The sequence below is a fragment of the Bombus pascuorum genome, chromosome 3, assembly GCF_905332965.1.
Source record: "Bombus pascuorum chromosome 3, iyBomPasc1.1, whole genome shotgun sequence".
Lineage (NCBI taxonomy): Eukaryota > Metazoa > Arthropoda > Insecta > Hymenoptera > Apidae > Bombus > Bombus pascuorum.
This window is the reverse complement of record NC_083490.1, coordinates 2,275,813-3,132,321: the sequence shown is the minus strand read 5'-3', so window position 1 is coordinate 3,132,321 and position 856,509 is coordinate 2,275,813. Positions and strand designations below refer to the sequence as shown.

Sequence of the window (856,509 nt, the reverse complement as noted above, 5' to 3'; positions counted from 1 at the left end):
TCCTCACCACTCGACTGACAACTCACAATTACTCCACTCGATTCTCACTACTCGACTCTCAACTCACGACTCGACTCCTCACAACTCGACTCTCACCACTCGACTCTCGACTCACAACTACTCCACTCGACTCTCAACTCACAACTACTCCACTCGACTCTCACCAGTCAACTCTCGACTCACAACTACTCCACTCGACTCTCAACTCACAACTACTCCACTCGACTCTCACCAGTCAACTCTCAACTCACGACTCGACTCCTCACAACTCGACTCTCACCACTCGACTCTCAACTCACGACTACTCCACTCGACTCTCAACTCACAACTACTCCACTCGACTCTTCAGATGACAATCACCCGATAAAAATTGCCAGGTAAAGACCACCCGTTAAAACTGTCCCTTTTGGCCTAACGACACTTAGGTCTTCTCGTAATATTGTTTATGGTTTACCCGATATTTCTTAGGTTACTTGTCCACGATACCACACTACGAAGTATTTTTATCCAATATCTTCTACTGGTTGTACCTGTAAAATGGATTTGAAAGAGTTTTCCGAAGATAAAGGTGATACAATTTTCGTCTGACACACATTTTTCTATGGTATCGCGAAGTTACCTGAAAGAAGCACAGGATAGTAGAAAATAACGTACAATACATTGTATAATGTAGTTTTAGTTAGAAACATAAAGTTTGCCTTTGAATTTCCTTTAAAAAAGCTTTTGGCCAGCCCGATACTTTCGTCTTTTACGCCAGTGTACGATCGGTGGCACGAGCCTACGCTCGTCCGCCACATTTTTATACGATTCAAAGACTACAAAGAGAAACGTTCGCTGCGATACAAATTGAACGTAAAATGAACTTAATGCGAGGTCAAGTTGGTCCCATGAGGACACGCTTTGATTTCCACCATTCATCGACTAAATTCCCCGTGAAACAAGCCACGTGGACTCGATTGCCCCGTGTTATTGCCGGTTACGACGACCCCATTCTTTTCTATCGTTATCTAGGAATAGAGATTCTCCTCTGCGAAATTGGTCCTCGCCCTACTCGAACGGAAAAAAACGAAAGAGGGTGCGTTTATTATACTTATCGTGAAAAATCAGGAAATTAGACCAGTGTTTTCGTCCACTTTATACTTTTCTCAACAGCTGCAGGATATTTATGAGAATTTTTCCCGAAATCCGTTCGCTGTACGCTTTATATGCATTCGACAAATCGAGTTAAAATATCGCAGGGAACAAACGGAATAAAAATAACGACAAAGGGCCACTCGAAAAACGTTTCCTGCGACCGGGACACGATGCACGCTGAATCGGAAAGCATGAATAGAGAAAATGTTACCAGCCATTTACACGATTCCACGAACAAAAGGTTGAACGTTCTAACGAGTGATTCGGAATTATCCTTCTACCGAAAATACTTGAAGTTTCTGCGGAAATTTCTGTTTTCTGACACGCGAGCGCGCGTGAAACGTACGACGCTGAGCTTCAAGAGCTGTCAAGATCAAAGGCTATACACGAGAACCACGCCATAAAGAAAACGCGTCGGAATTCTACCCTTATTTGCGAGAAACTTTTGTCTTTAAAAACACCCACCTATACATAATCAGGTGTGAAAAAATTTATCGACAAATATGGACTACTTCTGTTACCACAAATCGTTTCTAAATCGCTATATGATGGTTATACGAAGGATTATTTAACGCTCATGGGACTACTGGGTGATAATAAAAACGAAATCGTGTCAGTTTGCTCGTTTCATTCGAACCTATTAATTCCCGTTTAGTTTTCGATAAAAGAACAGCGTTCTAGCTGAATCGCGTGAGCGAAGCTTTTTTGATAGCTGATGGAAATCGACGATTTTATAAACGTTAAATTTTTCATTTCTCTACTTTTCTACAGACATAGAAAAGTAGATATTACTCCGCTTCGTATTTCTATATAAAATACAAGTGAATTGTTTTTGACGTAGAGAAACTTTCACGCCTGTCGAAAATGGTAAATTCGAAAGTGCAAGAGAAGCACAGTTAAATGATATATTATAGTTTGCACGATTGAACTTTTCAAAAAAAACATGATCGTAAAAGGTCAGCCACGAATTCCAATCGCGCACGTATCAAAACAAAAATCCATTCGTGAAATTTATTGGTTGAAAGTTTTACTCGCTCGGAGACACGTTTTCAATTGTAGCAATAGAAAGCCCTCGTCCTCGTTTAAACTCATCCGGACTCATACGCTGGGTCGACGTACAATGGCGGCCAAGTACTTTGACCTGAACTTACAGCTCTAAGTCGGGCTTTCGCTGGCTCCTTGTAATGGTGTAACGATCCCCGGATTTTCTTGCCAACTCGGAAGAAACGTGACTCTGATAAACGTGTCTCCCAATAAAATCTATGACATGAGAAAATCGTTGCGGAATACGCAAGCGTGTCGTACACGCGTTGCGTAAAACGCGGAGGGTCTTCGTTTCTCGTAACGTTCCACCAATGGAATTACACTGTCATTCATCTTTCGCGTGAATTCTGTGGACGCGCGCGGATCCTTGACTGATATTTATGTTTGAGAAAAGTGGAAAATGGGAAAGGATTCTCGAAGTTCGATAAGAATCTAAAATTTTATTTTTCTAATTAGCAAAGTAGAGTTTGGAGGGTGTGTTTTATAAAATCGTAGAATTTAATAAGCAATTAGCTTAGAAAAAACGAAAGATTCAAAGTTTATAGCAAGAGCAACATAAATTTCTGGCTCATAATTTATATATCTCGTGATTATGATTTGTGCCTGACTACCTTTATTAGCAAAATGAAGTCGTATGACAACGATAAATTTTGAAATTGCTTCTCGAGATTATTGCGCAATGGTCATGTGATAAAACTGTTATTGCATCGAGCATCTCGCCGCTTTATGAACTACCACTTTGATCGGGATAACATTCGTGTATCGTTGAACTGCGATGATTTACGTTCTACAGTGAATACAGTGTAGCCGCGTTTGAATATCATTGATAATGGCGTTTTCCTATTCATAGTCGGAATAGCATTAACGGTTTTATTGCGATCCTGATGGTACTTCATAATATTCTGTATACGATCAGTGGGTCAGAACTAAACCTGTCGCGTATTATTTCAAAACGTAATCAAAAATCGATTCAGTCTATGGAACGTACATACGGTGATTATATCTAGAATTTCGTTATATTATTGAAGCGCAGGATACAGTTTCAGAATCGCAGATTCTGAACAAAATCGAAGTCAAAAGAGATTCCCTTTCTCGTGTGAGTCCACCAATCTTTATTTTTCAGTTTCCTCGCCTCACTCCCTCGACGTTCATTCGAGAACCTTGTGCCGCTTCGATGAAGCAGTTCCGGGTGCTTTAAATATTTGACGAGCTCGCGTGTGTTCGTCGCGTTTCTATGTAATCTCGTCTTGTTCAGTCCGGTGCTATCGATGAAATTTTTGAAAGGGAAGCGTGGTATTAAAGCCTATTCGCCAAAGGCCGTGCTTGTCGTGAGAAGTAATTTCCGGATGAGCGAGAAACGAAGAGGAAGAAAAGTGATAGAAAAGGGAAGAAGAGAAAAAGAGGCGAATCTCTTTATATTTCCAGTCCGTTACAGATTTTCCACAGGCGGTTTTGCATAAAATCACGGCTGTAGGATCTCGGTTTTTAAAATCAGACCGCGTCGTCGTGTTGGATTCACGGAACATAATTATGCGTTTGTATGACGCTTAACTAACTGCACAATAGGGGTGGCGTGATAGCTCGACCTGCGGCCTCGTTCTGTGTTGGTCGTTGCAGCGAACGTTGAAACCTGTTGCAACCGACTGAAACGATCTAATGTTCTCTACTCGCAGTTGAATCCATTTACTTTTCTTCCTTTTTCCTCGATTTTGTTTCGCTTCCACTAAACGACAGGGAATCAGCTCTTCCTGTCCTACTCGGTCTACGATTTATTTCCCGGTTCTGTTGTGATCTCTTCCTTTATATCGCTCTAATCGTACAATATTTTCTTCTCTGTTGAGGGGTACGATAAACTCTGAGATAATACAGAATATTCCTTGCGTAAATATAGATATTATCGATTAACCAGGCAATATTACACGTGATTTAATAACGACGTAACGGTATAACATTGTTTGGATGTTTACTGACATTTATCTAATGTAATATAATATAATATAAAATTAATACAATTTAGAATTAATAAATTAATTATTAGAATTAATAAATAGAATTGGTGTTCTACTAGCAGACTAGAATATAACGTTAAACGTATACCATAAGGTGAAACGATTATTGGCAGCGGTCGTTATTAAGCAATTATTAAACCAGTTAATTAGCATTACTCCGACACGGTATTAGTATCCGTCAAACTACACAACTTCCTTGAACAGGCTATTGTATCGTGTCAGTGAACCAGCGAATTTACTTCAATAACAAGATCCTAAGGCTTTGTGTTCCCTTCAGAGAAGCGTGTGACGCGATCGTCGTGTTCGAAATATCCGGAAAGTTGAAAATCGACGAAGAATACAAGAGGAAAAATTTGCCACGGGAGGAAAATAGAATCGACGAACAGAAACGAAAACAAACGTCGCATCGATTTGATCGTATTGTCAGTCGTCCTAACTTGGAAGTCGTAGGAAGCGCGCGTCGAGCACGAAGCGGGAATGCAACTGACTCGATAACTTCCTGGAACATTGTCGGGACGGAAACACCTCCGTTCCTCGCTGAGTTGTCCTTATTAGGGTCGCCCACCGAGCACAAAGGCTTCGTTGAAAAGTTTTCCGCGAGAATCGAAGGAACGTCCGGAGAAATTTCTCAGAAATAAGCCGATTTTCCGTAACGCTCTTAAGGATGTAACACTCTCCCCTTGAGTGTAACTCAACGAAAATACCATTAGAGGATCACGAAGTCGATCGATGAAACTATTTTAATTGAGTTTGCTATAATTAACGCGTCCTCTTGAAAATTTGCGTGGATTTGAATCATCCTTTTTCAGACAAAGGTTAATATTTTTGTTTACCTTGTAATTCGTTTAAAGAGTAAATTCGTTCGAAAAGGTGAACCGATAGAAAATATAGTATTCCTGTTTCGAATATAAAAATTTCACGGTCTACTCCTCCATAATGAAGGCAATTAACAAATAACGAAATTAGGAAACGTTGAAGCGACGTACGAGCCGATTGGTAATTAGTGAAATTCGCAATCGGAATTATTGTCAAACATTCGTGTGCTAATAGAATTCGATGTGATGCACAGACTTAAAATTGATCCTGATTGTATACATGTCACAAACCCGATTGAATATCATGGTGGCACATTCGCTCGTACGCTGTCAACTCCCGGCTCTCTACTCCCAATCGAATATCCTCGTTTGCCGTGTCAATCCCATTTTGTTTATTTGATTGCCAGGGCATAATAATTAGACAAAGGTAAAAGTAACGAAGTTCGGATGTTAATGGTTGGTTAAACGTGTTTCATGAACCAAACTACAGCCATTCCCAGTAGTAATCGATCAAATTATATCTTTCGTTTCATTTCGAAAAACAACATTTACACGAAATTATCTCCAGACACAAGTTGCTTTAGCGGTATTTCTTTTTCATTTTGCCATCGATTGAAATATTTTGTTAAGAAGAATAAGCTCGAATAACCTTGAATTCGCACGTACTGATCCCAGATCATCCTTATTTTAATATTCTTTCAACGTTACATAGTTACCTTGAACCAACCTAGCCTGTCCGTATGTACATTATCGCACACGTATTTCCTAGAGCCGTACAACAAGTTTGTTTTTCGAACTCGATTCGAAATGAAATTTCCTCGGCCAACTACCGCGCTCTCTTCATAAAATCTCGTTAATTTGTGTGAGAAAAAAATGTCACCCCTATGAACGATACGCTAACGGCGCTAGCGGAAGTAATCTGGCATTAATTTTCTTCCTCGTGAACGTCTGTCTTTTTCTACCCTCGATGGCAACTGTTAAATAAAGTTACTCAATAAATTCTCCACTGACTCTTCTTCTGTATTTGTCGTTTAGACGTGCGGGATAAGATCGTCAATTTAATTGAATTTTCGTCAGCTCGTGATAAAATTCGAGGCTCATTTTTTTGTTTTCTTTTCGTTCTTTTTTTCCCTTGTTTTATGAATGTTTTATGAATTTTTCTGAAAGCGAGAATCGGCGGTGTTCTTGTTTACACGAAATGCATCATTCTTTTGTACGGGATTACGCCAACGCGTCGTCGTCATAATACGTTATAAAACCGGCGACATTGCTCGCCTTTGCACCGCGTGGGTATTAAGTAACAGCAAATGCACGCTCGAAGCATAGTTGATGCAATTATAATGAAACAACACCGTATCATAAAATGTCTGTGCATCTGGTGGCTGATGATAGAAGCTACGAGAGTATTAGAAGAAGCGTGAGAACGACAAAATTCGCCGATGCTCGACAAGCGAAGCGTTCGGATTTTCTCGTATAATTGAGGATCCTTCGAAACTGCTGAACACGTTCGAATTTTCGTAATTAAACATTGCTCGTGACACGTGTTCTAAACACTCTTGCGCGCAAATATTGATTTAAAATTATTCTGTTTTGGCGAGTAAGAGACACGTACGATGTACGTGTCCGAAATGTCCGATCAAATTTTCGTTAGGACGAAGCTGGTCGATTTTCGACGAATATAAAACAAGGGATGAAATTCATTTACATTTAGCGCGGTTACAACATAGGGTTGTTTAAAGCGCGCAGATCCCGGAAATAGGTCGTCGTCAAATCGAATCTATTCACGAGTCGAACTAATGAAGCGTGTCGAGACGTACTTAGCGGAAATTCAGCGGAAAGAACACTTGGCATCGATGAAAGTTCGAAGAAAGAAAATGCTTTTCGTCTTACGTGCACGTGTCGGACCAACCTGTATTCAAATAAATGGAGAAACGATTTAATAAAATCGAAAGCGGGGACAGATATAATGCGAAAACTGGAGCGTGAAAAGCTCGTTTTAAATTCGCTGGAAAACAACCATAAATATGCGACTCGGCCGTGGTTCGCACGAACACATCGAAAAAGTAAGCTTCGTTTCCACTCGCAGGATATCCTCGATATGCAGGCTAAATAACAATCTTCGCGGTTAAGATTTGCATTCGATGCGCGGCCTAATTATTCGATTTCACGTCGATTTGGAAAACAGTTTCAGAAATTCCTTAGATCGAATTTCAACGTACTAATTTTCTCAGTTGAATTCTCATCCTCGTCATGTTAGTACAGCCAGTTGTAAATTTCCAGGATTTCGTAATCTCGATTGAGAAAAGAGAAGATAAAGACAGTATTTCAAAATGCAAATGACCCACTGTTTTCTAGAAATTCCATTTAGCACGGCACCATCTATAAAATAAATAAACGCGACAAGTATCTGTATTTCGCTCCTGTTCAATGGAGAAGATTACGTGCCCTTTGAAAAACGAGCCGAGATCCAACACCCTTCCCTCTCTTTAAAATTACTCGGCTACTAAAGAATGAAAGTTCTCTCAGCTTGGCTATTACCCTGTGCAAGTTTTCAAGAAGCTTCAGCTTCGAGCCAGCAAAAGACCGCGTTCCCGATCGATTATTACATAATACTATGGTCATTAATTCTTAGCATCGATAGTCCTCGATTACATAACTCAACGTGATCGTAAACAGATTGTTTACCACGTTCCATGTCGAAACTCAAGTATAGAGCTCGCTGGAGTACGCTAATTAAATTTAATTCAACGATAGGCAGATTACTCACGTGACGCAAGTGTATTCGGTCGATTGGTTCGGAGGGAAGGGTAAAGTCCTGCTCTAGAAGTTTTCATGGCAAGCTTGCGGGATCCACGGAATCCACAGTCCAGAGAGCAAGGATTATTGCTTAGATTTACGGAGACAGTTACGGATTTACGGCGCCTGATCGGAATTTCCATCTGGTCTTCCGGCAAATTATCCCTCGATCGAGGTTCGATGCACCATTGTTCCTGGTTTCCTACCTGGAAATATTGATAAACAAACGCTCCTGCATAAGCTGAGCGTTAATTAATTGCGCAACGAACGATAGTAATCGGTTAATTCCTCGGCTAGCGTTTATTAACAGCGCTGATCATCGAGCATACTGAACTCGATGCGCAGTTCAAACGGTGGTACGCTGCTCGATTTAGACTATAAAGTTATTTGTAGTTCGAATAGACACTATTTTAGTTGACTCTATATTAATTCAGCGTATCTGGATAATAGTCGATGTTCTAAGGAAACGGGGGCTGATTCCATGCCAAAAACGCCAAAGATCTTGAATATAAACGAATAATTATTTTCTAAATTATTTATTTGAAATTCTTCGTCGTGTTATTATACCGTCAAAGGGTTAATCCAATTCTCCCTTCGATGCACTGCTATCCGGGATACCTTTTCATTTTACATTCTTTTCAGCAAAGTACAAAAGTAATTGGACCGAGGGTAATCGCAAAGACAGCGTAGCATGACACATTGTTACGGATACTGTCATGACCTCGTTAGAAATTCATGATTTTGTTTATTCGATTGCATACACATATAACGAGCCGAACAATAGACATACTGCAAGCGTATGCATGAATTTTTCACACGACAAATACATATGCATGTAGTCGTTCCAATGTATCCACACAATGTGTCGCCCCGGGTAGATTTGGAGATTGATTCGCGAGGTTATAAATATCGAAGTTTGAATAACGCATTCGCTATTTCAATTCAACTACTGGCTCGTTCTACCAATTTCGAGGACCATAGCTTTACGAGAATTCGTTTGCGGTGTTTTTTTCATTAACGGATCAGTCAAATAACACCTACGAAGCGAACAAAATATTAGGTTGTCCGAAAAGTTTCTTCAGGAAATAATAGACGCGCAATGTTTTTTGTTTTATATTATTTTGTCGAATTACGTACAACGAATTTTGTTCTGTTGAGATAAACACCGCGACATTTCACAGACTTGGTTTCACGTTCGTACGAAGGTGCACTGTTGTAAAAAACACGTTTGCGAAAGACACTTTTCGGATAACCTAATTTTTATCTCGAAGAACGTGTTGCCGCTAAATAGTAAAAATTTCGCTTCCCTCCTACTTTGAATTTTATCTCGATAATACAAATTCGTCCTATATTTTTATTAAAAAATAATGTGCAATAATTATACTTAATGATCGAAAGCCGGTATCTCTTCGATTTTTCGTCATTATCAAGAATTTCATACCTCAAGCTTTAATTCGCTATTCGCTATTAATCATTAGCGACACCGTTAAAGACGTTGCTTCATTAATTATAAAACCATAGAACGTCCTTTTCATTTTACGACTGACTGTGACGACGAAGATTTCTTTTACTACCAGTTCATCGGTCACCGTGATAATGAATCTCCCTTCTTTCCCTGAGGAGGGATGGAAATAACGCAGGTAAAGAGATATCGTTATTGCGAAAACAAATTACTGGAACGTTGGATTTACTACGGAACTCATTCTTTTGGATCATTGTACTCGAATTAACCTTCCTCTGGAGAATAATGTGACCTGTCGTTGCCCAAATTAAAGTTTCTCGACCGATTTATTAAGCAGGAAGTAGGTAAATTTACAGGTAACAATCACCGTGTTCGACTCACGGGCCAAGGAACTTTCGACGTATCGGTTAAGCATACTTTGCGTCAGTGCTTGAGAGAAACTCGGTTTCCTGCACTCTCAACCTTTCGATCCTCGAAACTGCTTGCGAAATCATTCGAGTCTCGTCGTGTAGACGATTTCGAAGCTGTCGTATCGTATTTTCAGACACGATTTCGCCGTTATTCGCGTTTAGACGCTCGTTGTGAATATTTCAGAACGCGTTAAGCTGAAAAGATTTCTCTTGTGTCAAGGATGAATTGTGTCTGTACAATACAATTTGTGTTTACTCGAGCCTTATACTTACGTGTTTGATCAAGCTGATTGTTTCGATAAAATATTGTTCGAGGTACAATAGAACTGCATTTATTGGATAAATTTTATTTAGTACGCGATTAAACGAAGTATCGATCGAATCCACTTATGGATATGAATTCCAATTAGTTAAACGAGAAATCATACACATGCATAATGAAGAGAATGATAGTGGGGAAAATTAGTGGACTCCTGTTACGTTGTTACGTGTATTCAGTGACCACTGTTTAAAATGTCATGGCCTGTGCATATCGCGTAAATTCGAAAAGATAGTTTATCTTTACCGATATCAAGAATATTAATTAAATGGAACCTTTTAAAAGAAGAATTAAATAAAATTTTTTAGAATCTTAAATTGAATATTTATATCCAGCATCTCTTTTATTGTATACGTACGAGTATATATCCTACTCATTTTTATAATTAAACCTTGTGTGAATAAAAACGTAGACTAAATTAAAGCGCAATATACTTGAGAATCGACTGAAATTTGTTGGAATACAAAGATATTATACGCATAGGCACAAATACAGTTACACAGACACCCACACAAGCATTTGAACAGGGCACTTACATACTCATTACTGTATAGAAAGTGGGGCTCAAAATATTTAAGGGATCATGGGTCACTACCTACGTCTAGTCTGAAAGTAACTGGCCAACAATCAACAATTCTTGCATACTTTGTTAATTATATCACTCGCTTATATACATTTGGTTCTGCTGTTCTGTTTAATAAATATCATTGAATATTATTTTAACATAAACATTGTGTCTTCCACGGATTATTAATCTTAACTTTAAGATTAAATTCTAACAAAATTAAATTGATCGAGACGCAAATGATATTCACTCTTCTCACAGATCTCTTCCGTATCTATCAATCAGCTTCGTTCCAATGAAACATGACTCGCAGCCGACAATGATTGTTTAATCTTCCAGTGTATTTACAATTTACAAGTCTTCTATCTAGTCAATTTCGTACTCCCATTTTAGTAATTCCAGAGATTCTCAGATGTTACCGCTTTGTCATTCGAAAAGTTTCTCAATCTTCGTCCATCTTAATAACTTTCAAGCCCTCGAACAAGATAAGAATCTCTCGGTACAGTAACTACAGTATAAAATATATGATGTACAAGTGCATTCATGGAATACAGGTTTTCATTCGTGAATACAAAACAGGAATTTCCTACTATTTTAGTTCGAATTCTACTAGGAAATGACATTTTACGTCTAATTTCAACAAAATTTGAAATTATGAAAGCTATGAACGGAATTCGTAGTATTACGAATTACCATGAGAATCCTGTATTCTCTTTAATGATAGAACTGACGTAAATATACCGTTCGAATAAGAGAAAACGAAGATGCAGAAGGAATCTCATTCTTCAAATTTCTTATATCAAAAAGACAAAAGTATCCTATAAAAAAAAAAAAAAAAACGCACCGTGGCAACTCTATAGGAATTCTTTGAAAAATTACTAATTGGTTATTTCGATTATGTTAATTTTAACGTTAGGTTTCGAAAATATTTGCAAGCATCATGTGCAAATGATTGTCGCTAGTATCAGAAGAATTTTACTGCGCGATCGCGCGATATTTCGGTAGATTCCTGAACATTCGGATTGCACTCGTTGGATTTTTTGAAAGTAACACGTATACTGCACAGGGCAGACTTGCTTGATTAATAATAAACGCATCGCGAGTTGCTACGAGCTGTCAAAACGGCGGACCATTAGCGTGAGTCTGGCAAACTGGCAAAATGACGAACGTGTGTGGCTGTTCGTTGAATTAATAGATGCCGCGATACACGTCAGTCTGTTAATGCAATCTATGTACGAGCTCGTCACACATACTTGCCATTCTCTTGCATACGCACGTTCACACACGTGTCCATGACAACGCGATAACATTGAAATTTCAATTAAATGGAGACCATGCTGATCTGTTGCAAACATTCGTTCGTTTCATCTTTTACGTAGAGAATATCGAAACATCGCGTTATACTTCATCTCGAGTCGTTTCAGCAAAGTCTCTTTTAATTTAGAATATTATTAAAACTCTGTCTAGTTCCTAAAAGAATTTTATATTTTGTCTTCTTTTCGAACTTACGGACACGAATAGTGCTATTTTATATTTTAAATACTCGTACTTTAGCGAAGATTACTCGATTGAGGTTAAATCGACAAGGTAGTTACTGGTACAATCTTCTATAAGCAGCGTGCTCGGAAGAAAAGAATATTCGAAAAGCGGTGTCGTTGTAACTTGTAATTTATCGATGCATCGAGAGGGGCCCGATTAAAGGCAGATTCCGCTCTAAGTACGTCGTAAAGTATGATATATGTGTACCCGGTGCGGAAACGCGTTCCCGATATTCTACACGAGCTGAGATTTTGCCGAAGAAACGAGTTTTACTTAGCTCACGCTGCACGCTGTTTGTACTCCGATGAGATACGGGCAGGAATTAAAGGCCATCTTCGTTTCACGACTCGCTCGAAATGGTATCTACGTAGACACGGTCTCGTCACCAGGATATAGAGAAATATTCATTTGAGAACCAACCGCTTGGTATTCCGAAGGAACAGATAACGTTACATTTCGAATTTCCATTCGTTCTACGATCGCGAGATAAAGAAGAAGCGTTGAATGTAATGAAAATATTCTTCAGGATATACGAGCTTCTCATGAGGAAAATTCTACTTCCTTATTAGTTCCTTAATTTCACTACATATATGCACGATTAATATTTCAATTTTTAAATATTTACATTCTCAAGTATTCAAATACATGATATCTGATCGTTCCGAGGTATTGAGTTTCCCAGAACGCGAATCAATCGTAGGCACAGCCTAAGCGTAAAGAACGTATCGAGATAGAAAGGAATATTTAATGTAAATAAAAACCCAACTAATAGACAGAATGCATCCTAAGCGTAAATAACGGAGAATGTAGCATGTACGGTACGAATCATTTCTCGGAAGTCTCGTAAGTACGTTTAACATGGACGACGATTAGAAACGTGTTGGTGGTTCGAATGTAGGTAAGCGTCGATCCCCTGTCGCGAGGAAAGGAACGGGAAAGAATGGGTCCTGAAAGCTTTTTTCAATTGAGTGATCCACCACCCATGGCTTCCACGTTGAATCACGTGGCGTGCTCATCGATTTCGTGGAGAAACACTTCCAAAGAGAAACTTCCTCTTGGAAAGAATCGAAGTTACAAAGTAACCTTTTCATCAGAGATTCGCCAGCCACGTTTCCGCGCAGAACTGAAACTCGTGAAACTCGGACTAACGAAGGCTAATTGATATACATTAATTTGGTGTCGTAGCAAAAACGACGAATACCAGATTCGAGGCTCGTTAAGCGGTGTTCAGAGCTACGTAAATCAGAATTATCGCAAATCGACGGTCGGTTCAATGCGCAATTAATCATCGGCAACGCCGATATCAACGCGAAATTTCGCGAGCACGCCCCACCCAGCTGGCTGCTACAATCAACACGATTCAGTCGACGAGAATTTATTGGACGCCGAGGACAGAAATTCGTTGGAAACCGCGACGATTCGTAAACCACGAAGGAGATACAATTTTATTCCGTGTGCGCTCATTCTCAAGCTTCGTATCTTAGGAAATTGCTTGCGCGAGAACGAATCGATCCGATGGAGCCGACGTTAACCCGATATTTTGGAAACGACGTTCGCAGCTTCGAACGTACGCGAGCGTGATAGCTAGATTTTTCAGTTAATTCGAACGAATTTCCGCTGCCATACCGGCAACCTTCAGAGAACGTGCTTTAACGGCGTCTGTCAGCGGGCGTTAATGTGTTCTAACGGTGGTCGTAGTGACGTGGAAAGCGTAACTCCTTCGATGGAATTTCACGATAGCATCGTGTTAAAGTCCTGTTGCTTACCGTGCGCATATACCTACGTGTATTTCATACATCGCCGACAAACGTCACGCGTAAATGGTAATTTTCAAAAGCTTTCCCCTATGACGGGAATATCGTTCCGACGAGAGTCAAAACAAGGATACCCTTTTCTATCGGAATATTTCACTTCGCTACGAGACCTGATCACGTTTAAGCGCAAGGAATGTACAAGAGGAACATGATACGAGGAAAGTGTAGATGAAAATTGGAACCTTTCGTTGAAATTTAAACGTGGAATATATATAATAGCAGATCCAGCGTGAGAATTATAGGAAAATCGTTTAACAATCGTTTAACGTGGATTCCAGTCGACACGTACTTTTATATTATTTATATTCTGTCGACTGTAGTACGTGAATTTAAATATCACGAAAATCTGAATTTTATTTCCTGGATATAACTTGCATTTCATATGTCAAAAAGCAAGACAATTATTTGTTAGCATACATCATTGTACGGAACGAAAACTGGGTCCGAAGTGAACGTGTTGACAACTGATACTTTTCGCCTTTTGCATTTCTCGTAAAATGTATAAGGTGCAAATTGATTAGATTATTCCAAGTGGTAATTGTAACTTGGATGTAGGAACGTTGGTGTAGGAAACGTTTCTCGGGAAGCGAACTTTTGTATTCTCTGGATCTTCCATAGATGAACGACTCACGGAATCTCTCGTTGGTTCTTTTCAGAATTTTTAGAGCATGTTGCAACCAAGTGGCACAACCCACTTCCATTCTTTGGCCAGGTGATTTTAAATTTCGGCTCCTCGCATCGCTCGACTCGTATGAAATTCGTGAAATTCTCTTCGGATTTCGTGGAACAAACGATCGAACGATTTCATAGATCATCCAAGAATCGAGTAACGTTTCTCTTCGAGTCTTAATTTCGAAAAATCGATTTCGTCGAAGATCCAGTCGTTCTACGACTACGTTACACAAATTGGACGAAAGGAATTCCAAAAGTCATATAAAGTTTCAAATCATACTGAGGTAGAACACGGATATAGCTTTTTCTAGAAAGAAAATATAAAAGTATAAAAAGAAGTATACTTGCTTGTCTAGCTTTCAGGAATTCCTTTTCTCTTTCTCTCTCATCTTGCATAAATATATAAAGTCTTGATCGATTCATCGTTTTCTAGATAACTTGGATCAACGATCAGGTTCTGCAGAAAATCAAAATACGCTTTAATTTAATACCTTAGAAATTGAATCTCGCGATTTGTTTGCGAACGTCATGGCTGAGATACGAGATTTTGGATAACGTATACGAAGGATATACGATGTCAACAAATTCTCTTGCAGGGAAATAGCTTCCCTGCCATAAATTAGCCTCTGTGCTCGTTAACCCGAAGCACAATGCCCCGAGACAGTGAACACCACCAGAGCGCGCTTTCTCTTCGAATAAATTCGAAGTTTCGTCGTAACGGACTGGTTGAGCAACTCGTTTAAAAGAAACCCCTTTCCTATCTTCGCCAGTTTGATTACCACAACAATACGGAAGTTCTTTTTCGGCTAGGAACAAGCCAAGTTAATCACGAGACCGATACCACGAAACTTGGACTCAATCGATCCTCACCGCACTCAGCGAGAAAACACTTACGAATTCTCTTCGTAATCGTGCCGCGAACCAGCTACAATGGCCACAGAATCTTTAATAGTCCCCGTACAACGCCTCTCAGAATGCTTCGTTTCAATAAACGATCGTTATCGATTCGATGGATTGTCACGATCGAAACATTTGTAATTAGGTCACCGTGTGGTATTACAATCATAGACACAACGTCGTACGCTTGTTCCGCCAATTAGATTCTCGATCATCTACGTGACGATGACGGTCTACTACAACGAACGACGTCTTGAAGCTTGGAAATAATCAACGATTCCCAAATAATAAATTGACGCGCGAATAAAATTATTTCTCAACGAGAATTAATTATAAAGTTGGAAAGTAATCGAAAAGTGTAATTGTTTTGAAATTGCCGCGTCCAGCAAACGCAATTGGAAAGTTTCTGTTAACACGTCGAAACGAACACGAAGGGTCCTTAATCGATTATTCGCTCGCATGACCGCAGTTCTGGAAACGTTTCACAATAGTTGTTTCTCATTGTTAGACGACTCGTGATAAGTAGGAATTTCGAGAGACACCACGATAGAGAGGAATCGAAAAAGCATTTAATCACGGTGTTCGCGTATCGAAATGGACGTGCTTCTTTTGCAGTGAAACCATTGAAAGATAGATGTTGCAATCGCGTGTTTCGTAGCGGACCGAATCAAATTATCTGGAAATAGGATCGTAGCTGAATTACGGAACTACGTAATCCGCGGTGGGTCAGGGTGCTGGACTTCGACTGAAATCGCGGTTTCCTCGGTGGTCAGGTACGCCATGTCGTGTTCCTCGTCGTTAACGCCTTTGTTAACGAGCTGGAGGATTTTATTTCACTACCGTGGAAATTCTTCTCTTTATTTTCCCACCTTCCTTTGGATCTTTTCTCCTTCTCGGAGATTTTCTCCTTCTTTTTTCCGTTTTCTTCGTCTTAATCGCTTAGCAGGTCGATTAATTAACCGCGTAAGAAATAATTAAAAGATAAGAAAAGGAAGGGAGAAAAACTATGGCGTTGGCTCGCGACGCAGATGAATCGCAACTGAAAGCTTCGCTAATGAATTACAACGTCGCTTTATATTTTTTTCTAATTAATGCACGCCATCTATTAAGCGCCGGAACATCGATGAATTGCTTTGTTTCGCCGCCCTTCGCTCCTCATCGTCCTCTGTTCCTCTTTCCGATTCGCTACGAATGGCCCTCCACGGTTATTGTTCAGGTGAGAAATTGAAACGAACAAACGGTAGCGCCGGAGGTCGTTCGAAACGATACTCGTGGTTACCACTTAATTCATTGTAGCCGAGCTCGTTTTGTGTTCAAAGTCGACTGCACTGCGAATCGACGTTCGCAGCCTTTCAGGAAAGTATTTGGGTAGTTACCGTAGAAAACTTTGATCGGTATATTTTATATATGTAACGTCATCGTATTTTCATTCCATGAAAATTCATGCTATGTTTACGCTGAGATTTATTTGTCAAATATATTTGTGACGATTGCGTATGTTCTCAATGAATATCTAATTGTCTGGTTTCAAAATACACGAGTGCAGTCAAAATAGCTGTGTCTCGTTACAGCGCTAATAAAATTTTCAAATGTTTCATACGGCACACATAATATATTCATATAAGGTTTTTTACAAATATCAAAATATTTTTAAGAAAAAGTTATAATTCACCGGTTTCGTTCTTAGACAAAATAGACGCTTGTTGAATTGTATTGAATTTTTATTAAAAACAATGGTTCGTCGTTTCATCCGCCGCACACCGATTTGCTCCGTCGCTCGAGCAGAATGAGCAAAAACGATAGGATAAGGAGGCTTTCGTTAAGTCGTATTAAACGCAGCTCGTATTTTTCGACTAATATTCCGCGTCACTCTTCATAACCGTAATTTACGAGCAGCTCGGAGTTTAAGTAACCATGGAAATATGGCCTTTTCACGGTTTCTATCTCGTAATCCGACGCATAGACCTTCTAACCAATCTGCATGGACGGCATCTCACCCATAAGGATAAAAAATCACAGTGGTTCGTGAAATAAACGGATCCAAGTCGACCGTAGATCTCCGAGGGGAAAGTCCCCGAAATCGATCCACGCTCGAAGCTTCGTCCGCAAAATAGCCGCAACGATTTGTCGCGGCGATTGCTCGGAATAAATTTCCCAAGCGATCGCGACGCTTTTCGAAATTTATCTCCGCCACTGCATAGATTTATTTGCGAAAGAAGGGCGGCGTGCACACGCCGCTACCGCCAACGAAAACGTTGCGTCACGCGGCTAAATAATCTCGCCGGCGGACCAAACAAATAATTCTATCTTGCGAAACTTGTCCGCTCGAATGGCACTCGTTCAATGCTACTGACGCGAACCTACGTATTTATTGCTATTAGCAGTAAAACGTAATAACCACCCGGCAAGAAACCGTCGCTCGAGTGATTACCGAAGAGATGAGACGAAGAATTCGCGGCTGAAGAATTCGTTATTCGTCGTGAAAAACCAACGAAAGTCCAGTCGAAGAATGCGAGTTTTTCGTGGTTCCTTTCACGCAGCTTCGTCCTTGGATGAGAACGCAGGATTCTCGCGGGATGCTCGCGTATCGTAAGCCAGCTTCGAAGAATCCGCCTTTCGTATTTCGTTCTTGCTCGTCCCGTTTCTGCAGATCATCTCATTGGAAGTGGCTGGTACGCTGATTACTTCTGTCAGTTGCATCGCTGTGGCGAATCGCAACGCCTGAAAGCAGAATCGAGAGATCGTCAGCGCTCTGCGAAACTTGCAAAGCTATTCAGTGGTATGCTCACAAGGGACTCACGCGTGTTCAATCGTGTTTCGTTGATGAGATCAAGCTATTGACGTACGTCGCGTGAAACAGCGTTGGTTGAACAAAGAGAAGGGAGTGCAAACAGGTCGGTGCACGCGCGTAGGGCAAAGGGTGTCGACTACAATGGTCGTTGAATCACTCGGGAATCTGGACCTTCCTTCGCGGTTTGTCGCCGAAGGGAATGGTTGAATTGCCAAGCGTGAATTAGGGGATGACGAGAGTTTGACGCGTTCAGTGTTCTTCCTTGTTGGTTTTTTCAACTTTTTAACTTTTGTTATCTAATTACTATTATTATTCTTAAAAGAAGCAATATCTTCTAGCCCTGTAAAGTGTTGAACGAGAAACGAGGAAGATGGAAAAATGCGAGTAAAAGTTAGTGCTACATAAAACAATTACGAGGAGAATTCGATAACTTTACAAGGTTCTTAGGATAATTCTTTTGTGAGAGATGGAAAGTTACAACCTTCGCAGACTCGCAAAGGATCTGATGCAATTAGTTTCTTGGGCCGATAGAAACGCGTTCGAGGCGAATTCATTAAAAAATTGCATTTTTCGCAGTTTCTCCGAGGCTGTACTTAACTACAGGAAAATCCGCGCAACTAGCACCATTCTCAATCCTCGTAAATTACGAATCCTGACTACGAGTAGATAACCTTGTTTTATGTTATCAACTAACCTTGTTCCAGTTTAGACAGACTTTCTGCGCACCGCTTAGCCCCGCTGTTTGTTGCTTATTTTTATCTCTTCGTTTTTCACCGTTTCCGTTTAACTGTTCGATAAAACTTTCCTTAGTCGACGTTTCCGCGTTCAAGTCGTTTAACCACGTTATTCTCTATGGAAATCTCTCACGAATCTTAAATACAACTCGTTCTAACAATAAATTTCTTACACGTCGAAAAAATACGTTGCAAATACATTTGTATTAGGTTGTCCGAAAAGTTTCTTTCGTTTTGTAAGGAAATAATAGACTCACGATGTTTTTTGTTTTATATTAGTTTATTGAATTATGCACGAATATAATAATAGAAATAGAACGAAATGAACCATAATATTTCTATTCAATTCTAATTCAATTACTAATTCAATAATATAATATAAAACAGAAACTGTTGTTCGTCTATTATCATTATGAATCATATATAATATCATATTCATCTATTATGAAACGAAAGAAACTTTTCGGACAATCTAATAGTATTTTGAACGAGTAAACGTCCACGTATATTCTAATTTTTATCTGTTTTGTTCGGCTGCAAAAAATTAGTGCCGGTTGAGCGATCTTGTGTAAAATCCCTGTATCCCATTGAAACGCTTTGGTCGATGTGAATCCAGCGATGTGATTCAGTGGACGATTAAATGTAATTTCAAATCGAAAAGGTTTTGCTATCCTGTCGGGCGATAGTAAGTTTTTTATGAATAGGTTAGATAGGATTGAACGTTCGTACTTTGTACCTATCTCGCATTTAGATATACATATTAATGTTTTTATTAAAAGAGCTACGCCATTTCTACTGATCAAAGCCGAACTTTTCTGTTTAGTCGCTAAATTTGATGTTTATTTGAAAGTAGTATTTTCTCAAGTAATATTTTACTAAAGTTTATCCTAAATAACCAGCAACCACACCATTTAACAGAATATATCGGTAGTTGAAAGCGCTATAAATTTTTCGAACAACCCAACACAACGACCAAAAGTTCGATCTCGTGGAAATACAATGCACCACATAGAAAAAGCATAGCGGGAATAGAAATTGCATCCATCGAGGTGAATTTTTGACCCGCTGAAAACCAATTTCTAGAGTAGATAAGTAAACCACGAACATAAAACAGGAAAATAAAATCGAAAGTATTTGCAAGTAACACAAATCGTTCGGACCGATAAAACATATGCGCTTTTAACGAAGTGCAACTCGAAAATGCAATTGAAACTCAAGTGCAATTTGTTGCAACGTCTACGAGTTTTAGATACGCAATCGTCGAACGATGCAGCTTCGTCATCGAACTTGAAAAGCGATTCGCACGGGCAATTCGATTAGTTTCTGCGCCATCAGCCGCGCTACAGCCAGCCACGTGACTTATTACAAGATTAAAAGTAGCCGAAGGGCGAAAAAACTTGTCCAATTGCGAGGCTGTCTGTCGCTCGCGCAAACAGGACCCTCTAATTCGCCGCCATCCCGCTTTTTCCGCACTCTCGAAACGACATTTATTTCCGAACTTCATCCCCGTTCAATTACGCGTTTCATCCTAGTCGTTTACGGAGAGTTTCGTCGCGCTCGCTTTCCACGAAAATTGAACGGAAATTCGCCAGTGGACATTCGCTGCAATTCGTTGCTACGTCCTCGTTAAGAACGTCGAGGGCGTGTATATTGCATTGTTGATGACGACGTTATATGAGACTTTAGGTGAAATGAAATTAGAAAAAGCGAAGAAAGGAAAAAATGTAGATGCGATCATAAAGATGTTCGGCCAGTTTGGTACTTGGAATATTCTATCGAGAATCCTAAATAATGGTACACGATTAAAACGAAGAAAACTCAGGAGAAATCCATTTTTAACAAATACCTATTTACTATTCTACTATACTTTGAGAATAAACAAGATTGAACAAGGAGATTTATTTTTTAAGAATTAACAATCAGTATAAATACTCTGGTGACCGAAGGTTTTGTGACCGCCTGTAAATTATAAAATTCCGCGCAACTCAAATTTCACGAAATACGATATTTTTTATCAAAACTTTGTTACTTCGATAAGGAACAGTCGAAAATTGTTTAAATTAAAGAAGAATCGCTTTCTAAAGTACAAGCAGTGAATGAAGTTTTTGGTTCAACGGAAGTTCGACTAAGTTTAGCGGAATAAAGACAGGAACTGTAGAGAATCGCTCGAGTTTGATGGTTTAGGAACAAGCGCCAAACTTCTGTCTCGAAAGACAAACGACCGTGAGAAAAAATTACGCCAATATTTGAAATCATTTCGGCGAAAAATCGAATAATTATACTCTCGTTCGATTCGCTCAATTACTCTAATTTTTTCGCCTAATTCAAAAGTAACGAGCCAATCTTTTCGACTCATTCGCGTGCATAATCGTTCGCCAGGTGGTGTAAACTATTGTAGCCTTATATTCTTATTAATTCAATTGTTTCGTTAATTGTGATTTTCTCTAAATTTTCACGCTCCACAAAATATTAATATGGCAAAGGGTGAACGTAATCTCCAGTTTTCTCGTCCCATTCTATCAAAAGTTAACAACGAGTTTGGCAAAAGTTTGCTACGAAAATCCTATAGAAAGTAAGAAGATGAACAAAGAACGCGTGTGTAGTGAATTCTCGAGTTCGCCGTAAAATTTGCCCCAGTATTCGGTATTCGTCGAGACTGCTGTAAACATTTAACAAAGCCATTGGCAGTTGTCCAATTCCGCGGAAGTTGACTTTCGTTGGCTGAATACAGTTACTGTGCGGTTATAACTTGAAAGTCATTACCTTTCGCCTATCCCTTTGGGCAGAATACAGGATCCAGATAATGTAGCACACCATTATTATGGCAGGTATGCTGACACCAGCTATGGTGGACGCTTCCCGTAAGAGTGCATGATGCACAGCGAGTAGCATGATCGCCAGCACAGCTCCACCGGCGACGTATCTTCCGGTCCGACGCCGTTCCTCCTACCGACAAATAGCAAATATTCAGACGACGTTATAATTAGATTGCGAATTTTTATGGAAACTCATATTTTTATGAAAATAACTAAGAAAATGAAACCTAAACGAAAACCTCTTTCAGCTGCTAAGAATTTGTAATGTAACGAGCGTTCTACTTTGAATATTTCATGTCTCTCTACATATTGTATGCATTTTATGTATATCTGCAAACTTTTCATAAATTCATAATAATCCGCTGACTATTTATGATTCTTCCCACGACTGTAGGTATATATCATATTTAAATAGCGATCGCTTGAACACCTGCTACAACAAAACGTTAAAATATTGCTGGACTGCGGTTATTTACAATAAACGAATAAGCACGAACTGGCTTCATTATATAAGACATAATAATATCCATAATGTGTACATTAATATTAATTAACCATAATGTGTACAATATGGTTCGCTATTACGAGTCAATATTAGAAGACACAATTCTTTCTGCTTGAGTTTCTGCGATGGATAAGATTCTTGTAAGCGAAGGTTTACTGCACTTTGTCCAAAGATTCTTCCATTAGTCTTTCGCGTGTCCGCATGCAACTTTCGCGATGGTTCGTTTGGAAAGGTCCCGATGTAAAATGGATGATGATAAGATCGGTAACAGGAAGATGTACATGAACGATGCGATAGAAAGGTTATGGTGCAGATTCTAAAGGAAAGATACTGACTTTGATGCTGACAGTAAATCTATGAACGCTGGTTGATGAAATGGGAACAGTGCCGCGCTTGAAAGCAGAGTAAGTACGTCTCTGGAAATGTAGTTGTAAAAAGAGCTGGTCTCTTAAAACAAAATCGTATTAAAGTAGTATTGTCCAATTAACGCGCTCGCTGTTACTGACGCAACCGGTAAATTTTTGAGTCGATGCATTTTAATAAACAGATTTAGGAAAACAAGCAAAATGGTAAACAGCGAGGTTGAAACAATTGGTTAAACTAAGAATATTTCTGCTAAAAAAGGTATAGTGTTGAAGGTGACATTATTAATTAAAGTAAAACCGTTCGGTCTCCTATAAGAAGCATAATTCAAACAGTTCATGATCCGAACAAAGACTTTCTAAATTGGGTTCTATATCGAGAGATATAGTCATATTTCCATGACAATAGACGTATTAATGTACAACACGCAGAATTAAAAAATACATTTTAAGAGGAAGAAAGTTACGAAAGCAGCAAACGTAAAGTAAAGATTTTCTTGTGAAACTGCATGGAAGAATCGCTGATACGCTTGATTCTCAAGATTCAACGAGGTCAGAGGATGGTTCTACGAATAGAATAGGAGAAAACCACGAGTACAGGAGTTCGGACAGTCGGTATTAAATTTTGGATAGAGGCGGCCAGCGGAAGTGACAGCTCCATTTCCATTCGTGCGACGCCGATGCAATTTGACCTGTCGCGGAGCTACTTTGCATTCGGTGCGCAAATGCGTCCATCCGCACCATCACTGATATCCTGACGCGTTTTCCTATTATTATCGTATTCAAATCGAAATATCGCCGGATATACACAGTCGGCACGCTCCGCCGCTGATCTATTTTGCCGTAAGTCGCGCGCAAGCGGAGGCGTGCCTTATAGATACGCGAACGGTCGTATCACATGCACCACCGATTCTCAAATGTGTTTTGAGGATCGAATTCCCGACCATTCTTCCCATCGTTTTGTTTATTGAATATTTATTCGTTGAATGCACGAAGTATACTCTGACATGCTATCCCTATCGGTATAGTTTCTTTTTAATAATTTAATCTGGTTTGAAGAAACTGTTCTTTAGATGAAAAAAAAAAAAAAAAAACGAAGAGGAATCTAAACTCGATATCACTCGGCTGGTTTTTCGGTAAATCTTTGTGTAAGATGGATTCGATGCACGAAATATCTCTGGTAACGTTCAAAGACAAAATTGCGCAATATTTCACTTTGAATTTTCGTATTTACCTCTTAACTGGATATACAATTTTTTGCATGGAATTTTTTTTTTTTTTTGGTAGTTTAGTCTGGTTTGAAAAATCGTTTGTGTGAACGAAAACAAACGATATAATATAAAACGACCTATGTTGCAAATAGTTATTGGTTTAATCGTAACATTTAGCGATATAGAAGTGACGACGTCGGTTCTAACAGAAGCTACAGCTGGTGCGAAAAAGCAGCGAAAGAAATTATTATAAATAAATTTTTAAACAGAGAGAGTTAAGCAGGAAAATGGATAACGCGTTAATATGTGTAACTGCGTAATAAAAATTATTACATTTATACTTAACAAGTTTCCAAATTGGGTAGAAAATACCATAGGGACACGGTTTCCTATTTCATCGCAGCGTACGACTCGCTTCCGTACAACTCATGTTATGCGAAAGCAAAGGATTAACGTTAACAATGCGACTATTCCTGTATTTTCATTTGCGAGAAACATTCTACATGGAGCAACGTGCGGAGGATAGGGAAACCAAAGCTTTACAGACTAAAAAATATTGCCACGGTTAAAATATTACGTTCTAAGAGCTTCGTTCGTGAAATTACGTTCGTGCAATATCCGCGTTTGCGGTGAAGCGTGCACTGCGTCGTTCTTCTGTAATGTGCAAGTACGAATGGACTAATTTTTCATTCACGAGCGAATGTTTCAAAAAGAAAAAAAAAAGTTCGTCTTATAAAATTCACATTCATAGCGTAACGTTACGAAAACCAGATGGCTGTCTAGCGAGGGAGATCGTCTATCCGCGTTCGAGGTTGTAGAGAAGTTTACACGGATCGTTGGAAAAGTTGAAGGGATCGAAGTAGGACGCATGGGACTGGAACAAAAGTCGAATGGAACTGTACTAAATTTCGAATAGCGAAGTTGCGGGAAAAGGTTCGTGCCCAAACACCTTTCACGAAACCTTTTCCCTCGACTCTGCTCTTTCGAAATCACCATCCCGCTAATAATCGTTTGAAAATATCGTAACTAACCGAGGTTGCAACAGTATTGAGGGTATCCCTTGAAGAGGACTCGTTCGATCTGAGAGGCATGGTCCTGACAATGACATAAATCAGCTTCACCGACAGATTTAAATAATCCTCAGGGATAGGATAGTCCCGGTGGATTCGAGCTTTATTCTTTCACGAATATAGATCATCGATACTCCTTCGCGATTCAATCTCCCAGTCGTTCTTCTCGATTCAAGCGACGACATGAATCATTGCCAGCCGAAGGACACCTTGCAGCACGCCAACACTCTCCTGCCGTGCATTTTATTATACACGGTATTTCACTTGTCTGGTATTGCAACTGATTTCGTTTTCTTTTCTCTCCCCCCCTCTCTCTCTCTCTCTTTCTCTCTCCCTTCGGTCGAGAATCGTCGAAAATTTTTACGACGGTAGGTACGCCTGAAGAGATGCCAGGAATTTTGTAGCGAAATTTACGGACATACCCGCCGTTAAATTAAACGTCGCGTATTTACGGCCGCTGTGGTTTAATTAGAAAGATTACGGCGGTTGTAATTTAATTAAAAAGATTACGACGAAGGGGAAGAACGCGAGTCATCGTGGAAAGTCTTCGAGTCTTTCGTCTCGATTCGTCCGACATTCATACGCTGACAAATGTAATCACTTTGAAACAACAGACTGGGTTGGCAGAAATCACCACTGTCGACTTCTTGGGTTAGGTCATCCTTTCAGCTTGATCGCACCACGAAAGAAATGGCTGTATCACGATTTACAGCGACTACTCGGACCACGTTCGTCCCTTTGGTATAAAAGAAAGGATGGTAACAAAAGAGGAAAGTAACAAGGGTCTACAGTGGTTCACCAAGTTCACGATAGACGATCACGACGGACATCTCGCGTGCACTGGAAGCCGTGCGTCGATCCTCGCGTCGAATGGGATCGATGGTAGGTCGAACTGGCGCGAGAGAGCTTGGAAAATGAGAACGAAGAGGCGTTCGAAGGAAGATGTATCGGGAGAACAGTGCCAGCCGCCCATTTACAACGTTGCCCGGCACAATATAAGCCAGGCAAGCTAGCTAGCATAATAAACGAATAACACGATGGACCAACACACCCACGTACATAGACGTTCCTCTCTCAAACATGGCGCGTTGCGTTGCTCGCGGAACCGATCGACGATCGAAGGTAACTGTCTTTGCCAAAATTAGACGTTTCTTTTCTCTGGTGCTTTGAGATCGTGCAGGTCGAATACCTTTGGTAAAATTGCTATACGAAACAGTTGCGCGTTGCAGAGAATGAGTTTTGTACGTGTATCGTATCCTAAATTGACGAACGTTGCGATCAACTGCCAGATACTCGTCTTTCAATTCGTTTTTACATTTTATATGTATTAATGTACGTTAACACGTTGAAACGCGGCAAAGCTGACGGCAAATCGTGTTACGTTGAAATCGAATTAGCCTTGTTCCCGTGGTCCGTGAGAGAGTTTGGAACGGAATGTTGACTCCCGAGCATCTGATTGGAGATGCTCGTGAAATTGAATGCTACCCGCGCAAACCGTTCTATCGCAAATTCTGTTCCACGAATCTCCGATACTACTCGGTGCAACTATTATAGGTAGCTTTGATTAAAGACAAGAAGCTTTCGCGGATCAAGTATTTCGATTTTCCATACTTACGTGTCACGATATTCGATATTAAATATTCCTAAGTTTTATATTCTCCGTGTTTATATGCGACGATCTTCGATGTTAGATATCTGAAATTGTTTTTCGTTTTCTAATATCTAACGTCCTTTAGAATTATTCGAACGAGTTCGATAGTCGATGGACATTGGCTTGAATTTATACTTAAAACGCCTGCAATTCCTATGTTTCAGTAAGATATAAACTACCGGAGAAGAACACGATGAATCATATTTTCCATTTTTATACAAGTCAGCAGTTTACGAATACAATGCACGCCGTGTATCGAGCATAGTCGTGTTTCGATTCAGATTTCGAGCGACCAAGAATTGGAAAATGGTAGAAATTAATGACAACGAAGAACTCTTGCTTAATTTTTATTATATCGGAGGAGAAGTAAATTATGAAAAGTCTGTCTTCCCGATAATTACGAATTCAATTTTCACAGAGTCAATTTTTGAAAGAATCGGGAAATGGTACAAATTGAAGCGATCGTAAGCCGACCATTTCGTTAAATCGTCGTCTTCTGAAATACCCGTCGTTACGTGTGGTTATCGCGGCAGAGTCCGTACGAACGTTCTAACGAAGAAATAAAATGGCTGTATTCAGAGGGGCCTACGAAATATCTCGCGATCAAATAAACGACTCATCGTGTGCCGTTTCATCTGAACATGGCAATAAGCCCTGACGATATTCGATCAGTTTTTTTCATCCAGCATGGCCTTACGACATCGTCTCCGGGATGACAATTACGCGATTATGTTTCCGTGTATCCTTACCTTCTTCCCGGTTGGAAGTGTCGAAGAAAAATTCGACATCTTTATTTATTTATTCCGCGACCTGGAAACCGCTATTACGCAGAAAATAGAATTTAGCGAAACAAAAATATTCTAAATAAGGAGAGGCGCATATTATTGTGCCCTTGAATGTAAATTATGTTTTGGGTTACAAGGTATAGGAACAAAGGAACTAATAAATAGATTCCTATTTTTGTTCCTTGTAACCTTTGGCTAGAGCTATAAGCTTAACTTTTTTGGTAATGACCTTTTGCTATAAATATATGAACGTGCTGTCTATGGATTCTATTTTATCGTAACACCAAGAGAGTAAGGATCTGGATCAGCGTAAACTTATACATTAGACTTATACCTTTATTTATTTGAGTATATTTTTCTGTTACAAATTAATCCACTCGTTCTTCCATCAATCAACCTCAACAGGAAGAATACCTCGTTGTGTATCCTTCACGACACCGGGAAAACCCTTAGCGACACGTAACGCGTCAATTCTGTGCCAGGCATACAGATCGTTTATCTTAAAGGGAACAGTCCCGCGTAGTATTCGAGCCACGTCGAGTCCATTTTTTAATCGTACGAGCAACCGTGTCGTTTAACACGGCAAATCGCGGCTCAGTCTTTCTCCGTTTATGCACAATCGAACGACTAAACGAAAAATCCACGTTACATAAGCGACGTCTAACAAAGAACAGTTCGACGACCTTAACAGAAAACCAAGCTGACCAACGAAGATTGATACGACGACTGGAAAAGTTTTCGGATGTTCCACCCCTTCTGTCTTTCCTCTGTTTGTCCACAATTTTGAACTTCTTTGGTTGTTTTGCTTTCTCGCTTCGTATACTATGACCTAGTTGGTGACGTACAAATTCAAGATCGCAGATAGCCAAGTGTTCGGTGTTATCTGTTGTGCTTCTTCGCGGATATTTTTCGAGGCTAAAAGGAAACAACAGCAACGTAGATCGCAACGAGAATTAGCGAGAGTAGATTAGAGAGCTCGGAAACAGTTTTAACTGGAAAGGTACATTCGAGCGATGTAGGTGGAAATGTTAGATGTTGAAGATGTTTCATGGACGTGGCCGGCTGAAAATTCACGTCGAAACACGATGCTTTCTTTCCGAGTGTGCGCGAGTCACACGGCTCGAAAAACTGATTCATCGATAGGCAAAAGATCGGAGGTGCGTCTATAATAAGATTCTAGTGCAACTCGGACTGATGCGAATTCATTGAGCATCGCGCGCCCACGCGACCCGTTTTCAATCTTCGTGTCTCTGTTCTGCAAGAAAAGTCCCGAAAGAAAACACTGATATTTTAATAATTCCTTTGTTATTCCATCATCTTCACGATGCTCGAGGCAAGAAACATTGCTGAAACTACCGAGGAACGAGTAGCGGAGAAACTTTTAATTGCCAGCTACAACCGTGCCTTCCATGGCAAATAAGAACCCATCTCAAAGCCCGATTTTTTCTTCGAATTATCTATTTTCTCCAAAAGTGTTATTAAAACTCGGTCGAAGCTTTTTCAGCGAACCTAGCCACCGTGTTCAACGAATTACGTGCATCGTCAAGATCAGTCCCCGAATAAACGACGATTCATGAGTGTCAATGTATCTTCGGAATACGTTTTCAACTATCGACGAGTCTCGGTGGATTTGAACGTGCCGATGAACAAAATTAGCGAGCAGTACAAACGGACTGTGAAACGAATTTTGATCAAAATCATCTTACTTGGTCGTAGAATTAAAAAGTTGAAACCTTGAGAAACAAAGCAAGGATATGTAGAGTATCAATTGTTCTTATTTTATCTTCCAAGAGATTTCTGTACGTGTGGATTGGAAAAAAGGGATGAAAATAACTATCCCAAGAAACGAATCACTAATTGGTAAACCTGAACTCCGGTTACGTTCTTCTTCCGGAGGATGTAGATAGGCAATCGTCGGTTCGATTCATTTCCATTTACGTTCGATTGGACGTCGCCAAGAATACATGAATATCAAGTGGTTTTCTATGCGATAATTGATTCCCTGCAACTACCAGGTTTTTCAGATTCTACAAGCACGAGGGAAGAGACGAACTGGAACAGCAATTGCGAGGTAAAATTACTTGTATCCGTTGACTTGCAGTCGTTTGGATGAAAGCACGTGGGCGATTCAAGATTCCTCGCTAACATCTCGCTCGTGTACAGCGAGTTAACACGGCGTAATAAATTTTCGTCGATTAATCGAAGTTTAACAACTCGTCTTAAAAAATTGCGTTAGAGAGAGGTCGTGTGCTTTGTTGATTGTAACTCATTTCTTTCTTCCAAGACCTTTGGATCGTTCCAGCGTTGTTCGAGAATAATGATTGGCGAATTGTGTTTATCTTGGAGCGATAATTCGCGAGGGATACGCGAGGAGGAAGCGGGTACGCGCATGTTTTTTGTCAGTCGTCGCCTCGTAAAACGGACGTGGCTGGTGAAATTACGATATAAGCCGGATGTTCCGGTAAACGACGCCCCGATATTCCCTGAGTCATGAGGCTTTTCGAGGGATTATCGAGGGAAATACAATTTTCGAAAGTAAATTGTTCGAAGAAATAAAACTTTGATGTGGTTGTAGTTTTATTTGCTAATGTATGTTTATATTTAGTACGTTTATGTGTATATTCGTTTGAAATCGATGGTGGCTTTTTAGCGTATATACATTTGAAACATTTGTTTAATGCACGTATATTCGTTTGCACAGGGTATCCTGCCCCTGGTTCGTGTGTAAACGACAGGATGTTTACTTTGATCGTGGAGAGGCAATACAGAGTGCGCCACCTCACCAGTAAGTAAACGTGCCGATAATTTTAATGTAAAAATTTATTGCTTAATTAAATTAACGTGTCTCTGTTAAAAGGAAAAGTCGAAGTTGAAACATTTTATCGATGCAAGTTTTATGTAAATAATTAATCCAAGTCTAAGGTTTCGTGCAGTACTCTGCATTATCTTTTGTAGATACGTATAATCGTCATAAACGAGACGCAAAATAGATGTGTCGTGCAATGACTTTTCATGTCCCACGTTTTGGAGATTACCCGAGTTCCTTATTATTTTCGTGTCTAATACGATGTTACTGATTCGGTACAGTATTGCTTTCAACTAAAACAAAAGTCTCCTGTGTAATTATAAATAAAATATAGAACAGAACATCCAATAATCAAAACGAAGTATAGAATTTGATACATTTACGATATCTCAAAAAACATTGCAGGCTATGAAAATAATAAAATATCGTATTTACGTAGATTACATACATTACATACTACCAAAATGATACATTACACTACAATAACAGTTCCTTGTTTTTCAATTAGTTTCAACTAAAATTTAAATTTCATATGTCTTACATGAAACAATTATCGATTTAATTATTTACGTTTTTTTATGAAATTTCTGTAATTTGTATTTAATATACGGTAGAAGTCCGTTTGTTTGAACCTGTCGTGCGACAGATACTTATGTCTCTACTATTTACGATTTCTCGTTCAGATTCATATTCGGATAGATGAATTCAATGGCCAGAACTTAAAAGTTTGTTTAATCGAGCACTAATTAAAATTTCGTTTGAATAAACGGAACGAGTTCAAGCGGATTCAATCAAAATCGTCGCGACGCGCTGTTATAAATTGTAGAGGGCGCGATAAACACTGATCTTTTTCCAGGTCGGTATTTCAGAGCGCGAGATACGAAGTTCCATGATGCAATCAAATCTATCCTGTATTTAGTTCGTGATCATGATTTTAATTTGAAAATATGTGTGAAATATAAGGGATCGGGTAATTTGAGCAGCCTTTTTACCTTATTTATGCCATATGCGGTGATTTCAATTTAATATAGAGGAAGAGTAATGGTAACGACATTAATAGTGGTTAGAATTGGGACTAAAATCTATGAAACTATGAATAGGTTATAGAACATAATACGTGTCTTGTAATTGTAAACGAAATATTATTGGAAAATCCTTGATCCAAACGATAATAATGATAAACAAACGACATTAATAATAATAATAATTAATAACGATTAATATACGATAATGATAAATATATATATAAATAAACGATGATAAATGTACCACAAGTTAGGCACTTAATTCATAATAAATAACGTGTCTAAATTCAAATTTCAATTATCGAATCTAAATTCATACTGTACCGTTGTGCTATCTGGTGGTGAACACGACAACGTAATACTGCCGCCCGATCGATAAGAGTCTACGATTCTCAAATTTTCTTTACTGACTGATATACTCTGTTAATTATTTCTTTATTACAACTGAATTGTTCGTTACCATAGTATATCCAATAGTTTGAGATGCACATCGACTATTTAATTTTGCGAAATAGTCCAGATTATCAAGCGTTAACGAACCTACACGCATAGTTTAAAAATGTAGCTATCGAAACTTAAAGGAAGAAAATCCGCGACTAACTAAACGAACTGGAACAAAACGATAAATTGAAACTGGTTCTCGAACGTCTCTCTTTATATTTCTTCCATCAACTTGCATTCGACTCCTATCCCAATGAAATCACTGTTGTTAATCCCTTTTTCCTTGGATTTTCTTTTCTTTGTATTGGCAAGAAAATCGAAACCACATTCCACCTGTAAATTCTAAGATTCTCTTCGATCTTTTTCCCCTTTTCTCGTGAAGAGTCGTTTAATAGATTCCAAGCGTGCTTGCGATCACGATATTCCTCGAACAATGATTATCCAGGCGTAGGAAAAAGCGTATTCGTCCCCATCAGGTTCTTACTTGCGTAAACCTTCAATTAAGATATCTGGTCGAGTGCTAGAAAATCGACGACCCGACGAAAACTCGATATCCTTGAAGTCGCGTACCACGGTCGGCGTATCGTTATCCTGCCCGTTATAACGACGATAATTATTTTCTTTGCTCGACTTTTGTCTCCCTCTTGTCGACATATATGAGAAACTGATCCATCTAGATCAAAGGTCATCCAGATCAAAGTTACACTGACGTTACTGTTCGTTGATCAACGCTCCACTCTATGTTTCCCTTCGGAACTTCCCTTGGTTCAGTGATCTTAGGAAAAGTTGAAAACTAAGTTTACCCGATGTATAATAATCGTGATGGGTTCTCGTCGACAACCTCGATGCCCTTGTACAACTGGACTAATATTATTAATGAAATTTTATAAGTTGTAAGTTACAAGTTGTCAGCTATAATCAGCATATCTTTGTTGCGAATCAGTAACAAGTTCGATAACAATGGAAATAAAGTTCTGCAAGCAAACTTTACAATTTACAAGGCAGCTAATTGTGCAGTTCTAATATTTTAGAAGCGTCTACAACATCAGTACAACATCTTGCTACTCGTTAATTTATTACTACCGTAGGTTGGTAAATTATTGTACGAAACTAAATAGTCGAGGAAATTCCTGAAAGAATAATTTACAGCAGATATATCGTTCACTGCATAGTTGTTAGCCACTGATATATTCGACAATGAGATAATTAAATTTCTCTAAAAACTAAAATCGTGCCTACGGTAATAAAATAATAGTACGCAAGCATGATGTAAAAATTAATGTTCGTGAAATGTCAACGTAATAGTATTATAAAATTTCAAAGCAACTACCGAGCATGAACTTAGAAAATCAAGCGGTGCACAAGCACGTACGAAGCGCGCATAATTTAAAGCGTCAGATCTCGGTGTTTCGATTTATTTCCGCGCGGAAGACGATGCCTTCCAGAGAATATCGGCGATGTTTCGGTGGCAGCTTACGGTTCGTATGTGGGTCACGCTCGAAGATCACGATCCAGACTCGAAGGAATGCGAGGGGAAATACACGAGAACGAATCTCGTAATTTTTTATGGGTTGTACGAGCTAGTTTACCGGCGACCGGATGGATACGCGTTGACAGTTTCGAGTACACTTGGAGCGTGTACACGCCGAAACGAAGAGCGGACGCGACAGCTCGTATCGTTCAGCCGATGGTGTGGCTATTTCCACGTGGACGCGTGGAACGAGGGTCGAAAAAGGAGGAACGCGGAAAAGGGAGAAGAACGAAAACGGGAAGGCGTGCAAATTCACGTCGAGTCGCCGTCCCGGCGATAATATTTCAACAGGAGCGCGTAGAAGACGGGATGGAAAGATTGATGATCGCTGTTGGACCAATCCGTGTAACACGCGTCACTATCTGTTCGCTAGATTTGGCCAACTTATTAACTTGGAATCGAATTAACGGTGACAGGTGTTTTCTTTCGTTCTGTCGGGATTGCACGCGTTCTACCCATTCAGTCTCTTCTAATTATCAGTTTCCTTTTACTTCACCTAAAACGAACATGGGCGGTTGTAACGTTTGCAGCGATAAACTGGCAGCTTCGATGTTTAAAAGGAGCGAAGGAAAGGTATAGATCTCGTATTTTAAAAGTAATATAGTTGTGAATTTATAGTGCCTTTGAAGAAACGAATTAATTTCGAATCGATTCGTCTGGAAACGAAGAGAACGAAGTTTTCCTCTTAGCGAAGAAACCCTCTTCGATTCACCGATTTCGATTGAAATTGAGAAAAACAGGGATAGATCAAAATTTAGACCGGAATTTAATACGTCGGAGGTTTCGGTTCCATTTTTTTTTTTTTTTAACTACATTAATTTTCTACGATATTTTTTCAAATAACGTAATATCAAACTCGCAACTACAGTAATCCGGATTTTGCTGAGCGAGAATTAATTCATACGATAGTAGTTCACATTTAGATAACTGGATTCTGATAATTAATTTGATCGACCATTTGTTGCAATTTCGTTGCAATAAATAAAATTCTTCTCTGTAATCTATTTCCATGACTGTTAAAGAAGAAGCGCTGCGATCAATTTCCCGAAAATTTCATTATCGCCACCACCCACGTTCCAAGCGTAAGAAGAGACACCCTGGTGTCCAGGAAACATAGCAGGAACCTGTGAACGTCACGCGATCTTAATTAACAATGTACTCCAATTTGCTAGTTAGAGAGGCAGCATCGAACGGTTCCTGGCGGGTGGTGCAAATTTATGGGTCCTGTCTGGCTGCAACTTCAAAAGCCAGCTCCCCCGGTATAAATCAGTGAGAAACCAAAAGAGGGGGTTAGAACTTGAAAGGAACGAACTTGCCGGAGCAACGAAGATGTACGGCTGTCATTGTTTCGGCATTTTCGTGACGTTTTGTTGAATAGATGCTGCCGGTCTGAATGAAGGTTAATCCGCATTCATAATCGGCCACGCAACGCGCGCTCGCCCGCGCACACGCACCATCTTAAGGTACCGTCCCCCATTCACCCGTTAATTCTCTCTTTCTTCTGGCTTCTGATACCTGAATGCAACCGGAAGCCCTTTCACGCGTCCCGATTTCGTAATCTGAATGAGAGCATGAGCATCTCTCTCTCTCTCTCTCTCTCTCTCTCTCGCGAGGACCTCCCATCTTTTTCAATCTTCGTCTCCCGCTTCTCGATTCGCCAGCTGAAACACGCATCTTTGGCGACGAGACGATCCTTCGTTGAATCCTGTCAGGACACCAGGACCAGGGAGATCGAGAGACAAACGGAGATCGAGGGATTTCCAGGCTCCCTCGGATTATTCCGTGGGGTGTGTCGATCGAATATTCCTACAGCTTGTATACAGTTTAAGCGGTTCCATTATTCGGTCTCGTATTATCCGGATGTATCGCTGGTCGAACATTCTGTTATTCGAACGCATTTTCTTGTACGCCATTGTGGCCTGTGTAAGCTTCGAGTGGAAACGATCCGCGTGCATCTGTTTATAGGACGAATACGGAGATTTGAATCTGCTGGCATAAACGCGCGTACATGCAATAAGTACGTATTTCTGAGAAAATAGTTTCTCTGTTAAAATTCCATCTCCGTCTTCTCTGTACTTCTAACGACATACTTCGAAATCTACTGTTTGAATATTTCCTAGAATCAAAGGCACGATTCTTTAAGAACATTGTAAGCGTTCGTTCTTCTCTCGAGACGGAAACGTTTCAGGCTAAAGTTTAAATATAACTCGTAGCGACGATTGTACGGAGCCTCGGTCGATTAGCAACGATGGAATCGATCGAGCTACCCGATGTCAAAATTTTCGAGCCTCGGCCCGATGGAGAATTCCATTAGCGTGCGTTGCACTGGTAACTACCGATCGTTCCCATTGAAAGTTCTCTTCTCGGAAATCTGAAGCGATCGCGAATCGTGTGCCAAAACACGCGATTCAGCACTCGATGTCCAAGAGACGCGGTGTACTTCCCTCTCGGTTTACGTTTTCAGAATTTGCAAGGATGAACGTTCGTTTCTCGGATCGCTGCACTCAGCAGCCGCGTAAACACTGGTTCGTGCCGCAGCTGCAGCTTACAATCCTTTCGCCGTAACCTCGTGTTACCGTATCGCGTACACACCTTTGTCTTCGACTTCGACGCTAGAAACGTGACACGAAGACACCTCGCGAAGTTTCAACTCGTGAAATTCCTTCCATTTAACCTCCATTCCGAAGTAACGTGAATTCTATTTGGAATTTAGATGTCCTCGTTAAACCGTTCTAATTATATCGCGAAGATCGATAGCCGATTTTAGGTTCCTTCGACAAACACAGGAAACGTTCATCGATAAACAGTTATCGCGCAGTCGTTGCATACTCTCGTCAGACTTTAAAATAACTCCAACCCGCCATGTCTACGTATAATAAAGCTATGAATTCGCATAATCGTCCTGGTTGTCCCGTGGAAAACGACGACCGACGTCGTTTGCTCGACTCTTCCTCTACAGACTTTAATTAGCAGGTAACGCGTTATTTTTACGATAAGCAGCACTATCGTCGTTATTATTCACGACGACGCGATTCATCGATTCGACGATGTAGTATTACGTGGTCGAGGATATAGGAACGGGGACCGGTGATGATATAACGGTGACTGGTCGTGATTCGCCTTCGTAAGGATTAATCGAAGCTGCAGGAGGCGTTGTGAAGCTTGAAATCGAATAAAACAATGTTTGTTGCATCGTAAGTTTTACGTGTGCGAGTACACGATCGAAAGTATGAAAGGGAAATGGAAATACGATGGAGTCTGCCACGTGGAAGAAATATTACAACGAAGAGTTTTTATCAGTAAAGCCAAGACGCTGAAAAAAACGAAAGCAGATGATTTTTCTTAATAACTTATTACATATAAAGTTGGAAAACAAATATCAATTCTAGGAAAATATAAAAAGAGGGCGACTGTTTTAAATCGCAGTGAAATCATGATGTTTGGAAGTTAGAATTTTGGAGCACATTCCATGTTTATTTATCCTGACGTCAATGTTGTTTTCTTACACCTCGATGATTAGTGGAGTTGGAACGCGTTACGAGAGTTCGTCGATTAATTAAAGGAACTTTACGAGAGTACATAGTTATCGAGGTTAGCCAACCGCAGACAAATCTCTGTTGATCCGTTGGCGATACGAACGGTATCGGTCACGATGCACGTGGTGTAAATAGATAATAAAAGCAGGGGAAAAGTATCCGGGGTAGGCGACTGACCGGCGTCGAGTACGAGTGTAGCCTGCGCTGTTTATCTTCTGTCAACTGCCGATAGGAAAGCTTGCGTTGCGCTCCAAAGTCTCGTCGTGCTAACCCGAAAGCGGACTGAGTCACTTTTCACTCACGATCAACGTTTAGTACTGCTTTTACGTTTATCGAAGATCAGTTTTTCTAAGCTTTTTAAGTTACAGCAAATAACAGAGAAGTTCCCTAATCGAAGCGTAAAACATAAATTAACAGGGGAACGAAGATAAAAGAAACGAAGCGGATATGTTTGACTTACGGAAAAGTTCGTATTAATTCTTTCACTTTAAATAATTGTGGTGGTATTAGTTAAGGATTATTCTATTTGTAGCGTGTTTCTACTTAACGCTAGAACTACCACATCAGTCAAAATAACTGGTTCTACAATTTTATAAATGTGTCAACCCTCGTTTAAGGATCATGGTCCCGGATGGATTAATAATACCAAAAATGTATTACGTAACATGGAATTTCTTCTGTGAGAAAGTAACAAGTCAATAAATATAAAGATATTCTATTATTGCGTATTTTTTAAAGACCACTCATTTTGTCTGGTTTTGGTAAAAACAACTTCGTGTTGACTATCGGTAGTTCAAGAAGATACCTGAACACTTACAGGCACCTTTTATGAATATGTTGCGCGTGCAACGTAATTGTGTGTAACTGAAATTTCGTTAGTAGTATCACGAGAAGAAGTACATTTTAAATTAGTAAATTCAAAGTTCAGAGTGAAATTTTAAATGGTCAGAATACTTGGATTTTGTTAAACGTTTCAAGTCATTCCTAATCTGGATTCTTTTTATATCTGAAACACGCTGTCAAAATACGAGCGCATCTACAGATTACGAAAGAATTCATGTAACATAATTGAGAAGTATAAAAAATCTGTAACGTATCGGAAGTGAAAGACAAGAGATACCGTCGCGTGTCACGTTGCTGGGCCCAGAGGCGGTCGTCGTGTTGGCGTTGCATCAGGCCCTGAAGCAGTCGTCGCTATCTCATCCGACGCCCACCACGATTATTTCCTCTCTCCCACGTGTCAATTAGTATTCCCTGAGATTTTTCGTTATTTCTTTCTTCTCTTATTTTTTTTTTCTACAAAATTCACTGCCTGTATTTGCCGAGACAAACGACCATGGGCGTGGATACGTTGGACATTCGCTGTATTGCTTAAAATGGTCGTTAAAGAAAATTATGCATCGAGAAGGTTGAAACGAGTATCCGTAGAACCGTTTCAATTATTCGAGGCAATTAGATACTCGGAGAAAGAGAGAGTGGAGAGAGAGTCTTAGTTTGAAATCGTCGAGGCCAGTTAGCTGTTTGCTGATTAAACGTCGTGGCAAAAATGACCACGTTTATTGTCTCTCGGCAAACACGCGGGTGTCGTCGAGGCAAACATAAACCAAGGGTGTTAGTCATCGTAGGAAAAGCTACGGGATTTCGTGGGTAGCGAAACTGGTAATAAGCGGAACGCACCCCGCTGTTTTCTCCGGTCACTGATTCCGAAACTCAGTCGGATATCGAATTTCCCATAGATCATCGAAGAAGTTGCGACTACCGGAGCCCTGGTAATCCTTCGTTAAACAAGGGATATTTTGTTTAAAGAGCAAGCGAACCAGCAGCTTGATAATTAATCGGTGGACGCTACGGTTATTTTCGCTACTGCCACCGCTAAGACGTCGTTCAATATTTGCGTTCCAGGACGCCGCTTAACAGTTCATCTTAACCTCGCGTTGCAGAAGTTTTTCGTAAAAAGTTTCTCTATTATACGCGTGATAAGAAAGCCATTATGCAAATCGGTCTAAAATGAGCGGGGTGCCTGAAGAAGCGCATTAACTCAGCCGGCTTAAAAACGAGCTTTCGGTTAAATAAAAGCGACGTCGATGGATGATAGAAGGATCATAAACTAGCCTTAATTATCTTCGTAAATAAATCTCGTATCTATCGGGAGGAAATTTAGCAGAACAAAAGACCTTGCAGCGATCGATCGATTCATCGTTAAAAATAATTCTTCGGTTAAATAGTTGCAGCGTTATTCGTTAATAAAGGAACTTTGTTTTTACAATCACGTAAGCAAGTTCCGAGTAACATACCTAAACACGAGATTACTTATGGAGCACCCTAATATAAATTCTTCTCCGAGAAGCTCTTCTTCCTTCTCCTCCGTTGCTCGTCAAATTGTAAATTCACAGCGTTGAAATTCGTATTCTGTATCTTGTGGAGCATCCAGCGAAGCTTCATCGTTATTCCCCGGGGTAGTGGAAGCTTTCCCTTTTGACACGGGACGTTTCGACCACGCGAAAGAAGCGTACCAGACGATTTCTCGTCGGGAAACGCGTAGCCATCTGTTTCTGTGCGATCGACGCGCGGCCAACCGAGGGGTAAACATCCCCACGAGGCCTTCCAGTAACCCCCGTGGCTCGCAACATTACGCGTGCCCCAAGAATCGTTCATCCCACGGAATTGCAAGAGTAATCCCCGGCCGGTGGCGTTTGCCATTTACATAAAAATAATTAAACGGCTCGTTGTGCGTTGGCCAACCCTCAACTTCCGAGCATCCACGTTCGAAGCTCGTAGGGCTCGTAAGGATCGCGTGATCGAACCATGCAAATCCACTGTTCCGAGACTTTTATAAAATTGTAATGTATGTAGATATCGGTGTGCCAGCTTTCGGCATTTCGCCGTCATGAATTTTAACCACGACGATCGTCGTCTAACTCGACGGATCATCCTTCTCGAGAACGACTCGCGTTACCCGATTTCCTTGATCCAGCATGGTATTGAGAAATTGCGCGTCCCGCTAATCTATCTACCTGCTCTTTGTTCTCGGTATTTTAATCGATGTCTCCTCCGACGCAAGGAGTTTCGTTCCATTAATAATTCATATTACGCGACCGATGCATCTCTGTCATCGTATCGAGGATACGATCGATTCGCTCCCCAAGCAACGCCACGAAAGAGGCCCGTGTACGACGTTTTATTCGCTCTCATCCGGTCCAGTCGTCATTACCCCCGAAGTCCTATTACCGAGACTCGATCGGGATCCCTCGAACCACGTCATCGAGATGAAAGGGAAAAAAATATCAAGGAGACCGATGCTAGTCTGTGGGACTCGTGGCAGCTTCCCCACGCCACGACCGAACCGTGTGACTCTTTGTCAAAAAACAAGTGGAAGAAGGGATGGTCGTCATCGTCGTAGAGACTTCAGGGGACTTTGGCTCTCGTCGTGAACCTACGAAACCGATGAAAACAGACGGAAAGGGACAGTGAAAGGCAGAGCGAGATGGAAGAGAAGTTTGTGCCGGGAGGAAGGCGGCCGAATCGAGAGTCAGGAAGGATGCTGCTTGCACCCTGCATAAACACGTGTTACGCGGTAGAGACGCGTGAAAGCATCCATCAGGACCAGCATGGTGCACCGCGAGCATGGTAGGCAGCTGCCGAGCTCCGTTCTACCGTGTCGAAGCTCGTTTCGCTGGCTGGGCAAGCTGCTGGTGAATTCGACGTGGCCCACGATACGAGGGTGGAAGCGTTCACGACGGGACGAACGCCGCGAGGGTTGCCACCAAGACGAGGGACAAAAGAGATAGGAGAGAGAGAGAGAGAGAGGAGCGAAGGAGTATTCCGGCGGATAACGTTGGATCGCGTTAGACGAACTCGATTGGGGTGCCTACGCAGCCGGAACCGAACCGAGGATGGAAAGCTCTCCGTCAACCCTTGACAGCCATTTCTTTTCTCTCCAACCCCCGACCCGACAATTTTGATCGATATCTTTAATTTTTGCTCGACGACTCACGACTTCCAGCAACTTCGATTTTTCTTACTTCATAGATCGCTGAGAAGAGATAATAGTAATAGATCGAAAGATCTCAATTCGTAACTGGTATAGTTACAGTAACCGTAATTCCGAGATAATTACAAGCATATAGTTGTCCGAAAAGTTTCTTTCGCTTTATAAGCAAATAATAGACGCACAATGTGTTTTCTTTTATATTAGTTTATTGAATTATGCACGCACATAATAATGGAAATAGAACGAAATGGATCACACCTAATTCAATAAAATAATATAAAACAGAAATTGTTGTTCGTCCATTATTACCTTATGAAACGAAAGAAACTTTTCGGACAACTTAATATGATATTTCCTCTTTCGTAACATAGAAGAGAAACTTTCATTTTTCCTTTTCTATTGTTAATTTGTATCTGTTACCATAAAACTCGGAGTACAAATTAAAATTAAACAACCTGACCCGAGAGTGCAAACTGTTTCAATTGCCCGTTACCCAACGGTAGCGGTTAAACGTTAAAGCAGGATAACAATTACGAAACAGACGATTGTTCAAGAGATGTCGGATTTCTCCGTGTGGTAAACGAACGTGCGTTTACGTTCACATTTTACGATGTCTTTCGTTCAAGAAAATCGCGGCCATGGATTTCCACGTGCTCCATTCTGCCCGCTGCTGGTTCCTTTGTCGACCGGTTAAATTTTCATATTTCTATGCATCTTGTAACGAGCCGAAACGCTAACTTCATTCTCCGTGCCTGCGTACCTTCTTGCCGGCAGACATGCCAGAAAAACGATGCTATTAATATTAACGCGACTTGCAGCAGGATCCGATGTTGCGAAAGTTTCGAAGTTTCCTTGACAGTGAGGAGTGCGAATCGTTTTGTTGTAAAATTCTGACAAATTTCGTGCTTGATTTTCGGGATTAAACTCCTACCTGATAGCGATATACTACGCTTTGAAACACTTCCTTCGATTCTAGAAAACTTCAAAGGCTATTCGAAAAATTTTTTCCTCTTTCGATTTAATGACAAATGTCTTCCTAAAGTCTTCTCAAGGATTCTTAATACTGTATACGTATTACTCGGATAAAATCACGGACGAAGCGCTGTTTCAAGGCTCTTTAAAGTAACTACCGATCAGCTTAAATCTGTTGCAAGTACTATTTGTATTGGAACAGATTTCCAAGGTTCGACGTAGAGAAGATAATAATCACAGAAAACGATATCGAATGATTTATATTTCCTTCTTCGAATGTTAAAAGTTTTGTTTTTCGATTGGTGAATGTACATTGAATTTGATCCCATCGCTAAAACTAACCATCGCTGAAACTAGCAATATTCGCGAAAGATCGTGGAGTATTTGAACGATGTTTCGCGCGAGAATATCTGCCGGATATTTGGGAAAATTTTAAGGCTTGGCGCATCTGATAATCCGGTATCTGAGAATCGCGCACCGAGCAAGGGTGCATTGTGCGCAACGTGCACGAGGGTGTATTAAGTGCGCGTCCCTATATAGCTCATTCAACGCAATCACGATCGTAGATAAGACCTGTCACGATCTCGCGACGGGGAACTCCACGGCCGTTCGTTTTCCTCCGTTCATTATACAAACGCGATGGTTTACGTCCGGAACTCGCTTAGCGTCTGTTCCGTCTTCGCCACGAACGATCAACAACGAAGACGACGAAGACGACGATAGAAGGTACTCGTCGTGGATGTGATTCATCGTGATATCTGCGATTTATCTTGCGCGAGAAGCTTCCCCGAACATATTCCGTCTAGAACTTGATTGACATATTTAATGCGACGATGAAACATCGGAGAATAACAAATCGTCCATTACTCGAGCAAATATTTTTATATTCCAACATACAGGGTCTATGAAATTCCATTAAAAATGTTGACGAGATTATTAAGGGAATTGAATCAACGTAAACGTAATGAAATGTTGATGTCGAAGAAAGAGAGTAGAAATTTTGTACGATTTTCGTCTTTTACGAAACAATCGATTAACTTGCCGCTTATTAATAATTCATCGCTTCGTCGTTTACCATTTTTTTTAACGCGGTAACCTGACGCAAACGAAATTCTTTCGGTAAGATCCGATTCCGCGAAGCAAATGATATTTCGGTCGCCGAATGTTTTCGCCATTTTCACGCTATTGCACGTGGCCCGCGCGAATATCACCCAATGAAATATCCATTTCCGGAAACTTGTCGGCTCAGGAAGCCTGGCAAATGTTCCAGAAATTACAGCCCTTTGGCTTCGTAAATTCCACCATGATCGAGTAGCTAGCCGATATTGCTTCTATACATCTATTTCAAAAATAGATAAACAGACGTTGGATTTCAACGAACGAGCTACTTGTTTCTAGCCGAAAAATGAAATTACGGAGTACGGTGAACTCGTAACGAAGTCGAAAGAGACCGGGCGCCAAGTTTCACGCGCGTGATAATACGATCGAATGACGGGGCAGTCTCGAAGGACAATCGTACAAGCCTGTCGAGCGTCGAAACGCAATTCATCATGCAGCTCGCCCCTGAAGAATAGGAGGGGAATGGCAAAGAGATTGGACGCGGAAGAGAGGGAGGGAACGCGGAAAAAGGGAAAAGCAGAGAAAGATAGCACGAGGAGAACGGGAGAAAGAGAAAGAGGAAGAAGAAGGGATGAAGAGAGACGATAGAAAGAGAGAAGAAGGAAGAAAAATAAAGGATGAAAAACGGCCGCAGGCCCTGTAGGTACCCTTGCACGCACTCGACGCATCAATCTTCTTTGCCAACAATGTTCGCGTAAATTACCCTCATCGATATCAAAGTGACGAGGGTGGTAGGCGGCGTCGCTGTTCCCAGCTATGGTGCTGGCGGAAGAGACCAGCCCTTATCTCGCGCCAGTCAGAAAATTGAGTTTACAAAGATTCCATCGTCGAGCAGGAGGCTCTTACGTGTCCCTTTCCTCTGCCCCGTTCACGAATTCGCGCTTCGGAATTTTACTCCGGTTTAAGGGATTTTCCTATCTCTCGGAATGTATCGCAGGTGGAAATGATATAGCAAGTTTGTAAGTTATATCGTTAAGTAAGATCATCTATTAATCTAAGTTAGAGTCGCTCGCAGGCAGCTGTGTTTCTTCAAGTTTATTTCTACCTTCGTTAGCAGTTCAACGATAATACAAGTTAGAAATTATAGTCGTTATAGTCGTCCTGGTGTACAAGGAGATGATCTTTTTCAGCTACGCTACGAAAGAATTTGTATCCTCCGAAATACCTCAAATTGGTTGTTTCGATCTTGGAAGTTCGAAACGTTAATTACCGATAATTACCGAGTTGTATGGAAGCCATAAAGACACTGACACGCCATGTAAAATTTATTACTATTTCGAAAAGCTTTACTATCGCAAAAAATTGTTCGTTACTAGAAGACGAAAAGGGTCGCTTATCTAGATGGGGAAATAATGGAACGAGATTTCGTTGCTGCGTAACTAGGATTGAGGTTCTGCTTTACGATCCTCGCTTCTACAGGTCATCATACGTTGCTAAGGCCTAACGGCCTGTTGCAATCCAACCGCGTATACCTGCGTCAATTATTGCCCGTTTAGAAATTCCACGGTTGTCTGCCTGGTGAAACCGATCCGCTTGATGTCGTGAAGCCTATGAATCGCAATTAGTCGATCCTTTTCGGAGTAACCTTTAACTCGGACCTTTTGTTCGTCCCTTTGAAACCCAAGCTGCTTTGCACGTCCGGATGGGCATTGCCGGTGCTTTACAAAACTCGACTCGCGTGTTCGTGTTCGCTTTAAATTCCACTTACTACAAGGTCGAAGCTCGTACCTGCCACTTTTCCTACGGAATTTGTGATTTTCATATGAAAAGATCGTTGCTGGATAGAAATTACCTTCGATAATGGCAACAGCCACCGAAGCTGGGAAAAATCGCTGAAAACATGCGAAGCAATTGCGGAAAACAGGAAGCGGGCGCATGGTATCACGGAAAGACCGTACACGAGCTGACCGACGAGCGCATAGAGCGTACAGACAGCGCAATCGGCCCATAAATTTCCAGTGATACCATGCATCGGTGGTAGCGGCCTAGCTCGAGCGTGCTTCCGATATGCACGGTCGGCTCTGGTCCGAAGCACCGCCTTAAATTCCCCTCAGACGCCTCTAAACAAGACCAAGAAGACGAAAGGGAGAACGTTGAACGTAGCTCTGCAGGAAGAGATTAGAGCGCACGAAAGTTTCGCGGTACCGTGGCGTCCACGATACTCGGTTTAATGTACCGTTATGATCTTTATGGGGAGCGTTTATAGGCCATTACGATTGAGTTTTCACGCCGAAACGGTGTTCCGTAGTCGTGCAATATTTTTTCTCCTCCCGGCACACCGTTGATAACTCGATCTCGCGAGACAGTTGCGCGCTCGTAATTATCGATCAGATCGCCGATTCGAAGTGGATGGTTTCGCGTCAAATCGATGCTCGCGAACGATATTAAAGGGGAGACAGAAAAGGAAGAGGCACTCGTTGATAGTAGTTGCTCTCTTTTCAGCACGCCAGGACGTTTCCACTTTTAATCGCGCCTGCGTATATCTTCCACTTTTACCGGACTTTCCTAGGCGATTTTTCGTAATGAAAATCTTCAGCTAACAGGATCATCAGCGACGAATTAAGCGAATTTGCAGTAATCGCAAAGGCGGTCGCCACTCCCGCCAGGATCTTTAATTAACGAAGCTTATTTTAATCATCCCCGATCAACCGTGAAACCCTCCTCTGGCTACGTAATAATCGCGTTCGTTGGAAAAACTTCCGTCCAGCCCTTCGTTCTTTGGTCACGCCGCGATAAATTTTACTGCGTCGAGTATCACGTCGTGCAACAAAATTAATCGGTGCAAAAGCCAGGGACGGTATTTTTTCGAAAATTATATCGGCGCCGATATTAAAACGATATCATCTTTAATTTTCGCGGAAGAACGTCTCGTGGTAGTTAATCGTAGGATGATAAAAACGAAGAAAATTGCTACTAGAAAAAGCATTTATCGAGAATGTACGCGACTAAGCTGACGTTCCGTGCAATTAAACAGAACGCTTAATATAGATGGCCTTGGATAAATGCACAGAATCTGGCAGTTTCGTGTAAACTCTGGAGGCCGCCGAACGATTATCTCAGGATGGTAAACGACTAGCTGTTCTTTCGACAAGAAGCGTGTTAATTTTCCCCGGTTGCTCCCTGTTTCGAGATCACTATGATCGACGACGGTTACTCCCATGGGTCCTCGTATTTATGGGGCTCGAGATTAGCTCGCGAGACCCCGGCGTAACCTTTACGACGAGGAAGAGTCTTTTACGACATTGCGACGTAATCGAACGACGTTATCATCGAGCCTGCCGCATGAGTAACTTTATTGCCTCGCGTTTACCCCTTTTTTCCACGACGTTCCTTCTACGTGTTTTGCATTCTTATTCTAACTTATATATTGCCGGAATATAACAGGCGATTCTCTCAAGCCAAAACGAATGCGTGAATGTGTTTATGGCAGCGCGAAGATTTTTGAAATCAAAGGGGAAGAATGAAAATCACGCGTGTCGTTTAAACACCATTTTTACCACAACGTACGAGTACTTTGCGTAATTCGTAGATTAGCGGAAATTCGACGAATCCGTGGCGCCACATAAACCACCGTAATCATCATCGTCGACGCTTCATCCGAGACTCCTAAATATTTGGCTCGGCGCCGCGGCCAACCGCGTTACGTATCTTTCCCGCTTCGTTTCATTGTTCCACCGTTCAATTAGTAAAACAAAACCGCGTTTGGCGATCGCTTTTACGATTTATAATAAACCAAATAGAGAGGGGGTGGACGAGAGTCGATGAGGGCGGGGGACGATGCATTATCGTGCAGCCCGGAGCGCATTATTTTCGCGATAGGATCGTCGGCGCATCCTCGATTCCCTTAATGAGTAACGGTCGATCGAACAATGATTTCGCCGGATTTCGAAATCGTCCGAGAGAGCAACGTTGCGTTGGATCAAACCGTCTGGCTCGTACCCTTCACCCGACCAACCTAGACGACCACCGGCAACACACGGGGGTAGATAAAATCTGTATTACGTTTAGGGACGTTGCTGGGCGTGCGTGCACCCCCTTGCAAACCTATTAACGTGCGTGCACGCGTTGCATCGCGACCCATACCCGAGACAGAGACAGAAATAGGAGATGGAGCGAGATCGTTTCTGGATCCACGTGATTTACGCGTGCCGGTGCTGCTCCGAATTCCAAAGCTTCCTATTAACTGGGTGCAGCGCGCGGAATCGCGGCGGCGCGGTGGTACGCTCCGCTTCGTGCGTTCCTACGAAATTTGAAAAACGATTTTATCGGCTAGTCCCGATTGCAGTCGTATTCGAGCGGCGCTCGCGCGATATTTCAACCGCCATGGGACAGCCGCTTAATTGCGGCATACATCTCCGCCCTTAATTTCGCTATTAGCTTCGCATTAAGGCGGAAAACCAAAAAGAAACGGTGCGAGCCGTTAGTCCGGCGACAAACAACTCACCTCTTCCCACCCTTCGTTCCTTTCCACCCCTTTCCGCCTTGTTCCAAGGTTTTTCCGTGGTTCGCGCAACTCGGCGTCCCGAACGTTAAGGACACTTTAATTGACAAAATTTCGCAGACACACCGCCGCCACCGGCACCGGTACCGCGACATAAATTTCCAATTTTCGTCACGCAGAAATGGCGAAGAAGTTTAATTGGCGCCGTCCGAAACTTTTAAAGCGTTTCCGCTTGTCGGCTCGGAACAGCGTCTTGTTCGTTCCTTAAAGGGGTTAAAAAGGAGTCTTCCAAGCGGTTTTTACCGTGAAAGCTTCCACTCTGGATGGAACCCGTCCTTCGAATCAATTTTCGACAGTGTTACACCCTAAAAACTCTTGGAAGCCTGGTATTTGCATCACGATCGACCATTAACCAAATTGGCCGCGTCATGCCAGTATTCGAAAAAACCTTCTACCATACTGTTTTTGTATACGCTGTATACTCCTTAATTACGAAATACTTTGGTGCCGCTGCTTCAAAGTATCTCGTTTGTTAAGAGGTTCTTCTCGATATGGACTTAAACTCGAGGAGAATCGATGAAACGGCTGGATTCGAGGGAATAGACGGTAACGAGATCGAAAGAGTGTTCACAGAACACCGTCTGCTGGCCGATCTGGCTTCGTTGAACGGGATCGAGCGGTACACTGTTAATCTCGCGCGAATATAACGCGACCATAAATTACCCAAACGAGCGGCTGAGCACTACGTGGAAAGTGTGCTCCCCGGCAGCGGATCTTCGTAGGCAGCCTCGGAGGATAGTTTATGGACTTGATCTTGCGTACTGTTACCTTGATTCTCGGTCATTATCATCGTCGACCTGCACGCGATCAGAACTCACCACCGATACATCGCCGTGGTTCAGGATGTTTGCGCGTTGAGAATACATAGGCAGAGATGGTAATTTCGCGATACCACGTCCGCCACGATAGTACTATATTTATTTTGTCAATAATAATGAACGCAAGGGCGGTGCTGTGTATTTTCTCACAGATTCCGTTCGAGCATTGTATCTTCCCGGAAGCGGCGCGCGGCCGCCTCCAGATCTGGACGAGCGATTCTCGCTGGATTCTCGGCTCGTTTAACCTGCCTATTACCGTGCGAAATTTCCCGATTCTCGCGGTTATCTAATACATACGTAATTTTTAATCAAACCATCGAAGCCAGTCTCATCGAACATCGGTCGATGCGTTTGTATGTTTCCGTCGTACGGAATCTCTCGAACCGATAGAAAAGCAACTCTCATCTTCGGTACTAAAGCTAATTCCTTTGAAAACGAATCCACGCTGATACATTTCACGTTACATATCTCGAGTAACATAACTCAAACAAACTTTTGGGGAAAAGCCAAAAGATAGGAAGGTTACGGAAATATTATTTAATTAAACGGATAGTGTTGGCGAAAAGAAGGAAATTCTAGGAAGCGATAATTTAATTAACAACACAGGATTTCGTTATTTTGCTCGATGCGTAATTTAATTCCTTTATACAAACATAAAAGACGGAAGTATAAAAATAAGGAAAAGAGGATCCTAAGCAGGAACCAGAGACGCGGGTGGTTTCCCAAGGAGGAACAGAAGGACTCACGCAAGATACCGTTGCACTTCCGGGAAGGAAGTGTGGTGGGAGCGAGCACGTGGTCGCGCCAACTCACCCCACGGTAGTCGAGGAGATTCGTCGCGAAGAAAGAAGAAGGTTAGATGGTTGAATAAGGGCGGGAGTGGCGGGAGGCTGCGCGCGCAACCACAGACCACGCTGCCGCCGGTGGCTCGAGAGTAAGCCGCGTGGTCGGCCCGCTTCAGTAACTCCGATACCTTCGAGCGAGCGAGTCACGTCCGATTTCGAACCCGATTGTCTACAGAGACGCGCCAAAATTCCTCTTACTCCGAGCATTTCGTGCTTATTTTCGTCCACGCTATTAAATTCCGCAGGCGTATCGCGATCGAAACGATGCAAAAACACGCTTGCCTTTCCCTCCCATTTTACCGAATAAATTGATCGTTTAGCGAACATCGAACATTTGGTGTACGCTGTTTATAAACACGATAGTCGCACGATCCAAACAAACGACTTGGAACTCTCGTGTATTCTGCGCCGAATATGCGGTCGAATATTCTTGGCGAAGAGTGAGTGAATTTCGTAAATTCCATCGGATGTTTGATATATTCGCGAAACTTTAACAACAGTGACTTGTGCAATTCTCCAAACATCGAACTTACGAAACGACCGTCGAACGACTGAAATTTCCGTGTAATGTTCGTTTGATTTTATTTTTCGATTCTACTCGTCTGTCCATCGTTTTACTTTTTACGAATGATTTTCGCTATGAAGACGATTTACTACCTTACGATTCTCTGGACCATTACAATCCCGGTGTTGTGCGAACCCGTGAACGTGCCTATGAAACCGAGATTGACCATTCTCAAGTGTTGTCGACACAACGAAGAACTGGTGAAAGAAACTGACAACGAGACAGACACGAGGACTCGTTGCAGACCGACCAAAAACGAATGGAAACCCATTATCTATTCGCCTTCCGAGGCAAATATGTTGGAGAAACCGCCCATGGAATGGGACATCGTGGAGGGAAGGAGGCCCGTTTGCGATCAGAATTCTGCGTTGATCTACGTACCCTACCGAATCACCAATCCGTTCGTGCTCATGGACGACGGCCGCGTGCTCATCGACATCCACGCGAACGAAAGATTCGAGCCGAGCGAGTACTGCGCCGATTCGAACGCTCTTCTAGTTTGCATGAAGAATAAAACGGAAGGAAACCACGCGGCTGCCACCATGAGACCACGTATTAGAAAATGCTGCGGAGAAAACGCGACTTTCTACGAAGAAGAGTAAGTTTTAGAGTTTGGGTGTTTTGAGGCGTTGCGTTAGGTTTTGTTGACGTTCCTTTGATTCCTGCGATAGGCATTGCTTTGACAACAAAGGTAATAAATAAGACACGTCGAGGATAATTGGACGATCCAGTGATATTAGCGTTCTGTTTACGAATAGGTGCGCTGCACAAGTACGGGGAAAAATGATATTTCCAAGTATCGATTCATAACACGTTGACATAAACTTTTACGGCTTTAGCTATTAATGTTTCGAACTATAATATTTTAGGATATACCCGCATTGGGTTTTTTATTTGCGTTTATTGCGTTTTGTCTAGAAGCAGTAAATATATAATTAAATCCTTTTAACGGTACATTATACTTCACTGTAATTTTCGAAATGGCATAAGTAGTTCCATCTAACATGGAATTTTATATTTCGATATGTCTCAATGACAGTCTACAACAGGCTTTCTAAACGTCAGTTTGATACGTGATATACCATTAGTCTGTAAGAGGTTAAAGGTACAAGGAAACTCGTTTTAAAAACTCTTTTGCAGCTAGAGTGTCTGTTTCCATAGTTTATCGGTATAAAATATGTTAGGTTGTTTGATAGGCTCGTGATGTTTTTATCGGAAATTTCTATCGAATAATTAAACGCGCGAACGAATACTGCTCCGAACAGAGTTAATATTTGTGTACATGTATTTATAGCTATATAAAGCTATGGCTTTAATATTACCGATAGAGTTCGTATATACATGCACCGAACGGAAAAACAAGAAGGTAAATTAAATTTTATGCGGCTTAATATACAAACGAACCGCATAATTTAGACAAGTTAGAGACGATCGATATTCCTTGCAGACAAATATCCCGGTGATTTGTATTCTAGTGGCAAGCTCGGAGTTGAGAGAAACGCCGGCTAGCTTCGCGAATAACTGTAATCGTTCGGTCGGTTACACGAAATTTATTGGTTTACCCATGCCGCTGTATTTTTATTGAGAGGCGCCAGTTGTCGTTTGACGCCGTCCCTCCGGAAAAAAAAAAAAGAGAATAAATGTTCGAAAAGTTGCGCGAGGCTTCCCTCGGAAATGCGGTGTTTGCGATGCAAGCGTGACGCTCGAGTAAACAAAAAATGCCGGGTTTCGTTTTAATCGCGCTTTCAATCGTTCAAGCTTGGGCGTTCCGTGGACTTTGTTAGAATTCTATGTGGCCAGCCGGCGCGTTTCCTAGATAAATTCTTGCGATACGAACGATATATGCATTTTTCTTTCTCTTCTTTATTCACTCGTGCTCTAGCGGTTGTGGTTTTCTCTGTCGCTTTGCTTCTATTCGTCCACGTCGAACTTACTTAGTGTAAGCTGTCCTCGAAAACCCTAAATATTAGTTCTATGAACTGTCATTCCCTCGACGTTATCATTAGGTTATTGGTTCTCGGGGTGAATCTCTTAAACTTGATAGTGAAAGTCTTGTACATCTTAGGTATCTAACATCAAAAATGCAAGAAACGCAACGTATAAATTTTTGGACGTAAAAGAACAATTATTTCTTAAATAATCATGGCGAATAATTTTTTAATTTATCACACCGTCGAAGGATTAACTGTCTTGAATAAAAGACAGATTTTACGCGAAGGAGTAATATGCTGTTTCAAAACAATTTGTAATGCAACGTTACTCGCTTTTTCTTACTCAATCCTTTACTCGATAAAAACACAGAATATAGGTATATAGTACTTCTGAATCATCACTCTTTAATATCCAACTTATATACAATCGCTACCTAATCCTTTCACCTCAATTTCATCTTACTTAAACGTTTCTACAACACCATTAATCTTACATGTCCAACTTATCCAGTCTTTCGTTTCTTCCATTATATTCCTAATGTTAATTTATCGGCATCGATGCTTTCGAAACAAAGCAGAAATCATTGAGATTTTTCCATTGCAGACAAACGTGCGTTCTTTCCGAGGAAGCCGGGAATCCGACGCCTTTGCTGCCAAATGCCTCTGCCGCTGCTGAAATCGTGCCTGGCTTTCCATCTTGTCGTCGTTCCGATAATCTTACGATTTTGGGCGACGCTAAGGATGCCCTGTTATTGCCAGATGGCGGCTTTGAAATCGGCGGCGTCACGTTACCCACTGGTCAGTTTTGTGTTGAGAGGATCAAGGAACTGAACCACGTGTCCAAGGTCTTTGCGTGTTCCGAGCACGGATCGCAAAAGTGAGTTTGGTATATAAGATAAACATAAAATTAAAGAAGTAGGAAAATTGTTACCTCGAGGCTCCTCTTATATTTTTTTTAAATTATGTTTCCTGACCCGAATCTTTTCGTATGATTGAACTGATATTGTTAGTGACATTTTGCAAGTTACTAGCTAAATTATGTGTCTTTTTTTCCTACTGCTATGTGAAAGAGAAATCCTAACTGTTCCGATTTTTGATACATACCCGATAAGAATTGAAAAAACGAATACAAAGTTAAATATTCCATATATTTTTATACGTCGTTACGATCCATATACCGAGCTCTAAAACGCTAAAAACAGTCCGCTATAAAAAAAAAAAAATTCGCTGCTCTGCAACGTTGGAAACTTCAGACATCCTGCTTACGTAACCATACGCACCGATCTTTTACTATTTTTCCACTCGTTTCTCGGACTAGCATTAGGATTTCCTCTCGTTAGCGTTGTTTCTTCGCGTGCCTCCTCAAACGAGCGCAACGAGCGTTCTACTCGACGGACCGCGTTTCTTCGTTAAACAAAATTAAAGTAATGAACGAAACCGCGACTGTAACGCGACTGTCTCTGAATTTCTTCGGCCAAATAAAAGCGAACGAAAATGCAGGTTTCCAGTGAAATCGGTGAATATTATCAGGAACGTATAGGTCTTGCGATTCGCAGCCCGTAAAGCAAGGTTTCGTTGCTTTTTCCCTCGTTCTTTTAATTTATTTTTAATCGATCGACAATCGGTCGATTCACGCTTTTCAAGAGGGCAAGCTGGATCAAAGCGCGTCCTACTTGGAGGTTCGAAGCACGAATCGACTTTTTGTCCGGTCGAGTATCGGCTGTCTCGATCTGGATTTATCGTACGGCTTAATTGCATCCTCGATGGTCGAGGTTCGGTGCTGGCCGCTTCTCTCCGCTTCGACAGCACGAGAAAAAGTCGGTACCTTCACTTTCACTTCTCTCACGAAGAATTTCTAGGTCACATCCGTGCGATCGCGATGCGCCGCATCACCCGTAAACACATTTCGTACGAAGCGTATCGTGCTACTTGAAACGATGGCTCGTATCGATGACAAGATGAAATTCAGATTCCATATTTCGTTGCTGTATGAAACTTTAAACACGAACTTGACGTATTCGTGTAATTTTGTACGGTAGAAGAATATACCTATAATGAAACCTATAATGATACCTATAATGATACCATGATACCTATAATGAACATGAAACATTTTACACATCGTAGCTTGAATTCATAAAGATCGATGGTCGAAGAGGACTTCTTTTTATCAAGTTTCGCGTTATCAATTCTTTTTATAATAGTTACATCGTCCAAATTGTATCGTTGAACTTTCTGTTCGAAAACGACTGTAATAGAACGCTCGACACAAGAGTCTCGGAAATTGCACTCGGAAAACGTGTGGACGCGTACGCTTGTCGCGTGCAATTTGCAAAACAACGCTCGAAACTCAATTAACGGGACCGTTTACATGTGGTCGCGCGGAGGCCAGCCCTTTCACAAGCAATACTCGACCTCTGCGTAACGTTTTATTTCGAATAGAAGGTGGTCGATGTTTATTTACACAATGATCGTGATTATTCGTAGAAAAACCCCTGTCTTAGATGGACCGACGAAAGAAAGCGAATACCTACGCGTAGAAAGCGCTACGCATCGTACATATGCCACGCATAATGAGCGTGAACGTTCGTGGTGCATGACTACACGCGCTGATTAGTTAGAAAACAGCCATATGCTTTTTTTTCCTGTCCGCTGTCGGAGACACGGTTCTCCAACAGAGAAGCGATGAACGACGTGACTAAGCCCGAGATACCCTCACGAAACTCGGAGAAACGATTTCACCGGTGAGACTTTCACTGGCGAGGCTGGAGAGAATGGAGCGTCGATTTGCGTCGAAATTCGAGTATCGAGACACGAATGCGCGTTTCGTGGAACGAACAGGATGTTCCTGGAATCGAAACTGTCGACAGAGTGTCACAGAAGCGATCGGTGCTTGTAATGGCGAACAGTGTCTGTTCCAACGTAACGCAATAAAATCACTCGATGTTGTATATAGCGTGAAAAAGACGCTATAGCGCCTGCAATAGAGCGAAGGTTTGGATCAACGACTAATTACGCGAATTCTTAACAATACAATAATTCACTGTTGACCGAAAATTCTATTTCTAACAGTCTCGAAATGTTTCGAGAGAAGATCATAATTGAAAGAAATTGAAACAGATTCGTAAAGAGGCACGCAGAGAATAAAAAAGAAATGCTTTTCTTGGTAAACTTTCAGGCCCATAATGCAAGCAGCCGACATCAGATTCACCTTGTACCCTGTGGGCTTCATCATTAGCGCAGTATTCCTGGCAGCCACGTTGGCCGCCGGTTGGTTGCTGCCAGCCTCTCATCACGTTCTGCACTGGCGTTGCCAGACTCATCATGTCACCTGCCTGATGCTCGGTGATCTCCTCATGGCCATCATTCAGCTCGCCAGTGACTCCCTGCACGGCGCATTCTGCAAGGCGCTCGGTGAGTCACTACGCTTTATGTTTATCCCGTCTTTTTACATATATCGCATCGCAATCTTACACGATTAGAACATCGCAATTAATCGATCGTTTCCTGGATAATTTAGATCAAGCGTTACGTCACGTACGGAACCAAAAATATCCTGATATATACTTACGAAGAGCAGTGTATATCGGAGAGGATTTCTTAAACGAAAGGTTACAGTTAGAACGACGAAAATTAGGGGAAATTACAGTATACTTTATTACAAGAAGATACACTATGTTTGCCATTCGGTTTGACTCTATATAAAAGCATCGTGCAACTCTTTACATGCTCGATTCTTGAGATCCTCCTAGAATCAAAGACCCCGGAGACACCGTTGTTAATCATTCGAGGTTCGATCATGCGGAACATGCGATTTCTCGCGAAATTAATCAACGACCAGCTTGTCGAACCGACGTTACGAGTGGAACGCGTTCCGCGGCTCGTTTTGATCTCTCCCTGCGTAGCGAATTTTTGCTCGTTTCACAGGGAACAATCGGCGGTGCTCACTCGTAACGCGCGCCAGCTATGCGAGCAAATATACACCGATGGAATTCGAATCGGCCAGGGCGAAGCTTTATTTGCTGTGCGCCATCCCACGAACTCCAGGCTAATTATTCGGATAATCGTGCTAATCCCTCGGCAAAGCTTCGCTTCTCCGTTTCGCTCGTTTCGATCGCGAGAATCGATTACAGCGTACACCTGCGAGCTATCCAACGGATGGTCTCGTCTGTGTCCACGAGTAACAGCGACTCTCATTTGCATCTCCGCTCGTTTCCGGCATTATCGCTTTGTAGTCGGCCTTTTTCGCGTCTCTCTCTCCTTCTGTCTCTCTGTCTTTCTCCCTTCCTCTCTCTTTCCCTTCTACGTCCCCGGTCGCGGCCAGATTTAACCCGACCCATTCCGCGGGGTAATTATGTTGCGACCAGGGAAACCGGTGAATTTGCATCGAGCGTATTTCTTTCCGCGCGCAACGCGCGATCCCTTTGCGCGCCGGATCCACCAAGTCTCGCGGCTATTTCCGTTCCCCAGCCACCGGTAAATTTTCACCATAGGATCGCTCGTCCGTTTGACAGAGCTCGCCGATTGCGCCCTTTGCGTCCTTTCACCTGATACCGCTCCGTTTCGCGTTCATCGATCGACCAATGGTCTTTGGACTTTTTTGTGCTTTCTATCGTGATATATTCGTTGGTAAATATATTCTTAAACAACAGATAAGAGAGCGAAGGATCTCTCTTGTTCGTGTAGACTCGTGTGCGTCCAAGTAACATGGAAAGAGGAGAAAGTAGGACATCGACTGACCTACAATCGGACTCTCCACGGGTTGCTCTTCTTGCTCTTTTTCCTCCTTTTTCTTTTCGTCCCTTCTTCCACCAAAGTTTTCCTTCCCTAGAGTCTTATCGCCCTGTTCTCGAACCTTTTACGGACGAAGTTTATTGTATTGACACAGTTTGGTGATGAATTTGTTTGGTTGGCTAGAAGCAACTGGGCGCAACGTGTTGTAGGTTTGTTAGGGGAGACTAATGGTCCGAGTGACGACAGCGATTGTTTAGGAGATTACGCTTCCTAATAATGACATCATGGGTAATTTTTGTTTTCCGGGTTTTTACGCTTCTAATTTCGTTATGGGCATGTTTTAAACGAGATCGTGGAATTAGTTGGAAGTTCTCTTTTGTTCGAAATACTTGGTCTGCTTGGTGCGAGAAGGTTGCATAAGCGTGTCACGTTATACTTCCTCAGACATCTTACGCGTGGAGAGATAAAATGAGCAAACAGACGCATTTTCAAGGAGAGTCGAACTCGATGGAAGCCAATCTACTGTTCTATTTCTTACAATTACAACCGCTAACACGATGAGCCTCTCAGAATTCAAACTCATCTACTATGCTGTACGTTAATTTTTCAATTTCTCGTTACTTGATCACGGATTTTAAACTTTATATACGCGAGTCTCTCGGTGCTCCACTTTACGGTAATTTCTTCGTTTCATTGCATAGGTACACGATCCACGTCCAGTTTCGAAGAAACGATTTATTTACTTCCGTAAGTTGGTCCGTCGTAACATACGACATAAATAACAGTAGATTCTAAGGTAAATTCAAAAAGTAACGATCGTAACATCGTCGTGTTTTTGTATTTTTCAATTTGCGGAATCGATGGAATGTGGCTTCTTAACGGTTCGTGTGTACGGATATCGTCTAAAAGAAGAAGGAAGGCGTCAGCTGTTATGACGTAACAAACAAATATAAAAGTACGCGGTCGATTAATTTTATTGAAATTTACAACCGTCACGATTACATATCGCTAAATTCGTGTTCCGTCATCTGGCTAAATTATTAGCATTCGACTTTCTAAAACGTAACTGGCATAGTTCCATAAATGCGCAGAAATAATCGTAAATCGCAAAGTGAACGTTATAAAAATATTTTTCAATATCCTCGTCCCTTTTTACTTCTTAATTTATGAATCAGTATACAGTTTCTATGAGCTTATATCTTAGAGATACCAAGAACTACGAACAAAAAGGACTAGACACGGTATTGGAATCGAACAGTTGCACAAGCAATCGAAAATTCAGCTGACTCGTCGGCGATCGAGCCGGGAAAACGAATTGGATTCGACTCTGTACTCGTTTCATCGTGGCGGAAGTATTAAAATTCATGAGCGTTTTTAATTCGATTAGTTCGGTCGTCTTTCAGGAACCGACTACGACGGCGGCAACAGTAGCCGGTTAAAAATTCAACTCGATTATGTTCGCTCGGTGAAATCTAGTTTCCCCGAACTGTTAACTTCTTCTCCCTGAGGCCTCTCGCAGTGCTTCGCGGCCAGAATAATTTGTAGCCGGGGAAATCTCGTCGGTTCTTAAACCGTAGATCGTGCTCGGACTTCTGTTTCCAAATCGATCGGTGATTCCGTTTAGAATCAGCTACATACAACACGTAATGTCCAGTTCGTCGAAAGCTATTAGCGAAACCGACGTATTTGAGAAAGCACCAGGACCACGGGTTCTACTGTTGACTCGATCGAAAGTTGGAATTTATTTTTCCATTGCCTCAAGTTCGCGGAAGCCCTCCGTTTCCTGTTACCTGTTTTCTCGCTGAAAATTCTACGCACTACTTCGCTGCTCGTTTTATACCGGCCGATACAATATTTGCGTAACGGAAACCTTGAAGGATGATCGGAACGATAAAAAATAAATTTTTACTCGTCACTGGAGATCGTTGTGTGTTTATCCTGGTTGGTACGTGCGGTTTCTTCAGGTAGCCACTACGTTCGAATTCCAACGCGAGCACGATATCTTCGATTACGCGCCGCGCAAACGGCGTACAATTTTACGCTAGCGTGACGCCACTTCGATCAACCAAAGAATTTCTCCGCGACGTTTAACACGTTCCGTGCCAGACCGATGTTTGATTACTTTTTCCTTCGATCACGTTGTTACGATTAATAGTTTTGCTTATGCCTTACAATTTTTTTAGTAGTTCAAACTACACGATTATAAAGAAAAGGATGTATTGTTTAAGATGTGTTAAACGTCAAAGCAATAAATTTAATTTTTATGGAATTGTTTTAAGAAACACACGGTTGAACATTTACTCTGCCAAAATTCCAAATGGCTCGAATGGAAAGCTCAGCGTGCGGAGTATACACACGGAACGTGTTAACGGTATCGCGATTGTCTCCCTTCTTTTCTCGTTGTTCTCGAAGCGTAGGAAAATGTCGACGCGGAGACGTTATTGTTTCGTAGAACTAGATTGTTACGTATCGATGGCCTTGCAACGTCATGCCATCGAAAAACGGGTTAAACGCTCATTGCCGCAATTACGGGACTTTTTCAGCGTTTTAGACGACAGTCGACCGGTGCCGGTATGCGGTCAAAGCGATTACACGGACGGGTTATGCCGCTTTTTTTCGTTGAGGTTGCATTGCGATTTACGAACGCGTGGCGTAACGCGCGTATGCTCTGACGCGCGTGTATTGCGTGCAAGGTTTACGCTGCTCGGTTCTTCGATCCTGTTAGATGGAAATAGGAGGCATCGCGTGGAACAGGTTGATCGCCATAGGTGTCCGTGATGTTACAGTAGCTTCCAGGACTTTATTTCTGATTTATAACGCTGTTGGGATTTGGAATGTTTCAAAGTCGTTACAATTTTAACTTAAAAAATCTCTTTCTATCTTTTTCTTTTTTTTTTTTTTTTGTATCGCAGTTGATAAATGGAAATGATTTTCTGTGCTGTTTATACATCCTCGTTCAGATTAATCAAGTTGTATGTTTGCATCCAAACAAATTGAAATTCAAGTACTTTTCAAGCAAGTTGTATCGTAGCTTGGCTAACGCGAAACTGCTATTTTCACTTAAAATACACTTATTCTTCCAAGTTTCGAGCGAAGCTCGGATTCTCTCGACGATTCTTTGACTTTAAAAGAACGGGAGTTCCTTTCCAAGTAACTTGAAGTTATTTCCAGTTTCATATCTGGTAATATCGGTTTACCAAGAGGTAACCAAGTCGACTGTCTCTATTTTCTTCATACTTGATGTGTATAATATTTTTATTATATTTACGCTTTATAGTTAATGTCTCACATACTTAATCGCATCCTTCAACGCTATTTTCCATTGTATATCCACTCACAACTCCTACATATCTTTAAACACATTTAAGTCGTTCAGTGAATTTTATCCGCAACTGAACCAAAGGCGTTTATACTCGACTTTACGTACAAATTTCCTCCTCGTAAAGGAGTTAATTCGGTTGATACACCCGGTATATAAGGGAATGCCTTCATCTCGTAACGCTTTAATTGCGCTCGTTCGCAAGTACCCACGTTCCCGTGGCTCGACTCTCTCCGCAATGGCTCGTAGCTCGATTCACTTTTAATTACTTTCGACCTTGCAAATATCTGTCGTGTCTGGAGCCGGATGACTTCATGGAAACTCTCTTCTTCCGGCGCGTACCATCGAGGCGTGACTTGACCTTCGTCAACGATCCGCGTTGCGTTATATCGCAGTTCTTTTCTTTCCACTTACGTATCTAGCTTCGATATCCGTGGAATAATTGCACGTTGCGTGTCATCCTTTCTCGTTCTACGACGCCCAAGAAAACTACGCGATCCTACGTCATCGTTGCTTTTCTTTCCAGAAAGAATCATCGTGAAGGTAAGAAACGTAACTCGACTTGTTGATCTTTCTCGCGTTACCTTATTTCCTAAGAAAACACCGTGACCCGACATCGTTTCGCCGTGACTTTGGCCGAGAGGCAGCGTACACCCTTTTATGGGGAACCCTCGTCGATAGCCTATTCCGAGCGAGAAACTGGAGGAGATTGAGAACGCTACGCCGGTTTCCATTCCTGCCTTTCGATTAGTTCCATATTTTGCTGTGATGTGTGTGCAAGCTTCGAACCAATAGCGTATTATGAATAGCAGGGCATAGGAGTGCCGAAACGGGCAGTTTGTAATTTTTTATTGAAATTTTGTAGATTCGATACGTAGATGCAGCGGAGTATTTTTCGAAATTTGAATGATTTTAAAGTACAGCTCTGGTTAGAAGCTTGGAGTCGCGTTATCTATTCCATGGAATTTTGGAATAAATTAGATTAGAATTTTATTTCCTTAGGAAACTAATATATATATTGGCTTGGCAATTAAGTTTTTTTTTTTTAATTTTATTTTGGTTATTTTACAATTTGTCCTTATGGACATTTGGTAAAGTGTTATATCTTGTTGGTGAAGAAAAAAAAATAAAAATAAAAAATAAATATAGCATGTGGGCGGCTACCCCCAGCGGGGTGGCAGCTTCGTTTTTTCTAAGTTATATCTTTTATGAGGTCTATTGGGTGTTTCCTTTTTAGTCTTGCGATATTTGTTGTGTTGCACGTTTCAGCTGGCAACTAAGTGATTGCGGATTTTGTCATTAGGTGGTAATGACAAAATGAGTGAAGTGTAAGACTAGTACCAAAAAGTTCAAGATAGAAACTACGCGAAACAAATACATGTTGCAAATATATTTTCCATGTACACAACAGGCTGAAAATTTGGAATCATTTTCTCAAACGTATCTGCATCGAACGAAGACCGATCTGAAGACTGATAAGTGATTGCGGATTTTGTCATTAGGTGGTAATGACAAAATGAGTGAAGTGCAAGACTAGTACCAAAAAATTCAAGATAGAAACTACGCGAAACAAATACATGTTGCAAATATATTTTCCATGTACAGAACCGGCTAAAAATTTGGAATCATCTTCTCAAACGTGTCTACATCGAACGATGACTGATCTATTGGGTTGACAACTGAGTAATTGCGGATTTTGTCATTAGGTGGTAATGTCGGTAATTCCTGTTAAGTTTGCCACCCAATATACGTAGAAAGGACAATTTGTTCAAATTTCTTGGGAGAATTAATAAAATACCGTTGAAGAAATTAAAGGTGAATTATTGGCTTGGCAACTAAGTGATTGCGGATTTTGTCATTAGGTGGTAATGACCAAATGATGACAAAATTACCACCTAATCACAAAATCCGCAATTACTCAGTTGTCAACCCAATAGATCAGTCTTGGTTCGATGTAGATACGTTTGAGAAAATGATTTAAAATTTTTAGCCAGTTGTGTACATGGAAAGATATTTGCAACATGTATTTGTTTCGTGTAGTTTCTATCTTGAACATTTTGGTACTAGTCTTACGCTTCACTCATCTGTACTTGTAGATATGAATTTCTTAAAAACGATGCGTTCCAACGATTATGAAATTGGCTGCAGTTGTTTTTTCCTCGTTTTATTTAATCTTGTTAGAAGATTCAATTTTATTTTCTAGTAATTTCGATCGTGGTCATTTTCAAAGTCTCCTCCTTCGTCAAATGGACCTACTTTCGTTTCATATAGGATGCAGGGATTCGTCGAAAGTTTGGTTAGCCCAGTTCTCCGATGCAAGTTCTCATTTACGAAAGGGTTCCCTGTTCCGTGATCCTCTGGACCGTCGAGTAAGCCTCAAAAAAACGTACAGCAGCCTGGGTGTCTTTCCTTTTTTTTTCATTTTTTTTAACCAACTCGTCCGCCGAGAAGACGATCTATAATCTCTTTTCGTGCAAGGGGAGAAAGTCACCCTTGCCGTGACGCCAGCGATATCCCAGAATTAATGACGGTAAAAAGCACGCTTCCTCGACGAAAAGTCACGGATTTTTGTCCGTACGCTACCACCCATATTTGTTCTCCAGTTCGTTCCGAGACCGTTCGATATTTCATTTCGATATTTATACGTTCCAGATGATGACTTCTTGCAAACTTTTTTTACGTCTTCGCTTTTTCCCAGAATCCTCATGTTTAGAAATAACGCCAGTGATAGAATCGTCTTAATATTATTCGAAGAAACCAAGTTACCTTTTACGTAATTGAGGCAGTTCCACGTAATAAATAATTAACCAAGTAGAAAGAGGCAAATAGAAATCTTTCACTGACACGAAAAGATATCGATGTAAAGTCATAATATTCCCCTGCTCTCTGCGTAATAATTTCGATAATTCGATGCGTGGTTCTGTGGCTTTATTGTACCTTCTGTCATCGACAAGGAATCGTTTCATAACTATAACTGCTTTACCGAAATCATAGCAGCCTAAACGGCACGCAGAAACGACATTGTTTCCAAGAATTAATTTCGACCGTCTGGATCTTTTTACAGCTACAATTTTAGTTCCAAGAGAACTGTCAAACCTCCCCGTTTCATCTATTTCTTTTAGCCCGTGATCATGGTTAATTGAAAGATTAGATACACCGGCAGTGTAGCGACACTCGAGGAAACCCGTTATCGTAGGTCGCTTTCTTTCGATGTCAAGTTCGTTTCTCCTCTGGTTGATTAATGACACGGTTAATTAGCCTAAAATAGCGTGACACGAGCGAACGCAACGGATTCCGTGTTCGCTGACGACAACGTTCTTTTTCATTCAAACGCGTTGGCTCGCTTTGCTCAGCCTGTACGGTGTACAACACGGTTAGCGTTCGCTTATCGTTGCTTGTTCCCTCTTTGTGGGGTAGCAGAGGGAAACCCTTTCCGTGTTCGCTTGTCTCGAACACTGGTTACGTTTCAAAGTCGCCAGGGAGAGATAATCGAAGTAATTGTTTCGCTGGAGATTTATAGGGTAAGATGCGTGAAGATTGGTGTCAAGAGCAAGGGGTAGATAATTGTTGGTATAACGACAAAGCCAAATTACCCTGTGGGGAGACTAGAATTTACTGTTAATCAGAATCGGTAGGCTGCGGAATTTTAGCTATTTATGGAAAATTGAAGTACGCAAAAATATATAAAATGTCCAAAGTAGAATACTTATTATAATATTTAGAGAGTGGAACGAGTTTCTCGACGTGTTCCATTTCTTTTCAGCCCCAGTTATAAAGATATAAATTCGTATAAAAAGACACGCGCAGCGATGCGAAACCTCTTGAACGTGACGAACGATTTTCTCAAATATAATCAGAGTTTCGATTAATACATCTTCTGACAACATCATTATTTTTCAGAGAGACTGTGTGTTTCAAACGTACAATCGCATAAGAAATTGCAGAGTAATTCTTGAAACTCGCAACCCCATCCCCTCTCGCATAAAGCGTACGATTATGATTTTTAAATTGCCCTGCATTCGAGCTCCGCGTGAGTTGTAGGCAGAGGAATGGGCTATCCGTCTTCTAGGCCGGAAATTACACAGTGCTTAAGAAGTTGCGAAACTCGGTTGTTCCGATTGCTTAAGAAACTTTTCTCCCTGTGAATATTGCTTTCCCCGAGAGAACGCGAACTTTCGATTCGCTGGTTTTAATACACTTTTTACGAGTCTGCGGAAAATTGTCACGCTTTCGCGATTTTATTATCTACGTATACACGGTGTACGCTCTGTTTGTTCGACAACGCGAAATCAGAAGCAGAGTTTACAGGAGACTGAAACATAGGGAAAACAAGATCTGGACGACGTGAGATTACACGTTATAAAAGGAATAATTCGTAATATTTATTCGTTTGTCATACGGTCAGTGAACGCTGATAATTTGAAGCAATTTTAAGAAAATCCCGAAGTTTGGAACTTGGTGATAAAGTTACGGTAATTTGGTGCATATATCGGAGAACAAGTTAGAACGTAGAGAGAAGAAAGAATTCCTCAGTTTCGTGAAAGAGAAATAAACGAGACTATTCCTTTATGCCAACAGCCATCATATTTTGGCTCGAGCATGGCACTCGGCATAGAACGTAACGTTACAGTCCTTGGTTCTGCCAAGCTATATGCATCGGTACGACCAAGATATCGTTTTAAACAGAGGGAAGAGATATTCGTCGTTTAATAGAACAATATACGAGATATAAAGTTTCAATAGATTATTACGACTAATACGGAATAAGTCGATGTACACGTCACTCGATCTGTCCAACGAATAAATGTGTCTTTTTATCGATGAGTATTTTTATAACAAACGATAAATTGTAATTCCTATTTGAAAAGCTCATGTAGACACTGACACAATGTATTTTACATTGTTTAATTAACGAATATTTGTCCCTATGAAATAACACGTAAAATACACGTGTCTGGTCACGAACGATCTTTGTTTCTACTGGCACCCGCTAAAATTCGGTTAAAATTCTTCCTCCAATTTAATTCAATTACAAAAAGAAGATTCGATAAAGAGCGCTCAACTGTTCTAATCCTGTCAACGTCCAAACGTTGTTCTCTGCGTCGTTCTTTAACACCCCATAAAAAACTAGATCGTAAATTCTTGTCTTGCCTGTTTATTACGTACTTCTGCCACCTCTCTATGAGTTCCACTTATCCAATTAGCCATTCGCCGTACAGTCAGATCCTCGACCAGGGTTTACAACGACACCTGGAAAAATAGCTCGTAAAAGGTGTATGTAACGACGAAAAGCTGACGAGAAGGATTTTCTCTAAAGTCCTGGACGGTTCCGTGCATTTTATCCGGCGGCAAATCGCGGTGTGCCATTTTTATGTTTGCAAGCCCCGGCGGCGCGGAGGGTGGAAAAGGGTGATTAAAGAGCGCCGTGGCGCTCTCGCAAGAAACAAGCCCGCGAGCAAAAAAGTAGCGAATCGTATGTCATACGTGGGCGGGGTGCGAGAATCGCGCAGAGGGTGGCGCAATTGGAAACACATGGGCGCGCTGGCGTTTCCTTTTTTCCCTGTTTTCCTTCTTTTTCTTCCTTCCTTTCTCTCGCTATTTCACCGTTACGCGGCCGTTTCTGCCAGCGGAATCGAGATTTTTACGTAATACTCCCGTGTTGGTACGCTTTGGATTTCGTCTACAAAGGGATTTTTCCTTAGCCTTTGACTCGTGCAAAGTCAGAATTCAGCCGACGCGACGTCTCTGTGTTTTCGAATTTCTTTTAAGATAATTTAATGCAACGACGGCTGTTCCTAAACTCTTTTTATTAAAAAATATATCATCGTTACGAAGTAGGCACATATTTTTAATTCGATGTAACGCAATATGATGGACGCTAAATTTTGTAAATGCCTTAATTTTAGTATTAAGGTAGACGATTAGTAAATGGCGCGTATTTATGCATTTATCGGAAATCGAAAAGAATTAACATAAATTTAAATAAATGCACGATCTATGGAAAATTTCGCACGCGAAAAAAAGTAGCGTATTTTTTGTAATGCCTCGAGGCTGATTAGATTCTGTTTCTTTGATTATGATCGTAGGAATATTTTTTATTGAGATTCAACGTCTAACAGCTTACGTTCAATTCTTTAGAAAGCAAACGACCAACTGCAATAAAATTACAAAATTTACGTCTCATATTTCTCGTATATCGTCCAAGTTTATCAACATCGAAATGAAAAATTCACGCCGATTCCCGGAAAAATTTCATCGCGGATCAAGCAGCAGCTCGTAAAACTTGTCGCGAACACGTTAAGCGAGATACACCCTGTCGGTTCGATAACTTCAATAAACATCTCACGTGCGATTCGATTTGCTCTAGACGTCTCTCATCCTGCTTCCGCCTTCTGAATTCCTCGAATCAACAGTCGACTCTAGCTTTTCATCCTTCCAAGCCCTCGTCGTTTCTTAGTCAATCCAGCAAGCAACGTTGAATATTTCTGGATAACGTGATGGCCTTTATCGGGGAAGATACCGCGATTGTCTGGCACGGATAGTCGCGGTGCCTCTTTGGATTGCGAACGTCGGCGGTTGGGACACGACGATTGCCAAATAATTGACCAATTTAAGGTTACGTGACTGGGACGTGTCTCGTCGAGGCGAGACGTAATGTGACGAAGCAGGGGAAAAAGTCGAGGGGAGAGAGTACCCTGGTCGTGGTCCCCTGGCGCCATCGTCTCTCTCTTTCTCTCTTCGTGTCGTCCCTTCGTATGCTCGTCTCTCCCTCTTTCCTGGCTCCTCGATTCGGCTTTGCTCGGCCGATTCTTGTCGACAAGCAGATTACGTTTCTGTCGCACAGTAAATATGATCGATAGGTTTCGTTCGGACCACCGTGAAAGGGTTGCGAAACGGAGGCGTTCGAGTCGCGCCTTTGCTCTGTTGAACGATTGTATCGAAAATAGTCGCGGACTCGATCGAAACAGCGTGGAAGAGCGTGTAGAAAGATTGCGAGGCGTTTCATAGCGTGGGATGGACCGTGCGATTTTTTTAGTTGTTCGTCGCGCGTATATGGAAGGATTGATAGAGCCAAATGTTCTTCTTTCGAGTCTTAGATTCGTGGATTTTGGTACAAAGGTAAGGAATAGTGGCCGGTCGAAGGATAAATTAGGAGTTGGAAAAAATAAAATGGAGATTTTAAGTTTCATCTGATACTGAATCGAACATGGTAATATTAATTACACGTGTGTAATGTTTTACACTATTTAGAGCTCTATGAAAATTATTTCTTATACAGTTCTATAGGAAACGATACTTTGGATAGAAAAAGATTTACGGATTACTGTCCAAAATTACCAAAAGCCTTTTCGATAAATATTATGTCGTGTCGAATGTGTCGAAATACGAAGCAAAGGGAAACATCCCATGGTGAAAAATTCGCGATACCATAAAGTGGAGAGCGTAACCAAATTAATATAACAAACGCAGTTCGGAAGCGGCGCGGAACGGTTTTCAGACAGATCGTCTCCCGGCATTGGTTCGAGGGCTCGTTGTAAATATGATAGATGGAGCTCGTTCATTTGCTCGTAAGGACTGGAAAATATGTTACGCGGCCGACTGTAGGCAGAGACAGGGAGATCTCGATATGAAATATTGGTCGGGCTTCCATCGGCATGGAAATTTCATCTGTGACGGAGTCGGCGATCATAAATCTGGGTAAACAGCGTGCAGAGACGTAGAAATTTCTTTTTTTTTTCTCTCCTTTTCTTTTCTGTCCCTGAAGCGTGTTCGAATGTACCGCGAGAGGGTGGAAACTTCGAACCAGGCGCGCGTCCACGTCCAAAGAGCAAAATACGATCCCTCTCTTTCTCCTCTCTTCTCCTCTTTGTTTCCCTCTACCTCGGCAGAGCTTTCGTTCCAGCTCCCAGCTAGAGCTTTGTTCCATGGAGCATAAAAGCGAACCTCGGAGTCCGGAACTGTGCGAAATCCGCGATAAATAAACCGTCCTCCTATGCGAGCGATACGGTTCACGCGTAGGACAATTTACTTTTTACGGCAGACGCGGAGAAGCTGCAATCCCCCCGGAAAAAAGGGCTTTGAGATTCCTCGGGACAATTGGCCCGTAGAGGTTCTGCCGGTTGCGGACGATCGTCCACAGAGACGCGATAAGTCGCACTGGACACGTGAAACGAGAATCGAGAGAGCGCTAGAACGTTAAATATTTTTTTTTGTTTTGATACGAGGGTTGATTAACCCTATAACAGTGGTAGGGTATACGTATCTGGAACCTTTGAAGTATGTTTTCGAAAGCAGGCAATTTTGCCTGGGATAATCAGGTTTCGCGGGAATATGGGCGACTCGTGCGAAGAGCGAAAAATATTTTTTCTGGGAATGAAGTTTGTTAGGACTCGTTCCTAAAATGTATGTGTGTGCCCTTTGAAGGGTGGTCCTTGAAAAAATATTTTCACGAGATAATCAAGGGCTCGCGTTATAATATTCAAACATCCCGGGAGCGTGTTTATGCTAAAAGAATATTAACGCGTAAAATCTGTCAGATATAATTTATGTATTAACAACGAAAAACGCGACTTTTTGGTAATGTAGGGGAACGTTTCGGAAACACTCACGGAGAAAAAGGAACAGCGGTTAAGAGGTGGTTCTTCCCTCGATCAAGAAGATGTTACTCGGTGCTCGAGGGAGGGAAAACTGTCAGGGGATAAAGAAATCGCTCTCTGATTACGTTTCGCCCATTCCGCACACACGCGGACCCGTTGGAAATCCCAAAGGGAAGCTCCTTTTTCCGTGTCCCGGAAGGTGTCTGAAGCTGGTGGATCTGAAAAGTCGCGGTTGCTCTCGAACCACCCTCTTTAATGCCGCCACTTTATCGCGAGGACGGCTCTCTTTTAAAGTTTCTCGAATTTACGCCCGGTCGCTGCTCCACGTTCACCTGACTACCCTCGCTGCTGTGTAAAATCCTACTTCTTTTTTTTCTTACGACGATAAATACACTCCAGCGGTCGATGATTTAGCGAAACGCATCAAGGAAAATATCGCGTCGTAGATCGTGGCTTGTAAGAGCTTTTCGCGATACGTTAGCGCGCAACAAAAATAAATAACACCGCGATTTCGCGAAAAGCCGGGGCAATCAGTTTCCTCGTCGAGCTTTTCCAGCCCAAGGGAGAGAGAATCCCGTTAGAAAAGTAACCACCAGCCAGCGAGGAAGGGTGAGAGGCGACGCGCCCTTCGAGCTTCGCGTTGGTCGCGGCAAAGAATTATTTCCGTCGGTTCCAACGGCTCCTAACCTCGTTACTAGATGAAAAGGATGCTTCCCCCGCGTCTACTCGCGACGATGCATACCAGAGTGCCGGCGAAAGTCACATGGAAAACCGCGAGCTCGCGATCGAGCACACTTTTTCCACTGGCAGGGGCACGATATTCAACGAGTATGGCTCCAGAGGGATGAGACTCTCCGAGAAAATGTAGTTACACGCCCTATTCCACACGGTTTACCCCTAGACGCGTCCCCTTGCGGTTCTGTGTGCCGCGACACACCGAGCCACATTGGCCGACGTTTGGTTAGAACATGAGTTTTATCTCAACGAGTAATTTTGTTATTTGTTTCTGCAGGAAAGGAGCGTCTTTCCACCAATTTGACAAACGATGTATTTTTTTCATTTTTTTACCTTGCTACCACTATTATCCGTATTCTCCGATTTGTGGCGATTGTTCGTCTCGCGAGGACGTTGACTCGACTGCGACGCTTCCTTCGTTCTTTCGAAGTAACAGTTTCTACTATTTGTTCGCAAGGATCACGATTTCAACAATGGGAAAACGGTACGTTTCCTAGGGTTTCCGAAAACAATCGCATTAAGAAGATCTTGACCTGGCTCCTATACTATCTTAGTTCTTGGGTATAGTAATAGTATAGTAATACTAGTATAGTACTAGTATAGTACTGTAGTAATATTAGATATAGCAATTTGTATAGTTCGTTCCAAGGGACCACGTTCCTGACAGGTAAACAAAGCCTTTTTAAAAGTTTGGTAACTTCTTCAAGCTTCACCGGTGTTCTTCCGATCGAGCGAGATTGTTTGTTTCGCAAAAATCTTGCCTCGACTAGGAGAAAACGAATGCTTCTTTCGTCCGTTCGGAACGCAACAAGGGAGCGAAGAGAACAATTGGCCGGGGGTGGGGTAAAAACACGGAGCGCAAATTGAAAGCAAGAGGACGGGAGGAGTAGCGAAAACGAGAATGGATGCCCTCTTCCGATTGCCCGGCTCGTTCCTGAGCGACTCTGGCGTCGCGATGCTGCCTCCACTCGTTGTTTTACCGTCGCTTTCTGGGAAACTCGGCGGCGAGACTGTTTCCTTCCGGAAAATGGACGCGTTCCAAGCGGCCAAACTGCCGTGTATACGCGATCTTCGTGTTTTCTGGACCAGGCTCGCGACCCATTCCACCAGAGCATATTCGTAAGTCGAAAAGTCGGTAGAAAGAGAAGCGCGATGATCTTTCACGGTTTTCCGCTTGAATACGCCGCGACGTCTCGGTTGACCGAAGCAGACTAGCTGACTCCAGCGGACAAAAGATCGATTTATTGTAAAAATCCTCTGTTTTTGAGCGTCTTCGATTTTTGATTCTTATTGTTTCGAAGTTATACACTTTTTCAGGAACTGGTTTGTTATTTTCTTTGCTAGTTTATCGGGGTAGCTGCTCGGAAATACATTTCCAATTGTGCAGTTAATATATGTTTACTACAGGTCTTCTTTTAATGAAAAGAGGATAAGCTCGTTGCAATAATTTACCGCGAAAGTGTTGGTAAAGCCAGAAGAAGATTATTATTTTTAATCTTCCCGAGAAAAATACTCATTTATTTACAATAACGTTCGCTGAAAACCATCTTGGTATCATGCTTGTATTAACGAGAAATTAAACGGACACATTCATGCTGGCATCCCTCGAGATAATAATTGGCCTTACGTTTTCCTATGTTCCAAATGAAATATACGATCCCTGATTCGATCATCTCGTGGAATATTTCAATTCACTGCCGACACGAAGATTTTTGGTCGAAGCAAACGCAGCTTAACCTACAGCAAGGAAAGCTGACTTTTAAAAAAATAATCGCCAAATATTTGTCCCGCTGTGCCAAGCACCGGCAGTTCATCACGAAGCTCTGGGATTAGACAATGCACAGAGTATCATCAGAACGGGTACCCTCTTGCTTCGTCGTCGTTCATCCTCCAGTTTTTCCTACTCGACAGTCCTACGTTCATCCGGCCGTAGCTCGCGGCGTATCTTCTTTGTTCGCCGACCTACTGTTTCAAATCCCGAATCTGCCTGTTTTTCGACGGACGTGAAAGCCCGATGAGTAGCGGAAAGCCGGATGTAACTCGCTTCACGTCGAGATTTCCGCGTGTCTTGCTCAATTTTTTAACATCCTCTTCGACAACGAGCTCCTAACCTTCCCGTCCTATCTTTTCTATCCTGTTGCGATTTTTCTTCCTAGTCATATCACCGTTAACCGATCGACGGGTTCTATGTTTAGAAAACGTCTGAAACCTTTATCTCTTTTCTCAGGAACGAATAATAGCGTTCCTTGAAAGAAGTAACTTTCAGTGTTCCTGGAACGACGAAATTATGGTTGTTAACACACCGAGACAACGAGACTTTTTAAAGATTTTTGCTACATGATGTCTCTGGGTTTCTTGGCGCTCGCAATCGACCAGAGGACGAGCGTAACGATGATTATGGGAATACGGCCAGCACCGGTGGATGCATATATCTCTGGAGTCGCGATAATAACGATAGTAGTAATAAATTGTCGTTGGCTGCGACAGCGCCGACCATATTCATGATTATGACTATAATAAATTGGTGGACGACCGCTCGGAGGACCGATCGCTTATTATTATTAGAGCGAATATAACAGCTTCACCGTCGATTATACCCTGCCTACTCCCTCTCCCTTAAGTGAATTAACAGAGACCAGCGTGTTATACGTAGCTGGTCCGACCATTTACTTGCTGACGATCATTTTATAACCTAAAATTAAACAAATCCCTTCAGAGTTTCCATTATTCATCCTGCCGGGTAATTTCAATATCCGTAATATCAATTATTACCGCGTTAAAAAAAATCGAGGAAATTCATTTCCCTCGCGATCCACCCCTCCGACGACTCTCGTTCTCCGTTACTTTATTTCCAACGAATCAAGCAACCGTCTACCTTTTATCACCGCGATAAAACTTCTTTCATCCACCGCGAAGGAGACGCGTTAACGTCATTAGAATTAGCGGGGACGAGGCGTTCAAGAGGATTTTCCCCAAGGCAGTCTCGATGAAATATTTTTCGGTGCAGCGTGGCGCGCGTCCGATTAAATTCGCGCGGCCGCGTCGCGCAATAATTCACGAGGACCGAGCGCAGTCGGAGCCTTTTCCCCGTTTTTCCGGTCCCCCTTTTTTGGCAACGTTTTTAAGGTTCCATGCGCGGCTAATAGGAAAAGATTGTGTCTCGCTAGGGTGACCGCGCGACGCACCCCAACTTCGTGCTTCTCGCGCTCGATTTATCATCGTGACGTGTACTCTGTGCTGGTTGCCGCGTCTCCCTTTCTCCGTTTTAGGGTGGTTTTCTCTGGATCCTCTTATTCCCCCCGATCTACTAGCTCTACGTTGCAGCCCCCGATCCCGTGAAATTAAGGCGAATCGCGGAGTTTCGTATTTCAGCGACCTCGTACGCGATTAACTTTCTTCGATAGTCCTCAACCCTCGATAAATCCTTCGCGATTGGTGGGAGATTCTCCCGAGGGTTCTGATCGATAGCATGTTACTTGCTCCCCGAGTCTTTTTCAAATTTTGTTGATGCAAGCGGTTACGATTTCTTTTTATCGATGAAGGAAGGAAATTAATAATTGAAATATGAGGCTCGCGTTATTTTTGCGAAAGTTTGTGCGTTCTTCTTTTTTTTACTAAGAATGTGAAATCTTTAGCGCGAATAACGTGTGTGTTATAAATAATATATTTATCCATTTATATATCCATCTTTCGCTTAAGAAAGAGCTATTTCCGAGAGAAACTTGCCATTAAGAAAAGGCGCGAATTCGCAAACTCGCGACTCCAAATACCTCGGTGAAGTTTAGCGATGCTAAACAAGTGAGTCGTCTTCGAGAGGTAAAGGAAGAATTAACATAACATTAACGATCTTCCGTCATTCGATCGGAATCCCTTGGAATTATCTCGGATAACCGAGTGGGACGACGAAATTCGAGTTCGACGAAATTCGGCGCGTTGCGGTGGTCGTCGAGCGATTCGTGTGTTCCCCTCGAGTGGGCGGGAAATTCGAAATAAAAGGAGCGCAGAGACCACGACCAAGCCGGCTGCCGGACCTTCGGAAATTTATTCACCGCGACCAGGCGAAGTTAGCAGAGAAATGGAGAGGGGGAACCGGTCGTGAACGGTCGATGGTCTCGCGGCGGGTTGCCCTATGCGAAACACTCTGGCCACCGTGATCCGACTGTATTCCGTTTCGATAACATATTCAGTCGAGAGCGAAAACTGGCTCGCGAACATCTTCGTGTTTCTGTCTCCTTCGATCTTCCACAACCCAGTCCTACCTTAGTTTCTCGTCTCGGTCCCAGTAGGTTGTTGCTCGCAGGATATCCAACGAAATGGGACAGGTTTTACGTAGAATTTGCGCGATCGATCAAACCCGGATCTATCTTGGAAGAGATGCATCCGTACGTGGATGAAGAGCTACGAATAAGGAAATTGGAAAATTTGTTAAAGAAATAAGTACAGCTACATATGGAAGCTTTAATAAAGTATTATATTAAATAAAAGTATAACATTCCATAATAAGCTTTAATAAAGTATTATATTAAATAAAAGTATAACATTCCATAATAAGACAGTTGAAAGAGTCGATGAAATAAAGATACAGCTCCATTTTCTAGTAATTTGAGCGAACTAAGAAAAATCAGTGAAAATTAAATAAATTACTTTTTGAAACGTGCTATGAATTTCATAGCTAACTATTGTTAGTATATAGTAATAAACTTTTGAAGACACGACTGACAAGTGAAAGAAAGGAATGTTTACCGGTACAACGACGCAAAGTTGTAACTGATAAAAATCAGCTGTGCATTCAATTTCTAAGAATTTTCACGCCTCTGCGGTATCGTGTAAGAATCTTGGATAAAAGTTGTTCGAACGCGCGATACTCCGAAGCGCGAGTATATATCTAGCATCCTCGTATCGGATACACGAGGACAGAAAATTGCGAGTACGGTCGCACAATACACGGAGTATTTCATCATCGAGTCCCGTTTCTCGTTACCTCGGAACTACTCGGAAGCGAAGCGGTTCCTTTCAACAGCGCCGGCAGCAGCAACCTGATTTCATTGTAGCGGCCAGTGGAAAGGCAAGAGCGCCAGATAGAGAAAGTTTCTCCCTGTTCACCGAAAAATTTACCGAGAGAGACGGGCTCTTCTTCCGTCAACGCTCAACTCTCTCTCTCTCTCTCGCGTGCTTCTCTCTCGTAAAAAGCCACCTTTATTCGACGTAGAGAAGTCGCGTGCTAGCAGCTTCTCACCGTTGAAAAGCGCGTTGAGATTTTTCTTAGCATAGGATCTTCTCCCTGGTTCACGCTCGTTCTTCCTTTTTCCGATGTCCGTCACACGGATAACTCTACGAGTTTTCCCTCTTTCCTTCCTTCCTTTCTTCCTTCCTTCCTTCCTTCCTTCCTTCCTTCTTCTCGTTCTTCGCCTTCGTCGTTTCAGTCGTCCTCCATGAATTTCCTCTCTCTTCGCCCATCCACCCCCTGCGTCTCAGCTTTATTTACGTGTTTTCGGACCGAGTACAAGTGTCCCCGACTTAGCGTGGCAAGTTCGCCGGCAGTTTACAACGAGAATCATTGCTCCCTTGCCCGATCCCGTGGGTGTGTCTAGGCCTGCGTCGAAAGTAATGGAATCGCGGCGGATTTTTCTCCCGTTTTCCGAGAAGAAAGGAAGAGAGTCCTTTCTTCGTCTCGTGGTGGGAAAAAAAAAAAAGGGACGATGGTTCGGCAGCCTCTTTGGAGTCGCGGATTCTTTCATTCGTAGAGAGTGCTGCTTTGAGCCATCGGCTTTTCGCTGAGTTCACTGGAATGCGGCTAGAAGTTGTTCCATTCGAATATTCTTTGGTTTAGATCCGAGGGTTGCACAGGATTTCAGCTCGTTGGAGAGTTTACGACCAACAGCTGGTTAGAGATTTAGATACTTGGAGAGATGCGTTCTGTAAACTAAAGATCCTAATTCGAGTCTCCAGAGAGAGAGAGAGAGAGTTCCATGTTATATACAGTAACTCACGAAAGTGTTCTAATACATGTAAAACTTTTCATGAATATACTATGTTTGTTATACGAAACGTTTCGAGATTTCTCTAAAAACAACAAGTTTCTTTCGACTTACGAGAATAAACCAAAGATTTTAGACGAACAGCCTCGATTCGATTAGAATATCACACGTAACGAATGTATCTCCATTATGCAAGAGGGAAATGTCAATTTACACGAAGTTGAGAAATCTATGTTTCTATCCTAAACAATGATATAAAGGGAAACCGAGTGATCGAGGGGTCGTTTCGTGTTGGAGTTCAGTGGAGCATAGTAATTAAAATTGATGCCCAACACGACTGAAAGAGAAAGAGAGAGAGAGAGAGAGAGAGGGAGATGTATGAAATATGGGAAAGGATGGGTCACTAGCCGCCAAATTTCAAGTCGGGACACGGGCCAAAGGTGGAAATCGCGCGTCGGCCTCGAGGAAATTGAAACCCATAAAACATAATGGTGAGCGACATTCAGAAGGATTTACGGGCATCGCCATTTCCCATGACCACCTCATTATTTCTCAGTCGTGTCATTTCGCATTCGTGGAACTAGCTACGTGCTTGGAATGTCTCGGACGTTGTCGACGACATACGATCGTCGTACGCGAAGAGCAGAGCTCATGCCAGGTGTTGCTGGCCCACCATAGACTCACTGTTCTATGGCTACCTATAGTGAATATAGTGCCATATGGTTGTACTCAGGGCTGTATCGATGTCATCAGAATCCCGATCCTACAAACTGTTAACACGTGTTTCCTTCCATTTTCACTCGAGTGACGAAATAATGGTAGAGCTCTAACGGTTGACTCTGACCGTGATTTACGGTACTGCAGCTGGAATTTATTACGAGATCGTGTTACGAATGATTCTAGACGGTTGCAGGAAGCTCTTCGTGCTCCAATTAGCTTTTATTGTTCGCCTTATTTACGAATTAACAGTTGTTCTATCGATGACTAAAATGTAAAACTTCTATTAAAAGAATCTTTTTTCAACCGTATGAATCAGAAAGTAGAGAGAAGCGATCGTGTTACTGATACTTGTTACAATTTATCTTGGAATAAAGAATTGCCTATACGATTTGTTTGTGACAAGTTCGTGAAAGTAAGTTAGTTACTGTCCTGTAAACACAATAGTTATGTATCTGAAGGTAATTTTAAAATTTTTAAAATACAGTCAACTAGTTGCTTTAACTTCTCTAGTAACTTATGTGAAAACACCAGTATACTTAAAATCTCGACGAAACGATCCGAGATTTTCTTCGTTAACTATCAACAGCAGCACGCTTTTAATGCGAACCCATGCAGAATTGCGATTCTTGCACCGTCGAACGATGCGTATCCTACGTTGATTTGCATAGAAGCTCACCGGACGAGTCGTCGTCGCGCCATTGTTTCCTCGATCGATCGATCAAGCGAATACACCGCAGAAGGAGCGCGCGTACTTTCAAAAGGAACTCGAGGAGTCGCGTATTTACGACACGATCCACCGCGTAATGGCTCTCTGCGTGCGCTGGAAATCCGTGAAACGCGAAAACAGACGCGTTTCGCCGGTGGTCAAAGGATGCTGGGGACTCAACGATGCAGAAGAGAAGGGGGAAATAAAGGCGCGACCTTCTACACGCGGGAGGTTAATCGCCGTGGCGAAAGTACACGCCTGTGTGTTGCCCTGTGGTGCACTTATCTTCAGTCGAGAGTCACCTTCAGAGGCGTGCATTATACTCATCGTGTATAACACACAGGCACGCGAAAGTATTCGAACATTTGTAGACACTTTTTATCCTATGTTATGCGAAATATTTTAAAATTTCATTAGCACTGTTATGGAAATATATATGTAGCAATAATATGTAGAAAATGTACTTGTAACATATAAAAATGACAAGACATTTAGTACAAGTATATATTTCGCAGAAACGAGAAAAGTATTTGAGCAATCGGTTATCTACCATGTCGGTGTAACGAGTGTCTGCGTTTAACGGGACCATCTTCGATACTCGTGTATTTAAGATGGCTATTTACGGCGTATACTAATTTTTTCATCTAAAAAAAAAAGCTAAAAATTTCAAAATGTTTTATGGAATAGGTAAATAGGATATGGACATAAAACTTTTTTGTGAGAAATGTTCAAACACTTTTGCGAACCGATGTACGTCTATGTGTTCGACTCCACTTGACGCTTACGTGAGCTGACCGACATACAAAGGAGCACAGCGGTGCTCAACTCCAACGATAGCATTTGAAAATTGGTTGAAATGTCGCGAATGGATGGACACACGTAGAACGTGCGTGACTGAAACTTCGTCACGGTAACGGAGCTGCTGTCGCATTGTCGAAGATACAATTGGTGTCATTATGTCCATCTCGAAGACACGAAAACAGTGGCTCTCCTGTTCAATGCCATCCCATTCCTCTATGAATATTCTCTTGAGATTCTAATTTTCTTCTTGGCTTGTTTCTTTCGATCAAAGAGCCACTCGCAGCACGTTTATTCTTGTGAATTACCAAGTCGAGCGACAGAAATTTTACGCTACTCCTTTCAACCGCGTTTACGTGGACACGCTTGTTTAAAATATCTTTCGCGGCGTAATAGCGAGCTACATTTTTATTGAAAAAAAAACCAAAGAACTTATATTTTAAAGTGATGGTACGGACAATCGGAAACGACCTCTTCGTTCCGAGAACGATCGCGTTGAGGGCTCTTCAAACGTATCGCGTTCGAGTCTTTTCGTCGGCGTTTCGCACGGGGAGCGAGCATAAAAAAAAAAGAAGAAATGACGAACCACACAGAATCACCCCCTCGGTCGCGTTACGGTTAGCCGATAAATTGGTGCCGCTTCTGAAGCACTTTCGAGTGGCGCGTTCCGCGAATCGCTATATAAAAACGAGCGAAATTGCGTTTGCACGCTATTTTCGGTAGCCGATAATGCCGGAACGCGGTTTGATCGCGTAAAACGGGTAGCCAGAAGGGGTCTGCTTCGGCGTGTGTTTTTCGATCGTCTGTAATTCGTCGATTTTTTCCCTACGCGCGTGCTATTGACGGCTCCTGCGAACAATGCGGCGAGTAAAGTGGCTAATACGCGAGAAAAAACGCTGCTTTCGCCCTTTTTTCCTCCCTGACAAATCTGTTAGTTAAAGACCGTGGAATAAAAGAGCGTGATCGTAGGACGAGAAAGAAAAAGAGTACTCGTTAGGGAATAAATCATGAAAATGTACGAAACCGCGGAAAGGAGACGAATGGATCTAAATGAAGGAAGGTGGTGAAGAATGTCGTGTCGCTGGTCGTGATAACGAAACGAATTAAATGTTGCCGCTGTGAGCAACGAATTTTTTTGATAAATTCCATGGGACGATAAAATCGTCGGTCTTGTCCTCTCGGTCTCTGGTCCTCCTCGAATTCCTGCGCATAATTCCACGACGGAGCGAGGTCGACGGGTAGCGCTGGGATTGCGCGGATTCCTCGCGTAACTGGCTCCGATCGAACCGAAGGAGATATTTTAATAATCGTGCTCCAATTAAACATCTTGGCGACCGTGTACCATCCGCTTTATTGATTTCAAGCTACACACACTGATTATCCGTGTTCTCGTCGTGTTCCGATCTCTTAATTCTCATGTTAATTTCAACGTGGCTAATTGAGTACTCATTCCTCTATTAACGTTTCAATCGCTTTCTAACGATAATATCGCGAAACTCCTTCGAATCTCCATTCGTCGAATACTTTTATGCGAAAGTTTAAAATATCGAATCCTTACATTTACTTAGATATACACTTGATAACCGTGGAGCTTTTTAGTACCTACATAAAGATTCAACGTATCTTACGAAATATTCTTTGAAATATACCACACAAAATTTTATTGCAAACGATCGAAATATACGAGAAACGGATGTAACAGCGGTAGAAGGATTCGGTAAGCGTCGAAGATTTAGAATAGAAAGTAATAGATTATGCATTAAAACGATAGTCGAAGTGGATGAAATACCGTCTTATTCGCACGAGTGCCAGCGATTGTTGGAATTCGGTGTTCCTCCTACACCGATTCGATCGCCCTTGAGTGTTGTTACAAGCGATTGGAACGTACCAAAGTTGCTTCGTTCTATCGTAGAATGGAGTAGTTAGTAAATTTAGTCTATCACCGTCTGGAGGGTAGTTACAGTCTGCCGAAGCTGCTAAAATTATCCAGTGCACTTAGCAAACACTCGAAAAAGAGAAACTGTCAAGAGATTCGGCCATTTGACATTGGAAAAATACAACATCTGCTTATCCAGATCTCGATTTAAAACTGCTGTGTTTTATCCTCGTTCCGCGTAATATGGTTTCGTTCGATCCAGTTCAAACTGCGACCTATTTTCTCCCGTCTAAGAATATCACGATGACGCTGCAGTTGATCTTTGCAAATCATAGAACACTAACGTGAAAGATCTTTATTCGCCGGTGTATTTGCTCTCTGTACCTTCTCTTTGTATAATTACACCTACGAAACTCCCGAACCCCATCAACATTTTATCGACCGAATCAAATCCATTCATTTTGCAATCCTGTTCCTTTCATCCGACGATCTAAGACCATCCCACTTCGTGATCCGCTCCCCTCTCTTCTCAATTAATCCCATGGAGATCGTGCTTGATCTGACAGATACATGCGAACTCTTTTTATAAATATCTTCGAATAGATATATCGTAAAGTCGGCGAAGAATAGCAGCTATATGTTACATTAAATCTGTATATCTTCATTATATAGATATAAATATGTAGATATATATATTGTTGGTTACAAAAATATCTGACTATGTTAGCAGAGAAGAGGAAATAACACGAAATCTATTTTCAACGAGCATTTATTATTTTACTTCACCGTGATGGACTAATCCTTTGAAAATTTCAAAACTGAATATAAAATATTCAGCTGGCCGAATATTTTTATGACCAGCCGTATATTATATTTATTTCTGTATATTTCTGTGGACGTGAGAAATTTTTATATTTTCAGCATACTAACATTATCCATGATGGATGTTACAGATATTTTGTACATTCGTCAACGAACTATTATCGATTGTTTATTCTTTATTTTCTCCCGAAATCGTGTATAGATATATACGATCCGTCGACGCTGACAATTTTAAACTACTCGTTCTATTATTTTTCCAAGAATCAACAGTTTAAAATCGAACATCTTTCGTGCTTAGCAAACGATAGCTGTTTTACTAAACTTACTAAACTTAACGGAAAATTTTCAATCTGAAGCGATCGACTCTCAAGAAAATAGTAAAACCAATAGAAATTATCCTTATCGATACACGTACAGTATATCCTCTTCCGACATCTATCGCGATCCCAGATGCGTGTTTCAAAAACATCACCAGAAAGTAAAGTCAGCATCCTTCCACGTATGTGCAGCAAAGATCAATCCTTTCACGCTACAAATCTCGTGACTCGCTAGAATCTCGCGTTTTCTCCAAGCTATCCTGACAATTACTCGCGTCTCGCCGCCGTTCGTCAGATCTACGTGGCAGGATAATAGGAAGAAAGCGTAACCGCGGTGACATTGCATTAGCAGAGAATACGGAGTAGTCCCTGGAGTAAGGTTAGCGAAGGCAGCGTGGCAATCGCGGTCGTTATTCAGCGGCCACGGAACGATCGCGTTACACGATCGCCGGACTAATAGCGCGAACTGGAACGCGCAACAAAGACTCGCTGGCCGAGCTCAGGCAAGAGGGAACTCCGGTTCTCGATAAGTAGAGCATGAAGCATAAGTAAGTGAACGGACTGTAGCCAGTGTGCAGCGGGGAAAAATGAATCGTTGCGGCCTCGCAACGGGCCGTGCACACGCGAAAATACAGGATCGTGGCTTGCGCGCTTCGTGCTTCTGTATACTCGTGTGCCTGTTTAGCCACTTCCGCCGGAAAGCAGCAACGCGCAGCAGCTGGTCGATTGTTCGCCGAAGAAGAAGTAAGGTTTCGATCGAACGAATCGTTGCGCCGTACTTCGAACGATTTTGTTCGAATCGCTTCGACAGGAATTTATGGTGATATTGTTCCTTGATGAAAGTGGACCACCTGGGAAAGCGGAACTTTGGGGATGGGGAAGTCGGAATCGTAGAGGAGTTTGGGGAGAACGAGCTTCTTTGACGACTGGGTCGCCGTCCTTTGGTATATCGAAATGTCGAACAACTGTAGGAATTTCTGCGACGAACGAGTCTTTCACCGTTACAGATCGCAAGAGGTATTCGAAATATTGGAGCGATAGCAGTAGGCATCTCTTCTTTGTTCTAACAAAATTTGCCTACTGTATCGATGTTTGTTAGATGTAGTAGTTTATACGTTTCTTACTATGTGTTATCAGTACCTAGGGCACAAAACAAAGCTCTCAGAATGATACGATAATTTTTGTAACACAATGTGGAAAAATTTTCCTAAGTAGGTTGAAAATATTATCACCTTCGCTACTGATCCTAACCTGACGTGGTATCTCGGATCGTTTAAAGGAACATTGCTTTCGAAATAGACCGACGCTCGTCGTTTTTGCATCTTTCAATCTCGTATTACAGAACTTCGTATTGGTAGAGACATAGAGGACGATAAAATTTAGTATCGACGATTGCCTGTTTTTCGAATGCGACTGGAACTAATAGACGCCCGCTAACAAGGTCACGACATACTCTCCTACGTACAATAAATCAGAGAAAATGAACGTAGCTCCGACGATTGCGTCACCCTCGTATCATCGGGCGCTTGTTTACGTCATTTGTCAGTTATTAAAATACAAAATCAGAACGGGAGAGGTACACACGCGCGAGTTGGACGAGACGAGCCGAGATCGGCGGCGCGCGTTCGCGCGGATTAAAAGCCGCGGAATCGATAATGCGGCCACGTTGCTGGCGGTATGCTCGCGCGGCGTCCTTTGACGCGATTTAACGTCATACAGATACCTTTTTAATACTAGCGTCGCATGAATAAAATCTCTGGGATGGTTATACGGCTCAGCGAGGATTAAAGCCGGCAAAAAATCAAATGAACGGGTTGCATATTCGCTTTGACATCGGGGCGAGCACCAGCTCGCGTACCACCGTTCTACTTCACTAACCCGCCGGTTTGTTGCATTAATCTAGCGCATTGGCTATCGAAGATCTGCTCGATGCGCCCTTTTCAACCGGCGATGTCATATCGATACCTTTTACTCGCTGAAAAGATACCGCGGTTTTCTTCTTCTTCGTCGTAGAACGAATCCGTTACGTTTGCTGGCGAACCGGATTGCTTGTCGTTCAATGGCGGAATGCGGTCTTCGGGATATGCTTCTTCATCCTCGTGGACGACGAGCGGATGATGACCTGGTTTCCGGTGTCGTAGTCGATGGAACGACTGATCGGTCATGCGTATATCATGTACAAAAGATGGTGGATGGTGATTCGAAGTAAAAGTAGAGAAAATTGAAGAACATTTCGTGGGGTAAACGATAATGACAATTTAGGATGACACGGACGATCATTCGGTTTGAAAGAAGTATAACAATTCACTCGATATCTCGAATTTAGTTATTAGGGAAATCACGGCAGAAGAATTAACGATGGAAGCCTGCTCGGCATACTCGCATCGTACGGAAGCGACGAGTGAATCACAGACCGTCGGATCGGTTTTTTGCCTGGCTGGTTCATTGGCATTCAGCGACGCTGTCGCTCTCGAAAATTAATATCGAGTCGCGCCGATCGAGGGTTCTCCATTAGCAGTCGGCCGGTCTGCCACTAGAGAACCAGAAGAACCTCGAAAGGTGCTTCATCCGGCTCCTAATTGACTCGCGTCATTCGAGAAATTTCCGGTCGACCGAAACGTATCGCCGTTAAACGTCAACTATCAAGAGGAAATTAAGCGCGTCACAGAATGTTTCGAGATACCTATTCCCCGCTCTTGTCCATCTTCGAGAATCTCTTGGACTAATTGCACACTGTCGTTATGCGAGTTTCTTGCGCCGAGTCAAGAGCGTTTTTTCCCAGACATTCGATAACAGAAATATATAATATGTATTCAACCGGTCTCGTCGCTCGACGAGATTCAAATACTTCGATCGTAAAGCAATGCTCGATAAACGACGGTGGGAAGAGGAAAAATGAACAGAGGGAAGGAAAGAGAGTAGCGAGGAAAACCGTTTCGAAGACACCGGTTAGGCGTTTCGGTTTGACGACGCCCAGGACGCATTAAAATAATAAGCAGTCGCATTAAAGTGATTACGGCGCGAAGCGCCGGCGACCGCAGAAGGCGGAAGTTGAAGTGTCTTCGTTTAAAAGGATCCGCGACGGTGTTGGTGGTCGGTCTGTCGAGTCGCGTCGCTTTCGTCGCCATTGTTTTTCTTGCCGTTCTTTTAACGAGCTCAACGAGCCACCGCGACGTTTTCGCGAGAGAGTTAGAACAGAAAGACAGAGAATGCCCGTGTCTCGCTACGTCCCGATGAACCAGCGCAATTCGCCGTTCCTCGTTGAAATTTCTCTACCTTTTTCTATCTCGTGGGACGCCACGCTTCCCGTCTACCTGCGAGAACTCGTCGTGGTCTCCTTTTTCCACCACTCTTCCGGCCAAACTCGTGGGCTTTCGCTCAGGCTTTGCCTCGACCTTACCCTTTGTATTTTCCAACTAAAGTTTAAGACGAGTTTAAGACCTCGGCTAGCTGCGCTCCTCGAGGGAAGTTCGAATAGTCGACGCTGCGAGTCGGTAGTTTTTCGAGATGCTCTCGGACAAGCCGTCGACCGAATTGCGGACAAAGGAAAACCACGGAGGAGGATTTTGATTTTCATTCTCGAATTTCATTGCTACGCTCTCGTATAACGGTATCGACGTAGATCGAGGGTCAAGGACACATTTCGCATCGAAAACGGCGGATATTCGAATCGAAACACATGTCGAACACACCTTCGTAAAACAGATGGTCCGCAGACTTTCGAACGGGAAGGGCTGGCGTGCACGCAAGCAAAACTGGAACGAGAGAAACGCGCTGGCACTGATTTGGCAGCTGTCGAACACGTTCGCCGCTCGTCCAGCTGCCGCGTTAATTTTCCCCGCCACCCTCGCGCTGCGGGGCTGCAATTACGTCCGCCTCGGTCCACGAGCAAACTAATCGGTATACAATCTGGAAAGCGAATTTACAAGGACTCGCTGGGAACTTTGGAGGACCTGGCCGGATAATTGGAATGTCGGCTATACGGTCTCGGAGGATCGTTGCTTTTAACGATACTTAATTTCCTTGTTTATCCGTTTCTATCCAAAAATAAATTATCGTCTCGTCTCGAATCATTTCTGTTTGCTTTGAAACTTTTAATTTCCATTTTACGCGAATTAAATAGTTGCTTCCTATATACTCGATTTACATTTCGAAGATGTAGATAGAGAAATCTCGACGAGAGACGAATCCTCGCGTCGACAAGATAGAAGATCGGAGAAGAAGAAGGAGAAATATCGAATCTTCCTAGAAGGATCGCAAATTTGCCGAAATGCTTTACTCCGATCCATTCGAGTCTACTCAAATTTCCGCGGAACGACCACTCGATCGTGCACGGTCGCCTGAGCCCCGAGAATCGCAGGCGAAAGTAGTTTCAACCCTGCGAAGGGTGCGTTTATCGCCGCGCGGAATCCTCACGCGACGAGCCAAGGAGTTTATTCGATATTCCGTACGCGAACCAACCAGTCGGTCCTCCCTCGCTTTCTCGCGAATCGGCTGGCTTGGCTTCTTCACCCCTTTACCTTTTGCCCGCGTTATCCGAACCGCCCCGATCGGTCGGTCGCGCGCACAGATCCTTGCGACCCTGACTCGAATTTTTTATTAAATCCTTGCCACTTGATAATGGCGATTTCTCGTGTGTATCGAGATGAAATGCAATTTTCATCGGCCGCGATTCGCAAACCCCTCGAGCGCCTACGAGGGTTTATTTAGCCCCACCTCCCACCCCTTCCAATTGGATGCTCACCGTTCGCTCTCCTACCAGCTTCTCCCTTTCATTTCCCTCTTTCTCTCTTTCTTTATATATACCTTGCACTCCTACTCTGTCTACGAGTCAGAAACAAAATTATTTCGCTTCTTTCGCGCATTTCCCGCTTCTTTCTGTGTGCACAGGTGTATCCTGTGCCAGCGTTTGCACGGAACGATATAATAACTCGTTGGTTCGCGGGATCTTTTGAGCCGAAACGCGCACCCAGCTCGCCGGTTAATTAATGCGCCGTATTAAAGGCGAGCAAGCGAATCTTGTGAAATCTCGTTTGGTTTATTAGCCGGTGGTACGTAAGTAGTCTTGTATCTAAAGAGTGGTAGTCTCGTAAAAATGTTGGACGAGTCTGCCGGAGGTATTCGGCCGACTTTGAAGTCCCGGTGACCGCCGATCGAAAAGCAATTTAACCGAGAGCGTGACCAGGGAAATTGGTACCTTGGCGAGGGAAACGCAAGGAAAATTACACGGCCGATTTCTACGAGCATAGTCCGAAGGCGTTCACACCAGACGATTACACGCTTTTGCAACTTTCTCTGTATCAAATAGCTACATTCTACCCGTCATGCGGAGGTTAATCCGCCGAGACATTAAAATCCATTCCTCGTGGCGAATACGAAACTTCATCGATCCCCTGTAATAAGCGGCTGTAACTAGCACGTTGCGTATCACGGAAAGGAAAATGCATGGCCTCCGACTGCCGAGTGCAACGTTGAAGCACGCTCCTAATGCACAGCTCATTTCATAGCCGTATCGTTTCGATGTTTGCACAGAAACACGTGCATATATTTCTTCTTTCGTGCTTTCCACTCTTTCCAATTCCACAAATTAATTAATCTTGTCCTATACTGCACGGTTATATAAAATGCTAAAAACGAAGATTTATAACGGCAATGTATCATAGCGATGCAAATTTTATAACGAGCGAATTTCCACCACGTGCAATTGTTTTTTAAAATGCTTGATCGCTTAATTCTTGGTTCTTAATTTCTTTCAGCTTCTAAATTATTGAGGATTCTTAAATGCAATGTCATTTATCAATGAGAGTTCTTAAGTTAATTTGAAACAACTCCGTTTATCGTTCGATCCTTCTTCTTCCCGTAAAAGGTGATACTTCTAACCAATTAGTTTCCGTATTATGGTTTTGCAAAGGATTATGCAGGATGGTTCTACTTGAGAAAATTAATACGGTAACTCGTGCAGTTAAATCGTAGGCGATATTAATCTGCGCGACTTTGATCGTCAAACGATTGTTTCGAAACGCAAAACACCGTAGCCTTCGCATTTTTGTAAATTACACGGAGATGGTCTGCAACAAAAATGATCGTCTCTGCGTGTGATCAGACGATAGATGTATTTTTAAGGGGTTATCATTGACGAAATAACAGGATGGTGGAGGAACATGGCAATTCCAGGGAGGGCAGACCAGCCATCCACGGTCGCACGAATTCGACCACGATCCTCCGTTGTGTACATCGCGCGGCTCTCACCTTGATTACTCACCTGGGGTTCAGGGCAGCAGGTATGCATACCCGCATGTTTGCTCGAATAATTGGGAGGCTATACGTGTACCCCGGTATAACCCCCCAGCGTAGCGCGATCCGATCGAAATTCAATCTACCTCTCGGCGAACCGATCGCTTCGATAAAGATCTACGCCGCCTATTTGTAACTCGCGATCGAAATCGTTTTGCGATCGCGTGCCGAATTCTGTTAACGTTATCGTTGCCATTCGATTCCACGGGAAGCTTTTTTTTCTCTTTGCATCCTTTGCCCGCTCCGTGCCTTTTCGAGGTTTCCATTTGCGAACGCGATGGTGAAATTAGGGTGAAATTACTTCATGGTGTAACGACAGAGATGGAGTCGTGGAAAAACATCCCTTTAAAGGAAATTCGTTGATTTCATTGATCTATCTCACCTATTTCAACGCACGAGCTACCTTTTTTTTCAAACCGTGGAAATTTTCTTGCATTTCTAATTTGTATAATGCACTCTTGTAAATATCTACTGCTGTGATATATTTTAGGATAGTTTTATAGTTATGACTTAAGAAGGTATGACTGGGTAAAATAACATGTAGTTTATTTGCGATTTTTAATGTGCAAACTCTTACACACTATCTCTCTGCTTGCTTCTTAATGGATTAAAAATTACTCGAGGATCAAGGGATATTAAGTGCCGAACATTTTTTAAAGAAATCTTTGCAGTTAAATAGAGAACGGACAAAATACATATTTAATCCTTGTCCGACGATTTCCGTAGGCGGCTGGTGGTTTACGGGATGCTCGACAATAAAGATCCTGTTTCACGCACGAAGACATAAAGTATCCGTGACTTTAATGTGTTTTCGAGCGAGGTAATAGCCCGGCGGATGCAACCTCGGGTTCGTAGTCGCGTTAATCGATTAACCTCGAATTCAGTTTACTTCATTGAAGGCACAATTTAACGTTATAAAGCTGTAACGAAAAATATTTACTAATAAAAAATCACGATGCATGCGTAGCTTCCAAGTACGAGTTTATTCGATCTTGGTGAATGGGTTCAAAGTGCAAAATATCGGCATCATAAATAACTACATACCCAAAATTCTTCTTGCGCCTTATAATAAAAGAGCTATTTTTATGAAAATAAATATCTTTACTGTGAAAAATTGTTATTGTCGCATCAAGCGATAATAGAGTTACTTCATAACGAATTTTTTGATTTTACAAAACTGCTCGAACCGTTATAAATAGAATAACTTCTACTGTTTTATTTATCTAGTTTATAGATTATGTCAATAATTTACGAGGGCACTGTATTTCTTTTTCAAGTAGCTATCAATTGATCTACTTAATATCTAGTACACTAACTAAATCAATATTCTTCGATATCTGGATTCTGCACATACAAATATATCTCGACGAAGTTTCCCAAAGTCTGTAAAGCTTCTTTCACGAATTGTAATCTCGGTTAAAGAATAAATTGAATCACGGCCACGGAATACCATCGTTCGTTCAAAAAGTCACGGTAAAAAACGAACAATTTTCAATCGCTGTTGATGAAAATTGTTTTCGGACTGCGCGAAGCGACTAGCCAGCGTGCTAGCTATTGCATCTCGATCGCGCGCGCCAGTTAATGAGCAAAGTTCCGAATTAATATCGGGTTCCCGTTGAAATTCGTAGTGGACGACGCGACGGGGAATCTAGCAGTAGACGACAAAGTGACGGACGATCATTGCGGCGTAATTAATGACCGAGTCGCGTTGCGCGCGACGCTAATTTCGATCGCTGTCATAATTAAATAGGCGCGTGTACGGGTGACAATGTCTCCGACAGACAGATACACGAGAGTGGAACCAACTGGCGAAGCTGTAATTTCGCGGCGAGACTAATAATCGATTCGCAAAAGCGACCGCGCAAAGCTGGCCGGAAAATATTTCGAATAACGGGGACATTGGAAAATTTCGATTAATTCTAAAAGAGGATTCGTTAGGACGCGCGCGCGCAAATATGTATCGCATACGTATATTGCGTGCCGGAAAGGGCCGACAGAGATGCTCGCCGCCACCAGTTTACGGAGTGAAAATCAGCGACATCGAGGGCCATGGATTTCGCTCCTTTCCGGTGAACTCGTAAAAGAGTTTTAAAACTCGAGCGACGATGAAACGAACGGGGCGAGGATTGGTTTTCGCGGTAAAGCCCTGCAGAGAAACGCATTCGCGATCCTCTCTCACTCTCTCTCTCTTTCTCTCTCGCTACTCGGTCTTAGACGCTGAGTAGTTAGAAAAGGAAGCAAAAGAAACAGAAAAGGAAGGAGCGCTTCTGAAGAGACTCTCCTCGAGCGTATCTTTTCTCGGTATTACGACCGCTTATTTTCTTCCGTTCGCGCCCTTACTTTTTCCTTCTTCTTCTTTTCCTTTTCACTCAACGTCTCGCACCATTTTCTCCTTCTCTGTCTATCTTCCTCTTGAGAAAATATCTCGCTGCAAGAAGATAGAAGAAGAGCCGCTCGAATGCGGAACACGCTCGAGAGAATGGCTCAATTCCCGGTGGTAAATTAATTTCCGCCGATGAAGAGAAGAAAATTAAAATTTCCTCGGCGAGTGTGTTTTCTCGTCGAGCAACCAACGACCACGAGTGGCTACCCTAGTCGAGGATAATCGTTACGACGCAATTTCGCGGCGGGTTAATCGAACCCTCCCACCTGGTCTACCTCTTGGATCGTCTTGATTCTCCAACGATTCACGAGGAAATTCCGCGCGGTTCACACAACGAAACAGAGAACGAATTGTGTAAAGCGTAACGAGAGAGAAAGAGAGAGAGAGAGAGAGAGAGAGAGACGTAGTAGATCGGAAGAAGAAGAAGGAAATGGCGTTTCTGTAAACGCGTTTCACGAGATATCGTCGGAAACGAGGGAGCGTGGCCGACAATTTAGTCGCGATAATACGAAACGGCGATCGGTTTCGGGAGTGGACCGCGAACGTTTTGAACTTTCCGTGTAGGCTGTGTAAACACGTGGACGTGACGCGTGCACCACCGTTTCCAATGTACACGAGCATTGTGCGTGCATCGGAAGCGGCTTTTCAGCCGTTGCCAAAAGCCGAACAATGCCAAAGAAACGGCGGCTGTGCATTGGTACGTGCCAGTCGATCCTGCATACAGGGTGCTCCGGAAGAACTTTATATCTGTTAATGCAACGCTATTTAAGATGTCGATCTTCCAATATCTTCACCGATTACGACCATTCCGATCGTTAAATTAGTCGTTATTAAAAATATCGTTTGTAACAACTTCGTGTCCGACTAATAAAGTCGAATATTTGAATACAATCGAACTTGCCATTCTATTAACTCACGTTTTACTGTTAACGCATTGCGGATAGGTCACGACAGTCTTCTATCTTCCGTAGCCACGTCGTGCAATCCAGTCACGCCTCCACTCACGTCCAAAACTTGGCGTACCTTCCGGCAACTCATTCACTCAGTCGAAACTGGCACTCTACGCTCCAAACAATTATCCCAACTACCTACAACCTATCGGTTCATTCTCGTCGAACGCTCGCTTGTCGTGACTCGAGAAAAATGTGAAAAATCTCGAGTTCAACGAGCCAATGGGACAGCATCGAATGGTTCGGCATCATGGAAAAAAGTCTGCCATTAGAAGGTGCCATTTCAGAGTGAAGAATCGATTACGTGCAGGAAACGCGTCGTTTATCGAACACCCTGTGCGGATCGGGCAAAAAATACGCCGCTAGAGAGAGATTCCGTATATGTACGCGATAGAACCTATGTTCTCTCTTTCTCACTTTGCGACGTCTGCCATAGGAGGCCGGCTGTAAACCGTGCAAAACCAAACGCTGTTCTACCAATAGCCGCATACCAAAGCGACTCCGCAAAAATGCGAGACGCGAAATCGATCGGCTCGGTATAAAAATACAACCGAGTTTTCGCTGGGGGTAGCTTTTTCGGCTGTTCAAAGGAAAACCACCGACAGACTAGTAATTTTGGAGTATTTCCATGGCACGTGTGTACATAGCTCCTACTTCCTCGTTTATTATTCTTCGTACTCTTTTCAGACCATTTACATAGATCTTCGCGTTTTCAGACAGCGTAAAATATCCTCTCTCGTACGAAAAGGATAATCATATTAGTATAGGAAAAGTGTAATGATTGGTCAGTGACTTTAGAATAGCTACGTGCAATCGTAGATGGAATGTGTAAACGCGTGAGTAATAGTTTACCGACGAACACGAGCAAGAAGTCTTTTAGAGGTTCTGCGTGCCTCTTATTCATGAACGTAGATATACGATAACCTCATTTATTATTTTCCGGTCATTTGATAGCACGTCGTAGAATTACATTCGACATTCCCTTGATTCAACGTCGATTATTCCATTGCAAAATTATTTCTAACTGATTCGCGTAAAATAAGGAATTCGATTCGTGTTTGAATCTCAGGTTTTCTTTTTTCTTTTTCTTTTTCTTTTTTTTTTTTTTTTTTTTTTGCTGATCAATTTTTGCGAACGTCATTCCGTACGATAACCGTAAAGATTTTCTATCTAAAAACAATCTTGAAGATCTTAATTAATTAACGATCTTAATATTTTATTTCATCGTTCGATGTATCCTGTCCATAATGTATGGATTCAAAATAAACGCAACGCGAATAAGTTAGTCCCCCGTAATTTCTATTAAGATACAAGTACGAGTGATTCTTAAACACGAAAAATAACGCCTCGAAATTTATCTATCGCGATTATTGATGGAGCATACAAACACGGATCACACTGAGATTCACTGTATCCATATTTACACAGTTCCTAACAGAACCCTACAGCAAAGAGGTGATTATTTCCAGACGCGAGCGGAACGTTATATTGCAGAAAATAACGCGCGATGGAAGATTAAAAAACACGTGGATAAAGTCGAGCGGTATCATGGATAACGTATCGTGGATATTTTTCAGCCGACCCGTGCTCGACACAAGCATCGAGTTAAAGCTCGTTCGAGTTTTGACGAATGACAGGACTCGCGAAATTCGAGCGTTCGCGTTGTCAGGGCTGACTCGTCGCGCGTGTTACCCCGCGAATAAAACAAATCAGCAAGGATCGTGGCTCGAGCGATAGATGGCCGCTGCTATTCAACGTCACTCTTGTTAATTATAGCGGCCAATTAACCGCGGTTTTCACCGTCCTCTCGCTCTGCCACACGCGTCCATCAGGAACAAAGCTAATCTCGCAGTTTGTCGTGCGCTAAGGTCTATCCGGATCGCTTGTATTCCAATCGACACATACATTTTTCAGCTCTATCGATGTGAACGAAACTCGAAAACCGACGCGATGCGGTCTTTCAATTAATCGTGCCATTCGCGCTCCATTTCGTATAACGGTGCGCGCCGATTCGACGATTCGCCGTGCTACGATCGATTAATCGTTTGCTTTCCATTTTTATACTCCGTTATACGAACAATGGCAATCGACAGAAAACAAAAAATGTGAACGAAGTGCTTGAATAACGTCGAACGTTAATATTCCGCGAGATAAAGATCAAACGAATAGCCCAAACAATTAAATAGTTTCGAGTGATTCGTATTACTAATGCCAGGATCTTTCATCTTTTATATTTCACTGGCTACGACGATAACGATAATCGTGGCAACTTTTATTCGATTTCTTTCCATCTGTTGAAAAGTAGAAACGGAGGGAAGGCTATACGGATACATTTTTTAATGCAATTTTTAACGAAAAAAATGTAATTGTATGTACCGCACTTCAGTTATAAATCGATTACATAGTAAAAATTAAATTCGACTTTTCAAGCAAAAAATAAAGTTTTTTGTTTCTACATTTTCACGCACGAAAGTTTAATTTTGCAAGGTAATAAAAATGGAAACGTATCATCCACCGGTAAGCTGAGAAAGCCAATTTAGTTGGAATTTCGAGCTCTTATATTGAACGAGGTTCGATCAATGAACAGAAAGAGTTGGAATCTGATCGAGATACGGTAGACGGAGTTGAGTCGAGGATGATTTCGGATACTCTCACGTCCATCAGGACGTGAAGCGAACAGGCTGCCGGCCGAGCAATTGGCTGGCGGCGCGTTGTAACGGAGTTTCGGGCGTCGCGCGTGTCAAGGCGCATCCGCATGTCGGTCGCATCCTTTGGCACGCGTAAATGCACAACGCGGTGCACATGCAGCTAACACACGTGACACGTTCCATCGACAGATAATCGATACTCGGCTAAGCATCGATGATTCCTGTCATTAGGCCGACCAAGCCTTCGATCAGAAATTTCCCGCAATTTGCCAGCATCGCTTTCCCTCGTGTAATTAATTTCTCTCACGTCGTTAAATTATTTACCTTTTTTGTATTCTGTAAAATACGTTCTTGAAAGAGAACTACCGGTAGAAAGCGTAGTTTCTAGCCTCGAAGATTATATTCCATCTTCCAAACGCGTTTTCCCTGAGAAGAGGTCACGATGTCGAGCCACAAAAAAAAAAAGAGAAGGAGAAACTCTATATTCGTTTTCCAATATACATATTGCGCGGTTGATTATGCTAGGATAAATTGATTCTCGAGTCAGTCATCCTGTTTCCTCTAAATCAAAATTACCATCTGGTAAAATTAATATAACAACAATATCGAATTAGTTTATCTAACTCTCATGCGGTATATCTGTATGTTAAATTGCGAACAAACTTTTTATCATAAAAAGTATAAACAAGCCAGCATACGCGAAAGGGACAAATCGTAATTGTTGTAGCACTCTGGCTTTATATGAAATAAAAGCTATTCGTCCTAGTATTCATTTGTTATAACGTGCGTTACTATTTGCATCGTTATTCCGGCAGAAAACAGTCCACGGTTAGTTCAACTTGAACAATGCCCAGTCCAGCGCACCCTCGCTGGGTACAAATCGCCATAATCATCGCAGAATTCGACCTCATATATCAAGGAGCCCTTAACAAGCTGTCAGAAACTAATTGCACCGGATCTCCAGAATTCTTCCTTACCCGTGGAAAATCTATTCCCAATAGTAAAACCCACGTTCCCTAATTATCCCATAGAGAGCCAGGAAAAAAGAGAAGGAACCCGGTGCCAAGCAAAAACTCGGAGCCAGAAGTCTGGAACATCTGCTAGGAAATCGAACGATTTCGAAAATTGAATCAAACCAAAGCGGAAATTGCGTAATCGCGCGAGTTCCCGGGGGAAACGGGGAGAGTGTGGCCGGACAGGTCTGCGGACGAATATACACAGCCTCTGGACGAAAAGCTCCATCGGGAACGTCCGATCTGTTCTCCTACCCTCTCGTTGCTCTTCTGGCTGGCAGAACCGGATTCGGTTTGCATTCGAAGCGTGTCCTCCGCACGAACGCGACTCGAATTCGCCGATAGGAAGCGCGTTCGAACATCGGAACGCGTCGTTGAAGGACGACGAGGACCATCGGACCTCTTTCCGGAATTGAAAGGTCGCGGTTATTAGAAATCGTTGGCGACTGAATAGCCAACTCCTTGTTTGCTTAGGACTTTGCTGACATTATGGGTATACACTGCGGGTCACGAGTATTGGGACAGCTATTCGTTACACTTATTGAAAAAGTCGAACAGATTTTACTTTGTTCAGTATTTGATACTTGTTTCATCTCGAAACCGAAGGAAGTTTAAGTTTGGTCGTCTCCTTTGTGTCGTCTTTGATTTAAAATACTTGTTCGTTCGTTCATAGCAGCTTGTATGTATTTTATTATAATGTTACTTAAAGGATGTTACGACGTATTTCAGAAAATGTAAAAGTACTAGATAGGAGATTTGAATTAGGCGAGTCGTGTTTCCTTAAATTCAAAGATGGGTCGATTTATTACGATAACACGGATTGCCTCGTAGATTGATTAGGATAATGCATGGATCGAGATTCGCGTCATTATATTTCCATAGAAGAATTTTCTACCGACTCGTAAAAAGCTGGCTGTGGCAGCAGCATCAATGTCAATAATAACGTTCGAGTCAGAGCCTCTTAGCGTGTATATCCCGGCCCAGTCACGGCAAGGAAAACACAGCTTTATAAATACCGACAAAACGACATTTCCCTTTTTCCGTTCTGTTCCACGATTTTAACGAGTCGAATCAGCGTGTGCTCCAAGCGACGGTAGGCCGACGTACGCGGGAGTTTTTCACGAGTCCGTCTGTTTAATAGCCCCGCTGTGTACTGCGTGCTCGAGCAACATTGGAAAGCGGCTTAACCCTCGAGGACCCTCGACTAGGTACGATCGACCAGCGTTCGACGTGTGCGCGGCCGCACACGCGTGCCACCACGTGGATCAGGAATACGTTACGTTACGGCTTCGTAAACGCACGTACGTATAACGTACAGAGGGCGAGTCTAAAGTCTAAAGCCTCTCTCGTGTCTCTGCTCGTCTCGTTCTTCTTCTCTCCGTTATCTCTCTCTGTCTCTCTCTCTCTTTCACGAGGGACTCTGGAGTGGCTGCAGAATTCCTAAGGCGGGCGAGCGTTATTATATCGCGACGCAACAAAAATTCGAACTTCGCCCTGCTTTCTGGCCGCTTGCCAGAACGACAATCTTCGGGGCTGGCCTCGTCCCTCCGCGTAAGCCGTTGTGCAATCGTGCGTGCTCCGCGATACATATTTTCCCTGGCAACCCTTTGTCTCCTAACTTTTTCCACCGTTTCTCTCCTGTTCCAAATCCCCCATCCCCATTAATCGTTCCTCTCCACGTTTTCATCTCGCGTCAGAGATTTCTCTGCCTGTAGTCCTCCGCGTGTCACCTACGCGTTGTAGCTTCTTTCTCCAACCAAGTGTCCCTGTCTTGCTCTCGATCGTTCGCCTGACTGGTCGAAAAATCCCTGGCCTCGCTAATTCCGTACAGCCACGACTCGTTTATTTTCGCTTTACAACGGACCGATCGTCGTTCTTAATTTACGAGACGACAAGCCGTACGTCTGGACCGTAGGTCATCGTACCCTTTATTTCCCGAATAAAACACGTCTCACGGGCGATCCGCGAAATTTTTCGCCGATTTATGCGACCATTATCTCCGTCCTATCGAGTCTCCAGGCCTTTGATGATTCGTGGCAGACGTCCGTTCACTGGTACCGCTTCTTTGTCTCGATCTGGCGTCGACTCGACGTTTGGGAAAGAAAAATAGCGGGGCGAAAGAAGAGAAAGGGCGAAGCGCTCGGTCAAGAGCCGTTTGGGTAACAAGCAACCGGAAACGATGTTTCCTCGCGCGAAGATACAACGCGATACACGCGATTTCCAGGCTCCCCTGGTTGCCAGGTTTCCTCGTAACGCTTTCCATATTCTTCTCTACACGAGGCTTCTCGTATTTTTGGAAGCTTCTCGTCCATTATTCAACGCGGTGTACGACGCGCAGAAGCGATCCTGGAGACACAGGGCCCTTTCGTACGAACCGCGCCACAGAGAAAGGAAACTGAGGAAAGAAAGACGAAAAACGGCCGAAGAACCCGCTAATTGACGTCCCACGAGGGACCACGTTGTTACTCTTTGGCAACAAACGATGGAGAAGGGAGAGAAAAGCGTTCCTGGCCCAGCCTAGCCGCCGAGGTTCGTTCGTTAATTATCCGGGCGCAAAAAGGAGGCCCGGTGTGTTGTAGTTTCGAGCGGAAAAAGGAGGAAGCGTCGAAGTTGCTCTCGACGAGCGGGAAATTAATTAGGCGGGGAAAGGGGTGGAGGGTGGTTTTCAACGACGTTGGAAGAAGAAGCCGCTTATTCTCCAGGTAATTCGTCACGTGGACGTTTAGACTGCTAGCAGAGGGTCGAAGCAGAGACACTACGAAGGTTCTGGTTGACGAGCTCCTCCAGGAACTCCGACGACGTCATCCGTCGGCAATTTCAGCTACACTCGAGACACAGACGTACACATAACCTATGGTAGCCCGTGTTCTGCCAGCGTCGCTCTGGTGGTTTCGCCGAGCAACCATAAGTGGAGATCTCGAGTGGAGTACAGAGTGTATACCGTGTTTCTCCGTCGTTCGACCGATTTCTACACCCGTTCTCTTCCTTGCTATATTCTACACGCTGACGCTAGTCCTCGCTGGAATCCATTTGATTGGCTCGTTACGTCTAAATATAACGGAATTTCGTCGGCACGGATCGCTGATTGCCTCCTCGAGAATCATACGTCGATTAGAGTCGCGATGAGTGGCGTGACGAATCTGTCGGAAGAAAATTTGCCGTGATTTTCGAGGCTAATCGGAAGCAGTCGAGACACGCGACGGTCCTCGTTGGCCGCTGGTTGTATGGTTGGGATCTCGAGTCGCCTGGTAGCTCGTTTGCATATTGCTCGTCCACTTATGGCTCAGGAACAATGGGAAAGTTGAAATTTATTAGCCGGAGTTCGCATTGTCCGGATTACCAGGGTGCAGACCGGTAGACTTTCAGATGGACGCTTAATCCTCTCTCTCTCCGTTCTCCTGCAAATGTTTCCCACTGGTTTTCGTTAATCTCGATTAGAAATTATTTCTTTTTTTTTTTTTTTTTTTCGTATAACAAATGTCTGGTAGCTTTGTAGTAATTTGCCGCTACAAAACGACATGCTTCTCCGTTCAACACGCTGTGTTTGTTGGAATAACAGGGATACACCTGTAGGATATTGTTCGACGAGACAACGTGTCGATTATATCAGAGTCCATATCGCGCTCCCAACTTTACAATTCCAAACGTATACCATCCACAAGAGTGGAAAATAATCATTGATTACGCGTGTTTTCCTTAATAACAGAGAGATGGCCGCGGTATAATTTACAAGCTCGTCAAAGTTTCTTTTAAATAGCATGAACAATCGAGTTACGAAATATCGTTGTTGTTTTTGGCAACGAGAAACTGGCCATTCCTGTTGAGTAGATGATTTACAATTATTATACGACAATGTGACGATTACGTCAAGTACTTACATCGGACTGCAGCATTATTCACCAGTCGTAGACACTTACTCGCTCTTTGTGGAAGCACGTAAGACGGATAAATTATGCTCGGTGGATGGTCTTTTCGACGACGATTGTGGATTCGCATTGGGCGGTCTCGAGTGCGGCTTGTGTTCCGCGGAAACCACGCGAAGGGATAGTCCGTGTGTATTTATACACCCGGTACGCTGATTCACCATGCTTTTCATTAGAACTCCGTCTCCGTCGCGTAAACCTGCGTCGGCCGAAAGTGGCCAGAATATGGGCCACCTCCGCGGTTCTCAACGCCATCGACCGGTATTCTCGTGACCTCGATTAAATTCGATCTCGCGTGAACGTTAAAACGTGGAATTTGTAAGACGAGGTTTATTAAGATTCACTTTAGTGAAAGTTAAAGCAAAAGTTAAGATCTTTATATAGAATCGTATTACGATGACACTCAGTGCAGTTACGGTAACGTCACGCGAATGTCAATTGTCAGTGGATTCCTATTTGTTGGTAAATTTCGTTAAAACTGTCGAAACTAAAATTTAATGTTTTACGATGTTTCATCGATATCCGAAATTATTGAATATCCAGTTATAGTATTTAGGGGCTAGAGACACGCTTGTGAAATTCTATTAGTATAAAACGTCAAATTATAAATTGGAAATTTGAAAGATTCGAGGGTTCTTCGATGTCATGAAGTCGCGTGCCACACCACGAAATAAATGCCAGCCACTTGCAAATTAGGACAATTCGGGGCGGGCAAATGCAGGAACGATGTAACCGTAGGTTTGTTTTCTTTGGACTTGCATCGAAGGGGCCGCGTGTGCACGGTATACACTGCGTAATGCATTCTTTCAGCGAGTCACATTACCCGGCACACCTTCCTCCAAACAATAAACTCTCCGCTTATTTATCTCAATTTCACTATACGCGTGCATGGAGATTGGAAACTGCAATTCGTTAATCGATGCAACAAGAAAAAAATCAAAAACCTCGCCAGACGTGACCGCGTTTTGTCAAACGAGCTCGCAGTTATCGAGACAGACCTTTTCCCTGGAGCATGGTGCCGGTGAAACGCGTTGTAAATTCCCTGCGCAGCTTCGATAGCGAACGATTATAGTCACGATACTTTTTCTCTCTTGCCCATCTTTTATTTTTTCGTTTCGAGTTTCACACTCCATAGGTTGCCGCACGTTGCTGGCCTCTCGCATTCGTATTTCACGCGGGATTTATACTAGCAATCCATTTCGGAATCTAATATTCGTCGCATCAGTTTTATCGCGGGCTTGATTAAATTGGTTTACAGGCATGCGCAGGTGCGTTGTTTGTCGGCGGTGCGCGGCAGTGGCCCGTTTGTAAACGGGTCGAAGCGGAAGTGGAATGGAAAGAGCCGCTTCGAATGGGCCGGTACACGAGCCGGCGATAATTATTAATATTGTAGCGGATATATCGTTGGCGGCGTCGGATTTCCGCGAATAACCAACTTCGTCTACCATCCCCTCCTTCCTCTTTTTCTCTCGTTTTACCTCCACTTCTGTTTCTTCTTCCACCGTCCACAATCCAGTAACTTGGATTCGCAAAATTTGAAACGTCTAAATGTTTAGACCGATTCATTTCCTGAAATCATTAATCTCCGCATTTCCGTTACATAAATTTTTCCCGGGTCGCGCTCGACCCTCCCCTAGTAGCTAGGCGTTCCGTTTATTTATTCACGTTAATCGTTTACACGGCCGGCGTATCGTATCTCCTCGTCGCGAAATGATTTTCGACGTCGAGGGCTGCGTGGCACCAATTAATTCCAGCCGGAATTATGGATGTAAAGTACGCACCGGCGAAACGCCGCTCGGTTCTCGAAATAACGCGAACGTTCCCGTAAAATCCCTGAACACGTCCTCTCTCTCGCTTTCTCTCTCTCTCTCTCATCCTGCCCGCGACCGATAACTCGTAAAAATGGTCGATCGTAATTCCATGGGGAAAGCGTACGACTTTTATTAATCCTGGCGAATTTATCCGTTTGCTTGCGCCTGTAATACGCCAAGACGACCGAGTAGTTTTGTTTCTCTCGTCAAAGCCGCTCTCGATCCTCGAACCCGTTCCTTTTTGCCTGGGTGGTCGAGCGAAAACACCGTGTCAATATGTCAACATCGTGTGATTAGAATATCCGTTGTATTAGCGTTAGAGACAAATTGGGTCGACTTATCGATTAGAAGAGCTTCTCTCAAGGTCTCATTTATACTTTGTCGAAATTAGAACAGCATTCGATCGATATTTCTACGATTAGGAAATACGTTCGACAAAGTTCGGTAGAACGATTCTCCTATCAGATTACTTCGCTAATCCTCATTTGCAAAATTGACAAATCTGAAAAATGAACGTGTAATTCCACGCCAGGTAGCCTGGTGGTTGACAACTTTTGCAAGAAAACGGCATCGACGGAATCAAAGAATCATAAATCGGTGCAAGAGTCACGAAGTTACCTAAAATATTCTGCGCTATATACTAACATCATACAGTCATTATTAATACGTAAATAATATGGAAAACAAAAGAGACTTGCGTTTTATCGATCGAAAAGAATACTTTTATCCTCACCGCTGTAAGTATACATTACCTTAATTAAACTCTAACACGGTTCAGTGAACAGACTACTTCACTTTTTCGGCAAAAGTTAAGGTAGTTGGTGTTCAGGGAATCAAGTTGGTCCTGGTACGCATCCACAGTGGCTGCGAGTGTCGTTCTTTTCGGGCTTAATATTTCAACTGACCGATAGAGGGTCCCCGAGGGCCTGTCGCTAACTTTCATAACTCATCGCCGCGTACCAACCCTTTCCGAGGGAACGAGAGCAAGCGAGACAGCAGGACACGGCGCGGCGCGGCGCGGCGAAGGGTTGCGACGCGAGGCGCGTTGAATCAAACTCTAATCCCATCTAAATCGGGACTACGCGATAAATCCGGTATGATTTAATTACGAGTCGTCGCGGTGCTATTCCCAAGTATTTAATTTAATCACCGATGTTAATGCACCGACATTAATCTGCGAAGTTGTTATACTGTCGGCTCACCCTGTCCATTCAGCCATGCCGAGGTTCTAATGAATTTCTTCCGTCGAAGACGCGAGACCACCGATAAGTTTCGCGGCTAAATTGACCGGGAATGAAGTTAACCGTTTGAGAACGGTACGCGCTTCTTGTGGTATTCGTGACCAGCACGCGGGACTTGACTAATTCCGTGTTTGGATTCGGAGGATCGTTGAAACACAGATCGTAGAGATTGCCGGAGGCCAGGTCTGTAGAATCGGTAATTTGCCACGCTGGCAAGAAACAGATGTTGAATGGGTGATTCGTGATTAGAAGGCAGATCGGGCAGTCGATGGACTTTATCTACGGACTTGATCGAATTCCTAAAGGTAGATGGAATTAGTGAATGAACGCTCTCAACGGGACTGTAATTGGAATCTAAGAGACGTACGACTTTTATGATAAAATAATGTTCATTATTGTAATAAGGAATCGCGTTAACAGTAGCTGCAGTAGTCATTATAACTTAGATTTTGTAGCAGAAGGGGATAAGAGATAAAGAAAAAAATCTGTTAAATCAAGAATCAACTGTTATTTCTTTCGAGCGTGTAATCGTAACCCATCGACATCGTGGCAACGATCCACGAGGGTCTCAACAAGATCAAATAATTCATGGAAGAAGAAAAATACAAATTTGGAATCTGTTACGACCGCTCGCGGAGAGACGCGGTCGCGTGGAAAACGCGTCAGCTAGAGGCGTAAATTCTCGCTACGATTCGTATAATCGACGCCGCGAATTAATCGTTCCCCTGTTTCGGCTAAGATAACAGAGGTGGTTCAATGAATTTAACACTGTATTAACAGGTTAATATAGCTTGTATATTTAACAATAAATTATATAATAACAAAAACGTCACAAATTATTTAGCGATGAATACAGTTAATGCGTTACAGAAATTCGACCCGACTTTACGATATCTCTCGATGAATTCATTAGACTAAGCGACTTTAATTTCAATCGTCAGACCTCTCGATGTACACCCTTGGACAAAAAGATAGCACAAGTGTGCTATCATTAATTTCTCATAGATAGAGTCCGAATTTCCCAAGTTTGACGAATGGCATATAAACAGTACCTTGTAGTAATAAGGTATATGAGCTTGAAACTGTATCTTCGCTATTCCTCTTGTATTTATCAACAATGATTGTGAAATCCGGTCGGCGAAATGATAGCACACCAAGCATTTTGTTTCCATTCCTTAGTATTTCTGTGTATTCTGAGTGGTGTAGACGTAGTGAAAAGTAGAAGAATTTCATTAGAAACCTTACAAATTTCGATTCAAACAATGGGACGTGGAAAACAGCTAAATAGTGAAGAGATTCAAACAGTTTTGAAATTAAAGAAAGAAAACTTTACTATTTCTAAAATTGCAAAAGTTCTCAGTAGAAGTCGGAAAGTCATTTATAATTTACTGAAAGATGTAAATAATTATGGAACAAAAAAAAGCAGTGGGAGACCTTCCGCGATTAGTACTCGTGAAAAACGTGCAATTTTACGTGCCGCGTCAAATTCGCTTCTCACGTCACGTGAAATTGCAGAAAAAGTTGGCGTAAAAACTAATCCTCGGAATGTCAGACGTGTACTACAACAATCCGCGCACATAAAGCGGATGAAATTAAAACGAAGACCAGCTCTAAAGCAGATTCACAAGGAGCATCGATTATATTTTGCAAAAGAACATATACGGTGGAACAAGAAGTGGAGGAAAGTTATATTTACAGATAAAAAAAGATTTAATTTAGATGGCCCAGATGGATTCAATTTTTACTATCATGATGTAAGAAAAAAAAAATTGTCACAAATACGGCGTCAAATGGGTGGAGGTAGCATTATGCTTTGGGCAGGTATTGGGTATAACGGAAAGACTGATTTAATATCAATTCGCAGCAAGATGAATGCTATAACCTATCGTAATTTGATACAAAATCAAATTGCAAAGTACGCAACACATATTGCGAGACAAGATTTTATTTTTCAGCAAGATAATGCTGCAGTTCACACCGCTAAGGTTGTGAAAGAATATTTTTCAACAGAAAATATTGCAGTTTTGGACTGGCCTGCATGCTCCCCCGATTTAAACATAATCGAAAACTGTTGGAGTAAATTAAGCAATGCCGTTTATAGAGAAAATAGGCAATTTGAAAGTATTAATCAGTTAAAAAAGTGCCTTGAAGAGGAATGGAGAAATATATCGCTGGATTATATTAGAAAACTATATCGTTCTTTGCCGAAACGAATGCTGGAGGTGGTGGAGAATAAGGGAGGATCCACACATTATTAAATTTTAAAAGGTTTTTTATTTTTGTACAATTTAGTAGATAATAAACACTACAACTTTTGAAAGTGTGCTATCATTTCGCCGACCGGATTTCACAATCATTGTTGATAAATACAAGAGGAATAGCGAAGATACAGTTTCAAGCTCATATACCTTATTACTACAAGGTACTGTTTATATGCCATTCGTCAAACTTGGGAAATTCGGACTCTATCTATGAGAAATTAATGATAGCACACATGTGCTATCTTTTTGTCCAAGGGTGTATGTCGTTTGAATCTTCAAATGATACTGATTGCCCTTAGATCAATTCTTTGTCTTCTCTGGGAGACGACTCCCATTACGCTCGGGTCACGTCACCGTTCGCGCCCATGATCACGTATGTCACCTTCTTTGTGTGTATGAAATAACGGATCGAAATCGATGTTTCTGGAACTCGCTTCTTGGTGACAACTATGCGCTTGTCACGTAAAATAAAAAAGAGAAATCGAAGACGAAAAATAAAAGATAAAAACAAAGAAATAAAAAGAGAGAATTTATTTCTTAGCACTTGGTTTACACTAACTACAATTCACTTTTGAACTCCAACCGCGACTTTTCAAGATCGAAGCTCTTACAACTACTTGACTTTCGGCGGAATCCGATTCTTTCTCTTTGTCATCCCTCGATATCCCCACTATCCGCGTGTTTGTTAGGCGTTCTCGAACATTCGGCGAAAGGACCGTTGGGATATCGAGGGTTCATTAGGCACCTTCCCTTCGGCTACATACATTGTCGCCGAGTGCCGCCACATCTTTATTTCCGTCATCAGCACATCGGTTCCGAAGCACGGCCTGGTTCTCGATGCGGACTGAGATGTGGTTGATGTTACAAATTCGTCAGACTTGGCGACTTTAATTTTGTTCGTCAGACCTCTCGATGTATGCAGTTAGAATCTTCAAATGAGACTCATTGCTCTTCGATCATTTCTTTGTCTTCTCTGGGAGACGACCCCCATTACGCTCGGGTCACGCCACCGTTCGTGCCTATGATCACGTATGCCAGCTTCTTTGTGTGGATGAAATAACGGACCGAAATCGACGTTTCTGGACTCGCTGCTTGGTGACAACTATGCGCTCGTCGATACATTGTGTATTTTTCGTCGGGCAGATAAGACGATCTGTCTGCGACGCTATAGGGCCGCGAGCGACGGTTAGAAATACGACCTATAGTAAGCTTCGTGGCGTAACAAAATCATTTATAAATATCATATATTATATCATTATCAATATCATTATAATATCAGTCGAATTGAAACACAAACAGATGGTATAATCTCCCTCACACGTACGGTACTCTTGAATCGATAAGTAGGCTCGAATTATGCAACGATTAAAAAATGATAAGGCGACGCGTTAAGAAGGAAATCGCAGTAAGCGGGCTCATCCGAGACATAATTCAACCCTATGATTCTGGTCGCCTGAATAACCAAGAGCAATCAACCACGGGGAGATCATAAATCAAGCAGCGATTCTACGAGCAGCAGTCGGGTAGTCTTAAGCTGCATTATTCATGCAGCGTGCAGAAACAAACTTCGGGCCAAGTTTCACGTTCAGAAGCTTCATCCGACAGATCAAACAGCATCACGCGAGCAACCCTTTCTCCGCATTAGCCCCCGCGAATCTCGCTAATATCTCGAAACGAAAACGTTTCTGCTTGGAAGTGAATCGAAGAGCCAGCGAGGTAGTTGCTAGAAATCGATAGTGTTTACAACGATTCGAAGGGTGCATGCATCGGATCCCCTGGCAATTAGACGATCGCGCGAACGAAGAAAAGGATAAACGACGGGTCAAGGCGGCGCAATCTAATTCCAACCCCCCATGCAAATCGAGGCCCTTAACTAGCTGACGTTTCAACCCTTGACACTCGCCCTCGCGGCGCCATAGGGTCGTAACGCAGCAACCGGCCCGGTTCCTTCGGTTCTCCTGACTTAAATTAACCCTCGACCGCTTTCCAAGCCCTCTTTCTCTCTCACGTCACTCGTTATTTCCCCGTTTCCTGGTCCCGGTGTTGCCTGCCGCTGCGCCTCGGTCGATTTCAACGACCCGCGCGAAATTACTCGCCACGATAATGGAAGACATTGCAACAGCAGAGTGAACGTCGATGGTGGCAATTTTTCGAAATTTTATCGCGCTTCTGTTAGCTCGCTAGCTAATTAGACTGTGGATATTTATGCACCTATGGGAAATTTAAATAGATGAAACACTGTACAGAATGCGTATAATATATAAAAAAAAAAAAGTATGAAACATCCAACATAGAATACTCGTTGTAATATATCTAGTAAAAACATTCTACGTAGATACAATTTGCGTAGTTGCATTTATAAAGGTATAAATTTGCATAAACATCCTTATTCGAACCATAATTGGTAAAGCGAGGAAAGTGTTTACGTAGATCGCTTCGTAGATAAATTTTACGTTCGACCTGGAAAACATTGGATCCGAAAAATTTCATTCAGTGGATACGAATGGAAACCGTGTCAGGCTGTTAATCAGAGCCTGACGGAGCAGCAGCGTTACGGTGTTCGCAAACAGCTATTCAATCGGATTCCTCTCTGGGAGGCGTTCAACAATCCCACTCGGAAATGCGAAGTTGCCGCGAAGAAAGGAAAAGCTCGATCGCGTCCCGGGTCGCGGTGCAACTGCATTACCATATCAAAGGGGTCTCGCGATATCGCGAAACTCTCGAGCACTCTCGATTCAACTACCGCGCCGTTTCTTCCGAGCGTTGTCACTTTCCTTTCTGTTCTCCTTCCCCTTTCCCCGTCCTAATTCCGACAAAGAAACTTGCTCGATTGCTTCGAGGCGGGAATCGGTCGTCGTCCTTGTCGTTCGAAATGGAAAACAGGAATGGAAACGCAAAACAAACAGCGAGACACGACCTGCTGTCTGTCCAAACGGCGAAACAGTAGCCGTAAATTTCGAAAGAAGAGCGTAAAGGATGGCGTGGCGTCGGCACCGGTTGGGAACGGTTTCGGGTAAAGCCGACCGGACCCACGCGCGCCAGGGTGTGTCGTTGCCTGTTCACGAATAAATGTCGTCGGAGTTGTAATTGCAACGAGGCGTAATTAGTTTTGGAAATTTAATTATTTCCGGGCGGGGTACGCGGGTACGCGCGCGATAAACGCCGCCGGCGGAAGCCTTTCGACGAAGAATTATCGGAGGACTTTCCCACGTAGCAGCCGTTAATCCTGCTTCGAGCAACCTCGAACCAATGGAAAATCGTCGAGTTTCGAAACCTCCGCACCTCGACGCGCTTTCATCTCGCCCCGCTGTCTCTCCTCGGCTTTTCTACATCGCGTAATCCGTCGACAAGCGTCATTCGTTGCTTTGTTAATCAACCTCGAACGCCTTAGGACACGTCTAATTTGCGGGCTGGCGGCGAGCCGCCTAGACGAATGCGTGCGTACAGTTTTATAGAGAATCGATTTCCAGTCGGTGAAGAAATTGCCAACGAAAGTCGGGGGAATACGCGATGAGGCTATTACTCGTGTTTAAGAAAATTGCCTTTAAACGTCGTATTATCGCATGAATTCTTCAGACGGTTTTAATCTATCCTACATAGGTACAACGTGCAGCTTAATGTACTTTAAGCGTCGAGAAGAGTTCTTCTGAACGATACGAGAAAAAAGATAATATTGCTAACGTCGCTTGTTAGATTATGGTTCTTAGACGCTCTTGTGACACGGTAAAGTCTCTAAATCATGCAGAAACGTACGTACGTACACTTCGTCCGGAACAGTGTTTGCATGGCTCGTAAAAAGGTCATTTTGTTTGCACCATACGATGTATTTATTTTTTAACACATGGGACAAGAATGAAACGTAGTCGTTAAATACGCAGTAAAATTTTCCAGCGCTTTATTGCAATAGAAGTAACCTTTTGTATTAGTCAAGGTATATTTAAAAAGATCTGTTTCGTCTGTTATCAAAATTAATTCTCTGCGTTAAGCGCTGGCTTTTCCATATACGAACCTACAAAGTCCGTGCTCACGTAAGCGAAACCAATTGTTCAAGGCCATCCTTGAAGGTGTTCGCTCTCGTAACATCGATTTCTCACATTTTTACGCCGAATGGAACGATCTCGCGTTAACGCGTGTTAATTGCCCCTGCCACCGTACACTTATCCACGTAGTTGCACATGAGAAAAAAAAAAGACTGCAATCGTAAATATTCGCGATTGGCGGTGCATAACGGGTGAATGCAAATCGCGAAGCGGTTACAAAACTTTCTCATGCGTCACCGTCATTCCTTGAACACACGTTTCCGCGCTTTGTCGGTGTGACACGTGTACAGAGCGAGATACATAACCGTGGTCCGACGCGAGCAAATATACCGTTACTATTGCGAACGGGACTATTGCTTTTCTCCTACGGACTTGTGTTTTCATTCGAGATGATGAAGCATGTTCGAACGATTCTTTTCTATATCCTGTCGAGATATGCGAGAGACGTTGATAAAACAGGTAGCGAAATACATGAATTTATCGAAAAATTTAAGGCACACTACTGCTGGGAGCAATCAGAGAATCGTTCAGCGTATTATTGTGATTTCTATATCTGTTCCTTGTGTCTGCGTCTCTTTCTGGCGACTGTCTTAAAGTCGATATATCGATAATACGTCAATCACGGATTTATACAGAATTTTCTCGCTTCTCGATGTTTAGTAACAAGTCGTATTCGCGCGTATCGTAACATCGATGATTTCATTCTTCCCTCAAACTTAACAAATTTAATAAAGGATCAAAGGATACGATTGAATGGAAAGACGCGGCAAGGTTAATATAATAGAAGCTTTCGTAGGAGCTGCAATAGGTCTGGTAATCTTTAATTGTTTTCAGCCATGCGTTTAAGCAGTCACGTAGTATAATAGGATTTATCGAGACGTGAAAGATGTTGGAAATGGTAGAAAGCAAGGTATAATTGCACAAAAGAACGTTTTTACAATACTTTTTGTATATTCATAGCGCAGGAACTGATTGCTTTGCACAGCGGCCGACTGTCGCGTTACAACCTCCGTTTATTGGAAAACACCGGTGAACCAATATTGATCCTGCGAATAGTGGAAAACAGTCGATGTAACGTGCGTAACAATACCGTGATACGATTAAATATGTACCTACGGCAATTCAATTCTATTAATTTAGACGTGCAAGCAGCCCCGTATTTATCCAACCATTCTCCCCTGATCAGCCTATTACATCGAACAAACAAACGCGCCAACCTTTTTGTCCACGCCGTAGATATTATGTAAACGCGCGTCGATTGAGTTTTCGGATATTCATGCACGGCTCGTGGCTACCTTTCACAAACGGACCAACCTCGAGGTGTTTCGATCCACGAATGCAACTTAACCTTCAGTGGGAACAAAGTTTCTTTGCTCGCCGTCGACTATTCTTTTGACGAAGGGTGACAGGCACCCTACTCTTCGTAAGCGAAGGGTGTGCTCGATCGAAAGGATCCCCATGCGTGTGTGTTTTCTGTAGACGCGTGCTTCGCGATTGCGTTTTCAGAAATTAATGGCCAGCCTCGGTCTGAATTTCCGCGCTCGTTGTATCCGCTGCCGCGATTTCTAAGAACGAATGCGCACGACAGCTTGAAAAATTTATCCAGTCCAACCGGTGTTACCCCGGTGTGCGCTAAACCGTTCCCAGTCAACCGGCCGTCTTTTCAAACGGATCTTGACAAAAGCTGTCTTTCTCTCCCGAAGCTTTGTCCGAGACCCCCCGACATACCACAGACTGGAACCTCTCTCCGCCCCTTTCCCGTTCATGAATCTTTGAGAGTTCATCGCGGAACCTGGGAATCAGCTCTGTCTTCTTTTGTTTCGACGGTTTTGGCGTTCCGTCAGCTGGGAACAACGTCGGAAGGACGGAAGAACGATCAATGAGATCTTTTGTACTTATACAGGACTCGTTGATTAGAGAGATCTCCGTGGGTCTTGAGAATTTGTAGGTGGCACGATTTTAAATATGGCAATTTGGAATGTCGCTCGTTGAGATGTAAATTTCTGATCGTAAAAGAATTACAACGGTAAGATTATAGAGGGAAAAACGATTTCGTATATCAACGCGTTAATTATAGCTTTGTCCACTGAAATACGTAGTTACGAGAGGCCGAGCGTGGTCAATTAATCAGAGTGATTAAGTTTCAACGAACTGATTGCTATTGTACGACTGCAGCTCGTTCTATAGCGAATAAAATTGCATTGAAACTGAGAAACAGCAGGAATACAAAAACTGTATTTGCATTTTCTTATTTCTATGATGGCGGAGCATCAACGAGTCGATCAATTTTCTTTTTACATCTCGTGTCCATTAAATTCTCCGTCCATTATCCGTGGGAAAAATAATTCTCTCAGGAGCGAGAAAAGCAACAGCTTTAAGCTCCTTACCCATTGGTAAAGAGGTTTGTAACGAAGTCCATTTTTCTCGTTCTGTTTCAGCAATCATGGCGCATTTCTTTTTCCTGGCTGCGTTCTTCTGGCTGAACACGATGTGCTTCAACATCTGGTGGACGTTCAGGTGAGTCTTGCTCCCTTTTGTCTGATCAGCTATAGGGTGCAAAGAAAGAAGATGGGTATAGATCTGTGGCGAAAGATTTCGCCGCGTGTGTACTCTTCCGTGCGACTGCTCTCGAATCAAACGATTGTACCGCGTTAAGATTTATTTGATCGAACCTTCTTCCTATTTTTTCTTTTTTAATTTTTCTTCGCTCGAAAAGCTCCTGGTCTTTACACACGCGACGCAAACGTTTCAGATATGCTTTTGAAAAATAAAATACACGAGCAGCCGTCACGTAGCAATTAAGCGTCCGTTTGGTGGACGAGTCCCGTGAACAGGGTGATGAGGTAAAAATTATGAAAATTCGCGAAGCGTAATTGGCAGAGAATTTCAGAAGCGAAACGAGGTTGGTAACGGGAATGTCGAGGCCCCTGTCCCGAAGAGAGAGAGAGTAACTCTGGTGGTTTGTGCGTACGCCGTTAATTAACACCGGGTTGCAGGTTATCGACCTGGCCGAGTTTCGCGTTAGCCGCGTTGCCTCGTGTCGCATCTTTGATCAGAAGGCCACCACTCGTTACCTCGCAATTATGCAATTGCCACGTAATTACGCAACCTATAGCGCGCTCTTGGCAAATAATTCATCGCGTTCGCGGCGAAATCGCTCGCCAAGCTATCGAACAATGAGAATTATTCCATTACAAAACTATATGCTTCATAGGATAACGAACTCAGTTTCTGGAGCCGTTACTTTTTTCTCGCGACTATGCTGAAGCAAATTCTCGCGGGAAATAATTGTTACGCGATATTAGTCCGAACGGTCGATGAACCTAACTTAACTTTGAACGTTCTCATGGCCTCTTCGCCCAATATGCGTTGCATTAAACAACGCTAATGTCGCCTATTGAATTATCATAATTCATTATTATCCGGTAATAACGGTCGCTAACAGACTATGGAATTCGCGGTTGACCTTTACCCGCGAGAAACGGATAGAACGCGCGCAGCACCTGCGAGAAATTACTTCTGGCGGTATGTTTCGCGGTGAGAACGCGTTACTGCGAACGTGAACGCGGGTGCGAACGTTGAGGTGGTTAGAAGGATGATCTCCACCGGAGTAGCAGCAGAAGATCGTTAGTGGCCGGATCACGTTTGACTCGAAGGATCGAAAGGGGACGAAGCAGGCCGTCGCGTCGTCGCGGTGAGAGATGGGATCAAGATCACTCGGTCGACTGGTTAATGCGATGCAACACGGTCGCTATAACGGGCCCTCCATCTCTTCTTCTTCTTCTTCTTCTTCTTCCTCCTCTTCTTCTTCCTCTTCTTCTTCTTCTTCGTCGATTTTGTCGACTTTTTTTTCTTCCGATACTGCCGACTGGCTCATTTCTCACCTTTTTCTCTCGACAGCCTTCAACTTCTTTTGTCTCTTCGTTCGTCTTCCTCCAAGTCTTGCTGCTCGTGTGCCATTGTTTCTCTTCGTTTTTATCTCTCCTTTGGTTTTTCTTTCTCTCTCGTTGAGTTGTAACATGTAAAATATTTCACTTCACTAGCGAAATCTGTTCGATCGATCGTGTATCTTTTGATCAGGTTTCGGCGATATCGTTTACTAATTTTGCAGTACGTTGAGGTTTTTCGCAATGATAATTAAAAGTGATTCGTTTTTGGAGAATTATATAGCCGATCGTATCGTTATTTAAACGTTCGTGGATTAGCAGCTTAAAAAACGCAGAGCTTCAAAATTTCAGTTTTCAAGGAAATTTCAAGTCTCAAGGATTAGAAGATCAAGAAGTTCGAAAGTTTAAATATTCGGAGAATGTTTTATTTTATTTGTAATTTACGTTAATAGCTACATTTCACTACGGGCTTATCTCCGATCTACCATCGCGGTGTTACACGGTACGCTGCGTTCGCGGAACGATTCAAAAAATAGCTGCTCCGACTGGATGCATCCGCATCAATGACTCCGACTTTTCTCTGTTCCCCGAGCGTTGTACTTTTATCAGCGATTTTCGCGTGGGATGCACACGGCCGAAACGTGTCAGCGACACGTGCGCAACTCGTTGTATCCACTTGTTGAAGTGTCACCGACACGTTGCGTTCACGCTAGCTGCTCAGCTCCGTGATTTTCCAGCTGGAAAATTAGCCCGGTGTCATTTACCGTTGTGCAGCCGCGTTTAGCGCGATGCATCCTGTCGGATAACTCGTTTCATCCACAGTTTTCCTCCCGCTGCAAGGTCATTGCTTTCATGCCGTTACTTGGTTGCTTCGTTTAGGTTTCACAAAGATTCGAAAGGAGCTTTTCACAGAAGAAACAGTGACGCAACCTGGAAATAACTTATCGAATTTAATTAGCAGCATTATGAGAGTCTTCATAATTGGACGCATTGAGCAACGTCGGCAAAAGCTACGACTCTAGGCTGCTTGGAGAACGATTACGTCACTGACTAGTCTATAGATTGGTACCTCCTATAGATTGGCCATCGACTGAATTTCTTTGTTTCTCGACTCATTACCCCCTGAGTGGTTGAAGACCATTAATCCTTAAGTAGGCAACCGAGTATATAAGGAAATTTCAGACTTCGGTATTTTAAATCTGTGCAGAAATTTTGACGTAGAGACATTCACGGAATAACGGTCTAACATAGTTTTTAATATTTTAATAATGTAAATGCAAATACGAATCCAACTGTTCGTAGAACGACTGAGTCGATAGTCTTTGGTCTTGAAGTGATCTTTAATATCGATTACGATTGAATTTCGTTATTTCTCAAGTTACCACAAGCTGTTTAACCTATCGCATATGTTTCGCTGCAGAAATATCCAAAGAATGGGAATTCGAAGTTTTATCCTCCTGAAAGACACAGATGGATCATTCGGTGATAAGAAAATAGCAAGTACAATTAAGTACAATGTACAAGTACGATAACCCCGAGCGAATAGACGATTCCATCGCGTGGAAATTTATACGCTTAATTGCTGACTGAGATAGCTGGTCTGATGAGTCTGAATACGCTTGCTTCTTACACCAAAGGTGAGCTCCTCGAACTTGCTCCTTACGACTAGACGCGTATACGCCTATTTTCCGAGAAATTCTTCAATTACCTAACATCTAGCAGCTTCCCACGGTCAGTGCAGTCGTTGCACATAGACGCACATGTAAGGGAACATATACGAAGTCTTCTAACAGGGTTGACCTCGTCGCTCGCAATTCCTTGCTACCGCCGATGCTTCTGCTGTTGCTGGTTGCGCTACTCTGGTCGACTCTCGACGGTGCGTGCACTCAACGAGAGAGCGTTGCTTCTCTAAACGAATTTGCATTCTAGAAGCGAACTGGTTCGTCGAAAGATTCGCCTGCGAGAATCGATGATCCCCGAGAGTGTCCTTTTATGCTTGTTCGCGAGCTTTTCGGAGATTTGGCGAATTTTCAGGAGAAAAATTTCTCCAGGAAGAAAAATTTTCGTTGCGAAAATATTTCGGTGCGTCCACGGTGGTTTCCTTTCTCAGGGTAGAAATCAAAGAGATTTCTGAAAGAGGCTTTTCCAATCGGTTTCGATCGCTCGGAGAGTTTGGTCACGAAGATCGAGAATATCATTCGAAGGCTTAATGGAATTCGGTCGAGCGAAAAAGCAAAGACTCGCCTATGAACTGGGACTAAGGCACGATCGGTCATTGTCAGCAACGAAGAAACGCCTAATCTCGATGCCTGCCTGCGAAACAATGCAACGACCAGGCCGCAGGCACAGGACAGAACGGAGAACAAAGGCGGAATGTGTCGTCTGAGGATCGTGGTCAAGTGTATTAGCCTGTGACGGTGTAAGTACGCGTTCGTGTCGGTCGTTAAGGTCTCCACTGTTCTCGAAGAGTGGCTCATTAACTTCGTTTATCTCGTCCCCGATAGCTGCATCATGGACTCGACTTCTTTGGCTACACAAGATCGTACTCCCCCGCTGCCAAGTTAATAGCATCCACAAAATTCTAGATAGTGAGGAAATTCCTAGCAAAATTTGCACGTCCAACGATTTTCCGTTTCTATATTTCCTTCGACGATCTTCCTTCGTTCTTTAGATACTTTTAGATTGGAATTTATACAAGAGCTTTGATATCAAAATTTATACACATAGCAAGTACACGTTAACCCCAAATAAGAATTAATTCTACTCCCGTTCAGAAATCAAATTTTTTAAAGCAAATATCATAACTGTCCTAAGATTTTTAAGTAGAAATATAGAAATAGGAATAATTGTCGAAACCTCTTTGAGATTTGTGATAAATCTGCGATCGAATTCCTTGGAGTATATTAATCAAATACATTAAATTAGTCCGGCAATAGTCTCTCGAATCGCAGAAACTGAAACGTTCTGTTCTAAGCATTATTTATACACATAGCAAGTACATGTTAACCCCAAATAAGAATTAATTCCACTCCCGCTCAGAAATCAAATTTTTTAAAGCAAATATCATAACTGTCCTAAGATTTTTAAGTAGAAATATAGAAATAGGAATAATTGTCGAAACCCCTTTGAGGTTTGTGATAAATCTGCGATCGAATTCCTTGGAGTATATTAATCAAATACGTTGAATTAGTCCGACAATAGTCTCTCGAATCGCAGAAACTGAAACGTTCTGTTCTAAGCATTATTTATACACATAGCAAGTACACGTTAACCCCAAATAAGAATTAATTCCACTCCCGCTCAGAAATCAAATTTTTTAAAGCAAATATCATAACTGTCCTAAGATTTTTAAGTAGAAATATAGAAATAGGAATAATTGTCGAAACCCCTTTGAGATATGTGATAAATCTGCGATCGAATTCCTTGGAGTATATTAATCAAATACGTTGAATTAGTCCGACAATAGTCTCTCGAATCACAGAAACTAGAACGTTCTGTTCTAAGCATTAGAGCGTCTTACGTTTTATACGATAAGATTGGCCCGATACAAAGTCTGGTATACTTCGAAGTTAATATCGCTCGAGGCAATGGAGATCTATATGCATAGATTCATCTTGCGCTAGGTCAAAGATCCGGAGCGTAGTAGTCGGAGCAGATGGTGAATTGATAGAAACGAGCGGAATCTGTAATCGGCGAAGTGGTCGTTGCCAAGATTCGTTTTCATAACGAGAAAGTTTACTTGCGTCGGGCGTGTAACACCGTCGCCCGAAGGCGATACCCGCGGAGTTGGCAAGCATGGCAGCGAAAAAGAACGAGGAAAAGGGAGTTTCGGAGACGCTTCGGGGACGTGATCAAGAACACCGGCCGGTCTGTCGTGGCGCGCATCCCAACGAAGCTTGATTAAGGTCCCTTCTGTTCTCGAACACAGTAGCTCATTAATTCCGTTATCTCATTTTCTGCAGTCACCGGATCTCTTGACCAGTGGATCGAATCAATTGCCCTCGTGTCATCCCCCTCTGTCGAGGGTCTGAAAAATCCCAAGAAATTTTCATAATATCGTCCGAGAAAGGCTCGAATCTCTGCTTCGGTAGCGACAGAGAAGCGATCTAGTCGGTCGGTTATAAATAGATTAATTCTCGTTCATCGACAATTTGTTAGGGCGTCAAGTTGATGCCAACAGGAGCGTGACCTACATCCACGCGATGTTGGCTGTACCATGTTTCTAGATGAATTTCGTAACGAAGATGTAAGTACGTTCAACCTATATTATGATCAGCTTTTGTATCAACTCGTTGTATGTACTTGCGCCTTTCTTAAGCGTCATTTTAAAATCAATCTTTGTCGCGTATCGTTCTTGGTAGCTATCCTCCGACTGTTTCGAACAGAGTGTCTTTTATTCTACGAACCTTCGTCAAATCGCTGACGAAGTTGATCTTCGCTACTTCGAAATTTTTGTAAATATCTAAACTTGAGAGACCTAATACATAGCGTAGCGATTGTTCCGTGTATTCCAAAATCCGCGTATCAAAAATGGTCTCTTCGTACGACGAGGTTAACCCCTACAGTCATCGCTCGTAAAAGGGGATTACTCACACCTACAAAGAAGTTAACTTTCCTGCTTAAAAAGTTCTACAAATCCAATGCAATCGTTTTCCTGAATTGTTCAAACTCTCCGTTTCGAAAATCGTCAGCTCGTTCGGCGAGCCGTTTAGGTCAATTCCCTGGGACGTCCGATTAAGTTAATTGAATTAAACGGTCTCCGCGGGTCCTCACCGGAAGCGCTGCTCGAAACGCCCTCTTCTTTCCTTCGTCCACGTAACACCCATGAACACTACGGATTACCAGAGGATCTTGAAGAGACTTCCAGTTCGATGGCTTTTCAGCGGAAGAGCAGATTCTACAGCCGCGAGCAAATTAGTTTAACCCGGCGAATAGGTTCGTAGTCTTCCCGGTCCCGATTCGGCAAACTTCTTCGAGGGTTCCTTAGTTCCTCGAGACTGTGGACGTGACGGCAACAAGATATCTCGCTGACCGTCACGTTTGCGGTTGTCCCTGTCGGTTTACCTCGTATCTCTCTCTCTCTCTCTCTCTTTCTCTTGTTGTATCTGCCTACGAGAAGAGAAGAGAAGCTTCGTGGCCGTCTTGGAAGCGACGCAAAGTCGTTGATCCAGCGAGTCGAGTTCTCCGAGCAAGTTTCGTATACATACTCCGCTGGTTCGACCACCGGACCGGTCCATTTCCCCTGCTCTGTTGACACTTCTCGACTCGACCGAGTTCAAATATTGCTCCGGACCAGCCGGCGCGGCGGACCGTGTCGAGGACAGCGACCACGTGGTTCCCGAACGGAGCTCGGTTTTGTCTGTGGGTTACTTTGAAGCGTAGTATTCTGTAGTACGAAACGAACGATCATCGACCAAGAGATACGTGTTTTACTTTATTCCGTCTTCTTCGAATGAGATAAGACGCTTGTGGATGAAAATGTAGGGAAATATAGGAACTGAATAATGATAATGATATCCGGTAATGATATCGAAGTTTACCTCGTTCGATTTACCAAATGGTCACGGTTGGATCTTATCGCGTTAGCGTATTTGGTGCCATTATTAAATAAAATTAAATCTCTACGAGTTTATTCTGTGCTTCGAGTAATCGGAAAAAGTATTTCGGAAAAACGATATAATCTCGAACTTACACGACTAGCGGTACAAGGAAAGTTTGAGAATTTTTTATTTCATTTATTTACATCACGGTGTCATTTATTTGAAATATAAAAATCGGAAGTAGCAAAAGATTAGAAAAGAGCGATGATATAAAAGTGATTGAAAAATTCCTCTTCTCATCGACGTGTCTATCGAAAGAGCATGATTCGATCGATGTCGGATAAAATTAAAAGTAGGTGAACCAGGGATAAGCCGAGGATCTACGGGGACTCGCGGTGAAAGTGTTTATAATCCATCAGCGTAGCTGGGACCGCGCCTATTTCTGTTCGCCATGGCGATCGTACTAATCCCCGTGGAAAAATTTTCTTGGCACGGACCACGGGATTCGACGGAATCGCGATCGCCGGTCTCGATGGAGTATATTCAAACCGACACCGAGGTATCCGGCAGTTCGTCGAAGATCTTAAATAAAACAGGAACAATTTGCGAAGCTTAAGACACGGTGGAAATAATTTTCTATGAATTTATCGCGATTCTTCACCCTTCCTGAACTCCAGAGGATGAAACGAAGCTCGCAGAAGCAAAAGGTAAAACGTGAAAGCTGTGTGAAGCGAAAATCAAGTCGACTCGGCGAAACTGTCTCGAAATGAAGTTATAATTCGAGGAGCGAAAAGGAAGAAGCAATCGGTGATGTCTGATTGGAGCCCAATCTAAATATAATCTCTCGTTTGATACACAGTAGTCGTGGGTAATAGCATTAGCGCAGATTACTCGTTACGGGAGCAATCTACCGACGAAGCCCGAAGAAAATCGAAAGTGTAGCGGATTCGCAGGAAATCGGAGGAAAAGATAATCGAAACGTCGAAGGCGTAACCGGACGTCCGTCGCAACGACTTTGATGGCAATGTTGTTTCTTTGCTATTTCCATCTGTCTTGACTGCCTTTCTCTCTCTTTCTCTATTTCCTTCCCTGTCTCTTGTGGCAGGGATCAGCGAGCTCGCGAGGTTAACGACTTGGTCCGTTGCTTCTTCTTTTCCTTCGTCCATGGGACTACGCTCGTTACGCGTTAGATAATGCATGCAAATTGCATTAAGTCAACGTGACTACCGGTTCTCGGGCACGGACGATGTAACGTCGCGTCGTCCAGCTCTATCTTTTTCTGGCTCTACCCACCTCCTAGTCAACGACCTGTCCATGTAAAGATAGGACGAATCGTCAGCGCGTTTACCGTTGCAGTTTCCAGGCCAATCTATTACGCCGACTGTCAGCCAGCTCTGGGTGTATTATAGATGTTCCGTGAGCCGGCCAGTGAATCACTCGAGACGTTCAGAAACATCGAAGACGAGATGCAACGGTGGCTCCCTTTGAACGGAGACTCTCGTTCCGACTCGTTCGCGTGTCGCGAGTCGTATTCGTTGCTCGCAGTTTCGTCGAATCTTGGCTCGCTCTGTTGGTCGTGCGGCTTCTTTGCTCGTCGTGCTTCCTCCTCGTCTCCGTGGTCCTTTCACGAGGTCTCGGCGTGCAATGGACGCGCGGGCTCTGCTCTCTCTACAGGCTTAATTACTTCGGAGGCAGAGATACCCAGTGTTGGTAGTCAGCTAGTCTCGCTTGAGACTGTAGACGGGAGTTCTCGTTTTAATGTACGGCAATTAGGAATGCCTCGAGCGCGGGGTAGATAAATTGCCAAGTATTAGCGGGTAAATTGCTACATTTCGTTATTGCCGCGTAATAATGATAATCTGCGATAATTGACATTCGCCGGTGGATGAGTTATCCTGCGTCGATGCGTTTACGCCAGTTCTCCAATTATTTCCTCTAATTAAATCGCGAGCAGATGGAGCGACGGTAGGGTTGATACATCGCGTGTCGATCGGAGGAGGAAATTACGTTGGAAATAAGAATAGTCGAAAGTGGAGATTAAACCTTGTGGAGAAGCAGCCTCCTGAAACTGATGGTGAATTATCCTCAAGTGGTCTGTTGGTACTCTACAAACTACTTTCAACAGTTTTTCCTAATTTAAGTATATTTACTATCATTACTAGATATTCTGTGAGAAATTTGACGATGCGCACAAACGGATAAGACGTCCACAGTATACAGCTTATGATATCCGAAAGATATCTCCGCGTAGGTTCTATTTTGCATAGACGTTTCCAATCTATTTACAACCGACAACATATCTAAACAGAAATATTTTTATTAAATCATTGCACAATGTCCAAAGCGAAAAGAACCGCGTAAAATACAAAGTTTCAACCTTAATTAGACATACAATTACAAATGATTAAATCTGCGATTACTGCGATGTTGGAAAGGAAACTAGCGTAAGAAATGCAGGTTTGTTTATTATTTGCCGAAAGTGCATCGTACATAAATAAAACAATGTAGCAAAGGAAAGATAAGTAGACGCAAAAGAACGGTTCTTCGCTGTATTAATGTACACTTTGATCGTCTCCATTTGCATTCGTACGGTGCGCGCAGCAAAATCTATGTTCGTAACTCTGTTGTTTTCTGGTGGAACTCGACGACCTATTCGTTGTTACGCACGGCCATTAACTGGCAGCCGTGTGCTCGGAATTACTCGAGTGAATCACGCACGCCAGTCCGGATGTCGATGAAACCGGCTTCCTTTAGCCCGCGTTACGTCTGTCCCGATCGTGCGGATTATTCTATCGATGGGATTTCAATCCCCGCCGTGTTAATACGCTCGACGATACGATCTTTGTATCCAGGGTTATTTGCATTTTACCTGGCCCGCAATCCGCCACTTATAGATCTTTAATAGCCACCGTGGGCGTTGATTAAAATACTCGCACGACGCTAAAAGGAGCTGCAACGTTGTCGAAATAGACGGACGATGATCCACGATTAGCGGAGAAAAAACAGCTTTACGTGTATCGAACGGTTGCTTGTTCGACAATGATGCAGGAGATTGAACTCTAATCCGTCAATTCATTGCTCGTTTGAAGTTTCTTCGATAATCTTAACGAATAAGAATGGTAGTTTGGAGATCGTAGATAGAATTAGAGCTAGTAGATCAAGTTAATAGGTTTTTCTGATCCATACGAGGTACGATAGAAAAATTATGAAATTAAATCTGTCGTACTCTCATCTACTGTACGGATATGTATCAAGAACTACAAGTATCTGCTAACACGAATTTTGACAACGAAGAAATGTTAAACTATAATTAATCGCGATTAAATTATACGTTATGTTCGTGTCCAGAATTAAAATTGAAATTGAAATTTCAAAATAACGTTCAAAATATTTTAAACGCATGTATGAAACACGGTATCAAATATCTTGGAAATCATTTCAAAACTGTCGTCTTGTCCATTAATGTCTTACTTCTTGCTAGTCTTGTTACTTTCTTATCTCATCATACATGGAGACAGTCTACGGTCAGAAATCGACTGACTAAATTAGGAGTATTATTCAAACGCAAAAGTTTCACAACGAAAAGCGGTAAAACCTATCAAGAAAGAACTGGGGACGGGCAAACCAATTACTTTGAAACTTCCATTTGTCCAAACGCAGCGCAACGCCTTTAATTGACACGGCGTCACGCACGGCACTCTCCTCACGAGGATCTGGTAACCATCGGCTGCTAACCACATCCCGTATGAACGAAAAAAGCACCATAAAAAACTTCATCCCCTGAACAACCCCGGCTTAACCTAACCCAGACCCGGGTCTGTTAGGCAGATACGGTTCTTCCTCAAACAGAATCTCTATTTGACCGAGTCGTAGATGCTAGCCTGGCGACTGCAAACGTCGTTTATAGATAAGAGAAATTACCAAACGGCCAAAGAAATCGCTTAGGGCCAACACAGAGTTGTATCGCGTACGTCGTGGTTGTTAACACCGTTCGAGTAAATCATGAATGGTCGTTAGGATTTGGACTATGCTTCCCTAGAGACTAAGCTTCGAATTTCTCGGGGAGCAGTGCCAAGGAATTGCGCCCAACTTCGACCATCCCCTAGACCTTTCCCTCTCTCTTCCTCTGACCTTTCGATATACGCGATACATCTTTGTTCTTGCTCGAGGACTACGTAATGTTAGACGTTCATCCGTATTTTTGGTCGCCAAGATTTCTTGCTGTGTACACGTTGTTGGCATTTTTATTGGCCGTCGTTGAGTCTCGTTTGGACCTGCTTGTACGTGTTTTAACTCGACGCTAGAATTTTATTAACCCGCTATTGCGCCACTCGTTCTCCCGGAACTGGTTTCACATCACTTTTACCAGCGAATAAAATGTACAATTTGTGTCGAAAAAATGTAGGAGTGTGTATCGAAAAATATATAAGCGAAAAGGTATGCTTGAGTGAAAAAAAGCTCGTTCCAATCCTCGGATATATATCGCTATAAATCTAAAAATATTCTTCAGAAAAATTACGATAATATTGATTACACTCTGCCAGTTTCAGCGTTACAGCTGACGGACTTGTGGTTGATCGTTTCATCGGTACGCTAACACGTACAAATACATTCGTAAAAGTTTCCTTCTTACCTGTCTTCGGTCCGATTGCGTGCTCCTAACAATTTAACTTCTGCTTTCTCCAAACAGACTTAATGAGACGTCTCTATCGTACCTGAATCTTAAAACGGTCTTTACAAGCGAGTGTTTTATATCGTCGAGAAAGGACATCTGTTAGCCATTCCGTTACTTCGTTCCATTCGAATCCATACAACTTTCGCGAATGTCATCGGTTAATACAATAATCTGCGAATAGAACTTCTACGTATGCTCGACCGCATGTAATCAAAGGATTAAGCCCCTGTTAGCACACTTCCACTTGGCATCCGATTAGCCGGCTTTCCCCTGATATCGCTTTATATCTAATACGTATGCGTACAGCCAAACCAGGAACAATAGTACTGAAAGTAGTACCACCGTGTGAACTCGTAACTCGTGACCACGTCGTTGTCGTTTTAACAGAGTGACTAAGTGTTAATACGTTTAGACGATCGTGGCTTCTCGTACGCCGTTAATCTCCAATTCCTCTCTTCGTTTCGTTTGCATACGTCGACCTACGGCTAATTAACTGTTCACGGTTACACAGTTTCGCCATTTCGGTATTGAAGCCGACCGAATGGCCGTCCTAAATTTCTCCTCGTTATCTCTTTCGCGCTGTTCACATCGTTATCCCTGGTCGATCTGGACGAGGATGGCCCCCGACTCGCTCGTGCATGTTGGCGAGACTCTCTCGTTACACGCATGATTTGCGCGCGAAGTGAACACGCGTAGGAGAGGACCAGCGAGGAGTTGCATATCCTTCGCATCAACCTTCGTCGAGTTTTTCTAGTCCTTGAAACGGTGTCTCGACAAGGGTTCGACAGCGATGTACTTATGTACAGAATTCCTCTAGTCGTTTCTTTGCCGATGTCGAGAAAATGAAGTGGAAATTTAACGAAGATGTTATGAATCAAAGGGTATCGTGTTTGAAAGTTACGAAATTTACACGCGACATAGGCAAAATTGTAGTTCAACTTGATCGTGAATCATGTGTACACTACTGGCTAAGAGCTTCGAATCATTACGACTTATATATCGAAATATTATCATCTACATATATTTTATAGCGTTCATCGCAAATTGATATCATCTCGGTCGTTTAGACACTATTGGATAATGCTCAAATACGTTACAATTCCAATTATTGCGTTTATTAAAATATAAATATTCATATCGTTCAATGAGATTATTTTTCAAGTAAAAGACAAATTTTGTATCTTTCTTTTTCTGATTTAGAGAATGCCCAAAAAATGGTCACAGTCATCTTGTCCGCCAAGATATTAATACCAAGATTAGTAAAATTGCAATGCTATAAAACAAAGTGAGGAGGATTCAGAAACTGAGAAAGATGATTCCTAACTTCTGAAAGATCGAACGGAATCTAAAGATCTAAATGGAAATTGCTGTAAGACCGGTTCAGAGAGACTTAACCTTCAGTTGCCTGGAATAAATCGCGAAAGATCGCGGGATAATCGGACTAATTATTGTTTCATGTCCGGCAATTTCGAGCACGCTGTGCGTGAAATGAATCAGGTCTGAGGTCTGGTTCGATAAGTCAGTACGAGGACGAGTTTTGGTGATGGGGGGAAAGATAGGCGAGCAGATCAAGACTCGCGCTACACGCCACCGTACCGCGAAAGAGGCCAGTCGATGGAATTACGAGAGTTGTTCGTTTATAAGTCTCTCTCTGTGACAGTGAACTCTTGGAGCGTGACATTGTCACGGATCGTGTTGCACGATACGCTCATCTTCCGTAACCGTGGCTCGTGATTGCGCACTTAGCCAGTCAGCCGAGGCTGAATTTCAACCGGTGCGAAACGCTTCGCGATACCGCTACCAGTTTTCTACGACTGGCCATTAGATGGTTTTCACGGAACTTGATTGAAACTGATTGCAAAGTCGTTGCACGATCAGCTTTACTAATGACGTTTCTTCTGGTATTAGATACTTGGAGATATAGAGACATCGTCGCCATATATCGATCGAGCACCGAAGATTACGCGTTAGAAGTTGCTGGACGAAGTCTGCTCCTATTGCTACGATTTCTTCCCGTTTTGATTTAGGATCCAACTTTCTATTAATTGCACGCATAAATCTTTATTAGTAAGAAACTAAACTTTCTTATAAATGCTACGTTACATGGCTTTATCGACTAGGAATCAGAAACCGTATCACAAATTCATATTACAAAACGAGAAATTGAAGAACCTGCGTAATAATAAATCTATCAGGAAGAAAGTAGGAGAATGTTGGTCTTAACGTTAACACACTTCTTCAACCAAGTTTTCACTTAATTTTACTTGCTAACGCAACAGTTACTCGAATATGTATTCCCCTTTGGTAACCCTCACATTTTTCACGTACCGCGGCTCTTGTGTCGAAACTATTCGCACTCACGAAACTTCAGAAACCGTGGACGGTCCTTTGACAAGATTTTGGAAACAGGTCAAGCGACTCTCGGCCGGCACAAACGCGAATCTTCTCCAGGCTCGTAGGCTCGTTTCTTGCCGGTCGCAAACTCGGTAACACGGTAACGCGAGGGCACGAGGAAGCAGAAAGTGGGATGAAAGAGCGGCAAAACGGTGGGAGAAGAGAGGGGCATGTCGATGACCCCGGCCTCAGGCTGCACCTGCATCACCTGCGGCCAGAGGCAACCCGTCGACGGAACTCTGACGATCGTCGCCGTTCGACCGTGCGGTGAACTTGATCTTAACCGTGAAAAAAGTTGCCCGGCCATCTGTACCGCGGAGAGGAGGAATTCCAAGTGGCGAAGCGAGCGCGTGGAGCTGCGAAGGACACGCGATCGCATCGAAGAACAGAATGCTACGCGGAATTCGCGAATTTAAGCCAAGCGTTTCCTCCTTCGTGCGTAAACATCACCACCCATATCTTCGTTCGTACTTTCGATATGGCTCATTAACTGCTTGCTCTCTGGCATTCTAAGAATTATTTACCATACGTGGTTTACGAATTGATTGCTTCCGGTGATTTCTATGTGGTACTTGGATACTGTGGAAAATTACAGGCTAAGTTATGACTGGTAATTTGTTGGAATTTTTGTAAATAAATCTCGGCGTCGTGGGTAAGCTATTTCGCCACCATTCTGTACTGGATATTTCCTGAATTTTAGATTATGTTATACATAATTGGTAAATTGTTGGAACTCTTGCGAATGCATCGTGGGATAGAGAATAAAGTGCAGATATGAATTATGACATTTTTTTTTTATACCATGGGAGGTTACGTACTTCAGGTTCAGGAATTAATGCATCATTCTAAGCGAAGAAGTAGACGATTAATAGAGTCCTCGAGCTCTCCAGCGAATGCTATAGACGTTCTCTCAAAGATGATTAATGCCATGCGGTGGTAGGCCATTTAAAATACCATATATACAATCTGTCGATACTTGTAGGTAGATGAATAGTGCAGAAAATCACTATGCAGAGAAGCGAAGGAGGTAGAGTATTCTGGTGTGTATAAGATCGAGGCCAAGTTACCACTAAATTAACATGTTCACAGTTCCGTGACCCATACGCGCCTCTCGGAAATCAAACTGATCAAGTGCATCGAGGTTAATATCGTGTACTCTAGCACTAAAATGAAGACATTTCCGAGAAACAGAGTCGATCAGTTTGCTTTCATTCGCAATCAAAAATCATATACTCCTTTCACATAAAAGATACGAATATTCTGCTTTCGTTTATTCGTTACTTTTTCGATAAGCTTCATCGTACATGTTTTTCGAAATATTGTTGAATATTGTTGATTATACGATACCTGATTACACATAATCGTATCCTTGGTAACCATTAGGTGATTATTGTTGGAATACAACGTTGGAAGCACCCTTACTCGGACACCCACACAGGCATTTGAACAGGACACTTACACAGGTCATACTCGTTACTGTATAGAGAGTGGGGTTCAAAGTATTTAGGGGATCATGGGTCAACAATCAACAATTCTTCTATACGTTGTTAATTATATCACTCGCTTATATACACCAGGTTCTGTAATTCTGTTTAGTAAACATCACTGAATATTATTTCAGCACAAACATTGTGTCTTCCACGGATTATCAATCTTGACTTTAAGATTAAATTCTAACAATTATTATATCACAATGGACAGAATTCATTCTTTTAGTACAACCATCCAGCTGCCTTACTTTTCCATATTAAATATAACAAAATAAATTTATTACACCATTGATAGACAATGTAGCTCCATCGAGGCACGTGTATCATTTTCCTGAATGTAATTCCTGAAATAAGACTTGAATATGTGTTATTGAACACGTGTTGAGAAACACGGTGTGAATCGAGAGATAAAGTCTCTGTCTCTGAATAATAAAAGTTTCCACTTCTGTTCCACTTACACCTCCATATTTTATATTCTTTTATATTCCACATCTCATTTATTCCAGCCGATGAAAGCGGCCAGCAGTTCCTCCGGTTGATATTGCGTCGTTTCCTGTTCAGGGTAACGGTAACACCGTACACAATTCTCGTGGTGCAACCTGTGCCTAAGCACGCAGATCTTATCGAGGCGAACGAGTCGTACACAAGCGCTCTCGTCCCGATCTCAGCCTGATTTTCATTGTTCTCCGCGGAAAGTGCGCGTAGCCGAATGCTACGCAGTAAGAACGCCTGCTGCTACTTTTCGTACCGTTACGCCACGTGCTCTCGAAACTTCAATAAAGCACCGGTAACGCGAGCATCATTGTGCTCCTTCCTGGGACTAGGCGCGAGACAGGAACGCGGTAAACCACTTCGTGACCGTGGAACAGAGATCCCGTTGCAAATCAAATACAAAACTTTCGTACGAAAGATACGGGGAACAAAGACAAACGCGGTGTCTTTGCTTGCCGTTCGTGCAATAAGTTTTACAAAATAAAGATTCAAATATTTATCGAACTGGTTGTTACGCCCCGAGGCTCACTATAGGCCGTGTTCCTATCGTCTCCCTTGGTGCTGCAGTATCGCGGACGGATCGTCTTATATGACCGTCGAGATATACACGAAGTAGCGATAAACGCATAGTTGTCGTCAAGCAGCGAGTTCTAAAAACATCGATTCGCCTTCGGTCCGTTATTTTATCTACACGAAAAAGGTGGTTTACGTGAGCATAGGCGCGAACGGTTGCGAGACCCGAGCGTGGTGAGGGTCGTCTCCCAGAGAAGACAAAGAACAAAATCGAAGGGCAGTCAGTGGCAAACGAGGATTCAAAGCGAATGTATCGAAAGGTTCAGAGGAATAAAATCGATGTCGCTTAGTGAAACGAATACATCGAGAAATATCATAAAGTAACAAACTAATTGTCTCATCGATAACTGATTTGCAATGTGTTAGTTCTAATTTTAAATATTGTTAAAAATACAAGCTTATTTTAATCCTGTTAATTCAGTGTTAGAATCGTTTGAACTACCTCTGTTATCCTAATCGAAACAGGGGAACGACTGATTCGCGACGTCGATTATCAGAATCGTAGCGAGAATTTACGCCTCTCGCTGACGCGTTTTCCTCGCAATCGCGTCTCTCCACGAACTGTCGTAACACTAGTAGTTCTTCGACAGAAGTAGCTTCGTCATCTTTTATAGAGAATTTCTAGCTCCATCGAGTAGTGTGTTAAAAGATGTATAATTCCATTTCAAAAATCAAAGTTGATATTGTTAAGAATTGTGGATCTTTGGTGCCGAAATAATGTTGAAGGAACATTGAATATACACTAGGGTGTAATATTAAAATAATAATATATTTATTACAAGAAGGATTTCTCACATATTCTTCGATTCACACTTGCACGCGTCTCCGCACTTTCTCTACACTCGACTGCTAACCGACTCTTCCAGATGCTTCTAAACCACTGCCAATCGTCTTTTGTCCTAACTAAGGCCTGGACGCTTACACACATGTATCCACACACTGATACTCACACACAAGTAACTCTAATACGCATTTAACCCAATCCAGCACGGAAAATTATATGTACATATCTCAACAGATATACATATGTCCTTGATGCATCCACCCAGAGAACAAACTAACATCGGTATATGCACTCCTGGAAATCATTCAACTTTCATACAAAGCTTTCTTGCTGCTAATAATAATAATGACAAAAGTCGAGGTGGTAATTTCAGGCGAGGCATCGTATGAAAATAGAACGAATCTATACTACGGGTTAGCGCTATACTAATAACATCGTATATGCAATTGTAGCATTTCGAATTCAACGAAAGTGTTCGTACGCTTAGCACGATAGTCGAAAAAGAAAGCATAGCACGCACGCGATGGTGTGCACGTTTAGGAGGGAACCAGTAGCTTTACGGGAAGTTGTACAAGTGGCGTAGAAATTGCGCTCTACCTAATTGTTCGTCTAGTAGAACTCGGGATTATTGCGATCTCACCTTCGTTCGCTGTGTCCACGTAGAGTCCACGAATTTCCGCGTGGAAATGGGCAAAGGTGGTTACCGCGTTGCACGAGCCGCAACCACCACCGGACGATCCTCTCGATTTGTTTACACAGTCCGTTAATTAACCTCGATAATTGGGTACGTGCCAGGCATGCGTTACCGTGTCGATCGCTTCCGTTCTTTCCTATAAAAGAGATATTCAAATGAGTGGTAACTCCTCTCAGGTTCTCGCTAGAAAAAAACTATCTCGATAGCTTTTAAAATTCAGTGAATTCCATCTCTATTGATTTTCTGGAAATTTTAAAAAATTCAGCTTTTAAATATTATCTTGCGTCAAAATCACGCGTCTTTTAGGTATTACCTTTCGAATCACGAACGAGCAGTTCTCGCTATTTGGAATGTGGAAGTGGACTGAATGTTTTTTTTTGTTGTTGTTGTTGTTAATTTCGTAAATACAAACGGTAGCCAATTTGTCTCTATATCGAATTTCTTACTTTGAATGTACTTTGAATTTCCACAACCTATCGAATCTATAAGAAGGACATCGTCGCCCCATATAATCCACTAAAAATTCTTGTATCTGCAAACCTCGAAAACAAGACGTTCCAAGAACAGAAAGTTCGTTTCGCGTCATAAAAATGCATCCCACCTGCCAACAGTACTACGCTCGTACGTTCCTCGTATCCTCTACCTTTCAGCCACTCTCTCGTTCAACCCTCATTTCCACGAAGAATACCGAATTCCTGTGAAATTGTACTAAAAGCCATTTGACGGCCCGTGCATATTCCATACACGTAAATTCACTTCGTATGCAAGTATCGTGCGAGATGCAGCGGCCCCGTGGGCTTCTTTATTTCGAAAATTCCACATTCCTCGGCCGGAATAATAGCTGGCTGTCGTTCCGACGATTCATCCGCGAGCAATCTCGCGTTCGTCGCGTCGTGACACCCGCGCACGAGCCGATGAAACGACGCAAAGAATGCCCCTTTCTCTCCGGAGTCCAGCCAACGTTTTAATAAACCCACGCCGGTCTTACCCCTTGGTGAACGCCCTTTAACCTCCTCTCTGTTTTCTATGGGAAACACGAAGTCACGAAAGGGACGGAAGCTCTTCCGTGGAGAAACGTCCTGGTCCAAAGCGCTGTGAGAATCGATCAAAGGATAAGATTGAACGTTAATTGGCGACAGGAGACACGGACCGTCCGGACTGATTGCTGTAATCGCTGACCCATTGTCGTTCTTTATTAAATTAAAGGGAGTAGAATGATACGTCGTCGACAGTGATTCTCAGAACGATATTAGTTTCGTATCAAACTGGTCTCTTCGAGTTTAATTCGATTTTTCGGTTTCTGATTCCGTTTGATTAAACATATTGGTTAAGTGGCTGTTGCTGTCCTCGTCGGTTCTTCAAAGTTTTAACTTATAAATTCACTAACATTATTAATTGGGAAAGTATTTTTCAAAAGAGTCTCGATATTACTTGGGTTTTTATTATCAACGCGTACGATTCGTTATGAGAAAAACGAACATTGTGTCGATTATATTACTGTTTAGAAGTCGTACGTCCCTTAAATTTCGATTAATATCCGTCGAATATCGATGTCGTTTAAATAAACACGAACGATGGTGCGTTTAAAATTAACGAATGCGTCAAGTATCAGTAACGAGAAATATTTGGAATTTCTTGTCAATATACTATCTAGATAACTGATCATTGACCATCGAGTAACTCATGGCCAGTTGCCAAGACATTGGTATATATGAAATTGGAGGAAGAGATCCAAGTGGAATCAGTCGGATCAGTTGACAGAGCAATCTCTTAGCCGGAATATACGATTTGATTTCTAGTGTCGCTAAACCTTTTTCCCCTCGCAGAATCACGGTTTCTCGTTAGACACGACACGTTTTCGGAGAGAGGAGAGGAATACGCGTCGTCGGGTCTCCCCGCGGATCATGGTTGCCAGCTCGCGCGAACCCTCCAACGAAATAATTGAATAATTCAGGCAGAGTCGCGTAGTGCGCCAGTTTGCGAAGTGTCAGGCTCAGCTCGTGGCCACGCACGGGGATATTCCGGCTAACCTAACCGGCTGTTTCGGTGTCGCTTTTCGCGTCCGCTTGATACCGAAACCTTTCTTCCTGCCAGCCAACGAATGGGACAGGTTTTCGTGCTAAAAGGACACCCGATACGTGGAAGCTTGTTTAAGAGGACACTTAATACCCTGTGCAGATGATGGCCGGAATTTCGGGGCTGTTCTTTTCGATTCTTCTCTTTTTTTATAATCCTCCTCCGTACTATATTCCATCACTCGGAGTTCCACGAACTCTCTCTCTATATATATACCAGCTTGTTTCTACGTATATTGATTTTCGGTCGTAAAAAAGTGATTAACGTTGTTTAAAGACTCGTAGCATACCGGTCGTTATTAATTCTCGGCTTACCTCTCTTCCTCTCTTTCTTACGCGTTCGTCTAACTATCATTTACGTTCTAATAAGCTTCTAATTAAATACGCGATAATCAATGTGCATTTCTTTACGATCGCGAAAGTAACGTGCAGTAAAAACATTGAAAAGAAAGAAGCATTCTGTACGAACGCAGACAATTTCTTTCGGCCGTAGAGGGATTCGTCGGAGGATAATAAATGATCGTTGGACGTGGAAACCGTTTGAAGAATCGATTCGATAAGGATCGCGAAGCGGATAAGAGAGAACGACGTCAGGCTGCCAATTAGACCGGCGAGTGCAAATCCCTTCGTTAACCGGCTATAGAGCGAATATAAACGCGGTGTACGGTTCGCGATGATAAAATTTGAATTGTCACGGTATCCGGTGCGGTTCTCTATCGCCTGTATTAATTTACAGAGCTGAACCGGAGGAGTGCTCACGACGGCAGAATCGTTGAACGATCGCGACGCGTTCGTGATTATGGGCGAGAAACGACGACGATCCACGAGTTGTTGAATCCACGAAGCCGTGTGGCACTTATCAAAGAGGAGGGTGGTCCTCCCGGAGGATGTGTCACTCGCGGCACCACTCAAATCAGATTTTCTTCGCTTAACGCCCTGTCAGTTCTCGCTTTGCAAGCGCGTTGCTCGCTTCAGGAATCACGTCGGCGTCCGTCAGGCCGGTTTATTGCATTTCCAGCGGGTTTCGTCTCGTTTTCACGGTTTGTTTCGCCCTTCATTTCCCGGCAGCCGCCTCGTCGCGCGAGTACCCCACCAAAGACGAGATAGAACGCCGACGACGTTTCTTCGGCGTCTCTTCCTCCACGAAGACGCCGTTCTTGCAGCTTCTGACACTTTTCGTCGGGTCGCGTCACCCTTGTATCTTTCTTCGCGCGTGTCTCCCCCTTCTGCCTCTCTCCTTTCTTACGTCTTCTCTTCTCCGTCTTTCCTTCCTTCCTTCCTTCCTTCCTTCTTTCCTTCCGCCGCGTCAACTTCGATACAAAGAATTCCTCTCCTTTAACCCGTCAAACATTCAACCCTCGTTCCATATTCAGCCGGCAATCGGATGAATCCGCGGCGGTAGAAAATTTATAAGCGCTGGAAAGGTGTATCGTCATCCGATCATATGGAACAAGAAACGCCGAAGACAATCGAGTACGATCTATAGGAATGAAATACCGTTACTGTATCTGAATTTCATCGTGGATACTCGATTCTACCAAGATAATACCGGAGAATCGATCAAATTTTAACTTTCCATGGAAAGAACGTAGATATAAAAATGGTGCCATTCTCGTTGCTTTCAAATACGTTTCGATACGAATTCTTCTCTTCGGTGTTCCCTCTATTCAACGCGAGAGAATAGCTCCTCATCGAGCTGACTTGATCGAATCGAGCACGAAAGAAAATAGAATCAGTCGTTAAGGTCGGGTGACGAAAAAACGCTGCAGTTATTTTTATTCCGTGGAATACATTTTCATTCGCGATCGACAAGCTTCTGAAATGCAGCGTCTTCCCTCGCTCTTTTTTCATCCCACGAACCGAGTATATTCGTTTCACGATCTCTCGAGTATCCGTCTGTTCTCGAGCGCGTCTTTTCGAATCGAATCAGCCTGCCTGTGTACGCACGCCGAGCGAACGATCCGCTTTTCCGTGGCCACGAAACTCGCGGCGCCAACGAAACGCGTCTCCAACTGTGTCTCTTTACGCGCGAGTAACCGTATGAAATTCTCGCGTGGCCGAGTTTAGAACGCGCGGCTCGCCAACCACTTTGCTTTATTTCCCTTTCTGGTCGTTCTTTGATAGAATCTCGAGCGATCCGTTTCTTCCGTTTGCTCCTTGGAAACAATTGGAATATTTTATTTTAGAAATTTGTTCATCCTCGTCGATGGAAGGTTCTTTGATCTTTGATTTTATTAATTAAATTAAATTAAAAGAAACAGGTCCTACACCCTTCAGGTAGTTGAAATGAAATTTCTCCGTTTTCGTAATAAGCTCGTAGGAAAGAAGATTCTCCATCAGCCTAAATTACGAAATTGAAATTTTATTTCGTCCCGTGCCAATGGAGACTCTAATCGTTAATCAATTTTCCCTGCGTTAAGATCTAATACGGAAATTTCGAATTGAAAAAGCAGAGAGCGGCAACGAAAGCGGAGACGAGTTCTCGTTTATTTCGAATTAGAGGGGGGTGCCGTTCCCGCAAGGTCCTTCTTGCGATATGAATGAAGCTCAAAGGCGTTGTTCGAGGATCTCGCGAGGGGCCGGGCCCTTTCGGGGCTCGTCGAGCAAACATGCGGGATTATTAAACCGTCTACGCGCGTCGGAGACGTTTCATCTTTGATTGGCCCGGACGTAATGGGAATTCCCGGTCGATCCGAAGTTTACTAAGGGTGATACTATTCGCCTCGACTTCCGACCGTCTATATACACCGTAGCTCGGTTTCGTAGAGAGTCTCTCTCTCTCTCTCTCTCTCTCTCTCCCTCTCTCTCTCTCCCTCTCTCTCTCTCTCGCGCGCGCATACATAGAGTATACAGTGTCACCATTGCTCTCTATGCTTCGTTATATTCGAAACCAATGTCGGCTTTAATCGTGTGATTTGAAAGGCTGCGAGCGTGTACAGAAGAGCGCTCGCTGGAGGAAAATTAGGGTGGCTCGTGTAACTAACCTTTTTCTTCTTAGGGTATAAATCAATTTTCATAAAGAGATCCCGGGCGAGGATCGAAACCTTTTGAAATTCAGCTACGCTTTACATTCCCAAAAGTTAGCGCGATGATTAGCGTAGATTAATTTTCGCCATGCTCCAGTTAATTGATCGCGAGCCGCGAAACAAGCAACCCTCTGACCACTCGTCACAACTACGAACACGAACTTTCCAAACAACTGCTCTCTCGTACCCGAACAAAGTAACTTCCTTCTACAAACTAACCGGGTAGGCTGGCTAAAAAAAATAAACCGTAACCAGCGCCCGATTAACCGGAGTCCGATTAAAGCAACCGCAATTATCAAGAGTTTGATCCGAGCGTTCGGTGTTTGCTTCCACCTCCTGCTCCTCTTCCACTGGCAAATTATCTCGCTGGAATTCGTAATTGACCCAGTGAACGGCCAATAAATCGATAACAGTAGAGTGAAGCGGCGCGGCGGTTCGCCTCTGGAATTTCAATCGTGTGTTCTCTTCTCTCGCTGTCTTAAAGGGGTAGTTTTTCCGCGAGCACGCGCGTGTGCAAATCTTCGTGGCTTCCGCGTAGAGGACGGTGGCGAGTCGATATCGTTTGTTCTTGTTGTTGAAGTAACTCGCTGGTTTTGGAAGCTGTTCCCAATGGGGACACCAAAGGAAATCCCGCTACAGAGACGGCAGTACTATACGAGGAGCGAAGAGGAATGTCGAGCGCCGCGGGGGTCGACCGTTTTGCCAGCCAGATTTATGTAGCAAATATTTGCAAGGCGAGCCGCCTTCTGTCCCCTTCTTCTAATGGATTGGACGACTCTTGTCTGCCGTTCCTCGTGACTCGTCGTTTTTCGCGACACCGACCCGTCTACCGATAGGTAGGCACTCCAATTCCCTTGAAAGCATCCGTTGTTCTTTTCGTCGGCTCGACCTCCTTCGCCCGTGGCCCGCGATGATTTACGACGAACCGTCGCCCAGGCCGCAGGTCCACGATGTCCGACGTGAAACAAGGTGTTTCGAATGAGACCTGTCTACGGATTTGGACTGCGTTTGAACAGGTGTCTGAGTGACGACTGCTAGGGGAGATTTTATATGTAGGATATGTTTGACACGTATCGAGTATGTAAATACCCGACCTGGGGCTTTGAAAAGCTTCCAGGAATAATCATATGGAAACCTGTAATAAGGGTCCGTAGCACATTTCCAGAAAAATTGAACGAACATTGAACGTATGGTTCTAGAATTACCTAGAATTGATCTTCCATCTTTAAAAACTATAGCGAAGCGGGTGGATTTCTTGTTATCTACTCCGTTTAGAAAATCTCATCGAGCAATAACTTTTGATCTCAAAGGATCATATCGAGTAACAGATTTCAGGGACATTTGCATTATCTAAACTTATCGTAATTCTTATGTTCCACCGTTTCAAAACTCATATACAGATCTATCTACCTATTGATAATTTGTGTTGTGACAAACTTCGATTTCAGACTGTCTGTTTCTTAAAAATCCATCCCTCGTCTCGGAATAAGAGACTCAAACCACGTTGCATAATTAAAATTTAATTTCCACGTTCCACTGTTCCAACGTAATCCACTATCCAAATAGACTCAGCCGAAATAAACGAACGAATAAATAATTCGGCTGGACTCGAAGAAAAGCGTCCCCTTAACGAGGAAAACACGGGAAAGAGCCAACGAATCCTCACGAAATCAATTAGCAGGCCGTCAGGTATTCGATAACGGGCAGGGAATCGAACAAGAGCAATTAAGTTGGAAATTAATTTAACCTCGGCGGAGCATCGACGCGGCTCGTCCCTGATTCGCGCGCAATTAGCCGACCGTTTTGTAGTTGTTAACAACCGAGGTATCGTTTAGGCAACTCGTGCTGCGTGTATCGTGCAGAGCGAGCTCGCTCGCCGGAAATTGAAGGTCGGCCCTCGTCGTCTACTGTCCCAGACGGGACGGCGGAACGAGGAAGAGGGAAGTCGGTGAAAGAGAACTTTGAGGGGAGACGAATGATTTTCTTTCTTCCTCCTCCCCCTCATCTTTTCTTCGTTTCCTTTTCTGTTTCTTCTTCTACTTCGTTTTTTGTTACGGCTCTAGCCACGCACAATGGCCCATTGAGTTGTTTGGCGTGTAAATTTGGTGCCGGAATTGCTTTCTGTTAAATCGAATTTCGAACATGTATACGTGGTGTCTCGTAATATGTAGAATCCACTTCAGCAACTGATCGTACGTAGATCTGGAAACCATAACAACAGTTCGTATAAACCGTTAACGTTCCATTAAAAATAAGAGAAACATACTCTGAAAACGTTGGTAAAACATAAAAAGAAGGTAGGGATAACGAGGAAACAAGGAACGAGACGAGGAGATATAATTCCTCGTCGTAAAAAGCGTGACCAGTAAAAAGTAACCAGACATTAACAGAGGAATAAGGTGTCGTAAACGGGGAAAGAAGAGAGGAGCGGACGACGCAAAAATGAAAAGTCCACAGATAGACGAAACTAAACGAGACGATACGAAGAAAGGAAGACACGGAGATGGGAGGAAAAACGAAACGAAAGTGTGGCTACGGGAAGGAGGGAAGAGGTAAAAAGGTTTCTCTAGCGAGGAAGAGAGAAAAGAAGAAAGAAAAGAGGGGCGCGCTTGTGCCTGGCAGTACATCGAGGAAGAGGGTCGGGATAAATGAGTTAAGTTAGAGCGACGGAAAGGGACCAACCTCTGCCAGGCGCCGTGTCCGTTCCGATTGCCCTGCCCGTGGACGGAAGAGGAAGACAGCGAAACGAATCACGGAACAATAATGCTTAGAGCAGCGCGCCTTGTCCCGGCCACGATTAAAGTATTTCCCTCTTTACACCAAGGATAAGTAAGGCGTGCCTTTTTCTCCTCGGCTTGCCGGTAATTCGATTTTGAAAATGAAAAGACTCGACACCGGAGCCAAGGCACTAGCACCGAATCAGACCTAAGCGCAGCGATATTTCATTCGGTCCTTTCACCGATATCTTCCTGGCTAAATCTTGTTTTGCGAATTTGTATCTTTTAGCGGAGAAAGGCCCGCCGCTCTCTTTTTCACCGAGCTACTCCATGTACATTTTCTCTTATTTTTCTTCTCTCTAGCTTCGACCTTGGCTGTAGAAATTAAATAATCCTCCTTCCGCCTCCCGACCGGATCAAAGAACGCGTTTAACTGTAGGAAAAGACGCGCTACTCAGAGGCTGACTACGTAATTCCTGGATAAGTAGGACTGCAAGAGGAAACGTTTCGTAGCAATTTCTTACTTACGATCGTTTTACGAGGCTGCTGTGTTGCATCGAGCTTTCTTTGGAACAAGTATCGAGCAACGAGTATCCGTGGAACAAGACGAGAGAACTTCTTTTTCCTTTCTATGCAAAATGTAGCAGCGCGAGCCTGTAAAAACGTGTCAGTTACAAGGGAAGAAGTTGCTAGGGACAAGTGACAGCCGGTGGCTTCCGGGGTCGCCGGAAATCTGACTTTAAAATGAAGACGTTTTCAGTTCGTGGCTCGCAACGGAATCGCGAACGAACGCGACATTTTTCGGTGGCTTGTCCCTCGAATAATACGATTCAGAAGCGGCAGCATCAGGCAGTTTCGCCTGACGCATATTGTTTCACGTCGACGCGTTATAAAACCGGAAGGAAATTGCCTCCTCCGGAATCTCTATTCCCTTCCTCTTCTTTCCACGCTTCTTCGTCAAGGACCCCGTTACTTTTTCGCCTTCTAATCCAATTTCCAACGAAAACTTTTCCACGACCAACCTTCCAATTCCTTCGAACGCTACTATACGCACAGCATTCCTCGCATGCCTTTGGATTCGCATTCTTCATCGCCACCTCGGTCACGCATTCCGCTTGGTCGACCAATTAATTGCCCGTCCTCTCGTGACTCGCTGACAAGCGAGAAAAAATTCTATTTATCCTCGTTTCCAGTTCGCCTGTAGTCCGTTTTCGACGCGGTTAATGGATCACGAGAATCGTTTGTTTTTTCCTGGGTTAATGTATTCTCTGTAACTCTGTGGGCTAATGGCCGCGATTTTCTGTTGCTTGGAATTATTTTTCTTAGGGAACTTCGTTTGAAAGGAACGGTGTGCGACCCGAATCTTCGGAAATGCACGCTAGAAGTAAAGTTAGGAACTAAGCCAAGTGCAATCGAGCTTTAGTATCGCCTATACTTAGTGCAGATGAGGTAATCTTTGTCCAGCACGATGTCTCGGGCAAACACAGATTTAGCTAAAATCAGTATTATTTCTGGCCATCGTTTCAGTGAGACTCGCTGTATCCAAGTTCAGCGTGACATAGGTCTAGAACGGTAGTAGGTTAAATATCGAGCTGTTTGGATACTACCTATACAGCTTATATTTGGAATATAATGGAATATCATAATTGGAGCTGTACATGGGCCATGTATAGCGCTATTTGGTTAAGGAGCTTCCGTAAACCCAGAGGCGTTTATCGAATTTAGGATACCTTAACTTGCGAACTATAGTCTAACGTCGATGTAATTCAACTCGTATTGGTATTCAAAGTTGTTGAGAATTGTGGATCTTAATTGCCGAAATAAAAGCAAAGGAACACTAAGGTTACACTTAGAATTCATATTACAACAGTTTTATATTTATTTAATAAACGATTTCCAGGATCTTCGTCGATATATCACCATCTTCCATACCACACTATCAACGAAACTGTTTTTTCGAGACGCCGCGCACACACATACTTCCACACGCTCATATTCACATACGCGTGTCACTACTACGCGGTCAATCTAGTTTAGCACACAAAATTATACAATGTCAATAAAAGTTGAAAGAAATCGTAGTTGTACTATCATCTACTTCTGCAAATATAATACGCTAATATCAATACTCGATAAATTATCGTATAAGAGAGAGAAAAATAGTTGAAGCAAAAGTATCGAATCTAGCGTCTCAAGTTTAACTGAAACGTTCAGAAATCCAAATCCCTGAGTTTGACAGAGCTCGAACTTGATCCAACCCCCTTCTTCCTCCCACCTTTCGATCGTTCAGGGAAGAAAGTCTCCACCTATAATTAAACTCGTTTCGTTGTAATCGAATCGATGATTAACACAGGCGGCGTTGTCAGTGGCTTCCCCCTTTCGAAACTCTCGAAAAGTGTAACCGGTAGCTTCAACTCCACCCCTGTCCGCTTCCGCACTTGGGTACGGAGCCGTGACTCACCGTGAAAGGGATACGTTCGCACGTGTGCACGCGCATTTTAATTCGAGCCCGTTGTCGGGGCAGAGCGTTATTACGCGTGCGAGCCAACACCTCTCTCTGGCAAGGTACGATACGCAAAAGTGCGTGGAAGATTGGAGTCCTGGAATAGGAAAAGGGGGGAAAGAGGAATGGAGAACGTGACGATGGCTCGGTCTCACGCGACGCGGGAACGCGGTCGAGAGAAACTTATGAAAAGTTCCCTAACGAACTCATCCAGGACGTGCAACCGCGTAGGCAGCGTTTTCTCGTCGCCAGCTGGCAACGTTTAATACACCGTGGTCCAGAAGCAGCGGGTAATTACCGAGGGTAATTGCAAATAAAACTTCTTCCTTTGGATAGTGAAACTCGATACGCATATTGAATAGCCGCTAATTATTCTGAAACTTTTTCGAAACCTTGATGATGCTGCGTCTTTTTTTTTTTTTTTTTTTTTTTTTGGACATACTTTTAGTTGTTTACCGCGTGTAAAATTTTTGAAGTAATAGCCGGCGGTGAAGATAGTTGAGTGGAAATGGAATTAAGTAATTGAATAACTTTAATAATGGAGTATTTAAAAATTAGATCTTTTTTTGCGCTAGGTCTTGGAAATAGGAGGTAATTACGGAGAACTGAGTGAAATTAATATAGCGTATGAACAGGCTTCGCTAGTTGCTTCCGCTTAAAGATGTTATATATCGGTCGTATTCGTTTCATAAGCAACGTCGTGCTTATGTATGTAACTCTAAAAAAGTGATATACGGCACGAAGCAATCATTCGTATTGTAAATAGAGCTTTCAAAGTTTATTGCACGTTACGTCACGACGATTCGAATAGGATTGACATTTCGCGATTAAGATTGCAGCCGACAGAATCCCGTGAAATCTCGCGTTCCGTGTAAATATTAATGTAAAGCAGTAATAGCGTGCGCCATCTCTATATTGCGATCGATCGATTGCACAACGGGGCAAACATCGGTGTGCAAACACAGACTTTCAGCACGTGTACAGACCGGGTATTAATCCCATAATGGAAAGACATGTAATTAATCTGGTGACTGCGGTTGTCCGTGCGCGGAATGAAATAAGGCGAAAACAACATCCAGTTGTCAAAACGATTTACGAAACTTTGATAACGAATTATGAATTTTTTTCGAACGATGCCAAAGAATTTTTTGCTGCCCTTGAAAAAGACAAACGTGGATAAGAAATTTGTTAATTCTTTGATAATTTGATGGAATAAATAGCAACGTTATCGCGATCGGCGCACAGTGAGCGACAACCAGGAAAAATTATCTTCCATCATTGGATATCGATGAGCGAGTGGGTGTCGGTAGCGCGAGGAAAAACTTGCACGCGTCCCGCTTCCAAGATCGATCACTGTCTAATCTATCTCGAGAAGATTCGCGTCTGCCGTTGATAACTCTCTCTTCTTCAATTTTATATTGCTACTCGACGATCGTTTAATTCCACTGTCAAGGAAGGAAAAAAAAAAAAGAAGAGATGGACGGATCCTGCTATTAAACTTCCTTCATCTTGCGAATTCTGATCGGAGAAACGCTAACCTCGAAATGTACATCGTCGTTTTCCACGTTAAATATTAGTATTGAATTCTAAGCCGGAAACTGGAGTCGAATCCCGGCGTTGATGGAGTAAACGCGCGGAAATCGGCCAGCCAAAATGGAGAACGCGATTTCAATCTCGATCCCCTTCAGTCGTGTACCTTCCCTGGTGAAAATTTCCGTCAAGATTAAAATTATATTTACACGGCGCGAGGAAGACGACGAGGCACGCGATCGATTTTCGTAGAACGTGCGACTTTTCCCTGTCCTGTGTACACACCGGCTCTTGGTCGCGTTGCGACGAGTCGTCAACGTTATCTGACAGAGAGATCCGACCGGCTAGAAAACCGTTCGAATCGAGTATCAGGAGTTTGCGTTCAAAGTGCCTGTCCCTTCCTTTTAAGAACCTCCAAATCCTGCGGAGGATCTCGAAGGGTCCATAAATCATGCGTTTTAGGTCCCGGGGGTCTGGCAATTAGACCTGACCCGCCTTATCCGTTCGACCCATCGTCGTCGTCTTTCCGATTTAATCCTCGTGCTCTGGAAACTTTCGGATTTCAAGCAACCTAGATCCCGTTTCGTAAAATTGGAAACGCTATCGATTCCTCGTAACGACTTCATCGATAGAATTTATCGTTAAACCACGTAACTTGGCACACCTCCAACGTGCAATTTATCACGTCGAGCGTCGTGTCGCTTGAATATAAACGATACGTTGCTCAAAGTAGATCGCGCCATTTAGAAAGTATTCATCCGACAATAGAAATAGCAATCTGCCAATCGCATAGAACAGGCGAGCGAGAAGCATACACCAAACTCCAGTTTCCACGAATTCATTTCGCTGCTCCTTCTAAGCTCCAAACGATCATCCACGATTCAACGATCCACGAACGTGTCAAATATCCGAAAGCTGGAAACCACCGTGCACAAACATTGTACGTACGTATTGCGACGCCCTTCGCAACGATTTCGAGCGTTTAGATTTGCCAGAGGCATCTCGAAAGAAGCCTGGAAAGCTGCATCCCCGTGTGCAGCGGAAACGCGGCGGTTGCGCGGCAGAAAACAGCGATTAAGCGGGTGTATCGGATCCTTTTGATGTGGGATAAACAAACAGCGGAGGTAGCTCTATCGACGCAACATATTGGGCTGGGGCTAATAAACAGAGAGACGGAGCCGGCTTCCTTCCTTTCGAGCCGGCCACGTACGGATTAATTAAACGTTATGCGACCAGAGGATCGATCGATCCTCCGACATTAATCGAATTCCGTGGGTGTACCACGGCCTAGCACCAGGTGCCCCTCGCTTACAATGCCATAACCTGCACGTCAGACCTGTATTCGCAAATGTCGCGGGGGGAGGCTAGTGGCCTCGTGTCGTTAACCCCTTAACCGGCACGCCGAACGACCGAATGAGACTCGAAGCTGCGTTGATACCTGCGATCGCCTCGACGGAATGCAGCAGATACGTACGTGCATCGCGAGGAGAAGGCTGGATGAAAGGTCGCGGGTTAACTGGCTCCTTGGTCGTTGGCAACGCTTACACTCTCGTCGCGTTTCATGGTGTATGACTTTTGCTCGTTTCTACGATTCCAGCACGTGGCCACGATGTTCAGACAATATCTCTCGTTGGCAGAGACTTCTTTTTACGTTTGGTGGGTAGATCGAGTATCAAAGATGTGCTGGAATATGGCAATACAAGCACGAAGCTAAAGGGGAATAACAGTGGAATAAATGGAGTGATCGATGGTTGTTGTAAAAGTTTATTTATCGTATACGGGAGAACACGTTAAAGTTTTACGTAAAACGACTACGATAGATATCTACGAACTATTGTATTTATTATCGAATGTTATACATATTAATTAGTTCAAAGGTTTAACGTCGAGGTTGAGAATCGGTATTCTTGGAAAGTTCGAATAGGTTAATTAGAAAAACTATCGACCTACGAATGAACGATTTTAGAATGCTGAATTAGTTCAGGTTAGTAACCCGTGTTCCGCCTGTAGAATTCCCTCGAATAAGCGCTCTGGATCTGTAACGTAGTTATCTTGGTGCAGATCTTCCGTACACCATTCGATAGGATATCCGGAATTTATTCACCCACGGAAAGCGTGCTCCGTTCGCTACATATTCACGAGTACCCTAATTCCCGAAAGTGGAACAAGATCAGCCACCGATGTTCAAAAATGTACGATCTTTCGTAAATAATCGCGGTTGTCGGAAAGTCTCTGATCAGTCAGTTCGTTCGCCCCAACTCGGTCCATTAATTAAAAATTATCCGGAATCGTAATTAGCTCGGCACGGAGCGAATCGATCGAGGAAACGCAGTGAATTAATTAAAACGGCGCACACGAAACACAGGCGACTGATCGCTGCTCGTACCACCGTAAACGTATATAATATATGATCCGTGGCCTATTCGACCGATCCAAATTATCTTTCGCTCGTTTCGCGAACGGATTAGAGCCCTTTTCAAGCTCGACGTCTTCGACGAGTCTGCCGTTACTGGACCTCTCTCTGGACGCCAGGTAATTATCCGTTCTCCCTTTTTCCGCTTCGTTCCCTTCCCCAACCCGCACGACGTCGCCGTCTTCCGGCTTTTCATCGTAGATTCCCTCCACCTGCCTCGATGTACCGTAAAAACTCATGACTCACCGATAGATTTTCCTGCTCGATGAAACGTTATCGCTCGGTGAGCCGGCGTCTTAACGGATCGCGGAAACGATCGTTGAAGAAAAAAAAAAGAAAAAGAACAAAAAGAAAGACACGATGGTGAGATGGAAGGGTGCGCGGCAAGGTGGTGAGGCGATAGACCATGGAAAAAATGTACCACGTTGAAACTGAGAGATTTATTGACTTAGGAGGCACTTTGACATGTTTCTAGAAAGGTGGGGATTTGCTTTAGATTCCTCTTCTTATTTTTTGGTTTTCCCTTCTAACGTATCGGCTTTTGAAGCGTAAGATTATGAGATATCACGACTCACTATGAAACATGGAGTTTGGAACAGCGAGGGGGACCGAACGTGGCCAAGCCAAAATTCTGACCGGAGTCTTTTGGTTGTCGAGCTCGAGCTATTCTAATTGAGCTATTCAGGCTGTCGACGGATTCCTCTCCCTCGGCCTAATATTCCAAGTGGCCGCCTACAAGTTAGTTGGCTTGCCTCTTGAACAAGTCTGTTTCCTGATCCCTAAGTCGAAATAATGCTGTATTAAATTCAGCTTTCTCTAAACTTCGATGAACAGAAATAAACGCGTTGTTTGTTCAGAGTTAACGTTACCACTACTACCATTATAGGAAGAATAAAATAGCCGGTATCTACCTGTGATAAAGTTAGATCGAATTAAGTAGAATCAGACCACTATATTCCGACCTAAAGTTAATATCGCTAATATAGATTACACGTAGAATAAATTAAAAGAAAGTGTCTATTCTCTGTCTTTCAATCTCGAAGATTTTTCACCCCATTGCTATATGTTACGACCGTTCGCGAAGAAACGCGGTCGCGAGGAAAACGCGTCAGCGAGAGGTGTAAATTCTCGCTATGATTCGTATAATCGACGCCGCGAATTACTCATTCCCCTGTTTTGGTTAAGATAACAGAGGTGGTTCAATGAATTCAACACTGTGTTAACGAGTTAATATAGCTTGTATATTTAACAATGATGAATATAATAGTAAAAACTTGACAAATTATTTAACGATAAATACAGTTAATGTGTTACAGAAATTCGTGATATCTCTCGATGAATTCGTCAGACTTAGCGACTTTAATTTTGTTCGTCAGACATCTCGATGAATGCTGTTAGAATCTTCAAATGAGACTGATTGCCCTTCGATCAATTCTTTGTCTTCTCTGGGAGACGACCCCATTACGCTCGGGTCACGTCACCGTTCGCGCCCATGATCACGTATGCCAGCTTCTTTGTGTGGATGAAATAACGGACCGAAATCAACGTTTTTGGAACTCGCTGCTTGGTGACAACTATGCGCTTGTCACGTAAAATAAAAAAGAGAAATCGCAGACGAAAAATAAAAGATAAAAACAAAGAAATAAGAAGAGAGAATTTATTTCTTATCACTTGGTTTACACTAACTACAATTCACTTTTGAACTCCAACCGCGACTTTTCAAGATCGAAGCTCTTACAACTACTTGACTTTCGGCGGAATCCGATTCTTTCTCTTTGTCATCCCTCGATATCCCCACTATCCACGCGTTTGTTAGGCGTTCTCGAACATTCGGCGAAAGGGCCGTTGGGATATCGAGGGTTCATTAGGCACCTCGTTTCGGCGACATACATTGTCGCCGAGTGCCGCCACATCTTTATTTCCGTCATCAGCACATCGGTTCCGAAGCGCGGCCTGGTCCCCGATGCGGACTGAGATGTGGTTGATGTTACAAATTCGTCAGACTTAGCGACTTTAATTTTGTTCGTCAGACCTCTTGATGTATGCAGTTAGAATCTTCAAATGAGACTGATTGCCCTTCGATCATTTCTTTGTCTTCTCTGGGAGACGACCCCCATTACGCTCGGGTCACGTCACCGTTCGCGCCTATGATCACGCATGCCACCTTCTTTGTGTGGATGAAATAACGGACCGAAATCGACGTTCCTGGACTCGCTGCCTGGTGACAACTATGCGCTCGTCGATACATTGTGTATTTTCCGTCGGGCAGATAAGACGATCCGTCTGCGACACTGTGGGACCGCGAGTGACGGTTAGAAATACGTCCTATAGTAAACCTCGTGGCCTAACACTATAAATATCAATTTTCAGCATCGTAACCCTAATTACATCGCACCGATGAACAAGGGAATAAGCAATAAACCCGACAAAGCCTGGCCAGGTTAAATTAACCTCGATATTGGAGGTTTTTCGTTGGTATCGCGTAATACAAGTAGAAATTCCTGGGCGAGTTACATCGAAGACCACAGGTGGCCAGGCTGCAAATATTCGCGGAGATTGTACAAAGAGAACAGGGTCGTATTATAATTACGGCGTAATAAGTGCCGTGACACGTAATGAGTCTTTTGACGAGGCGGTAACTACAATTATCCGCGCGAACATCAAAGCGGAGCAAGCGGAGAGCCGCTTTTCGGGTTAATGTCCATTTCGCGCGAACATTTGCCGCTGCAATTTGACGCCAACTGTCCTGCCGGAAGTGGATTCGGAAACCGCGTCCGGAGAACAGTTAGCCAAGTACCGTTCGCGTAACGCAGTTCACGGAACTTTCGAGACGAGCTTTCGAGAGAGGAGAAGCGTCGCGACGATCGTGTACCTTCTCCTTCTCGTCGTCGTCGTTACGCTCCAACGACTCTCGCAAGTATCGAAATCGCGTTTAATCGATCCGTCGCAGGTAACGATAACGGTCGAGCGATTGTTCACGAGCGACGAAATCACGTTTAATCGATGTGTCGCGAGCAGCGGGACGCGAACGCTCGAACGATTCTTCGAAGCGTCGAAATCGCACGCCTATCGATCCTTGTCCCACAGATTTATCGTCTCTCTCGCGCCGCTGAACTGACTGCCCGATGCCAATCGAACGCCACTTATGGCCCCACGTTTTTTTCCACCTGCAAGTATTAATCCCTCTTTGAATTATACTTTGCACACTTGTAGTTTCCATTTTAGCGGTGAAACTTGTTCATTCTTGTTTGTAAAGGTTTAGCGCGTAATTAAATCGCGAACGTTTATGCATTCGTGGAAAATTTCAGGATGCAAAGATATACGGAACGCGTATGATATGAAAAATTATACGAAATATCTAAAGTTATCTTTATTTTAATTTACAAACTTCTACTTCGTAAAATGAATCTACGCAAACATCCGCGACCTACCGATAATTGGCAAACTATCGCAAGGTAAAATTTTAACTACCGGATTTTAGAAGATACATTTAGTACTATTTCTCACACTTTAATCTATTTTAAGGAAAATGCTGCGCTCCAAATATTTATTCCGAGAAAATCATCATTAAAGAGCAAACAACTTAAAACTTCTACAAACCTAATCCCACCACCAAATGCACCAGCAAAGGAACGCGAGACCTAAATTAGGATACGATGAATTTCTCTAGTTCCAAATCCTGACAATCCACTTAGCTTAACGTTCGTTTTTTTACGATCGGCGAGAGAATCGATGTTCAAACAGTGTCGAATTAACGAGGAAAATTACCGTCGTGGTTCACAGATGTCCAGGCTGATATATCGTTCGCCGCTTTGGAAACAAGGCGTCTCGACACTCTCGACAGGCGAATTCGTCGCGACGTGCGTGCACACGCTTCCGGGTGTCGGCGAAATGGAAACCGCGGCCAATTGCTTAATTGCAGCCATGATGTGCCGTGTAATCAGGATGCCGTCGTTTAATGCATTTACCGTGCACCTACGCTAATTCGTCGACCGGCTACTCGTCACGCGCACTTTTTAGTTACTTTCGTCTTTACGTGGAAGAAAGAAGAACAGAGAAAGAGAGCAAGCAATGTGCGCGCTACTTTGTGTAACTCTCGGAAATTTCTGCCAGAGATTCCGCGACACGCTTCCGACTTGTCGACAGAACATGTCAATAGAATTATACGATATTTGATGACACAGATGTGGTGGATCGTTAACCGGTGACAAAAATCCAATTGTACGTATTAGGTTGTCCGACAAGTGTCTTTCTTTTACAACGACGCATCTCTATATAAACACGAAGCCTAATCTGTCGAACGCTGTGATCTCTATCGTGATAAAACAAAATGGATCATACGTAATTCGATAAAATAATGTAAAACTGAAAACGTTGTGCATTATTTCCTTATAAAACGAAAGAAACTTATATTTCATAGAAGTATCTTGGATTACAGGTAAAATGGTTTGAAAATTTATATATCTATCAAATTTGCTTACGTAGCAAGTAGCAAGCTGCGTATTTCAAGAATCACCTTCCGATTTATGTGTTATTCGTAACTTTTTAAGTTCGAAATTTACACCATATGTATGCTCAAGCTATCGTTTGTGTTCTCGAAACACGTAAACTTTAACACCTGTGCAATTCTATAATCTCGCTATGTACACGACGAAAATCTCACACTCGTGTTTTTGTTTCTTTCGTTCCTCCGATCGAATTCTTGCTACCGCACCATCTTCTTAAATAACCGAAACCGTCGCCAAGTATTCGAATTCCGTTCTTAAGCTTGTCTCATAACAACGACCACTCAACGTCAAGAGATCTCAGAGTGTTAGAGTATAGAAGCGCAGCCAGAAGCATCGTTTCACCATCGAGAACTCGCAACAAGTTCTGCCCACAACATTTAAAACGAGAGTTTACGATTCGATGTAGAACGAAGCTCTTGCAATTCCTCTGGCTTTGTCTCCTTTAAAACAGAGACAACCGCGAGAGGTCATAAAGTCACGACAGTGTTAGAGAATTCTTGGGAAGCGGAACGAGGCAGACAGTAGGGAGTCTACGATCTTTTCTCAAAGCGCGGATTTATTTCTGGAAGTCCGACGTCCCAAGAATCGACGTGTACGCGTATTCTTAGATCGTGTTCGCGCGGCTGCAGTCGTTTCTCTCGCGTTCGACTACCTGAAAAAAGCTCGTTTCCTAGAACGAGCTGGAACGCGGGACTACTTTTGCCGGAAACCGCGTAATCACGCCAGGTAGGACTGGTTCGCGGGAGGATCAAAGGGAAAACAGGACAGAAACGAGCGGTACGATGAGTGTACGTGCCATGGACCGATTAGCAAACCTGACGGGATTAATCGATCGGCTATTTTGCCATTTCCGGCGACATTACCTACCGTCAGCGGCAATTTGCCAAAATCAGAATGCCACGTCGAGCGATCGACGCGACCAATTCGCCGCTAATGGATTTATGATTTCGATCCTCTGGCAACCGGAATACTGTTACGTCGTCACTTTGGTTTATCCGTTTCTACGCTCTTTTGTGTTTACGGTGCAGGAAGATGGAAGCATCGAGCGAAGATTCACTTGATAGAAATAATATCACTGATTTAATCATAACAGTCTCGTTTGAAAAGCAATTTTAGTTGAAAATACGAAAACGTTGTAGACCTATACCGTAGAGAATTGTTATGGGTATTATCGTGTCCGTTGTACGAAACTTACTAAGATTTCATGAGCGTTTCGATCAACAGTGTAGGTAAAGTCTGGAACAAATCCAGAAATGTATATAGAAACTTACTGTAAACATACATTTTGTAGAAACCACCTGCTAGAAAAGTGTTAATGGAGCCCGTTTGCGGTGCAGTACGAGAGATACTCGCGAATTTCAGGTTTTAAACATCGTGCATAACTCAACGATTAACATCCATTTTCCGTAGATAGTAGAAAGGGCGCGTTTCATTGTATATAAGACCAGGAATACGAGAAATCTCGAGGATAAAGAGACGATTTTCTTCTACACCATTCGCTCTGAATTCTTCGTTGCTCCGTTACACCGTGGAAGTGTCAAAAACAGGAAATTTTAGCGGCTGAAAGACATTAAACGCTGCGAAATCTCAACATCTCTTTCCACGCGATCCTTTATAATTTCTCAACAAAGAATCCGCCATCCGGACGATAGATTTCAGATTTAATTCCTCGTGGTTCGTCCCGAAGGAATCGCGACCCTTTACGGTCGGCTAGAGCCGCGCCATTAAGAGATAACCGGAGAGGAGTAAGATCCCCGATGGCGTGGAATTGCACGGCGGATAGGTTACTTAGTTCCGTTGGCACGTGCCGTAACTTCCTGTCGCGGCCAGTCCGAGGAAAACGAGCCAATAGCTTGCCGGTGACAGATGGAACGGCTAGGAGTCAGGACCAATTGGCCGACATCGGAAATCGGAGATTTCTCTCTTGCTTGCGATCTCCTGTACCAAAAAAGACTTCGATAACGCGTCGACGCGACACAAAAGGGGCTGGCTACCGGCATGAGTTAGTTGGGAAAATCGGAAAGAGGAGGATACGCTGACGATACTAGTCCCCGATTGACATTTTCTATCCGTGGAAAAACACAAAACAGAAGGGGGACAATCGCGTTAACAATGTGTAATGGACGTTGTTGCGTGTCCCTGGGCAATAGACCCGGCAGGTATAAACGCGTCGCGTGTATGCACGTTCCACTAGCGTATTTTTTAAATGCTTCATTGACGCAGCAGTGTTGCTAGAATGGTACTTGGTTGACTGGATTTTCTGAAATTGCCGAAGAATATATGGCAACAAGGGTTTGTTCGTTCGTTAATTAAAATATACTGCTTTGTTAAATATATCGTAAGAAAGCACGAAAAACAAAATACGACTCGTAGCAGACGTTTTACTCCAAACAAGCGTGATAACGAACGTTTTGACTGTCGTACACGAACATGCTAATAGATTCACAGTGTATGGTGAACAATTTTTTGAAAGCCACAGAGAGATTGTTAGAGCTGAAACGATTAAATCGAATTCATTCTGGCAAACTCGACTAGTTTTCCCTTTTGTTCTAGAAATTTCCATTGATGTATGAATATTCGAAAATCAATTATCACACGCTTTGTCACACAGTGATATAAATTGTACGCATGAATCGAAGAATATAAAAGGACGTAGTCCTTTAAATAAAACAGAACGACAAAATCTTTCACCAGCTTCTCGAGAACTTAACGAGCGATCGAAAACCGAACAGACGGAAGAGACCAAAGTCTTCGCGATCCACCCACCTGATCTTGGTACCTCGTGTTTTATCTACGCAAACCAAAGTCTCGTGGCGCGACCGAAGAACCAACGCGGATGCTAGAATTATGCAAACGCGTACGAAACACGCGTAGACGGACCGCGTGACACGCCCACGGGCTTTTGAATTCGCGCGAAAATTACGCAATTCGCATTCGGGCCTCGCGGAAGTGGCTGGCGGAATTGCGGCATCTCTTCGACGCTTCGGGATCGATCTTGGCGCTGGCTGATGGTTACGGTCACGAAACGCCTACGATCCAGAAGATTGCTCTTGTTAATGTCTTGCTCGTGGTTAGATCCGCCTTTCGATCGTTCTTAGTGTAGCGACTAATTGCTGCTAACTCTGGCCTAATCTGTTTGCAATGGTTGCCTTAGGAAAGGGGGATAGACCATTCGAAGTACCATAATTAAGGCTAAAGCTGGAAAGAACGAAAATGCCGGTGCATAAAGATTGGAATTAGAGACGATAACGGTAACTACGTACGTGGCAAAGTCTCTAACATGCAAAGTGTAAATTGCAGCCGCAGCTCTGAGCCATATCGATTCGTTTCGCGTCCCCCTTTCGTTTCCCACTATTTCTCCGCCATTTAAAATTCGCCTCTGTATTGTTTTTCGATTTACACAACTCGCACCCGCAACGGTGTGTCGTCGTCGGCGAGCGGTGTAAAGCGAACGCCGCATAAACTGTTGCTGGCTACGTGGTCGGCGCATTTTTATTCGATACAGGCCCAGAGATTTATCGCTAGGCGAACAATCGGTTCGCGATCGATACGCCACGAACCGGTCGAACGCGTCATCGATTGAACGCAACTGAACGGAGCCGGATAGAAAAAACAGACGTAAAAAACAAAAAGCGGAAAAGATAGTAGAAACGAGGGGAAAAACGAGCGTGAAAACGAAACAGAAGTGAAATTCCCACTCTCTATGGCTTTCTAGTCGCCATTTCACTCGGTCAAGAGTACATAGTGCCCATAGCGCGATCATAACCGGCTAGCAGCGTTCTGAACCGTAACGCGATACGTTTACGAAACCTCCTGCTTTTCTTCTTCGTTATATCGTTTATTTTCTTGCCAACTTGGACGCGACGCAACGCGTGTTGTCCGTTCGCGAATCGCGTGTACCAATAGCAGTCGTAAGATGTACGGTGTCGTCCGCTGCGATCCCCGTATCGTGTTCCATAAAACGATGAGTCGAACGGATCGATTTTCTCGCGGACGACGTCTGGCTTAAATTACGCGCCTCTGCTTACGCATATACTTTCGCACGTGTTTGATAACTCATGCGTTCGGAAAACTAGTACTTGTCGCCACTGTATGGTAAATTGGAGGTGATCGAGAATTTTCTAGAAATTTATTTGATGATCTTAAAGATGCTGATGTGGATAAGAGAATAAAGTTATTTCCAATTGGAAAAGGTTTCGTATATTACACGAAAGAATTGTTTCTATCGAAACGAAGCGATAAAAATAAGCTTCTATGTTAACATAACTAGGCATATTTTATTATCGCTTCGTACCTCGCGGAATAAACATGTTATGCTGTGTTTTATTTAAACGTATCGTCTTCACCTTCTAAGGTGTACGAAGATATCTGTAACAAACTCAAGATTTGATATCATTTAATAAGAAATTGTTTGGTACCGCGCAATGCAAAATCTGTATTAAAGCCAGCCAAACATGAATCGAACGTCGTAAGTCTATTTGATGTAACGTACGCCTTTATTCGCATTATGTGTATTGTATTCCCCATTAAGAATACGCTTGGTTTATTTCCCGTTAGTCGACAAAGATAAGGATATTAACCTTATGGCTGAGTCAGACGAGTTAGCTGTTTCTCCGTTATGAATATTACACAGGTTCCCATCAGTGACATTGTTAACACGAACTTTTACGAAAATATCCTACGGTAGATCTCGGTTCATATAAATCTATCGAAGGACAAGCAACCCACTCGTAATGAGAGTTCTATCTTCTTCATTCTCTACTTATGGTTTTCCGCTCACACGATAGGAGTTCAGGCTCGGATAAGTAGATCGAGTCGTAAGAGTCCGTTTAATCAGACACTAACTAAAATGCCGCCGAGACAAATGGATTCATAGAATTTTACTAGCTTCGAAGGATTCCCAAATTCCACTTACATACCCCGAAGTTACTCGATGCCAATTTTTACTTTACAAACACCGATGGCAGTACGGTTCTCTGTCTCATAAATGACACATTTAACAACCTCCTGGACAGGCGACCCTCGTTTCACGCCAAACCGACCAATTCATATTTTACATAAACGAGAAAGAGTACGTTGCTCTCCGAAGAAAGACACAGACTCTCGTCCGATTTTTACGAAATTGTCGTTTCTTGCGAAAGGAAAATTCTCCTTCGGAGGCAAAGGTTTCGCTCGCAAAAGCAGGCGAGGATGCGCAAGCGTAAGAGTGCGAGGAGCGTGCTGGTGGAAGGTGCGAGGCCGTTTATGGCGAAAGTCGCCGTGCTTGGCCAGGACCAGTCGACGTGGAGAACGCGTTTTTCCGTTCGATCGAGGGATCGTGATTCACGGCGCGACTGCTCGCCGCCTGATTAGATAAGGAAACTGGCCGACGAGGACGCCTAAGGGTGCGGCAAAGGGAGCATTTATATCGCGAATATTTACGGACCCCGTGCCGCGATCACCGATAAAGCTCTCTTTCTCGTGAGGCTACAGGATAAGATCGATCGTCGGTGCAGCGCGGCGGGTACCTAATCATCGACTGCGGTGAGGTGATTACGTGCGTGGTGCCAGTTTCTGAAGTTTGATTCGCAGGCTGTACGTGTGTTTGCAGCGGTTTGTGGTAGAGCATAATTACAAGACTAGTCGGTTTTGTTTATTCGAGGCAGGCAATTTGTTTATTCTTCGAAAAGGTCCATATTTGTTAGGAAGATTTAATATAATTGACGTTCAGTTACAATGCGGGGTAGTAAAGTTTTAATATTAAAAACGCGGGACTGGTCCTCCTGCCTTGATACGACACTTTATTGTCAATAATTTCAGATATCGGTGTACGATCTTCTAAAATTTTGAATGCTTTCTTGGAATACTTTTATTCCCAACTGTTTTCTTCATTTTTCATCGCGTTTTATGTCGATTTTTAAGGTACATAAAATACCCGTTTGAAGGCTTCGGATTTATCACTTAAATTTAGCAAGAATAGTTCGCATAAAACCGAATGGCCATTTATATTCTTTCGTCTACCGTCGTCCGCTTGAAAATAGGTCGAATCGCGTACATATGCTATCCGACGATTCTGCTTGAGTTTCACTTTTCTTCTTTCTCGAGACTCTTATTTGACGGATGTGATGTCACGAAATAAAATCTTAGAACGTTTGACTGTCCGTTACAAGTGACATTTAAAGTTATATTTGCTAGCTTTGAGAGGTTTCCGTGGCAACCACATGACAAATAGCTATCACGGATATAATTGCTTCCCGCGAGAACGTATTGATTTCTCCGTCATCGGATGCTCAGAAGGGGACGAAACCGCGTAAGGATACCACCCGTGGACTCCGTCGATCTAGATAGACCAGTTGGTCAGATTATCTAACCAGAAGACGGAAAATCCGGATTCGAATCTCATTACACCGATTCATCGTCTCGCTTCACCCCCGTATATCAACCTCGTCTTATCTGTTTGCTCGAAGAAAACTTGAAAAAACATCCCCTATAGGTCAACCCTTTAATCCATATTAATCCTCGTCTAACTTGATCTTCGATCAGTGTTTTTGCTCCTTGAGATTCGCGGAAAAGACTAACGGGAATCGGAGGAACAAGTTCGATATTATCCACGTTGGAGGTAAATAGTTGGAATAATTGCGTGACGATCGGCGCATTTGGCGAAGAAACGATCGCCGGTCGTATTTCTTGTCGCGGAACGATGCACATCGGGTCGTCGACACGCCGAGAGAAAACATTGCACCGAGTAGTGGCTGGAGAATCGCAATTGGCAAGCCAACGTCAAGAGAGAGAGAGAGAAGCCCGTAGGACAGCGTTGCTTGATTATGGTCTTCGCGTGGGTCGTGGTTCTTTCGCGATGCCGCTGGTTGTTCGGTCCTGCCATCGCTCGAGAATAATGCCCGACACGAATGACGGCCGCAATGACGACGATGATTGCGACCATCAGCAGGATCTTCGTATCCCAGCAAACGGTGTCTTGATTGTCGGTCAAAGCATCCGCGTCGGTGAGCCACGAACGTGGGCGCCATTTCCTGTCGTACTTGCTTCTACTTACTTGTACTTGCTCACTCGACCAGTTTTAGCGTTTCTGTCTTTCATCCGTTTCCGTTGAAACAGGGAATATAACGGGTATTAGTCGTGATGATCTTGTTTTCCACGACTGACCGATAGAGGTAATATCTGGATATTAATTGATTGTTTAATTGGGACGAGAGAAAAAAGTTGGATTATACTTGATATATGTATATGATTACCGAGAGATTGGGTTAATAAACGTTATAATCAACGGGTTTTTCTTATTCAAAGCATCCTCTTAATTATAGACATTGTCGGGCAAGTACCTGGCAATTTAATTTTATAGCTATGTACATATCGTTGGCTCGCAATCATCCTACCCGAAGCACTTAGGAGATACGCTGATAAAGTGAAAAATTACACGGTAAAACGTTCTGACTCTATATGAAACAAGTTAATATATTCCCCTGAAAACGGAACTCTGAAAACATTGGAATAGAGTTGACAAATCCCGTTCTCTTTTAATGACGATGTTAAACGCCGTTTCTAGTATCGTTACGAGTATTTCAATTAAAAAAAAAAAAAAAAAAGAAACAAAAGGAGGAGAAAAAGACGCGCAACAATAGGAGAAGCGTTCCTGTAAATAAATCATCCGACAATTTTTACAAACCGAGACCAACGACGCGTCTGGACCACCGAACTTATCCCATTTTGGCGAATAATCGTATGACGATTAACGCGTCGAAAGTCAGGGTGAAAGAAAAGGCGTGCTTCGTTGAGAGCAGGCCGTGGTCGTGTCGGGAAAACACGCGACGCGTCTGGCGACCACGCGGGGACACCTTTTTCTCGGAGGAGGAGGATCTGGCCATCTGCCGCCAGCTTTGGGAACGGAGAGAGGCGCGGCGCGGCGCGGCGTGCAGAAATGCGGGTTACTGATTTGAATATCGGAAGAGAGAGACAGAGGGTGGTCGACGGAGGACGACCACGGCTTTAATTAAAACCGCTGTTTCGCTCGAAGTGCCGCTACGTGTCGTGTCTAAATGAAAATCGAAATATCGTCGAGCGCGTCGAGACTCGCCGTTATGACCGTCTCTCTTTTCTCTATCCGGCCTACGTTTGTTTTCTCTCGTCGTAGACGAGACCACCCCCTTTTCTGTCCTCCTGCACCACCCTCGCCCAGCGACCTCAAACCCTCGTGTCAAAATCGACCTGGCAGATCGGTCCTGATGGAGCCAACCGAGTTATTCGTCATTCGTGAAATTGGAAAGCTCTCTACAAGCGGATATTGGATCAGAGAGAGCGGACTGATTTCGGTCGATCGGCGACAACAGCAGGAGTTTGTACGGCACTTATATTAGACGAACATCCAGAGACGTTCATCGTGGCGTTGTTGTAATGCGCTGGGCTGATTGAGCTGCATCGATGTTTGGTAGGATGCTCCGTTTCTAATTTCCCTGCTTGCAAATTTCCGTGCTTCGATGGCAGTCTACTTTGATCGCTGTAAGTCTTCGAGATGAGTTTCGTGAATTAGAATTTCCTGCAAACGAGTACACCCTGTTTACAGCAGAGTGCTCTCAAAATTCTTTGCAGTTTAATTAAAACGATCTTTACACCAGCAGAAATTCGGCGTGCTCCACGTAACGCACGATGGAAATTCAAATATCTTTTCATCGAAGGATCAATCGTTTCGAATTTGCGTAAGATTGTCTCAAATAAATAAGGCATGTAGGATAAGAATTCGCAACAATTCGTACAAAGTTATCACGAAAGCCCGGAATAAAGTCGCACGAATTTCAATAACGTCGGAAGAAATGAGACGGACGACGATAGATTACAGAAACTCCGTACGATTGCTCTGCTCCGCTTCGAAGAATCAATCAACGTTCGATAAAGCCAGAAACTATGCAGCCCCTGCGGAGTGTCTCTCGAAGCGCGTTTCTCTTGCGGTAGTTTACGGTTCGTGGTGAAAAGAATTATACGACTGGTTGAACCGGCGGCTTCTTCTCGCCAGCCGGAATATTCATAGAGGACTTAATTACGGCCGAACGAGCCCGCTCGTTCTCTGGTAAGGAAGAGAAAACGTCGGGAACGAGAAGAGGAGAGACTAACAGGTACCAAGTCTCGGAGAGGAGGAAGGGACTAATCGGCCGCGAATTCGCGGAACGAAAAGGCAGAACGATCATGGAGAAATTTATTGACCGTCGTTAATCGCACGGAGCACGACCGAGGCGGGGCTGAAAAATTCGAAGACATCGGTCTGCCGACCGTTATTGACTTCTTCTGTGAATTCTCGCGTACGTCATACTTTCCCAAGAAACGTCTTACTGTGTCTACCTCCTTCTGCAACTAACGTCTAATTTACTTGCTCCTTCTCCTTTGCTCAACGAAACTGTGCATTTTTAATTGCGACGAAGTTCCACGCATCTCGCTACAGCGCCAAGTTTCGCTCGAAACCTATCGAACCGTACGCATCACGGAGTCGACGTTTACTCGTTGCTCGTCAAGGAGAAATTCGGTTGCTCAGCGAGTTGCATCGGTTCGTTCTTTTCGCAGCACAAAACTCGATGAAAAATATTTTGGAAGCGAACGCTGTAAGCAAACAATAATCTCAGGGAGCGAGCGTTGCATCGAGGCCGCCCACGCGATAGATTCATCATCCTAGTTATTCGTTCAGCTCACGTGTCGGCCACATGTTCATTCTCCTATTTCTTCCTTCCTGTTTCCTTTCTTCTGCGGCAGAGACGAAGCTCGTGGGGGCTCGAGCGACGAGCTTTCCAACACGACCAAAAACAGCCTGATGGGACCTCGTTCCTCTTCGATAAATGATCGCGCGCTTCTTCAGCGATTTTCATCCAGCCCAACGAACAGCTTCTCCCCCGTTCTATCCTTCTCTTTGTCTCTCCTCTCGCCAAAAGAATCCTTGATAAATGATGGTGGCTAGCCACCGTGCACTTTCCCCCTTGGTCGATCCGATCTGCGCGAGGCACCGGTTTTACTGCCCTTTGCAAGTAAATTAGTACTCGACTCCGTTTATCGATCGTTCTCTCTCTCCTTACGCCGCTTCTAGCGTGCAGGTGTCGAAACGATTGATTTTCTTCCGTTCGTTCGATTAACGAGATCCGTCACAGACAGATAAATTATCGTTTACATTCACGAAAGCAGAGCAACGATGAGATATTGCGCTTGCAGAGAAAGTAGCAAAGATATCGCGTGGATCGGATTTTTAATGGACGCCCTTCGAACGAGTTCAACGGCCTGCAACTCTGAAGGTCGTTCTAGGCTGTATGGCAGACGGAGTTCAGCAGGTGTTATATATAGGGCTCCATTTAGATCTTCGAAAAGCTACCTCGCTACCAAATGGACTGTAGAGTGGATTTAAAGTTCGTTCTGGCTGCAAGTTCCTCGCGAGGTCCAAGGTTAATCCCTTCGAATGCACGAGCCTCGTTTTTACGCATAATCTCGAGATTATCAACTTTGTACCTGAAGAAGGTGTACTCGATCCCAGTTACTACGGTATGGCGAGATTGTTCGATGCGTCGTCCTCTGAACTTTCGTTCGTACGTATCTCGTACACAGTCGAATTTACCTTCGTGTAAACCCACGTAGACCAATTAATCGTACGGTTTAATACGATTTTTCCCGATCCCTGTAACGTTGAACGCAATGCCGGTGCCGCGACTTCCGTGAATTTCGTGTTATCTGCGCGAAACGGAAATAGGGTGAGGCATCTCGTCGTGTCGGCGTTCGGTTAAGAATAACCAACGAAGAAAAACCGAATACAGACGAGCCAATCGGCCGATCGAATTTCGGAAGCTACCGGGTGCAGCCACGTAGAGAAGATTTTTCTGCCAAAGCCAGACATCGAGTTCCATTCTCCTCTTGTTTCGTCTATCTTGGTCTCTCGTTCGATGCTCGCCTTTTCCCCTGGATGCCGCGTTCCTCTGCTCACCCAGCGAGAAGATTCCGTGGGATTTGAAAAAGAAAACGTGCATACGATTCAGACTCTGATCTTAAGGGAAGACGGCTGTCGGAGATGGAGAATTTGCCCAACCATTCTAGGATCTGTCAATTGGAAACTATTCCAAATTAATTGGCCGCTCTTCCTTCATCTTCCTACCGCGTCTTCCAGTCATAGAAAATCGCGTTATAGATAAAGCGTCCCTTCTTCGAGCTGAGAGCAAAGCTGCCTCGGTTTTCATTATTTCGCAGACGACACGTAACGAGTCGCGAGTTTCCATGAATACGAAGAGGCGGCGAAAAAATGGACGATCGCACGAGCGAACGGAAAAGGGCGCGGACCGTTGGCAAGAATGGTTTCTTTGTTGACAGTCGCGGGTGACCGAACTTCCGTCACCGGGGGAAGAAGAGACTTCCCTTCTTCTCCCTTCGAGAGGGTCTTTCAGTGGGGCGCGCAACGCGCCGTATCATAATAGGGGGCCGCATGAATGCGTAACGAGGCGGTTCGCGAGTCGGTTCGATTTCGCACGGAATAATTCCCACCGATAAATAATTCTCTCAACGCCGTTGGGTCTCTTCGAGGCGTCCTTTCCAACCGTGGCCAGTATGCTACGTCGATGAGACGAAGCGCCGAGAAGAGACGAAACGAGAAAAGGAACTTGGCCTTTGAGAGAAGTCGTCGCTTAAGCCGGATTCAGGCCTAATGGGCCGAGCAGCAGTTATATCACCGTCGAACGAGCGCGACCAGCTTTCATCCATATCAGACGTTTCGCTAATGGCAGCCGAACTACGCCGCGAGTCTTGCATCTGCGAAACGCAGCTGGACGTTAATCTCGTTTCCCGGTGTGCCGGGGATCTCTTCCTTTCTCGGCGACCGATTAGACCAAACGGGGTCGTCTCTCCCCAACCCACCACCCCCCTTTTTTTACCGTGAGACCACCGTGCTCGAATTCCACATGGAATCTCATCATCGTATCCCGCGATACCATCGCCCGTCGCTAAAATCCTATCGTAAAACGAGGCTTAAGCGTACCCTCGTGGATTTGCATTCTTAGTTCTTAACCTGTTCAACGGGACGACTGAAATCTGTTGGTCGGAAAGAAAAGAGATTTCCGTATTGATTGTAATTCGCGTTTGATAACGTTTGAAATTGATTCTGCATAAAACGAAGATGTAAAAAGTAATTGGAGACAGGAGAAGAACGTGATAGACGTCATCTTTTACAAGAAAGCAACCTTTTAAGAGTCATTTCGTTATCGATCAATCTCGTACTATTAAAATTGCGAATACTTCTCAAAGTATCGGCTGACAAAATATTACAGTAACATAGATGTTAAAACGTCGCGTGTCTTAATAATTAGGTACACCTTTGTCTCCCATGCAACTTGGCTAATTTATCATTTAAAAGATTTACATTTTTGTTATCTTTGTTTTCAATTACGTTACATTAAAATTCTCCTATTCAATCGTCAAGTGGAAATAGAATCAGAAAATCAACAAGAATCTACTTATCATGTTTTTATCCTGTAATTCTCGTCTTTCTGAATGCGAATAAGAACAACGTGCAGATCTTCTGTGTATATCCTATTACGTTCACCAGTCAAAAAATGTCAATGTCCATCAGGAACGATGCTCGAGCAGATAGAAACGCGTTTGTAGCGATAGATCGCAAGAAACGGGCAGGAAGAGTGATTTGCACGCGAGTTTTTTATCGGTAGATCCATTATGGCACATTTGTCAGCGCGCAAACGGCACCCTTGTGCGTGTCATGCGCCACAATACAAGGTAAAACGGGTGGAAACGCAACGAGACACAACGAACTGTACATGGACAGCGTGTTGGTATCGTTCGATTTCATTTATCGCGCGGTTAATGCGTTTCTTGCGAACGAGATCTCGCGATGTCTCTGCGAACGCACCGAATACATCGCACCCTTTGTGCAACGAACGTCTGCTACATACTTTGCCAGTCGATCAGAAGGTTGTTTGTAATCGGTTCAATGGCTCGCGCTGTGCTCGCCGTGCGTCTGCCTCGCGATGAATTAATCTGCAGGTTTTTCGCGCGTGCATTTCGTTCTTTGTGGCTCGATGTTCTTTCTTATTATCGGCCAACTGTTCGATGTACATATTTCCTTTCAAGTTGCCAGACCAGATAAATCTACGATATCAACGCGAATACCCTGTGATTTTCATTCTTACGACCAGACTGTAGAACGTTTGTTGCATTTTTGCATATTCATTGATATTAACTTTAATATTAACAACCTGACGTCGCGTATGTATCTATGTTACTGAAATATATATTAGTATTATTTATATTTTCGTGAGCACAGCTAAAGAGATAGAACTTAAATGGATGTACTTGTAGCAAACATACGTTGGAAGATCCTAGATTTCCGAACGAATCGTCACGAAGCGTCAACATTTTTCGAACGAGGTTACGAAGGCGAAGAATCGCGTACATCTCTCGCCACTTTATGATTCCATCGTCGTTTGCCGACGGGTGGCGGACGAGACAATCCGGTGCTCCAGTCGAAGGCGCCAGCAACGAGAGCCGCAAAAAGGCTTGGAAAGCCGCGAAGTGTACGGTGCACGAGCCTCGAACTCCCGGTGTCGCTTTTATCGCTCGTAAAGCTAGAATTCTCGCGGTCGTGCCAGCTTCTATAAACTCTCCTACTTGGATGCACGTTCGCTGCCGCGACTCCTCGCAAGCGCCGGTCCTTTCTCGACGTTTCTTCCTGAACCTCGCTAACTCGAGAGGAACGTTAACGCATCTGGTCCTCTCAAGTTAGATCTTACCACGAGTATAGAAAGAACTGTGGAAAGTTGTGAGTTTGTAGAACGAGGCAACAGGAGAAGCTGTACGCTTGTTCCTGACGCGAACGTGTGCGGAAGCGTGCAATAAAAGAGATAAAGGCAGTAAACAAGACGCAGTAAACGGTATGTGGAGAAGATTGTTTGCAGATAGCGGCTGTTAAACGTACAAGGTGTTGGATGTAAAACTTACAAGGGACGAATACCTCTTAAGAGCAAATTGTATTTTTTATTCTCACCAGCTATTGAATTTTATGGCGCATAATTGGCTGTAATTATTTAGGAGAATCGTCGAATGAAAGATTCGAAATGAAAAAGTTGTTTCAGAGTCATTTCTGGGTCGCGCGGAAGCTCTTCGCAAGTAGCGGTCGTAAAAGCGAATCGTTGAAAGAAACCCTTTGCCTGTAACCCGAAACTCTTATTTCCGCCGATTCGAGTGGCAGCGACGCCACCAGCAAAAACATGTCTCGCGTGAGTCGAACGTGTATCAACGAGCCGCGTGCATTAATTAGACAAGAATCTTAAAGACCGAAGCTGGCTCTTTGGAAACTCGTCGTCTTAAACATAGTCCACTTTTTTCCTCACTTTCATAAGCGACGCGACGTTGTGCGATTGATTCCGGCACGTGCTTCCTGTGTTTCATATTTTGTTGGGGCAACAGATCGCAGATGAGATTTCTTTCGAAAAAAGAAAATTTTACAACGTTTCTTTCCTCTTCCAAGAATAATTTCCTTTGAAAATAGGTCATGGATCGACGTGTTTCGCATATAGGCACCGTAAAACTTTTTCATTGAAACAGCAGCTTCTGTACGACATTCTTTTCAAAGACAAAATCGTGCAATTCTGTTTCTTTCTTTCGAAGAATAACATCTTTTTGCAAACGCTAAATTATATATCGGATAAAACGCAACATCTAAGAGGTACATACCAGACAGAAGAGAGCAATTACACCCTCGATTGAGCCATTCGAGGTCGAACTAAACGTCGATCGACCGTCGACGATTTTCCGTGCCGAAAACTTGGTGTTCGAGCTTAACTGCCGGTGAAAATCGGCTTCCGGTCTATCAATGGCACGCGTGCATTTCGGTTTTGTGGGTGAACATGGCGGACTAATGGCCATTTATCGACGCTATCGCCTCGGTAAATGGTGTCGAAGGGCTGAATGCCGCTTCCGTACACAGTCCGACGTCAAAGAGCTTCCTTCGACGTCGTCCGATTCGGACTACGTCAGTCTTGCGGATTTGCGGTTTCGGCCCATCGTCGCTTGGCCAGAATTCGATTGACAGTTTTCCCAGTATCGATCCGATTGCATAGTTTCGGTTTAGACGAGAATTCGTCGGTGGACTATTCGGTTTCGAAGAAAATCAGAATTTTGGTTTCGGCTTTGCTTTCTGTTATTTATCGTAAATTGAAAGTTATAAATGTTAAGTGTGATATTTATACGCTTATCACACCATATATAGCTGTTCAATGTTAAATAGATTACGTGGTTACTGTAAATATAGGGACTAGGTGCGATGGATTTTGACTCACGTGATTTCCACACAACGCGTGATGCGGTTAATGGCCTGTCCAGACGTGATGCGCTTTTATTAATTGTTATTCATTTCATGTATAGGTCCTAATAGTATATTAAATTAAACGAATTAATATATTCGCAAAGCACCTCTATAAATTTCAATATCGTCAAAAGAGAATGATACTCATGAAGGCCAGAGTCCATACGTGAATTGAAAGCTCAGATCTTGATTACTTGGTGTTGGAATACAACGATATTTCACGTATACGCACAATACGCCCACACAGGCATTTGAATAGGACACTTGCACAGGTCATACTCGTTACTGTATAGAGAGCGGGACTCAAAATATTTAAGGGATCATGGGTCACTACCTAAGTCTAGTCTGAAAGTAACTGACCAACAATCAACAATTCTTGTTTACGTTGTTAATTATATCACTCGCTTATATACATCAGGTTCTGTAGTTCTGTTTCATAAACATCACTGAATATTATTTCAACACAAACATTGTGTCTTCCAAAGATTATTAATCTTAACTTCAAGATTAAATTCTAACACTTGGTATTCGTATTTCCTGTTCGCTTTCTTCATTGCCCAACGCTACATGATTCAATTTATAGACACATGACTCTTCTTACCAGTAACGAAAATTTTGTCTTCGTTCTAATCGTTGTATAAGAAAACATGAATTTATTAACGAATAATTTGGAAAATGATGGCGAAACAATTTCTAAAATGCTTGTTCGTATATCAATTCTGTTGTTTCAAGTAGAATTAGTAAACGATCGTGAACAATGCGAAGTCATTGGATGTATCACTCAGAACGCGCGCAGCCAATAAAAAGACATTATTTCGGAAGATGCACATCGAAGCGAGGATTATCCTGATAAATTCGCGGCGTTATTAAAGCGAACGATTCGTCCCGAGGATTTGGAAGATGGAGAGGAATCGGATCATGGGCTGGCAGATATGACGTACGGACTTTGCGCGACGACGCTCAGCTTTCGGTACGAAAATCGCGCAGCGACAGGGGACGAAGGGGGACCGTTCTTTCTCGAGACGCTGTGAGAAATGTAGCATGCGAAACGAATGCGCGATACTCGGGATAAATGATCGTAAAAAATTTCCACAGCTTCGTGGATATTTATCTGGCAGGACCGTCATCTAGATATCTAGGGGATTCGAAGTTTCCGAGTATAACGATTCTTTCGTGTCGTTCAATCTCCGAGAAAAATCTCCCGTCTGCTACCACTCTGTCAACTCGGAAATTTGTTTCCATCCGATGCAAACGTTTGCCCGGAAATCGAACAAGTCTCTCTTAAACATCGAATCTTCTTTGTCCCAGTTGCTTCTCGATTTTATCTTCGATCTTCTTCCAAGTTTCCTTTGCCCACGATATTTTAATTCGTCCTACATTACGATCGAATTTATAAACGACGTGACTAAATTTACAGCTGTCAGTCGAGTGTAAAATACGCTTATTGTAAAAATGACTCCGATATTTCTATCAATTTTTATAGAAAGAAATCTGAGAATCTAGAACCACCATCTCAACTACCATGTGACCCGTTCCAATTCTCTGTTTGCCTGTTTCCTTCCGGCATAAACTTTAATGTCCCTGCAATTTCTCCTGGCGACCACTCTCGTAGACTTCCCTACAGTTCCGCGTTTTGCCCTTCATTTGCAGATAACCACTCGTGGAACCACCAAACAATCGAGAGCACCCCCTCGAGTGCGTTCTACTATTCATTTTCTTCCTTCCTTTCTTCCTGTCTGCTTGGTTACCCTTCAGCCAGCTCCTTTTACGCGTGACAACGTTTAAACAGCTAACACCTGGAAAGGATTCGCGACGGTAGAAAACGAAAGACAGGAGAACAGCAAGAGAGAAAGAGAGAGGGCAAGGAGAACAGCGAGACGAGCCGAACCGTCTCGAGAGAAGCTTTGAAAAAAGAAAAAGGGTGTCTGGGGTCGAAAGCGCGAGTCTCACCCTCTTCTTCTGGAATTATATCGAGGCGCGTGAGGGGTGACGCGACAGACTCCCACCGACGACGAACGTTGTCCTTTTGCGCTCGCGAATGAAAGCTGATTTCCGCTTCCTTTTTTCTCTCTCCCCTTGATCCGAGTCTTTGACTCTCAGTCATGAATGAACGAGGAGAAAAAGAAAGGAGAAACGGAAATTAATTAACGACGAGAGAGCGTGTGGATTATCGGCACGAACACGGTTTCCGTTTACGAGTTTGTTGCTCAGGTTTGGCCGGTTGTTCGCCGTATTACGAACGGTGTATTTCAAAATATTAAGTTTCTCCATGCGCGGACATTATTGTTTTCCTTGTTTGCCGGCGGTGTGCACGCATTGTGAGTCCACGTGCACGTTACCGTCCGAGGAAATTTGATTTATAATGACGCCGCTTTATTGAAAACTGCGGCGGGGACGCGCGCGACACAATAAATATCGTCGACGGCATTGTGGGGATTAATTAAATCCGCGGGTTGTTTATATGCGCCGCGAGAACTGTTAATGAATTAATTGAAATATCTGCCCGTGAACCGAGATAATCCGACAATTATCGGATACCCGTTCGATTTCCATTATATGGCAAAAAATACACCGTATTACCCGGAACTGTGAAAAAGAGGACCAAAAAAGAGTGGGTGGTCCATTTCGTTGGAACGTCGTAAACGCGGATGTTTTTTCCCCTTCGTATCCGCACCAGCAAAAATCGTCGCACTGTGATCGATTCCTCTCGAATCTTTCCACGAGAAAATGACACCGAATCGATTCTCACCCTCGTCGTAGTTACAGGGGATGACATTTCGGTTTCTCGTCCCTTTAGTCAAACGACATCCAATACCGAGTAATCATCGTGGCTGATTTTTCCCCAATATAGCGCACCCTACCGAAGAGGACTTGTCTGCGAGTTTTTTTCTAAACCGCTAAGTGGATCAATATTGTCGTGGTGGGTGTTTTGAATATCCAACCCTCCGGCCAGTTTTAGGCGAGGTGACGTTTCGTCATCCTGAATGGAGTGTGTCGCAAGAACAAGTCACTCTTCGTTACCCCTAGACGAGGCTACATCTCGAAGAGCGGCATGCCTCGATAGCTTGTCCTCTTCGTAACCCTCCTGTTTGTTTTCCTTCTGGTCCCTTCTGTTTTTCCTCCATTAGCGACTTCACCACCCTCTCGTCTACGTACGTGCGACCCGCGTCCTTTCCCCTTTGCCACGTCTTTCCCGTCTGCTCTGTTGTCGTTCGGTTATCCGCGTCAACAAACACCTGACAACTTCTCACTACTGTCTCACCGAAATGACTCGCGTCCTTGCTCGCCCTCGTCTTCGTGACACTTCTTGCAAACCCTCTGTGCAACGACCACACCGCGTTATCACCATCCGCTCCATCTCACCGCATTTTTTCCCCATTTTTCTTTCTTTCGTTCAACCAAAGACCAACGTACCGTGTAAACTAATTCACTTCTCTATCCGTTCCCGTGTTTTTAAGGCGGACGAACGTCTATCAAGCCTCAAGGCCGGCAGTTGTTCCTCGAGAACTGCTTCATACCTACGTCAATCTTTCCACCTCCGATGGTTTCCCGTCGATTATGCAACGGCATTCCTCGAACCAGTTACGTCAAGGACGCGCATTCCTCTCGGGTGCACGCTTCGGTTGCTTCTCGGGACACGATACGATCTGACCAATCGATCATGCTTACTCTTATAGTCGAACGACTCTACGATCAAGAGGATCGTGGCGATTTTAATTGGTAACTGAATTTTAGACGCGTTCAAGAATCACTTTGAAGAACGAAATTAAGAAGAGAGTACGTACTTGACTATGTTGGTGCAATGTACGAAGAAAGGATATACCAAAGGAGAAGTTTCTGCAGGAAATTTCGTAGTCATCGAACGTTCCTCTCGTTCACGGCTAATGAAAGTTCTCGCGATGGTCGAGTTCCGGCACGCCTCCTACCTTTTCTTTGCAACAGCTGCAAAGGACGAAGGCAAAGTTACCACGGGAAAAGGAGCTGCAAGACTGTTCGTGTGGCACGCGAGACTCGATAACGACACGTGAACTCTCAGCCATAGCTGTTTCGACCCTGATAGACCGATAACACGTACGGTGGCCGCGCACCGTGGCCAGAACTCGACTTTATCGAGGCAATGAAAAGATTCTGACACTTTCAATTTCCAGCGTGTCTACCACGCAGAGTGACTAACCTAGATCTAACCTCGACCTAGCCTAACGTTTGCTTTACGACGTCTTATAAATCGCTGCTCTTCTTTCCGATATCGATGCTTTTAATGAAAATAACTAGATTCCAGGAACGAGTGGGATTCGTCAAGGATATGGGAGACGATGTTTTGAATGGTAATTTGATTGTTTTAAAGACATTGAAAATTTCGCTTAAATAAACGAAGATAGAACATAAACAAACAAACGTCGGATGTAAACGTACAAAATCGTGCGACTATATCTTGGTTCTAGTCGCGCGAGGAAACCTTGTAATATCTTGCTTACGATGATTTGCCAAGTCTTAGAATCTTTGATATATTAATTTCTCAAAAAGAAACTCGACCTGTGTCTTTGAATTTTCTATTACAAAATAAGAAATAAACATAAATGACCGCAATAAAAATGCACGAGGTAAAAACTGTATAAGTATGAAAACAACTTACCTACGATTTAGTTTCCATAACAACCTGTTAACTTACCCCAAACAAGTAACTCACATACATAGCTCACCAAAGGATACCGTGGAAGTACTTTTTATTCTTTCCTCGAAACACGATAAATTCCATATGAGGTTGAATACGACCTACAGTAAAGTAGTTGAAGATACCAAGAAAAAAAACTTGCCCGTTACAGTGTTTCCCATGGTCTAGGCCGATTCCATCGGGAAACTTCAGAAGAATTCCGTGCGAGAGGGCCACGTGTGCCGCATGAATTATTTCCCTAGGCTTTTCCATCGTCTACAGCGAACAACCCTTTCGCTCTCTAATTGCCGTAATCGCTTCGGCGACGTAACGGCGGTATATTGAAAATTCTGCGCGAGCCAGACGTCATTACCCTCTCGGTTTTCTATGTTCCTATCTGTTCGTCTTGAATTACTCCACGGAATTGCGTTAAGCCATCGCGGAAAGGGGTGAAAACGGAGGAGTTGAACAGGGGTCGAGAAGGACAGTTAGAACCGTGTTACAGGGGGTGAAAGTGGCGAACCCCAGGTCGTTATCTTCCTCGCTCGTAATCGATGTCTAATTCCGAAAGTACAATATTGATTATGCAGAAACCGAGAAACGTCAGAGCGAATGCCGATGTAGTTCCGCAGCCTTTGGACTTTGTATCGGAATTTATATTCTCATCGACGTTACCTCGACAACGAGAGAGTCGGGTCACTCTGTAATTGTCGCGATCGTCGGTTATTGCGTCTAATTAACGTCCGTTCGTTCGTTAGCTGCTCTTTTCTCGAGCCGCTCTTCGCCTCTCTTTGCGCCGCTTTAACGTCCTCCTTCTGCCGGTCTACTTGTTTTTCAAGCGTGGCCTCTGTCGTTGAGAGGTTAAAAACACGATGATCGCCAACCGACAGATCGAGGCAATGCAACTTTTGAAATGTATAAATGTTAGCGATAGTCGAAAGCGATTTAAGAAAATGATTTATCCTTTGCCATCGATAATATCACTATCGGAATCATGGACGGTTAATTGGATGATCGATGAATCTCGAACTGGCGGTTCTCGTGAAACCGATCCTCCAATGCGCATCTAATCAACCGAGATATAATATATCGGGGTTTGCTGCAACGATTTTAATTGGTTCTAGAATCTCGTCAAGCAAATTTACCGTTATTTAATTAAGATAATACCGTCGTCTTTTTTTTGTTTTTACGCATTGTATATATTAAACCACGAACAAAGTTTGATATCTTAAAAAAGAAAGACCAGTTAATTCAAAGTTATTAATTAACAGATATCCATAGGATTGTCTTCGCTAATAATTAAAATCTTTCGTAGCTTTTGAATTTTCAAAGATCGAAATTACATTCTACATTCCAAATTATAGATCGTAGATCATGCTCAGTTGATCTTTAGACCAACTTATCAAGAAGCTCAAGCGCGAAAATTTTCTTTACGCGGTATTTCTGGTCTGAATAAAATTCACAATCAATCTAACGCATATATATCATGATCGTTGTGCCCGATTTTATCGATGGAACTTGTTCGCTCTAACATCATATGCTATAATTCATTACTAACACGCGTGCAATCGCGTTGCAGGCTAATTAGCGACAATAAGAACATATATTCGTGATAATTAATCGTTGCTTCAGCATGAAATCGGTGACGACGATAAATCAAGGGACACGAGCAAATGGCCATGGTTATAGGGATCGACAGGTCTGGTCGATGCTGGAGGATCGATCGTCCTGGGATAAACGGGCAAATACAACCGTCTCGGATAGATAAATTGACAGGGTAGCAGCGGGAACTGCCGCAGTTCGGAAGTGAGAAATTCTCGCGGGTCGATGACACCAACTTCTCTCGCACTTAACCGCGTCTCCCGAAACTTTTCAATAAAGCGGGTCTCGGCTTTCCATACGTTCCGCCGGGGGACGAACTTTTGGGGCACTATCGTTCCTACGCAACATTTGCCGGATTCCCCGCGTGACACCCCACCGAACGTCGCGGATTATCATTCTTGATCTTCTTTCCGAGAACTTTCCCCTTCTGGCTGTTCCGCGTGCGGTTTCGTTGAAAACCATCCGGGAATAAAATTGGTTTATCCATCAGGGATGCAGTTTCGTGGACAAACCAATTTTATCCCCGTTTATCCGGTTTGAAGCGGAGCAATTATTATCGTACCGCGACGATATGTACTATCTTCTGTCGCTAAGAAATCATGATTTGAAATTGAGGAATAAATGACTTCTCGATACTTCTGGCTGTTTCGTTGATTATAAAGATCTGTGGCGGCACTCGACAGCAAATACCACCACTCGACACCACCAACTAGTGTCGGACGACGGCAGTACAGTGGTTAGGGCCTTAGGTTACGAACGTTCGGAACCCGGGTTCAAAGCCAAAGGTTGCATCGAAGGTGGCATCAAAAATGAGAAGGAAAATGCAGCAGTACCCCAGCAGCGACATTTACACACGAACAGTATAGCGCACTATCACCACAACTATAGCGGCCAGACAGCAACAAACGAACACGTACACCTCAGATCGTTCGAGGTCACTCGTATATCATTAAAAGCTCATCCGAGATCGTTTGATATCGATCCAGAGAATATACAAACGTGATGTCACGTCCGTTTGAAGAAAAACAGTATAATAAATTTTTTCGAGATCGCGTGCGCGCAAGGTGCACAAAAATTGCCAAGATATCTCTCCCTTAACCATAAGAAGCAGCGCGGTATGACGTAAAGCAGTCGTCTAACTTTTTCCACAGAAACTGCGACTTTTTCCCGCGTTTACGCGTACCGCGGGCAAGATAAATAATATCTTGCTCGTACATCGTGACTCCGCGTAACGACCTCGCTTCTTCCCGTTCCGTATTCTCCGCGAACCATGGCGTGATACCGTCTGCCAAGCGGGCCTTTACCTCTAACTGCCACCGCCGCTAATTGCCGTCCGTATAATTACCATATCGGACAGATAAATATAGGGCTAGCACGTTCGTGGCCTCGGAGACAGTTGGCGACGTTTAGGTCGGCCGCGTATAAAGCCGACGGCGTGCGCTCCGCAGATACACAAGAACTCGCGACAACCGGTAGACAAAAACAGTAAGAAACGGAGACGTTGGTTTGTAATTCTACGAAATTCTTTTGTTTCGTGACTTTTATTCCGCGGAGATAAAGCTGTCGTTCGCTGGTGAATGGACAAGCAAGTGGGTTTCAACGAGAGGTTTGAATGGCGCGAAGTGGCGTGACGACTGCCGCTTCGAATACAAAAAACATTTTTGTCTCCCTATTCGTGCGAATATTGGACGTTCTATCGTATTTGTATTCGCTGTACGCGTTCGTCGTCTGATGATCTCTCTCTCTCGGATACTTTTAATAACTTGAAGCCGTCGACGGTTTTAACTACTGCCACAAGGCAAGGCGATTCGTGTACAAAGGCTTAATGGCTCCGCGGCCCTTTACGACCGGCCTTCCCCTTTTTTTCCGTTCGCAAATACCGAACGATAAATAGTCACAGTGACAGGATACAATTAAAAGAAGCTATTCCGACGAGTCCTTTGTCAGGATTAAGCCGATTCGCTCCACCATTCTCCTTCTCCGTGTCTCGTGTGCTCGCGCTGCGATAATAGAATACGTATATTTCATCGAGAGCAACGCAGGCAGAGAAAAGGAAGAGAGAAGCCGTTCGTCCGGTTCGAATGGGAACCCTTCTCCGACGAATCCATTATTACAAAAATAACCTTTATCTCTTCCGTGCTCCGACAATGGGTTATACTTTCGAGAGCACGAAGAAGAGCCACGCAATAATCCTCTTTGTCACAGAAGATGTCGTCGTTCGCAAATTGCCTGCATCGTGTACGAAGACACCGATGTGTAACCTATACTTTTCAACCCCATCCATACCCGGAAACACAGCGACAACCGTAAAAATATTTATCATGCGCGTTTTAGGGGTACAATTGAAGGAAAGAGAGAAAAAGAAACGATGCTATATACGTGTATCCCTACGAGCAGGGTAACAGCTCCCTAATTTTCTCGACAGCAATATTTAATGCGTTTTCCCTCGGCGTCCCTGGCAGCAGTTCGCTCCATTTCGTTCCATTTTCAGCGGGACACGACCGCCGGCCAGGGGTGGAAAATTATCGTGGCGCCGCACAGACATCGAAGCGAGACGCGAAAACCCACCCTCTTCTTCCTATGCGGGAAACTTTCTCTTCCGACCGGACGAGAGGCAACTAATCGCGCGCAACGACCGCGGTGACGGCTAATTAGCGTTCTCGGAAATGAGCCGTGCCACCAGGAATTAATATCTCCAGTTTTCTCTCACCTCTTCGTCGTCCTTTCGCGACGAAACATCGAATCGCGCGGTGCCACTCTTCCTATTCTTATTTCACAAGGTGCAACACGACGCCCGTGTTACTATACTATAATCGAGTCGACGATTAAGGAAATAATCGTAAAAGTAATTAGCAAAATAATACGATCGCATCTCGCTTTCATGGTGTACACGACCGCCGAGCGAAACTTACGACAATCGACCGGTAGTCTATACGTTACATTAACGAGCTCGTGTAATTAAGTCGGCTCCGTATATCCGGTGGAGAAAGCCAATCGAGAATCGAGAAGTAAAATAACGCATAATCGAATGGACGCGTTTCAAGCAGCGCAGTCCGACTGGCACCACCGGTGCGTCTCGTTTGCCCTAGCTCGTTTTATTTGAATTTTCACTTTTTGACAATAGAGCCACGTCGTTACGCCCGACATTTGCCATATCCGCAGTAACGTCGGTTCAGATAGGGTGCGATTTACGAGTAACAACCCCTGGTGCTAAAGCGCCGTGTTGGGCCAACCCCTTCCAATCCTCTGTACAGGGGGTTTGTTGTTATAGCGACGTTAAACTAGCCAGACAATGACGGAGTCTCGTCGTTTCCATAGTCATTGCTCGTGATATCGGGGTCGCGCGTCCGAATTTAATTATTTTCAAGTCTCGTTAATAAGCCCTCGCGCCGATAAATTTGCGAGTGACCCTGTTATTCCGTGGTTCCGCTAATAATTGGGCTTCCCTTCGCTCTAACTGTGTCCCCGTTTCTAGGTTTAACGCAAGCACAAACACGTATTTTCTGTCTTATTTTTAACGTGGTGGATTTAACAAAAATACGTCTCCAGTCTTTAAATTTACCTTGGAATTTATCATCATTTATATCACCTTCCGACGTGAATGATCTTATTACGTGTTAGATGATCTGTTTCTTGGAAATTGAAACTACATTCTTATGTAATGAAATGAAGAAATTAGATCGTTTTAATTATATCACATCTTTGCTTTAACTATATTTTTATCATTAATGAAAAATAGAGAGATCGGTTTAACTTCCAAGCGACTCGTCTACCGTTCGTATATCTTATAACTTATTTATATAAAATTTAGTACTTCCGTCCTGTTTCAGGTTTTTCATTAGACTCGACATGATTTCCGTTATGTTTCATAACTCTTCGGAACACGAAGACCGACTCTTCGCTCGAATCCACAAAAAGCCAAAGCAGAAACACGTTTACCGTTCGTTATTTCCGTGGGAAAAGATTAACCGACGCCTAATAGGAGAAGGCAGGTCATTGAACAAGCGAGCGTTAGAAATTGAAAATCTTAATGAACCAGTTAATCGTTTCACGATCGAGTCCTTCTCTCTTCTACAAGTCGCGTGTCGTCATTCGTCACAGGTAATTACATCTTCGTTCTCGCGATGATTTCGTTCACTATATTCGAACGAGAAGAACGGAAGACACAGCCAGACGCGCAAACGATAGTCATTCTCGGACCACGACGTCCTACGCTACCAGCCGACATCCTTTTTATTGCGCGTCTCATCATTCTGTCGACTTTCATTTTTCCCTGGAATTTTGCCAGCCGTGCTCTCTGCTCCTTATTGCATTTCATTTCGTAGACTTTTCGACTGGCTCCGCGGTGGCTGCAAAATTTCTAGCCTGTGCAAACTCTTGACCCAACATCGGTTGGTATTCTAGGTGGAAGCGATATGGAGAAGTCGCAAAGTAAAACGTTTGTAGGAGCAGCAATTGATGTAGTTGCAGCTATCACACAGGCATTTGCATTAGTTTTTTGACACGAATTTCTATCATCGTTGATCCAGGCATAATGCTAATATTACGTTGTCCGAAAAGTTTCCTTCGTTTCACAAGGTGATAATAGATGAACAACAATTTCTCTTTTGTATTATTTTATTGAATTAGGTACGATCCATTTCGTTACGTTATATTTCTATTATTACGTTCGTGCATAATTCAATAAATTAATATAAAATGAAAAACATTGTGCGTCTATTATTTCCTCATAAAACGAGAGAAACTTTTCGGACAACCTAATACTTATAGCCAACAGTATGCTAAACCTATGATACCCTCGATACGTAGCTAAATACGTTATACATAGTTAATTAGAATTTAATGAAATGTCAAAAATAAATCGGTATGTGTATGTAATCATGTTTCCGTCTCAACACAAGCAGATATCGATATTATCAAAAATATTTGCATGGCTTCGGTAATTGAGAAAACGAAATATCTGAATCATTTCGACTGGTTTAGTAATCGTAGTGACGTAGTGTTGCGTATACGACGCAGTACTCAAATTATTTACTTCGGTTCCTGAAACCGTAAGCTGTAGCAGCTGACCGATTTTACCTCGCTATGTCGCTTCTATATCGCGTATAAAAATGCAGCTTGTAATTGTTAACTGCTTAGGAGGCAGTTTAACGAACGAAACAGCGTAACGGCGATCTATCGAAGTTGGATGTACCAGAGAAACACAGAGAGGTCTCTGTAGATTGCATAATAACATTCAGGGAACGTACACACACAATCACCGCTCGGAGATGCTAATGGTCGGGAAACTTTGCTAGCAAACTCGGGACGAAACTAGCGCGAAACTAGCGCGATTTGCTCTGCAAGCCCTTTCGAAAAAAGTCTCGGTGCCTGCATTCGATAGCCAGGAATGCGGACTATGCATTAATTGCATCTAAGGTAATTGTTTCGGCCATCACCCCATCGACGAGTGGGCCGGTAGTTTTTCACCCTTCTGCTCCGTCGATTGCTCCGTTTACCTCTCTGGAGGCTTGTTTGTGCTCGTTGAAACGTATGTAGATTACCTTTCTCGAGGCCCTTTGTCGAACGAGTGCCCGTTCCGACGATAAATCTATTTCGATGACAGTTTTCCTGCTGAAGGATAGAGTGCAATACACTTCGAGATCTGAACGTGTATTTCGTTCTATCGGTGTTACGAAATTGCATTCGAACTGCAATTGTCTTTTTTTTTTTCATGTGTTGGAGATCGAAGATATCTGCGACCTGTAGTTCTAGTCATGGAAGTAGTATAGCGAGATCGTAAATTAAAGTGCTATGTCCCGACAACCATTGTTTTGGGAATATAGAAGCTTTTAGAATGCGCTGTAAAAGTTATTTCTATTTAAATAAAGCGTCATATAGTATATAACATATAATTATAGTATGTAACAAAATATTTTTTAAGGTTAATCATCGTGCAACGAAATGCAATAACTTTGCAGCGAACTTTCGTAGCACCCTATTTTAATAAAAATGACCTTTCTATAGAATGTACGAAGATTTTCACGAATGACTATATCGATATTAATTCCTGACTAATTTTTATAATCTCGCTATATTCTTTCCATAAGTTCATCTTCCGTACCAAACGAGCAGACAAAGATTTAAAACAAAGAAGCGATCGTCATGGCCGCGTCCATTTTTCACTACTGATTACGCAAAACGCGAGACCATCCGTCTCCCGAAATAGCGTTCCGTGAAACTTTAACTTCCGCCGATTCTAATGGAACTCCTCTCTTCTTTTCTCCTTCCACGCGAAACTCTAGCGCGGGATTGCCGGAGTGTTTTATTGTTCGCGTTCCGTTTAAGTGCACAGGACGATCTCGTGTTTCGTGGCTTGTGCTCGCCCCCACTGACCATTCTTTTTTCTTCTTCTTGCAGAGACCTGAGACCAGCGAGCTTGGAGAAAGGCCAAGAGACCCTCCGACTACGCGTATACGCTTGCTACGCTTGGGGTGGCCCCCTTCTAGTCGCCGGTTTGGCCGCCCTTCTCGATCATCTTCCGCCTCAACCTCAGTACACGTTCCTCAGGCCCCGTTTCGGCGACAAACAGTGCTGGTTCTACGGTAAGTTCCCATTCGCTTTCATTGCTATGAAAAAAGGAACTCCTCGAGAGATCCTTGAAATATCTCTCAGTTAGAGAAAGTTTGTCCTCGTCAAAGCAGTGGTTGAAACTTTGACTTTAATGAAAGCTCTGGTCGGATTTCTCCCTTTCTAACTGTTCAAAGAGGACACAACCGGATGAACAGAATGATCTAAAAGTGTGGAAGTTAATGTTGGACATGCGGATAATAAGCAAAAAGTATTTGCGAATGTTATTCGTATCGTTGTTCGTATAATTTATGCACCTTTGTTTTCTTATACGCGAAATCAACGTAGCGATATTTTAAAGAAACGTCTGCCTGAAGAATCGAAAATAAACCGGATGCAATCTTTTATAAACCGAAGAATCTAAGAAAAGATTAACTGGCAGAAAACAGAAAGCGTTGACGGAACGATGCAGTCTGCTTCGTATTATTCGAAAAGTCAAAATAGCAATTCAAAGTATGCTCCGAGTATATCGAAATATACTATGTCATAATATTTAAGTTTTGCAAAATATTACATCGTATCTTTTGTCTAAGTCGTTCGCATTGTTGGACATTTTTTAGTCCATGAAATATATCTTATTTTAATCGTTCTATGAAATTTAGTAACGTGTGGTATAATAATATGATAATATTGCTTACCGAACGATACGGATTCGCGATCGACGTTATAATTAACGGTGTAATAACTCGGAACATCGTGTGGTCGAAGGAATTTCGTGAGGAAACGAGATCACGTCGAATAACATTTCTGTGGAGCCAATGAGACGAGGTTTCCTCGCGATGATAATTAATCCGGTGCTGTACGAACGCCGCAAATTAATTCGATCGCGTCACACACGACTTATCAGTGAATTAATTTCCGTCGATGCCACGAGCGTGGCCCTCGTTGGATCATTCCTCTGTCCCTCTCGTGTTCTGTTGTTCTCGAACGACAGTCGGTGCCGGACTTGCTGACATTAGTAACGGATCAGTAGCACAGACGGTAATGGAGCCTATTATCGAAAGTAATACAGGCTGGGAGGAGGACGGTTAACACGTAATTCCCTGTGATCCGATTATTCCGCTAATTAATAGGACTGGTCAGTCGTGTTCCGGGGCGCTGATTAAATCGGTTTCGTTAATCGATGGATCGATCGGCCGGCCGCGTATTAATTGCTAATCAAGCACCGTTTGCGGCGTTCCTTCGGTCGCTGCTCGTGAAAAAGTCGATTCATCCCGGAATCTGTCGTCGATGGAATTTCGAATTAATCGATAGATGAAAATTTAGCGAATTTAATGAATTTTAATTGTACACTCTCGTTCATGAATTACAGGGATATTTAGTAATGTTAAACGTAGGTTTTTGTTTAACACCATGTTAACAAAAACTTTCCAGATATATATAAAATATAAATAATATATTATACGTATAATTTAGCTATTTTTTTATAATACGGCGATTAACCGACTAAATTATATCTATGTACTTTCCTGCTTCCGAACCTTCGTTAAATCCACCGCAATCGAGAGATTTGCGGACAATAGATCCGTGGTCTCACGAGCGAAGGAAAAATCGAAGGAAACACACGGTGGTTAATAGGTGAGTATTCCGCTAAGTGGATTAGCAGAATATCTCGTTAGGTCGTGTACCCACGATTTTCCATTTCTCTCGCCCCAACGATTCCTGTTACGTATGCACAAGCATCGTAATCAGTTGAGATAAGAAACAATGGTACGCGCGCTATCAGGATTCCTTGCGTGGCAGGCACAGGAATACTTCGCTAAGAGGATTACATAGCTCCCGAAAGATTGTATTTAAGTATGACGTAGGGTAGCTGAATAAGAAGATCGATACCCCAAAGTACGTTTAATACCTCGAATCCCTAATAATAACCCCGGTGCAACCCCTGCGGCGCGGCACGGCGTGGCAACTGAACCACCAGCTGATTCCTAGGTACGCGTGTACCCGCGGAATAGAGATTATAAGGAGGCGAACCACGCGACGATGTGTCATGTCTTTATTCATAGCACGGATTTACCACCGTTGCACGTTATTTAACGAGCATCCCCTGTAATCCACATTTACCGCAACCGATAATCCAAAGAACATACTCTATCTTTCTACGTCTCTTAGGATGGTACGTATGAAATATCGTTTCTCTAAAGTTCCGATGTATTTGGGGTTTGGACAATACCGCTCATTAAGTTTCAATCCTATCTGCAAACTGACTCCACTTTTCGTAAATTTTTCAATTTCATTACGTAAATACCTATGTACATGTTTCTTTCTATGTTTCTTTTGGAATGTTTGGGAAGGTCCCCGATACTTTAGTCCAGACATTTTATTATAGCCGTACTTGAACAATAAAACTGAGAAATAGCTGTTTTTGATTTAATCCAATTATGTTTGCCCGAGATTTATAACAGTGGGCTTGGGCTCGAAGTGACACAACGGGTCTCTGAACGTAGCCACGATCACGGGAGGGACGTGTACCTAACAGAGGTATGGAGTAATTAAATAGCTCTTCTTAAAAACAAAGATCGACCCGAAGGATACAGAGAGATAGGGAGAGAAGTATATAAGGGCAGTTTCACTTGGACCGAGGATCATTCTAATCAGTTCGACTGGTACCGTGCACCAGTACGTCGAGTGACATCAGAATCTTGTATCAGATCGCCTTCGTCATCCCGTGGACCGTGGATTCGTTATCGAACCTAAACTCATTGTCATCGACTTCTCGATTATCCAATCGCCGTTATTACTTGTTACACCTTGTAATTCGTATCAATCAATCTCATCTGTATTATACAACAACGATGTCCAACTCGCACGAAGATTCGTTACACGCCCCAAACTCTAGCGCCAGCCCGACATATATAATATATAATATAATAAATAATAGGTTTTCAAAAGAATAAATGACTCACTGCCATAAATTCATTCGTCGCAAGGAGATGACATAAACGTTGGCAATGACGTCTTAACCTATATCCGATTAAAAGATTTATTCGAAGAAACATTTCGTATGCATCAACCTAATGTCTCTCTCTTTCTCTCTCTCTATATATATATATATATATATCTGTATGTATGCACCCCTCCTCGTACAAGCCGCTGGAAACTCTCTGGCCGCGTAAACACTCGTTTCAAACAGTGCAACTACGTTGCGTATTAATTTCCCGTGGCCGCGATATTTATCGACGCCGACCGGAGGAGAACACCCCCGGTGATTAATATTTAGCTTTTATATCCTTTGACAAATATAAACGTCGCTATACGCAGACCGGTTGTGTATTTTCGTTTCGGTTTCCGGGTGGCTCGCGCGACTGGTTTTCACCCTGTGCTTCCCTTCCCGTTCTCTCGTTTTCGACTAGCTTACTTTACATTTCTATCGATCGTCCGCAAACGATTTCATCGCCTGGTAGCCATATAACTTTTGAACTTTGAACGAAGAGAAAGGAATTTTAATTAGACTAAACCTTGATTCGTTTCGACAAAGTTCGTCGTGGAATGAGATTCTTGGGACCACCACGCTATAGTATGAAGGACCAACGGTCATGGTGTTCATTGCTATTCTCCATAAAACAGTCGTATTTGTCCGGACTCGACGATCTCTATCTTGTCTATTTACTTTCTTTTTGGTTGATCATCGTTAGTCTCGGAACTAAACTTGGTTGATCTTTGGTGGAAGAAATTGAAACTCGCGAAACCAAGTATCAAAGATAATAGCGAATGTTTTTTCGAATAAATACAAAACACGTTCGCCTGGCGTTCAAGTACCAGCAAGATAATATTAGATTTACCGTCAGGAGCTCATTGGAGCACCAATATTCAGGACTTCGACATTGTGTAACGCTGCGGGAACCACAGAGCCATTGAGGAACACAATCAGTCATCAAGCAACGCCCATTCAAGACGCCCTCAGGTCGGAACGCTTGATGCTATTTGTAAATATACGGAGCTTGTTGAGCCACTCTAGAGTTAAACATCGTCACGAGTGAGTCTCTTCTCGAACAATCTCCTACAACATTAATTGCATCGCGAGCGGAAGATGCCTCCCGTTTACGCGTCTCTGCCGCAATAACTCTGCTGCCTTCTCCACGAGCCATGGAGTACCACCTGAAATATCCGCGCAAAATCCAAACGCAAGTATCGAGAGTACTTGTTAGGTGGATGGAAGATGAGCAAGTTCTATTACATATATATGCAAGAGCCTCTCATCGCAAGTCAAATTGATCGATTCCACTTTTCCTAAGTTTCTCGATTTTACTATTCAAGTACATGATTAATGTTCAAATTCTCGAAACTTCGACTTCTCCAAACGATGAGTCTATTTCGCTAAGTCTTTGATCGATGGTTACAGTGGATATATTTCCCGATGAACAAACATTATGCTACGTAACACAGAGAAAAGATTCGTTCGTCTGTATCGAATCATAAGAAAAACGATCGAAAGCAGGTTCTCGTCGAGATATTTGCTCTCTCACATCGCACAGAGAGTACAATGGCGCGTCTTCGTGTCACGTAATCGCATTGGGACGAACGTCAGGGAAGGGGAGTAAAAGAGTAAAAGGAAGGCGCTTCTCAAACGTGTCAATTCACTGGCCAGGCAGTGTTTCCTCTCTTTTTCGCGCAAATAAAGCTAAACTGGACAAAGGAGGGCGTATAGCCTGGAAGCGCGTAGGAAATAGAGTCGTAGCCGCGCGCTGCTAAATCAGGATAATGGTGCCCCATGGGAAGCTGCATCGTACTATCGCGAGTTGTTACGTTCTGACACAATGCTTTTGCACTGGTGGGACTAGATGAGGGGTTCAGAGGGACAAGCAGAGGTTGTTCTGCAACGGACGTTACCCTGCGTTCCATCGTGTTTCAACCCTTCCCTCTATCTCTCTCGACCCAGTGGCTGCTGTATCCATCCACTTTGCGGTCCTCCTCGTAGACCTTTGTTTCTCTCGTTTCGCTTTTTCTGCGGCTTCTTGCGGTCTACCCATGGAATCGAATTCAATGTTTTTACGCGATCGATCGATCGGTATCTAAATCTTTGCCGCGTCGTTCGTGGTTTATGGTTAATACAGAATGGTTACATTTGCGGTAACAGTGGCTACGCTCGAGCATTCTTTTTGTATTTGTAAATAGCTTGGATTTAATATACATTATATCTCTTCTGCTATATAGCAAGGCTGCAAATTAAACGACAGTGAAACGATATCGAATAATATCTTGGGCTTCGCTGCTTTATATCGCACAACCCTGTGCAATAAAAATATCAATATTCTATATTCTACGTATTGTATAATATTCTACAGAAAGAAAAAAAAAAACATTGCAAAATTTTCTCTCTCTCGCCTTCTTATATTCCTACCAAACGTCCCGACATTCAAAAAGTGATGATTTCACCCATGATTGATTTTACAGCTTCTCCATATCGTACTCCGAACTACAAGAACGATCGCAATATTTCAAAAATAAATAGCACCTTACTCGCCAGAGATATTCTAATAGACCGGCGCGTAAACGTTCTAACTCGACAGTAGCGAATCTTAAAAGTTTCCCCTTTCACTTTCCCGAATGCTCCTTCCCATTTGATCGCCCGGCGCTTCTTCCTCTCACCTTCTACCCTCGCTCTTTCCGCTCTCGTCTTACACCCTTCGCGTCTCAGCTTTCTCCTGCACACTTTCTGTTTCACGTCTCCCTCCATTTACTCTATTCCTACGGTGCCCTCGTACTTCATCCCCCACCCTGTGTGTCACTTGGGCACAGCCCATAACAACGTGGGCCGAGACGATGGGGACGAGAGATAAACCTGGCGCCAGTCAGTCCAACCCCTTCGAACGCGCGGAACTGTTGGAACTTCTACGACCCCTTTTCAACCCCCTTCCTGTGTACCCCAGGCGCGTAGATCAACGACAGGTTATACCGGTGAACGTCAGTGAATGATCGATTATACGCGTTTGTTTCTACGTCGTGCGCATAAACAAACTTCCTCCAGAGGAAGGATGCGTGTCCTTATCAGCCGCGACTTAAATTCCTAATTAATCGAGAGATCGAGCAGCACTTCACGTCGTCCGTCCTTGCTTTCTAACTTTCTAGACAAAAGAGAGAATGCAAAGTTATAGGGACGCGTGCTGATCGGAGAACATATTTGCGATCAGCGCTCGCGCGATTTTCCTAAACTTTATGATTTGATGGTAACTTTGATGATTTATGGCAAGATTTGTTTCGAACTTTACCGACGTAATCGTGATAGTCGAGTCTCGTAACTACGGATTTTTACGAATTAACGGGAAATTTAAAGGCACAAGAATTCACAGAATTTTGCGTATAATACGCAAAAATATAAAATACGCGATGTAGAGTACTCGTTATATTTTCAGCAGACAATGTAATTCTGTATTTATAAAAATATACACGGTATATTTGTAACGGTGCTATGGCAGAATGATTCGTACAATACATTCATAAAATTTATCGAACGTTTGACGTATTCGTCGGAACTGCAGTTCATCCGAGTACGCGTCCATTGTAACCCTAATCCAACGCGTGAAACAAGCAAGAAACCGATGAATGGAAGTGTCCCTAAGGGATGGAGAGAAAAGGCTTCCCATGAGAAGAGGCGGTCGTGCAAAGAGGCTGAATAAACGGGAACGTAAGAAAACTCATTTACCAGCACATCGAACAGAGGTGGTTCAAAAGCCAGACTGGTATTCGAGCCTCCCCTTCCTAAGGCCTGGTGCACTGGCATTCTGGCGTTCCGGTGTTCTGGCGCGCCCCATAACAACGTAGGCCGAAACGATGGGGTAGAGAGATAAATCTGGTGCCAGCCAGTCCCAACCCCAGCGTGCGAAACCAGCAGAACTCTCTGTTTCCCCTCTCTCTAAGCCTATACTAACTACCGTCCGCGGCCCACTAAACTGCACGCCTAAACGCACACGACCAAGTATTTAAGTAGCATCGAAGCGAGCCCCTTCTTCGCGTTGATACGCATTATTACTGCACCTGCATACTGTTGATTCCTCCCCTGTTCGCCTCTTAGCTATTTTTATCGGGCAACAAAAAATGTTCTACTTCGCCGTTGCGTTATATCGTTGCTGTTCTATTAGCTGCTTTGAAATTACGATTTTTGCATATACTCGTAAGCGGAGAATTGCATCGTATGGTGGAAGCTCTCTATGGAAAATAGGGGTAACTGCGGTGTCTACCGACAGAAGACGATTGTAGTGAAAGTAGGGACCGTGTGTTGGGTTGAAAAGGCTGAAAAGTGATGTTTGTTAGTTATGGGAAATCAACGGTTCTGCTTAACCCCTCGCAGGCTTTGTAGTATTTGATATTTTATCAAAATTGGCTCGTGTTCGGTAAATTAATTTTTAAAAATATATTCGTAATACAAATGAATTTTCAACGTATCTACTTACGATATATATCTACTAAGATTCATTTATGACACACAAGACCATGATTCATGCGTAAAAGGAATCGAGTAGAATAGAATGTTAAATTTAGTTCCGCGTAGCAATGGAATATTTCTTCACATACGCAGAATAATAACGTAGGAAACTAAATAGCGGGCTTAGGGGTAATTACGAAGGAAAAAATTCTCAGACATTCCAGAATAAGTAAAAAATAACGTTTATCCGGCGTTTTCAGGCGAAAATTAGGCGAGTCCTTTTTAAGGAGAACTTAGCACGTTCTCAGTTCTCCAAAGCGAATAACCCTGAAAAATAGTAAAAAAATAAAGTGGAAGTGCGGGCAAGGAGAGCTCGAGACACGTTTCGGTGGCAGCGGCTTGGCGGAATATTCAACTAACGTTCGCATACATTAGAATGGTAAATCTCTGGACTATCCTCCGTATCTATGCAATCTCATGCCCCTGGAAGTTCGGCACAGGCTGGAATAGCGTACACCGAAACGATAGGATTAGAGAGATAACCTGTCCAACTCGACCGTGCGAAACCAGCGAAACGCCACCCCTATCTCTGGACCCACTAATACACTCGCCTTTACGCGTATGCGACTATCGCGTGAGAGAACACTAACGCGCACTGTCTCAACGATATTTATTATCGCTTTGTTAGAACCGCAAACTCTTATTGAAAGATACTCTCGACTGAAGAGACTTACCATGGGATTTGCGTGTGGAAGTGGTATTGCTTGGATCAGAGTTTAATTAAGGGTATTCCCATTTGGAAGAGTCATTTTTAGACGACTTGTATGTAGGATAAAATATTGTTAGATAATTGTAAAATTGTTGATTACATAATTTTTTTAGATACAGTTATAGACTTTTATTAATACTATTTTAACACACGATTAACTCGAAAATTGTGCAACGAATAGCAATTTATTGGAAATCTTTATGATATTTGATAATCGTAGATCCAGGAACATCAAATTTTTCGAGTATTTATGATCATGTTTAGTCGTACAATTTCATTAATTGGAACGTAGATTTCTGTTATTGCCATCTTTTTACAGAACGAATTTAGTGTTCGAAGAACGTCATGGATGAAAATGTATCCCCTGTGAATTTTAAATAAACACAAGGATCTAACAAAATCGAGTCATCTGTCTCTTAAAATAACTCTTCCTCTAGTCTTTTCTTAGCGTATAACTACAGAAATATGTGTTTTATCTTTTCACAAACCTTACAACAGCGGTTTAAGCTTAAGAAATTGTCGAACGATAACAAAACGTGAGCACAGGAAATCCAACGACGCAGTCACGGACAGAAGACCAAAGAAATTCCTGTTCCGTGAGACAACGTTCGCGTAAAATTGGAAGGAAAACAGGATGCGGCAAAGCTAACGAACAAAGAACGTTAAACGTCGTAGAACGAGTTGGTAGCTGGAAATAAAACGAATCGAATGAGTGTAATGCGATTAATAAGCGCGATCGATCCCGTGGACGATTAAACGAATCAACGTGGATCGTTTAGCTGGTAATAACAGCGCGAATAATGAGCGAGGAAAAAAGTCCTTTGTGTGTTCGCCGCGTCGACAGAGCGGAAGAGGAGGTGGTAACTCGATGGGAAATCCTATTCGGAAAGATTGATAACGACCCACATTCGCGATGAACGCGTTAATAACCGAAAACCGATCGGATGCGCTTCGACGATACGAGAAAGCCTCGCCAATGATGGAATTAAAAAAGGATATCGAGGCTCGTGCGAATTATCGGATTTGCTCAGCTGATCGGTTGCTCATCGCGTGTCGAGAGCACGCCTCGTTACGCTTTTTAACTGGAATCAAGAGGTCGATCGACAGTAATCTACACGGTTTGAGCAAGAAACGCGAGCAATCTTTAGATCGCTATCGACTAATTAAAGCAAATCGTCGTTACAGTTAAATCGTTGCTTGGTAAATCGAATCTCTAAGAACTGAAATCTTTCAGTTGTCAAGATTTTATCGAGTTTTTCAAATAAGAACAGTGAAAAAAGAAAAAGAAAACCGCTCGAAGGAACGTTGATATAAGGATTAATTTTTTCTCAATTTTAGAGATTCCAATTCGAATAAAGACAAATAGCAGTTGAAATCTCTGTAGCTTTAGACGTTTTTTTTTTTTTTTTTTTTTGAAATCACAAAGGTTCGAGTTAACAAGACTCGGTTGCATGTAGTTTGTAGGAGCGTGAAACGAGTGGAATTGCGAATTCGAAGAACGAATCGATCGAAAGGGAATACGCGATTAGAACACACCAACTACGAGGGTGACTTGGCAGAAGAAAATTAACGAATGCTAAAGAGCCGTGGCAAGTGTTTTGCTGTAAGCCCCTGGTCCGATCCCCCCGCGATCCTACTTTATTTATCACGCACTCCCGCTTTATTGGCCTCGAGCAATGAATCGGGAGTATCGGGGTAGAAAGGAATTTCCTTATTGTCTTTTTCGAGGGACGAAAGCTCGATCTGTCCTGGAAGGAAGAGGTCGGTCTCGAGAATCTATGATTGCTTTAGGAATGCCAATGAATCTTTCGATCCCAGAGGCTAATGGCTCTTCTTGCTAATGCAAAAAGTGTTTTCTAATTTATTTACTTCTTAAGCTAAGATTTAAGGGGTTTAGTCATTAATACACCGTGGATGTTTATTACACGTATTTGATTAAAGAAATGGAATCTATGCAACGATTCGTTTCACTCTGGATATTCTGAATATTTTTGCATATTAGATGCAGTGACTACTAAAAGCATATTCGTCATAGCATTTACGTATTAAATAATCTAACAATTTCATATGGCGAAAAAAATTTCACATTACAGAGATAAAATATAGAAAAATAAGGATTGTATAGAGATACTTTTCGCAGCCACCGTATATGCCGTAAATTTTTTTCACATTTAAATATTCCATAGATACATAAATATTCGTAGCCGAGTGACGGAGCGTGTTGGATCTTCGAAACGTGTGTTATCTTCACGGTTGTATGTACCATTTCGGTTACTTTTAAATCTTTTAAACTCCATTATCGCAGTTACTCGCCTGACTCATCAATTCCTAGACTCGAATAGAATTTCGATAAAAATCATATTTCTAATCGAGTTGATGTGGAGAGCCGCTGGAACGTTGAACGAGCGAGGCAGCCGGTAAAATGTATAGAAAGAAGCAAAATATTCTAACGCGTGTAAATGAAACTGCTCAAAGTACCGGGAGGCAAAGAGTTACACAAATTCGTTTTTATTTGCGCTTGGAAAATTCGCGGAGCCATCGGTTTTTCAGGACGGGTCGACGTGGAAATTTGTTGGCGGCGGATTCGCGGGATCGTTGCTCGCCGATACGCTGATACAAGCTCGCGCAATCACTTTCGATTATCTGAAAAACCGTCGGTGATTAAAATGACGCCAACGATAAATCTCTGACTCTCTGTTGGAGAAAGAAAAAAAGTTGATACTGGAAGCTTTGAATGCAAATCGAGGGCGAAGAGCCACGCTGCTCATGCGGTATTCTCGACTAATTATATTTGACAACAATTTGTGCTTCGCGCGTTTTTCAAATTCCTCCGGCGTTGATTTACGCGTGGTCGATTCCCGTCGCCTGGCGCATACATCGTAATTGATAAAGCGAGGAAAGCTTGTTGTTACGCCGAAACTGTCGACCGTAAATCCCGTCCCCGATGATCCGGAAAAACAGCAACGATTACAATGACGCCCCGCAATAAATCCTTGTCGGCGCCTCTAAGAGTAGCGATACCATTATCGAGCCACTCCGACGAGAGTTATCTTGTTCGACTGGAATTTTTGACGTTAATTCTGATCAAGATAGCGGCTTGCTGTCTTCGCGGCTATTTTCACCCCCGATAATTTTCGAGCTAATTACAGGGTCGACATTACCGGCTAGTTTTGTGCGTTGTAGAGATATAGTGATTTATGAAAGTATTCGGACATTTATAGTCGAACATTTTTCATGAATATATTTCAAATATTTAACGGATGAAACAATTTTCCGTCTGTGACATGATTTTATTAACAGAGTTTGGGAGAGAATCGAAAATTTCTATGCTACGTATTAAAATGTACGTGTCACGGTTTATCCAATCTCATTTTTCATATTCACATTTTTATCAAACATATTTCTTTGTTAACTTCGAAGCTTGTTCACGATTTTTTTTTCTTCTTTTTTATTCGACGATTCCACGATAAGAATTTTTTACCGGGCGAACACAACAATAACGATAATCGTTAAGCGTATTAAACTGTTGGTACCCCGAACACTCGACACGCGCTGAATATTCATTAACGATTTGTTTCTCGTTACGCCGCTGATCTATCATAATCCCGATTTGCATAGCGTGAAAAATCTGTTTGTCGTGTTCCCGCACGCGATCAGCCGAAAAACCAGCCCCTATTAAAAGGATAAATCAACGACAGGGCGAAAGGGAGAGGAAGAGGGAGGAAATAGGGGGAAAGAGAGAGAGAGAAAGAGAGAAGGAGCAAAAGAGACTGTACGAGAGGGTGGAGTGAGAGCGTGGGATGATAGAAGGTGACACACGGTGCATGCAATTGATCTCGCGAAGCGTTTTCGACGCCGAACTAATCGGGTTTGACCGCCGCGCTTCTGTAAAGTATCGAACGCGGCACGCGTCGACATAATTCACTTATGTTTGTTATGGGTTGCCATGGAGTGAGATATAACCTAGCCGAAACAGCTATTGTTGGCGACCCGCCAAAACCCAGCAAATATAGACGCCCGTTTGCTCTCTGTACCCCCTAAGATTCGTAACTCGTTCATTACTCTCCGCGATTGTTCCTTTTGTTTTCCAACCGGGCTTCCCTCTTTCCCCTCTTCGTTCTCCATTTGCTACCAGCTTTGCGACCTCGTCCGCTGCCTTCTGTTTACGGACCGCTGGCAAAAATAAACTTGGCTACCTGCTTTCCGGTAATTTAATTGGATTATCAAAGTTGTTAATAGAAACGTGTCTCTGGTTCTGGCTTTAGCCGTTTAATTGAAAAGATATTTTTTCAAAGACGCTTTAGAAGTTGCAAATTTTACCTTATACACGAGCAATTCGATTAACTTCTCGTTTTATGGTTTCTTCGTATGTAGTTGAATGAAATCAAATTATTCGATAAAGTACCAGCTCTGAACCTATTGTTTTTCGCTATAAATATTCGGATAAAATACATCTTCGTTTCGTTACAGCGCCACGTTAGTATGTACGTTTGTACTCGGTAATTGTCAATCCGAATAATCGAAACCGATGTTGAAGCTCAAAAACTACACTGTGTTGCAAGTGGAATCTACTTTTCGTCGAAACTACGATCCATATCAGTAACGCGATTCGATGCTACGAGACAAGCAACTCCAGAATGCAGCCACGTCCTTCCCAAAAGACACGGATACGCAAACTTGGTTTCTCTAGAGCCAACAAATCCCATTTACGTCCAACTCGCCTCTGTCCATTCCATGCCGCCACGTCTTCGAAACGACTTGGGCCCAGAACCAACCGAAGTTTGAACAAAAACGCGCGGATTTCTTATCTGCAACAAACAAAATCCATTTAGAGTTGTGAGCAAAGATGATAATGGATATTCCTTTCCTTCCTTAACGTCCAAGCCATGTAATCGCGATAGAAAAAGTTTCACGAAGAGACCGGATCTCCCTCGATAGAAGAAGCGAAGAGAACACCATGGAAAAAGTTGTTGAATTTTGGCTAGGGTCCGCCTGGACGGACGCTGAATTTTGAGTTGAACCGATGAGCCAGTGAACTGAGATGAAAAAGGCAAAAAGGAAAAGCGAGACGAAGGGAGGCCGCGAAGGAGCGACGTAACGCGTCCGATCCGACCGCGTTCGTTTAATATTCCGGCGCGCATCCGCGCGGAGTGCCGGTCCAGACGCAAGCTGCCTCGGTTATCCGGTCGAAACTCGGCGTTCCAAAAGTTTCGTGACAGCCTCTCGTTGAGTTTCGCTACGAACCTTCCCGTCCGGTCTGCTCGCGAAATTTCGCGGCGCGCGACTTGCAACCGGATCGGGTCTGATCGATGCGACGATACCAACGACTTCGTTAACTTGTACGGGATTGGGTTACATGGAGGAATAATGGGGTTGTCGGAAGGAGAGAGAAGAATTGGCAGGAGAAGCTGCTAGGGTTGAAAGAGATTGAGGAAGTAGAAGGGTAGATCCTTGGTATCATCCCTATTATGTAGCTCTTGGATATCTTATTGTTAGTGAGACTACATGCAGGAACAAATTGTTGGAATCGAGTTGAAGAACGGATGCCGATTATACGAGCTGATTTTCTTGCTAGGAACCTTGAAAGAAGTCGCTGGTCGCATATTGTTGTAATAATCGCTTACTTAATAAATGTGCGATTCGTAATCCGTGTTGAAGTTGACTAACTTGACTTCTCGGTGAAATATTTTTAAGTCAAGGTGTATTTTGTTCCGACAATTAATGGCTTATTCATGGAAGATGAGTAAGATATTTATTTTTAAACGATGCCAGTAACAATAGGTACTTATCGTTGGTTGCATGGAGGAATAAAAACTCGGAATTACTTCGACGATGTTTACTACGGTATGTGGCTATTAGGAACAAACACGAAAATATTGGAAAACAACAACATATTGTACGTGTACAATATTCCGCACTATGCGAAAGTTACTGAGAAATTACGCGCGCAGGGGATGAAAAGTGTCGTTCCAGGCTAGAACTTGGGTGCGGCGAATAAATTTGTAAGGGTGTATTAACCGCGCCGGAGGAAGATGAAATTAACGTTGTAACAAGATTCTACGAACTCGAGAAGTAACTTACCATCGCTTAAATTAATATCATTGCCATTCATAACACGATATTCTTATACAGAATAAAGAAGGAAAGATCCAGCCGCGTATATTTTTCATAGTATCGTACAAACTGAATCATGTATCTTAAAATTCCTAATAAAAGATCTAAATCTCTTCCTTGCTGAATTTTCAATATATTACATCGTTGATCTAACTAGAATTAGATATTTTGCCATCGACAAGTTAACGAATCTTTTCTTCAAAAATCGTTTATCTTTCCCAATAACCATTTCCTCTAAATAACCTGCGTGGGCTTCTGGGCTATTTAATTTCGTATCTGCGTCTCGTGATCCCTATGAAATATATGCTTGTAATTTCCATGCGACATATTTTCAGATTTATTTCACAGTTGTCGACGATAAATATAATCGTGGTAGTCGAGTCTCGTAACAATCAATTAAATTTCACATTGTTTCGTACATAATACATTCGTAAGAAGCGTTCACAAGTGTTCGAACACGTCCGTGGGCCTTTCGTTCAATTTTCAATCTCCTTAAAATTCCTATGCAACGGAGGAAGACGCGATTCAGCGTGACATACCGATCGATCCAAGAGCAGGTTTATTTATACTCGCGTGTCGTTGACAGTCACGAATCCTCGGGATGGTCTTTCACGCCACGCCATGTCGTCTGGATTAACGTTTGGCAACTGGGTCAGCTGCAGCCTCGATATCAACCGACTCTCCATCTTTTTCGCTCACTCCGTGGCGTATGCATCGCCATCCATGAAAGTTGCGGCATAAGGATTTTATTTATGAGTTTGTTTGCGGACGAGCGCGACCCTCTCGCCGATAAGTGGCTATGGGGCCCTCGTTGGAAGCGTGCTTCTGGCAGATTGCGCTCGTGGTTATGGGGATGCACGGAGGGAGAGACAGAGAGACAGAGAGAGAGAGAAAGAGCGGAGAGACCGCTTAGCAGAGAGGGAATTGGCCCGATAACGGGACCGAGGCTTGTATGGTTCTTTATTTACCATAAAATTCGTCCGGTGCTCGCCAAGCGGAATGGATTTCGCGACCGCGGCTAAAATTTTATTACCGTCGGCATGACAAACCGCCCAATTACTAACTACCGATACGTTAATAGAGCCATTTTTTTTCTGGTATAAAAAAAGAGGGGAAAAAAGAGCAACCGCGACCCGCATACGAACTAACAAAAAAAAAAAAGAAGAAAAAAGCTGTATTCTTTATTCGATCAGCGACGCACTGTCCATCGACTGACCGCAACGGACGGCAGCGGAAAGGGGATGAAACACGGGGACATTTTTGTTCGCGTTCGTCCGCGCGAGCTCGATAAAAGCGCAACGATCTCGGAATGAAAGAGCGTTTAGCGCTCGAATCGGTCGCTGTACCGTACCGAAAACGCGGTTGATGATCGGGAAAATCGAACTACGCGAGTGTTTCGTCGGAACCGCAAGTTTTTCCGTTTCATCCGTGTAACGTGACGCATCGCAACGTTTTCCACACTTTTATCCAACCAACGTCGAACGGACCAAGAAAAAAAGAAAGGAGGGGAGAGAAGGACGAAAAAAGAAGGACCAAACCTTCCACCCTAGTGGTTATGGCAACTTGCACGATTTCGATAAGGGCTGCAATTACTTATCGACCCGGTAATTGTCCGGCTAGATTACAACTATCAAGGAAAAAGGCCCCTGTTCCTCGACCCTCGCCGCGAGGGTACACGCGCATGAAAATATTGTGCAAGATGAACGAAGAGGAAAAAGTAAGAGGGAGAAAACCCGAACGCAACGTGTACGTGTACCGACGTATCAATTTACTCGGAAACTAGTTATCCGCGCTTCCCTCTGCGCGTATACTTACCAGATTGGCTGGTAGGAGGAACGTAGAGCGTGGTATTCACGAAAACCAGCCCCGGGACCAGACGCATTACATTCGAACGAACGTATTCATATTCATAGGTGTTCCCGCGAATTCCCGGGATTTCGCGATCTTACCAACGGATCCAGACACGCACCCTCTCTCCCGTCTCCCTGTGAACGCCGAGCCGTTTCGATAAGTACCGGTTCACGTGATTTACCGTAATTTCGGCACGCGGAGGATCGTGTCTCGCGTGTTCGCGCGCCAATACCTTACTTTACTTTTATTACCGATCCACCGGCTTCCCTTCCGGCTACTTTCCCTCTGTTGTGTTTCACAAAAAATTAGAATAGCTCGTTGGCCGATTAAATCGTTGCTTGCGAGAAAATTGAGGAACAGACCCCGCTTTCGTGACCTTTCGGCAATTGTTAGGGTTGAAATTGCGCGGCTTTTAGAGACGATTTCGGATAGTTAAGAAGCGAGGCAAGTACCTGCAATTTTTGATATTTCCTTTTACAAGGAAATTTAGTAGAGAAAGGAATAATTGAGATTTTTCTTCTCGAGAGCGTAGTATATACGATGGGCTAGGGTGGATTAAATTTTTATCGATAAAATTAAAATGCTACAATGGAGGCAGATATCGTTAACTTCCTCCTGACATACCTCGCTATAGTTTCATTTCAGATTTTATTAAGGAGAAACAAAGAAACTCGAATTAAAATATATCACCCTTGGGTAAAAAATCTGCTTATTATTCGATATTGTTAGACAAACAAAAATGAGATTACTAAAAGAGAAAATATAACGTGAACGAATGTGTTTGTTATTGAAAAGAAACACAAGTGAAAATCAAGAATAATCAAATTGTTCTGGAAAACAGTTTGAACGGAGGAATGACAACTCGGTGCAGAACGGTAATCCAGTTGGAATCTCGTTGGTTTTCGTACGATAAAGTCGATTTTCGAGATCGGTTCGAATAACGAGCGAACAGCGTAACGAAGCAATAGAAATTGCAGAGAATAATGACACACGAGCCATGGCGGAAGCGTAACCACGAGAAATATCCGAAAACCCGGGCTGCTCGTAATCGGATCTTGAAAAGGGAAACAAATGGATCCAATTAACGACATCCAAACGTGGAATATTGAAAATATCGGACGAAGTAATTAAAATACACATGGTCCGCCGGGTCCTTTTAACAAATTGATTCCGACGTTACCATTCATATATGTAGACTGGCTCGTGAATGTATTTGAACATTTACTGTAAAATCTTTCCGTAGATGTATCGTATGTGTTATACAAAATATTTTGAAATTTCATTAGCATTGTAATGGAACACAATTACCATGGTTAAGTGAGAAAAATTTCTAGTATATCCAAAAATGTATATAGAGAACAATAAAAAAATTAATTACAAACGTACTCTACCCAGAGATAAAAAAATATTTGAGCGAACGAATCAATTTGTATCAATGTGTATCAATAATCCGTGATACGCGTATCTATTTAGTGAAACCATTTTTATCTTCTAATTATATTAGGTTGTCCGAATAGTTTCTTTCGTTTCATAAGATAATAGGTAAACAACAATTTCTGTTTTATATTATTTTATTGAATTACGTATGATCCATTTCGTTCTATTTCTATTATTATGTTCGTGCATGATTCAATGAACTAATATAAAACAAAAGACATTGCGCGTCTATTATCTCCTTGTAAAACGAAAGAAACTTTTCGGACAACCTAATACATATGTTTAAGACGACGATCTATATCAAATATAATATTTTCGAGAAACGTACGTTCACAGTAATCGTCTTGTTACTTTTATGTGCATTTCCAAACTTGTTCTAAATTTTCCAAAAATTTTGCATTGTCTATTTTGCACGTATCCACAAAAGTATTCTACGATAAATGTTCGAATAATTTTACAAAACACTATATACATACGATGTACATATGTATGCACCAAAATTGAATCTTTTTACGACAACGTATTATCGTTGAAGATAATCGTAGTGTAATGATGTCGTGAAAATAAAGGAAGGTTACGTCGTTCTCATCTAGGCGCGCGGAATTAAGTATGACGACACGCTCATTTCTTTCGAGCATCTTTTCCAACGCTTTAAGACGATAGGAAAACAAACTGTTGCTGTCAGCAAGACCCGACTCTGCGATTTGTACCGGCCTCTATGAATTATCGATCTATTTGCAGCACCCACTGATATTTTTGCCGCATCTTATTTTCATCCCTCTGTCCTTGCACGTACTCCCCCGGGAAACGATTTTTCTTCCTATTATTCGGACCGTTAAATTAACCACAAGCACAACATTGAAAACATTGGCGAACATTCGATACGTATTTCCCACTAATTCTCCATTCTTTGTTCTAAACATCTTGTCTGCCGAAGATTTATATTACCGACCAAATACCTGGAAACACTTCTTCAATCACTCCTAACTTTGTTATTAAATTAACGCTACAACTATTAATAATAACATTCTTTATTTCGATACAATCGTTGGCAACAGGCTATTTTACGATAGCAAAATTCTAAAGCGATCTTTTTCGTTTCTGCGGATTCTCTAGAATTTCATACATTCTGCGGGTTTCCATGGATTCTGTGAATTTTTCTAGCGATTTCAAATTATTCACCGTACCACTGTGTATATCTATGTATCGGAAAATTCTATAATGCGAGAAATTTGATCGAAAAATTGTCCAACGTAGACGTGGAAAGAACGAAGGCGACGAAATCTGCGTTCGGCGTGTTTGTCTCCTTTCAATTCGTCTCATTTAGAAACGTAGATAAAGCTGTCAGGTCGGTACAAAAATAGAACTTACGTAACAAAGACGGTGGAAATCGGTCGATTCGTGACCAGCGATTCCGCGAATAGAGAGGCGAGAATCAGAAGGAGGTCGGAATTCGTGAAATCGCGGGCATCGTCAGTCGTCGCCGGATTTATTTGTCTGTCATCGATTATCGAATGGTATTGGTCGTTGTTATTCCTATACTGCCACGTTGTTCAGCAACTCGTCCTCTAATTCCTTTACTACTCGCACACGAAGGATCCTCGATGAAATTTCCTCTTTCTCTGCTTTCGTCTACGAACTTCCTCTTCTCCTATTTCTTTTTATTTTCGAAGGAATCCGTCCTTGGACTCCTGCCTCGAATTAGCTACATGTTTCTAGTTAACTTTACACGCTAATAACATCTGGTGGATATCTTTCGCGCAAACATATACAATTTTTCAATGTTGATCGATATTCGAACAGTATTCGCGTTGTAGTTGAAATACCGTGGTAGATTCCAGTTAATAAATACTTCTCGATCAACTAATCAAAAGAAACATAGAACGAGAACTCGTTATTTAAAGATACAAGAAAAGAAATAAGATTAATTTATGAACAACTATAAATACCGAAAAAAATCTTGTCGCCGTTTGCGATAGGTTTCAAGTTCGCTGCACGATACATTGGATGCAAGATATCGCTACGATGTCCGCCAGATCTTAAGTCTACCAGCTTGAAACGCGTTTCACGTCCGTTGATAAGCCGTTCGGAATGTAACGAGCAGATCGCGACAAAGCAGCCACATAATCATTCACTCGATGCGACATTTCGCGTAATAAGTTTAATCGCTAATGCTAGCTGGCGGTCAATGTTTCACGACTTCCGGTTAACGAGTAGCTAAAGCGCTCGTTTCTTACGATCCTCCGCGTTCGATGAATCGAAACGCGTACACAGACCACGTTCCAATCGGACGTCGTAAAGATAAACCTATTCGCCATTCAAGCGATCCGAACGTTTATTATTGAACACGCAGGCGGACTCGAAGCGAACATCCAGATATTTAGAACGTTTCCAGGTCCGACTTCTTCTTCGACACTCCGGCTGCTTGCATTAACAATGACGCGCTGAATGGTAGATGGAAACATCTATCATTTTTTTTTGGTACGATTATCGTCATTTCCGAAGAATAATATTTTTATCTATTTTCCACATTTTCGCTAAGGTATAATAATACTTTTTTCCTGTTTGAAGCACATTTGAAATAATAATTGAGCGATAAATCGTAGTACGATAATTTAATTATATACAATTTAAAATATTCTTCCGATTTTTAAATATCCTTGCAAATAGAGTGGGACATTATTTTGAATCGTTTGAATATTTTAAACGAAAGGGACATTACTCTGAAAAATATCTTAGAGGAAGAAATATTCGGCGGTATCTGAATTAATAATCGATCGGAGATGTGGTTTCTTCGTGTTTATTTAAGAATGCACGTTGCATTATATTTTCTTAATATTTAAGAAAATTTCCTTAGATACTGAACACTGAAAATTTATTCTGCAGGTGACATGGAGATCTTGGCGTACTTCTTCGGTCCCATTGGTTTCCTGCTCGCAGTGAACCTGTTATTCTTCGCAGCGACTGCCCGCGAGCTAACGTGTGGTCTATGGAAGGGCGAATTCGTGAAGAGCACCACGGAACGGTAAGCGAATTCATCGAGTTGGACCGAACGACTTGGAAAATCGAGGAGCACGGCTCACCGCGCCTGACTGTCCCCCCGAATCTGCCAGCTCTAAATTAAGTTCCGATCTGGTTTACGCGTTACTTCCCGGATACTCGCCAGTCTTGCACACGACGGATATGACTGTTCAAACCGTATATTCCTGAAAGAAAAAGAAATATTTAGCTTAAAAAGTTCCCGGGCGAATCGACGAGTCGAATTCGTAAACGCATTCTTCGCGAACGGCCACGCGGTCTTCGTTTCGCGTAAATATTTGGCCAATTTCTTCCAGGAACGTGTGCCATTGGTACCGCTCGACGATCTTTTCGCAGAACGATCAAGAAGAAGAAAAATCGACGATCCGCGCGTAGAAATCGAACTTTCGTCACGTTGCATGCGAGATTTCACTTTCGTCAGTTCCGTGGGTACACGCAAGACCCGGTTTACGCTACGTCCGGGTTATTTTCAGAATCTTGCCAGCGTTACACTGTGGTTACGTTTACGGAAGATGTAGATCTAACGCCTAAGCCTAAAACGCTAAAAGTTTGCCAGTTACTTTAGATCGGAGATAGAGAGAAACCTCTTTCTGACCCGAGTATTATCTACAGTTCAATCTTGCCCACGCTATCGCCGCACTTTACACCCATACCATCTCGTAACCGAGTTCTCAGATAAACGGAAATTACCAGGAAACGTTTGGAGGCGCGCGTCCTTGCTAATCACCGCGAGATGCAACCGCGTCTCATTTCCTTAAGGGAAGTTAAGAGGGAAACGATTACGCGTCTCGGTGGTAAACTTTGAAGGAGTTTAAGTCGGCGATATAGCCGAGTTAAAGAAGTCCTGGTTTGTTTGTTCGAGAGTGAGACGAGCGATACACAACGATTAAGAGGAACAGGCGGCGCACAAACGCGTAATCATCTTCGTGCTCTTGTTTTATCGCTGCCGGCGAACGATGCTTTATTTCGGCGCGAAGGAAAACGCTCGAGGCGGATGATAAATATCAAGGATAACCGGTTTGCTGCATTCGGTTCACACGGAATCCATAGATAATCGAGATCAGCGAACGCTCAACCTCGGGATGTTTACTTAAATTAAGATACTCTTCGAATCCTGTCGCTCCCACCCCCGCTCCCCGTCCCTTCGTCCCTTTCTTTCGTGGTTTAACGAGCAATTATCTCGAGACGAAGGAACGGAGAAAGCGAATCGCGTCTCCTTTCGAAATCTGGCGAGGCCGTTTCGCCTCGGAAGTGGGGATTTACGAGCGCTTCCGTGTCGATCGGAATTCCAAGGAAATAAACGAGGGTGATTCTTAGCTGCTTCAGTGGGAAACAACGAGTCTTCTTCGATGAAATCGTATTTATCAATAAGGAAAGGGAGATTGGAATAAATAGAGAATCTGAGCCCTCTTACACGATTCGACTAATATCATTTCTGAGATTTTACAAATCACGACTCACCTTGTCAACGCTAATAAATAATACATTCTTTTATTTTCTTATATTTCTTTCTCCAAATTTTCTAGTTGTAGAAAGATACGAGTACGTTGATGTTGTTAGTTGAATTATCGTGCAAAAAGGCCAAACTTATCGTACCAAACTTTACGAGAAGCGTAATCCTATGCGTTGCAATATTAACCTACTACGATACATATAAGTTTCCTCGATCGAAGGTGGAATCGTATGATAAAGGGATTGGCCATTGTTTTCTATCCTTTGTATCCTTCAAGCAACGCCAAAGAGATACAAGAGCTTGGAATATTCGAATTAACCGGTAACCGGTTGACAAATGAAAAAAATAGCGAGCTCTTCGAAAATTACGAATAGCGAAAAAATGGACAGAGAAAACGAACACGAAAGAATCCCTATTCACCATTATGACCAGCGTGTGTCCCGGTTCCTCTGTATTGGCAGAAAGAGAACGAGCGAAAGCGAGGGGAGAGGAGGCTCGACCGAAAGAGAATCGCAAATTGAGATCGTCAATATCAATTTCGACGGGACGAGGGAGCAAAGGTGGTTCGAAGGGACGGCGTGCGAATGGAAAATAACGATTCGATGCCTGATATCTGTCGGCGCAGCCGTGATAAAATAAATTCTCCTTTGAGCCCCGGTCGCTCTGTAAAAAAGCTACCGGCTGCCAGGCATAAATATCCGAAAAAAATGCGATTCGTCAAACGACGCTCGTCGCTCGATGCCAAGGATCGATGGGGAAACGTGATATTTTCACATCCGGTTGGACGTATCCCTCAAAGAATTTACTGTTTATCCGACCCATTCGTCTTCGGGCAGCATTCTCCGAGATTTCCAAAGTCTCGATAGTTCCTACAGCTTTGTCTTTGTTATTGTGCCGTGAAAATGATGATCGAAATAGACGTGTCGTTGAGTCGATCGACTTCGCTATAGACCGATCCTCAAGTAGAAATTCCTCTTACAATTCCTCTAATATACGTTTGACATCTCAATATGTTTTTAAATCAAAGCAATCAGATGAAAACTAACACCGTGTCACGTGCAAAATATTGTATTCGTCGATCTTTGAATCGAAGAATAAACACGAGAGTCGAAGTTGAAATTAGAAACTTGAATGGAACGCGTGTTACAAGTGTAAGTTGATTAAAATAGCATGGAAAGTAAAGACGAAGGTTGTTTTTCGGTGGAAGAGACGAATAAACCGGCGGTTTATGCCGTTAAAGGTGATTGATTTTGTTTAAAGGATTTGTCGAAACAATACGGTTGTCGGGAGATCTCGATTTCAATGAAATCTCGTTGAAAAGTTGATTCATGGTGCGTTAATTCGCAATACTTTTCGTGTAACTCTCAGCGAGCTGTTATTTTGACGGATCGCTCGGATGCGATTTATCGCAAATATTTGCGATTCTTCAAGGTGGCACGAAGAAATGAAACGCAAAAATACATACGTTGGATGAAAGAATACTCGTTAAACTAGTCGATGTTGTTCGAACGAGTCACGAATGTGCAGGATGCAATAGAAGACGAGAACGAACAAGATCTCTTTTAGAAAAAGAAAATAAATACGTAAAAATAGAAACTCTTCTGATCTCTGTCAAGGTTGATGCATGGGTCTACGTTAACTAAACTTCTTTTACTTCACTCCGTACAGTACGCTTCGAAAATATTTGATCGGATGTCGAATATGAAAATAAGAAAACTCGTATAAAAATGACGTTTTACGAGACATCTTTGAATAGCAAGTTCTAATAAAAATGTCCGATTTTGGAATGCGCATAAAAACCATTAAAAAAGTGATGTTTCGCTTACTATAACGTAAAATATTCGAATAATTTGCGTTTAATCGAATAAAACGAAGAATTTAAACGCCACCTTCGCTTAATAAACAAGCGGAGATAGAAGCAAATAATTTATAAATAAATAATTTATCGTTTCGGAAATATCTCGTTATAATACATTATCGTCCTGCGCTTGGGAAAATAAAAGATCACAGAAGAAAAAATCATAGAAAATCGATGTTCAGACGAAATCATTCATTCACGTAGCGACCAATGAATGACGCGCCGGTCGTAAGCTTTTTGCTCGCAATTTAAAAGTTCAGCATCGCTGCCAAAATAAACGCGTCGCAAATAAAACCTCGTCGGTGTATCGTAGCTTTCAAAGGAGACAGAAGAAGAAGAAGAAGAAGAAAAGGACTTACTTTTGAATTATGTTCCGAGCAGAAACGACAAGGTTGCCGGTCGAAACGTAAACGTGATAAAACACGCGCTATAACCGTCAGCTGGATGATGCGGGTAGATGCAGTCCTCACGATTGCATCGTTCTCGTTTCTTCTCCATTTTCTACCTCCCACTGTTCCAACATCGTCTCTTTTCTGCTGGAAAATCTTCGTGGATCGTAAAGTGGATACCTGTGTATTCGCCAGCTTTTAGAGATTCCGGATAGATCTGGCGGAAGCAATGGAAAATATGCTGGTCGACGAGCTTTAGCCGTGTTCACGACTAATGTAAATTCTTACAAACGTAATAGATAAATTTATTTTATAGCCAGTATTTCGTTTGATGTTCCTTTTTTCACCCTTCATATTGTCGTTTCTCTTCTTCCGTTCGACCCTGATGAGTCATTTCTGAGAAAATCGCATCTCTTTGTCACAAACGTCGCTCTATCCTTCTCGTTAAAAGTTCTTCCAAGACACAGAGAGTTCGAAATAAATCTTGATCGCACCAAGATCGTGTTTGATCTATCGAGATAGACCGCAATAAACGGAAGCTCGAACGACTCTACTCCGGCTAGTGGTGTTTCCTATGCAGCTGCAAAGTTTCTCATAAATTGCAATCGTAATACCTAGCACTTTGAACGTTTCTTCCTTTCCTTTTTTCATTATTTCACGCTGATTATATAAAGAACATCCATATAATAATAACGTCCAGACGAAACGGTCCTCATTAAACGTGTCCCACGTTACGAGTGTAACGAGCGATCGAAGCATGCATCGGTGTGTCGTTTCCAGATCTTTTTTTCTTCCTCTTTCTTTCTTTTTTTTCTTTTTGCTTTTTTCTTTTTTTTTCTTTTTTTTATTAGATGCCGTCGATATTTTCAGTCTCAGACAGACGCTAACAATCCATATTCACCCCTCTGTCTCGTTACGTCAATTAACACGTAGCTGGATCCGCGATCCTACTTTCTTTCCAAACGCGGCGAGTGGCATTAATTTGAAGCGTCGAACAAAAATACGAATGGCTGTCTGCTTCAAATGACTTTACTTCGCCCTTCCTCCGCCTCGGCTCGATGGAAACCCAGCCTTCTCAATTTCGTGCTCGATCTTTCAAACTGTTCATCGACTCGTTTCTCCACAAATCTTCTAGCAACGACGTAGAACGGAGGATGCGATCCTCGAGTGAGATGGCGTTGGTAGAAGTAGATCGAAATGCGGTCTTCTACGTTAAAATATACCTCAAACTTACACCAAACCATAGAATACGATACGTGGTATTAAAAATATTTCTGCTTGTATCTCTGTGCCTAAAATCAAATGCGATGAATATACTGAAAATATACTAAAATTATTCTAAACAGTAATTTTTACAATATACTTCTTAATATTTTTATCGGCATAATTTTATCTTCCAACGAAGCGTTTCCTTTTTTTTTTTACCAGACTCTAGGTTTCATTTTCACAGTATCAAATAATTGAAACGAACCAAGTGCGCGTTATTCTGTAAAATTATCCAATGCATCGGTCGTCATGATGCTCCACATATTGCAAATAGTAGATCAAAACAAAAGATGATAAAACATCAAAGATAGTCTGTTTGACTTGACCATGATCCAAGTGCAGTAAACGAACACTATTGATAAACAGAAATGGTGAAATCTTAAAAGAGGAATAAGGGGTATATAAAATTTGACCATTATCCGTCGCTGTCCTTGCTTCTTGCTCGTCGTTTGGCATACAAAGCCGATTCGACGGGGCTTTGATCGGTCAAGTACGTTCTCAAAAATCTTCTCTTTCATGTTCTCCTCGCCTTTCAAGCGTTCATCGTGTACCGTGGTTCTTGGGTGCAGCTGTTCCCGCACAGGTGATCGACCGTTTGTTTGCATTCCGCTGTTCGATGGGCCTTCATGCTTATCACGCGCCTCCACGTTTCCCACCACGGTGAAAGGTTCATCCTGCACGCGCGAGTTCACCTTCTGCATTCGTGGACGCGTGTCTAATTTGCTTTCTTCGCATATCATTATAGCTATAGAGATTCTTCATGCGCCGATCGTTCTGCGAATTCGTTGTTTGGATTGAAACCATCGGCCCGCGGTGTACGCCGATGAATTTTTCAGTAGTCTCCGCACGATAAAATTTTCATCCGAATAATAATCGACGAACCGGTACTACCCGTACATACTCGTATAACGGTGGATCGATAATAAAAGCCTTGCATCATTGATGACGAAATCCCGACGATATTTCCATCAGTCTGCGTTCGTACCCATGTCACGTCTTGTTGACTATTGTTCCAATTTGAAAGACAAATAATTCTACACGTGGCAATATCAGATTTCTTGCTGGACTTGTTAGACGCCTGTGCTATCCAAGACGTGGAGATTCGTTGGATTATAGACTCGAAAAGATCGGATACACGAAGAATTAAAAATTAAGATGAAGGCTTCGGAAATTCTTGGCTACAGCACGCTAGATAGATTTGGGCGATTAAGGATCTGTATAAAACATTTGAAAATAAGAAAGAAAGACAAGAACGCGTTAGAAATTATCTACTATAACGCACTATACAGACTTTTTTTATTGTGGAAAATTAAATAATAATTACAAGCTTTAGCTTTGTTACTATGCTTGTTTTGTTATCTGGTATGTTTTTACGCTGAGATGGAAAATAGTAAAAAGAACGACATTAAAAGAGCTATATATAGAGTAGAATAAAATTTATCCTCTACCGGTTACAAATAGTTAATTGATTTCAAATAAGATGTAGTAAAATCTAATCGACGGACGGTGCATTAAGATTATGTCTCTGCCTTTGATGGTTTTATTTCCACCGCGCATTAAACCGTAATTATCATAATACGTATGCGTAACATGGTCGCGTGGCATCTCGTAATAGCTGGATGCAAGAATCTTCTATTTTCGAGGCGCCGCCTAATTGTTACGAGCGGGGAATATGCAAACATCTCGCGGCTTGCAACCGGTGGTGGTTCAAAAATAACGCGGCGATCAACGAGAGAGCGGAGAGGTAAGCAAAGCGGAAAAGCGGCGAGAGAGTTGCCGTTCTCGCGTGGAAACGGCTGAGTCGACCTGATTCGAACTTACTTGCATGGGCCAGTTTCGCACATGGCAACCTGCTAAATGTGGCATCGGCAGGGATCGATTATAAAAGTCGAATCTGTGAGGCGAATTTCGTATCAAAATTTCAAACTTTTCATTGGATTGTAGACTCGAAAAAATTGGATACACGAAGAATTAAAAATTAAGATAAAGGCTTCGGAAACTCTTGGCTACACCACGCTATATAAATTTGGGCGATTAAGGATCTGTATAAAAAATTTAAAATATCCAAAAAAAAAGACAAGAACGCGTTAGAAATTGTCTACTACAACGCACCATACAGATTTTATCGACGTTCAATTATACGTTATAAGTTGGGAAACATTGTGACAGCGATAATAAAGATTGGGCAACCACGAAAGTACTGAAATGGGGAATGGCACGAGGGAAAGAGGACTCCGTGGCCTTTATAACGCTATAATTTCGCGACACAACACCGTAACGGGCTGCGAATACTCAGCCGGAACGAATTAATAATGCTTTGACTTCGACCACAATGCGATGCATACATTACTCGTGGCGGCGCAACGTGTCACGCTGAACAAACGGATACGTTTGCGGCCTGATTTATGTTCATCGTAATTGAACGCAGCGCTAATTGAATCGGGTCGCTTTTTGTCGCCGGAAATTCGTCGCGGTACCTGTGGCGTCGCGGCTGAACGATATCCCCGTAACACGAATAAAACAACATCTTTACGAAACATGAAAAATAACGTTCCTATATGCTCCGCGTATAACGAGAAAGATAAATGTGCAGAGAATTTTCTTAAACCAACGTGTATCTCCATAGATCTCTGAATCGCAGCCTTGTCATTCCTCGTTCTTTGAATTCAAGGCACAATAACCGTCATAAATCAAGCAGGCCAGACCGAAAAAATTCCTTTCACGCGCAACTGATAATAAATGCTTAAGGTTCTCCGAGCAAAGTGTCAACTACGCGAACCCGTATTCCCTCGGATGATCGCTTTAACCAATTCAATTATCCAAACCATCGACGAATCTTCCTAAATTCTAATCTAAATTCTTTTTCTCTTGACCCTAGTGTGGGCAATCGAGTAGACGTTTCTATATTTCTTTTAACAACTTGATCGATTTCTAACGATAGTACCGTAAAATCGCTTCAGATCCGAAGAAAGTGCAAACGTTTGAAATATCAAAGCTTGGAATTTCCTTCGTAAAATTCTGTTCACAAAGATACGAATTTGTAAAAAAATCCGAGATCTAATAAGTAATCTCGACCGGAGTCTCCCATAGAGTTTCTAACGCGACTTCTTCGAGCACTCGATCATCTTCAAACTAAATACTCATTTCCTAGGTCTGACGAGGATCTAATGTTTCTGTTTCAGAGCCGCACTGGGCCGTGTGTGCATGAAGCTGGTGGTCGTGATGGGCGTCACCTGGGTAGCCGACGTGGTCTCGTGGGCAGTCGGTGGTCCTCAATACATCTGGTACTTCACCGACATGATAAACGCGTTCCAGGGCGTGCTGATCTTCGCGGTAGTTGGCTGCCAGCCGCAGGTCCGCGCCGCCTTGAAAAGGATCTGCAACAGGAACCCGAGGACGAACGCTGGAAGGCAGGGAAACGGACTGAGCACCACCAGTCACGGGATGCCCAGCATGGGCGACAGCGTCATTCAGAATCCGAGCACGAAGACCGCTCCGCTGGAAACCATCTGCTAAGCGACTTCTCTGACCTGCCGCTTCCGACAGTCGAGCTTCTCTGACGGCGTGCTTGCTCTGTTTAGTCCGTTGGAACCGTCGCTGTCGGTCAGTTTAGAGTTACTAGACTCGCAAGCAGAGAGATCGAGACAGGATTCAGTGGACGGGAAGTGGAAAGCGTGTGTTGGAAAGAGGCAGATTCACGAATCTCGTGAAACATATAAAACAGACGCGGAAGTCGACGAAGCGGAAGAACACTGTATACGAAGCGACCGGCGTGAAAAGCATCGCATTGATGGATCGCTACCGAGAAGCAGCATTCTCTTTTCTCTGTTCATAGTTCGTGCGATTCTTAATACAAACGCCGTTGATCCTTAGTAATACGATCGTCTTCGAAAGAGACAGAGAAAAGCTTCTATATCTACTATCCGTGCCCGATTCGCGTTGCAGGGTTGACGACCTCGAGGCCGTGAACTTGAAATAACCGGACTTCCCCGTTCCGGATGACTTTGTGACTCGACGAGTGCCGTTTCACGAACATTGTCCGTATACAAGTAGGCCTGTCCAAGTAGGACTCGACTCGCGTCAAAAATCCTCGTCTACTAAGAAAAGAGGTCGTCGACCTTGGGAGAAGTACAGTCGCCAAGAACGCGTTTGCTCGCCGCTCGTGTCCCCGCGGACTAAACGCGGGGAAAGCGGTAGAACGCGCGAGCTGTCACTTTGAATGGTTGATTGTCTCGACAGGGAACACAATGGAGAACAGAGAAAACAACGCGAAGCGACAAATATTCATAGAGACACCCGTCCTGGTTCGAGTCCCCTCTCGAGGGAAAACCGCGTTCCCAGCGACTCTCGGTCCAGCTTTCACTCGCGTCGAATCTTCCGTCATCGTTGCAACTTGTAATTCGCGCCATCCTCTAGATTCGTCCGTCTTTTTCATCTCTCTAACGATGATTCGACGCGAGAGTTGCATTGTTCGTTGTCACCGATCGCCCAAAGAATCGTCGTCGAATCAACCAGACCGTCGTTAACGCGCGTAGGAGCAACCAGTCACTGTCCATCGATTATACGCTGAACGATGTTAACGAGATGATGTGTGGCCGATACGAGACACGCTATTTCGGTATTAACAAACGGCGCCGGACGAGGTCGATTACGAATGAATTTTTCGCGCGACAGTAAATACGATCATCGATATTAATACATGGTCGCCCGTTTTGCTCGTTTTTAGTCGCGACGACTCTGTACTTCCAGGCTGTACTTCGTCCGACGTTCTGCTATTCGCGATCACGCGTCGATTCTACAAATAAATGACACATCGAGACCGCAAAAATTTCCCAATAAACGAACGACGTGCGTGATGTATTCGATCGATGAAATCGCAACGACCTTGACCTGTGTTGGTGAGCACACGTCAGGTGAATCCGGAACTTTCTTTCGCGGCTCGTCCTTCGTTATTCATCGGGCATGCTTAAGGCCACGAGCGATCCCTCTTCAATTTCCTTTGGCATAAATTTGCATCAGCCGACTACAATCGTGGCTACCATTAACGCGTTGCATTAGGAGTCTTGTAGCGTAGTCTCGTCGACGTCAGTCGCACATCATTTTCTTGAAATACATTCAACGTCTCTTTATTCCACTCCTTTCGAGTCCACGACTGCTGGATCATCGACGACTTACTTTTATCGATCCACGGTGTTAATGGCCTTCTTACGATCATACTATCTCGACAATGGACCGTGACAAACACAGAGGGACTCGAAAAACAACACTGCCAAAATCAATTTCGATGACAAAACTCGAAGCAATTTTTTCGCCTCATGTTGCAGCAATTTTGATGAGACTTTACAATATCGCTATTTTGATCGTAAATACAACGAAGCATCGTTCGCACATCTCCGTTAGGATAAACCATATTCTTTTTGATACTTTTAATACCGAGAAAATGATTTTTCACAGATGATATATAGATACAATGTAAGTCGATCTAAAAAGCAATCAGTTCAATTGGAGAATCGAACGGGGAGAGTGTTTTTTTTTTCTTTTTTTTTGTACAGGTGAGTCACGCTTTCACGAAGTCATACGTAGGTAGGTCAGGGCATAATGGACGACAACTCGTGACAATACACACTAGGAATTCAATGCCTTCTGAAATGCCTTCCAAACGTGGTGTTCAACGTGCCGAATTGTATACAATGAGAAACCAGACGGAGACCAGATGAAGTCTCCTGTCTCTTTCGGTTCTGGTATCGCGTGCGACCGTGCGAGATTACCATTTCTCCAAGCGATTTCCGGCGTAACTTCCGATGACATTCCACGACAGATTCATTCACCTTGCAGCGATGAATTAATCACAATTACGCGTCAGTGTGCAATAAAATCACGACAAGAGATGAATATTGATTTTCTTAATTTTTTATCAACTAATAAACTATTTAACTAACTAAACGCAAAACTATTTATTCACGTTAGAGTCATTTTCTCTTTTTTTTTTTTTTTTTTCACCAGTTCAATTCCAAGTCAAGTGCTGAGTCGTTGCGAATGTCATGGGAAATCGCTGAGTGCGATAACATGCACCGCATAAAAACCGTCTCACGTCTGCGTAGAATTAGTACCTCGCACTCGAGTTTGCTATTCTTTAGACCACACGTTCGCGTAACTCTCAACGCGCGAGCGGGAGTAAAGTAATCATTGTCATTGTTTCTTCAGGTGCATCCAAGAGACTGAGCCATGTACCCCTCCGCTCGTGTTAATCGGAAACTATCTGAATTCTCTGCGAAGATACTCCACCACTGTTTTCTAAACAGATCTTCCTCCCTGAAATGGTACCAAAGCTTACGCGTAGACTCAATTTCTCAACAACGTTTAAATCGAAAGCTTCTCCTTTTGGAAAAACCTTATGATAGTTTATATGATCTTCGTAGAGTGACAGATCGTTTCTAAAACCATATTAGTTCCTTTTCTTCTTGTATGAATGAGAGTGGAGCGCAAAGTCGTCAAAGTTTCGTCGATAAATATCACGTGTTGGAAAACGAGAATTCTTAATCTTTCGTATCTCGTAAATAATGAAACGCGTAATTGTTCGATTCCTTGTCGACATTGTTGTCCATGTCGCGTGCGTGTCGTGCCTGCGTGTACGTAGCGAGTAATTGCGTGACAATGCGAGCGTGTGAATGGTACTGTGTAATTAGCGTATTAACGAGCAGTAACTTCGTTATAAATCCCTTGCTGTGTATAATCGCGGCCGAACAATGCGTAACGAGCCAGCGACAGTCGTAGCAGCTTTTCCGTTTCGTCCGATCGTAATTCATCGCGATGTGGACTAAGCCATCGCGTTTATTTTGCATCTGGCTCGATGACGCGAGTTCAAGGATCAATTAATCTCGCTGGTGATCGAGTCTGCGACAAATCGACGATCGTCAAGCTCGTACGCATCGATCGTTCCCCGTCATTGCATCTCCTTGTAGATAAACATTTTCTCGTCATTACGTTACTTGTAATTATACGGTAAGCGCATATAAATTATTCGTGTCCGTCGTACGCGACCAGCTACAAGATTTAAGAATAATACAAGCCACTTTGAGAAATTGTTGCTGGTCGTAAGGATGGATCTCGATGTACATTAATTCAACATTCAGTGTACTCGACGATAATTCGTTCGGTAGTTAGGGTAATCGATGAGCAAAGAGAAGCAGCGTAGCCTTAAAACTAATTTATTCGAAGTAGTCGTTGTTGACGTATGAACAATAAGAGAAACGTAACATATAGTATACACGTACATACACGTAAACGTATAAACATACACGGTAACTTGCCAGTATAGAGAATTAGAATTAAGAAGGGAACACGTGAATCACAGCGAGAGCACGATGGAGATCGTGGCAAGAGAAAAAGAAAAAGAATGGCTCTGGTGATCGTTCCGGGGGGGGAAAATACCCGCGATCGGCCAACGCGTTTAAACGGTTATTGAGGACCGCGTGCCTTCGCGTAATTTACGTGCGTGCATTCGCAGCGTGGAAAATCCAATGTTGAATTTAACATGGAGAACGTTCCCAACCACGGTGAAACGCGCTTGGTATGACAACCGTGGTCATTGGGATAGATTAGAAAGTCATTGATTTGTAATTTTATAGAAAACGCATTGTCCAAAATTGAACGATTAACGTTAATTTCAGGCTATTGATAGTCGATTCGACATTGGATTTTTCGCGAGGTAGGATATTTCGTAAATTTGGCCAAAATAGTTCTTCACTTTTTGTATATTTTTTACGGTGATAGATGAAGGATAAAACGAAGGATTGTTATGCGGAAACTGTTATATCGAGAAGAGGAAGATTGATTCTTCGGAGACACGGAGGCTATTATAGGGAGACAATAGTATATTAACTCGTCGTGCGATTTAGAGGACGAGTTTGTGGTGAGCTCGTATTGGCTCGATTAACCATGTAGAGAGAGAACAGCCGGATTACCATGGTAGAGAAATTTATAATTACAACGACCCTGTACTACGGCCGATCGTACACCATTCCTGTACAATGTATCGTAACAGTATTTACTATTGCACTAATGGTAATAAAGAATAACTGTTAGTACATGTTTTGTTGTTGATTGAAACTTCGATTTATTGTCCAGTAGATTTATTTTCTAATCCTTGTATATCCTCAAATTATTCTACTTTCTTAATTTGTTCTAGTTCTTTGTAGACAAATAAAGGAACATCGTGACGACATATAGATGTCAAAGTAGCCCTCATCTTCTCGATCTTAAAAAGCAATAAATTTCATTTACTTCGTTATAAAATTTGAAGTAATGCGAGGGTACGTCGCGCGTGCCTTCAACGAGTAAATTGATTATGCGAGTAATCTCGTAACGACGTTTACCCTGGGTATGCTTCATCAATTCGGTAGTGAGAAGTTTGAAGCTGGACGAACCCCTCTTAATTCAATCAGGCAAACTTCCCTGCTATGGACTCTGACATTAGTTGCGCCAGCCGAAATGGAAACTTCGACCGCATTGTAAGTTAGAGACAATTACTCTAGTCTTATTAAACGAGCGTATTTCACAAGTAGCCGCAATTGAGTTTCGTCTCTTCCGCGTAAATTCTCACTACGAGATTCGTATGCGAACCAACCGATACTGACACGCGAGGTATTAATAATTTCGTAGTGTTTCGAAATTCAAGTAAACACGGAGTTTCGATAATTCTTGTCAAACGGTAAGCAAGTTTCTATTTAAGGAAGATTGATGGTTGCTGGCACGATACATTCGGCGGTTAAACAGGAGGGCAACAACCTTTTATTTGTTCTACTCTTAAGACGAACGTTTAAGGCTGATAGTTGAGTGACATCTTAAGAATTGGGGTCCGTCTTCGAGTCTGAATAGACTCCAACTTTGTTTAGTTCCAGACGTGCGTGCAAACGATTTTCAATGGGTTTTTCGTTGTTGATATGCACATAATAAATAAACATACGTAAAGTATATGATTTGATCGGCTATTTATTTTAGTTGATTTGCTATTAAAGTTGATTTCCTATTAAAGTTGATTTGCTAGCTCTATTATGTACATTTTTCTATATATTTTTCCGTATATAACTGATTAAACGCAAAATAGCAGGTGGAGTGACTCCTTGAATACGACTGGCTGCAGCAATCTATGCAGAAGAAATAATAAGGATAATGACTGCGAAAATTATGAAGATTTATTTCTACACTTACTGTAAATGGTTGAAACTCAGAGAGTTTTTCCTTTTCTTCTATGGATAAATTTAATTGAGGCCTGTATCGGAACACAATCAGTCATTAGTAAAGATAACTGTACTTGATAGATTTCACAATTTATATTTCAGATAATTAACTTACAAGTTATAGTCTATGGATGGCGGGATAAGCATCTGTTCGTTTTTGCGAATTTCACTGATTTCTATCTCTATTCTCTTTAAGCAATCTGCATACAATGCTTCTATCTATAAGATCAAACAGATGGTCATAATAAAAGATGATAAGCCATACTGATTTAAAAATATCACTTACAACAAAATATTGTTACCTTTAATCTTCTTGAAATAATGGGATCATCCGCAAGATGTCCAAAGCGGTCAGGAAGTGCTTTGATAACTAGATCAATTTCACAAAACTGTAATATATCAAAACCAGATCTTAAATTACGATTCCTAGAAGGTTTAATACCCAATAATTGACACCACTTTGCATTGTGATGAATTTCATTTTTAAATAACTCTATATTTTCTGTTAGTTTGGATAAAATTGCTTCTGTTTTTATCATTCTTTCCTCTGATACGCAACCACTTTCATATCCCTTTTTGGTAAGCCTTTGATCTGCATTATCTGGTCGTAGACTTAATCGAAATTCTGCACGACTGGTGAACATTCTATATGGTTCGTTTGTACCAAGTGTAGTAAGATCATCAATGAGTACACCGATATAACCTTCTGTTCGACTTATTATCAATGGCTTTTTATTAAGAACCTAGTAAATAGATTATTTAACGAAATAAAACAATGAATATCTTCGTTATTGACTTAAAGAGTTTATAGTAAAAAATGGATGATAGAGACCTTGGCTGCAGCATTAACACCTGCTATAATTCCTTGTGCAGCTGCTTCTTCGTAACCAGTTGTACCATTTATTTGTCCAGCAAGAAATAGCCCTGGAATCCTTTTGGTCTCTAACGTAACATGTAATTCTTTTGGGTCAATATAATCATACTCAACTCCATAACCTGGTCTCACTGCGCATAAGATTACAACGTTATATTAAAATATTTAAAAACATGGAATGTCAGTATGTACATATGTATATCATAAAGGGAACAAATTTACCCATTTTCGCATTTTCTAATCCTGGAATACATTTAATAAGTTCTTCTTGTTTCTCTGCTGGAAGTGTACACGATAATCCTGAAGGGTATATTAGGGGTGAATCTAAACCTTCAGGTTCCAGCCAAATTTGGTGTTCATGTGTACTAAACTTAAGAACTTTGCTTTCTATACTTGGACAATACCGCGGTCCTGATATCTCCTCTGTAACGTGTAAATTACAATGCATGTTGTCTTTTACAATTTTTGAGACAGCTTCGTTTGTATATGTTAGATAAGTATTTATTTGTTGTTCTACGGGTAACCAGACAGTATTATTCATGAATGAAAATGGCATTGATACTTTGTCTGGTTTAGATACATGACATTTGGAAAAATCGATAGTAGATTTTTCTAGCCGCGGTGGTGTACCTAGAAAAACATTTTAAAACATGAGAACATTTAGAGGCTGTAAATAAAGTATATAAAACATAATTATGACAATTACCAGTTTTTAATCTTCCCATTCTAAATCCAATTGTTTCTAACGTGTTAGCTAATCCAATGCTGGGTTCATCACCAAATCTACCAGCAGGTCTTTTTTCTAACCCAATATTAATTTGACCTTTTAAAAAAGTACCTGTTGTTATGACAACTGTATCACTGTATATTTTTGTCCCATCCTCTGAAACATGATTTTCATAAATATTTTATTTGTTTAAAAATTAATAACATACATCCAATTTAAAAGAATAAGCATACTAAGAATTATTCCATGACAACTTGGAGAATCTCCATGTACAATTAAATCTTCCACAGAGGATTCATATATTTGTAAACCAGGTGTATTGAAAAGCTCCTTCTGTATGTGATTCTTATATAAGACACGATCAATTTGAGCTCTATATCCCCATACAGCTGGTCCTCTAGAAATATTTAGTATTTTATAATTAATTCCAGAGATGTCACATATACGGCAACAAATACCATCTAAAGCATCTATTTCTCTCATAAGGTTCCCTTTTCCAATTCCACCAAAGGATGGATTACACGACATTTCTCCTATAAAAGTATTGTCATAATTTTTATTCAATAATCTTTAATATTAAAAGAGAAACAAAAGTGATACCTATCGTGCTTTTCTTATGAGTAACTAATAATGTTTTTGCACCCATCCTAGCAGCTGCTGCACAAGCTTCTGTTCCAGCATGACCACCACCAATAACAATGACATCAAATTTATACTGATCATTGCTTGACGAAAGATTTCTTAATAATTGAAGAAAACGTTGTCTATAATTTCTGCCTAATAGAGGCAATCTGATCTTCTTATAGCTCATTTTATTACCAAAGTATTCTAGGATTTAAAAAATGAAGTATTTCATTAAATATGTAATAAATGATTTATTGTAATAATTATAAATATATAATATGTGTAAAAAATATACTAATAATAATTTTAAAAGACAAATACATAGAAATGTATATAATATCAATAATACATATAAATCTATGTAAAAAGTAAATATAGAAAATGAACTTTTCTTAAGATATAAAAAATTCATTACTTTCTAATTTCATGAATAAAAAATTATATGTAAGAGCATCTCTAAGTTTTGGTAATATTAACTTTTCGCATATAGTTTCTTTATTTGTAAAGTTCATATTCATATATTTCAAATTATTTATAAACTCTATAACAAAGTTAAAACAATTCATTGAGATTTCATCATAATTTTCAGATTTCCATTTTGAGTCTTTTAACATTATTTTTAATGTTTCGTTCCAATGATTGTCCCAAGATGATGGGATTATATTTATCGCAATACAATTTGTCCATCTTGAACAATCATTTAGTATTAAACCCTCTTTGTCGTATTCAAAAACAATGCCATTCATGTTAGTTATTCCTATATGCAAATCATTTACGATATGATAATCAGTTAAAAAATTGCCATTGGCTGGTCTTACAACTATAGAATTTGGTTCACACGCTGCATTTTTATATGGATATGGAACACGAAAGGGCATTATTTTATATTCTGTAATACATAATTGACAAATTGGGCATATTTCTGGAACAATTTTACAGAATATGCTTTTTGAACAACAATGACGAAAACACAATATTTTCGAATCAGAAGCCATAATTTTTAACTAATATCAATAATATAGTTTTGTTTCAAATGATGACATTGTATACAAGATGTTAGGTTATATCGCACAGTTTAGTGACGAATGAAGTTATCTAGAAAAACACAGTCAAAATCCTGCTCTCTATATCTCATTTTTGCGATAAGGGCTACAAACGAAATACACTGTTTTAAATAAAAAAAGGATAATGCAAATTATATTTGTAACAAAATACTACGATTTCGAGAAAGCACATTACCTGTTATAATTTACTACACTTAATTGTGAAAATATCTTTATATCATTAATATACATATATTCAACTTTAATTTATTTATTTATATGTATATTTATATTTTTACAGGTTTCTCAATAAATACTTCCTCCACTCGCATTTTTATTAATAAGATAAAAGCTAGGAGATCACCATTAACCGTTTACTACATACGTCATCATACCGCCAACGAGGGTCAGAACGACGATCTGAGTCAAAATCATTTAAAAAACTGTGGTCTGGTCCATGATCATATAACCGGATATCATAATTAAGCTAGACCGTTCAAAAATTGAGTCGTGTCTAGTCATGAAAAAATAAAATCAAAGGTCAATAAAGGCAAAGACAACGAGATCTGGGCTTTTACATAATGGCGTTACACGACGAATCCTAATTTCTCGATTGAAGTACCCTACTGTGGAGAAATTAACGAACATCGTTCGATTACTAAGAGCCTTATCTCCTCCATTAGAGTTTCAGATCTGTGTATATGATCGTGTGATGAGAACCTTCTTATCTTCCATGTTGATTTTTCACAACTAATTACAACTCAATTTTTGGACGGTTACCCCTAGGCTCCGGTATACGAATGTCGAGACTTACAAACCTATTCTTAGTCAATGTTATCATGGTGCTGTTTGTTCCTTGCATCGTGAGTCGAGACTCAATCGACAAATCGAGAGACAACCGGGTCCAGGTTACTTTTACACGATGGCGTTAGTCAACCAACCCTCGTTTGATTAGAGCGCCTTACTGCGGATAAATTGAACAACATTTGCCGCTGCCTAAGAGCCTTATCTTTTCCACGGGAGTAACTAGACCTGTGTATACGATCGTAGTTCTGTATTATACGTGTCTATAGCACAGACGAGATTTTGCATCTCGTTGATGCCTATATCTTATTTGTAACTTCATGATAATGTCATATTAGAAGTTAGTTTTAATTCCAATCGCTGGAGGTACCGTAATCTCATTCTGCGCTAATTCGGTAACGTTGGAAATGACACTAAAATGGTAAATGGACTCTAGTGACCCCCGAAACCGTGAATAAAAAGGTACGTTGGGTAATAGGTCTATTTTGCATTTCGTTGGTGCTAATAGATCTATTCTATACCTGATCGGTGGCTGTATACTCGTCTATGTACAAAGCAGTTTATCTATTATCAACTAATCATAATTGAAAAGTAAATGTTGTACTTTATCCATTGCAGGTAATAATTAATTAAAGAATTATTTTACATACAGTGATGAATATATATTCATACATATTATTATACGCCTATATCATGATTAGGCATCTCGAAAACAGATATCTCTTATTTAAAATACATGGATTCCATTCTCACGAGTGTTTAAGATTTTATCTAAATCCATATATGATATAGTGATTTAATAGTTTCGTATACACATATAAACACATAAAAATTTGTGTAGTCCTCTTTTATTAATCGGAAACATTTTTATTTCAGCGCTCATTTTCATTTGCAATTTCGGATCAATGATACAGTCTGGAACTCGAAATACCACCAATATTACTCTTGACTAGCGCGTTCCCGCCCTTCCCCCACCATTTAGTTCAGGCGCGTGCCGCGCAGCGCGGCAGCGCTGCTATAGTAGCAGCTGATCTATGGTACGGTGTGGAGCAGTCGTGTTCGTACCGCGTTTCGTAGTGTGTTTGTACCGGTACGGTTATACGACGTTTATGTTCGACTCTCGGTTTCGTCGCAGTGATTATCGTGTACCGTACTCCTGACAAGTGACTGTACCAAATCTGGTATTCCGACCGATTCTTTTGCTGACACATTGCGAAACGGTGAAAGGCAGAAGAGGACGAGCAGGAGAGGACAACGAGACGAAGGACGAGTAAGGAGTATTAGCCACAACGCGTTTACCAGGAAAGATCGGTGAGTTTTAATTCCACTTTGTTTGACATATACGAGCATAACTGTGCGCAAAAATACATCGTAGCTAGTCGGAAAGATGGCTGCAATCGTGACACGTGCTTTGAAATTGCTCTTGAGGACCATCGTACAAGGCGCACACGTGAGACTTGCGTACCCTTTCGAGGTGACTGACACCTGATGCGTCAATGACCATACCACGCGTATGAGTCGCGTGTACCTCGCTTCTCTGTTTCGTGATTCCGACTCCGTTTGAATTTAATAGTACCATATTTACAAATGCTTCCTATGAATACAGCATGACTCTGGTACGAAACAAAAGACATCTGCATGCTTTTCGCGATTACCATGTCGCCAAGCGGACCGGAGATAGGTTATGTCACAGATGCCAGCCAGCATTTTTTTAACCGTGGGATTCACGGGAGTGGTGAGTCTCATAGTCTCACGATAGATAATTCTAATACGTGTATGTATGCTTAATGCGATGCATCTTAGGTCATCGATGCATTATTCAGTGACGCGTCGTGCTCTTTGTCAAATTTATCCATTATCGAAATTTACTCTGTTTTCACGTTTAACGTCAGTTCAGGGTCACGCACCTACCGAATAGACCAACGTGTACACAGATTATAAACTCGTAGCTTCTGCATTAATCATTCTTTTTATACCGAATAATGCATAATCATAGCAGAAATCGAGAACATATATTTTGCATTACATATCATATTTCTTATAAAAATAAATATCGAAAGAGAAGTTGCAACGATCTTATTTTACTACTAGAATAATTTTGCACGATAATTTATTAATTAATAATATCAGTGATTTGACAAGTTACAAAATTCTTCTTTATAATTTTACAATCTTATGTCAAGTAGGATAATCAAGAACTATTCTTACAGAATAATCTATCAATTGATAACGTAAGAGAATTTGTTAGCGTTCATAATTTGTAACTTGTTAAATTTAGCTGATATTAATACAATCGTATAAGACGTAGAATCAACCTGGGAGACGTATGTATCGATTTTTTGTCAGACATTCCATTCTCTGTTCATTCAATAACATCCTTACACTGTTCCGTTAACTCCTGAGTCGATCGTTACAGACTGGTACATAATATTTACTGCTAGAACGCCGATGAAAATAGCCGCTAGATATTTCGTTGCTACGAGTGGCGTTTAGCTGTAGACGAATTATCCTTGTCATGCGATTTCACCGAGAAGAGGGCGTCATTAGCATCCGGTTCGAATGGATTGTGATATTTACCGAATTCACGCTTTGTGTTCGCCTTAACGCGTTACGAAACCTGCATTCCGTGAACTTTAGCCCTTGGAAGAGTAGGTCTACGTTTACTTGTATTATTCAATCAGATTGTACACCGGTAATTTCTATATATAATATATTTATGTTCTACCAATATCTTAAAATTCATTTTCATTCATACGGATCCGAGGAAACCCGCAAGATTAAATGAATTTTGTTATCACGTAGGATAAAAATATATTTTTTTTTTTCATTTCGTGGCGAAGATTAATGTACTATCACCATTTCTTTCAAAATTTTCATCCATTTATCCTTTTTATTTTATACCGAGTTGAATAATAAGATTGTTGGTCTCTTTCACCAGTATATATATATATATTTTTTTTTTATATATATATTTTATATATATATATAATTAATAATAAAATATTATATTATAATTTATAATAAAATTAAAAAAAAAGATTGATATCAAGAGATATTGAATTTAGCGAAGAATACATTACGCTTGTATTTTGATATCAATCTTTTTTTTTAATTATATTATATATACTATATATATATATATATATACTAATATATAATATATACTATATATATATATCAAAGAATGTTATAAAAATACAACCGTAATGTATTCTTCGCTAAATTCAATATCTTTTGATATCAATCTTTTTTTTTAATTTTAATATCTTTCGATGAACTATCTTTTATAATACGGTGGAACAATGTCGCCTTGTTTCGTGTTCTCTGTCGTTGATGTTTAATAATGACACGAGGAGGAGAAGGAGAGTATTGATCAAAATAGATATAAAACTGCTTATGAAAACGAGAAAGTGGAAGAAGGAAAAAGAAACACGTAAAGCTATAAAAACGCGTGTACGTGTGTTACACCGGGGAAATCTACAATTATTTCCAACGACGAATTTTGCTGCAGGGCCGCACGCGTGCGCTCGTGCACACGCTTCACCGGCGAAACTTTATGGAAATTTCGGAGCGGTTACGCTCGCCCCCGAGTGCTTCGTTTAAATTTCATTATCTCGAACACCGGCTAAATGACACGTCTCTCGTTCCCAGCGACGACACCAAAACTTACCTCGTCCCCGTTGGAAACGAATTAGGTGATAACAATTGTCGTTCGAGTGTTCGTTATTGCTTGCTATTCGTATCCACAAGGTACAAATAAAGGGTAGAACAAGAGAAAATTACATTTTATTTTTACCTCTTATTTTATTTAAAATTTTCCGTATATTCTTTTCCATTTTGTTAGCAAATTATTAGATTATTCATCGTTGTCGTTTACTAATAGTAACAACTACAAGATAACAATAGGAAGTGGAATAGGAATGCATGGAAAGATATAAAATTTCATTTTTATCTCTATTTTACATTTCTCGTTATTATTCGTTAATTGTATCAACAAGACGTTCTCACGATACATGGACAAACATAACGTTTAATTGCTATCTTTAATTTTTCCATAAATTTTCCATATTTCTTGCTATTTTATTCGACCATTTGTTCATCATTGGCCTGCGCAAAATTCCGTCGATAACGTAGACATTTTTTCTCTTTTTTTTTTTGATAATTGATTTAATTGGCCGGCCAGGAAGGTTTCTACGTAAATGGTTATATTGTAAATAATGGTAACGCGAGCGCGCGTTTTGAATCATCAACGCCGTAGCCCAATGTGTACAATGGACCGGTTTCCGATATTTGAACGCGATACACCTTCCGCGGTCCACGAGCTTTGTTCATAAATCAGGAAGTGCACGCGAGTACACAGTGCGGATGGTTACACCCTCTCGTAATGCGCTCGTACACGCTTGAAAAATCATAGGCGGCTTTAATGTTTTTCGAGGGGACCGACGTGGTTATCGCAACACCGGTTGCGTAACTTTGCATTTTATTGAATGTTCTTCGTTACATGACAAACTGGAAGCTGAAAAATGTAGCGAGATGTAACGTGGCAATTCGAGTATTTATATACGAATATTTCTCCACTATATTACCCAAACGTTTACTGAACGGATTCGCTTGAAAATCGAGTTTCTCGTCAAATATATAGATACATACTGTCATTTAACGTGTAATAATATTTGACAAAAGTAATAATTGACAAAGAAACGATCTATGTATTCGAAACTCTGCGTACGTTCGCTAATATTATTTGTACCTTAACGTAGCGTTAGAACGTTCGTAACACACGGGTATCTGGTTGCTTATAGCACTTTGTGTGCTTTGTACATCTACCAAACGAATAAAGTCTACTATAGCGTCCACGTACATCGCTAACGATATTTGAACGTGATATCGACTGGTATTTGTTAAAATTCCATCGAAATTCGACATAAATCGTCGACTATGATCGTTACCGATAGTCGTGTGTGTTTTTCCTTTTTATACTCATTGCCCTTAAAAATCATAATTCGTTCGGATCTTCTAAGATGTTGCGCGATGCACGTAAATAGTGACTTCTTAACGAGCGTTCTTTTGGTCGTTTTCTTCGTGTTATAAACATATTCTCGGATATTTAATTCTCAAAGATTGTAAATGCTATACAAATTACACGTCATAGTACTTTTACAAGTTTCCACTATATAAAACACGTCATTAAGCATCAGGAATATTACGGATAATGCAAGAATGTCGTTTAATACTTACGTCACACTTGTTTACATTCAATCCTGAAGAGATAAAACGCAGAATGTTGATCAGTCTCGCAGTATTCCGTTCGGTCAGGGTTTCTAATGGAAAACCCGTCCAGCACTTTCGCGTCACAGATTAATCGACTATGAAACGGCGAAACTGGTTCTCGGTTCATCGTGTAATTCCAGACACGCGTAACACGGCCGCGCGAAACTCGAATCGCGGCCGTAAAAACGCTGTCTTATTAAAGATTGCGTTCGACGTTTCGTTTCATTCATCCGGTACACGCGCTTCTTGTTATTCGACTCGTTTCTAGCTGTTAAATCGTTATAGAGTCACGCGGTAGAAACTTTCCTTTTCTGACTACGCTATCGCGTCATATCCATGGCTTTATATAAATGGCACATCGATGTAAAACGCTATTTGCTCGTCCATATTATTACCAAGTGCGTATATTATGTTCGTATGATCTGTTCAATTTATTAGTACGCCGTAGCGAAAAATATCTCCGTGTTTCCATAGTCGGGCAATTAATTCAACTTAATTCGACTAAGTCGACTTAGATTATCCGATTTGAAGGCGAAAATCCGGAATACGTGGCGAAACGAGAATGTCAAATATGTCGAAGCAGCGATCGCTGTTGTCATAACCGCGTTCGTTTAAAAGATCGCGGTTAAAAGGTAGAAAGCTCGAAAAATGTAGCGAATGTCCAGCTGGACAAATTGTAAAGTACAAATTAAATAATAATAATAAAAAAAGAAAAAGGCAGGAAGTAAAGTAAAGGCGGCGAAGGGGAAGAAAAGGGAGATCGTTTTTGCTTTTGGATAGAACGTTGGTGAAAGAAGTGGCATGAAAACGCGAGGATTAACGGCGCGCGCATTCGCGGGAGAAATTTCTTGCCGTTTACCTTCCCACGAGTGTATTTTTGCGCACGCGAATCAAACGCAAGCTTTTCCCCGCGGGCGACCTCGTTTAATAGTTCCGACGATTCGCTAACGAGGTTAACAACGAGCCGCTTGTTTCGCGTCGGAAATAGAGTTGCCCCATTTGAGCCTAAATCTTTCCGAACGCACTCGCCACCTTCCTCTTCGTCGATTCTATCGATCATCGTCTTACAACGATAAAGAGAGCGACTAAGAATTCGAATTTCAAAGACGAAATATGAAATCAGGCAAATAGAAAAATTATACAGTGTCCGACACTATGTAGAAGGGCTAACTTTTCCAGAATTTCTTTCGATTATTTTATTTCTACTATAGGATTTATTTATTCAGAGATATTAGAAATTAGGGTTTCCAATGATTTCTATCCTAAATGGTAAGTTTATCGGTAGATGGATCTATTCTCTATGGATTAAACAGGAAACAATGGTTATTTAACATGAACCAAATACAGTAATGTGCTATAATTAAGACAGCTAAATAGATAATTCACAACTTACAACTAATAGTTTACAACTCGTAACAACTTGGCAACTCGACTCTCGGCTCCTCACAACTCGTCTCTCGGTTAACGACTGTCTGTTAATTCGTCCTTTTCCCTTGAGCATTCCTTTGTCATTTCTCGTAGCCCCACCACGTATGTGTTCCGTAATAGTCCGCGGTTATGGTCACGTAGGCCTTCTTCCGCCTAACTATTCGACTGAAGAACCAAGGACACATTGAAGTTTCCAGACCCTTTTGGTCTGTCGGCACTTAGGTTTTCTCGCAACATTGTTTGTGGTTCACCCGATATTTCTTACGCAATCTGTCCGCGAAAATTACCATTCGTTTCGTCCTATTTTATCCTCAACTACGATCTTTTTCACTTCCGAATAGATATCTGGCGGCACTCGACGACGGAACTTCCCACCGGCTTCGCGACATTAAGCGCCATACCATCAAAACGTGAGATCGACATGCCTAACGTACCATCGGTATCCTTATGGTCCTTCCGCCGAATATTCGGAAGAATACATACGCGGCAACGGTCGCGGACGTCTAACGAACGCGTGCGTAGTAGGGATGTCGAGGAGCAGCAAAAGGAAAGAGTCTGTCCAAAGGTTCATTCGGTTTTGAACAGCCAAGTGCGAAGGGTTCGATGTAACAGCGAAGCAAACGTAGTCGAAAAGCGTGGATTGTTGGTCGTTGGTTGCTAAATAGACTATATTGTTGAAAATCGAGAGTATTTCTTGGGCACTTGCACGTTAAACCACCTCAGATGCAATTACAGATTTTTTTTTATTTTATTTTGTTTTTTACAATTTGTCCTGAAGGACATTTGGTAAAGTGTTATATCTCATTGGTAAATAAAAAAAATAAAATAAAATAAACATAGCATGTGGGTGGCTACCCCCAGCGGGGTGCCAGCTTCGTGTTTTCCAAGTTATATCTTTTATGCAATTACAAATGGATAGGAAATAAGAAAACGAAAGCTGCAATTATCCGATTTAGGCTCCAAGGATTATTCTAAAACGCATCACAAGAACAAAGACGAATGGTATCTGTGTCAATCCGATCGCATCTCCAAGCGTCTCTTTTCACTTGTCTATTATCCAGTCAGCATTGTGCTTGATCGAACGCGATGAAGTTTTAACGCGCTTCGTTCCAACTTATCGGTCGAACTTATTATTCGCGCGGGAACGCGGAATAGAATTAAAAAGAGGGCGGAAGCGGATTCAGCCACTCGAACGCGGTATTGTTTCAGAAAGATCGGTATAAGCCCGTACAACACGAAGCGAGTGTTTGATTGGGTCCTGGAACGGTACCGTGTAATCGGGACAGCGATAATTTTAATTGAAATTTCGATAGTCGAATGAACATTCCGGGATTGAAAAGGCAATTAAGATCGAATCGACGATATATCGAGCCGGGTGACGCAGGTTCGTAATCGAACTCGGTTTTGCCACCCCGCGTTCGATCTTTTGGTTGTTCCTGCGAACGATTTGGAAAATTGAACGGCGATATTCGGATCCAGTTCGTCCGATACCGTCGTTAATCACGGAAAATGGTTTTTGCCAGCTTGGTTAACGATCCTCGCCTTTCCATTCATTCGGATAGCATCGAATCGTTGCGTCGATCGAAAGCAGAGAACAGTTAAAGAACAATGAGTTGACGCGTGCACATCGTGTGCCTTCTTGTGTAATTGAAGTAACATCGTTAGTGAAACTTTAGTTACAAGCTACAATTTATTCGTATTAATAAATTCCTCTTGCATTAGATTAGCCTCCTTAGTTGAATTATCTTATTTAGCAACTCTCCATTTTTCAAGATACGTTAGAGCATCCGAAGCTTACTGTTTTTTTTTTTTTATTTTATTTTGGTTATTTTACAATTTGTCCTTGCGGACATTTGGTAAAGTGTTATATCTTGTTGGTGAAGAAAAAAAAATATAAATAAAAAATAATATAGCATGTGGGCGGCTACCCCCAGCGGGGTACCAGCTTCGTTTTTTTCTAAGTTATATCTTTTATGTCGAAGCTTACTGTGTCTTTTTTCTCGTGAAGCCGTATCGAGTACAGGTTGTTGAACGAGGAAAAACAAAGGTTACATAAAGAATATAACGAAACTTCAGTCTCCTTCAGCTTTGAAATAGTACATGGAATATTTTCGATAAGACGAGTGGTATAGCAACAGATTTTAATAATATAAAATGAAATAATATAAAATAATAATAAAACGAATTTTATTTTCGAAGTAAATTTTACGCGTCAGAAGTAATAATTGTTAGTCTGCAGATTTTTTTTTATTTGAAAGTAGTTTACAGTCAATTCTCATTGACAATTATAAGTAATTATTCTGACGTGGTATTATAGCGTAAATAATAAATGATCATCGTATGTTTGATTCTAGCTGAATCTAATGTTTAAATTTGCGGAGTAATGTCTTTTTAGCCTGCGGATCTAATCCGTCGTGTCGAGTAATTGAGTGATTAATGGGTTTTGGTGGTTGTTAATTCTTATGTTAAAGTCTGAAGATGTTTTTACATTCGTGAAACGTTTGCGTGAAATAATACGTAAAAATGTATAAAATATCCAACGTGTAATGCTCATTACGATATTTACTGGGTAGAACAAATCTCCGTTTAGATTCCATCTTTCCACTTGCTTCGATAAAAATATCAAATGCGATTAAACTATTGCGATTAAACTCGAAAATTTGCGAAAGGAAATTCTACGATGTACACCTTGTAATTTGCAGCTTCGTTGATATCATTAGTTGATAAATAATAGTAGAGCCCGAAATGGTTTCAGGAAGAGCAATCTGTCTTTTCTTTTAATTTACGCCATTTACACAAAACGCGAAAGTGGAGTAAGCAACCGTGTAAGGAATAATGGAACGAACGTTCCGTGCCGGGAATTTCGCGATGTAGAGTAATGAATAGAGTCGTTGTATAATAAATACATAAAGGAAGAGCGCATCAAGCCGTCAGCTAATAAAACAAGTAAACAATAAATTGACTTAATAGCGCGTCATGTAGCGGGAAACTGGAACACAAGTCTGTCGGACACGTACGAACCACGTGAACTTTGTCTTCTCTTTCTTACTAACATTTCAGTAATATCATTGTTATTTATCGTCGTTGTTGGTTGAAGACTCCGGTGGAACATTCGTAGAGTCGTGTTCCTTTTCCAGAAGTTAGATAAATACACAAAAAGCGGTACATGTATATAAAATTCATACTTTGTTGGAGCTTTTTAAGAAAATTTTAAAGAAGTTTCTCCGGTAAAGGTACTCAAACGCTGGGGCTTTCAGAATTCTGTATTAAATTATGCTAATGAAATAAAAATTCATTAGAGACTACTCTCAAAAGCGTACAGTCTACGGTCGAAGGTTCAGTTGACCTACAGTTTCTTCGAATTTTCAAAATTCTACCTTTCTTATACCAATTTCTTTTTATAAACTCCTCGTTTAATATCGGTTATTACTTATTTTCTTTTCTTTTTAATAAACTAATAAATTACGTATTTTATAAACGTTCCATGAATGGGAGAAGGTTTTTTGATTCGGTCGAATTAATCTACATGCGTGCAACCGTTTTTCTATTGCGTTTACGACGAGAAAGGAACGGAAGTCTTTGGTCGCCGGTTTAAATGCTATACTTTAGAATATTGCGTTTTGCGGCCTATAATACCTTGACCACACGGCGCATTATTAGCTTTTAAAATGCCCTACACGAAGCAAAAGATATTGAATCGTTACGCTTTGCCAGGAAAATATCTCTAAGCCAGGGGATTTTAGCGAATAATTTGTAGCTTCCGCAAACATAAAAAAATTTCCCAGTAGAAACATCCATATTGTTGCGTATTATAAATTTATATATATTTTATCATTATAGTTTAAAAATTAACTTATTCGTGTCACGATATTCCATTATACGTAGCTTTGATAATTATAAGGAATACGGTTATTGCGATTCGATTGTGTAATTATTAATTCGATTGTGTAATTTATAATTTTGCAATTAGGATACATCGTGTGAAAAATAAACAAGTTACGTTTTAACGGTAGCGTACGTATTTTAATTCGCGAAGATTGTCGAGCAGGTGGTTGGTTTGAGTTTAGAGATAGTAAAGAACAGAGACTCGTTTAAAAGATGATATTCGCGTTTTCTTGACGTTTCCCATAAACACCGGAAAAACACCTGCCTCTCTGTGGACCCGGGTCGTTTAAATATCTGGTCGTCTCACCTTTCTTCTCGCGTAAATACCGCGTCGCTGTACCGTGGTTCCATAAACAATGTTGACTGCGCGAAACACAGAATCTTATCGCGTAAAAGTACAAGTCTCGTCCGCTTTGTTCGCCGTTCCGCCATGTAAATTTAATATATCTCGTTTAAACGTCTGCGTTTGTTCCGTGTAGCTTATTACGCGAAATGAAATAATCGTTCAAACTAATTTTACTTATTTTTTTGGGGGATAGAAATTACCTGTTATCCTTCCATTTTTCTAATCGGATCGTTGATTAAACGAATCGTCCTTGTTTCTAGAACGTTTATGGTATAAAGATGTTTAAACTGGATATTTATTGCGATCCTTGCAATATTTCAATGGTTGATCGCTAGACCATGGTAGTTGGCTCATTGAATTCACGATGGAAGCCCGCGAGGCGTGCTTTAAGGCGTGGTTCAGATAAATTTCAGCCGCACCAACTTCATCTTTGTCGATAACTTGGAATTTCAGAAGCTCGACTGCCTGTTGTCGAAAACGATAACGCGAGATGAACTTTCATAGAGCTCCGCTCCTTCCGGCTACGATTTTTGCTTGTTTTCACGACAATTGAATCGATTTTGTAAATTATTTGTTTATAGAAATCATGGTCGTAGCTTCTTCTCGCGTTACTCGTATATATCACCTTTTCTTCGAATTTTACATCGATCGCGAACTAATTCGAACGTTATAATCGAAACATCAAACTTTCACAGGATGATAAAATCAAAGATTAGAAAAATAGTAATTCCTCCTCGTAAATCAACGAACATATTTCTTGTAAGCGTAAAAATTACATATTTAATCGTTGCCAGACGCCTGAAATTTTATATAATATGTAATATGCTTTCAATAATTTTAACAAATAAAATAAAATAAAATTTCTCGTATATTCCTTCGTACAAGCTAAGGCATTACCGACACTCGCATGAAACGAACACACGACAGGGTTTGCCCGTTTGCATCGAACCCTAATAATTCTAAACACTCATCATCGCACGTACACAATGTTCAGCACACAGTTTCCTCTACACCAAACATTATCCTCGTTCTCGACTACTCAACAGCTCAAACACGATCCGTGGATCGAGCAGTATAACGCTCAAACACAAGACGATGCGACGTAGAGACGTTCCATGCGCGATGGTGAATGATCGCGCGACCTAAGCCAAGCGAGCTTATCCGCATCATTCACCGTGTGAGACACGTGTTTGCGAAGGTTCTTTGTCGTTGCAGGCACATTTGCAGAGCGCGGCCGTCTGAATAATAGCTCAAACAGAGTGCAAGAGGGATTAGGAAGCGGCCACAGGGATAATCCTGGGTGAGGCGTTCGTGCGGCCCGAAACGAACGCGAGTTTCGAAACGGAAAACGGGGTAATTGGATCATGGTCCCTTTTCACGGCAGTCCGGCTTTTAACTCGATTTGTTCCCGCGGCCGTTTATTCGTCCACGCGATGTCGCGGCACATCGGGGACGCATGGAATTCGAACACGCGAACAGAAACCGCGTGTTTAGGATCTTTGATCTTCGTGTTATAGCGCGGTTGATTTTTCTCATTTAACACGTGCGTTATTGTATCTCTGGAATTGCGTACGTTTTAATCAAGATAAGCGTTTATTTTCGCTGATAACGTTCGTTTCGATACGTTCGTGTCCGTTGTGATTTTTATTTTTCTAAATAGTTTTGTCGAAACGACGTGTGCATAGTAGCGAAAGTGCTAAATGCGCGTTTAATGCAGAGAGTATGGAATTGTTGGGTATCTATTTCGTTGTGTTCATAAGTCGAAGTGTTATAATAGTTAGAATGTTGGAAACGTTGTCAGAGTCAATTATATAGCAAATAAGTTAACATACGGTTGCTAATGAGTAGATATATTTAATATGTAAAGGTTGAAGTTGTCTCTAGTCAGAGCCAATGTTTATTATCGTTAGTTTATGAATTCTCCTTGAACTCTACACTTTCTCCTTTAATTCTTCACTTTCTCCCTGAACAAGTCGCTTAAATATGCCAAAACGAGGTTCCTTGTCGATCAAGCATATTCTCAGTAGCAATTCGAAGTATCCATTCGTCGTAAGTTCTGAATGCGACCATTTTCTGTCATTCGATTTGTGATATATTACATGAGTTTTTGTTGCAAACTAACGGTACCTCAACAGTCAGCATCCACGTCCGAAGTAAACGATTCACGCGCTGAAATTAGATCTACAACGAGACTATAATTAGTGTGCCTTTGGGTAGCTTTCGCAATGTTCGATATTTTTAAAAACGAAACATATCTCCGTGTGACGTTATATCTTCATTAAAACGTTGTACCTCGAGTTTATAAAGTTCAAAGATCCCAAAGATAACTCTCAAACAGAAATTATAAAAGCAGACTTATCGAAATGGACACGTTGAAAATTCGAGGATCACTGCTATTTATTTTCCTCTAAAATTTTCCTGTGTTTCAATTTTGCGATCATAAACCGTTCTGTTCCAGTCTGAGCACTTAAAAGAACTATAAAGTTCACGTTGGAATCTTTAACTGTTAATTGCCCTATTAAATTATCGACGTGTTCTTTCCGAGGCTTCGCTCCGCGCGTTACAGTCTTACATCTTTTAGAGTGGTCCCATAAAATATGGAAGAGAGTCGTTCGGCTAACGTAAAGCGTTTACTGGTTCGATACAGAGTCGTGCCGAATGGCACGATCATTCGTGATCGAACGCGACCGTTTCGACGAGAAGTACCACCGCATCGAGCTTCGTGACGCGTAGAAAAGTGCCACTTCTGAACTGCATCCGTGGCCTCCAGGCCGGAAATGGCCTTCTGATTCGAACGTCCAGTCCCGGGACTCGATGTTCTCGTGTCGTTGCTGTCCTCGATTTACTTGTGTGGAATTTTATTGCGCTCCTACGTGGCTTGGACGAGCAACCTCTGATCGTGATTTGAATACTATGTAACCGTGTCGACTTGCTGATTTTTCAGGTTCCAGAGAATATTTTTAGGTTTTTTAAGGTTTTACAGTATCGTGATGCAAGTTTGATAGGACTTTCTTTTCTTTTCTTTTTTCATCGTGATTTCTTTTTCTGCGTGTTATTCTATGTTTGTCAGAAGCGGCTATCTATTTTTTAGTACCGAAGAGAAAAAGAGCGATCGTGTGCGTCGAACGTAACCTACTTATATCTTGATTTGTATTTTCGCCAGTTCTTTCTAACTCGGTAAGACACAATCTTGCGTTAACTCGACAGTCTGTTGTCTCTATCGTAGCTAGTAAAGAGAGATTCCAACGATGTACTTTATATTGTTCCATCCCTGTTTCTCCCTTCTCTTTGATCCTATAACTTTGTAAAGTTTAAAGAACTTAAAGTATTTATTGCGTCGTGATAAACTTTCTTTCTCTTAATCATGACGATCTCTTCGGTTAAAGTATAAAAAGAAGGAACCCAGAAAACTTCATTTTAAAGCAATTAAACGTTTCCTCGCAGTCAACAATTTCTTTCTATCGACCCTAAAAAGAAAAAAAAGGGAAGAGAAGGAAATCGAATTGAGTAGAATTCAGTTTAAACACACCTACCTCGAGAAATCGAAACTCCAACGCAGGTTCGATTTCCGTGTAGCAGACGTGCTGGGTCGTTGCACGTCCCAGAGACAGGTAGTTTCAGCCTTTACTCTGGCTAAAATCGCGAAATTGTCCCGAATATCCCTAAATTCCACACGAATCGTCTCGTAGCCATTCAGACGAAACGATTCGCCGTACCTGGCGTGTTGGAGTGCGGGAGGGAAAGGGACACCGAAACTGGAAATTTCCCAAAGTACACGGCGACAAAGTGGCCGTAACTGTGCGCGCCAGCTAGTTCAGAAACACACGTCGCGCGATACAAACATCGAGCGTTCGCAACACACGCACGAACGCCAGGGCGAAAGAACGGCGGCTGGTTCGCACGGTGCTACACCACTTTTACCTCTTCCACCTCTCTCCTCCACTTCCGTTCGCCACTTCGTCGGTTCTCTCTCCACGCGCAGCTTCCCTATTCGCGAGCCAGGCGCCAGTTTCCAACGACGATGTTTCGCTTTTACGTTTCTCCCCTCTAACAACGACGAGTTGCACTTTCCCTCTCGCCTCGCCTTCCCCGCCCTTCTGCCTACTCTCGTGCACTCTTCGACGAACGTTTTGCCTTCGATCTCTTTTCTCTTGCCTCCACATCCTCCTCTTTCTCGTGCCACGAGAAATCCCTCGGGGGATGATTTTGATTCTAAAGAGAGAGAAAGAGAGGGACAGAGATGGAGATGGCATTTGGAAGTGCACAAAGTTGAACTATGTTAGGATTTTTGCTTTTTTTAATTGGTTAATCTCTTAATGATATCTTAATCTCTTTGTGAAAATGCACAAGCTTGCGCGAAACAGTCAACCAACAGTCACTTTGTACTGATAAACAATTGTTGGGAATTATGGATCGTAATCGCCGAAATAAATACGTAGGTACATTTACATTACGCGTAGAGACGATAATAAAATAATTTTGTATTTATTTAACATGTGATCTACAAGATGTTCATAGATACCCATCACACGTGTTTCAGCACTCTTCCAGTCTCACCATTTCTTCCACTATGCGTACGGAACAGTGACATTCTTTCGTTCTACGAGACGTTGCGCGCACCATATTCACACTCATATATGTGTATCACTACTGCGCGGTTGATCCGGTGTAACACACAAAATTACATATATTAGGTTGCCCGAAAAGTTTCTTTCGTTTTATGAGGAAATAATAAACGCACAAGGTTTTTTGTTTTATATTATTTTCTCGAATTACGACGATCCATTTGCTTCTGTTGAGACAAACACCGCGACATTTCACAGACTAGGTTTCACGTTTGTAAAAAATACTTTTGCGAAAGAAAGACACTTTCCGGGCAACCTAATATTTCAATAACAATCACGTTTTTCCGTATTTACAAAAGCACTCACTTTTTCTACTATCTTGCTTTTTTTACACTCGATGACTTTTCTCTTCGCATCGTTGCCATTTAAATCAAAGGCTGTGTGCAATGGTGTTGGGTGGGATCGTATTTTGACGATACATCGGCGTATTCGAATAGGCTTTTTAGTCGTAAATCTTTGTATCTTGCCGGCCATATGACTTTGGCTTGGCTGTGTTCTTGACACGCGCGCTTTGTAATGGTACACACATACTGGTGTTTGCCAACAGTCTGCGTTCGTTGACGGCACTGACGTTTTCGTGAGGTTGTATATCAAAGGTTGTAGTTTGTGTTCTGCTCTCAGTTCGTGTCGCTGTATAGCCTGCACACGATGATATTTTGGCTTACGATCAATATACTTGTCGTTCGCAAATAGTTTTCGGCTTAATCTATTAAATGTATTAAGGGCAAAGCAACAATTTATGGTAATGTTGTAAGGAATTCGATTTCTTTGGATTTCGTAAATAGAATCTAGGCGGGAGAAATGGCATCGAAAAAAATTTTTCTTCATAGCCGTAACATTAAAACCAGTGTTACGACCGTTCGTGGAAAGACGCCTTCAGGAAAACGCGTCAGCGAGAATTAGTCGTTCCCCTGTTTCGGTTAGGGTAACAGAGGTAGTTCAACGAATTTAACATTGTGTTAACAGGTTAATATAGCTTGTACATTTAACAATAAATTATATAATAATACAAATGTCACAAATTATTTAGCGATAAATGCAGTTAATGTGTTACAGAAATTCGACTCGACTTCGTGATATCTCTCTATATATTCGTCAGACTTAGCGACTTTATTCGTCAGACCTCTCGATGTATGCAGTTAGAATCTTCAAAAGAGACTGATTGCCTTTCGATCATTTGTTTGTCTTCTCGGGGAGACGACGGAAATCGACGTTTCTGGAACTCGCTGCTTAGTGACAACTATACGCTTGTCACGTAAAATAATAATGAATTTAAGGAGAAAAGAAATTTTTATTTTTCTCTTTTGTTTACAATACACTTCCGAACTCTAGACGTGACCGTTCAAGACTATCTGACTGCTCTACTGCTCTTACTGAGGAAAACTCGGTGTGGGTGTTCCCTTTGGAATTCAGAACGCGGATTCGTTGTCCACACTTTTTGGTGGAAAAGTGAGGGTAATGATCCGCGATGCCCATTGGTAAATGAATTAGGTAGTAAAGACAAGGAGAGCTAGATATGGCTCGTGGGCATCCTTGTTCATGGGAAAACTCTTATCTTGCCAGACACCCGCTTTCTCCGTATTAGGTAAGAGCGTGCAACAAACATAAACCGAAAATGTTTACGTGAAGGAAACTGAAACTGAACAGATTCGGTTTATGTCGTCTTCCTAGGCCTGTTGCGAGTTAATAGAACAATAGATAGGTCTTGGCGTCCGGACTACGGGGAATCTCGCAAGGACCGTCACATCTGGCGTGCCACATGGTAAAAAAGGAAAATTGATTCGTGACACGCTCGTCGATACATTGTAATGCGACCGCGAGCGACGATTAGAAATACGGCCTATACTAAGCCTCGTGGCGTAACAACTAGAATCGCATGAGGTAAATTGATCGAAGAAAATTGCAAATGAAATGTTACGTTAACGTTACGTTTATTCTTAATGGATTAATAATACTCGCGTTTTTTCATAACATCACGATTTTAAAAATTTCACGCGCACGACGGACATTCTTATCACGCACAACCAAATCTTCGTGTCTCACCGCAATTCTTATTCTACTTACGCAGTCCTCACATCTCTCCTCGCTCGCTACCGATACTTTAACATAAACATTTATCCGATTCTCAATTATTCACACGAATTCTCATGTAATATAGCTATCTCAGAGCTCCAAGAGACGGGCACAATATCGTAGAAACACACGATGCGACTGGTTCAAACGCACTGGTACGAATAAATGTTGAAGAGGAAGAATAACAAGAAAACAGACTGAGAGAGTCGTGGTTCTCGTATTTCTCGTGTATTTTTATCGAGGTCCTTCTTACTCTTCTCATTCGTCCACGTCGATATTTACGAACGTGTAGAGTCGGAAGTTGGGAAGCAAGGAAGGGGAATCACGAAGTGTCCCGCGTGTAAACGAACGTGTCAGTGTCGACAGTAGGGAAAAACATCGAATCGAATCGAATCGAGAACGCAGTTGCATATGACAGTGCATTTGTACGTGTGTATTTTCTCATAGATACAAGTTTTTAAATATTAATCTTGCTTGGATTCGATTCGCGTAGTCTGTTTAATTTTCACCAGATTTAATTTTCGGTTCTCATAGAAATTTAGTTCTCCTAGGAATTCGCTTCTTATTGAAATTTAGTTCTCAACGAGTTTCTTATTACGATTTTTTGATTCTCTGCAAGTTTTAATTTTTGTTAGGATTCAGCCCTCTGAATCCTTTGCTTTACGTCAGGATTTCCTTTTCGCCTGAATTTGTTTCTCGCGGAATTTCAGCCTCTTCGAATTTTGGTTCTCATCGAAACCAAAAAAATATATGATACAGTAAGTAAGTTTGCATGTCCAAGTATTCGATGACGTCATTGTAACCCACATGCTATCGTGTATAAAAATTCCAAGAGCTCTGGGACCTTCCAAGCGCGCCTGGAATTCCTTTTCCTTCACGAGGTATGCGTAAAAAGCTATTCCGTATGTGTTCTTTTTTCATCGTCTACGTCCGATCTTTTCGCATGTTTTTGCTTGTTTAATTCCGGAAAATGCATATCATTGCACGAAGACGATTGACGATTATCGAGGGTCCGCAAGTTACTTTGTCATCGGGCAATTAGTTAATTAATATGGTGGCAAAGAACCGTGTCGAATAAGTACTCTTGTATCCGTTGGCTTTCTACCGAAAGCTTCATCTTGTACGAGCGAAAAGGGGATCGACTAATTGACACGGTGTGGCAAGGGAAAAGGCTGGAACGCTTTGCCCCGGCTCGTTTTATCGCGTTTGATCGAAGCATTAATGGCTTCTTTGCTAGAGCAGAGATTGGTTAATTGATACGGTAACTGGGCAATTAGTCGCTCATTGTTATGTTTTATCGCATTTTCACGCAGGCTCGATCGAACCGTTTTAATGCAAACAAAAGATAAGTAATCAGCTTTCCGCGAGACTATTCGATTTTACGACCGCAGTGATCCATTAAATTTTAATATTCCACTTGCATCCTTGTGTGACTTTCAGAGTAAAATTTTAACCTACGATGTAGAAAAAACAACGAGAGAAAAAAGGAGAAATTGCAGATGAATAAAAGCACACGGGGGGAAAGAGAAAGAGAGAGAGATTTCGATCGATGGATGTCGACCCGATCGCGATGTTCTTTGTTATCGACACGACGTGTTACTATATAACTAAAAACTAAAAAAAAAAAAGAAGGAAAAAGAAAAAAGAAAAAAAGCGGACATGTGCAGAAATAACCCGTTGCTTGATATTTATATGGAATGGTGAATTTTTCGTTTCTACAGCGACTGATATGAACCATCGCCTGTGTATCGATAGCCATCTTCACGAGATACAGGCTGTACACGTATACCCCTGTTCATAGGTATTAGAATCTTTTCTGGACAAAAGCAAGATGAACTCGACGAATCGTTGGGAAATTACCAAACTTCATTTGGAATATTAGACTATGAAGAACTCGTATATTTACTATCGCAATATAAATCTTACGAATTAAATCGCTGCCTGTAGATACACGATACCACGAGTCAGATTTAGATTTTAATGTGGATGAAGCCTAACGTTCTAAGTAAGGTCTGTAAATGTCCTAATACTTGAGAACGGAAGTGTGAGTTGCGCACGCGACAAGAGGCCAAGTAGAAAAAGAAAAAAGAGAAAAATGGCAAAAGAATTAATGAAAAAAAAAAATCGAGTTGGAACACGTCCAATTTTTGCGATCCTTCCCTGTCGCGTATCCCGATTCCCTTTGTCCGATACAATGGAGCGGTCGCTTTGTGCACGCTGCGTAATTTCGGCTGCCGCCTATTAGCCACCCAACGAAGAAATAATTTACCACGTGGATTCTCCGCCGAGAGAACGTCACGTCTCGTCCTACCACACCGGTAACTTGAACGTCCTCTTTGCCTCGTTTATTCTTTTCCTTTTCTTTGCTTTTCGTACACGTCCAATCACGCCCGTTCCTTCGTTTCACTGTCTCACCTCTTCAGTTTTTCGCTTCTGCAGGATGTTTTTAGGTCGACGAGAGATATAGTCTGATATCTGTATTACAACGTAGAAGAAGTTGGTCCTGTTGATGTAACTATTGTAGACACGTGGAACGCTTTCAGACATTTAGGTCAGAACGAAACTGGAAACGTGCAATTATATATCGGATGATTCTCCAGAGCCACTGTAGCCTACTAGTCGGTAACGCGAAACGATCCTTAACTGGATGTCACCGGATTACGGCGAGCAAAACGGAAGCTTTACAAGGCGCCTGGGAGCAATACGATGTAACGCTTATTATGCGCTACCTCGTCGTTTCGAGTTAAGGAGGAAACGTAGCCCGGGTATTTGGGCTGCACTCGCCACGGAAATATGTTAATGGCCGTACAGAGTTTAAAGTTGCATCTTCAGTTTCGCATGATCCCGTTGTGAAATGCTTTTCCTTTTGTTATTTAACAATGTGGCTCGTTTTGTCGTCGGAAATGAAAGTCGCTCGTTTGTTGTTCGCTTTTAATTCTTTTGTACATTGTGCAGAGAATTTTATTTCTTTATTGTGCTGTTTTCCATTCGCTGAATTTTCCCTCAGCGTCCGATATTTTCAATACCTATAGATTTATTTTATTTAATTTTCCTGCCGATTTATGCTCCTTCGTGAAAATTCGATATTTTTATTCCTTTTTTACTCGCAACGAGTTACGTAACTGGCAGAGTCGCAGCAAACTCGATTTCCCTATGCACATCGATATAAAGGAGGAAGCCATGCATCACCATATCTCATGTATTATCTGGGCATACGTTACACGAAGGAAATCGACTTGCACGCCTGTCTTACCAAATTGAAGCTGCTTCGCTGGCTGGCTACGTCAAGTACAGACAGCAGCGACATACATCACGATATTGGCCATGAATCCGTGTTAGATGCACCTGGATTCCAACGAACTGATAAGAAATCCATTCTTTCTTGCGTCTCAAACTTTCATTCTCTTTTTCAGAACTAATAGTATCTGAAGTAAACTTGGAAGTTGTTTTTCAACTTGGAGTGTCTCGATCTTCTATATATACGTCCTTAGGTGGTTACGATTCTGAAAATCTGTTCAAGAGCTGCGGGATAACGTTGCAAAGACCTCAGGCTTAGCTAGACAATAAAAATCACGCTTCACGTGATATTTTATTAACCGACTACGTAACACTTACTCTTTGTTTTTAAAGCGGATTAGATCATTCGTTAGTTCGCTTATATCGAGGATGAAAGTGGTCCTCGCGATGAAAGGAGGCGGTTTCCGTCCGAGGAAGGTCATTTTTTCTCTCTCTCAAAGGAGCTTCACGAAAATTACTGTGGGCTTCGTGGAGCCTCGACTTTATTTACTCGTATACCTTGCAGCTTGCCTTCCCATTTTGAAGAAATTCTACACTCGAAGGAATTTCAAAGAGGCGTTCCGCCTCTAACGACAAGCCTCTTCCACGTACTAGCTGCATTTAGCGTTTGTTGAGCCAAACAAGAACCGATTTTAACCAGGATCCTCCTTTTTAGTATCCTCCTTTCATTTTTAAACTACGTGCATTCGTTTAATTCTCTTCACACCGTGTTAATCTGTTAACCAGACCGTCTCTTAAGAAACTTCCGTAATCGGAATTAGGAAGTTTACAAAGAAAAATCAATTTTAGTCGCAAATATAATGAAACGACGGATGAAAAAATCGAAGGTGCATAATTAAAATTAAATCGATATAACCAAGGAATTGAGAATCTGAAGATAACCGGTGAACAGTTTATAAATCATTTCGCGTTACGTGTCATGAAACACTCGTTCGTAGTACCTTTATTCCTTCGAAAGTTGTGTGAGTATAGAAAATAGAAATTTTGTACACCGAAGATAAAATGTGAGGCAGCGACTCCCACTTGGAATCGATTCGCGTTCTTGATTCTGGGTACATGCGTCACGGGACCGCGTTTACTCGAGAAATCCCAGCTACGTCGCGAAGATGCGGTAGTCGGTGACCGTAAACTTGATAATAAAGTCGCGGGACGATGATCACGTGGCCGAAAATACACGTTAAAGAGGTCACGAACTCACGAGAATAAGAATTTTTATTTTCATTCCGATATCTCCTACTTAATGAAAGGGAATACAAAATACCAGTATAAAATAGAACAAAACGATAATTAGATATGTTAAAACAATAAGAGGATAATGCAACACACCGCTACATGACGAAATATGATTCAAAGACTATTATTCAGGATCTAATTCGGGCACAGTTCTTTCACATAATGTATCCTAACATCCGTTCATTCTTCTTTCGTTTTTATTTTATAATTCTTTTCATTATCTTGAGGAAATGATCTGGAATTTTTCATTCGAAATTCAGTCATACATAATACTTAATTATCCAAAATGGCCATTCTTTCAAACGCGTTTACAAGTTCTTGAATATCGTGTCTCTTTGACTATAGAGAGAGGCAATTTGCGATTTAAACGTTGGATTCAACAAATCGAACAGGACACATAGCTGCAGCAATAATTCGATTTCCCTTGTTCACTCGTATGATCCTGTCTGATCCAACGTCGATTGGCGATGCTTTGACGGACGTTCAACGTTCTACAAAGATTAATCCAATGGGTTTCATTGGACTACCCTTTTGAGGATTCGAAGATCGAATAACTTGCGGCTGGTATCAAGGTTTTTTTCATTCGTGATTTTCGATGTAGCTGACCGGTGATGAGGGACACGGAAAGATCGAAAAGTAATCTTTTTCCAATCGATCTCGCATGGAAATGGAGAGAAATTTTGGTTTTCGAAATGGATGTGCGTGGGAAATTGCGAATGTGAATCGAGCGTCAACGTGATTGCTTTTTCCAAAAGTAACTTTCGTAGTTTATAGCCGCGAGTAATGCAAACATTTTCGAATGAAATTGAATGGATGATTCTTTTGAAAATAATAATACAGAGTGGCAGAGCGGCAAAGAAAATTATTTTGAAATTTCGTTTCACGTATTCAATATCGAGGCGATCGATAATAAAAATGTTATTGAAATTATTATTTAAATAGTCGTTGAATTAATAACGAATTTACATTTATATAACAAGAGATTTTCCAAAAGTAACGCACATGTTACGGGAGAGAAAATTATTTCGAAATTTCATTTCACATATTTAATAATCGTGATGATTATTGGAGTTTAAACGGTTGTTGAATTATTAATTCGAATTTACGTTCGTATAACGCGAGCGCTTCTGAAAGGAGAATACATGTTGACACGTCTAACGAAACCGTGCATTTTTCCAGCATAACGAAATCTCTCACTAAACTAACGCGTCCGCGTAGAAAGTAGCTCGTCAGTTGACGTAACGCTTTTGAGCAAGCTGCCGAGAACAAATTCGCACAATGAAACTCTTTGAACTTCTGGATATGCAATACAGCTACTGAATTCGCGTTTCCTCCTCGACGACTGTCGTTATTTTTATGTCTTTTAGGGCTTTGATAACCTCGTACTCCCGTTACGAACAAGCGAATTTCGATGATACTAAAAGCTTTGAACGTCGTGTATTTGACATCCGAGTTAATCGCATTGCTAATAATTTTTTAGTCCATCATAATGTAGGATCTTTACTACAATTAGCTTATTTACAATAAATGGATTAAACAGATGTTGATTAAACAGGAAACGATGGCTGTTTAACGTGAACTAATTACAGTGACATATTATAATTAAGACAATTATATAATTAATTTGCAACTCTCGTCACCACGGATTCAACGCTCTCTCGACAACGCAATTCGCACTCTCTGACGTCTCAACTCGCAATGACTGTTAATTCGTTTATCGTCCCTTAGCAACCCCTTGTCTTTTGTCTTAGCCTCGTGTCTTTCGTCTTAGCCCCTCCACGCACATGTTCCGCAACCGCTTGTTTATAATTTACCCCCCAGGTCCCTCGTCCACGATACTACAATAATTATCTTCTTTTGATCATTCTAAAAAGTAACACAGGCCACCGATGACCACCGTGGCAGTCGTTTTAAATACTTTTGTAATTTCTTGCACCTAAACATTACGACGCATATAGTATATTCATAAAAGATTCCTACAATTAGTTCGAATCCTTTCGTATTTGTCTCTCCCGTATCAAACGAAAATTTGTCCAACTTCGATCGTTCCGAAAAATTTCCACGGAGATCGAGTTGTCTTTAAAAAAATTCTACCGTGTCTCGAATAAGTTCATAACGCCGGCAGATGTATAAAATCGCCGGGCGGCAATAGCGTGGAAATTTCTGAGAGATCGCTCGGTTGGATCCCAGCTACGGAAGCTCCCTGGCAACGAGTCGCGTTCGAAGGGAAGCAACAGTTGCAGGAGCGAGACGGTTCACGCGAATCCGCGCAAAGTGGCTTCGTGGAAAAGCATCCGCGTGTAGATCGACCGCTTTTGCGTTCGAGGTCGAGTCGAGAGGGATGGGACGGGTGGCTCGAATCCATTCAACCCCGTAAATTATAAACGCGTACTCTTAAGCAGAGTACGCCGAAAATTCGTAACGTTTTACGCGCTGATGTTTGTGCATACGCATCTTTTAATGGAACGTCGCCGCCGATACGTCGCAGGCGATTTATTTGTCAACTGGGTCGTTTAGTTTGTTTTTGAAATTCATAGCCAGGATTAGGCCAGGTCGTAGGCTGTAAGAAGGTCATTTTTTGATGTTCGTAGTAGTTTTAGTACGTGTTTGTCCATTACAATGATTTTAATTGGATTTCGGTTTAACACATCGTTGACGGTGTATCGTGGAATACATTTTACCTCAGTTTTCGCATATTATTGAGAAATATGTCAAATGAAATAAAATGTAAAACATCGGTTCGAACGATTCCCGGCCTCAACGTTTAACAAAGTAAAATCGTCGATTTACGTTACGTGTTAATATAATTTTAGCTTAACAAAAAAACAGAAGGAAAAGCCATTTCATTGTTTCATCATGATTTATCCGATTTCATTTATGAATACGAACGATTTTATTTGTTATCTTTTTAACCTTATATTAATCGTATTGATAATTTATGGTGTTTTCTATAAATTCAATTTGGATGGAAATTTTACATGCCTAATCGGTTTGGTGTTTCAATTTCTGGAATTGATAGGAGAGTGCTTAGATACGAGTGTTCAAATATTTTGCGAAACGAATATACGTGATTCGCAAACAAGTTATTCGCCAAAAATGGTTGAACGAAGCAATTTACGGATGTTAATTGAATGCGACTCAAAGTGATAAAAAATGATAAAAAATATTTTTTAGATTCAATTTTAAAGAGTAAATAAATTTCTGTGCAAGCAAGCGGATATATCTTTAAATATTACTTTCTACGTTTTCGCACTATTTGGTTAGAAATATGGTCTCACAGGAGTAGATTAAATACACCGTGTTCTTTCAGAGAATTAATTGTAAGATTTCTTTTACGTAGCCTTCCTCCTGTTTCTTTCTCTTTCATAAAAAAACAGTAGAAGAATTTTAAACGCTACAGTTTCGTTTAAAAGGTTCATTGTAAAATGTCTTTACGTATCATAATACGGAATTCCGCTATTAAAACCGAAACGATCTCGGCCGAGCTGCGCGTTGTAACTGAAAACAGATAAAAAGCTGGCTCCATGGCGCGGTGTAACGAGCGCTTTACACGATGCAGATCATCGGAATGAAATAAGAGCAACAGCGTGGTGAGACGCAATCGTTCGAACGGCTGATAAAAAGGCCCGATGTAAGTGGGACGATATGATAAAAAGGGAGCTGGTAAATGAGCCGAGGATAATTCGACGCTGTTTTTAATTACTTGAGCGCAACATGGATTATTAGTACATCGCTGTTAGGGATAGTTTCTCGTGGTTAGACTTCCTCGTATTAACACTTTGACTGCCACGCCAAAATCACACGTTTCGCTCAGGACGCCACGGGAATATTTTTATTATTCAAAGCATATAACGGCAAAATAATAGTAAATCGATGATACAAGACAACGTTCTTCCCCAATGGACCGTTTATCTTATTGGTGGTCACGGGTGACCACCGTGGCGCCTTGGTAACAGTTGATAGCGACATATTATAACAAGTTATGTTTATTTCAACAGACCATTCGTATTCGTTGTTTCGTCGTAAGCAAAACGTGCAGAATATATCGTTGAAACGTGTAGAAGATACTAGTAAACGGTATTTGCTCGTTCTATATATAATAGTAAGGTATGTTCACACTTCTAACTTCAATTATGTGATTATAAAGCAGCATTTACTATTATTTTCTAAGCTGTGTTTATAATAATATTCGCAAATTACCCCTAAAAGATATGAATGAAAACACAGTGCACCGTTAGACGCGAGATTTGTTCTCATTTTTTTTATCGATGTTCTAATAAAAATGTTTAATCGTTCACTTGGGGCACTTTTTATTTCAAAGTATCTTCTATTTATCGGTTATATTGCAAATCCCCCAACTGTCAATTTTCATACAAGTTTTACAATTGTAAAAAGTTCAAGCGCTCCGGTCATGACCACCGTGGCGTCACAGGAGAAACTGTGGCAGGTCATATATGACCAACGTGACAGTCAAAGAACCACTAACTGGTATGTTGCATTTTAAAAAATTCAGCAAGTCACGCGTATAATCGATAATTTGGAATCAGAAATGTACCATTGTAATGTTACCATTGTAACAGCTGTTACTAATGTTGGAGGCTGAAACTATGCGGTGTATGACATCTCTCATTACATATGCATTGGCCTAAAAACCCGTGAATTGGAGAGAGTTGAAGACGATCTTCGTTTCATATTTATCATCAGCCAGAGCTTTTATGATCGAGTTGTCGAAGGTGCGTGAACACATAATCGTATCACGAGTGGCAAGATCACGTTCGAGAATCCCTGTTGGCAACATGTAACACCTCTGTCGCGTGTGTAAGCGCTGCACTGGTACAAAGGCAAACGGGACATCGATTACAAACTGTTCATTTCATGTGTATGTACTGCTGAAATTCGCACCCCTTGACGCACTATTATAAATTCGATACGGCAGATCTGACGCATTACAGGCCACATTAATGATGCAACGCGTTGTTCTATAGTTTCTAACGTTTCAGATTACGCGATAAAATAAGATCGTAACATTAGCAAGTATTATGACGCGAAATTTATTTTCAACCATTTTCTTCCATAGATATATCGAGTATCAATCTTCGAACTTAGTTTTAAATTTATGTTTTCTGCGATTACTTAATTTTCAATTCGTAAATAAAAATTTAATCAGATCGTACGATTCAGTTCGTCTTGGAATTAAATGCGCTGTAACAGCGATCGGAATTGAACTAATTGTAAAATTGTATCGTGACAGTGACCTGGAAATCAAACATACTGCATGTAATAACGTCCACGTCTCGATACTTTTATTCGTTAGCACTGGATCGAAAGAAATTAGCATCGATATCGAACAAAGTCAAGAGCACTCCAAACGAGAAACAAAAGTGTGTGGCGGAACAAAGCTCATCGGCGCAAAACCTGGCAACAAACAAATCGAATCGAATCGACAATTCGATTCCAGTGTCGTACTCGAAGTTTAGTGTATCGAGCAGCTTTCAGAGCAAGCGTATCGCCGGCCAAAGAAAATTTGCAAACAGTTCAACCTTTCATGTTCCTTTGTCAATGCGACATCACGGTCAAGCGGATTCTTCGTCGCGTAAGCGTAAGTAACGTTTGTTTCGTTCGTTTCTGCGGAACTGCAACGAAAGCTGCAACTGGGATTAATCTTGGAACTGAAATTCAATTCGATCCCAAGAGGGCGAGAGAATTATTTATCGGAGCGATCCGATCGCCTACCCTTCGTTACAAATCGCGTGGCGGCACGCGAACTGACGTTACAATTAGCAACGTTCCGTGGAACTGGGATCGATGGTGCAATTACGCGTAACAGGCTCGGTAGTTCGCCCCCGATCGGCTTTGCCTTCGCGCCCTGTAAATCTTGGAAAAGTCTCGTTTTCTACCAATTGATAATTCGACTTTTTTCAGTCACTTGGCAAGGTCCATGTGGAACACGATGATTCGTAGAACATTTGACGATGCCAATTTGCTCTGTCACATCGATAGCGTGTAAAATTAGAGCGCGATAAAATTTAACAAAGTAAGATTAGGATGCTGATATCTCGTTCCATTCTTTTAATTTTAGCATGTAGAGTAGATTCATTTAATATCATTAAATCATCATATAGATTTAATTTAATAGAAATTTCTTTAATCGTGTTCAGAAAGCGATGAATTTAACAATACACGTAGATCAATTGTAGGTAGAGACATATATGTAGTAATAAAGAAAATTACCTGTGCTTCCTTTGCGTAATTTTTCATTGTCGATGAATTTCTTACGATATCTCTGTTTTAAAGATTATTTTACTCGTTTCGACAAGAACAGAACGAAAATAGAAAAATTCGGAGACAATAGCTGGGTTGAATCGAGAATTTCGATCACCTGCTAACACCAAATCCATTGAAATTCATAAATAAACGACCATCTCCGATAAAATCGAGCATATTCTAGCTTCGGGTGGTCTGCAGCGTACAACGACAGCTGGATATCGCCGCATCGACGAGTCATCCGTGTGTTCCATTAATTTAATTCACCGATGCCTGGTAATTCATCAAGAGTACGCATCGACGAGCGTTGTATCTTGAGTGGACATCGACGTTTCACGTCGATTCGCGGTGCAATTGGGACAATGTGTGCGTAATATCGTGTCCACCGATGGAAATCGCGGTAGTAACGCTAGTACGAACAAATGGAAGGACAAATCAGGCTATTTCCACGATCGTTTCTGGTTCAAACTCTGCGATTCAGAAATTAAGATCGCATCGGTCGTCGAGAGACAAACCCGCTTCCGGGGACACGTCGTTTGCAATTCGATTTGCGTCGACTAGTTCCAAACAATTCGGACAATTACGATCTATTAATTTAGCCCCAACTATTCCGCTCGGATTAACTAAACGTATTTCCAGCAACACGTGGAATAATTCATGGATCTATGAATTACTGGTAGGTTAATAGACGACATCGGGATTCTCGCCGGTCATTATCACCAAGTTAATGAAATTATTTAGCGAGTTTAGTTGCGTAGAAAAACCCTTTGTCCGTTCCCGATGGTTTAGTTTGGAACTTTACGAATTAGAGAAATTGGCCGAAGCTACACGGAATCTTCAGATCTCCTTGAGTCTGTTTCTTTGAGTCTATCGTTTCATGGTTCGTTGAAGTAGGACACTGATTAGATATTTGCCATCGCTGTTCCAGTACAAATAAAAGATAACAGACTTGGATGGGTTGTTTCAAGATTTCGGTCACGAGGTCGCATCTTGACCCCCTATGTTTGCGTCCTTTTTAGTATAGAATAGCATTTTCTGTAAAATCAACGTAGATGACGTGTAACGACTACACTATATTCTAATCTTACTTCGTTAAATTTTACCAAACTATGATTGTATGTTATCGATGCTACATTTTCAGAGTGGTTCCAAGTTTTATTCATATAATAGAGACAATCGTGTCTTATTAAAATGTTAATGATATTTCAAACTGTTTTATGTAAACCACTCGATATATACGTAAAAGTTTTCTATGGTATTGCATTCGAACATATTTAAACAACGAGTACATGTACTTTTAAAGACGACTTCTTTAGTCGTTATACTTGTTATACTCGTAAACAAGTTGCTGTCTTAAGTGGTTAAATGGAGCAATGAACGAGCCCTACACGAAACCGAGGCTCTGCGGCGACGATGCAACCGCCATAAACACTCATCATTTGCGCATTTGAAAAGACTAGAGTGTTTATCAAACGCATACAGACTCCTCGTCTCGCAGCCACTGATGGCCAAATAACGATGCCGAAACGCGATGATGTTTTATGGTGCACGCGTACAGAAGGAATAAATTCGCAATGAACGCGGTGGTGAAACGATCGCGAGGGGAGAAGGAAATTTGCAGTAGCCGGCTCGGTAACAGCGTACTGCGTCGTTGTTCATTGTTTCATTGAAGGTCGTTAACCATCGTTAGCGGTCGTTCGTTCGCTTGTCGACGTTGGTTTGCGGACCGCCACAGAGGCCGCGAAACACACGGCAAAATCGTTCCTCCGCGGGAACCACGACTCGCTATCGCCTCCACGAACGCTTAACGATCGTTATTCTCGCAAAAATTATGGTAATTCGCGAGACGATGTTCCGCTAAGATGCGTGGGATTTGTTCATTCACAGTTTGGACGTTAGATTAAATTAGAATTTCATCTGTTACAAGAGAGCAGCGTTAAAATTCGTTACAAAAAAGCGTTAAAATAAAATTATCTTAACTATCTCGGTAATTAAAATGCAGATCGTTAATAAACATTAATAATAACAGTAAAGAGAATTCTCAAAACTGAAAGATTTCAAAACTGAACGCACTTTTGTCGGTGTAACGCGATTCTCCTTTTCATTGCGTTTTTTTGATTGCTCTTCGTTCAACTGAACGTTTGAATGTCCTCGAGCGTATTTAATATGACACTCCAATATTTAATATTATAAATAGAACCTTATCAAAGCGGCACTTGTTACGTATCGCACTCGACAAGACCGCCAAGGATAGTCACTCGTTACATACATTAAGTTTCGTTGTATTTACATAATAAAATTGACAGACACTATCAACTCGAATCATCTGCAACCAATTCTCCAGTGATATCTTCAACATACAGATACCCTGTTATCATTATCGTTCTCCTCGGAAAGTCTGAAGAAAATTTGCATCTTACACGTTCTAAGGATTCTACTGTATTTTGATTTTCCACATAATTTATTATCTTTTGTATATTCCGCGCTTATTATGAATAAAATATTTCAAAGGAAATACGTTAACGAAACAATTTCGGCATTTTCCGCTGAATCATTGAAAATTCGTCATCCGATCCTGATCTTACAATCGTCTTATCTTCTAATTAAATTAACCACGCGATATCGGTACGGTCCTAAAGGAGACGCCTTATCGTGGCTACACCTCCGCTACCCTTGCTCCTCTCGCCCTTTATCAACGTCCAACCCCTGCTGTTGCTAATGACTATTCAAGCCGACCTAGACTCGTGCTCCAGCTCCTAGCGGCCGATAATGACAGAGGCGGGCGACCGATGTGTAGCCTCGTTTGCAGACATCTCTCGTTCGGGACTTAGAATCACCGCTTGGCAAATTGGCCTGCGAACACGTTGCTCTCGCTGGAAACACCGCACGACTCTGTAATTTCGCGGTTCGAGGGCGGTTCCGCGGTAACAGCCGTTGGAACGGATGACAGGCGGCGGAAAAGACGAGAGCAGATTGACAGTATCGTTCACCGCAACTCGCTCGAGACGAGGAAGTTTAATAAGATGATACGTACATAAGAAACCAGGCACGTGCTTGGATCTTGGGCTCGTGGCACGTGGTTGAACTTCTAAACAGATGTTACTACGTGTAGATTTTTTAGATCGAGAAACTTTTAAACGAACCTCTTAGAGGATATGTTGATCAATTGCTTAAATTAGAATGTAAAGAAAAATGACAATTATAAATACCGGCTTTCACTTTCAGATCCGCCGTGAAAAGCAAACTGAAATGTTCAAACAACTGGTTGACTTTTCCAACATACACGACGGTTTATTTATCGTCAGTGGGGCGTGGTGCTGCGCTGGTTGCTGCGCAGGGTGGTTTTTGTGCGTAATTCTTACGGAGAATTACAGTGCCAGCCGGTGGTCACCGGGGACGGAATTAGGGATGATTTGTTTGCAGGAGAGAATAATCGCGTGGCTAGACGTACGTTCAGATTTTCACTGGGTGAAATTACCTTGCGGTTTGCAGCGAATCTCGTTTCGATATTTAAGTGGATAATAATTTACCATTTCAAGATCAGGCTTCTTTTGAAACGCGATCAAAATTTCTTCCAGTAGTAGCTATTAATAATATTGTAAAAATACAATAGCGCGAGTAATATTAAATTTCATATCATTTAACTTTACTTTCGTATAGCTACGATAGTTTGATACTATGGATATATAGGAACAGTACGTGCCTGTATTTTTTGTAACCACTGTACGTAACAATTTTAAAGTAAACTTGTCTGTATTAAACCAGAACCATATGCTTTTCCACGACTATAACTCTACGCTCTATTTTTATATTATGACGATTTTATCGATATTATCAATTTTCCCAAAAATAAATACCACTTACACTTAGCTGATAACTCTAACAACTACGACGCATGGCGAAGGGTTAAAAATTGCTATTTTCGAAGCTAGCATCGATACACAACGCATCTTCCGTCTAATCTAAAATGCCGTACACGTTTAAAAGATTCTTTCATGCAGCACGAAACCGCGAGGAATTTTATGGCACAAAAGGATGCACGTCCACGTATATACAGCCTAAAGCGACGTTCGTCAAAGTATACGAGACCACGCGTCTCGCAAAGTTGCCCGAGGATGGGTGGCATTTTGCGGCACGAAATTGCACGTGACACGGGAAGAAAATCCCCCATCCCCTTGCTCCAGCTTAGCTAGAAGTTGCCCGGGTAACATCCGTCCCATCTACAAGCACGTATCTCCCTATCGCGTGGGATTAATATCGCACGGTCGTCTTGTCGAGCTGAACGTGTCTCCCAAGGAGACAGGAATAGAAGAGTCGGAGAGCAGTGACGGGTCAGCAGATGGTGGAATATCGTCCCGTGAACGGGTCTCGTCGATCGACGCTCAAAGACTCGGGTCGTATGCATAGCCAGCCAAATTCGGTTTGTCTATCTCCCCGGACACGAGGCGTCGACCAGACCATCCAGATATCCGAAGTGAATCCCGACGAACGATCCTGGCACAGCTCCAACCGTTTCCGGTGAAGGGTTACTGCTTCTCCTACATTCTGAATACTTCACCATTCGGTTTCATTTTCATTATCATTTCTAACTGCCAACACGCAGGATATCCTGAGATTTGCCGCTGTTATCGATCATCGCGATAAAAATAGCGTGTTTTTATCTGGACGAGGAAATTGGACGATGAAGATCCGTTATGGTCTGCTGGAGATCGTTAATTCTTTTTTCACTCGGGAATTATTGAAACATACGTTTGTGTTAGCTCGGTAATTAAGAAACGAGCGCTGCAAATAAAGGACGGTTAGTTTATTCATATTTATATTTATATTTGCTATGGTCGAACAATTTTAAGTTTTATAATATATACGTCAATGTACTAATATACATTTAGGTGGTATGAGATTTTAAAGTCTGATATTTTTGAAACAGTTTTCCGAATGATTAATCGGAAGATTAATTATGGAAAGATATTCGTCTATTTCAAGTCGCGTACAAAAAGTTAAACACGTGGATGATCAATGGTGTTTGCGTCCACGGGGATGATTACTATTTACTGTTTGATTGGGAGGAAACACGGTTATTCGTTGTCCCGTGTTGTTTCGGCGAAATGGGACATTTGTACGAAGGTAATGTGAATTGACGATAATGGTTTTTACTATATATTGCGATCGGAGGCACGATACGAAACTATTATCAAATGTCTTTTGGGCTTTCTTTCTAATGCAGGATAGTTTATTCGAGTCTGGTAACCTGGCAGGTTAAATATATAAAAGCACGAGTGCTAGTCAAAGAGCATTAGTGACAGGACTATTATCGAACTTTGCTGCTGATTATGAATGCAGAAGCGTTTCATAAGTCGTGGCAAAAAATATTTTATGGAATAATATTAATGACATTAAAGTATCTTTTAAATTGTAAAAAAAGTCCTAATAGTTTTTTGTATTTGCGTCGAGTGACGCATTATAAACTATGCGATTGGTACAAGATTTTGTGAAATTTCGAAGATGATTAATAAGTAACGAAAAGTTAGCGACAACAAGTAACAACGCGTCTACCGTTTAATAACCTGCTAATATCAGAAAGATAATTAATTTCTACCAAACTTGCTTGCAAACTTTCCAGACTTAGCTCAATTAAATTAAACCCAATACTCTTTATAATTCCATTTAATATTCAAAGGGGACATTAATCGAAGAGTTGATTATCGAATTTTTCGAGAATGGGTAGGACAGCGATGGGTCGCTTCGTTTAAAGTTCTCACGAACCTCGGCTGGCATTATCCTTTTAGAAACGAATCGTTCGATTCGATGAAGCGAAATGGGACCAAAAACGAGACCGAAAGTCAGAGGAGGTTAGCTACTTGGGCGATCCTTTTGATTCGGTGAAAGGCTTCTGCTAGTATCTTCAAAGAGCTCCTCCGGTAGAAATACAGCCGCCGGACCGTAAAAACAGAGAAAGGGGGAGGCTGTTACTCGCTTTTAATTTCGCCTGGCGTAAAAGCCGCCGTCTCTAACATCGATGCACGCTGCGTAAGGCTTTTCCCCCTTTTTGTGGTTTAGACTATAGAACATTGGATGTCTCGAGATTTGTGCCTGTTCATTCCGACGAATCGTCTCCACGAACGGGCCCTTCTTTTTCTCTTTTTCACATAGAACGATTAAACGAGTCGTTGCTTTTTATTCGCCACACGCGTGTTAGAAGAACCGTTAGGCTTTTAATCTCTCTTCTTGTTGACTGTTGATTATGTGGCAGGAAGAAAGTGCAAGTTTCAATCTTGCGAAGTAAATGGTAGGTTCGGTATCCTAGAGTATGTTAAGTAGCGTTTGATGCAATTTAGTATGTTTGATTATTTAAGCTTCGCTTGCATTATCTAATTTTTGTATAATGACGTTAACGGCGTTATCTCTGTGTCAGTATCTACGCGTTTCTGCACAGTTAACGTTTCCAGTGCTGATTCAGACGACCATGGGCTCAATTAGAATTGTATTGTTCAATTAGTATTGTTCACTCGTGTTTAAAAATTGTTGTAAGTGGTATAAAAACTTGAAGAAGACTTGATTCACTTTGTATGTATTCTATTATATGTGTTATATAAAACATTTCGAAGCTACCATCGATGTATTGGAACACGACTGCGATGGTATAACGCGATTAATATATTCGTAAAAGATTCCAACGATGTTAGACACTCTCGCTAGCCACTGTACCAATTCAACAATAAAGAGGTTAAACATCGATCAATCGCGACTTACTTGAATGTTTCAGCTTTGAAACGTGAAACGGCCGTCATACATTAGCCCGATTCATCGAACGAGTCTCTTTGTCGTCTCATTGAAAATCTATCAAAGCTTCGTCACTCAAAGCCAGTTCGAACTGCTCAGGGAATCAAGTTGGCCGTGTATCATTCATTACGAAACCGACGCTGTTTGATGCGGCGATTCGCGTGACAGAGGCATGCATAATGCGACGTCGTATCGGACGACGAATGGCGGTGACTCGGTTGGAGGCAGTAATCGCGTCAAGAGCGTCGTGTTTTATGCGCGGTGACAGAAACGGGATGGCGGGCCGTGTTGGCGACGAATCGAACCGCGTGAGATAGGATTACTGTACGGTTCGTCGGCTCCGAACACCCGGATGCGGAAGCTGCAGCAACGCCGCGTGTCACCGTAATCTATGTTCCGTCGAACTTAATCTGGTCCCGCGTGGAAAATCGACAAGACCAACGCGCAGCCTCTCTCTCTCTCTCTTTCTGATCCGTATACGAGAAACCGGAAGCGTAACCCGCCTCCGAGAATCTATTTACTTTGCGCGTCATTAAACTTCCACGTTACGAAAAGTTGGATTGCGTGAATGATCGATAGCTTCTTCAGATGCCAGCAGGAAATGTAACAAAGTTCTGTACGTGCATTAGGCCTTCGAATGACAGCACTGATTAATGCGGTGACACTTTAGACTCGCGTGTACGATTACACATCCCCATGCAACCCTGTACTTAAAACGCGTCACTGATTTTACAACTCCGTATTTTGTTTAATGATTAATAGCGATGGCATTGAGTTCAGTTTGTAAATTTTTGTTCCTTAGGATTGGAACTTTCTGGCCGTGTATAGAGTACGATAATTAGACTGCGGATATTTATGCAAACTTCTATTTCTATGAAGATAGTTAAAAAATGGAATTTAGATAGAAAATTTTTACTTGCCAAATATTGAAACGATGCTTTGGACATATTATCCACCTTCGAATTTCCCGTAAATTCATAAAAGTTTTACTCGAGACTGTGCTTACAATGCCATCGTCAGAGTATTTATTTATCGAGATGAAACAAAAGATTCTGGCGGTAGGGACATTTCCAGAATCGATCCAGGAAAATGCGGGGTGCCCAACCGACCTTGAGCAAACATCTATTCATTTCCTTCGATCCGAATGTTCTTACCCTCGCGAACTAACGAGACCTCCAGGGGTGACTACGGGTCAAGCATAGGGCGGCATTAACCCCGAGTAAGCCGCAGAAAAAGAAACTTCCCTTGCACCAGCTGAGTAGCAACCGTTTCTATGAACGTTTCGCACACTGTTCGCTACATATCGATTCGTCTCTCGGACAAAATTGAATTACGCTCCTACGAAAAAGAAAACGAGGCGGGAGAAAGCGTAGAAAGAGGAAAAGATAAGAGCGGAACGAGTTTCTGAAGGGGAAAGAGAAATATCGAGAGAAACGAAGCAGCTGAAACGGGAAAAGAAACAAAATGGGAAGCGTGGCTTACTCACGGAATTTGCCGCGTTAACAGCCAGATCCTGTAATACCGTCGACACCGGGATTCCAATTAGCCTCTTTATCGATTTCTTAACCGAGATCTAACATTCTGATTTTCTCCTCGTTCGACGAAGAAAAGAATTTGCAAAGGGAACATATTATCCGTTGATAAAGTTTGTTCTTTTTAGCTCATTTGCTTCGTGAGCTGATATGAAAAATCTTACTCGTTGATTTTTAGAAATTAGTTCGTCCAAGTGCGCGACACTTGCCAAAGTACCATCGTCGTCACTGTCAGAAATTACTATCGTATTAGGTTGTCTGAAAAGTGTCTTTTACAGGCACGTCTTTTACAACGATGCATCTTTATACAAACATGAAACCTAATCTGTCGAACGTTGTGATCTTTATTTTGATAGAACAAAATAGATCGTACGTAATTCGATAAAATATACAAAACGGAAAATATTGTGCATCCATTATTTCCTTATAAAATGAAAGAAGCTTTTCAGGCTACCTAATATTTTTAATGATCGAGCCGTGAAAAATACGGGCGTCGAGGAGTTACGTCTACGTATTTTCAAATCTCTCAAAGAATTTTCAAATCGTGATGTTACAAACCATTGGAAGAAAAGTAGCGGAACGTCATTCTTCGCGTACGTTTTGACGTCTATGGCATCCTTATTTATTACGACGACGACTTCCCGTCGGCCAAGGAAAGTTTACTCTGACATTCTGCGCATTCCATCGGTAACCAGCCATGCCACGAAGGAAATTCCTTTCACGTAGTCAAAGGACGGGAACGCGGCGTCTACACAGGCTGGTTTAAGGCTTCACGTGCACGCCAGATTCGAGGACAGCGATACCCTGGTTATTGTGGGAGATACCTCGATAACAGGGCAGAGGCAATGCCACCAGATCTGCGTCGCTTGCATTCTACTGGTGCCGGCCTAATGACCGGGAACGCCGGAACGGTACATAAAACACGAATTAGCGAACGGTGGTAATGGATCGAGCGAGCTTCCAAACGACGATATATCTTCGTACTTGCATTCAGTCCCTGGAAGATAATTATGTACCGATGTAACTGATCTGTACTGTACAAGATACGGATACCTATGGAAGATCCCGTGAAATTTCGTTAGATTCAGCTTGACATTAATTTATATATAGTGGCTCGCGAAAGTGTTGAAATTTTCTTCAGCTCTGTAATCAGGCTTGTTTTAAACTTTACTAATATAATTATGACGATCGAGTCTCGTAACAGCGATAATGAAATTTCAAGATGTTTCACATAATACGCACGATATATATTACATAAAAGATTTTTGTGGTAAGTGACCCACTGTAGGTGCTGGGATTCTTAAATCATGCTTTTTAACGTGGTCGAACATCATGATGAACATAACGACGAATGGATAGGTAGCTCTTGCAGGTAAAATTGGTTATTCTGATTATAGCGGAGACATTGTTAGATAAACGAGGCGAACAGGTGTTATATTCGTTGATAAAATCGTTGCGAGACGCTTTAGAAAATGAGAATTCCCGATCGATTGAAAGATTCACAGATAGCTAACATCTCCGTGTTAACTAACATAACTAGTCGATTAACCGGATTTCCCGCGAGGCGTTGATTGCGATGCGATCACAGTTATCCTCTAATTACTCGAAGCTTGTCGGTAGTTCGACGTTCAACGCTAGTATCACGACGCGAACCTTAATCTGGGATCCGCTGTCAGACATCAATCGCTCGATGCGATTGTCGCGTCATTTCATAAGCCCTCTACTACACTCTCTGCTGGCCTATCGCTCGCTCCACGAGCTTCACCAGTCAGTACGCGAATACGTACGTTTGTACATTGTGTAAAACAACATTCCCCTCCATTGTTCCCTGCCTGAACCAAGCCGATCCTCTTCGCAATCTACCAGTTTTCCGCGCTGTTTGCAAATTTCAGATTTTCGAAATATCTCTGCTCGCCCAAATATTCCGCTTCAACCGACAAATCGACAGCGATCGATTTGCCGGATTTTGTCGACTTCCGTGCATCGATCAAGGGCTTCGTGGATAGTCTGTCGTCCGTATTTCGTGCGAATAATCGTACATTCATTTTCATTCAGTCGCATTAATCAAACATAGTTTGCAGCTTATCCGCGCGTATTCTCGCGATTAGCTGCCGTTGGACGAGTTTGCTCGTATTCATATAAGATTACCCGCGTTAATTTTCATTTCGCCGCACTGGTATCGCGTTAATTCGTCAGATTCACCCTCCGACCGATTCGTTGGTTTTCGTTTAATTAATTCGTAATAACTTCTAATTAACCTATGTTTATTCATTCGCGTTTCATTTCTGCTGTGTATACGCATACGCGTAATATGTATCTGCAGGATGTTATGAAAAATACACCGAAGACTTTGCGAGCCTATAGTTTTCGCCAAGAAGAGTACAATGTAGGATCTTTTTTTCCGTGGAGGAAATGCGCACGGACACCCGCCGCTTCTGGGGGAAGAGCGGCGTGGTAGTGTCGGACTCCAACCGACCAAAACCTCCACGATGACCGTCCCTTTTGCGATCGAGGGGTGCCCGGGAACCGCTGAGGCGACACACCAGGACAATGTAGGACCTAAGATCAACTCGTTTCGTTTCATTAAAATTAAAATTAAAAACACAGAAGTGGTTCTACAAAAAAATTTTAATACGAAGGCCATTGTCATCCTGTCTGCCCACCAAAGGTTCGATCGAAATATCGTCTTACGTTACAGCAAAATAAAATTTTAATACAACATCGGTAGAATTGACTCTAAAAGCGATACTTGCCAAAAGTTTTGTACTACTCTTTTTGGAAACACTTCAAGATTTTTAATTTTTACAATACCTTGTATATCTCCGTGTAATGCGTACACTATCTTAATTCCGGGGCGATTTCGATACGCTGGATCCGCGGACGTAATTTATGTTCTCCGTTGTCTATTTTCTATCACGAATCCGAAAGCTCCGACAAGAATATTTCTCACTTGATTTACCGCCCCCTGGACGTTCTGTTCCGCACGCGATCCGACACGGTACCGCGTAAATTTCGCTTTATCTGTATGCGCGTTTCTGATTTTCAAAAGCGAGGAACACCACGCGGTGATCTCCCAGGAATTCTTCCAGTTCCACCGGCAAAACGCGAATTTACGAAGCTTGTTCCTCGTTGTTTCATTTGCTCACGAAAATTTTCACTCTTCTCTTCTATGTTTACATCCACGTTCTGTACAGAGTGTCCAGTAACTGCTGGTACAACCGAGGGAAGAGTGACTCCTCGTGAAAAAATAGATCAAAAATAAAGTTTGACGCTTCGATTTTGAGAAAAACCATTTTCAAAATCAAGCTGGTATATATTTACTAACAGTAAATTTCGATTTGACTTTTGCTTATGACATTTTATTGAATTAACCGTTGTACCGTCTACCAGTTAGTTACCAGGCACCGTGTACATGCTCTGTTTCAATGTTTCAAAGATCTCCAATCTCGCTAACATAAAAAAAAAAAAAAAAGAACGAAAACGTCGTAATTTGTAGTAAAAGCCATCGAATATATCGCCGGGAGGTTCGTTCATCCTGAAATGCGGCTACCTAAAGGTTATTAACAGAATTCTGGGGATCCATCAGAAAATTTGGTTGGTTTTTCGACGAATACCATGTCCCGAGTTTTCGTTCGAGCGTAACCAGATGAGGTTACCTGCCTCGTTCATCTGATATTCGCGTGGAATTCTCGAAAGTGTAAAGACGAGCGGCGATGTGTCTCTGTCGTTTTAACGAGAAACGCTCGAGTCGTTGCAAAAGCATTCAAAACGGCTGACCGCTGTAGCAGCGTTCGAGGTTATTTCAGGATGGTGACCGGCAAGAACGTGTGCTCCCAGCTCGAATTCTCTTCAAAGAATTGGAACGTTACTGCTTCGAAAATCCCCGGCTCTCTGCCGCTGTTTCTCTTTCCATGGTTATAGCGGGACAGAACGTGCGCCGGTTAAACGCGAGACTCGTAGTATTGGCGTTCTAGTCCGACGTTCCCAGCGAATTCGTCAAATCCTCGTTTTTTTCACCATTGCTCCGTTCTGTTTCCTTTCTCTCGGTTGTCCGTGGCTTTTGCTACGTCATGGAAATTTTTCCTTGCAAATTCACGGAAATAATGGTATTTATTTAACCCCGTTGCACCTACAGTATAGTTTCGACTTTTCGAAATACGGTGTTTCCTTTAGTATCGTAATATGTATGAAGCAAGGTTCTTGTCAAAATCGAGACGTTAGTCTGTGTGGGAACGTGGTCCAAGAATACAAAGCTAAATTAACAAGTTTGCAGTTCTGTGACCTTAGTGGATGGTCAGTGAAACCACACGTATGCTGAGCCACTTGTGGGTCAGATGCGTAAGAAATCGCATGTTCTATAGTTCAGTTAATCTTTCAAAAGACATTTATCTTTCAATTATTATACGAATAATAAAATTATTCAATTGAACGTAATATTAGGTTGTCCGAAAAGTTTCTTTCGTTTTATAAGGAAATAATAGACGCACAATGTTTTTTGTTTTATATTAGTTTATTGAGTTATGCACGAACGTAATAATAGAAATATAACGAAATAGATCATATCTAATTCAATAAAATAATATAAAACAGAAATTGTTGTTCATCTATTACCTTATGAAACAGAAGAAACTTTTCGGACAACCTAATAATTGATTCAAACATATTAATACCGCTTATAGATACTTCTTATAAATCTGAAGAATGTATCCCGGGAAATTAAAGCTATATAATCAAAATATCAAAGTATTAATTGTGCTTGAAACGCTACTGAAATATTTCTAATTAATTGTTCATTTAATAGCGATCAAATAATTATATGGTTATTTGCGCATTTTACGGAGTTCCTATTTATATTTACATAAATAATACAAATATTTTTGCACAAACGTAGTTGGATATACGTAACTATACAGCTAGGGTGTATGAAGACTCAATATGTCTACATCTTGTACCGGGAACAACTTGAAGTTCAACCATTTTACTTCTCAAACTTCACAACTCAATTAACCGTTACAGTTTCATCCGAACGTTATAATTTCACTTTCGCGTGCGAAATCCACGAAACGAGCAAGTTAGTCTCGCAACAGAGGTATCGATGATTAATCGGTCTTTACGGAGAAGAAATAAATGGTCGATGAACCGTTGCGATGATAAACAGCGAACATCATTAACGCGAACGATCGCGTGGATTCCTCCGATGGTAGAGAGTCATCGAGCCCGATGAACGTCGATTATTCAAGTCGAGCTTGTAAACGATGCTGTCTTTCCATTAGGTTGACATCTAGCGCAGAGCGAATGTTACATCACCGCCAGCGACCTTCTGTCACCATGGTCGAAATAACAAGGTTAATTAGTCCACGGGGAAGTTCTACTCGAAATCCTTCTATTAACGTCGTCACCTGCGAATCCTATTATCGTTGGGCGCCTGCTCCACCGACATTCCGCAATTCGGCTGTCCCTCGTTTCTGTATCCCCCACGAATCGGCGACAATTAGTTCGCTTACCGTCGAAATATTCAGTCGCTTCCGGTTCTGTCGGGTCGTCGAACTTGGCCGAGCGGTCACGTCGCGTCAACGGAGGCGCGTGTAAATTCGGTAACGAATTTAATTAGCGTTCCGCTTCGATGCGTTTTTACACTGCCAACGAATCTCCTTCCAAATCGGCATTTTTCCATGTCGCGCAGGAATCACACATTTAATTAATATCTTAACTAACGTTTCGCTTTGGTATTATTGCATTGACTGCTTGAGCGTTTTGTTGCTTATTGTAACAGTAACAAACGACACAATATCGAAGTATTGTACGTAGTTCGTGGTTACGGAGCCATCAGAATCGTTCAACATTTTTAACACGATTTATCTTTTTAATAAACTTGAGAGATAAAATTGGAACGAATCCCATATACTAGCGGGCTCTTATATACTTACACAGCAATAATTTGTATATCTCGGTTCGCAAGAGCCTGTGCTTTATATTTTCATTATTTTACCAAACGTCTTCGATATCCTTGTCTTTAAATCGTAAAATACTGCTCGGTAATGACTACACAAATGTTATGGACAGGCCTCACACATTTTCGGCGACGTAGATCAATATGTCTGACTATGGCAGAACGATCTACTATCTACGAGGGAATCCTGTGACTGATTTGCGTCTCTAACACAGTGTAGTAATTAATCAATCGTTACATATTACACGATCGTGTGCGTGTTCAAGAATAGTTTGTCATGTATGATATAGCGTTGGGCGAGTTTGATGGCCAGACCTCATACTTAATAATCTCTTATCTTACAAATTGAAACTGAGATTAGGACCTTAATTAAACTTTAGTACGAACGCAATCTTTATGCGAGTCGTAACTACAAATATCTGTCACAAATGTAACTCGATGTTATATGGCAAGGCATTAGGTTGATCGTAAAAGAAAAGGAACGAAGTGTTCGATTAAAGTCATCGACGCGACAATGTTAATCTTCGTATCGACTATAGCCATTGTTTCAAGGGACAGGTTGATAAGACCGAGATTCCTTAAGATTCTCGAACCGGAAGATCGAGGTACAGAACACGTTCGATTGGCGGAGGACCTGGTCTAACATGCACACGCGATAACGAGGTTAATTAGCCCACGACGCCTGTCGGCGGTTCGTCCTGCTGCTGAATAATTTATCGACCTGTGGCAGGCACGTGTGTACACGTAAGTCTGTTGGCTTCGAAACCGGCTGACGTAGCTACCAATGCGATCGCGCGCACGCGCAAACCTTCGTCCTCTCTTTATATCCATGGAAAATTGTTCCTCCTAATTAATTAGCTCCGACCACCTTACGCGTTCTCCGATAAACTTGATAACGTTGAACCGAAGAGTTGCCAGCTTTCGCTCCGTGTATTCGCGTGTTGCTCCCTTGATTTTGGCGAAATTGTTCGACTTTGTCGAGAACTCTAATGAATTGTTCAGTCGGAGGTAAGCAGTAGCAACCTCGAGTGATATATAATTTAAACAACGTTCGTCGAATCGTACGAAATTCTTCGCAGATGTTTCGAGGAATCGACGTTGTGTTAATTGTACAAAATGCACGACTAGAGAGTAGCGAACAGCAGGGTTGGCAGAATATTTGCGCAGTTCTCCGCCATTTACCGAAACTTGGAAATTCTCAGTATTCATATCGACGAGGGTAAGATGAATCGAGTCCCATCGAACCTCGGATAAAGACTTCTCGAAGTCTGGTCGATGGAGGAAGATCTCGTTGCAAAGAGGCAAACGTCGCTGTTCGAAACTTTTGACCAACCGAGACACGTCGAGAGCAGAGAATTTGCTCTTACTCAGCCATTTGCTTCTTCTTGCTGGCTCCATTTAAATGGGAACAACGACGGAATTTTTGACTTTGAAACTCAGTCGGCCTGTCCTCGTCGTAATCGACGTTGATGTTTAATTTCCAAGTGGCAGCAGAAATGGATTTTCCTCGTACGTATCAATTATTTCGGCGAGGCCTGTTACACGGCTATCGATTTCCCGTCGACCCTCTCTTGTACCAAAACGAACGAGATTTAACGGTGCTAAGGCTGAAAATTAAATTACCCTGGTACTAAAATATCTCTGTGAAGCTTCTACGAACCGGCTGGAAGCTCGCGTCACCGACCTACCTGAATTACGCTTGTCTCGTTGCGCTGGGATAAACACCACTTTTCGCGAGCTTTATCTTCGCGAGTGCGACGAGGGCCACTCTCGCGCACCTACGCTAACTTATACTCGTTCTCCATAGATATGAGCGAAATACGCGAAAATTTTTTATTAAAGTTGAATTTCTTGTTAAGATTCTGATTAAATTCTTTGTAGTTTTCAATTAATCAATCGATTAGTGACAGCACAGAATAGTTGTCAGAAGTTTTTGATCAGAATGTAGCTCTGTATTTGTGGATTTTATATTTTATTTGTGTTAATAAAATTCTTGCAAAAACATTTACAACAGTATGTGGCGGCACTCGACGGCAAATACCATCGGACGACACCAACTAGTGTCGAACGACGGTAGTGCAGTGGTTAGCGCCTTAGGTTACGAACGTTCGGGACTCGGGTTCAAATCCCGGCGACACCTTAGTCCGATTTTTCTTTCTACGTCATCTAAATAAAAAGAAAAAGCAGCCTCAGCAGCGTCATTTACACTCGCAGCAGAACCTATCTCCGCCTCTACGCTAGTGTAGCACTATCGCCACATCTAACAACTACTACAATCATAACACCTCAAGTATATTTTATACGGTAGATGCTGATTTCTTTCAGAAATTATTTATCTCAATGATAGAGTAAAATTACACTTTGGATGGAAATTTTTAACAACCAATATATGTAGTTGTACATACGACATACATACATACTATACATACACATATACATACGACTGGAATCTGCTTGTAAAGTTTCGAATAGCTCTCCGTGAATATTTCAAGAAAGAAAATCACTCGGTACTCAGGAAGATTGATAAGGTAGAACCGATGGTATGTTTAATATCGTTGATAAGAATGAATTGCAATGATGGCATAGGAATTCAAAACCAAAATTGATATCGCGTGTGGAAGATTAACGAAGCGTTGCACAAGCCCGTCCCTTTGAATGCAAAGTAGATAAAAGCATCGCGACACATCAGTGAAGATGCTAAAACGGACCACAGTGTACAAATCTAACCGAAGAGTGCGATGAAAATCCATTTGCCAAATTACTCGAAACCACCAGTTTGTGAACTTAGATTCCTTAAATGCTTCCGAATCTCATTCTTTACAGTCCTTGCGATATTCATGCGAGTTCTGTACTCTGAATATCTTTCAATGCACTCTATGTATTTTTGCATTCTATAATTTGAAGCATTTTTGCATCTTCAATTGTAACATTACATTTTATCTTATCAATTTACCTTATAAAATGTGCTCGAACGAACGCAGAGAAATCCGAGATTCACTTACGAGTAATCGAATCCTACGAGAAGCGAAACTTTTATATCCTGATTCGAGAATTAGACGTGGAATTGTAAAGTGCTGTATTCTATCCATCTACGTAAAAGGTAAGAGTTTGCGCAAAGAAAGTTAAACGATTCTGGTGTATATGAAACGTCTCATCTCTAGTAATAACACGCGAAGGGAAAATGTAAACTCCTGTTTGGCAAACAAAGAAATCTAACTCTGTACACAGGTTGAAGAGGAGTCTCTAGATACGCAACGGTATAATGCTATGACATTTTTCTGGTTACCTGGTTTGTACGAGGAATCTGTCTAGCTCGGTACGTTCAAGCGATGCTGAAAATGAAAAAGGAAGAATCGTTGTAGCACGCGGATCTCGTCCAGCTTGTGGTTGGGAATACAGAGAGACGAATAAAACGAGAAAACGACCAAACCACCGGGGTTATTGTCTATTGTCTTGGTAGAATTCTGCGGGAGATTTTTGCCAGGCATTTCGTATTTTGACTCGTTGGCCGTCCCTGTTTACGTGACCATGGTAGAGAAGATCATTCTAATTGACCAGTCGAGAGTCGAGGCAGAATTTTATGTTTACCTGCTCGTTGCCCATTATCCCGCACCGTTTACCGAGACCAGTCAAATATTTTTGAACCCTTGGTGCTGCATGTTGCATGTTGTACCGCAAAATGGAAATGAAGTTTGTAATTACTCTAATTAAAGAAGAAAATGGTGTTTATCAGAATGATACAGGAATAATTGGATGTCTTATGAGAAAATATCTATAATACGTTGTTCAAAATACCTACACATAGCGTGGAACTACGTTCATCCGAACACACGTTGAATTCTATCGTTTCAAACGAAACAACTTTCTCGTACAAAATTGTAAGAGAATATTATTCGCTACGGAATAACAAAGTTCTCGTGGAGAAGAGCTAAAGCAGACATTTGCAAGTACTGCCAGGCCTATCTCCGTACAACAAACGTAAACGTACATTGCATCTCGCTATCTGTTCCCCGGTTTGATTCTTCCTAGCGAGACAATGAACATCGATCGAAATACGTTATCGGTTAATTGTTCGTCTCGCAGATGCGGGAATGCTGACTCGTTCCAAGCAACGTTCTCGTTTTCGAGTCGACTCGATTGCCGTCGTTCCGCATAACGCGAGGCTGAATCGTAGCACGATCGAAGGCAGAAACGTTGTCGGCGACACGATTATATCATCGTAGACCATCAACCGGGCGCGGATCGAATAATAATCCGGAAATTCACTGCTGCGTTCGTGTGGCAGGTCCGTGCGATTCCGTCTCGATATTCGTCTCGTTATTGCTGTATATCTCTGTCGGATCGTGCTACGAGGCGTCCTCGTGATCCGTAAAAATCGAACAACGCGCAATGATCCATCGAAGAATACCATACGGATAGTTTTATCCAACGATTTTCTATCTATTCTTGCAGAGGGAAATCTCGACACGGAGAAAAGGTGGCAGCTGCTCTGTCCAAGGCGAGGATCGTGTTTGTACTGGCGCCCACGAAACGTGAGTGTTACACGTTTTCTTTTTAAACGATTGGTTACAGTCGTCGCATCAGCTATTCGTTGTCTGCGGACGTTCATGCAAATTTATATTTTTCTTCGTATGATTGAACGAATGATGTCTACATATATACATAGCTGTTTTACTTATTACATGTTTTAACGAACGCTATAGTTTGAATATTTTATATATCTGCATATTGTATACACGCTCCGTGCATTATTGCAAGTTCAAATTATCCAAAAATGTATAAAAATCCGCAGTCTATTTGTTAGCGACTCGCATGAGTCGTTCGTCGTTTGGTATAGATCTTTGTTTGATACGTTTTTATAAGATACGTATCTTTATTGCCGAAGAAAATTTTTTTAGTTGTGACATTTCCGCGAATAGGACTTAAACGTGCCATATATTTCTACTTTTCCGTATGACTTTAGTTTCAAGCGACTCTCGGAGGAGAGAGTAGCAGTTCGTAGAATTCAGGGTTTTTATTTTAGCCAAAATGAGACAAGATAGACAGAGAGAAGAGTGGATCGTTGGAGCGAATACGTGTTTTCCGTGTGTATTCGTTAAAATTGGATATGTACATGTGATATTACGCGAACCCCGCGAATCAACATTTCCTCGCGAAGGATGACATGGAAAATAAAATGAAAAAAGGATAGAGGAATCAAGAGAGAAAAAGGAAACAAATTGAAGTTTTTTTTTTTTGCCTGGCCGAGAGGTAGAAAGGGATAGTTTTTAACGCGTTCCGCAAACTGCCACGAAAAATGACGTACGTGTATACGTGCGTGTACAGTGCAGTTCGTTGATGAGCAACAAAAAAAATCTTAAACATTGTTACACCGGTATGTTGACCCCGTCGTTCTGGTTCAACCATTTTGTTTCTCGTGTAAAAACAGAAATATTGGGGATGGAAGTATTCACTTATTTATCATGAAAATAGAATAGGAGAAAAGTAAAAAAATCGGCGAAAAATTAGGCTGCCACGTACCTGTGAAACGTCCTATTCGACTGTTTAAATTTCCTAAACATCGCAAATATTTTCTTTCAAATGTAAATTGTCTCTTTTGTGATTTTAATTTTCCCAGCTTCGCGTGTTATACGTAAATATATCTTTCCTGAAATTTCATAAAGCACGACGCTTTAATACAATGTTAATTTAATATTAAATTAATTTACTTATCGTAGAACTAGAACCGATGAAAACGAGAAACAGAATAGAAAATTATCGAGTTAGAATGATAAAAGAAAGTAGTCGATAGTATTTAAACTCTTTAATCCGGTCGTTAATTCGAGACCGCGATGGTATTGAAACGTTCCCTAAGCGGGGAGCAAGTTTCCTAAGCCGTTCTAAGCGATCCAATTGTGTTACTTTAATCGAACCGAAGAACTCGATTCCGAGTAGTACTTAGGTCGGTACAGTTGCTAGAAACGCATTACTTGGAAAGGGATCCTCTCCCGGCTGGCAAACACTCCTGGGGCTTGGTTGTTCGCAATAAACTGGCACTTTGGTCCGGCGACCGCCGTCACTCCGCTTCAGAAACTCGAACCGTATTTCTCTCCGTTCTGCTTCGCGGATAAATCCGAATAAAAATATAAATTGGAATAAAGATATCGAATAAATCGCGAGAACTTTTCTCCAACAGAGATTTTTCATCGAAATCGTCTTTTTATTATCGCAACGAACAATTATTTTTCGGTGGATTTTTATATTGGAATATTTTTAATCGATCTAAGAATCTACGTGATTTATTGCTTACAAAATATAAGTTTCTTCGTTATGACGCACGAACAAAGACTTGCGCTTAAAAATATCGAAGTTACGAAAGACGCAGATTAACGCGGAATGAACGAAACACAAGGAGAAGGCGAACAAACGAGAGGTAAAAGGAAAGTAGAGTCACAGCTGGCCTGAAACGAGTTGTAGGAACTCTGCAACAGAAAAGCGAGAGCCGAAGTACCTCTTTTGAGGTTGGCCTCGCTTCCCTATTGCCAAAGGGTTGCACGTACGAAGCTCGAAAGAGGTCGCAGAGAGAGACGCGTCACAAGCTCGCGAAGGGTGATTCGTCAAAGACAAATCATCGCGAACCGTGCGCGGGGTAGAAGCTAAGGAGAAGCGACGAAATTCGGCCAGTCGTTTGATGTTAGCGGCATCTCCGCGCGTCTACAAAACTGGCGTGACTGATAAGCGAAGCTAACGCGAATTTCAACGCGTTGCCTGAAATTGAAGCGGCTGTCGATCACCGGAAAGCGTTTCGCGCCTCTCGTACGGGTGACGGCCAGCGCATGGCTGGTCCGGGTTAGGTAATCGAGAGCCATTCGAGCGACAGCACTCGCCGATCGACGGGTTCCCTCGTGATTGACGATTTCGTTAAATCTCCGGCCCGATTGCTTGCTTACCTTTTGCATTTTTATTACGAGTCTGCTAGAACGTTTGAGCTTCGATTTCACGATAGTATAGAAAATACCGTTCGTGTAATACCACGACATGGAAGTAGTCGGATAAAAAATAACAATCTTTTTTCATTAGTCACGAATAATAGCTGTCCTATTTTAATCAACGTGTATGCGTACACTCAAGGACTAGAAAGATAACATAAATATGATTGGAATAATTAGTAACACCCGATGCATTCATACAGCGATATGTTTCTAGCGTAAAATAAAATTGTTTATAGCTTGAGAGAAACAAGCCAAAAACTATTAGTATTTTCGTACATCGACATTTTTCATCGTTTTGATATTCTGTCATCGTCCGATTGTTACGAGAAAAATTATTCCCATTCTCGTCGTTATTACGACGAAAGTATCTCGATATAGTAGATAGTGTGAACGACGGAGAATAAAGTAAAAATAGTGAAATAAATGAGAGAAGAGCTCTTTGATTCATTTGACGATTCTAACCGCGTGCTAACAGGGGTGATCGTTAAGGGAGCTACCTTCGTCGTTTCATTAGCGTCGACCCGGTATACATCTTAATTAATGCCCGTGTTCGCATGTGCACGCACCACAGGCGTTAATTACGCGTTATCACGGTTAATTGCTTCTTAAACCTTTTCGAGTGGCGGCTCTCTTGCCAAAGAGCGAAGGAAGAGGAAGATAGAAAGAGCGTTTTAACGCTGAAAGCTGAACGGCCTCCACTTCCGGTTTGAGTTCAAACGCCGTGAGATCGCGATTAAGCCGTTTCTCGCGTACTAACTTTCCAATCAAACGATCGTTGGACATTTTGACGCCTTTTCCACGCGAACGATTTCGCACCCGTAAATGGACGTACAAAGAGAAACTTTGTTCAGCGAATATCGTATAATCGATGAATCTCTAGCGAGCAAAATTATTTGTGCGTGTGTGTCTCTCTCTCTCTTTCTCTCTCCCCTCTCTCCCGATGGTAGCGAGTGTAACGCAATTTCGGGATACAATTGCCAGTTTCGAGCACCTGGATTAATGCCGAGTGTTTAACGGATATTGATCGTGTCGAGTCGTCGAGTGAATGGAGATATCGTTAAAGAGCTACCGTTCGTTGTTGCAGTCTAGCGGAATTTACCGTGGAAAATTCAGTCGGCCAGCCCGGATAGAGGATTCGTTACAGTTTCGAGTATCCACATCGTTTAATCGCTACTTACACCAATTTCCAGAATTAATTTGCGTTGTACTCGCGTTACCTAGCTTTTACTTTCACTTCCAATTGTTTCGTAATAGCTTCGATTCGTATGTAAGAACTTGCAAATTGTTGGCTCAAAGAGTTCGTAGCGATAGTTTGTTTCTTTACAAAGGATTATATCATTAAACAGCGCATTCAGTGTCGCCCGTTGTTTTCCTACTTGCAAAGTAACTTGGTAATCATTTCTCGAAAGAAACTTGTCTCTGTTAACAAGGTGTTTCTCCAAGTAGATTCTTACTTCTGCGACAATCAGTCGTTTTGTCGCGAATAAAACATGTTTCGTAAAAGTGACAATATTCGTCCGACGTTCTTTCCGTTGGTCTAGTTCGTTCCAGATTAATTATTCATGCGTATTCGTCATTTCCATTCGTTTACGTTATATGGAATGCTTCGCTATTTTGCATAAAGAATTCTGACTCGTTGTTTTACGAGATTTTAGTACGAAACTCATTACCTTTTACAGACCGCAGTGGAGAATGCCAAAGAAACTGGTAAATATGTATTAGCATACAGTGGGATATCCGTGTTGCGTGGATCGGCAGGAAATTTACATCACGCGGATCTTGCTCGTATGTCGTAATGATTCGCGAACGAGGTGCGACGCGGACACAGAGATCGGATTAAAAATATATAAAGACTCACACACGTGCTTCAGACACGTTAATGAAAATAGTACCGGCGCATTAACACGCTGACCAGAATCAAATATGTTAGTTAATGTCCGAAGCAGCGTGAATTAGTACCACTAATAACACGCTAACGAGACAGCAGTGAGAAAGGACTGCCTGTGGCTGGACGTATAATTACGCAATTTATTTTGTTTGTGTAATTCTAACATGCTGGAGTATCGATTGTCGTTTGCTCGACGAATGATCCACTTTCTTTTTCACGTTATGCTGACGTATTTTTCTAGGAAATATTAGATATCGCTTTATATCTCTATCGCTAGAATTGACGACACGTGAACGTAATCTAGTAGATAGTTTAGTGCAAATATTTAGAATAACTGACGATAGAGTGACTGACAATGAGTTTCGAGTATTTAATCAAATTTAACGCAATTTGACAAAAATGCGAAGAAATATGTTTCACCGATGTTTGCGCAATTTGTCCGAAGCGAGTGGAAGAGATTGTAAAATAGAGAAAAAGAGAACGTGCAAATGTAAATTGTACGAGTATTCAAGATGCATTTACGCGGTAAACATTGAATCGAATTGAGAGTGAAAGTTATTTTACGTCGTCGAGTTATAGTATCCTACTGAACTGTATATTTAAGAATTATTTTATTTTACTCCAACAGTTTGGTAGTTGCATCGTTAACGAATAAAAAATTCCCATGAAAAAAGGAAAAAGGAAACAGATCGGATATCTTAAACTATTCGCTAGAAACTTTCCACCACTCTAACGCAAGATCCATTCGTGTCAAAGCAAATTACGACATCTCGACTTGGAATCCTCGGTCGGGTTCTCCTAGTACACGCGTTACCTCAAACGCGGCGGCAGATCCAAGGATTCAACCTCAATTTCCTCGATCGTTTAACAGCGCTGCTTATCTAGCTCGGTGCTAGCTTCCCTGTTATTGCGATCATTACGCGGACATGGAATTCAATATCCTTATCGGTTGGCGTCGCATCGTTGCATTCGGTTCTCTCGACGAAGCGACGTGATTTCGACTTGCAGAGGATACGACGTGGCTCGATGGTCAGACGTGGCGGAAGAGGGTGACTCGAGAGACAGAGCGAGGGTAGTGAAAATCAGGTGGTGAAATGGAAAGGGAGAAGCGTGCGCGTGGCCGTGAGCCTCGGCTTGGTTTAGGCGAAATTGCTTTTGACCGGGTCTCTCCGCTCGCATGTCGCGAAAAGGAGTCCCTTTAGCCCCCGGTAACAAGATTTTACGGGACGTGTGTGCACACCAGGCTCTTTTCATCAAACTGTCCCCCTTGCGTGTGTGCACGCATCCGACCAGAAACCGCGTGGGCCGTTCGCACCAGCATTCGAGCGAACGGCACATCATTGTGCAGGAACTGTCAGCGGTTTAACCGAATTTCAACGCTGGTGAAGACGTAGGCGCGAATTCGAGCGTTAATGACTCGAAAACTCCTCTTCGTCTACCTTTCACCTTCTCTCTCTCTCCTTCTCTCTCTATTTACGAGCAGTGCGGGCGAAACTCGCAATGGGTGTTTAGTGGACGGGACGTTTCCTGAATCTGGAACGAGGAAGCCTGGTTCTCGAGATTGTTTGATGAGATTTCGTTTCTGCGAGTCGAGCGTGTACAGTATACACATGAGATATTTTTACACAGTTATCTTGCTGTGTTACGCATGATTCTCTAAGGAAAAGTCACGCGCGCCCGCGTTTGCTTTCGAACGAACGATTGACAATCGTTGAGAAACCGTCTTATGATATAATAAACAGTTTGCGAACGTCTTTGCAAATCTACGCCGAATTCGACGCTCTATTTTATACGATCATTCTCGACCTCGGAAATATAAAGACAGCTAAACGACAGGACAATCGACCGTAAATTCAATCGATATTGAAAGACTCAGTGGCTCGCTCTTTTCATCTTCTGCGGCATCTATGGAGTAACACGGTTAAAACACGTCTTAGATATTTAACGAAGAAAATATTTGCCCGCTCTCGACTCAAGCTACGTCTTTCTCGAGATTGTCTCGTAAGATCTTGTTCCCAAGATCGGCTACTTTGCCATGGATTAAGCACGAGTATAATTTCTCCGCTAATAGCTCACGTGAGCTCGAAACCATAGGGGATATGTCTCGATATCGTAGTTGGAATCGGCGTTCTCCGAGTCTAATCTACTCTATTGCCTCTATGCTTTTAATGAATCAATTTTGATAAGGAGGAGAGAAACGTCGAATAATTTATCCATCGAGATATTCCAAGGATGATTAAGTATAAAGACGGTCCTCGCGTATAGAACCAATCTATAGTCGTAAGTAGAATACATTGCGTGGTTCGAGTAGTCAGACTCGTAGAACGAACATCGCATATTTGAATCTTGAACCACAGCTGCTTTCGTTCGCGCTGTGTTCTTCTGCATTAGTTTACCTCGAGAGCAACGATCGTTGAATATATCCGAGTATACAAGAATTTTCTAGTATAATCTTTACAAATGTCGAGTCAGCACGATATATATCGCTGGTGATTACGTTTGCGTAACCCTGTATTACGTGATATTCGCACAGGCATGCAGTTTGCGGCAGGTGCATCCGGATCCGGGGATAAACAGTGCGTTGTAACCCATGTGTATATAGTGTACACGCGTCCACGTATGTATATACGCGCATAATATGATCGGTAATAAGCTTATTAGATTGTTAGCGCGTAATACGAAATAATTCTACTGCGCATGAAAATTTCCTCGATTCTATGGAACGGTTTTTCACTTGAACGTAGAATCGCAAGAAGCATCTCCGGTGGACGACGTTAATTAAACGTCGATGCAACTTACAAGGAGCCGCGGACACTTTACGAGACACTTAATTAAATCCGATGCTCGCCATTTAAGGTGCGCAGATTCTTTTAATTGAGGAAGCGTGCCGATTCGCGGAACTCGCACGGCTCATTTCCACCAGCCGATCTTTCGTCATTTTTCTCCCCATTGTGATCGTTAATGACAACCATGGAATGCTAAATTTTTTGCTATCACCGAAGTACGAGTCTTTTAACGCGCACGCTGAAGATCGTCAAAGTTTCATTATCTACAGTTTTGTATGTTAAGAGATAAATTTCGTACAAAGCTATTTATATTTTGTCAAATGTATTTAGGTAATGGAACCGAGAGACCGATAAAAGGTGGAAAATGATTAGTTTGTGCGAACTAGGATCTACGTCACGCGCGGTGAACGCGTGAAAGTTAATTTAAATTTAATTAGAGTTTTGAATATATCGGGATAAATTTTGGATATATCGGGATAAATTTTGGAAGCTTGTAAAAAGACACAGATAATCTCGACTGTCGGTCGAGAAAACAAACGCACGAGTGCACAAATTGAACAAAATTAAAACGTATCGTGTGTTTGCGAGACGGCGGCACTACCGGGCGTTGAAGACATCGTTACGAAACGCAATTAAATTCAAAACATTCGGCGGTCAGACGACATTCAATTAACGAATTTTAATTGCCACATCGTTATCGCGAAAGCAACTTCGAACTGCGGAGAGGCCGCGATTCGGTCGTGTTTTATGTTCCGCGGATTTTTCTCGATAACCGATAGCCCACAGTGTGGTTAACGTTGTTCTGCCACCGTGGTTCTTCGATTTACTTACGTCGGTGATCCGTTAAACCAAACAGCTATTTGCATATTTATATTCGATTAGTGCCACTAGCGGAGAACTGTCCATACGTAAAAAAAAAAAAAACTTACAAAAAATCCTCTGTTTATTTGTAAAAACAAGTTGGAATAAGCGATTCATGAACGATAAATCCGTAAAAAAGCTAACAACCAGAGCAAATAAATCATCGTTGCGAGTAAAACCGCGTAATTGAAAATTTCAACAACTACAGTCCGCGTATCGCTCGCGTATTCAAATTGAAAAATTGAAAAATTTGCCACGCGAAAGTTTCCATACCGTATCAACCCCCTCCCTTGGCGTCGCGGTAAACGTCGAATCGTAATTTCATCGGCCAATTTTCCAACTGTAGCGGCCCATTTCCGCGGGAACGATCGCCGATCGCGAACGAAAGCACGTTCATAATCGCGCAACGCGTTTGTGCGATCGTCGAAACAGATTCACTCGCTTAATATAATCGCAGCGATACACGCGTCGCTCGTTATCGTGCTAGCGTTTTCGTCGCCGCGTTCCCGTAAATTGTTATTACGTCGGGCAAACCGATCCTAACGAATCGACCGATATCCTGAATTATCGTCCTTTGGGTCGGACATCGCGCGCGCCAATGCGAGACCATCGCGTGCCAACCTTTTCTGCCCTCGTTTTCCAACAGCGCGGAAAATATTCTGCTGGTAATTCGATTCCAGAGATGCCGTGACTCAAGGTGAAACTAGTGTACGGACTCTGTCAAGCGTGCTTTGCTTTTACAGTTTGCGATTCGTGGCGATCGAGCGCGAATTTTGAAATTTTGCAAATTTCTACTCGGCTGCGAAGAATTTTGGAAAGAGAATTCTCGGCAGCTTTCGAATAAGAGGTGCGTTACGTGAAAGAAGAAAAAGGGATCAAATAGAATATGCTAACTATGCGGAGAGAGGTTCCCTGCGTAAGATCTCTTGCATCGATTACGCGAAACATTTCGGTTATTTAACGCTAGAACGATGAAAATCTTGAAGGAATTTTAGCGATGCTTTGATATTAAACGGTACGCGATCCTCGGCGGGACGAATCTTGTGAACGCGACAGAAAAACGAGGATCACCGCAACGTTTTACCTGTTATACTTACACCATATATACGCGCGTTATCTCTTCTCAGCCTTACTCTCGTACCGAGACTCGGTTGATGCCAACTGCTGGGAGATGCAATGCGGTGGTGCCCGCCGTAACTAGAAACCTTTGCTTGAATCGATTGATCGTAAATTAATGTGCTTCAGTTTTCATGGCAATTCGTTAGTTAGGAGGCAGCTCTATTTTTCAATAATTTGGATAAAGCACCAGAAACCGATCAAAATCATTCAAACTTATCGATAACGAAAAATAAAAAATTTCATCTCAACGATCTCGAACGACCTCGAAAAGCACGGAACAAAGAATCAGATAATTCTTCCTGTTCTGATGTCGTACGCGAACAGGAACTTCCAGGAAGAAACTCTATTTCATTTCGTATTCGTATCGGGGATCGCCTGCTAAAAACGAGCTGCGCGCGTTTTGGAGCGGTGGTGACAGGCAGATTCGATTTTCATACGGTAGTCGCCAGTCACCGAAGTGAACGAAGGTGAACGAGCTGCAATTAGCACTGACAATTATCCAAGAACCTGCGTCGCTATCTGATCTGCTACGATCGATCAACCTGGCAAACGGAAAAGAGCGGACGCTGGCTATCGGAAACCGCCTGGTATGTTCACGGTGACGCGTACGAGGACCGCGTCGTAACGTAGGAGGACCGAGGGCTGTCATTAGCGTAGTTTTTCGTGGGAAAGTCGAGGTTGGGAAACGCTGCGTACGACTCGGACGTATCTAACGGCTGACCCGAATTCCGGCGAGAGTCCACGGACTCGTAGGTGGAAAACGAGACGGTGCACGCTAGGATGCAACGTTTCGCGCATAATAATTGCGTACGCAACGTCTAACTGCCTTCTTTCTCCGGTACTCGCTGCGAGGAAAATTAGAAAACGCCGATCGACTTCTTTCTTCGCTCACTTTGACACGCCTTTTCCCTTACTGGTTCACTTGCTTAGGATTTTTTAAGTTGACGAAACATTCCTCGCGCGATTCGTCAACTACTTCGATAGTTGGCGAATTTTTACGAGCGACATCCAAGTAATTTAGGAAATAAGCTCTGTTTAATAAATATCTGAAAATATTTGTAGCTTACTAGTGCGACGATAATCTTTGCAAAACATCAGTCGTATTCGCTTCCTACGTTATGATACGGTCTTAAGTAGCTGCCTGTCGCTGTATTGTAAACGTTCAGACAAATCCAATTTCAAAGCAGTTAGCTACCAGCCTGTATAACACATATATGTACATATTGTACAGAACATACACACGTTGATAACCATTCATTGCTCTATCTTCCTCTTGAAACAAATCCAATTGCAAACGAACGTCCCTAAGAAACCAGCCCTTAAACGCACCTCGATAAGACGTTGTATCGTTCAAAATACAAGATGTCTATCTATCAAGAACCTATGCTGGAAGCAACGCACGCATGACGATAACCGAGAATCCAATGGTATCCAATCCTTGCTAGATCCTGGTACACGTACCTCTATTAACCTTAATCAGCTTCGCGAGCAACTCGGAGCATCCAGCATGAAATCCAAGCTTACGCAGTCACAAAGCCGCGAATAGGTTAAGACACCGAGCTCCCCTTATCTCCTTCGTTCTCCTCCGTATCTTAGTTTCCACGACCAACACTCAGCCGTTTTGAATTCTCCAGCGGTGATTTTGCAACTCGTCCACGTGGCCACCTGTGTTCTCGCAGTCTCATCTTCTTCCGTGGGAAAACGCGTACGCGGGTTTCGTATGCGCGACACCGCGGGACGATCTACGGATTAATCGAGCAACGGAATTACCGTGCACGCGACAAGAGAATACGATGCCCGCAGCGTGCGTTTAGAGGCGTGCAGCGGATGATCCGCATTCCACCTGTCTTACAATGAACCCGACCGGGAAGTCGAGTCGACTGATGCGCTCGAGAATGTGTCCTCCGATGCGGAATGATTTATGCACTTGCACACCTCGCGTTGATTACACCTTTCCCCGGGTCTTGCACGATTCTACAACACCGTTGTTCCGCGGTTTCTGTGCTCCTTCGATTTCTCGCTGGCTATGAAACGAGCCGAAAGCTCGCTCTTGTGCATCGAGTACGCGCTGATCGTAAAGTTTGATTTGAAAATGCGATTTTAATTGCAGCGCAGATTGATATTGCTTTTTATACAATTGCTTCTTCGTGGTAATTAGTTCAAGTGTGAGATTCGATTCGGTCGATGCTGATGACTAGACTGCCGACTTCATGAATGTATTTTTACGAATGTAGTCGAAGAAATCGACGATCGCCACTTTCGTTGCAGCGGACATCGATAATGCCGTTTCTCGCGTAATTATTTCTTCGCGGCAATGAGTTTCAGCTTTCGATCGCTTAATCTTTTCGAAGGCGATAGTGAAACGTGCATTTTATGCAAATTCATATTTTTATGAATTGTATTAAAAATAGAAGATGCCCCAAGACTTTTAAATGGAGATTTTGTATCGTTTATCGAATGTTTTGTACTCACGCGCGTATTACGTACATTCTTTGCCGTTAAATTTCTCGTAAACGCGTTTGATATCGGTAATTCACTGATCCCACACCAAGTATCTTATTCAATACCTGCTATTCAATACCTGCACAAAACAGCTAATGATACAGGTGCATTAGCCATTCTTTTCTCCAATATAGAAGGAGAACAATTCCGATTCTAACGATCGGTTTTACGATAACGCTCTGGCTTAAAACAGATTAAAGAGAAAGAATTCACAGATAAGATCGATGCCTAAGTAATTTAATTCGCAGCTATTTAAGAGAGACGGTTCGTAGATTAGAGATCTTTCATTTTTCTACTTGCATTGCGATGACGCGCAGACTTTCACTGATGCTGCTTCGTACAGAAGAATATAACTGCGATCGCTTTCTTCTAGAATGTGTTACGCGCGATCGTGGCTTCGATAGCAGAATATATCGAATTCTCCAACAAACCTTAACAGAGTAACCGAAATCTTGACAACAGTAAAGACGTTATACGTCTCACGATGACTCGTGTTTCCGAGGTTATGATTGCACAGTAAAGAGGAAAATCCACGAGATCTCAGAGGGGATTCGTTTCAAAGCAGAGCGCAATTTCTCGCGAGTGTAACACGAGAATCAAGCGCTGACGAATTCCTCGACCTCGTCCGAAATTGCATCCTACGCGATACTTCTTATCAAAGGGAACTCGACGCTTGCCTCAGGATTCTAGTTAACCGCACGATTGATATAATTATCTCACTGTCGTCCGTTGCTGCTCTCTGTTATCGTTTCAGCTTGCTAAATCCCATCAGCTTATCGAGATTCACAAAGTTTCGATAGATAATAGATAGGTGCGGGGATTTGATTGATTCTATCAAGTTCTTGCAGGTATATACGGTCTTGCCCATAAATCACACGACACTTGTTAATTCTAAACACACGCTTTGGCCAAATAGATCTGCGATACAATCTACCAAATATAGTACAATCTAATTTTACTATGATATACACGGTATATATAGATATCGATTTCACGTTATAATTACAATTTCGTAGTTGAGTTACGTAGCTTATAATTATTATTATCAAACGACGACCTGATCTAAATTTATCAAAGATAGCGATGTTTTCAAATTTTCATTTGCAAAATACTCTTCAAAATTTAGATAGGCGCGCGCTGCAAGACTGCGTACGCAGTTAGGAGCTCGTATTTATGTAGGTGTCGTTCGTTGAACGAAGGAAATTTCATCGGGTCTCCGGAGCACGAAATCTGCCCCAATCGATGAAAATTGAAGGCTAACCAGACAAGCTCGAGGAACGAAGCTTAAATGGTAATTTGCCAGATCAGCGTAAATCGCTCATTGTCCGAGTGGAAGAGGCTTCGAGCCCGTGTGCAAGGTATCTCGCGTGTGTTGTCGAACTTCCGCGCACGAAATGAACTTCGATCGTAGATCTCGCGTGTTTACGAAGTACTTAGAAGACGTCATAACGTAGACAACCACGGACTTGTACATCGTGCATGTTAAACGTATGCAACGTCAATTCTCTGCCAGTTAAACGAGATAATACGTTTATGGTAACCCATTGCTCCGTTGAATCTCCATTGAAACATAAACGTTACTCAACGAGCTGTCAGTTTGGCCTTGTCGCGCACTTAGACGAAACGTCTCATTAATACGTTCTTTTTCGACGTCACGGACAAGGCCCATTCGCAAGTAACATGGGCGCTTCAGCGATAGTAAATTGTCACGAACATGATTCAAGGAAAATCTACTGGGCAAAACTACCCGTGCGATACGATTAATACGTATTGTTGACTACGCTTCGTTCGTTTGTTTATTTTCTGCATTTGTTTGTTTACTCCCCCTTTTCTCTCTCTCTGATTTATTTACAAGCTCCGTTTGTTTGTCTACAATTACCGGTTGTTTGCTTAAATACACAATAATTTGTCTATATTTGCGTTGAACATAAGATTGTAAGGTGAAAAAAGGATCGTTGACATCCATCGTAGAAGCATAAACTTTTCGGAAAGTTCCCGACAACGTGGAAAAGTTCACGGTGCACCTTCTATGTAACGATACTCCCTAACCGCTCTAACTTGATCTCATTCCTTGAAAGCAGTGGCTTTTGTCGATTTTCCAATACACGCGTACTCGCTATTTAGTCGAACGCGCGAACAATGCATCGACAAAGGTCGATCACCCTCGTTCGAGACGATCCACGGTAATATAGCCTGCTCTATATCCGACTGACACGCGCACTGTCACGAAAGTACATCGCTGCACCGATCTATTATGGACGTTAATTGGTAATTATCAGGCACATCCATCGAGATGCGGTTGATGCTCCCGCGTTCTCAAAAATCACAATTTCCTCTCAAAAATCTCACGATCAACTGCCTACTTCTTCCTAAATTGCTAAGTCGCACAAAATCATAGTAATTTGTTCTTTATCCATTGGGAACTAACGTTGCGCTAATTCTTTTTTTCTTTTTGCTGTCACTTTGCATCATCGAATTCCGCGTTTTTAACGTTGCAACTACGAAAGAGAAAATTCCAAGGATTCGCTTGACATTTCTTTCTTGTCACCTAGATTTTACAATTTTATGAAACGTTACAAATTTGATCTCTAATACCTTTATCATGTCCGCGTCATACTTTTTACCTTGTCAAATGGTTTGTTTACTCCGCGTACGCATGATAAATAGACTCTTGTTCCTTCGATTTGTTCGTTCTGTAATTATTCCGGACGATTAAACGGTAACGTCGAGACGTTAGAACGCTTACAGGAGACTACTCGGCCTCTTAAAGTGTCAGCCAGTGTCAAGACAGTAAACTGAACGCTGCAAACTCGAGCGCATCCTTTACACGACCAATAGACCGGCTAATTAACAACGTTAACCATAATCATGGCTCTCGCTGGAATTTCTTGTTACGAACGAACTTCCACGAATGTAGTTTCTATACAGTAATCACTGTTGCATTTAACTCGACTAATTTTGAGGGATGACGGAAGGTTAATTGGAAGTATATAAATTGCAGTGAGACAGCATGACAGGAATAGATTGCATTGTCTCTGATTTGATTAATCGGAGGAGGAAAATTAGGGTGGCAATCTCGTTGCAATAATTTATACATCACCCTCGAGTATTTTTCAAACCAAATTTTCCGTCTCGGTGTTGTTTCTAAAATTCAAATTTCCAAGTTGGTTACGATCAGTTGCTTAGTTATTTTTTTTTTTTTTTAAATATAATCTATGTAGGATCAATTCTATGGCGAGTGATTCGATCAATTGAAAACAATTAATCGGAAAAAGTTAGACTGGAAACTTAAATATCAATTGAAATATCTGGTCAGAATAATTTGCTACATTACGTTCAGATATTCTTAATATCCTGTGTTCTAAATTAGTATCATCGCTTTGGAACCTAAAATTTGCAAATTTTACGCTCAGCTATTTAGCTAACATAATGTAACCATAGTGATTTCGATACTTGTTAAAGTTTCATATGTCAACGATCACCTAACACAACCACGACCCGACAGCTCGATACTCGTACAACCCTTTCAGTTGCCGCATCGATAGAGCTTATATCCGATAAGCTTATCGATAAACACGATAACTTGGTTACATGGTGTACATCGAATGAATTAACGTCAACTGAGAGGAAAGCGGCTATGGTGTATGGTGTACGCGAAAACTGGATCCACGTGAAAATCATGAAAGTTCGTTGTGGTTGAAATCGGATAACGAAGAATCGGCATTAGATCGTTGCAATTACGCAACGCGCTGATTCAAGTCGTTGAATAATATGTAGTACTCGTATTAATAGCAAACACAAGTGTTAATTTTCACGCACGATGACGGTAATAACAGACGGAAAGTGGATCGATAACAGATGACCCGTAAACGGAACATCAGCCACTCCTCGATAATGCAACTTGTGTTCTGAAAAATATGCGTGCACGTAATTGACTCGCTTTTCGAGATGGTAATAAATTCTATATATTATTGTATGAATTGTTTCATTGTCACTGTTTCATGAAAGTCCTTTCTGTTAAAACTTTTAATAATTGGAATAATTAATTTGAAATAAAGTACACTGCGACTGAAGTTATTAAAATTAGAAAAAAACCTGTATGTATCTTACCGTTGAAAGCGTATTAATTTAGCTTACGGTAAGTAACGTTAAAATTACCAATGAAAAATTAATTGCTAATAGTTGTGAAACAATTAAAAGAATTAAAATGTATTAATGTATTTATTGGTGTTTGTAAATGAAGAACCTAACAATAAGAATTTGTTGAAAATGACAACGTGAGTTCGTGCTCGCCGTTCATATGCAGATGCGCTAGTTACACTAAATAGTAACTGGAAGATTGTTCTAGATTTAATTGACAGATTTAATTGATAGATTTAATCGATAGGTTTAACATGTTCTTTTGTTTTCATCCCTAGTCCATGTAACAATAAAAGTTTTTCGGCTCAGAACGATGCGATAAATTTATCCAAAGAATAAAATAATAGCTATTGTGAATAAAGAAATAACAACAGAATTCTTTAAGAATTATAACACTTGCAGCCAATCAATTTTGTTTAACGTGGTTCGGTTCGGTAGTGTCGCTTCGGTTGGCTACGACCAGCCCATTCTTTAACCGCGTTCTTTCACGTCTCTTTAACTTCCCGTTAGCTCGCCATGCAATCGCATCATCGCGCGTTAACACATACGTTCTGGGTAATAATTCACAGCAGTTACGAACTCGCCTCTTGGAAACCTTCTTTTAATTCATCTTTCCAATAGTTCTCGAACGTGTCACCTATTCGTAGCATCTATAGCTAATACTTTCTCTCTTACAACATGGCAAAAAGGAAATGTAAATTTTCCAAGTCGACTATCGACTATTATAACTTAGAAAGCAAGCAAGAGAACAAGAATCCAATTTACGCAATTTACATTATTCCGTCATTCCGTTAACATCATTTACGATCTCATTATTGACAATTACGATATATCGCTACTTTCCATAACATTTTACGCGAGTACACTTTACGCAATTCTTCTCGCCGTGGAAATAAAGCATTTTTAAATGCAACAAGAATTGGTAATTCTTAAGATAGAAAAAATAAAGAAGATCGTTATCTTCTTCTATAAGTGCTCGAGATAATTTCGAGGGAATTAATTCGTTCATCGACAATTTCGCAACATCGCCATTTTCTACAAATTTTTATACAAATACGCTTCGTACAATTCTTCCCACAATCGAAACGTAGAAAATTTCCCAATTGCAACGAATATTGCCAACGCTCTTCTGTTAATGGTCGAGTTAATTTTGAGGGAACAGACCGATTCGTCGATGAAACGATATGCAGCTCGTTCGACTACTCATTACGATCCATTTGGCTTCGTTTTTATCAACAACTCTCTCTCTCTCTCTCTCTCTTTCCCCTTGCTTTTCTCTCTGTATTATTTACGAAGATTTCACTCGTTGAATTTCGCGGGTCATCGTTTAATCCTGTCGCGCGAGCCGTGGCTAATCGAGAATGCGAAATCCAATCAGCGTTGCAAAGCGGCTGAAAATTAGTTCAGGCTGAATATCGAGGAGCCAGGATCTTTAACGTGCTACCGACATTGTGTATCGGAGAATACAATGAGTTTGGCTTTTGTTCGGCATCCTGGCGTTTACGAACCTCGTTCTCGCATGCTCGAAATTATGAAGTCTGTTACATTGAAATGAAGCACACGAACGAGTAAACTTTATTCTACGGAAACGAAAAGCTTGTTCTACAAAAACGAAAGCTTTATTCTACATTTTCCACCTGCTCTTTTATACGATGTAGTCTCTCGCTTCTAACGATTGTACCATGATTGCTGAGACACTCTGTATATAGAGAGTGAGATGTTACAGAGTGAGGCTGTTACATCCTGTCGAGATACGATATGACGTGGAACTTTGAAAAGCTTGGAATTAGACAAACATTGTGTTAGAGTATCGAGTGTTTGACATATTGGCGTTAGTCGAGGTAGGTCAGTTTATTTTGTCGTCTACTTGTCATTCGATCGGTCATGGGTCATGAAAATTTCATCGTCCGCTCTCGCACGACTGGCTAGTTCCATACAAAAGTTGAGAAATAATTTAATGAGTGTCATTCGTTCGTCGTTACACTCCAAATAGATGGAAAACGCTCGATTGTTTGCTGGACGAAATGCCTGATTTTTTAAAAAAAGAAAAAAAAACGGAAAAGGCTGTTTCATCGCGTCGAATTCTGTTCGAGGCTCGATCGGTCGTAATGAAGGCTTTTTAGCGGCTGAATGCGACCGCGCAAAAATATCAGTTAATGGATCGTTTCGAGTGTCTAGCGGATTTTATTTCAGCGAATTTTATTTCAGCCACCAGGAAATTATTAATTTTACTCGGGCAGCGAGAGGCGACGCGCGTTACGCCGATAAAAGGCAACGGAAGAAAAGAAAGTCGATGCACCGAGATCCCTTTTCTTTTTCCTCTTCCTTTTCCTTTCTTCGTCGGGAATATTACCTGCGAATCACCGTTGTTCTCAGTTTTCATTCACGTCGATCGGCACACAGTGCGCTTCCACGCATAAAATGTAGCTTCTTTCGTTTCTGCTCCACGGTTCCGTATAAATACTAATTACCACGTGTAAAACACTGCAACTCTGATCAGAGAAATTTAATTATATAATCGGGCACACCTACTATGAATTCCGTAAACGAGATTGCAAGATACCAAAGTTCTTTTAATACGTTAATGAACGTTGTGTAATATTATATTTCTGCATAATCCCATTGAAGCTATTAGGTTGTCAGGAAAATGTCTTTTTTCCCCAAACGTGTTTTTTATAACAATACACCTTCGTACAAACGTGAAACCAACCAACAAAATGTATCGTACGTAATTCGACGAAATAATAAAAAGGAAGAAACTTTTCGGACAACCTAATACTATAACTCTTGGTCATCGAATTAGAAGCAATTAAAATTTCAAAAATTACGTTTACCAAGTTTTTTAATTGGACAATGTTGTCATAAGCAGTTAATGGAAATTTTGAAAGTTCATCCTTTGTCTACTACATGTATACGGGAGTGTAAATTATTCCGACCGGGATTATTTTAGGAAAAGTTATGTCTACCTATTTAGAGAGAGAGTGTCAGAGGCGTATTGTGCCGCGGCGTCGCTGAAAGTCGAGAATTATGCGGCCGAACTATCCCTGTCTCGCTGAACCATCGACGCTGGAACAATGACTCCTGTTTGTCGATATTTCAAGGTAGTCGAATGCAAGCGAACGACAGACTTGGAAGAGAGGCGGTCGCGCGACCTGTGGATGAAATTCGGGTTTCGTGTACCGGCACGTTCCGTTCCATTCGTTTCCCGATCGTGATTTATCGCGCCTGATCCCATGATGTACGTTTCTTCCACTAAAAATCTTCCTTTGCTCGCTTAGGACCCAGCTAACGCTTGTCGATCCTGCGACAACGCCTTGATAAAGGATTGCTTGGAAGTAGAGAGGAAGTAAGGAATAATGGAAATAACCAAGTTTCAGGGCTGAAAGAAAATTTCTGAGAAATTATATTTCCCGTGGAATACTCGCCGAATTAAACACTTCGTTTCTAGAAATTTATTGATTCGCCGATTGTTAACATTAGAACTACCGATAGTTAACACAAAGCTATTTCTACCAAAATACGTCTTTACAAAATACGTAATAATAAAATATTTTTATATTTATTGATTTATTACTTTCTTACAGGAGGAATTCCATCTTATGTAGTACATTTTTGGTATTTTTAATCCATCTAGGACCACGATCCCTAAACGAGGATTGTCACGTTTATAAAATTGTAGAACCAGTCGTTTTCACTGGTGTGGTGTTTCTAACGTTAGCATCTAGCGATCTAGCGATCGATCCGGAATTTTCCTGATAACTGATATCGTCATAAACGTGTGGGAAGTTGTGCAAAACGAGGAAACTGGTCAATTAGGGTTTGATAAACAGATTGTGACAAATACCAGTCATTTTTGATCTAAGTAGCCTTGATACAAAATAATTTTGACTTTGAATACAAAATAAATTTCATTATATTACTCTTTTAGTTATCGTTGCAAAAGTCATTACATCATCGCGGAAGAAAATATAACACAAAGTAGGAATTTTAAAATAAAATTGTAAAACCGGTCTATTTGATCGATATGGTAGTTCCAGTGTTAAACCTAACCACCAAATCGCTGTACGAAATTCAACTCAGGTCTTATCAAACTCTATCCAGGATTTTATTCGATCTTCAGGATAGAACGGAACAGTTTGCACTCGGCGTTTTGTTATCTTCTAAGCAAAGTTATATTCTATAAGCTGTTACAGAACGGTGACTAAACATTTTATATGGAACGAAGAAAAACAAAGATGATAGCACGAAAGTAACGAAACTCTAGCTTTCTCGTTTCGATGCGACGCATGTTACGTTTGTACCTTTTCGTATTTTTTACATTTTCGTGTCACTGTCAGCTCTTGGAACACCGTGTATATTCCAAACGTTCGAATCGCATTTATGAAATTTGACGCGTAAAATGGAATATAATTAGCCATTGCCAAAATTTGAACAATATTCCATGGAAAGTGAGGGAATCCCTATTTCAATAGGGAAAAATCAATATCGCATTGTCCAGTGCTTTCAGTGTTTACCCTTCATCCTCTAATTGTATAATATTTCGAGCTGACGTTCATATCGAATTTCACGTCGGAAAACCAGTCATCGACCTCGACGTCGCGTTCGAGATACACACACAAAGGCTACTCGAGGTTAACTATCGACGGAGAAAGGGTAATAGGGCCGCGCAAGGTCTGTCGATATTTCGACTCGGTCCCGTGCACACTGAACGACAACGTTTGACATTTGACGGAGGATCCATCACCTGCCGTGCCCTATGATACTAGTCGGATTTTATGCACTACCGCGTATTCCCCTGTTTCACCTGTTTCCTGGATGCGTTGTAATCGTAGGCGCGTCGCGACGGCTCCAGCCGCTCCATGATCGATGGTATTTATAACGACAGAGTTACGCCAAGCGTTAAACGACCAACCACGTCCTTTTGCTTTCGTGCGAAATTCTCGATCTTCTGTTTCGAAGAGAGCAAGATTTTGGTCTAGTTATAGCTTCTTGTAGAATGACTCTTCAAATGGAACTTGTGTCTATATTTAACGCTGCCACTACTCACCTGTAATGCAAGATGAGTTCGAGAAATCAGGATAGCGAAAAGAGTTGGAATAATCGACGTAGAATTTTATTTGAAAATCGATCTTCTCTCATCTAATATCAGAAGCGAATATCAGAGAAAACCGCAGTTAATCCACAGTTTCAAATAAATACGATAAATCTGATTTCCTGTATTCGTTATCACACGCTTGCATATATCTACCTTTAAAAACCTCAACGTTTGCACCGTTCATATTATTTTACAGAACATCAATCGAGGTCCATCAACGATTCCCAAACCACGGAGACCGCTTGACGGTCAATTTAATCACCAAAAACTGTTGTCATCGAACCGATCGCTCGAATCGAACATCGAACCGTGCGCTGCGGGTTTCATCAGCTTCCCAATATGTGGCTGGTTAACCGCGACGTTCGTATTTCAAAAGTGGCTGGACAGGCTGCAGTTACATACACGGCGGTGCGATTACGCTCTCATTACGCTGATTTTCAGCGTTGAGAGACAAAAGGCCGTTCGCGCGAGCTCCAGCTTCCGAGCCTCGTAATTTTCACTTTCCACGGCCTCTACGCCGCCACATTCCGCCACATATCACTATACGGGATGAAGGTGCAAATGAAGAGAAAGAGATTTTGGCTGAAAATTCTTGGCAAAAAGAGCCGGCTGAAATTCAGTCCGATACTCGACGAGCTTCCTTTCCTCGTTCTTTTTTATTCACGAGAGATCAGCGTGGTAATTCGCAGTATTAATATTTCTCTTTCTTTATTCTCCTTTCAAATACACCGAACGACATATCGTATTTGTCGTTACTTCACTTGCTTACAATCGCCATTGTTCTTTTCACAGAGAAATGCAGATATCGTTCGAACGTTTGATTCGTGTCGAGTGCTTTGCAAATAGTTTCTATAAACAACCATGCTGAATGTTAAATAAAGAAAAAGAAAAAAAAAAGCAACCGACGCGAAGTCTAATGGAATTAGAGATCCGGGTCAAGCTCTCTTCACCTTATTCCTGTAGCCTAAATTTGAATACCTTCTATGTGCAGGGTATTTCCGTTTCCTTGGTTCGAATTTCTTTAGCGAAATAGTTACGACTCGGTTGGAAGTATACATATACTTCGAAAGTACCGTACAAGAGTTATGGCATTGCTAGTTTCCTGTAAAAGTCGGTCGCGGTCGTCTTTCATCTCTTAATACTTGACGAATTTCCGTGGAAAGTTTAAGACTCGAGAGGAATTCATCTTGTCTGGTCGACAGGCGCGAGGTAACTTCATTTTGTCATTTTTCTCTTGCGTTAGTCTATCTGTTCGAAAGTTTTTCTTTTCGAGAAATCATTCGATATTTCCAAAAATATTTCCTTGGAAATCTAGAAAGTATCTATGAAACAATGGACCAACTATCGTTTCCAGTGAAACTGTTCTTCTATTTCAGCGTATTATCTTCTTTTACGAAACCATCAGAAGAAATCTATTTCTCGCGTCAATAATCGATAAAAAAAACATAATCTCGTATCTCAAGAACATTTTGTTCCTGAATGGATGAAATATATCTATACCGTTCTTTAAAGTTACACATCGAGCCAATCTGTTCGAATTTGAAGAGCATCTCAGCCTTTTTGAGACTCTCGTCGATAGTCTCTCTTTCTTCACCTGCATTTCCCTCGACGATGGTACTAGGTGGTTTACGACACCTTATGCCTTCCCTATAGCGTTGCGCATAATGCTTTCGATTCTTGGGATACCATAAAAACACACGAAGAATATCTTTCTCTGGGAACAAAGAGCCAAGCGGGAAAAATACTCCGGTGCAGCGAATACTTCGACGTCTGCTACACGACTCACGAACAACCATCTCATTGCCCCTGTAAAGTAGCAGTTTTAGGTTTCCCCGAGAGAGCTCTTTCTGTCGCGTTGAACCTCCGCCAATTGAACTACGCATCGTACCGCGGTTCTTTGCTCTAAGTGCACTCCATGTCCGAGTTGCTTCTTCGAGTAACGTTCTTTCTTAGACGAGCAGAGAGGTGGTCAACCTTTACAATTATTCTGATTTATGGAAGATCGTGGAAGCCGTAGAGATCGTAAGACACTCATTTAAGTTTCAATAAATTTCAGCTCCTCGTGGAGGAAGCTGCTGCAAGTTTTCTTGTTACGACGAGACATTACGGTGGATTTGGTCCTTTTCGGCACTTTGTATTTCAACTATGTCGCGATGTTGAAATATTAAAAGAGTCTCTAGCGCGAATTATCGTCAAAGAAGAAGAAATTTGTTACGCGTTAAATAAACGCAATTATTACCATACAAAACTCGTGGTACCTCGTGAACGAAGAAAATGGATTTCTTTGATGATTTTTAAATATCAAATTTGTCTGTGAATCGTTACCTGTACGTTGCGAAAGAATCGTCAAAACGTTGCAAAATTCTGACGAACAAGATCGTAAACATGATTTGGCAGGATTCTCATTGAAGCGAAGTTTGCATCGACTGCGAATAGAACTTGATGCAAAACTAGTTTAACCATTACGAAGCAACTCGTTGGCCGTAGAAGGAAACTTAGTCGCACATATTTCCGAGAATAACTCTAATTATAGTTGCGGTAAACTTAGATAGGGAAGAGTGCCAATTACTTTTCATCAGGTTTTACCTGCTCCATGTTCGAAGACAAAAAGCAGTATATCATTTGAAACAATGCTGCGAGCGCGATGTATTGCGAAGCAAGATGTTTATGCGCCTGTTTGTTTCACATTGAAACGAAAGAAAATTCTGATACCGACGTTCGTTTCCTTTTCCTCGGACAAAACGATAAATCACCGGACAAGTTTTCTTGCCACCTGGTTCTCCGGTTGCTGTGATTTCTTTCGATTAATCAAACACGTACATCCGACATACGGATTACCATTAATTTCAACCGTTTCAACGAAACGTTCCGTGACATTCGTCGAATTAATCTTCGTTTTAACGAGAAAAACTTTCCACATCGAGTCCTCCACTATCGTCTAACTTTTTCTATCGTCTTTTCTTTGGGAATCCTCTAGGCACCCTTCGCGAAAGTGCAAACACGCGTGACAAGAAAACTCGGTGAAAAATTTACCAAGATTATCAAACGTATAAAGGGTATTGAAATATTTTCATAGAAACTGTCCCGCAAGAACTCGATCTCGAAAATATTGAAACATCGAATTCCACTCGATTTCTGTCCATTAACCGACGATTTATTTTACTCGTTCGATCTACCGCGAACATTTCCAAAACGTACGACAAGCGAGAAATAAATCGGGCGCGCGGATTTCGCGCGCGTGGGAAAGCCGTGCAGCTTTCATGGTGGTTAAATGAACGCGATTGTACGACCATTAGGGGAGAGAACACGGTTCAAAGACCAGGTTTCGACGGGTTTGCTGCTTATTCTTTGACCGTGACCGTTTCGAGTCGCTGCTTTCCACGCGGCTCTGCGAGACGCGAAAAGCTTCGTCGCGACGTTTCGAATTCTCTTCGACCGATTGTCGTTTCATTTATCTTGCAGCGTTATCACGGCGAAACTTTATCGTGCAACAGGACGGAGACGGAGCACATTTTCGTCGTGCAACGCGAAAATCCTCGAATTTAGAGCGGTTGGGACGTTGCAAATTATTTGGCGAACGCTGGTCAATCGATTAGTGGCGAATTTGGAACTGGAAAACGGATGTGTTTTGTGAAACCGAAACTTGATCGTGCACGTGTTCGTAACTTTTTGTTAGAGCGTCGATGCGATCGAGATTTGTTTCAGTTTTAAGAAAGTGCTTCTTCTTTTTCAAATAAATATTTAGTCGCTGTATCGTTTAAATTTCAAGGCATTTCAACGGATTCATGAAAATGATCTTTTCGCGTCGAATCAATTTCTTAAAATATCGTTGGCGTGGTACGAGACACCCTACAAAATGATTTCTCTTTAGGCAGAAAGCATACGGAGAAAGAGCACAGATTAGAGTACACTGTACAACAGAGTACAGTTAACAAAAACATCGAGTTACTCTCGCGAGGGTAAAACGTAACAGTACTAAAAGGGATTTGTACGGAATTTGGAGTTTGAGAAAATACTGCAATAATACAAATTGGTCGTTTTCAACCTGGGAATATCGCGTTGCGTTCAGGAACAAAGGTTTCGTTCCGAATTTCACGTGTCTTAAATTAATCCCTTTGCTAAATTTGGGAAATACATACGCGGAATGTTACTGCAGGCCTCTCGAGTAAATCACTGGATTCTCACGAGCCCGTAAAATCACAATTAATTTAAAGTTAGCTCCGTGGCTTGACCACCTGCACATCACTGTTTCGTTAATTTCACAGATGAAATTCAGAATTTCGTCGTTACTTTTCTGACTCGCGTGGATACGGTGCATCGAACTTGGTCGCGTATCGTTATTAGATTGCGGGTATTTAAACAAATACACATTTATAAAAACGCAAACATTGTTCGAACGTGCGAGAATTTAAAAATTGCTCTGTCGTGAAAAATAAAAGACCTGACTTTATCCTTGTTCCATTTTATGGCCATTTTATATGTTACATATTTATCTTATTGGTAAATATGATTTTTTATCTTATTTGGTATTCCATTTATTTTATATTTCCTCTCATGGTATTAAACGACTATTGCTAAAGACCACTAGACACGCGATAAACGAGGAAGAAAGTCTCTCGACGTAAAGGTTAACGAAATGGCAAGGAACTTTGTAAGAGGGTCTCGGCAAAAAGGATCATGGATTCTAGTAATCCTGCTTGGTTCTAAGTTTAAAAGAAACTACCCACTAGTGTCTACTATTCCTCTGTTTCCAAATATACATTAAATTAAGTTCCGGTCCTTTCTCTACGAACGATTTACCGGACCTTGTTAATCTTCTTGGAAACGTTCCACTAAAACGATATGTCGTTTAACGAGAAGCGTTTAACCGAATTTATATCGCGTATTCAATAAATTCTTGCTACGTAATTCCACGAAACGGCTAGCAGAGATTATTAACAGGAAAATTGCCGTGAATTTAGTAATTGGAAAACAAGATGTTTAAAATACATGTTTTCATGAGTTTGCTAATGCTTGTGTTAATATGTTCGTATAATACATCGTTGATAAAATCATCATTATCTGTGTTGCATTTATGCTAACAAATAATTCACGTATCTCTCGCCAGACGTTTCTCTCCATTTCAAAACTTTGCATATTACTTTTGCCTTACAGAAGCTCTCACACTTTTTCGTACGCGAATTCATCTTTTAATGGACAATTTATTTTTTGAGATTCTTATATAATTCTATAGATTTTAATCGCTTTTCGATTAATCGACATATTTTCTTGAAATGTCCGATACATTTGCATATCTTTGAATCGAAGGAATAATTCTTATTTCGATATCGTAATCATCGATATTATTCGATTTATAGAAATTTATTTTTATAGTCGTCAGGTAGAGTTCTCCTTCCAAGTCGACATTACACGAATATTGTCAAAAAACGTGTCTACTCCAATCCAAACACGCACAACGATCCTATTAAATACTATGTATTGTACAAGGCACATTATCAAATCGATATCACAAGCAATTTTTTCGTAATTGGCTATGTTGTAAAAATACACATGGATATAAATTTAACAGGCACGCTGTAAAGAAGCACATGAAATGCCAAATTACTCTTCGTTATTAACAAACAAGCGATATATTATCCTCAACAAGATTCACCGAGTATTCGCAAGATACGATTCTCGCGTTCCACAAAGTCGTGAAAACGTCATTTCCTTTGCTTTATCGCGTCATCACACTATGTTTCATAATTTCACAGCGTCGCGAAACTCTTGCTCGTAGGATTTTCAGTAGCACGAAATCCCGGATAGCATACATAACATGCATCTCATACCCGAACGACTCGAAATACGTGTCATTAAATTATTCTAGGTTGCCGGTGAGGCTAACCATCGTAGGGTACATGCAGGAAATTAAAAGGAGATCCGAAGTTCGGGTCGTAACACAGAAGGTAGAGAGACACGTGCTGCTATGGCGCATTTGGTATTCTTCCGACAGACGGTCGGGTACCTAGGGATGGCAGCTTTTAAAGTAGTCCAACCCCTGTTGGTTTCATCCGTGTTGTAAGAAGTCGAGAGGAAGTTTCCGACCGGAGGAGGATCCGAGGAATCCGCGCTTTCCTCGCACGATCATAACTTCTGTCTCTCTGGTGTATGAAACCCCGAACGAAAGTAGCGATCTTCGAGAATCTAGCGAAATTTATTTAGTCCTTATTTTGAGTACGCTGCATAGATTTTCTGAGAAATGAATTTTTCCCGGAGAAAAACGAAAATACGAGATAGTATGTGACGTTTTGTACTGTACGTTATCGTCCGAGCGATACGTCTATTACGTTATTTCTCTTCTACCGTAAAAGCTGAGCAAGGGTTCCTTGATATTACGTATACCTAAGATTTACGAATATCGTATCATCACTTTTCCAACGACTGGAACAATTCACTTTTTCAATCGTCCATGTTGAGAATTGTGGATCTTAATTACCGAAATAAAAGCAAAGGAACACTAAGGTTACACTTGGAATTCGTATTAAAATTCATATTAAAATAGTTTTAGATTTATTTAATAAACGATTTCCAGGATCTTCGTCGATGTACATTTGCACGCATCACTTTTTCAATGATTGCAACAATTCACTTTTTCAATCGTTCATGTTGAGAATTGTGGATCTTAATTGCCGAAATAAAAGCAAAGGAACACTAAGGTTACACTTGGAATTCGTATTAAAATAGTTTTAGATTTATTTAATAAATGATTTCGAGGATCTTCGTCGATGTACATTTGCACGCATCACTTTTTTAATGATTGCAACAATTCACTTTTTCAATCGTCCATGTTGAGAATTGTGGATCTTAATTGCCGAAATAAAAGAAAAAAGACACTAAGATTACACTTAGAGTTCGTATTAAAATAGTTTTAGATTTACTTAATAAACAATTTCCAGGATCTTCGTCGATGTACATTTGCACGCATCACTTTTTCAATGATTGCAACAATTCACTTTTTCAATCGTTCATGTTGAGAATTGTGGATCTTAATTGCCGAAATGAAAGCAAAGAAACACTAAAGTTACACTTAAAATTCATATTAAAATTCATATTAAAATAGTTTTAGATTTATTTAATAAACGATTTCCAGGATCTTCGTCGATGTACATTTGCACGCATCACTTTTTCAATGATTGCAACAATTCACTTTTTCAATCGTTCATGTTGAGAATTGTGGATCTTAATTGCCGAAATAAAAGCAAAGGAACACTAAGGTTACACTTGGAATTCGTATTACAATAGTTTTAGATTTACTTAATAAACGATTTCCAGGATCTTCTTCCATACCACACTGCCAACGGAACAGTTACATTCATCTGTTTTTCGAGACTCTGTGTACACACTGTGTACATACTTCCATACACTCGTATTCACATACGTGTGTCCCTACTACGCGGTTAATCTAGTCTATCACATAAAATTCATACATATTTCAATAGTTCATAACGATTTGAAAATTATTGTCAGCAACTTTTACGGAAAGTAATAAATTAGCAGTTTTATTTTAACCTGCAAACCAATGGTATATATCAAGGGAGATTTGTTAAAAAATGCACATATTTTGGTGGAAGTGGAACTCGTTGGAGCAGCTCGATAACCGCGAGGAAAAGTAGTCGTCGCGAACCTATGCGGATCGAAAGTTTCCGCGACAGGCAGGCGCATCGGTGTAATTTCATTCAGTCGATTCAATGATTCGTAAACAATGATACGGCTTTATCGCGCACGCCGACGTCCACAATGAATACATTATGCATGACGGGAACAGAGTTGCCCACGATCCTATTGTTCCGCGACGAAACAGGGGCGCTAAGACCGCGCGCAAGCAACTTTTGTCATCGAAAACGCATCCTCCTGTTAAGCCACCTTTTCTCTTCCTTCCTACGCGATGTTACACGATCGGGGAAAAAAAAGAAAAAGAAAAAAACAGGAAGAAAAATATCCTCTTTTTTTTTTCCTTGAAGATTTATCGCGAAACTGTGGTAGCTGGCGAATGGTCATTTTTTAAAACGACGCTTCTTTCATTCGTGGAAATATCGAGGGAGATATTTTAAAATGTCGAAAGGTCTCACCTTCCAATTTTTAGTAAAAATTGCTGGAAGGAGTGACGTCAGTGCGTTCAGTGTCCTACCTGAGGCAGGACGGTTCGGATCAATGGAAAGTAATTCGCGTCTCAGTGACACGGGCATGAAGAAAAGTCAGGCGTAAATCAGCGACCCGATGGAAATGGGTTAAATCCGCATCGATAGCGTCCTCCAGCGGGAAAGAGAGTCGATAGAAAAAAGCTACAAAAGCTTGCTCTAGTTCGTTTGGTTTTTATTATCCCGTAGAATCCTCTTCTTTTTGTCACCGTCTGTCGTCATTGTTCTTTAATTTTCTAAAGCGACAGGCAACCTTTTGTTTGGCCATTCTTTGTCCGAGTTTTTACACATTTTGAGAAAACTAAGAATCGCTAAGAATCATTAAGATTCCATTAACGTGATTAGAGGACGGTTCCCGATAGAAAGAAGATTCTATAGCTTTCTGCTGTTTTCCTTTTCCCTATGTCTCCTAATATTCCTTTTATCTTGCTTAAAACACTTTACGTTCCGACTCGTAGCCTTTCGATTCGTCTTATTTGAAAAATCTTCGAAAGTTTCCTCAGGGAACGACTTACCGATCGTTCCGAAAGAAGGTTGCGGGAATCGTCGTTTTCGCGTCAGAATATCCGTATTACAGAAGATTTCATTGATTTTATATGGCGGGATCTGTGCTTCGCAGACGATAAAAAGAAAACACATCCGGCCTTGTTTCTCGGCTCGTTGTTCCTCTTTACACTCCAATTCTCCGCAAATCCCGCTCCTGATTCTTCCCTTCCTTGTCTCTCGCCGCGTTGCTCTTCTTCAAAAACGATAAAAATTGCGAACTTTCACGCGCCCGAAACCGAGCTCGCTCGCTCGCTTCGTCCTTCACAGCGAACATTGAAAAGAAAAAGAGCGTGAAATCTTCGCCATGATTCGAACTTTTTCCTCTTCGACCTTCCCCTTGATCTTCCCCTCGCGCGAATAAAACGTCGAAACCTTGGAAAGCGGCGCTGATCCGTGCATTCAGCGGCACCGTTCGTGCGACTTCCAATCGCTGACAGGGGAGTTCCGTGCGGATCATCGAGTCGTCTCTCGACTACGATCCATCGACAGCTGGTTTCGCCGTAAAAGGCCCGAATCACCAGCGTCGGATGCACTCGTCAGGAACGTGCTTTCGTATTCTACGCTTTTACGCGTTCCATAGCCCCCATTTCGCGCGTACACTATGGCAAATGACAAGGGGAACCGGCAGAGATAACCAGCTCGAGAGTATAGCGAGAGAAGGAACATCGAGGGGAGAGCTCGAAGAAGGGGTTATTAACCGGTAGAATGTCGGCTCACGGGTCATACAGAGACACGTCTCTGTTCGCTAAAAATATTCTTTTGCGAATAGAAGCCGGTCGAAGGGAAGAACGCTGCAGCTGACGACCGTCGAAACGAGATTATTTTCGCGACTTTGGAAGTACCCTGATGTCTTTCGTTTTACCGCTTTCTTGAGTACAATTTCAACATGGTCATCAGTCAGTGGTGTTGGCGCAGAGTGTTCTATTTAAGTCAGCACGCTCGGATATCTTTGAAATTGTTGATGATACTGGGAAATGTTCCAAATGAAAGTTAGCAGGGGCACGTTATGCGAGACGAGTCAAGATACGCTTGTAACGAAATCATATATTCTTTAATATATCGCTCGATTCAGCGTGCAATTCAGTTTTCACAAAGAACATCCGAAGCTACGCTGTTAAATAGTAGCTGCGGTACTGATATCTTTTTAAACTTAATATTCGAGAAGTACATCGTCCAGTTTGAAATACGTACACCTTAATATAGTACCAACGGTCAAGGAGGAGATTACCAGACTTGCAAGAAGGTACAGAGAAAGAATAGCAACACACCCGAACCGACTGGCAGCGGAAACGAACAGCACAACAAACGTTAAAAGAAGATTAAAAAGGAAACACCCAATAGATCTCATAAAAGATATAACCTAGCAAACACGAAGATGGCACCCCGCTGGGGGTAGCCACCCACATGCTATATTTTTATTTTTATTTTTTCCCTAATCACTAAGATATAATACTTTACCAAATGCCCTTCTGGACAAATTGTAAAAACCAAAATAAAATAAAAAAAAAATCTTAATATAGTTTCTAGCTGCTGATAGAGAACGAAATATTTCAAGTTTATCGCGAAAGTAAAGGAAGAACGAGAAGGAGAAGATTTTCTATTATGATATCGCTACGATTTAATTGCGGATAGGACAATATTTGCTAGAATATCCATCGGTGGGCAGTAAAATACGACGTGACGGACGAGGAGGCAACGTTCGTGGATAGTGGCAAGATTGATTGCTCGTGTTAACTCATAAGCGGTGTTATTGTAATTAACATGGACGACGGTAGGCCGGCAACGGTAGAGATGCATCGAACGCGGTAATTAATTTTCGTAGTCGGGTATCGCGAGATTCACGCGCATCCCTCGATCGAGCCTCAGCCGGGGTAGTTTCCTCTGCAAATAGTGCTTCGCCGATGAATAAGTTTACGTCGTTAATACCGAGACAACTCGCTGCCATCTCCTATCAAGTTTCCCTAGCGAACAATCTCGATGAGTTTACGCTAACAGCTAATAGTCGAAAGATTTATCGAGTCTTCTCGAACGTTCGTTCCGCCAACCCAACGCGTTTCTTCCGAATTGTCACTACCCTAGCTGTTTCAGTCCAAATCAGCTGGATCGCGTTGTTTCGATTTTGTGTCCAAAAGTCCCGGTACATTTGAACGCTACGGGCGACTGACGGTATTTTGTATTTCATTGTTATCTTCTCAATAATTTTATTGAGCAAAACTTGGAATATTTATAAACTAATAGCACGCATATGTAGTAATTTCCGCTTGATTCTTTTCGCAGTATTTCGAAATCTTGCTCGATTGCTGGTAACAGTGGTTGAATTAAATCTAAATTGATACGTCAACCATCGTCGATAACTGAAAGTTTGGTATCTCTCTTTTTATATTGCTCGTCAAAAGACCGGAAGCCACTGAAATTAAATTATGAAAATATTTGAAAGACTGCTATTCGATACATTAAAATACATCTTGTTAAAATAGGATACTTTTGAACGGAAGTGGAGGCACGTGGAAAGAACGTAGTATATCGATTTGTAGTGGCGAGCAGAAGTTACCTTGACTTTCGATTCCCGTTGGAACTCGAACGAGGCGAGATCGATAAAACCGATCATTGGAAATGGCCAAGACCGGGCTAAACCGATCGAGACTAATCAATTGGCCGGAAATGGTCCTAATGTAAACCCGACCATCGCCTCTTGGACAAACACGAGATATTCCGAGTGTCTGGTGGCAGAGAACCTGTCATTTGTCCTCGGCCGATCGATCGCTTCGAGGAGGGATTGTGCCAGGCTTCGATTGTCTCCTGAAAAATTAATTAACTCGCCGTAGAACCTGTTTAGCCCAAATGGAATTTCAAAGTTTGATCATCAAATATATATATGTATATATATTGAACATTTTGCTCGCAAATAGATTTGTGAAAAAAAAAAAAAAGAAAAGGAAAAGGAAATAGGAATCTTACTATTCTAACAAATAGATAATAATAATAATAGAAATATTCAGAATAACAAAATGTAAAAATAAAAGACTAAACGTTGTTACTTTTTACACGCAGGACGATGATTTGAATAAGTTTTTACTTATTTATCGAGGAAAATTCAACAATCTCTGGCACGGTAGAATTCCAAGCTACTAAAATCCAAATATTATATTTACGCCATCGTTGAAAACGTTTCCTTTGGCTTTTAGCGGGAAGCTAGAAAACGCTAATACGCGGAGACACTAATATCGGCCGCGATGCTCGGCTTATTTCCACAGTCCATTCGCGGTGTCCGGAGGAAATAACTCAGACTTTTTTCGGTAGCTCGAACACGTTCGTTCCGCGAGTTCTTCGTTTTTTCGCGGACGATTTTCGAGGAATTAAAGCGACGGCGTTCTCGGCCACGTGTCGGCGAAAGTTTTAAACGGTCGACACAAGCCGCCTTCTCGTGAAACGCGCTCTCGCGGGCCAATTAAATTTTGCTGCCTCCCTTGGGCCGAATAAAAGAAGTCTTCCCCTTGTGCGTTTGCCTTCCCTACAAGCTTGGATTTTCTACGAAATTCCACCTTTTATCATACGATTCTTCTTTACGATGCTTAAACGTACCGAACGTTCGATGCATTAACTCGCTCGCCAAACTTTTCCTCGTCGATAAAGTAACGTGGCTTTTCCACAAAACTTCAAATCGAAACAATTCGTCGTTTTAACATTGTTATTTCTATTGCATTTTCCTTTCTTCTGGAATAAGTGAAATTAACGCGTGATATCGTCATAAAAATAATGGTTGTATCGTTCATTTCGTCGATCCAGTGCTTTCTTTCCCGTAACAGTTATGATCGACCCGTTTCAGGATATTTATAACAATTTTAAAGGTCCTTCGCATACGTGACACGTAACATGCATATGAATCGCGTCCTCGCTAAACTTTCACAGAACTTTTTCCCGCTTGTTTCACATGTTTGAATAATATTTGCAAAAATATACAACACTGGGTCAATTACACGAGCTCACGCGAGCCTCTTTGTAAATGTTGCAATTAAATTGTCACGCTTTGAATCGTTTCGCCTCGAGTTAAATTGGACTCGGATCCCTCGTGTGAATCGCAGCCCATTTAGCGCTAAACCGTTGCTCCTGGCTATTTCGATGGCTGAGTTTCTTGGTCAAGGTCGACGAGTCTAGGTTCCGAAATAATTAAGAATACCTCGTGACTACTCTTCTCGCGTTAAATCTCTCTTATTAAAAGAAAAAGAAAAGAAGACAAATATAGCGTGCCATTAAAAAAGAAAGACGCATAAACACACAAAACTATAATAGAGAAACATAAAAAAAAACCGTGTGTCTTATTTTTCAACGGTAACAAACGATCAGTTATATGCTTTTAGACAAATCGTAGTAACAAAAATCCTATTTTATCCTGGCCGCGGCAAGCATAGAAATTCGCGGCAGCAAAAATGGAGTAAAACTCAGTCGCTGTCGCGTGCACAACTTCCATCAAAGCCCTGTTACAGCATCGAAAACTGGGAAACAATCCACCCTCGTGTTCCCTCGATATTTCGTTGTCAGAATAAAGCGTGGGATGTTTACGCCAGAAAACTGCTGCAACTACAGCCCAGCGAGAGATCGACATCGCGATGAAGCTCACGCAGCCTCTGCTTATCGAGTCATTTTTCGCCCACGGAATTCTCGATGCGCTCACGTACAACCACCGTAAGATGCATAAACTTTCCAAATTACGTCTCCCTATTAATACAGGCGGCATATATTCGAGCACATTTGCGACCGCAACCAACGCCACGCCGCGCTTTGATCACTCGCTTTCGTAACTCCCCGCCCCGCAAACAGCGACGAAGTGCATTAACCGGATGAAACGGAATTTCCGAGTGTTACGTCGCGGTCCGCCCGCAACCGCCGCGTCCTTATCGCGAAAGTAGCAGCCTGGAATCGCGAAATATTTCTACTTCGGTGTTTGACGTTTGTCCGTACGTTTTTGGCTGATATCACAAGACCATGTGCTATTTTACGTGTCAAAACGATGGAACCTAGTTCTTCCAAGATTCGGTAATCTCGAAGCTTTGAACAATAGAAGAATAGGATCGATGAATGATCGCCACTTCTAAGAAAACTCTACATCTGGTTTTCGCTTTTCTCAATAAGCGGTACACGTGCGACGTGGGCTTCAGGGTTCCACACTTTGTACTTTAATATTCACAATATATATGTCGGAGATGAAAGGACACCGGGCCCCCCGTTGGAGTTACTTGGAAAACCTCAATACCGTAGCATTTACGAAATAACCCAAACACAGTCATTCGAAACTTGAGACAATGAGCTTAGGCTCGAGGCGACAACCGGTCGCCGAGCGTAGCCACGGTCACGGGATGAACGAATGAACTTTCTTTGACGAATCCGATGATCTCGTGCCCTTAGGTACGAGGGTGACTCAAATATAAACGAGACTTTTGTTTCTGAGCGCGTAAATTTAAAGGGAGCGAGCGGCCGCTTCTAGTGTGCATTGGTTGGGATATCAGGAGTGGGGAGAGCAGGCCGTTGTCCAGTTCAGACACGTTTGGCGGTAGTATTCAAGATGTCAGAGCAACAAGTACACCTCTCAGTTGCGCAACGCATTATTATTAAATTTCTCACACATGAAGGCGTCAAACCAATAGAAATTCTGCAAAGATTGACTGCACAGTTCGGGGATCAGACACTGTCAAGGGCTCGCGTGTTTGCCTGGCATAAGAAGTTCAAGGAAGGACGTGAACTGGTTGAAAATGTGGAACATGATCGTCGTCCTCGAACCAGCATTACGGAGGAGAACATTCGCACAATAAATGCTGCTTATTACTGTGAGCTTTTGAGGGAGGCAAAGGTTGCTTATCGTTCGAAAAGGCGTAACCAACCGATTCGAGACGTCATTCTCCTCCACGACAACGCCAGGCCTCATACAGCAGCTCTAACCTGCACAACATTAGAGGAAATAAGGTGGACTCCACTTGATCATCCTCCCTACAGTCCTGACCTATCGCCCTGCGATTTCCATCTCTTCGGACCGCTTAAAGAAGCACTAGGAGGACAACGATTCCAAGACGACGCGGCGGTGGAGGCCTTTGTGCGCAATTGGCTTCTGACACAGCACTCTTCTTTTTACGATGCTGGGATCAAAAATCTCCCAATCCGCTGGGAAAAATGCATTTCCAAAGCAGGAGACTATGTTGAAAAATAATATGTGCTTGGCTATGTTATTTCACTGAATAAAATTATTTTAAAAATAAAGTCTCGTTTATATTTGAGTCACCCTCGTACATCCCATATAGTTTTCCTCCGCAGCGTCGTCGTGATGGAAAGTCATTCCCTTTCTGGCAGTCTCATTAGCCATATGTCTAGTGTGTTTGTACGATCGGTGAATAATCTACGTCTTAGCAAAGAGCTAATCAAGCGATCCTTGTATCACGAGTAGTAAGTCAAGTCCGACTTAGACTTCGAAGCAGAGTATATTCGTTATCCCGTGGACCGTGGATTCGCCATATCGAACCTAGGGTCATTGTCATTAGCGTCTAGTTACCGGCGGCCGCTTGTCAATCTTGTACCTGCTATAGCAGTGTAATAAACGTTTGTGCAACAACAATGAACAACACCGGCGAAGACTCATTACACGCCCCTAACGCCAACCCGACATATATATACTTACAATACCTTACAATTTACCCACGCGTTTCTTTAATTCCACATACATCGAATAACCTTAACAATGAGTAATCAGAGATACGTACAAGGAAACAAATAAACGCGTACTGGGCGCTAGTAGTTGATACATATTGAATTGGCAACTAAGTGGTTGCGGATTTTGTCAATACCACCTAATGACAAAATCCGCAATCACTTAATTGCCAACCGAAAATAACGCTAGTGTCGCGTCATCGATCGCTATGACGTTCAATCGATCGAAAACTTTGAAATTGTATCGTGGATCGTACGATTAATAGAAAACTAAAGTTTGCGCGTTTCGAGCGAAATATTTGAGACATTTTTGAGGGAGCAAAGAAGAATTTTTCCAGGGGAAAGCGTATGGTCCTAATCTAACAGCTACAGAGTAATTTCTGTCTGGTATGGTCAAATATGTCGTACCACGTAGTTTCTTGTAAAAGATTGGTAAAATAGTATTCAGCGTCCGAGGTATAAATCTTGTTTTTGAGGATTTAATTTACGACCGTACTATATTGTTTTCACGTGGTATATACATGCGTAGTTGGGATCTGACGATCCGAGATTGGCGTGATTTAAAAATAACAGGCACGGAAAAACAACGCGGTGTCCTATGAAAGCATCGATGCCGGTGGTAGATTATTTTTAACGGGTTAGAAGGTTTTGTTGCTTCACGGTCTATCAATATTCTATGTGTAATCGCTGGATAACGGAAGCTGTATACGATAGGAAAAACGTAGCGATAAAAATTCAACGATACGAATTCATAAAATGGAAATGCCCTTCCACCTTTTTTACTTGCATTTTAGCTCGATATAAACGATTATCGACGCGCCAAATTATTTCCTATCAATCGTATGTTTTGGTACATTTTCCTACGAACTACTGGGAAAGCGGCGACAAACAGCGAATCGTGTTTAACATATATACGAATTTATATAAAAACGTACATACGATATAATTTGCATTAGTCGAAACGTTGACCACATTTACAAAAACTACTCTTCTACACTGACGCAAGATTAGGATGAACCAATCGAAGAATAGATTTCTGCAGATGTGGTGTACGTGTACGTCCAATGATCGTGAACAATTGATACTCGCGCAATGAAACGTAACATCAAAACGATAGTAAAAATTGATTTATGACATTTACCTAGAAAGTTAGGAAAAGCATAAATCTCGTTATTTTGCAGACATACTGTGTCTCTTATAATTTCACGGTTGCGCATTTTATCGTAGACTTACCGAATACAGAGAACGTTGAATGTAAAATGGGAGTTGGCCGCGGACGCGGAACCATCGGAAGCGAATAAAGTTACTCGAAGAATTTTCCGCCTCTGCTGACTTCACCGAGAAAGTAACAACATCGCTGCAGGAAGTTAGTCCGATTTTTCGATGGAAATGTTTAAACGGGATAATAAATATCTCTGGGCAAGTACGTGACCCGTCTTCAGAACGAGCAGTCCGGTCCATCCTTTCAACCAATCTTGTCACCCACTTCGTTCTCTCTTTCTTTTGTCCTTGCGCTCCTTCTTCCGTTTTCGTGCCAGCCACTTCCTTCCCTTTCTTTTCTTCTTTTTCTCTTCTTTTTTCCTTTTTTCTTTTTTCACCTAACCAATGGCGCACGTTTTCTTCGACCACCCTCAACCCGTTCGTCGTTTGAATTTTAATCCTGTCTCTGGAACGTTCAATTGTCGAACGTCACGAGACTTTCTTCGCGGTTTCCCACGGCGAGTGTTTCTGTTTCACCAAGCTGGGACCTGTTCCGATTCTAAGCGCCAACTTTAAAACGCTTGCCGGAGTTTACGTTTTCGATTACTTTTCGTGAGTTTTTTCAAGTCGATCCAGTTAACGCTCGACAACTTTATTATCGTTTCTCGTTCGCGAGATTCATCAGAGTAATTGTTACAGTTTGAAGAGAAAACACCGTATATTTCGTAATTTCTCGAGAGGAAGGAATTAAATTAACCATCCCACTTCATGAAGCACTCTCCTTTGGTGGCTGTTCTGACCCAACCTCCCTCCAGCTTTCCAAACTTCTGTCCTACCTTTTTCTTTTTCGTCGTATAACTCGCGCTTTTTCTCCCTGATCCTTTTGTCATCCTCCTCGTCTCCTTGTCTAGAATAACGAGGAGAATGTTAATCCGAAAATTGCCGATCTCGACACCTTCTTTCGCTTCGCCTTTCTCTCTTTCTCATCGCGTCAGCTTTATTTCTCACGCGCGGACACAGTGAATATTTTGCCCGATTGAATATGGAATTTCCTCTGTTGCGCTGAATATTCGATTGGATTCCGCGTGTCTCACCTGATATCCTTTGTTCACGCTTTTTATAATGACGACGGCCTTTTCCCTGCCGACGTTCGCGAAACAACGAATCCAATTATGCTTGTTCTTTGATCTTTTCCCAGTGACGTCATTCCACCCTCCTCCGCCCCTCTGTTTCCCGTATCGCGCGTTCACTACTTTAGGATTCGTTTGTGTTTTACGTTTTTATTGTATTATGTTATGTTCCTTTCGTTGTTCGTATTTCTTTCCCTCTTTTTACGCTCGACGTTCTCCAAAGCTCGTACAAGGACCAGTATATATTTCATCTTATTTTCCGAGTTAATTTATATTAATTTATATTGCGTTCATTTTCGTCTGCTGAAACTGTCACGAGTCGTTTAATCAAATTGGACATTCCTTTATTCGGGAATTTACTTTTCAAAGTTTCCGTAATAATCGTTAATTTATTCCATTTACGTTCGTGTTTGATTAAAGTATTTGTTCAGTCGTGAAAAATCGCAGAACATTGCCTCGAGTGTAATCGCAGAGGCGAACTAGAATCTTCAAAAATATGAAACGTCAAATGTCTACTTGCTATTCCGAAAAGGTAATTCTTCGTTACATTTCTCCTCCTGTAGATTTACACCGAGTTTCGACGCACGAAAACGTTAATAATGGTTAATTTCAAGTTTCTTGTACTTCTCCTACAGCAATTTTTTCCTACCTCACAATTTATTTCTGAATTTTCCCGGCGTCTCTCATCTTGATTTACACTTTTATTCTTCTTCCTAAATGTTTGTCCACCGAACATTACCATAGCTCGCAACAGTTGCATAAGAAAAATAATCGGCTCTTTCTTCTGGCCTGCTGTTTCCTTATTCTCTTCGAAACTACTTTAGCAGTATTTTCGCCAGCCCCTTTCCACCGTTTCGTAGTTCCATCATCGTAAAGCTCGACGCGAACGAAAAATTACTTCAACGCTGTATTACTCGCTCCCTCTGTTTCGTTGGCTTCTTCTATTCTTTACATCGGCTTTCTTTCTTCTTGCAACGCTGATCAAGCCTTCTAAGAAATATTCCGTATCTTCCGCCTTTCTCTTGCACCGTTACGTTTCGAGTTAATTCCAACCCTTATCTTTTAATTGCGCACGTCGTACGATGAATCTTAATTACCTCGGCCAACTATTTAATCGGTCGATTCTCCTTGATCCTCGGAGCCTGGCCAAGAGCTTCCTAGCCTCTTCTCGTTATTCCTTTTCATTACGAAAATTGCCAACACACCGCTCCTCCACCTATTTCGAATTTACATTCAGCTTTCGTTAAACACAAGATGTATTAAGTTGTCCGAAAAGTTTCTTTCGTTTTCTAAGGAAATAATGGACGCACAATGTTTTTTGTTTTATATTAGTTTTTTGAATTATGCACGAACGTAATAGTAGAAATAGAACGAAATGGACCGTACTTAATTCAATAAAATAATATAAAACAGAAATTGTTGTTCATCTATTATCATCTTACGAAACGAAAGAAACTTTTCGGACAAGCTAATAAGTGGATAAAAAAGCACTAATTCTTTGAGTTATTCTATTTATTTCAAAGCTTGTAACACGTCTAATGATGGTTAAACGGTATGAAGAAACGTCGATTAATTTACTCTAAATTATCGATATACTTTAATAGTTATAGATATATTTCGGTTAAATATAACTGAATATAGAAGATAATAATATCTTCCTGTGGCGTTAATAAATTCTTGCCTGACCCCGAGGGAATAGTTTACCCTGTTGTTACTCTGTACCGGATTTAAGCTTCGATATATTTAACGTTTTGAAAGCACAAAGCGGATATTAGTCTAAAAGCAGATACTTTGTTGCACGTGAGCCGCACTGATTAAAGCCCCGGTCCACCTTGCAACTTCTTGCAACCATCTGTGCATTTTATTCCTACGTTCTACGTTATCCTACGCAAACCCCACGAGATATTCCCTTTTCGAACTTGTGTTCTCGAAAGCGGACAGCTTTTACAAAGCCAATGCACCTCGAGAAAATGGAAAATATTCTCTACACACAGAACCGCTAGTCTCTGCCTCTTTTATCCATGTCCTCGAGAAAAACACCATGGTGCTTCTTTCCTTCCAGCGTTCTCTGCGTCCCTCGCTTCTTGTTTGCTCCCTTTTTCCCTTGAAATCTTATTGTTTCTTCGCCAAGTCCCCTACTCGAAGGCTAAACCCGGTGCTAGTCGGAGAAAGGCACTTGTGGCGCTCCCATTCTTCACGATTCTCCTCCTTTATTGTCTTTCTCTCGGTACTCGTCCACGGAATCGAATGAATCGAGCACGGTCCCCTTTTCGTCCCTTCGCTATCATGATTAATTAAAGCATTTTTTCTTTCTCCGTTGTGCTACGTCGGCCCTGAATACGTTTAGCATCTCTCCGCTATTTCAACCTGTTTTTTCTTTTGCCAAGCTATTCACAGACCCTTGAACGATCATCGATATTCGCTGCATCGATTGGATACTCGCTACGAATTTTTTTTACATTTTACGTCAGAGACTCTTCCCTGACTTTCGTTTCCTAAATACCATCTTTGCTGTTAAAGATCTACGAGAACTTGAAATTTGGTTCAACTTTTTCAGATTCCACGTTGAATCCGACTTAACATTCGATCCTAATTCTTCTCAGTTTTATGTAAAACATCAAGTATATGGAACATTGTTACGTCGCTACAACATGGTTTACATCATAGCTGAATCGAATAAAAATTTCTCAACGTATTAGGTTGTCTTTCCTTTACAGACACGACTTTTACAACGATGCATCTTTATACGAACATGAAAGCTAATCTGTCGAACGTTGTGATCTTTAGTTTGACAGAACAGAACGGATCATGCGTAATTCGATAAAATAATATAAAACGGAAAATGTTGTGCATCCATTATTTCCTTACAAAACGAAAGGAACTTTTCGGACGACCTAATGATGGTTTACTGGTTTTAAAGATATCAAAATATTTATTTTATTTCCTATTTTTAACATATATATATCGGAGATGAAGGGACGCCGGAGCCTTTCTTTCGGAATATTTGTGAAGGTCCCCGATACTTTAGTCCATACTTTTTATTATAATCATACTTAAACTATAAAACCGAGAAATAGCTGTTTATGAGTTAAGTCAATTATGATTATCCGAGAGTTACAACAGTGGGCTTGGGCTCCAAGTGACATAATGGGTCACTGAACGTAGCCACGGTAACGGGAGGGACGTGTACCTAACAGAGGTACAAAGTAATTAAATAACTCTCTTTAAAAACAGGAATTAACCTGAGGAATACGGAGAGGAGTATATAAGGGCAGTTCCACTTGGACAGAGTGGCAATCCGATAAGTTCGACTAGCCCGGTGAACACGTACATCGAGTTCCTAATCGCAATCGTCATCCCGTTGACCGTGTATTCGTTCTCGAACCTAAATTCATCGTCATAGACATCTCGATCACTCAATCATCGATATCGCTTGTTAACTTTTGTAATACATTCCCATAAACAAACATCATCTGGTATAAGACAACTATGGACTAGCATAGTCCTAGCAAGACTCATTACACGCCCCGTTTTCCAAGGATGATCCGACGTATAAATATATAAATTATATAAATACAAAACAATTAAATATTCATTTTATATTTAGATATTTCCTATTTCCACTACTCGGCCACCCATTTCTGTTGCCAACTTTGTACGCAACTGTAATAACTCGGATCGTAAATAGTTGAACACCCGCTAATTGATCTTCGTAGTTAAAGGATTAACTCAATTTTCAACGTCTAGACTGATTCAATATTTAACACAAACGCTACTTAAGCTTCAAGCAGATGAAGCGTCGATCGTTCACGCGAACGATACACTGTCAGTTTCAACCTGACTCGCCATTCATCATCGCTGTGCCAAGCATCGCTGAAGCAACACGTTTCAAAGGACCTCGAGGAATACGAATGGAAAAGAGACGCTGCAGGCGTGCAATCAGCGGTTCTCAACCTAGATATAAGCAAGAGACCGATGGACGGTGAAGCGTTTTGGGCGACCCTTTGTACTCTCTTAATCATCGTCTCTTGTTTCTTTGACTCGTCTAGCCTGCGGGCTTCTCCGTTCCATTTCTCTTAAATTTCCACCATAGAACAATAGACCATGTCCGAAAGTTGTTCAGAGAACAAATCCTTTCGGAAGGGAAATTTTCCTACGAAATAACTTTCGCACGATACGGAGGAACACAACGTTAGGGTTCATCGTTATATTCGGCTTCCTTCCTCTTCTAGAGGAAGACAGAGAAATAGATGTTATCTCTGAAAAGCAGCAGTTGTCCTGACCATGATGTAAGCCGCGCGACCAAGACCCTAACGAAAAGAAAGAGAAACTTTTGTGCGAGAGACAACAATGGCGTGGCAGAAGTCATCGAAAGAAAGTGTCCGAAGAGAATATCTAGATCGTCGTAATCTCAGCCTCGTGCAACTCGACACAGCTAACTAGGAACGCGTGGAGGGTTGGTGCTAGGGTCCCGCGGTTGTTCTCGGAAGTAAACGGCCAAAGCTTGTTTGCGTTGATCGTTATCGTTATCGTTAGTTAGCCGAGGGTTATTTCGTAACACCGGCTCGAAATGAACGGCACTCGCAATCGGCCTCGGAAGATTTTAGTCGTCCGTCTACCGTAAGCCAGTTTTGCCCACCGCTGTATATTTTAATTACCGCAACCACCTATTTCTTGTTTCTACGTTCTAACGAGATTAGTTCGAGTTCAGTAAAATGAGAGATTAAACACGCGAAACGAGGAAAAAAGCGAATAAAAGTAAAATACGATAGACGATGTATAATATCTTGCGATTATCAAAAGTAGCGTTCTCTCGCAGAGTCTTTAATAAAAATTTACAAATTTTTAATCGCGTTACACTCGCGACACTGAACGGTAGTTTATATGCTAATTATTACCGCAAAAAGAGAAGATAAAGGAAAGGGAAGCCTCTATGAACGAGATTGTATAACACAGGTAACGCGATAAAACGATTTCAGCGCGCATCTAAAAACTGTCGAGGAGGCTACGAAGCGTGATAACAAAACGACACGAATTTCAAAAGTGGTGGGAAAGTTGAAGGGATTTGCGAATGGCCGGAGGGTGCATCGAGTCGGATCCTTAAAAACGCGATATCTCGCGCGAAGAGGCCCTTATCGGTTCGCTAGAAACTCCGTGAAAGAAGATCGATCACCTGGAAATAATGGAGCTGGGCTGTTTGGCCGCGTCCATTGTTTATGGCCCACTCCCGTTTCCAACTTTTTCTCAGAAAATTCGAGCGCTGAATCATTCACAGGATCGGTTATCCGACTCACCCTCTTTCGAAAGGTAATTTCAGAGAACCAGGGACCTTTCACGGAATTACTTATCGAGTCTGTCAGCGGTAATTGGAGTCTTTTTTTAAATCTCTCGGCAAATAACGAGCACTTTAATTGTATCGAATTTTTCAAACTACGGGAAGATTCTTAACGAAGAGTCAGAAGAGAAACTGTTCTTCCCACGACGTTTCAGGTGTTGAATAAAGTCTTGAAATTGTACAAAATTATTCCAACGATACGTTTTCATGATTGTTCACGGTGCGTATCGTTTTAAAGAAATGCAAGAGAAAAGCATCGAAAGTCGGACACGAGCGAAACGAACGAACCCGATAGCTGCTTACCCCGAGAGCCGAGAGAATCAATGGAATTACAAATGACGATTCGAATTAAAGGCGAGTCGATTCGCTTTAAAGGCGCCGCGAGAGATGCAACTTTCAATTTGCTGTTTTTCTTCCGTCGAGATAAAAGCTGATCGACTAGCTGACAGACGCTCGCACTTTTATCGCTCGTTAATTACGTTTCCATCGCGAGTTCGATCATAATTCCGTTCGTACTTGAATCGTTGGGCCACCCGAACGAAAAGACACAGAGAGGAATAAAGGGGATAAAGGGAGGATAGAGGGTGTATTACAGCCCCGGGGAAATCAGTAAGACACCGCCACGAATACTTGGCAACTTTTTCAGAAAACTTTTTATTCCGCTCGAGGAAAAGAGTAGAACGAACATGTAAAGTCCCTATGCCTTTCCATCTCGGGTATTTCTCTTTTGTCTTCTCTCCGCTCCTAAACCGTCCCTCTTCTACCCCCTTCCCGTTCTCCGTTTTTCCTTTATGCGCTCGGAGAAAATGAAAAAGTAAAGGATTATTTCCGGGAACCCTGGTAGCGATCTCCCTGGTGCGCCATTTGTTCGGCCATTATTTCGTTACGCTCGTAAATCCATCGGCGATTCGGATGCAACGCAATTGATCGTACGAATTTTGCATGCGTTGCATCGTTGTACGAAAAAAAAAAAAAAAAAAAAAAGAGACGAAAAGGTTGAAAAATCTATCGATCGGAGGAAGAGGAGCAGAGACAACGCGAGCGGACAAGAATTGAAACTGTGAGAAATGTCTCTTGAGGAAAGTTGATAGCGTCCGGTTCAAAGTGGTTCGAAGTTTGTCTTCGCCTTCCGTCTTCCTTATCGCGGCCGGTTTGGAAAAATGTGGCTGAAAAAGGGGTGAAGTCTTTGAAAGAAAACGAAACCCGACAGAAACTTTCTCAATTCGCTAAGTGGCCGGGAAGCGAGCGACTACTTTTTCAATGACCGCGAGTTTTCACGATTAATTAAAGGCAGAATTTCGACTTTCCGTCACTCGGTGAGAAGACAGAGAGTAGCTTCTGTCGAAATAATGGAAAAATAAAGGCAAGCAATCTTCTGTTCGGTTAACGAGCTTCGTTGTAAAATCCCTTTTGGCCCGCTACAATTTCCTCCCGTTGAAGAGAGAAAAAAGGTCATCCTCGACGAGATTGTCCCGCGAAATCGTCTTACTTCGGGTTCAAAGAGCTGCAAATATTCCGCGGTTGAATCCTCGGCCAATGTAACTTTCCACCCTTTTCTCCCCCTGTGCGAGTGTCTTTAACCGCTCCGCATTCGCATTGTTTTTTTTTTTTCACAGCCCTTGAAGAAAGGTCAGCGTATTCCAAAGGGTCGCAGAATGTTCAGGAACGTAAGCGAAGAGGGGTATCTTTCATCCTTAGATAGGGAGGGGTGTTCGAGGCTTGGAGCGTACTCGAGGAATCTCACAATGGCGATTAAGTAGGCGCGCACTCAGACGTCCCTCACCCTTTATGGGAAAACTCCCCCGCGGTCTTTGCGCGCCGTTCTTCGATTCAACCGTTCCCTCTTCCTTCGCCAACCCTCTCTGGCTTCGCGAATGTGAAACCGAGCCCCTGTCGCCGCCCTGAATTCGTTGAAGCTTGAAAACAGCGAAACCGCATCACTTTAATTTCATGTCTTTTTGTGGAAACTCGCTTAGAATTTCTATAGAATTTTGAAACTGAAGATGAAGTAGTTAAGAATGGCAATACGCGCCACACACACACGCGCGCGTGTACAAAAATATTTATACATTTTATCGTTCGTTAGGAAATATGAACGAAGACTAAGATCGAATGTGTGGATAGCGAAAAGGTTGAAAGAAAAATCCGCTTCGAAAGATCTAAAGTAAAAATGGCTGTTAGGTCTGAAAGCATCGAATTAATTTTCTCGTCTAATGTATAGGAAGGTACGGAGAAAACTATTTTAACGAAAGCAATTTATATACTACGATTGACAGCACTTTCGAACTAATACGCTTTCAACACCATCTCGAGAGACGCGTAATTCCGATACATCTTCCTCGACTAGAACGTCCCGTCAATCATAATATCTGTCCTGGAAAAACAAGTAGCAATACTTTGCAAATAGTTCTCCATACTGTCGCGACAGATGGATCAGACAGTCGTCCGACTAAAACTTTCGTCTAATTAAAATCGTAAATCAGACAGGTTAACGTGGCAGTTTCGTCGATAGCGAGTTAAGCTTCCGCTTCGATTGCCTTGTCGCGCGAGATAGACTGTTCCACGGGTTATCTGAACTTCCGAGACACTCAAGTTCCTCGTAACAAAGCTTTCGAACGCTTGTCGAGCAAATCCGACGTCAAGGCGTCTTCGAATTTCAATCGTCGATACTTTCGGTCCGACAATCTGCCTCCGCGTTCTCCGTCGAATCTCCCACGTGCACGACGATAATTTGAAATCCTTTTGTCTCGAGAAATAAGGAATATTAGATCTCTATTAAAGTTACAATTACGAAAGAACAATTAAGTTTATGTTAAGTTCATAATTCGTAATAATGATTCCTCTGTTATTTTTTAGGTCAGGATATCGATACGCGTGTTTTCTTATCTCATTCTCTGGTAGGAGAGCTTTCGATTCTTGAGGATTAATCGAACATTCGGAATTTTCTCCGTGTCTTAGTAACAACAGTCGAAGTATTACAAGTAAAATGTCGAATTTCACGATTCCGAGTGACTAGTCTGGTTAAACATTGACCAATTTCACCTGGTGGCCATTTTAAACATAGTCTTTCGAAAAAAGAAATTTATCGAGAGAACTGTTCCTTTAAACTCGCTCCTAAATGTAAATAATTTTTTAACGGTTAGATCTTAATGTTTATCAAAAAAAAATTTTCGACTTGAAACGAACGCATTAATACGTCAAACAAGAAATGGTTAGCACGTAATTGAAAGATAAAGAGACTAGGAGTTTAACGTCTTTCGTTGCTAAAATTCTCTCTTTCAAACGCAAAATCATAGCGGAAACGGTTGCTGTGCATGTCTCGAGCTCGCTTGGGAAATCTCCCTGGACCAGGAGTCTCTGGCGCATAATTAGAATGTCAACGAGCTAACATGGTATACGGGACGAAGCTTAGCTACCCCAGAGCTGCTGTCCTCCAGCCGGTTTCTTCCAACCGCTACGATGAAGAGAACCACGATATCCGGATTCGCGTTGCCGCTAGCCAGGCAAAAGAAAATACCGCGTGCTCCAAGAAAAGCTTTCTACGATTCTACCAGTGAATCGTTTGTCGTTTTGTAATGTAACGTCGAATAGAGGAACGAACAATTTCATAATTAAAATATATTTCGACAAAACTAAACAAAGGATAGTATCAAGCGACAGGATACGCATAACGATTCTCCTGTCGCGACTAGAAATTTCAAATGGAACTATTTGGCCGATCTTTTGGAAGCCAACGATATGGAAACGAGGGAAGTGAACACAGAAAGAATAGAAAATTCACTTCTCGAAAGTATACCGCGGGAGACGGATGGTCGTGTGTACAAGTTTCGATTCTTGTTTCGAGCGAAGCGGTAAAAGTTGGAGCGCGCGATAGAACTTTCAATGGAAATATTTCTAGTCATTTTCTATCGAGTGTAGAAGCGATATATCGATGAAATAGAAAATCGAACGACGTACGTAGCTTCTATGAGATGTGAGAAGAATTCCGGAAGGATCGTGCTTTATCGTGGAAATATTTCATCACGTTCGCCGGCGCAACGGGAGACAGAATCGCATAAGTAAGAAAAGTTAAAGGAACGAGGGATTTCGCTTGTAAAATTTCTGCCACTACAGGTAAATCGAATAGTAATAGTCATGATCTAGGTGAATGCAATCAAAAATAACGACTCGATCGGTCGTTTAGATCGCACGCGTGCTTCACGAACGAAAACTCTCAGGGGTGTTAAAGAAACGTGCGAACTTTACAAAAGGCGGGACAGGTTTCCCACGCGTGTTGCGCAACTTCAATGGAGTTTCAAGGCAGTTTCAATGTACCCTCGGTCCTGTGTAATTTCCCTGTAATTTCGAGATGGTATCAACGGTGGTTTGGTAGCCACTCGATATACCTCATTGTAGTTTCATGTAGGTCAATGGGGGGGACCATCTCGAAATTTGAGACTGCGAGTTCCGAACGCGCACTGGCCTTAATCAATTTCCGACTTCCGATTAATGGATCGGATTATCGTAATTCTTCGTAATAGAGAAAATGTTGTTCAGAATTCTATTAACGTCCTCGTCTGCATTCGCCGATCCTTCCTACGCAATTACGCTTTTCGCAGAAAATGCTAACAGGATTGCCTTGCATAATAATTTACCAACTAATGATATCGATGAACTGGTAAGTTATCAACTACAATTTTACGCCAAATAGGATAATCGACTGATTTGTAATTTGTAAAATTTATTCCTAGAATTACGTTCGTTTCATTATGCAATTTTTCATTTGTAACTTGTAAGATGTTACTAATATTTAATAAATTATATTTATTCCCGTGGTTGATCAAGCGTTGATCGTTCGTGTTGAGATATGTATAATCTTTCGTGCTGGACTGGGCTAAATGCGTGTTAGAGTTACTTGTATGTGAGTATCAGTGTGTGGATACATGCGTGTGTAGCGTCAGAGCGCGTTCAGGCCTGAGTTGAGACAAAGGACGATAGGCAGTTGTTAAGAAGCATCCAGAAGAGTCGGTTAGCAGTCGTCGAGTGTAGAGAAAAGTGAGGAGACGCGTCCAAGTATGTATCGAAGAATATGTGAGAAATCCTTCTAGTAATAAATATAATATTATTTAAATATTACATCCCAGTGTATAGTCAATGTTCCTTCAATATTATTTCGGCACCAAAGATCCACAATTCTTAACAGTTCGGAATTTGACGGCGTTTGCACGTGATGTGCCGACTACTAAATTTTCAAACGCGTCCACAACGAAATGCGTACTTGTAGCTGAGGCGATGAAACTGGTCACCGATGGACGACGGCTGGGTAACAGCGACGATTCCGACAGGTCAAGTCGGTACTGCGAAGTACCGAGAATCGTTAGCTTCTGCATCCAGCATCTGGATTCCAGACGACCCTCTAGAATGTGACTTTACGATACTTGCAAACGTAAAACCGAACAAACGACCGGTCTTTAGCAAATGAATTTTCGCTGAAACCCGCACGCGAGCTGCAGGGTCGATCCGCTAAAACGAATCAAGAAATAACGAATTGGAAGTGCAGGAATCTTCATTCGCTGTATCGCAAAGTCATGTCATCTCCTTTCATAGCAACTGATAATATCGGTTCGATTCTGCAAGAGGGACCAGGGTGTACGTAATAGCTGCTGGTACAGACAAGACAAAGATGGATTTTCAATTTAGAAATTTTATTTAGTCAAAGAAGTATCTTGTAACTTTATCAAACTTACAACTAATTAATTGAAAATTTTAATCTTGTTTGAAAAGGCACCGGATTAATCGACGCGTGTAATACTTTTTCGTGTCGTTTCAGTTTAAAAGTAGGTACTGTACATGATTAAGATCATCGAAGCACCTTCCATAGAGATACTTTTATCCTCTTATAGACGGTCGAGACTAATTAGTAACAGCTGTAATCTGACTTTCTCACTGACGCGCACAGCTGTGAGTGGCACGTAGCTTCTCGTCTGCTGTTTATCGTGATCGATATTAAATTTCCCCTCTCTCTCTTTCTATATATATTTCTTTTCTGTTTCCTTGCTACTTGGAACAGATTTTAAGAGTTACTTTCGTGTAACCCTTTTCTAAAAATCCTGTAAACTTGGCTCGTTACGATTTGCTTTAAGTTGGTTAATTAATTAGCTCGTGTCATTAGAATGGAAGGAGTAATCGTGATATCGTAAGCGAATTAGGAAACTTTTAGTCGAAGGAACGTAGAGACACTTTGAAAAGATAAAGGTATAATAAGTATCCAAAACCTGTAGTTATTTATTTATTAATTAAGAAATTAATAAAAAGCAAACTCTCTTTGCGTTATACATAGTTTTATTCCGATTTCTTCGGTACCAATTTTACGCTGCAGTCTAGTGTTAATAAAGACAGTGGAAAATTCGATGTCAGGCTTCTTCGTAATGGGAGTCCCAACAGCGTAGAAAGAGCTTCGTTCGCAAGTGTGTTATCTCAAATTTCCTGAAGAGCATGGCACAGTAGATTTCGCCCTCTGGTATTGTTTGTCTGTCTCGATATTGTGGCAGTTGCGAAAACAAACTGCATCACGGGTTGCCGCCACGCTTTCGTTTCGAGTTACTAGCCGAAGGCAACGCGCGCGGACCTCAACCGGGGCGGAAGACAATATTCTCGGAGACAAACGACCCCGAGTAATAATCGTCCGAATCGAACCTTGTCCGTAGCGTACTTTTTATTTTTCTTTCTTCTCCTGCTTCCCAAACACGGGAGGAAACGTCGGAGAGTTTGAGATAACGGGCCACTAATTTCTCGAAGAAAACAAACAGCTTGTTCCAGATTCGTTTTGTATATAATTCGGAATACCTTTGAACGAGGGATACTACGTTTTGCTGTACGTGAAGATTATTAACCACTTGCCACGCACGTCGAGATGCTTTTGTTCCAAAATCGCCAGCAAAGTATGTACCACGTCGATAGGCATTTGTCGCGGAAATAAAAATGACGTTCGTTTGTGGAGCTACAGTTCCAGAGTGCACGGTGTTACGTCGCGTGAGATAATCCGTACGTCATCCCTCGTTGTCTGGCCGTTAAAAGTCCACGTACCGTTATTCAGACCCTTAATAAACCTAAGGACCCTCCATAAAGCTTGATCTTTTTAACGTAATCTTTTTAACTTAATCTTCTTAACTCGAAGGACCAAATGTTTCGACCGTTCGCGGAGAGACGCGATCGCGAGAAAGCGCGTCAGCGGGAGTCGTAAATTCCCGTTACGATTCGAATAATCGACGCCACGAACAGATCGATCCTTTATTTCGATTAGGATAATAGGAGTGGTTCAATGAGTATAACGCTGATTTTAACAGGTTATGATATTATACATTCCCAACAATTCAATAACTTTAATATGCAATACAATTATGAGTATGTCGACCGCCAAACTACGAGATACAAGTGAATAAAGATTGAACTAAGACCGAGACTTAAGATTCTTTTCGAGTTGACGACTGCCGTTTGACTCTTTTCGAGTAGGCGACCGTGTTTTGACTCATTGAACCACCCCTATTATTCTAATCGAAATAGGGGATCGATCTGTCCGTGGCGTCGATTGTTCGAATCGTAAAGGGAATTTATGACTCCCGCTGACGCGCTTCCTCGCGATCGCGTCTCTCCGCGAACGGTGGAAACACACGGTGTCACATAGAGTCATCGATATGTTGGAAATATTCCAGAATGTGAGTATTTATTCATATCCGTGTAAAATTCTTTATGTAAGACCCTACCAACGCGTTGAAGCGCTGCTTAAAAGATTGCACTGGCGGACGCGGTGAGACGTGTTATATTGTAGCGCACGGCACGCGCAACCGTGAGTTTATTGGTAGCGCAAGTGGTTAGAAGAATGGTTCTAATTCTATCGATTTGCCAATCGTTTGATTGTAGAGTACTCGATTCTATTCCATCCAACATTCGGTGCATCAAATCTATTATCTACATCAATCAACGGATGCTTTCAGGAAACCAGCACGTTCCATCAAATACCCAAAGATAGATGAAATAACAAAGACCAAGAATCAATATGTTCCTACGATCGAAAATCGCCATCTCCATATTCGCAGTTCCATCTCGATTGAATACCATAGATGAATATCATCTTCTACGAATCTGAATCTTCTTGTTCCTTCTTCCATTCCCGAAGAACCGCATTTGGAAACTCGTTTAAACGCCCAATTTCTCTAGGGTGAACGAAAACGTACAGGGCAATAGTCGAGGATAAAAGAAAAACGGCGTAGAAACAACGCGGTCGAGATTCACGATAATAGAAACGATCGGCGTCGTGATGGAAATGCAAATATCGTGTTTGTCGTTGGCGAGCACACGAAAGATCAAACGATCTTCCCCATTCGCTTTCCACCGCAAAGGATCCAGCCGTACGGCTCGATCTATTATTCGCTCGCTGCCGGCTTCAACCTCTCAATTACCTTTCTGGCGTTTCTGGGCCGATCCACCTCGACATTTGACGAAGCTGTTCGTGGTTAATTGCTCGCAGAACGTCGTGGAAAATTCTCGCTAGCCTGTGGATCCTTATAGAGGAAGCTTAACGTCGTTGGGACGTGTCGAAATTTGACCCGTGTGATTTGGGTGAACATTTTTAGGCTACAGGATTGAAAGAAGCTAGAATAATTGTAAACTATACTAAATCTTCATTCATAATTTACATATGTAGAGTTACATGTATGGTATTTTCTTCGCGATACGAACGTATACGTTCGAGGATTTGATAACACTGAAGAGACGGCTAAGAGACGTGCAGATATGCAGGAAAAGGGTGGAGTAATTACACGGTCGAGACGAACGATAGTCGGGAAACTTTGTCCACGATGTCCATCTAAAGGACGGCTGGAAACTGGGAACTAGATAGAGGTAGTTTGTTCGCAGGCAGTCACGACCGCCAAATTCATGAGGTTTATTTATCGCGGCTCGAGTTGCCGACCGGGCAACTTGAGTTACACGCTTTAATTTACAGAGACTCGCGACGAGACAACGCGTTTTTGCCTCCTCGGCTTTGATATCTGACCCCTACGAGCTACCCCTTTATATTATCCATTCTTCTCTAATAATATTTCCACTTCCTTTCTGCTACGATCTGCTATGATTAAACTTGCTACGACCGTCGAATGTTTGCCAATCTTGTCGTGGTATTTTAAGACGAGAATCTTAAAACTTAAAAAACTGAAACATCGTGCGTATCGGCGAGATCATTTTCGTATTTCGTATTCAAACTGTGAAGATATAAGTAAAGTTAGAAAGATATAACACGGTAGAAAACGTTCGAGAGAACGCAGCAGCCCAATCGTCATACAGTGACCTTCTCTCGATAACTAAACCAACGAGCCACGTTAACAAGCGTGATTCATCGAAAGGCAAAAGCGAGAAATCGGAGAAGCGACGTCGACTCACGTAGAATTTCTTGAAGTGAACGGTAGCCTATTAAGCGGTCGTCATTGATCGAGGGCAGCCACTTCCGGTGCACGAGAGCATAGGATCTCGATTCTCTATCTTCTGCAAGCCTCTAGCACACCCTTGCCACCTCTCTCTCTCTTTCTCTCTCTCTCTCTTTCTTGTTCTCTTTCCCTGTCTCCCTGCTGGTGTGGCTCTCATTATGCAGAAAGCACACTGTGAAACTGGACACAGTGCAGGGAAATATACCTGCAGGCGGCTTTTGGCGCTCGAGTTTGCCGACTATAGAACCGGAAATTTCAACGACCTCTTTCACAACGACCTACCCCAAGAGAAAGGCGGTCGTTGCTCGACTCACCAAGTATTCAGACGTAGACGAACGTATACGTGCCGCGCCCCGAGGTATGGAGCAATCCGCGAACCTCTGCATGATTCACCGGAAATCGTCTGTCGGTCTATGTTCCCGTTCCCGTTCTCATTCCCTCGATATCGACTGTCAATCCCTGTTCAACCTCTCTTCCAGCCTTTCGTTTAGCGCTCGATCGGGCTTCCTTTTTTTCCTGGATAAAAGTGCATTACTTCTCTTATTCTTCCTCCGTGTTTCACTTTCCTTAAAGGGACGAATCAAATGGGCGCTGTGTAGAAATTTCGTATGTTTATGTTTATTACGTTTTCTCCTATGTTTACATCTAGAAAACGAAATTTCTACACAGCGCCCATTTGATTCGTCCCTTTAAGGAAAGTGAAACACAGAGGAAGAATAAGAGAAGAAGAAATAGAGATAATATAGATTTTTAGGTATTAGGTAATTTGCATTTTACGTATATTCAGAGACATCGAATATACGGTTTTAAGGTTTCGTCTATTAACACGTCATTGAGTGGTCACGAGTGTTTTCATGTATAACGTTCGGTCGTTTGATTTTGCATAAAATAGGCGGTGGCACGCGTTGCGTTTTGCATAAAATAACCGGTCAACAGTGTGTTGATACATTTGGAAATTTTGAATAGGGGTAATTCAGGATTTATTCATTGATCTACCTATGTATATAGAAATTTCACGTACGAGTAGAGTTTCGCATAACTAAATACAGCTGTAGAACTGTTACAAGATCAATTAAACTTTCTTTACACGAAACTATTTCTCTTCGTTAAGAAATAAACAACAGGTGGAATAAAATTCGCGAGAGAGATAGACTCACGCGTCGTTTCGATTTTCTTTCTAGATCAATTTCTTGGAATGATTATATCGGACTGAATACTCGATGGAGAAGACTTCCGCGCAACTAGTCACGGGTCAGTCTCGTAGAAAATCGTGGTAATTCCGTCAGTATTTACTCGTCGTTATTGCCACGGCCGAACAAGAGTTCCTAGCTAACGACGACTGGAGAACCTCATGGATGCCCAGTATTGTGTCAGAGCTATGCTATTTGCAAACCTGCTAACGTTATTTGCCTATCTTTTAAATCGTCTCAATGTTGATTTATCGCGTTGAACTCGCTCCATCGCGATCTTTCCGACTCAGTCGTCCAGTGTAAATCGATTGTTGCTTTAGACGTAACCGAGCTCTTTCACTTCCCATAAATTTTCTCTTATTTCTCGAAATTTCCCCAAGGAAAGGTATCTCCACTCTTGCTTCGAGTTGTTACTTTGCTGTATACAAAGCATTTCAAGCGTTCTGATCAACTTTTGCATAATACTGCGGTGCACGATGTTACGTAAACGAACGTAGATTTGTTTAAGAGTATATAGGGAAAAAATATGAAGGTTTTTGCGTGTCTCACTGAACTTTTATGCTTTTTGAAAAGACATATAAATGTCAATTTATAATAAAAAAGTCAATTACCAATGGTTCTGGGGAAAGGAAGAATCCTTACGCTTATTTAAATCGATAATACTAAAATAACTTGGTTGAAAAACTTAGAACATCTTGTATAATGTAAAGGAGAATGTAGGAAAGTAAAAGATATCGACTTGCCCCAGTCAACTTACCCAAGTTCATTTAACCGTAAACCGACCCGCTGACTCACAACTCTAAACTTTATGTTTCCTCGGGATACCAGAAAAGTTTTACGTCTGTTTAGAGTAGGAGATCTCATCGATCGGATTTGCCAAGAAATCAGACGATAAAACTATCGCGATTCGGTGACGATATAATCAAAGACGTGACCAATTCCTATCCGCGACAACGAGCCTGGATCCAACGCCCGTTCGTCGAAAGGTTTTATCGCGCTGCCCTTAAATCTTTTACGATTGTACGCGATAGCGAAGCATCCAGTGGATTCTAACTCCTGGATCTCTTTCTTCTTCGACTGCAAAGCTTCTTAACGTCGATCTCGCGATGCTAATTTCTAGATCGGTTCGCCGAATTAGCGATAGTTAGTCTTAAGCCGAATTTACTCGGCCTCGGGAAAGTATTCAAACACTTGTAGGAATCGAGACTATCGCGATATGACGCGTACACGTAATACAAACATAAACGCTTTCTACGGTACGTTGAGATAGTTTCGCCAGCTACAATTGGATCTTTACTGTTAAATCTCTTTCTCCTTTCTTCGTTCTCCGACTGTAAACCATCTTAACGCGAGTCTTGGCGATGCTAATTTATGGATCATAACCGGCCACCTCTGAAGCAGCTATGAATTATGGATCGAATTAGAGCAGACCTCGTAAAGCGGTTTAACACTCGCATCAATCCGGAGAGGACTAAAAAGATCTTTCATCGGGTTTACGAGCTCGCGACCACACGTGCTGCTCTTCGCACCTCTCTTGTTGGCGAATAAAATGGACGTATAGCGTACAGCGGTGGTACGTGGTTTGCATTCGAATCGCCGAGATTCCTCTTCGCCGCGAACGTCTTGAGCCGCGAACGTTTGAACATTGTCCGTGGGAAACGAGATTATAACGAGTATTCGCATTTACCGTAACGACGCGACGGGCCGACTTAGAACGACCCTTTATCCGGTTAAATTGCATTAATTCAACGAGAGTACAGCAATTTTGAGTCTGAGACGCGATCTTCGCAAACTCTCGTCACGTGCGACTTTCTTGCCTTGCTAATCCTCCTACAAAAGCTTCCGAACTAATGAAATTTTTATCTGTTTTTCCTAGTTTATGTTCTTTATATGGCAAGTATTCTTTTTGGGGAAACCTTTGTACAATTTAGGTAATTAACACTTTGCTGACCGCTAGCGGTTCAACAGCATACGCACGTCCGACCGGCAGCTCAGGCGCAGGTTCTCCCTGGCGCCGGCTCTGTTTCGCTTTAAACTCTCCAATACCATTCTTTGCGTTCATCGCGAACGGTAAGTTTTTCAAATTCAAAAACCAACGCAACTGACGCAACTGAGCAAGGTACCTTGGTACTAAATACCAAATGAGAAAGATCGTCGACGACAGAAAAACTGATTAATCGACTATCGGTCGATAAAGTGTTAAGAGAACGTGCGTTTGCGACTATATTTTAAAAAACAAGAAGCGATTTTGAATCGATGTTGCACTATTCGTAACGAGATCTCGGGATCCTCGTCTCCATATTTCAAACGGTTGTTGTAACTCTTGAAACACGCACACGTTAATACCTGACATATTTCATAACGTCACTCATATACAATCTCCTGTCCCAACGGTACTGTAATGAATCATTGGGATTTGTTTGTTTTACACGGAGACTCAAAGCAGTTTACACTTGACCCAAATTATAAGAAATGTTTATAAATAGAGGCGGATCGATAGTACTTGAGCTTGGTGGAAAGTGGGCCAAGTTGCTGGTGTAAATTGACGTTGATTACAAACTGTAATTTCGAGCCTCTTCGTTCCTCCTTCAAATACACGAGCACGAATGAAAATCTGACCCTTTGTTCCGTCATTTTTGTCTCCGGGTCGCTCTCTTGTTTCTCGCGACGGATTTCTTCCCGCTGTTCCACTTGCAAAAATTAACCCTGCTTGCCCCAAAAAAATTACCCGCTAGTATACTACGATGTTACAATAATCCACTTTCTTTCTAATTTCAGCTGCTCGAAAATTTGAGCAGCTGAAGGAAAGCTGTAGGAAATTTGAGATAAAAATGTCGGTCAATTGTTTTTAGAACAAAAGTATATTTCCATTGCAAGAGCCATCTGGGCTAATAAGTTCCACGATAAATTGCTATTTTTCTTTCTTCGTTTTCTCCTAATCAAGATAACATACCGCGAAAGAAGTAGCTTGGGGAACAAAAGCCAGTCTTTCGTTCGCTACTTTGTTACTGCTCGTTATTTCGAAGATCCTTTAGTTGGCCGCGGAGTTTTGTTGCGCTCGTCGACGTCTCGACAGTTTATTAGCGGCAGGCTGCGGTAAAGTTTTCGATCGAGACCTCGAACACTGGCTTTTTTCAACCCGAACAACTTTCCAAGAAAATTTCCCGTGTAATTAAAAAATGCGATGCACGGTTTCTGTAAGAAGATCCTCCGATAAGTTCTCCTCTATTCTCGCTATACAAGAAGTAATTTAACGCGTTTCAAGACTTCTATATTACATCCTGACTATATATTTAATATCTAATCTAAGAGAATAATCGTAGCAAATTTTCTCGTACAAATAAACGAAACAAAGATACAGGCTAGATTAATACTTGGATTACGAGGGCTTTGACGATCTTCTCGCAGAGATGAAAAGTCCAGACGCACGAAGTTCGTAAAGGAAATCGATACTACGAGTCGCTGTATGGTCAGACACCGATCAAGGTGCGTCACGATTATAGAATTACTACTTGCTTTTCGATTATTTCGACGATTTTCTCGCAGAAACGAAGGAGACAGATATACAAGATTTTTCAGGAAATCAAGTAGCACGAGTCACTGCATTATCAGACACGAGCGGATGACGACGATACGAGTCAGTCACGAGTAACTGCGACTTTCTCCCATGAAAATTTCATACCTTCCTGTGTATTTCCATCAGAAATCCCAGCATTTGGATCTTTCCTCCCCCCTGCTCGTAGGAAAAGAGCCTGTTTAATATTCAGAAGTACGATCTCAAACAATTTTTCCCAGACGTTTGTCCCAAATATTTGTTCGAATCTTTTCTTTCATTTAATCACTGTGTACTTATCACGTTCGTTCTTATCCTGGGAGCACACGATCCACAGCTAACCACGGTGATCTATAGCGCTCTAAAAAAGTTGGCCAACTTGGCGGATCCTCGTCGTCGTTCCGTGTATCCCGTCGAACTTTGCAGGATATTAATCACCGACGATGGTCGAGGGACTTGAAAAAACTTGTCACACTCGTTTCCCTTTCCCACACGATATCGGCTACGTTGCACGCTGATCTTTCGGATGTACCGTCGCATTCGAGGCGAGCACGGAGTGCGAGAAGAGGACGCGTATGAATAAATTCAAGGCGACGAGGGTTCTCGAGGTCAGCTCGCGAGGGCTTATCAAGCAACCGCTATCGAGCTTATCATCTTTTATTCAGAATAAGATTTCGCGATACGGTGACGAGGATCATAGGCTGCGGCAGATTGCCACACAGTTCGCAGAGCCGATTATTTAACGGATAAATGAAACTGTGTGTTTGTTAACGTTGAATATCCTTAATAAATGTATAACGCATACAATGACTTACAAAAGTGTTCGAAGTGCTTGTAGAAATATTTTACGAACCGGTATAACGTATTATACGCGTTGTGTGTATATATATTTTGTGCTGTAGATTTTCGCATCGGTTTCAAATTTTCCCAATATAATCACGATGGTCGTGTCTCGTTACAGTGCCAGCGAAACTTCAAATAACAAACTTCGTATAACAAGCATAGTATATTCGTAAAAGGTTTTCATTTTCGCGAGCAACTGTGTAGGCTGTCCTCGATCTCGAAAGCGTATGGTTGAGGGCGTAAATCGAACGTTCCGCGTCACGCTCGTATCAAGCACGGTGGAGGATGTCCTTAAAGGTCGTGCTCGAACAGCAGCTCCTTGGCTCGAAATAAGATTAACCTTCCCGTTCCCCGGAGTTTCAGTTTTCCGCTAGACCTGCCCTGTTTCCGCCAGAAGCACCGCCGCATACGTAAATTTCATGAAGCCGAAGCAAAGAGGGAAAAATAAGGAAAAGAAAAGAGAAGACAGGGGGAACGTGTGGTGGAAGTCAATAGGTTCTTCGTTCACGAGCTTGTTTCACATCTTTCGTCCTGTGTACGAGCAGATTTTTGAACCGAGACGAGTGGAAGGAACTGAGTCTACCGGTGGAATCGTTAGACGCGAGACTCGAACTCGAGAAACTCGGGTAGCTTCTGGGATATTGGAATTATTCTCACGTTGTTGTCACTCGATTCTTCTTCACATCGGTGGAGTTACTCTGCTGGAAAGCGAACGGGATTTCGATGGACAGGAAATTGATTGTATCTCGGCGGTTGTTGTTGCTTTCTTTTTGCGCTTCGTCCATCGATCGAAGAGATCACTCTGCTCTGCTCTGCTCTTCTCTTAACGACATACCGCGAGAAAAGTGTGAAAATTAGAGCGAAAATTTACGCGGATAACAGACCTGAATCTCTGTAATTACTTTGTTACAGAGAATTTTTGCGTTGAATTATCAGTTTGTGAATAAGAGAGGATTTTAAGAAAACGAAGAGTCGAAGGATCGACAGAGTCGTTGAAAAATTCAGATAGGCGGAATTCGAAAGAGTTTACAACGAGGAGACAATGAGAAAACGTGTCAGCGTTTCAACATCCCTGCAAGATATTATCTCTCGCTATAAACGTAGTACACGAATTTAGATTTCCACCTTCGATATTTCTATACAATTTACTATAATCCATAAATCTCTGTTTCGAAGAAGTATAGTCGATATTATATCGCGCGAATAGCGTGAAAGAGGAGAACCTGAAACTGAATATTCCTCGCAGAGCTGTAAGAGCGCGGAAAATTCATGAACAAACACGCTATCGTTCACTGGCGGCAAGGATGAATAGAGCGAAGGTAGCACGGATGGAAAACGGAATATAAAAGTCGCCATCAATAAGGATATCGCGTGGAAAACGGTTCGTCGACGGTGATGGAATAATAGCGACTATCTGTCCAGAATCGCGAGTGAAAATCCTGAGAGGCGGAGAGGGTTGCGGTCGCGGTTTTATTGGATCGTTTGTTTCGCTGGCGAGAAGGAAACGAATAAGACGGGGCAGAGGGAGAGAGAGAGAGAAGAGAAACTGTGCGAAGGCGTGTGCGTAAAATAGCGTGGCTACATCGACTCGAACAGAAGCTTACCCGTTTTCCTGTTGAAATTTGCATGTTTCCGCAAAGCATCGAAACAAGAAGCTCGTGTTGCCAGATCGGAAGATCAGGTGGTTGTTTTCGTGTCGTGTATTTACTTGCTCCGAACAAGAAGAGGGAGAATGCAGATTCTGGGCAAGAGTAGTCACCAGGTATTTTTTATTTAAAAATAAACGATGTACGTTCTTCGTTCTTCGTAAACGATGTACGATATAAGATACTTAAACGCTTCGTGATCTATTTTGCCACGAGATATTAGCAGGTTAAACTGTTAAGAATTGTGGATCTTTGGTGCCGAAATAACGTTGAAGGAACATTGAATATACATCGAGGTCTAATATTAAAATAGTGATATATTTATTACAAGAAGGATTTCTCACATATTCTTCGATTCATACTTGCACGCGTCTCCGCACTTTCTTACACAGGACCGACTCTTCCAAATCGTCTTCTGCCCTAACTAAGGCCTGGACGCCCTCTGACGCTTACACACATGTATCCACCACTGGCACTCACATACAAGTAACTTTAATACGCATTTAACCCAGTCCAGCACGGAAAATTATACATATCTCAACATAAACGATCAAAAATAAAGAACGATCCTTCTCGCGAATTTCAACCACGTTTTCATGGATAAAATTTCAGTGAACCGAAAACCTATTCAAAGTCACAGCGATCCGATCGTATTCTCTTAAACGAGAACCGAATGATACAGAAAACTCTGTTGAAAACGCATCGCGAGTCTTGGTGGAGCAGCGAGAGATGGAAATCTATGCCGCGACAAAGCATCCCATCGCACGCTACGATCTTAAAATCCGACGGAATCCGTTCAGTCTGTTCCATCAGCAGCGTAGAAAAATTCCATTGTTCGCGAGAATCTCTCCCCACCCGATGCTCTTTCTTTCCGTCCATTTGCCAAGCGTTTGCATATTCCATTCGGATTTGCCGGGAGTCGGAAGCGAGACGCGATCGTTGTCCCGCGCAAGACGTATTTTATTCCCGTCGGTCCGGAAATCGACACCGCAGCGTTCGTGTTCCAGGTGCAACGCTGCTTTCGTAAACGCAATCGCGATGTCCCGAAACGAAAGGATTATTGGCGTTCGGTTCGCCTCGAGAAGCTGGAAAAAGGATCTGTCCGCGTGGAGAATGGGGTCTCAAAGGTGCTGAATTATTGGCTATCGCGAGAATCGACCATCGCGACGATTCCGAAGAAATCCGGCTGAGTAGAATATTGACTATCTTTCTCTCGTTATTTGAGACAGTATGTATCGATTTCGAATTAAGGAATCTGACTTTTTACACTGTTTTTGTTCATTTTTTCTTTTTTTTTTTTTTTTAGATTCGCTTTCGAAAGTTTATTTATTCGCTTGTTTGTTTGTGTTTTCGTTCACCCGTTTGTTGGTTCGCTCATTCGCCGCTCGCTCGTTTATTCGTTTTATTTGTTTACCTATTTATTAGTCTCGGGAAAAACACTTTAACCGTAAAAAGATCGGCGTAATACACAGTGGCTACAAAAAGTATTTGCCCACTAGTGCATTTATCGTCGCGTTTATGTAGCAGTTAATTAGATCAAACTATAATAAATTTCGTATTGTATTCTTCCTCGTCCATGTACGACTCGAACGATGAATACCAAGAGAAACAATTGATTTACAGGCTTTGACGTCTCAGCTGAGTTTAGCGCGTCTCGATTTACAGAATGTCGTTCCAGTTCGTTTGGAGTGGAAAATAGGTCGAACAGCTCTCTAAATCGATTACTCCATTCATCGTAGGAGGCGCGAACGCTTTGATTCCAAACTCGCCTGCCGGTCGTTTCCATAGCGAAGGGAAAAAAAATCGATAGACAACGACCATCTTTCTTTCGAGTCTGACACACGTCAGCCCGCACATCGATCGTCACCGACGGAGGAACGAGTGTCAATAATTCTTTGTTCGTCAAGGACCACAGAGGAATTCGTGTCCCGCCCTCGATTCGGCCTCGACCGACCACTCGATTCCATAGATCACCATCGTCCAACGTTTTTTATCCTCGATTTATAGCCTAACGAAACCTGTTAACCTAACGAAACGGTACTAACGACAAGAATTTTTGATAATTACGTAGAGAGCGGCACGTCTCGTTAATTTCATTGATCTCGCTGCAATTGATAGTAACGATAACGTAGCTACCGTAAAATTATCTAGAACTTTTTTTACGAGAAATGGAAAAAATCCACGGTAACAAGTTATCCTCTTTTCAAGCCACGTTTAACATTCGGCGAAAAATAGGCGAAGATGTATATCACTTGTCCAAGTTCCTCGAATCTCTACTATTTCAAGAAACTCTGGAAAACCATTATTCTAGAACAGAGAAAGAAGCGAAAAAGCACCGCTTCTTACCAACTATTTCTACGCACAGTTCGGGAAAACGTTCTAAAGCGCTGTTTCTTCCCGACTATCTCCACGGCCCTACGCACAGTTCCTTTTTCTTAAATCTTCCCCGACCCCGTACTTTGCATAAGTATCATCCCGATAAGGAGTGATAAATTGCAGCCAGCTTCGTTATTTCGAGGACCATAAAGAACACAAAGATACCTACTACGTAGAACATTATCTTCAACAAAGAATCTTCCCTCGAAAGTATGAGTCGAAACGAATGCAGAAGATATCTTTGTTGAGAACGCCCTGGGACTCTTACACTCCTCTACGGTTACAATGTATTTTTTAAACGAATAACTCGATAGAGAATAGCGTATGATACTTGTCTTTCGATTTATCGATCTTTTTATTCTCCTCGTTGTTACCATTGACAACGTAAGGCGACAAAATGAAACGAAGAACAACCACCGGTTCTTCGTTAACGTTCTCATCGTATTAGCGGCGCGAGCAGAGTGCAGACTCCTCGAAATACGAAACTCGACAATCGTACTATGTTTTCGTCTTGCAATCGTCACACGTACGCCTCTACACCGTCGAAAATAATCCTGATTGTAGGAAAGGAAGCGCATCAAGGGAATAGAGAGGAAACTAAAAGCGTCGTACGAAACGGAAAAATGGTTTGAAGATTCAACGCCTGTTCTCCTCGGGCAACGCCTGGTCAGCCACTTGCCACAGGCACCCGACCAAATTAGAGATTCTTGGTTGGATTAGGAGATGACTGGAATCCGCACCGAATCCGCCAGACTTCCACTCGCTTCCACTTTTCCCTTTTCGCTTTTCTCTTTCCTAACCAAGCCAACGAAAAGACGTATCCGCGGGGATCGAGTTTGCTATTACCGTGTCATCCGGATTTGTTCGCCGATGCAGATCCCTCGAAGGGAACGACACGTTGCTTGGGTCGGATTAGAAGAGTTTCTTTCGTTGTTTCGGGATTACTACTTGGACGGGATCCGCGTACAAAGAACGATATATTGTTTTCTAGTTCATTTATCGTACGGAACTCTTTTCACTCGATACTTTTGTACAACTTTGAGTTATTTTCTTCTCTTTCGGAAGAGTTTCTTTTCTCGTCGTTGAACATTTCAACGTCCGTGTCGTTTTATATAACAAATTTCCAACATTATAATGTGTAATATTACGTAACTTACCATGCAACTTTGTCAATTTAAATTGAAATTTCATTTCTGAATCTCGTCATAGAAATCGTTAGAATCATCTTTCGTTATATAGTTATATATAAAATTACGTACACGCGGATGAATAAGTCTAAAGCTTCGTTGAAATACGATTACAATTAATATCTAAAAATTTGAATTAATTAATATCTAAAAATTTCCCGAATCTTTCAATTTTCTAAAGCAACTGTAAACCCAAATCTGAAAGGTGTTAACTGAACCGTGGATCAGCGCTTCTAGCGGAAGATCAAGTCATTTCTTAGAAATTAACTGGCTCAACTCGGAAGAAGATTAATCGAACGTAAACGAGCATTCGAATTAAATGCAAATGTACAATTTTCTCGCGTCGATTCGCAATTTCAGGCGTAAGTTTATTTCAATTAGGTAGAAAAGAGAACCAGGTGATCTGGTAATCGCGTTATCCCCAAGTGAGTCTCTGTCTGTAAAACACATGCCAATCTTTCTTTCGCCAAGGAACGCGTAAAACAATTTTCTCTGTAATTAACGGATAATTGTTTCCCGATATATCGGCTTGTAACGATCCGATGAAATTCCTCGCGAAATCCTGGCAATTTCTTATCGTATATTCTTTTCTTGTCACGTATCGCAGGAAATATCTCGCAATTTTTATACATATCTTCAGCTTGGTTTCAGATTTATCGACGAATAACGAAATTCAGTACGAATAATTCGAAACGTTTGAAAAAAGAAAAAAATAACACCATTCGTAGGGTAAATAATTTTCTTTTAACGACGTGATGCGAACCAACTTCCGCTTTCTGTGGCATCCGCGAAACGACACGGTCGATTACCATCGAGAAACGTTACCGATACCATTCAATTCACTCGGAATAATCGCGTTGGAAAACACGAGGCTTCGCACGCTGAGCACGTCTCGCGTGGAACAGTGATTTCGACCATCGAGATCGTGATTAAATTCCGCGATCGAGGCTAGCACAGGGGTGAAACACCGGAGGACCGTGATCGTTGGAAAAGTCACGCATCGAAGAACGCGACGAAACTGCCATGTGAATTAACAAACCGGCGAAAAGCGACGCGTTTATAAAACTATGGTGACAGAAGAGGTCTCGAGCGATGGCACGATCGAATTCGCGATAACGTGGAAACACAATGCACCGCGGATTATGGGAGAGCGTAACGGCCTCTGATGGCCAGCTGCGATTAATCGATGCTCTTTGAAGCTCTCCTATAGCTGCCTACTAGCCAAAGAGTAGGGAAAATCGAGCTTGTTGAAAGCACGAATTGATCGATCGGTAATTGGATAGGATTTGTTATCTATAGGGAAGCCGTGGATGAAAAAGTTGGGAAAAAGTGGACGAGAACAGATGGAATGGAAGAAACGAGGGCAGATTTTCAGAGAATTATCGTCCAAGTTTGTAAAGCTTTTCTTGGTTATGGCAACGTGTTACGAAGGGTTGAAAAGAATCGTAAAGAGTTATGGAAGATTACAAATGTTAAGAAGCGTTGCAAAGAGTACTGTTTGAGAACACGTGGCAAGAAGAATCGTTTTATGATCGAAAAATCTCCACGTAAATGATTGTTAATTAATCGATAATTAAGAAACAGGGAGTGATCGATACTTTTCGAATAATTGATCGCGACTATCCTCGCGTGTAATCTAAAGGCAACGCAAAACTTGTAGGGAAAGTGGTTTTTTATCATGGAAAAAAAATTCATTACTGTTAGTAATTTATAGTTTGTGTAATTCCGTCGACCATATTAATTCTACTGTATAAAAGGCTCTTAAACCAGCAGTGACCACACACACACACATACTCGTATTTCCCACGTTCTCTCACAGTTACAAGTTCCATTTACGTGTCCATGAAACCACGACACGATACAAAGAATAAAATATCCTTCTACTATCTAAGTTACTTGCTTTCAGTGGTGGCGAGGGAATGGACAAAGGATCCTGATAAAAGGTAAATTAGGGATGAGAAAAACGATGTGGGGACCATGGTATTCGCGATTGTAACGATATTTCGGGCACAAAATGTTGGATGCTGTAGCATGTATCCCGAGGGGAAGACGTCGAGTCACGAAGCTAATTAACGGAAACCGTAGTATGTACATTCACGTAAACATATCCTTGGAAATCCATCCGTCCCGTTCCCGTAACCGTAGGCGTGCCCAGCCATCGTCTCTTTCTAGTCTCAAGCGTCGCGACGCGATCTGCCGCGCGATAGTAAACTCGCACTAATTGAATCGTACCGGTGCAAAGCCAGCGTGCCTCCTAATAAGAGCTGCAAATACATTAGCATCCAATCTCGATGGGAACTGGAGGCCTGGTCCGGATTATAATTCGTGGGATTCTACGTTGAAATTCCGTACGATGGTTGTTGCTTGCTATCGTATCGATTCGTCGGCGAATCGCGAAAGGAACGTTGCTTCTTTGTTCAGGTAGCTTTTCATCGTATCTCGATGACCGTACTTTTGGTGAATGTTCCGGTTCATGTTATTAAGATACGTATAATTTTGTGTACTAGATTAGATTAGCCACGTAGTAGTGACACACGTATATGAATATGAGCGTGTGGAAGCATGTGTGTACGCGGCGTCTCGAAAAACAGACGAACGTAACTGTTTCGTTGGTAGTGTCACGAATCAACTTTCCTTTTTGCCATGTGGTACGCCAGATGTGACGGTCCTTGCGAGATTCCCCGTAGTCCGGACGCCAAGACCTATCCATTGTTCTAGTAACTCGCAGCAGGCCTAAGAAGACGACATAAACCGAATCTGTTCAGTTTCAGTTTTCTTCACTTAAACATTTTCGGTTTACAGATGGTCCTTATGTTTGTTGCACTCGACTCTTACCTAATACGGAGAAAGCGGGTGCCTGGCAAGATAAAACTTTTCCCATAAACAAGGATGCCCACGAGCCATATCTAGCTCTCCTTGTCTTTACTACCTAATTCATTTACCAATGGGCATCGCGGATCGTTACCCTCACTTTTCCACCAAAAAGTGTGGACAACGAATCCGCGTTCTGAGTTCCAAAGGGAACACCCACACCGAGCTTTCTTCTTTGATGGTACGAGACCGTTCAAACAGTTCTATTTCTAATTTCAATCCGGTTCTATTTCTAATTCCAATTCAGTCACAATATTGACCTTTGTAATAAAAACTCTGAGTCTAAAGAATAAAGATTATACTAAAAAATCAACAGTCGTGTAATTACTTAAAAATTACGTGACATTTTGGCGATCCTGCCAGGATCCATTCGCTTCAGTGAAAACGAAATTACGATTTCGGCGTACGCGCATCATTGAAGATTGAAGGATCAGCGGACCACTGCGAATCTTTGCTACTACGAAGCCCTGCAGCAACTTTCAACGTTCCACTACGGTGAAACTAGACGAGAGGACTACGGTCAGCGCAGAGCAAGCCTACGAATAAGATTCGGAATCTAGAACCAACCAGAGAGGAAACATCCCAGAGACTCCTCAACGGCCATAGCTACTACGGTAAGCTGGAAATCTAGATTCATTTGTACATTACCGTACGAGAAAATCAAGTTTCTCAAGCGTTTCGAGCGTTTCGAGCTCAAATAAATAGTTCAGACTCAGTGAATTTAATTAGAATCATGTCTACATCGCGAAAAGACGAAACCGAGACCGTTTCCGCAACCGAAGTTACGGACAATTCGATTCGTGCCACACTCGACGCGATATTGAAACAAAACGCACTTATTATGCAACGTCTGGAAGAAGCGGACAATGAAAAAAAAAAACTTGCAGCGGACGTAGAATTATTGGGAAAACATATGTCTAAAATAAATTCAGGACGTGACGCTACTACCGAATTAGACTCCTATGTTACGATAGATGAAATTAGTACCAGCAGTACTCAGATAAACCGACCACCTGTTCACCCCAACATCGAACAACCCGAGGTGGAAGAAAGAGGCTATTTTCCGCCCGCTTCTCCCACTCTACGAGCTAAGGATGCAATACGCTACATCCCAACGCTCAACGGAGATGATGATGTAGGAGTTGAAGACTTCATCAAAGAAGTGAGAAGTATGAAGGATCGCTGTATGGAGCAGGATCTGTTGCTAAAAGCAATAAAAGTGGAAAAAATCGTGGGAAAAGCAGCCCAAAGTATTCGCAACATTCCTATTGAGTGTTACAGTGATCTGTGCGACGCACTGAGAAATAACTTAGCAGCACAAGTGACTTCGGATGAGTACCAAGAACAATTACGAGAGTTGAGACAGGGGCGCGAGGAATCAGTGCAAAGTTTTAATATTCGGTTTAGAAGAATACTCAACCGTTTGCTGTACGCAGTAACCAATGAGTACCCACAACCACTGACGCGTAAAATTATGACCGAAGAAATCACGAAGAAGACTGTTCGTGTGTACCTAAGGGGACTCAAACCCGAAATAGGACGGATATTACTCGGTTATCCACTGTCCAACATCGCCGAAGCCGAAAAGAGAGCCTCCGAGATCGAGCGATACTTCAGGGAAGATCGAAATCGACAACCAAGACCAATGGAACAATCAAGACCAATGGAACGATCACGATTCCCCGAACAGCAACAACCGACGACCAATTATCCTAAACCAGCCATAAGGAAACCAATTACAACACCTTATCCGACGCCAAGGAACTTCCAGCAAACCGAACGAATGCCACTCGCCCAAAGGACTCAAATGAAATGTTTGAAGTGTAACCGAATCGGACACTTCTCTAGCCAATGTAAAAATTATCAAACACCCAGTCAATTTCCGAGACCACCACAATCTCGAGACACAAGGAAGACTACCCACAGTACTTTTACGATCCGACGGACAACGATATGCTTTATCAATGGTGGTGAGTGCCCAGCCAAAACAACCAATTTTATCGAAAAGTCAAACACGAATTATTTAAAATGTAATACTAGAAAAAAAAGATATTTTTGTTACTATGAACATATAAAATCCGTTGAATAACGATTATTATATTTTCAATATTGCGTATATTTCTCGGAAAATTTCTAGAACTATTGATACATTAAGTACATTACATTGATGCGGTATAAAAAGAGTATACATAAAGTTCCATACTCTAGAAGCATTTAACAAACAAATAATTTTACATTATGGATATTGATGGATATTTGTTCTTTTAGTATTTACAGATAAGTTAACATTACAAGGACATTGTTTTTGAATTTTATTTTCACTCAAATCTTTAAGCGTTGTATATTCTAGAATATTATTAGTTGATGCAATCATACAACAGAAATTTGTGTTTTATATCAAAATATTTAATATTATTTAGCATAAAATCAACTAAAGTTGTCAGGTATTGTTAATAAATTTGAATTTTTATATTATCCATCATTCTAAGACAAACTGTATAGTTTAAATCATTGTTAATTAGTTATTTTGGGAACAATTATAAGTTGGTAACATATTATTTGTACAATTTCAATGTCAACATAGAAATAACAAAATTTTAGTTGATAGATTATCATAAGATAATGATCATATATTCTCAAAGAAGATACATTCTATTAATGAGTTAAGTACTATACTGCCACATGTAATTTTATTCGCAAGTAAATGTATAAATAATATGTTTAAACCAAAAATGATTAATAATAATAATATTTAATATAAAGGAATTAGAGTAGAAATTTGAGACAAGGATCTTATAATGCCTAGAGATTATAACTATAATATGTACCAAGTATTAAGCTCAGTAAGTGATGTTTCTTCTACTATTGAAACAATATCTGTAGACTGGAACATGAATTGTGGATAACTGATTTCACATTATTATTACAGTAAAAATTACAATGCCCTTATTATTGAATAACACAAAGTTTCAATACAAGTTTGTTTTACTTAAGTAGAATTTAAAATGGACAAATATATGTTAATAAAAGGTGTATTCATGGCTTTGTACAATATTCACATTCATATTAATGCATTACAGAGATAGATTAAAGTTGAAATGAAATATTTGATGAAACATGTGTATGTATTTAAAGTTGCACTCCGAATCGATATTTTTTTTATATATACAAGAGTCGGAAAGGCGTACTATATAATGTAGGCTTCAGTATAGTATTTGTAGGATGCTTAAAAAAAAAAAAAAAAAAAAAAAAAAAAAAAAAAAAAAAAAAATACAATTCGATGATCCAATATGTAAACTTCTTGATGCCTGATGACATAATCACGTTATAAATTGATTGAAATTATCAAAATAATAAATAATAAAAATCATAAAGCCGCAATCAGTCTTCAAAGAAGGAGACTCCGTATTAGTACACAACGATCATAAAAGACACAAACTTGATGTGGAATGGTTGGGACCGTACACGATTGATAAAGTATGTACTCCATACTATTTAATTCAAGAAAAAAAAAAATACATGGGAATCGTTTAAAACCCTACTTTCCAGGTCGACACTTCTCTTTGCCAGAATAACCATTTATGTATCAATCTAACCTTTTCTTTTCGCCGAAATGAAATCTTAGTTAACAGTTCCACCAACACCCAACACCTGTACCTCAACCAATACATGCCACCCCCAAAGAGAAGAGGAATCAGCTGCAATTTCAAATCACATCGAGTGCGATTTCACAAAGGGCCTCCTGAAGAAAACTTGAGGGACCAAGTTCAATCTAAGGAGGGGGGAATGTCACGAATCAACTTTCCTTTTTGCCATGTGGTACGCCAGATGTGACGGTCCTTGCGAGATTCCCCGTAGTCCGGACGCCAAGACCTATCCATTGTTCTAGTAACTCGCAGCAGGCCTAAGAAGACGACATAAACCGAATCTGTTCAGTTTCAGTTTTCTTCACTTAAACATTTTCGGTTTACAGATGGTCCTTATGTTTGTTGCACTCGACTCTTACCTAATACGGAGAAAGCGGGTGCCTGGCAAGATAAAACTTTTCCCATAAACAAGGATGCCCACGAGCCATATCTAGCTCTCCTTGTCTTTACTACCTAATTCATTTACCAATGGGCATCGCGGATCGTTACCCTCACTTTTCCACCAAAAAGTGTGGACAACGAATCCGCGTTCTGAGTTCCAAAGGGAACACCCACACCGAGCTTTCTTCTTTGATGGTACGAGACCGTTCAAACAGTTCTATTTCTAATTTCAATCCGGTTCTATTTCTAATTCCAATTCAGTCACAATATTGACCTTTGTAATAAAAACTCTGAGTCTAAAGAATAAAGATTATACTAAAAAATCAACAGTCGTGTAATTACTTAAAAATTACGTGACAGTAGCGTGGTACAGAAGGTGGTGAGACAAGGAGAGTGCTGAGACGCGTGCAAACGTATATCGACGAAGATCCTGGAAATCGTTTATTAAATACATCTAAAATTATTTTAATACGAATTCTAAGTGTAACCTTAGCGTTCCTTTACTTTTATTTCGGCAACTAAGATTCACAATTCTCAACAAATGTTAATCTTATAGTCGATTTTGTCAGCGTCGCGGAGCGTGTCAAGCCGCGACTGTCTAACCGCAAAAATTTTGTAATCTTCTGGTTGCGAAATTTAGAAAATAGTAATTCTATTCAGAGACGATTCGCTTTAAACATCTCCTTTCTTCGAAACGACATGAAAATCAGAAAATCAGCAAAAACGTACTTGTCGTGTTAGTTCTCTTAGGATCTTCGTATCCATGCAATAAAGATTACCATCTCTCTGGTGTTTGAGATTGCAGAGTTTCGGCTAAGAGGATTATACCGTCCTGGGAATGGGGTGTTATTTTGTAATTATATGGAAGTGAGTTCTTCAGAATTTATAGTTTGTAGTAGAATTTATAGTTTGAAGTGGACTTTAATGCGTATAAAAAATACAATTACAAGAAAACTCTGAAGTTGAAAAAGGAAATATGCGACGATGTTCAAAGAAATAAAAGAGCAGATAAAAGAAGGATAAAACAACGCAATTTCCGCGATATTGGTAATGAAAAAAAGGAAAGAGGAGGAATTCAAATCGAAAAGCCAGAAAGTCCATAAAAATAAAACAGTCATACTGAATTTAATTAAAGTGTAAACGAAAACTCGCGTTCCAATTAGATTATCTCTGTTATCTTCCAATAACCAATCCACTGTCTAAAATACTTCCTGTGAATACGAATTCAAATTACAATTAGTCCACATCACTGCTCTCCCCCCCTCTCCCTCTCCCTCCCTCCCTCAGTCTATTCTCTAAACTTGCAAACTTCAAATAAAAGAGATCGCGTCAGAAGCAGCAGCACCTTCAATTTGATCGAAATGCAAGCGAAAACTCGCGTTCCAATTAGATCGTCTTTACTATCTTCTGAATTTTTCTTTCGATGCTTGAAAACTCGCTGTAACTACGAATTCAGCCCGCTACAGGCCATTGCTTTCCCAATCTATCCTCTCAATAATCACAAACCAATCATTTTTTCCCGATAAGAAAGAAAAATCCCTCTCTTGCCACGGAACAACCTCCATCGTGATTCGAAGAAGGCACACCATCCTCGTCGTTATCGGTAACGAGATTCCTCCGGAACGGTTGCCGAACAAGGGTCCCGGGCTTGTTACTTTGGAGAAGTCTTCGAGAGGGAGACAGTCGAAGACGAAAAGACGACGATGAACGCGCGTCCACCGCGGTCGCTCTCGAACGTTATCGCTTTCCAATAACACCGGACACAGGCGTTGCTCTGCATTAACAATTCAATTCCATATTTCCCTGGAGCCGACACGACTGGTGCGACCGGACTCCCGTCTCCCTAGGGAAATACGTTGTTAGTTAATGTGGCCAGATCCAGACCACGTGGATCCCAAAGCAACGCCCGTTGTTCTCATTATTGGTTCGTGATCCCATCACGAGACTCGTAATGCAACGGACGTGTTTCCGAATCCCGTTACGTCTCGGACGTGACGCGCTCTCGCAAACCAGTACTGAAGATGTACTCCTCGTATCCCCTACCAGACAGCTTTATTCTTCCCTACCGTTTTATCACCAACTTCCGATAGCACGAACGTTTGTCCAGGATACGGCAAACGAAGCAGGCAAATCCTTGCGCTTCGTTCGAATGATAAAAAACGGAGAAAACGATTAAAAGTAACGATCTTGGAATTCTTTTCCTTTCATCGGTGTTACGCCACGAGGCTTACCATAGACCGTGCTCCTAATCGTCGCTCGTGGTACTACAGTGAAAAAATCAGTACAAAGAACAAATCGAAGGGCAATCGGTATCATTTGAGGATTCAAACGGAACGCATTGAGAGATTCAGACGAATGAAATCCAGATCGCTTAGTCTAAGGAATACATCGAGAGATATCATAAAGTCGGGTCGAATTACTCTAACAAACCAATTGTATCATCGTTAAATAATTTGTGACGTGTTCATTATATAATTTGAAATACTGTTAAATATACAAGTTTTATTTTAACCCTGTTAATTCACTGTTAAACTCGTTTGAACTACCTCTGTTATCTTAATCGAAACAGGGGAACGACTAATTCGCGGCGTCGATTATCAGAATCGTAGCGAGAATTTACGCCTCTCGCTGACGTGCTTTCCTCGCGATCGGTCGTAGCAATTGGAAATGATCCTACAACGCGAAGAACGTATACACGTGTATAGAACAGTGAAAAAGTTAAAATAATGTGATCGATGTTGGTGGTGGTTTTACAACCAAAACGCAATATGATCTTCTAAAATCAATGTTCGTTTCAGATCGGATTAAATCCGAGAGGAAATTTATAATATCATTATCCTTAATTTTTCCAATGCAAATGTATTTACATGTGTAACTGGTCGCAGCGATTGCGTTACTCGTGTTAAAATTAAATATCTAGTTTCCTATGCACAGAGGGAAGAAGAGATAGATAGATAAATAGAGAGAGAAAGAGAGAGAGAGAGAGAATATAAAGCAGCCCAGGAGCATATCGGTATCAGCTCGTTGCAGATCCATTAATATCCGGACAACGCAGAGCGTTTTACGATGCAAATGTTGAAACACGCTGACTCGGTGTAATCTGTAAGCTTCAGCTCGACAAGGCAGACAAGGACGTAAAAACACCACCGAGGACGCATATTAATATCGTTCGAAATTTACCAGCGTTTCAATTTTCGGCCGATATAAACGGCGCATCGAGATCCCGCGTAGACGAGATCTTTTATTCTTAAAAACGTCTCGCAACTGCCGCTTACATCGCTGCTTGGCGCTGATAAAGGGAACCATCAGTTACGTTCTCCATTTTCCAAGCAATTTTTTAAGGATTAGCAGACAGAATATTAAGTCCGTTTCATGGATAAAGATACAAATTCGATCGATGCGAACGAACACGTGGAATACCATTTTCTCTTCGCTACATTCCACGATTTCTTTGATATCGGACTTCAATGCGCATTCTTCTTCCGGTTTTACTAAATAGAAGGTATTTAGTATAATATTCCAAGCTTTTATCTCAAGTCTTCGAATATTTTTTGTGTCTCAAGGAATTGAAAGCAATTCCTATACTGTTGGCTGTTTCGTTCGAGAGCAATCTCGAAATAAGATCTCCGAGGATAATAACTAGTAATCGATATTTTAAAGTCGCGATTGTCCTAGTTCCTTTCTTTATCTCGAAACCAATACCAGCTTTTTAATTTCACGTAATATCTTCCGCAATTGGCTCGTAAAACACGAATTTTCTCGTGCACTACGCACATTAGTTAAATTAAAAAATGCACGAGGATGGAAATTAACGCTTTGAAAATTTCAATGAATTTGTTACGGATTTTTAACTCGTGAAAGTATCGTTCAATTAATTTCATAATTAATTAAGTCGCGACTGTATTTTCCGTCGCGATAAATTTTCACCACAGAAAAAATATACGGATCACTTCGACACCTCTTCTTTCCCAAATATATCATCGATATCCTTCGTGAAACTGCATCTCGGCTAATAACTCGCAATCTCGCGACAAAAACTGAACGTTAAGGTTCACCAAGAAGTTCGCTCCATCAAATATATTACGGAGATCCGAAATCATATTCGAGATAGTACTCCGCCGACCAATTATCGGTAATCGATTGATCGAGTGGCCACTATGTTACGTGCAACTGCTACACTTAGCGTCGATATATCTTGTAATCAACCAGTTAACGGTCATCTATGCATTAATCAGAGTTAAGTTATAACGTGCTTGTACCTCACCTTGTCTTTTTATACGGAGATCCCTTTCCCTTCTATGTAATCAATAATGTAACTTATTTCTCGCATCATGACGTAATACTATCAAATTTACTAAAAATTCCCTTTGGAGAATGTAGAACAGAATGGCGCTTTATGACCGAAGAGAAGCATCTATTCTAGTAGAATGTAATAGAAAGCTGAAAGAAGTTGTTAAAGCCCAAATCTTTGGTGTTGTAACGTATCGTTTACACGAGTTAACTCTTGTCTTCATGGCTAAACGTTGCCAACCGGCCACGAGTAAGCTCGTGATGCGCTTTTTTTCGCAATCACTTGGTTACTTTTCGAATCACATTCGCAATCAACGTCGTTTTCTCAGCGATTTCTGTTGGAGATCATAGTATCGTGAAGGTATCGTGGACGAGAGACCTAAGAGATATCGGGCGAACCATAAACGATACCGCGAAAAAGCCTAAATGCCGACAGGCCCATCGATGTATCGTCGGTCCTTCGATCGAATAGTTAGGCGGAAAAGGCCTGCGTGACCTTGGCTACGGGAGGGTGCTGGACACGTGCGTGGTGGAGCTAAGAGAAAAGACAAGGGGATGCTAAGAGAGAAAGACGAAGTAACAGTCAGTGTTAGTCGAGGAGTCAGAGATTGTGAGTTAAGAAGTCGGAGAGTGCAAATCGCGTTGTCGAGAGAGCGTTGGAGTCGTGGTCACGAGAGTTACAAGTTAACTATTTAGTTGTCTTAATTATAGTACGTTAGTTCACGTTAAACAACCATCGTTTGCTGTTCAACCAACATCTGTTTAATCCAGTTTATAATAAATAACTAACAAATAAAGATCCTACAATACAGTGGAATTGTTGGTCAGCATAGTGCATAGAGTATGCTCTTCAAAAGGAAAACGCGGCGAAACTAGGTATATTTGCTAAAACTGTTGTGCACTATTACACGTAGGTGATTGTTACACTGTTTATCATACGAAAAAGAAATATTAAAAGTTAAATAATAAATAAAATTTATTGCAGTTTATTTATATTGTTTTACTTCCACATCCAATTACGAAATAACCGGTGACATAAGATTAATTCTCAGTAAGATTGTCGGTCAACAATGTGTTAATATTACGATAAACGATATTTGTAATATTACGGGGTGCGTGTGAAAACTAAATAGGAAAACGATTTTGGTAACGTGGAATCGATCGATGTCGTACTGAATTTAAAAAATGCTCGCTCAGAATAAATGAAAAATGTAACACGTTTCCAGGATAAATAAAGTAAAAGTTACGTCACCGTGGAACGAAAGTAATCGCGACTCGTTAAAACTTCCATCGTGAAAGAACACCGTCTTAGACGTCTGTGTTTCCGTTGGTCTCGTCGACAGCTTGCACCAACAGGCAGATGAAACGTTCGGAGACAATGATACGAGAGACCGCAATCCCTTGTTCTCGAATCATAGCGACGCTGAACACGATTTCCCCCGAGCACGTGTCAGTGAAATAAGACGACAGACGCGAAGCTTGTCGCTTTCGCCGCCGACGAGGTATATTCTACTTTAAACGTGTGGTGCAGATCGCATCATTGAATGCCATTATTATTCGCGTGCGACGACACGACAGAAGCACGAGCTGCGGAGCTTTTCAAGCTTTCGTCTAATTATCGTCGAAAAGGAGTCTTTTGTACAAATCCATCGAAATCTTGCATCATAAATCTTTTATCGAGATTCCTACGATGCAGGGATTGCGTCTTTACGATGTTAACAGATTACAATCGCACCACATCGAGAGAATTCGTTTAGAAACGTAAGTTACAAGAGTTTATTTTGCTCGAAAGTTTTGCCCAGGATCAATGAAACGAATAAATTTTGCCGATGTAACGAAAATTGATCGCCGTACTCGAAGTATGGAACTTGTCTCGGAGGAATGAAAAATCACTCGTCAACTTGGAACGATGCGTCTTAGAAAAATGTAATTTCTAAAATTTCTCCAAAAAATTACGAATCCATCATTGCCACTCTGATATTACCAGCGTTAATGTCGCTCATCCTTCCATAGTACTCGATCGAGATAGATCTAACTTTAGCAGCACTCAGCTTAGTTTAGAAACTGTGCCAGCGAATTCGAAGCACGCTCGGCAAATCTCGAAACGTGTCGATATACAGCATTTATCTAGGACGCGAATGTGATAGTAAACGCGCGTGAAAACCCTGTACGTGTTCCTTACGGCGCGTTATCGTACCGAAACGATCTTCCTACGTTCGTTAGCTGGAATTCGAAGAAACGAAAGATCGAGGAAAATAGCGTGGTCTGCCAAAATTTCGCTCGGGACAGCATCATCGCGTGTATTTTATTCGTGTATGCACGTAGTATGGGCGTTATCGCGCGCTTTTCAGCAACGTACGGTCTGTACGGAATATTCTGACTCGCTATAACCGTACACCATGCACAGTCGCGCGCAAATAGCTTTTAGGAAAGCCACTCTTATATAGTATAAGGCGAGGCAACGTTAATGATACCTGCTCGCATGCAAATCCTTTTCTAGACTGAGAAGTAATTAAATCGGCAACTTTATGCGGCAATATACGCGAGGAAAATTGCCGTGGATCAGAGACCAGGAAGAAAAGCGTCTGTTCCGTCTTAACACAAAAGAACCCGCGTGATCTTAGTCGGCGAAACTCATAGCACGATCACAAAGGAAGGAAAATTTTTCTCCTCGCTCGATGGCCAAAGACGTGTTATATACTCGGTGTTTCCGAAGAGTAATTTAGAAATATGCGGTTGGCTGCGAAAATATTTCAGCGTTTATTACAGAAAATTATTATTATTATTAGATTGTCCGGAAAATGTCTTTCTTTCGCTAACGTGTTTTTTACAACAGTGCACCTTCGTACAAACGTAAAACCAAGTCTGTGAAATGTCACGGTGTTTATCTCAACGGAACAAAATGGATCGTACGTAATTCGAGGAAATAATATAAAACGAAAAACGTTGTGCGTCTATTATTTGCTCATAAAACGAAAGAAAGTTTTCGGACAACCTAATATATAAGACATCGCGAAGTTTCATATTATAACAAGACACGACGAGTTCAAAACGTTTCCCGTAACGCGTGTTACGTTCGTGAGATACACTTATTCACACACATTGGCTCGTGTCAAAGTAGAAAGAACAGGAAGTCTGATTCTTGTTCGCTTTACAAAGCGCAACGAGAATTTAACGCGAGACCTTTCGCAAATGAAAGAGCGATCGAGAAACGTAACGACGAAAGTTTAAAAAGTTCGGCAAAGAGCTTCGAGCAGCTTCTCCTTTTCAGGAGGACCGTAATCGTCCCCTTTGTCAGTCTAATTTATTCCGTACGAAGCAGCAATCTCTCATAACTTCAGTCCAAGCTGTATCCTGCCACTGTTTTGCGCTCTTTACGATTCGCCGCTCGTCGCAAGACGAATTTCTATTTTTCCCCCGAGAAAACTCTTCCCTCCCATGGATGTACGACTAGACGTCAGATGATCTACTAAATTTCTCTACCGTAGGTTCTGCATCCTCGCGGATGCTTGGCCAAAACGATTTCGACCCTCGCGGGAAATTATATCTAAAGATAGTAGAAAAACCTATGACGATTCGTTTGATTCGTCCAAGAAATTTCAAGTTTCCTTATTCAATCTCGTTGCTGTTCGTGCGACGATATTGGCTTTGTATAATTGTCGGATTGAAAATGTTAAGCTTATTAGATGTATGAATGGAAGGACGCGTGGATACATTGTAAAGTAGGAAATATATTTTAATACACAAGTGTAAGTACAAGTAGAAATATAATTTGAGCTGGTCCCGATCCGCACTCTAGCAGTGTTACCCTATGACCGAAAGCCCGGAAGCCATTGTCGCCTGTATACCGTCTGCCTTCGTTCCAGTCTATTGTCTAAATGCTGTCGATGGCTTCGGCGCTTGAGAAGACTAAAAAGAACAGATGTAGAGTTTTCTTAAAAGTGGTGATTACCTCAACAGAAAACCATAAATTAAGATTTCGAGTATTTGAAGCATGAGGAATATCGTCCTCAATTTTGTAAGTAATTCTAAATTTATTTTCTGATACGTTTGGAAGAAAGATCAGTAACGTAATATCTGAAACAAGAAGATAGAAATAATATACGATGGAGTAAGGAAAAGTAGGACGAATGCTTTTCGTAGGGATTTGTAAAGAAAGGTCGAGGAACGCGTTGAAAGCGACGCATTCATCTAGGAAATACGAGGGAACCGCGAATATTCGCAACGGCGTATATCTCGATTTGTCTGCAGTGTCGATTCGAGATACGCTGAGCGTGCAACATTAGTCGATCGAGGCTAAAATTCCATTTGTGGAAGAACGGGAAACGGAGCAGCGCGTAATTACTCGAATCAGAATCAGACGGATCTCAGAGTAACGAGGAAAGACAGCCGGGGATGCATTCGAGATCGAGGCTCGCGAATCAGCTTGTTACTTCTCTCAGAAACCTGCGTGTTAGGTTTCAAATGAACGAAATATAGCCGTCTCGACTTCTGTACGTAAGAATTGATCAATTTGCTCTCGAGTCGCGGATACAAATTTTGTAAAATTTCAAATTCGTTTTTCAATTTTTATCGAAATATCGTACATGGACATTGGAAAGTTAATTTCGACGTTAGACGACGACAGAACGTTATAAAGTAACATCTGGTCGATCGTGAGCAACAATAGCGCGATAAGAGGTAGTACGAAGGAGAGAAAAGTTTGTCCTCGAAGGAAAGAAGATAACTGACGTAGACAGATAGAGGATAAAGTTGATTGATTACGTTATTTTCGATTTTGTAATGCGTTGAAACGTTGCTCGCGTCGAGGATAATGAATATTGATGATGACACGCGTCCAACGAATAACGATGCGTCAATTGTGTCAAAATTATAATTGTGTTTCTGTTTCATAGAATATATATATATCCCACCGATAATTACAGATGTATCCTATGAATTTTAACGCTATTGTATTACTACGCCTACATCTGCACCCAGATTTTATATATATATGAAGAGAGGAAGAGAGAGAGTAGATAAAATCATACACCTTCTCTCTAGTGTTTGATACTGCACTCTCTCTCTTTCTCTCTCTAAGGAAGTTATTTATTATAAAACAGGAAATAATGGTTAATTAACACGAACTAAATACAATGATGTGACACAACTTGTACAACTTAAATGGATGATTCACAATTCAACTCCCAACTTACAATTAACAACTCGTCCTACAACTCTTGTCGACTCTGCGCTATCAACACTTCTCTTTTTACCTGGGATACATTGGGATTTTCTCCAGGGTATTTTCCTCCGATAATACACATATATATTAATTTTTCTTAGTTGATACTTTATATGAAACTGTCGTCTTAAAAATGATACGAAAATTTTCCGAATCTAAGTACGGTCGTTGCCAGATTATTAGCTGTTAATGGCGATTAATAGCGCTCAATAGCCACGAGAATAACACGAGAATGCTGTTTTCTGTTTCAGATCACGAGGTACGCGAACGATTTGCTTTACGCCGAACGAGCGCGTGAAGCTCCAGATTTGTTATTCAATCTTCCTCGGCATTCGTTAAATTGGCCCAGGTGCTTCTCGAGGGGCTATAAAAATGGTAAAACACTTCTGGAGAAACATAAATTCCCATTTTACGCGTCTGACCGAGCCGACCAGGCCGAGTTCACCGCGCGCCAACTTATTCCCCCATTTTTCTTAATCCGATTAAAAAATGCTTTACCCGAATTAAAGTAACATAAATTGCAGCGGAGTGGTTCCTTTAACAACTTTATTTCTGCAAAGCGAAGATGTACAGTAAGACATAAAGAGAATTTACGTTTCTATAACAATTTTATAAAACTTCCGTCTATTCTGCGCATACATATTTTTTCATATTCTATGGGGAAAAATATCACGATTTTATTTTACGCTCGGTTCTGTAATTAAATAATACCGCAGAAATTATAGGAACGAGCGAGAATTATTTCCTGAAGAGGGAAAATCCCCGGAGCACTTGTTGAGTCATTTCGCGTCATAATTGCCCGCGCTAGATCTCTCGAACAAAATTTCCACGCGGCCATTTTCGAATAACCCACCACTTATGAATACCGAGCCGCGCAACTTTTTTAATAATAATACACCGCTAAAATCTCAAACAAATTGCAATTTCCTATACGTCCTGCGTTTAATACGAACGCTAAAAAAATACCGTTTCTGGGGCAGAGCATCTTGAATTCCAGTATACAGGGTGATTCACAGAAAGGAAAACACCTAAAACATACATATTTTATTTATGCTTCACCGTTGCACGAAAAATCTTCTCGGGGCAACGTTGTATCTTAAGAAACGCGTGTAACGAGAGGAAAACTTTCTATACGGTATAGACCCTATTATCATCTTAAATAAGAATCGAAGCTGTATTTGAAAAAATAGGTCGCTGCTTTTTCTCTCCATTATTCCGTATAAGATTACGAGACATTCATCGAAGTTGTGTTCCTCCTTTCGTCCTACTTCGTAAATCCACGTTATCATTCGCGGATCCACTGGCGATTATATTAATATTCATCGTTGGTGATTTATTCCGCGCGAGAGACGAGTGGCCAATCGGTGACCACGAACAGGGAGAGTAGGTGCAAGAGAGAATTGCGCGCAAAAAGGGGTTAAACGGGTTCGTCAATGGTTGCGCCTTCGGCCTAGTTTCCGGATTACCGCCGAGGTCACGGAGGTTCATCCTTGCTGAAGAACTATCGAGGTAACGCTGAATTTCGAAAGGGACTAATTGAAATTCCTGCGCAAGATTCCGCAAGAGGGTGAAACTGCAGGTCTCTCGAGTCGCCGCAGCTCTATCTTTGAAGTTTCTTAGTTTTACTTTTTGGTAGTCTTAATGCGAGATGCTTGAAAGGAGATGGTCTACTTTCCGCCATGATCGATACCGTGAAGTATTTCTTCTCGAAAAGGTGCCATTTTTTGTCTGATTACTTTTCAGCTAACGTTCGCGGAATTTTAATTCAGAACTGGATAGATAGGCGTCTTCTTACGATTGTAAAGAGATTATTTCGGAGATTGAGAGCGGCTTACGTCCTATTTTTTACAGATTTAAACGGCAAAGGACCTTCTCTCTCTCTCTCTCTCTCTCTATAATACCTAAATTTGCAAGATTACAAATTCAAGAGTTCGCCGCAATAAGAAAGTAATTCAAATTCTTTACGTAATGTTACACATTCTGGAAGAAAGGAAACGACTCGAAAGACGATTTCAAAGAATTAAAGCGAACGATAATGGCCAAGAGACGAGGGAATCTCTAATTACAAACAGAGATGGAAGGAAATGAAAAATTCAGTTCGATCCTGGCCACAGGCAGACCTGAGGTACAGGTTCTTCCTTCCGTGTAATCTCGACGCGCGCGTTTATCGCACGTATAAGAAGATAATGAGCCACGAGTACAATGAAACAGCGGAGAAAGAAAGCGGCAGAATAATTTAGTAATTGCGCGGCCAGCGAGCGTGTAAAAGGTTTCATCGTACGGTTAATGTTTTAGCGAGGAATATTCCTCGGCTCTCTTAGTGTCCCTTTTAATGCTACGTCGTAAATGAAGGGCGGCACGGACATTATTGGAGCGTATTTCTGGTGTTGCTCGAGGAATCGCGAATTATTACGATAAAGACAATGTAACCATCAACGCGTGTAACGATGTAATCATCGACTCTCGAAATATGGATACGTAAAAATAAAAAAAAAAAAAAAAAATAGTACCGCCATAAATTCTCTACAAAGCAGTGGTAATCAGAGAAGTTAAAGCGCGTAGAACGAAATTGCCGCCTGCTTTGCAATTTTTTACGTGACCTTTCCTATCCGCGTACGTCGTGTCATGTTTCCAGGTTAAAAAAGAACTTGTTCGTTGAAACAGAATTAAAGGAAGAAAAGGACACGATAAAAACGTTACCATCGAAAATGTAAATAAAAATGCTACTCTATACGAATAAATAAAATCGCGAATACTGTTAAAAACGCGAATCCAATCGACGCAATCTCTTCATTTCGCAGTTTCACGTAATTCCAAGCGATTCTTCGATGGACGTGTCGTTCCCGCGAAAATTGGATGACATTAAGTGCGCCGCCACATTTGTATCGCTTTAATATCCGGTAGTTGTCGTGATTCTTTCGTATCGGCGTTTACGTTTGGACGCGCTACTCCTCTCCTCACGATAAACGAAATTGGCTTCGATTTGAGAGCGAAAAGATTAAAATAGCAAACTATTCAGCGAGTAGCGGCGAGAACCGAACAACGATTTTATCAGCGACAATTTATTTATTGTTACATTCTCTCTTCCGTTTGACGCGCGCACCTGCAATCGACACGAGATTGCTTTTCGCCGAATCGCGATATCGATAATGATAACGCGTTTCACCGGTCAACGTAATCGTTGGAAAAGCACGACCGACGCCATTGTTGCTTACCAGTTTCATTATAACGCGCCGTAATCCGGAATTTTCCACGTGCGCGGCCTCGTTTTATTTATCACTCGCTTTTGTGCTTAAATCGCTTTAACGAACCTCCCCCTGATAATATCCTTTCGGCTCATCGGACAGAGGTTACCAAGTTAATTCGCAAATAACGAGGAAATTCGCTGGCCTTTCCGAGACGCGATGCGTGAAAAATTCATACGAAACGCGATTTCAAATTTGCATGCGCCTCGCGCGACTCCAAGCTCCTGCGCGAAAAGTTTACGTTAAATCTCATTGAACATTTAATACTCTCAATTTTTCATAATTAAAGTTGCAATTTAATTTCTTCAAACGCAGGATTTTCCTGCGCGTATCCGGCTTGTCCAAAGAGCAGTAGAATTGCCAAAGTATTCATCGACGACAGATCATTGGTCCTTCATCTTGTTCGATGTAGCTAAGAACTATCGATAGTAAAAAGACAACTATATTTCTGGAAATATGTTTCTGCAGTCGTTTTGTAACAGCTGTTTGAACAGCATTTGCGATATTCTGGTTGAAACCTCAAAAAGACAGTAAAATTAACACGTTCATCATTCACACCGTCTAGAAAGATATAATTAATATAAATTTCCTTATTTTCCAGACGGATCGTGTGTATATATCATATCCTTAAAAACCACGAACACGTCTCTTTTTCGCTACTTGATTATTCCCTGGAATATCGGAAAATATTCGTAAGACTCGCATCGATGTCTATCGGCACAGGTCGGTCGTTCCATAAAATTTTTATCGCCAGCTAGATTCATAGGCTAGCCACGAAATCGTGGTTCAATTTCACGCTGGAATAAGTAATCCTGCGTCGCGAAGAGTTAACGGGCCACCCCGTCCCTTTCGAGGCTTTTGATAACGTGGCTTAGAGTCGATAGCGTGGAGAATTTAAACGGATTTTACCTTAATTCTCGGTGAATTTCCACGGTATTCGACGGTCGATTAGCGCGTGTATGGCTAGTCCAGATATAGAACTATTCGCTTGGCAAATTATGGAAACTTTCACGACTGCTACATCGCTGATGATGCACTTTAACTTTACGGGACGATTCACAAAAACCTTTTCTTCGTCTCGATTCCTCTGCTGCAAGCAGAAGAAAGGGAAAAGATTGCATCGGTAAACTAGACCAGACCACGGCGAAACATCTGAAAAGGAATTCTCCCACGTATTTACATACACCATGACAAACGTACCGATAAAGTATGACAGAACAGCGATTCGAAAAACAGAAACCGATAGATCACCTGCCTAGAGTCTCTTCCAATCATACGAGCATACAAAGAAAAACCTTCGAACAGGAATTCGTATGTGGACAGACTGATAAAGGGAAGGACTAAGAGGGAGGACGAGAACTTATTTCCATAGACACAAGCCGACACAGCAGGAGGTACTTGGACGGAATAGTTTAGAGGTTCAAAGAGAATGCGCGAAAAAGAACGCGAGATACACTGCGTGCTGGACTAAGATGGATCACCTCTGTTTCTCTGTATTTTTATCTCAGCCGCGTTCACAGCTTTATCTTCTTTCAATGAGAAACTATTTCACGCCGGTAATTCCCCGGATGGATAGATGATGCGCTAAAAAGATTCGCGGGGAGCAACGAGCCGATAAGAAGCGGCGCCTTCGCGCAATTTGATACATTCTTTTCCTGCCGACAGAGAATTCCATTTGGGGATACGATTTACCAGACGAAGACCCAGACACTTTGTCCGTCTCCGTTTTCCGGGGAACATTTTTATGAAACGGCGGATCGGTGATCCGTTGAAGACGAAGGTCTTGTCGGAAAGAAGCGTACCCTCTTCCACGAATGCGTTTCCGGGTGATCTTTATTGAAGAAGCTACGATGAAAGATGGATGAATTTGAAACGCCAGAGGCTGCACTAAAGAGGGAACACTCGTTCCCAAGGAAGCTTAGCTACGTTACTTCGCTTGTTACGGTTCAATTTACCTTTCTTACTCCGCGTCGAGAGCTCCGCGCTACTTTCAGACAGATATTTGTCATTGAGTACATCCCGGATCTTCTCCGCTCCAGTATAAGAACCGATTTTCTTTCCCGTCTGTAATTTTCTCCCTTTTTATAAAGAAGCTTCCCGCTGTAGAGAATTAATTTTAATTAGCTACGATCTTGAATAATTCTGCTTTGATAGAGTGGGCACGTTTTAACTTATGCAAACGCGTGTCTTTTACGACGTATATACATTCTCCGGCATATAATTTTCTCTATCTTTACGATTGCTTGCAACGATAAGTAATTCTTTCGCAATAGATGGAATAGAACTATGCGGCACAGACGTCTCAGTTTCAATAGAGCAATTAGCGTCTTTGGAGCATCTAACAAGAATCGATCAAATTATACTTCTCGTACGTACCTTCTTCCTCAATAGTGCAGTATCGAGAACAGATTACGTAAGAAATATCGGGTGAACTATAAATAATGTTGCGAGAAAGGGTCTGAGGTCCCGCGGCATCCCAGCTGAGCGTCAGGCGGTCCACCGTGTGGTTTTAGTCGGTAAAATCCGACACTACCCCGCTGCTTCCCACAAGAGCGGCAGGAGGGTGTCCATGAGGATATCCCCGCGTATAAAAAGCAAAAAAAAGCCGGAAGGGTCTGGGAATTTCAATATGCTGAGCGGCCCATCAATGTATCGTCGATCCTTCAGTCGAATAATTACGCGGAAAAAGGCCTACGTGACCATAACTGCGGACTATTACGCAACACGTATATGAGAAAAGACAAAAGGATGCTTAACACTAGAACTACCACATCCGTCAAATTGGTTTTACAATTTTATTTTAAAATTCCTACTTCGTGTTATATTTTCTACCGCGATGATGTAATGACTTTAGAAACGACAATTAAAAGAATAATATGACGAATTTTATTTTGTCTTTTGTGTATTCAAAGTTATATCAAGGCTACTTATAGCAATACCAACGAGGAGATTACCAGACTCGCAAAAAGATACAGAGAAAGAATAGAAACACACCCGAACCAGCTGGCAGCGAAAACGAGCAACACAACAAACATCGCAAGAAGACTAAAAAGGAAACATCCAATAGACCTCATAAAAGATATAACTTAGAAAACACGAAGTTGGCACCCCGCTGGGGGTAGCCACCCATATGCTATATTTATTTTATTTTTTTTTTATTACCAATTAGATATAACACTTTACTAAATGTCCTTCAGGACAAATTGTAAAAACCAAAATAAACTATAAAAAAAAAAACTTATACCAATGCCAGCCAAAATGTATCATGTCTGTCAAAGTGTAAAAGGGTCCTGCAATCTGTTTCTCGAACTCCAATTAACCAGTTTCCTCGTTTTCTACAACTTCCCACACGTTTTTAAAATTTTTACCGCGTATCATTCGATATGACGATATCAGTTATCAGAAAAATTCCGGATCGATCGCTAGATGCTAACACGAGAAATACCACACCAGTGAAAATGACTGGTTCTACAATTTTATAAATGTATCAACCCTCGTTTAGAGATCATGGTCCTAGATGGATTAATAACAGCAAAAATGTACTACATAACATGGAATTGCTTCTGTAGGAATGTAATAAATCAAATATAAAAATATTCTATTATTGCATATTTTTTAAAGACCAGCCAGTTTGATTGGTTTTGGTAGAAATAGCTTCGTGTTAACTATCGGTAGTTCTAGTGTTAATCACTTTTGTGAATAAAAGAATATAAAAATATAAAAGGACAGTCAAGTTCAGCCATTGCTCAGCTCCTCCTTTTTTCATAACGAATTTTATGTGACACTAACAACGTTGACTTCTCAAAATGAATGGTTTTTAAAAAACTACGTAATAATAGAATATTTTTATTTTTATTGATTTATTATTTTCTTACAGAAGCAATTCCATGTTATATAGTATATTTTTGGTATTATTAATCCATCGAGAACCATGACCCCTAAACGAGGGTTAACACGTTTATAAAATTGTAGAACCAGTCATTTTCACTGGTGTGGTATTTCTCGTGTTAGCATCTAGCGATCGATTCGGAATTTTTCTGATAACTGATATCGTCATATCGAATGATACGCGGTAAAAATTTTAAAAACGTGTGGGTAGTTGTACAAAACGAGGAAACTGGTTAATTGGAGTTCAAGAAACAGATTGCAGGACTCTTTTACACTTTGACAAGTACCAGTTATGTCGACTGGCATTGGTATAAGTAGCCTTGATACAAAATTATTTTGACTTTGAATACATAAAAGACAAAATAAAATTCATTATATTATTTGTTAGAATTTAATCCAGAAGTTAATGTTAATAATCTGTGGAAGACACAATGTTTATGTTGAAATAACATTCAGTGATGTTTATTAAACAGAAACTACAGAACCTGATGTATACAAGCGAGTGATATAACAACGTGTGCAAGAATTGTTGATTGTTGGCCAGTTACTTTCAGACTAGACTTAAGTAGTAACCCATGATCTCTTAAATACTTTTGAACTCCACTCTCTATACCTGAGTATGACCTGTGTAAGTGTCTTGTTCAAATGCCTGTATGAGTGTCCGTATATGGGTACTTATCCCTAAGCTTGAAATATCGTTGTATTCCAACGTTATCGTTGCAAAAGTCATTACATCATCGCGGAAAAAAATATAACACGAAGTAGGAATTTTGAAATAAAATTATAAAACCAATCTATTTGACTGATGTGTTAGTTCTAGTGTTAAGTGTAATATTACAATGAAGTAGCGAAGTTACAAAGTATTAAAATAGTTGTTCAAATCACAGCCAAGACTGTATTCCATAAAAGGTATAACCTAGGAAACACGAAGATGGCACCCCGCTGGGGGTAGCCACCCACATGCTATATTTTTATTTTTATTTTTTTTTTCCAATCACTAAGATATAATATTTTACCAAATGTCCTTCTGGACAAATTGTAAAAACCTATAAATAAACTAAAAAAAAAAAAAAAGATTATACCCAAGACTAGTCTCGTGGTCGAATGCTCGCAGTTTTTAAATGTTGAGTTTGTAGGAGTTGAGGGCCAAGGAGGGGATCCTGAGTGGCTTACGTAATGGGGAAAATTTGGTGAAAAGTGGGCAATGTGCAAAGGTTAGGTCAAAGTCTAGTAATTCACTGTCAGGTAATGTGGAATGGCGTGAATTTGGGTATGGTCGCTGTCACATCAGCGTTGTCGAGGAGGATGGTGAAAAAGAGCGTTAGAACCGTAGCGACGGGAGTGAGTGACGAATGATGACTGCGTGCATATAGACTTGAGCATCATACTTGATTTTGTGTTGGCGTGACCGATATTGAAACAAATCATACCGTTACCAAACCTACTATCACTATAACTTTTCCCCACGATAGTCTCTCCTTTTTCGAAGAGAATTATTCGTGCGATGAGATTAAATCTAATCGAATTACGAAACTAAATGATTCTTCTTCACCAGAGTTAAAGCTATCCAACAGGGGCGTTTTAATTTCACGAAAGATATCTTGGATACGTCTAATGGATATCGATCAGACTGGTGTTTATTTTCTTCGAACCGTCCTATCGGAAGGCTGATCAGCCGACGCGGCTACAATTTCGATGGAATCGCTAACTTCGTTAATTTCTCTAATCGACTTCGTAACTCGCGAACTTTCTAAATTCATACTCTAGTGATAATCGGTATCGATAATATTCCAAGGTGGTGGTTTTCAGCGCGTTATCCACGAAGACTTGCCGCGTACGAGTAAAGACGAGCCTGTTAGTCGTCTAAATTATTCGAATTCATTCGCGCGCAGTCCACGGAAAAGAGTCGACCGCGTAGTAATTGAATCGAATTAAGCGCGAATTCGTAGCTAAGCCGAAGGAACGAGTAATATTCTCCGCGTATCTTGCAGAGTATTCGGGAAATACGATAACCTCGTTGACGGGGACGGTTGCTGGAATTGCGCGTTCCGTAGTTCAATACACTTTAATAATCCTCTGGTTTTCTAACGAAGATTGCGTTCGACGCGGTTTCCTGTAATTCCCAGCGAATCTAATTGTAGTTTGGTCCATACGCTGGAAAGCTTGAATAATCGCTTCTCTGCGATTTCATTTGGAACTCGCGAGAAGCGAACTCAATAGTTTCTGTATCAAAAGATGCAAACTTTATTGCGCGATATCGGCATCTTTTCTAATTCTCTTCCCTTCTCAACGGTGAAAGAAACCGAGATAGTTTTTCGGCTATCGAAATGAAAGCAGGTTACTTCGGTGTTGGTAACAAAACTTTCCTGATACGAGCAGCGAAATAGGTAGACGGTTGAAAAAAATCGACCGGCTCTCCGATTCGAAAGGAACGGGAAATTCCTATCGACGGAGCTGTTTGACCAACCGCTACGATCGAACGGGCCGAGCAACGAGAGTAGAACAACAACTCCGGAAAAAAAGAATGAAACAGAGAATAGGAGAAAAAAAAAAAAAATAGGAGAAAGGAAGGAAAAGAATGGACCAATTGCTTGCACTTAAAACGATCGGACCAACTTGTTCCCGACAGGCAGAAGTTGCTCGCGTGCCGTTGAAAAATATTTGAAAGTTACTCTTTCGCTCTGATCCAGCTCGCCAGAGAACCGAGTACCGAGGTGAATGAATATACGAGCGGTGAAAATACGTCGAAAAGTTTGCCTCGTTTCGTCGGATATCCACGCTACCGTGACGATCGATTCATCCCCCGTGGATGACCATCCTGTAAACGGAATTAATCGGACCGGCAACTGATCCCCGAGTGGTCCCGCAAAAAACCGAAATACGCTAATTATCGATTCGAAGATTCGTACGGTGTAACGAGTTTCCTATTTTCCAAATTCTCTTTGTAGTTGTAACGATCTTCTTCCACGCGACAGAATAAATATCTTTAGAGATTTGCAACGGTAGGATAGTTGCAACATTAGGATGATTAAACCGACCATTGCGCAATTTTTATAAATTTACAGAGACGCGTTTTACAGGCATTTCATTTTTCCCTCGTTTTTACGTCTTTGTTAAAAATTTCATATTTTACTTGGAGTTTCAATATTAATATTATACTTTAATTCCGCGTTTAATTACGCTTAAAATATTTCGAAAAATTGATTTATACTCGACACAAAGGATACGCTATTTAAAACTCTCTATACTCTATTTAAAAAAAGAAAAGAGAAGGTCTATTTGCGTTCTATTGATAACTGTATTTATGAGAAAAAGAGTGAAGTCATAGAAAGACCTATACCTCCTGATACCGTTCATTATTTCCAACATTTTCTAACCCGTTTCCGCCTATGCAACGTTTACTTGAATAATATGTTGAAATTGCGCGAGGTAATGGAGAGGTTGTTTCAGAGAGTTTATTATTATCACCTGCACGAGTAACATAATACATTATTGTTTGGGGATTAAGTTGCAAAACAGCAGTTTCTCGCTACAGATTCTTCCTCTGCAACACAAAACCTTGAATATTACGATCCGACTATAGAACAATGTTCGCGTGTTTCGTTATCGCTCTTAAATGAAATTAAACGTAATATACATCGCGTGGTATTAAGTAGCAGCTTGAAAATTCTCCTAAAACGATGTATCTCGAGATAGGTAAAACGTATATTAAAAGGTGCAAACGGTTTGGTAACGAAGATGAAAAAAAAAGAAGCTGTCCAAGTGGCGCGAGTCAGAAAGTAGCGGTTAATTGGAACAAACCGGAGGCCTCTTAAAAAATCGACGTTTTACACGTCGAGATATCTCGAACATGGTCGGAATTCAGAGGGGAAAATGCAGATATCCCGGGATTTTCTTTCTTTTCTTTTTTTTTTTTTTCTCCTTTTTCCTGTGGGTGAACTGTGACTTCAGCACGCGCGAAAGGGGAGACGAGGGGAACCGTGAAGCCAAAGTAATGGATCCAGTCACAATGTAAAACCGATGTGACCGACCGCACGGACCGAGTATAAAAAATTTCATTTCTCGGGCTGGTTAGGTTGAAGATTGAATGAAATCTGGGCGCGGAGGTTGCAGACTGGTGGAAAAAGTCGTTGCAGCTGTAGCCGCAAAAGGCAAGAGGGATACACGACGACCGCGACGGCTTGCATACTCGAGTGGGAAACATAAAGAGGGGGGAAATAATTCTCGCGGGTCGTCGACCAGGAAAAATATTTACGGCTCGAGTATTCCACCGACGGGCTGTAAATTTTTTGGCAAGGAGTGCTTTACTTTCTGTACTCCATCCTCACTCTTCTCTCTCTCTCTCTCTCTCTCTCTTTCTCATCTTCCAACAAGATTCCTCGTTCTCTCACACCGAGAAACGCTCTGTTTCCCTTTTTAATGTATCGTCGAATGGCCGACACGAGCCCCTGCAAGTTGCACGCCGACCTTAAATTGAGCGTTTTACGAACTACGAAACTCGACGACATCATGACAGCTAGTGGGAAATACGGTATCGAACGAAAACAGTCTCGAAACGCTCCCTGAAACATTTGGCTCCGCGCCTTGCGAACACATTCCGGCGAGATTAGGAGGCTGAAATATATCGGCTGGAAAGTTTGCAGGGGTCGACAAAGGGAATCAAGTTTAACAAAAACATTTTATCATCTAGTCGAGCAACGTGTATAGGGACTAGACAGTGAAAATGTTGTACAGTCGATTTACTTTTTTTTATATCAGCTGCCATGCTAATTTATTTTATCGATGAACCACGAAGAGTATGATATCAACTATCTCGTATTCTCGTTACAAATTTTCATTTTTAAACGCAATGTTAATTACTTAACCTTGGAATATTACAGTGGAGTACTGTTTCTCTCCACTCCTTTTTATTTTAGCCATCTCTAAGCAACGTTAACGCTTTACTGACCGCTAGCGGTTCAACAGCATACGCACGTCTGACTTGGCGCCGGCTCTGTTTCGGTTTAGACTCTCCAATACCACTCTTTTCGTTCATCGCGAACGGTAAGTTTTTCAAATTGGTATAAAACCATGGGAGCTTACTGAGCAAGGTACCTTAGTACTAAATGACAAATTACTGCTCAAACAATGAGAAAGATCGTCGGCGACAAAAAGCCGATTAATAGGCTATAGATCGGTAAAGTATTAACATTAACGTTGTAAGATGAAATTCCTTCCAATCTTCAAATTTAATATCGATGCTCGTGCAATTACATAATAGCCGTGATTCGTTCTATTCTAAACATCACGTAACTGAGAATCTCTTAAAACTTTACGATCACCATCGAATCAATCTCGTATCGCATCGTGAATTTTTAGCTACGTTCGATATGCAGTGTTCTCCCTCCGTGGAGAACATCGAGAATATCACGTGCCTGTGAAATTCTATTTCTTAGTTCATACCTAATTCACGATTTCCTCCTCGTCTGGAATAAGACAGAGAGGAGGATCGTGTTCTACGAACTTGCTTACACTCTCTGTTTGATCCCTTTATTACGACGAAAATGCAGATCACGGCGAAGACTCGCGTGTCCCGATGCATCCACGTTCTCAGGTTTTCCGAGTTATATCAAGAGATTCTCTACCAACAGTTCCGCCGATATCGCGGCAATTTTTATGATTCAATGGTCGAAACGGACGCAGAATAAAATTTCGTTCCCTACTGGCTGGCCAGTTGCAGAACTACGATACCGAACTTTCTGTCCGCCCCGTGGAATTATTATTCTCCTATGATGCCCCTCGCCAATCTCCACTGCGCGTTTTTCCCAGCGTTAAAAGAGAGAGGAAATTGGCGTAAAAATGAAATCAGTATCGTATTTTTATTCATGGAACGCGAATGATTTTGTGGTATATAAATATTCGAAAACGAGGACTTGTAAAAAATTACCAAAAGGACGAAATAAAAAGTTTTTTTTTATTTTATTTTGGTTTTTTACAATTTGTCCTTATGGCCATTTGGTAAAGTGTTATATCTTATTGGTGAAAAAAAATAAAATAAAGATAAATATAGCATGTGGGTGGCTACCCCCAGCGGGGTGCCAGCTTCGTTTTTTCTAAGTTATATCTTTTATGTAAATAAAAAGTAGACGAAAATAAAAAGGAACAAACGTAAATGATACGATTTTTAAACTGTCACGCTCGTAAGCTCTTTCTGATAAGATCGTCTCGTGATAACGTTGTTCGACAGGGACGAACTTCGTCTTGAAGATTCGAACATCCCTTGAATACCAATAATAGCGAGAATATTCAGGAAGAAGATGAAAGGTGTGAAAGGAGAAAGGAGTAGCGCCGACGGAGTAGTTAGAGCCGCGTGAAGAGTTTCTGATAAGCTGAAAGTAAGAATTTTACAAAACCAACGATGTTTAACTTTTTCGCATTGTCGACGGCTCGTAATCTTCGTCGAAACTCGGAGAATAATAATAGTAGTAGCACGGGTTTGGAACAACGGGGATGAAAGAAACGAGAAAACTCCGGCCAGTGGCGCAGATTTTATTAAATCCTCCGCGATGAAATATACAGAGAATATGTAAATACTGTTTCTGGGTTGGACGAATGAATAACTCGTAGTAACAGACGTTTAACTGTTTCGCTCTTGTTTCGTCACTACTATAAACATCTTCTCAACGTTTCTTTCTATATAACATCAACTTATACATCTTAAGATCCTCATTTGTCAGACAAGTAACACCACGAAGAAGCCGTGCGTGGAGAAGCTGATCGTCTCCTCTGCATCCAGATTTCATTGTCAAGTAAAGGAAAATAAAAAGTTTAAAATGGAGTTCGTGATTTCCAGCAACATCTTATCGATGCTATTTTTTACCATTTATACGCTATATAATTCTACAATTTTCTGTACAACCTTCAACGAGATAAAAATCGCTTCAAAGAAAGTAGCTTTCTAAAAATTAAGAATTTAGGATCTTCGTGATTCAGTCCTATGTTATTTAAGACTATGCAAAGTTCCCAAATATGGATCGTACACAGTAGCACTTACAATGAAACCCCATTTATCTCGAGTCACCAGGGGATAAACACTTCGCGTAACTAAAGTTCTCATAATAGGAGTACGCTAATTTTCCTCGCTAGATATTATTTATCGTCCACGTAATAGAAGTTCGTGTCCACGTAAACAGAGAGTCAACCGACGAGAGTTCGAGTAGTCAGACTATTAACAGAAATAAGTAGATTCAGTCGACCGAAGATCAAGGCATATCACCACAGGTATTCGTTAAAGTAAATGGATTCAGTTGGCAGGGCTCCAGATAATCAGACGTTAACTAAAATAAGTAGATTTGATCAGATGACCGATTAATTAGGACCCGATTCCTCATCCATAATCTATGACACGCATACGATTAACATATATGTCTGCGTAATATCGAGCATTTTGAGGTTTTATCTGCGAACAGAGAGAGCAAACGCGTGGATGAATGTATTATAGAAATTCTTTATTCAGGAATGTTAGAAATTAGGATTTCCAGTGGTTTCTATCTCACGTGATAACGCGTCGCGTTCGTCGCTAGTTGTAGCTTTCGCGGTATTAAGAAAACAAAACGCTACAAACGACATAGAGCTTTTCTTGAAGCGAGACTTCAACAGAACACACGAGAATTCCTGTGCAATCCTGGAAAAACTTAACTATAATACTGAGAAAACGTGGGAATAGATAATTTCTTCTGAACATAACTCGCACCCGGAAGCCTGCAAGAACCGATACTCCTTTCTGTAACTCGATTTCATCATAGAAAGATGAAGATAGATAAAGAAAAGTGGTGGAAGGCTCGGAGCGATCGAAACTCATACGATATTCCAATGTTCACCTAGTTGAATTCTCGCTTCAGCGACGAAGCATAATTACAGCGCTCAGTTTTATCACGATCTAGGGATCGATGATGAAACACGGTAGCCACGGGGAGAGATCGGTTTTTCGTTTGAGTTGGCCGGCGATCATGGATATCCATAGCGAAGACGAACAGCCTCGAGCGACGATTTAACGCGTGGAAAACGCCTCGATCGCGAAGAATTCGAGACGAAGTCTCGCGAACCAAGGAAATCTCGTTCCTTTCACGGACACCGCGCGACCTCACTGTGTGTCTCGAATTTCTCTCAAAGTTGTACGTGTTCGCGATGGATCAAGCGCATGTACCTGATTCGTATCAAATTCGTGCCAAGATATAACTTAGAAAAAACGAAGCTGGCACCCCGCTGGGGGTAGCCGCCCACATGCTATATTATTTTTTATTTATATTTTTTTTTCTTCACCAACAAGATATAACACTTTACCAAATGTCCGCAAGGACAAATTGTAAAATAACCAAAATAAAATAAAAAAAAAAAAAATTCGTGCCTGTTGACGTGGTCGCCGCTTCTAAGAAAACTCTACATCTGGTCTTTTTAGTCTTCTCAAGCACCGAATCCATCGACAACGTATAGACAAAAGACTGAGACGAGGGCAGACCATAAACGGTAGTCAGGCGACGATGGCTTCGGAGCTTTCAGTCTTGGGGTAACACTGCTAGCGTGCGGATCGGGACCAGCTCAAATTATATTCCTACTTGTACTTACACTTCCGTATTAAAATATATTTCCTACTTTACAATTTATCCACGCGTTCCTCTGTTCATACATCTAATAACCTCAACAGAGCCTATATAAATACGAATGACACGCGGTTCCTCGTGATCCATACTTTTATTCCCTGTGCTCTCTCACTATACAGAAGTATATTCTATGACGTTCCTTGGAGATCGTCGACACGTGACGCGCGTCCCCAACGAGGTGCGAAGTTCCCTGTTCCATGGAAATTCTCGTATTGAACTTTGTCGGGAAATTAATCGAAGATGGTAAGAGAGCTTCTTTTAACGGGAATATGAAAGATAGTCAATGGCTCGTTTAAATACGAGGTATCGAGCAAAAGTTTGTAATTGCGTTAAAAGATGTTAGTTATCGTGCTACCATAGAAATTCGTAATTTCGAGCTTGCAAAATTTTAAAACCACCGCGTGTCGCACAGTTAATAATCGAAGATTAAGAAAAGGAGTCACCTTAAAATTCTATTATCTTGGAAAATTCTTTAAAACTATCGGCTTAACTTTATTGGAACAGACACTAACTTTTGCACGTTAATAATTTTCCTATGTAACGAGAAAAGTGATTTCAAAATTTTTTCATCGATAACGTAGTCCATAGACTTTGAGTCACAAAGTCTTCTTGCAACGTTCTACAACTTCCTAAGTTCTACGTTATCAAACTAGTAAGGTTTACTCGTACTTAAGGAGTAACGAAAGTTTTATCGAGAGAATTCCGTATTTCATAGTTAATAGATGTTGCGCAAGAAATTGATGAGCAAGAAACGGAGGTACTAAACGCACGATAAATTTGTTTCATATATCGAAATTTCTTGGAAGAAACCAGGCAACGTATATATAGCGAGGGATATTTACGTATGTACGTGTACGCGTGTGCCTTTATGCTTTCCCATTCTGCCACCGTTATCGATACTCGTCTGGAATTGTTCTCGAATTGCTCTCCCGTAACGTGTATTTCCAGAGTGGAACACATCAAAGGGATCTCGCGCACAAAAGACGAACGAGAGGAAGAAAAACGGACGGAAAAATACTACACACCCAAAAAGCGATTTCCGAAACTGGAGCAATGGAAAACTTGCTACCTCTACCGTTCGAACTTTTAAATAGCCTTTAGAGTAAAAAATTTCGAACGAAACGTTAATTCTTGAAAAAAATAAAGTGCCCCTGTTACTCGAAGAGAAGTAAGAAAATTTCTGAAAGAATGATCGAACTATCGAAATTTCGACGACAAAAATACTTTTCACAGTTGTCCTTATTACTCTGCTATTAAATATTCAATGAATAAAGAGCCATTTGTAATCTAACATTCCTAAACGTTCCTAGAATATTTAGGAACGATTGGAACGCCAAAATTAGACGCCCCAATTGCTCACCAGGGAGAGAATCGCTCACTACGTTTAATTTTAGGACTTTCATAAACGCGCACGCCCTCGATATTCGCTTTCGAAGCGAACAACTTCTTGCGTGGCAAACAGGAATCCCTGATACGGTTAAATTTTATTTCTTTGTTTCTTCTCCTGAAAATCGCAACCTTTCTTTGGTAATCTCGCGATTATTCGGCCGATCGAAGATGAAATGTGACCGAGCCAAGCGTTCTGTCGTTGATTAATTATATCACGTCCAGAAAGAGGGTTAAGAAAAAGCTGGAGGAAGATAGAAAACCAGCAGAAACTATTCGTTCCTTCTCTGACCATGTGGTCTTTTTGCCATTTCCAGAACGAATGTCGAAAGGATATTAGGAGCGTAGAAGGACATCGAGACCGAATCCTTCTCGTTTTCTTTTTATCGTCCCGAGTGGAAGAAAAATTAAAGTCGAGCTTGCCACCATCGCCCTAGAGATCCAACCCTTATGAAATTTTTACCACCCCCAATCCGGATACTGAATTTTCCGCACACGGAATTATAAATGGCCAGGATATTGAACGAGCCCTTGAAAATGGTACGCTCACGGGTTCCTTCCCGAAATGTTACGACTTCTACTGCTGCTGAAAAACCCGGTAGATCAAGGTCGATGAATTAAAAAGAATCTACGAGAGAAATATAAGAAAAGGAAGAACACGGAAAATTTAGTATCGGACGCGCAGTTATCGGAAGTACGGATAATTTAGTTAAAATTCTATCCTCGATTAACGTTTTGTTACACTCTCGGCGCGTAATTAAAACACCCTCGCGGAACTGGCTAATAAAAAGCGAGAAATATCCTCGTATTTCCTGATTAACGAACCATATTCGTGCAGAGGAGAAAAGAAAGAAACAAGCAAAGAGAAAAATGAAATTGTAAATTCGGAATGAAATACCGGATAATGTTGAAGATTCGTAGTGACGCGGATATCGCAAAGAAAAAACAAGATAAATGTAATTACGTAATAACTCGATCTATAAAACGAACAAAATACAATTTTTTGAAACGAAGTAAACGTTTTACGATTTTCATTGTAGTGCATAAACCAGATGATTTTAATTTTTTTACCGTTCTAAGACTCTAAAAGATCTGGGAAAATTCTAGCATACCTGTTAATATTTCTACTATTTCCTTCATAAAAATGAAAATTCTGTTCATTGAGAGAAGTTCAAACGAAATTGTTGAAATCATTGGCGATCCAACGCTTTGCCTGCAAAGAGTTAAAACGTTAAAATTCGACGATTCCACCGATACGGTACGTAATTTCAATTTGGAATCGCGTTCGATGAATAAACAGGAAGAGGGAGAGCCATTTTTCACGAAACGTCGATGAAAACGATGACACACAGGATTCTAGGTGCACGCGAGGTTCGCTGGCGTACAGGCGGAAACGGCAAAAACAATAGACCGTCTCGAGCACGCGGCAGGATTTATGCCAGGCCTCCGTTGAAAATTTCGACCCCTTCGCCAGATATTAACACTTGTCATGTGCACTCTGCAGCGCTGGCAAGGAAACATAGCCGTTTGGCCGCTTTCGACTTTGACGGAGCTCGTACGATCCGTTAGATGTTCCACGGAACTGGATTTCGTCCCTGCTGGACACGAAACCGTTTCAACGATCATTTTACCGTTGATTCTACGCGATATTAGTTCTCTCTTGAAATCATACACGCCAATTAAAATTAGCGAATAACGTAAACGTTTTATTTGAATTTCGCGTATGAAACTTCCGCGGTTTAATCTTGCTACGGTTTTAAATTGGTTTCCGTTGTTTTTCATCGGATATTTGTACAAATTCAAATTATCTTACGCTCGAAATAAAATCTATTCGAAACACAGATACGTAATTTTTGTAGTTTGCTAGCTATACGTAGTTTTGTAGTTATTCCTTTAACGTTTCGGCGAAAGGGTTTGTCGGAAGAATACTTAACCGCTACAGGTGTCATGAAACGAAAACTATGATAATCCTGTTTGTTCGGAGTAAGCGGTGACAGGATATTGTTCACAAACACAAGTCCATTCTAATTGCCGTGGCTTTGTCCGAAATCGCGGGTCCGCGAGTCAAGCTTCGTTAATTAGTTAGCATTCGATCGATCTCGCGTATACCGGGCGGCAAATACTCTGCGTTAAAACATTGTTTACTTGGTACGATAATACGCCACGGTAAACGCCACAGCGAAATGATATTTGGCTGTATTTGCACGATCGTTCGTGTTCATTGGTTGATTAAACCGTTACACGCGGATCAATTTCGAATACACATCTGGAGGATGAATTAACGATTGGATATGAGGTTTCCTGATCACAAATTCGAATCTTAAAATCGTTCGTTATCCTTTCAACCGAATCATCTACTCTGTTAAACGGACTTTCAAATTTTCCACTGATAATCGAAGCAATTTACGCCGACGATTTATCAATAGCCGGGATAAATAATTATTTATAACATTCGAACGAATATTCGACCGCATGTGCAATTTGCACCGCGAAATTTCGTTCGATAAATTCATCGAAGTTACGTAAAATGGACGTTGGCCTGTTTCCCTGTTCAATTTTCTAATAACTTTTTATCGCGCCTGATGTGTTTTCCACGCAAAACATTGTTCGAGCGTCAAATGGCGGAAGCATCGCATCGCCGGCACACGAAATACGCGTATGCATTATGCAGCGAGCTTGTAAAAGCGCTTGCATGCCCTGGGATTAAACTGAAACTGGCTGAATTAAAAGCAAAACCCATCATCGCGTACCTTGCAACCGTCCCAGGACCGTGACGCTGTAGCGCAAAGCAAAGCAGGTTTTCCCCATATCGCGATCAATTTAAAATGCAAATATTATACGATTACTATAATTTTAACGAGACACTTTTTCATAAAGAATCTCTTACGTTGACTATCGTACTTTAGACCCGAGAATTTGTTCGTCTACCGTTCACGATACCTTCGTAATTCATTTATTACGCTCGACTCTTACAACACGTTGCAATAACTCGTTCAATTCTTGCTGCTAAATAGAAATTAGTTCTGCGCTTTTTCTATCTACGTAATATTCTCTTATGCCTCTAAACTATACTCGAAGAGCGAAAAATATCGAAAATTTTGTCTACTCGGAATTCAATAACCAGAGGCTCTAAAACAATCGAAGTCACTCTTTGTGTCCCTCTTCAAAGCGTACAGATCGAAAAGAACGAAACACGTAGAATTTTCCGATAAAAATTCGTTTTTAAAGTTTCGCATTGTAACGAGTTCTGACAAGCTTGCGTCAGACAGGTTTTTTCGTTCGCTTCACGATCTCTTGCTAGAAGAGTCCGGTTAAGGACAGACAATTTTTTGCTTTGTTCATCGGCTAGAGCGACGAGGGTACACGATGTTCGACTCGACTTTCAACGAGGATCAGCTCCGCGCGTACATCGTTATTATCGTAGTTAAGTGTAATTAGCGTTAATTGAACCAGAAGAGTGTCCTAGCCGAGTCGGAGCGTACGGCCGCTTAACGACCAATTAAATCTCTTCCCAAGAATCGCATCGGCGATTTCGCTGTCGTTGCCATTCCGCATCTTCCAACAGGACGAAATTTCCCCGGCCAAATTTCGTGCTAATAGATTGCACGTCTATTACGTCCTCCGAATGTCGTCTTTTTATCATGTTTCCGCCAACTCCGCGTCAGAATATCTACAATTTCTGGCCAATGTTCCACCTTATCTGCCTTTCATCTCCTCAATTTACTTGAATTTAACTTTGTTGCTGCAATTTTCCACTTTTTAACACGATTATCTCCGAGTTCTCTGGCTTCGAACAAAAAGTTGAAATTACATTTTCCACCCTTCCCTCTTTTTAAATCTGACTTTGTCCCGAGCTAGCGTTATTTCCACGATATATCGAGGCTAACGTTTAACGTCAGCGTCATAACCACCAGACCTGAGATTGTAGATCGTCGTAGAAACAGAAATGCCGAGTTTACGCGTCGGTTATACACAGCCGGCATTTCCGTCAAAGAGATTCATTCGGGTTCCGACCTTTCTGATTAAATCCTTGCATCGACTTGTCTTAGGTGTCGCTGGCAATGGTCGTCGACACAAAAGCCCGGCAAATTCGCGTACACGCGAACCTCGATGGTCGAGCCGCCGTCCTTCCGCACTGTCCTGTTTCGTTTTTACACTCGTCTCTGCCTGTAATTCGAACGAACAATAAACCGCGATACACCTGAACAGCACTGTGTAACGTTGTCACTTTGACCACGTCGTTCGAAATGCTTCTCTACGGTTTCAACATGCAAACGAAGTGTATCGCGTTTGTAAAACTCCACGTTCGAGAGCGTGAAACGAATATAGTATTTAAATTTTCTCGTTTTATAGACTTCTGTTAATTTTCTAGACGACCGAATAAAAATCTTGTACGCGAATCGGTGATCATCGTTTTCCTTTTCTCAGTTGGAAAACGAAACGTTGCAAACGCTCGAATCTCCGCGTTTTCCCCCACTCGAACGTTTAAAAAGACGCGCGACGTTGTACGGAACGTTTCGCTTTCGATCAAAGTTCCGCTCCATTCGATAGAGAAAGTCAAATTGGCCTTGGGCTATTGACTTTGTTAAATTAAATGCACGCAAATTCTTACCACGAGCGACTCAAATATTTGCTTGTTAAGTTCGTCTTGTCGTATCGAGCGTCGAAAGATCTGTTTTAATTCATTTCAGAAATTTCAATTGACTCTGAACAACGTCTACGTTGCAACGGGTGACGCGAGGGAAGGGTAAAGACGATCGCGAGCACGAAATTTAAAGGGCACGTCGCAGTCTGCCGGCTACTTTGTTAATGAGCTCAACAGGTGTGTCTGCCTCTCGAAGGCGGCGAAGAATCGAGCAAGATGGTCGGGGGAACGATGCGCGAACGTTCGTTGAAAAATAAGAGAAACTCGTTCTTGAACTAATTGTTGGCCGAGATAGTCCTCCTTTAAGCAGAATTCTCTCCGAAACAGTTCATACAGACTGCTATTATATCGAGTGCTACCAAGCGTTCGGAATTCAGCCGTTCTATCCAACGTGTTTACGTGCAATCTTCTCGAAGAAACAGCGTATCTTGCGAAACTCTTGCGAAAGTCCCGTGAAATCGTAGAAAATTGCAATTTTCGGGAAGCATGGATCGCCTCGTGTTTTTCTATAGTTGTTCCATTTGTTCGATCTTCTTGTATATATAGCGATATGAGGCAAAGGTGTATGGTATGGTATCGTGAAATGGACAAACGTACGATGCACGATGATCGATCGACTGCGCGCTTGCACACTCACGAGGACTGGTTTGTCGAGCTCGCGGTTTTCCGCTCGACTCGTCGTAACAACCGTACGAAGCAACTTTTACGATTCGTCTAGTCGATGGTCTGCCACTGATCGGCTTCGCGGATCATGAAACACGCTTAAAGAGAACCTGTTCGCGGCTGCCTTTCTATTGGGTTGGCAACTAAGTGATTGCGGATTTTATCATTAGGTGGTCATTACCACCTTAATTGCCACCCCAATAAATTATAGTTGTATCATTAACTGTCGAAGGTTGGGTCAATCGAGCGTCTCGGAAATCAAACTCTACTTTTTGCACGTTTCTCAATTTCGTTATTTGGATACGCAAGTAGTATCGAAGTATTGTCGAAGTATTTCCTTTCAGCTGGCAAGTATCGTCGAAATTAGAAAATCGACGAAAGTGGAATCGTCGTGTTTTCTTCGTATGGCGCTCGAGTAAAGCTAAATATAAAGCTAAAATAGTGGAGTACAGCGGTCCGATTCCCATCAAATAGATACTGAAACGCATTTGAAGCAGTTTGAGAGAATTTTCAGAAGCGTCGGAATTCTGTATATTATAGAGGAAGGTTATAGAGTTTTGCGGAAGTAAGGCGAAACTCGAGCATCGCTCGTTTACCTTGCCTACCTCGTGAACTATTAAAAGCGAAGGAAAGCTCTTGCGCTTTTCGTTGCCTTCTTGCAAAGTAACTCGCATACGGAAGATGCGTGAAGCGTTGCCGCGTTCGCGATGCCAACTTGCGACGAGATTAATTTGTTTGTTGATGTTAATGCATATTTAATTCTAGCTGGGGAAGGTTGCAGCTACTCAACTTATACTACAGATAAATTACATTTGTGACAAAATTCACGACAGAATCGAGAACTGGAAGTTTCGGATGGACTTTTAATATCCCAGCGTCGTCTTTTATATTATTTATCAATGTTGTTTACTGCGCGCATATACGTAGAAAAAATTTGCTATACAACGTGAATAATCATCTTGAATGTATAAAAAGTGTTAAAAACAGTCCTGTAAAATATCGAGACTTATCGATATAACGGATAATTTACTTTTGTAATATCTGCAAAATATATATTTTCGTCTGTTCCAAACTTTAGCAATACTATGGTGATAATCGGGTCTCGTCGCAGCGTCGATAAAATTTCCGAGTTTTACGCAAAATATAACACGCGTAATATATTCATAAAAACTTGCTACAAGCGAGCCAAGGTATATCTCACGCACGAAGAATATTTCCTTGGAGAAAATCTCAAAGGCAGGATCCAACAAATTTCTCCCCTGCACAAAGCTCTTTCACGCAGCTTTCGCGTTCCCTTCGAATTGAATTGGCTGCGTTAGCCCAATGAAACAGGCCATTTCCTCGACTTATTTATTCATTTGGTCGGACGACTCGAGGTTCCAGGCCAAAAACGTACAGTTGCCTACGGCACCGGGAGTAATAAAGCTCCTCGGGGGTTCGTTCGTCGACGTTACGACACACGACACACCAGCGTCGGCGAACCGCAAAAACCGTGCCATTAGTACATAGCCAAGACGAAACCGAAACGAAGGCCGGACGTTTGCACCAGCTCATGCAAATCATCGTCTGAATTATTCATTAACGACTCGCCCCACCCCGCCGCGCTTGCTTTTCCCAAGGACTGTTCCTTAAAACGTGCACCCTTATTTCGACGGTTTTGCCACCGGAGGATCGATACGGCGGGAAACAGAGGTTTCACAGCCTTTCGACATTGTGCGCTTTACTATGGCCAAACCAGGTCGCAGATGTTAATTCGGCAATGATGGAGCTACGCTCGTGTTTGACTACTTGATTAGTAACAGCTAGGGATCGTAGGTCGAATCTGGTACTCGTCTCAGAGAGAGAGGAAGATGTTTGAAGTTACCGGGGCCCCTCCATTTTCTCTTCTTGCGAATCCTGCTAATGGACTGGCTTGTTTAACGCCGTTTAATATTCGGGTCGTTAAGACGGTTTATTAGGGGTTACGTATTCTGAATTTGCATTCGCTGGACCTGGTGTTCGTAGGAGAAATATCGAGGAATAAGATACGTCCAATTCTAAGTTGAGTCGCCGTAGTATCGTTCTGTTTGTAGAGGAAAATTCAATTTTATTGTAATTCAACGTTGAAAGGCGTTTCCTGTATAGCAATTGGCTAAATGTTTGCCTCTCTATTAAGGGTTAGTTACTGCGAATTTCTGTTCAGTTGTGACCTAGATAGGAGGAATATCAAGGAATAAGAGATAGACATTTTTAAGCTGAATAATCGTAATGTCGTACGTCCAAACAGGCAACTTCGATTCTATAATAACTGGAAGCTAAAGGTCTTTTCTTTTTTTGTAGGACAGTTAGCTAAACGTTTGTCACGTTATTAAATATAAACGATATATCTTTCTTGACGCGTCTGACACTCACTCCGTTCTATAAGTTCGTGTCGTTGTCACTCAAAGGAGATTGCCGGGCGACTGCTTCCTACCGTTAATTTTACACGACAGTTTAAGTGGAGAGAACGACGTAGCTCCAGTTTTACGGTGGAAAATCGTTCTCTCTCTTTTTCTTTCTTTTTTTTTTTTTTTCTTTAAGTAGCTCGATTTTTATGGTTCCAGCGAGATCGAGCGTCGTTTCTTACGGACATAAGTTTTAAAGACGACGTCGCGTCTGTCAAATACGCTTTCGATATTCTTAGCAAAGATATGGGCGAGCGTTGTACGAGAAAGAGAAATTTCTCTTCTCTTTCCCCTTTCTTTAACCATCGATTGCCAAAATCGGTACGTTTACATCTACGAAAGATGATCGATTCAACTGCTGCTAACGCCTATAGTTTTATCGATTTATTTCTTAAACTAACGCTTCTATGGTATCTTGGTGTCGCCGTATCACCATCGTCAGAACCCATCGGTTTTACGCTTCTTCTCGCACCTTCCTTTACGACTATCGATTACCCTCCCAGCGGAGAATGCCACCATGTCAGTTGCCATTATACTGCGATTTTTTATCGACCATTGTAAAATATATTCACTGACGCGGAAGAAATTGTCGTACGATCGAAAGATGCTTTTGGAAAGACATTTCGAATTAATACCACGTCGTAAAGTAATGAGTTTTACGATTTAGAATCGTTGTTTAATGTCGAGATCCTCGTCGTCTTCGTTCCTCCTCTTCATTTTTGATCCTTTGACAGCATAATGAAATAACGAAGAGTTCAAAATGAATGATGTCTATTATATCCGACAGCGATCGAAGATACTCGGCGATGATCGAGGGATTTCCTCTGAAAGTCGAGAACGACAGGAATCTCTTTGAGGCGCGAAATTGCAGGTTTTTTGATGCGTTAAAGCTCGAACGCGCAAAGGTGAACAGAGAAAGGAGAAGTCGGAACGCAAAGGAAGGAGTATGGCAACGTTACGGATATAGAACACGGGGTAATATAACCAGAAGTGTGCGGGGGTTAGTTGCTCGCAACTTGCTAAGCAACGGTTCTTTTTGCTCGAGTCATGGCGAAGTTCTTAATTAAATTCACCAGGTACCCGGCGGGCGCAAGCGAAGGGGAAAAAATAAAAGTTCCCGAGGAAAAACTGCCAGGCTGCGAATCGAGGGTCTCCGCGAGGAGCGGCCAAGTATCTTCCAAGATCCTGTTCCCTTCCAAGGCGAAGGGCCGGTGACTGACTCTCCGTTCTCGCATGAATAAACAATGAATTACGGGACCGGTATCGTGTCAGCCGTTGAACGTCGTTTCGCGGACATTTCGGAAATTGCTCGAACCACGAGGCATTAATAACGCTTACTCCTCTTTGCTTGTCCACGCGCGCTACCATCCGCGGCACTGCGATAAAACAGAGACCACACGCGTCGTTGCGTGCGCTTCGCGATTATAATTAATTGGTTTCACCGTGATTTCATAGTTGCGGATAACATTGCTTTCGTCAAATTGGTTTTCTCTGCCCCGCTCCCGGCTACCCAACGAAAAATGACTGTAGTTTTGCTCGTTATTGCTTCCGGAAATTGAACGTTATTCTACGAGTTTTCGCGATTCGAATAGAATTTTTTAAAAAAGAAAAATTGCTACCGAAAAATAAATATACCGTGTACGATGTACGACCGACGAGAGAACAATGTACAGTAGCCGGTGAAATTTTCGAATTCGTTTCAAATTCTATCAATATGATTATGATAATCGTGTCTGACAACGGTGCTAGTAAAATTTCAAGATGTTTTGCGTAACATGCATATCGTACGTATCTATTCGTAGAAGGTTTCTACGCAAGAAAAGGCATAAAGGCAAGTTTATCGGGTTGTAAAATAAGCAGGAAGCAGATAACGGAACATCACCGCGAAAGCTCGGTGTATCGTAGGAGAAAACGTCTAAAAGCACTTCTTTGAAAGTAGCGTAAAAGTACAGCGGGGATCAACTAGGCAGAATCCCTATTTATGGCAACTATTTCGACATACGTGCACCGGATATTCGTTCCGAGTGTCACCGGTTCTCCATAAAACATTGAAATCTCCACGATAAACGGGAAATCGATAAAAGGCGCAGCAAACCTCGGAACGATAGATCGAGCTTATTTTGTCAAATAAAGGAGTAGCTTAATAACGAGACTTGGAACGATGCCCTTTGGATCTCTCTCGGCTTGACAAATTCCCCTTCCTTCGCGGATATCCTCCAGCAACATCTTTATTGCGGCTTCAGAGCCTCCTTATTCGTGCGCGCCGCCATAAACTCCGAAATTTTACTTCGAAGAGAGCGACTACGTTATTTCAAAGAGTATAAGAGCATAGACTCGGGGTTATCGTTCTGTACAAGCACTAAAGAGCATCGATCTTTCGACAAACGATATTTTATCGCTGAACCGTGTTTAACGCGTTCGCTATCGGCGTTACGTATATCTGCGTATTAATTCTGTTAGATTAATTTCGTCTTTTTGCAAGAATAGATGATTTAATTCATTTTCAATGGAAACGAAACGAAGTATTAAAAAGTAGAAGATCCGTGAATAAGTAGGGGAACGAGACAACGAACAACGTGTTAAAAGCAATATTTCGATATAAAATAAAAATAATTCAGATAAAACAAATATTTTAATAGCAGCTCGTGTGTTAATTGGCCATAAAATCCAGCGACAGATAATCCCGTTACAAGTTGAGAACTTAATAGATCCGGAATTGTTGTCTCGTTGGCGTTCAGAGGAATATCGCGTTGATATTTTCTCTCCAATTACGCAAATATCACGGAGATTTAAGCATCGGTTGAGCTCAAATGGAAACGCGGCATCCAGGGATTCGAGCTAAACGCGAAAGAGGGTGAAACCAATTCTCCCGGACTATTCTACACGAGGTTAGACAATGATAATTAAATTGTTGATGCACAATAGAGATCAGGTGTAATTCCGATGAAATTTCGGAATTTCGAATGAAATTTATCGCGAGATAATTTCGGGAATTACAAGAGCACGTGTTCCATTTCTAAGGAATATTCATCCCCTTGAACGTTTCTCGCTTGTCGACGCAAACAGGAATTATTTCAAATATACAATTATTTAGAGATATCAAAATTTACATCGTCATGCGTTTATTAAAATTTATTTGAAAGTTGCGACGAATATGAACAATACGGTGCTTTTGGTGTTAAAAGTAAAATTAATTTAAATTTCATCGATTTAATTACTTGGCTATCGTATAATTATAAATATATAATAAATAAACAATCGCGCGACAAGAGGATTTTGCTTTAAATCATGAAATTTTATTCAACTTTCAAATGAAGCTGTTTCATCCGTTCTGAAAATCAGACTTGCGTATTGTGTTTTCGTTTCGATAATTCATTGATGATATGATATTAAACTACGATTATCTGCTTTTTGTTTCAAGTATTCAAGTATTTTTATACCGCAATTTATATTATTATTTGTATATGTTAATTTATATTATTCCGTATAATTGTATCGAAATTTGCATTGCTTAACACACTTTGTTAATATTTCGATCGTTGTATTTATTGAAGTTTATTTTGAAAGAACAAACGTGGACAATGCAATGCTCTCGAATACGTTATTTACCTACAAATTTCGTCCTTTTATGGATCTTTGACAAGTATAACACTGCATCATTTTATTTAATATTAAACGGCCACATGTGAACAGAATTTAATTTTATATCGCAAAATGAAATGAAATTAGTTCGTTATTGTATATAATATTAAATTAATACAAAAAGAAAACCCCAAGCTGTTTGTAATATGATCGAGTATGCTACAATTTTAAGGCAGTAAATATAAAACACATTTTAACGTTTCTAAGAAACGTTTCAAGTCAGACACCGAAGAATACATTTTTTCACTTTGTCGTTTGAATATCGATCACGTAAAAACACCAAAAAAAAAGCGAAAATAAACGCGAAAGCGAACAAAAGCAGGAAGATGGTACGATAAAAATTTATGTCACCCGGTATTCGTAGCTGTGCCCATCGGTCTCTGTTTACTCGTGGAACTTTTCCATCTGTGTGTTACGAGTAAATCTCGTTGAGACAGCCGGATAAGTGCGAGGATGCGCGGTAAAGGCCACCAATGAACGACGCTAGTCTCGGTCCGATCGTGCACTGGAAAACGCAGTAAATCCTCGGTGACGTCACGGATTAGGCATACAGCTTATCCGATTCCCCAACCGGACGGATTTGCGCCAGAAAGTTTTCAACCCCCTGAAGAATCCGCGCGACGGTTTTCTCTTAAACCTCGTACCTGCTTCTCGCGCTCTGATTTCTCTTTCTCGACTTCACACAGCATCGCGAGATCATCGAACTGTGTTACCTTCCTTGCGGAAAGAAATTCGTAAATACTCCCATTCGCAAGTACTTGGACGTCTATCCATAAACCATCGGTTTCATACTAAACGTGACAATCTAAGGTACCAAGAAAACAATCGATCGATCAGAATTTTATTCCTGTTAAGTTTGCCATCCAATATATGTAGAAAGGACAATTTGTTCAAACTTCTTGGGAGAATTAATAAAATATCGCTGAAGAAATTAAAGGTGAATTATTATTAAAGGTCAATACCATCTAATGAGAAAATCCGCAATCGCTTATTTGCCAACCCAATAGATGGAGAACTCGAGATCTCGACATCTGTCGGGTGTGTACGTGTTTCAAAAAGATTCCCGTAAACTCTTGTGCAAAGTATTTTGTCGAACGATATCTTTCCGCGGCATGATACACGGTGTTGAATACATCCGTGCTCGTTTACACGGCGAAATCGAAGACACCCTTACTCACTTTCGCTCGCGTGTGATTTATCGAATCCATCGGTATCGAAGGTAAGCACAAGTGGAACGCATTCATCGTATTCGAAACGACGCGAGAATTCTTGGATTTCTTCTTCGTGGAACACATGAAAATAAGAAAAGTGGAAAACGATACTAAAGCAGAGAGAACTCGCTAGACCAATAAAAGCGTGTGGAAGTAGCACGAACGGAAGAAAAGGGTTCGAATTGCAACCGAATTCTCTGGCAGACTTCCCACGCGTTGAAAAGAATATCCAAATATTTCGTTCGTGTCTCAAGTTCGAAAAAGCTTCCCACGCTACCAAAGATATAACGGTAGAATTTCGTTCTACATTAGGAGTCTACACGAACTTTCGGAAAAATCACGCGAAATTCTACCGAAGTTATCTTCTGATTTCTCCACATATGTACGCTTACCTATATACAACGACGTTGTATTTGTACATCGTTGCTTTCTATTATAACATATTATAACGTATCGAATAATTAAGTACGTACAATTTTGCTACTTTTCTATCATCGTCTATTCGCTTAATCATTTAGCATAATCGTTCCATCGTATAAATATAAAATACAGAACGTCGTAAAAAGTTGTTTCGTTGAAATATAAGATGATGTGTAAATATTTATTTGTCCATCGTGTATTTGTTTATACGATGAGAAATATTTAAAACGACGGTTTCCACGTTAATATCTGCCACGAGAATTATTTATATCCGGCCAGTAAATATACGTCTCCTTCATTGTCCGTCGATGCAACAATATCATAAAGTCAGTTGGCTGGTCCAAAAAGCTGGCTGACCCAATACGAGCTCGTTCCACTGTTTGCTCTCGTGTCTGTTTCGCAGCCACCGTTCTCCACAGGTCTCTGATATATTGCCTGCATATACGCGTTGCCTTTCCGTTTCCCGATTCGGCAGGAAATGAATCGTCCTCAATTAAACCGGCAGCCCGATGGATCTTCATAAGCCCTAAATGTTTAACTGACGATTAATCGATGCTCGTTGAACGAGTCGTCCGTTCGACCGAACCTCTTGACCGTTCGTTCTAAATTTTCAATAGAACCGACTTTCCACGTATCGAATAAAAGATCTTTTGGTCTTTTTCCAGTTGATTTAACAACCACGCGACGTCTAACCATCGAGCCAAGCAAATAACACACGGGAATCGCTTATAAGCGATCGATGCATGCGGCAAATCGGTCGCTGCAACCGACTCGCTCTGTCCCTAAATTAAAATCCTTCTGACCGACAGCTCCGATGCTTTTTGGCATGAACGTACCTCGTAAATTCCAGAGCGCGTTAATTTTATTCTTCGTAGTACAGTGCATACCAACGAAACCGTATATTCCTGTCTGCTTAACCGTTTTGTCGATTCGTCGGCAGTTGCTTCGAGAAAATGTCAATCGGTTCGCCGCAAAATTAGGGAAAAAATTCGTGATTTCGTTCATTGTTACAACTTTGGCAGGAATTTGGAGCTTGGTGAATCGTTTTGGCACGTTATTCTACATTTCGAAGAGTTAAAGCGCTTAGAGGTGGAAAGGAAGGCGTGTCTTTTTAATACTTGAATCTCCGGAATCGTCAAAACGAGCAACTCGTAATTTTTTGATAGGTTCCATAGGTTCCGTAGATCGTTTTTCAATGCTTCATTTTTGAGAATTCGAATGACGCTATCGTAAAGTATATGAAGGAATTTGTAGAACTTTATATTTTAAGGCGTTTTTAACGCAAACGAAGGAATGTTCTTTGCTGAACCTGAAAGTAAACGTTCGATGATTTTGAAGACAGCGCGCATAATTTCACGCCGCTGGCTTTCAGGCAAATAGTCTAGCCAGAATTTCGCAAACTTCCGTCGATCGAGGACAACGTGCAACGTCCTACGGTCTCGAAATTCGAAAAGCTCACGTGTACCGAATGCTTACGTGACTACAGTTCCCTGAGACTCGTCTCGCAATATCGGTTAGCTAATACACGCGTACAACACCTGCGATTAGTTCAATTATTCTCACAAATAGACTTTTGACGTTTAATGAAACGACGACGATGGAATTTCTTACAGACAAGTAGCTCGGGAAATATCGAACATCCAATTAATATATTCGATACTCGACGAGATAGTGGGTCGAAATAAAACGTGCAGTTTCAATGGCACCTTTGAGTTTTATATTACTGCCGCTGGTTCGTCCCTCTAATTAAGTTACACTCGACTCGACACGGTATTTAATACGATATTGGAAATGAAATATTCGAAATTTCATAAACCCGAAAGAGGCCTTTGTAATTTCGTTCAATTCGTTTGTAGAAAACAATATCTCCAATCACGATGGTCCACGAATCTATTTGAACGCTTACAGAAACTTTTTCTGTGTATATCATGTACGTTGTACGAAACATTTTGAAATTTCATCAGCAAATGAGTCACGACTATCGTGATTATATTGGCGACATTTGGAAACAATCTAGAAATGTAATATAAAAGTTACTGTAACATCGGCCGACTCTCTACTTAGACCAGGCCACATACCGCGGGCAGGCTGGCAATCAGATGTCCGCACATCCTCACGGCGTACCCTCAATAGCCTTCAGGACCCATAAATCTTAACAAACTCTAGCTAAGGTCCTTCAGACCGAACAAACATCTCTTTAGTAATTCATTTTCTAAAAGTTTATCGTTTACTACAGGAAGATTCGGGAAAGTTAGTTTTCTCACGTGTGACGCTTCCCACTCGCCAATTTCTTTCAGAGAGAGTTAGCCCTTTCCTCATCCACCAACCTCGAAAACTAACCAATTACCAACAAAGCCTATTTCCCTCGCTATCATAGCGAAACCCTGCCTTTGACGAATCAGCTCGTCTCATGTCCGCGGATCCACCCATCGCAAGTTTTCCTCCGCAGCATCATTTTCATAGAGAGTCAGTTGCTCTTCCGTTTTCGACCTTTCACCATCCGAACTTGCGTTGTTCTACTCGAACTTAGAAATTACAATTACTTTCTATCAACTCATATTTAGTTTGTACATCAGCTGTTATAATTGTTGAAGCGATCGCCACTTCTAAGAAAACTCTACATCTGGTCTTCGGTTTTCTCAAGCGCTGAGGTCATCGATAGCGCATAGACAAAAGAATGCGTCGATGACAGACCATAAGCGATACACGTGCGACGTTGGCTTCAGGGTTCTTTTAGTCTCAGGGTAACATTGCTAGCGTGAGGACCTGGACCAGCTTACATTGTATTCCACACTTTGTACTTTAATATTCACAATATATATACTTACGATACCTTACAATTTACCTACGCGTTTCTTTAATTCCACATACACCGAATAACCTTAACAATAATAAACTGGAATTAATAACTTGTTATATCAGTATCATAATCAATTTAATTATCTAATCGTAACGGGAATTTACAACTCCCGTTGACGTGCTTTCTCGCGAACGCGTCTTTCCGCGAGTGAACGAAACAGTTACAACACATTTATTGCAAACATAGTTTTCGTAAAGATCGTAAAATGTTTGAATTGCTGGATTATTAATTATATTAATAAGCCACAATATTTATCGAGGCCATATTCGATACTAATTATATGTTTAACACGGTTTTTCATGTTGTATATCATTTTTTCATTTACTGCTAAACGCGTGTTTGCAATAAAAATCTTCTACCTATACACATTTTCGGTTTCAAATTTTATCGATATCATCGCATTAATCGTGTGTCACCGCAGTGTTAATGAAATGTCAAAAAGTTTCATATAACGTGTGTATTTGTACAAATTTCCTCTGGTAAATGTTCGAATATTTTCGTGAAACTTTTGAATATTTGCAAAACACTGACGTTCCAGATAAAACTGTAGATCGAACAAGAATTGATACGTCGTATTATAGCAGAAACGAATTTCGTCGAGCATTGTCGAGAACAGCAGCGTCGAAAAAAGACTGACGTTGAACGACACGTGGAAAATTCGTCGTAGGATTCAGTTGCTGGCCGTGTTTTCGACGATTTTGATAACTCGATACGGTGAAAACGACGTTCGAATATCACAAACGACTGACGGATGTTCTAATTACTCGCTGCTTCGTACAGCGTCCCCTGTTTTCTTTTTCCTGTCCCCTACCTTTTTTCTCGCTCTTTCTCTTCCTTTTTATTTTATTCGAAACAACCGGATCGACAGGGTGATACAAAGCGACGAACTGCGTCAAACCTCGGTAGGACGAAAGGGAACACGCGTTGCTGGCCTAGAATGATACGAGAAAAAGAAAATCGACAGCCGATATCTGCGGCACGCTGTATTGAAAAATTGAGCCGGTCTCGGTCCAGCCAACACGCTCTCGCCCTATTCTATTTCCCTACGCGTTCAAATAATCCTTACACTTTGCTGATATTTCACTAGCAGTCAAGATAAGTATTATCATTATTATCATCGTGATTATATTTGCGATCAAACCGAATACTCGTTCGCGAAGATCGATTTTAGTTTTATTCGTAAGAAGGTAAATTAAGAGACGTTGCGATTTAATCGCATCTTTAGTAAACTTATTAATATATCGGGTTATCTTTATTTATCATATGAAATGGCAAATTAAATTGTATTTCGTCGTAACTTTTTCGATCGAATTTGATTCGCGCGAAATTTTAATTTTCATCTTAGTCGATCGCTCGTTTGCAATCCGAACCGAAAGATAATTCATGAAAAGATTGATCGCGGCCAAAAGAGCTTTGTTGCTCGATTTCAGAACTTTTCTCCCGATATGTATTCATCTCTTCGTAGGTCACGGTGCGTACGTAAAATCGGAGTTTTTTTTCGACCGAACGCAAATTGTGCTCTCAATCGAACCATGCATTCGCTTTAATGTTCTTAACGCATACGTTTCATACACTCGTACAGCCATTATAATCGTCTATCGTTATACATCGTTCGGAAAAAAGAGTCGAACTAGCCATTTTTGTGATTCGAGATTCCATACCGCCGCTCTCTTCTGGGATTCAATTACGTTAAAATGCTACTTCGACCGAATTTTATTTCATGTTCATTCGACATACTGTTGTCCATCCGGGCGGATTAAAAATTAAAAGGAGTTTGTTCCGTAATTGTCGAGGTACTTTGTCAAAATTTATATAAGAATCGTGTAGATTTCGGTTTTCTCGCTTGATCTCGTGTTCGGTTCAACGCGATAAAGATTGATGTAACGATAAATCTAAGAGAGAATATTCGCAAAAATGTTATACGAAACGCTGGTGTTGCTTTGTCAAGTCGTGTACGATTTTTCTGTATTTCCTGGTAATCTTTTTTCAGATGTCAAACTCGTATTGGTTTTGTAGGAATTCTTATTTTTGAAAGAGCGAAAAACTGAAACCATAAAACGCTACCAATACTAAATGAGGCTGACATTCGGGAACTAACACGGACCTGCAACATCCACGCGATATATTCTATCACCCGTACATTCTCCTTTTCTTCTATTTTATTCGTTTCATCCAACAAATATTTCGGCTCGAAAAATTAAAAATCGACGTGCGAGATTGATGCTTACTCGCGTTCGAATAACAAAGCGGATCAAAATTGACGAGCGGTAGTGTTTTGTACGTTAAGCGGTGCTCGATCTCGTCGACGTTTAAAAGAATCACAGTACTTGAAAACTTTTAATAGGCAATCATATAAAAAAAAGCACCGACCTTCAAGCTGTCACTCTCCCATTCTTCGAGACCTTTTAAACGAGTTCCAAGTTTTTCACAGCAATTTCCTTCTTTCTTTTTTCCTATTTTTTTCTTTTTTTTTTTTTTTTTTTTTTTTTGCAACGATGGTTCGTCGATCTCTGGTACGAGATTCGAGCGCGTTTCAAAAGCGTATTTCTGGGGTGTATTTCATGAAATTTCATCGGAGAAGAAGGAAAGAGCATGACAGTCGAGAAGATCGGTCCATCTCCGAAAATGTAAATGGGACGAGACCCGCTTGAAATTGATACAAACGTCGTTAGCCGTGCCGCTTTGAACGAGAGTCACCCTTCTTTCTGCTTTTTAGATCGTGCTTTAACCTTTTGAAAATATAAAACGTACTCGTGACCTGCTATTTTTTATCTCGTTTTCTGTTTCTCCTCTCTTTTCCCTTCTTTCCTCTTTTCTTTTTCCCTTTTTTTCTTCTTTCACTTTTTGCAACGCGCGAGTCAAAAGCTACATCGGCTACATCAAATGACCTCGACGAAGAGTAATAAGGCTTCGGAAACGTTTTATTTTTTTAGGCGATTCACGGGAAAAACACGGACTACGTAAATTACTATCTCCCTCCTTTCTTTCCTGCAAGATTTGCTCTTGCGAATTTCATAGTGTAAATTGCGTCCGGGATATTTTGATGAACGTCAGTCGAATAATCGCGAGTACGAATCAGCTCGCTCTGAATGCGAGAAAATCAAAAAAAAAAAAAAAAAAAGAAAAAAAAAGGCGAATAAAAGACTAGGAACGTGTTCAAAAGAATTGTATTTCAACGGATCCGTTGTTATCGCTAGCAGGAGAATGAATATGCACTTCAATCAATTATTCGTACGAAGATTGATCGGCATTTTTATAAATTAAGCTTAAGGAATTCAGAGCAGGAAAGTTTCGTCATTAACGGTATAATAAATGACAAGACTTTCTAGCATTTTTAGTCAGTGATCTGAAAGAGGGAAGAAAAAAGATCTTTCGATCGTTAAAAGCCGCAACTGCTGACGCGATCGTCAGCTCTGGCGCATATATTAATCACGAAGAACGATCGTTAGCCTTGGAATTTGCATAATTTCAAATACCCGCTCGGGAAACGATCGATTTTCCACCGTCGAGCCTTAATGCACCATTGGAATGTGCTGAATACCAATTTTGTACAGCGTCGCTCTATGAAACGTGCCTTATACACCTCGCATAGAAAAAAGAAGTTAACTACGTAAATGAAATACGTATCAAGGCTCGTCGAACGTCGAAAACGAATGAAATTTCTACGACGAATCGTATGAAACAAGCTCGATTCCTCCCACGCAGGGACGACGTGTTTGAAACGCGATTTTTACAGCTGCGACACATAGCGGGACAAACAACAGAATATTTAATCGGGGCTTCGAATTTGCGATCGCAATTGCATTTCATTAACGGGAAACGCTGTAATTTTATTTCGTCTCGTTCTCCTGATTTATCCTGCGACTTTAATACCTGGTTTCCATGGGGATTTCCCGACGACCGATTTCATTATTGCTCGTTAACGACATTACACAGCCGTTTTTAACTTCCGTCGAATCACTAAAAAATCCTGGGAATTCGCATAATTTCGCACGGCGACCGTCGTCCAATCGATTCCGCGCTGATGAACTTCAACGTGCTCGCGTGATATCGGCAAACAATCGCGCGACATTAATTTTTCCATGTCCAAAATTTCGCTGCACCGATTTTTCAGTGGTTCCTCCTTCAAACGGAAGAAAGAATCGTATTTGTTATAGCACTTGTATAACGATCGATTAAATCGGATTTTTTCCTTTCGTGTAGCAGTACTTTCGTATGACTGACAAAAATTTGATAGCATGAGGAGAAACTGAGGAGAAAACGTGTGAGTGGAAAATAAGGCAAATACCGGGAATGCTTTTTATAGCTAGCAACCATTGCAAATGATTAAGAGTAAGCGGTGAGCGAAAAAGCAGACAATATTTGGCTAAAGAATCGCATATATAAATTATGACGTTAATACAACATCGTAGAACTAATACGAAGGCTTGTAATTTAAATCCCACTTACTCGAAGCCGCGATTCCTCCGCGTATTTCGCCTCGCATTACGAATTCTCTAGCGGCAAGAGAGCTATTACGTCGTAGAGGGTGGGAGTAATTGAAACGAAAGATACAGGGTCACAGTATTCGAAATGGATTTCGATTCCCTGGGTGGCAGGCGATTCTCGCGATACGTAGCGCAAGTGTGGCAAAGAAGGAGGAGACGTGAGTTGTAATTCTTAAAGAAAATCATCGAACGAAGCGAATTCTTCGAGCAAGCAACTTAGATAACGAATAATAGAATCACCACGAGAAGAAGATACATTCTTCTCGTTCAGGATATTAGAAACGTGCGTGGATTGCAAACGGACAGGTCAATGACAAGAACCGGAAATAGGTACGGATGCCCGATAGCCGAGTGGAGTTTCTCTGGACTTGGAGTGGACAGAGACGGGAAAAAAAGGAGATTTAACGGTCGAAGGAACTCGAACGGCCAAATGGAACAGGGGTGGAGACTGTGTAGGGGTTGAAAACCACCCCCTGTTCGTTCTGGGTTTCGAAATTGAACGCGCAAGTCTGCTTGACCGTACAGAACACCGCATCGCGACACGGAGAAATAGGGAATAACCATCCGTTTTATACCGGTGCGATCGCGTGAAATCAATTTTATGCCGGACTGGGGCTGGACCGTTGATTGACATTTGGATAAAAACAAAATGCCGGAGATGCTTGATTTTCAATCGACGTTTCCATCGGCGAATAGCAATTTTGTTTTTTCATAAGAGAAATAAATGAGTTTCTAGGGAAATTTACAAATTCCATGTTGATAATTTGTAATTTGTAAAATCTCTCTCCTAACGTTAATTCGATCGTGCAAGACGATGCAGGGCTGTAAATTTGAACAGCGCGATTAAATGGTAAATCGTGGATAGAAAGTAAGATAATTATTTAAGAAGCAACGTAAAATATTTCTACATGCGCCGTTGAGCCCGGAATCTGAACGTTTTCGATATAAATTACCCAAGCAGGAGATGTGAAAAATTGAGGACAGATAACATCAATGTTCGTACGTGACTAAAATAAACCGCTCGCGCCATATTCGAACACCTGCAATTTTAATACCGTCGCTGGAAACTGGATCGACGATAAATTCATATAATCCGTATATAAACATATTTTTGTCACTGTCCCTCGCATCTAGCACGTTTTTGTCGACTCGTAGCGACGCTTATTCCTTCGAAGATGAATACCCTCGTTCGCTCGTCGCGGCGGTTTCCCTGGTAATTTTAATTGCACGCTTCGAAACAAATATTGACCGGGAAAAAATAATCCTCGACATTGGTAAATAAACTCGATTGTCGTTTTTATCGGTATTTCACTCACCTCCGATCGCATCTACATGAAACTTACATTCGTTACGAATAATCTCGTGGCGTTCCCATGGCACCTCGTAATTCCTATTTGCCTGTCCTTTGCCAACAGCATTTCGTAAATAAGTAAATAAATCAGAGAAATGAATGCAAATGAATAGATCGAGAAAGATGAACAAATAAATCAAACAAGAGAAATGTACACAATAAGAGTACTGTAATACTTTGATCTAGTGTGTGTTGCATAAAGCGAACCGCCTCGATCCTTTAATAAATCTTATCCTCAAAAAGCGATTCCAAAGGTCCAGCACCTCGTATACCGGATTACAGAGGAATAAAGAGTACTCTTTCCTACAGGATTTTATTCTCCATACTTTCAAGGGAGAAATTGATATATCTGTTCTCCTGCTATCCCTCGAATATATCTCTCCATTTTTAACCGCGTGCCTATTCTCGAAACATTCTGTCTTATTCGAAACCGACAGTTTCTCGCGAACAAACGAGATTCTACCTTTGCCTCTGATCCTTTCATAAACGTCTCAAACAACGTTCACACAACTTACGTAACACTCTCGAAAAGGGCACGTATTTTCTACGCTTGGCTACGTTGTATAGCGACAATTTCGTTTCACTCGCGGAAGATAGTGTTTGCCACCGCGTTTCCCCAACTTCCATATATTTGTCAAAGGTCAATCCTTATTACCCGTAAAACACTCTGTCAGCTATATTACAGTCATTCGTTCTTAACTTGCCCTTAAATTTGTGTCTATAATTTCTTTTCTCTTCTGCACGTAATATATATATATATCATTTTCTCTCACGTTATTTCTCTCATAGCATTATCACGTTATCTTTGTTACGTGCGACGTATCGTATCTTTATGAAGAAGCATATATACTAAATACGATACAACGAAACGTAATTCATATTTTCGCCCATTCTACGGCGCGCTATGTTCGTCTGTATTATCGTGGAAAAGAGATCGGCTTGCGAGCTGACCTCGTAAAAGCTATGAAACCAGAACCATCTTAATAATGATAAAAATAATAATAATCGTAATCGCGACGGAAGACAATAATCCGTGGTGAGCTTAAGGCGCAACGAAATTGTCGGCAATAAAAGCTTAGCACTCCATCGATGCTGCTCGTTCTCTGTGGTTAAGCTCGACAAAGTCGAGTTTGGTCGGCTACGTTTCAACCCTCTGGCCGCCGCCACGGAACAGACGAGTCTGCCTCCGGGAAAAGACCCGGAATATGGACGAAAAGAGGAGAGCGAATAGAGTGGAAACCCGGTTATCCCGTTGGAATTCCAATTTGTTGGGCGCGCCGCGTGTATTTTCGCGCGGGGGGAAAGAAACCAGCCGTAGGCGAGGAGATGAAGCGTATTGTCCGGCGGATGAGTTCGGCAAAGACAGAAAAACGGGACAGGGAATCGCCTCTTTGAATCCACGGCATCGTCGAATCGGTCGCGTCGTTTACGTTCGATTGCTATTATCGTCGTTTATCCGTCGATGCTGTGGTCGTGCGCGACATACTTCTATGTTTCTGAAGATAACGTTATTTTTATATTAAACACGCTAGATTTTACGAATACGTAATAGTTTTTTTATTATATTACACTTTTTTGTTCTAGCAAAGTTTTACTACGGCGCAATTAACGTTACGAAGCGATTTATGTTTAACTCTAAATTTCAATTTTCACGACGATTTTTCCGTAGATTTAATATTCGTATTCATCAAAGGTTCGTTATTCAAAGTTCCATACATGACTGACTATATTTCATTGACGATTTACAACAATAAGGCCTTCGATGATCGTATAATGCGTAACGTGTCAATAACAAGCGAAGCATCGCACAGTCGTGTGGCAAATACTACCCGTAGAGAATTTGAAAGCTCGCAGCGCAAGTAACTTGTAATTTTACGTTAATCACGGTATTGTGCAAGCTCGTTTACGTATTACCATGTATAATTGCTTTCGTTGAACGCTTCGTTCTACCGAATTACTATCTGAATCAGATTATCATGCTAGGTAACGGCTCGCAAAGCGATCGACACCGAATTCACTAACCTGAATAATCCGCTTTCTAATGGGATCCTTCTCCTCTGTGAATGAAATAAAACGTCGATAATACATCGATGGGAAAACGAGGCGAGGGAAAATATTTTCAATCTTTATCTTTCGTTGTGCTATTAACAAAAATCACGAGACATTCGCAGTTATCTACAAGGTAGTACAAAGATACGACAACATTTTTTTATGAAAGGAGGAACAAAAGCGAAGCCACGTTTCACGATGATGCAGAAAAATGGCAGAGGTGGAACGAGTGCGGCCGCTGTAACTGATGCAAATGACCCGCTTGCACGACAAAAAGATAGACGAACAATGTCATTCGTGTCAGCTCTTCTGCCGTTGTACGTCACTTTCACGTACTGGCGCATTATCATTTCAGTCCTAGCGACGATAGATATCGCGACCTGTTCGACCACCGTTAATAACTTTGTAAATTTCTACATAGACTGACAGATGGAAAGAAAAAGAATTTTGTTGAATTTTGTTGAAATATGTCAGAAAAATTATACACCGGGTACAGAGTACCGACTGCACTGGCTGTTACTAGATTTCGTTACGATATTAATGAAACTTGAAAACGTTTCGTATAGTATATTCACAAGACTCGTAGTATTCGGTTAGATTCGCGAGCCTGTGTATATCCGCGTTACGAGAAGTCTTTCGAGTTTCGTAAACGAGAAAGATAAGACGTTCTATCTCTTCCTTTTCCAATGAAGATTTTGCACGAACAGAGTTTTAAAAAGTCTCTCGCGTAAAAGTATCGCTAACGAGAATTCTCTTTCCTTCGACTCGATCCTCTTCTTTCTCGCCAAGATCCACTCTTTTCTCTGCCAAGCAAGTAAGTAAGTAGCAGTCTTCGAATCTTCTCTGAAATTCGCATAATCAAACGTTCAGTCAGCCAGATGCATCCGGTACGAGGAGGACTTTCATTTTACCCGATATGTCATGCAAAGAACAAGAAGGAAAAAGAACAAGAGACGTTTGAAAGGTTGACGAGGTGAAAACGAGGACGATGCTCCCGTTTTCGGCAAGCTGACGATTCACGCGCAAAAGGATGCGTGTCACTGGATCAGACTTTGTTCTTATTGTCCTACGTCTTTCCCAATACTATTTTTTCTTCTTTTTAAAGCTTAATACGTACACGGGCTGTGATAGGCAAGTTTTCTGGTACGGCGTCCCGTTGGTACTTCGGCCCTTCTCTTTTTTCTTTTCTTTTTTTGTCTCGTTGAAAGTTTACCTAGAAGATTAATACTAAAACTACACAGTTTTCTCTACGAGTTGCTTGAATCGGTGGTTTCGTCGTTTTACTTGGAGAAATTATCTGTTTCAGAAGAAACGAGCTTGGAAAGCTCATTGAGAAAAGAAGGTTCAGAGAGTCGAGCATTTGGCAGCGGAGTTGAAAACTGAAAGGCGACAAAGTTTCGCCACTAAGTTGGAAACTTTGAAACTGATATAAATGGCCGGTCGGTCACTCGGGCTAAGCGGTTTGCAATTTACTCGCGAAAAGTTCTTCCCCCCGTTTGCGGTAATAAACCGAATCGATTAGAGCTTCGCACGGGATGCAATATCGTTGAATGAAATCGCTGCTATATCACGATGGCAATGGCTATCTCCCTCTTCCGACCGAATTTCCATTTCACAGAGACAGCCCGTCTTGTCTATCGAGGCTCGGTTTTCGAATTCCGCTTGACATCGCTGGCAAGATTCTAATAACAGAAGATATTCCTCCTTGCGCAGTAAATTAAAACACGAAATAACGATACAATTAGAAGCGGCACTATAGATAATTTTGCTACGAAGATTGAAAGATGACAGTATAATGCTGCTCTAATCAGACCCTTGATAAGAAAAAAAAGAGGAACGATAGAAAGTTACTGAAAAGAAACTTGGTTCGTTCGAAGAAAGTTGTTGTAAAGGCGTTGAAAGAAGAAAAGCAGCAATAAAGAAACAGCTTGGAAACAATCTAGCGAGAATTTCAGAATAAAAATGAAAATAACATAAGCTTACTAGAAAAGAAATTCCACTGAAATAAAGACGGTGTAGGAATAAAAAACACCAGAAGTACAACATACATAAAGAACAGGCACCATAAAGAAGATAGAAAATATCACGTTAGGAAAAGAAACAAAGTTCTTCTAAGTAGAAATATGATGTCTGTAAGGATCAACAGGCTTCGCAATTTCTAGGATATCCTAAATGGACTACGTGAAACTTGGAGACGAAAGCTTTAAGCGAAGCACAGTCGAATTACAGAATCGTTTATGTGGAAGTATGATAATGCACGAGCTATATACGATGCCTGATGAATGTTTCGTACAAAAGAACTTGACTCGCAAAAATTCGAAACGCAACAGCCGTTAAACTTTTCAAGAGTGAACAATCCAAACAGCTTGATGAATAAAAAAGGCAATTTCCATGTTATACGGTCGGGTGGATTTTTATGTCGAACATTTCCACGTAAGCTTTTTAATTACACGTTTTTTCGACGCGTTATCGCTACGATGAGTGTTTCTCTGAAAGGTATTTACCGTTCGTTGGAATTGAAAAAAAGTGGATCGTTTACACCCCCACCATTTTACAGATCAAATACGTAGTCGAACGGTGTTTCGACGATGCACACGGTTTGTCGACGAAATTTTAATCGAACCATACATTTCCGTCGGTAATTTCGAACAAAGTTACGGCCGATCGCGCATATCGTGTCATCCTTCCTCTTTCCAAAAACCAAAAAAAAATATCCCCCAAAAAAAACAACGACGAAAAAATCGGCAGTACATCGCGACTAAAATAGCAGATTCGCGACATACCACCAACGGCGTATAAGCAACCCTGTGCTCCGTTATTTATCCAGCGAGTATTTCAAAAATGTCTCGCGTTTTATTTACCATCTCACATTGATCAAAACTGTCTGCCGTGTTTTGACAAAAAAAAAAAAAAAAAAGGAAAGAAAATAATGCAAATGCCACAAAACAGAAGGGCGAAACGAGCGTACGAGGGAAATATAAACGCGTCATAAAGTTGCAGCCTGATCTCGCGCGAAAAAAGGGCGGTTCACACTTTTCATCGTGCCTACCCCTTTTTTCTTTCTCGTTGACTGGAACGAGGCTTTGTTCCGACCGGGTATGGCTGCCTCGAAATTAGATTCGAAAAAAGTATTTAACTTTCGATCAGATGCGTCTTCCCGATTGGCGTAGCCGAAACAAAAGGGTCCCGAGAGCCAGCTAGTTTCGACCATTTGTTTCAATTACATAACATGCTCGAGACACTCGCGCGTGATTTGCCGTTCCGTAACACCATTTACTGGTCATCGCTGAATTATGGTTTCCCAACAGCCCCATATATATCCTATCAGATCCCTATAGGCTCGTTTTCGAGATACGATTACAGTTTTAAAACAAATTCGACAGTTATCGTAATCCTCGCCGATCCGGTTGGGATAAAAATGCACGTTGCGTGGAACGTGTTTCACGCGCGGTTTCAACAACGAAAATCCGATTGCGTCGAACAATCGAACGCTATGCTTTTTTCTTTCGCAGAAAAACGAACAGATCAGGATTTCGCGCGCGAACCCATCCCATTACCGATTATCGTAAAGCTGCTAATTGAATGTTATTCAATATATCCGCGAGTTCGTGCATACCGATATTCCGTTTTATTTCTGCTATTGTGGCGACTTGAGTTCCGCGCTTTTATCGAGTGGATCATGAAAGTATTGGAACGTTTACCACAAATCTTTTATTCGTACGTTGCGTATATTTTATAAAACATTTTATGAGAAATTTATTAGCGTTGTAACGAGACTGTGGAAAAATTATTAAAAATATCGTCTAATGTGAATTTGTTCGACGCTTCTGTGTAATGAGATAGAAATACGTGGTACGATCTCATCGTAGGAATATAATGTATTCGATATTCAAATCTTGCGCACTGCGAATAACATCCAGCATTCCTATTTATACAATTAATTTCCACATCATAGACACGATGCTCATGAGATACCGTGTATAGTGCAGAATCGAATTAATATAAAGTTCGTTTCATTTAATACGATATAATTGCATTTAACAGTAATTACAATTTAATCTATAAATCTAAATCCTTAATATTTTACCATTCAGGTTGCACATACTGCACTGCATACTAAATAACTAAATGAACATAACCGAAATAATATTCTTCAACTATATCTATACATTGCTGTATATATATTTCGGTTCTTCAAATCGATACTCCGGTTGATCTTTGGTAGTATCTATTTATCGTTAATAGTATCTAACTCTGCTGCATTCGTCGAAACGGTATCATTCTCGCTAAATATGCTTCCATTATCTAATATCGAAAGCAGTCGTCCCACCGGCAAATCGACGCGAAACGGGATCAAATGAAAAGTGCTAATTAAGCGGTATCGGTGCTGCGCACTGAAACAGCATTTTTAGATTATCCGTTCTCCGTGACGTCCATTTGCCGTGATCATTACAAACGCGATCAAACGCAAAGCAACGAGGCTGAGCTGCGCGTTATCCGCGTCCCTGTTCCCAGACTACAGTTTTTCCCGATGCACGCGTATTAAAGACGAGGCATCGGCGGATCGGTGAAATAGGGTGAATCCGTCGTCGGATGAACGACACACGGCGATGCATATTGCGACTGGTAATATACGCGCATCGGCCTCGTTTCTACCTGAAAGCGCACTGCTGTTTGCACGGCCGCTGCATTATACGTGTGAGTGCACGCGGACTTCGGCGATTAATTAGATTGCTGCTAACGCGGTGCATCAACGAATTGTACACAATCAGAGAGAGAGAGAGAGGGAGAAAGAGAAAGAGAATCTGATCAGCACCTTCATTCCTGTACGTTCTCTCTGTACTTCTTGCCCCCGATGTCGATTTTCAGCTACTTTCCTCGACCGTCTACATACACGCATAATACATTCATACACGTTCTCGTTCATAAGTATAGAAACGCCAGGTGTATCTTGTCGATAATTTAGTAATTAAAATTAATGAAATTTTAAGACAGGAATTAAAACCGACTCGAGCGACATTTATTTATCTTCATTCATTTTTAACTCGGTGATTACAGAAGAATGTGGGTAAAGGATTGTCCAGTTAACAGTGTTTTTGCACGCTAATTTCAAACACTTGATCCTTTCACGCATTTATAACGCTCAAAACTCAAAATCTTACCTTAAATTGCCACCCTCGAATTATTCACCCTCATACAATACGATATATCATGCTTCAGATTATTTTCAAATAAAATTCTTTCCCGATTTTCACGACCATCCTAATGTTTTCCCGTTTTCCTTTTTATCTATTGTGATATTCTTGTTGAACCGTTCCCGTACACTCGAGTTCGACTTTTACGGAAGTTGTACCGTCTGTTTCCACAAAATTCCCCGCAACTCCTATTTCCACGGGCTCTGAACTTCGATTACCGTCTCAAGATGTTCCCCTTTGTTTCTGTATTTCGATTTCTATTAGTATTACGTCTCTGCACCTGTCTTCCGGCGGCAACCGTTTTCTCGCGCGTTGCGCATTTCGAATTCCATTTCTCTGTCCCGTTCCTTCTGTTTCCGCAATTCTCGGCACCGATGCCGGAATCTCAATTGCTGGGCCGAGAATGGTAAAGGAAACATATTAACGCGGACGATGTAATTACTGTGACTTTTCGAGCGCCCTCTTTGCTCCGCGAATCTACGATCAGCTCGTTTCTTTGACGGGAAATATCTCTTCGTGGCGTCTCTTCGTTACTTTGAAAATTCGTGAAAACTCATATCCCTCGTGTATTTATTCGAAATTCATCTCGTTTATTCACAGAATTTATGCATTTGCGCCAACGTTACCTTTCGCTTGATACAGACCAAATTTTCATTCGTTGATACGTAACCCGAAACGTTGATACACCGTAAATAGAATTAAAACATTCTTACAACAAAAAATCGATGGCAGATGCAGGAACAATATAGTAATATGCAATTATTGGAGAGGGATCGTTATCGTAACATTTTCCTCCATAATTCAACGGTAACTATTGGTCCGAACGAAATACGATTAAACACGAGGAAAATCAGAGTATTACGATTGAGAGAACAATTAAGGTGACAAAGGATTAGTCGATGAAAGCAATTAAGGATTCTCCTCGCCCAGAAGCGGCCAAAAACCTACTTCCATCGAATTTAATCCACGAATGTTTCTCGGGAGTTCTTTGTTTCGTAGAAAAAGGACGAAGAATGAAAAGAAAGAGTAATTTCAAGTAAAATCTGTGTCACGCGACGTGCTTAGCGTTAAATCAGACGATTGCATAGTTGTTTGAAAGGTTGGCGGACGGAACGTCGTCGTGTCTTGCGAAATAGGTATTACGATTCTAACGCTATTAATTAAAGGGACGATACAACGTTGATAAGAAAGAAACTCGTAATTATTCGCAAGCCGACGCTTTAATAAACTTATGCTCGCAGCCTGTAATCATAATTAGTCAAAGCACAGCTACGTGTTTCTTGCAACAAACGCGTGTAGCACGGCATTTAAGTTCAACACAATTCGCAAGTAGGTAACTCGTGCGCACGTGTGTCAACATCTCGTTTCCGCTTTTCCATGGGTATTTAAAAATTTGCTAACTCTCGCGGCAAGTTTCTGCAATTTCCACTATACAGAGATTCTCGGATAAAATTCTCTTGATGTGCCAGATTCGATAAGATAGGATTATCTGTGTCGGAAGGATATTTGAATCCAGCTAAGTAATTTCCCTTGTAATTCAGTAAATTCGATTATGAATTTTGTAATGCTTCTTGGTTAGATCTAAAATACACAGAATTTTCTCATTCTCCCGTTATTATATTAAAGACTAATAGTATCCCGTGATATACTAATGGTATCTCAAGTTTGATTATTCTATACAAAGTTCAAAATTGAATCTTGAAACGTTCCAGCTAACTTGGATAATTCTACTATATCGTTAAACTCGAAATTCAACGACAAAGGATCTAATCGATGATATACTTGATGAAAAAAGATGTCTCTCTGGTTAAGCGTAGAATCTGAACGCGTATCGCTTTGAAGGTTTTCAAGTAAGGGAATCGATAGATATGATTTCCTTGGAAACGAGACAGGCTCTCTGATGGAATCGATTCGTTCTCGTTAGCGGCGGTTAAACGACCGTCGATTGGAATATCGGCTTAAAGTTGCTCAGTACCAAACTTCTTTCATTAAACTTGCGAGAATTCACATCCGCTCGTTCAACCCTGTAAGGAAATCCCTTCGGATCACACAAAGCGACACGGAAGTTCGAAAATTCGCCCCAAACCGCGACAAATTTAAATAGCGAGGCAAACGAGCCGTATCATTATCCGGTCGTCGCTGGCCCTTCTGGTGACATTATAAATTTGAACGCGACCAAAGGCCACGAGAGACCGATGGAATCCAATTACGAACCTGCTAACGAAATTATTGCAAGAGGGATTAACGCCACAAACGTGTGCCAAGGTGTGAGCTCTTCGTGTAAACGTTTCTCATAGAAAAGTCGCCAGATCGTCGACACGCTGGCAAGTGTTATTTTTTCTACTCGATGCCGCGTCTTACGCTCTTTTATCCGGTAACTGTGTACATGTTTTCTTTCGCTTCCAAACTGTTATGGCTGAAATCGAAGCTTTAGCCGAAGTATAAAGTTGTTGGCTGCGAGCCCAAGCTCCTTTTAGGCGGCTCGTAACACGACTGAATTATACCAACTCTACCTCTGGCTCTTGAGAGAGACGCGTCATCTCTTGCGACTTAGTTTCTCGAACCGCGATCCATCGACGTTAACGTGTCCCATAACGCGTCGGTTATCGATACCACATGTCGAAGCGTATGTTTAAACTTACGTTTTATGGAAAAATAAAATTACCACATACCTTTCCATTCCTAATGTATTTTAACGAATTTCCTTCCACATACTCTGTGCATAGAACTGATTTTCTCATTTTGAATACGTCGCTCTTTATTTTCCACTCTTTTCCACTTTCTCTAAGCAATAATTTTCGACAAAATTTACGCAGGTAATACATTTCTATGTATTAACGATTAACGTTACGTGTCATCCGTATCGTCATCGCTAGCTGCACGAGTGTGTAAGATAAATACGATAAGAAAGATTACATTAAGAAAATTATAATTTTATAAAGTAAGGACAGTCGTTATATTGCAATATTTTATAAATTAAGCCTTTTGTTTGCGATATAATAACTTTTTAAATTCTCTAACCATTAGACGATATAATTCATCCAACAAGTATAACGAGCATGCTATGTACGTCACAAAATCTTCTAAAGAATGATAACACGCTTTTCTAGAGAAAATAGAACAGGTCCAAGTAATTATATTTTATGCTTCGTGGTCTCGGACACTCGATCCAGTTTTTTCTTCGTTCAACGGTTTATTCCATCGGAATATCGGATCAACGATCCGCGGCATCGAAGTTCTTTCATTAAACTTGAGAGGATTCGGTCGCCTCCGTAGATCCCCCGAGGGAATGACGCGTCGAAGGATCGATAAAGTTACCGGTGCCGAGACAAAGAACGGTTTATGGTGCGCATAATTTCCAACCCTCGATCCTCTCTCTTCGGTCAAGCCTCGATTTCTCACGAAATCGCATGCACATCGCAAACTTTGCCGCTTATCCGTGGCACGCGAATTTTTTCTTCTGTCCGACACGTATTCCCCGAGCTGTCTCAACTTTTTGCGTATCCTGCCACATGTAGCATAGTATTTTCATCTACGATCATAGTGAAATGTTCGTGCGATCGCTTTGACGCGAAATTGGTCGACGAAATTTGGAACGATTCCAATTTGAACCGACCAAGCTGAAAGGAAATTCGTAGGGGAAAGTAATGAGAATTCGAAGCGAGTATATGGAAAATACAGAGGCTCGCAAAATTCGAATACTTAACGCGAGAAATTTTTATAAATGTGTCATAAATGTGTGTAATTTTCAGCGATTATATTAGTAAGATTTGAAAGCAATCGCTTTCTTGGGACAGAAAGCGACGCAATTTTGAAACAAAAACGCGGTGCAATTAATAGAAACGGCAAAGGGAATTTCGATGGTGGATATTTCTAATAATCACACAACGATTGATTATATTTTTGCTCGAATGGGCTCGCATCGTGCAGTTCCCGATAGCTAGAATTTCCGTAAAAAGCTGGTTGGCATAAAGTGGTTCCAATTGGGAATTATTGCATGCTGCTCGCGACTATTGCGTTATCGATAATCAGAAATCGGTTCTATCCGTTATTTCCGAGAAGGAAGAAGAACCGGTGAAAAATCTCGGTCAAGCGGAAAATGAATTTATCATCGTTATACATCTATGAAAACGAATAGGATTTACATTATCGAATCAGCCTAGAAAATTACGATTAACGATGCGACATTGATATAAACGCAAATGCTGTATGGAAGAGTACAAAGCTCGGTTTAATTAACAATAGCACGACTGGTGCACAGGAGGACAATCGGAACTCGCACAGTGGACTCTGTGGAGTGTGCAAAAGCGTGCAATCATAAAGGCAACGACCAATAGGGGCGTGTAACACGGGGAGAAATGCAGTTGTCGTTCAACGCCAGGGCGAAAAGCAACAATATGTCTAAGTGCCAACAGCCAAGCGCTATCGTAAACATCGATCTGCCAACGTCCAGCGGTTCCCCTCCTGATATCAATTTTCCACCAACGATTCGCTGTCGTAGACAAATGTCGAATTTAAGAAACCTACCAAAACGAACAGCCTCCATATGGGTCGCACTTATGCGAAAATTACATACATGCTTGAGGAAGCTTTGCAAAGTGTGTAAAAAAATTAATCAAATCAATACTGTTCGTATTAAAAATTACTCGTCGATAATAATCAGGCAAATAGGAAGATTTAGAGATGTGACTATTGGAGAAAGAAGATAAAATTGATTCGTTTTCCCTTCATTAACGTTAGGAATACCAGGATTTCTTTTTTCTCGTGTTTGTCTTATAGATACCTACACTTGCGAAAACACAATTGCCGAAGAATTATACAGAGAAGATAAACGACGATCACTTGAAAGGTAAAGTAGACATCGAAGGAGGGAAGACAAGAATTGATAATGTAATCAGCCTCATTTTTTGGCGCAATTATTTCAACGAATTCAGCGGCGGGTACCACGCGGGAATACGTCTCACGTTCATGGATATTAAAGGCGGCATAAATAAGAAAGTAAGAAACGAGGGCCAGCCTCAATTGCGTTTCTACGAACGATGAAAAGGGGAAAAAATTTGAGTGGTCGCCGGAACGAATGCAACAACATAACGAAACGAGCCCTTAGGCAACCAGGGCTTGAACTTTCACCATGCTCTCACTAATTGAACGCTCTACCGGTGGCGAATTGCAAACAAAGAAACGCTTAAATTAAGACTAACAGGTAAAACCTTTTACGACGACCATTAATATGGCATGTTAATCGAATAATGTTGTCAAATAGAAACGCTCGTATCATTTGTAATTCAAATATTAAAGGAGTTTTTCGTTTACTATGAAAGTATTAAAGAAAAAGCTTTGGCTCTATGGACACAAGACGGTGCTGATAACTTTTCTGTACTTTTCAATTTAGATCAATGACTGATCAATGTGGCTCCTGAATGATTCATATGTCAATAAGTGAAACTAACTTACGTAAGATACAAATTTATACAAATTTCCACGCATAAGTACATACACTGACGCACAAATATAGATGTGTATTTTGTAGAAAAAAATACAACGTAAAACTATAATTAATCGTACAGTAGAGTAAATAAATTATAAAGCGTAATGGTCGATTACCGCGTCCCAAAATTCGCAGAAAATTCAGAAATTCGTATTTTTAAACTCGAACGAAATCTTAATATCGTGATTCACGAAAACAAGTGAAAAATCTTCGTATACTATCAGTGCAAACGGTTGGTGACAGAAGTGTACCTATTTGAAGAGGGTTTATTACTCGTCTCGATTCAATTCCACGGACAATAGAGAACCACGCGTCGCAATGAAAGGCGTCCAATCCAGAAAACAATTGGTGTTGGTACAAGGAAACGAAGTGATGTTTTATTTGGGTGTGAGCGAGGAAAACTGGCGAGATTGAAGGTACAGCACGGCAGCGTTAGATTGGAAGGTAGCACGGAGCTAGCAATATGTGGCGATTGTCCTCATCTTTCATCGCGCGAGGAATGGTGGACCTGCAGGGTGAGAGAGGTCAAAGGCGAGGCGCGAAATGGAAAGCTCTCCTTGAAAGCTGTCGCCGGAAAATAGATACAGGTCGCTTATATACGACCCAGTTCCTCTTCCGTTTTCATCCCCCTTTTCTTTTTGATCCTTTGCTCGTTTTCTCTCTCTCTCTCTCTTTCTCGTTATTTCGTCCTCTTTTCCTCTCTTTGGTCGTAGACTACGTTTCACGAATCACCGGTTGACCATCCGCTCCGATATGGGTCTTTCAAACTCCTATTTACTCTCTCAGTTTTTTCCTCTCTGAATGTTGCCTGGAATCACGCGAAACTGCATCGCGAAATAAAAACGTATCGACCAGTCTCCAAAGAATTGTTTCCCCTCGGGAGTTCCTTCTTCATAGCTCGTTCCAATTTCATTACTTATACATTACCTCGGGCTTATATCAAATAAACGCGACCACCTAACTTCCTAACGAAATTTGCAAGCTTATCTTCTGCAAGTATTGGAAACTCTTTAAGCACACAATACGATGTTATTAACAAGTTGCTCGTCGACAAGCACCACCGCTTGCAGGATCCTCCATCGAAAATTCTATTCTATCGTGGCCCCGTTTCTTTTTCTTCTTTTTTTGCTAGCTCGATCGATTCAGCACCGATGATTACGATGCTCACGCAGAATGAAATACAGGCGAGGACGGTTCCTATTTCTCCTGTATTTTTTCTCATTTCTTTGGCTGTAAAATCTAAATGGACTTCGATCGCGGGCTATTCGATAATGCACGAGATTTATCGTATTAATGCATCGCTGATCTCTAAGTAGAAGCAACGAAGGTCTCTGGCACCGTTAATAAATTATATCAAACAAAGCCGCGAAACGGAAGAGGAGCAGCTAAATCAAAAACGCTCGAGGAACCGCTCAAAGGCTCGAACTCAGCCGATGGCAGCGAGCCATCGAAATGAAAATTATGACGGCACGAACGAGCTTCCGCCTCCTCTGAGATAAATATTAGTCGGAAAACGTGGCTACAATTTCCTCCAGTGGATTATTCGTCTTCGTGTATGATTTATACAAAGTAATCGTGGCAATTAAAATTTGTCATTGCGATTGAATTTATTAGACCCGCCATTGTTACCTAATCAAATTATTTCAAGTACAGCGTTCGTCGTAATATTCGATAAATGAAAGAAACGCATAGATTCCATTTTCCTAGTCGTATTCGTAAAAATATCAATTGTCGTAAGTATCCGCGATCTATCGATCGCGTTAAACACCGTATTCGACTACTTCGCCTACCTTCGCTGTTACCTAATCAAATTTTCCCTTTGGTTGAACAGGTGCAATGAGCTAATGGCGTAACCGGGAACACGAGGCCCCGAAACCTTGGCCTCGAGTAGCCCGCTGTGACCACCACACCGATCCAGACGATCGCATCGGCGCTCACTAACGTGCCGCCCAAAACACGTCCAAGTACGCGAGTGACGTGGTCGTCGTTCGAAACGACGACATGTCGTTCTTGCTTAGTCGAGGCGGCCGAAAGGGGCCCATCATCTGCTTCGTCGGCCTTCTTCTGGTCTTCGCTCTTTATCAGCTAGGCATCATCTGCGGCTCCATGAAGTACGTGCCCACAGCGATGATGGTCGCCAAAGAGGTAAGTCTGTTGGCATTTTATATCCGCTAATTAGATCATGGTTACAACGAATACGTGTTGTATCGAACTGTTGTTCTCGTCATAGCCTACAAAATGGATAAAAACTTGACGAATCTGATCGTTGGAATTGAATTATTTAAAAGGGAACCCCTCGAACAAACAGCATTTGAAAACTTTTCTGGAAATTTCTCCACCATGCATGAAGTTATTATCGCATTGACGATTTACGAGCGTGCCCCGACTACGGAGCCAGTAATTACGAATTAGTTTTATCCCAGTTTTCGCGAAATTGTCGTGCAAACAGTGGGTACGTGCCACAGTCGGAGCCAGAACAATCGTCGGTGCCTGAACGCCTAGACAAACGCGTGTTTCCGCCAACTTTGTCTCCCCGTATGTGTTGCTACGATGAACGAAATGCCAGAATTACATGTTTTATCGAACAGTAAGGAGCAACTGACCATGGTGTGAAGAAATTTTATGTGGGAAACTCGGTGGAAAACGAGGTGGGATTTAATGATATTTGTATATTTCACAGTTGGATACGAGAGATGAAAGGGCTGTTTATCTATGAGCACGAAATATTACGACTTCTCGTAAACCAGTTTTTCCCATTTTCTCCGTGGAGAGTTACGTTATTAAATAATAAGCGACCCTGGTCGGAAATGAAAATAGTTTTGCAATTTGAAGGTTTGATTAAAAGTCTTCGTACGTGGTGTGTAACGTTTTAAATTTATATACGATTGATTTAACTCTAAATATACGATGAATTTTACGAGACCTTTAAGTTAGACTGAAACTCGATCATAAATTTGGAATGATCTTCGGGTAGCCTTAATGTCAATGACGCGATCTCCACGATCATCTCGTTACCTTTGAATGAACTTAAGGACCAATAACACAACCTACGAGACCTTCGAATTCACTTCCGCCATCTCATCTTCCATTCTCGTCATTATGTTCGCATCATCTTAAATCGTCGTATTCCCCGATTCAATATACAAATATACAATACAAACGTTGTTGAGTCTAATTCGAATAAAAAAATATTCACGCTATGAGTATAATCCTCCGAAACTTTCGATGATTTAATAACAATAGATCAGTCTCGTCGCGCAAAGGGAAAACGATCGTAATTCAATAGAAATTATTCCGTAGCTAATAGTCTAAAGAAACGAACTTTCAGTACGACCGCTGAGGCACGAAGTGGGTCGTAGGTCGTTTTACAGTGTTTCTGCGAGTTCCCTGAGAAAATTTTCAATGGAGATCCGGTTTGGAATTAGGCGAGACGCAATTATAGCATCGTCAGTCGGATTTTATCGTGCGAATTAACCGCGTCCCAGTTGTTCCTTTCCTTATACCCGGTCGTTGTCTGGGCCCGTCTTCAACGCTGCAGAAATTAAATTTCCTCCAACTTTTTGTTTTACCACCCGAAAATTCCTCTCTAATTCAACAAGAATGCAATGCTCGTACATAAAACTCTTTATATCCGCCTGGCAGAAACTTTATTCGTTTTGCGATTCTTCCATCCCCCTATTGAGAAATCGCTTCAACTCGTCGATGTTTTATCAAGCGATTCCTTCCATTCAACGTGCGTAATTCAACGTTCGAGTAAGACAGTAAAGGTTCGCGCGATTTTCACGCCATTTTCTCACAAGAGGACCGTGTTTACCTCGTCGCACGGATGTCCGGTAAAATCAAGGAACTTTTAATCGAATTTTCAACGGTGGCGCATTATGAAAGCAATTAATTAACAGGGGCAAGGGTCAGGATGATGAGATAGGAGAGAAAATCGATCGAACGACGAACAACGAACGCTCCTGGTTTCTATAGGCTTCGTAGAATTCGAAAGAAAAACAGAAGACATACACGGTACATTCTAATACGAAATTCCAGGTCAGTTGTCACTGCTTTGACAACCGTAGCACGCGTCTCTATGCATAGATTACGAGGGAAGTCGGAACGCAACGCGCGCTATGAACTCATATTGTGGGTTCCGAGAGGGCAGAAATTTCCTTGGAACTTCGTTTATGCCGTAGAAAGTTTGAAATTGGATTTTTGTTCGTCGAAATTAGTCGCGACGAGAAATACGTCAACCGACGTTACTTCGCGCCGTCATTCTCCATTTTCGTCGAAGTAAAAAAGGCGAAAAAGAAACCGAGAACTAGGAAGGAAATTGCGGCTTAGCCTCCGATGTGGGTTTATCCGACTAATTACTCTGTCATAATCGCGAACTCCTACCTTTTAACCCATCTTTCGCTGAGCGGAATGAATCGATTAATCGAGTCCTATTATCGGCGTGAAAGTTTTCCCCCTCCAATAATCGATGAAACACGTCTCGAAGACGCGTTTGACTTAATACACGATTAGCATAGGCTGTCCTCTTCGTGGGGGAATTTTTTACGCCTTGATTTGCATGCAGTCAGTGGCTCGTGAAAATATATGGACATTTACCATAAAAATCTTTCGTGTGTATATCGTGTGCGTTATATAAAATATTTTGAAATTCTATCGGCACTGTTACGAGACACAACTGTCGTGGTTATATTAACCAAATTTGAAATTAGCCTGGAAATTTATATCACAATGGTTAGAGAAATATATTTAATAAGAAATTTGCACGAATAGCCATTTTAAATATACTGCGAACGTCAAAGATGATCCAACTGAATATAGAGGCTTCTTAGTAGATGGTATTTCTAATAATTCATCCTTTCTCAACAGGCGAATAAAAAAAATCATTATTTCAAAACCTACCTCTCGAGAGATATCAGAGAGTTGTTGGAATTAAATTATAAGATAATATTTCCATTTTGCTGGCTTCGTTCTTTCTACGGGTCCTTTACTTATTAAATTTTCCCTGCAAGAGAAAAGAACGCACCATCAGAGAAAATAATAGAGGACGAAGCAAAGAAGAGGAATAGAACGAAGCAAGAAATTATCCTTTGGGTTGCGCAGAGAGGAGCGGAAGTAAATCAAATTTTGAAAACGTGCGATAACCAACGACAACGCAGCGATAAGGAGAAGCTTTTTAAAGCTCAAACGCTCGACTCGCTGGTTGTACGACACAGATGCGAAAAATCGCTTGACGACGAGAACAGAGCAGAATGTTCGCCGATTGATCGTACTCGCTAATTATTTCGTTAGCAAACGAAAGAATGAACGAAGATAAAACCGAAGCGGCGAAACTTTTCTCGTCGATTTTTAACCAGAGACTGTTATAACGAGAAACAAAGAGATCCCCGTTAAAGGATACACTGTCATATTAAAACGTAAAGTAAATCCCGTAGATAATGTATCAGAAGCACGAACTTTAAAGGGAACTCGACAGCGTGTGCTTGATCCCACCGGCAAACAGCTTAGTCTAGTGAAAATGGCAAAGGAAATGTTGCGTCTTTCTAACGACCAGATGCACTTTCCTTTCCAGGGCTTTATTACTTTCACATTTTTCCTTCAAATAAAAAAAAATCGACGTTCCATTATCTTACCGAGGGAAATATGTACCCTTTTCTAATATTTTCATGAAAATAAAATAGCTGCTACTCCTTGAAATAATTAAGAGAATCTTATCATAAACAATTCTATCGTATCGATCAGGTGAATTTTAATACACCAATGAACAAATATATTGAAATGGTAATTCCATTTCTAACTTGTTATTTGAAAGCTCAAGGGAAAAACGAGTGATATCTACCTATAAAAGAGCGTTCTACCAGCAACGGAAATATTATCATTGATCTTATCAACATCAAAGAAGGTCCTCGAACTGATAGTTTCGAACAATTTAATTAAATCGTCCACCAACATGTGTACAACACGATCGCGTTTCCGGCACAGATCATATAGAAACAGGCTATTCGCGTTAAAGAAAAAAAAAGAAAAGAAAACGTTAGAACGCTTCTGCTGATTTGTGTATCCAGCGTTAAACGTGTCGCTCGTGGAAGAAAAGGGGTGGAAGGCGTGTCCCCGTGAAGAGACGAAATCGCGGTTGTTCGCCTCGAAACTTTCCGCCAACGCGTCCGACCTTTCTACCTTTTTGCGAGAGCTTCCAGAGCACGCGCGTCGCGACGTCGACCAACCAGAGAGGATGGGAAAGACAAAAGAGAACGAGAGACACAAGAAGATGCAACATGCGTGAATACGTGCACGCTCGAGGCAGCGAGCATAGTTGTATTCGTAGGTTCCTGGCGGGAAACGCGCGCCGACGGAAGAGAAACGAATTTCTGTCAGACTCACCCTCCGCGCAACATAAATCGCGTCGGTTGAGCTTCACGCGTACTTTTCCTCCGTGTGCTTCGATGCTAAAAGCAAAAGAGAATAGGAAGGCCGGCTGACGGCAGGCCGAACAGCGAAGCCACCACTGTTACCCGAGAAATGCTAATTGCGAAATGTAGTTTTTTCTTTCTTCTCGTTCCTTTCTCTTTTTTTTTTTTTTTTGCTTCTCCATTTTCCCGTTGTTCTTTTTCTTTCTTCTCCCCTTTTTTTTTTCAACGTCGACCTCTGACAACGATGTCTGGCGCGCGCGAAAAAAATCGTAACGCGAGCCAGCCTAACAACATCCCTTTGTTCAAAACAAGAGCTTATTTTACAGGGGTAGATGAGGGATCGCGATAGAATCATCCATCTACCTTAACCTTCTGCGATCTACCACGGCAACGTCCCTTCTCTGTTCTACCAGCATCTTCTTTTATTTATATTTATTTCTCGTATTTTTTTATTATTTAGAATAGGAACATCATCCAAGTATCTGCTAAATCTAACCAAAACGTAACGTAAATCGGCATTATTTACTCACAACGCGATTACATGCAGAGTGTTAAAAATATAATTCGAGAACTAAGCGACGGTTATACGTATACGGAAAAATTACTCGGTACGCTGATCTTGACAATTTATTTCAGGCTCGTTAAAATCGGTCGAGGTGTCTCCTATTGTAAATAAGTGTTCCTTGCTTTTCTCTCCTTTTTCATTTAATACTCGGTACTATTGCACAGCTTGTATGCATATTATCATTTATTGTTTTTCTCGGCAGTTTAGACAGATTTATTTACGCGATCGTAACCAATGTTACAACGCGATCGCAGCTGTGATACACAGGAGTTGCGGGTCGTAACATCAATTGTTCCAACGATTGTTCATTTGCATGCCGGTGTAATTTTAATCGCGCAGCTAATTAAACCGACGATCGCTAAATTTTGCCGCCCGTTGCACGTCAGCCCCGACAACCAGCCGTATTTTCAAAAGTACAAAAGTCGCTAGACACTCGAGCGACTGTGTGCAAAATGTATTTTTCGTTGCCACGGAAACCACGGACGCTACCCTTTGAATTTCAAACTGCGGACACCGCTTTCACCTCTGAAAGATACGACCGTGTTTCCAATTAACCCGCAATTAATTATTTTTATCGCGGAGTGCCGCGATCGATACAATAATTAAGCCAATATAACTACCAATTAGAACGTTAATTGCTAGTTTTTATTAGAAGCTGGTTGCCGCCTAAAGCATAAATTCCACGGGCAGCGTTTCAGACGCCAGTTTATTCGACCTTTTCAAATAAAAGCACGGGAAGATACAGAATGCTGGGCAAGAAACGACGTAAGTTATTTGTTGTAGCACACGAAGAAGAAAAAAATATACATTGAAATTCGTATCCTTTGCGAGATCTAGTTAGAGCATCTAAAATACACGCGCACTGAGAAGTTTCAAGCAAGTCAAAAGAAATAATGACTCGTTTAAATAAATCATTCTTAATTAATTAAATTAATTATTTAAGTTAATTAAATCATTCTTAAAAATATGTACGAAAAAGTTCGTCTAATCCAAAACGCAAAGTATGTCCAGCTATGCCTTTAATTAGTACTAAATTCGGTTAGTTTTGAAAAGAAAAGCTACGTGTAGATAATGCGTGATAAAATTATACGTAGTAATTTAATTTCAATTTGTACGCCACATTAATGAAGAGTAACGGACATAACATTTATTAATAATCATGCAAAATAGATCGACGGTTCGATCAAACGATAAAGTTCTTCGTATAATGTTCGCTTAATCGAGTCCGAGCTAGTTGGAATATTATCCTATTTCGCATTGATCGCGGCTAATTAAATCCTACAAAATGTGCTGTTAATTTTGCCGTTCGTCAAAAGAGGCTATCGTGAAATTTATCGCGAGTCATTAACGTGGCCGCTTTACCGAGAACGAAATTTACCTTGCGAAAACATTTTGATAAACTATCGATCTGCGTCTCTCCGATCGCGAAATTTAGCTGCAACGCAACCGTGTACATAAACAGCGTAGAAATTGCCGCTAAACATAGATCGAAGTCACTCTCTCTCCCTTAGATATAGGACAATGTATGATGTAATTTTTAGGTTTCTAATATCCACAGGTCTAAGTAAAGAAAGACACTCGAAGATAAGAAGATAAACGAGAAAAGATCGAACTTGAGAAAAGTACAAACGAAAGTTCGTAATAGCACGCGAGTAGTTTGAACTTTTCCACGATCGAATCGTCATCGTTTTGGAAGAAAGGTGACGATTGCTTCGTACAAAATTCAAAGCGTATCGATCCTAGTTCCAGGCTTACGAAGTATCATCTTCGTAAAGTTCGTTCGTTAGGTGATATTGTAGGACAAGGCAGAAACTCCTTCGTTGCCGAGGTTTAATCAGACTCGCATAATTTTAGAAGAAATCGTTCGACAAACTATATACATGCACGTGGCTAGCAGAAACTTCCGATCGTTCACCGAACAACTACTATCGTCTTCGATAACCAACACCAAACCAAACAAGAAATTATCGTCTATGTTTATGGTTGTTATACGGGAATCTATGTTTTATCAACGTTTTCTAAAAATATGGAACCGAATTTTCCCGCATGAACGAGTAAACTTTTTCTGCGAAAAGTTACTGGACCTTAAATATCGGATTTTACGTGTTCTGCTCTTAAAATAACCATCTCTGCTTTAATCCTCTGTTTTAATTATAATCCCGTTGTAAAATAAAGAGAAAAACAGTTCTGGTCGTGTATTTCGTTGGACGTAAAAATTGAAATAATCAATTCACGATCCTCGCTGATGAATCGGTTATTAAATATAAATATTAACGACGGATATATTTTTCAGAAATACGTGGTGGGCCCGTTCGATCACAAGAGATACACGTACGATCGCTACATGCCGCTAATTTTTATCGGTGGTGTGCCACGATCTGGCACTACCTTGGTACGCGCCATGCTCGATGCACATCCCGATGTCAGGTGAGTCCATACGCCGGACAAATTGCCAATTATCGACCGATACGACCGACGTTGAGCGTACTTGGTCAACATTATCGTCAAAAATCAATCCATCGTTCGAGTATTTCATACACGGATAATTTTTCATCGACAGGTGCGGACAGGAGACACGGGTGATACCAAGAATCTTGCAGATGAGGATGCACTGGCTGAAATCTGAAAGGGAAAATCTGCGTCTTTCGGAAGCGGGCATTTCGAAAGAAGTGAGTATTTTTAGTAGCTTAGATCATTTTATGCGAGCGATTCCTCTATACGGTTGATCGAAATAGAGTCTTCCGAATGACTCATTCGATATTAAAATCAAATAAAAAGAGAAAAATTGATAATACGAAACGACTGAAGCGACGTATTGAATTTTAAAATTATTCCTTGGTAAAATATAAAAAATTTGACATATTCTTCTCTTGTGATTTTCATGTATAATTAACGATATTAATGAGAAAATAATCGATTGTTTAGGTAATGGACAGTGCTATAGCAGCATTCTGCCTGGAAATAATAGCGCGACACGCGGAGCCGGCACCGCGGTTATGCAACAAGGATCCCCTCACTCTGAAGATGGGCTCGTACATTCTCGATCTCTTCCCAAATGCCAAGTTTATCTTCATGATCCGCGACGGTCGTGCCACCGTGCATTCCATTATCTCGAGAAAGGTATGGCCCGATCGAAGGCTTCGACCTCCGCTCTGTCGGCCATTCCGGCTGATATATGCAAATTTATCCCACTTCATTCGCGAATATTAAAATGAGACGTACTCGTCGGTACAAGCGAGAACGAAAAAAGAGGACGAACAGGAATTTACGTATTTCTTTTATGCAAAACAGAATGAATCGAAACGACATGCAATGGCAGCATGTAAAATCATGCAAATCCAAAAGCAACTCGTCGTAATCTTGTAATCGAGTGGATCGTTGATTTTATGCACAGTTGATCGAATATTACCTTATCTTTTCGAACGAGACAAAGGGCGTATATCACTTTTCGAATAACTATATAGATCGATGGTTGTTCCACGTAACTATAACTATATAGATAACGATTTGTCTTTCAGGTGACTATAACAGGATTCGATCTGTCCTCGTATCGACAGTCGTTGATCAAATGGAACCACGCGATATCTATAATGTACGGCCAATGTAAGGAAATTGGCTCGGACAAGTGTTTGATGGTTCCGTACGAACAACTGGTGCTACATCCGCGTGAATGGATGAAGAAGATTCTCAAATTTTTGGACGTTCCTTGGAACGAGTCTGTGATGCATCACGAGGAATTCATTAACAAACCAGGCGGCGTGCCATTGAGCAAGTAAGCATATCTTCTTAATGTGTACTTAATTGGTTCGATGAAAAATTAGGATTTAATAAGAGACGAAACTTCCGTTGAAACGATAAATGCGAGACACGAAAATGAAGAAGCGATCGGGGACTAAAATCTATCGTATTTTTGGAATGTAGGGTAGAAAGGTCGTCGGACCAGATCATAAAGCCGGTCAATCTGGAGGCACTGACCAAGTGGGTAGGCCACATTCCGGATGATGTGGTCAGAGAGATGCCTGACATCGCACCGATGCTTTCTGTGCTCGGCTATGATCCTTATGCTAATCCGCCGGTGTACGGAGCACCGGACAGGCTGGTTAGCGAAAACACCAGACGGTATGTAACCAAAAATAATCGGGCAACTTTTAATTATATCGTTTCCATCGGCAAATTCTTGACCAGACATCGTTTTGTTTTCAGGGTGCTAGCAAACGGTGAAGTATGGGCAGCCAGGGCACGCCAATTCTCTTTAGAGAAGCTGATCGAGCTGAGCAAAGAGGATGAGGCTACCAACGCCCCAAACGCGTGACCTCGGACACATCTTTCCCTAGGCACGCGAACCTCGAATCCGTACAATTTCTGTAACGTCTAACGACGGTCTTGGGAGAGCCAGTAACGAATAATACTACCGGAAAAACGCCAGACGAGTGCGGTCTTTTTCATGCGAAGTTGTTTCTCTAGATCAGAGGCACGCTCGGCCGTCTTGTCAAGAGAATATATTCGAGGACAGTGAATTGTAACCTGGCAAACGAGAGGGACGCAAGGATTCGTCTAGTTTAAGGTTGACTCTCGATTATATGTACATGTTCAATCTCGGCCCATAGACACGGAGTTATAGATTGCTGTGCAATTTTTCGCATACGCGAACGTGATTATTCTCTCTGTACGATATATGTTAACCGGTAGATATTCATCTTCGATTCGTACCGAACGCGTAACGATCTCGTCACTTTCCGTGATTCGGTACTATTCTTTTTCGACGAATTAGATGAATTTTCTGCGATACACGATTCCACAGTGCAGAATGCAAGCGTACCGAATCAAGCAAAGTGTAAACGGGAGAAGAAAATGCCATGCTAGAGTTGCTAATTGTTTCGGTCTTGTTTGTTCTTTTTTATTATCATGAATGATATAAATCTCGCCCAGTATGTGCTATGTTGAAACTGTTTCTGTACGATTTCGTCTGATGGCCAGTGACAAGAACCTATGTAGGCTATGGAGCTTCTATGTAAAAAGTGTACAAGGTGAACGTGCTGAATGTCGTGGAAAGGAAGCGAAAGTATTGTATCGATGCGAACAGGAAAATCTCTGTATAATATTTTCTATTATGATAGAAATGATTTCTATGACTTTCTACGTGAAAACAAAATACGCGTTTTCGTATGTAGAACTTATTTCTTATTGAGACATGACTTTGATCGATCACGATGAAGGAAACTTTTGTGTTCCTTTTCTTCTCTGCTTTTTGTTAGCCTTTTCTCTGCATTCATACATTAACGAAAATCCGTGCTGATAAACTGGCGAGAACTTTATCTTTCTATCGTATTCATTGTATTATGTATATTAGCATGATCGTGATTCGACTAATTACAAGAAAATTATATTTATATGCTAACGAAATATGAAAAAGTGTACCGGATTAACAATTGAAAACAAAAAGGGTGTCGAACGAGCTATTCCCTGAATTTATGATTTCGTTATTGACTGTCAATAATGATGCGCAGCGAATGTTGCTGCAAGAGCTACTACGATTGTAAGAGGACCGAATAATGTTCTTAATTGTTGTATCAATCGGCACTTGATACAAATGCAACAACTTCGATGTGGCATTATGTCATTCGTGTCAACCGTGTTACTGTCTATCGAATTATACGATTAAATTATTTTAATATTACAAAACCTGCAGCTATTCCTTTCCCTTCCTCGAGCACGAAATTTCAACGGAAGAAAGTAAGTATGAATGTAAGTATTGTACACATAAAACATGGTAAAAAGAAGTTAAACATCTTAGGAAAACAATTTGTTACATGATCGTTGACGCAACTGAAAGGGGACTAAAATTTTGAAATTTTAAAATCAGTGATGCCAACTCTAATAAACTTAAAATAAATTACACTGTTGACTGATAGAATATAAAATTACATTTTTGCAATAGATTTAATCGGAATAAAACATACTGTTTAGTAATTCATACAATATTTCTGTAGTTCATTTTATTTTGTATTATAACTTTGTTCAGACTGTCATGAGAACGAACATTGTGCTTGTTTAAAACCACTACAAAAGAGTTGTGAACTATCTCATAAATATATTAATGTACTATATTTAATTTAAAAAAAGGCATACGACATACTATCTAATTGTTGACATTCGTCCACATAAATTAAATTCTTCTTAAAATTTTAACCATAATTATAGAAATCATACTAATATTGACTAGAGTGGTAAAATTGGGCGCGAGATCTTCCACATAAGTAACTGTGATATTAATATCTTAGCATTTAAAAATTTTAACAAAAAATTTAAATAGGAATTTTAATGAAATATTAAATATTGTTTTATTGGGTGTAAAATAACACGTCTCTTTAAAATTAGCCATCCTTCTAAAATCTATTTGTGAAAGCAATCTAACCTATCATCATCGTATCAAACTATTAGAAACTGGTAATACCTAACACATAACGTAATTTGTGCAGCATAATTTTTTAATAAATAAATAATGATGCTTTCGAGTTGTTTTAGTTATAAAATGTGTAATATGTAAATATAAGTCTCTGACATTTTATTTTATCATTGAATATCTATTTGTCAATTAAAAATTGTATCAGATTCAAAGAGACAGTGAAAGTATTTAAAAATGACGAGTCAAGAGAGCCAAATTGTAAATATAAATCTCTATTTTATTGTATCAAATGAATATAATTCTGAAGATGATTGTGGTGAAGATATGTGTCATTCATACAATGTTAGTAAATTTATTTTGACATAAATAATAACTTTTAAGCAATAATAAAAACAATGTATATTGATCTTTTAGAAATGTTGTGAAAATGATTTACACCCAAGGTGGATCAGTGAAAGAGATTGTAATAAAATGAAACCTAATAAAACTGATGTCTTCGTAATGGAAAAATTCGAAGGAGAAACATTTAATAAATTAAGAACATTTAAATGTTCGTAAGTAGGAGTTTAATTGCTGATATAATTACTGATAATTTAATAATACTTTGATTTTTTAAAAATAGTATATAATGTTATTTTACTTCTACAGCATAATTGGTCCAAAATGTTTATTAGTTTGTTTTAATAATGGAGAACCAATCCCAGAAGGAACAAGCCCAGTGTATACAACGACAATGAGAGGTCTATGTGTATGTGCTTCTGGTTTATCTTCGGAAGAAAAGGTATACCCATTAACTGTTTCTACGCTCAACAAAGAGGAAATTATCCAAAAATCTTATTATTACAGGAACATGTAGAAAAATTAGTAGAATATATGGGAGGAATGTTTACAAAACAGTTACGTAGTCGTGTAACGCATCTTGTAACATCATCTGTCATGTCTGCTAAATACGAGGTAACTAAATTTATATCGGTAAAATTATATAGATATTCTTGTCATAATGTTTATTTCTTTTTAATAGACAGCAATAGGTATGAAAATACCAATAGTTACAAAAGAATGGATTGAAGCAATCTGGGAAATGAATTTAAAGGATTTTGTTATGCCACATGACAAAATGTTTGATAAATATAAAGCTTCTGTGTTTCTTAACTTAGTTGTAACGTCAACAAATCTTCCAAAACGTCAGAAGGAAGAAATTAAACGTTTAATTAACACTAACGGAGGGGTAAGATATATAGCTTTTTAAATTTTTATTTTCCCTTTTACCTAACTATTCCCTTATATTGTTATTCTCTTTTTAGATATTTATGGGTCCTTTGGATGGGGCAAAAGTTAAAGTTGTACTTGCACCTGAAAATAGCCCAATAAGTGAGAAGCTTAAATATGCAAAAAAAGCAAATATTGCTTGTTTAACACCAAATTGGATATATGAAAGTATAAAGGTTGGCTATGCTTTGCCTTTTAAAGACTACCTAATTAAGACACTAAAAGCATGTTCCACTCCAGAAAAGTTCAACGGTAAAAATATTTCTTTAATGTTATAAATCTATAGATTAGTAACTGATATTACAATTTTTTTAATGCACAGTATGTGAAAGTTTTAATTGTTCTACGATAAGTTCCATAACATGTGACACGCAGCAAGGTAATTATATAGACGAAACCTCAATAACAACAATGAGCAATGTTTCTACCCTCGATACTTTATATAACAATGTTTCTACTGGTTAGTATTACAAAATGCACGAAAGTGTCTTATAACAAGGATGAATTGTATTCTAAATTTATTTAAATTTTTCAGTTTCTACAACTACTACAGTCTTGGATAGACTTACATTTAGTGAAGCAAAATCGGCTGGTCCGTTTCTAGATGGTTGCAATGTGCGTAAATTACATAAAAAATTTGTCATGTTCTGTAATATTGTCCCATGATATTTTTCTAATCAATTCTTTTTTTTTTCTCTTTAGATTTACCTAGCTGGATTCGCTTCTAATCAACGGGATAAACTTAACAAAATATTAAACGTAGGTAGTGCAACGCGACTTGATGATATATCTGACGCTTTAACACACGTTATCGTCGGGGACGAAAACAGAGCAGCTAGTGAACTGAAACTACTGAGATCAAAAAGATTATGGTATAATGTTAATTTAATGTTTATAAATATCTATTTAAAATTCTGTGATTTAATACCATGAATATTTGATATAGTCCATATATATTGACATTGGAATGGTTGGAAGAAAGTGTCAAATTAAAACGGCCCGCGCCAGAAGAAAATTTTGTATGTGGACAAAAAAATACTGTAGTTCAAAAAGTTACAGAACCAGCATCACCATTAAGTAAGAAGGTAAATACATAAAAAATATAGTATATAAGTATTTGACGTATGCATGTATTTTTGCAGAATTTACAAATGCTACAAAAACCGAAGAAAGTCTCTATATCGTCTTTTGACATAGATCGAAAATTGGCGATGTTGGAAAAAGAGAAAGAATCATCTGATCTACTTCAACATTATCTTCAAGATACAGCTGGTAATGTCTGTAAATAATTGCATACATTGTTATAAAATAAAATGAATATATATCTTATTTATTATTAGATGCAACAAATGATAAAACAATGCAAGAATTTTTAAAGCCCAATACACTTGTTTCGGGAGAAGATAATGTTAAAACCTTGATAGATGATCATGAAAGTAAAAAAAAATGCTTAAAAGAATCTATAACACTCGCAGCAGATGATACTGCAGTACCGATTAATCAAACATCTACTATGAATGATAGACTATTTGAAGGTAATGCACTAATAGAATATGTATAGCAATGAACTAAAATAATGTTAAAATGTACATACAGGTTTGACATTTGTCGTAACTGGCTTCAACGAAGAAGATAATTTTGTAGTTGAAACTATAATGGCAATGAATGGAAAAGTAGTTTCAAGCACGTTCGCTGGTATTCCAGATTATGGTGTAGTACCAAAATGTGGCGCACCTTTAAAACATACAGTGAATGAAATCGTTACCGATTTATTTATCGTAAGTTTAAGCTTTTTATTTCAATTTTTATATTTTCATATCTTTTAATGTTAATATTTTTTTGTAGGAAGATTGTGTAAATCAGGAACAAATAGTTGAAATTATGTATTATCATAAACCTCTATCTATAAAAAAGCATTCTACTCCGTTATCAGACTGTGTTATTACAATGAGCACATATGTTGGAGTAGAACGAATGTATCTTATAACATTAGCTGCGGAATTGGGTGCCATGTATTATTCTTATCATACACCTTAATGATAACTAAACTTAATCAAGTATTAAATCATTGTTAATTTCAGGTGTCAAGATATTTTCGTTCGTAAAACTAATCTTGAAAAAAATATATATAGAAGCACCCATTTGGTTTGTCCGACACCCGAAGGAAACAAATATAATGCTGCAGTGAAGTGGAAATTACCAGCTGTTACCGCAGAATGGTTAAAAGCCTGTGCAGTTCAATCGAAACGGGTTGACGAAACACCGTTTCTTGTAGGAGAAACTATAGGTACACAAATATTTAACACATCCATATTAAATATGTATACACACAAATTTTTTTAATATTAATCCTTCCTCCAAGCTCCTGAAAGACCAACTGAAACTAACGAAACAGACGCAAGTTCACTTAAAGTTAACTCGAATCAAATAGATCTACCAACTGAACCAGCAGCTAGGAACATTATTACTCCAAAACGACATTTATCAAATTTACAAGTATATATATATAGTTTTACATATTTCTTTTATTATTAATTTACGATTTATTACTAAAAATATATATTATAGAATCAAGATGGCACTTCCGGTGATAAACCATTAATAAATAAAAGGCTTAGTTTACTTATGAACAAAACTCCTCAATCGCAGTTTCATATGTCTACGCCAGAAACAGCATCTAGTCAAGTATCTAGACCCAATTCTTCACCAGACACAAGAAAAGATTGGGCAAAATGGGTTGATAATTTTCCAGAGTCAAAAATAGAAGAACCTCCTTTAAAAAAAAGGGCACTTAGTACAGTTAGTATTTCTTTTAAGCTTAATTATGTGCATAATGCATAAATATCTAATAGATATTAACATGGTTGAATTTATAGCCTCTTTCAGAACTTAAAAGACAGTTATGGCAGAAACTAAAAAGTGAGACTTATGATCCAGAGGTAGCACGCTTTATTTATATATAATATATATATATATATATATATATATATATATATATATATATATGTGTGTATATTGATAAATATTTATATATATATATTAATAAATATTATGACATTACAGCGGAATAATGCAGATGAGACATTATCTCTTAACGACGATCAAGCGTCAAAAGAGGCACCGGAAGAAGCAAAAGATGATAGCAAAATAACCGCTACTACTCCCATTAGGAAAAAATTAGAATTCACAGATGAAAATAATGCACTGCCAAATAATGAGATTAATATGTAAGTTAATACATAAATGTGTTTCACTATTTATGTATAAAATTCTTTATAGACCTTTCATAGGATTTTGTTTTTTATAGGCAAATTGCACAACTGGATCAAGTACTTCAAAGAGCATCAAGTACTCCCGAGAATAGGTATTCTCTTTCCGGAGAGAATGCAGACACATATAGCGCTGAATGTTCCGATCCCATACAAAAATGTAGGTACATTTATATCTATTTATTAATATTTAATTTCTAATATATATTCTTCGTTATAGTTATTGTAAAAGATTCTCAACCTGTCGATGCTATTGTATGGGAAGATCCCAGCCACTCAAAACGGGTAGGTTCTTTTCATAAATCGATTCTATTTTGAATATTTGATATCAATTAACCGTAATTATAAACGTTGTTCTATACGAAGTTGATAACGCATGGAGAACAAAATGAAAGTATCGCACACGAAGAACATACTGTAAACAACGATGAAGAAGAATCCTTAGAAGAAGAATCCTTAGAAGAAGAAATTGAATCAGAAAAAAAGAAACCAAAATTCATGCTATCAGGCATGAAGGTATATTAATTGTTATATCTATGCACGATACATATTCAATACGTATATACATGCATAATATTTTATATTTATCTCAATAGGATAGAATGGCATATGAAAAAGTGATAAGAGATCTCGACGGTGAGGTATCATCGGATGCTTGCTTTGATATAAGTGCAACACATTTGCTTTGTATTAAACCATCAAGGAATGAAAAAATGCTTGGAAGTATAGCATCAGGAAAATGGGTTCTACATTGCATGTATTTGCGGGACTCTGAACAAGAAGGGAAATTCCTTGATGTTAGTATTGATTCTCTTGATTTATCGTTACCATATTTTACCTATATTTTATGTTTACGAGTAGTCTTTTACTTCACTTCAATTACTTATTGGCAGGAAGAAAAATATGAATGGGGGAATCCAAAAAGTAAAGGCATTATACCGGATCCTACTGACAAAGTTGAAGAAACAATCGCAGCAGCTGCATATAGATGGAGGCTTAGATTATTAAAAGAACCGAATAGGCCGTTTCACAATATGGTTGCTTTGTTATTAGCTTCTGGGGACAAATACGATCAGTTTAGAAGATTAATCGAAGCTGGAGGTGGGAAAGTTGTCCAAGCACGGTAAGTTTTTTTTTTTATTAAACTCATATTATTTACAGATATGTTATAGTTTACATGTTATTTGTTCTAGACCACCATACGATACAAGTCCAACTGGGAAGAAGATAACTCATTGTTTCGTGAATCCTAAACAAGCCAGTCAACCGATCGACTGGGCAATGTTGGCCAGTAAAGGTATCCTCTGCTTTATGCCACAATATTTAAGCGATCATCTTACCGCGCAAACCCCATTAAATCCACGAGAATGTGTAATCGATGAATTTAAGAAGTATTTAACATTACTACCGAAATAAAACGTTAACAAATAACGCCCCCAAAAGATTTTGTATAATAGTATTTACAAATGTATATCTGTATATAAAAAAAATACACACGTCATATTTTATTAAATAGATTCCTTTATTCTTATTCCTTCATAACGTTCCCTTTCATTCCTTTTTATGGGAGTATAAGAAGAAAAAGAAAAGATATATTTTTCAATAATGCGATAGATTCCTTATAGTTTTGTAAAATTTAACCTAAAGTCTTCTTTTACTGTCAAGAAAATATTACGAACATCAATGCCATCTTTGTTGCATGTGGGATCTAACGAAATTTCGTAATCTTTAAGTATCGAAATTAAAGCCATACCACTTTGCAATAGACCGAGTCGTACTCCTACAATAAATATGTCATTAAAGTGTAGAAGTTAACAATATTATATTAATATTATAAAAATATTTCACGTTAAATAATGTTAAATAAATATTTACCGATGCAAACTCTTGGCCCATCGCCGAAAGGCATGTACGTGCATTGTTTGATATTATCTTTATTTTTATCGCTAAATCTGTCAGGATCAAAATGCTGAGGATCTGCAAAATATCTTGGGTCACTGTGGAGACCGGTTAAAGCCACGTAGACGGGTGTTCCTTTTTCTACAACTATCTCAGTTCCTGGAATCTAAAAAATCTATCATTTAGAACGTTATATGACCAATGACATATTCAACTTCAGCATGTAAGAGATCTCTAACGGCATAAAAGATAAGACTCTTTTTGTCGAGTCATGTAGTCGTACGATATTTAATATGAATTCATATATTATAAAAGAAGAACATTCTCTGTTGTTGTGGCTATATATAATATTTTTCTCATTTTTGAAACTTATAAAAGAAGACTCGAATAAGATACAAAATGTTAATAACAATCGAATTAAAAGAAAATATGATCCTCGTAAATAAATTTTTACGAGGAAAAGAATCCGTGTTGTTTGCTAAAAAGTGCATGTCCTTCAATCTTGTTTGCCATGATAAGTAAACAATTATTCGTTTCCTTATTTGTTACATAATGACTAAAATAGTTAGATAATAACTGAACACACGCACGCAAGGAAAAGATATTCTTTGTATTTTAATATTCGAATTATCCGAAGAAAATATTTCGTTGAACAAGTTTATAACGAATCATTATTCTAATTTGTCGATTTACCTTGTAGTCTTTCACACAAATACGATCAATAAGTGGAGCTGGAGGATAAAATCGTAGAGTTTCCGATATAACTTGATTAAGATATTTCATACTCTGGAAGGCCTCGTAAGTCATTCCATGTTCCTTCAACTTCTCGTGAATTTCTTCTCGCGCTCGTTTTTGAATCTCCGGATGCTTAGCAAGTTCGTAAAGCGTGAAGCATATAGTTGTCACGCTTGATTCACGACCAGCAACGAAAAATATTGCTGCTTGACTCACTAATTCATCGCCCTCGAGCTCTAAAGATAAATCAGTATTTTTTTACACGAATTATACGCATAAGAGAGTTAATCAACGATTAAGATTAAATATCTAACTCTTACTCAGATCATTTTCATTTTTCAAATCTATCAAAGAATCGATCAAGTCCCCCCGCTTAGCTTTGGTCATATGTCTGGTATCCATAGAATTCCAAAATACTTTACGGAAGTAATTTGTAGACGATCCTAACATTTGACCGCCGATCCAGCTCGAAAATTGTGGAAAGAAGAACATAAAGCCAAATTGGATAGCACGAAAAAACGTCATTCGAGTGCCTTCTTGAGCTTTTACGAGGAAAAAAAGAAGAAACGCAATAAACGCGAGATCGTTTCAACTTGCAAGAAGACAACAAAATAAGATAATACGCAACATCGGGAAACGTTTGACAAATACCTTTTTCAAAGAATTGTACCGTTTCAGGATCGAAGGAATTTACTTTAATTCCAAAAGCGACGGAAGATATAATGTCAGTCGTATATCTCAAGGCAACATCCCTTATGAAAATAGTTTTCGTTTTCGCGTCATGTGAAAATTGCTCTTCTAAATATTTGTTCATCGAGTCAGCGATGTCGCCGATCAAATGAAAAAGTTTCTTCATTTTCCCGCTGCTGAACACCGGCGATATTTTTGTCCTAACAAGAGTACACGTTCGTCAATAAATTCTTTTACCATGCTCATAAACATTATTTCGATAAACATTTTAAAAATTAGGAACCTCAATTGTCTCCATTCCGGATTATGCATCGTGAAGAGATTACTACTTCCTATTTTATCTCGAATCGATTGAGCCGTGAAATAACGATCCGGAAAATAATCGAAATCTTTGATTAAAATCTGTTTAATTAATTCCGCATTTCTTAATAACAGGAACGGTTTGTGAAAAATGTAAATTCCAAGAACATCGTCGTTGTCTGAAGCTTCATTGTGTAGATTACCGATCACAATGGAAGGAGATTTTTTAAATTGTATCGCATCTTTTACATTACCAAAGAACCAGTGGGCAGGTAGGGTAGGAACACCTCGTCTTTGCCAGTAAGTACGCCTATACTTTACGTATAAAAGCAGGAACGTCGCAAGGATGACGACCGTAAGAAGAATATTGAGAAAATAGAAGTTTACTAGTGCCATTTTTTGATGACACTCTTCCAGCTACTTTGAAATGATACTGGTGGAGTTTAGCCATCCGCGCTTATATAAGACCGGTCATCAGCTGAGTTATCTATAGGTGATACTTGAAATTAATTTATAAAATTGGAGGAATAATGCCTAGTTTTCTAATCAATTGAACATTTTCTTGTAAAATGACACGAAAATATTTATTATGATAAATAATCGCAATAGTAAGAGTTTATTTATCTATTTTAGTATTGAACGCTTTATGTCTTCGTTAGGACATAATCCGTATCAGTGACGTTTATACTTATAAAACAATGACTTTGCATTTTAAACATATGCATTCATCGCGCGGTCAGAAGATAAAACGTGTCGGATAATTGGATCGGTCGAATAATAGTCTAACCAAATTACCATTTGTTTAGGGACAGATTGATATTGAGGATTTTCTTGTAAAAAAAGGTTGAAGATGTTTATTATGATATTAAATAATCATAGAGATAAGAATTTATTTATTTATATTATTACACAAAGCATTATGTGTATTGCGACATAAACTCTATCGATGACCTTTAATAGTAGTTATCGAAGAATGACTATGCATTTTGTATACGTTCTATTTATCTGCTACAATCAGTGAAGATGTGTCGCATAACTGGATAATAGTCGGATAATAGTGTAGACCATTCGGAATTAACATTTTTCTAAAAACAAATCGATAGTAGAAACATCTTGCATAATATGACTCGGAACGATATCGAAAACAAAATAAGCGACATTTAATAAGCTCCTTCGGAGCCTCCCGAACAAAATATCGATCGAATGAGAAAAACACGAATTCTTTTTACGTTTTGCTTTGTATCTTATAAACTATTGGTCGTACGTGGAAAAGTTTCGATAGAAAGTTGCAGTTAATAAAATTATCTGTAAAATGAGACCTATTACGTTACGATAAGTCCAATTGTTAGGTCGCAAATTAGTAAAAAGCGCAAGGAAATCCATTTTTAGTAGGAAATAACCACAGACACCTCCACGCACCATTTCTAATTCGATCGCGCGAAAACGGTAACTAATGGAACAAATCGCATTATCTCGGCAACTATAAAATAAGCTCGAGTATAGTTAGAATAACAAAGGCTCAGTTATATGTTCATATAATTAACGCTAACCAAAAACTAGTTCGTATAAAGAAGGAACGGATAAGCGAAGTTCCACTGTATACGGTCAAAATTGTCGAATGAATGTAAAAATGTGTCTATTTACTGCTATGGGTATAACAAATTTAAAGGGCGATTATTGAAGCTAAATTAAGATGAAAATAAAGAATAAAAAAATTGTGTTTTCAGCTTTGTATTTTAGTTACTGTCAATTAAAATGCCCCTGTACGCGAGCAAACCTCCTTACACGAACGAAATAGGTCAACCAGAGCAGCGGGATGCACAGTAATACTCAAGTACCTAGTACAAGTCATAAGGAAGATCGTGGTATTCCGGATGTAAAATATCTTGCACGTTTCGTAAGAAAAATCGTAAATTAAACATGAAATCTATCTACTCATAAAAAGCCATAAGGTAATCCGATTTTTAATTATCAATAACTAAAAGACAAAACCAAAAATGCAATTTTCTTTTTATCTTTGATTTTTATTTTATTTTAAATTCAAGAATCACCTCTTAAATTTTGTACACCTGTAGCTGAACTCTCTATATACAGCGTAGCCCATGAACTCTGTCCAGTTGAAATATGTTTGTTGTTTCAAACAATAGGCGAAAATATTTCTAGTAGAAGATACAGAATTCAAAGGAATACATAACATGGTAATAACGGTTTCTTGACAAGTTATTTGACAAGATTTCGTCGGAATACACAAAATTCCTTATGATAGATTTATTTTAACGTCTATTATACACGAATTATACATATTTATATATATTATTAGTACAATCTTACACAATTCGGTAAAGATTCTAGTATAAACATCGTATCATCGAATGAAATTTTTAGTTTCTACAGGTAACTATAGATACATATACAGTCGTAGCTTCGTAGTTACTCTTCTCCATCCACGTGTGTCAACAAATTAAACATATTTCTCGACGATAAATCGCCTCTTCTTAATTCTCACAAAGTCAAGAAAAATACATCTTAACATATGATCAAGATTATCGTAGAGATATATCTTGAATTTCATGATTGACTTCTATAAATTACTTGCTCCTCTCGGGATGACATATTAATCTTAACACATATACACCATATATTCATTTAAACGGAACTACTTAATATAAATTAGTACGTCAATACCTTCGCAAAACATTAACTTCGATGAAATTAAAAAATTAGACTGTGTACTTGTATTGCCTTACCACTTCTGTTGCTATTTGCAATTTCATAAACTTTTTCAAATTTTTATGAGCACTTAAAACAATGTCATAATACCATATCGCAATTCCTCAAAACTTTGTAGCGCACAAAATTTTTCTCTTGATGTTATATACAAATTCGGCTAACAAATTTTGAAAGGCGATAGTAGAAATATCAGTTTTCGTAGATAAACTTGAAATACAAAAGAAGGAAACCTTCTAGCAATATAAACGTAAAGATGTAAGAAGATAGAAGATCACATCATCAGTTATAACATCAAATTGATCGTAGTTAAATTATTTGCAATATTTTTTGGAATGTCATTTGTTTTTTATTTCAGAAATAAAAGCTTTATTTCGACTAACGTAAGTAGAAAAATTTGTAACATCTAATAAATTTGAACGTATGTAATGAAACATATTCACTTCGGTTGAGTATCTGGTTGAGTTTGAGATTGCTGCTGTTGTTGCTGTTGTTGCTGCTGCTGTTGTTGTTGCTGCTGCTGTTGTTGCTGTACCTGCTGGGTATGAATGGGATGTGCAAGAGTTTGCAATTTAACTTGACTAGGACCAGGACTACCTCTTGCAGCTGTAACGACAGGTTTACCCTGAGCAGGTGCAGCTTGGCGCAATTGAGCACTACTTGCAGTCATAACTTGGATCGTCTGTTTCAAAGCAGCGGATGCGACTGGAATTACTCTCGTCTGCAACGGAGACTTTGCTAAAACTACTTGTCCAGGTTGAGAAACTGCTTGTCCTGTAGAAACCTGAAGTCATATTTTATTTTAAAAAAATGTAAAAGAAACGAACGATGTCAGCAGAATTGGCATCTGAGGTATATAACATACATGTGTAAATTGTTGCATCGCTGATGGTTGAACGTGTTTCATAACTTGTTGAATCTGCTGCACGGTCATAGTCGCAGGCAATGATTTCTGTTGTACAATCAGTTGAGTCTGAACACCAGTTTTCGCAGCGACTTGCGTTAGTTGTGCAACTTTCTGCGCTGGCAATTTTCTTTGAGTGATGATTTGTGGATGCAGAGCGAGCTGACGGATTTGTTGAGGTGTTGCTGTACGCACACTGGCAACGTTTGCAGTTTTTACTAAGGTAGCAACTGGAGTTCCACTAGCTGATGTTCCAGCTTGTACCTGCAAACCTGCCTGAGCAAATATTTGGGCCGGAGTAAGTCCAGTCTGTGCAGGTACCTGTACTTGAGCCACAGCTTTTGCTTGTTGCTGCAAAGCCTGCCGTTTTATTAAAGCAGCCATTTCTGTCTCTGATACTGTACGAGCTACCGTCTGTTTTCCAACAGTTGCTTGTGCAACAGTACCAGCAGTTATATTCTGCTTCATCAACGTAGCCCTTTGTTGCGCAGCGGCAGCTGGAACGGCTACCGATACCTTTTGACCATTCACAGCAGCCTGTGCTTGCAATACCTTTAGTTGCTGCTGTCGCAATAGAACTTGCTGTTGTCGGTAATATTGTAACTGCGCTGCAGTTAACGTTTTAGTACCTGGAGCCGTCGCCACGGTAACCCCAATACCTTTTTGCGTAGCCGCGGGTGAACTTTGTGCAGCGGATACTAAACTAGCCGTTGCAATTCTTTGAGCAGCTTGAAGATTACCGACACTAACAACGGTTGGCGTTGTCCGTACATCTTGCATACTTAACGTTCCTCCTGGTCGAGCTTTAACTGTCGACGTAGCAAGTGTCGTACCACCCGTAGTAACATTACTAATTGTGGTAATAGCTTTCATTGTAGTTAACCCTGTTGTGGCGGTGGTCGCAACTTGCGTTAGTTGATGCACTTGAGGAGTTGAGGTATTTGAAATATTTTGTTGAGCTTGTTGTTGCTGCTGGAGTTTGATTTGCTGTTGCTGCTGCTGAACTTGTTGCTGCTGCTGTTGCTGCTGCTGCTGTTGTTGTTGCTGTTGCTGTAATATGCGAGCGGCTACTTGTTGTTGTTGCTCTGCTGATAAAACCTGAATACAAAATATCGAATGATGCCATTCAGTGTTTAAAAATTTCGATAATTAAAAGACATTAAGCCTTATTATACTAACAGCATGTTTCAGTTTCTCCTTTGCGATCCTATCGGCGCGTCGCGTTGCAACTTCTATGGGAGCTAATGGGTTATCATATTGGATACCACATTCAGCTAAAACTGCAGCGTTGGTAGGATTTTTCATTAATGGGTTAACGAGTAACGGTTTAACAGTAGGCGTTCTTTTATTCGAAACAGATTTAATGGTGTCAAATCTCTGACAGCACATTAATGTAAACGAATGATTTTTATCCTGATTATATAACTGAGACGTTTTCATTGGCCTGTTTGTTTTACTTTGTTGCTAAAAGAAGACGATTAAAAAATGATAACTTTTTTCCAACAAATATGTCTCGTGTAGAATAAAAATATCTCGATATACCTCGGAAACCTGAGGCATTTTGTAAACCCCTTTCTGTTTCTTTTGTTTCTTCGGCGTAGTATCATAAAGTAACTTTCCCTCTTCTCTTGGTACTATTACTGATTCGTATCTGCTTCTACATTGTTTAGGAGATCTATATATTCGAGAAGTATTATTAACTATATCCGCAACCAAATCCCAATTGGGAGTATGACCAGGAGATAAAATCATCAAATTTAGCGGCAGTCCTTGATAAACCTGAATTGCTTGGAGAAGGGCCCAATCCTCATGTATCATCCAATCTAAAACATGTTCTTGGTCCACGGAAGACTTTGACATATGCGACGGTTTTATACCAGGCAGTGGAATTGGTGGTCGAACTATACGGTATTTATGTAATTTCATATCGCGACGTATTTTCATAAGCGCTGGTGAAGGTCGATCGAACAAAGATCTCGGTGCATAAACAGATTCTTCCTTGTGTCGCATTTTAACCGTTCGCCGTCCTACATAGAAGATAAACAATTTAATATACAATTAAACAAAACAATATCAACTGTATATGTACATAAAGAAAGTACCATAGATAGGTTTGTTATAAATATACCAACTACTTACCATCACGATCAGTAATTCCACTTTCGATCCTACTTCTTTTTTGTTCCTTTTTAATGTATACCGGAGGTAATTGTGCCTCCGACATAGGAGTATTTTCATAAAGGAATCCCAAGGAATAGTCGATGTAAACATCATTATCTGTTGTAGGAGGTGTAGGAGGACACCACATCTAATCATTAAAATAAATTTTACATAGATTAAACAGAAAATACAAATAAATATAATAAATGAAAATAGAAATAAAATTTCTATACTAACCGGCATTTGCTCCATATTGTCGTCCGATAACCATATCTGCAAGACATTAAAAAGTACGTCTATGAGATCCGAAAGTTACAAATAAAAAATCTGCTTCAACAAAATTTAAAAAAAAGATTACGAAGAACGAGCGTCGTGTACGAAACACTCACTTTTCAAACATGACGAATAATTTGAAGAAAAAATGATTTCTTCTCCGTTTTTATATATGTCTTCATACGTCTTCTATTAAACGCAATTGAAAAAATGCTAGAATGCTTGAATAACTGAGTAATCTTGGAAGATTAAGGAAATGAATAGGAAATATACATACATTTTGCTCGTTCAAAGGCTCATTTTTCTACTCAAGAATTTCATTACTTCAATCCCGCGTAGATATTAAATATTGTACAAGACGCTCATTAATGTGCCTGCTTATACCTTGGCTGACTCCAAGTTTGGAATGGCAAAGGCAGTGTTTTGGTGCCATTTTTCGAATAATTATTTGGAGCTTTCTACTGCATGCTATTATCTAATATTTGCAAAAAAAAATTCTTTTCTTTAATGTGCGGTCATGATAGCCTTGCCACACCAAAACATCGCGAGAATACAAGATCATTACTTTCAATGATCTCGGTATATATAACCAAGCACACTGAGCAAAATTTGACACCAAAACGGAACTGAACCTTTGATCGAACAGACTTGGATAATCCGCACCAAGAAATAAGAAAACACATGATCTTCATAGCAAGGAATATTTTGTTTATTTCCTTCCTCGGACTCACTCGATCATACAAAATACAGGCACGCAACTTAAATATTACAGTGGGGCATACCATTAAACGAAGAATTTCTTAAGTCTAATATGTAATCAGGTCGCGACCTTGCAAGTTATGTAGAGTACAAGGCGTTACACGAGAGCAAAGTACGTCGCATTCACAGAATTACGTCTGCTTTTTACCTCTGACTCGACTGTTTATTTAAGGAATCAAACGCTACAAAATCGTCGCAAAAAGCGAGACTTTCGCAACGTACTAATGAGCTAAGCTGTAATGAAATTTTGTCTCCTCTATATATCCTATTATAATACAATCGAATGCCTTATTCTTTTATCATTTTCTTTCGTTTCTTTTTATCACCAAGTATAAATTACAATGTCAATTAAAGACATTTGAATTCTTTACAAGAAAGTACAATTTACAATGCTAAAAATGTTACACGTATGTACTTAGTACAATGAAAGAAATACCTCTCACTTATCTTTACTTTTGTGATTATATACAAGAATCATGTAAAAATTAAGAAACAATTAGAACTTGGTTTCTCTTATGCGCACGCCGCTCCAAGTAGTAGTTCAAGACAATGTTAATGTCTAAATTATGAGAAATATTTATACAAACACGCTGCTAAATGTTACAGCGATAAAGTTTTAGCGGGACTCAAGATATAGTACCGCTACTGAATTTTTCCAATTGAGTTGTTTGCGAAGAAGGAGGAGGAGGAGTAAGCTGAGTACGAATCAACTTTTTCACTGGCGGTATCTGCTCTTCGTCATCTAGCGCGTCAGCTATTTGCGATTCATTCGTTTTTCCACTTATCAATGGCTTTGCAAATGATGACAGTCGTGTTCGTTTAATTTTCCTTCTTAATTTCTTTGATCCGTCTGATGAATCGTAATTAGAGTCGTTGTCCAAATCGACCAATGCTATCACTGTTGATTGTATTGGAACCTTATCAGTTTTAAGTTTAGAATTCAATGACGTATTTTTGTTCAACGTCGGTGATTTTCCTGCCTTATTGGAACTGGTATAAGTACTTGCTACGTTGGAAAATACATTGGAAGAAACACGATCTCGAGAACCGGTATCCAATCCAGAATCACACCACTCATCTACTTTACAATTCGGAGTAACATCTGAAATCCTAAAAACGCAATTTTTCCCTGACGAATCGGATGTGGAATTGGAATTAGAATCGGCGTTTTTTTTATTATTTTTCGTGTCAGACGAATTGCAATTAGATGTCCTTGTATGAACGGAACTAGAAGCTTTACTGGTATGATTACTTCGTGTATCCAAAGTAAGAATAGCAACGACTTTAGCAGTTCTTTGTGGTTTCTCGTTAATTTCATTAAAGGAGGATAGCGTTGAATCATCTTGTTTGGGAAAGGTTTCTGACACAACCGCGTTACCATTTGAATCTGTGTTCAACGTCTCTGTTTTCCCAGATAGTGGTGAAACGGCAGAAGACTCCTCTTCCTGTGATTTTGAATCGGAAGACGAATCCATCTTCCGAACGTGCTTATTCCCTTTGTTTGACACATGATTAGCACCCTTTGCCGAATTTAGCGTAAAATTCAATCCAGATCGAGTAACTCTCGATCCTTGTTCAAAAGTAGGAACAGGTGTATCCGGTCGTCGTCTTGGTGTACTTGTATTCGTACTTGTAGATTCACTGTTTCTTTTACATCTAGTTGAAATAGAACTAGCGCAATCTTTCGAATCGTATGTTGGTTTCATAGGTGGTATTGAACTGCTTCTTCGAAACACAGTTGGATTCAAAACACCATTATCCAAAGTCTTTGACCTACGCGTCATGGGTTTTTCATATGACGCTGTATTTTGTTCTTCGTTTCTTAGCGATGAACTCAAATTTGACATAGACCTCATCGCTAATCGTGGGGAAGATCTAAAGCATTCAGGCAAAGGAGTGTCTGGTCGTCTTTTTTGCAATGATTTTGTGGAATTTGGATTCGGTGGAGGTGTTAAAGAACGGATTGCGCTTGACCTTGTAATCCTAGAATGTTCTATCGTCGGTCGAGGTGTGTCGGGCCTTCGAATCTGTGTTACTTTGCTAGTTTCTTTACGATGAGTATTCGAATTTGAATTTGAAATTTCACTCCCTTGACTTTCATACGTATCGCTACTACATAATATCAAATTTTTATTTTCAGTATTTTCTACGCTAACGTTTACTTTCGCGCTTCTTGTAGTCACTCCGTAAGATACTGTATCTGGTTTGCGAAATTTAATCTTATTTTCTGTATTAGATTCAGATCCACTTGATTCATTCGAGCCTAAAGTATCAAAGGAAAGGGTATTGTCATTGTTTTGTGTCGATGAGGTCGACTGAATTTTTGTGTCAGTTTCGTCGCGCACACATTCATCTAATTTAGTATAGTCTTCTTGTTTGCTGCTACTAGGTTCTTGACTAGAGCTTGATTCTATCACAGAAATGGATTCATTATCATTGGCAGACTTATTTGTTGTATCTGAATTTGAAGTACTTTCATCATATTGTTTATTATTTGTTGAAGTTTCTTTCATATCCATGTCTTCTTTCGTTTCGATAGGACTCTGCGCTCTTGCATCATTTTTTACACTATACTCGTCATTAGAAATATTTGTATCTTGGAGCTCGTCTACAGTTTTATTTTCTAATACCTTCGATTCCGCGTTAGAGATCGGTAGTTCTTCTTTTAACCCCGCATTTGATTCATCAATGGTGGATGAAGTTATCTTACTCTTAGAAACAGTATCACTTACTAATTTCTTTGTTGTAGATTCAGCATTTTCATCTGTATCGTGAACGACTATTTTATTCTTTAAGGGAGCAATCAATGAATCTTCCGATATATTAATTTCTTCATCTATCTCCAAAGTCATTGAACTTTTCAAGCATTTCGAATCAGAAATTCTTTTTACCATATTCGATTCCATTACAACTGGACGAGTACTACTATTCTGTGAGATCAAATCAACGTTAGAATGTTCGGAATCGTCATTACAACTTGCAGCACCTTCTAAATTACTAGATTGCGCCATTGCTATGGACATTAACTTTGTAATATATATCGAAGATGTGGTATTCTCTGTTAACTGTTGTGCTGCTTCACCACCGTCTTTGTTATCAATTATATCTTCTTCTAAATCTTTACTCTGTTCTGACATGCCCGATGAATTACCTGATTGAGAACACGTTTCTATTTCTAACGAATCTAAAGGTATGGTGGTATTAGATTCGTCTGTGACAGTTTTATCGTAGTTCGATTTTGGCGAAGAAGTTGCAATTGTGCAATGATTTACAATCACTTTACCATTTTCGATGCTTTCAGATCGCTTTTCATCAGCAGGCAGAATTGTATTTTTTTCAGCATCTGTATGTTTTAAATCAGCTGTTATCACCTCTTTCTCATTCACGGTATTATCTTCTTCATTGGGTTTATTCGAAATGTTGGTATTATTTAACTTTTTAGGGCTTGAAACTGGTGGCATAGGTAAAATGAAACTTTCTTCCGCTTTCATCCTCATTTCAAGCTCACGTTGTTTACGCAAATTGCTGGCTCTACCTCGGCATTTCGGTTTTATACCAGGCAAGATAGGACTTACGTCCAATGTCCACAAATTAATTTTAACATTTCCCCTTGATCTCGTCCGTGGACTGTTCAGGTCGAAATGATTTTGACTAAATGATTTATTAGAACGGTTCTTACGCTTGGGATATCCACCCTTTTCAGAATCATTTTGATCGTGTGCCTCTTCCTCCTCCTCATCCTCATCGCCTTGACTTTGACTTTCCGTATGACTCGACTCTTCGTCAAGGCTATCTTCTACCACATCTTCTTGTGACTCTGATTCTGATTCTGTAGTAGTCTCAGTTTCACTTTCCGATTCTTGAGCACTTTTACTAATATTCTTACGCGAATTCCTCCTCCTATTCGGTGGGAGTTTCTTATTGACTAATTTCTTAGAATTACTAGCACTATTAACCTGATTTTGCGCATCCTCGCGTCCAAACGTCAAAGGCTTCTCATCGTCATCTGCTAATCGCATTCTCCTTTCTTCCTCCTCGCGCAACGCTCGTAGCCGATCCAACTCCCACTCTTTCTTCTGTTCTTCGAGTTCACGTTCGGCTGCTGCAAGTTGTGCCGCAGAAAATGCACCCTCTGATTCCTCGACAAACTTCATCGCGTAACGTTCTATGGGTGTTAACTATGTACAAAAACACAAACATTTTTATCGATATACACACTAAAATCTGAATAGGATATTATAAAAATGAATAAAAACGTTATTTTACCTGCGATACTAAATTTTGTACTTCAAGCTCGGCCTTGCTAACTTGCATGTCATCTCTGTCCGCGTCATCCAAGGGTATATTTTCGTCAAATTCTGCTAAATCAGCAACAGCCTCTGCTTTAGCGGTCTTTGCCGCTTGGACATCAAGATCCTCTTCAGCAGCAGCAAGAGCGCTTTCAAGCGCACCCATTGCTACTTTATCCTCTAAAGTTTGACCTTGGTTATCCTTTTGCAAGAACTTCTCTCGATCTCTATTTTGTTCCAATACTTCAGCCATTCGAGTCGTTGCATCATTCTCCGATTGATCAATGTTAAACAGATCTTGAATCGTAGACTGTAAAGATAATCACAATCATAAAATATTATGTTTTAGAGCATATTTCTTCGTTAAAATTTGTCAAAATACTTACACTTTTGAAATAAGCAGTTGTAAAATTACCACCCTCGATAGCTAAGTCTCCAAGTAGTCTCTTCTGATTGGCCTTTTTCAGAATATTTTCTTCTACGGTTTTTTCACTTACTAACCTAAAACACGTGAAGAATAATTAAATATATTCATAAATATAATATACGTATATTATATTTTTTATATATACCTGTAGATATGTACATCACGTGTTTGACCTATTCTGTGACACCTGTCTTGTGCTTGGGCATCCATCGTAGGATTCCAATCACTATCGTAAAATATAACAGTGTCTGCTCCTGTAAGATTCACACCTACACCTCCAGATCTTGTCGACAAAATGAAACAAAATATTCGTTTGTCTCCATTAAATCTTTCCATCAAAACCTACAGTTCCCCGTAAAATAAGCCATATTAGAGAACAATAAAAGAAATAATGATATAATAATTTACAGTAAATAATCATTACCTGCCGCTGATCAACTTTAGTAGTACCATCCAAACGTAAATATATGTGTCCATGAAAATTAAGAAAAGCTTCTAATACATCTAACATTCTGGTCATTTGTGTAAAAATTAAAACTCTATGGTTCTCAGATTTAAGCTTTCTAAGAAGTTGATGTAGTGATTGCAATTTTCCACAGTCATACTGTATCAATCTGGGATCTGGGAACTGTGTCATCATTGCACTAGCTACTGGATGGAACAATGCCAATTTTGGCGATAGTTGACGTTGTAATTCCATTTGTATACGTCGTTGAGCGAACAATTTATGTGGAGGAGGATGAGAAACGTGAAAACGTGGCGTAGGGGCGCACACAGCAGGAACATGTACAACAAACCTAGCATAATATTATATTACGTCAAGGATAATTAAATAACTTCAATAAATTACTAAACACTAAACTCTTTTTTATCAATATACAATACCTCTCAAAAACTTCCTTCAGCTCCTCAACAATTTGTTCTGTACTTTTGATTGCCTCTGCAAGTGCTTCTGTGCGAGAAAAAAACTGCCTTCGTGTACGTGCATTATCTTCAGCAGTTGCACAGTGAACCCAACCATTATGCCACCGACATGCCGTAGATGGTTTACCAATTCTTAATGCCATAAACAAATCTTCTCCATAGAGAGGGCATGCGGCACATCGTCTTTCATTAGTATTTGCAAGTAGACGAAGTTTAGCTTGTCTTCTTTGTTTCCGTTCTTCTTCTAATTGTGGCTATAAAAAGAGATATTATATTTTAAATTTTCTAAACCTTCAAATCCTTCAAATATTTACAACCTTATTCGATTAAGATAATTACCAAATAAAATTCGGATTTTGGACGTTCTTTCATTTGTGCCTTTTCTGATTCTTTTTGTGCGTGTCTAGTAACAATACCACAACGGTTCGATTGTTGTTGAGATTGTCCATTGCCAGCAGGAGACTGTGGAGTGACATTAGGAGAGGCAGTAACATTAAGAGGCGGCACCCTCATAACAGGTCTTCCACTTGCTCCGCTTGTAGTTGTAACCACTCCTCCTATAACTTTATTCACCGTAGTTGCCGAGGTAGATAGGCCCATTAAAGATTTTGGTAAAACTTTCAAACGTGGTACACATGGAGTCATTACTGGAAATGAAACTGTAAATATAAACAATGTTAATCATTCTTAAACAAATCTAAATAAGATCTGAAAAATATATCAATTTACTAGGGTAGAAATATTGCCTATTAATCCTTTGCGGACTACCGCCGAATATATGCGTTCTGCGTAAGCCATCAATTTGGCCGAGGAAGTCATATGCGTTTGGCGAAAACAACTGATAGAACCAAAAGACTCATATATTTGTGTCATTTTATTTATCCTGTGGAGAATCTGTGCATGTACATATGTTAGAATTTGACATCTATGAATGAAAAGCGCGTCTAAGCAGAAATGTGCGCTGGCAATTTTAAATGACTATCGCTGCAGCAGCTCGGCCCAACGGTTACGGTTGACTTCGAACCGTCCCGTCCACAAAGGGTTAACATAAGGAATATTGTAGTCATGCATTTTGTATTATTCTTTAACATTCATCTAAATGCATACAAATGACATGAAAAAGGATATATGTATTTGGTGCACATTTTTTGAACATAGAACATAAATGAAATCAGTGGGATATGAGCACTCTTAGGACAAACCTGTGTTAGTGTTTTGTTGATTTGAAGTCAGAATGATATGTCTACCAATAGATGTTTGAACCACTTGTGCAAGATTAGGCATTGCTATTCTTTGGACGGAATCACCTTGTTTAACTGCAACTGTTTGCGTTGCTAGCCGTTGCAGTCCATCTATAATATTTGCATTCCCTACTGTAATCCTTTGTGCACTCGTTGCTGCTGTAGTTGGTGTCACTGTTGTACTTTGTGGGTTATGTGCTAGTGTTCCAACAGGAATTGCTATTTTCGAAGCAAACACAACAAATGTTTTACACAAACTGTGATTCACAAATGTTAGATTATAATTAAATGTAAGTTTTGTTAATGTGCTCTCGGTTCTAGAATGCTTATATAACATGGGCAACTATAAACAAGCTGGCCCGAGATCAATTGCTCTAGCACCACTGCAAGAATGATTACACAGCGATAAGTTTGAGTGCAACCACTGATCGATGATGCACAAGGATTCCAGGTTTTGGATATAAATATAGTAGTAGTAAACGTATAAAAACACACGAGGAAAAAACCCTCACCTTTTACACTACCCTGATGTTGAACTAATTGTAAGGAATATCCTTGCAACTGTTGGCCACCGGATACTTTTAGTGTGACACCTATGAATTTATATATGGATTTATAAAAACAGAGAAAATTAATTGCAAAAATTGGAAAAATCCAAAATATGAAATGTCTATAAAATCATTCTTACCTTGCCCTGGAGTGCTTTGATTATTTGCCGTTTTTATCAAAGGAGACGTTCCAACTTTTGGAGTAGGCAATATTCCAGTCAAATTCTTTAATTTTGTTTGCGTCTGCCGCGGTACGGATGACGGCTTAACTTGATTAGATAATCTAACATTCATTTTAATCTTTCCAGATGGACATCTCGGAGACGGATCTGGTTGTGTGTCTATTTCTTCTATAAGCTTGCGTGGTGTTTGCAATCGTCTGACTCTATGCGCCACAAACGCAGTAAGACTTAACTCCAAATCACATAATAAAATATTAATACTAGATAGATCGATATGCTATAAAGTAAAAAATAAATACATTATGCTTTCCTCTAAACTTCTAAGAGCATAATTAATATTAGAAAAATTAAATTATATATTTTACCTTAAATGGATCATAATCAAGAGCACTCCATACTAACGAAGCTGTGACATATTCAATAGCTTCCATTTGAAATGGTGATACAGTAGGTCTAACTTCAAATAAATTTGGGTGGTTGCATACCTTCCGTAATTGCATTAATACATTAATCACACTTAACAGATTGCCACTAGCGAGGGTCTCCTTTGTTCTTAATGAAAAACAATTATATATATATATATATAATTGTTGTATATATATATATATATTCACATTACATAAATCTTTGTGATATAAAAAGAAATGACAAAATATGTAATGCTTACTTTGCTCTGGACATAAAATCATCGTATAGGTATCGCTGACGTTTTGATAAACGGCACATGACGACGTGCTCATACTTTTTGGGTAATTGTTTTTCTACTTCTGTTTTTAATCTTCGTAATAAAAAAGGCCGCAAAACCTACAAACAATATAATTACTATATAAATAACATATAACAGAGAAACACAAATCTAGAGGAAAAGATTGATACAATGAAAGTTGTGTTTCTCTAGACAGGATTCGTATGTCAAATCAATACTTTACGACACGCGAGTTTTAATAGAGAATTTTTTTAATATCTCGCTATTTATATAAAACAGACATGCGATACGTAATCATCATATATCTGTGTCGGTAGCGAATAATTGCATACGTGAAACAAGGTATATGAAAATAAATTACGTACAGACCTTATGCAGACGACGAATAATATTTTCATTGTATTCACTATTTCCTTCTATCATCCCAGTAACAGGATTACTAAACCATTCTTTAAATTCTCTATGTGACTGAAATACATTCGGCATTAAAAAATGCATCAATGACCACAGTTCCATTAAATTATTCTGTAGAGGTGTGCCAGTAAGCAATAATCGTCTGTAATAATAAGGATTTTTATATAGAAGTTCCTCATATAATTTAAAATAATATATTTATAAATTATATTAACCAAATATATATTTACCGTTGGGTTTGAAAATTCAATAGTAATTGCCATCTCTGTGATTTGAAATTTTTTATATTTTGAGCTTCGTCCAATATAAGATATTTCCACTTTTTCCTTCTAAAGCTTTGATGATCCTGTATAACCAGTTTATATGATGTTATGCAAATATGAAAAGCGTTAGGTTTAGTCCAACCTAAAAATAAACAAAATATTACAAATACTGTTATTTCCACTTATATTTGTTCAGAGATAAACTAATACCTGTTCTTTTTTGTTTCCTTTCTTTTTGCGTTCCGTAATAAGTCAAAATCTTAAATCCTGGACACCATTTCTTACATTCCATTTCCCAGTTAAGCATAACAGATGTTGGTACTATTATGAGATGAGGACCCCAATTTCCTTTTTCGCATGCCAAATGCGCAAGTAAAGCAATCGTTTGTATGGTTTTACCCAAACCCATTTCATCCGCTAAAATACCATTTAATTTCCTGTCGTACATTGTAACAAGCCAATCTAATCCTATATGTTGATATTCTCGAAGGGGATGTTTCAGAAGAAATGGAATTTTCGTAACAACCTAAAATTATATTGGTTTCGTTAGACAATCATATATAACTTTATTTTAATTCGTATAATTCATATAACTGGTAAAATTTGTCATGATAATTCTCTAAAATAAATCGATGAATCAATTTACTTGTTAAAAGAAAATCATTTATACTTTAGCCTTCGTAAATGGTCATGTGCTAAATATTGTTACACAACCTTGGATGAAAGGCTGAATAATTGATATACCCACAACGGAATTACAAAAATATTTCAATGACACGTACACTGGTGGTAAGTAAAGTATTTCCTTTAGGTTGGATACTTTCTGCCAATGCTGCAACGTTATCCATTTCATCGCGAGCATTTGAATGGTCCATCTCTGCAGTCTGTAAAAGGCAGAATAACCAGTGCATTTTTTTGTATACAAAATTCCTATATGAGTACTAATGAAAACACCATCTAACCTTATCATTTGATGATTTTTCCATGGATACATCTTCTAAGAGAGATTTAAGTCCAATATCGGCTTCATTATCAGTTTGTGTTTGAGACTCTTCCTCATCAACTTCGTTGTCACTCTCTTCACTTTCACTTTCGTTACTCGTAGATTCTTCGTCATTTTCCTGAGCTTCTTCTTTTATGCTTTCTTTATCTGACTCTACACAAATAAATACATATATATATATACATATTACAAATTTTCATGTTTATTGGATTATTGTAACAAATGTTAATTTTCAGACAAATGCCTCAAGTCACATCAGTAACAGGAATTAAGAATGAAAACCATTTCTTAAACCATCAGGATCGGTAGAATATCATCATCAATGAACAAATATAATATGGCGAAAATTAACTTAAATAATATTGACCTTGTATAGGTTCTTGTTCAACATCTATTGGCACATCTGACATGTTACCATATTTGGCCATAAGTTCATCAATAGACATTTCATTTTCAGCCTGAAAATATTAAACTTTTATAAAGAAAATCCATAAGTCCTCCATAATAGTTAGAAAAGTATATATATACTTTAAGATCGTCTAATTCTTGTTTATAATCCGCATTTTCTTCCAGTTTTTCTTGTTCCATAATAGTCTCCTCCTCATCGGAGGATTCATCCGATGCGGCAACAAAATCCATATCGCCATCTGTTGTCTTTTCACTCTCCTGTTAATAAATACATATAACAAATTTTTTATTACCGTAAAAAATGTCATTAAAACCCTTGGTCTAAAATTATTTTACATACTTCCTCTACTCCTTTTGATGCAGGTGATAAACTTTTATTTCTATTTTCCAAGTAATCAGGTGGTAGCTCTTTAAGGAGATCTTCTAGGGGTAGCTCTGATTCTTTTTTCAGCAATTCAACTTCTTCTTTATGATTTGTCACAGATTTCAGTTCTTCTTCGGCTTTTGCTATGGTTTCTTCATCATCATCTGAACTTTGGTTTGGTTGAAAATCCTCTATATCAACAAGATTAAAATTATTAACATAACTGAAATATGATGAGCTTAGGAAAATGTATTTTACATACCATCAGAATGAGATTTGCCGGGTGGTATTGGGGAAGAAATACGCGAACTATTCATGGAGGCTGGCACACTTTGAGGACCATCAGTTTTATTAAGTCCTTCAGTTAACCACGTTGAATATTTCTCTGTTTGACCCACAATAAAATTTAAATGTTGATCTAGTGCCTGCTTTCTTTTCTCTTCAAGCCTCGTCTGTTGTTTATATTCCACTAACTTGAAAACAGAATATAAACATGAAGTATACATTCAGTCTTATAAATGGTTGAAGTGCTACATAAAAATATATGTCCAGCATCAATTCTTTGATTATACCGTAATAATAAATACAACCATACACAATGAGCAGACTTTGCTGTTCCCACAACGAGCACACAGTTTCAATTGAAATACATTGAAATTGTCGGCTTAATAGTGTGGGGTAAAATCTTTATTATTATAGTTTACAATTCTAACTCTTTTTCTTGTTACTTACTTTTTCCACATTTGTCCAGAAAGTTTTGATTTCTTTCGCAATAAAACTAGCAATTTTCTTTAACCTAAGTTCTTGTGATTTTTCAGCTTTTTGTGCTTGAATTGCTTTCTCTTGGAAATATTTCTGTACCATACGCGCACACTTTTTCGCTGCAGCTTTTTTCCACTTCCGTTCTTGAGCAAAGTCAGCAGCTAGCCAAACCATCTCTTCTAACAAATAGTCCCAGTGAGCCTTTGTACGAGGTGGTTCTTGTACCTTAGGCAACCTTCTTTCTGACCATAATCCTTCCCGCTGTAATTCCGCAATCCTTTGCATAACATATGCTTCCTACAAACATTTTATGTATCAAATTATACCAATTTTTAGTTATCATAATAATTCATTAAATGTTGCATAATTGCATAGAAATTACTTTACCTGTTTTGCCTTTTCTACAATTTGTTCTTGGTTATTTGTGATATCACATGACGTAGCTGCATTAGAGGCAGGTAACTTAACAAGTTTAACTACAGGCTGAGTAGGTATAGTAGGCGCAGAAGATGTTTTTGTAACAGTAGCTGTGGTGGTGGTAGCTCCAGTAAAAGTAAGGGTAGGAGTAGTCATTGTAGTAATAGTTGTTGTAATGGATGTAGCTATTGTAGATTTATCTATCACTGGACTTGTAACAGTTGTTGTCACAGGTTTCGGTGAACCTGGAACTATTGGTGCATTACCTGTAATAGTAATAAAATAATTTAATACATGAAGAAATCTACTTAGAGAAAATTAAGAGTATGTATACATGTATCAACAGCGTCCTTAGGCTGAGAAGCATATTGCTAAACAACCTTACATATGCTGTGAATTAATATTTCACACAAAGAGTGATCTGATCCAAAATGTATAAACTTGAATTAGCCGTCTATTGTGGAATACTCTACAATATCAAAAAGAATATACTATATATATATATCATAATATATAAATGATTAACATAAACATAGCTGTAAGTTTTTTTCAAAGATATAAATCACTAAATGAAAATGAACTATGAATTTAATGATTGTATTAAAAAATAAAATAAAAAAATTACATCTTATATGAAAGAAAATGTCCTATTGCATTTCTTTAAATGAAAATCATTGCTCTTAGTATTTTAAGAAATATACAATACTATTTGAGTACAAAGCTAGCCATATCATGTTTCACTCACCATATCATGTTTATTTAATGAAACATATAATAAACTGTTTCACTAATAATGCAAAGTAATATCTAGTGATATTTTCTCAATTAAGTGAATTTTTTTTAGATATATTGAAAATAATTTTACAGAATTCAATAAAGATTATTTTTAAAAAAAAGTAAGGAGTCTAAACATCAAACGATAAGCCTGCAGTAATCACCTATAATGAACGTGGGTGCTAGAGTAGAAGAAGTAGGTGGAGGGTGAGCGGTGACTGGTGAAGACTGAATTGCTGCTCTGAAGGCAAACACCATGCCATGGCGGCCCCCTTGAGGCCTACCTGGTACATGTCCTATTATGCAAAGTAATTACATATTTGGTTGTTGTAAGATATATACTAAAACTCCTAATTGCATTTCCACATTCTCAAAAGCTACTTATTAACAATAAGAAACTAGTATAAGTACCTACATACAGAACATATTCTAAAATATGTTTATAGTTTTTGTGCAAGATTAATACATTACACATGAATTGAAATTATCTTTTACACTATAATACTTATACTTTTTTTAAAAATAATGGTGTGCCTTTTAATATTCTATTGAAAATGATTAGTGTTAAATGTAAAACATCTTATTAGAAAGTAAGATTGCTATAATATAATTTAAATTATCAAATCAGTTACAAATGTATTCACAATGACAATATGATTACCTTGTTGATTAAGTTGAGCTACTGCAGCAGGTAATGTCGTGGACACCGCAACTGGAGCAACATTCATTCCAGAAATTTTTACTTCTGTACACTGATTCACAGGAACTATTGTAGAAACAGTTGTTGCAGTTGGTGTTAATGGAATTTCTGATATTGCTGGCAGTGGAGCTGTTAAATCTTCATCATCATCATCTGGATCTAATCTATGTTGCCGTAAAAAATGCAAATATTGGGGTGTTGGAGGTCTCTTCCTCCATGTTTGAAAATCCATTATATTGCCTCCAGCATGAAGAAAGAATAATTCTGATGCATTCTCTACATATCTCTCTCTTATTGCACGCATCCTTTTCATTTTATGTTCCATAATTCTCCTTCTGTAACCCATTGCATCATCAGCAAGCATAGTATGTTTTTCAACAGAATCTGTTAATTTCAACTTTTTTCTTGCAGGTGGTGAATGCACAGAAGCTTGCGAGGTTGGTGCAACAAACATATTTCCAATAGAAGTTCGAACAAGTTTTGGAGATGTTGCTAAAACAACTTTAGATGAACCCTGACGAGTAGGCGATGTAAGAGGTGAACTACTTGCACCTGCAACTCCCATGCTACCTGCGCGTGGTGGTGTACCACTGATATTAACAATTCTTGTAACACCAACTTGTTGAATGTTTGTATTTGTTGTTGCATTACTTGGTATAACCTGTATAATCATATAAAAAACAAAAAATCATTAAAGTTTTATTATATATCATTTATTATATATAAAATTTTATATAAAATTATATATATAAAAAGTTACAAAAATTAGAATACACTAAAAAATATGCACCTGTGTAAGACCAGGGACCTGTGAAGTAATAACAAATTGCTGTCCAGCACCTGTAGTAAGGACATTAAGTCCTTGTGCAGTAGCAAGAACTTGTTGTAAATTAACAGTCTGTTGCGGTGTACCTCCATTGCTACCCCCATTATTTCCTCCACCCCCATTGAGGGGTGGTAAAATAGGTGCAGTCTGCTTATCACTCATTACACATTACACTATGATATAAAGTAATAAGAAATGTTATTAATAACTTTGTCATTTGCAATTGAAAAATGAAGGAATGAAACCATTTATCATTTGTAGAAAAAAAAAGAACAATACATAAGAATAAAATATTGATAATATTTAAAGAAATATACTTCAATAGATAAATATAAATATATACTGTTACCAATAAATGTTAAATTAGTATGCTCTTATTCAAAATCCATATTTTTTTATAATTCTATCTATACCTTTATCTATCAAACCAACAATACAAATTTAAATAATTTCTAATTATACTTAAAAGAAATATAAAACAAATATTTTTTATACTTTATAATAAAAGTAACTTTATGTTTGTTTGTTATTCTCATAAGTATCTTAGTAATAATGTATCAAGCATTAAATATTTTAATCTTTGTACCTTACATTTATCAAGCAAGCTTTTTTTTAAACCTATATGTTTGTATTCAGAATAAATTAATATAAAACAAACAAATAGGGAAAAAAACAAACAAAATAAGCAAATTAAAAATTGAAAAGATATGAAAATAAATTGAAATTGTGCTTCTTTGTATTAAATTGAACATTTCGGTAACAATTACATATTTATTTTGCAATAAAAAAATAAACATATGAAATTGATAATGAGAGAAAAAGATGTATAAGAAACAACAAACTAAAGCTTCACAAATTACTAACAGTTTATTTTTCAATTATTTAAAATGTATATAAGCAATTTATTATTTAATTATAGATCAGATATGTACATTTCAAGCTTATTCTAAGTAAAGTAATCTCAATGGTTCAAAATGAGAACGTTAATTGATTTGTGAAAAAAGCGCCGAAATCAAAATTTCTCCGTTGATCCAACTGATACACCACATTGGAATTTATAAAACATGCGTATTGCGCAGAAGAAAAAACACCCTCAAAAATACGGCATCATGAGTAATAAGAACGTATCTACAATCAACCGAATAGTGAAATGAACGATGTCATTTAGAATATCAAAAGATTGCAACGAATACGCAAACGTCCAATATATCAAGCATTCAGGGCGTTCAAGTCTTTTTATTAGAAAAATGTCAATTTGTCTTAATGTAATAACGACAATCATCACACCAGTCTATCAGTTAAGCTTTTTAAGAGTGGAAACAGCTTTTCCGATCTTTTAAAGTGTATCGCTTTCCAAATAATACATTTTTCACAATTGCGTCAGTGGAGCCTCGCGGCGATACAAAGGAAATTTTTCGTCCGCCATGTTGGCGTTGGTCTGATAGGAGGGCGGACTTACCATACTGTAATCACAAAATTCTGCAACGTAGATGAGCCATCCACAAAAATAATTGTTACACCCGTGATCGACAAGCATTAAATTGTAATTAGGTACTTCACGTAATGTACAGTGCATGAGCTATATCTAATATTTTACAGAACATTTTCGCTCGACTCGCTCAAGGACGCACACACTTCTAAACATGGCGACGGCTCCCGACAAATTTCGACCGCGACCAGATCTTGAGCTGCTCGCTACTTCACGTTTACACAAGCCACGGAGAGATGCCGCTCCAACTGGGCGCTGAATCTACGATTGGCCGAATACAACCGGATACTTGGCAACGTGGCAGTATCAGACGTTCCCGATTGGTTAATAGTAAAAATATTAAAAGGGCTCGTTTTCCGACTAACAAATCAAATCAGCAACTATTATTTCTAAGTGTAAAACATGCATTCTTTACAATCTACCACTATACGGATTACAATATGCATGAAACCTATTAATAAAAAGATACTACATGTTATTACTTGTTGATAAGGATTGAAGATATGTAAAAGCTTTATCGTATTTGGTAAAACAGTTTTATCTGATTATCTGTAAAATAATCAAATTTTTTAAAAATGATCACAAAACGGGCGCTCTTATGATGTCAAAAATATAGAAATTAAAAGATCTTGTAACAGTAAATTATTATTATTATCCTTCGGTAATAATTTTATACGATTGTATAGTAACCGACAAATATAGGCATACATTACATGTAGTATTACATCACTTTACATTCCTGGCATCGTGTAGAAAGCCGTTATCCAAATGTTTCGTTTAATTTATAACGCAAACAAACTAATATCATGAAACTACATATCTTTTAAAATATTTTCTCTTTTACTTACAGCTACGCACCACGTGATTCGTGCATTATCTGTATATAGTATTTGGATAATTAAGTATTATATTTTTTCTTATTGTTTCTTGCTTTGACCATTATAGTTATTTATAAGAGAAAATTCCATACATATTATTAAAACACTTGTAAAAATATTTATAAATTTCATATTTTTAGTTGATAATATATTTATTCAATGGTAATGTTTTCTATTTTAAATATACACAATTTCTAAAGTATTATTAACACGGTGTATTTATTAGAATAATAAATTTTGATTAAGTTTCATACTAAGCGCAACATGGTCGCCGCGCTATATACACTTAAATATACCACGTGCTACTTATAACCATTATAATGTAACTACTATTAATAATACATGTAAGAGGAAGTAAAGTTAAAAAAGAAGAAAAATTGCACCTACTTTTTCGTTAATTCCTTCTGTGATTTTCTGTATCCGTGAATGTGCACATTTTCTACCCAAAATCGAAAAAATATATATCTATACGCTGAACACATGCGCAACTTCTCGTGATACAACGTATGCTAAACACATTTTCAAATGCAATGACACAGCCTCGATAAGTCTTCTCGTAGAAAACCATAATTATATCCACGATAGATTCTATGTGAATCGTAATCGAATAATAAATGAAATTTCGTATATTTAAAGTTTGTGACACGTTTTTCTGATTCTACTCGATTCTACTATGCTCAACGAGATGCTCACGTGCAATACAGTACGTACAATCGTAAGAATGACGCTGAGGTCATTTCGATACTCGGCGCATCATCTGTTGATTGCCTCTGTTACGTTTACATTGATCTACGTAGTACGGGTGATAATGATTTAAAATTTTTACTTAAAATTAATAACGAAAGATAACAAATTTATTAGATTATTTTAAAATGATTATAGATTTTTATACGAATATTTTCAAATTCCATTATGTTTCGATTATGATTAATCATATATATCGTGCAAATTAAAAAGTAGAGTAAATAATAATTTTAACTTTCCGGAAGTTTTCAAATTTCAGTTTCGATTAATTTAAAAAGAAAATTACAAAAAAGATTATAATACAAAAGTAGGAAGTCTAAAGTATGATGTATAGAACTTGCGAATAGCGCCAATAACGACTGAATTACTGTTTATCTTAAATATGACAAAACTAAGTGCGGCCATAAATTCAAAATTATCAAGCTCCGTGATAGAACAATTAGAACGTCAACACATTTGTACTATTATACAATTTGTAGATGAGGATCCTGAAAGATTGGCACATTTTACAGGATTATCGTTCAAGGTATATATACAAACTTATAAAAAAATAAAAATAATCGTAATAAATATTTCTGAATTAAATTTACTAATAAATAATAATTTTTATAAAATGTTAATTTTAAGGTTAAATTTACAGGACATAATTGAAATTAAGCAAAATATTTTAAAAAAGTTTGGAGGTATGATTAGAAATGCATTTGATTTATTTGAAATGGAACAGAATAATATAATTCCTACTAATTTATCAAGGTATATAAGCATGTTAAATACAAATGGCACTAATTGAGAAATTAATATAGAATTTGACTGATTAGTTTAGACAATCTATTAAAGGGTGGTTTATATTATGGTCAAATTTATGAAATATGTGGTCTATCTTCAAGTGGCAAAACACAATTATGCTTTGCAATTGCAACTAACATTGCATTGAAAACTAATAATGTTGTAAGGTACATTGATACAAAAAGGGATTTTTGTGGTCTAAGAATAGAACAAATTTTACTAAAACAGGATTTTAGTAAGCAGGTATATATAAATATAAAAATATAATTATGATTTAAAATGCTAGTAAAACATATTTTTATTTCAATTTTAGGTTATAGATGAAACTATGGAACGTATCAAAGTATGCTGTGTATACAGTATACATCAGTTGTTTAAAGTTTTATGCTTGTTAACAGTTAGTTTGAAAGAAGAAGGTGGAGAGTGTCGTACTAGGATTATAATCATTGATTCTTTACCAGGAGTAATTTTTAAATTTTGTAAAGATCGAAGAATAACAGTTGCTTTAAATCATCTAGCAAATATGTGTCACTATATTGCAAAAGAATTTCGTTTGTCAATTATTATTGTTAATTTGATTACTCAGTGGGGTGTTGCCAGTGAAGAAGGACCTAGCACAAGCTCAAATGAAAATTATAGTGTAACTCCTACTTTAGGAAAATATTGGTTACATATTCCTAATACAAGACTGTTATTGGAAAAAATTGAACTTGAAAAGAGAAAAATTTCAGTTTGGAACAGTTGCCAATTGGAAGCAAATCTTACATGCACGTTAACTATAAATGATTCTGGTATTTCATGTCCATAAATACATCATGTACATCTATAATTAAGTATAAGTTTATTATTAATTTGATTTACAAGGATCTTGTAAATAATATAAATAAATATATATATATATATACATATATTTTGTATGCTACATAAACTGTTTGCTAAATTATCAATAAGTATGGAACTCATGTTATTCCTAATATATTAAAAATATCTATAAATAAAATAAATTAATTCTATTTTGGCATTTAACCATTAGAATTTTAATATCGATTAATGCGGTAAAACTAATCTGATAGAATATAAAATAGAATAGACTTGCGTAGTAAACTTTACGTTTACCGCTACTTTCAAAACTACAAGAACGTCGTCAATAACTTCCGGTGACGTTAGATTTGCAGCGTTGCCATATTTTGTGAATGTGGACAGAAGCACAACTGTTTATAATGGTTATATTAGATTAGTGTTTGTTAGAGAATATTGTTAATTAATTGCTAAGAACCATGGCTTCCTTAGTTGCGGATTATGGAACTTCCTCGAGTTCAGAAAGTAGCGGCGATGATATTTCAGACGGTGCCGATAACACGTAAGCTTTTACCCTCATGAACCTGTTTCCCTATTGTTTGTTTTCTCCCTTCCTTCGTATAACCCTTCGTATAACCCTTCATAATCTCATAAATTTTGACACCTAAAACAAATTACATATTATTATGTCATTACATTCTTAACACTGTATTTTGGGTAAATGTATGTTTATTTTTCGTGAAATATATAATTTTATATATTTTCGTCTGAATTGGCGAAATGAAAATTAGAGAAAGTATGTTCACTTCTTAAATTTTATGTTCTACAATATTAATGTGGTATTTTTTTCTTTTCTTTTGATATTAATAAAGTAAATGCATAACGATATTCTGCATCTTTTATAGATTAATATTATTTTTATATTTATATTAATATAAGCATATTAAATCACAGCTAGTAGTTACACATTAGATTGAATTTGTTCTTTGTAATCTGATATTGCCTAACCCTTAGTTTTAAGGAAGAGGAAGAAGAGGACGACGAAGAAGAAGAACATAATGAAAATAATGAAATATGTAAAACAGCTTCCAAAGAGAAACTTCCATTACCAACTCCAGATTTTAATGGTATACCCACGATGAAAACTTCAGTCTTCTCAAATCCATTTGTTGAAGCAGAAAAAGCAAAGAGTGCAATTCTTGAGAAACATGTGAAAATGACGCCAACTCTTGATGATACAAAAATGATAAATGGCAGAAAGATTTGTTGGAACTATAGGAAAGGTAGATGCCGATTTGGTCATAATTGTACCTTTGCACATGATTCAGATTTACATCGTACAGCAGCTGAGTTAGAGGCAATTAGAACACCACAGGAAACGGTTATTTGTCAGACTCAATATAATGGTCAAGTTCCCATCAATGACGACGACGAGATAGATCAAGAAAATAATCAAATGAATAGACGTAAGAAAAGGCCAGGATTAAGTCAGTCTTTAGTACCAAGCAAAAAAGTCTTAAAAATGTACAAAGCACAACAGGCTAAAGCTATTAGTAGGTAAATGTAACTGTGTCAAGCATACGAACGATGTTAACGTTTAATTAGCTGCTCTGAAATGGGAGTAACTTATGATTTATATGCTTTATAACTCAAATGAATTTATACAAGTGATGTTGATCGTAATTGTATAAAAAATGATAATCAAAAAGCATGAAACGGTTTATAGGTGAAAAACAATATAAAAGATTAATAATTTCTTTACATATGAACAAAGGGGAAAAAAATAAAATAAATATATGCTTCCAGTAAAATTTTACAAAAAGATATGACACATGCAGATAATGCCTATTTCTAAATGAATTGAAAGTTTCAGGATGATTTAAATACTACTTAATATTTATAAAAAGAAGTGTTTGTTATGTATATAAAGAATATAGAGTTTAATTGTATAATTAATACTTCCAGGGACCTGTATAAGTGGATCATAATTCATTGTCTTGCATGCAAATAGTTTTATAAATATATTTCTATTTATACTTGGTATTCTTAACTTGCCTATGAAAAAAATGAAACACGTCTTCTTACTACTTACATTTTGTTATATAATTTAATTACATATATGTCTCTCTTTCATTAGAAAGAGGCAGCTATTTGAAAGTTTTCCTGTATCAGAATTGTGAAATATTTACAAGTAACTATAAATAGCTATTCTACTTAGATTGGGATTAGATAGATACAAAATATCGCTACAGCTTTACTAAAAATTTTTTAGATCCTGTTTAATGTACAGAGCAAAAATTATCTATATGAAAGTGATGTATGTAAAGAAAGGATTACGCAAGTTGTGTACAATATTGTTAATACTTTTTCTTAATAAACTATTTAATCTAGTATCTATCTTAGATACTAATAACACAATATTATAACAATGGTATACCAAAAGAAGAAAAAAACTATAATTACGCTTCCATTATGCATTACTTTTTATATAATGTTATAAGATGTAAAATAAGGCTTTATAATTCTACATGGAACAATGAAACGTTAAATATTTGGTTTTATCGATGTAACGTCACGTAGCTCCCTTTTCACATGATTTATCTGTGTCAGTATTTTTACCATTAAAATTTTTTTACTGCGTATTACTGTGTATTATAACACACTGTATGTGTGTACTGTCTACTTCCTATATACATAATTCGTATTTCATTAAACTTCAGCAATATATTAAATACGAAAGAAATTAATTTATTAAACCAGAAAATGAATGCGAAGTCCGAAAATGCCTATATGTCGGAGAATGTAACACAAACACAGGTTTATGACTTTTCTTCTTTATTTTATAGAACAATAAGTTTATGAAAGGAAATTTTTCGAAAGAGCAATAAATTACAATGACCAAGATATTACTAGTTTCTATCCTTCTCCTAGCTGTACCATATGAAAATCGGTATAAGTTTCAATCTGCAAAACAAAACGATAATAAATTACTTAGCTTATGTGAATAATTTGAAAGAATGAAAAAGAGAAGGGGTATATCAAAATGGGTAAAAAATGATAGGCACATGATATTTTATTAGACAATCATGGATACAATATATGAATTCAGACCAATTATATATGGCATAAGTGCATCGATAACTGATTATTGCATCTTTCATTGAAAATATATATTTATATATCATTTTTTTTCACTTCTGTGACTGAACATCTCACAGGCACTTTGTCTCTAAATAATAGTAAAGTTTGTGACAAATGTTTTTATGCAAAATAAGATATATATCTATATCTTTTATATATATATATCTTATATATATATAACATAGTTTATGTTCATTAAGTTATGTTCGATGACAAAACAATGTTTATCGATAAATTAAATAATAAAATGAACGTTCTTCATAAGGGACTGTAATATAGAAATCGTTATTTTTATTCAACCCAACAGCATTTCCAATAAATTAATTAATCATACTTTTCGTAATTACTCAACGATATTATTCATCTAAAGACAAGTCAAATATTAGATTTATATCATTATTTTATAAGACACCACTAATGATTAATTTATTTGTAAAATTTATGTCTATAGTAGGGACCAAAGTTTTCCGTCTACAGTACTATCCATAAATTTAAAATTGTTCACATTAGTGCAGAGTGTTATTTTTCTATTGAGATAATGTTAAATATTTCTAAAGGAAAGTATACTTCATACAGATCGTTTGTTCTTGAATAATTACATAGCTCCATACGTGTTTTGTACGCTATGTATTACATGTGTTTTGTATCACAATTATTCATAGTAATATTCTTAAATAAAGAGTTACTACGGTACTCTAGATAAAACACACAACGAAGCAAAGAGATGACAAGTGAAATGGAGTGATTTAGATGTAAAAATGCTTGGTATATTAATCGACATCACTTGTTAAACAAATTGGTAAAAAATAAGTTACAGTCGAATTATTAAGTACATTTCGCATTGGTACCTTCAAAGTGTGCACGCAAGATTAATTAAAAAATAGGTATTATAGTTTGTAAGTTTATTATTTTCGTATTGCCTAAGAAATTTTAGATCGAGATAGCTGTCAATGCCAATAAAATATTTTGTTTCTTTTTAGAATTGTGTAATTTGTCCCTTATCATTGCCTCCTAATGTAGCAATTATACCGTCGTGTTTTCACATCGTTTCGAAACCTGCTCTCATTACATATCTTCGTACTTTTTCGTTTTAAGGATCATCATTTAGTGTTTCGTAGGACTACTGCATTCTTGACTATTGCTTTTTATACTATTTTGTTCGACAAATTTCACGATACCATTCGTAACGCCGTAGACACCATTCTGTACGCCATTTACAACTTTATCTACACTATTCATAACAACGTCCACACCATTGACTCTACAACGATCAAGTCCATTTACTGTTTTTTTAACCGATGTATCTTTCGCTTCCGAAGAGCAAGTACTTTTTGTTTCTGTCGATCCAGATTCCGTTAAGCCTGCAAGAGCGTAATCTGTGCAATTTAAAAGAAACTGATCAAACAAGAAAGACAATCAAAGACAGATCTACGCGAAAAAAAGTGTATCAAACGACTTTCTTCATATATCTTTTTCATTAAAGAAATATGTGTAATTTATTAGTTACCGATGTCTGTATGATTCAATGGTAAAATATATTCGATACGTACCTTGTAAATTATGGCAGAATTTATTAGTATTGTTCCATTCTTCTCTTAGACTGAGATTGAACATACTGTAATCTGGATTTCCAGTAACTTCTTTTTCGATTGTCAGGAACTGTGGTAATATGTTTTTAAGCCCGTCTCCGGATAATGCCGTGTACGTTTCAAGCAGCATCAATCCCCGACACCTGTAATCATATTATATAGAAACATTTATCTATATATATATATATATATATATATATATATATAATAAATAATTTCGTTACACGATTGCGCGTGATTTCTTAACTCTGACCTTGGATGAGCTGGTTCTCTGTATATATCTAATTGGAAATACTGATTGTTGATGAGGAAACATCGTCGACGCTTGAAGATGGTGAAATGCGAGTCATCGCGTTGAGCGAGCATGTTCAAATAATCTCGATGAGTCAATTGTGTTTTCACTTCGATCACTTGGCCGCACATTTTTGGACGTCGAATTGTATGAATGTAAGACCAGTGACCTATCAACATAAATTTATATGTGATTACGCGTTATCGATACAGACGTATTAACATTGGAAATCTTAAATAGCAATTATCTCGCCAACCTTTTTGCCCACGTTTACGCAGACGAGCTTGCATCTTCGGATTGTTACTTTGGAGGTAGTTATGGACGACATCAAAGTCCTGGAACGGCGGGAACTCAGAGTCTACCGGTAAAGGACCTTTGACAAGGAACTTGACTTTTCTGCTACTTGCTCTCAATCTGTCTCCGGTATCGATACCCAGCTTCTGGCACACGCATTCGATCATACGACAGAGTTTCGTTTCAAAGTCCTGCGAATTGTCTATTACATCGAAGTAAGGATGTCCAACCCAGGCGGCCGCCGCTTTGTAATCGAGTTCTCTGGCTACCACGACGCCTTCCGAACGACACGCGTGATCTTCCGTCGAGTAGAATTCTTCGGCGCCGTTCGCTGCCGACACCATATGGATGATCTGATTGTACCTATTGTCTCGCAGCTCCACGTTGTTCCATCCGTTCGAAGCCATCATCAATTCCCATTTATCTTTCGATATAACTAAATTAAAGAAGAGAAAGACATGGTTTAACTTTGATTCGTAAAGGATCGGAGGAAAAGATAGATATAGTTATTAATATCGCTCACATGCGGAGGCATCCATAGCACCACGATCACAGATAATAAGACAATTTCGCGAACAGCTGTCACCCAGCTGGAAGAACGTATTCTCTATCTGTATCATCGTGCGCAGAAGATTCTCTTGAAATTTGAACGCTGAAACAGATCAACATTAATCACGTACAATTTTAGATCGGTCAATGCGAAACAAGTAAAGCAACTATTATCGTTATAGTTTCTTGATTCTACGAGTCAACTTTTACACGCTACCTGGCTGATTGCTAACTACGCAACAATTACCTTTCCCGTGTTTGCAACTGTTTACGTAATCGCAAGCCATGAATTAATTAGACGTAGGAATTTATTAGCACATTTGCACAATTGCATTGATAAGCGATAATGATCGCGTATTTTTCTCAACGAACGATCGTACGCGTAACGCTACTACGAGCGTAACACGGTGATTAATTTAAATTTCTTCGAAGTAGCGTGCTCGTTAACTTGTATAGGTATTTCAAGTCTCGTTTCGACGTCGTTCAAATAAATAAAAAAGAAAAGGAGAGAGAGAGAGAGAGAAAAAAAGGTAAATATCGAGCACGAGGTTGATGGTATATTTTACGTGAAAATTATCTTAATAGTTCGCGCGATAATCAACGCGTTACTAATTAAAGCGATTAAGATCGATCGGATCTAAGAACAAATCACAGCCTTATCTAATCGAGGTCAACTACCAAGAGCTTCGATACAAGATCTTTTCAAATAACTAAAATCGTGTTATCGCGAGAACCGATAAACCAAGTGCAATTAACTCGAGAAGTTTTACAATTGTCAAAATAGAAAATACGAGGATCGAAGTTGGTTCTCTTAACAACATCTTTCAAGCATCTTTTTCCTTTCCTTCCTCTTTATTTTTTTTTTTCTTTTCTTTTTGCACAGACGATACTCCAGATCTGTTTATGTACACTTTTCACAGCGTTTTATCTACATATATATTTCTACGTTTCTCGTATCTTGACCCAAAGTCAAGTTGGCCCAACTGATATCTGATATGGTGCACGTACTTTTTGCAACGAAATCTACCACAGACAAACAAGTTTCGCATTAGTCGTTGCCCGTTCAGACACTCGTTGCTTGCACACATCTGCCAGAGATACGACGCATCGTTTTAGACGGGCCAGACGGGCCAACCGGCTGCTATAACTGCGTGTATGCGTGTTTGAGTTCTTGTCACGATACGTTCTCGTTATCGAAACGGTGAGAAAAACTCCAATTAACGGAACGATCGTCCGCAAGCTTCGACGGTGTTCAATAATCGTTCGCAACGATTGGCGTTTTTGATTATCAAGCCGTAACCAGATTCAGCATTTCCCAGTATCAGCATCGTGAACGCGTCTTCATCTCGAGCATAAAACAATCGCGACTAATGGTCCGTGGGACGTCTTTATGATTTGACGGATGAACGACGACGAATATCGTGGATATCGTGTGTGCAATTAATAGCATCGAACGTCTGGCGTGAACGCCTGCGTACATTTATTAGCAACGGGCTATTACGTACCCGAAAGTTAATAGAATTAGCAAGGAGAGCCGACAAGTACGTACGAGGTTGATCTTTTATCACGTAGGAACGTACTTTCTTAAATGCGTCGTGAATCTTCTCTCGATGCAAGTACACGATTAAAAGCGATCGAGCAAGGTTTCCGTACACGTACACGAATACGATCCAAGTATACGGAGTGAACGAAAGTAAAGGTTGTGAAGGAAATGCTGGACGGTGTATGGGATGAAAATGCTCATACCTAATTTACCAAGAGTGGCAGAATGACACGACTCGATCGGTCGCACAGGCGGGTTTCTAGCAGCAGGGATCGACACGAATCGCTCTAGCAAGGCGACCGGACGGCGAGCCTCTTTTACTTTCGACAACGTCAAACAGCGTACAGAGATTACCGCTTCTGAGAAGTAAATGCAATTATCGGGTACCAATAATCGCGTTCCTGTAACTACATACGGTGCATAGAATTACAGACATTACACGAACACAAGGAATAGAATTCGATAAAACGAGAAAAGTGGGTTAAAAAAGTCGACAAGGGAGAAATACCGAAAAACGATCGTTTAGGATCGTTGGGCGTGTAATCTCTGTATTTGCGATCCTTTTGTTACGTTCGTGGTGAAAATAAAAGATAGGCAAACTTTTTTTCGTCTGTGTCGCTTTTAAAAACGGGGGCACTTTCTAAAACTCACCCTCACCAGAGTCAACTTCCAAGATCTCCGGCCACCTTGCTTCGCCTTTGTCCGACCTGTTCCTGTAATGTCGCTGCGAGGACTTCGTAATAGAAGGACGCGACCCGGATCCCTTTGCTAGAACCAACCGACCTTGAAGACACTTCCAGTTCGATAAGCCTCCGTTGTCGTGTATTCTCTCCCTCCCCCTCCCCCTTCTAGCCGCTTTTCCTTTTTCTCATGCACGGTTTAATTAAATCGTGCCAGGACGATCCATAGCTACGCGTTGTCCGCGGTTTTCCACCTGTCTCTCCGCATTGAAATTCCATGACATTTTGCACGCAAACTCGTCTCCACGCGATACCAAGCGTCGCGCGATTCCCCTTGCAATTAGTTGTTTCTTTTAAGAAAATTTCTCTAAATACACGAGCGACGTTACCAGTTGCTTTTGTATTTGCGGAACTTTCGTTACAAACGTATAATTTGTCAACGTTCGATTTTCTACGCTATAGCCCGGTTCGAGTTGGTCGTCGCGTGGTTGAACTTCGAGCGAAAGAGCCAATTTCTCGCAAGCACGATTCTATGTAATAAATCACGGTTAAGCTTTCGAAGGATAAAATAGCTGGCCGAGGGTTGAAATCGAGAAGCGAGATCTACTCGATTCTGCGCGTCAACAAATACGACGAGAGGCAATTGCTGCGTCGACAGACACGTGGGGGCTCGATAAAAAACACTGGAAACGTATCAGACTCCGGTGGATAATGTTTCCGTGCGTTGGCGAAAAACGAACGAAGGATGCGAGCGGTACCAGGCGCTTTCGACTTTAGCTTTCCAACGACGAAAGGAGGAAGACATTCCAATTGTGATTTTTAACAAACTGCGCGAAATTCAACGCATTCTCAACAACGCAGTAATCATTCGCCAAGGTTTCTATCAAAGGAATTGGAAGATCGAGCAACATCTGCATCGTCCTTCTTGAATAATCGCGTCGGATAGAATGTTCCTTTTCTTTTTTTTTTTAAATAAAGAGAGGGAATTTAGCTGTCAGTTAACGAAATTTTTAGTGTAATTTTCTCAAGTACGACGCAGATAGAAAAATCTACATAAATGAATATACATTAACTATTTCACGATGCGTGGATTGCACTCTTTTACTGATCGCGCAAATTCATTCGACTCGCTCTAGCTTGAGATATCTTGTCATAACCAGAAGACTTGTTAATTGTAACCGGTTGTTATTAATTCTTGGGTGCAGCTCGACATTGAAAGAATTACTACCGCTCCACTAAATTAACAGCAAAAAAAAAAAAAAAAAAAAAAAAAAAAAAAAACACAAAAAATGTTTTGCGTTGTTTGCATATATGAACTTGTAGAACGCGATAGCGTATCGATACTTCACGAGCTACATTTTTGTCGTTTCATTTGCATACTCAATTACATTTCATTACCGCGAACTGTTTAAGGCTTAAGTGTTTCTGGTCGGAACCGGAAAGCGTTAACGCGTTCGTGTCTTATCAGCCATATCCTATCTCGCGTACTAAACATTGTAAGAAAATGAAAGATGAAATTTTGTGTAAGAACAGACACGGAAGAAGTTGATCGATCAACGAACGGTGCGGTTCTTTGACGACTAAATTATTTTTTGTAAACACCGTACATGAAAAAACGTTGCGTTTCGAGCGTATACTTAGATCGTTTTAAAACTGTGGCTCGTTTCATCGCTTTTCCGCTACGCTCGTTTGATCATCTTGACGAGCTGACGAGTTCGCAACAATATTCGACGCGCCTCTTTGAAACATAATTTCATTTCCACATTAACTTTGATCCGCGAGAGGTTTGACGTTTCAAAAGCTAACGGGAAGCGACGTCTTTGGAGCGCGAGTCCTTTTCTCGACCTTTCTCGCGACTCTCGTTTTCATCCGAATCTTTGATTTTTCGCGGAATACGTTAAACCCACTGATCGGTCGATGTTGCGTTAACGCAACGTTTCGTTTGTAGCTTTTTTCCAATCGGTTTACTATTCCACTTTTATCGGTTTGAAATTCTACTTTTTAACATCGTAACCGTGGAAGGAAATTCCAAGGATTTCCTCCGCCCTACAGTTTCGTGAAATTTAAAGAAATTGTAACACTTGTGACATTACGATGAACTATTGCTCGATCTTTAACGGATTATAGAAGAGATAAAGCTCATAACGAATCGTCTATTCCCATCGTCTTTAACATCTTGTCAGTTTACCGTCTTTGACAAATATGTTTGCGCCCTACTGTTTGTTGTAATAACGTGCGATACAAGGACTGTTTTGGGAAAGGGGCGAAAAAAAGGAGAAGAAAGAAGCCGAGGCAATTGGCCAGACGCGAACTCGTAATATGTAAAAGCAAATTGGCGCTAAGCCAGAGAACGGTGTGCGTACTGTAACTACGATAGAGGGGAACTGACAATCGAGTGGACAGCGTCGAATATGAATTTATTAATAACCGGTGCTCGGTATAACGAACTTCTTACGAAGTGTCTGATACATCGGAGAATATATGGAACGCACTTCGTCACAATCGACCTACATTAACCAACGAACGTTGGTTCTATCGCGCGTATCGATACCAGCAAATAATGATAAATACTAATGACTTTGATTACCGCCTACCACACGCATTTACGCCGCTTCCCTTTGTTATATTTCACGTATGGATAAACAAAAAAATGCATCAGTATCATCTTTTCCTCGATGGCGTAAATACGATATAAGCGTAAGAAGAAATCGTGCTAGATGGTAACGAAAATCGACAAGCATTATAAGTATAATTTGATGAATCTATTTAAAGAAGAAGCCAAAAGGAGGATATAGTCGTACGAAGCCCGATTTGTATCGGTGTTTCAATGCCACGGATCAAACCCGACAAATACAATTATATAAAAGCACGTAAGCCAGGCTGAAGCAAACACACGCGAAAAAGGTGGGTTTTTCACGATGCACGGGGGGAATTCGAGCAATTTGGAATGCAAATTTCTAAGTGGTATTTGCATCGAGAACTTGGCGTTGGTCGTTGGATCGCCAGGTACATAGTTACCAACCGGCGACTCTTTCGCATCGAAAAACCTGTTGGAAGCTTTGAAGACGATGGAACTGGTATTTCAATTTCATATAGGATGAAGCAACGAATCTGGCAAGAAATAGCGGATGATACGTAACGACTGGTACGCTTTACAAGAAAATACATAGGAAGACGCGTTAAATAAATAGCAGTAACGAGAAATCACGAATTTCAAGCTAAGCACGTTGCATGCCTTTGACAAAACTCTGATCCCAATTTTCCGTTACGTAATTCTTCGGGTGGTATATTATTATCTCATGGTTAATCTCGTGGTGTGCAAATAGAATGGAAAATACGTATAGATCGACGTGGCAGCTCGTTGGATAAATCGGTCGCCTTAATCGATATGTAAACATAGTGTTTTCAACTAATAATTAAACATTAACGATCCTGTAGCTTAATTTACGCGGAAGTAACGTAGAAGATGACAAACGCATAGCTGTGGATTGCGCTATAAGATGACGAGTTGCGGACGAATAAAATGGTTGGAACAAAGGTAAAGCGAGAAAGTTGAAAGAAATATTACCGTGGTATCTTTCGCGTTATTTTAAGGCAAATGTGCTCCACTATCGTGATACTCGGGTGTATACAGCTGTCTGGTACAATTCCACGCAAAAAGCTTCAAAAGATCTTTTTGTAGTAATTCGTTAGGATAATTGTAGCCTACAAATCGTCGCGATAATACAATCGTGTGCATTATGTAACGAAAAGCGGCTTAGCAATTCTGTTTGCAAGAAAACGTCCTATCAGAAACATATTTTTGAATTTTTGAAATTTATCAGAAACATATAAATGCTCCTTTGTGATTAGGTATGAACGATTAATCGCATAATAAGTAGACTCGCACAAGGAGGCATCTAACTGACCTATCGAAGAAAAGTTCACTATCCAGAATGGAACAGGGATGCTTTGTCATTGAAATAATTATAGAAAGCTCACGTTTCAAAGAAGACTTTGTATTCATGGCCGCTCCATGGAAGACGCTTTTAGATACGTACTTATATTTTATCAAGCAGTCGAGATAACGATGTTTATAATATAATCGATAATTAGATACGACTTCTTAACGATATACCGTTATATGTGGGCGTTGATAAACTTCCTTGTCAGGTCAACGACAAATATTTTCGACTTTAACAAAGTACACACATATATATTGTATATAAGACCTCGAAAGACCTCGACTCTTTTCTCGTCGTCTTTGAACGTACCTCGACGGAAATCAATTATTTCTTTTTCTCTTATTCTTGTTACTTCTCTCTATTTAGTTACCCATCGAATAACGAGCGAGCTCAGAACACAAGGATCGTCGTGAAAAACACGGTCTGCATCTCGTGACTCGATCGCGTTTGCCACTTTGCGAGAATCTTGGCAAGTCGCCGATTTTGATTTTACGCAATCAGCGGACGTTATACATTGGCCATTCTTCTTTAGCCCATTCGCAACCAACTGTACGAATTGTTCTGTCTTTAATGTACGCGAAATCCTTTTCTTTTTTAAAGGTTTCCCCTCGCGGCTCTAAAACTAAATCATTTTCTACGTCGTTTCGCTCGCTTCGACGTTTCGGCGAAGTATTTGACAGAAACTCGATGATGGAACACCGGGTGACGTAGACTGACGTAACGTTGCGTAATTCGACGTGAAACAGCCTCACGTTGGCAAAAAATTGCAATTTCGACCTTCGACGATCATCGAATGCTACAAACGTTTGTTCGCTTGCAAATACGCTTTGTTACCGAATCGTCGGTCTTCTTAACGAACGATACTGCGAAAAAAAAAATAGTGTTCAAGGTAATCTGATCTGATTTTCTTGTATCCGGTCACGTATTTTAACAAACACGACGCGACGAGTAACCATTAGCTTCGTAACAATAATCACAAATATATTTTGCACAAGAACAGAATTATCAGCTTTTTTTTACATATAGCGTGAATAAATATACGCGCTTTTATCTGTTTCCGGTCCTGTATTTGAACAAATATCGTTGATAAACACGAACAGACTTCGTAATATTAATTTCGTTTCGACGTCTTTCAAAAGTTCATTCTTTTCCCGTAAATCGTACCAGCGCGCTTATTGTTTCGCGCCATTTCCATCTCTGTCACATTTTGCGCGGTAAGAACGCAGTTGTGTTTTAAACGGATAGATTCGACGGGATTTACGTAGCACGCGACTTAAGGCCAACACCGACGAACCAGGTAATTTGAGATTGTCATTGAACATGGATGGCTTCCTCGGACCTAATGGAAAGTTTCGTCGATGACAGTCGACGCATACGCAATGATATCAATACTTAAGCGGCAGCAAGGGGTAAAACGAGAGGGCATGAGAGGTACTCGTGCAGACCAGCGATCGATACCGCCATGACATTGTGTCTCTCCGCGTGTCCGCTCTACCATAATCGCAAGATAACCGCGTTCAAAATCCGCCACGAACTTCCATCTTCGTCGTAAATTCAGATTTATTAACTCAAAGACGTTTTACAAATACAAATTACAATTACAATACAAATCGTGCGATGTTTTAGATTTTCTCGTAAAAGCTATACGATCTTTGAGCGAAGAAATAAATCGGGGAAAATACTACGATCTTTGCGATTACTTGTTCTGCTTTTAAGTTTGATTCGTTCTAGATACGGTTAAAGTTTCGTAAAACGATTCACGGATATACCGGGTTTCTATGTTGTTTCGCGAAGGCCAGAAAACGCGCAGATGTAATAAAAGCGGCCAAGTATAAATTTTGTAGTCGGGTAATGTTTCCTTTCTCGTGGAAGCCTCGTAAACGCCTTGTTGCAAGTACTTTTTTATCAGCACCGTAAACTCAGACCGAGTCTTGTGAAGTTGCGGATACCAACAAGAGGTCATAGATAAATGCATAGTAGATAAAACGCGAATCTAAAATACGGTAGCTCGGAATATGCGGATACGCGTGTTCAAAACGAGACTAAAGCTAGAGGTAGTTAGAAAAGAAAAAGTTGAAGTGAACTTACCCTCTTCGGCGTTCAGGTCTGAAAACTTTATGCCGCCGCTGAAATGGAAAAAGCAGACGAGAAATGAAACAGTTATTAAATTAAAGTTAGAGAAGTGGAGAGAATTTTGGAGAATTCTGTTCGTTCATCGGCCAGAATTTTTCCTCCCTATTAGATATAGTACAGTTGATGTTACTCTGTCACGAGTGTTGTTTTCCTAAAGAGTCGTGTACCGGCATGCCAATGTCTCAGCTAGAATAGAATTGTGCGCGACGCGTATATTCGTTGAACTGTTCCTGTAATGTATACATACACGTTCTTTCGAATCGATTGATTTTACCGTCGATGAATCATCGTTTGTCACGATTGAAGTTTATAACAACTTGCATCGACTCCAGTTCCGATCGTTGACAAAGGATTTAGAAACACGTTAAACACCTATTGTATATTCTTTCGTGACGAATAGGATCGTGAATTTTTCCTAAGCTGTCGCGATTATTACGTTTATTAGTACGGTTATGTGGAACGTCTTAATTAATCGATAATTCTATGACTGAGCAGTGAAAGGTAACGAAGTAAGTTCTAAACGAAAGCTTGGGCGTGCGAATTAAAGCGATTCCTTGCGCATGGAAAACCTCTCTATTTTCATCAATATCCAAGGACGTTAAAAGAACGCAATTTCGCGAGTTCTTTTATCCTAAGAAATTGAGGGAAACGAGGAGAGACCGGATGATTTCCCAAGCAGATCGAATCGGTCTCGGATTCGTATCGAAAACTTTCGTTCTTCGGCTACGTTCGTTCCCTTTCTCTGCAACTATAAATTTGTTATCGTGTAATTGCATACCTGAGCAGCACGGTCGCTGTCTCGGGAACACGGAACACCTGAAAAAGAAGACAACCAGCGCTCTATCGAATCCACATCGAAAGGTGATGATAACCCCAAAATCAGTTCGCATATTCCATTCATTTTCTTTTTCTCATACTTCACTTTTTTTCATACCGTTTATCTCAATGAAATACGACTTAGCTCTTATTGCTAGCGTTGCTACGTGGGCGAATAATCTCGATGGAGTAGAAAATCTTTATTAACAAATTTTAGAAGACGAAAGAGTTATGTATGTAAAAACATGTACACGGTGATCCCTTTGTGCGTTGTTAGATATATACATATGTAAGTTTCATTGAACGAACCGACTAACGTAAGAATATCAAACCAAGTAAACTTTATGTCCTGAACGATCCAAAGAAACAAAATTAGATAAATGGATTTGCTCGATGCATTTGTATAATTCAGTTTGGCTATATATGTGTGTGTACATATATAGATTTTAATTAATCAAAAGCTACTGAACTGTTTGGGGTGTTTTATTCAGACCGAATCATCGGTCAAAGAGATAGGCTCACGCAGAAGGAGAACTCATGGGACCCTTTTTTCACAGGGTTGTTATATACCCTTTTGGTTATACGTAAAGCGGAATGAAAAACAGAGCGAAACATGCTTACCTTCCAGCCCATGTTCTCGAAGAACGTGCATAGCCGTGCCTGTCCGGTTGTTTTACCACCACAAGGTCCTGAAACACAAAAGGGGAAAAATTCTTTAGCCATCTCGCTCGTTTCTTTATCTCTCGGCCGAGAATCCCGATCTCAGCTACTTCTGCGTCTCGTTGTTTGCAACGCGGTGAAATACATAATTATTCGTGGGACGAAGATTAGGCGAACGATGTTAAAGGAATTATGCGATATTAACAATTTCCTTTTCGATAGATAACGGCATATCGATAAAAATAAATGGATAAAGTAGGACTTAAATCACTTCTATCTTCTTAGATTAAACTATCATACTTGGAACGCTGTTCGACCGACGACAAAATTTTATTTTATTCGTTTACTTTCAGGTAATATGTCGCAAAGGTGACGAAAATGAAAATTAAAAATGTCACCAAAAGTTGGTCCGACTTTGAGAGACGAACAAATGCGGAAGGAAGGAAAGGAGAAAGGCTGTCTGTTCGAAGATAAAATTCCTTTCATTACAAACGATTATAAGAAATTAATGAAATAAATTAGAAACAATGAACGATAATACCAGTGAAATCATAAGTGTGGGTAATTACTCCTCCAAAATAGGATTAGTACTATCGCTTGCTTTGATCATAATACATACCGCATTGATATGTGTGATCTGTCGATCAATCTTCACAGTGATATTAGAGGCTGATGTCGCTTGTGTGTCATCCATAATGCTGACCGCATGTATGAAATGAAAACAAGAATGTGAGAATGAGAATGAAAGCTCTTGAATCGGACTGATCGACAGATCATACATAACGGTATTTAGCATAACCTAACGATACAATAATAAAACTCCAATCCTAGATTCACTATCAGCTGAAAGATACAAGAATATAATCATGTACCTTTACATGTTTAAAACTACTATAAAGTCAAACGAGACAATGTTATCTTTGAAACATTAGCCGCGTTGTGTTTTAAGATGTTGCCAGATTGTAAATATTTAGTTTCGACCTTCTCGTTGGTCATGCTATGAAAGAAATAGTATTCGTTCGTTACAGTTATTATGAAAATTATTATTGCTTCGATCACTTTTTTAAATCTTCTGATTTTTTTGACGACAAAATTATCATGAACGTAATCTGTAATTACCCATTATTACGATTTCATTAGTATTATCGTTAATTTTTTTATTTACTATCCATCATTGATTTATTATAACTTATTTCTGTATAATAAAGATAATTAATTTTGAATAGACAGTCTTGTCGTTTTTTTCGCTCAGTTTTTTTCTTTTATTTTTCCTCCTTGATTCTGTTGATTTCTCAAGGTCAGACCAGCTTTTTAGTAGTATTTTTAATTTACATTTTCATGTGCTTTGTGACATACAATTCCGATCTATATAAAAAGATCTTGCGTGATTTTATCGTCGATTGAATAGTATGGTACATTAGGTCTAAAAAGGTTATGTCAAGTATGTTAGATAAGAAAGCTATTTATTTTTGCGTTTAGGAAAGCACGTAGCATTTCGTTATTCATTAGACACGCGATAAATTCAACATTAATATTCGTCTGTTTTATGACATCGACTTTCCGTATGTTTGAGTATATTTATCGCTGTTGCTCCGAGCAGTGTTGGCGAATGAAACGATCCGCGGAGATTAAAAGACGCTCCCCGAGATACGAGATACGATGCATTCGAGATACATTAATGCACCTCAAGTGCATGCAATCGACGGATACTCCGTGTGCAATTGGCTAGCCGTGCGCTCATTGACTCGTAATTGGTTCAAATTGTCACTAATACGATAAATATGATGACTGATGATGACATCATAACGCGATAAATAAGAATATTTGATGTCCGTTCTCTGGATTTGTATCCACTGACCAAACGCTGTCGGTAAAAAAGTTTGAAATTGTGCAGGTAACACATTAGTCATTGAATGAATTCTACGAATATTTAATTGACTTTAAAATATAGGAAATACTCAAAATTGTACGTGTAACGATGTATCGAAGTGTTTTATTATGGACGTAGATATCAATTTACGATTATGTGCTCGAGTAGATCGATAAACATCGATTATGATTTATTAATAAAAAATGTTATCTCGCGGAAACATATCTTTTACTGCTACTGTGTAGAACATTCGTGTAATTTCTGATAAAATAATTGCACGCTGAAAACTCATCAACGGCTGACATCGTGGATATAAGAAAATGTCGTTACAAACAATTGTAAAGATTAATCGTGTTTATGTACCGGCGCAAAACGTTTGATTCAAGACTATCGAGCCAAATAAAGGAACCGATCATTGATCACCGTGATCTTTTATTTACGAAGGCTAATAATTCTAGAATAGTCGCTCTATTTCTGACATCAAGTTCTCTCTGTTCAATCGGTCCTTGTTTTAAGTTACATAAAAAGGAAAAATAAAAAGTAAGTTGCTGATGTATATACACATATATTATACAATGTGTTTGAAAAACCATTCAATATGCATATGGTGTATAAGACACACCATACTTAGTAAAAAAAACTTTGGTAAACGTAGGTCGAAAATTCAACCATTTCTAAGATATAAAGATTTTCTATTTAGCATCATAATTGACTTACTACTAGCTTTCCGATATTTACAGAAAATATTCCACGTTTTTTTCTTCCATTACACGCTTGACATCTTCTTGACAAAATATGAAATATGAAATGGTTTTTTCTGAACACCTTGTATAGTCAATGTATATATATATATATGGATTTTTATAGAAGTCGTAATTCGATCCTGTATTTTATTTACAAATGTAGAAGTACATAGCACAAACGGGAAAATAAATTTTTATGCATCATATATTGCTCCGATGCTATGTAAATAATTCGAGATATGTTTTCGACGAATTAAATATAGCCCCGTCAAGTTTGTTTTGTTAACGTTTTTGAATTAATAGCCGTATTCTATTAAATACGATATTTCGAGTTATTTTATTTCATTTGCTTTGTCTATTCTAAAATCAATTTCAAGCTATCAAATGTGTGTTTTAAGATATTCGTGAAACAGCAAGAAATTTCAAATTGGGTTTGTGTAACTGTCCTTGCGATTAAGTTTGTACGAACTACAAAAAAGGGAATGACTTTCAAAGCACGCAAATTCAATTCGAAATAATGTAATTTCCTTCGTATACCATAGGAATTCAATCAATATTTTCACACCACCGATAAACTCGCAAAGCATTCTACGTAAAACGTGATTGTCACAGCAACGAAACAATGGAAACGAACCACTTTGTGTTTGTTTGTACGTAACAAAGTTCAGAAATAAATTTTGATAAGTAAAAACTATAGAATCAACGAGGGGATTATAAGGTAGTCGAAACACGTGGTTTTCGCAGACACGCACATCTCGCCTTTTTCGAAGATATCTTTGTCGAGATAAATATATTATTCGTTTGAAAATATATGAAAGTATCTATTCAAACGAACGAATGTTTTCGAAACGAAATTACGACGCACGGAATGCATGACAATGAATTGTTTGCTCTAAAGAAAAAAAACCACTTACCTCCAGTGAGCACCACTTTATACAGGCGTTTTTGTTCCATGTTTCAATGAATGTTTTTAGAGGTTTTTTTCGCTGATCAAGTCCACGAGGTGTTTCGAGTCGACGTCGATGGACGGATCTTCGTCTGGCACGTGAATGGTGTCTACGGTTACAACGAATACTACATGAAAACTTCACCGTATATTTCGATATATCTCGAAGTTAAATACGTTGGAGACATGGGAATAAAGTGATGATATCTCGACGCAGAAAGATAGCAAACTGCTACTCGAGCAAGCAGACGTCCGCCTTAAAATGAAGCGATTCACGAGTTTGGTTAATCGGGTTATGCTATTCCCTCTGTGTTACAGTCATGCGCGACACGGAAACGTACGAATCTACGACCGCTGCTCACGAAACTACCCGAATAACACTTACACGTTTGTCGCCTTGCTCGTTCAGCCGATCACCGATGAATGTTAACTTAAAATTTCGTATTTCGCAAAAATGCTTCCGTCGAAATTGTTTTTCTTCTTTCCTATGTTGCCGTTCATCAAGCTAAAGTTGTAAAAACATTTTCTACATAAAAAATGACCGCCTTCGCCATGGTTTGTATGCTCCATAGTTTATATACATATATAATAGAAAACTATTGAAGAGAACTCATACATATTGTGTGCAAAAATGGAAGACAATAACATAACTATTATGTCGCGCAAGATGATCCGTGCGACGCCCTCACGGTCTGGCCATCAAGACCACCTATACCTCTTTACACTGACCCGCAATAAACCCAAGGAACCAGCATAAACCGAACCTTCTTAGCTTAATCTCTATTCATATAAGTATTTTCGGTTTATGGGTGGTCCTTAGAATAATTCTTAGGCCTATTGCACACCCTTACTAATTCCGGAGAAAGTGGATGTTTTCCCAGCGAAATAGTAGGTTTTTCCCATGAACGAAGACACCCATAAACCATATCTGCTGGAGACTTTCTCCTTATAATTATTTATTAACATTGGCTATAACCAATGGGTATCGCGGATCATTACCCTCACTTTTCTACCGAAAAGTGTGAACAACGAATCCGCGTTCTTAGTTCAAAAGGGCACACCCACACGGAGTTTTCCTTTTTAATGGTACGAGACAGGTCTATTACTGTTCTACAATTCTTCAAATCTTCGAGCAGTCAAGTCAAATATTATTTTTCAACATATCAAAGCGAGCCAAATACTGCTCTATTCTTTTAACATTCGATTAGTCAACTACTGTACTTTCCGTCAATCAACTCCTGATCCAATAACAGGATATCGTCATCACTGCAGTCTACGCGATAACAAGCGTTATAAGTTATTGCAAATATATATATTATAGAACTGTAGACTACAGTTTTATTACATAACAAACACCCCTATTATCCCACAAGAAATAAGGGGATCGATCTGTTCGTGGTGTCGATTATTATAATCGTAAGGGGAATTTACGACTCCCGTTGACGCGCTTCAACGCGATCGCGTCTCCCCGTGACTGGACGAAAAAACAATAATATTTTACAATTAAAAGAATCTACTAAAGTAAAATGGGATAATTTATTGCAGAATACCATCCAAAAACTATACAAATTCTTATCATGGTTGGTCAAAGTTATAGAGAACAAAAGCGTTTATACACATTATTAATTTTATATTAATTACACGATGTCAATTTTCTTGTTAGACTAAACATACGTATAGATTTTGTTAATTTGCTATCGTTTTACCCCAGAAATTTATATGTTTTCTCTACATATACTGAATGTTGGTAATAACAACTTTATTTAATAACAGATTCCTTTTTTTATTATGTACTATATTTCTACTTTGGTGCTGTGATACATATGAGTCACTGGTACATACGAATATTCGCTACATTTAAAAAAGTCTTAAATTCTCTTCGAGAAATTAAGGATAGCACACATGTGTTATCATTTTCGTCGGAACTGTATGTCTAAATGCCTTTTTAAAGGATTTTGCGCGCTAAATTTAATTTCGGTAATGTAATAGGAAGAAATGGTAGAAGCAGTTCGTATAGCATCTCTTTATCTTTCCATCGATCGTTACCTGTACAGTGGTTATAAATTACAACGACCCTTTTTTAAGCATACAATAAAATTTTCCACTTGTTTTCGTAACGAAATTAATTTACAATATCTTCCTTGGCAGTTCGCCATTTAATAAATCAATCACAATGTACGTCTGTAAAATATATTTTATTTTCGCTTCGATGGGTATCGCGTATTTTTGTTAGTTCGAATACAACCAAAAGATACAAACATTAATTTATATATCTAGCTAGTTTAACTCTAATATTTAGAAATATAGTCTTACGTATTTGATCTCATCGACATTATAATTTTGAATTTTTTTTCTTTTATCTTCTCGCGTCTGTTCATATCATTAATAGAACAATAGAGATATTAAGAAATGTTGTCAGTCTATCGATATTCTATGAGCAGACGTAATAATACTTAAGTAGTATATATCTTATCGTTGACGTTTTGCGATCATCGTGAACGCGTGTACACGCATTTAAAGGCACGAAAACAAACACGCATACTATAAGATACTTTCACTGTCATTATTAATAAGATAAAGGCAACAAGTGGAATTAACATCCAGACCGTCAAATGAGATCTTAATTGCTTCGTTAATGTACCAATTTAGATTTCAATGTAGTCTTTGCATAGCTGTCTGAAAACCCTTACTTAGTTTGGTAATTTCGTTTAATATGAAGTCGTAGAGTATGATATTTCAACTATATGCGATGTTTATAACGATATAATTTTTACAAAGTGTTTTGTTACATTGTTTTTGCAGATACACTTGCGCATTATTAACCACCTGTTACATATGTAATTACAACATTTACAATTTCAAATTATAGGGAAAAGATTCTTTTTACACAAACTTTTTGATCATAAAATTCGTAAGCATTTTCAGTACATTAGTTATAATATAAAGGGTGTGTGAAGAGAAATAAACAGGATTAAGGGTATCAGCTTGACTGTATTCAATTTCCTATTTACAATCTATCTTTGCTAATACGTTCGCCTATGGCGCGCGTCTCCTTAAATTTAGATAAATAGCACCGAGAATTGAACAATATAAGAAGAGAAACAACTTTGTGTCTACTTAAATATAATTCGTGTGATTTTTCGCATGCCGATACGATCCACTCATATGCAAGGTCAATAAGAATTTTTTTTTTTTTACTGTATTGTAATTATTGACGTATCGCATACAAGTATGAATGCATTTAGCTTATCTAATTTTAAGGCAAGAGTTACTTTGCGTTTCATACAAATTCACGCGAAATTTATCCTTCTCTTTACCATCATTTGTTCCCCGAGTTCTCTTTCAATAGTCATGCCTACTAATAATAATTAGATGCATCCTGCACTGCGTACTTAAAGTAACTTTTAAGCTATTTTGTACTCCGAAATTGGTACGCAAATACATCGTCTGTTTGATATGGAGTTCTGCTTCAGAGAAACTGCGAATGCAGAGAAAGGCAACATTCTATATCGTATTGTTTTCTGCCGAAAGAGAAGCAATATTTTAGATTTTTCTTTTTTTTTTTTTTTCTTGTTGGAAGTGAAGAATCTTCTGTATAAAGTCATTTCAATTTGCTAAAGAAATTTTCTCGTTTCTTTATCTTAAATGTTCGATGATATTCGATCACTAACATCTCTTCGAAATTGTTAAGATACGTCTTTTCTATGCAGACTTCATAGTTCAAGTATAATTTACTTAACACAAAAACGAGAATCGATACAATGAGAATTTTCGTATTAAACTTTGAATTCAACTGCCATTCATAATGTTGAAACTTAGCTTGCAATGTCACTAAAATATTACTAAAAAGTATAAGTTATATCGTTACTGGTTTCTGTTCATCTGTTATTCGTATCCGCAGGCCAGCTTATATTTATTAAAAAAATAATAATCTGTAATATGATATAGACAATAAATAGATATTGTGTAATTAATATTCTTATCAATAATATCATTGTAAAAAGGCTGTCGTTTGCAATGGAGCACTTTCTGCTATTCAATTTCCCTGAATAGAAGTAGTGAATAAAATTATTTCGATTATGTCGTATAAAAATTAGATTTAGGAATCGTTTCTTCGCCGAACTAAATAAAACTGTGTTATCTGAAAGAGTAAACTTATATTGCCTAAAGATTTGTGTATTATTTGTACTGTTGATCTGTATGTGAATGTATAAAATTTGCTTCTAACTGTTGTAGATTACATTAATTCATATAATTTATCTCTGCAAAACAATAATCGTTTATTATAAACAGAAGGAAAATTTTATCTACTAAATAATATGTGACAAACGACAATTATATTAATATATTACGGTACTATTGTGGTATTACATAAATTTATTTTTTGACATATTGAACTGAATAACTATCGTAGCTAAAGTGAGATAACATTTTTTCGATGTCTTTGTTTACATGTCCTTATTCTTCCCTTTTCACTTCAAGATATACGTATATTATATGAATTATTGCTTATATATATATATATTTATATATACATACAATGATGTAGTGAATTTTATTGACAGGCGTTTTATAGTGCAAATAAAGAAAAAACAGCATAGTTCTTTAACAAGGTGTGTGTATGCATAGTTCGAGATGAAAATTTATATGCTGTATTATAGGCATATCTGCTGTGAATGTTATATAACAACTAAATTAATGAGCATATTTACCAGCAACCTTGTATAGCATGCAATACAATTCTTTGTTCGCTATGAGAACCTGCTTTATTAAAAGTTCAAGTAAAAAACGTGAAAAGAATAATTCAACTTGATGAAAAAAAAAAAAAAAAATAATAAAATAAGATCTCTATTATAAAAAATAATTTAGAAACATGATTTGAAAATATGATTCTGCAACTGTAAATAAAACTTTGTATAAAAAATTGTACTTACAATTTCTAGATCCACAAACTTAGATTTCTTATAAACGTAATTGAATAAAATTTGGAAGGAACGAAAAGATCTTAAAAGTATCATATATACCCTTGTTGTATCAAGCGCATTAAAAGCACTTGATAAAGATGAAACTTTAGAGTGCAAATTCTATTTGTCACAATAAGAAAAAGAATTTATATAAACATATGTCCTGAAATGCTTCTTTCCAGAAATAGAATTTGATTTAGTTCTAGCATATTTCAATCTAATACGTTTTAAACACCTACATATTTTGAAATTCTTTCGTCGTTAGTATTCATTTCTGAATATATGTTTATAAGAACTTTTCTTCTATTTTTAATATGTATAATGCATAATTTCATCAAATACTTAAAATATTGCACGATGTAAGTAAATGTGAAGAAAGTGATCCATTGATAATATTTGTCATATTAATTGCCCAACACACTATGTACCTTTTTTTATAAAAATATCGTAAATAAATTATGGCAATAATGATCAACAATTACAATATTCATGCAATAATTAACTGGTAACAATGGTCGGAGTGGTAACGCTTTGAATGTGTAGCAAATATCAAAAGTTTCTTAAATATTATGCATCATACCAATCAATTCTTTGCACAAATTGTAAGGGTATACCCATGTGAAGCAATTCATCCTGTGACTTGTGCCTTAACTCTGGATAGTAGTGAATTAATGCTTGCCAACATATTTCTGATAATTTAGGAATTGTTAACCAAACAGAATGAACCGCATCTGTCCTTACAACCTGCAATAAGATTTTTCACAAAAGTTTAGGAAACTGTATTTATTAAAGTAAGAAAATAAGAAAGCTATAACAACCTTATTATTTTCCTTAACGATACCACCAAATGTATACATGCGTCCTTCCGGAGTAAGAGCTGCAGAATGAAAATACACAGGACATGGAAGTATACATTTCCTTAAGCATGTCCATTGTAACAGATTTAAATCTAATCTCCAAACATCAGAGAAGACATGATCTCCGTTATATCCTCCAGAGATTACTACTGATGTGACACCTGTTTTTTCATTTGTATATTGCACAGATCCATGACAACGTCTAGGTTCTGGCACTGTATTATCGTCATTATCACCATATGTGTTTAATATTATCCATTTATTTGTTTCTAGGTCAAAAGCAGGGATTTCCTAAACATAATTTGTATTTAAAAAATTTTAATACAAATATTTAAAACTTATTTTGTACGATTGTATTAAAATTTACATACCGAAAAACCAAATGCTTCTGTAGCTGTTCCTCCTCCCAAAACATATATAAGTTTCCCATCAAAAGCTAATTCATGTCTATATCGTCCTGTAGGTTCGCTCTGATCTCTTCCAGAACATATATAAACAGTCTCCCAAATACCAGCCCTAAGATCAAATCTATGAATATCACAAGTATATTCGTATCCTGTAGTACCACCGACAGTATATAAATATGACCCATGACATATTAAAGCTTGTCCATATTGGGGTTCAGGTAGATCTCCTTTTGCAGGAACTATGTACATTCTACCATTATTAACATTACACACATACAGATGATTGCTACAACTATGACCAAACGGTACACCAGTTCCACCATAAACCATCAAGGCATTGCCCCTTAAAATCACTGCATTCGATGCCAACTCATTGGGCATATTATTTTGACCTGGTAAGCGTTTCCATTGTTTTGTAACAAGATTGAACTTCCAAACTTCTTTGAAGAGTGGTTTACTAGAGATCCATGTCTGATCATTTTGCATATCAGGATCAGTATCAGGGATACAGGGATTAAACCCTCCATAAGAATATAAATTCTTATGATCACAGACTATTCTATGTCCACTTCTAGCTTTTGGACGTTCTATACTCTGTGCTTCGTGCTTTATGAACACAAATGGTTTAAATGTATACATATTTGTCAATTAATTGACAAACTGATGTTAATTCCCCAAAAAATAGTTAAAAGTACGAGTTGTTCTCATCAGAGGTTTTCTACAGAATCCAAAAAAAGATGTTTAAAAAGAACCATGTGTAACATTCATACATATCGTTCCCTGTCTATCTAAACGAATTACTTGTCGCGTTGAGGTTTATATGTTAAAATAAACGTCGTGCTACTTTGAATAAACATGTGAGCATTGTTTCGATGTTCATAAGAAATTTTTAACATAGACATTTTGCACGAACTCTGCAATACATCTGGTGTACTTTTCTCACATCGGTGAACATGGCGTAACGTAATAAAATTCTTCGCTGGTTTTCTCAACGATCGTTTAGTCAACAGATATCGAATATTCTACTCTAATACAATTTTTATATTTCACTTTTAAACCACCTTTTTTTAACTGTGCACATACAGCTGTAAACTTATGCTTCATTTAAAACAGCAAACTTGTTCTTTTACGCCTATGCAGTAATACAGCTGCGACTGCGCGGCGCAGATCAGCTGACTGATTATATTCAATCGTATTCACTAACAGCTTATTGTGGAAATTAGTTTCATTTTATGCAAACAGTGAAATACGATATAAAATTGAACTACATATTTTATAAATCCTATTTAGCATACAAATTATTTATTGAAATCTCAGATAAGTAGGTATTAAGTTCCATTGCTGACCTTATATGGCTCTTATAGCACTTCCCACAAAATGTTATAGTTCACGACAATTTTATCATTTTATTTATAATAGAAAAGTTTGCTTTATACTTTACACAAGTTTAATGAATTAAAAAGAAGCGTATCCCACATTTTCCGTTTATTTGTAATTTTAAATTTATGTCGCCTACGAACTGCACGAACAACTTTTGTGCCATCTACTTGCTATATTCGTAAACAAGTACGAATTCTATTACCAATCGGTAAATATTCACAATTTTTTGATACAAAATGTACGTAAGCGAATAAAATGATTAATTCGATTTATTTAGTTTATACGATTTCATTTTTTAGAAAACTTTCCAAACGTCGTTTTGTTTCATTTTCTCCTACATTTTGTCGTATCTGAAAAAAATAAACTAAGTAATTTATCATTCTTCGATATTATTATTATTTTTTTTTTATATATGTAAAGGAATATATTTAAATACTAACCTTTGCAAGCAAAGGGCCAGTCAACTTATCCGGAACTACAATGTTATCGTCTATTTCTTCTTCATTCGTGGCATTCCAGTTTGAAAATACCGTACCTTGTGTCAAGACTCTGATGCTATTGCGTGAAAGGACTGGAGCAATTAGTGCAGCAAGGGGTACGCTCTCATCAATTAAACCTGCATAAAAATCGAGAAATAAATTATAGATATCACAGGTTCTACAATATTAATTTAAACCGGATAAGACCTTGATTATTAATTCTCTTGGTCTTGAGAGAGGCACACATTTGTCCTACTAAGATTCTCTGAGTGTTCGTCATTCTTCGCAATATTACATGATTTGCGTCTAAATGGCCGAGATCCTGGGCACTCTTCCAAGACTGCAACCACATGGAATAGGAAAAATATTTGTTATCAGATCTCTTCCTTTTGAATATTTCAGAGTTCGAAATGCCGTTGCAATCATTTTTTCTCTCTTTGCCTTTTTTCTCTAGGGAGACCTTACTTTGGAATTCGAAGTACGTTTGGCGAGAACATTTCCTGAAACTCTCGGTTGGTCGGCCGCTTTTATCTTCGACGTTTTCCTCAGGCTGTTTCCACACTTTGTCTCCGAGAGTTGCATAACATTATCTTCTTTCGACTTGTTACGTGCGAACGCATCTTTGCCGCAATCTTTACTCTTATTCCGGTTAGGATAATTTTTCAGGTTTGTTATGTTCGCACCTCTTTTCTTTCCAATTTTTCCTCTATTTGGATTCGAAGATGTCGTACCGGTATTTCTACTTGCTTCGGATTTCTTTCTTGTATTATCGAGAAAAATGTTATTTCGTATCTCGGTAATCAGAGCATCCAGAGATGGAAGTGACGGCACTTCTAGAGTCAACGCGATTATCTCCTTTTCTAGAATTCCATCGAATCGAAGATCTATCTCGTTCGTCATTGTTGCTATTGAAACTACGAAACTCTCTGCGGACGAGACCAACGATTGACCCAACAGATATTGTATAAAATTTTGTATTTCCGGACGCGATAACATCTTATTTATCTCATCCATATCTCTCGCAGTATCGATTATTTTCTTTGATTTTTCAGGATTCACGCGTTCAAGAACTCCAAACACCGTCTGCACCAACGCTTGCAGCTGATAATTCACAAGAATCGGTACGATTTGACATTCTTTGTTTCTAAGTTCGATGCATTTAACAGGTGTGTTCAGATAAATACATTTTCTATATTTTTTAGTTGTCATCTCTGGATTTAATGTGGCTGAGACGAGAGAATTCGCGGATTGTCGACTGCCAAACACGCTGTGAAAAGGAGATTTGATGCTAGAAGTTTTCGAAGATGCTTCCTTCATCGCTCTAATACTAGATTTTATAGCAATAAGATCTTTAGGCATGGCATCGTGATTCTTTCTCTGTCTCGGCTTTAACATAGTAATTTCACGATTGATTTTAAACGTGGATCCAATTGTAGACCTTCTCGAGGGACTATACGATTTGGCAATCCAATTTCTAGTCGATAAGTTGGTGGTTGTTCTACTGGAAAGATCGTCATCGTCATCGAGACGAAAAGACAAACTATTCTCGTCCAATTTGTTTAATTCTGTATTAGGTCCAGCGTGTCTTCTCCTGACTATACCTTCGGCAAGAGCTTGTTTAATCCGCAGTTCATGCGAGGCTCCAAGTAAAGAGTAGACGTGAGGTGAAATCGCGGGCATCTTATCAATCCCCTGTAACATTATTCTCTGCGTGTGTTTAGCATTGGACGATAAAGCTCTCTCAAAATCAGCGTCGTTCTTCATATATTGCTTATATTTCTCCTCGAACTCGTGAATCGCTTGATCATCTAAAATCTTCTTCCGTGGATCTTCGTGGAGCTTCGTGTCCGATGAGATTACTTGAGTGTCCACCACGTAACAGGGTATGACGTTGTTCCATGCGCCAGAAAAGTGTTTGTTTTTAGCTTCAAACATTCACAAATAGATAAGTGAGTAAGATTCGTAAATACAAATTCACAGAGTTATCGAATAAGTGTTTTTTCATTTCATTCGTAGAAAATTATACCTTTTTCCATTAAAGGTGTAACAGGTCTTACGGCGGAGTCGTCGTTGCCTTTCCATTTCGTACTGTGAGCGGATAGTAGATGGAGACAAAGAATTTTATCAGGATCTACCTCGCCTCTGGTGAATACTATCGAACGCACGAACTCGTAGGAATCTTTCGACGCCTGCTCCTGTTCCATCGTCTGGCCACCTTTTTTTATGGCGCCCGTGCAATGGTAGCAAAAGCCGGGATTATGAGTTTCGTACATGCGCACATTAATAGCCTGCGCGTCAATTACTGTGCTCGCAATTACATCGGAAGATCAAACGATGAACCGCGTATCCGCTGATCGTACGTGTCGCGTAATTGTCAGAATACACGGTGACGATCTTTAATCTAGAGAAATCTAATCTCTAGACGAATCGTGAAACGTTGCAATCGAAATCCTGCAATTAACGTTATTTCAAGTACTGTATAGATTCACGAAAGTATTCCAACACTTGCATATTCAGAAATATATTCCGAATATGTGATTTACATGATACGATTATCATGATGGAATCTGAAGGGAATACTTTCGACCGTTTTAGAGACAGTGTAACGTAAAATCATCTATTAGAAACGAAAAAAAGAAAAAAAAAAAAAAATCGTGCGCATCCTTGGTAAGCGTTTTTATATGCATTTTTCGAGAGATCTTACGTTCGATGCAAACGAGGGCTGCCGTGTTTCCAGGTTCTTGTGACGCGATCGAAACCGATGCCTCGCAGTCTCTATCATCCTCAAATCCGACTTCTCCACCTTCTCAAGTTTCGCAACTTCTTGCGCCAACCTTTGACGGCTAATCTCGTTCTGCTTAGCAAGCTTGTCTTGCAGCGTTGCATTGGATTTCATGGTCGTCGCGCTTATGATTTTCGTGATAGTCGAGAAATTTTGTACGTCGGATAAATTGGTGGTAGGGATGCAAGAGAAAAGTCAAGGATGAAAACGGTCCTGCTTTCCTTCCGCTTTGCTCGATTGTGCAGAAACGTGAATGTAAATGCGCTTCACTTCATATTGGATAATTCTTCTATTTAGTCGCTCCTGAGATTTCCCCTGACTTTCGACCAATTAGGCTTGGAATTCTAATAATAAGATTAATCGAGATAACGATACTTTTTATTTTTATAATTCGTCTTGGGAATTACTTCTTAAGCACCAGAGACACAGAAATCATCGTTAATATGCGTGATCTTTGTTTTAGATTGAATTCATTGCACGCTAGCGTATAATTTATACATTTAGAGAGACGATAATATACCGGGGGTCTAAATATTTAGTTAATTGCGAATCAGCCTATTACGTAACGCGTTAGAACGGTTGGCACGACTAGACTTACACAGAAATGAGCTTCCTTATAGGCTTTTGTTATTTATAGGTTAAAGAATTTATTTACCACGAACAAGAATATATAGCAATGGCGACTGTGCACCGTTCGAGCTACTACGATCGCAACAAGCGTAAATACGCTCTAATCGTGCCAATTGTAATCGATTGCTTTTCTTTGATTTCTCTCGTCAATGACAATCGTGCACATCGTCGAGTATTCCAGTCTTTAATATCATCGAGCATCCAAGTACGTCACAATAGCAATGGCACCCGTGTATTCGAAAATTATTCTTTAGTCCTACGTCCTATAACAGACACACGTCAATTCCTACAGATCATCGAATTCGATTTGTCGTCGAGCGTGTCGATCGATACGCTTCATAAGTACTACAGGGTACGACTTTCGTAATCGATATGCGCACTATCGATCGTTACATCGACCTTCGAGAATTACTGACTTTCGAAAATTTCATTCCTCGTATCTTCACAGATACGATAAACTAATTAAGAGAAAACATGTCTGGAATTTGGGATTTCATTAAAAAAAAATTATCTTGCATATGTGCAAGCTGTATCAAAACTCATATAATCGAATATCTACGGATGTCAAATATGCAATTATGTACAAAACATTTAAATCGAAGTACATACCGAGCTCTTTTGCGCAATTAAATTATTAGTATCAATGAAATTATATGCCATATGTTACAAGTTATTAGTATTTCACTAGTATCTCTCTGGTATGACAGTAACAAGTTCGATAATAATGTACACATATTTTACAAACTACACGTTCATCTTATTTAAGTTAAAAAAGTTCTGCAACTTATTAGTACTTGGTAAATTGATTATAATATCTAAAACATACAGCAAATCTTCATTTAGACTATATCTCTTCGATTATATTCGTAACAATATCAATTTCCATAATCATTTGATTTTAATTCAGTTATCCGTTATTTCATTTCGATGTATACTAATCGGTAATAAGAATCTCAATTCTTTTACGTTTCTATCGATTAGAAAACTTCGATATAAGAATAATATAGAAGAGGAATTTGAAAATGCAAAACAACGACATCGTCGATTGGCTGATAAACAATGTCCTGTAATTGGCGGAGTGCCTCTAATATGGTAGCTTTGATTGGTCTAACGGTCGGTTAGATTGGTCGAGATTGATCGCGCGCGCATCGGTTACATCAGTGTTTGATCGTGGAGCGTGTGCGCGGGTTACTGGTTTTGAAATGCGTTTTGTTTACGCGGATTTGTTCAGTAGGGTAGAAGCGAAGACACGACGAGAGTGACGAGAAGGCACGACGGTTAGGAAGGCCGGCAGTGTGACGGGCCGCGTGGTAGGAGGTTGCTGCGATTCAATTTCAGTCGAAGCGCGCCAGGCAGACCGAGCGCCAGCAAGAACCGGCTGCTCTCTTTTCCGCACCTCGTGCTTTGCTTTTCGAATACCATCGAATCTTCTGGTGCACGCGCGCACCATACTGTGTCTCTCTTCGTCTCGTTCCACCACGGTGTATATACGTATGTGAGCCTAGGATGCATGTGTGTACGTAGTCAGTACGAGAGATGTTGGGTAGTAAACGTAAAGGTGTGTGTGCACGCGACTGAGAGCGGCCCTCCAGCATCCGAGCAAGTGTTTACGTCGTGCGTGTAATCCACTGCGGACAACCGTTGGTCTAAAACCAGTATAACCCTTGTGCGTTTTTGAACGCGTTCGAAAAAACCGATACGTCAACGACCCAGTTTCATTTGGAGGAGCGACGAGACTCCCGGGAGTGATCTTTGGCTTCGATCGAATCATATCGAATCGAGTTGAATCGAATTGAACGTCGTAGTTGATCGAATCGAATTCGCGAAGTCCGTTAACAACAACTGTTCGAACAGAACGAGCGTTCGTGTTGACGATTTCGCATGGACGACGCGTGTGCAAGATATCTTTGAAAACAAACGGGTAAACGGTGGATTGACTCGTTCGTGTTTATGACTCGCGAAGGATGCGTTTGTTGACGCTGGGGGGAGACACGGTAAACGAAAGTTTCGGTCCAGGGACATGGACGATAGAAGGATTCCTACGTATTGTACGCGCAGTTCTCGATCGTATACTGTAGTAAAGAGTTTCGATGACTCGCAGATAGACTTTCGTCGAGTTATGATCGTGTAATCTGTGCGGCCACGTGACACACGAGATGCGACCGTTTGCTTCCATGAGAAGACGGGGATAAGGAAGGAGGAGGATACACGTCTCTCAGGATGGAATTCGGAGGCTACAAAGGTACCGGTCCCCGTGTTAGGGTGCGACGACGCGCGGAATTAGGTAGACGGCTCACCAGGAGGCTATCTCTGGTCGCAAAAATGCCAGCTGCCATTCTTAGCAAAGCGAATCCACCTGAACCAAGGCCAGTCGAGATCACGGCGATCGCGCCTGACAAGACACACCTCACCGTGAGTGAATTCTATTTTAATCTATTTTTTATTTACCGTTAAAAATGAGAGCTCTCGTTACCGTGCAAAAAGTTGCAGCTGAGTTTATTAAAAGTCAAATCGATCAACTGTACTTTTCGTAAATTCCTCGTGCTTATTGGTTACACGATTAATTTTCAATTCTCAAAAAATAAATGATTTATAAGTTATCGTAAGAAGATGGTACAAACAAAAGCAATAAATTCTATAATGGAACTTTTAAGAATAGCGTTTGTAACATCGTCGTCTTTCTGCTATTTTCAATTTACGAAGTTGATCAATATGGATTCCGGACAACTCGATTAATCATAGTTTAACCGTTATAAGAGAAGAAAGCATAAAATGAATTTCGCCCATAGGTGGCACGAGGAACGAAAAAGCACTTTTTTTTTTCCTCTTATTCGAAATAAAACGATCCCGTCGTTTCAGCTTCGTGATTGCGAATTCTAAGTTGTATACGTTGGTCGTTGGTATTTGGCTTGCGAGTCACACGCGTCGATCCATTCGGTGCGATATTTTAGCGAAGAGTTCGTGAACGATCGGATCGATTCGACTGTATCGCGTTGAGACCCGATTGTTTCGAACTGTGTCGCGTATCTCCGCCGTAACATCGTGGAAAAGCTCGAACCTATATTCGAGCAACGCGGATTCCGTGGTAGAAATCGAAACTCTCCGTGTAGCTTAGGGTTCGAACGATTAATGTACCAACACGTACACCATGCACCAACTACAAGGTGGCGTACATTCTATACAGGAGTAAAAGGCGTTACCTTCGGTATTTAAGCGGTCTATAGAAACGTTGCACGTCATTCTCTCGCGTGTTCGTACACGTTTGCTCTTGCCTCTTTCTCTTTGTGTGTAAATTGTACGTACTCTTTCGATAACTTTTGTTGCTACGATACCCCAATCGGCGATTAACGTTTATCACAGAACTTAACATATACGATATATAGGATACGCTTAATTATTTCCGGAAGAATTAACGAATGTTTGGATTCTGGTTCGATCGTGTATTTACAACATTCCGATTAATAGAGCCTACAGGCTATAGGAAGTAAGATACGACGGTGTAGCGATAAATGGCTGGAATTTTGTTTCGTTAATTGGACATTGTTATCTCATTTACTTCTTGGAATCCACTTTATGGAGTAAGTCTTTGGTTCTCTCGTACAATTAAAGTAACGTTATTAGTGAATTTTGCTCTAGTATTATCTATCTAACGTAAATAAATGCGTTATTACGTATTTGTACCTCGTTTACGCTCGATGGCCGGTTAACGATGAATTGCTATATATATTAAGCAGCAACCTTTGATTCACAACCGCTTTTCCCTCCATTCTTTGACAGCCTAGCTCGTAACAAAGATCGGAATCTTTACATGCTTCTTCGAATAATCATCGTTTCCTCTTTTCTATTTTGTATCACGATTCTCTATCGTATAGGATGAGAAATATTCTCAGCTTCCGAATATTCTTTAATGTATGTATAGTATATGGTTGTTTGCACGTGCGTACGTCGAGCTCGCGAAAAGAAAAGTGAAGGCGTCGTTATATACGTATGCACGATGGCGTTCCTTGAACTCCGCCGACTTCTACACGTAATCGTCGTAAGAAAGAAAGTGCGCAACGTGATCGATAGCAGCACTTTCTACCGGTGAACAAAATGCACTTTGTCCCCGTTCGAACTTTTACGAGCGGTTCACGTTCGCGATGTATCGATCTCGCGATCGATCACGATATCGGAAGTTGTGTTGGACAGAACGCGTAGGTGGAAACAAATAGGTACGAGCCGAGTATCAGTGATTTCATTTTTTAACGCGTTACACGTACGACACGTAACGTATCAAAGGCGTGACGTTCTCTTGATTATGGAAAATGCGTGTATAAAGTTATCAAATCGAACACGGATGAATTTCACTATGTTTTATACAAATTTTACCCAGGAAATTTACTTAAATACATTTGCTTTACTATGTTAATCTTGGATATTCGTTAATATTCGTCAATGTATTCGTCTTTTTCTCCTACAATCTTTTTTCTAAATATTTCCCACTTTGAGATTTCCCATTTTTTGAACTTTACAGTGCGCAACTTGAACTCCATTTTCTTGCTTTCCTATCAATTCTGTCGGTAGCAAATAATTTCTACAAACTTTCGCGACACACTTTAGCGATAATTTGCATTTCGGAATAAAATATGACGAAAGATCTACGTGTCGTCGTACTTTTGAACAGGGGTGTATCTATATCGTGTATATCTATGTTGCTCACGACATAATGCAGTTGCAACTACCGATTGCGAGCTAGATACCGATCGTTTAGACAGGAATGATAATTTTTCAATTTTTACCTGGACATACGTATAGCTGATTGCACAAAGTAGTCGCACGTGCACGCGTAACACGTAGCCACGGTTGCATCGTGCGGATAACTGTTATTTCAAACGAGCTTTCGTGCCGTTTACCTATAAACAGAAAACCCTGATTAAATGCTAATACGGCGTAGACAAGTGTTTTCGCCGTTGATCGAACGATCTCGCGTCTTTAGACGCGTTTCCTGGGATTTACGACGTAATCGCCGGATAATTTGTAGTCCTGATCCCTACGGAAGAAATAACTCTTTCCGTTGTCTCGTTAAACCGTCGACATAACGCTCTTCTCTCTACAATCCTCTTTTCATACGTTTACAATCTTTTTCTTCTTTCTTTTCATTTTTCGTTTCTCTTTTATCGTCCAAGGATTTACACGTCGTTGCGTTCTTCGCTAAACGAACGTTGCAATTAAATCGTCGTTTTACAATACTATAGCAGGCTCGGCTGTTCGATTTCAATGGTCATCGCGTTATATAAGAGCGACGCGATTGCGAGCGTTAGAAAATCTTTCGAAAGAAAAACGTTTCGTCGACTCGTTCGTCGGTGAGAAGAAAATCGTATCGAACCAGCGGTAAATAATTTCGCTCCTTTGCGATCTTTTCGCTCGTTCATGGCCTCCATCGCGTCGTTGTTTGCGCCGTGCTAGCTGATTACTTTGGGAAATTGTATGGTAATTTATTATATAAATCGAACGAGACCGGGTATAATCGCTGTGGAAAGGAGACTGATTGAATCAGCACCATTTCCCATTATACAGATGTAGATTCGCTTTCTCCATGCAACTTCGTACGATTACCTTGTCGAATCAGAAATAATTAACGGCCAAACATCCGGGGATTAGATGACTTTCCACGTTAGTCAGGGTAGAAACTCGTGTCCGTTATTCTAGAAAGATATCGCAGGATTACACGTGAGAATGATTTTTGTTGAATCGTAAACTCTAAGAGCTTTCGGGGCACGATTCTGGTACAAATAGAAGGACCATTAACTTTAAATTCTCTCGCATTTTTCTTAAATTTAAGGTACTTTTTAACAGCAGCGACTAACGATTCTATGAAATTTAATCGAAAGAAAACGGGGATAGTCGAGAAGATTTTTGGAAAAATCGTCGTAAGACGAGACGATGAATCGAACAAATCGCTTTGTAAGATTTCGCTGCGTTCGAACTGTAATATCTCTTAGAAAGTTTCTTTCTTTTTACGTTTATATATATATAAAAAAAAAGTAAAGGAAAGTTTCATAACAATTTAACTACGTGACTAGAAAATGCACCAATATATTTGCTCGGCCAGCGAATGAACCGCTATTAAAGCAAGACCTTGAATTCTCCACCTTAACAACTTCTTTCAAACATTGTCGACTATAATCCTGCTCCAATTATACTTCGTAAGATGAACCGGTCTATAAACGAAAGCAAAGTACTTTGTACATACGATCGAGCATCGAACGAGTCACTTTCTTCGACCAATTACAGTTACTACGCCATAAAATGTCTCATGACACCGAATTTATGGTCGATGGTACGTACACCGGTCACCGGTGGCATCGCGAACCTTGTTTAGCTCGATCGACACGTGAGCATCCGTTTAAAGGTCACTGACACTCGGTGTAGCGCGAAATTCACTTTCGACTTCGAAGATCGAGGGACCAAGGCGACGCGATCGATCCCGGCGCTGACGAAACCAACGCGGTTCTTCTAACGAAACGGAGAAAGTGGCGCTCGAATTGGCCGCGTATCCTGGCGTTTAACATAGAACGCGTTGAAAATAACCAGCTCACGATCGTTCGTGGTCGATTCCTGCTAATTACGCGCCTTCTCGTTTATCAAGTCTCGCATTCTAACAGCCACGAATAGGAAACAGACGAAAGTACTTTTGCTTTATCTCGTCGGTATATCGCTTTGATTGCCCTTGTCCGTAACATTTTTACCACGGATAGTATCAATCACGGTGACTAATCCAACGTTGCTTGCGTTCGATCGGATCGTAATTTCTATCGCGAGAAAATGTTAATTTTCTTTCGCGTAGAATAGAAGTCAATTTGCTGGAATTTATCAGTGGAGAAACGATCGATACAAAAGGGATTCGTTGATTCTCTTCGCCAAGATTTCTCGGATAAGCGGATTTAATTAGTAGGCGTTCGTTCGATCGAGCATTACGTAATTAAAATTTCGTTGCGATAAACGAAGTTTTACCGTATCGTGGACTCGATGGCGAGAGTAGCGGATCGCATTTTCTTTCCTAGGCGAAACTAGTTGGGAAATTCGGTTCGGGCGAAAGACTTTAGTGCTTGAGTAACTTCCGCAGCGCGTGTAACTTGCACAAAGTAAAAGTCGAAGAGAACGACATCCACGTTATCGTGGTTCCGCGAATTCGAGGATTTTTCAAATAAGAGGCAGGTTTAACCCGTAACCACAGGCGTGGAAGTGTCGTTACGTTTAGTACGGATGCGTGGTCGCAAATATGTAGCATCGTGTCGATGTATCGGCTAACGTTCCACGAATATTTCTCACGACCTAAAAAATTCCAATTCTAAATACTGACATACTGCTTTACGCGTGATCCAATTGACCCGTAAATGACGAATCTATCGAACGAACGAAAGTATTCTCGAATTAGATTCCAATCGCTATAAATCTCGTTCGATTAACCATTTATCCCGTCGTTGAATCGATTCCATTTAGCCGCTCTCGATTCCATCCTCGTCGAACACCTATCAATTATTATCGTCGTGAATGCACAACAGATTTCCTTTGCCGTTCATGCACGTCTTGTTCTCATTGTAGGCTACAGTATGAGTCAACGTCAGTCAGAGACAAAGAACACCGGCGCTGAGTATCGTTTTGCTACGGTAGAAACGTCTGTTGTTTCTGGCGTTGAATGCAATTTCCGGTATTCCTATCGAACCTGGTCTATTTTCATAGACTGCTCTGCTTTAGTCTGTGCAGAGAATTTTTTTTTTTATTTATTTGGATGAATTTTACAATCAATTCTCATTGAAAATTATAAGTAAATTTTTCCAACGCGATACTATGTCGTGTTTGATTCTAGTTGAACCTAGCGAGAACACGATATTAACGCGAATAACGTAACGAGGATTTTGGGTGAAAATACACGGTGCGCCAAATAAGTAGGCGACCGAGACAAATAAAATCGATCAGCGCGTAGATAAGCGATAGGTTAACTAAACTCTGGAAAGATATTTAAATCGGGCCACGCTCTTTTCTATTTCCGTTACCTGCTGCGCTTTACTTTCTCTAATATACGCTTGTCACGCGGTTTGATTTGCGTATGTAACCGAGAATTCCGAAAGTTGTACATCTGCAGCTGATTGTTGCGAACGTCGGAGGCTTGCGATTACATTGTCGTAATTAAGCGGACTCGAGTGGATTCATTCGTGAGATTGCGAATTTTAGATCTCATTCTGCTCTGATTGTCAGAGTCACGCAGCCGTACACTCGCTAATAATGTGACAGTCGGAACGCAGCCACGATAAACAGTCCAGTATTTTATCACGCTTGACCGCGACAAAGAACAGAGAACACGCGTATCTGCTTGAAAAAATAATTTCAGAACGACGATCTGTCGTCAAGATTAAGAAAGCGAACGACATCTGTCCATACGTTTTTTAACATCCTTTGCCTCTTTGCGATTCAAGTTACATCGAACGTCTCCTTATGACTAATTTATATCCGATAAGTTCGATTCAAAGGCTATTGGTAATTGAATAAATGAAACATCGACGCAAAAGAATAAAATATCGCATCGAATTCGCATTTACCGCGCGACCGCAAGCGGATAATTCTGGTCGATCGTATCGTGTCTTTCGGTGCCGATATTTCTAGAGCTAGACGCAACACCGTTTATCTAGTCGTCGCTTCGCTCTAGAGTTTCTTTGTATCTGTGTTTTCCAGACTAAAACGCCTCACAGGTATCGCAAAGCTGAAAAAGTACCAAAGGTAGACAAATTGGGACAAACAGGCCCGATAAGAGCGTCGTTAAGGATTAGTGGAACCTACCGAAATTCTCGAACGTGGCAGGAACTCTGAGAAAAACGCTGTAAAATTTCTCACTTGTATTTCCAAGGATTTGCAGCGAAACGTTTACGAGAGTCAGTAAAGCCGGTACCTTTTAACGTTTAATAGCTTTTAGGGTTCCATTCTCGTGTGTATTCTCCTGCAAAGCGATGTATCTTCGGGCTTTAAGATATTTTCCCGCCTATCGTTCCGGGACCTATTTCGTTTCCGATACGATAATAATCTTAGGCCTCTTTGGTTTAACATTGTAAACCGTGGTCGAGCTAGAATCGCATAGAATAATTACTTAGACGGTTTAACGAAGGAAAGTTCGAGCAGCTTCTCGCCTTGGTCGAATAAAAAGTCGGTGGAGCCAGTGGCTTGCGTCGTTGATAAGTTGGTATGCGTAACGCGCGAGACAGATAAAACAGCGGCGCGTTAAAGCGCGATGCTCACGTGCAGTCGCCGAGGAGAAAAGTAGGTTGCATGTGACGAGCAGCCGGGCCGATTCGAGAGAACGCTCGTCCGAACGAACTGAAAACCGCTGGATGCCGCGTCTACGGAATTTTCAGGAAGTGATTCACGTTTCTGAAGCCCGCGGAGAGCTTTCACTGGCCACTTACGTCACCTTCGAGCGAAGCGACGAGCACGTTACCGATCGAAATTATTGCCAACGCGACCGCGCTAAATGCGTTCCATCGAATAATTACGAGTCGACGAATTCCATCGCGTTGTAGAATTGCTTTTTCCGAGTATCGACGAGATATTAGCTTCGTTCCTTAATTACAGATCGGTAGCCTCTCGGATCATTTTGCTAGCACCACGTACTTATTACGTTACCGTGCTATATAGAAATTGACGTAATACGAATATCGGTATCGAATCCAAGTCTAATTATTATCATTCGTCGGCCGATACACGTATACTTGTTTAGCGAAATTGTTCGCTGTGGAAGATATTCGAACGTTGCAGCTTTCGACATTCCCTGCTGAATCGCGTTAATGAAATAGAAATTTATTCGTCTGAAAGACGACTGGTCTGTAATTAAGGGTCAAAGTTCCTACACAGTGAGTGGAAAAACTCCTATGTACACGTTTTTCAGCGTATGACCGGCAACAAGAATAGTTTGCTTTTGCCATTTGCATGTGGATAAAGCATACATTGGAGTGTTGTTGTGAAACTGGCCATCGACGTATGAAGGCATCTTGAAAGCTACGAACCAAAGCATAGAACGTTGCCTAGTTTTTGTCATAAATAATCGTTCGCGTATAAATGTTTAACATCCTCGCAAATTATCCTTAATGCGGCTGCTTGTGCAACGCGAATATTATTCAATTTAAACTAGTTTTTTCCCGGCGTGACTCTCGTTCCATTTAAGTGACACATTGCGCGTTTCTTTATTTACCCGAGGCGGACTTGGCTACAAAATATTTGCGCAACCGTGTAATTTCGGCTGCATAATCTCTGAACAAATTATCATCACGGGTAAATTAACTTGACCGTACGACAGGAGCGCTTAAACAATGGACGAAACGATAAGATTATCTGAAAGCTAGCCATCCGTGTAAAGAAAGTCGATTCATCGTGAGACACGAGACTTGAACGTAACAAGCCGCATATAAAAACAAGGAAGAAGGCGATAATTTCGAGCGGCGATGTTTCAAGTACTCGTCGTTTCGTCATTTGATCGCGTCATCTTACGAGCAAAGCTCAAAGCGCTACTATTTCGAAAGGGAAATTGAGTTACGCGTAATTCGATAAAGGAAGTTCTTCGTAGAAACGGATACTCCTATTCGGTGGAAGTTGTAAACGGCGAATGAATGACGTCAACGTGACCGATATAGTTAAAACGACTTACAGTACCTTGCGGTTATGGTGTTGCGTAACCCTCGACTAAGGTGGATTAACTGGCGTAAGGTTTCGTCGGATTTCTCGAATTCCTTCGACATCGGATGTCTCCGAAGACAAAATAATCTACGATTAAAGTAGTCGCGATTAGCGTGTTAATCGTCCATCGAGAAACAGTAGCCGTGTACTTATCCGGTCGTGCTGAATACGCGATAAGCAAGAAAATATAAACTCGACGTAATTCCTGGGAATATGAACGAACGAAGGTTTCAAAACAAAATTACGTAATCGGAATTGGGCCGTTCTATCTTCTCCTTCGCTGTTATATCTTCTTAAGGACACTCGTAGAAAGCGAAATTGAACTTGGAAATGACAAGGGAATTATCGAAGCCTTTGACTATTATTATCTGTTAACATAAATTAACATAAATAAAGAATTCAAATATTCAGCGTTAGCTTGCACGAGTTCAGAGTCGCGATCGGTTGATCATTCGCTTGGCGATTTAAACGATTTTATAAGAAACCAGAAAATACCCTTACGAATATACTTAGGAACAGGCGTGTACGTTACGTAAGAAAGTACATGCGTCACGCCAGTGACCTTGCTCCGTGTGAACTATTTTAATTAGAGTCGAAGTGATTTCAGTAACGTATTAACACGATAATTTCCATACCGAAGCAGGAACGAACGACAAAGCTTGCGCTCAATCGGTGGCTTGATCTAAGTGCTGCATCGTTTCGCAATGTCGTTGCAGTCTACGAATTCCTTCCTTTCTGTTATCGGAGTAACGATATTCCCAGGCGTCCAGTAATCGATCGTAGTATCTTTCGACCTCGAAGAATTTGAAATACAAATAAGAATCCTTGGTAGGGAATAGTTTCTCAAAGTTATCAGCTTGACTGAGCTCGTCTTCGTAGCGGATCAGCTGTCTCAGGTCGTCCCTCGTCAAATTCCGCAGGATTCCATCCAGGTACTCGTCGCGAGTCTGCATCGCGTTGATTTCGTTCTGTTTCATTTTCTCACGAAGGTTCAAGGCCGTGCTGTACAATCTGTAATTATGAGCGATCGAGTCGTACTTTTTATTGCAAACACCGTTGCTCGAAATTTGCTCGTTCTTGGGGATTTGGTAGCCAGCCACGTTTAACACGTCTTTCACCAGTGGGCCCTGCAAAATAATAAAAATCATAACCACACGATGCTATTAATCGCTGCTTATGACACGCGTGACTCAATCCACCTGACCATAAATAATTTATCGCGTGTCTCGCGCGGTTTTCGTGCATCATTGCGGAGGAATTCGAAAGTTCGAAATTAACCGATGACAAGTGCGAAGAAACCACGCTATCAGCCACGAGCATTAGGATACCCTTTTTATTTTATTAAATTTTATTTCATTGAAGCTCGTGTCGACAATTTTTTCACATATTTCGACAAGTGTCCGATGACTTATGGACAAAAGCGTACATGTAGCATGCGATCGCGTTTGGATATAATTATCCGCGAGTCTGATTCTTCGTTGTGAGAAAGTTAGTACCGCGATGGTAGACGTTAATTTCCAGTTAGCCGGCGAACATCCATTTAAATCATAAGTACCTTAATAGCGATATCGAGTAGCGAGTCTGTCTGCAGCGACGGTAGAATGTTCACTTCGAGTAACCACGGTCTTAAACCCTCGTCGAGAAGTACGTCGAACCCGTACAATTCGTAACAGGTGTAACTGGAGACCAGACTCTGTAAGATAGTCGCGTTCATGCTCGATTCCACGGATATGAAAGTCTTAACGATGATATCCTTGATCCGAGACCATAGGTCAGCGACGTCCACCCTTTCCTGCTTCAGATACGACCATAAACTCGTCAAGGACCATTTGTGTCCTTTGAACGAATTCACTCCATCGTTTGCTACGTACGCTGGATTTTGTTTGTTCACGCTGCTGTTGGTTAGGTGCATGTATTTGTCGCTTAGATTTGCTCCACGAACGTATCTAGACATTTACTATTGTTTTAACAGAGTATAGGATAAAGTAGAATTATTTAAGCGAACGGGATACTTGGATCAAACTGTAATTTGGTTATGAATTATTTTTGAACGACCCACGTTTGAAAATGATTGATTATTTGTTATGGATCGATGCTAGATCAAAGCTAATGTAATTAAAGCCGAGTATCTCGTAATATGTAAATTTGATTGTTCCAGGTAAAGCGGTAAATTAAATTTTAAGACGTCGAAGTTTAATCGACTCGAATAAATCTACTTCTCGCTGTTTGCAACGCTTATGTAAATCGTGAAACGAAATCAGGTTCTGATCGTTATCGTGAAAATCGATGAAATATCGAGTAAGTTAGGGTCGTCGAATTACCTGACCGAGGCGAAACGAACCAAGCCCTCTTTGTAGACATAAATTCTCATCGGGTTAATGCTTGTTAGGAGAACGTAAATTCGCAGATCGAATTTCAAGCCGTTAATGAGTTTCGGTCTGGTGATGTATCGTTGAATGATTACCGAATGCCACTTTGGTATCTCCCACCATTGATTAACAATCTTGATACCCTGGCCACGACCCGCTGACGGCGGTTTAATTATCCACGTGGTACCCATACCGTGTCTGCTCCACATGCTTTCGAATTTCTGTATCTCCTTCGGCAGTACGTACGTTCTTGGCATAAAGTTATATTCCTCAGGCTCGAACTTTCGCGACATTCTATTCAAGTGCGTCCATAACAGGTCCTTGTTGCCTATATTTTCAGATCCTGGTATGTTGTTCATCTGATTTTTAACATAAATTTCATTGGAATCGAGTAAATTATATCGGAAATTTTACTTCCACTTTTCTAATATTAGCTATGTTTCAATTCGTCATTATAATGGCTGTTAAAGAACTTTGAACACAACGATTCAACTATTTCGCTAGAAGTATGTATTTATAGATTTACTACGAACTATATAGATCTTTCTTTTCCTCCAAACATCTTCTCACTTAATTCGTACCTTTTGATAGTTTTTCATACGTTGATACCTCGCCGTGTCTTTACCGGATAAGTTCCATACACCGGACCAGTCTGTCCCTTTATTTACCACTTGATATCCAGAACTGATTAAAATTTTGATCAAAACTCTAGGCATACATGTGGTAAATTTCCATTTGAGAAGTCGAGCAAAATCTTTCGGCAGTTTTTTGGGTATATGATCGTGACTTTGGAAGAGAACGTAGGGCGAGACACGAGGGAAAAGACTCGCCCTCAACGGCAGTGGCGAAACATTCTCGGTAGCCTTATCTCCATCCGCCCGTTTATCGAAAACAACCGGTTGAGCCGCATTTTTCAGAACAATGCTCTTGTTCTTCGTTAATTTCATCGATTGATGTCGTATAACGTCAACGGATTTAGCTTGATTGTTAGGTAAGAACGCAGGTCGATGATCGGCTGATTTCGCCTTGGGACGAAGGAAAACTATCTCCGTGAGTTTTTCGTACGTCAACCATTCTTCGTCGGAGTCTGGATGAAGGTTAATCATGCAACCATTGGAGGTACTGGTGGCCGCGCATCGGCTTGACGAGCCTTCGAATTTCCATGGTTTAGGATGGCCAAGGTCAGCCTGCATCGTGTTATCGGTATACTCGTAAATTTTGCGTTCATTATCGTTCAATGTGTGTGTCTGCACTGGGAATTTTAATAGAACTCCATAATCGAACGTTCGTTAGATCGGTGCGGGTTGAAGTTGTTCGTGAAACTCGTTTCGGTTCGCACGCTCGATACTCGATAAATTTGTGAAACACGCCGACGCGACGAGCCGTGTTATAAAACCGTGGAACCCTGATACGGCAAAGCGTCGCCAAAAAATCCGATCCGTTCACCTATCGTCGAGGAGACGCGTCTCCGATTCGAACCACGCTCTCCACTCTCTTTCTGCTTCGCGATTAGACGTACGCAAGGAAAAAGCGGGGGTGTCCATTAAGTCAGTTTCTGTTGGTCTATTTTCTATCACCGCGTCGCGAACAATGCCGCGATTGATTCGACGGCTTTCCGCATTTGCGTGCCAGCCACGCGTTTATCTTGCTCGGCAGAGCGCTCGGACGCGGTAAACACGCGGCTGCACAAGCAGGGGTTGGTTTATGCGCGTAACGCGCGCCACATGCACTGCAAACACACGTGCTTCTCTCTGGTTTATTCGCTCCAGGCCAGTCGTCTCTAATGGCACGCATCTTAAACGAAATATATCATAATTTCATCGAAATTCAATGTTACAAGGAAACTTCAAATTTCATTTCTTCTGAAAGAAAATTACGAGAAGGGAATTTTTAGTTTTACTCTCTTAATGTTAGCTACGGTTGAGTGGCAATTACGATTGGTCGCAAAGTTACTGTTGATGCTATCAGATGTATGAACAGAGGAACGCGTGGATAAATTGTAAAATGGAAAATATATTTTAGTACAGAAGCGTAAGTACAAGTAGAAATATAATTTGAACTGGTCCCGATCCGTACGCTAGCAGTGTTACCCTATGACCGAAAGACCCGAAGCCGTCGTCGCCTGTCTACCGTCTATGAGCTGCCTTCGTCCCAGCTTATTGTCTATACGCTGTCGATGGCTTCGGTGCTTGAGAAAACTAAAAAGACCAGACGTAGAGTTTTCTTAGAAGCGGTGACCAAATTTCGTAATAATTCGATTATGCGATTAGAAAGGACACCTGGACGTTCGTTCGAACTAGTCTAACTAACCAATGCTTTGAAACTATCCGAGGAAAAGGACTAATCCTACGGAGGAAGAAGAGAAGCAAAAAGACAGAAGAGCCAGGGAGGGTGCTAGATAGATCGGCAAATACGCCTATCGTTCTCCATAGTTCTCTCATCCGGACTCTAATGGCGATGCTGCTCGATGCTAATTTGATTCCCGTGTAGCGCAATCACGGACCTGATTGTCGATGTTACGCGCATCACGCGCATTCCTGCGTGCACGTTAGTTGTGTTTTCCATCTTGCACGATTAATTGTTCGCGGCTGCGATGCGTGGCCGTTGCTTGGCTGCTTTCGATCGGTCGGCGAGGAATGCGAGCCTCGTGTGTCTCTAATCTGCGCGCAGTCACACAATACCCGGGACAAACGCGAGCGAGCTGCTAGTGCTCCAGCTACGGAGTGTAATACTCGCGCGATGCCAGATATAACGCGCATTTACATACTGAGCAGCGGCGCGCGCGATCCACGATCGCGAAAACAGCTCGTCCCGGTCTTCCGGCATCGAGAACGCTCACTTTCCTCGTGACTCTCCTCTTTCGGCTTCCCGGTTCGTGTGTTCCAGCTCTGCGAGTAGAAATATCAGAAAATACTTGATTTAAGGAGATCTAAGCTTGTACGTTTCTGATCTAACCGCGCAGCGTCGGATCTTGGGAAACGTATATAATGCATCGATGTTAGATATCGCGTGGATTTACATGGCAGGATGAACGATCTTCCGAGCTATCCTTCCGGCACTCTCCGATCTTTCTCGTTTCATGGTTTCCATAGTTAGTAAAGCGATACTTGGTGTATCGATGCGACGAACTTTCTGTACGGTAAACGATGCGAACTATTAGCCTTTTCTTCAGACGTAGGATCTGTGTATTTGGCTAAGCGCAATATACAAGTTTTTTTTTTTATTTTATTTTGGCTTTTTTACAATTTGTCCTGAAGGACATTTGGTAAAGTGTTATATCTCATTGGTAAATAAAAAAATAAAATAAATATAGTACGTGTGTTACGTCGCGCTAGATGGTCCGTGCAACGTCCCTTTCGGTCTGGCCGCCAAGGCCTACCCCTCGTTACACTGACCTGCAAGAAACCCAAGGAACCACCATAAACCGAATCTTTCCAGCTTAACTTCTATGCACACAAGTATTTTCGGTTTATAGATGGTCCTTTGAACGGTCCTTGGGTTTATTGCACACTCTTGCTAATTACGGAGAAAGCAGATGTGCCCCGCGAAACAGGTGGTTTTTCCCAAGAACAAGGACACCCATGAGCCATATCTGCAGGAGACTTTCTCCTCGTATTTTGTTTATTAACATTGGCTATAACCAATGGGCATCGCCGATCGTTACCCTCACTTTTCTACCGAAAAGTTTTTTTTTTTTTTTATTTTATTTTATTTTGGTTATTTTACAATTTGTCCTTGTGGACATTTGGTAAAGTGTTATATCTTGTTGGTGTAGAAAAAAAAAATATAAATAAAAAATAAATATAGCATGTGGGCGGCTACCCCCAGCGGGGTGCCAGCTTCGTTTTTTCTAAGTTATATCTTTTATGATCAATATACAAGTTTTTTTGTTTATTTTATTTTAGTTATGATTACAATGTTTCGCGTTAATCTTACTGGCACTACGATGCCACGGCAACTTTTACACGGCTCTCGATGGATGGTCTACTTTTTGCTCAATCACGTTGCACTCTTTATACAGCCTCCGTAGATAAACATATCTTTTCATACTACGCGAGTAAACCGGGTCGTTTATATCCAGGCCTAGTTCTTTCGCTATTCTCGGCTTTTAAAAGATCTGAAAACATTCTTTCTCAGATACTTTCCTATGTCTCTACCAGTCATCGTGCAACCCTTCCCAATCGTACTTTCGTCGGGCGTTTGAAATTTTTTAAACAACGATAAAAGTTTAGAGGAGAAGCAGATTCGAGTATGAAATTTCGCTGGAATCTTCAAGTTATCGAACCAAGTTTGCCAAAGTTAAAAAGCTTCGCGCGCCTATCATATACTTTTGTCAGCCACTTTTCGCTTATTCGCGATACTTTGATACAAGTTTGCTTAATTTTCAATGTATCATCTACGCTTCTGTGTTTGTTCAAATCGTTTATGCTACTAAGCAAACACTCAGGTTCATATTCCTTTCGTATGCATATGGTGTTATACTTTTAGCACGATTCCGAAATAAGATCCAAAGTAAAAGGGACACACCGCCATTTGTTTTCTTTCGAAACGATCCCAGGGACTCGTACCGTTAGCAGTCGACCGGGTCCACCGTAAATCACGAGCCTCGCGATACGTTTTTTATCGTTCGGCTTGAATTGGGGAACGAATCGGAAACGGTACCCATAGAGGTGTCTCATTGTTCTTGCCAGCACTTTTTTCTTCCCTCTTTCTCTTGGTTTTGTTTCAGCACCGCATTACGGCATATATATATCGATTCTGGCAGTTTTACGCCCGATATACGCCCCGCGTTGATAAAATGATATATCACGCAGTGTTACACGCGTTCTCCTACACTCTCGCGGTTCACGCGACGAATATAATACGCCGTGAATTCTGTACAACGATATTTTCAGTAGGAATCTGTCGTATTAACTCTGCCGTTATTGATCGTAGCGTTTCGTTCTTCGAGAATGTAAATCTAGAAAATTTTCGAAGAATAAATTATTTCTAGATACATAGTTACGGTGTATTCGAGTTGTGCAATTACCGTTTTCTTGGATGATCGAGAAAATCCGTAGTCAACGAGATATTAGTTTCGCACGTACACCGATGTTATTGCGAAACCGAACTTTGTGTCAGTAACACGGATACTGTTGTTCGGTTGGATAAAATCGTTTGCGGATTATTTATGTTCCTCGCGTCTCTCGAATCTTTCACGGTTTCATTCGAATCGAAGTACTCCTTGATCGTTTATTTCTTTTATCACAGGCACGTCTTTAAACCGGGTAAATTAAGTATAAAGTAAAAAAGGATGTATTTCTGTTACCGATTTCTCGGCAAACATAATTTCCTCGCCACGATCCAAGGAACGGATTGGGCTGTGAAAGGGCTAAGGAAAAATATCTTATGTTTCAAAAATATGCGAAGGAAGAGCCTAGTAAAATAGCGTTTATCGTAACTCTGCCACGTTCCTTCATTTTATGCAAATAAAATATATAATCTCGGAGATCTGTTTCGCGAAGATTCCCAAGCATCTTGTAAAAGGGAGAAGTTGCACGGCGAGAAAAATGGTGAAAAAGGAGGCCGCGGTTTTCTAAGGGCGCTCGAAGCGGTTAATGAAGAGGCCGCGTTGCGAAACTCGAGTGCGCGAAGGATGGGAACAGAAAAACGCGACAGATAAGAATGGAAGAGGCGCGAAAGATGTAGAAGCCTTGGAGGTGTCGTCGAGATCGCGGACGCGCGTTCAAAGCGTTTGCACGACACCATTCGAAGAGCTTCGTGCGAGAAAACGCGGCAATCCGAGACGTCCGTATCCCCGATGTATCTCTGGTTGCATTGTCTGGATGACGGGCAAACGTCCTTCGGCTCGTGAGTCCGTGCGAGAAGATTCTGCACGCGTGTACTGGCTACGCATGTCGGTGCGTCGAGTACATTAGAAATTTCGCAATCGGTCGACGATCGGTATACGTGCGTGCTTTCCTGTCAGGAATGGTCCTCTCGCGAACCGTCCTTCCATTCGTTGGATCTTCGCGCGTAAAGATCTCTGATCTTCGATTCGTAATTAAAAATCGATCGGCTTTATTCGAGTAAAACGTAGAACAAACAGAACCTCAGGCGGCAAACTGGTTCTTCTATTTGTTAGGTTATTTGCGTATAGGTATTTAGATTATTATAAGGCTGAAAATACTATTAGATTAACTTAGATAATGGATGAAATTGAAAGAAAGAAAAAGACGAACGAACGTTATGATTCAGCAACGTTTGCCCGTTCTTGATCGATACGCAAACTACGAGCCAATTGCCTCGTAACTGGGAAAGTTTCATAAAAGTCGGATTAAACGATGGGTAACTACACTCCTATTATGACTGTGTATTTTTTGCATGCTGTTCATCGGTCCAGAGAGATCCATTGATCGTGAGAGAAATATTATCTTATTGAAAAACGAGATCACCGTAATTAATCGCTTCCGGATATTTCTCGTCCATTTCTTTCGATATGCAACTTCTCGTTTAACCGTATCTTCCTCGCTTCTATCAAACGCATACCATTAATCATCGACTATCAAACACGTTACAAACTTTCCGACCAATATAAAAAAGAAAACGCGTCTTAGAAAGTACCAGCTAGTTTATTATTCGCGTATTGTCGATTCTTTTGCCTCTCCTTCTCGTCGAAAGGTTGCGTTCATTAATACAGTGCGATTGTTGTCTACGCCAATTAGACGCTCGACCGCATCGTCTTCGTTGATTCATTTGTCTCACGTCCGATTCGGTTCAACGTACCGCGTGAATCTCTTCGCATCTACATATTTTTCCTACGTTTTCCTCCTTCCCCTTCTCACGAGGATTTAAGTCGCTCCGTTTCGAACACTTCCATAAGCAGAAGGGAATTCCAGCCGTTGTTCGCTATTCTCGTAATTTTGCAGTGCATCCACGGCTACATTCTGTACTCACGATGCATTAGCGATGTCGCAATGCCGACATACGTATAACCGCAGTCCGCCTCTCTCCCCGAAACACAGTTGAAATCTCGAAAGCGCAACCGAACGGCCGACGACAGATTCACAGACGGAGTTCTACTTCTTTTTGGAAACTCCGTCCTTCCACGCTTTATTCCAAGTTCTTTATCTTTGCTGAAACTATTCACTGTACCGCGTTCTGCACTCCTGGTGCATTCGTGATTTTGCAACTCGCTTGCATACACGCACGCACGTACGTACTACGAACGGTCGATTCGCGCTGGCACAGAAACAATCGCGACTACGTTCGAACGACGAACACGCTCCAAAGTCTGTCCCACGCTTCCAGAGAAGATAATCCTTCGAAAATCGCTGAGCATTAGAAAAAGAAGAAGGAAAAAAGATAAAGGAAAAGCGTTATTAACGAGTAATCGTGTAACCATTTGGGACGTTGCGCTATCGGTTTCTGTATTATTACCATTATAGACGTCTGATCGTGACGGTCATTAACTGGCGATGGTCATTAACTCGCGATGGTTCTCGCGTTTAGCCTCGTTCACACTCGCGGGGGAACTACAAATTTCACGACTAAAGATCGCAAAGCAACAGTTTCTTCTTTCTCTCGATAAAGTAACGTTACAGCTCGTACATCGAAGTAATTTTCAATTTTACTGGAACGTACGTCTCCATCTGTCTCGTTTAACGAACGTACTGTAGTTTGGTCGTTGTTTGCTACGGTCTCGACGAAACTCGTTCGAGAGGCGAGAACAGACGAGAAATTAAACACTCTGCAGGCGTCTAGAAGCTACTCGAAGGAACTCGTTATCGAAAAAGACCAACAGTTTCTCATAGAATAGATGGCAAAAAGTTGAATCGTTTCTTTCTTAGCTCTCGATCTGCGAATTCTTCGAAACAGCCAAACAGCACGCTCTTTCCAACTGCGTCAAAAAATCAATGCGATTTCGAAAGGCAGACGAATAGCAGCGTTTCCTGGCAGACACCTGGAAACGCGAACGTCTAGCGGAAAAAAAAAAAAGAAAGAAAAACACGAACGACGTCGACCGACGCGGTCTTCTTCTATGGAGAAGCCGCATAGAGCACGCATTCGGAACGATGATTCGATTTTTCCATTGATCGTGAACGTTAACGAAGAAAATAACCGGGCACGTAACGATCGCGTGAATTATTATTATCGAGACGTCGATGCGGTCGATTTATCATCGACATCGTGTTTCGATAGCCGCCCTCGGGCAGGTGAGAGCATAATTTCCAATGCACCGCTCGGAACGGTGCGAGAGCTCGCTCTATTCGTTGACCTCGTTTCCGTCGAACCTTTGCATCGTTGAAATTGTTTAGCAAAGACAAACGAACCATTGCGGATTTATTTAGCCGGACGAAAGCTCATAGATATGCATCGAGGAATCGAGGGTCTCTCGCGTAGGCGAATATTTTGTTAACGCATTTAACGAGGATCGTGATCGTCGAACGATGTTTCGCATACAGTGACCCTTTCTTAATAAAACTGTTTCGACACTGATCCGTTACGAAACCGTTTTCAACTATGAGATTCGGTGTATATTTTTTCTTCTTGAAAATATAGACAAGGAAGGAAAGAAAAATACGCGATTGTCTCTTTCAAGATATACGGTTGAACTTCATTCATCGATAAATCAAAGTATTAGTTAACATCTGATTAGTCGAACTCCTAGCGACTGAATCCAATTATTAGAACGTAAATTTCTATTATGTGAACGAAACATAATAGATGGTGGCAGGTGGTGGATTCTTCTGATATACGAACTTTGGTCGGATAAACCGTTTGTCCTCGGAACAGTTTAGAAGAACAGAGTTACAGACTATGTCAGTAGCAAGATGCGCGTTGTACGAACGAAGTACCGAATCATAGTATCGAAGTTTAAAACCGCTTGTTTGCGAAAAAATAGGAAATGCAAGGTATCGTTCGCAAGCGGAATCGCGTGTAACGTTGCTTGGTATTTGTACAAATGGAATTCGATCGCGTTGATAAATAAGACATCAGTGCGAAAGCATAAATATTCAACAGCCTTTTTTCTAAACACGCTCGATGGAGGAGGATGAATTCCAGCAATCGTGTTTCACTTTGAATTAATCCATTTATGAAAGACTCGCGAGCGTCGCTTCGTTAGCTCTTTCTCGTTGATTCAACGATTTATTATCGGCGATGTACTATTTATGTGGAATCCGAATGAATACGCGTTACGGTTGTCTTTTATGCTCAACTTCTTCGCGATCCTACGATACCCGACAATGAAATATCGCGATCGTATTTTATTTTCCATTTTTTGCCGGTTCAATTAAAAATAATTCCATCGCGGTCCGAGAATACTAGAAGGTACGACGATATATTCCTCTGTCTGACTTTCAGGTAATGACCACGCGAAACGACCTAATATGTAAATTCCACGGAACGTGATTCGTATGCGCTTCGCGCGGAACTCGAGGCGTGGCGAACATTTAATAATTTACTTCCCGGTGAACAGATGCATTTATCGTAACGGACACCGATCGTAGATCGCTTTTCATGTTTATCACCTACTGCACGCAAAAAAAAAAAAAAAAAAAAAAAAATGAACGTCGTAATAGCAATTAAACGGTCTTAAACGGTCTATCGAATTCTTTGTTGCACGAACAAACGAATTATATCGTTATTTATTCGTTTCGTGTGCGTGATTCCGTTGTATCACAGTACACGCGAGTACTCGTGCGATTGATATCGTTTTACGATTAGAAGCTTACAATTAGACATATTCCAACGTGCGTTAAAATTGAGAAAATGTTTGACTTTTGGTACCGATCGTTCCATTATTTATCGCGCATAAAAGCATAGTTGCACAATACAAGCGTATAAATAAAAGATACATCACGTAGGCTTTACGAAAGTTTCCGAATGAAATTTTGGGAAGGAAGAGTGTAGCACGGTACCAGAGGTACTCGCCATTGTCGCTATAGCGACGATCCGCGATGGACATCTTCCGCATCGACTTACAATTGAGAAAAGACAACGGATTCGAGAAAGCGCTACTCTCTAAACTGTATTCGGCACGATGAAGTTATATTCGAATACGAAAATTTCCGCTCGATTTCTCATTCGGTGCAAAATAAGAATACTATGGATTCTAAGAAATGACAAACGTTGTCCGCAGGGAACGAAGAAGGTCAGCCGAAGATATTTTCGGTGTTTGACCGCCGAAAAAGATTGAATAGGTGTTGAAAATAACCATGCGCATCGTACCGATGTTAAAGCGAATATTTACAAGAAGAAACGATCCAAGGAAAAACTGTATCAACGCGATGTTGTGTTCGTGTGGTGGAACATGTGGTCTATGAATGGTGTCTCGATCGATCGATCGATCGATCGATCGATGGCATCGAAGAACACACAGGAGGCAGTTAGGAACGCGGTCGGCACCGATTTGTCGAAGCAGTTGTCAATCTCTCTCCATGTTGAGAGATACGAGCGCGTCAAAGGCAAGAAACACGTCAAGGCCATCGCCATTGGTATAGTGGAACGAATACCAGTACTGGAGCAACTGGAAGACGGATCGAATACGGTTCAAAGCAGATCCCAACCGCGAGCGCACGTTATCCGCTCCGACTCTTGAGAAGCTGGCAACTTTTCTTGCGGTTTCGTGGTACACCGGTCGGTGTCTATTTCCGATACGTTACGTAGGTCGCATTTAAAAAGCGCCAACTTTCAAAATGGCGTATCCAGGTGGCATTGGTTCACGAAATCGGTCGAGGTATACGCGTTGTCACGGGAAAATTGCCAGTCGATCCTCGTGCACTGGTTTAAACGATCGCTTTGATCGTTCACCGCGGTTCCGTTAACCCACGACAGCCGATTACGATGTGATCGACGATTGTTTGATATTCTACGGATAATCGATCGATTCGATCTTGCTTCGATCTTGCTACCGATACCGCGTTAATATCCTTCGATATCAGCTTATGAATTTCCATCTTATACTCGTAACACGTGCGACTCGTTCGCAAGTCACATTGATTCATAAACTGCGAAGCAGGAAAAAGCGACGATGTTACCAGCATCTTTCTATTCAACGTGGAGCTTGCTGTTATTTATGTCGCGTCTGCGATAAACAAACTCGTGGAAATAGGTCATTTGCTTTTCGAGAATCAAACGTTGATCGTCTCAGTTTCTCTACGAAATTGGGGAAAGATGGAGTTGATCGTCGTTCGGCTCGCGTATCCTATCGGTCGAATCAATTGTTTGTTAGCCGTCGTTCGTGACACGTTGATCGCGCAGATGAAGCGGTAGAAATTCCTCGTTCTTCTCGAGTACGTCTCGATATTCTCGGATGACGAGTTCGCGATCGTGATTGTGAGAGATCGGTAATAGCGTCGGTATTGTTCACGGTTGATCGATCAAAAAATCGGTGAGAATTTTTCCATAATCGCATCGTTGGTGCAGGATCGTCTCTTATCTCGCGTGTGAAATTACACGTGAGAATAGATTTGCCTGGAATTGCATCGCATCTTCGACAAGCGAGATCGCGGTTCGAAACAGCTGGAGATCCTCGTTTTTGGATCTGCGTCAGGGTCGAAGAAGAGAGGCATAGAAAAGTGTGTAGGCACGTGTGCAGCTTTCACGTATCCGTTGATGTCAGGAAGGTCTCACGCCGTCAAGGTCTCTCGAGGCAAACTGCAGCCGCATTATGCAGTCGTTGTAGACATTTTTATGCAAATCCATTTAGTAGTGTGTCGTGCCATCCGTTCCACTAATCGAGCGCCGATGCATCGTGTGTTGGTCGCTGGCGCAGAAAATCACGCTGTGTCCGCTTTATCGGCTCGATCTTCTAAATTTACCACGCGTTACGTAATCTATACGTGTTTAGTTTCATAAACCTTTTCTGCATCGTTTCAGACGTACGTCTGTACACCGTGTGATTTGTATCCAACCGGTTGAAATGCGCGTCAATCTTCCGAGAAACCATCGATCGCCTCGAATACTCTTTCTAATTCTAGCTTAGATCCGTAGAAATAGACTCACAGTCGAGAGTTTCCGCGAAAAATCCGTCGAAACTTTTTGGATAAGCCGAGGAAGCATCAGGAAGGTTTGTTGTCTTGTTCTTTTCCTTTGCTTACCTACCAAGGACTCGCAAGGTTTCATCGGACGTTATGCGGTTGCACGAGACGTTTTTATGCAAATGCGATTGGCATTGTGCGTGGAATCATCGTCGGTTTGGTCGCTCGTCAATGGAGTCGAGATAAAGCGGCTTTCCTACTCGTCAGACGTTTTAATCGACTCCATCGGTAATTTATGGTTCAAGCTGACGAAGCTGTTCGTGAATCGTATACGTAATACGCATTGACTAGAATCGCCGTAGGAGAAATTAATTTTCAGTCGTGTTTATCGAACACAAATCGATATCCTCTCCGGTCGATTCTTTTCTTTTTCTCTTATCCTTTACTTTACTCTTCGACCATGTGCCTCGAGGAGCCTTCCTCGTCGAAATCATAAATCCAAGCGGAGCAGTAGTTATCTTCGCGCTATTGCGTATAATTAGCGTTGACTTATTAACTCCACGATTTCCCATTATCCACTGGTATACCAGGCACGTTTCTCCTATTACAAGCTTGCAGATTCGCGTCCGACCATACAGATCTGTTTACACGTTCGTGGGAAATCGCTCGGTCTAACCGACGACGAACCTACGTCCAGATATTTGCGAGTTTTCCTTTTTCGCGTACGCTGCTCGTGTAATTGGGTTTTCGGAATTGAAATACGCGTGATCTTGCGTAATCGTGTTCGCCGCAGGAATGATAAGATTATCGTCATGTATCGGCACGTATTAATTTCTTCGCGACGAAGATCGAGAATCGAATCTGTGTTCTGATTGGACGGAACGATACGCGTGCGTCCCTGACCAAAGCGATCTTGCATATTAGTTAATATACACACGTATATCGGCTCGTGCGCACAATATATCGACTGTTCGCTAATATGGTTACACCGTGCATACCTTCGATCATATCGATACGCATATTCATCGACGCGACCAAGCTGTCCAACTTTCGACCTTGTCATCGCGAACTAAGAAGGTATACGGCGTTGGAATTCAAAGTTGGATCGTCCAGACGCTATTTCACGTCGATAAGAACAAGCAATGATCGCTAGAGAGTCAAAGAGATTTCACACGCTGGTAAGAAATCGAGGAAATCCTTCGATTCAGCTTGGTTCGGCGGTAATAACTTCTTCAGCGGAATAACGCATGCACGGTCGGAAAGAAGTAGAAATTTTATAAACGTGGTATTATTTACTTTCGTACGTTTTACGTATTACACGCGCGACTCGAAGTTTCACTCAACGCGATATTTCTATTCGATCGAAAGGAATAGAAGTCACTTCGATCTCGCTCTATCGTTCGAAACGGCGTTAAGGACGGAAAATGAACGGTTGCTTTGCAATTAGAAGCAAATTAATTTTTGAGATCTTGATACGATGCATCTACCCGCAGCTCGTATCTTCCTACAGGTAAATACAGTGCCGATGTAGCTTTTCCTCGTGCCGGAGTGCGAGCCACATTCTAATAATAACATAATAATAGTGGATCAAGCGTTCGTGTAACCTTTGTTATCGATCTACGAGCGATCGCGGTTCAAGTTGAGTGAGTAATTGCTACGGGCATTTGCTTATCCCCGGTCTACGTATTAAGTCGGCCATAGTACACGGCGTGGCGCGAAGTAATACGATAATATCCGCCAAAGAACTTGGAATGTCGAATAGTATCGATGGAGGAAAACCGTCGATCGATTATCGGTGCTTACGAAAATAGAGCTGCGGTTATTCGTCTGTGCACGATTCATCGAGATGGACGATAATCTGCGAGAAAACTTTGTATTCGATCGAAACGCCAAAGATTTATATCTTCGACGATCTAATGGAGTGGCTCGCGAAAGAAACCGAACGCGTATTACAAAAAATGAACGAGACGCTAGTGAAATTTCAAAGTGTTTACGCGACGTAAATTGCGCCTTTTGTTCTTTCAATTTTGTAATTTACGCAGCAACTTGGCAATTTATGAATGAAAGGGGAAGAAGAAAGAAATGTAGAAACGGAAGCAGAATGGAGATTGCGTTTGATCGCGGTTCGGTCCACGCGAGGAAACAAAAATGGCATCGACGCAGTGGTTCGTGTCGAGCTACGATTTATCGCCTCGCGTGCGTTGTCACCCCGTTCTACGTTGTTTCACTCGGTCGTAAAGCCCTCTAGTTCTCGTTCACCCGATAACCTTTCAAGAAATTCCTTCCCTCCGCTCTACGTGACAGCCGTACGCATATTCCGCGCGCGACACGCTCGGGGACTCGCGTCGAATTCGAGAAAAATTTCCACATACAACTTGTCTGTTAGGACGCGCGACTCGTTAAGTATTAATTTCGAGATCGTCGCGTACGATCTTTCGTTCGTGCGATTGCTATCGTTAATCGTGATTAGAAGCCAAATCTTACGTTGGAAAGAATTTTTGAAGCTGAGGTAGAATGGATTATCGATGAAAAAGGTGAAAGGTAAAGGGAGTCGTGAACGGGCAATTTCTTAGTGGAACTTGGACGCGTTAGTAAAGACTTTAATTAAGAAGGAACTTTATCGAATTTGTCGAGAAGCTTTCGTTGGTCCGATTCGCGGTTTATCCGTCCAGATTAGCAGACAGAATCGTACTCGCTAATAAAGTATAATTGGCACGTCGACGTTACACGATACAAGATTGTCGCATTAATTACGCGATACGGTTTTCGCTGCAAAGTTATGCGCAAATGTAAGTACCTCTTCTTATCGATTAGTCGTCGAGCGTACCGGCCTCGCGACGCTATAAGCGTAATAAATGCACCGACGATCGTTCGTCCGGGTCGCGAACTAACTATAGCCAGCGTAATTGCTAATTACTAATTAGACCAGCGAGACCTGTATTACGACAGTGTGACAATAATTTCTAATCCACTTGCAAACCAGTTTTCAGTAATTGCGTCCAAAGATATATCGTTGCAAGATTCTCCAGTAATATTGTCTCATATCTTACAAGACTTTCCTCTTTCCATTTCGAACGATTTATAGAAAGGAGGAGCTTATCGATGCGATTTATGATGCAATTTATCGAACATCTAATAATATCGGACGACAAATGAACTTATGGAAATACGCCATTTGTTCTTGACGATCGAACGTTAATCGTGTTCTTATGTAACGAGATGATAAGTCGACAAAAAACGGAGTTGTTCGATTTCGCTTCCGAGAGATTCGATCGATAAAAATGAATTTTTCTCAAAGTCGAACAAAATTCAAATCTAGCATCTTTGAAGAATCGCAGTCGAGTGCGGGAGTGTACGTAAAAAGATAGTTGTAACGAGCGGTAACGTAGGTAACCAGGATGCGCATTGGTCGATCGACACGCACCGAGTGATTTTCCTCTTTCATATCACACCACTCTTAACGAATTCGTCTTTTTTTATACTTTCATCGCCGACTGTGTACCACGTTCCATTCTTGGGAACTTGCAAGCCCTCGCCAATCGTGTTTGTTCTTACTGTAGGCGTTGCCAATCTGCGAGAAAGAATAATCGACGAGGAGGATATGGTGGATAGAAGATTAAGAAAAAATACGACAAAACGCGATCGATTCTCAGCAATCCTGATCGAGTTCCGAGAACTAAAAGATATCCGTGTCCTTGACGAAGCACGCTTCGGTACGCGAAAATTCCAAATATTTTCCATTTTCTCACCTTTTCTTACCGAACGTTTGACAAAACGTATTAACCATCCATCGTCTATTCTCTCATAAGCGCATTCGTCTTGCGAGACAATATCACCTTAGATACATCTTTAAGGATCTCCTTTCACCGTGGCAAAAAGAGGCGCATAATAGGATGAGTAACGACAGGAGACCAGCCGGTCGTGATCGTTGCGAAAACTTCTAGGCTCGACGTGCCAGCCAAAGATTTATTAAGCTCCATACTATACGCGCGTGCCGCTCGATGGCCACCACTTTTTTTTCCTTGCAATTCGCTCGATGAACGTTATTTCCATGGAATTGTGTTGAACATCCACCACGCCTTGTTTAGCTCGTTTTATGAATTACGACGTCTCTGTGTCGCTATATAAAGCCTCTTGTCTCCTTTATAGCGTGTACTTACGTACGTACGTTGTACGTTTCGTCGTATCCCCCGAAGAATTATAACATCGTGCACGGAATTTCTCACGTGGCGCACGCGACTTTCGTTCGCGCTCGCCTTTCAGCCGTACCGTTATCGAAACGAAGCGGTTAACCGTTTGCAACCTGCTATCTTCTATGGAAATGATACAGTGACAAGACGCGATGGACGATAGAAAATGGACGAGGATAATGGCATGGACTGTAGGTCAATGCGAAGATGCAATCCTTGTTAAAAGTTTAAAGTCCCCTAGGCGGAAGACCCGTTAGCAAAATGGATTCGTACGTTCCCTTCTCTGGGTTTCCTCTTGGCGATATATTCGTTTTGCCGTGTGATACATTCGAGAAAGTAATCGGAATCGGCCCAGCCTTAGCGCGAACGGGCTGATTCGTCGTTTCCCAGAAGTTTGACCGATTTCCGAGATCGTGCCAGATTCCAATCATCGAATCCATCATATCCGTTTCCTGGACAAAAGTATCCGGTGCTAAGACCTACGTCGCCGAAACTTTAAACGAAATTTCTCTTTTTCGCTTGGCAAAATATGGCAAGGAAGGACCCACGCGTTTTTGACTTTTAACGCCGATGACTTCACTCGTAAACACGAAGACATTAGGCGAGCGAATGTAACTCGAATTCGATTCCGCAAAGGCGTTGACATCCTTTCGATATCCTCGTAGATCGCGAGCACGTTTTTGGATTCGATCGATGTGGAAAAAGTAGGCGGACGAGGCATCGAGGAAGGCGAGCCGAGCCAAACGCCGATGCTAATTGCAATTTCCTTCGTTTCGGTCGCCATCGCTGGCTCGTCATGCGACAGCAATGGCGTTCCTTAAATTGTAATACAATACCGTGTTATGTATCGCTGATCGCGCCCGAAAACTGCATACTCGATTAACATCGAATTCTACGTGACGTAAATTTTGTCTTTCGCATAAAACGCGCCAGCAACCACCGTATATGCCGCCTTTCGCTACGTAGAAAGGTCGTCAATTAAAATATTAAGAAGCTGTACCAGTTGTTGAGCGGCATTCGGAGTCATACGCCGACATTCTATGCGAACGAATCAAGGTATACTAGTATTAATTTAAGAATATACGAAATATCCAGGTAATCGCTGAGGTATTGAAAGTCGACCTTGCGGTATTAATTATCGTTCGACCGTGAACGACGTTCGTCTTGAGGTCAGACATAGCGGACACTTTCTTCAAAATTACTGTCGCTATGAGTCAGTTCGACGATTACTCGATTACCGTGGACGAGCGATAACGCTGCAAGTCACAGCTTGCCAATGAAAACGCGATCGAATAAGATTATCGTCGGATGTGTTTTATGTGAACGTTCGTTGAGACGTTTCTACGTTGACGTCTAAATTTACAGGGAGAGAGCCATTTTAAAGCTGACGAGGTTAAAACGTGGTCGATATCGGCACAAAATTACGATAACTATGCTAATTCGCGGTTAACGTGGTGACGCATCGGGGAACAGCAAACGCTCAACAAGTGGGTGTCTCTACTTTCACCATTATCGTAACGGTATACCCCTGTATTCTAATTCCTCTGCGTGTCACCAGTCTGTTGGCCGCGTGTATCGAGTTCTCTCGCGTATAATATTATATTTTCGTTACGATGTGCGCCTGCACGTTCGTTTTCTATTTAGAAATGTAGCTTGCTCGTAATATCCTTATCGTAGTACGTATCATTACGTACGTATTATCCGCTTTATCACCATGCACGTCGCTTGCCATGTATACGTAGAAAATATAAAATTTGTGAAAACGACCGAATCGAACCACGTGGCCCTCGTTGTTCGCTAAATGAAACGCACGATTTTCAAGAACTGTTTCGACGAGTAACTTGGAAGTATCGTGAACGGGTCGAATAGAATCGAAAGTATACACACGATTATCGTTAATTATAAAACAATCCAGAATCGTGCACACAGCTGCATCGTGTATGAATAGTTTCTCTCTTGTGAAACGTTGTTAGGCCATCCGAATGCCAGGTTTATCGTCTAAATACCAGCTCATTTTTCCCTCTCGTCGAATACTTGGCGAATGCATCAGATATTCATCGTTGGCAATCACGCGTTCCTCGATGAAACCGAGCCTCTTCGAAGTCAAACGGAAACTCCTTTTTGTAAATTTCTCAATCCCATTGCCTAGGTATATAATTAACGCGCAATTTTTGATGAAGCACGCAACTTATCTCTACGGTAATTTATTTAACCGCGCGTAGCTGTAAATTAATAACGATATATATATATATATATATATATGAACCATAGGAATTCGAAGGAGGGATTTTCCAAAAGAATGTTTACAACATCGTCGCTTGTCCTATTTTCTACTTTTAATTTATGGAATTGCGTGTCTCGCAAGCGGATCAACGTGATTAATCGTACACGATGTTTATTTTCTTGATGGTCTGAGCGCGGCATTGTCCGGAAATGCACCGGTCTGTACCGGGTTGCGATAAAAATTGGAACGGTTTTATGGAGTGAAAAATTGAAAATCGCCAAAGCGAGACCGAACGTTCGATCGTTTCACCTTTCCAGCGAATCTCTCTGGCCGTCGTCGTGAACGATTTGGCAAGAGGCAGCAACGAGGCTCGCAGTCACGGAATACCGAGCGAATACTCGATCGAATTTTCGTAGAAACGTTTAGCATTTTCGCGAGACCGACGGTTGTGCAAACGCGGCTGTCGTTATTCCGAAATTTCCATCCAGTTCTCCCGATCTGGTTTTATGACTCTAGGATCGCGTTCGTTTGCGAAATCGCGTTGTGCTCCGTTTGTTTCGGTAAGAAGGCGATCGTGAAAGTATAGCACAGGGGCCAAGATGCAAGGAGGCCAGAAATTATCCTGCCACAAGTCATATCAACGTTATTTCTTGATCTTCCTCGAAATTTCTTAAATCGTCGCCTCGTTCACCGAAACGTTTACGATTTTCTGCTCGCCTAACCGTATCGCGGATCGTGCACCGCCATCTCTTTTTTTCTTTTTCCTTTTATATATCACAAGCGAGAATTTGCAAAAATAATACTCGCTTGTTTTACGTTTATAAGAAATTTCACGTTTAGACGATCTACAGTCTATCTTTCTTCTCTCTCGCGTGTTTGCGCATTCGAGCAACGCTTCGATCTAGTGCACGCATGTCGCTGCAGAAACGATTAATTATCGTTACGCGTTCGTCAAGCAACGTCTCCAGGCCTGACAGGCTTTCCCGATGCGATCCCCGACTCGACCGAGGGCGAATTAATTCCCAAGCCGTACGGATTCGCGCACACCTGCGAATTGTCGCTCATGTGATTTGTAGGATAGAGGTTTCGATCCAAGCGACACAGTTTTATTAGTTCCGCAACGTCGAATCGTTTAATTGGAAGTTAATTCTTTACTTAATCGATAGGCTGTTGGTCTCTAAGAGCAGAGTGGTCCTCGTTTTACTGCTACGATTTAATCGACAGTTTAAAAGAGCGAGATTCGAACGCGTGTGCTTGGTCTGCGGTCGAATCAAGCTTGATAAAACTTTGAGAGTGTACAGAACCGTTTGGTAACGCGTTCGTCGTAAGCAAAGATTCCAATACCATTTTCGGAACGCGTCTCTTTGTATACGTATCGTGAAAGAGAATAGCGCGCCTATACAGATTAGTCATCGAGTGAATTTTAATCGAGCCGGTCGGTTAAGTCACTGCCACGAAACAAGATGCAGTCGGCCGATGTGATCGCTGAAAGAATTAATCGAGGAACAGCAGAGATAATTAAAAATGCGTGTATCGCGCGAACGTGCGTTGCTTTCTTCCACTGTAAGCCTCGCCGTAGACCATCGAACCTCGCGAAATTGCAACAAGAAGAGTCGCGAAACCACGTAGAAAACGTTTTTAGCATTATTTCTTGCAGCGTTCCTCGTCCGCCAGACTAACCGGATATTCATTCACGCAGAACGATAGAACGAGTTTCGATAGATCGGAACAGAACGTGCGATTTTCCAATTTCGAAAAGATCCAGGAACTGACCTTGTCGGCCGAACTAAAAAACCATGCGGATTCCGTGTCAGTGGGTTAACCGTGCGAGCTACGCGAACGCTCGGTTTCTACGCTTCGCCGTGTTCTTTTTAACGTTTAGAAAATTGCTGTTTGTCGATCACGGATTAACGAACACGACGAATCGATTATGCTAAACGATTATCCGCCGGTGTACCATTCTTCTTTGCAAGGCCGCGGTGCAAATGCTAAATCTCGAACCATAAACACGCGAAATTTATCGCCCATTCAAGGATCTGCGCACGGTGTAAATCGCCGAAGTGACACCGAGGTGTGAAAACTTTCTTAGCTTCCTCGACCGTGTACCTGTTAACATGAGGAAGTTGACTGGCCACGGATAAAAGATACAAGATATGCGCGGTAGTTTACAAAAGTATTTTGACGTTTGAAAATTTATAGCGAGCCACTGTATACTATTTCGTAAATTCGTATGTCACGAACGTTCTCGGCAAGGATCGACGCGACTCGTTATCTAAGATCGTAACTAATCTCAACATCCGTGAGTTATCCTTGAATTCGCCCGTGGATCGATCGCACACGATAATATCTGCAAATAGGCGTGTACTTGGTAAACGAACGATCATAACGCGTTGCCGAGAAACGATTATTCGGTAGATTAACATCAAGGTTCTCGCGTTTTTAAACAAAGTGCAAGACGAACGCGTTTACATTGTACTTACAACGAGTTCGATAGCGCGCGTGTAATTTCGATCGATCGTTGAACGATCGTCCGATAAATCACGGGACAAACGAAAAAAGAGAAATGGAAGGAAAGGAAGAACGGAAGCAAGAGGAAAGAGCGAAAAGAATGTAATGCGTTATCGCGAACCAAATGCGCCTTGCTAGCGCAGAATCTGACCGTTTAGCCGTCTGACACGCGCGCAACCACCCACGCGAATCGTCCTTCCCGACAGCTCGTTTATCTCGCCTTTTTCGCTCTGAAGATCACCCTGCTGACCTAGAGAACCGAGTGGGTGTATCCTTCTTTTTCCCTGCCATCGTTATTCCAGCGACAATTAATGCAGTCTGCTGGCAGGTATCACCTTGACTCGGCGCGAGTCAGCAGAGTTATGGTAGCTTTTTTCTGCAGGGACGCGTTTCGAATCGAAATCGCCTGCTCTCGGGTCTCGACTTTTTGCAGCGTCGAATTTCGATAGCTCGAGAGACAGAGACAGAGACAGAGAGAAAGAGGGTCGAGAGCGATTAGCAAGGTCCTCGGTGCTTCTACCACGGAATTCCACTGTCGGCTGTCGAGTAACGTTGACTAAAATTAGAAAGTATCATCGAGGAGTACTTGTACCGCGAAAAATCTATTTTCGAATGTATATATTGGGTAATGCAGCGCGCAATACGTTACGAAGTGACGGTTCCAGGAAATTTACTTTCGACGATGGGAGATCAGTGGCCCCTCATTGGGTCATGCAAATTTAGACCGAGTGAACGTCTATTCTCGAATGCGTAGCCCAGGCCCAGTGCGAAAGAGCGAGGAAGAGAGAGAAAGAGAGAGAGGATTTACCCTGTGTGCCTCTCTATCACGACAATAGGGCTGAATTAGCACCACTTTGCGCTCTTTGAACAACCAAACAAGTGGCTCCACTAGCTGGATCTCGAGAAAAATCCATCCATTTCTCTTGGAATTGGTTTATCAACAACTGCCTTGGAATAGAAGGGGCTCGAGTAGACGATGCACAAAGGCAGAAATTGTCGCGGAATTGTCATTCATCGTGTCGTGAATTCGGGTACTGTAGTCTTGTGTACTCGGTTGCTTCAACATGCTTAGTCAGACTGTAACAATGTCCTGCTTTCGAGGAGTGGAGAATTTAACCGATTAAACGATTACGTCAAACTGGTGCGTATCTTTATTCTAATTTTCTAATTCCTCTTTTCTATATCGTATTAATACCTTGTCCTGCTACGTACAACGTACGTACGATGTATTATGAGATAATTTCTTCGTGAAGATTCGAATTGTCGGTCTGAATAAGAAAAAAAAGAAGAAAATGGTCATAAATTCAAGTTGACGCGTAGCAGATGTCGGTGGTACCAGAATTATACGTTGAAATCGTTGTCATAAAGATAATCGCCTCCTCCACGTCGGTATTGTTCGCGCTATTAATCTCACGGCTATCGTTAACGCGGCGAAGAAGCAGAGGAACACGATATTAAGGCGAAGATGAACGAAGCTCGTTGTTGCGAGAAACATGTGCGTTCCGAAAGCAGGTCATCCGCCTCTAGCTCGATTTTACTATTTTTGACCGCTGCATTACCACTTCTGAGACGAGCCAATTATTCGGCCGGGGATCTAGAGGATCTAGGATAGCTGGTCGCGCGTCTTCCACGAAACCAACTTCGTATTTCTTTGCTTTGCTTTGTACGAGAGACTCTTAACGGCTTCATTGTGAACAGCATAAAGCGTAAACAGTCATTAGAAGCTTTAACCTCGAGAGTCAACTAGCGGAAATACCGGTGAATCTGCGTTTCCTGTCATAGCTTTCTACGCAGGAAGGAGCGCTCATTGTCGTTCCGTTATGACGAATTTCGGCGAATATCTTCTCGCCGAAAGATTAAAACGATAGCGACTGTTCAACTTTTACGATCTTCTCGCAGCGATCTGTTGGCTGATGAAAAAGTTCTTGCGTCATCTCTTTATTGCTCTTCTCGAATGATTCATGTATGCTGCTTCTTTCCAAGCAGCTTGTGTCCGAAAGCTTACGAGAGTCTGCGAAAACTCGAACGTTCTACGATCCGAGGTCCACGTTTGAATCGAGTTTGGCTTAGTTTTCGCTCGTATAAGATCGAGTCACACGACCTTTCGTTCCCGAAGCAACTTGTACGATAAAACGTACGAAAACTTTTGAAACGTGGAATATTCTGAGACATAAATTCTACCGATCGTAGTTGATGTTTGTTGTTTGATGCATAGAAGCGCAAGTTCATCGGAATTCCCTCGCGGAATCGTTTCAGCTGGAACGATAGTTTTCAAGCAGCGATGTATAATGCATCGCGCGCATCCCGCCCGATCCGCGCGCTGAATCGCGATTTTTCATTTAACACCCGTGTTCTCACGAATCGACGACGCGACAAACAGCCTCTTCGTGTTCTCCAAGCGTTCATTTGTCGTCGTGGCAGACCGATTCGATTCTCGTAGCGAAAGGAACGAGAGTGGCTGTCGGTGCTGCAGCGGTTCGACGAATTGGTTCGGCCGTTCTAGCATGGGCGAGGCCTAGAACGCGCGTGCACCAACACATTTCTCACTCTCTTTAAGCGTGTTGACTGCATTCACACGCTTTTTTGCGTGCACACAACCGGTAGCTTAAAGCCCATACTGGTCACATGTGTCTACATACCGCAGCGCACACTTGTACCGGGTGTTTGTCAAGAAAATATTCGTTTGTTCTTGAACTAGATTCAGAGTAGAAAATTGGTACGATTATTAACGATACATTTATTCGCTTGCGTAGAGGAATTTTGCTTTTTAATTTCTTCCCTAACGATTTGTATTCGTAGAGCGGAGGTAATTTATTTACGTATGATTATTCACTTTTTTTTTGCGTTGAAAACGTTTAATTTTGACACGGAAGCACACGATGAAAGGAAATACGAAGGAAAGAAGAGCGGAGAAAAAATAAACGACGAGATACTTTCCCTCGTTAGCTGACGAAATGTAAACGAGTATTCCTTTTCTTCGGTCCATTATCAATGATTTTTGTTAAAAGACGTGAATTCTAATTTTTTCCTTGCTAATATTCAATTTCGGGTATATCAACAATAAAAATTTTCTCTATTTAGCTAATTTAGTGGAAAAGAATCGAATTCGGCGATGGTTCGAGCGAATGTGTTTTCGTCCTACCCCCAGTGAGCGACGCGTGTCAGTGGTGTGGCGACCTATCTGGGTGTCGCTACCCTCTTTGCAATTTTTGTCGAACGTGGTGTACGGAATTATACGAAATGTTTGCAATTTTATATTCACCAGGGAAGTTTTTAGCATCCGTACATATATTATCGATTTTTTGCCAATTTCATCGCGCGGTTATTTATGCTTTACGGTCGAGCGATTTATTTGAATCCATCGAGAGAAAACAGTTTATGTAACGGCAGTTCCTTAATTCTTTCTACTAGCTGTAATTTTTCAGTCAGGCGGATTTAAACGATCGTAGCAAGGTTTATTTATTTAATTAAACGTCAAGTAAAATTTCGTTCCAATAAATGGAGTTTAATTAAATGCGATTTTACTATAGCGTATGTGTAAATATTATTCCATCTAAATTTTATAATATGATATAATTTATTTATAATATAAATTTTATAACAAAAATCACTAAATATTATTCGATCGTTCGTATGTATATTTTATAAATTGCGATTAAACTGTTGTCGAGTAAGTTCGGTTCAACTATTCGATCGATCTTCGATTTACAACGTAAATTCTTTAATTAGATACGATTAAATACGTATGAGACCGAGTCTGAAATTCTTTAGACTTAGGCGATCTATTCAAAGCAAGTGTATCTCTCTGTGTACTACGCAAGTACTTACATTCTTCTCCGTGCCACCACTGTGTCGAGCTATATATACTTGGTATGGCCTTCGTTCTCTCAGTTGCATGACAATCATACCTCTCAATCCATTATTGGCAGCCGTTATTGGGTAACGATGTTTTGACTAGCGCGTACGTTCCATACGTTCGTCCATATAAATTTCAATAAAATAAATATCATTGATAAAATTAACAACATGCAAAACCGTTTTTGATCTTCGATTATTGAAACAATTGGTCGATTCGTTTGTTAAGAGTAGATCCCTCCCCCAGTTGAACAACTCTTATAAAACAATTCCAGACACGCGCACAGCCCTCAATCATCCGTCGCAGCCACTTTCTTCTAACTGGAGCTCCTCCTAACCGGTAATTGACCAATGATGTAATTCTTCGAATTGAAAAAATTAGCCTCGTTGCCGCGTGCCTCGAAAATCTTTTCCAGGCCAAGAACCGTCGTTTAAGATAGATTGTTTCATTATATAGTTGCAAATAGCGCTCACTTTAAATAGATACGTCTGAGTCAATTCTGATTCATGCAGATATCTCGAGATTATTACTTTTCAGCTTATATTTATTCCCTTCTTTTTTTTTTTTAAGTAAATTTAGTTTTCAATAAACCGTGGACGTTTGTGCAGATTTATATATCTATGAACGAGAAATAAGTAGAAAGTTTCACTCGTTAGATGTTAAAAAGGAATGCCCTGCTTTCCATATTTTATATAGTTTCGAATCTTGTTAATTAAAAAGGCGCGTTTAAATTTTCCACGATGGTATAAAAATCCGCGAATGGTAAAATTCGCTAAACTTCTCGCTTTATCGCTATAAAATAAAATAAAAAGTTCGACATTCGTGAACTACGGATTATCTCTCGCTATTACTAGTCGGCGATGACACAATCCGCACGAATTCTTACGTCACGTTATCGAGCAGGAACTGTATCACGGAAATTCCAATCGAGTTTAAAGTGGCAATCGTATCATGATTAATGGTTTTTCTATACGTTTTAAGCTGGCAATACTTCTCGTTCAAACGCGGGAGAAATTAATCGACGCGTTGCATCGACCGGCTCCTCCTGCTCGTGGCCACTCGAAACAGTCCGCTCTCTTCCGCCTCGACAGAATGGCCTGGCTTGTGATCGATGTAACGACGCTCATTGTCCCGTAATGAGTCTGGGAGGGACAGGATGCTCGTGTACGCGTATTTTCAACAGACACATGCACGAATAGACGTATGAAACGTACTGTTCGATAGACGCGAAACTTGTGAATCCTATTAAATGGAGAAACTTTGATCGACTCGTATCGATACTTCCCATTTATTACTTTGCAAGTGGCGTTTAGATATTACTATTCTACGCACTAGATACGTACATATTATCGTTCGGTTCGAACGATCGGAAACATTGTATTTCTCGAATGAATTTAGTTTCGATAGGGGCGAAAAGATCTCTCGATAGACTCTTCTTTCTTATTGCTAAGAAATAAAATATTTGATACTCGACGAATTTATACTTGTAAATCGATGCGTTTTACGATGGTCCATTCGATGGCGTAATAAATATGTATGAAAATTTGTCAAGCTAATAGATTTATACGGTGACCCAATATTTCTGAAATTAAACACTCGCAGATATATAGTGGACGTTTAGCAAAATTATGGTAACGAGGTTATCCAGAAAAAGAAAGTGTATTATCATCTTGCAGCATCGACGCATCGTTCTTCGAGCACGACCAGTCTCATCTCATCTCTCTCTCTCTCTCTCTCTCTCTCGTCCATTGGAACGATTCGCCTTGCGAACGAATACCGATTCGAATTCGATCGTGGACGACTCGTGGGACAGAGAAATATGGTCTATCGGTATTGGTAATGGGTTCAGTAACAGGTTCGACCGCGTTGAACATGACAAAGAGGCGTTTGCTTTTGTGAGTCGTGCTCGTTTAAACGAAGGACGGATGATAAAGCGGAATCCGATTAAGCTTAATGGAGAGGGATTTAATCAAAAGACGGAGAACACGGGGAGGGGGTAGAGAAGGAGTCGCGGATATTCAGGATGAAGAATGAAAGTTTGCGAGGCAATTAGAGGCAATTTCCGGTCGGCAGGGGCTCGAGTGATTCGCGCGGTGGAAACATTCGCGATCCTCGGTCGTTTTTCTCTCGAACACCGTTCACGAAGCGTACGAAGAGACAAAGAAAGAGATAAAATAAGAAGAGAGAGAAAGAGAGACAGAGGCAGAGGCAGACTGTTTCTGTTTGAACCCTTTGCTCGAACGACTTGTAATTTTGTTGCTGTCCGGTCGGCGAGTGATACATTAAAAAAAGCAGCAGGCTCGATCGTTAGCCTAATATTAACATCCATAAAGTGCAATCGCGTGTAGCGCGAGACGCGCGAGCCCTCGTACGTCTGGTTCGTATCAAATGTTTAATTACAATATAAAGCGGCGAGCGAGCGGTTGCGGTTGCCGGTGCTGCGAGGCATTTACTTTTGGCCGAATAAGGCCGGTTTTAAAAGCCGTTGCAACGGGGGATGCGCGCTGTGTACTCGTATTTCGCGCCAATTTATAATCTTGCTCGCTCCGATGTCTTCGTATCGCAGCGACGGAAAGAGGAGAGAGAAACGTTACGAGGCGAAACACGAAGGCTGCGAGAGAATCGAAAAGAAGCGGAGGTGGAGGGTGGCGAAAACGAAGGAAACGAAGCGGAGGCCGTTCGCGATCGAACGGGTACAACGCGAGATGGAAGGGAGAAAACGGAGAGAGACAGACCGGTATAATTACGCAATTTAGATTCAGTTTTACGATTCCGGTTTGACTTTATTAAAAGCGAGAGTGGGCGTATATACGCGAATTCGCCCTTTCTCCGATCGAGAGTAATATCAGTACCTTGCCGGTCGTGAAAAAACTTGGTCACAGAGATAACGCGCTTCTCGTTTAAACGAGAACTTGGTATATACGTCTCGTACGGGCATCGCTCTTATACCCGCGACGAGCTGATGAGAATCGTCCTGGATATAAAAGGGACTCGTAACGCGAGCCGCCAACGTGTATCCTCGACCATTCCTTTTCTTTTAATCGCGTTTTCATCTACCGATCTATTAACCGAGAAAACACGCTCGTGGATGGTCGCAGAACTCACGGATTTTCTTTTTCTCTCGTTTCTCTCTCGCTTCGAGCGTTCTACCGTGGAAGAAGCTCGATCTTATCGCCGGACATTATCCCGGTACGTATCGTCGTTTAAATGTATCATAATTTGCAAAGGAAACGGCTTACGCGATAGAAAGAAACAGTGTGACGACTTTGTGCGTTCGATGATCGTTGAGAAGGTGGTTGCGCGTATACTTACGCGTAACTTTGCTCGAGCGGTAAGTCGCGAAGAATATTATTCCACTTGGACGAAACGAACGCACCGAATTCCTGAACGAGGCGCGCGCCAGCCACGTTACGCTGGAAAAAAAATTCGCAATATGATTAACGGTACGCTCGGCGTGGTGCTCATCGACTACCGGATTCTTCCCAATCATACCGATCGTATCATCGATCCTGGGTGATCGCACGCTCCGCACCGGATCGTCCGACTCTGCCCGATTCCCTTGAACCGTCGATTATTCGGTCGAGAAGAAAGAATCTCGCTCGCGTCGCTTGCCCCGCGTCTAGCGATTGCTCTCCTCTTCCAAGCCGTTCCGAGAACGACGATTAGAAAAGATCGGCGTCGGGTGTAAGCTTGGCTGTTGTAAACCGAGATTAAATTGCATTGTCCGACCCGTTACTGTGCCAGCGATAATTGCCACGCCGGCGTAAGGTTACCAACGAGGTCGCGGGTTAAGCACAGTGGGCAACCACGAACTCGTGCAACACATTACAATTTTCGTTTGCCTGGCCCCGACGAATCGATACTCCTCTCGCGGTTACCATCGTCCGGCTATATGGCTCGATTTAAACTTCGATTAAACTTGTTGGCTTTGTTGGAATTCATCGAAGGCGTGGATCGAGGCGAAAACGTATGGGTAGATGGAATATAGTTGTACTTTGCAAAGCCACGTGGTTATTACCCACTACCAGACTCCGGCTGCACGATTCTTTGGATTATTGGATATCCCAGTCAATCTGATAATTTCCTTTCATCGATCACCGAGCTTTTAATTTCCGGAGAATTCGGAGAATTTCCGACGGTCCATACGGTTGCAATTTGTCTTCCAAGGTTTTCGAGCGCCGATCAATTTTAACGGCTTTTACTTTTACGCGTGCAACGCGTGAAACGTATTGGAACTTTGTCACGAAATTTCCATCATTTCGTATCATCGATCTACGATTTGTATTCTATCGATCGATCGATATCATCGAAACAGATATACGATTGTATCTGTGAATCGCGCGCGTGTCCATTAAATATAAATTACGATACGAGACGCGAAAATCGATACCGGAAGCTAGGATTCTCGTCGCGACTGTTTATCGTTGCTACACGTTTATCGAGCATCTGCCATGTCTGATTGCAGCTACCTGGTGCGTCTCCCGGAGCTATTTCGTCCGTGGTTGCTCCCGTGCTATTGAAGTATCGGGTCTGCAGGCCTCGATTGTTGCTCGCTGGGTCCAGAGCGGAGATCGATCCTGCCGCCGATGTTGCTCTGTTGCACGGAGAAGTTTTGCTGATCGAGGACTCCGCCAGACAGTACGATCCGATAGGAGGTGAGTTTCCACCGCTTCGATCCGACTTTATTCGCTGAAAAAGTACTTGCTCTCTACGCTATCACCGTTATTGACGCGTACGTCGATACACGAAGCTTCTCGATAGCTGCTACGCTCTAACCGGTGAATCAGTGACGCGATCGTCGGCTTTTTGTTTCTTCGTGTTACAGATACGGACAGACGATACAGAGCTACGGAGAAGCTTCTTCATGCCGAGGAGGAGTACCACGAAGCTCTGTGCAGCGCGAAGGAGCTGTACGCGAGGCCGCTGGCGCGAAACTATCCCGAATTTCACGATGTTATCTTTCAGCCGCTCGCGGATCTCTCGGTGGTCACTTCCGAACATTGTCAAAGGGTGAGTGCGATTTAAAGAATTTTGAATCGAAGCGGCGAACGTCCTTGAAGAACGACACGCGCCGGTCTTCTACTCGGATGGTAGAGCTCTTCTTATCGACTGTTTTCTGACCTAATCGCAAGGCTGACTGAAGCTCTCGGTTGAGAGATGGCGGCACTCGAATCGAGCCACGTTGTTCAAGTTAACGCGGCACCTGTTACTTCCACCACGTTGCGCCTTTCTCCTGGCGTGTCGCAATTACGCTTCGCTCTTCGATCCGCGCAACCTTTCGCGAAAGGGAATTCCTCGCGATGGCGGATGCGACGATTTTTCGTGCTAAACGCGTATCTCTTCTTTCCATCGTTTTTCCTCCAAATGAAAGAAGAAAGAGAAAACCCTATGCCTTCGAGGCTCCTTGCTCCTTAAATTCGAGGATTTAGATTCCATGTTGCGCACAAACGTTTCTTTCTCGTCGTTTTTTCCCATCTTTTATACTCCCATATCGATTATTCTTTCGACGGTGAAAAGTGCTCTTAACGTTGCAGGAAGGTCGAAAGAACCTTTTCCTCTGGAAGAAATTTTCTAACAGAGAAGTACGATTCGGTCGAAATCGAGCGAAAAAACGCGCGAGAATCGATCTCACGGTTGCGTAGGTGTTCGCTTAATGCAATACGAATACAGTACGAAAGATGTGGACACTTGCTCGAAATTCCACTCGAACAGCCCTCGTTAGAATTCAATGTCCAGTTAGTTAGCTGCGCGAGCGTGGTGCGTTTCTTGTACAACAATGTAAACACCTAGCGAGAGTAGCCAGGAGGCAGAACTCACAGCTTACTTTGGTGCGCAGACCAGTCTCTCTGGATCGGTTGTAAGAAAGCGTAGAGAGATGATGGTTGGTCGGGCGGGCAAGGTGTTTTCACTAAAAACACCGTGGAAAATATGGTGGTCAGACAGAGCGGATACTGATAAGGCGATGGTGCCCGGGGCTCGACGAACATTGGCTACTCTGGATGCAACGGTGGACGTGTTTTCTTAGGGCTGACAATAAAGAGGATGGCTGTCCTTCGGATGTAAACACAAAGCCACGCCGGCGGAGCTGGTTAACGAGTCGGGATGAGCGATGACGGTGGTTAGCATCCTCATAAATATTGACTTTTACAAGACGCAGCGAGAGTTCGCGAGGATGCAACGGCGTCGTAAAGTGAAAAAGCCTCTCTTCGCGCCGGCGAAAGATCGTTCCGCGGGATTCGAGCGAAACCGACTCGCCGAGGAAACGCCTACCTTCTTTATTCCGCGCGCTGAGACGCCGATGGTCATCGATAACGAAGTTCTCGCGCAAAAACCGTGCAAATATACGCTCCGTTCCCGATGCATCTCGCACCGAGACCGAGACACCGATCTTTTTCGCGCGAAATGATTATTACGATTCGCGCGTGGATTAATTATAGCAGACACGTACAGGCAGGCTCTCTTTCGAGTTTATTCGTTCGGTCGTTGCGAAAGATATTTTCGAGAACGCCTTTGGTTATGGAATATCGCTCGATCTGATTCCAACTTGTGCAACATGATCACGTACAGGGTGTCCAAGGAAAAGCGAAAGATACGCGAAGAAGCGATACAAGCAATACGCAACGCGATCGGAAACGAAACGTCTACGATGGAACAGGAACGATCGTCTAACCAGCGAATAGATTTACGTTCGCGAAAACGGCATTTTGTCGTTCGAACCTGTAATTTGTCGGTTGGGACGTTTCCTCCTAGGACACCCTGTATTCATTTTTCGTTTTGCTTCTCGTCGTTGCTCTCGAACAACGCGCATCGAAGATAATTTTAAATTTAAGTTAAATTTATGACATGGCGATAGCTATTTACGGGTTTCCTTTTATATTCGCCATTCTCTCTCGGAATGATTCATCCGAGCGATTTGACTCGATCCATCGATGGAATCCGACGCTTTGTCATAGAGTTACACGAAAGGAAAGACGGTGTTTGCGAACGTCAGCCATCCTACGTACGTCTGTACGTATTTATACGAAACTGGTCGAGGTTAGTCCGAGATCGTCAGGATGACGCAAAACCTCGCGCTGGACCGAAGGTTAATTAATGAAAACGCTTCGAATCGCAGGCAGTTTCTGAAACGGCGCACGAACCCGGCAGTTCTCTTCCCTGTACCCTTTTTATTCCGGGCTCGTTGTCGCCGGTCGGCTGTTGGCGCGATCTCCGCTGCCACGGAGCAATTTCACTTTGGAAGCACCTTGGGGCCAGAGCGCGGGCAATTAGAAGCAATCGCGCACCTGGAAGGCGAGGGAGACTCGTTCCATCTTTCTTCCTCTTCCTCGTACACGCTCCCTTCTTCTTTCTCCGTTTTTCTCTCTTCAGAGAGAACGCCAAGGGACTCGGCCAACAAGGAGGGACTTATTCTCGTACGTTTATTTGCTCCAAGGATTCTTCGAGTTCTGGTGGCGTCCTGTGGCTAGCGATGGGCGTTCGAATCTCAGCCTCGAGGTTTTTCAAGACCACGGAATACGAGGATCACGGAAGAAAAACACGATACGTGCATTTCTAACGTCACTTTGTGATTAAACCGATGCGAAATATCTACAAACGGAAAGAATCCGTTAGATATGCAAAGATATCGACAAAGCTTCGTTCGATGCTGTAACGTTACGACGAAGGAGATTTTCAAAATTTCCAAGAGACGAGGACGAAGATGAAATCGCTTGCCTGTAAAGAATGGGAGACGCGACTTACGATGCTTTTCCGTGGCTTCGTACGTTTATTTGTTCCAAAGATTTTTCGAGTTTTGGTGGCGTCCTGTGGCTAGCGATGGGCGTTCGAATCTCAGCCTCGAGGTTTTTCAAGACCACGGAATACGAGGATCACGGAAGAAAAACACGATACGTACATTTCTAACGTCACTTTGTGATTAAACCGATGCGAAATATCTACAAACGGAAAGAATCCGGTAGATATGCAAAGATATCGACAAAGCTTCGTTCGATGCTGTAACGTTACGACGAAGGATATTTTCAAAATTTCCAAGAGACGAGGACGAAGATGAAATCGCTTGCCTGTAAAAAATAGGAGACGCGACTTACGATGCTCTTCCGTGGCTTCGTACGTACACAGATTCGAAGCGTTTCAAACCTCGTCGCTATCCGTGATCCAGCCTCTTCTGGCCGTTTGCTTCCTCGACAAACCTCGGAGGATTCCACGAAAAGTATCGTCCCTAACGACTGATCCCTCGTTCGTCCTCTTCTGTATCGTTTCATCGTCATCCAGAGCAACGTCTCTCCTTCGGCAATTGAGCGTAGAATTTCGAGAAGGACGGATGTAAAGTCTGGCGCGGTCTTTTTGGTCCAATCTCGCTCTCTTACTCTCTTTCTTCGCTTTCTTCCTTCTTTCTCCGTTTCTCTGCGACGTTCTCTACTCGCTACGACCGTAAATTACGTTTTTGCGGCAGAGCAACGCGCCACGGTAACCGCGGTCATGGCGGCGGCTCAAGAGTAGCTGCATCGCGATGCGCACGTGCACCTGCGCTCATTGCCCCGGCCACTGCCAATGCGACAACCAACGCCCTGCTATCTTTTATTTCTATCCTCTTCCCCTATCTCCCGTTCTTCCTTGTTGTTTACGAATCTGCTTGTTTACGGAAGAGGATACAACGATCGATCAATTACTCGTCGTCGTATCGAACGTTGTCTCGCAACCGGCTCTCTTGATCGTACAAAGCGGAAAGTAATTTACGCGAGAAATGAAAAATTGCAGGCCAACTTTGAGAAAATAATCGTCGCGTTTCTCCGCGTACGAAACGAGTCGTCGATCGGCACGGTGTATCTCGGTGGATCGATTCTCGTTCTCGTTAGGAATAAAAAATAAGATTCGGACGAGCGGAGCGAAGACGAGAATCGAAGAAGCGAGGAAGAAAGTGGAGATTTATTTGGTCTACTTCGGTCGTAAGAGTAAAACACGGAATGGAGCAGAAATGAAATTACTCGTGCGTGAATCTGGTGGACATGCGCGATAATAAATGACGGGCGAAGATCGTTTTTGGTCATATCGTGCCGATCATCGTTATCCGTGTCCGTATTCGTCGCGGTAATATTCATGCAGCTGCAGGTCAACGTTTTTTTGCGAGAATGTGAAAGCACCGTCCGAAGCCGATGATCTCGCGAATATCGCCTTTCTTGCGACTCGTTCTTTCCAAAAGATCCCGACGAGAGTTCGGTGAATTTTCTGGAACGCGATCGTCCGTCTCTCGCGCGATGCCTTCTTCGACGGAGGACCTTGGATCGCTTTAAAATCCGTGCAAACGAAACGTTACGCTTGCAACGGTCAAACACCGTTCGTTACCGATCCTCCGTGACCGAATTCCACGATTCTTCGGCTAATTCCTCCACCCATAGATGTTAATCAGACCGTGTAAACGTACTTACAGATTGAGTTTCGGCCAACGATCCTGCTATACTCGCCGATAATCAACGTGCTTGGCTGAAAAGTAAATGTACATGGAGCCGTTTCTTTACGCTCATTGCCGGTCGGCTAATGAGTAAGTAGCAGTTCGAGTCTGCGGTTAACAGTCCTTCTCTAATCTCAAGACGAAGCAGCACGAGCCGGATATTGTTCGTAATCCAGTTTGATGGTTATGGATGTTAATTACACCGTAGATGCCGTAATCGTGCCACGGACGAAAAAGAAAAACACGAGCTGATATGTACATTGTCGGAGAAAAAGGAAAAATTTATCGTTGCGAGTTACGACGAGTCTTCTCCACCATCCTGTACCATTGAGCCGACGCTCTTATTGAAATTTGACAAATAACGCCAGTATCGACGAGTATCGGTACTTTGTGATATCAACGAGCTTGGTAACGAAAGAGACGAAACTTTGCGAGAAAATGTTACGAATTACAAGTTATCGCGTTATCCCAGATGACGAGAATGCAACTCGTAATTCGCCTGATTATCAATATCGCTTGGTTGGTAAATTATTGCGCGACATAGCTCCGGTAGAAAATTGAAAAGGTGGCGCGTTGCGGTGGCTCGCGCGTTCCCAATGCAAAGGGTGGAAAAGGTGAAACAGACGAGGAGGAAGTTAGAAGAATGCTGGAAAATTAATTAGCCGGTGTGCAATCATCCGGCAGCGTATACATTATCGCAGAGAAATGAAAGAGTTCTCGGATACCGACGCTTAAGTCGAGTTCCTCTTTACCACCTCGCTCATCGACCAATGAAGCAGTCCGTAATAGCGGACGAGCTCTGGCAGACGTAATTTTATTCGCATTAGTGCATCGTTTGGCCATTCTATCGTCCTCTCTCCTTCGTAGGCTCTTTTCGTTCTGTCTCTTTTCATTTTCCTGACTCGCGGAAAAAGAGCAGACGCGGGTAGAAAGTAGAGCAGCAGCGAGGGAAAAAAATGTGCCGCGCGGCGTGCAGCACACGCGGGTTAACGAGAAAAAAAAGGAGAGACGATCGTGTCGCAGGAAAGTGGATGAACGTGGTGGTATTTCGTTGGGAAAGTGGACTGCTGGGATAGCGGATCGCCGAGAACGGTTTCGATTTCATCGGCAGGGGTCTCTTATTTTCCTGAGACGGGGGTGGGGCGGACACGGTCCAGTTTAATTCTCGCACGACGCGCCGCGGCAAAGTCCTTTACCTCGATATCCACTTGCGACATTTTTCTAGCCGCTTTCCATTCTCGGTTCGAGAATATATCGTGATCCATCGAATATTTTGTTCGTACGCGAGAAAAATACAAATTCATTAGCAACTACGATGCTTCTCCTGGATCTATCGTATCGTCGTTGCATTAATAATTTTTACAGTTATCGTTCTGCGTACATTATATATGTGTATATGTATTTTATTAAGCCCGAAACGATGGAGACCGAGTGAAAGTTTAAAAAAATGTGTCAGAAACGACCCAGCCTCCGCCGAGTGAACGTTAATTTCTTGCGAATTCGTATTATCGTATGCGAGAGTCTTGTCAATGTTTCACTCAGCGAAGAAGAAAGAGAAGTTTGCTCAGAAAGTTTTTCGCTTTACGAAAGAAGTAGCGATCGCTTGCTCTACCGATCGCTTTGCTAAATAGCCATTCGTCACGAATGTTGAACCAACTTGGCAAGCTTAATACGCGCGATTTCAACCTTTCCATCTACGTCTTCCGGGAACTTGTCTTCTCCGACAAAGAAATTCCACGGTCGGATTATGCGTAACGCTCGTCCGTGTGATGACGCGCGAGCTTTTAACGCGAGGATAAGAGGGAAGAGGGAGGGTTCGCACGAGGAATCGAAAGAAAGGACGAGTCGAAGAAATAAAAAGTTTATCGACATGGAGGGGGCTTGATCACCTCCGGGCTTCGTCTTTCGGCAACGACATTTATTTCCGAGCCACCTCTCGGGGGCGTCGAGTAGCCGTTGAACGAGAAACGCGATAGCAGCAGGAAATGATAAATACAGGGACGCGGAATTTCGATGGTTTTGATCGCGTTGCTAATGGGACCAGTTCTGCTTATCGATCTCTAATTTCTTCTCACCTTGCGTCCACTATCTTTTGTTCGTGTCTTTGGTCCTAAAAAGCTACCCAAATTAATAACGTAGTTTCGCAGATGCAAATTAATCGTTGTCGGCGTATCTGAATTTAAAAACTAAATTCACCCGAGCCAGTCTCCCCTTTTCTTTTTGCCGCCGCGATCCCTTCGATTTTCGCGACGATCGAAAAGACCGCACGGTTGTTATAAATTCTTCAGCCGTGTTGCGTGTGCGATGGAAGATGGTTTCCGAATGGAAATCGAGAGAAAGAATACGAGGACGATGCTCTCGTGTCGTGGTGGTGGGTGCATCGATCATACCGATACTTCCCGACACCCTAGAAAATCGCAAATCGCTCTCACCGCGGCACGGCTTTTATCTCGGACAGGAGAAAGTGCGTTCTGCGGTGCACGCAGATTTGTTCGTCGTGTGCGTGAACCCAGGACACGTTCCTTCGTAGCCTCCGTTCGCAAAACGGTTTCGCCTTCGCGTGTCACGTTGTTTCGTGGTCGCAGATTCAACGTCCGACAGTCGCGCGATGCAAAAGCGTATTGCGTCAAACTTTGGCATTTCAGAAGAATAAGTTCGTTAACGAGTTCCATCGTTAGCTTTTGCCAATCGAACAAACGGTTGGCTTGCGTAACCAAGCCGAGAGAAATTAAGCATCGCGATCCCAGCCACTCGTTAATCGATTGCTCGGAGAATAAAGGTGTGACCAGTGGGAGTTACGATCGTAGTCGGTCCGAATCGACGTTGATCGTGACGGATCGATAAATTTTCATTGGTATCCATGCCGTCCCGTAAGTCGTAATAATCCTCGTTGGAATTCCAGTTGTTCCCTTTTCACGGTGTTACGTATCATAGTGGAATCGATATCGCGAGAGAAACGTACGCCGTTCTAACTCGCAATGTAGTTCGCGTATGAAAAAATTGATCTGTGCCAAATAATATATACGTTAAACGTACGTCAGGAATTCGCTTCCGCTTCGATGATTTTATTCCTCCGTTCAACCCATACGTTTCTTTACGACATCGAAACGATGATCGAAGAGGAACATCAAAGGTAATAATAACGTATCTTGGATAACGATCGGTTGAGCGTACGCAGCAGTTAGCAGTAGGAAAGAGAAAGAAGGTTTTTCAAGCGCGAATCTGCTTTCTCCGTACAATCGACGCGCGGTCAACGTTCTCGTTAGCAACGAAGACGAACGCGTATATAGGAGCCTTGTTAACCCGGCGATAAAAGGATAAAGAGATTTACGCGCGATCCGCGTGGCTAGCTCCGCCTCTGGTTCGGCTTCCTGCAGCCGAAATTGTCGTTCGCGTTACGGCAAGGGAACGATTCGCGCGCGTCGATGGCTTCGATCGCGTGAAACGCGTTCCTCGTCGTGACGGTTACGCCAACAAACCGGCCGCGTGACAGAAGTGGAACGTATTCTCGAAAAATCGCGGGTAAAACAGAACAGCTCGTCGTAAATCGTCGGTCTCCGGTTGCTCCTTTTTGCCGGTTTGTCATTAATTTGCGATGATTTGAGAAAACTGGGACGACGCGAAACGAGTTCCACGCGTGGCTCTTTCGAGTCTTCCGAGTCGCGTCAGTGTCAATAAACGAAGAGCAACAAAAGCCGAGCCGTTGGAGCGTGTGACTCGGAAAAACGCGATCGAGACGAGACTGAAAGAGCTCGAACGATTTACTCGATCGAAACTAGAACAGCTTCGAACGTTCTCTCTTACACTTTCGTTCGACTGGACGAAACAGCGACGACGCGACGACAAACACGTATCCGACACGCCTCGTTTTAACGAAGAAGCTGGCGAGGTCGGTCGATCGTGAACGTAACGTTAAACAGGATGCAATCGCGTATCGATTATCGAGTATAATCGTAGATCGAGTATGTATAGTTCGCGCGTGCGAACGTTGTCGATGATAAGAAATAAGAAGCGTGGCGATAAAGGCAGGTGATGATCGGTGGCGATGTAAAAATTCCGTGTAACCTAATTATAAACCCACGGTGCTTTCGTCGTTCCCCTATATTGATATATCTGGAAGAAAAAACCTGTTTGCGATTTAAATGCAGCGAGGCGTGTAATTATTTAGGAGAGCCGGGGCGAAAATGCGATTCAGTTGTACCGGATGAAAAAGCTGATTTACATAAGCGAAATAGAAAAGCGTATTGACATCGTGATTGGATGGATGCGACAAGAAGAAGCATGGAGCAGGTAACTTCGTGCCACTCCGCAGGTGCATATCCCGTTTATCGATCTTCAATCTCGGCTCACGGGGTAAAAAATCTTTATAGAGAGACCGTCCGGACGACTATAAAATAATAATGGGTGGTTGAAACGCCCACGCGTAGTCCCTAATAACACGTGGTCTGGCCTGTTTTTTTGGGAACGCCCTCCGGAGTACTCATCCTCGAGAGCTCGTCCCGGATGGATAATGCAGGCTCGAGGGGACGATCGCGGTCGCGCGACGTGTAATTAAAACCGCCTCCAAGAGGATGCGCGTCTCCGCGCGCGATTCGCTCGAGCGAGACAGCAGAAAGGAGAGAGGGACCAGCGAAAAATTGGACACTCCGCAGACTCTGTAATATTCACCAGGTCCTCGAGATAATCGGTGATCGGCTACGATCGTCTATCGCTGTTTCACGAACCTAGATATCGAGGAATTCCCTCGTCCTCTTCGTCTCATGTCTCGCGACTGCCTGTGCATCGTAATCTGACGCGGCGGTGAACCACGGTAGCCGAGACAACGTCGTTCGACTTTGTTCTCCGTTGTAACGTTGGAAAATAAAGTTGGATGTTGATGAAAAGAGAGAGAGAGAAAAGTTTAACGAGAAGGTTGCCGGCTATTTTTTCTTTTTTTCTTTTTCTTTATTAATTTCTAAAGCGATTTATAAAGTTTCTCTAGCCGGTAGAGCGCCTCATGAATACGAATAATTTATAATTAATCTAGGATTGGGTTTTCGAGAATAACGCTCGGAAATGAATGGGTCACGGCGTATGCTCGGCCTCGCCGGCGCGTATAATGCGTTGCATAAATGCATGGGCGCATGCACTGCGTGTGCGCTTAACATAGATACGTATCTGACAATAAGAAACACATCGACACGCCGACGCACCGTCACGCCGCGCCGTCGCCGACGTGACAATGCAACCGACAACCATACGATGCCCCTTACAACCACACGCATCCCTTTTTTCAATTTACTCGGCCGGCAGCCGTCATCCCGCTGACGTTGCACCCTCTGCTCCAATCCCATACGTTCTTATCGAAACTTTAACTTAACGAATGATACCGCGAAAATTCATCCTCCGCGTTCGAATACATCGACGTATCGCACATCGGTACCCGTTGATTTCCAATCTTGTTCGGCGTTCGTTCGTTTATCTCGACGCGGTTTATCGCCGATCGTAAGTACCGATCGAAGAGTCCATCAAGATTTTTCTTCGTAACGCGATAACAGCGACCGCGTTGGATCACTGCCTCGGACGAATTCTAAGATTTCGAGAATTAATCGAGAAACGTTTCTAAAAGACGAAGCGATTTCGAACACCCGCGCACGATGTAAACGGGCTCGTCACCCCATTTTAGATGCTTTATCGCGTATCTTATGACTCAGCGGGTGATCGTCGTAGGCCGCCTTTTTAAGGTACGGATAACAGAAGGTTGATGACCGTTTCTTAAACTGGTAGTCGGACGTTTCTCTCGTTCATTTGCTCCGGAACACGTGCCAGAGATGCACGAAACTACGTGTGGTTGCACGTGTATTTAGTCGCGTGTAATACATACCTCCGAAAATCGGTGATAAAATCGCGGATAAAGTCGGATAAAGATTTCTCGATCGTTGGACGACGATGGTCTACGCAAAACGTAGCAATTAAAGCGCAAGAAATTGCTCGTTAGCGAAGCTGCGCACAGAGGCCAGCAATTTTATTATGATTACACGGTGTTCATGATAGATACGTATTCGTAGCTCGCAGGCAATTAACCGTGTATCATCGATAATCTCTTGTCGTGGTACAGCGTGATCCGAAAAGAAGTCGAAACTATACGATAAATATTTTTATTCGATGTAACGCCGGTTGGCTGAAAAAAGAAATGCAAATAGCCGTGCCCACGGGTACCACCTGTCCGTCGGTCTTTATTTACGCAACTTTCTCTCGATTTTACGGCCTCGCTGAAATTAACCATTAACGCGCCGATTAACATAACGTCGATACTGTTGCTGTACAAGCGTCTTGCCACTTATACACGCCGCGCGGACCAGCCGTTTTCCCTTTACCTACTGTAATGGAAACGTAAGTGGATTCTCTCGTGACAATGTTACTCGTTAAAGAGTTAAGTGGGTGTCGGTCCTACCTTTACAAAGTCCTCGCATCTACCTGGTTGATCGGTTCATCCAGCTTCGAGTAACGAGTCGCCATTGCTAGAAAGTGGTTTCGAAGGAAATATGAAAGTCGAAGCGTTTGTTTAAAAAAAAGTAGTTTGTCCGCGCGTAAAAGTCAGATTACGGACGTTTACGTATTTTATAAATTTTTAAATCAATTTAGAAATTTATCAGGAAAATTTTCTATCGGAAGAAAATATTTATATTCCGACATCGAGATCGATGGATATCCGGATTTTTTGTTTCTTCTTTTTTTTTTTTTTGTTTCCCTTTACTCGAAGAGAATTTCATCCTCGTTTCACTCAGGCCGTAATGTAATAATAGAAAGAACCTTAAGAATCGAGCTTATTCACGCGCTGATCGGGCATAATGTGGCGTTATAATTCAACGAAACAAGCTGGTTTCGAGGACGTGATTTAGCCTCCGAACCATCGAACCACCGTCCAGACCGAAGTAGTAAATTTGAAAAATGTCTTCACCTTCTCCTCTCTGTATTTTTATTCGATCGTCATTTCCTTCGAAAGATCGTAAAAGCAACGGGTTCCTCGATTCCGTTCGAGATCCAATTGCACGTGGTCCGGATACTCGCCTTAATTTTTTGTTCGCCACCTAATTCGTATTTTGCTACGAGAAAGCAACGCCGGTTTCGTTTTTCTTCTCGGATATCGTTTCTTCGTCGTACGAAAAAGATCAATTGTCCGCTGAGGCTATCGAGCGCAGGATGTAAAGAGGAGTATAAAAAAGTAATCAAATGATCGGTTGAAACTCGCCCGTTGTATAAAACTGGCGTATGGCGCCCCTCGAGCTCCACTCATTCGGGCATTATACATCATGTATTATACATGGTCCCCCGTATCTCTTCCCATCCCTTCCTCGTATCTTGGTCATTGTATTTTAAGAGCCAATTCTACCATGGCCGTTTTGCTTTCTTTCAGATCCGCACAGCGCTGGAGAATTGGGATGGCGGTACCTTCAAATCGGGTGAGTGTACGCTTTCGTCTTTCATCAGATTTTCTTTACATGCACGAACCGTAATACGATAGCGAAAGAACGCGAAGTGTAACGCGAAGATTGCAAAGAAAAATGTAAATCGCGATAGGTCGTGGTGTCTTTCACGAGGAAGTCTATGGCGAGACCAAGTCGGATAATGGAGTCGGGGAAAGGACGTTAAAAAAGCCAAAGGATTCGATGGTAAATCATTGCCGATGCACGAGTGTCCGTTCCGTGATGGCGAAGACCCCACCCGACGAAGAACGGTGGAAAAGAGAGAAAAAGATAGGAATCCTCGAACGGAAATAAGTTTCGTAGGGAAGGTAGCGAGCGAGATGATGTATCGCTGAATCGAATCATTTGGAAGAAGATTTTGGACGCGAGGTTCTCGTTCACGGTTATTCCATCGTCGCGGATAAATTTTGCATGCCTCTCCAGTGCGTCTCGTATAATTAGCTTATTCTTTCTCTCTCTCTCTCTTTTTCTTTTTCTCTCACTCGCTCTCTTATGTTTTGTATCGTCGATCATCCTCTTAAAATGGGTCAACGAGCTCACGATTTAGTCTCTCCCGGGACGATCGGAACGAGCCGAGAGAGAATTTATCGAATTCGTCAAGCACAGTGGGTATACCGACTTCGATACGGTATCTAATTGCCTCGTTCGGTGTGTCCACCAGGTGACTTATTCCCTGGATCGTTTTGGAATTCTTACTGGGAATACCTGGAGAGTTACGGCGAGGCCAGGAGGATTCTGGATGAGCTGAGAGCATCCGAGGACCCCCTACTGCACTTTCTTAGTCTTAGGCAAGCCGCGGCCAGGCATTCCCCATCCTCGTTACTTCTTCTACCGGTAAGTTATTAATAGCTACATGAAATAGAGACACGATGTTTGCTTGTAAGCGATCGAATTATCCCGACGATTAAGTCGAACCAGCTCGAGAGAAACAACACCTCGAGCGAACGTACGAGAATATAGATCCGTTGAAACACACCGATAGGTCGACACGAATATCGATAGGATCCTCGGCTCGAGGATGAAATATATGGTAGTTAGTTAGCTCGACCAGCTACACGGTTTTCACTTTTTAGCACACTAATCTATAAGGCGTTAAAGTATCCGTCGTTTCGTGTTATACGTACAGCGACTAGTGGAAATATTTGAACGCTTACCATAGAAAACTTTAAACTTTTGTCGTCCGTACTTTGTAAAAAACATTTGGAAATCGACTGTCGCGATCGAGTATATCGCCAACGTAGGAAAGAAAGCTGAAAATACAAACAAGTACCGAAGCGGGTACTTTCGCGAGCCACTGTACGGTGTTACGAGCGCGTTGCTGATATATGTCGAGAATATCTCAAGGGAATTTTGCCGTAGATACGTGCGTAATTAATCGCGCGCTCGTTAATTCTAATTACGCTCATTCGTGGCGAAAAGGAACCGGCGTTTTTCCGGTCGCAGCGCCTTTGACGAATTACGTCGAGGGCGTTTTCTCGCGTCCGAGAAATCGACCATGGTAATTGACCTTAACGATCTCGAAGCAATAACGAGACCCCTTCCCCTGTCTTTTTGCCGCTTCTCGAAGAACGACGAGAGATCGTCGTCGTGTTCGCGCACAGTGAAAGTCCTATCACGCGGCTGGTGACGCAACGGTGCGCAAGAACATCATCTTTGGTTAACCTTTCGAGTTCCTGCCGCGTCTGTAGACAGACAAAGCTGTCGATGTTCCCGATCGGATCACTTACCGATCGACGACAACATCCACGTACGTGTGTATCATCGTTCCTATAACTTTCATTTCGATGATCGAACGCGTGACATCGTGCTGGTTAGGTTTACGCTGTACACCGACACAGTCGCACAATTCACTAGATCTAGGTTTTGGGTCAGTCGGTTTAGGCATTTCATACGTACGATTTACGTGTATTTGGCGCAACGACCAAACAGGAAGAATATATCGTACATCGAACAAACTTCTTACCTCTTGACGAGCGGATGTTATATTCCGGAACGCGCACTCCTTATGCCACACAATACGCAATTTCACCGTGTATCATTAACGCGTCAAACAGTCTGTTGTCAAATGTAGCTTACGAGCTAATTCAACGAATTGCCGGTGAAAATTGCTCGATCCGAGCCAAATATCCGAAGCAAATATACCGACCGAACAAATAACTCAAACTTACCGTACATCAAGGTACGTACATGTATCGCAGGAATAATTACAAGGAAGAATATGGGTTTTAGCGTGGCGGTGCGTCGATCGTTTTGTGCGTGAATCGTCTTAAGAAAGATCGAAAGTGACGCGCGTAAGTTAGCCAGCGTCGATGCGGGGCTGATTACAAAATCGAAAAAATGGCAAAGTACCCCGGACGGGGTATCAGTGTGCGGGACCGCGGCATGTGTGAGATGAGCTATGTGACAGCTTATAACGGGTGTAATGATCGGACGCTTCGAACAGCGTCTCTCGGTACGATGGAATCGACCTCGACTTTAACGCCCGTTGAAATATAGACTCGAGGCTTGTAAGTCACGCAGCTACCCGAGTATCTTCGCGTATACCTAATGCTCGTAGCACGACGATCAGGCCTCTCGGTAAATGTGGTTTTGTCGTGAATACTTAACGAGCAACATCGTTTCTCCCTAATATCGCCATTGCCGGTATCGCTCGTTACTTTTGAAATTCGCACCGTCCAACCAACTTTTCTCCAGTAAAGTAAGTACCTGGATGCTCGGCGACCGCTTGATGGGAGAAAAATTCATTAGATCGCCGAGCACGATTCTCAGATATCATCTATCCTATCGTCTGGTTGCGCTAATGTTGATGCATTCGCATCGATCATTCCGATTTTCCATGCTTTCCCTCGCGCCGGAGTATCCACGTAATTGAAACTTTTCCCCGGAGCATAGCGGATTAATCGCGTTATTCGCTATGAAATTTCACCTGCCCATCGAAGCACCTGCAGCCACCGCGGCTAGTACCCTGCCTACGCTAAATGTCCGGGTAGATTATGCGATGCCTTGTCACACGTGGGTGTCCCTGGCACTCCGGTACTCGTTCGTATCAGCTCCCCGGGCCGCGTCACCTTCGTTCCCGCTTTGCTTTGCTTGCTCGATCCACCGGTTGCAAATCCAAACTTACACTTTGCTCCGTCCGTACACGTGTCTTACCGCCTACCGCCTTACAGAAACCACCCTTCGACATCTTACACGCTCTTCCATACCACGAGTTTCTTCCATCGTGAAATCTTTTTCAGCTATTTATAGATGTAAACCAGATTGTTTCGCCCATTTCGTATAAAGTATTCTATAGGATACGACGTAATACCGTAAATAACGTGCTCGATCGTAAGTACAAGGCGTATGTAAAGTGGCGATTCTTGTTACCCAAACGAGAAATTACGAGGAGGGGACAAAATACGACCAACTTTTGTTACTTACAAAATTACGCATCTTACGCGTTAAAAAGAAATCGGTAAACTTTTGTCCGACGTTCCGAGCTATCTGTTCCCTAGGGAGTCGAAGCGAACGAAATTCTAGGCGACGTAGAAAATGCTTCGACTCGCGAATCCAGAGAAAGCTACACGATGTTCTCTGCTTGGTACGCACCTGCGTTCGGATATACGCGACCGAGCAAGCGCTCATTGTTTCTCTCTTGTACCTTGGCGTGTTGCAGAACGACGAGTGATTTACGAGGTGCACTCGTCGTACGCCGGTAATATGTGCTTTGCCCGAAGGGGCAGCGAGATAATTTTGTGAAAGGTGAAGCCTCCGGGACGCGTACAAATACTTTACGATCTAATTGATTCGGTTAGGTATATTGTCTCTTTCTGTCGGAGCTTTCTAAAGATGAGCGCATCTTAGAAATATATAGCCATCACCGTTGTTCGCGCAGACCGTTGCACAAGTCGCGGAAATAGTTAGGAGCATTAAAGCGAAGAATCATCGTGTAGGCAATTAAAAGCGTAAAATACTAACGGTTTCCCCTAGCTAGTGGATTATAGCCGTACGCAACAGACGGAGCGATGCTTCGCGGATGATAAACGATCTTTCGCTCTCATCGATGGTCTCGGCGTAAAATTCTGACGTTAGTCGATGCTTCTCGAACTGTGGAAATATACTCGATGTATTATCGCAGGAAACGAATATGAGCGGCTGCATGATCTCTCTTACGTTATAAGAATAAAAAGAATCTTTGATTTTTCACTCGAGGATATCTCGAGAATTCTCGAGGATTCTTATCGGTGATAGTTCGAATTGCGCAAGAGTCTGAAACGAACACGGTACTATTGCTTGGATCTTTCATTCCGAGTTAATGGATCCCATTCGAGCTAACAAGGAGATACAAATATTCGATTAATGGAATTACCCCCTTTGCGCGTTCAAAAGGGGGATTAGGAAGATTGTCAGTTTATCGCGATATTTAATGTAATTTCTTTTCTGTCTTTTTTTTTTCTTTTTGCTTCTCGAGTTATTTAATATTCCTGATGGTTCCGCGGTATAACGACGATACGCTTGGACGATGACAACGACGCTAATATGGTCGATCAGGTAACCGAACGATGATAATTGACAGCCTTGTGCGAAGAGATTTACACAAAGTTGCTTGCACACAGCGCGATGGGAGTAGCAATCTGGCAAGTTGGACGAGCCAGGCTTTTTTTTTCTTCCGTTCAAGCGTGGATGAAAGACGATTTGATGGGCGATAAACGCGATAATATAAGGGACAGTATGGCGGACCGTTTAAAGACGAGCAGGCGCGACGCGATACTCGGAAAAACGAGCAAATCGACCCCGGTTGCGACCGTAGAGAATTTACTTTGCTATAAATTGTGTCACTCGCCGCGACGCGACGCCGGTGTCCGTATGGAAAATAAAACGCCGTCAGGTAAATTAATTAAGCTCGGCGGATCGTCGTCGCGCCGTTTAAAAACCGAGAATCCGAAGAAGCGATTCGTACGGAGTAGGAATTTATTCCATCTTCGAGCCGGATGAAAGAAACAATCCAAGCTGCTCGCGCACTCTTGTTTCATGCAAACGCGGCCGTGTCTGTCTCCTGAATAAGTGCGCATTCCTCTCGGTGCCGCGCATGTTCCAACGATTTTGCTCGATGATAATTAAAAAACACAACCGGTAACCTGTTTCCTGAAAGCGTCGAAGCGCGTTCGCTCGCGACTTCCTCCGTCGACGACGTACCTGCGTACGTCCCGGGCTACGGAGACGCTGTTAGACTTCTACGAGCAGAAGCTGCGTACGCAGGTACGAGCACGAAGGGACAATGTTTCTCTCGGCGCGCCCTCGACGACGGTCACGTAACGCAAGAAGAAAAGAAAGAACTAGAAGAAGGTTATTAGTGATCGATCCGAGCTTCGACGTCTGGATAACAAATTGTTGCCGGACCAGTTTCTCGAATTCGAAGAATCGTCGCCAAGTTGTAGGAAAAAGATGGGAAGAAGATGGGACGAGGTGGAGGACGAGGCGCAGGAAGACCTACAGTGACGCGCACTTGCAAGGTCTCTCCGTTTCAGGCCGCGCATTCCTCTTATTCTTTGGAATTATTATCAAGGTCAGAGCACGGTATCGCTCCTCGGGCTTAACCATAACCGACGGGGATCTCGCGATGCTTACAATTCGTCGATTCGAACGAATCCTCCAACGATGGGATCAATTGCGTTTCCGGGAATATAATTCGGCCCAGTGCCGAGCGAATGTTCTCCATCGTAGGTGCGTAAATCGCCAGGGAACCTATTAGTCATAGCTGGTGATCGCGCAAGAAGCGTCAGCGAAGAACGCCGTCTAATCGATTGGCCATAAAATCGCGTCGCGCGATTCGGTAAGATTCGGTAAGGTTAGCGGCGTTGATCTTCTCCGCGAGTAGGACGATGCTTCGAATCGACTCGCATATCGAAGAGATCGGATCGGCCTCAGGAAAGTTAGAGGCTAGCGTGTCCTTGACACCTCTATCGACTCGATCGGTTTTTTCACTTTCGTACTTTCCATTTCTTCAGGGGCAAAAAATGACGAAATAGTTAACGGATAATTGAACCGTCCGCTGGGAGAACTAGTCGAGTCTATCGAGCGTGACATCTGTCTTAGAAAAAGCAATAAACATTAGTTACATAGGCTTCGCGTGTATGCATAGAGAAGAGCAGCGCATAATCGACGGCATTATTTTCTCGCAAATGGAGTAATGGAGTAATTACGCGGTATGCGTCGACCGGATGATAATAACATTATTCGTACGAGGAATAATCACGGGATAGAAGTGGCTCGTGCAACAAGGGACACGTAAGTGTTTCCCTTCGACCGGCCAAGTCGGGCGCGCGTAAATTTTAACGCTAACGATTACCATAAACGCGAAGCCGGCCTAGGACGACCTCGAAAACGTTCGAATAATTGACGGCAGGCCGGCAATTAGTCGAGAATGGTTATCCGCAATTACCGTTCGGCGAAGAATAATAGACTACGCTAAGGGAGTCGAAACGAATGCCGGGACACGGCGAGACGAAAGTGGCACGAGAAAAAACCGTGTAACGAGCCATTGTCGGTGGAAAATGCTGATTGGGCAACCTACACGCGTGCACGGAGAATTTTCGCCGGCATTAATTTTACGACGGATAAGTGTGCGCGTATATAGCCACGCCAGTCGAGAGGAATCGGGCATAAACAATTACGATGGACCTTTACGCAACCCCGAATTATTGGAATAATTGCCACGTTCGTGGTAGTTAAACGACGCTTATTGCGCCTTGCTTGCATTCCACTGGTCTCGAGCTTACGGTACGCTGGTAAACCAAGCCCACTGTGCGTTACATTCTATTGACATGCCCGACAACGATTGTACGGTACGTTCTACGCGCCAACTATCCTACGCTTGGTATCTTGGTATTTCTCGGCAAGCGCGAGAATTATGGGCGAAATGGCAGACATTTTGAAAAATTGCTACTGTGCTTGTAGGTGGCAATTTATAAGAGAAAATTTATTTATTATACATACATATATGTATTATCCTTAAAAATGTCTGGTATCTTTCAAACAGAGTCGCTATATTTTCAGCAGCGACTTTGCATTGCGAGAAACCTGTTGACTCGATGTTTTTATTTAAAAAGTTGGCGAAACGAAAGTAAAAGTGGAAACGTATTTCGATCTTGTAACGTACAAAAATCCTGCGACTATTTTTACCTTTTCCTTTCGTCGAAACGAGAAACGCCAGAGAACAGCGAGAGATGGAAAAATCAGACAAGAAATGTATACTTTTCGTTATAGAAGAATCGTTAGAAACGTTGTTGGCAATATTTCCGCGAGTATCGGAGAGGATAAATCGTCGATAATCGCCGGTGATAAGCTGCAATTCTCCGACTTATCCGTGTATCTTGATCGCTCGGTTTTCCCCTTGAGGGACGTGAGCCCGTCCGCGCATCCCTTGCACGGAAATTTATCGACGATTACTCGAAAAGCGATAATGGACGTTCTGTAGAGCGAAGGAAAGTTGCTTTATCGGCTAGCTAACGAAACTAAATCGATCGCAGCTGACGATTATCGTCGCGATGTTAATTTATCGTCGGTCGTTGGTCGCGTCGCGAGTCGGCCCTGTGTTTAACCATCGTTTCGTAATTCGAACGACGGTTTAATTATTAATAATTGGACGTCTCTCTGGTCCTGATATTTCCAACCATGATCTTACGACGGAGGAATCATCCTCGATGACTGGACTCGCGTCTATAGGAAAAGAACAATGGGTTGTTTAAGCGATCGTGATTTTTCGAAAGGTTGCTCCTCGCACATACCTGGCGGACAGGTTGATTTCTCGTTAGAATCGAGGCTAATTGCTCCGTTATGCAACGCTCGCGGAGAGAGATCGTTTGATTTATCAATTCTTGCGACACCTTTGTCTTTTGTTGCTCGGGTTTTTGTCGCCGCCACGTTTCCCATACATCGTCGAATGATTGATTTTAACGAGCTGTCCATTGTTGAAACGAAAATTAACCTTTATCTATGTAATTGCTGTACTATAGATATATAACGTACATCTGTGCTAATTTCCTTCGAACACCGATCACACGAGAATATTTATCGCCGATGATTTACCTATCCGTAAGTAGATATTTAGTATCTACGCTGTGGACGCGCGTTCGTTTGCCAATTTCGTCATCGGAATTAATTAAACATCGGGTTTGCGCAATTCTCGCGTCGTCTATCAAGATCCTATCTACTTTCGAATTTCATTTCCTTCCAGCCTCCGGCGCTTCCGCTCCAACTGGTTAATTAATCGCAATTACGGCCAGTGAAATCGAGCTGTAGTTCGGCCAGTATCGCTTTTACTATAATTCGATGTTTCTCTTTCTTCCTCGCTTGTCTCGACCGACCGGTTAATTGCATTTACGCTGATTTATGTCCGTTTCGCGTTCCACACCTGAATCGTAATTTCTTCTATTCAATTACGATTAGTTTCGCGACCCATTCATCGATTCCGACCAACCTTTTCTTTTCTTCTCCGTGATCGATATTAAAAACTATAGCGATCGTATCGTCCTTTTCGAGTAATCCTGATTCATCGATCGATGACGAAGCTCGCTCAACGGGTTCTGCCAACCTTAAGGATCCTCGTTGGCGAATCTCGCGAAGCGTTCTATTTCATTTTTTCACACCGCGAACATATCGCTCCTTCGGCTATTAATTTAACGCTTCGATAACAGAGGTTAAGAAAACCAAAGAGGCCGTAAGAAAGACGTCGAACGTCGAAGGTTCCGTTACAGAGAGATACCGTGATAATGGCAATTATTCTCAGTTGTGGCCCCTGCGGGTCGACGTTGCTCGTGGGTGATTACACGGCCCACGAATGTCAGAGATAGAGAGAAAGGGAGAGGGAGAGAGAGAGAGACCGATATCGCTTATATTTAATATTCATTCGGTATAAGCGAGCCACCGTCGTTAAAGCTCGGTCGTCGTAAAGCACTGTACACACTGTGGCGCGCACGTGTATCGCACTCGTCTTTCCTTTATGGTTTAAGGCTGACCAGTACGTACACGCGTAACGTCGTTACTTGCGGCACGTCGTAAGTAACACGTGTAAAGGCGCGTTTGCACGAGCGCGAATCGTCTCGTACGACCTTTTCTGTCTGAATATAAATACTCTACTCGATGTGTGCGCCTGCATGTGTACGCATACGGACCCGTTACCCTCGCGCCTGTTAAATGCCTCCTGGAATTTCGTGGAACAATAAGTTAAAATAATCATTCGCGGAACCGTGCAACACCAGAGAACGCTATCTTACGTCCCGGTGCGTCTTGGATTAATTGCCACGAAGGTTTCGCGGACGTTGGCCAACATAATTCTCGTTAAACCCGAAAGAAACGGGTGGAACGGCGTTGATTTCGCGCAGCAATTTCACGCGGACGATACCAGCTGCGACAGTGCGCTTACCAAAACGTACACTCGTTACCCGATTATCGGATTATTTTATTCTATCCTTTTCAATTTACCAACAGGGTGCGATCTTGTTGCTTTAAAATTATAGCAATGAGAAACTAAGGTTTATTTAGATAACTACCGAAGAAAGTATAAAGCAAACAGAGCTGAATGAAATTGTTCGAAAGGTCATTGGAACGCGAGATTTAGCGCCGCTCCCGGAACGTTATCGTCGCGTCGTACATTTCGAGTAGGAATGCATCGTTCGCTGGAGGAAGGGAATAAGAATTTGGACGTCGTTACGCAACGGTAGGAAACTCTGGCATGTTACGAAAGGGGTGACGGAGGCACGAGGTGATGCATCGATAATCACTTTAGCGGGGAAGATAACCGAGAAGCGTCGCGCTTCGATGAGAAATATTCCCGTGCAACGTTACGTCGCATTCCGATACGACGTTCGACGAAGATGCACGATGTACGCTAGGACCCGCGATCCTTTTAGTAAAATTCAAAGATGTACGCGTAGACGCGAGGCAGAAGGGACCGGATGTCACGCATACATTGCGTGCGACGCAAGCACGGGGAATTGCTGCAGCATCGGGACGCCTTCTGGAATAATAAGCCATACCCGGGACGTACTTGTCCTGCTCGAGGACGGCTATCGACCGTGAAGGATCAGGCAAGAATGCAAATATTTCTCTGTATCCGCTTCTCATCGACTCGTTAAACGCGACGATAATGAGCGACTGGCGAACGTTGGTTCACGGGAAATACGCAGATGAAACGAAAGTTTCAGTCCGGTTCTTTCACCGAATTTCTCACTCGTGGCAAAATATTTCCATGTACGCGAAGCGTCTTGCCGCTTCTCTCCATCAACTCGATTCTATCAATCGCGCATTCAGCCAACGGCGAATGTCAGATCAGCCGGTTGAAACCCTTTCAGTGGATCCCATAAAAACGATCGTTTCATTAGGATAGAATTATCGAGTAAGAACAGGCTGAGGTCATTAACGTGGCGCGCTGTACCTGTTTGCCGTTTATGAGGCGAGTTATAGTCGAACACGTGTTGCTCCTGCCGCGGAGGAAAGGCCGCCGTCGGGGGAGGAAATGAAAGTTACTTATTATCGAGAGGACGGGTTCGAAAGGTGGATATAATCGCGGTAGGTTCGCGGCAGAGATGAACGTTCGGCCGGATATCGGCTGGAAACACCTCCATGGGAAATGCCGCTCGGCATTGCAGCTCGCCTCGAGCCACGCGTTTTCACGTGTACTTACCGATGTTCGATCCTTGGCGATCTAATCTTCTATCACTTAGAGATTTATCCGTTGGTTACGTCGTTTCCGGTCGGTGAAAAAGGAAGCGTCTTGGGAAAAATGGCGAAACGGGAAAAGCTGGTTAAATTGATGTTCGGGTTGTCCCGACATCGTTGACCCGGTCATTGATAGAGTATCAAGGGAACGTTGATGCAAGATCGTGAGCCCGGCGTGTAATTATCATTAATTATGCGGAGGAAATGGGAGAGCGAAGGTTGCTTCCGTGGATAGTAATTTGTTAGTATTATTAATCGCGTGGATGGAACGACCACCGTCCCGGTGTACGATTGAATCGAAGCCATGAATCGAAAATCGAGAGACACCTATGCGCGATGCATGGCTGGCGTAATTACAAAAAGGACGCCACGATCCTCATGAATAAAACATCGAACTGCTCGCAACGCCAGGCACGCGCTGAATTATTGAGAAAACATGCCGTTTGATCTCTCTGGGGCGTGATCTATGCAACGATCCAACGAAACTCTACTCGGCAGGACTTTGAACTCCGGTGATACGGAGCGAACAGCGTGTTCTCTAAAATTTGTCCATCGTCCGTGCTTTTCCAGTTTACTTCCGTCAAACGTTTAATCGTGTTTTCTTTGTTTCGCGACGTGGAACAGAAGAGAGATCGTGACCGATCGCTTCTATCTCGTGCAGTCACGTTCCAGGCACGTTACAAAATTTCGTCGTCGAACGACGAAAAGGAATTCGCGCGTGCCGCTCGAGCGCGTCCGCGACTTCGACCGAAGACGGAAGAAACATCTGCCTCGAAAGCCGTCGATATATAAATCTCGGCTAGCTTTTCAGCTTGTCGTATTCCGTATATTCCGACCGTTATGTAAATATTCCAGCGAAGATTCGCGCGCGAAATCTTACGTTTACGACTCGCGTATTCTCTTTGAAGCGCATCGAGAAAAATGCTTTTCCCCCGACCGCGCCGCGATGATGGCGCGTACTCGCGCGACACGCCGATGCGCGTGCATAGAATCGGCAAACGATCGATGTGTGCGCGTTTGGCGTACACGTACACGCATACCATGGTAGGGTCACGCGCCTGTGTGCACTTTCACCGTCGTGCACGGCGGAACTGCAAAGTAGCCTACATGCAGGGCGTTAAACTCGGCTCGCGGCGGTTTGATCCGCGACCGAGAATCGAGATATCGATCCGTTGCAACAGCAGCGAATTCCTTCGACACAGAGGACAGCATGCACGCGTTCCAGTCGAGTTCCATGTCTCAGCATAGCCTTTTCGACCAGCATCGTCCGAGATCGGTTGCATCATCCACGTGTTCAGCTTTATGCCACGATCAACGAACCTGCGTGAAATCTTTTTCCATCGGTTCGACGATTTTTCACGACTACGAGCGAATATCTGCTCGGCTCTGGCACGACGCAACTCCGTTTCGTCTTATCCGGAGCAGGCGGGTTCGCGTGAACGGATCGTCCGAACGCTTCATCAGAGACGAAACGACGAACGACGTACGGCAAACTTTAGCCAACTTCGATACAAAGTAATCGTTTATTTAACTGGAACAACGGTCGGTAGTTGTTCGCGTAATAGAAGCTCGATTAAAGTTCGATGAATGGTGTAATTAAAACGTTGCTCGTATAAACGATACTCGGAGGAAGAAAGTTCCACCGTAAGCATGATCGACGTGGAATTTGCGACGTTCCATTGGTTATTCTACAATTTCGCTGTAATAGGCGGGGTATTCATCCGACGAAAGTATTCGACACCGTTGAAATTGATCGGATATTTACGCCGTGTCGGCTGGTTTGCAAAGTTACCAGCGAACATCATCGTCGAACACGCGGTTCCTTTGTAACCATCGACGATCCTATGGAAAAATCTTAATCCACCGTAATTTCGCCGCGACTTTACGTACCGAGAGAACATACTCTACGTGCCTGGCGAGATTCGAAGTCTCGTTCCGGAGAATATCTTCCGGTATCTTGCGCGCAACACGGGATCCTCTCACCTTCCAACAATTTCATATTCCGCGTTGCGTGCGTTCGAGAGAGTTCCGCCGCGATTCGACCGATCGAACCGACGAACTATATCGTTGGATACTTGGAGATCGGTGAGCAACACGTGTCCGCGTTTATTTCTTATATAATACACGGCCGGTTTCTCTTTGGCGTTACGAGGAATTTTGTAAAAGAGGAAGAACGAGGAAAGCGACTCGTTTTTCATGTAATGCCTGTATCGAGGCTCGGACAAGAGGATCGGATTACCAAGTTAAACGACGATTGGAAGTTGATTATTTTATATGAAATTGCAGCTGGATCCGATCAATTTACGATACATTGTCGGTTAGTGTTTTACTTAATTCGTTGATGAAATAATCCGATCTTTGCGTGAAAGTTTCCAGCGTGGAAAGAAAGTATTTTAATATCGGAAATTACTTTGGTCGATCTTTAATACCGCCGTAGCTTCCATCCTCTTTCTTCCACGCTATTCTTTATTCGCTATATTCTATACAAACCTGTAACGTACGAGGTATGCATGAAATATTCGTTTTGGACACGCCTGCTCGTTTCGGATCACCGTTCTTCCTATTTAAATTCTATTTATCACAGGTATTGCAAAAAAAAAAAAAAAGAAACATACGATCGTTTTAATTTTCTACCGCCATACGCGTGTTTTGACTCTAAATATTCGTAATTATCGTGACTATCAAATCTTCGTCGAGAGAGAAAGAGAGAAATCTTCCTCGTCTCGATAACTCTCTCACACACACACACACGTACACACATACATAGACACGAAGGAACACTGGAGAGCGAATCGAAATCTCGACTTGGAAGAGAGCATTGTTCGTAAGTATATCCAACGGGAAAAGAAACGGAGACCGCGCGTGATAAATTGATCGATGCGCGTCTTCTCTCTAGAATCGCTTTCGAACCGATCACCGGGATACTCGTTAAAGATTTACGAAGACAAACAATCGATACAATAATTTATATAGCTTCATTGAACGCGGCGCGGCTCTTTCTCTTTTCTCGACCGGACAAATCGTTCGTCCGCGATTCGAAGCGTACGCGTTCGCGTGCGGTAATAAAATTTCGTGCGGAATTTATTTATCGATTCGCCGCGTTTAACCGCATCGGCGAGGCCAGATGTATTCTCTTTGTCGGTGTTGGCCGGGTATATATCTCCGCGAGCAGAGCGAGCAGACCGTGCAACGCGTACCTTAGAAGGTAGACGCACGATAACCGGCCGTCCCTTATCTCGCGCGGTTCTAAGCGCGATCCGGCCGTCCGCGGTACGCGTTTCAACGTATTTAAGGCTTAATCCAATTTCCTGAATCCTTCGAGATCGCAACGCTTCCCGCGAATAGATCGTTTCGTCGCGTTGACGTTTACGAGCATCGCGGTCTAATCGCTTTTACGACTTCAAGGTCCGCCACGAGTCTCCGATCGAGACGAACCGTGCAACGTCCGTACGATTTAGCGGCCATGTTATTCGGTAGGATTATTATGTTTTTAATGGTGTTACGTACGAGCCTGCGATTTCGTTATTAGAAACATGAAAGCGCCGAGTTGCAGCGAAATCGCAACGTCATGAAATAAAAGTAAAAGCTTCCGATACGAGATAGAATCCATAGGTGGATGATGGAGGAATTTGTAAGAAATTTCCAACCGTCTTCAACGATTTTCCTTGAGATTATTAGACGTATGTGAATACAAAGGAACGCGTGGATAAATTCTAAGGTAGAAAATATATATTTTAAATACTGAAGCGCAAATACAAATCGGAATATGATCGAGCTGATCCAGATCCGCACGCTAGCGGCGTTACCCTATGACTGAAAAACCCTGAAGCCAACGTTGCCCGTGTACTGTTTATGGTTTGCCTTCGACCCAGTCTTTCGTCGATACGCCGTCGATGGCTTCGGCGCTCGCGAAAACTAAAAGACCAGATGTAGAGTTTTCTTAGAAGCGACGACCACTTCAACAATTTTAACTATCGTAACGTGAAGATTGCAAGGATACGATCGACAAAGGTATATTCCAAGTAAACGAAACGACCATAGACGAAAATATTGGATCGAATACGCGACACGTATATTTTGAGGAATCGATACCTCGCGACAAAGAATTTTTCCAAAGACAGGTACTTGTCGTTAGTAAGAAGTATCGTGCTTCTATTTCCATTGAAAATAAATATTGCGGAATGGAAGATTTTCGAGACTTTCGATCGACACTCGCCAATGTAACATTCGCGTTTTAAATTCAGTGATAAACAACCTTCGTTCCGTTTATCACTGGCAATTTCACTTTTGCCTGGTCAATCTATAAATACGTATAGTGGTACGCAGGCCGCGAGGCCGGGAGATTTCAATGCGTGGAAGCCGCAGAACCGCGCGTATTTGTTCAGCTGGGCCCGTGTATCCACCTCGTCCACGTAGCTGCGAATTTTTTGCGAAAATGCATTCTCGTCAGGGCGTCGGCCTAACGGGCCGAGAAACCGGACACCGGAAGTCATCCAGAGGAATTTTAGGCACGTAAACCGCGTGTCTTCTGCTTCTGTTGCCAGCTTCCTTATCTTCGCTGCGCGAATGGCGATGAAAATAAAGACCGCTTCGTCCAAGAGGACGTCTGTCGAAGATAATCGAAAATATAGTTTCGATGGCGGATTTCGTAACGGCGGATGCGCGCGGAATATAAATATGCGTGTTCGCTTGTCCGTGAGCAGACGTGGAGTAAAAGGGAAAGCCGAACAGAGAGAAACGAGAGGAGACCGTTCCTTTTTTTCTTCGTTCGATCCAATTATTTGGCTGGCTGGATCGTTATTAATGTAATAACGTCGGGAACAACGAAATTGTGCAGTCGGTGGTCATCGAGGACAGGAGAAAGAGAAAGAAAGGAAGGGCGGTTCGACGTAGTGAAATCTCGCCGCGTTTTTTGATCGGTCGTGTACGGTACGCTTGGCCACCCAATGCGTGTCCTACAAAAGGCAAGATCGAAACGACAGTGAGAGGAAGTGGATGCCTCTGGACCACGATATTACCGCTCGAATATCTCTCCGAGGTGTCTTTATCGCGGTTATTCAACAGCACCTGGATTTCGTATATCATCGGGCTGTAGTCGAGAGGTTCGTAAAACCGTTCAACGTGGTAATCGTTTAAATTCGCGGGAGCGGCGTTGGATAAGAAAGAGCGCGCTAAGTATTAAATAGCTGGTTTGGCGCGAGCAACGCGTCGGTAAAGTAAAATTGTTTCGAGTCAAGTACTCTTCGCGTGTTCTCCGACTGCGCTTAGATTCGGTTCTTATTCCGAGCAAACTTCGATCTATTTCCCCGGGATCGGCCACGGATAGACCGAGAAACCTGTTCATCGATCCAGGAATTCTAACGAAGGATATCAGAGTGGAATCGTTCCGAAGAAATTAGGGGGCGAGACAGAGTCCGACAAGAACGTACGGAAGATTTAGTGGATATGGAAACACCTGTTGCTTAAATCATCGAGCCTGGAATATTTAACGCAACCGTTAACGATATATTAGAAATCATCGGCGTCGTAAAGCGTGATACGGTCATGGTATACATGGTCGTTGTACGATTATTGCATCGAAAGTGGGAAATATCGTTTGAAACTCGTAGCGATGAATACACGGCCCTCGCAATCGTGATTTCGCCGCAACCACGCCACGAGGTTTCCCAGATTGGCATCGACTGTTTCTAGCGGTACCAAAACTACTCCGTTACCGCAATTTCTTTCGGATTCTGTCGGTAGATAGCGCCTAGATTGTTATTAAAAATATCAGAAATCTCACGGCGCACGCAACACACCTTCTCGAAACCCTCGCGTTACCTAGCTTCACGTGCCAACTCGGTACTTGTAAAGGCGTGTATGTTCGTCAGCCAACTGTACGAGATGTTCATAAATATCTTATAACCACTCTATGAATTTCCCGCGATTGCCGCTCGTAACAAGCTCACGAACAGTTTTCGAAACCTACAAAAACGTTACACGCGCGATACGCTATATTACACCGTGTTGCCAGGAATTTTTCACATAGACGCTTCAAAGAAGTACGTTTTACTCGGACGGATGAGAGACGACGAATTATTCGCAAACACCAGCTACGACGCAACGTTTGAAAACGTAGTACGTAGAATTCCTATTTGCACGTTATCGCTGACGTTTCTTATCGTTGCTCGATTCGATCGTTTACCGAGTTTTATAGTCGTTCGGGTAAACAATGCTCGCTTTTCAACCTTGCCTCTATCGTTTTCACGTAAATCAAACATTCTAACGAATTGCTTGTATTATCCGCGAGATTATTCCTAGGAGAAAGCCGATTGAAAAAACGTTGAAAAACGTAGGTAATACGATCGCGTCGATTTACTGTCCAATTTAATAAGAGTTCGTTAACGCGTCACCGACACGCTTCGTTCTGTTTTCTCGTGTTTAACTAATTTCAGCGTGACAAGACGAACAGGTTATCATGCAGAGAACGCACGAGTCAAGCTCGTGAACGAACCTTTTTTTTTTCTCCTCCTTAAACGAAGAAGCGTACGAAGAAATGAGCGAGTAAATGATATCGATATCACGCGTCATTGTTTCTACGCAAAAGCAACGAATTTCAAATCCACGTAGTTAATTATTCCGAACGAGCCATTAACGACGTCGTTATCGTTTGTGGACACTCTACTTAATGAGATTTCCTGCGAGTTTCTCCTATCGACGATCAAGGATATGGCTGTTGTAAAATGAGCTTCGCCCTTGGTTTACGACTTTTCCAAGACGTCGTAGTGTCTGCGTTTCGCAGTTTCTATCCTACATAAATTAGAGAGGAGAAGACTCGAATTGGTATCTTGTAAGTAAATACGCGTTGCCAGTAATCGCTCATAGATTCGTTGTCGTTTCGCGATATCCGACGATCGATCGATCGATCGATCGAATCATACGAACCTGACGATTCTTTCTCTCGTTTGTCTTTTCTATCATCCCCCTTGACTTTCCTTTCTTCTTTCTTTTTTCTTTTTTCGTCAAAGCACGCTTCACGGTTCGACTTCCGTTAATTTTTCATCGACGAATCGACAACAGAACGCATTGAGGAAGGTCTCTAACCGGTCTCGCGATTCTCGTATACACGGAGAAAGAGGGAGGGGGACAGGTTGGCACGTATGCAGCGCGTTGAGCGTTTCACAAAGCGGAGCTTTCACCGATGGAAAGCTAGCCGACGGCCAAGGTGGCCGAGCACCTTGACGATCGCGCTACGTACAGTGGGTCACAAAAATTCGTGCAGCCTTTAAATGGGCTTTTAGTTCGCGTAAGGTCGTTGAAAGTGGGTCGTGCGCGCGGTAGTGCTCGATGTAATTGAGAAAATGAGCAGATTTATGTTCGCCACGCCGCACAGCCCGGCGCTCGTTACGTTTTACAGCGAAACTAATCTACTTTGTCGATCGTGATTTATGTAACGTCGAACTCCGTTAATTGGTTCATTCAGCTTTTCGTTCTACGAACGATTATTTACGCTCGATCTGGTTCGATAGACGCGGATGCGTTTCTTCGAGAGGCGTCAAGGTGAAATATAAGACGCGAAAATGTCGTAGGACGCGTGGTAGATCGAATTCTTAGCGCGCGACCTACGTAAGGTCGAATAGACGACCTTCGCACGAAAGTGTCACCTAAAACGTTTACCTGTACGCTCACCTGCGACTCGGCTCGCCGCGTAACAGGTATACGAGGAAACGCGCGATAAAATACGTGCGAAATCTCGACAACCGCCTTCCTGGAAACCGCGTAACCAGTCGTGCAATTTTCTCCCGAGCAGGTTGCTCGCGTGTGTTTAACTGAAACTCTGGAAATATCGCAATTCCAATTGCTACTTTAGATTTTCTTTCTTTATGGCTCGAATGGTTAAACGATCGACGATTTAATATCCTCGTTGTGACTTTCCTATTTTTTTACCTTTCAAGTTCCTACGTTTTCAATCTCCAAGACCATAATTTTCACGTTTGCGGTTTCTTCCTTTCCAAGTTGCAAGTCCGCAGTTTCTATATTTTCTACCATCCGCCAACTAATTCCGTTTCTCGGCTCCTAAAGCTGCCAACGAAGTTTCCAACTTTGGTTTCCTATCGTTCCTTCGGAGAAGTACCGCGTACCGCGTGTACTCGGTTCCAGCTGGAACAAACGAGCGAGTTCGCTTTTCTGCGATCACGTCCGAAGACGGTGGTACGCGGCACCGGCAAATCATAGCTCTCGGTGTACACGGACGTGGCCGAACACGCGGCAACGCACTTATTCACGCACCATCAGGACGTTTGCATACTTGTAACTGGTGTTCTCTCGGCGGCGCTCGTAACGCAGATTGAATTCCTGTTGAACCGTCTTGGATAAGGGTAACGACGGGCACAATCGCCACTATGCCGTAATATCGAGCTATCGCGGCTCTTCGTTCAGCCTCGTGATCGGCCACTCTCTGACGTCACTCGTAAGTCCTTTAGGGGAAACAGACTTCCGCGATATCGGGTCTTCTCGCTATGGCAGTAATGGTTTCCATGGATCGAGACGGTGACGATGATCGTTCTTTCGTTTAAACAGCGATAGACCACGTAAATCGTGTACCGTTTAATGGTAGGATAACGTTTCGGATCTTTACTACTCTGGTCTTTGCTTCTTCGACAGGAAAAGATACAGCGCATGTTGTTTCAAAGACGCGACTGAATTAACGTCGGCGAAGAAACTCGATGCGACTTTGGTTGATTTTCAGTCGGCTTTTGCCGGTTTGCTGGAAATTACTGGAACATCACTTGTCGCGATGTTCCCTTCGATTCGTAACGTATACTTTGTAATTTGCGTGGAAATGTACGCCTATAAATAGGTTTTCGTTCGAGAAGAAATCACACAGTGGCGTTCACCGCTGAAACGTATCGAGTAGAGAAGCGATGAATTATTCGCATTATCAACGTATCCATGTACTCGATATCGTTTTAACTGCCTTAACAATAAGTGGCATCGGTCAAGCGTTCGAGATATTGATCTGTAAACTGCTCGAATCGAAAGAATTAGATGCTTCTACGCGAAGAACAAAAGGGGTCTTGTAAAGGGCGCAATTTAATCGGTCGGCAAGCCACGGCTTTTTACGTCGGCTAGGATCTGACGTTACGTGTCACGGTTTTCTGATTGTATTAAACTCATGCTACGAGAATCTCGGCCAGCAGAGTCGTTCAGCGCCGTGAAAAGAGACTGCGTTCCATCGATACGACGTTGAGTTGCATCGAGTCGAGTCGTCGGTGTTAGAACACGGTGTCTAAATAGCATCGTGAACGCAGCCTCGATGCGCGCCGTAAAGATCGGATCAACGATGGGAGAAGGATGGCAAGATAAAGAGAATGAAAAGGATCGAAGAGTAAGGCAACGGAGAGGAAAGAAAGGGAGAAAGAAAGAGGAGAGAACGAGAGGAACGCTGTCGCGATGGAACAGAATCTGTGAGAATGTCCTTCGAGAAGTTCGCCCACGTTCGTTTTTGCTTCCGAAAAGCGAGTTCTCCGTGCGTTCGTGGAACAAAGTGGCACCGTGCGCGAAGGGGCGAGGGAGAGGGCTCGAGCGACCGGTACGTGAGTCAGTCCAAAGGAACCTGGTGTAAGGTACCGGCAGGAGGATTCTTCTTCTGCAGGACGTTGCACCGATGCTCCTCGAAAGATGTCTCTCGATCTTCTCGGCCCGAATTAGGAGACGCGTCGAAACTACGATCGCTGCTTTCTCCGTCTTTTTCCAACGCTTCTTTCCTCCGCGTTAGCAAAGTCCCACGCGAATTATAGATTCGTCGAGAGAACGACAGATCTTGCAGGTTGGCTTTTTATACGTTAGCGCGCGTGTTTTCGAATCGCTGGTAGCAACGCGAAGGTAGAAACAAGTCAACGTCCGTTAAACGGCTAAATAGAAGAGGAAGCGCGATAAATTCGCAACGACGGAGAATTTAGAAATTTCGCGTTCCAAATCTGCTGGTAAAGTTTGTCGGTCGTTTCGTTTCGGATCCTACGTTCGTCTTCGACGAACATCTCCAATTTCTCTGTCTACCGTTTTAAGAGCGTCGGTAGAGGCAACGAGGTACGAGACGCAGAAACGGCTCCAGATACAAAGTATTCGTGATCGACGACGGCTCGAGACCTCTAATGACTGAAACGGGCGACTCGCGTCATTTATTCCACACCAGATGCGCGGCAACGTTCCGCAGTTTGTACCAACGATATTGCAATGGACATTTCCATAAAGGACTTTACAAACCCTTTACTATACCAATTTGCGGTACCGTTAACCAGGATCATTACCCCGAACGAGCGGGTTCGTATACGCGGCACGCTTGTGTTCCGAAGAACGTTTTTCCGCGCTTTAAAGGCTCGCACGCAATGCGGAAATGCTCGCTCGAGGGCGGTTTGCGCGTCGTTAGCACACTTTTGCGGAATAGGCTCGGCTCGAGGGGCATCCCGCGGATTTCTCGAAGCTTCTGTACCGGCCAAATGCGTCGAAAACGATCTTACCGCCATAACTTTCGTGCCACTTCCGACGTATCAACGGCGCCTGATTGCGCGCGGTCCAACGTAACCGAACGACATCGTTGCCGTTCCCTTATGCAAAATAACGTTACGCTGTGTAAATGTCGATCGTTGGGTCACGATTGTGTAATTCGGAGCGTTCGGCATATTGCTACACGCGTCGTTGCGTAACGCGACGCACTTTCTCGAGCGACGCAACGTCGTCTCGGCGTAAAGCTGTGCATCCTCCCTGAAGCTACTCGAGCAACTTTTTCTTCCGTTATCGTCCCTGAAATATTACGACAGATAGTTCAAACGCGTTGTAAAGCGGTCGAAAAAGAGAGCATAACTAACCTGTGACGTTTTCAAGAAACATGGAACCTCGGCTAAAAGTTCCACGTTGTTCAAGAGCCTAAGATGCGGCTTAACTTGTCCACGAAGCGGAATCCATCGATCATTGTCGCAATTTTTCTCCTCGTGAATGGTACGGCTGTACGATTTTCTAAGCAAAACGCGTCTCACAGGAAGCGGAAAATCGTCTATATACTCGCGGCGTAGGCAGTAGCCAGGGGCTTGTTTTCGAGGAGCACGTGCACACCGGTAGCCGTGACTCTTAGACGTAGACTCAGTGGTAGCGAGATCAGCGGCCAGCGGCTGATAATGAAATCTAAATTGCAAATTATGACGGGGCATAACTCGCGCTCGTTATCCCCCGCGTTACGCGCCATTGTCGCACGCACTCTCTCTTTTCCCTGGCGGATTTTCATTCGGTTCGAGCCAGCTAACTTGCCAGCTAACTCGGTGGCATGCGGATACCTCGCGCGCGCCCATCTTTAATACCCATTCGAATCTCCCCGTCTACACACGAAACGGCCGATGCAATATGCCGTGGACCGTTAAGTGGCGCGACCTTACTGGGTCCGATGAAAAAAAGGAACGTACGAAAGCCACGCTGGAGCATTGTCGGGAACCGCGTGCGATGCGCACGCTCCGCGAACCGAGCCTCGCAGGAAACGAGGAACCACGCGTCTTCCAAACACGCGGAAACGTTTGCCACGGATCTTCATTCTTCTTCTCTTCGAGGTTGATTCGCCTTTCGTGGAAAATTGCCCGATCGGAATCGGTAAGCGATTATTTGGAAGCGGGATCGAGCTTCTTCGAGTACCCTTTCGGGATGGAATCGCTCGTCTCTTACAACCAGCTGAAACAGTGCAATTAAAGATTTATATCGCAAGAGGGCCCTCTTGCACGATAATTTATTAATACTATCGGCAAACTGGTGTTTCTGGTCTATGACGCGCATAAGCAACGTTGTACCTTAACGTTTCGTCGACTAATTATACGATAAATTGATTCGAACACCACGGGAGAAAAGCACGACAAGTCGTATCTCTGATCTTCTGTAGACGAGCAATTATGAAATTCAGTGGGTTAACGATCGATTCCCCGTGAAAGGTATCTTTGCGCGACTGATTGGTAAAGCTGTAAACGATTCGAGCAAGCATCTTTCGTAGAATGGGACAATCGACTGCCTCGTAACGTATAAAATTCTACTACCAAAGTCGCGTTACCGATAAACGAGAAAATTTATTAACGCTGGTAAATTGCAACTTGTAAAATTTATTAGTTCAATCGTGTAAGGGAATCAGGGTGTAAAGGGGAATCGATTCATCGAAGGGATGGGAATAAGTTAAACGAACCCGTGCACAGAGTGCGAAGCATCAGGCACGCGGAAACGTTGCGTGAGGTCGCGGAATCCTGGCAGAGGGATCGTCTTCCGACGGAAGAATCGTCAATGAGATAATGGGGCGGGTTGCGAAACATAAATTAAGATATTATCGCCTCGGTGTCTAAGAGTACGACTGCTGGGGTGATTGTATTTATTACGACCGTTGCGTTAAATCTTTCCCACAATTACATAAATAACAAAACGCGCGCAGGCGCAACGCGCTCCGATCGCGTTGTAAAAATACGACCAGAATTTACGAGATGCTGAAAAGAAAAAAAGCACAGGCTATGCTTCGTGCGGATGGTTTCAATGTCGAAGTTAAGCTTGTATAAGCTGGCTGGTAGTTAAGGTGCGCCCGAAAAAAAAGAATTCAACATAGTAGCACGCGGAAACGTTGCGTGAGGTCAAGACTCCTCCTGGCCCTGGAAGAGGAGGACGAGCCGTTTCCTGGCCACCCGTGGAAGATAGCCTTGGCATGGCCAAGGTCTGAAAGATAACTCGCCGACGTCATAACAACGGACCCGTACAAGGTCTGGAATCCATTTAATTCGACGCCTGGTTAAAGCTTACTCACGGAACGAGTCGACAGTTCCCTCGCGACACGCGAGACTTTCATTATTCGTGATTTACGAGAACATAACACCGCCGTTAAATCCCGCCAAGCTGAACTAATTTCTGGTGAAAAGGTAGTAGCCTGTTATTAAAGGAAATTAATTAACCATGTTTACTGATTCATAGAACTTTACCACGGGTTCCTCGAATAGTTGGTTACGGACGAATCTTACGGTTCGTAGGATCGATCAAACATCGTTTTATACGAATCGGATAATCTTTTCGTTGGTAGGTGTCGATGTATAAGATATAAACCGATTCGTAGAACATTGCGACGAGATCTTTGAATAATTACGAACGAACATCGCGGTTCGTAGGGTTAATCAATCGGCGTTTTGTACGAGTAGGATGAATCCTTGGAAGGAACCGAGATATACGGTGTTGCGTAGATACGTAGAAAGATATAATTTTCCATCGATTTCTCGTTGATTTCTCGTCGATTCTCTGCTACATGGTAGAACCGTATAAAACACGAGGCTAAACAAGGGGCAATCGCGCCTCGTTGCTCGAATTGGAAGATCAAGCTTCACCGAAGCCGGCGAATTCCACGCCCATTGTCCAGCCATTTATTAATACCTCTCCATCATTGACCTCTCCATTAACCCGTTTACGCAAGCATAACCGTGCTCTGCACACGATAGCCAATGCTCTCGAGCCTTTAGATCGCGAGTTATTAGACCGGTCTTTGCGGATCGTTATCGTTGGTCGATCGATGGAATGGAGTATTTCCTGGCGGGACTCCGTGGCCGTGTGCATTCGCGACTTTCACGAAGAAACGATCTCGTTCGCGGTCTTAACTCTCGATCGCATAGCTTGTTAAACGGGACGACTTGAAAACCGAGCGCCGAATGCGCGACGGGCACACGCGTCGCGAGTAGTGAAACGCTGTAAATCACTATTTTCTCTCTCTCTCTCTCTCTGTACTATCTCGAATAACTACGATTCTTGCGTGGCCGATTTTTTCCAATCTGCCGCGCCTACCAACGCGTCTATCTTATCTAAACCCAAACCTAAACCGTTCCGTTCATTCCAAATTCTTTCGCAATTTCCTCATCTCTCTCTCTTTCCTCTGGAATTTCGCGGAAGTTAGGCAAAGTTTCTGCAATAGTTACTTTGCCGAATGCTTTTGCTTACGATTCATATCGATTATCTTCGATATTTAAATGTTCGGCTCGCATATTTCCGTATTAGTCATGCGCGGATTAACTATGAAAAACGGGCACTTTTAATGCACACGAGCAAGTTGATAGGCAACTGTAAGCCCGTAAGTTTCAATGTTCTGTGTAATATATGTACATGTTCTAATTCTTATTGCGGTAGAATTCCATTTATCTCACCTCGGAAAGAAACAAATAATCGATACACCTAAGGTTCGTATAGGGTATTGCCTAATTTATTTCCATCGTAGAAATTTCACGCTGCTGTTAACCGATCGACGATCGAATTCGTTTTATAACATCCTCTATCTTACATTCCTTGACCCAGTTGATCCAACACGTTGCAGAGATTTCACGTTTGCGTGTTCAAACTATAGCTGCTATTGTCGACTGGTTCAACCTTGCAATCGAGTGACACCGTACGAATCCTGCTGGTCGTACGCATAAATTTCTCAAATCGTCATCCTTGACGTATATCACCAAGTTTAGAACTGTACGAAGCATACAGACGTATATACGCATGGATTAAACGCGAATGGTTGCTTAAGCTCGCGCTTCAATGTCAGGGGAAATCGCTGTTCGACCACTTCCTGCGGCACGTTCACTTCCGTCTCGCTCAGGCTCTCTCGCGACTGATAATCTCCGAAGGCAGGTCGTACTGAAACGGCGGGCCGTGGTCGTTAATTTCTTGCCGGAGTGAAACCGGCACGGAGTGCGCAGCACCGCAGATCAAAGGATAATATTTCTCACACTGGCCGACAGTATAATCGGCACGCAATGTTTCCCTTCTCGTGCACGTACACGGCAGAGTTCTCTCCCAACAAGAGAGAGGAGAGAGAGATGAAGTTAACTCTTGGATTTTACCAATCGGTCCACGGTGTGGTACACGTGTGCATTCGCGATTCGTGAAAATCGACGACACGAGCGAACGCGCGACACACTTTGCCAAGACTCGCTTTCGCGTTCGCGAGTCGCTTAGGATTGGACACCGGAAGGGAAACGACCTGTCGATCGACGTATCGCTTCCGTGATCCGCTACAGGGTAACGTTCGGCCACGGTAGATCGACCGACGATTTTTTTCTTTCTGCAGAAAATTCAGTTTGATCGGTCGTCTTGGTTATAACGCGGTGGAACGTGCGACGGATCGGGTCCGATGCAAATATCGCGGCCAAAGTTTCGATCGTAAACTATATTCTGGACGCTGCTTGAGCGCAAAACATTCGCGTGTGCTCGGTTCGTTGAGTTCGAGATCGTTTTGCGCGGCGCTGAAGAACTTTCCGCGTTCCAAAAGGACGATGCGTTGGTCGGAGGGTTGAAAAAATGGCTGGCCGAAAAAACTTACCGCGATTTCTTCCCGATAACATGGATTTATTACGCGGAGGACCTCCGTGGCCTCGCAGTTTTGGCATTCCAGTTTTAGTGCCGAGAAACTCGACCGAGGAACATGACTCGGTTTTCTGAATGTATACGATGCATTTTAATCGCCAGCCTCATTGTCGGTTGTCCGTACGTACCAATACCTTTTGCAGCCGCTGTAGAACACGAGGGAGGAAACATTACGTAAACTTACGCGTGTAGGATTTATTTTTCGGATTATGACTGGTGGAAGAGGAATGCGCCCAGAGACCTGATCTAATCGGATATTTATGGAGCTTTGACGTTATCTTCGATTCAAGGCGGGCAGTACGTGTTTCTTCTAGCAGCGTGCTCCAGATTCGAGAGTGTGCAACGGAGAAACGTGAAAGAGGCGCGATGGAACACGAAACTACGAACAATAGGTAGACACGTGGCACGTTACAGTCGCACGTACTAGCAAACTCGTACCGAATATCCTGAATCTCGTACTTTTATTTCGCAATGACGGGCATAAATCGAGGCCTACGAAAGCGAGAAAAAGAACGTGTAAAAAAGTCAGCCACGACCGCAGACTGACGCAATTCCACGATAGCTGGGATTTATTCAGCCTTTGCACCTGTCGCGGTCTTGAAATTTAAGCCTTCAGCGACAAGAAGCGCGATCCTACGAACGAAGATTCCGTACGTCGAGAAACTTGGACGAATTTTTCCTTCTCGCTTTCTTGCTCCTTTCGCGCCGCTACTTTATTCCTCCTTTCGCTGGTAAACTAACCGAGGACGTCCGCGAGAGTAATCATGGAGATTTTGGACGAGACACGATTAATTATTTCATACGTGCAAGGATATATTCAACAGGTAGCCGAGTAGGATAACGCATACTTCTAGTTACACGCCTCTTACGTTTTATCGCATAGGTGAATCGCGATGTAGGACGAGCAGACTTCCGCGAGACGAGTCGAGAGGAGACTCGACACGACTCGACTCGACTCGACTCGACTCGACGAGACAAGACGAGAGACGATGAAGACGAGAGATGCGCGAGAAGAAACTAACGCGACTAACCGCACACGTTTCGAGCTGCATCATGGATCACGCGCTCGTTACAGAGCGGACGAATCTGAATCGGTTTGTCTCGCGTAACTCAGATTCTCACGGATACCGTTGCCACGAGATAAGGACACGGAACGGAGAATGAACCTTGGTATCGGACGATTCGCGCTAATTACGCGTCCGCGTAATAATTACCGAGTGGGCCTCTGACACGATTAATCAACTTCCCAGTATCACCGTATATAGACGCGAGAATAATTGAACTTTTGACGGGATCTTACTCTAATGATATCGTTCAAGCAAGAAGGAGGCGCGTTGCGTTCGTTCTTAATTCGCGTCAGGCTTCGTTGTCCTTGAAAGCGACGAAGAATCACGAGCGTACCTCTTTGCTTGATTACCGGGTAGGGTAGATCGCAATGCGTCAAAGCTCGATGAAAATCATCGGGAGTCTGGACGCGCGATTAACCCTGCGTCCATCGATTAAAAGCCGGGATCGGTCGGTGTCCCTTTGCCGCTTATCGAGCACTCATTTTCACCTCTCTCGTGCTTTCAACCGGCGAGTCTTCGTGGAAGCTGGCGTTCCACGACATCCCGGCAACTTCTCGCCATGTTCCGCACGACTACTCCCCATTTATCGCGTCCGACATGCAAGAATATCACCGCGAAGCAACCGAGAACCAGTCATCGTGCCATTAATTAGCCGGTTGACGCCTAGAAACAGGAATTCATTCCGGGGTCAGGCATTATCAATTCGTTTTATCGTTACCGAGACCGTTACGGCGGGACACGTTCCGCCGGTTGCAAATAGAGTACGATGCACCCTGCGGCGCATCCAGCCTCTGTACATCTCTGATATCGAATCCTTCGAAATCTAGTAAAATCAATCGATACGTCGTTATTTATCTCGTTCGTAATCCGTTACGATCGTTTGCGATCGAGCGGAATAAATACCGCGTGTTTCTTTAGCGATTGCCGCGTAACAACAACCACGTACACGGTTGACGTCTAGATCTCCGATCGTTGGACCTAAACGTCTTCAAAATCTAAACGATGACAAAGTGCTTCGTGGGAAAGAAACACGAGATACAAGAGAAAATTAGGCATGGAAAACGTACGGAGGAACCCTTTATCAGCGCTCGGTTCGGTCGGTTCGGTTTCCCCAGTGAGGTACGAACAACGTGTAAGGCCCAACGGGGAATAAGTCCCGATCGCCATGGTAACCGGTGATTCGGTCTCGCGTCTCGTCGTCGTGGATCGTGCAACTTCGATCCGGTTCGTCCGAGTTCGTCCGTACTCGGGCATTTTCGTAAGAGCGAGGCCAACCGGTCGGCAAAGGCAGTCTCTCCGCGCGACCAGTTCGATTCCGCACGTAGCCAGTGATCGGTGCTCGTGGCGTGTATGTGTCGCGTCGCGTTTACGTTCAATCTCCGTCTCGAACGTATCTCGTGTTTTGTTGTCACGTTTCGGTAACACGGTTGTGCGTTCTTTCGCGTCTCGTTCCGATCGTTGGAACATAGTACGAGGGAAGACCGTCTCGCGAACGGCGAGTAACACTGGAAACCGCGAACCGTAGAGGAAAGAAACGGTGCACGTAGACTACCGCTTTAAACGCGGACCGTGTTTGCGAGAGAGCGCTGCACGCCCGAAGGCAAATACCTGTGCCTGGTTTCAAGTCGATCCGGCCCTCTGACACGTCGCTTCCCCGTAGGCCGCTACTTTTCTGCTCGATCGGTGAAACGTGCTGTAGAACACAGGTACTTGAAACGGTATCTGCCTGCGTTCAATTCGTGTACGCACGGAAAAACAAGCGTGCAACGTCTCGCGTAAGACCAACCAAGATCCAGACTGAAAGAAAAAGAGAGAGAGAGAGGGAGACGGACAGACAAGTTACATACACGAGCTCTTGAACCTATCTACCTACGGCGCAATAAAAATCGTGTGATAGTAAACAGTGACCGGCTTTTTCTGTCGTTTCTTATCTCGCGTTTTCCTTTCTTCCACTGCTCTATCCACGCGTTACAGTTTCAAGTGAACCACCACGGTGTTTTGCTCCGTTCTTACCGGCATCCTCCATCGACAAACAGAAAGCTGTGTATTGGCACGCGAGACACGAGTGTATACACTCGGTTGTGCACCGTGTATCCGTTCCGGGAACCACCTGTGGATTTCGCGCGAACCACCGAGTGACAGAGAGCGTCGTATACTCTTCTCCCCGTGAAAGAACACGAATCGTGTGCTGGCATGAGCTGAACCACGTTATCGAAGGACGAGGCGCGCACAGCTCGATACCACGATGTCCAAGTCGGAGTGAAGTATCGTTGATCGTTACGTCGGTGTTAAAGCAGGTCGAATGATGACCATGTTCGGCACCCTCGTCCAGAGGCTCACCTCGCCGGTGACCTCACCGACGAGTCCTCGACGTCGTTTTAAATCTCCGTCGCGTTGGGAGGTGCAGAGCGATCCGGAGGATGATCCGGCCGCGCCAGTCCGCAAATCCAGGGCGAAGCATCTGCTGGACAAGCGCAAGAGCAAGAGCAGGGCGCGAGCTTTGAACGTGCATTCGGAGCAAGTGCAGATGTGCAACTCCGGATGGCACGACGCCGCGTTTCCGCCGCTTCGGGGTACCAAGAGTCTCGGTAGGCTCGATGGCATGAAAGAGGTGAGTCCCATTATTCCCTTCGAATATTTTCGCCAAGCTGATACACACATTTTATGGGATTACGATACCTGGAATTTACGAGCGGCGTTGTTCGTTGCGTAACGTAATTAAGCAAGGTAACGGTCGAAATTCCTTCGATGTGTCATCATCGAGACAATTCGCGTACTTCGATGAAATTCTTTCCATTTAATCGGTCATGGGAACGTACATTTAGCGATTGATCCCTTGTTTTGTAATATCAGATTCGCGACATTCGTGCATTTTAGGGACAGAGTTAGACGAAGGTAAATTGCTAGATCGATATTTCAAATATCGAAGATGTTCAAACATCGTTTGAAACGACTAGGAATTCGTTACTATGAATGGTTCAACGCGATGAACCGAGCGAACGAAATTACGCGCTTTACGTACGTTATGTTTACACGAATAAGCAAGCGGAGAAATCAGAAAACAAAAGATAAATAAACAAGGTTGAAACATTTCTCGTAACGATTAGAAGTACGAATGGAGGTGTTCTAGTAGAGTAACTAGGAGGAATTTCTGTCTCGCGTTATTCCACGAATTCGAGAACGATAGTAAACACAGAAGAGTCGAACGACGGTAGACGTAAGTGGTTTCTAAGCCGCGTCTGATGTTTTTATCACCGATAACGCTACAGCTCTACGACTTTAATCGAAAACAGGTTTCACCGTTTTCCATGCCGAAACTGGAACAGAAACCGTGACCTGTCTCGCGGCTCGTAGAAAATTGGGATATTAGGTTGCGGCTGGAATCGATTAGTCGGAGTCGCGGGGCCCGTGCGTTGTTTCTCGCCGATAGTTTTTAATTAAATACGATTGGAAACCTGACGATGTACGTGCCGCAACCTGATTACATAATTGCATCGCAACGTAATGCCAGTTTTTAAACGGCTGTTTTTACTATGGTCTCGTACTCGCGAGTTTCGCGTAATCCGCGCGCCTGGTTATGTAGGCAAGCGTTAATGACTTTTTATTTCGCCGCGCGTCGAAATGTTGCGGCCATTACTTCCTCGTATCCGTGGCACGCTCGTTTCATCGTGTAACCGGAACACCGGATAGCTCGAAGAAAAAAAAAAATTCACCGAGCGAGCGGAATTTCTCGCTTGCCTCGTGTGTTTACTTCGCGTTGGAACGGATCGACTTGTAAGTTGACTCGCGATTATCGGCTATTCTCAACCGCGATTGTTTTCATCCTTCTCTACGTATAATAGCGATTTCTAATTATTTCAAATATCCACGTACATACGTATATTCGAGATTACGAGGGAATTGTTCGAACTGGTTTAAGTTGTCTGAACACGTTCTCTGGCTTCCATAGTGGAACCGATCAAGAAGGTAATCGATCTCGCTTCTCGTCTTCCTTCGGTGTTTCAATTTGAAGCACGATTGGGAATGTGTCGCTCCGATTGGTTTCCAACGGGCTTACATCTCGTTTGACCACAATTTCCCCTGTATTACGCAAAATGTATTGTATCGTGGTAATTAAAGGAAGGGAAGAAGGCTGAAATTGCGAAGATCGGGTCGAGATAGCGAAGGGTAAGCCACAGAGGAAATTCGTTAAAATTTACCTTAGAACGTTATCTTTGTCGTCTTATCGGTGTAAATCGTTCGTTCCCCGAGAAGAAAGGTGGAGTTTCTATATTGTTTGGTTTCTGAGAAACTTTAGTGATCGAATACTTCCAAAAATTCTTCCCGACGTGCATCTGTCGGATGGTGTAGGAACTACGATACGGTATAACCAAAATTGCGCGCATCTCGCGGGTTCCTTGCACGTGTTTCCTGGCCGGTGATGAAAAAGCGTACCGCAGTGGAGAAAAAGGATGATCGTAAAATCGGCAGCTTTCACCGAGCGTAATGCAATAGCGTGGCTCGTTCGTAACTTGAGCAAATTGTGCTCTCTCCGTAAAGCGGCGAGCAGTGGGTCGCGAAATTGTGGGTAGAAGGAACGGCGGTGCACGCGGACGGGGCGGGTTCGGTGCGCATAGCGGCCATTAAATGTCGTCCGCGGTGGTGCGGCGCGATTCGTAATTCGACGAAATTGCACGGTTTTAACGACTCGGTATTTGAACGACGAAGGCCCACCGACAGGCTTTTGTGCGTTTCTCTGGCCGGCGCCACACACGTGCACTCGCGTCTATATAGGATGCGTGTGCAACGGGGGGTATTAAGCCGGCCAGTAAAAGCGGACGTTGCCAAATGTTGGTAATTCGAGCGACTCTTAACTCTTAACGACGACAAGACTTTCGTCGTTCTTTCCCCTTCTCCAACCGGGTTGCAGCGTAGCTAACCTTCGTCAACTTGGTGTTCCCCGAGCAGACATTCCCGTTTTTTCTTTTCGCCCGCTGTTTCGCGAGGGTACGCGAAGTGCCATTAATTTCGCACGGAAAAAGAAAGAAGATGGATCTCGTCGAACGCGTTAGCGCTATGTAACTCCTGGTGGTACGCGCGCAGCCCTTAACGACTACCTCGCTCCCCTGTAGCCGAACGCGAGAGGAGACGAGAGAACGCAGCGAAGCTCTTGTCGAGCAGCAACGACTCTTGCAATCGCGGCAGATAGGGATCTGCCTGGGCGCATCTAGTTAAATCGCTGAGCTCGCAGGGCTCCGGATCTCTCTCTCTCGCTTACTCCGCGAGACACAAGGAAGTCTCGGGCCGCCTCTCTCGATCAGATAACATCGACGATCGGACGTGATGGAGCACGGTAGCCGAATATCCTCAACATCGGCTCGCGTGAACGTTTGGTCGATTTTTTCTTCGCGCGCCTCCGCAGCATCCACACCCAGGGGTCCTTGAACGCGGCAAGGCCTTGAATCACCTTCCAACATTACCCACACCGTATTTATCCCATCGAATAAAAGAAACACACTGGCATTTACGTTCGATACTTGTGAATGAGTCGAATCGATGAAAGCAAGTTGAATAAAAAATTCGAAAAGAATTTGCCGATTCGACGATCTTAATGTCATCGATAGTTGTTGCGAATATTACGTTTAAGAGTACGAAAGAGAGTCTGTGTTGCGATCGAGTATAAGATTTTGGTCGTTAGAAACCGGTGCCAGGGTAGACCGACTGAAATTCCTCGTTGATTGGAAAGCAACCTTGCGAGGAAGCTCGTTGGCCCGGAGGCTTAGCACGAACCGCGCGCATTCCGAAACTCTGAATCAAACCTCGTTTTCGTTCGCCATACCGGCGTAGAACGGCGTATCCGTGAGCGATCGTTGCCGCAACAACCTGTATCTGGCGTTCAGAAAAACTTTGAAAATTCGTAAATTCTCTTTCGTCGATCCTCCCTTTCGCATCCAAAGATCAAACGAAATCACCAGCTTGACCGATGCGTTTTCTTCGAAAGATTTACGCGCGAGATCGCCTAAACGCGAAACGAATGACGAGAGTAGCCATCAATCTCGAATATATCACAGCCAAAAGGGATTAGCGGAACACGCGGCGGGTTTCAGCTCGCGTTTTTATTTGCCAAAAATCCGCGTTGCTTTTTGTCCAATGGAACGAGCCAGTTCGCCACGGGTGTCCCTGCCATTGTTCGGACGAATTCGAAAAGACGAGGCAGAGAACATGCTAATTGTGAATATGAAAATCCCGACGGGGGTGTTTGGTCATCGGTTTCGTTCTTTACGAGAGATACCAAGGATCGTCTCTCTCTCTCTTTTTCTCTTCCTCGAGAGAACCGCTCTGTAATCTTCGCTTTTTTCTGCATCCCTTAACGTCCACAGGGCCAAAGGAGTTACGACACGCTGCACCATTCCCGGGGGCCAGCAGATTTCGTAGAAAAACGAGTCTTGTTGATGGCAAAAAAGACGAGAGGTCTCTCGAAACGTTTTGACCGTGACATTCTTTGATCGTCGTTGCTCGTTCCTTCCACCTGTCCTTGATCCTTCCTAGAAGATGCTAGATTCTCTCGTTGAGAACGTTGTTTAGATGTAAATGCCCGATTGAGAAAGAGGAGGGGAAACAGGCTAATAAAATACTCACGAATATATACGAACCGGAGGTGTCCGGAACGCGCGAGCAGGAAGCTTTTGACGCGCTCGATCGTTATCCTAATTACTTGGACTTTTTTCTGCAATTAACTCTCCTTCTCCTGACCCCTCCGAAGATCTTTGCGATATCTCGTGAGATAGTTCGAACAAACCGATTCACCGAATGCCCTTTTTTTTACGCGATTCTTCGAAATCGTTCGCGATTTTTCGCACGGTGTTTCCTTCTTGTTTGCAGTTTGATCGATGAAACGCCGCCGTAGCGCGACTCTGACTATGAATAATTAAACGAGCCGTGACATTAGTAGCGTTATCAGAGTGTAAACACGTGGAGGGAAACGTGCGGTGGTTTCGCGAAACAACGCGCTACGATACTCGAATCTCGGCACATTTCGATGGAAGGTTCTCGGAAGCGGATTGAAACGTCGCTAGTTGGCTGTAACTTACACGGCCAGGTGGAAAAATAACGATGAAAACTGAGCGATAGGAGATTGTAATTAGTCAGTCATTAAGTGGAAGTGTATGTAGAAAATGTAAATCGGTGGTGGAGTCACGCTTTTCAACCGTGTCGTTCTTTCTCAGGCTCTCTCCCGCCAGGCTTTTCATTTCGTTGTTTTCAGTTTTTCTCAACTTCCACTCTCGCGGTCGTAACAGCGCGTGGCGAATGAAATATCAAAGCGATGAATCGTCTCGTTACACCTGGCTATTAGGGCGTGCGCGAATTCACTGGCCCAAAACTATCGTTCGTTCACGGCCAGATCGTTTCGTTAACGAAGGTAATCGCGTCTCGTCGCTAAAACGACACGCCTTCCATCGAGGAAAAAGAAACTGGAGAATGTTTTCGCGGTTGCCACTTGCTGCTGTCTAATGTAGCCCGAGCGGGATCGTTACCTCTCAGGGAAATATAGCCGCGTTAATGATCGCAATTAGATTCGAGACAATTCCCTTCTTTCACTGTAATTCCTCTCTCTTCTATGCTCTTTCTCCTGCTCTGTCTCGTTAAAAGCGCTGCACACGGCCGAGGAAGCGTGGTGAATTCGTTTGTTTTGTTCCCGATGCGATCCAGTTATTCGCAGTAATTAATATAGTTACCGGTTACCGAACGTTGCTTTATATTTATATACGTCCGTTCGTTAACTTTGTTTCTCCTTGCAGTTCATTTTTCTCTTCTTTTCTCTCGGAATGTTTAAACAGCTTAACAGTTTCGTTAGAAAATGAACCACGGTGCAATCGTGATACACGTACGTACACAGCTAGAAAACGAAAACGGCTTTAGGACTATGTCGCTGGGAATCCACGAGAAATGTCGTCGTTCCGATCCTAGCTAGATTTAGCGCGTTCGATAAGAACACGGCGTTTTCTCCTTTTCTTCGTTTATGGCACTTCATGGACGACAAACGGTTAATCGGGCACGCGTTTCAGCTTCGCTCGATAATATCGTTCCTTCGAAAGATCTTCCTTCGTGATCGGAACGTAACTTTCGTCTTATCCATTGACCGTAAAATTAAGCGAAACAGACAGTGCCGAACAAAAATATTTCCTCGTTTCGTTTCGCAGAATGTCACGAAGCAAGTCGTCGGAACGAAATTAAAAATGAAAAAGAGCTCTTATATTGAGTTGGCGACTAAGTGATCGCGGATTTTGTCATCAGATGGTATTGATAAAATTCGCAATCACTTAGTTGCCAACCCAATAAAGGAATTCGTTCATTGTGTGACCATGAATGAAAGAAGACTTGTATTTATATTCCGCAATATCCAAGTTTATCGAACTTTCTCTGTAATTCTCGGTTCATAGACCACGGAATAACGCGATATCGATCCAGGCAGGGCGTTTCGATGGTAATTGGCCGACACAGGCCGTTAGAAAACGCAACATCATAGAGCATTCTTTCATTATGGAATCAGATTGTATCTTGCCGAGGCGTGCTCCCATAATTCAATTCTCCGGTCTCACACGAGTTTCGTGCGAAACTCTTCGCCTCGCAATCGCGACGCATTTTCCTCGATATGCTTCGCGATGCACGATGCGAGACGATGATACAGAGGATGGCGCATGAATGAAAGAAAGATACCATGGCATATCGCGTCGCTTAGGCTTGTTCGAAGCGATCGCGAGTAATCGATCGAGCATAGAACAGTTGCCTCGAATATTCTCATCGATGACGTAAAGTTCGATCTCGTGCGCTAAAACTCGATGCTAAAACTTTTTTTTTTTTTTTGGGTTATTTTACAATTTGTCCTTATGGACATTTGGTAAAGTGTTACATCTTGTTGGTGAAGAAAAAAAAATGAAATAAAAAATAAATATAGCATGTGGGCGGCCACCCCCAGCGGGATGCCAGCTTCGTTTTTTCTAAGTTATATCTTTTATGATGCTAAAACTTGACGAATAAACAACACTGCGTAACATTCTTGCGAATAATATTAGAATAGAGTCTAGGAATAATATTAGAATTTATTATAAATTCTGTAATTAAACGGCGGATGTTTGTGGACATTCAGAAGAAATAAAATTGAAATAAAAATTTGTTCAATATTCCGTATATCTTTCCGTATTGTACGAACTCTGTATGTACGTTCTCTTCACGGTCGTTCTCGTGTCTACAGTGACGGACGATATTTTTTAGAGCATAAAAGATGTAACTAAAGGAATAGAGTGGAAAGGGCAGAGTCTGCGATAAATTTTACATTACGATCTTGCTTCTAACGAAGAATTTTTTAATCCTCCGCGGTGTGATTTTTCCACGATCAACGTTAATTTAATCATCGATTACCGATAATCGCTAATTGGCTGATGTAAAGGAATGTACTAACGCCGGTCGAAGGACGCGCGTTCTTGTTGAACGAGTCATTCGCCAGATGCTTTCACCTAAATGGAGGGAACAATGAACGTGGAAGGGTCAGTAACTGCGTAACGAAAAGGCGGAAAAGGGGCGCGAGTCACCGTTGTACGCTGGCCGGCTGTAATGCAGTGAAAACGAGGTCTTAACGACCTCGACATTAAGTCGACTCGTCGTGTCTCCTTTTCGCTCTTCCTCTTTGCTCGTTGTTCTAGTCATGATTGTCGGCCCGATGTCAGAGATCCTCGACCCGAAGAACGCCAGGTTCGGGTTAAACGGAGAATTAACGTCGCGCCACGGACAAAGTGGCTGAAAACGAGCTTTATAGTAGCCTAAAAGACACGATTAAAACGGACGAAGAAATAGTCGTAGCGAGGGAAATCGAGATTGCGTGCCGTTTTTTTTTTTTTTATAGTGGTGACTACTCTATTAACCTCTTAGCCTAGTGATTCTTTTAAAAATCGAACCGCTTTCTATCGTTACGTTACGTTTTTACTCTTACGTGACATCGCGCAAAGTCTCTGATAATTAAAGATTATACGATTATTCCTTTTTACAGGCATCCGATCGATTAGTCGTAACCTCGCTTGAATCTCATAAGACGAACAATTTAAAGGGATTGCGCTTGCGAGAAACGAAATGCTCGACCTGCTCGATAGTACCTCTTACTTTTTTCGTCTTTGGCCGATACGATTGCGCTTAATCAGCGTCGACGAAACATCTTTCATCGAGCCTGAATCTCGTAGATGGTCGATATCGAACGTTTATCGCCAGAAATTTGCGTATATATCTTAATTAACGCTTCGTACGGACGTCTGGCGAAGCAGAACCGCATTCCTCTCGACTCTCGTGCCGGATTAATTGCTACTCCCGACGAAATATTATTTTCGGCCGGCGAACGCGACGTTCGACATGCATGCTCGGCAAAATTACAACCCGTGAGCGTTCACGTTCGAAGTATCCAAAGTACCGTTACCGAGTTAACCAACGTAGCGCACGAAACGTTCGAATGACGGCTTCTTCGCTCGGTGCTATCGTTCTTGGAGCTTCTCTAATCGCATCGCAGGGGACCATTGTTTCGTAGTTCCAAGAAAAATTCGAAAGAGAACGGAAGAAGGAACGATGCCCTGGCGTTTAGATCGCGATTCCTTGGCAGACACGTCCCTCGTGCGCTCAGGTACGTCCACGACATTTGTACGTGCGCTATCTCTCGAGTCGGCACGATTAAATCATCGACCAGTGAAAATCGTCGATCGTAGCTCTACGTTCGGTTGTCGCGAGCAGAACGAGCTCCGATACGAGACGGCTTACTCATCGGCTTGTTATTCGCGGTATCGATTTTACCGCATACCTAGGCTGTCTATTATTGTTCCGGGGCTCGACCACCTCAACCTCTCTGTTTATTAATTATGCCGATTATACAAGGCTTATCTATATTTTACATCCTCGCTTGCGTACTTACGCGGCCGTCTCGCGGTGTCGAGTCACACTCTAATCGCGTTTAACAGATCGGCATTCCGTATTTCGTATCTCAGCATTTACGATGCTTTACAGCCAATCGAATAGCTTAACCCCGATGAACTGTCCGTTCCATTCGTTATCCTCTGCGAGACAGAGTGAGACTCGTACGCTGTCTCGTACCATTCTGAAAGCAGCTACCCGTACTAGGAGGATCGATTTTTTTCCTGACTAAAGGAAGCTGCAGTCGAATTACGTTTTGAGAAACGCGATCGATGGTCACGCGGATCGAATGCAGATACTCTGGCGAAGATGCACGCGGAACACGGGAGGGACCGAACGATCGCACCGTTAAAAAGACCGATGGACGATGCCGATTAAAGAGTCCTGCTGGATCCCAGGTGTGGCTGGTTTACGCGAACACGATTTTAGACCCGTTGTACTTTATTGGCTATTAGTTTGATTTGCGGTAAGTGGCTCGTTACGCAATGAACGCCATCGATTTCTGCCGCGGGTGCACGGTTCCATTGCCGTACCTCGAACTCGATAAAATCGATCGGTATCTCGAACGCGGTACGGCTGCCCAAGAGCGTATTAGCACCGATCTAGTTGCTCCACGTACCACCCCACGGTCTTTACGATCTTCGATCGCGATCCTCGATCGCACCGCGGGACATGCTTAATTCGAATTACGCTAATTGACGAGATACGACCATCGTATGTACATTGCTCTCTCTCTCTCTCTCTCCCTCCCTTTTTCTCTGTTTCTCTGCCGTTATACATAATACATGCAGAATGGTGCATACCGGAAACGGAGAATGAAGTCTTCGTTGGCTCTAATTCGATCGAGCGGATTAGATGGCGAAGCGGTTGCTACGCATGGCCGTCGGCTGACTCGCGTTAATCCGCGTTATATTTTCGTTCTTTATTGCACGCGATGCTAACTGCCAAGATGGGATACTCGAGAAACGACACACATACCTACGCGTCGCTTGTCGAGGCATCGTAAATATTTGATATCACGATCGAGAGAATTTCCTGGGGGACAAGAACTACAAATTTCAAGTTTTTCTCCACTTTGGAACTTCCGGCGGATTATCGTGAATTTTTTTAACCGCAAAAACGTAGATGATTGACACAGCCGTTCTTTGAAAAGTTATTAAGCTACTCGAACCTCGACATTAGGTATTTTACCGTGAGAAAATGTTTCGCCTTAACTCTGAAATCTCGCTCTTGCTGTTTCAGTCGGGCGAAATGTTTCTCACGATTTCTTCCGATTGCGTTTCCAGCGAGTGTTGGAATACCGCGTTTCGGAAATTTTGGAAATTTCGCTAAACAATTTTGCGTGGGTTTGGTACCGCGATGTGGAATCGGTGGCGCGTTGAACAGGCGTTTGGTGTAGACAGGGACCTTGTTCCACGCAGAATACGGCCCTCGGGAATGCCGAAGGTTCCGGTTCTGATTCATTGTCGCGTCATATATCTAGACGCCGGTGCCTCCGTCTCTGTTGCGTGGGTTGGCACGCACGCAGACGCGTGCAACTTGACCGGAGAGATACATATTTGCCGGCTGAACGCGGCAGAAAGAGAAAGCCGAACGGTGGAGCTTAAGGCGAAAAAGAGAAAGAGCCAGGACACGAAGTAAGGGAGACTCGAAGAGCCGGCAAAGAGAAGTAACGAGCATGCCTATCCGCGCCATTCATATTTCCTGGAACACAAGCCTCCTCCGTGCTCAGCCGCGGCCCATTTCATTTAACGCGTTACGACCGATACGTTATCGTCCCTCTTGCGTCTGCCCTTTTTCGCTTTTTTCTTTTTTTTTTTTTTTTTTATCATCTTCGCAGTTACTTCATAGCGATACGTTCGCAAGACAGATGGTTGTTGTCCCTTTCCCAATACTTGGAGCATCTCTTTCGCCAACTTCCTCTTCTTATTTGCGATTTTTTTAGGTCACTTTTATCGATCTTTCGTTGTCAGTATTTTAGCTCTCTTTGTGTTTGACCGTTCGCGGTAGATCGCGTCAACGAGAGTCGTAAATCCTCCTTACGATTCGATGATCGACGCCACGAATTGATCGATCCCCTATTTCGTTTAGGATAATAGAGATGTTTGACAGATTATAACGCTGAAGTCACAGGTTATAATGTGTGTATATTATTCCAACAACTTTGGAGATATAAATAGTTACGCGACATGGGTACAGACGTATTCTCAGAGACGCGCGAATAGCAAGTTGCAACTGATGACCAGTCAGAACATTGACCGATCAACGGATGAAAAACCAGTGAAGAAATGTTGACTGATCTAAAGTTCCAAAGACGAACCAGTGAAGTTCGGCGACGATGCTGTCGCAGAGGAAAACTATTGCTGGGTGTTGGTCGCTCCACCACCGGTCGCTTGCAGGTGCAAATGACCGTTGAATATGAGAAAATCCGAGCTTCTCATGTTTTACCTGTTGGAAGAACAACGATAAAGAACGTCTCGACTTAAATACATTTTATAACGATTAAGGGCCTTAACGCTAACGATCAACGGATGGAAAACCAGTGAAGAGATGTTGACTGATTTAAAGTTCCAAAGACGAACCAGTGAAGTTCGGCGACGATGCTGTCGCATAGGAAAACTATTGCTGGGTGTTGGTCGTTCCACCATCGGTCGCTTGCAGGTGCAAATGACCGTTGAATATGGGAAAATCCGAGCTTCTCATGTTTTACCTGTTGGAAGAACAACGATAAAGAACGTCTCGACTTAAATATATTTTATAACGATTAAGGGCCCTAACGGTAAATACAAATGCTGACTTTTATGACAGTTTCTTAGGATTATTGCGGTCCAATTAATTATATCGACACAGCCCTGACCGAAAGATGGATTATGGTTTATGCAAAGAGTAATCGGACGTAACATTTTGAGTTCGTAGTGTATTTATCAAGTACACTGGGGTATCTTGTATCACGTCAATGTACAGTGTAGCTAAAATGCAGATTGGAGTTCGTGAAACAGGAATTGTACCGTACATCGTATCGATTTGAATATTCTCCAATTGAAATCGCTCGAGCGACGTTGATAAACTTTTTCAGCCGTTCGAATACAGCTGCGCGCTACTATTATGGAAATAGAAGAAATAGAGGATGTATGGTTGATGGAATTGGACGACGTAGCCCGATGACGAGTCACATCGCGATGTCTCTCCATCCAGCTGCATCTTTTTCGTTTTTCCGGTGAGCGTATGCTCATTTGTGGCACACCCTGTTCGCGTCGTATTACAAGCGTCGTTCCAACCACATGTCGAAATCGGCCGTAGACGATTCCCCGCCATTGTTTGCAAACACCTACGAGCAAGCCAGGTATTTTCCTTTCGCGTTCGACCGCGACGCTTACACGCGTCTTCTAGGCGCGTTCAATCTTCGCTCGGTGAGCCAGATGATCCGATCATTAGGGAGTCGAGAGGCGTCTCGATCGACCAAACGATAATCCGTCAGTCTACGCTCGTCTTGGCCTTTACCGAGCTCGATGAATCGCGCCTAGCCTATCGTAGTTTTAAGACACCGTCCGCCGTGGAATTATTTCACGGAGAATCGGTAAAGAGTATAAAAGACGCGTGATTAATTGTACGCTTTAATTAATCTCGTTGGCTCCGATCCTGCTACATGTATTGCGTGGTCCGGGTAAAGATTTCTTTTTAGCACGAGATGGGAAAGGATTTCGAAAGATTTGACTTAATATCATTGTAAATTACATTTTATTTTAATTTCTCAGCAATTTCCAAGGTTTCACTCGGTTCTCACAGTAACCTCACGAACTCGCTACAAACATACTCCTTTCGACTATTACAAATTCACAGATTTCGTTCCGTAATGCCACGTTGTTCGATCCGTTTTTAACAGCGGCTCGTCCACTCGCAAAACTACGAAAACACGCGAGTCAGAATGCGAAACGAGCAACCGACGATCAAAATTCTCAGCCGCAGCTCGCTCGTGATCTTCTTACGTGACCGGCGAAAGCAACGAACGGATTTCGGTTTCACCTTCCGAAAAACGCTTCTCTGCTTCTTTCGAAACGCTTTTCGACGCTCGGTTGGACAACGAGATCGAAAAGTGGATTTGATCGATTCGGTTTCCGAGAGGCTCGAACATCACCCACGTATCTTCCGCTATCTTTTGCGACGACGAGCAAGTACCACGAGCATATACGTTGCAGTATACGCGTGCGCAAACGTGTTGTACGAGCGAGTCGCATAGCAGCACGCTGCACCCACCCGCTGGCTCCGAGTACCGATCGATGATCCATCGATCGCGCGAACGATCCACCACGGGTAGTCCCCGGGCAATATCACCGAGAGCGAGATTTATCTCCGGACATGCTCTCTCGGTCAGCATCCGTGTACACCTCACCGTTGTCGGCGCTTGTACGTACACGATGCCGGGTGTGTGCACACCATAGGCCCCTGTAGGTGAATAGGAGATCAGCGTGCCTCCTCGTCTTCGTCTTTGCCGATCGTCCAAATTGTAACGTCCAGGGATACGATGTTTGCCGAGTTGATTTCGATATTCGGTGTATCCTACGTCGATCGCCAAGTATCGACAAAGTAACAACATATTACGCGCCTTATACATAACTCATCGACAGCATCGCTATTATATTGAATTAAATTTTGAAACAAATCTAAGAATCTACGTAGAAGCTGCAAGATAGCTGCTGCGAACGTTGCACCGAGTACTTGAACGGTCAATTGTTCGTTTATCGAGTAACCGGAACGTTTAACGAGATCATCTTTGACACTAATTGTATGGAATTACACGCGTTACAATGTTACGATATTCGCGTTACGTTACGGTGCTAATGCAATTTCGAACGTTATCACGAATATTATCGTTCTAAATATATCGCAGCTCTATGTGTCGTTACGTGTTTTTCTATTTATGATAGGAGGTTCGTTCCATTCGCTAGAGCTGCGAGCTGAACTACGCCTTTCTTCTTTCCCTTTGCTTTCGTCTCGCTAAATCTATAGGCTCTTAAACTGATTTGTATGAAATATGCGCTTTTGTGCACACGAGCTCTCTTGATCGCGATCTCTCGTTCGTATTCCTTCGCTTTGATACGTGTCAGATAAACGTGCACGCACTCCGGAGCCTCTTGCCCGCCATAGAATAGGAGAGGTATGATTTAAGTGCTCCCCGACGTGCACCGTTATACGCCACATTGCCATGGTTCTACGCGAATTCTACTCCAGACTCGATATTTTTTACTGAAATCTCTTTCGTTTTTTCTAATCGCCGCTTTTTATCTCCTCTTTCATGGGCTACTACTCATTGCGAATTCACTGTAAACTTCTCGTAGATCGCTTTCTATTATAGAAATTTCTATCGTAATATCTTTTGAAAAAGTGAAAGGATGCTGATGTAAAGCAGGATAAGACGTTAGGATAAGGATACATTAGAAGCGTAAGAGTACAAGGCGTCGTAATACGACAAAATACACCTAACGAAACTACCGTTTAAAACTTGACTAAAAAATTAAAAAAAAAAGAGCGACGATGTTGCAAATATCATTTCTGAAATTTACCTTGTAATTTGCTCTGTTACATGTATCATCTTCTTTGCGATGGACGAACGTTGAAAATTCGAACGTTGATCGCCAACTTCAGCAACGAGATTGAGAAATTGAGAAACAGTGGAGTCGGTCGATTTGGCGTCTGGCTCGATTATGAATTATAACTCCATCACCTGTTACAGACAATTGTCCAAATATACCTACTCTACCGTTGGTAAACTCGCCATAGTTTGCCTGGTTCGGGGAAGATTTAGTCGACAGGTGCGAAGATCGCGCGACCAAGCCAATAAAGCGGACTTGGAGAGCGCTCCTCGGGAGGACGAGTCGTCCCGTAACTCCATTACTTATACATTCGTGCGGCTGGCTCGGCGAGTCGCCGCGTTCTCTCTCTACCCCATAATCTACGGCGCACAATGTCGTCTGATTATGGCCGGGCCGATATGTCGTTGATTCGGCCGGGTCAAACCTACGCGCGTTATTCAAATATTAAGCCAGCGCTCGCACACGTACGTATGTCCCTTTAGCCCCGGTGGACGCTTGTATTCTGCCCATTACAAAAACGAGCAGCGGGAGTCGAACGCGAGATCGAGAATTCGCTGAACTCCGACTCGCTGGGTCGATGAACTCTCTTTAGAAAAAGTTCTTCCAGTCCTGCGAACGCGATAACACGCGATTTTTCCTTCATTCGGTATTCTACCAGCCGTGAACAGTCCTCTCGCGCTTTTCGCGAAACTTTACTCGTAAATTTCTTGGAAGAGAAATTTGCTTTTTCTCGAAGAATCTTCGAAATAATTCATCTTTTGCTGAGTGTTTTAGAGATTTTTCTGTAAGTGTAAAACGGCGATCTTCCTTATTTCTATCCGTTAATGCTTGTAATTTTGTATAGTACCGTTGGAACCACGTCGGTATTTATTATGGATGGAGTATAGAACGTTGACAGATACGACGGCGAATCGATCGAAGCAACGAGCAGAAGAACGAGCATCTGGTTGTTAGTTTAACGGGGGAAGACACTCGAGGTCGGTTCGCAGGAATTCTCGCGAGTACGTATCCCCGGTAAATTTGCATCACAATGCCAAATCAAGTTGGCTCGGAGGGGAAAGGATGGTGGAACACGTGGTCCAGGGTCGAGATGTTCCGCGAAAGAGGCTTGGCCCCTTCGAGGACGCGTACATACTTAAGTACTCTCGATACGATGGTACACGCGCGAACGATTCACGACAGGGTTGTGTTCCCTCTGCTTCTGTCTCTCCTTTAGGGTACTTCTCTCTCTTCTCCACCTTAAAATTTCCAAAGAATCTTCCCAGATGACGTACGTTTACAGCATCTTCTTGCACCTCCTTTTCTTCGGTCGTGATTTATGCGTCTCTCGCGACAGTCGCAACGATCCTTAAAAGATCTTCTATCTTTTCGTCTCTTCTTCGCTATTTAGAGGACGAAAGAAGATAAAACTCGCATAAAGGAGTCGATTTGATCGATTTGAAGATCGAAGGTAGATTTTACGCTTTGCCCCTGATTGCACCTGATGACTGTTTCGACGCGTCATCGCTCGATTTTCTAGGCCAAGTCAATTTTCACGTTCGTTTCGGGCGTCGTTTCCATTGATCGCGTTTAGATATCGAACGACGCGACCTGGTTCCGCGCGCATGACCAACCAGACGACCTATTAAACGCGATTCCATACCGATTTCATTCGGAAACGCCTTGTCCTTGGACGAGAATTTCACGATATATCCACCGTTTGCGCAATTCCGCCGCACCTTCGTTTTCTTTTTCTTTAATATCAATTTGCACCTGTGACTCGTGACTGTCTCTCGGAAAGGAGTCGGAAGAAGTCAGGTTGCAGCACGTGCACGATATCTTAACGCAACACTGTCGTTCACGGTACAGGCAAGGTAGGCGATCTGGAAGAGATCCGTTCTCGCGTTTCCGCCATGCATGATCAGTCAGGCGAAATGGTGTATGTAACCTCCAATGACGTTCGAGTTTATGTGCAATTACTTCCGAATGAAAATGGTTCTTTTTTTTGCAATCACGTCGGTCGATTAACCTTCGTTGGATCGTTCAAGAGAGATTTATTCCTCTGTACGCGAGCTTGCTATATAATTACCATGGGAATAAAGGAAACTTTTTTCACTATAGTGCTGTATAAAGAATTAACCTTGTTCCAATTGCCTAATAGAGATTTATGTATTTACGTTTATTTCCCTCGGTTTACTCATACCGTTGAACGAAGGGAGTTATCTTTCTGAATCGTTCATTGCGAAGAATTAACCTAACTTCGATTAATCGCCAATGATTCGTTTTTTCTATAATAAAGTTAAACCGTACTATTCTCTACGAATGAAAGAAGCTTTTCTCTACGATCGTGCACCGTAATGGACTCTAGCCATACGATTAAACACACGCTTGATTCCTATGAAATAAATGCAGCCATTTTCCACGCACGTGCTCGCCAAAGAACGAATCCTCGTTCGATTAACCACCGAACACGTTTACGCATATTATGTAAAACGTAAGCTGACAAGGAATAGAGTGGAAGAAGTGGCTGGATCTCGAAACGTATGCGAATCCACGGTCTCCCTTATTCCCATGCGCGCACGAGAGAAATCCTCGGCTGGAACCCTCTCTCCCTCGAGAGTCCCTAATACGTTTTTATATCATAAGGGTCGTGCTCGGTATGTTTCCCGATTTGTATGGCGGTGGGCTGGAAAGCAGCCCGCAGCAGCTGTCGCTTGCTAGAACGCGTGACGAGACACGTCGACCCGTGTGACGGACGTTAAAAAATGGGGGCTCATTGTGCATCTCTGACGCCGTGAATCTGTTCTCGCATCGATTTCACAGGGTCCTCTGTGTCCCCATTTTCTCTCTCCCTGTCTCTCTCTCTCTCTCTCTTTCTTTCGAACTTTGGATGAACTTTTGGAAGAGAAAGAGTAAAAGAAATATAAAAGCAAGCGCCAGTGAAATAGCGAGTCGTTCGCTTTTTCATTAAGACGTCGCGCTCGTCGCACGTTGACTCACTTGACGCGTTCTTCGTTTCGACTCGCTCTCGAGGACCACCCTCGTTCTCCGTGTACAACGCATCAACGGGGTAATTAGTCTTGGGCCGTGACGTAACGCTGCGTTGTTTCTATGCAGGGAACCAGGTCGATGGAATTTTCACCTTTGACTCGCCAAGGTGAGCGTTAAACGTGAAATTATTACGAAACGTTAACGAGTTTCTTAAGAGACCGAAGTTGTAATTATCGGACTGTGGATGTCTATGATTTAATGAAAAATTTCGAGGCGCGAATGCATCGGCATTTACATAATCGATTATACAGAGAACTTGAGTAACACGGGATCGATCGACCACGTATCGAATCGTAAAATTGCTTTCCTGTAAAAAATGGTACGGAAATGCGGTTCATCGCGTGTTCCACCTGTAGTCTTCGAACGAAATATCGCGTCAACGTTGTCAATGGTTTAAAACCACAAACGATTTTTCACTCTCGATCAACGAGACAAATTAGATTAGTTCTTAGGTCGGTACTCTGGATAAAAGTTAGACGCTTATCCCGGCTGATACGGCACTTTCCCTTTCATATTCGACGAAGAACGCGTGTTCCTTTTTATCTCGGCGATTCCACGAAATTTACGGAGCATAACGAGGAGGTGGAGAGGCAGTTTGGTGGCTCGTAAGGGAACGTTCCAACAAAAGCAAGCCTGAAGAAGCAAGGGGAAGAGAGAATGAAACAGAGAGGGAAAGAGAGAGATAGAGAGAGAGGTGGAGCGAGAAAGAGAAAAGGTAAAGGGAGAACGAACCGGAAGGAGGCATCCAACAGGATGCGAGCACGTCCTTTCGGCATTGTGTACAGCACCGGAACTGTGGGAAAACTTCCACACTAGCGAAGTTAGTCTCGCGTTAACATACGAGTCGCGAGGTTTTATAAATATTTCATCGCGGCGGACGCGAAAATTGCGATGCAGCGATTCGAGCCGGTCGCGTTCCGGATGCTAATTAATTAGTCCAACGGCGGACTAAGTCTCTCTCGATGCGCTGGTCGTTTCTTCTCATTCGCCCTTCGTTCCTTTAAAATGTTGTTTGCTGCTGTATATATACAGGGTGTCTCGGGTGTGTCTTAACGACTCAACTTTGTCAACGTATTCTAGTACTCTATTGTAATACTCTATTTTAACACGTATACCATATTCTCTCGATACGGAATTGACAGCGAAGAATTTAATTTACTTCGTCTCATTCGAAGGAATATTCGTCTCGATGAAACTCTTTGTATCTTGCACGACCGTCGTCACCAAACGTGTCAATGTTTTTACTCGACGTAGCCTCATTTTTTGAAATTATCGACGAACAGGAGTCCACTGATTCGCGAATCAAAATCGAAAGTACGCTTTCCTTCCTATTTTCGTGTTCTTCTTCTCCTAACTTTCTACAATAATAAAACTTTGAACGACCTACGTTTATATAACGTGTGTTTCGCTTGCATACAGTCATAGAACACACTGACAAAATTTATCCGCTTAACCTTAGGACACTCTGTATACGTGGATATATGTGCGCGCGCGCTTGTGGATGAAAATAATCTTGGATCGCGCAATACGTCGACTTAATTGCGCGATTAAACGTTCTCGATAGGATCGCGAAGCCTTTGAGAACGTCGAATAGCCGCGCTGGGGAACGTGTTCCCGCTCGCCACGCGAGCGTCGCCCGATCCATCGATCGTGCCCATGCGAAATTCGATTTTCGACCGCGTTCGCTGCCGTGCGTTATCGTGGAAACGCGCGAGCAGAACTTTCGCTTGCAAAACAACCTGTGACGTTGCGCCGACACGCTCGAGGAAGCACCTATTGCGCGAAAACGACAATGCTCCTACCCATTGCTAACTATCCTGCGAAACGATCCTCTTTCCCTTCCTCGAAAATACACGGTGTCCCACATTTTTCACACTGCGCCAGTGTGTTCCACCAAGCGTAATAAAAATAAATATTATCGCGTTTTCTTCTTTTCTTCGTCACGTTTTAATATTATTTTCGACGAACTTGGAACGAAACTACGGAAAATACAGGACACCCTGTACGTTCATAGCCAAAGTTGCTTTCCCGTTCGTTTTGCACCATGTTGCGTCTTGAATTATAACGGAAGAGTCACGCAGACTGAGAAAAACGTAGGAATAGAAATGGTGAAACTTAGACGCGACACGCGATAATGTTTGTCGGTTGATGGTGTTGGTGTAGAAGCTCGCGTCTTCCTGGATTTACGTGACATCCGTTCGAAGAAGTTTATGCCTACGCATCTCTCGAGGTTATTGATCTTCGCCATAAATCATGACGCCTAGTTTGCATCGAACAAATTCATTGGATTAGAAGGTTCGCTCGGTGTTAATTAGCTTAGGCTGCTGTGACGCGGCTGTCGCCGATATCCTGTCATCTCGCATCGTTTCGCGAATCCGTTATGAGAAACCTTGACGCGGTGGAACCGGGGTGGAATGAAAAAAAGGACAGCCAACCGAGAAGAGACTCCTGTGCGAGTCTCTCATTCTGCCTTCTCTCGGATCTCGGATGGATCGACTCGATTTCTTAACTCCAAAAGAGTCGAGGTTCGATACTCCGGTTAGATACGTGACCAACGTACACACGTCGACATTTATCGATTTCCACGCGAGATCGCGAGAGGCAAAGACGTTGATCGAAGCCTTTAGATACTCCCATGCCTTTCGAGCTACCGAGTCTATATCTCTCTTTCTAAGGCGTGCGTGCGTACAAACTGTCGGCCACGGAAAAAAGGAAAGATTCTCGCGGATCTAACCTGTTCCGTCGACGAACCGAGAGGCAGACGAATCGGTTTCGATCCGCGTTTCTTCTTTTTTTCTTTCTCTCCCTCTTCTCTCTGATCGATGCTACTTTCCTCCCTGCCGATGAAATATCTCGCCATGTTCCCCAAGACGTTTCCACGAATTTCTTTTCCGCGAACAGGTGAAACCAAAGGTAGATCTGAAAAAGGAACAAATTTCCAAGGGAGAGAAATAGCCGCGTCGTAGTCGCATTTATTCAGTAGAATCTTGCAGCGACGAAGAGAAGATATACGGTTACGTACGGTGAATCCCTTCCGTGGATCGTTGTATGTAAGTACAGAAAGTGGAAGCGATACGGTGAGATCGTAAAATCAGTCCGTCGTTCGAGTCTACAATTTTTATTTTACCGATTCGTTCAAACAATCACCATTTCGTTCAAAAAAAAAAAAAAAAAAAAAAGAAAGAAAAAAAGAAAAGAAAAGAAGAAAAAGAAAGAAGATCGGAATATATTGAACAACGACCAAAGACGCTACAGTAGCTACGTACTCTTTTGCTTTCGTGGAGAAAGACAAATAGGTGCGTAAGAAAGGGGATAGTTTTCAATTGAAGAAGCTGTTGCAATGCAGAGGCAGTACCAACATTTAAATTGCATGTATTCAAAGAGAAAGAATCCCATAGGTTTCGCATTCAAAGGCACGAAAGGATATTACTACGAATAGTAATCGACTACTTCATTTAACGATCTCGCTATATCGCTCTCACCTACTGTACTCAGCTCACGTTTCGTTCGATACACTGGCCGGAGGCTTGCTCGAGGTCTCGGTCAGGGTTTGGACTCATCGATCCGCTTTTAAAGGGAATATCGACATCGAAGACTGGTCACAGAGCCGATGTACAATATACAATGCGAGATATACCGAAAGACGAAAGGGGAAACGTGTCTCGTTCACGTTTTACCGGTAATGCTCCTGTCCGGGACCAGACACCGGCACGAAGAAATATTTCGATGCTCGCGTCACGAAGTACCGTTAGCGCGGGGTGATCGGTGATTTTTCGTGAATTTCGGGACTCCTGCGGGGCCGAGGTGAGTGGAAAATTTCGCGCCCAGGTCACGACGTCGCGATGGCATGCGCCCGTTTCGCGTTCCAGACTTGCAGACCGCGGTCCGAAAGAAACGAGTCCGACCACGTACCGCTGCTTCTCCGTTTCTCGTTAATTAGTCCTCGGGTGCCCTCGCGAACCCTATTGCCAACGTGAGCGGACGCTCAATTATTTCGTCATTGTGTTGATTGGCCGAGCTCGTTCTTCGAGTCCTCGCGCCACCTCCTTTCGAGTAACCTAACCTTAGAAAGAGATGCTAATTAGCGGCCTGATTCAACCAACAGCTATATAGCTGGCCTTTGTTCTATATCGTTCGTCTGCCAACGACGTTGCTTTTATTTTAAATATCGTCGCCAAAGTAGCTACAAAAGTTTGCTTTCCCTAAGCAGATATAATAATTAATAGTTTCCACATCTTGGATCAAAGAATACGAACGCGTTGTTCGATCTCCGAAGAAGCTACATATAGAAATTAGAACGATATCGTCGAATCGAGGTGTAATTGTCACTGCACCTAAGCCACGATAACTCGGAATTCTTGTTTTCGCTTTCACCGAAATTCACGATGCCTGGAATATCGAACAATTTTGACTTTACCACGAATCCACGATCGCAGCGTGTTTCGGTCCGGTTCTTAAACAAAAACCAATCATATTTTATCGACGCAGCAAATCACCAATTCTCGAAGGAACGCGTTACAAGGATCGATCTTGTGGCTCGTCGACGAATCGGACAGTATGGTCAAAAATGTATCACGGCCCGTTGAAGAGTCGGCGAGATTATAACCGCGCGATTCCCAGCAGGAGCTCCATTTCGTTTTTCTTCTGTTTCCGCTCCAGATACAGACAACCAGGCCGTATAACTCGCTTGCGCCGATTATGGCAGGACGGGCTTTTGCGCGGGGCTCGTTACGCGCGTCTCTTGCACTCGCTCGCTCGAAAACCCGCCTTTATCATCGTACACAGTTCCTGGCCAACGGTGGATCTATTTCGAACTTTGCTTCCGCACTAGAAAACGCAATCTGTCGCTCGGTCTACTCGCGCTTAGCCGTCGTCGGCTCGAGAGCTTCGACAGCCACGCTGTGGGCTTTGAGCACATGGCCGAAGTCTGTCTTTTAGTTTCCACCGACGTTGCCACGAATTTCCGTTACACGATAAGATTCTGAACGAATGCACGAGGAAGGAAGCGAAGATTGGGCAGAGGAGGGAAGTGAATGGTCCCTTCAGGTTCGACCAAAGCTTTCAACATAAACGACCAAAATATTCTACGAGAAATTCTTTCTTCTCGCAACGTGATTCTGTAACGACCATGCTTATGTCGCGTTCATACGCGATAAGATGATCGATCAGCGAGATTTTACCAAACTAAATTTGAGTAATTCGTATCGCGGATACGAGCATCGTCTCTCGTCTCTATTACCGTGAAAGTAGGCTTCGTACGAAATTCAAAATACAGAAAATGGTATAAGGAACGATATGCGCAAAATATGAATTTGGAGAAAGAAGATTTACGTATCCTTGAGCGGTTTAAAATTTAAAATTGAAATTTAAAAGAAATGCGAGCATTGCAGCGTTTAAAAACCTAAGAAATACCACGAGAGTACACGCATACAATAAAATTCACCAACATCCTTTCTTCAACGTCCTATGGAGAGAATTATAGGGACGAGGGGTGGGAAATATTTGAAAAGGGATTCGCATTAATTCCGGGAAGGACCGGAGTTGACGGGGCATCGCGCGGGGAAAGGGTTCGCATTACGGACGTAATAATGCAGGGGAAAAAAATGTGGAATTACCGTAGTCGCTGTTGTGCTGCGGTAACACGAGATCCCCACGGAAATCTTGATACACCTACGTTCGTGTAAAACGTATTTCGCGACGCGCTATTTACATAACGCAGTTACGTACCATGGATTCGTATTGTACATCCGCCATCCAGGTCTCCGGTGCGTGTATATTGCGTGTGATTCGCGCGCGCCGAGAGGATCGTGCCGCGTTCGAACACGTGTCCAACACGGCGAGCGTCTTCTTCGTCCGCTCGTCCTCTTTACCCAGATGAATATCGCGTTCCGAGGACATTTAATTGAATCGTTGCCGCGACGCTCTTATCTAACGAGCCAATGCACCCTCGCCTTTCTCCAAATCTTCCTTCGATCTTTCGATGTACAGAGTAAAGTAGGGTTATTCGATTCGGATAATCTGCCACGTCTTAAAATTCCATCTTACAATTTGCATAGGATAATGAAACTCGATGTGTATTACAAAGACGCGATTAATATAAAGTATGGCGCACGTACTTTACGCGCGTCAAGAGGAAACGTTAAAAAGAGAAAACGATTTGAATGCTGACCTTACCCTATTTCCAACGTTCATCCTCGTGAATACTTACGTCAGAGAGCCTCGCTTTTCTCTTTATACTACCAGCGTACGTTTATTTTCATACGGCTTGATCGTTTAGAAAGGAAATAAATCGTCAACGAACGTTGCTCTCGTTGCATCGATGCTACACTCTGGGTATCTTCGCTAAAATTAACGTTGCGCTAGCTACGCCAGGTGCGGACTATATCGAACCAGGTTATTCTAGACTCAATACTATATTTAAAACTTGCTGGTCGAACAATATTCGATGCGCTAAGAGATTCTCGGTTACGTCGATCCTTTCTTCGTTCGCCAGTTGCCCTTTTCTCTACCCTCGTTCGTTGTCGCGATATAATTCTATTTTTGGATACGAAACGGTCTTAGGTGTATTTTAATACAAACCTCAAGGCAATAATAAGCACTCTTATTCGCACGATCGTACCGAAATTCCCTTTGCCGTTTCCTCTCGGACGAGTTCTTTGCAATTGTGCGTATACGTACTTACGTAATCATCGACAGTTGCGACTTCCCTCGTTTCACCCTTGCCCCGAGCACTCCATATTTCTGTACGAGATTTTCCGGATGTCCCTTCCGCTCACACGCGTCCCATCTTGTCTACTTTAACTCCTTCCCTCGAGTTTTCACACCCCACGCCACCCACGTTCGTACACCTGTTGCAACTTCGCGACTTCCTTGCCCCTCTTCCACGTCAGACACTTTGCTATATCAGTGACGTTATCCTTTCCTTTATACGACTCTTACGTATTTTCTTGCCCTATGTGTTACGTTGTTGTAGTCACCTGCCCATAATTCTACGTGTCTATACAAAGAGATATTTTATCGTTGTATGGGAAGAATTATCACGTAGCAGCGGTAGTATCGAATGGAAAAGAGGACAGATCTGTAAAACAGAGTGGCACAGTTGCGTAACCTGGTTACAAATCGTCGTATCGCGTGCGTGTTGGCGCAGTCGCTCATCCCAATGTTTTCTTTTGTCCGTACCTCGTTGACCGAGGTCCTTTTTTCCTCGCATTCGCGTGCAACCGCTAAGAACTTCGATCAAATCCGTCCCCAGGAACCGTTCACCGCGGGAGAAAAGTTGCTCGAGGAAAGCATACGCGAGCACCGGCGACTGCATCAGCCGCAGCGTGTATGAAAAGTAGCGTGTAGAATCCGTCGTTTATAGTCGCCCGTTCGCCAGACCTTGTCGAATCGATTGGACTCGCGGACGTTCCCGAGGAACCTAATGACTGGCAGCGACTCACGAGTATTTCTCTCGACGTTGTCGCCCAGGCTTCTTCGCTTCTACCGGTCTCTATTTTTATTTCACGCTGTATAATAATCTCCATAATCGGTCTTGTAAACGCAAAAATTAAGCCACGTTCGAAGCGCAAATACCAGCGAAACATTCTACCAGTCCTCGTTTTCGTTCGACGCTAGACCCCATACTCGTTTCTGATTACCGGCGGATCCGACGTTGCTCGACTCAACGAACCATCGAATATGTGTACGTACATGGATCCTTCCGGGCGTAAAAAGTCGCGATCTTCGACGTTCGCAACGAGTTCGTACCACAGAACGATTCTTCGTCGCTCTGCATCTTCGTTTCGCACTGATCTCCAGCGTCGCTCGTTTAAAGTTTAAACGCAAAAGTTGGACGCCGTTCGAAGTGACTTGCAACGTAGGGACGCTAATGCTTTCACCGTGGACGATCATTGGCATGGAGGATCGCGATGCAGTTAACGGACGATGGCGACCGACGAGACATCGAGCGTTCTTCTCCGCGGCGTCGTATGTAACTCGCGGTCTGCCCGCTCGTTTTCCCTCTTCTTTCCTTCCTCGTTCGAGGGCCCGTTACACCGTTATATTCTACGTGATCCCATCGCATCCAGCTGTCGGACAGCTGTGCAGGTGCGCGACGCGATGCGACGCGCCAGGACTCTTCCACCGCGAATCGAACTGATTCCGCATATACGCATTCTAGAAACTCGAGGAAAAGAAGAGTGGAACGAAACGTAGCGCGACACGAAAGGTTTCCATCCGGGATTCCGTGCCCACCGGATCTTTCCGTCCTTCGTCTTTTCGCCGCGCATCGATCCTCGCGTAGAAAACCTTCTTCTTCTCGTCTCTTGGTCCGTGGCCGTGTGCTACGAACGCCGCCACCGCAGTATGACTCTGCTCGCGCGCACTTTATTCACGTCGCGCACGAGCAACGATCCGGAGAGAGCATCTTTTCTCCGCTCTTTGTCTCTGTCACCAGTTGCCGCACGCGATGCGTCTACGCCCGATCGATGACCGATCAAAGATCGGCGAATGCCCGCAGCGATAGATCTCGCGTCGTTGTTCCATCCTTCGATGCTACACGGTCGAGGTCTCGAGAGCTTTCAACGTGCACGATTCACGCGAGAAGAATCCTTAGAATGCTTAGAAAGAGGCGGTACATAGTTAAAGGTACGTTGCGGCTCGGGCTTCCAATTTGCGTGTTGCGACCCCTAAGGAGATTGCGAAATGTTTTCCGCGAATTAGGTATTTTTGGTGGCCGCGGTTATTTTCATATCGGAAGATTCTTAGCATCGATCGAGTATCGAGCGAGAACCGAAGGGACTGCTGCGATAAGAAGGCAGCACCGTTTCTCGGTAACTCGAGTGGAACTGGTTTGAAGGCCAGAAATTTTCTATGTTTTTTAAACGGTAAGAATAAGAGTATGAAGTATATCTGGCGTAATGTATTTGCAATCGAACGTAACGTCTATTCGCGTCGGTTAATGTAAGTAGTTTAGAAGCCTGTCGATGGGCCAGGATCGAGACTAAATATAGCGTGTCGATAAAAATGATGGGTAGAAAGCGAGCGAGCGAGCGAGCTCGGGGTGGATAAAGTAAATAAGCCGGAAGAGGGAGAAGAGCGAATGAATCGAATTTGATATTCAAATGACGTCATTCTAGGGCGTTCGTCTCGGTTAAGAGCTCGCGTAACTCGTATTCGCGAACGTGAGCCAATCGGTTATCGATCTCTCGATAAGCGCAGCGAGTTAGCGCAACGCGATCGCGTTCCTCGACCAGGCAGAGGCAGCGTCGTTGCGCGTGATCTACCTACACCGTGCCAGCGAATTTATGAGTACAAGCAGATTAAGACCGCGAACCGAGCTTTCGAGCTAACTGACCTTGACGGTCGCGAATACCTCGCGATTATACATCGATCGCACATGCTTTCTTTACGATCGAAGAATCCTGGAACGATTATCAAGAAAGACGTATACGTTTCCATTCGTTTTTCCCTTCCGATCTCTAAAATAAATCGTTTGCCATTGGTTTCGGGTTATTAGGCAACGTTTCGTCCGTAAACGAAGAATCCTAAAAGGAGAAGTTTTGAAACGTGTTTGGTAAAAATCGCGCGCGTCTCTTCCTCTACGTTTTCGTTTTCGATTCGTTGGAACGAGAGGATTCTCGAAAGGAAACCGTTTCGGATCGTTTGGGATTGGTACGCGACCCTATCGAATCCTGGACATGGAATCGCGATAAATCTGTTTTACTCCTTTGGCCTGGATGCAGCTTCCCCTCCTCTGTCTTTCTCTGTTCGGTTCGCGCCTATTTCCAGTTCTCGCGCTATATCCGTCCTCTTGCCATTGAGGATAAGACTTTTTCTTCGTTGTCCTGGCCTGGCTGTTTGCCTGGCCGGCTCCGGCTGCCTGCTCTCGCTGCCGGTTCTCTGAATGACCGTACTGCCTCTCCACTGCTCTACGCTGAATCTTCTTTCTCGCTCTTCCTACTATCTCGCTATCTTTTTCCCTTTGCCTGCGCGTTCGTGCACACCACCTATACGTTCACGCTTCGACGCGAAAAGTAACGCGTTCGCGTTGCCGTATGGAAGTTGGCGCATACACGGAGAAGAAACTTCCTCGCCAACCTTGATCCTTGGATGTCCGTCGAACTCTCGCACCTGGTCTCACGACCTACACTCGACGAATCCCTTCTGCAACGTAGTAATCCGTATCACGATCTATAGGTATCGTCTTGCGGAAATAAATCGAGATTTCTCGACAGCCACGATCCTCTTCTTCTTTAAATTGCACTTGAGGCAAGCGTGCCTCGTATTCGCGGCAAAATTACGTTCATACGCGCTCTATTTATATTTGGACGAAATTTTGCTTAGCGTCGGATCAAACGAACTCTCGTCGATTGAATCTACCTCTTACTTGAATCTATCCGAACGCGAACTCCTACTATACGAACGAAAAAGTTATAATGGCGGGGTGAACAAACGCTTGTACTTTCTTTCATCGTAACGTCTTTTTGCAAACAGATCGACGACCACGCGTTCTGCTATTCGTCACTTGTCATCCGACGTGCCATTCCTAGTTTTATAATTCTGTAGTTTGAACGTAGACGACGAATCGAATGAGCAAACCCGTCAAAGATTCAACTTCGATGTCCAGGAGTTAAAAACGAATTTTATCTGGCGATATAGTCGCGCTAGTTTGGACTAAATTTTGGTATCCTTGGAGCAACCCGCGTTGCATCACGCCGAAAGAATTCCTTGAATCGAGGCAGCGCGGTCACAAAGGGCTGCTGGCCTTAGCTTTCGTCCCGCGGACGCGTTCAACTTTTCGAATTCTCCACACTCGCGCGGGCACGTTCCGATGAATCATTCCGATACGTTTCTCCGGTCTCATGGTTGCAGCCCTGTCAGACCACCGGACGCGATCATTGTACGCCGCTTTGTTCGCGATCTCGTTCGTTACCATTTCACCAAGGCTCTGGTCGCGCCTATCTATTACGTCTCGCAGATTGCCCGCGAATTTTTCCCCTCCGCTAAATTGTTTTCAGTCCCTCGAATCATCCGTCTTCGTCGAGCGATCGGGTCGATTTTATTCCGGTCGAAACAAATCTACTCTATCTGCCTGGCGAGATTCGATCAGCTGCGTTGCCTGTAAATTATGTACGAGAGGCTCGTGCACGCGCGTGCATGCCTCACCTAGCCACGAAATGACGTGGTTTTGCGGTTAATTGGCGCGGAAATCTATATCGATCGGGTACCGTTGGTTCGCGTAATTCGAGAGAATTACCATGTCGGTTTTCGCGATTGCAGATGCTGCTGTCATTGTCATACGATATTGTACCGTTGAAGGACTGAATTATGTCGAGAGAAAGTGATGCTATTATACCACGGTCCAATCGGATCTACGTTGTTGGCGTTAGACATCCCGTAGCGACGATAGCGTACGATACGTTACCTTATCCACCGCTACCGTATCGATCGACCAGCGAAAATCGAGATCTCACGCTCGGCTGTGGAATCCCGCGGCATTTCGCAAAGACCAGTATATCGGGAACAGGTCCGTGACACGGTCTCTCTTCTATACACTTTCTTTTTCTATCCACTTCCTTTCCTCGTTTTGTTCTCTCTATCGCGGCGTTTCTGTGCCCTCGCAGGACGAAGGAGACGCGTGTGTCCAGCGAACGTGCATTCAGTTCGCACATGCACGCACGCACGCACGCACGCACGCACTCACACGTCTGCCGCGTAACGCACAGGACGGCCTTCGCGGCGAATAATTATGTAGGGGATTTTTCAGTTGCTTGTACTCTCTCTCTCTCTCTCACACACACACACACTCTCTCTTTTTCTTTTGCCCGTGTGTACGTTAGTTCCACTCGCTCGTTCTTTTCGATTCGTCCCTCTTCGAGGTTCTCTTTCTAGAAAGAGTGCTTCGTCCCCCTCGCTTCCTTCTCGTAGCCCCTGCACGCAGTCTACCCGTCTCGTTCCCTCGAACTCGAGTTCGAAACGGCAATGTGGTGAACTGGTCCCGCAGGCTTCCAAGGAAGACTCGTCCCGCACGGCCGATCGTCACCCAGAGTTCGTTCCCCGTTCAGCGACGGATCTGTCCCCGGGACTGGTCCAGAAGAGGAACAGGTCGCTCCGGATGTCGACCGTGGACGAGCTTAGATCCAATCTAAACGCGACGTTTCGTATAATCATCGCCTAGACGTTTCGAATTCGTTGGTTCAAGCACGATACTCGGGTGTGAAATTTGTCGTCCAAGGTATTTCACGCGTGCTCCATTACCGGCTTGTTTGTGCATTTGGTTGACGGTTCTTTCTTACTTCAACTCGGTTCGTTCGACGAGTGGAACTCGGGCAAAGCACTGACAAAAGTCAACCCATGTATCGTGTATCGATAGAAACTCGATCGATCTGATATAGAAGAGAAAATGTCGCAGCTGGAGAGTGCGTTTCACGCAGCAGGAATTGCGTGCGCTCCGGAATTCGCGAGGCGGAGAATCGATCGCCTCGGGGGAGAAAAATCGTGGTATTAACGTAGAAAAACCGCGGTAATCTCGTGACCATTCACTGGCCATTTTTCCCGGATCCCGGTTCCATCCCTCGCAATAACTCATCGCTAATGTCGCTCGTCGCTTGTACCTGGCGAACTGGTTTCGATTGAATACCAACCGAGCTCTCGGTCTGCGCTCTCTCTGACGATTAGAGAGATCGCGTGTCCCTTTCCTTTCTCTCCTTCTTCAACCTCCATTAATTCCGTTTCCATCCACCGGAGCTTTCCACCTTGTGGTCCCCCACCAATGCGGTAGTTTTCTTTTCTGGCTGTTGGTCGCGCTGATCGCGCGCGACGAGTCGCGCTCTTACATATAAATATTGCATGATCGAGTAAAATAATTCTACTCGGGCATTTCCATCTACGCTTTTCCTTCTTCTCTCTTCCTCTCCTCGGCTGTCTCTTTCTCTTGCGAGAGTTTTATCTCGTTGGTTGCTGGAGCGCGGCGGATAATTGGACGGGATGCAGTAGGACGGAATGCTGGTGCATTTGTCTACGGTACCAGCCGCGAATACATCTCTTATCCCCAACCTCTCCTTCCTCTCGCGCGTTCTCTCTCTTTCTCTCTTTCTCTCTCTATCTTTCTGCAGCGTGTACCGATGCGCAAATTAAGGGCGATTCCGCTCGGACGGAATCGCCATTTCGCATGAAACGACTGCTTCTTCTTCTTCGTCTTCTTCTTCTTCTTCTTCTTCTTCGTCGTTCACCTTCCGCTCTTCCTCTTCTTGCTTCTTCTTCTTCTTGTCTCTACTTCTTCCATGTTCGTTTTCTTCGTCCGCCACCGGCTTCGCTCGTGTACGCCGCAGCGCTGCATTCTCCTCGTAAACGATCGAGCAAAGTTTATTAAAATGCGGTGTAATTGCGCGGCATAAATATTGACTCTACTTTCAGAGCTTTATTTTAAACCGCGTCTTAGGATTTTCTACGCGCTCTCAACTCGTTCCGCGTGGTTTCTTGTCGTTCGCTAGCGGACGCTAGCCCGCGAGGCAAATTCGCATCGAAGATTTGCCTTCTGCGCGTCAGAACCTCTTCCTGTCTCTCCGGTTCTCTCTGCTTGGAGAATGCGAAGCAGCTTACACGTCGGTGAAAAAAATCGTGGTGATCGATAGGAATCAACCGAACGATTAGTCTTGATTAGACGTTCGAGACTGTGATCGTATATGTGTAGCTGTATAGGCGGAAAAGCAAGAACAAATCGGCCGGTCTGAGGATACCTACGTATTTGCCCCGAGTCTATGATCTGTCACGGTTATGTTACACGTCCTATCAAGCATGTAGAACTTGCCAAGTAGAGTTTCGTGAAAGAACCTGTTTCAATGAAATTGGTCGTGCGTACTATGAAGTATCTAGAGCTTAGTATGTAAAGCTTTATGGAGCAACCTTCTCTGTAAAAAGAAACATCGGAAAGACGCCACGCTGGTCATTGGTGGCCGGAGCGTTGAACTTCTTACAATTGTAAAAATTGAATGAAAATTGACAGTTGGGCCATTTTCAATATAACCGATAAATAGAAGATACTTTGAAATAAAAAATGCCCCATTGAACGATTAAATATCTTTATCAAAACGTCGATAAAAAATAGAACAAATCTTGGATCTAACGGTGCACTGTGTTAAAACACTGTGACGTCCTGAGCGAAACATGTGATTTCGGCGTGTCAGTCAAACTGTTAAGAAACAATTAAATCCTTCGAAAAGGATCCTTAAATTTGTCCGGCGTTACGAGTGTTCTGAAAACGTCAGACACCAGCTGAGAATAATTCGTGGTTGGTAGAAACAACAAGAACCAGATGCGCGATTAGCAGGTGCACCGACGGGTGCAAACCTTTTCGGTAGCTCGGGGCAACCAAAGAGAAATTCATACCTATTCTTTCTTTGAAGAGTGCTGTCTAACGGGTGCTAGGCAATCAATCTGTTCAGCCGATGAAAACTACACTGCGCAAAAAACCATCGTAAAAAAGACACTTGGCGAATAAATTACGCGGATCCACTTAACTAGACTTAATAGAATCCGAAGCGAAAGAAACGGAAAAGGAAAAAGAATAGATTAGATTCGACCAGATTGGACGTTGATGCGAGAGCCATTAGGGAATGCACGCGGATACAAGGGTCGGACGCATTCCCACGGATCGTCGACAGAGGTACCAGCGTCCTAAAGTCAAATTTTCGACCCTTCCGAGCCCGTTACGCGAGATTTGCGGCACCTTGAAGTCCCCTTTCGGTCGGTTGCTTTTACCAACGATTTACCATCATAGATTTTTTCCCTTTGTTCTTCCGCCCAGAGTAGCACACCAGCTCCTGAACGCTATCCTTCGTGTCCCTTCGTCCTTTTCTCCTTCATTTTCCCTTCGACTCTCTTTCCTCTCTTTCGCTCTTCGGTAGAACGAGCCGCCCTACGGTCTCTCTTTTTACTTCGTTCGGCTGCTGTCTACATTTCTCGGTGCCGACGAAGCTTCGTGGCACGCGATCGCCGTAGCCAGGAAGAGATCGACTCGAGTATCTCGTCGAAGCGACCACGTTCACGAAATACAGTCCCATAAGTCCCATAAGTACATATTTCGACATTATCAAATTACGGTTAACATTATTGGGTCGGCAACTAAGTGATTGCGGATTTTGTCAATAACACTTAATGATAAAATCCGCAATCACTTAGTTTCCAGCCCAACAAATATCGATAAGCACGATAGTTAAGGTTAATCTCTTTGGCGTAGCAAGTTCGCTTTCCTTCTCCTGTTCCGTAAGAAATTTTCTTTCTCCTTTTACTCGCTTCCTTTCTTCCTACGTTTCTTTACTTTACCGTTTGTTTCGTCCATCGAGGTGGTTGTCGTCGTTAAGTATTATCGACGATTAGTACCTTGAAGCTTTCTCACGTGTGCAAACACACAGATTTGCTTTTCGACGACCGATTGGAGCCAGCCCTGGGAAAACATCGCCGTGTGTTTTCGCTCAGCCTCTGGCCAATTCAAACATTGCCAACCGGGTTCCGTTCGGACAGCTTCCTCTTCGGTTAAACGGTTGCGGGCTCCAAGCGAAGAGGTTTTTTTTCTTCAGACAGTCGATAGTGTAAGGGTTTGGCCGATTATGTAATGGGTAAGAGCATCGTGTGCTGGCATCTAATACTCTATAGAATCTAAACTCTAAATGCAATTCAACCATAGAGAGCTTTAAAGACGATACAATGCCAAGTATCGATAGCCGAAAGCACGTGTCTCGTAGGGAATATTTTTATATGTCGGAGATGAAAGCACGTCGGAATGTTTGGCAAGGTCCCCGATTCTTTAGTCCAGACTTTTCATTATAGCTGTATTTAAATAATAAAACCGAGAAATAGTTGTTTATGATTTAATCCGAGTATGGGTGCCCGAGATTAATGACAGTGGGCTTAGGCTCACATCGAAGTGACATAATGTGTCGCCGAACGTAGCCACTGTCACGTGTACCTAACAGAAGTATGGAGTAATTAGACAGCTCTCCTTAAAAACAAAGATTGACCCGAGTACAGAGAGGTACGCAGAGGAGTATATAAGGGCAGTTCCACTTGTACTGAGAGGCAGTCAGATATGTTCTACTTGTACCGTGGACAAGTACGTTGAGTCACACCCGAATCGTGGATCGGTAAGTTGAGTTCGACTTAGAGCGTGGAAGAAATTGCCACTCGTCGTCCCGTTGACCGTGGATTCGTTATTGACTCTAAGATCGTTGCAATTCACATCCCGAATATCTAATTACCACGGTTACTTGTCAAACCCTGTCACAATCATAATTGTATTAGTAAATATCTTCGCTCTTGCATAACAACAATGTCTAATCCAAAGAAAGATCCATTACACGCCCCTAACCCTGATGTTAACCCGACATATATTTTAAATTGCACAGTACTTCGTGTACACGCGTTAAATTAGCTTCTTCGGATTTTGTATTAATTCTTCGTTTCCTTTTTTCTGTTGCAGGTAAGCAAAGACGCACAGTTAATCGATCTACTAATCGTGAGTAACTGTAAAGAAAAACTAGTTTATACCGGGAAGAAGAAGACTCGACTTTCCGAGCGTCGTAGGGTTTACAGTTGTCTAGGTGCATTAAGAATATTCCCCCACATCGTTCGGCACGGATAAAGGGTTGCTCGCATCGGGGATTATTCTCGTGACGTAATCTCTTCCCAATAGAGGTAAAGGGCCTTTCTGTTTCATTTTCGTGCGCTTTTTTCTAGGAAAGCAATATCATCGCTCCATTCATCAATGGGAAACGGTTTTTTCTCCTTTTCGAAGAGCCTTCATCCGGCTTACCGCGTTTTTTTGTACGAAAACCGAGATTCCTCGAAATAGGCCACCCATATTCCTATAATCGAGATTAACAAATTTTCCATGGTCACCTGTAGGATAGAATTACGAAACTAAGTTTCGGAGAACGTCTTATTAATCGGATCCAATGAAATAATTTCACGTATTCAGAAATTTGTATATTTCGACACGCCAACTTTTGGACGTAAATTCGCGTTTCGAGTTACTTCGTTGGGGGTGTCGTTAATTTGGTACGATCTCCTCTCACGTCGATATTTAAGTCAATCCAGCTTACTATGTCGCAAGCGATACATTTTTAATATTTTAATTCATCGATTAATCGATCCTCCTTTTCGAGTACGTTGGATATTTGTTTCAAAAACACTCGCGAGAACGTATGAAATTTGTACGACCAATCCTCGTCTTCTGGTCTCGTTAGTACAATTTGATGTCTTCTATAAAGCGTTGGTGTCGAATTACTTGGTAAGAGTCGGTGCTAACGTACGTACTAGCAATTTCTCAGTCGTGAATTTTTCCGAGAAACGTTCCAGTTTTCTCCAAGAATTTCCTCCGTCCAATCTCGTACGATCGCAACGCTGACTTTCCTTTCCCTTCGATTCCGTCGAGTTTCAATTATCCCCGGAACGGCCTCGTTTCGCGTTCACCGGCTGTCGTGGCCTACTCAGGCTCTCGTGATCCTCGCTATTGTGACTCCGGGGTCGGAGGTTGGGTCATCGTGGAAGGTCGTGAACAAGCGACAGCATAGATCCGCGGGAATGTGTGCCAGCAGTTGGCGCGGGCTTCGACGATACCTGATTGCCTGGGTCAAGGTCACTGCTTCCTACCGAACCGTATTCTCGTCCTACGTATTTCCTCTCACACGCATGCACTCGTGTTTGCTCGTGCGCGAGTCTTTTTGCCCTTACCCCGTTACCGAAGCTAACGTTTCTAGACTTTGAGATTCCTTTAAAATTGCCTGGCTAACTCTTCGCTAACTCTTCAGCGTCCAACGAAACGCGTTCCGTTACACCGTCGTGGCAAATGCAACGTTCGGATCGAACCGTATAAAGTTTACCTTAAAATTCTATATACCTTTAGCTTTCAAACCGCCAGAGGATTCTGTTAGAGGATGCCGATTGCTAAGAGTCTCTGTCCATTAGATCTGAAAGTTTGGCGAAGCTCTGTATTTGGAGAGACCGTTGGTGAAGATTGCATTCATAAGGGGAAGAAAAATTAACACAGGTAACCGGAGACACGAATAAAGCGTACGCGATGCTGTAATAGGCGAAGCTGGACGCAACACGCGGCTCCCTTTTCCGGTGTCGTGACTCCATCGATTTATTCGTCCGTCCGTGTGTTTAAGGGAACCTATCAGCGTTGGAATTAGAATTTCATCCCGTGACCGTCGCTCGATGGGACGAATTAAAGGAAAACGCGGAATCGAGCTACCTCTGCTGATCGTTAGCCAACATCTCGTATGAAACGTGAGATACTCGGTGTTGTATCGCGCTCGATGAAAAAGGAAGCGCATCCAACTTCCTGCTGAATCGCCGTTAATCCTACTTGCCGGTCAATCTCTTTTTTCAACTCGACTGCCGTCCAGAGTTGGAATTATGGAATCACGCGGAAATGTACTTCGTGACTCTAACGATTTATTCGCATGAGCTCGTGCAGCCATCAATCTGAAGGGAAATCATACGCGTGCGCCTCGCGTACACGCCTATGAAACGTACTCGCGATGCCTGCGCGTTTATATTTTTTTATACAGCTTAAGCGGGTCACACTCGCGGTCAGCATCCAGCATTGTTGTCAAGATCACGATCCCCGGCTAACTGGACGATCGATAATTGCTCCGGCGGTGGAATTTCGCGGCGTTCTCTGCATGGGTGCGCCGGTGATCGATCGAGCAGAATTCCATTCTCAGTGCACCTTGCCACGGCAGACTCTTGGCTACGGTAGCGTCTTCCTAACGACTGGTCGTGGAACGTGGATTTTATCTGCATAATTATCGAGGGCGATACGTAACTGGTCGAAAGTTTGGAACCACTACGCGTTACGATAAAAATAGATTAATAACGAAACCCGGGGAAATTTATTAAAATTTCTGTGCAACATCGGTCGAAGGGTTGACGAAGCAAAATCTCTGCCAAACCCAATTACGTGGCATACTCCTTCGTCTTTAAAAAGAAACCTTAACCTAATCAAGGGTGCGCTATTCGTAACGATACGCTTTGGAAGAAACGGATAATCGAAATGTTTCACGCTGAGGGTCGGTAATGGGTCTCCAAGGTGACATCTATCTTTCTCAAATAGGTTAATTCGATTCTCCATCTGGCCAGCCGCTAATACGGTCTGAACCTAGTAACGCTTTGGCATCCAGGGAGTCGATTTCACCAGTTTTTCTTTCGAACCTGCGCTTCCACTTCTCGACTGCTACTTATTTTCTTCTTTGGTCATTCCCAACGATATCTGCTCGATGTTCCGTGGCGAGAAGGGGGTTCGCGACCGATACACGTTGTCGGAGGATGCAGAGACGAAGGCAGAAGCACCGGCGGCTACCGTGAAACTCGTAACGCGAGCTTCTTCTTCCTCCAGCTATTGTTCGAGCCAGGCCGGAGCTAATCGACTGAGACCGATACCGTGATATTCCCGTAAATGATGCCGAGGAATCTGGCCGCGGTTTCAACGTTTTATCCGTGTAGCTGCAGGCAGGTCGATGTTAAACGCGCCGCCGCGATTCCGCGTAAAATCCCAGATCAATTAAAGTTCACGTTGCTATTGGCCGCGCTGCTTCCGCGGTTACACGCTCCTCGTCAATTTCGCCTTGGATAACCTCGTCGATTACGTTCAGCCGGCTGAAATAATTGTTCTTTCCGTGTTGCACGTTTCGTTCCTTCTATTCGTATCTTTTGTTTCTCGTTGCTCGTCTTACTACGCACGACGCGACCTCGATCTTAATTTTGACCTGGGCCAACTCGAACGAACTCGAGCTTTTCCTTTGGCATTTCGATACTTTTCTACCTTTTGGAGGATTTCTCGAGAACTCGAGAAAATAAGAACGATCTTGATATTCTCCTCGCTATTGCGACAGCACATGTTCGTACGACGTTCAGCTTCCAAAGGATATTTTTCTTACAACACTCTTCGTCCGATTCTGCGTATGAGTTTAATCTTAACCTAGGATAACTCCAATATTCTTCGCTTTGTTCTTTCCGATTTGAAAAGAGATCGTTTTTCCGTCTGGGACGATCGGTTCTAGGTATCAGTTTCTTCTGGATATTTCGGTTTTTCCGCGAGTCCTTCGTAGCACGTTGTTTCGAAGCATCGTTAGTCGCCCTCGAATGATCTCGGTAATTGCCAGGACCGTTCTCTGTGCCAATCTCTCTCGGAAACGCTTTCGTAGCAGCAGAGACGCAGCGTTCCCTGCCACAATCGTCCCATTAGCCGACGATTCCGGCAATGCGCCGGACGACGAACCGCGATGAACGACCTTCCGAAGGTCCACCTCGCGTTTACCTTGGTTAATCTAACTGCATCTCTTAAAACCAACTTCCTTGCGCCTAGTTAGTTACACCACGGTTCTCCTCTACGATTACATTAATTTTATCGGTGACATATTACGAGTGCCAAGATACAAGTCCTTAGTAGGTATAAAAGAATCCTATCGCGCAATGAGTAAAGTATAAATCGTTCCATCATTCTGTCTGACTTAACATTGTGAAATTGTAAAAGAGAAACGTATCGAATATCGACTATTTGTTTAATTTGAATTCGTTTGAAAATTGCCCAAAATAAGCCAAGTTAGAGCTGCACGTTTTCTGTCACATTCCTGTCGGACTCTCTCGAAAGCTCCATAAAAATTACCACGGCGAACCACAAAAAGGGCAGTTATTTTACAAACGAACCATCTCTGGCCATCGACGGGTGCCTCGTCGCCGCAATTAATAGCCTGCGCGTGAAATTGCTCTTCGACGTAATTTACGTTTGACGAGAAAATGGGAACGATGATGGAAGAATCGAGCTGGAAAGGTGGAAACTCGATCGAAGGTTCTATCGTTCCTGGATTCGACCGTGTAGGTTAGGTTCAAGAAACCTGACTCTCGATCTTGCCTTATCCACTCGTTTCATTTAACGCGAACAGTTACGTGTGATTGTTTCCTGCAGATGATTGGGCCCGTCTCTTGCCGATGCTCGCTCGTACACACGAGCTACGATTATTATCCGCGTTTCTTGCGGTATCGGGACGTGCATAGAGCCGTGTGCTCCGAGAAACCAGCCGCTTAACTGGTAAAAAATTGATAACAGGTTGAGAGTATCATCTGATACGCAACGCAGTTTCTTGCCATTGGTACGTTGCTTATCTATGCACCTTGTCGAGCCTCGAGTCGATTCATTCACTCTCTATGATCCCCTCGAGATTTCTCCTAAAAGCAAACGCACCGTTTCTTCCTCTGCGTCGATGCTAGTTTACGACGATCTCGCTTCTGTTTTTCGAAAAATATGCTAAACTTGTTCACGCATCTGGTTCATCTTATCTTTCGTCGACGTGGGTGGATACGCGAGACAAGTATATTTCTTTTACAATTTATACGCCGAACGTGGGTGGCAGGATACGCGAACATGCGGTTTCCATTTTACTCGAGACCCCGAAAATTGATATTTAACCGTGACCTGACCCAAGTTATCGACCAAGTCTCAGCAACGCGTAACCGAGACCTAATCACAGTAATACTATACCTAACCTACATCCGAACGATTCTCGCGTATCCGCAAACTTCTTTTTATCCCTAGCCAATCGAAGAAACTCTGCGCTCCACAGACCTTTGAAAGGTATACTTTTCTTCCCGTACAGACAGAGACATCGATCCGATCGTACCAGGATCGCGATCGATGTCAAAGAATCGACTCGTTGCGTGCGAGGATCGATCCTTCGACGATTTACGTAGAACGCACGAGTTACGCGTTCGTGAGAGATTTCAACGTGCAAACATATTAGTACAAGTGTACAAAATATTCCAAGTAAAATATTTATTCTAATAAATCGTTTCCTCCTTTCCAGTCAAGTACCTTTTATCCTGTTAGTAAAGAAGGTAGTTCGAGACCGACAAACTCATTCGACGATAGTGCTAACAGATCTTGTATGACTCTGGCTCGAGATAAACTGTCTCAGGGATTTAACCGTTGTCCAGCCTCCTTTATACGACCAATAGTAGAGAACGTTAACGCGTGTTAATTTTAACGAACAACACCGATCGGGATATAGTAAGTAGTCTGTCGGACGCGTGTAGAAGTCACGAGGCCCCTGCATTCCCGGCGTTCACGCGTGCTTTCGTTAAAGCCGCACCAGGAAGAGACGGCTCGTTACGCCGCCTCGTATTCGTCCTCGTCTCCTCGTCGTTTATTTCGACCGGAGGCGCAACAATGGCAGAGAGAAGGCCGGTGAAGAAGGAGACTCTCCGGCAGAGAAAGTTTATTACCAGCCCGCAGAAGTCGCCTGTGCTCGTCGATTCCCTCTCTCCCTTTACACCATTAGCGTCTGTGAAAGGTACGCTCTCGCAGGTGCCACGAATCCGCAGCCTGCTCTCGTCGAAAGTGCACCCGCACAGGTGGAACGGTCGCCGAGGATCGTCTCGATTCGAGATCGTCGATATCTCGCGATGCATAGCGCACGGTGCACGATCTCGTAATCTATGAACCCAGAAAAACGAATCGAGTTATCGGATTTTTTACGTATATTCGTTTCTTCATCCATGAACCCTCTGTATCTTGATAAGTCGTTCGACGTGACCGGAGGATTGCTACGTGATATTTTCGGAACAAATATCGTACAAAACTGCTAAGGAAATTTACGAACGTGCTTCCAAGTATCCGATTAACTGTCTCAAGGTTCCAAGTATTGTGTACTAAGTGCGTGTTTAAAGATTAGGAAAATTTGAGATTTTAAAGCGGGCAAGATAATTTTGGAAAGTCACGGCGTAACAACGTAATCGGAGAAAGGACAAGGCGACTAAACCTACTAGGTGGCAATTCGTAGGCGCCACCTTATCAAGTTCATAAAATGTATCGCGTAACCTAACGACGACAGCAAAGGGAAAAGAAACCGATCTTTGCGGTTTTTTCACCCTTTTTCAAAGATCCCCTGATAGAATACTATCAGATGTATAAAAATTCCAGTTTCGTGGGCACGTTTTCACGCGAACCCCATGCATATTTCTTACGAGACGAGGGACACATTGTTTTAAGAGACGTATCCAGAAGTAAGAAAAAAAGGAATCGGGTTTCCATGGTTTCCAAGAAAAATCTTTCGTTCTGGACCCTCATTTTTCTTCATCCTGGTCGTGCCGTACCGTTACCAATTATTATCGTCGATCGTGGAGAAATAAGCCTCGGTCGTTCCTTGGAACTGCCACGATTATCTCCGAGTCCGACCGACATAAACCACACCTTGCCTCAGAAAAGAGGATGAATAATCGGCGAGGAGAGCCGCGGTGTGGATAAAATCGCGTCTTTCGAGCGAACCGGCCTCCACCGGATGCCAACGAAACTGTCGTGCAAAGGGAACAGCCACCGAGTTCTCTCTCCTTTGGTCCCTTTGAATCGTTCGATGCGTGATCGACGTACAAAGACAGCCGTCGACGTTAAATCCAGCCTGTATGGGCCGCGACGCTTAATCGACAGAGTTTACGTTTTTCTCTATTGACAGACACGTTCGAGTTTTCGATGGTCGGACGACGAGGGTGAAGCGAGATGCGACAGGAAGTTGGACGAACTCTAAGGCCGAAGGAAATTCTTGCAACGAGACACGCTAACCCGCATCCTGTTTTCTTGTCCACCGCACAATGGCCTCGCGTGAAAAACATTCTGGGTGATTGCGAGACTTTAAATAAACTGGAATTTTTCGTTCAACGATATAGAAATCCATTTTATCGCGTATACGCCAGACTCTCTGAAGGCAAGTCGATCGATTCCGCTTTTTGTACATTCTTTAATATCGTTACTCAGCTTTCCGATTAACGTCCAACTTCATCGAACACGGATGATTTACTTTCACGGTACGCTCGTCGTGAAACGATACGATAAATAATAGTAAGTTTCTCAAGATGGATTTTGTAATATATTTAACAAAAACTATATCTTTCCGAGTACGGTCGTTAAACGTTCTCGATTGATAAATGACACGCTTTTCGCGTAAATAATCACCGAATAGTTAGACGCGGAGGACACTCGTGTATCAAAGACACGGGCGAACGAGGGGCCACAAATTACCTCCATTAGCGTGGCAAATTTACGAGAAAGCGTGCCCTTGATTTTTCCTCCTCGAGCAGGTTCTAGACCGGACAACGGGCAGGCACGAGGAGGCAAAGGGGAGAGAAAAGGCCACTCTGAATCGCCCACACGATGTACTTACTCACCTAGCGGAACCGCTGCCGGTGAATTGCGATGGAGAGATCCGACGAGGAAACAAAACCACGCGGTCTTTGCCACCGGTCGGTACCGGTACGACCGCTGATTTTTACTCGCGCGTCCTCGATTCGGACTTGCGTCGTTTGCGCTAGCAAGCGTCCACACACGGAACAAAGGTTCGATGAAAACGCGTTTGGTACCAGATTTCGTCGAACGAGACATACGAGACATAAGTCGAATTTCGAGTGGCACGCGTTTGGCCTCGTTTTCGACGATAACGTCGTTAAACTCGCACGGTCTAGTTTGACTACGCTGGCGCGTGAATCGAGACCGGTCAAGGGTACAGATGACTTTCACTGATTCGGCATCGAAGGATGCTCGGAAGGTGAATCGAGGCCGTGTTTAAATCCCCCGCTGCTGCCCTACCTACAGGCCTCTCTTTCCTCGAACATTCTGCTTGGTAATTCGCAAGGTGATTCCATCCGCGGCTTTCTCTCTCGTCTCAGTTTCCTCCTTTTGCACGAAGAAAGGAATAACTTCCTCGAAAGATAACACCCACGTGATCTCGAACTTTGATCTCGATTGTTCCGCTACACGTGTTTCCAAGCATTGACGTACGAAGCGTACGTACTAGTCTTGCAAGCTTTCAACTTTTACGATTTATGCAGGGAATTATCATCTTTCAGCTTCGACGAGTCGACCTTCGAACTCGCAAACTTCCGTCAATTTCGACCGCCAGACGAACCTGGAAACCTGTAAACTCGAAGCCTGCGTCAACGACGACGACACTTCGACACCTTCCAACTGTACACGATCGCTATCTTGGAAATATCGTATAGAAAATAGGAAATAGAAGCCTAAGCGACGATCGAAGATCATAAATTCCCCTACAAAGACAAAACCAATAGCAGACACGGAGGAAAGAACTGGTCGAACGGCAAGATAGAAAACAGTGACCGGCGTGGCGATAAGTCGCGCAGGGTGTAGGCCAGGAACGGTACGCGTCGAGCTGTATGTAGGTTAGAAGGTGGGTGGACCCTGCGTCGTCTGTTTGTTCATTTTACGTGTAGCACGTAGCGCGTGTACGTGCTCGTAGAAGCGGATTGTGTCGGAGAAGGTATCAACAGGCGGACAGGCAGCGTGTTCGAACCGTGTCTCGTGGCTCGGATAGCGTTCTCTCTAGCGTCGGCACGATCGTAACGGCGTGTTCTCGACGATCGAAGCCTGGCGATTAATTGAACTGAATCATCGATCTATACCGGCTGCCAGCCGATACGCCTTGCCCGGTCGATACGCTGTTGGCTAGATCGATGATTCCTCGCGTTACAGTTAACGTAATAAGCCCACGCCACTGCAACATAATTGCAGCTAATAGAATTTCGAAGAGATCGCGACTCGCCAAATGCGTTAAACGCTTTCGCCAATTTCCATTCACGTGTTAATTCTGGGTTAAAATTGGAGAAATTTTTCAGCAAAGTTTCTCCAGTTTCGCCGTTGTTTTTGGAACAACGTGTATTGAAATATTCATCGTACGAAGGATCACACGAGAACAGCGTAACAAATCGTGGTTCGTTGATTTGTTAATTTCGATAGTAATTCGTAACAAAGACGAGTACTTCAACTGTGACATTTTCTTGAAAAAGTGAACCAACCTGTAGGTTTAAATCTTCTAAACATCGCTGGACGCTAAATCTACCAAGTGTTGTCGAAAGATGTGAATAACGTTGCGACGATATTCGGAGAGAAAGTTTGGTCGAATGGAATTATCGCAGTGCCAAGTCCCCCGACGACCTTTCGTCCCTCCACTAAGAAATTAATTCGAGCGCGTGCGTTACGGCCTCGAAAGGAACGCGGAGTATGGAGAAGTCAATCTGGCAAAAACTCGATGATATGATTAAACTGGGAAGGAAAAAGGCGGCTGGAAAGGCCCGCGCTAATGATACCGCCCGAAGGAGTCCGATCGTTCGATCGAACCTTCAGGTTACTTCGACTTGACCGTGTCGCGCGAATACATACATAACGTATGTACTGTGGCGAGTTGCATATGCAAGTTGCGCGACACGATGAATGAAAAAGCTGCGCTGGTCGTTGATCCTGGCGCGAGCAACCAGCGAGCAATAGATACACACGATGCCAAGCAACTGGCCGCTTCTCGTTATACCGTGGCATTGTGATCGTTTTAATGGGGCGTCGTTAGGCAACGCGAATAAGCCAGCGGATAAAAAGCATCTGGATAGAGCTCGGCGTAATTTCAACGACCGTATACACCTCGGTTCGGTTTACGACGGGTGATCGTCTGTTCGCCAACGTCATTAATTCTATCGGTAATTGACCAGCAGAGTTATGTGATAATTTGCCGCGAGAGTTAACTGGAAAATTTTTGCCCAATTTTTTCATATTTCTTCTCCATATTCTTCCCTTATATATCTATATATCTTTTTTCCTTCTTCTTTCGTCCGACGAACGTATATAGACAGTGACTCACGAAGCTATTCGAACATTTATCGTGGAAAATTTTTACGAATACGTTATGCGTGTAAAACATTTTGAAATTTCAGTAGCGTCGTTACGATCGCATCGATAAAATTTGAAAGAAATTGGAGAATGTACGTGCGAACTACCGTACGAGTAATTGTCCAATTAACAGAGATCAGTTTGGTCTTTAACCGATCGAAACGATCGGGATTGCAACTTCTTGTCAAACGGATAGCCGTTATCAAAGACGGTGCAGCGTGCACGGCAACGTTCTGTCGTCGCTGCCTATAGCTTCTCACAGATGAGAAGCGAGGCGGTCACCTCCCTCGTGGAATGCGCGGTCAGTACCCCTTCTCGCTGTTAAACGCACACGCGTAAACCTGCGTACACGCGCGCACGATCGTGCAGCTCCTCTGCTTCCGTACATCATCGTTCCTAGCTGTTGGCTCGCGCGAATCGCCATAGAAATTTCAACGAACAGTTTATTCGATCCTAAGTACTTGTCTCCGTGTATTCTATGGATCTCGCCGGTGCTTTAGGTATAATAGTATACGAGCAGAGTCAGAGATTAGGTAATTCGAAGACAGATTAATCTGAATCTAGTAATAGCGTGTTTCCCGAGATACATATTAGAATGGCAAGTTTACGACCAGGAAGTTGCAGCTGCCCTCCAAACCAGTACTATCGACTACTTGGCTGCTTTAAATCCTCTCGATTTCCCCATTCGTTCCATGCAAACGGAACTCGTACGAAATGATACGCGCGATCATTTGCGTACGCCTAATGGGATAATTAGGCGCGTAGATTGTTCGTACTCGAGGCACGATCCACGACGAACCACTATTGGACCGTTGTGCTCCATTTCAGCTTCTTTCCGTTCCTTCGATTATACAACTCGTGCAAAAGCGTCGGCATATTTTGGTAACTGTTTCTCACGAACGAAACTTTCCAAATTCTCCGCTTGGTCTTGTCCACTTTGCGCTTTCGAAAATAACAGGAATCCGAATTTGAGAATCGCGCAAACTGCTCTTCCGTGTCGATTAGCGACGAGACGATAAGCAAAGGCCAGCGCGAGGAAGCCCGAAGATAAGAATGCTCGCAGCGAAGCCTCCGTATCGCGTTTTGGCCAAACACGTGTTTCGTTTTTACAATTACAAAGCCGGTGACACCTGTACAACTCGTGTCCCTCGTATCTGCACAGATAAAGCTCCTTTCGAGAAGGAATACGACGGAGTTACGAGCACGGTTAACGCTCGTAACAGCGCAAAGTCTCCGCAAATCGACTGGAGACCAATTCTTATTCGCCGGTACCTCGAGAGATTCAAGAAGTTTCTTCTCGAACGAAACGCTGCGTGTTCGGTCAGGGTGTTCGATCTTTCTTTCTTTTTCAAAGATCCAGTTGGGTCCTCTGAAACCGAAGAGAAACGAAGACAGCCACGATACACGATGCTCACATTGTAAAACTGCAGCTGCACCGATTCCTTTAAGTGCAGCCAGAGTGCCGCGGACGCATTTTACGAGGGAATTGGAGATCAGGCCCCGACTGGCTCTTGGTTTTCTGCCTCGCTGCCTCGGACGGCTGTAATATGCAGAAGCCCGCGGGGATTCTTCCGTTTTCTCTACCGCTGCCGACTCTGCAGCTTGGATTTATTTTATTTCTATTTAATGCGGCCCGCACTCGTATCGCTCCGTAATCATAATGTCCACGAATGTATGGTCGAAAGTAGCGCGTACCCCGCGAGTACTCTCAATAAACCGCGTAATACGAATTCTCCATCGGTATAACCGATGCTGATTAAAAGGCTCTCGACTATCGGATACAGACGGAGAACAGAGCAAGCTACGCGTTCTTCCTCCCTTGTTCGAAAAATAGATCTTCGGTAATCTTCTGGCAATTTTCTGACTGCGGTTTTTCTCCGAAAGGGAATCAATTTGAATAGCATTTGCTTCTTTCGATCTTGTTTCTTCAGCACCGACCAAATTACCTATGAGCTTCTGCGCTTGTTACACGGCGCCAGTTAATCCTTAACTGTAACATTTAACAGAATAACTCGCAACGACTTTCGTTCTCTATCAACGAAAAGACGCTTCAAGTTGTTACATGGCGCAGGATAATACGCCAGTTACACTCGAAACATCGAAACGCCTGATGCATCGGTCGCCATTCTCTCTTCCATATTTATTTCGTTAACGCTGTAAAATCTAGTTGCTCGATGTAACTTTCAACGATTTGTCGATTGACAAAATACGCGAACGTGAAATAAAATGTTCCGCGGATAAATCGGAATCTTCCATCGGGAGATCGATCGCGCCTCTACTCTGAATCGATCGCACCCAGCGAATCTTCGTTGCAGCAGAGTCTGAACAGAGATACAAAAGGTGTTGGCGATTTTCGCAATTTTTCGCCCAGCCACGCGAATAGAGTGCTCGGTGAGAAATGTTGCCAGAGGTTTTATGATTGCACTGGCTCGAGAGGCTGTCTCGTCTCTCTTTTTCCTTTGCTGGTGCTGTACCAAACCGTTTACTCCTGTATATTTGCGTTTAGTTGTGTTCGTGGTTGTTCATCCGTATGTATCGAGCTGCAGCAAAAGCGCGAAACGCGTATACTCGTATTTGGAGTCGTTGCACCGGAACCGCGCTGATTTTCTCTGCCTGATCGTCCAACGATGTTCGTGAATACGCTTCGAGTGTAACACGAACGCGAATCGCGTGCTCCATCCTCGGATATGTAGATGAAAAAAGGACAGACGCGTGAGCGTGACGCGTCGGGAATTTCTTTCTCCTTATTCTCGAGTCCGCTCATCGAGCAAAAACCCCGAGGACGAGAATCGTAATGGATGGAGCCGCAAGAAACTTCGATCGCGGATTCGATCCTCGTGTACTACATTCGTTTTCCACGTTAGACACGCGCCCGATCGTTCTATGGACCGTTTCCAAGCTTCGGCCGTTGAAGAGTTTGATCGCTAATTGGTGGTTGGTGATTAATTGAGAGAAACTGCCAGTATATTTTCTATGATTTATTTCTTATTTGTTTATTCACCGGTGTAACTCCATTTGCGTCGGGTTCTTAGTAAAAGGAGAAAAGACATAAAAAAGAAGCAAGATGAACGTCGAAAGAATAACAAGAGAGATGGACATTAGTTTCGTATTGGAATATAAATAAAAATATATATACAGATAAACGAATGACGCAATTGCAATGGCTGTAATAACTTTTTATCGAAGATTCTCGTATAGTAATCGAAATGGTAGCTTTGGAAATGAATTTTCAAAAATCGAAACTCAAAGTATTGCTCTTCCATATTCAACGAGTCGAAGAAACTCCATACCAAAGTCGGAGTATCTTGAAAGTTTTGCAAGTTGAGATACTCGAATCGAAAGTTTAAACGTTTGAGGTTTGACGAACGAAAGGCGTCCCGCTGCAAAGCCAAAGGAATACAGGAAACTCTTCTGGCGCTGAGAAGAACGAAGGAAAGTGTGATTTTGTAAAGAGTTGGAGTATTTTCGGAGTAGGCCGACTGAAAGAGACTTGTGGCAAATTCAACAACCGTGCGAAAATCTCAAAGAGAACCTCAAATATCCCGAAGCTTCGAAAATGGGCAACCGTTGCGCGGTATGACGTCCAGTTTCTTAGAAGAAACAACGAAAAGGCGACAGAGGTCGAGTGTCCAGTGACGAACGCAGACACATCCATCCCGTTTCTTGGTACACATACCGCTCCTAGGGTTACTACAGCCCACTCTGTTTTTCCATTTAGCCAACGTTACGCTCGCTTTTGTTCCTAGCTCCGTTATCTTTGCCCACCCACTATGCTCGAGCACAGGTGCGCCAGCTGAGAAGATAACCGAGCGTCTTCGAGTTTCCTCGCGTCTTATCTAAGCGATTAACCAACTGCATGAGAATGGATAAGACAAGGTGGTGATCGTGCCGACTCTGAGACTGGCAAAGAAAAAGATTCTATAATTTTCTTCGATCTAGGTACTCTAAGATCTAGAGCACGCGATAGGTCACAGTCGGGCTTGACACTTTGACGCGGTAATCGCACGTCGTATTGCTTTCCCAAACTATGCGTATTTTGGGAGAGCGATGCCTTACGGTGCGCTGACCGCGTCGTTAAATTGATATTCGAAACATACGGAAAGACAACTTCTCCGAGTCGAGGAACCGAGTGGTTTGGGAAAGTAGCGTAAGCCGAATTTATATTGGGTTGTCCGAAAAGTGTCTTTCTTTCGCAAATGTGTTTTTTTCTACAGTGCATCTTCGTACAAACGTGAAACCAAGTGTGTGAAATGTGGCGGTGTTTATCTCAACGGAAGAAAATGGATCGTACGTAATTCGGCAAAATAATATAAAACGAGAAACGTTGCGCGTCTATTATTTCCTCATAAAACGAAAGAAACTTTTCGGACAACCTAATATATTTTCACGCACAGATTGTCGAAATTTTAAGTTATCTAGGATCGCCAAGGAAAAGGGTTAAAGACCGGCGAATATCGAACGTCGGCGCATTGCGATCGCGTTCCGGGCAACCGCGCGCGTTTCCGAAACAAATTACGCCGCCGACGGAGGAGGCTATCTTCCGAAGTACAAAGCCTGGATATCGGGTTTTTGCGGTTATTATTTGCCTGGAAGAATTCAAAAAATGAACCGCAGAGGGCCGAGAAGGGGGAAGCAAACAGGAAGAGAAATGGGTGTTGGTGAAATGGTGTAGCTTGGCCAGCTGGTAGCCAGAGAGAAGAGCGAGCAGAAGCGGCGAAGAAAAACGGCTGGTTAAGGACGAAGAAGAGGCGGAAGAGTCTCGCAGAAAGGTAAACTGCAGAAGAAATTCGCGGTTGAAGTAGCGTGTAGTAACGGCCAAGCCGGGAACCGAAGGTAGAAAAAAGCTGAAGCTTCTCAGTCTTGACGCCGATGCTTCTATCGATATCGAGATGATAAACTCGTCTCGCTGGAACCTTGCGTTTGCTAGCTTAATAGATGCAAAATGGACGCGATGCGAACAGATAAGTCGTTGGCGCGTCATCTTGACGAGATTAACGTCGCGACTATCGACGATTGAAGTGGAAAGGTTGTACCAAAGAAGTTGAAACGAAGGGTGACTAGATCAAGCCACGATGGATGAATCCGAACCTGTTGGAGGAACCGATCTATGATTTTTCGATCGATCACGTTAATTTTAATCGAGCATTAATGAACATTTCGTCCCCGTGAGTGGGACAGATAACGCAAGGGGACCATCGATCCTTTTCCATGAAAATCCTAAGAAATGGATCGCTGTAAATGCGGAAAATGTGTTACGTCCGGTGATTCTTTGCGCAGCCCGGAATCCATCCCTCGGTCGAGGCGACTACTAGCTGTGCCAATATAATTAATCGGATAATAATTAATCATAAGGAACTGTCATAAAACTAAGCATTTGTATTTACCGCTAGGGCCAATTTTAATTGTTATAAAATATATTCAAGTCGAGGCGTTCCTTATGGTTATTATTCCATCGGATAAAAAGTGGGCAAACGTGGATTTTCCCATTTTCACCCGCAAGCGACCGATGGTGGAGTGACCACCACCCAGCAAGATTTTTCTTCCGCGACAGCGTCGTCGCCAAACTTCGCTGGTTCAACGACTTTTTTTTTTTTTTTTTTTTTTCTTTAACGTGGAGAAATCCTCATGGACACTCGCCGTTGCATCGCACCGGTCGAGTAGTGTCGGACTCTTACCGACTAAAAACTCCACGGTGGCCAGCCTTACGTTTTGGAGGGGAGCCCCGGGTTCTCTCGCGAATTTCTACCAGGGGCACGCCTCGTCGTGTTCTCCCCTTTTTTATCAGGAGGAAGGCGTCCATATTTGTGTTGGTCCGCTAGGAGGGGACCACACCCCTTGTGTTCCGTTTTCCTAGTCTTGTCGCTCGGGCTGGTTCAACGACTACAGATCGGTCAACATCTCTGCACCGATTTTATATCTACGAATCAGTCATCATCTCGGCACTGGGTTCACATCTTTAACTCAGCCAACATCTCTACACTGATTTATCAGCCTTAGATCAGTCATCTAGTTAACTTATATTGTTGGAATAAAGCGTAAATTATAACCTGTTACCTCGGTGTTACAACCAATTCAACTACCTCTATTATCCTAACCGAAATAGGGGATCGAGCAGTTCGTGGCGCCGATTGTATAATCGTAACGGGAATTTACGACTCTCCGCGAACGGTCGAACAAAATGAAACATTTCAAAGTATTAGGTTGTCCGAGAAGTTTCTTTCGTTTTATAAGGAAATAATAGACTCACAATGTTTTTTGTTTTATATTAGTTTATTGAATTATGCACGAACGTAATAATAGAAATAGAACGAAATGGATCATACCTAATTCGATAAAATAATATAAAACAGAAATCGTTGTTCATCTATCATCACCTTACGAAACGAAAGGAACTTTTCGGACAACCTGATAATTAAAACGATAAATTATAAAACTTGCAGTTATTTTAGTAATAATGCCAACGACAGATTGGTAATTTTAATATCGATAAAAATTGATGGACCGTTTGCCCGAAGGAAAAAAAAGCAAGTTAGTTTCTTAATAGCACTGGAATTTCAGTAACTTTGTTCGTATTCTCCAACGAATCAGTGGCCGACAAGTAGAATTAGATTTACACAGCCTGGCAGTTCGGTGTTCGTAAGTTACGGGAGAAAGGGTTGTGGTCGGAAGACGCAGATAAGATCGATTTATTAGTCCATTACTATAATTACCGTTAAATGCGGTACACGAACAATTTCACGCGATCCAGCGATGGAGCTCATGTTCTATCGGAACGATTAAAAGAGAGAAGAGAGGTTTCGCCAAAGTGTTATCCCGCCACACCTTCGGATGCACGGTTTCGCACTTAATAGAAACGGGAGCGATCTGAATATCCTGTTTAATTAATCGCCGACAGCGTCCTGACTAATATACCTGATTAAGGTAAACTCCATTCAACGGCAATCGGCGATTGCAAGGGGAACGTGCATCGTTAAATCATCGAGCACGCCACCTTCTCTCTTCGCCTTATAAATAGATCTCTTTGCGTCGCGATCTATAATTGGAGTTACCGATCTCGGATCCTATCGGACATCGTTCGTGGACTTTGGAGAAACTACGCGTCCCATTGACGCACACTTTTCTCCTTTAAAACTTCTACGGACTGTTCTCGTCTGAATCGGATCACCTTAATTAGTTATATGAGTTAACATGGACGAATACAGGCTGATTCAGAGGTAATTTACTACGAAGTATTTAAGACTCGTAGAAGAAGATCGATGGAGAAACGTGCACACGCTTTGACGCTTCTAACTCGCTTGTATCACAGCTATCGTACGTACATATCGATCTTTGACTCTTACGACGAAGCAGAAGTATTACGTTGATTATTCGATGAAGCTGTAATATAGATATCCCGGTAAAAATAAAGCTAATTGCCGACTACTGAAACACTTGGTCTCGCGTGTTACCTGACATCACAATTACGACGTCTAATATCCATAAATATGCCGCAAGGCCACGCAGTAGCGGTCTTAATCCTTAAATTATCAGTCGAGAGACCAGAGTATCGAGCTACTCGGCCGAAGTACTCGATAGCAGGCGTAATTGCGATATTAAACGTACATCGAGCTCGATCGGGCGGAGGAGAAGCTGGTTAGCCACGACTCATCGCGATGCGGCAATTATATAGCGATCGCAAAGTCGCGTGATACACGACGCGACGTATCGTCGGTTGTCCCGCGACTTTATGATACGCGACAAGATTGGCAGCGGCACGTCGATTCTCTACGGTGTTCCCGATGTTCGGCCTCGAAGGAACGACCTGCCAATAGACGTCTGTCAGTCGAAGGGACGTGGAGGTTTTTGCCGGCGCAACGAGGAAGCACGTCCGCCGCGCGGAAAGATTGCAACGAGGGGAAAAACCGGCGAAAGAGGCTCGCGCGTTGTTTTGCAGTTGCACGAACGCAGCACGCTCGATCGCTCGTGCGCGTCTTCCGAGGACCACGTCGCGTCGTGACTCCTCATCCTGCCATTTTGTCCATTCGACACCTTGCAGCTAAATCACTCGCAAACACGTTACAGCTTGTACATTTATCTTAATATTTCCTGGGTACAGGATGGACGAGAAGTGGCGTTTTCATTTGTAGGACATTGTTTACGCGAACCGATAGTACGAACGAGGCAGGCACGTGGTTAATAACAAGTCGATTAGTTTGTTTTCGAATATAAATCGCTTGAAAATTGCTCGTAATCGAATTTGGTAAATTACGAGGCAAATTGCTTTTATATAGCTTGACCCAGATATTTCTTAACTTCTTGACGATCGTCTTAATCGTCTCTGGCTGGGTTTGAAAAGATCGCCATGGTCTCGTCGAAAATAAGAATTAAGAAAATTGTATCTCGTGAATTAGCAGTAATTAAACAGGAATGTATACGGTAGAGGTTTCTGCCTGCTCGAAAAAGACAAGCGTGGCACAGTAGGCCTTATTGAGACGCGGAACGCACCCACACACGCCGAACCGATACAAAACGCTTCTTTATGCTCCCCGATACCGATGTCAGCGGGCCACGATGCCCTTCGTAAATGTTGAAGAGCCGCACTTTTTTTTTCTCTTTCTCTCTCTCATTTCTTTGATCGAGAGAAACGTTTCTCAGGAATTCTCGGAGGACAGTGAGGTTCTTTCTTCGCGGCGTGGAAACGAGGGGAATCGGTCGTGTACGCCTACAAGTTTTGCGGATCGATGGAACGCAAAAAGCCAGCGGGAAACAGGCAGAGGACGAAAAATTGAATAATCAAGCCCGTGTCCGAGTGCCGAGTGGAAGACTCATTACCATAAATACCTCGCACCGGTGGAAGACACTCGCATAAATTTGAATCGCGTCCCCTAAGGAACGTCCTTTTATTTTTTTACTGCGCCTCGAGTATCGAAATTTTTCGACTCGGCTTAATCGATATATTCGAGGATCAGCGATGGATTCTGAGTCGTTCGAACGAACATCTTCTCGATTATAGCGAGGTTCCACGTAGACGCGTGACCAGAAATCTTGGATAAATTTATCGGTGATTCGACGACTTTGATCGGAATTACACGACGATGTACAGCGAGTAATAAGGCTTGCGCCCCTCAGAAGCGAAATCGACCAACTCTATTTTTTGTAAATTTCTCCATTTCTTTCCACAGACACGTAGCCAACATTCGAATCTTAAGGAACGAATTGCTCGTAACAGCGTCGCTTTTCGAAATTTTTCAGTTTGCGGAGTTGATCGATGCGATTGCAAAGTCGTTCGTTTGTGCAAACTTGTCGCGTGCGTGACCACGTGGCTGGGTCGATCTAAATTTACTGCTTTCTGGTATAATTAAGCACGAAAAAGAAAAAGAAAAAGTCGACACGTCACGAAGTTTATAGAACACGAACCGTGGAAAAGTATTCTTGGAACGTCTGCGGCTATTTTCTGCCCTATTGACCAACGTTGTCTCACAACAGACAAGTCCAAAAACATTGTGAAAACCACTCTGCTCGATGTATGCGTCGATATCATTCAAGCAAACACTCGTACGTTTACGGAAACACGGAGATCTTGTAACTAAAACAATATTTGTGGAGATAATATTCGGACTCCTCCTCTTTCTACGATATCTCTGACGCGCGACTAGTACGCGCGAGATGTGTTTCGTCACGTTCATCGTGCACTCTTGCAGTTTGCTTTCGAACAACGACAAACGCTTTTATCACGCTGTGAGTGCGTCAGATTTTACTAGTCGTGGGATTAGAGAGGCTCGTTTCGAGCAATCAAAAGCGCCGACTTGGTCGCCCATGTCTCTTTCGAGAACTCACACAGTCGTAAAACTGCGCTCAGAATGACGTTTTCAGGGTGGTATAACCGACGAAATTTTAACATCCTCGTACGCGATCTGCTTCAGCTATGCTTCTCGAACGACTTTTTTTTCTTAACTGCTCGCTCTATACGCTGTTGTCATAATGGAGCAGGATATCTGGTGAGATTCCTCGAGATAAAGCACTCAGAGTACTAATTCTAAAACGATTACGTTTCTGGGATGCATTCCGACTTTATACGTGGATCGACGTTAAGGCCTTAGGATGGATTCTTTCAAATATCGAGGATCTCTCTAAGGATTCTAAAATATTCGTGGCATGAGTCCGAGGCGAATTACGAACGGTGATCTTCGAATTTGGAAATTCCCACCTGAAAGTTGAGTATTCGTGTTCGAATGCTTGAATCGGTAAATTCGATTCTGACGATTCGAACGAAACGTAGCGTAAGATAAATTTGAATGAAACGTAGATCGCAAAGGAACAGCGTAGGATAGCCTCCCCTCGAATTCGATCCTCGGATCGTCTACCTGCGTCTTCTCCCATGAAAGTGTCGTACCCTCTTGATCCGCCAGCTTACGATCCAGACGACTGAAAAATTTGTTCGCGTGTAATCCGACGATCTCTGGCCTTTTTTTCTCGATAATAACGGGTAACGTTGGTGGGAAGCGGCTGATCCGAGGCTGTCCGTTTAATTAAGACATCCAGCGAGGAACGTACGATGAAAGAAACGAAGAAAGGTGTAATAACGGTGCATCGGGAACGTTCATTTGCAAAAACATTTCTTATTTAACGTCTGAAATTACAAGTTTCCATTATTTCAAAACCTAGCCGTTGCCACCTAACCTCGAAACTCGAAATCAATCAAGAAGCCGGAGGAGAGTAAGGCTCGAGGAAGGATCGTAAGATGCCTAGGAGAGGCCTGGAAGACCGTGCTACACGTTCCCAGTGCGTCATGGCGCGCGATAACTCTTCGTTCTGTCGGGACATGTTAATTCACAGTTGCGTAGACCGAGTCGTGATGGTCGAGGAGCCAGAAAATAATTAACTGCGAGGCTCCGAGTTCTTAAGGCGAGGCCTTGGGCGTTTTTCGACGACGATATCCGCGGCGATGGGCAGCGACTCGCGCGTCCACGCTGCCCACCGATCGTCTCTATGATAAATCCACGAATTAACCCAAGCCGCGCAGCTTATCTATCATACCGTGCACAGGCATTATGCAACAGCCTGTGCCGGCTCATTTTTCTTCCTCCGCCAAGTTTCTCCGAGTAAGACCGAAGAGAAAGGAAGACGGAAAGTGCGAGATGGTTGGAGCCTCCTTCTTATTCCCATTGCTATTACGATTATCATCGTCGTTATTATTGACACTACCGTCATTAAGCGTTGTTATTGAATCACGCGCACAGTCTAAGAAGCGAAAACTATTATTCCACGTACGGCGATAAAATGTCGGGGAGGCTTTAGCTGGCCTAAATGGCGAAGAGCCGGCGCATAATCGCGCGTTCCATTGGTTGCGGGTGCAGACGAGAGAGGTATCGGACGGCTCGAGAAACAATCGGCCCGTAATCACGGCCTCGAAGGTGATAAATCGACTCGCGAGACCGTGGAACGCCGACGATCGCGAGCCAGCCTCATAAATTTGCTGGACGATAAGTCGAACCGCGATAATGGAACAGGCGCGTTTGTCAGGAGAGACAGTCACCGGTCCTGAGACCCTTCTGACGGGTAATTTCGGATCATTTCGAAGGTATACGAGCGAAACGTAGTTACATTCGCGTTCGTAAGTATTGGAATACCTGTTGATCGAGTATAAATTATATAAGCGGTAATTGGCAAATAGTGCTTGGTATAAAACGTAATATTCTCGTGAAACGTGGCGATACGTAGCACTAAATGTAACTATGAAATAAATTAAATAATAAATACATTAACCAGTAATAGGAATATCGAGATTGACCAAGGAAGCGATTAACCGATGCCATGGTCATAAACGAGAAGAACGTTTAATTTTATGACGCGTAGTTAATCATCGAAAACATGTTCTCTTATTGTCCATAATTATAAATGAGAGGTTAGATTATAACGACACCTTAATGGTACCACAACTAAATCTTAATGCTTCTGAACCGAGCGTATAGGTCTAATGGTGGATAAGTAACGATGACGTATTAAAGTTCCTCCTCTGTTTCTCTCTTTCTTATAACACGGATATCTCAGTCGGTTCGTGTTTCGATGATTTTAACGCGTGGTTTGTTACTGGAAACGACGAATCTTCGAAACGTGAGATCCAAGTTCACTGACAGGGCCAGGACGTTTACCTTTCGACCTCTTTCCACCACTCGATTCACCGAAGAGGATCTAAATCGGGTCTCTATAGATCTGCCCTCCTCTCGGCTTTCTATCGACATGATGAAGCCCCGGTGCAAGGTAGGAGGAACGACGATGATTTCTCTGACCAAAAGAAAAGAAAAAATGCGATTCTGCTGCTTCTCCTCGACGTGACAAGGAAGAAAACAAGTTTCACCCTAACAGATGTCTCACGGCAACTTTATTCGATTATCCATCTTTGCATTCTGTCGCTAGAAACTTTGCGATTTCACCACCGATACTTTCAACGCATCGTATACGTGTACATGGTTGAAGAAACATGGCGAGTGGAAGGAAGGTCGAGCAAATTTCAAGCGTTTCCCATAAAGCATATTTTAATATCATCGGTTCTTTAGCGCGCTATTTATCGTTGCACGACGAAATCGTTAATTTACGAACAATTGAAATTCATCGCACGCAACGATTCGCTCGCATTCTTAAAGAAAGCGACCGTGTACGCAGAATCTTCTCATGCGCGTATTTTCTTCATCCCCCAGCGTCGCGCGTCGGCCGTAAATAAATCCGCAATGGGTTACCTCTCGAACCCTTTTATTTCGACCGTCTATAAATCTCAGGATCCATCGTTACCCGGTCACGTGTGCCGAGAACGAAAGGGGGAACGAAATCGGGATTCCCAAGGGTCGATTTTAATTCGTACAACGATGTACGCGACCTCGATGATTCTACGACGATATTGCTCGCGTGGTTGATTCGTTTTTCGAAGGTTCGGAGGGATCAAACACGTCGACATTCGCGCGTCACAAAATCACCGCACACGTGGGACACGCGTTCGACCGTTCGGGCTTAACTCACCCTACCGAAACTCCGATTTTCGTAGGTTGGGTATTTCGTGTTTCGAGACCCAACTCGTGCTCCTTTTCTTCCCGAACCGAGATCATTATCGTCAGAAATCTAACGTCAGAGACCGAGGCGAGCGTCGTGACCAGAATCACGTAGGCACTGGCTCGGTTCGTTTTTCTTCCCTCGTGGAAAAGCTGTCCCGCATCTTGACTTGGATAACGTTGCTCCGTCTGTCGAAAGGACCGCTGAAAAGCTTTATCGTAAGCAGATTAGCTGCGTACTTTCTATATAGGAGACGAGTAGTCGACAACCGATGATGCAGCTCACGAACCGTTAGTCCTTTCGAGATCGTGTTTTCTTGCTCCTCTTGGAAGTCTTGAATCTTCCAATTAGGGCAAAGGAAAGGGTCTGTAATTTGATTGTGACGCAAGCGATTCGTATAATATATCGATTTACGTGTTCGAAGCGAGAAATCTGTTAGGAATTTAATGGATCGACGAGTTACTTAGCTTAGCCGGTGTCTTCTTTAAAACGAAACAAATTCGGCTAAAGAGATTTAACGCTGTTACTGTCGAAACGATATTCGCTTCTGTAAAATTGCCAGCTATAAATACGCACGTCTTTTTCCACGAGTAACGATCAAAGTCTCCCTTCGCGAAGCTTTTTTTCGGATATACGCACTGGTCCACCGAGAAAGCGAGAGCGGATGAAAAACGAAGAAGAGTTTCAAGTGTCACAGAAACTGAGTCGCAGGAGGGTTTGCGTATTTTACGGGTGTTTACGAGTCACTTTGGAATGGAAGGAGAAGGGAGCGAAGCTTTTAAGCACGGCTTCGAGCAGACAATTTTTCGAGTGACTTTTTTATCGCGCCGTTCGAAAGCACAACCGCGAAGAAACGCGGTAGTGTCGCGGGAGGAAACTATAAAAATTGTCGTAAAAGTCGCGCGGTCCTCGAGGTCGGTCAAGAGGGCTGGGAGGTCCTTAGGGACGTGGATTTTATTCCATCGGAAGGCGAAGTGTATTTATATTATACTCTGCGTCAACAGGCGATCCTTTCACGCGTGTTGCGTCACGCGAAAGAATTTGACGAAAGAGAAGATAAATAAATTTGAGAGGATCGATGGTCGAGGAAATAAGGATTACGGTAAAGTAAATGACGAAGGTGATCTTTCGGAATCCTGCGCGCGACAGGAAAGTACGACAGTATTTTTGTATTTTTTTAACAATTATTATTTAATAAACGGATCGATGGCAAAGAATTAAAAATCATGGAAAGAAACGACGAAAACGCTTTTCGCTTATTTATACAATTGAGAATTTAGCACGAGGTCACTGCGCGTGACAAGAAGATGCAGTGGAGCCATAAAATGCAAATAGGACGGTGAATTGTGCGGAAAAGTACGTGAAGAGTAACACAACGAGAAGCTTTAAATGGTCAAGATAATTAAATCATGTTGAGAAGGTCACTACAAGGGCGTCAGAGGACGGTTAAGGTCTGACAACTGAACAAATAACCCGCACGTGTTGCCTAAACGGTGGGAAAATCATCGGCTTTCCTAGCGTCGTCTTACGCTTTGTCGCTTTTTTGCGACAAAACAGCAGGTGACGGCGTGTTTCGGACCACCCTCCAGGTGTTCTCGTCTTTCTCTTTTTTTTGTTCTTTTTCTTGCAAACGATTCGCAAAACAAAGTGCAGTTTTCTACGTAAAATTATTTTTACAACTACGGCAAGTGTGGGAACGATGAAAATGAAATTACCATTTCTCAGCAGAAATTTGATAGATCAACGATATTAATCGGAAGAAATAATAGCGCTGAGAAAAATATTCAGCCAATCTCTGGAATTCCCATTTACAGTCGGGATATTAAAAACGGAATTCGATAACGCGAATCGATCGAACAAAATTGCAAATGGAAGGTTGCGTTGATACGACGTTAGATTAATCGGTGGATTAATATCGCGCAGATCTGTTTCTTTTACACAAAGTAAGCTTTATACATGTGAAAATACTCGAGCAACATGGAGATTTTGTCGAACCGAGACGGATGTAACGATGCGCGAACATCAACGCATTTGCATGCATCGGCACGTGATTGACCCAAAGAATCGGCGCGGCGCTAATTACATCGCCGCATAAACGTAAGCACGTAAGCACGTATTTAACGGTGATTCACGGATTAACGTGCATTCCGTTACATGGGCTGGCGAGGAACGTGAAAAATTCAAAGAGAGACTGGAAACGCTAGCTCGATGTCCGATCAGGCGAACGTCCATTTTAAGCGTACTCCGTAATTATTCGTTTAGAAATCCAGCAATTTCCTCACACCATATAACCGTTGCAGTACTTGTATAATATTAGAAGACACGGAAAGAGCTCGTCTCGCGTGTTCTCACATTTGTTTCCAGCGATCAAACGGTTCTAGCGTGGGAGGCCTCCTAAGTCAGAGTGGTTGATGTTCGACTAACATCATCATCGCTATTAATATTACTTACGGGCAGGTCGCTATTGTCATTTCCCTCTCATCCTCCCGAGACATTGATTTTACATCAAGTGTAGCAGGATGTTTCTTAACGCGCGTGCAATATTCAGTTCGTAAAAAGAGCGAGAGAAATTGATAAAAGTCTTGTTCGCGAGATATAACAGCCATTATTTATATTTATTTGGCGAGTTTTGTGCTTTAATAATAACTGCGGATCCTATTCCCTGGTTTATTTGAAACCCGGTATCTACCAAATATGCCAACATTTACTAGAAACGATGAAATACCTCGATGAAAAATCAAGCGAGCTTTTCGTCACATTGGAAGAACATCGGGTTTCGAAGTGTCTTAAAACGTGCATTGTAATGCAAGGGGATGACTTTGAGATACAAAATAGCAAAACTCAAGATTTACTACGTTTCGTTAATTCTTTCTATACGTTGAATCACTTTGTCTACTTGTATATTTGTATATTTTCGGAGACAGTTAGACACGATCATCTTTGACGAGCCCGTCAAATCAACGTGGAGGATAAGTCGAAAGATTCGTGAATGTCTATTTCCAAAGACGGTCGACTTCCGAATTGTTCCCATGTCACTTCTTCGCTATAGGCGGTACCTTTCGGTACCTTGAGTAACGAAAATAGCCACATCTTTTCGGAGTTCAAAGTTGAGAACGTAACAGAGGGTCGTCACGTCCTCAATGTCGATTCGTCCAATCGCAGGCCAACTAGGCATCCCTACCCTTAGACTCTGAGTCTTCGAAGCAGATGTCGCGTAACCGATGCGTCTAAAACTCAGTGTGATCCTGACTAACGTCGTGATAAGTGCTTGATAAATCTTGGAACGCGCGTTAAACGTTTACTTTTTCTTGTTCTATCGTTTTTCTTTTTGTCTCTGTGTGTTTATTTTTTAAATACTTTCTTTTCTTCTGCATCTTTCGTTGTGCTTTTGTGATTCCTCGTCCCCTGTTTCCGAGAGTTTTTCATGTTACACGCGTGGAGCACAGCCACGCGGCGTCAGCGAGAATGTGCATCACGTTTAGAACAGTTAAGGTGATTATTTAGAAGTAGATCTTATCGTTTTTACCGTTCACTATGTTTTATGTTCTCTAGGAAGAAGGGAATGACTATGAATTTCATTTATTAAAATTTCAAGTAATTGCATTATACAGTGATGTAGTGATTTTTGTTAGATTCGTGACGAAGCACGTGGCACGGAAATCAAGTTTCACGGATCTCCGTGTTCGATATTTCCTGTTCGGAATAACAAATTTATTTCATGAATAAAGAGAATTCTTATTCGTTCGGCTGGTTTTTATCGACAAGTAGATTCTCTAACACGTGGTATAATAATTAAATTTCGTTCAATGTCTTTCCTTTGCAACGATGCGATTATTTCACGAATAAAGAATTCTCTCCTACGAATCTTTATCTACGAGTTTATCGAATGCTCGTGGAACTCGGCTCGTCCCTTCACAAAATCTCTTTTATCTTCTTCAAACGTTCGTTGGTAGACAAATATTATACCGAACTCGCAGCAAAGCTTCAAAGACAACAAGAATCTAATCTCAACATTTTTTCTTTTTTTTTCTCTTTACTCTGCACGCTATAATAATACGAAGTAGAAAAAAGAATTTGCATCGTAACGCAGTTTCTCCTCGAGCTATCAATTAACCATTGTTTTCTTCTCTGTTGCAGGTAAGTTCCTATGACATGCTCGACGTGGCAGCGGTGAGTAACGTGTCTCGAAAGCCGTAGCAACGCGAGCAACTTGCAACGGACAGAAAAGCAGAAGAATCGGAAAAATGGAGCGCGTAACGGTTGGGTCGCTACGAATTCACGGTGCAAGGTGCATCGCATTGCTACGTCATGCGAGTTGGCTCTCCCCTAATCGCTCGGCCGAGCAAAGAATGGATTCTTGATTGCGCGTGGATTGCCCGGGCAATGGAATGTAGAACGATAGAGAGCCGATGATACAGTAGGTGGATGATTTCGGAGCTTCTTAGTTTGTTAATTGAATAATTCAATTAACGTTTGATCGTGGGGTTCGATGGGGAAAGTAGCTGTAATCTTTGCTAAGAACGAGACAAGTATAGGAAACGTTAAAATAACGTCGATATTTATACCCAAACGATATTGATACTCTTTTCCTCCGAACCCTTCGCTTTGACATCTGATCGATCTAAAAAAAAAAAAAAAAAAAAAAAAAAAAGAAAAAACGTAGTATCTGGCAAGACAAAAATAACAGGTTTCTCAATAGAGAAACGTATTATTAGAAAAGAGAGAAAAGTCTCTGTGTTATTTAATGTAACAAGTATTTAAAGACTTGAAATTAAGCACAAAGTAACTGGTTTTTCTTGGAGTCAGACTGTAAGATAAAGCGATAAAGCGGCCAGTTTACCGCACGGCCGATTTACAAATCTGGCTTTCGCGGCTCGACTACCGAGCTCCCTTTAATGGAGCATTAAGCTCGAAGCAGATGCTCGTATGTTCGGTCGTGGCTCATTAACGAGACGATTCGCGGACAAAATACGCTTGGTTGGAATCGAGCGTTAAGGAGTATTATTTACGCGAGCAATTAGTCTAGCTCGCGAATTTCGCGTTCAAGCGGAGAAATTTTCGCGTTCGTTCGGAGAAAGTGTATATACGGTCGTTAATTAGCGTCTCTAGGTATTGTTGAATTAGCTTCGTGCTTAAACCACCGACGATTCTTTCGACATCTCATGGATTTAATTTGAAAAAAAAAAAAAAGAAATACAATCATTGTGGAAGTAAATATAATCTTCGTACATCACGTAGAAAAAATATTTTTTTTCGAATAAAATACTAAAAAATCTCGCTACGGCAGCTGTTTCATCGTTGTCTTAAACGTTAAGAGAAAATATATTGCGTTGTAGAATGTTTGATTTCAGCAATAGCCGCCAGTTTGCGAGGTAGGACGAGGATTTTTACGCGCGACTATAAATAAATTACGAAAGGAAAAGACCGATCGTACAAATAGCAGAAACGTGACAAAGAATATCAGAGCGTAAATATCGATACTTTTATCTGGGACGATTTGCGTAACGAAGGAATTTGCCAGATAATTTGATCGGCAAACTCCTATTGTTCCGATATCGTAGAATAAACGGGCTCATTATCGTAAGGACGAGCGTTCGTTCCGATATCCGAGAGGCCTATAAATCTGCCTTGATGGACGAATATAAAGACAGCTCTTATATCCACGGTCAGTCTTTTTCAAGTAGCAGCAACCTCGAGAAGACTCGTACAACCCGACACAAAATTCCCATTAATCCTCGATCTTTTCGTCTTAAAACTCTCGGTATCAAATAGATTCGTTGTATCGAGTGACGTGGATCTCTTTGGTAACCGAACCAACGAGAGGAAGATTTAAGAAACAGGGAGAACCTTGGAAGAATATTAGGTGGTCGATAAGGCGAAGAGCTGACTTGCGTCGCTGTGATTCTCACACTTCCATTTAGACGAGAGTTAGGTTCCAGTTAGGTCAAAGAATAGCTGCTATACGTTAACGTAGAGCTTCCTCCTCCTGCAAGAAAATTAATATCAGTGTTTTTCATATATCGTATTTATTCTATCAGTGGGTTATTACAACTTACGTATTTCTTTTCCTCGCTGTCGCGCTTCGTTTGACGAATCTGTCGCGAGTCGCTTAATCGTTTATAAAAGATCGGAGGAAAATGCGAGAGAAGGGTTGGAAGAGACACGAGACTGGCGGTAAAAGATTTCAAAGCGGCGTGTACGGTCGATCGACGCAGGATTCTCTCGAGCTTCGCGATAATTGCCAGTGCCGTGCAATTGCGCGGACACGCGAGAAGCTAGCGTTGCACCACCCTAAGCTTCGTAGGGAGATAAAGTTTTGAAAAGTGCACGCGTTGCTCGGCTCATAAATCAGGAATCGTCGGACGTGCGGAGATGATCGTCCGGTATCTCGCGAGTCCAACCACCAGTGGACGTAGCATTCCCTCCCTCTGTGGTATGGAAATCGAAATTGTGCCCAGCCTTTCCTTTCTATCTTTCTCTCTCTCTCTCTGTCTTCTTCTCCTTTCTTCTTCTCTTTACCCCTTTCTTCTCCATAGCCAGGATGCAATTATGCGCGCGAGCCCCCTTTCAACAGAAATGAATCTGCGATTTTTACGAGCGCGACCCGATAGTATTGATTAATGGGAGCGTGGTTCATAAATTTCGCCGCGATATATCGGTCAGCAGCGGAGCGGACGATGATTGATTTTTCGAGACGGCATTGATTTAAATTGAAACCCAGGAGCGAGATGGTCGCGACGACGTCGCAATTACTGGAATTTTCCCTAAGGAAACACAGACGATAGCGTTAGGATAAGGTAGGGCTATTTTTGAGCGAGAAAAATATTTTACCTACCTACCATATAGTCGTTCGAGTAAGTTTCTCGCTTTTGGTATTTTCTCTTCCCGAGTCTAGAGTACACGATATTCTCTCATTCTCTCGTCATTAAACGTTAAAAACTAAGAAAGTCACGTAATGTGCAACAGATTCGATGATACTATGCATAGTTCAAGATCGATTCGTAAAGCGACGAACCTTAGCTGCATCGAATAACCATACTTCGCTATATCCGTCATAAGAGAAACATGTATGCTCTTTCGCGCTTTTCAACGATCTTCCTTTCGTTTACGCTGTGTACATACCCGTTCCTCGAGAGAGGATTTTTCAGCCAGTCTACGAACAGCGAGGAAAAGAGAGAGAGAGATAGAGAGAAAGAAAGAGCGAGCAAGAGACAGACCGGTCCTCATAAATTTTACGATATTGGCGCGGTCGAGATACGATCGATTGAAATTAATTCCGACGCCTGGCATCGCGAGCCCGTTGAAACGCGAGATTACGCGCGCGAGACCGAGAGCAGACGGGGGCTGGTGCGTGTAGGAGCGTGCGAAGCCAATCACCGGCCGCCGGGAAAAATGTAATTCGAAGCGTTCAAAATAGATACAATCTTGAAAACTGCGTGAGGCCGAGCCGTTCATAAATCAGAAGTCGCCTGGTCACGCGGCAGATGATACCACTGATGCTGCTTCCCTCCTGTCTGCGTACACCCTATCTATAGAAATTGTGTTTGCGTAATTACGATCTCGCGGTTAACGATGCGCATGAATAAGACGCTTGTGAATTTACGAGCGCATATTTCAGCAGGACCGCGGACGAGCGCGGAATATTTTAAGGACCTGTCGATTGCTGAGAATCCCACTGGACGTGGAATCGCCGAGTGATATCGATTCGATGTTAAGATCTAACGTTGAAGAGGTTGCCGTGTTTACGATCGAAGAGTATTTTTTGTCGTCCTAGATCTCGTTTCATAGTAAATATCGTTTTGTAATGGAAGATCTAAAACGTGAATGCAAAACGGTTACACCTTGACTTATTGGATTGGCAACGTTGGATGGTATTGAGAAAATCCGCGATCGCTTAGTTGCCAACCCAATGGACTGTTTCACCTAATTATATATAAACGTTATTTCTCTTTGACAACGCGATGATATATGTTGAAACGATCGATCGCTCAATTTTCTTTACATTTTCGAAACCTTACGAATGAAAATATACTATGCATTTGGATAATGCCAGTTTATATAGCGTAATTGATAGAACTATATCAGGAACTGCGCTATCGTCCCGGGAAGTAAAAATTCGATTTGTAATTCGCAGAAACAAAGAAAATACGAAGGTTGGTTTGAATAAGTTTCGATGGATGGTACGCGCGAGTGTGGCCGAAACCGCTGATCATACGAACGGGATAATTGGTCGCGAATAACTGGCTGCGATTCCAAGATAAATCGGTGGCAACCGAGGGTGCATCGAAAGCTGCAACATCACGCGTTTCGACATAGCAATCATTCGCTCGAGTCGCAATTATCCGGATAATTGCGCGTCCGCACGGAGATTAATATTGCCCTCTGCTAACCGCCCTGTGATTGATAAATGTCGTTGGATCGCCGTGATTAGCCAGCTTTTTAACGCTTTTAATTCGCCCGACTAATCGCTTAAGATACGAACGGACAAGCTGCCCTTTTAATCGACCGCGAATCCATTCGTAAAATATATTCCACTCGATCGAGATGCATTTTATCGCGACCCGCGTCTCGTCGCGATCGATCATCGTCCAGTACAAGGACGAACATCTTCGGATGTTCCGAAAACGGACGAGCTTTTAAAATCTACGCAAGCTAGCTACAAACCGATAGACGAACCTACAGTGGAAAATATTTGAACATTTGCCACAGTTACATGTTGCGCATGGGTCTGTCAGAAACTGAACCGACCAACTCCGTTTTCTATGCGGTTATCAATTTTACTTTATTCAGTTACATGGTTGATATTCAACGTGTCAAAAAGAAATCTCAGATAACATAACTCGTTTATGCATTTTTAATGTTTGTTTCGAACTCTACCAATAGATAAACTTTACCAATGCTTATCCAGTTTCGTTGCAGCGCTGGAATTTAAAAATATACAACAGCGCGTGTATGTATCCATATCTAGCGTTCGAATACTTGCGTGAGCAACTGGTTTGTAATGGTTAAACAATGATTTTTCGGAATAAGTGAACGCGAATACGAGCACGATGACTGATGGAAGCGCCGTTCATAAATTTCCAGACGCAAAGTAAACGAGTAGGGCCGTCGAGGATTTAGAAAAGAGGGCGGTTGATTCAAGCTTTAACGACGAATTCCGTAGGAGTAGAAGTCGCTCCTTACCAACCTGCTTAACTCGACAATAGACCCGATTTCCTCGTCACGCGTTATAAATGATTTTTCTGGTTAATCGCATTTACCTTACGAACGAAGATTATCTTCTTACGACGCGTCATTCAACGTCGAGAAAGTACGTTTATAGGTAGTTGCATAGAGGTATAGTACTTACGTATACAAGGGGAGACCGACAATGCAATCTCGACGAGATCGTCGATGTTTAAGAAACGATTTTCCAATTTATTCACGAGAAGAGCGAGTTCAAAGAAGGCTCTGGTACTCGCGGTCACGTGTTCGAGATCCAAGAAATCGATAGCCGCGTGTCGCCTTTGTGCGTGATGGTAGGAAGAGTGCATTCTAATTACTCGATCCATCGCGTCCCCACGACGCCCGGAAACCACGTGTACCGTCGCTTCCGTCGCCATCAAACGTTTACTCTTCCCTTCTTCTAGCGATTGTCTCTTGAATCTCAATTTCGAAGTATAGTTCAAAGTTCTGTGCTACGAAAATCCTTGTCGTTTCGAATACGATTCGATACTTTGAACGTTCGAAAGATTTTACTAAAGTCTCGAATAGTGCTTCTCGATAGATTTTGAGCCTTTGAATTTTCCATAAGTCTTGAAATTCTCGATTGCTATCTAATTTCTTCGTATCTTGTATAAGATATCGAAGGCAGAGCAGAACGCGAGAGATCGTAGACGTAAGATACCGAGTTTCCATGACCGATCGGAACGTTAGAGGGTCAAGATCGATCAAGATTCAAGGTTTATCGAGTCTCTCGAAGTTTTCGCAAGTATGGAATCGTGTTCCAAGTTGTCGGATTTAATTATTCATTGACAAACAACGCGGAGATAATCCAGCGCGAAGGAGAGTGTACGATAGCGTTGGAACAATAACGTGCTCATTCAAGATACCGTTCTTTATCTGATAATCATGCTGTATCAATTAGGTTGACTAAGATCTTTACAACCTAAAGTATCGTAACTTTAAAAATAGATCTCTTATGAAACGTTCAAACGTTACAAAGATTCGACGATTTCTTATCGAATATTTTAATCTTGAAGAGTTTCACAGATCGTATTGGTTTACTTGTCTTTTATCGAACTTATATAATAAGTCACAAAGCAAGAAACGAACTAAAGCTATTCGAGAAATGTGTTTCAAGAAATATCGCTAATCGCGCGAACAGGTGAATCGTTTATGCAAACGAACGCGACAATTACGAGAAGAGGAGAAGGAGGTGACGAAGGAGAAGTAGGTGGAGATAGAAATAGAAAGGGGAAGGTCGCGCAAAGTCGGTTGATTTTTCTCAAACGAGGTAATTCATTTGTGCTTAACCATCGTTCTTCCACGATCAATTTCAGACGCCTTGCCAGTGGACCAGCAGCCCTTATAGCTCGTTAATTAATTACCGGTAAGCAGCGGCTTGCTCTCTGGTCGACCAGTTTCGGACAGCAGGTCCCCTGTACCCTCGGTTTGTAATTTTCGATGTTACGATCAGCGCTTTCGACAATTTACTGCGTTCCCGGTAGCTCGAACCGGGACGATAAATATTCTGTAAATTACCGTTGCCTCCGATGTTCCGCGATGCGATACCGCTGCTAGTCGCTCAGTCACACGGTTGTCTCGTTAGCATGCAAAACAGTTCGATAACGTCCAGAAATTGGGAACGAGTCTTTCAATAAACGAACATCTCTATACTTTGAATATCAAACGTTAGATCGATTGAAAATCAGTCTTTGATCTGATGTTCGCCGTTACTCGTGATCGTCCTTCGGTTATCCGGCAATCTAATTCCCCGTTGCACTTTCTAAACCAAAATATTTTTCTAATTTACCGATTTGTTCTCCAACCTATACACCAATAACACGCCTACTTTTATATGTTATGTCTTGACGATTAAAATATTCGCGTCTTTCAACCACTTGCTGAACTTCGAGATTTGGTAAAAATACACAAATAAAATCTGACGTCCTGGTCAATTTAACGTTGAACTAATTAGAAACGTTATTTCAAAGATATGCAATGCACGCCGAAGATTCGTGTTTTAATAAGTGTAATATCTTTCCTAGAAAGGGAGATAATCGTAGTTTCGTTAAAAACGATAATTTTACCAGCTTATTTCAACGGCCCTGCCGGTTCGAGGAAGAGGCCGAATTGGAAAATCCAGGATTTCCTCAGCCGAACCAACGTCGTTATGTAAGCCAGATCATCTTCTAATTAACCGAATCAATGGTATTTCGTAGACAAACGCGCGGCAGATAAACGTTATCGTTATGCGCGCAGCCAGATAATACTTTTATTCGAACAAGCTCTCGCAACCGGCTATATATAAAACGGCAGCCTCTCTTTCTGCAAGAACTTTGCACCATGCCGCAGGGGCACCAGGGGATTCGGTGCACTGGTTTTATCGAATCGCTTCCATAAGAGAACATACGAGATCTCTGGTTTTCGCGTGAAGTAACTATTCAACAAACGTCACTATTTCGACGCGCGTTTATTTTTCTTCCGCTTTCGATTATTCTATGGATGGATCAATTTGTATTCCGGATAAAATATATTCTTCGATATAGAAGGACGGAGCTAACGTATTTTAGGAAAAATTTGTATTTAATTTCAAAATCATTGTTAACGTTTGTATATTTAAAAGCTCGGACAATGTGCGAAGAACGTGGTAATTTCATTTTTTAAATTGACGAATAATCGAATACGAATCGGTAACACTTATTCTGGATTTTCACGACCACCTATTTAAACATCGCGACTATTTTCGATCGAGTACGCAGTCCCAGTCGTAATTATTAATTAAACACTGTCCCGATATGAATATTTCCGAATGTGTAATAACTCCACGCAAAGATAATATGTAAATCCGAGCGAATTGAATGACTACAGAATAGAATACAAAGTAAACTTGATCGCATATCGGAGAGAAAGTAGGCGTAATTGCACGTTCTCGATGACGAAGGGTAACGAGGCTCGTTGAAACGCTGAGCGACAGAGTTGACATTAAAATCGTCGTATCGCAAACACAAAAATATTCATAAGGTAATGAAAAATTAGCGGAATCCAGTTCGCCCTGACATAGTTCTTTCCACTTAGAAACTCGTTCGTCACTCGTTAGGAATTGATTACCGAACGATCACGGTTCACCGGCCGGCACCTGATTAGCCTGCGCGATCTAGGCCGCGTAGATAAGCTAACGAGCCTTAATAGGGCTGACTTTTCTTGCGTAATCCTTGAAACGTTTAGAAATATCTAGATAAACGAATTTTCCAAATTCTCGAACGAATTACACGGAAGTTGGCAGGCAGTTAATCCGGAAGACGTTAATGTAAAATGTAATTCTGCCGGCATAGTCGTAGCATGCGATCGAACTTGGCTCGTATACGCCTCTAATTATCTCGTTAGACGCTAACGAGAATTTATCGTAAAAATCTGACAGGCAAGGCCGGTTCGGATACACAAGTAACGCTTTGTGTCGCGTTTACGCTAGAAAGAAGACGAAGTGGCAAGACGAAGAAGAAGCGCGGTGCCGTAGTCGCGCGAAATCCCACGTGGCTGGAAAAAAAAAGGATCGAACGCCAGGGAGTCCCGTTGATGAAACGGCTAATTAATTTTAGTGGCCCCGTGCATACACGGCAGGCTCGCGAGCACGCACACAGAGGGAGGAAAGAGCGTAACGCTCGCGCTCGTACACCAGCAGCCCTCGTCTATACTTGGCCCCCGAGTTGGCTATGCCGAGAGGCGAACAGTTTCCCAAAGGTCCTCGAGTGCATCGTATCACGCGCTTCTTTCCTCTCTTTCTGACTTCGTCGATCCACCGTTCCATTCCATTCCGTCTATTTATCTTGCGCCAACTTTATGCTACACCGATACCAGCTAGCCAGCGAACCCGTCGAACAGAACACTCTTTCATTCCATCGTTCGATGCTACGCAGACGGGATCGCGCGCTGACACGCCGGAAGTGCTCTTCTACACGGCCTTTGATAAAGCGACGAGACCACGGTGGCGTGTAGTGTGTGTTTCGTGTTTGCATATGCGTCGATTATTCTATAATATAAGACTATAATATAGGACTATAATACAAGACTGTAATACAGGAAGTTTCATCGTGGATTCTTAATATCCTCGAAGAGTTTTTCCCCTCGTTACTTTTATGTGGTTACCATGCTCGATAGGGTGAGAAGTGAGAAGTGAGAAGTGAGAAGTGATGTGGTTCAAATATTACAAGGGATACTACGACGTGCGCAAGCTGGAGCTAGAGCTGGTGAGTCGACGACCTGATCTTTCGCTTGGAATTTCCATTTAATCGTACAGTTTGCCAACCATCCCATCGTAGTTCTCGAGCATCGAGGGTTTCCCTGCGTGCAACGGTAATCGAAGATGGTGGAAATATTCGAGGGAGATGCGTCGTAACGCGATTGAAATTCCACGCGGACCTTCAACTGCTAAACGTAGCCGTCCCATTACCGTGTTTATCGAAATTGTTTTTTCGAATTCCTCGACGACCACGCCGCTACCGTGCAGTCCAGCCGTGTATCTTGATCTCCTCGGTCGCTGGCTCGCGATAACGAGCGCGTAGAAGACACTGGACACGGCCCTCGTCAACGGAGACGAGGACGCGTCTTCTGTTCGTTTTCCAACGGAGCGTGAAACCAGCGACCGCTTTTATTCTGCGAACGCGAACCTCTCGCCGTGGAAAACCGTTTTCTGCGCTCCTTTTCACCGCTGCTACGTAAAAAATTCAACCAGATTCCAAGTCGACTCGAATTGTATTTGCTCGATGGAAAAACATTGCAAACGACAACGGATAGATTTTCTATATAGACACGAGAGTCTCGAGGCGGACGAGTGTTTTGCACACGGGAACGTCGCAATCGCGAAAGGTTCGATAAGGAGGAAGAGACCGTTCGAGTCTCGTGAATGACGTGCACTGTCTTGTTCTTTGCCGGCGCGTGCAAAGACAGTCTCCTTCTTCTTGGACTTCTTCCAGTCGTTCGGTTATTTCGATGCATCTCTTCGTCGGTTTCTCCTCCTCCTCCTCCTCCTCCTCCTCCTCCGCCTCTCCTTCTTCTTCTTCGTCGTCGTCTTCCTCCCTTCGTATTCGTCGTCGTCACTGACGTGCGTTCGTTTCACGACGTCCCACTTGTAGCGTTCACCCCGATGCGTTTCTATTTTGGCGCCGTTCCGACCTGTCCTTCCCCTTACCCGCTGCTTCTCGTCGAGTATCCAGGGTATCCGGTTTCGAAATCAAAAAAACACACCCCCTCGGCTCCGGGAAAGACGATAATACGAGCCGCGCGAAGAGAACCGACGACAGGTGGCGAAATTATCGTCGCCACCCTGGACCGCGAAAAACGAGCAACGCTATCATCCATCCAGAGGCTCGCTGAAAAATGTGACTCGTTGTAACGTTTCACTCTGGCCATTTTTCGTTCCGTTTCATCGCTTTTTCTTACCCGCGAAAAGAATATTCTTTACGCAGTGTGCTGAACGTATTTTTGAGTCTTTGGTACCGAGAGACGAGCCCCGTGGCTTTGCCATTCGGGTTATTAGGTGCTTCTTGCCGCTAAATATAATGTTTCCAGTTCTGTTTCTACGTATCTCAAGAATTTATGTCTCCGTCTGTTCGCGCGTTTAATATTTCTTTCGATTCTTAGCAGGATTTAATAAGCACAGAGATATCTCGATAAATTCCGCGAGTAGATTATCCGATTCGGTGGTTTAATAAACAGAGAAGATGCCGACAGAAGCACACGAAATATTTGTCCCTCTGCCAGACAATTGAGAGTCGATCGTGCGAGGTGACCGATATTCCCCAAATACGCTGTTAATTTATCGATCGACCTACTCCATTAACGCTAGTATTATTTATTCACTTATTATACGATAACGCGATAAACCAAGTAACAGGTCAAAATCTCCGAACAATGCTACGAAATGAAGGATCGATAAATATAGTAAATAACGAATTTACAAGTATTTCATAATAAGTATTTGATGATAAAAAAAGATATGTGGAGAAATGATTATCATTCAGGTAAAAAAGGGTTTCTTCTAATTGCTAAAAATAGATAACAGTTTACTTGGGATCTTATAAGAAGGATTCTAAAGGTTGTAAAATAAAAAAAACTATTTACAAATAACTAATGATCGTATAAACAGTACCGTGGCACTGTTATATACGATTTAATTATCCAGGATATTAGATACGCGGTCGTTAAGAAGTACTGAATATTTATTAGGCTTATAAATATTCTTTCTTCTACGCAATTATGTCTCTTTGTGAGTTTATGTCTTCGTGTTTTTATATCTCTTTCTGAATTATCTCTTGATAATACTTTCGAATTTGGGAAATTTACGCCGGAAGTATTATGTAGGGGAGGTTTAATTTTTTTATGGCGGGCAACTGCGTTTATAGTGTTTGCCAAAAGGTACCGTTATGCTAATATGGGCTCAATGATCGGTGACGCTGGGGTATCCATAGCGAAAAACACGAGTGGACGATCGATTATGCTTCGTGGCATAAAATGTGCGATGGACGAAGCATTCCATTTAACTGGGAAATTGCCTCGGATATTTTATCGTTCCACGAGTAGAATAGATTGACGAGATGCGGTATCGATATGTAAATCGTCGTTATATAAAAAGTAATATTGTAGATATTGTATATTCTATGAAATAATAACGCTATACAAATAAAGAAAATTACTCTATGCTTTGTAGTAAAATTCTAGAAAAACGTAAACGTGCAAGGGTGTGCGAATATATATAAAATACTCAAAGTATTTGTATCATAATATTTGAAAAAGTCATGAAAGATATAACTTAGAAAAAACGAAGCTGGCACCCCGCTGGGGGTAGCCGCCCACATGCTATATTTATTTTTTATTTTTTATTTTTTTTTCTTCACCAACAAGATATAACACTTTACCAAATGTCCATAAGGACAAATTGTAAAATAACCAAAATAAAATAAAAAAAAAAATAATATTTGAAATTGACATTAATATGAATATTAATATGAAACAAATTTTTACTTAAAATCCACTATTTTAATTATAATCGTAAAAATGTCTAGTTAAATAATCGCTATATTTTTGACCATCAACGATCGATAAAAAGATGGATTGCAAACGTAGAATAAAATTGTTTCGAATGCCTCGTATGATCGATAAGATTGCATTCTCGAGCGATCAACCTTATTGGCTTGTTCCTATCATTCCCGCCAACTGCCAACAACATTATTCAACCGTTTTGAAAGCCGAGCAGGATAGATAAGCACCCAGGAGTTTGAAGATTTCTACGTCACTGAGATAAAGAGCGAAAGGAAATCCGACTGTAAACGCTTAATGTTTTAGGGGTAGCTTTACTTTCTTTACCGACCACCAGAGTGTTCCCTCCGATAATCGGTAGCCTGCAACCCTGGCTGTCACTCGTGGTCAGTCGATCCTCGAAGCATCGATCCTGTTGGTTGCATTCGAAGCCGGTCTCATATCTTAACGATACACGCGTGTGTTTTGAACGCGACTTTGTCGTGTTTGTGCGATGTACGATCCAACGAACAATTTATTTTTAACTAGTCAGTGCAGTATTATTTAACTAGCATTTGCTATCAAATTGAATATTACTACGAAATTATTATTATAAATCGTATTTTCTAATTATTATTATTGAAAATGTGTTTCAACTACATTTTGAATTTTATTTTTGTGACATGTTCGGGCAAGTTGTAATTTCTGTGATAGCGAAAGTTGTATATCGTTACTTTAAGCTATATTTCGTGAATATTATCAGGATAAAGTTCTAAACTACATCTTAATTGATTGTGTTAATAATGTGTCTGGGAGAGACGTCGAAGTGTTTTTGGAAGACATCAAGGGTCTTGCTAAGAAGTTGCAACCGCGTCCGCTCGAAGAAACTGAACAAGGTAAGAAAAGCTATATGAGAAACGTGTAGTCGCACACATTGCCGAGAAATTTCTTCCAATTACGTCCGAGTCTCGGTGATGTATTTATAAGCGATTCAGTTGGTAGACCACGCACGATTATAGAATCGGCCTATGCATATTCCCGTGTCGGTGCACAAATATAAAGTGGGCGATTTGGCGCCTGGTCAAGAGACAGTCTGCGAATGTCCGAGAGGGATATTCTCGATTCCGTGAAACGATGGGAAAGAAGAAGACGGCGTATGGTGGAAACGAGACGGGCAAATAGGCGCGTTTGAAGTTATTTTGAAAACTGGGCTGGTGCATTGACCGTATGCTGACTGCAATCCTCGCGCACAGTCTGCCGGCTGTCTTGTCGCGCGTTTTCCGGGAATCGCCACCTTCCACCTGATACACCTTTCATCGTCCATTTATTTTCGTTATCGGTATACTGTTTTGAATATCTATGTTTTTTCATCACGGTCCTATTTCATAGAATTCTAAATCTTTGTTATTCCGTGAAGTACGTAGACGTGAAATTATCGAGCAGACTTGTCGTTAAAACGTCACATTTAACAAATATTTCATATCTCGCGATGTACTCGTTTAATATACAACGAGGTATAGAGTCAAAGTAAGAGTTCATTTTTCATGAAACACGACGAGTAAGTTGTTAAATTTTTTTCTTTTATTTTCACTTTTTTTCAATTTTATTTTGGTTTTTACAATTTGTCCTGAAGGACATTTGGTAAAGTGTTATATCTCATTGGTAAATAAAAAAAATAAAATAAAATAAATATAGCATGTGGGTGGCTACCCCCAGCGGGGTGCCAGCTTCGTGTTTTCTAAGTTATATCTTTTATGTATTTTCACTTTGAATTTTGAATTTGATTCTATCCGAGATTTATTAAAAGATAGACGAAATTTGGGGCATGCCGCTAGACGTATTAGAACTAAAGAAAATAGTCGACTCCATTACTCGAAAGACGAATCCGTGGGTTCCATTAAGAATATTCGATACACAGCTGATACGCGTAACCGCGTCGTTTCCTTTAAACTTCTGGCAGATAGAGGAAGTGCATCGGCAGCCGTATATGCGTTTAGTGGACATTCCTACGATGACTAAGGGCCATTCTCCTTGGTCGGACGTCAACAAGGTCGTTGTCACGACCCTTCGCGCGCTTTATAGGATCCCTCTTAAGGATGTCAAAAGTATGCTCGTTAAAGGCGCCAGTCACTCGGTGCGCCGCGATTCTCTCTGTACGTGTCTACACTCTCGCGTGTTTCTCTTGACGCGTTATGCAGCTGTCGGCGCGTCCTATACGTCGTAAACGTCCCCTAATGCGAGAATCCATGACCAGGGTGCACGAGATCAATGAGTATACAAAGCGTTAAAAGCAAAACAGTTTTTCTTAGAAGACTCTACGTTCTTCCTCTTTATTGTAAATTCTCCTTCAGGAAGATAACTTCATTTAGAGACGCCGCTTTTAGGAGACAAAAATTAAATTGAACGATTATTAGATACGACGGTGGACCGCGAGATTAAAATTTTCTATATAAGTTTGGCTATATTTCCAGAGAACGCAGTATAATTTTTCTGTAATTCTCTCTATTTTTAGTTAGGTTATGGAAAATTTCGCAACGATTTGTTTTACGAAATTTTCAATTGTCCTGGAAAGCTCTTCCTATGGCAATTAATCAATTAACCACTGAATGTAATTATTGAAAGGATCGAACCAAAGAACGAGACGATCGGAGTATCTGGCGAATTACGGTTTTGTTAGTAAACGATCGATGTCTACCACGAATCCTAATCAAAATACGGTTATCGTTTACTCGGCGAAACGTGAATTTCCAAGATGACATCAAGACTACCACCAACAAAGTAGCATCTCTCGACACGATTTCATCGCGAACAGTTAACGATCCGCGCGAAACTCGATCCGATTAGAGGCGCGTCGCGTCAGGTCGGTTATTGCGGTCGTCTATTTCCTTCCTCGCGACTAATTTCCACGTAGACCACGGTCGAAGCAGTTTCGTTTATCAAGTCCGCACCTGTTCGTGACGAATGAGGAATCATTCTCGGAGCCGCGAACCAAGAACGGGAAGAGCTCTTTCGAGCAGAGAGCAGAAGAAGAAGGCGGCGGAGGAGCCGAAGTAATAAAGAAATAAGAGGAAGAAGAGTGGATAGAGAGGCGGACCTGCTAGAGATAGAAGTTGGTCTCTATGTTGCTCCGTGTGTGCATTTCCTGGTAAGGGTCTTGGCGGTCTTCAAAGCCCTCGCGTCGCCGAGAGTAGTCAGAAGCGGTGCTCGTTTCTTGAAATAGGAAGAGCGTGACGCGAAGCGCAAGAATTTCCGCGTCTCTTCTATCCGCTCGTTCTTTCGCGGCATTCGCTCGACGACGAATCCACGTCGAATAGGAAATTTTTGTCTCTCCATCCAGGAGGTCGTTCTAGTCTTCGTCGTCAGGTAGTAAGAAGAAGTTGTTCGATTCGAGAGTTGCCGCTATTACGCGTAATTTTGCACCTGTGTACGAAAGGCGAAGCGGCAAACTGGTCGATATTTTCGTTAAAATACGACCTTGCTACATGGTCGAACGCGTTCGCGAAGAAAATTTGCATAAAGCGTTCTCTCGGTGTTGCTGCGTTCCAAAGAGAAGAGAGCCTTTCGAGAGGAAGAAAAAGGCGAGAAGGAACGCGGGGGACCTTTAAATTTCGGTCCAATTTCGCGCGGCCCGGACTGGTTTCGAACAGCTCTTCTCTCCTGGCCTTCTCCGAGACGAGTGTTGCACGCGCGAATAATTTGCGCGAGCCCGAACGAGAATTAAATCGTACGTTACACTATAATTATATATTGTATCGTTGCTACCTGCCCTGGGCTACGAGCCGATTTACGATCTCGAACGGGAGCAAAAAGGTGCCGCGACTCTACCGACGATCCGCTCCGCGATCTATTTTTACAGCAACGATTCTATCGAGACCTTAGCCTCTTTGTTTCTCCCGGACATTGTTCAGATTTTTTATTCGCGATTTTAAACTCCCCGTTATTTATTAGACCCGAGCTTGAGAGAAACTGAAACGAGAAAAGAAAAAAAGGAAAGAAGACAAAATGAGAAATATCTCGCGTCCGCCTGTAATCGCTCCGTTTTAGCTCTTATCTTATGCACGAGCATCGACCTCTGTCGAGTATCGCGTACTCGATAAAGGCTAATTTTTTCTCACGAACGAGCGACAATCGGTGCTCCAAAACCAATGTTTCTCTCGACAGTTATCGTTATCGTTCGAGAGGCCCGAACTCGAAACTGATCGTTCGCAAACTCCTCGTTTAGCGCCTTCCACTTGTACAACAGTTCGTTCGTAGAGATGTTCAACCAAACGGAATAGCATCAAAGTCCAATCGTTTCCTCGTACAGAGCTTCGTTAATCCGTGACAGTGTCCTGCGCGCGTTTCTCAAATTCAGATCACCAGCAAAACCCAATAATCGGAGGATCGTAGAAAGATAAGCAGAAAATCTGGATGAAAGGCAAAATTAGGCTAGATAAGCTTTGATTTTGCCTCGATAGCGTTATCGGTGGATGGGGGCGCGTGCACGCACCTTAATCTACGTTCGAAGCTCTCTTCCCTTGGACGAGATCCATGACGATGGTAATGGTCCCTCGTGGTCGATGCTGGTGGTGGTTAACTACCATGTTTCAAGGACACCCACCTCTCCCTCCTCCCCTGTTCCTGTCGTCGTTCAGTTCGCTATCGCAGATCTGCACCGTGAAACTTCTGACTTTACTCCGACCAATCTCGCTGCGCTTTCTCTCTTTTTTCTCTCCTCTCGTGATCGTGATTTTTCTTTCTTGTTGCTGCTTCTCGTCGATTTTCGCCTCGTCCCTCTCGTCGATACCTTCGACATTGCGTTAATTGCACGATTTTTCTACCACGGAAAGTGAACACAGCTCGTAAGAAGCACGAAAAATGCCAGAGGTACGCAATACCCCATGATTGAAACACCATTTTTACTGTCTTAACTGCGTATCAAATTTAACGGTGGCGCTACGACGCCCGAGTCTTTGGAACGGATACGCGATGGACAGAAATTCGTAAACAGAGCTATTTACGAGGTTACAGAGAAGTCTCGTTTCTTTCAGCGGACCACTCGCTCAATGAATATCTCGCGAGTAAGAGCTATGAATCTTTGGAGGAACTTTCCACGCGATTTCCGTTTCCGAACGAATCAACGACCGCGTCGTTGCTACGACTTACAACTCGAAAGCGCTCGAATTTCCACACCAGAGAATAATCGTGGGCGGTGTGCTCGGACGTCTGCCAGGAGAAGCGCAATTATCGGTCGCATCTCTTTCACGGAATGACGTCAAAGACTTTCGATGTCGCTGTAGGGAATTTACTCGATAGGTTTCGAAATTTCTGCTCGTCTTCGATATCGACAGATCCTCCTCGATCACCTTGGGATATCGTGGTTGTAGCTGTCGACTATGATCTTTAGAAATTCCACTGTTCCCGATGCGCGGACCGTATGCAGTGAGTTTGTTTCTTTCTCCAGTTCTTCTCTATCTCTTACGGCACTGCCATTGTAGTGGAAAAACGAGTCGTGGCACTCCCATTCACCAAATTCCTTTCATCGGCACCGATTCTCCTTGTCCGACGACACAACTTTTCGATTCTTTCTTTCTCCCCACTCAATTGTCAAATTAGATTATTTTTCTTTTTTCTTTTGAGGGATCTTGTTTCTTAAACTTAAACTCCTACGGTATGACCTCTGACCTCTTCTAGTAGACAATCGAAAAAAAGAATCTTTCGGAAAAATGTACGTAACGCTAAATCGGAAAGGCGGAACTTTTACCAGAATGTCTATCACAAGTCGATGTTTACAAGAGTAGTCTTGTTGTCTCTATTGTCGGTCGATCGATACCCGGCTCGGTATGGAGTATGGAACGACTGGAAGAGAAAGCACGCGACGCTCGTGCCTCGACAATGTTATCGTTGTTACGCCGTTAACGTACGGGCCGTCTGTCTTCAACCCGTTAACCTACAACCTGTGTGCGGTACCCTGTGATCGGACTAGCGAACGCGACACGCTCCGACTTTCGTTGTTCGAGGTGGAAAAATCGGTTACAGAGACCTGGCCAACGCGATTAGAAGAAATGCACGCGTGCCAACTTCTCGTGGTCGCGTATGAAACGCTAGGTCACACGACTTCCACCGCCGTCTGCCGACCGAATGGCTAACGGTATACGTTGTGCCTAATAAGACTCTTCTACCTGTCAAGGATTAAAGCCTGGATCTCTCTCGTCAGGTAGACGGCTCACGATCGATCGTACATCGTTCAACAAATTGTAACGTTCGACGCGTTTCTCCAGAATGGAATGGAATGGAAGGGAAGGGAAGTCGAAGTGAAATCGTTCGCCTCGGTGTCCAACTCGACGGTTGTAGATCTGAAAAGAAGTCTTGGAAGACGAACGTGAGTGGTGGAGATCGATTATATTGTTAGTTAGAAACCGGGACGACAGGGTTGAACGTTTGTAGCTGAATCGCTAAGGATCGTGGTAAGGCACGAAGCTTCTAAGCATGACAGAGGCTCGGTCAGCCTCTCCGCTATCGGAATTCCGTCATCGAGGTGAACGGAATGAGATTCCTTGGTCGTGGTTCGAATACCTTTGCCAGTTGTTATTACGAAGTGCCGCTAAATAGTAAAGGTGTGTACGTGTAAACGCAGAGGCGTAGAATCGCGGTCTTTCACGTTTTCTCGTCTTTCGCTAGAAATTCAATCGTTTCCTGGTTCTTCGGCTGTTGTTCAGTTAGCTTGGTATCGAAATTACGCTCGTTTTATCTGTTTTCTTTGCTCGTTACGAAGGCAAAGGAAATAAGTTTTCGGCGAAACAGCGAGAAAGAACCGTACGGCAAGCGAAAGACCGCTGATTTCTGCTTGGAACTTTCATCATAACCCGTCGACGAAAGTATGCAATTACGTGTCACAATCCCGCTGCGCGGAGAAAGTACCGTACAAAGCAAGATTCGAGAGAGAGAGAAAGAGAGAGAGAGAGAGAGAGGGAGAGACTTAAGAACCGCCCTACGCCACTGATCGCGAGTTAGCGTACGCGACAAAGGTGGAATCTAAGCCAAGGCTTGGCACTGCCTTCGCTCGACCGCTTCGAGTATTACTATTATACGCCGCGAACTGTATCCGTACACGCCGTGCTCTACCATCGCGTGCGCTTAATGAATGAACATCGTGCACCGGTGAATTTTTACGCGACCACCTGCTTCCATTACTGGAATCGCTTCATTTCGACCCAAGTAACCATCGTTCCCGCTTACGTGCATCGTCCTTATATTTTACGCTTTGGAATGTTGTTCGATATTTTTATAAAAAGCTCGACTATTCCATACGTTTCTGTGGTTAGAGATTTGCGATCGTGGTCTTTCATCCAGATTAGCAGAGGGTATAATAAATAAATACGATGGGATCGTCTCTCCCTGGCTATTGTTTCTCTTGGACCACGACCAGATTTTAGATTCCTCTTATCCACCCACGCACTATCCGACAGATTTCGAGGCAGCGTACTCTTCGAAATACTCGACGAGTTCGATAAAATATTTTGCGATCGGTGGAAAGCTACGAACGGATGATATTTGCCACGATACGTGGAAATTGAGAACGTAAATCAACTTTTTCCGAATGTCTTGTAGACTCGTGGAGAAATATTGGCAAGAAAACTCGCGGACTTTGAAACAGACGAGAAGATTCGATCGTACAGCCGCGTTCTGTATCGTCGTCGAACCCTTTCAAAGAAGATTCTTCTGTTCCTGTAAAGCGTCACACGCGAATGGCGAAAGGCGAATGTGGGCAGAGGAGCGTGTCGTGGCTTCGTCGAGGAATTATCGTTGCTCGCGGATAGTCGAGGTTTCGTAATCCGGCTCTCGGTAGTCGGCGTGTATATCGTCGTGTTCCTCGTCCGTTAGGCTCGTTTCAATGGATCGGTGACCGGAGGAACAGGTTCACCGTGCGCGTCACGGCTACGACCGAACTTTCTTTCGAAGAAATCGATGGGACACCCTCCGGGGTATTCGCCTTGGATGCATACGATCTTTATGGTGACGCGCTTGACAAAATCTCGAATATTTTCCAACGACATAAAAGGACATACGTTGTTTGGTAAAGATACTTTCATCGTTTTAATTAGCACGTATAACGCACACGTATTCCGTACGCAGCAATATAAATAATTTTTATGACCGGTACAACGTAAACACGTGTATAAAGTTTCGTGAAAGATGCAGTTATCGGTATCGTGTAACAATAACTATATATATATTTGATTCGTGGTGCAAATTTAATGAAACGTAACTTTGAAATATATTACGACGAAACGAGATAAATTAAAAAAATCTTTTTCGAACAAGATCGAAAGATAAAAATTCGACGACCGCAAGAGGATTAACGCGGCGTCGGACAAGATCGAATCGGTCGAACATCTCCACGAGATCTTGGGCTTTATTTTCGCGTTATTACATATTCCTGACGGGGCCAGCTGGATCGCGGCGGAATTATCGTCCATGGTAGATATACGGTGTTTCGTAATCCCTTCGGTAGTCGACGTATATCCTCGCGTTTCTTGCAACGTGCCTCTTGTACGTGCTCGTTTATGCACGCCTATATATCGTACGTAATGCACGTTGCATTCCTCGACATTCGTACGCGCGTTATGCATTCCGCGTGGATTTGACCTCGATGCCGTGTTATTAATGCCCATTACGTTATATAAACGAACCGCCGCGATCGGCCAGCCGTGCGTAGAAGCGAGAAACGAGCGAAGAAGGAAGGAAAGGATAAAAGGATATACCCGTGAAACGAACGAGGAACGAACGGAACGTTTTCTTGGAGTAGAATCGCTCGGCGAGAGAGCCTTTTATTGATCGACCCAGCGATCGGTGTTTCCAATGGCGGACAGAAGGAAGATTTGTTTCTGTTGATATCGATTCTCTCGGATGTAAATCTAACCGTGGTCGCCGCGTAAATCACCGCCACAGGAAGCGGATTTTGTAACTTTTCCAGACAGGTGTTCTACGTTGCGTCAGCCTCCCAGCAATTTGTTCCGAGTGCGTATGTAGTACCACCCGTCCACGCTCTCCGTTCTCGTAACATCGGGATGCTGGATGGAAAAAGTTATTCCAGCCTGCGTCGAGCCTTCGGGGCCACGTTGACTTCCATTCGCCGTTCGCGATTGCCGCAATCGCTAAAAAAAATTGCGACTTCGCAGCGCTCGATTCTCTTCTACGGGTGGCATTGCAGAGCTTTGTAACGAACGTACCAAGTATCGTACAGAGATTGGAAAGAAGGCAAGTGAAAGATTCCGGTTCGATCAGTCGTAACGGAATATATCCATCTCATTCTCGTGCGAATTTTCGCCCGCAGCGTATTATCGGTCACAGTAGTCAGGTTTTATTAATCGAGCAGTAGGAGTAAAGTAGTCGTCTTGGCTCCTGTATCATCTTGCTGGTCTTATTCGCAGCTCTACGTATCATTCGCGTTGCACTTAACTCTGCTTCATCGCGTTCGTTTTACGATGCAATATAGAAAAGTGGTCGGTATAAGATCCAAAAGAAAGGAAAGAGAACGCAGATAAGATCGCGACGATAAATAACGCTACAAAGAGGTTACCAGTTCAGAGAACACTCGTAGGGAGCAAGAAAGCTAGGAATCATCACACCGTTGAACCGTTGAACCGTTTCATGGAAGGGATCCCTATTAACCAGCAAACTCGTTATCTCCTCGAAGAAAACACGATAACAATCGAACCTGGCTAGCTCATAGAGACGTTGACCCGTGAAATTCGCAGGGAAAGAAACGGTTCTCCGTTACCCAGTCATCCTCTTGATTCTCGTTCACGATTCTTATCCCGACGTCGCGTTAATCAGAACCCGCTGGTGGACCTCGAGAGGTCAGCCAAGTGGTCGATCGAGAGTCATCCGGGCTGCCATCGCGTTCTGGACAGCGCAGAGGCGTAAACAGTCCGTCGAGAAATAGCTCGAACGCTCGGAGTCGCGAGGTCGTCGATTGGAGCATGGTATAACGGTAGATACGTTTAAGTACGCTTCCAGATAGATGACCAAGAGGTATATATACCATATCCGTGCGTATTCCAGGCACCGGTTGATGTATGCATTCGTGGACGTATCGCCGAGAAGCCGAGGCAAAAAGGCCGTCACCGCGGATCCCCGCGACCTTTCTCTTCCATTCACCGCGTTCGAACAATTTCCAGCCGCGGGCACGTTCTCGCTGACTAATTAAATGATTGATCACCCCGACGGGCAAATTATCGTGCCGGCCGGCCGACAAATTAACCGCCGCCAGCCCTCTTCTGCCCGATCACTTTTTCTCCTCTTTGTACAGCGCGACACAAAAGCAACGGGCTCCCTAGGTTTCGTCACTCGAGAAGAATCGCTGGCAACGGTTAAAGGATTCTACCGTGTATCCTACAGTTGTCGTCGCCGTTCTTCGCGATGAACCGAGTACGATAGTTGCAGGTTTTATATATCAGTTATTTTCATCACGTTTCCGCACTTGCGTACGTGAGTATTACACGAGTATTAACTTTTGTTCTTCACAGGTTTTATCGTCTCGTTGATTGTCATATTTTTGGCTTACATATACAGAGCGTTAACAAAAGACGATCGTCCAGAACTAAAACAACGAAGAAAATTGTACGCATGTAGAAATATTTGGGTTACGTTATCGAGAATTTTATTCTGCGCTAGAAGTGCCTGCATGCACGCAATCCTCGTTGCACTTTAGAAGATCACACGTCGACCTGACGTGGATAAAAATGGCGGTCTCGCGATAAATGTACAGTAGACGCGTCGATTGTGCAAAGCATCGGGAATAATACGCGGAATCGGATTTCTACGCCCGGAGCCAGAAAGCTCGATTTACGAGCGCACACACGACTCGTCGAGCCGCAACTTCTCTCGAATAGAAAAGTACACGTACCTCTTGGGTCTCCTTTTTTCTCCCGATGCGTGCTTACTATGCTAATTAGCAATAATTTAACCGGTCGGCGCTTGTAGCGCCGTCGAAATCCTCTCCGGAACGAAATGTACGTTCCTTACCTCACCAATTTTTTTTCTCTCTCTCTTTCACACGTCGCTTTCTTTGCTCTCGCGAGTCCCCAGGACATACGTGTCGCTCCTTTGTGCCGCTGATTAATATGCGAAGGCATCCTGAGGCTCGTCGAGCTGCATTAACAAGCAGCCTCTTGTGCATGGTCAGGACACCTACCCCTCGAAAAGCCACCCTGCAAGAAGAAATCTTCCTACGGTTTCCCTAGAATAGCTCCTTCTTTCTTCTACGACCTATCCAGCAGAAGTTCCTTTGTACCGAAGAGCACTCGAGCTCGGTGAAGTATTTATTTCGCTGATCTCGAGGCGCGATTGGGATGAAACTCTTTGTGCCCCTGGAACGAATCGTACGAACCGTGGCATCGAGGATTTCGGTGCTTCTGACGACGGGTGTTTCTTCTCTTTTATTCGAGAGACACGGACGATTCTCGAATATATGGGGATTAGACGAAAAAAGAAAGAAACGGAGTATAAAATGTTTCATCGTGAAAGCTGCTGGTATTAGTATTCAACCTCTGGAATTCGAACGTACATATTTCAGACGTGTCACGGGATATCTCGTTTCCGTGTGTTTCTTAGCGATGTACTAGCCGATGTCTGCAGAACGTTGAAAAAAAAAAATTCAATTAGGCTGTTAGCGAATCGGTAACAACCTCTGAGAAAAATGTCTGGGAACTGGAGTGCGTCACGTGTTCCATGTGTTTTAACGCGAAAGACTTGTATATTCTATCGATCGAGTTGATTCGACATTGGTCGAGCAAAAAGGCCGGTTGATTCGATCGAACGAAGAATATCGTGTACGGAAAGCGATTCGAAGCTTTCGTACGTTCGTACGAACGTTTTGCGACTATGTGTCGTTGCTTGTAGAGGAAATAGAAGAAAATAAGTACGTATGACTCGGTCTCGTGATACGTGGGCCAGCTCGTGACTCGATAACGATTATCGATCGTCGATCGAGCGTACAACGCCGCGTTCCATGTTCGAGCTATTCCTAAGAATATAATCGATGTGGCGCGGTGAAAGTGTGCGAAAACGGGCCCAGAAACGGTGCCGGTGTAAGAATGCCGCGTAAAAGTACGTATCGTTGGAACAATGACGATGGGAAACGGAACGAAAGAAAACGAGTAAAGAAGAGAAGAGAGAGGATATTGGATGTGGCCTCGTGGTCGATGATACGCATCGAAGAATGCCAATAGCGTCAAACTGTAAAAATTACTCCGTGAAAGAGAAATTTTCCGACTCCCGTAAAGCACGTCGAACACGGCAATTATCGCGAACCTAACTAGCGTCAGTAAAATGAGAATGAAGAAAAGGAACTATGATTAGAATGAATTCCATCATGACCCTGATTATCAAGCGCTATTCCGATCCTGGGAAGAGTGGATTTTTAGATGATAAAGGGAAAATATTCGGATAATTTTTAATATCTGTAATTACGAGGATTTTTGTTGATTATTGTTAGTTGCAATATCGCAGAGAAATACTTTACGAATTGTAGAAAATTCTCGAAGCCTAAGGAATTTTTAAGAAATAAATTTAGTACGAATTTTTCATAAATTTCTTAAATGTCTCCTTTGTGTATTCAAATTTATTAAATGCGTATTAGATTTATTAAAAGATTAATTGATAATCTCGTAGAATTCTTAACAAATTTCTAGCCTGGCTAAATTTATTAAATATCTGTACGTATTTAAAAAAAAAATTCTCCACAGAGAATTCTTTCCACGATCGCCAAAATATTCCTCCGCATCATACCAGCTAATTCGATTAGCAGGTTAGAGCGAAGGTCTTCCGTCGAAGGAACAAGATCTCTCTCGATGACACAGAACGCCCGATCGTGCTCTATGGTCGGCCCACTCGAGAAAACTTTCCATCTCGATAAAAAACGATAAAAGACACGATGGCGAAAAAAAAGAACGTATTCGACCACGCGTTCTGCGCATCTCCTGGTACTCGTCACGCGAGAAGGCGCATAGATAAGAAAAGCGGTGACATACGAGGTACACTCTCTACTCAGGTGGAAGCGATTACTTCCGGTGGTCCGATGATTCATTGCACGCGAAAGATGTATCACGGGGCGAGGTGTGTTGCGCGCGAAATCTCGCTCCGTTCTTGTAGTCAGTCTGGCAGCTCTGAGGCGAGCAACCGGTCCTCGTCACGCCTTCCCTCTCGACGTCCGCAGCTGTCCCGTATATTTTCTTTCGTGGCGTGTTGTCGCGTGTCGTTGTCAGAAACGTATTTCACGATCGACGTTCGTAGATCGAGATGTTCATCAAGTACGTGGACGTGTTCATGGACGAGGGTTACATGTCCGACTCGTCGAATGTAGGTATACCGAACGTGAGAAGAATTTGTTGCGATCGAACGAATCGAAGCAATTGCGAGTTTGAAACACCGTTTGAGATCGTATAGCAGTTTCCACGATATGGCGAGGCTCTGAATTAATCAAACGATGCACCATCTACGAATGGGAATCTGAAATCTCTAAAGAGTTCGCTACCTAAGTATTATCTAAACTACTTATGTACCTTATTAAGAAGTAATCAACTCGGGCGCAGAGTTACCGCAAACCATTCGCTGGCAGCCAGCTGTAATTTCAAGTTAAACGTCTTTCACCGAAGTTCGAGGGGAAGGATCGCTAACCGCGTATTCTTCGCAGGTGTTTGTAATTTAGTTCAATTTTCGCGGCTAACCTTGTCTTCTCTAAGTTGTTTTACGTTACGAACTGCCTCTTGCTCGATCATCTATCGCGAATAGAGCCCGTTCTTGGATCGGCTAGCCGTCGCTATTGCTCGCTTTTTGTTACATCGCCTATATAACTATCCGACTATTTGATCGCCGCGTATGTTTGCGGAGGTTGCGTTACGATTCCAACTGATTTATCGAGTACGGACGTTCGTTTTATAATTATATCGCTGGGAGAAAATAGTCGTCGTTTCGCGTATTTTCTTCCAACGCTAGATCACAATTGACAGAATTTTAAGACATCGAAGAATTTCCACGTTTCGTAAGTGATTCTCTGCCAACGACGAAAGTTCGTTCAGCGGCTTCAAACGTGACGTATACTTGACCGATTTCACTATCTCGTTGTATCACAGGGGATACTATGGAATACACGCGTTGGCTTATGATAATATCGATGTGATTGCTCAATCCTTGACGATCGATCATCGAATAATCGACGACGTAGTGAAATTTGGGTTCGTTAGCGGCTCGTCTTAAGCCTCTGCCTTCTGTGGGATTAACCGCGATTTGACCGGCTTTGAGTAGATTCGTATTACCTCGTTCGTACATGGACCATGGATACCAAATCCGATTCCTGGTTCGATCACGCAGCGGAACACGAACGTAGAAGTGGTACGTACACTTTCGTTACGAAAGCCGGTTCTGTGTGGGTGGTACGCTCCGCGGTGGTCGCATTTTAATTGAAAATTTCGAAGCACGTGTGGGTGCGGATAATAAACGGAGCAATGTAAAAACGTCGGCGTACTTACCCTTGACGAATCGACTAGTCAGGGAAAATTGCAATTCACCACGATATTTCTGTCGATGTCTCACGTGTACATCCCCCGCTCGTGATTCTTAGAATAGTTATTTATTTCACGAAAGACAAGAGTAAACTTATTTTTCAACGACCGACTATTGTTTCCATCGAGTATCATATTTCATTTTCGTGCTGCCAAATTTCTGCAGTTGTATAAAATTTGAAGTTCATGATCGACGTGAAATCATCGAAGTCGCGTTAAAAATAAAAATGAGCTAAGACTCACGAGTGTACATAGTTCGAGAATGAAATTGTTTTACAATAATATGACGTTGGCACGGGTCTACAGCTTGGGCCAATCCGTGGGCGGTTATCGTAAACAGTAACGGAAATTCGAACAGCTGATGCGAACAGCTCGTGCCTCGTTGCAATTAAGCAATGAATCAACCGATCGCGTGGTCGCGAGTCGGCAGAAGTTCGTTCCAGCGAGCAGAGTTAGCTCGAACGAAACGGCACGACGTGATTGAACGGTGAGTCGCCGTGAATTTACATAACTCGCCTGGATGTATCGCGGACGACGATTATCCGGATCGTTGCGATTGAAAAACTTCGCGTCGATTCTTTGTCGCGGCGGCATTTCGCGTTACGACTCACCGATCGATATCACCGAGTAACTTCGTGCGTCGATCGCTGAGGAAAACGAACACACTCCCTGTTTCCCAATAGTTTCCTTTTCCTGCTTTCACAATCTTACCATTAGAACTTCACATTATCGTAATTGTGGTGAAGTAGAGGGATTTCGCAGAGTGTTGCGCAAAATTCATCGATTTACTGTGGTGCGATCGTTCGAACCTGGTTGCTCGAGAGCGTGCGAGAGTTGGTAATGCAAAGGAATAATTTTCTGGTTATTGTACGCTTTCAGTTTTATTCTTTGGATTTTTTTTTAATTTTCTAATATGTCATTAAGAATATCGCTGATAAATATGCGAAATATCTCGGGGAAAGAATAAAAATACTCGATATTGCTTGTTATTCGATAATTTCCAATAGGTCAGGCTTCTTTCAAACAGGTAATGATCATCGTCGGTAAAACATAAAAAATATATCGAATACAATATCGATCAACATTTTTGTCATTTTTAAGAGAAGAAGCTACGTTCTACATTCGCAATCCTGGTACGAATAAAATATAGTAAAATTTCAGCGAATCTATGATACGATCTAGAATGCAAAGAGAAACAAGTTACTGAGAAGATCTAACGAGAAAACGCTTTTTAAATGTTGCAGGTCCAGAGGCTGGCCGAATACGAGAGGTACCTAGGCCAGGAGGCGAGAAACCTAGTGGAGAACGGAAACGGAAGCGTCGGGAGTGGCGCCGTTCTTCAACGTGGTCAGCTCGAGGGCGATCTTCACCGTATCCAGGAGCTCTTTCCTGGTGATAACCTCCGGCTACACGAACGAGATGTCCTTACCACGGTACTTGTCCCTTTCTTCGCGCTTTACTAACATATACATCCGCGCATAAAACTTTCTTCCTCGTCATCGCGATTCATCCAACGTAGAGAAAATCAGTAAAATGAGCGTAAAAAGTTCGTTGCTTAAAAAATGTAACAGTTATGGGAGAAGTAGGAAAGAACGCTATATCGTACGACGAGTTTCAACGATTCTCACGAGCACCCCACAGCATATTTCCTGACACTCGTGAAAAACACTCGCGCGTTCAACACGCGTGATGTTTCCCACGGATCTCACAAGCCACTTCACGGAATCTTTTTCTATGCCATTTTCACGTGTGATGGATGTGACGCATCATGAAAAAACAGCGTCGCTAGATTAGCTAGGAAGCGAGTTGTGCTTTTTGACCCGGAAATATGCATACTTAATCCATAAAACTGGTCCAGCTCTGCTGCAAATTATATTCATCGTCGAAATTCTCCATTCTAAACAGTCACTAACTACTAGAGTTTACAATTCGCATTTCGCGAATCCTAACTGACCCAACAGTTATTTTATTCGCAATTCGCTTCTCAGATTGGACAACTTTTTCATTTGCTTCATTTTTCAATCTTTGAAGCTAATGGTAAACGCCGAGTCTTCAGCTTTGTCTTTAGATGGTGACTCGATACTTCGTATTGCCGATCTCGAGTTGATTGTTTTCTTCTTCTTCTCCTTCGAATTCCTTTTTGATCATACGCAATGATTAAAGTACGCGAGTCGATGATACAGATTTTCATTCGTGTCTACGAACGACAACACTGTTTGCCGCGGCGCGGCGTGTCACCGTCCCACGTGTATCGCAGCCTAATTTGCATACTGGGCGTAAAGAGTACGTATTGTCAAGAGCAGGGATTACGGGGCATCTAGCGAGATCACGGATCCACTGCACTGGTCGCATAGGTGGACGCGTGCTCGCGTTTCTCAATGCTGCTCTGCACATTCATGCGCATATTCCTGAGAACGATGATAGAACGCTTTCACGAATCACGTAGAATCATCTGGAGTCATCGGTATGTTTACCTGGATTTCCACGGCATTTATTAACATACGATAATTCGATGCAACGCAACAACCAAGTAGTAGCATTAGTAGAGAACCGATAGTTTCAGAAACGATCGCGAGTTACGATCTAGTCGAGAGAACGGAATACGAGGAGCATCGATTTCGTAAGGCAGAAGAAGGCCAAGAAGGAATGACGAGGGACACAAATCTGACGCTCGACGCCGTCAAAGCGAAATATGTTAATCAGCCTGCCCTATGGTCGTTTGTAATTTCGTGTGTCGTCCTCTTGCTATATTTGGTGGGGTTATTTGTCAGGCGTAACTGTTCATCCGTCTCTGCGCGTCTTGACATCGGCGGAAGTCACGGGAAAAGCAACTGGTAACCGATGGAATCTCCCGACTGGAACTTTACATCTAGTAAACTGTCGTTTAATTTTGCTACTAAACGGCTTCGATATAAATCGGTATTTTCTACTGTTTTCCAGTAACAACGTTGAATGCGAACTAGCCTTTGCTGAAAATTTCCAACGGGTTCCTTGCTGAAAAAAACGATGCTTCGCCGTCGGTGAATAGAGAGCCGGTGAAATAATGCTGTTAAGTCATCCGAAAGTTAATGCGGCTTGGCACGTTGGCGTTCAGTTATTAGCCGCCTGCTGCGAGGATGATAATAATTTATGTCCTAGATCCGAGCATCAAAATTAGTCGTTGCTTTGTGACCCTTTAACACGGTAACTTGACGGAAGAGCGCCCCTTCCAACGGATAATTTAATGCTAATCTCTTGCCAACGATGCTCGATACCGCGTCGATATTTTCCATTTCCAATATCGATTCCCTACGTGATATTTCGTGCAACAAATATAACGGCGATCGAAAAGGATTGGTTAGGTCGAACCGGAGGAATTTTGTTTTGCTTCTCGGCGGTACGGTATCGCCCTTGTTCAAATATAGCAGAGTTTGTTATTGAGTTCGTTATGCGGCAACGCGGTCTGTTTCGTTTCAGAAAATGAAGAGTCTGATCCGCAAGAGGAACGGCGGAAACCCTGGAAGGCTGACGAGAGTGTTGTCGCAGAAATCTTTAAACGTGTCCAACAACTCACCGGCTCCGAAATCTCCGCCGAGGACTTTCCTCTTGGAGACTCCGGTACAATTCACCACGGTGAGTGATCGTAGTGGTAATTCAAATATTACGTTTAAGTTCATCGTAATAATACAGTCTCTTTTGCGTGTTTACAGGGTGTACAATCCCAGGACAGACACCTTTTTCTCTTCTCCGACCTATTGCTCATAGCAAAGGCACGAAGCGGCGGTAACTTTAAGCTAAAACAATCCGTAAGAATGAGCGAGCTATGGCTAACTGCCGGGCACATAGAGGATGTGGCCGAAACGAGCAAATCTCAGGAAACGAGCTTCGTCCTCGGCTGGCCCACTACGAACGTCGTCGCAACTTTTATGTACGTGCCTGCCGATGCTTTACAAGTGCCTTCTTTATCCACGCTGTTGGTATCTCGTTCTCTTGTGTTATTGCACCCTTTTCACGTTTCTTTACACCCTACCTGGACTCGTAATGGCGTCGCGACTCCGCGTAGCTTCGAGGTTCCAGCCAGAATTCTTTTAGTGGCGCAATAAACTCGCAAACGAGAAACCGCTCGAGGGTGGCGGCAAAGAGATATATCGTTCGATTAACCGTCGAGGTGTCGGCTTTATCGCGACATCGCGCATCACACAAACGTTTATTCGTTTCTTTTAGGACTGCTGCAGCGAGGGATCTCTGGTGGGGACGTTTGACCGAACTCGTACGAGAGGAGAGTATGAAGGAGCCGCCCGACACGAACATTCAAGTCGTGTATCACGACAGTGACACGAACACGGAATACGTAAGTACTGCATACTGCTCTCCGTCGTTGCGCGCAATATACAGTCGCATACGCGTATTCAAAGCCGAACGAGAGGGAGATACACGCGGTCACGCCTTCACGGTCCATTCTTTGCACATCGTAGCGCGCCAAGAGAGACCGTAGTTCGATCGCTTGACCTTCCTGGAGGCATTCTTCTTTCAGATGCCCCTTTTATATCATTGACGTCAACGCTGGAGTGGATCGGTTCTACTAAAAAGACCCTCCTTCTATCTCGCGGCCTTTGTACGACGTGTTCGCTCCTCCGGTCGAGGTTCATTATCGACCAGCGCGTCGTATTTAAATACACGCGCCGCTCGACACCTCTATTAGAGAACAGGCGAGCGCCTATCGTTTGCCAGAAGCTGCGGTCAACGTGAACGCATACTCTCGCGTAACCCCTAATAACTATAATCGCGTGTACCAACACGTATTCTCCTTGCTGTATGTCTGTGTTGCGCGCGATTACGATTCTCTCCGAGCAATCCTGTTATTCGTGTTGCGAGCTACATCCGCGTCCCATCTTGGTATTTGCAGTGTAAGACGATCATGGTGGGATCCGAGATGACAGCGGCAGCCTGTGTGAATTTGGCCACGCGTCTCTTGGATCTTCAAGGACCTTTTCAGCTGTGGGCCAGAACGTCCGCCGACGAGGCGCCGTATCCTTTGATAGGACACGAGAGGCCTTTCGCCGTCAAACTGTCGAATCTAAGACACACGCTGTCCGCGGAGGAAGGTTTCGATCTGGAGCATTGCAACAAAAGTGGACACGATACGTGCCACTTTATACTCAGGCCGGTACCAAAATCGCCCGTAAAAAAGAACAAGTCTAAGATCACTGGGTTATTGAGGAGATCCCTTTCGTTGAACCCGAGTTTGTTTGGAGTCAATTTATCGAGGCTCGACGAAAATGGATTGCCAAAACCTGTGTTAGTGATGCTTCAACAATTATTCGCCAAGGGACCATTCACGCAAGGAATCTTCAGAAAATCGGCGAATGTTCGAATCGTTCGAGAACTACGAGATCAGATCGAGTCTACCGGAGATCCCAGTTGCTTGGAAGATGCTCCAATTATAGCCGTGGCAGCTCTCCTTAAAGATTTTCTGAGATCCTTACCGGACCCTTTGCTAACTTCCCACCTATTTCCTCTCTGGATGGACAGCCTGGATACACCAAATCCTGTTCAAACTATTAAAAAGTAAGCAAAGAAACGGTTTTACAGTAACGAGAAATTCTTTGTGTTTGTGCGATATTTAACGGATATCGGTGATTTCAGTATTTTAGATAGATTGCCCAAAGCGAATTACACCCTGCTATCGCATCTGATCTGCGTTCTACATCACGTGGCACGGAGGTCGAAGCACAATCTCATGTGTGCCAGTAATCTGGGCGTGTGTTGTGGACCAAGCTTACTCTGGTCGCCAAATCCGTCGGTGAATCAGAGCAGGGCGATCCCTACACTGACGGAGATGTTGATTCGTCATTGTGAAGTCCTGTTTGGGGAGGGCGTCACGCAGCTCTTTGGGGAGGAACGCAGCGACAGTGGAGCCGAAGAAAGCACCGATAGCCTTCACTGTGAGCACTTTGCTTTATCTTTCTTCTTCTTCTTCTTCCTCTTCTCCTTCTTCTTCTTCTTTTTCTTCTTAGTCTTTTTCTTTGATTCTTCTTTCTTTCTTCACTCAGTGAATCAGAAGCGAAGTATGCATCTGTTCCTTTGGTATTCAGTTCGTGTAAGTGTTTCGATAGTCCACTGAGGAATTTCTCTCGTTGCAGCAGGTGGGCTTTCTCTGGACAGCCTGGACCTGACGGAACCACCGCGTAAAGACCACATGTCTCTTTCAAGAGACTCTGGTCTGACCCTGTCGGACTGTCAGCTGTTCATCCCAGAGTCTCCAGTGGGATCCGAGGACTCTGCCGCGAATGCCTCGTCATCCAGCTTCGACAAGTCTCTGACCAAAGAGGACAAGTCTACCAGCAAATCGTATATCCGTGTCTACGGTGGATGGGAAGAGCGAATGAACGGCTACGCGGCGAATAATCATCACACGAGCGCCGTTGAGCATAATTTCAGGGAGGAGAAGAGCAGCATCGGTTACCCTAATCCGAATTTTCAGAGGCAAGATTGGCTGAGGGCTCAGCTGAAGAGAACGCCAAGAACAAAGCTGGACGAACACGATCATCGTAAAGACAGGTTCGACGAGAAGGATATCTACGGTAGGGAGTATCTGAGACAAGATTCTATGAAGGAGAACATGGAGAATTGCAAGGACATCTACAGGAGTTCGCAACTGGACATAACGCGGGATCTTCGAACAGAATACGAAAGAGCCACGCAACAGGACATCTGTACGGAACGGGTCTCCATTCATAATTCGGAACAGGATCTGTCGGGAGACACGACGTTGTCCAGTGACAGATACGAATTCAAGAAGGAACGGTTCAACGAGTTCAAGAAGGTCAAGTCGGAAATGTATGTTAATCGCGAGTCACCAGTCTCTCAGAACGGTAGCTACCATTCGGGAAGCGATCTGTACGAGTTCAAAAAGGTGAAGAGCGAGATATATGTGAACAAAGAAACGACGCGTACGGAGAGATACGAATCTGAGAGTAGCATCTATGGAAATAGGGACAGAACGAGCGAGATATACGACTCGAGAGAGAGAAGCGATTTGTACTCGTTCAAGCAAGCCGAGGCGATCGATTTGTACGGTGACGAGGACGACGAAGAGGAGAGAACGTGGCCGGATACACCACCACCACTACCACCGAGATTGAGGCATCTGCCACCGGTACACATGAATCTGGAGGACAGACACAAAGTAGCGGGAAGGTCAAGGTCTTTACCACCGCCTCCTCCTTATCGTCCGCCTCCTCAACCTCGTGCCTCTGTTACCACCAGGCATCTAGGATATGGAAGATCCGTCGTCGATGACGAGAGTTATGTTTAATACGAAACGAGGAGCTATTAGAATCGCGCTCGCGTGTATGTTTGTGTGTCGTGTGTGGTGTACGTATAATGCGTCTGTATGTATGTTGGCACTTCGGGAGAATCAAAGAACCGAGAAAGTCGCAAGTCGAGATCATGTATGCACGTTGGCTCGTGTATCCATGGGATCTCGTTACGACTGAAACTAGTCCAAACTGGAACGCACGTACGATATCGGAAAGAATAGCGATATGTATAATATTGAATTGTATGCTCACCGAGGAACGAAGAATAATATAGAGTTGCTTAGTGTTTGTTTTGTCAAAACGTAAACCAGATCGAAAGAGTTAAAGTAATCAAGTTTAAAGGTATAATCGTAAGTCACAAAACGCTATCGATTGTTGACGTTTCCTAGCGATAGGACTTGACTGTTATACAGTGATTCAGGGTGCTTCCACGAGCCTTCATAGGTTTCCCTTTTTCTTTTAAATTAGTTATTCATATAGAGACATTTATTATTAAGTATAGATCGTAGCGGACAAGACTTGCGTCGAGATGATATTATTCGTAATTTCTTTTCTTACGCGAAGAATTTTTGTAAAAATAGAGAAGAAAAAATATATATATATACTTATATATATATAATGTGTAAAGTACACGTACTATGCGGAAAGAAAAAAAAACACAATCTGTGCGATATTCAAATGCGAACTGCCGTTTAGAGAGGGAGAATCAGGCGTCAATATCTACGGAACGAATCCCGATAATAAAATGCAAATGTTATTGCAACTACGTCAGAAAAGGCAAAGCGAGGTTCGTTTCCATTCGTCGTCCTAACATCATCTTTTTAAATACGTTCACATAGCTAAGCGCACATCTCTGTATTGATATGTTCCGCAATTTCGAGATTGTCCGACGTTCGCAAACTCGCGCAAACAAGAAAACAACATTGACTCCCCCCCCCCCCTATCGCGTTTCCTCTTGTGTTCTTTGTATAATACATTCACGTTTCCTTCTCGTCTCTTAACAGGAAATTGATTCATTGCGGAATAAACATGACAGTTAAATAATTCTTCCTCTCTTTCTCACTCTGTTTATTATAATTATACCGTCATTTTGTCTTCTATCTTTTTTTTAAAACTTAGAACATATAAATCGTAGTGTTTCGTGTACGCGAATAAAAGGGCGATTATCTTAAACTATAAGATACACGCGAAAGTTGAACGGAGCTGTTCGATCGCTATCCAAATCTTTCGCTCCTCTCTGTATATATTAATGTAAACTGTAATCTTTTATATTGCTAAACGTATATGATATACCCTATGCAATGCCCGTAAGGTATGTATACTTATCTAAATTATACGACATGCTATGAGAAGTAAATATATTTCGTATTTTATACAGTTGTGTGTGTTTCGACTCTATTCAATATTCATTTCTCGCATCCTGCTGATACCCTGGCGAGCGGCTGCAAGAATTTCAATGATCAGTCCTGAAAATCATCGTGGACGATCGTGTTTTTTACTTTCAGTGCGCGAGTATCACCTGAATATGCGTTTCTTGTTCTGATCAATTCTTTCAAATAAATGGGGTTATGTTCGTATACAGCATTTATCTGTAAAATGCGTTCACCATGTTTATGGATTACGAGGAATTCGCTAGCCTTCAATTAGACAAGCCTATACCTGATCTGAGAGTACGTAATATCACATGTGAACGCGATTTTCTATAAATCATCGACTCATACTCTAAATGTACATTCCTAGAATGAAGAGCAATTAAAGAAGCACAGTTTAGATCCTAATTTGGAAAAAAAGCCTATAGACAGAGCGCTTTATCTTTTGGCGTAAGTGGAACTTACATATACATATGATAATAAAGCCGACTCGATAACGAGTCACTTTCGCCGAAAATGAAAACCGCGTCTTCCGTATTACCAGGACACACCTCTTTACAGAGAACCGGCATATCCTTGGGGCATGGTTAATAATAGTAATTTTGCGCATAGCGCTTCGACAAATCACTGTACAAAACCTTGAATTAAACCACGTAATCCCGTATGATTATCGTATCAAGGCTGCCACAGTATCATTAATTAATTTTATAAAATCTAGATAGTGGTCTCTATAGAAGCACAGATTGCTCTTGCCGTACAGTTGATACACATCGATGCTGTTACTTGGTTCAATCTCAGAGTAACGTTTATTTCAGTTATAAAGGGATAATAAATCTGTTAATTAATACATATTACGTGACAGTAGATAAAAATGTTTATATTTGGATCTCGATGCTACGATCGAATTATACAAGCAATTCGTGTCATACTCGTTGCGTAACAAGCTGTAAAAAAAATATCGCTGTTTTAAGCAGTGTTCTTTTTTAGAAACGCGCAACCGACGTACCTTAAAGCGAGATGCATCATCGCATGGGAATCGCAAAATGACTACATCGGATTGTCGATTACACAACATCGACTTACGATCAACGCATCCCGGTCTATTGTATTACGCGTTACGCGCAACGCAGCATTACGTGTTTTTCATTAGTGGCGTACGTAGGCCGCATTCGGTCGGTTCCGGCTGAACTCGGTCTTGCTCGCTGTCTCGTAGGACAAGTCACATATAATCGATACCTTGGAGTCAGAGCCCAGTTTAGTTGTCATCTACGTTCGGTCGTGTTGTTTTTATTGCGTCAAGTGCGTCATGAGAGTGCGTACGCGTGTATCGTCGTCCACGTAAAGAAATTAGTATATCGGTCCTCGCTGCTTTCTCGTGCGATCGTTGAATAAAATGCGCTTTGAAAATGTTGCAAGAGGAAGCTCTGTACAAGAGCACATCTCCACGGTAAGTGGCCGAAATAGAGAATGGTTTTTTAGCTAGTGAATCTTTCTCGCAGTTGTCGCGCCCGTCTTCTCTCGTTCTCACGACTGTTTCCCTTTCGTTCGAACCCATGCATGGTTTCTAAAAATAACGCAGCGTCGTTCGAGGAGTATACCGTTCTGTCGTCTAAGCGTTGCTAATTATAGTCCTTTAAAGACACTCGGAAGAAGTGACATTCTACGAGTAACCGATAAACAGTTAGCTAAAGACTTCGTTCGAAGTAATAAGATTTCAAGGTGTAGGTTGTTCGAAGATTTGACAGTATTATCGATTGTCTTTTTTTCCTCTTTGCATAGCGATGTCGTAATAACGAGTGTTTTGTTGTAACAATGAGGATTTACGATGAAATAAAAACTTTAAGAATCGTGCACGTTGTACCAGTGAAAACATTGTCACATGCTCGAAAAGGATATGTTATGTAAAGATTCCTGTCCTTGGAGGTTGCATGCATTTAAAAAAGAATAACGCGAGGATGACGGGATCGTTTTTATAAATTTAACGATTTCAGAAAATTTTATACTTCTTAAATATATTGTTGCCGTGTTAATTTATATCGTAGTTAATATATTTGTAATAATAAATAATATTAATATTTAAAAATGTGTTGTTTTCATCATTATCTATCTTTGTTAATACGACTGTCGTTTTTGCGTTATTTGCTGTTATGTCCATAATTATTGCAGGAAAGGCGATGAAATTCAAAAACTCAATTTTATACAAACATTACCAAGCCTCTTAGCCACAGACTCAGAATCATGTATAACACGCGTGATACCAAAAGTGCAGCAGTCATTGGCTACAGCATCCACGGAATTCCATATTGCAGCTTCAACAACGTTCAAAACGATCCTAGAGCAGAAACTTGTGAACCATAATGTCTTCAGTCGAACATTCCTTCAAAGTATCTTAGATTCCCTCGAAAAGCGTGATCCAGGTAAAGAAATTCTGTTTGCTCTTGTATAATTAGAGTTGCTAGTTAAATCGACAGTTTCATGCATTTGGTATTATTCCATGTAACTAAACATGTATATATGTACATTTAAAGTTATCTGTCATGCATGGCTGGAGACCTTACTGGATGTGATAGAGTTACTGCCGGTAGAAGTCATAAGAAAGCAGGTTTGTATAGATGATCTTAGAAATTGATATTCAGAAAACTTTGTTATTTAGAAGGGCAAATGTATCGTAATTTTTGTAGCACATATGCAACCTTACAATATGATTATGGTAGATCGGTAATTAGGTTGATTTATTTTATGTTACTTGGTTACCTGGCATTGGACTGAGCATCAAGTACTCTATCAAAACTCATATGTTGCAAAGAGATGCTATGTATTTAACATAGCCTTAATGATACAAATATTTTTTGAAACTTGAACATACTCAAATATAATAACTAACATCATCCGGATGATAATAGAAATAAAATTATACAGATTCTGCCATTGACTGTAAGCAAAGGGCAATTGTCACAACCTATCCACTCCAGGATAATATGCAGCAAGATATTAGGAAAGATTTGTACAAGATTTGAATCTGCTCTGTGAGTATGTTTCATCTTATCAAAATCTGATATTTTTGTTGTCGAGGGTATCAACTTTTAAACGCTATATTCTTGAATGACAGATTAAACATACAGAAATTGAATAGTATGCAACATATGTCAAAAGACAATTGTTTCTCAATAAAGTCATTAAATAAGTATACGTATTGAAATTGTTGTCAGGATACAGAAGGAAGTTCTACCAATGGTACACTCCCTCTGTCAGGATGTAAATAGCGAAGTACGAGCTAGTATCTGCTTGCAGCTACGTTTTGTTGCCGAAGGCCTTGGTGCTGAGTCTGTAAAATCTGCTTTGCTACCATCTTTCGTAGAATTAGCAAGCGACGAAGAAAGCAATGTAAGATGCGCCTCTGTACAAACAATAGCATATTTGCTACCTCATCTTCAGGAAGGTATGCTTAGTAACTAGTTGTGCATCGTAAGCATTCCAAGATTTTTGTAGTAAAATATGTCTCGATTAATTTTTGGACGCAAGTTTTTTAAGAACGCGATGCAACGTAGTTATAATTATTTTACAGATACTATAAAAACTACCATAGTGCCACTTGTTAAAAAATTATGTGAAAATACACAATCTGTACAGTCAGACGATAACGTGATATGCGTCATTGCCCAAGAATTTGGAAAAATTGTACTCGGCCTAGAAAGTAAGATCTCTTATGAATTTAAATTTTACTTTCACGATCGCAATGAATTGATGTACGATTGATATTTTAGCATGCTTATTACCTACGGAAAAAACATGGTTCTTAAAATATTTTCAACAACTTGCACAAATGGGTATTGTTTTAATGAAAAAAGAATCTAAACCTCATCTTCCATTTGTAAGTGTGTACGAATACGATATAGACTCTGATAAAATCGAATGTGTTTTCTAATGAAGTTTCTCCATAAATTTACACCTTTCTAGATGAATATTAATTTTGACGAAGATGAAAAATATGTAGAATGCAGAAGATGTTGCGCGTTTAATTTGCCAGCGATGTTCATCTTTGTATCAAATTCCGTGGATGATACAGATGCATTACTTGTTACGTTCACTGCATTGGCGAGTGATCACTATTATTTGGTTCGGAGAACTGTAGCGTGTGGAATCCATGAAGTAAGACTTTTTCGATCGGAATATGAAATTGGGATGTATAACTTTTTACTAACAATCGTAATTTACCATGCAGGTGGCCAAGGTGTTAGGTCCAAAAAGTGGACGAATAAAAACAGATCTAATAAAATTATTGAAAGATAACTCTGAAGAAGTTTTACAAGGTTTAATTCCTCATATAGGATTAACGCTTGATTGCTTGGCTGAAAGTCAAATTATTGGAGTAGATAAAATGGTTTGTATGCGTTTTCTATAATTGGACAAAATATATTTGCTCTATTTATATTAATCTGTTTGTCGACTGCAGGATTCCACTGTTATGGAAATTGGTAGAGCTCTATTGAAATGTGAGTCGGAAATAGCAGCTACACATAACTGGAGATTAGTGTCTTCGATGCATTCGCAACTTGAGATATTGCCTAAATACTTCCCAAGTGACTTTATATATTCGTATTTTGTGCCAATGGCCTTTTTTAGAATATTACACGCTGTAAGTTTTAGAAATACTCGTGTTTCATTTTTACCAAAATATATGACATAATTAAATTTCAATGCTATTTTTAACTTGCAGAGGCCAATACCCGTTCGACTCTCCGCAGGAACTCTATATCTTTTCCTTTTACGTTATAACATGAAACCTATGCAAAGGGTAGAACTTCGTAGCAAATTGTATTCAGATTTGGCTAGTAATCCGAATTGTTATGTGAGAATGATGTTTGTTCGTATGATGATAGAGGCTTTGGAAATTTTCTCTTCTGCGTATTTCAAGGAACATTTTTTTACTGCTTTATTGAACTTGGCAGAAGATTCTGTAGCTAACATAAGAATGAAAGTAATTTCTCTGTTGCCTCAGTTAAAAAGTATGCTGCGGATGCCGGCCGATAAAAAATTATTAACTTTGTTAGAATCAACTATAACGCATTTGATAAATAGCGAAAAGGACAGAGATGTACTAGCCGAGCTGTCATCCGTTATAAAAAAATTGGATGATATATCGCTTAAATACGAAGGTCGAGGTGTAAGTAATATTCAGTATAATTCACTTTTATTGTTAGCGAATTGTGTTTGCATAAAATACTTTGTTTCAGGCATCTGGAGCAGTTTCAAAACAAGGCACCGAAGATATTAGAAAGTTAGAGGAAGAAAAAAGATTATCAGGAATAGCAAATGGGAAATCTCCAGGCGGAGGTGCTACAATAAAGAAAGGTACGCGAAGATAAATTTCCTAATTATGGCAATTCTTATTATTTACGGATTGAATATTTGGAATACTGTAATTGTAGGGGGATGGCGAAATTCGACTGCCGATTCCTCATCAAAAACGATGTGAGTTATACTTTATAATTTGAATGTCTAATGATTTTCCTATGAAATTTTGAACTAATTTATTCTGTTCTTTTTGTCCAGGCCGCAAACATCATCGAAAGGTAAATATTCGCTTTCGTTACCACCGATTATATATATAAAATATTTTTCACAACAATGATTAAAATTAGTAATATTTATTACAGATAGCATAGGCTCACCTCGCCAATCAAGCGACGGATCAAAAGCGAGGTACATAAATTACATATCTACTTATTCCTCGCATATACAAATAAAACTAACTTTAATTTTAAGCATGATGCTAACGTCTAATATAACAGTAATATTCGAGAATAGAAGAGATAGATTTTTTAGAACCGATGAAAAAGTAGAGTTAAATCTCACTATCTTTCTTAGTTTACTAACGATATCGTGCAAAACCTAATATCAAATTCTGCATGCTTTGCATCTAACAGAATTCAACTAACACACCCTTGGGAAAGAATAGGGCATACCAACTCAAACATTAGTACAACCCATACTAACTTTGACAATGGATCGTGCAGTGATTATCTAACGCAAAAGGCTCAGCAGAGTCGATCGAAATTAGCATTGCCATTTATATTGTGGCCGGAAACGTGCGAATGCGATTATGCGGAAGAATATGCTTTCCATTCTTGTCCCTCGTCCGATTACGCGAGGTCTGTCTTCTTGGCGATCATGAGAGAGAACCGGCGAAGATCGCAGCAAAATTTCCTACTAACCCGAGATTACGCCCGCGAGTTTTCCACTAACATTGCCAGCAAGGACACTGCCACTGTAAGAACGCTTGCAGCTCACTATAACTCTTGTTGGCCTTGTAGCTCTATGCCGGAGATACCGGTAATGCTGTCAGACGACGAATTCCTGGTGGACGCTGGTATCAGGATACCGGTGCAGTTCTCTCAAAGCACCTCTAAGATACCGCATCTGCAAGATTCCATGTTTGGTAAGAGAAGAACTTCGTTCAACGTGAATCATGCTCGGCCTACCAGTATGAATTTCGACAAGGGGAAGCCTAAGAGAAACTCCTCCGTTGAATACGAAGATTGCATGAAACGAAGAACGAATGCCGATCAGTCGGACGATGTCAGAACTTCCATCGATTGCGAGGACGGATTGAGACTGGTAAAAGAAAATCAACAGCTGGGTAAAAAGGATCCAGTATACGTTGGCCCTTTGATGAGATCTAGATTTGGATTCGGTGTGAATCAGGAGAGAACGTTGGACGACAAGATGAAACGACGAAATTCGTTGATAATGGATAAAGACAAGCCGAAAGTCGTGCAGTCAAAGTGCACGTTGGACAGAGCTAAAAGGAACTCCGCCAATTTCGACAAGGGAAAGCCCAAGAGAAATCTCTCCGCCGAGTACGAGGATGGTATAAAACGGAGAACCAACGGAACTAATCAAGCGAAAGGTATAAGATTACGATCGATCGATTACGAGGATGGCTTGAGTTTAGTGAAGGAGAATCAACAGCTCGACAAGAAGGATCCGTTATATCTTGGGCATCTGATGAGATCTAGGTTCGGGTTCAGCGTAAATCAGGATAGGTCGATGGACGATAAGATGAAACGGCGGAACTCGCTGATAATGGACAAAGACAAGCCCAAAATCATACAGTCAAAGTGTATGCTGGACAGGACTAAACGACACTCTGCGAATTTTAGTTTAAAGATGCTGGATACGAAAGACACTAAGCCTATCTTGAAGGCTCAGCATAGTTTGGACGTGGTCGACTATACACCTTCAGAACGTTTAAGCCGGGCTCTAAGACGATATTCCACCTTAGACGTGAATCATAATCAGGGACATAGTAAAATACCCTTAAGAAATTTTGTACGTCGTAGTAGAACCGCACCAGCTACCAGGGCTTCCAGCCCCGTAGGTTCGCAATTAAGGTACGACGAGATCGACAAGTTGTGCCGAAAGTTCGAGGAGTACCAATTGTATTAGTGTAAATACAGAACGCATTTAAGGTATCGAGAAATTAAAATCTCCATCTCCTCATCAAAGGAGGGGGGAAAAAAAGAAAATAACTGTATGTGCTGGTTCGCATATTATAATTGCAAACATGTCGTGTGTCGGAAAGATAGAAAGTTTCGTAGGATGCTTTTTATTTTGTGCATTTTGATCTTTTAGAAAATCTGAAGTTCGCAAAGTCTACGTTCTCTTTGACGAGATAACGACGTATTTAGAAACTGTTACGAGGTTGTCTCGACTAGCTTCGTTTCGTCCGTAGTTGACGATCGTTTTCTTCACACGGCCTTGTACATTTCTCACTTTTTATTAACGAGTTCAACGATGAATTTTTCTATTTGCGTACAATTGGTAAAAGGTAAAAGAGGCCAAGGGATAGAACTTTTGCGATATCTCATTTATTACCATTAACGCGTGCTTTACACAAGATAGTTTTTTAGTTACTTTATCTTGTCCAAAGTATTCTCGTGTTAAATTATAAAAGAACAAATTTATCTTTCGATGTATCGTTTGGAAAGATGCATCGCGTGTTTTAGCGTTTGTACAAGTTGTACGGACACGCATGCTTGAGTTGGAAGACTGTTTTATTAGACGATGCCGTATCGCAGTTCGTAAGAGTAAAAAATAAGACTATTTTGCACTTTAATTTTATAGCTGCATATCTAATACGTATTGCTCTATCAAAGTTCACTCGCTAATTGAATATATTCTAATAGATTATTGCATTTAGGAAACTATACAAAAGAGATAACGAAAGATATAGTTTAATTATCTCAGTAGCCAATTGTAGGTCTAGTCTTGAATAGTTATAAAAAGCAACTCTCGTTTTCCAACGTCCGTGAAATGGCGTTTTTTAAACGTTCGATACGATTTTTGTATTTCGCTTTTTTTCCGTTATCGTTATCTTCCTTTCAACGAATTCATTTAACGAAGGTAGATAAGTTTTTACTAGGACCTTTTACCGCAATTTTTATGACCTTTTTTAATATAGCATGAATTTACAGAGAACCAGCTTGGTACAGTATACGTAGATTCGCGTACGTATTATACGTTATTTGTAAGAGACAGCGTTATATTAATTTAATCGTTTTCCATTATTGTATCGCGTTGCGTAGAGACCGTTGTACACTAGTTATCGTAATTTTCGATTTATTTACAAACATCGACACGAATGATTAATTTTTATTCGAAGAAGAAGCGAACTGACGAGAAACGAAAAAAAAAACAACAAAAAAAACAAAATCTTTTTGAGCGCAACTTTAGGGATTCTCGATTCCCCGATTCCCTCTAAACACGTTGAACGATTATAATTATTCTCTTATATAGCGGACTGGAGTTACTGTTGTGTCTTAAAACGAGAAATATCTACGAAAATATCATACAGTCTTACAGAGAAAAATCACGCATATATTAATATATATATATATATATATGTACATAGACTGACCAAGACGATTTAGCGAATGTCTAATTAATAAAATAGCATCGAGAGAGGGAAGAAAAGTTAATAAATTTATCATGGAAAGAGATAACGACAAGAGGTGTACAGTATAGGAAGAGCACGTATAATATCTTCGCAGAATATTTTCATTGAGCTTTTAATAAATGTATTTTGGGATGAAGAATGAAAAGAATTGAAACGAAGGATAATAAGACGCTTCGAAGCCAAAGATGTTATCTAAACGATACGATTAAGTATCAACGTACAAACCCTTAAAGGCATTATGTACTTGTATCATGTACATATACCATGTAAGCTTCACAGTGCAAGTGCCATTGAATAGACGCTGGAGACTTCAACGCCTGAGAAGAGGGTGACCGTACCGTCGAACGATGAATTTACGGTGAAACTTGGAAAAATAACGCCCAAAATACATGTATCGTGCAACTAATACGATATTCACGTCCGATATTTAATATCACAGTCTCGATACGTTGCTCGAATAAAGAAAGATTACAGTAGTTATATAGTAGACTTATATAAAAATATTGTTCGAGAATCGAGGCATCGACTAATTCTTCTTATACGTATTAATAACTCGTTCGTTACGCTCGATGCTCGTCCGTCTAGTTTCGACCTCTCATCATCTTTCGTTCGTTTCTCCGATCGTATTTCCGAGGATAACAACTCGATTTTATATAGAACGTTTTTGAATAATCGCTAGTCAATCCGTTTTACGCGAGATTCGCCTATATAGCAGTTAATCGTTATTTGATTTTACCGTCTACGAGCAGGATGATATAGTTTTTTTTTTTTTTTTTTCTTCTTGTACAAGCTATCGAACATCGAGAATAGATCACACTCTTTACGCTTAGGGACTAGAAAGAGACGCAATTTACCGATCGATTGTTGCCGCGTAACGATATTAATTATTTTGTTATAATTGTAAGATCGTACGGCTACCGACTTATATATGTATAATAACATAGCGAAGCTTGTTGTATTATTTTTATAGGAAACTTTAGGGTAGCGTCAGCCGTACGATTTCGCGAGTCTAATGACAAACACGGATCCGATGGTACTCGTATCTATCGAGTACAGACATTTTTCGATAGAAATTTCTATCGTTCTACGACGCGTTGAGTTTATAGAAAGAGCGTGTGTGTGTGTGTGTGTGTTTCGCATAATCGTACGGTTGTTGGTTAACCATGCGACGAGAAAAAAAAAACTTCTTTTTTATAGGAAATCTTAGAATATACTATATATATATATATACACGCTAAGTATACATGATTTAACAAAAATTGAACAAATTGTTAAATGTGCAACTATAGGATCAGCCGTAGCGCGGGGAGGCGCAGTTCGAAGAAAAGCAAGCGAAAGTAGAAAACGAAGAAGGTTTACTCGGGCATGTTTAGAAGGATAACTAGGAAAACGCAGGGAGAAAGTAAAGTTTCTCGAATGTCGAATTTTCGCCAAGAAATAATCGCTTAAAATGCTGCTCCTTATTTTTGTACAGATCTCTTACCGTGTACGTTAATATTAACTTTTGTGCCAGAAAGTAAAAAAAAAAAAAAATACGCAGTATATTATATATAAGAAGTACACACACTCGTGCTACGCTCGTTTTACGTAATTGTTATCTAACGTATTCGTTTCTTTATATACGTAGAGGAAAAGGATAAAAAAAAAAAGAAGAGAAGAAATGAGAAAGAAAGGGACGAGCGCTTTTATCGCTGACACTGTTATATATATTATACACATTGTTACGTATATCGCGTACGTAAACGTCGTAAAAGTCGAGTACTCTCGAGAGATAGAATTTTTTCGACCCTGGATAAACGTCGGTCGTCGACCGTATTAAAAAACGAACAATGGCGTGGTTAATCATCGAACGAAAAAGAAAGAAAGAAAAGAAGCACGTCGTGCGTCAATTGAATTTACCGCGTTAGAAACTGTTAGGGGAAAAAAAAGAGATCGAACGCTATGGCCTGCGTGTTTCTTTCGGGAAGGAGTAATCTGTGATGACAAACAAAAAAAATAAAGTAACGTAAAATAAAGATACATATTTAAACGCGAGAACAAAGAGGAAACAAATAAATAACGCGAAGAATCGTTCACGTCGCGCATGATGAACGATGAAATTCGTCGAACGATATTTTTATTACTCGTAACTGCTCCCGTAAAGAATAAGGAATGTTACAAACAGAGAGAAGTGTATTTTTGTGAGGTATACCTGTAAGAAACAAAACAAAAATCTAGTTAAATGTGAAGAGACTAAAGAACAACGCGATCGTAGATTATATTGGCTCTGTCGATATTATACATCTGTTTTAATATACGTTACGAACAATAAATCGAACCTTTTTTGTTACACAACCCGTCTCTTAACGATCTTATCGCCCGATAATTTGTTTCCTATAAAAATCAAGGAATAAGCAGAAGGAGAAGTAAACGGAGAATTTCTTTTTAATCTCTTTATTTCTTCTACTTTCTTAATAAATCAGTGACTCGAGTCGCTACAAACTGTGTATGAGTTCCTTTTATAATTTACTTACGAAATACGTAATAATGAATTTTTTTTTCCTTTTTTTTTTGTCTTCGATCATCCTCGCTCATTCACACGCACCCGCTTACCTTGATTATAAAAAACTTCGAAAAAGATAAATCGATCGGAAATTTCCATTCACCGTTCGATGGAATGCGTTCTAAACGTGTGATTATGGCCCGGTACGTAAGCTCCCGTCGCTTTATCGTTTCGTTTGCTCTTTTTCCTTTTAATCCGTCGAATTCATCGTCGCGCCTTTAAACGCGTCGATGTTTACGCTATAATAATGAGGATTTCGAAAATAAACGCGGCATTTATGTATATTAAATATTTTCTCGAGATTCTCGACAACAAACACCTTCCGTCTCACAATTGTAAAATACCATCTTTCCATTCTATATATTTTCCTCTTCTAATTCGTAGAACTCTTTCAAGGGGGGGGGGGAGTAGAACTTAAGCACACTGTCGAAGGACGATTTCTCGCGATTGGCTTTATATAAAATTTTCTCTATTTCTTTGAACGATATCTTCGCTTAAAACGAGGATCGTTCTTTCGAATCCTTTGTAGTACATTCGAACAGTCCGAACTGAATATTTTCTTTCGTTTTATGTCGAGAACGGATTGTCAAAGTAAACGGATTCCGATCTGCTCATTTTTCTTTTCTCTCCTTCTCTCGGTGCTCTTGCAATGTATGCCCTTATCGTCTAGTGGAATTCACGCATTCCCCTTTCCGATTCTTTCACGTAAGTACACATCTAACGCCTTAACGCGTGCCATTTTAAGGTTATAAATAATAGCTGAATAAAGATGGCACGGTATTCATCACATGCGAATCGTTTACGCGGAACCAGCTCGCTTGGAATGACTCGCGTGCAACCAACGTGTTACTTCGTTATATCTATAGCGTTCTTTCATTTGCACACGATCATCGTCCGTCTGATCAGCAGACTGTCTGCGGCAGAAGTATGTACAGGAGACTTCGTGACTCGATGCTATCGGTCTCGTCGAAATAGCCCTCGCATTCTTGCGCTTAACGTCTTTTCTTTTCTTTACCTGGCACACGGAGACGGTTGGATCGTACGCGTAAAGCTTCTCAAAACGATTAAGAAGAAAAGCAACGTATTTAAATCGAGTATAGATAGAGTGTAGATAGATTACAAATCAAAGATCAATATTTTATTGAGAATCTCGTCGAATGATAACTGGTCGAGTAATTTTCTAATTAATCGGGACAGCGTAAATAATTGTTGTCCGTATTGCGTATTCTATGTAATTACAATAGAGAGTTGTATTTTTCTAACGTTAAAAAATCAAGTTCGTAGAAAGTACAGAAAAGTTTGCCAGTGTAATTTCAGGTTAGCCATTTTCGTCAAACGTCAAAGATCTATTTTCGTTTGCGAAACTGAATGTAAGATCGAGATATACAAATTCGAGAATCGCAATAGAGTTATAACAAACTTCATGTAACTTTCATGGTACTGTCAAAAGTACGACCATGAATCATTGAACCAGAGATCGTATACTCGAAATATAAGAAGGATGTACCTTAAGAATACTTTAAGAAGCAAACGGCCATTAACAGTTCGTCGAACTGAAATATCCTTTTATCGGTGGCTCGACGATATCGCAGAAGAAGAAACGAGAACGCGTTAAGTAAGAGTCGAAGAGCGTAGGAAGACGCAGCGCGTCCCTCTCGATTGCACTTCCCCCGTTTTTACCCGTAATTACTACGATCGCGTGCAATCGAGAATACTTTCGAGTCGAGTCGGTAGCATCGATAGTCACGAGAAACGGATTGCTTATGCATCTGTGTTCGTGTGTACGTACAAATGATTCGCGATTAGTTTCTTCTCTCGAAAACCGATCGCGAAACCATTGCACACACATTAAAAAAAAAAAGACAGATTTAAATTCACACGGAGAGAACAAATATCGCCAGTCTATCTGTCTCTCTTCTTACCTTTTTGGTTTTGTCTCTGACGTTCGTATGCTACAATATCTCTGTGTGTACGTGTGCCTCTGTTTGTATACATGTGTATATATGTGTACGCGCGGTAAAGCGTTTCAGATTGCTCGTATCGCATAAATAATCCCTGACGACGACAATACGGACCGCTCGCGGTTCCCCCGCCATTAAATCTCTTTCTCTCTTTGTTTTTCGCGAACCAATTATTCCATCGTTGAACGTGCAATTACACGAAGCGGCATTGTCACGCGCGAGCGAAATCAATCGAAACGCGTTAATGGTTACCGAAGACGATCTCAGCGCATTTCGTCACGCTAGATAGATATCTCTCAATCTCCTCTCGAGCCGTTCCATTCTCTTCTTTCTGTATATTATCTCGTATATACATTAAGTAAAAGTCGTGCCTCATCTTCTCTAGCGGCGATTCTCTCGGATCACAAAATAAAGAAACCTTGGTTACGCTAATGCCACACACCGACTATATGTACAGAAATTATAAACAGAGCATATATAATATATATATATATATATGTATTATATATATTATATATAATACCCTCGAAAAACGTTACTCACTATTCGTGATCAATAATATCGTTAGTAAATTCTTAGATATGGTTGTTCGAGGCTCGAAGGCCGGCACGCGTCTTCACGACTTCCAGCAATTCCTCGTCATCTCGTCTCAAGCTCGTTCGAATGCCTGGAGGGATCGTGTTTTTTCTAGAGCGTATCAGAGAGTATCGAACACGTTGTATGGAAACGTGTGAGAAACTCGATTTGATTATTCTTCTGTGTTCATCGTACTTTTCGGATTGATCCTTTGCTGACTAGAAGCTTACTTGTTAGCATTTAAGAAATCTTATTATAAATGCAATCGTTACTACAGCTTTGTAACTACACGATACGATTCGATTGTTGTACGTCGCAATCGAATATTTTTCTATAAATGGAATGATAAAGAAAAAGAGACGATTCAATTGGCGATTTTGTCGCTCGAATAATGAGCCCCTTCCGTACAATGAGGCGCGTGCTCAACCTTCGACCTGTCCGCGATAGTCCCTTTTACAGTAAAAATATATTATCGCTACGATAGTACTTAACTTTGACTAGCATGTGTTCATAGAACCGATTCCCAATTCTTACGCCACCACGTAGAATCGATAATAGCGATCACGTTAAACGGTACACTCTCGTCGAGACGTTTCATTTTTTGATCGCTTCGAAACTCGTTCTTTTCGATTGGGAATCATCGGATGCAACGTATAATAGAGTCGCGTAATAAATCCGTGGACGCACTCTCGTCACGCATCTCTATTATTCCTTTTAATATTATACACTATTTACTGGAAAATCGTGGGGTACAATGTCAGCTTGTATCTTAAAGATTATACCTTTTCTCGACGTTACATTCTAACAACTTCCTCCGGGTCTCTACGACCCTCGCGAGAGAAATATAAAGGTCGATCGATTTAATTCTACGTTCGGATAATCTTGACGTTTTAATAATATTCGTACGATTCTTGCTCGACAAGCATCCTTCGTGCCGTGTTCTATAAATCATTCGTATGGAGAATACGTGTTTCTCGTAATGTAATTAAGCATATGAAATTCGGACAGCTTGGACAGAGCAGCGTGGCTTGGTACCTGTCAAATTTGCCAAGCACGATAAGCGTCTAACCTTATTTTTGTTTTTCCGTATTTTTCTTTTATTTTCTTTCGCGTTTACGTCTCGCCATATCTACGATATTATAGAAGACACAGACACAGGTTCGATGCACGGAATGCAGAGTAGAAAATAAAAGGGAGAGGAGAGTCTCCCTGATTAAAAATGGTTAATCGGAAAATGGCGCTCGAAGGGAGTCGCACGCGTGAACAAAAAATGATATATAAATCTAGCTTCTTTAGATATTTCCTACGATTTAATCACACAGCAACTATTATTTCATTCTTCTCTCTTTTCTTTTTTTTCATTCAGTCTTGTGATTAATACTACTTTAATACTTTTACAATTCGTTATAAAGTCAACTGTAAGTATATAATTCTTTATACATAATCGCTCTGTATGCGAAACAGCCTTTAGAGCTAGTTGCTCGTGGCTCGTTTCGCTTTGGATCCTTACAAAAAACCGCGGCGTGATAAAAAGGACAAGCGTGGCGTTGCTACAGCGATAGTTGCGATTGCTCTGATAGAAAAAAGTAAAAAAAGGTTAGACCAGAACATAACCTCGAAAAATCATCGACGGACGTAGTAGTGTTAGAGAGTTATTACAATTTATCGTATATTACAAATCCTGTTCCGGCTCGATGAAAACAATTCCTTGAGTGTTGGAGAGGGGTGACGGGGGTGGGAATACAAGCTATATTGTCGTTGAATCATGATTCCCGGTTAACTTTACATTGTTCAATGAACCTCTAATACGCATGGTAAACCCACGTTACCGTTGATCTTTTTGATTCTGAATACTGATTTGATTATCCACTCCGCGGAGCGTAACATGTACATGAAACAGAGAATAATCCGCTTTAATATATTTCAATTGCGAAAACACTCGATATCGATTCTTTCATTTCTCTCTCTCTCTCTCTCTCTTTCTCTCTTTTCTTTCTTTTCATTCTTAATGGCCATATAACTCCTAGCATTTCTATTATTGCGTTCAGTATCACTGCATTGCATAATATCAATATCGACCAGCCCGACCAGCCCGACCAGCGCGTTCCAAAACTCGATTATCCTCGGTGCAAGATTCTGTTAACGATCGCGTAACCTTGCGCGCATTTCTTTCTCTTATTTCTCTTTTTTATTGCTTTTCGTGCGCGATTTCGACATAAGCAAGAAAAATTGCATGCCATGAAAAAACTCGCAATTACAGCTCGCGCATATATAATCAATCTTTTTTTTATTTTTGTTAATGACGATCAAAAGAAAGTCCGAAGCCGTGCAGACGTAAAATAGGCCTAACTAGTTCGATTTCCCTCCGATACGTCGTACTAGCTCCCTCGCTTAATCGTCTACGATATACTTTTATTATCAAAAAGATCCTGCACCGTTGAAGTAAAAATAAATATTCTTCGTTTCTTTTTTTTTATCTTTTTGTCGCTTTTTTTCGTAAAGAATTCCATAGACATATACGTTCTTCGCGCATACGAAACGACATAGATATATCTTAAGTACGAATAAAAAATATCTTAAGTACATTTGCTACTATTACGAATAAAAAATGAGAAGAGAAATATAATATTGCAATTATGATTCTAAGAACTAATTCGTTGCGTAGATCTACGTAAATCTAATAGGAAAATCATATGAAATCGAATGTACATGAATGTGTAAAGATGGGAACGTATTACGACGAGAATGATTATGAATAAAAATGTCTGCCCATGAACCATTAAAATGTTCAATAAAAATAATTCGAGTTTTATATCAGTTCGCGTATCCTTAGGACTTATTTAAATCTTGTTTATAATCTATACATAGTGCCATCTTTGATTGCCCAGAGACTACGATATCCACCGTATAAATCTCGTTAAAAAGAAGACCATTTCACGGCTATATAAATGTTATCTTAAGCCTTTAGAAAATAACTAGTAAAGATTTGAAAACCCTGTGAACGCTATGCAACTGACTACTTTCATTGCATTTTCTTTTCTTTCTTTCTCTCCATCTGCTTTATCTTTTGGTTGTATATTTTAGAATGTAAATTGATGGTATCGTGTTAACCAGTATAAACACAGAATGCATTGATTGCAATCCTCTGGTTTAACCGCTGTACAATACCCTATATAGAAGTATACTCATATAAAATAAAACATATCCAAAAAACGATATACTCATATAAAGTATACGATGCACACATTTGTTTTTATCCTAGGGCAGGATTCTTACTATACAAACTATTACAGTTTCTTATTGAGCATATTTTAGAAATTGTTTGAGTCGTTGTAGGAAGTATTTCAATTGTATATTGACTTCATTTCGACTATACGCTAGAACCTAGATTCTCTTACGAAAACTCCCTAACTCCGTTAGGTTTTTTTTGATTGTGCGGGTTCGCTTTGTAAGAAGACATTATCATAAAAAGACATAAAGAACGCAGAAAGATAACCGTCCTGAATAAATTCCTTACTATGATTCCTGTACCTTGGACCACTGGAAGATGATATCCTCGTTCTTCCCGGTTTAACGAAATGCACCTTTCATACCGTGTGCTGCTTCGAAAAGCGTTAATGGTCAGTTACTAGATACCCGCGTATAGTGTAAACAGTCACGATGCCCCGATTATAATTTCTACCATGAATACTCTTACTGGTTTTGTTTGGAATTCCTAGGAACTTCAAGTTTTCCACTCTCTTGCCAAACAGTGTTACTATGTTCAAGCTTCCTGTAAAAATAATAAAACAATAAGCATAAATTATTAACAGAGAGTTGGCGTAATCGTAATGCAACAATTCCGTTAATCATTCTACTCACATCGGGAAACAAAAAGTGTTCACGAGTAGGTTGTGGCTGTTCAAAGGGAGAGCTACTCATGTATCCAGGCGAAGGGGACTCGCTTTTCTCAAGCACCGGGGTAATATTCGCGTAATTGGCGGATGACGTCGTCAACGTTCTTCCTTGCTCAACAAGAATACTTCTGTCAATCTTGTAATACTCTTTCCCGCTGCGAGGACGAAGCGTCGTTGCCACTGCTCTGCCACCCAGTCTGCAAAAAACCGAGTAAAAGACTGAGCATTCATCTTCTCTTCTTAATGACCTCTTCTACGCTTGGTCGGTGTTTCTTCGCTAGAGGGCGAAGAAGCTCTAAGAAAACGTAACAATTACATTCTCTACACGAGTACCTTACCTCAGACTGTCTGGCGTATCGGATGACGAGTGGGACGACAACGACAGTGTCTCGATGTAGTCGGACATATCGGATGTACCGCTGCTTGTGCTTCGCGAGTCGATATAGGGAGCATTAGACACTTCCCCTGGACTATTGAATCCTTTCGTGGCCTTAGGTAAACACGTGGGAATATCGGCTTCCGCTGAAGAGGATTTCGTAGGAATCTTAATCTTTTGAAACTGAAACGACAACTCTCGAAGCGGATCGCTGGACTTGGACTTCCTTGGTAGGCTGCTGTGATAACACGTAGGCGGTGGACTCTTCCTATAAACTGACAACACGTTTTGCTTTCTCGCCGACGTCGATGGGGCCAATGACAATTCGAACTCGACAAATTCCGCCGTTCTGTGACTAAGAGATCCCGTAGAAACGCCTGAGTCGTTGCTACTAGAAGAGTCTCTATTGTGACCGGTCTTGGATGGAACGGAAGAGGAGCGTCGAATTTTTATGAATGACGGCTGAGGTGAGGTTATCGATATCTGCCCGCTATCTTGATTTATCTTGACCTCTGAGTTAACGCACGGCGAATGATTCTCCCCTCTAACCAGGGAAGCTTTGTCCGCTTCGCTGGAACATTTGTGAATGGTCAACGTCGATGGGAACGTATGATTCTCATCGTCCAAATAGTGTGCAGATTCCGCAGAATAAGATCTTTTTCTCAACAATAGACCGATGTTCCCGTTGGATTCTGTCCCGCTATTTCCCTCCAGGTAACGGCGTCTAAGGTACGGACTAGACAACATCGCCGAACCTGGAACGCGAAATTCAGAATCGGATCTCTTTTTCCCTCCCTCGCTTAACGCGGAACCTGATAACGCAGGGTTACTCGAGCTCTTTATACCGCTACAAATTCTCGACAGAATCTCCTTTGAACAAGCATTGTGCGCTGGCTGCATCGGTAGGTATCCAGAGAACGGTTTCTTTGGTGTTTGCTTTTCGAGATCCATGACTAAGTAATCGTTCTCCCGGTCCTTAACGTGGCCACATTTCTGGCATATCTTGGACGAATCTTCTGTGGGCGGTTCGGATGTCTCGTCCTTAATTTGATTGGAAAACTTCTCAATTTCCTCCTGTGAAATTCCACTCTTTGCTAAAAGATCTTTACTGTTTTCATAGTGTTCGAGAGATTGGGTAAAGTCTATGTTCGCGTAATTCGTTTGTTTGGACTCGGGTTGCCTGTCGATAACAGGCTCGACGTTCTCGTAATTGTTTGTTCTGTTCTCTGGGCATTCGCAATTGTCTTTGTTCTTGTCTTCGTCGTTCTCCGACTTCTCCGACTTTTTCGGCCGTTTCGCCGTCGCGTAAATCGCGATCTCCCCGCTCGCGTTCACAACAGGCATCTTACCTTCTCCAGAAAGTTTCACGGGATGTACGGCAACACCGGTTGGTTCGATTCCTGCTCCACGCCTGCAGTACGGCAATACAAAACCAGCCCAACTCATCATGTTTTGGCAGGGACATCCCGAGGATCTGGGAGATTGAACGGTGAGTTTAGCCGGACAACCACATTGTTGTAATACCACAGCTTGAGGCGCCTGTGGCGTATCGTAATTAGGATAGGTTTTTGGCAGTGCTAGACATTCTTTAATTTTCCTTGGCGTGTCGTAATACTGATCCGGTTGGGAACTTTGTTCTAACAGCATATGATGGCCCAAGATCGTTTTGGGTACGTCGTAATTCTCGTAAGGACCAGCAGCCGCGGTTGCATTTCGTACAACCAGCTGCTGCTTGCTACGCGAGTGCACGCAAACTTGTTCGTTTGGCAAGGGCATAGGAGGTTTCTTAACCTTCTTCGTGGCAGTGTTTTGGGACGGTTTCGGAGGTCTCGGTGGCAGCGCGCTAGGGCTTGGCGACACGCGATGAACGCTCGTTTGTTGTTGAGAGCTCTTTGAATTTTGCGAGCAGTGACATTCCATCTGCTGCGAACTGGAATAGTCACTGTCGTGGCTGCTACTACTGTACGAGGATAACGATAACCGATCGAGCGTACGTGGCTGTAGATGGCAACCAAAATTATTCATCGTTCCTGCTGGACTGCCTATACTGCTTGCTCCAGTCGTGGTGGCTAAAGTCGACGATTTCGATACAGTTCCTAGCTTGCTGATACAACTAGCGCATCTCTCGAGAGCGGATGTACCTTGACGAGTAAGAGAACAGCTGCGCCATTCCCCTGGCTGATCGGTCAATTCCGACACGGAGACAGTGTCTCTGCTACTGTAATCCCTGTCGAGCTCTGTTTGTTGCCTACTCTCAGTGGACGACCAATAGGGGGAGCTCTCGTTCTTGCAGCTGTCGCACTGCTCTTCATATGTGGACGAGTAAACTGCCGAGGGGAAAAAATCGCTGGCCCTCGTTTCCGATCGAGAGAACTGACGACGCGGGCTCTCCTGCGCTATCTGTTCTCTGCTAACCGGTCGTTTTTTCGTCAGCTTCCCCTCTGCCGCTAATTGCAGCATCTTCACGATATCTTCTCCTTGATCCGTTATCAGCACGTGAAGACCTTCTCCTCGGCCGCATCTCGAACCACCCTCGAAGCAGAATCGTCCTTCCACCACGCCATATCGTCGCAGATGCGCGATTTCCCAAATACCGACTAATCTGGGAGGTATGCCGACGGTGATGCAAAAACGACGATCTTGAATGTGTAAATGTGCTGGTCCATTTGTGAGCTTCGCTTTCGATGGAACCGTGGAAATCAGTATCAGGAACTGCTGATCTGTGGGAGTAAAATAAATATTGTGGTAGATCGTGAATTTTTTATTGCTGATTTTTTTAAGTAATTTTTTTTTTTTTTTTTTTTTTCGAAGATGCATACCTTCGCCCAAGTTGTTCGAGATTTTCACTTGCCATTGTATCAATCGTTCTCTAGTGTCGAAAGCCAGAACAACCGTCACGTCTTGGCATATTATAGCTATAGTATTGGATTCCTTGTCAAGAGTGAAACCACTCTCCACGCCGAGAAAATGTTGCAAACTTAATGAAGCTTTCGTTTGACCTTGCTTATATCGATCCTTGCTATCTCCGTAAAGTTGTAAATGAAGACAATCTACAAAGGAGTATAACGTTTTCTAAACAACGTGCATTGTTTGAAATATGCAAACGGTCGAAGACTTTTTAATGAAAAATTTCTTTAACGAGTACTTTTTATCGAAGATCGTTCGAACGAAATGTGTCAACGACGCTTCACACGCTAACTGACGAGCACAACATGCTATTAATACAGTTATACAGACGTAGAAACGCACTAAATCCATTCTGAGACCCTTCTATGTACTCTTAACTAATTCTCCCTAAAGAAAATTTATGAGGTACTGGTGTCCCTAAGTTTTAAAATATCCTCGAGTTACTAGGGTCAGGTATTAATGGTTATTGCCAGAAGCAAAGCTCTTCTTGGAAATTTTTTGTTTCTCCAGCTAGTCAATCTATAACAGATGTGCCAGCTGCCACCCTTGGACAGAATCAGAGGGAGAGATTCTTTATGCTGATAACAAGTAAGGAAATTCTTTCAGGAGATATGATTAGGAATGTGGTAGGAAATAGAATTGGCATTGCTTTTTATGGTCAGTTTGCAACATCTGGCATTCCCTTGTTCCTTGTAGCTCAAACATTATCATTTTTTTTATCAGCATTGATAAGATTAAAGGGACTCATTCTTATGGTGCACAAGAATGATTCACTGTGAGGAATGCACAGATGTTATATAAAAAGGGAAGTGCTTTCATCTTTAACACCAAGAACAGAGATACGTGCTATAAAATATCCAACACTTCCTGTCTACTATCTACAGTTGATTTCTCATGTTTTATGTTAGTGATAATAGCTTATATTTCTGTAGGTGACATAAAAGGCAAAGTGATTCCTTATCAAGTATACTCCTTAATTGTAAAAATAAAAATGAAGTCCATTAAAAGAATATAAAAAAACACATTTTTACCTGCAACCGGTGACAACTTCCTCATGACACACCATCTTGATTTCCACTGTAATGCAACAAACAATTTTGAACAACTCAATACAGACATAATTGCTTTATTAAATTGATATCATTTGATACAGTGTCGACAAACATGACTAGTAATCATATGCATGAATATCATATATTAGTATGCTACATGTTTGCATAGACTTATTATGCAGGGAAACATATACATATGTAATACACATTTGCCTGAATCTATTCAGACCCTCCGTACCCCTGTGATAAAAATAAAAGAGTTTCCTACCCTTTCTCATCTGAATGATTTCTTTGGTGCCTGAATGTAAATAAAAGAAAATGAGTTAGCTTTTTATGGCTTTGTGGCTCTTCATTTCTTTCACGTTAAATACTTCCTTAAGCCTTCAACAAACTACTTAAAAGTTGTAATGTTCATTGAAATCAAATCAGGATACCTTAATTTGACTTCTTGTCCATGACAAATAAACTTCACCATTGAACTTAAATTTCAATGGGCATAAAGAAATAAATATTTGATAATAAGACAGGCTCATTGAAACATTCAAGTTTTCAATTACTACATGAAGCACGGCTGCTAATTAATATTTAACTATGTAGAAAAGTTTTAATTGAATGTATAAAATTATAAATTTTTTTACAACACAGTTTTCAACATATTACTACAATTTATGGTGTGAGACAAAATTTAATCACATTTTAGTTGAATTCTGACTTTCATATTTTTCATTGATTCAATGAATGCTTATACATATACACCTTACATGCAATGTATATACGTATATATAACTGTTTGACGAGCGCGTTAGCGCAAGATCCTTACATCATTATATAATTTTTTTATTGAAACTGTACCGTACTCAAGTGACTTTGGAATAATTAAACATGAACGTGAGTTTGCTTTGAATTATGATCTATCGGAGCGGAGCATCGTTAAATTTCTTCGCGAGAATATGAACGAGCATCGTGTAATATTACATTACACAGATTTGTGAGATATATTAAACCATGTTATTTTAACGAATATTGAATTAACCAATTATTCTGCTGATATTAATTGGATACCTCGATGATAAATGAAAAAAAAGATAAGTGTCTGAGAAAAAATTCCAGCGAAAGTACTTACCTTTTTGCCGTCGCGAAATTTGACGTTTCCCTCGATAATACAATTGTTATCCACCATTGTAGAAGGCCGCTACTACCGCACTGCTTTTAGGTGCTTTTCTCATCACTATATGAAAGCATTCCGTTTACTTAACGCTGCATACTGAGACACTATGGAACACCTTGGAACACCATGAACAACAATGCTTCCCGACGCACGTTTTTCTTTTTTGCTCACTGAACAACAATGACAATTCTCGTTTACGAATCACGCGGCAAAATCCATACTCCGCACCGACGGCACCGAGCATCCATCTTGACAATCTTGACTTGCTGCGTGCACTACTGCGGTCCTGCTCCCTTTCGAAACCGTATTCTGCACATTATCCATTCCCCTGCACTTTGGTCCAGTGGCGTAGCATCTACGTTTTTTACTTCGATAAACTTTCTTCGCAAGCGCCGCTGGAATCGATGGGTACCGTTTACAACAGCAGGCGCACGCCGCTCTCGCGCTAACGATTCGAATTCTCTACAGGAAACTGGATTTAAAGAATTAAAAGTTCACATATTACTTCCTAATCCTTATGTTATTTCGACATAAATTTGTAAGCTTTCGCAAACGATGGTCCATTTATATATTACATATATTATACTTCATGATGTACTGAATTTTCATTAGTAAAAGAAATTAATTAAGAAGCTGAATTCGTGAACTTTTGTGTTTATGTCTTCCGAATTAATTTCACAGCGTTCTCCCTACATTCCTTTTAACCTACGAAATGCATATATAAATATCTACAAATTCTATTCAACAGTTCGAAGCAGTAGTTGTAATAATAATTAATTTCTCATAAATTACATTCGAAATTTGGATAAAAATTATAGTAGTCGAAAGTGTAAATTTTGAAATACATGTGCTTAGAATGTAAATTGATCTCATCTATCTGTAAAAGTTAAAATCAAATTGTTGCACTTAATGTAATTTGATTTTCTTTCTTCTAACCGATAAAACATCGGAAATACAGGAGATGAATAAATATATACAAGGAGAACTTTTAAACAACAACTAGATTATAGATAGAAGTTGCTTCAATCAAAGATGAACAGAAAGAACGCCTATTTAATGTTTAAAAAGTCAGCCGAAAAGTGCGAACAAACAGTAAGGACCTCTAGTGACCAACGCTGGAACTTTACGTACATTTCCTCGATAGTGCTTTTGGTAGGTAAACGAGAAATTCAAATAGAAATGGCATAAAAAGATCACAAAACAGCTTTCGAAAGTTCTGAGTAGTGATATCAAATTCCAAGAATTATCGAAATCGTGTCACCTCCTATGTAGTAAGTTTACTAATTATGTAATTTTATAATGAGTTCATAATTTTCTGTATATAATTTGTGTAATTGCGTAATTTTCAAATGATTTAATTCCGTTCTTCGACCAATGAAAGTGAAACTATTCTTCACATACGAAAATGATGATCAAAAATTTATAGATGCTCATGATACGACTCACCGTTTTACCGCTCATTTTCGAATCGCCAGTAACAATAAGCCCCTGCTTTTGGCCAATTCTGTTCGAGTCAACGACTTTGTACATTTCTCCTTTCGCCATACATACAGTTATTTCTCCCACCAAACATACCGAAGAAAGAAATATGGGAATAGTTCGGTTATTTGACCGTCAGGAGCGGTAATTCGTAAAATACATTTTTGGTTGAATTTCCCTCATGGTTATGAGAGTTCTCTCTATTCATCTCTGATTCGATTATCATGTTAAGACACGACAGGAGGCACTAATCATGGTGATACTATCGTGTTGCAATGTGTCTACGTGAAAGCTAACCTATATCAATATTTTAATGTTTTTGCTATGGCTACTCCAATATTAACAAAACAACAACAGAGACAGTCATTGTCAGCGAAAAAAGGATCAGTCAAAGGATTACGAAATGTCTTAGCGCAACCACAAGATAGTTATTGGTAAGTGTATAGTCTATAATTCTAATTAATAATTTTATTTTAAAGATACTATACTAAAAATGTTTATATTTGCATTATATATATATGTATATTTTTAGGCCAATTGTTGATGAAGGAAAGTGTCCATTGTTGGAAGATGTTTTAAACAAGTAGGTTTTAAAAAATTGTAAAACATAGAAGATAGTGATATAAATTAATGCTTTTATAATTCATATTTGTAGATTAATGCCATCTATAAAACGTCCGTCTAAATTAATTCCATGGTCACAACTTAGGCATATGAAGAAAGATGAACGTATAAAAGCCAAAAAAGAAGCACTTTTAAAACAAGAGAATATTCCTAATTCAGAATTAGTGTAAATATTCTTAACTATATTGTTACATATTTCTTTGATTTACATATACTTTTAAAACTTACATTTTTAGAAATTCTGTGGTCTTGGGCATAAATCATATCACAAGATCTTTGGAAAAAAACAATATTTGTTGTATTCTAATGGATGCAAACATTTCACCGCCGCTTTTAATAAAGCATGTTATTTATATGGCACAAAATAAGAAAATACCAGTATTATTGTTGCCTAAATTGAAAACTGTAACATTAAACGCCATAGGATTTGCATCTGCTGCATGTGCCTTGAAGGTATAATTATTTAAATACATAAATGATACATTTTGCTGATATTATTTTATTTTTATTATTTTGATTTCAGAATGTCGTGATGGATTTTACAGATCATCATTTTTATCCTCTCTATACAACAATATGTGATATTTTTAAGGATGTACCTTTACCAAAAAATAGGCTCCAATTATTCAAAGATATTGAAACATTAGAACAGATTACATTGGATAAAGAAGACAAAAGGAGCGTTGAGAGTGAATCTCGAGCCTCCTCAGAGCCAATTAAACATACAGTATCTACAAATGTATATATGTATAGATCTTCACGCAAAGAAAGGGCATTTGTTCCACCTAGCATAACAGAAATGAGTTCCACAAATGAGCTCATTGTGAAAAAAGAGGAACAAGATAATTTTATTTCTTTAACTAATTATGATTCTGATGAATGCGATACAAGTATAAAGAAACATACGAGATATATTAATATTCGTGAAGATCAGCATCCGACAAAACGAAAAAAGTTTTCAAGAGTTACTAATACATCTGAAAATGTTAAATATTTACCTTTAAAAGTCAAACGCTTACAGGGTAACGTTAATCGTGCAAAAGCGGCGAAAGTTCCCAAATATAAAAAATAATGTCGCATCATAATAGTATCATATACTTCATGAATGTAACCAGAGAATTTCTTATCTTACATATTAATAAATATCGAATATACAAATACACTTTTTATTTTATTAAATAAATAGTCCTTACAACATCATATATATACATATATATATGTATGTATATGTATATATAAATATACAGAAATAACAAAACTCTATTTTTTATACATATAGATATATTATATACAAAAACTATATTTTCATATAACTAATTTATATATATAACAACTTTTATTTTTTATTTCTTATAACAAAAGTGTTTTTACTAATTCATTCCTTTAAATACAGATAAACATATTATTATTATACATAGTATATAAAGTCTGATTATTTGTTAATACAAGTCAGTCTTTCACATATGTTGCGTCCACATAAATACATGCAGCATAGCATGTCGTTGATTTGCATATAAATATTGTATACATAGAGTTTTATAAAATATTAAAATTAAAGATACAATATTGATTTCACATATATATATATTTAATGCCTAAGTAATTGTAGTATCATACAGGCAATGTAGAATTTACCGAAGACTTGAACATTCTCGTAAAAAACATTAGGCCTTTAGTTCCTCCTGGTATATGACTTATCAAGAATGATAACATAGCTATTAATTGCAAAACAGCACAGACTACTGTTAGTGGAGTAGATTGTAAATGCAGAGCGCAATAAAGTGTTCCTACTAATGTTACAAAGTAGGACATACTGAAACACCTTTTTTCAGCGCTGAATAATGATTTTAGATAACTTAATGGACCAAAAAGGAAGCAAAAGCTATAAAAATTAATTCAATATAAATCTTATTTTATTCCCAACAGTGGCGTCCGTATTTATCAACTTACCTTGAGAGGAAGAAAACACTTCCTAATGTATACAGAAGTGCAAATTTTCTTGCTTTAAGGAGCAAAACTGGGATATAAATCGCCGACAAACAGAAACAAAGTATACCCATAGAAAAGCAAATAACACATGCTACTAGCCTTTGTACTCTTGTCTGTTGAGGAAAGATGGAATTTGTTAACTTTTTGTAGACTTTATGTAGACTTTTTAAGAATATTTAGAGGGTTAGGTTATACTAAAACGTATATACAAACCATGCTAGGACAACATTCCTTTTGTGTTCCTTGGATCCATCCCGCTTCTTGTTTATCATCTTCGCTTCTACCGAACCATTTTCCAATATTCGCTTTCGGTATCGTCACCGAAGGTACGGTAATTTTGAATTGTTTTTCATTTTTACTGCTAAGAAGATATTCGTTTAGTTCTTTGTTGAGATCGGCCATTTTGACACGTCGCCATACTTTATGTTTATACGTTTATATACACAATGTACAATAGGCAATAATTCCATTTTAAAAGTTATCTTTACTTCATAGTAGTTCTTCCAATACTAATCTGGAACGTGACATATTCGTTATCTTGAACGTACTTTGACAAGCCAGAAGTGCACTGTGTAAACTACATATGTTATGTATACATATCACAAGCGTGAAGTTCAAATGTACCGCACATGCACTTTATGTATGTGCCGATAAAATAGATTTCACCTTATCTAATTACATTTTGATCGGCAAGAGAATCGTAGGGAGAATGATTGCAAAAATGATTACGTCCGTGATGAGTTTTCAAACTTACATTTATTTAAACAAATCAACATTGACCTCATATTTACGGGTTGTATACTGCATTTGTTGCACAGGTAATGCATCACTCTATTACGCAAGAACTATGTGTCCTGCAACGCGTGGTATCATTTTGGGATTATTTGACAAAAAATCAAATACATCGGGGACGGGGGAGACTAAGTATCGACAGTACTCTAATTGGGACTAGAGAAATTCAACTAGAAAAAAAAAAATGAGCGGTCGATCTTGCTCGCTTAATAGTAGTAGTAATAATAATGATAATAAATAGCAATAGTAATAAATAATATTCAATAATAATGATCGCAGTCATAGAGCTAATAATATTCACAATGATGATAATACTTCTCGGAGACATAATAAACATGATGATGATGATAATAATAATAATAATAATAATAGTAATAATAATAATAATAAATACATCAGCAATAATAAAAAGCACAACGTAACAATAATCGGGGACATAAGTAACAAATCGATCACATTCGAATACAGTACACACTACGAACCGTAATTCTTTTTTAACAGGTTCATCATCATTTTGCATTTTTTTTTGTCATTTAATGATTTTATCGATATATACGTACTGATCACGGTCACTCGATCTCTCGATTATACGATACATAGAATGAGACTGCTAATTATTCAACACGAAGGCTCCTAAAATCATTCTCATACCGCGAAACGAATCTTTTTTGTCGGGATTAAATTACTTATCAATTACATCGCTGGGTATGTAATGTACGTGTTGTATTCGTGAAGACCCATATTTTGTATGAAACATACGTATAATATCTATATATATATATATAGATAAACGTATGTTACATACACAACATACCGGTCTTCATATGTCATCATATGTATGTGTTTTCTCACCTTCATGCATGATCCACTATGTGGAACATGTGAATGTGTGTACGTGTCTAGGTGTATCGTATTTATATGTACATAATACCCGCGTGTTTTTCATTAACTATAATATTTTGGCTTTGTCTGTTCTTTTAATTTGTTTTTTTCTTTCTCCTTTTTAACGCTAATGGCAGCACAGATACAATATTATTTTTCTTTTTTTTTTTTTCTTTGTTTTACATTGTGTAGCATCTTAACGTGCCCGAGTCTTTTCTTCTTATAGAAATAACATGTTATGAATCACTTTGTAACGGGCGTTTATAGGCTCCCCTGCACACGGAAACCGCTAAAATCGCCGCCATCCGAATGATAATTACGCAATTAATACATTACGCTATGTATACATTTATACAGTACGCAATGAATACGTCGGAATTAATTACTGTATGCACTACGAAGGAAAGAACCTATATATGTATATGTATACGTGTGTACTTCGAGAAGAAACGAATCGCTATGCAGCGCGTTATTATAGTACGTTTAATATAAGTGGCGTGGCTCCTTCCTGTTTCCCTTCTTTTGTCCCTTTTCTACTTTCTCCTTCCTCTCTTCTTCTTCTTCCCTTCTTTTCTTTCGAACTTATCCTATTCGGCGAACTGATCGCGTCGCATCGTTTCCTTCGCCTTTTTTCATCTCGCGAAAATAATCGTCTAGAACGACGATCCATGTGGAATTTCAAACGCAAAAAGGAACACCTTCGTGTATACGATGCTTTGGTATCCGATGAAAAACGCATCGTGACCCTTCTCGACGTCACGTATCTATACGCTTCGTTCTAAAGGCGACCACGCGAATCAGATTCGCGTGTGATCTCGAGAAAGCTCGATCGGGAAAGGATCCTGCTCGCTATATAAATACTATATCATATTCGTGTGCAGCTACGAACGATCGTCGAGTTTTAAACAATAAATGCAACAACAGCCTTTTTCTCGTAAAAGTACATATTCGTAATTTATCAGCTATCGTTAATCGGCTACAACATCGGCGTTCTTAAATATACGTAGCGAGAGAATAAGAAAGTAATAGAAACAAGAGATAGGGCTCGTACGTCTAAAATGATCATAGTCTTCTGGGAACAGCTCACATAAGTACACACATGCGTTTTTATGTACATGACTGGATTCGTGTATGTATACGTGTATATGTTTATGCGTGTATGCGTAGATATCTGTGTGTATGTGTTGAGTCATTAAAAACCCTTGGAGCCTTCGAGGGGAAATGTAAAGTGAAGCGTTCAAAAAAGAGCGCGACTCTATCCGCTAACGATTTACGCTAGAATAATCCTTAACTTCTGAACGAAGAAAATGGTGTGTCACGGTTTCTCGAGATCAAACGAATCCTTCGTGAGTCGACGAAAGAAAGACAGATTGCTAGCCACGGATAACTGCCAACTAATTAAATATATTATCGATCAAATGCAACTAATGGCGTATAATTATCTGCAGACTGCCCCCCCCACCCCCTTAAACGGTACTTACAAATACCTAAGTGAGAATTTCTCGTACGCTATGCAACGGTAAAATCTGGCGCGCAGTACTTTAGACATTGTTTAATCTCTCATTTTCTCTTTTTTTTTTTTTAATTTTCTTACACTGTTGTATCTGTTGTAGATTTTTTGTATTTTTCTATTTTTTTTTCAATTTGTTTAGTTTGTTCGATCTCGTCTTAAAACACCCGCACTTCCATAGAAAAAATTCACGAGCACGAGATCGCGGAAGAAAAAAGGGAATTATATTCGTCTAACTCTTTAGCTTTCTTATTTCTAAATCTTTTTTTTCTTCTTTCTTTTTTGTTCCGTTCTTTTATTCCTCGCGCGATTCTTGCGCAAGCAAAGTAGTTGACATTTAATCCCTTTCCGTTAAATATTTTTTTTAAGTTTTTTTAAATTTATCATACTTTCGCTCTCTCACTTTCTCTCGATCACTTTCTCTCCTTTTCTCTTACTTCACACTTTTTTTTTCATTCTTTAGAAAATAATTTTTATCTCTGTGAGTTTTTTCTGTACGCTTTTCTTTTTGTAATTTTTGTTTTTTTTTTTTCTTTTTTCATAGCGATAGCGTCAAGTGCCTGACGAATAAAGCTCGATACAAACGAGCGACGTTTGTTCGCGCGATATCACTGCGATCCTACGTCTGCTTGGTTATTGTTAATTGAGAGAACAAAGAAAGGCGTATGATTGTAGCGATATCGCGCTGATAAAAGACGCTCGTCTGCATCGGGGCTTAGAAACCGATCCGGAAGTTCCGATTTCTATTCGTGCGATTAGTTAGAATTAAAGTGTCCGTCGCTTCTTTTTTCTTATTTAACTTACTTCACACCCCCGCGACGTAAAACCACCTCCACGTTGCTTGCAACAGGTTCTTAAAACGAGACGACATCGAGAAACCGCGAGGAAAATGAATGATCAAACAAAAAATTCGAGTCCGAAGACTTTGGGAGGAAGTCCCGAGTTACTACAAAAATTCTTTTTTTCTTTAACAGAATACGTCTTCTCTCTTTACCTCTTTTTCTTCTTGTTCTCTTCTTTTGGCATACACGATATAATACGATCACGCGCATTATGCAACTGTGCTGTTGGATACTGTGGTACTCGTAATTTAGAATTATAGTTATTATACATTATTAAAAATATGTACAAAATCTGTGTGTACGCGTGGTGTATGTGTTCATGTATGTCAGATGCATGAAAATGTTCAGCTCTGTTCATAACAGCTAACATAGATGTTACTTTGAAAAATTAATTAACAAAGTAACACACGTGTTAAATGCTTCGAGTCAATAAAATGCTCGTTTCTGTGTTCTTGTATTTATGTTCGTGTAAATATATGCGACACGTTCGAAGCACTGATTAATCGGTATAGCACAGACCGATGGATGATCGGGGACACATTGAAATCGAAATACAAAATGGACTTTGAATCGAGGCTTCCTCCGTATCGTCAGAAAAACGTCTGAATCTCCTTGGAATAATATCAAAAATCTAAAACGATCGAGTATCACGGCTAAAGAAGCCGGCAAGAGACCGACGAACGTGTGTACAGAGAGCATATGCGTTTTACAATATGTATACAGTACTCGAAAATCCTCGACGAGCCGCGAGTTTCGTCGATTCCACGGGTTACCAGTCAATGGAAAAAGATTCGCTACTGAAAAAACATACCATAGTCATTAATAAGTACGTGCAGCCGTCGATAACGTGGATTAGTTGCGTTTTTGTTTCGCTTAATCTTAGTACCCCATCCTTAAGTTGCTATTCAATGAACTGTAAATATAATCCTAATTAATATTGCACGCGCCGGCACATAGGGGCTGCTAAATGTGATTTAGCTCAGCTGTCAAACAGCGGCCCCTTTATTTCATTTCTTTTTTACTTTACTTCGTGTATGAACTTAATTATGCGTATTATGCATTCGCGAATCGATCCATCCAAGACCCTGAGGGATCCACTATTTTCACTATACGACGACGAGTCGTTGACGCGATTTTTATTCTTATTCGCGAAAACAGAAAGGAATATGTAACAAAGGTGTCCTTCTCGTCGAGCCCCGACGACTCACCGAACGAACTTTTATACTCTCGTCTCGTTCTTGGCACGAGATCGATTTACTCGTATAATCCTCACAGTGCACTTTAATCGTATCGTTCGTTTCGTTTCGTTTCGTCTTCCTTTCCATTCGATTATCCTACGATCCTTTTCTCGTATTCGATCTGCCTGCTCTTTCATTAGCAACACGCAAATCGCATAGTTTTTGTAACTTGCCTTTCCATTCTCCTTTATATTCGATATTTATATCAACTATACTTAAACATCTAAGCTCGTATTATTATCGTTATGTCGGATGTACCATTTAATCGAATATTACGTTCGACCGTTAACGCGTCGAGCTGTACTTTTCGGTGCTCAGTGTTGCTGAAAAAGTTCAGTATTATTGAGCCGAAAAATCGTTCTTCGTTTATCAGAAGAGCGCTCACACGAGGGCTACCATGATTTCTGGTTTGTTCGTTTTGAGTATTTCCAAGCGTTGTGACGCGAACTTGGTGCGGCCCAAGTCCTTGACTTGACCCCTCGCCTCGACCTTTATGTATTCGTTCAGTTTTTAACATCTCTTTTTTACTTTTTTCTTGTTTTTTCTTTTTTATAGAAAGAATCGTTGACTTTTCAACTACTACTACTTCAACCGTTTTCTTTCGGTATATGCTCGAAATTTTCGATTCGTAGTCTTCGTTTCGTAGGCCAACGATGTGGAATTACGCCAGCGTGGATAGCCTTCACGTCATCTTTATCTTCTCGTTCTTTCGCTCCTCTTCAATGGTAACTATACATCGTTTACGGTGTTCGTAAATTTCTTCCTCGCCTTGTTCGTTCGCTCTCATGAATCCACGGTCTCAGTACGATTTCTAGCTACTCATTCATCACGCGTCGACGATGAGTGAAGCAGAAGCAGCAATTGAACAAAGTGAATGTCAGAGCCGGAAATAACCTTGTCATCGCAGTTGCACGCAAATTTTTCTTTAACGTTCTCTTTCTTCTACACCGGTACAAAATATCTAAGCGGGCTAACTATGAGAAACGCCACCCCTCCTTCCCATCGTATAGACGAAAGGGAGGGACGAAATTAATTATAAAATACCTTCGCTTCGATTTCGAGTACCGTCAACCGTTTCTACCGTCCCCACTTAAACCGTCGTCACGTATTCCCGCAACTCGGTCGTTTCAGCTAACCTGTCGTTAGTAAACCACGGGTCCTCGTATTGGGGCACCTCCTCGCTGCGAGCTCTATTAGGAGCACGTGCCCGTTCACGAGCACGCATTCGGGGCACCTCCTCGCTTAACGATCTCTTGGTAATCCCCATCGTCACGGGAACCTCTAACAAAGCTTTCGATCTCATCAACTGCGGCCTCTGACGGCCCTTTGCTTCCTCGCTAGCCGCGCGAACGATCACAGCAGGCGGTATCAATCTGTCCTCGCTCTGATGACTACTCTCTGATCTAGCCCTTAGAGCCTTTTTCTTCGACAAGCCACGACTCTTTACGATACTCTTCCTGTGAACAGGCTGCGGAGAGTACTGTTGCTGTTGCGATCTCTGTCTCTTCACGGGAGTGACAGGAACCTGGGGAGACCAAATTGGCGGAGACAGATCTACCGGAGACTGTATTCTTTTAGGTGGAGTTCTTTCCGGAGATTCGTCCTTCCAGCCGCCTTGATAGATAGGAAACGCGGAGACTTGGTTAAGAATTCTCCATCGAAAGTCCTCGTCGTCGCTTCTACAGGGAGTCGCCTCTGGAGGTGGATGATGCGTAGGCGTTACGTTGTGGAAGGGCGACCAGGACTTGGGTTCTTCCGGCTCTTGAACCGCGAAACTACCGCCACCACCCTCCGTCGGTGAACCGTCGTAAGGAGTCCACTTGATCTCGCTGATGTGCTTCGGCTCCCGTTTTTTGATCCCGACCGTCGGCAGAGGAGAAGCGTCCTCGTACGGAGCCCACTTGGCGTTCGTGATCGTGATCTCCGGAGAGATTAATCTTCGAACGATTCTGTTATCCAGCTTGGACATCTGTCGAGGATCCGGCTCTGGTGACATGCTCCTTCGAATACTGTACTTTGGCCGTTCCTTCAAGCTCTTGCTCTTGAACCCTTCCGTGGAGTCTTGACTCCTCCATTTCGAGTCCTTCTTCTCGACGGGCAAAGAGAAGTGCGGTTTCATCGCCCATCTGGATCGAATCTTTTTCCCTTCGTCGGGGCTACTCACTTTCTCCTTCACGCCCCATTTTTTCGATGTTTGGCTGTCGACTCTCGCGTGAGATCTTTCCAGCTTCGGTCTCTCCCTGACCCTCTCGGTCTTCACTAGCCTTGTATCTTCGCTGGCGTGTTTCTTCAGTTCCGGCCTCTCCGCCGTTAGCTGCACAGTCCGCTCTTCCTTACGTTCCACCGTCAACGACGTAGAATGGTACAGTTTCTTTTCCGGCTCCTGTATCGTCGGTTTCTCCGGTTCAGGCGGTTCCTTGGGTTCCGACGGCGGTGAAGGTGCCAAGATCTTCGACTTTGGACAAGTGCACCTCGGTTTTGGATTTGGCAACACCTCCGGAACTTGAAGCCACCTGGCTTCCCTGGCCATTCTGGTGTCGTCGCTGCTGTGCTTTCTCAGATCGTGCATCGGCGTTTGCAAGTAATCCGGCTTCACCGACCATTTGTCCGTCTCCGCGCTATGATGCTTTCTGAGATCACCTCGCTGGATATCGTGCGATTTCTTGTCCTCCGGTGTTAGGCTATGGCAGCTGCATCTCGTCTTCTTGGCCAGATCCAGATCGGTGCTGGACGTGTGTAGAGCCCATCGAAACTCGGTTCCTTCGCTGGTGCGCTTCTTCAGGTCCCAGATCGCGTCGTCCGGAGAGAGGAAGCTACCGTCGGTCCATCTAGAATCGATGCTACGGTACTTGCGTACATCAGTACGATCCCTATCGGTTACCGCGTCGACCGACGTGTCACAGCTGCATGTTCTCTGGGACGTTGGCGTTCTCTGGGGCTCGAGAGGCGCTGGCTCGATCGCGTCCAGATCCTCGATGGTATAGTAGATCTCTTCGCGTCGCCTCTGACCACAGGACGGACATCGTCCGCTTGGCTCTCCATCGTCGCGGCTAGATCGATGATGATGATGATGCTGATGAGGCTGTCGATGCAACGTCGAGGTCGAGGTCGATGCTATGGGGTCAAGCTGCGGGGGCAGCTCCTCGTCGTCGCGACGGCCGTCGTCAGAGTGTCGTGACGTCGCAGCCGTGCCTGTCGATGCGCACCAGCAAGTGTGTGTAGCTCCGTCAAGCCGCCTTGGTGGGTACCGCGACTCCGGAGACGACGAGGCTCCGCTCGAGGCCGGTACCAGGCAGACTACCTCGATCGCCAGCTCCGCAAGCCTGTTTCATTTATTTCGTACTCGGTTAAACGAAACTTAATTAAAATTTATAGTATAATTTTAATTCTAACGCGATCGAGCATCTAGAGAGCACGCGTGCGTATCAAAGAGCGGACTAATAATATAAATTATAACAAACCTTTAGCTCAGTGAAGACCTCCGTGAAGAATCCTGGCTCGCTGTTAATTCGCAGCATCTCGGAGCTCAGTCGATTGACGATCAACAGGCATCTATCCCAGAACTTGTCTTTGCTGTCCTCGATGAGGAACGGTTTCAAGGGATAACTGATCTCGTTACCCATGTAGCTGTAGCTCAAGTACAGACACGTTAATACCGTCGCCTGAAGTTCCCTCTCGGACGCTTCGTCTCCGTCGACCAGCTCTCTCACCAGCATATAAATGAACACAACGTTGGCGGGATTAATGAATGCGACATCCTGTTGAAAAACGTTCTATATTAATACCAACTTTAAACATTCAACCATGTTATTTCATACATATAGCTCACCACTTTTTTTTTTAAACCAATAACGAATATCATAACGCGTAATGTACACCTACATATCAACACTAACTTAAACCTGTCTTTTCTCATATATGCATCTTTCTTTACATTTGTATTTAACTTAGTCAACGAGTATCGCCCACACGTTAAATACGTATTGTTGCTATTTTCCTCAGCTTCAACGTAAAAAGATCAATGTCCAGGCGAGTTACCATAAGCAACGATCAACGAAAATAGCAAGGTAAAAATTTCTACGAATATAGAGGGCTAGACGGACATTCGATGCATGTCTGGTGCAGGGGAGCGCACGTATTGTTGTTCCGCCGGCGCAGCCCCGTGCATTCAGGTGAAGCGAGGTGCTTCTTCTTGGCAGGCAGACGATACTCGTTCACCGGTAGAAAGGGATGATTCACGCGCAGTGTCGCATTACGTGCCGCGCTTACGAAATTGCAATCGGCATTGTCGCACTCGGCACTCCGGCCGCGGTCGATACTTCGATTGCAAAGGGTCTTCCTCTCATCGTGACCTCCACGGGGAAACGATGTTTCGCGGTTTCCACGAAGACCCGTCGCTGCACTCTCCGATTTGTTCGTCGTTGTTAAACGGAAAACTTCTACCTCGGTGCACTTTGTATTTTATCGGTACCTTCGTATTTCTCTTTTCGGCGATATATGTAGGTTTTAGCGTTGGAATACGACGATATTTCACGCATAGGCGCAAATTTTCTTACACAGACACCCGCACAGGCATTTGAACAGGACACTTACACAGGTCATGCTCATGGGATCATGGGTGACTACCTAAGTCTAGTCTGAGAGCAACTGGCCAACAATCAACAATCTCCATACGTTGTTAATCATGTCACTCGCTTATATACATTTGGTTCTGTTTAATAAATATCACTGAATATTATTTCAACATAAACATTGTGCCTTCCACAGATTATTAATCTTAACTTTAAGATTAAATTCTAACATTTAGGAATTACGTGTTTCCTATTTATTTAGATACAGCGTAACTAAGAAGCGAAGGAGAACAAAGTTTGTTTTGCGTGGTAAGTTTGATCTTCAGGCTTCGAAGATTCATCTACGATCAGTTGTGGGAGTTTTTGGATATGAGAAGACCGTTTTGATGAAAATAAAATTTCATCAAACTTTATCGCAAAATTTTCCTAACGTCGATTGCATTAGCCAATATTCTTTTGAATTTAGATAGCCATCTTTCGAAAACTGGTTAATGGCAACATAAAAACTCATTTGGTATATTCAATTACACTCCGATAAAGAGAAAATTGACATTATTTTAAAAGATATCGGTGTACAGACTATACGATTCAAATTGTAGGCAATCGATTCTTCGTCAGACATAAGGCAATTTACGTAAACGAAGTTGTTAATATCGTATATCACGATCTACACATCTATTCCTGTTCTTAGCGCGTTAAATATTAGCGATCGCGGCTGGAATCGTCCACTTTTGTCAGCTGTCCTTTACCAAAGGCGTTCTCCTTGCTCTAGAAACCGAGTCCTCCGAGTCATTAGCGAATTAGGACGCGGCGCGTAGGTCGACTTGCTTCCAGAGTGCACAAGCCAAAGTGCATTGGTTTGTCGAGTGCGCTTAAACCACTGGTATATAATATATTCTTCGTTAGCTTCAGCGCGTATACGATAATCGCGCAGTTCGTATTCGTTTTACGCTTAACACGCAGTTATCCCGTGTATACGCGTGGCTTGTAAATACCTATATTTACACAAACATCCATCAGAATACACCCATATTCCACAGGTAAGCGGTGGTGACTAAATCACACGCGTTTAACGTTTCATCGATACGTTCTTTGCGTCAATATTATCGCTGTAATACGTAAGTATAGTTGATATATTATACGAAAGCTATAAGAAAGCTAAACTTAGATTGTTACAATCGCTGTCTCGAATATCAGACAACGTTGAAACATTTAGAGAGAAAGATATTAATTAATTAAGTGTCTCGAATGTCGCGCAAACCTCTTTCAAAATCAATCGAATTTCGGTACTTTCTATGCGTTTCATCTAAGTATCTATCGTACATACAGGTATACACAGAGCGTTATAGTAATTGTAGTATTATCGAGGAGGAAAAGATACTACGCTAAAAAATAAGTCGGTAGAAACGATTACTGGAAGGCTCTATACACACATGTATATTTATCTACTATACACCTACACATACGTCGTCGATTTCATATTCAAAGCGGAGCGAGTCTTTGACCCTTGAAGCAATCTCTAGCCCCACTCTCGTAGTTCTCCAATTACAACGAATGCTTTGTGATAATTAAAACGTACGGTGGTGATCATAGGCGAGGCGGTTCTTTCAATCGGCGAGGGTTCAACGGCGTATAGGGAGGTGGTTTCATGCACATATGGATGCACCGGCAGTGAGACCCCGCGGTGACCTGACAGAATCGATGCTCCCGATACTACGCGTTTCCTCTTGGGTAGCAGCGATTTTGCCAGCGCGTTGTCGCCCAGCCGGTTGTTGCACCACCGTCATCGTCGCCTTCTCGTTAAGCGTGTTAAACGCGTGCGTTACGCGGTACAAAGCGTTGGTACACGGCTCAATGCCAACGAACAGCTCTGACGTGTCACAATACTCGGAGACGTCGGTGCTTCTACCAGATACATACGCTCCCCTCACCCTTTCACAAGTATTACGATATTTACTGATCACTCGTGCAAAACGCGATAATATAACGAATGTGAGCGATATTACGAAGAAAACGATTGGTCGGAGTTAGGATAAGATTCAGAATACGCAGAAGAAGCTTGCAAAGGTCTTACATCTTTTTTGGGATTCGTTTTATTTACTGTAAGTGTTTTAATACTTATAAACGAGACTGTACGTAGTCGTATGTCGCAGTAGATGAAAAGCACGATTCTCGTCGTGCCAGAGTTTCTCTTAACGATAGAAGATCCACCGAGTGGAAGATCGCTTCGGAGGCTATAGAAGGCAGAAATGTTTGCTTGAATCGTAACAGGTGGATCCAGGAAGTGTGCCACGAGTGATAGCCGTAACTATCGTGATAGAATCCGGAGCTTTGCGGTCGCGTTAACGATATTGTGGTGCGCGTTACAAAGGAAGAAAGGAAGAAGATCCGAGCGAATGGTGAAAAGAAAGCAAAGAACTAGAGGAAAGTAGCCCGCAAAAGGAAGGAAAGGAAACCGATCGATATTTAGCGAAAGGGAGTTTACCGCGCGAACTTGTAAAAAAGGAGAAAAAAGGCCAGCTAAGTTACAAAACATCGCGCTTCGACGTATTATTAGCCCGGCTATTTCCGTTTTTTCAGGACAGATAATAACTTTCGATATTAATTGGCAGCCTGTATCGGAGCTGAACACGGGGAGAACACGATGGCACGGCAAAGGAGGCGCGATTTATTTTTAAAATAAAGACCTCGCCGAGGCATGTACTCGATACGTATCCGTGGAGTTTCCGCGTGTCTTGGTCGGTTCACAGAGCTCACCTGCTCGGGTATAACGTGGCTCTGTGGTAAAGCCTTCGAGGGTAGAAAAACGGCGATACAGAGCCGACGGAGCACACGACCCGCCTGGTATATTCGTTCCCTCGGTCGATATTCTCTTGGGGTGAGCGGCCTGCATCCATACACGGACCTCTGCAACCGCGTTTTTCATCAGCTTATCGAAGATTCAACGGTTCTAATTGAATTTTCGAGACTCTGTACATACGAGACTGTGACGGACCTTTAATTCGACTGACCAGAACCCGACCAGGTACACGCTTTTAACTCCAATCAACTCGAGGTCGCACTCATCCGCACGAAAGTGTCTCTTTGATGTTGCAACGTACTCGAGCCATCACTCTCTTCGGTATAATTGAATTCGATACCGCCTCTGGACAGTGTTTGGACAGCGAATATTAAGTAACACTCGTTCGGCTATCGGATGAGTTTCTAAAACTCAGGAATCGGTTTTCTTTCGTTCGTCCCCTATTTTTTAATTTCTCACGACTTAAATAAATACTTATAATAAATACTTAGCGAACGATCATATATTATGTTTTTAAATTTATCTTGCAATTTCCTACATCTCGTGTTATGTTTTTGCGATAAATGAACGTGTAGAGGTAAGTCGTTTATTTTTCGAGAATAAAACATGCAGTCGACCAATTTGGCTTCTGAGAAGCTTCACATATGATCGCGATCGTGCACGCGTTGCATACGGAAAGATAATCCAAGGATAATTAAGCACGTGGGCGCATGATGGACGAGCGATTACCTATCGTGATACCGTGGAATCTGGAATCGGTTTATTTGGCTTCCTGTTGACAAAGAATAAGATAGGCTATCTTACACGTGCGCTTTCCCTTTGTCGTCACAATCCAACCACATTGTGAACACGAAAAACGATTGCACCGGCATATGGTTTCCCTTTAACGAGATTCTCCGCAATGACGTTCAAGCTTCTTCTATTTACCGTCTAGACAAAGTGGATTAACGTTCTAACTTAAACGATCTACGTGTTGCTCCTGCTTCGGTATTTCACGATCGTCACGCTTGCTCTCGAGTCACGTGCTTTTTCTCAACGAACAAATACGTCGGGGAAAGTGGATTAAATCGATATTAAATCGGCGTTGATCGGTCGAGATCGGAATCTATCTTGTTAGAATGGCGATCGAACCTTTTCGAAAAATCGAACGACCACGCTGCGTGTTGAACAACGTGTTTGGCAAATCGTTTTCGCTGAACGGAGATTATGCGACTCGACACGGCAACGTTGTTGCAACAAATAAAACAAACTCGATTATCTAATCACGAGACATGAAATATTCCGATCGCAAGCTTTGAAAGTTCGTTGTTAAGTAGAATTACGAATAAATTTTATATAATCTTTTTGGGAGGACGACATTAGCGTAGTTAGCGTACTTTTCGAGAATCATCGTGAAATCGTCATTCTGGTGGAACAAAAGATAAGTGAACATAATTGTATCGATGATAATTCGTTTCCTTTTACGCTGTTCTTTTTTCTGTGTTCTGTGAAAACATCAGTTTTACCATTGATCGTGTCAAGTGTGCGAAATCTGTCGACGCCCTCGCTGTGAGTGTGTTTCTAGGGCGGACTGCATGTGTCACCCTTGACTGATTAGATTTGAGCACGTGCACGATCGATTTGCGGTTCTTCGTCGCCGAGTAGAAACCTCAGAGTGAAAAGAGCGTGCTTTCGCATTATTTTATTTCTACATTACGTACGCAAAGCAACGCCGAGAAAAATCCAAACATCACTTGTTAAAAAACATCACCTCGTTAAAAAATGGAATAACAATTTTAAAATTGAAAAGTACAAATATCATCTACCGCTATTTTCCAATAATTGACGAGCTTTTGCTTTTTTTCGCTCTGTTTCGTACGAGCAGTGCAACTTCTCAGAAAGTGTATATTTTGCCATTACAGTCGTCGCTTCGATGACCGTCGTTGTTATGCGCGCCACTTAACGTCGAATTAAGTGGCATCTGGAAGTAAAAGTGGCAGAAAGCACGATGGAAAATTATTCAGGGCATCTGATTGCCCTACTTGCGTCAAAGTCACCACGAATCACGACTAATTAAGTATGCAACGATCGTCCTTGTGAAACGCCCGATTTCTGAACTTTCCTGACAAGAATGGGCGGGAGTAACATCTTCGTAGAGTATTAAATTATTTTCAGAGAAAGTAGCAAAGTAAGCTTTTCCCATTCCCTTTTTTTAAATATTTTCTCGATACTACGAACCGCTTACCTGATGTTCGTTTACGTATAAATAAAAATATATTTAGGGCAAACATTTTTTATAGACGAACGATTTTCCAGCCCTAACGGATAAAAGAAATTTTTGTCCGATATTTAATAATAGTAGCGATTCGGTTTCGCAGCGAGGAATCGATAAAGGCAACTTTTACGTAACACTAGCTGGGCTTTCGATAATTCGATGCAGCCACGATCCGTCCAACATCCAGCAATAAGCTTACTTCACCCTGTTCTACTCCAACTATAAAACTTGTCTGTTCGAGTCGGAGTTCACCCCTAACGAGCAACTTTCAACGACACGCCAAATCCTAATCTTTGAATCTACACACCGACTACTTTATCAAGGAAGCTGTAAGCTTCTTCGACGTCCCTTGCTGCAGACATCTCCTCGCCAAAAATCCTAGTTTCCGAAAGTAGGGTAACGTGGTTGCATCGTGTCGATAAACCTATGGTACGCTGGCAAACGGTTGACGAAAGCTGCAATTTTTTTAAGTAATCCCCTTTCCCTTGGCTGGAAGCTTCTTCTTTCGAGGGTAAGAAGCTCTGGGGTTCGGGGAAGAGGTCGTCTCCCCGTTGCAATTAAAACCGAAGGGTGAACGTCCCCAGCACCGAGGTCCCCCGCATATTTCCACACGGCGCTGGTTAAGGGGTGGCTCTGCAACGTTGCCGCTCCACGCACGTGACCCTCCACCCCCACCCTTGCACGCAGTTTTCCCGATGCTGCACATTGCTGCACACATTTTTTTTCCGCGGCGCCTTAACCACCCTCTTCGATACCCCCTCCCCCCTATCGATTCGCGACCGTTCTTTATAATTAACCGCGCGGCGTTCCAATTTCTGGCCGAGAAAAAAAAAGCAACATATATACGCGCTGTACGCGTAGTACGTGCGAATTAGTGCCGCATGGGAGATGAACTAGGGAATGGAGAAAAGCGTCGAGCCTAGCTATAAAAGGATTTTAGTCAGTTTATTATAGAGAGCCCGCGGAGGAAAGTAGGTGACGGAAAAAGGGTGGATGATAACATAACGGCCGAGTATCGCGCTAAAAATAATTATTCCGCTGATAATTCTGGTGGATTTTATAGGTGTGTGATGTCACGTAGGCAGATTCGCGATATCAAATGCGGAGGAAAAGCGGCCAGGAAATCGAATACTCGTAGCAGGGACCGACGCGAGTGCTTAACGTTCCGGTAAGGGCTAGTAGGATTTGGGGTTGAAAAACAGGGTAACAGCGATCGCTAAAGAGATCCTTTGACAGCGAAAGCCACGACTCTGTGTATATTTACCTACGCTGTACACTCGTTCAGAAGAATAAACACACGCACGTGGATGAGCTCCATGCTACCCTTATTACGAATCGACGTGTGCGTGACTGCACGTTTACGTCGATGTTACTTTCCCTCCCGAACGTCATCGTGGAATACCGCATACTCGTGACTTTTTGCACAGATAGCTCCTCGATAGATGCCAAAAGGGGATTGCTTTCTGCGTTTCTTCGCAAGAATTCTACGAACGAATCTTCGCGAAGATTTCCATTGACTTTCGTCGGTGCATAAAAGATATAACTTAGAAAAAACGAAGCTGGCACCCCGCTGGAGGTAGCCACCCACATGCTATATTTATTTTTATTTTATTTTTTTTTCACCAACAAGATATAACACTTTACCAAATGTCCATAAGGACAAATTGTAAAAAAACCAAAATAAAATAAAAAAAAAAAACTTTCGCCGGTGTTTCGAACAATGTCGCGCGAAATTAAAAAAACATAGACCAGACTGTGGATATTCACGCGTTTGTAGAAGATTTATGGATGCAAAAATGCACAAGCTAAGACAATAAATCAAGTTTTTGTATATATATATATATATATATTTGTATATATGCAAATTACCATGTACAGTACGCTTTATGAATGCTTAATGCATTACGATCAGAAGAAAGGAAATAAAAAAGATAATTTCTCGATTATTGTTGGCGCGACGTTTCAGGGATGAATCTAAAGATCGATATTAACAATTGGAAACGCGCGGCCGCGTGCCGATGGAAATGTCGCATTTCGATCGAACCTTCGGAACTGGATTAGCGCCACGAGCATATCAATATTTCAGTCGAATCTCTCCTGTTCCGAATATAGATAGTTCAATTTTAGAAGACTCGAGCTATTCCTCGACCATTCCCTTTCTTTTCTGTCGATGTTCGACTTACAGCGATAAAAGAATTGACGCATCCCTCCACGATAGAAGGATGTCATGGCGGAGCATTTAGGATAGTGTCGTTGATGGAGGATTTTTTGAATGGAAAGATAAACTGAACCCCCGTTGCATTCGTTTCGAGGGGGAGGCTTTATCGGTAGCGTGCGCCATAAACGCGACGAACTTATCAACCTAGGAAATCGTTTAGTATCGTATAGTCTCCAACGTTAGAATATTTAAAAATCAAAGTTTCTCGTATTCGTATTCGCAAGGATTAAAACCCGGCTAATTAAAAATTCTGATTAAGGAACTGTCAGGTAATCGAATAACCGGTTAAGATCTGAAGAATTTTGAAACTCATAAGCAATAAAAAATGAGCATGAAGTTTTTTTTAAAAAAGACAAATAGGTTGTTCGAACGCTGGATAGAACAAGAAAGCGTGGAAGTATGTTTTTACGTAATCGGTGGTAATTATCCGATTCAGGTGAACGTGATGAAATTGTGCTTAAGATAGCAGGGACGCGAACGTCACCGATGACGAAGAAGGAGTCACTTGCCAATGGGTGAGTAAATATCGTTTTCGTGGGCAGATCGACGATGGTTTTCCGCAAAAACTAATGCAGCGTTGCGTGATAGCTCGTAAGCTGGATAATCGATAATGACCTTCGTAGCTGCGAAAGAAAAAGGACAGTGGAAGGAATCGTCGCTTGCAACGAGATACGTCGCACGAACGAATATGTTGATTCTGGAAAAACCTCAGCTTGTAGAAAGCAGGTTAGATATCGGAGAACGTTCGTGTCGATTTTGTGGGCGAAAATAAAACGATAAATTCGCGGTAGTCTCGAATTCAAGGTATTGTTTAATTATACGCTAGTACTTGACCCAATTTGTTATTCGCAGCCATTATGTTTCATTCTCTCCGAGATTTTATTCTAGAAACCAGAAACAATCGAGGCAGCTTCTATATCGCTAATAATTTTTCCATTCCTTCGCCCACGATTCATCGTGTGACGACCACATATTCCAATGACAAAAGAGTCGGCGTTCCTTTCGCTTTCAACGTCTTGCGCGTTGATCGACTTTGCAACAATACATCGCAAATGGAATTCTCGTCTATTCAGAGTGTCCGAAGCAACACGCGATAATGGTATGTTCGATAAACTAGACACGAAAATCAACTTCGTCCTACGTCCAGAGTACTCGCTTTCCTACACGTACGCGAACGTTTGTTAACGAGTAGAAATACGTCAAAGTTATCGTTGAAAACCTGAAAGCCAAGCGAACGAGTAATCTAACCTGTTACAAGTTCATAACATTTGCATAAGCCGCGATATTAGCATAAAAGCACGATTCGGCGGCAAAATCGAAACGAATTCAAAGGGAAATCGCGAGCAGTTCGCTCGATCGATCCTGTACCTCGAACGCGTGTCCCACGTTGTACGTGTGCAACGAATGGTTCATTGCGCCGCCAAGTACCACATGGATCTGTCTAAATGAAAGCTGGTGTTTCGTCGAGGGAAAAAGTTGAATTCCCTTCGTGGCATATTGTGACTAACCTGCGGCCTCGGCGGCTCTTATTACGGAGCCACGTATTCCCGTGGGTCATGGCGTATGCATACACCCTGTGGAGCATTTCGAACGATGGAAGGAGCGTTAGAGTTTCGATAGGAAAGGAGTCGAGGGTGCTCTCGCTGTTCAGACGCGTGGCGGATCTCGTATCGCCTAAATGGCAGAACGACACTTTCATTCGCCTCTCTTCTTCGCCACGCTTCCCCAATGTGCATCGAGTCGATGTGAAACGGATGTGGACGAGGATTTGGCTGAGCTGCAGGGCAAATATCTTGCGCGACCAAAAGTTTGTTCTCGATCATCGAGGCTGATCAAATCTTTCGTCGATAATCGCGACGATAATACGATACCGAACGGCTGAATCGCTTGGTGTCTCGCTTAATTCGCTCATTATGAGCGATATTCCAACGATGGATTTTAACGAGGTAGTACCTAGGTCGATGGGATAAATACTGATTATCGCGTTATCGTTAATTGGTTGGCTTTCGTTATCGAGTGTGACCGCGTTGCTTGTCTGCGAACTAATTCTCATATCGATAAAAGTGTCTAACGATAAGTTCCTAAGGTGGAATCGAAGGAATACGAAGACTCAAAGGATATAGTTAGGTAGAATTATTCATCTAAGTCTCGGTATCTTAAAATTCAATCTTAAACTTTGCAGAGAACGATCGAAGTAAGCCTACCTTGCCGCATCGTTGAAATAACGTTAAAATTATCTCAATGACTCACCTGCCAGCCTTGAAGCAGTAGGCTTCTATCGACGGTCCTCAGCCACATGACAGCGTCGCCGGCCTGGAAGTCTCTTAAACGAGTGCATTTCCTGTGAAGGAAGACGCCGAGGCATTTGAGCAATTCCGAAGTCGAGGCTTGAATCACGGTTTTCCTTGGCTTCGGGGGTAAAGGCTTCTGTACGAGCTTCTCGCACGTCGGGTTGTGCGTGGTATGATTGTTGTTCGACGCCGGTGGTTTCGTCTGCTCCGAGGGAATAGGAGATTAATCTTCGTAAAAATACTCGCGGGAGAGGATTTATCTTTCATAGAGAGGGAGAAGGAGAGTAGCGGATTTCACAGCGTGGCTAGCGATAAATAATTCCTTATCGACAGGGGAGTCTCGACTTCCGCTTTCAACTGGAATTCTTGACGAGTTAGAACGATGAAAATTGAACAGGCCTCTGAATAAGTAATGTTGCGTTTGGAGAAATTTTTCGCGAAGGGAAGGAAGAAGTACGCGTGTGTGTCTGTGGAATAAACGAAGGGAAACATCGACGCGATCGATATAGTTTCGATCGTATCTAGGGTCAAAGCACCTTCGATGTTCTTCGCACGAGAGTGCCAAGTCAGTTTCGAGGCTGATTCGCGGACATTTGCACGAAAATGGGCCACTTTTACCGCAATCGCCACGTAAACCTTCGTGCCGTAAACTATACAACGGCGTTTCCTTTTCTCTATCGTTTGGAAAATTTAAAGCTTTCGATACGATCGACGGGTGCCATGCCATTGGCTCCTGGTTCCTTTTGACGTTTCGCGAACATTGGCGCAAAAGCGCAACTCGTAACACGACTGTCTCGCAAAAAACCAAAAGCATGACATTTATAAAATTATACTTCAAAATATAGTACGAATATTTGGTATCGTTGATATTTTTTGCAAATTTGATATCAATGAGTAATTAAGTAAAAACGATCACAAATATTCTATATCTTTGGTAAAAACTAAGAAAACAAAAAAGAACAAGGCTCACCTGAGGCGTCTGTATGTTCTTATTCTTATCGACAATGGGTATGTTATCGAGCGGCTGCCTAAAGCCGATATTCTTGTTCTTATTGTCAAGCTTCTTCTTGTTGTTGTTCGACGTGCTGAACCGTTTCCACGAAAGCGCGTTTATAAACAAAGAATGCTTCTTCAAGTTCTTCTCGAGCGCGTTCTTCTCCGAAATGATTCTCGCGTTGTCGTTGTTATTCAAATTGATATTGTTGTTTTGCAACGAGTTATTGTTCGTAGGCGGATGGTTCGTGGGCGGCGCCGGCGCCACTGTAGCGACGCCACTCTTGTTCTCCCGATTCTTCGCATTGTTCAACTGCTCGTAATTGAAATTGTTCAACGTGAAGTCAGCGGGATGTTGATGTCCCGTTGGCGGATACACGGAACCGCGTCTGTCACGCGGACTGAACGACAACACCGTACCCATGCTGCTGGGTCGGTTCTCTTGTTGTTGTTGTTGTTGTTGATGTTGTTGTTGTTGTTGCGACGGTGCCTGTGGCTGTTGCTGCGTCTGCGTCGCCTGATGACTGGGATTCTGACCCTGTCGGCTTACGTTTTGAGTCGGATGTCCAGGATTTTGGCCCGGATTGGTCGACTGCTGTCCTGGATTCTGGGTGTGATGGCCTGGGTTCTGGGTGTGATGGCCTGGGTTCTGATTCTGATGGTCTGGATTTTGACTCGGATGGCCCGGGTTTTGACTTTGATGGCCTGGGTTTTGACTCTGGTGGCCGGGATTCTGGCTCTGGTGGCCGGGATTCGAAGTCTGGTGACCCGGGTTTTGACTATGTTGTTCCGTTTTCTGAAACTGTTGAGCAGGATTCTGATGTGCGGGGTTTTGGGTCGAGTGATCCGGATCGCGCGGCTGCTGTTCCGGACTTTGTGTCTGTTGTCCAGGATTCTGGGTCTGATGACCCGAATTCTGAGCGTCCGCGTTCAGCTCCTGGGTCTGATGACCCGAATCTTGTGTTTGCTGAGACGTAGTGGGCGGAGGTCTCGGCGGTCTCAATGTTGTAACGCGGTGCGGAGGTGGCGGGGGGATTCGAGGAACCGAGGATTCCCTCGAGGGTCCCGTCAACGGGGTGGCATCCCCTGGCTCGATGGCCTCCTCCACGACGGGACCCACCACCTCGCTCAGCCGACCTCCCAGCCTGCTGACTTCTACCTGCGACGTGAACGACCCTGTCTCCTCCTTTACCTGCACTTCCTATCGAACTTTTCGCCTCTGTTTTCGTCGCCTTCTCCCCTCTTCCCGTCGTCTGTCTCGTCAGCTACTGTTAACGCGATCGCGTATTTTCTTCTCACTGCGAGAAAACCTCGAAGAACGTTGTACGACCAACCGCGATCGATAAACCAACGAGTCCACCAAGAAATATCGTACAGTCGGCGCACACTCTTTTCTTGACCGTTTCGTTGGTCGTTTCGTTCGCGAAAACTTTCCTCCTCGAGCTGCCTGTCACGAGGGAAAATGTCGTCGATGCGTGGAGAAGATGTCGGTCGACGTGCAAAATGGCGAGCGATCGATGCCTCACCGCCCTCCGCCTTTCGGAGGGAGGATCAATCGGGTGAATGAAAACACAGAAGCGACACACCGAATTACCTCACCAGATATGTTACTCCGTTCTCCCTCTTCGTCTGTTCCGAGGGGGACGCGTACACCCCTTTTTCTGGCAACTCTCTTCTCTTTCACGATCCTTCGCAACTTCCGTGCCGTTCACCAGCACACTCGCTGCACTCTCGCCGCACTCTCGGTTACCACTTTTCAGCCGTTGTTTCCACGCGGTTCTCGTGGATCCGATTTCGTAGATTGGCTCGAATCTTCCTTGCCGATAGATCGATACCAGCCAATAACAAATCATCCACGAGAACGTACACTCCGCCGTTCACTCTCGGGCCACCCGAACGCTTCTTTGTTTACCACCCTGTTTTCTCGAACCTCTCGGCCAACCAGAGAGGATTTATCCACCGTACAAGAGCTTCCTCTTAATCCCAGATTGCCTTGTATCTCTTCTAGTTTCCTCTTCGATTGGACGAACGTTCAACGACGCAATTCACGCTTCTCGACGGCGAATGTCGAACACTTTGACGGCTCACGCGACACGACCTGTCACTGTTGACAACGCGCGAGGGCTGCGTGTATGTTGACAGAGCTAGTGGGGAACCAGTGGCGCGGCGAGCTCCGATTCGTGTCTGCTGGCTGCCGTGTTCGCCGACGTCGCCGTCACCGTCCTCGTCCTCGTCCTCGTCCTCGTCCTCGTCGTTGTCGTCGTTCGGTCCTCTCGTTCGTTCGCTCGTTTGTTCGTTCGTTCGTTCGTTCGTTCGTCCACCGCCAGACTTTCTACGACCAACCAACACGTAGTACGCCCCATCCCTGTTATCGGTGCGCGCGCAGTCGTTCGATAAACGCGCTACGTCGATTTCACGGGGGTGGAAAGACAGAGACGGAGATAAGGAGATTAAGGAACACGGAGAAGGAAAGAGAGAACACACGGAACGGCGAGGGATCCCCGAACAGAAGGGTGAAGTACGGACCACGAAGGTGAAACGAAGAGAGGCTAGCCACGCCGCATACGCCCAAACATTTCTTTCGTTTCCTTCGACGCCGCGACGCCCGCTTCTCCACCTCCAGCTTACTTGCGAATTTACGAATAACCGCCCCTCACCTTCTCGCCCCGCGGCCCTTACGCGAATGTTTGGCCGGAAGCGACCGCGGGACCTGAACGTAGGTCGAGATTCTACCTCGCGGAGAACAGCCATTGCCGAGTGGGGGCTGTTTCCCGCTATGCGGTTTTCGACTCGCCGAGCAATTTTATGCCTATACCCTTTCATGCCTTTTTAACTCTTTGCCTTCTCTCTACGCTCTCCTTTCATGAGGTTTTCGAGGTGTTTCGATACGAACGCGTCAATCCTTTAGAAGCGGATTAGATTGATCGTAATGATCGATGAGGACGATTTTATGCTTGCTGCAAGTGCTACGAACCACGAATATATATATATATTTTTTTTTTTCTATCGAAGATTCGGACGAGATTCACGAAGAAGAAGGAGATCTAAGAAATTTATAAAGAGAAAATTCTTAATACAACGGTCAATATGCCTTTACTATTAAGAATTTTCTAGAACCATTCGCTAAACATTCGTCAAAAACAAATGCTTTTCGAAGCAGCGTAATTGATTCTCAGGATCGTGTGGCATAATAAATTTATTACGATATTAATTTTTATTAATTTCAATCATTTTTTATTTAATTTCATTAATTGCATTAATAAACTTAGTAGAACGTTTTAGAGATTCGCATTCGTGTATGACAAGTAAATCTCTCATCGTTGCAAAATATAGATTATTATACGTCATCGTTCGTGAAGGTAACGTAGATTCCTCAAAGCCTTTGAGAAAGGTCATGACACCTTTCTACCTGCGACATTTTATTACATTTTCTGTTTATCTATCGGATATATAGCCGCGTTGCGACCTCTCAACTAGTTGACGATCGGTTAAATAGTAGTAATTCGGTTGGGGTCACGAACCTTGGACGATATTTGCGCTCAAGGTGGAGGATAAATTAACCCCTTGGGTACGACGCGCCACTATAGTGGCTTCCGCGGATGTCATTTTATATTACGACGCGCCACTATAGTGGCTCACATTATTGACTCATTCGCTCACTGTTCGAACTATATGATCTTTTTCATTCGTCTTACTTCACCCTTTTTTAGCCCTCACAATATTTTATAACAGTGTCAACAATATACAATACAATACGTTTTTGATGCGCCAGTGTCAGGTAACAATTGTTGCTTTTCGTTAAAATAAATATACCATTATTAGGTGCTCTTTTTAACATGCCAATGAGTATCCTTATAATTTTTTAGAATCTTCAACCTGAAAACGTCGCTTCAAAATAAAAAACTAAGAGAAATTTGAAAGACACAATCGCGCTATGAGCGTGAAAATTGTGACTTGAGTCTATGTGTCGGGCCGTGCTTTAAAATATATTACACTCAATTATATTATTAATTATTAAAGTAAATTATTAAATTTAAAGTATACGCGTCATATTTTGAAGAAAAATTATAATTTAGTTATCAAAAATTTCGTTCCAACGTGCCTGCGTAGGGAACAGAATTATTCGTCACACATTGCAGTGCTGTATCGTTTACGCGTAATTCGCGTTAAACTCTGACGTACAGAGTAACATCCCCGCGCAAAATTTAGCTGTACCTAAGAGGCTAAAGAGTTTTACTATGATTGTAATTTTCTATGTCTATTTGAAGAGTTCCAATATGATTGTAATTTGTACACCGTCTTTATTTTGAAATCTCTTTTAAAGCGTGTCCTACTTCGTGTTATATTTTTTCCCTCAATGATGTAATGACTTTCGCAACGATAACTAAAAGAATAATATAACGAATTTTATTTTCTTTTTTTATGTATTCAAAGTCAAAATAATTTTGTATCAAGGCTACTTATACCAATGCCAGTCAAAACGACTGGTACTTGTCAAAGTGTAAAAGAGTCCTGCAATCTGTTCCTCGAGCTCCAATTAACCAGTTTCCTCGTTTTCTACAACTTCCCACGCGTTTTTAAAATTTTTACCGCGCATCCTTCGATATGACTAGCATCGCCAGATGCTAACATTAGAAATACCACATCAGTTAAAATTTCTGGCTCAACAAGTTTATAAATGTGTCAACCCTCGTTTAGTGATCCTAGATGGATTAATAATAGCAAAAATCTACTACGTAACATGAATTGCTTCTGTAAGAAAGTAATAAATCAATAAATATAAAAATATTCTATTATCATGTATTTTTTAAAGGCCAGTCATTTTGGCTGGTTTTGATAGAAATAGCTTCGTGTTAACTATCGGTAGTTCCAGTGTTGCGATTCTTGTACAGTTGGATCTGTCTTATTCTCGAAGCTTATACTCTAAGTGACGGTCTAGGGAGTGTGTTTTAGTCGACGTTTTACTGTCAGGTGGGAATCTACGTCTGTTCAATGACGTTGGATAATACGATTGTCGAAATGTCGTGGACGTCTCGTGAATTGTACCTCGTGCGTGTACCTGGTTGAGGGTACATAGCTTAACGTCCTGTTAGCTACATCGCTCGGTGGTCTACTGTCAAAGTTTATGATACATTGTTCTCCATTGAGCGGACATGTCAAGCGCTTAATATTTATAAGGTAAAGATTGTAAACTCTGTAAGGTACAATGCGAGGAATTCAATCGTTGAAATTCAGAAAGCTGCAGAGCAATCTTTCAAAAATAACAGATATGCTGTCCGTATCGTAAACTTGGGATAAGATTATAAGCATATATCTATGGCATTCGACTATGGGTTTGCAGCGACCTTATTTTTACATTGTCAAACATTCTCTGTGAATAATCAATGTACATATATTTAAGAAACTACGATATATATATTTTTTACAAAGCGATGATTCAAATTGATTTGATAATTTCACGAACGCTCCGAATCTAGTTAGCTTTGAAATAGGAAAACTCCACTGTTCCAAGGACTGTATACGGAAGTACAATACCAGTGTTGTTTCGTACTCGAAAATTAAACTACTCGAAAGATAAATAGAAAGGAAACGTACACAGAGACAACGTGTCTTTATCGGTACTTAATGTTCATCTTCGCTTTCGAAACGTGACTAGACAACATTTATCTCGATAAGACACCTAACGTATGAAATTTTTCCATTTTACTTCCATTGCTCGACCTACCGAGCACATTCCATAAAAGCTGATCGAACATCCCACCGGACACCACCTATTTTCATCTCGAAAACGACCTTCAAATCACGAAATTTTCCACTCGAAACGCAATTTCTTTCATTCGGAGGAACTCGCTTCGTTTCCTGCTAATTGCGTGACTTTGTTTAATCCTCCCTAATGAGTATTTTCAAAGAAATCTTTTGAGTCGTAATATTGCCAGAAGGACAGTAGTTAACATCTAAGAAGAAAGTACATTGTACACCTCTGTACGCTACATAAAAGATATAACTTAGAAAAAACGAAGCTGGCACCCCGCTGGGGTAGCCACCCACATGCTATATTTATTTCTTTTATTTTTTTTTCTCACCAATAAGATATAACACTTTACCAAATGTCCTTCAGGACAAATTGTAAAAAAACCAAAATAGAAAAAAAAACCTCCGTACTCTTTACACGGTAATATAGCAATAATTAGTATATACACTTTAAATTTCTAAAAATAAATCATTGCAAACCTATAATGTTTCCACGAAAAGTTATGAATTCTGGTTATTACAATTTCTCGGTAGAGAGGGTCGTACCTTTGACGACCGTTTGGAGAATTATCCCGAAACAAGGTCGGGAACGTGTTACAGGTATGATTATCGTCGGTACTGCGGACTAAGTTTGCCAGGCGAGGATGAGAAAAAAAAAAAAAGAGAACGAGAAGAAACGATCGGGGACAGTTTCATCGATTAACCACGCGCTAATTAACGTTTCACTTAACAACCAGGTGAATGGAGTCTAACGACACGATGGAAAGATCCAGAATCTTGTTGTACGATGTTCAACGCGAGAACGAAGAGACAGCTGCAACGATGAAACGTATAAAATGAAAAAATATCGAGAAATCGATGAAACGTTTACGGAACTCGCCTGACAAATGCATCGCGTTCTTGACCGGTCATCGAGGAGACGCGAGAGAAGGGAAAAAGCGTCGCTTATTAAAAGATGAATCCACACGCTGCCAGCAAAGCTTATTGATCTGCCTTATGCGCGGATTTAAAGGTTTCCTCGATTGCGAAAATTATTTCAGTTTTTTCCGTAACATTTCTCCTTCCAACGATTCAGAATTCGCTCGAATAAACGATTAATCATCCCGATTGCTTCGCTCGTGAATTTTCGGCGGTTTTATTTCGAGGAACGACCAGCTGCGAGTGTTCTTCGAGTTCTACTTTCCCTGTAAAAGAGAGCCACGTAAGAGAAACTGTTACAAGGTTCCTGGTCGTTGAGACTCTGCGAGAGAAATTTCAGAGTTACTTTCCGCGATTCTGTGCAAGCCGCGAACGAGTGACCCGGTCGAAGCGTTAAAGATGCACGCGCGTCTTGGAGCGAATAGTTTCGCGGCGCAGGCTCGTCCCGCTAATTTACCAGCACGCGTTCATCATTCAGGCGTCCGGGAAGTTTTCCAGCGATATTAAAGCAAGCACGTCGTTCCACATATTAAACACGTTCCGCCGGCGACTGTTCGCAGACTATTGCCCGAGGAGCGAAACGAAGGAACGTCGACTTTTATAACTGCCATAAAATTGCGATTTTCAGAGTTAAAATCTTGCGAACTAGTATAAAAGGAACTGGCGAAAAGAAAAAGAAGTATAACCGGAGATGTCTGTAAAAATTATATTAAGAGATATTCTGAAATGATTAAAGTTCTATTTAAAGTATGCAAATACAGCGCATTATTAAATACGTTTCCGGAGGAATATTCAAACAGGTTGAAACGAGAAACGCTTGATCCACGGTGAAGAGCCGCTCGAGGCGCGACCGTAAGGAATAGAAAAACTCGTGCGAGGTCTCGAGCAGAAGGTAAACAGGTCGGCGTGGAAATGGAATCACCAAGATCTCTCGGCTTTAAAGGATTTCCCAGGCTGCCTGACCCGAATGGATCCTCCGAGGCTTCCCCGGTCGCGCCGGATTTCTGGATACATATATTCTATTAATACCGGGAAGGTCGATGTATTTCTCGTAGCGAGGTGAGAGAAACGTTGTTCGATTCGTCACGCGTCCTGATGGGATCTGTCTAGGTTCGAAGAATTCTAAGAAGATCGTACGATTGCGTACGTTGCGTGTATTTAATCTAAACTTACATTGAAATATAATTTCCGAGAAAGGAGGAGAATACGTTCCGTGTAATAATCCGTCTAACTCTATCCTTTCTATAACTCACGATAATGAACCTGAAATATTATGTAAATTACGCTGTCTAACCATTCGCATTAATCCAAGTTTCGCCCCCTTGCTTGGACCCGGAACCAACCGGCTGAATTATTCAAACGCACGATCGTCTAATTGAATTTTCCCTTACGTTACGTCATACTAACGAGCAGAAGAATCGTGTAGCTCGAACGCACGTCAGGTTCGTGGCCGTTCTCCGATTCGTCAACAAAATATTCGTCGGTAATCACTCGAGGACGAAACGCGAGTTGGTTGCGTGCCAGCGAGTAGTAAAGACAGCCACGGCTCAGACACGATACGAAGAACCCTCCAATTAATTAAGCGGCGTACACATCTACCGTTCGTACTTTTGGTAAAAAGAAAAAAGAAAAAAAGAAAGGAAAGAGAGAGGAAATGGAAAATGTAGCTGTTTCTTCCGTACTTTAACAAGCAGCCAACGCGAGGAGAAGCGAGATGGTCATGCAAACGGAACAAACACGAATTATCCATTAATTCGGGGTGGTAATTGCGGTTTTAAAATCCCGGTTGGCAAAAACTACCGTGACAATCGAACAAAAGGAAACGTGAAACAAGGAACAATGTGTATAGTGTTTGGCGATATTTGCCGAGCGTGAAATTGCTTCTGGCTAGGGCAACAAAGAAAAATGAATTTTAAACTGCAGCTTTACGAGCTCGAAGAAATCAATTTCTGTTTATTAGGAGATACCCAGCTAATCGTAATTACCGTATTTTTATCTTCGTTTTGTACAAACGTTCTGGCAACCGTAGCAACGAGATTACAAACGTTGTTACGAACGATCGCGGAGAGACGCGTCAGCGAGAGGCGTAAATTCTCGCTACGATTCGTGTAATCGACGCCGCGAAATGGTCGCTCCCCGTGTTTCGATCAGGATAACAGGGGTGGTTCGATGAATTTAACACTGTATTAACAGGTTAAGATAACATGTATTTGTAACAATAAGGTAAGTGGTTGTAAAGACGTCACAACTTGTTTCGTGATAAATACAGTTAGTGGTTCGACTCGACTTTTGACAATTCTCGATATTTGCAGTATAAACATTCGTATGAAACTTTGTAAATGCGACGATTCAGCTAGTGACGAGTGTTCGCTTGAGATTTTGTAAGTGCGACCGTTCCGTTAGAATGTTCGATTGAGACTGACTTAGATGCGACCGTACAGATAGAGTTTTCGAATGCGACTAATGATCTTAGACCGATTCTTTGTCTTTCGGGGAGACAACCCTCACTACCCTAGGATCACACCACCGCTCGTGCCGATGATCACGTACCTAGGCCGACTTCCTTGTGAATCACCGAAGAGTCCTGTTCTGCGGCCGTTTCAGGACAAAAATACAACACAAACAAGAATACACGAAAGCTTCGCTCCCCTGTGGCTTAAATAAAAAGAAACAAAAATAAACACAAAAACCGTAAAACCACGACACATAATATAGCATGGCTACGCCGTACCGTCGTCTAACACACTTTACTCAAATTCATTGTTTATTGTGAATTTCAAAAATGTATAAAAAAAAACAAATCTTGGCAAAATAAACGATTTATAAAAGAAAAACTTCCTTGTGAAGATAAAGAACGGACCGCAATCGACGTTTCTGGAACTCGCGGCCAGGCGACAACCGTACGCTCGTCGATACATTGTATGTTTCGTCGAGAAGATGAGACTATTGGTATACGACGCCGGTGGACCGCGGGCGACGGTTAGAAACACGATTCATACTAAACCTCGCACCATACGTGATAGAACGAATATTTCCGTAGTAAACAATAAGGATGGGTCCTTGAGATTATTGAAGGCGCGCCGCTATGATGTGCGGAAATCTGGTTGCCAGCCTACTCGCGGTAGGTAGTCCGGTCGAGGAGAGTGTCACTCGATGTAACAAACGTTTATATCAATTTACAATTTTATAAATACGATATAAATAAATCTACATACGCATTTGCTTCGCCTATTAAATACGCCTTTCATATTCTTACGTATTTCTGCATTTTGCATTTTAAATTTCCATTAAATGTACAAATATTTGTAGACTACGAGTGATTGTTACGTTCCCTTGTCTATACATGATAATACCTCTAACTCATAAAGTGACCGTAATTATCACCAGGTATGTTTCTTCGTCACGTACTTTACCCTTGTCGCAGAGTCTTCTTACAACAATTTTCATCGCTTTCTTCGGCCAGCAAAGTAAACTGGATGAGAGAGGCTTTGCTTCCATAAATAAATACGTAGAAATGGGTCATGAAGTGGCCTACAATTAATCGCAAACAAAAATAGGAAAAATGTAGGGAGAAAATAGTAATAAAAGGAAAAAAAACAGCGTAATACAGGTTCAAGAAAAAGGTAGATGCCAGGCTGGGGTAAATCGACTGGAGGGGTGGGTGGTGTCTAGCAGCTGTAGTCAACTGGCCGCATAAAAGGGCTGCTAACGAAGCTCTGATTGCAGGCCGAGCGGTTTCGATTGGACCGTGATAAAAAGTCAGCGTGCAAGGTGTCCGAGCATAGGGCGGCTGCTGTAAAAGCGTACTAAAAATATAATGCTTGCTCGCGTCGCGTTGGCGTGAAACCGCGTCTTGTTCACGCGGTGTGTCTATCGATGTGACCCCGATACACGTACGCAGCTCTAGAAAAAAAACACAAGCCCGCTTTTATTGTTCGCGATAAACTGGCAACGCCCGACGAGAGTATAATCTCCATGTTCCTTGTTGTCGCCAGAACGTCCGTATTTCATAGATACGAAGACGTATCGCCTTTAAAATTACATTCGCTTAGAAAGATTCTAAGATATTCCTTTCCTCTTTCTTTCTCTGCGAGACACGAATAGGGGCAATCGTTTTGTTATCGATGAGAGTTTCCAGGGAGGTGGTTCGTCGAAATGCGTTTTATCTTAGAGCGATCTATAAAAAAAAAAAAAAAAAAGGATGCAACGCAGAGTAGCTATTTATAAGCCAGGGTACATAGACGTTCCATTTTCCCGGTGGCTTTCAAAGAAGCGCAGTCCCAAGGATACCGTATGCTTCACTACCTAAGGAAAACGTGTCACCTGGGGTTGAAAGTGCACTGTGACAATTATTGACTCTGATAGCGACTACCGTATTTGTGGCGGTTAACAGGGACCTGGACTTTTCGAAGATGTTGATACATATGGTCGTAAAAACTGGACCAGCGGAACGACTAATAAATAGTCGAGGAGGAAAGTTGGAAACGAGAGAGCGAAAATTTCCTCTGCGGAAGCGCGGAGAATATAGAGCAAGGATCGGTCCATTATTTCCCGAGACTTGTCACGAGAACTGGAAGAACTTTCTTCTTATTAAACCTTCGGGAACCCTTCCCCGGCAAAGTATCGCGGTGATGTCTCGTGTTCGCGAATTTACGCATTTTAACCAGCTGTTAACGCAATTCTGAATTATATTTTTCATCTGGAAGTCAGCTTATTTCGCTCGCAGAGAATCGAGTCGAACCTCTACAATCTCATTTACGACGGTAAAATAATTTGTCGTTGATTTCTTAAGAAGATCCGATGAAAATGTCGAGGAAGGGTTACACGGTGGTAAAAAGCAAGCAACGGTGAGTTAATTCGTTGTTTAGGGATATCTTATGGAGGAAACGTCCGCGAAACAGCTGACTCGGTGCAAAACTACCGAGTAGCAGTCCAGACAGACAGAGCGAAGAACATCATCCCCTTTAGAAGGGCTCCAGACAGACGAACCCTCCAGGCAACAGCCCTCTGTTCCCTCCCCGCCAGCGACGACCGTCCCATCGCCATAGCAACCCCTTGGATTCAGCAGCCAACCTAACCAACCGATTTGCCCACACTCTCGGCCCCCTGTTCGTTGTTCGAACATTTACATCAAACACGACGTTTCTTTCTTTTATTTTTTTACGCACTCGAAATCAGGCAATCCTTTGTTTCTTCGTTGTGATACGCTCGCGTGTGCGAGCGGAGTGGCCGCGCATCGGCGATTTCGATTTACCTTTTATTTTTACGATTGGCTAAATGTTACGGTTCGTCGCGTATACCGTTGTAATTGGAAAGTTTCTGTCTCGCAGGAATTGCCGGATCAATTGCGAAGAGAAGCTTAGACACCCTTTGTTGCCTCGTATCAAAGACCACGATGTACCTTGTGAATCATCGTCGGCAATGCTATTCCGTTTTTGTTGTCTTTGCTCCGTTTGTTTAACTTTTTCTATGCTTTCTCTCTTCCGAGTTTCATTCGTTCTTCTTCTTCGACTTTAACGAGAGAGAAGTTACTTAGAATAAAAGTCTACCTCGTAGACGTAGTTTCTCCAAGCATAAAATCACGTCGCGAATAAAAGATTCTGCCTATTCGCCTGCCATTACAGAAACCACCGTTTCGAGGATAAGTCATGGCGTTTTCTGCGTGAAGTCGCGGGATAGCTCAGCGGGCCGAATGATGGCCGCAATTTCTGAAATTGCCGCTACTTTGTTTTTTCGCTTCTCGTGCCTTCTGCTTCAATTGCTTACGTCACGAAGCTGTTCTTCCTTCCACCTTCTTAAGACCACCGAACGCCATCGAGCCTGTGTCAGTCGCGTAGCATAATTCATTCCTCTTTCATCGAAAGCCAACGACAAACACAATAACGAAAGCCACTCGTCGGATAAAAGATTCGTGCGAAAGGAAAAATGTTGTTCCCTGTAACGACGAAAGCTCTTCCATTATTAAGCGCGTTCACAGTGTCGATCGTCGCTCAAGATACAAAGACTACGGTGTTTCCGTTCTCCGGAAATGGCTCCGTCCTGGAATCACCGAGCAGAGAGGAATCCGCGCTTCGACCGGATATGACGCGTTCTTCCGAGCTTCTCGCGCGTCCTCCCACTCTACCTGTACCTGCCAATAATTATCTCCTCGGTAACGTTTCGCGTGTTTCTTTGATCAATTATCGTGACGAGGACATAGATATTGGAAAATGCTAACATCGTTACGCTTTTCAGCGCCGCAGAGAACGTTCGTTCGTCACGGGAGCGAAAACCTGCTGCCTTACGTGTACGATAATCCACATTTCAGCTACCCAGTAGCTCACTCGATCGATTACCCGCTTGGACCATCTTCGAAGCAGCTCGTAATCGTCAGCTTCATCGGTTTACTGTTGCTCTTCGCGATTATTCAGAACACGATCGTGAACGCGAAGCACAGAGACATTTTGACGGACGTGCTGTCTGCCAGGAAGAAAAGAGAGCTGTATGCTGCGTATAATTTCGATTCAGTGGTAAGGATTTGACGCGTAAACGTTCGCTGGCTCGTTCTGTAATAAAGATATTCTTTATATCGACGATAATTCGATGCAAAGTTTCTTATAGTTGTATAACGAGATGGTCGTTGAAAGTTTTAACGATAGTCCTTGCTATGTTGGTCTCAGACACCGGAACAGGAAGACGTTCTCGACGAAGACGCTAGGGTACGATGTATACAGAGAACCGTGTGCTTGGAGAATCGGAAGCTCTCGAAAGCGTTCGGTGCTACCGGCAAGATATTGGCCAAGTACTTAACGTGAGTTCCAGAACACGACGATATTGCTTTGCGGCCAGTTTCCAGCGCGACGCGGCGTAGAAATTTAATATTCAGAGTGTCGTCACGCGAACGAACGCGAGTCGTGGTATCCGGACCGGCAGAACTTCGACGTATCTTACTCTTATTTCTCGAAATGCCATTTGCACGCCGTAGGAATATCGACACGTTGAATACCACGGCAGTTTTACAAGGTTTGGCCGTGGCGTCACGATCAATTTTTTATTTTGCGATACATATAATGTCGAAATATTACCAACAAGAGATACGTTACGGTGTGTATAATCATCGTTTTAATGAATTTACCTCGTTGAGGTCACCGGTGACCTCCATGGCGCAATTTTATGCAATTTCGTTCGATTCGCTTATTCTTTGCGACTATGAATTATCTCATGTAGCTTGTTTGTGTTGCTAAATAATTGTTCCGTGTTGTTACGTGGCGGACTTACCATAAACTGCAATACATCCCTGGATCATACTTTTTCGAAGCCACAATAATCCCAAAGAACCGGCAGAAGGCTTAGCATTTTCTATTCTACTCTCAAGCCCTTTAATTCTCATCATATACCTTTCAAATCGAAACGCTCAGTATGGTCATTGTTCGCTTAATTAAAAGCGGGTTTTCCCATGTTCGACAGCCACTGCTGGGGGCGCACGTACTAAATTTATATTTCATGTATAAATAAAACTATTTTTATATGCTTTATACTGAATTAATTTTGTCACGTCATTCTAGTAACGATGGTAATAATAAACAATTTATAACAATTGTATACTAATCTTGATGCGTCGGTCACCAGTGACAGCCGTGGCATTCAACGTGTTAGAAATGCTTCTCACTTTTCTGCCTTGGCAAGGAATATCGCGGTTGTGGATATTTCGCGAGGAAGAGGGAGTTGATTCAGGTTGTTCGTCTGCTTTCAGACGAAGCGTGGAGAAATCTTTGAAATCGTCTTCTGGCTGGTTCCGATTGGTACGAGATGCCGGGGAGGCAGGAGTTCGTGGTGAGGAGTGCGAGGTGCTTTACAGAGGCTGCGACGAAGAAGTTTCTTCAGGATCGTAGAGAAACACGCGATCAACTAAAACTTACTTATGAGAATATGTACGTTACATGTATGATAGAAATAAAATATATGATAGTAAGAAGAAGAAGAGGGATGCGTTCTATTTTTTATTTAGAGCTTTCCTGCTACCGCGTACAGTTCGCGGATTATTCAAGGGATACAGTGACTGTAATCTATGTTACTGCGTGGTCTTTCATGTCATATAAACTTTATACGGATACGTGGAAAGTGGTCAATTTTATTGAAATAGTTACAGTTTCCAATTATTAAACGAGAAATATATTATTAAACAAAATATAAATACTTCCAATGGATTAACGATGAAATGTACATATGTATATGCTAAATGAAATGTGGAAATGAACAGTTAAATAAATTAATAAAACAGTTAAATACCTCGAATGACTTTTGATAAAATTTATTCTTATTTATTATATTTTGATAGAAAAAAATTTAGCGTTGGATAGTAATGAGATTAGGATAAAAAATTTATGAAAATATTTCTTTCCTTTCTTTGTTTCTTAATTTGTCCTCTTCTTAGAGATATACAAATTTATCCTATTCACTAAAATATCGTAATATCGGAGAAAGTCATTGGTAATAATCCGGATGTACTACAGGTAGAAAACAATAAAAGTATTAACAGAATAGGGAAAATTTAGAAATGTTAAGTCAGATCCGTATACCTGTGGCCTCTCATGACTCAGAGTAATTAAAGAAGGTGCACGTGACCATAGTTCACCCCCTTCCTTGTGCTAGGAATGCCAAAATCGTGGTATAGAAGACAGCCGTTAGTCAGTTGACAGCACAGTAATACTAAGACCTCCGTCACGAATTCAGTAGCAGGACAGTTGCGAGTGAGTAGCAAGGAACCTGCGAGTAGTTACGGGTTGATCGTTACTCGGAGTTGTACAGTCGTTGTAAGTTAACTCTGCAGACATCGCTAACCAGAGAAAATAAAAGTTTCTACAAATTTTCGGTGCTCGTCAAGATTGAATCGTCGAACAAAACAGATTGATAAAACTCGGATAACATCATCGTTGATACGGAAGACAGGGGCATGGCTAAATCGGCAAAAGCGATTCAAAAGAATAAAAGTCGAGAAATAGATAAACGTACCCACGAGACGAAGATTAAAAACAACTAGTGAAAGGGCGCCAAAGAATTGTCACGGCTTTGGTGATCGAGTACCACAAAGTCGAAGTAGACGAGGATGAAGAGCGCGAAGTGTTCGAAACGCGTGTGGCAGCCAACAGCAGCACGTTTCAATATTTAGAGACGTTAAAGTCCGTGAACACGTTCGGTGGTGTGATCATAATGTAACTGTACGAAGCTGCTTGTTGGATTTTGAGAAGATGTGTGTCCTTTGCGAGTGAACTGATGTGCTTCGGCAAAATTGTTTCTTCACTACGAACGGTGTTGTAAAAGACTACGAAGAAAACGCCGAGTACCGAATTTGTGCAAAAAGTGGATGCGTGCAAGGTGCATAAAGACTTATCGCGTCGAGCCAAGGACCAGGACCAAGATGTCTACAAAATGTTCGACATAGCGAAGCGAGTGAGCGATGGAAGTTCGTCCGCAATAAAATACAACATCGACGGAATTCGTGGCAAATAAAGTTAAAAGTGAAGCTTGCCCTGTACGAAGCCACGAAAGAAAATGCGAAGACGAAAGCCAAACGGATTGAAAAAAGATCAAAGAGGACGAGTCGCAGCGCAGGAAGCAGTGCGACGATGTTTCCTATGCGGAAACAAGAATCATCCAAGTGCGAAGTGTCCAACGAAGAGTAAAGACACCAAACGGAGTACGGACACGTCGCATCGAAGTGCAACAACCTGAGTAAGTCACCTTTAACTTACACCACAGTAAATAGGTGTGTAGTGCGTGGCGATTGTCACACCCACGTTGTTACCCAACACCCATCGCTAGTTCGGTATAAATATCGCCTTCACAAACATAACCGGACTTGTTACTAACTATTCCATCAGTCAACATCTTAACTTGAACACCGTCGAAGTAAACGCGAAGGAGGGAGATGTTTCTACTCGTAAGATGGGCAGCAAAGATTGTAACAGACTGAGGTGTTTAAACTAGCTGTAGAAGTAGAAGCTCTCCCCGGAGAGCGCGGGGTGGCCACGAAGATCGTCTCAATATAAAAACAAAAAATGAATTTAATTCAGCAAGACGAACGAACATCCTCGACCAGAATTCTCGAAGATACCGAGCGTGGATATGGAGTCTCGAAATTACATCAATTCCAACCCGTTGAGTTTGTTGGATAACGCTGAATCTCCGTGCAAAGATAGCGCAAAGGGAAATCGTTAGACCTTTGAGCGAGATTTCGAAGATAGACGGAAACGAAGAGGCAGCCGAATCGAAGTAGTTGCCAATCGGTGCCCTGACGAAGAATAGTAGGAACGCGAGTTGCAAGGAAAGAATGAAACGCGAAAATGAAGCGACTACGAGATAGGTACGAAGTCCTTGAAGGGTCATTAACGAGAAGAGGGATGCGAATAGCGGGCGAGTAAAAAAGCACACGATATTAATGACTTTTAATTTTAATTACAATATGCTGTGTTGTGTTTTTTTTTTTGTTCTTTATCTGCTACAAACATCGACATCTAGCCTGAACTATTTTAGATAGCAGTCCGTTCTCTATACACGCTCCATTTATACTCACTTCCTCTCTCTTTCTCTCTAATATCGTTCGCCCTCGTCGTCTGAATTATAAAAAAATATCAAATCACGAACAGAATGGAGACAAACGGCCGCACATACTACATTCCCCTTTGATATCTTGTCTGTTACACATATTTTTTCTTCATGTTTGCTCGTTCGTTCGTCATTTTTTTTCTTACCACCCACCCTTTCGACCTATCTAACTGTCACGATCATTGTTTTCCGCAGTCCTTCTTGCGCGTCACTAATTATACAGTAACGGTATTCCATTATTATCGTTATATAACATTAAGGCATTACATATTTATAAATTCTTCGCGTTCACTCGCCACTATACAGCAATACCATGCTAAACTCGTAAACTTATGCTTAAATAGACGTGAGATCGCTCGTTGCAATAGTTCAGGCTTCAAAGGAAAAAAAAGAACACATGAGAAAAGAACATTAGGTGAAACAGGCTTGTAAATCGGGCCGGAAGTGGTCTTTGTACATATCGCGTTCTTTCACCTTTTCCGCGCAACCAACTTTATTTTAGTTGTGCTTATTTCTCGGATTTGGATAAATATTTTGATTGGCCATTAATATTTTTTTTTTTTTGCCAATGTACAGATAGAGGGGAAAAAGAACGAATATTCTGTCGAAGACCACTCGGTGCCAGATGCGCGCTCGTTCCTTCTTCCGGCTTTCTTTCATTCATTCTCACTCACCCTTCAGTTTACTCGCTTCTTTCACACTCATTCTCGGCCGAAAGTACACGCACACGCGTACATACACACATACACAGCATCTTATTTTGTCGGCTATCACTTACACGCACGCAGCTTAAATGTCTTGCTAATTATCATATCGTCAATAAATTAGACATATTTGTCGAGGCAACGTAGTTTGCACAGGCAGACAGCAGGCAGTTGACGAAAAATATTTCGAAACACCCACGCTTTTTCTACGTGAATTTTTTTTTGTATTTTCCTCTGTCTCGTGGTTCTCAAACATTTCCCACGACGACAGCGGAAATTAATAGTACGTTATCGTGTTTTCTTTATCGATTGTGAAGATATCCCATTGGACGATCGATTGATCGAGCTGTCAGTTTTTCGCACGAATCATCGATAATTATTTTGTTTGTTCTTGAATTCGATCATCCGAGTTGACAAAACATCAACGGAAGTCCTTGTGAATTGAACGGGTAAAGTTTAACGCATACTAAAAGGAATATTATTCCATTGAGTCATTGGATCGATCGATCAATCCTTACATCGAACCGCATATAGATAAAATAATTTGGTCTAATTCATTCTCATTTTAAAACGAACTATATTAAGTAAAAAGAGAAAATTGGATCAACCTGGTTGAGGGGGGTATCGTCTAATATGCACAACCATGCATAAAGAAAACCATTTAAGTTCATCATGTAGAATCGAACATAAATTCATTTTGTTTCGTATTAAAAAAAGAAAAAAAAAAAAAAAACGAAAGATACTACGAGATAATCGGAACTAAAAACGAATGAATGTCGAAATACGAAATACTAAAATTTAGAACGTAGAAAAAAAAAATTAATGTAAAATACGCTTATCGGTAAAAGAAATATGTAAAAAAAAAAGCAAGAAGAAAACGCGTTGCAACAGAAGACGAGCACGCGCCGGTATAAAAACACGTTTCTTTACTTTTTACTTTGCTTTATTCGGTGTAATCCATAATCTCTCGTTCAATCTTCGATGCGATTTAAATAATGGAAGTGTCCGTGATTTATCCCGAAAGCATCGTCGCTCGGACACGAAATATGAAAAGAAAAAGAAAAGAAACTAAAAAGAAACTAAAAATGAGTAGTAAATTGAAAGCGTAATGCGACGAGCCGTAGAGAACTTACCTACCCGTTTCTCAATTTAATACTCGTCGATCGATCGGTCGCATTAATATATCGTTTTTCCTACCGTACAAAAACTGAATCCACAATTATGCCGACTACCACGATATAATTGATTACTCAATTAAACTATCGAGCCGATACAATAATAATATTAATATTAATCATTAATCAATAATATATACAACAATCTTGCTAAACGCTATTACCTTCTTTTCTGACCTGTCTCTAGCTGGGAGCATAACACGCGCGTAAAGAGAGAATGAAATCATTCGTTGGTTTTCTAGAAAATAGTTGGTAAAGAATAGGTACAACGCGAAATCAGAGGAGAAGTATTACTCCCGGGAAAAAAGAAAATACTTTCTCTGCGCGTGTGCGAGTTTGTCCTTTCGTCTCTCTCTCTTTCTCTCTCACTCTCTCTCCCTCTTTTATATAGATGACTCATTTTTTGACTCTTCCCTTCTATATGTGTTTTCATATAGAATATAAGTTTTCGTATTTTTCACTAGAATTTCATTTGTTTTACTCGCTATTTGTTGTGCTCTGTTTACTTCCATCCGGAGACATTTGTTTCACGCATACGAGGTAACACGCACGACGTCCATGCTGTGCTCGAGAGAACCGTCTTCTTATCTATTTTCTTGAGGTTTTCGACGAACGGTGTGTATTTCCGGCCACGCCGCGCTCCAGAGAACCGGCCTCTTATCTATTTTCTTTTGTCTCTTTTATTCTTACAAACGAGGCTGAGGTTTTCGACGAACTGTGTGTATTTCCGGCCACGCCGCTCTCGAGATAACTGTCTTGTTATTTATGTTCTTTTATCCCCTTATTCTTACAAACTAGGCGGAGGTTTTCTCGTCCACGACAAAGACGTCAAGTCGTTATTAGTTTAGTGAATTTTTACCGCTGCGCGATCGTACAACACGCGACACACACGGTGTGCGATCTTGCCCTATCTTTAATTTCGTGACGAGCATTCGCTTTTCTTTCCTTCGTCACGAATCTTTTAAATTTATTTTTCCTTTTTTTCGTCATGCGTTTTCCGTAGCTCGAGAACTGATCTCGATCGAGCGGAAAATCGAGCAAAGATAGTAAAAGGGTGAACATTGCTCTAACAGACAGTGGATTTGGGTGTGCGTATTGAGGACCGCAAGATCACGACGCGCAGTGGCTGCCGATTGCGAGATCGTGCGTGTCATTGAAACCTTCGGTTGGCGATATATCGATGAACTCGGTGGGTCGTTAAACAAATGTGGCCATGATCTATGATATAAAAGTTTTCACTTGTTAGAAGAAAAAGAATCTTTTTCTTCCGAAGGGTGTAACTGTATGTCCGGCCAGACAATCTGGAAGACGCGTTCTTGTAATCGTTTTCGACGAGAATGAACAACTATGCGTGGTATCAGCAAGAAATCTTATTTCGTTTGTGGAAAGTATAAAGAAAATGTAAAGAAATCTAAAGAATTTAAAAAAAAAAAAAAAAAAAATATAAGGAAATAAAATAAACAGAATAAAATGGTACTTCGTGATCAAAAGGAGAAAAGTGGAGCGTTATTTTCATCGACAGTTTTGCCTCTGCGTTTTCTTTTCATACTATAGGATTCTATTTATATTTTCTTATCGTTTCTTTTCTTTTCTTTTTCTTTCTTTTCTTTTCTTTTCTTTTCTCGCATTCGGTTCGTCCTTACGGTCTTTGATACAATCACTACCCACAATACATTCAGTGTCGTACCGATAGATATTATTATTATTATTGTTATCATTATTATAATTATATCCTATGTACAAATCGACATCGCCGATAAACGGCACATTATGATTAAACTTAAGCGACAAACGTAAGATTAAACGTAAGATTAGAGTTACTAGGGACCAGTCATAATTTGTCATGCTAATAGTATAGGTAGCAACACGCCCGATAGAATTTTTTCATCGCAATTCATTCATGGCCGTCATCGTCATCGTGATTATATTTTCTGGATCGTCGGCATGATTTGCATTGTATCATAAACGTAACATTCACACACTAGTGCCGCGACAGTTCTTTTTCTCTCTTTTTCACTCTCCCAGTCAGTTTTAATTCGTGTTTGGAATATACTCAGCCGTAATATGACCGTGTTCGTTCGCTCGCCCTAAACGTTTAACTACGTACACCTAATCTTCTTCGTTCTCTTCTTGCTTTTTTTTACTTCAGTTAACTTAATCGCGGTAAGTTACTGCTGTTTATCGTTTCTCTTTTCGCAACATCTTCAAATAATAGATGTTCTTATAACGCTATAAGTTTTCGTGGCTCCTTTGTTCGTAGAGTTCCGCTCAAACGTCATTTAGTGATAATTTCTAACTGTGATACGTATGTTTCCTTTAAGGATTTCTTCTAACTAAACGAACAACAAAATAAGATGAAATACACAGAACAATCAGAGGCATGTTACTCATTGAATCGCATATACATATATATATATATATATGTACATATATGTGTGTATATATATATGTATATATATATGTGTATATGAAATTCGCTTTTGTTTTTCTCATGTCTATCCACGAACCATGTACACCACTATATTTTATTAGACCTAGCATGCTTAGAAAATATTTGAAAAATGAGTCTATTGGAAGGTGGCTGTTCGATCGACTGGCATCTTCGTCACTATACACACATTTTCCTTTTCGGTAGCCGCGTGAACAACAACTGTCCGCATAGTGACATCTACTTGAAGTTTCGTCGATTTTTTTCTTCGCTCAAGTTGTGAAGCAAATGTACGTTTCTATCCCATTTTCTTCTCGTTTTCTATTAGCGCAGTGTGCCCGGACTAGAACAAGCCCGCTACCCATTGTTGACTAATAACCGAAACGTTATCCGTATCAGCCTTTAGACTCGACTAAACGTTTTACTGGCCAACTGTGTGAAGAACTATTTTCCTTGTGATCATTTTTTTCTATTGCTTTTTCCTCTTGACCGAACCGCACATGTATGTATTCTCATCCTCACACTCAGGTCCTCGATTTCTCACCTTGCATCTTCTTCGTCAGACGCAGAACGTTTTAGTAACGCGACAAGTTAAAGGACTAAAAAAAAAGAAAAAAAAAAAAAAAAGAAAAAAAATAAAAAGAAGGAAAAGAAAATAAACTAAAGAAATAACAGTGTCGAGCGATATGCTCGGAAACCTATTTAACTGTATCGTACGTCACTTTTTCATTATTAACAATTAATAAAGACTTCGTCAAGATTTTAATGATATCGACGTTAACACAAGACAACAATATTATTTAAATAATTCGCTAGACCTGATACGGTTCGCGTATGTGTCCCGTCTGCGCGTCCGATTCTTTTCTTTTTCACGTAGCTTCGTCCGATCGTATGCGGGAACGACAACGACGATAACGATCAGATTAACAACGACTGTTAATGATAACAGTCAACGATAATGATGAACATATGATAATGGTGACAAATATCATGCCAACGATGATGATGAGGATGACGTAGACGTAGACGTAGACGTGGACGTAGACGTAGACGAAGACGAAGACGAAGACGACGACGACGACGACGATGACGACGACGACGACGACGACGACGACGACGACGACGACGACGACAACGTACGCGACCACGTTGATCGTGCTCGTCTCGATTTATCCTTACATGGATACAAACACCATGGATCGTACAAGCGGCTTATGGGCTGGTGCGTTCGGTGGCTTGCGACGGGGTAGCGGGCGTTCCCCTGTGCGTCGTGGTGGCAATAATTGAATAGGGCGGTGGTGTTCACAGTCGTAATCGTGGTGGTAATGGTTTCGGAGCTAGCACTCGGTAGTTACCTCCTGTCACGATACAGGAGATAAGTCTTCACCGCTAACGGCAAGCTCAGCGCATTCACTTTCTCGTCTATCTTATCCTTGCCGATTCGTTTTCGAATCACTCTTCGACACAAATCCATCAAAGGCAAAGGTTCAGCTGAAACAATTACGAATTACGTTATTACTTCATTAATTTTAAACATACATATAAGATTATTCAAACGTTTAACGATTCTATCGTTACTTACGATCAAGTCCACCGATATATTTCATCGTGATTTCACAATGTCCCCATACTGCGGATACAATAGGATGCAGCTTTTTGCCCTTAAGGCCTTTGAATGCGACTCCAAGGTATTGACCATCCACGACAAAAGCTAACGTACCTTCGTCCATGTCCAAGACCACTGAAAAAGAAATTTTCATTAGTACGTGTTACAAAAGGTATTAGTATTTTGCGAAATTATAACATTATTTACCGAGGAATTTGTCAGGAACAATGAACGTTTCGTCGGGTTTAAGTAGAGCCGGGTACGTGACACCGGCATTGTTCTTCGAGTCGTGCAAAAGCTTGTTTCTACCGAGATCCCAACCCCAACTTTGTTCATTATTGCCAACCAGGCTCTGGTATCCGACGCTGTGAAGAGGTGCCTCTGCCGTCGCGACGCCCACTACGGCGTGCGTGCCTCTTTGCCTCGTGCTCCAGAACAGTTCCCAGACATGCATACCTTTCGTGTAACCTACCCTCCCCCTTATGCAATCTGTGCTTTGAGCCACTGGGTGTCGGTGAAACGTTAATTTGTCATCATCCTGAAATAGAAATCATTCGTCAATAACACGTACAGTACAAATACACGTTTCTTAATTTATTATACACACATTTTATTGTATTGCATTTGATGTTTTGTATAAAATATATGAGAAATTTGTAAATATAATCGTTACCGCAAAATATAGTCGACTTAAATCATTTCTAGATCTCTTTGTTTGTTAAGTAGTGAATGTTAGTCCCCGATACATACAGTACAACTACATATTTTATTGTATTGCATTTGATGTTTTGTATAAAATATATGTGAAATTTGTAAATATAACCGTTACCGCAAAATATAGTCGACTTAAATCATTTCTAGATCTCTTTGTTTCTTAAATAGCGAATATTAATCCCCGATACTTAGAAAAATGCGCGGCTGAGTAAGTATTTTAACACTAGAACTACCGATAGTTAACACGAAGCTATTTCTACCAAAATCAGCCAAAATGACTAGTTTCTAAAAATACGTAATAATAGAATATTTTTATATTTATTGATTTATTACTTTTTTTACAGAAGCAATTCATGTTATGTAGTAGATTTTTGCTATTATCAATCCATCTAGAATCCCTAAACGAGGGTTGACACATTTATAAAATCGTTGAGCCAGAAATTTTGACTGATGTGGTATTTCTAATGTTAGCATCTAGCGATCTAGCGATCGATCCGGAATTTTCCTGATAACTGATATCGCCATGTCGATGGATGCGCGATAAAAATTTTAAAAACGTGTGGGAAGTTGTACAAAATGAGGAAACTGGTTAATTGGAGCTCGAGAAACAGATTGCAGGACTCTTTTACACTTTGACAAGTACTAGTCGTTTTGACTGGCATTGGTATAAGTAGCCTTGATACAAAATTATTTTGGCTTTGAATACATAAAAAACAAAATAAAATTCGTTATATTATTCTTTTAGTTATCGTTGCGAAAGTCATTACATCATTACGGAAAAAATATAACACGAAGTAGGAATTTTAAAATAAATTTGTAAAACCAGTCAATTTAATTGGTGTGGCAGTTCTCTAGTGTTAATATAGGAAGCATCTCCTCTGGACTATATCAATGTAGAGACGTAGAAGGAATCTTTAGAAATGTAGTATAAAAAACTGGAATAATGGATATATTTTGAAAAAACAACGCGTCAAACTAAATTTACAAACAGTAAAGAACGAAGGAATTTTGAAAGATCGTAGCGAATATTCCAAGTTCACCGTGTGCGTTCATGGGATATATACCTTGACGAATATGTTGAGGCTACGGTCGTTGGCGTTCCAGCTATGATGAATCTGCGTCTCCCGCGAAGCGGGTGGCATGTCGAGCAGGACATCGAGCCGTGGTGGCCTCGCGAAGTGTTGCGCCAGCTCTCTTGGTACCACGGGTTTGTACGCTACGACGCCGCCACCGCCGACGCCAACTCCACCAACAGATCCAGCTGCAGCCTCACGTGTCACGCTTTTCACACCTGAAAAAATAAAAATAAAAAGATCCGTTAGTCATTCATTTCATATCATATTCTATACATCATATTCTATAATACCTTGAAACTTAACGCGATTCTAACCCCATAGAGAATTTTAATAAAACGATTTCATTTCGCATTCGAATCGCCTCTTAACACTTAGCCAACCGAATAGGGACATCTCCCCTCTGTAAAGCACATCGCTGCGTGACCGAACGGGGAGATCTTCCCTTTTGACTTTTGCAACGCGTTCGTGTTTCTTTTATTTTTTTGCTACTATTTTTATTTGTTATTAATTATCGTTTACCTAGAATTGTTCCCAATTAACTGCGCCGCTGTTTCTGCTTTTATAAAGTACGGTATATAATAAAATACATCAATCTAGCGGTGTTAAAATTAATTAAAAAGTTCCACTATCAGTTACGACTAAATAAAGTTATAATCGAACGATAGCAGATTGCAAGAAAATATTAAAATGCATTATGAATTTTTAATTTAACGTTTAAGTCGTGTTATTTATCTTTAAGCCATCATCAAAATGTTTGTAACTGTACCTATATTTTCGTTAATATATTCTTTTAATTTGTATAAACAATATGTGAAATCGTTAAATAAAACCATTACCGAAAAATATAATTTGTTTCTTAAGTAGTGGATATTAACCCTCGATACTTGGAAAAATACGCGATCGACAGCGTACAGGTTGGCTTGTCCGAGCGCGGTGCAAACGTATAGTTGGCTGTGGCGCGCGCGTTTAGCTAAGTGTTAAGAGGCAGAATGTCGTACGATCATCGATCACCCGGATACGTCGAACGAAAAGAAGATCGTCACTGAAATTCCACGCGGGCTAAATTTCCACGGGGTCGTTAATAATTCAGGGAGCGTCCGTGGGATTCTCGTGGCGCGGTATTCGGGAGATACCTGGGTTGCCAGCACCGGGTAGATTTGCCGAGGAACGGAGGAAAAAAGACTGGAAGAAAAATAATGAAGGGACCTCGTCCGGCGGGATCGGCAGACCTCGCTCAAGGTTTTTCGAAAGTTCGCCCTCTCTTTCTCGCGTTTGGTCTCTAGCCTCGAGAGAACGATATCCTTGGATGGTGGTTTATTTGCTCTGGCAGCTGTTCCCTAGCTGGTGCGCGCGTTCGAGGGTTCTGAAACGAGGGTTCTGGAAAGGAGCGCGAGAATTTCAAAGGGTCTACACACGTCCGTCTTGCTTCCACTTGTGGCCAAAAAACCGAGGGGTACTGATAGAAAGGCTCTTTCACGAACTTGCGTGTATCCGGCTCCAGACGACCTTTCGGCTCTCTTTCTCTTCTTCGAGGTTCGGCGCGTTCGTCGAGTACATCTTCTTTTTGTCTTTTTTTCGTTGTTGTCCCGAGACACCGAGACACCCTGGATCTGGCTACTGCCGAGTTTTTCCCCCCACTCTACGAGATACCAACGGTAGCCCTCGCCGTGTCACACACCTCACTGCCATGTATGCTTGCCTCGTAAATTTCACGGGTGCAGCTGAGCTGCGAATTGGCTGCGGTCGAGGGCGACAAATTTCCCGAAAAGACAAGCGGCCAGGCTCGGCGGACACAGGGAGAGAGGGTCGTTGCACGATCGCGCCACCGAGACATAGAATGAATCTCCGGAAGCGGGCAAATGGCCAGTGTAAATCATGACAGAGGGACGCGCGATGGGAAGCTCTACACGATCTATGGAATTGATTCATGGCGACAAACGGTCTCCGCGAGATTTTTCTTCTAACGATCCGGCCATCCTTTTAATCAGAATCGGAAATTTAATTGCCTAATTATCGAGGATATTTATACCAGCTGGATAATTACAGAGTTCGTAATAGTGCCTAGTTCGTGTTTCGTAATGTAGGTTTTGTTGGCAAAGCTCCCGCGAACAAATTGAAATTTACATGTTGGACATCTTTTCGATGGGGATATAAAGAGAATGCTTGGATGCCTGATAAAAAAAAAAAAAAAAAAAAAAGAGGAGAACCGTTCGAATGCTAACTTTCAACGAGATAAGTTTAATCAGCAAACTTTTTGTTTCGCGGTATTAAAAATTTATCAAACGACTGGGTGTTGCTGGGTTGAACTCTCCTCTCAGCTCGGTATTTTATACATACCGGGCTTCGCCAGTGGATAGAATCTCGGTCTCGAGGACCTGTTCGAGCTTCTACCTGAGAGCAGGTAGGTAAAATCGAGAGCGGTCAAAGGCCTTGACCCTGGACGAAGTCCGACGAGGTGAATCAACCTCTTAGACTCGGTCTCGACGTTGTATTGCATCATATAACGCTGCTGCGTTAGAAAGCTACTAAACCTACTAAACTCATGTACTACGTATCCTCAAACAATAATAGCTAAATTATCTGCTTGTCCTAGATAATCTGAACTTTACGATATTACTCCTCTACTCCACATGCTATTTTAATCAACGAACGAGCCTTTCAGAAATTAAACCGATGCAACACGCCTTTCCTTAATTTCTTAATCTCGTTATATAAGTACGCGATTTAATCTTCAATTGTCAAGAAACGAATAACTTACTTCCACGAGTTGGAGAAGATATATAATGGTGAATTCTAAAGTAAATTAATAAAAAAAAAAAAAAAAAAAAGAAGACAAGAACAAACAATTGTTACAAGATCATCGAACTTCTCGCATGTTTCGATTTATGCGGTTGATGAATGCAGCATTGGAAAATGTAGCTCAAACTCAACAATACTACATGAACCTACCTACAAGAACTATAGGAAAGAGTTATTTAACCCTAATCTCTCGATGTATCATCCAGCCAAAGTTACCTTCGACGCGTGAACCGGTTCTCGACGCCCACGCTCGATCCCTCTCACCCACCAAGAACTCTCGCGCCGAACGTAGACACCCGAAATCATCGTGGTCGACTGATCGTATATTTTGATCGTGGTTCGAAGAAAGGTGTGTTCCTAACCTGAAATCTTTTGGCCCATGTTTACGGCCCGATAGGGGGACCGATGGTGATGCCGGTGTTGAAGACGATGTTCGAGGCACTGTTTTCCAAGGGGTAGTTTGTGCCTGAGGTGCCAGGCGACGCCAGTGATGGTAGTGGCGTCCGCCGTGGTGGTCGTGGTGACGTGCTCGTGATTACGATGATGATGGTGATGGTGATGATGGTAGCGGTGGTGGTAACGGCTGATGGTCGGTGGCGTAGCAGGTACCGCGCCACCGTCTATTCCTCCGCCGCGACCTCCGCCTCCTCCAACGCCTCCTCCGCCGCCGCCTCCGCCGCCGCCTCCGCCGCCGCCCCTACCGGGGCTACCGCCCCCGCCGCCCCCGCCGCCCCCGCGGCCGCTGCCTCCGTTACCTAGACCGCCTCCGGTACCGCCAGTCGCACTGTTTCCGCGGCCACCGCCCCCGCTCACGCAACGATTCGCTTTGTACCTGCAACGCGAACAAAGAGGAAAAACCTGGTTAGTTAATTGTCCTCTTATCAACGCGACTTCAGGGGACACACTAGGGGATCGATTTCTCACAGGGAAAGCACTATCACGCGACTACTAATCCTTAGAGCGTTTATCTCTCCCTCTGCTCGTTCGCTTTCTGGTCTTTCGCGATGGTCTGAATTTCTCTTTCGATTGGAAGTCATATATTGTCGTTTAAGTTTCTCGTAGTTGAACTAACGAAGGATTTTGTAGTAACGTTGCACTATATCAAGTTTCATTTGGAATGGATTTTATATCGTGTTAGATTGGTATACCGCTTTGTCGGAGATATAATATAGCGCAAGAATGCATAGACGATCAAGATCGTATTCTCGTTGATAGGTATTGCAAGTACAGATCGAATTGAAGTCCGCTAGAACGATTAAATTGCACGTTGTATCGTGATATTTATTACCGTGGCGATCATGTCGAATAATATCCTAATAAATTCGTTGTGTATCGTGTTCGCGGCCGTTCAGTTGTGTAGCTCGTCGCCTTGTTTGATATCGCGCATAAATTGCACCGCGAAAACGAGACATCGTCCCGAAGCGCAGAAAACGCTGCCCGGCACAGCTTGTACCATGTCTCGTACGTTTTCCGCGACGCACGTTCGACGGGGACAATATCGCGACACGTAACACACCGGCACCGAGCAATGGATTACAGGAGCTTCCAGCTTGCGGATTTTCGTGTCACCGCAGCCCACCGGGGTTTTACGAACCGAACGGAGAGGAGGATTTTAAGCTCGCTGATCCTTCGACCAGCGGAAAATCGTCGCTTTCTATCGGACGTTGATTAAACAAATTTCTCTTTTCCAATATCTCTTTCCCACCTGCTACGGAAATCGTGTGTCTACGTTCGTGTTAAGATAAATGCGTTAAAATCGTTTCTAAAATTAAATCACGACGCTATTTGTCGCGACGAAAACCAGTTCCTCGTTGATATCTCGATTTCGTCGAATTAATCGTCGTCCGCGATTACGTTGACCAAGGAGTCAAGATAAAAGAGTCGCTCGACGTAAATTTCGAGGTCTGTGGAAGGCCCTGGCTGGCTGATAACGAACGCTGGCGAGGAATTACGTTTCATCGCGGAGCTAGCCGGAAAGGCACCGATTTCGAGAAGCAAGTCTCGCCAGGCTCGATGTTCCATTAATGCCGTTGTAATTCCATTCGTTCTGGAAATCCACTTAAATCAGTGTGGAGAAACGTGTCGACCTATCGTGGATTAACGTTCGTTTCAATTAAAGGTTAACCATCGACTGGACCGCTGCGATTAAAGCGAGATTAACGTTCTAAGAGCAAAGGAGCGTAAGCTCGCTTCGAGTCGATCTCGAATCGTCGACATTGCTCGTTCTCGAACTCCAATCCGACAGACCGGACCGCGCGACTTTCGGCGCAATGATAGTCGTGCTTTTTCTCGCGACTCTTAACCAGTCGCATGTTCGAAGTGACAGGACGTGAGAAACAAGCGACGAGAGAACGAGCAACACTTCAGAAAACGAACGGAGACGAAACACGTCTATAGCGCCACGAGGTCTTTCCAGTTTTTCCTATTCCATTATTTTGGTTTGGTCGATCTTGGTTTGGTCGTATCCGTGAACCATGGCACGCTTCCGGCCACGGATACCGGACACTGACATCCTGAATCCGGCTCTGATTTGCTTCCCGAGATTATTACACACGCTAAAAGAAATCAACGCGGCAAATCCACTGAAAGATACAGACGAACGAATATTTTACAATCGTCGGGTAAATAAACAGGGTTTTCGATAATTTTCTCACAAATTTCATTAAACGGTGCTTGTTCTCATCGCGAGTCGAGCAGCGCTCTGCCTCTCGACGCCAGAGTCGTTCGTTAGGAGTTGTGGAACGAGTTTACGCGTGCAGAAATTACATCGAACACCTAATTTCCAGGAGCGGAAATTCTCTTTCTCAAACGATGCATCCTTGGAAGTGTGTGGAGGAGTTCAAGGTCCCTTGTGAACCGTGCCATTGTCCGAAACATTATTTCGCATATTATTATGGAAGAAAAACTCGACTGGCTTTCGCAACTACCCAAATATCAGAACGATGCCCTCGTTATAACGCGCACCCGCTTTTAGATCGTTCCGAAATCCCTTGAATTTCAAGCGCTCTACATTAATTGAAACTAGCGCGTTTCCACGCTGCTGTAAGAGCTAGAAAGTCGATTCAGTTTTGAAAGAAATTTTGCTCGCGTGTTACGTTCAAGGCGAGCACCTGATCGTCGTTTCCTCTTTGAACGATTGCGAAAGGCGGACAATTAATCATCGACGGGTCGAAGAAACTAGTAGTTAGGACCGCGCGAAACAGGAGACGCGGTCGAAGAAGCTCGAGTTTAATTCGCTTCACGGCGGAGCCGTGAACCGAACGAGACGCCCTTCGTTCTCCTCGAGTCGTCATGGTCGTTGCTGACGTGCGCTCATTGGGGTCCGTTAACGGCGTTCGCCTCCGTCAGCCACGCCGGCTAATCGCGAACAATATTACGACTGTCCGGAACAGGAGAAAGTAGCCGAGTAATCGGCCAGCGTGTACGTTGCGTCAGCGTCGTTCATCGGCCAACTTAAAGCGTTCGCTTCGTCACGCTCGCTCGAGCCGGGCTACTTTCGCGCCTTGTGAAAAGACGGCGGAGAACCGGCTTGCAACCGGCGTATCCGCGGAACTGATTCGCCTAGATCGTATCAACGAGATATTTTGTTTGCAGATAAAATCCAGAAGAAGATATGGTACTTGTTTTGATGTTTAGTCTGGTTCTTTTTGTAATTTCAAGTAATTTCATCGTAAATGAATGGTCTCCGCCATTCTCGACAGAAGAAAACTAAAACTAGCAGAAATGATTTGACGCATCATAGTGGAATTTTGTTTATACGAATTACATCTATGTACGTACATTTGAATGAAATTGTACTTAGTGTACGAAGTGATTGAATCTACTTATCCGAGTGTGAACTTTTACGAACCGTTTACTTTGTTACGGACGAATGAAACTCTACCGTACCTCTTTTCTCTAAAGAATAATTGATTTCTTTGAAAAAATAATGCACGTAGACCGTGATCTAGACACGTTAAATCATCGATAGGAAATAAGTCTGCCAAAGTTTCAAACAAAACTGTCCGACAAATATAAAATACGAGCGTCGACGAATCGAATCGAGAAAACTGTTATCGCGCAGATAATTAAACTCAAAGATTCGCGGGTCGTGTAAAAGATTTAAATCGCCGTGAACAATAAATGGAAGAATTAAACACCCGCTTCGATTCCAACAGGAACCGTTCTCTACCCTGAAACCAAAGTCTGCGGAAAATCGAGTCTCCGACGAAACGAACTCCGGATTTGCCGAGAATACCGAGCACGGCGAGTCGCGTACATTCAAGAATGATTTTCTCGGAGTGAGTGTACCGAATGGCATTCGATTTCGAGATTCGAGAGGAAACACGAGAGCATCGGTCGTTGGAGCAGGCTGGAGGCTGCCGACCGACGGCGGTATTGATCCGCGGGGATCACCTTTGCCCCACCTCTCTCATCCTCTCTTTCTCTCTCACTCTCGACACGGGTCCAACCCCCAAATCTACTACCATCCCCCTCGTGCTCTCTCAGCCTCTCTGGACCCCTCTAACATCGACAACTACCATCGAGAGGGGAAGAGCGAGAGTACGAGGGTGCGAGAGAGAGACAGAGACAGAGGCTAAACCACCCCTCAGCTGCAAAATAGACCGACAAAAATGCTCGGGAAAAAATCCGGCGGGCGTCGCAGATCCCTTCAGTTTTACGTCTCGAAGCCTGAAATGAGACACGTTTCACCTGTTTTCACCGGATTAACAGGTTTTTACTACCTGTTCGTATAGACAAGTGTGCTTCGATTAGGCGAACAAAAAGGTGGGATTCGGTGAACCTGCTTGAAATTTCTATAAAATACAAAATATATAAATTACGAAGAGACGTTTCGAGCCGATAGTTATCGAAGAACTACATTTACGCTAGAATCATTTTTTCTCGCGTTTGATCCATCAATGTACCGTCGATCGATTTCTTTGAAACCACGGAGACCTCCGTTACAATACTTGCGTCCTTTGATCGCGATAAATCTCTTTTAGAGCTCGTGCTATAATCACAGATCCATAAGTTAGCTGTATCGACTAAGCAAAAGGGGTAGAAACAAATTTCTCCTTATAGCATTAGCGAGCGTCACGCGACGAGTATTAAGTGTAATAGGAACGGTTAAAGGCGTCTACCGCGCGGGGTTACGGAGCTTTCCAGCGAGCTTTCCGCAAGTGGATAAGGCGGTTATCGGCGTGGAAACGCACGACTCAGATCGATCAAACACGGACGAGAGAGAAGAGCCACGGACACGGCTAGTCGCGCACGGCACTGCCAGCCATCGACGAGCCGGTTGCCAACCGGTACTGAGCGTCGGCCAGCAAGATGTCAATTGCGCTCAATGATAGTGAAACGACGCCGCGTTACGCGTCGTTATTCTCGGCCGACGTGTCGAGAGCCTTGCGAGCTCTCGCGACACGTGTACAATCTCAATAACGTTCGTTTCCTGACAAACGATAAACAGACATTTCTTTCTTTACAAGGCGATACGAAGATCATTCGATCATTTATACCTTCATTTTTTCGAAGAAGATAATTTGAATAAGAAAAAAAGTTGGCACATTAAGAGATTTATGAATGCGACAAGTACTTCGACGATTCTTTAAATTTGATTAAATCGTAGGATCTAGATGAAAGAAACGGCGACTAAAAATATTAAACGAATACTAGAAACTTTCTTTCGCGGCGATAACGTTAAAACAACAGATTTTGTTCGCGTATATTAATCAAAAAAATTACAAAAGTAACGTTGGCATTTGTATCGTGCTCTATTTCTTGCGTCATCATACTCGCGATATTTCGTTAGTTAACGTTGTTAATTGCATTTACTTCCATTTGGAAAGGCGATGAGGATTTATCGGACAGATCAATCCACTAATGTACTCTCCAGGGAAGCTCCTAATCCTCTTAATTGGTGTATTTAAAACGTGGCAATTAGCGAGACGAATTTAACTGAACTAAATAGTAGGTCAGAACTCGAATCCAGACATTTCGTCGTATCGAAGCTGCTATTTCATTCGCACGAATCAAAACTGTTCTTCATGGTAGTTGAAACGATTCTCTGCTACAAACACGCGTCTCCCAACTACAATTTTCTCGATAACGATCGCACCGATGAAAGTTATCTCACCATCTTGCGTAATGCACATAATGTCCGTATGTTAGAAATTTCAATGAAAGAAAGGGTTCACGAAGCGGAGTGTCGGGCGAAGTTCGGTGTCGCGGGAACAGCGTATTTGCATGAGAAAAGGAAGAATCGACACGGCCGGTTTGTCCGCGACAGTTCGCGTTAACTAGCGAGCAAAATAACGGCTGTTCCGCGCGCGTTGCAACTTAGTCGGTTGGCTTAGAAGCGGAACAGCTGACGGCTAGAGGCTGGCCAGGTCAACACCTGTTCACCAGCTGCCTCGACAAAGCCCTTCTCTTTCAGATAAAGACCACTGGTCGAACGTTTTCCGCGCGGAACTCTTTTGTCGGGCACCACGAATCGTTCTTTTTCTGCGGTCTTCACGGCGGACCGCGACCTTTTAAGGATTTCGCCCGTCTGGAACCACACCCTCCTACCCGAGGAGCGCCGAAACAATGCCTTCTCCCGGCTTGATCGCGACTCCTTGCATTAAGATCGAGACGGTTATCGCTTTATTCCGATCTGCGTGAGCCGTGCGATCATCGTGGCTCCCCCAGAACGAAAGGGCTGACGCAACCGCGTGCTTCGTCAGACGTACAAAGAGAAGTATGACTTAGGGAATTAGAGAATATATTTGGCTGTTCTATTGTTCGCGACGGATTGTGAGAATCGAAGAGGTGGACCGAACAGAAATTACCATCTGCTCGAGAGTACTGCGATCGAATTGAAATAGTCCATGTTCGGTTAAGATTGTAATAATTGTTAAAATCACGAGAATTGTGGTTCCAGTAGAGTTAACGCTTAAAACGCGGACTACCGTCGTCTCCGTATTGAAGTTACGTTGCAAGCCGAGTCAAAGTAGTACCAGACGTTCCCATCGGACACGCCGTCCGACCGACTAGTTCCGAACAAGTCTACTTAACTTCTCGCCGATTTCCCACGATAACTGAAGCAAATATATGCCCAAGATTACTCGAAAACGAATCTATTCTCAGCAGGAAATTGAGCCACGTCGATCTGGTTTCTCTGGCTGCAACGGACGCTTCACCATAGATCGTTCGATTTCGATTCATTTGCGAGTGCCACGCCCCAACAGCAAGTTCCAAGACAATGGACCGATCTTCGCGGCTTGATCGAAGTCAAATATCAGGGCGGCCGTTAGCGGGTCTCAGCTGCTGTCGCGCCTGATTCTTTCAAACGAGGCGGCTCGTCGAGATCATTCCCTTGCTCTTCGAGTCGCACCCGGGGGCCCGAGTCCTCGTGACGCTTTCTTTTTTCTTTTTTTTTTTTTTGGCTCGTTTCAATTACCCCGCCACCTCTTTTGTCTTGGCATCGCGAGTGCCTCGTACGTTTTCACAACGCCGATCCATCAAGAGAGAAACGACTTCTCGACAGCATTCCCTCGAAAGGAACCAGCAGCGTAGGCTTTTTGTTCGATCGGCTTCCACGAAACGCGAAGACGAAATCTGGCTGCGGAGAGTCGTCGACTCTTTTCGAGCCGTTTCTCCGTTTAAGACTTTGTTTTTAGGTACTTACAGAGACTCCAGACTTTCTTTCTTCTCGACTGACTCAGAGAATCGGCGCCTCATGCACTCTCGCTTTTCGAGGCTTAAATCGGCGCGACTGTTCGCGCTCGCGAAAGTGAGATCATCAGCGGTGTCGCCACGCGTTGTAAATGCATTTAAGGATGGGTTACGCGGGTCAACTTCTCGCTTACACTGCACACGCATCGAGCGCACGTGCACAGACGATCAGACGCGATCGTTGAAAGATATTTTTAAGCCCTGTCGCGAAGACGATCGCGTTTCTTCACCTTCGAGAATTTCCTTCTTCCACTTAGAAGCTGTATCTACTGATTCGCTTGACTTTTCTACCTAAAATATTTAACAGGTATACTCAAAGAGCTATTATTCGTAGATTTCTCCTACGTGAGTTTTCCTGTTCGGAACGTATAATCGTATCACAGAACAGGTATGGCAACTTGTCGCTAGAATTTTTGAGAAAAGAAATATCTCGACACGTTTGCTCATTATCCTTCGGGAACGGATAAAAAGAGAAGTCATCGCATTTACATGTTGCACGTGCAGGACTCACGGATCGTGTTACGGATAAACGAGTCTCGCTGCACGACAAACGATGGCAACAGGAAGGAGGTACAGGTGCAACATCGAGACGCTATCTAAATGTACTAGCCAGTTGGTTGATCGAAACGACCGATCGAAGCAATTTTTGTATGTATATAAGTATTAGGAAATGTCTGGAAGTGGAACATTGTAATAACGAGTGGACAGTTGTTGCTAACGACCAGCATGGAATTCTATGTATGAAAACAGCGAGACAACCAGTCGCGCGTTTTTCTTTGTCCGCTTATTCAATCGCATGCAAATGCAACGCAATCTCTTTAGAGAATCATCGAGTGAACGAGACCGTAGTATCTCTTGCCGGCCCGTACGAGGCGCATTTACTTAGTTGCCAGCCCATATGATCCGCATTTACTTAGTTGCCAGCCCATATTGATCCGCTTTTCCTTAGTTGTCAAATGCATGATAAATTGGTTCTTAAACAGATATTCCTCTCGTCCAGCAAATACTCGGCGACTATACTCGACGTATTACGAGTCTTTACGTATCTTCGTAAGTTTTTATGTATTTTATATACATTTCTATATATACATTCTCTCATCGTTTCTTATTTCTCTTTTTTTGTTTTTTAAACGCCTCAAACTATTGGATTTATCTACAAACGTAACAAGCAGCATATTTTTGTCAATTTTTAATCGCTCTTTGTCAGTTTCTAACTACTTTCGTGCTAATTTCTCATTGCTAGGATATTTTTTTTAATTTGATGGAAATATGAAAGAATTCGTTATTGCTTTTCCATTTAGATCGTACAGTACAGATTTTTTGAACAAGCGAAACTTAAAAGTAACTTAATAGAGCGACTTAATGTCTTTCACGCGTGAACCAGGTGTTCCACGAGATTTAGCATACTTCCAATACGAATTTTATTGGGTAGCAACTAAGTGAGTGCGGCTCATATGGGCTGGCAACTAAGGAAATGCGAATTTTTTCAATACCAACTAATGACCAAATTCGCATTCCTTAGTTGCCAGCCCATATGAGCCGCATTTCCTTAGTAACCAATACAATAAAATTCGTATTGGAAGTATGCTAATCTCGTGGAACACCTGGTTCACGCGTGAAAGACACTAAGTCGCTCTATTAAGTTACTTTTAAGTTTTGCTTGTTCAAAAAATCTTTACTGTACGATCTAAATGGAAAAGCAATAACGAATTCTTTTATATTTCCATTAAATTAAAAAAGAACATCCTAGCAATCAGAAATTAGTACGAAAGTAGTTAGAAACTGACAAAGAGCGATTAAAAATTGACAAAAATATGCTGCTTGTTATGTTTGTAGATAAATCCAATAGTTTGAGGCATTTAAAAAGCAAAAGATAGAAATAAGAAACGATGAAAGAAACGCTTAAATAGACAAGTAATTGTATGCTAATGGTTAACGCTATCATCGTTACGGATCGTCGGAACGTTAATTAAAGAAATAAAAGGAGTAAGTTTAATTTTTAGTTATCGATAGACGCGTTGTCTTCGTTCGACGACGAACAGGTGCTCGGAACGACGGGATTGAGAATAGGGGCGAGATTTCCTCAAGGACTGCGTTGTCGAAGGAAAAACGAAAGGCAGACGAAGAGCTCGGTTCGTTTCTCCGCTCGCGGATTTTCTCGCGAGCTGCCGACGACGAGCGCGCACGCTTTTTCACCGAGGGACTGGTTCGCGAAGAAGGTGTCCTTGGCGGAGGATATTCGCGCGAAGCTTTTCTCGTTCCAGATGACTTTTTCATCGACCGACTGGAAATTAAGTTCGAAGATGAATCGAGAAATCGCTGGTGGCAACGCGTATCCAATCTTTGGCGCGCGATTTTACGAGGAAAATTCTACAGCCGAGTATTCCACGAAAATACTTCAACGAGTTAATTTAATACGACGCGTCTCCGAAGATTCTGTAGAGTTCCACGAGCGAGAGAAGAAGATTAAATCTCTTTCAGTAGTGTCAATGACAAATCAGTTTTCCACGTTCGCTTGTTAACATATTTACCAGGAACGTGATTCGTCGTTGCGTAAGAAAACGGTTCTTTCAATGAGTTTCTTTAAACACACGAGTCGCATAGTCGTAACCAAGCTAGTAGTTGATAGGTAGGACGAAAAAGTGTTATTATTTCTAAATATATCTATCTGCAAAAACTGTTTACGCGTGTTTCCTCTACGAGCTATTTCTTGCCAACAGCCGAGCAATTTTCTTATTCGATAAAATACCGAGAAACAGAATTACCATATTGCTCGTGACCCAGGTACCGAGAACGCTCGAAAACGAGAATCCAATAGACGACGAACGGGGCCATTCGTTGGAAACGCGACCGGTTTCCCCGGTGGAACGGAAGGCAAAGTTCACGGTAAGAAACTATCCTTTGCTTAGGCAACGTTCTTTTTGCCGACAACTGTGACGGCCAGACGAGCCCGTAACGAGGCGGGATCACGCGACGCGAGAGCTAATCGTCTAGTGACTAGCGGCTGGTGGAGCGATACACGCTTCTTGTTGAACACGTGAAACAGAGTATAGAAGAGGGAGGGCGCCATTGCGGAAGTAGGAAAAGAAATTGAATAAATTGCTCGTGTTACGTAGTCCCTCCTTGTGTTCTGTGGAAAATTAACCCTTCAGAGCCTGATACAGGCAGATACACAAGCGACCTATTCTATTATAGTTGCTCGAATAGAATTCTAGGGATGGCGAAGGCAATATTATAAGTAGAAAATGGTAAAAGAATTATACGGTATAGAATTTTTCTACCGTAAGAAGGTCATCGTAGTGGTAAAAGTTTATCGACAAAGGAAATTTTATAACGAAAATTGTTCGATACTCGTGTTTCTCGTTCGGACGATCGTTTGCGTCGATGATCCTATAAAGGGTACGTTACAAAACGATTCTCTTGGCTGAGAAACACGGTTCACTACCAAGAAGTGCCTAATTTATTCAAACTGATTACGTAAATTGAGGGATCCATAAATTTCAATTCGTATATCTCGCTTTATGAAATCAATTTATATAACTGTAATTTATTTCAATTTCGAAGCTCGCGTTCCCAGTCGTTCCTTTCCCAATCGTTTCGAGAAGCACTTTGCCTCTTACTCAACTGCCTCGCATCTGCATCATTCTACCTTTGTAGTTCTCTTGAAAGCAAACCTCGAAACGTTATCTCGCTAGATTCTTCTCCGAACGCCGGAGGAGAAATAGGAAGAAAGCAAGCGAGGTGAAAGGCTCTCGCTTTTCAAGACCAACGAACCGAGCGGCGTGTTATCACGGCTTATCGAGAAGCAACCGCAACCTATCGAAGGCAAGCGCTCGCGTTTATCTTCGTTTGGCGCCTGGTCGTTCGATCGTGGAGCAACAAGCATCGGCCCGGTTCAACGACCCGATTTCTGTGATCTTGCGTGGCCTTGCAAGACAGGCCGGATGTTGGTAGAGCGGCAGCAGCCTCCAGAGAAGGAGAGGAACTCGTGGAACGAGTCACGAGCAACCTATGAAAGGTTCGAGGTCGCGTACATCCGTGGGTCAGCCACTGTGCGCCACCGTTTCGAATTTAGACCGGCAATTTTTGGATCCACCGCGACTGTTTCCACCCTGGACTCGATCGGTGAGTAAGTGGAAAACGTGAGTCAAACGTGGCTGGCAGAAATGAGTCACGGGACTCTCCAACATAGTTCCAGCCTCGGTAATTTCTACGTAATCGGTATCTATCGATCATGACCTGAAATAATCTCGCTGAATAAGGGTTTTCAGCCGAGAATCGCTTACGAGTAGGATACGTGATTTAAGGAAGAAGGGCTGAAGGTAGTCGCGACGTTAGCACGACGGGGTTAGCAGACTGCGCGCGCACACGCGAAGAAAAGCGAAGGGGCACGGGCAGACAATGAACAATCGTACATTGTTACGAGTTATAGCATTGTTACTCCACCATGGCCGGGCCCCATGTTCACATAATTAGGCTGTAAACGTTTCGAGACAATCACCATTGTTTTCTTTCTCTCTCTGTCTCTCTCTCTGTCTCTCTGTCTCTACCTTCTTGGATTAAGGTGCCTCTGCCACCCCCACCATGTTATGAGCGCGATAACCACGTCGAGATGCTTGGCCGAGATCAGGGTGATCGTTAAAACGAGAACTCCATATCGTTATTGGGAATTCCTATCTTTCTTCGGAATTGTACTACCTCGGACCGATCGATCAGACTTGATTATCGATTTATATTTGAATTTGTATTTGAAAGTCGAAAGGTACAATCCCTTATGTTACGGAAGGTAGGTTGGTATGGACTCAGGGGTGCTATTCTTGAATTCATGCGAACAAGATCTGGAATCGAGAGAGATCGTGGATAAAAGGGGAGAAGGACCTTCTCTTCTCACCGTTCTCCGACGTCTACCGACGTATATCTCTTCCCACGGGCGGGTCCCTTTGGAATTTGTTTTTCGATGAGATTATCGCGGGCTGTATCGCGTCCCCTATCAACGACGAATGGAAATAAGGGAGAGATCTGCTGCGAGAGTTCCAGATAGACCAACGAATCTTCAACGATTTCCAGAGAACCTAGCCCACCGCGATTCTCGTTGAAACATCCAGATACTGCTCGTTTAACGAACCAACAACGGTTTATTAACCAAGAAATTCCGTCTGGATTATCAGGAAACTGTCGACCATCGCAATTAACCGAGGATTAAGATATTCCAGTACACGAAGCCTTTAACGAACGTGCAAGCGTGCGTTAAAAAGACTGAAAGGAATCTGCAAAGGTAGAATATAGCTGGCATATACTACCTTTGAAACGCAGCTATCGCGGAAAGAGCGAGGAAGAGTGCGACGAAACGAAGGAAACAGAGGGCAAGTCTATGGAGGTGGAAGGTGAGAGGCGACCAAGAGATAATTTATTGTTATTCTCGGTGCATTCGATGACGTTACACATTCCCCAAGATGGCTGCTTGCCTCGAAGGGGAAAGGGACGGGGGCAGGCAGAAAGAGAATGAGAAGCGGTGGTGAGACGGAGAAGAAACTAGCTGTTGGTAGCCGTGACCTTGTCTGGTACCCGACCCCACCGTGTGCCTTGGCTTCCACACACATCCTTACCACCCCACTACGAAGCGAGCGGAGAACGCACCAGAGAGGAGAACCATCGAGGTAGGGAGAGGAACGAGCGGATGGATAGAGGAGGTGGTAAGGTAGCCGAGAAGGTGGCCGCGAAGGTAACCGCGCGACGACCAAGCAGGACGAGGAGGAGGTGGAACGTGCGTTCCTCCACCGATTGTTACCTAATTTAACGAGCAGAAACTAGCAGCACGTGTCCGTGATAGCCAAAAGCTCATTAGCACCTTCGTCGTTGTTCAACCGTGACCGAGACACGGCATTTTTCCTTCCTCGTTCCTTTCTCGTTGTGAAAATTAAAGCAAGTTTTCTCCAGATCTCCTTCATTTTGAATGGCTGCATATTAAATATGAAGTTTTCATCGGTACGATTGTCTCTGCGACAACAATGAATACATTTGGTGAAACAAAAACATGCTCTATACGGCGAGAACGTAACGCGTGACTCAAAAATGCGACATACGCGTCAGTAGAGGTACTGTGTACTAAGTGGGCTGAAATATTAAGAAGCTTAGAATTGAATTTTCCTTTGGCTGAATATCTCGATGAAAGGATGTATCGGGAAACCGATAAAATTTTCCAGTAGAAATTAGGGGGAATCGCTGAAAATCTTGAAGAAGGTTCACGTTAGAAGGGGAAGTTAGATTCTCGGAATGCAACCGGAAGTTACGAACGAAGAATTTATGACGTGACAAAAAAACGGCAATCACCGGAAACGCGTTTGTGGTAACTACATGCGCAAAAACATATCGGGAACTCGTCGATTTCCTCCGTTGCTTCCATTTCTATCCAATCGGTTGGTTTATACGTGACTACTAGGGCCGTGTGGCGCGATAACGCGTGAAACGTGAATGCGGAGCTTTTAGCATGTCGATCGTGTCGGTTGGAATTTTTGGAAGGCCTTGAGATATCTTGACTTTACCTGGCTCCGGTTGAACAAAGACGATCTTTCTTTGAATGACCGTGATAATCGTGCGGTCAACAGAACGTTAACGCGGAACAGATGTTCTTAGAAACGAGATAATTCTAAGCCACCAAACATCGTGCTGCCGTGACGTGGAGAAATTTGTTTGAAGATAGTTTCGCAACTTTGACCGTTGGAAAGCAGAGGAAGAGCGTAGGTGGAATCCAAGTTACGAAACCTGCCGAGAAAGATGCCGCTCGTCGAGCGTTTCAATCTTCGTTTACTCTGCCTTTAACAAATATCTTACGGTTGACGATCCGTTAAAACCTGCTCCGAAGTATCGTCGAGTTTCTCCGAAAAGAAATTCGACGACACTGTGAAACAGAAAGAGGACAGAGGGGGAAAAAAGAAAAAGATGGAATAAAGAGAACGGGATCAGGGGTATCGATATAGCGGTCGTTCGTTGCTGAATGCAACCTCGTCGAAGACAGAGAGAAGCTTCTTCCGGCGGATGTGCAGCGGCGACGTGTCGTCGATACATCCTGCTACCAGGACAACAATAGCAAGCACCCTCCTCTTCCTGGTTGTATGTGCCAATTATGCCACGTTGCACACGGAGACAGGGGTTAACGCTTGTACCTTTCTTATCGAACCTTTCGCAGGCGCCTCTCGAATGTCTCTTCCGATTCCTCATAGTCGATTTGCAAATTAAGAATTCTCGCGTAACCAAAGATAGAGCGAAGAAACGATTGGCGTGTTAACAAAAGGCTCGAGTTGCGAGGAGGCGTGCCAATTTGCCTGTCGAATACCACGAGAACGTGTTCGAATCACACGGCGAAGCTTCGAACTCGACCAATCGAGGTCAAGATCGAGAAATTAAGATCGATCGGTTCTCGACGAGGTTCATCGACCGATCCAACTCCACCAAGCTCGCATCCGAGGACCAAACGTACTTACGTACTTGGTGGAAAGAACCGCGTGCAGAATCGTGATTCGCGAAACACCATCGAGGAGAGTAAGTGGTACCAACGGCTGCGTCGGGCGTATTATTAGCATCGTGTAAACGTGTCTGTTGGCCGTGAAACCAGTGAAAGTATTCCATGGACGAGGCACACGTATACGAGAGACGCATACAGCGAGGAGCCTCGCGGCTTTATCACGAACACGAACGCCGCGTTCTACGTGTTTTCTCCTCTCTCTACACCGCTCTCTATGTGGTGAAATTCTTTCGAGGCGGCCACCACAGGCGCGGCCAGATCTGGGCCTTTGTCCTCTTTGTCTGGAACCTGCAGCATATCTGGACCCTTCTGCCACAGACTCAACGGACCAAACGAGCCTTCTTCTCCTTATTCTCTGCACCGTCTGACGGTCAACGAGACACGAGCCGGCATAAGCCACTTATTCTAAAGTTATTCTCTACTCTTCGTTCGTTCTTCGTGCCAGTCTTTTGGATTGTTTTCAATTTACCAAGTTGATTCGACGATACTTTACAAGCTCTCTTATAATATAGTTGCAACACGATTCGCCGTCTTCGAAGAAACGGCCAGTTCTTCTCCGAGACTGATCAACGTCGTTGATATTCATCGATTTGGTGGATTATATATATGACGTAAGATACCGTTAATTTTTCGCTCATATGATTTAAATACGTTTCTCCTGCGAAACGGCTTTCGACGTCACTAACATTCCCTAGGAGTGAGTCAAGACGATCATCGATTGCAATAAACGCGACCTGCCGCCATCGAGCTTCTTATGGTAGTATGATCTTTCGTCCGTGGAGAGGAGGATGAAAATTACGAGATCGCGGTGTCCTCGTTTTCTAGTTTCCCTTTCGAATCTTATTGTTTCGCGAGCGCACTGTACTTACGAACTAGCCTGACGACGATATATAAGTAGATAATTTTCAACGATCGGTCGGGAGTAACTTACAACTTCTACGACGATCGGACGACTCATCTAAACCGAAAGCTTCGTTGTCGTAGCACGGAATGCAAAAATCTGCGAACGAATCGCGAGAAGTGAGATCGAATGGAAGGAATCTATCGAGAATCGAATTACCGCGATTCGATATGAAATTTCAGGAGGCAAATGTGGAGAGCGGCGATCGAAACGAATTCAGATGCCCGATCGTTCGAGCATTTTGTCGACAACGTGTCGAAACCACGCGCGAGTTCTCCTTTCACTAATTGTAAAGGAGCCGAGGACCGCGAATATGTGACTGAAATTTACGAAACTGCGCCGCTCCAAACTTTTGCGAAAGCGTCCGCGGAGGGCCTCGGTGAAAGAGAAGCCTTCGACCGAGAATTCAAAAAGGAAACCTGTCGATCGAAGCGTTGCGCGATGCGTTACGAAAAACACGCTGGAGCGGGTTCGAGCCAAGGATTCTCGGGAGGGAGGTAGAGAAAGAGCGAAGAAACGTTGAAACGACTAGAAACAGGCTGTTTGCCATCGAATTAACCAGTTATCGTCCAACCAGTTAAACACGCTCGACGTTACGTGCCCAGGCGGATCATCTTCTGCCGTAATTTCAACTTGCATCCAACGACGATTCGCGGTCTCGTTTAAATAGACGTTGCGCGAATAGGCTTTTTGCGAGGATGGCGAAACAGAAAATCGCCTGGTCTCTCGGGACCAACCTTTGCACAGCGTGGAAAGGGAAAGCAGAGCGTTGGTCGGCTGGCAAATTACGAATATCGGCTCACGACGCGACCCATCGATCGCGATCTAGTCGGAGAGATCGGTAACGGAGCGAGGCGAGGCGGAAAGGTCGCTGGATGCAAATTCGTTAAAAGATAGGCATCGTCCTGCTCTCGTAACAGTGAGCCAGAAAAACGATTTCGCAACGAGGGGGCCCCTCCGCGTCGATTTTTCATCTCTGCTCGCGTTCGTTTCTCGTTTCGAGACGGTCGTCCCGTTTCTTCGTGGTAAAAAGAGAAGAACAAAATAAAAAAAACAAAAAAAAAAAACACAGGGACGAGGTTGGAGAGGGACGAAGAAGGCGGGACAAACAACGACTACCAGCCCGCATACCGCGTACGGGACCATTGTGAACCAGACTTTCGGGTTCGACGATAAATAAAAACGAATCATAAAAGGCAACGGCGAGAGGGACGTAGACAGAGACGACGAAATGGCCCGTGCGCAGCCACGGCTCCAACCTTCCGCTGGCAACAAAGGGGTCTGGCTCTCTTTGTGATCGAAACATTTTCTAATGCACCGACCAGCCGTTCGAATATTTCAGCCTGATTAACAAGTTTCGCTCGTGTACCCGGAATGTGGGAACCAATTAATCCCTCTACGGTTCTCAACCGTGTACGAAATTTATACTCTCGTCGAACGAATCGCGTTACCCTCGCTCCGATTCCTTTAACGTAATCTTTCCACGACTTTTTACAATTTTCTCAAGATATTAACCAAATAGATAAAAGATATAAAACGATACGAAAGAAGAAGATACGACGAACCGAAGAGCTCTCTGCCTCCTCTGGTCGATTGCAAAAGGCGTCTGAGAAAATGGAATTCTTTTCTTTCGCGTCGTCGCACAACCCTTTTCATCGGAAGACCGTCTCTCGGATCAGCGTTCGCTGCCGTCCAAGCTGAACAACGTTTCCCAAGCACGCGCAGGAGAAAAGAAAAAGGTGGATCAGTGACGAAACGCGTTCCTGATAAGTTCCGAAGCCAACACACACGTTTACCATCTCCCTTTCCCGTTCGCACGTAGGTTGCGAGTCTCTTCGATTCTTCTCCTTCTCGCGCGTCTTTCACTGGCGAAATCTCTTCTTTCTCCGTGGATCTGACCAGCAGCAGAGATCTCTCTGCCCACGTCGCGGCTCGTCTCAAAGGCTCTCCTTTCTGGAAATCCGCGCGTCTTTGCCTTTTACAAAGAGACGAGCTTCCAATCCCACGACCTTCGCGCGAGCTACGTTCCTGCGTGTATACACGCCGCTCGCCGCATGTGTACCTCCTCTTCTGCTCTCGTGTACACAAAAGTCCGCGTTCCGGCGCTGTTCGCACGGAAAATGTCAATTTGCCAAGCGAACGATCCGCTTGCGCAATACGCGCGGACGTGGCTATCGACGTTCGCCTCCCAGACTTCCTCCGTTTATTTTTCCATCGCTTCCCGGGATACGAGAACGAATTTAAGAACGCTGCCGGATTTAATGTTCAGAGCACAATCGGATCAGTTCGGAAATCGAGGTCTTCGTAGGTTATTCTCGTTTCGTTCGAACGGAAACGAGAATACGTCGTAGAATTTATGATCAAAATTGTAGCTACTCTCATTTTTCCACCGTTTAATCCGTACCTCGCACGACGTCATCGCTTTATCACGTAGATAAAATTGTTTAGAAATCCATGAAACGAATATTATGGATTATACAGACACCGACAACGGTTATTGTCATCTTATCTCAATTACGAGTTAAATTAATTCAACGATATTGGCTCGAGTGAGACAGAAGTCGAATTGGTTCGCATCGAGTTCGAACTATTTTTCTCGCGAGCAACTTCGACGATATCGATCGGAATCAAACTGGAGCACATCAAGTTCGAATGACTTTTCTAGCAAACAACTTGAACGTATTCTGAATCTTTTTACTATGTTCGCATTTAGCTGAAACATCGGGGTCAGCTTTTCGAAATTCTTCGGTGTCTACATGTCCCCAAGATCGAAAGGCACGTGCCCTTTCTCCGTTACGAGTCTTTCCAAAAACATCGACCGGGTCAACGCGCAGGGCCGCTCTCTACCAATCAGCCAAGCCACCTTGGTACCGCTTGGTCTTTCTGCATCGGAGATAGAAAGTCAAAGTTGTCTCTGGCGAGTGAAAAATTCAGTCGGCTGAAAGAGGAGAGCCGTTACGCTCGCAACGGAGCTGGCCTCGCCAGGGAAAAATGCAGGCGGCAAATTACACGAGTCGATACGCGTTTTATCGGGCCGTGTATCGCGTGTGCTCGATAAAGCCGCTTACACCGAGGGCTCTGACCGATACCGGCTTCTACTACGTAGCTCTCGCCACGAAATCGTACAAAGGCCTTTGTAGTCGGTCGCCAGTCGGAGCGCAACAGCTTCGTTTCAAGGCGTTATCACGCGAACCATTTTCAGGAACTGCTCTCTGCTATACGCTCCTCCTGTCGATCGTAATAAAGAAAGGAAAGGAAAATAAGACAGGAATTACTTTGAAATCGTTCTCCTTCTACGCGATCGTGCCCTTAATTACCGTGGTAGACGTATTAATTCTCGGGAGAGACGGTAGTACCAAAGATACGATGAAAACCTAATTAAAATCGTTTCGTGGAACGGGAAACAGGGAGGAAATAAAAATAATGGAAGAATCCTGGGACACGGGGAGAACAGGTATTGTTGGAAAGGCAAGAACCGCCGTTGTAATGCAACACAATCGTATAGGTACTGTTACGAGGTTATGAGTAAATCGGTATGCAGATAAAGAGATGTAGAAACGGAGTATGAGAAGATTCGAAGATAACGTAAACGAAGGTGTTTTCTTGGAGGTGGTCACGTTAATTGTTTCTATGCAGGTTATCTGCAATTCTTCACGCGAATCTCAACGTAACGAATCTTCCGCGTACAATTGTTTCTTAGCAATTGTTTGGCGATTGGACGTTAGGTATTTTCGATTCGAGCGATTTACAAAAGTAAGAAAAATAATACGGCCCTGTCGTGCCGCGGTACGGGCTCGCCGGGCCCGTGTAATTCGTAAAAGTGTTGTAATAATCGAGCGCGCGCACGGCAGAAGGTGTGTGGCAACGCGAGTCGCGCGAGTTTCACAAATGGGTCAGTCGCCAGCACTGGTAGCAGCGGCACGCCGCCGTTCCAGGCCGTTTCGTATACGTTTGGAAATATATTTATCGTCGCTTACGAAAAAGCCTCTCCCTCGGCGAGCTGTCGCCCCCCACTGCCCTTTTCACTCTCTTCCTTCGCGCGACCGCGTACGCGTGCTGAATTTTTTAACCACGCGCTCTCCTCCTCGTTTTTCTCGCTTTTGGTCAGCTGAAAATCACGCGTACGTATGAATTCGAATAACCTATGTATCTTCTATTTATATCTCAGCATCGATTACGGATATTGTTCTTTAATTATGCTAGAGGTTTCCTCTTTTCTCTGTAGATACGTAGATAATGAACGGTTCTTTTATATCTTCCTATTATCTCTGCTAGTGTACGACACACGTTGATAATTTTCTCTATATCTTCTCTATCGCTGAGAGAAACGAAACTTTCTTTATTCCTAATTAAATACTCGGTCATAAATCTCACGGACTGTGTGATTTATTTCTAATGAAATATTCACTTATGATTTAATCATCGAAATTGTCGGAGAACAAATAGTTTATATAATTGAAGTTCGTATAACAGCAGCTCATTGATTTTCCCCGCTACCTATTATCTTCCGCTCGTACAATAAGAGTACGCGTACACATAGTACAATGGATTCAGGTGGGCTCATTTAGTCGAGCGTAGACTATAATTTCGTTCAAACGAATGAAATTCGTATGAACGGAAACCTACTGTGATTGGATTAACCTCGTTCCTTGCATATCGAACGTTACGCACAGTTAAAAGCAAAAAGATTTAACAAATAAGAAAACGATGAGTGGTTGTATAAAGAAAGAGACTGAAATCGAGTTACGGATCTGAAACATAGTTGCAAGTCAGGAGCCAAGCAAACACGGAGCCAAGCAGGGAGCCGTATCGCGCATTAATCGACTTCCTCTGCGGGCATCGCGAACTTGGACGGTGAGGAGCGGTTATTCAAAGGAGCGGCGTCGATATTCCCGTTTCGAGTCGGCTACGACGCAGATACTCGGATTTTATCAGGCATCTGGTGCGCACTGGGTCACCGAGAGAAGACGAAGAAGCCGGCGGCGAGGGACGACCGATCTGAAATCGGTCTAGAGGCGAGCAAAACGAGCCGCGCGAGCCGAGCGTGTCGATTTATCGCTTGCTACGCGCGGCTCGTTCAACGGCGTCACGATTGTATTTAAATTCGTCGGCAATTGCCGCCATTTGTTTCGGACCGGAAGATCGTTTCGGCGCCAATGGATCGATAAATTTCGCGGCCTCGAAAGTGGGAACGTGCCAAGACAAACGTTGCGTAAAGCTCGTTCGGGGAGGAAAGTCTTGGTGGAACGCAGACGCGCATCATCGTCATCGCTTCTTTCTGGCCTTAGAGGAACGAATTGAAAGAGAGAAGGGGCAGGCGAGCGCGCGCGAGAGAGAGAGAGAGAGAGAGAGAAATAAAAAGGAAGAAAGGCGTCTGGTGGCGGGTTGTAGAGGCTCGTTCTCGAGCCTCTAAACGACGGACGTCGAGGGTCCAAGCTTCCAATTAGAGCTCGTTAGGAATGCGTTTCGAGGTCCCTCATTGGCCGTAAAAGCTTGCAAGATAACGCTCGAGCCGGCCGCGTCTTTCGCGCGTCTCGCAAACGAGCCAAACACCGCGGCGAAAATGCTTCTCGAGAGTCCTCGAGAGTAGCGCGCGGATCGTTCAGCGATTCGCGGTGAGCCGCGAAAGCGCTAAACGTTTCGGGTTTCTCAAACGTTCGGCGTGTTCGTACAGTTGCAACACGTTCGACGGAAAATATCATCCGATGAGCGAACGTTGTGCGAAAATTTTGTGTGTCTGTCGAGCGAGTTGAACGTCAAGGTGCACATGTTAGGAGGTATCAAAGCGTTCTCCGTGGTCGGGAAATCCTTGGGAAAAGCCCGAAAAGCTTGGTTGCGGATGCCAGGACGTTAATTAAATTAGCCTCTCGTCGGTAGACGCCTCGGTCCTCCGAGTGGTGGGCAATTAACGCAGCCCCGAGGACGAGGGGCTGACTTTAATTAACCGGCGACTGGCTGAGAGCATAAAGAACGTTCCCTTTCCTCTCCTCTCTCGCTCTCTCGCTCTCTCTTCTACGATGTAGGATATTGTGTCAGATATTACGTCACTAATAACGCGGCAGGCGTTGCGCGGACGTTCTATCTCGCGTGGGTTTATACGTAGAGCAATTCGTGAGGCGCCTTCAATAATTCGCAAGACGACTCCCTTTCTCTAAAACGTTCCCTTGTTCCCGTTCGACGCGACCACTCGACGATGACGACGATTGCGACACAACTAAGTTCAATATTTTGTTCGATTCGGCTGGTTTGCTCGACGTGCAAGTGCGTACGCGCCACGGTCTTTGGTAAATAATTAGCTGCGTTCAAGGCCGAGCCAGCGGTAACAGGGTTCTCCACTTTACTGCGGCTCGACAAATGTATTTGCGTTTTGCGAAATCTTTTGTCTCTTGCGTCCAAGTAGCGTTTCCGTTCCTGCGACGTCCTCTTCGACAGAGTTCTCCGAACAAATACTGAAATTGCATAATGGATTTCGATGATCCAGTCGTGTTTCTGTCGTGAACATGGCAGGCACCGCTGTCGATCCGTTGGCGCTCCTCGAGAGGTTTGGAGAAGAGTTTGGTGGAGCGAGCTTACAAACGGCAGAAGAGCGAGTAATTGAGAGGGCACAAAAACTGCACGAACGAGGTTGGCCAAGAGGAAGGGAGTGACGGGGGAAAAAAGAAGATTCGCAAAGAGCGCAGAAAGAGGAAGAAGCCAGGGGGGAGGAGAGAGTTGTAAAAAGAGGGTTAAAAGATGGTGGACGAGGAGGTTAAGAGAAATAGAGAGAAAGGAGGAAGAGAGCGCGGTTCGTGCACGTTAATTAAAAGTGCTGCAAAGGAAGTCGCCAACTAAGGGCGAGGCTGAATGAAAACAGCTGCTACTCGATGACGACACGGTCTAAGAGCGCGCTCGGCTTCGACTAAGTCAGCTCGACGCTAGCGACGCCGTTAGCGCCGCTATTTTCGCGCATAAATATAAACCGACGCCCACTCGAAAACCGTATCGTCCATTCCTTCCTTTTTTTCTTTTTCCTTAAAACCGCCCCTTTGTCGTTCCATTTTTCTCTTCTCCGTATTTTGTCTTAATTTCCTGCCGTTCGATGAAAATCATCGAAAGATCGAGGTCAGCGTTTCGAAAATTTCAACGGTTGCTACAATTACGATCTCTGCCTGTTCGCGTTCCAATTGTTTCGAATCTATGTTTATAAACACGTAATCTTTTCTTGGATTTAGCTTTGGATTTAGAAGTTGAAAATAAGTGACGTCACGATACGTTTCAGGTTGCGGTAGAACGAAATCGAGGGATTATTTAAAATTAAAACAGCCTCGTTGTCAGCGAAACTCGTATTTTTACCGCAGTATGTTCGATTTCGTAGCTGACAGTTAAATAAATAGTTCAGCTCGAAATGTCAAACGCCATCAAGATGGACAGTCGGAGAACGAATCGCATCGAAGCTGTACCGAATAGAATGTAGAGCACTCGAAATTGAACTTTTCAAAGACTAAACTCACAGCTGTCATCGAAAACTCTATACCGATGATGTCGAAATGCTGAACCTAGACGTTCCATGACGTATCACTTTCTACTCTCTTAACGTCAACAAACTATAGAATGCCTACATCACCTACAGAAAATCCCCTTAAAGCAAACTCTCTTATCCATTGTAAGCTGAATTAAATCTGCTGATTTCAATTCGTAATGTAAATTTACAATAAATCGAGCGATACACCGAAAACCGAAGGTCTCGATCACCGAAACTCTTTTGCCAGAAAAGCAAACGACGATCAAACGGAGCTACTTCTGTCATAGCCAATAGAACTCGTTCAGTTAATCTCGTCGCAACTTTATGGCTCGCGATTCAAATTCGAATTCACCGTCGCATGTTTTTGAAAAAAAAAAGAAAGAGCAAGAGCACTTGTTTCATCGACGAAGCAATCCCCTGGTGCTTTAGAAACGGTAGAATTAACGACGTCTCGTCGTCGAGGAGAGAGAGAGAGAGAGAGAGAGTGGAGAGAAAGAGAGCAACGTCGAAAAGGAAATGCTTCCCTTTCGGGTGTTCTGTTACCAAAGAGCAGTGCCAGCCACACAACACGTGGTGTGTAAGGCACACGCTACTTTGCCTCCGGCTTGGGTCTGTATTTCGAGACGAACCTGCCTGTCTTCAACATGGTCTTCGCGAAGCACGCACATGCATCCACCAACAGCAAAGTCCTAGTAATGGTAGACCCTCTGCTGTAGACAAGGGATTGTGTAACATTTTCGGGTGTGACAGACTGCTCGTGGATCGAAGAAAGAGACAGGTGAATTGCGACGAAATTGGAGTTCTCCGAGGGAATAAAGAAGCGAAATCGAAGTCTACTCCGATCGATCAACTTTCATGCAGATTTTCAGGTGTTCACGAAGAATTCGATAGACTCGAACGTTACTTTGAACTCTTTACGATCCTATTAAGATAGATACAAAGATTCTTAATGCCTGAGAAAAATGTTTGGTATAAAATTGAAACAAGAAATTACACGTATAAATAAGATTTCATTAAGAAGCGTTTTGTAGATTCGCGTGGAACAACGAAGGCGATTACCACGGAGAATTCCTACAAAACGTAAATTTTACCGACGAAACCAAGATTTGAGAGCCAATAAGCAATCAAGAGCTGCGCTAATCTTGATACCTTTCTAAAGGGACATTTTGCGAAATTGCTCCAAAAATAGCACTTGACTGCACGTGTTTCGTGTCGTTGGAGTAGAAACAGGTGCCTGCAGGTATATTCCCGGGAAAGATCGTAAAAAGGGAAACGACTCCTTAAAGAAGAGAACGTAACGATCGTCGATCTATATTACACGAAATTTTCAAGACGACCAGCTACTACACGAGAAGTTCGGTGTATACACGTACACGCGCGTATACAGAGTTTAGAAACAAAGAACGTCTTGCTGTACCTAGTACTAGTCTGGTCTCTAGAATATATCCCAACTATAGCGAGCAACCTGGAACCCAGTAGCCGTTTCTGCCAGTCGAAGCTTCTTCGAGGAAATGGATCTGTTGGCTGGTCGCGCTATGCCAGTCACGCCTGTACTTCGAACACCATTGTCCTGTCCGGCAGACTCGCCGAATATTACCGTTCTTGAGCGAGTATTATCATATTCAGGAAGTTCTCTGACTGAATACGAAGTAACTCCCCGTTTGATATCGAGAGTTCTGCGAATTTTCCCCTTGCGAGGAGTGTGAGTATTCGGTGTGACGACCGGTAACTGTCTTCTAACTCCGATTTTCGCACGTGTCTTCTATTTTATCTTTTTAATTGAATGGCCAGTCATACGCGTGAATTATGCATCGAATACAACGAAAGCAAGATTTCTTGCATCGAAGTTTGATTTTAGCTTACGCTTTATCTGCAGATTGCACGAGCGTGTATTATCAGAAGTAAATCGTGTGCATGATATACTTCAATGTTTTGTCGTAGACGAAGTGGTGAAACGGTAAATAGGAGGCGAAAGAAAATTACGAAGCATAAGGCGATGAGTCGAGTTATGCATTTTCAAGTTCAGTTACTTCCGTGACTTCTCATAGGAATTTTTTAACCGCAGACATTTAGCAAGAGGCGGGGCAAGATCCTTTCGTTCGCTAACGTTCGTTCCAACTATCTAGCCAACCATTTTCTCCCCTTTGGAAAAAGTCGCCCTTCTTCGACGCGTCTGCGGGAAATTTATCGCGCGTACAACGGGACGAATCATCGATTTCTTTGTCAGAGCGTCGCTCGAAAAAATCCCTAAAGAATCTATCCTCGCAACGACAAAAGCCTGCGCTCTCCAGTCGGAGGGATTTCCGTCGTCGATATCGCTCGTAAATTTCCAGATGAATCGAGTTTATCGCGCAAAGATTCACGTCGTTCTCCAACGTATTTATTAATTAACAAAACGCGTCACTGTCGCTTCCGTATTTTCTTAATAAATTTCTTCCTCCGATCTAATTAATCCAGCTATATAGGTCGTTAACAGTCTCATTCTCATTCATCTTAATATCTTACGCGGATGCTGCCATCTACATCCTAAAACCCATATTCTCTCCCCTCTTCCTACGTGACAACCGTAAACCTTTCTACCAGACAAATTCTAAGGAGAGAAAGACAATCAAGAAAAGAGAAAACGAAAGAAAAAGCAAAGTGACGCAAAGCTAACGTAATCAAAATCCAGAATTTAAAAATTCCTATACAAACTTTCGTTGTTACGTATCTCTCGTTTTTTTATAAATCATTCGTCATTACCACTATACACAACATTTATTTTTTGTAAAAATGTAAGATCGCCTTAGTCGATCTATTCATCGTATACCCTTCCACCGATTCAAACTGTCTTCCTGTAATTATTAAACGCTCGTACATCTTTACATAATTCAAATTAAATTAACGCAAAGTATCGTTTGAACCAGTTCTACCAACGTATCAAAGCGGTTGTGTTCATGGTGGACGTTCGAACGTAGCTCAAACGTTACAGCTCGTTAACATGCGAGCTCTTCTAAGCGTGTTATTCCGTGGCTTGTTCCTCGTATACTCCCTCCACCGTGGGCACATGGTCCTGACGTTTATCGGACGCGTCGCGAACTCCACCACTGTTATGTCGTTAAACAACGAGCAGCTGTTCCACGATCCAGAGCCGCTTAACGGGCACCGTTCTGTCCGCGAGAATCCCGACGGTAAAGCCTCTTCCCGGCTTTGGTTATCCCGATACGTTAATCATATAGCGTTATTCGCAGGAGCGAAACCTCTTTTTCGTCGTCCTTCGACAGCGCGACATTGTCGGTATTGATCGAACCGTTACGCAACGAACTTGTCGGGAATTAAAGGGAATAATGAATGAGAGAAAGGAGAATCGAGCCGCGATCACGTTCGACGCGAATAATCACTTGTATTGAATGTGCAACGGTTTCAATTACTTACGTTTTATCAGACATGAAGATACCACGTTACAAGAGAATTCACTGCCAGTGCGAGTCGGTTAGAACACGTTTAATCTTTTGTAAAATAACACTAATGAAGAGACATCGAATCTTGTTGTCACTTGGTAAGATTGACGTTTAATTTCTAATTGTGGCGATATTTGGATATGTACGCGAAGAAAATAATGTATTTCGCGTTTTCTAGAGAACTCTCATCGGCAATCACTAATCACTGCTACTGTGCAAGACGTACTGCTTTCAGCTCGCTTCGTGTAATTTGGAACTTCACTAATGGATATGTATATTATATATATATATATATATATATTGGATCTATATGTATATACACACATACACACACACACACATATATAGAGAGAATCTTTCTCTTATTTACAGAAATCGTAAACTGACCTCCAAATTCAACAAGGTTTAGAAACGCTGACGAAGAATTATTCTATATATATGGAACATATTGTTATGGAATAAAGTCTCCAAATATTTCAGGAAACATCAGTCTTGAAGAGCACAAGAAGAGCGTAACACTAACGACTACTAAAATTCAAATCGAGTCACGCTTCGAATGGACGGTTACCGCGAACCGCGCTTCCGCGAAATCTTTCACGGTGCGATGAATCCACGGTAGTTTCGTCGGACGAGAGCTCGATTCCCACGGGCGAGTCGTGGCGTGTCACAAGCGACGGTTGTGTCGTTGTGTGAGACAGGCACACAGCCTTTTATTTTTCTCGTATATCGGCTTATCAAATCGGTTGACTTAATATATATGCAACGCGCCGAGACGGCTGGGCAAACAACACTGACCTCGAGACACAAGCACGAATGACGTCGCGCATTGAATTTTTTTTCTCTTCGAACTGAGGCCGACGGTTCGATCCACGCAAACATATTCTGTACACGTAGGACACATCTGTGATTCGACAGGAACCACGAAGAAACGAGATTCGAACAAGAGATTCACTCGAAGAGATAGATAAAACACTGCACGAGTATCCGTTTCGTAGAAGCCGTCACACTGATTGCAAACGAACGAACTGAATATCCGTTGATGTACAGAGACGTCCGTCTATACACGTCCAAATCTTCCTACACTACACTGCAGAGTAGAGAAACGCCAATGAATTTTGGGCCGAGCAACCTGAAATCGGGATTCCAAGTCCAATGAGAATACGATCTCGCGGGAATCGAGAAACACAACGCTAGGAACGATTTGGAACAGAAACAGGGCTATAGAAGAGTGACATAGGGACTTACGTTCGGCGAGCCTTGAGCGCCCAATCCATATCTCGCGCGACGTTTTCGGTGAGTTTCACGATACACCTCGTGTTTGCTTTCGTGGCGTTTTTATCCCGGATGTAACCAAAATATTGCACACTCCGCACACGCACAACAGCACACAGCGTTTTTATCTTTCTTAGCCGTGTTTCACCACTGGTCCGACCCGCTACGCAACGAGCGGCTTGCGCGCGCATGTAACATATAACACACTGGGTCTGTTGTCTGTGCGGGGGAGAAAATCGAGAACTGAAAGGGAGGGAAAAAGAGAGAAAAAGGGAAGAAAGAGTCGAGGCGAACGAAAAACCACGCCGAATCGACGCACAAGGGTAAACGAGTGCACCGATCTACGACACACACTTGGCAACGATCCAACGAAGACTGAACCCGTCGACTCTCGACGACTGCGACGCGCATGGAGCGCCGCCCAGTGGTGGGGCAGAAAGAGGCGGTAGGTGCATTCGCGTACCGACCGCTTCCAGCGCCCCGAGACCAATGATGTGCAGAACGCGCAGTGGCGTATAACCCGAAATTCGTTCCTTCCATTACCACCATAAAAACTATATGATATATCACCAATTAAAACCAACTGGATTTATCGCAGTACATCGTAATGCACTTACATATAAAACCTATCATATTATATTTCCATATTGTATTTATGAAACGTAACTGACATCTAACTAATAACTCGTGTATATTTTTCAACTCGCTCCAAAGTGCTTTCTAACCTTTAATTTTTCAATATTTTTAACTTTTTTGCGTTTTAGTCTATTCCGGTAGATTATTTCCTCGAATCAGACGCTTTAACAGGGTGGCGCGCGTAATCCCGTGGATTTCAAATCGAGCTTCAATATCATCCTCGGCTCCCTACGCCAGTGCCTAAGCCTACCCAGTGCTGAAACGTTTACCCGGGGGGACTGTACTATAGGGAAGGAGGAGAGAAAATACGCACTGACGTGTGTGTGTGCGTGTGTGTGTGTGAGAGAGAGAGAGAGAGAGAGAGCAACAGTCGAAGGGATACGGAGGTTCTCCCTTGTGCAGTGGGGTTTCGCGGACCGCTCCCTGAACCCAGACGGTCGGACGTCGAATTAACCCCAGAAAAATGTGTACGTGCCCGCGCACTATCGATGTACGAGGAACATCGTCAAGTGTCGGTCACAACTTGCTTGGTAGTTTTATTTTAGAAAATTGCCGATGATTTTTCGACGCGGTTGTGCGCGTGTTGCGAAACAACCATACACGCAGCATAAGAACTCTGCCTTTTTTAAGCAAGATAAACATGAAAGGAGGGTTGCGTATCCGTGGTCGACGGACAGGCATCTCGCAGGCACCCATACATACGGACATTTTACGAAATTGCGCAAACCGTGCGTACACCGAGCTCGTACGCGACTCCGTGTCGTATTTTAACAGCGCAAAATAGGCGCGTTGGCAAAAGCGGTTTTCGTAATGGTGGAACAGCTTACCGAGCAATCGATAGCAGCGGAGATTCATTAAAGATACTTGGCGTACAGAGGCTTTCACGCAGCATGAAGGATCGGTCCCTACAGCCTCCTCTCACTTTGGATCTGATATTAGACGCACACGCTAGGGTCTCGCGCATCCCTCCGGTACCAGCTGTTCCGATGTTGAGTCAGCCTGACGAATATGCCTCTGCCGCCACGATGTGCCCATTACCATCTCCCAAATTCAGTCGAACCGTCTTCAAACGTTTTTAATACGACAACCTTTTTCCATCCATTAACTTTCCATGTAATGCTGCGGTTACGATTCACGCGTGTTCTGACAAACGAGATATCTACAGATCGAGATGCATACGCTCGTAACAATTTATATACATGTACATGCGTGGAAATGATTAAAAACTCTCGCTGCTCGCCACCTCGCGCTCCAAACACTCACAGTCAGTCACAGTTGCCTAAATGTGCACGTCGATGGAACACAGGTTTTTGTCTGGTGAGTGGATAGATAAAAAAAGGACTAACGGAGAGTGGGTCGAAAGAATGCAAAAAGATGCGAACGAATTACATCCGTTTCCTTTTCCGATCTCTTGAAAGACCGGTCACTGCGTTTCTCTATTGAGACGCAGATCGGTGCGCTTGTTTTCAGGAAGTACGATGTAATAATAGCTACGTCATAAAGTCGCGGCGAATTTCTCTCCCTTTCTCTGGTCGAAACGTAGGGGGGCCTCGACAGACAACGCTGTTCCCGCGACGAAGGAGAAGAGTGGTCGGCCACGATTTCTACGGAATAAACGATTCGCGAATTCCGAGCGGACGTTCCATGCCGCTTATAGGGACGCGGGAGGGAATCCGGAGGGGTTCAAGGCCAAGCTGGCGAGAAGGGCTATTTTTCGGAGGTCCGAAGTACAACCAGGTAAAAGGAAGTCGTACAAGCGGAGGACCAAACGGAATGACAAATGCGCCGGTGGACGGTGAAGGGAAAGGTGAAAGGAGCGTCGAGGACGGGGAGAGGGTCTCCAGATAGTTGTCTACGTGGAACAGAATTCAGGTGTGCCTAACCACGAGATTGATATCGACGGGTTTTATTATCGTAGAAAAATCCTAGGTAGCGTTGAATGCAACGCTTCGACTGGACAACCACTGCCTTCTCCACCTTCTCGTCCGTTCAAGGAATTTCTTTTGACTCTGACTAGCTTTTTTCTACGTTCCTTTCTTTTTTCTTTTTCCTCTCGATTGGAGGGAGAAAAATTGCGCGTTGTTACTTCGATCCAGCGCGCTATTACACAGGCGTTTCCCTTTCGAATCCGAGAATACGCCCGAGCGGAATAACGAACCGGGGAAAATTTCGAGCTGTGGGGGGAAAAACGAAGAAACCAGTTATGTACGCGGTCGATGGACGCCTGATAGATCGATGGCGTACAAATCCGTAGGGCTGGACATAAAAGCGCATAATCCGAAACAAAACGAAGGAACAAAAAAATGTTCGCGGCGCTGTGAACAACCCATCCGATCATCCTGCGTGCTCGACGACGGATTAAATGGCGGTGGTCCCCGGTTCAAGGACACCGAACGCCAGAGCAAACGATAAAATCTCGGTGAAATTAAAATCGTAATACCGCGAGATCGTCCGAACGAGTGTGCTGTATATGAGAAAGAGAGAGAGAGAGAGAGAGAGAGAGAGAGAAACGGGAGGAACGAAAGACAAAAAAGATGGAGGAAAAAAAAACACAAAAAGTCGCAGAGATTTTAATCCCTGGCCATTGAGACGAGCGGGATAATTACGGCGTAATATCGTGCAAAATAATAGCATGAAAAGCGCGGGATAATTAAATTCCCCTCGAAACTCGAGTACCGCAACCGGCTGCACCACGAGATCGTTCGAAAAGCTTCGAGTGCATTTCCACGGCGCGGCGCACGGTGCATCCCCTTTAAACTTTTGTCCAACCAGACGCATACTCCCGTGAATTGTGTATAAATTTTATGGAATATCCGAGCGAATTTTCGAGGTCAATAAATCCGTGTAAATGGCCATCCACCATGTATTATTTACAACGAGATATTCGCTCCATTCGAGCCTGGTCCGAAAACGTAACGCGTTAAGCTTCGCATTCCATGAAACATATGAAAAGGCCTCCGGTCGTGAAAAGTTTGTCCTCGGGGACGATAGCCGTCCCCAAAACCGATGTCATAAATTAGTGTCTAAATAGGATTCTGTGCGAACATATGGGGAAAGGCTGTCGTAGATCGGTTGAGATCGTCTGTATATTCGGCCAGGTATTTAACTTGGAGGCAAATTCGACAAAGAAGGGGAGAGATCGCTTACCTCTCACCTGAATACATCTCCGATCCGAGATTCCAAGTAGATTCGAATGTTGCGCTGACATCTACCTGCTCACGATGTTCTGTCTGTTCGAATGGTATGGGAACTTCAGAGAATAACTTTCGAGTCTAGAAAATCTTCTTAAAAATCTAGTCTAAACGCGAGAATAACGAAACAACGATCGTATTGACTGAAAACTTTGACCCTTGCGTTTCTAAGGGGTATCGCAGAGGGGAGACTAGATTCGAGGGGTTAACAAGATAAGGGAACGTTTATTTTGTTAACAGCTCGTCCCTCGGAGGCAAAGGGCTGTCGAGTGCAGACTAGGGTTAAACTTTCAGACGAATCGAAGGTTTCGTGCGTGATCGGACGAAGTTACACGTTTCCGAGAACAAAGGAGATCCTCCACGTTTGCAAAGAAACAAGAAAGAAGAGAAGCGGATAGGATGCTGCGAAAGAACGACGAACGACAGAAAGGCAGCGTGCTCGAGAAGGGGCTCCCACCCGCCTTCAACTATATAACTTTTGAAAATTTCTGCTCGAAAACTCCAGGTCAGAACCGCTTTGATCGTTCATCAAGTTCGACGCCGATGCGATGAGAGCACCGGACGGGAGAGAATGCGCCGGTGGAGGCCGGGTCGGAGTCGCGGAATTTTGAGGCGAGCGTAGATTGCCGGAACGAGCGGCTCGCCAGAAGAAAAAGGCGAACGGAGGAGAAGGAAGAAGAGGAAGGTCATCCGTGGAACTTCGTTGCCAACTCGAGCGACACACCGCCGCATTGTATGCAGATCGCGCGCCTGTAATTACAAATAGGTGAGCCGATGCCGTTCTATCTTTTTCTATACTTCCAACGTGTTCTTTCTTTGTTTCACTTTTGAAAATTTGGAAAATTCGATCACAGAATTCACCATCGGAAACGTACTCGCGCTGCTGCGCCTAATCTTATCACTATCGCAATTATCTGTCTGAAGGAATCGACCAACGGTTCGTAGCTATTTGCATTCTTCGCTGAAATGGAGATTGCTGAGGGCGAGGGCAAACGGGAGTTAACAATTACGCTGCGGGTTCGATCCACTAATCTTCCGATAATGCGAACCTAATCGCAGCCTCTTGTTATCCTCTCAAAGGATTAACCGTACGGTATAGAGCAAGGATTATAGGGATTTATTCGATCGGTTACGAATTTCCAAAAAATAGCTCGCAACCCAATATTTGGCTGTGTATACCACCGGATCGTTGAAATTTAATGGCGCCGCTTCGTAAATCCGTTCGAAGGAGGAGCTCGAAGTGTCCGCCGTAAGAATGACCGATCGTTCACCGCGCAACCTGTCCCCTCTGTCTCGTCTATCCGAAAACATTCGCTTCCTCTGGTGCCGCGTTTCCGTCAACTATTTTCAATTTGAACGCCGCCTGCATTTGGCCGGCCCTGGTAAACGATACTCGCATCCGCCCGCCGGCCGCGCCGTCACGAACCTTCCTCTCCCTCTGGGAAACACGAGTCGTTGCTCCGTTCCTTTCATCCCCGCTCGTTTCATTCGAAGGTAAAAAACCAAGGGCGAGATGTACCGTTAGAAAGCAGACACGTCCCATACCACCTGCGTGAAACGCACGTACTTACGTTCTTCGACTACGTATGTACGTTGGAATCGCGTGAAAAACTCGGTCGAACGAGAATGTCTATTGGACGGCCGTAAAGACTGCACGCTGAAAAGTGGAGAACACCATGGTTTGTCTGGCGATCGAAGTTTACGCTCGATTCCGACGAGGGATTCGAAGCTCTCTGAGTGTCGAACTCGAAACGCAGACTCGTTGGCGAGAGACGGTTCTCCTCTGTTGAACTTTGTTTCCACGTCGAGTCGAGGAGAGGAAGGACACGCGAGTTGGCCGGAATGACGGGTCTTTGTGCTCGGTCGGTCGGTCGGGTCCAGTCCTCTCTCGACGAGAGAGACTATCTCTGGTCGGGTCCAGGAGGAACCGGGAGGAAGCGTAGACGGAGAAGGTGAGCGCGAGCTGAACCATCCGAGAGAAAGAAGGAGAAAGGGAGGAGGCGGTTGATGGAAGGAGGAAAGAAAGAGAGGGAAGAGGCTCGGATGTGAAGTGAATGTCAGCTCGAAGGTCGGCTTTTGTCAGGCCCAGCCGAAGGAGGAACGAAGAAGAAGCGAGAAGAAACGCGCCTCCGCCTCTCTCTTTAGCCGCTTCTTTCTTCGTGTTTCGATTCGCTCGCTCCCTCGCTCGTACTCGCGATGGCGATCTCGTCGGTGTACGATGCCAGCCACCTAGATCCATTTATACATCGCGCGCATTGCCTGGGCCTGGTCACGATAGATAGCGCACTCACTGACGGGACAATGACCACGGACGAGAGACGGGCGAGGTGTGGTTGATGCGTGCGGGCAACGCTTCGTCTAACGCCGGAACGAGAAACGCCACTCCGAAGGCTGCTGCCCTGCGCAAATCACCTACGAGTTATGCGCTCGCGGGGAACCTCGCATACCGAACCAACATACCTTTACCCTGCTTTTATCAGCGTGCCACGTTGGCACGGTCGTATTACACGATATTACATCGATATAAAGTCAACGTTTCAATCGAACGACTTGTCCTTTAAAAACTTTCCTATGTCCTCGAGAAAAATACCACGCAGTAGCTCCGATATAGACACTCGATATACTTATCGACTGTAGACAGAACGCGAAAAGACTAACGCTCTTTAAGCCCTATCCAGCGTCGCCCATCTGGCTCACGGATCAAGCGAAAACAGCCAGCGACTGGCTTCATTTACAAACGATAGAATCGTAAACCTTGCTGATAAATAGCTCGCGAACGAGACAATGGCTGCGGCAGCAGCAACACGAACTGCGGTCGACGCCGATGTTGCCGGCGGACAGAGACGCCACGATGGATGCACCGGCTAGTCCGACGAGGATCCACACTTCGGTGCATCGAGAATCAAGCTGAAGAGAGAAGGAGAGAGGGAGGAAGAGAAAGGGTTGACGTGCCGAAGTTGGTGCACGATGGGTACGCGTGTGCAACAGAGACAAATGAGGGTTGCGGGAGAGCGAGGCAAGGAAGAGGGAGAAAGACGACATTGACCATAGGGAGAATGCAGCACGAGACACGCACAGCCCCGGGATGCACTCTCGGCTCGTGCACACGTGCGGAAGGGGCAAACGCGCGCTGGTGAAACGGTGCATCGATGCAGCCGCGTATATAGACACGGGCGAAAATCTTCGGCCGAGGCTGCGTCGACGTATTAATTATTGCCGTGTCGCGTGTGTACCGCAGAGAGAGGTTGCACGGCTCTCTTCGTGCGTGCATCAGGGACGACGAGCTATTCCGGGCACCGGAATCTGAATACGCGATCGTCCGCTGCTCTTGCATGGGTTTCGAGCGAAACACGGGACATATACAGTTTGACGACTTTGATTTAGCCAAGTTGAGCGACGAGTGTGCGCGCCTCTAAATCCGCTGAATGGCTACGTTTCGCTGATTCCGACTGCTTCTCTGATTTCAGCTCGCTGGATGGTTTCGATGGTTTCACGGATATTATCCTGTTAGTTTGTTATAATTATTTCAGGTAAAATAAGAGGTAGCTACCATGAAAGATGCGTTGCATTTTTCTCGAAAAGAGCAAGTTCGTCCCGAATCCACGTTATCCTGCGGGGTTGGTTACGGTTTTTCCGAGGCAACAAACTTTCGTGGATGCTACCGAGTGGAAAAGATGCGGGAACCGAGCGGTGGGGTTGGCCTGGCGGTATCGATCTTCGTTCCTTCGCTAACAAAAAGACGAAAGAAAAGTGGAACAAAAGTGGCAGTCTGAAATGGCGGCTTTTTCGTGAAAAGCATCATCTCCTTTTCACGAAGAGCAGGCAGACGTCTCGTGCCAGGGCGTCGATTCCTGGACGATCGAAAAATCAGAAGGTGTACGATGCACGAACGGAACGAACGAGGGAAAAAGGGGGTAAAACAGGGGAGAGGAAAAAAAGAGGACAAAAAGGAGAGGACGAGCGCAATCGAGCTGTGCACAGTGAACGCTTCCCGTGATGTTTCACCGAAGGCGACGGAGCCTCTAATTTTAATAATTGGATATAGCCTTCCTCTCCTCGTGCCAGAGGCGTATCTTTCAGCAGAACCGACGTGTATAGCTATGTACAGTCGCACCTGCCCTTTACCTTTCTTCTTCCCTTTCAGTTCCACTCACCTCGGTTAGATGTTATACCTGCTCACCGCGAGTACACTCCCCGCAAAAATTTCTCAGATAGTACATACCCTGAGAACTGGTGTTTACAATAATTTTCCTCGTACCTTCTCCAACTCGTTTTGTTTCGTTTCAACCGAAACAGAGTGTACACCGAGCCATTACGATATCTTACATCGTACGATCGTTTTTACTCCGTTCGAACAAATTGCCAAGTTTCTGCGTATCCTAGACGGAAGATTCGAACGAACTATCCGAGCAGAATCGAATTAAATTCGATCTAAAATCGTGAATTTAATTCGAACCTCGAGTAATTTATCGCGGTCTGTATCTTCGACTATCATCGGACGAGTTACATCGAGAACCGCAAGAAGACGCGTTCGCCGATGTCTGCCATCGGCCACCAAGGTTAACTCGTTCGTCCGTAATGTTTTTATCGAAACCGTCCACTACGAAAGAACGAGAAGCGATGACAAGTGAGCGGACGCACGAACGATGAGAATCGCGACGACAATGGTAACGACAGTCGTTCATCGAGACGGTGCGTCGCGTGTCTACAGGCAATTCGATCGTTTCTCGCCGGTCGACGCTAATTTTTGCACGTTTCCTCTCGCGGTACGTCCCGATAACGTATTCTCGCTTCCTTCCCGTGGCCTCTGCAAACGGAACGGAACGAAACGAACGAAGTACAGGACTCGGTAAGGAGACTCTTTCGATATACGAATCGATCCACCATGCAGGTACAGAAAAGGTCGTCTTTTTCAGGTAAGAGGTCGTTACCTATAGAGAAAGCTTCAACGACCATCGACTTCCGTTTGAGGATTCACATGGTACTCTTTGTGTTGATCTCTTCATAAAGAACCAGAATGCTCGCGTGGAAGAGAAGAGCAATGCGGAGAGAAAAAAGAAAAGAAGAAAAAAGAAATACGCGCGCAAGAGAGCATTGACGAACACGAGGGAACCTTTCTAATTGTCGTAGCTTCTCAACACACGATATTATTCGCGTCGCGTTCCTTTTCCTTCTCCGCCAACGTTTTCCAACGAAAACTAGCAAAGCCTTCTTCAATTACCAATAGAACAAGGGTTTAAGAGCTGATTCCTGGTTGATTCCAAGTTCTCTAGGTTGTTGGATCAAATCGTGAAACTTCATTACTGACTGACATAGGAGTTGCGATTGCAAACGGAGATCGAGGTTGCAACACTTCCATTTAAACCCCGCAACAGCTTCTGTGCACCTTGGGAAGCTCGAGAATGCGCTCTATGTCTCTGATTCCAGTGATTTCTCTTCGGTTCTCTGGGGATAATGGATGGCTTCGGACACAGCTGATTCTTCGGCCGAGTCTGATGACGCTGGTAAAACTTATCAGCTGGTGGAAAACGTACACGGTGACCGCAACTCTTCCGAATCATCTCCGTATTACGTAGTGGGATCATTGCGCCGCCATTAAACAGTTCTTAAACCGGGAAGAAGATCGAAAGAAATCTGGCAGAATAATTTTCCAACTAATAATATTAGTAGATTGACTAATTACAAAATGTAGGTTATAAACTTGCGGTTTTACAATTTTACTTGAAAATTATATTCGAACTCGATAATTGACTTCTCTTAAAGACGAATTATCAATTCCGTACAGATTTTCCACGACACAGACAAACACAGACGATCGCCAGGATTATTTTTCCTCGCGGTCGATGTCTCGTATTCCCATCCGTTTCCTCTTTGCTTCGCTATCGTTCGTTTCGTGCAATTTGCGCGCCGCTTTTTGTTTCACGTGCGCGTCCAAGAGCACCGGAGGTGATCCTAGGAAACGTGATTCTCGAAGAAATCGCTCGATTTGCCCGGACAATGCGGCTCGGGCTGCCTGGCCAGGCAATTCGGAGTTTCCACGTTTTACGAGGAACACGTGAATTCGGAAATTCCCCTGTTTTTCTTTATGTGAAACTCGTGACGAGCACCTTCTGGCTCTGACCATTCGGCATTTTATTTTCCAGGAACTCCACAGGAATATGTATTTCGATATTTCCAGGGTCCTTTACTCTACATTTTCCTAACAGATTTGTGTCCTTGAAAACCGTAAGATTTTTCTCCCTCGTTATTCTCTACCACCACATTACTTCTTTGTCACCGATTTTCTTCTGTCCTTAGAGAAACATACAATTTTTCTATATAATTATGATATTATATTATAATTATTTTTTGAATATTTAAGAAATATCACTTTGCTCCTTTCGGAATTGGTTCGTTCAAGTTCGCAAGAAGAATTGTTTTTCCGTTACTTGGTAAAAGCGGAAATTTTTCCGAATAGTTTTTCGAGAAAAAGATATAATGCACTAAAATTTGAGAACATTCTTACCGAAAATAAATACATTTATCCTTCAACATCAATCCCAGTTATTACCAATAACTTTGTAAGGGTACAACGTTGCATCCACGCAACGCTCACAAACAAAGAAAGCTCTTAAATTTAGCGGAGTCTCGTATCTTCAGGATCGTAGATGCCTCGTCGTCGGTATGTTAAAAGGAAGAAAGCGAGTGTACGTCGTTCTAAGTAACGGATACACTCATTCGTTATCCTAATTGGAACGTCTGGCTGGTAAACGAAGAGAAAGGGATGATCAGGAAAAAGAAAAGACAAACGGGACGAGCGACAAGGAAGGTAATTCTCTTTCGGTGGATCCATGGACCAGGATGACACCTGCGATATCGCGAACAAAGATGACGAAAGAAGTGTTGGCGTGAAAAGAAGCAGTCATTTCACTATTCATGGTGAATGTGCGAGAGCGACCGTCTCCTACGCGTTTCGTCTGGATGAAAAAGTGAAATTCGCGTTAATCTGCCACCTGTACTCGTGCCATAGCAGATGCAATTACGATTATTATCCCAGCCAGCGTCGCAACGCTGATGAAGTTTTCTATTAGCCATGGTCGGATTTACGTGTTCTCTTCCTTCTTCGGAATAATCTAAGTAGTTACATCTCTCTTCCAACAACGTCAAAAAAAAAAAAAAAAAAAAAAAAAGAAGAAAGAAAGAAAAAGAAAAGGAAACGTTTAATCGTCGAAAAAAATTTTTAACTCCGATAAGATCGAAACGATAACGTGAAAATTCTTTCGAGTTTCAAACTTTGGATTCTCCATAAGTGAGATATTATTCGGATTTTCATATATGGAACACTTAAACCCAGAAAATGTTTCGAAACGGTAGACGAACGTTTCTGAAAAGCGTGACGACGTGGAAAAGCCTTCCTTCCAAGTACGTGCACTTGATCCGAAAAGCGAAAGAGTGTCCTAGATGGTTTTCGTGCTTGTTCTAGAAAACGTGGCAGCGGTACATATAGAGAAGCGTTTTCGGGATGACTCTTGTCGTCGGCAGGAAACGCAGCTGGTCCTCCGAGGGATTGGCCAGCTGTTGATGGAAGGTTTAGGTATGTCGAGCGTCGATCCACTGCCGTGAGAAAAGGACGGGCCGGGCGGTCGAGTGACTTGCTCCGTGAAGCCGAGGCCGACGAGGAAGACCTTCAGGGATGTGGAACTGGCTCCTTCCTTTCATCGAGAGACGGCCACAACCTTCCTGCGAGCCGCTGCTTTCGATTCGAAGCCGCGTGCGCCCCCTCGGCCAACTTGAAAGTCATTTTCGAAAAAATTCTCCGTGTCTTTGAACGATGTCTGTGTCATTGACCCAAACAGTGTAGGAAATACGCTTACATCGAATAAATAGACGTATGTACGTATGTGACGTATGTACGAAAATTGAGAGAACTATAAAGTTTAAGAAAACAAAGATCAATTGAATATATTATTTATTATTATTATCATGGATGAGTAAGAGAGAGATAGAGATAGAGAGAGAGAGAGAGAGATAGAGAGAGATTCTATTTGACGGTTCAATTGAAGCATTTACAGCGATGAAACGAATTATATGAGCGAGCTGGTGGCCGTTTAGAAGATCCCAATCAACTAGCTCGAACAGGCAACATCCGGTGCACGCGCGACCTAGCAACAACGTGCTCTGGGGCACGGGGCGAAGCGAGAGCAGAATTTGAAAGAAACACGTTTCATTCAGCGGCTAGCCTGAATAATTCCCATTCACGGTGGCTTCGGTTCCCCGTCTGTGCAGTTTCTATTTCGTCCGGCCGCGATTCTACCGACTTCTTTCAGCCGTTGCTCTTTGTTCATCGCCTATCCATAGAATCCGCGTGTATCTCTCCTCGCGTGCAAAACAACCGTCGCCGTGAAAGAAACCTGCCTAAAGAAACTTCCATTCGACGATAACCTCCGAATTTTATCTTTCACCATATCCATTGCTAGTATGTAATCATCGTATCCGTTAATCGATAGACTAATGATCAAGACACGATCGTAGTACTAGCGAAAGGTAAATCTAGCAATGATTTGCACAGTCCCCTGTCTCGAAGTGCCTCCATTCAGTATCATTTCATACGAGAAAGTATAGCTGTACTAGCTGTCGCTCCTTTCGCAACGTCACTCAGATGCTTAATAAATATCCGAACCCGTGCGGTGTCCGCCGGTTCGATTTCAATTAACACGTTCGCTAGCGGCAATTAAGCGGTCGATTCGTAATTTCGCGGACAGCTCGACGCGGCTCGCTCTCCGGTAATTTCCACTTATTAAGTATTCTATGAGAGTTCGTAATGGCAGTACCTTAGACATGGCGGAGCTCCCTTGCTCGCGATTACCGCACACCTGTCGGCAATTGCGTCTACCGGTTGAGGTTTACTTATGTAAATGACCGGTGAACGCAGGCAGCCGCGAGACAAATGTCCGGATCGGGCGATACCCGTTGTTCTATTCGACGCTCGTCTGTCATCTATGTTTATTTATTTATTTATCTTTAATTTCAAGGGAAAGATAAATCTCTTCAGCGAAAAGAGAAAGATACGACGCCGAAGGTGCAGTAGCAATTAGGAGGAAGAAGCTGAGATATAGAATTAAGAATTAAGAGAAGTTCAAAAATCTGTCTTAAGGATCATCGGAAACGTTTCAATCTTGTAATGGACGAAGCTAGTGAATACAGAAGTAACGATGGTAGTCATATCGCGGGACCATGTCGCTCGGTGTTCAAAAGCAAGTAATTTCGCATTCTTCTGGAAGGTATACTTGTATCTTCGGTTCTTTATATCGAGATATGTATAGCTTTGTGTGCTAGACCAGATTGGCCGCGTGGTAGTGACACGCGTAGTGACGGCGTGTCGAAAAACAAACGAACGTAACTGTTCCGTTGGTAGTGTGGTATGGAAGATGACGAGACAAAGAAAGTGCCGAGACGCGTGCAAATGTATATCGACGAGGATCCTGGAAATCGTTTATTAAATAAATCTGAAACTATTTTAATACGAATTCCAAGTGTACCCTTAGCGTTCCTTTACTTTTATTTCGGCAATTAAGATCCACAATTCTCAACGCTTTAACCATTCGTTCAAAACACTCGAACCGTGGACGATGTAATTTCTGGATGTTATCAGGAAAAAGATTATACAGAGATTAAATAGCTTAAAACGGACGATGCTATCGCTGTCTTTGTTTTTTGACAGAAGTCGACACGGGATCGAGCTACCATTGCAATCGTCGCGCACCTGTCGCCTATTACGTTCACCGGGACGGTTTGTTTATGTAAACGTATCGTTAGAGGAGAGAAAGGAGTGGCACGGTAGACGAGGAGAGGGCCGAGTCGCGAGAAAATCCACGGTAATTCCCTTTCTTACGCGAATACCGGCCTACCGCGATTTGTTCTCGGCTGGTCGCAGCGATACGATTACAAGTAGCCGCTTACCGGCGTCCATAAATCTCAGCGTCCGATGTGAAGGCGTTAAACGCTTCGATCTCGACTGTAAGGCGACCTTAATACCCGTGGCTCGCGCGATCGAAACCGCCCCTACCACCATCGCGATGGAACGGTATTGGGAACGGTGTTCACAGGGACGAGGAACGATGTTTTCTTCGGTTCGCTCGTTGAGTAACAACCGGGAACGAACGTTCAGTCGCGTGAAAATTATAGAAAGCGGAAGCCGAGGAAAACGATATTACGTGCGCGGAACCAGAGTACTCCGTTGTATCTTTAACGCTTTGCCGACTTGTTCCGGCGGTGCGATTCCCAAACGCACGCATATCGACTATGAGAACTCGTCGAACGATCTTGGTATCAGTGGCTTTCATAAACATCGTTTCGTTTCGTCAAAATGTTTCATGAATTAGAAATTTTAGTATTGAGAAGAAATTTGTACGCGGGTCACAGTGCAAGTACGATTTTATGATCGTAATAATCGTGATTTATTTGTATTTAAAGCTTTATGTAAGCTACTACACGTTCACGCAATGTGAACGATTTTCCCTATATATGTATCTGTACATACTATACGTAGCTACGTATGTACAGGGAATTTCGTAATAAAACGCAAACAATCTCAGGTATTTCACGAAGTAACATCATCCTCGTATTTCAAAGAATAGCTGAATCAGCGACCTATAAAGAGAAAATGTAGTAGAAGGAAAAAGACACACACAGCGGAGGGATGATTCAGTACACACGAGCTCGAAGGAAAACGCAAACAGATCTTCGCTTTTTCAACAAGGAAAAGAAGATAGAGGTTGGTGAGGTAGGTGAAAAGATAGGAAAACGAAGGAACCAGCGGGCTACCGTGGTAGATCGACGATATATGGCGTCAGAAAGCGCAAGAGAATCGAGACGACCGGCTGGAAATCATGACGCTCCATTGTTGCGCCCACGAACAGACCCTTTTCAGGTTGTTGCCGCTCGCTAACAGTAGGTTACGAGCGTAGGACCGTGTGGAGACGATCGGAAACATCTGTCCAGACTGCGAGAGGACATTACCCCCGGGGAAAAAACGCACCTACGCTTTCAGCTTTTCGGATCGGGTCGCGTAAGAGACACGAACCTGACGCAGCTGCGATTTCGATGGACTTTTTCAAACGCACGCTGCACCTTGTGCACACATGCGGACACACGTTGTCCTCGACAGGACACACATTGTCGTTTTATAAAGAGTAAATCTACGCTATACTAAGAAGAAAATAGAAAGGAATATGTGGATTCTGAAATCCTCCGCCCTCTTCTTTATTATATTCCTTTAGGATTTAGAGGACGAAACTTTGGAAAATCAAAATCGACGGGATACCAGTATCAATTTTCTTAATTCTGGAATATTGTATTTCTCACGCGTTTTCTTTCCGTTATTTTGAGGAACGATATCTCTTTGTAATATACGTTTTTTCATGATTTTATAGTATAGAAAAACTAAGTTTTATAAGATTTTTAAGGACTCGTCTAAAGCGGCTGTTGCATACGATTATATTCTTCAACCACCTGGACGATAATTCTATTCGTTTTTATGATTAGGAATGTCGATTACTTCTGTGCAGGTATAGTATTGCAAGATTAACATCGTGACAGAGGTAAACGACGCATCTACTGCAACAATCGTACGATAGATGATGGAATACGATGACTTGCATCTGAACACGCGTGCTCCATGTTGAAGTATGTATAAGGCAATTATAAGGTCAAGAGAGAAAGAGAGATAAATAGGGAAGAAGAGAGAGAGAGAGAGAGAAAAGCTAGGTCCGTCCGGATTCGGGCGCGGCGGTCGAGAAGTCAAGAGGAGAGATCGGAAAACGGGACGCTCACCTTTAAAGTTCCTTCGAGAGAGAAAAGTTCATCGAACCTGCGGGGCGGGCAGACGCATTAAAGACTAGCTTACGCGGGTGCAGCGACAGCAGCGACGCTTTTGCACGTTCGAGGGCTCCGAGGTGAAAAAGCGCGTTAAGCGAAAGGGTCGGCGAAGTGTTATTGAAAAAAACACGGCGGACTTTAACAAAGAGTTTCGTTCACAGCCACGTCGAGGGTTAGGAGAAAAAAAAAAAAAACCAAAGGATCGCCCCTCGCGGCCACGGAGACGAGTGTCTCGCTCACCGCACGCTACTAGAAACCGAGAGGAAAAAGGAGAAATTGGAAAATTCTACCCTTCTTTCCCTTCCTTCTTTTTGCTTTGTGGTCTGCAGAGTGACTAAATAAACGACCATTTCGTCGACGACAAGGAGGTTAAATGCACTTGGGTAATTATCGCGTCGCCGAGTATACGGTTACAAGGATTAATCGATTAATTGGCTCGTTCGCTAATAACGCTTGTTCTTTGTTGGCCTCTACCAACCTCCGCAGAACGTACGATCTTGATTAATTTGTTACTTCGATCGTATAGAATAGGATTAACTCCTCGTTAGCTACTTGTTGGACCGTCTATACAGGTTACTCGGTTCTTTTCGATCGAAGAGTACGCGTAACGTATAAATATATTCGCTCTATTCTGCCGGTTACCTGCTTTTCTTTTCCCGATCTCATCGAAAGAAGACATCACCGTAAATTAATTCCCATCCACCCACGCGACCGTAAGCGTTAGACAGCAGGCGTTTAATCAATTTCTCTGCAGGCACGGATAATATCTCGCGAAGCATAGGTCAGTTTCCTCGGTGGACCATCTAGCGGCAAGAAGCGGTGGAAAGTGCGAGGGAAGGCACGAAGCTCGGAGCAAGACACGGTCCGGGGCCGTAACCGCAAGCGGCACCACCGTCCCCTGGCCAGCGATTCGCTCGTTGAACCGCGCACGAAAGCGATTTCTCTGGAAACCGCAGCGAACAGGAGGGAGCTGTGACCGGGGAAGCGTGAGCGAGCGGGTTCGAGTTCGATCGAAAGGTCTGAAAGCGCGGAGGAGATCGACGTCCGCTCGTTTGCGTGCGCTCTACTCCTTTTCATAGGTCAACTGCTCGTAAATCATCGGCGAACGCTGAAACTCCGGGCGTCGTTTTAACGACCGTTTAATTACGTGTCAATTAATAGCCGACGACAGGCTCTTATGCGTTTACTGGAACGACGTTTGATTCGTTCCGTCTAGAGGCCCGCGAAAAGTCACGGTCGCCAGTCACATACGACGCGTCTTCCTCTTGAAGATCACGGCGATACCACGAATGCTTGAAACGATCGTCTCACAATCGTCTCGGCATTTTTATTTACAATTTAATCGATTCGATGTTCAATGTTTCTACGATTGGACCATGTAATTTTCATGTACATCATTCGCGTAGTGTTCGTACACGTACCTTACATATCGGAATAGTTTCCGATTCGCAACGAGTAATTTTTTTTCTGTTCCTTTCTTTATAGGTTACACGCGAGTAAATGGAAGCAGCTGCAAAATCCTCTCTCTCTCTCTCTCTCTCTCTCTCTCTTCTATGAAACAGCAACGTGTTAATTACAAACGCGAGGAAGGTCAAACTACCGACTCTTCCATTACGAACAAAGATCTTGCATCAGCTAGAACGAAACTCGTATACATTTCACATTTTCGAAATCACTGTCGAGTGAGCCATACGAAATTCTAAAAAGTGAAAAAGAAATCTCCTACGTCGTTGTAAACTCCTACGAACAACCCACAAGATCAACGTCCCATGGAAGCAAACAGCAAGACGATTTTCACTGAAAAGAGAACGCGTTTCCGGCCAAACTTCGACCGGAGGAGAATGTCGGCGCGGCTGGTCGCCGGTTTCGCAAGCGGCTCGCGAGCGGAGATAAGCCGAGTCGCGTGCCAATCGCTTCCGCGTTTTGTACCGTTATTAAGCGACTACATTGGAGAAACTCACGGTACGTTGTGTACGCGAGCTTTAACCATAGGCTATCGGCCCCTGACCGTCTCGGCTCATAATTCCTTCTCCTTTTGACACGAAGCTGAATTTAGTTGTCCCGCGACACGCCTCGGCCATCCACGCGCCCCTTTTGCAATCTGACTGGCGGATTTATTTCTGTCTCCCCGACGCGTGCGATTGGCCAGGAACGCGGTGTACCGTCGTGTCGCGGAATTCGCGTGCTCTTCCAAGACTCTTCCTCCACCAAGCAACAACATTGTCGCTTTGCTCGTTTCTTCCGGAAGGATAAACCGACTTTGTAGGAATAATTGTTACCACTGCGAATAGAGCTTTTTACGACGGTATAAACTTGATAGAAAGATATACGTTGGATATACGCTGTTGTGCAGGAGACTGGAATTCTGAAAATTGGAAAAACGAACAACCATTTTACGACGCGAACACGCCAGTGCGGGATTACACGAAATTAATGATCCCTGAAAAACACGGCGAGAGGCTAATCGTGTCAGGAACAGATCGTCAACCCCGTGACCTCGAGATCTCCCTTTACCTGCTTATCTGAACTCGTCGTACGACCAACAGGGTGTATTTGAAGTTTATATATCAGGGGCTCACGAATTATTCCCATTATCCGTTACGTTACCTTCGCGTAGCACGAGTTTACCTTCAAACAAGTAGATTCGATCCACATGGAACGTTAATCAAAATGGAACATCGAGATCGACGGTGGACTAACTGCAATGTTCGACGAATCGAGCAACTCGTTGTTTAAAATAAACGCGAGGATAAAATATTCGATGCAACGCAAAATAAATTAATGGTATAAATTTAGATCGAGGAAAGATGCGGCTGGATTCACTTTTACCTTGTTCGTCTGAAACATCGTTCCGCTGTGTCTCTATCTATTTCACTGTCACGCCTCTCTCACGACCACCTAACTCGCCGTGAGATGGAAAGACACTGCTCCGTGGCGATGTATTTCCGCGAAATTGCCACCGATTGTTTATCGCGGCGCGAGATAGAAGCGTGGCGATCGTGAACGGTGTACAAGGAACGTGGTAGGGTTGGTGGAGAGGTGGTGGCACGTGAAAAATGTCGCGCGGACAGCACTTTCACTCGCCGCCGTTCGCGAGGCGAAAAGAAGTGTCGAAAAAAATGCACGCGCCAGGGAAACTGGGGCGTGTGCGTATAATCGATCAGGAATTATCAATCGCAATCTCCTTGGAATCAACCTTGCTTTCGTTGCTCGCATTCCGAGCCACGAGTGGGCACGCTTGTCCTGTCCTATACACGCAACGCCACGCCACGCAACGCAACGCAACGCGTTACTGAACCAGATAATAAGTAACGCGCGACCAAGTTTGCGTTGCATCCATTTTCGTTCTACGTTTTCGTAACGAACGAATTTTCGTTTGGCGTACGCGTGACACAAGCTAATGGAGTATATGACAGTGGAATCACAGCGTATCGTCCTTTTACCATGAGAAGAAACTCATTACGTTTCCATGTTTACGAGCGGAAAAGTAATTTACAGCTTAATAAGGATTTACAAGTGCCAGGTAAACGTTAATCCACGACCGCGTTAGAAAGGTGGAACGAACGGTCGGCTGATACTGGAAAACCGAGCGACACGCGCACGTTGTTCGTAATATCAAGGAGAAAGGACTGGCTCTGTTCAAGAGCCTTGAAGTTTGATGGAAAAGGCAGATTAACCCGACTGACAAATTGATCGGCCCACGATATCCTGTGGTGGTACGAAAAGACCCAGTCACCCACGCGAATTAAGAAACACACCGTGTACGCTCGATTCTCTGTAGTTTCGCAAAGGGAAATCACGTTTCTACCAGCAGTTTCCACTGAAACTTCGCACCTTTCGCGTCTTCTTTTTTCCCCGCGTCGTCGGTCGTTTCACGCGAAAACTAACTCACGTAGAAAACGAACGGATGGAAACGGGGCAGAGAATGGGAGAGAAGAAGGGTCTGGTCTGGCTGCCGGAAGGATAAAATTGAATTCGCTGCTAGACTTTCGGCAAGTGGAGAGTTTACAAGGTTCCTCGACCCCGTTTCACGGTTTGTTCGTCGCAATGTCTGGGGACGGTACGCCGCTAAAAAATAAAGAAGACGATATAGTACACGGGCAGGAAGCGTTCTCGAAGCGAGAGCACGAGTGGTCGCCGGCGATCTCGAGGAAGAGAGTCCTTAACGAGCAACGAAAGCCTTCGAACGGTCTGAAGTGGCGGTCGGTGCGGCGATGAAATTACATAAACGGGCCGGTTCGATGGTCCTCGTGAAATGGCTCGCGTCGTTTCAGCCTGCTTTATGCGCAATCGAGCGTCAGAAAAAAAATGCCACCGCGCTTATTATTCCCTTCGAGCGGCCTGGGGGACATTAGCGAAATTTACAATCCCGCTATTTCGTTCGTGCGAGAGAGGCAGAGAGAAAGATCGTCGGTGGCGACCTCGATGCCAGTCGCGAAACGACGACGACCAACGCTTGAGAATCGTGTATAAAGAAGAAAGAAAGAAAGAAAAAGAAGAGAGAGAGAGAGAGAGAGAGAAAAAAAAATAAGAGATCGAATGAAAATTGGCCGAGAATCGATCGCAATCGATGACATTTAACGTGACATTTGACTTAACCACCTAACTGCGAAATTTCGCTCCTTCGAGGGGATCATTGCGGATCAAAGATCAATCTACTTTTCCCTGCCACGGTATTCATTAGCCCCGTTCCGTTCCCCGCACCAGAAGAACCAGATCGCAATTGGAAATTCAATTTCTCTTTCGATTCGCCTGTTACCTGAGCGAATTAAACGGAGAAAGGATGGTCGTCTAAGAAAAGAATGTGATCGTCTCTCAGGTTCGTTCTTTGTTCGAGAAATAGCAGACTCCAGTTTCGATTTCGAATTCCAAAGAATTCGCAATGTTCCTTTTAACGTAACGCTGTACGACTTTGTCTACGACTTTCGATCGAAATTGGCTAAAGTTTCCGTAACCTACACGGTAAGTATGTATGTAAGTGTAACGTAGCTGGAATAACACGGTTTAGTGCGTTTATTAGAAACGGGCGGCCCACGCTGGCCGTCGGTGCGTTCGCACGCAGCTACCTGACAAAGTATATACGTTGTGCGTGCGTGCATTTGCGGGCACCCACACGTGGCCGAGTGCACGTGCAACTTCTGCGTCGCTCTGAAATTAATAATGGAGCGAGGATATACGCGGTCTGCGCACGGTCACACCGCGAGACCAGCCACCGTCCCGTTCTACCGGCTGAGCGCGGCGAAAACCAGCCACACAACGTCTGTTTTCGATCGTCGATGCGATATGCTTGAATCCTGATTATTCCTTTCTATCGTTGCAGATTGTTAGAAATCTTTTGCCTGAATTTTTTTTCTTGAAAAATGATTGCACAGACCCTCGATGATAACTCTCTGTGGTCGCCAAACACTACCGACAAACGTTTAATTAAGCAGACGCTTGGCAATTCGGCCTGCTTAAAATTCCACTCGATGACCTCGGTTACTATGAAACGTTCTAACCAGAAATTAACCTCTACTTTTTAATTAAGCGTCTCTCTTGCCCCGTAATGTCTCCGCTCCTCTTTCTTCTTTCTTTTGCATAATAAAATACCCAAGCTCGGCGATACTTCGCAAAGGCGTAAATAAATAACGATGATCCTTATGGCCACGTGACGTACCGACAGAGAAGCGGGCGAGTAAATAAAAAGAAAAATTATTATTAATACAAGCACAGGTGAGGCCGCCTTTAAGAGTTCCTAATTGCATCGCGACTTCAAAGTCTCGTCGAAGAGCCGAGCCACCCGAGAACTCGCGATACTCCCGCCTCAGGCATTCTAATTAAAAATTATGACCCGTTTAACGCGAGGGCGTGTGGAGAACCTCGACGAGTTATTCGAGCGGTTTTCGCGATCGGATAATACGACAGCTCCGCTTCCTTCGTCCATTTGTCCACATGGCACACTGCGATTACGCAAAGATTCGCGATTTAATGTCTTTCTTCCTCGATTAAAACGACGCTACAGAGTCGAAGCTAGCTTTGCGTTCGCGAAGCTTTCGACTTCTCCGTAACCTGATCGTCGACGTGTCTTCGGAAAGCATGGATTTCAACCCTTGATACCCGCAACTTTATTTATTGCCTTGTCAGAAGTTGGCTCCGCTCCACCGTGTGGACTTATCGAAACTAGAGAGAATGGAGATTGGTTGTCTGTCTTTCGAGGCTACAAAAAAGAAGATGCCGGTTGGAATGTCAGAGGCGAGTCAGTTATAAGAAGTTTACGAGGGATACGCGGTGAAACTAGACATAAAAGTTGCTGGATCTGCTCCCATCATGTAAACACGGTAGGTTATAGGGCGAGACGATGTTTCGTTGAATGAACTACGACTTCTTGATTGAATTTATTTTATTTTACCTAAATAAATTTTTCCCTAATGCGACACCAAACACAAAATTCAATACGATATATCGTATTTAATTTATTCCGTTCCACGTTACCCCGCTATTTCTACGAGCGTGTTATAGGAATATTATCAGGTAATACTAGTTTTTAGAGACGCAAGACATATTCAGAAGACAAGAATTACGTATTAATGAATAAATAATATTTCTTTTTTTTTTTCTTCAAACTATCTTTGAGAGGCGCTCGAGCTGCAGGGGATTTATCGATCGAGCGTGTGCTCGACGAGGTTTCCCGCGGGGTTAGAAAAACACGTGTACGAACCACGGAAAAATAGGAGCAAAAATGAGGAATCTATATGCATCTCCGTTTTTTCTCCGACACTATTTCGTCCCTCAATGCCGTAGGTAGTACACTCGAGAGAAGCAGGCCCGTGTCAAGTGTCTGGAGGTGGCTCGGTCGCGACTGTGCTTTGACATTCGCTCGTCGAAACGTAGTCGATGAAAAAAGTGGACTGGGGGAGAAAACCCGGGGAAAAACGTGCACAGGTGGTTCGCGGCGTACCTATGTACGTGAGCTCGACGGATTTACACGGTGAACGGAGAAAAACTCTGCGTAAATACGAGAACGATCACCGATACAACTCCCTTCGTGTTTCAACCTCTCTCGGTATTTACATTTCATCGGGATTACTCGTGGAAAACTAACAACGCGGCTCTATTATTTATACGTACGTACGATAGAATTGAAGAAACACAAGAGCAGGAGTTATCAGGTCGGAATAAGAATTCTACCGAGCTCGTTTCTTAATATCATTGAACGTAATTCCGTGCTGTTTTCGAGTTCTCGAGAGGTTCTTCAAACCGGCATAACGAATTAGTCGAGGTCAAGAACGAAGCGGCTGCTGCGTCTATTGCGACGAATAGGCCAGTTCCTCCAGGCATAAATATCAATGAGAACTTTCATAAATATTAACGGAACGTCGAACGAACTGACTGGCCTACTATCAACGTCGTGTTCGCTACGGCGTCCAGCCGATCACAAAGGGTTAAATTGTACACGACTATCGCGATTGTGGCTCGAGCAACGTTTCCAGAACGTTCGGTCGTCGGCCAACCTACCTCTGTCCAGGTAGCGCGTTTTGTTCGTAAAACAAATTTCAACCAGCCGCCAGGAAGAGATCGATCTATCCCGTAAAGCTCGCTTACCTGAAACAGACAAACGATCGTTGTTCGTGAACCATTCCTAGTGTAACGACACTCGAACAACTTGAATTACGTTTCTAATCTAACAATAGAAATATACATTGCAGGCACGTACAGTAGGACATAGATGTAACATTTTTGCGATCATTGTAATCGTAGTTACCTGACATTCTCCAATTATAATTCCTATATAACCAAAATGCTTTGTTTCGTATAAACCAAATGCTTGGATCGACTAACATTCGACGTAAAAATATGTCCAAAGAACAGGGACGCAGAGTATTTTTCTTGCAAAATAAAAAATTACTACGACGAACGGGAGCTGTGAAGTCTTATTGTTATGTTGGAAACCCGCGCGACTTCGAGACGCAACATGGTTGCACCGAGGTATCCAAGCGATAGAAATCGCACGCGATCGCGGTGTTTACCCAAAGGAAGGAAGCCGTACGGGGCCTGTGAGTCATTTACCCGGAGGATCGTGCTCGCGTATTTACATGCGAGCGCGACAATAAGGCGGGATATGAAAGGTGTTCCAAATGCAGCAGGCACAGGAGCACGACAGACACAAAGGAAAAAGACGTTCTCCTGTGAACGGATTCGTGCTTCGAGGCACACAGGTGACACGGTATACTGGGTGGCGGTTTAATACCTACTAACAATCGAATTTCACGTGAAATTACATAATATGTCACAGCACGAACTTTACGTCTTTCCTTTTATCGTAACTCACGCAAGCGTGTTACGCTGTTCTTTGTTAATTCTTTTAATTTCGCTTTGCAAGCTGATTTGAAAAGTTAGCGCAAAGTTAGCGATCTAGCAGATCCTACCGTGTATCGTGTTCGAGTTTATTTCGTGGGAAGATTCGTTATTCCCATCGAGAAAATAATAAATAAATATTAATGATATGGTATTAAAGAATAAAACACCCGATATACTATACGTCGTGTCTCGAACAACCACGGCAAGAACGATCGTCGTCCTTTTAGCAGCGAGCTCCTTTTTGATTTCTCTACCCCTTTTGTTGACGCGAAACTTTTGCATTTGAACGAGCGTCGTTGCACGGCTAGACCTGGACGAAGAGCGGTACTCATAGAAAAACAGGTTTTTCCGAAACGGCAGACGAGACATAGTACAATGGGGCTACGCTAGGTTCGTCCCATTCATTATTTTGCAATTGCAATTCCGCCACGATAACACAGGCCACTCTGACCTGTTCCTCTAAACGTTAACAGAGCTTTGCTTCGTCGCATCGTTCGCCTCTCGAACGAACCGATTACCTCTCATGTTCGAGGGAAAACCAACAACCGGAGGATACTTTTGTACATATTTGTCGTGAAATAACTTCTCTACAGTTTTTCTCTAAGATCTAACAAACTTTACTACCTGTTCTTCGAGTACGCATGCCGAAAGTTTCAACCGGTCTAAACACCCTCGTTAAATTTTCGACTAAAAGCGGACAGAAACGAACAAGGCGGATTGATTTCTATCGCAATGTCGCAGGATATATTATGCACCAGGTAAGCAAGATTTACGAACGGTCGGAAGAAGGTGCAGCAGGTCGAATCTTTTTCTTCGCTTTTCCATTTCGACGAAACTCGGTGTGGCTCAGCAGGAGACGACTACGAGGATCGACCTCGTAACACGGATTTCGATCATCCTATCGGCACAGCCAACGTTTCGACGATCACCGTGCGGGGAATACACCACCGTCTTTATGCAAATCGACGACGATGCCGATACGACCGCGAACGCGAGAGAAATCGCGATACAGGGTGAGTAAGAGAGAGAAAGAAAAGAAGAGAAGGTACATCGCGAAGGTCGGTGGAACGCGACAGAGATCGAGCTGCATAAATACACGTAGGTCGAACCAGTTGGCGTCTAGACGAACGCGCGTGTTCTAGAAACAAACACCTCAAAGTTATTCCGGACGATCTCGCAAAGGTTAAGGCCTCGAGTTCGATAGCCCCGTCGTCGTCGTCGTCGTCGTCGTTCGAGACCATCCGGAGTCCGGAGACACTGTCCGAATCGATTCGTTCTTCTCTCTTCTCTCTTTTCAGTTTCTTAGCTTATCCTGTCGACGGTCTTCCCGACGAGTGAAGGGAACATCGCTGAACGATTGTAAATACACGCAGCAACGACGACGTAACGCGTTTCTAAAATTAAAGAGACGATACCAGCCACGGCGTTTCGATCGCGGTGAGTGGACGTAAAAGTCTCCATGGACTTTTTATCCCGCTTCGATCAAACGTTCAAGGATTTTGATGCGTGCTGCTTTTAAAGAAGCGATTCTTGGTAATTTCTTAATCGTTCTATCGAACGTGTCGCAATCCTTCCTGGCCTAACTTTGCTCTGCGTCGATACGTGTTTTACGTCCTAGATGGGACGTTGAACGTTGAACCAGTTGCACGGTTTATATCTCTGTACGGAACAAATTTATGCCGAATCTCCGATATATCGTATATTTGGTCTATCCTTTGTTATCTAAGCAGAGTTACTTGAAACTGGCGGAATTTAAGACGAGTGCACACAGTGTTCGTGTCATAATCGTTTATCGGACGAGAAAAGAAAATCCTTTTTCTATTCGATCTCGTTTCCTTCGATGTTGAAGGAGAATACGACCCGAGAGTCGAGCGAAGAATAATCGATCGAAAGCATCAGCCTTCGGTTACATCCGTTGCGAAGCATTTTCCACGAGAAAAATCCATTCTACGGTTGACTCACGCAACTCGGTCGCCGTTTCCATTTCGCAGGAGGCTCGCGTGAAACGAGACAAGGCTAGCGAACGTCCTTAGCGGCAGGAATCGCAGGTTTCGATCGCGGATTCATCGATTGCTCTTTCGATCGCGATCCTTTCGTTCGGTCTGCGGTACACGAACGAACGCAGGATAGATAGGTTTACGTGGAAATTTCACGGTGACCGGTGCCCACGCGCGAAACGCTCTTAGTCGCAGTCGTCACGGGCCATTAAAGATAGAAAAACCAACGTTACATCGGCGCTAGCAAATCGTTAGCCCCCGTTCGTTGGCGCGACCTCGCCTCCGTTTTGTCGCCTCGACGAATCGATTCGCGTTCACGGACCGCCGAGCAAATCTCGAATTTGCGGTGAAAATTTCGCTAGCGAACCTCGAATGCTTTCTGCGCATTGCTCGGGCGTTTCACGCGTTCCCCGAGCTCCAAATTCGCTCTGGTTTCCATGGTGGTTTGCATGGTGGCATTATTAAATCGAATTAGACGAGCCTCTTAGTAACCAGAGCGATCGACTTCGTATTCCGTACATTTGTACATTTCATTGCAAACTTTCGATTCTCAACGCGCGACTTACTTCCACAAGTCCATTTACCATAAAGAGACTTAATTACTTATTCCGTAATTGTTATCGGATTCCGCGATACTTCGGAAGTTGAATTAAAGATAACGCATAACACGAAACGCTAACAAAGTTTCGTAGAAGCTATAAACGTTAAAGGCGAAATTATGTTAAACCCGAATCACACGTATGCGTTACAGTGGAGGAATGTGCTTTTGTTTTCGCAAAGGGTCACGCGATTCGGGTTTAAGATTGCTTCTCGCGTGGACGCGTGTGTTGAACGCACATAGGAAATCCTGTCTGTAGACAAATTACATCTCGCAGTTTTTAATATTTTAATATCACGACGAGCGATATTTGAAAATTTTGAGACGGTTAACGACGCGGAGAATCTGTTTTCCTGCGAAAAGTGAGAAATGCGACGTATCGCGATCTTCTCCTATAGCTTTCAACTTGAAAACGCGATAATCGATTCGATGGGAAAACACGCTGCGTGTACCTCCGGTGCTCTTTGTTCACGATCGGTTTTTACACGAAGCGACAGAAATCGCGGCTGGATATTTCCACGCAAGAGCCGGTGTACGGCGGCCCGAACGTTTCACCTTTAATCGAATTAAACGCGAGATGTTTCTGCCGGCGGTCGGCTATATTTAAACCAGATGTACGAATTGGTACGCGCCGTGGCTGCACGCAATTTACACGCGCGTTGCGTCCCGCTATCGCACGGCGAACACTTACAGGCGTTTACAAACGCTCGAGACATGCACGCGTCCTTGTGTCGTTAACACGATTAGAAGTTGCCTAACGGCGGCGTGTGAGCGTGCCTATATTATCCAGCGACGCCAAGTAAGTCTCTCCGTGCGCTCTCTTGCAAAATCGTCAAGTCCACCTCCGTAAAAAGCGCGACACCGCGCGAAAACACTCGCGACAGGTATCTCTCTCCTTCGGCTGCCAGTCGAGTAGCGTTCGAGAGAGGCGAGATCGACGCCGACGTCACCGCTCTCGTGATCGAGCTCCCGTGTGGCCTTCGACATGTCGTACCTGTGCGAACGCTCGATTTCGGCCACCCAGGTAAAACGCAGCAACGTTCAGAATTTTGTAATCGAGTTTGCAAGCCGAGCAACTCGATGATCGAACTTGCAACTCGCGTCCACAGGCGGCTGATTTCGCTATCTGCGTAGTTGGTTCGCTATTTTCACTGCTATTCTACTTGTACGACGAAATTGGCGTGCAATGCTATTTGCAAATACTGCCTCGAACGAAAACGTGATCGTAAAGTTGGTGGTTGTGGCGGCATTCGAGTAGCCGATTACAGAGGGTGATCATTTCGCTGGTTAACTCGAAGCCAATGCAGCAGCGACAGGTATATGCGATCTGTCATCGAAGGCTAATATCTCTGCGTTAAGAGACAAAAAGCTACGCGTGTTTATACATAGGCAGAACGAAAGCGAGAGTACGTGATCGATGACACTGCCTTACAGTCGACTAACGAGAGGATCGTCTTATGTACGTAGGTAGCGCTTATCTTAACCTGCAAGAGTCAAACGTATGCAGCTGAACGTATGCAGGTGATTCGAGTCGAACAGGAAGGATAAACCAAAGGCCTTGCCATCCCGACGATAAATAACAAGCCACCGCGTAACCGGTACTCGTGCCAGATTTTGCACGGTACATTGCCAAATTTTACGAGAACTCCGGAATACTTGACCTCCGAACACGCATCGCTCCCACGTGTTCCCGCTGTTGAAACAGAAATTCAATTGTGTTTCAAATTTAGTCGAAGCCCGATTCGACGGAACTGTTCGTTCTGGCACGTACTTAATCTTTCTAACACGATTTCGAGTAATTCCCACATCCCCCCATAACCGAGGACAGGGTTAACCTAACTAACTCAAGGATAGCAGAGACCTCGTTGCTTGACTTTCAAACGTCGCTCGACGATCGATCGCCTCTCGTACTCTCATCCTTCATCCAGTCTATTTTCTATAGAAATCAGACAGTTAACGAAACGTTTATCTCTGGTTGTCAATTTCTGATTCTTCCGGGTCGCGTTACGCAATACGAATGTAAATATAAGTCGGCGGAGAAACGAGGATTGCGCGGAGATACGGCCTCGGGAAACTCAACTTGGGAGAGAGACAGTTTCGCGACGGCAGAAAAGTGGTCGGAAAAGCGTGAGAATATTTATAGCATTGACTCATTACGGAGTGACGGATCGTGGTGTCGCGCGCGAGTTGCAAGTGCGCCAGCCAATGAATGAGCCACGGTGCAAGGACGCCGTCGACTAGCAACGAATCGAACGTGCTCCAGACTCTCCGCTCTCTTTCCATCTGTTGCCTTTTTTCCAGCGCCGTTAATGACAAATTAAGGTGATCGCCACCTCTTACTCGCGACCCATATCGCAGCCATTTGTACTCGCGTCTCTTCGCCGAAACGGTTTCGTTTCCAATTAAAATTATTCGATATGTTGGCTCTGATACCGACGAGATTATCGCGAGATTAGCTTTCGTTTTAACAAATTTCCACGATTTCTTATCACCTGGAAAATAGAAATCCGATATACGCAACTATATCGATCACAACAACGGCAGTGATCTGAAGATGCGTCGCAGATGACGAGTGTCGGAAGATCAGCAAAGGGGTCAGCTGTTTATGCTAAAATATCGGCTAGCGAGAAAGAACTGATTTCGATAAGCTAGGAGGTCGAAATTTACGTTGAGATTTTACCGTACCAATGACGCACGTATCTTTCACGTAGAAATCTTTGACAAAGAGAATTGTCAAAAAACCGTGAATCATCGAGGAATCGTTCTAAAGTCGCTACAGTGTCATAGACTTCTTAGAATTATTGAAAAGCGACGTATCTTTATTTATTCATCGACGAATACGTAACTTCACCGAATCTGCGCTTAACCACGATTTATATTTTCTACGGATCTCTCGATCAAGAGGAAATGGCGTGGTTTCGTTTTCTCGAGGAAAAGTCAGGATTTCTCTGGACACGTTCGCTGGATATGAAACGATCCTACGGTCGATCGCCCACGAAACGTTCCTTCATGGTAAACACAGAAAATGTATACACGTTTGCGACTGGTCGGTTGAGTATGCGGCGTGACATGGTTGGCGGTTTGGTATTTAGGAAAGGCCAATCGACCAATGTCACAACACTCACAACCCGTTTGAAAGGCGCTAGAATCAATAAGACACAGGTGATCGGGCCGCGATCTCCCGTTTCTCCGTCGATCTCTCGGATCAACGGCGACAAAGGTTGACGATTGCACGTCACGAGTCAACTTATAGTGCCGCGATCAAGGACCGTTATAAATACCGATCGAGCCGAGCTTCGACTCGTGGAAAATTAACAGAGAAACGTTTCATCCACGGAGAACGCGCGATTCTACGTATTCTAGCTTTAATTGCTCTTCACGGTCGATCGTACTGTTTCGATCTGAAAATTGACTAGAACGTTAGTCGAGTTTCCAAACACGGTAATTAATGGGTTACTTGGGCTCGTATTTTCTATCCAGTTAATAGCCACATAACCGTTAGATCTAGAAGTTTAACGTATCTTAATCTTCGTGCTTTGCGAAATATGCACGGCTCGCTCTAGCATGTTAAAAACCAGCAAGAGAATTCTTTCGTTTCAATAAATATTCGTTATCCACGAAACAGGTTTTCCGCGAATTAAGCCGTGATTCGTGAACAAACATCGAACGACAATCTTTTTCCCTAGCACCGCATTACGAGTTAACCTCCGTGCGAGTAAATTCCCTCTCAATCATCTCGGAATTATCTTCCACGATTAAAGAAAAACGCAGAGTTCGCGTCTATTATTCGCGATTTCCTCGAAGACACAATGGCCGGCGTCGATTCATCCGGAGGTGACTCGCGTCGATGGTCACGAGTGAAAGCTGGCCAGCGCGTAACTGACCTCGGCCATTCGTGATCAATGGGTTATCGTTAATTAGCGAGCCTGCTGTGAAAATCTGCAGAACTAATTCAACGATATGGAAAGGCTGGAGAGTGGAGAAGAGGCTCGCTTTGCAAGAAGAAGACAGTCAACCGAGTTTCCCATGGACACGCTCGATTCAACCCCGTTCCGAGTTTACCCCGTATAGCGTCGTGAAACGGTTTCAAAACCGGACGGTTTTTCGATGGAACCGGTCGAACCGGTTCTCGTTTGGGTGCCCACAAGAAAGCTCTCGAAGCCTGTTCGTAAATCCGCGCTACACCCTTGAAATGGCAAAAGACTACTTTTGTTTCGACGAGGCTACGTCTATTCGACGAGGAACGAAGAAAGGGAACGCGTACTCTGGACGCAGGTAACTTCGTGCTTGGGCCAAGGATCGGAGTACAAATTCCTTTCGCTGACCTGCAGATAAGCTCGTAAATTATTTCGTAACACATGGCGTGGAAATCTTACGAAGAACGTCGCGAGTCGAGGCAAGGAAACTCGCGAATTTCACTGGCGAAACGGTGTACGGAGCAGAGACACTCGAAGACACGTTGACAAAAGCGAATGATTCTGACGAGAAGAAAGTAAAGTTACACATGGGGATGAATTTACAAAGGGACAGAATGACACGGAGGGTCTTAGCCAGTTGTCGTAGAGTCGAGTTTCTCTTCGATAGCAGATGCCCGATGTGGTTGGATCGAATACCACGTGGATGAATCACGGTAACCTAAGTTATCGAGGCAATCTTCGTTGCTCGAGTAAGCTACAAAATGATTATCAGAATATTATACGAGTTTGCGAATCGTTTTCAAGGTACGTACTTTTTCGAAGGGTAAACGCGTTACAGCTGTCCGTGCAAGAGTCACAACGTCGAAGGAAATCGCACGACACCGAAAGCCTTTGTGACAACTGTGTGGAGCTGTATAACGCCTGAAATAAACTGGGACACCGTAGAAATTGTAGAGTGGTGCGACGCGTGGGCGCCGGAAACAATTTTCTAGCCAGTGCCTCTGGACTAGTGCCAATGACGTCTCTCTTTTCTCTGCTTCCGATCGGAAGCGGTTACTTTTCGTTTCGTAACGAAGCGACCACTCGATTACGCTTCCCTCGATTAGAGAGTCGGCGAAACCTTCGAGCGAAAAGAGGAGAAAAAGAGTGGAGGAGGAAGAGACGACGCGCGGGTCGATCGTTTTCATCCCTGTGTCGCGCGCGCGGCCGCCTCATCGTCATAGACATTGTTATTCCACTCCATATTGCTCTTCGGGTTTAATAACGCTTCTAGCACCCTTGTCCCGATTTTCCTGCTTTCTCGATACACCGACGACAAAGATTAATTAATCCGCGCCAAAGAGCCAGCCGGGTGTCTCTCTTCCTCTCTCTCTCTCTCTCTCTCTGGATCGTGTCTGCCAAGTAGTTGGTCGAGTACTTTTCTTTCACCCATCCTTTTCGCGATTCCTTCCCTGATCGATCGTATCGTTTTACAACGACCTGAAACGAATTCCCAAAGCGAAGCTTCGAAAGCAGAGTTTCGTTTTCGACGGAACCAACTTTCGAACCAACTTTCCTCTCCGCGCCTATTCTCCCTTTCGAACGTTCGCTCGAGTCGAAAAGCGTTTCGATCCTCTCCTTCGTACTCGAGTTATTTCGCTTTCGAAACACGCGCGCACAGTGGCTCCGACAAATCTTCGGTTTATTTAATGCATTATTAATGGGACGTGCAAGCCGTTCACCATCTGCATCGCGACACCGCGGGAGGCGAGTCGACTCGCGTGTCTTACATAACGGTGGCGAGGAAACCTTTACGGGGATTTCCCTTAAAGGGGCTAAGCGGAGGCAAAGGACATGGCGGTAAACGAGAAGGTCGCTATTAAAGGGACAGTTTAACCACGAGGTTAGAAGGGTCTTCGTTGAATGACCCTGGCATTGTACTTTGCCTGGTAAAAGGGATTCTCTCTTTCTCTCTCTCCTTCCAACTTTTCCCAGGACAATCGTCCTTAGATTCTCCCCGTAGTCCTTTCGACCAACTTCGTTTCAATTTCATTCCTCTACCGTTTCCTCCCTTTGGTTTCTCTTCTTTTCTCTTTGCCTACGTTTCGTCTCTTTCCTAACTAATCTTCTCCGAGTTGGTTCGGTTGAGCGAAACACACGAATGCCGTTCGATCTAGCGACGAGGAAGAAAACGCGAGACTAGGCGAATCGAAGGATCTTGGTTTTAGAGCGACTGCGAACGAAGCCAGTGGCGGGACGATTGTTTCGAGCGTGAAAGGAAATGACGAGGAGACACGAGACCGAGTAGAAGAATAGTTCGCAGGAAGGAATTTTCTTCTCGTTCCTATTGTGAATCCACGTTCGGGAACCTTAGCATTCTAAGCGTCTCTCCGTTTCACGGAGCGTGCTTTTGTTTAATAATAAGTTCCACGTCCTATTACCGCTTCCTGAAATTATTATCATACTATTAGGTTGATTACCATATCGCTTTTCAGCCGGCTGGTTATTGTTCCATGTTTTATCCGTACGTCTCATTGAGCAGGAACGCGAAAGTCGAGCGAAAAAAAATGGCGCTCGTCGAGGTCGATATTACATCGATCGCGTCATCGGGGAATAACGCTCGACGAGATCGGTGGCAAATCGATGCGATACAAGTTCGTACGGCGTATGGTTCGGCAACTCGCGCGCCGCTTGTTTACGCGGTTCGCCGATTTTTGCTCGGCTGCTTCATTACCGGCCGTTTATCTTCCGTGAAAAAATCCTTGGAGCAGGCCGATCCTTTCGCTTCCTAACTAGGACGTCACGGGGAAAGAATCGGCTGGCATTCCTGTACAGTGCCGTGGAGACCGTAAATACGTCGCGACTAATTATCGGTTAATCAGCGTTGAGTGCGAACGCGAAAGCGAAAGAGAGACAGGAACGGCGTATCGAAGGATGGCAGAGAAGGAGAAAAAAGAACGGGGGGAAAAAAGAAGGGAATCGTAGAAACGAGGCGTCGAGAGCGAGAAATTCTAGCGGGGAATAAAAAACGGGAAACTATCGAAAGAAGGTCTGCACGCACGCGGCGGTAACAATTATCCAATGCATCGGGGCGCGCGTTTTTGTCGGTTCGATGGTTAACAAAAATCGCTGCCATATTATGTAGACACACACAACCGCGTGAACACGCAGGAAGCCGGGCAAGTGGCAAACAGGTTTTTCTCGTTCGCTTCGTCGCGCTATCTCACGACCGCGTGTCCGATTCAATTAGCGACCGTACAATTAACGGTAGAGATATCGAATCGCGCGTCAAGTTAAACGATCCCCCGTTGCTCTCTCGTTGTACCGATCGTGGATGCTGCAAACTATCAATGACGACTTTCCAACGATTCATTTATATTACGATCTACGTTAAAACACATGGAACTTTATACAGCGAGGTGTTTTAAAAGTAGAATAGGGTCGCCATACTTACACTTAATAATACAACATCGATTCGTGTCACCGTCATAGTAACCGGTTATATATATTTGGCGAAATCTATGATACTTCCTTGCCATTTATTTATTGCCTAAGAAATCGTGCGACCTGAACTATCGAAATCGTCATGGAAATTTTTCCTTACGCAATCGATCGATTCGGCTCGTCGAGGCAAACGTCGTTAAGAGCCCTTTCGAAGAACCTTGGCATTTGACGTTAGACGTTTTGGAAGGATTTTGCGAATCGGTTGGAGGTCGATTGGACAGCGGCAGAACTCGTGATCTATCCGCGTGATCGTCGGGTCCTCCTTCACGGATCAATCGTCGAACTCGACCCGTTAGGACCGCTTTCTAATGGCCCCGGATCGACCAGACACGCCGCGCCATTGCAAATTCTCAACCGATTCGAATTGAGAAACCACAGCCGGGAACTTTCTCTCGTGTAAACATCCAGCTAATGCGACTCCACTAATATTACGACTATTATATTCAAAAAGTCAACAAGTAATACGCTTTATTCCAAAACACAGCTATTTTAGAATCTACAGATCTAACGTCTTCGTCGTTCGTAATTCGAAAACGAATCGAGAATGCCGCGTCTACTAAATCTGTTGCACATTCCACGGAAAGATATTCCAATTTCTTGCGCGGTGCTACTCTAATCGTTCGAACTAATCACAACGAATTCGCGTAATCAAACATTTTTATTTTTATACGAGAGGAAGATTTAATATCAAACATATTATCGAGTGAAGATCCTGCGAATTTTTACCATCTTTCTTCCAAGGGAGCATCCGTAAATTTTCTATTACTCGACGTTCGTATAATGTAATCGAAAAACTTAGAAAATTAGACACAACGGATGGATGAAAGTAAGAAAGCATCGTGCCGTATATCACGATCAGGCAGTTTTATGTCGAATGAAAACAAGCGTGGGGCAGGGATCGGTGTAAGTGTGCCACGGGTAAGGTAATAAAATAAGCTCGGTGAAAGATAGAAAGGGAACGTGGGTGTGCGCTTAATCAAGTATTAATCAAGCAAGGAGTAAACGAACGGCGACCAATCTCCGACGCATTGTCGGTTAATAGAGACATCAATAAGCCGGATAATTTCGAGCGTTGCCGATCCGAGGAAAAAATCGCGAGAAAATTGCTAACCTCGGCGATCGTCGCTTTTATCGCGATGTCTCATCGGCGGTGTCGCTGGTCGGTTCGTTATTCATCGGAGACAGTCACCAGGCACTGACCAAGAAAAAACCGGGGACGTCTGCTTTTCCGATTAAAATCCTGCCAAGTCTCGTGCAGTGCTGCGAAAATAAAACGCGTAGGACGCATCCAACCCTTTCAGCTACGATTCCTCCTATACATTTCGTAAAATTATTCACCAATGTTCGGTATGCGTTTCATCGAGTCCTACGTATGTACGGGTCGAGAGGGTTAATTTTATTTCGTCGTATTATTATTTTCGTTGAAGTGGCCACCGCTTCTAAGAAAACTCTACATCTCGGTTTTAGTTTTTTCAAGCACCTAAGCCATCGACAGCGCATAGACAAAAGACTGCGTCGAAGGCAAGCTATAAATTGTACACAGGTAACGTTGGCTTCAGGGTTTTCAGTCATTCGGTCATTATATTCCGAATTTTGTATTTACAGTTTAGTATTCAAAATATATATTTTCTACCTTAGAATTTATCCACGCGTTCCTCTGTATTCACATACATCTGAAAACCTCAACAATTTTCTTTTACACTTTTCAAAGCAACTTTTTCTCCGTATTAACTCGATATGTTATATTATCGAATGCAACCAACAGCTTCTTAACAAGACGAGTTCGCTTTCTACACGCTGTTGATCCCCTCCGAATGATTTACGCCATCGGCACGTCGAAGACCTCCATAGACAAGACTCTCTATTCCACTTTGGCTTAGAAGCCTTTCTGACAAGCCACGGAGGGTTTTCACACCTTCTTGCGAGCAAATTTATAGTAATCCGCTGTCCGTTACACGCATCGACCGATATACTCTTCCCAACTTACCAAAGTTCCCTACACGCACACACGCTCGTTCATCATCCTCGTTTAGCATCCAACGATATGAAACGACGCCTCGATTTACGTAAGATTCTGCATTTTCTGTTTGACCTGTTCCCAATTTACCCACGACTGATGCAAAGCAATCGCTCGGAGCCGAGTGTCGCGCAACAATACCGCGAAACGGCTGGAAGGGCGAGCGAGAGGAAAGAAATGGGAGCGTGGGTGCGTAAAATCGAGCAGAGATCGGGCGAGAACGAGCGAGGTTCGCGACGAAGCGGATTCGCGGGGGAAACCTTGCGAAAGTTACATCATCAAGGCTACCCTGGGCAATGGTTGCGCGCGTTAGACACATCCACGATGTTTATTCGCGTAATCGCGGTTTCGCAGCGCGTGGGTGCGCTCGCGAGAGAAAACAGCGACACGTCGATCGTGTTCCTTCTGTGCGAGCTTTCGGTGGTAAGCCATGCGTGACCGGTGCCTCGACCTCGTAATTAATTCGCCAACCAGACCCTCGTGCCCTTGATACCAGCCACGATACAGCGAAAATCCAGCCAAGCACGGCTCCTTCTACTCGCAAGAAACTAGCTCAATTATATCTCGGCTCTCCTAAACGGTTTGTCGTCCAGGTGGTCGACGGATCGTTTACCGCCGAGGAAAAATTCCTAATGCAACGAGATCGCGTCTTGAGATTCGTGTTAACAAGAATATTTTCCGTTGGTGGTTAACACGACTGCTGGAATTTTATGTGCCTTGAACACCGCATTACACTGCGAAGCCCCTACTTCAGCACGATACATTGCTGTTATATGTAGTTGTAATGTAGGGTAGGTTAGTTTCCTTTATACTTGTGTCTCCTTTTACGTGTACACGTACATAATTTATGCTTATTACACACCGCTGACATTTCATCGCATTTTTTAATAAAACTCACTACGTTTACTCCATGAAATAGCCCAAGTATCTATCTTATGGTACATTCCATGTGTCACGTTGTCACTGTGTTTTTCAAACTGTTACAAATTTTAGGAATACGATTGTTTCTTTAATTTAAAAGCACGGTTGGTGCTTGTTACAAGGATGAGTGTAATTTTTTCTGGTTCGTTACGACTAATCCAATCGATTGCTCGAATTTTCCCATTTTTTTTAGCATCGTTGCGAAAAAAGAACTTTCGTCGTCACCGAAGATCGTTTAACGAGATGCAACTGAATTAACCCGTGACAAGCTACAGGAAACTGGTTCCAAGATGAGATCGCGACAAATCGCCAGATTGGAATTACAAATAGCCTGGAGAAGTATCTTTGAAGTTGTACGTTGCTTCACGGATCAAGATCAAGGACCCACGCCGTAGTATATCTATGGTGGCAGAATTCGAATCCTTATGAAATCAACGGTCGATCTTCGGGACGGTGATCTTTGACGCTCGACCGAATTTTTAGCTTGGCGCATAACTACGTAACGCATAAACAAGAATTGCTTATGCAGGAAGGTGTAGGAAGCCAAGCCAGGCAAAGGTGGAGACCGACAAAAATTGGTGAAGAGAGAAAAAGCTTCTCGGAGAGAGAAAGGAGTGGAGAGAAGGAAAAGAGAAAGGAAGAGACGAAGGAGGTGGTGGACATGTCTTATGCATAATTCATACGGCTGCCTTCCATGTATATTTTCGTGTTTAAATATTTGAATACCTTGTTCGCTGTAATACCGAGAGAGCGGGTTAGGAAAATATTCCGTCGCTTATTCACCGAGCTTCTTCTTCGCGAGGCTCGAGCACCGATCCGGACGAGGATTCCTTCGACTTCCTTCGATTCCATTCCAGTCCCTGCAACCTGGAAGCTGGCTGCTTGCTTTCCTTCCTTCTCCTCCTCTTCCTCTTTATCTTTGTCGAAAAGAAGATTTCATCGTGGCCGCGATATTTTCCCCAGTTATTTCGCATTGTTACGGTGTTTTTGTCGGGCGACAAAGCGACGGAACGAAAGGTGAGCGTTTACCGGAGACCGATTCAACGTGCTTCGGAAAAAAGGAAACGAAAGAGAAGCGGCGAGGTTCGCGTCCTCGAGTGACACGAGGTTTCGTCAACCTACCGTCGATTACTTCTACGCTTGTACGCAATTGTTCATTGTTCAGCGAATAATAAGGTCGATTAGGCCTGTGCGTCATTCTCACTATGAGAACTCGCGTGTCCCCGACGCGCTCGCCGCTTTATTCTTTCGCCCCGCTATCGTTGCCAACCTCTCGCGCTAACGCTTCTATGCCATCGGGATTTTCCAACGCGCGTGATTGCTATGTGTTTGCGGATACTTTGAAAATTACCGTTTCGTGCCTGTTAATCGTTACCTTAGTTGTTAATCTTATTTTCCTTTTCTTTCTCATTGCGAAACGACATTCGCGAAACATTCAAGTACGACTCGAATACGACTCGCAAGCATCGATCGCAAGATAGAACACCGACGGAGCAGCGTATCTTACCGGGAAATACGGTCAATGGATTGGCAACCCTTAGGGGATATACAGGGAGGCTCGCGTTTTCCTTGCGGAACAATCCTGGCGAGGTCGGCCGGAATGTTGGGAGCGTTACAAGAGAACGGCGTTATACGGCTCCCATGGCAGATTCTCTCTTTCTTTCTCTTCTTGTATATCTACGAATTGACGAGATTCCTTTCACAGACTACGAAGGGGACAGGATAGAATCGAAGAGAGGAGAGGCTAAAAAAAAAAAAGGGACAGTTATGGAGGAAAAGAGAGGAGGAGAAAAGGGACGAGCGAAGAGCACGATGTGCCGGCTAGGGTCGGGTAATGGAAGGGACGGAGAACAATGTCGTGTCATCGAGCAAATCGCACAATACTGCTTCGACTAGGACGTAAACTATCACGAGCCACGACGAAATTTCGCCAGAATTCGGCGAAATATTCGTATTTACGACAGTTCTATCTTCCGTCGACCGTAGAAATTTTATACGCTCGGGAACGACTGCTGCTGATATAGATATACGGGAACTAACCGAAAAAATTCTCCGTTCCCTCTTCTTTCTGTCAATTTATCTATTTATTTGCCAAGTTTTCTATTTATCGTCGATCCTTTGGTAGACAACAGATAGCATGCAGGAGAAAGAGCGTACCAAATACGAACCGATCAAATCGTGTAACACGAACGAAGAATTTAGAAAAGACGTCACAGGCAGATCGATGAATGTTATTCGTTCGAGTAACGAGGTAATTATAATTAACCTGGACAATGACATTTTAGGTTTTTGTCCGGTTGTCCTGCTTCGTGAAAGATATATACGTCGAGAAAAGAGACTTCTGCTCGGCCAAGGACGCAACCGTAACTTTTAATTAACGCTGATCGGTAATTCGCATCGGTAATTGGTCGACAGGTAACAATGACAGCGACGATGAGGAACATGGTCGTGAAACGGGACCGCGATAAGGGAACATGACTAATTACATGGGTTTAATGAAGGGTCCCGACCGCGATAACGAATGGAATACCCTGGACAGCCACGTGGCGCGTGTTATCTCACCAACGAAGAAAGAACCTCTCCTCCTTGCAATTACTCCTCAGGCGTCTTTTCCAAAGGAAAATTATCTTTCGGAAAGTTTTGCCTGATAATACACCTTTTGCTATCGGCGTAATCCAGCTGAATCCCTTTTTCCTCAAACTTTGTTTCTAACGATAGGCCTGGGACTCGTACTACCAGAGGACTACAGAAACCAACCATCCGGATTTCCTTCCCTTTCTTCGTATCGCAAAAATTCCCGAAGAAAACGTACCGAGAAGAAGAAGGAACGATACGTTTCGGACGAGTTTCGAAAACCAGTAACGAAAAGCAACGACAGTTTGCGATTCGAGGGACGAGTGGAGATCTATGACGATCGGGTTAGGAACGGGTTAGCACACGGGGCGTCAAAAAGTCGCGTACGTTATTTGCTCGGCAAACGATGGCCGCGCTTCGCTGTTAGGTGTAAACGAATTTACGATCGCGGGTTTTTGCACGTCCATCCTCGCATTGATGACTACAAATTGCGAAAAAATCGGAAACCTATAACGCGCGTGTACGCGTAACGCGAGAACACCGTCTCTTTGTATTTTCACGGATCCTCGGCCGCTCGTTTGTTCTCGCGAATTAATCAAACAAAACGTTGTTGGTTCGCAAAGGAACGTAAAAATTTCTCAGCCGGTCGTGAGAGAGTATCGGCTCGGTTAAACGAGCTTTGAAAAAACCTGTAACGACCGCGCCAGCCCCCCTCGATGAGAAAGAAGCGGACGAGCCACAGGGAAAAAAGGACGAGACCTAACCCGAAAGTACTTTTCCGGCAACGTATACGCGTACAACGCGAGGCGTATGTGCGCGTAAAGTTCCAGCACACACGCGTTTATTTATACGCTTGCCACCGCTAAGTGAACGGGTTACCTGCCTGCAAACACGTACCTGAACAAACCACCGACGGTGCAACGGATTAATGCCTTTTCAGATGCTCGCTAGCATCGAAGATTACCCGTAAAACCTGCCTTTCCTTTCGACCTTCCTTCCCCTTCCCTCTTTTCCTTTTTTTTTCTCTCTTCCATCTTTCGGTTGGTTTTCATTCCACGCTCGTTGATTTTCGACAGACACGCACATCGCCTCGTTACCACAACTCGAGCTTTCACTCTTTTTGCGCTTTACTGCCTAGCACGTTCCTTCAAAGATTCTTCCGGATTTTCGAAGGGCAGATGCTTTCCATGGAATCATTGCTCGCATCTGATAAACGACGATTGCTTTCTAGACAAGCAAATACACACGCGTATTTATAGTGAAATCGGAAATGCGGATAAACAATCAGAAATGTCAACAAACAAATCTGAAATCTAAACACCGGGATCTAAATGTTAGCGAGCAAATCTGAAATGTTTAACAAATTCGGTATATAAACGTAAACAAACAGCAGACGTGAACAAACAAATAACGTACAAAAAGATATACAAAATAACAATATATTTTCGATGTTTTAAGGATATCGTAAGAACATACATGATAAAACTATGAAACAGTCAAATTTTCAAATGTCTGCTTTCTAATATATCGTGAAACAAACGCCCTTTGCATCGTTCATATCCGAACGAACATGCCAAATGAAAAGTACCACCGATACAAACAGAGACGAAACACGTTGATGCACCTTCCGAGCGAGAGCCGTGCAACTTTTTCGGTACAGAGGAACAAGAATTTCGCTGCATCGCGATTCGGAGCTGGTTAAATGGAATTGCAAATTCTCTTAACAGAGAGACTTGTCTCTTCGCAAAATAACCAATCATCAAACTGGATCGATTTTTTAAATTCGTTCAAACGTTTCGACCGTAAACGGTACAACGTACAATAACGTCGGGCATATAAATGTGACACACGATTTCCTATCGTTCTCTCCGCGAGAACTGTTCGAACAACAAACCACACGTCCAGGTGAACCGCGCGCGATGGCTCGACAGACCATCTGGCCGACGCGACGATTGTCCCCCCCAGCGATGTTATTAATTCGTTACAGCCGCAGCAATTTGTCGGAACGCAGTCGATAACGGGGGACGAAGTTATCACGAACGGCGAAATAGGATCAATTTGTTCCGCGAAAGTGAAAACTGGCCGCCGCTATAACCGCTCGATCCAACAATTTCCAACTTGTTCCCAAAAACTGATTTCGAACACTGTCAGGTTATGGTTGTAGCGAATACTCTGGCAAGCTGTTCTTCCGACAAGCGGAACATCTGAGAATCGAAAGGCGTACGAGTACACTCGCAAAAGTCTATACATGTACATAAGAGGACCACAGGGAAAGAACGCGATAAACAATTTTAAGATTCAACACGCGATCGATCTGTCCCATATTACATGACAGTATCAAAACTGCCTTTCTCGATTGATCGTAAAATGAATGCAAATAGTATGCAAAAACACCCAATAGACCTCATAAAAGATATAACTTAGAAAAAACGAAGCTGGCACCCCGCTGGGGGTAGCCGCCCACATGCTATATTTATTTTTTATTTTCATTTTTTTTTTTTTTCTTCACCAACAAGATATAACACTTTACCAAATGTCCATAAGGACAAATTGTAAAATAACCGAAATAAAAAAAAAAAAAAGAAAATTAGTATGTATCCTGCAGGTCGCTATCGGCCGTTTCAAAAATGTCGTCATATCCTACGGTATACAAAATTCCACAGTGACACGTATCGCCTACTTTTAGCAGACCTAAATCTAGGAAACTTTTCCTCTCTCAACTTTTTCGTAGCCATTCACTGACATCGAAGTCAACAAATCAACAAATATGGACTTGTCACGGTCTTTCTCCTACGCCTTTTCACGGAATCCACGAAACACCTATTCTTTCGACTTTATTCGGCCGAGCTCTGACACATGTGCCATCCGCAACAAGGGACAGATAGAGGGTAAAAAAAAAAAAAAAAAAGAAAAAAAGAAAAGAAGAAAATAGAATTGAAAGAGAAAAATCACCCTCTGCACGATCTATCGATGTCACGCCGGTCGAGATTCAACGGCGCAACACGACCACCATAGAACACACGAATAATTACGATCAATGGGATTAATTAGAGCAGCGAGAGAGGGTCGGTCGAATTTGAGCGGGTTTGGAGTTTGGACAGACTGTCGGCGGATTCGAGGCAAAGGAAATCAATGGCGGATTACGATGGGGCGCGCGCGAGACAGAGGGTGTTGGTTGGCAGCGTTCGCTGAAACGGGGCGGCGGGACGTTGAAGGGGGCCAGCTTTCAGCCTAGCACTTTCTGCGGATGCCCCCTCGCGCGCGCCGATCGTTGCCAAGGGACATTTTCGACGCGATCGACAATCCCGGACTTCGTGGCACACACACACTCTATCTCTCTCTCTTTCCCTCTCTCTGAGCGGTCGTTTGCATAGGCGTAACGCGCCAACGAAAAAACGGACGGACGCGTTGCACCACCATATGGCGGCAACCGAGACTTCCTGCCTGAAATTGAAATACGCGCGACTACAACTACTCGTTGTACTCGTTGCATGTGCGTTTATTTGAGCGTGATTAACTCGATCCTCTTCGAACATTACTAAACGATACGACTTTTCGTGCGTTCGTTGGAAGTTCCGGAGAGTCAGCAAATGGATCGTAGTTGAAGAAAATTACCAGTAATATCCCTGTTTACGTTTAATCACCCCGAACACATACCCGAAAACGTGATTCATCGACTTTCTATGATATCTGAGATTTAAAATTTACTAGCGTTGGTTACAAGTATGGCTGTAGGATACACGAGACTCTGATCAGTCTCGTTGTTAACGAGCTTCTCAATTCCATTATCCAATTACGTGATTACCGTTTAACACGTTTCAAAAACAGATTCAAGGAAGGTAGGATAAACAATATGAAATTCGTTGTAAGGAAAAAGGTAATGTCTGCCGTCGTAATTTTCCTCCGCGATCCAATTACGGAGTTAAACTGCTTGGTTTCAGAGCGATTCCGAGATGAATCGTACGATGTGGTACAAACAAATATCCCAGTTCGAACGTTCCGCTTGTAACTTCCTCGCGAACGTGTTGAAGCGTAAACCAAGATATATAGATCCCCCCATCACACGGAGTACCACGAGAATCAATCGCAACGTATACCAAGTTGAGTCTGGTCCTGATTTTATTCGGTTTTAAAGTACGCGCCAGTCGGCAGGGTGATGCACCAACCTTTTTCGCCCAACGTGTCTCCCTATCGCATCCTCTTGCCCCCTCACTCTTTTTATTCTGTGCATGCGTCCGTCGTATTGTCTCGCTCCGACAAACGTTACTACCCTTGCTCGCGACGATTCTTTCGGTGCCCTGCACACACCCCCGCGAGGATCGATACAAAGCGTTGGTTATCGTGCCGATACTGGTCCGACCGTCTAGCATCGCCGAAAAAGCTTTGACGAAACCGCGGCAGCGGGGTGGCTCGGCCCCCTTTTTTACAACAATCATTCAGCGGGACGCCGCTCGCGGAGGAAAGGATAACGAGCGAACCGCCGAGAGAAAGTATGCCGGCTCGCAATTAGACGTAGTACTACGCGTACAAATAGGGCTCACCCCTCTGGAAAGGGAGCGTTCCTCGTGAAAGAGCGCACTCTCATTTTTTTCCTCTTTTCTTTTCTTTCTTTTTCGCTTCTCGTACTCTTCACGGCCCGTTTTGCGTTTTAAATATTTCGGAGCCGACGCGTCGACGACCGTACGCTTCCCTCTCTGTCGAACACGAACGCCAACATCGATGCTGTCGCACTCTCGTTTTGCTTTTCACTCGCGATCAAATTGATGTGTTGCTTTTCATCGGATTTTTGCATTCGTTCCTCCTTCTCTCTCTCTCTCTCTCTCTCTCTATCTCCCTCCCTGCTTTTTGTCGGCCGTTTTGTAGACTCGTTTCGCGGCTACGAATCGAGGGTGGAGCCGCCTTTTCGAATACACGCGATACGCTAAATACGCTAAGTGGAGAACACGTGTCCTGCATCTGTTGAAAGCTATTTCGGCGAAACCGCCCACCGAGACACGATTCGTCCGCCATGGATTCCTCCTGTTCGATCCGAACGCCGTCTTTCTTAATCCTCTTTCGGGATCGTCGGTATCGACGTATTACAACATGTTTCGGAAGGGGAATAGAAAGATTTATGAAACTATCTGTGAGAAAAGAGAAAGGCATACGAGGCAAAGTAGCGAATTGCGTTGAAAGTTTTAGTTCCACTCTTTTAATACTAGCCATGTATGTTGAAATCGAGAATTATGTGATAGTTCTTTTACAAAATGAAAACAAATTTCTTAATAATTCCGTTGTTTCGCTAGAAAATGTAAGCAGCAAGCACCGCGACTCGTGGCTCATCGACTTTCTACACCCTCCTATTAATTTTCGTATCGTTAAAATACTCGGCGGTTCGAGCAAGGAAAAAAAAAAGCAATTAAAGTCCATAACAAAAGCTGGAGGACCAGATATCGACTGGCGTACGGTAGAAACAACGGGTTGTCGCAGTGGTTATCGGTTCTTTATTCCGATACAGACTAGCCGTGACCACCGCGGTCAACGATGCGTTCAAAGTCGGACGGTGAATCGACGCGGACGATCGATACGCGCGCATCGTCCAATGGGATTGGCTAACGAGCCGCTATTTGCTTACGGGGGCTATCCGTGACTTTCCCGCGTGGAAATACCCACGACTTTTCATCAAATCGCGAAGGGTTTTAAATTTTCATGATTTCAGGGGCCCCTACCTTTGGTACGCGAGCTCGATGGAAGCCAACTCCGAAATATCCAATAAGGAAACGGTGAATTTTTCACACGACTTCCGTGCCGTGCAAATTAATTAACGATTCCGCTTTCAACCGCTTCGATGAATTATGCCGATCGCCGGAAGAGGCACTACCCTTCTGCTTCCAACTCTCGATTAACCGCGGTTTCGTCGGTCTGCTGTATTTGCAACGTCGTTAAACAGATTCGTAAGAAAGTATCCATGGTATATTTTATCTTAATCAAACAGAGGCTCCATGAAACGTTGGATTATTTTCGACTCGATCGCGTTTTCTCTTTGTCGAAGGATTTCTTCGATTCGAGGAAAATGTGAAAAAATCGCGAAGGTAGAAACTTTGTTTGAATTTCAAGTGCTCGAGATTAGCGCGCGAAAGAAACGTGTACAGCCAGCCGAGGTTTGACGTTGACGTGACCGAATGCGTTCTAAGAATTTCTGTGGTGTTTGTTTGAAGCGAGTAAAAAATATTGGAAAATAAAGAACGAGAACATGCGTGCCTATATATTTTTATGGTAGCCTTCGATAACAGTCGGCAAGCTGTATTTCATCCTGTCGGTTTCGTGTTCCGATTGGTTACGAATATTTTTCTTAAGACGTTCAAACTTCTTTTTGCCTATGAGAGAGAGAAGAGTAGCGAGATTAATTATAATAAACGACGTTCCATAGAAGCTCGTAATTATCGAAGATGAATTACACCCGTCAAGAGAATATTGGTGGACGTAATTTTCCAAGAAGCAGGAATAATGGAAACACCGATAGCAAAGCAACCAAAGGAGATTACCTGTCCGATGAGCGTATCGCGGATCAGGGCCAACCGAATGTTCAAAATTCAACGTCACGGCTGATGCTTGTTACCCCTGTTCTACAGTCACACGATACATCGCTGTGTCGAGGTGCACGATTTCAACGATAGCCCGTTGTTCGCAACAGCCAAGGACGAACCCCTTGCTCGCGTGGATATTAATCCTGTTACATGGTGGCGGTGGTTCCACGTAGATTACGAGTCCGGCTCGAATGTAACATTCACGGTATTACCGAAACACATCGTAAGCGGGGTAATGTGAGATCGCAATTTGACCATGAACGATCATCCCATGCAGCAAACCAGTAACTCGTATTGCGTTTCAACGATTTCATTAAATTCAAGATATTCTCTTTAAGGGTAAAAATGCCGGTTTCGTTATTATACTCGTTATCGTTGTTGGTGGCGATTATTTCGTTTGCACGTGCAAATTTAGGAAAAACAACGATGACGTAGCTCGAACGGCAAGGTGCGCGAGTCTGCCGGTCGTTTACCAAGGGTTGATGCACCCTCACGCCGAGAACAGTGTCGCTGGCGGGCATGGAACGAACCGAAAGTGCTTCAGATCTCGCTAAACGAAGCAGAAAATCGAGCTTACGGTTAAAGCTGGTCGATGTCCGAGAGAACATATCCGTGCTCCTGGTCTCCAGTTTTCGTCTTGCGTTCTTTGCCACGTAATTGTGCTCGTTTAATTGGCCGTGATAATTTTTCACGCCCTCCCCGGATACCTTTGCGAACTCCATAAACATTGTCCGTGGGAACGTTAGAATTTTGGTTGTCGACGAAGGCGTTGATAATTTCGTCTCCACGTTAAACTCGCTAAAAATCAGCGTTCCAAATATACCGATCTACGGTTGCTAAGAAGGAAGGCTCGCGAAATTACGTCGTTGCCGGCCGATGAAAAATGCAATCGACTCTTCTTTGCCTTCGAGAGTTCCGCCCGCGGAAACTTGAGAGACTTCGTTAGGGCGGCGACGCCTTACAGAGGAAGCAAAGAGAGAGTGGTGGTGGATTCAGCCGCAGGTTCCCAAGAAACTTTCCACCCCACGATTTCCTTCTCTCTCTAGAGGCGAATATTCGCGCGAAATAATTGAAACGGAATGCTTAATTTTCGTCTGTCGACGGAGTGCTCGAAGTTCTTCGCGGAGCCCGCCGAAAAATCGCGCTCGAGAGGGTCTTCTCTCACTGGTAGCTCGACGAAAATTTCCGTCGAATTCCGACCGTTGTTCGAATCCAGGCACTGTGAATTCAATTGTACTCGCCTCATCTTTTCCAACTTTTTCGCCAACTCCGTTCCTCCTCTGGAAATATTCGCTGTAAATTCGAGAATGCAAACGGTTCGGTGAACAGATACCGTCTGTCTGTCTTTCGAAGCACGTCGACGAAATTTCAATTTCGACGTCGCCAATGCCTACCGTTACCGACTAGATCTGCGGCCCTTGTCTCTGTCGTTTTAGTCGCGAAGGATAATCGCGAAGAAGCGAACGAACGAAGGAAAGAAGGAGCGTCGAACGAGCGCAGTACGATCGAGTGATTCCGGTTTCGCGGAACGAGCTGTGTGTCCTGGTAATTATCCTGTCGTTAATTATGATCGTTGCTCCGCGACGCCGTGTGTTTTTTATCGGCCATATGGAGGCCCCGCGCGACCACGAGCCGCTTAATTGTTTCCGTTTTTCCTCTCTATCCCGGCGTTTCGAGCCGAGCGACACGGATATTACTAGTATTTTTTACCGGAGAAACGAATAGGGCTGCGGTCTCGAGCCACGAGATCGTGTAATTTTCACGGAGGCGTGTGTCTACGGCGGTGCAAAATGGCGTGTTTTACCATTGTTCAGCTTTAAGCTAACGAAATTTCAATTACTTCCGATCGTAGAAAATAACAACCGTAGAGTTCCATCCAATTTCACCAATTGAAAATTACCATTTCTCGTGGAATTTTATTTTTTCAACTTCTCTACCTCGATATAGAATATGCTCACGGTAGAGCACTATTTATCTAAACTCATCGAAAAACAAACATGCGACGGATATTTACAAATTTTTCTATCTTTCATACACAACGGGAGTTCACGTCAGCGTAAGGTTTCGTGTCGATAAGTAAAGTTCAAATAAACAGACATCCGTACGTTACGTATCCAAAGTACCGATCAAGGTAGCCTTATCGAGTTCATTCTTCCCCTTTTCTAGCCATCTTACCCGACACTTTGCACGCGACAATGTTTCCTCAGACGAAAAAAGAAAAAAAAAAAAGACAAAACGGAAACCCTGTCCGGCCGGAAACTTGGACAGCACGCCACCACTAGATTGTGGTGGAACACGGAGGGACGCAGATGTCGAAAACAGCTGGTCTCGTGGGCAGAAGTGTACACGCGTGACGTCATCGGCAAGTAAACGACTGCTAGCAAACGCGACACGCCTCTCGGAGATGCATAGATTGAACCTATTTCGTGGCCCTCTCACCCTCGTGCTACCACCGCCTCCCACTCTAGCTATTCCCCTTTCGCTACGAGCGCTGCCTTTGTCCGCGAGTTAACGCGGCCGAAGGCAAAGGATTTCGCGATCGCGAATCGAAAAGGGATCATCGGTGCGGAAAGGGGCCTCGAGCCTAGCCGATCAATTGATATCGCGCACCGATTAATTGGCTGCAACCCCTCTATCGACGAAATCTAGCCCCCACTCGCGATTCAATCGAACTCGCGGTGTTTACACATTGCGAATTTTAACGCGTCGTTAAAACTACGAGCCATCAGCCGGTCCAATTAACGTGACGCGGCGATATTTCGCGGGACACCGCGACGGTGGACCGGCGGAATCGTTTCAATCGGAGATGACAATTGTATTTGAAGATTCGTAATATGGAGTCGTTCGTACTATTGTAATGAAATTCTTGTGAAATTTTTTCTTTAGGACGCGATTCCTAGAATGCCGACGATTCGGATAACGAGCTTTCCTGCAGACGATATTGTTAAACCGCGCGAAGAGATGAACAGTCGAGTCACGTACTTACGAATAAGGAGCCGTGCTGCGAATACCGAGTCCCGGCTTACCTGAAACAAACAAGAGAAACGTTTATTAATTGTCCGTTTGAAATTGCAACGGCGCAAGCGGCCACGTTCAAAACGTCCGTTGTACGATGCGAGCGGAGGCAAAATCGTGGAACAACGAGGCACTCGAGCGCGATCGAACACGATCGAACGATTCGAGATGAGTTCGAGAGGCTGCACGAGTTCGCTCCTTTCGAGTCGAACATATGTATGCCACGTTAACCGGAACACGTGCGAGCAACGTTGCGGTTTCACGAGGACGGAGTCCTCCGGTTCAACTCGTTTTTGTCCAACGACCACGACGCGACGCCGGCTTTTTCCGATGGATACACGGCAGAGATCGAGTTTCCTGGGAATCGAAGGAAAAAGGCTGGTGAAATGCCAACGAGACGACGACGCCGATCGCGACGATCCATCGATAAACGTCGGCCCTTTAAGCGACACGGCGGAGCATCGATTAAAATCAGTTCGACGGTTATTAACGGTCGTATGGACAGCGCGACAAAAGTATTGGTAATAAACGATCCGGACTCGATGCAGGCGAATCTCTGACGCGTACAGCGATTAGCGCTCGCTGAGTTCTGATTATAAAATTGATTTGGCGATTACGGCTTATCAATGACCCCGGCGCGGTAACAACGAGCGCGTTAATATCTTTTCGAGGTAGATTATCGTAGCTCCGGGCTCGAATTTGTAAATGGAAATTCGTAGAATCGTAAAATAAGGCAGGATGGCAGGGGTGGCGGAAAGGAGAGCGGAAAAATGGCAGGCGATACTCGAGCAACCATTCTCGACGACATTTTATCTTCGACGTTTGACATTTCGAGAGTATTAAATTCCCTCGGTTTGCACGCCCACGCCCTTGTACGCGCCCGACGAGGGGGAACGTTCTCAACATGGCGCCGCTCGCGAAAAAGACCCGCTTCCCTCTCTCTGTCTCTCTCTTTCCCTTTTCTTTTCCTTTTTACCCGTTCCCCCGGCTCCGCTTCTAACGAACTATTGTCCTACAGCACCGTGACCGCGTTTCTTCGGGAATGGATTCCTTCACGCTTCTTCTTTTCTCTTCTCTCTTTTCCTACGGCTTTTTTCCATTCCTCCGTTTCGCAATCTGCCAGCGGACGCGGTCAGCCGCTCAACCTACCGTGCAAAGCAAATTATGCAAGCACATTTTCGTGCAGCGGACAGAAGAAGTACGTTGAAAAGCCGGACGGTTCGATCCGGAGACCATTTACACGATGTCGCGACGCGAAAACCTCCGCGCGACGTCCCTAGTCACGTCGTCGATTAACACATCGTTGACGGTACGCTGCGAAATAAATTTTACGCGGCAGTTGCCGCGTATTTTTCAGAAATGCCAAGATATTTATAAACTGAAAACCGTCGATTCGCGTCTCTCGTCGGCAATGTGTTAAACGAATATAATCTCCCTATTCGAGAAGGCAACACGATCGTCCTTAGCCAGCTACCGAAAGCGTTAGCCGAATTATCGTATAAATTCTAACCAGAATTTCTTGGAATCTACGTACTTGGAGTTGTCTGAGAAGAGAAGGTACACCGTCGTTTAACGGCACGTCGATTATCGCTTCTCAAGCTTCCAGCAATTTATTTTTAATGATGATCAACGGTAATTATAAGCGGCTGTATCTTATGATAAAACGATAAATTGCGTTCGTATCTTTGCAAGAAGAAAACCACGTTCGATTGATTTTACCAGGAGAAACGTGCCGATACGTGCCAACTACCTTCTACGGTCGCGTCTGCTTTTTCAGATACGAGCCGTACCAAAGAACATATCGTGTATTTACATATTTGAAAACATTAGTATCCACAGAGAGTTTCTCTACAGAGATCTCGACTAACACCTCGCGACTTACTAATTCAACAAGACGAACCGCGTAATTGCCAAGTTGTACAAAATGATATAAACTCGGAACGACGTGCGAACGAGTAGCAAAGTGTTAACACCACGGAGGGATGACGAAACGTCGCTCATCGGCGAGGTTCCGCGAGCGTAAACGTTTATTACTTATTAGCCGGCGACTTATTAGCGACGGGCATTGTTCGACACGCGTATCCATTTCGAGACAAATGCCAAGGTGAGTAGCGTGAACGCGCGATTATGATTGTTGCAACTCCTCTCTAGCGGCGGTAATTAATATGCGACCGTCCGGGGTGACTCGTGCTCGCGCTCGTGAGCGCTAACGTCGTCGCCGGGAATTAACTTCCTAATTAACGAGCGAGCTTCGGTACTCGCGCCATGGTATCGGCGCGCAGGCGTTAAAACGAACGAAGATATACGGGCGAGCGTTTTGCGCGCTGGCCAGCGTAATTAGAAAGTAAAGATCATAAATTTTTTAATTGTCACACGATGCGTGCCGACCGGATTTAATCGACCGTCCGCCAAGCTCCAAGCTCGTTCCGAGATTTACAACCTCGCCCGTTCTGCGTTTCGTTGCACCGCGACCGGCCAATCCCCCGAATTCTATCCGATTTTGTCGATAGTTTATGATTTCGGAAATCGCGCGGAAAATTCTCCTTTGCTCTGACACAAACCGAGTCTGGCTATAGTGGATCGTTGGTGTGCACTCTTTACGAGCAATGGTGTGGTGATGTACTTGTATTTGTTTGTATTTAAGCACGCAATAGGGACGAATAACGGTGCGACGATCAGCGTACGAGTCGCATAAAGAGCACGAAGGTACAAGTACATTAGATTTGAAAAATGGAAAGGTTCGAATTCACGCAGAGGTACATAGAAAGGCGTATACAGATACACGAAAAAATCGACTTGGTCCCTCTTTCACGAAGATATTTCTCTCGACGATTGGTAAAAATTAGAATCTGCTATAATTCCAAAGTGATTAGATGTCAATGGATAAATTATTGTACTAATAATCTTGCAAATCGATCGGCAAAGTTGAGATTGCAAAGTTCGAAGCCTGATTACTAGGAATAACATTTGCATCTGGATATCCAGGGACTGGTTTACGACGAAAGGCACTCTGCGTGTCATCGAATTAGAAGAAAATTCGAAGGTGATAAGCAGCGGTCATAACAGAAGATGCGTCGCCATCGAACAGCGTGATCGCGTGGAAACGAAATTTACGAGCACGCCACGGTACATTGCGCGGTAATCTTCTGGAGACAAATCTCTACGTTTTCTTGCTCTATTTCCAGCGGGCTGCGTCCGCGGCAAGACTCGTCCCAAGGATAGAGAACCGGTTTCCACGTTCTTAGACAGGACGAACCTCTTTCGATCTCGCGTTCGCGCATCGTCGATTATCATATTAAATGGACCGGAGTGTTTGCGGTCATTGGGTTGAGACGGTAGAACGTGACCATTTCCATTTGCTTCCATTCTCCGCAATCTTCTCCGTTTTTGCACGTTTCGTATTTACTTAAAAACTAAATGGATTACTTTTAAGCTTCTATTTACGTCGAATCACAGACACTTTGTAAAGAGACTGTTACGATAAAAAGAGAAACGAGGAGAGGAAAATAGCTTCCAAATACGTACGGTTAATTTGGCGAAATTGAATACAGCGAGAACTTGTCGCTGATTCCCTTTAATCCATCCAAAATTGTAAATTGGACGAAGAGCGGCGCGTTTCTCGGTTAGTCGCGGCCCATTATTGCATAAAATTCATACGCAAAGCTTTTCGATTCGCGACGCGGACAATTTGCAAACACGCGGCTCGCAACGCATCGTTGGACCACGCACTTGCCGTTGTTTGCGTTTGGACCGTTGCCGGCAAACATTAATTAAGTTAATCAAATATTAAAGAATAAATAACGACGGTTATTAATAGGCACGCGCTCCAGCTGTGACGCGCCGTACGTTCCAAATGAAAATTTCCTTTCTGCAACGGTCCGTGGATTATTAAATTCTGCGCGAAATCGCATCGAGCTCTTCGATATCGTCGGGGTATTTCTTATTCCATGCTGGCCTTCGTCTTTTCTTTCGTAAATGCCAAATTTGGTCGATGAGAAATTCGAAAGGCGCTACGTAACGGCGAGCACGTAAACGATGATAGCTCGTCAAGTTCCTTTTACGAATAAACGAAAATTTCCAAACACCGAATACATATATATATATAATATATAATAGTTGGTATAATAACACTGCAAGGATACGAATAGTGGAAGCCACGATTTCGTCATGTCATAAAATGGGTCGCTAGTGTTGCTATTTCACATAGGAGAGGGTTTCAACGATCCTGAGAAAGGGACGCGTGTCCCTTTGGATCTCGTAATGTTTCTTCTTTTTCTCCCGAGGAATACGTCGATATTGCCTCGACCTCGTCTTGCCGCGTCCTCGACGATCCTTTCAATGCCTCCAACGATCAATCTCCGGCGTCCTCTGAATTAAAACGATCCCATTGTCTCTCGAAGGTTATTTTGCAATCGGGTATTTCACGCACAGCGATAGAGCTCGAAGCGATCGTTGAAAAGCGGCGGAGTCGACTCGTTGAATCGTATTTTCCACGAGAAGCTTAAAAAAAAATCGGCGGATTAAAAAATGCCACTCGGCCGATGAAATATCTGCAGCAAAGTGGGAGGAGTAGGCTAAGAGGTCGTTCGCCAAAGCTATCTCGTTGAAATCGGTTAAGTGGCTGAGTTCCTACGGTCCATAAAGCGAATCGCTAGAAATATGTATTCGTCATTATCATAAGCCACTGGGAATAAAAGAGGGCTCGCGATAACGAACCAACGACTTCCTTCCTTTCTTGCAGGCTCGTTTCTGTCCTCCAAGAATTTCCCAAGTACGATAGAGCCACCTATATAGGTATACCCTGTGGTCGACTGTTTATCAATGCGATTATATCCTTTTCGGGGATGTGACGGAATGGCCAATAAACGGCCCTGATAAACTACTATCAAGCTAATGAGGGTATCGTGCTCTTTAAGCGAGAGGCGCGATAAGATTCAACGCAGGTAAAGCGTTTGCCTGAGTAATTACAAGGTCCCAGCGAGTAAAAGATCCCGCGGATTCGCCTGACCTTCGGACGTTCAGGTAATTTTGTTCGAATACGTGAAAACCAAGTCTCGAAACGTCGTTGCCAACCAACCATTTTTTACCCTGATGTGGGCAACTAATTTCTATATTTTGTGTAACAATTTTATTTTCAAGTGAAAATATTTAAAGTATTATATTATATTAAGCGGAGTTTGCCATTCTTTGAATACCTTTTTGTCGTAATTTATCGCTAAAATTTTCGTACGTGGAAGATGCAAATTTATTTACGGCCTTGTTGGATAACCACTACACGTTGGTTGTCTACGCGAGGGTTAAACGTGCCAAGTTTCCTTCGTACCGATCCAGTTCCAGTTTCACGTTTTCGGAATGTTTGTATCGATCTAATCATCAAATTAGCTTCGAGAGGGAGTGAAAAGACGCGGCGGCAAAGCGCGTCAATCACGGAAACGATTCCATCTGACACAAGGCGTGGCAAATGACGGACAATCACGAATAATTCCGGCGTGTTTCCAGATTTCCAAACACGCGGAGAGAGAATCGGCGTTTATCCGTGGTTACCATTCTTCGTCGCACCTATTGTCGATAATTCGATCGGTAGTGGTGTACTAACGGTGGTCGATTCGTCGATCTCATGCTGCGACGCGTACGTTAGCCGTTCTGGAGGATCCAGTCAGATTTGAATGATAATCGGACGGATACGATTGATTTATGAATACAGGAATGGTCGGTGCTTACTAGACGAGATTAATCTTCATTACACGACATTATCCCGTCTGGCTGCATCGAACATCGAGGGGCGCGCGGAGAGACCCGCTTCGCTGTAGGTAAACTTGTCCACGATGACAGACCGCTGACCTTTATCCGCTTTCGAACGAATCGTTCTTGCCTTGTGTTTCACCTGTGATTTCGGTATTGAAACCATAAAAAAAAAAGAAAAAAAAAAAAAGGAAGAAAGGAAACAGAAAAGTGGCAAGCCTAATAGAATCCGAAGTTTTAACGATGCTAGTAGAATTTCAGAATTCATCTTTTAACGGAAAAATTCATCGAGCTTTTATTTCGCCAAATGTTCACGATAACGAGAGGCGTTTCCCGCTCGATAATGAAACCCCCGTGATGCACGCGCGCCCACACCTTTCGCGTCGCGCTCGATTAACGGTCGTAAAAAGTAACTGTTACTTTTGCTAAAGTGCCTGTAACGAACGAGTCTTTGTTCGGAGATGCGCTCAATTGCTTGGCTCTGTTCGTTCCTAGAGAAACAGGCTATTACCGGTCTACAATTTGGAACGAAGTAGCAATACGATACCTAGATACGATAGTCCTACCTGTTATTAATCGATCATCCTATTTTCTCCAGCTAACCTTTCCAACTTTCGTTCGCCGGATACGATCGCATATTTGTTATTGAATCACGCGGTTTCGATAGCTCGTTAGCGTGACTGTTACGCGGCGAAAATCCTCCGAGTACGTAAACGAACGATTCCCATTCACGACGGACGCGCGCCAAGACGTAATCTACGATCGATCGATCGATTAATCGTGCCAACTAAACAACGAGCGAAACATCCTGGGAAATTTCTTTTTCGATTCCGTGTATTATTCGAAAGATGCGCGGCGATAGCTTATCTTCGGCGAGCTATGTCGTCCGTTGCGCGGTAGCGGACACGTCTTCCCAGGTTTCTCTTCTCCTGTACGCTAAGCGGGCCGACTGAAATCGTCCCAGATCCACGTTGCCCTTCGACCTCCACCTACTGGTAATATTCACGGTGAGTCACGTCGCGACGAGATTCGTCGAGGATATCTGGTTTGAGTTTCGAGACCAACGCGGATCAGAGGGGACCAACTCGAAGCGAGGCACTCGGACCAACAGGAAACGTGCCTTCCGAAGCGATCCGCGCGATCAACTCCTCTTTCGTTCTCTTTCGAGTTTCTCCTTCGACCATTCGAGTTTAGAAGCGACTAGTGGAACAACCACGAAAGATACGATGATTCTTGGATCGAAAGATTCGTCGACGACGTTCTCGACGAATACAGATCGAACGAATACACCGGATTTCGTATATAACGTAACTGGTTCATGCTCGATAATAGCGTTCATATGCTTAAATAATTCATACAACGTCCCGTGGACGTTGCAAGCAAGGAGGCAACGTTCGCTACAGCTCGCGGCAGAATCGAAGCAAATGCCTTCAACTGGCCCGTATAACGAAGTTATTGACCGGGCTGACCTCGAGACCGCCGGTCATCCGTTTCATATTTCTTTCATGGCTGCTTTAATACGAGCCTGGCGGACAGTGTCGAACGCCAGCCAACACTCCAGGGAGCGTGCTTGAAAGGAAGAAGGGAAAAAAAAAGAAGAAACGGAGCCAGACCGAACCTCTTCTTCGACCACCAGTCGATTCGTCGAGAGGAAGCGACGCTGGTGCGAACGTTTACGCGCTTGCTTCCACCGAGTGTACGGAGGACGACACGGTCGTCCGAGGTGATCCTGCGAAAGCGAGATTCCGTGGCAAATCTCGAAGAAGGATCGAGGTCGAGTCGATCGTTGAGCCCTTCGTGGCCGGATTGCCCTTATCGGGTAATTACGAACGAATACAGGGAAAAGGGGAGGTGAGGAAGAGAGAGAGGGGCAGGTACGATAAAGGTGATACCGCGGCGAAAGGAATAACAGCGCGGCATCTGCCCTAGGAAGGTTAAACAGCTGGGCGGAAAGAGGTGAGGCGAAGAATCAGGGATAAAGGGCGAAGGCAGAGAGAAAACGGGATGGGTGGAGAAGCGAGAGAGGGGATAAATAAAGACGGAAGGACGAAGAGAAGAGAAGAAGAGTCTAGGTCCGACGGTTCGTAGCCCGAAGTACGGATAAAGAAAGAAATATGGCGTTGAATCGAGGGGGAGAACGAGACCGCGAGTGCTCGAAAGGGAGGGACAAAGCAGAACGCAGGAGAGGTAGAAAAGGGAGGAAGGGAGACGAGTGGAGGGCTGCATGGAAAGGGGCGATAAAGGCATGGAAAAGGAGCTGGCAACGCTGCTCGGTCGATAGAAGAGTGGAACCTGCGATATGCGGCAACGTTGCGACCCGTCTGCTTTAATACAGTGACTCTCATTCCCTCATCCATCGTGGAGATTTCGAATCTTCAGCTTGAAAGCAAGCACAGCTGCAACGACGACCCTAAGACCCGTCCGTACGGTCGTAAAAAGAGTATCGTAGAAATGAAAGTAGAAAAAACGATGATGTCGCTTCATGGATGAGTAGTAGACATTTCTGTGGTTGGTTGAGAACCCTTGATCGGTGTGCAGCCGTGCAGGTTGCTCGACGCCGCGTAGTTTTGACTAAAAAATTCTTGTTCCCAATTTTTGTTCAGAGTTCGAGGTTTTTTCGCGATACATGGTCGGCCGAAGAGTCACGTAGTCGTATCGACGTATCGACCGATCGATTTACTCGTTTCGAGCATTCCCCACGAACATCTGTTCGTTGTCAACCCTCGCGCGGAAGGCCAATATTGCGATAAAACATTAATTTACTGGAAACCACCGGTGTAGGTCGAAGAAACGCTTTTATATATATATATATATACATAGATTCCGTATAACGTAACGAACGAAAGACGTTATGGTCGTAGAGTCGAAGCAAGACGCCACTGCCCGGGTCAACTGCCGATACCGATTTTGCTCGCCGCAAAGAGAGGATGCACCCGATGCTCGAAACAGGCGTGTGCGATCGAGATTATAATTTATCGGAGGAAAGTTATAATTGGAGCAACGACGAGAAAAGACGATACGCGCGGCTCCACGTTGGTCCCGCTCTGCTTGCAGGTTCTTTGAAGAAGGCTCGTTTTACCTACTGCTCCGCTATTCCGTTTCGCACGAGCGCAGCCAACACGCGACTAAATCACACGTGACGTAAATTGGTACGACGCACGCTTTGATCGACGAACGGCCGCGAACCGCGTCATGGAACACGTGCATAGGAGATTTTGTTTGGTAATTTAATCTTGCCCGTATCCCGCGATCGATGGAAATTAACGTGTAAATAAATCCGTGGATACGACGCGGACACGGAGGGGCGGAAGCGCGCGTCGCGTGTGGGCGATCCGACGTAATACAAATACATCGCGGATCGCGCGTGAAATTCCCTATTGATGCTCCGAGATATTTTCATCCCGCCAACCGTTCTATTTTCATCCGATGGAAGATCGGTTATGCATGCGCGGCGAATGGATTTCATTGTTCTTACGACAGAACGTTGGCAACGCCGAAACCCGCGATCGAGAACATCCTCCTGTCGGAGTGGAAACCATTATTTAATCGTGGATTTCCAGTTGGATCGAAAATCGACCAATTGCCTCGATTACCTTCTACCAACGATGTCAACAATGAACAAACGAGTCGTTGATGGTAAATAATCGTTTCCTCGGGAATACGAGATTCCTGAACAGGCAAGGGGCGAGCACGAGGCGAGCGTGCACAGGAAACACGTAATTCCAAATAAGTTCCGCAGGTGCAGAAGACTGTAACGCGTAAAAACACGAGTCGTTGCGAGGCTTCGTTCCTCTGTAGCGTATACGAACGATAAGCGAACGCACGAAACTGTTTCGATGAATTTGCTTTACACGCTGATACAACCTAAAAAGAGGACCTGTATATCTTTAACGTAATTGCCGTCTTCTCGATGCAATCGCTTTTACATCGCGCAAAACAAAAGTAATAAGGTAATCTCGCTTTTTACGGAATAGCTTCGTACTCGGTGGTTTTTTCTATGTCATCTTATTGACGTAGCACGAACGCCGCATTATCACCAGGCCATTCAACTTGCTTGTCACGGTTTAAATAAAATCTCGCACGGCGTTGTTCCTGACGTCAACGGTCTTTCATTCGCGAGAATTATCGACCGTTCGATATCCCACGAAAATCCATGGATTTTCACCGTTCGACACGTCGCACCAACCACGAACTTTGCTTTTCTCTAAAAGTCACCTTTCGTTTCCAAAAACCTTCGACTCGCGTACGGTTGACGCTCCTCTTCTTCCAGTCGATTCGTCAGGGTTATCGAAGAAATCTCGCAACTTTTAACGTCGATAATCCCTCTGAATTTTCACCGTTTCTTCCATCGATTTCTATTTTAGAAATCCTAAAAAATCTCGCTAATATGGATATCTTGGTAGAGGACGAAAGCAAGCAGGAAATGCATGGCAGATCGGAGAAAATTCGCGCGGTCGAACGAGAATTATTCACGGTCGTCTGGGGGGCAGCGATATTTCAGTGTCGCGAACGGGTCGTCGCACCTTCGTTCTTGTAAGTAACGGTACGCGTAATCGAAAATAACTTGGTGACGTCACGGATGCCAGTGATAAAACGTAATGACACGGACGAGCAACCTTTCGCCGCTCGACAAGGATCGATCCGTGCAAAAGGCTGCGATACACCGTTCGATCTCTCGCGAGATCGCTGGAATCGCCACTTACTCAAAGTCAACGTCGATACGCGCGCGATCGCATGGAAAAAAGAAGAGGCACAACACCTGCGCACAATTTATAGGAATCTCCTCGCGGCAGCGTCGCTTTTGAGCGCGGCAAACAGCTCCGCGGATATCGCCGGCATCGTTCTCACGCTGCCGCCATAGTTTCTGTAATATTTTATGTTTTATCCGAGAATGGAATCTGCGGAATGATCCGCGCCGAGTGACAGATGGGTCGATCCTCAAAGCTCGAGGACGCCAGAAACAACGATAACCCGGCTGTTTCGCGATAACCATGGATAACGATGTACGCGAAAGAAGATGCAAGTACGATCGTTCCGTGATTGTCGCGAGTGAAAATATTCCGCTTCGTTCGTTCGCGTTTATCTCGTCGTGCTTTGTTTTCGATTTTCAAATTTTCAAACGTTTACATTTTCCACGGTTTTTCAATTTTCTATCTTCACCTGTAGCGTATAAAGCTCGGCGAGTGAGATTCGAGTTTATCTCGACGGCACGCTTCGTTCGATCGGTTGCAAACTTTACGGAATTAGGACGATATCGAACGTCCTGTGTCTTGTGCCAAACGGCTCAAGCTTCCAACGTGCAAACGCAGTCGGACGTTCGTTGGAAATCTTCCTTCTTTTTCGGAGTATTCTCAAAAACTAGTTGGATTCGATAGTCTGGAGGATCGATGAAGCAGAAACGAGTGCACTCGAGGAAGAAGAGGGATTCCAGCGAGATCCGAACGTCCGTTTCGTTCGATGAATTCCGTTCCAACGATCGAATCCCTCCCAACAACGTGTAAGTAACATTTTTTAGACGATTGGAAATCGTCTTGGAAGAGGGATGCATCTATTCGTTCGATTATTAACATTCTCTTTTCGCTGACTGACGGTGAGCAGCTGGCAATCGGAAAATCATTTACCTTACGTAACCTTTCGGTGAATTTCTAATTACAAGATAATGGCGCTAATGTTTCTGAGAAAGGTTGAGCGAAAGAAACTTGCTGGATACGTATAGAATCCCGATCAAGCCACGGGTTTATTAATGTCACGCGATTACGACACTCGATAACTCTCGCGTTTTCTTTTCTACGATATTTGCACAGCTGGTTGCAACTACGTCGAAACAATAATTACGTTGATAACAAAGCAGCGTATGAAATTCGATCGCCGAATTACCAAACACCCTTTGGATTCTTCGTTTCGCGCGACTCTTACCGCGCGCGATTTCTCTGTCTGATCGTGACAAACCTGTTCCACTGTGTACAACTAGTTAGCAGGTCAATTCCCTTGTTTCCTCGTGTGTACCTCGAAGGATCTTTTACCTGCGGTTACGAGTACGCGGAAAATTGAAACCAAAGCCGGCTGACTAAAGTAGATTGAATAATTCAAAGAAAGAAAAGAAAAGTTCTATAACTCGGGTCGAGGTACAGCGATTCATCCCCCTTAGCAGAAAGCGTAATAAGGGTAAAGCTGGCCTCGATGAAGGAAAGGTCGTCTCTCATACGTCGCGATATCGGGCTAGTTTTTCTCTCTGTCCCTTTTATTCGCCGTTTATCCAGATAAAGTGTCGTTCGGTTGAAGAGGGCGATAACGAGCACGTACGTACTCGTCGGCAGCATGTACGACACGGAACGAAGGAGGGATCGATAACGGCCGCCGCTTTCGTGAACGTTGCAATTTCAGCAGCGACGATAGCGGCGCGCAACCCCTTCCGTGGCACACGAAGGTGTCCCTGAAAAATTAGAATTTCCTCCGCCACCGACCGTGCCGGTCTCGCGAACCCTGCAACCACCCTAGAAAATTACGCTCCCGTAGAATAACCGTGCCCTCATGAATCTTCCCGTAGGTCTCGCCGTAATGGCCCAGCTTGCTTAGATCCCGAGATAAAAATGTATTTAATCGAGACGAATCTCTGCACGAATCACCCACTCGTGATACAGAGTTCGCTGCATTTCTATGGACACCTACGAACGACTTTTGTTCACGTTGTCAAGTTGTCAAGTTCCACGGTCACAACTACGTAAAAATATTTTGTATAATTATTTTCGCAAAATTCCAAAAAGATATAACACTCGTGGCACTGATTGCCAACGTAAAAATCGAAAAAATATTCTCTGATAAAAAATGGGAGAAGTCGTGAGTTTGACTTTTACAGGAGAATCGGTGAATGAGACGTCGTGGTTTTTCAAGAAGATTTCACGTGGCACGAATCTCGGTAACGGTGGAAGAAATATGGGGATCGGGCGGTTTTATCAGGGGAATTCATCGAACCCGGTGCTTTTCTTCAGAGCTGACCACGGGACGAATGTAAAAACTTAAAAAGCATCGCTGATAGGTCGTCGGAGCTTCGGGGAGCTTTTAAGCCACGACCAGTTGCCAACTCAGCTGCTGCAAATGGTTTACCGTGAACGGTCAGCGAAATCCTTCGCATTTGCTTTTTCCTTTCAGGATTTTCGCAGAAATCCTTTCGCAAATTCCTTCGCGGAAAAACGAAGATTGCGCAAGATTTTTGAAACTATGAAAATGTTACCTGCTTCTTTATTTGAACTTTTAAAACACAAAGCTCCAAGTATCTTTTTATCGAGTTAAATACACTTTTGATCAAAGTTTGACAACATTTACCACTTTCGATCGTGCTTCCCTTTAAAACACATTACGGAAATTCAATTTTTCTACTCCATATCGAACGTTAATACGAAATATTATCGAAATACGTATGCAATGTTTGTTCCTCGATCAGATTTCTACAATTGCGATCGAGCAGATTCGAACAGAGATGTACTTTATTTCGTGAAAGATTACTTCGGAAAGATCTTGGTTATATTCATTTCCTAGCGCGTTAAGGGGAAAAAAAGAAGAATCGCCTACGCGTGAAGAGCAGCACGTGACCGACATCAATATTCGCGTGTAGTTTCGGAAACGCGTTAAGCAGGAATATTATTTTGCGCGTACAAGACCGCCGAGACAAACGGCTCGATTAATATTCCGGTCAGCTCGCGGCGCAAAGGACAGTCGGGAAAGGATCACTCCACTTTTCAAGTCCGGTTGGAAAGAAACTGTTGGCCGCACGGAGTTCAGTGTCCGGAGCAGCGGGAGGTCGAGGAACGAACGCGAAGAAATCTGTCGACGCCGGCGAACGCAGCAGGCGTCGTCGACTTAGTTTTTTGGTTTAGAACGCAGCGACATCGCCGCATGGGAGCGTCGAATTTTCCTGCCAGACTCCTCGAGCTTTAACTAAACTAGCCTATATATTCGTATTTCTTCTATAGAATTTCGTTTGTAACGTTCTATAAATAAATGTAAAGCTGACCAAGATGTTTACGAGATCGTGGAAAATCATCCTAAATTTCACTTCGTCGCAATATCTTTGAATTGCTTCTGGTATGACGCACAACAGGCAAGGGAACTGTTGTTTCGCAAACGTTCGAAGAAACAAGCAAACGAACGAACACGGGGCTACATAAAACGCAAATGGGTCGAAAAGATCGGCGGATCACGAGGTTACGCCACTCAACGAGCGGAATATAAGCAACGGATACAGTCCACTGTGTGCTAATCAGCGACTTTTCTCTGCCATTGTGTCAACACCTGTTTGGTATCGAATTTCGAGGTGACGACGAAATGTTTCTACGTGGCTGTCAAAAACCGACAAGGGTGTGACCAGAAGGCTAAGGGGGTTGAACGACAATCTGGCGTCGCGTCTCGCGAGGGTTTAACAGTGCGCAGGGGAGCAAAGGTAAATTTCTATATAATCGAATTGCGTCTGCTTCGAAGTTTACGTCTACGCGTTTCTCCTTTCTTCTATCGGGGATAATGATCGAAGATGGGCGTTTTTAATTGGAGAACGGAAAAATTGAAGAAGCAAACGTGGCAAAGAATAATTCGCGGATGGAAAAGGTGGAGGCAAGCTAATAACAAGAGAAGATCGAGGTTGATGGATAAAAAGTAAAAAGCATGCCGACGAAACTGCATCTCGCCTTCACCTAGCTGCCTAGCCAATCAGAAACGACCTTCGTTGGTTTTGCTCTTCCGTCGGTGGCACGAGTATCGATCTTTTTTCTTTCGACGAAACCAACAAAAAAAAGAAAAAAAAAGAAAAAAAAACGGGTGAAACGTTGAAAAGTTTCCCGATACCGAATTACAATCTCACAGTGCAGTCCGTCGCAGCGTGAAAATGATCCAGAAAATCTGGCGTGTCACTCAACGTTTCAAGCTGCACCGTTCGATAGTCTACGGTGAACCAGAGTTGGCCTTTCGTGATACTATCGTTATCCCGTAAAAGTTATCTTCAAAACCGAAATATCATCGAGCGAAACACAGCGTGCACTCGGTCGGAATCTAATCTCGAAACTTGCTTAGACGTTGGAAGCGAGTCCTAATCACGGAAATCAAATATCAAAGGGTACAGAGCGCGCGCTCTGATCGCAACAACGGAACACGTAGACGTTGTGACGCGATAATTTCCGCGATATTCAACGTGTCCGGTAGACAGCGTAGACACGTATCCCCGAAACTAATCAGGGCTCACCTTGTTTCCATACCAGATACTGTAGGAAGATCGCCTCGCTGCGAGCTACTACAAGCGTATGGAAAAGGATAGCTGGACGTCGCGAAGAACGGGACAGGATGTCTTCGAGGCGTAGCCGTTGCTTGAAAGTGTCGGCGACGACGCTGTCGATGGCGACGCTGATAACGATGTTGTCGGTGATGCTGATGATGATGCTGTAGCGGGACCTGGATCCTGTGGATCGTCGTGCTGGGTACCCTCCAGCAGAGAACATACGGGACCGCGTAATCAGGTTTCACCTGCACCACGGGCAGCAGGCGGTACTCGACTCCACGTGGATGAAACGACACCGATCGACCGTTATCCTCGCTCGATCCGTGCGCCAGGAGGCGTGCCTCTCCACGGAGGACAGCGTTGTAGTCGCGACAGCCAAGGTCACGGGGTAACATGTCACGAGGACATCCCTATCAACCAGGAACTACCGTCCCCTGGTGCGTCTCGTCATGCCGAATCGGGATACGTCTCTCTATTCTTCCAAGATCGAAGCTGTCCGATCGTTCTTCGAACGCGCAACACCCTGGCCTTGTGTGTTACCTTCTCGACGAGCTCGGCAACCTTTCACTCGCGATCCTAATTTCCTCGAGTCACTCTTTACGTACGACTCCGCTAGTTCGAGTTCTCGTAGCCAAAAAAAACCAACTACACTTTGGTATCGTTCGACGATCCTACCATGGAAACCCAAACGATGTCTCGTGCGAGAAACTCTTCGAGAACACCCGATCAGGGAACAGCGTCGCGATCTCGCGAATACAACCGGCGCTCGACCACAGCCGTCAAGAGGAACATAGAGCGAAGCATGGTGGGCCGGCGAGAATCGGTCGGAATCGTCGCGAGTCCAAGCGGTTCGAGAGGGCGTCGAGATGGCCGGCGACACTCCCTTCGCGGCACGACACGCCGACCTTACATCGACTTGTGCGCGAGCGGCGCGGAAGCGGGCGAGACCGAACGAACGAACCCAACGAACGAACGGACGTGGAACGAAAGCCGGGAGAGGAAGGAACGCAGCCCCCTAGGAGGATCCGCGCCACGCCGCGCCGCGCCACGAATTTCAAACGGCGCTGCGCGCGCGCACCTTGTCGCGCGCTTCGTGCCGCACGGTCAGCCGAGACTGTGTGTAAAAACAACCGAACTGGACACTGTCGTCTTCGCGTCGCACGTTCCTCCGTCACGCTCCAGATGACCGAATCGCGCGTCCAACCAACTGTCTCACGCTCGCGTAATTGCCTCGTTCTCTGCAATTTTTTATGAAGCGAACGTCCAGACTTCCGAATAGGAATTACGCATAATTTCGATCGATCGCCGTGATTCATATGGAAACGAGATATCGATTCGTTAACGCATCGAGCACGATATGCTCTGACAAGCATATAGCCTGAATTCCCGCATACTTTCCGACCGATGCAAAAGATTCAAGAGAGTGTGTTTAACAAGTGTAATATTTTATTAAAAATCAACGAGCATATTTAAAGATACTTCTAATAACGTTTCTCGCCGTGATATGCTGGAAAAATGTGCGCGATGGAGACGTTCCAGGCAAAATTTACAAATATATCGTGCGTTGTCCCTCTTTTTGCTTGCCATACGCGGCGTTTTCTCCTTGGATGCTTTTGTTTCTCAGCGCCGACAATTTCTTCTGAAATATGCTGTCGCATATTCCCGGACAATCTTCCGGTAAGAGGTCCACGAGAGACGACATGGCGCTTATCCCGGAACCTTGATCGAACACGCATCTGGCAAAGTTTTCAATATGATTCTGTATGTCGACTAAATTTTGTAAAAGTCGAACGAACTTTCCGAGCGACCAATGTTATTTACTTAATTTAAAACACGTTCGTAAGATTTTGTTTATAGCATCCATTGCCATTTTTGCTGTTTTATTTAACGGTAGTTGACGCTTTTTGTAGGATACCGCATGAAGTATGTGAGACGCGAATTAGCGTCACCCGTTTTCAATGCGTGAACAGGAATAACACTAATCAAAATCCAATTACTCGAGATCGACTTTCCAATTTATTGACAAGTTGAGACATTTCTAACAGAGAAAGTTACTCGGTCGTTAATCGTAAAAGTTGCTATCTCCGAGTTAGAGTCTATGTAAAGCTTCTGTTTCACAGTGACCGATACGAAGCGGTTAATATTCTTACAGGATCGGTTTTCATTCTCTGACACAGTGGTATATATTTTTATACATGTACGATATTCCCTGGTACGGTATACTCGTATCAGGTCATCCGCTCCGTGCAAAGTTCCGGAAACCACTGACAATTCTTTGCATTCGATCGATATCCTGTACGTCGGTAGACACCGACCACCTTTTCAATCTTCCGCTGCGATGCACGCTGGCTTTCGTGTATCCACACACACGAACATCTTTTTTACCTTTAAAGCTTCCATTAATTAGATTTACGACATAAGTAAAAGTCAGTGGAATCATTTTCTTCCGACTTTAATTTCTCTTTACTCTCTTGGCTGCCGCTACGTTGATCCTAATTTTTTCAAGAAGACAATTTTCCATACGTTTCTCGATCGAGTAGAGAGTAGGTTTCTGGTCAATGAAATTCGTGGCAATTTTCGTTGGACGATCGTCGACACGTAATTAGGCGGTTCGATTGGCGGCAACGAGGCTGCTAATGAGCTGAAGTTGACCGAGGAATTTTTCAATCGTGCGATTCAGCGTTATCTCGGTACGACGGTGCACCTGCTGCCTGTCCGGTCTGAAAATTTCATCGAAGGGTCGGATAAAAGGGTGAACGGTCGCGTGGGTCGTTTACACCTGTCCCCCTCTTGGCCTCTTTTGCGGCCTGCTACCTGTACAGGTGCCGGCTAATACCGTCACGAATCAGTGACCATCGTGACTGCTTGGTAACGAGACGATTTACGAGCTTGTCGATGAATTGAGTCGTCGTGCCTTGACATCGTAAGACACACGACAAGTGAACGGTAGACTTTGGTAGATCACGAGAAAAATACGAGGAAAAAATTGACGAGTGTATGCGATACGGTAAAAGGGAATTGGGTCACTATATCCAGGCTTTTGTTTGAGTTCTCGGTCTCAGAAGGAGGAGAGACAGTATAGGGGCGGTGGAAAGTCGAGCAAAGGAGAAGGGTAAGCGTCCTTAAGAGGATGTCTCGAGGCGACCTTCGTCGAAATCGATCGATCGCCTTGTTCATGAAGCATCGACGATCTCCCGGCTCGTTTATTACTGACAACAGGCTATCGCGCGATGCTTCATCGGCGCATAATCACCCGTTACATCGGCGACTAATTGGTAACGAGAAGATCGCGTCGAATAGATAGCGCGTTCCTGATTGTCTCGACTCTAAGGTAGCTTTCCAACGCGTGAAAGAGATAGATAGATAGATAGATAGATAGATGGATAGATAAATAGAGAGAGAAAGAGAGGGCGCGAAAGGGATGCAGAGTACGCGGGCAATTTTCAATTACCTTCGCGGTAAAATCGCGGACCTGGCAACCGCTAATTATCGACAGCGTTTCTGCCGGTCGATAAATAAATTTCCACGCTTAGCCTCGTTAAACGTCGTCGTGTCTTCCTTCTTTATAGATAGGACGCGCGTTTCTCTCGATCGCTTAGAGATCCTGGATAAAAGGCTATCGGCGCGAAGACGTATTAATTTCGAGTCGATCGATGATCTCCGTTCTGCAAGCTGTAATAACGTAGTTTTATACATCGGGCAACGTCAGCAGCGAAACGATGTCGATGCGATCGATCGATCGTTATCGACCAAAGATGAAATCTAGAGCGTGAAAAAGAAAATGACGAAGGCTGTGACGCAAACGGTAAAGCGATTAGACACCGATCTGTAATTATTCAACCGGTGAGAGCCACTGGTTAAATATCGATGCGTTGGATAACGCGAAGCGATAGGATCAAACAGCCGGCTTCTATGCACCGGCTAGAAGCGTACGCCAGAATTCTATGGTAACGACGGTAATACGATAATGTTTCATGCTCGTGTATAACCCGGTGAGCACGGTATATACCTCGACGAGGTAGCTCGTGCATCGGTGGCCGTACTTTCCTCATCAATATTCAGGCGAATCGAAAGAACCGAGACGTATCATAGGACAAAACCTCAAGATTTCTTTCTTTGTCGCAAAACGGGGTTAAAAGTACGGCTGCGTGTAATTATATTACCGTGGTGAATGATAGCGTAAAGACTGTCATCGAGTAGTAGGCGGTGCTCGGTGTCACGGGTCCTTCACCCTCGACGACGATCAACCTCGTGCGTAGAATAATGGCATCCCTCGTTCTACCCTCCCTGTGAAGCAATTCTTTTTCTTCGTTCATCGACAAATTACATAGAATACGATCTCCAACACCGACATCCTTCAAATTCAGATTTAGACGGAGACGGTGAGCGAGATCGAGAGAAAAGAAAAGGAAGGGAAACGATCGTGGTACAGCTGCTACGGTCGAGCGATCGTTCATGCAAAGTCGAGGCGTGCAGCAACGCGCGAACGCGAACAACAAAGAACGGGGTGCAGAGATCTGCATGCCCAACGCCGCGCCGCGCCGATACGTGATATCCTTACGAACAGGCTTCTGTTCTTGTCCGACACTGGAAAGCATGCATCCGGACGTGGTAAAACCCGCGAACAAGCAGGCATACACGCGTCCCAACGAATACGAAAGCACGCGCGTCGTCGACAATTTCGACGAATCTCGCGTCCACCCGTACATCTTAAACTCCTCGACTCGCCGCTCCATGGATTCGTTTTATCGTGAGACGCGGCAGGTGTTCTAATTCTTGGCTAGTCGCACCGTCTCCCGGTAGCCAGATCCGCTATCGAGTGAAACACGCGCCCTCCCATGTCAGGGCTCAACCCATTAGAACACACCTTCGTATACATCCTGGAAAATTCTTTACCTTGTACGTTTACGGCGCAAATATCGCTGCCCTGTGTATTCGACGACGCTATTGTTGCAACTGTTAAAACAACCTACGATTCGAACGCAAATACGACGACGAGACACGGATAGCATCGAACGAAATAGTTGAAAAAGAGAGAGAGAAAAAGAAAAGAAACGAGACAGGGTAGAAAGTTTGGAATCGAGGGTGCGTTCGACGCCGGCCCTGGGCGTCGCACACACCACCGCCTCTCTCTGTCCCCGTCCTCCTTCGCCCAAGGGCGGCTAGGTTCGTCGAAACTACCCTCGCGCGACCATTGGTGCCCAGGCTCGCATGCGCGCCGCTCGAAACCGCTCCTATCGATCCGCCGACGCGTTTCCTCCAAAGCCTCGCCCCGCGCCACTCCTTGCCGTCTTTCTCTCACCACCGCCCTTTCTCGCGCTCCTTTTTTCCTTGTCACGCTCATCCCCTTTCCGCAAGGACACTCGCACGCAAGATCCAGCAAGATACGAGCCGGATCTCCGCGGCTGCTGTTCCCCGTTGTCCATCGTCGTTGCCGCGCCATCGCCACCGGCTCTCTTTTTCTACCACCATACACCTTCTCGCTTATTGTTTTTAACTGCACGGCTGAATCGCTTTTAGAACTCGAGAAGGATGTTTCTAGGCTCGTGCAGAAGTTACTCGAGTATTCCCTGTCCGGAAATCTGATACACGAGGGAAGATTTTCGAAGAAAAACACACGAGTCTCGTTGGTTCTCTCGTTGCTGGTTGTTGATGCTCGAAGAGATATTAGTCGTCGAAGTATTTTCGATTCATCGGGGACTACGACGGTCGCCCACGCGCTTCCACATGGTTTCTAATAATCAAGAAGTTATCGGCGAAGACCTGGTAAAATGTCAACGAGAAGTAGACGGGTAGGCAGAATCGATCGCAGGAAATATCGTTTCTCGTTACATGGAGCACGATCGGGACACCGTGTTTCGTAACGAACATTTTGCGTGGACGATTATTCGTCTTGAGCAATTCCACCACGTCTCCTCGGATCAACGTTTAACGATCGATCGATCATTTTATGGTGTTGCGGGAGAAACGCGAAACACCGCTAGCGGAAAAAGAAAATTGGCCGTAATTACGGCTGCGATATCGATATCACCGGACGTGGAACAAAGGGGGTGGTTGCGAGACAAAGAAAAGAAGGCGAAAGAAATCGCGTTTCTCCTTTGAATCTCGCGAGGTACTCGAGCTTTTTTCAAGTCCGTCCAAGGCGTTCTCCTCTCTTTCGCTTAAACTGTTCGTCATTAAAGACAAATGAAATCACAATTTCCTCGGGGAGTCTTTCACCCTTTCCGCCGCGATGGCCCAACTCTTCTGTAATTATTTCTCCTCCGCGAAGATCTAATTTCCACGGGCGGTAATATCGATTAAAGTGGAGCTCGCGCAAGCACCCGCCGAGTAAACCAACTTGCAGGAAAGAAAATCCTGCCAGCTCTGTTTCTCTCCATCCCGATGTCTTCCCGTCTTTCTAACGTGCTCCAGTGTTTTTCCTCGAATATTTCGAAAGCTCAAGATGGAAGCGCGAACGAGGATCTCGATTCCATGGAAACGATACGATGGCTCGTTTCTCGCGAGCGGATCATCTCTGCTTCGAGGATATTACCTCTCTCCTCTCTCTCCTAATTTTCGTTCGTCTTTTCGCATGCAAATTGCGGTTGAAACACCACCGACAGCCGCCGCTAATTTCGGATGCCGCGCCTCCGTTCGACGAAAGATTCATGAAAAGAGGCTGAACCGACGCATACTTGAGATATACTCGCGATACGATTCTCTCGCGCTTGTTCCTTTTCGTTTCGAGAATTCCCTTTACTCCAAACTTGCCTAACACGTATCTGCGCAAAGTAGTTGGGAGGAAAGTTGCGCGACCTACTAACCTTTCGATGCCTCGATCTCCTAAACCTATACTTCAACTTTGATACTCGACAAAATGTAAAGTCCATCGTCGAAACACTTTACCATTATGACAAGGAAGAAACGAGCTTACAGAGACTGTTAAATCAAAAACAAAAAAGAAAAAAAAAATAAGAAACTTTCATCGATGCAGAGAACCTTCGTTGGAAGTTTCGCCACGGGTCAGGGTTAAACAGGCGTAAATCGCGTAATGATTTCAACCAGAAAAACGTAATACCTAGGAGAGACCCGCGGCCTCATCTGCTGCGCTACGATACGGATATTCGGAGAAGGTTCGAGTGGAAGTCAGAGAATCAAAGGGCTCGTCGAGCTCTCGTCGAGAGGTAAGAAATGGTTTTTTCCATCTGGAAAGGAGGGAGAAAAGCAAGAAGAGAAAGCTGAAGAATATACACGAGAGAATGAAGGAGGACAAACCCGGGTAACGCGGTGGATTGAATATTTAAGAGGCACTCCATTCGCGCGGAAAATCGAACGCTGTTCCTCCATTAAGGGGGCAAGCTATACCAGAAGAAAAATAACGAGACCGAGAAAGGAATTCGTGCGGGGTTTTCGCTATTTTCTCCTTTTCTGTCTCGTGTATTCACCCTCTTGTATTTCGAATCGTTTGGTCGGCGATAAAGACAAACAATTTTTGCTCGCCCATTCCTGTCCGCCAAAAATAGAAACAACGAGTCGTCGTGTTTTCCCTTTTTTTCATTCGTAAAACTCACGATGGTTGGCGAAACAGAATCAAAAAGTAAAAAGAATCGATATATCGGGCGACGCAAGTTATAAACAGACGCGAAAACGGAATATCTAACGAGAGGAATAACGATACATAGGGAACAGGAAAGGCGGCAAGTTATGACGGAATTAACTCGATTTGCTGGCAGAAAATGTCGGTGTACGTTTGACGGAGGTTTCGAACTGCTACGTCGAGCTGAGCCGTCTGTGTATGCGCTCGTTCTTGCTCGAGAAGTTGTTCGAAAGAGGGAAACTCCGTGGAACAGGGTTACGAAAATATTGATTCAACGTACGGCACGGGAAAGGATTTAGGGAAAATACATATTGTAGGAAGAGGTTGAATCGGCATATAGCTTCCTGCAGGATCATGGGATAAAACAATAAACCTGGATGCGTCGTTAATACGAGCAACTTTGTTTAAATCCTGGTTAACCTACTAACTTTTTAGCAACTTCAACGTCGCTGAATCGATGTTCGTTGACCCAGAAGTTCCTACAACGTAGGCATCGCCCTGTACAACGCGCATTTATGACGATTAATCATTCTAAAATCGTGTAACAATCTCGAAATCCGGTTGAACCGGTTAGAGGCATGACGGTGCAAACGTCGGACGAGGCTTTCCTCGGCCGAAAATAAGCCACGGGGATGAAAAGGTGGTGGGCGAGACGTTGCACAAAGCGTCGACTAGGGTGAGAGTAGCTCGACGCAAAGTAGCTCAGTCTCTCTCGTAATCTGGCGGCTGCCTCGATATTCTCCCTTCTCTCTATCCGCGTCCAACCATTGTTTCCACGTTCGCTCTTCCTTTTTCCTTCGCCTTTGCCCTCTTTTTCCTTTTCTCTACGCTTCCTCGCCCTCCGGACAAGAACCGCGTCATTTTTCAAAGTGACGGATAGTCGGAACCGCGTACTTCGCGATGGGCGAGTCCGACTACTCGCGATAACACCCTTCGAAATTCGATCCAGGGCGCAAGAATAATTATCTTTAAAACCTTCGAAACAATCCGATCGACTCGAACTTTCATCAGTCTCTTAATTCCGTTAGAAAAGTAGCAACGCGACAGATATTCCAGTATTTTTCGAGCTGCGAAGTTGACGCGACTTCTGAACGTCTCGATCGTGGCAAAGAGATTCAAAGTTCATGACATCAACGAGCATGTTTATCGATGACGGTGCTAGCTTTTTACCATTCTCTGTCCGATATGGAAAAAAAGAAAGCGCTACCGACACGCAGGCTTAAAGAGCGCACGAGGGAAACATCGAAACCGAGAGGAGACTTTTGGTAGAACCCAGCCGACGAAATTCGAAACGATCAACCCTCAGTCATCTCGTTGGTGAGTGGTTTCTACCTAACGAGGAAGAGCGATCCCTCTTGCGCTGGTTTCTACGCGCGATGACTCGCCGCATTCTCCTATCAGCTGAATAAATAGGGGCGCCTAAAACGTTCCGAACAACGCGCTTCTTCCGCGTTGTCCTTGCTTTATCCACTCTCGTTCCGATCGATGCGCGACGAGGGTGCACACGCAAAAACTCGAGCGATTCCGCTCATTAATACAAATGGCGGATCGTCGAAGGAAGCGAAACGAAACGATAGGGTGGATCGCCGGAAAGAGAACCGAGAATGCCACGGAGACGAGAGAAGAGAAAGTTGACGAGGGCGAGCGACAGCATTCGCAACGAACGCAACTGTGGCTGCGTTCTTCAGCCATCGATCGCGCGTATCGCACGCTACTCACGTGCGACGAGCGAAACACGCACGCGTAAAAATCGACCAGCAACCCGATGCTTTTCTCTGTTTCGCTGTTCGAACGACGAGGGAGTGAACGCCGCGCAGTTCGTTAAGTATCGCGCACTTTGATCCGCGCGTTTTTTCGTTATTACCGTTGCAAGGGTCGCTAATTCGCAACCCTACCGAACCTAGCAATATCCTTAATTGGCTGGCGCGTTCTTTTCAGCATCGCGGCATTTTTCATTTTGCTCTTCAAAGTCCTTCGACCGTGTTTCTCGAAGGATCGACGAAAAATAACACGAAAGAAAGTAGCTGAACGCTGAAGAGAAACTTGCTGGAAATATAGAAAGTATGGTGCGAAGTGCGACAGTTTATAGTTGGAAGTAGCGCGGTCGTTGTAGCTTCTGTTATGGAATATTCCTACGATAAAATCGAAACAGTTATTTCTGGTTTTTCTGTTTACCAGGAGCAAACACGTACGAATAAGACGGTGATTGTCGAAGAAGTCGAAGGATAATCTTTCCAGACATCGACCCCGCAATCTGCCGTTCCGCTCGCGAAACCGTTAGATCCTCCGTTTGGTCATGCGGTGACGTGTCACGCGCTGTGGCGAAAGATAATTCCGACAGCATCCTCGATAATGGTCTTTTCTCGTTGCACCGTGTCACAGGTGATCAACGGTGTGACCGTGCGAGATGGCCGGTCGATCCTTTGGAATCGACGAAAGTCGACCGGAACACCGACTCTGCACCGATGGGAAAAGACACGCGGGCAAGCGTCGGGGAAAAACGCGACGCTGGAGAAAATTAATTCCGACAACGATTCCCGCGAGCTGCGACGGAAAAAAACTTCCTTTCGAATTTCTTAGTCCGACAGTGACTTCCAACTTTATCGTTCTCGCGGGTCCAGTTAATCGACGCTTGGCGACCGAAGCCAGTTTCTCTTTCCGTTCAATCGGACTAATTAAATCGAACGTAATAAAACGGAGAGGGAAAGAGAGGGAGAGAGAGGAAAGAGCATCGGCTTCGAAGCGGACACTTTGACGAAGTTACTACCGGAACGGAGGAAGAAAGCTAAGAGGACGAGACGCCGTGAGCGAGATCTAGCGAGGAAGGAGCAAGATTGAAATTAGATCGGAGCTCGGCGCGCACACGGTTTCTCTTTTAGCTCGTTTCGCCTCTGAGGCTCGTCTTAATCGACGTGTTCCGAGGAGGAAGGCGACTTTTCGCCGCGAACGCTACGCCCGCCAGCGCCTCGAATAAGCTAATCCGGCGTAATGAGGTAAGAATAAGAAGGCGGTGGTGGCAGGGTTACCGGAAGAAGCGAGAGGACTCGGATAAAAGCACCTCCCTTATCTATCGCGAGCGAGAGAACAAGATGAGGGGAGATAGGTAGGTCGCTTGGAGGAAACTTTCCAAGAGATTTCTTATCAAAATGTAAATCCACCGACCAACCTCTCTGATTTTCTCCTATCTTCTCTTTTGCCGCTTCGGTCTCTGTTCCCTCTTCCTGCCGCGACTAGGAAAGCAAGAAAAGAAGCTTCTTCCTTGCCCCGTCGTTCGCGATTCTTCCACTTCTGTTTTCCAAAGAGTCATCCTTGTTCTTCGACGGATTCGCATCGAGAAAATGAAATCGTAACTTTTAATAAAACGATTCGTCAGAATTTCCAGCATAGGAATCGGCCAATATTTTTACGATCGAACGCCGGTATTTGGACGATGGCTACGCGATCGAGCTTCAACGTTGGCGAAACGATTCAAAAGCGAATCGAACGGTGTAAACGCGCGGGGTTCGTTGTATGCAAAAGAGCGGACGGTTGAAAGGCTAATATAAATCGCGGCGACGAGGTATCGACGGCCATGCGAACTAATGACCATTTACAATTTTACAACGTGCCATTTACAATTTAGATGAAGATCCATTGTCTGCACAACCCTTCTTCCGCCGGTTATGAAAAAGCCAAAGCACCCTCGGCAAAAACCACCCTCCACTGGCATGGTGGGCTTCTCTTTCTCTCTGTTTCCCTCTGTTCGTCCCCTGCCGTCTATCTCCACCGCTTTCCACCCCAACCCGTCAGCTGTGATACTTTCATTTCGTGCATTCAGCAATTTCGCGCGAGCCCGTCCAATCTAGCCGGCCTAAGGCCTAGTTTCCGGGGATGTTCGCTGCTACAATCCGTTTCAAAAGTTCTGCGTTCGTTTATTTCTGTCCGAGTACGCGCATACCATCCTCGGATAAATCCTCGCACATTTACAGCGCCATTATTGTATATTTCATTCTTTTTTATCATTGAGATATGTATAATTTTGTGTGTTAGACTAGATTAGTGTAAACATAGTAGTGGCACGCGTATGTGAATACGAGTGTGTGGAAGTATGCGTGTGCGCGGCGTCTCGAAAATCAGACGAATGTAACTGTTCCGTTGGCACTGTGGTATGGAAAATGACGAGACAAAGAAAGATCCTGGAAATCCTTTATTAAATAAATTTAAAACTATTTTAACACGTTCGTCGCTTAGCATGATTCGGCTAAGTTTCCTGCGGGGCCCAAATCCAACCACCGGTACGCAGAACGTACATAGAGCGACAAGGAATCCATCGTTTATCGCCTTCGATTCATTGTTTATCACATTCGATTCATTGTTTATCCCCTCCGATTCATTATAAAGAAAAGATTATTTATTTCTGAAATGGAGAGAGCGATAAGCTATCCAGTTAGAGTATTCCGAGGGATCTCATGGCAGATATCTCGGATCTTCCATTTAGTCGAGAAGCATACTTGCGAGACGTACATCGGTGATTTTTTCCTCCTCAAAATGTTCGGTAAACAGCGTGAAAATATATTTGAAAGTGAGGAGAGTAGCGATGACGGAGTCTAACTATTTGTCAAAGTACCCAAAATCACCCCAAATGTGTTAGGGATGTTTTAACGAATACCATACGATATAGGATAATGTAATATATTATCCAGAATATAAATTAATAAAAAGTATGGTATAATATGTGTTTTGAATATTTTTATGTTGTACATCCTATATATAATATCGTACATTTAATTAACTCGAACAAGAAGAGCGTCACCATCATTTGGTGACGAGGCCTTCACGGAAGTATACTCGTCGCATAGATGTGTGCGACGTGGCGATGAACGTGTTAATATGAATTCCAAGTGTAACCTTAGTGTTCCTTTACCTTTATTTCGGCAATTAAGATCCACGATTCTCAACATTTATAGCCTCGAATTTGCTAAATTATACATTCAATTTATCGTACCTAGACTCGATTAATTAACACTTTCACTGCCACGTCGAAATCACACGTTTCGCTCAGGACGCCACGGGAGTATCTTTATTATTCAAAGCATATAATGGCAAAATAATAATAAATCGATGATGTAAGACGACATTCTTCTTCAATGGACCGTTTATCTTATTGGTGGTCACGGGTGACCGCCGTGGCGCCTTGGTAACAGTTGATAGCGACATATTATAGCGAGGCTTCGTTTATTTCAACGAACCATTCGCGTTCTTTGTTTCGTCGTAGGCAAAACGTGCAGAATATATCGTTGAAACGTGTAGAAGATATTAGTAAACGGTATTTGCTGGTTCTATATATAACAGTAAAGTATGTTCACACTTCTAACTTCAATTATATGATTATAAAGCTATTTTATTTTCTAAGGTGTGTTTATAATAATATTCGTAGATTACCCCTCAAAGATATGGATGCGAACACAGTGCGCCGTTAGACGCAAGATTTGTTCTCATTTTTTTTATCGGTGTTCTAATAAAAATGTTTAATCGTTCAATGGGGCACTTTTTATTTCAAAGTATCTTCTATTTATCGGTATATTCAAAATCCACTAACTGTCAATTTTCATACAATTTTTATAATTGTAAAAAGTTGAAGCGCTCGGGTCACCAATGACCACCGTGACGTCACAGGAAAAAAGGTGGCAGTCAAAGTGTTAATACGTAAATGAAGCAGCAAATACAACAAATACAATTACATACGATACAAGGATAGTAATTGTTAAAGTTATTCGGTGTATGTGGAATTAAAGAAACGCGTGGGTAAATTGTAAGGTATTGTAAGTATATATATTGTGAATATTAAAGTACAAAGTGTAGAATACAACGTAAGCTGGTCCAGATCCTCACGCTAGCAATGTTACCCTGAGACTAAAAGAATCCCCGAAACGAACGTCGCGCGTGTACCGCTTATGGTCTGTCATCGACGCATTATTTTGTCTATGCGCTATCGATGACCTCAGCGCTTGAGAAAACCGAAGACCAGATGTAGAGTTTTCTTAGAAGTGGCGATCACTTCAACAGTAATTACTGCAAATTCATCGTTACATAGACTATTCAAATGCGGTAAAAATTTACTATTCTTCGTAGAGAAACTCTACCGTAGGTGTATGAAATCTGGCATCCACGATGATCGACCGGTTAATTAAAAAAAGAACGTGGGAGTTATTCCCGACGTGCTGTCGATACATGCTACATACGACGTGGATAGCCGACGTCCCGCAGGATATCCCTTTTCCACGATTTGCTTCGTCCGACACGTTCGCCGACGAGCTTCAATCGGTATCCGCTGAAATCTAAGATTCCGGACACGCGTGGTTGGAATGCCCTAGCGCCTAAAACCGAGCAGCCATCGTCAGATCGACGTGGAATACCGTGTTTTCCACTCGAGCCAGTTATCAGGTCGTAAATGGAAGTGCGATCGATTCTATCATCGAGCCAAGATTCGAATTCAAATCGAGTCTCGGATATCTTTCCCGAAACCTTAAGCTTTCTCGTTGAAAATTTCGTGAACCGCATTTTCCAGCAAAATGAAAACCCTCTGTATTTTGTTGGAACGCGAACGACGAACCTCCTGTTAAATGGCCGATGTGTCGAAATGTTTGCCGACGAAAAGAACGCTGGCGGTGACGAGCGATCGAAGCCGAGCGTCGACGCGCGACGCGTTATCTCGTGCGTAGCGTTACAATTAATAATGCATGCGATACACAGCGGGCGACCGGCTGCGTACGAAGAGACAGGCAAGCGGTAAATTTGTACCTGTGCCGATCGTCGAAGAAGGTGATTCATCGCCAACTTGCCGTGGATGATGAATGAAAATGTGCATGCACTTAAGCGAAATATACGCAGCACGTATGTTCATTCGAACGCATGGTGAACGAACTCCGCAAGAGGTTATCAAAAGAATCGATACTTTGTCGACGAGCTTCGTCCAGCATTGTTTCATTGATACGTTTGTACGCGAGTAACTTTTATTATTTCGTTTACGTTCTAACAATTAGAAGGTCGTCCGAAAAGTTTCTTTCGTTTTATAAAGAAATAATGCATGCACGACATTTTTCGTTTTATATTATCGAGATGGATATATTATCGTGATGATAGTAGTGCTACTGCTGGTGTATATATAGGTGTCGCCGAGAATACTGCTGCTTTTCTTCTCATTTAGATGTAGTGGAAGAAAAATCGGACTACGGGGTGCCGGGGATTTGAAGAACCCGGATCCCGAAACGTTCGTAACCAAAGGCGCTAAAACACCTGCTCTGTTGTCGTTCGGTCGTAGTTGGCTGTCGAGTGCCGCTACAGAGTACCACCTTACCAGTAACAACAACGTTTCTTCTTTGTGTTGTGCATATTGGTCGTACACCGACTTTCGCTCGTCGTTTTCGTGTGCGATTGGCAAGAGTTCGCGGCATCTGCGGATTTGTCGTTTCGATGCGGGGTAAAGCGTCGGCCCGCCTGTTGTCAAACCCGTGCAGAGACGTTGCGCGAAGTCTTCGAAGTGGCGCGGTGAGCGTTTGGTGGACTACGGACTTTCCTATCGCTTCTGGGGTCCGCCATGCTTACGTCAAAATTGGCAGTGCAACACAGGCCAAGTTGACTGACCGACCCATCCCCTTCTCCTAAAGGAGAAGGGGCCGCTATATAGTGACACCCACGTGTCCAGACACTCAGGAAAAAATCGGACTATGGGTGCCGGGATTTGAACCCGGGTCCCGAACGTTCGTAACCAAAGACGCTAACCACTGCTCTACCGTCGTCCGGTCGTGCTCGGCTGTCGAGCGCCGCTACATTATTTTATCGAATTACGTATGATCCATCTTGTTCTATCAAACTAAAGATCACGACGTTCGACAGATTAGGTTTCACGTTTGTATAGAGATGCATCGTTGCAAAAGACGTGTCTGTAAAAGAATGACACTTTCCGGACAACCTAATATCACGCACGCGTCTAATCGTAGTCTTCTTTTGTTCAGGGAAAGCAAGGATTTCGGAGAGTCTGACAAACCGAAGGACACGGTATCGTAGAAAACGAGTTGAAATTCAAATTGATCAACCGACAACGCATTAACGGATAACCATAACGCATATTCCGTCAGCTTAATCAGCTAATTGAAACTAGGAATAACGGTGACAAGCTGATCTGCTGGCGTTCGAATGACCGCGATACATGAAAAATTCAATCACGAGACGCATTTGCTAATGATTCTGGTGCGCTGCACACCCGTCGCATTCTCGTTTTTTCAATTAGCTGATTGAAACGTAACGCGTAAACGCGGGCTCAAGTAACCAGCCAACGTTCCCTGAAAAATTCATCAAAACCGACCGTTCTATTTCCCCGCGTTCCCTTCCAATTTCCGTCTCTTCTTCTACCGTATATCCAACGCGTTCTTTAACCCATCTCGTTCAATCGAAACCGATACGGTATCGAAGGAGAACGCCAGGTTATTGCCTGCGACGAAATTTGCAGAAACGCGACGTTTAGTGGATTACCGCGACGTACCACGATCGAATCGTCGATTTTCAATAGTTTCGGCGGATGCATAATTGCGCGTACATGGTCCCTCGAGTGTACGAGTTCGCGTGACGCGCGTGGATTCGTCTGGAAGCGACGATTATGGCCAGAACGCCTGTTACCAGCGCGGATAGACCGCGGGATAACTCTGGGCCTCTCGCGTGCCACGTTCGAAGGGAGGCCAGCCTTCGCGAAAAAAATGCGAGTCGTCCGTGTAACTCGCGGCGAACGATATCGTGCGATTCTTTTTTCCCTCGAAACTTACATAGTTTTCTTTCTCGTACGACAGAAAGTTCTTCGAGTTTGTTCGCTCGGAGGGGAAAGAAGTTCGGACGTTGCGTGGCGGATATTAGATACGACGGTGCATGTTCAACGGCAGGGAAATACGATTGGCGGACCTCCAAATCTGCTCGTTTTTTGGAATCGCGCCCACGCGCTCGCGATGGCCGTAGTAAAAATTTACGGAGTCGAAGAGGGCGATTAAAGCCGAGAGAGGACAACGATGCGTTTCGTACTTGGCGAAAAAAGACGATAGCTAGGAAAAGTGGTTGGAAAGAGTGAAAAGGAGGAGAAAGATGGGCAAAACGACGAAGAGACGGGGAACTATGAGATGAAAACGAAAGGAAGACCGAGAGACCGGAGCTTTGTTCCGCGAAGGAGCCGCGTTTGCGAGCGGTGGTCTGCGAAAACGAGAAGCAGAAGGGAGAGGAGGCCCCGACGAAAGGATACATCCAGCCTTGGAGCGAAAAAACGTAACGGTCATTCGCCCGCAAGGTGAAGAAAAGTTGGCCGTAGCCAGCCACTGACCGGAGCCAAGGAGACGCTCCGAGCGATCGCCGATTCCTGTCCGCTTGGACGAGCCTCTCGAGACCGGTCTTCTTTTCTCTCTCGTATCCCCTGTTCGCGATCCTTCCCTCTCTCTTTCTCGACCTCTTCGTTTTTCTTTTCTACTCTTTACGTTCCGCTGCCCCCTCGTGACGGACCGGTCCCGGAAAATTACCGAGAACGATCTTTCGAACGGAAATTTCTCGGTTGCGACGTTTACGTTAACAGTTTATCCTATGCAGCGTCGTGTCAGTTTCTTACGATAATCTGTGTTTCCGAGGTTACATCGATTTTTAATTAATAATTGCGCTATCTATAACCTAGACGAGAGGTCTAGTTAGTTAAACGATGCTTCAACGCGCGCAAAGCTTATAAACGAATGACAAATGGACGGTACAAAAGGAGCGCTCTGACCGAACGCGTTATTGGAATCGAAGAAGTCGATCAAAGTTACTCGTAACGAAAACGCGAATGTCCGTAAGTGTCGTTGTGGCTTTAGAACACGTACGTTGTACATAGACCGGTACAAAGGACGTACAGCATGTACGTCGTTTCTTTTCGTACTCGCTCTATACATTGGATATTATACCAGAGTACCCTCGGTACCCGTATTTTCCCTTTGATAGCTCTACTCGGCAACCTCGGCAACACCTTCCACGAGTTTACGATCCACGCACCAACTCCATATACCTCAACCGAGAATTTTCCATGTCGCTCGTTTGCTAACTAACCAACTGTCCGGTCCTACCCCAACAAATACGGCAGAACGAATCGAGTACGAGTCGATGTATGAAGCAAGAACACAGAAAGAAAGGAACAACCGAGCGTATCGTTCGATCTCTCGATGCATCGATTCGCGAAATCCAACACCGTGCGGCTCCACGTGCTGTCAGTACCGTCCCAGAGAAATAAATCTCGCAATTTGTGGACACACCGCAACGATCTCTCCGGTCGAACCGAGACTGGATTTAAAGGAAAGGAGCCCCGCAATGGCTTGGTCGAGGCGCGGCGGTTCGATTTATCAGCACGCGAAACCGTGCTCGCTTTCTTTCGCGTAGTTACGCGATCGACGACATTTGTTCGCGTCGTTGGTTTCGTTGTAGCCGGTTATCGAGTCTTAATATTCCGTGGCCGCGATCATTTATCAGTCGCGGTGAAACGACATTCCCACGCAGATTCCACCGATTTGGCGCTCCGATCCTTTGAAATCCAATTTTCCAGAGTGACAACGGCAATGCAACGATTCTACCGCAGATTTTCCTGCATTTCTAGCGGAAAACGCGTAAAATTGCGGAGAAAACGCGTAATATACAGAGAAATATAATACTCGTTCTATTATTAGGTTGTCCGGAAAGTGTCTTTCTTTCGCAAACGTGTTTTTCGCAACAATGCACATTCGTACAAACGCGAAACCAAGTCTGTGAAATGTCGCGGTGTTTGTCTCAACGGAAGAAAATGAATCGTACGTAATTCGACAAAATAATATAAAACGAAAAACGTTGCGCGTTTATTACTCCCTCGTGAAACGAAAGAAACTTTTCGGACAACCTACTATTTAATAAGTAAAACAGTTTTTTATCTAAATTTCATTTTTCCTATTATATTCACAGAGATATGAATTTGCGTAAATATACGCAGTCTAATAACGATACACGTTAGAATAGAAATCTCAGTAAAATTTCACGTAATCTTCAGAGGGAAACTTGTAGTTCGATTTATCGTACGTATTCCTGTTGAGATATATATAATAATTTTGTGTGCTAGGTTGCCCGCGAGGTAGTGACACACGTATGATATGTGAATACGAGTATGTGCAAGTATTGTGTGCACAGCGTCTGGAAAAACAGGCGAACGTAACTGTTGCATTGGCGGTGTGCTATGGAAGATGGCGAGACAAAGAAAATGCCGAGACGCGTGCAAATGTGTATCGACGAAGATCCTGGGAATCCTTTATCAAATAAATCCAAAACTATTTTAATACGAATTCCAAGTGTAACCTTAGTGTTCCTTTACTTTTATTTCGGCAATTAAGATCCACAATTCTCAACATGAACGATTGAAAAAGTGAATTGTTCCAATCATTGAAAAAATGATGCGTGCAAATGTACATCGACGAAGATCCTGTAAATCGTTTATTAAATAAATCTAAAACTACAGGGTGCGCCGTTAGAATTCGGACAGAATTCAATTTGTAGTTCCCACCATATTAGAATTCAGATGTTTGTGCTGATTGACTCTGAAGTTAGTTAAATATGTCAATAAGTCTTCTATAACCTCAAAATGACAGAACTCGTTAAGCAAAACCCGGAATACGATAGAAGAGCGGCGATTATAGAAAGTCTTCGCGCCGGGAGAACGCCGGTCGAAATTATAAAATTCTTTAGCTACCCAAGATCGACGGTAATTTAATTTTGTTGTGGGCAAAACCAAATTTCCAGCAAGTGTTCACGTTTTGAGCGTTGTCTCAAGTGAGGGCGACGTCATGCCTCCGCACTTCTTCCAAAAAGGCGAAAGAATCACAAAGGAGGTTTATTTGGAGGTCCTGAAGACAGTAATAAAGCCGTGGATGGAAATTACGGCTTCTGGAAGGCCGTATTTATTTCAACAAGATGGCGCACCTGCTCACACAAGTCATCTTGTTCAAAATTGGCTCTCTGACAATGTGGACATGTTTTGGTCGAAAGATTTCTGGCCTCCTAACAGTCCCGACCTAAACCCATTGGACTATTACGTGTGGGGCGTTATCGAGAGACAAACTAATAAATGCAGGCACCCCAACGTCAACTCCCTACGAGCTGCTATCGAGTCAGAATTCGCGACAATTAAACGCGACCAGTTGAAGTCAGCGTGCTCGCGCTTTAGAGCAAGAATAGAGCAGGTCATAGAGGCAGAGGGTGGTTACATAGAATAAAAGTTCTCAGCAAGGACCCTTTAAATGAGATATAACAACATTTTCATGTGTTTTTGTGTATTGACTTAAATAAACAACTTTCTGCACAAAACTTCTTTTGTCCGGATTCTAACGGCGCACCCTGTATTTTAATACGAATTCCAAGTGTAACCTTAGTGTTCCTTTACTTTTATTTCGGCAATCAAGATCCACGATTTTCAACAATTCCACGTTCAGTCGTATCTACGTATATCCCATTACGTTTCAACGATGTCGAAAAAATTGTAACGATCTAGCCGAGTTTCTTTCCGAAAAGTTACCTTGACGTGTATATTATTAGCTTGGAAAGGGTTGAGACACTGGAGTAAAGACTTGACGAAATACGCTCTCGAGCACTGGATCTAATTTCGTTAATTCTCCATTTCGTGAAGATAAGGGTACGTTTTATCGCTGTTGCACTGGGATTCTTCGCTTATCTGTCCGCGAAGAACGTCGTTCTCCGCTCGAAGCTTCTTCGTTACGCTCGTTAAACTTTCTTCGGATATAAGTTCTTGTAAAATCTTTGTAGTATAGCCAGGGTGAACGAGGCGATAAATATTCGATGGATCTTGCAAGTTGGATAGAATTGATTTAGAGAAACGATCTCGACGACAGATTGCTGGAGAAACGGTCGAAATGAAATTGATGGAACGTGGCACAGGGTGAGTTCACGGCACCCTGTCGCTATAAATTTCGACTGGTTCGTGGCACGAATATTCATGCCCATTCGTTACCACGCGCAGGTTCCTGCGAAAGTCCAGAGATCCCGTGCCGAACGAAATAGTCGTCGAAAGGTCATGGTCGATGGATTTTCGCGGATCCACCGGCTTATTATTATCTTATTAACCGCGACGATGTACGTTGTCTTAAAAATTTTACGACCGTTACAATCCGAATGTTCGGAGTTGAAATAAACGTATTCGTAAAGAGAATCTATACGTATCTGTTACATTCGTTTGGTCCAGAAACCTATTTATTTATTATTCGATCGATGTTGACGTTGTATCGACGTTGGAAAATATATTTCGAATAAAACGAACGATCGTTATAAAAGATACGTGCGGTGTTTGCAGTGATATGCTTCCGCAAACGTTATTTGCGTCATTGAGAAATCTGCATCGTCGTTAATTTGTTTACGCGACGAGAGATTGCCTTCCGATTGCTTTCGTAAAATGGATACGAGTTCCTGAATAGCCTCGTTCGTAATAAAAAAAAGAAAAAAAAAAAAAAAAAATGTGATGCGATATAACGGAAAAAATAAGAGGTACGTCGGATAAATAACGTGGACGGAATAATGTAGACTGTAAACGTCACGAGGAGTGTCGTTGGCGAAAGAGCAGCGCGGAAGTAGTTCCTCGGCAGGTTCCAGGAAATGAAAAATGCCGTGGCATTATTTCGTCAAGTTGCGCGTGGGAAAAATGTCAAGGATACCGTGCGCGGAATTTTCATAACGGAGCGCTTACGAATCAGCGCGTGGCAAACGAAATAGAAATTCCTCTGTTCTCGATTCTCTCTGTAATTAACCGCAGCAACGTCGATCGAAGCGAACCAACGGAGCTTGTATTTTCGCCGGCGTTGCAAGGATGCTTTAACTTGGAAGGAAAGAAGAAAAGAGAGAAAGAGAAAAAATGGGACAAAATGGAGAGGAAAAACGGAACCGAAAAAAGCAGGTCACAAGAGCGGCGAGGAGCGCCGTTCTCCGATATTTTCGTTGCATCGAACGTCGGTTCGCGAATTTTCACGCGATCCACCGAAACTAACTGGAAGATCATCGTTTCTGGCATTAGCATGGCTTACGGTGAAAATCTAAACGTGGACATAACCGCTTCTGTTCGAGACAGCTGCGCTTCTCTCGCGTTCAAATCTCAAGCTACGCGATAATCTATCGCAAATGGATTCGTCGCTTATCTCGGACGTTATCGTACGGGTATCGTCTGTGCTTAAAACGTTGCACGTTAAAGCGGAAGACGGAAGCAACGACGAAAGATCGATAACAGTAAAGTCACAGTCAGTCACCGGTGTCCCTGCGTACTAATTTCGCTGTTCATTTTGCGTCACGAATCGATGATCGTAACACGCGCCACGGGAAGCTCGTGCGAGCGACGGATCGGTCGTTGGAACGGAGCTGCCGATTTTTTTCTTCACCACGTGGCCACCCTCCGCTATCTGCGTCCCCTGGTTCGCAGCTTTATGTAACGGGGCTGCTTGTAATCGAGTGGCGCGTTCGTCGACTCGCTCCGCAATAATTTCGGGATTTAATACACAGCTGAGCGTCACATGGCACGCTGGTTGCGCACAGATCGACGAAGAAAGAAAGAAAGAGGCGAACCCCCTTCGGCCAGGAAGGGAAGGGGGCAGCGACGGTGTAGCGAGCGAAACGGAATCGTCGACGAGGAGGGTGACGCGGAACGTGCTCCCCCAGGACGAACTTGCCCCCTGGATTGGCTCGTGCGCAACCCTATCGCCCTCTTTTCCTAGTCCGCTCCGGAGGGTATCAATAATTTAATGCGTTTAATTCAGCCGCGTTCGCGCAACGGATACGCGCGCCCAGCACGCGTTTCGCAGCTTAGAAATTTATGTCGGTGAATTACAATGTTGCTCCGCAACGTTTGCCTCTGCGTGCCGTGACGGATCGCTTAATATGTATCTTTGCGAACGGACACGTCCTGAAAAGGTAATCGTCGTACGCTTTGAAAGGAAATCGTTTTTTTAAATCGATCCTGCCTAAACGAAACCGTACGTTGGAACTTGCGAGGTAATTTAACGCAAGTTGTTTACTTGGTCGGTGCCAAAACATTGATTCGGGAAATTCGAGTTTGCTGGTTCCGGTTCTGACCACGGCTTCTCGGAGCCACGTACCGGAAATGCGATCTAACGTGCCGCGTACTTACTAGCTGGAAAGGTCAGGCGAGCGCCTGCGTGAACGACGCCGACGGAAACGCGGATCGAGGGCTGGCAAAACCGAAAGCACGAGTAATACGAAAGTCGATAACGGACGTGCGCGATCATCGCGACAGGATTTGGTGGCGCCATCGGAGTACGAACAGCACAGCTCCTCGCTTCCTGTTACTCCGTCGGTAAGGCAGTCGTTTCGGAAAATACTTTACTTCGATATCGCGAGTATTGGCCAAACGGAGTGACGCGTATCCGGACGCAAAACCTATTTTCCACTTTGAAATCTTTTTACGACGTTTACGACCGAACTAAAACGGTAAGAAAGTTCCAGGAAAGAAGAAAGCGTACAAACGCAAAAAAATGATCGCGAGGAACAGATTATTTAGCTGTTGCTATAGAAGTGGAAAATTCAAGGTGATTAGCGCAATAACATGTATCGAATTGATTAGTAAAACGAAAATGCAATTGCCTTCGTTCGCAAGTACATTTATTATATGCCTTGTAAAAAAAAAAGAAAAAAAGAAAAAGAAGTTATCGGATAGTTCGTTGCTGATAACTCCGATATCTACGTTACCTTCTCACGAGGAAGGGAGTCGCAATTCCTTTCTGTTTGGCTCTAGGTTAAATATCCATGGGAATGGACCCTTACCTGAAACAAAAGGCACGGAAAATAGGCATCAAACGGTATAACCATATTACATACTATAAAAATAACGATTACACGGTCTGTAGGTCGGCATTGATCAAGTCTAAAAGGTTCCATATCCCGACAGAGAATTTGATAACACGCGTCGATAAAAGAGGATTCTGTCCGTAGGCAATAAAGTCGAAAACGGACTAAACATTTTACAATCGGGTACATACGTCTCGGAGATAACGATATTTTCCACTCGTTTAAATCAGACAGATGCACCTTTAACTCGCGTTAACTGCTGTTTGGCCAATATCCAAAGCTCTTCGAATCGAATCACCAAAATATGTAGGAATACTGGTTCGACGATCTTCCTTCCAACGTATTCCTTGATAATTAAACTTAATTCACCGTAGAAGATATAACCCGATAGAAGTATCCGGTTTCCTCTGCTAGAAAATTAATCTCTCGAAGGCGAAATAACTGTTCAAACGCGATCGTTCCTTTTTCAGCTCGAACGAATGACTAATCGCATTCGTTGATCCGAACTCCACCCAGCTGCCTCGAAATTTACGATACACTTCCGTTTGGTTAATCTTATCAATCAGCGATCGATTGCCCCTCGCGCATTATTAATAGTATACCGTTGTATAACGCTACAGGCTACATATCCTTAACCTATACTCTACGATCATCGATCATTGCAATTATTTTACAGATAGTTACAAAACGATAGAGTGCAAAACAAACTACCAACGACATCTAATAATTCCTCCTCCTACAACTTCGCTCGCAAGACCATATCCTTTCGTCTATGAACGCGCACTTGTTACTTATAGCAGTAAGGTTCTCGTTAGGCTGCATTTACGACCTTCTAACGTTATACACGTGCGGTTATTCGAGTCGCGATCGACGGAAGCGTGTTCGGCGAACTTGGAAATACCATGACGGAAGCGGAGAGAGGGGAAAGATGTAGATACGCAAAACGAGCGAATTCTGGCCTCGGTGAATACGAATCCCCCATTTTCCACAGACGTTCGAGGTCTCGGCGAGGGCCGGCTTCGATCACGTAGCCGAAACACCAGCCACGACGCCTGTTAACGCGATCGAGCAGTTTGCAAATTGCACGCCACGTAATTACAGCCTCCGACAGACGCATACGAAGAAAGGGCAGTCGGTGTCGGGTCTCGACAGTCTATCGAAGGGATTTCGACCAGGTCGATATTACACCACGTCGACAAACATCGACGCAGATACTTCCTTGCGAACGTGATAATCGACTTTTGTACCGAGAGATAATTAACGCGAAGGAAGGACGATTAATTCCGGAGTGCGACGACGGTCGATGGAAATTTTCGAAAATCTGTGTGGGAAGACGAGACGAGGATCGTTTATCATAGCGCCGAACGAATTATCAAGCAAGAAGACCTCGAACTGCGCTCCGACAAAAATAGTAATAAACGAATCGGGAAACCGAACGTAGACGTATCTCGTTTACGCGTCTCCCTCGCCTCTTCTCTTTCAATTAAAGGGGACTTGCGCCTCGATCCACGGTTTCTACACGAGGGATTCACCCTCGTTTTTGCGTTTAGTTACCGCAGCCGCTTTGAATTTTACGCGCGATCGAGAGTGACAGATTTTCACGACTGGCAGACCTGTTGAGACCATCACCGTCGAGAGAAAGAGGACAGAGCGCGGCTCGATCGTCGAATCGGGTTTATACGAATTCGAATCCGGTAATCCGATCGGATGACTTTTCCCTCGAAAAAATATAGAGAATCAGGACGTCGATAAAACGTCGCTATCCACAGGGTTAACGATCGAAGAGGATTCGACAAAGAGGACGAGGAGTGTATCGGTTGTAAATTCTGCTCGATCGTCTACGCTTTTGTATATTCGCCCGAGCGAATGCGTGGTACTCGCTTTTGCAAAGTTGTTCGCTCCCATGTGCAAACGATCCGCGCGCGACTCAAAAAAGAATCGACGATCGGAAGAAAGTGATCGTATCGGCTTTTCCCGATGATCTTCGTACGACTGAAAATGATAAGCGCGGTGGCATGCTGCGGGACGTTTATCCTTAATACGCGTTAATGTCGCGATTAATATTGTATCGACGTTCGCTCTCGGGCGTCGATAAATTTTATCGGGAATGAAACGTCTAGTGTGCACGGCAATTCCGTGGAATTTCCATTTGCGACGGTCCTTCCCCGACAGAGTCCTAATTACAGATGCAATCAGTCAGCATACATGCACACGCGTACGCACACTGGCTCGAGTCGTTGCGTCACACGCGTGTATCGACGTTGATTGCGACAGGTAACCGAGAGAGCTGGTGTGGCCAGTTGCGACGCCACTGGCCGGAAATCGAACGACGTTTTACACCGTAGCAGCGAGAACATGGCATCCGCGCGCCACGTAAGAAGCCCCATCGTTCCGAACCACACTTCCGATTGGGATTGCGCCGCCATTTCCTGGAGATGGGATACATCGGCCGAGTTATTCGAGTCACCCGGATCAATTTGCCCCTCTTCCATCGAATCCTTCCCATTCTCCTGGCTATTTTAGAGGCCACTTTCGTGTCCGCGTTACGTGCGTTTTCCTTTCTTTCTCTGTCATCCCGGTCGCGAGAAAAAGAATCGCTCGATGGGATCGCTGGAATGGAATTCGAACGGCGATCCATCGTGACTAAGACGTTCGGCCAACCGAGGAATTTCCGTCGACCGACCGACCGACTCTCTTCGTTATTCGCCGTTCTATTACATTATTCCTACGAGTTATACGATTATCACACGGAAAGCAAAGAGGATTACACGTTAACTCCCTGTTTGCACTAAGGTAACGCAGTGACGTTGATAGGTACTACAAAATTTATCGTTACACGAACTGCATTGTCTATTAAAGCATAATGCACCCAAGAGAGGCGAAGTTTGTTCAGTTGAGTAGTAGCGGTAAGTTCGCATTCAACTTCGTCCTACCAATTACAGCGTCCAGCAAGTCCCGCTCATCCCCCGCGACTATCGATTCCCATTTACCAATTGATTCCGATCGTTCCAGTTTCCCCGGGTGCACGCGTTAAGCTCGTGTCTTCCTTTAAGGGTTTTTACCGTCGCCTGTCGTGTCGCAATTTATGGCGTTTCGCGTTCAGTTACACTCGCTGCACCCGATTACACCGTCCTTCTAAAATCCCGACTATCGTCGAAGGTGGAGGAACGACGAGGTTTTGACACGAACAACAGATCGAATTATCATCGGACAAACGCCACTCAACGACCGCAGTTGGCTCGATGAAAGGAATTCCTTGGCAAAGCTCGTTCGCGGTGTTAGACGATCAACGCGGAATTAAATATCGAAGAGGAAAACAAAGAGGCGTTTTAATAAAGTTAACCTCTGCGCGATACCTCCGTGTCACGCGCACACCCATACAAATCGATGTAAAAGTATTTGGCTTAAAACGGAAAGAATAATTCTGGAAGAACACCGCGTGACACAAACACAGGTGCAGGGAATTTTTTCGACGTCCAACTGTTAGACGCGCGACGCGAGAGAAGAAGAAATGGGAAAGGACGAAGAGCGTTTGCTGGCATGTTTCATCCCAGGATGTTGATGGAGGAATCCAAGACGAAAGAGGACGTTACGAAACCGAGAGAGCGGCAGACAGCAGGTAATCGGCCGTTGAAAACGCAATTTGTGGACGAGAGAAAGAGGCAACAGAAGTGACAAAAAGAGACAGTTCGAGATTCCCCGGATTGATAGAGTCGCTTCTTCTCTCCTCTTCTTCCTCTTCCTTCGCCAGGATTCCTGCTGCATCTGGCGATGGTGAAGTAATTTCCAGCCAAATATTACGTACGTTTACGAGTAAAACAACTTTAGTATTGAAAAAATCGATAGAATAGCGAAAGGATTGCAACGACGAAAGAAAGCATCTACGAACGAGATCGAAGGGTTTTCGAGCGGCTAGCAGCGCGATGAGATAAAAATTACAGAACTTGTCGACCGATAAGTCGGATAAGATTGCAAGTGGCGGAAGTCTGGAATCGAGGATAGATAGGATCGCGATGAGTCGGCGTAGCGTGAGCGAAAAAAGTTGCCAGATCGTGGCACGAAAACAGGATATCCGATGATTACGTGAGAACGTTCTGCCATCGTGACCTTGAGGGCCGTTCGTTCTTCTCTGCCATTTGGCCCGCGCTTCCTCTCGTTCGTGATTCAGCCACCTCGACCTACGCACTACGATACATTTTCCGCGAGTGCCGTTTCGTTCAAGGCCCGACGATTTAACGTCATTAATGTCCGTCACGTGGACGAGGGAGAAACAAGAAACGGGGCCTTGACAGTGACGTTTGACAAAGGAAACGTAAAAATGTGGATAGCAGAGTAAAACTTGTTCTCCTTCTCGAGAAAAAAGCTGATGCGTTTTACGCGCGGACAAGGAAGGAAGGAAGGAAGGACGCGTTCTCCAAACAACAAGCCGAATAATATTTAACTTGCATCGATAGGAAGTGTTTGTATTCTTTGTTCGTCGGCTGGCGGAGCTATCGTTTCAAAGGAAAATAGGAATTTTCCGGTGGGAACAAGGGGGCGCGCGAGCGCGTTCTGCCAACGTGCTACAGAGGAAACAATGGGAATCGTTCGGCTTTGTCGAGGCCAACTTTGTTTCGTAAGTTCTCGTTGTAAACGGAGGTAGCAAATCGAAAAAAGGGAATTTCGCAACGTGGCCGGTGGTCGGAAGCAGAAAGAATTCTCTGTCGTGCCGTTCCATGGCGCAAACGATTTCGACAAGTTCTGCGTCAAAAACAATCCCGGAACAACGCGGTCTATACCAACTTCCTCGTTTCCAAAGCATTCACGGAACAAGGTATACACGGAATAGATTCGTTAAAGATCTTTGTACGAATGTTTGAACGTCGAATTCTTTTTGTTAAGTAAATTCAGCCTTTTTTCCCCCCTCGGCCTCTTCCTTTCTTGTTCGATAGAGAATATAGGTGGAAATTGTACGGAGGCAGAAATATCGCGCCGGGAGTCGATAAGTCGACAAATCAAACCCGGAGAGTAAAGAGAAGAGAAGTAACAATGCGCAAAGGATCATCCGTTCCCGTCGAACAGCCATGTCATTCGTGATTTCACGTAACAAACGTCAGAAGGAAATATGGGAAGGGAGCGAGAACCCGATCGAATTCCTGCACAGGAAGCACCGAGGAATTGCCGCGAATCGCAGTCTCGCGTGGTTGTTCGCGCGAATCTTAGGCCGTCAATCTTGCCAGCCGATCGATAGACACATACTCGAGAGCGTTAATCACGTATAAATCTATACAGCTGTTGCGCGATCGATCTTTTTTACGACGTTCTCCGTTCGCCAGTTTCTGCTTGGTTCCTTTCGCGTGAAAAATTGAAAAGTCCAGCAAAAATACAGATGGAAACAGGAAAGGGAGACTATCTAGAATCTCTCGATATTCGCCTGTGTTACCAGTCTATATAATCCTTCCGCCAACGTCTTACGATCAAACACCGACGTCTTCGTATCTCAATTTGTCAATTTCAAGTATTTCGCGAGCATCGAATCGCCGGAGCTTGTAGCATTCCAGGTAAGAATAGAGCGACGACTACGACACGAATCGAGAACGTACACCCGAGGCGTATTTAAAACCAGCCACGAGTGTTGTATTTTCTTTCAGTCGCGGGGAGACGCGATCGCGAGGAAGCGCGTCAACGGGAGTCGTAAATTCTCATTACGATTTTAATAATCGACAACACGAACAGGTCGATCCCCTTATTGCTTTTGGGATAATAGAGGTGCTTGGTGTGGTATAACACTGCAATTGACAGGTTATAATAACTATATTTCCAACAACTTGATACAATAAAGAGTCACGTCGTTTCGTAAGGTGTACGTGTTTACGGTAGACGATTATTTGATGGGCGAAGACCCGATAGCGAGACGCTGACTGTTCTCGATCTTGGAGAATCAGTGTTGAGAAGCGGCCCGATCTATAGATGAGATCGAGTCCGAGTAGATACGTCGATGTTGCTCGAATGTAGTAGAAGCAGTTCGAGATGATTGATCCGTCGATGACTTGGCAGTTGTCGACACGGTGCTGGAGTATTGACTGAACTAATGTCGCAGAAGCAGTGAAGGTGCTTCGTTGTTCACGCTTTTCGCTAACAAAACGAGGGTAACGATCCGCGATTCCCATTGGTTATAGCCAACGTTAATAAACGAAGACAGGAGGAGGAAGTCTCCTGCCAACGTGGCTCGTGGATGTCATTGTTTATGGATAATCCGCTTTCTCCGTAATTTGTAAGAGCGTGCAATAAACCTAAGGACTGTTTTAAGGACCATTCATAAATCGAAAATACTTGCAGGATTAGAGATTAAGTTAAAAAGATTCTGCTTATGGTGGTTCCTTAGGTTTATCGAGGGTCTGTATAACGGTGCGTGGGCCTTGGCGGCCAGAGCCCAAGAGGGACGTCGCACGGACCATCTCACGCGACGTAACAAGCGTGCTTCTTTTCCTCGAACACGAGGAAATTGCGATCGTTGCGAGATCACGTAACCTCCGAAGCGAGGTTGTTACGTTGACGAACCGTTTGGGTTCGACGGTGTTCGACGCTTCGTCAGTGAGTTCATGATGCAAACGTGCGCGGAACTCGGACAGCGCCGATCATTTATTTCGCAGTGTCGACGATGAAAACATGGGCTCCGCGAGATCGACAACGGGCTGACACAGTGCGGTGTTTGCTGCTGCCTGTCCAACCACGAGTTATTTAATCGAAAGTATTATCGTGTTCGAACGGCGTATCGGTAAACACGCGACTGGACACGAAGAGGATAAATTCGAGAGCCAGAGAATACGAGAGGATGCACCTTTTCACGGTTGTATTTAAATAAACTGATCGTTAACCGTGCTTGGCAGGAAATTACAGTCGATTCGATGTAATACCGAATTGCGTGGATTTTAATATTTCAACCGATGGTTTAAGCGACGAAATAGGAAAGAACAGAGGTGTAGATCGAAGCACGATCGCGTTATCATCGGTTAACGGAATGGAGGTCAGAACGAAACAAAATAACTGAATTTTTCCTCGTTCCTCGAAACCCCGTAGTATTTTTATTCGTTGTAATCCTTGCCTTTCGACTTGACATGGTTTCCGGCTTACGTCACACGTATTTACATGCATATTCTAAACTCTTATGCCACTAATTGCTTAATTCGATACATTTTATTACTACCTTATCTTCGAGTGCTGTTCTAATATATTATATTATATTGTCTAATTAAATGCACTTACATCACGAAATCACGTAACATATCGTCGGAACGGAGACGAGACCTCGACCGGTTATGATATCGGAGACCATTTATTGTTTGCGTTTCTGGTACGATGTCTGTTCTCTGATACGCTGGCCCTGTCGCTTCTACCCGGAACGGTGTTTAATTTATTATTCTTTTACCGTAAATGTACGGGCAGGCAGTCTTGCGAAGTGTGTCGGACGAACGGATGGCTTAAATTTATCTATGGTTTTTAAAGGCTGAATATGTGCCGCTACAGCGACGATATACAGTATCGTTCGTTCAGAGCTTCCAATAATCCTGGCAAAGCCCCGAGAGGATTTGTCCAATATTTCAGCCTGGATGGCAGAAGATAATAGAGACGTTAGGTTCGAGCACGAACCGCTGCGAACCAGACCGAGTAAAGTTAATTAAATTCTCTGATCTGACAATAACCGTTCTTTGATCAAGATTTTTCTCCGCGATTATCCTAATCGTTCGTGAACATCGTCGCAAAGTAGCCGCTCGAATTTCTTCTGTCACGCTGAAATTCCTGTCTGCCCATTCTATTTTTTTCTATTCCAGTGAACGGTAGTTGGTGTTTTCGTTTAGAGAAAAAACGATCGCGATACGAAACTACGTAAACATGTGCACGTAATTACCGTTGCACGCTCGACCGTGCACAGTCATTGTCTGACTCTGAACGAACAACTCTCCTTGAAACTAATGTTACTTCGATGCGCATTTGTCGCTATTTATCTCGTGACCATGTTTACGGCTACGTGTTAATGAATAAATGGCGCGGAGTTTACGGTTTGATAAAAGTCACTTAACGAACGACGGCAAACTTTCAATAACGATATATTTAAAAACTTATCGTTCGACGGATAGAGAATTTTTCGAAGAAGTACGTCAATGCAAATTACTTGTATTATATCGAGTATTACGTTATATCGCGCATCGTTGCTTACCGTTCGGATGACACTGGAAAACTCCAGTTTTAACGAACAGTGATTATAGAAATGCTACGTAAAGTGCAAAACATTCGCCAGAGAAAAGAGGAAAGAAAAAGAACGTTCAAACGTCTCTCCTCGCTACGACGCTGTTATTTCAACTAACTGTACGACTATTTAAAACGATCTCTCGGGCCGCGATTCTTTCTCCTCAATTAAACGAAGTATAAAAAAAAAAAAAAAGAAAAAAGAAAAAGAAAAAAGGAAGGAAGGAAGAAGGCAAAATGAGCCCCTCTGCCGGAACAATAGCAATCTTCGAGCACTTGAAGCGAGAGCGAAGTTTCGCGGAATTTTCTCTCCGGGTTTCCCTCCGGTCGCGATGGGCTGGCGCGCGTTAGACATCGAAACAGCCGCTTCAACCGCGCACTGCTCCAAGAAGTTAAACAGTTTGCCTTGGATGGTACTGCCAACACGATTATTATCCTATTACACCCGCGCAAATACGCGAATTGCGTAACTGCGCGCCGCGTGTAACTGGTACACGTACATACGTAGGCATTTACACGTTGATTTTTCCTTCCCGTTCCCGGTACAGCCTCTTACCGCGTGCGTATATACGCGTCGATGTACGTGCAAATGTACGTATGTATAAACGTAGGTACAAGTGTACGCGCGTTGACGATGGCGCTCGCTAGAGTAGGCTCGTCTACGATTACGCGATTAATTAATGAGTCGGCGTGTCGCGCGTTACAATCACGGTCGGGCTTGTAATCGCGGTGACATAACCGCGTCGATTCGACCCGTCGCGTCGCCTCGATAATTAATCGGCGGAGGAAATTACACGCGCGCGCGAAACGCGAATGTCAAGCGACGATGCCGACCGATTAAGAGTACAATCCCATCGAAACCAGATATCCAGATTATGACGCGGTTCCGACGCGTCGTTAGCTCAACGATCGAATCGTTAACGAGGTCTCGATACGTCGGAATTATTCTACTCGCCGTGTATCGATGGAAAAGCGCGCAATAAAGCGCGCAATAAAGCGTGCCAATAAAGCTTCGTTGTAACAGCGAAAGAAACAACGTCCGATAGACACGACGATAGACGACGATAGAGAGGATGAGGCGATAAAGCGTCGTCCGGAAAAGAGGTCGTGTCGCGTTTCTTCATTCAAGTTCGTTCGGCTTTGTTGCCACGGTTGACGTCAAAGACGCGCGCGCGGATCCGCGTGCAAACGGAGATCCGGCATTTGCCCGGCACTTCGTGACGAGAAAGCTGGAATTTGAATTTTCATTGGCTCGGCTCGGGCGTTCTCTCTTTCTCTTACGTCGCACAGAAAGGGCTTAGAAACAAGCTCGAATGACATTCTTTCTCCCCCGCCCCCCCTACTGGGAGCTTGACATCGGCGTGGAAAACCGATAAAACGGAGCAAACACACTCGGGCTACGCTCATCGTTACGCGATGATTAATTGCCGCGTTCGAAAAGTAATAAAATTGCCAGCCAATAATTCACCGACGCTCCATTTGTTTCATCACCTTTTCCTCTCTGATATTTCATTTGCCAACAATGCGTTTCCCACAGTTATTCGTCCAAGGTACGTCTCTCTTGCATAATAGCACGCGTGCTCTTTCGTTTCATCGTGGAATCGTTCGATTTAAAGACAATGATGTTTCAAAGTTCTCCTCTTTAGTCGCTACGCCGCTTGAAAATCCATCGTGATTTGCATACCCGCTCGTGGGATCTCGTCGTTCTCTCTTTACACCACGAAAAGGAGCAGCAGGTTGCGCTGGCAGGCTTTTCTCCCCGCCGAAGACACTGGGTAGGAGTAACAACGAGGGCCGTGTGAATATTTATACGCGATTCATGGAGAGTCGTATTCGGTTCGCGCATATGCTCGATGCCGCATGCTGCACGCTCGTGAATTTGTCCGAGTGGAACACTTCACGTCACGCGACCACAAATCCTGTCGGTTGGTGTTTAATCGGTTAATTTAAGGAAGAATCTCGCTCGGATCGCGCAGGTTGTAAGAAATTCCCTAAACGTTCCTTCGGACCGACGAACGACCAAGAAACCAGACGACGAAGGTGTTTGATCGTTATTAAATTTCAGCCTGCGCGGCCCACCGTTATGAAATTTCCACGAACGTTATTTTCTCATCAGCAAAATAAATATTTCCTTAGCTTGTCGGGACAAGGGAACGTTGTCGCGAGCAAACTTTCCGTGGTCGAACCCCTCGCTAGACGAAACAATGCCAGAGCAAATATTCCGAATTGCGATCTCGTATAAATATTTATAGATCAATTTACGAGAGAGATCCAGAAATGTCGCAAAGTCATGCTGCGTTCGATGTTCGCGACGTAATTATCATAATTACACTAAAGTATTTGATACGTAAAAAGGCGTGGAATAAAAGGAACAAGACCGTTTTACTGTAAACTTATGACTCTCGCGCGAGCAGTCGGATACAGCATGCGTTCTGCTCCTTTCTTCCTCCAAGTAGCTCGATCTCTTTTTTGTCCGGACTTTAACAGTCATGAAAATTGCTTCGCATGCAAATGAAACGATGGCCGACGCGTATCTATGAGCGGAACGTTAAAGCAGCAGGGACGAAGCGAAAAACTTTAGGCGCATCTTTAGGCTCCCGGTTTATTTCCTTGCGTCGTTATTAGACTGATCGACCAGCGCGCAGCCGCCGTCGCGCACTAGAAGAAACAACTATCTGGGACTTCGTGAAATTTACGAGCCACGAGATTCTCTACGGCACCGTTCGAAACACAGCAGACGTATCCCGAGCAAACGCGAACGCAATAAAATCGGCCTGAAGTCCGGCTACCGCTCGAATTGCTCGTTCGAGCAAGATACTTACTTCGATTCCCGGAGGCGACCTCGTGTGCCTTCGACTCGGAACTTCCACGACAGAAATTGCATAATTATCGCGGCGACTACGCTCGTTTGCCCGTTGGGACCTGCCCGATCGTCAGGAAACCGTTGTACCGCCACCCTGGCAAAAACCATTGCCAGGAACATCCACGACACTGTGTAAAGTAAAATCGAGGCGAACGAGCGCCCAGAAATCCGGTTTCTATCGTTCACGTAACGAGCGCGCAAAGTATTATAATATAACCAACGAATGATCGTTAGCGAATAATAAAAGCGGAGAAGGTTATTACGCGACGAATTTGTCATGGTAACCTCTGTACGTGTCCAATTTCCCTTAATTAATATTTTTAACCAAAAATAACGCGTCAAGAGAGAATAGATGTAAATTAGATTGGATCGCGTTCGTTCGCTAGGTTTTGTAAGTTGAGATGAATACAGCAGCGCAAACGTTCGGATAAACGAACCTTTCCGTTCACCGATGAAAACGTATTAAATCCGTGGAAAAGTTCCGTCGTTTGTCTTCCACCTTTGTAGGAGAACGTTCGTTGAATCTATTTCTGTCCTGCCGGCCTGGGGCGCGAAACGGATAGTGTTTGAGTTAGCCCATTGATACTTCGTTGAGTGTTCGGCACTGACACATCGGTGGTGAAAATATACGCGTGATATTGAATTTTTCATGAGACTCTGAGGAAAGATAAAGTTTTGAAAAGGGTGTATACAAGCGAAATAGTTCGCTCGTTTTGAAAACTACCGAAGGATTCGCGACAGCTAATGAGATTCCCTGCTCCTGTTACGAATATATGCTGCTATTGTCCATAAAAATTTGAACGATAAAAAGTGTTACATACGTAATACATTCTAACCGTATATGCGAATAATATTAATGGGTGGCTATTCTAACTGGAGATATTTACGTACATCGCAGCGGTAAATCTAGATGCATGGCCAACAAATTAAAACTTCATCATATCGCTGGATAATATAGGGAACGATAAATTTTCCGCAAGATCCACTATATTATGGAAAATGATTTCTTGGATCAGATAGGCTCGCGTATTTCAGCGGTCGCCAGATGCTTGCAAAGTTAAGAAATAATCATTTTTCTCGACGATCGTGAAGGTATCGAGCGACTGTGATTTACGAGGCCTATCATCCGTTTACGAGGTCGGACTAATATCGACGAGGTTCTCATTCGATGGGGGTAATTTTCCAGACGGTTCGAAACGGGCGCATTCATCTTTTCTTCGGCGGCCAACCGCTCGTGAACGACCGCAGACGCAGCGACCGCGATTACACAAACCTACATTCACCTGAAATATTGCATGTAACACGACCTTGATGAGGTAGCCGTGCCATTCATGCCACGTACAAAGACATGCCTCGACTTGGACAGTGCCAAAATCGACGATGCCAAGTTCCCTGCCATTTATCGCCACCCACTCGTTCAAATTGTTCGCTCAAATTTCCCCCAACGTCATATCCAACTCCAAGTCATTAGCAATTTGACGGTAACAACTTTGAATATTTCAAATCGCTAAACTTCCATTATTCGTCACTCGGATTTGCAACGTTTCATCTTTGCTTTTTCGCCGTTTTTCTACTCGTAACTCATATTACGACGAGACTTGCTCGTTTAACGCCTAGACAGCTTAATTAAGCCGTGACCCAATTGATAATCAAGACCTTCATCAGCTTTAAAAGCTTTTTAAAAAGGAGTCGTTTCATTCGCAAACGAAAGGGTACGTAGTGTGACGTTATGAAATATGCAACCTGATGGAACGAATATAATAAAGGCAGATATAACGAACGTTGGAAATGATCGACGAAGCACCGAATCCAGCACCGATTGATCCAGGTCCCTGCTGTAATTAGTCTCGTCTCCGATGCGCGTTATCACGGCGAGGTTTCATGAATATCCTGCACTCGAAAACATGCCGGAAACTGAACGGTCGGTGAAAAGCCGTGCGGGACAGGGGAACGCTTTCATTAAAGCCGCGACAAACACAACGTCCCATCGGTGTCGCTGCCCGAAACGTAGTAGACACTTTGAAATAATAACGAGACCAAGTAGTTCGTATAAACCGCGCGGAGCGATAACCTTTGTGCGCGAAATTGCGCGAATAAAGCGCGCGTGTTTCGTTAACGAGAAACGCTTTTGCGAATGGGTGGTGGCTCGAGTTTCAGCAAGTGGAAAACCGAGCTTCCACCGTCCTCGTGGTACGAACGTTGCCAGTAAAATGTTCCTTTTCACGGTGAGAGAGAGAGAGAGAGAGAACGAGATCGATTTCATCCGGCTCCAAAAACGATACCGATCATGTTCATTCTCGCCTTCTGTCCCCCTGCTCTTTCCTTCGAGGAAAGAAAACAACGCGTTGATCGCTTGCGAGCACGAAACTATTCCAGACTGTTGCCAGTGCTCGTTGCTTGTAGAGTGCATTTTATCTCGATAATGCGATTCGACGAAACGATTTCTTTCACGGAGAGATACATCGCCCGATGGAAAATTAACCGTGTGCCACGCGATCGCAAATTTCCTGCTCACCGTGGAAAGCACCTTAATCCTGGACAGTGGAACGTGGTTGTCAGCACGGGAAAGGGACGGCGCGTCGAGCGTGCCACCGCACGAATTACGCGGATTCATTTCGACGAATCCTGCAATGTTCGGCCAGCGGTTTTTGCGAACAGGCCAAGCGTAATCCAGGCATCGGAGAGGACAAGCCGCGAGGAGAATTGGTCCGCGACGACTGAATCGCTGGTTGGCTTGGAAACCATCCGTAAGGATCGCGCGTTGATACATCTGCACACCGTTGGTAAACTGGGCTACGCGATATCGATTGCGAGTCGACCCGGTCGAGACAGAGTGGTCGTATGCGCGACTTTATATACGAGGGATACGACGTCGGCGGCGATGGTAGCAGTCGCTGCATCGAGCACATGCA

The 856,509-nt window shown here is 42.4% G+C and overlaps 22 protein-coding genes, 2 long non-coding RNA genes and 1 other non-coding gene across 42 annotated transcripts; 10 read left to right on the top strand and 15 right to left on the bottom strand.

Annotated features, from left to right (window-relative positions):
* Nucleotides 1-14,241: 14,241 nt before the first annotated feature.
* On the bottom strand, nucleotides 14,242-25,934 carry LOC132904906 (uncharacterized). Its single transcript, XM_060955730.1, has 3 exons — nucleotides 24,927-25,934; nucleotides 21,765-21,947; nucleotides 14,242-18,197 (listed from the first exon to the last, which is right to left on the bottom strand). The coding sequence occupies exons 1-3, from the start codon at nucleotides 24,984-24,986 to the stop codon at nucleotides 18,009-18,011; spliced, it is 432 nt and encodes a 143-aa protein (XP_060811713.1). The 5' UTR covers nucleotides 24,987-25,934; the 3' UTR covers nucleotides 14,242-18,008.
* Nucleotides 25,935-49,051: 23,117 nt separating this feature from the next.
* Nucleotides 49,052-207,759, top strand: LOC132904785 (probable G-protein coupled receptor Mth-like 1). Its single transcript, XM_060955488.1, has 7 exons — nucleotides 49,052-50,149; nucleotides 52,087-52,359; nucleotides 54,661-54,896; nucleotides 109,087-109,165; nucleotides 173,924-174,108; nucleotides 194,554-194,692; nucleotides 202,855-207,759. The coding sequence occupies exons 1-7, from the start codon at nucleotides 49,614-49,616 to the stop codon at nucleotides 203,186-203,188; spliced, it is 1,782 nt and encodes a 593-aa protein (XP_060811471.1). The 5' UTR covers nucleotides 49,052-49,613; the 3' UTR covers nucleotides 203,189-207,759.
* On the bottom strand, nucleotides 115,444-414,359 carry LOC132904790 (cytochrome P450 6k1-like). Of its 2 annotated transcripts, XM_060955496.1 has the most exons (6): nucleotides 413,895-414,358; nucleotides 413,573-413,811; nucleotides 413,242-413,463; nucleotides 412,880-413,157; nucleotides 412,163-412,352; nucleotides 411,407-412,067 (listed from the first exon to the last, which is right to left on the bottom strand). In XM_060955496.1, the coding sequence occupies exons 1-6, from the start codon at nucleotides 414,305-414,307 to the stop codon at nucleotides 411,907-411,909; spliced, it is 1,503 nt and encodes a 500-aa protein (XP_060811479.1). In that variant the 5' UTR covers nucleotides 414,308-414,358; the 3' UTR covers nucleotides 411,407-411,906. The 2 variants fall into 2 exon arrangements, with proteins under 2 accessions (XP_060811480.1, XP_060811479.1); XM_060955497.1 differs by lacking the exons at nucleotides 411,407-412,067; nucleotides 412,163-412,352 and adding an exon at nucleotides 115,444-115,532 and having other exon boundaries at nucleotides 413,895-414,359.
* On the bottom strand, nucleotides 208,639-212,526 carry LOC132904783 (protein MTO1 homolog, mitochondrial). The gene is made up of 10 exons (XM_060955487.1): nucleotides 212,376-212,526; nucleotides 211,113-211,340; nucleotides 210,746-211,045; nucleotides 210,492-210,668; nucleotides 210,008-210,415; nucleotides 209,744-209,916; nucleotides 209,214-209,654; nucleotides 209,027-209,130; nucleotides 208,883-208,943; nucleotides 208,639-208,818 (listed from the first exon to the last, which is right to left on the bottom strand). The coding sequence occupies exons 2-10, from the start codon at nucleotides 211,321-211,323 to the stop codon at nucleotides 208,738-208,740; spliced, it is 1,956 nt and encodes a 651-aa protein (XP_060811470.1). The 5' UTR covers nucleotides 211,324-211,340; nucleotides 212,376-212,526; the 3' UTR covers nucleotides 208,639-208,737.
* On the bottom strand, nucleotides 211,363-212,369 carry LOC132904805 (MKRN2 opposite strand protein). Its single transcript, XM_060955518.1, has one exon. The coding sequence runs from the start codon at nucleotides 212,129-212,131 to the stop codon at nucleotides 211,529-211,531; it is 603 nt and encodes a 200-aa protein (XP_060811501.1). The 5' UTR covers nucleotides 212,132-212,369; the 3' UTR covers nucleotides 211,363-211,528.
* LOC132904794 (protein-tyrosine sulfotransferase) lies at nucleotides 214,007-405,025 on the top strand. 2 transcript variants are annotated; one of them, XM_060955502.1, is made up of 9 exons: nucleotides 214,007-214,294; nucleotides 260,120-260,199; nucleotides 394,203-394,516; nucleotides 401,637-401,770; nucleotides 401,904-402,012; nucleotides 402,269-402,463; nucleotides 402,862-403,115; nucleotides 403,265-403,462; nucleotides 403,547-405,025. In XM_060955502.1, exons 3-9 carry the CDS (start codon nucleotides 394,373-394,375, stop codon nucleotides 403,653-403,655), a joined length of 1,143 nt encoding a protein of 380 aa, XP_060811485.1. In that variant the 5' UTR covers nucleotides 214,007-214,294; nucleotides 260,120-260,199; nucleotides 394,203-394,372; the 3' UTR covers nucleotides 403,656-405,025. The 2 variants fall into 2 exon arrangements, with proteins under 2 accessions (XP_060811485.1, XP_060811484.1); XM_060955501.1 differs by lacking the exons at nucleotides 214,007-214,294; nucleotides 260,120-260,199 and adding an exon at nucleotides 341,031-341,154.
* On the top strand, nucleotides 405,452-411,800 carry LOC132904780 (DNA topoisomerase 2-binding protein 1-like). Its single transcript, XM_060955483.1, has 25 exons — nucleotides 405,452-406,091; nucleotides 406,164-406,303; nucleotides 406,398-406,530; nucleotides 406,596-406,703; nucleotides 406,771-406,977; nucleotides 407,054-407,270; nucleotides 407,341-407,478; nucleotides 407,554-407,633; nucleotides 407,721-407,890; nucleotides 407,965-408,103; nucleotides 408,161-408,290; nucleotides 408,359-408,553; nucleotides 408,615-408,796; nucleotides 408,864-409,030; nucleotides 409,100-409,305; nucleotides 409,381-409,514; nucleotides 409,587-409,817; nucleotides 409,895-409,957; nucleotides 410,082-410,245; nucleotides 410,326-410,447; nucleotides 410,508-410,572; nucleotides 410,654-410,803; nucleotides 410,884-411,084; nucleotides 411,181-411,410; nucleotides 411,481-411,800. The coding sequence occupies exons 1-25, from the start codon at nucleotides 405,984-405,986 to the stop codon at nucleotides 411,701-411,703; spliced, it is 3,903 nt and encodes a 1,300-aa protein (XP_060811466.1). The 5' UTR covers nucleotides 405,452-405,983; the 3' UTR covers nucleotides 411,704-411,800.
* A 1,805-nt stretch (nucleotides 414,360-416,164) lies between the features above and the next one.
* LOC132904776 (helicase domino) lies at nucleotides 416,165-437,873 on the bottom strand. 6 transcript variants are annotated; one of them, XM_060955474.1, is made up of 34 exons: nucleotides 436,442-437,246; nucleotides 434,947-435,155; nucleotides 434,118-434,817; nucleotides 433,621-433,752; nucleotides 432,653-432,948; nucleotides 432,236-432,562; nucleotides 431,766-431,976; nucleotides 431,480-431,694; nucleotides 431,260-431,397; nucleotides 431,099-431,189; nucleotides 430,691-430,884; nucleotides 430,511-430,612; nucleotides 429,939-430,254; nucleotides 429,696-429,870; nucleotides 429,421-429,607; nucleotides 429,013-429,149; nucleotides 428,711-428,897; nucleotides 428,304-428,622; nucleotides 428,128-428,208; nucleotides 427,577-427,834; nucleotides 426,714-427,033; nucleotides 426,336-426,628; nucleotides 425,875-426,247; nucleotides 425,596-425,792; nucleotides 425,410-425,524; nucleotides 425,001-425,333; nucleotides 424,691-424,912; nucleotides 419,940-419,975; nucleotides 419,682-419,850; nucleotides 419,085-419,569; nucleotides 418,722-419,006; nucleotides 417,504-418,640; nucleotides 417,174-417,422; nucleotides 416,165-417,134 (listed from the first exon to the last, which is right to left on the bottom strand). In XM_060955474.1, exons 2-34 carry the CDS (start codon nucleotides 435,142-435,144, stop codon nucleotides 417,078-417,080), a joined length of 8,535 nt encoding a protein of 2,844 aa, XP_060811457.1. In that variant the 5' UTR covers nucleotides 435,145-435,155; nucleotides 436,442-437,246; the 3' UTR covers nucleotides 416,165-417,077. The 6 variants fall into 6 exon arrangements, with proteins under 6 accessions (XP_060811457.1, XP_060811453.1, XP_060811452.1 ...); XM_060955470.1 differs by lacking the exons at nucleotides 416,165-417,134; nucleotides 417,174-417,422; nucleotides 417,504-418,640; ... (3 more) ...; nucleotides 419,940-419,975; nucleotides 436,442-437,246 and adding an exon at nucleotides 437,737-437,873 and having other exon boundaries at nucleotides 420,663-424,912; XM_060955469.1 differs by lacking the exons at nucleotides 416,165-417,134; nucleotides 417,174-417,422; nucleotides 417,504-418,640; ... (2 more) ...; nucleotides 419,682-419,850; nucleotides 419,940-419,975 and having other exon boundaries at nucleotides 420,663-424,912; nucleotides 436,442-437,249.
* LOC132905739 (small nucleolar RNA snoR639/H1) lies at nucleotides 432,049-432,183 on the bottom strand. Its single transcript, XR_009657853.1, has one exon. It is a non-coding gene; the product is annotated as a small nucleolar RNA snoR639/H1 (small nucleolar RNA).
* A 261-nt stretch (nucleotides 437,874-438,134) lies between the features above and the next one.
* Nucleotides 438,135-439,781, top strand: LOC132904796 (DNA repair protein RAD51 homolog 4). 2 transcript variants are annotated; one of them, XM_060955504.1, is made up of 4 exons: nucleotides 438,135-438,619; nucleotides 438,734-438,846; nucleotides 438,912-439,122; nucleotides 439,193-439,781. In XM_060955504.1, the coding sequence occupies exons 1-4, from the start codon at nucleotides 438,476-438,478 to the stop codon at nucleotides 439,685-439,687; spliced, it is 963 nt and encodes a 320-aa protein (XP_060811487.1). In that variant the 5' UTR covers nucleotides 438,135-438,475; the 3' UTR covers nucleotides 439,688-439,781. The 2 variants fall into 2 exon arrangements, with proteins under 2 accessions (XP_060811487.1, XP_060811488.1); XM_060955505.1 differs by having other exon boundaries at nucleotides 438,721-438,846.
* Nucleotides 439,782-440,022: 241 nt separating this feature from the next.
* LOC132904804 (uncharacterized) lies at nucleotides 440,023-442,581 on the top strand. The gene is made up of 2 exons (XM_060955517.1): nucleotides 440,023-440,239; nucleotides 440,692-442,581. The coding sequence occupies exons 1-2, from the start codon at nucleotides 440,157-440,159 to the stop codon at nucleotides 441,236-441,238; spliced, it is 630 nt and encodes a 209-aa protein (XP_060811500.1). The 5' UTR covers nucleotides 440,023-440,156; the 3' UTR covers nucleotides 441,239-442,581.
* On the bottom strand, nucleotides 442,496-459,186 carry LOC132904787 (TRPL translocation defect protein 14). 5 transcript variants are annotated; one of them, XM_060955494.1, is made up of 10 exons: nucleotides 458,846-459,186; nucleotides 455,280-455,347; nucleotides 454,621-454,658; nucleotides 453,798-453,835; nucleotides 447,737-447,853; nucleotides 445,517-445,645; nucleotides 444,956-445,429; nucleotides 444,661-444,868; nucleotides 444,369-444,550; nucleotides 442,496-442,641 (listed from the first exon to the last, which is right to left on the bottom strand). In XM_060955494.1, exons 1-10 carry the CDS (start codon nucleotides 458,883-458,885, stop codon nucleotides 442,637-442,639), a joined length of 1,299 nt encoding a protein of 432 aa, XP_060811477.1. In that variant the 5' UTR covers nucleotides 458,886-459,186; the 3' UTR covers nucleotides 442,496-442,636. The 5 variants fall into 5 exon arrangements, with proteins under 5 accessions (XP_060811477.1, XP_060811475.1, XP_060811473.1 ...); XM_060955492.1 differs by lacking the exon at nucleotides 442,496-442,641 and adding an exon at nucleotides 442,733-444,179; XM_060955490.1 differs by lacking the exon at nucleotides 442,496-442,641 and adding an exon at nucleotides 442,733-444,194 and having other exon boundaries at nucleotides 458,846-459,185.
* A 1,867-nt stretch (nucleotides 459,187-461,053) lies between these two features.
* LOC132905488 (kelch domain-containing protein 10 homolog) lies at nucleotides 461,054-466,365 on the bottom strand. The gene is made up of 3 exons (XM_060956817.1): nucleotides 465,070-466,365; nucleotides 464,660-464,989; nucleotides 461,054-464,585 (listed from the first exon to the last, which is right to left on the bottom strand). The coding sequence occupies exons 1-3, from the start codon at nucleotides 465,742-465,744 to the stop codon at nucleotides 464,409-464,411; spliced, it is 1,182 nt and encodes a 393-aa protein (XP_060812800.1). The 5' UTR covers nucleotides 465,745-466,365; the 3' UTR covers nucleotides 461,054-464,408.
* A 126-nt stretch (nucleotides 466,366-466,491) lies between these two features.
* Nucleotides 466,492-469,529, bottom strand: LOC132905486 (uncharacterized). The gene is made up of 5 exons (XM_060956816.1): nucleotides 468,991-469,529; nucleotides 467,430-468,889; nucleotides 467,172-467,304; nucleotides 466,926-467,101; nucleotides 466,492-466,835 (listed from the first exon to the last, which is right to left on the bottom strand). Exons 1-5 carry the CDS (start codon nucleotides 469,235-469,237, stop codon nucleotides 466,764-466,766), a joined length of 2,088 nt encoding a protein of 695 aa, XP_060812799.1. The 5' UTR covers nucleotides 469,238-469,529; the 3' UTR covers nucleotides 466,492-466,763.
* A 2,059-nt stretch (nucleotides 469,530-471,588) lies between these two features.
* Nucleotides 471,589-650,960, top strand: LOC132904944 (rho GTPase-activating protein 20-like). 3 transcript variants are annotated; one of them, XM_060955796.1, is made up of 12 exons: nucleotides 471,589-472,788; nucleotides 512,653-512,842; nucleotides 513,013-513,197; nucleotides 525,032-525,077; nucleotides 525,763-525,935; nucleotides 643,527-643,715; nucleotides 645,739-645,894; nucleotides 645,972-646,189; nucleotides 646,486-646,612; nucleotides 647,168-647,829; nucleotides 647,908-648,206; nucleotides 648,408-650,960. In XM_060955796.1, exons 1-12 carry the CDS (start codon nucleotides 472,597-472,599, stop codon nucleotides 649,577-649,579), a joined length of 3,609 nt encoding a protein of 1,202 aa, XP_060811779.1. In that variant the 5' UTR covers nucleotides 471,589-472,596; the 3' UTR covers nucleotides 649,580-650,960. The 3 variants fall into 3 exon arrangements, with proteins under 3 accessions (XP_060811779.1, XP_060811778.1, XP_060811780.1); XM_060955795.1 differs by having other exon boundaries at nucleotides 471,590-472,788; nucleotides 648,405-650,960; XM_060955797.1 differs by lacking the exons at nucleotides 471,589-472,788; nucleotides 512,653-512,842; nucleotides 513,013-513,197; nucleotides 525,032-525,077; nucleotides 525,763-525,935 and adding an exon at nucleotides 549,545-554,858 and having other exon boundaries at nucleotides 648,405-650,960.
* On the bottom strand, nucleotides 479,704-485,061 carry LOC132905294 (tubulin monoglutamylase TTLL4-like). Its single transcript, XM_060956452.1, has 4 exons — nucleotides 484,028-485,061; nucleotides 483,399-483,805; nucleotides 482,633-483,023; nucleotides 479,704-482,204 (listed from the first exon to the last, which is right to left on the bottom strand). The coding sequence occupies exons 1-4, from the start codon at nucleotides 484,637-484,639 to the stop codon at nucleotides 481,743-481,745; spliced, it is 1,872 nt and encodes a 623-aa protein (XP_060812435.1). The 5' UTR covers nucleotides 484,640-485,061; the 3' UTR covers nucleotides 479,704-481,742.
* A 770-nt stretch (nucleotides 650,961-651,730) lies between the features above and the next one.
* Nucleotides 651,731-652,090, bottom strand: LOC132904957 (uncharacterized). The gene is made up of 2 exons (XR_009657704.1): nucleotides 651,960-652,090; nucleotides 651,731-651,897 (listed from the first exon to the last, which is right to left on the bottom strand). It is a non-coding gene; the product is annotated as an uncharacterized LOC132904957 (long non-coding RNA).
* Nucleotides 652,091-652,176: 86 nt separating this feature from the next.
* LOC132904943 (serine/threonine-protein phosphatase 4 regulatory subunit 4-like) lies at nucleotides 652,177-662,246 on the top strand. Of its 4 annotated transcripts, none has more exons than XM_060955790.1 (16): nucleotides 652,177-652,400; nucleotides 653,120-653,370; nucleotides 653,482-653,555; nucleotides 653,873-653,979; nucleotides 654,163-654,392; nucleotides 654,519-654,647; nucleotides 654,718-654,824; nucleotides 654,911-655,102; nucleotides 655,176-655,334; nucleotides 655,407-655,589; nucleotides 655,671-656,117; nucleotides 656,188-656,305; nucleotides 656,383-656,425; nucleotides 656,507-656,526; nucleotides 656,611-656,656; nucleotides 656,881-662,246. In XM_060955790.1, the coding sequence occupies exons 1-16, from the start codon at nucleotides 652,360-652,362 to the stop codon at nucleotides 658,400-658,402; spliced, it is 3,669 nt and encodes a 1,222-aa protein (XP_060811773.1). In that variant the 5' UTR covers nucleotides 652,177-652,359; the 3' UTR covers nucleotides 658,403-662,246. The 4 variants fall into 4 exon arrangements, with proteins under 4 accessions (XP_060811773.1, XP_060811776.1, XP_060811775.1 ...); XM_060955792.1 differs by having other exon boundaries at nucleotides 652,179-652,400; nucleotides 657,268-662,246; XM_060955794.1 differs by lacking the exons at nucleotides 652,177-652,400; nucleotides 653,482-653,555 and having other exon boundaries at nucleotides 653,246-653,370.
* LOC132904945 (uncharacterized) lies at nucleotides 661,706-675,221 on the bottom strand. The gene is made up of 6 exons (XM_060955798.1): nucleotides 674,346-675,221; nucleotides 673,202-673,247; nucleotides 672,083-672,313; nucleotides 669,226-671,983; nucleotides 668,853-669,084; nucleotides 661,706-668,763 (listed from the first exon to the last, which is right to left on the bottom strand). The coding sequence occupies exons 1-6, from the start codon at nucleotides 674,400-674,402 to the stop codon at nucleotides 668,755-668,757; spliced, it is 3,333 nt and encodes a 1,110-aa protein (XP_060811781.1). The 5' UTR covers nucleotides 674,403-675,221; the 3' UTR covers nucleotides 661,706-668,754.
* A 712-nt stretch (nucleotides 675,222-675,933) lies between these two features.
* LOC132904952 (uncharacterized) lies at nucleotides 675,934-677,655 on the top strand. The gene is made up of 5 exons (XM_060955810.1): nucleotides 675,934-676,303; nucleotides 676,402-676,452; nucleotides 676,525-676,659; nucleotides 676,730-676,946; nucleotides 677,017-677,655. The coding sequence occupies exons 1-5, from the start codon at nucleotides 676,194-676,196 to the stop codon at nucleotides 677,563-677,565; spliced, it is 1,062 nt and encodes a 353-aa protein (XP_060811793.1). The 5' UTR covers nucleotides 675,934-676,193; the 3' UTR covers nucleotides 677,566-677,655.
* Nucleotides 677,656-678,069: 414 nt separating this feature from the next.
* LOC132904954 (uncharacterized) lies at nucleotides 678,070-678,987 on the bottom strand. Its single transcript, XM_060955812.1, has 3 exons — nucleotides 678,696-678,987; nucleotides 678,444-678,595; nucleotides 678,070-678,375 (listed from the first exon to the last, which is right to left on the bottom strand). Exons 1-3 carry the CDS (start codon nucleotides 678,882-678,884, stop codon nucleotides 678,105-678,107), a joined length of 612 nt encoding a protein of 203 aa, XP_060811795.1. The 5' UTR covers nucleotides 678,885-678,987; the 3' UTR covers nucleotides 678,070-678,104.
* A 7,862-nt stretch (nucleotides 678,988-686,849) lies between these two features.
* On the bottom strand, nucleotides 686,850-700,073 carry LOC132904950 (cyclin-dependent kinase 5 activator 1). The gene is made up of 4 exons (XM_060955808.1): nucleotides 698,851-700,073; nucleotides 697,840-698,082; nucleotides 687,208-687,504; nucleotides 686,850-687,069 (listed from the first exon to the last, which is right to left on the bottom strand). Exons 1-4 carry the CDS (start codon nucleotides 699,295-699,297, stop codon nucleotides 686,974-686,976), a joined length of 1,083 nt encoding a protein of 360 aa, XP_060811791.1. The 5' UTR covers nucleotides 699,298-700,073; the 3' UTR covers nucleotides 686,850-686,973.
* Nucleotides 700,074-711,087: 11,014 nt separating this feature from the next.
* On the top strand, nucleotides 711,088-713,514 carry LOC132905046 (uncharacterized). Its single transcript, XM_060955973.1, has 4 exons — nucleotides 711,088-711,693; nucleotides 711,777-712,051; nucleotides 712,202-712,332; nucleotides 713,275-713,514. Exons 1-4 carry the CDS (start codon nucleotides 711,468-711,470, stop codon nucleotides 713,411-713,413), a joined length of 771 nt encoding a protein of 256 aa, XP_060811956.1. The 5' UTR covers nucleotides 711,088-711,467; the 3' UTR covers nucleotides 713,414-713,514.
* Nucleotides 713,515-719,679: 6,165 nt separating this feature from the next.
* On the bottom strand, nucleotides 719,680-755,350 carry LOC132904955 (protein gustavus). The gene is made up of 6 exons (XM_060955813.1): nucleotides 754,936-755,350; nucleotides 726,991-727,460; nucleotides 723,818-724,044; nucleotides 722,247-722,577; nucleotides 722,016-722,174; nucleotides 719,680-721,924 (listed from the first exon to the last, which is right to left on the bottom strand). Exons 1-6 carry the CDS (start codon nucleotides 755,151-755,153, stop codon nucleotides 721,785-721,787), a joined length of 1,545 nt encoding a protein of 514 aa, XP_060811796.1. The 5' UTR covers nucleotides 755,154-755,350; the 3' UTR covers nucleotides 719,680-721,784.
* LOC132904958 (uncharacterized) lies at nucleotides 753,762-755,183 on the top strand. The gene is made up of 2 exons (XR_009657705.1): nucleotides 753,762-753,935; nucleotides 754,063-755,183. It is a non-coding gene; the product is annotated as an uncharacterized LOC132904958 (long non-coding RNA).
* Nucleotides 755,351-856,509: the final 101,159 nt, after the last annotated feature.

What these genes read in the sequence shown, in the direction of transcription:
- LOC132904906 (XM_060955730.1), bottom strand. Translation starts at nt 24,986, where the DNA reads ATGCCTCTCAGATCGAACGAGTCCTCTTCAAGGGATACCCTCAATACT. An exon ending in TCAATACTGTTGCAACCTCG is followed by an intron (nt 21,948 to 24,926) that starts GTTAGTTACGAT and finishes ATTTGTCGGTAG; the next exon opens with GAGGAACGGCGTCGGACCGG. An exon ending in CCCAAAGGGATAGGCGAAAG is followed by an intron (nt 18,198 to 21,764) that starts GTAATGACTTTC and finishes TTCTGCTTTCAG; the next exon opens with GCGTTGCGATTCGCCACAGC.
- LOC132904785 (XM_060955488.1), top strand. Translation starts at nt 49,614, where the DNA reads ATGATTTTCGCTATGAAGACGATTTACTACCTTACGATTCTCTGGACC. An exon ending in TCCGAGCACGGATCGCAAAA is followed by an intron (nt 52,360 to 54,660) that starts GTGAGTTTGGTA and finishes GTAAACTTTCAG; the next exon opens with GCCCATAATGCAAGCAGCCG. An exon ending in CAAACAGTGCTGGTTCTACG is followed by an intron (nt 174,109 to 194,553) that starts GTAAGTTCCCAT and finishes TTTATTCTGCAG; the next exon opens with GTGACATGGAGATCTTGGCG.
- LOC132904783 (XM_060955487.1), bottom strand. Translation starts at nt 211,323, where the DNA reads ATGAGCTATAAGAAGATCAGATTGCCTCTATTAGGCAGAAATTATAGA. An exon ending in TCATAAGAAAAGCACGATAG is followed by an intron (nt 211,046 to 211,112) that starts GTATCACTTTTG and finishes ATACTTTTATAG; the next exon opens with GAGAAATGTCGTGTAATCCA. An exon ending in TTGTCATGGAATAATTCTTA is followed by an intron (nt 210,669 to 210,745) that starts GTATGCTTATTC and finishes ATCATGTTTCAG; the next exon opens with AGGATGGGACAAAAATATAC.
- LOC132904805 (XM_060955518.1), bottom strand. Translation starts at nt 212,131, where the DNA reads ATGGCTTCTGATTCGAAAATATTGTGTTTTCGTCATTGTTGTTCAAAA.
- LOC132904794 (XM_060955502.1), top strand. Translation starts at nt 394,373, where the DNA reads ATGTCGTTCTTGCTTAGTCGAGGCGGCCGAAAGGGGCCCATCATCTGC. An exon ending in GATGCACATCCCGATGTCAG is followed by an intron (nt 401,771 to 401,903) that starts GTGAGTCCATAC and finishes TTTCATCGACAG; the next exon opens with GTGCGGACAGGAGACACGGG. An exon ending in AAGCGGGCATTTCGAAAGAA is followed by an intron (nt 402,013 to 402,268) that starts GTGAGTATTTTT and finishes TCGATTGTTTAG; the next exon opens with GTAATGGACAGTGCTATAGC.
- LOC132904780 (XM_060955483.1), top strand. Translation starts at nt 405,984, where the DNA reads ATGACGAGTCAAGAGAGCCAAATTGTAAATATAAATCTCTATTTTATT. An exon ending in CACTCCAGAAAAGTTCAACG is followed by an intron (nt 407,271 to 407,340) that starts GTAAAAATATTT and finishes TTTAATGCACAG; the next exon opens with TATGTGAAAGTTTTAATTGT. An exon ending in CATCACCATTAAGTAAGAAG is followed by an intron (nt 408,104 to 408,160) that starts GTAAATACATAA and finishes GTATTTTTGCAG; the next exon opens with AATTTACAAATGCTACAAAA.
- LOC132904790 (XM_060955496.1), bottom strand. Translation starts at nt 414,307, where the DNA reads ATGGCACTAGTAAACTTCTATTTTCTCAATATTCTTCTTACGGTCGTC. An exon ending in CCGGAATGGAGACAATTGAG is followed by an intron (nt 413,812 to 413,894) that starts GTTCCTAATTTT and finishes TACTCTTGTTAG; the next exon opens with GACAAAAATATCGCCGGTGT. An exon ending in TGGGCCAAGAGTTTGCATCG is followed by an intron (nt 412,068 to 412,162) that starts GTAAATATTTAT and finishes TATTTATTGTAG; the next exon opens with GAGTACGACTCGGTCTATTG.
- LOC132904776 (XM_060955470.1), bottom strand. Translation starts at nt 435,144, where the DNA reads ATGAGTGATAAGCAGACTGCACCTATTTTACCACCCCTCAATGGGGGT. An exon ending in TCTGGACAAATGTGGAAAAA is followed by an intron (nt 431,977 to 432,235) that starts GTAAGTAACAAG and finishes TCTGTTTTCAAG; the next exon opens with TTAGTGGAATATAAACAACA. An exon ending in CGGCAAATCTCATTCTGATG is followed by an intron (nt 431,695 to 431,765) that starts GTATGTAAAATA and finishes TTGTTGATATAG; the next exon opens with AGGATTTTCAACCAAACCAA.
- LOC132904796 (XM_060955504.1), top strand. Translation starts at nt 438,476, where the DNA reads ATGACAAAACTAAGTGCGGCCATAAATTCAAAATTATCAAGCTCCGTG. An exon ending in ATTCCTACTAATTTATCAAG is followed by an intron (nt 438,847 to 438,911) that starts GTATATAAGCAT and finishes TTGACTGATTAG; the next exon opens with TTTAGACAATCTATTAAAGG. An exon ending in AACAGGATTTTAGTAAGCAG is followed by an intron (nt 439,123 to 439,192) that starts GTATATATAAAT and finishes TTTCAATTTTAG; the next exon opens with GTTATAGATGAAACTATGGA.
- LOC132904804 (XM_060955517.1), top strand. Translation starts at nt 440,157, where the DNA reads ATGGCTTCCTTAGTTGCGGATTATGGAACTTCCTCGAGTTCAGAAAGT. An exon ending in TCAGACGGTGCCGATAACAC is followed by an intron (nt 440,240 to 440,691) that starts GTAAGCTTTTAC and finishes CCTAACCCTTAG; the next exon opens with TTTTAAGGAAGAGGAAGAAG.
- LOC132904787 (XM_060955490.1), bottom strand. Translation starts at nt 458,885, where the DNA reads ATGGAACAAAAACGCCTGTATAAAGTGGTGCTCACTGGAG. An exon ending in TCGAGAACATGGGCTGGAAG is followed by an intron (nt 454,659 to 455,279) that starts GTAAGCATGTTT and finishes CTTCTTTTTCAG; the next exon opens with GTGTTCCGTGTTCCCGAGAC. An exon ending in AGACCTGAACGCCGAAGAGG is followed by an intron (nt 447,854 to 453,797) that starts GTAAGTTCACTT and finishes GGTTGGTTCTAG; the next exon opens with CAAAGGGATCCGGGTCGCGT.
- LOC132905488 (XM_060956817.1), bottom strand. Translation starts at nt 465,744, where the DNA reads ATGTATACATTTAAACCATTTGTGTTCATAAAGCACGAAGCACAGAGT. An exon ending in CAGAAGCATTTGGTTTTTCG is followed by an intron (nt 464,990 to 465,069) that starts GTATGTAAATTT and finishes AATTATGTTTAG; the next exon opens with GAAATCCCTGCTTTTGACCT. An exon ending in TCGTTAAGGAAAATAATAAG is followed by an intron (nt 464,586 to 464,659) that starts GTTGTTATAGCT and finishes ATCTTATTGCAG; the next exon opens with GTTGTAAGGACAGATGCGGT.
- LOC132905486 (XM_060956816.1), bottom strand. Translation starts at nt 469,237, where the DNA reads ATGTACGAAACTCATAATCCCGGCTTTTGCTACCATTGCACGGGCGCC. An exon ending in TACACCTTTAATGGAAAAAG is followed by an intron (nt 468,890 to 468,990) that starts GTATAATTTTCT and finishes GAATGTTTGAAG; the next exon opens with CTAAAAACAAACACTTTTCT. An exon ending in AACGTACTTCGAATTCCAAA is followed by an intron (nt 467,305 to 467,429) that starts GTAAGGTCTCCC and finishes ATGTGGTTGCAG; the next exon opens with TCTTGGAAGAGTGCCCAGGA.
- LOC132904944 (XM_060955795.1), top strand. Translation starts at nt 472,597, where the DNA reads ATGGAATTCGGAGGCTACAAAGGTACCGGTCCCCGTGTTAGGGTGCGA. An exon ending in ACAGTACGATCCGATAGGAG is followed by an intron (nt 512,843 to 513,012) that starts GTGAGTTTCCAC and finishes TTCGTGTTACAG; the next exon opens with ATACGGACAGACGATACAGA. An exon ending in TGGCGGTACCTTCAAATCGG is followed by an intron (nt 525,078 to 525,762) that starts GTGAGTGTACGC and finishes TGTGTCCACCAG; the next exon opens with GTGACTTATTCCCTGGATCG.
- LOC132905294 (XM_060956452.1), bottom strand. Translation starts at nt 484,639, where the DNA reads ATGCAGGCTGACCTTGGCCATCCTAAACCATGGAAATTCGAAGGCTCG. An exon ending in GTATGAAAAACTATCAAAAG is followed by an intron (nt 483,806 to 484,027) that starts GTACGAATTAAG and finishes GTTAAAAATCAG; the next exon opens with ATGAACAACATACCAGGATC. An exon ending in GTTCGTTTCGCCTCGGTCAG is followed by an intron (nt 483,024 to 483,398) that starts GTAATTCGACGA and finishes GTAAATGTCTAG; the next exon opens with ATACGTTCGTGGAGCAAATC.
- LOC132904943 (XM_060955790.1), top strand. Translation starts at nt 652,360, where the DNA reads ATGTTGCAAGAGGAAGCTCTGTACAAGAGCACATCTCCACG. An exon ending in TTAAATACGAAGGTCGAGGT is followed by an intron (nt 656,118 to 656,187) that starts GTAAGTAATATT and finishes ACTTTGTTTCAG; the next exon opens with GCATCTGGAGCAGTTTCAAA. An exon ending in AGGTGCTACAATAAAGAAAG is followed by an intron (nt 656,306 to 656,382) that starts GTACGCGAAGAT and finishes CTGTAATTGTAG; the next exon opens with GGGGATGGCGAAATTCGACT.
- LOC132904945 (XM_060955798.1), bottom strand. Translation starts at nt 674,402, where the DNA reads ATGGTGGATAACAATTGTATTATCGAGGGAAACGTCAAATTTCGCGAC. An exon ending in GAAGTTGTCACCGGTTGCAG is followed by an intron (nt 672,314 to 673,201) that starts GTAAAAATGTGT and finishes ACTCCTTTGTAG; the next exon opens with ATTGTCTTCATTTACAACTT. An exon ending in CTCGAACAACTTGGGCGAAG is followed by an intron (nt 671,984 to 672,082) that starts GTATGCATCTTC and finishes TTACTCCCACAG; the next exon opens with ATCAGCAGTTCCTGATACTG.
- LOC132904952 (XM_060955810.1), top strand. Translation starts at nt 676,194, where the DNA reads ATGGCTACTCCAATATTAACAAAACAACAACAGAGACAGTCATTGTCA. An exon ending in TTGGAAGATGTTTTAAACAA is followed by an intron (nt 676,453 to 676,524) that starts GTAGGTTTTAAA and finishes TCATATTTGTAG; the next exon opens with ATTAATGCCATCTATAAAAC. An exon ending in CTGCTGCATGTGCCTTGAAG is followed by an intron (nt 676,947 to 677,016) that starts GTATAATTATTT and finishes TTTTGATTTCAG; the next exon opens with AATGTCGTGATGGATTTTAC.
- LOC132904954 (XM_060955812.1), bottom strand. Translation starts at nt 678,884, where the DNA reads ATGGCCGATCTCAACAAAGAACTAAACGAATATCTTCTTAGCAGTAAA. An exon ending in AGGAATGTTGTCCTAGCATG is followed by an intron (nt 678,596 to 678,695) that starts GTTTGTATATAC and finishes TTTCCTCAACAG; the next exon opens with ACAAGAGTACAAAGGCTAGT. An exon ending in AGTGTTTTCTTCCTCTCAAG is followed by an intron (nt 678,376 to 678,443) that starts GTAAGTTGATAA and finishes TAATTTTTATAG; the next exon opens with CTTTTGCTTCCTTTTTGGTC.
- LOC132904950 (XM_060955808.1), bottom strand. Translation starts at nt 699,297, where the DNA reads ATGGGTACGGTGTTGTCGTTCAGTCCGCGTGACAGACGCGGTTCCGTG. An exon ending in AGAACATACAGACGCCTCAG is followed by an intron (nt 698,083 to 698,850) that starts GTGAGCCTTGTT and finishes CCCTCGGAGCAG; the next exon opens with ACGAAACCACCGGCGTCGAA. An exon ending in TACTGCTTCAAGGCTGGCAG is followed by an intron (nt 687,505 to 697,839) that starts GTGAGTCATTGA and finishes GTTTTTCAACAG; the next exon opens with GATGTCGCATTCATTAATCC.
- LOC132905046 (XM_060955973.1), top strand. Translation starts at nt 711,468, where the DNA reads ATGTTGTTCCCTGTAACGACGAAAGCTCTTCCATTATTAAGCGCGTTC. An exon ending in CGTATAATTTCGATTCAGTG is followed by an intron (nt 712,052 to 712,201) that starts GTAAGGATTTGA and finishes TGTTGGTCTCAG; the next exon opens with ACACCGGAACAGGAAGACGT. An exon ending in ATATTGGCCAAGTACTTAAC is followed by an intron (nt 712,333 to 713,274) that starts GTGAGTTCCAGA and finishes GTCTGCTTTCAG; the next exon opens with ACGAAGCGTGGAGAAATCTT.
- LOC132904955 (XM_060955813.1), bottom strand. Translation starts at nt 755,153, where the DNA reads ATGCGCGCGCAAGCCGCTCGTTGCGTAGCGGGTCGGACCAGTGGTGAA. An exon ending in GCGCTCAAGGCTCGCCGAAC is followed by an intron (nt 727,461 to 754,935) that starts GTAAGTCCCTAT and finishes TTCGCGTTGCAG; the next exon opens with GTACAAAGCGAATCGTTGCG. An exon ending in ATATATCGGTGGACTTGATC is followed by an intron (nt 721,925 to 722,015) that starts GTAAGTAACGAT and finishes TAATTGTTTCAG; the next exon opens with CTGAACCTTTGCCTTTGATG.